This window comes from Chlorocebus sabaeus, chromosome 13 (assembly GCF_047675955.1).
Source record: "Chlorocebus sabaeus isolate Y175 chromosome 13, mChlSab1.0.hap1, whole genome shotgun sequence".
NCBI lineage: Eukaryota > Metazoa > Chordata > Mammalia > Primates > Cercopithecidae > Chlorocebus > Chlorocebus sabaeus.
The window spans coordinates 18067430-19211896 of NC_132916.1; the positions used below are offsets into that span (position 1 = coordinate 18067430).

At 39.3% G+C, this 1144467-nt stretch overlaps 3 protein-coding genes, 1 long non-coding RNA gene, 1 other non-coding gene and 1 pseudogene across 37 annotated transcripts in view; 3 read left to right on the forward strand and 3 right to left on the reverse strand.

Moving 5' to 3' along the window:
* Window positions 1–23524: 23524 nt before the first annotated feature.
* SYNE1 (spectrin repeat containing nuclear envelope protein 1) lies at window positions 23525–550937 on the forward strand. 19 transcript variants are annotated; one of them, XM_008007604.3, is made up of 148 exons: window positions 23547–23699; window positions 24084–24251; window positions 31759–32045; window positions 120299–120360; window positions 137755–137850; window positions 147874–147957; window positions 156734–156754; window positions 157225–157317; window positions 157948–158126; window positions 162872–163068; window positions 165806–165915; window positions 169439–169489; window positions 179941–180048; window positions 183212–183349; window positions 184927–185091; window positions 195430–195542; window positions 196082–196250; window positions 201661–201757; window positions 202319–202521; window positions 204270–204434; window positions 204898–205050; window positions 206043–206186; window positions 208877–209050; window positions 211748–211906; window positions 212203–212367; window positions 214018–214152; window positions 216538–216696; window positions 216910–217118; window positions 218095–218203; window positions 220093–220257; window positions 223182–223349; window positions 225244–225414; window positions 226216–226356; window positions 231441–231601; window positions 233590–233740; window positions 236851–237078; window positions 237475–237573; window positions 239241–239428; window positions 239818–239941; window positions 242094–242260; window positions 247779–247932; window positions 250487–251115; window positions 254242–254421; window positions 257765–257915; window positions 258246–258404; window positions 260288–260470; window positions 263173–263274; window positions 266042–266245; window positions 267569–267776; window positions 268646–268758; window positions 270393–270598; window positions 271711–271866; window positions 275877–276168; window positions 276984–277156; window positions 280108–280417; window positions 281647–281811; window positions 286465–286821; window positions 291260–291396; window positions 291614–291791; window positions 294954–295136; window positions 298337–298480; window positions 298826–298981; window positions 300538–300702; window positions 303541–303713; window positions 306026–306179; window positions 308869–309012; window positions 309799–309963; window positions 313387–313704; window positions 314992–315147; window positions 315303–315473; window positions 316401–316727; window positions 317983–318135; window positions 318393–318560; window positions 321510–321686; window positions 329625–329771; window positions 335151–335276; window positions 337510–337686; window positions 340237–340502; window positions 342624–344784; window positions 347860–348197; window positions 348393–348537; window positions 349218–349436; window positions 350485–350744; window positions 352044–352209; window positions 352545–352697; window positions 354420–354572; window positions 355172–355354; window positions 356448–356585; window positions 362195–362380; window positions 362568–362690; window positions 363064–363246; window positions 364451–364594; window positions 371317–371511; window positions 372599–372739; window positions 379258–379425; window positions 379636–379797; window positions 389038–389244; window positions 391199–391372; window positions 393118–393309; window positions 402039–402173; window positions 403155–403264; window positions 409275–409431; window positions 414690–414821; window positions 415384–415539; window positions 416040–416249; window positions 422120–422221; window positions 426779–426898; window positions 428986–429186; window positions 432192–432365; window positions 435283–435414; window positions 435951–436147; window positions 437454–437586; window positions 438292–438474; window positions 440003–440152; window positions 440701–440877; window positions 441553–441708; window positions 446380–446535; window positions 447535–447705; window positions 450073–450206; window positions 450587–450791; window positions 452445–452627; window positions 453220–453366; window positions 456556–456710; window positions 457872–458019; window positions 460036–460130; window positions 463381–463615; window positions 465250–465444; window positions 469964–470089; window positions 483044–483199; window positions 492148–492306; window positions 495816–495982; window positions 508385–508547; window positions 516942–517129; window positions 517991–518141; window positions 520849–521031; window positions 521299–521436; window positions 523309–523500; window positions 524592–524925; window positions 527397–527465; window positions 529136–529278; window positions 531625–531751; window positions 532477–532688; window positions 535869–536069; window positions 537414–537542; window positions 539186–539398; window positions 540454–540546; window positions 541904–541962; window positions 549951–550937. In XM_008007604.3, the coding sequence occupies exons 3-148, from the start codon at window positions 31979–31981 to the stop codon at window positions 550189–550191; spliced, it is 26499 nt and encodes an 8832-aa protein (XP_008005795.3). In that variant the 5' UTR covers window positions 23547–23699; window positions 24084–24251; window positions 31759–31978; the 3' UTR covers window positions 550192–550937. The 19 variants fall into 19 exon arrangements, with proteins under 19 accessions (XP_008005808.3, XP_072878438.1, XP_072878432.1 ...); XM_008007606.3 differs by having other exon boundaries at window positions 402042–402173; XM_008007607.3 differs by having other exon boundaries at window positions 389050–389244.
* On the forward strand, window positions 131132–133304 carry LOC119625061 (M-phase phosphoprotein 6 pseudogene; annotated as a pseudogene).
* Window positions 344795–357501, reverse strand: LOC140713144 (uncharacterized). Its single transcript, XR_012095009.1, has 3 exons — window positions 357181–357501; window positions 356811–356906; window positions 344795–345336 (listed from the first exon to the last, which is right to left on the reverse strand). It is a non-coding gene; the product is annotated as an uncharacterized lncRNA (long non-coding RNA).
* Window positions 511639–970121, reverse strand: ESR1 (estrogen receptor 1). Of its 15 annotated transcripts, none has more exons than XM_008007598.3 (10): window positions 969984–970121; window positions 958332–958462; window positions 854101–854622; window positions 820398–820588; window positions 785809–785925; window positions 721408–721743; window positions 654053–654191; window positions 610811–610944; window positions 577244–577427; window positions 569390–573158 (listed from the first exon to the last, which is right to left on the reverse strand). In XM_008007598.3, exons 3-10 carry the CDS (start codon window positions 854550–854552, stop codon window positions 572924–572926), a joined length of 1788 nt encoding a protein of 595 aa, XP_008005789.1. In that variant the 5' UTR covers window positions 854553–854622; window positions 958332–958462; window positions 969984–970121; the 3' UTR covers window positions 569390–572923. The 15 variants fall into 15 exon arrangements, with proteins under 15 accessions (XP_072878450.1, XP_008005789.1, XP_072878441.1 ...); XM_073022340.1 differs by having other exon boundaries at window positions 820392–820588; window positions 969984–970091; XM_038000576.2 differs by lacking the exon at window positions 577244–577427.
* Window positions 970122–1037055: 66934 nt separating this feature from the next.
* Window positions 1037056–1144467, reverse strand: part of CCDC170 (coiled-coil domain containing 170) — a 132813-nt gene continuing 25401 nt past the window's right edge. Inside the window, exons 2-11 of the mRNA XM_008007584.3 lie at window positions 1128397–1128525; window positions 1126548–1126804; window positions 1120063–1120207; window positions 1116241–1116426; window positions 1085788–1086105; window positions 1072621–1072821; window positions 1065821–1065994; window positions 1062498–1062740; window positions 1042642–1042878; window positions 1037056–1040415 (exon numbers count right to left, since the gene is read on the reverse strand). Of these exons, the coding sequence (XP_008005775.1) occupies window positions 1040215–1040415; window positions 1042642–1042878; window positions 1062498–1062740; window positions 1065821–1065994; window positions 1072621–1072821; window positions 1085788–1086105; window positions 1116241–1116426; window positions 1120063–1120207; window positions 1126548–1126804; window positions 1128397–1128525 (2091 nt within the window). The 3' untranslated portion in view covers window positions 1037056–1040214. The remainder of the gene's footprint in view (window positions 1040416–1042641; window positions 1042879–1062497; window positions 1062741–1065820; window positions 1065995–1072620; window positions 1072822–1085787; window positions 1086106–1116240; window positions 1116427–1120062; window positions 1120208–1126547; window positions 1126805–1128396; window positions 1128526–1144467) is intronic.
* LOC119625425 (U6 spliceosomal RNA) lies at window positions 1042442–1042548 on the forward strand. Its single transcript, XR_005241629.1, has one exon. It is a non-coding gene; the product is annotated as a U6 spliceosomal RNA (small nuclear RNA).

The window sequence follows — 1144467 nt, forward strand, 5'->3', positions numbered from 1 at the left end:
GATGAAATAACGTGATGTCTACAAATTTGCCTAAAAATGATTTATCAAAGGAAAAAACTCTTAAGTATGGATGAAACAAATATAGCAAAATCTTGAACATTGTTAAAATTAGATAATGGACATATGGGAGTTCTCTCTACTTCTATATTTGTTTAAAAATGTTTTGTTATAAAAATGTAGAAAGCCACAAATAGAATCTTGTTAATAAAAAGGAAAAGAAATACCTGCTTTAAGAGAGCATATTCATGAGCCCCCATCCTTTCTGACATCACAACGAAATCAAAGAATAGAAGCACAAAAAAGGAATAACCACAAAATGAGACAGATATTAGGAGTGAATACCTTGAGAAGGGGAGAGACTCCAACAGATTTCCAGAAGACTTTAGGAATTGTGTGTGTGTGTGTGTGTGCGCGGCGTGCATGCATGTAAAGATAACACCAGCTAAGAAAGCCACAATCAGGAATACCTAACACGGTTTCTATAGAGCAAACTAGGAACCCTACCTCAAAGTCAGGAAGGTAAGCAGAGTGGGAATGAGAAGTAATACTGAAAAGAAGTTAATTGAAGACCTGCATACGCAACAAATACTCCAGGTGGTACTCCTATACCTTTTCCCCACCTGATTGTGCCAATATAGGTGCCCTAACTAAGATGATTAACTGTCTCCGCTTGCCTAAGATTTAAAGAGGGTGGGATGGGGAGAAGCAAATTGTACAACTCCTCCTAAAGAATTTTAATGAGCTTTCTGGAGGAGACTAAGGCTTCTATTGACAATGTTGATGCCCAGGAGGAAAGTTCTCTTCAATCTGCTAATCTGCAACTAGATAATCACTCAACAAAAGTGATGCCTATTAGATGACACACAGCCCACCCCTTCCCCACACAGGACTTCATTAGAAATTCTTAATTAGAAAAAAGAGAGAAAGAATAAAGACATTTATGTATCATAGAAAGAAAACCCACACCCTTCTCCTGTCCTCCTTCTTAAATGTGAACAGGATTGGCAGCTGTATGAGAAGAATTGGCCATTTAAAGGCGAAAGACACACATACGTTAATAAACAAACAAAATTGTTCTTAGAGGAAACCAATAGAGGAAGCCAGATTAATATTGTAAGAGTGATTTAAGTTATTACATCCATGAGGGAAAACATAAGATAAGAAATAAATGTTCTGCAAGTTCAGCAGCCTAACTCTCTTGGTACATTGCTAGGGGTCTAGTGATACGAAACATGGTAATATCCCTTCTAGAGTAACAGGCTTGTTGCTGTGCCTTGCACAGCTCACTGTGGAACCAGAAGTGTGATATGTGCTGAGCTTCCTGGGATTTTGGAGGTAACAATACCACCTTTAATCAAGTTGCTCTAGTCCACTTACTGTAATTGATAAAGCTACTAGTTTTGAATAGGACCTAGAGAAAGAAAAGGCTCTGCAGCAGATCCGGGCTCTGGCAGCCATCCCAATCCTTGGGCCTTATGATGCAGCAGGTAACAGAAGTCTCTGAGGCCGACAGAGATGTTGTATGAAGCCTCTGAATAGCCCCATTAAAAGAATAATAGTACAGACCCTTAGGATTTAGGGAGTAAGATCTTCATGCTCTCTTCTATAAACCACCATCCTTTTGTGTTTTTTTTTGGCAGAGTCTCACTCTGTCACCCAGCTGGAGTGCAGTGGTGCAATCTTGGCTCCCTTCTCGCTCTGTCATCCAACTGGAGTGCAGTGGTGCAATCTCGTTTCGCTTCAACGTCCACCTCTCAGGATCAAGTGATTCTGGTGCCTCAGCCTCCAGAGTAGCTGAGATTACAGGTAGGTGCCACCACGCCTGGCTAATTTTTTGTATGTTTAGTAGAGAGAGGGTTTCACCATCTTGGCCAGGCTGGTCTTGAACTCCTGGCCTTAAGTGATCCACCAGCCTCAGCCTCCCAGAGAGCTAGGATTTACAGATGTGAGCCACCGTGCTCAGCCAAACCACCCTTCTTGATTAGAAAAGAAGGATTTTTGGTTTTGGTGGAGTTTGAACACCTGACCATGAGACCATCAGTATACTGGGTTGAATGGTGTCCCTTTAAAATTCATATCCCTCCTGCAACCTCAGAACACAATCTTATTTGAAAGTAGGATCATTGCAGATGTACTTAGTTAAGATGATACTGGAACACGGTGGGCCCTTAACCCAATGTGATGGGTGTCCTTACAAGAAAAGAAGAAGACACAAAGCCAGACACACAAGGAAAATGCAGAATGTCATGTGACAACAGTGGCAAAGATTGGAGTGATGGGTCCACAAGTTAAGGAACACCAAGGATTGGCAGTGACACTGGAAGCCAAGAGAAAGTCATGGACCAAATTCTCCTCTAGAGTCTTCGGGGAGAGTATGGCCCTGTCAACATCTTGATTTGGAACCTCTAGGTTCCAGATTGTAGGAGAAAAAAATCTGTTTTTTTAAGCCACCTAGTTTGTGGTACTTTGTTCTGGCAGCCCTAAGAAACTAATGCAATGAGTTACCATGCAACCTGTGTTTCATGTTTTGAACTGACTTGACTATGAAACCATAAACTTGAGTATACACAGCAAAATTACATTGTAAAGTGGAAGTGGTATCCATGAGGGCTGGCCCCAGTGTGTCTGGAAGGCAAATGCATTGCATGAAGCTCAGACTTTCAGTTTACTACTTTGCTGCCTCACTCTCGTCCCAAACTGAGGACCTCCTGCAGAATTTCCTACAAAAAGTTACAAGAAAATCTTGGGTCTTATACAAAGACGAATTCCTGCTGTGCCAGCCCAGTTAAAAGTAAACAACTGATGTACTAAAGCCCACACAGAAATGCCTCTGGAAAAATAGTAGTGATGGCAAGTCCTCCCGGCTGGCAGGCTTTCAAGCGTTGCAGATGATAGTTCACTTTGTGTAGAAGAAGAGAGGACCTGAGCTATTGATCCACCGTGACTCTTGGACAAACTAGCAGTTTTGTCACCTGAAGAGAAGAAAATTAGAAAATTGATTATAAGAAAATTTGGAGGAGAACTATATAGTGGTTTGGAGGGGAACTATATATGTGTGTGTATATATGTTTGTGTATATATATAACTATATATGTATATAGTTACATATACATATAACTGTATGTATATATAACATATATGTACATATGCACATATAGCTATATAATTATATATACATATACATATATGTATATACACATATGTACATATATACTATGACATATAGTTATATATACACGTATGTACATATATATAGTTATATATACATATATATAGTTGGAGGCCTTGTAAAAGGAAGAGAGTATGAAAGTATTTGTTTTCCACTTAATGCTTACCAAGGGCACACCAAGGTGGAGAAAATTCTCAGTAATAAGGTGGACAAGATTATTTCTCAATGGATGTGAGTCAGTCTCTTTTCCACTTCCTGTGCTGCTGATGAGGCCTATGTGCAAAGTGACCATGTGACACAGATGGAGCCTAGGCATGAACTCAAAAACATGGACTTCCCATCACTAAGGCTGACCTGTCTGCTACAACTGCTAGGTACCGAGACTGCAAACAGCAGCAACTAACTGTGACTCAATACAGCCAGCCGCCTACTGGATTCTTCCATCATACAGAGGACAGTGCTTTGTCCATACATATAGGAATGGAAGCAAAATTTGTGTAGTCATTTGCCTCCTCACTCATAAACTTCATTAGTATCTCCTCCACTCATCACTGTTAAGATTGTCTATACCATCTGCTATGGTCTGAATGTTCTTGTCCCCTTGAAATTCATATATTGAAACCTAATCACCCCTGTTATCATATTAGGAGGTGAGGTCTTTGAGAGGGGATTAAATTATGAGAGCAGTGCCCTAATGGGTGGGATTAGTGACTTATAAAAGGAGCCCCAAGAGCTGCCTTGCCCCTACCATCATGTGAGGACACGGCTAGGAGGTGCCATCTATGAGCCAGAAAAGGGGCCCTCACTAGACACTGAATCTATGGGTGTTCAGATCTCCTCCCCTCCGGAACTATGAGAAATAAGTGTTTGCTGTTTGTAAGACTCCTGGTTTATAATAGTTTGTTATAACAGCCCAAACAGACTAAGACCTGATAATATACCATATATCACCTCTGATCATGGGATACAATTTATACAAAGAAAATGTGATAGTCAGTTCATGGCCATGCACTCCACTGTACTTACATGTGCTTCAATAAAATATACTCTTATTTTTCATATTGACAAATTCTAGTTATATACGTTTATGGGGTAAAAAGTAAGTTTATAATTTTTCATGTAATATGAGGTGATTAAATGAAGCTAATTAACACATCCATCTCCACAAATATTTAACATTTTTGTGATGAGAACATTTGAAATTTACTCTCTTAGTGATGTCAAAATGTCTATATTCACCATGCTGTGCAACATTCCTCCAAAAAAATCAGACCATTCCTCCTATCTAACTGAAGATTTTCGCCCTTTGACTATTATCTCCGAGCTTCTGGTAACCACCCTTCTACTCTGTACCTCCATGAGTTCAATTGTTTTAGATCTCACAAATAAGTGAGAACATGCAGTATTTGTCTTCTGTGTTTGGCTTATTTCAATCAGTGTAATGTTCTCTACTTCCATCCATGTTGTCACACATGACAGGATTTCCTCCTTTTTGAAGGATAACTAGTATTCTATTGTGTATGTACACCACATTTTGTTGATTGGTTTATCTATTGATAGACGCTTAGATTGATTCCATAACTTGACTATGGTGAATAGTGTTACAATAAACAGGGGAGTGCAGACATCTCTTAAACATACAGATTTCAAGTCTTTTGGGTAAATACCCAGAAGTGGGATTATTGGATAATACGGTAATTCTACTTTTAGTTTTTTGAAAAGCCTCCATACTTTTTTCTGTAATGGCTCTACTAATTTACATCTCCACCAACAGTGTACATGGGTTCCCTCTTCCCCACATCTTTGACAACATTTGTTATCTTTTGTCCTTTTGATACAGCTATTCAACAGGTGTGAGATAATATTTCATTGTGGTTGTAATTTGCATCTCTGTAGTGATTAGTGGTGTGGAGCATTTTTTCATATATTTATTGGCTAAATATATTTGTATGTCTTCTTTTGAAAAATGTCTGTTCAGATCCCTTGCCCGTTTCTTAATTTTATCTTTCGTTTTCCTTGGATAATTTAGACAAAACATTTGGAAAGCATTGCTAACACATAAGTCAGAAAATGTGGAAGAAAATATCTTCAAATAATGCAATTTCCATTATAATCTATTTTCTTTTTTAAATTTTACTTTAAGTTCTGGGATACATGTGCAGAACATGCAGGTTTGTTATAAAGTTCTACATGTGCCATGGTGGTTTGCTGCACCTATCAACCCATCATCAAGGTTTTCTTTTCTTTTCTTTTCTTTTTTTTTTTTTTTTGAGACTGAGTCTCGCTCTGTCACCCAGGCTGGAGTGCAGTGGTGCTATCTCGGCTCACTGCAACCTCTGCCTCCTGGGTTCAAGCAATTCTCCTGCCTCAGCCTCCTGAGTAGCTGGGATTACAGGTGTGCGCCACCACGCCAGGCTAATTTTTGTATTTTCAGTAAAGATGGTGTTTTGCCATGTTGGGCAGGCTGGTCTCCAACTCCTAACCTCATGACTCACCTGCCTTGGCCTCCCAAAGTGTTGGGATTACAGGTGTGAGCCACCATGCCCAGCCCATCTAGGTTTTAAGCCTGCATGCATTAGGTATGTGTCCTAATGCTCTCCCTCCCTTTGCCCCCACACCCCCGACAGGCTCCGGTGTGTGATGTTCCCCTCCCTGTGTCTATGTGTTCTTATTGTTCAACTCCCACTTATGAATGAGAACATGTGGTGTTTGCTTTTCTGTTCCTGTGTTAGTTTGCTGAGAATGATGGTTTCCAGCTTCATCCATGTCCCTGTAAAGGACATGAACTCATCCTTTTTTATGGCTGCATAATATTCCATGGTGTATATGTTCCACATTTTCTTTATCCAGTCTATCATTGATGGGCATTTGGATTGGTTCCATGTCTTTTCTATTGCAAATAGTGCTGCAATAAACATACGTGTGCATGTCTCTTTATAGTAGAATGATTTATAATCCTTTGCGTATATACCCAGTAATGGGATTGCTGGGTCAAATGGTATTTCTGGTTCTAGATCCTTCAGGAATTGCCACATTGTCTTCCACAATGGTTGAACTAATTTACACTCCCACTGACAGTGTAAAAGCATTCCTATTTTTTCACAGCCTCACTGGCATCTGTTGTTCCCTGACTTTTTAATGATTGCCATTCTAACTAGCATGAGATGGTATCTCACTGTGGTTTTGATTTGCATTTCTCTAATGACCAGTGATGATGAGCTTTTTTTCGTATGTTTTTTGGCCTGATAAATGTCTTCTTTTGAGAAGTGTCTGTTCATATCCTTTGCCCACTTTTTGATGGGGTTGTTTTTTTCTTGTAAATTTGTTTGAGTTCTTTGTAGTTTCTGGATGTTAGCCCTTTGTCAGATGGGTAGATTGCAAAAATTTTCTCCCATTCTGTAGGTTGCCTGTTCACTCTGATGGTAGTTTCTTTTGGTGTGCAAAAGCTCTTTAGTTTGATTAGATCCTGTTTGTCAATTTTGGCTTTTGTTCCCATTGCTTTTGGTGTTTTAGTCATGAAGTCTTTGCCCATGCCTATGTCCTGAATGGTATTGCCTAGGTTTTCTTCTAGAGTTTTTATGGTTTTGGGTTTTACATTTAAGTCTTCAATCCACCTTGAATTAATTTTCGTATAAGGTGTAAGGAAAGGGTCCAGTTTCAGTTTTTTGCATATGGCTAGCCAGTTTTCCCAGCATCATTTATTAAATCGGGAATCCTTTCCCCATTGCTTATTTTTGCCAGGTTTGTTGACGATCAGATGGTTGTAGACGTGTGGTGTTATTTCTGAGGGCCCTGTTCTCTTCCTTTGGTCTATATTATAACCTGTTTTCTAACAACTGTCCATAAATTTGTCTAATCTGTCTCTTTCATAATCTCCTATGTGGGGTCCCTCATTTCTGAGTTTGTGTTACCTTCCATATTTTAGTCAGTACTACTTCAGGAGATTGAGTTCCAAAAGTACATGAGATCATTTATAAAATGGTTCTTTTTATTTGTACTGCGTTTCCCTCCTTCATAATAAACTACCTTTAAAATGGTCACTTTACATGTAAATCATCAAGTAATAACTTGGACATGATGGTTTTGGCAACAGCTGAGACTGAATAAAAAATGACAACAGAAATAGGAGGGAGGAAGATTAACTAAGAGCAACAGAGGAACTAGCAAACAGATAAAGCAATCAAAAAGAAACAACTGCACTGCCTGACAATTTAGGAAGAGGGACAGAACAGAGCACAGTAGAAGTGATATGTTGGATTTGTTTATATGGAGGATTTGTTTCCTGGAATTGTCTTAAGGAAGATTAACCAAGTGGAGAATGTCAGAATTTCTGCTGCAGTAGCAGTTTGGAGGAGATAGAAATAGAGAAAGAAATGAGGGTGGAAGTGTGGTATCTAGAGAAACTAAATGAAGGACAAAGTGAAAGATGCAACTACACATAGAAAAAGTCCCCTGTTTGTTTAAGGTCAGAATCTTTCTCCCTGCTACCCAGGTTGAATACTTACGATTTATCATTGATTTCTCTCTCTTGGCTTCTATATTCAGTCAACTGCTGAGTTAGTATAGCTTTTACCTATGAAATGTCTTTCAGAGCCACCTTCTTTTCCTTTCCACTATGATCAGCTTAGTTCAGATCCCAATTTCCTCCCCGCAGTAAACTGATAACACTATTCTTGGCTTGGCTTTCGTGACCCTCTGTTTTGGATGGATTGTGTCCCCGCCAAATTCATATATTGAAGGCCTAACCTTCAATGTGACTATATTTGGAGATAGGGCCTTCACAAAAGTAATGAAGGTTAAATGACGTTAGAAGAATGGGGGCATTAATCCAAAATGACTGGTGTCCTTATGAGGAGACATAGAGACACCGGGGATGCTCAGGCACAGAGAAAAGGCCATGTGAGGACACAGCAAGAAGGCTACCAGCCACCTGCAATCCAAGGAGGGAGGCCTTAATAGAAACCAACACTGGTAGTTCCTCGGTTTCAGACTTCCAGCCTCCAGAACTGTGAGACAATACATTTCTGTTGTTTCAGCCACTCAGTGTCAGGTATTTTGCTCTGGTAGTCCTAGCAGACAAATCTGTCCTTTCCCTGGGGTTGCATAAAGCTTTTTAAAATGCAGTACCCATGCTGTTACTTCCTTCCTCACGAATTGTTAATGACTCCACATAGAGATGAATCACCTTGGTCTTAAAAGCCCTTCTTCCTGGATTCAGCCTTTGCCAGTCCCCCATTTCAACAAAACACGACTCTTCATCATTTCTACACATGCCAAATAATTTCTCACTTCCACGCTTTTTTCAATTTATATATCTCTATCTGGAAATTTACTTCTTTTCTTTAACCCAATAACAATCAGGAGTAGCAGGAACCCGGTCTAGTAAATGCAGACTGATGCATTGTCAGAAAGTCCTTGGGGCAGCAGCTGAAGCGGTACAGGCTGTAGGAGCCCCAGAAGGATGAAAATGTCTCTGTCATTATTACTGACCTTCCTGTTCTGTTAGTATTTGAGTCTTCAAGAGAGATAAGACTTCCAGGTGCATTGCTTCTGGCTCTTAGCTTGCCTGGCTTCCTGTCAGTTAACCTGCTACACTTTCCATTAGGTTTCAGCCCAGTCCCAGCCTCTAATATCAGACTGGGATTAGCTAAAACAATATAAAGAGGACCGCAGGACTGTAGCTCAGTAGCTAAGCAGCATATTGGCTATGCTGCCAGCCCAGCTCTAGCCTTGATTCTCTGTAACTAGACCCTTCTCTGAACCAATGAGTGGCTGTCTTTTTCCACAATGACCAAACTACTGCCTAATACTCCATATTTGCCACAGTCGAAATTACCATGATGCATGTTCTTAGACTTGCCTGATGCCTTCCTGCCTGGAGATGTGCCAATCATCGGATACAGAACTGCCAATCACGTTCTCATCCATTCTTGCATCACCTTGATTCACTCTGGATGTTATCCTGGGCTTAGAATCTTTGTTACTCCACCCATTCTGATTGGCCCAGAATTTCACTTGGAACTTACACTATGAGAATGATGCCTTTTTAATTTCAGACCTGTTAGAACTCCAATTTTCTCATGAGAAATCTTTGGAAACATTCCACTGATCTTAACATCCTGATGATTTTTCCATCATTATTCACATCCAGTCTGTGAATAAATCTTACACGTTTCCAAATGTATCCAGAATTTGATCACTTCTCACCACCTTCATCACCACTACCCTCTTCCAAGCCACCATCCCCTTTCACTGTGTTGTAGCAATGGACTTCTAATTGGTCTCTCTCCTTCTGACTTCAATCTGTCCATCTATTCTCAACACAGTAGTCAGTTATCTCCTGAAAACACAAGTCACTTCACGCCATTCTTGTGTTCAGGGCTATCCAGGGGATTCCCACCTCTCCTGGAATAATAGCAAATTCCCTATAATGACCTACCAGGCTTATACAGTTCATCTTCACCACCACCATCATTTCTATGACTTTTTCTCCCCCTCACCCACTCCATTCTGGCTACTCTAGCTTCCTTCTCCTTCCTTAAATAGAACAGGAAGTTTTCAACCTCAGGGCCTTTGCCCTTGCTCTTTGCTCTCCCCAGAATGTTTTCCCAGCTATCCTCCTTATGATACCCTCATTTACTTTTTTCAGGACTATTTTCAGAAATTCAGAAAAACTAAAATTTCAGCCATTGACTTGACACATCTTTCATCTCTTCTCTGCTATATTTTTTCTCCCTAGCAGCCATTATTAGCCAATATGGTATATATTTGTATGGACATTGTTCGCTGTCTACATTCTCCACTAGAAGATAAACTTTATGAACACAAGGTTTTCTTTCTTTCTTTCTTTTTCCTGTACACTGCTCTAGAAAGCACAAAAAACATTGCCTGGCACATATGTAGTAAGTACTCAATAAATATTGAGTGACTGAACGAATCTTGTATGCCCTAACTCGATATATCTGCCTGGATTTTGAGACCTGCCTTTGCTGGTCTAGCCTATCGTTTTATGCTCTTTTCCCTATCATGACATATGAAGTGAATGAAGGAGGCAGCTGAGGACCCTGCTCTGCAGTGTGATGGCTCGGCCATCTGAATTGCCCAAGGCTAGCTCTGGATGGAGATGGAATGAAGTCCACTGCCCCTACAACCATAGCAGTTGTCATAGTGGGAGCCCCCCTGGGACACATAGTAATTCTGTGCTTGGGGAGCCGAAATTAATTATATCCATTTTAGGCCCCATTGGTTGCCAGATGGGTTTTAGAACATAGGCAGAGAAATTGCAAAATGGTGCTCAAAGATAATCAGGGAAAAAAAAAACCTTTTAGAGTTTAACATATCTGATTACCAAAAATATCTACCTCTATTTAATCAAAATATTTCCTGCTTTGTGAACTCATTTTTCTATTATTTGATCTTCAAGAAAGAGAGAATATGACTTCTCTATCATCCACATGATCATCTTTCACATACAGAACATTTTCAGCCATGAAGCTGTCCTAGAAGTTAAGCAATATGACCCATCATTAGTTAATATCCTTTCTGTAACTGGTGATATAGCTGATGACAATCAATAGGGTTAATTAAGATAAATAGTTGGTCTATGCTTCTCGCCATTGAGGTAGGAGGATAGATAGATAGATAGATAGATAGATAGATAGATAGATAGATAGATAGATAGTTGAGTGACATTATATTTAAAAGACTTTTTGTTTTGTATTATTTTTTGGAATACTAGGTGTTGTCCTAAGTATCTGAAGGCATCTTGGTAAGATTAGTGAGTCAAACACTTCTGGTCTGTAGGCAGCATTGATTGGCTGTCTCTCCAGCATTTATTGTCCTCTCCTGTCTTCTTTACAGTACCCATGATTTAATTCAGACACTGCCCAGAATACTTCCCATTTGTTCCTGTCCTTTTCCACTCTGCTCTGTCCTGGAAGAATGACCAGTGTGAACAACATCACACTGCTCCTGCATCTCAGACTTCTGGTTTGTTTTAAACAATGGGGAATCCCAATAGAAACAGGAGAAAGCAAGAATATCAGAGTGCTAATTTTTCTAGTTCCCTCCCTAAGCTCCTCTGAGGTTACCTGTGTTCTCCCAGGGTCATTGCTCCTATCAACATGTTATTCTCTATAGGACTCTACCTCTGCGTTCCAGTAAGCTCTCCCTCCCTGATTTCCTCTGGGCCTGGGATCAGTAGTGGCTCTGCTGTTGCTCACTCCAAGTTCACTGGCTATGACTTATGGTTCCACTATGCCCCATTCACACTTTGTAATTGGCCCTTTGAATAAAACAAACCAAAATAAAATGCGCTTCACTTCATATTACCCTCATGTGTGACTTCTGACTTCTCGTTCCTTTTGGGGCCAAATACAGGTATGTACATTTTCCTATGTAGGTCATTTGCTTCAGGAAGATCTTATGCCATCGATGGGTCTGACTGGGTGAAAGGTAATCAGAACATTTTATTTTTCTTGGCCACAGTGATTGGGAGGAGGCCACTAGGCACAGAACCTAAGCTAGCCTAATTAGAGCAATATTCAACACATTTGCCTGGAACTTTTAGACACAAATTCTTTCTTTCTCAGTGGGTGAATCAAAAGTATGTACCAGTCTAATTATTGCAGGTACACATCCCACAAACATAAGGATCAACCTTAGAATGAACTCAACATGTGGACAGCAGAAGAGAAGGATAGAAAGAAAACAGATCATTGATGTAAACTTGGATGAATCCTGAAACTTATCCTTTTGGATTTTTCCAAGCTAATAAATCATCTTTATTTTTATTTTTGCCTGTGTCCACTGGCTTTTCTTTTCCTGGCATCACAATGCATCTGAACTGATACATGTTCATCCAGAAATATGACGATGGTGATTTCTCACAAATTTTCCAGCTGGAAATAGATATGGGTAATGAAATAAACCAGGAAGGAGAAACTCACAAATAAAGATGGTCTTTTCTTTTCAGAGTCTCCTTGAAGTATTTCCAAGTGGTGGATAAAACTCTGTGTACTAGTGAGTTCACTCAGTCACTCTGGAACACTCTTGGTAGGAATTCAGTTAAGAAATTATTTAATCCACATGATCCTCTCCCACTGCAAACTCAGCTACAACCTGATGTCATTACTGGCACAGTTATCTTATAAACAAAAACTCAGTTCTAAATAGTATTTGGCAAAGTCATTATGCACAAGTCAGATAGACTGATAGTGGCCTACAAAAAAGCTTAAGATCCAGAAAAAGTTAAGAATCTTTGGGAAAAATATAAAAAATAAGGACAGACAAAAGGTAGATGATATTAATATAGGATGAAGAGCAAAGAAAAGTGTCCAAAATTCCCAAATAATTACACAAACTCAAGGAGAATATAAAAAGCTCTACAACATCTCAGAAATGGATGTATCAGGAGATTTCAGAGCTGTCTACTTATGAGAAACCATTTCAGACATAGAAATGTATATCCAAACAGAGCCAAAAGCGTAGTTAAAAAAATACGAACCAAAAAGAAAGGATAATATTAAGAGCTGAAGAGAAAAAAATATATTTTTCTATTACTTTATACCATGAAACATGGGATTATCCTAACTGATGACCCATTGAAGATGAGGATGTCTCAGAGATTTGAGCAATCAGTTTCTAATGGGTTTGGTAATAACGTAACTTTATAATTGATGGTATGTAGAATTCCAGAAGGCATAGTGAGATTGGTATGTTCATTCATTTATTTATTCAACAAACATAAATTGTTTTAAATGCTAAGAACATAAGAGTTAACAAATAGACTAAAATAGCTACCCTCATGGAGCTTAAATTTTAGGGACAGACAAAATAAATTTAAAAAGTAAGAAAATATATATATATACACACACACACAAAGTTAGTGCTAACTGCTGCAGAAAAAAAGAAAGTATGGAATAAAGGTAGAATGTTTAAAGAAGAGTGGAGGATATTTAAAAATTTTATACAGGACATTGAGGAAATTGTTCACTGAGAGGGTAATACTTCGATTGAAGACATGAAAAAATTAGAAGGCCAGACGTGTGAATGTGAGTAACTTTCAGGATTGAATTTGCCTGCAGAGAGAATGTCATAGAAAAAGGTCCTGCAGGGGGAGCTTGCCTAGTAACCTTCAGGAACATCAAGGAATGCAGGCAGCTGCAGGTCAGTGAGTGAAGGGGAGGGTTGCAGTTGGGGCTAGGTAGTTAATGAGGAGATGGGGCAAATCATATAGGGCTTTATAGATCATAAGAGGACTTCACTGTAAGTAATACGGAACGCTATTAGAGGGTTTTGAGCAAAAGAGTGACATCATCTGGTTTATGCTATAATAACATTTATGTGACTGTTACATTAAGAGTAGCCTGAAGGCAGCCAGGCACGGACGCTCACACCTGTAATTTACCTGGCACTTTGCGAGGCCGAGGTGGGTGGATCACAAGGTCAGGAGTTCAAGACCAACCTGGCCAAGATGGTGAAACTGTGTCTCTATTAAAAATACAAAAAATTAGTCTGGCATGGTGGTGGGCACCTGTAATCCCAGCTACTCGGGACACTGAGGCAGAGAATTGCTTGAACCCAGGAAGTGGGGGTTGCAGTGAGCCGAAATCACACCACTGCACTCCAGCCTGGGCAACAGAGTGAGACTCTGTCTAAAAAAACAAAAGAAAAAGAAAAGAAAAGAGTAGCCTGAAGGCTAGAGATGATGTCTAGGGTAGTAACGGTGGAGCTGATAAGTAACAGATTTTAGATTCATTATTAGGCTTTGTAACCTACAGAAAAGTTTCGAGAGTATTACACAGAAATCCCTGGATGCCTTTCAACCAGATTCATCAGTTCGTTGACATTTTGCTCCATTTACTTTCTTCATCCATCCTTCTCTATGTTTCATTATATTATGTTTTCTGAACTACTGGAAAGTATGTTGGAGACACCATGCCCTACAATTGCTAAATATTTTAGAGTCTTTTCTAAGAACAAGGACATTCTCTGAATATGTTTTAAAAATAGAATCAACATGTTTGCCAATGGACTGAAGGTGAGTAATGAGAAAAAAGAATTGTCAAGTATGACGCCAAGACTTTAGGCTTGAGCAACTGAAAAGGATGGAAGTTACCATTAAATGATGTGAGGAAGCCAGACAAAGGGGCAAGTTTGGACGAAAAGGTCACAGATTTTGTTTTGAACCAGCTTTATTTGGGATGCCTCTTCAACTTCCTGGGAAGGCAATTGGATATACAAGTCTGGAGTTCAGAAGAAATATCTGGGCAAGATACTGAAATTTGAGAGTTCGTTACATATACATGATATTTAACACCATGGAATTGAATAAAATCCCCTAGGAATTAGTGTAGCTGGGAAATAGAAAAGCACCAAAGATGTAGCTCTTGGTCCCCCAAAGTCTAGAAGTTGAGGATATAAGAGGGATGCCACAAAGGAGACCAAGAAGCAGCCAGAAGAGAGAAAGTGAGGGAAGAGGTAGGTTCAGAAGCCACGTGAGAAAACTGTCTTGAGAAGGAAAGAGGAAATAACTAAATGCTTCTAATAGGTCAGGATAGGGACAGAGAATAGGAACACTAGGTTTAGCAAAGAAGTCACTGGTAACCTAGCTAAGGTGGCATGCCGGGGTGAAAGCTGGCCTGTGGTGAGTTCAGAAGCAAATGGAAGGAGAGAAATTGCCAACAGTGAGTGTAGACAACTCTTTCAAGAAATTTTTCTTAAAACTAGGGATAGAAATGAGGTAACATATGGAGTTTAGCTGGTAAACAAGAAAGTTTATTGTTGTTAATATGGGAGGAATAGCATGTTTATATGCTGATGGGAATCAGCTAGCATGGAGAAAAGAAAGTCATGATGCTGGGAATAGAGAAAATCGTTGTTGACAGGAAGGGATAGATTGAATATATAAGTGGAGGAGGTGGCCTTAGCTAGGAGCTTAAAGAGTTCATTCCTAGCAACAGAAGACAAATTGGAACATATGCAGGCACTGAAAACATGTATGCATATGCTAGTGGCAGCTTGTGGAAATTCTCTTTGATTGCTTAATATAATAAATAGGAAACAAGGTTAATAGCTGAAACTTTAGATATGGGGGAAGATTTAGGGGAAGTCTGGAAAGACAGGAAAAAGTGTGAGATTTGTTTAGGAAAGTGGGAGAGTATATTGATCAGAGAAATAGAGCATTTAGGGGCATTGGATTTAGTGATCATAAAGGCAAAGACCAGCTAGCATAATGTAGTGTTCCCCCAGCCATCTTCAGCAGTGTGGGTGCAGGCACGGAGTAGGCAGAGCTGAATTTAACAAGGGATGTGTGTTAGCCAAGTGAGTATGACAAGGCAAGAGGGACAGAGCTTGAGGATAAATTCAAGAGGCGAGTAGGATGGTTACATGTGGAATTTAAACCATTTTAAAAGGGATGAACATAAAGTGGGAGATAGACAATGAAAAAAATGGCAAAATCAACTGTCACTGAGTGGCCACATATGGTTAATGTGGGTTATGCAGTACATACACCTAAGGGGACCTCTTTCACGTGGGTACCATCCATAACTGGAATTTATGATTCATGTATGCTTTATAATTTTCTGAAAGATGGCACTCAAACATCTTGTTTACCAAAAAGTGATCTTTTACAATAGTTTCCAAAAGATGGAGTTCAAATATCTGCTGGGCACGGTGCCTCATGCCCATAATCCTAACACTGTGGGAGGCCAAGGTGGGAAGACTGCTTGAGCCCAGGAGTTCAAGACCTGCCTGGGCAACGATGAAACCTCGCCTCTGCAAAAAACAAAAACAAAATCAGCCAGGCATGGTAGCAAGCACCTGAAGTCCCAGCTACTCAGAGGCCGAGGTGGGAGGATTGCTTGAGCATAGGCGGTTGAGACTGCAGTAAGCTGAGATTGCACCACTGCAGTCCAGCCTGTGTAACAGAGTGAGACTCTGTCTCACAAAAAACAAAAACAAAAAAACTTGAAGAATTCAAACAAAGGCATCCTAAGGGTCATCAGGCCATCAGTGACCCTGATAATGGATGTGAGGTCCTATTAAGTTGAGGGGTTACTGAAATTGGAATGCAACAGAGAGAGTACTGGGAACAAAAGAGTCAGTGATCAGAGAGTAGAGTGTTTCCAGTTGAGATTATCATCACAAATAATTGTTACTGTTAATCATGACAAGGTCAAGACTATGATCATGGGAGTGGGTGGCTAAGTAGAGGAAAGACAAATGGTCTAAGAAGACCAACTCCTGAAGGAAGCATGGGGAGGAAGGGACAAGAACATTTCACTGGGGAATTAATATTTTAAAATTTATTCAGCAATGCTATAATGTTTCATCTTTTAAAAAGTACTAAAATCTTAACTTTTAAAATTCTAAAACAATATTAATATTAGAGTTATAAGATATTTAAAAGATTGAACTTATTACAGTAGAATTTCTATACATTTTTCCCCTTCCTTCCTTCCTTCCTTCCTTCCTTCCTTCCTTCCTTCCTTCCTTCCTTCCTTCCTTCCTTCCTTCCTTCCTTCCTTTCGACAGAGTCTTGCTATGTCACCCAGGCTAGAGTACAGAGCACAATCTCGACTCACTGCAACCTCCATTTCATGAATTTAAGCAATTTCCCTGCCTCAGCCTCCTGAGTAGCTGAGATTACGGCCGTGTGCTACCATACCCAGCTAATTTTGGGGTTTTTTTGGTGTGGTTTCAGTAGAGACAGGGTTTTACCATATTGGCCCACCTGGTCTCGAACTCCTAAACTCAAATGATCCACCCACCTCAGCCTACCAAAGTGCTGGGATGACAGACATGAGCCACCGCGGCTGGCCTAGAATTTCTGTAAATGTTAATTTAGTAAACGTTTGCATTCACCAGTTCCACCCAAGTCTGTGTTTGTACTGGATACTGTTTGGCAAACAACCTTCTTCACACCTCTTTCTGTGCTCTCTCCTGTATCTCTGGAGCTAGAAGTCCAGGCACTACATTTCTCAGGCTCTCTTTCCTGAAGGATTTGGGTGAAATTTGCATTCTGCCAGTGCTCTCACATGAGATTTGGAAGGCAAAGTGGACACTGAGAAATTCTCCCTCTAGCGGCAATGGCAGTAGTTTTACAGAGGCTGGCTGAACACCCAGCTCCCTCACCAGGTCTGGCCTCTGAGCAGGGGTGGCTGTGATGCTGTTGGTGGTTTGCTGCAGTATCTTGACCTCTGGGTGGCAGCAGCAACTTGCTGAACTCTGGATTGCCCTTGCAATGGTGCTACCTGAAAGCTGAAGGCAGCCCGATGATCATCACTTCTCTAGCCTTTCCAACACTCCTTAAGTTGCTTTGATTTTTCTTTAATGAATCTGGACTGACACAATATTTCATGCCAAGATCGGTTCCAGAGCTTCAAAGATGAGAATCTTGTTGTTTGACCTGGTTGCATTTGCTTACAGTGATGACCTAATTGCCTAATTCTAGTGCAAAATAGAATTATGAGGAGACATGGCATGTGGTGGCAAACAGCTCCTTAAATTAACACCTACGGTTGTCAGAAGTGAAGGACCTATTGAAATCAAGAATTGAGGAGACTAAGTTGACCACTGCTCTAGAGTCTGAAAGTAGGAAAGAGAATGAGGAGGACCATGGGGTGTGTCATCTACTTATGACTGCACCAGAGACCATAGAAAGAAAATAGCAAGCTGGGAAACTTTACACTTTTGGATCAAGGTCTGGTCAAGAACTAGAGGACTTCTAGGACCCTTGTAGCCACATTGTTGATATAGCCAAAAATCAGACCTAAGGTCTGCTTCGGCATGTTGCAAAATTATAGCCTAAGATAAATTCAAAGACTTGCCAAGTCTCTTACGTGAAAGTTAAAGTTCTTATGGTAAAGAGTGGGCTATGAGAACTGGAACAGGGGCATTTGGAAGATTTGGGCGAATCTGAGGACTTTGAATGCAAATCCTCCTGAGGCTTACTTGTCAGGAAAATAAGTCCCTCCGTCTTCGTTTGTCCTTTCTCCCTTGTCAACAGACTATTGATTCCACTTGAGGCCATTACCTAACAAGTGACTCCTAGATTTCTGAAAACCAAGCCAGACCTCTACTGACTACATCAAGATCCTGACTGATAAAATGCCCCTTAACCTTTAAAAAGTAAGAGAGCTACTTTGATTGAAGTTTCACTGCACTGTGTGTATGAGTTGGTTTTGAAGAGATTTAAGACTAAGGGAGGGAGGTGGAAGAAGAGAGCCATTTGTTGAGTTGCACATGTGTTCATTTGAATAAAGATGCACTTCTGGTAGACCCTGGGGCCACTGCATATTTTGACAAATCCACAACATATTTTAATTATGGCAATTTTTTTTATAGTATCAACACAGTTACATAAAGTAGGAATGACAGAAATAGAAATGATTATTCAGGTCACGCACAGTGGCTCAGCCTGTAATCCCAGCACTTTGGGAGTCCAAGGCGGGCAGATCACTTGAGGTCAGGAGTTCGAGACCAGCCTGGCTAACATGGTGAAACCCCGTCTCTACTAAAAACACAAAAATTAGCTGGGCATGGTGGCACGTACCTGTAATCCCAGCTACTCAGGAGGCTGAGGCAGGAGAATCGCTTGAACCCGGGAGGCAGAGGTTGCAGTGAGCTGAGATTGCACCATTGCACTCCAGTTTGGGCAACAAGAGTGAAACTACATTTCAAAAAAAAAAAAAAAGGAAAGAAAGAAATGATTATTCTCTGATTTCATATGGGCACAATGTCTTGTATTTTACAAATGTATAGAACACCATGATGCAGGTATTGGGATAAAGCTGGGCTGAAGGCAATCTGCAATTTTTGCTATCTTTGGTACCTCTTGCTAATGCAGAGAGGGCACCTTGGGGACCCATCTTCTGTGATATATAAGAAGAATGTAAAGTGAAATAGAATGAAAAGACAGATGAGGAGGACAGGCCCTGGGCCTGGTGGAGGAGGAAGTCAGGTTGCTGTCCTGGCAGTTGTCTCTCAGCCTGTGATGGCCCTCGTATTATATTTTGTTGCTCTCAGGATCTGGTGTCCTAGCTCTATTAGGCAATTGTGAAGTGAAATGGAGAGTGATTGTTTTCCTTTATTTGCCAACTGCAGAAACATCTAGACTAATAGTAATAATAACTAGAACCATAATAATGATGCTAATTATATCTTTCATTTATTGACCACATGCCAGGCACTGAAGCACTAAGTGCTTTTCAGGCATTAGCTCACTTAGTCCCCACAACAGCTCTATGAATGAGATACTATTAGAATCCTGAATTGCAGGTTTATAAATCTGAATTCATGAGAGGTTAAATTCCTAGCTAAAAAATCACATAGGCAGTTAATGGTAAAGCTGGGGCTCAAACCCAGGACTTTCCTGCTTTAAAACCCAAGACTTTAACTGTTATACTCTTCTAAATCCCTTTTGACATGTCTTAGTCTGTTCGGGCTGCTATAACGTACTATTATAGTACGGGTGGCTTATCAACAACAGACACTTATTACTCACAGTTCTGGAGACTGGAAGTCCAGGATTAGTCACCTTCAAATTCAGTGTCTGGTGAGAGCCCACTTCCTGGTTGATAGATGGCTATCTTCTTGATGTGTTCTCACATGGTGGAAGGGGCGAGGACCTCTCTGGGTTCCTTTTATTAGGACACTAATTCTATGCATGAGGGTTCTACCCCTATGACCTAATGGCCTCCCAAAGGCCATACTTCCTAATACCATTACACTGGGGATAGGTTTCAACATATGAATTTGGGGGTGGGGGGGAAATACATATTCAGTCTGTAGCACAACATGGCCTTATGCCCTGTAAGTTTTATCTATTAAGTATCTCTCAAATCTGTCTACATTTTCCCACCACCATCACTCTAATAATAAATACCATGGTCTTTTCTTTTTTTTTTTTTTTTTTTTTTTTGAGGCGGAGTTTTGCTCTGTCGCCCAGGCTGGAGTGCAGTGGCCGGATCTTAGCTCACTGCAAGCTCCGCCTCCCGGGTTCACGCCATTCTCCTGCCTCGAGACTCCCGAGTAGCTGGGACTACAGGCGCCCGCCACCTCGCCCGGCTAGATTTTTGTATTTTTTAGTAGAGACGGGGTTTCACCGGGTTAGCCAGGATGGTCTTGATCTCCTGACCTCGTGATCCGCCCGTCTCGGCCTCCCAAAGTGCTGGGATTACAGGCTTGAGCCACCGCGCCCGGCCACCATGGTCTTTTCTAAAGGATTACTGCACCACCTTCCTAACTAGTCTGTGGTTATTGATTCTGGCTCCACTTCTAATCTGTTTTTCACATTTTAGCCAAAGAGAAAATTTTAAAACATAAATCTAATCATGTTGCACTGAGAACACTTTAATGACTTCATGTAAAGGACCATCCCTTTGGGGCAGTTTTTAAGACTGGCGCAGTCTGCCCTTGGCTCTGTTTCCAGCTGCACTGGGCCCACCATTCCCTAAACCTCCTGGCCCCTCCCTTGCTTTTTCTTCTGCAGCCTCATTAGGCTTCCTCAGTTCTTGCAATGCACCATGTGCTTTTCTTCCACAGAGCCTCTGCATATGCTGTTCCCTCTGTGTGGAGCGCTCTCCCAATTCCCCACCTGCCCAGGTTCACCTAGTTCCTGCACCTCGCTGTTTAGATGTCACTCCCTTAGCAAAGCCTTTCTAATCCCAGAAATAAATTAATTCCCCTCCTTTTATTTTTTTATTTTTATTTTATTTTATTTTTTTGACTGAGTCTTGCTCTGTCGTACAGGGTGAAGTGCAGTGGCACGATCTCGGCTCACTGTAACCTTCACTTCTCAGGTTCAAGCAATTCTCCTGCCTCAGCCTCCCGAGTAGCTGGGATTATAGGCGTCTGCAACCATGCTGGCCAATTTTTTTTTTTTGACAGAGTCTCACTCTGTCGCCAGGCTAGAGTGCAGTGGAGCAATCTTGGCTTACTGCAACCTCTGCCTCCTGGATTCAAGTGTTTCTTCTGCCTCAGCCTCCTGAGTAGCTGGGACTACAGGTATGCGTCACCATGCCCAACTAATTTTTTGTATTTTTAGTAGAGACAGGGTTTCCCCATGCTGGCCAGGATGGTCTCCATCTCTTGATCTTGTGATCCGCCTGCCTTGGCCTCCCAAAGTGCTGAGATTACAAGTGTGAGCCACCGTGCCCGGCCACTTTTTGTATTTTTAGTAGAGATGGGGTTTCACCATGTTGGCCAGGCTGGTCTCAAACTCCTGACCTCAAGTGATCTGCCTGCCTTGGCCTCCCAAAGTGCTGGGATTACAGGTGTGAGCCACCGTGCCTGACCAATTCCCATCCTTGAAAGCTCTCACAGTAACATTTGCCTTTGTTTGGAGAATGGGGTTTTATAAGTATTTGTGTGGTTCTCTGATGAATGTCTGGCTTTCCCCCATCATACTGTAAGCTCCGTGAAGGCAAGAACCAGGTCAGAGTTTGCTTACCATGGTAGCCCCAGCACTTAGGACAATATTTGTTATGTGGTAAGCGTTCAAGCAATAGTTGTTGAATAAACGGAGCTACAACACCCTTCCCTGGGGTGTGGGAAACTAACAAGCCCTTTGCAAAAGTCTAAAATGTGCTTAGTCCTTTTACAGAGGATAAAGTTTAGCTGAGAACAGGAGTTCAGCTGCATAGGGAACCATTGCCAGCAGATAGCTCTATGCTTCTGTCTGTCTCAGCCTGTGAAAACAGAGATTAGGCCTAGTAGAGGAGTTTTAGTGGGTGGAAGCAATGTTTCAGGCTTGTGTTTTAAGTGGCTCACTTCTTAAGTAAGTAAACCCAAAGAAAGTAGTTGCTTAACATGTAGAATAGCAAGTTGGTGGCCTGGCGCAGTGGCTCACACCTGTAATCCCAGCACTTTGGGAGGCCGAGCCGGGCAGGTTACCTGAGGTTGGAAGTTTGAGACCAGCCTGACCAACATGAAGGAACCCCATCTCTACTAAAAATACAAAATTAGCCAGGTGTGGTGACGCATTCCTGTAATCTCAGCTACTCGGGAGGCTGAGGCAGGATAATCACTTGAACCTGGGAGGCAGAGGTTGCAGTGAGCCAAGATCGCACCATTGCACCCCAGCCTGGGGAACAAGAGCGAAACTCCATCTCAAAAAAAAAAAAAAGAATAGCAAAGTTGGTACAGTAACTTTCTACCTCTCTTCAAAAGGCAGTAGGGTGGATTGGTCCTATGAAGGTGGGGATTGAAAGGACGAGCTGAGCCATTCTGATCTGTTTCTTCTGAGTGGGAAGCCTGGAATTCTGGACCCCATTTTGTGGCCACTGCACACAGAGTGCTGACCTGGAATAATTATGCTCTGGTGGTCCTCTCCACAAGGGGCTCTGGGCATGCCTCAGGATTGTTGCCCTCAGGCAGAGGCAGGGCATGCATTGAGACTGATCCCAAACACCCCTCCTCCAGGCCCAACTTCTGGATGCAGCAAGTTCTGCAATTAGAGATCCATTATTTGGTCTCTCTTTCCCTCTAAAATAATAATAATAATAATAAGTCAACACAAAGAAGAGGAACACATCAGATTGATGTATCAGATTTGTTCCATCAGATTTGTTTCAGATGTTATTATTTTGACGCCATCCAGAAGAAGAATTTGAAGAAAATGGAAAGCTAGGCAGTGGGAATGTTGGCAGCAGGTAAGGGAAAGGTAGACAGCAAAGAGAAACTTCATCTACTTTATAAACTGCTCCTTCCATTCAGCAAATTTAGAGGATAAAAGACTGTTTTGTTCAGATTGGAGATTCAAGGGGGGAAATATTACTATTAAGATTATTGCAACATAGCTTCGATTGTTTTAGCTGCAATCGTCCTGTTGGGCTTGGACTTCACTGTTGTTGAAGAGAGACTGTGTTTGACTTTGCTTGGATACCATAAAATCACAACAAAATAAATTCTCCTGCATGCTACCAGGCAACACCAAGATCTCTTACACCACGAGGACTGGTGGCCAAAGATGCAAATGGCTCCGCAATGTACAGGGTGCATACAGTGCATCTGAAGAACCTAAAAGTGGTTTTTAGAATAATCTTAATAAGCAGTCAAGAATTAAAGATGTCAAGCGCTTTCTCAAGAAGTTTAAACTTTATAAATAACATTTAAAAAAATCTATAAAGCCTGACCAGTCTTCCTCAAATTAAGTTATTTCCTACTGACTTGGCAGCCAAAACGGTTTAGGATCTTTTGGAAGTTGATGAAAAAGGAGTCGGCGGATTTTGCTCTTTGCTCTGCATCACGCCCTTCCTGGGACCATCAGGGAACCTCCCAGTCTTTCAGGATAGGTTCCGCTCAGAAAGGTCACCCGGGCAATGGAAACCCCGGGCAAAAGTTAGCTGGCAGGACAGCGCAGCTCCTCCAGGCAGCGGAGGCAGCGCGTCCCGGCTCTCAGGGACATTTCCTTCCCACCTCGACCCCCGGGAGGTGGTCCTGGTATGAAGGCTCGCTGAGAGGGTGGGTCACAGCACAGCTTTGCAGCCGCGGAGAAACGCCCAAGGCCGTGTATCTCCAGGAGGTAGGGAAGCCTGCGAGCCTCCGGGTCCCCGCCCCCAGCTTTCCACGCACCGGCGCATCCCGGAGACGGGCGCTGGGCTCGGGGCACGGAGCCTGGGAGGGGGTGTGGCGGACCAGGGCGGTGCAGGGACCCTGACCAGAGGCCCAACCGGCCTGGCCGACCTTCCTTCCCGACAGGAGCGGTAGCTGCGAGGTGGGGAAGGCGAGGGGGGAGGCCTCACCCCACAGCGTGCAGCCGGGAGGAGGAACCGGTCGCGGAGGGCGGGGAGCCGGGCTGAGCAGCCCGGCGCGGGAGTGAGTGTGGGCGAGCCAGCCAGGGTGAGAGCGGGCGCCGGGCCGCGGCCGCCGGCCGCAGCGGGCTGAGATTGTTGTCCTCTGTCACCAGGGCGGCTGGGCTCCCGCAATCCTGCACACCGCGCCCGATCCCGGCGACAGGGCGGGCGGACAGCAGCGCATCCCCGGGGTCCCGCCGAGCCTGGGCGCAGCGAGCCGGGAGGAGGCGTTCGCTTGCATCGCCTAGCTGCTGGGAAACTGAACGAGGCCGAGAGAGAAGGTAAAAGAAAAGACAGAGACTGGGAGACAGGGAGAGACAGAGACAGGGAGAGGAGAGAGAGGTGCAAGACGAACACATTGCAGACAAATTGTCAGCAAGTTTGTGCCTGCACGCTGGGGCTCTGCGTGCTTGATGGGAGGGGGTGGTAGCAGTGATGTGTGTACGTGTGCGATACTCATAGATAAGGAGACTAGGAGGTTGGGGAGCCTCTTTGCATCTCGTACGTAGATGTCCCTATTAATATCCCCCTCTCTGAGTTGTCATTTCCGCTTGTGGCACATCCCCTGGGCTCCAATGGTGCAGAAGCAAAAGGCAGCCACCCTCTTATTGTGATGGTCGGTACTGTTGCTACTATCAGATGGGAGAGGTAGGGCGTTGAACAGATTCTAGGAGCCTCCCTTCCTCCACCCCCTGACTATTTTTGGAAGGGCTGGGGGGAGGGAAATGGCTTGAAGGCTGCGCGGAGGCCCGGGCGCGTCAGACTCCAGCGGCGCTGTCATGGTGCAGTTGTTTCCCAGCAGAGCCTGCATTGGAGGGCAAGATAACTTTCATCTCCTCTTTGAAAGATACGTTTCACATAGAGATCTTGCATTGCTGGCGGAGGAGTTCTGGGAAATGGTGGTGCACAGGCGGCCAGGTGCATCGCAACGGGCAGGCATCCGTGCAAAACGAAGCAGCCATCAGCCGCACAGGAAGGAAAGCCCCTTGGGAAGGGAGGCTGGGTGTGCTGACTGGGATCCCAGGCTTTGGATGCTGGAAGTTCTGCCCCCTTCCGTAAATAGAGTCAGGTCCAGCCCAGAGGAAAATATCAGCAACGAAGCCTTAGCATCCCAGAATGTTCACTTCTGAGCTTTTCTTTTTGGGGTGGAAAACTTGTATCTGAAATGTTCCTGTGAATGTTAAGAAAGTTAAAAATTAATTATTTTTCTCTTCTTTGATGCCCATCCGTTTTTCGTCTTGATCTGAGAATGACTTTCCCAAAGACACATTCATATACAGAAGCCAGACCTATGCAAGGGAAAGTATAATAATTTTCAATGAACCAAAGGTCATTAATATGACCTACATCTTCATAAAATGCAGATTTAATCACAAGTCATGACGATTGTTCTTTGAGAGGCTTTTTATTCCCCATGGTGAAAAAAGATTTGTAATATGGATAAAAAGTACCTGACATCACCAGAACAGTGTGACAAAATGCATATCTATTTTTTCTTGTCTGTTCATCACTTTGTGGCAGATTTAGAACAAAATGTGAGAGATCTATACTAACTTAGTATGTTTCATGTTGAAGATTAAGAAACAGCTTCAGACTGACCCAGATAATAATATTTGCTAGGCTTTGAAAATATTTGCCTAGCTCTTATTTTATAGACTCACTTTCATCTTTGTGAACTAATGATTTTCACAAACTGGTTTTCTTCTGTCCTCATTGACCTCATTTAAGAACTCTTTTTTTACTTGATTCCTTCCTGCCGGGGAGTGGGGATTAGAGAAAGCTAGTTCGCCATTTAAAAATGTTCAAGAATTGTTTGGTGCTGCACTGGGCCTACTTTCTGATAACTATGCTGCGCACACAGCATCTTGGAAATGAAAGGAGGCGTGACTGTCACAGGATGTAGGAAGCCCATAACTGGGCAAGGTTGGTGGCATTTTCACAACTCCAGCTCTAGCTACTGCGGCCACACCCTGTGGTCTGAATGTGACAGGCATGCAGGGCCCAAACACCTCTGCAGGGTCCTCTGTGGGTCTGCTCTTAAATGTGTACTTCCTTGTGGTCTGATCTAAGGAGAACTAATGTTTGGCAAGGCATGCAATGTATATTCTAGCAAGGGATGGAAAGAAGGTTGCGGATGTCTTCGGGTGTAATTTATACTTTAGGCTTACAATAAACAAAATTTAATTATGACACTGAATAGCTTTCATGCTGATCTGCTATACACTTTGTCTTTTGCTTACTTGTTCATATTCTTCTAGGGAAAAGATCATTTCTTATTGTTACTCTGTGTAATTCATACTACTGAATAAGAAACAGCATTGTTCCCTGATAACCTGCACACACATATTAGTAGTATACTTCTATTAACTCAAAGATGTCCCTGTTCTTCTCTACCTTTTAGCCATCTTAGTGTTCATTAATTAGTACCATTATTAATGGGTGAATAGAAAAAAAAATTACATTTAAAATTAAACAGCACATGAACTCTCTTCAGCAAAAGACTTGAATAGAAGGGAAACTGAAATTTATTCATGACTTTAAAAATTTTGTTCCATAGTGGGCTTCAATATTAGTGCTATTCTTATACATGTTTAGACATTTAATTAAGTAATGCCTGTGCTTCCTTCTGTTGTGAATCTGTTTAGGTATTTATGTTCGCAGTTCATTTTCTTTTTGGTTAGAAATGAGCCACGTTGTCTCTGGTTGTCGCGAGGGTTTGAAATTTTCTGCAGTAGTTTCCTAATACCTAGAAATTCAGTCGCATTGCTTGTATATATTCTTGTGGCTTAGTAGTATTTCTTCAGTGCTTTTCTTAGTGTATTCCTTTTTAGTAACACAAACAAGAAACTGATTCAAGAGCCAATGTCCATTCTGCCAAGAGACAGAAAAAATTGAGTTGTGGTATTTCACAACTGTGCTTTTTCACAGAGTGATGTTGAGAAGAGTATGTCTTTCAGCTGGGAGCATCCCAAATAGCAGATAGTCCAAATTCCCTCTGTGTCCTGAATTTAAAAAAATGCAGCAGATGGTTATTGATTGGGTGGGTGTTTTTTTTTTTTTTTTTGCTTCCATAGTAGCCTGGACTTTTCCATTACAATACTTGCCCTCCTTTGTTGTAACGTTGTTTATATCATCTTCCTGTACTGGCACATAAGTTGTAAGAGGGGCTTGTTTCTCCTGTTGACTGCTGTTTACTCAGTACCATGGTCCCTTACAAATAGCTACTCAATACATATTTATCGTGAAATAATAAATACAGGAGTCTTACCTTTCTGCTAATTATGAGGTGGATGTATTTAGCTGCATCATAATCTTAGTTCCTTCCCCTGGAAAAATTTGGAGATGGTGCAGGGACTATTTATTGGTATACAGCCCATCAGTGTCCACCAAATTCTCCCATTCCATCCCAATGCCTAGCTTCACTCTTCATTCCCTCTCCTTCGTGCCCCCGCAGTATCCTGCACCTATTAAAACTGTTTTATTGATCTTGGGAACAGTGAGTTCATTGATGTTCTGGATCTGCCTCTGGTGTTCTGGTTCTGTCGTGTCCATGGCCAGAACACTGCTACATAAACAGTCAACTGGAGGATCTCATGACCTTGCACCAGTCGTTGTTTTAGCTGTGCCTTGTGCTGCCATTGGTTTTGGAACTGAAGAGCACACTTGGGAGTACCTCTGCATTTTAGGGTCATCTCTCATGTTGCAGGTGGAGAAACTGGGACCAGGGGAAGGAAAATTGAAACTAGTATTTGCAGAAACTCTGCTACATGCCAATCAATCTGCTGGAAACATGGCATACTTATTTTTTAAAAAATTAATTTAAGCAGGATAAAATTAAACCTAATTTGGCATAAGTATACCTCATTTTACAGATGAAGAAAGAAGGACTCAGAGAAGCTCATTTTCTTAAGCCTGCGTGCACAGCAAGAGATAGAATTCAGATTCAGCTCCAGGTCTTTCTTAGTCCAAAGTCTGCTCATTTCCTGGTACCAAACTCTCCTCCAATAGGTAGTTGTTGAGGACCTTCAGGCACAGAACCAGCTCAAAATCACCCAACTAACTGGGATAAAGTTTAGCCTAGAACTGATATTTCCTAATTCCCAGTCTCCTTTTACTAGCTTCTTTTTATTAACGTCATTTTGAATTTCTTCTCAAATCATGTAATAAGATAAAGTGTTAGTAAAAAGCAAGAAAATCATGATTTCACAATATAGGAAATATGTGTACATGTGAATGATGAAAGCAAAATGTTTAATGTCTGAAAAAGGAAGGATATTGCATCCACTTTTTTTTTGCATTGAAGAGGAAGAGGTTTTGTAGGGATTTTCTCATAGATGTAAAGTATTATGAACTTGATTCAATGAAACAAAAAATATATATCAGAGGCCTAGGATGTGGTCAAGGATATACTTGGTGTCAATGAATGAGATTTTGTAATGTTATAGCCTTTATACCAGTGAAATGTTCACAGTTTGTTTAGAGTGAGGTAAGACTAGCAGTAGTGAAAGGTAGAAGCCAAATTGTATCTATGATAGTGTGGATTACTAGTGTTAGAGGCCTCAGTGGAAAATAATGGTGAATGTTGGTTGGTGTGTTTAGGAAAAGCTTCAAGTGGTATGCGGATCCTGGGTTAGGTATTTAGATTTGTTCAGCTGAAAGTGTTCTTCAGAGGGGTGATGTGAAGGGGCAATGAAGAAATTGCTCCTGAGTTGTTCCAAGATATGAGGCATGAAGGGGAGAGTGCTTGGCTGTAAAACCTATGCAGCACCTCTTCTGCTGCGCTCAATTAATGGATCCCAAATCCTGAGAGTCATCTGAGACTCCTCAGATATACACCCTGGAAATCCCACCTATACCCACCCCCACCCCGGGTGACCAGTCACCAAGTCTTACAAATTCTACTCTCTAAAGCTGTGTTATATTTGATTCTCCACTCACTCTGCTCCCTCTGTCTGATTTCCGTCTTTTGTCATCTTCCACCTGGATTCCTGAGATACCTTCCCAACCGATCTTTCTGGATCTTCCAGTTTTGTCCTTCTCGAAAACACCTTTTAAAAAACCATAGCTAGAATAATCCCAGTTATACCTTCTCACTTCCAGCTTAAAATCTCTCAGGGGCTTCCAGTTGCCTGCTAGGGAACCAGAACCAAACTTCTGAGCATAGCACTCAGGGCCCTCTGTCATCCGGACACCACCTCACTCTCCACCCTCTTTTTCCAGAATGTCACCTTGTAGAGTTTCTCAGTGTCTGACTGGTGGTAGTTCCATGTCCCAGTCATGCTGTTACTCATGCCCAGGCCTTTGCTCAAGCTCTTCACCCTGCCCAGGATGTGTCTTTCATATGTTTCACCTGAGTGACTAACCCATTCACCGAGACTCAGCTCGGTGTCTGTTCCTTGCCAAGGACACCTTTCCAGAACACCCACACTGGCATAGCCGCCATCCTCTGTATCCTCGCATCTTGGTATTTGCACTTAGCCCTGGTATTTTTATATTTTCTTTTCTATGTTTTATCTCCCACTGTGTCCTAAGCTCCTCAAAAATAGTCTCTGTGTCACATCCACCTTAGTAATCCCAGCACTGAGCTCTGGCACTCTGAATGTGTTAGTTATGCTGTGAAAGTAAAACTGGATGAATAGTGGGCACATGCAGGGAAATTCTGAGTTTAATGTAATGAGAGAGAGAGAGAGAGAGGGCGTGCACAATATTTCAGGATTAATCTACCAAGCTATGTGAATGTGAATTAGAAGAGGATAGAGGCAGAGTGATTTCTGTTGCAATGATTTACTGAAATCCCTTTTAATTCCATAATTCTTGATTGAAGATGGGGACTGTGTGTTAATCATCTGTGAGCTCCAGTGCTGAGACCGGCTTGGAGTGGGGTATCTGAAATGAAATGAATGTCTTTAATATACATGCAGATACATGATATACATAATAGAGTGGTTGATGGATTGATTGATTTCAGAAAGGTTTATTTTTGCATTTGAAAACCTAACTTCCTAACAGCTTAGGGGAGTCATTTTTAAGGTCCTTCAGGCACTGTTCACTATGTATTATTCTCCCAAATTAAGATAGCTTTTGTATGTGGGCAGGTGGAATATTTTTCCCCAGGAGATACAGGCTGCTAATGGGCACACAATTCCAGCAGGGCTATAGGTATGTGTGTGACAGCCCAGCCACAAGTAATTCTTTCTCCACGAAGCCTCCCTTGGAGAGTCACCCACTGAGAAGTACCTCTCTAGCCTATAAGACACCAAGTTGGGTCCTACTTCTACTAAATACTCCTTTCAAGTAGCCAAGAGAAGTTTGCCTCTATCTTTCCTACCAATGACTGCTGTTCACTGCATCACTGTCCTGTGTCTTGGTTAGTAATTGCTTTCTTGCTCCAGTACATCCTTCTGATGCATTGCACTTGGAGCAGCAGCAGTGTGCAAAGGTTTACATCCCCCCCTTTTTTTTTTTTAAGATAATAGGCTAAAGAGCATATTACTAGCTTTGCATTCATACATCTGACCAGATACCAATATATAATAGTATTAGCAATGCCATTTTACAATAAATTGTAATTCATAATTTCACTCTATTACTTAAGAAATCCTTCATGAGCAGTGCTTTTTTATGGACTATAATCCAAGTTATAATATAATTTTTATAGCACTCACAGACTCCTCTCATTTCTTTTTTCCTTCAGGAAAGTGGACCATCTCACATGTATGAGCTTTCTTTAGGAGTTTTGCTTTTGCCATTCTCCCCTTCTTCCCCTCTTCCCCTATTCCTTTTTTTAACTTTCATCATCATAACCTAGAAATGCAACGGGGACTGTGGCCGGGTATGGTGGCTCACGCCTGTAATCCCAGTACTTTCGGAGGCCGAGGCGGGCAGATCACGAGGTCAGGAGATCAAGACCATCCTGGCTAACACGGTGAAACCCCGTCTCAACTGAAAATACAAAAAATTAGCCGGGTGTGGTGGCAGGCACCTGTAGTCCCAGCTACTCAGGAGGCTGAGGCAGGAGAATCGCTTGAACCCGGGAAGTGGAGGTTGCAGTGAGCTGAGATCACATCACTGCGCCCCAGTCTGGATGATAGAGTGAGACTGTCCCAAAACGAAAACAAAAGCAAAAACAAAATCTTAACCAACACAGATAATTTAGAAGGAAAATGTCCACTCTGCTTAGCTCACCCCACCACTAGCCTTACAACTTTTGAGTCTTTATACCTAGGGAGGAGAAAAACTAAATCAGACCCATTTGGCTTCTAAAATTGGAGTACTTGAAACTCAAATTTTTAGAATGAAATGGTTTTTACATTTATGCTGTTTTAATTCATCAAATTGGTATGGGAAACTAGGATTTGGTCCTATTCCTGGAAAGTGTACAACACAACAGAGCAAAACATGTGCAAAGCAGGCTAAATTAGCAGATAAGAGAATCTGTGCATATTGAAAACTACAATGGAGTGTTTTCAGTATAAGGCAAGCCACTTCATAGATCAATGGAAAAACTTTACAGTTTAAAAAGAAAACATAGAATGAAAGTGAACGTTTCTTCTTTTAGCAACCCAATTTTATTTTATATATCTCATTTATGTGTTTATTTTATCAAATATCATGGGAATTCCTAACACTTGCACAGTACTTTATAGTTTATAAGTGCTTTTCACTAAGTTGTTTCACTTGATAATAGACCAGGCATTCAAATTAAATAGAAATATTTCTCCTTTTAGCACTGTGGTGACCTTTGTAGATTGTTTTTTTATGTTGTACCTTTTCTTTTATGTTTTTCAGGTTCTTCAGTTGATTTAAAAGGACAGTCTTAAAACGAAAGAAGAAAAAGCAGTTCAGTCTTTGGGAGAGCTGCCTGCTTGTTGACTGCTGCAAATGCCTGGAATTCATTTATGACGGAATAGATCTAGAAAAGTCCAAACATGTTTTCCAGAGTGGTGTAGCCCTGTGCTGCCTCCAGTGAAGAGTCTCTTGGTGTTGGCTTTGTGCTTCTGGAGGGACCATGGCAACCTCCAGAGGGGCCTCCCGGTGTCCTCGGGATATCGCCAATGTGATGCAGAGGCTGCAAGGTAAGGGGAAGACATTTCAGGGTTTAAAAAAATTTAAATACCATCTTAACCCACAATCAGTTAAATTTTGTTTGGGGTTTTACTCAGTTTCATGGAACTATAGCCCAGAATGGGATGGATGCCTTTTATTCCAGTGTTTTCAAACAGGGGCATGCTGTCTTCAGATGCTATCTTCTTTACATAGAAGGAAAAGATAAAAATACAGCTTTTTTTTTTTTTTGTAATTTTGTGTCTGCATTGGCATGTCTTACATGTTATTCATTGTCCAGTTGGGAATTAAGAGTTATTGCCAGATGTACTGCTGCTGTCATTCAGTAATACCAGTGACAATACATTCCCCAATTGTCTTGATAGATTACGGACAAGTTGTGGACATGTAACTATATGCTATTGTCAAATAAGTGAACCAGTGGCATTTTCCAACTAGAAGACCCTTGGATATTTTTTTTATATATATATATATATATATTTTTTTTTTGGAGACAGAGTCTCGCTCTGTCCCCCTGGCTGGAGTGCAGTGGCGCGATCTCGGCTCACTGCAAGCTCCGCCTCCCGGGTTCACGCCATTCTCCTGCCTCAGCCTCCCAAGCAGCTGGGACTACAGGCGCCCGCCACCTCGCCTGGGTCGTTTTTTTGTATTTTTTAGTAGAGACGGGGTTTCACCGTGTTTGCCAGGATGGTGTCGATCTCCTGACCTCGTGATCCGCCCGCCTCGGCCTCCCAAAGTGCTGGGACTATAGGCGCCAGGCCGATATTTAGAAACTTTTTAAGAAAAATGAGGCAAAAGAGGCCCAAAGAGATGAAGCGATGTGATGAGATGAATGGTTCGTGGCAGGGTACAGACTAGTCCTGTATCCCTCAGTGGTGCTCTTCTCTGCTTTGGATTTTCTTTTTAAGATGGAATTTTGCTCTGTCTTCCAAGCTGGAGTGCAGTGGCGCTATCTCGGCTCACTCCAACCTCCGCCTCCCTGTTCAAGCGATTCTCCTGCCTCAGCCTCTTGAGTAGCTGGGATTACAGGCATGCGCCACCATGCCCGGCTAATTTTTGTTTTTTCAGTAGAGACAGGGTTTCACCATGTTGGCCAGGCTGGCCTCAAACTCCTGACCTCAGGTGATCTGCCTGCCTCGGCCTCCCACAGTGCGGGATTACAGGCATAAGCCACCGTGCCCAGCTGCTCTTCTCTGCTTTCTAGAAGAGAACTAACAGGGAAATGCTATAGAAACTCATAGGTGAACAGATGCTAATTGTTAATTTTCTTTACATTTGTGTTTGTGTTTCAATATTCCTTGAAACACAGATAATTATCACCTGTAGTTATCTAAAAATATTTTTTCTTTGTCATAATCCTAATGATATATTCATTGCTTCGTTGTCAGAATTCTAATGATATATTCAATGTCATAAGCCCAGCCTTCAAGTGAATGGTTTTAAGGTATAAAAATACCCCAATTTAGAAGAGTTTTGTGCTAGTCTTTGCTAAGAGAACTTAAAAATAATGTTATAGCTTGACTTTTAGGTTTTCTAGTATCTCCAACAAGTGATCATTGTGGTTTCGCACAGTATCAGTGATATTAATTTGTCACAGACCCACTTTCTTTGCTTACAATGTATTTGCTGTGCAGAGCAGTGATTTCCAGTTAAGCATTCTTGACCTTCAGATACATACCAGGCTCTCAAATCTGGATATTCATGACCCAGAACGCGCTCACAGCTATAGAAAATCAGGATATTGATGGAACTAGGAGTTTCTCCATGTCTGTCCAGAGACCACCAACTTGATTGACAGCTTCTGTCTTCAAGTGACCTCCCTACGAATGTTTGTCTGCCTGGACTGGTTTGTGATGCTTCATTGTAAGTGGTATGTGTTTCCTATTTCTTGCTGACCAATCCTTCATGTCACGCCAGAAAGAGCCTTGTTAGATAAAAGATCCTTGCTGAATTGGGTCTAGATCTTTTCCATGGGCTGAAAATTTCTCTGCTTGGGTCTGCCCAGCACCCAAGGATCTCAGATTTCAGTTGTATATTGTCACCTGGGTAGATGCAGTGCTGAATTTGAGTTCCATTCCACTGTCTATGTTTGTCTTGGCTGTTTGTCTGAGGGTAAATTACTGAACCATTTTGTGCCTCAATGACATCATCTATGAAATGATGGAAAGGAAGCCTGTGAATCCCTTACAAAAGTGTGGGGCAGATAATAAGGTAATAAAGCAGATTTTCCTTTGAGTATATTAGATGTGAACATTCTCCGCATGACATACATGTTGACCATAAGTGAAAGTTACAAACAGCAAATTTGAATAAACTCAATCAGAATCAGACTGTGTTCCTACTAACACTCTACTCTTCATTCTGACATTAGTTTGAGTGGAAGTCCTTTTATTAAGATAATTGGGTTAGGGGTGAGAGGAAAGTGAAGAGTATGGATAATTTAATGTTGTGTTTTATTATGTTTTTATAGTAGATTTAGTTTTGCTTGAGAAATCTGTGGCGTGGATGAAAGAGCTGTGCCACACACACACCAGGCGTGTGACAGTGGATGCCTTATTTAACATCTACGTGTCTAGGTGCCCCATTTGCAAAATGTGGATTGCTCCCATCTGCTTAGCCCCTCTCAGAATTGTTGTGAAGCTCGATGAGATAATTTACTAAAGGAGCTTTAAAAATGATAAATTCTGTGATATGGTGAGTCATTCAAATAGTCATGGAAGAAAACTAGGTGAGAAGGCACAGCTTGATAATTTGTTGCAATTTTTTCCTGCAAATTTTTCTAACTATCCAGATTTTTGGAGGAATGTTAATCGTTTTGTATACTCTGTGCTGTACAAAACTAGTCATTTTATTACATAACGAAGTAACTATACTTATTGCATTAATTAGCTTTCCTTTCTATAAAAGAGAGAGTTATAAGGTGGCATAAGGGTACCTGACAAAGTTAGAAGAGTAAGCCTTAAAATTCAGAAGACAAAACTCCTGAGCCCGAGATACTTATCCCCAGCCTTTGGTATCAATTACTTCATGACTATAGGTTATGTTGGCTACAAAATGTAAAGTCTGTACTGCTACAAAATATAACACATCTAGCCTGCATCAAAGGAAACTCGGTGAAATGGCAGGAAGTGAAAGTGATCTGGTGAGTGTGTCTTAACAAATTGATCAGCTGGATTAATTCTGCTGATTCAGTTGGTGGCGTGCAGGTCTCTTGCTCTCAGTTGTCACTGTGCATATTTACTACTGCTTTAAGTCCAAAGAGGGGCCAATCTCCACAGAAAGAGGAGATCTGTCCCCTGTCAAGGGTATTTAGTAAAGCTGCTTACCTGCTGGAACCTCCAAACAAGTGCCCAAGATCCTAATAAATGGAGGGCTGGTGTTATTGCCCAGATAATGAAGACAAATTTGAAGAAAAGTAAATTTCCATTAGTGTAAACAGAACCAGAGTTGCTAATTTTCAAAGTTTAAATTCATAAGAACATTCTCCTAGAATCCTTTCTCTTTGTCTAGATATATATAATGAGTAACTAATGTGTTTGGGGTTTTTTTCCTCCCATTTTTGGGTTTCATTGTCATTTCAGACCTGTGCATAACTAATAAAGAGCATGGAGCTTTGAATAATGGCAACTTGGCATTACTCCCTTGCTTATTTAGCTTACACCCATAATTGCTGACTATTTTTCCTGCTTTTAGTTTTTATTTCTGGGACTAGGAAATTAAAGCACACACAGAGATTGCTACATAATTTAGCTGCAAGAGTAACCGTTCAATATTTCACCTTTGCCAATATTTGTGCTTGTTTGAGCATAATGTTTTAGGCTGGGATACTGAATTATGGATGAGCAGTCAGACTGCAATGCGGAGTTTCATTTGCTTTTAAGAATAATGAATGTTTCTGGAACTTTAATCAATTTAAATATAACCTTAAAAGCAAATATAGGACAATAGTATGATAAAGGAGTATTAAAACTTTAAATGCACATAATTAGTACATACATTTTCTGCTTTTCAAGACTAACTAAAGGGGATCCATTTAACAGGTGGCTTATGGAGTTACTTAGTTTATAGTCACAACTAAGAAAATAAATGGCTGAACTCTTCAGATTATAAACTTCTTTTAGATAGTGACAATATTTTAAGGCTTTTTGTAATCTTTCATAGTTACTTAAAAAGAACTTGTTGGCTGACTTTTATTAACTACATTTTAAATGTGAACATACTATATTAAACTTTATGTTTTTAAAATGAACATATCAGTGTTGGTTATTGTAGGATGGGGTGACATCAATGCAATCTTATAGAACAAGTGATAAATGCCAGAAAACATTAAAATGTGTATGCTTAGGTGTTGTATATACAAAAAAATTAATAGGAGAGTAGGATTATTTACTGCAAGGACAAATTTTGATTTTTAAACCTTGTGAATAGATTCAAAGAGAAACAAACAAACAAAAAAGGATAAGAATTTACCCTTGGAGATACAGCTATGAAATTTGCTAGTTGTTCAGTATAAGGTAATCACAATCTCCTCTTGAAAATTTTTTATGAGTAATAAAAACCTTAAACCTTTTTTGTTTTAAGTATAATATTTCCTATAAGTTCATTACACAAAAGAAAACTTCAGACTAACAGAAAGTATACTGAAAAGTAGAATGAAATAATAATGAATAATTGATGAAAATGTAACTTTCTTTTAATTTAGCATAATTGGCTATGATCATAGCTTGGAAAATAAAAAGCTTGGCATTTTGTGAGGATTGAAACATTTTTATAATGCCTTGATTAATTTTTATACTTATGATTGTTGGCTGCTTGTATATCTTCTTCTTTTGAAAAGTGCCTGTTCATATTCTTTGCCCACTTTTTAAGGGCGTTGTGATTTTTTCTTGTAAATTTAAGTTCCTTATAGATGCTGGATATTAGACTTTTGTCAGTTTCATAGTTTGCAAAAATTTTCTCCCATTCTGTAGGTTGTCCGTTCACTGTGATGAGTTTCTTTTGCTGTGTAGAAGCTCTTTAGTTTAATTATATCCCATTTGTCAGTTTTTGCTTTTGTTGCAGTTGCTTTTGGTGTCTTCATCATGAAATCTTTGTTCCTATGTCCTGAGTGGTATTGCGCAGCTTGTCTTCTGGGGGTTTTTATAGTTTTGTGTTTTACATTTCAGTCTTTAATACATCTTAAGTTAATTTTTGTATATGCTGTAAGGAAGAGGTCCAGTTTCAGTCTTCTGCATATGGCTAGCCAGTTATTCCAGCACCATTTATTGAATAGTGAAGACTTTCCTCACTGCTTGTTTTTGTCAGGTTTGTCAAAGATCAGATGGTTGTTGCTATGTGGTCTTATTTCTGGGTTCTCTGTTCTGTTGCATTGATCTATGTATCTGTTTTTCTACCAGTACTATGCTGTTTTGGTTACCGTAGCCCTGTAGTATAGTTTGAAGTTGGGTAGCATGATGCCTCCAGCTTTGTTCTTTTTGCTTAGGATTGCCTTGGCTTTCATATGAAAAAAAGCTCAACATCACTGATGATTGGAGACATGCCAATCAAAGCCAAAACTATCTCACAACAGTCAGAATGGCTCTCATTAGAAAGTCAAAAAAAAAAAAAAAAAGAAAGAAAAATAACTGATATTGGCAAGCTTGTGGAGAAAAAGGAATGCTTATATGCTGTTGGTGGGAGTGTAAATTAGTTCAACCTTTGTGGAGGACAGTGTGTTGATTCCCCAAAGACTTAAAGACAAAAATATCATTCAACCCAGCAATCCCATTACTGGGTATATACCCAAAGGAATATAAATCATTCTATTATAAAGAAACATGCACTCGGATGTTCACTGCAGCACTACTCAGAATAGTAAATACATTGCATCAATCTAAATGCCCATCAATGGTAGAATGCATAAAAAAATGTGGTACATATATGCCTTGGAATACTATGCGGCCATAAAAAGAACAAGATCATGTGTTTTTGCAGGGACATGGATGGAGCTAGAGGTCATTATCCTTAGCAAACTAATACAAGAACAGAAAACCAAATACTATATGTCCTCACTTATAAGTGGGAGCTACATGATGAGAACACATGGACACATAGAGGGTAACAACAGACACTGTGGCCCATTGGAAGATGGAGGCTAGGAGGAGGGAGAGGATCAGGAAAAATAACTAATAAGTACTATGTTTGATATCTGGATGATAAAATAATCTGTACAACAAACCTCCATGACACAGATCTACCCGTGTAACATACCTGCACATGTACCCCTAAACTTAAAAGTCAAAAAAACTTCATACTTTATTACTCTAACTTAATGACTCTTATTGAAACACAAAACAGTGTCAAAAACTCATTTATTATATTTAGGCTGAAATCCCTTTGGGTTTAATCTCTCTTTTCCCACATAAATGTTGTGTAAAATTATCTCAAATTTAAGTATGATACAATACAGTGATCATTTCTTTATGTTTTGGAGCATCATAGTTAAATACATTTTTGATAAATAAATGAATAAATCATTATGCCTAACTTAATGAACCAAAGATAAAATTGGTTAAGGCAATGAACCAATTAAACCAATTAAATTGGGTCCTGCTTTACCTGCCGTCTTTTTGAAGAATGTATATCTGAATTTTGGTTTTAATCAAGAGTGGTTTTTTACTATAAAATCAGTTTAAAGATACACATCTTGCCTGAATGAGTGATGTGTTTGTTGTTTTTGTAAACACAATGTTTTAAGCACATTTTCCTTTTAAATGGTATATTACTTGTTCACATTACTCTTATTAATAAATTTATGAAGTCTTTACATTTGTGTAGTGCTTGGTCCTCTAAGCCTCTCTGTTTGTAAACCTATTTCGTCCATTGAGCTTTATGGAGAAAGTGCTTCAGGCCTTCAGGGTCTTCAGTGACCTATAAAATATTGTCTCTCAAATAGAAAAAGAAAACTGTTTAAAAAAAAAAAAAAAGCAAAGGTTTATAAATGCTAAATTATGGCAAACAGTCAAATGTAAATCAATTCAAAAATTATATATGTGTCAATATATTTTATATGGCATGTAAGTACACTTTATTGCACCTTTGATATAGTGTGTGGCAGGCCTCTAAAAGTTAGAGTGTCTAAGGCCTACAAATAAAACATAAAGTATCCCTCTATATCATATTGCCTCCACATGAGTTTTTGTAAACATATTACCTTAATTTTGTTACTGTTATGATGTAACATTAAACACATGTACCAAAATTACTTCTTTGACCTCCCTGTTGAATTCCCAACTTCTTTGGCTCAGATTCCATATTCTAAGTCCATTTTAGCTGTAACAACTCTTTTTCCTCTAGCTCCCCTAGATATCCACCTATGTCAGCCAAGTGTCACTACTTTCCATGCTCAGATGTCCTGACACTTTCATCTCCTTCTGGGGCACCTTCTGGAATGAGCTCAAGTCACTGTTCCTAAAACCTGACTTATCTTCAAGGCCTAACTTCAGTGCAACCTCCTCCGCAAAGGCTTTATTGCCAATGCAGTCAGAAATTTCCTCTCCTTCCTCTAAACCCCTCTAGCTCTTTATAGCACAATATGACAATTATCTCGTGTTGCTTGTATTGGGTTGCACATATGTATCGAATCTATTCACCCAGAATATAAAAACCTTGAGGACAGGAATTGGGTCAGACTCACATCAGCGACCTACACATTGTCTAGCATAGTGCATTTCATAATGTGGACACTTCATAAGTATTTGTTAAGTGCATATAATATAAATAGTTAATATTATATTGATTTTCAATGGGGGAAGCTGGGAGTCCAGAATAGAGGTTATTTTTGACAAGTCAAGAGAAAGATGATGGCTTGAACGGTGGGTGGGGAGAGAGGTGGTAACATTCTGGATATATTTTGAAGGTAAGATTAAAACAATGTGTTGATGGATTAGGTTTGGTGTATAAGAGAAAAAATTAAAGTTGATCCTCTCACTTTTAGTTCTGAAATAAAGAAAAACCATTATGGGGAACAGCATTGAGGAGGAAAACTGAGAGCTTATTTTGGACATGTTACATTTTAGATGCCTGGTAGACTTCCAGGAAAGGAGTTGCGTATATGTATGTAACTGTAGAGATCAGTGGAGGAGACACAGCAGGAGAAAATATTTGGACGTTGTCAGCACAGAGGTAGCGTTTAAAGCTGTGAGATTGGTTGGCACCACCCAGGGAGCCAGGACAGATAAGAAAAGAGGTTTGTGAAATGGGGCACTCAACACTGAGGGAAGTGGGGAATGAGTAGAGTCCCATATATGAGACTAAGAAGCTGCAGCCTGTGTGGTAGGAAGAAAAAAGATAAAAGGAAGGTCTCAAAGCCAAAGAAATAATGAGTTCAAGGAGGGAGCGATCAACTGTGTTAATGTTGTTAATTTTCTTTACACGTACATATTTCTACATGTTCATAATGTATAAAAAGATTATGTGTATTTTATATATAAATATCAGGTCAGAGCAGGTGTACGTGTGCCTGCCTATCGTTTAAAATCATTTCTGGAAAAATAAAGAATGGCTTTGTGCATTGCCCATAAGGAGGTTCAGGATGCTCAGAAATTCACTGGTTAAGAGCAAGTCTTTAAGAACTCGTTAAATATGATTCTATACCTTATGTAGAGCCCATTTAGAAATAAGTCCTAAGGGTAAGACGTCTCTTCTTTCAGGCCCTCCCTCAATCGGCCTCCCGCTCTTGTGGAGTTGGGGACGGTGCTATGAGCTGACGATGACCCTCGTGAAATTCTCCTCTCGGTACCATCTTGAACACTTGTGTGTGGCTGCCCCGCCTCTCAATGCCTTCTTTCCTTGGGCACCCCTCCTCTTAGACGTCTCCACTTGCACCCCTTGTCATTATTTCTCTAGATTTTTGCTGTGTAACAAAACTAGTATTATTCCTGCTTGTGTTTTGGGGAAGATCTTTATGGAGTCAGAAATGTCTATTTTCCTTGCTTTGGTCATTGTTTTATTACCTCTGCCAGGGCTCTGATTCTTTTTTTTTTTTTTTTTTTTTTTTTTGAGACGGAATCTCGCGCTTGTGCAGTGGCGCGATCTCGGTTCACTGCAAGCTCCGCCTCCCGGGTTCACGCCATTCTCCTGCCTCAGCCTCCGAGTAGCTGGGGCTACAGGGGCCTGCTACCGCGCCCGGCTAATTTTTTTGTATTTTTAGTAGAGACGGGGTTTCACCGTGTTAGCCAGGATGGTCTCGATCGATCTCCTGACCCCGTGATCCGCCCGCCTCAGCCTCTCAAAGTGCTGGGATTACAGGAGTGAGCCACCGTGCCCGGCCCAGGGCTCAGATTCTTGAAAAGAAAAGAGAAAGTATGATGCTACAGGATTGTATGAAACATTGTAACTCGGATTTCCTCTCCATCAAAACCTGGATGGAACCCTCCCCAAAAGTAAGGCAAATGAATTGGGGAAATTGCATCTGTGTTTGGAAAAACTCTATTAGCCACTGTGCTTGCTGGCTAATATGTGACCCTGTCTATGTTGAATCAGACTCGAGGCCTTGGGTTGGCCTCAGTAATAGGAGAGAAGACCACACCAGTGCCCATGAAATTTAGAGTTCCATGAATGTATAATTTAAGGTAATATGTACTTATAAAGCGGGGAACCAGACTTTCAGTTTCTTGTGGCAGATCCCTCATATATCTTAAGAAACTTAGAAAAACAATTCACATCCCAGGTTATTATTATTCTCTTTTATGTTCTTTCAGAGTGGGGCTAATGAGGATATTGACACTTGTATGTGTGTGTGTGTGTGTGATTCTCACACCTAAATACCTAGTTTCTGATCTTTGTATGACAGTCTGTAGTTTAATTCAGCAATTGTTAATCATAAGTATTCAGTGTTAATCATAAGTATTCAGTTAATCATAAGTAGTAATTTATTTTAAATAGTTGAGAATTTGCTGTATAAGAATATATGCAGCCTTTCTATAATGCTGAGGATAGATAATGATAATTTTCTATTTGTTTCTTCTCAAATAAATACATGGAAACATCTCAAAGAAGTTGGTGACTGCCCCAGACGGATTCAGTATCAAATTGTCCATGTGCAATTTTGACTTATTTTGATGTCATGAAGTTTTTTAAGTATTTAACAAATGGTTTCTGTGGTAACTTATGTTCCTTTTTGTTTTTCATTGTTCACAATGACTCTTAGATTAAAAACAAACAATTCCTTCCTCTGCTGATATTAATCTTTCATATTTAGTAAACAGTGATCTCCACCCATATTAAAAAAGTTATTTACCTGGAATTATGCAATTGCCTTCCATTCATTTGCTTCCTTTCTCCTCACATGTGTCACTGGCACTTTGAGTCCCTTTCATCTGCCTATTCTTTATTCTACTGTTGACTTGTTTAGTGACTTGGGAAGAATTTTGAGATTCTCAGGACCTATCCTGATGTTCTTTGTTGTTGTCATTGTTGTTATTCGTTGATGTTGTATCTGTTATATGTTGTTGTTGTTATAAGTTAAGAGCCACTGTGTTCGTCTTGCCAAGAATTACACTGATTCCATATTCATGGCCTGCCTTTTCAGCTTCTTAGCTTTTCTGGGGCTTCTCACGGATTATTTTCATTTTATCCAATTTTGGCTGATATAAGCATTCCTTGCTTTACTATTCAACAGAAAAAAGTGGAATTTTTACAGTACATCCAGAAACCTAGGAATTCAACTGGACCACATCCCAATGTTGTAATAAGACAGATCTTTAAAAACACAACTCCAGTTACAACCATTGTCTTTTTCCCTATTTAGAAGCTTGCAGAGACTCACTATAACCTTCCAGATAAACTCATTATGGCTGGAAGGGTGTTCATTGCCTGACTTCGATTAACCTTCCGTTCTTCATTTCTATTCAGCCTCCATAAACCATGGGGTCGCAATCCCCCGAACAATTTCTAGATCCCTTCAAGCCAACCTCAATCTCATTTCCCTGCCTTACATGTTCTTTTTACCTTTTGCCTTTCTCGAGCTTCAAGACTCAGCTCAAATCCTGCCTCCTCTGTGAAGCCTTTCCTAATACCAGCAGCCAGAGTGAGAGGATTCCTCATTTGTACTCTCCTTTGAACATGTTTCTGTTAAGGTGTTGACTGCATTAGTCTCTAAGGGTTTATGTAAGCATCTCTGTGCCCCATTGGTATATTAGAACCTTGAAAGTAGGCATCTTGTCTTATTCAACTTTGGATATCCAGTACTAAGCACAAGTAGGTACTCATGTTTTTTTAGCTGACATTTAGCAGGTACTTAGTTTATTCAATCATACATTCATGCATTTAACAAATATTTGTTGGGCATCTACTGTGCTCAAGTCTTCTGAAAACAAATGTAAGAGTAACTTAAAGACTTTGTTTCCTCATGGAGCTGTGGTCTACGAGAGTGATATAGTAATTGGGGAAATTTAAAAACTGAGTGGTAGATACTATGGGTATTTATTTAATGAATAGTTGAATAAATAAAACTTCCACAAAAACAGGCACATATAATTAAGGAAATTAACCAGGGTAGCAGACTACTGGATGGTCTAAATTATTTTCATGTCATCCTTTACTCTGCAAAAACCTCTTCCCTTTAAAAAGCGCAAGTCCTTATAGGCTGGTGTGGTTGTTTAGTTGGGAAAGAACTTAGAGTTCATAATTTGCTGTTCTTATTTTGCAGATGAAATAACAGAGTTCTAGAGTGCTTAAGTGGCAAACCAAGTTCCTAAGTATATATTTGAGGGATTTCAGTCTCTGACAGAATTGAGGGGTAACTCAGTATTCATATATTCAAGCATATTCTTTCAAGGTTGTTCTTTTGCATAGCTGTTAATGACCACAGGATCATTATGGATAGGAGGCAAGATTGGCTACCTTATTTTCAGTACTCAGCACAAAATAAACAGTTATTAAGAGCAATTTAATACACAGCAGGGCATAAAACTGTGTGCAGGACCCACCAGAGTGCAGGACCCTGTGCAACCACTCAGCTCACACACCATGAAGGTAGTCCTGGGAGGAGGTCAGAATTTGGAGGACTTGGGACCCTGAAGACTTTAGGGTCATTGCAGAAGAGGAATTAAGAGGTAGAAAAGTATGAAGAAGAATGGAAGCAAAACATCAAAGACAGCCATTAGCTGTTTCAAATTGTATCTGGAATCAGTCTTGTAAAAGGGAGACTCTCTCATCCTCATCTCAATGCTCCCTTGACCAGAATCAACACTAGCTCCTTTTGTTGTTGTTGTTGTTGTTTTGAAACAGGGTCTCACTCTGTCATCCAGGCGGGAGTGCGTTGGTGAGATCACAGCTCACTGCAGCCTCAACCTCCTGGGCTCAAGCAATCCTCCCACGTCAGCCTCCCAAGTAGCTGGGATGACAGGCATGTGCTACCATGCCTGGCTAATTAAAAAAAAAAAATTTTTATAGAGACGAGGTCTCACTATGTTGTGCAGGGTAGTCTTGAACTTCTGGCGTCAAACAATCCTCCCACCTGGACCTCCCAAAGTGTTGGGATTACAGGCATAAGTGACCGTGCCCGGCCCAACACTAGCTCCTGAGCACTGTCAGGCAACCTCTGTACGGCTTACTTATGCTGGGAGCCCACCCATCACTTACAACTTTATCTTTCTGGGTTCAAAATAACTTATTATAAAGATGAGTTCATGGTTATTTAATGAAGTGAAGCTTGCTTACATTTCTTTACAGGGAAAGATCATTTTGAATATTAATTATTTCAATATCAAGTTTCCCACCAAAAACATTTAGGTCATACTGAATGATCATGATGAGAAACTAGTAATCACTTTGCTTATTTCTGGATATATTCATGCTAATTATATGTCTTTAATTTCTCTGTTCCAACAATTAGTAGGAAATGTGATACATGGCATACAAAACCACTGGTGAAAATTTCTGTCTCTGGACTTTGTCTTATTCAGTGAAGATGTAAACAATTCCTAAAGAGTGCTTTGCTCTTGTGTCTGTAAAAGTCAAAAGGTGTGAAAACATTTTGTTGAGAAAGAATTGCCAAACTCTTGAGTAAAAGTCAGATATTCTGAGATCATTTTGTGTTCTAATGGTATGACACTTCTTTGAGTATATAATTATTCTAGGTAAACACCTATGCATAATTAATGAATTTAATAACAAATTAATAATAAAGGATGTTTTAATCAGACTGGAAATGCATGTGTACAAATAATACTCTAACAACTTTTATTTAATTTTATGTTTTTGTTTCTTATGAAATATGTCTCAACTGTGTGATAAAATGACTCCTTCTCAAAATAATAACTCTTACCACCATAATAATAATCAAATAAGGAATGTTATTTCTGATATATTTGAAAGTTTTGTATATTTTCTTCTTATGTTACTTTGTGCTTTAAAAAAATAGTTTCACAACAACACTGAGTCTTGAAATCATCTTTATGCATTTAATATGATGATAACAATAGTTGTATAAAACTCCATTAAATATTTATAAATATGTGGAAGATGGCTAGTAATATTAAACATCCTACTTTGGCAATTTAACATTACTTGTACAATGATCTGCATTTTTTAAAAAAATAAATGTCACTAGCAGGAATAGAGCTGCATTTTAAAATAGTTTCCTAGGTGACACATAATGGTTGAAATGTTGTGATCTTGAAAGAGTTATAAAATTTCATAATTTTTGATAGAAAAAACTTTTTTATTATACTTTAAGTTTTAGGGTATATGTGCACAGCGTGCAGGTTTGATACATAGGTATACATGTGCCATGTTGGTCTGCTGCACCCATCAACTCCTCATTTACATTAGGTATTTATCCTAATGCTATCCTTCCCCAGCGCCCTAGATAGGCCCGGTATGTGATGGGCCCCCCACCCCACCCTCCCGTCTCCAAGTGTTCTCATTGTTCAATTCCCACCTGTGAGTGAGAACATGTGGTGTTTAGTCTTCTGTCTTTGTGATAGTTTGCTGAGAATGATGTTTTCCAGCTTCATCCATGCCCCTGCAAGGGACATGAACTCCTCTTTTTTATGGCAGCATAGTATTCCATGGTGTATATGAGCCACATTTTCTTTATCCAGTCTATCATTGATGGACTTTTGGGTTTGTTCCAAGTCTTTGTTATTGTGAATAGTGCTGCCATAAACATACATGTGCATGTGTCCTTATGGTAGCATGATTTATAATCCTTTGGGTATATACCCAGTAATGGGATTGCTGGGTCAAATGGTATTTCTAGTTCTAGATCTTTGAGGAATCGCCACATTGTTTTCCACAATGGTTGAACTAATTTACACTCCCAACAGTGTAAAAGCATTCCTACTTCTCCACACCCCCTCCAGCATCTGTTGTTTCCTGACTTTTTAATGATCACCATTATAACTGGCGTGAGATGGTATCTCATTGTGGTTTTGATTTGCGTTTCTCTAATGACCAGTGATGATGAGCATTTTTTCATGTGTCTGTTGGTTGCATAAATGTCTTCTTTTGAAAAGTATCTGTTCATATCCTTTGCCCACTTTTTGATGGGGTTGTTTTTTTCTTGTAAATTTGAGTTCTTTGTAGATTCCGAATATTAGCCCTTTGTCAGATGGGTAGATTGCAAAAATTTTCTCCCATTCTGTAGGTTGCCTGTTCACTTTGATGGTAGTTTCTTTTGCCGTGCAGAAGCTCTTTAGTTTAATTAGATCCCATTTCTCTATTTTGGCTTTTGTTGCCATTGCTTTTGGTGTTTTAGTCATGAAGTCCTTGCCCATGCCTATGTCCTGAATGGTATTGCCTAGGTTTTCTTCTAGGGTTTCTATGGTTTTAGGTCTAACATTTAAGTCTTTAATCCATCTCGAATTAATTTTTGTGTAAGGTGTAAGGAAGAGATCCAGTTTCAGCTTTCTACATATGGCTAGCCAGTTTTCCCAGCACCATTTATTAAATGGGGAATCTTTTCCGCATTTCTTGTTTTTGTCTGGTTTGTCAAAGATCAGATGATTGTAGATGTGTGGTGTTATTTCTGAGGCCTCTGTTCTGTCCCATTGGTCTATATATCTGTTTTGGTACCAGTACCATGCTGTTTTGGTTACTGTAGTCTTACAGTATAGTTTGAAGTCAGGTAGCATGATACCTCCAGCTTTGTTCTTTTTGCTTAGGATTGTCTTGGCAATGTGGGCTCTATTTTTGTTCCATATAAACTTTAAAGTAGTTTTTTTCAGTTCTGTGAAGAAAGTCATTGGTAGCTTGATGAGGATGGCATTGAATCTATAAATTACCTTGGGCAGTATGGCCATTTTCACGATATTGATTATTCCTATCCATGAGCATGGAATGTTCTTGCATTTGTTTGTGTCCTCTTTTATTTCGTTGAGGAGTAGTTTAGTTCTCCTCAAAGAGGTCCTTCACATCCCTTGTAAGTTGGATTCCTCAGTATTTTATCCCCTTTTTAGCAGTTGTGAATGGGAGTTCACTTATGATTTGACTGTTTGTCTGTTGTTGGTGTACAGGAATGCTTGTGACTTTTGCACATTGATTTTGTATCCTGAGACTTTGGTGAAGTTGCTTATCAGCTTAAGGAGATTTTGGGCTGAGATGGTGGGGTTTTCTAAATATACAATCATGTCATCTGCAAACAGGGACAATTTGACTTCCTCTTTTCCTAATTGAATAGCCTTTATTTCTTTCTCTTGCATGATTGCCCTGGCCAGAACTTCCAATACTATATTGACTAGGAGTGGTGAGAGAGGGCATCCTTGTCTTGTGCCAGTTTTCAAAGGGAATGCTTCCAGATTTTGCCCATTCAATATGATATTGGCTGTGAGTTTGTCATAAATAGCTCTTACTATTTTGAGATATGTTCCCTCAGTACCTAGTTTATTGAGAGTTTTTAGCATGAAGGCTGTTGAATTTTGTCAAAGGCCTTTTCTGCACCTATTGAGATAATAATATGGTTTTTGTCCTTGGTTCTGTTTATGTGATGGATTATGTTTAATGATTTGCATATATTCAATCAGCCTTGTATCCCAGGGATGAAGCCAACTTGATCGTGGTGGATAAGCTTTTTGATATGCTGCTGGATTCGGTTTGCCAGTATTTTATTGAGGATTTTTGCATTGATATTCATCAGGGATATGGGTCTAAAATTCTCTTTTTTGTGTGTGTGTCTCTGCCAGCCTTTGGTATCAGGATAATTCCGGCCTCATAAAATGAGTTAGGGAGGAATCCCTCTTTTTCTATTGATTGGAATAGTTTCAAAAGGAATAGTACCAGCTCCTCTTCGTACCTCTCATAGAATTCGGCTGTGAATCCATCTGGTCCTGGACTTTTTTTGGTTAGTAGGCCATTAATTATTGCCTCAATTTCAGAGCCTTTTATTGGTCTATTCAGAGATTCAGCTTCTTCCTGGTTTAGTCTTGGGAGGGTGTATGTGTCTAGGAATTTATCCATTTCTTCTAGATTTCCTAGTTTATTTGCATAGAGGTGTTTATAGTATTCTCTGATGGTACTTTGTATTTCTGTGGGATCAGTGGTGATATCCCCTTTATCATTTTTTATTGCATCTTTCTTCTCTCTTTTCTTCTTTATTAGTCTTGCTAGTGGTCTATCAATTTTGTTGATCTTTTCAGAAAAACAGCTCCTGGATTCATTGATTTTTTTGAAGGGCTTTTTGTTTTCCTATCTCTTTCAGTTCTACTCTGATCTTAGTTATTTCTTGCCTTCTGCTTGCTTTTGAATTTGTTTGCTCTTGCTCTTTAGTTTTTTAAACTGTGGTATTAGGGTGTCCATTTTAGATCTTTCCTGCTTTCTCTTGTGGAAATTTAGTGCAAAAATTTCCTTCTACACACTGCTTTAAATGTGTCCCAGAGATTCTGGTATGTTGCATCTTTGTTCTCATTGGTTTCAAAGAACATCTTTGTTATTGCCTTCATTTTGTTACTTACCCAGCAGTCATTCAGGAGCAGGTTATTCGGTTTCCATGTAGTTCTGTGATTTTGAGTGAGTTTCTTAATCCTGAGTTCTAATTTGATTGCACTGCGGTCTGAGAGACAATTTGTTGTGATTTCTGTTCTTTTACATTTGCCAAGGAGTGGTTTACTCCAATTATGTGGTCAATTTTAGAATAAGTGTGATGTAGTGCTGAGAAGAATGTATGCTCTGTTGATTTGGGGTGGAGAGTTCTGTAGATGTCTGTTAGGTCTGCTTGGTGCAGAGCTGAGTTCAAGTCCTGAATTTCTTTGTTAACCTTCTGTCTCATTGATCTGTCTAATGTTGACAGTGGGGTGTTAAAGTCTCCCATTATTATTGTGTTGGAGTCTAAATCTCTTTGTAGGTCTCTAAGGGCTTGCTTTATGAATCTGTGTGCTCCTCTATTGGGTGCATATATATTTAGGATAGTTAGATCTTCTTTTTGAATTGATCCCTTTACTACTATGTAATAGCCTTCTTTGTCTCTTATGAGCTTTGTTGGTTTAAAGTCTGTTTTATCAGGGACTAGAATTGCAACTCCTGCTTTTTTTTTTTTTTTTTTTTTTTTGCTTTCCATTTGCTTGGTAGATCTTCCCTCATCCCTTTATTTTGAGCCTATGTGTGTCTCTGCACATGAGATGGGTCTCCCAAATGCAGCACACTGATGGGTCTTGACTCTTTATCCAATTTGCCAGTGTGTGTCTTTTAATTGAGGCATTTAGACCATTTACATTTAAGGTTAATATTGTTATGTGTGAATTTGATCCTGTCATTATGATGTTAGGTGGTTATTTTGCCCATTAATTGATGCAGTTTCTTCATAGCATCAATGGTCTTTACAATTTGGCATGTTTTTACAGTGGCTGGTAGCGATTGTTTCTTTCCATGTTTAGTGCTTCCTTCATGAGTTCTTGTAAGGCAGTACTAGTGGTGACAAAAATCTCTCAGCATTTGCTTGTCTGTAAAGGATTTTATTTCTCTTTCATTTATGAAGCTTAGTTTGGCTGGATATGGAATTCTGGGTTGAAAATTCTTTTCTTTAACAATGTTGAATATTGACCTCCACTCTCTTCTGGCTCATTGGGTTTCTGCCGAGAGATCCTGTTAGTCTGATGGGCTGTTAGTCTGATGGGCTTCTCTCTATGGATAACTCGACCTTTCTCTCTGGCTGCACTTAACATTTTTCCTTCATTTCAACCTTGGCAAATCTGACAATTATGTGTCTTGGGGCTGCTCTTCTCTAGGAGTATCTTTTTCGTGTTCTCTGTATTTCCTGTATTTGAATGTTGGCCTGCCTTGCTAGGTTGGGGAAGTTCTCTTGGATAATATCCTGAAGAGTGTTTTCCAACTTGATTCCATTCTCCCCATCACTTTCAGGTATACCAATCAAATGTGGATTTGGTCTTATCACATAGTCCCCTATTTTTGTAGGCTTTGTTCATTTCTTTTTACTCTTTTCTCTCTAACCTTGTCTTCTTACTTAATTTCATTAATTTGATCTTCAATCACTGATACCCTTTCTTCTACTTGATCGAATTGGCTATTGAAGCTTGTGCATGCATCATGAAGTTCTCATGCCATGGTTTTCAGCTCCATCAGGTCATTTAAGGTCTTCTATATAGTGTTTATTCTAGTTAGCCATTTATCTAACCTTTTTTCAAGGTTTTTAGCCTCCTCGTGATGGGTTTGAACATGCCTCTTTAGCTCGGAGAAGTTTGTTGTTACCGACCTTCTGAAGCCTACTTCTGTCAACTTGTCAAAGTCATTCTCCTTCCAGTGCTGTTCCATTGCTGGTGAGGAGCTATGATCCTTTGGAGGAGAAGAAGTGCTCTGGTTTTTAGAATTTTCAGGTTTTCTGCTCTGGTTTCTCCCCATCTTTGTGGTTTTATCTACCTTTGGTTTTTGATGTTGGTAACGTACAGCTGGGGTTTTGGTGTAGATGTCCTTTTTGTTGATGTTGATGCTATTCCTTTCTGTTTGTTAGTTTTCCTTCTAACAGTCAGGTCCCTCAGCTGCAGATCTGTTGGAGTTTGCTGGAGGTCCACTCCAGACCCTATTTGCTTGGGCATCACCAGTGGAGGCTGCAGAACAGCAAATATTGCAGAACAGCAAATATTGCTGCCTGATCCTTCCTCTGGAAGCTTCGTCCCAGTGGGGCATCTACCTATATGAGGTGTCTATTGGCACCTATGGGGGGGTGTCTCCCAGTTAGGCTACACAGGGGTCAGGGACCCACTTGAGGAGACAGTCTGTCCTTTCTCAGAGCTCAGATGCCATGCTGGGAGAACCACTGCTCTCTTCAGAGTTGTCAGACAGGGACGTTTAAGTCTGCAGAAGCTGTCTGCTGCCTTTTGTTCAGCTATGCCCTGCCCACAGAGGTGGAGTGTATAGAGGCAGTAAGTCTTGCTGACCTGCATGGGCTTTGCCCAGTTTGAGCTTCCCTGCCATTTTGTTTACCTACTTAAGCCTCAGCAATGGAGGACGCCCCTCCCCCAGCCAGCTGCCACCTCCCAGTTCAATCTCATGCTGCTATGCAGCAGTGAGCAAGGCTCTGTGGGCGTGGGACCTGCTAAGCCAGGCACAGGAGAGAATCTTCTTGTCTGCTGGTTGCTAAGACCTTGGGAAAAGCACAGTATTTGGGCATAAGTGTTCTGTTTTTCCAGGTACAGTCTGTCACGGCTTCCTTTGGCTAGGAAAGGGAAATCCCCTGACCCCTTGTGCTTTCTGGGTGAGGTGACGCCCACCCTGCTTCATCAGCTTGCCCCCCATAGGCTACACACACTGTCCAACCAGTTCCAATGAGATGAACCAGGTACCTCAGTCAGAAATGCAGAAATCATCCATCTTCTGTGTCAGTCATGCTGGAGCTGCAGACTGGAGCGTTTCCTATTTGGCCATCTTGGAATGGGTCTGGAAAAATCTTTGAAAATCAGCTTGTCTAACTCTGATTTTTCTTTTCTTCTTTTTTTTTTTGTGACAGAGTCTCACTCTGTCACCACACTGGAGTGCAGTGGCATGATCTTGGCTCACTGCAACCTCTGCCTCCTGTATTCAAGTGATTCTTCTGCCTCAGCTTCCTGAGAAACTGGGATTACAGGTGTGTGCCACCACACCCAGCTAATTTTTGTATTTTTAATAGAGATGAGGTTTCACCGTGTTGGCCAGGATGATGATCTCCTGACCTTGTGATCTACTTGCCTTGGCCTCCCAAATTGCTGGGATTATAAGCATGAGCCACCGCACCCTGCCCTAACTCTGATTTTTAAAGACAAGTAACTGAGGTTCCTAAAGATGGACTGGTACAAATTCATGCATTTAGTTAAGGCAAAATAGGACTGGATTCTAGAGTGTCTGACCCTTCCAGAGTTATGAAATTGCAAGCATTTTCCCTTGTGATAAAATTATATACTTCATTAAGAAACATGGCCTTTTTAGCTCTCTTCTGAGTTAAAAAGCATGACTAATATTTAGTGTGTGCTTAATTTATATAAAATTATGAACACTGCATTTACCTGTAATTAGAGCACTTATTATAAATAGTTAGAGCTATTGAGGCCATAGCCAGTATCTTTTTCAACTTTGCAAAGTGAGGTAAATAGTCACTAAATATTTACTGAATGGATATTAGTGAATTCACCTTGTCCACGGCATGCCTTTGAAAAGAGAGAGAGAGAGAGAGAGAGAGCGAACAGGAGAGTGCACATGCTTTAGTTCATCATTTTAGTGTTTTTTATTATTTATTTTTATTTTTTATTTATTTTAAGTTCCAGGATGCACGTGCAGAATGTGCAGGTTTGTTACATAGGTTAACATGTGCCATGGTGGTCTGCTGCACCTATTAACCCATCATCTAGGTTCCCTCCTCTTGCTCCTCACCCCTCAACAGGCCCCGGTGTATGTTGTTCCTCTCCCTGTGTCCATATGTTCTCATTGTTCAGCTTCCATTTATGAGTGACAACAGGCAGTGTTTGGTTTTCTGTTCCTGTGTTGGTTTGCTGAGGATGATGGCTTCCAGCTTCACTCATATCCCTGCAAAGGACATGATCTCATTCCTTTTTATGGCTGTATGGCATTCCCTGGTGTATATGTACCACATTTTCTTTATCCAGTCTATCATTGGTGGGCATTTGGGTTGGTTCTATGTCTTTGCTATTGTAAATAATGCTGCAGTAAACGTATATGTGTATGTATCTTGATAATAGAATGATTTAGATTCCTTTGGGTATATATCCAGTAATGGGATTGTTGGGTCAAATGGTATTTCTGGTTCTACATCCTTAAGGAATCTGCACACTGTTTTCCACAATGGTTGAACTAATTTACACTCCCACCAACAGTGTAAAAGGGTTCCTATTTCTCCACAGCTTCACCAGCATCTATTGTTTCTTGACTTTTTAATAATCGCCATTCTGACTGGCATGAGATAGTATCTCATTGTGGTTTTGATTTGCATTTCTCTGTTGATCCGTGATGTTGGCCAACAAATATACGAAAAAAAAGATCTCAACATCATTTTTTTTTCTGTTGCTTCAGAAGGGCTGTTGCAAACAGTTTTCTATAGGACTTCCTTACTCACTGTAGTCACATGAACTAGTAAATTTTAATGATCAGGCTATAGCTGGGCGCGGTGGCTCAAGCCTGTAATCCCAGCACTTTGGGAGGCCGAGACGGGTGGATCACGAGGTCAGGAGATCGAGACCATCCTGGCTAACATGGTGAAACCCCGTCTCTACTAAAAAATACAAAAAACTAGCCGGGTGAGGTGGCGGGCGCCTGTAGTCCCAGCTACTCGGGAGCCTGAGGCAGGAGAATGGCGTGAACCCGGGAGGCGGAGCTTGTAGTAAGCCGAGATCTGGCCACTGCACTCCAGCCTGGGTGACAGAGCAAGACGCCGTCTCAAAAAAAAATAATAAATAAATAAGGACACTCTCTTTTGAAAACTTTGCCATATGACTGATTCATTTCTTTGCATTTGTGTGCTCTTTTATTGGTAAAATGCAGTCAGAGTGGCAATTTAGTAGATACTTTATTCCTAAGACACATATAAATTGAGCATCTCCTGTGATCCAGATACTGTTAAAGGTAAGATTCTAACTCTGCAACTGACAGCTATGTCTTGGCCCTTCAGGAACTGTAAAGTTGTGACCAGATTGTAACCACAATTTTGCTCTTGCAGAATTTTGCAGCGAGTTGCTGGTTTAGGTCCTTCCCGGGCTAATGCCGGGTAGTTCCTAGAAGTGTTCTTCTACGCTTCGTCTTCAGCTTGGACCCTGGCCCTTCATCACTTTAATCCTCATGCCAGGTTTTAGGAACTAGGCCACATTATGACAGAAATGCCAATGAGATCCCCTTCTTGCCACACTACAGATGGCCACTGGGTCACAGACAACAAACTGTGGCTTTTTCTCTCCAAGCACTGCCAAGCCACAGACTGCAAACATGGAGTGTATTTAAACCACAGATTTGTAATGTTAACGCACTCTTCATTATCCTAGGGGAAACTGGCTGCGGTTTCATGTCCAAGACATTTAGGAAGAATAGTTGTTAATTATTACTTTCCTGAACTTAATATTTTAACTTTGCTTTGGGAAGGTAGGAACCACTTGAATAGCACACTCTGCCTATTTTATTTAAAACCAAGCAATACTCTAATGAACACATACATATCCAAGAAAAAGAAAAAAAGTACCTTTTTAAATTAGCAAAAATCCCAAGCCTTAATCGCAACTATAAAAATATCTTTAAAGATGTGCATTTAGAAAAGTAAAATTGTTTCTATAAAGAGAGCCTTTCTGCCCAGAAAGCTATGTGTGGAGTTTTAACCTGGAATTGGTTTTAATTGGCTCAGTTATTGGAGCCTCAAAGATGAAGCTGTATCATGAAAGTGTTGACTCAGCCTTAAGTACAGGCCACCAGACTGAAACGCTCGAATGCATTTCTTCTTGGCAGGGTCGTTTTACAATCAGCCACATATTAACATGAACTTTTATATGTTTGGTAAAGATAACTATTTCCTGTTATCCAAAATAGCTTCTGATGTGGGTCAGATTATTGATGTGGAACATTAGACATTCCCTTTACATCCCAAGGACAATCAGTACTTTGAAGTACCAAGTAACTTTGGTTTCTGATTTAAGAGAGGAAACATGATTCCATGTTTTATTTCTTCATTCCTCATTAGCTATTTAATAGTTTAACGTAGAAAATGTGATGCCTAGAAAATACGAGATTTCATCGTTGCTTCTTTAGATGAGAAATTAGTTCAAATGGAAAACTAGTAAGATTTCTGTATTTTAAGCAAAGATATTCTTTGTAAAATATAGTTGTTAATTTTTAGAATTCTATTGACATTAACCAAAAAAATCTTTTCTTTCTTCTCTCTCTCTCTCTCTCTCTCTCTCTCTCTCTCTCCTTCCTCTCTTTCTTTCAGATAGGGTCTTATTCTGTTTCAGTGCAGACTTGACCTCCTGGGCTCAAGTTATCCTCCTATCTCAGCCTCCTGAGTAGCCTGGACTATAGGCACACACCACCACCCAGCTATTTATTTTTATTTTTTGTATTTTTTTGTAGAGACAGTGGGAAGGGGGCCTCACTATGTTTCCCAGACTGGTCTCAAACTTCTGTGCTCAAGTGATCCACCTACTTTGACTTCCCAAAGTACTAGAACCATAGGTGTGACCCACTGTGCCCAGCCCCCAAAAATTATTAGATAGGTTTCTAAAATTTTTTTCCAAAATTAAAAAAGCTGGGATGGGCACAGTGGCTGATGCCTGTAATTCTAGCACTTTGGGTGGCCGGGGTGGGTGGATCGTTTAAGTCTAGAAATTCAAGACCATCCTGGGCAACATGGCAAAACCTTATCTCTACGAAAAATAGAAAAATTAGCCAGGTGAGGTGGTGTATACCCTGTAATCCCAGCTATTTGGAAGGCTAAGGTGGGAGGATCATCTGAGCCCAGAGGTGAAGGCTGCGGTGAGCTGTGATTACACTACTGCACTCCAGCTTGGGTGACAGAGTGAGACCCTGTCTCAAAAATAAATAAATCAAGCTTAATTTCCTCAGATTATATAGTGGTGCAAGTTTCTTAAAATTCAACCAACATAGAACAGTATAAAGAATAAAGTGATAATCCCTTCCCGATACCACTACACACACACACACACACACACACACACACGCACATATCTATATATATATATAAAAAAAAAGGGTAGAGACTTTATCTGAAAATATTACTTAGTAATGGAAAATTTATGCAAACTCATCTCTCTATTTTACATCTAGAACATATATATGTTCTAGGTATAGATATACATAATTATATATACAGATATAGATATATACATATATACATATATAGATACATTTATATTATATATCGATAGTACATCTATATATGTATATGTATATAAAATATGTATGTGTTTCTATATGTATATAAAATAAATAGATGAGTTTGTATAACCCTTGAATTCCTGGGCTCAAACCATCCACATATATGTATGTATAGATATATATATCTATATATTTTAGAACACATATACATATATATTCTAGATATAGAATAGATAGATGAATTTGCATAAATTTTCCATTACTATGGAATATTTTCGGATAAAGTCTCCAACTGTTTTCTTCAAATACAGCCAAACTACCTAACCCAGAAACAATAACTCCTGTCATATCCACATCCCCCAACTTGCATGGGAGGTTCTGAAACGGAACTTATGTCAGGAGATGCTGCTTCATTTCCTTTGATCAGACTTACTATCCTGTGGCTAAGGACAGAACAGTCCGTAGCATTTTCATTTAAAATGGCGTAAACTCATTTTTGCAAATGACAACCACCTGTGATATGTTAAAGCCAAGTTTAGTCATTATGTTGCAGAATATAGCATGGAAATCAGGAAGGAAGACCAAAAAAGTCTCCCTCAACCCTGATGTAATATATAGGCATAGATACTGGAGTTAATTTTCCTGTTCCTTGAATCACCCAGGCAACTGCCTCAGTTCTCAGCCTCATCAACTTGTGCTGTGAGTGAGAGTGAGAAGTTGGGAGAAATTTTCAAAGAATTGGGCGCCAAGAAGCTAAAGTCCTGTCTCATGTTCCTGGCAATGCTTATTTTACCTGCAGGCTAGTGATCTGAGTCTGAAATACACAGATCCTCTGCCCTGGTTGACCCCTGGTGCTGCTTCTCCACCCTTACCTGGCTCATATTTGCTTTTCCTGTTCTTTTCTTCATTTTATGGGTATGACCTGTTTGTCTTTCCTTGAAATGCAACAAAAGGGGCACCTCTCCATTTAAATCAGCTCTTACAGGAGAACTTCTCTTTCTTGCTGCCTCAAAAAGGCACACACACACCTTCATCAGTTTTTGTTATGTCTCTCCCTCCTTTTCCTCTCTCTCTCCCTTTTTCTTTCTTTTTTTCTTCTTTCTATGAATAGTAGCTACTTAAAACTCAACAGGTATGAATAAAAAGAGGAAACAACTATGGGTCTAGTTTCAGATCACAAGAAATCTGTATTCATAACTTACGTGTTCCAGAAAGGATTGAAAATAACAAAAACACATATAACCAGAGGCATTTTGTTTAAATGAGGAATTGAGTAACATGGGCCTGTGGAAAGTACTAATTAACATCATCTTCATTCTTCACTTTGTGCAGATGTGCCTGTATTACCTTGCTGGGATGGTCATTTTAAAGTATCATAACTGGGTGACTTGAACAACAGCAATGCATTGTCTCTTGGTTCTGGAAGCTAGAAGTCCAAAATCAAGATTTCAGTAGGGTGGCTCTTTCTGAGGGCTGGGAGGGAAGGACGTGTTCCAAGCCTCTCTCCTTGGTTTGTAGATGGCTGTCTTCTCCCTATGTCTTCTTCACATTGTCTTCCTATGGGTATTTCCGTGTCCAAATTTCCCCTCTTTCTAAGGACACCAGTTATTGCAGATTAGGGCCCACCCTAATGATCTTACTTTAACTTGAAAGACTTTTGTCTCCAAATAAGGTCACATTCTGAAGTCCTGGAGGTTAGAACTTCAACAGATGAATTTGGTGGTGGCAGCAGGTGGAGGTGGCACAACTTAACCCATATCAATATCCAAGTCTTTCTCAAGCTGAGGGTTGACGAAGTTGGGATGGAGGCAGAGAGGAGAGTACAGAAGGTGTATTAGGCAACTTACCTCCAAGCTCCTGACTTTAGCATCAAAGGAGCACAGGCACTGGATCAAAATGAGTGGAGACCCAGGGGCAAGACCATCCAGGACAAGGAGCATGTGGGTAGGCAAGTTCAGAATGGCCAGGTGAACCCTGGGGATGAATTTCAAAGGCAGGTGTTACTTTTTACACACAGTCTAATTCTGAGTATAAGGGGGTCAGTAAGGAATCAGTAATGAGTGGACATTTCCCTCCCTCCTGTTTAGATATTCTCATTTTATCTACTGCTGGGATCTCATCATAGGAACCAGTCATCTCAATGACATTTAATTTCCATTCAAACTGCAACTCCGGTTAGATTCTCAGAACTATTGCTAAGTCTAGTGACTCCACAAGCATTTCGATGATGGTTTGTCGTGTTTTCTGTGGGTATTTAAGGGCTCCTCCTGCCTGTGGCCTGATCTTCATTTTTACGCATACCTGTTCAGCAGGATAGCAGTCTGCCTGGATTCTTTACATATTGGGAAAGTTAGGCATCTACATTCTAATCCTGCTGCGAAGTTTCCTCATCTTGTGTAGGCTACAGTGGGCTGTCTTGTATTTGCCTTTTTTGCCCTACCAGATATCTCAATGGTGTTGACAGTTAAATGTCAACCTCAACCTATTGCTCCTTATTCTTTGGTTTGCCTAAAATATATTTATTAACCCATGGATAAGGATGAGTACCCACTTAGGTGAATCTCAATTTCTTCAATTAAATTAACCCTGTGCCTAGCCAGGTCTACTATTGATCATGGCCTTGACAATGATCACATCATCCTTAAATCCTGTCCCCCAATAATTATCAAATGCTTTGCTTCCTATTTTTAGGCATCTGACTTGACTCACTGTTGACCTCTGCCAATGTTTCTGCTTTTGATTTGAATGGCTGCTCCCTAGCTCGGTGTAAACCATTCAGCATATATCCCATATCCATTCGAATAAGCAAAGCTTCCTCACTTCTCAGAGTGAGAAGTTTCTTTGGCTGTTTTCTTAGATTTGGAAGGTTATCTTCCCAAATTGTCTGATTTTAAGCTTGCAACTTTAAGACATTGTAAATACATGGGAAAAATCACAGCATGTTTCCCATTTAGAAAAGGTGAAACTGTGTGTTCAGACCTTCACTGGACATTTAGTTCTTTATTAAAATATTATTTTTACCATAGCTTCATTTAAGTAAGAATTTTTAATTTCACAGTGCACACATTCATATTCTGAATTGCTGAAAACTTTTCTGACTGTATCTCGTTTTTTTCTTTATAAAATAAAGAGCCATCTAGAGGAAAACTTTCCTCCAGTGACCCCAATTCCTTCCCATCTCTTCATTTCCCTGAACATCAAGAAAAATTTAGACCTGAAGCAAAGCCAAGAAGAAAGGGGAACGTGAACATGAAGACTGGAGCTAAATGACTGTCATTAGTTAAAAGAGAAATACAGAAGTAGATTTTCAGCAGATCTATTGGTTTCTTGTTTTGCATTATTTGCCAGCAAACAGATACTTCTACCCCAAGGAAAAAAAGTTACCACAGCTTCTACTCAGCCATAAGCAGTCTTAAGATTCTGCACTTAAGTTTCTATGTAAGACAAAGGAGAAGATGCCAAAAAGACAGGTTTCTGCTTGCTTTTTAAAAAAAAAATAGGAAAAAATTTTAAATTGTGAGGTTTTTTGAACAAAATTATCACCCTTTACCAGCCATTTGAATAAAAAGTATTGCTTGGATTATACATTTTATGCTCTGGTGTCTAAAAGAAAGCCATACATAGGTGAGATCTGTTTGGACTCTCAGTTCCTTCTCACTTGGGTCATGGCAACTGTTCCTTAGCCTCTCGCCATCTGTTGTTTTGTTTCATCACCTCTTCTAAGGTTTGTGCCACATCAGAGCTATCCTCTTGTTAAACTGTTTGCCTTTGTTACTCACTATATGTGAAGTCATAGGGCTTGTCAACTGCTACTGCATTTAATGGAGTGGTCAGTCCTGATGAGTATTACTGGACTTTGCTGGCTGTTGTTGGCACTAAAGGGGAGACATTTTGTAGAATTTACAGAATCTCTTCAGGTCTCACATTATTTTTTGGTTCAACCCAAGCTGTACCTTTTATTTTCCAGGTAGTTCTTGTGTCTCCAGTTACCTCATCTTATACGTTTCACCTACCAGATATCATTTCATATATTTCATCTTCATCTATTGATTTGTAGCACCTTGTTAGAGTGTTTATGTCTGACTTTATGTGCTATAGGATATGTATATGATTTCATAATGCCATTGCTCTTGTAGGATAAGTAAACAATAGAAGACATAGCAATGTAAATAAAATAATATCCTTGAATACACTTGACTCAAATCAATCTGGCCAATGGATTTTAATTCTTACTATAGAAAGGCAGTAGAATTTTAGTTACATGATGATAAGTTTTATAATTAGTAGTTTGGGATTCTTACCAAAGGAACTGACCAAGCCTCTTTCAACTTTTCACAATTTATTCATCTTTATCTAAAAATTAGGCAAAAAACCCTGATGTATCTGGCTCTGGTAGAGTGTCCAGACCACTAATTCCAAGCATTTATTGTTCTTTTGTCATTATTCCTTTGGGAGTCAAAGACATTTTTAGTTCTTTGATCTGATAGTGTCACCAATGTAGGATTGCTAAGCATGTCAAGGGCGGGAAGTGGGAGGAGTTCTGGAAAGCCCTGTGGGTGTGTGATAACCTAATGCCATCAGATAAGTAGATCCAAATAGTACTGCACAAAGAGCATTCTTCCTCTGTATTCCAGGCACTTACTAGAGCAGCCTACAGGGATGTTTTCCTTGGCAGGCTTGTGTAGTCATTATTAGCCAGTGATTTGTCCATTTTAAAATTGGTGATAATTTGAGGACTCAAGGGGCTGGATTTACTTTTTTAATACATTCAGAATGATAATTTTTCTCTCCTGTGAATTTGTAGTATCGAAATTATTAAAGAAGCACTACGTTTCCTTGGAGTGTGCTGTTTGTTATCTCACAAGAAGGGTGAAAATTAAATCCAGATGTTTGTTCTCTGTTTGATTATGGTGTAAGACTCAGAAGAGGCCTCTGATCTATTAAGAAAGATAATAACATCACTTGAATTTGTTATTATTAGGTTTCTCTCCGTGACAAGGATGAACAGCAGCAAAACATCTGGATTAACATGGAAGCACAGCTAGATGAAAACTAACACTGTTAATTATACCATAAAATATTCTTGTTGGCTATTGTATTATCTGTCAGATAGATCACATATTGAATATATATTTATATGTTACCTGCTTCTGTTTCTGCATACGAAGACCAGACTTACTCAGATTCAAGAATTTTGAATTCTTCAGATTCATCCACTGTGATGACTAATTGCCACATTGTCCCGTCTTCTTGCACTCTACAAATGGTAGACTTTCTCTTAACTTCGCAAATGAAGAGGATACTACATTCCCATGATGCTGTTTTGAAACTCTTGAAGCTGATTCATTATGGGAAGTACTGCTAAGACACCACTGAGTTTATGAAAAACTGGCAAATGTGACTTAATTAAATTACTTAAAGAGTAATTATTTTAATATTTTAGGCCGGGCGCGGTGGCTCACGCCTGTAATCCCAGCACTTTGGGAGGCCGAGACGGGTGGATCACGAGGTCAGGAGATCGAGACCATCCTGGCTAACACGGTGAAACCCCGTCTCTACTAAAAATACACACACACACACACACACACAAATTAGCCGGGCGTGGTGCCGGGCGCCTGTGGTCCCAGCTACACGGGAGGCTGAGGTAGGAGAATGGCACAAACCCGGGAGGCGGAGCTTGCAGTGAGCGGAGATCGCGCCACTGCACTCCAGCCAGGGCGACAGAGCGAGACTCTGTCTCAAAAAAAAAAAAAAATTTTTTTTTTAATGTGTATATTCAGTTTCTGTATTAGTCAGTTTTCACACTTCTGATAAAGACATACCTGAGATGGGGCAATTTACAAAAGAAAGAGGTTTAATGGACTCACAGTTCCACGTGGCTGAGGAGGCCTCACAATAATGGCAGAAGGTGGAAGACATCTCACATGGCAGCAGGCAAGATAAGAGAGCTTGTGCAGGGAAAATCCCCGTTATAAAACTGTCAGATCTCGTGAGACTTATTCACTATCATGAGAATAGCGCAGGAAAGGCCCGCCTCCATGATTCAATTACCTCCCACCGTGTCCCTCCTACAACACATGGGAATCATGGGAGCTATAATTCAAGATGAGATTTGGGTGGGGACACAGCCAAACCGTATCAGTTTCTGAATCTGAATATCTGAGCCTAAGCTTTTTTCTCCCTAAGGCCCAGGAAATATTTCCTTTTTCTTACATTGTTTAAATGTAATAAAGGGGTGGTGCTTTTATTACCACTTCATCAATGCAGTGATACTACTACTAAATTAGATGGAGCTCGTGGATCAATTCCTAGTCTTAGAAAAATGAAAACATGTATGTATTTATAAAAATCATCATCATATAAAAAGTAAATAATACTACCATGAATGCTATAGCGAAAGAAAGAGGGAGATTTTCTAGAGGAGAAAAACTTCATTTGACTATAATATATACTACATATTTAAGCATGTATTTTGGGGATTTTTCCTTATGAATGTATTCATAATAGCTACAACGAAAGAAGGAATTCATTACATGTAGCTATTTCTTCAGTGGAATGCAGTCTATAATTGTACAATAGTCACCGTGGTCTCTGGAGTTTGTGCTTACTCATTCTGAACACAGCAGATATCTGGCTGCTGAATTAAATCCAATTCAACAGACATTTATCTTGCACTTGCTAAACTATAGGAGGCCAAGGCAGGAGGATCACTTGAGGTCAAGAGTTCAAGACCAGCCTGAGGAACATAGCAAGATGCCATTTCTACAAAAAATAAAAATAAAAAAATTAATTAGACGTGGTGGTGCACATCTGTAGTCCCAGCTACTCAGGAGGCTGAGGCAGTAGAAGGATAACTTGAGCCCACAAGGTCGAGGCTGCAGTGAGCCCTGATCATGTCACTGCCCTCCAGCCTGGAAAATCAGAGCGAGACACTGTCTCTAAGAAAGAAGAAAGTTTGAGACAAACAGGAAAATGCTTTAGGTAGTTTTAGTTACTGTAAGATGCATGTCTATTTAATGTTTAAAAATAAATTAACCTCCATATGTTCAATGGGAAAACATGTTGCTCAAAAATCAAATGTCTGTTGGTTTACTAAAATATCTAGAGCCTCCCAGAGCAAGTGAATGTAAATGAAATCTACCACTTCATGTCAATTTAACAAAAATCTTTTATGCTGTTAGAGAAATACCTATGATTGGAGAAGAGGGTAAGAGCGATCTTATTGAATTTTATTTTGTCTACCAATTTGGTGCCCACATTTTCCCCAGACATATGGAGGCCCTCATGTTCTTGGCACAGAGGATGAGCAGTTTTTGCTTGTGCCTTTGTCTGTGCCTTTAGAGAGAACCAGTCCTTTGTGAAATAAACCAACTGCTCTGGTAAGTTGGAAAGTCTGTAATGCCAAATGTACTTGATTGTCAAATTCAACAGGAAGGGAAGATGATAGGAAGAAAGATCTCTTTTCAACTAATTTTTAAACATGTTGTTTTGTGAATACCATAGTTAACAAGATATAAATCCTTTATATATCATGCTTCCCATACTTTTTCCTTTCATTCTGCTTACGTACAATATTTACCTTGAAAGTAACTAAGCAGTGAACACTCCTAGTCACCACGCATAGTGGAAAGCTTCAAGAAATAAGAATAATAACAAAAAAGTTAAAACTATAACCATAACTTGGCTGGGCACGCTGGCTCACTCCTGTAATCCCGGCACTTTGGGAGGCCAAGGTGGGCGGATCACTTGAGGTCAAGAGTTCAAGACCAGCCTGGCCAACATGGTGAAACCCTGTCTCTACTAAAACTACAAAAAATTAGCTGGGCATTGTGGCACACCCTGTAATCCCAGCTACTCAGAATGCTGAGGCATGAGCATCTCTTGAACGCCCCTGGGAGGTGAAGGTTGCAGTGAGCTGAATCACTTGGGCAACAGAGTGAGACGCCATCTCAAAAAAAAAAAAAAAAAAAAAAAAAAGACTATAATCATAACTTTTTAAAATAAGAAAATAGTCAAAAAATACCTCATAATGCAAAACTGGCCTTAAAGTAAGTACCAACAATTATTCTATCTAAGTTCCACCCAGGGACACAGATCACAGGGTTTGTTTGTTTGTTTGTTTGTTTGTTTTACATTGCCCTTTTTGCCAGGCACACTCTTTTGGAAGAGAAGTGCAAGGAATAGGAAAGAAATCTGTAGAATCAACCCCTTGGTTGGAGCCCTCAGTTCTCCACTGTGATGGCCTGATCAGGGCAGCTAGCTCCATCTCTCCTCTCATTCTATGTACAAGTAGATGTAAGGACAAGGTCCCCATTTAGCTATTCAGGATAGAGAATATTTGAAACATAATAGCATAGAATTTCAGAGTGGGGCTAGACCTTGGAGAACACAGACCCAACAGCCACACTGTACTGGTGAGACAGCTGTGACCTTGGAGTTTACTGCTTTGTCAGAGCCTAAACTCTAGGATGGCTGCTGCTGTAAAGTTTCCAGAGTTCCCACTAGGGGCAGATGTAGAGCCAATTGCATTTTCCCACAACAGCTCTGTTAACAGATTTCTGTTTCAGTGTTTCCAAATTTGAGAAAGAATATATAGTTTCTGGCAAGGCAGTTTGGAATAGCTAGTGGCAACATTTTTAAGTATTACGATTAAAAAACCAGATTGCTCATTTATTCATTCGCCTACTATTTAATAAACTTCTACAGTCCTACTTGAGATAAGGGGTGTCAGCAAAAGCATGCTAAAGAGTTGATGTTGCATCTGAGACCTGCATGAGAAGGACAGAGCCTTCAAAGAGGGGAAGGTATTCCAGGCTGAGTAAATAACAAACATAAAGTTTCTTGCAGTAAATTTAACCAATGTATCTGGAGCTTAGATGATGATGCATGAAATCAAGCAGTTGTGCTTTAAAAAGTTCACATCCAGTAGAGATGTTGAGAAATCAGTTTTGTTGAGCAGGCTGGAGCTCAGAAGAGAGTTCAAGGCTGAGGATATGTGTTTGTGATTTGGGAGCATAAAGATGACATTTATCCGGATGAGATTTACTGAAGGAAGAATGTAGAAGTGATCGTTGTTCACTTGGTCCTCTCCAGTATTTTTAATTCAGAACAAAAGACAGGAGACCGCAAAGGAACCTGAAAAGGAGCAGCAGTATGGTAAATCGCAAACCAAAAACAGAAGAGGATGGATGGGCATCCAGGGGATTGGAGTTTTAAGAATGAGGGTGTAAACTAGCAATGGTAACGTGCTGAAAGGTCATGTCATATGAAAACTGAAAATTAAGCTTGGAATGTGGTACGGTGAAAGTGTGGCATTGATAAGAATGTTTTCATTAAAATAGTGAAGATGAAAGTCTGATTGGCCTAGGCTCAGGAGAGACTGGGAGTTGAGGAGGTGGAGACTGACTCAGTAGAAATTCCTTGGAAGAGTTTTTTAGTACAAGAGAGTAGGGAAATTGATGGTAGCTGGAGGGAGATGTGACATCAAGGGAAGTATTTATTTTAATGAATTGTTTGTAGATAAGTTTATAATAAATATGTGACACAATTCTGTAATTTAAAATAATTGACCCTGTTTCTTATAAGCTGGGTCTTGTGTAGCATCAAAACAAAGTTTCCTGAAGATTTCATAGATTTATTGGATATGAAGTTTAGAATAACTCCTAAAGGTAATATAATCTGACCTCTTAGAACCACTTCCCTGTCCATCTTTGGATGGAGCAAACATCCAAAACCCAGTTCTTTATGTATACCGAACAGAAATATGTCTCTTTGTAACTTCATTCATGTGTCCTAGTTTTATCCCATTGGGCCTCAGGGGACCTTGTCTGGCTATTCCTGCGCATGAGGTGACGATGGTCTCCCTAGCGTTCCTCTCTTACGGGTCAACACTCTTATGTCCCCCGTCCACTCTTCGTATGATTTGGTTTTAAACTCAAAAATCAGTCTTATGACTATTCCTTACAGTGATCCCTGTCCCACACAGAATGGCAAGACCAGTAGAGTTTATGGGACTTTACCTCTTCCCTTGACTTTGTGCACCTGACAGTGACTCCTCCCTCCCGCTACTGAAGCCTCTCCAGAATCAAAGTAAATGAAATTGAGCAGAATGGGGCGGGGGCCGGGGGGTGGGGGGAGAATTTTGTCCTCATCTAAAACATTGGTAAAAAGAAGTTAATGAGAAAGTGGGTGGGTTCTGCTCACTATGGTTTTTTCCAGACCTTAGCGATTAAAGAGCTCTTGTTTGTGGAGCCCCATGTTACTCACATGCTGTGAACACATCTAAGTGCTCTACTTAATGATTTCATACGATTTTCACAACACTGTAAGTAGGCATTTCTATCTCTGTTTAATAAATGAGAAAATAAAGGCCCAAAACTCTAAATATAATAAATTGCTCAAGGCCACATGGTTTACAAATGGCACCATCAACATTAAAAATCTTAGTCTGTCTGACCTCAATGTCTTAGACTCAACCTGGCATTTCTCAATGCACTGGGATTATAACCCTAGAGTGCCTTGAATGTTTTCCACCCTCTATGTCTTCAAGCTGTGTCATTCCATAACACATTTCATTAGAGTATAATTTTCTTTATGGTACAATAAATCCTCATTTAATGCTATCAGTAGGTTCTTGGAAACTGCAAACTGTGACTTCAAGTGAGATGACTTTTAAGGAAACCCATTTGACCACAGGTTAATTGATATAAACAGGAGTCAAGTTTCTGTGGCATATTTCTGGTTGCAAAAATTTCACCAGGCTTCTAAATAAAGACCAGAACACTTCTCATATTAAACATTGAAATAAACAAGTTGTACATACATTTAAGAAAGATAAATACCTAATATTCCAGTTCAGGGTTGCGGGTGGCCAGAGCCCATCCCAGCAGCTCAGGTGGGAACTGCCGCAGCCAGGCTGCTGTCGCATTGCAGGGCGCACTCACACTCACACCCAGACTCACTCACACTGGGGCCATGTAGACATGTCAGTTCACTTAATAAATACACAGATGATTATATAAGGGGTGACATGATGGATAATCCTGAAGAGAAGCACTAATGAATTCTCCACCCTCTCATCTGTGAGTGAAGGTGGAGAGGATATTATCAAGTGAAGGACCTTCATATTTTTTCTACTTTTATTTTAGATACAGGGGGTACGTGTGCAGATTTGTTACATGGGAATATTGTGTGACACCGAGGTTTGCAGTACAGATCCTATCATCCTGGCAGTGAGCATACTATCCAAGGGGCAGCTTCTTTAACTCACCTCCTCCCTCCACCCTCTGGTAGTCCACAGTGTCTATTGTTCCCATATTTATGTCCATGTGTTTTCAATGCTTAGTTCCCACTTATAAGTGAAAATATGCAGTATTTGGTTTTGCACAGTTCTGTTCCTGTGTTAATTTTCTTAGGATTATGGCCTCTAGCTCCATCCATGTTGCTGCAAAGGACATGGTTTTATTGTTTTTTATGGCTGCATAGAATTCCATGGCATATCTGTGCTACATTTTCTTTATCCAGTCTACCATTGATAGACACTGAAGTGGAGTCCATGTCTCTATTATTGTGAATAGCACAGTGATGAACATATAGGTGCCTGTGTCTTTTTGGTAGATTGATGTATTTATTTATATTTTTGCGGGGGGTGGGGGAAGTATATGCCCAGTAATAAGACTGCTGGGTCAGATGGTAAATTTGTTACAAGTTCTTTGCGAAATTTCCAAACTGCTTTCCAAAGTGGCTGGACTAATTTATGTTCCTACCAATATCATTATGGTTTTGTTTTGCATTGATCTGATGATTAATGATGTTGAGCATTTCTAACATGCTTCTTGGCCACATGTGTGTCATCTTTAGAGAAGTGTCTGTTCATGTTTTTTGCCCATTTTGTCATGGGGTTGTTTATTTATTTTTTGCTTGTTGATTTAAGTTCCCTGTAGATTCTGGATATTAGGCATTTGTCAGATGCACAGTTTGTGAATGTCTGCTTTCATTCTGTAGATTGTCTGTTTGCTCTGTTGATATATTCTTTTGCTGTACAGAAACTTTTTAGTTTAATTAGTTCCCACCTGTTAATTTTTGGTTTTGTTGCCATTGCTTTTGGGGACTGAGCCAAAAATTCTTTTCCAATGCCAATATTGAGAAGACTATTTCCTAAGTTGTCTTCCAGGATTTTTACATTTTGAGGTCTTACAGTTAAATCTTTAATCTATTTTGAGTTAATTTTTGTATGCGGTGAAAAGTAGGGGCCAGTTTCAATCTTCAGCCTAAGACCAGATAGTTATCCTAGCACCATTTATTGAATAGGGAGTCCTTTCCCCATTGCTTGTTTTTGTTGGACTCATTGAAGACGCTTGTAGGTGTGTGGCTTTATTTCTAAATTTCTAAGTTTATTTCTAAATTTTATATTCTGTTCTATTGATCTGTATCTGTTTTTGTATCAATATCATGCTGTTTTGGTTACTGTGGCTTTATAATATAGCTTGAAGGGGGGTAGTGTAATAACTCTGGCTTTGTTTTTCAGTAGCATTTCTGTACACCAACAACATGCAGTCTGAGAGTGAAATGAACACAATCCCACTCCTAATAATAACAAAGAAAATGAAATATCTAGGAATGCACCTACCCAAAAAGTTAAAAGATCTCTAAAAGGAGAATTACAAAACACTCCTGAAAGAAATCAGAGACAACGTAAATAAATGTAAAAACATTCCATGCTCATAGATTGAAAGAATCAACATCATAAAAATGGCCATACTGCCCAAAGCAATTGACAGATTCAATGCTATTCTTAGCAGACTACCAATGACATTTTTCATGGAATTAGAAAAAACTATTCTAAAATTCCTATGGAACCAAAAAAGAGCCCAAATAGCCAAAGTAATGTTAAGCAAAAAGAACAAAGCCAGAACCTGACATTTTTAATGAATTAGTTAGTATGTGAGATGAGTTTCAAAGGATAAGTGAATTAGATTGTCCATTGGCAGGCAGAGAACTAGCATAAGCAATGGATTGGAGGTGGGAAACCTTAAGATAAATTAGGAAACGTCCTATAATTTATGTTAGCTGGGACAAAGGATGTTTATTAGTGATCAGTGACAGGCAAATTAGGAAAGCCAGAACCACACTGACAAAGGTAAGACTATTATTTTGCACTTGGCAACAAGAAACCATATGGGACTTTTTTTTAGAAAAAAAAGTAATATTTTTAGAAACTATGGGAAGCTTGTCATTTTTTTGGTAAATAAAAATTACATTTATAATTATTATAAGAATAATATAATAATAATTGTTTTTGTCTTTTTGGCACTGTAAAAAAACATTTAACATATAAAATTAGGTAGTATGCTATGACCTATGTGGAAAGTTCCAGAAAAAACAAATGGATTTTCTCTCATACGCATCTTAATTTAAATGTGTTGTTATAATCTAAGATTATATTTTGTTATGCCTTAGGTGATGATTTCATTCACATGAACACAGTTTACAAACTTATGGTATAAGACATAATTTTTTTAGCTGGGCACAGTAGCTCACACCTGTAATCCCATCACTTTGGGAGGCCAAGGTGGGAGGATTACTTGAGGCCAGGAGGACCAGCCTGGCAACAGAGTGAGATCCCATCTCTACCAAAAAAAAAAAAAAAAAAAAAAAAAAAATTGATTTAGCCAGGTGTGGTGGCATGCAGTCCCAGCTACTCCTGAGACTGAGGCAAGAGGATTGCTTGAGCCTGGGGTTTAAGGTTACAGTGAGCTATGGTGGCACTACTGTGCCCTAGGATGGGTGATAGAATGAGACCTTGTCTTTAAAAAGAAAATGTTTAGGGGCAAATTGGTTCTGATTCCTCCATTGAGTGAAGTATGTTTTAATATATTGAGACAGTAGGTTCAAACAGCAAACTGGTGGAACATGAAAGAATGTATATTGAAAAAATGGATCCAGCTAAGGTTTGCTAAAATGGTAGTTTCATTTTGCATTAATGTTTCAAGTGGGTAACTGTAATTCATGTGAATTAAGAGAGCCATGCTAGATGGTCGTGCTGGACCTTTGCTGCCCTTCTAAGGGGTGTCCCTTAGGGCTGGTCACATGCACATGTGATTCTTGCTTGCCTCAAAGCTTCCAAATATTAATGGTGATATGAATTGATGGGTGAAATGTTGACTACAGAGTTTTTAGAAGACAGTTCCCATATAGTTCTATATTTGTACCTTTACCATTGTAACTTCTGACCTGCACTTCTACCTGTTTAGATCCATTTATTTTCAAAACCCATTTTTATGACTGATTTTCTGATAAGATGAAGAATTTTCACATTAACTGATTTTTACTTAAAGCCACCGTAAAAAATAAGACTTTAAAATAAACAATGTTTACATTAAATTTCATGGTAGAAAATGGTTTTCTGAGATTACTAGTAGCCTTTCCCAGATAATCAAAACTAGTAATAATATGTTTCGTGATTACATATTTCTTCCATAATCCCATGAAATGACTAACAAATACCCATGATCGCTACTAAAAGGAAGGATTAGAATAATACAGCATTTGGCCAGGCATGGTGGTTTATGCCTGTAATCCCAGCACTTTGGGAGACCAAGGTGAGCAGATCACCTGAGGTCAGGAGTTTCAGACCAGCCTGGCCAATGTGATGAAACCCCGTCTTTACTAAAAATACAAAAATGATCCGGGAATGGTGGCGTTGCTTGAACCAGGAAGGCAGCGGTTGCAGTGAGCTGAGATCATGCCTCTGCACTCCAACCTATACAATAGGACAAGTCTTTGTCTAAAAAGAAAGAGAGAGAGAGAGAGAGAAAGAAAGAAAGAGAGAAGAGAAAGAAAGATAATACAAGCACTTAAAACTCCTGGATTTCCTGACTGATTTCTTGCTTGCTACGTGGCTGTAGAGGGTTAAGCCTGGCTTATTTTCCAAAAGGTGCCCTTAGTGCTAGGTGCCCTCCCAGGAGCCCACCTGGATGGACTTTTGCAGGGAAGGTGTCCCTATCAGCCTATTCTGGATGCAGGGTGAAGAAAACAGACAGTTAATTACCTAGAAGACTTAAAAATGCACCTGGATTTGTGCACTGTCCTCTTCTCTCCTCCCCTCTAATGTTCATCAGAACTGCAAAGCCACGAAGCCTGGACATGTGAGTTTCAAAAGAGCTCCTCCGGCAAGTCCGACATCCCACACCTCCCTCTTTCTCAACTCTTTCTATTCGTAATGTAGGGGCAGCTTGACTTGCTGAGAGGATTTTTTTCTTCTCCAAGTCTAATCTTGACCTTGCTTGTCCTAGAAACTAGTTAGCTACTGATCAGGCCTCTCATTGGCTGTCTGTTTACTTGGGGAGTAAAAGCACACACACAAAAATCCAGACCAAAGAACTTTCTTCCCTTTCTGTGTGACATTGTATCACTGATCATTTCAATCTCGAAAATTGTCATCTCTATTTAGCCCAGTACAGCTTAAGCTTCTTCAAGGCACAGATCATATAAGATACTTCTTTATCCTTAATGCCCAGTACAGACCCTCAACAGGACAGTTATTTTAAAGTTTCTTGTGGGTTTTTTTTTTTTTTTATTCACTGCTTTATGTTTTATTCACTGCTGCCCACCTTAGTACTAAGTCTGATTTGAGACATCTGTATCTGATGAAGCAGCTGGGGGTTAAAGAAGTTAAAGAACTTGAATGTCAGCTAGACTGTGTAAATCTGCAGGTTCTTCAGACAGACAAGAGAAAAAGGTGAAGCAGTTTTGAAATTTTACAGCATCTATGTTTAAGATAAGTGTCCAACTAAATCCTGCTATTATTCTTTAACAGAAAAACATTTACAAGCTCAGTGTAAGAGCTTGGTTCTTTGATTCAAGGTGACCGTCCCTCTTACTTAAATTGATGTACTATTCCCAGTCATAATTTATAGCAGTTGAGTTCCGCGTGGCAGGAAAGGAAATTCTTCTGGACCATGATATTAGAACCATTTCTGTGATTACTAATGGCTATACTGGTTTTTCCAATAAGTGAGAACTCAAGAGAATGGAAACAAATAAGGTCGCCTGCCACCACGCCCTAGCTTGCACCTTACATATCAGAGAGAGGTGTCCTAATCTCATACAGCAATATTGCCACAGCAGACCCTCTACAAGAGAGGATGTGGGAAGGGGAAAGAGAAGAGATTAAATAAGAGGAACTTGCTAAAGAGATTTAGTTCCCTTTATTCCCTTCTGCCTGAGAACTCACCCCATGAAAGCAGCTCCTTTTCATTAGTTTTTTCATTATTCTACAGGCATCCTTTACTTTCCTACCTGTCACTATTTTGGGTGAATTTGATTTTCTCCAGTCTTGATTTTTTAAAATGTTCCTTCTTTTCAGTGATATTTACCACGGTTAAAATTTGGAATAACTTGGCTGAGTGCTGTGGCTCACGCCTGTAATCCCAGAACTTTGGGAGGCCGAAGCGGGTAGATCACGGGGTCAGGAGTTTGAGACCAGCCTGACCAACATGGTGAAACCCTGTCTCTACTGAAAATGCAAAAACTAGCCAGGCGTGGAGGTGCATGCCTATAATTCCAGCTACTCGGGCGGCTAGGGCAGGAGAATCATTTGAACCCAGGAGGCAGAGGTTGCAGTGAGTGGAGATCACGCTACTGTACTCCAGCCTGGGCGACAGGGCAAAACTCCGTCAAGAAAAAAAAAAAAAAAAAAAAAAAGAAAAGAAAATTTGGAATAACCTAAATATCTAAAAACAGGATATTGTTTAGATAATTTAAGTACGTCCATTCAAAGGAGCAGCAGCTAGCCCTTGGAGTAGGAGTTCTGGTAAAAGATTGTAAGGAAGGATATTTTTATTTTTCCCTGAGACTTATCAAAAGTACCAAAATGAATACAAAAGTTTTGGAAAAAATTCAACGTTGGTAAACTTAAAAATAATCATATTCCTACCCTTAAGACTATCAGCCAAATAATAGTGATAATTGGATCAGATCAAGTGAACAGCATTAAAGACTGATACACAGCACTCTGAAGCTCAGTTACGGAGTGGGCTTCTCTAAAGATGAGTGAAATGGTCCTGAAATAACCTTTTACGAAGATTCTATGACTTGGCCCATGGGAAGCCATTGTAGATGTGGAGAACGTTGTAATATAGATCCATTTCCTTTCTGAAGAACATCAGAGAATCAGGGCTGAAGAAGAAAACATAGAGCTGCAATTATTATCTGTGACCTAGAATAAATAGACTTAGCAGTTTGTTAAAACAGTAATGTGCTACTAAATGGGGGAGTCTTCTAGGAATGTAGGGATGATTCAATATTATGAATTATATTAATATAATTTACGTTAGTAATAACCCAAAGAAAAAACTCTATACCCATCCAAGTGCAAAATAAGTTCTATGAAATTTGCACTTAATTCTGAGTTTTATAAAATCTTCATAGTGTGGTGTGAGTGTATGTGTGTGTGTGTGTGTATGTTTGTGTATAGCTTGCATCAGTGCTAAGTTTTAAGAACATTCCCACCAAAGTCAGTAGTCACATACCAGCCAATATAATTGGGTACAAATAAATAACAAAAATAATAGGAAGTGGTATGGCAAACTTACCATTAGTTACATATAACATCAATATATGACTGGAAGACATAAAATAATTAACTAAAAAGCTGTGAAAAAACAGTAAGAGAATTTAAGAAGGTGGAAGATGTCAAAGGTGGAGGAATTCTATGAAGAAAAATCTGACACAGTCTTTTGAGGAATATATAGAAGAGAACTTGGACTATTGAAGACAAAAGTTGTTCCTGGACAAGAACACTCACTATAAATATGTCAGATAACAAATAAAGCTAAAATTGCACTCTTGAGCAAGACTTTCTAAAAATCTGAATTGTTAGAAATAATTATATTAATTCAGAAAAATAAACATCATATGGTATATAGAAAAAAAGTCTACAAAACAAGAGTTATAAGGGAAACCTACTTCTATTAGATATTGGAATATACTTGCCAACCATAGTAATTTATACATATATATCCTCAGGGTGGAATGTGTAGTTCAAAATAGGCCCAACTATGTAAGAGATGAGAATATTAATGAAATCATTTGGAGACACTTGGATAGGGAAGCAGAGGAAAGAAGTTGACTTATTATCTCATGCCTTTATATTTCACATAGCACACACATACACCCCAAACACACACACATACACACAAGCACATGCAATTTCAAGTAGACCAAAGGTTTAAACACATTTGTCTGTAACTGACATTTTGTAGGCTAAAATCACTTGATTTTTATTGATTTCGTATGGCTTAACCTAAATTTTAAAAGATGAAATCATAGAACTATTTTAAAAATCATGGCGGTGTTTTTCTTTTTCTTTCATAATCTAGTAATAGGGAAATCCTTTCTTAGCTTGTCAGAAACGCAGAACCAAAAATAAACCGATTTGTACATTTCAGTGCTTAAAAATATCTGCACAATGAACTGTATAAATAAAAAGCAAATGAGAAAGCTGGAGAAAAATGTGTCACAAATATGACAGAAGTCATATAATTTTGTAATAGACAAAGGTCTTTATAAATCATTACAAAAAAGAAAACTGGTCATTAGAAAATGGGCAAAGGACAAAAGGAAACATCTGCACTTAGGCAATATTCCTTTAATTAGAGATGTGCATAAATGTTGAGTCAGTAATTTTGCTTCTATGATTTTATCCCATGGATCTATTTGCATTTGCATGCAAAACTAGACCACAAAGTTGTTAATTGCAGCATTTTTGATAATGCTAGTGTATTAGTCTGTTCTCATGCTGCTAATAAAGACATACCTAAGACTGGGTATTTTATAAAGGAAAGAGGTTTAATTGACTCACAGTTCAACATGGTTGGGGAGGCCTCAGGAAACTTACAGTCATGGTGGAAGGGGAAGCAAACATGTCCTTCTTCACATGGCGGCAGCAAGAAAAGAAGTGCTGAGCAATAGGGGGAAGCCCCTTATAAAACCCTCAGATCTCATGAGAACTCAGTCTCAGCAGAAGAGCATGAGGGTAGCCTCCCCGATGATTAAATTACCTTCCACTGGGTCCCTCTCATGACATGTGGGGATTATGGGAACTACAATTCAAGATAAGATTTGAATGGAGACATAGCCAAGCCATATCAGCTAGAAACATCATAAGTTTCCCTGTAAGGAACTCTCTAAAAATAGTAAAATGCATTCATACCATGCAACATTATGCAGCTATTAAAATATGATGAAGATTTAAATGTAATATAATGTGAAGATGCAGAAGCATGTGCACATTTTTATTCCAGAAATATTTTCTGCATATGTAAGAGTGTAGGGGTACATATAAATATTGTATTAATTTGCTATATTTAATATTACATGAAAAACATAAGGCTGGTGCAGTGGCTCATCCCTGTAACCCCAGCACGTTGAGAGGGTGAAGAGGGAGGATCGCTTGAGCCCAGGAAATGTACTTAGCAAGACCTGGTCTCTACTAAAAATAATTAAACAAAAAATTACTTGGGCATGGTGGTGCACACCTGTGGTCCCAGCCCAGTGAGGCTTGACAGCGCCATTGCACTCCAGCCTGGGTGACAGAGAAAGACGCTGCCTCAAAAAACAAAATAAATAAATAAAATAAGTAGGGATACAGAGAAGCAGATATTATTTTGCACCAAGGGGAATACATTAAGTATGTATTTTGGGTTATCTCTACTTAGATTATAAATTGTAAATCACAATAAATTAAGTAGAAAAAGTCAAAGTATAGTATGATCCGATTTTGTGACCTCTTTCTCTGTCTCTCTCTCTCTCTCTCTCTCTCTCTCTATCTCTCTCCATTTCCCTCTCCATATTTGTTGAAACTTTGTGGCCAGGCACTACTGCAAGTGTATATTATGTGTGTCATCTTCTTTAAATCTCACCAGAACCCTAAGGAAAACTTTAATTATTGTGCTCCTCAATTTAGCAGATGAGGATATTGAGGCACAAGTGTAGTAATTTGCCAAAGATCACAGAGCTAGTGAGCGCCAGAGCCAGGATTTGAAAGCAGGCAGTCTGGTTCCAGAGTTTCTGTTCACAACCCTCAGGCAATAATGCTTTCGTATACATTACCTCTAAATCCATCACAAAGATGCACACAGAAAGATGTTTTTCTCTTTCCTTGTATGGCTATGACTAGTTTTTAGGCAATGTGGAGTAGGATAAACATGTTTGTTAGGACTTCCCACCTCCAGTCCATCTTTGCTTCTTTACTGTCTGCCCAAGGCCCACACATGGTCTAATCCACCCACGTCTGTTCTCAGGAAAAGAGCTGATAAATTCAATCAAGCAGAGGATCATATTACCAACGAGGCATAGTGCTCTCTTCCAATGTCCCTTTTACAACAGCAGGGAACCATTGATCCAAGACTGACAGGTTCATCTGAGTCACTGCCAGCTTTCAGGGGATTGGAAGCTGACAGGGAGATTTGAGGTAGGAGAATTTCTGGAACCTGTAAAAACAGACACAGCCTGTTTACCAGTCTCTGGAAGTAAGGCGTCTTCTGTTTCTCTAAGTTTTCTGATAAAGGTCCCACGCATTGGAATTGTTGTAATGACACAGGCAACATTTATAGATTTCCTATTATTCTGCCCAATCCTCAAAGTAACCTTAGAAAGCTGGTGACACTCAAAATAATGCCACAAACTAGGAGTTATTTATTCCTTTAAGGATCTCCTTGTTGTTCCTCTTTGTTGGAAATGCTACTACAGGCTATTTAATTGACTGCTAAGGATGCTCATTGCTACTGGGTCATCATTGCTTTAGAGTCTTTTCAGGGGACAGCACTAAAAATATGCATTTTTTTAACGATACAAAATTGTGCAGTCATTTTCATATTTCCAACTCAAATTTAATAACTCCTATACTCTTAATCTAAACATACAGCACATCTTTAGAACAGGATTGGAACACCTACCATGTATTGGGAACAGTCAGATGACCTACTGTAAAAAACTGACCTGTCATCAAACCTGACTTTCTGCCCTGATGTAGCAAACTTCCAGGTAAGACAGTCAGTTATGCTCTGTGGACCTGGATTTCTCCCTATGCAAAATAAGAGTGCCGAACATGATGATCCTTATATTCCCTCTCAGCTCTAACATTTTCTGTATCTGTGAACACGGACTCCATAAATAGAATATGCATTTTTATCTGCTTAACAAGCATTTGTTGAAGGAGTGAATGAATGGACAACATGCTTAGAAACAACACTCTTACTAAATATTTATTTTTGGTGTTTTGTGACTAATAAACATTTGTTAAATGAGGAAAGAAATAGAAAGCTGGTAACACTGTTTTTATTCTCATAAATAAGGGAATGGGCCTCAGGACAGTGAGGTAATGATGCCCAACTAGGAATGACAGAGATGTCACTGCAAAGCCTGTCCTCCCAGGGAGACAGGGATGGGTTGGGGATGTGAGAAAGGGAAAGTTGCGATGGTCCTAAAGGCCCCTCCACCCTCAGTGACCTTCATTTTAGGATGTGACGCATGAAGCCAGGACACACTAGAAGTCCCAACACACGGTGGTTCCTTAATGAGGGTCACTGATTTAGGATCTGAGTAACGGTAACTCAAAATATATGTTTAATGTATTCCCTTTGGTGCAAAGTAACTTTTATATTACTAAGTAGCAGCTTATGTATTGGTCTTTATCAACAAAATAATTATAAAATATATAAGATTTATAACAGTTTGGAATCTCTCCACTCTAACAAAGTACCAACTCGATTCTAATAGCACGTCATGATTTTGTTTGTATTCATAGCAAAACAATTACTAAATATAATAATCTGATGAAAAATTTGAAATATGATTGCAACTTTCTACAAAGGATTTAGAAATTATGAAATAAATTTATATTGTAGAATTATAAATTTTAGCAAATTTTGAAAAGGCCACAATATATATAAGTGGCCAGTATACTCTATTTTTTTTTCTTTTCTTTTCTTTTTTTTTTTTTTTGAGACGGAGTCTTGCTCTGTCGCCCGGGCTGGAGTGCAGTGGCCGGATCTCAGCTCACTGCAAGCTCCACCTCCCGGGTTCACGCCATTCTCCTGCCTCAGCCTCCCGAGTAGCTGGGACTACAGGCGTATACTCTTTAATGAAGATGAAGTAATTTAAAAAAAAGATGGAAGTAATAGAGACTGAAAACTCCAAAAACGGGAAGGATGGAAGGGGGCTGATGATTGAAAAATAACCTATCAGATAGTTTTCACTGTTTGGGTAATGGGAACGCTAGAAGCCCAGTCTCCACCAGTACCCGATATTCTCTTGTGACAGACATGCAAATGTACTCCATGAATCTAAAATAAAGTTAAATATATATATGTGTGTGTGTGTGTATGTGTATGTGTGTAATATGTGTGTGTGTATATACATATAAAAATTTGGCTTTTAAAATTTAACTTTGTGTACACACTTATGCACACACATGTATATATACACATATTTGAATACTTTTGGGGGTGAGTGGGACTAGCTATTAGGTAAATACTGATATTGTTACTATAAGGAGGGATGTGAGAGACACTATGAGAATATTTAAGACAAGGTGCTACAGATTTTGAGAGAAGGGAAAGAGAACTTCCAGATATGATGATATTGTGGGAGATCTTAACTTTCTTTGAACTAGGTGCTAAGGAGAATTTTTACCAGCTGCCACAGAAGAGCTGAAGGTATTCAGAGGGGCAGGCTAACTTGCAAAACTTCCCTCCGGGCAGGCAGCTGGAGGGAAGTCCAGGCTGTGTTTGGGAAGTGGGGGGTGGAAGGGGATATGATTTGGCAGAAGTAAGCTATATGTCCCACAACTAGCTCTATGTGGGTTATTGGTGACATGACTAGGAAGTAGGTTGAGGCCAAATTGTAAAAAGTTTTGAGTACTAGGATATAGAGCAAAAAGGCTGCTAGGCACTGGTAACCCATTTTAAGGTGGCAAGGGAGTGATATTATCAGAGTCAAGCTCTGAAAAATTAATCTAGGGTACTCAAGAAAAGTCAATCGGATAGCAGAGACTGGAGTGGGGAAGACAAGAATAGATGCATCAGAATCAGCAGGGGGCATTTACAAAAATTCAAACCCTGGATCCCAGCACTGGTAATTTTGACTCAGTGAGTCTGGAGTGACCCAGGGGTCTGCAATATTAACAAAAACCCCAAGGCTGGTGGACCACTAGGTACCCTTTAAGAAACATCAAGGGAAAGTGATGACGTGTTTGCACTAAAACTGGAAAGGAAGGTCTGAGGACAGGACAAGGAATGAAAGCAAAGGTGATGGATGAGATATTGGTGCAGGGAGGAGGCCATAAGAAGTGGGAAGTTGGTGTGCTTACGTCTGCTATAGTACTCACAGACCAGTAACTGTGTGTTTGTATGGTTATTTTCCTACTCTGAATTCTCTACATTATCCTTTTTAGGATGCAGTGGCTACTCAGTAAATATTTGTGGAATGACATTATTCTTTGCACCCTCAGAGACTCCTGTGTACTTACTGGTGAGACTTCCGGTCTCTCTCCAGGAAACTGGGAGGTCATTTGATTTGAGGTACAGGCCGCAGGTTGTGGCTGATGGAAAAGCCCTCTCAATATTCCACTCCCTGGCCCACCAGGGCATCCCCTCATACCTGTGCACATGTAAGTCCTAGTCGATTCAGGCACATACATGGTTTAGCCTGCTGCATTTGGCCAGGAATTCAGAGAGCTGTCAGTGCTACGTGGAGGGCATTCTCAAGGAAGCAGGTCTTTGCACACATCAGTGGTTCCTGAGGCCTCCTTGGAAGACATATTGTTCATTTTAACTAGCTCTGCTTAGGTAGGTTTTGCTAAAGTTTACAAAGTAGAGACTAACTGATCAATGAAGAATGGAACACATTGTGTAAGAAGCCAAGAGAAGAGCAACATTACAGGTATTAACAGATGTAGCCCAATGAGTGCCAAATACTCTTCCTTCAAATGTTTACATCCAAGTGTACATGTGTTGTGGTCATTTGTGGCTCTGTAACAAATTGCAAAACTCAGTAGCAAAAAACAATCACTTATATTATTCTCACACATTTTGAGCATCAGGAATTTTGGATAGGGCTCAGTAGGAATGGCTTATCTCTGCTCCACAATGCCTAGGTCCTCAGCTAGAAGGCTTAAATACTGCTGGCTAATATGCAGAAGACTGAAACTGGACCCCTTCCTTTCACCATATACAAAAATCAACTCAAGATGGACCAAAGACTTAAAGGTAAAGTCTGAAACTATAAAACTCTAGAAGAAAACCTAAGAAATACCATTGTAGACATAGGCCCTGCCAAAATTTCATGATGAAGATTCCAAAAGCAATTGCAACAAAATTGCAACAAAAAAAAACTGACAAGCAGGGCCTAATTAAACTAAAGAGCTTCTGCATAGCAAAAGAAACTATCAACTGAGTAAACAGACAACCTACAGAATGGGAGAAAATATTTGCAAACTATGCATCTGACAAAGATCTAATATCCAGAATCCATAAGGAACTTAAACTAATCAACTAGCAAAATAAATAAACAGCCCCATTGAAAAATGGGCACAGGACATGAACAGACATTTCTGTAAGAAGACACACATGCGGACAAGTATATGAAAAAATGCTCGACATCACTCATCATCAGAAAAATGCAAATCAAAACCATAATGAGCTGCCATCTCACACCAGTTAGAATGGCTATTACTAAAAAGTCAAGAAATGAGAGATGCTGGTGAGGTTGTGGAGAGAAAGGGAACACCTATACATTCCTGGTGGGAATGTAAGTCAGTTCAGCCACCGTGGAAAGCAGTTTGGAGATTTCTCCAAGAACTTAAAACAGAATTACCATTTGACACAGCAATCCCATTACTGGGTATATACCCAAATGAATATAAATTTTTCTACCATAAAGACACATTCATGCAGATGTTCATTGCAGCACTATTCACAATAGCAAAGGCATGGAATCAGACCATCAGTGATGGACTGGGCAAAGAAAATGTGGTTTGTACACACCATGGAATAATACACAGCCATAACAGGAATGAAATCATGTCCTTTACAGCAACATGGATGGAGTTGGATGGAGGCCATTACCCTAAGCAAATTAACAAGGGAACAGAAAAACAAATACCACATGTTCTTACCTGTAAGTAGGAGCTAAACATCCAGTGCATATGGACACAAAGAAGGGAATAACAGATACCGGGGTCTACTTGAGGGTGGAGGATGGGAGGAGGGTGAGATTGAAAAACTACCTATTGAGTACTATGCTCATTACCTGGGTGACAAAATAATCTGTATACTAAACCCCCAATACTGCAGTTTACCCATGTAACAAACCTGTGCATATACCCCCTGAACCTAAAATAAAAATTGGAAAGAAAAAACAAAAGAGACGCAGTAAGAAAGGAAAAGAAAATGCTGGTGGCTGGAATCTTATGAAAGCTCTCTTCTTATATCTGGCAGTTGATTCTGGCCTGTGGCTGAGACTTTAGCTGGAACACCTGCCACGTGACCTCTGCCTGTGGCCTGGGTATTGTCACAACACAGTAGCTGAGATCCAAAGGCAGGTGACTCAAGAGAAAGAGCCAGACAGAACTTTTTGCCTTTAAGACCTAGTCTCAGAAGTCACACAGTCTCACTTCTTACATATCCTACTTGTCACGGTAGCCCCAATAGCTCTCCCAACTTCAAGGGGAAGGAAAAAAGTTTCTACCTCTTAATGGGGTAGTAACAAGGTTCTGGAAGAGCATGTAAGACCAGAAATATTATTGTTGTCATCTTTGGAAAATGCAATCTTCTGCAATATGACTTAAGAAATACTCTCAGTTACTAAATTTAAACCAATGGATACTGTTTTGCGAGAAGTAGTAAGTAAAATACCGTTATCTTTACTATAGATTTGCATTTCTTGGTTATAGGCATATGAAGTCAAATCTCTTCTGAAATAAATTAGAATATTAAATTAATATCTGTTTCCAAAGACTTGATGGATTTTGAAATAAATAACCTGGAAACAAAAGATGGCTCTTACTGTTAAAAAAAACAGTTAATGAAATAAACGGAGAAGTGACAGTAATATAAAATGTTATTAGATAAATTCATAAAAGAGATGTATGCATAGTAATCAGAGGTCAAATTCTTAATTACGAAAGTTAACAGGAAAACAGGATTATAGACTTTATAGGGTTAAGAAGCCGTAAAAAATTTCAAAAGGAAATCTTGAAATCAAAGTTAGATACTGGAAATTACAGAATATGAAGGGTTTTTGTTTTTGTTTTTTTATTTTGTTTTTTGAGATGGAGTCTCACTCTGCTGCCCAGGCTGTAGTACAGTGGCACAGTCTCTGCTCACTGCAACCTCCGCCTCCCATGTTCAAGTGATTCTCCTGCTTCAGCCTCCAAGTAGCTGGGATTTACAGGCACATGCCACCATGCCTGGCTAATTTTTGTATTTATTTGTGGAAACAGGGTGTCACCATGTTGGCCAGGCTGGTCTTGAATTCCTGACCTCAAGTGATCTGCCCACCTCAGCTTCCCAAAGTGCTGAGATTACAGACATGAGCTACCACGCCAGGCCAAGAATATGAAATTTTGATGTGATATTGTGGTAATGAAAGCTGTTAACATTGGGGGAGACTGGGTAAAGGTGTACATGGGATCTTCCTGTGTATTTCCGTGTAACTTCCTGTGAATCTGTAAATATTTCATAATTTAAAAACTTTTTAAAAAGTGAAAAAAATAGTTTCAGATTTCATGAATTTAACAAAAGAAAAATAGTTTACAATTGTTTCACTGCCTATTGTAGCCAAAAAAACTATTTTTGCTGTCTAGATTTATATATTTAGTAGAAAGAATGACACTTTACACATATACTCTGACAATCACAAAAACACTGCATCAAATCACAGAATATACAGGGAAAAATACAGGATGTAGAGAAGATGTGGAGTTTGTTATTCCAAGAAACGTTTGTTTCTGGTTGTTACTTTCTAAGTAACGCCTGTCGGATACTATAAGCATTTTGCAAGTAGGCAAGGTATAGTATAACAAATAAGTAAATTATTTTGGCGACATATTGTTTACAAATCTCAGAAAACTCAAGCTTGTAATAATGGGGAGTTGTGATACAGTCTAAGTGAATGTAGGCCTTCAGTTCAACTACCGTCTGGAAAATCACCAGAGTTTAGAAGCATTTTCATAGCTAGAGAATTTTTGTTGTTGTTGAGACGGAGTCTCGCTGTGTAGCCCAGGCTGAAGTGCAGTGGCCGGATCTCGGCTTACTGCAAGCTCCGCCTCCCGGGTTCACGTCATTCTCCTGCCTCGGCCTCCCCAGTAGCTGGGACTACAGGCGCCCGCCACCTCGCCCGGCTAATTTTTTTGTGTTTTTAGTAGAGATGGGGTTTCACTGTGTTAGCCAGGATGGTCTGGATTTCCTGACCTTGTGATCCGCCTGCCTTGGCCTCCCAAAGTGCTGGGATTACAGGCGTGAGACACCGCGCCGGCCGAGAATATTTTTATGATTTAAAATGAAGTAATGATGTCATTTTTTAGACTCAGTTGTTTTCATGGGTGTTGGTGAGTTCTTGCAAAGTGGCAATTGTGTTCATATTTCTGCCTAAAACCGTGGGCCCTAGGTTAGCAGTGTGACTTCTTTAAAGCCCTGCATTAATTATACTTCTAATAAAATTCTTTCTATCGTTGAGCCACTTGCAACAGCAAGTTTTGTTCTTTGTCAAGAACAAAAACACTTTATTAGCTCCAGTGATTATAGCCTTCGTATCTGAAGCTCGAATTAATTTAAAGAAATAACAAAAAATGCCTTCTTAACATATGAACAATTTTGATTGACAATAAAAGCTGGCATTTTATATGTGTATGTGTCCCTCAAGTTATTTTTAAATTACTAGAAATGCTATTTGCTTTAGACCCCAATCTGTTTGCCATATATCTTTTGTTAGTGCTTAATCATGAAGTCAAATCGTGTCTCCATTTCCTGTTTGCTTTGAGGGAGATCGACTCTTCTTTAATCTAATCGGACTAAATGTGATTACATTCAGGGAAGCACAAATTCAAAGTTGGATTTTTCCACTAATTCTTGACAGCCAGATTTAGAGGAGTGTAAAATAATTTTCCCACTTCCTGTAGCTAATTTTAATAGGAAGGTGAAGAATCTGGCTATCTGTCCTTACACCTGCTGTGATTCAAAACATGACAAGGTTTTGAAAGCCTTTGTTCTGTGTGTCCCTATGTCACTTGGAAAATACCTGTGTCTTTTTGGGGTAGCCTGCATCCCATAGTAGTTAATTCTTTAGTTATTTACCTCTGAGAGATATAATAAGGTAGGCCTTAGAAGTTAATTTGGTGGCAAAAGGAGGTTTAGAGAGGAAAACACACCAAATTGCATACAATTTGTCATAAAGAAACTTGAGTACGATGTCCTCTTGGAAACGGAGTGATTGGAGGAAAAACTTAGCACTGTCTAAATACATGGGAGTGTTGTAAACTGTGCATAGCAGGACTCAAAAATCAAGACTCTGCTCTGTGCTAGTATTTCTGCTGTAAATGCCTACTAATTCGTTGTTCCCAATCTGTAGTTGGACCTTGAACACTGGCTCACGCAAAGCAAGTTTTATTGATTTTGTTTCTATCCTATAGATACAGAATGTGAGTGCATACCAATAACTGCACAAAGCAAGCAGCTAATGCGGATTAGATTTAACATTAGCAAAGAAAGATGGGTTGGTATATATATATATATATTTTAAAACCACAGCAGGAACAATTTAATAGCTGACTGAATTGCTACCAGAAAGACATGCACAGGCATGTTTGCTGATTAGCCAAGGTCCACTTTGTTCTTATTTGGCAGATTATGCAATAGCCGTTTCCCAGAACATTACTAATAATGCTGCAAGAATTATAAGGGAAAGTTTGTTTACACTGAATATTTTAAAAGAAATTACAGTCACATCAAGTTGCTAAGATAGAAAGTAATAATAATAATAACATGTAGCATGCATTAAACGCCTTTTACATTCCAGGCACTGTGCTATGTGTTTTGCATATACATTGTTCATTTAGCTTTCAAGCAACCCTGTGAGGTAGCTGTTAATAACTTCCTCATTACAGAGATGATGAAACTGATGTTCTGATAGGCTGAGAAACTTGTTCAAGGTTGCACAGCTAGTGAGCTGTGGCAAACCTAGGCTGTTCTGACTCTAAAGATCATGTTTATGTTGACACCACAATCTTAAAATGGAACAACATCCTATTGGATTACTGAACTGTAGTGAAATGCAATATAACTTCTCTTTTTAATGTTATAAGCAGTTTGCATAATTAAATTATTGAACAAATATTTTAAGATTCTAAAGCTACGGTTTTTGGACTCCAGTTCGGATAAGAATGACATGAGGAGTGTGTTCCAATGCAGACCTCTAAGCCTTGTCTCAGAGAGTCTCAGAGCATCTGATGCAGAACCCAGGAAGCTCCATCTCTAATGAGCATTTCATTCTGATGTCATTGGTCCATGAAACACATTTTGACAGATACAAATCTAGAGGCATGTAGTTCAGCCCAGACCACTAAATAAAAGCTTCTTTCAGAATTGGTCTGCTCAATGCAGTATGATATTACGAAAAACTTTATCAGGTGTTGCTCCTTGAAATAGTCCTTTAGGACATTTATTCCCAGGTTGAAGACCACCATCCTATACCATGAGAGTTAGAGAAAACCTCATCAGCTGTACACGCCACCATCATGTGTCATTCAGGGATGGGATTATAGCTAAGATAGAAGAGTTCCTACATTTCATGTTTTGATATGTTCATTCACATTATTTTTCTTAAGAAAGCATAATTCCAAAGGTTATTCTCTTAAAGTAAGTACTTCCATGGTGGCTTAAAGAATCTAAAGCCACAGAAATGAAAAGCAAAACAAAATTAAAAACAAACCAAACAAACAAACAGAAAACAGCTAAGAGTGAACTGAAGTTTCAAGAGTCCTGTTGTATAAGGATTTGACTGAATGGTGCCTGTGCCAAGAATCTGAAAGTGTTAGTGTGCCTGAAAAAAACAGAAGTTAGATTGCACATGGGGGCAAATTACTTTGATTACCTTAGATACTTCAAATACCTTAATACTTTCACGCAAACATATAAAGTGTATATCCTTCAAGTGGGGTTTTCCATGGTTGAGAAACAACTATGGTATTTACTTAGCACCTATTATACTCATATCCTTTCCTTCCCTCAAAGCTTCATTTAGTACAATTAATGAGATAAGATTTGGATTGATTACCAGACTGCTTAAACTTAATCAACCAACAAAGACTGAAAAGCATCATGAAAGAAGTAAGAGCAAGAGGAGGAAGGACTCCCAGTCCTTGTTGTTCAATTACAGCAATTAATTGTCAGGTGCAGAAAGGAAAGGCAAGTACAAGAGCAAAGAGGAGGTAACTACACAGGGTTGAGCTTGGAGATGCCTTTGCGGAGGTGCAGACACATTTCTGAGGCAACTCTCCAGATCTCATCGATGAAAACAACCTATATATATAAAACATATCATATAATATATTTTATATATTATATATAACATATTACATATTATATATAGTATATATTATATAACATATTTTATATATATTATATATAACATTTTATATATATTGTATATAATGTTATATGTTATATATAACATATTTTATATATAATATATAATATTATATATATATATTTCCTCTCTAAACCTACTCCTTTTGCCACCAAATTCTAAGGCCTGCCTTGTTATATCTGTCATATATATCTATATCCCATTATATATTCCATGACTATAGATTTGGCCCATTTTCTCCATTCTTACCCCATTATGAGGCTCAAACCATAGTTACAGTCTGGGACTTCATGTAATTTGTTTTTGAGAATCTACAACTCATAAAGAGATGACTCAGAGCTTGGTCAAACATCTCTAATGTTTTTGCTTCCCCCCGCTCCCACAACCTGTAAAGTTAAAATATGTTCTGTGGTTCCAACAGGTGAAACAGAGCTTTGATGCTATTATGCTATATCTAAAAATGAACCTGTTTTGTTTCTTAGTCATAGAAGTTTAGTGTATATGATACATACTCTTTTAGGATAGGTAGATGCTATTGTTAGTTAGTTTGATCATTTTCTTCATTTTCTTCAAAGTTTTAAAAAATAATTAACCTAATTCTTGAACACATGAGTTAGAGTGTCAAGGTAACAGGCTTTTATAGGGAAATCCGCAGAAAAGTTTTAATTTATGACAGTCCCAATACTACATTCTTGACATTTCTTGAAGATAGGTTCTAAATCTTCTTGAACATTTTTTCCTGTTTTCAAAATTAGAGAATGGTAAGTTGGGGTCATCTGAGGGAAGAAGGGTTGTGAGCAATGGAATTTCAACCTGCTTTTTCATCACTTCTCTTCAGTTCCTCTCAGTTGAAAACGTCAGCCTCCTCTATAGAGACCTCAAGTACGTACTGCCAGAGGGGAGTCTCCACCTCTAAGTACCTCACCCTTAGAAAAGTAATCCTTTCTCTTTCTTCACCCTTAATTTTTCATTGCCTGAGGATATTCAACTAGGTGTTATCTAATTCGAGCAGTTGACAATGAGGTGTGAATGTCAAATAGACATGTCCTTCCCAGAAGGTGTTTACATTCCTAAAATGTTTATTAGACCAAACGCAACTCCCTCTTTCAGAATTTGCGGCTGATTTGTTTTTGTATGCTCTGTGGGCTTTTCCTGCCTTCCCTCATAAACCAAATGACCTGGAAAACACACCAATATACATCATTCACACACAACACCCATGAACAAATACCAGGAAATAACTTTTATTCCATAGCTTTTGGCATTACACCAATTCATTCCCCTTACCTCTGCTCTCTCTCCTTCTTAAGTTACTCTTCATCCCTAGCAAAAGTGAGTTGCCCTTCAGGAAAGACTTTTTCTGTAATGAATCTTTCCAACTGCAGAGGAAGGAGCTTTTGAGCATCCGGCAATGATGCGTATTATTACTGACATTCTGGTTTTGTGACACTGGGCGGGTCATAGACTCTGGAGCTGTTTCCTAATCCATAAAAAGTGTTCTTATTCTAGAAATCTATTATTCTGGGAGTTCCCTTATTCTGTTTATTGGTATCGAAGCTCTTCCAATCCAAACAGTTTCTCCCATAAGGCATAGGAAATGAGCACTTTTACAAAAAGCAAGACATTTAGGACTGAAATGAGTTGTTCTAACAGCTAATTAGATTGTTGTGCATTTTGGATACATATAAATGGACCCCGCCTTTAAGACCAATAGTGAGAAGAACTGAATTGGCAAAATGGACAAAAATAGAACATACTTTGGTTTGTAGAAGTTTGAATTTTCGTAAGATGGTAGTAACATTACCTCAATTGTTACACTTCATTACAGGAAAATGCTAAGTATTATATTATGCAATCACCATAGAAATATCACTCAGATACCTCAAAAGTGTCATTAAAGATGTAAGTATTATACAAAAATATATTGATTTCTACTTACCTTTTCAAATGCTTCAGGCAAAAGGCCAGTCCAAGATTGCGATGATAAAGCTGCCTCAACCCCAACCCCTTCCTTAATTCAGGAAGTGACTAGAGTTTTGTCATTGTAATTGCAAATATGATAATTTCCTGGGAAGGAAATTTTTAAAAATTGTGATGATGCACAAACTAGCATTGAAAAAGCTTAAAAATGTATTGAAAATAACAAGTTAGTTGCATGTAGCAAGTAAATAGGAAATGATTACAAACTAAATTTAGTTACATGTTACTCTTTCCTTTTTAAATTACTTAAGAAAATACACTAAAATGTTAATCTTTTCTCTGCCAGGGAAAATGCCTCTTCTGTCACGGTAATTGACCCAATACAAATACAGCCATAATAAAACAATTTTGTTTCCTGAGACCCATTTTCTTTCTCTCTTTGTGGGTACTTTACAGTCATGGATTTTGGGTTAAATCACACCGTTTTATTAGTGACAAGAAGGTAATTTGCATGCTTTCTTCCTTCCTTTTTTTAGGGTAAAAAGTATGCACATATAGAAATTAAATATAAATCCTCCCCCTTCATCATGCAGCTGTCATGAAATGCCTCTGAAGGATTGTAGGTGTGCAGCTCTAAATTTCATGGTGCTCCAGGATTCAGATACACATATATTCTCCATTCCTTCAGAAATTGCTAGCATTTTTGTTTGTTTGTTTCTGCACATTGAATTTTTCTTTCTTCCCTTGATTTTCCTTTTCTGAAGACCCAGATTCAACACAAGTGTCAGTTCTCAGCTAGAGGTCATTGCCAAGGCTGTTATTGAAAAAGCAAGCCTAGTAATCAGTTCTTTGTTTCCTGGTCTTAAGCAATCTCAGAAGACAAACCCAGTAGAGGTCATTTTTATGCCTTTGGGTTAAAAGAAACCTCAGAATGGAACACATTGTAAGGTAATGTTTACTGGTTACATTTGTTGAAACTAAGTAATTGAGATAGAAAGATGTCAATTGAAAAAATCTGTGTATTACTGTGTACGTCAAAAAAGACCAGAGTAAATATCAAATTAAATAAGCAACTTGATTTCTGAGCAGAGTCCCCTCCTTGCTTTCAGACCAGTGGGATGAATCTCCCTTTGTGTATCCCTTTCTGAGACTGGGCAGGGCGGTCTCATGTGAATTCCTCCACATCTGGGTGCTTTTAGGGGAGAGCTCCTAGATAGATGCTTACCTTACTTATTGCTGTGAATAGGAGTTTTTTGGTTTGCTTGTTTTTCTTTCTCTTTGGTGAGGTACACTACAAAAGAAAGACTTCTTATGATAGTAGGGACTGAACCTTCCTAGGTAGCTCCCTTTATGAATTTGTAGAGGGAAGGGGATACCATTGTTTCAATTGCCTCTGATTAATGGAACAACTGTTAGCAATCTGCAAGACCGGCTTCCTGGTGGGAATAGGTGAAGCACACCACCCATCCCAAAGTTGGTTGGGATGAAGGACTGAAAAAACCCAGTGCTGAGATACTAGAGTCCTCAGCAAGTCCGGCCTGTAGTGCCAGCAAGGCTGCACCTCCCAGAAAGGGTCAAGTTGACCACTTTGGCCTTTAACTAGCAACCTTTTTGTTTTTCAGAGATCTCACTGACTCCCCCATCTACCTAACCCAAAAGGTATGTTAACTCCCTGGCTATCCTGTTCACAGGAGAGGAGCTAAATATCATACACAGAGAAGGAGGAGTATGAGTTTTATATATGATATAGTAATGATTTATAGGCAGAGTCTCAAAAGATTTTTCTGAAAGCATGGAAATATTTTGATGTGTTCGGGACAAATACCTACATAATACAGAGGAAAATTGCTATTTTAACTTCTATATTGCTTGGTGCTGAACAAGAACATAGGAGCAAAAGTACACGGGAAATGGAAGATTGTGTATTTTATTTTGCTGTGACTTCATAATGATCTATTTAGCTATTATTAACATGGAAATAATTGAAGATTTCAGCAGAGTTGTCACACAGGGTCTAGACAACACGAAATAATTGCTAGACTTACACTTCATTTTTAAATTATTTCAGAAACTAAATTGTAAACTAAATGGTAGGTCAGTCTATTCAGTAGACTGAAGTAACTAAGAACACATCTTCATGACGGGCTAAGACCATATTCAGATCACCTGGAATTTAATAAAGGTATATTTATTTTATGAAAGTATGGCCTCAAGACTTGTTTCTACAGCTATTTTATTAGCATCGAAAATCAAACTAACATATCTTTACCATCAAAGAGAGGTGGTTTATATTCCCAAATTGTTTTAGGCAGAGTGCAAGAATTCACACCTTTAGGGCCATCTCCAAGAAGATCTCTGAATTAATTATATGTGTGGCTCTCCACTGGCAGAGTATTTGAGAGTATTTTGGATGCAGCTTGTGTATATTCTTTTTCCTTCCTCCATTTCTTCTCATCATTCCTAAAGCTGCTTATGACCTACTTTTTCTGTTCTACTGCAGATATGCAAATCTAGTTGTCATTTCCCACAGTGTCATTATTGATTATTTAAAAAATTTTAAAATATGGTCTTTTCCCTTCTTTATTCAACTTACTTAAAAAATCTAAATTTAACAATGGACTAAGCTATATTAGCACTGACATATGTGCTTTTCAAACATAAACTCCTGTTATCCCACCAACAACCATATGAGGCAAGTGTCATCATTATCTCCATTTCACAGATGAGGAAACTGAAAGAAGGAGAATCTAGATAACTTGCCCACAAGGTGATGATGAAACTAAACCCAGGAAATTGGATGCATGCTGTGAACCACTGCACCACAACATTTTCTATAGCTTATGATCCATACAGTGATCCCCAGATTTGATTGTGCATAAGAATCACCTGGGAGTCTTGTTAAAGCCTATTGCTGATCTGCTTCTGTGGGTCAGAATTGGAGGCAGGAATTTACGTTTCTAACAAGTTCCCAGGTGGTGCTGCTGCTGCTGCTCTGAGCACTTTAAGGACCACTGATGTGTGATCATACTGAGACCAGGAGCAATAAAGAACTAATTCATTAATGTTACTTGATCTTCGTTATACGAGTTAAAAATACTGGCTTTCAAAAATGGCAACTTATTACAGCTCAAAATCTCTTTTTTTTTTTTGTTTAAAAGTTACCCCTGGATATTATGCTTATCTCATTGTTTTTTAAATTGAATCATGTGAAACTTTATTTCACATGTTGTAAAGACCATTTTGTGAATTGCTGGTCCACATCTTTGCTTACAAATGTAATGAGACTGAAAGTTTTTCTCATTGATTTTATTTAAAATTTAAGCCAGGTGCAGTGGCAAGAGCCTGTAGTTCTAGCTACTCAGGAGTCTGAGACAGGGGGATCCCTGAGACCAGCAGTTGGAGGCTGCAGTGTGCTGACTGCACCCGTGAGTAGCCACTGCACTCTATCCTGGGTACACAGAGAGACCCCGTCTCTAAATATAAATAAATAGGCCAGGCGTAGTGGCTCGTGCCTGCAATCCCAGCAATTTGGGAGGCCAAGGCAGGTGGATCAACTGAGGTCAGGAGTTCAAGACCACTCTAGCCAAGATGGTGAAACTCCATCTCTATTAAAAATACAAAAATTAGCCGGGTGTGGTGGTACACATTTGTAGTCCCAGCTACTCGGGAGGCTGAGGCACAAGAATTACTTGGACCCAGAGGTACAGGTTGCAGTGAGCTGAGATCGTGCCACTGCACTCCAGCCAGCCTGAGCAAAAGAGCGAGAGACTCTATCTCTAAATAAATAAATAAATAAAATAAAATAAAATAAAAATTTAACTCATATTTTAAGCACATATTTCCTCACTATACTCTTTGCCTTTATGTTTATAATACATTGAGTATGCATTTTTTAATTCTTATGTAATTAAACCTATTCCTCTTTAGTTATTTTTAGGCCTAAAATGTCTTCTTCATTATTAAGCATATTTACTGCATTTTCAGGTAGTTGTTATAGTTTATTTTAATTCCCTAAGCCATTTGGAATTTATTTTGATGTAAAGTGAGGTTCTCAATGATTTTTTTTCTACTTTTATTTGCCTTCTGGTTTTCCATAAACTATGCATTGAATGATCTTTCTCATTTTGTCTAGATAGACACAAGTCTCTTTCTGGACTGTGTATTTCATTGCATCCTATGGTGTGTACTTTCTCTCTTACCACATTGCTTTAATTAATGTACCTTTTAAATCTTATTTTTAATATTTGATAGGACAAGTGATGTGTTCCCTTCCCTTGTTGTTTTTCTTTTTCATATCTGAGATTTTCTACATGAGGAAGTCAGACTGCCCTCCTTTTCTCCAGAAAGCACCCAGGAAGCTATTTTTTGACAGTAAAGATCACTTTTTTTTTTTGGATTTTGCACAAAAATCTCTAAGTGCAAAGTTACTGCTATAATAACTAGTTAGCATTGCAATAGCAGGAGAGTTTCAGGCTCGGGGCATCATGGCAGATGAAAAAATACTCGGTTCTTTTATTCTTTTATCCTTCTCTGTTGTCTTTGCTTCGGCAGATGGTAGAAGGACTCAGTGCTAATAATAGAGCCAAAAAATCAATAGAAGCATCCAAATTATCTGTTATATATACTTCACTATAGGCGAATTAAGATCTTTACTATTAAAGAGAAATGTCAGCACTGTGTAGGTTAGGAAAACAAAATAATGTATAGTTTTATATTATAATGGGAAAAGAAAATCTTTTTCATTGACTGAGTTATTAATAGAATGATTAAAATGGTTATGCTTAGCATTCATCCATCTACAAATGAATGGATGAAGAAATTGTGGCATATATATAATGGAATATTATTCCGCTTTTAAAAAGAAGGAGGTCCTGTGACTTTTGACAACACAGATGAACCTAGAAGACTTGTACTAAGTGAAAAATACTGCATGACACTTACACAATAAATGTAAAAAAAGTCAAATGCATAGAAACAGAGAGTGGAACAGCAGTTAACAGGTGCAGGGGGAGGGAGCAGGTTAGGCAGATGTGGGTCAAAGTGTACACGGTTGCGCCACACACACACACACACACACACACACACACACACACCAGAGTATGTGAAGAGATGGATATGTTAGTTTTCTTGATCGTAGTAATTATTTCACTATGTATTTAAAAACATCATGTAATACACCTTAAATAGATTCAATAACATGTTAATGTTTAAAATAACGTAGAATAATGTAGAAAAACAAAAGACGCTTGGCAGTGCCACAAAACAAAGGGTTTGTGGATTGTTATTCTACCTGAGATTAGACCCTTAAATAATGGAAGTCACTCTTACAACTGCAGTTGTTTGTGAAATTAATATTTGAGTCCGGCCAAGCTCTAGGTGGAGTAATCCTGTAAAGACACCTTGCTGAAAATGCATCTGTGGTTTCTCTTCCTGCCTGATGTCCATTTGGCATCCACCCTCTGTTGATAATTCCACTAAGCCTTATCCTACAGTACTGTGAATTTAAGATTTAGTGCCAAAATGCTCTTTCAACCATGCTTTTAATTTAATTTGAAAGGTAGTGGATGGACTCAAATCGCCTCTGAATCTATATTTTGCTGCCCTTGGGTCTTCCTGTGTCCCCTCTGCACCTCCTTCCTCTCACACTTCTTAATTGCTGCTATGTTTTTTTAAGTGGATATTTTTTCTCAAAGCTGGTATTGTTTCTTCCTGAAAAGAAACAACATTGCCCTTGACAGTGCAAAACGAAAATACAAAGAAAGGTCATGCTAGTTGCTCGCTTCAGCTTGAGAAGAGGGAACATGTTTTTCTCAAACCCGCCAGCAAACCCAGTATTACCCCACGTCATCCCTTGTTCCTTCAGTCTTACCTCAGTGGACTGGGATGCTTAACCTTCGTTTTCAAGAAACCTTGGTTTTCACACACGCCCCAGGTTCAACACTGGAGGGGTAAGGAGCTAGAAGCTGCTACGTTTGCTTGGTGCTTCTTCCCCTGTTTTCCCCTATACACAGCTGTAGTGCTGTGGAAGAAAAAAATAATTTTCAAGGATGTAAAGAAACTAAGTTTACAAGGACATTAGGTTTAGGTTTTGTATCTTCTTTTTCTCCTTGCCCCTGTGCCCTCTGCTCCCATCACCCATGTATGTAGTCAGTGCTTTGCACATAATTTGTGTGCAGTAAATGTCTCTTGAGTCATTTAAGAAGCCTTGTCCTCATTTAAGGCTACAAACCATGTTTATTCTAACTTTTTATCCCTACAGTTCCTCGCCCTTAGTTGGCGCTGAGTAACTGGATTTCCAAATGGAAATAAGGCTTAAGTGAAAAATTGGAAAGGACAAGAAATCCTATTTGTAAAGCAATTGAAAACCATCTTCTCTTATTTTTTCAGTTTTTAAGAAATATGTCCTTCCTTAGAGCCTCCTTTTTTTTTTTTTTTTAATTTCAGCAGGGAACTTGTCTGAAAAAGGGAAGGTTTTAAAGCAAAGTTTAGCAACCTTTGACCCTTTTCTGGGTCTTAAGTGATTACCAAATAAGAATTTACAGTGACTCTAGGAGGCATTCATTATTATTTGTGTGTCTATTTTACATATGGCTAAATGAAGCTATAAAGTGGTGAAGTCACCTTTTGAAATTCTCGCAGTAAATGATGATGCTGGGATCCCGAGTTGGATCTGCTGCACTCCTAGATCCCAAAATCTGTGAGTCAGTTTGATTTTTTCCCCTATAAATCATGAGAATAGTTAACATTTTTTATAAGAAACTTTTGGGGATTAACAAATTTGATGTTATAATAAACATTCCTCTCCAGGCACGGTGGCTCACGCCTGTAATCCCAGCACTTTGGGGGGCCAAGGTGGGCAGATCACTTGAGTTCAGGAGTTCGAGATCAGCTGGACAACATGGCAAAACCCCGTCTCTACAAAAAATGCATAATTAGCCGGGTGTGGTGGCGTGCCCCTGTAGTCCCAGCTACTTGGGAGGCTGAGGTGGGAGGATCACTCAAGCCTGGAAGGTTGAGGCTATAGTGAGCTGAGATTGTTCCACTGTACTCCTGCCTGGGTGACAGAGTGAGACCCTGTCTCAAACCAAAACCAAAACAAACAAAAAACAAGCATTCCTTACCCTACATGAGTCAGAAACATTTTTGCCAATGATTTTGTTTGTGGTGTTGTTTTAACAGGCATGAGTAGGATATAACTGATTCGTGTTTTGCCTTGAAATCCCAGGCCAAGGAATTATTTGATTCTAGACCTGGAGAGTCTCACACATCTGTAAACATTTTTTGCTTAAAAATCTAGTCTTCAATTTTTTTAGGCAGCGTAAAATGGAATTTAAAAAATACTCTTTGTACATTCTTATACCTATGTTTGTCCTTTGTATCGCTCTTTCTTTAACTGATATTTTACGTGCTTAAGTAATGTCAAACCTCTCCAATATTGTTTGCAAGTTTCAGAAAAAAATGGTTTGATTCTCTTGGCAACTTGCTATGTGTATTTCTAGTATGGCAATTATAATTTGTAATGAGTGTTTTGCAATATTAGATATATGGGAAAAATTCCAGAAAGCTCAAAGAACAAATCAGAAATAAACAAGATTATATCTTGTGTAATTATAAATACTAGAAATTAAATGCCCATGTAAATAGTGATCTAAAAAATGTCCATTTAGTTTCTTCTCCCAAATTCCAAAATTAAATTTCTAAAGTAACAATTCTGGAAGTTTTTATAAGTTGGATAATTTTTTTTCCAACAAAAGTCCCTTAAAAGTTATAACAATTTTTAATTGTTTTCCAGCTTTATTGAGATTAAATAAAAATTACATGTGTGTGTATATATATATATATATACACACACACACACAATATATCTTTTCAAGGTATGCAATGTGATTATTTGATATATTTCTTATTGTGAAATGATTACCACAATCAACACTGGGATTTTAACAAGATAAAATGCCTAATTTTCTAAATATCAGATGAAAAATGTCTTTTTTTCCACCAAAAGTGCATCTGAAGCACTTTTTGTAAATCGATATGAACACTGTCTTTGTAGACACGCTGGCACTGGGGAGCGGTGCATTTGGCTGGTAAGCAGGGGGTAAGGATGAAGAATGAGGGAAGAATAGTATGCTTTTATAGAGATGTTGCTATAGTGATAATATCAGGAGAATGCCGCTAGGGAGTTGGAAGTTCCCTTGGTGAAAGCTGAAAGCTGTGTTTGGTTTAGATACGACTGAATTAGGATAATTTCCCAAAGTCAGTAAAATAGGTGAGATATGATAAAAACAAACTGCAAGTCTCCGGGTATGATAAAAGGTACTATTTTGTTATTGTCTGCATGTGTGTTTCTCCCTCTCTTTCTCTTTCTGTCTCTCTCTCTTTGTGTGTGTGTGTGTGTTTGTGTGTGTGTGTGTACTCTTTTTCCTTTATTATAATTTGAGTTGAAATACTTGGTACCAAAAAATGAATGTGTGGAGTAGACATTAAAAGAACTCTAAAAGTTTAAAATCTTTTCTTCCTATTGTATCTGAACCTAAAACTAGTGGAAGTGAAATGAATAATACTGATTTACACTCATCATTTTGGAAAACCTAAAACCAGTATTTATAGTGAAAGCCTGAATAGTGAAAATTTAGATGATTGATATTTAGGGTTTTAAAATATATATATATGTGTGTGTGTGTGTGTGTGTGTGTGTATGTATATATATATACACATACACCTTAAGTTCTGGGATACATGTGCAGAATGTGCAGGTTTGTTACATGGGTATACATGTGCCATAGTGGTTTGCTGCACCCATCAACTCATCATCTTCATTAGGTATTTCTCCTAATGCTATCCCTCTTATCCATTTGTCTGTCAATAGACAGACTGATTCCACATCTTAGCTGTTGTGAATAGTGTGCAGTGCATATGGTGGTGCAGATGTCTCTGTGATATACTGATTTCATTTCCTTTGGATACATACTCAGTAGTGGGAATGCTGGGTCATATTTTTAATTCTTTTGAGAAACCTTCATACCGTTTTCCATAATGTCTTTAATAATTGACATTCCCACCAACAATGTCCAAGGGTTTCCTTTTCTCCACATCCTCACCAACACTTGTTACCTTTTGTTGTTTTGATAATACGCATCCTAATGCATGAGGTGATGTCTCACGGTGGTTTTAACTTGCTTTCCCTGATGTTTTGTGATGTTGAGCATTTTTTCTTGTAATTGGCCTTTTGTATGTATTCTTTTGAGAAACGTCTAGTAAGTCAGGTCCTTTGCCCATTTCTTTTGTTTTCCTGCTATTAAGTTTTTGAGTTTCTAACATGTTTTGCATATTAATCCCTTATCAATTGTGTGATTTGCAAATATTTTCTCGACTCCCTAGGTGGTCTCTTCACTCTGTTGATGTTCCCTTTGCTGTGCAGAGGCTTTTTAGTTTGGTGCACTTCTGTTTGCCTATTTTTGCTTTGTTGGCTGTGCTTGTAAGATTATATCCAGAAAATCATTGTCTAGTCCAGTATCAATAAGCTGTTTTGCCCGTGTTTTCTTCTAGTACATTTATGATTTCAGGACTTACATTTAAATCTTTAATCCATTTTGAGTTGATTTTTGTGTATGTTGTAAAATAAGGATCCAGTTTCACTCTCTTGCATGTGAATAGCCAGTTTTCCTAACACCATTTCCTGAAGGGACAGTCTTTCTCCATTGTGTATTCTTGATGCCGTTTTCAAAGATTAATTGACTGAATATTATATATGGGTTTATTTCTGTGCTTTCTGTTCCATGTATTGTTTTTTTACACCAGTACCATGCAGTTTTGATCACGATAGCTATATAATATAATTTAAAATCAGGAAGTATGCCTCTAGCTTTATTCTTTTTCCTTAAAATTGCTTCATGGTCTTTGATGGTTCCATACAATTTTTGGGACTTTTTTTTCTATTTTTATTAAAAATGCCATTGGAATTTTGATAGGAATTACATTGACTCTGTAGATCATTTAAGGTAATATGAACATTTTGACAATATTGATTCTTCTGATCCATAAAAGGAAATATCTTTTCATGTATTTGCCTTGTCAGTTTTTTGCATCAATGCTTTATTGTTTCATTATACAGAGCTTTTATCTCCTTGGTTAAATTAACTCTTAAGTATTTTTGTTCTTTTTTATGTGATTGTGAATAGAATATTTTTAAAAATTATTTTTTGAAAAAAATAAGAAATGTCTTTTTGGATAGTTCATTGTTTATGTATAGACATGCAACTGAATTTTGTATGTTAATTTTGTACCCTATAACTTAATTTATCAGGTATAACAGTTTATTTGGCGGAGTCTAGGGTTTACTCTATATGAGATAATGTCATCTGCAACCAAAAGTTTACTTATTCCTTTCTGATTTTGATGCCTTTTATTGCTTTTGCTTGCTTAATTGATTTGGGTAGGAATTTCAGTACTATGTTGAATAGAACATAGCACTATGTGAGACTGGGCAGCCTTGTCTTTTCCTTGATCCTGGATGAAACATTTTCAACATTTTACTGTTCACTATACTATTAGTTGTAAGCTTTTCTTATGTGGTCTTTATTGTGTTCAGATACATTTCTCCTGTACCTAATTTTTTGAGAGTTTTTAATCATAAAAGTATGCTAAGTTTTGTCAGATGCTTTTCATGTATCTATTGAGATGATCATATGACTTTTATCTTTCATTCTGTTATTATGGTGTATCACATTGATTAATTTGCATATAGTGAACCGTTCTTGAATCTTGGGTATAAATCTCATTGACCATGGTCGTGTTGAATTTGGTTTGCTAGTGTGTCATTGAGAATTTTCATGTCTATGTTTATCAGGGATATCGGCTTGTAATTTTCTTTTCTTGTATTCTGATCTGGCTTTAGTATCAGAGTAATGCTGGCCTTATAAAATGAATGTGGAAGTGGTTCATTCTCATTAATTTTTTAAACAGTGTGAGAAAGATTGGTATTAGTTTTTCTTTAAATGTTTGGTGGAATTCACCCATAAAATCATCAGGTCCTGGGATTTTCTTTGTTGAAAGATTTTTTCTTACTACTTCAATCTCCTTTCTCATTATTGGTCTGCTCAGATTTTCTATTTCTTCTTCTTTTATTTTTCTTTTTGAGATGGAGTCTCACTCTGTCACCCAGGTGGGAGTGCAATAGTGCCATCTCAGCTCACAGCAACCCCTGCCTCCCAGGTTTAAGTGATTCTCCCACCTCAGCCTCCTAAGTAGCTGGGACTGTAGGTGCATGCCACCACACACCCAGCTTATTTATTTATTTATTTATTTTGTATTTTTGATGGAGATGGGGTTTCACCATATTGGTCAGGCTGGTCTCGAATTCCTGATCACAAGTGATCTGCCCACCTCAGCATCCCAAAGTGCTGGGATTTTGGGTGTGAGCCACCACTCCCAGCCTTCTATTTCTTCTTGATTCAGTTTTGGTAGGTTGTACGTGTCTGGAATTTATCCATTTCTTCTACATTATCCAATTTGTTGATGTATAACTGTTCATATATTCTCTTATGATCCCTTATATTTCTGTGGTATCAGTTGTAATATCTCTTATTTTATTTATTTGAACCTCCTTTCTTTTCTTTAGTCTAGTTAAAAGTTTGTAATTGTGTTTATCTTTTTAAAAACCAACTCTTAGTTTCATTGATTTTTTTCTGTTGTTTTCTAGTCTCGATTCCATTTATTTCTGCTCTGATCTTAGTTATTTCCTTCCTTCTCCTAAGTTTGGGGTTAGTCTTTCTCCTTTTGCTAGCTCCTTGAGGTATAAAATTAGGTTGCTTAAAATCTTTCTTTTTTAAAAAAGTAGGCATTTATTACTATAAACCATCCTCTTAGAACTTATTTGGTTGCATCTCCTAAGTTTTTGTAGGTAGTAGTTCCATTTTCATTCATCTCAAGATATTTTTTATTTCCCTTTTTATTTTTTGGCCCACTGGTTGTTCAATGAATTGTTTAATTTCCACATACTTGAGAATTTTCCAATTTTCTTCGTATTACTGATCTCTTGTTTTGTTTTGTTTTTTTGTGGTCAGAAAAGAGAAGATATGATTTCAACTTTCTTAAATATGATAGGAGGCCAGACAGCAATACCTCATGCCTATAATCACAGCATTTTAGGAGGCCGAGGTGGGAGGATTGCTTGAGGTAAGGAGTTCTAGACCAGCCTGGGCAACATAGCGAGACCCTGTCTCTACAAATTTTTTTTAAAACATTAGCTGGGCATGGTGCCACTCAGCTGTAATCCCAGCAGCTACTCAGGAGGCTGAGGTGGGAGAAATGCTTGAGCCCAGGAATTCTAGGCTACAGTGAGTGCCACTGCACTCTAGACTAGGCAACAGATGTGACCCTCTCTCTAAAAATAAATACATAAGTAAAAATTAAATATGTTAAGACTTGTTTTGTGGTCTAATGTATAAATATATTATCTATCCTGGAGAATTGTCTGTGTACACTTGAAAAGAATGTGTATTCTGCTGTTGCTGGATGGAATGTTCTATATACATCTGTTAGATTGTTTAGGTTTATAGTGTTCTTCAAATCTATTGTTTTCTTATTGAGTTTCTGTCAAGATGATCTATCCATTGTCAAATGCGAAGTACTAAAATCTGCTACTATTATCATATTGCTGTTTATTTCTTTTGGTTCTTTTAGCATTCATTTTATGTATTTAGGTGCTCTGATGTTGGGTAAATATATACTTACATTGTTATATACTCTTGGTGAATTGATCCTTTTGTCATTATATAATGATCTTCTTGTCTCTTTTGACAGTGTTTGACTTAAAATCTACATTGTGCGATGTAAGGATAGCCATCCTTGTTCTTTTTTGCTTACCCTTTACATGGAATTTCTTAATCCATACCTTTACTTTCAGACTGTGTGCTTCCTTAAAGCTAAAGTGAATCTCTTGTAGGCAGCATATAGTTAGATCTTATACTTTTTAATCCATTTGGCCACTCTTTGTCTTTTGATTAAAGAATTTAGTATATTTACTTTTAAGATCATTATTGGTAGGTAAGGACCCAGTACTGACATACTGTTAATTGTTTTCTATTTTGCAGTTATTTTATTCCATTCTTCCTCTCTTGCCATCCTCTTGTGATTCAATGATTTTTTTTTTGTGGTGGTATGTTTTAATTCCTTTATCTTTGTGCATCTACTTACAGATTTTTTCTTTTTGGTAACATGAGGCTTACATGAAACCTCTTACAGTCTGCTTTAAGCTGGTAACAATGTAACTCTGACTGCAAACAAAAATTCTACACTATAACTTCTCCTCTCCCTATGTTTTACGTTATTAATGTCACAATTTACATCTCTTTATGTTGTGTATCCATTAACAAATTATTGTAGCTATAGTTGTCTTTACTACTTTTGTCTTTTAACTTTTATATTAAAGTGACTTTTATGGCACCATTACAGTATTATGATATTGTGAATTTGACTATACTGTCACCTTTACAATGAGATTTTACTTTCATATAATTTCATTTTGTTAGTTAGCTTTCTTTTAACTCAAAGAACTCTAACATTTTTTGTAAGGTAGTTTTAGTAGGGACTAACATCCACAGTTTTTGTTTATCTAGGAAGATCTTTATCACTTCTTCATTTCTTAAAGACAGCTTTTCTGGATATAGTATTATTGGTTGACAGTATTTTTCCCCCACCAGCACTTTGACTATATTATCCCACTTTCTCCTGGCCTGCAAGGTCTCTACTGAGAAAACTGCTTGTAATCTTATGGAGTTTCTCTTATATGTAACAAATCACTTTTCTCTAGTTGCTTTCAAAATTCTTTGTCTTTGACTTTTGAAAATTTGATTATAATATATATTGGTGAAGATCTCTTTATATTTAATCTTTTTAGGGTTCTTGGTAGTCAGAGATATTAATGTTTATTTCCCTCTCTAGATCTGGGAAGTTTTCTGACATTATTTTTTTTAAACAATCTTTCTTCTTCTTTCTCTCTGCTTCCTCTGAAACTCCCATAATATGTATAGTGATTAGCTTTATGGTGTTTCATATGCTCCGTAGGCTTTCTTCTTCCCTTTTCATCCTTTTTTTCCCTTCTTGATCCTCTGACTGAATAATGTCAAGCCTGTCTTCAAGCTTGCTGATTCTTTCTTCTATTTGATTGAGCCTACTTTTGAAGCTGTCTATGCAATTTTTTTCAGTTCAGTTATTATGTTCTTCAGCTCCAGAATTTTTGTTTGGTTCTTTTGTATGGTTTATGTCTCTCTGTTGAACTTCTAATTTTTTTCAGGTGTTGTTTCCAGATTTGGGTTAGTTGCCTTTCTGTGTTCTCCTTTAGCTCACTTAGCTTCTTTATTAGAAGATTATTTTAAATTATTTCTCGAGCAGTTCATAGATCTCCATTTCTTTAAGTCAGTTACTGGTACTTTATTTGCTCCTTTGATAGTGTCATATTTCTCTGACATTTGGTTTGTTGTGGCCTTGAGCTGGTGCCTATGCATTTGAAGGCACAGGCACATTTGCCAGTCTTCAGCTGGCCTTAAAGGGAAAGCCCTTCACCAGCCAGCCTGACCAAGGATTCTGAAAAGGTCAGCTGGAAAGGTCCATGGATAGGCATGCTACTGAAATCCTTGGGAGGGCTGGCCTGATGTCTTGGTCAGGGGACAGATGGGCTGACTTGATATTTTGGACCATGGGAGTCAACCTTGGAACTATGGTCCATTGGGGTGGGCCTGGTGACTGGGTCTGTGGAGGATGGCCTAAAACCTGAGTCCACAGACAACAGTCAGGCACTGGGGTAGACTTGTGGCCTGAGTTCATGGGGGCATTCCTGTACTGGAGTTGGTCTGGCACCTGGGTCTATGAGGGCAGTCCTGAAACATAGATCTGCATGGGCAGGCCAGAATCCTCGGTCTGAAGGGGCCAAGTTGACACTAGAGTTCACTGGGGCAAGTGCTGGAGTCTACTGTGAAGTCAGGTGCTCACTTCACTATTCTCCCTCATATGAAAGTTATCTCTCCATGGTATGCTGTACAGGCTTGGGAAGCGGGTGATATGGGTGGGTAATATGAAATTGTCCTTCATACCCTCTTCGGTGTATGTGTTTATTTCTGTGCTCTACTCAGGCACTATATTCCTTAGCTCTTGTGAAGATATTTTTGTTGCGTATGAATGGGTTGTTCAGATTGATGTCTCTGTGAGGAAATGAGCCCTGGAAACTGCTATTCTGCCATCTTGCTGATATCACTTTGTTTTCAGATCTCTTTTAAAATGTGAGGATGCCTCAGAATTTCACCTCTTTTTCACCATGTTTACATATAAGATGATAACCAGATGCTCTCAAGTTTTCCTCTGGTATCACAGCAGTTTTTCTTCAGTGATAACCTTGAGGACATAGGTAACTGAACCATTTTCCCTACTAGGAAACAAATGTGGATACAACAGTAAGTTTTATTCCAGTTTAGCTACATGGAATTTACTGATAACAAGCTTGCTCTGGATATAGATTCTCATATTTTCTAAAGTCTTATATAAAATATACCATGCATTCTTATAACTCATTGAAATTTAGTTATGATGTTTGTTTATATATAAAACCAACATGTTATATTGTTATTTATCAAATTACATGAATTCATTCATATCTTTACATCATTGCAAGTAACTTTTCTTGGGTTCCGATTGTTCTGGGTTTCAGCGAAATAATGTACTTGCTTAAACGTATACGAATTTAAAATACAATCAGGTATTGCTTCACAATGAAGATACATTCTGAGAAATGGATTATTAGGCAGTTTTGTCATTGTGCATACATCACAGAGGGTACTTACAGAAGCCTAGATGACATAGCCTACTACACACCTTGGCTATGTGTTAATAGCTGTTTGCTCCTAGGCTATCAACCTGAATAGCATGTTACTGTACTGAACACTGTAGGCAATTGTACTACAATGTTAAATATGTGTGTGTCTAAACATATCTAAACATAAAAAGTACAGTAAAAATACAGTATTATAATTTCATGGGACACTGTAGGCAATTGTACTACAATGTTAAATATTTGTGTGTCTAAACATATCTAAACATAAAAAGTACAGTAAAAATACAGTATTATAATTTTATGTGGTTCATCATTGGCTGAAAAGTTATGTGATGTATGCTTATACTGGGGGAAGGGATTGAGAATGTAAACAGAATCTCTTTTCCAATTTCCCCAAAGACATAACATATCTATAACAAAGATATAATAATCATAACAAAAAATATGAGTTTATTTTAAAATCAAGAGTCTCTATTTTACTTCTTTGCCCTTGCTAAGATTTCTCACCATGTTGCTTTTTCAACATCTCACTTCCCATTTGTGAGTATTTGAAATATAAGTCTTCCTCTTTTAAGATGTCTTAAACCCCGTTACCTTCTGGTGATTTGAGAAGTAACTGGTTAAAGAAAAAAGAAAGTGATGGGCCTGTGGAAAAATTAGAACTTAAGTTGTACCTACACACTTTTAAATTAAAATGTTTTCTTGGAAGGTTGCTGATGAAGGAAAATACATTTGGGGCCCAGATTCTGCCTACATGCCACTACTTGGCAATCCATGTTTTTTATTTGTATAGGCTCTTGGGTGATGATGTTTAAGAGCTGGAAAAACAGCATCATATTCAGGAGAAATAGTTATGCAAAGGGTGGATGATGATATGGAGGTCAGAGGGCAGAACTAGATAATGGCTGCCAAAGTTGTCTGGTTAGAGAAGTAAAATGGTACCTTAGGCAGGCTCAGAGGGTAGAAATATACAACCAAGTTTGGTTGGTTAAACTGAGGAAGCATATGAATTAGTAAGAAATTGATCGAAAAACTAAGGTGTCTAAGATGGTTTGGAGAACTCCATGAATTGGCTGCCTCAAGAAAGCTATGGTCCCTTCCCTGTCCTTGCACTGTTGATCTTTTGATCCAGAAGTCCTCAGACTTTTGATCCAGTCCTCAGAAAAGTACAAAAGTGGGCCTTGAACACTTTGTTCATTTTGAAATAAATGGAGGAGGCAGCATCTCTTGGTGGTCAGGTGTTTGGCTGTAGTCCCAAATAGAAATAGGAGCAAATCTTCACCCGCTTTGAATGCAGTATATCGAACATAGCATACAACTAATGAGAACTACTAATCTCATTATTGTTGGGACTGTGCTGCTATTTTCATTGTTACTGGGACTGTTTAAATTTTCAGAGCTTAGTAGTTAACATTGTAGCTAGTGCAGCAGATGCCTGGGGCACAGTGCAGACCATGCCCCTCAGTCTGAGGCCCTCATTCCCAGCTCTCCAGGTGTTGCCTGCTAAAGACTCACAGCTGAGCCTCTCCCCAGGACTGGTCCTCAGCCCCAGGGATCTGCCTTTCTCAAGTTATACCTCCTCCCAGGGCCACCCCATATCCAGCAACTGGCCAATACCTGGATGCAAAGTCCCAGCCCCTTGCCTTCATTTAGGACATCTCTGAAAGACTCTCCTAGCTTCAGCTACATAATTGCATGAGTCCAGCATCTCCCAGTGTCCTATGCTTCTTCTTCACACTTAAAGTTTTTAGTTCTTGAGACCACATGCTAAAAAACCTCCTGGTGATAAAATTCCTTCTAGAATTTGTTTCCCTGTTATCCTGACCTATGACACATGATATAATAATAATACCAAAGGCAGATGCAAATACAGACATGTGAAAGGGAAATTATTCTGTGGATTCATAGGTGAGCCAATTCCCATAAACATTTCCTGCTCTGTTGAGGAGGCTTGAGCAGTAGTAAGATGGGCCGAGAATGAGGATAGACAAGGTTGAAGAACTGGAGATAGGCGGTCAAGGTGTCCCTGGATAGTAGAACTCTTTATAGTTTGTAGCTCTGGAAGATAACTGAGCATCATGGCCTAGCTTGGAGGTGCCCTATCGACCAGCTGGATTCCGGCCATGTCATTTTTAATATGGTACAGGGGGAAAAGGAGTAAGGAGGGTTTCATCTGACTTTGGCACTTGCTTGCTGAGATACCCATTTCTGACACGGCTTCCTCATCTGTGAGTTGGGAATTGCGTCTACATTGCCTATCTCCAGATAGGATGTGATATGTAAAGTTATTCTGGAAACCCTAATGGGCAATTTGGACATGAGAGTAGAATGAAGTAATTGAAGGTATGGGCTTTTGAGGCAGACAGATATCCATGCTCCGCGTTTAGTGTCTGTGTCACCTCAAGCAAGTTGATGAACCTCGTTTGCTCCAGTCTCTTTACATGTAAAATTGGTGAGGGTAGAGGATATTTCCTCGCATGGTTATTGCAAAGTTTTAATTAGATAATATATGTAGTGAATATATGCAACATATGGCTGCCACATACAATCTAAGTAGAACATAGATATCTATTATTATTAAAAGTGACCTTTAAGATTATTCATTACTACACAAATAAATTTTAGCATGTGAGGTTGGATTGACACTCAGGAAATTTATTTCTGACACCCACCAGCTGCTGTCTCTTGTGGAAGCCCCTGCAGCTGCCGCGGTGGCCACAGGTTTTGGAGTCCAGGGGATCTTCTATTATGAGGAACGTGGCTAATACCATGCTAGATCTGAAGCAGCCGAAAGCAACAGCACCACCTGGTGCTCTGTTCGGGATTAACCACTGAGTGCAGCTCTTCCAAGTGGCTCATTGAATTACTTGCTGGGGGTTGAATTTGAGATTGGAATTTCTAACACTGGCTGTTCAAACTCTATGATTTGACCTTATTTCTCAGGTTCACTCTTTCAGGTGCTTGCTGTTTTTCATTTCATCTCCATCTAAGATTTATGACTTTTGTTGTTAAAATTGTAGCTCTCGTAATTACATCTTCTCAAGGGGACAGGCAGTATAAAATATAAGTGAAATTGTGTCAAATTATTGTATCTTTCCTTGGATACTGATAAAATAATATATAAATCTGTAAATATATAAATATAAATAATTATATATTATGAGAGAGAGAGACAGAGGGAACATTTAGATCACAGGGTGAGACTAAGAAATATTAGCAGTAATTTGAAATGCAAAATCCCAAAATGTGAAAATGTAAGATTGTAAAATCTTGAACCTACTTAAGATAGTAATTTGATGAAAAGCAATGACCAAACTTTGAAAGCACTCTCTGAGAACAGTCATGTTTATTTGAGAGAACGGTGGGTTTTTTAAAAGTGTAGACTAAATGTTGGACATAAAGTATATGAACACTGTGACCAGCTTTTCTCCCTGCTTCTCCCCTATTCCACACAAAACAATGTATTTTGAATGGTTGAAACTCTTAGTATTGAAATACAGTTTCAGGTTAAAATAAAGTGGTTGTATGAAGGTAGTATTTCAGGGCATTTTTCAAGACTCCCTTTCTTTCTCTTGCCCTGGTATTGCTAAGAGCTCATGACGGGAAAATATTTCATAGTTTTGGTGGCTTTCTTGCAAAAGCGGGAGACACAACATTTTACAAGAGGGAGCTGGCTACATGTGGCAAGTTTGTCCAGCCTCAGCTTAAAGTCCTTCTCAAGGCTTCTGTGCTCTCTGAGATCAGTTGTCTTCTAAGAGATCAGTTGTCTTCGTGTTTTCATTAACATATACCTTGATATGTAATTCAGTAGGAAAACTCTTAGATGTACAGGCAGCATTTTCTCCTTGGCTTCCATCGTAGCAAACAGTGGGAGAGTAGGCTTTCATGTTTTCTACAAGAATAATCTTTAATCATGTAGCAGTGATAGTTTTTAAATCTACTAATATATTTCTTGTCGCTGTTCTTAACTTTTCTTTGCATTTACATAACCTGGACTGTGGTGTAATTCTTTTGGATTACTATTTTCCCCGCTGGACTCTCAGGAACCAAACCCATCCTCTCAGATTGCATCCACAGCGGGTCAGCAGAATGGCTGGGACACGTGAGGGGCACAGTGGAATTTATTAAATAAGTGAATTAAATAATCAGCAAATCGATCTGGTCAAAATTAGATTAGGGTAAGAGTCTGATTATTTAAACACTGGTCATTATTCTGTAACTCTTCAGCCTTCATTCTAGTTTCTAGATTTTTGGCATATTTCCTCACCCCCACTACTCTTTAGCTTCCTTGTTCACATCCACGTTAGTGATCTTCTCTGTGTATGTGGCATGCTATTTGTGAGAACCCAAATGAGAAATGTATACAAAACACGAATAAGTTCAAGTGCTGTACAGATAAGAGGTAAAAGGTATTTTCATTACTTTACTATCCGATCACTGTCTTCTGCAACATTATACACAAAAATAGAGGAAGAAAAAGGTATCAGGAAAAAAATCCACAAAAGTTCTGCTTGAAACTATTCAAATGTGGTCTTGATTTAGAACTAAAAGGTTTGAAGTGCCACAATAAGCTGTGCTGTTTTTCCTCCCGTTGTATTGATTGCTTCATTCTCTCTATTGTGATTATTACCCTCTGAGTGCACATCTCCATCCCTGCACTTCTGTGTGAGTCACACAACCCTTTTTCTGTAAGTCTTTGTTTTCAAACTCAGAATCTTTTGGATTTTAGAAACGTAATTTGATACACATACTATTATTTATTGTGGTTCACTCTCAATCAGGGTCTGTGGCAGCACCTTGCAATCAAAGACGGTGTTTCTGCAGAGAAAAGTATGAATTTTCACATTAAGTGGGATAATGAAAGACTGTAAATAGCGTTTTCTCAATTCAGGTCATTTTTTTTTGCTACCAAATTATTTACTACAGGTCAATTTTGGGCTACCAAATTATTTGCTACAAAGTTACAAACTTGAGGCCCATCCAAGGCTTCAAGGCTGATGCATCTGTCCCCTCCTCTCTTCCACACCCCCACACATATGAGACAAATTCTTCGTGAGATGAAAGCATTTCCACATTGTTGTCGCCCTAGAAGCCAACCCAGTGGCTAGTACATTTTCTAATATATGTGTCCTTGTATAACTGCACCACTGTGACAGATATATTAAAATTGGGTAAATTTTAAGATTTTTAAAATATTTGTTTTTTTAAAAAATAGATTTTGCTTTATAAAGTTCTAAAATATTTTTTAGAGGTTTAGAATTGTAAGACAAATCGAACACACTATCAGGATCTATACACCCTCTCCCACTCATACCTGCCCACTACATAAGGCCAAACTTTCCAGATTTGAATGACATAATTTCAGACATCATAAGATATTTTAATTCATAATCGAAAAATTGTGTAATTTCTATATAGCCTTTCAGCAGAAGTCTCAGATTTACTATATTTTGTCGCTTCTCAAATAGATGCATCTCACGGTAAAGGATTTCTGCCTAAATAAACATAAATTGTGTTAATAGCCCAATATGGTAATAACTTTTTGGAGTCATGTATTGGACAATAATAACTCAATTTAAACACTGATCGTCATAGTAATGTTATATATGTTTTCAAAAGTTTACACTGGTTTATGCCCATTGTCATACATAAATGAAAAGTTTAGGTAGAGGTTGTCAACTGGGATGTTTTACCCCCAGCAGAAATTTGGCAATGTCTAGCGATATCTTTGATGGTCAGACTAGGGTGTAGGGTACTACCAGCATCTAATGTGTAAAGGCCAATGACGTTGCTAGACATCCTCTAATGCTTAAGACTGCCTCCCATGACAAAGAATCATCTTCCCCAAATGTCATTATTGCTGAGGTTGAGAAACTCTAACTTACGAGCTGAGATAATTATATTCCTTTCATTCTATCTGCCTTAGATTTAAAGTGAAATGGTACATTTTGCAAATGTAACTTTAACAAAATTAGACTCTTTCAATCTAGCCACTGGTTTTAAATACAAAAGAAAAGCAACTCCAATTCTGAAAGTCTTAAGAGCAATGTAAGTCTTTACTGACATTCACTTGAAAAAAAAAATTGAAGCAGTCATTAGAGGACTCTACACAGGCAAGAGTCCCTAAAAATTCTCTTATCTTTTCCCTCAAGCCCACAGCTGTAGATAGCTATTAATTTTCTCTCCTCTTCTCCTCTGTCCCTTCCTATCAATCCATGTCAGAACTCATGTAGAGTAACTTTGGTTGCCTTTGTTCTTTGCAATTTTTAATCCATTACTTGTCTGATTAGAAGAGGAAAAGCCTAGGAGACAGGCCCAAACAATTAAGCCTAGAATCTTTTCATTATGGAAAACAGAGTGAGGCAGGAGGAGAAGGACCCCTCCACCCCCACCACCCACACACACATGTAAATGCCTTTATTTCAGTTAACCTTTGCTGTGTAACAAACTGCTCCAAAATTCTGTGACTTAAGCCAATCACAATTCATCCTTCCTCACAGTATGTGGATTTGCTGGTTAGTTCACAGTTAAATATGGATGGTTTCATAAGGACACATATATAAGACAATATACCAGGCAGGGGGCTGATCTTTAGGAATGCGATATTGAGAAAAATGCTTTCTTTCCACAAGGAATTTGTATCAAGTATGTATGGATGTGGGAGAGAGGAGGTATCAGAAGCATCAGCCTTGAAGTCTTAGGCCTCAGTTTGTTGACTTCCCTTGGGTTCACCTGTGGCTGAGTTCATCTGCAGGGCTGACTGAGCCTGAAGATCCAAGGTGACCTCATTCACGTGCCTGATGGTTAGTTCTAGCTAACAAATGGGACATCTGAATTCTTGCACAGATGGAAACATTTTCTAATATAAACTACTTTCTTCGCACAGTGGTTTTAGGATGGAGATCCGGGACAGCTAAAACAGAAACTTCACGACCTCTTAAGGCCTAGATCAGATGACATAAAGTCATTTCTGCTGCATTATTAATTAAACAAGTACCATACGAGTTCAGATTCAAGGGGAAGGGAAATTGATTCTACCCCTGGATGGGAGGAAGGACAAAGTCATCATACAAAAGAGGATACATAGTTGGACCAGAGGATTTTGTGGCCATAATTTAAAATCTGTCCTCTGGTTGCTACTGTTTGTTTTCTTCCTGCATGGAAAATACATTCATCCACTCTCAAGGTGTCAGAATCTCCTGCAGCCTTCAGTTTGGCATCAAGCTCTAAATCCTGTGTTGCATTGTTTGCATCTTGTCCAGATAGAGATGAGGTTCCTCAGGTGAAATTTCTCTCAATCCATAGACCCATAAACTAAAAAGAGAAGTTACCCACTCCCTACTTCTTCAACATGGAGTGATGAGGCAGGAGTGCGGTCACTGCAATAGATGCTTCTGTCCAAGGGGCGAGAGAATTGAACAGAGGGAGCAATTGTGGTCCAGCCATTCTGAAATCCAGTGAGCCGCATGTGGCCAGTTCCTTTCATCCAGGGCCAAGGCATGTTCCTTGTTATCTTGGTAAGAAATAGCTCAGGATTGTGACTGATAGTTTCCTTAGCCTTCTTCCTAGCCACACGAAGTTGTGGTTCCAGTCTCCTGTTCATTTGGAATGGTACTGTCCCTTCAGTGAAAGCTGTGGCTTCCTCAAAACTTGTCTGTAGTGTGTTCCTGTGCACTCAACTTTGCAAAAAAAGATTTGCAAAGTAAGAAAAAGCTTCAGGGTAACAGCAAATCAAAGGTATGACTATTGTTGAAAACTCAGAAAGTGTTTGACTTATTTAAACTCCACATATCTCAACTTGAAAATCTCAACTTTGAAACAAATATTGGACACAGATGAGGCTGCTGTGGGCAGTGCTCCTTAAGATGCTTAGAAACTGGTTTGTCTAGTTGGGAAGGTCAAACTGGGCGCTACCTTTAATCTTTCCAAATGCTCTCTTTTTCCCCAGCCTTATTGAGGTATAATCGACGAATACAACTTATATATATTTAAGTTGTATAGTGTGATGGTTTGATGTACATATAAATCGTGAAATGATTACCAAAATCAAGTTAATTAACACATCTATGACAGATAAATAAAGAAAATGTGACACATACGTACAATTGAATATTATTCCTCCATAAAAAATAAGGAAATCCTACCATTTGCAATGATGTGGATGAACCTGAAGGACATTATGCTAAATTAAATAAGTGAGATACAGAATGAAAGGTACTCTGTGATATCATTTATATGCTAAACAAGTCAAACTCTTCCTGAGTTTTTAACAATAGTCATACCTTTGATTTGCTCTTACCCTGAAGCTTTTTCTTACTTTGCAAATCTGTTTTTGGAAAGACTAGGAATAACAAAACATCTTATTTTTCAATTCATCATATCCTAGGCCTCTGTGTTTCCTCTGCCTTGTGCCTGCAAATGAAACAGCTCATTTCTGTCTCTTCCAGCACCTTATAATGTGTAGCTAAAATAAGCCAATGGACACTGTCACCATTCTGCAAGGAAATCTCCCTAGCCAGAATCATGAGTTCAAGTTACTGCAGGTGATAGAATATATAATATACAAAATATGTATGACTCTTTCTCCAATTTCCAATGGCGGTTCCCTCACTGCTCAATCAGCCTCCACTAACAGGCTCTTCGTGTCCTTCCACTCTCCTTCCCCTATCTGGTCCCAAGGCCAACGCTATATGTCTTACTTAAATTTTTGTTAGAGCAACACCACACTCCCGGTAGCAATTTCTGTTTTGGTTAGCCTTTCCTGTGCAACAAACCACCACCAAATCCTAGTGGCGTGGAGCAACAACAGTTTAGGATTTCTCATGTTTATGTGAGTGGGCTGGGTGTTCCTTCTGCCAGCTGTGCCTGGGCCCCTTCACATGACTGCATGCAGCTCCGGGGAATCAGTTGGACTGGCAGGTCCAGGGCGGCTCACTCATGAGTCAGGCAGCTGTTGCTGGCTGCCATCTGAGGTACCTTAGTTCTCCTCCAAGTGACTTCTTTTTTTTTTTTTTTTTTTTTTTTTTTTTAAAGCTGTAATTTTACTCATTGAAACACTAGGTGAAATCAGGGTAAAGTCAACTATAGTAGAAATGGTTGTTTCATTCATTTGTACTTAAACCAGCCAAAGTAGTACAAATGTCACTATGATGCAGCAAATACAAGACCTCTTTCTACAAATATTAACATAACCAACAAATCAGGGGCTATAGTCAAACAGAGCCAAAAAGGGTGAGGACATCAAAGAAGTATGTTACAGCTTAACCCTTTACCTCAATAGAGTTTAAAAAAAATAAGTACAGCCTCCCAATCCCCCAAAATAGGAATATACCTTCATCACACCAATTTGTAATTTTATTACTTATTCTTGAGGTTTAGAATCTATCCTCCAAGTGACTTCTTATTCACGAGGATCTTAGACCAGCTTCCTTGTGTAGAGGTCTCAGAGCAGAGTTGAATTCCAGTATAGCCAAAGTCCTCTTAAGGCCCAACCTCAGATGTCACTTAAAACCACTGCTTTCATATTATTGATCAATGCAGATCTCAATGCCAGCCCAGACTCAAGGTCTGGGGAAATGAGACCGCATCCTAAGAGAAAGGGCAATAAAATCACATTGCAAAGGATGTGCTAATCAAGATGGGAAGGATTTCTGGTCGTATTTGGAAATCTGCCTGGTCCTGTAAATGTTTTTCATTCATATATTCAATTTTAAAATTTTAACATTGAGTAGTTATATGCACCTGTAAACTGTTCATTTTACTGTGTTGGACTATTCAATATACTTTAGTCCCTATGCATATATAATAAAGTTAGCATTGATTTTAGCAACTGTAGATATGCAATCCGTATAATTGTGATCCCAAATCAAGTCATTTGACTGTGACTGGTAATTAATAATCATTACCTCGTCACTCCATGCCTTTGCTGTTGTTTTCCCCCTTTGTAGTCACATCATTTGGTTGTGGGAAGAAATTCAATCTGCATTTGTCTGTTTTTTCAATTTCATTCCAATATTTTATTGAGGTGTATTTGCCTGCATCAAAAATGATGAAAAATCTTTATTAGATACTAATATGATTTTAAATTTGTGATTTGTTTTAAATTAACATTTACATTTTTAGATAATTTAAATCCTTAGGACATTTAAGCTATCATTATCATTAAAGAAACCTATCAGGCATAATAATCTGCAAAAAGAAAACCCCAAAAATGTTTATCATAACCTACTGCAGTTTCCTGTAAATGTATCAATGCATGGTACCATTAATTAATTAATTTATTTATTTATTTTTGCCAGAGATTGCAATTTCATGCTTACCTATATATATTTACATAAACAGCATTTCTTTCTTCTTAGTATTAGTTAATTAATTAACTTTTGAAACACAGTTTCACTCTGTCTCCCAGGCTGGAGTGCAGTGGCATGATCTCGACTCACTGCAACCTCTGCCTCCCAGGTTCAAGTGATTCTCCTACCTTAGCCTCTCGTGTAGCTGGGATAACAGGTGCCCACCACCATGTCTGGCTGATTTTTGTGTTATTCATAGAGACAGAGTTTCACCATGTTGGCCAGGCTGGTCTCAAACTCTTGATCTCAAGTGATCTTCCTGCCTGGGCCTCCCAAAGTGCTGGGATTACAGGCATGAGCCGCAGCACCCAGACTCTTCCTAGTATATATATATATTAAATGTGATATTAATTACAGATGGATACTTCTAGAAATTTACTATTTTGCTCTTTATGATAGTTTATGATTCTGATGCAAATACCTTATGCATTATTATGTACATACTGACACATGAAATGCTATATCTCTCAGAAATAAATTATTATGGAAGAATGTATTCAATATATTAAAATATACTAATTTCGTTTGCTATCTGAATTTTAAACACACCATCCATTAAGTGGACATTGTCATTTATTTTAATACTTTTGTAATTTAGTAAATCTATTTAAAAGTTAGTGGTCATAAGACCCTGTGACACAGTTTTACATCACAAATTTGGTAAATTTGTTGTGTATGGTAAAATTAAAAGTATATTTAACATGTTTCTAGACAGTATATTAGTTGTGATTGATTGCAATGGCTGCACAATAACCCAAGCCACCTTTTAATATGATCGCTGGGCTTCCAGGTACATGTTTAAGTCACCTGGAGTAAACCACAATTGCGTAGTACCCACAGGTGACTATTAGGTATGACTCATCAGGAAGAAAATCATGAACTATCATCAGCTGTGATCGTTTCTTAATAGTCATATGGAATCACAGTCACTAAATTGGGCCTCATTTGTGCATTTGTTGTGTGTCATGATCTTGCCCTGAAATGGCAAAACACTGAGAAAATATCTAAAAATGGGCAAAGAAATACAGAAATTGAATATCTCAGCCAGAACCCTTTATTTTTTTACTCATTTCTACAGAGGGATATTACGTTGTGATATTACCCAGAGCTAGGTGTTTATATAGCCTCAGCAGACTCCAGTTCCTGAGGTCTGTAGGACCAGCTTCTTTTGAAATACAGTAAGCAATGCGAGCCTCAAGGATGAAGGACCCACAGAGTTTTTGGAACTCGTTTGTGGTTGTTGCTTTTCATGTTACACAGTCTGGCCTTTAGGAACCTATTACGATTTAGGTTATAGGAGAGAAGGAGAATTTGAACCAATTCTACCAAGTAATAATCACCCACACCAAAAACTGGTCTTAAATCAGAGCCTATTACAGCTGTACGGCACCTACACTGTAGTGTGGCTTCCCCAGCCCCACCTCTCCTTTACCCTGATGCTGCTGTCATCTCATCCATTTTATGATGCCTTTGCTATTGGTCTAAATTCTCATAACTCTTCTCAAGCAGAAAAGCTGAAGACAGAAACATTGTTAATAAAGTTGTTACTTGTTAAATATATTTAAACTGTTTTCTTAAATATAATGACATATAAAGTCATGCGTAACTTAATGATGGAGTTATATTCTGAGAAATTTGTCTTCTAGGTGAATTCATTGTTGTGGGAACACCGTAGAGTGTACTTGCACAAACCTAGAGAGTATAGACTATTACACATCTAGGCTACGTGATATAGCCTGTCACTCCTAGGCTACAAACTTGTATAGCACGTGACTGTACTGAATATTGTAAGCAATTGTAGCACATGGTAAGTATTTTGTGTATCTGAACATGTCTAAATATAGAAAAGGCAATGGGTTACCCTACAGTGGCAGGAGATCACTAGACAACTGGAATTTTTCAGTTGTGTTTATAATCTTATGGCATTACTGTCATGTATGAGGTTTGTCATTGGCCAAAAAATCATTATGCAGTGCATGACGGTACTTAAGAACTTCATAGACCTCGTCATGAAGGTTCATTTTGTTCCTTGTCAACAGCACTAAAAAGAAATGTTATTGCTCGTTAAACTTTTAACACAAGTTGATAGACATTCATTGTGTGTTTCTGTTACTTCCACAAATTAAACATTTTATGTTGTTGGTATCAGATTTAACTACCAAATCTTGGGAGTAAGTTTTTCAAGTTTTACATAAAAAATGAGGGTTTGCTGAATAATTAAAAAAATTTTTTCTTTTAGGAAAATAGTAAGTAAAGTCAGAAAAATATTATTTACTTAGAATTCAACTAAGTCTGATAATACAAAAAGTGAATTGTAGGACCTTGTAAAATCTGTTTTTGCAACCATAGTAAAAAAGGAAACACGTAAAGAATTTGACATTTAAATATATGCTGTGCTACAAAAAAAGATAATTTGAGGATTCTGAAAAAAGGCCAGTTAGCTGAAGTCTAACTATAAACTCAGAGATTTACCATCAGATGAAATTGTTACAATAGTATTGTTATTTCATTAAAGGTTATAATAGTGAAAATATAACAATTTATATTAAGAAGTAATATATCATCAGATTATATATTTAATTTTATGACAGTATACATTAACATATTATGCCAATTTATATTAACATTTTTAAACAGTGGTATTTTGTGATGTTTATGAAGGAACGTATAATTTCAAGTTGAGTATAAACAATTTACATATAGTCTGTGTTTATTTTAGATTTTGAATTGGATTTTATGCATTATAAAGTTCCAAATTCCATCAAACCTACCTTGATTAGTTAAGATCATTTTGCTGCTACCTAACTTTATTTATACAACCTAAAGTTTCTCAAGATAAAAAATTGGAACTATAAATTTATAATTTTCATGAGATTAACATTTAATAGATGAATGTGGTCATTTTTATGCTACCCTTGAGTGACAGTATAATGGCAGAGTGTACTACTAGATTTCTGAAGTCTACAGCATGGCTCTGCCACTGGATGACCTTGGTAGTTCAGTGTCTTGACAGCTTTGTATGTAAAATGGGCATTATAATAGTTCCCGCTCATAGATCTGTGACAAGAATTAATGGATTAGTACATATATTATATGTAATATATGATAAATGATAATTAAAATATAAAGTGATTGATTTATCTAAACGTCAGTGCCTGGTATACAGGAAATGGTACTTATTTTTATGCTGATTTGTTTTTTATATACACTTGAAAATTAAAGAGCATGTTAAAATATATTAGAGGTAATAGATTCTGTCAGTTTTATAGATAGATTCAAAATTTCTCCAAATTGAAAGGTTTTGTATTTATTTTCTTCAGTCATTCATTCTTATTGGTCGTACTTGTAGGCATTGGGAACCGAGTTGCTGTCCTCCTGGGCTTTACATTCTGGTAGACAAGCAAATGGTCTGGGCTGAAGCACAGACAAGGTCAGAGACAAAGACAGAGATTTGAGTATCATCCCTCAAAGGCGAGGGATTGAAATTATTTCTTGTTTATGCCCCGCACAACATAGTGTTTACTAGTTTGTGAACAGCTGACACTCAGTACATGCTGGTGGGGTGGATAAAATTCACTTCTTCTTTTGAAGGTATTAAACTACTTCTCTGTGGCTTTTATCTCTTTTTTTTTTTTTCAACTTTTATTTTACGTGCAGGGATTACATGTGCAGGTTTGTTACATGACTAAATTGTGTGTCGCTGAGTTTTGTGTATGAATGATCTTGTCATCTGGTTAGTGAGCATATTACCCAATAGATAGTTTTTCAACCCACACCCCCCTCCCAGGATACAAAATCAATGTACAACATTTGGTGGCATTTCTATACACCAACAACTTATAACTTGAGAGCCAAATCAAGGATGCAACCCCATGTACAATAGTCACACACAATAAAATACCTTGGAATACACTAAAGAGATGAAAGATCTCTGCCAGAAGAACCATAAAACACTGCTGAAAGAAATCATAGATGATACAAACAAATGGAAAAGCAACCCATGCTGATGGATGAGAAGAATCAATATTGTGAAAATAGCCGTATTGCCCAAAGCAATCTACATATTCAATGCTGTTCCTGTCAAACTACCAACATCATTTTTATCTCTTCAAACCTCTAATTAAAGCCTTCACAAACCCTACCTCTTTCCCTTTCTATATTAGTTTCCTCTTGTTACCTAACAAAGTACCACAAACCTTGAAGTTTAAAGCAACAATCATTTATTATCTCCAAATGTTTGCATGTCAGGAGTCCATGCAAAGCTTAGCTGCATTATCTGTTCAGGGTCTTGCAAGGCTCTAACTAAGGCATCAGCTGGATTTCATTCTTATCTGGAGGCTCAACTATGGAAGAACCCACTTTTGGGCTCTGTCACCATGTTAGCAGAATGCAGTCCCTGTGACTGTTTGACAAGGGCCTGGTGTCTTGCTTGCTGTTCAGTGAGATTGCACTTCACTCCTGAAGAGAACCTCAAGTTCCTTGCCATTGAGCCTTTCCAAAGGAACTTCACAACCTGGCTGGTTGCTTCTTCTAGGCCAGCAGGAGAATCTCTCATTCCAGTCAGCTAAGCTGGAGTATCATAAAGTAACATGATCACAAGTGTGGCATCTCATCACCGTTGTCATATCCTATTGGCTAGACACAAGTCACAGGTTCTGCCCACATTCTGCCAGCATAGAAATGGGGACTCCATGTGGTGGGAATTTTTGGAGGTCACTCCAGGGTGTAGTCACCACACTCCCATCTGGGTGAAGTTCTTTTGGTGCTACATGTATACAGCTCTATCTTATTGCATTACTCTGTAACCCTCTGCTATTCATAGCCCTTGCTTGTCCATTTCCACCTCTAGGTATTTTATAGCAGAGACCTTGCCCTATTCAGCCCTCTGTATTCCTTTGCACTTAGCATAAAACTCAGCACTTAGTGGTCTTGGTGAATTTTTATTTTTAGCAGGTTTGTTGAAGTATATGAATTTTAAATAAGTGGATGAAGGTAAACATAGGGCTAACATATGGCAAATTTGAAAGCATTTGCAGATAATTTTAAAAGGAATAGTCTATATGATTATACAGGTCGACTTTTGTTGACTTACCCTTCAAGACAATAATTGGTAAAATGAATGAGAAAACTATTTCACAATTCCTTCCAGATTTGTATGACTAGGACTTTTTCTCATTATACAACTTCATGAAATATTACATTATTTAACCAGATTTCTTTTTCCTTCTAGATGAGCAAGAGATAGTACAAAAACGAACTTTCACAAAATGGATCAACTCTCATCTGGCCAAGGTAAAGGAAACTACCCAGCATTATGAGTTTACTTAGGTTGAGCCAGTAAATCGTTAAATGTCCAGTATAACAAAATGCTTGTGTCCCCGTTGTCACTGTTGCAAATAATGATACTGGCAATCTTACTGGTTGGTCTAGCTGTTACCTAAGAGTGGAATTTGCTAACATTGCTTCTGGGAAGAAATGAACTTATAGCTAGAGTGAAGAGCAGTTACTTCATGTCAGTTCTGTGAATCTTGAGAAACTATTTCATTCAATTATTTTTTCTAATACTAATGTGTGTGTCATATCAAAAGGAGAATTTGTGCTGGATTTTCATTTGTGTGTGTTTGTTCCTGTTTGGAACACAAAGAAGCTATAAGTGATCTGTGCTAAGCAAAAGGTTTTATCTAAAGAGATTATGATAGTGTCTGTGCTCTCATCCCTGGTGCTTTGATTTAAAGAAGTAACCATGGCAATAGGACATGAAAAGGCTAAAATCATTCCAGTATTATCCCCACTGTCATTCAATGATATTAGGTGACTATATGTCTATATATTGTAATATCCTTGAACATAAATACTAATATAAAACAAATCTTAATCTTGATACAGTATAATAAAATTGATCTCTTGTACTGCTGATGAAAAAATAAGCAAACCAAGAGACATCATATTTGTAAAAATAAATTCAGATGATGGGACAGTTGTGTCTGAATTCAGTTAGAGGATTTGCTGATTATTTTTAAAGGAGTAGTCTATATGATTATGTAGTTGAAGTTATGTTGACTCTCCCTTCAAGACAATAATTGGTTAAATGAATTAGATGATAAAGCAATTTTATCTTCCAATTTTTTATTCTCACTCTTGCTGAGAGTGGTGCCTGTAGTATATAAAGCAAAACCCTATAGGCAGGTTTTGATCAGGGGCTTCCCGAAAGATATTTTGATAGTGCAGAAGCAAACAAAACATGACAGTTTATTTTAGTCCCATTCTACAGATTCACTGCTTACTTTGTGTCTATGCTAGCCTTTGAAGACAGGAAAAAATTAGTAAAACACTTTCCCAGGCCTCGAGAAGTTCGCAATCCAGCCATGAAAGCAGCCTAGAGTGACCTGTCTAGATACAGGATAAACCAGGGTCATCTCTCCTATGCTTTCTTTCCCAAAGCCACTTGATGAGAAGGGAATTTGGCCCAGTAGTTGCCCCACAATCTGCTCTGTAAAAAGGCAGTGGATACATAGGACTGATGACTTTGGGGCTTATTTTTTAAAGTCTCAGTTGGTCACACCTGGCCGCTATTTATACTACAGAATTGTCATCAATTGGGGAAAACTTGTTTTTTTTCTTCTTCCAAAATGAAAAGAGTTATTTTTTCATAGTGTAAAGAGGTTACCTAATTGAAAATAATGTTAATAACGAAACTTTTAGAAAGTGTAAAGAAAGTAAAAGTAATCTTAAATCACGTAAGCCAGATACAGTCATCATTAAGATTTGGTCAACAGTATTCTACACACAGTTTCATATAAAGTGGTTTTATAGGATATTGTTTTGGAGCATCTATTTTACCCAACATGTCAATCCACGTCAATAGATAGAAATATGTAATTATTGTAATGGCTAAATAAACTTGGTCATGTTTATCTGTGATGAGTTAGCTAGTTGCCTGTTGAGGGTTATTTAGGTGGTTTTCAGTTGTTTCATATTATATAAAATACTACAGTGAAAGTCCTGGGCATACATTGTTTGAACACTTGTATGATATTTTCTTCTTAGGATAAACTTCTAAAAGTGGGTAGTCAACAGCTATGCACAATTATGATTTTAATATATTCTGAGATGTTCTAAGAGTCCCCATTTCCTTGCACTATTAAAACACCCTTCAAAGTTTTTAACAGTTAGGAGTTGAAACTCAACCCTGGAATTATGGCAGTGATGAGCTTGTCTCCCCTTTCATATTTGATGTTTCCTTGCATGGTAATCCTGGTATACAAAGCTCTGTGCTTTGGCATGTTTTCAGATAAACTGACAACCAAACCATTCATGAGTTAAGTTTACCATTTCCAAATATAGTTTTAATAATAGGTAGTGGCAGGTTTAAGAACTGGGGTGTTTAGTTGAGAAGAAAGGAAGTTGATCTTTCTCTCCTAAAGTTCTTCAATCTTGGGAGCATTGGGAGCTGTTCAGAAGATGCTTATGAAGATAAATTTAGGGGTGCTTTTTAATAGGAATTTTTATTTTTGTGCTTGATTGCTTTGCTTAGTTGCAAATTAATAAACTTTTGACTTATAATTAAATAAAATAAAGTATTTTACTGATGACATTTTATTCTAGTGTAACAATTGTTTATAAATATTATGACAGCAGTATAAAGAAATAGTATGCATATAAGATTGCAATCTGTTTTTTTAAAATATGCTTTTATTATTCTGTTTTTACATTTAGTAATTATTATAAGTAAAAATATGCTTTTCTTAAAACAAAACTCTTATTATAAGTAAGAAAAAACCTAAGGATTTTCTGTGTTTGTGTTTTTATTCTATTTTTACTACACAAATGTTAGATCGTTAAAACTTGTGGGTTGTGGGTATAATTATCTGTTCTTTTTGACATTTATTATCAAATCGAAGTCTTAATGCTTCTCCAATTATGTAAGACATTGCGAATCACAAATTGTCAATGTAACATTAACAATTGGTGGGTTGTTGTTATTTCATATACCTGATAATTTCTTTCAGGAATGGGGCTCCATTGTTAGACATGGAACCTGTAATTTTCTCACTTTTCAAGAAGAAACCGGTATCTTTCTATTCTGTTAGCTCTGCTAATGAAAGAAGGTGGGGTATTTTATTAAATTAGACCAATGTTGATTTTTAGTGATGGTTTTTCAAAGTTAAGTTTCTGACTCACATCTAGCTTCTCAGCACTTATTGATAAGACATGTTCCTAAATTCTTACCACGTGCCAATTACAGTGCCTTAGCAACTTTATCTCTTATTTATTTAATCCTCACACAAGAAAATGCATTATTTTTATTATTTTATAGATTATGAACCAGAAGCTTAGAATTAATTAATAAGCTCATAGTCACATAGCAAGTAAAGGACAAAGACAGATTTCAATCCTATGACTCCTAAGCATGGACACTGTCGGTCAGCCCGGGCTGCTTTAATGAAATACCATAGACCAGATGGCTTAAACAGCAAACTTTTGTTTCTCACACTTCTGGAGGCTGAAAGTCCAGGATCAAGGTGCCAGCAGATTCAGTTCTTGGTGAGGGCTGTCTTCCTGGGTTGCAGATGGATGGCTGCCTTCTCTGTGTGTCTTCTTCTTCCCATAAGGACACTGATAAATCCTGTTATGGGGAGTCCAACCTCATGACCTCATCTAAACCTAATTACCCCTCAAAGACCCCACCTCCAAAGATCATTGCACTGAGAGTTAAAGTTTCAACATATAAATTTTGGGGGGACACAAACATTCAGTCCTTAACAGGGACCGATCATTGTGTTATCCTCCCATGCTTCATTTGTTTATTTAGTTATTCATTCAGTAAATACTTACTAAACACCTGTTATGTGCTAGGGACTGTGGATACAGTGATGAACAAAGGCAGATACAGACTGTGCCATCATGGTACTGATCATCTAGCAGAGGAGAAAATCACAAAGAAGTGTGTGTGGTGAATTTATGACAGGGGACACGCAGGGTGACAAGTGAACACGTGACAAGCACAGCCAGCCACACAGGTAATCCGAAGAAGGGCATCAAGAGACTTCCAGAGGAGAAAACATTTAAGCTGGGCCTGAGAAAGGTCCTGGGGTTGGGTAGGTAAAGGAACGGATGCTTTCAAAAGTGGAGAGGTAGAAAGCATGGTACAGGAAAAGGAAGGAAAGCAGTTCAGAATATCTGAAAGTGTAGATTCCAGGTGTAACAGTCTGTCCTCATGCTGCTATAAGGACATACCTGAGACTGGGTGATTTATAAAGGAAAAAGGTTGAATTGACTGACAATTCCACATGTCCGGGGAGGCCTCAGGAAACTTACAATCATGGCAGAAGCGGAAGCAAATGTGTCCTTCTTCACGTGGTAGCAGGAAGGAGACGTGCCAAGCAAAAGAGGAAAAGCCCCTTATAAAACCATCAGATCTCATGAGAACTCACTCACTATCGCAAGAGCAGCATGAGGGTAATCTCCCTCATGATTCAGTTACCTCTCATTGGGACCCTCCCGTGACACGTGAGGATTATGGGAACTACAATTCAAGATGAGATTTGGGTGGGGACACAGCCAAAACATATCACCAAGAACAGGGCGGCAACAGAGAAAACTGAGAACTGGTCAAAGGCCAGTCATTACAATAGTTTGGACATTGTGTTATGGGCAGTGGAAGACATGAAAGAATGTTAGGCAGGAGAATAAAATGATCATTCTGACCCTGAATATATATATCTCTCTCTCTCCTGAATTAGAGCAGGAACAAGAAAGGCTGAAGACAGAGTGAACTTGCAGTAAGTCAGATGAGAGGTGAGGGCAGCTTGGACTAAAGTAGTGGTGGAGAAATGGAGAAAAGTGTATAGAATGAAAAGGTGTTTAGGAGTGGACTTGCTAGAACTGAGTAATTAATTGGAATCTTGGAGGGGAAGGAATCAAGAATGACTTATAGATTTCTGACTTGAGCAAATGATTAAGATTATTCACAGATATAAGGAATACAAGAGGCTTGGGGGAAAAGCTAGGAAATTCAGTTTAGAAGGAGAAATTAGTCGGTAAAGGTGAACTATTCGATCTGGCAGTTTGGAAGTCATTGGCCACCACTGGGAGTGGCCATGTTATAGTAGAAACTAGATTCTAGTGAGCAGATGAGTAAATGAGAGGTAAGGATGTTAGTACACTTAATATATATTACATGTTCATGAGATAGAGTATTAGCTGGTGCAGAACATTGGATTTGGCAAAAGTTTTAAAAAAGGGTGATCTTGAGCCTGCATCTGTATAGAAGGGAATGATCAAAAGCTTGTAGAGAAGGAGAGGCTGAAAAAGAAGGCAAGGCATGGAATTCTGAAGGAACAAGGCTCCCGAGGAGGTAGAATGAGAGAAGAAATCAAGAGCAGAGGTGGAGGGTGTAGGTTTGTTCCAGAGCAGAGATATCTCCCCTTCTCTGAGACTAGCATTGGGAATAGGAAAGTGGGTGTGGCTGTGCCTAACTTTGGGATAGGCAGAGAGACGAAGACAGAGGTGGCATGGACTTGAATTTGAAGGAATTCTCACCTAATGACCACAGATGTTTTAGGCCTAACAGCATAGTCCTTGCATAGGCAAAGAAGTTATGTTATGATGAATATATTCAAAATTTGACAGTTAAAAATGCTTCTTTCACATTTTAAAATTTATCTTAAAAAAATTCCTACATTTTATATAAGATTCATAGACTGTTGTAGTTATTTAGTACTTCAGCCACCCAAATGGAACAAGCTTAAAAAACCCTTTGTAAAAAGTTAGATTTTTAAAATTAGACATATATAAGCAATCTTGATATTTATATTGATTTTTTTCTATTATCAAATGTTTGCAGTTTCATATATTCACTCATTTTATCAAATAGAATGGAATATTATATTTTTATTTAAACACCCTTGATTCAATCTTTACGGTATTTGACTGTGAGATAAATAGATTGCTTGTCACTAAGCCCTTTGAGGAAAAATAGATCTCAAATAGCCATGTTTTAGTGTTTCTACAAATGGAGCTTCTTTCCAATATGCAATGAGCAGTCCTTTATCCTTCTGCCAGCCTTACATTTATGGAGCCATCAACAAAAGGCACTGAACATTTTAAATACTATCTTTGGGATGAACTCAGGCATGATACGAGCATCTTCTCACTTTTTAGAAAAACTGCAGGAAAACAAAACATTTATAAAACATTATTTAGGTTCCCCATTAATTGCTGGGATTGCCATAACAAAGTACCACATACTGGGTGGCTTAAAAGGAAAAATTTGTTATCTCAGAGTTCTGGAGGCTCTAAGGCCAAGCTCCTTCTAAGTCTCTGGGTAGCTGTATCGTTTCAATCTCTGCCTCTGTGCATGTCTGTGTCCAAATTTCCCCACTGTAGGAGGACACTAGTCATACTGGATTAGGACCCATGCTAATGACCTCATCTCAACTTGATTGCCTCTCTAAAGACTCTATTTCCAAATAAGGCCACATTCTGCGGCATTTTGGGGGGTTAAGATTTCAACATATCTCTGGTGAGTAGGCACAGTTCAATCTATAACAGATTCCATTAAGAGCACATTTTGTTTTAATACCAAGTTAGATGCAGGCTGTCTTTTAAAAGGAACATTTTGGATTTTCCGTGTTTTTTCTAAAAAACAAAAATCCATGCTCATCGTGAATTTAAATGACATCCTTATAGTCATAAAATATCACTTTAGTGGTGGCTTTCATCTTCTTTAGTTGTCTTTCCACCAGCAGTGCTGAAAGATAACATGGAAACATGTTCCAAATAGAATTTTACTCCCATCTGTTTCCTTGTACACACTTTGGTGAGACTATTAATGAGCTCAGACAGGAAGATAAAGAGGCAAAGAGGAAAAGGTAAATGCAGTAATTCACCCCCCAAATAATTTTTTAGTTGTTTTTCTCAAGCTATGATAAGTAGATGAGATGATGGATATGTTAATTAGCTTGATTAAATCATTTCACATTGTATGCACATACCAAAAGATCATCTTGTATAACAAATAAATGCAATTTTTATTTGTCAACTATATCTTAATAAAGCTAGGGAAAAAAATAAACCCACTTTAATTTGTTAATCCTAAACATTCTAATGAATTAGTTATTTCCAAATATGTAATTGAAACATTGCAAAGGAAAATCCCCATTTCAAAATGAATAGCATTTGTTAATTCATTTATAGAATATATTAGTTTATGGATAACAAAGATCTAGATCTCACAAAGTTTATGCAGATTAATAAACATTTTGCTAATATTAATGTTTGTCCAAGTTTCTTCTTTAGAAATATATTATTTTATTCATTTATTTATTTTTTTGACATGGAGTCTTGCTCTGTTGCCCAGGCTGGAGTGCAGTGTCATGGCCTCGGATCACTGCAGCCTCCTCCTCCCGAGTTCAAGTGATTCTCCTGCCTCAGCCTCCTGAGTAGCTGGGATTACAGGTGCCCACAACAATGCCCAGCTAGTTTTTGTATTTTTAGTAAAGACGAGGTTTTACCATGTTGGCCAGGCTGGTCCTGAATTCCTGACCTCAAATAATTGACCCATCTCAGCCTCCCAAAATGCTGGGATTACAGGTGTAAGCCACCATGCCCAATCAGAAATATATTTTATTTATCATACATTTATTCAATAAATATTTTAAAATGCTGTTTAATAAGCTAGGGAATATTATAGGTGCTGAAAATGTAGCAGTGACCAAAACAGAAAAAAAAAAAAAAGTAACCATTTCATTATGAAGTTTATACCCATTATAATGGGGGAGAGAGACAGTAAAGATCAAGAAGCTCTTCTGCTGAACATAGACTGAAAAGAAGCAAGAGCAGAAGGAGGCAGATAAGTTAGAGGTTATCGAAGCCGTCCAGCCAAGGTACTGGTGACTTTGACCAAGATAGTAGCAGTGGAGGTGATGAGAGGTGGTTGGATACTGGAAGAATTTCGAAAATGAAGCCAACAAGATTTGTTGATGGATCAGATATTGAGTGTGAGCAAAAGAGAGGAGTCAAGGGTAACCCCAACTTGTACCAAATAAATAACTTGGAGAATATGCTTCTTTTATACTATAGAGTAAAACAAACTGTATTTCATCTGAAAATTGTTAAGAGCTGAGTTTTCCAAGCAGATTTAGAGCTGAGCTGGGGGGCAGTTATTGCCTTTGGTATATTTTTTCAGAATTGAATTAAATAATCGAGGAAGTGGAAAGGATTATGCTATCTGTCACAGGAAATAAAAAAGAATGGGAACGACCTTCCCACCTTTGCTAAGCAGAAGTGGAAAATGATCACAATAGTGCTGTTATAAAGGGAGTGAAAGAGAAGCAGATTACACGCACAATTTTTAAATTACTACATCTTGTTTTGAAGATATTGGAAACATTCAATTAGATTTTCTGAATAAAATGACAAAAACTATTGGACATTAATTTTGTTTGACTACTGTCAGTGGTTTTAATCATGATTTACTTGATCTGGCCCAAGGATATGTTGGCATTCTGATACATTTTACTGTGAAAGGTTCTTTGCCAACCTTTGGGAAGGTCACTTGCTCCATATCTGCTGGTTAGCCTCTTTTCCTTTCCACTCTTCTATATTGCTGTTGTTTAACTTGCTGTTTCTACCCAGAAGATGATCATCAGAGCATGCAAAAACTCCAGACTGGCCCTGGGATGGGAATCTTTCTCCATATACAATATCTTAGCCTGTGAAATAATTCCTACCTGAAACTTATATAAACCAGAAGTAGTGGTTTACCTGGTTCTAGAAGTTATGGGTCGTTCTGTGCACAGAGGTTTCAAGGGTGGACAGAATGCACATGGAGAGTCAACCCTTGTGTTGGGACCTCCCTACATGCTCTGCAGAAGAAGATTTTGTCACTATCTCAGGTCAGGACTCTTCATCCTGTTGAGCAACCCTGACTGTGCTCAATACTGTGGGTGCCTCGACTGAAGTGAATACTTAACTGTGGCATGCGCTGTTCTAAGCATTTTCTGGTTCAGTTTTATTGGTATCACAAGGTACCCAGCAATCCTAAATATTAAGCCATAGGATATGTGTTTAGTATTTTAAAGTATAATGTTGTAGCTTTTTTTGATGATAAAATGTTTTGAGAGCTCTTTTCCCAAGAGGAAAAAGCATTTACTAGAAGACTAAAAGTGATTATGGATGATGGCAAATGAGGACCTAGATGGTCCTGGCATGAGACAGGTGATTTTTATCATTTTCTTTGTTAAATACTAAATTATTAATACTGAAAATCTACTTTATAGCTGCATGATATTGGTCAATAGGGATTCTAAGATTGCAGAAGGTTTGTAGAAATTTGTACCTCATAAAGTGATGACATGCTAGGAATATTTCAAAGTAGGTTTTTATTCTTCCACAAAGCAGTCACTATGGAAAATGGTATGTCAATTCTTAAAAAAATAAAATAAACATAGAATTCACATGTAGTTCAGCAATTCCACTTCGGGGTGTATATCCAAAAGAATTGAAAGCAGGGTCTTGAGGAGACGTTAATACTCATGCTCATAGTAGCATTAATCACAATAGCCAGAAAATGGAAACAACCCAGGTGTCCATTGATGGATGAATGGATATAAAATATGTGGTATATCCATATGATGGAATATAATTCAGCCTTTTAAAAGGATGGAATTCTGACACCTGCTACAACACAGATGAACCTTGAAGACATAATAATAAGTGAAATAAGCCAGTCATGAAATGACAGATACTGTGTAATTCTACTTATAAGAGGTATCTGGAGTAGTCAAAATCATTGAAAAGAAAATAGAATGGTAGTTGCCAGGGGCTGAAGGGCAGAGGGAATGGCTAGTTGTTATTTAACGGGTATAGATTTTCAATTTTGCAAAGTTAAAATGGTGGAGATCAGTTATACAACAATGTGGAAATATTTAACACTACTGAACTGTATGCTTAAAATGGCTAACATGGTAAATTTTATATTATGTGTATTTTAGCACATTTAAAAATTAAAAAGTTAAACTACATTCAAAAGAGGGATGTCTCAATCCCCAGTAGATGCCTGAAGCCACAGATGGTACTGAACTTGATCACTGTCCACTAGAACACATTTCTGTTCATGTCCTCTACCCACAAATGTAATGCCTTTTCCATCTTAACTAAGCACTTATCATTTACTCTGGCCATAACTTTTGTTAAGGTGTGACAGCCAATTTTCTTTTTTTACAGTTTCACAAATAAAAGATTTATTCTTACCATGGATCTTAGCAATCTCAGATTTTTTTTTCATTTTCTTATTGAGAACTTTCATCTTTTCACTTAAAGGAAGCACTTTACAGCATCTTGTCAGCATATCCAAATTGCCAGCATCACTACACTTGCACTTCGTGGTCATTGTTAAGTAAAATAAGGATGACTTGAACATAGGCACTGTGATACCGCAGCAGTAGATGTGATAACCTAGACAACTATGAAGTGACAAGCAGGTGGGTCAGGTTGAGTAGACAGCATGAAAACCCCGGGCAAAGGGATGATTCATGTCCCAGACAGGGACAGTGTAAGATTTCATCACACGGCCGGGCACGGTGGCTCACACCCGTAATGCCAGCACTTTGGGAGGCCAAGGCAGGTGGATCATGAGGTCAGGAGATCGAGACCATCCTGACTAATACAGTGAAACCCCGTCTCTACTAAAAATACAAAAAAATTAGCCAGCGTGGTGGTGGGCACCTGTAGTCCCAGCTACTTGGGAGGCTGAGGCAGGAGAATGGCGTGAACCTGGGAGGCGGAGGTTGCAGTGAGCCAAGATTGCACCACTGCACTCCAGCCTGGGCAACAGAGCGAGACTCCGTCTCAAACAACAACAACAACAACAACAACAACAACAACAACAACAACAAAAGATTTCATCACACTATGCAGAAGTGTGCAATTTAAAACTTATGAATTGTTTCTTTCTGGAATTTTGTTTAATATTTTCAGACTACAGTTCACCCTAGGTAATTGAAACTGCACATAAAGGTGGACTATTTTAGTAAAAAAAAAAAAAAAAAACAGAGTGAGGCTCGCGGCCGGAGTGCGGTGCTGGGCGGAAGCCACCATGGCGGCCGAGCGAAAGACAAAGTTGTTCAAGAATCTGCTGCGCATGAAGTTTATGCAAAGGGAACTGGACTCGGAAACCAAGAAACAACTAGAAGAAGAAGAAAAGAAAATCATTAATGAAGAACACTGGTACTTGGATTTGCCAGAGCTTAAAGAAAAAGAGAGTTTCATAATAGAAGAGCAGAGTTTCTTACTATGTGAAGATCTTCTCTATGGAAGAATGTCATTCAGAGGATTTAATCCTGAGGTTGAGAAATTGATGCTTCAGATGAATGCTAAGCACAAAGCAGAAGAAGTTGAAGATGGAACTGTGGAGTTTGATGTGTCAGATGAAGAGATGGCTAGAAGATATGAGACCTTGGTGGGGACAATTGGGAAAAAGTTTGCCAGAAAGAGAGACCATGCCAATTACGAAGAAGATGAAAATGGAGACATAAAACCGATTAAAGCAAAGAAGATGTTCTTAAAGCCCCAGGATTAGGATGGATGCCTTAAGCGATGGACCACGGGTGCTTGATGGAAGTCAGCAGCGCATCTGGAGCTCATCCCGATAGCGTCTCTATAGTTATTAATACTGTAACGTTTACTTTGTAAAGAGATGTATCATTTTGGAACCATGCTGTTTAAAAAAACAGATGTGTGATGGATGTTGTACATCCTTTGCTTCATGGTATTCATTCATAAATTTTTAGCCCTCGATCTACAAATGTATATGTTTTTACAGGGCTACTTCCTAAAGTTTTTTTGACCTCGGGTTTATCGTAACATAGTTCTCCAGTCACTGACCTTGAATTGACTGATATAAATTACTGCCAATGTTTAAATTGCCCTTATGTTTATATTTAAATTATTATGTCAAGCCAATTCATACATACAGTTTGGAATCAAATATTCTAAGAATGTATTATATAAATTTATCAAGAATAGAATAAATATGCCTCTCCAGTCTTAAAACAAAATACAATTAGGTTAGGTTCTTCTGAAAATATGCACTTCTGGTTTACAGAACAAATTTACTTTTGGTCACTTATGTGAGTGGAAGTGGGGAGACACTAACATTTAAATTGTTACACTCAGAATAGTGTTTACACACTAAGAAATTAGACACATGTCAGTTGTGCCTCATTTTGTTGCAAGTAAATAAAATTAATTTTAGATGATTTAACCAAGAAGAAAGAGCTATTGAAAGGCTACTAGGTGTCTCAAAGTAAAAGAAGGAAAAGCCAACTGGGTAAGACAGACTTAACTCAGCAGGCCTGCGGTGCTCAGACTCTGTGCTCCGAAGAAGGGCCCGTCTTTAAGAATGGACCTTGGCTGGCTTCTGGGAGACAACCTCTGAGCCCTCAGAATATTCTGCCCAAATAGTGTGGTTTTCTATGCCTGAGACCTTGAGCCACACTATATTTAGAGTAAACATCAGTTTTTGTGTGTCCTGGGGCCTTGGGCGTGCTGTACCACCTTGATCAGATCTTTTTATGTTAACAGTGTGATTTGGGTTAATACCTTTTTTTGCTGGGGTTGAGGGTGTGGGAGAGAGCTGGAGCTGAGTAGCTGAGGTCAGTCACATGGATATTGCTTGCCTATGTCATAGATGCCCCCCAATAAAAACCCTGGACACTAAGACTTGGGGGAACTTCCCTGGTTGTGAACATTTCACATGGGTTGTCACATGTCATTGCTGGGAAAAATAAGTACATCCTCATGTGACTCCCCTGGGAAGGGAAAGGTCACTCACCTCTGAAAGCCTGTGCATCGTTTCTTCTGGACTTCACTGCATGTATCTTTCTGCTTTGCTGATTATAATCTGTATCTTTTTGCTGTCATAATCTGTAACCGTGAGTTCAGTAACACTTCTGAGTTCTGAGTCCTTCTAGTGAATCATCAAGCCCGAAAGTGTTCTTGGGAACCCCCAACACACTGACTAACCCAGTTGTGAGAAAGACAGAGTCAGAATGACTCTTGGGACCTCAGCAGCATGACCTGATGACACTAGTCCCTAGGTCACTGCCATGGGACAATGTGACCCCAGACATCTTCTGGACCCAAGAATATCATGGGCCCAGCTCAGGTCACTTACATAACAAGATAGAGTGTCGCACAATTGTGACCACTGGGGGACATCGAGACACAGATGTGACTTGAGCTGGCTTGTGTCCATGCCAGTATATGTTAGATATGTTGGTACATATGATGCTTCTCTTATTACTTTTTTAGTCTTTCTTAAATCCACATTTAGAAGTTAATAAAGTTAGTGTTTCTAGTAGAGTAGCAGACACTTCAGCTGATCAGTCAATACTTTTTCTATTGATAATAAATACAGATTACATTTATGAGTTTGTGTATTATTCAGGAAAAATTAACGTTAATGCCATCATTTTTATACTAAGCTTCCTGTCTAACAAGGCGACTCAAAGTATAAAATCCTGGGCTCTAATCCCAGTCACTTAATGTCTCTGAGATTCAGATTCTTTGCTTTTCAAGAGAGGGTGGTGTTCCCATAGGTAGTGGCTGTGAATATTAAATAAGAGAGCAGGTAGGAGTCCACATAATAGTGCTCAGCACATTTAGATGTTTAACAATATTTTATTCATTTTTTCTTCCCTTCCTATTTTATTATCTTCCCCCTTTTATCCTTACTTAAACACCTACTAAATTTGAATAATATCTAAGCCATAGAAATACCTACTAAATATTGGAATTCATATGTTGTATGTAGTCTATACTAGGACTGTTTTGTCATAATTCCTTTATGCACTATCATTTTTATTTCATATATAATGTTTAAATGTGAGAACTTCTGAAATTTTCGTTTCATACTGTATTAGTCCATTTTCACACTGCTATAAAGATATACCCAAGACTGGGTAATATATAAAGGAAAGAGGTTTAATTGACTCACAGTTCCGCATGGCTGGAGAGGCCTCAGGAAACTTACAATCATGGCAGAAAGCGAAGGGGAAACAGGCGTCTTCTTCACAAGGCGGCAGGAGGGAAGTGAAGTGAGAGCACAGGAAAAACATGCCACTTTAAAAACCATCAGATCTTGTGATAATTCACTCACTACCACGAGAACCCATAGGGGAAGCCACCCTCATAATGCAATTCACCTCCCTCCACATTCCTCCCTTGGCATGTGGGGATCATGGGAATTACTCTTCGAGATGAGATTTGGGTGGTGGGGACACAGAGCTAAACCATATCACATACCAAATAGTTATTTTGAGTACAATTTTTTCATCAAATTATTCTCTTAATCATTTTCACCTTCAGAATGTAATTGTTTCTCAGGACATAAAATTGACATGCAGTACAGCAAACATAGCTATCCTCTCATGAATAAAAATATGAAACAGATGGTGGATAAGTGTTTATACATCCTGATGTTAAATACATCCTGATACCTATAGACTGGTAAAGAGACACAAGTTATTCACACACACATACACAATGTTAGAGAACGAATTATTTTCCCAAAATATAGGAAATGGTCAGTAAAAGTTACATCAAAGATGACTGTGCTTCCCTACATTTCATAAGGTTCAGGAAGAAATAGTTGCTCTCCTTTAAGTCCTAAGAGAAAGGGAATGAATCGCATTACATATTATCAAGGGGGCTCCTGTGGCAAAAATAAAGGGGGAGGAGGAGAAACAGAGGAAAGCACGCTGTGAGGTCTGCTCCACTCATGAGTTAACCAAGGCTGTAGCCAGGGAAGGTCAACTCTCCAGCAACAGAGGCCTGTGCATTTTCCCTGAGTTGATAGACATTTTGAGACCAGGCAACCCTTCTAGAGCCAGAACTTTGAGTTTAAATCTAGTTTGAAGAAAGCTTCTAGAAGGGGTGGCACAGAAGAAAGTACTACTTTCTTCTCTTGTTCACTCCCATCTCCCTCTCCCATCACCAAGTCAGAAGGCCCATTGTTTGAACCACCTCGGATTCAGCATGAACATGTCTTGCTTCCATGGAAGAACGTGCTAAATAGGATTGGGAAGGCCAAAAGAGAATATAATTTCCTCAAATATTGTACAAAAAAAGAGAGCTTACCACAATTTCCCATTAATAAATAAAGATCATTGTGGTCTTGAAAAGTGCTTGATAGATGTCTATCTGTATTTTCCAGTAAGTCAAGATCCAATAAGTTATCTGCATCTCTAAGTCTCCTTTTTGACCTTCAACACTGTGACCCAAGTCTTACCAAAGTCACCATCTTGGTGGTATAGATATTTGTACATGTGACAGGAGAAATATTTTAGCTGAGAGATTTTCTATTAAAATATTGTTCCAAAAATTAAATGTGAGGTAGTCATCATAGTAAAGTTCACCTTAATTGATTGTTTGGTGTATATAAACAATACCTTATACAAACTGGGATGGCAAAACTTGTCCAGCAATTACTAATTTTTTTTTTATTCTGGTGTAATAAAGCTGTTTATTGGTTTCACACCATATTTACATTCATTCATTCATTCAATCAGCCAGCAAGCCAGCAATAGATATGAAGTGCCTACCACATGTTTGACAAAGTTTAGGAGGGGTCGCTTACCCGGATTTAAGAGTCATATATAAGCAGAAAAAAAATTGTAAAGAACAAAAGACTCAGGATTGAGTGGTCAGTGACCACAGTTAGGAAGAAGAGAGGAGAAAGAAAGAGAAAGGCCTGCGAACTAGGCAGTCTAGTCACAGAGTTTTGGGTAGGAACAGATCAGGGAGAGAATGGTATCGGCAATGTCCCATGCAGAGGGGCCAGTAGGCTGCTGAGCTGTTCAGCTGTTGCTGCTGATTGGAAGGCCAATTCTGGAGCCTTGTGGAGGGAACAGCTGGAGGAAAAAGGAAAGCATGTGCAGCATGAGTAGCAATAGAGGAGGGAAAGAAGAGAGGCAGAAGTGAGGTGAGAGGACATGTTCCTCAAAGTGGCAGACACCTGTGTATTTTTTAAATCAAAACAGATGAAGGCATGCATTTTATCATGTTTGGGTGTAAAATTTCTTGAAATCTCTATTATTTCATGAGAATTCCCTGCTTTCCTTACTTTTTGCATATTTATAACAATGCACGAAAAATTTTATTTGCATTTGTTCACTGAATATATCAAACATTTATGAACTTGTTCCTCATTGTTTTGCCTGATTTAAAGAATTTGGGTACAAGTGGATACTTTGAATGATAGACTGCATTTTTAATGACTGTATATGGCTAAGACAATAATTTTTATTCTTATTGCACCAAATAGTTTTCTTTGTAATGGCTTCTTTTATTCTGATTAATTTTATTTATGTGCTTAGAATATAAAGTCACTATTACATTTTTGCTATATAAGTAAGAAGCAGCGTGAATGATGGAATTTGAAAGAGAATGATCAAAAATGAAAACTCTGTTATTTTTGAACAAGCATTTCACAGCATGAGAACAAAATGTGTTCAACTGTTCATTTTATAACGAGAGAAAAATACATTTTAAATTAGAATTGTACTGCTCAGGCATTATAATTCATGCAGTCGTAAGAGAAATATAAATGCTCTACATCAGTTGGTAGAGAAAAAAAGTCACATTTCAACCAAACATTTGGTGTTAAACCTCTTAGATAGAACACATTCTTTTTTAAAGAAAGAAAGACAATTGAAAGTCAGCAATTGAGCATTAGGCCTTTAATAAGATTCAGTAAGAATCAGAAAACTGTAAAGTTTGAAATCAGATGCTAAATGGAAAACAAATTCTGATTCTGTGATAAATCAGTGAACACCTCCCCTCTATTGACCATCAACATTGCCACAATGGCTTCTTTACTTTCTCCTGAGCCAAGATAGACCCTAATTCAATGTTTGATGAATTCCAGTATATTAAGTATTTTAATAACCTTCATAAAACAAAAAGATGCTCCATGAATTAAATGTGGGCTTTGGCTTATTATTCCAGCAGCAGTGATGGATTTGCACTGATCTGTCTGTACTCTTGTGCTTATGATATTTTGGGTTCAATGACACACTGAAAGAAGTTTCGCTAGATTCATCAGGCTGTAAAACACAACATAACAGCTAACTAACCCACGGTAAGATTGAACCTGCAACCTTAGCTATGCCAACAGTGCTCCTCCAGCAGATCACTGAGCTCATGAGGTTGCTGTGGTGAGAATGTCCTACAGAAGGGCTGCACCTTGTTAAGCCCCAGTAGGGTGGCTTGCACAGAGTGAGGCTGAGGTTGGTCCATGGAGCTGTTGCTCTGCTTTTGTGTCCCGCTATAATCTCTCTCTTATCTTTTAGGTTGATAGTACCCTCTTTTCCTTGCCTTATCCTGCACCATCCTGCCCTTGAAAAATCACTTTCTAGAAAGAAGCTGGTACATACATTAAGGCTCAAGCATTAAATCTTCTGAGGTTTTTGAATATTGAGTTTTATCTCCACTGGATTGTTTTGTTCTCATAGTCATCAAAAGGCAATTGGCAACTCAATCCAAAATAAAGAATTAAAGTATATAGAAGCCTTTCCTACAGATTTCACCACCATAAGTAACAAAGGTGAGACAGAGAGAGAGAAAGAGAGAAACAGAGAGGGAAGAGATATTTTCTGCACTTATTCCTCTTTGCTTTTACAGCGGAAACCTCCAATGGTGGTGGATGATCTTTTTGAAGACATGAAAGATGGTGTTAAACTGCTTGCCCTTCTGGAGGTCCTGTCTGGGCAAAAGCTGGTAAGAATTTTTTTATGTTATCATACTTGTCAAATTGTTTTCATTTGGAATTTGGAGACTGTGGAGTTGAGAGTGCTAAGATGTGCTGCCCATCTAAAAGAAAGTTATTTGTTGTGGTGGGTAGTATACTGGAAACACTGGTCTGCTTGCACTTCTACTTCTAGGTGCAAGGAATATATTTCCCTTCTTGTTCTTGCAAACCCCTAGTGCATTTAAAACATTATGTTTATAATAACAACCTGACAATTAAGAGTAAATAACTTCATCAGTAACTTAACATGATTAACCATTGTATCTACATGGTATACAAGAAGCTAGTTGCAAATTACCAAATCCCTCACTTTAAGTGTTTGTCTTCCATTTAGAAAGAAATGTTGGTCCATATCTGTGTATTTATATAGTTGTTTGTTGAAAATTAAGCTGGAAACCAGTGTGGCATTTTTCATATTCTTGTTGACATCATCCATCATCCATCATTTGTAGCAAGGACAGCCTGTTCAGAGTTGTTTTTATGTGCTGTGGAACCAGCAGAGTGAAAAACAACATTAACAGTGTGCTAGAAAGTGTATTTGCTACATTGTCAAATAATAAAATATTTTTTCTTGCTTATCTCTTTTTCATTTCAGAGTAGTAGAGCAGTAAGTAGTTCGTAAACATAAATTATTTATAAATAATGTTTACCGTAATTTGGAAAAAGGAATTCAGGAAAAAATTTTCAAGACGTTAGATAACACACTAGACACAGAGTCCATTGAAAGTCCTTTTTTTTCTTTATCACTTGTATCTTGGCAATAATAACACAGTCATTATTACTTGGATAACTACATTTTTAAAAGAGGATTTTTACCTCTTTAAAATTAATTTCCATTCATTTTGTACAGGGATCCCTCAAATAGCTTTTGTAAGAATTGTTTGTTGAAAAACATAAACTGGTAATAATTTTGTATCAGTCATTTATGAAATTGGATTCCCAGGTAGTGGATGCTTCTGGCACCCCATGTCTCATCTCAGCTACATCAGTGGTAGACATTCCCATATACTCTGACAGCTTCTTTCTTCAAGCACTGGTAGTTATCTGTCTGGCTTTCTGCCTCAGGGCTTTTATTAAAGGCACAAGTTGCACAGAGCAGCTTTGAAGTTTTGGGGAGTTAGTGGTCCCAAGGGACCCTCAACCAATGGATATGGGAGTCTATGAATAAATGCTCCACCCTAAAATTCTTAGGGTAATTCTGAGACAGGTGATTCTGAGGCATGTTTTACACATGTCTTATAGAGTTCCTGTAGGGTCACCAGTGGGATTGAGTTCCAGTTGCCAATAACAGTAACCCTCAGTAGCACATCCTTTGTTAGCTTTTGCTCCTCCCCCATCTCACTCTCCACACATCCTTATTCTTGCTACCTGGGATCACCTCCCTAGTAAGCTACATGCACCCAAGAGCTTTTCTCAAGCTCTGCTTTGGAAGAAATCAAGCTAGACATAGATGAACAGGCAATTTGGAATGTGTATAGGCATATGCATGAGCTAAAGATACTACATAAGCATTAGGATGTGGGATTTGTTAGACTGAAATACGTACTCTCTTGATTACCTGATATAACTGGCCATTTAGATATATCCTCCTGAATTAAGCTATTTTCTTGATGGGTAAAGGAATCTTTATATGAATATTCATGTGGATATTCAAGAAGTTTATGTGTCATTCTAAGTGTCATTACAATCTGCCGTTATACTTGACAGTAGAATACAGTATACAGAGATCTTGATGGGCATTTAACTGCCAGACTAAATTATTCTAGAAAAAAAGCATATATTTTTGACATGACAATCCTACTACTGTTTTCAGTACCCTACTCATTCAGATATAGTTAGAATTATGGGATCTTAAAGCTAGCAGAAATTTCAGAAAAAGATCTTAGCATTCTTATTTAACAGGTAGAGAAACTGGTGCATAGAACGGCAGTTTCTGATTTAACCTTTATTATTTATTTATATTGAATTCTTCAAGAGTCTGAATTACATAAAATAAAATCATTCTGAAATTATAAATATGCTGTGGCAAAGGTTATTTAATTTTTTTACATGTATGTATTATTGTTCAGGACCACACTAAGATGAAGAGCATCATTTAAAGGTCTGAGCATCCTAGGCATTCTTTTAGAGCTTTTCAAAGGGACAACATGGGCAAGAGTGTTTCCTTTAGGAGTGTTAATATTGTTCAGGAATGTATTTGTGCAACAGAACCTTACTGAGAACCCTATACTTAATGTCACAGTTCACATAGGTCAGGATTGTGGATCTGATTATGATCATCTGAGAAATGTGACCAAATGGCTTCACATCCTTTATATTGTGCCAGCATCTTAGGGTAAGAGTGGAATTTCAATATCCTAATACCCTTTAGTAGCCTATTGTGACTCCCTTGTCTATGATTTTATTTAAGGTATTAGGGAGTTATAAAAAATTACAATTCTTATCCTTGTATTTTTCTACATCCCTTGAATATTATTTGTGAAACATTTGTTCTTTGAATGGATAAGTAATTACTTAGCTGCAATTGCACATAAACATAGGAAAACTGAATTTAACACTACACTTAAGAGTTGTTTTTAAGAACATGAGGAATTACTATTGAAACATTAGAAACAATAGAATCAATATGAATAGAGATTAAGGGCTGCAGAGAAACTTCTTTTTTATCTATGTTGTTAACTTTCTGAATAGTATTTTTGCAAAAGACTCTTGAACACTTTGCCTTTCAAGAGAAGGGTAATAATCCATTTAGAAATGAATGATGGATGCTCAGAAACTCTTGAGTATCAGATTTCCCTGCATGTCCACCAGGTGACTCTGTTAGTCATTGATCATATATTTAGAGTAGAACTCAATTCTCCAATGGTATTTGTCATTGTCTAATAATCATTCAACTAACATTTCTAGAGTCCCTATTATGGATAAGGCACTATCTTGTGCCCTCTAAGAAAAACACAGATGAATGAGATATAGTCAGTGCTCTCAAAGAGATTATAGCCTAATAGGGATAATAATTATATTATAATAGGTTAAGTTGTGTGAAAATAGATGCAAATATGTGGTGGAGCAATAAAATAAACGTTTGCATCTTTCTCACTTAGCAGGATACATCTGAAGAAGAAAAGCAGGGAGAAAGTATTTGTCCTACTAGATATCAGATCTTACAATGAAGCTATATCACTTTAGACAGTGTGGCCTTTGTACAGAGATGAGCATACTGACAAATACCATAGAGTCCAGAAACAAGCCAAGGCATGAATGGAACTTTAGTATATGTCAAAGGAGGTTATCAGATATGGGTGTGGAGAGTGGGGAACTGTTCAATAAGTGGAACAGCTCAAAAGAAACCTTACAAGCCAGAAGGGATTGGGGTCCTATCTTTAGCCTCCTGAAACAGAATAATTGTCAACCCAGAATTTTGTATCCAGGAAAACTAAATTTCATAAATGAAGGAGAAATAGTCTTTTCATTCAAAGAAATGCTGAGAGAATTTGTCACTACCAGGCCAACCTTACAAGAAATGCTAAAAGGAATTCTAAACCTTGAAACAGAAAGTAGATATGCACCTCTTGAAAATATAAAACTCACAAGGTCTATAAAACAATAACATAACTAATAAAGTAGGTTACAATCAACATGATGACTGCAACCTCTTGTTTCAATATTAACTTTGAACATAAATGACCTAAATGCTTCACTTAAAAGATACAGATTGGCAGAATGGATAACAAAATGACAAACCAAAATATTTGCTTTCTTCAAGAGACTCACCTAAGGAATTTTATAAACTCCAGATAAATGACTGGAAAAAATATTCCATGCAAATGGAAACCAAAAGTGAACAAGAGTAGCTATTCTTAGATAAAACAGATTTTAAAGAAACAATGTAAAAAAAGACAGAGGAGGTCATTAAGTAATGATAAAAGGACAAATTCAACAAGAAGATATTACAATTCTCAATATATATGTGTATAACTCTGGAGTTTCCAGATTCATAAAACGTTACTATTAGACCTAAGAAATTAGATGGACAGCAACAAAATAATTGTGGGGTACTTCAGCACTTCACTGACAGCACTAGACAGATCATTGAGGTAGAAAGTAAAAAAAGAAACAGTGGATTTAAACTACATTCAGAACAAATGGACCTAACACATATTTATAGAATACTTGACCAAAGAACTGCAGAATATATATTCTTCTCATTAACACATGGAACATTCTCCAGGATAGACCATATGATAAGTCACAAAACAAGTCTCAATAAATTTTAAAAAGTCAACATTACCTCAAGTATCTTCTCAGACCACAGTGAAACAAAACTAGAAATCAACTTCAAAAGGAACCCCTAAGCTATACAAACACATGAAAATTAAGCAGTATGCTTCTGAATGATTTTTGGATTAACAATGAATTCAAGATGGAAATTTAAAAGTTATTTGAAATGAATGGTAATAGTGATACAAGTTATCAAAACCTCTAGGATACAGCGAAAGCAGTGCTAAGAGGAAAGTTTATAGTGCTAAATTCCTACATCAAAAAGTCTGAAAAATCACAAATTGACAACCTAACATCATACCTCAAGGAACTAGAGAAACCAAAGCAAATCAAATCCAAACCTAGTAGGATAAAAGAAATAACAAAGATCAGTGCTGAACTAAATTAAATTGAAACAAACTAACAGAAAATACAAAAGATAAATGAAACAAAAAACTTGGGTCTTTAAAAAGATAAACAAAACTGATAGACCATTTGCTAGATTGACCAAGAAGAGAGAAGATTCAAATGAGCTCAGTTAGAATGATAATGGAGACATTACAACCAACACCACAGAAATACAAAACATTACTCAAGACTGCTATGAACACCTCTATGCGCACAAACTAGAAAATCTATAGGAAAGGGATAAATTTCTGGAAACACACAACTCTCCTAGGTTAAATCAGGAAGAAATAGAAACCCTGAACAGACTAAAAACAACCTGTGAAAATTGAATCACTAATAGAAAAATTGCCAACAAAAAAAGCCCAGGGCCAGATGGGTTCACAGTTGAATTCTACGAGACATTCAAAGAAGAATTGGTTTTAATCCTACTGAAACTATTCCAAAAGATTAAGAAAGAGGGAATCCGCCCTAACTCATTCTAAGAAGCCAGTGACAACCTGATACAAAAACTAAGAAATGACATAACAAAAAAAAAGTAAACTACAGGTCAATGTCCCTGATGAACATAGATGCAAAGATCCTCAACAAAATACCAGCAAACTGAATCTAACAGCATATCAAAAGATAATACACCATAATCAGGTGGGTTTCATTGCAGGGATACAGGGATGGTTTAGCATATGCAAGTCAGTAAATGTGATACATCACATAAACAGAATTAAAAACAAAAGCTGTATGGGCATCTCAATAAATGCAGAAAAAACATTTGATAAAATCTAGCATCACCTAATGATAAAAAGTCCAACAAACTAGTCATAGAAGGGACATACCTCAAAATAATAAAAGCCATATTATGACAGATCCACAGCTAACATCATACTGAATGGGGAAAAGTTGAAAACATTCCCCTTGAGAACTGAAACAAGACAAGGATGCTCACTTTTACCACTTCTTTTAAACATATTACTGGAAGTCCTAGCCAGAACGATCAGGCAAGAAGATGAAATAAGGGGCATCCAAATTGGAAAAGAGTAAGTCAAACTATCATTGTTTGCTGATGAAATGATTGGATACCCAGAAAACCCTAAAGACTCCTCTAAAATTCTTAGATTTGATAAACAAAGTCAATAAAGTCTCAGGTTACAAAATCAGTGTACACAAGTGAGTAGCACTGCTATACACCAACAGCAAACAAGCCGAGAATAAAATCAGTAATTCAATTCCTTTTACAATAACTGCAAAAAAATATCTAGGAATATATTTAATCAAGGAGATGAAAGATCTCTACAAAGAGAACTACAGAACACTGCTGAAAGAAATCATAGATGACACAAACAAATGGAAACACACACTCACGGATTGGAAGAATCAATATTGTGAAAATGACAATACTGCCCCAAGAAATCTACAGATTCAATGCAATTACTGTCCAAATACCAACATCATTTTTCACAGAACTAGAAAAAAGCAATTCTAAAATTCACATGGAAACAAAAAAGACTCCAAAGAGCTAAAACAATCCTAAGCAGAAAGAACAATCTGAGGCATCACATTATCTGACTTCAAATTATACTACAAGGCAATAGTTACCTACACAGCATGATATACTGTTATAAAAGTTGATACATAGACCAATGGAACAGAATAGAGAACTCAGAAATAAAGTCAAATACTTAGGATCAAATGATCTTTGACAAAACGTACAAAAACATCAATTGGAGAAAAGACATCCTATTTAATAAACAGTGCTGGGAAAACTGGATAGTCACATGTAGAAGAATGAAACTGGACCTCTATCACTCACCATATACAAAAATCAACTCAGGATGGCTCAAATACTTAAATCTAAGACCTGAAACCCCATACAAATTCTAGAAAAAAATCTCTGGACATTGGCCTAGGAAAATAATTTTTTGCTAAGACCCTAAGAGCAAATGTACAAAAATAAAAATAGATAAATGGACCTAATTAAACTAAAAAGTTTCTGCACACCAAAAGAAATTATCATCAGAGTAAACAGACAACCCACAGAATGGGAGAAAATATTTGCAAACTATGCATCTGACAAAGGACTAGTGTCCAGAATCTACAAGGAACTCAAACAAATCAGCAAGAAAAAAGACAATAACATCAAAAATTGGGCAAATCACATGAATAGATATTTCTCAAAACAATATACAAATGAGTAATACACATGAAAAAATGTACAACATTACTAATCATCTAGGAAATGCAAATTAAAACCACAATGAGATATCACCTTACCTCTCCAAGAATCGCCATTATTAAAAAGTCAAAAAACAATAGATACCGGCTTGGAAGTGGTGTAAAGGGAACGCTTATAAACTGCTGGTGAGAATGTAAATTAAAACAACCTCTATGGAAAAATGGTATGGTTCTTGCCGGGCGCGGTGGCTCACGCCTGTAATCCCAGCACTTTGGGAGGCCAAGACAGGCGGATCACGAGGTCGGGAGATGGAGACCATCCTGGCTAACACGGTGAAACCCCATCTCTACTAAAAATACAAAAAGTTAGCTGGGCGTGGTGGCAGGCGCCTGTAGTCCCAGCTACTTGGGAGGCTGAGGCAGGAGAATGGCGTGAACCCGGGAGGCGGAGCTTGCAGTTTCTTAAGGAACTAAAAGTAAATGTACCATTTGATATAGCAGTCCCACTACTGGGTGTCTACCCAAAGGAAAAGAAGTCATTATTTCAAAGACACCTGCACATAGATGTTTATAGCAGCACAATTCACAATTGCAAAGATGTGGACCCAGCCTAAGTGGCTGCTGACCAATGAGTGGACAAAGAAAATGTAATATACATACAACCATGAAATACTACTAAGTCGTAAAAAAGAATGGAATAATGCCTTTTGCAGCAATTTGGATGGAGCTGGAGGCCATTATTCTAAGCGAAGTAATTCAGGAATGAAAACTAAATACTGTATATTCTCACTTATAAGTGGGAGCTAAGCTATGTGTACAATGAAGGCATATAGAATGGTATAATGGACTTTGGAGACTCAGAAGGATGAGGGTAAGAGATGGGTGAAGGATCAAAAACTAAATATTGGGTGACAGGTGCACTAAAATCTGAGACTTCACCACTATATTATTCCTTCACATAACCAAAAACCAATTGTACCCTAAAAGTTATTGAAATAAAAAAAATGGAACAGGAAATGAAGTTCATTCTAGCAGAAAAATGTAAAATTGAATTCTTATTTCATGGCCTATACAAAAATTAAATCTACATGAATTAAGGACCTACTGACAGTAACACTTTCAACTCTTAGTAGAAAACATGGGTGAATATCTTTTAGACACAGGGATAGGAAAACAATTATTCAATAAGACACAAAAAATATTGACAATAAAAGATTGCTATATTTAATATATTAAAATTAAGAATATCGTAAAAATTAAAAACCTTTTTAAAAAGTGGCAGAAGTTACAAACTTGTTGAAGATATTCACAATTCGTGTTGTAAAAGGATTAAATCAAGAATATATAAAATACATCTTCAAAACAATATAAGTGCAAACAACCTAAAGGAAAACCTGGACAACAGATGTGAAAAGGCATTTTACAGAAGAAATACACATCACCAATGAACAGAGGAAGAGAAGTCCATATTGCTGTTGATCAGGGAAATGTAAATGCAAACTGCAATGGAAAAGAGTACATATACATTTTACATACATTCAATTGAAAAAAATATGTTTAAGGTATCTGTCAAAATCAAACGGTGGGGAGGATACAGATTAACAGGATTATTTTTGCAGTGCTGATAAGAGCAAAATGTAGTGTAACCATTTTAGGATAGTTTGGATATAAATTCAAGTCATATTCCCTTTGACTCAGCAATTCTACTCTTAAGTATGTGTCCAAGAGAAACTCTGCTTATACAAAAGGTGAGAAGTACAAGAATAATCTATCAACATATCAAAATATCAATAACCTGGAAATAGCACATTCATATCAGAAGGAGGGTATAGAAATAGCACATTATATAGCTTTTGAAATGGATGAAATACAGTGAAAGGCAATGATATGATGAATCTTAGCAATATAATGTTATGTGGAAAAGTAGGTCTGAAAAGATTAATACAGTGATGCTCTTCATATAAAATTAAAAAGTAAGCATTCTTTTTAAGAAAGCATGTGAAAGAAATGGATCTTTATAAAAAGGCGAACACTGGACTGGAGTTAGTGTGACAGGTGCCCTCAGTGTAGTCACATAGAAGGATGGGATTAATGGTGGTTGTATTTCGGGATATGGCTTTCATACTTAGTTGTGGGTCCTTAGTTGTTTTAGGTTGCACATTCTGGGTGTGTTTACATTTTTAAAAATAATTAACTAATAAACTAAAGAAATGGGTTGTGCACAGAACAATGATGAGACTGTGTCATGTCTAACAGAGGTCTCAGTAAAGAATAGTAAAAATTTAAAAATATCTTCTATTTATATATTTGCTTTAGAAATATATCTTCTATTTATATATTTGTTTTAAAATCATATCATAAAAATTACTACCTAGCACACTATTACTTGGAAATGAAAAGATACTTGGTTTTCAATTTTAATAGGAGATCATTTAGAGCTCTAGGGTTTTCTCATTTGGGGAAGAGAGCAATTTACCAGCTATGCAACCTTACAGCATACTTCCTGTAAATGTAAAGGAGGCTTACAATATCTACTTCACTGAAATTTTTAGTTTTCAAATTAACAGTGTGGTGCAGAAAAAGTACACAATACATTTTGGTAACTTAGACATAGATAACTTTGAGTATCCATGTGCCAGAACACACTATTTCATTCTCAGAATCCTATTTCTTAACTTTGGTTTATGTGCCCCCATGTATTTTGGTCATTCAAATCAAGAAATGTCACTATTAATGTTAGTATCTTTGCATGTTTGGATGACTGAAAAAATGGTGAGTGACCAAGAATATTTTTCATATACATGCTTTGCTAACTTATAGGAGTGATAGTCTCAGTAGATAACATAGGAGTTTTGTGATAGTATCAGTAGATAAGGTAGGAGTTCTGTGCATTTCTGCTCTTAGACATACAGAAGACTAAAAGGCAAATGCATTAACAGATAATACGAGAACGAATGCTCTTATTGAGTGAATTAGGATATCTTCAGAGTGGCATGGGGAACACCGCTTTATGTATTTGCTAACCTTTATAGAAAGTGAACAATCTTGGTTGCTTTTGAATATTCTTCAAGTATATTTTTAATCCATTTAAATAGATCTTATAACTAACATTTTAATATGCAGATTTTGTCTTATTCCTTTTTTCCCCCCTCTCTTTACAGCCTTGTGAACAAGGACGCCGGATGAAGCGAATCCATGCTGTGGCTAACATTGGCACGGCACTCAAGTTCCTCGAAGGAAGAAAGGTAAGAGAGAAACAAAAACAAAACACCAAGGAAGAAGGTATGGGCATACTTATGTTTTCAGTATTGACTGTAGATCAAAACACTGCGTGTAGTCTATACAGCATAGACAAACAATATCGCTGTATTGTAAAATACTCTTAGCTTTATGGAGAAGTTGCAAAAAAAGAAATTTTATTTCTACAGTTCATTTCAGCATCTAGTGTTAAGAGCTTACATAACCATAGTATAATTATCAAAGTAAGGACATTAAAATTGGGATGATACTATTAACTAAAACATAAACATTAGTCCAAGTTCATCAGTGTTCCCCCTATTGTCTGTGTCTGTTCCAGGATCCACTCTAGAATTAGATCTTACGTTTAGTTATGTCTTCCATTCTATGGCAGGTCTTCTTTCTTTCCTTGTCTTTCATGACCTTGACACTTTTGATAACTGCTGGTCAGTTATTTTGCATAATGTCTCTCAATTTCAGTTTGCATTATATTTTCTCATGATTAGGTTGAGTTTATACATTTCTGGAAAAAATCCCAAGAAAGTTATGTCATGTTCTTCCCAGTGCACCATGTCAGTAAATATAGGGTGCTGATATGTCTTATGACTGGTTACATTAACTTTGAATACTTGGCAATGTGGTGTCTGCCATGATTTCCTACGGTAGAGTCACTGTTTTTCCCTTTATCATTGAGAAATAACTTAGGGGAGGTAATCGAGACTATGCTAAGTTTCTGCTTTTCCTCAAACTTTTGCTCACTGATTTTAGTATCCATCGCCTTCAATAATTATTTCTGTGCTGTTTGCCTAATGGTGATTTTCTATTTTCCTCATTCCTTCTATATTTATTAATTGGAGTTGTTCTGTAAGAAAAAGATGTCCTCCCCCACAATTTACTTATTTATTCATCATTTATTCCAGTAGGGACACATGTATATTTATTTTGTTACATAGTTAAAATCCATCATTATAATCATTGTTATTATTTTGTCACTCAAATTGTTCTAGCTTTGACCATTAAGAGTTCTTTCAGGCTGACTCCTGTACCTTTTTGATATGGGCTCATAATTTTTCAAGCAGTTTTTTATTTGATAGAACTATAAATATTCCAGTTTTAGCTTATATTTTCCCTGCCCCAGTCCTGGAACCAACCACTTCCCTAAAGAGGCTTTGTTCCTTTTAGTGATGAGTGGCATTTAGAAACCAAGATCTAAATGCTAAGTATTTCATTGCTACTGGGGCATCATTTCTCCTAGGCCCTCTCAGCAAATAGATTAGAAAATGTGTATGTTTATTAACTCATATATATACATATATCTGTGCTTCTCTCTCTCTCCTCTCTTTCTCTGTCTCTGTATGTGTGCACATATATATACACATATACATATGTAGCTTCTCGTGTGTGTGTGTGTGTGTGTAAACGTTAGTTCTAACTAATACCTCTGATTCAAGTTAAACACTGCAAGTTTTACTCAGCCTTATGTCCTTATTTGTTTCTGCTTTCTCTGATAATGAGAAGCCTTACTCTCATCTACAATATAGTTACTTATTTTTTTCAACCCGAGTGTATTAGTCCATTCTCACATTGCTATAAAGAAATATGCAAGACTGGATAATTTATAAAGAAATGAGGTTTAATTGGTTCATGGTTCTGCAGGCTGCTCAGGAAGCATAGCTCCGGCATCAGTTTCTGGAGAGCCCTCAGGAAGCTTACAATCATGGCAGAAGGTGAAGGGGAGCAGGCACGTCACACGGCCAGAGCAGGAGCAAGAGAGCAAGGGTAGAGGTCTGCACACTTTTAAACAACCGGGTCTTATGAGAACTCACTCACTATTGGTGGAGAGGACTGAGAAGGATGGTGCTAAACTATTCATAAGAACTCCACCCTCATGAACCAATCACTTCCAACCAGGGTTCACCTTCAACATTGGGGATCACATTTCAATATGAGATTTGGGTGGGGACATGTATACAAACTATATCACCTGGGATACACATCTAGTATGTCACTAACCCATGCCCCTGTGAGAAACAGATTTACAAATTAGAGAAGAGGATTTGTATATAATTTTTTTTTTGTCTTTAGCATTACAGTATCCAGTCAAAAAACTATTTTTGAAATGTTCTTACATTAGTTCTATTATTCCCCATCCCCTTCAGTGGAAGTGTGTCATCATTTGTTACAGAGATAGGTTTATTTGTTGTTGTTTGTGTTCTATTTTGTGCCCCACCACCATCCTGGTCAATTTTATTTGTTTTGAAGAGTGGGACATTATTATGGTTCTAAAATAATAAACGCTGTATTTAAAGAAGTCAAACCCCTTCCTCATCCCTGCTACTCCATTCTCATTCCCTGCCTCTAACTGCATTTCCCACCTTTAGGTAGCCAGTCTCTCTAGTTTCTGACATATATTTTGCATTTTTTTCCCACAAATAAGATGTTTTTTCATATATTCCCTTCTTTCTTACATGAAGGATAGCATACCATAGATGCATTTTGTGGCCGGGCGCGGTGGCTCATGCCTGTAATCCCAGCTCTCAGGGAGGCAGAGGCGGGAGGATAGCTTGAGCCCAGGAGTTCGAGACCTGCCTGGGTAATATAGCGAGACCCCGTTCTCCACAAAAAGGAAAAAGAAAAAAAAAAAAAAAGACTTAGATGCATTTTGCTTTTTTCACTTATCAGTATATCCTGGAAACCACCCCACATCAGTTCATGGTGATTTCTCTACTATTTTTACAGTTACACAGTGTCCCGTTGCCTAGATATGCCACTGTTTATTCAACCACTCTCTTATGAATGGGAATTGGGTTGTTTCTAGCATTTTTAAAACACAAACAATGATGCAGTTAACAACTATGTGCATAAGTGCTTCCATACAATTGGAGGTGTATCTTCTAGGTAAATTTCTAGATGTGTGCTTGCTAAGGCAAAAAGTAAATGCACATGTAATTTTGGTAGATATTACCATATTTCCCTCCAAAAGGGTTGCACTAATCCTCTTACATTTAGCCTTTTCTAATTTGTGGGAATTTAGGAAGTCTGTGCTTGGTAATACCAAAACTAGTTTTATCAATGGAGATCCAGATTACTTCTGGAAAATAGACCCATTCAGTTATTTCCTTCTCAGTTTATATGCACTGAATTAATTCAATTACTTTACAAATGTCTAATTGATGACTTTCTATAAGACAGGAACTCTAGAAAATACAAATTTACAGAAAACTTAGATTCTAGCCCTTAAATAATTTACATTATTCATAAGTTGGTAATGCAATGAATCAGTATACATTTCAGTCAGTTGTGCAAACTTCATGCCCAAGAGAGATTCCAGGCATTAGGATAGTGTGAAAAACAATTTTAGCTTCTTATGCAATATCAGGCAGTGTTTCCATATCACGCTAATCTCATTCTTATTGAAGGTTTTCTCTTCTTTCTGCTCACCTTTCATTAATTTTCATCAAAAGCTGAATGAAGCCTTGTTAAACAGGATATTTAGAGTTTTTCAGGACCAGGTGCAATGGCTCACACCTCTAATCCCAGCACTTTAGGAGGGAAGGGCAGGTGAATGACTTGAGCCCTGGAGTTTGAGACCAGCCTGGGCAACATGGTGAGACCTTGTCTCTAAACAAACAAACAAACAAATTAGCCAGAGGTGGTGGCATGTGCCTATGGTCCCAGCTACTTGAGAGGCTGAGGTGGGAGGATCTCTTGAGCCTGAGAGGTTGAGGCTACAGTGAGCTGTGATTGCACTTCAGCCTGAGCGACAGAGTGAGACTCTTTCTCTTAAAAAAATAAAAATGAAAAATAAAGTTAGAGTTTTTCAGATCATTCATTCTCCCATTTCAGCTGTATGACAATAGTGTCTGATTTCATTCTGAGTTATATTGATCAGCAGGAATACAAAAACAAAATTCCTCTTATTAACTTGGAAGCCTTGGAGAAAACTTTAACAACTTAACCTACGAAAGGCATTGTTTATAAAGAAGACTTGTTTTCACAATGTCCATTTTCACAGAACAACTCAAAGTAATAAAAAATAAAGTTTAAATACATTTGCTAAGCACCAAAAGTCATGTCTTGAGAATCAGAACAAAATGAAAGAATTTCTATTTTTTCCCCACAAGTCTCTTAATCTTTTAAAAATCACCCCCTCCCCCATATCTCCCTGAAACATTCTTTTTGGCCACACTCTCTTGCACTTCTATATCCCATGGCCTCACAAAATGTTTGGCTGTGAGAAGTAATGAGTTTTGGAAGGTTCTTTAGTGCACTCCCACTTATTATCTTAGCATACATCTTTACAAGTTAAGACTTATGTCTCAATTGTATATTCAGAAATTTGTCTTTTGATCTTTGTACTGACTTTGTCTTCCATTTGGAATTTTTTTCTTTTGATAACGGGACATTTATTTAGTCCTTTAATTCTTATTTAGCTTGACTTAGGGAATAATGAAGGTATTCCTCATTTTACTGGGGAAACCCTAACAGTGTCCTTAGCTTTTCTCTTATTTGCAGGGCTATTGAAAAAACATATGTAAGAATCTGATGAGAAATGTGTAAATGTGACTCTGGTGAATAGATCCATCACTACTTTCCCCAAGTTTCCTTCTCCAACGAGGTGTCGGGTAGATCATTCAGAACAGTAATACAAGGAGCCAACCACTGCCCATCAGAGTGCAGATAGGGGCCATAAATTCAGGTTCCTGTGAGGTCCAGAAAGATGATGTAGAGGAATGAGGTGAGTACCAGGCTAAGTGTGGTAACAGGAGAACTGAGTGGTCCTGCGTCCTGTCTGGAAGAGGGGAGCAAATATTTCCAACTAAAGTAACCTCAGTGAACTGCAAGAACTGCGATCCCAGATTTTCTAATTTACCAAGAAAAGCCAGACATCTGGACTTTTATTAAAATATAATTAATGATTAAAATTCCTTTAAGTTATTTATTAAACAAGACAGGCAGTTGACTACTTGCATTATTGTTGAGAATGAGGAACCTGATACCTCATTGTAGAAAGCAACTAGTGGAAAGCGGTAATGGATTTATTCATTAAGTTTTCAAATTTGTCAAGAAAAGCTAGTAATATGGATTTTTACTGAGAGTTTTTGAGATTTATTTCCAAATAATTCAAATTTTTTTCTTCCTTGTGTTTTTTTGTTGTTGTTGTTGTTGTTTTTTGAGGACAGAGTCTTGCTTTGTTGCCCAGGCTGAAGTACAGAGGCACGAACTTGGCTCACTGCAACCTCCATCTCCCAAGTTCAAGTGATTCTCCTGCCTCAGCCTCCCGAGTAGCTGGGACTACAGGCATGCACCACCAAGCCTAGCTAATTTTTGTATTTTTAGTAGCGACGGGGTTTTGCCATGTTGGCCAGGCTGGTCTTGAACTCCTGACCTCAAGCTATCAGCCTACCTTGGCTTCCCAAAATGCTAGGGTTACAGGTGTGAGTCACCGTGCCTGGTCTCAAATATTTTTTTAAACATCTGTGAGCTGTGTATCAGCCCACTTTGGCTACCATAACAGAATATCACAGACTGGGTGGCTTAAACTACAGAAATTAGTTTTTTCAGAGTTTTGGGGGTAAGAAGTCCAGGATCAAGGTGCCCCAGGACTGTTTTCTGGGGAAGCGTCTCTTCCTGGCTTGTGACAATTCCTTTCTCTTTGCATCCTTGTGTGACATTTTCTCTGTGTGAGTGTGGAGAGAAAAATCAATCTTTGGCGTCTCTTCATCTTTTTTTTTTTGTATTCATTGTTTTTTTTAATTTTTTTTTTTATTATTCTTTAAGTTCTGGGATACATGTGCAGAACATGCAGGTTTGTTACATAGGTATACACATGCCATGCTGGTTTGCTGCACCCATCAACCCATCATCTACATTAGGTATCTCCTAATGCTAGCTCCCCTAGTCTCCCATCCCCTGACAGGCACTGGGTGTATGATGTTTCCCTCCCTGTATCCATGTATTCTCATTGTTCATCTCCCACTTATGAGTGAGAACATGCAGTGTTTGGTTTTCTGTTCTTGTGTTAGTTTGCTGAGAATGATGGTTTCCAGCTTCATCCATGTCCCTGCAAAGAACATGAACTCATCCTTTTTTATGGCTGCATAGTATTCCATGGTGTATATGTGCCACATTTTCTTTATCCAGTATGTCATTAATGGGCATTTGGGTTGTTTCTAAGTCTTTGCTATTGTGAATAGTGCTGCAGTAAACATATGTGTGCACATGCCCTTAGAGTAGAATGATTGGTAATCCTTTGGGTATATACCCAGTAATAGGATTGCTGGGTCGAATGGTATTTCTGGTTCTAGATCCTTGAGGGATCGCCACACTGTCTACCACAATGGTTGAACTAATTTACACTCCCACTAACAGTGTAAAAGTGTTCCTAATTCTCTACATCCTCTCCAGCATCTGTTGTTTCCTGACTTTTTAATGATTGCCATTCATTGTGGTTTTGATTTACATTTCTCTAAAGACCATTGATGATGAGCTTTTTTTCATTTGTTTGTTGGCCACATAGATGTCTTCTTTTGAGAAGTGTCTGTTCATATCCTTTGCCCACTTTTTGATGGGGTTGTTTGTTTTTTTCTTGTAAATTTGTTTAAGTTCCTTGTAGATTCTGGGTATTAGCCCTCTGTCATATGGATAGATTGCAAAAATTTTCTTTCATTCTGTAGGTTGCATGTTCACTCTGATGATAGTTGCTCTTCATCTTTTTTAAGAACACTAATCTCATTGGGCCTGGCATGGTGGCCAACTCCTCTAACACCAGCACTTTGGGAGGCCAAGGTGGCTGGATTGCTTGATATCAGGAGTCTGAGACCAGCCTGGCCAAAACCCCATCTCTACTAAAGATACAAAAATTAGCCAGGCGTGGTGGCGCATGCCTGTAATCCCATCTGAGACAGGAGAATAGCTTGAACCTGGGAGGTGGAGGTTGCAGTCAGCCATGTTCATGCCACTGCACTCCCTCCTAGGTAAGAGTGAGACTCGTCTCAAAAAATTAAAAAAAAAAAAAATCTTATTGGATTAGGGCCCCATGCTTATGAACTCATTTAATTTCAGTTATCTCTTTAAAGACCCATTCTCCAAATACAGTCACATTGGGAGTTACATTTCAAAATATAGATTTTGGAGGGACACAAATAATAATTCATTCAATTCAAGCCTCTGTCTTATAACTCAGACTTCTCCAGATTACATGGGCCAGGTACAATGGTCTAGTCTAGCATTCTGAAGCACTAATGTGCATCAGAATCACCTGAAGGTTTTAACACACTTTCCAGAGCCTCACTTCCTTAGTTTCTGGTTTAATGGGTCCAAGATGAAGTCTCAGACTATACATCTCTAACAAGTTTCCAGGGGATATGCTTGCTGTGGCTCTGGGAATCACACTTTGAGAACCTCTGGCTGAACATCCTTCTGCTCTGGTTTTATCTGTCAGTATGGTCCCATCTTCTTTCTGGCTTTTGGAAATTCTTCAGTCTCTTTGGATGTGTCTCTATTGCCCATCCTACCCTCCTAGGCTATTAAGAATGTATTGTAAATTCAATAGGATTTTGCAAGAGATGGGAGGTTAAATAAACAGACAAACCAACCTGTGCTCCCTAAACTCATTGTGAAACACATTTTAGGGTAGATGATCATGAAAAACATTTTTTTTTCACAAGTTAGGCAAAAGACCCTTAGGTTCTGTAATAAATTGAATATGTTAATAATGTACAATTCCAAGTACAGTCGGAACTGGGTTGAGGTAGGATATTTCAAATTATATTCAATAGCATTTTTAAAAAAATGATACACAAGGAAAAGGAAGCAATTTTCCCCTATGAAATGCATTGATCTTATGGATATTAGCATATATTATACATGTTTGGTGTATATATGCTAAAATGGATGTGGGAAAATTCTGGAGAAGTTGTAAAATGAAGCTCTCACAACGATCCTAGAGATCATAGTATATTCTTTCACAAAAAGTTTAAAAAAACCTGGTGTTCTTTATTTTCCACAAACATATATTAAATGTCTTACACTGCTTGATTCAAAAGAAGTAGATATACAAGTTTATAATCTATGCCGGTTCTCAATTTTTATTATCTGTCATTGAACCTGATGAATGAACTTCACCAGTGAGACAAAAATCCCATAGGCATACCTCGAATCATTTACAATTTTTGTGCCAGCTTTTACTCCACCCCTGTGATGTAAAACAAGTAAATTTAAACTTTCAGGAGTAAAGTATTTGTGAAATGATTTTGCATCTGACAAAAGTTTTTTAAATAAAAAATGTACAAACATCTGAGCTTTTTATTAATAACACACTTCATGAAATCTTGGCTGAGAATTATTGAGCTAGAGGTCTGAGGAGTACTTTATTATTGTTATTTCTGATTTGTGTTTAAGAATTACTAAAAGGATGTTTTTGATGGTAGGTTATAGAAATTGAATGAGATAGACTTAACCATATAAATCTATTTTTGGGGGCTTAGCAAATAACTCTGTAGTAGCTGGGAAAACATTAGCGTGAATAATTGGGGACAATTGTACATGGATTGACATCTCTCCTGAATGCTTTATATGTCATTGTCCAAAAGTAGGGAACTGAATGCTAATAGTCTCTATTTTGCTATTTCTTGCTTTTCCTTTGGTTTTCTTTAAAACGTGTTACCACAGTCAGGCTCTAAACTGACTACCTACCTCTTTATTCCCTTTGAACAAATAACGCTGATTTTGAAAGATGATTTATGTATATCTATTATCTTCTCCCTTTGTTTTTCATGTCAGTCCATGCACAGAGGATCACCGGTTAGTACAAATTTTAGAATTCTTAACTCCTGATTTTTATAGGTAAAAGGGAACATAAGTTTCATGCTATTTGGTAACGAACTTCAAAGTAAGTGCATCTTCTTAAACTTCTCATTGCGGTTTCTCTTAAGCTCCAGTCAACCTCTAAATATAAAGAATAACATTTTTTTTTTTCTGTTTGGCATTTTTGCTGGTAATTCCCTGCATGTTATATTTTTTCAACCTTAAACAAAAGAAGTTTCTGAAATCCACTTTATAGTTTTTACTTTGTACACCTAACAAATCCCCCTGAAATTTTCACTGAAACCACGTGCTTGTTTGTTTCGATACCTCACTCTACTTACTCCCGTGTACCATTACATAGGCATGATCAGAGCGTATTGATGTCTACTAAAGGCCTAATTGCTACATAATTAAATGAGTTATAATATTCTAGTACATTACTAGTACAATTTCTCTTTTTTAAACAGATTAAATTAGTCAACATTAACTCCACCGATATAGCTGACGGCCGACCCTCAATAGTTCTTGGATTGATGTGGACCATTATTCTATATTTCCAGGTATTGTGCTACAGTTCCTTTTTTAGTTGATGCAGTGTCACGGAGGGAGATGGTGGTGGCCATTTTAATAATGCTCTCATTTGTCATATCTTTGGGATTGATCCTTAACTTAGCAGAAATGTACCTTCCACACATACGTTGTTTCTTTGGTAGCAGAATTTCCTCTTCTCCCTTGCAAAGCTGTTGCACATGGAACCTCAAGTCCCAAAGTACTCCCGCAGAGGTGCCCAATCTGAAAAGTTAGCACCTCACAATGAAGATGAAATATGTTGCAGAAGGAGCTTAGGAAACTTTTCTGTTTTCTTTGGAAGGGAGCGGTTCCAAACTCCTTTTAGACATGAAGGAGAGAAATGAACTTGCCATTTTATCCAGAATAATTGTTCTCACCAGTAGGTTTTAGTTGATTCATTCATTCATGTATTCTATAAATATGTGTGTAAGATACAGCTGGGGTGGAATGGGAAGTGCGAAGAGGAGTAAGATATTAATCATGCCTTTTAAGAGCTTGCATTTTGTCAGGAATGTCAAGGGTGTTAACATGACTCATTTGTAGGTGGAAAAGTAAAACATCCGAGAAAATAATAGCAAAGATAATGCTTATATTTTTGCTGGCTGTTAACTCTCAAACAGATCGAAGAGTTGACCAGCAACCTGCCCCAGCTCCAGTCTTTGTCCAGCAGCGCATCCTCCGTGGACAGCATAGTTAGCTCTGAGACTCCCAGCCCACCAAGTAAACGGAAGGTGACCACCAAGATCCAAGGAAATGCTAAGAAGGCTTTATTAAAGTGGGTTCAGTACACGGCTGGCAAGTAAGTATCAAGAGTTTGTCTAAATTCGCAATCCATAAATAATTTGAATTATGAATGTATTACTAATTGCACCTTCTAATGATTGCAAACTGTGAAGAGACATTTGAATGAATGACTTTGCTTTAGTGCTTGTTTCACTCTTTCCTTGAATTGAGATATAAACACAAATCACCACTAAGACTCTAGGAAAATGCTCTTATAAAATTAATTTTTTCTTTTTTCATGTTTTTGGGCCTAATTAATTAAACTGATTAATCCTAAATTTTGAGTAGCGTGAGGGCTAGTTCTATTTAGGTCATTGTTTAGAGTTTCTGCTCCTATTAAATAATCTTTACATAAATAAATTCGAAGTTTAAACTTGGTTATCTCTTCATGAGACTAGTATGTTCTATTTAAGAAAAATGTGAACTAAGGTACACATTCCAAAAACATTATTTTTTTTTTTATGTTCTGAAACTTTCTAGCAATTTTAGTTTTTAAATTTTTTCCCTTTGGTCTCATTTTTTATCCAGAGTGTAGATTTTTTTGTCAACTCTAGCTTTGTGAGCTGAGAATTTGCATCTAGTTTTCGGATTTCCTCTAGGCATAATAAATTTACATGTGTATACATTTATATGATAATAGTGGATAGAAAATGACTGCTCTCAGACAGGTACAGTGACTCATGCCTATAATCCCAGCACTTTGGGAGGCTGAGGCAGGCAGATCACTTGAGTTCAGGAGATCGAGACCAGCCTGGCCAATATGGTGAAACCCCCATCTCTAATAAAAATACAGAAATTAGCTGGGCATGGTGGCGTGTGCCAGTAAACCCAGCTACTCAGGAGGCTGAGGCACCAGAATCGCTTGAACCTGGGAGGTGGAGGTTGCGGTGAGCTGAGATCAAGATTGCGCCTTTGCACTCCAGCCTGAGTGACAGAGCTAGACTCCATCTCAAAAAAAAAAAAAAAAAAAAAAAAAAAAAAAAAAAAAAAAAAGAAAGAAAAGAAAAGAAAAGAAAAGAAAAGAAAAAAAGTGCTCTCAAAAAGTATTTTCTCATAGCAATTTCAATGGAATTTTCAGTTGACCATGTAAGTATTTTGCCGTCTGATGTGGTCAGGGGTAAGTACTTTCATGTAGATTTCCTAAATCTACATGATTCATGTTTGATTTTCCTAAACATCATGTAAAATTACTCATTTTTTATCTTGTTTTGCATGCTTAAATCTAATCTGAATTTGATTCTCTACTTCTGGAAAATAGTTGTAAACAAGTACTTATTATAAAATATTGAGGTGCTAAACATAGGGAGTTCTATTTTTAAGGTGTTTGAAGAGCAAAAATAAAAAAATAAAGAGAAACAGAAAGGATGTAATTAGTGTTACTAATTTATGTTGTTTTGTTTAACTTTTAAAGTGTGTTGCTGGTTTTCTAATTCAGGATATGTTTTCATGATTCAAGTTGTAGTCAAATATATTTCTGAAAACAAAGCTTTGTGGCACTTTAGAATCTGAAGTAGAAATGAAATTTAAAAAACCCTTCCCACATTGCCGGAACACTGTTTAATTGCATCCACGGTGGCATTACTAATGTCTCTTACAACTTAACTGGGTAGGGAGAAGACTGGTGACTGCGTGCGGTGTGTCACGATGCTATTACAATTAAACTTTGCAGTAATGTCGAGGTGGTATTCTGTGGTCCATTGCTTCACACGGCATTAAATTAACCAAAAACAAATTGATTTTCTTTTAATAAAACAGTAGCTTGAAGTAAACTCGAATTTAATGCTGTTGGAATTATCCAGCATTTAATTTAGTTTCATGCATGCTATGTTGGGTTTCGAAGATGTGCAAGAGTCTGGTGACAGCTCAAAGTCATTGCTACAACTTATATATTGGTAACATCAGTGGAAGTTTTACTTTCCTTATCTAGGCCAATGTCCAGAATCCTGGGCCTGCGGATTCTCCACCCGTGAGCAGTCAATAAGATCCATTTCTTTTGTAACTGCATAAATTATAGAGGTTTGGGGTGATGACTTTTCTCTGCCATAAAAATTCTGTAATGAACACATGATTCCATGATGCTACCAAACCGTTGATAATTTTTTCTAAAAACTGCCTTTTATACTATCCCGGTATGTACTTTTCAAGCAACTTATTATCTAACATGTGTGAAAGATTTTAGAATCTGTATCCATTTTGAGGTATGAGTGATGTTATTCCTAAAATCATAATATTTTGTGGGACTCTAGTTTGGAATTTCATCACACTTATAAGATTGAAGATGGTGGGAAATGATAAAACATCCAGGAAACACTAAACTAGTTATCAGGATGTATCCACTGTTTTCATATAAAGTTTAAAAATATTTGAGAAATAAATTAAAAAATGGTTTCAGTAACATAAGATAGTTAAGTCCTCTAATTTTTAAAACTAATTTCATCCACTATCAGCACATATTATCAGAAATAAAAGCATTAAGTTATAGCATATCTTACATTTGCATACCTATTATCACATATATAAGCAGAACAATTATATTTTTGGACAAAAGTTAGTAAGGTAACAAAATAAATATATGTGTAGCCATAGTTATTCAAAGTAACTTGAAGTGAATACATATTAGAGGTCAGAAATGCTTATAAGTTGGTCACCCTTCATCACTTCTTTAAATGGTGTGTCTAAGTTTTCTTTGGATTTGTATCTAAAATACTCAAATAAGAGGTTTAAACTAAAACTTTTAAGGAATATTACCTACTACTTTAACTGATGTAATAGGAAACAGTGTGTGTATGTGTGTGTGTGTGTATACCTACATATATTTTTTCAACAAATATAGAAGAAATAAAACATGCTGAAACGTTTTTAATTATTTCAGTATAGTAAATATTTAGAAAAGCATATTATGTCTTTCTCTTTGAAAATGTCTAAAACAATAAACAAGTTCAAGAAAATTAGAAATAGCTAATTACATGGTGAATATTTATTAACTAATTATGTATTTACACCCCACTGAATTTTGTTAAAAACTAATTTGAAGTGGCTTAACAGGGTAAAAAAACATTTTTAAATGAGGAAATGTGGGCAAAGAAAAATAAAATTAAGTCAGAGATGGATTACAAATGAATAGATAAAAAGGACATACTGTTCAACCTGCATGGATGTCACCTGTCTGCTGAAAAAAATTATATCCATACTACCAGAGACATAAGCTTGAAAATAACTAAGAGAAGATTCAAGATTACTTTACAATTACTGGAATCTCGTAAAATTGTTTTAGCCAATGATCAGGCTCAATGATGCATAATATATTTTATGCAAACAGTGTACATTGGTAAAACATGTTTTAAAGTGAATGAGAAGTTGTGTGCGATAAAATTTAAGGATAGGCTGGGCGCGATGGCTCACACCTGTAATTCCAGCACTTTTGAGGCCGAGGCGGGTGGATCACTTGAGGCCAGGAATTTGAGACCAGCCTGGCCAACATGATGAAACCCTGTCTCTACTAAAAATAAAAAAATTAGCCAGGTGTTGTGGCACATGCCTGAAATCCCAGCTATTTGGGAGGCTGAGGCACAAGAATCCCTTGAGCCTGGGAGGTGGAGATTGCAGTGAGCCTAGATTGTGCCACTGCACTCCAGCCTGAGCAACAGAATGAATGAGACTCTGTCTCAATAATAATAATAATAGTAATAATGATGGACATTTATAAACTCGTTATATTAATCAGCATACCATTCAGGTTGTATTTTTCATGAAAATTTTGAAATTCTAGTAAAAATTAATTGAGTGATATTTTTGCTTTATTTAGCAACAACTATAAGGTTAATGAGACTAACTTTTTAAAAAGAAACTACTGGATGACCAGATGACTTTATCCATTGAATGTTCCCTAATTAAGTGATCATATTTGCAGGCCCTCCACTTAATCAAGGGGTACAGCTAATGCTCAAAATCATCTTTACAACTCTGTTTTCGGAACTGCCTTTATAATTGATAAATTACATGTAGAAAAAAAAATCATTCATTATGAACTTGCCTCATTTCTGCTTTCCAAAGGCAAAATATGACTACTAACTTGAAATCAGTTTCTTAATAACTGGCTTTGAGTTAATCAAATCCACCACCAAAGAAAAAAGATTTACCACCAGGACTTTGCCCTCAAGACAATTACAAAAAAGGAGTTTACAAACAGTTTTATTGGTGGAGGAATTGGAATTATTGTTTGCATTTAGGTGGAATACAGGGTCCCTTGTGAACACTTGAGAGATATAATTGCAATATTTGCATTTTTCTGTTCTATTGCATTGGAAAGCATTCAGCCACATCATCTTAGTCTGTAATAACCTGTGTACAACACAGTGCCGCTTCCCATTAGAAACGTGTTAGATCTTTCTACAAAAAATATACAGTGGTTAATTACTCTCACTTTTGGCATCTTTATAATTTGTTTTCTTAAAATTTTTCAGCATTTTTCTCTAAATTGATTTTTCTTTATAAAATGAATGTAAAAATATGCTTTAAATTAACTATCTTAATTACTGAAAAATCCAACATAGAAATCTGTAAATATAGAACTGGAATTTCGACATCTTATCTTGTTACCCCCTAAAAATTTTGTTTTCCTTAATTTTCCTCAAACACAATGAACTGATACAGTTCTCTGCATATTGTTGGTGAAAAGCACTGGATTTTGCATGAGGCCTTGAAGAAAGTCCTTATATCTATTCAGAATGTGACATCATTTTATGTTTTTATAACACAAAGGCAGACTGGAATAGAAGTAAAAGATTTTGGGAAGAGTTGGAGAAGCGGGGTTGCCTTTCATTCAGTTATTCATGCCATTCGACCCGAACTGGTGGACTTGGAGAAAGTGAAAGGCAGATCCAACCGAGAAAATCTGGAGGATGCTTTCACTATCGCTGAAACGGAACTGGGGATCCCAAGACTGCTAGATCCTGAAGGTAGGCTGAGTAAGCATTGACTGCTGTATACGTTAACACAGAGGGTTTAAATGTCTTTTTCTTTTTTTTCTTTTCTTTCTTTTTGGGACTGAGTCTTGCTCTGTCACCCAGGCTGGAGTGCAGTGGCGCGATCTTGGCTCACTGCAAGCTCCGCCTCCTGGGTTCACGCCATTCTCCTGCCTCAGCCTCCCGAGTATCTGGGACTACAGGTGCCTGCCACCACGCCTGGCTAATTTTTTTGTATTTTTAGTAGAGACGGAGTTTCACCATGTTAGCCAGGATGGTCTCGATCTTCTGACCTCGTGATCTGCCTGCCTCGGCCTCCCAAAGTGCTGGGATTACAGGCGTGAGCCACCGTGCCCGGCTGAGGGTTTAAATGTCTTAACTTTCTTAAACTCAGAAATACACATGACTTCCAAGATTCTTCCAAGCCGGAAAGCTGGAGAAAAGTGGGAAGTAATGGTATTTTCCTGCATCAATTTTCTTCTGGATAAATATCTACCACCATAGTTGGGGTAAAATATGATTTCATTGCTCCAAACAACACTTTGGCATTGGTATATCAGTCAGGTGAACGGGACTTAATATACTTAAGGGTGGAATGAAAGTTTTAGAATGAGGGGAGGGTGTATGAGGGGAGGGTGACAGGATAATATATAATCTCAGAGGTCTGGAAGATGTAGATTATTCATACTTAGAAATGTTTTTAACCATGCGGTGTTTTGGTGTCAATCAGCAAACTACACAAATATTTGACTGATATTTGTCATTTTAATTGTTTGGTACATTTTTTTGTAAGGCTGTGAGTGTTAAGACTTTTTGGAAATGGAGTGAACTCTTTCAAGCCTTCAAAAGACAATTTAGATGCCTTTGATAAACTTTTATAAACTAGTAAGTTGTTAGCTATGTTGAAACAAAAGTATCAAAGTGAAGTTCCAAATGTCACAGATAATTTATGTGGGTTGGCAATTATGGACATTTATATCAGTGAATGCAGAAATGTAAATACACAGTGAAAGCAAATTATTTTTCCCCTCTCCTCCCTACCCTTCCTGGCCTCTGGTAACCACCATTCTACTCTCTATCTTCATGGGATCCACTGAAAATTATTTTTAACGATGGAATTTCAGACCGAACTTCCTTAGCTCTGAAACAAAGAGGATAGACTTGTGTTTCTAAGAGTAAGTTACGGAGACCCAGTTAGGTTTCCTCGAAGATGAAGGGACCCATGGAGATTCCTTGACATTTCGGGATTCTGTTTTGAGTCCCACTCTGACCCCACCCCCACTTTCACTAGGATATCAAAGGGCTTTCTGCCTTCTCTCTGCACAAAAATAAATCAAGGGAAAAACACGTATTCCAGCCATCAATTTCAGAGGATGTAACAGAGCTGACATTATTCCTAGAGTGGGATGAAAGAAGATTATACATGATTCTTTCATATCCACCAGACCGGAAGATCTTAATATTTTCTTTGATGGTCAGAAACTGAGGTTGCCTAAATACAAGGCTATCCTAGATATAAGACTTTCCTCTAATTTCTTAATGAGAACTTCCCCTTCAAAAAGTTATTTAACCAACTTGGATGTATAAGCTTTTTGGGATACAGATTAAGTACTCCAAGTCTATTATAATAATTATTCTGTGATTTACATATATAGTTAACAGCATATACTACATTAAATCATGTATTAAATATTGCTTTTCTTTCCACTTTCATATTTCCTGAAAAAAAGTTTTAGTCAACGGTTTGACTCATCACCTTTGAGTCATTTAACAAATTTCAGAATTCATTATCTTTGCTTCCTTTTAAATGGTGTGAATTGTAGCACTCTTTAAACCCTACATTGCAAGTCTTAGAAATTATACCTCTGACCAAAAAGAACTTTTACAAAAGATTAGATTAGTTTTATACTTTATTGTAGCAATTTGGTTTGCTTTTTGCTCTATAAATTGCTCTGAAGACATAATCATTTTTTGCCTTTAAAATTGATATTTAAAAGACTTGTTTACAGCATTTTTTACTTATGCATTCTTACTTCCGTGTATAATTACTAACTCTGTATAAATCTGTTTGCCTGATTTTTACCGTTTGTATTGGACAAATATCTATAAGCTTCAAAATCACGGTGATTGCGGCCTTCTCAGGCAGTTTCCCTCGGAGTGCTTGATTGCTCAAAGCACTGTAATTTGGAGAGAATGCTCCACAAAGAGGCTGCCCAGGAAATGGAATATAAGGCATCTCCCTTTCTTCTAAAGTAAAATTTGTGGGGGCAGAGAAGAAGCTTGTCTATATTTGGCCATATATAGTATATGAACTGTCATTCAGTGTCACACTTGTAAGCATTTTTGTACTACCCATTTATGCCAGTTCTAAAATTTACATATTATTTGTGTTCAGTTAACTAGACAGAATGTTTGAGTAACCATACGGTATCTCATATTTGTGAAATACTGTCTCATGAGATACTGTATGTCTTATTTAAATGACATATATGCTACTTTCTTAAATGCCGTTTGTTAAAATGTGTCATCTTTCTGAGTAATACAATTTCCATCATATGATGTCCAGACTAAATTTGATTTACCCTCCTCCCCCTCCAAAATTCTAAATAGTGCTTCTGTTTTCCTTCTGCGTTTAGTGTTCTCGGTATGATAGCTAGATATTAAAGCTTGTATTATTAAAATCCAATGAATGCTAATTAATTTATTCACATTTCATTTTTTGTTTTTTCAGATGTTGATGTGGATAAACCAGATGAGAAGTCTATTATGACCTATGTAGCCCAGTTTCTGAAACATTATCCTGACATCCACAATGCAGGCACTGATGGGCAAGAGGATGATGTAGGTATTTACTTTCTTCAAGTATTGCTAGTATATGCAATGACGGTGACTCAGATTTTTGAGTATGCTGTTCTCAAAAAATTAAATTTGAATGCATTTTAATATGAGACCAACTGATTTTAAAAAGATACCACCAAATGGGGCGATGATTAGAGGAAAAGGTTTTTCTGGTTTGCATGTTGAATATGTTAGAGAAAGCATTGCTGATAATAAATGTAAGACTATGTGATGCTGATACACTCAAATTGAGAAAAGATAGCAGTGTTGGGAACTCCATTTTAGTGATCTGAGAATTGAAGTAATCGTATTTCTGTCATACATTTGAACATCTAGATCTTGAATCCCCTCGCTCTGGTTGATCTGATAAAATCTAATTTTGACTTTTGGATTTTATTATATCTATTGACAGCGAACATATGGGAAGTAAGGCACAATTTGTAAAAGTTCTAATTATTCATTGTGATTAGATTTTTCCGCCTTTAAATAATTTAAATAACATTAACATTTTTCATGCTACTCAAATTACATGTTAATTGTCATAAATTTTTTAAATCAGGAAAAAAAGGAAAAGGAAAAAATTGTATTTGACCTTCTAGAGAGAACCTATACTAGAAAAAATTAATATGTTGATGTTAATTTCCAACATTTGCATATGTATATGGCAGATACATATAATTTTTTAATAAAAATAGAATTATAGTATCCATACAATTTTATAATTTTCTTCTTCCATGGACATTATAAAGAATTCTGCAGGTCATCATATGTATGTGCAGTAATTTATTACGCAATCTTAATAGTTTTAATTTGTAATTTTTGTTGTTATAAGCAATGCTTTTATGAACAATCTTGTAATAAAACATTGTTCTAAGATTCTCTCTCTTTTTTTTTTTTTTTTTTTTGAGATGGAGTCTTGCTCTTTTGCCCAGGCTGGAGTGCAGTAGCGCAATCTTGGCTCTCTGCAACCTCTGCCTGCCAGGTTCAAACAATTCTTCTGTCTCAGCCTGCTGAGTAGCTGGGATTTCAGATGCACACCACCATGCCTAGCTAATTTTTTCTATTTCTAGTAGAGACTGGGTTTCACATGTTGGCCAGGCTAGTCTCAAACTCCTGACCTCAAGTGATCTTCCTGCCTCTGCCTCCCAAAGTGTTGGGATCACAGGCACGAGTCACCACGCCTGGCTAAGATTCTTCTTTAGAAGTGGAATTCCCAGACTAAAGGGCATACAAAATTTTAATGCTTTTAAAAATGTTTTTCGAATTGCCTTGTAGAAAGTTTGTCCTATTTTACACTCCAGCCAAGACACCAGACTGCCTGCTTTCCTGTTGATTAGCAATGGATATGACCATTCTTTTAATATTTTTGAAGTAGTGTTGTATTCTATTTTTAATTATATAGACAGGTGGATTCACTGCTGAACTTTAATTTAATTAGAAGGTGCTCCTCTTCTTCCTTTCTCCTTTCCTCCTAAAAAAAATAATTATAAGGTAAATGACATCAGGAAAAAAATAAATAGAATTTTCAAGGTGAGTGAAAACCTGTCTGTCTTCATTGTTCAGGTCTCAACTGGAGTTTTCAGAGCAGTTTGAAATGAAAATGAAGAGTAATAAGAAAACCAAAAAATGTAAAATATGTTTTCTAAATAGACTTATAAACATATATAAAGAAGAAAAAGGCCAAGGAGCATAACCAAAAGCTTACAAGTAGACATTATGCCAATAGTTAGAAATCAGTGACTTCATAAAAGAATAAGCAAAACAGAGGTAACTCCTGTTTCCTAGGTCTCTTAGATGAAATTAATCTGGCATTTGATAGAACTATGTTAGCTTCTTAAAAACAGTAAGTTCAGGAAACCTCTTTTGTTCGTTGTCAGGATTGGAGCACAAACATTGGCCACCAGAGTGACTTATCTATAGTTATTACTAGTAAAGTAACTGTTTCTAAAAAGCACCACAAATGGCTAAAGCAAAGACTCCATGGGCAAATGCTGGCATGGATTGATGCAAATATTTTGGAGTCATCTGGGGCTTGCTGGATTTTGACAATATTGTTGTGTGAATAAGAAACTGTGTAAGAAAACACATTAGACTTACCTCATATAGCACAGAGAAAATCCATCCAAACTTCCATCTGGTTTTTATATGTGAAGTCCTTATATTACCCAGATGGATTTATATATAATTTGGTGTCTGTGGTTTTACTGTTTTAGAGTCTCTGACATTAATCATCTCTCCAGATTAGTAAACTTTGTGGCTGGAAACATCTAAAAAAACAAAAGGAGATGCTTTACTTAATGCTCAGGAGCAGGAGTTTAATGCAAAAATTCTCAGAGATTTGAAACACACAATCTATTCATATAAGCTTTTTAATATACTTTACTAAAGAGGTTTTATTATTTTCAGAGTTTACTTTAATCATCTAAAAAATAAATTCTGGTCATTAAAAAAATTCCCTCTATCCCTTTCCTAAAAAGAGGATGCATATGATTTATTCAGGTTTATCTCAAAAATTATTTTTGAGGAAAATGTATTGGAAGCTTTGCCCTTTTTTAGTGGCATTTGTCATGTAGTGCATAAGCATCTAAAATTGAATATTTCAAATAATGTATTTTTTGTTATGATGTAGGGTTTATATTTGTTTAACACAGTTAATGGTCACCTAATTCTGTCTAGTGAACCTTTAATATTTTATAAACTATGCATATTAGTTTTGAGCCCCCACCTCAAAGTACTCAGTATTTGTCACTCAGTTCTTACTCTCTTAATTCATTAAATAAAAAAAATTTCTTGGCATGAACATATCTACCAGGCTTTCATTTTTGTGTGTATTTGATTTATATATCCCCTTTGTGATTTTATTTGAATTAAATATCTTATGGCTACCATTTTAAATATGATTTTCTTACTGAAAATCGACATCACCATGTTTTTTTTTAATCTCATCCAATAAAACTGATAAACTTCCCCCTTAAGATATTTCTTAAGATACTTCTTAATTAGCACTCAGTCGTAAATAAACAATATAGGCCTATTGACTTATCTCATTCACCTTCTAAACTTTCATTAATTTTTTTACCCATCCGTTCTTCCATTGCCACAAGCATTCCTGGCTGCCCTAAGAAGCACAACACAGGCTTAATTCTTATGAGGACGAAGAAACATGCGTGCTGTGTATATTTACAGGGAAAGTAATATGAGTTCATATACCTCTTCTTTACATAGTTCACCTTCTAAAATATTTACTGTTGTTTTGAGACATGTTTACAAAATATATAGCTACATATGATTATTTCAAGTTAAAATAAAAATGTCATTTTCTAGAAAACGATGTTGTCTTATTGGAGTTGAATATTTTTGTATTTTCAAAAGCTATGAAAATGTCTTAAAGTAATTATACCCTTGAAATGATCACCTATTTCTCTAAAGGCAGATGCCTCTCCATTTATTTTTCTTCTTGTTTTCTAAATAATTTTTGACCCTGATTTATATTATATTTCTATATATTATCTTTTCGTATTGTTAGGAAATACTTCCAGGTTTCCCATCTTTTGCAAATTCTATACAAAATTTTAAGGTAAGATTTAAGTAATCTTGCATTGATGACCTCTTTCAAACATCCTGCATTCTGTATCGTTTTAGTCATTCCCTTGCATGTTTTTGTCTTTATGTATACATTTCTTTTAATACTTTAATCGCATCATTTGCGTTTCCTTTCTAACAGAGCAAATAACATACATATGTGTTATCAAATGTTAGTGATAGTCTAAGCTACTCCCATGCACTTGCCCATTAATCTTTCATTATAAAATGATATCTATCAATTAATTTCTTCTTTATAATAATAACACTAATACAAAGAAGGACTTACAGTAACTATATTTGGTGTCTTTAATGTGACACAGAAAATAAAAACAAAATAAAGGTTTAGTTTTGTATCTTAAAATGTTAGCAGAGAATCAACGAACAAGGTAAGTATTTGGTTACCTTGTCGGTCTGAGTTTCCTCACTCTCTTCTGCTCAGTATTGGGTCTCGTGGTTTAGTAAAGTTCATGACATGTAGTAGGTGCTCAAAAGATATTAGCAGAATGAATATGAATGCATGTCCCATATTTTAGCTTTTCCATTTTTCTTTATGTCCCGTCTAGGCTGCAGGTTATATATTGTATTGATATATTGTATTTATATCAACATAAATCAGAAGTAACTAATTTCGTATCAAATACTAAATTTTTTAAATGTCATGCTCCATAAAGTTGAGTTTATGTACATGTGAACGTGGTACACAAATGTAAATGTGGTTTATGTGTGTGTGTGTGTGTGTGTGTATGAATGAATGAGAGAGAAAGAAAAACAATAAAGTGAAAGAAAAAGTAGACAGAATGCTGACAGTATAGCTGCTTGGAATTTAGATATAAGCAATAGGTTGCCATGTCTTCTGAATGTGTGCGAAAGTTATCAGTTGAAGAAAAACCCTAGACTAATGGGCTATAAATATTGTTTTGTACTTCATTTTTCTCTTAGAAAGAAGAATCTTGAGTATATAAATAGCGACATCCTTCTCACCTTACTGCAATCTGCTAGACACTTTCTAACCATTAGAAAGTCATTTACTAAATAGGCTCTAATAAAGTTATTTTAAGAACATAACCCTTTTCTTTCAGATGACTTTGTGTAACAAATAGCTCTTCAGGGCAGTCAAGTGCTTTATAAATGCAGAAGTTGATGAGCAGCCTGTCCTCAGAGGCTCACAATGAAGCCCTGTGCTCACTGTTAGATGGGTCACTTCTGGTGGCCACACTGACCTCTGGTACCTTGGAGACACACCAAGAACAAGTTTTCTCTCTGCACTCGTAAGAATGTGGTATCAGTGCTTTTCTGGGCATGAGAATCAACTGATAATAAAACATGTACCTTCATTATATTCACCTGTTCATTCAGAAAAGACATCCTGGGAAGAACTGAAGCTTTATAGTCTTGGGCTCCAGTTTCATTTCTTTCTGCTTTTAACTATGTTTCTAACTCATCTCTTATTCTGCAATCATATATTGAGTGATTCTGAGTGCCAGACACTATGTTAGATGAGGGAGATTAAAAAGATACCTAAGGAGTGTCAAACGCATCCATGTGAAGAGTCCACCAAACAGGCTTTATGTGAGCAATAAAGCTTTTTAATCACCTGGGTGCAGGCAGACTGAGTACAAAAAAGGAGTCAGCAAAGGGAGATAGGAGTGGATCAGTTTTATAGGATTTGGGTGGGTAGTGGAAAATTGTGGTCAAAGGGGTGTTTTCTCTGTGGACAGGGGTGAGGATTACAAGGTGCTCAGTGGGGAGCTTCCGAGATTCATTGTCCAGGATAAAGAATTTCACAAGGTCAATTGATCAGTTAGGGTGGGGCAGGAGCAAACCACAGTGGTGGAATGTCATCAGTTAAGGCAGAAACCAGCCATTTTTACTTCTTTTGTGGTTCTTCAGTTGCCTCAGGCCATCTGGATGTATAGGTACAGGCTTGGGCTCAGAGGCCTGACATTCCTGTCTTCTTATATTAATAAGAAAAACAAAACAAAATAGTGGTGAAGTATTGGGGTGGTGAAAATTTTTGGTGGTTGTTTCTCAGGGCTGCTTTGAGTGGGATTGGGGCGGCATGGGAACTTAGAGTGGGAGAGATTAAATTGAAGAAATATTTTGGGGGAAGGGGTGATATTGTGGGGTTGTTAGAAGGAGGATTTGTCATATAGAATGATTGGTGATGGCCTGGATGTGGTTCTGTATGAGTTGAGAAACTAAACAGAAGACACAAGGTCTGAATAAGAGAAGGAGAAAAAGAGGTATTAAAGGACTAAGAATTGGGAGGACCCAGGACATCCAGTTAGAGAGGGTCCAAGGGGGTTCAGCATAATTATTTGCTTGGTTGGTGAGTTTTTGGACTCTATCCTTGAGTTTTTTTACGTTGTCATATACCAGGCCAGATTGATTTAGGTAAAAACAACACTGTTCATCGAAAAATATACAGAATTCTCCTTTTTCAGCAGTAAGTCAAGGCCTATTCCTGTCTTCTTATATTAGTAAGAAAAATAAAACAAAATAGTGGTGAAATGTTGGCATCATGAGGGGAAGAGGAAGCTGTTCGGTCCTATTTGCAAATTGAATTTTGGCAGTAAGGAGAACTAGTGTGCATGTGCCTGTCCAATTAGCAGGTAGACACATGTAGGTAGAGGAGCCACAGAGGAAGAAGAGACCTTGTACAAGGCAAAACTGGAAATGCAAAGTGAAAAGATGAGGAGTACTAAAAGAGGTGTCTTGTACCCAGACTTATAGATAAAGTTTCTGTGCCGCAAAAGAAATAGCACTCAAATATAAAATTTTCTTTTTAATTCTCAACAAGGCAAGGTACTTCTATAGAAGGGTGTGCACTTACAGATGGAGCAATGGTGAGCGCACACTCGGACAAAGGAGGGGAAGGGGTTCTTATCCCTGATGCACTGTGGCCCCTGCTGCTGTGTCATTCCCCTATTGGCTGGGGTTAGACCATACAGGCTAAACTAATTTCGACTGGCTAATTTAAAGAGAGTGACGGGGTGAGTAGTTTGGGGGAAAAATGGTTACAGAGCAGGTAATCAGAACGAGTCAGGACGGAGCAAATAATCAGAATGAGTCACGGTGGAGCAGGTAATCAGAATGAGTGAGGGTGGAGCAGGTCATTGAAATGAGTCAGGGTGTAGCAGGTAATCGAAAAAGGTTGCTTTATGAGGAAGTTAAGTTTAAAAGTAGAAGGCAAAGAATTGAACCTACTGACATAGTGATTCTTTGAAAAGAAATTTAGAACTGATGTCTAACACTAGGGATCCAGCTAGGGCAGCAGCCATTAGAGGTTGTAATGGGCATTGATGGAACAACTGGATAGAGGGGGAGACTAAATCGAGAAATTATGTCTACAGAAAGGAGGAGATGACCACGGTGGCCTTCTTAGACCCTGAAGGAAAGGCCTCTGCCCATCCAGTGAAAGTGTCTACCCTGACCAAGAGATATTTTAGTTTCCTGACTTGGGGCATGTGGGTAAAGTCAATTTGCCAGTCCTGGGCAGGGGCAAACCCCTGAGTTTGATGTGTAGGGAAGGGATGGGGCTTGAGAAATTCCTGAGGAGTGGTAGAATAGCAAATGGAACACGGAGAAGTAATTTCCTTGAGGATAGATTTCCACGATGGAAAGGAAATGAGAGGTTCTAAGAGGTGGGCTAGTGGCTTGTAACCTACATGGAAGAGGTTATGACAGGACGATAGAATGGAATGAGCCTGTAAGGCTGGAAGGAGGAATTTTTCTGGTCCAGGAACCATTTACCTTGAGTGGGGAGGGATTGATAGGTGGAAACTTCAGTGAGAGAGTAAGTAGGAGTGACTGATGAGAAGGAGAAAAACTGGCCGTGAGGGACATAAGTAGGAATACCGGCTGCTTCTTTAGCTGTCTTATCAGCATAATTGTTGCCTTGAACAATGGGGTCTGAGGCCTTTTGATGGCCTTTGCAGTGAAGGACTCCAGCTTCTTTTGGAAGTAAAGCAGCCTTGAGAAGAGTTTTTATTAAAGAGGCATTAATGATGGAAGATCCTTGTGTAGTGAGGAAACCTCTTTCTGCCCATATAACAGCATGGTGGTGCAGGATATGGAAGGCATACTTAGAGTCAGTATAAATATTGATGTGTAGTCCCTTTGCAAGAGTGAGGGACTGAGTTAAGGCAATGAGTTCAGCTTGCTGAGAGGTAGTGGAGGGGGGCAGAGCAGTAGCCTAAATGATAGGTGTGGAAGATACTATAGAATAGCCTGCCTTTGCTGGTGAGTGGTGATTAGGCCTTTCACAATAAATCAAGTGTGATCAGGGTGAGGAACAGGAAAGAAGGAAATATGGGGAAATGGAGTGAATACCAGGTGGATCAGAGAGATACAGTCATGGGGGGTCAGGTGTGGTATCAGGAATAATGTGGAAGGCCAGATCGAAGTCCAGGTCAGGAACAATGGTAACTGTGGGAGATTCAACAAATAGTGAGTACAGTTGAAGGAACTGGGGGGCAGAAAGTATACGCATCAGGTGTGAGGAGGAAAATAGATTTTGAAAGTTATGGGAACTGTAGATTGTAAGTGGAGCATAGCTTGTGATTTTGAGGGCCTCTAAAAGTATTTAAGTGGCAGCTGCCACTGCATACAGATATGAGGGCCAGCTCAGAACTGTGAGGTCAAGTTGTTTGGACAGAAAGGTTACAGGGTGCGGTCCCAGCTCTTGTGTAAGAATTCCAGCCACACAGCCCTGTACTTTGGCTGCGTGTAATGAAAAGGGTTGGGATGAGTTAGGGAGAACTAGCGTGGGAGCAGCTTGTAGGGCTGTTTTTAAGGAAGAGAAAGAGGAGTGGGGAAAGGATTTAGGATCTATGGGGTCAGCTGGGTTTCCTTTTGTGAGTTTATATAATGGTTTAGTCAGGATGGCAAAACCAGATATCCAAAGACGAAAGTACCTAACTATGCCTAGGAAGGAAAGGAGTTGTTGCTTTGTAGAAGGGGCTGGGGTTTGGGAGATTAGCCAGACACAATCAGCAGGGAGAGCATGTATGTCTCTATGAAGAATTATGCTGAGATAGGTAATGGATGAGGAAGAAATTTGGGCTTTGGCGGGGGAGTTGCTGAGAATAGATGTTGGAGGAACAGGAGGGCATCCTGTTAGGAAGATTTGTAGGAGGCGCTATAAAGTAGAAGGTTGTCAAAATATTGAATAAAGTGAGAAGCAGATGGACAGAAAGTAAACTATGAGAAAGGGCTTGACTGAAGTAATGGAGGCTGTCCCTGAAGCCTTCAGTAGTACAGCCCAGGTAAGTTGCTGAGACTGATGGGTGTCACATTCAGTCTAAATGAAAGCGAAGAGAGGCTGGGATGTAGGGTGTAAAGGAATAGTAAAGAAAGCATCTTTGAAATCCAGAACAGAATAATGGGTTGTGGGGGAGGTATTGAGGATAGGAGAGTATATGGGTTTGGCACCGTGGGGTGGATAGGCAAAACAATTTTTTTGATAAGGTGAAGATCCTGGACAGGGTTTAGTCCTCTCAAAGCCTGTTGTGGGATGGCATACTGGTGTTGAGCGGGGTACCTCTCAAAGCCTGTTGTGGGATGGCATACTGGTGTTGAGCGGGGTAAGGGTGATTAGGTTTTAATGGAATAGTAATGGGCGTGTGATCGGTTGCCAGGGAGGGAGTAGAGGTGTCCCATACTTGTGTGTTAAGGTTGGGGGATACAAGAGAAAGACACGAAGGAGGTTTTGAACAGGGGAAAGGGTGGCAATGAGATGTGGCTGTAGCCCAGGAATAGTCAGAGAAGCAGATAATTTAGTTAAAATGTCTCGACCTAATAAGGGAACTGGGCAGGTGGGGATAACTAAAAAAGAGTGCATTAAAGAATGTTTTCCAAGTTGACACCAGACTGGGGAGTTTTAAGAGGTCTAGCAGCCTGGCCATCAATACCCACAACAGTTATGGGGGCAAGGTAAACTGGCCCTTGAAAAGAAGGTAATGTGGAGTGGGTAGCCTCCGTATTGATTAAGAAGGGTACGGACTTACCCTCCACTGTAAGAGTTACCTAAAGCGTCTGTGATGGTCCAGGAGGCTTCCAAGGTGATCGGGCTGTGTCAGTCTTCAGCTGCTAAGCTGAGAAGATCTGGAAAGGAGTCAGTCAGAGAGTCTTGGGCCAGAGTTCCAGGGGCTCTGGGAGTGGCTGCTAGGCAAGTTGGACAGTCCAATTTCCAGTGGGTTCCTGCACAGATGGGACACAGCTTAGGAGGAATCCTGGGCTGTGGGCATTTCTTGGTCCAGTGGCCAGATTTCCAGCACTTGAAACAAGGATCCTGGGGGAGAAGGTCCTGGAGGAACGCCCGGCCACTGTGGTTTAGGTGTTTTGAAGTTCTTGCGTACTGAAAATGTGGCTGGGGTTTCTCTTACAGTGGAGGCAAGTAATTGCAACTCAGAAACACACGGCTGCTTGGCTCTCTCTGTTATTGTGCACCTTGATGGCGAGGTTAATTGAGTCCTGTTGTGGGGTTTGAGGGCTGGAATCTAATTTTTGGAGCTTTTTCTAGTGTTGGGAGTGGTTTGGGTAATAAAATGCATATTGAGAATAGGACTACCTTCTGGCCCCTCTGGGTCTAGGGCACCAAAGCGTCTAAGGGTTGCTGCAAAACAGGCCATGAACTGGGCTGGGGTTTTATATTTGATGAAAAAGAGCCTAAATACTAACTGATTTGGGAGAGGTCAGATAAAAAAAAGGAGGGTTAACCTTGACTATGCCTTGAGCCCCAGCCACCTCTGTAAGAGGAAATTGTTGGGCAGGTGGGGGAGGGCTAGTCGTGGAACGAAACTGTAAGCCAGACTGGGTGTGAGGAGGGGAGGTGATAGAAGGATTATAGGGTTGGGAAGCGGAGGCTGAGGAAGAATTGGGACCTGACTCAGCCTGGTGAGGAGCAGCCTGAGGAGGAGGGGAGAGGTCAGATGGGTCCGTAGAAAAGGAGGATTCAAAGGACTCAGAGCTTGGGGTGGAGGCTGAAGGAACAGACAGGAGAGAAAGAAGAAAGATTTGGGATGAGTTGCACTGGGAGCAGAGACAAGGGAGGGACCAATGTGTAAAAGAACGCCTGGACGTCAGGCACTTCAGACCACTTGCCCATTTTCCGACAAAAATCATCCAGGTCTTGTAAGATGGAGAAATCAAAAGTGCTGTTTTCTGGCCATTTAGAACCATTGTTGAGTTTGTATTGGGGCCAAGCAGTGTTGCAGAAGAAAAGAAGGCATTTAGGTTTTAGGTCAGCTGTGAGATGAAGAGGTTTTAAGTTCTTGAGAACACAGGCTAAGGGAGAAGAAGGGGGAATGAAGGGTGGAAGCTTGCCCATAGTGAAGGAGGTAAGTGTAAAGTGAAAGGTAGAGACACAGAGAAGTGGGTGGTGAGCAGCCCTGGGCTGTAATGTGGGTGAGCAGCCAAAGCAGGCATCCCTGCAATTGACTTGCCACCAAAGGAATGTGGGTGAATGACCAAGGCAGGCATCCCTGTGGTGATCAGACACCAGTGGAATGTGGGTGAATAATCAGGCAGGCGTCCCCGCAGTGATTAAACACCAAGGGAAGCCTGTCTTCCCGAGTCCGTGACCCACACCGGAGTTTTGTGTCCACAGATAAAATGTGCCTCCTTTGTCTCTACTAGAGAGGAAAAACAACTGAAATTGGAAGGACAGGGAGATTGAAAGGTAGCGAGAGAGACTGGAGAAGGTAGTGAAAAGACCACTTACCCGATTTGAAATTGGTGAGATGTTCCTTGGGCTGGCCTGAGGACCCGAGGTCATAGGTAGATCTTCTTACAGAGTGAGGGTGAGGACAGGGGACGGGTCTCCCGAAGGAGTCCGCCTGTCCCGGGTCTTCAGCACCAATGTCACATGCGTCTGTGTGAAGAGACCACCAAACAGACTTTGTGTGAGCAATAAAGCTTTTTAATCACCTGGGTGCAGGCGGACTGAGTCTGAAAAAGGAGTCAGCAAAGGGAGATGGGGTGGGGCAGTTTTATAGGATTTGGGTGGGTAGTGGAAAATTGCAGTCAAAGGGGGTTTTTCTCTTGCGGACAGGGGTGGGGGTTACAAGGTGCTCGGTGGGGAGCTTCTGAGATTCATTGTCCAGGAGTAGGAATTTCACAAGGTCAATTGGTCAGTTAGAGTGGGGCAGGAACAAATCACAATCGTCAAATGTCATCAGTTAAGGTGGGAACCAGCCATTTTCACTTCTTTTGTGGTTCTTCAGTTGCCTCGGCCATCTGGATGTATACGTGCAGGCTTGAGCTCAGAGGCCTGACAAGGATTTTGTACAGCTGTCCCTAGATATTCACAAGTGATTGGTTCCAGGACCCCCCCAAGATAGCAAAATTCATGATGCTCAGGTTCCTGATATAAAATAGCATAGTCTTTGCATTTAACTTACATATATCCTCCTATATACTTTAATCTCTAGATTATGTATAATACCTAACACAATGTAAATGCTATTTAAATAGTTGTTGGCCGGGTGCAGTGGCTCAAGCCTGTAATCCCAGCACTCTGGGAGGCCAAGACGGGTGGATCACGAGGTCAGGAGATAGAGACCATCCTGGCTAACACGATGAAACCCCGTCTCTACTAAAAAAATACAAAAAACTAGCTGGGCTAGGTGGCGGGCGCCTGTAGTCCCAGCTACTCGGGAGGCTGAGGCAGGAGAATGGCATAAACCCAGGAGGTGGAGCTTGCAGTGAGCTGAGATCTGGCCACTGCACTCCAGCCTGGGCGACAGAGCGAGACTCCGTCTCAAATAAATAAATAAATAAATAAATAAATAAATAAATAGTTGTTATACTGTGTTGTATTTTGTTTGTATTATCTTTATTGCTGTATTGTTATTTTTATTATTTTCTGAATATTTTCAATCTGCTATTGATTGAATCTAAGGACACAGAGGGCTGACTTTATCACCCAAATGCATTTGGGTGAATATTAGTGCTGAGGTTGTCACAGGATCATAGAGAAGTGTTCTCAATATATGGTTCCTTCACCAGCAGCATCAGATTCACCTGGGAACTTAGACATACAGATTTTTGGCTCTACTGTACATCTACTTAGCCAGAAACTCTGTGGGTGCTGCCCAGCAATTTGTGTTTTTCTAAGCCCCTCAGATGATTCTAGTGTGTACTAAGTGTGAGAACCACTGGCATAGGAGACAGATGCCCTCACTCAGACTTCTGGGTTAGAAAAAGCTTCCTAGAGTAGGTTGTGCCTGAGCCGAGTTCTGAAAAAGGCATTATTCAGGGGAAAATGTGGTAAGTGTTTAGGCAGAAGACGACTGCTTTTGCAAGACAAGAAAGTGAGAGAAGGCATGGATCACGAGAATGTGACAACCTCGGTACTAGACATGCTACACCGATTACCTCTAATTCTCACCAAAACCATTGAAAAGGTGCGTGATGATTCAACACACCCTTTAGTACATCCTGTAGTACAACAGTAGAGAGATTAAGAAAAAAAAAAAAAAAGACACACTAAGCTCACAGAGCTGATGCATGGTAGAGCCAGAATTTGAAACCAGTTTGGCCTGTCTCCATAAATGGCATTCTTTCCACTCTGAAACATCACCTGCCAAGGGGGACAGTCATTTTACCTGTGTCACAGCACTGTCAGCAGCAAGTGAGATGCTGGAGTTGAAAGCTGTTTTGTAAATGCCGAAAAACCATGTTCAGTACGGTTATGAATACTTGACGTTCTTATGAGACACTACATCTTGGTGGAAAGTCAGGATATTTTCACTAAATCAATGCTATTATAGAATGGTGCTTGTCATTATTTGTGAAAATAAGTATGAAAATCCCAATTTTATGTTTCATTTTTGAGATGAGTAGTGACCTGGATACATTTATTCACCAAATAACTTGGTACATCTCTAATGGTATCATGTTCCCAGGGTCTGGGAATACCGTATTGAACCAGATAAATGTGTTTTCTGTCCACGTGGAGATTGTAATACCTAATATCAGTTTAAATAGTAATATAGACAAGTCACCCAATGGTATTTTGGGTGTAACTCCTCAAATTCAGTCAAAATGAACCCCATCTAGAACTGTCCTCTGGGTTGCCAATGGCCTTGGGTTAGGAAGCAACTCACAGGACTGTGTTTCTACTCCAGCTATGACTCTTATTATTTGTGTACTTAGGAAATTCCCTGCTGGGCACATTTTCTTTATTAAATTAGCATTACTTGGCCAAAAAAATATGGAGTTGGTTAATTTCATTATTCAATAAGATAACTAAGATATTTTTCTAGAGTTAACTTTTGCTTCTTACTGTTCTAAAGGGGTGCGGGTGAGGAGAAAGAAAATTTTTCAGAGACAGTTAGGACTTACTAAATATTAAGTCTCTTCTAGAATCAGTCAGGTATTAATCAGCAATTAAATAAATACACAGATACTAATAAAATTATAATGTTTCCCTGTTTCCAGAGAGAAGACAGGCTAATTTTGAAGGAAATGAAGGTTTGGATAGAACAATTTGAGAGAGATTTGACAAGAGCACAGATGGTGGAATCAAATTTACAGGATAAATATCAGGTGATGTATGGAAAAGCTTTTTGAATTTTTCAAAAGCTACTTTTGACTAAGATTTATATATGTCATTTGATCTTTGTTTAATGCTTCGAATTACATTAACAGGAAAAAGTCTTCAAAGACATAACATTCATTACCCTAAGTTTGCATATAATTTAATAATTGTATTTCTGACGTATGTAGATAGTCTTAAGTTGCATTGTATCCACACTATATATAGAGCGCTGAGGCTTCATCACTTTCCCATAACTCGGTCTTATAGATGACTTGGAAAACAAATGCGGAGTCTTTGTGTTTATAGAACTCATGATTTTGTAGATGTCATCTAACACAAAAATCTACCAAGAACAAAGAGTTGAGTCAAATTGAAAATTAGTATAAAATAAGCTGACTTTAATAAAGGATTGCAACATGAGTATTGGAGGTCCATTAAAGGGATCAGTTTCGGCTGCGACCTGCCTAGTCCAACACCATTGCATTCAAGTTGAGCTCAGAGTTAATGTGGTCCCCAGTCTGACTACAGTGTCATTAATTGGACTTCTGCTTCCTATTTTCATTTCCAAGACACAAAACACAGTTTGTTCCCATTTAAAAAGTGTGATTTCAAGAGCAAAGACAAAGAATCAACCCAAATGCCCATCAATGTAGACTGGAGAAATAAAATGTGGTACATATACACCATGGAAGACTAGACTGCCATATAAAGGAACAAGATCATGCCCTTTGCAGGGACATGGATGGAACTGGAAGTCATTATCCTCAGCAAACTAATGCAGGAGCAGAAAACCAAACCCTGCGTGTTCTCACTTATAAATGGGAGCTGAACGATGAGAGCACATGGACACATGGAGAAACAACCCACACTGGGGCCTGTGGGGGAGTGGGAGAAGGAGAGCATCAGGGAGAATAGCTAATGGATGCTGGGCTTAGTACCTCGGAGATGGGTTGATCCGTGCAGCAAACCACTATGGCACATGATTACCTATGTAACAAATCTTCCTGGACATGTACCCTAGAACTTAAAACAAAAGTTGAAGAAAAAATAAAAATTAATAAAAATTTTGATTTATTTGATGCAGCATTATCATTTTTTCCAATGTAAAACATCACTCCATTTTAGTGGCAAAATTAAGTATAGTATATTCTGAATTATATTCTGTAATATATGCTACTCACCATCATATTTCAGTCATTTCTGCTATAGAAAAAGGTCAAATAATGTGAGGACTTCAACATGGTAGACAAAAGATTTACCTATGGCTTTAGTGATTTTGCGTAATCGTATCTTTAAGATAAGCCTGAATTTAGATGGATGATAGCATCAATATTATATTTGTCCAACTTAGCAAAGCAATAAATATGTGGTTAATATGCATGTACTCTTTTGTTTTGAAATTCAGTGTGAGCTTTTTTCCCCAAAATAAAATTTTCTGGGCTGAGATCCATTAAAAAATGATTAAGCCAGTAAATGGAGAAAAGAATTGCAAGAACAGAGCGAATATACTTATTTAGTCGACTGATGAGGTTTAGGTTTGGCATCAATTATCAAAAAATAAATCCCAAGTTCTAAAGCTACCTGTTATACAGATGCTAGCTCGTGAGGGAAATTAAGGGTTAGAAAAGCAAAAAACAGAAACACTCCTTTCAGTCCAAAGGTGATCACTAGTCTCTTAAAAATGGATTTAGAGACTATCTGAAATCTGAATTTAGGGAAAATTTCATTTCATCTTTACATTATGTAATCAGCATTTTAAATTTCTTTCAATCTATAGTAAATGCTGTATTTTCCAGTTTTTTCACTCAGAATCCTGTGGAATAAAATTTAAAAGTTGATTTTATGTTTTGGTTTATTTTTATTTTTTATTTATTTTACTTTATTTTATTTTATTTTATTTTATTTTATTTTATTTTATTTTATATATTTTCTTAGACAGAGTCTCACTCTGTCGCCAAACTGGAGTGCAGTGGCATGATCATGATCTCAGCTCACTGCAACCTCCGCCTCCCAGGTTCAAGCGATTCTCCTGCCTCAGCCTCCTGAGTAGCTGGAACTACAGGCGTGCGCCACTACCCTCAGCTAATTTTTGTGTTTTTAATAGAGACGGGGTTTCACCATGTTGGCCAGGATGGTCTCAATCTCTTGACCTCGTGATCCGCTCACCTTGATCTCCGAAAGTGCTGGGGTTACAGGCATGAGCCACCGTGCCCAGCCTATGTTTCGGTATTTTTAAAATTCCATTCAGTTAGAGAAAATGGAAGAAAAACTTGTAGGTAAAATTGTAGTTCACTATCTCCCCCCAGTGTTCTTCATGTGAATTTACATGTTTGTTTATAATTTTGAAATTCTTTTAGTTGTGTTATCTGCTAACTTTCGTGGGGCCATTCTCCTGTTCTGTAACATAACTGCACATTTTAATTATATTTTAATTTTATGTTTAGATTTGGAGTCACACTTTAGGATGTGTTAATTTAATTAATGTAAAATATAAAACTTTAAAAATTATTTTAATGTTAGCATTAAGCTTATAGTTAAGTCTACATATAATAAATTGATGTCAACTGTACTGTGACATGCTTAATATTTTAATACCATGAAATTAAAGCAAAGGATTATCATATAAGCATGGTCCCCTAAAGTAAACCTCTTTATGCAGGCTTACGTAAACACAAATCTAGACAGCTTTCATTCTACATTATTTCCATATATGCAATTTCTATTTGTAAATTGTTTGGTACTTGAAATAAAGCAACTATCTTGATTATTAGCTAAGATTTATACTCCTGTTTACTATGATTTCCTGACAAACATATACTGGTACATAAATTACTTTACTAGAAATGAGAAATCTTAGGCTTTAGTCCTACCTCTACTACTTGTCCTTGGTAAGTCATTTCTGGGCTTCAGGATAATAATGCATGTCTGTGTTGTAGGGTGATGGGGAGAACCAGAGAGGATAATATGCAGAAAGCACTCAGCACAGGGTCAAGCTATGTCAGGGCTTGATGAATGACAGCTGCTATTAGTAATGTAACTATCATTATTATTATCAGTAACATATATCGAGTGTTATCCAAATAGAAAAGGTTGTTATTTAGGAAATGTGCTTTCCTTTGCTTTTGCTGTTTTTGACTCATTGCCATACTGTTGCTGTTTTTCCTCTTTTAGTCATTTAAGCACTTCAGAGTTCAATATGAAATGAAGAGGAAACAGATTGAACATTTAATACAACCATTATATAGAGATGGTAAATTGTCACTTGACCAAGCATTGGTAAAACAATGTTGGGATAGAGTGACTTCCAGGGTAAGTTCTTCCACAATTAGTTTTATTGGGGTTTGATAAATTCAGAAGAGAATATTTTTCATCATCTGTTTCTACACAGTGATATGACAACAGGTTCTACTGCCTCTGTCTGAGGCTAGAAAGACTTAACTAGGGGAGAATCTTTGCCTCCTTGTCTGGTTTTCCTGGAAGTTAATGGAAGTCTTTGGTTTAATAGCTATTTTCTTGCTTTGGCTTCCGTGTATGTGATATCAGCCATTGACTCGATGATAGATTAAAATCTTGAGACCATCTGAATCACTTCACACTTTACACAACTTCCTTCTGGGTGGTTTAGAAGAGGTGACTCTCTGGTCTTGTAGCAGATTCTCCAGAATGGAACCACGGCAGCTCCTCGTATTCCAAAACCATGTTTCATCGAAGTTAATGACCTTCCTGTATTGACATACAGTTTTATATTCTTTCATTCAAGCATCTCTTTTCATCTGATTGATTACTCATCTGAAGGAAAGCTGCTCAGTATCTTTCATATTCATATTCTTTATGCTTAAATACCAAGATTTCAAGCCCCCGGAACTCTTCTATCACTAATAAGAATATTTGTCTTGAACTTACCATATGTTCTTTATTTTTTTTAATTTTATTTTTGTGATAGTGCCTTGCTCTGTCACTCAGGCTAAAGTACAGTGGTACAATCACAGCTCACTGCAGCTTCAACCTCCTCGGCTCAGGCAATCCTCCTACCTCAGCCACCCGAGTAGCTGGGACCACAGGCATGTACCACCATGCTTGGCTAAATTTTTTTTTTTTTTTTGTAGAGATGAGATCTCACTATATTGCCCAGGCTGGTCTTAACCTCCTGGGTTTAAGCATCTCACCCATCTTGGCTTCCCAAATTTCTGGGATTACGAGAGTGAGCCACTGCACCCAGCCTAATTTTTTTTGATAGTCTCATTTTTTCTAGTGACTCCATTAAAGAATAGACTAGTTCCTAAGCACCTCCACTCATCCCACCTGGCATTCTAGTGAGCTAGGAAATGTGTCTGAGAATTGGGTAAAATGGAAGAGATGGAGAGAAGGGTAGATAATCATAGGATTATAGAAAGAATCCTTTAAATCCATCTTTGTCCACAGCTGCTTAGATAACCCTCATTTTTCTGGACTTGCTTTGATCATGTGGGAGGTTTTAATGGGATTCTCATTACGATGACCAAGATACACATCAGCCAAGTGTATAACTGCTGCATCCTCCAAGCATGTCAGTAAACCTGATCCCTTCCCTTTCAGCAAAAGCCACACTGAAAGTCAGTGGGTGCTTTATGCTACTCCTGTAAGAGGAAAATTGCTTACACTTCTAATAATCTTCCATGTTTAAGATGTATTTTGAGTTTCCTCAAAATTTGCTTGTAACTGTAATTTTCTCCCCATCTCTAAAGTATCAAACTCAGAACACAGACATTTGCTTATTTGATATTTATTCACTTAGCCTGAAATCATTAACTTAAAGCTTTATGTATGGTTTCCTATTATTTGGGGGTAATTTTATAAATTGTCGTCTGTATTAAAGATATTTTACTTTTCTGCTTTTTAAATTTTAGCTCTTTGACTGGCATATGCAGCTTGATAAATGTCTTCCTGCACCTCTGGGCACCATAGGTGCCTGGCTGTACAGAGCGGAGGTGGCCCTGAGAGAGGAAATCACCATTCAGCAGGTCCACGAGGAAACAGCAAACACGATACAACGGAAACTTGAGCAACATAAGGTAAACATTCTGGTTGGAAAACCTTGCAGCACAACAGCCCTAGTGTGGTCTGGAGAGGTAGCCTAGTTACAACCTGACCTGTTGGGAACGCCGCAAGTATTCATTCTACATGATCAGAGATGTCACACCTTCTTAGAGTTCTCTAATTTGAATGTTTCTTTCTTACACTGGTTAATGACAGTTCCAGTAGGTTGATTTCCTGAGATATTTTCCATACCTGTGTGGTGTTTTTTTCATCTGCAGCTATCTTGGTTATTTCTGTTGTTATATGTTATTTTTCAAAAGATAAGCACATAGATGGTATGCATCTACATTAATAATGTGGCAGGCCATTGGCTCCAGACCTCATTTCTGCCTCCATTCTCAAAGGCAGGCAGGCAAAAGTTCTTATGTCCTGGTGCTGGGGGGTGGGGGTGGAAGGAATGGAGGCTGTAGGAAGTGGTGGGGTTAGGCTTTGATGGTCTCTTAGTCATTTGGGACATTTTAAACTTAATAAACTTAATATATGATGGTATAGTTTCCAATATACTTTCTCTTTGTGTTTTGTGATACTACAGGCCTAACTAAAAATGCTGTTTTTCATTAACATCACATTAACGCAATCTTGCATTTTATACATTTGAATTCGTATACTTCATTTTCTGTAGTGTGGTGAAGTATTACTGCGTATGTGAAAAACAGAGATTTCTGCTCCTGACTACACATGGGCAATATATAGCCCCATATATTTTCTGCCAAATTATTGATATTTTTAAAAAAATTACCCCGAGGAAATATACTGTTCTATATCTAGACAAGATCATAAAGCAAATCTATGACAGATTTTATTTTATGTCTCTCTGGGGCTTTACTTTTGGAGCTAGAGATACAGAGACACAGAGATACGATGCCATTGCCAATCTTGGCAGTTTCAACTCAACAGACTCAACCTCAGACAAACTTATCGAACCCGATGGCCACGGCAAGATTTGATGGTCTGCAGAGGCCGTCACTCGGGGTCCTGCCTCCATTTCTTCTTGGCCTTTTCCCATACTCAGTGCCTTCAGACACTTTTAAAGTTGCTGATCATCTCTTAGCTCCTCTCCTCCCCCAACCAGCAACACAAACACACACACTAAACTCTCTGTCATCTGACTTCTCAGATGCCATGACTTTGGGGTCTTCTTCATCTGTGCAGATACTCACATATAAAAGCTGGGCCTGCTTGTCTGTGCCTTAGTGCCCTAATGTGGGGGCAGCGATGCCATAAGGGACCCAGAGTTCAGGCCTCGTATGAGATCAAGTCACAAGAATTTTCCTGGGATTGAATCAGGTTAAGGCTTCTCAAAAGCATAGAAACACCTGGGCCATGTCAATTTTGAGACCACCCCAGTATATTAAAAATGGAGGAAAGTGTGAAAACAATGTTACACAAACAATAACATCTTTAACAAATTAGCAATGAAGCTTATATAACATACAATAATTTTTTTCATGTAAAACTTTTTAATTTAAACTTTTTTTTTTTACCTTAACTGGCATTTATTTATTAATTTTAAAATTTTAGATTCGGGGGTACCTGTGCATGTTTGTTACATGAATATGTTACATAATGGTGGCGATTAGATTCTAGTGTACCTGTTACCTACATATGAAACTATTTTAATTGATGTAAATATTTGATACAAAAGAAGTCACTTTAGAATTTTAAATGAAATGTACAATGTATATTAATTGGGAGTTAAATACATTAATTCAGCAAATAGGCATGGTAGCAAATATTCCTACTACGCGCAGGTCTTCAGCTCCAGGGCAACAGGTGAGGGGCACAGACAAGGTCCAGGCATTTGTGGCGCCTCCAATCTAGAGGTCTGAGAAACATCTACACAGTTGTTCTTTATATAATACCCTTAACTTTGACTTCAATGTCCCACCATAGAGAAAATGCCTGACAATGTAACTGCTATTTACTAGTTCATTATAACGGTTTGTAAAAATATTAATTCAAGGCACACTATAGACAGTAATGTCTCCTACGGGGGAGTGAGTCCTAAGTCGGCCAATGCACATGCTGTCTGCATGTTTCCATGGCTATATGATTTCAGGCCCTTCATGAGCCCTTCTAGCTCCCTTGAGAGACAGAGAGAGAGACAGACCCTGTGTCAGCCCCCAAGAATACAGCTAGAACAATCTGTCTGCCAAAGGCTAGTGAAGAAGGCATAAAAACCAGACATGAAGTGAGTGGGTCAGGGAGAGATCGAGGGACAGGAGTTGGAGAAAATGGTTATCTGAGGCAAACAAACAAACAAAAACCCAGAAAGGGCTAGACTTAAGAGAAAACCAAGGAATGTAATAAAGAGATAAAAGTAAAAAGCAGAGGTAGGTAGGGGCTCAGGCCAGGTTCAAGGTGAATATTAGAATGATCTTTTTATTGAGGTAGGAACTTTTGCTAGGCCTGGGCATGGGTACTTAAAGTAGCTCATAAAACAATTAAATTGTCAATTTTAAGATCAATTCTCATTTATTAAAAAATATATATTAGAAGACTATAATAAGCTAAGCTTTGAGGATGAAAAGTTTGAATTATTATTATTATTATTGTTGAAATGGAGACTCGCTTTTTCGCTCCCAGGCTGGAGTGCAATGGTGCGATCTCAGCTCACTGCAACCTCTGCTTCCCAGGTTCAAGTGATTCTCTTGCCTCTGTCTCCCATGTAGCTGGGATTTCAGGCACCTGATACCACGCCTGGCTAATATTTGTATTTTTAGTAGAGATGGGGTTTCACCATGTTGACCAGGCTGGCCTCGAGCTCCTGAACTCAAGTGATCTGCCTGCCTCAGCCTCCCAAAGTGCTGGGATTACAAGTGTGAGCCACCACGCTTGGCCAAGTTTGACCTATTAAAACAACTAAAAATTATAAGTTTCCTCAATGGCACTAACTCAGTCCCTTGATTTGATGTAACACCTCTATGCTGGTATATTGGGCTGACTTGAAGATGCAATAAATTGGGAAAATCACAATTTAGGACTCACTGATGCATGACCAAAGTGTTTGGGAATATTGTCTTCCCATCTTGGTCTAAAAAGTAATTCTGATTTTTGTCAAGAAAACTTGAACAGGCTATCAAAGTTTCAATGCTTGGTTTTTTTCATTCTTTTTTCATTCTTCACAACTTTTTAAAAAACAACACAATTTTCAACACTTAATGCATAGGCAATGCTTGCAAGTTGGATTCAGATCAATTTTTAAATGTGTGTTTCCAAGAGTTCACTTTGTGAATGGTTCTGCCAATGGTTTTGTTTTACTATTTCTGAAAAATTAACATATATATGTATGTATATATTAGAACATATTTATTCTGCAAAACATAGTGTACCTGTATTATCTCTTCTGTTTTCCGGTTACCCTAATGTTCAGTTATTTATAAAAATAACAATAACCACAGCTAACTATTATGGAGGACTTAACCATGTTTCAGTCCTTAACCATGTTAAGTGTTTGATTTTTACCAAACACTTAACATGACGGATGTGAGATAGGTATTATTATCCTCTTTTGCTGACGAGGAAACTGTAGGCAGAGAGAGGTTAAGTGACTTGCCCAAGGTCACATAACTGATGATCCAGGTTGTCTTCAGCACTAGGCTTAAAACGTGACCACAAAGCTATTGCTTATCATACTTGTAAAGTGATTATACTGACTAATTTATTATTCTTAGTATTGATTTGGCAAAGTAAGACTTTCAGTCATAAGGAATCGTGAAAGTAGCCATCAGGCTGTGCCACCTGCTACACATCCTTACTGCAGTTACCAACCCTACCTAGGTCACTTTCACTCCTTTCTTGAAGATTTTATTTCCTGGATGACAATGCATGCCATAATTCTTAATAACTTCAATAACCCAGAGATGATCCTCCCAATATCGTGACCTCTCAGGTTCTTGACCTCCTCTTCCCCCAGGATCCTGTCCGACACCCAACCCTAGCCACTCACTCCACAGTCATAGCCTAGAGTGCTCATCACCAGTAAATGAGACCCCTCCACAAGCTCTTTGTCAAGTACCTTCCTCTCCAGTCAGACAAGGCTTCATCTCCTCAGTGCCCTATAATCTGTTACCCTACCATCTTTTCACTGCATCCTGTTCTCTTTACCACCTCCCTTTGTGCTCTGCTTAAATGCAATATAAAAGCCCCACTTGTCCACATCCTCGCTTGCCTTGTCCACATTTCACTTTGTTTTACTGTCCTGGTAAAAACACGATGCCGGTGAAAGCCAGCTCTCTGCCTAGTTGATGCCCACACACTCCAGTCAGATGTAGCTGACTGTGGCTGGAGAAAAACACACCCCCAGGCTCGATGACTAACCCAAGTGGGCCCTTAATGGTGCCTGGCAATCAGAAGGCATTTCCCGACTCCATTCCCTCTTCGTTTCTGGGACAACTATTTCATATCTTGTCTCTTCAAACCTTCCACACCTCCTCCCCATCCTCACTCTTAGCTGATGACATTACTTCCTTTTTCTTTGAGAAAATAGAAGCAATCAGAAAAGAATTTCCACCAGCTCCCACGGCCACATCAACCCACCTACTTACATCTGTGCCCGAATACGCGCTCTTCACTTCTGTTACTATGGGTGAACCATCTGTGCTCTGGGCCGAGGCCAACCTCTCTATGTGTACATTAGATCCCACCCTCTCTCCAAAAGGTAATTCCTGTCCTTCCTCCCTTCTATATTTTTTTCTCTTTCTTTCTTTGTTGGAGTTTTCTCATCCACATACAAATATGCTGCCATTAACTCATCTTAAAAAGTCTTTTTCTTAGCCCCACTTCCCCTTCTAGCTACTGTCCAATTTTCTTCCTTCCTTTTACAGCAAAGCTCTTTGAGAGACTTGGCTTTGTTCTCTTTCTTCTTTCTAAATTCCCTTCTCTCATTCTTTCTAAAAACCATTCCAATCAAGCTTTTCTCTTGCCATCTACCATGCCACGTTTACCAGACTTTGCCTCGTTCCTCACCCAACGGCCAGTTCTCAGTCGTCTTACCTCACCTGTCACAAACATTTCCCTTAGTTATCCCTTTACCCTTGAAAGACTTTCTTTAGGGCATGGCGGCTCATACTTGTAATTCTAGCATGTTGAGAAGCCAAGGCAGGAGAAGCACATGAAGCCAGAGGTTTGAGAGCAACCTGGTCAACCAAGTGAGACCCTGTCTTTACAAAAAATAAAAAAATAAAAAATTAGTGAGGCATAGTGGTGTATGCATTTATCATCACCTCAACTGTTACCTGTTTTAATCATTTATCTTATCTTTTGCTTGATTTTCTACACTATAATGTCAACTCTATGAAAGTGGGAATTGATTTTTTTCACTGTTGTCTCCCCATATTCAGGCTCTCAAAATTGCGATTGGGTCAATATTGATAATGCATACTTTCTGAAAATGTGTACATTTGACTAAGTTCAGAATTATTGGCATAAAATAGTTCAAAATACTGTTTTATATATTTTGTGGTATTTTCTGTGCCTGTATATTTTCCCCAATATTGTTTCTTTGAACCGCCTCACTTTCCTTAATCACACTTTGGCATTTGCTCTACAATATTCTAACCTTCTTTTTTCATCCATTTTCTTTTCTGGTTCCTTTCTTCTTCTCTCTCTTTCTTTCTTTCTTTCTTTCTTTCTTTCTTTCTTTCTTTCTTTCTTTCTTTCTTTCTTTTTCTTTCGTTCTTTCTTTCTTTCTTTCTTTCTCTCTCTTTCTTTGTTTCTTTTCTTGTTTTTTTTTTTTTTTTTTTTTTTTTGTGTGTTTGTTTGTTTGTTTGTTTGAGATAGGGTCTGGCTATGTTGCCCAGGTGGGAGTGTAGTGTTGTGGTCATGGCTCACTGCAGCCTCTGCCTCCCAGGATCCAGTTCCCTGATCCTTCCACCTTAGCCTCCTGAGTAGGTAGGACTTCAGGCATGGGCCACCACACCTGACTAATTTTTGTATTTTTTTGGAGAGATAGGGTTTCACCATGTTGCCCAGTCTGGTCTCAAACTCCTGGGCTCAAGCGATCTGCCCACCCTCCTGAAGTGCTGGAATTACACGCATGAGCCACAGCACCCAGCCCCATTTTTTTTCCGCCAAAGGAATGACAGTATTTTCATGATATGGATGCTGTGTGAGAATAGACTGGGTTAGGAATGGAGACCAGAAGCCAGGGTACCGTTTCAATCATCCAGTTTGAGTGCCTTGAACAAAGGAAGTAGCTGTAGAGATGGTGAGAAATGGACAGATTCTGAATACATTTTGAGGGCAGAACAATTTTCAGCATTAGATACATACTGTGAAAGAACAAGAGTCATAAATGACACTATGATTTGGGGGCTATGCAAGTGAAAAAACAGAGTTTCTATTGATTAAGAATAGGAGACAATGAAGTGACTTTGGGAGGAAAGCTAAGGAATTCAGTTTGGGGCATGTTGAGTCTTTTCCTCATCCAAGAGGACATGTGGAGTAGGCAATAGGTAAGAGAGCTCAGGAAAGAAGTACAACCTGGAGATAAAAAAATCAGAGTCATTCGCATCTAGACGGATGTTTAAAGCTCTGAGACTGGAGAAATTAAATAAAGAAATATATACAGAGAAGAGAAAGGGACCAAGGTCTGATCTTGGAGGGAATCCAGTATTAAGAGATTGAAGAGTAGAAAAGCCAGTAAAAGTCTGAGAAGGAGCAACAGTGAAGTTGGAGGAAATCCAGCTACAGTGTTGTCTTAGAAGCCATGGGAAGCAAATGTATGGAGGATAGGGTATTTTCAGAAGAATCGTCACAGTGATCCTTAAAATGCAGCTGAGATAATTCCACCAACCTGCTCAAAATTCCCAGCTGGCTTCCATTATCAAAACACCACAAGTTCTTATAAAGACCATTCCTGCAGCCTTTTCCCTTCTTTACCCAACAACCTGCTATAACACTTGCCTCCTTTGCTCTATCTCATTTAGAGAGGCATGTTGATAAACCCCACAGTGATGTTGATGGTTCAGGTTCTCCTTACAGTCCCATTAGTTTTTGCTGTATATATTTTGAAGTTTAATGGGCATGTTCAAGTTCAGGAATAATATGCCTTCTAGAGAGTTGAAAGTTTAATCTTTATGCAATTAATTATAGATGGTTTCCAACTTATAGTGATTCAACTTACAATTTTGACTTTACAATGGTGCAAAAGCAATATACATTCAGCAGTGACATGTGATATGATATTCTTAAGTGAGGTATTAAATGTTTTGTTATAAAATTCGGCTTTATGCTAGATAATTTTGCCAAATTGTAGGCTAATGTGAGTGTTCTGAGCACATTTAATGTTGGTGAAGCTGAGCTATAATGTTTGGTTGGTTTAGGTGTATTAAATACATTTTTGACTTACAATATTTTCAACTTACAATGAGTTTTATTGGGATACAACCCCATCATGAGTCAAGGAGTGTCTGTACTTATAATGCTTCTGTTCTGAAATCCATTTTGTCTGATATTAATACATTTATATCAGATTTAGTATTTGCCTGACATGTGTTCCATTTTATTAATTTTAACCTATCCATGTTCTTAATGATTAGGTATATCTTTTGTAAAAAGAAGATAGTTCTATTTTGTTTGTTTGTCCAATCTGATAATCTCTGTCTTTTAACTAGTAAATTTCTACTTTATTCACATTTATTTATTATTATTGATATACTTGAATTTGTTTCTGGCATCTGAGTCTTTGCTTTCTAATTGTTCTACTTCTTCTTCTTTTCTACTTTCTTGCTATTTATAAGTTGATTAAGGAGGTTTTGTTTTTGTCTCCTTACTCATTTTTCTTATTCCATGGTTTTATTTCTACTAGCATGAAAGTTATAAACTCTGGTTGTACAGTATGATTGCCCTTGAAATTTGACCATAGATACTTAACAAAATTGAAAGTTAATCAATATCTAAACCTCCTTTTATCAATATAAGGAATTATAAATACTTTAACCAAACCACTCTCCTTTTTATCTTACACATTGTTGTCAAGTATTAAATTATTGACATTTTTCTAGCATGATAAGTTTGTTGTTTCTGCTGGTTCTCACTCATGGTGGCTTGTTTCCTGTGGTTGGTAATCTCTGCTTTCCTCCTATTGTATTTGCATTTGCTAATAACCTGGTCATGTTAGCCCTCACTGAGGGTTCTGTTAAATGGAGGGGATCTCGTTTCAGTGTCCTCACCCTGTTCACATTCTAAGACTCAATCTCTCTCAGCAATGGTGTAGATATTTGTCCAGGACAATCTAGATTTTTCTATTTGCTTTTTGCCTACAGATCTGTGATCTAATTTTTGGGTCATGTTTTACTGAGAATGGGGAACCTAAAATATTTCACTTACTTCCTATGTACCCAGCAAGGTGAATTAAAATCATATATTTTGCCCAGCATCTAGCTGCTTTATTGTGAGAAGGCCTTTCAGACTAGTCAGTGACATCATGCCAACTGACGAAGTTCTTTTTTATTTTTATTTTTTGAGACGGAGCCTTGCCCTGTTGCCCAGGCTGGAGTGCAATGGCGTGATCTTGGCTCACTGCAACCTCCACCTCCCAGGTTCAAGCAATTCTCCTGCCTCAGCCTCCCAAGTAGCTGGGACTACAGGTGCACGCCACCATGCCTGGCTAATTTTTGTATCTTTTGTAGAGACAGGGTTTCACCATGTTGGCCCAGGCTGATTTCGAACTCTTGATCTCATGATCCACCAGCCTCGGCCTCCCAAAGTGCTGGGATTACAGGCATGAGCCACCGTGTCCAGCCTAAGAAGTTATTTTATCATATGTGTGAACATGCTTTTGTTTGAGTAGCTTGTAAAGACTTTTTCAACATAGTAGATATTTTAAAACTGTCACAGATCAGAGCTAGCTGGGGTGATAACTCCAAGTGTGCCCTGCAGTCACTTGGGAAAGTTTCAGCGCAACCACAAGCTACAGCAATGTGTCTGCATGTGATAAAGGAGTTAGAGCATGGCTAGAACACTCATCATCAATAGTTGCTCTAAGAACACCCACTTGTTCCCTGCCCTCCCGTGATGAGTTCTTGGCTTCACATAGTACCCTCCCTTGAGGCCATGGGAAGCAAACGTATGGAGGATAGGGTCTTTTCAGAAGACTCGCCACAGTGATCCTTAAAATGCATGACTTGTGAGTATCTCTGTGCTTACCTACAAAATCGAAGCAGGTCAAAATGTGATCATAGCAAAATATATCAGGATTGAAATTGTTTGGCCCTAAGGTTTTTCTACCGTGTTAAAATGTCATATGTGGACAATCATATACAAACCTTAACATTTTGATTTATAATAGAAAACTCTTCACTTGCCCCATAGTCAAGTGTGTCTCTTTTGATTTTAGGCTGGTTTTGCTACTAATTTCTCTAATTAATCCACTAAATTTTGGTATGAGATAAAAATATTAATTTTAATGTATTATTTTGGTGGTCTAATGTCTTACTTTTTCAATGAGTGACGCATTGTTAAGTACTGTATTTATTCTGCCATCAGGACACAAACTAAGCTCTAGAAATTAAGGCATGACTCTCCCTTCACCTAACTCCTTCTTTGCTTCTATGTGAGAAATGAGTGAGGGAGTGTAAAATACATGTATGTCTTTTTAGAAATTAGTTTGTAAGTGACGAAAAACACAGCAAACAAATCAAAGCAGATTCAAATTAACCTAAATAAATAAATCAAACCTGTGGAGTTCTATGCAGTCTATAATGAATATTTATTAACATCACATTTAATCTTCCCACTGTGTTACCTATGGGGTATTCCTGCACTTGTTCAAAATTTTCTAATCAAAAGGGTATTTCAAAATATATTGTAATATGATTGACTTACTTTAGATGGCAAGCAAATATCACTTTATAATAGTGTGCATGCATTCAAAATAAAATAACAGTAGAAAGCCTAATCTCTTTTGCCATTAAAGGTTTCAATTTGTCATGCTTAGTTTTAAGCTTTTAAAAACCAACATATCCAAAATCAAGAAAGGCGAAAAATACTAAAATCATTTCATAGCAGTAATTACATTTTCCATGGGATCATGTGCCTTTAAAACGTCTGAATGCATTGCTGTGCAAGTGTCATGTGTGTTTAAAAGATGCATAATTATTAGATGCAGTTCCAGCATACTGTTTTAAGTACAAGCACCCAGCTCCTGTTGAAGGTAAGAGCCTTTGACAGGCACCAAGCTGCCTCTGAATGTGGCAACAGGATCAAATTGTTGAATACATTGACTCATCGGTGCAGGCTGGAAATTATGCTTCTTAGCCCTCTGTGAAGCATGTTTTTCATTTTTTATTTTTTTTTAAACTGTATCTTAGGATCTGCTTCAAAACACAGATGCCCACAAAAGAGCATTCCATGAAATCTACCAGACCAGGTCTGTTAACGGGATTCCAGTGCCACCTGATCAATTAGAGGACATGGCCGAGAGGTAAGAGAATATCCGCATTTAAATGAAATCTCTTTTTAAAACGCTAGGTGGATGTTTTTTACATTTCTTTTTTTTTTTTTCGTGATTTTTTTTTTTTTAACAGAGGTGCCTGCCTTTGGTAAATAGAAAGTGGGCTCCCATAAGACTTGCTAAGAATGCCACCATTCTAATGTATTATTAACGGAAAAGAGTGAACCTGAATTTATCCACAGCATGGAAATCACAGAAATGGTTTCTTCAGAGGCTGTATTTTTGTTCAGTACTGTAAGGAACATTATGTAATATTGCAAAAACAGCTTATAAAAGAAACAGACGAGAGATGTGTTGGCAGGGGAAAGAACTAAATCGAATATTTCAATCATTCATGTTTTGCTTTTAAATCCAGAGCTAGAAAAGGAATCAGAGCTCCAGAAAATGATCAGCCAGAGTTAGAAGAGCTTGTGGCTGCATTCTATTTAAGGCTGACATGTAACAGGTTAAGTAAGCATCGGTTCTGTTACTATTAGTTACATTCTCTAAATTCTCCATTTTATTTCTAGGTTTCATTTTGTTTCCTCCACATCGGAGCTACACCTAATGAAAATGGAATTTTTAGAATTAAAGTACCGTCTGCTCTCACTGCTGGTTCTTGCAGAATCAAAGCTGAAGTCTTGGATCATTAAGTACGGGAGGAGAGAGTCAGTGGAGCAGCTTCTACAAAACTACGTGGTGAGTCCCCGGTGCTTTGACAGAGAATTCCGATGAGCCATGGATTTAGCAACACAGTTCAGTTTCTTTGATGCTGTTACTTTAATCTTGAATTTAAACATAATGATAGCTGTGTGTTAAATGGGTTAGATATAAGTTTATGAGCTTTTCGGAATTATCTGAAATCTAAACCTATTTCTTTGGAATTTTATTATTTAAAATCCCCTAGTTCAGTTAAGTTTAATGCTTTGCTGCATTAATCATATGAGACCATCCTGACTGGCTTTATTGATTTTTTAAAAAAGTTTTTGTATTGCATACCCACATTTTTTATTGGAGGTCACCATTTTAGCTACATTAAAATACTTAAAGATTGACTACCTGTGTTTTAAAATTCAACTATGACTACTTTAGAATTATTCTCAAGTGTCCAAATGGGAACTATCTATTTTTTTAGATTGTGTCCACTGTGTCTTTTTTTATCGCCATTCCCTGAGCTTCATTGCCCCTTGTGTGCACCCAGGAAGAGTAACATTTTGTCTGTGAATCTCTGTACCAACTTAATTTTTAAAGATTATCTCATATTTTGGGCTATCAATATAGATAATTCTATGTTTACTAGAATCATAGACCTGCATTGATGAAAGAATTCGTTTGCTCTGTAACTAGCAGTTTTCACTTGCATGTAATTAGTGTATTATAGTTACTAAAGACAGCTTATTTCTTAGTTAATTACACATGCCCCTCCTACAAATTAATTTTCAATGCAAAGTTGCTCATAAAATTAATGTTAATAGAGTATCTTAGTCTTGTACCATTTCATTTATGTTTAAACACAAATTCTATGATAAATCAATGAACTTTTAAAATATAAACCCATTTATAACTTGTTTAGTCACAGTGACTCTATAACATGTTCTGCTTGAAATACTTATTGAAACCATATTTTCACCGAAGCATCTTAGAACCATAATCTATTTTGCTACACTTTAATTTCATTTTCTGTGATGAGTGAACAACATATAGTTGAGGGAAAAAAAATGATTTAACTGCTTTACAGTAAAATCTTTCCCTAGATTTACTAAAATTGTCTAGGAAACATTTGTTCCAAAATGCAAAGTCTGTTATGTTCCTTAATTCATTTTTAGTTATTCTGGAAAGTTATGAAAAAACTTGATTTTTAACTTCAAGCAATTACGTTAGTTCATCAAATATGAAATACAAATGCATGTATATTTTCAGATTTAGTCCTGCCAAATGATACCCTCTCTGCCTGGTATTATTTATACCAGATACAGTCTTTGTTCTGGATATTTCAGAACAGCCAATCAGATTTAAACAGCTAATAAGACTATTCCACCAGGTTAATGTTCCAACACAATGATGTTAATAATTGTCTTTGATTTTCTCAAATGGTATGTGAATAAGGAATTATTATTAATGATAAAAACATTAGTACTCCCTGCCTACTTCATAAAGTTAAAGACAAGTTCACTCAACTGCTAATTCCAAACTGCTTTGTAATTTTTACAACTACTCATAAAATTGCTGATTATCCTACATGTGTAGACTGCTTTAATGAACATTTCCTAGTAGTCTCATCTGCTACTGAAAAATACCTACTTATGACTCTGTTTCTTTTCCATGAAGGGTTTTAAGGTAATTTTGTTTAATAGTTTTGATAACCATGGAGTGTGGAGCATTTCCCACGTGCCAAGTGTTTTACATGCATCATCCTCCATCTCAGTGACAGCCCTACAGGCTGGGGGTTTCACACTGTTTTAGATACCAAGGAGCCAGTGCAGAAGCACTGAGGCTTCATAGGCTCGAGTCACTTGCTCCTGGCGGCACATGCTCCAGGTGGTAAATTGTGGAATCAGAAATTGAATCCATATCTTTCCAAATCAAAAACCCTTGAGCTTAAGTGCTATCACAATCTAAAAAAATAGTAAAAAAAAAAATTTTAACTTAAAAGATCAAATCATTGATATGATATCTTACGCCTTAGTGATCTAAAGAATGCGACCTTCACACAAATATCAGTTTGATTTAATATTGGTCCATACCTGACAATATTTTACACTTACGTACCTGTAAGTGTACCGTCAAAGCCTGATAGTTGCTGTTATTTATGAATGAGGCAGCATGGTTGTAGTGGTGGGGAAATGATGAAGTGCAGATACCAGCCACTAGAAATGTGTTTGGTCATGGTTTAGCTACTGAGTACCCATGTGTCTGGGAATAACTTAATTTCTAGAAAACTTAGTCTTTCCCAAATGTTTAAGAATGATGATGATGATAATAACAATAATAATAATAAAATGGTAGGAATTTTTCTAGGGAACAAAGACTGACATATACTGTTTTTATTCTATGTTAATACCTCATAAAACCTGTCTTATCCTTTTAGAGTGTTCTAGCTCACACACACCTGTAGTCCTAGCACTTTGGGAGGCTTAGGTTGAGGAGTCACTTGAGGCCAGGAGTTTGAGACCAGCCCGGGAAACATAGTGAGACTCTGTCTCTACACCAAATTTTAAAAATTTAGCCTGGTATCATGGTGTGCGCCTGCAGTTTCAACCGCTCAGGGGGCTGAGGCAGGAGGATGGCTTGAGCCCTGGAGTTCATGGCTGCAGTGAGCTATGATCTTGCTACTGCACTTCAGCCTGAGCTACTGAGTGAGACCCTATTTCCAAAAAAAAAAAAAAAAAAAAGTATTATAGTAAGCCAAATGCTGCTACCTCATCTAATAACCAAAGTAATATTCAGGCCGTAACGTTTCCATAATTATATTTTCCTTAGTAATAATTCTTACTTCAGACTTATCCATCCTGCAAAAAAGAAAGAATACTTTTTTTTTAAGTGTTAGAGAAAGAGAATGTACATCCTGAGTGCTTAAAGAATTCTTGGAAAATACTTCACAAATACTTGCCGTCATTAATCTAGGCCACGTGCCATCGGTAAGTGATTGCATGCTCTTATGCAAATCAAAAGGTAATTGGTTTAGTCCTTGCTGTCAGAATTGTTGACAATGACCAAAATATGTGCTTCCATTTCACTATGGAAAAAAGAGGCTAATATTTCAATCTTTCACATGAAAGAAAAGTAAAAGAGCTCTTGAATTATGGACTGTGTGAATGCAGCAAAATATGAATATTCATTTTATTATTCATAATTATATTTTAATGTAAATAGTCTTGATAAACCTCTCCTCAATGTTAATATTAAATATCTTGAATTATCTGGCATAGCTTCATTCAAGGGAAATTGATGAGCTTCATATTTATTATATTTACACTCATCTTGTGAAAGCAGAAATGCAGTCACTAACACTAAAGTTAAATACCAAAAATAAGCATGCCACTTACTTTTCTTGAAGCATCATCAACTTCAAAAGTCCCCTGACTAAAATGGCTTATTTGTTGAACTTGGGATCCAAGTTTCAACCTTATTTTGAAAGAAATAAATGAATCTTGTTATTATTATTTTAAACATGCATTTGTATTTACTTTTGCATTTTTCTGACAGGTGTGTCTAAATAGCTTACAGTAAAATGGAGATTTAGCAATTCTGCTACAGTGGTTCGATAGACAAAATAATCCATATTGCTGAATGCATTTACTCCACATTCAGAAAAAGAAGGACCAAATTAAATGGACCAATACAAATTTAAAATTAAAAAAAAGTATCTTTCTTTAAAAATTAATCATCCGGTCTTCCTAATAGTCAAGTTCAAAAATATATTAATGAGTGTCTACGGCATTTATGAAACATTCTTTCTGAAAACATTCTCCCCTCTTTCCTGCCTTGTGGACTAAAAATTAAATTGGAAATAAGCTTTTCTCACTTGCTCATTTTTAGTTATTTGGTAAACTTCTCTAGCAAAAGCATATTTAAGTCTTCCTGTGCACCACAGGCACTATTTCCCATTTCTTTGGCACTTAGAACAATTGTTTTGCTCTTAGCTTCTTGAAATTTGCACCAATATTAAATGCAGACTTTTTTTTTAAACTTTGCCAAATATAATTATTTCTTCGATTTCTTACACAGTATCTCGAACATTAGGTATAATTTTCCATTTTTGATCAAATAATGACTTGCTTGTTTAGTTAAATTATTCAAAATTTAAATTCTAATAAATTATTCTTTTCCCAACTGGATTGTAATAAGAAGATATAAGGCTAAATAGTGAATTAATCAGAATATTGTTATCTGACTTCATTCTCAAACAAATAAAATAAAGCCAATTAAAGTTATTGAATGTAGTATTCATCCTGGAACCTCTCATTCCAGCTCACAGCTTTCTCTATTCACTTTATCCCTGAAGAATAGTTAATTCATAAGTAAATGCTTTATAAACATAAAGTGATATGAAATATGTTATAGATACAATTTTTAAAATGTTGTCTCAAAACTTGATAAACATTTATCAATAAAAATCCAGAGATTTGTATGAAATTGCTATATGAATAATGTTTCCTCTGCACACAAGTGTCTTGCATCTCTAGATGAAGCATTCATCAGCATGCTATACAAGAATTCAGCTGGTTTTTGAAGGCTAATTTTGTATTTATGACAGTGACATTTATCAAGTATTTTAATAGATTCAAATCATAGGAACTCATTACACTATTGCAAGAAATTAAAGAGCCTTTGGTGATACGCTGTTAACTATAATTGCATTAATTTTCTACTTTCAAGAAGTAAGAATAATCTTTGAAACAGGCATTATTTTATATTTCTAAAAGTGAACAATAATAAAAATTTACCTAAGGAGCTTTTTGTATATTCTCAATTTTATAGTATTCACTTGCCAGTAGTGATTCTATTTTTTATATATATATATAAAAATTACAGATGATATGTAAGCATGTCTTACTGTAATTTTTCTATAATAGGTCATTGAAATGTGAGACCATTGATAGCATGGATAGAATATGTAATTATTTCCAATTTTTCTACTTACTTTTTATTTTACAGAAAGTATTTGTGCACTGTGTGATTTATTTATAATCTGGAGTTCCTCAGAGCAGTCATTCACCAGGATTAATGTTCAAAGAGCAAGAGAATTCCACAGCTGAAACACAGTGGGACACTTTAAAATGTTCTTCTAAATTTAGTGCTTTCTAAATGTTAGACCCAAGTTCTCTGGAGACATTTCTGGTTCTTCAAAAAGCACACCCTTGGTTGGTGAAGAAATAGAATGTTTTCTCAGTCCTGAACTGGGTTAGAATAAAAAACATGGAATCAATTTATGTGTTCAGAATGATCTTAGGTAATTTGTAGCAGTGGAATTAATTTTATATTTTCAGAAAGAGTGAGATTAACAAATTTGGGTAAACTATGCTTATAGTTATACTGAAGAAAATTGTCTTTGGCATTCCAGATGAGCCTAATGTTTGTTATCTTCTAACCATTCCTCCTTTTCTAGTCTTTTATAGAAAATAGCAAGTTCTTTGAACAATATGAAGTGACATACCAGATCTTGAAACAGACAGCTGAGATGTATGTCAAAGCAGATGGTTCAGGTAAAATATACTACATAATTTGTTGCAACGTAGGCTGCAGTAGAATTTAGAGCCTGCAGGTTTCTATCTGATCAGGTCATTCTTTCTCTCCGTGGAATTTTTGTGTGACCTCGCCATTGGCCAGGAGAACACATACTGAATTCAGTTCCTTTGGCTTTGTACAATGCTTAACCTGCATAACCATACTGTCTCTCTCTCTCTCTCTCTTTCTCTCTCTCTCTCTCTCTCTGTGTGTGTGTGTGTGTGTGTGTGTGTGTGTGTGTGTGTGTGTGTTCTCTAAGAGAGAACAAAATAAGCTTTCATTTTCTAAATTGCATCTAAGGATTAAAGGCAAAAACATAGAATAAGTTGAATATTAACAATCAAGTAAATGAGTGTAAAGATACAATTTGTAAAATACATTTGTTTTCAATTTGTAACTATGTCTGTCGAATTTGTTGGAAATGACCTCTGGCATTTGTGATGGATACTACTGCACACCAATGTATAAGACCATAGAAAAAAAGGTGTGGAGGATTTAAAATATGAGATAAGTATTATAATTGGTTTTATCTGTTTCAGTGGAAGAAGCTGAGAATGTGATGAAATTCATGAATGAAACCACTGCTCAGTGGAGGAATCTCTCAGTAGAAGTTAGGAGTGTGAGGAGCATGCTGGAAGAAGTGATCTCGAACTGGGATCGCTATGGCAATACAGTGGCTAGTCTGCAAGCCTGGCTAGAGGATGCTGAAAAAATGCTCAATCAATCAGAAATTGCCAAAAAGGTAAAATTGGTTCATGCGAAAAGACAAGACATTTGCTGTATGTCAAAATGAGATACTTTTACAGCATAGCTCACTAGGGGTTCTCATATATTTACAAGTGTTACTCAAGAATCTTGACTTTGCCTGAAAAGTTGCACTTTCAGGTTAGCAATAGACCAATAAATACACTGCTTAATAGAAGCCGATGGAGGGTTGAGTAAATCCAACAGGCAACAAAGGGAAGGGCAGTATATTATTACACTGAACTCTGCCTATAAAGGGGAGTGACCAGGGCCCCAGCCTTCGTGGATTTCCTGATTTAAGAGAGGATGAAAACAACTTTGGTTTGTTTTCACATAGTGCTGAAGCACATACTACTGAATCTATATGAGAACATACACCAGTTGAACAGCTGGACCATGACATTTGTATCTCGTTAGATATTCTGGTTTGGATTTTATCAACCCTTAAGCAAGGGTCTCATTCTGGGTAGGAGTGATTTCTTTTTTGGCCAGTTATAAGTGTATATGTGTGTGTGCCTGCGAGAGGTACTGTTTTATGTTAATGTCACTTATATGTAAATATCACATGAAATGGACTGATTTCTGCTTATATACTTCCTAATGAAAGCCTGGCATTTTTACATGGAAAATCAATTTATATGTAAGCGATACTAAAAATGCATGCATTAGAATTGCCACATGCCATCCAAGATTGGTTCATCTCTTATTGTTTGGGCAAGTAGATGTATCACTTTTAAATGTTTTACTGTTCTATATTTCATGTAGATCAACTATTCTTGTGTAGCTGAGGGAGGCAATAACCATGTACCCATATCGATTTTGGCTTTTCTGATTAGACTAGCAGTGCCCTAGTAGATGTCATCTGTGTTAATTTGATCCAAAGAAATATAACCACCAGAAACAGAAGTGTTCTCATCTATTTATATATGTAGGAAGTCCTCCCACACATGGCTTATGAAATGGATTTTGAATTATCTTTGGTATCCTTGTTTTTCACTGTGATATGTGTTGCGTGTGTGCACGTGCACAGATACACTTTATTTAAAATGAGTTGGAAACTGTTTCATTGCCAAGAGGGAACCCTTAAATAAACAAGAAAGTGTGTTATTGTACTAAGTGCTCCTGACTCAGATATCTAATTCAAAATTTTTTTCTTTGATGGTTTATCTTCATGATTGCTAATTATCTTAATGTACTGCATTGAAATTTAAAAATCAAAAGTAACAGGTCAAAAGAAATTATTAAAGAAAGCTATTCTTTCTTTAAAAAGGAATAAAAGCCCCAACTTCACCACCACACGATCTATGCGTGTAACAAAATTGCACTCGTACCCCATACATTTATACAAATAAAAAAGGAAGCTATATAATTCCCAAATGTATTATGCTTTTGTATGACTCTAGCACTGATATTTACTAGCCTGAAAGTTATGCCCAGGTCTCTTACACTTACAGAAATTCAGCTTTTTAATCTGTAAAATAGAAATAACAGAAAGCGGTCATCATGTTTTGTTTTGTCTTCAGCAGATGATATGACACAAATGTTCTTTTAAAAAAGACAGTATCTCTAGCTCACATTTTGAAACTTTTTTTTATCAAAAATATGTATTTTTAAAGAGATTTATGTTTTATCTTAAAATTCACATGAACATTAAAACAAAAATATTTTTCCTACTGTAGTCACTTTCATATCAGTCATTGATATTTGGTTTAAGGTTTACGATATTGTGCATTCTTTATTGTTTAGGATTTTTTTCGAAATTTACCTCATTGGATTCAGCAGCATACTGCCATGAATGATGCTGGCAATTTTCTAATTGAAACCTGTGATGAGATGGTTTCCCGTGACCTGAAGCAGCAATTACTGTTGCTAAATGGGCGGTGGAGGGAGTTGTTTATGGAAGTCAAGCAAGTATGTCTTTCAAATCTATATACACCTCAAACGTGTATGTGTTACAAATGTGATAAGTAGTCTGTTTAGAGAGAATTCTATTTTTAGAGCACGGGTTTGTTAAGGCAAAGCATGGATATGTTTAAAACCGGTGTGTTTTATGGTTGATGATTCATTCTTTTCCATGTATAATGGAGGAACATTACAGAAATGCATTAGTTTGATTAAGGATTATGTTGACATGTGGCACCTACTTATATGGAATGATTCTTGTTTCAAGTCATATTTCTTCATTTTGGTGCTAGTTTCTTTTTTTCTTTCAAACTAATTGGACTTACTTCAAATTTATCTAAAATGAGAATCAAGGATTAGAGTCTTTCTTACCAGATAACAATTCCAGAAAATATGTGAAAGTAAAAGTTGTTGTTCCAGTGGTCGCAGCTGAATGGCTTTCACGATGTTTCCGCCTCCCTTTCCTTAACAGTATGCTCAAGCTGATGAGTTGGACAGAATGAAGAAGGAATACACAGACTGTGTTGTTACCCTGTCTGCTTTTGCAACGGAAGCCCATAAGAAACTTTGTGAACCCTTAGAAGTCTCTTTTATGAATGTCAAGTTATTAATTCAAGACTTGGAGGTGAGGGGTTTCTGAATCAAAATGAAAAACCTACTCTATGGTGAGAAGAAAGATCAGCAAGTTTATTCAGATCATTGCAAAAGCTGTTTCTGTGTCTCCTGAGCATCATTTTGACATGTCTGTATGTCCCAATTTGCACCTGTCAGAAAAAAATGCATTGAACGTAAAAAAGACATGTCTTGATCGTGTAAAGTAACTTCAAATTGTTTTTCAGTTTGGAGATTTTTCTTCTACAACCAAATTATAAAGTACTAGGAAAAAACAGGAGACATCTATAGATAGCACCTCCACCTAAATACTTTCAATAATAAAGGATTTTTTGCATGAACTGTGGTATTTGCATAATTTGAATAGCCTGCAGCTCTCAAAAATGAAGTAGTGGAAGAATTTTTAATGACATGGTAAGATTTTGCAACACATTGTTACATGAGAAAAGCGAACAACAGTATCATTCTTTTGTCTTTGTAAAAATTTAAAAATGGGTATAAACACAGGAAAAAAAACTTAATGATATGTAGATAAGATGTTGGCTTTGGTTTTTTCCTGTGGGAGAAGACTGTAAGTAATTTAAATTGTCATTATCCTAAGATTTCTAATGTATACGTTTTTATAATGGCAATGAGTTACTTTTTTTTTTTTAAGAAAACCAGTCTAATTTTTAAAATCAGAATTGCCCCACCTTTTAAATATACATTTACATTATATTTTATATTTCCATACTACATTAACATGGGGTTTGTTTTGGAAAGTACAAAGATTATTTCAGCTCATCCTGATGTTTTGGTCACTTTTAAAGAAAGTTTTATTGACTATATAATATTACCAATATTTATTAGTAATGAAGGGAAGCAAAAACTGGAATCGTCGAAAGTTTAGTGTAAGTATTGGATTTTATACAGTGCATATTGATCTTTGTTCTGCCTTCTGTGGAATCCTGAAACTAAGAGGAAATGTGTCATGTGTGAATCTGGCTGTTTCAATGATTCATGCAGGATATTGAGCAGAGGGTGCCTGTGATGGATGCCCAATACAAGATAATTACAAAGACAGCACACCTCATTACCAAAGAAAGCCCCCAAGAAGAAGGAAAAGAAATGTTTGCAACAATGTCAAAGCTCAAAGAGCAGCTAACCAAGGTGCGGAAATAATTTAATGCACAATAGGCTGTGTGCACCAACAGTGCCTTCAGCTTGCTTGCTACCTCCTTCTCCCCATGGGCAAAGTGTTTACTTGTTAACAATGCTTTTGTTTCTAATTGGGATTCTTGATTCAGTAACTTTGTCATGAATTAAAAAAAAAATAAAACTATGATGCTGATACCAAGTATTACTTCTGTTAATTTAGAAGTATTATAGCTGTATTTTTAATAGAAAGTTAAATACTTTGGGGGAACAGTTACATGTGATAAAACCAAGAGAGGGAAAGAGAGATAAAGAGAAAAAGGAGATGAGAAGGAGGAAGAAGAGGGGATCATAAATTTAAATGAGAATTTATTAAGATTTGTTTGATATATCTCCACTCCAAACTCATTTATGCAATTTTCTGTAAGCATAGCAACAAAGCCGTGGAAATTCTTCCCTCCTCATCTCATGGAACTCACTTAGGCTTAGAATATATACATTTTGGCCAGGCGCGGTGGCTCACACCTGTAATCCCAGCATTTTGGGAGGCTGATGCGAGCGGATCACGAGGTCAGAAGTTTGAGACCAGCCTGACCAACATGATGAAACCACGTCTCTACTGAAAATACAAAAATTAGCTGAGCGTGGTGGCATGCACTTATAATCCCAGCTACTCAGGAGGCTGAGGCAGGAGAATCACTTGAACCTGGGAGGCAAAGGTTGCAGTTAGCCCACATCACGCTATTTCACTCCAGCCTAGGTGACAGAGCGAGACTCTGTCTCAAAAAAAAAAAAAAAAAAAAAAAAAAAAATATATATATATATATATATATACACACACACATTTATATCTTTTCTGTACAGGGAACTAGATGGATGTAAGCACTAGTCATAAGCATTTTCTGTTCTATTCAGTGATTTTCCTTAGAAACTTCGGAAGTTCCATTGGAATTTGTTATCTATCCAAATTTGAATTTTAGGAAGATGGTATTGTTTGCAAAGTCCACCTAGATTGGGTAATTAATTTCTGGTAAAAGAGAGAAGTGATTATAATAAATGAATGGAAACATTTTAAAATGAAGAATGGGAAAACAAAGTAGAAACACAGTAGAAGACCCTGTTAAATAGGAAAGAAAGGTAGAAAGGAAGAGAATGACCTTTGTGACATCAGTAGTAGGAAATTAATGAAAAAGAATGCATTCAAAAAGCTAAAATAGGAAAAATCATGACCATAAAAAAGAGAAAATTTTATCTGTCAATCTGGTATGTATGAGAATGTTTATATTCTATTCATTTTATTTTAACATTCAAGTTAGAATTATTTATAATTTAAAGGTCGTGGACAATAATGGTAATATTGGCTACTAGTAAAAGCTGCTAAACAATGAGTACAATTTGAAGTCAACATTTCCAATTTGATAACTCCCCAGCAGCTTTCAGGGTCTTACCTGGGCTTACACGTCTTAGGCTGAGCCATGCTTGGGTGTTCAGGGCAATCCCTGAGAAAGCAAATTATCATTTGCCTTTTTACTGTTTCAGATGCAGCATCTTGATAGGTTTTCTCTTGTGCCCAGGAGAGATCAATAGAACACACTGATTTGTATACATATTAGTAGACTCTCTTGGTTTTGTTCAAGGTAGTTATATCAGGGTCTTGTTGCAGTAGCAGGATGGCAACTTTCTTTTGATGAGTGTGTACTTCAGGTAATACATCCTAGAACATAAAAACATTTCTTCATACGTAATTCTGTGTTTAACAGTAGAGCAAAATGTTGCCCTCTCCCCTTCCTTCAAGGATTATTTTTGGAATATGCCTCATCTGGTTAGAACATTATTGTCTTTATACTATATGAAAAACAAAGAATGGCTTACTAACAAATACTGATTAATTTCCTTTCCCTGGTTATCTGAAAGTAAGAGAACAGGTGGGAAGTTCTTAGAGGATGAGAGTAGACACCTCCTGGAGCTCTTGATTTCCAGAAGCTAATGGCCTCATCATTAAGACAGTGCAGGTCTATAAACTAAAACATGTTTTACAAGACAAGTGCAAGTGACAGGTAACGGCTGCATCAATTCAGACTACAGAGCCCTCCCCTAGCATGGGAAACTTCGTGAGTAAATTGGTATGACTTTAGTGCTTCAGATGAGTAGGCTGTTGATAAGCAGGGAGCAGCAAAGCATGGAGCTGGTGGGAGGCAGGAAAGCACAGGCCTGTCTTGGAAGAGTGAGCCAACAGGTTTCTAAGTTTATCAGCAGTCAAGTGTTCAAGTAGGCGACCTCTTGAAAACAAAGCTGGAAGACACAGGTTGGTCTAGATAATGTAATAATAATTCGTGACTCTCTTAGGTCAGATTTCAAGGCCAAAGTGAAAATGAGTTGCATGGTTTATGAAGTATAACTCGATGCCATCTGGCTCACTAAAAACAATCATTTAGATGAGAAAGTGCTATCCAGATGGACGATTCAGATGAATTTTCATGAGAAAACTCGGTAGCCATTTATTTGTCTCAGTGGTACAGCACTATTATTTTTCACAGCAAAATTTGACAATATAGAGGAAATATCATTAAAGAAATGTCTTTGAATATTTGTAAGCACCAAATGATCGTGTCACTAAAGAAAATGTTCCTCAGAGCTATGAACGTTCCCTGAGCTAGTGGCACTTAATGGTCTTTCATGGAATTTTTGTCTTTATGTTTTTAAAGGTCAAAGAATGTTACTCCCCACTCCTTTATGAGTCTCAGCAGCTGTTGATTCCGTTGGAGGAATTAGAAAAGCAGATGACGTCCTTTTATGACTCACTTGGGAAAATCAATGAAATTATCACAGTTCTTGAGCGTGAGGCACAATCGAGTGCTCTTTTTAAACAAAAACATCAGGTGAGAACAATCCCTTTCAGGAGACAGTTATTCTAAAACATGTGTAACAAGACCAGGGTGTTGCTTACAGGAATAGAAATTCAGTTGGGACAAGAAACATTTTTCTAGAATAATATTACTAACTCAAAACAAAAATACATGTCTTGTCCAAAGATGAAAATCCATTCACTGTCAGTGGAGGGACTATGTGAGCTGTTTCCAGGGAACGGTCTAGCTGGACTCAGGAGCAAACCAGGCTCTTCATCGGAATCAGTAAGTTCACTGAGTTGAGCAAAATTAGGAAACATGGTTTGTTTTGAGCATCCAGCTCCCCTTTCTATCAATGGAGCAACATTGTGGGCTGGCAATACTCAGCAGGCATTTATAAACCTCTGCTGTGTGCACACGTAAGCCATGCATCCTGAGCCCCAAGTATGGAAAGTGCCAAGTTCACAATGTCTCTGGGAAATAAGAGATGTGTTCCAGAGATGGAGCCAAATCCGCTCTCTAACATCAAACATTAAGGGTACCCACAGTCAAAGGACTTTCTATTATTTCTCTGCTTTGTGTCTATTTAATTTTCTTATACTGCCTGTCTACTACCAGTAGACTACATATAGTCTAGCCTTTTAAAAATACAAATGAGAATTTACTTGTATTAAACTTTTTATGGGCTTTGTTCATGAAAGATGATCCCTAGCTTCGCTAGTAGAAGGACACTATAAGAAAATTAAATAAATATCCTGTCTCTACATTAGATAACTAGAAGACAAATACATATAAATTATATATAACACATATAGAGATGATATTTATATAAAATATATAAATATTTGTGTCACATCTACAGATATAATATAGATATAATATTTTCATTCTGATGTTGACTTTCTTTTGGGGAATCCTTTACTGTTACTTCCCACATATAGCTTTAGGCATTACCTGCTGCCTCGCTGATTGACAAAATGGTTAATTTCACTTAAAAAGGTATATGTGCCTTCATTTCTTGATACTTTGAAAACAGATAGATAATTTAGATGTATATTTACATGTATATAATAAAAACAATTGCTTTCCATTTTCACCCAGTATCTGTAACTTCTGTCTTATGAGATCTTTTCTTTGCCTCTTGGAATATGACAGTATAAACAACCTTGAAACTCTGGAAATGTGTTTGATGTGATAATCATTTTTCTTCGTCTTATTTTTAGTAAACATATTGTATGTATAGCAGTCTCCTACTGAGTGTTGTAGTTAATTGAGTTATTTGGTTTATTATAAATGAACCTATCCATCAGAGGAGAGAGAAACTAATGTACAAAAGGTTTGCCACTGCATTAATTGAAATAGATTCATGGGAGGAAGGTGACATCATTAGTAGAAAGAGCCAAGAGTGTCTGAAATGAGTCTGACAGATATTCAGATCTTAGATCTAATATTGCAAATTAGGAAGCTTTGATTAACTTTAATTTCCTCACTTTAAGATGAAGGCTACAATACCTGAGTTTAAAGCTTACTGCAGATATTACATTAGATATACCATAATGTCACTAGCATATAATAAGTGGCACTATATGACTGATAGCACTATTATTATTATTATTGTCTGTAGTGAAGCCACAATGATTATACCACCAAACTGCATTCTCATTGTACTGGATAGAGATTATCTTTCATTTGTAGACATGGTGACATCTCCTGCATTTCTAAATTTGTGCAAGTTGTCAGTAAACAATCTTTCCATAATTAAAATAATATTCATAGCATTATTAATAACAAAATCTAACAGTACATTTTGAACTTATATTACCCTTTTATCTCCTAAGTTTTCAAAAGGAAAAAGTATGTCTTTATTCTGTTTTTCCCAAAAGAAACAAAAAAACCGTGCTCTTGGTATTTGCATCTGGATATCCAAAAATGGCATCCAAATGAGCAGTTGGAAATGTATTTTTTAAATGCACTTGAGGATACTGAGATGCAAATGGTATAATTCAAGTCAAAAAATGACTGTCTGCCTTGTACTGGGCTCCATGATTTCCATGGTGTCTACTGCCAAAATCACAATTGCAGGCCACAACTCAGAGGTGGAAGTGTCTGTCAGTCAGCATTGCATCTTGGCCTGCAAACGTGGGACAGTTGCAAGTCTTCCCCAAGTGCGTGGGTCTGCTGCCTTTTTTTTATTAGGATCTGAGCCCTACCATTTCATTAATAAGACTGATAGGTTGTACACCTTTAAATACTATAAATTTAGGATATACAAAATACCTGTATTGTGCATCTCTTTCAGCAAAGTGAATATGCATTGATGCTTAATTTGTTTAGTCACATTGAAACCTGGTATGTATTCACTGATTTCATGATTGTTCTCTCAATAAACTATAGGCCTATCACCTTTCTAGAGGAATGCAGACCTAGATAAATAATTTTGATGCTCTGTCATTTTCTTAACTACAATAAAATGTACATGAGGTATTTAAAAATCTCAAAAAAACTTTCTGTAACATTTAAATGCTCTATATAAGAAAGCGCTGACTTCAGTGATTATTTAAAATTGAGATCTTTTGAAATGTTCTACCGTACTTTTGGTTTTACTTATTGCTGATTGGAAGCCTAAAAGCTATATAATATTGTTCTTATTATCTGTAATGGTCACTCTGTTTTTTTCTCTCTCACTCTGTCTTGTAAATAACATTGTTGTGGGGTTTCCTTTCCTTATAGGAACTGTTAGCTTGTCAAGAAAACTGTAAGAAAACCTTGACACTTATTGAGAAAGGCAGTCAAAATGTTCAAAAGTTTGTGACCTTGAGCAACGTGTTAAAGCATTTTGATCAGACGAGGCTACAAAGACAGATTGCAGATGTTCATGTTGCTTTTCAGGTAATTTGCTCTCTCTGCTTTAGAATTGTGAGCCAGGGAAAATGCAGAGTGAAGACGAGAAACCATCACTCGTGCTTTTGGTCTTGCTAAAACACTTCATGTGCTGGTGTTTGGAAGCCAATCATTGTCCTACTTTTTTTACCTAATATTAATTAATATTGAAAAGAGTTCATTATTCCCATGATGATGAACTGTCTTTTTTCCAAGTGTTTTTTAAATCAATAATACCCTCTAACAAAATGATCCTTTCAGTAATGAGAAAGCAGCATCACATTGTGATTGTTTTTCACGTTAAGAGTATGGTAAAGAAAACTGGAGATTGGAAGAAGCATGTGGAAACCAACAGTCGCTTGATGAAGAAGTTTGAAGAGTCTCGAGCAGAGTTGGAGAAGGTGCTGCGGATAGCTCAGGAGGGCCTGGAGGAAAAGGGGGATCCGGAGGAGCTCCTGCGGAGACACACTGTGAGTCCACCCTTTGGGGGGCACTTGACCTGAATACATGGACAAACGACCTTGGATGAAAACCTTAAAAAAGGCACGCTGATCTGATACAGAGGGGGAGCGGGCAGATGAGTCAGGAAAGCACAGAGTTTTTAGGTATGAGACCCACAAATATGGTGAGCAAAAAGAAATTCAAGAACAATTAGTGAGCTGACTTGTCATTGGCCATTCCTAAGCCCTCAGAATAGTAGAGAGTCATAGAATAATTCAAGTTCTCCAAATTACTAATTCATTATTTAGCTGACAAATTCTTCTATAACTAAAGATTATTTCAAATCGATAACTCGAGGTGACTGGCTAAGTCCTTTGTGCTCATTTTACACATCCACCATATCATAGTATAGATACTGTGTCACTTGAAGTCTGGTGGCTGATACACAACTTGTCCCAGTATTGTAAAGCCATCTTCATGTTTATCATCTCAGTATCAATATTGAGAACATTAGTCTTAATGTTTGTGAATGGTATATGGAAATAACCAGCACTCTGAGAACGTGTATTTGAGTTATCTTTTCTGACATTTCAGTGGCTATTTGTATAAACCACACTCTCAAATGATATATGCAATGTATTTGTGATTCAGCAGACTAGATTTAGGGTTAATGTCTGTGACCACAAAACAAAAACATCTCATTCAGTTTATTCACCTCTACAGTATGGTATGGTACTTTTTGTTTTGAATCACTGTTTTTACAAAATAATTCTGCATGTCTTCTCCTAAGACTGTGTGAGACTTAGTCATACGTAATATTGTCTTTATCTTCTTGGCAGTCATAGTGAAGTATCATAGATGGGTGGCTAAAACAACAGAAACTTACGTTCCCACAGTTCTAGAGAAGGGAAGTCTGTGATCAGGTGCCAGTATGGTAGGGTTCTGGGGAGGGCTATCTTCCTGGCTTGCAGATGGCTGCCTTTTCCCTGCACCCTCACATGGCAGAGAGAGTGAGCTAGCAAGCTTTCTGGTGCTCCTCGTCATAAGGGCACTAATCCCATCATGAGGACCCCACCCCCATGACCTCATCTGAACCTAATTACCTTCCAAAGTCCCCATCTCCAAATATCATCACATTTGGGGGGTAGGGCTTCAACATATGAGTCTGAAGAGGAACACAATTTGGTGCGTAGCATCTGTGCCTATGTGTGCACATGTGTGCTTCTCTGTGCACTTGTGTGAATGTGACAGTGGCTTATGATGAAGCATCAGGCCCTGAAGCACTGCAGTTGGGGAATGTGGAATTATGAGGCTTAGTCCTGGCTTCTGTCCTGTTCTTCTGACTTCACCAAAGGGGAACCAATGCTCTATCACTGCAGAATCAACGTTTTGCCATCTCCCCTTGGAAGATGAGATATTCCTTTTGGAATATTCTACCAAATTTGAAAACCACAAAGAATTTTTCTAAAAAATAAAAAAAAACTAGTAGAATTTTGGATATGATGGCTTCTGATTCATAACTATAAGTGCACGTAGTTCATTCTTAAAAAGCAATAGTGGGTGCCTGGAAGTCTCAAAGAGGGCAGCAGCTGGCTTAGAGGCTGTTTAGAGGCTGACCATGCCTGGTACTGCCTTTTCGTCTGTCCAACACTCTTACCCACTTTCCCCCTCCATGTCAGGAGTTTTTCAGTCAGCTGGATCAGAGGGTGCTCAATGCGTTCCTGAAAGCTTGTGATGAACTCACCGACATCCTTCCAGAGCAGGAGCAGCAGGGGCTTCAGGAAGCTGTTCGAAAGCTCCACAAACAATGGAAGGTGAGTCAGGACAGGACGGAGACGCCGTGCATCCTCAATGAAGGGAGAAGCTTGAGTGTGTTAAGGTCCAAATGTAAGAGAAATTTAGAAATTCCTGGAAAGTCACTGTAACTATTTCCCTCATTTAAAAAATCAAAAAACTGGACTTAAATAAAACCTGATAATATATGATAGAATTGTGTTATTCCTATTTGTTATCAGCATCAATTTTATCCTATTACTCGAGCATTCTTTTTGGTTTCCTGTTTTTTTTTTTTTTAAAAAAATCCTGGGTGACAAGAACGTTTAACTTATTCAAGCAACATTTCGTAAGCTTCTCTCTGCTGAATAAATCTTGTTAGGTATACCTACTGAAATCATAAAACATGTATTTATAGTTTCTCCTCCCAAAGGTTTTACCATCTAGTTGAGATAGCTGTGATCAAAAAATATAAATGAAAACATTTTGCAGTCAAGAATTCAATGATGAACAAAGCATACTCCTCTTCCTCCCAAGAGCTTAAGAGTTCAGTAAAGGGGATAATTAGTTGCAAATAATACAAGTATAATATATGACAAATCCAAAAGTGCATATATTTATGAAAGCTTTGAAAGAGGGAGGTGGATCCACTTGGAAGTTGGAAAACAGTGAATCAACTAACTAGTTTTGAGCCAGAACTGTAAAGAAGCAGCAGAAATGGGCGTAGGCAGGGGGTGACACAGCAGCCCAGAAGAGAGAAAGTAGGAGAGTGTGCAGGGGACATGGGGGCCCATGGGCATCCATCTGACTTGTGTGTCATGGGCTGTGGAAGAACCATGGGAGATGAGCTGGGTCTGTCCTGTGGAGGCCAACTTCCGACTGCATGTCCGATTCTGGAAGTAGCTGCAGCACAATGGAGACCCATGCAAGACTGTCTGCCTTGAGGTAGACAGGAGGAAGACAGCTCTAGCTATAGGTGAGTGTGTTCTACCTTGAGGTGATATTTCACATGCGTTATATGGAGTAGTTTTGGAGTTCAGAAGATAGGCAGCTGAAACTCTCTGCATCAGGTTGCCTCACTTTGTGTATTTTAAAAATCTCAGTAGTATAAGCTAAATAATTATCCCTGTGCACAAGAAAAACACAGTTAAAGAAATACCCCTTTACTTGCTAAATTGCTAAATTTGAAAATTCAAGTTTTTCATTAAAAAAAAGGATTGTTAAAGAAATCCAAACTTTGTTAGATATATTTGAAGTATATCATATTGTAAATGTGTTACAGAATAAAGACTATAACTGAAGATTGCATTTTATTACACACACACACACACACCCCTCTAGGATTTAATCTAGGTGGGACTTTCCATAGGCCCACCTCTTTTTTCTCATCAGTCATCTTAGTATTCTCTTTGAAAGGTAATCCTTTAAAACGCCATAGGATAGAAGTTAGTTAAAATTAATGATGGGACTAAAGTTAATGATGAAGCTTATGTTTATAATGAAAAAGAACATGAAATGTTATGGATTGTTTGAGTGCTTGCTTGCTTGCTTGTTTCTTGGGGTATGATCTAAGGAAAAGAGAATATACCAGGTGGTCAGCAGCCTGAACTATAGTTTTCTTTTTTTCTTTTCTTTTTAAAACTTTTTTTTCACTAATAAGCTTTCCTCATGTTGTTCCTTTTTGAAGTAGGTATAATACCTGCCCCTCCTACCTCACAAGGTCATTGACAAAATCAAAAGGGACACCTACAGGGGAGAGGGTATGATTTAAATCTATGGTAAAATCCTAGCTTTTGTACTTACCCCTGAGACTTAATGATATAATCTGTAAAATAAGAACATTAATACTGTGCAGGACTGGCCAGACTTGGTGGCTCACGCCTGTAATCCCAGCACTTTGGGAGGCTGAGGTGGGTGGGTCACCTCGGTCAGGAGTTCAAGACCAGCCTGACCAAAATGGTGAAACCCCGTCTCAACTAAATATACAAAAAGTGGCTGGGCGTGGTGGGGCTCTCTGTAGTCCCAGCTACTCAGGAGGCTGAGACAGAATTGCTTGAACCCAGGATACAGAGGTTGCAGTGAGCCAAGATCTTACCACTGTACTCCAGCCTGGTCGACAGAGACTCCATCTCACCACCACCCTCCCCCCAAAAGAAAAGGTACCATGCAGGGCTACTGTGAGAATTAAATCAAGTAATCACCAAGAAAACACCTAACCCACAGCAGGCTGAAAGGATTTGCTGTGGTCCTGGTACTTGGAAAAATACAAAGTAGAGAGACCAGGTGTGGAAAGTAGTGACTCATTCACACTGGCCCTAAAGGGAATATGTTACGGATTTTTTTTTTTTTTTTTTTGCCACTTCAATTGGGAATATACATAATCAGGAACATCATCCTAATTTTCTGAATCTTCCTATGGAATGTAGGATCTTCAAGGAGAAGCCCCTTATCATTTGCTTCATCTGAAGATTGACGTGGAGAAGAATAGGTTCTTAGCCTCTGTAGAAGAATGCAGAACTGAGCTGGATCGAGAGACCAAGCTGATGCCCCAGGAAGGCAGTGAAAAGATAATTAAAGAGCACAGGGTACGTCTCCCACACCACAATGTGGATAGCAATGTCAAGTCACATTGTTCCATAAAGGATGTTACTAATATTTTGATTTGGATCTGAAAAAAATAGCTTAATTACCCTACCTTGGTAGTCTGCGTGGGAATCTTCCTTTGGTTTTTCTGTGAAAAAAATAAAAGTACTGTGTGGCTTCTGACAGGAATTATACAAACATTTATTACACATTAGGTTTTCTTCAGTGACAAAGGTCCTCATCATCTCTGTGAGAAAAGGTTACAGCTCATCGAGGAACTCTGTGTGAAACTCCCAGTCCGGGATCCAGTAAGGGACACACCTGGAACCTGTCACGCGACTCTCAAAGAGCTCCGAGCTGCCATTGACAGCACCTACAGGAAGCTCATGGAAGACCCAGACAAGTGGAAGGACTACACTAACAGGTAGCCTCAGAATGGTCTCCAGAGAGCAGTGTAGTCAAACTTCATTCTGTTAGTTCAGAGGTCATGATAAAATAAGAAATAACATATTTTATATTTCTTGCTCATATTCTTGTACAAAAATCCTTCATTTAATAAAAAGAATGGATTTTAGTCAGAATCAGGGTGAGGCACTTTGTTTCCAAGTGACCCAGATGTTATCTCTTTGAGGCAAAGTTGGCCAATCCCTTTCTCCCCAATATCCTTATGTATTAGTCCTTTCTCACACTACTAATGAAGACATGCCTGAGACTGGGTAATTTATAAAGAAAAGAGGTTTAAGTGACTCACAGATCAGCATGGCTGGGGAGGTCTCATGAAACTTACAATCATGCCAGAAGGGGAAGCAAACATGTCCTTCTTCACATGATGGCAGGAAGGGGAAGTGCAGAGCAAAAGGGAGAAAAGCCCCCTGTGAAACCATCAGATCTTGTGAGCACTCACTATTGAGAACAGCAGCAGGGGGTAACTGTCCCCATGATTCAATTACCTCCCCCCAGGTCCCTCTCATGACATGTGGGGATTATGAGAACTACAGTTCAAGGTGAGATTTGGGTAGCAACACAGCTAAACCATATCACCTCATATCCCTAAAGGGTGGCTTCTTCCTCTATAGGTTTGTGTCTCACTCTGGTGGGGACACACGAGGCCAGACCTCAAGTGGTCCCTTCCTTCTTTCCAGGAACTCATTCCCTAGAACACATCTTTTTCCTCAGCTGAACTCCCCCACTACCCCGCCCCTAGTAACTGAGCACAGAGGTGGTCACCCCTGCCCTTCAACATGAGCTTCATGTTAAAAGAACAGTTTCCAGAAAAGGTGTTAATCAATTTGGTAATCACTTAATTGTTAAATTTCCATGAATAAATTCAAAATAAAAAACATATTCTAATCATTCTGGTATGTTCTCCCTTTAATAAGAAAGTGCTAATGTTATTTCAGATTCTCTGAGTTCTCATCTTGGATATCTACAAATGAGACACAATTAAAGGGGATCAAGGGTGAGGCCATCGATACTGCCAACCATGGAGAGGTTAAACGTGCCGTTGAAGTAAGTTCAAGGTCATTATTTGCTAGAGGAAAATTTCCCATAGTGGAAAAATAGTGTTCGAGAATTTAACGGTTGTCTCCTTTGTTCTTTCTGGAAAAAAAAAATTCTTAAAAATTGTCTTTAAAATAAATCTCTTCATATTACTGTGGAGCATTGTAGAGTTTTTTCCTATTGAATCTTTGGTAGCTTTGAGAGTTAGTCATGCTCCGTGGTGCCACAAATGCATCTTCAGCTAATGGGGAGTCCTGAGTGGAAAATTGCATGCATGGCCGTATAACCCAGTGGAGATTTAAGAATCATCATGGAAAACAAGAACACTGTATGCTTTTATTCAATACATTTTCAGCCATGCAAAAGGCAGGTCACAGAAAAATCAGGGAACTGGGCAAGGTCTCTAGGCATCCTTTCTATGTGACATTAAGCTGGATTGGTTCATTTCAGCCTCTATGAGTGTGGGTGCAGCCTGAGGAACCCCACCAGGGCCACAGAGCCCCAGGTTCAAACACAGTTGGCATTCTGTAAATGGCACTCTCTCACTCTTAGACACATAATATTGTGAAAAGTCTTCATCTTTCAACATTTTTAACGCTTGCAAGTCACATAGTTGCCACATAGTTGCTGTTGAGGACAATACATTTCCTTTCTGTTCGTGTACTTTGAGTTTTTTTTTTTTTTTTTTGAGACAGAGTCTCTGTCACCCAAGTTTGGAGTGCAGTGGCACCTTCATAGCTCACTTCAGCCTCAACCTCCTGAGCTTAAGCAATCCTCCCACCTCAGCCTCTTGAGTAGCTGGGACTATAGTCACATGCCACCATGCCTGACTAATGTTTGTAGTTTTCGTAGAGGTAGGGTTTTGCCATGTTGCTCAGGCTAGTCTCAAACTCCTGGGCTCAAGCGATTGGCTCCGCTAGGCCTCCCAAAGTGCTGGGATTACAGGTGTGAGCCATTGCCCCAGCCCATTTATTTTTCAATTAAGTTATACAATGCTAGTGGTGCTCAATGTCATAGTATGCATGTGGAAGGATATCGACATTTGCTACTGGTTACTTTCATCGTACACACAAAAACAATCACATCCTAGAGTGAAGACATCACTGGGGTCTGGAACCAGCAGTTTCCTGTCCAGTGCGCATTTGCCCTGGCAAAGCCCTGGAGTGGTCCTGGTTGGAGACCCCTGCTCCCAAGCCACCCCAGAGCTGCTGTAGGGAGGACAGGCTGCTCCAGTCACCTCTCCCTCAGTCAGCAGCCCTGCAAGGTCTGAAACCCTGGAGTCTTTCTAGCATTTTCTTGTCAATAAAGCCTCCCTTCCTAAATTAGAACTGTGCTCCCATTTATACTTCTTGCTATATGGGATATTGGCTTCTAAAAGCTAATAAAAATTAAGCAGAAAATATAAGTTAATGAAGTTAAAATAAATCTTTAGGGCATCCATAACAATATTCAACAAGTAGAGTGTGCAATAAAAGAAATCAGCTGATTGAAAAAAAGAACTTTCCTTATTTTTTTCACAAAATACCATCTTCTTTCCAGCTCACAGGAAGTGAGATAACAAAGTGTATGTATGTTATAGTTGCCAATTGTGGCGTCTCATGTTTTTCTACAGTATTTTTAGAATCATCTTTTTTATCATCAAGGACATATCTCTAAGTGTCTAACCAATCTAATTATGAAGCTGATTTTTTTGTATAGACAACAGTATTCTTTCAAGCACTTGTGGACATTTGTTAAAAATATGCACACAAAGTAAAATAAGCAGGCACTGTATTGCTGAATGATGTCTGACTCTATTCTGCTCCACCTGCAAACCTTCTTAGGCTGAGTCCTCTATTGCTGGAAAGTTATGATTTCACAATTGCACTGTGTTCATCAAAAGTGTTCTCTCATTTCAGGAGATCAGAAATGGTGTTGCCAAAAGGGGCGAGACCCTCAGCTGGCTGAAATCCAGGCTGAAAGTTTTGACAGAAGTTTCTTCTGAGAACCAAGCCCAAAAGCAAGGAGATGAACTGGCAAAATTATCCAGCTCTTTCAAGGCTCTGGTGACGCTGCTGTCAGAGGTATAGCGTTTACTCACACTCTAAACAGACAGTTCTGGGTGAGGCATCTGGAAGGTTCTTTTCTTCTGGTAGTTTAGCAAGTAATTTTATAAAGAAACCATAGTTGAAACAGAATAGTTGTTTTGCTTTTTTTATATGAAGCTTGTTGGGAAAGATGAAGAGGATGTTTGATGTCTGGTCTGTGCCATTATTGGAAATGTTAGTTCAGTTTCATGACCTAGATCTGAAATTTAAAACTTATCAAATCCACACTTTTTACTCCTATGAAAAGCACTGTTATTTTATGGTCAGCTTAAGATATGTCATGGAGACTAAGAATAAGGCTTAGGCTCAAAGAAATCCAGGGTTAGAGTTTAAATGTGATACCCTACCTCCTAGGTAACCTTCAATTTACTTAACATCTAGGTCTTGATTTCCTTATTTATAAAACAGGGCTAAAAATACTCACTCTAAAAAGCAGCGTCATGAATTAATGCAGTAATGTATGTAAAGCACGTAGTGTAGTTCCTGAAACACAGTAAATGCTCACTAACTGGTCCCTAGTAATAATAAAATATTCAGTGTTTAATCAACAGGTCAGTAAAATTCTCTTTCTAGTGTTTTGATATGCATTTTAATGTTTTTCTATATTCCTTTATAGATTAAAATATACAAACCCATCTATTTCATTTCCAGTAGGGTCACTTCCACCACCAGCAAAAATATTTTTACTGACCAGATTTTTGTATAAATCTAAGTTTGTGCTTTGGAAGATAATATAAGAATGTAATGTAGAATAGATATTTACCAGTATTTCTTGAAATCATTTAAGTATAAACTTGCATGGAAAAATGGCCTAATGGATGACAACAAAATGACCATAAAGGTCTGTTTCTGAAAATCTGAAAATCTCCATGGAGATTTCTCATCCAGCAGTTCATCCGTTAACCGTCATGTTTTTAATCCATTTAAATATGCTTGAGACTCTAGTGCTGAATTTACATAAGGCAAAAATACTCTGAACTGCTTATGAGTTTAGTTTTATGTGAGAATTTTTATATATAAATTAGAGTTTTCCCGTGAGTTTTTGACAAATTGAAAATAGTTCTATGATTAATCAAATTTTGGAACATAATCTATTTCAATCCTTTGATTATCCTTCTTTCAAAGCAACAGTCAAATTTAGTCAGTTGCCACAACCATAACTTTAGTGAAAATTTGGCAGTTGCCTCTTTTGCTCTTTCCTTCCCTCCTTTGGTGACAGGAAAAGTAAAAACAACATTCTAAAAAGTTAGTGTATATGAGGGTGGTCTTTGAGCCAAGATCAAACAAATAGTTTTAGTTATTCACAGACAAGCTTGTAGTATATTTTGTCCCACTAAAAAAAAAATAAAAATTGGCTGCCTTTAAAGTTAGAAGTTAGTAGTTTTCCCTAACATTTACCAAGGCCATTTGCTTTATCTTCCAAGTACTCTCATGATTTTGCCCCAGGACTTGTAGCAGGAATCTATCTCTAATGAATGTTCACACAGACATTAATTTTTTACACACTCATCTACCTTAAACTTCTGTATAATTTATATTAATATCCCTTTCCGCTACTTGGTCACTTAACGTAGTGAAAGCAGAAAGAGAAGAATGGAGAAAAACACATTTTGTTTACAGATGGATTTGTATGAAGGGATGGATTTGGCACATTCAGCCCCTTCCTTTGATAAGAATTCATTTAGTATTTAAATTAATGTTGAATGCAATGTGTTTGCAATTGTCCAGTGTAAGAAAAAAAAAGACTGTGGGTGGATGCACAAGATACAGTGAAGAGTCATTATTTCAAAAGATTTGCTCGATTTATACTGAAATTGGGAGTTTGTGGTTTTCATACTTTCTTATTGCTGCTTCTTTGGAGAACAGATTGCTCTCCTTGGAAAAACTTAGATCAGAAGAGAGTCAAAGAAAAAAGATAGGATAAGAAAAGAAGAACCTGGAAGATTTCTGTGGTAAACAAGTGATAACACGTAAAAATGATGATCTTAGTGAAGATAAAGGATAGGCTTTGAAAACAAAGGATGTTGGTAAAATGGAAATAGAGGAAGCAGAAATTAGACAGAAAAGAAAGTTCAAAATTTAGGAAAATGATAAGGAAGAGAATCCATTAGATGACTACAAAATTGTAAATTATATTTATTTTTATGTAGGAATATTGGAAATACATTTATAACAAATACTCTTTTATTCTCTTTTTCAACTCTACAAATCTTTTCCTATTTGCTTTAAATAATATGGACTCACTTTCTTGTAAGGCACTTTTATAATTAGGTTTTAGTCATGCAATTATAATTAAACAGACCTAGAAGTCAATATAGATATAATATATGCTGTTTTGTTATCCTTCCTTCCATGTTGAATGGGTTTTTAATATGCCACAGAGCACCATATCAAATAAAGCCTGCAATCCCCATAAATGATTATGAAATTTAATAATAATGGAATAAACCTAAGTAATATGAGAAAGAATAAAAATTAAAGATCTGTGTTTATATTTCAAGTCGTTGAGGTAGACTTTATGCACACTCCTAAAATATGTAAGATTACATGATCTTCAACGGGGGAGTTTTGATCAAAGGGTACAAACATCAAGTTCTAAGATGAAAAATTTCTGGGGTCTAATATACTGGTGGTGACTGTAGTTAATATTACCTATTGCATACTTGAAACTCGCTAAGAGAGTAGACCTTAAGTGTTCTCACACACACACAAAAAAAGAGAGAGAAATATGTGAGATGATAGGCTAATTAGCCTGATTTGGAGAATCATTTCAGTCATGTAGTATACCTTTAATATATACAATGTTTATTTGTCAATCATACCTTACCAAAAAAATTATACAAACTTCAACAAGTAGCATATGATTTATGTGTTTTTTTTTTTTTTTCATGAAAATGCAGGTTGAAAAGATGGTAAGCAATTTTGGGGACTGTGTACAGTACAAAGAAATAGTCAAAAATTCTCTTGAAGAATTAATTTCTGGCTCTAAAGAAGTCCAGGAACAAGCTGAGAAGATCTTGGATACTGAAAATCTGTTTGAAGCACAGCAGTTACTTCTTCATCACCAGGTAAAAATGCCTCTTTCTTCCAACGAGATTATGTAAAGTTGATTTGCTACTGAAAGAACCAGAGAGATAAAGAATATAACCACTGGCTTGAGGGAGTGGGTAAGGAGGGCATGGGAAGGAACCAGTTGAATGGTTAAAAGAATTTGGCACTTCTAGGTTTTTCTTCTCTGTTAAATATTAAACATTTCAGGATATTCTGCAACATAAATTTTCCAGACTGAGTGACTTGATGACATCAAAAAGTTCAAGGAATACTGTGGAGAGAAAATTGATTTAGCTATGAAAAACTACACAAAACTTAATAGACTCTCCTTTTCAAAACAGAGAGGAAAGGCATAGATGGACCAGTTGCTTCATATTTGAGATCACTGTTCTTTTGCCATTATGTTAAAATCTTTCTCTTCAACTTACAACGTTGAATATACTTTAGTTTGAGAAATGATGACTTACTTGAAGTACTAGACCTTCCTGGAGTGTACATCCTTATAAAGGATTAGAGCTAGAAATAAAGAAATTCTGGTACATATATTAATACAAAATTATTTTGATCAACTTAATTTCTGATAGTCTGGTAGTGTACATCAAAAAATGTTTGCATAAAAGGAATATATACCTTGTTAAATGCAATATAAATGGAAATTTGATTCAAATAAAATATTTTAATGAAAAAATTCTAGCTAACCTGGTACACAGTAGCAAAATAGTAGCTAATTATATAATATATTTGTGTGTATTATTATATATGCATGTATTCTGTAATATATAAAAATGGAAGTTGCATTAAAAGTATGTGTAAAAACAGCCTTCAGGATTTCTAGATTTACTTAATAATTATAAAAAGGCTAGGTATAAAAAGTTAATATTTGGTGTTACATTGTTCTCAATCATTGTGAAATGGTTTTTTGGGTTTCCCTTTACTTTAGGTTCAATAAATTTAAGGTTATAGATATTTATGTTAATATTTTAAAACTTTTAAAACTCTTCTCATATTTCTTGGGCCAGGTACTTTTTATATGGGTGCATTTACTTTGTGAAAATTTGTAAGCTGCATATCTGAGATTTGTGTACTATTCTATTTGAAGATTATACTTCAATAAAAAGTTTACTTTAAGACAATTTCCCCCCCCCACAAAATCTCAGCAAATTAACCCTTCTGAATATACTGAGGAAATACATATTTATTCATTTATTTTTGGAGACAGCATCTCACTCTGCCACACAGACTGGAGTGTTGTGGCACAATCATAGTTCACTGCAGCCTTGAACTCCTGGGTTCAAGTGACCCTCCCACCTGAGCCTCCCAAGTTACTGGTATCACAGGCATGCACCACCACACTTGGCTAATTTTTTAATTTTTTTGTAGAAACAGGGTCTCGCTATGTTGCCCAGACTGTTCCAACCTTTTGGCCCCAAATAATCCTCCAGCTTTGACCTCCCAAAGTGCTAGGATTACAGGTGTGAGCCACTGCACTGCCCCTGGCCATAAATCTCTTAATATTTGCTTTTTAATAAAATAAATGATTTTTTAAAATTGGAGTTGGGACTTCATGTTTTTAAGCAGAAAATAATTGTTTAAGAAGAATCATGTCAAATGAATTGTTTTGCCAGACTCTTCCTGCAGTATTGCACAAAATGCTAAATGTTCTCCAAATCTGCACACAAAACACTAAAGCCAAATTATTTATGCTGTTTACCATTAAAAACATACAATATTTATAAACAATGTTCATCTTTGACTAATATAGCATCCGACTACCATTTCAACTGTTAATCTTAGCTGTAAAATACATTTCGGGCCCACCTTTCTGTACTTCTGTTAAGTGTGGGTGTTGATGTCCCTACTTAGCTGTTTAGAGAGCACAATTTTATCCATCTGTTGAATAAATGCTTCTAGCAAAAGACAAAGCGGATCTCAGCAAAGAAGAGAGATGTGCAGCAGCAGATCGCGCAGGCGCAGCAGGGAGAAGGAGGGTTGCCTGACCGAGGCCGTGAGGAGCTGCGGAAGCTGGAGAGCACCCTGGACGGCCTGGAGCGAAGCCGGGAGAGGCAGGAGCGCCGCATCCAGGTAGGAGCCGGAAGTCAGGGGCCATTTAAACAGAGACTGGGCAGTGTTCACTTCCTGTTGTGCCTCATAACTGCAAGGCGAACCTTTGTTACTGCCTCTGATGTTTCAGCCCTGTGTTAAATTCTGTACATGAATCATCTTTTAATCATCACATCAGCCTTAGAGATGGATATTGGAATTAGCACATTTTGCAAGTGTGGATGCTTAAGAAGAAAGAGTTTGAGGACTTGCTGCTGTATCACACAGCCCTGATCAATAATAAAGCCAGGATTTCATCCACACTTGTCTGAATCCAGAAATATGATCATACCATTTCACTTTTCCAGGAAGCCATGCAGCCACACGTTTATGCCACCTTTATGCTTTATTGGGATGCTGACACATTACCTTTAAAAATGTTTTTGAGTTTTTACCAACTGCTCAATTCTCTCTCTTCATCTCCTCGTCCCTCTCCCTACCTTCTCCTGTGCTTCCTTTCTTGTTTGAGACAGATTGAGAGGCCTTTTTTTTTTTTTTTGGTTACTTATCTACATTTTAAGTAATATCTTTACATTTCTAAGACTTTACAAATTATAAAAAACTCGGAAATCATCTGAGTCCATGTGTCTTCTCTTTTTGTAGACAAAAACATTGGCATAGAGAAAAGGAATTCTTACAGAAGATGCTAGAATCATCTCTATTCATTGTGACTGTGTGAAAATTGAGAATTCGCTGAAAGTTGACAGTTTTGCAAACGAATGAGCATGTGATAGTATTTTGTGACATTTGTAACCCTATTGTTGTTTATTTTTTCAAATTTAGGTCACATTAAGAAAATGGGAGCGATTTGAAACAAACAAAGAAACAGTAGTAAGATACCTTTTTCAAACAGGTTCCAGTCATGAACGCTTCTTAAGTTTTAGCAGTTTGGAAAGTTTATCTTCAGAATTGGAACAAACAAAGGTATATTATGGCTCCTTGGTACTCAATATTGAGAAAAAACAAAGCAACACAAAACAAAATTATTTCTCCTCTGTTATTACTATAATCGTTACTGTTAATTTAATCAATACTTACTATTTATTGATGACCCATTCTTTCAACATATTGGAGAATGAAAACATAAGTAGGATTAAACATCAAGAAGAAAAACAAACATTTTATCAAATTGGAAAATGTTAGTTCCCTAATAGATGTGTATAGAGTTTTTAAAATCTGGAGGCAGGCCAGGTGTGGTGGCTCTCGCCTGTAATCCCAGCACTTTGAGAGGCTGAGGAGGGTGGATCATGAGGTCAAGAGATTGAGACCACCCTGGCCAACATGGTGAAACCCCACCTCTACTAAAAATACAAAAATTAGCTAGGCATGGTGACACACACCTGTAGTCCCAGCTACTCGGGAGGCTGAAGCAGGAGAATCACTTGAACCCGGGAAGCGGAGGTTGCAGTGAGCCGAGATGGCGCCACTGCACTCCAGCCTGGCAACAGAGTGAGAGTCCATCTCAAAAAAAAAAGAAAAAAAAAAAAAATGTGGAGGCAATGATATTTTTTAACTGAACCTTAAAGAGCAGGTAAAACTTAGTAGAATTTGGAGCAAAATACAGACATTCTTTGGAAGTTGGAATGGCGTAGGGCATACAAGTGTTCTGAATAGGAATTCTGTGTTGTAAAATAGAACAATGGGCAATGAATTTGTAAAGGAAATTTGGCCCATATTTCAGAGTCTTGAAGACCTAAAGCATTACTCTCTAGGCAGCATGGAGCCAGACTTGTTGAAGGCTTAAAAAGCCACACGATCAGAGCTGGGTTTTGGATAAATTTTTAGGCATGTGTAGAAAAGTGACTGAAAGTGTGAAAGACTGGGGTCATGGGATCCATTTAGAAAGTTTTTGCGTATAGGCATATGGGAGTTAATATGGGCATAAATAAGGATGGTGGGGTGGCAGGTGATACACAGAAACAGATACAAAAGATGTGGAGTTCACAGGAAGATAGGGAAACTAACCAGACAGAGTGAGTGACGAAAATGTTGATACCTCAGGTTTTGAGTCTGACGGAGATAATGAAAGTGAGATGGGAAATGTGAAGGAGCAGCTGTTCGTGGGAAAAGATGACCAACTTCATTTTGAAGATAGCGATTTTAAGACTCCAATGGGGCATCAAACAGTAGTATTTAGTAGGTGTACTTGGTGAACCCAGCCCGGCAAGCTCAAACACCTTGGACGCTCTTAAGCAGACCAATCACTTTGAACCAAGCATTTAGAGTTGTACAGGCACAGCCCCTTGAAGTTGCTGTGGTGCCTCTTTGGGGTTTATAGAAAGACTGAATTAGTAGAGAAACGAGTTAACCAGTGTCTTAGAAAGAAGAGCCTTGCGCTCACCCTTCCCTAGGCTTTAGCAAGAAAACCTTTGTGTTTCTGTTTTCTTACCTGCAAAAGGCTTCACTCTCTCCCATACTGCTAATTTTTTGTTTCTCCTAAAAACTTACTGAGGAGTTTGAAGTTTTCTAAGACCACAGACTCTTTCAAGTCTATACAATATTCATCAGCCATTTAAGTAGAACATTATTTTAATTTTTAATTTAAATTATTTGGCCAGGTACGATGGCTCAGGCCTGTAATCCTGGCACTTTGGGAGGCTGAGATGGGAGAATTGCTTGAGGCCAGGAGTTGAGACCAGCCTGGTCAATACAGCAATACCCCATCTCTATTTTTAAAATAAATAAATTATTTCATATATTGAAAACATATCAGGTGCCTTTTATAAATACAAATATATTTATTGGGTTAATTTCCTAAATGTTTCTGCCCACGTTCCATCCAGAGTTTCTGACCCCCTATGATTCCATTTGCACTAATCGCTTTGGATCAGTTCAAGTACCTGTAGATTGAAACAAATGGCATCTTTTTAGTCTTGTTATTCAAATTCTCCTTTGTCCATGACCTTCCGTACTTTGGGATTGATGTCATAATATAAGGTAACATTTATCAAACACATACAATATGCCAATTTAATCATTTGATGTTTATCATCGCCTTTAATCCTCAAAACAATCCTAAGAAATAGGTATCATTTTCAATCATGTTATATGAAGAAGGACACACATGGCACGAAGTTGGTGATGAACTCACTCAAGATCTGTGGATCACTAAATGGTGAGGTTGGGATTTCAATCCAAAAGGTCTTCATCCAGAGCCCACACCTTTAGTTACTACTTTATTTTTTCATTCAAAAAACAGAGCCATTTTACTAATTGCCTATGCTCACTGCCAATCTAGAATCATTGTTCTCCTCTAGTTCTTTGCTCACTTTGCTTTGTTACTGCAAACCTTTATTCAAGTTGATAGCCCTTGAGTAGTTGTGCTAAGGAATGGTTATGCTAAGGGACTTGAGTGTCCTCTGTGTGCTGGCGTGTGTGATAGAGGGTTCATAGCAATATCATGTTTAATCTTGAAAATAAGGTATGGCTTTACTGATGAAGAAAGGAAAATTCAGAGAGATGTGGCCAAAGGTCACTCAGCTAGTGAAGGTCAGAGCCTAGGTTTCATCCCAGATCAATCTAATGTGAATCAATTTGTACCTGATGCATCCTGCTGCCACTCATATGTTTTCTAAGAAGTTAGAGATAAGGCCTTACAATGTTATTCTGGTTTTGTTTAATTTTCTTTTTTGTCAACATCATACTGCTCTTTTGATTTCTCTGCATTACGCTTTTTCCATACATAGCTCACACAAAAAGCTCTAAAATTGAATGTATATAAGCATTTTCAAACATTATTTTTTTTCCATGTTTTTCCTGGGTTCTGAGAAACACTAGCAGAAAAAAAAACCACTTTATTTTTCACTTCTGGTTATATTCACGGGATTCTAAGAGATCATGTGATGATTTGTAATCTTCACAATTGAATCTACAATGACTGTCACATATAGTAACAGTGAGTGCTTTTAACCAAAGAATTTAATGTTGTGACATTAGCAACTACCATATTTTATTGTACTATAAATCTCTTTGCCATAAGGAAGCTGTACTCATTCATTTTTATTCTTTTAAATTGCAGCGTAGTTCTGTGAAGTATCATTGATTTTTTCTTTTTCTGTTTTGAGACAGAGTCTCACTCTTTCACCTAGACTGGAGTGCAGTGGCACAATCTCGGCCAACACTGATATTTGTTGGCTGAACTCACGATATTTCTATGAGAACATTAAGTCTTTTAAACATGAAGATATAATAGTATTATTTAGTAACTCTATATTATATGGTATTATGTAATAATTCTAGGAGATGCTCTTACTGAAAAGCTGACTTCGGAAAAATACTTGTATTTCTACATTATTCATTTAGGAGAAGGGAGTTGATCAAAATTTAAACCTCCTATGAGATTCTCTTACATGAGAAGAAGTGAGATACCAAGTACGTTTTCTTCACTGAGGTTATTACTGTGTTTACCTTTTCTAATTCAGTATTCAATATATTTACTTGACAAAATTCAAGTAACATCTAATATTTACCAGCCACATACATACTAAATCAACTTTCCAATTAAAATAGTTCAGTATGATTGAAAATAAGTATATGGGCTTAATAAATCATTTTGTCCTCAAGTTTGTATGAGAGACGTAAAAAACAATAATCAGTATCTGCCAAAACCAATGATCAGTATCTCCCAGAGTGTTAGGCACTTTAAAAGTGAGATTGCTAGTAGAATGCTAACAGTAACCTTCTAAGAAAAGCATTATCATCTGCATTTTACATGAAAGAGCCTGAAAATAATTCACCAAAGTCAAACAACTAGTGATCCTGCATTCTAGCCCAGGCTTGACGGATTCACAACTTAAATTTTCTTTCCATCATGTGATATACGTGTATGTGATAAGATTTAACAGCACTAAGATTAGATTATAGCTCTTTTCAGAGAACTAGTTAACAAAATGGCTTGGCTACTTTCTCTCTCTCTCTCTGTCTCTCTCTCTCTCTCTTTTTTTTTTTTTTTTTTTTGAGACAAAGTCTTGCTCTGTTGCTTGGGTTAGAATGTAGTGGTGCCATTATGCCTGCTCACTGCAGCCTCTATCTCCTCTCACCTCAGCCTCCTGAGTAGCCAGGACTACAGGCGTGTACCATCATGTCTGGTCACTTGTTTTTTTCCCCTAGAGATGGAGGTCTTGCCATTTTGCCAAGGCTAGTCTCAAACTCGTGGCCTCAAGTGATCCTCCTGCCTCAGCCTCCAAAAATGCTGGAGTTAAAGGCGTGAGCCATCATGTCTGGCCAAAGACCATTGATAGTCTGTTTTGAGTAAGATATTATATTTAATAAATAAACATTTCTGTTCATTCGCCTAGAAATCTGTTATCTCTATGATCAATCACTATTGATTTTGTGAACCGGCCTGTAATAAGTAAACATATTTGTGAATAAATTAATTATTATAATGGATCTAAGAATTCTAAACAATGAGACAAAACCAGAAAACAAAGGAGAAACAATTTTTGTGAGTATTACTGGATAACTGTGAAGGTAAACAGCTGGTTGTGTATATAAAATTAAAAAGTTAACCAGGCATGGTGGCACCCACCTGTGATCCCAGCGTTTTGGGAGGTCAAAACTGGAGGATCACTTGAGCCCAGGAGTTCAAGATCAGCCTGGGCAACATAGTGAGACCTCATCTCTACAAAAATCAGAAAATTAGTCAGGTGCGGTAGTGCCTGCCTGTGGTCCCAGCTACTCGGGAGGCTGAGGTAGGAAAATCATATGAGCCCAGGAATTGGAAGCTGCAGTGAGCCATGATTGCACCACTGCATTCCAGTGTGGGCAGAAGAGCAAGACCCTATCTCAAAAAAATGAAATAAAATAAAATAAAAAAGTGTCAGCAAAGTGTCTCTTTTGGCCATATGGAAATAAGTCAGCTGTATTGTTGAGAATAAAAGATCCATACATGTATGAATCTATCTCTTCATCCACCCATCTGTTCTGTATGCAACATGTGCACTTTATTTGAGGGCAGAGATAGATAATATAAAGTGCCTACCTAATGATCATAATATCTTTTCTAGGAGTTCTCTAAACGGACAGAAAATATTGCAGTCCAGGCTGAGAACCTTGTAAAGGAAGCTTCAGAGATACCACTTGGGCCCCAAAATAAGCAGCTGCTTCAACAGCAGGCCAAGTCAATCAAAGAACAAGTCAAAAAATTAGAAGACACGCTTGAAGAAGAGTATGTGATTGACAAGTCCTAAACTTTCTTCTCTGAGATAAAGTTTCATACAATCTTTCCTGTACCTTGTATTCAAAACATTCTTTTCAAATCTCAAAGTGTCTGTGTATTTCAGCATGTTTTGAGGAAACAACTCACAGTTCAAAAGAAAGTATCACTAATGCAGAAACCAACATCTCTAACAGAGCCCCAAAAACATAAAGGATGTGGGTTTTGCTTCTTAAACTGATCATGTTCATGAGAAAGCCATATCTATTCTATTCTGTGGCCTTTGTACATTGTAGAGGGAATCTTGAAAAAGAACTAATATTTAAAATAATTTTTTTACTATATTATTCTGCTGTCACCAGTTAGAGTGAAAAGGAGATACTTTGTTAGTGTAGATTCCAGGTCTAAATACGCATCACACAGACCATATGTCTCCAACCTGAAGAAGCTCCTGGAGCTTGTTTACAGTGCCTCAGTATTCAAGTTATCCTGACTTATATGCTCTTCCCAGAAATTAACTTTAAAAATCAATTTTATTTTTAAACTTTTACTGTTTGTTTATCTGAAAAGAAATAACTGCTTGGCTTATTGATATCCTGTTATATACACAATATATACAAAAAAGTTTGGAGGGGAAAAATATATGAGGATACAGCCGATATCATTCAAAATAATATGGCTAAACATTTCTATTTTTAATGTAATTTAGTGGCAAATCAAAGATACACAATAGCATATTATTATTAAGAGACAGGCCATCATTTCTAAGGTGGATTTTAAAATGTAAAATGTGTTTTTAATACTATTAATAGCTTAAAATTAACATTTTACATTTGCCTAAACTTTAAAATTTGATACATATTTTATTTAAAACAAATTATGACTTGAAATTTTGAGGACTTTATATTACATTAAATATTCTCTGTCAGGTTATGGAAAACTTAGAGTTGATTTGAAAGGAAGCTACTTCTATTAAGAATAGCCATTTTAACCTTTATTTAATTTAAAAAGTTGCGATATAGCACAGCTTGCATTACCTGTACTGCTGACAGCATTAGGCACATCCAGGGTATAAATTTGAGACTGCAATATTATTTAACTTGACAATCTATAATGCCATTGTATTTTTCTTGATGTCTTCAAGTGCCTTTTGGTAAACAGGAACATTCTTTCACTTTTTGTTTTTAACCCAAGGACTTACCAGTTCAATTATATACTGTTAGTTTCTTAGTCTTTTTCTAAACTGAAAGCCAGTCACCTAGTTATACATACATAGCTAATACAAATTAGAAATCTATAGTTGAAATTTTGTTCACTAGATTTGATACAAATAAAACCTAAGTTGTGTAAAAGTAGTTAGGGTGCTCATGTATAAGAATTTATAAACGTCTTTTGGAATCAAGACCATAAGACATTTATGAAAATGGCTGAAATCACAAAGATTATACATCCTAGGATTAGCTCTGATAATAGAAACAGTTCTTGCCCAGCAGCATGGGATTGAGATCACGAACTCTGTCTCAGTTGATAAGATGCAGTTTATAAAGGTCTTTCCATATAAAACATCACTGCAGTGTCTCTCCTTTAAGTGTAAGAAGAACATGTCTTCGGAAATAGGACTATTGAAAAGCTGTGTACACTGAAATATCCTCTGGCGTAGTTTATAAAAATAAGTCCTGGCAACATCTGGTCACATGCAGAGTTTAATTAGATTATACCTGGATTCAAACCCCTTTGAACCCAGCAATATTTTGTTCAAAGTGCAGTTTCACTCAAAGTATAGATACCGCCTCATTAAATGTTCATTCTCAGAGAAGATAGGAAAACCTGATCAACTACTGAGAACAAATGTGCCATTTTTTATTTTAGCTCGAACAGTTTCAACTTTGAAATGGTCACAAATGTCTTCATTATCTTTTCACCTAGTGATTTCAAGGAAAATATGTTGTTGTTCTCTATTAAAATACTGAGTTTTATTTACTTAATTTGGTTAATTTTAGTATTAAAACCATGGAAATGGTGAAAACCAAGTGGGATCATTTTGGCAGTAATTTTGAGACTCTGTCCGTCTGGATAACTGAGAAAGAAAAAGAGCTCAATGCCTTGGAAACTTCGTCATCTGCCATGGACATGCAAATCAGCCAAATTAAGGTGACCTGCTCACACGTTATATTTATAATCCATGTCTAGCTTTTAAGAACTACTTTCTTACATTTCATCAAATGCTGTTCGGTCCCAGGAAAAGACTTTCATTGCAATGTGAGCTATCAAAATTCAATTCACACAGATTACCAAACTAAGAGGTCTGAATTGATACTGGGCAACACTTTACAGTTGGAATTATGTATTAACATTGTCAGACTTGTGCATTCAAAGTTAACATTGTGTGAAATATCATTAAAATATTTTTATGGTTACATTAATTCTTTTCCTTGATTTTGAATTAAGCTCAATAGAATGCTCTGCCGATTCGTTATACAACATGAAATGTATTCATCCTGTACAACTCTAAAATCCCCCAATGTCTAGCTCAAGGATTAGTGGTACTTACCCGCACCAGTCACAAGGAGGGGTTTGAAAAGCATCTTTCTTAAGTGAAGCAATTCTACTCCATGGTTGTGTTTTCATGTATGACCTTGGGGCATGGACAGAGGTCCTCTGATTCCTTAGCTCTCCCAGCTCTAAAATGACCAGGTGGATAGATTATCATTGACCACTTCATTCAGACAATTCAAGAAGAAAAACGGGCTTAAAGAAATGAGCTTGGAGTGTTTATTTCTCTTTCTTTGGTACAATTTTATACCACACATTTTCAAAATTCAGCCACTTTTTCTACCTCAGCCTTTTTTTTTTTTTTTTTTTTTTTTTTGGAATGGGAAAACCCTCCTCTATTTCATTCAATTAAATATAGTGAAATAAATACCAAGGTGAGGGAACATTTCACACTGTGACTCAGAACAAGTCATTACCATGTGGAGGGTGGGAGGGTGCAATGTTGCTCAGATAAGATTACCCACTGTGCAGATCATTCTTGCTTCTCACACATCTTTAGCAATCAAGCATACGTGGAGTGTCATATACACAGTCTGCTATGTCTTCTTTGGTATACCAGGAAAAATAGATGTGAGGCCATGGAAGAATATTCATTAAATATTTTTAATTGTTCAAATAGTTTTTAAAAGTTGTTATTTAATCATTTTCACCAAATTCCAAGAAAAAAGAATAACACATTTAAATAGTTTTGTCTCAAAAATGTCCCCTTTTGAAAATTAACACACATTTTTCAGCATATTTATTCTTTCTATAACTCATTTACTATCATTTCCACCATTGCTCCAGAACTTCTGGAATATATCAACTATCTAATGTCATCTCTTTGTTATTCTCCAGAAAAAAAGATTACATATTTTCTTAAAATATGTATTCACTCGTCTATTTTTATTTTATCAGACTAGAAATACATTTCAATACATCCAATAAGGCACTTTTTAAACTATCTAAAAAGTGCAAGTGAATATGAACACCAGGGAAAAGATATTTGCTAGAAATAAGCAAAGTTACAGTGGAATACACTGTCCTGTGGAAATTGGTCTATTAGGTTCATGTTTTATTTCCAAACAGAAGACTACGTTATAGGAAATGTTTAAAATATAGTAACACTTGTAATAGGTTTTCCCTTTAAAACGATCTTAGGATTAAAAGTAATGAAGCATTTGCCTTGTTGGAAGATAAATACACTAAGCCCATTTTTGTTCATTATTACATGCCATTTCAAATGACTGATGTCTTATTCCTAACTTATAATTGATACATGATAAGAACATATGCTGGGTTCATCTTCCATCTTCTTCTCTTGGATGGATTTATTTTTACCGCAATCCAACAATATGATTGAGTGATTTGTATATATGAATTTGTTGGTGGCAAGTATTACTCTAATAACTAAGAGCTCTGTTCTTAAGTAAGTTTGTTTCACCGATGTGTTACAAGCAACTAGAACAATTATTAGTGCTTTATAGACAACCTATATTTTTAAATTTATGATTAATTTTTCTAAAAAATATAATCTTAAAAAACAGCAAAATGAAGAAAGCCTGTATTAATGCTCAAATAACATTATTTGAGATACACCACTTCATTCATTCATATGAAAAATAAAAATAAGTGATGCATATCCAACATTTAATCTTATGTAAATTATTTCTGATTGTCTCAGCTAGGCAGAAATTATTTCTGAGTATGGTGTCTCATCTAGACAGAAGTCAAAACTTTATTTTTCTCTAGGGTAATAGTATTTTCTATTTAAATTATCTGAAACTGAGACTTGGCTGAATTTTTTATGTATTTTGATTGAATAATTTGGCGCTTTTTCTCAGAGAAATAATTTTCATCTTCTTATATACAAACAAGCTTCTATGTTTGTGAGAGACACTCCACAGACACACATAAACACATGTGCACATGCACACATTTCCTTAATAGTTATCAGTATTTTTCAGGTGTTGGCTAAGATGTAAAATGTCCTTTCTTCCCCCAGTTGAAATAAATTGAAATGACAGTATGTGGGCTTTTCCCTGTCAAGTACATAGCAATGAAGTCCCTCAATCAGCCGCCTCAGCATCCCCTGGGGATTTGTTAGAAATGAAAATTCTTGAGCCCCACCTTAGACTTAGTAAGTCTGAATCCCGGAGAATAGGGACCAGATGGTCCTAATGCATTCTAGCTTTGGAAACCACTGGCATCAAGAACAGATGACAAGTTTGAAAAAGGAAAATTGCTTTTAGGTAGGTGTGCAGTTATTAAACCTTTTAGTAACATATAAAATACTCAACTACATTTTAGAAAAATAAATGAATGTCAATATTTAGCATTCTAATGGGTTACTGAAACACAATGCTTCCCCAGCTCAGTTAATTAAAACGCCTGATTTATAACATAAACAGATAATTCTCTGTACCTTCAGAGATACTGTAAGTGTCCCAGAGACATCTCCTTGCTTACTTCACTGCAAGCAAGAGTAGCTATTTCTCCTTATTCTGTATCCAGCAAGCACACCCCCAACCCCAATCGCTGTATTTTGCAGACATTTTCGGCATGTCTCATCTCCCCAAGCACATGGTGTTTGCTCATAGCTGCGCTCTAACCATCCAAGTCTTCAAATATCAGTTAAGGAAACATTCCCTCTTTGCAGATAATTGTATCATTTCAGGAAGGCAAGCTTGCTCAGCCTACATTGTCATTTTTCTTGTTTTAACTATTAGGTCACAATTCAGGAAATAGAAAGTAAGCTTAGCAGCATTGTAGGATTAGAAGAAGAAGCGCAGTCTTTTGCTCAATTTGTTACCACTGGAGAATCTGCTCGAATTAAAGCCAAGTTGACACAAATAAGAAGATACTGGGAAGAGCTTCGAGAGCACGCACAGTGTCTGGAAGGAACAATCCTGGGACATTTATCTCAGCAGCAAAAGTTTGAAGAGAACCTTAGAAAGGTAAGAATTGGTTCACCTATACTTAAGTTTACATATTTCACATTGTATTTGTGGTAAATGCAATAAATACTTTACAAATAGTGGAATAAGCAAAAGACATACTTTGTCAATCATCTACCAAGGTGTCAATGATGAGTAAATTTATGATTATTTATATGGCACCTTTTTTAGTGGCATGTGAGAATGTTACACATTGTGTTCAGTTAGTCATTAAGACAGTTATTTTCCTTTCAAATAAGGAGGCACATTGATTTTAGATGTTTAAAGAATGCATGTATTTTACAATTACATTAAAAGTTATCCATAAAAGGTAGATATGCCATTTTCTCAGTAACATTTTTTTGCCTGGCTATGTGTTTTTCCCACTGTTATTTTTATATTGCACCCATGTTTTAGATCCAGCAATCTGTGTCTGAATTTGAAGATAAACTTGCTGTTCCAATTAAAATATGTTCTTCAGCTACAGAAACATACAAAGTTCTTCAAGAACATATGGTAAGAGTATGCTTCAACATTTCTACTATTTACCAACTTAAAATTTGACAATTCCCACTTGAAAAGAAAATACAGTAAACTTTTTAAGAGAATTGAAATTGGAAAAATGTTTATATGAGTTGAGTAAGTATATAGATTTAACGTATTCACTCTATATAATACAAGACAGGTGAGGATGTGAATAAATTTTCATTAAAGATGCATATTAAAGGAGTATTCACTTCAAATATATTTCTCTCTTTTAATTAGAATGAGTAACATTTTTAGAGCTTAGCTTTAATAAACCCTGTTACCTCTTGCCAGCATTATAAAAAAGTATGTGTGCAAGGAAAAAATATATATGTATAGCTGTCTTCAGATTTTAACCCACTGTACTCAGATGTTTAAGGGATATATCCTCACTGACCAGTTTCCAACAAATGGCTTTTCTCATCATTGTGAATCTACTGCGAGGCAACAAACAGATGGCTCTCGCAGAATTTAGGGGGAAGAACAAAAGGGGAGAATTATGCACAAAGAAATACTACCATATGTTAATTAATAAGCAAAAATATGAATATGATTCCTATTGCACGTTCATGTGTGCAAACATTTGTAAAGGTGTACGTAATAGAAAACAAACCATTGACAAAGGCACTTCTGGAAGGGGGAGTGAGATTTCCATTGTTTAAATATTTATAATGCGAATACACTTCTGTGTTACTTATTTGTAATTTCTTTACACAAAAAATGAGGAAAAGTAGGAGAGTTCAGTGTGATGAAATTATTTTTATAGACCACTAAGTTAATAATGGAGGACCGAAGAGGCTAATATTCTATTTTTCCGATATTTAGATTTCCTAAAGCAAGTTGTTTTTCTGTGTCTTGATTTTCTAATCTGTAAAATGAAGGTAATGAAAAAACATACCTCTTAGGGTTCTCAGGAAGATGGAATGAGTCAATGCATGGGAAGCAGGTAATGCAGGGCCTGCCACGTTTTGAGGCACTGTGTAGCTATTATTATTATTATTATTACTATTGAGATAGCAGCTTCTTCAGCCATAACTTTTTATATGTATTTTTTGTAGCGATTATAGCATGTTACATGTGGGTTTCATGAGTTAAGAATAGTTTTTAAATACATATCTAGCATAAAGTCACTAATAATCTTCACAAGTTATCTAAATTGTTAAGGGAAAGTTGAAAGTTTTCAGATAAATAGCAGCGCATTCTTGTTTGGAGAAGTGTCTCCATTTTTATTTTTGATTTCTGTATTTATGAAGTCACTTTCTCCTCATTTTCACTATGTCTTGCTGCAAATAATGGGCACAGACCTTTTAAAAATATATTTAACTTTTATGTGTTTTGGGGAGTGCACATGTGATAATTTAATACATTCATATAATTTGTAAAAGTAAAATCAGTGGAATTGGGATCTTCATCACCTAAAATATTTGTGTTTTATTTATGCAAGAAACAGTCAAACTATTTTCTAGCTATAGTCCCCTACTAATGTATTGAACACTAAGTCTTATTTCTTCTATCAACTGTATATTTGTACCCATTCCTAGTACCATTCTTGTCTATTATGACTGAGAGAAAACATTTTGCAATGATGGGTGTCAAAGAAAGATGCAGGCCTTGTTGGCTCTTTTGCTTTAATTGTATTCTTCTCACACTCTTCTTAGGATCTCTGCCAGGCCCTGGAGTCACTGAGCAGCCTGATCACCACCTTCTCAGCCAGTGCCAGGAAGGTTGTGAACAGAGACTCCTGTGTTCAGGAGGCTGCGGCTCTACAGCACCAATATGAGGACACCCTACGGAGGGCGAAGGAGAGACAGACTGCGCTGGAGAATCTGCTGGCCCACTGGCAGAGGTGAGCAGCATTTTTCCTTGAGTTGCTGCCACTATTAGATAGGAAATTCTAGATTAGCAGTTCTATATGTGATGGGGAATAATTATCCCACATGCAAAACACATGAACTTGTGGGTCTACTGTAGGAAACTCTTGATCTTTGTTATAAGGCAAAGATTCCCGAGAGTGGAGAGGATGTATATGGATCTTTACATATTATCCAATATAAACGTGAATGCAGGGACTCACATGAAAATGAACGGAGTGATTTTTGTGCTGACACATCTAAGACTGAGATAACTGAGACTGTATTTACTATGGTTTGTGTTGGACCCTCCAACTTCAGAAAGGTTTAATCTCCTAGTATGACAATTTTCAATGAATTTGTTTCTGTTCTCTGCTTCCTTTAGGCTAGAGAAAGAACTATCATCCTTTTTGACCTGGTTAGAGCGGGGTGAAGCTATAGCCAGTTCTCCAGAAATGGATATTTCTGCAGACAGAGTCAAAGTGGAAGGTGAACTTCAATTAATACAGGCAAGTTCAAGGAAGTATGAGGAAGGACAAATAAAATGCTTTTTGTTACAGTTACATTATTTAAAAAAATAAAATAATGAAATAAATAAACGTGTATCTCCCTTCTTGCTTTTGTTTTGTGATTCCTGAAGCATCATTTGACATCAGGGTGTTCCAAAAAGAAGAAGCAACCATGACCTGAAAGGGAGAGAAACTGACAATGAGAACTTTGTGATGATCAATTTCCGTGATGTGTTAGAAATTCCTGTAATGTAATGTCTGGCATCTGAATAACATGATTTGGCAAAGGAGTTGAGGAAAGGTTGGGTAGGAACATAGATGAAAGAGGTTGGCTATCAGTTCACAATTTCTGAGGCTGGAAATAGGTATAATCTCTCTACTCTTGTAATTATATGAATTTTGGGCAATAAAGGGTGTTCTTTTAAAGAAATAAGTAATAGAACGTAGAAAGAAGTTGCGGTAATGATTATTCTCATGGAAGACAGAAAAAAATGAATGAGCACAAATGTAGGTAATAAGCACAATGACAAAGTTTATTTCATACTTGAGGAAGTCGATTATTTAAACTAAAAGAAAGAAAATCTTTGAGTATAATTGAAGCTAAAGGCAATGTTACTGATTTCTAGAGATTAATAACTTGCCTCAAAGGATGCTGTCTATGCTGGAAAAGTCAACAGTCAAAATTGCTTCTCAAAAGAGATTTATTTTATTACAGATTTATACTCCAAACTCCTCCCATCAACTATTATAAGACGTTTAGGAGGAAGCTACACTCTTTTGCCTTTTGTAATTGCATCTCTGAAAACTCTGTCACCAGTGTCTGTAACATCAGAATCTGTTGCCCCACCTTTAAATGTTCTCCTTCCTTGACTTGGGGGGTACTCCATTCTTCTGATTCTTCTGCCTGTCTGGTTTATTAAACACTGATGTCTGCACTCATCTTCCACAAAGTCCCTTCTCAGAAACCTGTAATGACTGTTTCCTGCCCTGAGCATAAAAGGCAATCCTGATCTACAATCTGGTTCCTGTCTTCTTTCAAACACACACGGGGTGTTCCCAGAGGGGATATCACAGGTCTTTTCCTTATAAATGAGGAGATTGACACAAGTCTAAGTGGGCATGTAAAACTGTTGCTGCACATCTCCACGTGGAAACTGAGTGCCATATGACTGAGAGGACTGCAGACTCTGTTACTCCTGCATCCTGACATTGCATCAAGTAAGGTGGCCTTGCCTCGTGGGCTGGACCTGACTTGTGCATTCCCACCTCCTGGCTCTGCATCCTGTGCTGTTTCTTTGCTTTGTACCCAGCGTAAGTTGCAGTTCTGCTTTATGATCTTACTTGTCATCCATAGCCTGTGTACTCCTTCCTGTAATCCCTTTAGCCATCTTGCTTGTATCACATATGTGGCCTCACTAGGAAGGGAAGGAGAGCATTTTGACAAGCATCTACTTACTGTCTGCTGTGCCATACCTATCATTTTGCTTAACATCTTTTTTATTATTATTACCTATCTATTGGAATGTTTATATTTTATCTCTTGTTAGGTAGGAGCCACAACTTTTATGCACCTCACAGCACCTAAGAGATTCATTACCTGATTATGTTTTAAAATGAAGGAGTTCTGTTGCTTAAAAGTAAAATGAAGAGCCCCTAAGTTCTCCAGTTTGGCCTAATCTAGTCTTCTGAATAGAGAGGGAGAATATGTCCCAGGCTAGAATTGCATCTCTCTTATTGTTAGCCATGCACTGAGTCTCTCCAGCAATAATTTTTCTTTGATTCTCTTTGCCTACTCAGTCTCTTAGTCGTGAAAGAAATTCTACAGCTTCTAGATTTGCCTAACTTATAACTCAGACTCCAGAAAACTTATTCAGGTTTTAGTGGCATTGTATTACTTGATTTAGAAATGAATCCACTTCACCTTTAATGGAATGGAACCAAATTCCATTAAAGGTGAAGTGGATGAACCAAATTCCATTAACGGTTAAGTGGATCCGTTTCTAAATCAAGTAATAAAAACTCTCTTCAGCCTGGCCCCGATGACTTACATTTCGCAAGAATGCAAATCCTTTGGACAACAGTCCCCTGTGTCACATGGTCCTTACTTTTCAGTCCTGTTGGGATGAGATCTGTAATGTCTTGTATTTTTCAGGCACTGCAAAATGAAGTTGTATCCCAGGCCTCATTCTATAGCAAACTTTTGCAATTGAAGGAATCATTGTTCTCAATAGCCTCCAAAGATGATGTGAAAATGGTTAAACTACATTTGGAGCAGTTGGATGAGAGATGGAGAGATTTACCACAGATAATTGACAAAAGGTTGGTTCTAAAAGATAAATCTTCTAATATTGTTCATTTTTTAAATGATGAGCATATAAATTAAGAAAGCATAGTTTTGTTTACTTTTATTTAACTCAACTACTCAGCTGATAACTACAGAAGGGAAGAAAACTTTTATTTTGAAAATCAAGGTCCACGAAACTTAGCATTTCTGATGAATTCCAATTCACAATTTAGTCTAAAATAAGGGCAAGTGATTAAATCAGTTGAAATAGATTAAAGAGAGTAGGATTGCTAATGCTATATTATTTATTGCTTAAGCTGTTTTGTATAGGAAGAAAATGGTACCTAAAATTTTATCTCACATAACATTTCTCAACCAGAGGCACTTTATACACATGCTAGTCCATTTCATTTTAATATAGATATTTTGGAGACAGCAAGGGAAATTATTGATAAATGGAGGAAAAAAATGGATTAAATCTTAATTAACTAGGTGATGAACAACTGGCATCTATCCCTTTCCAATATACTAGAAAACAAATTTTCTCTTTAAGTTGATGTTGATCACCTGTGTCATCTTAGGCATTTAACCTTTCTGCCCATTTAAAAAATTCATTCATTCAGCAAATATTTCCTGAGTTTCCACAATGAGTAGCATACTCTTCTATGTGCTGAGAATAGCAACGATAAAGAGTTTCATCCTTTGCTTTCATGGAGCTTATATTTATTCTATTATTTATTTATTCCTGTATTCAATCAATCAACAAATATATATCAGGTGCCTGCTGCGTACAAGGTACCATATCAGACACCAAAAGCCATAAAAATAAATAAAACCTAACCCCAAATAATTTACTGATTAGTGTGGGAATAATGAGGGGTGAACACAAAATATTATAGGAATAAAAAAAGGGACATTTGAATGGGCTCAGAAATTTACAGAAAGATTTGATGCCACCTCTTGAAAGGTGAGCAATTATCTGTAAAACAAAGCAGTATCTGCCCTCTGCCTATCCCTTAGAAGGAAAGTGAAGGACTTTTAAAGTGATACCAATGTATGAAGGCATTGAAAATATAATGCATGCATATAAGGATAATGTGTAGAAGATTTTGTAAATATTAAAATGTGAAAACTGATTTAAAAGTTGAACTTTGGATACAAACCATTTTCATAAATACTAGTTTTGATTAAGGTATTATTTTTAATACGTTTGGATTCTGATCTCCAATCGCCTACTATTTATTAACTAATTCATTTATTACACACACATTGATTGGTCCCTGATGATATCCCAGGCACCTTTTTAGGTGCTGAGGATACAGCAGTAAGGAAGGCAGGTACAGTCCATGGTGTGGAGAGAGGGGAGGAAGGAGCTGGGTGGAAAATAAATACATAACTAAACAAGTGAACAAACAAGATGATGTAAGGTAATGTTCAGGATTATGAAGACAACAAAACAGGGTAGCATGGCAGGGACTGCAGGATGGTGTATCTTTAGAATTGGGGTCAAACAAGGCCTCTCTGGGGAGATGACATCTGATTAAGATCTCTGGGCTGTGCAGGAAGCAGACCCACACAGGCAAAGGGAGCAAAAATGGCAAAAGCTCTAAGGCAGTAATGAGTTGGTTTTATTGGGAGACAGAGAGGTCAGTGGGAATGTGGGGCAGAACTGTCAGATGAGACCAGATAAGTAGAAAATGTGAGATTTCTTATAGACCACAGTAAGGAGTTTGGGGTTTTGCCTTCTTAAGTGCAAATCATGTCTACTTATTATCTAGAGAGTATATTGTAAGGGGGCAAAGGGGGGAGGGAGGAAGCCAGTTAGGAGGCTGTTGAAGGTCAGGCAAGAAGTGAAGAGGTTTAGACCAGGATGAGAGCAGTGGAAATGGAGAGAAGAGCACAGAATCCATGTATAGTGTGTGTTGGCGGGGAGGAGGGAGTGGGGGGATTGTAGGGCCAAGGCCCTTGGCCCCCTAGAGGTTAGAAAATCACTGACATGAGGCAGATTAATAGAAAAGGAATATAAATTTATTTAATGTGTATACACTGGAGTCTTCAGAATGGACACCCAAACTCCATTGACATACAAAATATATACCATATTGAGGTTACAGAAAGATTGTGAGCTCAGAAAATGGCCCAAAACAGGTTTTCATGGTAATACAGGTTATTGGAGGGAGAAAGGAAGAGGCTTGGCTAGCAAAACTGGACTTGCAATGTAGATGAAACCTGACAGGTACAGCCCTCAAAGAGAATAGATGGTAAAGGTCTCTTTCAGGTCTTCATGGTGTTTGACTTTCAGTTCATATTTCCTAGATCTGGACAAAGGCAGGGCTAGCAACATTAGTGCAGATTCTCTACAGATCTACAGAAGCAAGTTTAGCCCCCCTCACAAAAGACAGTTTTGCAGGGCCATTTCGGAATTTGTCAGAGAAATACATTTTGGAGTAAAGTATTTTTATTTCCTTCAGATCCCATTTTGAAACTTAAAAAATGTTTGGGTGTGATGGCTTATGCCCATAATCCCAGAGTTTTGGGAGGGCAAGGTGAGGGGAGTGCTCGAGGCTGAGAGTTCAAGACCAGCCTGGGCAATATTGCAAGACCCCATCTCTACAAGAAATTTTTTTTACAGTATCCAGGCATGGTGGCCATGTACCTGTAGTCTCAGCTGCTCAGAAAGCTGAGGCAGGAGGATTGCTTGAGCCCAGGAGTTTGAAGTTACAGGGAGCTGTGATTACAGCACTGCACTGAAGCCTGGGTAACAGAGTGATACTTGGTCTCAATTTAAAAAAAAGAAAAAAAGGTTATTTGATAGAGATAGACAAAGGAGTGGAAAAGCAAATTAAGATAAACAGAAAAAAAAAGCAAACTGAAATATATTGTTCCATGTCTTCTTTAGTCAGTCTCTTAGTCCTGAGAATAGATCAGTTCAGTTAAATAGCTATGTCCCATTCCAGAAGGTGGCATTGCAAATGGGCTGGGCCTCTATATATGATGCAGGCAAACAGATCTTTAATAAGAGGCATTTCTAAGGAAACAGAAGAAAAACAAAGTTTAATATCTACAGTAGTCTACAGACTTGTTTTTCTAGAGTTTGTGAAGTATCTTCAGATTGCAGTAGTAATCTGAATAGATTTTTCTGGATTGTAGTTCAGTTCAGATGAACAGTCAAGTGAAATTTCTGAGAAGTCAATATACCAGCAGGCACATAGATTGTTTACTTACAAGTTTCTGTTATTTCTCACAAAATTTAGCTGCCTAGCTTCAGTTTGTGGGGATTTAAGAAAAGCAGTTTTTGAGCATGGTGGCTCACACCTGTAATCCCAGCACTTTGGGAGTCTGAGGCGGGTGGATTATCCGAGGTCAGGAGTTTGATACCAGCGTGGCCAATGTGATGAAACCCTGTCTCTACTAATAATTCAAAAATTAGCCAGGTGTGGTGGCAGGTGCCTACGCAGGAGGCTGAAGCAGGAGAATCACTTGAATCTGGAAGGCAGAGATTGCAGTGAGCCAAGATCACACCATTGCAGTCCAGCCTGGGCAATAAGAGTGAAACTCCATCTCCATAAAATAAATAAACAAAATAAGGAAAACAGAAGGAAGATTTGGAAAATCGTAGTTGGAAACTTGTAGCCAGGAAAGATTCAGGATTCAGTTCAAATTATGGGAAAATAATAAAAACTCAAAAACAATAAACAAAACTAGAATCTAGTAATATGCATACTATAGTTTTTTTAAAACATATTTTTTCTCTCTCCAGCCCCCAATTTCTACCAAAGGCAAATCATAGTAGGACCAACTTATTTGCAAGATAAATTTTAGTCTTATTATACTTGGTCTAATTATCCATATAAAGTGCAGCAAGATTAGTGATTGGCCATACAGGCTTTTTAAAAATTGACTTTGTTGGTACATTTTTCATGAGAAATCTCAGATTAGACTTTCAAAAGTCTCTCAAGGTTAACCAAACCAAAGGTTTATCTGTGCCTGCAGATAATCCATATAAATTGGGTGAATTCCTTTCTTCTCAAGGTCCCAGTATAACTTGATATTCCTGGGCCTGTCAGAAAGTAACATTCTTTACTTACCACAGGTCAGGAACTTTATAAAGATATCACATAGAGAAGTATAAAGCCAATCTTCCCAAAGGGCTTTTCATTGGTTCTATAAAATAATCTCAATTCCTCAAAGCAGTCTGATCAGATCTGAAAATATGCTGTTCCAGTCAAAGCCTTGGTAAAATAACCAATGTTTCCAATTGTGTCCTATTACAAAACATATTCTTATTGAACTTATACAAATAACTATATTACCATACATTAAGAATACTCACAAATAGTTTCCGATTTCTGGAGAAATCAAGTAGAGCGAAAAAATATGCTACGAATTTTGCTCACAGAAGTGTAGTTTGCCCAATTTGTAGTAAGCTATAGACAATTCAAAGAAAAAAAAATTTATCTTGACTTTGGAAAAGAAAACATAAAAAGAATCAGCAATGTTTCAAACAAAACGCCACTAAAAAAAAGTATTTCAGGCCTCTATTAGTTCAGTCCCGTGTAATTAACTCTTGTTCTGCTTAATGTTGAGTTAGCAAATCTCTTGAATGTATCCGCTTTTTAATTAGAGTCCTGGAAGTTTTTTCTTTTGAGACAGAGTCTCACTCTCTTACCCAGGCTAGAGTACAGTGGTGCGATCTCAGCTCACTACACCCTCTGCCTCCTGGGTTCAAGTGATTCTCATGCCTCAGCCTCCTAAGTAGCTGGGATTACGGGTATCCGTAATAGCACCAGCACACCTGGCTAATTTTTGTATTTCTAGTAGAAATGGAGTTTTGCTGTGTTGGCCAGGCTGGTCTCAAACTCCTGACCTCAAGTGATCCACTTGCCTTGGCCTCCCAAATTGTTGAGATTACAGGCATGAGCCACTGCACCCAGCCATGGAAGTTTTTTCTTAGTCCAATAGTATAGTTATCAGTTATCAGAAATCTGTATTTTAGAATACTTGTAAGAGTCCTTTCCATGAATTTCCTTAAAGAAAAAGCAAATTTTGAACTGCAGCTGACTATAAACCACTTTTTGAGAAGAATAAAAGTAAAACAATAATTGTCTATGGATGACAAAAGTCTTAGACCAGCTATGGTTAAAGACACAATTGATTAAAAAATCCCGTTACTTCCATGGCACACAGCAATTTAACATAATGATCATTATTAGTGATAATATATACTAAGGCATCAGAATTATAGAAATTTCATTCAATTTTGGAACACATGTTATACTGAGAGGGTATCCATAGATTAGATGTGCTTGTAAAGAAAGGAAAAGATGAAGAGTGCCTCATAGGACCATCAGGGTGGATGGTGGCAATGTTCACTGAGACAGGGAAGATTGTGAGTAAAGCAGGGTTTTGGAAGTAAAAAATATCAAGAGGTATAGAGTGTTCATGTATGACAACATTGATTTTGCCCTTGGGTAAGCTTAATTCCCAAAATACATCATTAATCCTTTCTGTTTACTTATGGGACATTTTAACTTTAATACTTTGTCTACATAGGATTAATTTTCTTCAGTCTGTGGTTGCTGAACACCAGCAATTTGATGAGCTGCTGCTTTCCTTTTCTGTCTGGATTAAGCTGTTTCTCAGTGAATTACAAACTACTTCTGAGATTAGCATAATGGACCATCAAGTAGCTCTTACTCGGCACAAGGTAAAGTGTTTTTGTTTTTTTTTTTTTAAGATTGAGGAAGAATTTTTTCGTAAAAGAGAGTTCTCAAATTAAAAAGAGACGCAACATTTTAAAAAAGTTTAAATGGTGGGAATTTAACTTTTTATTTATATGAAAATGTTTTAATAATTGAGCATATGAGTTAAGGCAATGAATTATGCAGACAAATTAAGCAGATAAAGCCACTTCAGATAAAATTGACCACCATCTTGAGAAACTTTCTCTTCATAGTGGAGCAAATGATTTCTAGGATAAAGTGACAAGAATGTCCATTTTTAAGCTTCCCAGTTTGTTTCATTTCAATACTGAAAACTAACACTGAATTCAAATAGTTTAAGGATATAGTTTTTCTGAATTACTATTCAGCTTTAAAGTGATTTAAAGCTTATTTCTCTTCTTTATAAATTATGCATATGGAGGGTTGAAAAGATCTTTCTTCTGCCCTCTGAAGGTTCAATTAATTTGAATCTATGAAACGAACTGACAATAGACCAATTAACAGGAGAAATGGCAAACACATTTATTATGTGCATATTGTATGGGAGTCCCACAAAATATGAGGCTCTAAGAATAACTGGATGACTAAAGTTTTTATGTTATACAGAAAGAAATAGGAGCTGGGGCTTCAGGAGGGTAGTAGGGACAAGCTATGGGAAGGTGAGGGGAGGAAATGCACTATGAACAAAAGCTGTCTTATGCAGAAAAAGTTTCTCAGGTGGCATACCTTAGAATTACAGATGGCATCCTGTGCCAAAAGTCTCTCTCAGTGAGATGTCAGACCTTAAGGGACTTTCCTGTGAGTTATTCTTCTGTGGTTGATGATTATATTTCTTCTGGAGGAACTTGCCTTAGTCAGGTTAAAGGAGCATCAAGAAAGGCTCTTATTTGAATTTGCTGCTCCTCAGGTTCTCTCAGTTTAAAGTCCAAAGTGACATATTTTAGGGTACAATTTTCTGAGTCCCCAACACATTATATCTATCCTAGCACCAGAAAACATTCAAAAATTCAGATATTGATCATAAAGCATTGAAACAATGGAGATAAGCTACATAGTAAGCATATAGCAACATTTAACAATAGAATATTTTGTATTTATTGAGTGTTCACTCCTTGCTGGGTTCACTAATTGGTTTTGTGTCAGGGAAAAGCAACTTTCTTCTACTTTCAGGACAGGAGGTAGTTTTTACATCTTGGAGGAAGGTGCTCAGTGAATTTAGGCTCTACCCTCCAAAGAGACTAAGAGAGAGCAGCTATTGGCCGGGCGCGGTGGCTCAAGCCTGTAATCCCAGCACTTTGGGAGGCCGAGACGGGCGGATCACAAGGTCAGGAGATCGAGACCATCCTGGCTATCATGGTGAAACCCCGTCTCTACTAAAAATACAAAAAATTAGCCGGGCGCGGTGGTGGGCGCCTGTAGTCCCAGCTACTCGGGAGGCTGAGGCAGGAGAATGGCGTGAACCCGGGAGGCGGAGCTTGCAGTGAGCTGAGATCCGGCCACTGCACTCCAGCCTGGGCGGCAGAGCGAGACTCCTTCTCAAAAAAAAAAAAAAAAAAAAAAAAAAGAGAGAGCAGCTATTTTCACTGATGTTTACATTTCTAAGGGACGGCTCCCACATCCTTCAGAAAAATATTCCAGAGGTGGAAAAACTGGCCAGAGCTTCAAGAAGAGTTCCATCTCAAAGGGGCAGAGAATGAATTCACAATTACAAATTTTCTAAAGTAAATGCTCTAAGAAAAAAAAAGGTCGGAATCTGTAGTCAAGAGTAAGCTATCTGAAGTTTAGTGGTCAATCAGGGGGATCTTAAAGTCATTGTTGTCAAGATTAAGATAGGTGATAATTTCTATTTAATGGAAACCCCTGAGAATATTGCCAATTTTCTGCTAGATTTTAAACACTATTTATTGTGAGCTAGTCAAACTTCCTATAGAGAAGTCTTGCATAAAATAAAACTCTGATTTGAAACTAATTTAATGGAAAAAGATGTCTTCATGGATTTTGTCAACAGAAATTTTTAGTTAAAAAAATTAAACATTTAGATTTTTAAAGATGTCTATGTGTACACAGACACATAAATTTTTAAATTTAAAATTTTTCACATACATGCATCTTTTAAAATTAAAAATTTTTAAAGTTAAAATATTAAAAATATGAGATATCTAAATACAAATATTTGTGTATAAATATATACCTATATGCATCTTTAAAATGTTAAAATTAAAATGTAAAATATATATAGGCATCTTTAAGAATCTTCCAATGTTTTCATTTCTTTTAACTAACAATTTCTATCCACAAAGAAATTTTTTTCACAGAATTAATTACATAGTGCCGAAACAGAGTTGCGTTTTATGTGAAATATGTGGATCAGCAAAACAGAAAATTTGGTGAATTTTCTAAGATTCACTATAGATGATCTTTAAGTACTACACTATCCATGGCACTTAAAACAGATCTTCACATCACGAACCCTGTAGAATACCTCTGTCATGGACTGTAGTGTATCTGAGGAATCAATAACTCTCTCTTCCCTTCCAGGACCACGTAGCAGAAGTAGAGAGCAAAAAGGTTGAATTGCAGAGTCTGCAGGGTCACTTAGCAAAGTTGGGTTCTCTGGGCCGTGCTGAGGACCTCCACCTCCTGCAGGGCAAGGCTGAGGACTGCTTCCAGCTGTTTGAGGAGGCCAGCCAGGTTGTGGAGAGGCGGCAGCTTGCCCTGTCCCATTTGGCAGAATTCCTCCAGAGCCATGCCTCTCTGTCCGGCATTCTCCACCAACTGAGGCAAACAGTGGAAGCAACCAACAGTATGAATAAGAACGAGTCTGATTTGATAGAAAAGGACCTCAATGATGCTCTTCAAGATGCTAAAGCATTAGAATCTGCTGCTGTCAGTCTCGATGGCATTCTTTCCAAAGCCCAATATCATCTGAAAAGTGGGAGCTCTGAGCAAAGGACGTCCTGCAGAGCCACGGCTGATCAGCTCTGTGGAGAGGTAGAGAGGATCCAGAACCTTCTGGGAACCAAGCAGAGTGAGGCAGATGCCCTGGCAGTGTTGAAAAAAGCATTCCAAGACCAGAAAGAGGAGCTTCTGAAAAGCATTGAGGACATTGAAGAAAGGACTGACAAAGAGCGATTGAAAGAACCTACCCGCCAAGCTCTTCAGCAGAGGTAAAGGAAACTGTCACAGCCACTTGTCTCTTTTCTTTTGTATTTGTTCTGGAATTAACTTTTATGCAAAACTTTATTAGTACCGTGAAAGGAAAATAAAAACTCAGGACCCGAATTCACTCTGCCAAAGGAAAGAAATTAAGCTGAGAGCTGAGTCATGTAAGAAGCGGCCTTTCCTTTTGTTCCTAAACAGATAGATACAGAGAAAAGGTTCAATATCTCCATAGGTAGCTACTCTATGTTCACCTTATCTTAGGTAAAGTGCTGATTTACTGAGCACGAGATGAATTCGTAATTTACTATTCCCTGCCTGCTTCTTTTCTCTTTCTACACATGGATTAACCTTATCCTCTCTCTTTCCCCTCCAGCCCATTTTTCCCCTTTAAGTGTTGAAGCCCTCAAAATCATCTTTGGAGAAAGGTATAAACCACAGACTGTTTCTGTGATTTCATATTTATTTCTTCCAGGCATGTCCTTAACCTTGGCAAAATCAACTTCTAAATTGATTGAGAACTGTCTCAGATACTTTTTGGTTTACAGTACCATATTTAGCAACTTCTTTTTTTTTTTTTAACCAGTTTGAAGATAAGATTATTGACTAATTTGACACTTGAGCAGTACTAAAATTTCTTTGAGTTTCTTAAGGATTTCCCTAAAGTCTGTTTATGAGCAAAGAATATATAGATCTTATTATCTATTTTTAAATAATTTTTTACTGATGGGAGAAAGAACTCATCTGCTATAACAAGAATGAAGGCAGAAGAGAAAGGGAGTGATCCTAGTAGTTTTGGTGGTAAAAAGTATGAGGGAATTCCTCCCTGGTGGCTGAGAGCCTCTTGGTAGAGATTGGTGCAAGCTCATCAGTTCGGAGGAGAGGGCAGATGTTGGAGGAGAGAAAATGGTGTGAAACAGTTCTCTTGTAGAGGGTAGCTTAGGAAGGTGACGAGCTGTCATTTGAGCTCTGTGTTCATTTAAACTGAAACCAATCAGCTTGGCAGAGTCATTCTCTACAACTACATTTAACTGTTTGCTTAGAGGTATGGAGAGGCAGAGGAGTGGGTTTAAGTAAGCAAAGCTGAGCTTTTGTCAGGTGAGTCCATTTGAGAAGCAAATGGGTCAAAGAGAAGTTCCCTTAGTAAATTTGAGAAGTAACTGTTTTCTTAAAACTGTAGCCTTCTTTTCAATCTTGTTTTCTTCTTAATAGAACCTCTGACTCCTGTTTTCAGGGCCACTTTCTCTTCCATTTTTTTCAGTGGGCAAAGAAACAACTGAAATGTATTCATGCCAAGGTATTCATGATTGATAAAGATTATGTTGTTCCTGACAAGACCATTGCTGGTTGTTTCCCTTTAACCAGAATCAAACATTAAGTTGAGGATTTAGTCAGATGATAGTGGAGTCAATATTAGGACTGGGCTCCTGAGATTATACCCTTTATAGGCAATAGATTATCTCATTAGTTTAGCAAATTTACGAAAGGGAATGATACTTGGGAAGAAAAAATAGCCTCCAGAATAAGGTGCCTAGTGTCACTCACCCTGGAAGCCAGCAGTATCATTGGTGCTGCGGGGTGCCACGGCCTTCTTAGGCCAAGCAGACAGGAAATCCTAAAATTGCCAGAGTAGAAAGCCCAGGTTGGGCTAAAGAGTCACATCAGTACCCACAACACTGCACTCACCAAAGTCACACATCGGGTGCAGAAAATGTTATATTGAATTAATGGACTTATTTACATTCCAGTCATACTAGTGCTTCACTATGCCATCTTGGGAAAACCTCTTCTCTTCTTGTAAGGTGGGGATAATGAGAACACGTGCCCCAGCCACCATCTTTTGGGAATTAAGTGGGATAAAACATGCGGACTCATTGTGTCAACTCTGCAGACCTATATCAAACTGTAAGAATGAGGAGTCAACAGCTGCCTCTATATGGCCACTTTTTTTTTTTCTTTGAAACAGGGTCGTGCTCTGTCACCCAGGCTAGAGTGCAGTGGTGCAGTCACAGTTCACTGTGGCCTCAAACTTTCGGACTCAAGTGATCCTCCAGCCTCAGCTTTCCACATAGCCGAGACTATACACATGTACCACCACCCCCAGCTAAATTAAAAAAAATTTTTTTTTTTAGAAATAAGGTCTTGCTGTGTTGCCCAGGTTGGTCTTGAATTCCTGGTCTCAAGCAATTCTCCCACCTTGGCATCCCAAAATGCTGAGATTATGAACATGAGCCACTGTGGCTGGTGATGTGGCCGCTTTTTTATAAATGCTCTGATATTAATAGATTAGGGACGAAAATGATCATTTTCTTACGGTAATCTTTTCAACAAGGTAGGTAATTTAAGTTTTATTTATATGTATATATATGTATATATTACAGAGCTCAGTAAAGCTAATTTGATATTGAATGAAACAACTATAATCCTTGAACATTATTATTTACATGGATTGAACCTCATGACCCAGAAACATTTCTTACTAATGATTTTACAGTAAGTATTTACCTAGTTAGCTTATGAGATCAGCCTTAGTTTTGAAAATCTTATACCATCAAAGCAAAGTACAAAGAAAATACAAACTTAACAGAAGGTTGATGGTGAATATCAAGAATGACTTTCAGCTGGGCACGGTGGCTCAAGACTGTAATCCCAGCACTTTGGGAGGCCGAGACGGGCGGATCACGAGGTCGGGAGATGGAGATCATCCTGGTTAACACGGTGAAACCCCGTGTCTACTAAAAAATACAAAAAACTAGCTGGGCGAGGTGGTGGGCGCCTGTAGTCCCAGCTACTCGGGATACTGAGACAGGAGAATGGCATAAACCCAGGAGGCAGAGCTTGCAGTGAGCTGAGATCCGGCCACTGTGCTCCAGCCTGGGCAACAAAGCAAGACTCTGTCTCAAAAAAAAAAAAAGAATGACTTTCAGTGTTTTCTGAGATACAGTCTGAGTTATTTTGCAAAATTAACTTTAAAAGTACCTTTATCCCTTGATAAACATCAATTTAATTTCTGTGTTAAAAATTTTTCTACTGTCTAAATGAGTGCTTTATAGTCTCATCATATACTTATGGAGAAGAAATATTCGTTTACTATCTTTAGTAAATTCATAGGAAAATAACATTTTAATTCACAGGTTAAGAGTGTTTAATCAGCTAGAAGATGAATTGAATTCTCACGAGCATGAACTATATTGGTTGAAAGACAAAGCCAAGCAAATTGCCCAGAAAGATGTAGCTTTTGCACCTGAAGTTGACAGGGAGATAAACCGCTTAGCAGTCACCTGGGATGATACCAAAAGACTAATTCATGAAAAGTAAGTCAAAACCCACCCAGTTCTTGTTTTTAGCTTCCCACTTATTTTGTGACATTGGGACATTGCCTGTTTTGCATTGATGTGATCAGTAGTTAAATATATTTTACTATTTTAGGTATTCTGTGTCACTTTCATAACATTGAAAATTTACTTATTTCTACAGAACTTTATTGAGAATGTTGCTTTGAGATAACAATTATAGGCCAGGCACGGTGGCTCACGCCTATAATCCCAGCACTTTGGGAGGCCAAGGCAGACGAATCACCTGAGGTCAGGAGTTCAAGACCATCCTGGCCAACATAGTGAAATCCCATCTCTACTAAAAATACAAAAATTAGCCGGGCATGGTGGAGGGTGCCTGTAATGCCAGCTACTCGGGAAGCCGAGGCAGGAGAATCACTTGAACCCTGGAGGTGTAGGTTGCAGTGAGCCGAGATCGCATCACAGCATTCCAGGCTGGAAGACAGAGTGAGACTCCTTCTCAAAAAAAAAAAAAAAAAAAAAATTACATATGGAATTCAATGCTTAAAGCAGGAGTTGTCAACAGTTACGAAGTGCTACCATGACAGCCTTAACTTTTAATTTTATATATTTTTTGTTTTGCTGTAGTTGTTTGTAATTGAGGTATAATTTAAACACATTTAAATATACTTTTTTTCATATGCAATGCTATCAGTTTTGACAAACTTATACAGTTGTGTAACTGTTAAACTTCACAATGAAAGTTCTGCCACCTAAAAAATGGCCTTATCTCTTCCCTTTGCCCTTAGCCCCCCTGGCAACCAGGGATCGGTTTTCCACATCTATAGTTTTGTCTTTTCTTAGAATCATTTATAAACAAAATCACATAGATTGTGACCTGGCTTCTCTTATTTAATCTGGCTTCTTTTATTTAGCACAACATATGTCATTGTGTGTGTCAAAAGTTCATTTTTTTATAGCTGAATATATCACTGAATGGGTTTACTACAGTTTATTCAATTACTAGGTGATGGACAATTGGGTTCTTTCCAGTTTGGATGATTATAAATAAAGTATTTATAAACATTCACATTCAAATTTTTGCATGTATGTAAGTTTTTATTTCATTTGGGTAAATAATCTAAAAGTGAGACTCTGGATTGTATAGCAACATATATGTTTAACTTTATAAGAACCTGCCAAATTATTTTTCAAAGTAGTTGCACTATTTGCACTCACACCAGTCATGTGTAAGATTTCCAGTTGCTCCACGTAATTTCCAACACTTGGTATTGTGATGTTTTTGTTTATTTGCTTGTTTGATATTCTACTAGATGTGTAGAGCCATCTGTGTGTGTGTGTGTGTGTGTGTGTGTGTGTGTCTTTAACTCCTCACTGTGAGCAGGACTAACTCATAGGCATTGTGTCCAGAATTGGCACATTTTGTTTTTAATTTGTATATCCCTGATGACTGATGTTGAGCATATTTTGATACGTTATTTGCAATCTGTTTATCTTTTAAAATATTCAAGTTGGCCGATTTGGGTGATTTTTTTGTTATTGAGGTCTTTTTTATATCAATACAATCCCAATCAAAATGCCTACAGAAGTTTTGTAGAAATTGACAAGATGATTTAAAAATGTATACGTAAAAACACAAGACCTACTAGAATAGCCAGTACAGTTTTCAAAAAGAATTGGAGGACTTTGCTGGCAGCTCTGGTACCTAAAATAATTAAGTAAGTAAATAAATAAATAACAAATGAAAAAGGATTGGAGGACTTATACTAGCTAGTTTCAGTGTGGTACAGGCTGAAGAATAAACATATAAACTAGTGGAACACAGTCAGAAAAGACCCAGACGTATACAGTCAATTGTTTTGACAAAGATATAAAGAAAATTTGGTGGAGGAAGAATTATCTTTTCAATAAATGGTACTAGAACAATTGGACATTCATATGCATTTAAAAAAATGACCCTCAACATATACTTTACATCATGTACGAAGGTCTTTTAAACAAAATTCAGAGCACATTATATAATGTAGACTATTAATGCAGGCATTTTAAATTGAATCATGTTGTGCAAACTTTATTCCGTATTATTAAACATTATCCTACATTGTGATTTCTTAGAGGTTGCACAGTGTCCTATCATAAGAACGTATCGGGATTTATTTAATTATTGACCTGTTTTTAACATTTTGGTTTTTTCTGTATTTTCTCCTATTACAAATAATGGTGTGAAGAATATCACTTTACCTAAATCTTAGTGCACATAATTTTATTTCTTTGGAAAAATCTCTAGATGTAAACTTGCTTGCTCAACAGCATTTTATTCTTTTGTTGTTTCTTTTATGAAACAGTCTCCCTCTATTGCCCAGGCTGGAGCACAGTGGTGTGATCTTGGCTCACTGCAACCTCTACTACCCGAGTTCAAGCCTTTCTCATGCCTCAGCCTCCTAAGTAGCCGAGATTACAGGCGTGCGCCACCAAGCCAGGCTGATTTTTGCATTTTTAGTAGAGACGATGTTTTGCCTTGTTGGCCAGGCTGGTCTCGAACGCCTGGCCTTGAGTGATCAGCCTGCCTTGGCCTCGCAAAGTGCTAGGATTACAGGCATGATCCGTGGCATCCAGCCATTTTGTGTGTGTGTGTGTGTGTGTGTGTGTGTGTGTGTGTGTGTTTGTTTAAAAAAAAAAAAAGCCTACAGCTTCCAATATTCCCAGAGGGTCTCCCATCCAAGTACTAACCAGGCTGGACCCTGCTTACCTTCACAAGATCAAATGAGATCAGGTGCATTTGAGGTGATATGGTGGTAGACCACCTTATTTTTATAAACAGCAGCTATCTTCTCATTTTGACAGTTTTCAGGTTAGTCATATCCAATGAGAATTTATTACATTGAGATGGAAGAGAAAATCTGATATGTACGTTATTTACTGAGTAATCTTTTTATTTGTTAGTTTTGGGCTATGTTTTGTTTTATTGTTGTTTTATTTCCTGCAACATATGCCATTATGAAATAATTAAAACAACATGGAAAAAGACAGTTAAAAAAACCAAAACATTTGGGTGACTCATCTATGTAAGTTTGAGTTGGCAAGAACATATATTGCTTCTTTGTCTTGAGTTCATAGATTTTATTTCAATGGTTGTGTGCATCCCTCATTCACAGAGAATATTTTGGACATTGGAGTAAGTAGGATTAACCAGCAGCACTAGTTTGAGGTCAGTATGTAGCAATATGCTTTTCTCTTGGTTCCAGAATCCATCTATGAGTATTAATACCTTTATGTAGTGAAACATCAAGACCAATTGTAGGGAACTCTCCCCTTTCCTGATACATGACACCAAATAATATATTTTCTTTAATCATTACAGTCAGGGTCAATGCTGTGGACTTATTGACTTAATGAGAGAATATCAGAACCTGAAGTCAGCTGTATCTAAAGTCTTAGAAAATGCCAGCAGTGTGATTGTAACCAGAACTACCATTAAAGATCAAGAAGATCTTAAATGGGCTTTTTCCAAGGTAAAATTCAAAATGTGTTTATGTTGGTATTCTGCTTTAGTAGATCTGGTTTTTAGTCATAAAGCAGTTATCTGCCCAATTCTTACCTGTATACTTACTTAGATGTGGATAATTCATGCTAACAAGCTCAACTTTTTTTCCCCTAGGAATACTGACATTCTAGGATTCTAGCAACTCAAGCAAATGGTGTTATATATATTCGTATAGTTAATTAATATCAATAATTTCTGCATAAGGTCAATTATGAATTAAATTTCCTAGAGGCAAATGGTTTTAAACTCATGACTTATCACTCACTATTTTATTAATTAAGAAATCATTTATCCACAGCATGAAACTGCCAAGAACAAAATGAATTACAAACAGAAAGACTTGGATAACTTTACCAGCAAAGGAAAACACTTGTTATCTGAACTGAAAAAAATTCACAGTAGTGATTTCAGCTTGGTGAAAACAGACATGGAGAGCACCGTGGACAAATGGCTGGATGTAAGATAATCACCTGGGAGTCTGCAAATCGTTTCAATAATCACATTTTCCAATCAAATTTTTGGGCAAAGGGTTATTCAAGGATGTGAATTTCACTTTTTTTTTTTTTTTTGAGATGGAGTTTCACTCTTGTTGCCCAGGCTGGAGTGCAATGGTGCGATCTCAGTTTACCACAACCTCTGCCTCCCGGGTTCAAGCAGTTCTCCTGCCTCAATCCCCTGAGTAGCTGGGATTACAGGTGCACACCACCACGCCCAGCTAATTTTGTATTTTTAGTAGAGACAGGGTTTCTCCATGTTGACCAGGCTGGTCTCCAACTCCTGACCTCAGGTGATCTGCCCACCTTGGCCTCCCAAAGTGCTGGGATTATAGGCATGCGCCATTGCGCCCAACTGAATTTCACTTTTAACATTTAGTACTAAATGCGAAATGATAGTCTGAAGAAAAACAGTGCTCACATAAAGTTTAGAAATAGTAAAAAATGTATCTGTTTTGTAAAAACTTATCGTCAGACTCTTGGGAATTTCACTTGATAGCCTTGGTCATAACAAATTATAACTCTGAATGTTTTTCTGTCCCAAACTATGAAATTATAGATAAAAAAGAAGAATTTATAAATATTCTAGAGGATATTCAACCATAATATCTAATAATTTAAAGCAATAAGGCTATAATTTTGTATTGGAAAACATTGCACTTGTAATTTACATCTTTGGGTTTTAGTTTGTGTTGTGTCACTTACCAGCTACGTGACCACAGAACAAGTCACTTGATTTTCCTGGAACTCTATATATCAATCCATAACTATTTCACATTACCTTTCAGCTGAAAAATTCAGTGACTCTGTTGACCCTTCTAATTTCAGAAGTACTGTGGTTCCCCTACTTAAGCTAAATTTACCAGTTAGACTTTGATATTTGTGTAATGTAATAAAATAATTTGGGGGCAGCAGAAAACTCTATACATATGCTTCCACTTTTAAAAGAACATTCTTTGGCTGGGTGCGGTGGCTCACGCCTTTAATCCCAGCACTTTGGGAGGCCGAGGCGGGCGGATCACTTCAGGTCAGGAGTTCAAGACCAGTCTGGCTAACATGGTGAAACCCCATCTCTACTAAAAATACAAAAAATTAGCCGGGTGTGGTGGCAAGCGCCTGTAATCCTAGTTACTCTGGAGGCTGAGGTGGGAGAATCGCTGGAACCCAGGAGGCGGAGGTTGCAGTGAGCTGAGATCGCGCCACTGTACTCCAGCCTGGGAAACAGAGTGAGACTCCATCTCAAAAAAAAAAAAAAAAAAAAAAAAAAAAAAGGAACATTCTTTTCTTTTCTTTTCTTTTTTTAGCATGCTTTTTTTTTTATTTATAGCCTTTGGGATGTTAGTGCCTATCATTATAGGAAGAGTGATAAGCAATACTATTTTTTATTTTAATGTGCAAAATTGGTTGCTTTCATATGCATTATGTTATAAATATGTTTGAATCTAATTAATGCTAATTATACCTCAACATTACAAATAAAAATGCTTATTGTTATTACTTTCAAAAATAAATACAACACTGTTCTTGATGGACCTTTGTCCTGTAGAATTCAACCTTATAGTGAGTTACAGTAGATTCCAATGGACCTGTTGTTAGTATCCCAGTTTACAAATGAAAATGCAGTGTCTCAGGAATTCATACACCTCTCCCAATGACAGAAGCAATCTATGTATTGGTTAGCATTTACATGAGTCAGGTGCACTTATTAGATTACAATAATTTTTGTGAAACTGTGTTTGTCAGTCAGAATATACTTTTCTGATAAAAGAAGCATTGGTACTTTGCTAGGGGGATGATCATCTTACGCCTCTGACTATGAATGCCGTGGTTTCTGTTTCTCTCCTAGGTAGCAGAGAAACTTGAAGAAAACATGGATAGGCTGAGAGTAAGCCTGTCCATTTGGGATGATGTACTCTCAAGTAGGGATGAGATTGAGGGATGGTCAAACAACTCTGTTCCACAGATGGCAGAAAACATCAGCAACCTGGATAACCGCCTCAGAGCTGAAGAACTGCTTAAAGAATTTGAGGTAAATTGGCTGTGTTGACCTATGGGAACTGGTGGCATATTGTTGACCAGAATATGAAAAAAAAGAAAAAAAATCTTAAAAGTGTATTCTTCTTTTAACTTTTATTTATTTATTATTATTATTTTTATTATTTGAGGCAAAGTTTGGCTCTGTCGCCCAGACTGGAGTGCAGTGGTGCTCCAGATCTCGGCTCTGCAACGTCCGCCTCCCGGGTTCAAGCGATTCTCCTGCCTCAGCCTCCCGAGTAGCTGGAATTACAGGCATGCGCAACCACGCTTGGCTAATTTTTGCATTTTTAGTAGAGATAGGATTTCACCATGTTGGCCAGGCTGGTCTTGAACTCCTGACCTCAGGTGATCTGCCCACCTCAGCCTCCCAAACTGCTGGGATTACAGGTGTGAGCCATTGCTCTGGACCTTATTCTTCTTTTTATTGGCGTGGAAGAGCATTAGAGAACTCTTACCTATCTTTTGCTATTTAAATTGAATAGGTTATGAATAAAAGGATTTTTCTTTGTATTTTTATCTATGCTTATTTAGGGCTCTTTAAAGCATTAGTAGAAAAGCAAAAGTCTATAAAATCTATAATTGTTCCCATTCATCGGAGAATATGGCATCTTTCTACTTAAAAACCAAATTGAAAGTGTTTGTACTTTAGTAATATTTAGTACCTATTTTTCCGTATTCAAAAAAATCCCAAACTGCTCACTGAGTCCTTAGCATGTCCTCTTATTATGCCAGGTAGTGGGTTCTTCCACTTCCTTTTCAAAAATGGAAGAAAATCAGAGATTGGAAGGTCACAGGCTTCCACAAGAGTCCCTGGCTTTTAAAGTTCTAGTCACCAATTCACTTTAAACTTTATTCCTATTTCTTGCAATGATTTGTTAATCATTCTTCAAACTCTTAATGAGCACCTAAGATATGTCAGGCACTGTTTTAGACATTGAAAATATAATAGAAAAACAGAAAGTCCTACCCTCATAGAATTTACATTATTTATATTACAGTATATATTATATATAAAATATCAAGCAGTAATTGGGCTGTGATAAAAGTGGAGTAGGGTAAAGAGAAATAGAGTGAGGAGATAGTGACTTTGGTCCAGAGAAACATACATGAATGAATTGTATTACTTATTTGTCTTTGATCCAAAGAACATTCTCAATGTTTTGTTATCTAATTCCAATCTCTGAGGGTGATGAGAAGGAGAAGAAATTATTCAGACTAAAAGTACAGGCAGAGGTGATGGATACCGCAGTGTCCTCGGCTGTTATCTCTGGTACTAAACTGACATTACAGCTCCAGAGTGGCCTGCACTGGATCCAGCTTATACAAGCTTGCAAAAGTCAATTGTTAAATGTTCAGGAATTTTGTGAGCCAGTGTTAAAAACAACCATTATTAAAAATTAGACTGTAAATAAATTTACAATTAAATAAGTTCCATTGAATACAAAAGTAATGACAAAAAACAAAAACATAACACTTTCCATTATTCTTCTACACGTCACTACTGTTACCTAGGTCTTTGAGTTATTGACATCTATGGTATCATGGTTGAAATATTTTAGAACAATGTACTAATGTGTATGTCTTCCACTCCGTGTGTGCTGTGACGTCATGTTGTAGTTTACCATGGTGGTAAATACTACAAATGAGGGCTTTTTGTGGGAGGTTGAGAGGGAGTTGTTAAAGTAATCCGCTGCTATTGACCTCAGAAATCCAATGATTCAATATGCTTCTGAGCCACATTAGATATGACCAGGTCCAGTTAGTCACAAAGATGGGTTATTTATGTTACCCACTGTCCATGTGACACACCAGCTAATAACATCAGTGAATCGGATTCAGCCCAGTGCCCACAGGACTGTTCCCGCTGCAGTGTAGTGAGTGTAGATAAGGAGGGAGATTCCTCAGTTGCCTGGCCAGCTTCTGGAGAAAGCCAGAGGGCCTGACAGCTCATAATGTCTTCCAGTAAGGAAATTCCTTTCTGAATTGAAGGCATCAGTAGGTTTGCTAGTGTCCACAAAGCACCAAAAGACCATTTTTGAGAGGAATAGTTCAATAAATGCTCCTTTGTGGCCTCAAATAACTAATGAAGTTTACAAGCCTCTCATTTGTTTCATAATTCTTTGATTGTTCTTTCCTTTTCTTTATGTTACTGTTGGTACAAAAAAAGGTAAAATATTATATATCAATTTCTTAATGAATCTGTTTCTCCTTTAATATCCTTTAAATTTTTATTTGAAACGTTTTGTTCATATTACACATAGCCTACAGTAACTAGGCACTCCTTGTTAGGCACTTCAACACTTGCTTTGAAATGCTTCTTCAAGAGTTTCATGCTGCCATAGTAACCAGTAATATTAAAGTTAATGAATAAACGACAGTTAGCCTGTTGAAAATCCCTGCTGACTCAAGACTTTGGATCAGTGTTTAATTTTTTTCCAGCTTTTTTTCCCTAATAAAAAGGAGTGGAGAGAAACAAAAGTTCTGCACACTCCTTCACATTCCCAGCGGAAGCTAATTGTAACATTTTCCACGTTTCTACATCACGACAGCCCTCCGAAAATTGAAACAGATTTTATTTTTTACACTGGTTTAAAGTTGGGGTATTTTGACAAAGTTAGCTCTTCTTGAAATTATTAAATGCCAAATATAGCATATCAGTGTTTTTCATTAGTTATGCTTCTTCCCTTTTGGCAGTCTGAAGTTAAAAACAAAGCATTGAGATTGGAAGAACTGCATTCCAAAGTTAATGATCTGAAAGAATTAACTAAAAATCTAGAAACACCGCCAGACCTTCAGGTAAGCATTTTGTAATAACTGCTAGACTTTCATCCGTTTTGTAATAACTACCATATACTAGACTTTCTGTCTCTGTGTGTGTGTGTGTGTGTAGATATATATCATATATATATGATATACATATATATGTATCTCCTTTATATGTCCTCAATGTTATTGTCATCACCCTAATTCCAAGGAAACGTGGATCATATCAGACGTGGGGGTCAAAATATTAATATATGTTCACATTTCTTGGGCCAGTATTAATAGCATATTTCCAACTTGAATATTATAATAAGGGTAGTTCTTTTTTTCCTACTGAATTTCGGAAGCATTATCAGCCAAGTTGCCTCATGGACCATTTCATGTCTAGACAGGAACAGAACCACCTCTGTTTTTGGTGTGTTTGATGTTGGTTGGTTGGTTGGTTGTTTTTTGAGACAAGGTCTCACTCTGTTACCCAGACTGGAGTGCAGTGGTGCAATCTCAGCTCACTGCAACCTCTGCCTCCCAAGTTCAAGCAATCCTCCCACCTCAGCCTCCCTAGTATCTGAGACTACAGGCATGCGCCATCATGGAAGGCTAATATTTTAAACTTTTTATAGACAGGAGATTTCACCATGTTGCCGAGGCTGGTCTTGTACTCCTGAACTCGTGCAATCTGCCTGCCTTGGCCTCCCAAAGCACTGGGATTACAAGTGTGAGCCACCGCGCCCAGCCTAGAAACCCCTCTTATGAATGTTGCTATTCTTATTGATGTTTTCCTAATGCTGTTACTCAATAACTGAGTTTAGAGGGATCACCACTGTAAACCTCCCTTCTTGGCCCTTCAGATGGCACAAATCCACGGGAGCCATGAAGCAGGCCAGGGTAGATCAGCACTGGTCAGGACACCTGGGCTATTTCAGGGCCCAAGCCCTGGAAGCATCCAGTATGGTGGGTCTCTTTGGACTGCCAGCTCCACTGGCTCCAGGCTCAGGATTCTGCTGCATCCCTTTAGCTTCTGGATGTGTTACTGCTTTTGTCGATTTTCTCCACATTTCCTTTCTTCTTCTTGTGCCTTTGTCTTTGATTTGCTGCTTTGGGTCAAGCAATCAATCTAGCTGATCAGTCATGCTTTTGCTCTTACCTGAGACTCCTTGTTCATCAGTACCATTGGGGATGATATACATGCACAGGAATGCTAGAAGTTTCATGGGAAGTAAGAAGACACAAAGGAGGTGCTATTCATATCTAAAAAAGATAAAGAGTCCGTATGCAGGCCACCTGTGTTGGGGATATCAATGGTTAACAGTTGGACTTTTGCAGAGTTGAGGCAGGATCTTCAGAGAGAGTTATTGGTGTACTCTAGTCTTCTCTTTCTTCCTTTATCTCTCTCTCCTTTTCTCTCTCTCTCTCTGTCTCTCTCTCTCACACACACACTTGCGTGTGCACATAAACGCACCCCTCTGTATACTCAAGGAAGTGTGAGGGGTGGCTTACCTTACCTCAAGGCAGAAGGATTCCAGCAGTGCCACCTGGAGAATGGGATATTTGTCCCCTGTATTTGGCAGGCATGGGAGTCTGATTTCTATCCTCCCAAGAATCCTAAAAGTGACAGACAGGCTGGCTAACTGCTGCTATATTTACCAAAGGATAAATGACGGCTTGGGGAGACCTGCACCTCAAGTTTAGTTGGAGGTGAATGCTAGAGTGTGACCTCTGACCCAAATATGAACCAGGAAAGGAAAAGAAAGGAAGAGACCACCATGTGAAGATATTATAGATGGTCTAAGAAGGTTATCTGGGGGATAAGCAGACCTTAGCAATGAGAAGTTAAAGAAAGGCCTACAGGCTGAAGAATGAGAAAGTAGCCAAAGAACAGTGCACTGTCGCATTTGGGGAACTTCAGTGGGAAGTGCAAGCATGAAAAAGGTCAGAAAAACCCACAGACCAAGGCCTATGGGAGGAGGAATGAATGCTAAACCTTGTCTGACCTAGAGGGCACAGATGCCCATCCAGTGAGTCAGAAGCCCTCACCTGCCTCCTGCCAGTCCAAGCCTACAGGAGAAAGACGCCTTACACAGGGTGGCAGAATAGAAATAAAATGAAGGAAGAGAAAGATAGACATTTACTCCCTTCCACACTATGGGCCTCCTGCAGATCTGAAGTGGGGGTAAGAGTAAAAGCCTTCAATTTAAGTTAAGTTCAAAGTTTTCATTACCAAATAGGCCAGGATGTTTGAATTATGGAATTGAGACTGTTTTTCAATGTATAGTGACTATATGTCCTTTGACTAACTAGGAGGCCATAGAAGTCGACCCTTCTGAGCTATATCATCCAGAGAAAAGAGAAGAACTAGCCCCACTGAATATTTTAAAGCAACAGTGGAGACAAAAATAAAATTGTTTTATGATAAAATCCTACAGTGATGTTTGCCCCAGACAGTGTTACATCTGAGCAGACAACGGGTGTTTCCAGGGAGAATCAAGAGCAGATTTTTGGTCACCACCTGGGAATTTTCAGTAGGTCTAGCTCTGCTTTCAGAATGCCCTCTCACATCTTCCCTGGAACCTCAGTTAGAGCTGCCACTCTCCCATCCAGGGTTAACACAATCCTTCCTCTTTCTATTTGCCTGTCACTTCATATGTTTGGCAACTGTGTCCACTGATTTTCCTTCTTGTAAAGGCATATTAGCATTGGAGCTGGCTTCCATGATGAGACTTGTGTGCCTTTGAACAATTACATGAACAGAATTTCTACTGAATGAGTGGAGATCTTGATGAAATCTTGCTTGGTTATTTAGTTTATAGAAGCAGACTTAAGACAGAAACTGGAGCATGCCAAAGAAATAACTGAAGTAGCCAAAGGAACCCTGAAGGATTTCACTGCTCAAAGTACACAAGTGGAGAAGTTTATTAATGACATAACAACATGGCTCGCAAAAGTGGAAGAATCGTTGATGAACTGTGCCCAAACTGACACTTGCGAAGGATTGAAAAAAGTCAAGGTAGGTAATAAACTATCATTAAGTGCTTCCATTCGAATGGTGATAGTAGTTCTCCTGTTTTGTGGTGACTATAATAAAAAATATAACCTCTACTCTCAGTTACCCATATGAACACCAGACCAACTTATTTATGACATTGACCACAGCAAAGTAAGCAATGAAGAACAGAATGCAGGTGTTCAGAAATCAAAAATGAATACCTTGAAAATAGAAAGCATGTGTTGCTGTAGCACCTGCTCATAGTCTACACTTGTTTAAAGTTTTTTTTTTTTCTTTTTTATAAAAGGGTGGAGCCTGTGGAAGAACTCTTTGACTTCCACACATTTTCAGACTTGAGTATCCGATAGTTTTTCATCACTTAATTATATTCATTGGCCACTATGACTGCTTTCATCCAGAGAATGTATATTTTTTGAAAAAGAAGAAGTTGAAAAAATGTTACATTTCCATGTTTTCTATTTTTTTTTTTTTTTATTTTTTGAGATGGAGTCTCGCTCTGTCACCCAGGCTGGAGTGCAGTGGCACAATCTGGGCTCACTGCAACCTCCCCTCCGAGGTTCAAGTGATTCTCCTACCACAGCCTCCCCAGTAGCTGGGATTACAGGCACCCACCACCATGCCCAGCTAAGTTTTGTATTTTTAGTAGAGATGGGGTTTCATCATGTTGGCCAGGCTGGTCTTGAACTCCTGACCTCAAGTGATCCACCGACCTCAGCCTCCCACAGTTTTGGGATTATGGGTATGAGCCACCTCCTGGCCCATTTTCGTGTTTTCTATCCATATTAATAGATAACATTCCTAATCAGCTATATGTAAAAGACATGCATTGAGTTGACTTTTCAACAAATGCATTTGTTCTCTTTTAGCATATTTCCTTACTGTACTAGAAACTGAAGTTTTTGTTTTTGTTTTTGTTTTTTTTTAAATTAACTACTGGTGCTTTTGGTAAGCCTGTGACTCTGAAACAAAGTTCAAGTGTCTCACTGAAGAATGTGAACTGTGATGGTCTCTAACCAATTGATTAAACCCAAGATCATGGACTGGAATCTATAAGGACCTATTCAGTTTGCTTGAAATGCTAGATTACACCTCATCTCCTAACTACTTCCCAACAGCTGTTTGTTCCCAAGGAGAACTTGGCAAAATCCTGAAAGAATCAATACAGATCTAGTACAAGTACTCAAAAATTTGCACCAAAATATATACACCATGGAGTGGATTCAACAGTGTCAATTTCAGATTGTAAAAAAGTACCATAGTGAAGCAAATGGAGGGTTTCTCTCAAGTTATGAATATCCTTCATAATCTACTTTTATTCTGTAGGATATACAAAAAGAACTTCAAAGTCAACAAAGCAATATCAGCTCCACCCAAGAAAATCTCAATAGCTTGTGCCGCAAGTACCACTCAGCTGAGTTAGAGAGCCTGGGCTGTGCAATGACTGGTCTGATAAAGAAACATGAAGCCGTGAGCCAGTTGTGCTCCAAAACCCAGGCCAGCCTGCAGGAATCTCTGGAAAAACACTTCAGTGGTGAGTTCTGAGGGGCCTTAGCGTGAGAAGTTTGTTTCCAAGAAAGAATCCAAACCAAATGCTGCCTAGAAACTGCCAGCAAAAGTTTGAGGAAATTTTCCAGAAGGGTATCATTTCAAATTCATTTGTGCTTTGCGATTCAGGCAATAGAAGTGCTGTGCTGGAGGCTCTCACATTATGCAGAATTTTTTCTTTCTTTTTCCTCTTTTTCTTAAGAAAGCAAGAGGCCACTGACTTGATGATTCTGAATTTCATCTGCATTTTCTCTATATAGCTCATGTGTGTGGAAAATTACTTCCACTGCTCAAGTGGCCAGCGGCCACTGTCCAAACAACTATTGAAATTTTTTATGCTATGATGAAGTGACACAATAAACTTGGATGTTGGAAGAAGCCATGAAAGAGGGGCAGCAATAGGGGCCAGGAAATTGCCCGTCCTGTGTTCCTGCCTCTGCTTTCCACACAGCGGTGCCTGACATGGATCCATCATGACTCCCCAAAAGAGGAGGTGGTTCCTCCCTTTGCCATCAAAATGGCTTTAATGTCCCTGGAGCATTTCTCTCCTTGCACTTTTACATATTCAGGCAATTAATTATTTTTCTTGACCAAGAGAAAAAACACAACAGGATGTTAGACATTCTAGGAATATACATTTCTTTTTAGTCTTTCCTCTGAGATAACTTCTCAGTTCTACCATGAACATTCACGACTGTAGATCATACTGTATTACTTTATTATTTTCTTTCTGGAATATTTTGTAAGGCAAGAGGAAATGAGCTAAAGGTCAGAAATAATTCATTGTGGTAATGGTGGGAGCCCATTCAGTTTTGGATTGACTCCTGAATTTTTTTTTTTTTTTAATTTCAAAAGAGTCTATGCAGGAATTCCAAGAATGGTTTTTGGGAGCAAAGGCATCAGCAAAAGAATCATCAGATCGCACCGGTGACAGCAAAGTTCTAGAAGCAAAGCTCCATGACCTTCAGGTATAAAAGCTGACATCCTTTTTCTTCTTCCCCAAAATGTACTCAAGTGCCTGTAGGCAGACCTAAGTTATCTCATTTCCCAAATCTTATCTGAGCCAGTCTTCTCCTCGTCCCTAACAGAATTTGGCTGATTGAGTCAGAAGGAAATAGATAACATGATAAGTATGTTGAGAAATAAGTTGGGGCTACAGAATTTCCGGATCCCTTTCCTCTCTCTTTTTAGCCTATTGACAATTCTTTGGAGTTCATTCTAAACTAAACCTATTTTTAATTTTTATAACAATAAGAGTATAATAATTATATCTATGTTATATGACTATTGTGGAGGAGTTTTAAAAAGAAGAAGAAATGGTTTGTGTTTTTTAGTACCTTATTGTCTATATTTAGAGATAGGATATATTCAAACTAAAATAATAGATATTACAGGTTTTATAGGTTTTACTGACTGAAAATGTATGAGCTCAGGAAGGAGAAGGCTGTGGTGAAGCAGAGTTAAGAAATGATTTGCAGAAGAATAGGCTCAAGTTAGGTTTTGGCCAAGCTTGTCAAGTGGCTAATCTGAGTAAAGCACTATGTTAAGTATTATGAAAAGAAATCTTTTTTTTTTTTTTTTTCCGAGATGGATTCTCACTCTGTCACCCAGGCTGGAGTGCAATGACACGATTTCCGTTCACTGCAACCTCCTCCTTCTGAGTTCAAGTGATTCTCCTGCCTCAGTCTCCCAAGTAACTGGGATTACAGGTGTATGCCAGCATGCCCAGCTAATTTTTGTATTTTTAGTAGAGACGATGTTTCACCATGTAAGCCAGGCTGGTCTCAAACTCCTGACCTCAGGTGATCCACCCGCCTCGGTATCCCAAAGTGCTGATTACAGGCATGAGCCACCGTACTCGGCCAAAAGAAATCATTTTAAAAACTAATGAGAACCATGAGGATTTTGTGACTAATGGGGGATTAAAATAATGTTGATAATTCATTAGATTAGAAGTTATGATAGAAAGATTGTTATAGTAAAGGAAGCTGGTTTTGCAGGAGGTGTGGAGAATTCAAATGTAGAATTGTCTCCTTTTAAGCTTGAGATGTAACAAACTCCACAGAGAAATGTCTGAGTAACAGTTGAGATGCCACTCTAGAGCTCTGGGGAGAGGCAGGGCCAGCCCTGGACTCTGGAATTCTTTTACTTTGTTGAAGCCCTGCCCAAGCATAGATTTTCCAAGAAAGAGATGCAGACCAAGAAAAGAAAGGACCTGAAGATTTTGTATGCAGGGTGGATCAGGGGAGGGGCTGGAGGCAACTAACCAGGTAGAGGATCTCACATGAACCCTGGGAGATAGTGGAAACTAGACCATGTTGGTACAGTGAGAATGGGGAGAGACTGAGAACAAGACCTTGGTGAGAACGTCCTCGGTTCCAGCTCAACCTTATTTACACTGTGTCCTCAGTGGTTCCAGTGGCTGGCTGACACCATTCTCAATGAGGAGCCTTGGTTGTATCCAATTGTATGCATCATTTTCACTCCAGCCTTGTTAAGCTTTTTCCCTTTGGACTCTGTTTTTCTTCTCCTGCTCTATTATTTCAGCTCACAATTGTAATGCATAGTCCCATGCACCTATTACCTTTATTTCCCGAAACAGAACATTTTGGACTCAGTCAGTGATGGGCAGAGCAAACTCGATGCGGTGACTCAAGAAGGACAAACTTTGTACGCACATTTGTCTAAACAAATTCTCAGTAGCATTCAGGAACAAATTACAAAGGCCAATGAAGAGTTTCAAGCATTTCTGAAACAGTGCCTTAAAGATAAGCAGGCTCTTCAAGACTGTGCTTCAGAACTTGGAAGGTAGGTTACGTTAACAAACATAGATTTCATCATACACCAAGTGTGTTTTTAAAGGCTTAGAGAAAAGAGTCCTGTGAATAAACAAATAACGTCTGATACTGTGAGTTTAAATTATAATGAGCTTTGATCATAAACACAGGTTGATACTAGGGCAATAATCAATTTTTCAGACTCTGAAGTTGTGACTTGGCTTTTTTTAATATAGAGAAAACAAACTATATTTACTAGTGATTGAAAATTATATAAATGCATATAATTTTCGTTTATTTGGTTCACCAATGTATAAAGCTCTGACACCTCAATTTTTAAATTATACAAGGCTTTTCCTTGTATGCACTTCATTTGGGACAGAGTCATAGCAGAAAACAACCATTGAATTCTGTGGATCTAGAGACCAATAAGGAATATATGTCATTATGGTGAATACACAATTAGAAAGGGAGAAAAAGTCACTTACGACTAGGGTGAGAAAAGATGTCAGTAGAATCAAATTGCCTCTCTGATGCAGAATAATTTGCCTGACTCTCGTCCAGCTTTCTTGGAGAGCTTACATTGTTTCCAAAACTTAGAGCTCTTGAGCTATATTTGAAAATCCCTTAAGAAACAAAGACAGAGGTCACTTTCCCTTGTCTTCCCAGGGCTTCCATTGCCCTACTTATTCACTGGTTCCAACTCAAGGGTCTTTGTAGTAAGTCACGAAATTAAGTGCACATTGACATGGGAATGTAATCTTGTTGGCAGTTACCAGCTATGAAATCAATTCATATCCGTTGGCCCCAATTCAGGGGTCTTCGTAGTAAGACATAAAATTAAGTGCTCATTGACATGGGAATGTAATCTTGTTGGCGATTACCAGCTATGAAATCAATTCTGCTAGGTGAGATGATTCTTTTCCTGCTTGAATCTCGAAAGAAATTGTCATGACTGTCACTTTGTTATAAAAATAAGTGATAATTTGGGTGGGTTAGTTGTTAAGTTTTGTTCTGTTTTAGTAACTTGAACATTCATGAAGTCTTAATTGCCATTTAAAAGACATTGTGACCCCAGCTATTAAAACTAATTTATCATAACAAACATGTAAGAATTTCTCTAAGACATTTTCTTTTCCTTAGCTTTGAAGATCAGCACAGAAAACTGAACTTATGGATCCATGAAATGGAAGAAAGGTTCAATACAGAAAACTTGGGAGAGAGTAAACAGCACATTCCTGAGAAGAAAAATGAAGTTCATAAAGTTGAAATGTTTTTGGGAGAACTGCTGGCTGCGAGGTATGGTCCAGAAATGGAACAGGTCCTTTAACTCTTACCATGTTTTAGACTAGTTGGTTGGTTGTTTGGTTTGGTTTTGATTGGTTGGTTAGCTGGTTTGTTGATGGTGGTTTGTGCCTGTCCTTGAAAGTCTGGAATACAAAGGACCATGCTGCACTCTTTGCAGCAGTGCAATATTCTATTTAGAGTGCAGGATGGAAGTAAGAAGCTCATCTGCATTCCAGATCCAACTCCTGTTTGTTCAATGAATTGGGCAGGTCACTTATCTCCTGTCACTCTTAATTTTAGCCTTTAAATATTGTGTTAATAATACTATGCTTTCCTCTCTGGGGTTATTTTGAGGATCAGTTAACATAATGTGAAGCTCATATGAAGGAAAGAAAACCACAAATTCACACTGACTGTAAAGATAAAAAAATGAGTGGTGGTAGGGCGCGGTGGCTCATACCTGTAATCCCAGCACTTTGGGAGGCCAAGGTAGACAGATCACCTGAGGTCAGAAGTTCGAGACCAGGCTGGCCACATGGTGAAACTCTGTCTCTACTAAAAATACAAAAATTAACCAGGCGTGGTTGCGGGCACCTGTAATTCCAGCTACTCAGGAGGCTGAGGCAGGAGAATTGCTTGAATCCGGGAGGCAAAGATTGCAGTGAGCCAAGGTCGCGCCACTGCACTCCAGCAGTGGTGACAGAGTGAGACTCTATCACAAAACAAAACAAAACAAAAAGAAAAGAACAAAGAAAAAAAACGAGTACTGTATATGTCAATTTCCATATGTTATTCACACATTCCAGCTTCCAGTTTCTTTTCCCACCCACCCATCCTTTAATCTTAATAAACTGAAAGGTTTGGTCAAGTCTGACTTTCTTTGTGGTCCCTGTTCCCAACTACAGTATTTATCTCTTCCTTGCTTTCCACTGAGAAAATATTTCTGGCTCCTTTCCCAGGCAAAGTTCCCCGATCTGTGCTTTTGACCCTACCACACTGAGGGCTTTGCTCCCACATTTGTGCTCCACCTCTGGCATTTTCAGTTGCTTGCTCTCCTTTGGAAGATAGGGCACTTTCCACAGGGAAGTGCAGCTTGGCTTCAGCTCCTTGGGCTCCTTAACTGTCCTCTTAAAGAGCCAGTGCATTTATGTGAGAAGCAGAAGAGGATAGCACCCACTCTACTTTATCAAATAAGTCAGAAACAATCATATTATAAATCATTCTACTATAAAGACACATGCAAGTGTATGTTTATTGCAGCACTGTTCACAATAGCAAAGACTTGGAACCACCCCAAATGCCCATCAATGATAGACTGGATAAAGAAAATGTGGCACATATACACCATACAATACTATGCAGCCTTAAAAAAGGATGAGTTCATGTCCTTTGCAGGGACATGGATGAAGCTGGAAACCATCATTCTCAGCAAACTAACAGAGGAACAGAAAACCAAATACTGTGTGTTCTCACTCATAAGTAGGAGTTAAACAATGAGAACACATGGACACAGGGAGGGGAACATCACACACCGGGACCTGTTGGGTGGTGGGGGGCTAGGAGAGGGATAGCATTAGGAGAAATACCCTAATGTAGATGACAGGTTGAAGGGTGCAGTAAACCATCATGGCACTTGTATGCCTATGTAACAAACCTGCACATTCTGCACATGTATCCCAGAACTTAAAGCATAATAATAATAATAATAATAATAATAAAAAGAAATTCCAGAATTCAGGTCATAGTCATTCTCTGTTTCCACTGAGTCCTCTTTTTAGTCAAACATGCCTGGTGGTCCTTGTCTTGAAAAACAAACATACAAACCAATGCACAAAAGAACCCATGCTGATGGCTACTTGTTGGTGTGCTAGTTTGATGACTACTATAAATTGTCCCTGAAAGACATTGGAACATCTCGAAGAGACCTTACTATAGTGTAAGCTCTTCATTTACTCTATGCACCCCTATTTCCAGCTATGAGTTTCTCAAAATCCGGGACTTAAGATCTATATCACTTCTATTCATTATCTAGTATGGTGCCAGAAAAATACAAGATGTTCACTGAATTAACAGAGTAATAGCATCATTGCAGCCATATAACTTTCTGAAAACTACATTGCACTTAAATTTTGCTTTTTAAATGTTGACTCGTGTCTAGATACAATATAACACAGTCAGACCTACTTCCCTTCTTCCAGATGTTTTAAATGGCTTTCCATCTTCTCAGCTTTTATTTCTTCTCTACAGACTGCTCATTACCTTCCTCTGTATCTGCTTCTCCTGCCATCATTACACCAAAACTGCATTAGAGAAAGTGGCCCAAATATACTTCATCACCAAATTCAAGGTCTTTTATGTTCCTCATTGTTTTTCTAATAATCGCAACTTTTTTTGGCATTGATAAGCATGCAATCCTTCTTGCAGTTTCACTCTCTGATATTCCAAGACCAGATGGTAAGAGACCTTAGGTGTGCTTGTTTCTGGGTTCTTTCCCTCCAGCCTGGCCACTTCTGCAGACAATCCTAACACACTTTTCTGGTCACTCAGGTTCTCCACTGGGCCACCTGACTTCTGTCACTGGCTTGCTGCTTGCTCCTCCCAGTCTTCTAGATTTCTTTTCACCATAATATTTCACTACTTGAAATATTTTAAGGAAATACCCTGTATAAAAGTACCTCAGTTTAAGACTTGTTGAATTTTTATGATGCATTAGCAATTTATCTCATAATAAGAGGGGAACTCTGTTTTCCTGAATTATTATTTAACTCACATCGTTGCTTAAGCTACCTTCTTGTCTCACCAAACAGATAACAGGTATAATAAATGCCTTTTAGAGTAGGTGTTATTTTATTTTATTTTATTTTATTTTATTTTATTTTATTTTATTTTATAAGTTCCAGGGTACATGTGCAGGATGCGCAAGTTTGCTAAAGAGTAAGTGTCTTGTATAACTCTTTGCAGAACTCAGGGTGGCCCATAGGACATACTTGTATAGTAGCCACTCCAAAAAACTTTGAAACATTCAATTTTCACGAGATTTGCTCTGTGTTCTTTTTCTAATAGTCACAACAGTTTATGTTAAGACATCCCATGTTAGTCTCTGGTATCCTGGGCTTTTTCCTGGCAAATGTGCGGATAAGAATTCAGAACTCTGTAAAATGGGAGTAAAACCAACCGTGCCACATAGTGATTATGTTTTTCCCTTGATCTAATTAGCATGGCTCCAAATTAAGGTGAGCTCAATACCCAAGATATAACAAGAAAACTTGTAAGCACTCCTACAACGACTTTTTGAAAGAACATTTTTTTTCCACTTAGTCGCTGCACAATATTGTGTTGGGTCTTGGGAACATAAGATAAATATAATGGCCCTGGCGTTTAGAAAGTGAAAGCCTTTTGGATTGAGATAGTTGGTATACATGGCAATAGAGCAAGACAAGGAGCAGAGGGCACAAGGAGGTCCCACACTCTCCGCCCACCCTAAGTTGGTATGGATGCTCCTGGGGATGTGATGCCTGCACCGAGCTTTGAACAGGCAACTAGGAATGCAACGGTGCTGAGCAGAAGGGTTTTCATAAAGGAGGAATCTCCGTGTAGATACAAGACAGCAGCGGTTTTGAGAATTTCAGGGAACTTTTTCATCATCGGACATTAAATAGGAATGGAGAGATGCTACAGAGAAGCCTGGAGAGGCAGCTGAGCCCATTTTCTGAATTGAATTTCTGGAAATACGGTAAGTAATACGGTAGGCTCCACCACTGCTATTTGGATGCAGGCACAGCACAGACTGAATGGTATCCCCGAGTGGGTACTGACAACATTAAGAGAGAACATAAGAGAATGAAATAGCCAGGTCAGTTCCCAGCGTCTTTATTTAAAAGGCATGTCAACTATGAGCCTGTGTCTGGTTACTGCTCCAATATCAACAATCGTTTGTCGCTCCCCTGCCCTCCAGAATGTCAGAATTAATTTTCTTTTCTTTTCTTTTCTTTTTTCTTTTTTTTTTTTTGTCTTTTTTTCAGAGAGTCTCTTGATAAGCTTTCCCAGAGAGGGCAGCTTCTGAGTGAAGAAGGCCACGGTGCTGGGCAGGAGGGCCGCCTGTGTTCCCAGCTCCTCACAAGCCACCAGAACCTACTTAGAATGACCAAAGAGAAACTGCGGAGCTGCCAGGTTGCCCTTCAGGAGCACGAAGCCCTGGAGGAAGCACTGCAGAGCATGTGGTCCTGGGTGAAGGCCATTCAGGACAGACTGGCCTGTGCAGAGAGCACTCTGGGGAGCAAAGACACCCTGGAGAAACGGCTGTCACAAATACAGGTACATGCAACACCAGCCAGACACTGACAACTGCTGAATGTTAATTGGATTAGATTCACAAGTGCTTGTGTTGTGTCCTACTTGTTCTGGAAGCCTCTAAATGAGGATTGTGCAGGCAAAATGGAGAAACTGGGCAAAAAGGATATGGAGGCATCATTTTTTCCCCTTTGTAAGGAAACATTGTTGTTTTAATAGCTTTAAAAAATTTTAAATTTGATTTAGTAAATATTCAGCAAGTGTTACTGAATATCTACTCTGCTCCAAGCACTCTGCAAGTTGCTGGGAATATAGAGATAAAAGTTAGGCCCCGTTTTCTAGGAGTTCACAGTCTAGGGGAAGACACCAATTCGTAAATTGTTACTTTCAATACAGTGCGTGTGTAGGGGCCATGACTGAAGCCATCAAGGGTATACTGAAAGCACAGAGGACATCACCAACCCAGACTATAGCCAATGAAGGTGACCCTGAAAGAGATAAATTAGCCAGGCAATTAATGTAGGGGACTGCTGGGTTTTAGACAAGTGTGTCTTCATTTTCAAAAGAATTTAGTGTGACTCTTTGAAACTGAAGTCAATAAAATTATACTTTCTAGGTTAGTGGCCCAAAGTTTTCTAAGAATTTATATTGGAATTAATCTTTGACTCCTAGACTCCTGGATACCAATTTTAAGTAAATATTATATTGCAATAAGGCCCAGAGTTTGCTGTTTTCATTTTGAGATAAGTATTCCTACCTCAATTCTTATGGAAAACTACCTTTTTTAAAATAGAAGTTTTTTACATGCCTCCTGATATGTATTCTTTCTTCCTTCCCAGGATATTCTCCTGATGAAAGGTGAAGGGGAAGTGAAGTTGAATATGGCCATCGGCAAAGGGGAACAGGCCTTGAGAAGTAGCAACAAAGAAGGTCAGAGGGTGATTCAGACTCAGCTGGAGACCCTTAAAGAAGTGTGGGCTGACATCATGGGCTCCTCCATCCACGCTCAAAGGTACAGAACCTACTTTTAGTGTTTATTTGTCTAAGTCCAGTGCAGTGACTTAGTAAAATGATGGAGCAGTGCTGAGGTCTCCTGGGGTGGAATTCCCAACCATGTTATTGTAGCTTGCTGTAGGCATGACTGTCTTTGTCTAAGTTGTGTTTTCCATAGGGCGATGACTGGTTTTTGCTTGTTAGCTTGCTTTGTTTCTGTGTTCTTGCTGCATTTATAAAATATTTAAATCTCCCCTATTATCTCTCATGGAATCTTACATGACATGGGCTAAGCAAAACATCTCCTCTCAAGCCATCAAAGCAAGAATATATGGTCCTTTCATAACTTGATACATTTTAGCTTAAGGAATATATGGAAAATTAAGCTATTGGCAGCTGTTGAGCTTAATTGTAAATCTATTCTTCAACTAAAAGTCATACCACCCCCATTTACATTATAGGAAATGGGTAGCGTGGTTTTGATTGTCACAGTGATGAGGGTCCCTGGCATTTAGTGACCGAGGCACAGAGAGCTCATATCCTACAAAGTGTGGAACATTCTCACACAACCAACAGTCAATCCATCTGGAATAGAGCCCAGCTGTAGAGCCTCTGTTGAAAATCACCTGTACCAGACACTGACAAGGAAGTAGGGAAGCCCTTGATTGTTATACCAGGTGGTGTTTTTGTTGTTGTTGTAATTATAAGTGAGAGGTTTCTACCTACCTCCCTCTTCTCAGAGTATCCATAAATAATCTGGCTCATTTGTTGGACAAATGACCATCAGTCAGAATTACAGTAAAAAAGAGCCGTATTCTGATGGTTAGACATCCTGTTAGATCATTGACAAACTGGGTGCCCAATGTGATCATAACAAAATAGATGAATAGAAGATTAAAGATCATACAGAGAAGGGAATAACAGACACTGGTGACTACTTGAGGGTGGAAGGTGGGAGGATGGAGAGGAGCAGCAAAAAATAACTGTCATGTACCAGGCTTAGTACATGGGCAATGAAATAATCTGTGCAGCAAACCCCCATGACACGAGTTTACCTGTATAGCAACTCTGCACAGGTACCCTTGAACCTACCATAACATTTACAAAGTCTTTAAAGAAGATTCAAGTTTATTACAAAGCAAAACAAAAATAACACTACAGTTATCCACGGCAATGTAAACAAAAATTCCTGGTTACAACTAGCAACTTGGAGGTTTTGTTTTGTCGTTGTTGTTGTTTTCATTTTTTCCTTTAATATGGAGCATAGGCAGTGACTGTCAAGATCAGCAGGACTTTACATCTTAGTAATAACTCACGATGGTCAGCAAAGAAAAAAAATCAGATGCTATGGTTGTCTTACTCTATATCATAGACTGCTGGAGCGTGAACTAAGCTTCCAGAGGCTTGGCTTAGGCCAGTGTCCTAAAAGTTCATAAGAATATGGGTAGATAGTTTCCAGATGTTAGAATAAGATGTTACATGCAGGAAGCAGACTCTGGTCCTTGACTCCATTATTTCAGCAAGAAATTAAATTTGACAGTGACATATTGAGCAATAGCAATGTTCAAATTATTCTGTTAAAATAATAAAATAAAACAGAAAGGTTTTTGCCCTCTAAAAGCGCAGACATTAGCCTAGGATGCATTTTGGAATACTCTGACTCAGACTATGTTACTAACCATTTTCAAAATGCACTGCGGGGCTGTAAAAGAATGCAGAGTCTTAGTGGCTCACACCTGTAATCCCAGCACTTTGGGAGGCTGAGGTAGGCAGATTGCTTAAGCCTAGGAGTTTGAAACTAGGTTGGGCAACAGGGCGAAAATATGTCTCTACAAAATATGCAAAGATTATACGAAGTCACAGTCAAAATTCAAAAAAAGAAAAAAAGAATACAAAAATTAGCCAGGCGTGGTGGCACGCACTTGTAGTCCCAGCTACTTGGGAGGCTGAGGTGGGAGGATCACCCGATCTGGGGAGACAGAGGTTGCAATGAGCTATATGATTGCACCTCAGCACTCCAGCCTTGGTGACAGAGTAAGACCCTGTCCAAAAAAAAAAAAAAAAAAAAAAAAAGAACCGGGAGGGGGTGCTTTTTAGAAAATTATTTGAGGAACAGGTAGGACTTTAAAGCCTGAATGATGAGGTTCCAGTGGATCAATGGATGCAAAGATGCAAAAGCAACAGTTTGAGCAAATGCTGGAAATTCATTTACCACAGAATGTTAATCTCAGGTTCATAGGCTTGTATGCAAGGGGGGCTGGGGAAATCACTGCAGATGAGTTTAGAATAGTTTGTAATGCTTAATAATGGAGGGATTTTTCCTAAATGCCAGTCTGGAGAGCCTTTGTTTGACTATCTAGAAAGCTATTATATTTGTGACTATTTTTCTTATAAATACTTGAGCATTCATTCACACATTCAACACAAAAGCACTGTATATTGTGTGTGTGTGTGTGTGTGTGTGTGTGTGTCCCTAAATGAAAATCAACCTAATGATGTATCATGTCTCATTTACACAGGAAGGATACCTTGAATTTTGAATTCCAATCAACAAATAATCACCATCTGATTTTAATAAGATTAACTATTAATAATTCCAAGAAAATTAAGAGCCGATCTATATGAAATAAAATTTCATTGATGTTCCCATACTGATTTTTAACAACATAACATATAAATGTGTCTTGTTCATTTAGGACAGTTAGCATTTGGAAGACAAATTCCAGATGCATGTATGACCACAACTTCTTATTTCATGTTTTAATATAGATTGACTTTGTTCAAAGGACCTGAGGTAAGGATCTTATGGGTCAGAGAAGTAGTGTTTTTCCCTGCACTCAAAAGCAACATGTTCATCACTTCCAGAAGCATTCAATAAAACAATTGGCATGGATATCATGACTTTGCGATTGGTTTTCAGTAGAGATGTCAAAATAATTCATTTTTGTTAATATGTGACATTAATTCTAGCACTTTAGAGTCTGTGATTGGCCAATGGAATGACTATCTAGAGAGGAAAAACCAGCTGGAGCAGTGGATGGAATCAGTGGATCAAAAAGTAGAACATCCCTTACAACCGCAGCCAGGTCTGAAAGAGAAGTTTGCCCTGCTTGACCACCTCCAGTCCATCCTGTCTGAGGCAGAGGATCACACGAGAGCCCTTCACCGTCTAACTGCAAAGTCCAGGGAGCTCTACGAGAAGACAGAGGATGAGTCTTTCAAGGACACAGCTCAAGAGGAGCTGAAAACACAGTTTAATGATATAATGACTGTTGCCAAGGTTAGTGCTTTATATTGAAAGTAGATGCTTTATAATACATTAATATAATATATTGATTTATGTTAATAATATAATGACTGTTGCCAAGGTCAGATAAAGAAGAAACTGTGGATTAAATTGTTGGAGAATTGGCTGCTCTAAAACTATTTATACATTCAGTAAATGGGTATGACATGAAGATCATTTCTTACTATGAATGCCTATTCATTTTTCTCTTTCTACAATCTTGGGATTATTCTTTATTCCTTATTTTTTTCTTTCTCCACTATTTTAGTTAATCTATCTACTTTGCACAAGTGTCACTGTTAAAGTTGTTTTTGTTTTGCTACACTTATATTTGTTATATTAAATGCAAGTCTATTTACCTTCAAGATTCAATCACATCCGAAATATTGTGTTCATCTCTCCTCTTAGTAAAAACGGTTTCTATTTTCCAAAGTATAAACTCCTTTATATAATATCAAAAATATATTTCCAATTCTCCATATGAATCTTTCATTTCCTTCATGATTATTCTTTGGCATATTTGTAAATATTATAGAAATTAAGGGAGAGAGTTGTTGTTTGCTGCTTTTTCTTTTCTTTGGTTTGCCTTGTTGGGAACTAACTCTTGTCTTCTTGATACTACAATTATTAACAGATGTGCATGTTTATCTTCATTTTCATCTTGGTAATGATTAAGAGCTATGACTCAAGTCAAAAAGACGTAAGTTTGAATTCTGGCTTTGACACTTTTGAATGTGTGACTTTGGCCGCTATTACATGTTACCTAACCTCTCTAAGCTTGAGCATCTTTTCCCATAAAATGATGATAATAATAGCATCTTCTTCCCAGGACTGTTATGAAGATTAAATGAGCAAATGCATGTAAAGTGCTGAACAGAATGCTGGACACCAAGCTGACAAAAAATTGCTTTAATAAGAATGGTTATGACAATAATTATTAAGAGGATTGTTAGTGAGGGATGTTAGCCAACATACAGTAAGCATATATTTCCATACTAAGGTAGAAAATAGTAAACTTACAGGAAAATAGTTGCTTTTCCAAAGCCTGGACATTTAGTTAAATTTGATAGTTTCTTTTTAAGATATTAAACTCAGAGAAAATTCAAGAACAAGAATGAAATTTTCTGAGATTTATTAAGAGACCTCTATCAGGCCTGTTGCCTTATCCGATTTCACGTTCTCAAAAGGACCACTGTTAAGGTAGTCTTTGCTTTGTTTACTAGGAAAAAATGAGGAAAGTGGAAGAGATTGTGAAAGACCATCTAATGTATTTAGATGCAGTCCACGAGTTCACAGATTGGCTCCATTCAGCAAAGGAAGAACTTCACCGGTGGTCAGATATGTCTGGAGATTCATCAGCCACGCAGAAAAAGTTGTCAAAAATTAAGGTCAGAAAATGAACAGATGCTATATCTACATTGCTTCATTACTTCTTGAGTACAACACCCTTTTGATAAAGATTTTGTGGATAAGATTCTGTTATTTAAAATGTTTCCTTCCTGTTTTCTATTTGATGCCTCCCTGATTCTAAACATAAACAAGAGTCATGAGAAGAATTCAAACGACTTTACACTTATGAACACAATGTAACATTGTCTTTACATTTCTGTATGCAAATGTGCTTATTGCTGTAACACAACTGGCTAGGAAATGGCTAATTTGGTGGGCTGACAAAACCAGATACTATTGTTTAGCACCATGGAAGAAAAGTTTATATAGTAACTTAGTTAAATGTATTCTAACAATAACCTCAGAATGTCATTCTGGATGTTTTATTCTGCTTTCCTAGAAGACATCCAACAACATAATAGAAGGGAGTACTTCAAAGGACCTTAAAATTATCATCTCGTTTACTCCACATAAGGACAATTTCTAAAACAGAAATTTACCTTTCTCGGGGAGTTGCAGACTCTGGTACATTTTAGTAAATTTCTAGTTGCTTAAATTGTAATCATTTTTCCCCATGGAAAATGGATTTTAACATTAAAATGAAGCAGGAATGAAATCCTCAGTGGTTTACTTTTAGAGAAAGAAATGTTGGGAATAAATAGTGTAATCGTGGTCAGGAATTTAAAACTCAGATTGTGTTTTGATTCCAGGATCAGAATCTAAAAGTCATAATTTTTTTTTTTTTTTTTTTTTTTTTTTTTTTTTTTGAGACGGAGTCTCGCTCTGTCGCCCGGGCTGGCGTGCAGTGGCACAACCTCTGCTCACTGCAAGCTCCGCCGCCTCCCGGGTTAAGGCCATTCTCCTGCCTCAGACTGCCTAGAAGCTGGGACTACAGGCGCCCGCCACCACGCCCGGCTAATTCTTTTGTATTTTCAATAGAGACGGGGTTTCACCGTGTTCGCCAGGATGGTCTCGATCTCCTGACCTCGTGATCCGCCCGCCTCGGCCTCCCAAAGTGCTGGGATTACAGGCATGAGCCACCGCGCCTGGCCAAAAATCATAAAATTTATAGCTGATGGTTACAATTGTAACTACACTTTGCAGATCTACATTTTTTTTTTTTTGAAATGGAGCCTTGCTCTGTGGCCTAGGCTGGAGTGCAGTGGTGCAATCTCGGCTCACTGCAACCTCCGCCTCCTGGGTTCAAGCGATTCTCCCTGCTTCAGCCTCCTGAGTAGCTACAATTACAGGTGCCCACCACCATGTACTGCTAACTTTTGTATTTTTTTTAGTAGACATGGGGTTTCACCATGTTGGACAGGCTGGTCTCAGACTCCCTCAGGTGATCCGCTTGCCTTGGCCTCCCAAAGTGCTGGAATTACAGGCATGAACCACGGTGCCCGGTGCCTGAAGATCTACTTCTAAGTGCTTTAAAAGTATTATCTTATTTAAATCTTGTAACTTTTTATGTTTTAACTGAACTAATAACATAAAACCACTTTTTAAGTCCTTTTTTTCTGTTTGATTCTTTAAAATTCTTCTTTGATGCATTTCTTAGTAATATTCTAATTTATTCATCCATCCTTCCATCTATCCATGTAACCATCTATCCATTTATTCAGCCAGGACCGTGCATTCCCTAAGGAACTTGCAGTCTAGTGAGGAACAGTGATCCACAAACTCGTCTTTATAAAGTAATACAAAAAATGTAATGAGAGCTTACTGTACTATTAGAGTTCAGGCTCTGGAATCAGAGAAACCCAATTCTACATCCTTCTTCTATTGGCCTTCTAGCTGTGTCTTTCAGCAAGTTACCTGATATCCTCAAGCCTCCGCCTCTCAATTGTTTAAAAAATACATACATAAAAATAGTACCTGTCTGATAAAGTTGTTTTGGCAACCAAATTAGATCACGCACGTAAAACCTGTAGCATCATGCCTGGCACGTAGAACACACCCAGGAAGAAAATCCAGTGGATTTGGTAAATGAGTGATTAATTGGCTGTAACATGACAAGGTGGGAAGAGTCAAGCGTGATGGTCAAGTCTTTACCTAGAATCCGCAGGACTATTACCACCTGAGGAAAATAATTGCATGCAGAGGAGGCCAGTGATAGAGGCGAAGATGTGAGGAGTTGCTTATTGATGATCAGATCCAATTTGAACTGCGAGGTAGTAGTAATGTCTTGGGGGCAGTTGCATATTCAAGCCTGAATTTCAGGTTAGGAAGATGGATTGAAGGCACAGAGGTGAAAGTGAATCGCATCTAATTTGTTGTTAAAGCCACTAAAATGGATAAAACCAAGACCTATGTATACAGCAAATAGAACATTGGGCACAGGACCAAAAGTTAGGTACTACCAATACTTAAGGAGCCTTAGGAGAAAATGATTTGAAAGGTAGAGAGAAAAAGGAGGGGAGAAATCAGAAGAGGAAGAGTAGGAGGGTGTGATGCCACTGAGGCTCTGAGTAGAGAAGGTGGTCACCATCACAGGCACAGCAGGAGGCTGCCATTAGGAGGAAGACCGAAGAATCTCAACTAGGTTTGACAGTGAGGCTATTGGGCAACCAGTCTGAGAAACATTTGCACAGCAAGCAAGGGAAGGTGAGAAACCAGGTTACATGGATTTAGGAGTATATGGCAGCTGAGGAAGAGGAGATAGCAGAAATGGACTAAGGTTTCGAAAAGTTAATAAGAGAAAGTAAGATAATTCTTTTACAAAGGCTGCTTCCTGAGTTGACAAATATTCTTATTTGGAAAAGCCTTTATAAAGTGCTTCCATAAAGACAGGGAATATAGGAGAAGGAATTGACGGAAAGAAATTGGGATGGAGAAAGTGAAGACTCTCAGAAACTGCCTCTCAGAAGTTCAGGTCCAGCCTGAATGTAGGTTAGTGTGTGGGTGATTTTAAAAACCTTGGAGGAAATACATAAAGCACCTCCCCTGTCCTTCAACACCATACCTATCACATCCACAGGAATAATCACTGAGAAAAGGCAACTCTGAAGCAAACGGTGTGTGGGTATGAGGGCGTGAATGCACATATGTGTGTATGTGCATATCATACATTTAAAAACGTAAATACAAGATAAGAAAATATATGCAAAAGCCATTTCAAAACTCTTGACAATGATGATGTCCTGATTCAAATTCTGAATGACTAGATTTCTCATCGCAAATATTGAAGTGTTCCGTTTTCATGCTAAGGAAAATTGGGATAACGCCTAAGAGAATATTTTGGGAAACTTCAAATTGGAAATTGGTCACAAAGGCAAAATAGTTACAAGTATTAAGGTCTATTAGTTAGACATAGCACTGGTTAAAAAGTTATATATTTTTTTATTCATCAAATAACTACTATACACTCTAATAAAGAGGGATGGTTTTTAGAATCCTGCTGCTGAGAAAAGGTTGAATATGCATATCACGCTGTGTGTAAGGATTTTCACGTCATTGTAATTTAGACAACTGCACAACTGAATACTGAATACTTTCAAATGATCTATATTAAAATATGGCTCTATTGTATATAATTGTGAACAGATATATTTATTTCAGGTTAATTTAATGAGACTCAAACTATATTATATAGACTAGTTAAGACGTACTTTATGCTTGACATAATTTATTAAGCATGCTTCCTACTTAACATTCCAATGCTTTTTTACTTGCTAATTGGTCACTGATTTTCTTCTTGAACATTTATGTACCTAATTATCTTTTATTTCTATTTAATCAGGTAGTAAAGTCATAATTTTGTAATAATATTAAAATCCTGCCTTTAGCAATAGATATGTCAATATATAAACATCGGATGATTATTTCACCAAGAAAAGTGGTAGTAAGAGGATCTATTCTCAGAGAGAAATGCCACAATTATATCAATTTAACAATGCGATTTAATTTTATCTTGTCCTTTAGAGTATTTGTGTGCTTTAAGACCAAGCTAAATTGTTAACTTGGCTATAGCTAAACCATTAAATTTCTAATGACTTTTTTAAGGCTAAAAAAAATACTAATAAACGAACTCATTCTAGAGGTTACTTTAAACTTTTGAGTAAGTCAATCTATGAATGAATTATTCATTTTATATGCTACAAAAATGATTACTTAGTATTGAAGTATTTGGAATTGAGTCGGGCTCCTTCTTTTGCTGCAATGGGTCTGCTTGATTCCTAGTAGAATGGAAGTGTGATTTAAGCCACCACCCTGTGGAAGAAGATGAATTGAGGATAGAGACCATGAGCAGAACACAGTTCTGCCACAATCTTTATTAATTCAGCATCCACTTTGAGGGAAATATGGGTTGGATCATTTACAAGAGCAATCCACCACAGGCAAACACTTGAGTCACTATCTAAACATTTTCACGTATGCAAATAATGCCTGATTTCAGGGTGTCTCCTTAGTCTGTTTCAAGATATTGAGGATTCTCGGGATTTTTTTTTTTTTTTGCCGTAAGCCTTAGGTGTTCATGATGACAACTCCCGCTGTTATAATTTAAGAGCGGGCAGATGAATTGATTCTGGGTGCTTGTGGCACGCTTCTTAAAACTTCCTAGCAGGACAGGGTCCCCCTGTGTACACTGTTGAAAACTTGCAGTCCAAGTGACTCACAGGCTCTTTGGTTACCATGGTGATATTCCATTACAGGAGCTGATAGATTCCAGAGAGATTGGGGCAAGCCGCCTCAGCAGAGTGGAGTCGCTGGCTCCTGAAGTGAAACAGAACACAACTGCCAGTGGGTGTGAGCTCATGCACACGGAGATGCAGGCCCTGCGTGCCGACTGGAAGCAGTGGGAAGACAGTGTATTCCAAACGCAGAGCTGTTTGGAGAACCTGGTCAGCCAGATGGCCCTTTCGGAGCAGGAATTCTCAGGCCAAGCGGCTCAACTGGAGCAGGCCCTGCAAGAGTTCAGTGCCCTTCTGAAAACCTGGGCTCAGCAGTTAACCCTCCTGGAAGGCAAGAACACGGATGAGGAGATAGTGGATTGCTGGCACAAAGGACAAGTAAGTTCGCTTCCTGTTTTCTATGGGTGGTTATGCTTAAAAAAATGTTTTGACTTTCATCATTCCTAAAAAAAAAAAAAAAAAAAAAAACTTGCTAACGAAAAACGCGCACCATGCACACTTGGAAGAAGTATTTATCTTGTTAAATAAGCAAAGTCTGATTTGTTTCCTTTTCTCACATATCAAACTTTTGTAAAAATAAAGATTTGGGTTATTATTTGTGGTAGGAAACATTCGTTGTTAGTGGAGACATTTTACTTTCATTCCTATGGTGTAACAGTTAGTAATACTGTATTCAGCCATTCAGTCTGAAAAATGGCCTGTGGGCAGGGGCATAAATAGACAGAGAGTCATAGCTGTTTTCTTGCCAGTTAACTATTTCATACAACTAAATGATTGAATTTATAGTCTTAAAGGACTCATTTGGTAATCTCCTAAAACACAACGAATAGTTTTTGCTCCGATTAGCTCTCCTCTGTGTGATTTTGACATCTGTTCTTGAATTAGCCCGTTAACAGAACTCTACGTCACACTCCCTGGTCACCTTCCCGGGACTTTTTTTTTTTTTTTTTTTTTAAGAGCTAATGGCAGCTTCTTTAGAGTGTGAGAAAGGGAAGCCTACGAGGGAGACTGAAGAATGAGCAAAAGCTTAACCTCCTCATCTTTTCTTTCACTGTTAAACAGTATCTTTGAAAGCCTTTTCAATACTTCCAGTTTTATAATGCCCTGATTCATGGATGTCCTTAAAAGGAAGTTTAGTAAACTTCTCTGCTCCTATTTATATTACAATCATTTCAAAATAGCTCCTGCCAGTAAGAAAGTCATGTAGTATTTCCAGCAGTGTCTGGTTTTAAATCAAGTATTTGAAACAAATGCAGCATGCTGTAAAATAAAGCCTTCTACCTCTTTATTCTACTTTATTTACAATGTTTCTAGGTTTGGGGGTTTGCTTTTGTTATTCTGTTGCATTTCCCGTCTTTTGGATTTATGTGCCAGAATAAACCATAGAAATCAGTTCTGTCACACAGGGACAAAGTTGATCATTGCTCTACATGGTATAATACGAAAAAATGAGTTACACTGTTTTGATTCCTTTTTCTTTCCCTTTCTTTGCATCCCAGTAATATGAGTGAAATTTTTTTAAAAAGGGAAGATTTGGTTTTGCCTAGATTACATTACTATTCTGTTATCATTATTTTTTATGTTGATATTATTAGTGAAAGTAATAGTTGAGGCCAATAAAAATACACATGAGAATGCAGTAGCAAATGTGGGTTTTCAGTTGTATTAAACAATTCAAAAATGACAGCCCTCTGTGTATGTCTGCTTCTAGATTTGACCCCAGGGTCAGTGCTTTTGATGAAAATACTACATTGCTTCTCAGTATTCATATTTTCTTTCATTTCTAATAATGGCATTTTATCTAAAAGTGGAGATATTTCTATTACAATGAATATGTAAGAAAATGTTTACGAAATAGTAGGTATGCTAGGGTTCTTAGGGCATCATTTTGCTTTTAGGGAGGACTTGTCTTTGTTGATCACAGTAAGAATTACAAGTATTTATTTTATGCAATTAGATGACAATACTCAAGAAATTCTTTAAAACATAAAAAGAGATGATATATAAACTATAGAATATAATATTGCAAAAATAATTGTATTTACTGTGTTTGCAAAACTCGTTTATCTTAATATCCATTGGGACATTAGTGTTGGAAATATTTTCTTAAGCCGTATAAGGTGAAAAAATGCATTCTAAGACAACAGAATCAGAAATATATATAGCTGATATTTATATAATGAAAGACTCTACTGACATACTTTAATTTAGGATGAAGTTATAGAAATGTTTTAAATGTAATGTTTTGGTCAAAAACTTTTCACTTTCAATGTCATCCCATTTTTAAGTAACTGACTTGAATCTCTAGTATTTTTATGTTTTTATTGAATGCTAAGTTTCTTTAGTTCTTACAATGTTCTGTCTTAAGTAAAAGGTTCAATACGGTGTAAAATAGTTGGCCCTAGTTTAGTGTTTAGAATTTCAGAGAGAAATTGTTTAGTTGTTTATGAATTTTTGTAAATAAAGATATCTTAGACTCCTCCAGCCTACACACCGAGTTAAATAAAGAATCGACAAACCGGCTGGGTGCGGTGGCTCACGCCTGTAATCCCAGCACTTTGGGAGGCTGAGGTGGGCAGATCATGAGGTCAAGAGATCAAGACCATCCTGGCTAACACAGTGAAACCCTGTCTCTACCAAAAATGCAAAAAAAAAAAAAAAAAAAAAAAAAGGCTGAATGTGATGGCGGGTGCCTGTAGTCCCAGCTACTCGGGAGGCTGAGGCAAGAGAATGGCGTGAACCCAGGAGGCGGAGCTTGCAGTGAGCTTAGATCGCGGCACTGCACTCCAGCCTGGGCAGCAGAGCAAGACTCCATCTCAAAAAAAAAAAAAAAAGAAAAAAGAGAATTGACAAACCAAGAGAACGTCATTCCTGCTCTCATAATCACAGTCTAGGTGGGGAGATACACAAGTATGCGATGGGGATACTCCTTGTGATGAATGTCCTTAAGGTCCTGTGTATCCTCAGCTGAGAAGCCCGAAGAGGTGGGAAGGAGGGTAGGGGGTACTTAAAGGAGTTGTTCTTTGAGCTGAGTCTTGAGGTATAATTAAAATGTGACCTGACAGGTGAGGTAAAGGAACCAACATCAAGATGCAGGATCATTGAGGAGTCGGAAAACACAGGAGAGGAACCTAGAGAGGAGGAATCAGATTAGGAGGATGTAGTGCCACCCCAGAAAGAAATAATGAATATGTAAGTGGGTCTGTGAAAGTCAATGTGCAGAGGCAAAGAGGGGAGTGATGAAAGAAGCTGAGACACAGAATAAGCTAGCCTGGGTATCTCTTGCATGGAGCGAGAAGGAAAACAAAGGGAGAGGCCAGGATGATGCTTGATCTTCTGATTGACATCAGCGGGGGACAGTGGTGCCATTTACCAGGACGAGGAATGAAGCACAGGGCTGGTTTGTTGAGGGATGTGGTTTCTCTACAAATCTGGGCCATCTCTTGACAAATATCTCATACAATAATGGTCACAGCAACAGCTGTTTGAGTAGTTACTCATCTTTTTGCCCCTCCCCCTCAATTTATTTTGGTTTTCGCTTCAGTGCTACCGTTATCCACACAGTGTTTACATATTTGGGAGTCATTCTCCTGCTGATTTTATGAATTAGACACTTAGTGTGCTAGGAACTGTGCTAAGTATTTGACATTCATGATTTCATTTGCTCCTTGTGACAACCCTATGAGAGGAACACTGTGATTGCAGAGCACTTTGTGTAACTCAGTTGACCATGGCCTCGATTTCAGAGGTGTACTTTTCAAGTCCTAAGGCTTTATTTTGGATTGGGTGTACACAGTACTGTAGCTATTCACCTGTCCCCCTCATCTATAAAATAGTGAGTTCTTCAAGAACAAGAATATTACCTTTATTCATGGGGAGACGAGGGGTCCCAGAATCCAGCAAAATGCTTGGCACATAGTAGACATTTAGCAAATACTTGATGACTTTATGAACGAAACTATGAAATAAATGAATTACTATTTAAACCAGACTCATGGATTATAAGAAATTTTTAATGTAAAAATTGTATATACTACATAAAATCCATTGAAACAGGATTCAATTTTGGATATATATATATATATATATATATATATATATTTTTTTTTTTTTTTTTTTTTTGAGACAGAGTTTCATTCTGTCCCCCAGGCTGGAGTGCAATGGCACAATCTCGGCGCACTACAACCTCCATCTCCCGGGTTCTAGTGGTTCTCCTGCCTCAGCTTCCCGAGTAGCTGGGATTACAGGCGCCTGCCACCACGTCTGGCTAATTTTTATACTTTCAGTAGAGACAGGATTTACCATGTTGGTCAGGCTGGTCTTGAACTCCTGACCTCAGGTGATCCAACCACCTTGGCCTCCTAAAGTTCTGGAATTACAGGCATGAGCCACCACCCCTGGCCCTTAATATACATATTTAATCCAAAATAAGTGTTACTTTTCTTTAAAATGATTTCTTTTCACCTTTAAAAAATATACATATCTCCTGATGGCCTAGTCAGACTATTTGTAAACAATGCAGGCTATTTTCTCTTTTCTTTTTCTTGTCTTATTTTTAAGTCATTTGACCACTTAATCACTTAACTACTTTGCAATATTTGATGCTAGAGTGTCTATCCATGGCAAGAAAAAAGGGACAAATGAGCCGGGTGCTATTATTTGTCAGAGAAATCCTGAAAATAGGCCTCGTTTCTTCATTGAATCTGCTATGTTGGTTCCTCTGTCACCTATAATATGATTGATGCGTGTATAGTATGAAGATATGGAGATCACCCAATGTAAGTGCTTGCTTCTCTGTCTCATTATTTCTGAGCAGGAGATCCTGGATGCCTTGCAAAAAGCGGAGCCTAGAACAGAGGATCTCAAGTCTCAGCTGAATGAACTTTGTCGATTTTCCAGAGACCTGAGTACCTACAGTGGAAAAGTTTCTGGCTTGATTAAAGAGTATAATTGGTGAGCATGAACCTTATTGGAGTTCAAGATATTTTCATACAAATTAGAAGCTAGAGTTTTATTTTAAGGTGTAATTTCAAAATAATATTAATTCAGCATTAAATATATTACTAAATGAGGTAAGTGCACATTCTAAGAACTGCTGATTCTATCAAACATGATTTTCATCAACTTTATCACTTTTTCCTGCCGTTAAATTTTTGCATCACCCTTTCAGTCTTTGTTTGCAAGCATCCAAGGGCTGCCAGAATAAAGAACAGATTTTACAGCAAAGATTTCGAAAAGCCTTCAGGGATTTCCAGCAGTGGTTGGTTAATGCAAAAATCACTACCGCCAAGTGCTTTGATATACCTCAAAATATTAGTGAAGTTTCAACTAGTCTTCAGAAAATACAGGTAAGGGTGTTATCAGTTAATTCTAGAAGCGGGGTTGATGTGAATTAAAGTGACTTCCAAATCAAGGGTCCCCAACTCCTGGGCCGCGGACTGGTACCGGTCCCTGGCCTGTGAGGAACCAGACCGCACAGCAGGAGGTGAGCAGCAGGCAATGAACATCACTGCCTGAGCTCTGCCTCCTGTCAGATCAGTGGCAGCATTAGATTCTCATAGGAGCATGAACCCCATTGTGAACTGTGCACACAAAGAAACTAGGCTATATGCTCCTTATAAGAATCTAACTAATGCCTGATGAACTGAGGTAGAACAGTGTCATCCCGAAACCATCCCCCCGACCCACCCCGTCTGTGGAAAAGTTGTCTTCCATGAAGCCACTCCCTGGTGCCAAAAAGGTTGGGGACCGCTTCTCTAGATCTTTTCAGAAGAGCATCGCATATAAAAGTTTTGCGTAAGAAATTCAAATTTCAAATAAATCCCCACTTAAAACAATTGACTCTGTATATGAAGAGGAACCAATTCATTTATATAAATGCACACTATTTTTACATATTAATAGTGATCTAGGAAATAATAAAACGTTTTTTCTATGTGATAAGCATTGTTCCTGAACACTCTAAGTGGATTTTGTCATTTACTTTTCACAACAACCATTTCAGGTATGTAAATTTATTATTGCCAGTGTACAATAGGGTAAAAGCGTCAATGAGGTCACAAAGCTGGTGTGTTAAGATAGCCAGAGCTGTGGGTATATTTTATGTTTGTTCATTCGGGTTTATTTTTCTAGTCTTTTCTTTACCTAATTGTAACTTCATGGTGCCAATTCACACACCACCTTCATTCAATAGCATTTTTTAGGCACAGTTGTTGAAATTGCCTTTTGTACTTGTATGTCTACTCATTTCACGTAGCAGCAGTTCTGAGTGATTGGTTATGAAGTTTGGGTTTGTTTCAGATGGCACAGGTGTGTAGAACACTGTGTGTAAGCAGTCATGCTTGAAGTGTCTCTAATAGGAGCAGGCTCTGAAACAGTATTGTTCATATCTAGTTCACCTTTTTAAATTCTTAGTTAATAACTTAATATAACAGGACAACTCTGCCTTTGAAAATTTGCTCCATTTAAAGTTCTTCCTGGTCAGGTGCAGCGGCTCACACCTGTAATCCCAGGACTTTGGGAGGCTGGGGTGGGCGGATCACTTGAGATCAGGAGATCGAGACCAGCCTGGCCAACATGGAGAAAACCTGTCTCCACTAATAAAATATGAAAATTAGCCAAGCATGGTGGTGGGCACCCATAATCCTATCTACATGGGAGGCTGAGACAGGAGAATTGCCTAAACCCGGGAGGCGGAGATTCCAGTGAGCCAAGATTGCGCCACCACACTCCAGACTGAGCTATAGAGCGAGACTATCTTAGAAAATAAATAAATAAATAAAATAAAATAAAATAAAATAAAATAAAATAAAATAAATAGTAAAATTCTTCCTGTTTTGTTTCCGGCTCGGGGGTAGAACTGCAGAACCTCAATTACCTATTTTTCTGTGTTGGAGAAACACAGTATTATTTTTCTTTTCTTTTCTTTCTTTTTTTTTTTTTTTTTCTGAGGAAAGTTTTCACTCTGTCACCCAGGCTGAAGTCCAGTGGCCCTATCTTGGTTCACGGCAACCTCTGCCTCCCGTGTTCAAGCAATCCTCCTGCCTCAGCCTCCTGAGTAGCTGGGATTACAGACATGCGTCAACACGCCCAGCTAACTTTTGTATTTTTGGTAGAGACGGGGTTTCACCGTGTTGCTCAGGCTGGTCTCGAACTCCTGGGCTCAGCTGATCTGCCCGCCTCGGCCTCCCAAAGCGCTTGGATTACAAGCGTGAGCCACCGCACATGGCTAGTACTGTTTTAGAGGACAGCCTTTGGCGTTTTCTCTGACCCTCCTACCACAGCGTGCCTCCATGGACAGGGGTGGCCATCCGTTAAGACACACGTCCTGGCAGAGTTTCTTTAATCAAAATCTACAACAGAATATCTGTGCTTCTGTTTCTTGTCAGAATAACTTTGAGCTTGTGCTTTCAATTTCTTCTTTAGCACTTGAAAATATTATTGAGAATTAACTGTAGAATACAGAATCTACCCATTTTTTCTAGAGGAAGACTATTCTTTGAGATCTAGCCACGTGAAGGGAAAAGTATATATCGTAGCTACACTTTATTAAACTACACTTTGTCCTCATAAGGACAACCCTATGAAACTCTCTCTTGTTGTTTTTTTGTAAGCCACTACTAATAATGTAATCTGCTCCATTTAATAGCATTTATTTCAATAAGATTCCCCACGGAAATTCATCTCCTGTCTTTTCCTAGAGAGAATTGTGCTTCTGCTGAGTAGATGGTGTGTTTTTATCCTGTGGGCTCTATGAGTCTTGTCCCTGGTTGTGTTTACTCTTTTACTTTGGCAGCTAGGATCCTCAGAGCCAAAGTCATAATCCAGCTCCACCAACTATATGGAACTACAAAGCATTTGTTTTGTAAACGAGTCTTAGCCAGAGTTTATTCTATTTTACAACTCTTATTTTCCCTTGGTCTTCATTTCTTCTCCTGTTTATTTTTATCAAATTTTTAATATTTTATGAGATAGCTCACCACCTTTTTGAGACAAGTCAGAATTTAGTAGATAAAGTAGTTTGCAATTTGACTATTAAAGGATGACTTGGGTCATTTAACATATACAATAAAAAGAGTTTATTTCCTTTTCTTTGACTTTATTAAGAAATAATAGAGGGCGGGCATGGTGGCTTACGCCTGTAATCCCAGCACTTCGAGACACTGAGGCAGGTGGATCATGAGGTCAGGAGATCAAGACCATCCTGGCCAACATGGTGAAACCCCGTCTGTACTGAAAATACAAAAAAATTATCTGGGTGCAGTAGCACGCACCTGTAGTCCCAGCTACTCAGGAGGCTGAGGCAGGAGAATTGCTTGAACCCAGAAGGCGGAGGTTGCAGTGAGCCGAGATCGCACTACTGCACTCCAGCCTAGGCGACAGAGCAAGACTCTATCTCACCAAAAAAAAAAAAAAAAAAAAGAAAAAGAAGGAAAGAAAGAAAAGAAAAGAAATAATAGAAACAACACAGAACATTTTTATTATGCCTAATTCTATATTTTCTTTTATAGGAGTTTTTGTCAGAAAGTGAAAATGGTCAGCACAAGCTAAACGTGATGCTGTCCAAAGGGGAACTTCTGAGTACCCTGCTGACCAAAGAGAAAGCGAAAGGGATCCAGGCCAAAGTTTCAGGTGCAAAAGAAGATTGGAAAAATTTTCATTCAAATCTCCACCAAAAAGAATCTGCTCTGGAGGTATATGTAGCCAACCACATGGAAATATTATGTGTTATTTGTTATTGCTGTTGTTAGTGAAACCACAGTTTCTGTATATCAAAGTCCCCGTGTCAATGATTTTGGTCACTCCCTCTCTGAACGTAAGAGGACAAAGGGCTGACAGTAAGATATAGCCCAATGCTAGAAGTGGGAGCCTCCCTGAAGAATTAAGTAGCTTCTTGCATGTTAGGGTCTCTTGTCACTGACCTGCCCTTGCAATCTCCCAGCAGGGACAGTCAGTTTTACATTTCAGCAGAACACTTAGCCTTTCATGTGAACTGCCTCAATTCTGGAAGGTGGTCTAGGAGAATGAACAAGAATATCTATATAAGCCACAAAATGTTACAGATGAGTGTGTATATTATAACTAATGCAAATACCAGGTAGTAGGTTTTTAGGTATTAAGTATGCAGAAACAATGTTTATATAATTTATTTTTTCCAGACACAATAGAAGATGAATCTATTATAACCATTAAATAGTTACTGCCGCAATATAATTATTTTTTTTCTTCTGAGATTATCTATTTTATGTATCGACTCTTCTTTCAGAGGAAAATTTAGAGACATAGACGGTATCTTTTCCTTTTAAAACACTTTTTGGCAGAATATATCCTTCATTTGCTTATGATCATTATTGATGAAGGTTGGAAAAAGATAATGATAGAGAAATAATATTCAGTAAGAGAAAATGTGTATTTCCTCAATTCTTTCCTGATCCAAGACCATTGGTCTCTCTTTTGTAATGGTGACTGTTTTTTCATGGCCAGCACCCTCCATTTAACAGAGTGATAACCATTGTGCCTAGAAATGTTTCCTTAATCCTTCAGGAATCATTAATGCTATGTGGTCTGACCTGGGGGGCATCAGCTGTTGAGTGTAGCATATTTAGCATTGATTACAAGGTTATCTAGTTCAAGAGGTGCCCAAGAGTGGGTGAGTGGGTCATGAATTGCCTGTTTTCTTAATCTGCTGTTCCCCTCAGAGTAGGTATCTGTCTATCTGTTTTGATTCTTTCCTTTCCTTTCCTTTTTCCCTTCCTTTCTCTTCCTTTCCTTTCCTTTCTTTTCCTTTCCTTTCCTTTCTCTTCCTTTCCTTGCCTTGCCTTGCCTTGCCTGTCCTGTCCTGTCCTTTCCTTTCCCTTCCCTGCCTTCCCCTCCCCTCTCCTCATCTCCCCTTCCTGTCTCCTTATTCCTCCCTCTCCCGCTTCCTCACCCCTCCTCTCTCCTCCCATCCCCTTCCCCTCCCCTCTCATCTCCTTTCTTTTAAAACCTAAATTTCTGATCATGGTCCCCCATTTGCCCTGTTTTGTGGCATATTAGTTCATTCTCACAATGCTCTGAGGACATACCCAGGACTGGGTAATTTATAAAGGAGAGAGGTTTAATCGACTCACAATTCTGCAGGGTTGGGGAGGCCTCAGGAAACTTACAATCATGGCAGAAGGGGAAGCAATTGGTGGCAGGAAGTAGAAGTATGAGCAAAAGCAGGAAAAGCCCATTATAAAACCGTCAGATCTCGTGAGAACTCACTATCAGGAGAACAGCAGCATGGGGGTCACCACCCCATGATTCAATTACCTCCCATCGGTTCCCTCCCAAGACACATGGGGATTATGGGAACTGCAATTCAAGATGAGATTTGAGTGGGGACACAGCCAAACCGTATCAAGTGGCCCCATGAGACCCCAGTAGCAGGAAGATGGAAACACCTTGAATTTATGAATTTAATTATTCCGCAAATATTTGTTGAGCATCTTCTATTTGTGAAGGACTAGTCTAGGCTCTGGGGCTATAGCAGAGAATAAAACAGAACCAAGTCCCTGCCTTCATGCAACCTAAATTTTAGTAGAATACTCCAGAAGTTATTTTGGTATTTTACATTTGTGAGATACTAACTTTTCAAAGGATTCTTACAGCTAACCCATCTCCGTCAGAGGTGAGTAAGGCAGATGTGATTTTCCCCATACTGTAGATATCCCAGACCAGATACAGGTGGAACCTTCAGCTTTTCTCTCATAAGCGTCATTAGCTCTTGCCACTTAGATTTTTCAGCTAACCTTTGTGTATTCCCTCTCGGACAAAACTACCTAAAGTACTGGTTGTTTTTATAGCCTTTAGTTGACTCACAGTGTAACATAAATAACAAATTCACATTCACATCCACCTACCACTTTATAAGAAAGACACAGTAGATGCAGACGCCTTTGCTAAAGTTAAACAGTACCACATAAAACTTTATCAAACACATTTTACACCTAGGGTACTACATAGTAACTGTGAAAGTATTTATGATATTCTTATGTGATAAGCACATAACATTATTTAGTATTTCTTATCACTTTATAAATCAGAATAAATTATTTATTAACAACATAAGCATGTAAACTACATGAATATGCTATTTCTCGTACCCCCATTAATGAAAATCAACCAAATGTTGACTAACATTTCTTTACATTCCTGTAAGGTACTATGGTGTGTCTCAGGAAGTATCAGACCGGGGCACTCCCCTCATGGAGCTTGCAGTCTAGTTTTGGAGACAAGGCATATCTGCATCAGATGAAAATTCACAATCCAACCTAGTCTATGATGAAGTATATAGGCATGGCATAGACAACAAATGCTCTGGAAGTTGAGAAATGGGTGTGATCTCAGAAGTGGGCTGGAATGTTAGGGGGTAAAAATTCTATTTTCCAAAGGAGAACCCTAAAAAGTTCTTAAAGGATGTTCAAAAAATGTATTTGTGCCAAGGTAAAAGATGGAATGTTTCAGACTTTGGGGCAGACTTTGTTTTTTTTGTGGATGTTTTTGAGACAGAGTCACCCTCTGTCGCCCAGGCTGGAGTAGAGTGGCACAATCTCAGCTCACTACAAGCTCTACGTCCTGGGTTCAAGCAATTCTCCTGCCTCAGCCTCCTGAGTAGCTGAGATTACAGGCACCTGCCAGCACAGCTGGCTAATTTTCTGTATTTTAGTAGAGACGGGGTCACATCATGTTGCCCAGGCTGGTCTTGAACTCTTGAGCTCAAGCTGTCTGCCTACCTTGGCCACCCAAAGTGCTGGGATTACAGGCGTGAGCCACTGCGCTCAGCCTGGGTGGACTTTGAATGCCAAGTGAAGGACCTTGGACTTGCTATTAAAATATTTTCTTGTCCTGGACACTGTCTAAAACCTTGCAGAATCTAAAGATCCAAATGAAAGACTTTGAAGTAAGCGCTGAGCCTATCCAGGACTGGCTGAGTAAAACTGAGAAGTTGGTCCATGAAAGCAGCAATCGCCTCTATGATCTGCCGGCAAAGAGGAGGGAGCAGCAGAAGCTCCAGGTGATGAACCCCCCTCCCCAGATCCCCATCTGACCGTGTCTTTGTCCCGTCCTCTGTCGATTCCACAGATGCATGCTCAGCACCCTTGAGTTAGACTGTGCCGCCGTGAGATGTAATGTGTTCTTTCCCCATTGCTGGTGGATTTTATGTTTTCTGACTTTCCTTGGAAGTATGATTTGTCTCCTTCCATGATTTGTGCTCCACGGTGTGTAGATTGGAGATAACAAAGCCTCCAGAGTACATGGACGGCCTGCCAGTGTTGATTTCCATGTTCTCCGGGCCAAAGCTTCGTCCGCGATGTGCTTTTCCCCAGCCTCTGAATAGTAACTTGCTTGTGCTTTTCAGTCTGTCCTTGAGGAAATACACTGCTACGAGCCTCAGCTCAACAGGCTGAAAGAGAAAGCTCAGCAGCTGTGGGAAGGACAAGCTGCCAGCAAGAGCTTTAGGCACAGAGTTTCGCAGCTATCTTCTCAGTATCTAGCGCTAAGCAATTTAACAAAGGTAACGCCTGGCACGTGCTGTGTGTGAGTGTGATACTGATGTTGCAAAACTGGAGTTGCAGCAGGTTCTGCGGGGTGTGCATTGCGTCCTGACCTGCCAACAGTGTGGGTCTCCAGGTCAGCAGTAAGGGGCGTGTGTGCTGTTTGCCTCGCCTTGCAATCTGAGTTCATCACTCTTGTTGCATCAGCTTGATGTGGCTCTCTGAAAAGGCCGAAACAGGTTTCAAAAATTGAAGGGACTTCCAGTCTTCATTATTGCTTAAGATATTCCTTTTAATACTGAAATGATATGTTCCCCAGAGCTTCGATTTGGAAGATTCAAATCATAAACATACAGCAAAGCTCAGAGCCTTTGTTCTAAAGAAGCCCAGATTAAATTGCTTTAGAAAAACATGAATTCTAAACAGTTTAAATTTTATTAAAGTATATATAGTGGTATTTCTAAAAAAAATCATCTGAATCTGTGCATTAATTATATAGTAGTCAAGAATGTGTTGATTGAGAGTTTCAGTTCAGATTCTAGAGCAGAGCTCAAAATTGGCAATGGTTCAGACAACTGATTAAATCTCTTTTCAAATAGCTTAGAAGAAAACAAATGGAATCCTACTACAACTTCATTTAGAGCATTCAGCCAGTATAACATAGACCCATTTTGAACTGTGTGGTGCAGGCCTATCTTGAGCTTTATGTGGCTTACAACCTTTGTTTCCTAGATTTTGAAATTTCAGGTGTTAGAATATAGGGACCCCGGTATAATTTGATCTTTAATTTGGCCTCATCTATTCTGTAAGTGTGGACTTACAGGGTCTGTTGATTTGGGTCTTCAATACACATCACTGAGGCAGTCACACTAGCTTAGGTCTGGAAGTAAATAGTCTATGTTTACACCCATGTTTATTCTATGAATGTCACTTTTGTTGTCTTTATAAAATCTGGCACATATCTAAGTTAAGATAAGGAATGAATCATCTTAGAATGAATGAAGAACATCTTTCGATTCCTTTGTATTTACTTAGATACCAAAAGTAATCGATATATGAATGTTTCGAGAGCTGTAGATTATTCTTGTAAAGTCTTCACTGTGTTAGATTGACCTATAATTAATATGCAAAACCACACGGACAGTCCCAAGTTTTAAAATTTAGAGATATTACAAAAATCTCAGATTATTTTTTTTAGAACCCTGGCTACAATGTAGGTCATGTGGGTTGTAGTGTCAGATGAGCCCAATGGCATATGTGGAAGTTAGAAACTACTTTGACCAGTCTCCCAGACAAGGCATTAGGGAGAAATTTTACTGATTTAAAATAATCATGATAGTCATAAAGAATTGGAGAGGCATATAATTGTAACTTTTTCTTGCTTTTGAGCCAGTTTTTCTAACCGTTTTATGATTTAGAAAGATCTTTGACATATCTCGTAGAATTGGGCCAGACTTGCCTCGTATCTGGCAGCGTATGAAGCCATGACTGATTGCCATTGTTTCAAACAAACTGTTAGCTTTACAATTTGTCTCTGCGGGATGGACAGCTCGAAAAATGTTTCTGTCATTTCCAGGAGAAAGTGTCAAGGCTGGATAGAATCGTTGCAGAACACAATCAGTTCTCTCTCGGGATTAAAGAATTACAAGACTGGATGACAGATGCGATTCACATGCTGGATTCGTACTGCCACCCGACGTCCGACAAAAGTGTGCTGGACAGCAGGACACTCAAGCTTGAGGTGTGCATCTTTAGATAGAAATATCTCCAACCTACGGAATTTGTTTTTCTCAAAAATTCCCGTCTCCATCCACCTGGAGTGATGATGTCGCCTTCTCTCCTTGAGAAATCTCAGATGCTTTGTGAGTGTAACCCTGTCTGCCTTGGGTGGACATGCCAGAGAATTCCTGAATCATCTGACCCCAGATATTTTCCAAAAAATGATAAAGCCCAAATGTGATTACTTGTGTGATCACTTGTTAAGAGGCTAGTTTTAAATTAGATCACAGACATATTTATGATGGGAAAATATTTTGAGGAGACATTTTATAGGGCAAAACATTTTCCATCTTTTTCAACTCACTTGTCTTCCTGTATTTAGCCAATTCTCCTCCCATCCCAAGATATGAGTTCAATTTTGCATTTGCGATGAAAACAAGAAATCTTTATTCATTTGTATACCGGGTGCCTTCTAGGAGACTGGCACTGCATCTTGACTCCAGGGAATCAAAGGTGAATAACGTAGTATTTTTCCTCAAGGATTTTACTGTCTGAGGTTGGAGGTCGAAATACAGAAGATAATAACCACAGATATAGATGTGCTTATGGTGTTATAGACACACACAGGAGTGGAACCATGCAGGAGGGATGGGGTTGAAAGTTGGGACAGGTTTCTTAGGAAGTGTGATAGGTTGCTGGGCACGGTGGCTCACGCCTGTAATCCCAGCACTTTAGGAGGCCGAGGAGGGTGGATCACAAGGTCAGGAGATCGAGACCATCCTGGCTAACATGGTGAAACCCTGTGTCTACTAAAAATACAAAAAATTAGCCAGGCGTCGTGGCAGTCTCCTGTAGTCCCAGATACTCGGGAGGCTGAGGCAGGAGAATGACGTGAACCCAGGAGGCAGAGCTTGCAGTGAGCCTAGATCCTAGATCGCGCCACTGCACTCCGGCCTGGGTGACAGAGTGAGACTCCATGTCAAAAAAAAAAAAAAAAAAAAAAAGGAAGTGTGATAAGTAAACCGAGTTATGTGGGGTTTAAATTTTTTTTTTTTAATAAAATTAAGACAGAGTCTTGCCTTCTTGCCTAGGCTGGTCTTGAACTCCTGAACTTAAGCAATCCTCCTGCCTCGGCCTCCCAAAGTACCGGGATTATAGGTGTGAGCCACTGCACCCTGCCATAAACCAAGTTTTTCTTTTGTTTTTGGTTTTTGTTTTGTTTTGTTTTAGATGGAGTTTTGCTCTTGTTGCCCAGGCTGGAGTGCAATGGTGTGATCTCAGCTGACCAAAACCTCTGCCTCCCGGGTTCAAGCGATTCTCCTGCCTCAGCCTCCCGAGTAGCTGGGATTACAGGCATGCACCACCACGCCCGGCTAATTTTGCATTTTTAGTAGGGTTTCTCCATGTTGATCAGTCTGGTCTCGAACTCCTGACCTCAGATGATCCGCCCGCCTCGGCCTCCCAGAGTGCTGATTTTACAGATGTGAGCCAGCCAAAACCGAGTTTTTAAGAATGATAGGGGAATTATTTTGGCAAAGATAACCTGGTGGAGACTTGGGAGTGGTGGCAGAGAGTGGAAAAGTGTGAAGAAAAGCCAGAGGAAAGAACAGCTTAGTGTGTGAGATATTGCTACCAGTTCCTTATTGCCACAGCAGAAACTGGTGGCAATGGGTGGCTGAAGCTGAGGTTTTGGAAGTTGTCAAGAACCACGTTATAAAGAGAGATGAAGCTTTGTCTTTTAGGTGACATTATCAGTTTTATAACTTGGAATTAAAACTTCCTTCTGGCTGGGCACAGTGGCTCACACTTATAATCCCAGCACTTTGGGAGACTGAAGTGGGAGAATTGCTTGAGCCCAGGAGTTCAACAGCAGGCTGGTCATCATACTGAGACCTCATCTTTACAAAAAAAAAAAAAAAAACAAAAAAAACATTTAAATTAGCTGGGCATGGTGGCATGTGCCTGTAGTCCCAGCTATCAGGGAGGCTGAGCTGGAAGGATCACTTGATCCCAGGGGTTTGAGGTGAACTGATTACACCACTGCACTGAGGCCTGGGAGAGAAAGATAGACTCTGTCTCTAAAAAATCGAAAGAAAAAACTTCCTTCTCACATAGAAAAAGAATAGTGCTTGCGGTGGCTCAAGCCTGTAATCCCCGCACTTTGGGAGGCCGAGACGGGCAGATCACGAGGTCAGTAGATCGAGACCATCCTGGCTAACATGGTGAAACCCCGTCTCTACTAAAAAATACAAAAAACTAGCCGGGCAAGGTGGCGGGCACCTGTAGTCCCAGGTACTTGGGAGGCTGAGGCAGGAGAATGGTGTGAACCCGGGAGGCGGAGCTTGCAGTGAGCTGAGATCTGGCCACTGCGCTCCAGCCTGGGTGACAGAGCGAGACTCCATCTCAAAAAAAGAAAAAAAGAATAGTGCTTATGAAGAACATGAAATGTATAATCAATTTCTGTAGACTTTTTTGTTGTAGAGACCATAAATTTCTCAAAATTTATAGAATTTATACATGTTATAAATTTCATCCTATAACCTTTGAGAAATCATGAATTCTACTGTACTGTATTTTTCCCTTGTTAAAACCAGTAAAGTAAAACTTCACTGGAAGGAAGGGATTATTCAGAGAAGACTGGAGACCTTCAACACCAAGGCCACTTAGTAAAAACCCGCGGGTAGCTGGTGACTGGCACTCACCAGCAAGCCACTTCCCCACCCTCCATCTCAGCCGACTGGGAGCTCCAGGGCTGGATACAATTGCATATTATTCTGTGATCTTTAGGAGCTCTGCAATATTTAAAGCCAGAAATGTTAAACATACAAATGACAAAGGACTTCTGTATTTGTTTTCACAGGCTCTATTATCAGTCAAACAGGAAAAAGAGATTCAGATGAAAATGATAGTGACCAGGGGAGAATCTGTCCTTCAGAATACCTCTCCAGAAGGCATTCCCACGATTCAACAGCAGCTGCAGAGTGTGAAGGATATGTGGGCCTCCCTTTTGTCTGCAGGGATTCGTTGTAAAAGGTCAGGGAAACTACAACCAAGCACTGGGGAAGCTACTACAAAAAATCAATATAATACTACTGAACAGACCATTCCTGTGGCTGGCTTCCCTTCCCTTCCCTTCCCTTCCCTTCCCTTCCCTTCCCTTCCCTTCCCTTCCCTTCCCTTCTGTTCCCTTCCCTTCCCTTCCCTTCCCTTCCCTTCCCTTCCCTTCCCTTCCCTTCCCTTCCCTTCCCTCCCCTCCCCTCCCCTTTCTTCCCTCCCTCCCTCCCTCCCTCTCTCCTTTCTCCCTCCCTCCCTCCTTACCTTCTTTCCTTTCTTCCATCCTTCTTTCCTTCCTTCCTTCCTTCCTTCCTTCCTTCCTTCCTTCCTTCCTTCCTTCCTCCCTTTTCCTTCGATTCCTCTTTCTTTTTATTTCTTTTCTCTTATTAGAACAAAAGAAACTGGCAGATGTAATGTCACATTTAGATTGACCTGAATACTGTGCCTACATGTTAATATAACTAAAAATGCATGTTTCTTTTTGTTGTTCTTGCTAACATAAAAATACAAAAAAAAGATTCATAATGTAAAAATATAGGGATTAAAACCAAGTAGTGGACATGGTAGGTAAACCCAAGAAATACAAATAGAGGAGTGGGAAAGAAATAGCAGGCAGGGGGAGGGCAGTAAATAAAGGGTGTTGTATTAGCCCTTTCTCTCGCTGCTATGAAGACATTCCTGAGATCGGGTAATTTATAAAGGAAAGAGGTTTAACTGACTCACAGTTCCACATCGCTGGGAAGGCCTCAGGAATCTTACAATCATGGCGGAAGGGGAAGCAAACACGTCTTTCTTCACATGGCAGCAAGAGAGACGAGTGCTGAGCAAAGGGGGAAAAGCCCCTTATAAAATCATCCGATCTGATGAGAACTCACTCACTATCACAAGAACAGCATGGGGGAAACTGCCCCCATGATGCAGTTACTTCCCATTGGGTCCCTTCCATGACATGTGGGGATTATGGGAACTATAATTCAAGATGATATTTGGGTGGAGACACAGAGCCTAACCGTATCAGTATGTTATCAAGCACGTTGCCCATCATTGTGAGCAACTGCAACTTAATCCAGTCAGGCAATGCTGGGAGCTGGTACACAGTGTGAGCCTCAGTTATCCCATCCAAGGGCAGGGGATCTGGGGTATTTGGAAACAAACTCCTGTGAATTAGAAGAGCAGTTGAGGGCTGCCCCTAAGGGTGAGGCTCCCCTGCCCTTCTTGCCTACATTGCCCTCAAACTGCGAGTACATCAGGGACTAGAGAATGTCTTCAGGCTAAGAGATCTAGGAGCAATCAGAAGTCCAGTTGGCCCTGTGCTGCAGTGGTGTGATCTGGGGGTGTGGATGGATGGAGCACTTCTAGTTTCTGCTGCAAAAGGACCCAAAACCTGGTAGTACAACTAGGCAGAAATGATTAATGGAATTTAAAATATAGCATGTGTAGGCCGGGCGTGGTGGCTCATGCCTGTAATCCCAGCACTTTGACAGGCTGAGGTGGGTGAATCACAAGGTCAGGAGGTCGAGACCATCCTGGCTAACACAGTGAAACCCCGTCTCTACTAAAAGTGCAAAAAAAATTAGCCAGGTGTGGTGGCGGGCGCCTGTAGTCCCAGCTACTCGGGAGGCTGAGGCAGGAGAATGGCATGAAGCCAGTAGGCGGAGCTTGCAGGGAGCCGAGATAATGCCGCTGCACTCCAGCCTGAGTAACAGAGCGAGACTGTGTCTCAAAAAAAAAAAAAAAGCATGTGTGTGTTTAGACAAGAGAAGTGCTTAACTTATCTCTAAGAGAAATAATTAAGTTTTACTATTTAGACCAAGTCAGGAAATATTATCCTTTTATTTCATTGTGATTTTCTGATTTTTAATCTCACGCAGGGTGGTTACTGTACTTATTCTTCTCTCCTGCTCTGAATGTCCTGCTCAGTTTGATAGAGTTAAGTGTTGCTTCTCTCCCTGCTCAGGGCTTTGGCTCCAGAAAAGACCCACTCAGGGGATCTCTCCCAGTTTTGCCTTTGAACCTCTCTCAGTGTCTGCTGTCCCCCTAGCTGCTGACTCTTGAGTTGATAGCCAGTTCCATGTTTTTGCATATTGGCCTGGGGTTAAATGTCCCTTGCTTCCTGAGGCTGCCCTTCACACCTGGACTCAGTGTCGTTAAGCCCTGGGTAGCCTGCTCACTCCCAAGTCAGCTTCTCTTGACCCCTTGCTGACTGGAGTGGATGGAGCCAACACAATGACAGATTTTAGAGTCCTAAGGATTGTCAATGTGGATTTATTGTCCTTTCAAATCCCTCGCAGTCAACTTGAAGGAGCTCTCTCAAAATGGACAAGTTACCAGGATGATGTTCGACAGTTCTCCGGTTGGATGGACAGTATGGAAGCCAACCTAAATGAATCAGAAAGGCAGCATGCGGAGCTGCGGGATAAAATAAGTATGCTCGGAAAAGCCAAGGTGAGAGCTGGATTCCAGATTCCATTTGTTTTCTTACAGGCTTCTTTAGAATGCCACAGTCAGACAAAAATGGGATTATGTGTATGCTGGGACTGTGCACGTAACCAAATTATGTTTGGGGCTTATAGTATAATTTCTAAAGCCTTCTTAAACTGGAATTTCATTTGTGGTTATTTTATTAGTGAGTAAAAATTTTCCCTTGCAGGAAAACCATGTAGACCCATGTTTTATAATACAAACCATTGAAAATGTAGCACCATGAAATACCTATTAATGTCTTCAGCCTGCTCATCGTTAGGAAGTCTTTCTTTTTTTAATCACATCCTTTTGTGTTATTTTTTGTGCATTTGTTATAATGCTTATATTAGTACAGTACTACATGGAAAGATTTTTAAAATAAATAAATAATGGCATGTTCTTAAAACTTTTTGACAGTAGTATTTAAACATGAAGTTTTATAGTCCTTTGGTTTACAGCTGCAACCTCACTCCAGGGCATGATCATTGGACAGCCTGTTCCTTCACCCCCTTACCATTGTCCTAAACAGCACTTATGATCTTCTACACAGAAATCCTTTAACCTCTCACATTCTCTATTTCTGCTCATTTGTGTCACCTCACCCTGAATATATTACATTGGAAGCCTCATTACTCCCAGTGCCTTCTTTCTCATTGCATCAGGCACTAGGTTCTACTGATCCATCCTCTTCACCTGAACTGGAACAGATTCCTGATTTTTCACCTTGTTTCTTGCCTCTATCTATTGTTATCTCCTATAAAGATGAATGTCTCACTTCCAGCCTGAGGTCCTGTGTTGGCTTCCCATTGTCTACAGTATAAGCTCAATCTCCCTCACCTGGTTTGTAAGAATGGAAATGGGCTCCTCTGCCATGCTCCTTTCCTTCGTGCTCCCAGCCTCCTCCCTTGTGCTCTCCAGCCTTGCTGAATCTCACACTGTCTCCCAAATATGCCGCAGTCTTCACAGTTCTGTGCCTTTGCATAATCTCTTCCCTTTTTACAGAAGGTCCTTGCTCTGTCTCTGCCCCTGACAACCTCCTACTGATCTTTCCGAATGAATTTTGAAGTCTTTTTAGTTATGCTACACCACCACCGCTCAGGCTTGATTCATTGTCCTGTTCTCTCTTAGCCCTTGGTTCAAAGCTCTTTATCAATTTCATAGGATACATATTTGCATGTCCCTCTCCTTCAGTGGATAGAGATGCTTAATTTTCTTCATATCCTCAACACTTGGCTCTCTGTCTGACATAGATCACATGCTGAGTAAAAGTTATTTAAATGAGTAAATGATCTTATGTGACCTGTGCCAAGGTACTTAATGTTTCTGGGGCTCATTTGTGCATCCGTAAATTAATATAATTATAATTATCTGCTTCATAAATACCTGCATTAATTAATTGCTTAATTAATTGGATTCTTCATCTATTCAATCAACATTCATTGAGAAATTGCTACATGCAGGCATTGTGCCTGATTCTAGCAGTAAAAACAGTCAAGCGTACATTAGTGGGGATGCATTCACTCAGTAATAAATGTACAAATAAATAATTATAACTGCTGAGTACTATGAAGAAAAAAAGTGGTGTGGTGTGAGAGAAAGTAATTTTGAAAAGGTTCATACAGTTGTTTGAGGCCAGGGGAGAGGGACAGGAAAGGCTTCTCTGAAACAGCAGACATTTAGTCGATGCACTAAAGAATTTAAGGCAGAGAAATGAGCCTGGGGAGGAGTTGAGGAACCAGCATTCTAGATAGAATAAACAGCGGGTCCTCAGGCCCGGTGGAGGGAAACATCCTGTTGCAATGGGGAGCTGCGAGGAGAAAGGCAGGTGTTGTTGGGGCAGAGAGCAGGCAGGGAGGGGCTGCGAGGGGAGTTTGATGGAGAGACAGGGCCTGATCCTCCATCGCCATGTCAGCTGCTCTGAGGATTTTCCTCTTGATCCTGGCAGCATTGGGAAGATAATCCAGGTTTTAAACTGAGGAGCGACATGATTCAACTTTTAATTGCAAGACATTATATCACTTAGACTGCTGTGTGGAGCATGACATAAGGGACAGGGAAAGAACTGGTGGCCAGGAATCTGCCTGGGAGACTACTGCAAAGTCCAAGTGAAAGAGGAGGGCAGCCTGGGCTGGGGAGTTTGCAGGAGATGTGGGGACAGATGTCACGGTATAAAAGAAGGTAGAGCTAACTGGATTTCCGAATGGTTTAAGAGGACAGAGAGCTAGAGAAGATGCTGAAACAATTCCCATGTTCTGGGTTGACCGGCTGGGTGGGAGGTCATGGCATTTGCTGTTTGAAAAGAGATGGAAAGAGAAGGGGGTTTCATGGGAGGCTGGGGTAAAATAGGGATGGGGTGAACATCAGGGGTCTATTTCTGGTCATAATCAGTTTGAAATGTTAAAGTAGAAACATAAAGTCATTAATTGGGAATTCATATCTTAGAGAAAGTTCTGGACCAGACATAAAATACACACACATACACACACACACACACACACACTCCATGCATTCACACATATATCTGTGTCAAATAGATAAATAGATGGGGGAATGGACGAATGGGTAACTGGAGGTCACTTGTCAACTGTACAGTTACAATATCTTGGTTTTAACATGTCATTGATGTGATGGTGCAAGGGTAACCACTTTATTTTTCTTAAATGCTCTCTAGTTATTAAATGAAGAAGTGCTGAGTTACAGCAGCTTACTGGAGACCATCGAAGTCAAAGGGGCTGGCATGACCGAACACTATGTCACCCAGCTAGAACTCCAGGATCTACAGGAACGATACAGAGTCATCCAAGAGAGGGCCAAGGTACGGCAAAGCACTTTCCTTGTAGATTCACCACAAGGGGAGTGTTTGGAGCTGTGCTCCTTTAAAGACTCATTTATTTTCAAGAATGACAGGCTTGGGAAAACAGAACAAATGCAAAATGAATTTTTAATATTTTAAAGGTATTACTGGCAAAACCAAACAAAAACCTTCAAATATTGTTGGTATTATGAAAGCTATGAAAGGAAGATAATTTTCAACAAAAAATTCCTAGAAATGTACCAATTTTTAAAAAGTTCTGGATAGCTTCATAATGAAGACTCATAAATGCCTTAGTATGTCTGATCGTGAGAGTTTTCTAAGGTGGGAAATAATCACTGATAGTATTTATCATTCTTCATTTAGTCCTCACAAAGAAAATAAATATGCTTTTTCAGAGCACATTCCTCTGTGGAAAATTAAATCCACAGTAAGTCCAAATCCTCATTTAAGGCACAATATAAGAATTTCAATTTTCTTTATTAGCAAAAGTGAATTTTTATGAAATTAGTAAAGTGAATTCATTTTTTAATCTGTCTGTTACATTGTATAAGGTGTTCAGAGATCATGTAGTTAATTCAACAAAATAATTAATAATGCATTTATTCCTGAAATATTAGGTTTTTATATTTTTACATAAATCTTGAAGATTCATGATTCTAAGAAATAACTCATATTCCAATGTCTCAATAACTGTACTTTTCTAAAATTACAAAAGTGAATTACAGCACATTGATGCTTTATAAAGTAATGTGTTCCTATCTTCATTATTGTAAATGCTAATTATAGGAAGCCGTAACCAAGTCTGAAAAACTTGTCCGCCTGCACCAAGAGTATCAGAGAGACCTAAAGGCATTTGAAGTTTGGTTGGGGCAAGAACAAGAAAAGCTCGACCAGTATTCAGTTCTTGAAGGTGATGCCCACACTCATGAGACAACATTGCGTGATCTTCAGGTAAAGCCTCCTTTATCCTAAAACAAAGGAATCTTCATTCTGAATATGGAATTATTATTTTAAGCAATAGGAAGTTAATAGAAACCTTGAGCCCAGTGGCTAGCTGATACACATTAAGTGCAATCCCCATAAGGTCTGATCAAGAACATTCTGAGACCTCAGTAGTATGTGCTAGTTGACATCATTTTGTAGCAATTTAGATAGGGCAGGACTAGCACTTGGGGAACTCATAGAGCTGCTAGGGTGGCCCTGACAAGAATGGCTGGAGATCCAATCGATGGGGTTGTCTGGCCTACCTGCCTGTTTCTCCCTAAGGGATCAAACCAGATGTGGGGAACAGCAGCAGAAAGCATTAGACGGTGACATGAAGTCAAACTAGTGGCAATGTATTGAGCCATGTGGTTTTAAGCAAAACTTGCCACATTGTTGATGGTACAGGTTTGGGCTCAGAATTCTAGAAGAAGGAATTAGAGAAGCCAAAAAAAAAAAAAAAGAAGTGTTTGTGCCCAGGCCAGCAGGCCATAATTCATGGTGAGAAGTCAGACATGGTGGAAAAAGTGGTCATAACCTATATACTTATTTACTCATTCAGTATTTACTGGGCACTTAAAACAGTACACATACTTTGCTAGCTACTTCAGGTAAAGGTGATTAAGATATGATTTCTGCCTTCAAGGAACTCGAAATCTGATGAGGAACACAAACCCATAGAAAGATGATTATAAAGCATGTGGTGAGGATATTAACAGATGAATGTAAGGAATCTTATGGTAGCCTCAAAGAAGGGCCCATAATCTTACCTTAAGGAGTAGGTAGGAATCAAGGAAGTTCACCAAGAAGGGGCCGCCATGTACAAAACAAACAGCAGAAGATGGAGAAAGGCCAGTGAGATCACTTTATGTCCCACCAGTGATGTGTTGGAACTTACAAATGTGCTATTAGCCCGGATCAGAATTGGTTCAGGATTGGGTAAGTTTTACCTACAGCTTGGACAAGGTGGAAAAACCAGGGACCATCATGATTATTAGTCACATATAAAATTTCTGGCTTTTTCTGTTAGGTCTGGGAAATTGTATAATGTCAAGAGAATGGGGTTGGGATTAGGAAGTTGGGACTCTAATCCTTGGGGGAACCCAACACTAGGTGACTTCAGGCAAGTGAGAACTTCTCTGACCCAATTTCATCCACAGAGTTGTAAGGATTAAATGGAAGAAAATCTTGTTTAAATATACGGTCTACTCATGAAGTAAGTAAATAATAGAAGTTAGAAGGGTCACAATTTCCTCAGCTTACTTACGGGTCTCATCCATCCTGCCTCCAAAGAGTAGGATGTTCTAGTTCACAGGTTTAGCTGTTGTAATTTATTTGACTCAAATCGACTATTTTCTTTAAATAACCCTTCTTAGTTCTACACTACCAACATCATTGGCAAGCAAATGCTGAGCGCCCTGTGCTTTTGTGTAGGAAGTAAGCCAATAGTTACCCATCACCAGCAGATGTTGCTGTTGCTCTGGTCAAAAGAAAATATTTCGCTTAAGCCAGTATTTAAGTGGTGCAAACCTAACTTCCCCCATGATTTCACCGTGCATTAATTCTTACATTTTCTATTGTGAGCCACCACAAAGGTTAAAAAGGAAGGAAGATGCTAGTGACAGGAAGCAGTGGTGGAGAATTGTGATGCCACAACCACAGAGCAGAATTTCTTCAGAATCCTGATGTTCTGTAGCGTGTACATGGTGTGGGGATTGGCCAGTCATGTGGACCATATTCAGAAATTATTCTGTATAACCTGAAGGCCTAGTTTGGGTCATAGAACATATATAATTTATATATTTTTTTATATAATATTTTAAATATATTAATATATTTTAATATGTTTAATATATTATATACACATATTTATGTTATATATATTTTATATTTTTAGTAATATTATATATAAATATATATTTATTTAAATATTGAGCCGTGTTTTTCCTTCAGAATACAGAGTTGAAATTTGGGATATATGAGAATTTATCTAATAGAATATTAACTTGGATAATAGATAAAGTGGTTATTTATGAAGTGTGGAAAAGATGCTGAGAAGATTAATAAATCAGTCAACTACTGTCCAGGGCCACAGTGTCTGTATTTTTAAATAAAATATTATTGGAATGCAGCCACACCCATTTATTTATGTATCATCTGTGGTTTTTTTCATACTACAATGGCAGACTTAAGTCATTGCAACAGAGACCTATGGCCCACAAGGTCCAAGTTATTTACTATCAGGCCCTTCATAGAAAAAGTTTGCCAACTTTGAATTAGGAAAATGATTGTAAAAAATTATCTTAAAAAAAGTCTAAGAATTTTAGAATAAAGTTTATGTATTTGTTGCCAATTTGATTGATATTTTACCATGTATATCTATAGTTCTTTTCTTTCCATGTGCATATATGTTTACATTACACCATGCTTGAAGTGACATCGTATTTGAAGAAAAATGTTCTATTAGTTGAAACCATATGAAATTGTTATTTTTGTAAGAAAAATGTTTTAGCAATCTTAAGTGGTTTTTAAAGTATGGTATTGAGGAAATACTATGTTTTAACTACATATATTGATATTTTTAACATTGTTGATGGGATTTGACATGATTTATTTTACTTTAGGTGATCAGATCAAGTGACCATATAGATTTATGTTTATCACCAGAAATATAAGTGTGCCATGTTGTTTTAGCAACATCTTTAAGGACATAAGTTTCTTTTTATCCTATAAAAAATAGCATATGCTCTTCAAAACTTGATTTATACTAAATTTGTAGGGTAAATCTTTGGGGCTTAGGCTTTGGTGGAGGAAATTTGTTTGCACCTGGGAGCACCTGGTGGGCAGGTGTGATGAACTAATTTCCCAGGTTTGTGTGCCCTGCACTCTCCAGATTCAACTTTTCTTGGCCTCCACAGTGCCTAGAGTACAGCTTTGGCAAAAGATTCCTCCTTAGCAAAAACAGGGTTCATTATTTCTTTCTCAGTCACAAATGTAGTACTGAGCTATTCAATGTCAAAGCAAGAAGCTTAAGGCACTTTAAGCAGATTATGAGCCATAATAAGCCTAGGTCATTCTTTTAAACAATAACTCTTTACTCACAAGTGTTTTTGCCTGTAAGCTAAAAAGTCAAATTTCAAAAACTGTTGATTGAGAAAAATATTGGGGTGTGTGTATATGTGTGTGTGTTGATGATTTTAATTGGAAAAATTTTAGGAATCTTTCTGACTTGGAAGAAAATTTTGTTAGGGATGTATTTTTGTATAGGGTATAATAAAATCATTTTTTTCTAATGAGAAGTTCAAGCGATCACAGTTGGCTTGGGCGAGACGTGCTAACCCATGCAAGTGTGAAATATGATTCAGAGTAACAGCCATACCTTTTTCTCTGCAGGAGCTACAGGTACACTGTGCAGAGGGGCAGGCCCTGTTGAACTCAGTGCTGCACACCAGAGAGGATGTGATCCCATCAGGTATCCCACAGGCAGAGGACCGGGCTTTAGAGTCTCTCCGACAGGACTGGCAGGTTTACCAGCACAAGCTGTCCGAGACCCGGACTCAGTTCAATAACGTAGTGAACAAACTGAGGCTAATGGAGCAGAAGTTTCAGCAAGTAGATGAATGGCTCAAAACAGCAGAGGAGAAAGTGAGTCCCAGGACCATACGTCAGTCTAACCGAGCAACCAAGGAGATACAATTACATCAGATGAAGGTATAACTCATGTAGATTCCTGATCTTTCTCAAAGCTACAGTTACCTTGCATAGTTTGTTCCATAAAAATATTTAGTATCTTTTGTCCAAAGCTTAGGCTTTGCAAAATCTTTTCGATTACCTAGAAAGTTAAAATAAATTACAATGGAGCATTCCTCTTACAGCAATTATTTCATAAATTAGTCTTTGATACAATGTAGTTTAATGTGATTATTTTATATTTTCCTTCTATACCCTATTACCTTGTTTTGTGAAGATACATGAATGTTTGTATTACACTAATTTAAGTTTATAGTTCTGATATGAAATAACTCCAATACAGTTCATTGAAATAATACTGGAGAATTAGTTTTATTCTAATTTTTATGCAATTTTAGTGCACACAACTAAAATAGTGCTTGGGCCTTAGGAATTTATTTTCATTATCCACCCATTTTAAAATTGATCTAAGTACAATAGGAGGTCTAAAAAATTATGCCACTTTGTTTTCAGGTTTATTTATTTATTTATTTATTTATTTATTTATTTATTTATTTTTTGGAGACAGAGTCTCATTCTGTCACCCAGGCTGGAGTGCAGTGGAGTGATCTTGGCTCACTGTAACCTCCATCTCCTGGGTTCAAGCAATTCTCCTGCCTCAGCCTCCCAAGTAGCTGGGACTACAGGCATGAGCCACTGCACCTGGTCTGTTTTCATTTTTAATTTTTGAATGGAAGTGTAATAGATACAGAAAACTATCCAACTCAAGTGTACAGTTTGTATCACATTGTTTTAATATATATTTATGAAGATAACATTTGGCATTTTCACAATTATATCTCAAAATAAACGTCTTCTAAACATACACTGAAACCATTTCCCATTAAGAAGATATATACTGGGGCCGGGCGCAGTGGCTCAAGCCTGTAATCCCAGCACTTTGGGAGACCGAGGCGAGTGGATCACGAGGTCAGGAGATCAAGACTATCCTGGCTAACATGGTGAAACCCCGTCTCTACTAAAAATACAAAAAAAAAAAACAAACTAGCCAGGCGTGGTGGCAGCGCCTGTAGTCCCAGCTGCTTGGGAGGCTGAGGCGGGAGAATGGCGTGAACCCGGGAGGCGGAGTTTGCAGTGAGCCGAGATCGCGCCACTGCACTCCAGCCTGGGAGAGACAGCGAGACTCCGTCTCAAAAAAAAAAAAACCAAAAACAAACAAACAAACAAACAAACAAAAAAGAAGATATATATCGGTCTTATTCAAATGGCTAAGATTGAATGTTTCCCTTCGATACTTTGTCATTTCAGAAGTGGCACGAAGAAGTGACTGCGTACAGAGATGAAGTTGAGGAAGTGGGAGCTAGAGCTCAGGAGATGCTGGACGAGAGCCACGTGAACAGCAGGATGGGTTGCCAGGCCACCCAGCTGACTTCCAGATACCAGGCCCTGCTTCTCCAAGTGCTGGTGAGTGGGTCACCAGGTGCTCAGCGTAGGCCAGCAAACTTCACCAGCCAAAATAGCCTACCTTTCACTAATATCCAGTGAAGATACATACTCATCAACAAAGGCCCTGGCACAGGCCTTTACTTCACCATTCAATTTTCTCTGTTCTTTCATAGGAACAAATAAAATTCCTGGAAGAAGAGATTCAGAGTTTGGAGGAATCAGAGTCATCCCTCAGTTCCTATTCGGATTGGTATGGCTCTACGCATAAAAACTTCAAGAATGTGGCTACCAAGATTGACAAAGTAGATACAACAATGATGGGGAAGAAATTGAAGACGTTGGAGGTAGGCACACATACTTCAGATTTGTGTCCAACCTTTCCGTTCACCGAGCTGCCCATTCTCCTGTACAGATACTGGAAGCACAAGTGATCATCCCAACCATTATGACTGGTGATCCTGAGCTCATCGTTTTACTTGAAATACTAAGTTGGCTCTTTAAGGCCAGAAGCTGGCTTTCACTTATTTATGATGTGTTGTTATCAGAATGACTTACAGGTGGACACCCATGAAAGTCTTAACTGAATTCCAGTGTGACACTTCAATATTAAGAGAAAACGACCTCTCAAATTAATGGCCCAGTGCCTGTACAGAGTTTAAACTCAGGTCTTTTGAAAAAGATTGCTAAGGATGAGAGAAACATCAAGTTCTTTTTTGATTCTCTGAATTGGAAATGATATATCAATCAAGACTTTTAGAACCTATATCGAAGTAAAGAAGCCAGGGTTCCTGATTCCTGGCAGGTCAAATCTGGTTATGAACATCAACAATTTAGTTTAAAGGGAAATAGGTAGACTGAAGAACAGGCCTTGAGAAACCTTTCTTTAAAAGGAAAAGAAATGAGAAACCTTTCTTTACAGGCTCAGTGGCTCACACCTGTAATTCCAGCACTTTGGGAGGCTGAGATGGGTTGATTGCTTGAGGTCAGGAGTTCAAGACCAGCCTGATCAACATGGTGAAACCCTGTCTCTACTAACAAATACAAAAATTAGCCAGGCATGGTGGCACACGCCTATAGTCCCAGCTACTTCAGAGGCTGAGGCAGGAGAATCTCTGGAACCCAGGAGGCGGAGGTTGCAATGAGCCAAGATCGTGCCACTGCACTCCAGCCTCGGTGACAGAGTGAAACTCCATCTCAAAAAAAAAAAAAAAAGAAAAAGAAAAAGAAAAGAAATAAGATTACATTTGCTTCCTACTCACTCTCTTTTTCAGGTTTTGCTCAAAGACATGGAGAAAGGTCACAGTTTGCTGAAATCAGCCCGGGAGAAAGGAGAGAGGGCTGTTAAATACTTGGAGGAAGGCGAGGCAGAGAGGTTAAGAAAGGAGATTCATGATCACGTGGAACAGTTGAAGGAACTGACCAGCACTGTCCGGAAAGAACACATGACGCTGGAAAAAGGTCTTCATTTAGCAAAGGAATTCTCAGATAAATGCAAAGCCCTGACACAGTGGATAGCAGAATACCAGGAAATCCTGCGTGTTCCTGAGGAACCCAAAATGGAATTATATGAGAAAAAAGCTCAGTTATCTAAATACAAGGTAATGTGTTTACTCACTGACAGATGCATGCAGAGTTCACGCCGAAACTAAATGGGAGGGAGGTAATTCTTGCTGTGTGTTACCCGTAACAGCTGCTGGAATGCATCCCGCACGTGTCCGTTCTGCAGCTGTCCAGCGATGCCATGACCTGTGGAGATTTACTGGGTTAAATCCACTACTTCAGAGTTATTTTTCCATTCAGAGATCTGATACTCAAAAATTGTGTCAATACATTTATTGATTGTATGTATCTGTCAATCAATGAAGATCTTTTCTGATGTGTGAGCCAGGTATTATCCTCCAGGTAAAATATTGCTGGCACAAGGATCCCATATCTTTCCCATATTGAGGCTTCCCTTCGTCTTCTGGTACCCAAGGCTAGAAGCTGACCTATGGTAAATTGAAAATGACATATCGTATTTATAAGAAAATAGGTTCTAATTAACAAACTCTAGCTAAATACCTTAGAAACTGATTTTTGAAAGAATAAATAGTGATGTGGATACACCTATACATGACATAGACAAAGGTACTTCACCCGCTCCAATTTTTGAAGCAATTATGCAAGCTTATATGTGGAATAATTTGTGTTATACATTTGATCTGGATGATTGAGTGATACCTTTTAAGAATTACAGTGTGCTGGCTTACCCCAAAGCTTTCCCGTTGGAAGCTTTTGTGATAGCCTCTTCCAGCTGATGTCTATTTCTATCCTTGGCTTCTCTGCCAAGCCTGACAACTTGTCTTTGAAGAGGCCACATAAGAATCACAGCCTCTTCCTCCCGGCCACTGAGTTCTTGATAGATTTAAGTAGTGCTTTTAGCCTGTTTCAGCAAGGTCACAACTAGAATTGTTCTTGCTGACTCCCTAAGTAGCTCAAATTGGAACTAACTTCATGACCTCAAAATCAAAAGATAGTGGCCTTTTTATGTTGAGAATTTTTTTCTCTGATGAAAGGACTAAGGTAGAAGCCAGAAATATGAGCTATATTAAATTTAGCCAAATAGAACTATTTCTCATCCTTTTTTCTCCACATAGGACGGTCCATTTGATGTGTGACTTTTCTTTTGTATTTAGAAGCTGTGTTAGCCATAATAAATCACTCTCTCTTTAATGTTTTGCACTTATTGATTCATAAATATGTACCAATCTTTCTTTGAGGTGGATCATCTCTTGGCATGCCATGGGCGTATGTATGTATTCATCTTGTCCACAGAGATGAGCAAGCTCATTTTTTTTTCCTTTGTAATTCAAGTCACTTCAACAAACGGTGCTGTCCCATGAACCATCAGTAAAGTCAGTGAGAGAGAAAGGTGAAGCTCTTCTGGAACTAGTGCAGGATGTCACTTTAAAGGACAAAATAGATCAACTTCAAAGTGATTACCAGGACCTGTGCAGCATAGGAAAGGTAAGGAGAGATGAAAGACTCCATAAAAGGGTTTGTTTTCCAAAATGTGGGTCCTGACTCCTTTCTCTCTGTCACATAATTTTAAGGTCTGGTATGGGTTAGTATTTTTTTTTAATTCAGATAGATATTTAATTGGCATAATGACTATATATTTTTTCCATTCCTGGTAGTTTTCTCTTGGGTTTTTTGTAATACAAAACAGTTTTGAGTAGATTTTTCACTTGAAAGTCACCTCTGATGGGCACCTGGTTTTGCAGGAGCATGTCTTCAGTCTGGAGGCGAAAGTCAAAGACCATGAAGACTACAACAGTGAGCTCCAAGAGGTTGAAAAGTGGCTGCTGCAGATGTCCGGCAGACTGGTGGCCCCTGACCTCCTGGAGACGAGCAGCCTGGAGACAATCACCCAGCAACTGGCCCACCACAAGGTACCCCTGACCTTTAAAGGGCTGCCTTTGGGACAGCTTCACCAGTGTGTGTATGCGTGTGTCTGTGCATGTGTATGCATGTGTGGGGATGCACACACAGGTGCATCTCTGGTTTACAATGATTGTACTGAGAGAATCAGGTCTGTATTAGTCCGTTTTCATGTGGCTGACAAAGACATACCTGAGACTAGGCAATTTACGAAAGAAAGAGGTTTATTGGACTTACAGTTCCATGTGTCTGGGGAGGCCTCACAATCATGTTGGAAGGTAAAGGCACATCTCACATGGCGGCAGACAAGAGTGTGTTTGCAGGGAAACTCCCATCTTTAAAACCATCAGATCTTATGAGACTTATCTGCTATCATGAGAACAGCATGGGAAAGAGCTGTCCCCATGATTCAGTTATCTCCTACCGGGTCCCTTCCACAACACGTGGGAATTCAAGATGAGATTTGGATGGGGAGACAGCCAAACGATATCAAGGGCTAAGTCTCAAGCACTTCTGACAATTGACAACAGTTGAACTTGATATTCAAGTGAATCAAGAAGAGTTGAATCCTCTCATTGAACTTCTGAACACGTTGTTGCATTTTCCCCAGCTGATAATTTTTATCTCAGAATTTAGTCTTTATGGTCTATTTTAGAAAATGCAGCCAAAGGCATCAGAATATCTGGATTCCAGTCTGGACTCTTCCCCTTCCTGGAGAGACAACTTCGCCTATCTGAGTCTGTCTTTTTCCCCTTTAGGATGATAACAATACCAGCCCATCCATAATTGTGCTAATCACAGGAGATAATATTTGTGAAGACATTTTGTAAATCACAAAGTACAAAACGAATGTAAGGAGTTCTTATCTTTGATACAGGTGATAGGCTAAAAGCACTATTTAAATCTATCAAGATAAGAACTTAATAATACGTATTTTTAGTAATTATGTTTACCAGATGATAGATGTTATGGTCACAATTTTATGGAGCAACTTATTTGTGATCGTAATGGAAAGCAAGTTTATTCATGATGTGGTCGGTGTCTGATAGTGTGTCTTAGGAAAGCCAGTTAGCCTCTCTGGGCGCCAACATTTCCATCTATAAGAAAGGATTTTATTTAACAAATATGAATAAAAAAGCAGCTACACTATACCTTCTGGTAGGCGCTGAGGAGATGACAATCCAGAAGGTAGTCTACCCCATGAGTGACCTCGTGGTGGAGTGGTTCTGTTCCAACTCAGAGACAAAGTGGTTCCTTTCAACTGAGCATATAGAATAACTGCTAGCCCAGCACTGTTTGAAAAAGTAGTAGACCCTGGACTGCTGAAGGGCCACCCAAGTTTCCTATAGATATAATGATGGGTTACCCAGGCAACCGTATGCTGGATTGTGTCACTTTTCCTTAGCATCATATAACAGTTGAAAAAAGAAAAAGAAAAAGAAAAAACACTAGAACTTGATTTTATTTATTTTATTTTATTTTATTTTTTTGAGATGGAGTTTTGCTCTTGTTGCTCAGGCTGGAGTGTGGTGGTGCAATCTCAGCTCACTGCAACCTCTGCTTCCTAGGTTCAAGTGATTCTCCTGCTTCAGTCTCCCGAGTAGCTGAGATTACAGGTGCCCTCCACCATGCCCGACTAATTTTTGTATTTTTAGTAGAGACAGGGTTACACCATGTTGGCCAGGCTGGTCTCTAACTCCTGACCTCAGGTGATCCACCAGCCTCGGCCTCCCAAAGTGCTAGGATTACAGGTGTGAGCCACCGCACCTGGCCAGAACGTGATTAAAAAAAATAAGTTTTTCTTCCCTGAGTCATCTATAAGAATGCTCACTAAAGAATGCCAGTGGGTATGGTGGTGTGAGGTGAAATCAGGCCAAGCTATGTCCAAAGCCTGGGGTCTGTGCCATAACTTGACTGTGCTGTACGACCTCACTGTGCTTCAGTTTCCTCATCTATAAAATAATGATAATCACATTCGTCGGGCTTATATGTAATTCCTGGACTATAGCAGGTGCTTAATAAATGATAAGTTTAAATGCTGTTTTCATTATTATGAACAGTAGTAGATATAAGTTAGATATCACATGAATTAAAAAATAGATATTAGATTATTACAGAAACTAGAATTATATTATTACATTTATGCAGAAGTAATTGTTTTGTCATTAAAAGTAATAACAGGCTGGGCACGGTGGCTCACACCTGTAATCCAAGCACTTTGGGAGGCCAAGGCCAACAGATCACTTGAGGTCAGGAGTTCAAGACCAGCCTGGCCAACATGGTAAAACCCCATCTCTATTAAAAATACAAAAAAAAAAGAAAAAAGAAAAATTAGCCAGGTGTGGTGGCAGACACCTGTAATCCCACCTACTTGGGAGGCTGAGGCAGAAGAATTGCTTGAACCTGGGAGGCGGAGGTTGCAGTAAGCCAAAATTGTGCCACTGCACTCCAGCCTGGACAGCAGAGTGACACTCTGTCTCAAAAAAAAAAAAAAAAAAAAGAAAGAAAAGTAATGACAAAAACCACAACTACATTTGCACCAACCTTATAGAAATGAGATATTATATAAATTTGATGAAATAGTAATCAGACTGTTTTAGACAAAAATTATGCCAGAATTATAACTTATCGACCTGAAAAATATAGGGACATCTTTTTGTCTGGTAATAATACCATGGAGCAGATATCTCTCTGAGACCAGCCATAAACACAGTCTAGTCTTAAAGGTTACTTCATCAGTCCTTCTGTAACTAATCTCTCAAGCTCATTGACTCTTCCCATTGGAGTATCCCTGAAAACATGTGCTTTTGTTTTCATTTAATGTATAACTAAGATAAATTGCAAGATTCTTTCAAAAACAGTATTAAACAGTGAAATTATCTTAAACTTTGTTTGATGGATAAGCTATTTAAAAGTAAAAGTAGAATTCTGAGAACTCTGTATTGGTTTCATTTTTGCAGGCAATGATGGAAGAAATTGCTGGTTTTGAAGACCGTTTGAACAATCTTCAAATGAAAGGTGATACTTTGATTGGCCAATGTGCAGACCACCTGCAAGCGAAACTTAAACAAAACGTACATGCTCATCTGCAGGGCACAAAGGACAGCTACTCAGCGATCTGCAGCACAGCTCAGAGGGTGAGTGTCCCCAGAACGTTCCATGATGACGAGGAATTATGGAGACAGGCTGTGCAGTCTAGAGACTTTTTACAAATAGAATCAATGCTTAACTCTTTGGATTAGTTAGCTTTGGTGTGTTGCCAGACAGGAAATATGAGGATAAATTTCACAGTAGCTATGTGAACACAAAACAAACACATTTCGTATTTGATTGATGTGACTAAGCAGTGAATTTCAGATATTGTTTTATCCAATTTGTTTATTCCACGAATTGGTTATGAAAAAGTTTGTTAAAAGTTGATTTGGGCCGGACATGGTGGCTCAAGCCTGTAATCCCAGCACCTTGGGAGGCCGAAGCAGGTGGATCACTTGAGGTCAGGAGTTCGAGACCAGCCTGGCCAACATGGTGAAACTCCATCGCCACTAAAAATATAAAAATTATCCGGGCATGGTAGCAAGCACCTGTAATCCCAGCTACTTGGGAAGCTGAGGCAGGAGAATCTCTTGAACCCCGGAGAACCCAGGAGGCGGAGATTGCAGTGAGCTGAGATTGCGCCACTGCACTCCAGCCTGGAAGACAGAGAGAGACTCTGTCCAGAAAAAAAAAAATTGATTTTTTTTTTGTTGATAAAAGGAATTTGAGGAAATTTTAAGAGAAAAAAATAGTTGATGTGTTTGAATAGATGATGTGTTTGTTTTTCTTTTTTTCTTTTTTTTTTTTTATTATACTTTAAGTTCTAGGGTACATGTGCACAACGTGCAGGTTTGTTACATATGTATACATGTGCCATGTTGGTGTGCTGCAGCCATTAACTCGTCATTTACATTAGGTATATCTCCTAATGCTATCCCTTCCCCCTACCCCTTCCCCACAATCGGACCCAGTGTGTGATGTTCTCCTTCCTGTGTCCAGGTGATCTCATTGTTCAATTCCCACCTATGAGTGAGAACATGCGGCATTTGGTTTTCTGTTCTTGTGATAGTTTGCTGAGAATGATGGTTTCCAGCTGCATCCATGTCCCTACAAAGGACACAAACTCATCCTTTTTTATGGCTGCATAGTATTCCATGGTGTATATGTGCCACATTTTCTTAATCCAGTCTGTCACTGATGGACATTTGGTTTCATTCCAAGTCTTTGCTATTGTGAATAGTGCTGCAATAAACATATGTGTGCATGTGTCTTTATAGCAGCATGACTTATAATCCTTTCGGCATATACCCAATAACGGGATGGCTGGGTCATATAGTATTTCTAGTTCTAGATCCTTGAGGAATCGCCACACTGTCTTCCACAATGGTTGAACTAGTTTACAGTCCCACCAACAGTGTAAAAGTGTTCCTCTTTCTCCACATCCTCTCCAGCACCTGTTGTTTCCTGATTTTTTAATGATTGCCATTCTAACTGGTGTGAGATGGTATCTCATTGTGGTTTTGATTTGCATTTCTCTGATGACCAGTGATGATGAGCATTTTTTCGTGTGTCTGTTGGCTGTATAAATGTCTTCTTTTGAGAAGTGTCTGTTCATATCCTTTGCCTACTTTTTGATGGGGTTTTTTTTTTCTTGTAAATTTGTTTGAGTTCTTTGTAGGTTCTGGATATTAGCCCTTTGTCAGATGAGTAGATTGCAAAAATTTTCTCCCATTCTGTAGTTTGCCTGTTCACTGTGATGGTAGTTTCTTTTGCTGTGCAGAAGCTCTTTAGTTTAATTAGGTCCCATTTGTCAATTTTGGCTTTTGTTGCCGTTGCTTCTGGTGTTTTAGACATGAAGTCCTTGCCCGTGCCTATGTCCTGAATGGTATCACCTAGGTTTTCTTCTAGGGCTTTTATGGTTTTAAGTCTAACATTTAAGTCTCTAATCCATCTTGAATTAATTTTCGTATAAGGAGTAAGGAAAGGATCCAGTTTCAGCTTTCTACTTATGGCTAGCCAATTTTCCCAGCACCATTTATTAAATAGGGAATCCTTTCCCCATTTTTCGTTTTTGTCAGGTTTGTCAAAGATCAGATAGCTATAGATGTGTGGTATTATTTCTGAGGGCTCTGTTCTGTTCCATTGGTCTACATCTCTGTTTTGCTACCAGTACCATGCTGTTTTGGTTACTGTAGCCTTGTAGCATAGTTTGCAGTCAGGTAGCATGATGCCTCCTGCTTTGTTTTTTTGGCTTAAGATTGTCTTGGCAATGCGGGCTCTTTTTTGGTTCCATATGAACTTTAAAGCAGTTTTTTTCCAATTGTGTGAAGAAAGTCATTGGTAGCTTAATGGGGACAGCACTGAATCTATAAATTACCTTGGGCAGTATGGCCATTTTCACAATATTGATTCTTCTGATCCATGAGCATGGTATGTTCTTCCATATGCTTGTGTCCTCTTTTATTTCACTGAGCAGTGGTTTGTAGTTCTCCTTGAAGAGGTCCTTTATATTCCTTGTAAGTTGGATTCCTAGGTGTTTTATTCTCTTTGAAGCTATTGTGAATGGGAGTTCATTCATGATTTGGCTCTCTGTCTGTTACTGGTGTATAAGAATGCTTGTGATTTTTGCACATTGATTTTGTGTCCTAAGACTTTGCTGACGTTGCTTATCAGCCTAAGGAGATTTTGGGCTGAGACAATGGGGTTTTCTAAATGTACAATCATGTCATCTGCAAACAGGGACAATTTGACTTCTTCTTTTCCTAACTGAATACCCTTTATTTCTTTCTCTTGCCTGATTGCCCTAGCCAGAACTTCCAACACTATGTTGAATAGGAGTGGTGAGAGAGGGCATCCCTGTCTTGTGCCAGTTTTCAGAGGGAATGCTTCCAGTTTTTGCCTATTCAGTATGATATTGGCTGTGGATTTGTCATAAATAGCTCTTATTATTTTGAAATGTGTTCCATCAATACCAAATTTATTGAGAGTTTTTAGCATGAAGGGCTGTTGAATTTTGTCAAAGGCCTTTTCTGCGTCTATTGAGATAATCATGTGGTTTTTGTCTTTGGTTTTGTTTATATGCTGGATTACGTTTATTGATTTGCGTATGTTGAACCAGCCTTGCATCCCAGGGATGAAGCCCACTTGATCATAGTGGATAAGCTTTTTGATGTGCTGCTGGATAAGGTTTGCTAGTATTTTATTGAGGATTTTTGCATCAATGTTCATTAGGGATATTGGTCTAAAATTCTCTTTTTTTGTTGTATCTCTATCAGGCTTTGGTATCAGGATGATGCTGGCCTCATAAAATGAGTTAGGGAGGATTCCGTCTTTTTCTATTGATTGGAATAGTTTCAGAAGGAATGGTACCAACTCCTCCTTGTACCTCTGGTAGAATTCGGCTGTGAATCTGTCTGGTCCTAGACTTTTTTTGGTTAGTAGGTTATTAATTATTACCTCAATTTCAGAGCCTGCTATTGGTCTATTCAGGGATTCAACTTCTTCCTGGTTTAGCCTTGGGAGAGTATAAGTGTCCAGGAAATTATCCATTTCTTCTAGGTTTTCTAGTTTATTTGCGTAGAGGTGTTTATAGTATTCTTTGATGGTAATTTGTATTTCTGTGGGGTTGGTGGTGATATCCCCTTTATCATTTTTTATTGCATCTAATTGATTCTTCTCTCTTTTCTTCTTTAATAGTCTTGCTAGCAGTCTATCAATTTTGTTGATATTTTCAAAAAACCAGCTTCTGATTCATTGATGTTTTGAAGGGTTTTTTGTGTCTCTATCTCCTTCAGTTCTGCTCTGATCTTAGTTATTTCTTGCCTTCTGCTAGCTTTTGAATGTGCTTCTCTAGTTCTTTTAATTGTGATGTTAGGGTGTCGATTTTAGATCTTTCCTGCTTTTTCTTGTGGGCATTTAGTGCTATAAATTTCCTTCTACACACTGCTTTAAATGTGTCCCAGAGATTCTGGTATGTTGTATCTTTGTTCCCATTGGTTTCAAAGAACATCTTTATTTCTGCCTTCATTTCGTTATGTACCCAGTAGTCATTCAGGAGCAGGTTGTTCAGTTTCCATGTAGTTGAGCAGTTTTGATTGAGTTTCTTCGTCCTGAGTTCTAGTTTGATTGCACTGTGGTCTGAGAGACAGTTTGTTATAATTTCTGTTCTTTTACATTTGCTGAGGAGTGCTTTACTTCCAACTATGCGGTCAATTTTGGAATAAGTGTGATGTGGTGCTGAGAAGAATGTATATTCTGTTGATTTGGGGTGGAGAGTTCTGTAGATGTCTATTAGGTCCACTTGGTGCAGAGTTGAGTTCAAATTCCTGTATATCCTTGTTAACTTTCTGTCTCATTGATCTGTCTAATGTTGACAGTGGGGTGTTAAAGTCTCCCGTTATTATTGTTTGGAGTCTAAATCTCTTTATAAGTCTCTAAGGACATGCTTTACAAATCTAGGTGCTCCTGTATTGGGTGCATATATATTTAGGATAGTTAGCTCTTCCTGATGAATTGATCCCTTTACCATTATGAAATGGCCTTCTTTGTCTCTTTTGATCTTTGATGGTTTAAAGTCTGTTTTATCAGAGACTAGGATTGCAACCCCTGCTTTTTTTTGTTTTCCATTTGCTTGGTAGATCTTCCTTCATCCCTTTATTTTGAGCCTATGTGTGTCTCTGCATGTGAGATGGGTCTCCTGAATACAACAAACTGATGGGTCTTGACTCTTTATCCAATTTGCCAGTCTGTGTCTTTTAATTGGAGCATTTAGTCCATTTACATTTAAGGTTAATATTGCTATGTGTGATGGTTATTTTGCTCGTTAGTTGATGCAGTTTCTTCCTAGCATCAATGGACTTTGCATTTTGGCATGTTTTTGCAATGGCTGGTACCTGTTGTTCCTTTCCGTGTTTAGTGCTTCCTTCAGGAGCTCCTGTAGGGCAGGACTGGTGGTGACAAAATCTCTAAGCATTTGCTTGTCTGTAAAGGATTTTATTTCTCCTTCACTTATGAAGCTTAGTTTGGCTGGATATGAAATTCTGGGTTGAAAATTCTTTTCTTTAAGAATGTTAAATATTGGCCCACACTCTCTTCTGGCTTGGAGAGTTTCTGCCAAGAGATCTGCTTCCCTTTGTGTGTAACTTGACCTTTCTCTTTGGCTGCCCTTAACATTTTTTCCTTCATTTCAACTTTGGTGAATCTGACAATTATGTGTCTTGGAGTTGCTCTTCTCGAGGAGTATCTTTGTGGCGTTCTCTGTATTTCCTGAATTTGAATGTTGTCCTGCCTTACTAGGTTGGGGAAGTTCTCCTGGATAGTATCCTGCAGAGTGTTTTCCAACTTCAATCCATTTTCCCCGTCACTTTCAGGAACACCAATCAGACGTGGATTTGGTCTTTTCACATAATCCCATATTTCTTGGAGGCTTTGTTCATTTTTTTTTACTCTTTTTTCTCTACACTTCTCTTCTCACTTCATTTCATTCATTTGATCTTCAATCACTGATACTCTTTCTTCCAGTTGATTGAGTTGGTTACTGAAGCTTGTGCATTTGTCATGTAGTTCTAGTGTTATGGTTTTCTCTATCAATTCTTTTAAGGACTTCTCTACATTGATTATTCTAGTTAAGCATTTGTCAAATCTTTTTTCAAGGTTTTTAGTTTCCTTGCACTGGTTACATAGTTCCTCCTTTAGTTCTGAGAAACTTGATCGACTGAAGCCTTCTTCTCTCAACTCGTCAAAGTCATTCTCCATCCAAACTTGTTCCATTGCTAGCAATGAGTTGCGTTCCTTTGGAGAGAGAGATGCGCTGTGATTTTTTGAATTTCCAGCTTTTCTGCACTGCTTTTTCCCCGTCTTTGTGGTTTTATCTGCCTTTGGTCTTCAATGATGGTGACATACTGATGGGGTTTTGGTGTGGGTGTCCTTTCTGTTTGTTAGTTTTCCTTCTAACATTCAGGACCCTCAGCTGCAGGTCTGTTGGAGTTTGCTTGAGGTCCACTCCAGACCCTGTTTGCCTGGGTATCAGCAGTGGAGGCTGCAGAAGATAGAATATTGCTGAACAGCGAGTGTTGCTGTCTGATTCTTGCTCGGAAGCTTTGTCTCAGGGGTGTACCCAGCCGTGTGAGGTGTGAGGTGTAGGTCTGCTCCTAGTGTGGGATGTCTCCCAGTTAGGCTACTCAGGGGTCAGGGACCCACTTGAGCAGGCAGTCTGTCCATTCTCAGATCTCAACCTCCGTGCTAGGAGATCCACTGCTCTCCTCAAGGCTCAGTTGAAAATGCAGAAATCACCCCTCTTCTGTGTCACTCACACTGGGAGCTGGAGGCAGGAGCTGTTCCTGTTCGGCCATCTTGGGCACACCCCCGTGTTTGTTTTTCTTTGTGCATCATCAATACTTTCTAATTTGCCCTTTATTTTGTAACAAAAACATAAATTTATTTCATAATTTTCACCATAATTATTTTCTTTTTAACTGTATGCAGCCTGGGTTCTAATCTAAATCAGTATTTGCTTGCATTCATATAGAATTTGAGAAAGGAGTAAGTGACAAATACGACTTACACTTAAGTGGGTATACTTCCACTAAAACAGAATTCTTAATGTTTTAAAAATATGTCTAAGAGGGGTAAGAATTGCTATTTTAACAAAAATATACTAAAATAAGTAAATTGCTTCACATTATTCTAGAATTTTTAAATGACACTGCAAAGAGTTTTTATAAGCCTTTAAACTTAGTATTCTGTGATACACCAGTGATGTAGTTAGAATGGTCCATGTTCACCATAATAATAAAAAAAATCCTGAGTGACATTAGTAACTTCCCAGACTTAAAAAAAATCACCTTTAAAGGTTAACAAAAGAGGAATAAAATAATCTAATAAATAATTGAAAATGATGACAAGAGGAGAAAAGGGAGAGTTAAGAGAGAAAGTGAGGCTACACATAGAACTCTCCAGTGAGTTCATTCATTCACTCATTCAACAGCGATTTCTTGCACACTGACTTCCTTCATAGTGGACATTTTCTTTGCATTAGGAATACAGTTTAATTTTTTTTTTAACTGGTGGATGTTGGAAAGACCAACATAATTTTTAAAATTTAGAAAGCAGATGAAATTCTAAGAACATAATCAGAACTTCATAATTAAAGTTTGCAAAAGTGATAAAGAGAACAAAACACCATTCTTTTAAAAATTCTGCTTGGAATAAGAATAAATAAGGGATAAACCTAATGTCAGATGAAAGTGATGAATTTAAAAGATGACAGAGAAAAAGCAGAATTCAATGATTGCTTCTATTGTCTCAATAATGAAAGAAATGCCAGGTTAAACTAATTTCCTTCTTTTTTCCTTTTTCTGAAATGGAAACATCACAGATATATTTCCTCTTGATCTCAAGTAGATACATAATTTTTCTTAATGAAAATTGGTTGGCTTGTTAAGGATTAATTAAATAGACATATCAGAAAATGTATGAATTATTCTGGGTTATTTTTGCCCTGGAACATAACTTCCAAGTTGAAGTGAGGGCATCCACCTCTCAGCTCCTCATGTTATAATTTAGTTCAAATTTTACCCTACCTCTGTTGCAGAAGCATCACAGTTAGAGAAACATTCGTTATCTTTTTTTGAGGTCATGTTTTATTTTTACTTTTAGTTGCTAGCTTAAACAAAAAGTGCAATATTTATACCATAGGAAGAGAAGCTGCCAAAACCTCTGACTTTTGTTTATGACAATTAACTTCAATGATTTTATGTATTCTAACATGCCTCTACAGTTATGTTTACCCTGTGCATGTTCTCTTCCCCTAATCCAGATATTACATTGTGATGTGTGGACCCAGAAGTTATCAACTGGGGGATGGCCATTGCATTTTGCAACACTTGGGGAGGCATACAACTACCTTAGATATGTGTATGAAATTGCGGAGTCTTGGGGGGAATATCCATTTAGATGTACTGGTCATGTTTCATTGAATTTCAATGATCTTTATAGAGGTAGAAAGCAGTTCTCATAATCTCAGCATGGTTGTATTGTCTCAGGTGTACCAGAGTTTGGAACATGAACTTCAGAAGCACGTCAGCCGACAAGACACCCTGCAGCAGTGCCAGGCCTGGCTTTCTACAGTCCAGCCGGATTTAGAGCCAAGCCCTCAACCACCTCTTAGCAGGGCAGAAGCCGTCAAGCAGGTAGTAAACTCCTGAAAGTTTGTGTTATTCTTGTGAATCATTTAGACAGTTCAATGAAAATGTGTGAAGTACCTACGATGTGCCAAACTGTATTGACTCCTGGGAATCTAAAAGTAGGAAGAAGGTCTGTGGTTTGCGTTAGTGGAGTTCCTGTGCCAGCCGGAAGATGGACATGATAGTGAGGGACCAACTTGGTAGACTAGAAAGAGAATGGGGCCGGGTGCAGTGGCTCATGCCTGCAATCCCAGCACTTTGGGAGGCCGAGACAGGCGAATCACTTGAGGCCAGGAGTTTGAGACCAGCCTGGCCAACATGGTGAAACCCCATCTCTACTAAAAATATAAAAATGAACTGGGCATGGTGGTATGCGCCTGTAATCACAGCTACCCTGGGATTGCGGTAGGAGAGGACCTACCCTCCTGAGGATGCGGAGGCTGAGGCAGGAAAATCGCTTGAACCTGGGAGGCAGAGATTGCAGTGAGCCAAGATCATGCCACTGCACTCAAGCCTGGTGACAGAGTGAGACACTGTCTCAAAAAATTAAAAAATAAAAATAAAAAATAAAATAATAATAAAAATAAACTATTAAAAAGAAAAAAAAATAAAAAAGAAAGAGAATGGGGCCGGGCACAGTGACTCACTCCTGTATTCCCAACACTTTGAGAGGCCAAAGTGGGCAGACCACACAGGTTCAAGAGTGCAAGGCCATCCTGGCCAACATGGTGAAACCTCGTCTCTACTAAAAATACAAAAATTAGCTGGGTGTGGTGGCAGGCACCTGTAATCCTAGCTATTCAGGAAGCTGAAGTATGAGAATTGCTTGAACCTTGGAGGTGGAGGTGGAGGTTGCAGTGAGCCAAGATCATGCCTCTGCACTCCAGCCTGGGCAACAGAGAATCTGTCAAAAAAAAAAAAAAAGGAAGAAAGAAAGAAAAGGAAGGAAGGAAGGAAGAAAAGACAGAAAGAAGGAAGGAAGGAAGGAGAGAAGGAGAGAAAGAGAGAGAGAGAGAAAGAAAGAAAAGAAAGAAAGAAGGAAAGAAAGAAGAAAGAAAGAAAGAAAGAAAGAAAAGAAAAGAAAAGAAAAGAAAAGAAAAGAAAAGAAAAGAAAAGAAAAGAAAAGAAAAGAAAAGAAAGAAAAGAAAAGAAAAGAAAAGAAAAGAAAAGGGGCACTGTAACCAAAGATCAATTCTGATATTTATTCTGTTGGGGGACCGTGGGTAAGTCACTTAATTTCTCAGAGCCTCCTAGATAGTTTCCTGCTATTAAAAGTGACATTTATAAGTATACTTGCTTCTAAAAGTTATAATGAAATGCAAATATCACACCACAAGTAAACATTACTTATAAACAGAAAAGTAGTACTAGCTTCTTGCATAGTTTTGGGGCATAAACAAGGTGCTTCATAAATAATTATTGAATGGATGATGAATGAAATGTTAGTTTTTATCATGTGAAAGGAATTCTATTCCGTATTAATTTGACATCCACATGCTTAAAATGTTGTTGCTGAGACTTACCCAGAATATGTGGGAATTTTTTTTAAACTTTTGTACTAAGCAGCTTTGGTATGCAGTGTTAACCCTGTGGGAAAATATTTTAGAGGAATTTAGTTATAAAGGTTATTGCTGCCAGATATGAATTAACAATATTTAATAATTTAATTTTTTACCACAAATTGAGAATAACATAATGTATTTGATCATGGAGTCTACATAAAGAATGTGTCCAGTTAATTCATTCCCTAAAATGTACTTTCTAAAGGCTAAAATGATTTGCATTGTCATTAAATGGTTCAGAAAAATGTTCATATAATACTTTATAAGAATAGGATCAGGAAAAATGAAGCATGGTTCTCCTTGAACCAAAAAAAATGAATTAAAAACTGCCTGTATTCTGCTTTTTTTATTAGACTGAGAGTTTTCTGGAATCACAAGCCACCTTGTCTTGTGGCTGTTTCCAATGCACTTTGAATAAATTGAATAAATTCAGATCAACACTTAATTTTTCTCTTTTGTTACCAAAAAAGAAATAAAAGAGATGAAGGGAAAAGAAAGTGTTAATGCCAGTGATCTTTTGCTAGAGCAGGAAGAGATTTACTACACATACCAGAATAAGCCATGGTCACAGGAGGATACTGATCCTTCTTCCAGATTATGTGACTGTATGGTCCCCTGTTTCTGCCTGTTTCACTCTCTCTAAATGGTCTTTGAAAGTAGCCAGAGAAGGGAGTTCGAGGTGGTAAAGACACTTGGACCACCGTCACTCTGAGGAGGAAAGGGTTTTTCACTTTGTTCCCTTTTTTATCTTATTTTTGTTGTTGTTTCTTTTGTTTTTTGTTTTGTTTTAGTTTTTCCCTTGGCAAGTGCACTAAGTCCTCACTTAATGCCATCGAAAGGTCTCAGAAACTGAAACTTTAAGCAAAACCATGTACAGCAGGTCCTCAAATAATGTCATTTCCTTCCATATGCAGGTTTATTACAGCATTGATGACAACAAAAGTTGTTTCATTATACAACTTCTTGCTTAAAGAAGTCACAGTTTCCAAGAATTTGCAGACAACATTAAATGAGAACTTACTGTGTTCATGTAAAACTGACCAGGCCCTTAGTGGCTGGCAAGCTTGGATGTGTGACTGGAGAGTCCACTTACAATGGGCATGGTACCAAGATGCAGTGAGCGTTCCCAGCACCACCTGTCTAGTAAACCCTCAATACATATGTGAAGATAATACACTCCCTACTACCACAAGAAAATGACACATGGATTTGATTCCATTCAGAGTGCTATGTGGTTTTTTTTTTTTTTTTTTTTTTTTTTGAGACGGAGTCTCGCTCTGTCGCCCAGAGCTGGAGTGCAGTGGCGCAATCTCGGCTCACTGCAAGCTCCGCCTCCCGGGTTCCCGCCATTCTCCTGCCTCAGCCTCCTGTTTTTTTTTTTTTTTTTTTTTGAGACGGAGTCTTGCTCTGTCGCCCAGGCTGGAGTGCAGTGGCCGGATCTCAGCTCACTGCAAGCTCCGCCTCCCGGGTTTACGCCATTCTCCTGCCTCAGCCTCCCGAGTAGCTGGGACTACAGGCACCCGCCACCTCGCCCGGCTAGTTTTTTGTAATATTTAGTAGAGACGGGGTTTCACCGTGTTAGCCAGGATGGTCTCGATCTCCTGACCTCGTGATCCACCCGTCTCCGCCTCCCAAAGTGCTGGGATTACAGGCTTGAGCCACCGCGCCCGGCCGCTATGTGTTTTTATAAGGCATAAAACTTTAGGGAATGGGAAAAAGTACTATAAGATTTTTCTCTAAAGTTGATTTTAGCAAATATTTTTGCAGCTGTGTGGTCACTGACACTCTATGTGCTACTTCCAGTGCTTTCGGAATCAGACCAACTATATAAATTTCAAAATATAGCATCATTCCTTTCTATTAAATATGTTCATAAAATAGACATTCTGACGACTTGTTCTCTTCTCATATCCAAAAGTTGCTTGAGACAAATAACTTTCTCTGGGTCATAGGTGCATGATATGGTACTTGTGGACAGTGGCTGATGACTCACAATATCATAGTTAGCTTGTGCATTCAATTGAAAAGGTGCTACTTCTGACTTAATGGGAAATTAATCTGTATTTATCATATCCACAGGAGCATAGCATGTCTAGGTAATCCACACAGTGCAGAGGAAAGATACTGAGATCAGAGTCACAAAATCAGGTGCCATGATTGACGCTATGATTTGGGAAAATCCTGGAGGTCGACTTTATCCCTACAACTTGCAGTCAATACCGCCTTCCTTATTTATCCCCATCTATGTAGTAATCAAGAACCACTTCTCACTACCTCAGCCACCGCCCCCAGTCAGGCCATCTTCACGGTTCATCTGATCCCTGCAGTAGCCTAACACCTGGGCACCGTTGCTGCCTACCACCCCTGTGGCGGCCAGTTCTCCACACAATGTTAGGAGGGAGTCTTTGAAGCCTGTCTCAGATCATGATGCCCCGAGTATTTTCCCGTCACACTTAAATTCCAGTTTTCTTACCATGGCTTATGAATAGGCTGGTTGATTTGTTTTCCCAAATGGAACCTTCTTGATAAGACAGAGTCTGCTTTACATAATCCAATGGGACCAGAGCAGTGGTTCACAACTGGAGTGGAGGAGATGGCGACTTTGCTCCCACAGGGGACATTTGTCACTGTCTGAACGTGTTGTTGGTTGTCACAACTGGGATGGTGGGGTTGCTGCTGGCATTAAGTGGGTAGACGCGAAGGATGCTGCTGACAGTCTGCAAGGTATAAGTCAGCCCACACAACAAAGAATTATTTGGAGTCAACTGTCAATAGTTCTGAGTTGAGAAACTCTAGACTAAAGACAAAACCCAACAAACAGGGATGTATGGTCAGCTCTTCTTATAAGGGGCTCCATGACTTGCCCCCATCCCACCCTCCAACCTCTGCTCCCACCTGGTTCACTCTACTCCAGCCTCATGGCTTTGCATTTGCTCTCTCTCTGCCCACCATGTCCACCTGCCTGGAATGTTCTTACCTTATGCCATGCCATGCATTCAGGTCTTTTCCTCAGAGGGGCCTTTGAGATACACTGTCCCTGAATGGTAGTGCTTCTTCCTCATACCCTATCTGCTTAGCACCTTGATTTTTCCACATGATATTTAACAGTACTAAACATTCCAGTGCATGTTTGTTTATTTATATATTATTTATCTCCTTCCTAAGAATGTAAACTCCATAGGAGCAAGGGTTTTGCTTTATGGGCTGCTTTATGGGCTGCTCTATGCCCAGTATCTAAAATGGAGCCTGAGTAGAATCTGAGCATCCGCAGAGAAACACATTTCTTTGTTTCTGTAAATCGATTAAAGATCCACCTAGAGAAGTATCTCCTGGGCTTGTGGAAAGGGAATATCACAAGGTGAATCTCCTGCAAAGTAAACAAGCCCAGACATCTGTGTTTTAACCTCACTCCAATGAAACCTACCAACTCGCGGACCTTTGCCTTCTGTCTCTAAGATATGCAAAAACATATTAAGAAGGAGAACAGAGCAGGCTACAAATTCTTTCTCTGAAATGGAAAATAAGCTGGCATGTGAGCAAGTAATCTGGAAAGATTATAGAAGTTTCTTGCGTTTTCCCCTTTCCCAGACCATACAGAATACTTTACATACAAGGAGAAGCAAATAGTGGACAAATAAATCCTCATCGGTGATTTGAATTTTTTCCTGGGAGTCACTAATATATGTCACTTGAGCACAGTGGTGAAAACACTGAGCATAGCAAGACTATTTTTGAAGTGTTAACAGAATTTTACAAATGATACAAGTATATGCTATCTAAATAGCTGATGCATCTCTTTCACTCTGACGCTTGCCTTTTCCAGGTCAAACACTTCAGAGCTTTGCAAGAGCAGGCAAGGACCTACCTAGATCTCCTTTGCTCCATGTGTGACCTGTCAAATGCTTCAGTGAAAACCACAGCAAAAGACATTCAACTAACAGAGCAAATGGTAAGAAAATGAAAAATCACATTGGATTTGTTTTATTAGATTCTCTTGCTTGAATATTTCATGTGATATTGAAAGAAAATAGCTCTTGAGTTGTTCTTGCTGTATGTAATGGTTCTACAGTCATTATAATAAATAGATATTTGAATTTCAGCTAAGTCATAGAAAATTAAGCACATCCTGACATTGCTGACAACAGATTGAGACTGAATCACTTAGTCCCATTCATTCACGGCCCATTAGAACCTTTCTTTTTTTCTCCTCCTTAATGACCATTCTCTCTCTTTTCCTATTTTGCCACACCTTTTTTTGTTGTTTTCTCCTTTTCCATCTTTTTCTTTAGGCAATACTTAATATGAAAGGGGCTCTTGACTCTTTCTTTATTTTATCAAGGATGCCAAAGAGCATGCCATCTGTCACAATCCTTCTAGTTCATTGGTAAAGTGTGGTGTTCAGAAGGGTTTTGAAACTGTCTGGGCTGTGATGAGTAGCAGTACTGGTCCCCACAGATAGGTGGCAGCACTGGAGCCGTGTATTCCCCGCTGTTGCCACTGCAGCCTTAAACTCTTCCATGAAACACATTTGGGTTTGCTTGTTTTGAGACACTCTGCCAACCAGTCTGGAATACAGTGGCGCTATCATCACTGACTGGAGCCTCAACCTCCTGAGCTCAGGTGATCCTCCCACCTCCACCTCCCAAGTAGCTGGGATTATAGGCATGAACCACCACACCCAGCTAATTTTTATACTTTTTGTAGAGACACAGCTTTGCTATGTTGCCCAGGCTGGTCTGAAACTCCTGGGCTCAAGCAATCCTCCCTCCTTGGCCTACCAAAGTGCTGGGATTACAGGCGTGAGCCACCATGCCTGGTCCACATTTGAGTTTAAAAGAAAAATAAGACTTAGTTTTGGTATTTAATTTATTAAATATTCACAGAATAGTAAAATGATTCACAGGAAAAAAAAGTCAAAATAATAAGGTTTTTCTCTCTAATATTATCAAAACACATCTGTTTTTAAATCCTTGCAAAAGATGATGTAACTATTTTATTTTATTTTATTTTATTTTATTTTATTTTATTTTATTTTATTTTATTTTGGAGAAAGAGTCTCACTCTGTTTCCCAGGTTGGAGTGCAGTGGTGCAATTTTGGCTCACTGCAACCTCCGCCTCCTGGTTCAAGCAATTCTCAAGCCTCAGCCTCCTGAGTAACTGAGACTACAGGCACTCACCACCATGCCTGGCTACTTTTGGTATTTCAGTAGAGAAAGGGTTTCACTATGTTACCCAGGTGAATCTCGAATTCCTGAGCTCAGGCAATCCACCTGCCTTGGCCTCCCAAATTGCTAGGATTACAGACATGAACCACCGTGCCCAGCCAATAAAACCCATTTATTTTTTACAGAAATGATTTATTGAAACAAATTACACAGCTTCAAAAATCAGTGAAGCAGATCTAAAGACATATCCAAAACATTAATAATTCAGCATGTTGTAAGAAGGATGAACAAATGTACAATAGAGAACAACGGAAGTATTTTCTGGTTAACCTTAACACCAAATTCATGAGTCAGTCAGATGAATCTACTGAAATGTCCAATGAGAAAAACCATTAGAGCAGCCTTTGACTTAATAAATTGATAAAACTTATTAGAGTTTCGCCAGGCATGGTGACTCATGCCTGTAATCCCAGCACGTCGGGAGTCCAAGGCGGGCATATTACCTGAGGTCAGGAGTTCAAGACCAGCCTGACCAACGTAGAGAAACCCTGTCTCTACTAAAAATACAAAATTAGCTGGGTGTGATAGCGCATGCCTGTAATCCCAGCTACTTGGGAGGCTGAAGCAGGAGAATCACTTGAACCTGGGAGGCAGAAGTAGCGGTGAGCTGAGAATGTGCCATTGCACGCCTGCCTGGGCAACAAGAGTGAAACTCCATCTCAAAAAAAAAAAAAAAAAAAAAAAAAACAACTTACAAGAATTTCATAACACTGATTAAAACCGAATAGCATAACTCGTAGACATTTAGTCTGTAGAAACCCTCAATAAAAAAGAAAATCTGCTTTTCCTGAAGCAAATGAAGAAGTACTTTTTAAATTTATGTATTTGCCTGTGTGTGTGTGTGTATGCGTGTGTCAAATGAGTGCACAAGCCAGCTGGAGAGGTCCATCTCTGATTCATTAACCATAAATATTTCCACGTGTGGTTGCTAACTTTTATCCCTGTGTCTTCTCAAGATTGAACAAAGGCTCGTCCAGGCCCAGAACTTAACTCAGGGATGGGAAGAGATCAAGCACCTGAAGGCGGAGCTCTGGATTTACCTGCAAGATGCTGATCAGCAACTGCAGAACATGAAGAGGAGGCACTCTGAGCTGGAGCTGAGTATTGCACAGAACATGGTTTCACAGGTTAAGGTGGGTATTCATTTGCCCCCAGGGGAGATAAAAGAGGCCAACAGAATAGAAAACTTGAAATGTGTTCAGTGTATTCAATATGCCTGAGTGTTTGTCAATCCTTAGACATTAATACAACTCTTTAAGACAGGGGTCCCCAGCCCCCAGATTATGGACCAGTACGAGTCCATGTCCTGTTAGGAACCTGGCCGCACAGTGGGGGGTGAGCAAGCATTACTGCCTGAGCTCCACCTCCTGTCAGATCAGAGGCCGCATCAGAGTCTCATAGTGCAAACCCTACTGTGAATTGCGCATGCAAGCACATGCTCCTTATGATAATCTAACTAACGTCTGATGATTCGAGGTGGAACAGCTTCATCCTGAAACCATCCCCCTCCAGCCCCGTTCATGGAAAAATTGTCTTCCACAAAACCCATGCCAGGTGCCAAAAAGTTTGGGGACCACTGCTTTAAGGAATAGGAAATCTGAACAAATTTCACTTGGTGCCAGGGAAAATAGATTATAAAGTAAACATTCAAATATATTACTGAAGCTTCAGATGGCCACTTGCACCAGAAGACATTCATTCTCTGCATTGTTCCTATAAAAAGCAGGTGTGATTTAGTCTACAGAGTAGACTGCTTAGTCAGAAGACTCTGTGACTAAGCAAACAAGGAACATTATTACTTTTTAGATTTTCATCACCATATTATGCTAAAGCTGTAGGACGGTAAGCTTATCAATTCATTAATTCTATATTTGAGCTATATGTAATTCATTTAAAGTATAATATAAATGCAGTTTGTATTACATATTTATATATAATTCAAATAATTTACAATACATAGAAAATTCAGCAGGTGTGGTGGCTCATGCCTGTAATCCTAGCACTTTTGGAAGCTGAGGTGGGCAGATCACTTGAGGCCAGGAGTTTGAGACCAGGCTGGCCAACATGGTGAAACCCCATCTCTACTAAAAATACAAAAATTAGCCTTGCATGGCACATGCCTATAATCCCAGCTACTTGGGAGGCTGAGGCACGAGAATCATTTGAACTTGGGAGATGGAGGTTGCAGTGAGCCAGCCTGGGCCACAGAGAGAGACTCTGTCTCAAAAAAAAAAAAAAAAAAAAAAAAAAGAGAGAGAGAGAGAAAGAAAGAAAAAAGAAAATTAAAAGTGTATTAACTTGATTGGAAGTTGGGTCAGATTTTTAACAAACTTTAAGATTTTTTTTTCCTCCATGATTAGGAGTCAATAATAATATATTGTTTACTGAAGTGCTGTTTGCAAGTACAGAAAAAAAAAGAGAATAGGGATAGGGATAATAAGATTTTTTTTTTTCCCAAAAGCATGAACTTTTAAAAAAAAAATTGTGAACCATCCTAGAAATTTAATTTTTTAAAATGTATTTTATAAGAAAAGTTTTATTATAAAAGGCTTAGTAAATACAGAAATGTCTTAAGCAAATTTAAATCACTTATGCTACTACCATTCAGAGATAATAAACAATGCTAATATTTTGCTGTATTTGTTTTAGATATACACATACTTAAAACATTCAAGATGATACTATTGTTTTATTAACATTTTAATTGTGATTGAACCTAGCTTTAAGGACAAAATTTCATATATCAGTCAGGGGATTTAAGAGATTTTTTTGGGTAGTGGAAGTAAATGGAAATGGGAGTGAGCAGTGGGAGAGTATGGAAGTCCATGAACCAACCCCTCGGAGGAATCACTATCCAAAGAAATGATCCTCTGGCCACGTGTTGGGCTGGCAGAGATGGTATGTTAGAGATTTCTTTTTGCTGTGTATGCAGGGAGTAGATGAATCTAAACCATTGCCTTTCCAGTTGGCGAATGTACTCCAGCCTTCCCCAACTTTGTACATAGCACCACTGCCCACCTGGTGACCCAAGCTACTTTGCCTTGTCTCTTACATTTGGAAGGTTTCTGTCAGAGGCGTTCAAACCAGAGCGACTCCATCTTGAAGAGGGGCTGAGTAAAATGAGGCTGAGACCTGCTGGGCTGCATTCCCAGAAAGTTAGGCATTCTTAGTCACAGGATATTTAGTTAAGGGAACAGGTTCATAATGTTTACTGAACAGATCCAGAACTTGACAGACCCAGGATTTAGCAGACCTAGGAAATGTCCTAATGTCCCGATATCTTGAGAATAAAAGCACTCTTAGTTTAAGAATAAATTTTGAAAAACGTGAACGCTTTAAAAATCCTTAGAAAACGAAGGTCACACTTCAAGGTAAGATAATGACTTTTTTCAATAATGACCATAATGTTTCACATGTATTAGTTTTTCTTTATGCCTTTGGAAATAGTACCATAAAAGAATATACCACAGCTACCCTGAATCTCGCACACATGGGAGTTAACGTTCATAAAGAGGAATGGTGATTTTTAGATTTTCTCTTTGTTTCCCATGACTTGTACATTCTTCAGTTGTTTCATATTAACGAACTTAGAGTGTTCAAAGGTCTTATGTCTATGTCACTCTCTATATTTCTTTGGGGATTTCTTAACACATTACATATTTTTTGTTGCTGTTATCCTTTAGGATTTTGTTAAGAAACTACAGAGCAAACAGGCATCCATGAACACCATAATAGAAAAGGTGAATAAGTTAACAAAGAAGGAGGAGTCGCCTGAACACAAGGAAATAAATCATTTAAATGATCAGTGGCTCGATTTGTGCTGTCAGTCTAATAACCTGTGCCTGCAAAGGGAAGAGGATCTTCAGAGAACAAGAGATTACCATGACTGTATGAATGTTGTTGAAGTGTTCCTAGAAAAATTTACTACAGAATGGGATAACTTGGCCAGGTAACATAAATTATCCGATGGGTCACCAAAATGCTAAGCCAGACATTTCCTAATATCTATAAAAATGTAAAATGTGCCCAGGTGCAGTGGCTTATGCCTGTAATCCCAGCACTTTAGGAGGCCAAGGCAGGTGGATTAGTTGAGGTCAGGAGTTCGAGACCACCCTGGACAACGTGGTGAAACCTCATCTCTACTAAAAATGCAAAAATTAGCTGGGTGTTGTGGTGCATGCCTGTAATCCCAGCTACTTGGGAGGCTGAGACAGGAGAATCACTTGAACCTGGGAGGAGGAGGCTGCAGTGAGCCAAGATTGCACCACCGTACTCCAGCCTGGGTGACAGAGCAAGACCCTGTCTCAAAAAAATAAAATAAAATGTCTTAGGTATATTATCTATTGTTTATTATTATTAATATTGGTAAGTAAAACATCATTATGAACCTAATGTTTTCACCTGGATATAGAGTCATGGTTTTCCTAGCTCGATATTAATTTAACCAGTGGGTAAAAGAGAAATGTTTGAAAATGGTACCATTTTCTCTGTGACCTCAAAGAATATTCTAAAAATATTTCTAATTTTGTTTAGTTACAAGTTATGGGATATCATCTATGAATTCATTAAATGAATCTTTCTTGAACCTATATGCTCCCTAGGTTTCTTATTACGTCTATAAGGTAATGAATGCATTCTGTGTAATTCAGTCAGGTTTTTTTCTTATAAGAGTCTAGAAATTAGTGAACAATCCAAATTCAGTTAATGTGTGTCTTTTGTGATTTTGTAGTGATTGAACCCCTCTTAGCTTTCTTCTTTGAAAAATAAGAATACACACACACATACTGGATCATTATGTAAACCATTCCATACTTTTGATCACTATAATTGCTAAAATCTACACTTCTTCTGCACCAATTTACTAGTTTACAGCAATGAAAACTGCAAACATTGTTCTAGATATCATGAACTCATGGTGGGGTTTTGAGGGGTTTTTTTGGTATACCATTTTCTGGTCTGCTTGCTTTTCTTTGATACTTCACATTTTACTGGTCTTTGGGATTAGTCCAGTCAATATTAACTCATATTTCTGACTTATAGCAGGCCCCGCAAACACCTGAGACTTACTGTGTCCCAAACAGAACTCCTCATACTGCCTCCCAACTCTGCTTTTCATACTTCAGAACTGATCATTTAGTAAAAAAGACTGTAAGACTCCATTTTTTATGTGTGCTTCATAGCACAGGGATGACAATTCTTTACATTTCACACTTATTACTAAAGATTTCTAATGATAAGCAAAAAATATCCAAGTACACAATTAAGTAGCCATTAGAGCTGTTGGTTATACCTTACAGATCATACTACCTAGCACTCTATTTTTTGTTGGACTCTCTTCATAAAAGAAAGCACACAAATCATGCATCACTTATTAATTTCTTTCAGTATCATTTTCTAGAGTACACTAGATCAGTGCTTCTCACTGTTTAACATTACACAAACCATCCAAGGATCTTGTCACCATATAGATTCTGCTCAGTTGATAAGAGCCAGAGGAAGATAAAAGCATATTCTGATTTGATTGGAAGGCATTATCAGCCAGAAAGAAACAGGCAACTTGATTTGATTCAACTTCTAGTATTGACTTCTGATGAGAATTGTATTCCATAGTTATAGCACTTCTGTCAATAAACCATGAATTGAACTACTCCCATTTATTCTAAGCTCAGAAGATCCACTTAAAGAAAATGGTGAAGTGTCAGCCAGAATAGTGGCTCATGCCTGTAATCCCAGCACTTTGGGAGACCAAGGCAGGTGGAGGTCAGGAGTTAGAGACCAGCCTGACCAACATGGTGAAACCCTGTCTCTACTAAAAATATAAAATTAGCCAACCGTAGTGTCGCATGCCTGTAATCTTAGCAACTTGGGAGGCTGAGGCAGGAGAATAGCTTGAATCTGGGAGGCAGAGATTGCAGTGAGCCGAGATCACAGCATTGCACTCCAGTCTGGGAAACAAGAGCAAAACTTGGTCTCCAAAAAGAAAATGGTGAAGTGTAATTTAGCATAGTATGAACCAACATTGATATTGACTACAGCTAATTTGCTCTTATACCTTTCCATGTATTTTCAGATCTGATGCAGAGAGTACAGCTGTCCACCTGGAAGCTTTGAAAAAGTTAGCACTGGCATTGCAGGAGAGAAAGTATGCTATTGAAGATCTGAAAGATCAAAAGCAGAAAATGATAGAGCATCTGAATTTGGATGACAAGGAGTTAGTCAAAGAACAGACGAGTCATTTAGAGCAACGTTGGTTTCAGCTTGAGGACCTCATTAAAAGGAAAATCCAAGTGTCAGTCACCAACTTGGAGGAGTTAAATGTGGTGCAGTCCAGATTTCAGGAGCTAACGGATTGGGCAGAAGAGCAACAACCCAACATCGCCGAGGCCCTTAAGCAGAGCCCTCCTCCAGATATGGCTCAGAACCTTCTCATGGATCACCTGGCCATCTGCAGTGAACTGGAGGCCAAGCAGATGCTCCTGAAATCACTCATAAAGGACGCAGACAGGGTCATGGCGGATCTTGGTCTCAATGAGCGACAGGTCATTCAGAAGGCTCTCTCTGATGCACAAAGCCACGTGAATTGTCTCAGTGACTTAGTGGGCCAGCGAAGAAAGTACTTAAACAAAGCCTTGTCTGAGAAAAGCCAATTTCTCATGGCAGTGTTCCAGGCCACCAGCCAAATTCAGCAACACGAGCGAAAGATAATGTTCCGTGAACACATCTGTCTGTTACCAGATGATGTGAGCAAACAAGTCAAAACATGTAAGAGTGCACAAGCCAGCCTCAAGACTTACCAAAATGAGGTCACTGGACTTTGGGCCCAGGGTCGCGAACTAATGAAAGGAGTCACAGAGCAGGAAAAGAGTGAAGTGCTGGGGAAGCTTCAGGAATTGCAGAGTGTCTATGACGGTGTTTTACAAAAGTGCAGTCACCGGTTACAAGAACTAGAGAAGAATTTGGTTTCTAGGAAGCATTTTAAGGAAGATTTTGATAAAGCTTGCCACTGGCTAAAACAAGCAGATATTGTTACATTTCCTGAAATCAACCTAATGAATGAGAGTACTGAGCTTCATACACAACTGGCCAAATACCAACACATTCTTGAACAATCTCCAGAATATGAAAATCTTCTACTTATGCTGCAGAGAACTGGGCAGACCATATTACCATCACTGAATGAAGTTGATCATTCCTACCTCAGTGAAAAGCTAAACACTTTGCCCCAACAATTTAACGTAATTGTTGCCTTGGCTAAAGACAAATTCTATAAAGTCCAGGAAGCAATTCTTGCTCGGAAGGAATATGCTTCCTTGATTGAGTTGACAACCCAGTCTCTGAGTGAACTTGAAGCCCAATTCTCGAGGATGAGCAAAGTTCCCACCGACCTGGCCGTGGAGGAGGCTGTGGCTCTGCAAGATGGTTGCAGAGCCATTCTGGACAACGTGGTGGGCCTTGGGGAGGCAGTGGATGAACTGAACCAGAAAAAAGAAGGTTTTCGCAGCACAGGTCAGCCTTGGCAGCCAGACAAGATGCTGCACCTTGTCACCTTGTATCACAGGCTGAAGAGACAAACAGAACAGAGGGTTAGCTTATTAGAAGACACCACCAGTGCTTACCAAGAACACGAGAAGATGTGCCAACAGCTAGAGAGACAACTGAAGTCTGTAAAAGAAGAGCAGTCCAAAGTGAATGAGGAAACACTGCCTGCAGAGGAGAAGCTCAAAATGTATCACTCCCTGGGAGGAAGCCTCCAGGACTCGGCGATTCTACTGAAACGAGTAACCATACATCTCGAAGATCTTGCCCCACACCTTGACCCCTTGGCTTATGAGAAAGCCAGGCATCAGATCCAGTCTTGGCAAGAGGAGTTAAAACTGTTGACTTCTGCCATTGGTGAGACGGTGACAGAATGTGAAAGCCGAATGGTGCAGAGTATAGACTTCCAGACTGAGATGAGTCGCTCCCTGGACTGGCTGAGGAGAGTGAAGGCAGAACTCAGTGGGCCGGTGTACCTAGACCTCAACCTGCAGGACATCCAAGAGGAAATCAGAAAGATCCAAATTCATCAGGAAGAGGTCCAGTCCAGCTTGAGAATCATGAATGCGCTGAGTCACAAGGAAAAGGAGAAGTTCACAAAGGCCAAGGAGCTGATTTCTGCGGATTTAGAACACAGCCTCGCTGAGCTCTCAGAGCTGGATGGAGACATTCAGGAAGCCTTACGCACCAGACAGGTGGGTATGATAGGACTTCACTTCTCTTTTTTCCATTCTGCTTATTTGTAACAAGGTACAAGAAATTCATTTGCTTGGTTATAATTGCTTCTTTAATTATTTCTTTCTAAATACTACACAGAAGCATCTTCAGCAGTGACTTAAATGGTTACTTTATTTTTGTTTTTTAATTGAGATGAAGTCTTGCTCTGTCGCCCAGGCTGGAGTGCAGTGGTGCAATCTCAGCTCACTGCAACCTCCGCCTCCTGGGTTCAAGTGATTCTCGTGCTTCAGCCTCCCGAGTAGCTGGGATTACAGGCGCCTGCCACCACGCCCAGCTAATTTTTGTATTTTTAGTAGAGATGGGGTTTCATAATGTTGGCCAGGCTGGTCCTGAACTCCTGACATCAAGTGATCTGCCTGCCTTGGCCTCCCAAAGTGCTGGGACTATAGGTGGGAGTCACCGTGCTGGGCCAGGTGATTTTAATTGTTTATGTGCATGCTGTTCATTTTGTGCGGTTTCCATCTTGACTTCATTTTGCTTATAATAGTGATGTCTCAGTGATCTCTCACCTTTAAAGAGATGATAAATGGTATTGGTAACATAATTCATATTATGTATTAGTACATTGATAGTACAACTGATTAACAGTGAATAATTACTGATGCCCTTTGTAGACAATGTGAAGGCTGGTATTTCTAAAATCAGTGCTAGATGAAGAGTCGAAATGGAGAGAGGCAGATAGACAATGCAGCCCTGACCTTGCTAATAAGCCACTTTTTTGTGGGGTATCCCATTAGTTGCCCCGTCTCTTCACCCCTTCTGTGGGGATGAGTGCTGTCCTTCTTTTGCTTCCCTATAGCACAGCAAAAGAAAGACTGGAGTACTCGTAATTACTTGACTTAGGGATAACAAAAAGAAATGGGAGCATGTACAAAACTTCCCAGATTGGCCTAATTGCAGCTTGCTCTGGGCTTGCAAGTTCTGTGCATTCAAAAATAAGAAGAGGGCCAGGCTTGGTAGCGCATGCCTATAATCCCAGCCCTTTGGGAGGCTGAGGCAGGTGGATCACCTGAGGTCAGGAGTTCAAGACCAGTCTGACCAACATGGTGAAACCCTGTCTCTAGTAAACAAACAAACAAACAAAAAATTAGCTGGGTGTGGTAGTGCATGACTGTAATCCTACTTGGGAGGCTGAGGCAGGAGAATCGCCAGGAGGCAGAGCTTGCAGTGAGCCGAGATCACGCCATTGTACTCCAGCCTAGGCAACAAGAGCAAAACTCTGTCTAAAAATAAAATAAAGTAAAATGAAATAAAACAAGAAGAGAAAAATAGTGGCTAGAGGATTACTTCCTTTAATTTCTTGGCTCCTTTTCTCCATGTCTGTCTTCAGTCCCTCTGATTCTAGGAGATGTCAACCAACCCTTTAGGTAAAAGATAGCTTTCATCAGGATAATACAGCGGCTAACGCCTGGGAGGAGGGCACATCTGAGTTTTAATAGCAGCTGTTTGATCTCAGGCAAATGACGTCCTATAAGGCTCTGTCCCTCTTTGTAGAAGAGAGATATTCATGATTCTTTTATTAGGTTTATCTTCTTAGCATCGGGTCTGACACGAAGTAACCTCAGATGACTCTTAGCTCTCATTTAACTTTATTTTCCGCAAAGATTAAGGTTAACACTTTCAATAGTAAAAATGTTAATATTGGATAAAATCATAATAAACTTCTTCATGTAAAATTCTGACTTTTTAAACTAAAAACTATTTAGTACACTTTAACCTTTTCATGTTGATTCAAAGCTATTGTTTAAAAAATTTTTTTAAACTATTTTTCTAGACCTATTAGTATAAATAGACATATAGAATCTAGAATGTAGAGTAGAACAGAAGTTACCAGAAATTTTCATTCTTGAAGGACATTTGTCAGGTAAGTTTGCTTCTTTTGGTGAGTTTTGAACCAAAATCTTAAATCTATTAAGATGTCTCTACTTGTGCCATCTTGTCTTATTGATTATCTTCGTCCAAATGCCCCATGGTTCCTGGGGCATTTCTTATTTCCTCTGCTGATTCTATGCTTTGCTGTCCCTGTTCTTTCCTTAACTGCTCATCTTATGGGTGCTCATCTTACGGGTACTTTCTCTACCTTTTCTATGCATCTTCACTTGCACAGTCACAGCTTATCTTGTCCAGTCATTGATGGCTGGTTAGAGTGTTTCTTTTCCTTCTGGAGTTGAATGGACCAGCCTTCCAGACTTAAACGTTTCAACTTTTCTATTTTAGTCTCTGTACAAGACACACAGGTTACTGTTTCGCTTCCAGAAATTACTCTCTGGCTCTGTGGTCTGGTAAATGCCAGTTTGGAAGTTTGATGTTGCTATACTTCTTTTTTTTCCCTTTTTTCTTTTCTTTTCTTTTCCTTTCCATGTTTGTTTGTTTGTTAATTTGTTTTTTGAGAGACAGAGTCTGGAGTGCAGTGAAAATATCTCGGCTCACTGCAACCTCTGCCTCTCAGGTTTAAGCAATTCTTGTGCCTCACCCTCCCAAATAGCTGGGATTACAGGCATGCGCCACCACACTCAGCTAATTTTCGTATTTTTAGTAGAGACAGGGTTTCACCATGTTAGCCAGGCTGATCTCGAACTCCTGGCCTCAAGTGATCTGCCTCCCTCAGCCTCCCAAAGTACTGAGATTACAGTCATGAGCCACCATGCTTGGCCGTGTTGTTATACTTCTAACCAATGGAGACATTACTGCACTTTGGTAAACGTTCAGTCTGCCACATATTTCTAAGCATTATATTATTTCTTAGAGAGGGAACTTTCAGAACTAGTCAAGATACTGAAATAAATTTCAATCCCATCTCTGTCCTTATTATTTAATTTAATGGCAATAATACAATTATAACAAGAATAGCAGAAGGAAAAATCAAGGCTAATGATGGATGGCACCACAAAAATATTCCCCTAGCTTATCAATGCACTTACACACATACACCCATGAGACTGAGGACTGGAAAACAAATGAATGAATGAAACTCTTTCCTGCAAATACGTTGCAAAGGAGAGTTGATTATGTTTGCAACTGCTGTTTTTCAGGCTACCTTGACTGAAATGTTTAGCCAGTGTCAAAGGTATTATCAGGTATTTCAAGCGGCCAATGACTGGCTTGAGGATGCCCAAGAAATGTTGCAACTGGCAGGCAATGGCCTAGACGTGGAGAGCGCAGAGGAAAATCTCAAAAACCACACGGAATTTTTCAGTACAGAGGATCAGTTCCACAGTAACCTGGAGGAGCTCCGCGGCCTGGTAGCCACCCTGGACCCACTCATCAAGCCAACAGGCAAAGAAGACCTAGAACAGAAAATGGCTTCTCTGGAACTCAGGAGCCAGAGGATGAGTCAGGACTCTTGTGCCCAAGTGGATCTCTTGCAGAGGTATTTCAGGATGTTTTGTGTTTTATATTTAGTGAAATGAATTTCTACGCTGAAAGTAGTAATACACAAATGACATACATTAGCACATACATGCATTCTTCTCTCTTAAGTATCATGAGACATACTGACACCAGAGCTTCATGTAGAAATACTTGATTTCATGTTACTTATCAATTTCTGTTGGACTCTTTTAAGATGCACAGCTCAATGGCACGATTACCAGAAAGCAAGGGAAGAGGTTATTGAATTGATGAATGATACAGAAAAGAAACTGTCTGAGTTTTCTTTGTTGAAGACTTCTTCTAGTCATGAAGCAGAAGAAAAATTGTCAGAGCACAAGGTCAGAGTTTTGGGCTGTTTTTTTTTTTTTTTTTTTTTTTTTTTAAATCCTTTTTCTATAATTGTAATGGGTCTTTGCAATATGATCAATAAATCTTCATTTCTACCTGGAATTTTTCAATATGATAAGGATGCATTTAACCACATTTTATAGAAGTTTTAAGTTTATTAAATGCTGTTACCTTTTAGGATTTCCGTTGGAAATGCATAGCAAAGATTTTAAAAAGATGTTCAGAGCAATTTGCTTCCGATAAGATGTGGCACTTAATAAATGTCAGTAAATACTTTTTGTTGATAACAGATTAAATAAAACTGAAAAATTAATAACGGAGTCTCCCTTTATCAGAGCAATATAAGGAAAAAATGTAACATACTAAAATATTACCTTTGGTTCACTTACATTTGTGCTGCTTTTTAAAAATGAAAAAAATGTCATCTCAAGTAGCAAAATACACTTTTGTTTTTAATACATAAATAATATTCACCTCACCTCTTTAAAAAGCTTTAAGACTAACTCTGGTTAAAAAATAAACATAAAAGAGTACCTAGAGGAGAATAAATGTATATGTAGAAACATTCCCTTTTGCAGGTAATGTTGGGCTTTACCAACATCCATAGAACTTAAAAAAAAATTAATCTCTCCCTTGTCTCCTCTCTTCCGTCCTCCACCCCCAACTCTAGGCTTTAGTGTCCGTGGTTAACTCTTTCCATGAGAAAATCGTGGCCCTTGAGGAAAAAGCTTCACAACTGGAGAAAACCGGAAATGATGCCAGCAAAGCTACCCTGAGCAGGTCAATGACCACCGTCTGGCAGCGCTGGACACGCCTTCGAGCTGTGGCCCAAGACCAGGAGAAGATCCTGGAAGATGCAGTAGATGAGTGGATGGGCTTTAACAACAAGGTAGTTTCCACTGTCCATGGGCTCACCTTTCTTTCCTCACTAATTATAATGTATTTTGAAACATGGTATTTTGCTGCTTTTTGAAGTCAGCCTTCTGAAAGTAATAAAGGCTCTTTCAAATCTCTGTTTCAATGACATAAAAACTGAGTTATGAAACAAAGTACAAAATGCAATGTGCAGTTTAGTCCCAAGTCACGGTCAAATTATTTCAGTGAGAAAAACCAAGCAAATAGATTTTGAAAGGAGAACAAGCCCATTTTGCCCCATTTGTTTTCTTAACTGGCCTTGTAAAACAACAAGATACTTTTTCTTTACCATGAAACCTGAAAATGAGCAGAAATTTAACTCATTACCGAAAATGTATATTCAACGTTTTCCTTTTTGGAGTCTTGCTTGTTGCCCAGGCTGGAGTGTAGTGGTATGATCTCAGCTCACTGCAACCTCCGCTGCCTGGGGTCAAGCAATTCTCCTGCCTCAGCCTCCTGAGTAGCTGGAATTACAGGCACCCACCACCACACCCAATTAATTTTTGTATTTGTAGTAGAGATGGGGTTTTGCCATGTTGGTCAGGCTGGTCTCAAACTCCTGACTTCAGGTGATCCGCCTGTCTCGGCCTCCAAAAGTGCTGGGATTACAGGCATGAGCCACCACATGCCTGCCTGGCCACTTTTTCCATCTTTTAAAGGTTTAATGTTTTAAGTCATGTCTTCCTTTATGATTTAAAAGTATTCATTTATGTTACCTTAAATATTGGAAAGAGTATTTTGTTTTCTTAGTTTAAAAAAAGAAAAAAAGCTTTTTCTGTATTAAGTATAGTCTCTGATTGTCCTAATATTATTTTGAGATTAAAGCTTTAAACCCAGAGGTACAGAGGTGATATCTCCTTTCATGTTAAGACGGTGGCTCAGGTTCCAGTTTCCTAAAATATGGAATTTCTACCATCATCTTTAATTGGCTTCATACACTAGTGTGTGGCTTTTATGGGAATGACCCTATTTTTTTCAGTTTATTTATTATTGAACTTCATAGTACGTACATTTGTCATCAGGTTAAAAAGGCCACTGAAGTGATTGATCAGCTGCAAGATAAGCTACCTGGAAGTTCAGCAGAGAAGGCGTCGAAAGCGGAACTCTTAACTCTTCTTGAATACCACGACACGTTCGTTCTGGAGCTGGAGCAGCAGCAGTCGGCCTTGGGCATGCTCCGGCAGCAAGCCCTCAGCATGCTCCAGGATGGAGCCGCCCCGACCCCCGGGGGAGAGCCGCCGCTCCTGCAGGAAATCACCGCGATGCAAGATCGGTGCCTGAAGTAATGAAGCATCTACTTTCATTCTGTTATTAAACTTGGCCTTGACCTAAAGGGATAAGCAGGGTACTTGAGTATGAAGGTGCTGCTTCACACCACCTTAAAAATGTGGGGATCTCTTCCCATCGCCCTTGCTTTTCGGTTTCTTTGACTCTTCAATCATTTGTCTGACAAATACATATCTCACAGTACTTAGAGATACGATGAGAACCATGCAGACTCAGTGTCCGTCTTCATGCTGTTTACAGTCAAGCAGCAGAGATAGGCAACTAAGGCAGCCTTTCAGTCAGGTGTGAAAAGGGAGCTGAGGGAATCCGAAGCAGAGACAAGCAGCCGAGGAGAGGAGTCAAAGAGGGCATCCCTTCAGAAGGAGAATTTAAGCAGAAGCCTGAGCAGCCTGGAGCTAGGCATTGAGTTTTGCAAACAGGGGAATGACATGTAAGGAAGGAAGAAACATGTCACTTTCAAGGAGCTCCTTGGGTGATGCACGGAGAGGAAGGGTGATTCAAGAGAAATGAAGCCTGAGAGGGAAACAGTTGAGAGCTATTCAGAACTTAGATTTGATAAAGCTTGAGAACTCATTGGCTATCTGGGGTGACAGGGATATAGGAGCAAAGATGACACCACAGTCCAGGTAAATAGTAGTCATTGATTGGCAGTGAATTTAGTAGAAAGAGCAAGTTAATGTTGATATACAACCAGCCCTGATTCACTTCTTGGGCCAGCGAAAAAATATTCATAGATAATTTAATTTCTACATTTACAAATATTACCTCATTCATGTCCTTGCATTCACCTCTTTCCCTTATAGGTGATGTGGGGGTAACCTAACACTTCTTAAATTTACATTAATTCAAATAAAGACTTGAAATTTGGACATTATTAACATGATTGATTATGAAATTTCCAAAGCTTGATTTTTTTCTTTAAAAACTGCTTTCTAATAGATAGCCATATATATTCCAGTTATACATTACTTTTAAATGTACCATTTTAGTAGATTTCCAAAGAGGAAGTAAATAATGAAATAATCTCCAGGCTATGTTAAATAGGAAATTAATTGCAATTCAGTGGCATGTGAGACAGTCAACTCTCAATTTTTCAAGGACAAATTATTCACTTTATATGACATTTATACATGAACTGAAGTGTTATTTGACAGTGTTGAGGAAGTGTCTTTACTTGCAAAAAAGATACTAGATTTCCCATTTCTGTATATGTATTGGATAAAATGTTGTCAAGTATTAGGGGGTTCCTTTCACTTCACATCACTTCTGTTTTATCTCTGTAATGTTTCTGAAGCATGCAGGAGAAAGTGAAGACTAATGGAAAGTTGGTGAAGCAAGAGCTGAAGGACCGAGAAATGGTGGAGACTCAGATCAATTCTGTGAAATGTTGGGTTCAGGAAACGAAAGAATATTTAGGGAATCCAACAATAGAAATAGATGCTCAACTTGAAGAACTTCAGGTACAAAAAAATCTCCTCATTCTCTTTACCCCTCATTTCAAAAACAATTGCCCTGATTTTAATTGAACATACTTGTTTATATTTATTGAATATTGAATTTAAAAATTTCAGAAATGTGTTCTATGGAAGGTATTTAGTATTACTTCATGGGATTTTCCTTTGTTTTTTAAAGTGAACATGCTTTATATTCAGAGACAAAAGAAGAGTGTTGTATTATTTTAAGATATTTCTCTAATTCCACACTTAATTATATGTTGATGAACAATGTACAGCCTTGTCTATAACAGTCTCTTTAAAAGGTTCCCCAAAATTTCTTATTTTGATCTTTTCTTCAGATTCTCCTAACAGAAGCCACAAATCACCGACAGAACATTGAAAAAATGGCAGAAGAACAGAAGGATAAGTACTTGGGTCTTTATACCATATTACCTTCTGAACTCTCCCTTCAGTTGGCTGAAGTAGCATTGGACCTCAAGATCCGTGATCAGGTAAACCTATGATCAAGAGTGTCTTTCTATTTTGTTTATAGGGTCAATCCTCTTGTGTCAAATATTTTTGTTTCTTTAAGAAGAAATGCATAGTCCTTTTTGGTATTGAGACCAGAGCAAGATTTCTCTCTCTGGTCTCATGAAAAGCACAATTTCATGTAGTGAAAATAGGCTCAAATAACATCTGTATGGAAATATAATAGATTTCTAGGACTCTCTTAGTGGCTTAGTGCTAAAGCTATTAAAGTTTAATTAAAACCATTCTATATGAGACAAAGAGAAGACATACTACAATTCTAAAGTGCTACATGAAATAGAAAGTAATATCCCATTTGTACGAACTGTCAAATTCATACAGTTGTGCTCTACTTTGGAAATCTTCAATGTATGATGCAAGTGTTTTTAAAATCTCATCAAAATCCGATCCTACTTTATCATGACTTTGACCTAAACTACTAATATGTGCTATTTACTGTTTTAAGTATTTAATTGATATATTTGGTTTTTCTTCTTAGACATTGGAAGATCTATTGGGAAGGATGACTTGGCAAGTTCATGGTCTTTTTATATTTTTGAGACAGAGTCTTGCTCTGTCCCCCAGGCTGGAGTGCAGTGAAACAATCTCAGCTTACTGCAATCTCCACCTCCTGGGTTCAAGCAATTCCCATGCTTCAGCCTCCCAAGTAGCTGGGATTCCAGGCATGCACCACCACACCCAGCTAATTTTTTGCATTTTTAGTAAAAAGAGACAAGTTTTGCCATGTTGGCCAGCCTGGTCTCAAACTCCTGGCCTCAAGTGATCTGCCTGCCTCAGCCTCCCAAAGTGCTGGGATTACAGATGTACACCTCTGTGCCCAGGCATGGTTTTTTTTTCTTCCTTTTTTTTTTTTTTTTTTGGTTCAAATGTAAGCTTTTCTCTGGATTAATTTTCCTATCATAGACTTATTCATATGTATTTCATTTACTTTGACACGCAATATAATGAAGGTTAAACACATCATTAACACTCTTTTAATGGTGTGTTTTCCCCCTACTAAAGAGGTTTTTTTAAAGATCTTTAACTATATAAAGAAATGTTTCTTCTCTTTAACATCTTTTCTTCAGCATTTTATTCTAAGCAATAGTGTGAATGTTTGTTATCAAATCAAACCGAAGTCATTGGAAATTTGTAAATGCTAACTGCCTTTTTTCACCTTCCTTTGCATTGGATGTGCTTTATACTTTGTTGGCATATGATAGAGTTGTAGTTGGAAAGTTACAAAAAGAGTTAACAGATCTTTAACAGTCATTGATTAAAAGGTGCTTGGAAACAAATCAGTGTTCCTCCAACTGTTTGGGAGCATTTTCCATCCTATGAAGAAAAAGGCTTAGAGGAGTTTGTGTGCTCAGGGTCATTACATTAGTTAATGGAGAAGATAGGATTCAAACTCAGCTATCTACACAACCATCTATAATGAGTATTCTGTAAATATGTAATAAGTGAATTCCTCTACACACATTGCTTGTATCTTTGCTGGAACACAAGGAGTGCAGTAAATACATAAAGATAGTGAAGTCAGGGAAAGCCGGGAGAGCTTGTAACTAACCGTACATCTCTGGTGTGAGCAAAGGTATCAATGCCAAAGCAGTTAAAATGTGTCTTGTCAACATCATTTGAGACATTTAGTGTATATTATACAATTTTAACCATGGCTTGTTTTGCTGTTCTCACTGATTTTTTAGATCCAAGACAAAATAAAAGAAGTTGAGCAGAGCAAGGCCATGAGCCAGGAACTCAGCCGGCAAATTCAGAAGATAGCTAAAGACCTCACAACTATTCTAAATAAGCTGAAAGCGAAGACAGATAATTTAGTTCAAGCTAAAACTGACCAAAAGGTAAGAAGTAGAATTTTAAAGGGTGCTACTGAATGAATTAAATAGTTTTTGGAGTCAGTTTTACTTGGGTATACAGGATAAAAACCTTTTAGGAACCTTTATTAAAGCCAAATAGTAACAGCAGGCAGTAAAGAAATGTTATAACTGAATCTACACAGATCCTCTTCCATAATTTATCATTATAATTGAACAGTATTAATAAATATACCTGCACCAGTGTGTAAGGAAGAAGAGTGTCAAAGGACTAAGTGATGATTTAGGAATGCAAGTATATAAATTCCAAAGTGAATTGTGTCCTTGGTAGCTAAATCTGTGTTCTTCCTCTGTTGATGAGTTCAGGGACTGTAATCCTTTTTGGGTGGGGCAGAAGGAAAATGTTAGCCTTCTCACTCAGCCTCATAGGAAACAAACACCAGGATTACAACATATCCTGCTCTGCCTTTCCAACCGAAGAAACAAAAATGACCTGATCATGGTAGAATTACAGTAAAATTATTCATTATAATATTTGGCTTTGACAAAAATCAGTCTGATCTTGGAAAACCTGAAGAAATTTATTTTCTATTCTCTAATGTTCTTTCATTTTGATGACCATCAAGGTGCTGGGAGAGGAATTAGATGGTTGTAATTCAAAGTTAATGGAATTAGATGCAGCAGTACAGAAATTCTCGGAACAGAATGGCCAACTGGGTAAGCCACTGGCCAAGAAGATAGGAAAACTGACTGAACTTCACCAGCAGACCATTAGACAAGCTGAGAATCGGCTCTCCAAACTCAATCAGGTATGTGTTCCGGACCAGAATTCCAAATCCTCTAAGGCAGAAACTTCCATGTTCTGCTTTTCTCTTTTGAAAATAAATAAACATAAATAAAAAGATAAAATGGACAATGAGAGAGTAGTTTAGGTATAGCTTATTTCATGCTACACTTGTGTTCCTAAGACTTAGGTGTAAACCTGCACTTCTTTTATATCCAGTCGTATGATAAAGTCACTGACAAAGGTGGTCCTATAAACAGACTTTGGGGTGAATATTTTGTAAAATGGAGAAGTATGTTGTGAAATGAATATTCACCCGTTAACATGTTTTATGAAATCAGTTTGGGGTTAATTCAAGTACCTTTAAGTAAGCTACATATATATTAGCTTACATTGACTTAATAGGTTCAGGTTGCACATCTGTAATAATTGTTGCATATAGACTAGACTTTTGAAACCGATTAATATAATCAGGGACAAGTTAAAACTAGGAGTTGGCAACCCATTGATTATAGTATTGAAACTTTGCCTGCTGTAATCCCCACTTGCCACCTCCTTACCCAGGGGAGGGTGAAGGAAGGGATAGAAGAAGGCCTGGCATGGTGGCTCATACCTACAATCCCAGTACTTTGGGAGGCTGAGGCAGAAGGATCACTTGAGCCTAGGAGTTTGAGACCAGCCTGGGCAACATGGTGAAACCTACAAAAGATACAAAACATTAACTGGGCATGGGGACACGTGCTTGTGATCCAGCTACTTGGGAGGCTGAGGTGGAAGGCTGAGCCTGTAAGATTGAGGCTGCAATTAACCATGATCCTGCTACTGCACTCCAGCCTGGGTGAGAGTAAGACCCTGGCTAAAAAAAGAAAGAAAAAAAAAAAAGAAAGAAAGAACAAGAGGAATAATTCAATCATATTAAGAATTTGAGCTTTATCCCAAGGTCACTGAGAAGCTTTTGACAGATTTTCAGCAGGGAAACGATTTTTTGATACCATTGAATATCATAGATATTATAACTATCAACCCCTAAGATTGTTGTGTCCAAAAAGAGAGAAGACTGATTTATAGCTCAAGAAACTAAGTTTACATTTGTTATCTTAATGTTATTGGTTTTTCAGGCAGCATCACATTTAGAAGAATACAATGAAATGCTTGAATTAATTTTGAAGTGGATTGAGAAAGCTAAAGTCTTGGCTCATGGAACTATTGCATGGAATTCTGCAAGCCAGCTTCGGGAACAATATCTTTTGCATCAGGTAACCTTGGGAAAAATAATTTTTAAAAAGTAACCAAGGGCAATTTGATTTAACCGGGCAGACTGATACAACACTTAGAGGGCCGTGATGTAAAATTACTGGAGCTATCAGATAAAAAGAATGCTAAGGTACCCCTGAGTTGTTCAGTAGTTGGACAGAAAGGAACTTCTCGTGAAATTTCATGAAATTGAATAAATAAATATCCTTGATCTTCCCTAAACTTACCTTACACCAAGACGCAAACCAATCAGCCTTGTAGAACTCATTTTCTGTAGCTTCTTTGAAATAATTATTTGCAGGGATTTGATGGGAAGTTCTTTCCTGTGAAGAGATGCAATTAAATGTGGAAAGATTCTAGACTCCACACTCAGACTGGTGGGAAAATCAAGCTCCGCCCTGCAGGGTTATGTGATTTGGAGCAGAATGCTTTGCCTCTCTGAATTCTGTCTTCTCATCATTTGTATGAAGATGTAAATAACATTTGTATTTCAGACTTACCATGAGATCAAATGGTTTAAGGTACATACGTGCAAACATCTATCTGGCACATACATCTGCCTCCTCCCTCAGCCCTCACCCAGGCCTGTCGTCTGACCTTCCACAGGAGGTTGGGCAGCCCAGAGCAAGCCACGAGTCCACATCCACATGCTGGCTATGTTACTTCATTTCCTCTGAAGTTACATGAGAAGAATGTTCCTTTTCTCTCAGTCACGTCATCCAGGAAATTATTTCATCCTTTTGTAACTTAAGCTTAAATTAGACCCAGATAGCTAATGGGCAAGTTATCTTATAATAAAATATAGGGTGACTTCTATTGGAGTTACATGGGTATCTTTGAGTATTCTAGATTTTTCTCTCTTATATTATTTATGTATCCTTGTGGCCTTTAAATGAATCCCCGTATCCATTCTTGCTTACAGGGTTCTAGATAAGAGCTCATTTTTCCCTTTTTGGAATGCTTTAACAGCTCCTAATTTTTCCCTATATTCACAGCCTTTCTTCTCTGATCAATCTTGTGTACTCTTCCCACAGTGTCTTTCTTAAGCAACTCCAATCTCTTGCTTTAAGATATGCTTAGATATGAACAGACAGGACTTAAGTTACCACTGATTTGAAAACAATGAAAAAAGCCAACATCCTTAGAAGTCTAGAAATGTAAATTTCAGCCAAAAAAAAGAGGAAGAAAGACAAAGTTAACTGTCAAGTTCATAACTGTTTCTTTCAAGTTCATATTTATGGAAGTGAGAGCTCTCAAACATTGCTGGTATCCTGGTAAAATCTCTTTGAAAAATAATTGACAAAATATATGATGATTGTCAAAAATGTTACTACTCTGGGTCAGGCATGGTGGCTCACACCTGTAATCCCAGCACTTTGGGAGGCCAAGGTGGGCAGATCACAAGGTCAGGAGTTCAAGACCAGCCTGGTCAATATGGTGAAACCCCATCTCTACTAAAAATACAAACATTAGCTGGGTGTGGTGGTGGGTGCCTGTAGTCTCAGCTACTTGGGAACCTGAGGCAGGAGAATGGCATGAACCCGGGAGGCAGAGGTTGCAGTGAGCCAAGATCATGCCACTGCACTCCAGCCTGGGCAACAGAGTGAGACTCCATCTCAAAAAAAAAAAAAAAAAAAATGTTGCTACTCTGACCTCCTTTTGAACTCCTTTTTATGGCTATAATCCAAGTATAGAAAATATTTTCTACAGTATTAATAACTATATTGAAATTTTAAAGAAAACTTAAATCTGAAATAACCTTTTACTGAGTAAATATTTGTATATAATAAAATATAATGAAGTCTTTAAGGTGATCATGACCTTTTTTTTTTTTTTTTTTTTTGAGACAGTGTTTCGCTCTATTGCCCAGGCTGTAGCTCAGTGGTGTGATCTCGGCTCACTGCAGCCTCCACTTCCTGGGTTCAAGCGAATCTTGTCCCTCAGCCTCCTGAGTAGCTGGAACCACAGGCACGCGCCACCACGCCTGGCTAATTGTTGCATATTTAGTAGAGATGGGGTTTCGCCTTGCTGGCCAGACTGGTCTCAAACTCCTGGCCTGAAGTGAGCCCCAACACCTTGGCATCCCCAAATTCTGGAAATAACAGGCGTTTGTTTATTTATTCAACAAACATAGAGTCCTTTCCCAAACTAGGCCTTGGGTAGGCATTTAGTGTACAAAGAATATTTCCTGTCCCCACCCCAGGGAGTTTATTATTTAGGGGAGGGGACAGATAGAAGGAGACAGTACAATATAGTGTGATTAGTGCAGAGACAGAGGGCCCAGGTGCTGAAGGAGCCCACAGGAGGGTCCTCAACCCAACCACCCACCAGGAGTTTAAGAGGAAAGCGCAGAAAGGCTTCTCAGGAAAAGGTGATGCTGGGCTGAGTCCTGAAAAACATGACAGCCTACTTGTGGAATGTGTTTAGATAAAAATGCATGCTGAAATCCTAGCAGTAAACGTGAGGAGTGTTTTTTGGTGCTGGTACAAGGGATAAGACATAAGAATAGAGAGATAAGAGAAAGATCCTCAAAGTCTGTTGGGAATTTGAACCTTATCCTTAAGTCACTCTGAAGCCTCTGAAACAATATTCTGCCTGCAAGGGACAAGTTCAGACTTGTATTTTCAGAAAGCAAATTTAGCAGCCTTTGGAAAACACATTGAGGAAGGTAAGACAATATAAAAGATGGTTTCAGTATTTCAGTAGATGACAAGGCCTCTCTTTGGAGATTAGGAGGAGAAGACAAAGTCAAGAGATACTAAGCAGCTAGAATTCTCCAATTTGGAGACTTGAATTGGGTGAAAGAGAGGGAGGAGTCAAGGATGATTCCCAGGCTTCTGTGGCTTGAGCAGTAGGGTGGGTTGACTGCATCATGGGGCACAGTGAAAAAGACACCAGGTCCTGAGATGATCTGGTTCAGAAGCTGAAGAGAGAACGCAGACTGTAGACTCTATTTTGGTGAGGTCTTGCGTGCACCCTTTAGGAAGTAAAGCAGCCTGTGTTTATTTAAAAAGAATGCACTGTGAGAAAAGCCATTGTGTTTTTTGGGAGGCTGAGGGGGGTGGATCACTTGAGGTCAACAGTTTGAGACCAGCCTGGCCAACATAGTGAAACCCCATTCTCTATTAAAAATACAAAAATGAGCTGGGCGTGCTGGGGAGCGCCTGTAATTCCAGCTGCTCAGGAGGCTGAGGCAGGAGAATCGCTTGAATCTAGGAGGCAGAGGTTGCAGTGAGCCTAGATGGCGACATTGCACTCCAGTCTGGGCGACAAAGCAAGACTCCATTTCAAAAAAAAAAAGAAAGAAAAGAAAGTCTATTGTATTTTTCCTAATGTCAGAGATGTGAGAACCAGAGTGACTTTACAGGGGCCTGAATAGGGGCTGGGTAAATGAGGATGAGGTCAATGGAAATGAGTAGCATTCCTAGGTCAGGCATTCTTAGGCACAGAATAATTATGGTTAAAGAGACAGATTGATAATGTTTACCAAAGAGACCCAGGACTTAATAGATCTGGGAAATAATAGACTCAGGAAATGTCCTGATGTCCTGGTATCTTACGAATAAAAGCGTTCTTGAATCTATATTTAAAAAAATATTTTTAACATAGATTCTTGTGGAAGACAGCAGTTACACAAAGATTAATAGTCTTTTGTCGCAGGCCCTTGTAGAGCACATCTCTGCCGATTTTTCGCTTTGTTGTCTTATGTGTAAGCAGACATCATGCCTAAGGTGGATGCATTCCTCTTTCTGCTTTTGGGAACACCCTACTTTGTCAGTGGAGTAGCCATTCTTTCATCTCTTTACTTTCTTAATAAACTTGCTTTCATTTCACTCTGGATTTGCCCCAAATTCTTTCTTGCACAAGATTCAAGAACCCTCTTTTGGGGTCTGGATTGGGACCTTTTTCCAGTAATGCTAATGTCAGGTGAAAAAGAAAGATGGAAAACTATAGTTATGTTAGGGCCTCAATTATTAATACCTAAAAATATGCCCAAATGTATCAGCAGTTAACTCTTAAAGTTATTTCTGGGTTATAAGATGATGAGATATTTTGTTTTCTTCTTTATATTTTCAATATTTTCCAAGTCATATATTTTCTGTTTAATATATTTATATATTAAATATATATTTAAATCATTTATTAATAAATATACTTAAATTATACATTTACATTAAATATATATTTAACAGATTATATATATATCTCCTTACTATATATATTTATCTGTAAAAATAAATATATCTTGTATAGGGGCTGGGCGTGGTGGCTCACACCTGTAATCCCAGCACTTTGGGAGGCCGAGCCTGGCAGATCACAAGGTCAGGAGTTCGAGACGAGCCTGACCAGCATGGAGAAACCCCACCTGTACTAAAAATACAAAATTAGCTGGGCGTGGTGGTGCATGCCTGTAATCCCAGCTACTCAGGAAGCTGAGGCAAGAGAATCACTTGAACCCAGGAGGCGGAGGTTGCAGTGAGCCAAGATCATGCCATTGCACTCCAGCCTGGGCAACAAGTGTGAAACTCCGTCTCCAAAAAAAAAAAAAAAGATAAATATATCATGTATAAATATATATCTTATTATATATCCTATACAGATAAATATTTATCTGTTAAGTATATCTTATTATATAGCTTAGATATATATTGATCTGTTAAATATATATATGTATAAACATTTATTGCGAGAAAAGAAAGTACTTCATTAAAAAAATACAGTCTATTGCCTAAGAATAATATCCTATTCTTCATTTCTCCTCTTTACACATTATACACCCCACTAACTGCACATTCTAGGTTCACCCACCTCTGTACCTAGGCAGATGCTGTTCTTTCTGTGTGAAATGTCTTTCCTCTTCCCCCTCATCTGTCAGATTGCAAACATCCTTCTGACTGGGCTCAGATGTGACTCTTCCCGGAGACCTTCTCCCAATTTTCCCCAAGTCTCAGTCATCTCTTCACACTGGCTTCTGTTTCATTCTACTTTCCATGAAATGTACATTGTATGGTTACTTATCCATTGTATTTCTGCTAGACCCAGTAGATGATAGCATTCTAAATGATCAGGGCTGTTTTTTCTTCTCTTGATATTTATCGCACGTATCTTCTACCCCTTTGTCTCTTAAAGGAAGTGAGCCAAGGTTTTTGCTTGTAATACTCTTGTTCTTATTTTCATTTCTTAGGTAAATATGAACTTCAGTCTTAGCTATAGAATATGAGAGCTGAAAAGTAATTCTTTAGTTTAAATATGAGAAAAGGTAGACCCAGAGACACGAATTAGACACTGAGTATGTTTGAGCTTTTCACTGCTAGAATTCCTGTGTTCTGGCCCTCACGAGGGTGCAGCTTGGGTTTGACAGAGCAGGAGCCCCATGGTCCCACGCGTAGTATGACATGTGACCTCTGCACATTGTTTACAGTTCCTGAACTGTGATTTCTTTTTCTGTGAAATAGTTACAATAGTAGGTGACTACCAACTAGAAAGTGGTCACAGGGGGGTCGAAGGTGAAACACAATAACGGACACACAGAACTTACACAGGGCGCTTTATGCCGTGCCATATTGAATATCTACATGTCAATGTCATGAATGTTGACAATTCACCCTAGACCCTGCTGGAAGAATCCAAAGAAATCCACAGTGACCTGGAAGTAATGACTGAGAAATTACAGTACCTCACTAGCGTGTACTGTACAGAAAAAATGTCCCAGCAAGTGGCAGAACTGGGACGGGAGACTGAGGAGTTGCAACAGATGATCAAAATTCGTTTGCAGAACCTCCAAGATGCAGCTAAGGTAAAAAAAAAAAAAAAAAAAAAAAAGAAAGGAAAAGAAAAAAAATAAACAGAAAAAAAAGTCTGTCATTAAAAGAAATGCCACTGTGGAAACAGTGCTCACCTGTGATGTGGTTTCTTGGCTGTGATGTTATTCTTCACCTATGACTTTGGGCTTCAAGTACAATATATTGATATTTACTCTCTAGGATATGAAAAAATTTGAAGCAGAGTTGAAAAAGTTACAAACTGCCTTGGAGCAAGCCCAGGCAACCCTGACTTCTCCGGAAGTTGGACGTCTCAGTCTCAAGGAGCAGCTCTCTCATCGGCAGGTAAGCCGAACTAACTTGGAGTAAATAGGGACAGGGACCTATACTTTTAAAAGAGGATAGCAAGGAAAAATGCCTCCTAAACTCAACACAGTTTTTTTTTTAAATTTATTTTTAAATAGAGACAGGGTTGCCCTATATTGGCCAGGCTGGTCTCGAATTCCTGAGCTCATGTGATCCACCCGCCTCAGCTTCTCAAAGTGCTGGGGTTACAGATGTGAACCACTGTGCCCAGCCCCTAACTCAACACGGTTTTAAAAATGTTTTTGCAAAATGTTTTTAACTTGCAACATAACTATAATTTAGTAAGTGCCTCTTGCTTGCGAAATAAATGATTTAAATATTAAATTTTTGAACTATGAAATCGCATTTTCAGCATCTGTTGTCTGAGATGGAGTCACTGAAGCCGAAGGTGCAAGCAGTGCAGCTCTGCCAGAGTGCCCTCCGGATCCCCGAGGATGTGGTCGCCAGCTTACCTCTGTGTCATGCTGCTCTGCGGCTGCAGGAAGAGGCCAGCCGGCTGCAGCACACCGCCATCCAGCAGTGCAACATCATGCAGGTAGGTGAACGGTGCCCACGCCAGCAGAGCAATTGCTGATGAATCATGGGCTTCTTTTCTTAGCATTGTGTGGGCTCAGCCATCAAAACACATCCAGGGTGTTGAATCTGACAGGCTGTTGTGGTTTTATAAAATAAGGAGATTAAAATGCTGTCATTTGGATCACCCACAAAAGCCTGGGGAATGCTATATAAAAAATATCCTTGATGAAAATTATCTTTTAGTGATATTTTTAAATAAAGAACTTGTAAAGATTTATTTCTATGCAATGAAATGTTTTTATCTCTTATTATTCACCTGAGAATCATCTACAAACTGATAATACAGGTTTACTGTTATCTTGTGTTACAGAGTTTTTTCATATTTCAGCTTATCGAGGCATTAAATCCATTTTCTTTTGAGTGCCTAAAAAAAAATGCACTCACGTATAATTCTTAGTCTCTTCACCTAGTAAGAGAAAATCATTTACCAGGAAGAAATGACACTATTTACCTTATGTTTCCGTTCAACTAATAATTCTTGCTTTATCCAAAAATTGTATCAATAGCATCTCATTAAAATAGTTAGTGGCTCATTTGGTCAACTATCCTTTTCCCCTGTTATCTTGTAATTTGTTGGACAGAAAACTCCTGAGGGTAAAAGTTATGCATAATTCATATGTATATATACTTTTGTTTGGTAGAGATGGGGGTGTCACCATGTTGCCCAGGCTGTATTGAACTCCTGGGCTCACATGATCCACCTACCTTGGCCTCCAAAAGCGCTGAGATTACAGGCTTGAGCCCCTGCGCCCAGCCCATAATTCGTATTTTTATTCACTACTGTAGCACTTAGTTAAGTGTCTTACTTATATATTCAGTATTTGTTAGATGGAAAAATGAAATAATGTTTCCTACACTGCTTCACCCTTTCTGACTATCATATTCCATCTTCAGGATGATATCGATAGGGAAAAGAGAGAAAGAATCCTAACCACTTAACTATTTTGATTCCGTCAATAATTTTGCTACAATATTTTAGAGAGAAAGCTCTGAAATATCTAAGTAAAATGAAGAATTCAAACCATTTAGGAATTTTACCCATCATTTCTTTATTCCTTACCCATACAGGTAAAAAAAAAGGAGTTACACTACAGAATCACTTACCTAGTTATTGATCGAGAAAAAAAAAAACTGTCTATCTTTCTATGTTTTTTTTTTCAAAGGAGGCTGTGGTGCAGTATGAACAATATGAGCAAGAAATGAAACATCTCCAGCAACTGATAGAAGGAGCCCACAGAGAGATTGAGGATAAACCTGTTGCCACCAGTAACATACAGGAGCTGCAGGCTCAGATTTCTCGGCATGAGGTGAGAGAGAAATGTAGGCAAAATACTGATGGTAGGAAACTGGATGGATTAGCGTTTACGTTTGGTTTCTAGTGAATGGAAGGGAACAGTTTCCCCTGTCCTGTACTTAATGTGTTCAGCTCTTGGGAGGCCTCTTTGACTATCTAAGCATTGTGAGTGCTGTTTTTGCTAATTCAGTAACACGTGCCTTCTCCTTAATTCCACCTGTCTACATGTTGTTCACATTATATGGGACTCACGGATTGTCATCTCCTGCACCCAGAATTCTCACAGTTAATACACTAAAACACAGTCCCATACCCTGTTTTTAATGCCTGCAAAAACAGCAATGCTCAAAGCTTTGCTGCATTGATTGCTCTCTTGTTGGCTTACGCCTGTAATCCCAGCACTTTGGAAGGTCAAGATGGGCAGACCACAAGGTCAGGAGATGGAGACCATCCTGGACACCATGGTGAAACACCGTCTTTACTAAAAATACAAAAATTAGCTGGGTGTGGTGGCACATGCCTGTAATCCCAGCTACTTGGGAGGTTGAGGCAGGAGAATCACTTGAACCTAGAAGCCGAGATCGTGCCACTGCACTCCAACCTGTCGACAGAGCGAGACTCGGTCTCAAACAAACAAACAAACAAACAAAAACTTAATATTTTAAACATTTTCTTCTTTGAAATATTACTCATTTCAGTTCCTCTTCCCAAAATCAGAGGATGGTCCAGGTTGTTTACTTTGCTAGTTTTCAGATTGGGCCAGCTAACATGTGCCTCTTTTTCAAATGTTCTTCTTTGTTTGTTCCTTTGGCATCATTATGACCTTAGGACTTGGCCACTCCTTGTGCTGTCCCTGTCCCAGAGATCATGGTCCTTGAGTGACTGAGCTTAGCAGGGAATTTCCTTTCCTGAACTGTCAATTCCATATAGGTCAAGTTCACTCTTTCCCTTGGGGGCTGGTTCATAGCACTGTGAATTTTGGTAAATAACTAGGAGGAGGGTGTCTTATATTTTCTGTACCGACAGTAGAGTATATGGAGTATATCCTTCCGCATGCTCTATTTTAACTTCGTCATGAGAACAACGAACAATTTTTCCCAACCACTCACGTTGAGATTCTCAAAAGATTCAAAGCATTGCTTTGTAAGGATGAAAAATCTCACCCCCTTCTCCAAATGCAATTAATTCTTTAATTTCTTGACATATACAAACATTAATAATTTTCATTTATATATGATTTACAAAATCATTTAAATATCCCACCTACATTTACTCCTACAACTATAGACATCATCTATGTTAGTGATTTTTCTTATGCAATGGCTAAATGAAAATGTAATGTCGATTTTTGAAACTACTGTTTATGTTGGTCTGTACATGAGACTATATATTACGTATTTATTTTGAAATTATTTTTAATATCATCTAGGAAGATCCGAAATTTTGTTGTACCAACTCTTCTATCATGGGACAGATATTTTTTAAATCATTTCTGGAGTAATAATTATTATTACTACTAAACATTTTTGTTGTATGGTTTTTCCTCCCCAAGAAACTTGTGCTTTTTTTTTTTTTTTTTTTTTTTTTTGAGACAGAGTCTTGCTTTATTACCCAAACTAGAGCACAGTGGCAAGACCATGGCTCATAGTGGGATCATGACTCATTGCAGCCTCTACCTCCTGGGCTCGGGCAGTCCTCCCACCTCAGCCTCCAAGTATTTGGGACTACGAGCACATACCACTACCTCAGGCTAGTTTTTGCATTTTTTTGTAGAGTAAAGACAGGGTTTCACCATGTTACCCACGCTGATCTCAAACTACTGGCCTCAAGTGATATGCCTGCCTCAGCCTCCTCACGTGCTGGGATAAAAGATGTGAGCCACTATGCCCGGCCAGCTTTATGTTTTTTAAAGTAACTTATAAAATTTTACATCACTTTTTTATATCAACCCTATGAGGTAAGAATTTATATATATATATAGTTTTATGTTTATTTTTTATTTATTTTTATTTATATTTATTTATTTTTTTAGATGGAGTCTTGTTCTCTGTTGCCCAAGCTGAAGTGCAGTGGCACTTGGCTCACTGCAACCTTCACCTCCTGGGTTCAAGAGATTCTCCTGCCTCAGCCTCCCGAGTAGTCAGAATTACAGGTGCACACCACGATGCCCTGATAATTTTTGTACTTTTAGTAGAGGCAGGGTTTGACCATGTTGGCCAGGTTGGTACTGAACTCCTGACCTCAAGTGATCCACCCACCTTGGTCTCCCAAAGTGTTGGGATTACAGGCGTGAGCCACCACGCCCGGCCAACATAAGGATTTTTTAAAAATCATCTTTATTTTACTGACAAAAAAACCGAACTTAGAAAAAAGTGACTTCCTGAGCTCCCAAATCTAGTAACTGATTGAAATTAGACTTGATCTCAGTATCTTTGTCTCCAAATTCTATGATTTTTCTTCCACTGTAACAGAAACTATCTGGGCTACTTAATGAAACAAAAGAGAATAACGAAGTCCCTGGAAAATAAATGAATCCCGAAGGTCACAGAGTGAACTCAGCTCAGCCAGCAGTGGACTAGGTCTTCCCAGCTCTTGGTCCAGTGAGCTGTTTATTTTGTCGCATTTTCTTCCACAGTTCTGAACATCCATGTTACGTTTGTTAGTTTTAAACCAGCTGTGGCTTAGAACACATTTTCATGTAAAAAATGATGCAGTCCTGTGTGAGCTTCATTGTATGTATAAAACAAACACAGGAAGGAAAGTGCTGAGTGGAGAAAGCTTAACCGATGATAACATACACGTTGGGAAGAGGGTTTCTTCCTGTATTTTCTATCTTGTTTTAATTGAATTTCAATCTTATGGTGAATCTAGTTTTCTTACAAATAACTTTAAAAATAACTGATCATTTATTTATGGCTAAAGAATTCACACTTTTAAAAATAATTTTTCGGCCAGGTGTGGTGGCTCACACCTGTAATCCCAGTACTTTTTGGAGGCCAAGGTGGGTGGATCACAAGGTCAGGAGTTCGAGACCAGCCTGGCCAATATGGTGAAACCCCGTCTCTACTAAAAATACAAAAATTAGCCTGACGTGGTGACGGGTGTCTGTAGTCCCACCTACTCAGGAGGCTGAGGCAGAAGAATCGCTTGCACCCAGGAGGTAGACGTTGCAGTGAGCCGAGACTGTGCCACTGCACTGCAGCCTGGGCAACAGAGCGAGACTCTGTCTCAAAATAATAATAATAATCATACTTTTGCAAAGGTTGTATTTAATTTGAAAAAAATCATCCTGCCACTTTTAAATCATAGGAGAGGATACTCAAACCTCTTTTCTTTCCACCTGATGCGGAAAGCCTGCTCCTGAAAACCAGAGACTGGCCACAAAGGGCTGCTTGTCTTTTAGTGGCCACTCTATCTGAAATTCCTACCTTTATAAACATTTTCAGAAATTTTATAAAGAGAATGGGTAACATGAAACCAAGTGTTCCGTTTTATTTTAGTGGATTTGACCACAGTTTGAATAACCAACCCTCGAAGGTAATGAGATTACAAGAGGTTTATACTTACAGAAGTAAGTCGTAGAGTGCTATTTCTCAGTGGAAGTCACATGCATTGGAGTCACATGGGCTAATTATGAAATGCAGACTCTCATGCACCTAGTCAATCAAAACCTCTGGAAGTGGTGACCAGAGGTGCATTTTTTAAAGAAACAATCCAAATGAGTTTTGTATACAATAAGGTTGAGAATTGCAGCTTAAGAAATGGTCACTTGCTGTCAGTGTGGGCACATCTTTGCAGGATACTGCAGTAGAAAGCTGTGCCCAGCCATGTGATTACAAAGGGTGGAAGGCCTAAAACTAACTCTGTCTATTTCATAAAGATTCCTCAAGTTGCCAGGCATGGTGGCTCATGCCTGTAATCCCGGCGTTTTGGGAGGCCCAGGCAGACAAATTACTTGAGGTCAGGAGTTCGAGACCAGCTTGGCCAACATGGTAAAACCCCATGTTTAATAAAAATACAAAAATTAGCTAGGCATGGTGGCGCGGGCCTATAATTGCAGCTAGCTACTCGGGAGGCTGAGGCAAGAGAATGGCTTGAACCCAGGAAATGGAGGTTGCAGTAAGCCGAGATTACGCCACTATACTCCAGCCTGGGTGACAGAGCGAGACTCCATCTCAAAAATAAAATACAATAAAATAATAAAAAAGATTCCTCAAATTTTTGTACAAGGGCAAACCATTGTATGAAAGCTTGGTGGCTTGAAATTCAAGGAGTCCAATAATCTGCTAGATCTGTCTTCTATTATTAACTAGTTACAGTAAATGGCATTTATTGAGTACCCACGTGCTAGCCACTAGACGAGATATAGTAAGTAGCTATTCAATCACTGCTTTTAAAAATCCTATTAGGTTTAATTAACTGCAACCCCAGAGGTAAAGAAGCAATGATTTCTACTTTTTAAGTCCTTGTTTAAAAAATTCCTGGCCGGGCGCGGTGGCTCATGCCTGTAATCCCAGCACTTTGGGAGGCCGAGGCGGGTAGATCACGAGGTCAGGAGATCAAGACCATCCTGGCTGACACAGTGAAACCCCGTCCCTACTAAAAAATACAAAGAAAAAAATTAGCCGGGTGTGGTGGCGGGCGCCTGTAGTCCCAGCTACTCAGGAGGCTGAGGCAGGAGAATGGCGTGAACCCCGAAGGCAGAGCTTGCAGTGAGCCGAGAGAGCACCACTGCACTCCAGCCTGGGCAAAAGAGCAAGACTCTGTCAAAAAGAAAAAAAAGATTCCTATACTATTATGAGTCAAGAAGACTGCCTGCTTGCTGAGTTCTGCTGGACTGTTTTTCCCTCCACTCAGCTTCGGTTGGGTGGGAAGAAACAAACAAAACCACAATAATAACAAAATGCGTGTGTGTGTGTGTGCATGCGCATGTGCATGCATCTGTTTTGCATACAGTCAGCCCTCCATATCCATAGGTTCTGCACCCATGAATTCAACCAAGCATGGATGGAAAATGTTTGAGGAGAAAAAAGGATGGTTGCATCTGTACATGTTGATCTTCTTTTCTTGTCATTATTCCCTAAATGGCACAGTATAACAACTATTTATAATACATAGCATCTACATTGTGTTAGGTGTTATTAGTAATCTAGAGATGATTTAAAGTATTTGGGAAGATGTGCATATGCAAATACTATACCATTTTACATCAGAAACTTGAACATCTGTGAATTTTGGTATCTAATAGGGTTTCTAGAACCAATGCCCCTCAGTTACTGAGGGATGACTATGTGTACATATGTGTGTGTGCATATGTATATGTATGTGTATATATATGAATGTATGTGTATGTATGTACACAATTATTTTAAAGACATGATTTAATATTTTTGTCACAAAATGTTGTCTTTTTCTTTGAGACAGAGTCTCACTCTGTTGCCCAGGCTGGAGTACAGTGACACAATCTTGGCTCACTGCAACCTCCATCTCTTGGATTCAAGCGATTTCCGGCTAATTATTGTATTTTTAGTAGAGACAGGGTTTCACCATGTTGGCCAGGCTGGTCTTGAACTCCTGATCTCAAGTGATCCCCTCGCCTCAGCCTCACAAAGTGGCATGAGCCACTGCACCTGGCCCACAAAATGTGTTCTGTGCGTACAATAAATGACAGTCTCTCAAACAAAGAAGCCAAAAAAAAAAAAAAAAAATTAAAAAGAATAATAGTTTTGTATTTTTAGGAATCATGTTTTGAAATATGTATTTTCATTTTTTAAAGATGCAATAAGGTATAATTTTAATATTTGATACTTAAAATATTTAAGCAAGAAAGTAAAACTTTAATATTTTAGAATTACTATACTCCTAAAATGAATCTATAGTTACCTTTTTAAGGTCTATGTGCTATCCAGAATATATTTCCAATAAGCTCTTAATAAAATATTTAAAACTTCTATATCTCATAATAAATTTTTTTCATTCTTGTCTGCTCAAAAACAAAAAGACAATTATTTTTTCAAAAGCAAATGAAATTAAAAGCCATTAAATCCGAATTGCACTTCAAGTGTAAAGTTCTAGTTAAAGCCTCGGCATCATGATGAAATGCGCAAGAGAAAATTTGATGAATATACAAAATTTTATTTGGGGGTCAATCTGCATTAAAAATTAGGATTTCCATATGCAATATCTAGCTTATCTAAAAAAAATTCCTAGGACACAGGAACAGATAGGCTATTGATTATGTGACCCTATGTAAAATAAATGACTGTCAACTCTGTTGAATGTACTCAGTAAGGTAAGAGCTGAGCCTTGCATTTTTTTTGGTGTGGTTTTAGCCATCACATGACCTGATTTCCATGGCATGAACCATCTGGTAAATTTCAGATGCTTTCCGCTTTTTAAGAAAGTTGTCAGTTCCTAATGTTGCGGAAGTTCATGGTTCCATATGGGGCCTCTCGCGATTAGAAACCATTCATTCGGCCTCATCCCCTCATTTCTCCTTTTGTGCGGACGCGGGGACGCGGGCTCGGGCACTTTGGCTGTGCCTGCGCTGCGCCGCGCAGCCTGCGGTCTGGCTCGGTAGCGAGATGCAGGAGGACTGGCCGCCTCCACATCCTGCCTCTCGGGCCCGCGCGGCTCTGCGCGCTCATTGGCCCGCCCTGCAGGAAGATGAACGCTACTACTTCTGTTTCCTTTTGATGCTGCTCTGACACCCCGGTGGGGGAAATGTTTCCTCAGGAGCTGGCGCAGAAAATTAAGGGCTACCAGGAGCAGATCGCTTCTTTGAATTCCAAGTGCAAGATGCTGACGATGAAAGCCAAGCACGCCACCATGCTGCTGACGGTGACCGAGGTCGAGGGGCTGGCGGAAGGGACAGAGGACCTGGACGGGGAGCTCCTCCCCGCGCCTTCGGCCCACCCCTCTGTGGTCATGGTAAGGCTCCAGTAGGTCCCCGCGGCTTTGCTCTTTGACTGGAACCTGGGGAGTGGCTCCATGTTCCCTCTCCGTGGCTGATTTCAGGGACCAGCCTTCGATCTTGCAGATTAAGAGGGAGAAACAGTTTCCTTAACTCTCTTTGACTACCTTTGGGCCGGGCCAATCTTTGACACTGTAAACAATGACAGTTAAAATGAAACTATGTGCTCGAGACAGCTGAATTACTTAACTTGTCAGCGGTATGCCCTATATTTGTTTATAATTTCGCAATAATACTGAGAGGCTCTGAGCTTTAAACAGTAATTTATTTGCACAATGTTTTAGTTGTCTGGGGGATGGGAAATTCATGGCACATATATTTAGTTGTGTTTTGCAGGCTAACTAGCTAACTACCTATGTGCAGGTACTCTACTGTATAAATGTTTAATACAATTTAGAAGAACAGCTATTGTTAGAAAAAATATGAAAACACACAATCTAAAGCTTGGCTTTGGATTAAAATAAATCAACTTTGTTATTTTCTATTCTGCACCACTATTTTCCTATACACTTGAAATCTAAACTGCATTGAGTATTTTGGTGACTATAATGTTCTCCAGTGCTGTGTATTTTCCCTAATATGTGCTGTGCCTCAGGTAATGAGTAACCATACCTGGGCCCATTTGGCAATATACTACTTTGGGTGCATTTATCTCCCTACGATATTTGAAACTTGAGATGTCCGCGAAAGACCAAGCTTTATTTCGTAGACCTTTCCTCATTTGTATGATTCATGATTTTTCCAGTTATTTATAAAGCCACAAACTCTCCAAAGAAAGGAAAATAATGAAGTATTTAATCAACAACCAAACTTCAATGTCATATGCACCCCCATCCCTGATTGTTTTACAAATGATTACTAGCCTCATATTCTCTTGAAAACACTACTTTTAAATACTAACACAGGATTAATATGTGAATTTGGGTCCCGGTAATTCTAACCTTTGTTTTATAATTAACTCTGTTTTGGCCTGTGCCTGAACAGGACTTATGTTAACATAGCTAATTGATTTTCATGTCCTTTGGGCTACATTTTACGTGGCAGATGACTGCAGGTCGCTGTCACACTTTGCTGTCACCGGTCACTGAGGAGTCTGGGGAGGAGGGAACCAACAGTGAGATTTCCTCTCCACCTGCCTGTCGCTCCCCTTCACCTGTGGCTAATACAGATGCTTCTGTTAACCAGGTACCTCCCATTTGGCATTCCTCTGGCAATATTCTCTGGGCAGATGCAGGACCCCATTCTCTGATTCCATTAGACCGTGGGTATGAATCTCAGACTTTGTTGCATTTGGTTCCAGGGACACACCAATAGGTGTTACAGTTGCACGAACTATGATTGTCATGTGTCTCAGTAGGTCATCTCCTCTCCTGGGCTACAGAAAATGGCATGAGCAAAAATTAGGTCATGGGAATGATAGCCCAGAAGGCCCTATTTTAAGACATTATGGCCTTAGTTTCTAGCAATCATCTGGAATGGGGTTCTGCATCCAACAGAAGATGAAAGATCTGTGTCACCATTGTAAAATAACATGATTCGATGGCTTTATAACATGCATTGAATATAGTGTTGGCATTTACCAGCTCAGATTTTGAAGATGGGAAACTTCTGTTCGTTATGTCAGATTTCTTTATTTACAACTTATGTACCAATTTAAGGAATGTCTGCCGTATTTATACTAGAATGCCTAGTAGATTTGAGTGTTTAACTTATCTTTCAATAATCTTAAATTTTATTTTCTATAAAATGGGGAAAATAAAATAACCATTTTGTTATAAGAAACCTTTTACCATGTATTAAATGTAAATAATACTAAAATTAAATGTCAAAAAGTTTTAGGTCAAATATTAGATAGAAATCAAAAAGATGCCTTTATAGTAACCAAAAACTTTTAATGCGTGTTAAGTAATACTTTATTTTTTAGTGAAGACAACTAGAAAATGTAAACTATCCTATGAAATTACGTTTTTTCAAAGAAGTTGATATGTATTATTAAGGGAGAAGCATTAAACAGAGCAAATGTTTTATAACCTGTATTATAATTCAATATAATTCAGTTATATTACTTTTATTTTAAAGCAGAAGCATTCAGACTATCATAGGATTTCTGTGATGAAGAGAATCCTCCCTCATTAAAAAGAAAATGAACGTCAAAATGATGAAACCTTTAGTTAATACAATTACACAGTTCTCTTGGCAAAAATCAGGATAGCTCTAGGGAAATTATCAACTCATCCATTCATCAAACACATTCTGACACCTGCTCAGCATGAAACCTTGTGTTGGTTCCTGAGGATGCAGCTGAGAAGGAGTCAGCATGGTTCTACCTGCAAGGCCCTGACAATCTAGAGAGAAAGGCAGACATGGGACAGATAATAACAATGTGATCAGAGGAAACTAAAAACAGCAACAAAAAAGGAGAAGTTCAGGGAGCCATGGGGGATTTGGGAAAGGGTTCTTCAAATTCTGATTTAAAAATCTGTATTACTCATTCTTCGATGATTTGTCCTTCCCTATGGTTACAGATGTTATTAGAGAAATTGAGCTATAGTCAGCTGATTATTATATAGAAAAAAGTTGTTCTATATAATATGGTCTAGGGTCTCAGTATTTTCAAACTGAATAGTAAATACTTATTTGAGACTTTGTGGAAAGAATATACCTTTTCTAAAATTGTAAATCTCCATGCTACTTCTTGTAAAGTGTCAAAGTACACATGAAAGTGCCCTAAAAATGATGAAATATGCAAACATTTCTATTATTATTTCTTGACATTAACCACAAAGCTTCATCAGATCCTAACCCTCAGTAAGATTAGGCTTTGTTTTAATTCTTCCCTCTCCCCTAGACACAGGAAAACATCAATAAAATTGCATTGTTAATCTAAAATACTTACATGTGAGGCTGCAAAGTAGGGGGAAGTGCCTTCACTTAGTTTAAGACAGACAGGTTTACTCTGAGGGAGCTGTTAAAAAGGAAATGTAGTACGCTTGGTGTTCATCAAACAAATCAACCCCATCATTACGGCCACATGTTATTTTTGTATAGTAGTATAAGTTAGAAGATAATGAAAAAATATGACACCATGACCAGTGATGCACTGGATTTATAACATTGTCTCTTGAAACTGAGGAGGACATGCAGGATCCCCATAAGTTTCAGTTTTCAGATTAAAAACCCTGAGTTTTGTGCACAGAATGTGTACAACTGTTTCAGGGAGCAGCCAAATAGAACTGCTTTATAAAATCACAGTTGTTTAAAAAAAAAAAAAAAAAAAAAGGTTTCGTGCCTGCTGTTCCTGTAAGTAGATCTCCGTTATATAACTACCTGGTCCCACTCACAGTCAGTGTATTCTGTCTCTGACAGTAGCTATTAGCTAAAACGTAATAACAATTTAGCTTACTTGAAGGCAGAAATACCGAGGCATTCCCGGATTTTGCTGCAGGCTTCTTGATTCCCCTTAGAAGCAAGCCAAGTGTTAGACTCTGCAGAAGAGTTGAGAGAGGAATAGATGTGAAAAGAGCGAGCAAGAGTGTAATGGGAAAATCACTGGCCTCCAAGTGAAAAGCTCACACTGAGTTGCTGCTCTTCCTCCTCTAAGCTGAGTGCACCTGGAAAGTCCCTCCATACCCTCATTTGTAAGTGGGAAGCGATACTACTTAACTCACAACATTGTGAAAATGAAATGTGACATTAATCATGAAAGTGCTTTTTAAACTAGAAAATGCTGATCAAATAGTAGCTACAGTTGTCCAGATTTATTTCCTTAGGAATCTACTCATAATAACTCTTATAACTTAGGCACATAAGCAATAAGAAATGTATTTTTAACAGTGACTCCTCACTACATCCAGTATTGACTTTAGTAGTTATTTATAGTACTGAGTGATTTATTTTAATTGAATTTATGTATGTCCCTCAAATAAATAGAAAGTATTCATCTATAAAAGGTGATGTATTTTCAAATCCTTTTAAGAAACCAGGAGTTGTCATTCCTATCTGTAGGCATCAGCCATACACATGTATACACACACACACACACAGCGAGAGAGAGTGAGAGACTGCCAGAAAAAAATTATTTGTAATAAATTTATTTTGTTCTAGCTCTTTTGGGGGCCTTCTGTATTTATAATAGAGTATCTAATGTAAAATGTTTACACCATTTAAAGCCATTCCTGCTTTTCCTTGTGGATAGTAATAGTATTACTTTACATGTATATAAAATAATATAATTGATAATATAAAGCGCATTTACAAGCATGGTTTATTATGAACATATAGGCCAGCTTCTTATTTGCCAAACACTCCACAACATGCTCAGGATGAAGATGAAAAGCACTGACCCAGACAGCCCTTAGGGAGCTTACAGTGTGCGTGAGGACAGGCAAATGCTTACAATAGAGGGTGGCAGGTGGTGTGGCAGAGGGCAGCACAGTGTTGTGGGAGGGTCTAGAGAAAGCACCTAAACTAGCTGGGGTCAGGCAGGGGTCAAGGATGGCCCACTTTGGTTTTAAGGGGGAAGCACAGTTAGGCAGTTGGAGTGCAGTTGGGTCGTGTAAGATGAAGATTTTCAGGCAGAGGAAACCACCTGTGGGAAGCTGTGGAGGCGGGAAGCAAAATGGCCCATCAAGGCAACTGCAAATAGTTTCAGTATAATTGGAGAAACATTGGAGGAGGAGGAGAGGGGGAGGTGAGACTGAGAGGGATATGGGAACCACATCATGGAGGCCCTGAATGCCACAGGAAGGAATTTCAGCTTCCTCCAGAAGCTAATATTTAACCATTGAGGGAATTTAATGAGAAGCTGTGTAGAGAACTGCATTTTAGAACTGATACTCCTGGATCAACGTGGACAGGAGAATAGAGGTGTGCAAATTCAGAGCCAGGGGAGCAGTTAGAAACAGAAGTTGCACAGTCTCATGCTTGGTCCACCCTGGTGATAAAAATGAGAGAAACAGGTCTGGAGGGACTACAGAGGCCTGGGCAGCTCCTGCTCCACATAAATGAGGCAGTGTCTCCTCTGTTAGCATTACTTCAACAAAGACACAGGGCTCAGTGTTACCATACCTTGTAGTTTGCAAAACAAGCTGTGAATGTGAATTTTAGTGAAATCTCTCTATCTTCATGAAGAGAGATTTTAAACAATTTAAAACATTGTATAAGCCACACTAAATGTGTGCAGGTCAGAGGCAGCCCACAGGCTGCCAGTTTGCAACCTTTGAGTTAGGAAGTTGTTACTGTAATGAGAACTTGAACCAAGGCTGTGGCCAGGATATGCATCGTTAGCACTTCATCCTCCCATAAGCAGTGGATGGTAAGGGGGAGGAGAAATCAGGAATAAATCCCAAGTTTATAGCTTAGGTGAGAAGACATTCCATTTATGGCAAGATGGATACTACTTCATTGTTTCATCCTCAATTGGTTCATTTTGGAAATGTTGGCTTTGAAGAGCCTACAGGCTATGCATGGATATGTGAGTCTGGAGCTTATCAATTCACCAGTATTGGCGAGTGAGTGGAAAACAAACTACAAAAGAGCAAGAGTTGAATGACTAGAAAGCTGGGAGGAGAACAGAGAGATTTTTTAGAAAGTGTTTCCAGAAAGGGTTTTTCAGTGCTATTGAATGCTAGAGGTCTGGCAAGGGAAGGGATGAAAATTCATCATGTTTTGTCATAGAAGCTGGTGAGAGCAAGCTCTGCAGTCATCAGGATCAAAGCCCAAACTGGAATTTAGAATTGGATCGAGGGTGAGAAAGTCCCATGTGAAAATCACCCTTTTAGAAGTTGGATTATGAAATGAAAGGGAGAAAACAAAGAAATGAGGATGCAGCCTGTGCGTGCAGGTGCATTCACGTGTGACCACCCATCACAGTGTGAACTGCGGACTTTTTAGAAAATGTGATCTCCTTCAAGAAAACAAACAAAATAAATAGTGTGTGTAGGTGTTTTTAGATGGAAAAGTGAATTTCAACAAAGCAGGAGAGGATATTAATAGACCAAGGTCCTTGAAAAGGCAGTTTATGGGATTCTCAGAGTCTGTTGAGAGTCAGGTTTAAGCAATGAAACTGGCAAGCATAAGATAAGGGTGAGTGTGAATATATACAGACTTTTGAAAATTTGAGAAGTTGTAGTATCTCCGTGACAGCTTGGATTGCGTGTGTGTGTGTGTGCGTGTTTGTGTGTGTATTTGTGTGTGTGTGTCAATAACACACACACATACATATATGCACCCTGGAAAGAAAAGCTGGATTGAGTCATGTTTGCGGTTTTCCAAGTGGATGAAGTAAAGGGTAAAAGAGCAAGAGAAACAAGAGTCTTGGCAAGAAAGGGGTTTAAGTAACTTTAGACATAACTACAAGTCCAATTGAGTGATGACAGCATACAAGGGTGTGGAGGACTGAAGTGGGGTAGGAGTGAGTGAGGATCAATGGATCTAAACCTATTAAGGACATGAGAAGTAATCCACTCAAGACAGTGACAGGGTTAGGAACGAAGAGGAAGCAATCTTCATGTTCCAATGTCATCAGTAAATGTTGGGGACTCATCTGGAGACCTCAGGAACAACAACAAAATGGATAGAAGCTGTCATAGTCACTCAAATATTATTTCATGTAATCCTCAGTCCCACCCAAGGTTGGACCAATGAGTGAACCAGTGTGCAAGATGTAAGTTATTTGCTCCAATTATATAGCTACACTAGAGGAGAATTTCACTAGAATCTCAGCTGTCCCAGTCTGAATTCATTCTGCTGCGTGACACTGCTACACTTGTTTCTCAGATGGCTGGAGCCTTCTTCAATACTTTTTACCAATACATGATTATCAATAAGACTCAGGTATTTTAAGCTGACATAATTCCCTTCAACAGTCCAACTGCAAAAACAATGAACTTTATAATAGCAATTACTCCCCCAATTAAATTTCTACTGAAATACAGATAAATAACCATAGAAACAATTGAAAACCATCTTTACTATGTCTCTTGATATATCTTTACTATATCTCTTGATATAGTAAATTTTATCAATACAAATAAAATATGTAATGTTACTTATAATAGATTTAAAAAATTTGAAAGCATGATATTTCATCATTCACTTTGATTTAGTGTGTGTGTATACTTTGAGGAAATGAATAGAAGAAAACCTTTATGTTATTTGTTTCTTAGAGTAGTTGTAACTTCTACATTTTTCTTATTTAATATCAAAATATTTAAATTAATTCTGCAAATAATGAACCCACAAATGGTGAAGATCTGGCTGCATCTGTAGATTTAATTTTATTTAAGTCAAGTAGTTTTTAAAATTATTTAAAACTTTAATGAATACATTTGGCAACATTTTAGGAACTAGATCATTAAGATTCCCTATTTTTGCTATTGTAATCAATCTTTAAATACATGTGTACTGCTTAAATCCTTTGTATTTCCATTTAACAAACAGAATAAGAATGAGTTTTGGCAACTTGAACTATTGGTAAAGTTGTTTTTTGATGTATATAAACAAAAATTCTGAAACAATTATAGTGTGCTTCGATACAGTCTTTAAACTTTTCTAGTCACAAGAGTTTACTAATTTACTAGTTTGTAGTGCTCCATAAAAGGTGTAGATCTGAAACCTTTCCTTGACGTGACCAACAGTACCCAGAGCATATTAATCTAGACTTTTCTTCTTGTTTAATTCAGCACTGTGCTTTGCACTCACAGGACATTGCATATTACCAAGCTTTGTCTGCTGAGAGGTTGCAGACAGATGCTGCAAAGATTCACCCCAGCACATCAGCATCCCAGGAGTTGTATGAACCAGGATTGGAGCCATCCGCTACTGCCAAACTGGGTGATTTGCAGCGTTCTTGGGAAACCTTAAAGAATGTGGTAAGTCTTCAAGGTGGACTTGTTTTTGCCCACCAGACACCAGTAAACTTAGCGATTGTCTTATGAAACACATGCAGAGAGTTTACACATCCAGTCCACAGTTGAGTACCCTATGCTGGGCCACAGAGGTAAAGCACTGAAGAAAGAAATGTTGTAATCTGAAAGATAAGGGCCTGGGAAGTATTTGGTAACATCCCTTTTCTGGTGTAGATCAGTGAGAAGCAGCGCACACTCTATGAAGCTTTGGAACGCCAGCAGAAGTACCAGGACTCCCTCCAGTCCATCTCCACGAAGATGGAGGCCATTGAGCTGAAACTCAGTGAGAGCCCAGAGCCCGGCAGGAGTCCAGAAAGCCAGATGGCTGAACATCAGGTACAAATAGCCATGACTTCAGTTTCCTGCTTGATCAAATAAATGCACTCTTGTGACTGTTTGGCCTGTCAGGCATGTGAGATAGCCAGTTGACTTTTTTTTTTTTTTTTTAACCTTATCAGTTCTTCCAGAGTAAAGAGTCCTAATGATGGTCGTTTCTACTGCTGATTCAGGCAGAGATCTGAGAAAAAGAGAGAGAGACAGAGAGAGAGAGAGAGATTCAGACCTTGAATCTAATTAAAGAAAGCTACATGCATTGATGTTGCTTTTTAACTTTGATTACACAAAATGTGTTTCCTTAGAGTTGCCAAGTTATTTTGGTTTTGTTGTGAGCCATTGTTGTAAGAGTAAAATATACTCCAAATCTACCTTTTCTGGATATTGTTGTTTTAAGAAACTTAGCCAGGGGGTGTCCCTCCATTATTACTTCAGAAAATGTCTCAGGCTTCGTAAGTTCTGAGTCTCATCTTGTGATTGTCCCTGACTTAAATCATTTTTTAGAAGGTTAGACTAGGCAAAATATTAGCTTTACATGAGAAACAGAGATCATTACATTAATCTAATGCAGAAAGATAATGTTAAAAATGTGTCCATTTAAAATGCATGCTAAGAAATGTTTAGAAATTAAAATCTGGTTAATACTTTGGCAGTCTGATGAGGTATGCTGTTAAAATTATATTTATTTGGTATAAGTAGGGTCTTAGGATACTGAGGCACACATTCTCCTACATATTCATCATCCTGATGTAGGAAAATGCTGCCTGTCTGGGACAAGAACCCAGGAGCGTGTGACAGTCCTTCAGAAGGCAGGAGGGAAGAAAGATATTTTTAGATGTTAATTAAGAGCTATGAAAGCATGGCTTTCAAGCATGTTTATCAAAGACAGGGTAACTTAACAGCTTTAAGAGTGCAACATTGTACTTTTTCTTCTACTTTACATCTTCCTAGTTTTGGAAGCAGGATAACCTTGGAATACACTGCTTGTTCATATGTATAGTCAGATAAAGTTGCATTCTTTTGCAATATATATCTTTCAGTATAACACAAAAATGAGAACATTTCATCTAGAGACAGCATATTGAGAAATAGTGGTTTCAGGTTTTTTACACTCTTGTAGCTTCTGAAGATAGAGATCAAAGTGCATAGCGTCCATTTTTAGGCCTTATTTTGGTAAACAAAACAAAACAAAACAAAACTACCTTCCATAGGTCTTTCTGCTATCCCATAGTCACCCACCCTCAGCCACATTTGTAGAGGGTGCTATGAAAGCACAGAATGAGAATTAACCCTTGTTATCCAAGACCAGATCAATCAGGAGGACAGTCAGGGGTTTGGGGGACTATTTAAATGCCATTTACTTCTGAGCTTCCCCCGTTTTATCACTAGAGTGCTAGTCTCCCAAACCCCTCTCCTTTCTAAAGGAGCCTCAGTGTCTCCCATTTCTCTTTAGCTGGCACCCCAGTTTTCTGTTGCCAGTGGCCACCTCTTTCTCATCTGAAGGGGTGTCCCTATTGCTCCAGTGTGCTCCCCGGGGCTCCTGGGTCTTCCTTGCTCCTGCGGTTCTGTCTGTCCAGCTGTTCCCTGCGCCTCTGCTTCACTGTACTGGAAGGAGCCAGAGGGCTTCCTTCAGGTTGAGTACATGCTCCTCAGGGCAACCTCAATGGCTGTTCTGTAGGAGGCCCGTTCTTTAAGCATTCAAAAGGAATATAGCGTAAATTACGCAAGGACTGGATTAGAATGCATTTGAGGGTCACTCACTCAGATTATCAGACACTGATGTTGCAGAAAGTTTAAGTAGTTTGAGCCTCTCTCCAGCTTCAAGACATCTCCACCTTTGTTCAAGCCCCCTATTCTTGTAGCCTGGGCGGCTGCCCACAATCGCCAAAGACCCATCACTGGCTCCCACAATATTTAGGAGCTGCATGAAAACAGGATCCTGGTGGCCTGCTTTGCCCTTCCAGAGTTCCTAACGGAGAATGCAAGTTAGCTTCCAATCAGCACCACCACCCTGTTGCTCAGGCATTAGGATGGAAACACACAGAAACCGAATGTGGAGCAAAATGATGATTCTGTTCAAGGGATTTAATGGAGACAACTCAAAATTGCACATTAATTCTGAGAATTGTAAATTAGAAGGGAATCTGTGACGTTTCTTGTCATTAAGGTCAACCACATGACTTTTTGTCCCTTTCTAAGTTGGCAGTAGCCGTGCTAGCCATCACAGCAGTAAGGAGGTACAGCTAATTGAATGAGGATGACCAGTCACTGGGGCTTAATGTTTTATTAAGAGAGAAAATATATTAATGTTATATTAACTAATTCTATTAATATTTTATATTAATATAATTAGAACATATTAATGTTCTAATGGGAGGGAAAGAAAATAGCAATAATGTAGAATTTAGTATCATTTCATGTATCATTACATATCTACCATTTTTCATATGAGCTATTTTTGCTACCTTGTGCTATCTGTGCCTAAGTTCTACAAGTTCTGGAACACAGCTGCCTACATGAAAAGCTGGTGGTATCACAGTATCTAAATTTGTTCTTAGCTTCTGGAATGGTACTTTAAAAATTTCAAGCACTGTTATAGAATTACTATTTCTAAATTTCAACTGAATGGGCATGAGGAAGTCCAGTATGGTTTTTTATATTTCCTAAAAATTAATAGAAATACTTTAGTTTTTACCTCTTTCCCAACACTGTTTTGGAAGTATTCACGTTTTTTTGAGAAGGTAACCTAATTCCTGCATTTTCCCTTTGAACACTTGTCTAAACTACTGAATTTGTGTGGAGTGTTGTGCCTTTCTAGTTATCCTCTCTTAAATTGTCTTATAGATTTCATTTTTTTTTTTTCTGAGACAGTCTCACTCTGTTGCCCAGGCTGGAGTGCAATGGTGCGATCTTGGCTCACTGCAACCTCCGTCTCCCAGGTTCAAGTGATTCTCCTGCCTCGGCCTCCCCAGTAGCTGGAATTACAGGTGCTTGCCACCATGCCAGGCTAATTTTTGTATTTTTAGTAGAGACGAGGTTGCACCATGTTGGCCAGGCTGGTCTCGAACTCCTTGCCTCAGGTGATCCACTCACCTTGGCCTCCCAAAGTGCTGGGATTACATGCTGAGCCACCATGCCTGGCTGCTTTACAGATTTCATTTTAAGGCTTGAATGCAGTTCATGAGCTGACTTGTGGCTGTTGTTCTGACTGTTAAGCCCTCTGTCATTGCGACCTTATTATCGTGGGCATCTGGTGCTTTGGGGACATGTGTTGCCACATTAAGCTCAGTGATAGCTAGGACACAGAGCTCTGTGGTTATTTTGTTTTGTTTTGTTTTTTCATATATGTAACAATAAAATAGAATGTGGGAAGAACCGTGGTCTCTCATCTGATCTTGGAAGTGAAGCAGGGTTGGGCCTGGTTAGTACTTGGATGGCAGACTGCCCAGAAATACCAGGTGCTGTAGGCTTGAAAAAAAAAAAAAAAAAAAAAAAAAAAAAAAAAAAAAGCCAGGCGTGGTGGCTCACGCCTGTAATCCCAGCACTTTGGGAGGCCGAGGCAGGCGGATCACAAGGTCAGGAGATCGAGACCATCCTGACTAACACAGTGAAACCCCATCTCTACTAAAAATAGAAAAAATTAGCCAGGTGTGGTGGCAGGTGCCTGTAGTCCCAGCTACTTGGGAGGCTGAGGCAGGAGAATGGCGTGAACCCGGGAGGCGGAGCTTGCAGTGAGCCGAGATTGCGCCACTGCACTCCAGCCTGGGTGACAGTGCGAGACTCCAAAAAAAAAAAAAAAAAGGAAAGGAAACATTCCAGCCTGGTCAACACGCTGAAACCCCATCTCTACTAAAACTACAAAAATTAGCTGGGAGTGGTGGTGCACACCTGTAGTCCCAGTTACTCAGGAGGCTGAGACAGGAGAATTGCTTGAACCTGGAAGGTGGAGGTTGCAGTGAGCCGAGATGGTGCCTGGGTGACAGAGCGAGATTCCATCCCCTACAAAAAATATATATATATATTGTGTTCATGTAGATAGTTCTGAAAGTCACTTAACATAAGGTCTGTGTTTCTTTTCACCCTTGCTATTAAAGAGTTTTTATGTTAGAGAAGTTCCATGAACTTCATGGAACTTCTCTAAGCTACGTGAGTGTCATACGCATGCCAAGTTTGCAATTACAAATCAGAAACCCAAAAGCATGCATTTCATCTCTTTCTCCTTATCTTGAATCATATATTATCAGGTAGCTGATGGCCACCAGAGAGTTGTGGGACTGAAGACATATTTGATGGCTGAATTTTTTTTTAATTGAGGTGAAATTCACATAACATAAAATTAACCATTTTAAATTGTACATTTTAGTGGTGTTAGGACGTTGACAATGTTGTATAACCACTGTCCCTCTCTGGTTCCAAAACATTTTTATGACCCCAAAAGAAAATTTCATGCCCCCTGAGCATGGCTGCTAGATCTTGAAGTTAAAAACTCTAGCTACCTTCCAAAAATGTCCACTCACCTTTAAGAGTAAACTCAAGCATGAGCGGAGAGGACTGCCTCTAACAAGATTTAAGTGAGGCTGGGCACAGTGGCTTACACCTGTAATCTCAGCACTTTGGGAGGCCAAGGCGGGTGGATCACTTGAGGTCAGGAGTTCAAGACCAGCCTGGCCAACATGGTGAAACCTCGTCTCTACTGAAAATACAAAAATTAGCTGGGCATGGTGGTGCATGCCTGTAGTCCCAGCTACTTGAGAGGCTAAGGCAGAAGAATTGCTTGAACTCAGGGGGCGGAGCTTGCAGTGAGCTGAGATCCTGCCACTGCATTCAAGCCTGGGCGACAGAGCAAGACTGTCCCCCCAAAAAATAAAAAAAAGATTTAAGTGAACAGTTCCAGATTTTCCTAATTCCTTCATTACTGACTGCAGAACATTCAGAGAGCTATTTTAGAACATTGTGAGTTTTAAATGGAAGCTGATAACTTCAGTGTGCACCTGGTTGGTCAAATCCACTGAGATTTAATGAGTAGTGCTGGTGAGAGTTACCAACACATCAGACAGAAAACAGAAATCTGATTGTGGGCTACGTTTGGTGGAAAGTAGGTTAAACGAGATCTAACCAGGACTTTAAGGAGACAGAGTTTGAAAATTTGGAATGGCAACAGGAGTGGGTAGGAGGCACTATAAATGTAAATGTGTGTGGAAAAGCACAGAAGAGAGGATGAGAATGAACACAGTGTGAAATTGTTAGGAGGTTCTTCTTGCTTGTACAGAAGGATCAGTGTAAAAAAAAAAAAAAAGCAAAAAAACAAAGGCATAATAAGATCCATCTAATTATGGAGGAGCATTTAAAATCAGACCAAATATAGATTTGATACTTTTAGCATTCAGGCACAAAACATTATTATGAAATAATAGAAAATACTGAATGGAAGTTTTTTTAATGTATAATACTTTGAATGTATAAAAAAATACTTTGAATATGTAATAAACAATATCCATCTGTAAATTCATTGCAATCACATTTTTAAAATTGCAGCAAGTTTTTTAGTGGAGGCTGACAAGCTAATTCTAAAGTACACTGCAGGCTGGGTGTGGTGGCTCATGCATGTAATCCCAGCACTTTGGAAGGCTGAAGTGGGCAGATCACTTGAGCTTAGGAATTCAAGACCAGCCTGGCCAACATGGTGAAACCACGTCTCTACTGAAAATACAAAAATTAGCCAGGTGTAGTGGTGCATGCCTCTAATCCCAGCTACTCTGGAGGCTGAGGCAAGGAGAATCGCTTGAACCCAGGAGGCAGAAGTTGCAGTGAGCCAAGATCTCGCCACTGACTCCAGCATGAGCAACAGAACAAGACTCTGTCTCAAAAATAGTAATAATAATAATAAAGTATACTTCTAATGTGTGGGAAAACATGTATTAAAAATACCAGAAGTAAAGAATAACCAGGACAGTCTTGAAAAAGATTGATAAAGTTGAAAGACTTATCCTACCAGATAGGGAGATTTATAAAGCTACAATAATTAAGATTGCGTGGTATTTGCACAAACAGCCAAATGAGTTGATGGAACAGAATTCGAGGCCAGAGCAGAATCACATTTATACAGACACTTGGCTTGTGGCAAAGATTACACTGCAAAACAGTGGGCGAAAAGAAAAAAAAAAAAGAATTTTCACCTTTTTCTACACTGGACATGAAAATTAAGTTTATGTGGTTTGTAGATCTAAGTGTGACGTTATTACCAAAGAAAAGTTTGAAAATAATATTTTAAAATATCTGTGGTGAATGATCTTTTTAAAAAACATTCTAATCCATCACAGACTGATACTTTAGTAAAATTAAATCAAATGCTGCTTGGATGTCATAACTGTCAAATTACTATAAAAGTTTCTTAGCACTTGCTCTCAATATGTTTATCTCGTCATAAGCCATTAACAAACATTTTGCAGACTGTTATTATTCCGTGGACCATGCTTTGAGTAGCATTGTTCTAGAAGATAACCTATGAGATTGTATTCTATTTATGACCTTGGGTTAGGCAAAAGATTTCCTATATAGGACACCAAAAGCCCTAACAGTAAAGGAAAATATTGATTCTATTAGACCATGATAAAATTAAGAACTTCTTTCCATCAAAAGATATTATTAAGGAAATATTTCCCCATTAAGGGAAAACCATGCCTCAGCGTGGGAGCAGGTTATTTACAATATGCAGAACCAAAAGAAACACAGGCAGTCCTATCCAGAATATACAAACAACTCCATACATCAGTAAGAAAAGGAACGACTCTAGTAGAAAATGGGCAAAAGATGTTTAGCAGTCAGTCACAAAAGACACTCAATCTCATTAGTCATTGGGGAAATGGAAATTAAAATTACAATGAGATTGCACTAGTAAACTCACTAGAAAAGCTTAAAGTGAAAACAATTCATAGCCAGGTGACAGTGGAATATGATATAATGATAAAAATGGATTAACTCTTTCTACATGCAACAAAATGAACGACTCTCACAATCACGAAAGAAGCCAGACGCAGAGCAATGCACCGTGTATGATTCCATTTCTATAAAGCTCAAATAAGGGCCAAAGTCCTCTGATATTTACGAGTTAACACAGTGGTGATTTTTGAGGACAGCAGTAGCAAGAAGGAGGAGGTCAAAAGAGCTTGTAGAATCCTGGAAATGTTCCATTTCTTGATCTGGGTAGCAGCAGCATGGAGATATATATATATAGTTGGTGTGCTTATAATCTGTTCACTTTTCTAGATGTATATAATGTTAATAGTTTATTTAAAAATTGTCATGGGGATATTTGATATTAGGAAAAGATAAGGGGTTTTTGCTGTTTAACATTGCGAGAGCCCACTCTGAGGAGGCACTGTGCTTACAGCAAAGCCTCCAGTCCTGTGGGAAAAATAGGAATTATGCAAATAAGGGCACATTGGAAACTATGAAATGCTGGCAAATATAAAGCCTATGTTACTTTACCTGAAATCATAGTTGCCTCTGTAGTGATAGAGCCTGTTTTTCCAATTTCATTGAAATCCTAAATAAAAATTTCTCCTGTGTGGATTCCATCTAAAGAACAAGTCGTAAAATACCCCCCAAAAAAGAGAAATAAAATCAAGTATAATTATGATAGACAGGAAAACAGGGCGCTATTGAGAGAGAATGATGGAGATTTTCTTAGGATTGGGTGGTCATGAAAGGCCTTTCTGAAGATATGACAATTAACCTAAGAGCAAAGGATGAATAGAGCCATCACACACAGAGCAGGAAGAGTTTTCCACGTTGAGGGAACAGCATGTTCAAAGGCCCTGAGGCCAGGAAGTGACTGAAGTGGGGCCCTGGAGTGGCTGAAGAAGGCAGGAATATGGTGAGCAAGAAGGGAATGTGGCACACGAGGCAGGAAGAGTGAGACCACACAAGTTTGATTTATTTCACAGCAAGAATCCAGTACATATTTTAAAGAAGGGGAGTGAGAAGACCTAATTGATATTTTCAAAAGGTTGCTGTAATTGCTTCATATAGACTGGACTGGAGCAACGAGAGTGTAAGCAGATAGACTCATCAGTAGAACATTATATAGCAACTCAGTCAAGAGAGGACGTTGACTTTGGCTTCAGGTGGGGGCAGGGGGGATATTCAGATATACACGATATAGTTTTGAGATAAAAGCCATTGGACTGGGTGATGAATTGGATCTGGTGAGTGAAGGAGAGGAAGGTGTGAAGAGTGACTCCCAAGTCTCCAGCTTCAGCCATAATGAGAGGTGTTGGAAGACAGCAGGGGAGGCAGGTTTAGACTTAACACTATGCAGGCACCCGTGAACTAGGTAAGTCGGACACACAGCCTGAAACTTAGGGCAGGTGTTTGGGTTAGGGAGGTACCTTTGGAAGTGCTCAGGATTAGAAAGCATTTGAAGTCTTGGGAATGGAAGACATCACTTGGGAGAGACCCTTATTTTTTTAGAGTTTGATAAATGAAAAACAATGAGCAGATAAAAACAGTGACCACATAGAAATAGGTTACAGGTTTCTCCCATCCTGTGAGAAACGATGTGAGTTTTGGACTAGAGTTCAATGCTGTTTCAGATTTGGGGAAAGCAATAGGTGAATGTGGGAAAATCATGTTAAGTAAGAAAGTAATACATTTTATTTTCAACATCGTATTGGAGACTCTTAGAAATGATTGAGAAATGTGGTGGCTCGTGCCTGTAATCCAGGTTGGAGTATTCCCTGAGGCCAGGAGTTTGAGACCAGCCTGGGCATCATAGCAAGATCCTGTCTTTACAAAAAGTAAAAAAATAAAAAATAAAAAATAAAAAATTTAGCCAGGTGTGATGGCACACACCTGTAGTCCTAGCTTCAAGCGGGAGGGTCGCTTGAGCCCAGGAGTTCAAGATTACAGTGAGCTGTGATCATACTACTGCACTCCAGCTTGAGTGACAGTGAGACTGTGTCTCTAAAAAATAAAATAATAAGTTGGTATTACAGATGATCCTTGTATTACAGATGATCCTACTGAAAACTAGAAAGATTAATTAAGTTGCTCAAACTCACTTTGGTTAGTGATACATACATAAAATCAGCAAAGTCCTGGCCTTTCATTTAGAAACTTAGGTTGTTGATTGATAATGATTCCCAGGTGAAATATCTTTCGCTAATCCCAATGGATGTGAGACTCAGCTTGTGCTAATGATCCCTCAGTGAAGAAAATCAATACATCAGTGTGATTCCACAGTCTTTCCTCCAGGCATTGATGGATGAGATTCTCATGCTCCAGGATGAAATCAATGAGCTCCAGTCCTCTCTCGCAGAGGAGCTGGTATCCGAGTCTTGTGAGGCCGACCCCGCGGAGCAGCTGGCCTTGCAGTCCACGCTCACTGTCTTAGCCGAGCGAATGTCCACCATCAGGATGAAAGCCTCAGGGAAACGGCAGCTTTTGGAGGTAACCAATAACTCTAAAGTGGCCTCCTCACTTCTGAGTTAACTTTTAACATTATGTTACGAAGTATGTGGGTTACTTACCTATCTACATTTTCATTGCTTCCCTCTCCCAAACTGGGATTGTGTTTCAAGAATGGTCTTCATGGCTGGGCGAAGTGGCTCATGCCTGTAACCTCGGCACTTTGGGAGGCTGAGGCGGGTGGATCATGAGGTCAGGAGTTCGAGACCAGCCTGGCCAACATAGTGAAACCCTGTCTCTACTAAAAATACAAAAATGAGCCAGACATGGTGGAGTGTGCCTGTAGTCCCAGCTGCTTGGGAGGCTAAGGCAGAAGAATTGCTTGAGCCTGGGAGGCAGAGGTTGTGGTGAGCTGAGATTACGTCACTGCACTCCAGCCTGGGCAACAGAGCAAGACTCTGTCTCAAAAAAAAGGTCTCCTGAAGAGAGTACAGTCGATGTGTAGCCATGAATATGTCCTTTGACCCCCTTCTGACTCATTTCAGGCGTGAAATATTGAGAATGTGGAAAGCAAATTCTTGGTAGACATGAGCCTTGTGTAGAATAATTGTAGAAGGTTTGCATAATGGTTTGCTGTGTTTACATGACAGCATTTGACGGATGATATTACTAGTACTATAAAGAATAAATCCTACTCAGTCACTGTTAGCCAATTCAAATATAGTAATTCATGAAAATACTCTTGCAATTCTGGTTCCCACATTACTTAATTTAAATATTATTTAATATAGAGACAAATTTGGGCAGCAGTAATATCTGGGTTAAAAATCAGCTATCTTCCTTTTTTTATTTGTTTTCTCATAAATTCTTGGCCCTAAGCTTCTAGGCTACTTTTGTTGTTGCTTCTATAATTTGGTTAGACTGGAGGCTCCCCAAAGACCTTTATAGTATCTATCATCTTGTATCTTTTGGCAGCTTCTCTGACACATAATGGGTTCTCAATACATTTCTTATTATATGAACCAAATATTATTTTATTTAGCTGCTAATTATAACATAATGCAATTAACCATGACCCCGTTGTGGGGTGTGTAGTCTGTCTCTAGTTTTACCTATTATATGATTAGTCAAATAATCTATTCATATATTAGGTTGGTGCAAAAATAATGGCGAAAACCACAGTTACTTTTGCACCAACCTAATACTTCTTGTATTAGAGAAATTTAAAGCCAATGTGTCTGCCCTACTTATTAATTTCCATTTCAAATTGTTTAATAAAATTTTAAAATAATGAATTATTCATAAAATAATTTTTAAAATATTTATTTTCAAAGTTAACTTTTAATTCATTTATATTGTCCCCAGTAACTCTATGAAAAACTTGTGGGGGTTTCAAAATGAAGTGATTGGCCTGATTTTTTTTTTTAACATGAATTATTTGCAATCATTGAAAAACTCAGAGAGCTAACCTAGAAATTTAGATTTCTGCCTTCACTTGAGATGAAAGTTAATAGTGGACCACCCCTTCCCACAGGGATCAATTGCCTGAAACTGTATGTGGCTGCCGTTTTAGGCAGGCCACGTGTTTTTCAGTTTGCCACAGTCTCCATCACTCGCTACTATTCCCAGCCATAGAGGTCCAGTGTCTGCTGCCATTTACCAACTGCTTTATGCCATTGTTTTGTTCTAATCCTTGGCTGATTTCCACTGTTTATATTGCTGCCTGGTCGTATAGGTATATTATTTGGGAATACCTTGTTCAACTCTAGGTGCACATTAGAATCACGAGGGTGTCTTTTTAAAAATACCAATTTTGAGAGTTACCCCTAGAAATTCTGATTGTTGTTCTGGGATGTGGTCTAAGCAAAGATAATTTTTTGAAGTTTTACCGGTGATTCTTATGTGCAGCCAGGGCCTGGAACCATCGCTTTACTATGTTAAATTCTCAAGATTTTACCTTAGCGTGATCTGTGTTACATTTTACTGAATTCATTAGGAGAAGTTGAATGATCAGCTGGAGGAACAAAGGCAGGAACAGGCCCTGCAGAGGTATCGCTGTGAAGCCGATGAGCTGGACAGCTGGCTCTTGAGTACCAAGGCCACTCTGGATACTGCGCTGGGTACACCCAAGGAGCCCATGGACATGGAGGCCCAGCTTGTGGACTGCCAGGTACCAAAGGATGCAGAATTAAAGAATATAAAAACAATGATTTCTGTAGAAAGTAAAACATGTTTGGGTTTTTTTTTTTTTTTAAGTCTTTTTTGTTTTTTGTTTTAAGTCTTATCTAGGAAAAAGGAAGACTGTTTTTCTCCCTCTCTAATATAGTCTCCATTTTAGAGGAAAACTCTGTAGCACCAGAGACTTATTCCCGAACATGAAAGTAAAAATGTAGGGAAAACTTGTGGAAATGTAAGATTAAAAGTATACCAAATTTGAAAAAATATGTAAGAGCAGCCACCTGAAAAAGAAATCAATCCAAAGCAGTAATGTTTCAAAAAAGAGGATTCTCTTTAAATTAACAAGGAAAGAGTTGATTATGTGATGTCTTATTTTTATTAGCCATAATTATCATAATCTAACACAAAAATAACATAATAATGATGGATAACACGAAGGCAATGGCCTTTTCTCCTTATCTGTTGACTATATAAAAATATTTTTCAGCTGGGCGCAGTGGCTCATGCCTGTAATCCCAGCACTTTGGGAGGCTGAGGCGGGCAGATCACAAGGTCAGGAGATGGAGAGCGTCTTGACCAACATGGTGAAACCCCATCTCTACTAAAAATACAAAAATTAGGCAGGCGTGGTAGCGCGTGCCTGTAGTCCCAGCTGCTCTGGAGGCTGAGGCAGGAGAATTGCTTGAATCTGGGAAAGGGAGGTTGCAGTGAGCCGACATTGCGCCACTGCACTCCAACCTGGGTGACAAAGGCAAAACCCTATCTCAAAAAAAAAAAAGGTAAAAAAGATTTTACCTTAGTGTGATCTATGTTACGTTTTACTGAATTCATTAGGAGAAGTTGAATGATTAGCTGGAGGAACAAAGGCAGCTTAAATTTTCTCTATTTTAAGATAGAGAAAAATTGGCAGGGCACCGTGACTCATGCCTATAATCTCAGCACATTGGGAGGTCAAGGCAGGCGGATTGCTTGAGTTCAGGAGTTCAGGAACAGCCTGGGAAACATGACAAAACCCTGTCTCTACAAAAATACAAAAAATTAGCCAGGTGTGATAGCATGTACCTGTAGTCCTAGCTACTTGGGAGGCTGAGGTGGGAGGATCACCTGAACCCGGGAAGTCAAGGCTGCAGTGAGCCATGATCCCACCACTGCATTCTAGCCTGGGCGACAGAGTGAGACCCTGTCTCAAAAAAAAAAAAAAAAAAAAAAAGAAAAGAAAAGAAAAATTGAGAGGCTCAGGTAATTTTTTTTATAGACCCCTCTAATACCATAACAATTAAAAATAAAAGTCACCAGACACTGTGACTGACACCTGTCATCCCAACACTTTGGGAGGCTGAGGTGGGAGCACATTGTTAGAGACCAGCCTGGGCAACAAAGTGAAACCTGGTTTCTGTTGAAAAAATAAAAAATTTAGTCAGGTGTGGTGGCACATGTCTGTAGTCCCCGCTACATGGGAGGCTGAGGCAGGGGGATCCCTTGAGCCCAGTAGGTGGAGGCTGCAGTAAGCCATATTTATGACTATGTGCTCCAGCCTGGGTGACAGAGCAAGACCCTCCCTCAAAAAAAAAAAAAGAAAGAAAAAAAAATGTCGTCAAGGCCGTGGGAAAACTACAAAAAATCATGAAAGCCTGTCCGTTTGGTAAAAGACTACAGAGGTCTGTGTTGCACTGTGGGAAACAGTCTTTGCAGAGGCTGGGGAGATGTGTGAGTTCATCCTTATTTCTGTTGCTGCAGAACATGCTGGTGGAAATAGAGCAGAAGGTGGTGGCTTTATCAGAGCTGTCAGTCCACAATGAGAACCTGCTGCTGGAGGGCAAAGCTCACACCAAGGACGAGGCCGAGCAGCTGGCTGGAAAGCTGAGAAGGCTCAAGGGGAGCCTGCTGGAGCTGCAGAGAGCCCTGCACGATAAGCAGCTCAACATGCAGGTGAGGGTTCCAGCCGCTGGCCCACAGCCGAAAGTTGGCGCACTGTTCACGTGCTCCTTCTAAGGTGTGCCAGGTAAAGGAACAGGTTGGCGGTGACACATACTCGTGTATGTACCTGCTTTACAGTGACATTTTAGTGTGCAGTTTTAAGTTTACACTCTTGGACTTTGCAAATAGATTTTGTTAGGACTACTAACAACAGCAGTTCAGCGGAGTGGTGGAGGCAGAAAGCACTCTGACATGAAAGTGACAATGAGAGGAGAGGAACTGGAGAGGGAAAGTAAAGGCTGCTCCAGGAGTGTTGCTGTAAAGTGCTATACAGAGGAATGAGATAAGCTCTAAGGAGAAGTGGGTCAAAGAAAATTTTATCTCTTTTTTTTTCTTATACATTAATCATAATGTGAGTATTTCATTTTAAGATCAGAAAAATAGTAAGTTTACACGTTAATGGAAATAACTCAATAGAGGAAAAATTGATGAAAAAAGAATATGAGCAGGGCGCTGTGGCTCACGCCTATAATCCCAGCACTTTGGGAGTCCGAGATGGGCGGATCACTTGAGGTCAGGAGTTTGAGACCAGACTGGCTAACATGGTTAGCCAAAAAAAAAAAAAATTTGCTGGGCCTGGTAGTGGACACCTGTAATCTCAGCTACTCAGGAGGCTGAGACAGGATCATTGCTTGCACCCAGGAGGTGAAGGTGGCAGTGAGTCAAGATTATGCCACTGCACTCCAGTCTGGACGACAGAACAAGACTCTATCTCATAAACAAATGAAAAAACGAAAGAAGAAAGAAAAAGGAGTGTGATTGCAAGAAAAATTTTGTTGGGGAGGGAACGGATAGGATAAAAAGTGCACTGGCAGGGCACGGTGGCTCACACCTGTGATCCCAGCACTTTGGGAAGCTGAGGTGGGTGGATCATGAGATCAGGAGATGGAGACCATCCTGGCTAACATGGTGAAACCCCGTTTCTACTAAAAATACAAAAACTTAGCCGGGCATGATGGTGGGCACCTGTAGTCCCAGCTACTCGGGAAGCTAAGGCAGAAGAATCTCCTGAACCTGAACCCGGGAGGTGGAGGTTGCAGTGAGCTGAGATTGTGCCACTGCGCTCCAATCTGGGAGACAGAGGGAGACTCCATCTCAAAAAAAAAAAAAAAAAGTGCAGAGTTTGGTCTTCCCTACCCTTCTTGCTAAGTAAGCCAGGGACCAAATAGTTGAGAAGCCCATTAGCTGCCTCAAGCCTATAAGCATCTGATGGTATCATCTGCTTCTTCTTGTGGCCTAATCCAAACTGTGCCTTCCTTTACCATTTACACCTTTCTCCTGCAATAATGGTTGAGACCAGGCCAATCTGTTCTCCAAGTAAAATGAAGAGCAAGGGAAAGCATCTATGTTGGAATACAAATACTGGTAGGAAGTAGGACACAAATATTGTCATGGAAACTTCATGGAAGGTCACTGTGATTGCTACTATTTTCTCAGTGTGAGGATGATTGTTAGGACTAACCTATATATTTTTCTTCAGCTTTTTGCTGATCATATGATGATATGATGTGGAAAACCAAACTTAACCAACTAAAAACTAGAAGCAGTGGAGAAATTTAGGAAGATGACTGGCTTATTACAAAATATGAAGTTAGGTCATTGAAAACCATAAAATAATCCAACAAAAAATAAAAATTAAAAAATGAAATCGGCTGAGCACAGTGGCTCACGCCTGTATCCCCGGCACTTTGGGAGGCCAAGGCCGGTGGATCTCCTGAGGTTGGGAGTTTGATACCAGCCTGGCCAACATGATGAAACCCCATCTCTACTAAAAATACAAAAATTAGCTGGGTGTGGTGGGGCATGTCTGTAATCCCAGCTGCTTGGGAGGCTGAGATGTGAGAATTGCTTGTACCTGGGAGGCAGAGGTTGCAGTGAGCTGAGATTGTGCCACTGTGCTCTAGCTTCGGCAACAGAGTGAAATTCTGTCTCATTTAAAAAAAAAAAAAAAAGTCGAGAATTTATAGTTTTTATATAGACAAAAAGCAAGTTAGAGGAATAATGTAATATTCCATATAAAATTTTGTAAAGAGTTTTGAGGGGTTATTAGTTTTATATATGTGTGTAGGTTTTGGTTTTTTTTGAGACAGGGTCTCGCTCTGTCACCCAGGCTGGAGTGCAGGGGCGCAATCTCAGCTCACTGCAACCTCTGCCTCCCAGTCTCAAGTAATGTTTCCACCTCAGCTTCCTGAATAGCTGGGACTACAGGTGTGCATCACCATGTCCAGCTAATTTTTGTGTTTTTTGTAGAAATAGAGGTCTCCTAATGTTGCCCAGGCTGGTCTTGAACTCCTAAGCACAAGTAATTCACCCACCTCAGCCTCCCAAAGTGCTGAAATTATAGGCATGAGCTACCATGCCCGGCCAATCTAATCATATATTAAAATACAATATTACAATAATTAAAATAGTTTGATGTTGACACAATAAATATGTGAACAGAAAATTAAATGATAACTATTCCAGAAAGAGATTTGGTATATAAAGGAATTTGATAAATATTTTAGGTGGCATTATAAATCAGTGGACAAAATATGACTCACTCTGTAAATAATCACTTGAAACATGGTAAACTGTATTTTCTACCCCATATTTTACAGAAAAATGTATCACAGATGGATCAAAGATTTAAATATAAAAATTAAGTCTGCAAGGTACTCAATGTATGATTTTTTTTTTAAATCTTAGAATAGGGAGAACTTTTGTCAGTATACCCCAAATCCAGAATTTTATAGCTTCTTTTAAAGTAGTACATGGGCAGGGCGTGGTGGCTTATGCCTGTAATTTCAGCAGTTTGGGAGGCTAAGAAGGGAGAATTGCTTGATCCCAGAAATTCAAGACCAGCCTGGGTATCACAGCAAAACCCCATCTTTACAAATAATAAAAAAATTAGCCAGGCATGGTGGCACACACCTGTGGTCCAGCTACTAAGGAAGCTGAGGTGGGAGAATCCCTTAAGCCCAAGCGGTTGAGGTTGCAGCGAGCTATGATTGTGCCACTGCACTGCAGCCTGCGCGACAGAGTGAGACACCAACTAAACAAATAAACAAATGGGCCATGGCTCCCACCTGTAATCCCAGCACTTTGGGAGGCTGAGGCGGGTGGATCACCTGAGGTCAGGAGTTCGAGACCAGCCTGGCCAACATAGTGAAACTCCTTCTCTACTGAAAATACAAAATTAGCCAGGTGTGGTGGTGGGAACCTGTAATCCCAGTTACTCGGGAGGCTGAGGTAAGAGAATCACTTGAACCCAGGAGGCGGAGGTTGCAGTGAGCAGAGATCACGCTGTTGCATTCCAGCCCGGGCAACAGGAGTGAAACTCCATCTCAAAAATAAATAAGTAAATAAATAAATTAAAAAAAATAAAACTACTACACAAAAATGGAAAAGTTCTGTATGATCCCCCTCCCCCGCCCCAAAAAAAGTAACCAAGTTGAAAGACGTAGACAAGGAGGGATGAGTAAAACAAAATAAAAGACATAGACAAACAGGGAAGAAACTATATAATTCACAAATCTTTTGTAAAACAATAAGGAAAGATCAAATAGTAGAATATGGACAAAAGATATGAAGAGATCATTCACAGGAAAAGAAATACAAATGGACAATGAACATATGAAAAGACATTTGAACTCTGTGTTGGATAAATAGATGCAAATAAAAAATACAATATTTCATTTGGATTTACACACTTCAAAATGCACATGCAATGACTTTGTAATTAAAGTCAAAAGAAAAGGTTACAGATACTAAAACTGAACAAAAGTAGAATGATTTTCTAGCTGTAAAAGTAGACAGCAATTCACCTAGTTTTGTAAACAACTGTTATAGGTCGAATACGTAATGCTTTCTGCTATTTTCAGTGGTGATCTGTGAATGAACTTAATTTCTAAAGAAGCTAAAATAAAGGGAAAGCCTTGAAAGTTGCCTAGCAATGGGATAGGGATAGGGATAGGGATAGCAATCATTTATAAAGCTCTTATACTCCCTTACCCCACCTACCTACCCCTAGAGGCAGGTAGTAAGGGAACGAGTAGCCTGATACTCCCAAGCACAGAAGAGATTAAACAAGGCAGGAACCACAAATTCCAAGGCCTCGTGGCCTGGGAAGGGCAAACCAACGAGGGAAGCAGGCCCAGCCTGGCCCTTGGCAAGGCTCCTGTCTAAGGAGCAGCTGTTACTCAGCTCTAGCTATTATCACACAAGAATTTACAAGTGGCATTGCTGGATCTTCTACTTTTTCAAGAGATAGGGAATTTAGATTTATTTCTTAAGCCTCCCAGTTTTTAAACATTGACATTTAAATCTAAAATTTTTAAATAATTTCTGTGCCAAAGAAAGCATATCCACAAGCCAGGATTGAAATCTGTTTATCTTTTTCTCATTCAGTATTAACGAGGTGACCTGGGGCAAGATCCTTAAATTTCCCACAACTTTCTTACGGATCAGTTTTCTCATCTGTAAAATATGGATAATAATATTTAACTTTAAAAAATTCTTTAGAACATGTGGAAAAAATAAAAAGGAAAAAAATAGTGAGGATTTAAATGCAAGTAATACAATAAATGCTCAAATTGCAGCAGTTAAAATAATTAATAACAATAACCAACTGTTTCCAAATCACATTATTTGAGACGGAGAAGCTTCTGCTATGCCGAAAGGCCGGGCTTGAGACTTAGCGGGCTGGACTGAGCATGCGCACACCACTGTGGCTTCCATACCCGGCAGATGCTGCCCAGGTCCGCGGGAGTTGTTTAAATTGAGTAAAGTCCTGACTCTGTCCACATTGGGTGAAGTGTAAATACAGAAAAATGTGGTAGTGTTTTACTGCATGGAAATTGGTTACTGTTTATTTTTAAACTATCTATAAATTCCATCGTCTTTCATCTAATGAAGTTCCCAGCATATAAAATATTAATAGATCTTTTAAAATAATTAGAGCTTCTTGGAAGATTGCTTTTCCATCTGTGGGAAGAAAAGGAGCCCTGTTTACGTTATTATTGCTATGAAAAGGATCATGTCCCTTTATGTAGCAAACTAAAAATAATTTGGAGTTAATCTGAAATTAATTAAGTTAATTGCAGAAAACAAATCTTCCATTAAATGCAGCCGTCAGCAATGTTAATGCCCTTTAATTGGGACTTGGATGATTCAGGAGGGTTGGAATACCTTCCTAAGTCTGTAAGCACACCATTACTTAGTGCTACTGAAGCTGGGAAATGGTAATACCTCTTACCTCCACTCTTTTTCACTAATTTGACTTACATGGGTATCAGTGAATGACTACGCTTTTTTTGTTTCCTATCAAATAGACTGCTTCTCTATATGAAGAACCACAGATCTTAAGGGTATGTAATAGGATCTCCTGAATTACGTGGTATCTTCATGAAGCTAGGTCTTTTTCACACATTATCATTCATTAAAGGAACAGAGAGATTGCCCCATAAAATAATAAAAAGCTTTATAAAGAAATGTTTTATTTAATGTTTAGCATTGCCCAGTCCTCATTCATCTTCCAAGGAATGTTCCTGGCAAAAGTGGTAACTGTTCTAGTATTTCCAAAATAAACAGTTTATATAGCCCCACCCAGTGGGGACTGATGACAGAAGTCACCTAACCTCCCCATTCCCTAGGTATGGCAGAAAACTGTTATCACACCTCAGAGAAAGTAATTATCATAATTACTTTCCTTCTGGTTGCGCCTTCTTATCCCCAGGGGAAAGAGAATGAAATTTGAACTGGATTCTTAATCATGGTTTGCTTCCTGTGGTCCAAGTCTTATGTTTCAAAATGACTAAATCATTCAGAGAAAAATTCACTCACTGAAAAACTGAATCTAACCACATAGAATCTGAATATATATCTGTGCATATAAAAGTGAGGAAGTTGTTAAGACCTAACATTTCAGTTGTCACTGTTCCAAACCAAATTTGGTGTAAGGAACTTGAGCCAACCTCTCTCAATCAGACCATAGTAACTGGCATAGAAGAGTGTGTTGGGCTCAGGGCTGGGAGAAGTTTCCAAGGGAGTCTTGAGGCCGGGCTCTGAAAAACAAATTTTTGCTGAAGAGAAAAGCAGAGAGGAAGTGGCCTGGATCCCACAAAAGCAAGTCAGCAGGTCATGGCCAGGGCCACTACGTTGGCAGCTGGAGCAGCTCTGATGGGGACAGCTTTCAGTCTCATCCACTGATTTCTTGAGGTCATTCTCTACAGGTTCCTTTTGAACTGCTGTTTCAACTTTGTTTGCTTGGAAGAACCAGGTTCTTTTAGAGCTTATTCTTAGAAGATGGTGGATTCTTAGATGAGAGAGAATCTGTTTTCATGCGGAAAATCATGGGCTCCAGTTCTGGGAGAATGCCCATCCACCCAAACTTCCCATCTTTAGGAAAATCACTGCTTATCTTTGAGAAATTCTGCAGAAGGTGGAGAATTTAGTGTCACTAGCCACCAATTCTGAAGGTCTTTCAAAATGCAACTAGCATATGTTAGACCATTGCACCCCCGTTGTTCTACCTAAACTGCAATCTCTGGCTGGATCATCTGAAAGGAAAGGAAGTCTGAGCTCGGGTGGGCTCAGGATCTGGGAGAAGGTTATGTATACTATTACCTACAGGTTTTACTGTTCATTTAGCTTGAAGCACCAACACCACGTTGCAAAGATAAAGATAAGATCTATTATCTCAGACAATTTAATCATGAGATTCTAATGAAAAAAAGAAGAAACAGAAGGGTAAACAGATCCCATCTATTTCCCCAAAATTGTGAGTGTAAACTCCGAAAATAAGAGAGAGAGAGAAGGGTCTGTGGGCAGTTAGGTTGGATGAGCTAGAATGGCTGGGTCCCATGTTGTGCTCAGACATTGCAAAGAAGAACCAGTGGAAAGGGGAGCAGCAGCTCCAGAAATAGATGGCAGGAGGCTCCTCTGGAGAAACAACCTGTGAAATATCCTTCCTCTTCCCCATGCTACGCCAGCCCCACTGTCCTCTTCACTGCTCTGTTCTCTCTGAAATGGCAAATTTCTTTTACCTTAGGGTCTTTGTGCCAACTCTTCCCTGGGTCTGAATGCCCTCACTCTAGATCTTTGCCAGGTTGGTGGTCTCTCATCATGCAGAGTGCAATTGTCTCTTCTAAAGATGCTTCCTTAGACCTCCCTAAAACTTTCTATCCTATTATCTGTCTTAACATTCTCTGTAGGCCTTATCACCAGCTCGGTTATCTTATTTGTTTATAGTCTAACTCTCCACCAGGGCCCTCATCTGGCTTCTTTGCAGAACACTCCCAGCTCCTAGAACAGTATCTAGTGAGTGCTTAATAAGTGGTGAATGAGTTATATTGAAATTATAATTTATCCGGTGACAGATGAATCTGTGTGAGTAGAAAAGCTCTCATTCAGAACTAATCCCATTTGATGTGCAACATTTTAGGGCCTTTCAAATTCCATTAGAATAATCAGGCAGGAAGGATCAACTCTTGCCTAGGTGCTGAGTCATTACTTTGGTAAGCCAGCTTAGCAATGGGCCAGTTTCTGGTGATGGTGATAGACGGGGTGAAGGGGTACTTTTTCAGAGATCTCACCTTTAATTATCACACCACTGACCTCTCAAGGCTCAATTCAACTTTTGAATTTGTAAAATGGTAACCACATGTGCCTACAGTAAATGACTTTTTTTAATGTGCTAATTGATGGTTCTGAAAGAAAGACTCTTCAAGAGTTTTCATCTTTGAGTACAGTCTATTGATTATGTAGGTCAGTCTATAAATATTATCATATAATAGCAGACTCTCAAAGATAGAGAATTCTAGGAATAATTTAAATCTATCGCCTTAGTAGGGTAGACACTGAAGGTTACACAGACCAGTATCAGGGATGAGGCTTCCTGCCTAGTTCAGTGTCTTGGGACTTGAGTTACCTGCAGTGAAGCTGCGGCTCTGTGACACAGAGGTCAAGACCCTGGGCTGTGAAAGGTGGAACAGAGGATGTCCAGCTGGCCTGGGAAACTCTTGTTTAGACTCCTTGCCTCTGTGCTGCAGTACATTTTCTGCCATATGAACTGAGAATCAAGTTTAAGTTCTTACTGAATTCCAGAGAGTATGATGCCTTATGGAACTGAACTTTTTGCTTCTCAAAGATATTAAAATGTCTTTGATTAATAATCTTTTAGAACCTCACAGATATTAAAATGTCTTTGACTAATAATCTTTTAGAAAAGTTTTTAGGAAGATTATTCTAAAACTGTTTCATTAGAGCTGGATTAGAGAAAGTGGCATAGGGCAGGGGCAGTGCTTTCACGGGAGAGGCACAGTTATTGTGGGTAATGATCATTTGAGAAACAGTTTACCTTTGTGTGACTTAAAAAACAATCTCGAGTTACGGTTTTGTGGAAAAAAATTCTGGAATATCTGATGACCACATTGGTCAGCTAAAAGACTGACCTCTAAATACATGGGTTTTGTCCTCAAACAGTTCTATGTGTGATCATCTGTTTGTTGTTCTTCAGAACTCCTGCAAATGCCATAACTTAGATGGGTTTTGTGTTACTGTTTTTTTTAAAAAAATGTGGTTTCACATCTCAATGGAGCCACTTTAGTATCATTACATAGAACACACCAAAGTAGCCTTCTCTCCCTTTTGGTTAAGGTTTTCCGGTGTGTAGCATGACTTGATTTCTGCCTCGTTAAAAGCAGGGAACAGCACAGGAGAAGGAGGAGAGCGATGTTGACCTAACAGCCACGCAGAGCCCCGGCGTCCAGGAATGGCTGGCCCAAGCTCGCACCACATGGACCCACCAGCGGCAGAGCAGTCTCCAGCAACAAAAAGTAAAGTGTTTCCTACCTCTCTGTAGCCTGCAGATCTGCCCAGGGAAGAACCTGAGAGGCATGTTTCAGAAGGACAAGTTGCTTCTGTACTAAAGACAGAGTGTCTCTTTATCTTCTCTTTGAATGAAGCAGGATGTGGCTGTTTCAATGTATTGACTCATGACCGCTGGGATGATTGGTCATTTGAAAATCCAGTCTTTAAGAAAAGCTTGTGTTTAGGTTTACAAATAGTGTAACACGGCTATCATCTGCTTTACCAGAGATAACTACTCTGTTTTCAGATTTGCCCTCTGAATCTATTTAATTTTAATATAAATCTCAGGAAAGCTTTTGAGGTTTGGTGAAAGTCTAAGTTGCATGTTTGTTTGTTATTTTTTTTAATGAATGCAGTTTGTATTTTTACTTTCAAGTAGATGATACCACAAAATTGGATTGCTAATTGTTGCCTATTGAAACAAATGAACTTTGATGAATAAGAATGATTTCTCATTGGTACCTTAACTATATGTAAAAAGCATATTCAAATATTTTATTTTCTCAAATAACAAGAGCATTTATTATAAATAATGAAGAATTAAAGCCAAATCTATTGATAACCTAATTTTTCAAGTAAGTGGAGAACTTAAAAAGTTACTTTTCCCAAGGATCTATCCTGTTAGCATGACAATATTGATTTTGAAAAATGAGAGAGTATTTTGTACCACTTGAGGGCACTATTGCCTGGCAAAATTTTCTTTTCCCATGGGTTTTTTCCCCCGCTCCTCCAGATTTTTCAGAGGTATCCTATATCAAAGCAAAAGAATACTACAGAGTACTTTGGAGACACATTTGAATATTTACATAAACCACACGCTTTATGAAATGTGCAAACTTAAAAGCTCACTACTAAAGTTCTCTGAGAATTTTATACCTTGAACTATGATTGTAGGCAATAATCATAAAGTAACACATGTGTTTGCATTTGTCCTTTCCCTTGAGCAGGAGTTAGAACAGGAATTAGCTGAGCAGAAGAGTCTCCTTCGCTCAGTAGCCAGTCGTGGAGAGGAGATTCTAATTCAACATTCGGCCGCAGAGACCTCTGGTGACGCTGGGTATGTTTCAAAATGCTTCAATTTTCTCTTCATTGTGTTTTCCTAGCATTTGAAGAAAAGTAAACATCTCACTCAAAATTTTATTTTAAACATCGTCAGCAAAATTTAGTCATCTCGTTTTTACTTTAGGGTAGTAAATGGACCTGCGTTTTGAACGTTTTGTTGCATCGCCTGAACATAACGCCTGTAGTAAGCTAACTTCTTTGCCCTCCTTCCAGTGTGCGCAGCCTGTCTGTCCAAAGATGCTCATGAGTTCATTTTTTTTAATCAAATGAGAAATGCGTTATGAAATGAGATACATGAGTTTCTAATTGAATGATTACATCTAACTGGAGAGCATTCTTATCTTGCCCTAACAGTATTCTAAAAAATAAGTGCATGGGCCCATTAAATATTTTGAAATCTTGGTCTGGAGTGAAGACTTTGAAAGTCTTCTACACAGAAAAGTCCAATGTTAAAAGAAAAATTAAGGAAGTTGGAGAATTTTCAAGTTGAAGACTTTTATTTAAAAGGTCATAGAGGAATTGCAGCAGTGTGAAAGCACCACTATATTTTGAGGCAGGTCTGAGTTTTAGTCTAGTTCCACAAAGGTCACTTTGGAAAAGTCACTCAACTGTGAGCCTCCTCTGTAGAATTTAGAACAATAATCCACTAATGTCATCACAGAAGTTTTGTGAAAATTATAAATGTCAACTGAGAAGATATACAGGAAAACTTTCTTTGAAATCTAAAACATAAAAAAAAAGTTTTCATGCAACCTGTGTTTATGTATTACTAAAAGTTGGAATTCGACAGTATCCTTTGGCAAATAACTTTGACTCCATTTCCCATTTCTGAATATTTATTTTTAGGGGAAATAACATAAAGGAGGACATATGTATTATGAAGATGGTTTTGGAAATATTATTTGTGATACCAAATAATTAAAAAGGCATAAATATTCACTAGTATAAAAGAGTTGAAGAAAATTTTATACGTGTATAATCTTAACCCAAAACGATGTAACCGTATCAGAAAATGTATGTATGATGCTAAGTAAAAATGTGATATCAAGTTGAAAGTAGAGTATGTGTGTAGATAAGAACTAGACCATCGATAATAAAAAAAATTTTAGAGACGGAAGACATAGGAATTAAAAATTTTTTCTTGCAGTTTAATCAGTGCTGACATATGACATCAATGTTGACTACATACAGTCTGTTACATACACACACACACACACACACACATATATATGGATTCTGAGGGCAAATGATAGAAGAATAAACAAACTAAAATGCAATGGCAGCAGATATATTGTGACAAAATACGTAGGAAATAGGAAGGCATTCAAGAAAATGAAAAAACAAAAATCTGTGAAAGTTTTGACATGGCTAATAAATATCAATGTAAAAGAATAGGAATGAATAGTATTATGGTATCTATAGGCAGGGATTGACTTTAACCCTAAAACTGTAAAAATTGCCTTAAAAATATAAAGGAGTTTAAAAACTCTCTGTTGTGTATCATGCTTAAAGATGCTGATAAGACCATGAATACGTGTCTGTAGTAAACCCAAAATGAGACTGTTTCTTTCATGTTGATTGAGGTGAGACTTGCCTTCACGTTGTGTTCCTACCTGTTTCCAGCTCCTCTAAAATGTTTACTTATCTTGCGTAGTTTTCTGAGTATTTTTGCCAAACAAATATTTTGACAAAGACCATCCAGCATTGCCTCCTCTCTGTATGGATCATCACAAAAGGAGCAGAAGGGATCTTCTGCAACTTTATTGCCATATATATTTTTTTCTTTCCTTGGCCTTTAGCTTTGGAAAGGACCTAAATGAAATACAAACAACTGTAAGTTGCTCTTTCAAATATAAAAAAATACTTTAAAAATAAATTGGCAGTGCAGTGCTGGCTTTCTAGATAAGATTCACTTTAAAGACTACTTATACATTCTTTAACTTTTATACAAATGTTTAGGAAACTTCCCCTTTACGTGCAGTTGATAACAGTTCAGCCTTTGTCAAGCCTTTGGGTATCAAGCAAACAATTAACCATGAATTAATGATATCTACATTCCAAAGTAAATATGTATGTATATGTATATAAACCTTGCTAGGAAAAAGCCTGATATTCAGCCCATAACTTGCTGGCTGCTTTTCTAAGACTATAAATGTGGCTTGGTTCGTGTAAGGAAACCCCTGTGGGAAGGACATGACCTAATTCATATAGTCACACATTTGCCATATAAGGAGTAAGTACTATGTTACTTGTAGAGGGTTGACGGAGGGTGCCTTCCAAGATTACTAAGGAAAAACAACTGGAAATTTGTTGAAGTAAATATAAAAAGAAAGAAGAATAATTTTCATGGAGAACAAAAGGCTATGTTTTAAAATGTTTGCTGCTGGTGTTGTACATGTGTCAATGATTAAATGTAATAATATAAATATTAAATATTCTTCTGGTTTTATTACAGATTTTTATGTAAATACAAATGAATTAAAAGTGCTATACTATTGACTATTACCACAAAAGAAAAAAAGCAATAAAGAAATTTAACCTCATAGGATCTTCAAAGCTTTTTAAAAATAATTTTTCAAAAGTAGAAAAATTCAGATACTAATATTATAGACACTCAACTAAAGGTATCAATTATGTTTTGGCATTTTTTTCACTTGCCATTATTTTTTCAGGTATATTCATGCTGATGTGTAGATCTAGTTCTTCATTTTAACTGTTTAATAGTATTTTATTTTGTGAACATAATTTATTCACCCATTTTCTTATTGCTGGATATTGCCATTGCCATTATTATTATTATTACTATTGGTTTGTTTTTTTTTTTTTTCTGAGACAGAGTCTTGCTCTGTTGCCCAGGCTGGAGTGCAGTGATGCGATCTCGGCTCACTGCAACCTCCGCCTCCTGGGTACAAGTGATTCTTCTGCCTTAGCCTCTCGAGTAGCTGGGATTACAGGCACCCACCACTATGCTTGGCTAATTGTATTTTTAGTAGAGATGGGGTTTCACCATGTTGGCCAGGCTGGTCTTGAACGCCTGACCTAAGTGATCTACCCACCTTGGTGTCCCAAAGTGCTGTGATTATATGTGTGAGCCACTGTGCCCGGCCCTAAGATTGCTGCTTTTAGCATTGTTTAAATTAACTTCCTACATGTCTCTCAGATGGGTAAGATTCTCTGCATTATATCCTAGGAGTGGAATCCTTGCATCACAGATTTAAAGAGTTTTACTTCTCTTGAGACAGGGTCTGACTCTGTCACCCAGGCTGGAGTGCAGTGGTGTGATTATAGCTTACTGCAGCCTTGAACTCCTGGGCTCAAATGAATTTCTTGCCTTAGCCTCCAAAGTAGCTGGAACTACCGGCGATTACCACCATGACTGGCTAATTTTTACAATTTTTTTTTTTTTTTTTTTTTTTTTAGAGACAGGGTCTGGCCATGTTGCCCAGGCTGGGCTCAAACTTCTGGGCTCAAGTGATCCTCTTGCCTCAGCCTCCCAAAGTGCTGGGATTACAGGTGTGAGCCAGTGTGCCTGGCCCGTTTACAGAAATTTTAAGTCTTATTTCTAGAGACTTATCTAAAGACACTGTTGTGCTTACATTTATTCTAAGAATAATTGGCTTTGGGGTACCATAGAGTATCATCCTGCCAACACACTTGTTATTCTTTTTTGTCACTTGAGCAAAAGGCCCTGTATCAAAATATTAATTAATATCTACTATTCCTTTTAGATGACATGGTTTTAGTTAGGAGTTCAAAGGTCCTGAAAAATGAAGATCCATGGAAATGCAGCCACCCTAGGTTGTTCCTGTTTTCGTGTTTTTTCTTTTTTTTTCTTTTTTTTTTTTTTGAGATGGAGTCTTGCTCTGTCACCAAGAAGAGTACAGTGGTACAATCTCAGCTCACCACAACATCTGCTTCCTGGGTTCAAGTGATTCTCCTACCTCAGCCTCCCAAGCAGCTGGGACTACAGGTGTGCATCACCATGCCCAGCTAATTTTTGTATTTTTAGTAGAGATGAGGTTTCTCCATGTTGGCCAGGCTGGTCTCAAACTCCTGACCTCAGGTGATCCACCTGCCTCGGCCTCCCAAAGTGCTCATTACAGGCATGAGCCACTGTGCCCAGCCCATTTTCATCATTATTAACTCTCATTTACTGAGCGACCACTATTTCCCAGATAGGGTTATAGGCCTTATGCATGTATTCTCTTTCATTCTCATAATTATGCAAGGTAGATACTATCTTCATTTTAAAGATGAGAAGATTGAAGCACAGAGAAGTGAAACAACTTACCCAATGTCACAAATAATGTGCTCTAGTGAGGGTCATAATCCAGGTCCATCTCACTCTAAAAGTCAAACTTGGCTAGCCATGGTGGCTCACGCCTGAAATCCACAAATTTGGGAGACTGAGGTGGGAGGATTGCATGAGCCCAGGAGTTTGAGTTTACAGTGAGGTGTGATGACACGAGTCCACACCAGGTTGGGTGACAGAGTGAAGCCCTGTCTCAAAAATAAATAAATAAATAAAAGCCATACCAGTCTCAAATGTCAATTGCTGCCTATCTTTAAGGATGACACTGGAGGGTCTTCCTCCCATATCCCTCTGTGTCCTGTACTACCTTCCCAGGTCCTGTACTGTCTCTCTCTGTCCTGTAGAAACCTGCCCAGGCTCTATACAATCCTTCCTGTGTCCTGTACTACCTTCGCAGGTCCTGTACGATCCTTCCCATGTCCTGTACTACCTTCCCAGGCTCTGTACTATCCCTCCATGTCCTGTACTACCTTCCCAGGTCCCGTACAATCCTTCCAATGTCCTGTACAACCTTCCCAGGCCCTGTACTATCCCTCTGTGTCCTGTACTACCTTCCCAGGCCCTGTACTATCTCTCCGTGTCCTGTACTACCTTTCCAGGCCCAGTACTATCCCTCCGTGTCCTGTACTACCTTCCCAGGCCCTGTACTATCTCTCCGTGTCCTGTACTACCTTCCCAGACCCAGTACTATCCCTCCGTGTCCTGTACTACCTTCCCAGGCCCTGTACTATCCCTCCGTGTCCTGTACTACCTTCCCAGGCCCTGTCCTGTACTACCTTCCCAGGCCCTGTACTACCTTCCCAGGCCCTGTACTATCTCTCCGTGTCCTGTACTACCTTCCCAGGCCCTGTACTATCTCTCCGTGTCCAGTACTACCTTCCCAGGCCCTGTCCTGTACTACCTTCCCAGGCCCTATACTATCCCTCCATGTCCTGTACTACCTTCCCAGGCCCTGTACTATCTCTCCGTGTCCGGTACTACCTTCCCAGGCCCTGTACTATCTCTCCGTGTCCTGTACTACCTTCCCAGGCCCTGTACTATCTCTCCGTGTCCGGTACTACCTTCCCAGGCCCTGTCCTGTACTACCTTCCCAGGCCCTGTACTATCCCTCCATGTCCTGTACTACCTTCCCAGGCCCTGTACTATCTCTCCGTGTCCCGTACTACCTTCCCAGGCCCTGCACTATTCCTCCGTGCCCTGTACTACCTTCCCAGGTCCCGTACAGTCCTTTGAATGTCCTGTACTACCTTCCCAGGCCCTGTACTATCTCTTCGTGTCCTGTTCTACCCTCCTGTGTCCTGCACCGCCCTCCTGTGTCCTATATTTTCTCTGAACTCATAATAGCAACCCTCCCTAGACAAACACATTTTTAAGGTTTTGAAGTAACTTTTCTGCTATTTGCCAAAGGATACTAGTCTGTAATCATGTTATAATTTTTTATTCCAAATGTTACAATTATTTTTATTCAATGCATTTTTAAGTATCACTTCTGCACATGGTTCAGTTTATCAATGAGTAGGAATATAGTTGCTTTGTGATTGGCCTAAACATTTTTGTTATTTTTAAAGCATAAGCTAATAACCAAGGTAATCTTATTTCATTTGAGAAAGCAGGTCTGGTACACACAATAAGTTACCTATCTTATCACTTTTTTGTGCACATTGTAAACTTAGATTATTTATTCTTCTAATAGCGAAAAACCTGATGTGTTATCCCAGGAGTTGGGGATGGAAGGGGAGAAATCATCCGCTGAAGACCAGATGAGAATGAAATGGGAAAGCTTACATCAAGAATTTAGTACCAAGCAGAAACTACTACAGAATGTTCTGGAACAGGAACAAGAGCAAGTGGTATCAAATATTTTACATTATATATTAACAAATATAAAAGATGTAGAGTTTATGCTGAGGGATTATAACTGTGCAATCATCTTAATTTTCATGATCAATTTCAAACTAAGACATGAAGCCAGTTTTTCACTCTACATTTTTCTTAACAAGTCTATTTCACATTTCCCTTCATAATTATATATTTATATGTGAAAATTTGATTTCTAGACAATATTTTTCCTCAAAGATGATTAATATCTGGTTCTGTATTAGCCTAAACCCTTACATTTTAAGTGCCCTCTGATTTTGTGTGTGTTTTGCAAACTTGAAAAAGTAAGGATGGAAATCAAGGATATGCACATCTAGGACAGAAGGATTTCCACAAATCTGGAACACAATTGTGAGGCCATCTTATTTTCCATTGCCACTTCCAGTATTTAATAATTTCAGGAGATCTTAATGAGAAACATATTGGGACGTTAGTGGGTCTAGGGTAGGGAAGTGAAGCCAGTGGTCAGCTGGAATAGTTACGGACCCATCTGCGAGGCTGGTTCCTGGGAGGGATACTGTGTGATGTCGGGCTTGGTTCCACCAGGCATGCCAAATCCAAGGGAATTGAAGACAGCAACAGATGGTTCCAGGTAATGGCTATTACTTCACTCTAAGCAGAAGCCAGGGAACAACTGGAAGTCAGAGGAATTAGAAAGTTAGAGGGCAAATGAGGGAGTCAGGAACACAAGCCAGCCTGGGATGCCTACCGCAGCTGTGGCCCAGAGGAATTCTTCAGATACAAGACTAGTCCCTTGTCCTGGGCCAGCAGTGTCCATCTAGGCTCATTCCAAGTCAACAGTATTATCGGAGTGAATTCTAAAACCTTTCCTGTTGGTCTGAGGAAGCTGCTATTCTCTCTGCTCTGGCCAGAACTAGCTTAGGGGCTGGGAGAGGCTGAACTGGAAGCAAAGGGTATCAATAACTGCAGTGAACTGCAGGACAGAAAGGCTGAAGCTGACAAAGTAGGCACTAGAAAGCAGGTGCAATCTGCCAGAGTTAAGTGGAAGGAGACGCTCTAAAGCAGGGCTCCGCAACTCCCAGGCTGCAGATTGGTACAGGTCCGTGGCCTGTTAGGAACTGCACCTCTCAGCAAGAGGTGAGTGGTAGGCAGGTGAGCATTACTGCCTGAGCTCTGCCTCCTGGTTAGATCAGTGGCAGCACTAGATTCTCGTAGGAATGTGAACCCTATTGTGAACTGCGCATGTGAGGGATCTAGGTTTCACGCTTCCAGTGCAAATTTAATGCCTGATGATCTGAGGTGGAACAGTTTCATCCTGAAACCATCACTCCCGCCCCCAAGAAACCAATCCCTGGTTCCAAAAAGGTTGGGGATTGGTGGTCTGAAGGTCATGAGGTGTCCTGTCATCTGTGGGTAGCCGTGCATACGTCTCTCCAGAGCCATGCTTTCTCTTCTGTTTTTATAAAAGCACATGCTTTTGTGAACTTTCTGCCCCCTCACTTTCCCTCTCTGGCCAGGAGGCTTCTTTACCTCTGTCTGTGGAAATAGTCACCAGCTCTGCCCTGGGAAACTTAAAGCACTGTATTTCTGGAAGCAGTTGTCCCAGAATCATATCCACCCTGGCAAATGGTGCCCTATACTTTTTGTGTGGACCTCCTCCCTGTGTTTTAATTCATCCTTCCTCAAATCCCTGATAAAATGTTCCCTAGACTCGTAGCTCAAATTCCTTTTTCCTGATATGGATCTCCTGGACTTGACTGCTAGCTCTCCCTTCATGTTCCAGTATCCTTTGAATAGGAGAGGTATGTATAGTTCTGAATCAGGGACTACAGTCTTTTCTGACTATCTTAAGTTAGAGAAATCTACGATATTTTCTAGATTCCGTGCTTGCTTACTATTCTCCATTCATAAAGCACCTGTGTGATTCACTGGGCATCTACAGACCTCCTGGAGGTCTCATCCATTACCCTCTTTGATCTTCAAGAGCTGCTTTTGCTCTCAGTCGGAGCTGACACTCCAGCGTCCTCCATGCTGGACTTACTGAACAAACCTTGCCCTGCTGCCACTGACATTCCACAATACCTGGACTGTTCAAGTTTAGATTCACGTTGTATCTCCCTTGCCTTTGGATTAGAAATAAAAGCATTGAATGCTCTTTTTTAATGACATTTTTGCATTTGAGTGCTTTGTTTCAGCAATCACTGGTCATTTGCACAAAGTGCCTCACAGGTTGTTTTCCTCTCTGTGGTGTGAAAAGGTGAAGGAAAAGGAAGGGAAGAAGCAATTTAGCTGTCAGTTTCCAGGCAGAAAAGGAGTGATCATATAATGAACACATTTTAAGTTCTAGGTGTTAACATAGCTAACAACGTTGTGGTGAGGCCAATATTATCTCTACGTTGTAGACCTGGAAACTGAGGCTTAGAGAGGTTGGATAATTTCTGAGGGTCTTGGGATTAAGAAGAAGTGAATCTGGAATCAGGAGGCCAATCTCTCTGTTACCTAAGTCCCTCCTCTTTCATACCACCTTAATGGCAATTTTATACCCTAGAAATACTTACTACTTTCCTATGTAAAAACAGGTACATTTTGGCCTAAAGTTCTCTAGGTCAAAGGGCACTAATCTCTTAGAGCAATTTTTCTTAATCTGTTTGCTTCCAATGTATTTAGTGCTTCCATGCACAACAACCTTCTTGGCTTCAGGGTGAAATACAGCTCCTGCTCCTGGGAACCTATAACCCAAATAGGGAAATAGCGCATACATTTCTAAAAAAAATTAGGCAACTATGACAGGATCCATAAGCAGGAATTTAAAGGAAACAAAGGTTAAGAAAAAATAGTCAAAAGTTGCTCTGATAGGTATGGAAATTAAAGTAGCAGATTTTAAGGGGATGCCAGGTGGTGGATATCCCAGCTGCAATGGGGAGTGGGCTTGACATATTTACAGGATCATGAGTAGTCAGCCTGAAAGGTGAAGAGGTATTTTGAAAAGTCAAAAGAGACTGATGATCGGGTGCAGTGGCTCATGCCTGTATTCCTAACACTTTGGGAGGCTGAGGCAGGCAGATCACATGAGGTCAGGAGCTCAAGACCAGCCTGGCCAACGTGGGGAAACCCTGACTCTACTAAAAATACAAAAATTAGCTGCACGTGGTGGTGCACACCTGTTATCCCAGCTATTTGGGAAGCTGAGACAGGAAAATCACTTGAACCCAGGAGGCAGAAGTTGCAGTGTGCTGAGATCGTACCACTGCACTCTAGCCTGGGTGACAGAGCAAGACTCCATCTCAAAAAAAAAGGGGACTGAGTTTGATTGAAAACATGATCAAAAGTTTGAATGCTACACCCTATCATTGCCTTTATTGGGAAGCCATATGTATACATAAAAGAGTTTAGGGGAAATAGGGCTAATAATGAAAGCAAAGAGATCAGCCTAGGTCTTGTATTTAGGATGGATTATTTCACTATAGGTGTTGCTAAAACCAAGAAGAAAAATTGAGAGGAAAGCTGTGGTAAGATTTTTTTTATGATTGCTAATAACTTTCTTATTTAGTCAATTTTAAGAAAAATTACTCTATTATTTTGAAAAATTACATATATTCATTATAATAATTCACATAATGCATCCAAGTGCAAAGATGAAAATGAAAAAGAGCAATTAACAATTCCCATATACTGTAAATCAATTTAATCTTTAAATTCCTTAGTGCTCATAACCAATCCTTTTAGCATATCTTTTTAATTCCTAAATTTTAAATTTTGATCCAGCTCTCAGGAATTAATTCCATTGTCAAGTAATTTTTTTCAAGAAAACTCAGGTTCTATCATATTTGGGAGTATCAGCCAGTTGTCTCTATATTTGATGGGCATTTTTCTGTCATACTTTTATCCCTTCAGAATTTGTATCTATATTTGTTTTTGTCTTCTGGCATTGAATGAAGCTTCAGAAAAATCTAACATAAGTCTACGATTTTTTCCCTTATTTATTTTTTTGTTGTTGTTCTCTGTATGGATGCCAGGATAATTATTTAGTTTTTTTTTTAAGTTTCAACAGCTTATCTAGGCTATGTCTGATGTTGAGTGTTCTCCAATCATATTTTTCCTGTGACACAATGTACTTTTTTATATTTAAGAATCAAGGTTTGCTTTTTTATTAATTGTAGGGAATTTTTTGGTATGAGATGTATTTTATGTTGTATTTATTATATCTCTGCTTCAGGGACATCAATTATCCTTGTGTTAGATCATCTTTTTTCTATACCTATTGACTTCTTTTTAGTTGTACTGATCTCTATTTTTTAAAATTCGGATTCACTTTTCATCTGATTATTGCAAGTTTTTTCTCTATGCCAGTGATTCCATTTTCAGCAATGTCTGTTCTGTTCTCATCCTTTCTGTTTCTAAGTTATTTGTGCCTTAATGTTGTTTGTTTCATAAAATTTGCAAGCCACCTTTTAATTTAATTTTCTTTTTTATAATGTCACCTTTTGTTTGTTTTGAAACAGGGTCTTGCTCTGTTGCCCAGGCTGGAGTGCAGTGGCGTGATCTCAGCTCACTGCAATTTCTGCCTCTGGGTTCAAGCGATTCTCGTGCCTCAGTCACCTGAATTGCTGGGATTGTAGGTGTGTGCCACCACAACTGGCTAATTTTTGTATTTTTAGTAGAGACAGGGTTTCGCCATGTTGGCCAGGCTGGTCTTGAACTCCTGGCCTCAAATGATCTTCCCACCTCAGCCTCCCAGAGTGCTGTGATTACAGGCATGAGCCATCGTGGGTGGCCTGCTTAATTTTATTTGTACATAATATTTGTACATATTTCTGGTGTACAGTGTGATGTTTAGATACATGTATATAGTGTGTAATGATCAAGTCATGGTAATTAGCAGACTCATCATCTCAAACATCTATCACTTTGTGGTAGGGAGATTCAAAATCCTCTCTTCTAGCTATTGAGCTACACAATATGTCATTGTTAACTATGTTTGACCTCCTGTGTAATAGAACACCAGAACTTATTCTTCCTATCTCTCAGGCATTTTTTTTCCACTGCTTAAAAAAAAAAAAAAAAAAAAAATCCATCCATGGAAACATTGCCATTGATGTATCTGGCCACTGTGTTCAGTGGACATGGTATGTTGTAGAAGTTATATTTCTCTAGAAGAAATTTGCCTGTGGACAGTTTTTCCAGCATCTATTTCAGTGTGCGTTTCCAAATGAGAAAACTGGGACATAATGCGTATGCTCTTCAACAAGCTGCCTTTGTTTGCCTACAGCTTTATAGCAGGCCAAATCGACTCTTGTCTGGTGTGCCACTGTATAAAGGGGACGTGCCGATCCAAGATAAATCTGCAGTTACGTCTTTGCTGGATGGACTGAACCAAGCCTTCGAGGAGGTTTCATCCCAGGTAAGGCCGTGTTATCAGTGTGTTTGGCTTGGTTTATAAGACCCATGTTTTGCTTGTATTGATTTGCGTGGCCTCTGTGAGGCTGTTCCGTCTACCCCTGAGCATGAATTGAGACCCAACCCTGGGGGTGATCACTGAAACAAAGAGTCACTGGACCCTGGAGGCCCGTCCTGTTTCTTCTTTTATATTTTATTTTATTTTATTTTTTCAGACAGTGTTGTACTGTCACCCAGGCTGGAGTGCAATGGCATAGTCTTGGCTCATTGTAACTTCCACCTCCTGGGTTCAAGCGATTCTCATGTTTTAGCCTCCTAAGAAGCTGGAATTACAGGCACATGCCACCATCCCTGGCTAATTTTTGTATTTTTTAGTACAGATGGGGTTTCACCATATTGGCCAGACACCAAAGTCTTGAACTCCTGACCTCTAGTGATCTGTCTGCCTTGGGCTACCAAAGTGCTCAGGTTACAGGTGTGAGCACCGTGCCTGGCCCCATCCTGATATTTTTCCCGGATTTTCAAAAACTGAAGTTGATTATTTGACCCTGTTGTGTGTTTCCCAGAGTGGAGGGACAAAGAGGCAGAGTATACACTTGGAGCAGAAGTTGTATGATGGGGTCTCAGCCACCTCTACTTGGTTGGATGATGTTGAAGAACGTTTATTTGTTGCCACAGCACTTTTACCAGAAGAAACAGAAACTTGTCTCTTCAACCAAGAGGTAAGTTTAGTAGTTTCTGCCTGTGTGTGTATAACATTACAAAGCACTTGACGTTTTGATGGGATAATTAATTTTATGCATGAAGAAAGTCAAACATAAAACAATTCTAATAATGCAGAACATCATTGCTTGAATGCAGAATATTTCTAGTTTGCATTTTCATTCTTTGTCTTGTGTATGTAAGAGGGAAAAATGGGAAACTCTGTAGAAACACTATTATGTATCACAGATCTTCCAAATATGAAACACATGCTTTAAAAAAGTACCACATTCCTAAATAGCACTTTACAGTGCTCATTATTACTAGTGAATGAGGTAAAGTCCCTGAGAGCAACTTGCCTGAAATGTATAGAAGTATTTGAAAGAGGTTCCAGTTGTCTTAGGTCTAATTATTACTAAGCAACCAGGGAGATTTAGTTGACTTTCTATGAGAAAATAACTTGATTTGCATATCAATTCATGTATCTAAACACTGAAAAATGCCCTTTTGTCACCTCTAGATTCTTGCCAAAGACATTAAGGAAATGTCTGAAGAAATGGATAAGAACAAAAACTTGTTTTCGCAAGCTTTTCCAGAGAATGGTGATAATCGAGATGTTATTGAAGATACTTTGGGTTGTCTTTTGGGCAGGTTATCCTTGCTAGACTCAGTAGTGAATCAACGATGTCATCAGATGAAAGAAAGACTTCAGCAAATACTAAATTTCCAGGTAAGTAAGACATTATCAAAGGATACTTGACCATTCTCTAAGTATTCAGTAATAGTCAGTCATGAGTCTGTGTTACGTACCTGGTTGTTTTTTTTTTAAATGTATAATGAAGAACGAGAGCTTTGTAGAAACTGAAGGGGTTGGAATTAAAGGATTAGAAACTAAAGATTTTTTGCTCCTAGAAATGGAAGGTTGAGAAAACCACCCACTTCAAACTAAGGATGGAATAGAATTATAAATGCAATCAATAAAAGTCAAATTTATGGCTCTTTATAAGTATAATTTTTAATTGCTAATACTGGAGCTTAAACACACTGGGAAAGAATATGCAGAAAATGGCCGGGCGTGGTGGCTCATGCCCGTGATCCCAGCACTTTGGGAGGCCAAGGCAGGCAAATCATTTGAGGTCAGGAGTTTGAGACCAGCTTGGCCAACATAGTGCAACCCATATCTACTAAAAATACAGAAATTAACAGGGTGTGGTGGTGCAGGCCTGTAATCCCAGCTACTTGGAGGCTGAGGAAGGATCATCGCTTGAACCCGGGAGGCAGAGGTAGCAGTGAGCCAAGATCATGCCACTGCACTCCAGTGTAGGTGACAGAGCAAGACTCCATCTCAAAAAAAAAAAAAAAAAAAAAAGTCTGGGTGCGGTGGCTCAAGCCTGTAATCCCAGCACTTTGGGAGACCCAGACGGGCGGATACAAGGTCAGGAGATCGAGACCATCCTGGCTAACATGGTGAAACCCCGTCTCTACTAAAAAATACAAAAATCTAGCCAGGCGAGGTGGCGGGCACATGTAGTCCCAGCTACTCGGGAGGCTGAGGCAGGAGAATGGCGTAAACCCGGGAGGCGGAGCTTGCAGTGAACTGAGATCTGGCCACTGCACTCCAGCCTGGGCGACAGAGCGAGACTCCGTCTCAAAAAAAAAAAAAAGATAGTATGCAGAAAGTGTTGGAATATAGAAAGGGCCATAGACTGTAGTACCTAAGAGTCTTTGAAAGTGAATATGGTCTAATTACTTCTACCTGTGTTAAAATGCATTACATTACTTTCCAATCCTAACTCCTCAGACTTACTGCCTTTTAGCCCCATGTTAGAATTCTTATGCATGCTTAGGAAACTTTTCCTATGACTATATACTGGAACAAATGCAAAAGCTGCTGATAAACTTTTAGTGCTGATTTTTCATTTCTAATAAAAAGCACCCTTTGGGAATACATAAGTTTTAATTGTATGTTATTTTTAACCATCATGAAAGATTTTATAAAATAGAGACATGTCATTAGGGCCAAGAGTTTAATGTAGAGTTTTGATTTGCAAAAAAACCAAAATACTACGAAGTGTCAAATAAATGTAGCATTAACCAAGAAACACGGAATTTTTATGACATTCATTCAGAGGCACAAATCACCACTGCCTTCCGGTAGTCCGCATTCTTAAACCACAGAGTAAAACTATCACAAACATATGAGTTTCATTTTTTTATTCACAAAATATTTTCTCATATTCCTTGGCTTTAATCTTTGCAACATCCTGCAAACATTGTTCTAGTATTAATTTTGCAAAGTCAGAACAGTAAAAATTAAACATGTAGTCTCCGAAGCTAATAGTCTGAGTTCAAATTCTGGCGTTGTAACTTACTGCTGTATAACTTTAGCAGCTTGACTTTCCTGAACCTTGGTATCCTCAACTGTCAAATCATACTCATATTAATTGCCTCATAGACTGTAGTGAGGATGAAATGAGTTGAGTTGTGTTTAAAATGCTCTGAACAGTGCCTGATACATAGTAAGTACTCAGCAAGTGTTGTTATTGTTATTAATGATAGTATTATAAGAGATATAGGATCTAAAACCAAGAGAAAGATTAAATTACTTCAATGTTACTCAATCATTAAGAACTACAGCCAGGATTTTACTCAAATAATTTTTTTTTTGTATTTTATCATATTAGAGTGATCTCAGGGAAGATGGAGAATGTGGGCCTTCATTAGAGTCTCTTAAATTTTATCCAATATCCTTTGCCAGTTGATGGTACCAACAGCAACTCAGTGTTGTCCCTGAGTTAGTGGCGCTGCTCTTCAGCAGTCTTCCCTGTTAGTTACTACCCCCAAGATGATCAAGTCAGAATCCCTGAATACCTCAGCAGTCCCTTTTGCTCTCATTCCCCATATCTTTTGTGGATTGCATTTAGTATCTTTAGTACTTTCATACTTTTACATTTTATTAGTAGTTATCACCAATCACAGTAAAATATGAATTAGGCATGAATGCTCTGGAACTCATTTTGTTTGAAGGATCTAAGAGAATCATGGAATTCTCTTTAAATCACATTCTCTATTTTACTTCTGCCAACAAGTTTCTATTTGTTTGTGGCCAGATCACGAACAAAAAGACATTTCAAAATATTTGCGTTCCAATTTAGTTGAGAGAAAGTTTCCAATGTTAACTTAATTAAAGGTCAAGTCACAAACCATTTTCTTTTTTTTTTAACTTTGCATCAAACACCTGGTATGCTGTCAATCCTCAGCAGTTACTGGAAGGGTATGCCTTCATTCTGCATTTAATCTTTGAGGATTAGCTTTTACCAGACTGCTAACATTATTCTATACCAAAAAGGCTATTTGAGAAATGCGTAGATGTTATGTAGATGTACATTACATATATAGAATCACGATAAAATCAGTTATGAACTATTTTGTATTTTTAAAAGTTTTACCAATGGATGTAACCTCAAATGAATTCCTCAAATATAAAATTGTGGATTGCAAATTATTTTAAAAACTGGAAAATGAAGTAAAGAATTCTTTAATGAATGAGTGAGGCAGCACAACTGATTTTATTTATTTTATTATTTATTTATTTATTTATTTTTGAGACAGTTTTGCTGTTGTTGCCCAGGCTGGAGTGCAATGGGGAGGTCTTGGCTCACTGCAACCTCTGCCTCCCAGGTTCAAGCGATTCTTCTACCTCAGCTTCCCAAGTAGCTGGAACTACAGGCATGTGCGCCATGCCCACCCAGCTAATTTTTGTATTTTTTAGTAGAGATGGGCTTTCACTGTATATTGACCAGGCTGGTCTCAAACTCCTGACCTCAGGTCATCTGCCTGCCTCTACCGCCCAAAGTGCTGGGATTACAGGTGTGAACCACTGTGCCTGGACACAACTGGTTTTTAAGCCTGTAACTTTCTACAAATCTGTTTCTCAGTGGCTAGAATCCTGCTCTTTTTTGCCCTGCCAATAATTCCAGTGACTATAAGAAAAAAAAAGTGATGTATTTTATGTTTGTAATATATGGATACCTTAGTTAGCCTGTTGTATCACAAGTGTAATAATACAAAAACAGTTAAATTCTTTGCATTTTTATTTTTAAGAAAATGTCATTAACCATGTGATTTCTAGCACCTCTTAAAATTTTTATTTAGTAGTTTTAAAGTCAATCATATTCTTTGCTTTACTATCTTCTTGGTTAGTCTCTCCCAATAATTAGTCTGACTTCCAGAAATATGAACTCTGTGTTTCCTATTACCCTGAGTAGAACATAGTTAAGAGAGAAAATATGCTATTAAAAGCATACAAATGGGCCGGGTGTGGTGGCTCACCCCTGTAATCCCAGCACTTTGGGTGGCCAAGGCGGGTGGATCACCTGAGCTCAGGAGTTCGCGACCAGCCTGCACAACACGGTGAAACCCCATATCTACTAAAAATACAAAAAATTAGCCAGACGTGGTGGTGGGTGCCTGTAGTCCCAGCTACTCGGGAGGCTGAGGCAGGAGAATTGCTTGAACCCAGAAGGCGGAGGTTCCAGTGAGCCGAGATCACGCCACTGCACTCCAGCCTGAGTGACAGAGTGAGAGTCTATCTTAAAACAAAACATAACAAAGCATTAAAATGGCATATAGAAAATCTATATATGCACTCTTCATTTCTGACCCATGTTATTTTATATATGCTTAGCTATTCATTTAGATTAACTGGACTAATGTCATTATACATACATATGTAGATAATGTCGGCTTCTGTTCAAATGAATGCAGGACATCTTTTACTAGGCTTAAAAACAGATAAATGTGTGATGGTTTTAGTGGCCCATGTGACCTTCCCTGAACACAGGTGAATGATATAGACCTAGTAACTCATATGTAAAACTATTATTTCTAGTATTTTTCCAGGGCTGTTATTATAATTTCCTATTTAGTTAGCCACTAGGCTTGCAGGTTGCTTTGAGTTTTGGTTAGTGGCAACTATTCTGGTTCTCATGTTCAGCACTATATTTTCAATTTTGTATTTTTTACTGCACAGTGCACCCATTATTTGGCTTTTAAGACCTGAATTTGCATTATAAAGCCTTCACGTGTTCTTACAGATATTTTTCTTGGTACGATTATCCTTCTCCTCATTAGACAGTCAGAATGATTGCATGTAGGTGATGTGTGTGATCAGGCCCTGGTGAAGAGGTCCTGAGTTGAGCTTTAACCTCTGATGAATATATGTTTGCTGACTATTATGAAATAGAACTTATTTGTTGATATTTTAGAGAAAAAAAATAATTTTTTTTTTTTTTTTGAGATAAGGTCACCCAGGCTAGCATGTAGTGGCATGATCGTAGCTCACTGCAACCTCAAACTCCTGAACTCAAGGGATCCTTCCACTTCAGCCTCCCAAGTAAACAGGACTACAGGCATGCCACTGTGTCCACTTATTTTTTTTAAAAAAATCTTTTTGTAGAGACCGGGTGCACTTTGTTGCCCAGGCTGCTCTTTAACTCCTGGCCTCAAGTGATCTGCTTCAGGCACCCAAAATTCTGGTATTACAGAGATGAACCACTGCACCTGGCCTAATTTTTTATAATTTAAATATCTTCTAATTTATTATTCCCTCTGGAATTAAGTACCAACATTCTAATAGTTGTCTCCTTTTTGTACAAATCTAACTCAATATGAATATATTTGGACATTTAAATGAGTAATATTTTTGAACAAAATACCTAACAAGATCTTTTTGTGTTGTCTCTTCACATGTTTTTGGTCATCATGGATAATATTTATTTTCTAAACTTCCGAATGTCTTTTTAAAAGCTTGTGCAAATTCTCCAAAAATAGAAGAAACTGGTAGAGTAATGGGAGGAGAGGAGAGAGCAAAGTGGAAATCATGATTCTTAGGAATCATAGGCCGGGCGTGGTGGCTCACGCCTATAATCCCAGCACTCTGGGAGGCCGAGGTGGGTGGATCACGAGGTCAGGAGATCAAGACCATCCTGGCTAACACCGTGAAACCCTGTCTCTACTAAAAAAATGCAAAAAATTAGCCGGGCGTGGTAGCGGGCGCCTGTAGTCCCAGCTACAGCTACTCGGAGGCTGAGGCAGGAGAATGTCATGAACCCGGGACGTAGAGCTTGCAGTGAGCTGAGATGGCGCCACTGCACTCCAGCCTGGGCGACAGAGTGAGACTCCATCTCCCAAAAAAAAAAAAAAAAAAAGAATCATATTATTTCCCAAATCAGGATAACACCTACAGGTTATTTCCCTAGATAAGAACCATTAACATAATATTTCTGTGCAATATTTGAATGTGCTCATTTATTTCAGATGTGATGAGATTAGAGTGACAAGCATTGCTTTTTACATGTATGGTTCAGCTTCATTTGTATTAAGTAGAAAATACTTTGGGTAACAGATTCTTCAGGAGTCAGTTTTAGCACATAAGCAAATTGTTACCAGTTCCTTTTACTTCCCTGTAGCACAGTATTGTTTCTCCTGGAAATTAAATTTCTATGCCTCTATATTATTTGTTAGAATCTGTGTTATATTTACAAGTATTTCGAATTCCCTGTTACACATTTTGAGTTTTCCTGTTGCTTTCCTCCTTAGAATGATCTGAAAGTGCTGTTTACATCATTGGCTGACAACAAATACATCATTCTGCAAAAACTGGCAAATGTGTTTGAACAACCCGTAGCAGAACAAATAGAGGTATTTATAGCTGCCTTTTCCTAGAAGAGAAAATGCATCGAGGAGATATGACTGTGAAATTTTAAATATTCTATGAAAGATTAATGGCTCACAGTAGCACTTTGGTTTGTAGTATTTTTGTTTTTGAGTACTGGGTTTGAATAACGTACCAGGTGACATTGACTCTGTCACTTATATCTGCACAGAACTAGGAAATGTGAGCTGGGAAAAGGTATCCATGGCACATGCTGACCTGACGGAGTTTTCCACCCAATGATGAGATTAGATATGAACCTCAATGACACAGGGCAGAAAGTCAGACTGTCCTGGGAGAGGTACTGACAAAGCACTGTGGATACTCAGACCCTTCTGACCTCCAGCAGGGGTAGGATTAGGGAAGCTTTGTAGAGGGAAATTTGAACTGAACTTGAGAGTTTGGACACACAATGACAGGAAAGAAAGCTATCGCAGTAAAGAGGACAGCAAGAATAAAGGCACAAATTGTTAGAGAATTCTGAGCACTTAGGGAGAAACACAGGTAATCCTATTTTAGCTGAATTTAAGATAAATGAATGTGACTGAGGACAAACAAGATTGGACATGTAAATTTAAGGCAGTTTGTAGGGCCTGTTGAATGTGAGACTTTGGACTTTATTCTATAAACTAGTTACCTGTACACTTTATTTGTTGCATGCCTCATTAGCTAAAAAAAAAAAAAAAAGGAAATAAATACGCAGCATAAATGTATATATTTTTATTTATTTATAAATTATAAGCAATTTATGTTATAAATCATTATTAAATTCAGCCACATTTATTTTCAATTTTTGTTTGTGTACTTGCTGCAACCAAAATAGAAAATGAATGTGGTTGAATATAAATGAAAGATGTAGTGTTTCATCCTGGTAGATCATCTTGTGCACTTTTGCGTGTTTAGACTCAGCTGGGAGATCCCTGGCCATGGAAAGTTGTAGGGGATGTTTGCAGGTAAAAATGAATGGCAGTTCTAGATCTTGCTTCTGGATAGTTTACATGACAGCACCAGGGTCAGGAAGCAGGAGATCCATCATGAGGCTTCATGTAGCTGTACTGAAGAGAAAGAATGAGAACCAAAACTGGCATGGTGGCGTGAAAATGGGGAGGATAGAAGAAATGAGAGGGATGTTAGAATATCTCCTGTTTCATAAGCTAAGTAATCATGAAAAGTATGTGTTTGAATAGAATTTTCTGATTTAATTTCAGTGAACTTCCCAGGAATCTATGGATAGACTATAGAGAATCATCTGACATATAATGTGTGTGTGTGGGTGTGTGTGTGTTAACACCTCCCAAAATAGTTTCAAGGCTTTTTCTCCATTGTGTTCTAGCTCCCAGTGTTGTCTTAAGGAATCTAAAATAGTTTTCAAAATTGTGAGTGTGCATTTTTCTTTTTATTTAATTATTTTAAAAAATATGTGTGTGTATATATATGTATATACGTGTGTGTGTGTGTGTGTGTGTGTGTGTGTGTATAAAAATATAGAGACAGGGTCTCACTTTGTTGCCCAGACTGGTCTTGTACTCCTGGGCTCATGCAGTTCTCCCGCCTGAGCCTCCCAAAGTGTTGGGATTATGGGTGTGAGCCACTGCATCCGGCTGTGCCTTTTTCTTGACCATAATTTCATCTGCTTTTTAAAGAGATTTCTCATTTCCCCCCATTAAAAATCTCTTTATTTTTTGTCATATCTTCCACATGAAGGGACCTTTTTTTTTCTTGGCTTATAATGTGTGATTCCAAAAAAGACTGGAGCAAATGTAGTGCTGACTTGCTTTGGATTTCTAATATGAATTATAAGATATGTATGATGACAGGCAATCATTTTCACTAATTTGTGACCAATGTAACTGAATGTCACAGATGAAGAAATAACCAATTAGTTTTTTTTCTTTGAATAAATGGAACGCAACTAATGAACGTGCTAATTCCGTGCCTACCCAACTTAGATTAAAAAGGCAATAATAGCAGAAGGCATGGGGAAGACACACCTCACTCAATATAGTCATCTCTTGAGTCGTGCTGTTCCAATCCAGAGCAGTTCTCTTGCCTCATCACCCTGGTGCACAGTTGTCTTCTTGGATCTCCCTTCACCACCATCCTGAGAATCCCTTCATTTCTTCCTATGTTGGATCTTCTCTCTTCTGAATCCCAACTCTTTCTCTTTACTGCATTGCTTCTTTGTTTGGTTAGTGCATGTCCTTTCTTAGAAAGGGTGTATGATAAGTGTGTTTTTCCAGATGTATGTCTGAAAATGTTCTTATACTATGTTCACACTTTATTGATCACTTTGCTATTTTTATGTCATCCTTCAGGGTCATTTGTTGAATATGAATTCTTTTGGAGTTTCAAGGCTTTTTGTCCATTGTTTTCTAGCTCCCAGTGTTTTCTTAAGGAATCTAAAGACATTCTAATTCCCAAAGGTTTCCAGTGTCCTGAAATTTCACAATCACATGCCTTGGGGAGGATCTATTTTTATCCGCTGGGCTGGGAGCTCAAGGAGCTCTTCTGATTTGGCAGCTCTCATCTTTCTGTTCTGGAAAATGTTCTAGTGATTTATTTAATATGTTTCTTTCCTCCATTTTACCTGCCTTCTTTTCTGGAGAACTCCTTTTTGTCAGATACTCTGGTTCAATCCTTGAATTGTCTTACCAAGAGCCCTTTCTCTGTGTTTTTGCTCTGCTTTTTGAGAAACTTCCTCAATTTCAACTCCAGACCCTTATACTGAGTTTGGCATTTCTGCTGTCTTGTATTTAATTTTCTCAGAATTCGTTTTGGTTCTCTGAATGATCCTTTTTGTAGTATTTTTGATTTTTTTTTAATGAATACATTATCGTTTATATCTTTCTGGGTGTATTAATGGTTTCCATGTTTGAAGTTCTACTTTTCCTGTATAATCTATTTTCCTCCAGCTTGCTTTTATTTGTTTGCTTCTGTTAGTCCCCATCTTTCATGTCATCGAAAGGCATATTGAAATCTTTTGTTATCTATTCAGGTTTAGGATGGAGGACTAAACAGCTGAAAGGGAACTGTGTGTGTGGATGGAACATGACAATTTTAAGAGTTCCTGCCGGATGGTCTCTGTGGACCATTTATTTGTTAGAGAATCCTTCTGTCAAATTGTCAGGCCTGTCTTATTGGTGTTTTCAGATATTTTTCCCTCTCCTGTCTGGAGACTAGAGCCCTGGCTGCAGCCCTTCTTGCTCCAGGAAGAGAAGACTCAGGGGCCCCACATTCAGCATTCAGGGAGCATCCAGTTATTTCATACCTTGCTTTCAGTCCAGCATTCAAGCTCACAACTGTGTCCAGTATCCCTCAGTCTGTTTGACCTTCTCCAGAAAACAAACTTTCAGTCTTTTACATGGGAAGAAAAAGGGACAGTATGGAATAAGGAGGGGCATCTGTGGGTTAACTGTCCTTTAAGCAGCTCTTCACTAACCCTCCTTACTTAGCACCCCAGCTCACTTCACCCAGAGTTCTGGAGATTTCTGTTGCTCTGAATTGGGTGGTGGAGATCCTCCACTGGTTTAGAATTCAGCTTCCCCAGATTTCCTAAGCCAATTATCATGTATTCTTCTGACTTCTAGCTCCCAACATATTGTTAGCATTGTTTTCTTTTCTGTTCCCTTGTCCTTTTAGATTTATGGGGAAAAAATATGCCAAAAACAAGCAAACAAAATACTCACTCTGGCTGTAGGGGGTTTTCAGGAAAGAGGACACTGGACACATGTGTTTCATCTGCCATCTGGAGTCTTGTTTTTGTCCTCCTTCAGGGGCAACCTCTGTTGCCCTCTTTCCAAATGCCTGCTCCAGGGGTTGTGGGCTGGTGTCTCCCTTCTCTAATCGCCACTAATGGGGATGAGTTGCATTATCGAGTTTAGTACTTACTGATAGTCAGCCTTGCTTTATTTTTCTCTGTTTACTCTGGCTTCCTAACCGGACCATCAGCTCCTTGAAGGACAGGATGAGTTCTTGTTCTGCTTCTACAGACCTCACACTGGGAAGACAAGGCTTAGCAGTAACTGCCACTTGAACACTTGTTGATTGATTTTCCACTTCACAACAAGAAGCACAGATTCCTTGACCATGCTGTAATATACTTTTTGTTGCCTCGCTGAATCTCTCTCCAAAGATGCTCACAACTGCATTTCAAGGGCAGCAGAACATGGTCCCTTAGAAAATCTCAGGCAAATACCTTTTTTAACTATGTCCTAAATCATGCTCCTTTTTTTTAAGTGTTGCTTTTCAAAAACTCCCTTTTTTGTTTAAGCAAGACATCCTTCTCCCAGCCCTCTACTCTGACTTTCTCCTGCCTCATTATCTGTAAGATAACTGCTCTGTACTAATAACGGGCCTTCTTCTCTTTTCTATATAGTCTGTAAACATGGCTTTTGGTTTGTTTGTTTCATTGAAATAATTCCTTTTGTATATATTGAGAATGTTTTATGTGGAGAGGAGGAACACAGAAAGAAGCACAATAATCACATCTTCCGTGGGGAAATTGTTCGTGGGAGTTTTAATAAAATGTCATGGATCTTACCTAGGCAATACAACAGGCTGAAGATGGACTCAAAGAATTGGATGCAGGAATCATTGAATTAAAGAGACGTGGTGACAAGTTACAGATTGAGCAGCCGTCCATGCAAGAACTCTCCAAACTCCAGGTGCAGCCTCCAGCCAGTAGTATTCAGCTGCAGGGGTACATCGAACTTGAAGTCGAGAAAAAATCACTTTCTTTATTTTTCTAGGCTTTCTTTATAAAATTCATGCCACTTAGGTCCTAACCTTTCTGCCAAGTAACTCTTAGAAAATTTTCTGAAGCTTAACATGTTTAGTACAAGGAAGTGAGTTGTTTTCATGCTTCTAAGATTTATATGTTTTTCTGACAATTACTTTATTATTATTCTCATGGTTAAACATTGCAGTATAGTTTAGTTGTGGCATATTATTTTCTACTGTAGAAAATAGAATAATTTTTAATCCTAGCTAGAAAAATTTAAAAAAGTGATATCTATCTTTGTATTGCACTATCTCTTCAAATACTATTTTAAAAAGCAAATAATCAAAGTAATACTTTTTAGAAAGTGTTTTTTTCTAAGGTAAGAACTATAGTTTATCCTTCATATATGTTTGAATGGAATGGAGACATTGTTTCCATTCTAGAACAACAACAACAACAAAAATTAAACTGGAAGGTAGTTGAAATCTAAACAGACTTCCTATCATCCTTTCAGGAATAGAGAATAATGCTTTGGGTTAATTTCCTTTCCTAGATCTGACGTTTAGGCAAGAATCTGATATTGGGGTAGGAAGAAGATCTTTGGATATTGAACCAGCAAAATTTAGTATCAGCTAGGCAATGCAGTTATGTTCAATCAAGAAGAAATTGTGTACAATTATGTATGATCACACAGACACACATGTTAGATTTTCTCTGTATGCAGAACTATTGAGAATTTGTAACCTCAGTCCAGTATAGGCTTATGAGTTCTTTCTTTGAGAAAACAAAATAGGCCTTATAAACAAAAGAACATTTTTATTTTAACTGTATCTCTCCTTTATCTAACATTTCATAATGTCATAAGCCCACCACCCCCACTTTGTACTTTTTTAGACAGTTTTCCAACAGCACTTAAGCATCAGGTGTAAGAGTCAAATGTCATTGCCGTAAATAGGCATTAAAATTGAACTTTTCCAGATCGAGCCATTTTGGCAGGCTAAACCTTAATGTGATATGTTAATCAGGTCCATATGCCTCAAATAAATTTTGTGTTTGGTGTGTCATCATCTCCTAAAATGTCTTTCCAGTTTAAATAGTTATTTACCCCACCACATTTGGCAAAAATATTGCCTTCTTCAGTTTGTGACTCTTTCTGCTCACATTCAACTCGCCTATTTCTCTAACTCTTTGTTGGATGGATAGTCCCAAATATGATCATTATTTAGCAGGAAAATGTTAAGTATACTATATTCAGTTGCTCTGAAATTAAATAGGAATTACATTTTCTATGACATGTCCCTCAGCCCCATGGACACTTTTTCAACAGTTTTACCCCACATTTCATCATAAACAATTAATACCTTGAGAAAACAGTTGTCAAATCTCCCTCATATATCATTTCTAGGAAATACTTTTTCATGTCCTTTAAAATCTTAAAATATTAAGCTTACTTTTTGTAGACACATCTTTATTTCCTTTCATATTTTAACTTACTAAATTTTTATTTTGTAGTCAATCTAAATTACAGTTCGATATGTGCCATGAGATAAGACATTATTTTTCTTCAAAGAGTTGAGTTATTTCCACATTATTTATTGAATATTTATTTTATCTTTTCACTCAGTCACTTCATACTTACATTTTATCAATTCAGTTTTTTTTCAGTTTCTCCATTGTGCTTTATTGTCGGTTAAAAATAAAATAAAATTTAAAACAGAAAGATAAGAATACCAAATAAGATTAATGAAAGAACTTGAACTACCAGGTATCAGGACACTGAAAAGTCACAGCAAATATATCACAGGCATGAGAATAAAGGTCCAAAGGTTATTTTTTTGTGAAACGTGTTTTCAAAGTAAGGCTCATAGGAAAGACAAGCAGATGGCCTACAAGCAGAGCATTTTCACAGGGCACATCCCTGAAGGCGTTTTCTTGGTGGGGTCTTGGGCTTAGTGCGTTCATAGTTCATATGCCTTTAGAGAGTTGCCAGAATATGAATTGAGAGTGAGTCTTGTGGTCTTTGCCTCTTAGGACATGTATGATGAGCTCATGATGACCATTGGCTCTCGGAGGAGTGGCCTGAACCAGAACCTTACACTCAAGAGTCAGTATGAGAGGGCCCTACAAGATCTGGCTGACCTGCTAGAAACTGGTCAGGAGAAGATGGCAGGAGACCAGAAAATCATCGTGTCTTCCAAAGAGGAAATCCAGCAACTACTTGACAAACATAAGGTACATAACAAAAAAGAGTAAGAGAGAGAGAGAAACAGAGAGAGAGAGATTGTAATTGGAAAGCATAGTCTCAAACCCTGATATATATTTAGTAAAACCTAATAGTCTCAGTATTTTATGAGTTCTTACTTGTATAGTTATTCTTTAAAATGGTCCAAAATGTATATTCAAACCAACTGGCTTTCAGTAGCACAGAGAAATTACAGGGGATATGTTTCTATAATGTTGGGAATTTAAAAAGAAGATCAACTTACCTGTAATTTTACTAATCAGTTCCTCACTAGTATTAGCCAGGCTTTCTCCCTAGATGAGCTAAAATCAAAGGAAAACTCAGAGCCTCCCTTCAAAGGAGCCCAGCTTTGTTCTTAACTCCACCTTTCCCTGTGTTTCCTTTTCGCCCATTTGTCCACCGGGTCCTAGTTGCTCTCTCTGCCCTCCCTTGTCTTGGTCAGGGACTCCTCACTGACTCCTTGCTCTCCTCTAGAAATGCAGAGCTGACTACTCAGTTCCAGGGTTGAGTCAGTGTCTTTTACATGCATCGTTTAGATCCTCTGACCTTTACACATATGCTGCTCTAGTTGCTGTAGACCTCAGACTTTCTTCCTGGTAACAGCAAGGCCGTTTACTATGTAATCAAACTTGGGGGGCCTGAAATCACTCCATCGTTGTATGCCACAACAAAGCTCAGGTTGGACACTACTCCATGGTAAAAGAATGCCTATCACACACACACACACACACACACAGACACACACACACACACACACACACACATACCCCTCTTGCATTATTGGCAATGATTACGGAAAGAGCAATTTTGCTAGTCCAGAAACCCAGCCTTCTAGACTATGGCAATTTCCAGCAGGGAAACTAAAAAAATCCCATTGGGTTATAGAAGTTTAAATCTTCTACCATTGTGTAGCTCTCTGGTGGCTTGTAAAGGTGGAATTTTTTTTTTTTTTTTTTTTGTCTTTTTCAAATTGTTCTTCCTATTTTTTCCCAGACGTTTTTGTCCAAAGCTTCATGATTTATTAAAGCCTTATCATTTGGCTTTGAAACCATTGCTTTAAAGTTCACAGCTGGTGTTTCTCAAATTGTTGACCATAGCAATAAAAGATCATTCTGAGTTATTCCAGAGGGGAAACTAGGATCAATGAGTATAAATAACAGGGAAATAAACCTCAATAGAAAAAGAACTATAAAAGGAGTAAACTGCCATTGAGCAGACAGCCCTTCTGGCCATGAGAAGTCCAGCCAAGGCTTTCAGGGGAGATGGACTTATAAAGGGAATCTCAGCTTTCATTGCACGTTGGGCTAGATGTACTTCAAAGTCTCCTCCAACTTTAGGACTCTGTGATTTGGTCATTGTTGGTTAAAAATAATGATTCTAGCTTCTACTGACCAGCCCATTTTCTGGGGGAAAGGTCAGCAGTCCTGGTGAGAAGCACAGATAAAGCCACACTGCCCTTGGGTTTGAACACCAAGCTCTGCCGTGACTAGCTATGTGACCTTGGGCGAGCTACATAGCCTGGGGGTGGGGGTGAGGCTCAGTGTTCTCATCTGTAAAACTGGGAACAAAACTGCGTATCTCATAGAGTTATAGAGTTGTTAGGAGGATGAGATTAGTCAGATAAAGTATTTATGGAGTGCCTAGCAAACAGTAAGCACACAATTAATGTTAACTGTCATTATCAGTTCCCAGTTCTTCCATTCTGTCATGGTACTGGGTACAGGAAATGGGATAAGGTCGATCTCCATCCTCCAGGGTCTATTATACACAAAGAGTAACGTTTCAAAAACGTTTGGAGGATGGCGCAAGGCCTACAGTTCTGTTATGTGTGGGTATAATACAAGGAAAGCAAATCTTTAATATCAATCAGTGCCTATAAAGCTGTGCTTGACAACATGGAATGAGCACCCAAACATCCTAGAAGTTCAGAAAGTAGAGCCCAAGCCCAGCCATGGAGGAAGGAAAGTCATCGAAAAGTGTCAAGTGAGAACATCTTGAGAACAGAGTAGAAGCAGAGGCCAAAGGTGGGGAACGGGAGCTAATGTGTCCAAAACACATGGAGGTACATGGCGGTGAGAGGCCATGCCAGGAAAGTAAGGAAGGCAGATTGCACATGGACGAGGTGTTACGAGGGTAGAGGAGTTTTCTCTGCAGTTGGCACACGTGAAGATCCTTGTTCTGGGGACACTATATGTGCAGCACAGCCAGGTATAGGATGCACTTGAGTGGAGAGGGTGGAGAGGCCGATTAGGAGTCTAGAGCTCCCTTCTCTGTAGACGGCGACAAGTGCCTGGGCCAAGGGGGAGACCAGTGGGAGTGAGAGGATATTGCTCATATATTAACTGAGTTCCGTCAACTTTCACATTTAAAGCAATGTTTTTTGTTTGTTTGTTTGTTTGTTTGTTTTGAGACAGAGTCTCCAACCAGAGCTCCAACCTGAGCTTGGCAAAGGAAAACTCAGAGCCTCTCTTCAAAGGAGCCCGCCTTCGTTCTTAACTCCACCTTTCTCTGTGTTTCCTTTTTGCCCATTTGTCCACCTGGTCCTAGCTGCTCTCTCTGCCCTCCCTTGTCCTGCTCAAGGACTTCTCACTCACTCCTCACTCTCCTCTAGAAATGCAAAGCTGTCTACTCAGCTCCAGGGCTAGGTTGGTGTCAACTCCTCTCCACCTAGGCTGGGGTGCAGTGGCACGATCTTGACTCACTGCAACCTCGGCCTCCCAGGTTCAAGCGATTCTTGTGCCTCAGTCTCCTGAGTAGCTGGGATTACAGGCACATGCTACCATGCCTGGCTAATTTTTGTATGTTTAGTAGAGACGGATTCCACCATGTTGGCCAGGCTAGTCTTGAGCTCTTGACCTCAGGTAATCCACCCACTTCAGCCTCCCGAGCTGTTGGGATTACATGCGTGAGCCACTGCACCCGGCCCTAAACCAATTTTGATTCTAATGTAATACATGAATGAGTTGCTGACTTCTTTCTCCCTGAAAAATTGCAGGAATACTTTCAGGGCCTGGAATCTCATATGATCTTGACTGAAACACTCTTCAGAAAGATAATCAGCTTTGCAGTCCAGAAGGAAACCCAGTTCCATACAGAGCTGATGGCTCAGGCTTCTGCTGTACTGAAACGGGCTCACAAGAGGGGTGTGGAGCTGGAGTACATTCTAGAGGTGAGACCACTGATGTCATGTCTTCTGTGCTGCAGACTTCCTGCTGCAAAATGGACCTTTGATGCAAGACGCATTGATCCATGCAGTTTGCCTCATGTAACCTCAGAGCTAGCTGTGCTCTCCGGCTCAGGACTGTACTTTTCCTATGGTTCTGTGTTGCTTGTTCCCCCTGTGTTTTCTGTTTACATTTGGCTATCTACTGTGCCATGTTGGAAGTAAGATATATACACACTGACTTCAGACTATGCATGAAGATATTTGGGGTTTTGATATTCAGACTGATAGCTTACTTAAGTGTATGAAAAATATAGAAATATGCCAGGTGCAGTGGCTCACACCTGTAATCACAGCACTCTGGGAGGCTGAGGTGGGTGGATCACTTGAGATCAGGAGTTTGAGACCAGCCTGGCCAACATGATGAAACAAACCAACATGTTGAAACCCCATCTCTACTAAAAATACAAACAAAATTAGCTGGAAGTCATGGCGGGTACCTGAAATCCCAGCTACTTTGGAGGCTGAGGCAGGAGAATCGCTTGAACCGGGAGGTGGAGGTTGCAGTGAGCTGAGATCATGCCACCACTCCAGCCTGGCAGGAGTGAAACTCTGTCTTAAAAAAAAAAAAAAAAAAGAAAGAAAAAGAAAAATGTAGAAATATTTTTTTCTGTCCCAAATGCAGTTGCTCTTGGAACAGAATAGGTACTCAGTAGTGACCACTGGCAAGCTGTAGAACCCTGTGGAAATGTAGGACATTATTGATGGGACAGTGCCCTCCTTTCTTTCTTCAGTAACTGTATCAGTTGCCCTGAGCTGTTCCTGCTTTCTCATTCTTCCTCTTTCCCTTGGAAGTTTTAGAGATTATAATCTCTCTCCGCTTTTTTGGCTCCCCCACCCACTCCCACAATATTACTGAATATTGCTGATCTTACCTGGGTGGTCTGCAGGTCCTATTTGCATTTTTTTCCAAATGGGTTTTTCCCTGGGCCAACATTTTCATAGCTAGCTAACCCCCAAATCCCAGATGTAGAATTCCCTGATGTGGAATTCCCTGTATTTGGGAGAGACATCTACCTTTAACGTTCGAAATTTCTGTAATAATAGTTATGCTTTATTGACGTGTCTGGCCCGTGGCAAGACTTCTTACACTTGCATGAATCCATCTCATCTTTCTCATAACCCTTTGAGGTGGTATTTTGAATCCCTGTTTCAGCAACGAGTCTGGGAGCAATGGCTTGCCAAGACACGTGTTCATGGGTGGCAGAGTCAGTGATCACACCTTCATCTGTCTGACTTCACAACCTGAAATGTGTGTTTCTCCGTGAAACTTACCTGATGACACCATTTAAATTGTAGCCCCCCCGCCCCAGGCACACACCTGGGCACTCCCTCCCATCCCTACCCAGTTCTGTTTTGTTCTTCCACAGCACAAGAACTCTATTATACCATATAACTTATTGTTTGTTTTTGATTTACTCTTTATTATTGATTACCTGTCTCTCCTCACTAGAAGGCCTGGGTCTGTGTCTGTTGTATTTACTCCTAGATTCCTAGGCATTGAAAGTACCAGGAAATAGATATTTGGTGAGTGTATTTAAAAAGCCTGGGTTTCTACTACTGTGCCCTCTTGCCACTCCAACGGCAGAGTAAAGTGAGCATACTCACACTGAGAAACTGCTGACCCACGGTGTAAATTATTGGAAAAGACGTCAACTCATCTTTTTAAAAGTGTTTTCCAGTTTTAAATAAAATAGAAGTCTGAACTTAGGAATAAGTGATTTGCTATTTTTCTTTAATAGAATATATAGACTATATATTCATATTTAGAGATATCTGTTTCACTTGCAAATGTAATTGTTTTGCTTACTCGTTACATGAAAGGCAAACATCCCCATCTTTTTTACTTAAATCCTTACTGTGGTAAAGAATAAAGCCATGCATACCTGGGCTAGATGTGGTGGCTCATGCCTGTAATCCCAGCACTTTGGGAGGCTGAAACAGGAAGATCTCTTGATGCCAGGAGTTTGACACCAGCTTGGACAACGTAGTGAGACCCCCGTCTCTACAGAAAATTTTTTTTTAATTAGCCTGGTGTGGTGGAATGCACCCGTGGTCCCAGCTACTTGGGAGGATGAAGCAGGAGGATCCCTTGAGCCCAGGAGTTCGAGTCTGCAGTGATCCATGATTGTGCCACTGTACTCCAGTCTGGGTAACAGAGTGAGAGCCTATCTGAAAAAAAAAAAAAAAAAAAAAAAAGGCCGGGCATGGTGGCTCACGCCTGTAACCTCAGCACTTTGGGAGGCCAAGGCAGGCGGATCACGAGGTCAGGAGATCGAGACCATCCTGGCTAACACGGTGAAACCCTGTCTCTACTAAAAAATACAAAAAACTAGCCGGGTGTGGTGGCAGATACCGGTAGTCTCAGCTACTCGGGAGGCTGAGGCAGGAGAACAGTGTGAACCCGGGAGGCAGATCTTGCAGTGACCCGAGATCATGCCAGTGCACTCCAGCCTGGGTGACAGAGTTAGACTCTGTCTCAAAAAAAAAAAAAAAAAAAATGTGCATACCCGATAGAAGGTACACTGCACACATTATTCCATTTAATCCTCATGATGGAGAAGACAGCTATTATTATCCCCGTTGTAATATATGGAAAAAAAGGTACAGAGTTTGGTATCTTACTCACGACCATAAAGGGGCTCAGTGGCAGATTCCAGAGCCCATTCACAATGCTTTCAAGCGTCACCATTTGATTACTTGCCTTAAAGCCATCTTTTGCTTCCCAAAGCAAGCCCCAATGCAAACATCTCTGATGTAACTTTAAGGAGAATCTGTCAAGCACGTATTTTGCACACAAGGAAGAATATCTTTCCCTAATGAGCGATTTTTTTTAGCTCACAGACAAATGTTGTGTTTCTAGACGTGGTCGCATCTGGATGAGGACCAGCAGGAGCTTAGCAGACAGCTGGAGGTGGTGGAAAACAGCATCCCAAGCGTGGGTCTGGTGGAGGAGAACGAGGACAGGCTTATTGACCGCATAACACTCTACCAGGTCGGTGTGACAATCCGCCACATTGCCTTTAGAACCTTACCAATAGTTTTAACAGAATGTAAACAAATTTGTGATCAATTACTTTATTAGTACTTTTACTTTTCTTTCAAGTTATTGGCATTGAAAGGAGATAATGTTTCTGTTATTTATAGTTGGACATTCTTAAAAGTCTTTCTTTTTTCTTTTTTTTAAATGAGAGCTCTTTTTGAAAATTCAGCCTCCACCAAGCATTAATTTATGCTGATGCCACACAATTCTTGAAATAATAACAATAATTTCAAAGTTTTAAATCCACCTAAAGTCACTACCAAAATAATAATAATAATAATAATAATAATAATAATAAAAAACAAAAGGAGACCATCTATACTTAAATATAGATGAAACATCTTGAAGTTTTCAGTGTTACTTGAGTGAGTATAGTTTAAGTTCCAATAACAGGTAATGGGAACATTGTAGGTACTGGAGAAATTATAATTCTTAAAGACAAAAATTGCATATCCAAACTTGTAACCTAATAATTTCAATGATTTTAGCATTTAAAATCTAGCCTTAATGAATACCAGCCCAAATTATATCAAGTATTAGATGATGGCAAACGACTTCTGATATCCATCAGCTGCTCAGATCTAGAAAGTCAACTAAATCAACTTGGAGAGCGCTGGCTAAGTAACACCAACAAAGTGTCTAAGGAACTTCACAGATTGGAAACAATATTGAAACACTGGACCAGGTAATACATGACTGTTTTGTATATTTTCAGATAAGTGCTACATTGTATTAATAAGGCTAGTGGGGGTGGGGGATGATGGCTGAAACCTATAATCTCATTACTTGGGGAGGCTAATGCAGGAGGATTGCTTGAGGCCAGCAGTTCAAGACCAGCCTGAGCAACATAGTAAGACCCCCAATCTCTGCAAAAAATAAAAAAGGACTAGGTATAGCAGCACATGCCTATGGTCCCTGCTATTGGAGAGGCTGAAGTGGGAGGATTGCTTCAGCCTGGGAGGTCGAGGCTTCAGTGAGCCATGATCATGCTACTGTACTCCAGCCTGGGCAATAGAATGAGAGTCTGTCTCAAAAATAAATAAATTAGGCAAGTAGATATTCACTTGAAAGTGACATGGCTCCTCTAGGAAATTATTGTAGTTTGGAAAATAAAGATAAGCAGAGGCCGGGCACAGTGGCTCACTCCTGTAATCCCAGCATGTTGGGAGACTGAGGCGGGCAGATCCCCTGAGGTCGGAAATTTGAGATCAGCCTGACCAACATGGAGAAACCCCATCTCTACTAAAAATACAAAATTAGCCAGGCGTGGTGGCACATGCCTATAATCCCAGTTACTTGGGAGGCTGAGACAGGAGAATCGCTTGAACCTGGGAAGGGGAGGTTGCAGTGAGCCAAGATCGCGCCATTGCACTCCAGCCTGGGCAACAAGAGTGAAACTCCGTTTCAAAAAAAAAAAAAAAAAAAAAAGGTAAGTAGAAAGTCCCCACTTGGATTCTTGTATACTCATATAAACATATAATTAAAAGTGAGCAGGGAGGCAGGTGCATAAGGCACCTTGCCTTTGAGTTTCACCCTCCCTTGCCTAATGACTGTGTCTGAGAAATCACAGTAAAGCCTGAGAGGAGAGAAAGAGAAAACGTGGATTGAGAAGTGGAAGCTTCTCAAGGGCAATGGGAAACATTCAGCAGGGTGGATTGATTTTTACACAATGACATAGTCTGTGTCTAAGCTGCCTTTATTTTAAAGGACCTTTTGTAACCATCATCTGATATTTTCTAAGTAGCATCAATGTGAAGGAGTAGGGGAAAGATATTTTTATACCCAGCTGAAAGACAGACAAGCGGAAACCCAGAGAGACGGGCTTGATAAATGTATCAATATTAAGAAAATTTCAGAGTGCCAACCTCATGCATTTTTCTTCTAAATCTTCAGACCTCTTGTTTTAAAACTGTTGGCATTGGTGAGTAATGTAGGTGAGCAGAAGATAGGGATGAAATGTTTACTTAATAGACTCCGTAATGTACTTACAGATATCAAAGTGAATCTGCAGATCTAATTCACTGGTTACAGTCTGCAAAAGACAGGCTAGAATTTTGGACTCAGCAATCTGTGACAGTCCCACAAGAGCTGGAAATGGTCCGGGATCATCTAAATGCTTTCCTGGTAAGTCTAAGAATCTAAGGCATTTGATTCAGGCTTGTAAGTTAGGCCTGACCCATGCACCAGTAGAAAAGTAGTCAGGCCAGGCGTGGTAGCTCACGCCTGTAATCCCAGCACTTTGGGAGGCCAAGGCAGGCAGATCATGAGGTCAGGACTTTGAGACCAGCCTGACCAACATGGTGAAACCCCGTCTCTACGAAAAATACAAATATTCGGTGGGCGTGGTGGTGTGTGCCTGTAATCCCAGCTACTCAGGAGGCTGAGGCAGGAGAATCGCTTGAACCCAGGAGGTGGAGGTTGTAGCGAGCTGAGATTGCACCACTGCATTCCAGCCTGGGCAACAGAGCGAGCGACTCCATCTAGAAAAAAAAAAAAAAAAAAGAAGGAAGGAAGTCAACCATCAGTGGATATACTTAAAAAACTAAGCTATAGAGAATATATTAATGTTAACTATGTGTGTTCCATAATTATGCAAAATAATAGGGTTCCATGACTCAACATTGCCTCTTCAGAGTAGTTTTCAAGTAGGGGCTTCGTAGTTTGCTTTCATTCGAGGGCAAGGGTGTACTGCTGTCATTTTCTTTGAGTGTTCAGTATGACCCCCTCCAGGATGTAAAGGAAATTGTTTCATGCACTAAATTGATCGCTTTCCTTTTAATGAATGGTCTAGCTACTTAACCCTAATTTGAACATCGCTACTTATTTCAGGAGTTTTCTAAAGAAGTGGATGCCAAATCTTCCCTGAAATCGTCTGTTCTGAGTACTGGAAATCAGCTCCTTCGACTGAAAAAGGTGGACACAGCCACGCTGCGCTCTGAGTTGTCGCACATTGATAGCCAGTGGACTGACTTGCTAACCAATATCCCAGCCGTCCAGGAGAAGCTCCACCAGGTACAGAAAGGATTGCTTTCGTGGGAAATAACTGACTTAAGCTATTTGACATGGAAAAATATATTCGTTTTTTGCTTTTGCTCACAAATTTGAATCAGCTTTGTCCCAGACACCTGGCCTCCTCTTTCCCATTGTGTTAATATTAAGAGTGAACTCAGGCCGGGTGCAGTGGCTGATGCCTGTAATCCTAGCGCTTTGGGAGGCTGAGGAGGGCGGATTGCCTGAGCTCAGGAGTTCGAGACCAGCCTAGGCAACACAGTGAAACCCCGTCTCTACTAAAATACAAAAAATTAGCCTGGCGTGGCAGTGTGCGCCTGTAGTCCCAGCTACTCGGGAGGCTGAGGCAGAATTGTTTGAACCGGGGGCGCAGATGTTGGAGTGAGCCGAGATCGCGCCACTGCACTCCAGCCTGGGTGACAGCGAGACTCATCTCCAAAATAAATAAATAAATAAAATAAAAAAAGTGAACTACGCTACAAAGCCCTGCCCCGAAGGCATTTCCTCTGAGGGTTTCTTTCTTGTATGTATGTGGGTGTGGGTATGTGTATTGGAATGTTTGTCTGACTTTGTTTAAACTCTGTTTTCTCCTGGATAAAATGTGGACAGTGACATACACTTTTCTCATAAAGTGGGTGGTTATGAAGATTTAGAACATAATACATGTAAAAAAAAACGTATGTATAGGAGAGCAACTGGCTTTCAGTAGACGTAAATACTCCTCTTATCTGAAAATACACCTACCTCCCCTGAAATCCCAGAACATTTTATCTTTATCTGTCTTTGGCACTCATCACTGTCTTTCAGGCAGGATAGCTGTGTTTCATGTACATGCCTAATCTCTCCTAAGCAGCAGCTGTGCGCCCCCAGAGGGCAGGAACCAACCCACGTTCATTGCTATATCTTTCAGCACCACAAAGAAGTTGATATACAAAGATTTTAAATGATTGCTTTTGTTCCTCCAAATCATCATAATACACATATGCATAAATGCGTGATATGTTAAGTAAGATTTCGAATTGTAAGTACTGTATATCAGCTAAGGACTGAGGAAATTGGCTATGCTCTTAGGAATAAATATAAGAGTGCCAAAAAATCTAGAAAATGATAGCTTGTAGTGTGGTATTTTTCTTTCTTCTTTTAACATTCTTGAGTCAATATGCAGAGATTTTATAAGATAATTAATAAAATACATCTGTTGAATGTTTTATGGTTAAGTTTTTTTAAGCTCATAAAACTAGTTATAAAATAAGAATAATATTCTCTTCTTTCTGGTGTTTTGATTAATTAGTTAATGTTTATACAATGTTTATAGTATTGGATGTCAGGTGAACATAAAATGACTATTATTGTTCAGCATTTGCCTGATGTTTGACTTCAAGCTTTCAATAGGGGTAAGATCTCCAAATGTCATTAAGGAATGTTATCTCTCTTGGTACATTTTTAAGAATTATTGGAGGGTTTTTAAGTTAGCAGAAGTTGGGGTTTCCATTTTAACACTTGGGACTTGTTCTCTCCCTGACTTGGACAGCTCCAGATGGATAAACTGCCTTCCCGCCATGCCATTTCTGAAGTCATGAGTTGGATTTCTCTAATGGAAAATGTTATTCAGAAGGATGAAGATAATATTAAAAATTCCATAGGTTACAAGGCAATTCATGAATACCTTCAGAAATATAAGGTAATTAAAATTTTTTGTTTTTAACTTTTCGTATGTTGAGACCATTTTATTTGAAAGAACTAAAAAATTCAAATTATAGTAATCAAGTCTTGAATGTATGTTTCCTACACAGTGACTGGATAGGAATTCAAGAGCAAGAAAAATGCATTATCAGTTATAGAAATAAGAAGAAATATCTAGTACTAGGAATGATTTTGAATAATTTTATGTTATTCTTAAAGAATTGCAGAAATTATAAAAATAAATTTATAAATATTTTATAGTGAGGTTATATAATTTATCTAGTTCTAAATCTTCTACCTAAAAAAAAAATATACACACACACACACACATATGTATATCTGTGTTTATGTTCATATAAACATATACAAATATATATATTCGGCTTCCAAAAATAATGAGTTGTGTGAATACAGACAAATTGTGCCATTTTAGCTGAGTTATAGAAGTGATAATATTAATATTGAGGTTACTTAAGACTTTCCAACTCATGGAAAAATAATGAGACATGTATTGTATAATCTTATTTTCTCCTCTTTTTTTTTTAGGGTTTTAAGATAGACATTAACTGTAAACAGCTGACGGTGGATTTTGTGAACCAGTCCGTGCTACAAATCAGCAGTCAGGATGTGGAAAGTAAACGTAGTGATAAGACTGATTTTGCTGAGCAACTTGGAGCAATGAATAAAAGTTGGCAAATTCTGCAAGGTCTAGTAACTGAGAAGGTAAGCCATTGGCTTGCCACCGTCCAGATTTACATGAAAACCCCAAGAACAGGCACACTCTGTAAGGAAGACTGGGTTCATGAGTAGTGTGGCTATACTGGGCAAAGAACGCTTCCAATAATACCGCTGAAGGTTAATCACCCTAAACTTTCTTTAACCTGTTGATGATTTTCTCTTATACACTCTGTGTTCTTTGTATATTTCATGATGTTTCAGTTTTCTAAAGATGCTTCTTGATTTATTTTGCCTTTGGTTCAAGTTGACTTTAGTCCTTTATTGTTTCCCAATAATAGTCATTGATTCATACTTTATGAAATTCATTTATTAAATCAAGCTTGTCCAGCCCACGGGCTGCACGCGGTTTTGAATGCAGCTCAACACAAATTCGTAAACTTTCTTCAAACATTATGAGATTTCTTTTGCAATTTTTTTTTTTTTTGATCATTGGCTATTGTTAGTGTTCGTTTATTTTATGTGTGGCGCAAGACAATTCTTCTTCCAGTATCGCCCAGGGAAGCCAAAAGATTAGACACCCCTGTTTTAAATCATGTATACAATGAACTGTATTTTAAGAATTCTTAATTTGGAGAAAATGCTGGCTAGAATAATTAGCCTGCCAATGATTTGATTTTATTAAAATAAAGTTGCAAATTTCATTTTATTGTGTTTGTTCAGATCCAGCTGTTGGAAGGGTTATTGGAATCTTGGTCAGAATATGAAAATAATGTACAATGTCTGCAAACATGGTTTGAAACCCAGGAAAAGAGACTAAAACAACAGCATCGAATTGGAGATCAGGCTTCTGTTCAAAATGCACTGAAAGACTGTCAGGTAACTTGTCCAGATGGCTAACATGAACCATCTCACAATTTCATGGCATATGCTAATGTGTTTGTAGGCCTTGAGAGTTGCAAGTTAAATATTTTTTAAAAGTTGCATTTAGTAACAAATTTTGCTGATTATGTGAGTTTATAGGTTTTTTTAAATAAAAAAATACATTAGAGTTTTTCACTTGTTTTTAAAAATGTGAAATTATGAAAATTTTCAAACACACTCATAAGTAGAGAGAAATGCTGTGACCCCTATATACCGAGCATCACATTTAATAATTATCAAGATTTGCAACCTGGGCAACATGGTGAAACCCTCTCTCTACAAAAAGCTACAAAAATCAGCCAGACGTGGTGGTGCTACACCTCTAGTCCCAGCTACTCAGCAGGCTGAGGTGGGAAGATTGCTTGAATTCAGGAGATCAAGGCTGCAGTAAGCCGTGTTTACACCATTGCACTTCAGCCTGGGTAACAAAGCAAGACCCTGTTTCCAAAAAAAAAAAAAATTGCATAAATTATTTCTTTTTCTAAAATAGATTTCATAGTAAATACCAGACATCATGTCACTTTATTCTTACATACTACAATATATATCTTTGAAAAATAGACTTTTTCTTAATGCATCCATATTATTATCACCATCAAAAGTTTCATAATTCCTAGTATTATTTTATGTTCAACTCATAGTCGTATTTCCTCAGTTGTCTTTAAAATGTCTTTTTCACATTAACTTATTCAAAATAAGGATGCAGACAATATCCATACGCTACATTTGCTTGTTAGATCTCTTAAATCTTTTGAATATTTTTTTAAGACCATAACCTGTCGCAGAAACTGTCAATGGGTGCCGTGTTCAGGATTGGCCTATGAATGTCCTTAAGATGTTGTTTAATTTTTTCTTCTCTCCTCTGTATGTCCTATAAATGGAAGTTAGCACTAGAGGCTTGGTTGGATTCCTGTTCACCTGCTCTGAGCAAGCACTTCACAGCAGACTTCCTACTATTATTATTATTATTAATATCCTATTATTAATTAATAGAAAGTATCCATGTTACTTTCTCTTTTGTCACATGGGGAAGTACACAGAGTATGCTTGTTCTACTCTGAGGAATGAGGATTGAAAGTTCAGGTGAAGCAGTAACATCCCAAATGTTTTCCAGTGACTCAGGGACACACAGGTCTTCTTGTGTACCCAAAGGAAAAGTGAGCTATTGCAGTTAATGCTGTAATAAGATTTTTGAAAATAATTCATGAGTTCATATAATGTTACAGATTATGACTGTTCTCTTATAGTGTTTCCTAAAAACAATGGAAAACTCAACAGTGAAGTAATTCTACAGAAAAGCTTCTCTCTGCAAGTCTTGTTTTTCTATTCTGGGTTTCAAAAAGAAAGAACTTTGGTAATGATCTCTCTTCCAAATCATCATGTTTTCTGTTTGGGACACATATACAGAGAGGTGTATTTAAGCACTTCATCAAAGCTTTTCGATTCTGAAAAGGAAGAGAAGTGCTGGCTCCCCAGCTATTGGATTACAATTTTGAGAATGCATAAAATTGATAAAGAAAAACATCATGTAAAGAAATACCTTGAAATAATAATAGTTTTTTATTTAATTATAAAAAGCCTCGTGTCAGAAAATGGTGCTTAAAGATTGAAGATGAAGAACATGCATCAACTAGTCTCATTGCATTTCCGATTTTCCAGAGGCCAGTGGTGTTTCTGATTTAGGCCATAAAATCTAAAATCTACAAGTAATCCAGAATTTCAGCTCTTTACTTTTGAGGACAAAATGTCATAACTTTCGTTGAGTTCCTAAGTTAAAATATATCCGTTGATTTTAAAAGGTAATTCTGTGTATTAGAATTAGCAAAGTGAGTGCCTTCTGGTTGCATGGTTGTGATAAACTTTACCGTTGAAAGACTGAAATACCACATTAATATCATTTGCATTTTCTTTTTTTTTTTTTCCAATTCTTTTCTTCCATACTTTTCTTTTTCTCTTTCTAAGTATTTTTTTCTTCTCTTTAACATTGCTTTTTCTGCCATTTTCCATTTTGTTTCTTTTCCTGTTCATGTCTTCTATTTAACAGGGAGATACCTTACCATCTGGAAAATACAGCAGCAGCTCGACCATGTTTTACCAAGTGTAGGACCTCAGTTTTAGTCTTTCAGAGAGTCAGGTCAGACAGTGTCAGGAGGAAAAGCTCAAAGTGTGGTTTAAAGAACTTTGTACTGATACCAATTCATGATTTCAAATGAAAAGTCATTTAGACAGAATGAAAGTAGCCCATATAATTATTTTGGGACATCATATATAAATAAATCACAGTGGCCTAACTGGAAGGTTCTATTTGGCTATACTGCAAGTCTTGTTAGAATTGTCATTTTGGAGAAAATGTTTTTTGGACCAAAGTGTGAAATTCAAGCCAGTATACTTAAATTGATGACTGGATTCCAGCTTTATTTTGTTTTAAAAATCTTGAATATTTTCCCAGTCTTTAAAAGGTGATTTATTAATTTAAACCAACATAAAACTGATATCTATGAATTAACCCAACTTAAGAATGTTTTATTGCCTTTAAAAATGATAGGTTTGGCCTTTCCCCTTTTTGATCAAAAACAGAGTCATCTTTTAATTATTAATGAAAGCAAGGGAAACACACCTTTATTTTTTACGTAATATATATTTCAGCCCTGTTTCCCTTGTGGGCTTTGCTCTTATACCAACATACATGTGCAGGGCATTTTAGAAATAGTTTCTAAGCAATGGAACATTCATTTAATATTCCTCACTGAGAAAAAGTTAACATCATAGAATTGAATTAGAAACTCAATTTCTATGGTTTCCATAGAAACTCAATTTCTAATGGTTGAATTTTAGAATCATATTAAAGACATATTGGAAGGATTGTTTCTGGTCTTTTAATCTCTTTACAGAAATAGAAAAGTTCTAAATAGTAAATTAATTATATTTTCTATACTACACGAAGGACCTGTAACCCCAGTAATCACTATATTTATTCTCTGGTAATTATCAAAGCTGTCAAAATAGTGACAAAATTATAGAGTGGAAATAAGAGAACAAAATGAAAAACAAAAATGATCACTTTAAGCTGCCAAATGCGTGAGTTTCTAACTAATTAACCAAAACAAAAATAGCTTCATGATAACTCAATAGAGAAAAATAAATAAATTCGCACTGAAGCATGGCACATTGCCAAATGGCTAAACATAATAATATCTTACATTTAGCTGCTTTTTGACAGCTTAAAATATATTTTGTATATATTTATCTAATTTTATCCCTTTGGAGTAAGCAGAAAATGTCTTATTATTTCTATTTTTAAAAATGAGGTAGAGAGAGATTAACAAGTTGAACCACAATAGAAACAGAAATAAAAGAAGCAAAAATTATTTTTAAAGAAACATGACATTTGAAATTAATGTAACAGAGACTGGACTCCTCATTAACACCTTAGCAGCAGCACTACCCAATTTCGATCTTATTACCCATGTATGGATCATGAGGGGGTATAAAAAATATTTTTTATACAATTGAGGTGTTATCCAAAGTTACAGTATTTGGGAATTTTCTCCATTCTAATCTCCAAGAACTACAAATCTATTTTTAGTTCTGAGGGTATACTTCTGAATATGGGACTGTAACCATGCCTTAATGCCTGACTTTTCATGCCACCCCAACTTGGGATTTATATTCCCTCCACAGTTCGAGGTTCAGCCGACTCCCTTCTGGTGTCAGGCTGGGAGTCCATGGGCTGCAAAGACTGAGTTCTAATCCCCACTCCAGCCCTCACCAGCTCTTTTACCCAAGACAGGTCAGATGACTTGATCTTCGATGTATTTATTTATAAAATGTTGGTAGCAGTCTCAGCCCGCTTCACTGAGCTTCTCAAATTTTCAGATGGCATTAAAATAGAAATTAGGGTTATGATACAGGTTCAGTATGAGCTCCAGATCTTTTCTTCATTTTGCTTTTCGTTCTTGAACATTTTGTACTGACAATTATGAATGCATATCCCAAAGAAAATGAGGATTTGATTCATCAAAGAAGCCTGAAATCTTTCAGAATCATGTAGAATTCAGGATATTTTAGAGAGAGAGGATCATACAGATTATCTTTTCCCATCTGAAATCAGTCTTCTGATTTCCCATCTGAAGAAACTGAGACCCAGTAGAAATTTCTCACCTACCCAAAGTGACACAGCTTTATAGTAGTAGAAATGTGACTAAATCTCAGATACTAGGACCCAGAATACCACATTCGATCACATTTCTTCCTATGGGGTAGGCAGCGTAACTTTTTGAATACCAACATATATGAATTTAATAATATAAATAACATTACAGTTTCTGACATGTATTTCTTTCCTCACAGGCTCTTGAGAAAATTACATAGTACCATCTCCTTATCTGGTAGATTATCAAATTTTACTTTTTTAAAGTTATGCTGATTTGCCATGTGTAAAAAGATGACTTTTCTTGCATTTGAGTGTAGGAAGAAGTACTTCTGTGGAGTGCCTCTTCTGAAAGAGATAAGCTTTTTGGATTAGTAAAAGGTTTTTAGGACATGAAACTGTAATGGCTCAATTTCAGTGCACCCCAGAGTTCCATAATAGAACAATTTAAAGTGACTATTTTTTAAATCTTCCAGGATCTGGAAGATTTGATTAAAGCAAAAGAAAAAGAAGTAGAGAAAATTGAGCAGAATGGACTTGCTTTGATTCAGAACAAGAAAGAAGACGTCTCTGGCATTGTCATGAGCACACTGCAAGAGCTCGGCCAAACCTGGACGAATTTAGATCACATGGTAATATTGCTTGCCGAAAGCCAGCTCCAGGACAGTGTTTGCCAGCTCTGTCCAAACTCGGGGTTTTGTTTTTCCTAAAGTAACGGAGGAAATAATTGAATCTATACATTATCTATTTGTACTTTGAAGTCCGCTTCGTTATCCTTTTTTTTTTTTTTTTAAAGTCTAGTTTCTGATGTTTTCTAGTATCAGCCTTTGTTTTAAACATTACTCTCTTAATGATCTCATCCACTCCCATGGCGATAGATCATTCTCAAATATCTGTCTCCAACCTAGGAAAGGATATACAAAATGGATATCTGTATGTAAGTGATACAGACCAAACTAAACACTTTTCTGATAGAGATAAATAAGTATAAGGAAGGAATATCTTAGATGTTTTGTCTTAAGATATTTATCTGAGAGTGTGTGTGTGTGTGCGCGCGCACACATGTGAGATAGATATAAGTATTGATGTACCTATAGATATATTTCACTTTCTGGGACCTGACTACCTGGATTGAAATTGAAATCTCTCACATTCTAACAGTGTAATCTTGGGTAATTTTCATTACCTCTTAGTGTCTCAGTGTCCTCATCTATAAAATGGGGATAATGATTATACCTATCTCATAAGATGTTGTGAGGATTAAATGAGTTAATGCATTTGAAACACTCATTTAATACAATTCTTAAACTGTTTTATTAAAAGTATCAACCTCTTATGACTTAAAAAATATATATATACACATATATGTGTGTGTGTATGTATATATATATGTTACCCTTTTAAGCATTTCCACTTAGAACTGAGTGTTTAAAAGTGTGAAAGGCATAAATTTCAAAGTTGATACATTTTACCTTTTAAATATTTTTCTTTTTAGTTTTGTTTGTTTATGATACCTGAAACCCTGATGAAGTTCTTAGATGTTAATATTTTCCCATCAATTGAATATATATTCCATCATTTCAGATATTATGAAATTATAAGCAATAAGCAATGTTTGTCTTTTTCAAAAGGTTGGACAATTAAAGATACTGTTGAAATCAGTGCTTGACCAATGGAGTAATCACAAAGTGGCCTTTGACAAGATAAACAGTTACCTCATGGAGGCCAGATACTCTCTTTCCCGATTCCGTCTGCTGACTGGCTCCTTAGAAGCTGTGCAAGTTCAGGTGGACAATCTTCAGGTAAGGAATTAATTTAACACATCCTTAACATTGTTTTTAATTTCAGAAAACTGAAAAATTAGCAAATGGAGACATCATCCTGAAAAATTGCCATATGTTGTTTATACTTAATTATTTTTTAAGATCTTTAAAATTAATTTTACCTGTGTTATTGTTACTTAAGCAAACTTGTCTGTGTGTGCCAAATTCTGGATTAGCTGGTATATAACTAAATGATTTCCCAGATCCTGTTGTAAAAAATATTCACATTGTCTTTTATACAATGATTTTATGGCCAACTCAACCTCCTTGATTCATTGTCGCTGCCTTTGGTTTTCCTTTTCTCTTCTTATCCTGCATCTCCAAACATATTCTAAGGAATGTTCAAAAGAAAACAAAGAGAAAAATGACAAAAGTGGTAAATGTTTAAACCATCCAGTTGCTTCCATTCAGTAAAATATCAGTGGCCTATCCAGCGTGTCCACAGAATCTTCCTTTCTAGCACTTACTGCTTCGTTTCCTGTGGGTCCTTTGTCATTGTGTCCGTCTGTAATGATATCCCTGATGTTTGTCTGCAACAGAGCACTCTCTCCTGTCTCAGGAGTGTGTGCAAACATGTGAGATAGATATGACTTTCTTAAGGAAATATATTTTTTAGGGTAGGGTGGGAGGGAGGGAGGACAAATTTGTCTATATAATTTCTTAACCCCTCAATTGTTGTTACTAAAGGTCACTAAAACTTCTTTTGAGGATAGTAAATTTAAAAGCACATCTTATAACATTGAGGAGGTTAGAAATGCTTTTTAATTTAACATGTTTAATACTTGCAAGAGCTGTCTTAAGACATGAAAGGATTAAGGGTCTTTTCCTTGACTGTTTTCATTTGAGGGTAATCAGATATTGGTGTTAAATAATACTCAATTTTTGTAGCCTACTTCACCTGTGGAGTTTTTTGAAGAACTGAGTCTGTCACCTCAGCACTATTTCCGGGGAAACAACTTTCTTTCAGTTCCCTTACTGGTCCTTGGTAGAAGACTATTTAGATAGGCTTGGTAGAAGATGCCAAATCTGTCTTTTGTTTTAAACAATCTTGACATATACAATGCATTATTATTAATTATAGTCTCCATTCTGTACAGTGGATCACTAAAGCTTATCCCTCCTGTCTAGCTGAAACTATGTTCCTTTTGATCAACGTCTTTCTTTTCCCCATCTAATCCCTTATCCCATGCCCTGGTAACTACCATTCTACTCTACTTCTATGAGTTCAACTTTGCTAGACAAAAATGGAACGTATTTGAGGTAATGATATGTTAATTAGTTTAATTTATTCATTCCACAGTATAAACATATATCAAAACATCATGTAGTACCCTAAAAATACATACAATTATTATTTGTCAATTGAAAATCATTTTTTTACATTAAAAATAATTCTTGGCAAGGAAGAACACCTAGAGATAAAACTTGCCAAAGCTGTGGCTTGTTAGTCTTCATCTTTGGGAGTTTGTGGTAGAAGCACTCTAGGTATGCAATAAAATAGAGACATGACTTTGGCTTTGAGTGCCAAAGAGATCCACACTTTGGCAGATAGCACGTTACATACACCCTTGCCATGGATTTATTAGAAACAAAGGCTTGGCATAGCAAAGAAAACGAGCACCTAAACAAAACATTTCTCAGCAAGGCAAATTTACTTCTGTAGAATTGTGCCACTCACACTTCTGGCCGCTGCAAGAGCACACTGAACAAAGGAGAGAAGGAGTTTTTATCCCTAATGCAGTCCCTATCCCTGCGTCCTTCCCCTGTTGGCTAGGTTTGAATCACACAATCTAAAATGACCCTGGTTGGCTAAGACTTAAACTTTTCCAGTTAGGGTAAATGTGTGATTTGCAAGGGAGGGAGTGGGTAGGAGTGGTCCCTGTGTTACAACACAAGGCATGTTTGGACATGTCTGGCCAAGTCAGGACACAACAAGAGTGGGAGGGCTGCTCGCAGGCCAGAAACAAGAAATTACAAGGAGGTGGGCCTCTGAACCAAGGACAAAACATTGCACAATTAAACCCTTTGAAGAGGAATTTACCATCTCTGGCAGCTTCCTACCAGACAATGGACAAGGGCACCCTATGAGCTTTTCCAGCAGAATCCAAATGCCAATAGAAGAAGCCTTCATTGCTAATAACCTCTTCTCATAGTCAAAATAACAAGATCCTAAAGAAGGGAATAAATGATTATCTAAAGAAAGCTGATAAAGCATTGATACTAAGTCATGCCTGGTTTATACATGTATATATGCATATTTATGAAAACATACACAAATTCCTTTTAAACTTGCTTATTAGAATTTAGATCCTGTTATGTCATCTGTGGGTCTTTTTCTTTGGGCAGAATCTCCAAGATGATCTAGAAAAACAGGAAAAGAGCTTACAGAAATTTGGCTCTATCACCAACCAATTATTAAAAGAGTGCCACCCGCCTGTGACAGAAACTCTTACCAATACACTGAAAGAAGTCAACATGAGGTATGGAGTATGTCAATTTTACACACTATTTCTATCACAGCCTTATTATAAATAATGATATAATTAAAACTTAATGACATTTTGAATTTGAGCTACATAGATTCTATCCTTTAAAATTCTCTTTCACAACATGAATTTAAGGATAAGTAAATGTAGTGAGGAGATTTAGAAAGAATTAGAAGTACTGTACACCCAAAGATTGCCATCATCCTCATTACCTACCCTGAAACTATGAATATGAAACATTAATTTTTATTATGTTAACTAGAAATGAGTATGTCTATATTCACATGAACCAGGATCATGAAAAATAAAATAGCAAATATCAACATTTGGTGAGAGGTGGTAATCTGCTCATGAGTGTTGATTATTCTTTCCAGATGGAATAACTTGCTGGAAGAGATTGCTGAGCAGCTACACTCCAGCAAGGCCCTACTTCAGCTTTGGCAAAGATACAAGGACTACTCGAAACAGTGTGCTTCGTCGGTTCAGCAGCAGGAGGATCGAACCAATGAGCTGTTGAAGGCAGCCACAAACAAGGACATCGCCGATGATGAGGTTGCTACATGGATTCAAGATTGCAACGTATGTTCAGGAGCTATCTTGTTTTCCCAGCATGCCCTTCTTAGACTGCCCAAGTTTAGCTTTTGGTCTCTGTAAGCTTTGGTATGTTTCTCTATATGAGACAGTTATCCAAAAATAATTGTCTTAGGATCAAAGAGCCTGCCTGATTTTCAGAACACAGGTGCATATGCATCAGACTAAGAGGTCTCCTCCCATTGTTTTATTTTTTAAAATGAGTCGTTTTCCATTTTTCCTAGTGGAATTTAGTCAATGTGAAAAATTGAGGCTCTGTGTTTTCTGGGATGGTCAATATAAGACATGACCATATGGGGAATAATGTTCTATCTTTAAAAAATCTTCTGTTCCAGATCTTGTCCATTTACATTCATTATCTTCTAGGTAAGCATCTACACAATAGTTTCATCTAAGATATTAATGGTAGAAAGAAGTCTTTCTCTCCTGATTTACTGTTATACTTCTTTTAATAGCTTTTTAATAATTATCTTTTTCATTATAGCTGCCAATAACCTACTTAAGGGTTTAAGGAACAGCCTTTCTCTTGTTTCAAGCATTACATGGCTCTTACTATTTGTCCTTATTTGTCTTTATTTTTAAGAGCTTGTTACAAGGATCTTTTAATAAACTTTTCCAAATCAGTTTATTAGAATTAGGCAGGCTATAAAGACTACATAAATAAAAGTTTAACCTAGTCTAATATCTTCAACCTGAATAATCACTTTAAAGCTAAAGATGGATATTTTAAAATAAAGATAGTACAGTACTTTTTCCATCCACATAATTTATATATACAAGAACTGTCCTTTTCAATACTCCTGAATTGAAATACAACTTGTCTGTTGTCTGTGTCAAGCTTAAAGAGCCCTTTGTTTTTCTTTCTCTCACAGAAGTCACTGCCTAGGCATAGCATGACTGGGTGGGATACCAGCAACAGGTAGAAGAAGCAGTCACTTATCATCTCTCAATGATAGGATAGAAAGCAGAAACAGGGAATTTCCATTGGCTCATATTTTTTAACCTGTAAGAGGGTCCCACAGAAAGTGGAGGCAAAGAGATGCCATGGAAAAGAATGGGAATACTGGCTACTCTTACCCCCTGCTCACCAAAATCATCACTGTGTTCTGCACCCTACCGAGATAGGAGGTTATTACACTTGCAATAACATGGCCACACATATAGAAGATACCACTGATAAATTCCTGGTGTGTATAATAATAATAGAAAAAGGAAAAATATAGCATTTTGTTTTCAATTTGATATGAATTACGTAGAGGCGGGAAAAATACTGCCAAAATATTTCCAGTTATTGGCTCTACTCTTGGATCATGTTTTTCTTGTCTTGTTTATGTATATTTTTCTGCATTTCTCCAAGGTCCTATAATGAACCTACATAGCTTTTACTAACAAAAGAGTAATTACATATATATATCCATAGGTTATATATATATATAATGTATGTTTAAAATATTAATATGTATACATAGCATTTTTAAAAATTGCAGTGCTTGATCATTTTTCCACAGGTGAAGGTTATTTAGCATAGTAATTTGATCAGTAGGAATTGTGTGTTTCTAGATGTATAGCCCTTTGCCAGTTGCTGTTTATGATAAGGAGTATAAACATGCTTCAGAGTGGGCATATTTTCACCTTTTATAGGATCTCCTCAAAGGACTGGGTACAGTTAAAGACTCCCTCTTTGTTCTCCATGAGCTGGGAGAGCAACTGAAGCAACAAGTGGATGCTTCAGCAGCATCAGCTATTCAATCGGATCAACTCTCTTTGAGTCAACACTTGTGTGCCCTAGAGCAGGCTCTCTGCAAACAGCAGACTTCGTTACAGGTACAGAGCTCCTGTTTAGTATCTTCTATAAATTGGGTGTTCTCTAATATCTAGGCACAAATACAGAAAAAGAATTCCTCATCATTGCAACAACACCTCCTTCAAGACTAAAGAAAAAAACGAGTAAACAAACTTGGAAGTTCTGGTGGGGACGATGAAGGTGGAAGTTTTGCGCTGTTCTCTGCAAAATAATTTAAGAATCGGTTTAAGATGCAAGTCCCTAAACCAATGCCTGCCACATGGTCTGTTCAATTAATAAACACTAAGCGGCTTTAATATGAATATTCATGTTTATTTAACTTAGACTTTTACAAGAATCAGAAGATTTTTCAGACCTGTTGTTTGATCAGGTATTTAAAGAGTAATTTTGATTGTTATTCACTTATGGTGCATAGAAATAATTCTAGTTTTTAGAAAAATTACATAAAGAAGATTTAAATTGTTATAGCTTTGTTTTTTTAATAGGAATAATGTCTTGAGAATGACAATTTGATACAAGAATATGAAAAATAATTTTAATATCCACTTGCCCTTTTTCTAGACTTTATTAAAATACCTTTTTTTTTTTTTTTTAACTAAAATGGAATACAAGGCTGGAGTTCTTGATTATGAAACCTTTGCCAAGAGTTTAGAAGCTCTCGAGGCCTGGATAGTGGAAGCTGAAGAAATACTACAAGGGCAGGACCCTAGCCATTCATCTGACCTCTCCACAATCCAGGAAAGGATGGAAGAACTTAAGGTAAGTGTGTTAATCTGAGTCCCAGATCTTTTACCATCTGTCTTCAAATTTTTTTTTTTTAATTTATTTTTTTGAGATGGCGTCTCACTCTATCGCCCAGGCTGGAGTGCAGTGGCGTGATCTCGGCTCACTGCAACCTCCACTTTCCGGGTGCAAGTGATTCTCCTGCCTCAGCCTCCTGAGTAGCTGGGATTACAGGGGCACGCCACCACACCTGGCTAATTTTTGTATTTTTGGTAGAGATGAGGTTTCGCTGGTCTTGAACTGGTCACCTGAGGTCAGGCCTCCCAAAATGCTGGAATTACAGGCATGAGCAACCACGCCCAGCCCTGTTTTCAAAATCTTAGGGGAAACTCAAAACTGATGTAGACCCACTCTTTCTTTCAAGTGAGCTCCCAGTGAGGCTCGCTATGGCAAACAGTGGACTGTGTGCTGGCAGTGGGCACAGGCTGATTTCCCAGCTCACTCCTGGAAACCACCTTGCTCCTCCCTCCCACTGCTGGGTCCTCTCCACATTCCTGTGCCCAGTCCCTCACCTCTCTATTAACTTTTGAACCTCTCCTCTCTGTTTCTAACATCGTCTACTCCTAGCTCAAGCTACTCCTATCTCTCTGAGACCCTACAGCCGCCTCCCACAGATCTGCATCCACCCACCCAACCTCCCCTCCTCCTGGCTGTCAGAATGATCTTTTTTTTTTCTTTTTAAGGATTTTACTTAATTAGCTTGATTTAATCATTCTACATTGTGTGAAAACATCATATCATACTCCATAAATATATATGATAATTTATCCATTAAAAATAATTTAATACTTTTTTTTTTTTTTTTTGACACAGAGCCTTGCTCTGTCGCCCAGGCTGGAGTGCAGTGGCACGATCTCTTCTCACTGCAAACTCCACCTCTCAGGTTCACACCATTCTCCTGCCTCAGCCTCCCCAGTAGCTGGGACTACAGGTGCCCGCCACCACGCCTGGCTAATTTTTTTGTATTTTTAGTAGAGATGAGGTTTCATCATGTTAGCCGGGATGATCTCGATCTCCTGACCTCGTGATCTGCCCACCTCGGCCTCCCAAAGTGTTGGGATTACAGGCATGAGCCACCACACCTGACCTAATTTAATAATTTTTAAAAAGAAAAAAGAAAAGATTTTACTTAATTGTGATTTTTTTTTTTTTTTTTGAGATGGAGTCTTGCTCTGTTGCCCAGGCTGGAGTGCAGTGGCGTGATCTCAGCTCACTGCAACCTCCGCCTCCCAGTTGCAAGCAATTCTCCTGCCTCAGCCTCCGAAGTAGCTGGGACTACAGGCACGTGCCACCATGCCCAGCTAATTTTTGTATTTTTAGTAGAGATGGGGGGTTCACTATGTTGGCCAATCTGGTCTCAAACTCCTGACCTTGTGATTCGCCAGCCTTGGCCTCCCAAAGTGTTGGGATTACAGGCATGAGCCACTGTGCCCTGCCATTTGTGAATGATTTTAAATATTCAATCAAGTAAGCAAAATAATACAACAGACATGAAAATTTTATTGTATTATTCCCTTGGTTAAAGCCCTCAAGGGTTCCCACTGCTCTTAGGGAAAAGACCATGTGGCTTCTCAAGGTGGCATCCTGGTTCCACCTTTCCTGAGGCTCTTACTCTGCTGTGCCATAGCCCATCTCCCCCTCCAGCCACTCCAGCACCACTGTGCTTCCCGACATCTGTGCATGTGATATTTCCTCTCTCCGGTTTTGTTTTCTTGTCCTCATCAGCTTACTCCTCACTAAAAAGAGTAAAGTCCTGATCATTTTGTTCAATGTCACTCTCTTAGGAAAATCTCCACTGTCTGTCCAGGGCCAGGCCCCCCAGTGACACGTTTTCATGGCACACTGTTGTTTTGCTTCCATGCCGTATCACCTCATTTAATTACACTCCTGTGAGTAGGGGACTACTGTTGCACTTTCGACTACTAGAATAGTGTCTTACTCCCTGTAAGTGCCATGAGGGGAAGGACTGTGTCATGGCTATTTTGTTCATTGCTAATGTCTACCCATGGAAATTATGCCATTTAATAGTTATATTTTGGTTTCAATACTTGAGATTTATTCTTTCTTCAGAAAGCATGAATCTTTTGCAGGACATACCAAGAGAAGACACACACATAGCCAAAGGTGGCCTGACATTTTTTCCTTCCTGTAACCAATTTCCTAGATGGAGATAAGAACACCCATGGGAAAACCAGAACCGACAACGTTGTCCTGTGTTTGAAGGGAGGGAAGAGAGCTAAAAGAATAGATTGCTCTTTTGGTTGAGTCTCACCAGCTGTGGGGTTGGGGGTCAGAGACCTAAAACTGGAGCTCTTATGGCAATGTGTGGTCACTTCATAGCTCAAGTGAAATTTTCTCTAGCAAGAACCCAAGGAGGTTTGTTTACCCTCTTTCATTTACCAGCTGAGTGGCCTGGAGCAATTTACTTAGTTTAGTTTCTGTGCCTCCCTTTCCTCCCTTGCAAAGAGGGAATAAGCAGCATGACTTATCTCAAGTGATAAAATGAGTTTAAGGATAAAATGAGTTACTACTTATAAAGCTCTTAGCAATGCTTGATTCATAGCAAATGCTCAATAAAAGTTAGCTAACACTGTCACAACTTTTATTAGTTGTGAATAATAAAGGAGGAAATTAGCATGAACAAATGAAACATAAATGGTAAAAAGTAAGGCCTTTTACTTATCAGCATAATTTTCATCCTTAAGCAGTTCTGTCAAGAATTACATATGAGTAAATAAATCAAGAAAATAATATGATACATGTAATATAATTACATATGAGTAAATAAATCAAGTAAATAGTATATGTAATATATGTAATAAAAATCAAGTAAATAATAGAATACATGTAAATAAAGTAAATAATATACTTGCATGTATAATCCATACAAGTAAATAATATATCAAGTAAATAATATAATACATGTAAGTAGTCAATAAAGGATAATGAGGAGCTTGAGTAGCAATAGCAGCAGCAGTTTAGACTGAATAGGAGATTCTTCTTTTTGCTATTTGTACCACTAGAGATTGTAAGTGGCCTAGAAATGCAGAGCCCACTAGACCGAAGACCAGCTACTTCCTGAAATCAGAAATTCACTGTGCACTTTGAAAAAGCTTTGCGTTTTTTGACCATGGTGCTAAACCTTCTTTTAAATCTTCCTTCTAGGGACAGATGTTAAAATTCAGCAGCATGGCTCCAGATTTAGACCGTCTAAATGAGCTTGGATATAGATTACCCTTGAATGATAAGGAAATCAAAAGGATGCAGAATCTGAACCGCCATTGGTCTCTGATCTCCTCTCAGACTACAGAAAGATTCAGGTAAAGTAAACAAGAGATGTCTTGGTTGCTCCAGTCGTCTTAGTCTGGTTTGTGCTGCTATGTCAAAATACCACAGAATGCGTAATTTATACAGAACAGAAATGTTTAACAGTCTCACAGTTCTGGAGACTGGGAAGTCCGCTGTCAACGTGCTAGCAGATTCAGTTGTCTGGTGTGGGCTGCTCTCTGCTTTCAAGAGGGCACCTTTTTGCTGCATCCTTAGGAGGGGAGGGTCACTGTGTCCTCACACAGTGAAAGGCAGAAGGGTAATGGTGCTGAACGCTGTGTGAATCCTCTTTTATCAGACCCTTAATCCCATTCACAGAGGAGTCCCCATGGCCTAATCACTGTGTAAAGGCTCTGCCTCAGAATATTACGAACATTCACCATTAGGTTTCATCACCTGAATTATGGAAGGGACACGTTCACACCATAGCACCAGTGTGTCAATAGACTATAAGCCCATGACTTGTGTATGTTTCTAAATTCTGATCTTTCCCATAACACTGACAAAATTTGAACTAAAAGTGGGAAATTCAAATTGTAAAGTCGTTTCTCATGTTTAATGTACTAAATAGCACTTTAATCAGAAAACTCTTTTAAGTAAGAATATATTAAAAGTATATACATAACTTTTATCATTTTTAAAAAGGTACATTTTAAACTTTACAACTGTCTTTCTTCTTCTTCTTCTTTTTTTTTTTTTTTTTTTTTTTTTGTGATGGAGTTTCACTCTTGTCACCCAGGCTAGAGTGCAGAGGCGCAACTTCGGCTCACTGCAACATCCGCCTCCCGGGTTTAAGCAATTCTCCTGTCTCAACATCCCAAGTAGCTGGAATTACAGGCATGCACCACTGCACCCGGCTAATTTTTGTATTTTTAGTAGAGATGGGGTTTCACCATGTTGACCAGGCTGGTCTTGAACTCCTGACCTCAAGTGATCTGCGCTCATCGGCCTCCCAAAGGGCTGGGATTACAGGCATGAGCCACCATAACCGGCCTCTTTCTTCATTTTTAAAAAAAATTTTACCACCTAACATGAAAGCTTTGTGGTAGTCCAATGAGAATTGAGCACAGAGATTATTTAATCTAGTTTTATATGCTAGAGATATAAGAATAAGCAGCAAAATAACCATTGTTCTTTGCCCTTTGTTCTTTCAGCAAGTTGCAGTCATTTTTGCTACAACATCAGACTTTCTTGGAAAAATGTGAAACGTGGATGGAGTTCCTAGTTCAGACAGAACAAAAGTTAGCAGTAGAGATTTCAGGAAATTATCAGCATCTTTTGGAACAACAGAGAGCACATGAGGTAAGTTGTATCAGTAGATTTGAGGGTAAGAAGAAATGTGTAGGCCCTTGGAAGATGCTATAAAATGCTATGTGGGAGAATTAAAATCATGCCCGTTGCCCTGAGTGTCCAAATGCATGCATCATTTTGCCTTCTTTCTTAAGCTTGAGGTTTTGATAACTTAACTATAAAAATGTAGTCCTATTCGCTGCTCTGTGACTGGGGATAAGCACATGTCAGCCTTCAGTTCCTTGTAAAGTATCATGCCAGAGTTGTGGTTAAAGGTTACTTACTCAAGACAGACAAAGTTGGTGGAAAGTGTATAGATCGTTAGAAAATTTTCAGATGGGTTAGAAACTACTTTAATATTGCCAAGGTCAATTGCTTCAGAGACTATGCTTTGATCAAAAGTCTTTAAAAATGTCGTGATCTTCAAAGAGCATATATGAATTTTATACCAGGAAACCAATCTATCAAGTGTCTCTCCAGGTGTACCTCTTGATTAAATTGCATTATAATTATTTCTTAAGAAACAAAGAGGGAGAAGAACTATATACAAAAAGTAAATTAATAAATTTGCCCACTGTTAGTCCTTATGTTGCTGTTTGCTGGTGTAACTAAGTTGGTCTGTGTGTTTATGAATTATATGCACATGGAGAGATAAGTCTTACCTAAGAGAAAAGAAAAACAATTCAGAATTTTTTAAATAGAGAATTTAAAGATATCTAAAGTATTTTTAAATCCAGTTTTATTGAGTTGACAGATGATGAAATAATAGAAAAAAACAGCAATAAGATTGCATCTCACTCCCACAAGGATGACTGTAATGAAAAAATAGCAAATGTTGGTGAGGGTGTAAAGAAACTGGAACCCTAATACATTGCTGATGGGAATGTAAAATGGTGAAACTGCTTTGGAAAACAGTTAACATAGAGTTACCATATAGAGTTACGTAGAGTTAAATAGCGTAATCACATAACCCAGCAATTCCCAGTATATCCTAGGTATATACTCAAGATAAATGAAAATATGTGTCCACACAAAAACTTGTATAAGTACATTGTTTATAGGAGCATTAGTCGTAATAGCCAAAAGGTGGAAACAACCCAAATGTCCATCAACTGATAAATGGATAAATAAAATGTGATATGTCTATGTAATAGAATACTATTCACAATGAAAAGGAATAAAGTACTGATATATGTTGCAACATGTATGAACCTTGGAAACATTATGCCAAGGGAAAGAAACCAGTCACAAAAGGCTACATATTGCAAGATACCATTTGTATGAAATGTCCAGAATAAGTAATCCATAGACACATAAAATAGATTAGTGGTTGCTGAAGGCTGGAGGGTTGGGAGGAAATGGGGAATGATTGCTAATAAGGATGGACTTTCTTTTTGGGGCGATGAAAATTCTAAAATTGATTGTGGTCATGATTGTAAAGTCTGTAAATATAACAAACACCACTAAATTGAACATTTTAAATGAGTGAACTGTATGGTATGTAATTGTTGCTCGATAAAGCTGTTTAAAAAACAGTAGAAATAATTAGAAGGACCTGCTGTTTTTTTAAATAGTGAAATAAATTTATTAACCTGACTGAAACTTAAAAACAGTGAGTTTTAAAAGACAGAAAAAGACCAGGCTATTTTTTTTTCTTTGACTTCTTTAAAGGCCCTAAGCTATTCTCTATGTTTTGAATATGGACCATATTTTATACACAAAATAAACCAGAAAACAAATTGTGTGTTAACTTACTTTAGTAGGTGTTTTTGAAAGAAAGAAGAGAAATATAGTTCTACTTTTAGTCACCTAGTTTTAGTAAACCAAACACTAAACTTTATCTTTGAGTGTATCTTAATTGATAATTTAAAAATAAATGATTCCTAAACTGCAGGATTTCACACATTTTCTGATTCAGCTGGTGATAGCTTTCATAGTCTTGCTAACACTAGAATATTTGGAAAGTTATCAGAGAACTGGTCACTAAAATTAGGAACTCTAAAGTATGTTCTTTTTTTTAAATTATAGTTGTTTCAAGCCGAGATGTTCAGTCGTCAGCAGATTTTGCACTCAATCATTATTGATGGGCAACGTCTTCTAGAACAAGGTCAAGTTGATGACAGGTAAGATCTTTGATAAATTATTATAAAGAGAGGTTCCAGTAAATTAATCATTTTCTTTTTAATGAGCAGATTATAGGGCATATATCCAATCTTCCTGAGGCAATTGAACTGTGGTGGAGCCTCAGTAATTGGAGGAGAAGCTTGTCTCAATCTCTGAAATGACTGAGTATTGAATCTTTTTAGAGAACTGCTATTATATTATATGAAGGGCATAGAGTAATTGGAAATCACCTAGCCAACCTTCACTAGTCATCTGTAGGAAATGGAATTAATGAATAGATCAGCATGAGCCATATCAATGACCTGTCAGTGGTTTGTAAACAGATGCTTCTAATATTCTCACATAATTACAGAATTTTTTTTTTTTTAAAGGAGCAGAGAGATCACTAGCCCATCTTTCTTACTTATAGATGAAAAACCTGAAATCCATAAATGTGAACAGATTTGACCAAGGTCACAGAACTAAGTAGCAGCAGAATCAGGCCTGGAGCTCATGTCTGGTTTTCAGTCAGTACTGAATCATACCAGCCAGCTTTCTCATGCCATGAGAATTCTTCTGTGTTTGAAAATGGTTTGCTACCTTAAGTCAGATTACATGCCGCCTGAAATCTTTCTTCCTCTTCATTTGCAATAGCAAATTATCTCTTTATTAAAATTGGAGAGGTAAAAATTTATCTTCTCCCCGGATTTATGGCAAGTGAAATGACAATTTCATACTATATTTATATTTCCTGGAAACAATATTTACTTTATCTAATCTGTTTTTCATGGTGATATTTGAATATTAACCTCATGTATTCTATTACATATGTATACCTTTCTCATATTTAGGAACCAGTAGTTGTGACTATAATTAACTTGATATTTTCTCAAAAAATAAAAAATAAATTACGTTTATTGAGAGTTTTGTCTTTAATGTTGTAGAAGCAATTTCAGTTTTAAGTGGATATTTCTTTGGAATTGCATAAAAGATCTTCATGGTTAAGCTTGGAACAACAAAATGTGATATCATATTTATTCTATTTTAAGTAAGCCAAACTTAAATATGAGCTTTCCTGAGAATTTAAGGCCTTGAAAATAAAACAAATACAAATACAATTAACTTTTATCTTTTGCTTTATCATTTCTTAGCCAACTCTCTAACAATATTATAAATGTTTGAGTCATTAAGTAAAATAAAAATTAAATACTCACATGCAAGCCAGCATCTATTAAATTTTAAATACTAACATTTAGGGAAAATACACCAAAGAGATGAAAATGGGAGGTTAGACTTGAGGATAAAGAATTTTGCAATAAGAAGGCCCCAGATTGCAAGTGTATTGTGGTCTGAAAGTTAATTTGTGAGTTATGTTTTTTAGAGCTTCAAGTTCAGCACAGGGAACAATGTCATGTTTTAAGTAATTCCTCATGCTGGCAGGTAGTTTGGGACAGCTTGGTTGTATCAGGAGAGGGTGGGGAATCCTAGGAGGCCTTGGATGGTTACCTGATAGGGAAAGCAGGATTATATGGTATTCTCAAGTCCTGGAGTTGTACATTTTCTGCAATGACAGATGCTTGTAACTTTTAGGGAAGTATCATGAACCTAATTCATCACAATTGAAAGCTACTGCATTGATTATATACATCAGAATTTCCTTTCAAAAACAGAAGTCATCATCAAAATCTAAGTAACTATCATATGAATTTTTATTTTTATTTTATTTTATTTTTTTTTTGAGACAGTGTCTTACTCTTTTGCTCAGGCTAGAGTGAAGTGGCACTATCTCAGCTCACTGCAACCTCCACCTTCTGGGTTCAAGTGATTCTCCTACCTCAGCCTCCCGGGTAGCTGGGATTACAGACATGTACCACCACACCCGGCTAATTTTTGTATTTTTAATAGAGACGGGATTTCACCATGTTGGCCAGGCTGGTCTCAAACTCCTGACCTCAAGTGATCCACCCACCTTGGCCTCCCAAGGTGCTAGGATTAAAGGCATGAGCCACCGGGCCCGGCCCTTTATGGATCTATTTTTAAAATGAGAGGGCATACGAAATTTTTTGCAGGGGCTTTATTTAGTACATTTTATTTTTAATGCTTGTTTTGTTGATGTTGACTGTATATTATTCATCTTTTGTTTAAGTTGAGTCATTAAGTAAGTTTCTAGGATTAACAGCATATTTGGTTACAAAAATCAAAGTTTATAGTGGTTCTGGATAATAGGAAGTTTCGAGAAGATACAAGTTCAGAATAGTAAGTCCAATTCAAAGTTGCTTCTACCCTCAAGAGAAGAGGATAACGCAAAACTATTATAGTAGAGAAGTGCAAGTATTCAGTATTTAGTATTAAAGTACAATATTACTTGCACTTTATGTGTGAATAACACATAACTACATAGAAGCTCATTCTGTTTGATATAGGACAAACCCTTACTAGCCAGTGCTAGAGCCATAAGTTAAATATTAAATAAAACTTAATAAAGAACTACCTATTTTTTTTAAAGCTAGAAAACAGAGAGGTAAGAACACGTTAGAAGATCTGATATTCTTTAGCCTGAACTTGAGAAATCTTAAGGAAAATTTATTATTTCTAAATATATTAATGACATTTATATAGACTATGATAACAGGTTTTCATCTTTCTAAGAATAGAGTGAAGTCAGCCTATAATGTAGAAAAGATAATTCAGATGAATATGTGGAATGATTTGCTAAAAGTTGGGGCTATTTATTATGAGGGAATACTGAGAGAGTTTATGGAGTACAGTTTTTAAAAAATCTTTTTAAATCACATAGTTTGATTCCAGTGGCTTATGATTCGAACTGAAGACAGAGATTTTATATAAGCCTTGTTCCACATGTTTTCCTGCAGTGTGGCCCACAAGGCGACATCACCATCACGGGCTGCACATGTTGCTATGGAGCTGCATAGGATTTGCAGTATTTCCATTGCACCTGCAGCTGTCCACTCCTCCCCTTTCATGCTTTCAGGGAGAGAGAGTGAAGGACAATGACCTTACTGTATATTTGCCTTCAACCTATGCTGAGACATGAAAACACTCACCATTTGCAAACACGGGTAGTTTAATTTAAAAAATTAATTACAATAGACCCAATAACCCAATAATAGATCATGGCATGATATTTGAAAACCACCACCCTAGATCACTTCTCAAGGCTTAGGGTTGTTGACAATGCATACATTGACTGATTGCATAACTGCATCCAAGATAACAGTGTTTTTTACCATGTAATTATTTCTTCACTAGGGATGAATTCAACCTGAAATTGACACTCCTCAGTAATCAGTGGCAGGGAGTGATTCGCAGGGCCCAGCAGAGGCGGGGGATCATTGACAGCCAGATTCGCCAGTGGCAACGCTATAGGGAGATGGCAGAAAAGCTTCGTAAATGGTTGGTTGAAGTGTCCTACCTCCCCATGAGTGGTCTCGGAAGTGTTCCTATACCACTGCAACAAGCAAGGACCCTCTTTGATGAAGTGCAGGTAAGATGCAAAACACAGTGTTCTCACACCTCTTAGGCATTTCCACCGTACACTTTACCTTCGCCTCGGTTTTTCAAAAGGACTCTAGAGTGACATTGCAACTGGGACAAACATTGTTCTCAAATGTCAACAGAAATATACAAAATGATTGCAATACAAAGCCCATATCTAATGGTGAAATGATAGTAAGCCCCAGCCTCTCACAAAAGCTTCTCACACTTCACACATTATGGCCTGCCACAGCTCACTAAATCCCAGCAGGGATGAAAAGGTAATAGCAAGGAAAGAAAAACTTCATGTTGCTTGCATACGTTTTATTCTTAAGCAATTTAAACACGTAACTTAAGTACTCCAAAGAAGACAGGAAGCCCTGTCCTGTTTGAATTATTTGTTCATTTCCAGGTTGCCCCTTACCTTCGGGCTTCTGGCTTCTTAGACAGATACCTCCTATCATTCTAGCGAGTTCTTCCCAGTGTATCCAATGTACCCAGTCAGTGTACCCAGTGACTCTTCCTTTAAAGTCACTGTTCTTTGGTTCCTTTCTCCTCCAGATTTCTCTGGGAGCCCTCATTCGCAGACATGACTTCAACTGCCCCTACCAGCAGAGAAGGGGCACATCGGTATCTTCTGGTCATATTTACCTGCTGTACTTTCGACTCGTGTTTCCAACCACCTTTTGGGTTTATGTCTATGTGCATCACAGATGCCTTGTACCCTGTGGGTCCCAGCAGAACCTGGGATCTCTGGACCAACTACTCTCCCTTTCCCATCACACTTCCAGGAAGTGTCATCAGTCTAGGAATCCTAGAATAATTTGAGAGCTATACTTCTCCTTGTCTATCACTCCCTTATCTAATCTCCCCAACTCTATATCCCTGCTGCCACTGCCTTGGTTAGGTACTCGTGATTTGTTGCCCAGATAGATAGTAACTTCCTAATCTTAGTATATCCAACACATACCCTTCTTCCATTCTACTTTTACTTGATTCCTGAATGCTTTTATTAAAACTTTAATCCAAACATCAGTTCTTCTGTGAACCCCAGTCACTTTTAGTATAAAAACCAAATTTCTGCAAGATGTGGTCTGGCCTCATCTCCTACCACTCTCTCACGTGCGGTCCACACTCCAGCCACTGAAAACCATACTTAGTTTCCTGAATCTATCATATTTTTCTCATATAGTGAATGTGCGCGTCCTCATTTCTCTGTCAGAAGGTGTCCTCTCCTCCACTCCTGATCACACTCATCTCACCGCACCAGGTCCTTCTTAATCTGGTGAAGTTCATGTCTCGCAAGACTCATTCAGCCTTTACTGCTTTGAGGAAGCCTCTCTGCCTCTTGATGCGCCCCCTGCTGGGTCAGATGTCCTTCTGTATTCCCAGGCATCAGTCTTAGAGAGTGATTCTTATTGCATCAATTGTACTTACCTTGGAGACAGAAACTAAGCCTGTCTCTATTGTATTCTCACTCATTTATTCACTGGTGCATGCGTGTGCAAAGCACTACCACAAAAAATGCTTGCTGGATGAAAGAGGGCATGCTATGCTCAGTTAGGGCCATTTAAAAAGCCTTGTAGGAAGGAAATGATGAAAGAAAGAAAGAATGAGAAAATGAAAAGCTATGGTTCCTTTCAGTTCAAAGAAAAGGTGTTCCTGCGGCAACAAGGCAGCTACATCCTGACTGTGGAGGCTGGCAAGCAACTCCTTCTCTCTGCGGATAGTGGCGCTGAGGCCGCCTTGCAGGCCGAACTCACTGAAATCCAAGAGAAATGGAAATCAGCCAGCGTGCGGCTGGAAGAACAGAAGAAAAAACTAGCCTTCTTGTTGAAAGTAAGTTCGGTTAGAAAAAATCGAACCAAAAAACTCTTTTAGTCGTTACACTACTTCCTCCCATTGTTATTCTGCAAATCAAATAATGCAAAGATCATGAAATAATTCCCTGCAGCACTTTGATCCTCAGTGTTTTATTTAAGACTTTGTCTTATCTTGAACAAACTGGAAAAGTTTCCCAATTTTCAGCATTTAATTTTTCAGGACAACCTCCCAACAAAGTAAAGTCTAATAAGACTGTCTAAGCCATGAATTCTGATTAATGGCCAGTGTGAAATCTTAGCCATGTGATGGCTTTATAAATCCATACAGAAATTCAAAGAGTAGGTTCCACTCCCTAATCTGAGACTCTAAAGTGGTTTTCAAGATTGGTATCTCTTCTTTTATGGAAGGGAAAAACCAATCCAGAAAGATACTCTTGATTTATCTTAGCTGATCCAAGCAAGTTGCCATGAGATAAAATCTCCAGGAGGTGTATTAAGCCCTTAGTTGGATGCAGATCACATACTGATCACACAGTAAGTTTTGGAAAATGTAGAGTTATCCGGACCTCCCACAATATACTTTTCTCTCTCACTCTCCAATTGCATGTATAATTCATAATTAAATGAGCAGTTTCAAAAGGACAGGGCCTCTAAAATAAGATAATCTCAAATTAAAATCATGGTAAACCAAGTGACCTGGTTAACTTATCTTATCTAAGCCTCAGTTTCCTCATCTGTAGAGTGGGTATATAATTTCACCATCTCCATGTGGCCATAGTGAGAACTTAATGAAATAATGATAGTGAATCAGGTGGTACCTTACCTGGCTCATACTGAGCACTAAATGAATGATAGTGATATCATAGTTGATGTTATTATGATCTTCAAAAGTAAAGACACCTAAATGTTATGGTCCTGTATATGTTGATAATTACCAACACTTGAATGAGGGTATCTATTAAATTGGGCCTGTCACATGTTTGTATCGAAGGTAATGACTAAGATTTTGGTTTTTGTTTTTTTTTTAATACCTAAAGTGTGCACACCCACTGGATTTATATTGAATTTTATTTAATAAAATATTGCCTTCTGTGTAGGAAGCAATCCATCAGAAATGCCACTGAACATCTATAAAGAGCTATTATTTGCACACAGCATAATTTCTTCAGTAATATAATATGCCAAGTTCATTTTCTTCCTTTTGCTTTTAGGAAAGGATTTAAAACGTTGTAACTCATCCTGTAGAGAACATGTTAATCATTTTTTTTTAAATCTGTGATGTGATTTTTGGAGATGTTTCCAAGACTTAATAAGGCATGATGTCTGAGTCACTACATTTGCTTTTCTTGTGTGTCTGTTTGTTGGTGTAGAAAACATCCACTTTAAGAGATATTTGCAGGCTCATGACATTACGTTATTTCCTTATAATTCATGTCATAAAAGGACTTAGTTATAGATTTAGAATCTAAGTCATCCTTGAAAAGAGGAATCCCTCTTCTCTTCTTGTTAAAGTTTATTTTATTTTGACTCTTAACACTACATCTTGTTTGCCTAAGAAGGAATTTATGAATCTACATTTTATTGTTTCTATACCCTCATTTTAGTGTATTTCTTTTTACCACAGCTATAATATTTAACTTTTAATACTGTTAGTAAGTATGCCAAAAATAGGCATTATAATTCCATGTTCTGTATGTTCGCCTTCTTCACTATCATCTCTTAATTTTGTTCTGAAAAGTAAGAAGCTGATCTTTCTTTCTTTCTTGTTTTTTTAATTTTTGTTTTTGTTTTTGGTTTTTGGTTTTTGGTTTTGACACAGAGTCTCACTCTGTCACCCAGGCTGGAGTGCTGTGGTGCAATCTTGGCTAACTGCTATCTCCACCTCCTGGGTTCAAGTGATTCTTATGCATCAGCCTCTCAAGGAGGTGGGATTACAGGTGCGTGCCACCACGCCTGGATAATTTTTGTATTTTTAGTAGAGATGGGTTTTCACCATGTTGACCAGGCTGGTCTCAAACTCCTGGCCTCAAGTTATCTGCCCTCCTTGGCCTCCCAGAGTACTAGGATTATAGGTGTGGGTCATGGCACCTGTGATGATCTTATCTCTTTTAGATCAATAAACCTTTGTCAACTGCATGTTGATTGAATTCAGGGTGTTTGATAGTTTTATTGAGAATGTTGTTTAATTTAAGCAGAAAGAGAATCTTTTTGTCTACCCTCACTATGGTTAGCATGATGAGCTAATTGTAGCCTGGGAACACAAAGAGAGAGAGAGAGAGAGAGAGAGATTTTTTTTTTTTTTTTTTTTTTTGAGACAGAGTCTCACTCTGTCGCCCATGCTAGAGTGAAGTGGCGCAATCTCAGCTCACTGAAAGCTCTGCCTCACGGGTTCACGCCATTCTCCTGCCTTAGCCTCCCGAGTAGCTGGGACTACAGGCGCCCACCACCACGTCCGGCTAATTTTTTGTGTTTTTAGTAGAGACGGGGTTTCTGCATGTTAGCCAGGATGGTCTCGATCTCCTGACCTCGTGATCTACCCACCTCGGCCTCCCAAAGTACTGGGATTACAGGCATGAGCCACGGCGCCCGGCCAAGATATTTTAAAACAAAGGAGAATTTCAACAACTCTGTCCCTGGTAGACAATTTTTTTTGTTTGTTTTTTAAGGACTTTTTTTTTCTGGTAATTGGGAAGAGGGAATGTGGTTATGTACTCTAAGAAGTTCCATGAAGGAATTTTAAAGAGAAACGAGACTTGTGCCAAATTCTCAGTTCAGTTTTTTGAATAAAGATATTTTGAGTAAGGAGGCACTTTAGTCAACACTGCTTCCAGAAGATAGTTGTGGTAATAACACCTCCCGGTTGTTACGCTCAGACTAAGGTGTCAGGAGAGAAGTAGAAAGAATCCAGATAAGAAAAGACTGCTGATAATGAAAGAGATATTGTGAAGGAAGATGGAACATGATTTGACACCATACTGACAACTAAAAATGATTCTAGCCATGATTCTAGTTGTCTTGCTTTGGAATTCTGTAATTCATGGTGTAGGGAGTGGCCACTGGGGAGATGAGTAGGGAGCGGAAAGGCCTGGATTGGAGAATTTGACAAACGGGCAGTGTTGAACAACATGAAGGAGACTTGTTTAGTTAAGTTTAATTTTCACTGGCACTAAGAAACCAGATATGAGTTAATATGTAGATAAGGTGCTATAAAAAAAATCAAGCTCCACTTTGGTTCCTGTCATTTTAAAAAATTTCACTTTTTTATTACAAAAAAATTACATGTGTCTGATTTTTAAAAATTAGGTAATAATTGAAGTATGCAGAGTAAAAAATGAAATTTCCCTTATCGTACCATCCAAATTCTCCTATATTCTCGAGAGGTAACCATTGTTACCAGTTTGCTATGTAACCTTTCAAAACATAACCACACAATAGATGTTTTATTTTGTCAGTATATGGAGATCTACCTCATTCTATACTGCCAATCTCTACCATCTGTCCTGGCCTATTCGTCTCCAAAGCACTTACCGCTACTTTGTATATTAGATATAGATTTCTTAAATTGTGCATTATCTCTCTTCTTCTACGTCTTAATATGGGTTTTTATGTATTACACATTTAATCCTTTGCTATGTATGTTTCAGCATGAACAAGATAAAGCCAGTCAAAAATGCCTTGCTTTTGTAGTGTGTGTTTCTCTTTCTGTAAGACATTCCATATCCTCTTTTTTTTTTTTAATCCCTTATAGTACATTTGGGAAAGGGTAGATATTGGGTGCAGTTATGGATGGAGTTAAGAAAGGGACAAGGTGCTGAGATTATAGTCCTACCTCTGCAGAGATGGATTTGGATTCAGATAACATTTTTGGGTACCCATAATATTCTGATCATTGTGCTTGATGCCTTGACACTCGTTGCTTCCTTTGGGCTCCAATAAATATGGAGAGTTTGTATTTTTTCCATTTTCATAGAGAAAACATAGAGCATTATCTGCTTAAAGCCACCCAGATAATCAGTAACAGAGTCAGTTTTCAACTCAGCTCTTCAGATGACAAGAGCATGTTGCCTCCCCTGGCAATGAGTGTGGGCCTACCTTCATATTGTTCATCAGGCAACTCCCTTTTTCTTTTTTTTTTTTTTTGAGAAGGAGTCTCGCTCTGTCACCCAGGCTGGAGTTCAGTGGCGTGATATTGGCTCACTGCAACCTCTGCCTCCCGGGTTCAAGCAATTCTCCTACCTCAGCCTTCCGAGTAGCTGGGATTATAGGAGCCTGCCACCATGCCCAGCTAATTTTTGTGTTTTTAGTAGAGATGGGGTTTCACCATGTTGGCCAGGCTGGTTACAAACTCCTGACCTCAAGTGATCCACCCGCCTTGGCCTCCCAAAGTGCTGGGATTACAGGCGGGAGCCACCACACTCAGCCATCTGTGTAACTTTCATTCTTTCTCTGGGAATGAAGAAGAGTGTATGTTTTCTTTTTCCCTCAGCTTCCTACATCAAAACCATCTATGCTATTTGTTTTTATTCACATGATAGGACTGGGAAAAATGTGAGAAAGGAATAGCAGATTCCCTGGAGAAACTGCGAACTTTCAAAAAGAAGCTTTCCCAGTGTCTACCGGATCACCACGAAGAGCTCCATGCAGAACAAATGCGTTGCAAGGTAAATTACTGAACTGAGATTTTCACTGTCATCTATCTGTGTGCCTCTGCTGAAATAATGTCTTCGGGGCTATATTCCAGTCAAACTCCTAGGTTGTTTGTCTACATGCAGATACAAGATCCTAGTATATGACATAAGGACAGGCAACTCAGGTCAACCTTGTATTGCTGATTTATTGCAGTTCTTGAAATTATAGCCTATTTTATGGATTACTCCAAGGAAGCAAATGAAAATTTAAAACACATTAAAAGATATTTAAAAGCTGAGTCAAGTGCAATAAAGTCATCTTTTAAAAGCATCCACGCTGGGGAGTCATTCTACCAGAAGAATCTAGTCTACAAGAAGGGGGGAAAAAGGATCAACAGCCTGGAAAATCTGCAGACAGTGGACCTCCAAGGAACATACCCTGCCCTCCAGACCATTATGCAAGGAAAGGGGGAAAAATAGGTTATCTCAGTGACTGCATAGAGACACACAATCCTTAAATTGCTCAGGGTTCTAAGTACTTAAAGATTATGATCAACACCTCAAATGGTACTTGAAAGCAAGTCAGTAGCTAATAATACAGACCACTCCCTGGATTATGAGCTCTCAGAGACCCACACAATTCAGTGGCTGTAAGATTCATGCCTTTCACATCTTTGTAGCCAAGTGAAATGCCCAAACAGCAGTTCTTTGCTGAGTGATAGGCTGATCATATCAAAAGTACCTTTAAAAAGGTTTTTCTTTCAAATTAAAAGTGCCCTTATGTTCCCCAGTCATTTGCAAATTATTGCTGTAGGGTAATTCTGTTAAAAATTCGCATATACTTAAATGACTTGGGTTTCAATTAGAAATTCTCTGCCTCACTTTGGCAAAGAAATCCCAAGCATTTAAGAGATGATAATTGTTAAAGAGGTCTAGAAATCATGAAAAGTGTGGCCATAAGAATTTTTTCTTCAGTTATAAAATCTAAGGATATTATTTGAAACTTGAAAAAGGCAAATTTAGGAAAATTAAAAGGTAGCATATTTTACATCATGGATGGAAAGTGAAAGAAGTACTATCATGAGCTGTTACATTAAGAAGTATGCAATGGTTACAAAGATTAAAAAGTGCATTTTAAACCTGTGATTATAAATTTATTAAAAATAATTAAAGAAGCCGGGTGTGGTGGATCATGCCTGTAATCCCAGCACTTTGGGAGGCGAAGGCAAACAGATCGTTTGAGACCAGAAGTTCAAGATCAGCCTGGGCAATGTAGCAAGACCCCATATCTATAGAAATTTAAAAATTAACCAGAGTGGTGGTGCTTGCCTATAGTCCTAGCTACTGGGGAGGCTGAGGCAGGAGGATCACTTAGGAGCTTGAGGCTGCAGTGACTGTGATCACACTGTTATACCCAGACCGTTTGTTCCCCAAAGAAGACCACTAGAGTCCAGAGTCAAAGCCAAGCGGCAAGGATCTTTACTACAAGTTCGAACTTGGTCCTTCCATTCCACAGCATACAAGAGGGCCTCGAACAATGCGAGTGCTTGCTTTTTATAGCCCGATGTAAACAGGATATGTAAAGTTACAGGGAACAAGGTAATTCTCTCGGTTACAGCATTACAATTGGTTAACATTATACATTTAGCATTCCTTATCGGAGATCTCCCAGGTGATGTTTTTCTGAAGTTTGAAAGAAATATGGAGGAATGTGTTTGTGCTGGGCTCAGGAAGTTGGGAGATATATGGGGGATGTGCCTCATTCCTTTCAACACCACTGCATCCAGCATGACTGACAGAGTGAGACCCTGTCTCTGAAAAAATAAAATAAAATAAAATAATTAAAGAAAACTTCTGCGAAGCAGGAATGGGCATTAACACCAGCTCGTGAAAATATTTATTATTGCCCCTTTTCAGATGGGAAGACTGAGGCTTATGGAAATTTAATAACTTTTCAAAGTCAATAAATATCTGGGTTGCCTGTATCTGCAGGCTCTATTTTTGCCACATTGACTTGTTTAATGGGTTGGTATACTGTGCGTCTGAAACAGTTGGTTTTTGGTGGTGGTGTTATTATGTATCTTTTTTTAATCCATATACAAATCTGGTGCTTGAGTTGGGGGTGGTAGAAATTGGTGTGAAAAATGGAAAATATTTCCAGTGGTATAACAATTGAATATGTTTAGGAGTATTAGCAGAAATGTTGCATATTTAATTAACCTAGATGGTTTGGTCTTTCAGCCAAATACTGTTGCCGTGGGGCGTCTTTTTTTTATCTCCCAAAATACATGACAGTTACAAACACATGCTGCTATTGAGTGTGTGGATTTAAAAAATGTATTTTAGTCTAATCCTGCTACTCTTCCCCAAACCGCCCTTAGCAGCAAAACAAGGCAATTACCTGGAAAATTCAGGCTAAAATCTTGTTTGCCTAAATTGCCTGGGAAGTTAGCCTCAGACAGCACCACTAATTGCCATTGCCTTTGGAAACCTTTCTACCGTGTAAAGACACATAGAGGGAGGGGAAAAGACACATGAAATACTCTATTTATACACAAAACTAGCTGGAATCTAAAAACAACAGCTGGTTATACAAATTGCAAAACTGGTAATTGGTCAAAATATTGTAAAAACTATTGTCAACTCATTCAAATATTGCTATATGAATTTTTTTTTCTTAAATCATTCCCCTAAAAGACACAGTACATAATCTCTTTTTAGTGACTTAAAGAAATGTCTGATCCTGCAGAAAATGTTTTCGGTGCATTGTTTTAAATTGAGTAGTAACAGCTACAGATCTTCTCAGCTATTACGTTATAAGTATAGATCATAGAATGTAGCAACTCTATGGTGTTTGAAAATGAAAGTTACATTTAGGTGTCTGTTTTTAAAAGTATTTCATCAGTGTGATCAGCAATTCAGGACAAAAAGAAAGGATAAGTTAGAGGTTTATGAAGTCAGTCGAAAGTAAAGAAGATCAATGCAGTGATTAACGTCAATTTAGGAAAAAAAATTTTTAATCAATACAATGATAAGTAGATGGCAGATTCTTCAAGCAATCGTACTTTATCAGAAGGACCTAGCAATTTCTCAGATTATGAGGAAGCAAATGAAATGTGGGCAAACCTCATTTTATTGAACTGTGTTTTAGTGTGTTTCACAGACACTATGTTTTGCTTTTTGTTTCTCGGGTTTTTTTTGTTTTTGTTTTTGTTTTACATATTGAAGGTTGTGGCAATGCTGCATAGAACAAGTCTACCAGCACCATTTTTTCCAACAGCGTGTGCTTTCTTCCTATGTCTGCATAATTTTCGTAATTCTCATAATATTCCAAACTTTTTCTTTACTATTATATTTGTTATAGTGATCTACAATCAGTGCGATCTTTGATGATAATATTGTAATTAGTGGCATCACACACTATGCCCGTAGAAGTCAGCAAACTTAATTCATAAATGTAGCATGTGTTCTAATTGCTCCCCCAACAATGTTCCCAATCTCTCTCCTTCTCCTCTGGCCTCCTTATTTGCTGAGACACAGCAATATTGAAATTAGGCCAATTAACACAGTGGCCTCTAAGTGTTCAATTGAAAAAAATCTCATGTCACTCACTTTAAATCAAAAGCTAGAAATGACTAAGGTTAGTGAGGAAGACATGTCAAAAGCTGGAATAACCCAAAAGCTAGGCCTCTTGTGCCGAACAGCCAGGTTGTGAATGCAAAGGAAAAGTTCTGAAAGGAAATGAAAAGTGATACTCCAGTAAATGCATGGATGAGAAGAAAGCAAAACGTCCTTATTGCTGATACAGAGAAACTTTGAGTGGTCTGAATAGAAGATCCAACCAGCCACAACACTCCCTTAAGCCAAAGCCTAACCCGGAGCAAGGTCGTAACTCCCTTTAATTATGTGAAGGCTGAGAGAGGAGAAGTAACTGCAGAAGAAAAGTTGGAAGTGAGCAGAGGTTGGTTCATGAGTTTTAAGGAAAGAAACCATCTCTGTAACATAGAAGTGCAAGGTAAAGCAGCAAGTGCTGATGTAGAAGCTGCAGTAAGTTATGCAGAAGATCTAGCTAAGATCATTGAGGGATACCCTCCCTCTCTCCCTTCGTTTCTTCCTCTTTCCTTCCTTCCCTCTTTCTTTACGTCTTTCCTTTTATCCTTCCTTCCTTCTCCCCTCCCCTCCCCTCCCCTCCTCTCCCCTTCCCTTCCTGACAGAGTTTTGCTCTTGTTGCCCAGGCTGGAGGTAGATCAAACAGCCCTATGCTGGAAGAAGATGCCATTGAGAACTTTTATAGCTTAAAAGAAGTCAATACCTGGCCCGAAAGCTTCAGAGAAAAGGCTGACTCTCTTCTTAGGGGCAAATGGAGCTGGGTGACTTAAAGTTAAAGTTGTTCATTTACCATTCTGAAAATCCTAAGGCCTTTAAGAATTACGCTAAATCTGCCTGTGCTCTATAAATAGAACAACAAAACCCCAAGGGCATCGTATCTGTTTACAGTACAGGTTTTACCGAAATTTTAAGCCCACTTTTGAGACCCACTGCTCAGAAAAGAAAGGCTTTCTTTCAAAGTATTACCACTTCTTGATAATGCACATAGTCTCCCTAGATACCTGATGGAGATGGAGATGTACAAGACTAATGTTGTTTTCGTGCCTGCTAGCACGGTATCTATCCTGTAGCCCATGGATCAAGGAATAATTTCAACTTCCAAGTCTTATTATTTAAGAAATACACTTTGTGAGACTATAGCTGCCATAGATAGTGATTCCTGTGATGGATCTGGGCAAAGTAAATGGAGAACCCCGTACAAAGGATTCATCATTTCAGATGGCAATAAGAACATCCATGATTTGACCTGAGGAAGCAGAGCAAAATGGCCAAATAGAATTCTCTACTGATTGTTCTCCCTGCAGGACCACCAGATGTAACAACTACCTATATAAGAAAGCGCCTTCATAAGAATAAAAAATCAGGTGAGCAATCACATTACCTGATTTTAACTTCATACTGCAGAAAGAGGCAATGAAGAGGGTAGGAAAGACAGCTTTGAGTTGCCCACACCACTTCTTCTTTTCTATGCCCCAGCGACAGCCACATGGCACAGAGAGAGAATCTGTGCATGTCAAGGAGGGAGAGCCCAGCAATTGCTCTGCATTGCATTGGAGCTCAGTGCTGCCAACACCAGGCAGAACTCAGCTAATGCCCACGGAGGGAGCATTTAGACAAGACCTAGCCAAACGGGAAGCTCCCATCCCAGCCGACAGAATCTGAGTTTTGACAAGCGCTTGCCACCGTGGACTAAAATGCTCTGGGGTCCTACATAAATTTGAAAGGCTGTCTAGGCCACAAGTACTACACTCCTAGGTGGGGCCCAATGCTGAACTGGACTTGGAGCCAGTGGACTTGGGGGCACATGACCCAGTGACACACCAGCAAGACAGCTAAAAGAGTTGTTGTACCAATCCTCCCCCAACCCCAGGCAACACAGCTTGCAGCTCCAAAAGACACCCCTTCCTTCTGCTTGAGAAAAGAGGAAAGAGTAAAGAGGACTTTGTTTTGCAACTTGGATACCAACTCAATTACAGTAAGAAAGGGCACTGGGCAGAGTCATGAAGGCTTCATTCCATGCCCTGGTTTCCAGACATTACTAGACACACCCTTGACCAGAAGAGAACCTGCTGCATTGAAGGAAAGGAGCTAGTCCTGGCAGGACACATCACCAGCTGACTAAAGAGCCCATGGGCCCTGAATAATCAGCAGTGTAACCAGGTAGTACACACTATGGGCCTTGGGTCAGACATGCTGGCTTCAGGTGTGACCTAGCACCTTCACAGCTGTGGTGGCTATGAGGAGAGTCCTCTCCTGCTTATGAAAAAGGAGGCGAGAACAAAAGGGACTTTGTCTTGTAACTTAGGAACCAGCATAGCAACAATAGGGAAGAGCACCAAAGAGGCCCCAGGGGTACTCAGTTCCAGGCCTTGGCTCTCGGGTGGCATTTCTGGATCTACCTTGGGCCAGAGGGGAGCCCACTACCCTGAAGGGTAAGTTCCAGGCCTGGCAGCATTTACCACAAGCTGAGTTGAAGAGCCCTTGGGCCTAATGTAAACATCAGCAATGGCCTGGCAGCATTCCCATGGTTCTATTGTGGCGGTGGACATGGGGAGGGACTTCTCAGCCTGGGACAGGGAAGGGAAGGGTGGAAAGGACTTTTTCTTATGGTTTCGGTACCAGCTTCTCCACAGTAGAACAGAGTACCACGTCGATTTCTAAGGTTTCCAACTCCAAGCCCTGGCATCGCTGGACCACCTGGGGCCAGGGGGAGCTCACTGCCCTGAGAAGAACACAAGCCTGTATGGCTTCGTCACCTGCTGATCGTAGAGTTCTAGAACCTTGAGCAAACATAGGCAGTAGCCAAGTAGTGGTTACAGCGGGCCTTGGGAGAGATCCAGTGCTGTGCTGGCTTCAGGCCTAACCCAATACAGTCCCAGTAGTGGTGGAGGATCCACAGGGATACTTGTAACTCTTCTTCCCCCCAGCACCAGGCAATTCAGCACAGAGAAAGAGACTCTGACTGTTTGGGAGAAAATAAGGAAAGAGAACAAGAATCTCTGGCTGGTAATCCAGATAATTCTTCCAGGTCTTATCCAAGACCACCAAGGTGGTTCCTCTATCAGTCTGCAAGAACCACAGTGTTAGTGGGCTTGGAGTGGCCCCTAATACAGATTTGATTGCAGCGACTAAGAACTTAGATCACAACACCCAAGTCCCTTGGAATACCTGGAAAACCTTCCCAAGAAGGGTAAATACAAACAAGTCATGACTACAACTACAATAAATACCCAATTCTTCAATACCAAGACACCAGCAAACATCTGCAAGCATCAAGACCATCCAGGAAAACATGACCTAACCCAACAAACACTAATAAGTAAGATACCAGGGACCAATCCTGGAGAGACAGATATATGCGACCTTTCAGAGAGATAATTCGAAATAGCTCTTTTGGGCTGAGTGCAGTGACTCACACCTGTAATCCCAGAACTTTGGGAGGCCGAGGCGGGTGGATCACCTGAGGTCAGGAGTTTGAGACCAGCCCGGCCAACATGTAGAAACCCTGTCTCTACTAAAAATACAAAAATTAGCCAGACATGGTGGCACATGTGTGTAATCCAAGCTGCTCAGGAGACTGAGGCATGAGAATCGCTTGAACCCAGGAGGTAGAGGTTGCAGTGAGCTGAGACTGCACCACTGCACTCCAGCCTGGGTGACAGAGCTGTGTAAGATAACACAGAATGAATTCAGAATCATATCAGATAAATTTAACAAAGAAATTGAAATAATTAAAAGGAGTCAAGCAGACATTCTGAAGTTGAAAAATGTAATTGACATGCTGAAGAATGCATCAGAGTCTCTTAATAGCAGAATTGATCAAGCAGAGGAAAGAATTCATGAGCTTGAAGGAAGCTACATAGTCAGAGGAGACAAATGAAGAAGAATAAAAAACAATGAAATATGCCTACAGGATCTAGAAAATAGCCTCAAAAGGGCAAATCTAAGATTTATTGGCCTTCAAAAGGAGGTAGAAAGAGAGATGGGGATAAAAAGTTCATTCAAAGGGATAACAGAGAACTTGCCAAACCTAGGGAAAGATATCAATATCCAAGTACAAGAAGGTTATAGAACACCAAGTAGATTTAACCAGAAGAAGATTACCTCAAGGCATTTAATAATTAAACTCTCAAAGGTCAAAAATAAAGAAGGATCCCAAAAGCAGCAAGAGAAAAGAAACAAATAACATAAAATGGAGCTTCAGTACATCTGGCAGCAGACTCTTCAGTGGCAACCTTACCGAACAGGAGAAAGTGAAGTGACATTTTTAAGGTGCTGAAGAAAAACACCTTTTACCCTAGAATAGTATACTCAGTGAAAACATCTTTCAATCATGAAGGAAAAATGACTTTTTCAAACAAACAAAAGCTAAGGGATTTCATTAACATCAGACCTGACCTACAAGAAATACTAAAGGCAGTTTTTCAATCTGAAAGAAAAGAACGTTAATGAGCAATAGGAAAGCATGTGAAGGTGCAGAACTCACTGGTGATAGTAAACACACAGAAAAACACAGAATATTATAACATTGCAATTGTGTTGTATAAACTATATCTTTTTTTGTTTCTTTTTTTTTTTTTTTTTTTGAAACAGAGACAGAGTCTCACTCTGCCACCCAGGCTGGAGTGCAGTGGCGTGATCTTGGCTCACTGCAAGCTCTGCCTCCCAAGTTCTTGCCATTCTCCTGCCTCAGCCTCCTGAGTAGCTGGGACTACAGGCGCCTGCCACCACGCCTGGCTAATTTTTTGTATTTTTTTAGTAGAGACAGGGTTTCACCATGTTAGCCACGATGGTCTCCATCTCCTGACCTCACGATCCACCCCCCTCGGCCTCCCAGAGTGTTGGGATTACAGGCATGAGCCACCGTGCCCGGCCTGTATAAACTATATCTTAAGTAGAAAGATAAAAAGATGAACTGATCAATAATAATAACTACAACAACTTTTCAATATATAGACAAGTTTGATAAGATATAAATAAGAAACAACATGGCTGGGCATAGTGGCTCACACCTGTAATCCCAGCACTTTAGAAAGCCAAGGTAGGGGGATCACTTAAGACCAGGAGTTTGAGACCAGCCTGGTCAACATGCGAAACCCTGTCTCTAATAAAATTACATAAATTAACCAGGTGGGGTGGCGTGTGCCTCTAGTCCCAGCTACTCAGGAGGCTGAAGCACGAGAATTGCTTGAATCTGGGAGGCAAAGGTTGCACTGAGCTGACAAAGTTAAAGTTTAGGGTTTTTACTCGTTTCCTTTTTGCTTGTTTGTTAATTTGCTCATTTGTGCAATCAGTATTAAGTTGTCATCAGTTTAAAATAATGTGTATTAAGATATTCTTTGAAAGCCTCATGGTAACCTCAAATCTGAAAACATTCAGTGGATACAAAAAAATAAAAAACAACAAATTAAAACATACCAACAGTGAAATCACTTTCATTGAAAGGAAGACAGGAAGGAAAGAAGGGGGAGAAGACCATATAAACAACCAGAAAAAACAAATAATAAAATGGCAGTAGTAAGTCCTTACTTATCAATAACAACATTTAATATAAATGAACTAAACTCAGAAGACATTGAGTGACTGAATGGAATAAAAAACATAAGACCCGATGACCTGTTGCCTAAAGGAAACGCACTTCATCTATAAAGACACACATAAACTGAAAATAAAGGGATGGAAAAAGATATTCTATGCAAATGGAAAGCAAAAAGAGACGGAATAGCTATACTTAAATCAGACAAAATAGGTTTCAAGACAAAAACTATAAAAAGACACAAAGAAGGTCATTAGATCATGAAAAAGGGGTTAATTCAACCAGAGGATATAGCAGAGGTTGTAACATTTGTAAATATATATACACCCAACACTGGACCACCCAGATAAATATATAATATACATTTATATGTTCGAGACCAGCCTAGTCAACATGGTGAAACCCCGTCTCTACTAAAAATACAAAAAAATTAGTCAGGCATAGTGGTGCACTCCTGTAGTTCCAGCTACTTGGGAGGCTGAAGTGGGAGAATGACTTGAATCAGGGAGGTGGACGTTACAACGAGCCAAGATCACACCACTGCACTCCAGCCTGGGTGACAGAGTGAGACTGTGTCCCAAATAATAATAATAATATACATTTACTTTTTTTCCTTGGGTTTCTGTCACTATATACACTCATGTATCCAGATATCTAAAGCAAATATTATTGGAGCTAAAGAGAGACATAGACTCAAATACAATAATAGCTGCAGTCTTCAACACCCCACTTTTAACATTGGACAGATTATCCAGACAGGAAATCAACAAAAAAAAACACTAGAGTTAATCTGCACTAAAGACCAAATGTACCTAATAGATATTTACAGAACATTCATCCAACAGCTACAAAATACACATTCTTCTCCCCAGCATGTGAATCATTCTCAAGGATAGACTGTACGTTAGGTCACAAAATAAGTCTTAAAACATTCCAACAAAAGTGAAACTATATCAAGTATCTTCTCTGATCGTAATAAATAAAGCTAGAAATCAATAGCAAAAGGAATTTTGGAAACTATACAAACGCATAGAAGTTAAACAATGTGTTTCTGAATGACTAGTGAGTCAATGAAGAGATTAAAAAGGAAATAGAAAAATTTCTTGAAACAAATGATAACGGAAACACAATATACCAAAACCTATAGGATAGAGTGAAAGCAGTACTGAGATGGAAGTTTATAGATTCAAGCACCTATATCAAAAAAGAAAAACTTCAAATAAACAACCTAACAATGCATCTTAAAGAATTAGAAAAGCAAGAGCAAACCAAACTCAAAGTTAGTAGAAGAAATAACAGAGCTTACAGCAGAAATACATGAAATGGAAATGAAGAAAACAATACAAAAGATCAACAAAATGAAAAGTTTATTTTTTGAAAAGATAAACAAAATTGACAAACCATTAGCCAGACTAAGAAAAAAAGAGATCTAAATGAAAAAGGAGACATTGCAACCAATACCACAGAAATTTAAAGGCTCATTAGCGCTATTATGAGCAACTATATGCCAATAAATTGGAAAACCAAGAAGAAATGGATGATTTCCTAGACACATACAACCTGCCAAGATTGAACCACGAAGAAATCCAAAAGCAGACCAATAGCAAGTAACAAGATTGAAGCGGTAATAAAAAGTCTCCCAGCAAAGAAGCCCAGGACCTGATGGCTTCACTGCTGAATTTTACCAAACATTTAAAGAAGAACTAATACCAATCCTACTCGATCTATTCTGAAAAATAGAGGAGGAGGGAATACTTCCAAATTCATTCTACGAGGCTATTACCCTGATAACAAAACCAGACAAAGACACATCAAAAAAAAAAAAAAAGAAGAAGAAAAAAATTATAGAACAATATCTCTGATGAACATTGATGTAAAAATGTTCATTAAAATACTGGCAAACTGAATTTAACTGTGGTTTAAAGAGATCATTTATCGTGACCAAGTGGAATTTATCCCAGGGATGCAATGATGGTTGAACATTTTCAAACCAATCAATGTGTACATCAGATCAACAGAATGAAAGACAAAGGTTATATGATCATTTCTATTGATGCTGAAAAGCACTTGATAAAATTTAACCTTTCCTGATAAAAACCCTAAAAAAACTGAGCATAGAAGAAGCATAACTCAACATAGTAAAAGCCATATATGGCAGATCCACAGCTAGCATCATACTGAATAAGATGAAAAAGGAGACATTGCAACCAATACCACAGAAATTTAAAGGATCATTACAGGCTATTATGAGCAACTATATGCCAATAAATTGGAAAAACAAGAAGAAGTGGATGATTTCCTAGATACATACAACCTGGCAAGATTGAATACTGAATACTCTAAGATCTGGAACACAACAAGGATGTCCACTTTCACCACTGTCATTCATTCAACATGTTTTCGACTTAATGTGTGGGAGTTAAAAATTAAAACAGCTGAACTCACAGAGATAGAGAGTAGAAAGATGGTTACCAGAGCTTGGGAGGGTACCTGGGGGCTGCAGGGGTGACGAGGATGGTTAATAGTTACAAAAAATAGAAAGGATAAGATCTAGTATTTGATAGAACAACATGGTGAATATATCCAGTAATAGTTTAATCATACATTTTTAAATAAATAAAAGAGTATAATTGGATTGTTTGTAACACAAAGGATAAATGCTTGAGGTGATGAATACCGTGTTTACCTTGCTGTGATTTTTACACATCATCTATTAAAATATCTTGTATACCCCATAAATATATACACCTACTATATACCCACAAAAATTAAAAACAATTTTTTTTTTTTTTTTTTACAAAAGCGGCATTCATGATTCATGGGAGGAGGTCAAAATGTCAACATTAACAGGAGTTTGGAAGAAGTTGATTCCAGCTGTTGTGGATGACTTTGAGGGGGTTCAAGACTTCAGTGGGGGAGGGAGTGACTCCAGATGGGGTGGAAACAGCAAGAGAACTAGAATTGGAAATGGAACCTGAAGATGTGATTGAGTTTCTGCAATCTCATGATAAAACTTGAATGGATAAGGAGTTGCTTCTTATGGATCAATAAAAAAAGTGGTTTCTTCCAAGATCAGATGAGATTGGGCACAGTTAGGGTAGTATGGCCGTCAACAAGAAAGTGGCTTCTTGAAATGGAATCTACTCCTGGTGAAAATTCTGTGGATATTGTTGAAATGACAACAAAGGATTTCAAGTATTACATAAACTTAGTTGATAAAGTAGCAGTAGGGTTTGAGAGGATGACTCAAATTTTGAAAAAAGTTCTGTGAGTACAACGCTCTCAAACAGCATCACATGCTACAAAGAAACTTTTTGTAAAAGAAACAGTCATTGATGCTGCTTAAACTTCCTTGTCTTATTTTAAGAAATTGCCACAGCCACCCCAGGCTTCATCAATCACCACTGGATCAGTCAACAGCCCTTCATATTGAGTCAAGACCTTCTACCAGCAGGAAGATTATGACTTGCTGAGGCCTAAGATGATCGTTAGCATTTTTTAGAAATAAAGTATTTTTAAATTAAGGTACGCACATTGGGTTTTTTTTAGACATATGCTATTGCACATTTTATCCACAATAGTATAGTGTAAATATAACTTTTATATGTACTGGGACACCAAAAAATTTGTGACTCACTTTATTGTGATATATACTTTATTTCAGTGGTCTGGAACCAAATCTGTAATATCGTCATGATATGCCTCCAGATCCCAAGTTATATATTTAAATTGAGGGCTATACAAAGGAAATTCTATCAAGAGGGGATTCAAAAACACTTCAGAAATCATTGGCAGGAGATGTCCATGGGTATTCAAGTTTTTTTTTTTTTTTTTTAATTTAGGAATTAGAAAATGCAGTTGGGAGCTGGACAGATGACTTGACCCAGTTGACGCTGCTGAAGGACACCCTCTCTGCCTACATCAGTGCTGATGATATCTCCATTCTTAATGAGCGCATAGAGCTTCTGCAAAGGCAGTGGGAAGAGCTATGCCACCAGGTAAGACAAGTTCTACAAATGGAATTATCTTGATGATGGAAAACTGGGAGATGAATTTGAATGTCAGATGGCTTAACCCACATGTGGACCCATCCCATCATTCTTATATGGACAAAGGAAGAACACTGTGGTTACTACCAGAACGTTTCAGATGAATATATTTATATTTTGCCACATTTTAGAACAACCTAAACTAGATTATTTTCCTTTCACTTTCGCTGACTGGCATAATATTCTTAAGAGAAAGCACCATGTTAGGTTCACATTTGTGATTTTGCTGGGTGGATATACTTGAATCATGAAAAATTGTTGTTGCATTTGCAATATTAGCTAATACTGTGAAGCTGGCTTTGTACAGGGAATATTTATTATCACTCTTAATTTACTGTAGTTGTTTCCTGGTAGTTAATATTCACTTATTTTTAGTCATACTTTATTCATTTATTAAATACCTTCTATGTGCACAACATCTTCAAAAAGATCCCAGATTGACTTTGAGTTGGAAATGAAAGGGAAAGATTGGTGGAAAGGCAGCGAGAAGACATCCTAGGCAAAGAGGAATAACAGATTCAAAGACTCATAGTGAGGAACAGACCCAAATGCCTTGAGGTTATGCTCTTCAGGAAGTGGGGCCTTGTCTGTGTTGTTACTTCTGTACCCCAGGTGCCCCTGCCTGGCACAGAATAGGCTGTGATATATCTCTGTTAAATGGATCAGTCATCTTAATTATTGTGATGTTAGCAAACTGTAATAAATGTCCCTACCATCAAGTTTAAACTTGATCTGAGACTAAAATCAGTCTAGGAGAATATGTACGGTTAAGAAGAAAACCAGGCATAAACAGGTCAAAACAATGTATAAAACTGTATAAAGGACCCAGGTGCGGTGGCTCATGTCTGTCCTCCCAGCACTTTGGGAGGCCAAGGTGGGTGGATCACCTGAGGTCAGGAGTTCAAGACCAGCCTGGCCAACAAGGTGAAACCCCATCTCTACTAAAAATACAAAAATTAGCTGGTCATGGTGATGGGCGCCTGTAAGCTGAGCTACTTGGGAGGCTGAGGCAGGAGAATCGCTTGAACCCGGGAGCTGGAGGTTGCAGTGAGCTGAGATCACGCCATTGCACTCCAGCTTGGGCGACAAGAGCAAAACTCCATCACACACACACCCACACACATACAGAAAAAAAAACTGTATAAAGATGTAAGCAAGCTAAGGTTACTTTGGATGGCAAGGAATAAAGGAAATGTTTCTTGAGATGGATAAATTTTGAATTGAGTTTTGAGATGGGGAGCGGAGGAGGTAGATTGAGGGGAGGAAGCAAATGAACACGCTGACAAGGTGGCAGCTGGAGCAGAGGGCCTGGCTGGAAGAAGCTGCTGTGGGAAGACTGAGGAAGGGGCTCTGCTGTGGGAAGACTGAGGAAGGGGCTGTTGAGAGGGGCCTCTTATGTCCCTACTCTTATGTCCCCTCCAATTGTACTGCCTTGGGATCTCTTTTGTCTCCCATCCTCCACATTTTCTCTAACTTAGGGAAGCTTATCCTCATCCTTCAGGAACCATTAAACAGAGTTTAAGAGGCTCAGAGCCTCTTGATTTATGTGATATCAACAAGAAGTGTATTTCCAGAAAAATTTCTCTCTGTATATTTAGGTGAAAACCCAGGTTTTTCTCAGTCCATGGACTAACAGAAAGCTCTGGAACACACATGGTAGATGTGTGGGCAGTTTCCTATGCATATATACTTTTTAAAAAGGGGGACACATATGAATGGCTTTCACCAACATGTGAATGGTTTGAGTTCAAAATGAATGTAGCTACTTTCACAAAGCTTCATTTTCTCAGTGAACACAATGAGAAATTTACATGGAGTTACTCATAGAGGCTGGTAATGTTCATCACAACGCTTGATTCATTTCTGCATTCTTCAAACTGAAAGCAATACCTTACCATACAATAAATCATCCTACAATTTTGCAATGTAAAGACTTTATCATGATGTATCAAAATGAAAGATATTTGGTGGGAAAAATTGTGGGAAATTATCACAGCAACCTTCAGTTACCTTTGTGAGTCCATTCATCTGTTTTTCTTAATTTTAAGAAAAGTCTAGCACTACCTGCTCTCTTAATATTTTTTAGCATGTTGGATGAATTGGATTAGACCAGATACATTGCTTTAGCTAAATGATGCCTATGAAGCCTTCAGAGAGATATTTTAGAGATTGGATCCTGTTTGCTTCAAACCTGCCTTGAACTTCCCTCCCCAAAGACCTGGATTATGCCACTCTTCCTGCCGACACTGTTTCTTCCCTTCTAATTTTCTTCTGCTTCTATTTTTTATTTTTTTGAGACGGAGCTTCACTCTTATTGCCCAGGCTGGAGTGCAATGGCATGATCTCGGCTCACCGCAAACTCTGCCTCCCAGGTTCAAGCCATTTTCCTGCCTTAGCCTCCCGAGTAGCTGGGATTACAGGCATGCACCACCATATCCTGCTAATTTTGCATTTTTAGTAGAGACGGGGTTTCTCCATGTTGGTCAGGCTGGTCTCAAATTCCCGACCTCAGGTGAGCCGCCCACCTTAGCCTCCCAAAGTGCTGGGATGACAGACATGAGCCACCACACCCGGGCTTCCCTTCTAATTTTCTAACCTGTTTTCTTTTACATCCTGCAACCCCTGCAATGTCATTTATGAAATTCTTGGCCCTCAGTATGTTCTTGGTCCTCTGAACTCTCATTTCTCTTTTGGTTGTGCCATAATGTGGCATTGTACTATTTTTTTTAATGTTCGTGACCTCATTACAAGAATATGAGGACTTTGATATGCAAAGACCATTTCTTTGTATCTCCAGTGTCTATGGTAGCTAAGTGTTCATGATGTATTGTTTATAATTAAGACGTTAGGGCATTTATTCTATTTCTTCGTACTTATGTTTCTCTTAGTGTAAAATAATGACAAGATTTTGAATATTTTGGAGGTCAAGAAGATTATGGTTATGCAATACTTTTTGATTTAGGAAAACCATTTCGTAAAAATGCCGTGGAATTATTGTTGTTATTAATTGCTAAGTTAGTCATTCATGTGTTGTAAAATTGTTCTCCAGACTTAGATATATCTAGACAGCCATCTGAAAATATATTTCGAAAGCTGATGTTGATCATGCGATATGCTGTAAATAGATTAATACCTCGCACCTGTGAGTAGACTAAGAATTGAAAAAGAAACAGCAAACGGAATACATAGTGTTTTTAGAAACTTTCCATGTTGGAGTGTCTTAATGCTTGAAGCTAAAGCATACTTATCTCATATTATTAATACTTCACTCTGAAAAATAATATTTAAACCAATGAGAGTTTAGTCATGGGTTTGATCAGGGTGCCAGGATGTAACTCTAAGGGGGACATAGATTGGTTTCTAGTTCTTGAGTTAGTTGTTTCTGGTGAATTTCTGTCAAGTATGAAACCACAAAAGGAAATGAGCTTGCGCCTATGTCTCGTTGTAAAAGTCAAAACTTGAGTTCAACGTAACATCCCTATTAAGGAGCAAGTAGTCTGCTCCTATTCTGACCCAAGCAATTGACGAGGAGTCTGGAGTACCTGGGACTGGCGATGAGAATGAGGGAGAGAGGCCGTGAGTAAACATTGCAGGGCAGAGTTAATATATTAAAGTATCTGTTTTCAAGTAGATACCCCAAATGTTTTGTTGTGCCTGTGTACAGCGAGAGCTTCTACTTGTTTTTATTCCTGTTTTGGTTTGTAGATTTGTGTGTAATTCTAGCTGAAATATAAGTATATGTCATCATCGTAATTGCTCGTTGTTTTGTCAAAACATCATGGTAAAAATATTTCAACCAGAAAAGGATGTATTTCCTGTTGAGCTGCTGCACACTCTGAAGGTTTTAGCTGGTGCTTCTCAGCTGTTGGCAATGCAATGTATTTGTGCCCTTGCAAAAACATAAATATGTGCTAAGCTGATAAATAATTTGAGGGTTTCATCTGAATCCAAAGAAAGAGACGGTAATGTTTACTTTATATTTAGTATAATATAGAAATATTTACTATATATTTAGTTTAATATTTAGTATATAGAGTAAATATTAGATGTACAAACCAGAAGGACGATGCCACTGCCCTTATGAATGCACATCTCTTGAAAAGCGTTTGGCCCTGGTTTGCACCCAGTGCTTGTAACCTCACTGTGTCTTTTTTAAGGTACAGCTCCGTGGTAAGAAAATGAAAGCAACATTTTCATGGTGTGTGATAAACACTAGGGATATAATATATATTTTATATATCTATCTATATCTGTCTGTCTATCTATCTATCTGTCTATCTATCTATCTATGTATAATCCAGCTGCTTAGTGGAGATATTGAATACATGAGTGTCAAGGGAAGAAAAACAATTTTAAACTTAAGTGATGCCCTGTAGTCGTGTATAATAGTACTAGTAGCTACAGCATAGTAATGGCCAGCTGTTGTCAGCTCTTTAGTATATATCAGTCAATTTTTTTTTTTTCTTTTGAGACAGAGTTTCACTCTTGATGCCCAGGCTGGAGTGCAATGGTGCAATCTTGGCTCACTGCAGCCTGCACCTCCTGGGTTCAAGCAGTTCTCCTGCCTCAGCCTTCTGAGTAGCTGGGATTACAAGCACCTGCCACCATGCCCGGCTAATTTTGTGTTTTTTAGTGGTGATGCGGTTTCACCATGTTGGCCAGGCTAGTCTCAAACTCCTGAGCTCAAGTGATCCGCCCATTTCAGTCTCCCAAAGTGCTGTGATAACAGGCGTGAGCCAGCGCGCCTGGCCTTATCAGTCAATTTCTTAAATTACTCTCTTGTTTGTATAATATTACCATATTGATAGGAGAGTACTGGGCACATAGAGACACTTGTTTACTACAGACTAATGAATTTTTGGAGCAAACATAAGAATAATTTCCAAATGAAAAAAGTAAGTCGTAGAGAAAATGAGGGACCTTGTCCTGGTCGTGCAGTTAGTCAATGATGGATGAACCATTTTTGAATCTCAGCTGCCTCTGGATATTTAATCATATTTGCACCCCATATCAAAGACTCAAACTTTGCTGGTCTTATCTTGTACTGATTCTAAACAAGTGCCCCAAATTTGTCTGGCTTTCACATTCCTTATCTCTGAAATGGGGATAATATTACCTACCTATGAAAGTAATAGGTAATATTTTTCTATTATGTGGCCATCCTCCCTGCAGATATTGGTGAGTAAAGGCCTAGAGTTCATTCTTGGCTTATGGCCAAGATTTGGGGGAAGTGTGAGGAGTTACTTGTTCATCTTCAGTCTGAAGGGCAGGGGTTTTGATTCTTTTTTTTTTTTTTTTTTCTTCTCACTCTGTCGCCCAAGCTGTAGTGCAGTGGCGTGATCTTGGCTCACTGCAATCTCCGCCTTCCGGGCTCAAGCGATTCTCCTGCCTCAGCCTCCCGAGTAGATGAGATTACAGATGCCTGCCACCACGCCTGGCTAATTTTTGTTTTTAGTAGAGATGGGGTTTCACTATGTTGGCCAGGCTAGTCTTGAACTCCTGGTTCCACTGATCTGCCCACCTCAGCCTCCCAGAGTGCTGGGATTACATACATGTGCCACCACGCCCAGCCTCGATTCTTAGACAATGATTACTTTGGGCAGTCCAAATAATAAAAGTATAGTTTAGTTTGGCCATCAATTGAACCAGGACTTTAACTACCAGCGAGACTCCTGACTCTTGCTGCTCTGTGTGAATGAAAGGGAAAAGGCTGTATTCAGCAAAGAGTTCTCCATCTGAGAGATCCAGCAGAAGATCAGAGTGCACGCAGCCCTCAGAGCTAGAGGGGTAACGGGTGCTGGAAGGATTGTGTTCTTCGGTGCTGTTTGGGGTATGGTGTAAAGTGACACAATTTGTCTCCAAAACTGTTAAATCTGTGTTTCCTTAGCTTTTTCCATTTCTAGTAGGACCTATCCCAAGTGAGTTCACTGCCCTTTGACTGTTCTGTATTATTCTGCCTCCAAAAACCTCAATGAGAAACTAAATTATACTAATGGGGAAATACTTAGTAGGTTCACCAGTGTCACCCTACCCAGAAAAACTTTTATTTTAAAAGATCAGAATTGAATCAAAAGAATAAATTTCTCGTGGTGGCCTTTCAAAATTTATGGTAGGTTTTGGGGCTCACTCTGTAGGCAACTCACTACGCCTAAGACTGGCCTTGGGCTATGTATCCTATGCTCCTGGACTAGTTTACAAGGATGTAGAATCACAGATATTTAGGTTTGTGTTATCTGTCTAATCACTAACAGAGCCAATCCAAGGCAGAATTAATAACTAGAAAGTGTGTGGCCGGGCGCGGTGGCTCAAGCCTGTAATCCCAGCACTTTGGGAGGCCGAGACGGGCGGATCACGAGGTCAGGAGATCGAGACCATCCTGGCGAACATGGTGAAACCCCGTCTCTACTAAAAAAATACAAAAAACTAGCCGGGCGACGTGGCGGGCGCCTGTAGTCCCAGCTACTCGGGAGGCTGAGGCAGGAGAATGGCATAAACCCGGGAGGCGCAGCTTGCAGTGAGCTGAGATCCGGCCACTGCACTCCAGCCTGGGCAGCAGAGCGAGACTCTGTCTCAAAAAAAAAAAAAAAGAAAGTGTGTAATACCTTAGAAATATTTTCATTTTCATTTTAAAAAGGAAATTTGTTTGAAATACATAAAAAGTAAATGTATTAAGGAAGGAAAATATCTTAAAACAAAGCATAGCAAAATGTTAACAGTTTGAGCCCAGGTAGTATATAATGAGTGCTTACCAAACAATTATTTCAGCTTTTCTGTGTTGGAAATGTTTTGCAATAAAATTTTGGGGGTAAAATAAAATCGATGGGGACATGTTTAGTGCAGTGGAATGAATAGCGGAATAGCTAGCATTATGACAAGACTGTGGAAGAACATCTTCAAACCTTCACACCAAATCATATTATATTTTGCCAACATGTAGTTTAGCTCAACTAGAAACATTCCTTAGTCTTTCAACCAGCACTGTGAACACAAGAGTATTATATTTTGAAATCAGAAAATTTTAGAATTCTGGAAAGGATAATTCTAGACCTAGAGAGAGGAAAACAAGTCCATTGTATAAGTAATGTATAAGAAACTCTCAGACCTCAGTAATAAAAAGGCAATCTAATTAAAAAAGCAGACAAAGGATTTGAGTAGATAATTCTCCAAAGGAGATTTGCAAATGGCTAAGAAACATGAAGAGTCTCAGTATTATTAGCCTTCAGGGAAATGCAAATCAAAACCATCATCAGATACCACTTCACATCCATTAGAATGACTGTAGTTAAGAGTGTCGGTGAAGATGTAGAGAAATTGGAATCCTACTGCTGGTGGGAATATGAAATGGGCAGCCACTTTGGAAAACAATCTATAGTGTTACCATATGACTGAGAGATTCTACTCCTAGATAAATACCTAAGAGAAATGAAAACATGTATTCATACAAACACTTGTGCACAAAATGTTTATAACAGCATTATTCAGAATAGGCAAAAAATGGAAACAACCCAAATAAGATGAGTTGATAAATACAATGTGGTATATTCATACAATGGAATATAGTCAGCAATAAAAGGAATGAAGTATTGATACATGCTACAATACAGATAAATCTTTAAAATATGCTAAGTGAAAGAAGTCAGTCATAGAAGACTGCATATTGTATGATTCCATGTATATGAAATGTCCAGAACAGGTAAATCCATAGGGACAGAAGGGAGATTAGAACTGTGAGGTAAGTGAGGAGGAGCAGTGGAATAACTGTTGATGGCTACAAGGTTTTCATTGTTGTGGGGGTGTTGGTTGTTTGAGGCGGAGTCTTGCTCTGTCACCCAGGCTGGAATATAGTGGTACAATCTCGGCTTACTGCAACCTCTGCCTTCTGGGCTCAAGCAACTCTCCTGCCTCAGCTACCCAAGTAGCTGTGATTACAGGTGTGCTCCACCATGCCTGGCTAATTTTTGTATTTTTAATAGAGACAGGGTTTCACCATGTTGGCCATGCAAGTTTCGAACTCCTGACCTCTAGTGATCCGCCTGCCTTGGCCTCCCGAAGTGTTAGGATTACAGGCGTGAGCCACCACACCTGGCTTTTTTTTTTTGGAATGATGAAAATATCCTAAAATTGATCATGATGATGATTGCACAAATGCTGTGAATATACTAAAAAGCACTAAATTGTACGTTTTTAAACAGGTGATTTTGTATGATATGTGAAATATATCTTAATAAAGCTCTCATGCAAATTAAAAAAAAAAAGAAGGAAAAGAAACAAAAATAAATAAATAAATAATGAAAACTGCAGAGAAGTAGAGGAACTTGCCTGGAGTTCACATGTCAGTATGGAGCTGAGCCTCAGGACACCTGCCCCCACTTCAGGCCGCTTCGCTTCGACGCTGCCCTCTCCCTCACTCTCCAGATACCCGAGGCTCGTTCTTCCATCCCTTCTTTTCTTCCTTTCCTTCTTCCTTCCCTATTTTTACTCTTTTCTTTCATCTTTCTATTCTTTTTTTCTTTTTTTCCTTTGTTTTCCTCCCTTCTTTACCATCTCTCTTTCCTTTTACTTCCCTTCTTTCCTTTCTTCTTTCCCAACTCTTTTCCATTTCTTCTTTCTTTCTTACATTCACCGGTCGTGTATCCTATCTATCCTCAGCCAACTGTGTGAAGTTGCATTATCCAGAACCTTTAATAAGCTAATGTGTATGTGAACCTTCAGGAAACAACTAGAGGATTCAATGTCTCCCACTTGTATAATAGCAAGTCTTGGACTTCAGGAAACAGTGGGCTAAAAAGATGTATGACTATCATTCATTTTAGTCCTAGTTTATTTGCTATTTTCCTTGGGGTGTGAGCTTCTGTCTGATAATCATTTTGCCTATTCTCCTGTTTTAAACTTTTCAGCTCTCCTTAAGGCGGCAGCAAATAGGTGAAAGATTGAACGAATGGGCAGTCTTCAGTGAAAAGAACAAGGAACTCTGTGAGTGGTTGACTCAAATGGAAAGCAAAGTTTCTCAGAATGGAGACATTCTCATTGAAGAAATGATAGAGAAGCTCAAGAAGGTATACAATGCATGGCTACTTAGGTTTTCATTCTTCATAAGGCTTATGTATACTTTTCACAGGTACAGAATGTGACTTTACTCACAATTACCTTCCTGTCAAAGGAGTAGCATATTTGAAACATTTTATCTTTTTAATATAAAATAAACTTGCAGCCAGGTGCAGTGGCTCACGCCTGTAATCCCAGCACTTTGGGAGGCTGAGGTAGGTGGATCATGAAATCAGGAGATCGAGACCATCCTGGCCAACATGGTGAAACCCAGTCTCTACTAAAATACAAAACATTAGCTAGGCATGGTGGTGCTTGCCTGTACCAGCTACTCTAGAGGCCGATGCAGGGGAATCACTTGAACTTGGGAGGTGGAGATTGCAGTGAGCAGAGATCGCGCCACTGTACTCCAGCCTGGCGACAGAGTGAGACTCTGTCTCAAAAGAAAAAAAGTATCCAGCATAAAATAAACTTGCATGAAAAGACCTGCTTTACACATAAAATATACAGGATACTTGCAATTTGTGATGAAATAGAGCATCTACGATTCAGTTCAGTATTTGGGGCTCTTAGCTACCTGTTCCGTAGGAATGCTTTATATGTATTATTTTTCTTTCCTTTTTTTTTTTTTTTAAGTTTCTCGTGTATTTTTTTTTTTTTTAAAAAGGTAAAGTCACTAGAGAGAAACTGAAAGAAAAGATTCTTAAGATAAATTGAATTGACATTTTCTCTCTAAAATATGGTTTGTAGACCATAGATAGGAATTAAGAGTTTCCTGATACTTTCGGCTTCATATTATTTTAAAGCTATGTATATATTATCAAATTATTTTACATATTCATTTGAATCCAAAACATTTCTGATGTCTGTATAAAGCTGATCAAATTTACTAGCATTTTAAAATTTTTTATGATTTCGGCTGGGTGCAGTGGCTCACGCCTGTAATCCCAGCACTTTGGGAGGCAGGACAGGCGGATTACCAGAGGTCAGGAGTTCAAGACCAGCCTGACCAACACAGTGAACCCCATCTCACTAAAACTACAAAATATTAGCCGGGCATGGTGGCACATGCCTGTAGTCCTGGCTACTCAGGGGGCTGAGGCAAGAGAATCACTTGAACCCAGGAGGCGGAGGTTGCAGTGAGCCAAGATTGTGCCACTGCACTCCAGCCTGGGTGACAGAGTGAGACTGTCTCCAGAAGAAAAACAAACAAAAAAAGAATTTGGTGATTCCAGTGTTGTTTCCACAGTGTTTGTGAACAATCAGTGATTTTAATGTTATTTTAGTTTGTGCTTGTCATTAGTACATATCACCATCTAATGTACAATGTATTTTTTGTATTTACTTATTCATTGTCCAAGTGGAGACCCCACTGATCTGTCAGCTTTACAGGAGCATGGGCTTTGTCTATTTTGTTCATTGCTATATCCCCTGCACCTGAAACAGTACCTAACTTCTCATAAGCACTCAGCCAGTATTTACTGCATCAACAAATTGTAGCTTCATTTATTCTGAAAAGAAATAGAAATGATTGTTAAGAAAAATTATTTCTATCCATATGCACACAGTCCAAGAGGATTTATCCATTGGATCAATCCAAATGAATAAGCATTTGTTTACTTGGTATTGTAAATGTTAAAATTCTTGGCTGAGATGATACAGATTTCATTTTAGCATATGCTCATGGTTGCCCTTTGCTAAGTTGCTGGGTGTCAGAGAATGCTATCAGTGAATGATTAATGCACTATAGGTAGTAGAGTAAAATTTGCTGTAGAATAAATTTTGATTAAATTTGTCTCTATTCTCGTTGCTTTTTTTACTAAATTTAGGATGTATAGATATATATCCTAAAGTATGGGAAGTGTGAGAGTGTGGGGAAAAAAACCATCTCTTTAACAATCTATAACCATAACTTAAAATTTAGAAAAATTTCAGCTTTTCATGTAGATTGTATTACATTATTTGGCACAATGTTAGGAATATTATTTAAAATGTTAACTATCTACCTTGTATATTAATAACTCATGGGTTTTTTTTAAAGGGCTTATGAGTTTTCCTCTTTGTGGCGTCTCTATTGTAAAGGAAAATAACATCAAGGTTTGGTAATTTTGGCAACATAGAAAAAGGTAGTTGTCAACTGGAAAGTGCTAATAAGGTGAAGGAAAAAGAAAAAAAAAGAAAAAGACAATTCATAAAAAAAATCGAAGCCAAGATATTAGTGTCTGTTGGTATTAACACTCAAAAATAGTTTGATTTTAAAGATAATCCAAGAGGATTATTTTACTATAAATACTTTTTAAGTCTTAAAGTAATTCCTTGAAAGAAACACTTCTCAATAAAATCATCTCAAATGTTTGCTGAAATATTATAATATTAATAAATGCATTCAACGTATTGGTCTTTGAATCCCATTGTGTTGAAATAACATAAAAAGGAGGGTGGGCGGGGCTGCAGGCGTGAGGACAGCAGTCAGCCCTGGAAAGGAATAAAATTTTGTTGGTCCCTACCATTCCTTTGGGGCCCTTTGGCTTAGGTAAATGACTTGGGAGGATAGCTCTGTTACTACACTAACTTTAGAGCAAGAGAAGGTTAAAATGTTCACACTCATATAATACCCATCTTCATATATTATTTTGCTGAGAAACTTTTTATTACATAACAGGAGCTTAAGCCGAAAATAAAAAAGTTGATCCTAAAGACTGGATCCTGTCACTGTGGCAAGAGAGTAAGAGGGTCACTGGGGATAGCAGTGGCAGTGGGGGGGAAGGGACTGTCCTTTCATGTCACTTAAATCACACCATTTCGTGCTTATCTCTTGCAAGTAGACCATATGGAGTCTGTCCTCTTTAACTCAAACAACTTAAGAGAAGCTAGCAGAGAAAGTGAGTACCTCTAGAAGGTTTGAAGCCTGTCGATTCTCTATAATTAATAGTTATTATTACTGAAAGTTAATTTATCATTGATTTACTTACTGCAAAATACTGACATTGTATAGAGGATAGCTCTTTAAAATGAAGGAACTCTTTTAAAATACTCCACACAAATAACATAATAGACACACACAGTCACATTTACATATATACATATATATCAATTGCATATGTATGTGTGTGTGTGCATTTCATAAGTCTCTCGGCAACTATTTGTATGAGAATTTATTCTAAGTATAACATCAGGTTAGTGTTGAGAGAAATAAGGTATAATTTCCCAATACTAAAATCCTTTAAGCTTTATCTATCTATCTTGTATTGTTTTTAATATGTATTTCAGGTAAATAGGAAGCAGCATCCTATTTATTTCAAGAACATCTATATAAAAATTTAATCGCAACTCTGCATACATACCAAAAATAATAGGCACTACTAATACTTGTGCACATGGGCTGATGTCCACATGGTATTCCTATGCTCAGACTATTTCCAAGCAGTAGAAAACAGTAATTATCATGTTTCTAGTAGAGCCGGGCTAGATGCATTAAGAATATGCTTTCTGACCTCTGTGATTGCTATTTATTACACAGGATTATCAAGAGGAAATTGCTGTTGCTCAAGAGAACAAAATACAGCTCCAACAAATGGGAGAACGACTTGCTAAAGCCAGCCACGAAAGCAAAGCATCTGAGATTGAATACAAACTGGGAAAGGTTAACGACCGGTGGCAGCATCTCCTGGACCTCATTGCAGCCAGGTAAAGAGGACCTGAGTCAATAGGACACGTGTAGGCAGCATTTTAAAGCCTTTCAGTCTGCCTTTCATCAGCCAAAGATAATCCAATAAATCAGTCTCTCTTTCTGGGTTATCTCAGCATTTTCAAAACTGTTCGTGCTCCTCTCATCATTGGCACTTTCGTTACCTTGAAAATTCTCGTCTTATTTTATAAATCCCGTGTTGTTTGTATGTAGCTGCGAGAAAGAGAGAGTCATATCTAAACAAAACTCATTCCCAAGAGAAAATTCTTTATTTTAGGGCTTCGTGGGTATTCAAACTCCTATCAGGAAGAAACTGCTGACCAGTATTTGTGGAGAGTGGTTTCATCTGCAGTAGGAAAAAAAAAAAAATTACTAGTTAGCAAGGTATGGAAATAAATCTGATTATTGCCACTCCGCTCAGTTGTAAAAATCAGCTGCTGCGTTACAGTAATTTGGTGTTGAGCTTAGTGGTAACTATAAGCCTTTGCCTCATACCTAAAAGGAATATTATGCTCACTTTCTGTTGTAGAAGGGTAGGGTTGGGCAAGAGAGATGAAAGTCAGAAAGAAAAATATATGAGGGTATTTACTAGCAATATAAAAGTCTAATATGAATGATGCACTATGTTATAAAAATGCTCTATGCTATTAATATAAAAAGAAGATGTCTTATTTTAGGTGAATTTGGCTTCATGTTGGAACTTAGGCACCCTGAGGTCAGGAAACTTCCTCCATTGTATTCACTATATATTACAAGCACTGGGAACTGTGCCTAAATATGGATTCAATGAATACTTCAGTGCATAAATGAATACTTGAATATTTGAGTAAATGTTCTTCATGGCAGTTAGGAGAGCTGGAAGGTTACAAATGGTGCCATTTGGAGTCTATCCCACAATACACTTTTAAAATCTGGGTTTCTTTCCTTGGCCATGCTGCATAAAAGTGAACATGAAACAATGTCCTTTGCATACCATGTGCTCACCAAAACCGCCTGTGGGCGTCACAATTCTGTATGCTGATTTTGAACCCATTTCATATATTTCTTTTCTATAAGAGAGTTACCAAAAAGTATCCAACTCAAGAAAGTGAGATTATCATTTATTTTTGTGACAGTGAAACAAAATGGAATAAATGTGTATCAACTTTTTATTTATTTATATTTATTTATTTATTTTTGAGGTGGAGTCTTGCTCTGTGGCCCAGGCTGGAATGCAGTGGCACAATCTCAGCTCTGCAACCTCTGCCTCCCAGGTTCAAGCAATTCTCCTGCCTCAGCCTCCCAATCGCTGGGATTCCAGGCGTACACTACCACACCTGGCTGATTTTTGTATTTTTAGTAGAGATGGGGTTTCACCATGTTGGCCAGGCTAGTCTCAAACTCCTGACCTCAGGTGAGCCACCCGCCTCGGCCTCGTGAAGTGGTGGGATTACAGGTGTGAGCCACCGCGCCTGGCCTCAGCTTTTTAAATGTTTAACCATAGCGCTGATATAGCCAACATTTATTGAACACTTTGCTGGTTCCAATGACCACGCTGCAGGTTTCATATGCATCTTTTCATGTGTTCACAATGTCCTTTGAGGTGCCCTTGTCATTATGCCCATTTTACAGATGCAGGGGCTGAAGTTGAGGCTTGTCCATCATCATGCACATGTTGCATGGCACAGCCTGTGCTCAGACTCCAAAGCCCGTGTCCTGGAGTGCTGTGCCCTCCTGCCTCTCAAATTGGTGACTTCCTTTTCCCTGTTAGAGAGAAGTCAGTTACATGGAAGATAAGTTCTGTTTTTGATCTTGACAATCTAATTTCGCAGTTTTTTGTAAAGTACTTACAATGTGACAGTGACTATGAGAGTCAAGATAAAATGACAGAATTGAAGGAGAACTTCTCCTTTGAGAAGTTCAGGATGGGACTGGAGTAAAACAATGAGATAAGTAGGAGCTCTGGAAAAGGCACTATAAAGAGGTGGAAATAACAGTTTAGCTCAAATTGGTCTTGGAGTTTCGACAAATGTGTATTTTAAAATCCCAATGCTGTGTTCAGTCCCACTTCTCACTCACTAAAATGATAACAAAATCTTGTTTCAGCAGAAGGAATTGAAGTCCTTCAAGCTATAAATATCCTTGTTAGGGAAACTACCTGTTTGGTAAATATCCCCTGGGGAGTTTTTTGGTCAAAATTTGACTCATAGATTGATTGACATTTCCACGTAATCCAGTTAAACTAGTTAATATTCTTTTCTTACTTGTAGTGGCTCAATGATGTGGAGAGTAAGGATGCACTATGTCAAAGATATTTTAAATCAGATTTAATGTAATCTAGTCATGAGCAGCTAACTTGGTGTATGCCCAGCTATGAGCTGACATTACAGCAAATGAGTTTGCTGCTTTCTCCTTGAATTCACATTTATTTATAACTTATTTTGTCTGGCTGTTCAGTGGAGAATTTTCTAGATGTTAATTGTTCACTTTGCCAAAAGACATATTAATAAATTTGAATCAATTACATGTTTATAAGGTACCCATGCTTCTCACTGTAGTCACTTATATAATACTAATTTTTGTTTCCTCTTACATAAAGCCTCAGAATTTCCAGATAAAATTCCACAAGAGATTTTTGTATATATGTTGCCTGTTTCTAATTGCCTCCTTCCAAATTAGACTAGATGAGGCACTGATCATTGAGCCATCCTGGAGTTTAGCACCACGTTAGAGTCACAGTCTCCTTTGCAGCTTCTCCTGAAAGACACCTGGCCGTCAAGTCTGCATTCTGTTCCCTTGTGTATTGGTGCTTCGTTAGTGCACCGACTGGATGCGTGTCTTCCACACCCATCCTCAACTGTGAACTGCCAGCTGAAGTATTAGGTTTCTGTGATTCAGTCCATTCACCACTCTTCCCTATTCCAGCGCTGATGCACTAAAGCAAAATATAACCCAGTGTATGCCTTTCGACATTTCTGTGCTGTGTTGGTGCTCTTGTGAGAATGGAGAGGTTATTTTTGAAGATGATAATATTTCTAGGTGAACATCTCAGCTAATAGAAACATGAGCTGTGGGCGCGGTGGCTCATGTTTGTAATCCTAGCACTTTGGGAAGCTGAGGCCGGTGGATCACTTGAGGTCAGGAGTTCGAGACTAGCCTGGCCAAGATGGTGAAATCCAGTCTCTACTAAAAGTACAAAATTAGCTGGGCGTGGTGGCAGGCACCTGTAATCCCAGTTACTCGGGAGGCTGAGGCAGGCAGAGAATTGCTTGAACCAGGGAGGGAAAGCTTGCAGTGAGCCGAGTTCCCACCACTGCACTCTAGCCTGGATGACAGAGCAAGACTGCATCTCAATAAATAAATAAGTAAATAAAAATTAAAAATAATTAATTACAAAAAAGAAACATGAGCTATGTCTTTAATATTCAATCGCAGAAGTGAAAAAAAGAAAAAAAGATTTACTGACAACAAACCTATTACATACATAAAAAGAGAATACATAATTTACAGTCCACTTGGCATCGCCATCAGTTTAGCTTAGATTACTCTGAGAACAAAACAGATGTGCTTTGTACTGAGTTTTTAAATTGTGTTGTCAAGCATTGTCAGTTTTTTAGGACAACAAAAGTTGTTCAGTTACTTTTAGGGCTCGGTGGATAATGTTCTAGTATCCTTTGCGTACTATCTAGATCTTCTCTGTAATACAGCAGTCACTAGCTACAGATGGCTATTTACATTACAGGATATTTAAATTAACTGAAATGGAATAAAGTTAAATTACTCCTTAATTTTAATTATGGTCAGTTGCACAGGCCACATTTTAAGTGGCCAATAACCACATGAGGCTAGTGGCTACCTTATTGGACCCCGTACAATGCCGAACATTTTTATCCTCTCAGAACGTTCTGTTGTTCAGCAGTGGCCGAGATAATTAAAAGTACCTCTGAGCCGTTGGCTTTTATTAAAAGTCACCAGAAGAAACTGTCATTGGTGACATATGACTCTAATTTCTGTAAAACTGCCTTTAAGAATACTGGCTCTCATTTTGTCAATGAATCCTGTGCAGAATATCCACTTAGCAATTTCTCTAGCGCTCAGGACTAAAAGGAAATCTGTCTTTTAGTATGAATTCTTCAGTGCTTCATATCACAGACAATGAATTGTGTAACATTTCTCGTCTTAGCATCTAGGAAGGTCAAATTCAACTTGTTTACTCTGTTGTGATGATTTGGGGGCAGGGAAGTGGGTAACTGGACCTTGTAATAGAGAAAATTCTTTTTCTCTCTGCTAAACCTAAATCCCCATCACCAAAGCAAAAGCATACTTTAGTTATTTGGCTCTTATCTTTTTGGGTTTTTTTTCAATAGCAGCTTTTTTGGGGATATAATCCACATGCCATATAACTTACCTATCTAAAGCATGTAATTCAGTGAATTTAGCATATTTATAAAGCTGTGCATATATGACTCTAATCAATTTTAAAACACTTTCATCAGTCCCAAATAAAAACAGTTACCCATTAGCTGTCACTCATTTTTCCCTCCTCTTCCTTCCCCACTTCTCCCAGCCCTAGGAAATCACTAATCTACTTTCTGTTTCTACATGTGTACCTGTTCTGAATAGTTCATATACATAGATCATATAATATGTGGTCTTTTGTGACTGGTTGTTTTTAATCTCTATATTTATTATAATTGCCTCAACATTTTATAGGAGTAGAAACAAACAATTTTTTAAAATTATTGAATGCCTACTGTATATGAAGTACTATGCTTCTTGCTATAGGGCGGAGGTTGGCAAATGTTTTCTATAGAGGACCAGATAGTAAATATTTTTAGTTTTGTGGACCAAATAGTCTCTGTTACTATTAGCGTGTTGTTATAGAGTAAAAGCAGCCATAGAAAGTCTGTAAATAGAAAACCATGGCAGTGCTCCAACAAAATTTTATTTACCAAAACAGGTGACCTGCTCTAGGGATATCAAGATGAGAAAGAAAATGGTCCCTAACCAAATAAGTGTCATAATGCAAGTACACAAGGGTTCCTCACTGCAGGGCCTCTTCCTTTCTATTCTCTCTTCCTGGGCATTCTCTTGCCTGCCCCTGGCCTGGCCAGCTCCTGATTGTTCTTCGTGCTTTTCCTTCTCTCCAGGTTAGATCAGATTCTTCTTATCGGCTCAGTAGGCTTCTCCTTCATAGCATTTCCCTGAACTATGTGAAATCTTGTGTGATCAGTCATTTTAAGCCAGTTTTCTCTACTAAAATGTAAGTGTGTCTAACTTTGATCACCATAGTAATCCCAGCTCCTAATCTTGTTCTTTGCACATAGCAATCACTCCAGTATTTGCTGAGTTTCTCAACTCTAAGCCACAGGGTGGAAAGTGTGTGCACACAAATGAGAGCATACACAAAGCAAAGCATTGGCTTCGGTCTTCAGCTGCCTGAGTTATAGTGGGATTCTGCTTCACCAACTTGCTTATCTTCTCAGCACCTTGGTTACCACATGTATAAAATGAGCATCATAATAGTAGCTAGCTCAGAAGAATGATTAGAAGAACTACATGAAATGGGACCTGTAAACCATTGTATTAGTCCATTTTCATGCTGCTGATAAAGACATACTGGAGACTGGGTAATTTATAAAGAAAAAGAGGTTTAATGGACTCACAGTTCCACATGGCTGGGGAGGCCTCACAATCATGGTGGAAGGCGAAAGGCACATCTTACATGGTGGCAGACAAGAGAGAATGAAAGCCAGGCAAAATGGGAAACCATATAAAATCATCACATTTCATGAGATTTACTTACTACCACAAGAACAGTCTGGGGGAGACCACCCCCATGATTCAATTATCTCCCATCGAGTCCCTTCCACAATGCATGGGAATTATGGGAGCTCCAATTCAGGATGAGATTTGGGTGGTGACACAGTTAAACCATATCAGCTGCTAAGCATAGAATATGTTCAATAAAGGTCAGCTCTCATCCCAGAGGCAGTTCAAAGGCTGTGGAGGTAAAACGCATATGCAGTGCAAGCAAGGCTTTGTGAAGTTCCTAGCAGCTGCCTTCAGGAGGACTTTCAGTTTAAAGGATGTTCTACCCACGTTGGAGGTCAAAGGAAATTAAATTCTTGGAATTCATGGCTGGTATTACCTAAGGGTGTTCGAGTTGGAAGGTGCCTGGGAAGGATCAGGAATGCATTGATGCGGTGAGCCAAAAATGGCACAGAACTAATCAAGAGGCCTGAGTTTAGTCCACCTAGTTCCTGCTGTGTGGCCCAGGTCTCACTGAATAACTTCTCTGAGCCTCAAGTTGCTCGTTTTCAAAGTGTTAATGAAACTAACTGCCACATCTCCAATGAGAAAATGCAAGGGAAAGGACCATATATACTATAAAACACTATCTATGCCAGTCTCATTCTTTTAAAATCCTGCGGAGTATTCCGTAGTGTAAATATACCACAACTTATCTAGGATTTTCTGTATCAATGAACATTGCGATTTTTGCTATTTCAATAATTTTATCTTTAAAGCTTTGCCTTGTCTCATATTTAGTTCATTGGAATAAATATATTATGCTAATAATAATAAGCATGAAAAAAACTTCAAAATTTTTAACTCCATGAGGAAAAGTAAATAAGGTAAAAGCAATTAGACTAAAGAAATTATGACAATAAAAAGTTTTGAAGATTTCAGGTTTTTTAAAATGTTAGTCATAATCAAGAAAAAAAGTTGCCTATAGCGATGGATTCGTAACCAATATATTTCTTTAATCACAGCTCAAATATTTTCATTTCTGATTACTAAAAATAATATATTAATATAAGAATGATCGTTTTATAAAAGAATTCACAGTGTAATATCTTTAAGTACTATGTTTTCTAGAATTTATTTCTTATATAAAATACGATTTTCTTTAATTTTTTTTTTTTTTTTTTTTGAGATGGGGTTTGCTGTGTCACCTAGGCTGTAGTGCACTGGTGCAGTAATGGCTCACTGCAGCCTCAACCTCCTGGGCTCAAGCAGTCTTCCCCCCACCTCAGTACCTGGGACTACAGATGCATGCCACTGTGCCTGGATAATCTTTCTTTTTTTTTTTTTTTGAGATCAGGTGTCACTTTGTCACCCAGGGCTGGCAGGTATATTTCCTTTGTTTTTTTTTTTTGAGATGGAGTCTCGCTCTGTCACCCAGGCTGGAGTGCAGTGGCGCGATCTTGGCTCACTGCAAGCTCTGCCTCCTGGGTTCACGCCATTCTCCTGCCTCAGCCTCCCGAGTAGCTGGGACTACAGGCACCCACCACCTCGCCCGGCTAATTTTTTTGTATTTTTAGTAGAGACGGGGTTTCACCATGTTAACCAGGATGGTCTCTATCTCCAGACCTCGTGATCCGCCCACCTTGGCCTCCCAAAGTGCTGGGATTACAGGCGTGAGCCATCAGTGTATTTCTTTTATAAAGAAAATGTGTTTTCTCTAGTGTTCTGTTAGAAAAACAATCAATTCACATGACCAGAACCAAATGCTTTGTTTTATTTTAGTTACAAAACATCATGTAGTCCTTTTTGGAAAGAACTTAGCAAATTTTCATTATTTATTTAATATTTATTATTTACTTGTGTGTAGTTTTTAATCCCCAAAAGGATTTAAAGCATCCAGCATTAGTCATATTTTATTAAATTATAGGAATTAATGATTTGGGGACTTATTTTCTTTAAAAGTATAAATTATTAAATTATCATATGCTTAGTGCAGAAAGTTTGGAAACTCAAAATTCATAAAAGAAAGAGTTACCTGAAGTCCCCCCAAGCAAATGAATTGTTATTTTTTTAATTTTCTTAAAATGAAGATGTTATTTTTCTCATCTTACATCATTTTTAAAGGACAAAAGTTTTGCATATGTAAGGGAGAATAATATTTCTTCATTATTTTTCCTGCCCAAATAGTCTACCCAAAGATAAAGAGCATGTACTTTCCCACCTTCCCAAACAACTCCTAAAACTCTTGCATACACTACCGAGCTGGCATAGTGAACCCAAAAAAGAAGGAAGTTATTCCTTTTGCTACTGCCATTTGCTGTGCTTGTGGACATTTTGTTTGTTTGCAATGCGATGATTTGTTTTCCTTAAATAGCCTTCCCCGCATAGCAAACTGCCCGCAAGAAAAGTTAACTGTCCTTACAGAACAGCAGAGTGTCTGCAGCCAACGTTGTTTTTGCTGTCCTTTCTTTAGACCTGTAGCTTCCTCCTCCTTACAGATTACACTGAGCTTTTTCCCCTTCTTACACTCGTGGCCTACATTCCAGGAGATCAAGCCTGGCACATGTTAATGAATGTAGGTTTTATTTAGAAACATGACCACTTGTCACTGCCCAGTGTCATATTATCGGGCAGAGACTACCAACATTTGTCTAGAGTGAGCATTTTCATACTTCTATACACAGACGAGGGGAAACTTTCATCCCCACGCAGGATATAGCCTTTTGCTCTGCAGAGTCTAACTTTTGCAAGTGGAAGCTTCATGGTGGTGGCAGAGGACCTGCGTGCTCTGAGGATGGCAGAGGACGGCTGTGTGGACGCAGATCTCCCAGATTGTAACTGCGATGTCACAAGGCAGGCATCTTCTTGAGTTTCTTCCATTGTACATAGCTTTCATGTTACGTGGGGTTTGTAGGATAGATGCTGGAAGCTTTAATCCAGAACTGTTTTTGCCAACGTTACATGAAGAGGATTGGTGTTGGGAGATAGCTGGCCATGTGGACTCCCAAGAGTTATTTGTTGGTTTGTTTTCTAGTACCTCTACTGGGCATGCAGAGCTGGATGAAAAGGTTAATGGACTTTATTATGACTCGGTATTCCAGTTGTCTCTGGAGCGTATGCGTCATACAAGGAGTATGGCTAGAGTAGAGAAGCTGAGACACAGGAAAGTGATCCAGAAAAAGACTCAGTTAGTCCATCATCTGCTATTTAAAGGATGGGCTTCTGATGAAACTGAAATTTAGCCTTAGCTGGTTCACAGCTTTGTAGTTGAAAGCTTTCCTTTCATTAAATAAAAATATTTCAGGGCTCTAGAAAATGTTGTGTGTTTGAGAAAGTTGCTTTTGTTTGTGCTTGTCAGTAAGTTTTAGTCGCTAATATAAAGCTTATAAAATATATGTGCAAAGTATACAGATTAATGTCTAAAATAGTAATTTAGCACATTATGCAAATGTTTCGTTCATATTTTTTTAGTTAGAATAAAAATGTGACAGGAATTTTTATTTTTAACTTTTTAAAAATATTTTCCTTTTTCTGTATCATCCCTCAGATACATTTCTACAAATAAATAGGATTTACCCAATGGTAATTTTTGTTCTATTATATTTAGAATTTGAACTTTTTGTTTTGTTTTGGGTTACGGATATACTAAATTACTGTGAAGGAAAGTTGTGAAATATAGATACAATATATATAGATTTATAAGTATATGTGTGTAGGTACGTATATACGTATATATAAGTATATATACATATATATGTGTGTTTGTATATACATATTTCCGTGTTAAGAAGCTGGATATTTGCATTTCGTAGTAGAATCCTTTTCAAGAAAGGTCAAGTGCCTGGACTGTGAAAGAACCATAAGCTGCGGGGACTTACAGATTTATCAAGCTGCTAAACTTACCCAGTCATGTGACGTCTGCAGGTGTCTAATTTGAATGATAATCCTGGATGTTTACCAAAAGGAATGTTGCTCAGACTCCTCACGATGATAGATAAATAAAAATACTGTGACACTTTACCCAAAAATTATCTTTAAAGAAATAATGGAAAGAAACATGGGACATTTCTCCTAAAAAAAAAGAGTGATCCCTGTCCTGCAAATAAATATCAAGTTTAACAAGTCATGGCTTATTAATCCTACAATCCATGCCCTCCAGGCTCACATCTGCTCCCCCAGCACAGATGCACACTGCATTTTGCTATTTGTAGTAAAATACACTGTTTTAAAAAATGAAAAAGAACTGCTTAAATGTTCACCCCCATTGACTTCAGCAAATTTACACATTTGTTTGAAAGAGGAACTTGTCCCTAATGGACTATATGAACACGCATTTCCATGTCATGATGCCCTTGACATATTGCATACTAACCGCTCTGACTTGGAACTCATTCAATATTACAAAAGTTATCCCGTAATTTATTTTTCTAATGTAGATGGTCCTATGGAACAGTGTTTACTTGCATCCTTTTGTGCTTTGGATCTTTTGATCATATTTGTAAGTGAGTTTTGAACCAAGAAAATGAATAAATTTTAATACTTGACAAATAGAGCATTGGCAAATGTTGAACCTAGAGGTAAAATTTAATACACACTTAATATCAGATAAAAATTTTAAAATGAAAACATGTTGATTAAATAAACACAATTCACTTAGAATATTCATTATTAATGTTTAGCAACCATTTAAACAGTACCCGATTTAGTGCAAAGTACTGAGTTTAGCATGGCCAGGGTAGGGAAATAGCCAAATATGGAAATTCACATTTCCAGCTTTCCAAGGAACTTACCGTGGAGGAGACCAATTAATGCATAAATAATACCAGGGAACTAAAATAAGGAAGGGAGGAAACAAGCACTCCGACCTCTAGTAAAACCCTAATGACATTACCATCCCCAAGCCTAGTAAGTGTTCAGATCCTACGAAATCTGAAGACAAGAAGCTGGTCATGTAGGAGAGGCTGCTGAAAAGACGTTCCTACAGAAGTAAAAGCAGGACAGACCTCTCTGTTCTGTGTGCCATTCTTCAGGCCTGTTCCAGTGGGTTTATTGATGGTAAAGTCTTCTTTCAGTCTGGGGCACTGTGGCCAGAGCCGTGTAAAATTCCATGTCCATGCTGTGGTTGGTCAAACGTACTTCACGAGCTTTGTACCCAGTAGCCATAATAAAACTGTCATTCACTGACTGATGCCCAGATGAATTTTGTCTTAGCCATGAGAGAAATGTGAGTGAGTTGTATGTAAAAGTTCTTGGAAATAGTGTTCAAGGCCACTGCCTTGAAGTGTCTGGGGGACAGCGTACAGTTTGTATTTACAAAGCTAATTGGGGAAATCTTATCTCAAGTGGAATTTTAAGTCATAATAAACAATGCAACATATTTTCATTTTCTACCAATAGAATATATTGTGAAATGTGAACATAATTTTTTAAATACACATTTTTAAAAGAATAAAAGGTAATGCTCCTGAGGGTTTTTACAAACTGAAAATGTTATTCAAATAGAAATGTTATTAATTACAATTATTGAAATATAGGTATTACTAACAGCTGACCATAGTGAAAATCCTTTAAGAGCATTTATATGACAGTGCTTTGAGGAAAAATGACAAAGAGGAAAAGCGATCATGTTGTCAAATGACTACATTTTCACTTGAGAGAGAAACATTGATTTATTGCAACTGAAACAGAAGTGATGATATCAATTTTAAACAACTAAAAATACATCAAAATGTTAAAAATACTTTGATTATGAGACATTTTCTTCAGAACAGTGTGTCTTGATCAGAGAAACATATCAGAACCATCTGGAGATGGTGGCTGGTAGTTGGCACCTGTGGTTTGAAAGCACCCTCCGCTGATTGTGTGACAATCCCAGCTTGAGAATCACTTCTTTAAATGCCTGGAAGTAATGCGGGGGTGGGGGAGGGGGAGCGAATATCTCATGACTCTAAGTGTAAGTTGTCAATCTTTGAGAACATTCTATTGCAGATCCCTGCCTTTAAATGTATCACAAACCTAGAGTTTTACAAGTCATGTTGCTCTTGACATATTTTCAAGAAGATAGATACCTCTTCAGTTGAGCCAAGATGACACCCTAACAGCTTGAAGTATTTTGCTCATCTGCTGTTTACCTCTGTTATGAGCAGTGCCAATTAGGTGGCCATGTTTCCTGAACCAAAAGGCGAGACTCATAGTCTAAAGGTAGCAGCAATTTTTAAATAAGGGCACTAATAGATCATTGATCGTATGCTTATTATCACCATGACCTTTCTCTTTAGAGCAATCTGTGTACACTCAGCCATGTCAGGCTCTTAACAGGGACTCAATAATTGATTTTTGCTCCAAGTAGGTAGTAATGGAGTTGAGAAATACTACCTGTGTTCTTCCCAAACTTGTGATCACACCCTGCTCACACGGGGAAAACTGTGTTCGAAACTAATTTATCTGTGCTCCTGTGCCCTGGATCCCTGCCGCCTCTGCATCCTTGCTCCATTGTCTGTATTCACCTCTAATTTCTATCCTCCTTTTTCTTCTGTCTTTGGCTTCTTCCACATGGGTTTCTAACTCTCTGCCTAAAAAGATTGTTAAAGCCCAGTGTTCTCCTCTGCACACAAGGGAAACATGAGTGGGCCTCTCGCTGAAGTGGGACGTTCCCCCTTCTCTGCCCATAGGGTGAAGAAGCTGAAGGAGACCCTGGTGGCCGTGCAGCAGCTCGATAAGAACATGAGCAGCCTGAGGACCTGGCTTGCTCACATTGAGTCAGAGTTGGCCAAGCCAATAGTCTACGATTCCTGTAACTCGGAAGAAATACAGAGAAAGCTTAATGAGCAGCAGGTAAGACTTAAAATTGAAATGGAATTAATAAGCCATGGAATAGCTGTCCTCCTGGCCAGGATGATGGGGTGGGTATGAGATGGTGCCTGGGGATGGAAGGTCAAGAGGGAGCTAGGCAGGACTGGTGAGGAAGGGGGCTTTGCCTAGGCAGGCGATTGAGGCCAAAAGGTTTCATGTGACTGCAGAGTTCAGCCTTACAAAGATGCTTGTGCCATTGTACAGTTAGTGTCATCCATCTACCAAGAAGCCTTCTAAGATGGTAGGTAAGGTTGAGCTGCAATTATGTATGTAAAATAGTACTAACAGATTGACTCACTTATTTGAGAGTCACTAGACCTAGCCCACTAACATACACTTAGAAAAGAGTGAAAGGAGCACCCCTCATTTTTTGTCCTGTGTATAGTGTTTGGGGAAAGATTACAAGGCATACTTAGAATTTTTCAAGTTGAAAAAATTTTGTTTTGCAAAAAGGATTGCATGACCTGCAGGTCGCACATTGTAATTCCACCTTCATGTGTGTAGCAAAGATAGAACATCTCACTGGCAGTGTACAACCCAACAAAGCAAAAAGGGATGATCCGGGAAAATGTACACAGAAGAAATTTTCACCTCCCATTCCCTCCCTCATTTATTTTTTTCTTTTTCTTTTCTTTTTTTGGGGGGCAGGGGTGGGGACAGAGTCTCACTCTGTTGCCCAGGCTGGAGTGTAGTAGTGTGATCTCAGCTCACTGCAACCTCCACCTCCCAGGTTCAAGTGATTCTCATGCCTCAGCCTCCCAAGTAGCTGGGATTACAGGCATGCACCACCATGCCTGGCTAATTTTTGTATTTTTAGTAGAGATGGGGTTTTGCCATGATGACCAAGCTAGTCTCAAACTCCTGGCCTCGAGTGATCTGCCCACCCTCGGCCTCCCAAAGTGCTGGGATTACAGGCGTGAGCCACTGTGCCGGGCCCCCTTGTTTATTCTTACTAAGTGTATCAGACTCCAGTTGCCAGTAGCAAACACTGTAAGTTCCCCACTAGAGATATCGTTACTCTGTGCCTTTAGATTGCTTTGACTAGTCTATCCACACTCTGGTTCTCTCCATTACATTTAGGCTGTTGCAGCAAAGTTGCTTAATTTTAAAATGCTATAAAATGTAAATACCTCCTGTTTTTAAAATCTTATAGTTTATGTACTTACTTCATTTTACAGACTATTTAAGCCAATGAAATAGGTGTTAAAATACAGTTTTGGGTGTTGAGTTTTTTTAATATTAAAATTATCATTAAAATTTTTTTCTTTCTAATGAATACATAATAATTTTACATCTGTGTGGGGTACAATGTGATGCTTCAATGCATATTTGCATAGTGTGACAATCAAACAAACTGAGGTAATTTGATGACCATATCCATCACTTTAAACGTTTATCATTTCTTTGTAGTAACAATACTCAAAATCTTCTCTTCTAGCTATCTTGAAATGTACACTATATTCCATTGCTTTTAAAAAACTTGTTAGCAAGATATTTTTCAATTTTTATGAAATTAAAGTTTTCTAATGGGTGGTGATGTTTGAGATTCTGATGATTGAATTGTAGGCATCCTGGTTGGCATCCAGCTTCCCAGATTCTTCCAGAGAACATGGTAATGATGTGTACAGTGATGAGTTAAAATGTAAATGGCCGGTATTGTAATTTCGCAAGTGTATGAAAATCAACAAAATATCTAGTTAAATATGGCAAATTGATCATATGGATTTATAGCCCCACCTACTACTAAAACCCCAATAAAATGATAGTAGAGAGGGAAAAAGGTTAAAACTACAATGGCAGAACAGGAGAGAAAATGGTAGCGATGACAGACATCCAACATAATTTTGCAAGATAGAAAGTGGATAGATCAGTGATGTTAACAGAATGGAAGATGGAGAAAGTTGATTCATGCCACAGAGTTCCAGGAAGGCTCGGAAAGTAGAGATCAGGTGAAGCTGAAAGTAGAGTTGCCTGTTGAGCTGTAAAATGGAAGAGTACTTGAAAATCTGAATAAGGTGTGCTGAGACTGGCAGATTCCTCCTAAGCCCAGCCAGCCAGGGAACTCTGCTTCCTTTATTCAGGCAGAAGACCAGATGATTACTCTCTGGAGAAGGCAAACCAGAAGGACTCTGGGTTTGGGGATGAGGACACCATGGAGGCTAGAGTCACTATGTTTAAAATGGGGAGATGATGTGAATGGCTCAGTACCAAATGGTTGGGCTCCCATCCCGCTTCCCCAGCTTGGCTCCCACTATGTCAGTACCCAGGCTCCCACCCTAGCCAGGAGATTGGAGCATCCTTTCTGGAGAACTGACCAGACAAGAGAAAAGTAGCTTCAATTAATGATACTTAAGGTAACCCAGCAAAGGCCAGACCTCTGCCTAACTCTCCACGGGGAAGCCTCCCAATTGACATACTTTAGGTGCATACACAGCTTCTACAGCTGATTCATTCTTGAACATGTGTGGGTAGGCAAGAATCCTCACTGCTTAAGAAAGCTTCTACCATTAAGAAAAGACCAAAATAAACAGAGGGAAATAAAGAAAGGCGCAATCAGAGGAAACACATTGTAGAGAGAGGAAGAAAATGTAAACAAAACAAAACAAACAAACTCACAGAAATGAGACGTTTTGCATTCATAAAATGAAAGGCTGCCATTTTTCTTTAAAAAAGAGCTTTCAGAATGGAGACTATCTTCCACAAAGTAAAACAGAAAGATTAATATATGAAAAATAGGAGAGAAATATAGACATAAACATAATAAAATTAACAATAATGCAAGAGTTTCAAAGTCCAATTCAATCATTTTGTAAAAGTCCCCCCCTAAAAAAAATAAAGAAAATGGAGAGGAGAAAATTACCATAGTAGTAATGTAATATATATAATATTATTAAATAATATATGTTTATTATTAAATAAATAATGTAGTAATGTAATAAAATATATTTTATATATTATTAAACATGTATTTATATCTTTTATTACATTACTACTATGTTAAGTTTCTCCTCCATTTATTCTTTTTTGGGGAGACTTTTATAAAATAACTGAATTGGATTTTGAAACTCTTGCATTATTGTTAATTTTATTATGTTTGTGTCTATATTTCTTTCCTATTTTTCATATATTTATCTTTTTGTCTACTTTCTGGAAGATTACACATATATGTGTACACACATTACACGTGTGTGTATGTGTATATATTCATATATATATCTAAAATGAACAACATGCATTTGCAGGTTATAAGGGCCATATAAGTACCCAGGAAAATGTAAAACAGAGCAAAGCCACACTGTAAAATTGCAGACCACAAGGAATAAGGAGATCCTAAAAGTTTCCAGGATGAAATAAAATCTGGCTTCTCCAAAACAATACTGGAAGCTAGAAGACAATGGCTCTGCCCACAGAAAGCTGAGAAAAATTCTTTATAATTTAGAATTTTATACCCTGCCACTTAATATCTAAAAATTTTACCTCCTATGTACCCATTTTCAGGAAGCTAATGAAAGGTATGCTACATACACAAAAGTGAGAGGAAACTACACTTCATACTTGCTACACATGCTGCATGCTACTGCGTTGCATACGCTGCATCTGCTACGTGCACTAAAGCAAGAGGGGAAATGCTATTCAACTCAGGAGAAAGAAAAAGGGAATTCCCAGATTGAAGGTGCAGGAAAGTCCCTGGTGACGGCTGTACTGCAGCCAAGCCAGCACCTGTCCAGTTGGGAGCAGGGGCTCTGGGTGCTCTAGGAGGGATGTTGCCAGGAGGAGCCAGGAGGGGCTAGAGTATCTGATGGGCTTAACCACTCTGGAGGGAGTTTTATTAGTTCTATAAGAGAGATAATAGAAGCAAGCATTATAAATTTGAGAGAAAGAGAGGATTGTAAAATCCAGGAAAAATGAATTATCAGGAGATCGAGACCATCCTGGCCAACATGGTGAAACACTGTCTCTGCTAAAAATACAAAAATTAGCTGGGCATGGTGGTGCGTGCCTGTAATCCCAGCTACTCAGGAGGCTGAGGAAGGAGAATAACTTGAACCAGGGAGTCAGAGGTTGCAGTGAGCTGAGATGATGCCACTGCACTCCAGCCTGGTGACAGACTGAGACTCTGTCTAAAAAAAAAGAAAAGAAAAAAGAAAAGAAACATAACCATAGCATATTTTGTTCCTCAAATGTGAACAATATTAAATAACCATCATCATGAGAACAGTGATTATTACCCTAGCTCTAAGTTGTACTGTAACAGTCATTAGAGTTCAGTCAGCCATGTAGAAGTTTATTTCTTCTCTACTAAAGAAGAATTCATAAAGTAATTACTAAAATGGACAAATCAAGCAGTAGCTATGTTACTTAGAAATAGAGAAGTTATATATTACTAAGAAATACAGAAATAGGTCGAATGTGGTGACTCACCCCTGTAATCCTAATACTGTGGGAGGCCAAGGCAGAAGGATCAGTTGAGGCCAGGAATTCGAGGCTGCAGTGAGCCATAATCACACCCCCGCACTCCATCCTGGGTGACAGAGCAAGACGCTGTCTCAAAAAATGAAAAAGTGTAGAAGTAATACCAGAAGAAAGAGACACAAGAGATGGAAATGGTTGCTGCTGAACAGGTGGACTCCGGGGTGGAAAGCACTGCTTTATTCAGAACCTGCTAGTAGTTTTTTACTTTTTACTACATTAAATATGCACATATAGCTTTTTAATTAAATTTTAAATTAAAACTTTAAAAAAATCTTGTACACCAGTGGTTAAAAGTAAACTTTCTGGGTTCAGATCTTGGCCTCACTACATTCCCATATGATCTGATTTATAAAGCCTTGATTTATAGAATGCCAATCATCAGAGTACGCACCACACATTATACAAATTACTAAGTGTGATTATACAAATTACTAAGAAGAAGCACTGAGCACAGTGCTTACCTAACACCAAGTCAGGGCTTGATAAATTTTATTTTAATCATGTCATAGTTACTACAGTTTCCTTTGTGGAAAATTTTTAAGAATCATTCTGTCTCTACTAAAAACACAAAAATTAGCTGGGCATGGTGGTGTGCGCCTGTAGTCCCAGCTACTCAGGAGGCTGAGGCAGGAGAATTGCTTGAACCTGGGAGGGGGAGGTTGCAGTGAGTCGAGATTGCGCCACTGCACTCCAGTCTGCTGACAGAGCGAGACTCCGTCTCAAAAAACAAAGTTAAAGCTGAGCCTGAAACTTATTTGTCTTAGGGTACTTACGTATGATTATAAATCCCCTCAAATCTTAGGGTTGCCATTTCACATATTGATTTTAACAAAAACTTTTGAGTATTTAGGGAAAATGAAATAAAAATGCTAACTTTCTTAAATGCATGGTTTATTATCCTTCTAAATGTATATCCTTGCACAAAATGTACTTTAAGACCTCACATGTTCTTGGTAATCTCATTTACAGAATTATTTGTCTTTGTGTTTATCTTTAAGCAAATACTAAGTTTAATTTTTATATTACTTTATTTTATATTTTTAGAACAGCAATTCATGTGACATACTCTTTCACGTAAGTGAAGGAGGTTATGTTAGAGATTTGAAAGGACTGTTTATAAAAATATAAATATTTTAGTAGAATTTATCATCTAGTGTCTAGTTTATAAAATCTCCAAAATGAATTAAAGGCACTGTTAGACATTTGACAATAGCTAGTGTGTTTGTACATGTTGTCAAGGGAAAAAAATAAGAGGAAGAGCAACACAAGAATTTAAATCCCAGGTATCTCCGTAAATTGAGGAATTTTTAGAGCAAGAGAAAAGCTAAGCAAATTCAAGAACTTCCTGATGAAAGAAAAGGAAAACACACTAAAGACATTGATGAATATCGCAAACAAAAAATTATGCTGGTAGAGCTCACTTTTAATAATGGAACTTACTTGGAGTAAATGGAGTTAAAAGTTCAGTAGAGAAAACAACGTACAATTTGGATTTACATTTTATACAGTTAAAATGAAGATTTCACGCTGTGGGACTCCAGGGAAATCCAGTGTTTGTTTTTATCAGAAAACATTTTACTTCTATCCTACATTAAAAATTGCTCTACGCCAGGTGCAGTGGCTCACACCTGTAATCCCAGCACTTTGGGAGGCCGAGGCAGGCGGATCACAAGATCAGGAGTTCCAGACCAGCCTGGCCAATATGGTGAAACCCCATCTCTACTAAAAATACAAAAATTAGCCAGGCATGGTGGTGGGCGCCTGTAGTCCCAGCTACTCGGGAGGCTGAGGCAGGAGAATCAGGAGGAGAATCAGACAGGAGGTTGTAGTGAGCCAAGATCATGTCACTGCACTCCAGCCTGGTGACACAGTGAGACTCCATCTCAAAAAAAAAAAAAAAGTTGTTCTCTGAGGAAGCTGCTGATGTCATGCATGAAATAGTCCCTTAAATAGTATTTCTACATATTTGTGGGGTCCATATGATATTTTGTTACATGCATAGACTGTGTAATGATCAAGTCAGGGCATTTGGAGTATCCGTCACCTCTGATATTTATTATTTCTATGTGTTGGGAACATTTCAGTTTCTCTCTTCTAGCTGTTTTGAAATATGCAGTACATTGTTGTTAACTATAGTTATTCTACTCTATCAAACATTAAAACTTATTCCCCCTAACTGTATGTTTATATCTATTGACCAAGCTCGCTTCATGGCCCCAAAACACTCTTCCCAGCCTCTGCTATCTGGCGTTCTACTCTCTCCCTGCATGAGATCAACTTTTTTAGCTCCCACATACAAGTGAGAACGTGTCATATTTGTGTTTTTGTACCTGGCTTATTTCACGTAACATAATGACCTCCAGTTCCATCCATGTTACTGCAAACAACGTAATTTCATTTTTTTATGACCGAATAATATTCCATTGTGTGTGTGTGTATATATATACACACATATATGTATATATATATGTGTCACTTTTTCTTTGTTTGTCCATTGATAACCATGTTACCTTTTAATGATGGTGGAATTAACTGTTTAAAAAAGAATGCAAATCGGCTGGGTGCGGTGACTCACACTGTAATCCCAGCACTTTGGAAGGCCTAGGTGGGCGGATCACCTGAGGTCAGGAGTTCAAGACCAACCTGGCCAACATGATAAAACCCTGTCTCTACAAAACTACAAAAATTAGCCAGGCATAATGGCAGGTACCTGTAATCGCAGCCACCTGGGAGGCTGAGGCAGGAAAATTGCTTGAACCTGGGAGGCAGAAGTTGCCATGAACTGAGATTGCGCCATTGCTCTCCATTCTGGGTGACAGAGTGAGACTCCATCTGAAAAAATAAAAATAAAAATAAAAAAAAGAATGTAAATCTTTGGATCTTAAAACCCAGTTCTTGAGTACCAGCTCTAGCACGTGCAGATATACAGGCCCTCGGTATCTATGTTTCTACATTGGTGGATTCCACCAACCGTAGATCAAAAGTATTTGGGGAAAAAATTGGATCTGCATTGAATATGTACAGACTTTTTATTCTTGTCATGATTCCCTAAACAATACAGTATAAGAACTATTTCTATAGCATTTACATTGTATTAGGTATTATAAGTAATCTCAAGATGATTGAATGTGTATGGAAGGATGTGCATAGGAGGTATGCAAATACTACAACATTCAATATCAGGGACTTAAGCATCCATGGATTTTGGAATCGGAGGAAAGTTCTGGAACCAATCCCCTGACAGATGCTAAGAGATGACTGTATTGCATTGATTGATTGGGATGAAAGTGATGTATTCATGAAGTAGAGTCTGGGGCAAGATTCTTTTTTTTTTTTTTTTTGAGACGGAGTCTCGCTCTGTCGCCCAGGCTGGAGTGCAGTGGCCGGATCAAGCTCCGCCTCCCGGGTTCACGCCATTCTCCTGCCTCAGCCTCCCGAGTAGCTGGGACTACAGGCGCCTGCCGCCTCACCCGGCTCGTTTTTTGTATTTTTTAGTAGAGACGGGGTTTCACCGTGTTAGCCAGGATGGTCTCGATCTCCTGACCTCGTGATCCGCCCGTCTCGGCCTCCCAAAGTGCTGGGATTACAGGCTTGAGCCACGGCACCCGGCCAAGATTCATTTTTTATTGATTAAAGAAGTTAGTTTTCCTCCTAGTGTAGACTATTTCATTTGTTCAGTTTATATGTTGGCATTACTCAAATAGCTAAAATATTTCTACATCCATTTTCTAGTACTTTTGAGCTTGCTGGATTTCATAAGTGAGGTTCAGTAAATGTCATACATTCAGGGAAATTAAATATTTGTCAAGGTGTAGCCTAACCATTTATCAACAGACGTTGCTTCAGTTTCTCTCATCTGTATACATGTAATTGTTGAATAAAGCCTGTTGCGTTCCCCTGCAGGAGCTTCAGAGAGACATAGAGAAGCACAGTACAGGTGTTGCATCTGTCCTCAACCTGTGTGAAGTCCTGCTGCACGACTGTGATGCCTGTGCCACTGATGCCGAGTGTGACTCTATCCAGCAGGCTACAAGAAACCTGGACCGACGGTGGAGAAACATTTGCGCTATGTCCATGGAAAGGAGACTCAAGTGAGCTGGGATGCTGAAACAGGGAAGAGGAAAGACCGAAATGAAAATAAAAATCACCCAGAGTGATTCCACTGTTCACTCTTTCCTGTTGGTTACAGTGTCCAAAAATAGCTGTGGCTTCCCAAACTTGCTATTATCTACATTTAGTTGGGAAAATAAGTAGGTATAAAAGTAATATATAAATATAACAAGCCAAGTTATGTCTGACTTAACAGTTTAAAAATAACACGGAAACGTAAAAGTACACCCTTGTCAAAGAAGCATAACATTACAGAATGTGTGACTGTGAAAACAGTGATGTTCTTCTATTAAAAATTAAATAAAAACACATTTGTCTTTAAGCCCTTTGAAATTTAAGGTGGCAGAAAATCGTGCTGTGTTACAAAGTGACATCATGGCTGTGCTCTCTGGTAAACTGTTGAAAGCTTAATATTTGTCCTGCTGTCATAGATTGACTTTTGTCAGTGTGAGCTGAATGTTGGACTTCAATGGATTTTCAGACCTCGTTTTTATTTCCGTAAAACACTGGCATGAGTGCACACTGTAAACCTGTTGTTGCTTTTCTAAACTTGTTGCACACATCCAAGGCAGCTCATGTGATGTGTTTATCATTTTCAATTGGACTAATTCAAAATCCAGAGCTGCAGGACATGTTTTTAAAAAAATAAAACAGCTGTTTTATTTTAGCTCAAACAGTTGTCTCTCTTGCGCTCTGGTCAAATTGGGCTCGAGCCATGGTTATTGTTTGGCACAACAGTTGCCTCTGCAGGCACCCTTAATCCAGTGGCAGGCATCAGACCGGGTTCTGGAGCAAAAACAGCCTCCGATAATCAGATTCTGTTCTTTCCTTTTCTGCCCCAGAATCGAAGAGACGTGGCGATTGTGGCAGAAATTTCTGGATGACTATTCACGTTTTGAAGATTGGCTGAAGACTTCAGAAAGGACAGCTGCATTTCCCAGCTCTTCTGGGGTAATCTATACAGTTGCCAAGGAAGAACTAAAGAAATTTGAGGTGATTTATAATTCCAAATTTTTAATCCTTATTTTGCTATTAAAGTAGCCAGCTGGTAGTTGGAGTTCCAAGACCTAAACTAGTTGTTCACCACATGTTATTGCTGGGCAAGGACTTTGCAGCCATCTTTATTATGACCTCATACGTAGGCAAAGAACGAGGAAAAAGAGGTTTTCCCAAAAGATCTTGGCATGATTTTTATTTCAGAATTGTTCCACAATCAACCGTCCTTTCTACGATTAAAATATGATGTTTTTATACTATAAAAATCTACCTTCCAAATACATTTTTGTATTTTGTTTACCTGATCGGAGTGTGTGTGTGTGTGTGTGTGTGTGTGTGTGTGTGTGTGTGGGGTGTGTATTTGATAAAAGAGTTGACTGTAGAACGGAATAAAACATTTTCATTATAATTCATTTCTAATTACACAGTGAAGAGTAGTACTGGTCTTGAGTCACCAAAACTTTTCAATTACACTGCTAACTATAAGGCTAACTTTTACTTTGAAAGTTACACAATAGACGAAAATAGCTGTAGTGTAATCATATTCATAAAGAAGTCATCCAAGAATTGATTCCAGTACCTTGCCTGCTTGCACGATCTCGAGTCCACTCTGTCACTGTTGTACAATGAAGCTCTGACTTCTCCACTGCCTTTCCTTTTCATGGAAGACCTGACCTGGCCCCAGACTGACCATTTTTAAATGTGAAGGTGTTTTTCCTTTCAGTTCCCACTGCTAAGGCAGTCGTGTGCTCAGACATGTTGACAGCAAAGAGTTCAGAAGCATTCTGACCGTTCTCGGTTGCTAATTCTGCCCCAAGTTCCTCGAGATGTTTAGAAATAAGACTAAAGATGCAATGAAATGTAGCTGCATTCATTTTTACCTTGTGACATCAGGTAACCAGGCATTTACTGAGGCCTATGATGGGAAATAGGAAGTTCCCTTTTTATTCTTATGGAGTTTAAAATCTCAGGGTTGTACATGGACAGCTATATGAATCTAGAAAAATGTTCAAATACTTTGTGAAATGAATGAATTACTCTGATGTCTGAGTGGTGAATGAATTTATATGCACTATACCACTAAATTAAAATAAACAATGCTTTTATTCCTATATAAAAGATATTCCCTTAGAAAACTACTAGTAAAAAGCACAGTAAACTCTGCAGTAGATTCCAGGTCATCTCGACGTGAATGAATGTTAGTGAAAGAGCTGCTCAACTGCATCTTACCACACTCAGCTTCATAAAGGTTAAAACCTTTTATAATTAGCTTATACTGCAAAGCAGATTATATAAGATTCTTTTTGATGCTATTTTAGACTCTCAGATTTTAAAGCAAAAGTTAGCCTTATATTTAGCTTTTATAATGATTGATTTTATTATTTATCATGAATTTTGTCATTAATTTTCTTAAGAGACAGAAATGAATTGCAGAAACAAAGTTGTGCTTGTGGACAGTCTTTAGCTGGTCCAATCGCATGAATGTTTAGGCTGGATGTGGGTGTGCTGGGGTATCTCCCTGGGGGTACTCCAACCTTACGCCAGTGGGCAAACACGTACTGTGGCTTCCAGTCATGGCCAGAGCTGAACTTTCCTTACCACTCCCTTTGCTGGAGAAATAACTTAAGGTTTTTAGACTGGAAGCTAGGATTTCCTAGGATGAAGGCTCTGAAAGCAACTCTCAGAAGGAAAGCGATTTAAGAGGCAGAAATGTGGTCACATGTAAACAGTGTGATGAGCCAAGGAAAACAGAATTTGGGGATTTGATGAGTACAGTTCAGTTTACTAATTATAATTTTCATTTTGGTCTAATGCCAAGATAAAAATCAGTCATAAATCGTACAAATGATTTTTTTTAAAGCTTCATTTTATTTTGGCCAAATCACTTTTATGCTATAGGGCTCTTCTGTATTGCAAGGAAAAGGCAGAAAAGAATATTTTACCTTCAGAATCTCCAAACTGTCCCTGGGATAGCCTCAAAAATAGATAGATGCTACGGTGTAGGGCGGTACACTAGCTCTAACATGTTTTATAAAACCTAATTAAATCACAGGGACAACAAAAAAGAAACTGAGCATGTTCCAAATTTTTTAAAATATAAAGTTACTTGTATTTTACTAAATTACTTTTCTTAAAAGCATATAATAGCTTGATGTTTGGTAGACCTTTTGCAAAAGGTAGTTTTAAGTTTTTTCCTAATGGACAGCAGAATTGAGGCAATTTCTAGATTTTTAGAAAAGTACATATTTTGCAAATAAACAGTTCCATTATAGATATCTTTTCTCCATATTGACAGCAGAAATCTTGAACGTTTCAAACTCACATTTCCACACACGTGTATATGTTTTATAGTGGTTTGCTTTGTGGGAATATTTGTTTCCAGGACATTAATTATTTTTAAAGCTATGTGTATATGTATGTGTGTGTATATGTGTGTGTCTATATATGTGTGTTGTATGCATGTGTGTTTATTACTACTCCCCGTTTTCATATTTTTCAATTTATCCACTCCCTTTCCTTTAAGCTGCGCTAACTAAATGACTTTGCTTTAACAAGGGGAAGTATACCATTATTAGACATCATTCTTTGCCTCTGTGGTAGTGTAACTTCCCGTTCTCCCAGAGGCTACAATAAGAAAACCAGGAGCCGCTACTGAGAGTCCTTCGCTGATTTCCCACACTGATATGCTTCCTTGTGGCCTTAGGCTTTCCAGCGACAGGTCCACGAGTGCCTGACGCAGCTGGAACTGATCAACAAGCAGTACCGCCGCCTGGCCAGAGAGAACCGCACTGATTCAGCCTGTAGCCTCAAACAGATGGTTCACGAAGGCAACCAGAGATGGGACAACCTGCAAAAGCGCGTCACCTCCATCTTGCGCAGACTCAAGGTTTTTGCTATGCCTCATCTGTAATTTAGAGGCCAGAGGATGGGATTGGGCCATTCGAATGCAGTCTTGAGACACAATCTCAGTGATTTTGTAAGAATGGGATGGCAGGAGGAGTAAACGGGGGAGTGCTATAGCAAAGGATTGCAGGCTTCTCACTGCCTGCTGAGAAAGTGACTTTACAGAACACTGGAATTCGTTGTGCCATCTCCATATGTTTATAAGGACTTTTCATAAAAATAATTGTTACTGCTTTCCTCTGCCTTCCAGCATTTTATTGGCCAGCGTGAGGAGTTTGAGACTGCGCGGGACAGCATTCTGGTCTGGCTCACGGAGATGGATCTGCAGCTCACTAATATTGAACATTTTTCTGAGTGTGATGTTCAAGCTAAAATAAAGCAACTCAAGGTAATAGATTATTTTTCAAATTATCAATGTGAGGAAAGCCTGAAAAGGAAAGGATTTGTGGCTGTTTTTGTGAAGAACATAGCAAATAACTTTTCTTTTGAAAAATTAGCTCTGGACTGCAAAAAAAAAATTCAGAAAATATAAAAGATATTAAAAAATAAGATAAACAGCACTGCCCAGAGATAACCACCATTGCTTATCTCTGGGTAGTGCTCTTATCTTCTTTGATATTGATATTGTTGATATTTTTCAACAGCTTGATTGATTTTCAGTCAGCATGATTGCCAGGGTATTAGGGATGTTCTGTTGTTGTTGTTTTGTTTTGTTTTTCTTAGAGAGACTCTTTCTCTGTCGCCCAGGCTAAAGTGCAGTGGCACAATCTCAGCTCACTGCAACCTCCACCTCCCGGGTTCAAGCAATTCTCCGGCCTCAGCCTGCCAAGTAGCTGGGATTACAGGCACCCACCACCACGTCTGGCGAGCTTTTGTATTTTTGTAGTTTTTTAGTAAAGATGGAGTTTCACTATGTTGGCCAGGCTGGTCTCGAACTCCTGACCTCAAGTGATCTGCCTGCCTTGGCCTCCCAAAGTGCTGGGATCACAGGCATGAGCCACCCTTCCTGGCCTTGTTGTTGTTGTTTTCATTTATTTTTTCTAATTTGTTTGTAGCACCTTCACATGGTTCCTTTAACCTCCATGTTGCAAAGCAATACAACTTTCTGTGTCAGGATTTCATCCCTCACGGTCTACATTCTTAGATACCAAGTTAATTTTAAATACATTTTGTATTTTTCACTATATAATTCAAACACAGTGGCTAGCCAGAAATTTGAATAGGAGGGATATACATTAGATGTAAGGATTTCCTAAAAGGGGGAGTATTTAACAAATTGAATATTTTCCAAGGTAGCTTATGAAATTTTCTTCCCAAGATAGATGGATTTTTTTAAAGAATGGTCATGATGCCCATAACCTTTGGGTTGTTATAATAAAACAAGGAACTTTCCCTTAGTCATCGATTCTCAGGATGGAAGAAACAAAAAACCCTGCTATTCTGTCTCACCCTCTCCCCTCATTCCTCTCTCCTGTCGTCTCACAGGCACATCAACATTTACATTCTTCCACGGAAAGTTTCTGCCAAGTGGTAATTGAATCTTGTCCCTCGGGACCCTGGCAGGATGATGGAACTTATTACTACCCTCCCTTCTCTCTTGGGAGTCTTTTTCACCATTGGACAATTCAGCTCTTCCACAATTTATTATTGTATTGAATTAAAAGTAAACACTGAAACATACCCCGGTGATTTAAATCTTTTGCAACACATAGAATGAGTCTAAATAATCCTCCTGGAATTCCTTGTTTTTCAAATCATTATAACTTTACCTGCCTATGTTCTGAAATAATGAAAGAATCACCTGAGAAAAAGGTGCGGCATTGGATGGCTTCTCTTAGTCATGTTTGACATTAGGATGAGGACATCTGAAATGAAAATGTTCGGGATTTCTTTAAAATGCCACATTTATTTCAGCGGCAGTGTATTGACTGCCATTGCTTTTATCAGAGATAAACAGTGCTGTCAACTTATGGTGGATTTGAATATTTTTCCCTGTTATTCTCTATCCACACTACCTGTAACGGTAAATTTTATTAGCTAAAAGCGCTTTTCTGATCATGGAATTCGAATGTTTCTATTTATGACTCCTGGCTGAAACTGTGTATGTTTTACTTTAGAAGGTCTTGTCTCGTGATTGTATATGGTCAATTAAATAGCACTTACACGTCTCTTTTAATGTAATGAGAAATACATCTATTATGATTCTTTTATATCAATGTAAGCAACAACAGCAAAATCACATGAGATTTGTACTCCCTAGGCCTTCCAGCAGGAAATTTCACTGAACCACAACAAGATTGAGCAGATAATTGCCCAAGGAGAACAACTGATAGAAAAGAGTGAGCCCTTGGATGCGGCGATCATCGAGGAGGAACTAGACGAGCTCCGACGGTACTGCCAGGAGGTCTTCGGGCGTGTGGAAAGATACCATAAGAAACTGATCCGCCTGCCTGTATGTAACATTGATTTTCTTAGTTGTCATTACATCTAAAGAGAATAAATCATGTGGGATTGAGTTGTACAGTGGGTGAGAGCCCAGACTCTGGAGCCGGAGCACCTGAGTTCAAGTTCTGGCTTTGTCCTGCGTTATCGCTGTCGCCTTCAGCAAGCTACTCACTTCACCCTTCTTGCCTCAGCTTCCTCAAATGTGGAACTGGTTTAGTAGCAGTAACTACCCTGTACAAAGGATTGTTTTGAGCGTTAGATGAGTTAATGTATACAAAGAGTTTAGAAGAACATATTTGACTCTTGCCTTCTATGGAAGATAAAGAAGAGTCTTCTGATCACAGAAACATATGGGATGGCGCTACTCTGGAGAAGCCTCTAGAAGAAATAAGGGAAGCCTCCAGAAGAAATACGATAAAAGGAAGCAATGTGAACAGCTTCTCAATTGATGAGGTTAGGTTTAGGTGAATTTTCGTTCTTCCATTTTCCTAATTGCTACTGTAATCACATCTTACCTATAGAGATGTTACTAGAATATTTGGAATCTTCTATGATCAAATCTATTTTATATCTGGGCTATAAGGGCAAGCTAAGGTCTTAGTAGTTCGCTCTTCTTTCCGATCCGTGCCATTGTGTAAGTGTTGTGTGTTACGCATGGTAGTAGATTGTCTTTCTTTATAATATTTATTTAATCTTATATTAATTATTTGAGGTAGGTTTTAATGTTATTCCCATTTTACCAACAACGAAACTGAGGCTTATGTAGGATAATTTATAAGACTTCTTAATTTTTTACCACACAGAAACCCTATGGGGTGCCTGGGAGTGTTATTCCCACTTTATAGATGAGAAAACTGAGGCCCATAGGAATTAAGTTCCTTATCCAAGCTTAAACAGGAAGTACACAGCATAACTGAGATCTCAACCCAGACAGTCAAACTCTAGGGCAGCACTGTCCGCTATATTTCTGTGATCAGAAGATTCTTATTTATTTGCTCATAAGAAGTTAAAAATTGTCCCCACATGGTAGGCAGGTGGCCCAGATAAGAAGCTAGTCTGACCACTACAGTGACAGGGTTGCCTTGACTTCCCTTCCAGCTCCCAGATGATGAGCACGACCTCTCGGACAGAGAGCTGGAGCTGGAAGACTCTGCGGCTCTGTCGGACCTGCACTGGCATGACCGCTCTGCAGACAGCCTGCTTTCTCCACAGCCTTCCTCCAACCCCTCCCTGTCGCTCGCTCAGCCCCTCCGGAGCGAGCGTTCGGGACGAGACACCCCGGCTAGTGTGGACTCCATCCCCCTGGAGTGGGATCACGACTATGATCTCAGTCGGGACCTGGAGTCTGCAGTGTCCAGAGCTCTGCCCTCTGAGGATGAAGAGAGTCAGGATGACAAAGATTTCTACCTCCGGGGAGCTGTTGGCTTATCAGGTAGGAGAGAGCCAGTGTGCCAGCTTAAAGGAAAGTCAGAGGGAATTAATATTGCCCTGGAAACATGACAGCTATCCAGAATCATTTGCTTCCCTTCCCATGTGGGGAAATTGTACCTAAGTGAATGCTTAGATATGAATGTGATTATAAAATGCAAATTTTGGTGTGGCCATTGATTTGTTCCACATAGATTTGTGGTGGCAGGTGACAAGCGCTTTGCCAGGTCCTAGGGATACACAGTTCTCTCCTTCTCCCAGAGCTTCCCCTCTAGTGTGAGACTAGTGAGACACCACTGTGTGAAGTGTTGAGGGCTAAGATGGCAGTGTGGTGACAGGACACACAAGCAGGGGCAACAAAGCTGGAGTCCTGGGAGAGACTTCGGGAAAGAAACCATGGAGCTGAGTCCAGAGGGTGAATCGCAGTTGGTCAGGTGGGCTCAGTAGTGCTTAGAGGAAGAAAGGAGGGGAAGCCTCCCTGCTTTGTGATTGGCCTGTTGCTTTTGATCATCGGCAGTTTGTCTGGAATGACAGGCATGGAATGGACAAGTGAAGAGCCTGGCTGTGAGGCAGCCTGTTCACCATGGGAAAGAGCTTTGGCTCCTATCCTGAAGGTTGTGGAGCCACAGCAGGATCTGTGGAGGGAGGTGTTGGGATCCCCCTCCTCAGGGATGTGCAGATTTTCATATTGTATCTTTCTGGATACCACAGGGAGAAGGGCATATTCGGGGGAGAGAGCCCAGATGAAACCATTTAGAACCTCAGACAGAAGTAGGGTGGTGGCTTGAACTAGGGGAAGCAGCATTGGGAGTGGAGAGAATAGGAGGGATTTGAGAAACCACACAGAACAGAGAAGACTTCTCCTTAACTCTCAGTCCATTGAACTGGGATGGAGGCGATTTTCTGGGATGGGCATCTTGGTGAAAGATGCAGTGGTCCTAGGCCCTGAAGACCACAAGAGGAAAGGAGCACTGTGGGTGCAGCTGGGCAAGGGAGGTGGGGCTGTGAGAGCAGGGAGGGGATGAGTTTGCTTGTGCACATCCTGATCTTGAGATCCCTGCGCAATATCCAAATGCAAAAGTCCGGTCATGGATGCACAGGTATGAAGTGCAGAAGCCGGAAATGCTGATTGGGTAGTTATTCACAAGTAAATGGCAATGGTCCTGGAGTGAAGGGAGGAGCTCACACAGGAAGAGTGTGTGAAGGAAAACAAGAAGGACCACCACCCAAGCCACACATGCAGTGAAGGGATGGACAGAGAAACAGGAACTCTGTAAGGAAGGTGGATAAAAATAGAATAAAGAGTTGGAGGCTGATTTGTGGCACTTGGAAATGCATCTCATACATTCTCTAAAAGGACATCTGGGGATTTCTGTTTGGTTCTGATGGTTCACATCAGATTCCCAAAGGATAACACTGTTCTAAAAAGAAAATTATTTCTCTCATTTCTATTTTGTCTTTACAGTAAGGCCTATTAGTCAGGCATATGGCATCTGAAGCAGAGCTGTCCAAAACTAGCCACTGGCCAATTGGGACTGTTGAGCTCTGAGATGGGACTGTGCAAATTGAGATGGACTGTGCATGGAAAACACGCTTACATGAATTTCAGAGACTTAGTATAAAGAAAGAAAATAATAATAATTATGTTGTTTACATGTTATAATCTCTATCTAATATAGTGTTAAAATTAATTTTCTATGTTTCTTTTTACATTTCTAATGTGGCTATGAAGCCTTTAAAATTACATATATAGTTCATGTAGAAATATATGGGACAGTGCTTCTCTGGAATCTGACTGGGCTGAAATCTCAGTTCTGCCAAGTTTCTGTTTAAACTTGGATAAGGAACTTAATTCCTCTGTGCCTCAGTTTTCTCATCTGTAAAATGGGAATAATATTCCCAGGTACCCTGTAGGGTTTCTGTGTGGTAAATTTGTGCTCAGACCAGAGCCTGGCTCATAAAAACACTCTTGATCTCTGTGAGCACCCCCCCTTTTTTTTTTTTTTTGAGACGAAGTCTAGCTCTGTGGCCCAGGCTGGAGTGCAGTGGCACGATCTCGGCTCACTGCAACCTCCGCCTCCCGGGTTCAAGCAATTCTCCTGCTTCAGCCTCCCATGTAGCTGGGATTACAGGCACCTGCCACCATGCCTGGCTAACTTTTGTATTTTAGTAGAGATGGGGTTTCACCATGTTGGCCAGGCTGGTCTCAAACTCCTGACCTCAAGTGATCCACTCACCTCAGCCTCCGAAACTGCTGGGATTACAGGCGTGAGCCACCGTGCCTGGCCCACTGTGAGTTCTTATGATTCATTTCAGGAAGCCTTTGGTGAGCCTGCACGCTCCTCTGTGCACTCAGGAACTTTGTGTCTACAATAACTGACTTCCTTTTTTTCCCCTAGGAAAGTTATTTTCCTGCACAAGGGATTCAAGGTTTCCAGAACTTAGCTGTCAACTTAGACTGTGCTTTTTTTGCAGATGTAATGATCCCTGAAAGCCCTGAGGCCTATGTAAAACTCACAGAAAATGCAATCAAAAATACCTCTGGTAGGCACAACAAGCCGGAGCCAGCCTCCCTCCCTCCCCTGTATAATAAGCCTCCTCTCTTAGCACATCTGCTGTATCTCTCCCAGCTTTGTGGCTCTAGCATGTTAAGGCACAGCCTTCCTCTCTTACTGCTGTACTAGAAGAAACAGCTGGTTAAATCCACACCAAGAATAAGATTTCACTAATCCAGTGAAACAAAATAACTTCTCAACTCATTAAATGGTAATTGGTCTCATTAAGTATAGACCTGTCAAGCCCATTAACAGCAGAAAATATGAGACAGAAAACCCAGTCATCAGCCTCTGTGCCCTGGTGTTCTACGTGGTGTGGTAACTTCAGCTTCATTGTGCACAGACCTACCTGGGGCTGGAGAGTCAGGGCACAGGCTGTGGTCCCAAGTCTGCCAGCCTACATGAGTGACCTTGGGCACATCCACCACTTTATCCTCCCCATCTCAGGAATCCCATAGGAGACGGGGGACGAGATCAGATTTCATCTCTAAACAATATATGTAATTTTAATTTAGGAACTCTTATAATTTGAAATGAAAAATGTATTCCACGGTATGTTGAGCCATAGATAAGGACAGAACTGTTCCTGAAACAAGAAGAATTAAAGAAAGAAAAACGAACTGTAGTTCAGCAGTTCAGGATCAGTGATGGGGGGTGTGGGGGGGATAGAGTTTGAACACAGTGATATGATATTGAATCATGGAGTTACTAGTTTACGCTTCAGTTTGTGAAGAAAACTGAAGGGACAGAAAGCAAAGTAATATTACTGAGAGGGTGATTCCCAGGGAGAGACCTCTCCTAGGTGTATCTAGAATACCTTTTTTTAGAAATGAGTACATTTAATAAGGCTTACTAATATTTGTTCTGCTTTCACCCCATGCTAACTTCACTCTGATGGTCAAATGTTCTTATGTAGTTCAAAGATTTTGATACACACACACACACACACACACTATAATTTTACAAAGAAATGTTACAACTTTGAGAGGAGAATGAGCCAGAATTCTAGGCTATGAGTAAGAACCCGCCTAGGTGGAAATGCTAAAATCTTAGCTTTCTTCCTGGTTTTGTTTCAGATCTTAGATAAAAGCAAGTTATTGCTAGTTTGATATCTCTTATATATCTATTCTGAGGCACTCTTTTCTTGATTAATGAATTTATGCCTTTAGTAAATGATGGATCTACCTGAGCCTTCCGTGACACTATCTTCCCCTGAGGTGCACAAAGAAAAATCAGAGGGAGGACCTTCCCCTGCTCACTAAGTGACAGCAGAAAGAACCTGAGAAAAGAACAGCTTTCTCCTTACTGAGCTGCAGTAGACACCATTGCAGATTTTTAGAAAGGGCTTCCAGACAACATTCAGATGATCAGGGGTTCAGCTTGAAGAGGGACAGGTGCACGAAGCTGTTCAAAACTGACGGAAGAGCCGTTTTGCGACGTCCAGTCTGCTAGGGCTCTCAGTCAAGCACCTTCATTGGTTTCACCATTTTAATGTCTAACCCACCGGCACGATGGTACTAAATTTGCTTTGTAATTACCCACACCTGCCATTTCTGTGCTGCTGTAACTGAAATCATTTCTGAAACTTCTCCTTGAATATCAAGCTTTAAATAAGTCAAATAGTTTGTCCGGTAAAGATTCTTATGGTTGCCACCGCAGGGGACCACAGCGCCCTAGAGTCACAGATCCGACAACTGGGCAAAGCCCTGGATGATAGCCGCTTTCAGATACAGCAAACCGAAAATATCATTCGCAGCAAAACTCCCACGGGGCCAGAGCTAGACACCAGCTACAAAGGCTACGTAAGTATCCTGGCCATCCTCATTCTGGCCTGTACAAAACCACAGTTCTATGTCAAAGAACAGTTCGTCTGCAGCATAAGGCTTTATGTGGTCTCCGAATACCATGCTGCCCTTGAACTCATGAACCTAGATGTGCAAAGCCAAGCCCTGTTATTAAGTTACCATTTGAGTAGAACTTGTCTGTTTTTAGGCCCACAAAACTATTGTAATGACAAACCTGTTCCTTTACACTGAGCACTTAGGGAGATCATTTTCATTGAGAGCCACAAAATACTTTGGCTCCCAAAAGTCATTAGGCATTTTTCCAAATTCAACTAATAATTTGGACCAAGGTTAACCTTGGAGCAGCAGATTTTAGCTAATGGATTACTAACATGCAGTTCATGCAGGTTTTTGGGGTTTTTTTGGTTTTGTTTTTTGTAGTTCTTTTCCTGGGTTCACCGAATGACCTTGGGAATGTTTTTCTCTTCTGTTTTTAGTGTGCACATTCTGAAGAAAACAGTTCTAACAAGAGGGATTTGGAGACAAGATAGCAAGGCATTGGATATACTACCAGTTCTATCTAGGCAGCTATTGGCTGTGTATGATAAAGTCTAGCAGAGCGTTATTTGCCCTACTCGAGTTACTGACCAGTTAATTTTCCCTGGAGAACTACCTGTTTTCCTACACATACTTAAGGAAGAGAATTTTAAAGCCCGTCTCTTCTCTGCCTCACGTCTTCTTTCATATCCGAAAGACTGCTTAGTACAAGGAAAGAAACATGAATTTCCCCAAGTCCGGTCACAACTCATATGTTCTACTTTTTGAAATTAGGGAAGAAAACTTTTCTAGCTATGTGTGTTGGTTTTATTATCCTCACAATTACAGAAGAGCTGTCAATCATGAGTTTGTTTCCTGTTCCGTTTGGCCTATTATACCAATTTCTATTATAGTGAAGCCACTTTTTAAAAATACCTATGATATAGTTTTATGATAATCATACTGACATCACTGGGATTACACTTAACCTCAATCAAAAGTAATCAAAGTAACTTAATGGCATTGTGATTTGTTAAAGGCTTTATAGTAAGCACAGCAGGAGTATCTTGAAATGATTTGTTCTTTTAATCTTTGAATACTGTATCTGATATTAAAAATGAATTTGGAAGCTTTTCTTTGACTTTAGAATTTAGTCCCTTGATACCTATTAAACATTGCTTACATTTTTTGCTAAAACAGCTGGCTTTAACATTGCTGTATAATTTTAAGTATTTTAATTATTTAATGCAAAAAGGTTCCCATGAGATTTGTGGTAACATTAACATTCCCATGTTTCAATTTAAGAAAGAGAAAGAGGGAGCAACTTGCCAAAAATTACATGCTGCATTGCCAGCTGAGGGCTCTGAGTTTTAAATTGCAGTTTGGTTTAATCTATTTTGATTCATGAATCTTAAAGAAATTTCAAGGACTTCTCATGCAAAATCATGTATGCACAGTACATCTTTAAGGCATTGCTTTTTGTATATGTGAATGCATCACCTGTTTAAAAGGCGTGTTTTTGAACTTTGCTTAATTTTTTTTTTTAAGAGACAGGGTCTCACACTCTGTCACCCAGGCTTGAGTGCGGTGTCATGATCTTAGCCCACTGCATGCTGCTTAATTCCTGGGCACAAGCAACCTTCTCACCTTAACACTCTGAATAGCTGGGACTACAGGTGCCCACCACCATGCCTGGCTAATTTTTATATATTTTATAGAGACAGGGTCTCGCTATGTTGCCCAGGCTGGTCTCAAACTCCTGAATTCAAACAATCCATTTTCCTCTCGAACTCCTAGAGTCAAGTGATACTTCCACCTCGGCCCCCAAAGTGCTGGGATTAGAGGCAGGAGCCACATGCCCAGCCTACCTCTGCTTCTTTTTTTTTCTTTTTTCTTTTTTTTTTGAGACTGGGTCTCACACTGTGGCATAGGCTTAGGGCAGTAGCACAATCATGGCTCACTGTAGCCTCAACCCCCCGGGCTCAGGTGATCCACCTTGGCCTCCCAGGTAGCTGAGACTACAGGTGCACGCCACCATGCTCAGCCAAGTGTTTTGTATATTTTGTAGAGACAGGGTTTCGCCATGTTGCCCAGCCTGGTCTCAAACTCCTGAATTCAAACAATCCATTTTCCTTGGCCTCCCAAAGTGCTGGAATCACAGGCCTGAGACACCACACTCGGCCATCTTGGCTTATTTTTAGCAGAGTGGCACAGAGGAGCCAAACACAGACACTTCTCTTGCTGAGAAAGTACAAAGTTATTTTCCCCTGAAGTTTTTGCACTCGTGAAGATTTGGGTGACGGGGGCCGGTTGTTTATGTCTGAACAGATGAAACTGCTGGGCGAATGCAGTGGCAGCATAGACTCCGTGAAGAGACTGGAGCACAAACTGAAGGAGGAAGAGGAGAGCCTTCCTGGCTTTGTTAACCTGCATAGTACCGAAACCCAAACGGCTGGTGAGTGCGTAGTGTCTAGTTCAAGAGTGAATGAAATAGAAGATCCTGAAGCACTTTGTTAAAAGCCAAGTTCCCCTTAGGCTGCTTGGCCTTCTTCTACACCATTCTATCCCGAGAACTTCCTTCCAAGTTGTAACAGTCTCCTTTGACAGTGAGGGGGGTGATGCATGCCATCGTGGTAGTGTTTGCCCATGTTTCCTTTATTATTATAATTTTTAATATTGAGATGAAGTCTCGCTATGTTGCCCAGGCTAGACTCCAACTCGTGGGCTCAAGTAATCCTCCCGCCTCCCCTCGAGTAGCTGGGATTACAGGCATGCACCGTCACCCCGGCTCTCATGTTCCAATTATTTTAATGTACCGTTTCTCACATATCTAATCAGGCATTTTATATGTGTGTGCTCAGAGCCCTGTTGTAGACAGGATCCAAGAATTGAACGATACTTCGTGCGCATGACTGCTTATTACTTCGTAAAGCTCTTTACAGTGTTAACGCCCATGTAGCTAACTTTTTTGCTTCATTATTATTAGAAATACAAATAGAAAAAACACAGCCATTGTAACCGTGTAACTGTTATTTCCAGATGACAACAACGAAAATGCCCAGTGGAATTACTTTTATTTCTGTTGCTATTTAAAGTTAGCTGCCATCCCATGTTTAAAGCATTTCATAATCATCACGTGTGGAGGAAAATAACCTCGCTGTTCTATGCATGTCTTGCCAGGTGTGATTGACCGATGGGAGCTTCTCCAGGCCCAGGCATTGAGCAAGGAGTTGAGGATGAAGCAGAACCTCCAGAAGTGGCAGCAGTTTAACTCGGACTTGAACAGCATCTGGGCCTGGCTGGGGGACACGGAGGAGGAGCTGGAACAGCTCCAGCGTCTGGAACTCAGCACTGACATCCAGACAATTGAGCTCCAGATCAAAAAGCTCAAGGTAGCTGCCCCTTGCCTTTCCCACAGCAGACAAACAGAGAGCCACCGCATGAACGACTGTGCAGATGGCACCTCTAGTTTGAGCTGCTCTTATACAGCAGCAAAAAAAGGATCTAACAAAAATGAGTGAGAATGCTCTCTTCACCTTTAGCCATCCCAAATTCCTGTGTTCCACAAAGATGGTTTTCTTTCTTTCTCTCCTTCTTGCCTGCCTGCCTTCCTGCCTGCCTTCCTTCCTTCCTTCCTTCCTTCCCTCCCTCCCTCCCTCCCTCCCTTCTTTTCTTCCTTCAGTCCTTCCCTCCCTCCCTCCCTCCTTCCCTCCCTCCCTCCCTTCCTTCCTTCCCTGCTTCCTTTCTTCCCTCCCTCCCTCCCTCCCTTCCTTCCTTCCTTCCTTCCTTCCTTCCTTCCTTCCTTCCTTCCTTCCTTCCTTCCTTCTTTTTTTCTTTTGACAGAGTCTCGCTCTCTTGCCCAGGCTGGAGTGCAGTGGCATGATCTCAGCTCAGTGCAACCTCTGCCTCCCAGATTCAAGCAATCCTCCTGCCTCAGCCCCACTAGTAGCTGGGATTACAGGTGCCCACCACCAAGCCCGGCTAATTTTTGTATTTTTAGTAGAGACGAGGTTTTGCCATGTTGGCCAGGCTGCTTTCGAACTCCTAACCCCAGGTAATCCACCCACCTCGGCCTCTCAAAGCGTTGGGATTAGAGGTGTGAGCCACCGTGCCCGGCCAAAAGATGGTTTTCAAGGGCAGAAAAGGGGACCATGTTGTAGAACTATCCACCATGTAAATAATCATGCATGATTTAATGAATCGATATTTTAAGAAATGCCCAATTAAAATTTCTTGAAGCATCCAGGTACTTCTGGGACCTATGAGAACTCTTTGTAAGGGAAATACAGAATGACCAAGGTCCTACAGGTCTGTATCTAGAGCTGGAGAGAAATCCTCTCCCAAATTGTATCTGCGTGAATTTATGGGGGACGTAATGAAATTATTTGACCTTAAGTAAGGGAAACTTCTGAAATTGATTACAGTAGTGTTAGAAGCAATTTTTGCTGTAATAAATAAAACTATAGAGTAATTGTGGTGAAACACCTGGCATTTGCATTTGATTTTGGTTTGGCCCACAGGATATGGTACACAAGTTAACTTCCCTTACTTAACTCCAGCTCTAGGTTTTAAAATCCTCCTTAACCCAGATACTAAAATGCTTTAATATATGCAGACTGTTGTGAGCATCTCATGAACTGAGAGCTCAGTTTCTTTTTAAAACCCATCAGTGCTTTTTTTTTCCTGTTTGAACAGCCTTAAGATGTGCTGCTCCTCAAAATGTAGCTACCCAGGCTCTTGGAGGGATAAGGAATAGTGTGTGCTTCTTTTGTGTTTCTGTGGTTTTAGTATATGCTTTTAATTTGGGGTTGATGTTTTTTGGCTTTCTTTTAGTGATTGTGTGATTTTGTTTTATTTTATTTATTTATTTATTTATTTATTTTTGAGACAGAGTCTAACTCTATCACCCAGGCTAGCGTGCACTTGGCTCACTGTAACCTCTGTCTCCTGGGTTCAAGTGATTCTCCTGCCTCAGCCTCCTGAGTAGCTGGGACTACAGGCATGCACCACCATGCCCAGCTGTTTATCGTATTTTTAGTAGAGACAGGGTTTCGCCGTGTTGGCCAGGCTTGTCTCGAACTCCTGATCTCAAGTGATCCACTGGCCTTGTCCTCCCAAATTGCTGGGATTACAAGCATGAGCCACCGCGCCTGGCCTGTTTTAAATTTTCAAACATAGAAAACTTCAAACAAGAGAAATGAATCTCCCCTCCAGGTGATCCAAAAGGTGCATCCTTATAGAAAGACCTCTACACTACTCCATGAATTTCAGGACAAAGTACCACGTGGGAGATTTACAATATCTGCATTATGAAATGCATTTTTATCTAGAGTCCCTAAATTACTCTAGTAAGGCAGTGTTGCATTATAACCAGATTCCTTAAAACGTTGATGAAGCAAATACTGGCCAGGGTCTGAGACCTTAGAGAGATTAGCACAGGGAAATAAGACCTTGAAAGTCATCCTACATGACGAGAAAAAAGACACCCTCCTTTGTACTTTCTCCAGATCCTTCCCGTCTGTATTTTCTCTGAATAAATCTGTGGAATAATCGAGTATTTTCACAGTGTCCCTTAAACCCATGTTGTCTGTGTGATTGAATGTATTCTACAGTATGTTAAGAACCTATTGCAAAGTGACAAATCAAGACAGATTGGGAACATAGCAGGACTAGCGAGAAATGATTTCAAAATGCAGCATAGGTCAATGTGACTTCCAGGATCTCTCACCCTAACTGGTTTGGGGGTTTTAAAACAGCACCCAGATACTCAATTACTAATACAGACTCCTGTGTTCAAGTTCTTGGAATTGAGCATTGGATGTTTTAGAAATGCACAAAGCCAAAAATCAGTCATCTGGTTTTTGTGAAATCAAACCTAACTGGTTAGCTCATGAAATACGCAATTCATTCTACCTTCACATCAGTGTGGCTTGTGACACAGGCAGTATTCTCAGCCTGTGGGCCACTGAACCTGCAGATTCAGTACATCTGGAGTCCAGGGCCCTGACATCTGTTTTCTTTGCTTCATTTTTAGGCCCACACATTTGAGTGTCGTTGTGGTTGAACCTCTGTACAGAGTGTGGACTCAATCATGCTCCTTAATGAGGCCATTGCCCAGCGTTATTGTTGCTTCCTACAAGACTCCTCTTCTCTTTATTCCTCCCCACTGCAACCCCTACCCTGGCTGAACTCTAAGTTCCCATTTGATTTTCAAAATGGTAGCTATTCTAAAATATTTAGCAGACATTCTTTGTTCAGATATATTCTTTAAAAATGTGGATTTGTGTGTGTGAATGTATTGAGGCTGTTGTGTTCCATGTAACATTCTGTTTCTGACTTTTTCACTCTACACCCTGTTTTCTTAAGATTCATCCATGTTGTTAAGTACTCATCTAATTCATTTCTTCCAACTGCCATACAGTTATCAGTGGTGTGCACCTTATTTCTTTTACCTAGCCATCCTGTTAAGGCCAGTTAAATTAATGGATCTTTTCATTCAGGTGAAACATTTTCAAGGGAAAATATCTTTGTCATTATTGTCCTTGTTTGATTGTCTTTTTCGTTCTTTTCAGGAGCTCCAGAAAGCCGTGGACCACCGCAAAGCCATCATCCTCTCCATCAATCTCTGCAGCCCTGAGTTCACCCAGGCTGACAGCAAGGAGAGTCGGGACCTGCAGGATCGCTTGTCACAGATGAATGGGCGCTGGGACCGAGTGTGTTCTCTGCTGGAGGAGTGGCGGGGCCTACTGCAGGATGCCCTGATGCAGTGCCAGGTCTGTAGAGCTTTGGGCAGGAGATGACTCAGAGCCAGACATTAGTGGTTTAGCTGAGTGTGTGACTTGATGTGTCATGGTTTCTAGAGGGATGCAGTTGCTCCTCAAAGTCAGTATTTCAGTGAGATAACCTTGTGCCCAAAGTTGTCATTTTACTGGAGCATTTCTACATGTTCAAAATCTCTAGATCCTATCATCTGTCCAGATAAGAAGAGACTATTCCTCATGTTTATCTCAGTCCAAACGCTCCTTCTATGACTCATTCATTTATTTCCTTTATTTAGTCAACAGATATTTACTGGGCAAGCCTTTCTTGAACATCAAAGTGAGCATTACAAATATTATTTATCCATTCATACTGTAATTATTTGCTGGGCATCCACTGTATGGCAGATGTGGTGCTAAAGCATTGAATAAAGCATGGCCTCTGCTTTTGATGGGGATGACAAGATCAATAAAATGCAAGTAAATAGTTAAACAAGATACTTACAGACATGGACAATAAAAGTAACTGAGAAAAGCCACTTTGAGAGGGTAGTCAGGGAATTTATTTGGCTCTTTGAGCTAACATTGGAAGGATGTTACTGTGAAGGTGATAGAATAAATGGAAAGTCTCAGAAGCAGGAAATGACTTAGTGTCTTTAGGAACAGAAAAGAGGTCATTGTGACCAGAGTGTAGTCGGTGAGCCGAGCCAGGGAGTGATAAGAAAGACTGAGGAGGTGGTCAGGAGCCAGATGGCTTTGTAGGTCCAAGCCAGAAGATTGGATCATATTCTGAGCACAATGGAAAGCCGTGGAAGGATTTGAAGCCTGCTCTCCAGGTTTATATGTGCCCCAAGAGTAATAGTTCCTTGAAAGCAGGTACCTAAACTGCTGTTTCACCTCTGCACCCACTCCTAGTACAGTGCCTTATCTGTAGGAGATCTTCAGTAACTGTGTGTTGAATAAATAAATAGATGAATAAATGAATGAAGGGGATATGAGATTCAGCCTAGGTAGGCCTTAAAAGATGGAAAGGTTTGAATACGCAGAGAAGAGAGGGCAGCAGAGTTGCTTCCTTCTAAACTGTATAATGGCACTACCCTTTTTTCAGAAATAAGGTATTTTGATGCCAATTTTCTTTTTGTCTCAATTTTCCTCCAAGTAATAAATTAGATGCTTTTGGTAAGAACGTGAACTCACGATCAGGTCATTGCAAAAGCACCAGTGCCTTCCTCAGAAAGGAGTTGCATGTACGTTCTTAAAACCAATGTGTGTTTGCTAATGGTGGCAGTTGAAAGACATTTAAGTTGTGAGAGAAATAAAAATATTTTATCTACAGTTACTTTAAACTGTTTTCTGTAGGGTTTCCATGAAATGAGCCATGGTTTGCTTCTTATGCTGGAGAACATTGACAGAAGGAAAAACGAAATTGTCCCTATTGATTCTAACCTTGATGCAGAGATACTTCAGGACCATCACAAACAGCTTATGGTAAGATGTGTGAACTCTGGCAGCCTCCAGTTATTTTTAGCAGGGTTGCATTTCATTTGCAGAAAATGGATATAAGTGGTAAATGTTATTTTTTTTTTAACTTTTTGCGTTATACTCTTTATTTTATGCTTTTTTAACTCCCTGTGGTTTCCAATCTTGGTAAAGCAAGCATGTGCATAGAAGATGATATCTGCCAGCTTTAGAATCTGATTTAGAATCTGATTTAGAAGCTTTAGAATCTGCCAGATGATATCTGCTCAATTGTAAAAATCTTAGTGTTCTCAATCAATCTTAATTAGCTTGTGTTGTTTATTAAGGCAGCTTAATTTAAACTTTATGTTACATCTGTGGCCCAAAAGTATATTTGGTAGCTTATAATAAAAGTTCATTAAAATATTAGAATAGAACGAGACAATTAAGTCTTTGTTTGTTTGTTTTTGTTGTTGTTTTTTGAGACAGTCTCGCTCTGTTGCCCAGGGTAGAGTGCGGTGGTGGTGCGATCTCAGCTCACTGCAATCTGCACCCCCGGGATTGGAGCAATTCTCCTGCTGATTCTCCTGCCTCATCCTCCTGAGTAGGTGGGACTACAGGTGTGCACCACCACGCCTCGCTAATGTTTGTATTTTTAGTAGAGACAGGGTTTCACCGTGTTGACCACGCTGGTCTCGAATTCCTGGCCTCAGGTGATCCACCCGCCTCAGCCTCCCAAAGTGCTGGGATTACAGGCATGAGCCACCACACCCAGCCAACTCTTTTAAAGAGGAATTAAATATAGCAGATTAAACATGAATCTTAGCATCAAGTTTTCTGAAAGCTAAGACAAAATGGGAAACAAGGAGTAAACTTACTTTCATTATCTGACAAAAACAAAACATAACGGTTCTCAAGGAAGGAGAAAATTTTCTAGCACTAAATTCAAAAGGAAATTAGCTGGCAGCCCCTTATACAAGGATCTTTGGACAATATAATGTAGAGTGTATTTAAGTGACTTTCTAGAAGATAAGGAAGCATATTTGAGTTCCATTAGAAGAAAATACTATGCACTTTGTAGCTCTCTGTATTTTTAAAATGTTATGTCTTAACATTTAACACTCACCTAAACTACAGAATTGGTACCTTTTAATTCAGAACCATAATAGTCTTAGAAACCTAGAGGAAATCGCTGTGGAACTGCATTGTTACTTCACTTTGACCTCTGGCATTAAGCTGTGAATGATGAATCACCCCTTTTTTAAAAAAAATCTTGACTAGATATCAGAGGATACCTAGACATACTTCTGTTTTGCTGTATTCGATGTTGTACTTTTCTGTTTAAGAGACTATCTTATGTCTCACTTGCATATTAATCTACATTTTAAGTACTGACATATATACATTAAGCAATTCGAACCTTCCAATAATACTGTGGACCAGGCGTCAAATCAAACTGAGATCAGAGAGGGTCAGGGGTCTTATAGAATATTTTTGGCAGAGGCAGGAGTAGAACTCAGGCCATGAGCTGCTACATCCTTTAGTGTGTGAGCTCCACGTTTGATGCTCAGGTATAATTTCCCACCAAGTTAAGTTGATCTCATTCTGCACTTTTGGAGCTTTTGCCAATTATCAAAAATGCTTAGAAAAATTATTTATTTTTGTATGCATAGCAAATAAAGCATGAGCTGTTGGAATCCCAACTCAGAGTAGCCTCTTTGCAAGACATGTCTTGCCAACTACTGGTGAATGCTGAAGGAACAGACTGTTTAGAAGCCAAAGAAAAAGTCCATGTTATTGGAAATCGGCTCAAACTTCTCTTGAAGGAGGTCAGTCGTCATATCAAGGAACTGGAGAAGTTATTAGACGTGTCAAGTAGTCAGCAGGTAAGCTCTAAACAGACATCATCGTGTCGCATTTCTTACTGGAGACCCAAGAAGCATCATCTTCACGCATTTTAGAAAGACTTTAAATATAGTACTTGTCAGAATGGAGTGTCTTCTTTCAGCCACTGCTCTTACAAGTCCTATCTCAAAATAAAAAAGCAGCCACATAAACTTTTACAACAGGACACTGCTTTTGATTCTATTAAATCCAAAAGCTCTCTTGTCATCGTTACTAATGCTATTACCACAACTGTTGTGGCATTTTATTTCACCCTGTTTAAGAATTTACACACTTTAGTTACACAGCCATGGTAGAACAAACCAACTGTTGTATCTGAGTTTTGTATTTAACCCCTCTCAGGCATGAATTCTCCATTATGTATACAGGGGGAAAAAAAACATTAAAAAGTGGTCCTCTGCTTATTTAATTTTTTATATTTTTTCTACAATCGCCTCCATTGTGGTATTATTGGTTTTGAGAAATGCATTTGCTGGTGTGATGATGCCTGGTAAGATTTCAACCATTCTGTTGGGAAACCCTGCCATGAACACACACTTTGCCCTGCTGTAAGTTGCAAAAGAACAATCTACTCTGAATAGCAGCAGTGCCCAAAATAATAAAGTCTCTCTAATGCGAAAAGGCAGACTCCTGGATGACTATCTTTTGTTTCTAACTGGAATATATTGATTTCTGTTCGGGCTGAGTGACCAGCAGGCTCTACGGCAGGTTTCTTCCCCTCCCAAACCAATATCAATTCATTCACATCCATGTCTCCAAGAAATAATAAAGCTATAAGTGAAACTTAGCAATAACAAAGTCATAGCTATATTTTCCAGAACGGCCAAACAGACAACTAGGAAATCCCAACCCACTGGAAGCATTTGGCCCTATTCTTCTTGTTCCTGTCTGGTTCTATTTTTCCCAAGGAATGGTTTGGTTTTTATGGTGGAGACATGGGGGTGGATGGAGATGGAGTGGGAGATAGCGTGGTGCAACACGGGGCCCCCGTGGGTCTGAGAGGTGGAGTTGTTAAAAGAATCTTTCTCCCACGTAGGATTTGTCTTCCTGGTCTTCTGCTGATGAACTGGACACCTCAGGGTCTGTGAGTCCCACATCAGGAAGGAGCACCCCAAACAGACAGAAAACGGTAACTTTCCACTGGTCATTTTCAGTTGGCCCGTGGGAGGGAACACTGGGAAGTGACGGCATTTGCACCCACCACAGGGTTCACAGGCAGGCGTCCCCTCCAGAGGAGGCTGTCACACAGGGTAGCGCGCTTCCTCCGCCCTACCACATCCCCTCCCAGCATGCGCTCAGGAATGGAAAAGAGCGATTCTGGTTTTCCAGAAAATCAGGACTCAACGTGTGGCTGGTATGCAGGGAGAGCATTTATTTTTCTTCCTCAAATAAGAAAATTTCGAGAATGGTGCCCATTTGTCCCTTTGGTGGCTCCTTTCTTCAAGCCACGGCTGCCACAACTACCTTAAAAGGTAGGCCACCACTTGCAGTGGCGCCTGGGCTGGAGGTGCACAGAACCGTGAACGCCTGTGAGCCATTGACTCGTTAAGGCAAGTGGAGGTTCTGTTGACTCTCAAGCTAAGCCGCTTCTGGGTGGTGGTCCTGAAGGTTTGCGGCAATTGTCCCGCCCCTAAGATGGCAACAACTCACCCACAGGCCTTGGCAGGGGCTGCCTCACTGAACACAAAGAGGATGAAAGGACAAATTTGGCCCCTGCTACCCTCTATGCCTTGATTTCTCTGTGTAATTAGAAGATTGTTTTTTGTTTTGTTATATATTTTTTGTCCAGCTTTATGATTATATTCATTCCATTTTTCCTTAGTTTTTAGAAGTTTTGATTTCATTTGACTTTTTTTGTTATAAACATTTGTGTTCTATGCTGATAAATGTATTATCTTTTTTAGGATTTTTTTTTTTTTTTTTTTTTTTTTTTTTACTACATTCACTAGTTTCCTATAGATCCTAGTTTAAGAATGTGAAGGAATACTGGCTTTTCAAGTCAAATTTTAACCTTTCTTTAACTTGAGTATTTAAGGTGGGCTTCATCTCTACAAAGACCAATCTCATATTGCCATTGTTATTTCTTATGGGCCAAGAATTTTAACACTGTTTTAGTATTCTAAAAGATGAAAAAAAAAATATGTAAAGTGTCTTTGAAATACATGGTATGGCATAGTGCATTTTACCTTTATTGTATGTAAATATACACATATGTTTCTACCACGAAAAGTCAAGAGAAATATGCCCACCCTAGTATGGACTCCAGAATCCCAATTTATGTTTATCAGTGGCTAATCACATAGATGTAAATTTATTTCACTTCTTCAACAAAGGAAAAGCCAGTTTCCTTAATTCATGGGTACTGATCATTTCATTTGATTTGTTTTTCCTTTGCTGCACTTTTAGTTTAATTTTCATTAGTAGCTTGTCTTTATTTGCCTGGACTGAACATTCTTCTTTCTTTACCCCCTGTTCATTGCAAACAGCCACGAGGCAAATGTAGTCTCTCACAGCCTGGACCCTCTGTCAGCAGTCCACATAGCAGGTACCTCCTTCTCCTGGTTTCCACACTGTTCTAGAACCCCAAGAGGATGATGAAAATTGTCCATGACTTAGGTAGGCCTGTATCTGGTCTGCCTCAGGGTAGTTGGGAAATTACTCGTTTCAGTCCACACCCTTTCCTCGTAAATTGGAAGAGATGTTTGTAAATGAAATGTTCAAGTAAATTTCGGAGCATAAAATATTTGGACTCCATGAAAACTCTGTTTGTCTCAACATAGCCCATCTGGTACTTTTCATCAAATTGTCAATAAGGATTTGATTACAACTGGCGGCACCACTGCCATTTGATTCATGGCAGACTTTTATCATCCTCTTTATTTCTAGAGTTTACAATAAGACAGGTAATCGATCAGTGAATTCTTTTACCATTCACAAAACCCGCATATCTGAATAAAATATACTAACATCCCCAACTTTTTATTTTATTTTCATGTTTTATCCAGATTGTGGGTTTTAGAGTCTCAAAATGGCAAGTCCTAATTTGGTGTTCCTTGAAAATTTATAAGTACCTTCTCTCTTCTGCTTATCCTAAAACTTCCCTTCAGCCAGCACACCCAGCCACTCACTTTCCGGGCACTTGGCAAGCTCACTGTGGAACCCGCAGCAGCCAGTGCCCCTACCCAGTCACCTCCCGAGAGCCGACTCACAGCTGCCACTCCGCGCTTCCCGCCTGGCCTCCAGCAGCCCCTCACTCCCGCAGTTAGCAGTGCTTTGCCTTCTTTGTTGTCAGTGTGGTGTCTGTGCTCCTCTGCTCCTCCACTGATCAGTTCAACTTTCCCCAGACAGCTTTCTAAAAAATGAAAACAGTCCTCGGAGCCTGTTTTCATTCCAGTCCCTAGCAATTCACGGTTAAAGTAGCTTGCCCCTCTGGAAACTTATCACCACTGAGCAGGAATCTGAATTCCTGGAAGGAGGGTGGGGATGAGGAAATGTAGAACTGTAAACAACCCTTGGGTAATAATTTTAGTTTTCCAGCTGTGCACAAGGGACTGGCTCTTTCGTTTGGTCCTTCCCACTCGGCTGAAGTCAGGCAGAACATATTTTCATATGTTCTCTGGTTTTAAACCTCCCTTTACTGTTTTTTTTTTTTTTTTTCTTTTTTTTCTTTTCATTTCCTTTGGTTTGGCTTGAAGACAATTTTATGAGTTTTTTTTTCTATCCTAAACAAAATAGCAATCATAAAATATGGAGAAAAACTCATGGGGACTTTTGAAGATAATGATGAGCATCCGCAGATGCTCTAAGGTTTGCTCAGTCCCCTATAAGTAGAGACAATTCAGACAGATGCTTGTGTTACACAGTCCAGCTTTTCCCCACAAATTGCTGATGTGCCGTAAACAGAGGTGAAGAATATCCCCGAGCATTCCTTTGAGGATACCAGAGATCAGTTCTTTGGTTGATACAAATGATGGTGATGAGAAAGGGGAAAGCGCTTACGTTAACGATGCAAACAGCAGTCACTCTGTGGTTCCCAAATATTGCGTCTATCTGCTCTCCCCATTGTTTCAGACAGCCGCATAGACCTTTTGAAAATGTCAACGGCATCATTTCTTAGGGCAGCAAGTGCTTCCTTATGCCTCCTAACAGGGCTTTGCAGCTGGGACAGCCACATTCTCACTATGGCACTCGCAAGGCGCCTTTCAGCTCTGCTCTGTCCAGCACGGTTGATTAACATCTTTCTGGGCATTCAGCGTAGTGTTCACTTTGCTACTCAGGTGGAACTGGAACATAAATAATCTTCACCTGAACGGCAAACGTCATCAAACACCTTCGCAGACAGGTTGTGGCTGAACATTCTTGGGCTTCGTTACCCTCAGCAGCTCTGTTTGGGGCACACCCAACCCCGCCAATGAAATGCAGAGTCTGCTGGGGAAGAATGAACTTCACCCACAGTCAAGGCTGTTGTGGTGTTCCTTTACAATGAGACTTGAGATATCTTGTGTTGAATCTTGCACTGGTCCAGCAAATGGGAAAGGTTATTGCAGAAGCATAAATGGTTTCGAATGTTGTTTCCAGCGGTCTGCAATGGGAAATTTTTAGATGTGCATTCTTCCTAAGAGGAGAAAGAGACTGAGTTGGAAGAAACTGCTAGTTTGAAGGGAGGAGTTACTCATTTGGTTTCTTTGTTGTTGTTTAAAGTCAGATGTTAACATTATACTAGCCTGTTACATATTTCGATTTGATTTGATGGTGGTGATTCTATGCCTTCATACGGTATTTTAAACCTACATATGAATTGATGCCAATAGTTACTGAACACCTACTAAATTTAGGCCCTGGGCCTACAAAATTAATTCAATGTGATTCCTACCATTAAAAGACTTGCAGTATATCAGAATCTAGAGATTCCCTAAATCATTATAGGGAGCTCCCTAGAGCTTCTTAAAATTAGAAACGTAAAAATCTGTGCGTGCATTCATAATAACCATATTCGTGATTTTTATTTGAGGTTAAACACACTTTAGAAACATGCTTTCAAAGCAAGTGCTTATGATGCGCTAGCTGGTACTTTTTCCCTACATTTGATTTAAAATTTTCTAACCTTATCACCATTAATTCTTCAAAATGCTACTGCAGCTGAGTTGAAATTGATAACTAGAAAGATTTCACTCCAATTTCCAGCAAGGCAAAGGAATAATTGTTCTGTAGTCTGGATGGAGCAAATTGATGACTTCATTCTAAAGCTTACAATTGTAAAATGCAAAATTGCCTTGGGCACCTTAGGTCTCTGGCACCTTCTTTACAGAGAACTAAGATGGAATGAGAAGTGGCAAATGACTGGCCGAAACACTGAAAGAGGGAAAAAGGGCCTCATTGAGAAATGTGTTCAAGTTAATCAGATATATTTAAGCAAGGGCAGTGGGGGTTTTTTGCATGTACACTGGAGCCTCACTATAAACACTACCAGTTTCTTGTAGAATTTGTTTTCAAGTCTTTTCTGTCAGAATTATCTGGGGATCTATTTATTCAAAGCATTCAAAGAGCCTCAGCACAGAGCCTCTCCCCTCTAAGGCAGGTTGGTTACCTGTGCCCCAAGGACAGCTGTAGGGTAAGGCTCTGATAGTTTTCTCTGTTGCTATTTGAGGTAGGCCTTCCTGGTGTTTCCAGGGAACAGGACGGGCAGTTTGAGAAATTTATCACATCCTTGAAAGCACTATTAATAAATCAGGTATGTTTTCCTGAGAGAAAAGGCTGAATCCAGCCAACCCCTAAGGGTATGAGTCAGCACACCATTGGTATAATTATACAGATAATAGTGATAAGTTGCTGACATTTATTTAGTACTTAATGTATTTCAATTATTTAGTGCTTAATTGTATACATGCTAAGCATTTTATGTATGTTACCTCTTTTAACCCTCATGAGAATCCCATGACATGGCTATATTCCCAATTTGTAGACAAGGACACTGGGGATTAGAGGTGTAAAGATATAGGATTTGAACCCAGGTCTCCCCTGACTCCAGACCCTACCCTGTTAACCATACCACTCAGCTGAAGGGCCGCTGATGGGTAGGAGCCTTTAAACAATGGTTTTAGAGCTGCGACCACCACAGGCTGCCTCAGGTAGTTTAGGATTAGCCAGAATGTTTGGTTTGGAAAAAAAAGAAGACCTGGGTTCTAACTTGATTCTGGAAACTTGTCTCCTGAACCACATATCCAGGAAACACTGGGTTTCAAAGACAAGACACGTAGGGGCAGGATCAAGATCATGGACAATCTAGATATTTCTGCACAATAAATTCCTGTTACATACTGCCAGTGTTAGCTGACAAGTAACAAAATAAATTAGAAGTTTCTTCTCATTTGGCTTTAAATGATGTATGCACAAAATTAACTCATTTTCATTTCCTTGTTTATGAACAATTTTCAAAGTGAGTCATACCCCATGTGCATGGCATTGAGACTTCTCACAAGTGTGTGTCCTACACCCTTTCTTTTGAAGAGTATGGTTTTAGTCTCTACTCGTTCCCTGCCATTCTCCTTATCCTGCAACTGTCTAGGTATTTTGGGACAGAGATGAAACAACTCCTGGGCAACTATTTACCTGGAAATTTGAAGGAGTGAGGGAAGTGAGAAAAATAAATAAAAATTTACTTGTAGAGAATAAGCACTTTTTTTCTGGACAGAACTATCTGATATATCTGTATTGATGATGTTCCTTAAGGAGGCTCACATATTTAAGTTTTCCTATATAAACACGATCTAAACTGGCATCCATGTATGTAATGAGGCCAGAGGAGAATGACCAGTGAGTAGTCAACAAGTCACCTTTGTTCTTTCCCTTATCAAATTTCCCAAGACTCTAAAAACTTAAGTGACTTTTAGGACAGTAGATAAATATTAAAAATAACCCTTTCCCTGGGACCATTAACTTCTTGATACTAAAATCACTGGAACTAGTTCCCCCTGAAGAAGAGGCAGCTTTGGGCATGTTGAAACTCTGGTAATTACCCCAAGGGGACAGGCATTTTCCCAGTGGATAGTTTGGATATTTTCAAGGGCAGCCAACTGCATGGATAGTCACTGAGTATTGTGTGTTCTCTCTGTCCCCATCTCAGCCCATGACTTCTTCCTAGCTTGGCGTTCTTCAACATTAGAAGTCATGCACAAATTTAAGTTTAATTAAAAAATGCTCTGGTGCTGTTAAATGTGCCATGTCCTTCAACAGACTCCAACATAGGAGCCCATATTCTATAAATGGTGACATTTTTATCAAAAATGGGCAAGTAAATTAGTCCCTCTGGCCTTCAGTTTTCTCATTTGCAATGATGAGGGGTGCACTAATATTCTAAAGTTGTTTTGGCTCTCATGGTTTATGATTCAACGGTTTGCCATTTTTCTCAGGAGTGAACTGGTCAATAGGCAGCCCTTGTTTTGATCTTGATCTTTGACCTAATTGCACAAAGAATTTAAGATTGACAAAGAGGAGCTATTCAGCTCTGTCAGATTGTATTATCAATTAGATATGTAAATATTCCCATCAAGAGAGTCCTTAAATGCCTCCTAATGAAAATTAGTCAGACATTTAATAACTAGGAATTGTGGAGCTCTCTTCTGTCACTCTGTTATAACTCATCTAGCTACAGGTGTTGAGTGTTGGTTGCCAGGGCGTATTTTAAAGTCAAGGAAAGGACATTTTGAAGAAAATTTGATCCAGAGTTTGTGGGTAGCTATCCTGTCCTTCTTAAGACACTTTAAGGCAAACCATTGAATCATAAACTATGAGAGCCAAAACAATTTTAGGATATCAATGCACCCCTCATCATTGCAAATGAGAAAACTGAAGGCCAGAGGGACTAATTTACTTGCCCATGATTATATAACTGCCTCAAAACAAAATGTCCCCACGTCCACACAGATTTGATGATCTGCCGGAGACTGTGAGGCCTTACGACCAGAGGCCTTTATTTTAGACACGAGGAAACCACTTGTTTCCAAGTATTTTAGGATGCAAGTTCAGGATTCTCTTCTTTGCTTCTACATGTGAGATACTTGTGACATGAATACGACCTGAATTACCATTATTCATATCACCAACTGGCAAAACATTTCACAGCAGAGAGTGCGGTGGGCAGGGATTTTGGAACCCCGAGTTCCTGCTAGGCCTCTTCCTTTAATTGTGGGATCTGGAGCAGGTTGTTCACCCTGTCTAGAGTCTCCAGGTTCTGGTAGTTAAAATCACAGGGTTGAAATCTTCTGCCACTGGCAGTGTGAGCCTGAGCTAGTTATTTCACTTCCCTGAGCTTTCTTTCACATCATCTATAAAATGAGGTTAATAAGTACACACCGCAGAGGACTGCTGTGGGGATTAAATGACAGAACCCAATAGAAATGCTCAGAGTGCTGCCTAGCAATTAGAAGAGTAAACATGAACTGTCCTTAGCTACTCACCTACAAAATTAGCAGATGAATTGGATGCTCTCTAAGGCCTTGTCTCAATGTGATTATTTTATGCTCAGGTAACTCAAGAAGTTTCTATTTTCCTTTTCCACTAATAAGGTATATGACATATTTCTTTTATGTTCACAAAATATACTTTTTTTTTTTTTCCTTTTCAGCTTATTAGGAATAACTCATTGGTGTTAGCACAAGGGCGGTTAATCAGTTTGACCACTAGATGGTGATTGAGCTCTTGTGACTTCTTGGGAGATTATTTATACTGACAAATCAGTAGAAGACAAAACATCAAACAGAGAACTTAAAAGTTGGAAGACCATCTATTCTAATTTGAAGAGGTTAGTGAAGAGGTTGGCACCTAGAGTTGAAGTGAGTTGTTCAAGGTTACATTGCACTGCCGTTAATCTGTTTCTCTCTCTCTCTTTTTTTTTTTTTTTTGAGATAGAGTCTCGCACTGTTGACCAGGCTGGAGTGCAGTGGTGCTCCAATCACGGCTCACTGCAGCCCCCGGCTTCTGGGTTCAAGCGATTCTACTGCCTCAGCCTCCCAAGTAAATGGGACTACAGGCATATGCCACCATGCCTGACTAATTTTTGTATTTTTACCATGTTGGCCAGGCTGGCTTGAACTCCTGGCCTCAAGTGATCCGCCAACCTCAGCCTCCCAAAGTGCTGGGATTGCAGGCGGGGAGCCACTGTGCCGGGCCCTCTCCCATTTTTCTTTGATGGTTTAATAAAAGAGTTTCAAATACTCCCTCTGTTCCCTTCTAGGGGATTCTTTCTGTTTTTTATTTTAACATTCATTTTCTCAGGTGTCACTCCTCATCCCCCACTGATATTAGGATAATCTGTCTTCAGAAATTAACAGCTAATAGGTGAGCTACAAACATAGTGCTTTCTTCTGGGCCAAACCTACAGTTACCAATACAGCTTTCACACGCTCATATTATTCCAGTAGCCTCACATTCAATGTCCTTATCCTTGGTGATATTAAAACCCTTAGGGAATTTATACTAGTTGTAAGGGAATGTTTCTTTTAGCTATATCTCTTATTTTTGCTCATTCAATGTTGTATGGGTCTGTGTTTACACCAGATGCCTGTTGTAAACAACATTTCTTTCTTCATCTTTTCTACTAGTAACTAAAAAAAGTTAATGGCTATTCACAAAAAGAAAACAGCACCCAACTCAGAATCTACTTCCAGATCCTGTATTTTCCAGGCAGTCCTTCTTAAGAGCTCTGAAACCTGTACTCAATCTCTAATGCACTGTTTAAAAGGAAGATAAAAGTGAAATAGAAAAACTTGTCACTTTGAGCGGAGAAGGGGCTACAGGATGACAGTCCATCCTCCTCAGAAAATGGTGTCTGTTTTCCAAAGTAACGACATCAGTGATAGGATCAGCCTAGCATCTACATCATACAACACTAGTGTTCTGTAGACAAACCCCACTGCTATTCCTTGTTCGTACAGCTTTGGAACCTGCTAATGTCAGGGCCTGATGCTGATTCAGTGCAAGATGAAACCAGGGTATACTCTGTGATTAATGAAGCTTTTGTGGGTCTGTGCAAAATGACTAAGACTGTTTTTATTTTCGCTGCATGGATTTTGGCAAATCCAGGATGGCTAGATGGGATACTTGGTATGATTCTGACAGCAACTAATTTTGCTTAACAATGTTCCTGATATTCTTAAAACAAAAATGTACTGTATCAAATATCTACATTTTAATTATTCTGGATCTACTTAATTTATGCTGGTAGAATGTGTATTGAGCAGTTATTTTTGTTGCTAGAAAATGCTTCACCAAAGTAAGGGATAAAAGGAATAGAATTTGAACCCAATTAGTTACGTTTAGTTGATTGACTAAATGTTTATTTCTCATCAGTGCAGTTTCCAACAACTTCATTTGGTGGTGGGGGTGACCTGGGCACACGGTGGAAGGCTGCAGCTGATCGCCAGGCTGGGGTGTGCTTGGCATGGCCCTTTAGCTTCCAGGAAGGTGCAGAGGCAAAAAGCAGTGTCCATCCAACACTGGAGTTATCTGAGTTGTTTATGTCCATTCTTCTCTCAGGTCCACAAAAGGTGGCTCCGATTCCTCCCTTTCTGAGCCTGGGCCAGATCGGTCCAGCCGCGCCTTCCTGTTCAGAGTCCTCCGAGCAGCTCTTCCCCTTCAGCTTCTCCTGCTGCTCCTCATCGGGCTCGCCTGCCTTGTACCAATGTCAGAGGAAGACTACAGCTGTGCCCTCTCCAACAACTTTGCCCGGTCATTCCACCCCATGCTCAGATACACGAATGGCCCTCCTCCACTCTGAACTAAGCAGATGCCATCTGCAGAAATGCTGGTAGCATGAGGAGGATCGGGTCATAAGCAATCCCAAACTATCAACAAGAGGACCTTGGTCTTGGCAAAAGCCCTCAGTGTGGCAGCTTTAGCCCTCCTCCAGATCACGTGTGTGCAAATCATGGCTTTGGAGGTGGAGGATAAACAGTGACAGGAGAACAAACAGACGACAAGAAGGTTTGGAAGAAACCTGGTTTGAGACTCTGAACCTTAGCACTAAAGAGATTGAGTAAAGACCCCCAAAATTCCCTGGACTCGTGAATTCTGGGCCCTTGGCCCATTCTATGCATAGCCAAGGACTTCAGTAGACCATCTGGGCAGCTTTCCCATGGTGCTGCTCCAACCATCAGATAAACGACCCTCCCAAGCACCATGTCAGTGTCGTACAATCTACCAACCAACCAGTGCTGAAGAGATTTTAGAACCTTGTAACATACAATTTTTAAGAGCTTATATGGCAGCTTCCTTTTTACCTTGTTTTCCTTTGGGGCATGATGTTTTAACCTTTGCTTTAGAAGCACAAGCTGTAAATCTAAAAGGCACTTTTTTTAGAGGTATAAAGAAAAACTAGATGTAATAAATAAGATCATGGAAGGCTTTATGTGAAAAAAGTTGAATGTTATAGTTAAAAAAAAGATATTTATGTATGTACAGTTTGCTAAAGCCAAGTTTTGTTTGTATTGATTTCTTTGCATTTATTATAGATATTATAAAATATTTTGTCTGTGCTTTTTTTCCCTAAACAAATAACTCTAAGTTTCATTATTAAGCAGGCACTGATAAGAATGCAACCTAAATGATCATTTTTTTTGTGCAATGAATGAAGCTGGAACATAAGTATATATTAAAAGAAAAGGATGACAAGAGGCAGTGTGGATTTAGACATAGAAGACCCTAGGTGATTCCTTTTTTTCCTCCTTCCATAGTCAATCAAATCTCCTGAATTCTTGCTTCTGGAAACCTTTCATTCTCTCTTCTCCATTCCTTTTCCACACTGGGAGGGGCTTCCTAGGAGCTGCTGTCTGAAGTCCCTTCTCCATTCCATTGTGAGCAGACAACAGCCACAGAAATCTTCTTAAAGCACACTTCTGTTCAGATTCCTTCTTTGCTGCAAAGCCTTCTATTGTTCATTGTCTACCAGATAAAATACAATTTTCTTCTATCATTTAAGTACATATGCAATGAGATTTTATTTTGCTCCTCTGAACTTGCCTACTATAGTGGCCCTCATGGAATTATGTGATGCTCATGGCATTTTAATGTATCATGTAATAATTTCTGGGGGATGTAAAACTCAGGTCTCTGGCTTCTCTTCTTGTAGACAGCTCTGGTGCCCTAGTCTGGAGCACATATTCCTGCATGGCAGTAATTGCTGGAGCTTGTTGGCTGCTGTTCCTTTCAGAATTGGGAGAGAATCTCCTATTTGTACTTGTAAACCTTCAACTTCTCTCAAGGTCTGTATCACCCTAGCCCCCAGAGGTATTTAAGTTTACAAATCCTGCTCTAAATTGAGTATTTAAACCAAACTGAGGCCCTTCACCTTGCCTGAAACTGCCTTCTGTGGTTTCCATAATGCAGGTAGTCTGAGTCCATCTCAACTAGGGTTCCTGGGGCTTGCTAAACTTTCCCAGTCCTGGGCTTGCTTCACACCTTCTAGTTCAATCTCTGGGATAGGGCCTGGGAGCTGGCATTTTAAAGAGATGCCTGAGGTGATTTTATGCCTCCTAACTGCTGGAAAGCACTGCCCCATACTTCCCTAACTTCATTCCTCCTTGCCTGCCTCACCAGACTCAGCTCACAAGCCACCTCCTTCTTGAAAAATTTCCTGATCACTTTCACACTGTATTTAAGACTTCTCTCTACTACTCTGCTTCTTGTCATCAGATTATCTGTATCTTACGGCCCATGGCATGGACCCATCGTGTTCCACAGGAAACACGATGGATCCCCCCGATCCCATTGCTATTTTATAGAGAAAACCACCTTGTGGTTAAAGTGTCCCATCTTCCTGCTTCCGGAGAGGCTGTGAGCAGCGGTGGCCATTAGCATTGAAGGGTGCCCTGCACCCTCATCCGAGATGGGACCCTCTTCAGGCCTCGCTCTTCCTTCACTCCCCTGTCACTCCTCCCAACACCTGGAAGGAGAAGTCCTCCCTCCAGAGCAGTTTCACCCTTCAAGGGCTATGGAAATCCCACACAAATGAGAGCGTCATCATGGAAAAGGCAAGAGCAAAGAGACTTCAGAGGCATTTCTTCTCCACGTCGCCGTCAACTGACTTCCTAGGCATCTCCCATCACTGAAGAATCAAACGGCAAATGTTGCTGAGAAAAAACCTTTGGTTTCAATTAAGAAAGATCTTAGCATACATTCCATTTGTGCCTTTCACAAAACCCTGTAAAACCCCCAAAGGGGTGTGGAACGTCCATTTCCATTACATTTTTTGAAGATTTAAACAAGAGAGCCTTCGAACAGGAAAGAAGTAGGGAGCCCTGGTGAGTGCAAACATTGAACCCATGAGGTCGTGACTCTTCCCCGGATGATCGATTGGCCAGTTTAGCAAGGGCCACGCCAGACACCAATGATGGGGAGACAGGGTATAGGGCCATGAGCATCCTCACCCGCACCCAGCGGTTGCTCTGGCAACAGAGAGAGAAAGCTTCATGGAAGGGATGTGGGATGGTCTAAAGAATAGTAAGGAGATAAAAGGACACTGATGGATGATGGTTGAAGTAGCTCCCATTTCTGCAGTGAGGACTGTCAGGAGCCCTGCTGTGGCCTAGAGAGAGGGAATGGTGTCCCAAATGAGTTCTGGGTGAAGAAGGGCATAAAGAGACCATCCACTGACCAGGAAGAATGGGAAGGGAAGGTTTAATAACATGGTGGTAAGGAGATTTGCACAAGCAAATGGGAAATGCTAGAAAAGTGGACAAAGAATCCAAAGCTAACATGGAAAAATAAGGCATTAGAATCTAAAAGTAGTAACTTAATAAGAAATCCCGGGAGAAATGAAAGAGTTTTTGGGAAATGATGGCTGAGGAGCAGGAATGTCCCTCCTGGAAAATGGATAGGAGCTTCCCTTGTTTTTGTAAGAAGTGAGAAGAGAAGACTTCTGAAGGCCCAGATGGGAAATTCAGCATGCCGAGTCCTGAGATTTACTATAAAAATGCAGGTTGGGGTAGACTGATAGCCTACACCCTGGGGCCAAATATTAAGCATTATAGCTACAAAACTTAATTGACCAGCCACATAAAAGATCGTAAAGCAAAGAATAGTGGAGAGAGATGATTTATGAAAGCTGATCGTGGCCAGAAGAGCTGGGCCTCCAGGGGCTGGTCTGGCAGCCCGATGGACAGGTTCCTTGTTCAGTGCAACCCATTCACCAGCACCATCACCAAACATTCATAGGGGATTGTGGAGAAACTGAAATATCCTGAGTGTGTACCAAGTAGGTCCAGAAGTGCCTGGGGAGAGCAACAGCCACTAATCTCTCAAGTAGTTCATTGAATGCCCACTATGTGGCAGGAACTGCTCCAAGCTCCCTCAGGGAGTCCTCTCGGGGAGGATCTCAGAAGTTCTTATGTTTTGTTTGTTTTATTTTTATTTTCTATTTTACTTTAAGTTCTGGGATACACGTGCAGAACGTGCAGGTTTGTTACATAGGTATACATGTGCCATGTTGGCTTACTGTACCTGTCAACCCATCATGTAGGTTTTAAGCCCCTCATGCATTAGGTATTTGCCCTAATGCTCTCCCTATCCCTTACCCCCCACCCCTCTGACAGACCCCAGTGTGTGGCGCTCCCTTTCCTGTGTCTATGTGTTCTCATTGTTCAACTCCTACTTATGAGTGAAAATGTGTAGTTTTCACTCATTTGGTTTCCAGCTTCATCCATGTCCCTGCAAAAGACAAGAACTCATTCTTTTTTATGGCTGCATAGTATTCCATGGTGTATACATGCCACATTTTCTTTATCCAGTCTATTGATGGGCATTTGGGATGGTTCTTGTTTAATGACTCATTAAAACAGTCACCACTGGGCCTTTGACATAGAGAAGAATCCATATTTCCCAGCACAAGCTATGTCCTGAAATGGGATGAAGGCAAATGAGGAAACTAGAAGGGAATTTAATAGAAGCAATATCTAATGTAGGGGAGGAAAGGAGATTAAAGCTGTTAGATCTCTATTTTCTATGAGCAAATATCCTCTGCTTTTAGCTTCTTGGTCACCCAGTTTATATTACAGTGAAATGTGTTTTTGAAGAGTGTGAATGTCCCTCTGTGGGAATGGAGGCAGGTGGAGTGATTTATAAGCATGGAGGCAATTTTTCACATAGATAGAACACTGAGAAGTTAATTCAGGAAATGAGAGGTGTTTTGCAGAGTGTGGTCATCTCAGTTTTAGATTTAGTAGTACCCTGGGGTGACTGTGGCTGATTGCCATACCTAAAGTAACCCAAAGATAATGAAACTGAAAACGAAGGACTTTTATTCTTCCATTCCCAGCTTCTCACTAACCTCTCCCTTGAAGTTTTAAAATATGCACCAAGAATCCACTGGAGGCTACCACAGACAGGCCCAAATTTGGGAGAGGACCTTCACTCAGATAAATAAGTGCATGAACAAGGTGAATCAGGAGAACTTCCCGTAGCCTCTGCTAAGCAGCCTTTTGCAGCTGAAGGAAGCTAAGGGGGCTGGACAGTTAGGAATGATTAATGAGAAGCAGGGTGATGTGCTGTAACACAAGCTGAACAATGAGAACATTTAATCTGGGGAGCTAAGGAAGCCGGTTGGGACTTGGATATAATCTTTCTAAAATATGAAGGTCGCAGAAAAATAAATCAGGCTCATGAATTTGTTTAACCTGTTACCTAATATGAGAGTGGGAACATAACTGAATTTGAAAACCACAATTATGTCAGGAGAAGAAAGTCCTGGGTAAGCCGCGTCACAGATGACTGCATTTGATGCCACAGGCAATCGAGAAGAAATCCAGATCTCCCTGCTGAATATTCACATCAGGGCCTCACAGATGTGCGTTCCCAGCTCAGGCCTAAATCCTGCAGAACACATTCTTGAAGAGGTTGTTGGGCTCAGAAAGCAAAGCTGCCAAGCAGCTGCCAACTTCGGCAGCAATTCCAGGCAGCCAACCCCAAACCCCATTTATTGGCAGGAATCCAGCGCAGGCCATGACCACCCCTTGCCTCACACCTCCTTGTGGGATTTACAGGTTGACTGGACACTGTAGGGATGTAAGTAGCTATGGCTTTCAGAGTGGGTTTGGCTCACCTGTGGCTCAAAGAATCTATATTACCTGGAAACCTGTTAAGAATGCACCACATTCAGCCCTAGGGCTGGGCCTCCAGGCTACCACCTGCACTGGATTTCTCCATCTTTGGGCCTTTTAAATCTCTCCAGTTGGCCATGATGGCAAGCAATAACAGCAAGGTTCCCCATCCTCCTCCACTGGCTCATAATATATCGTCTTCACCGAACAATTGGTTTCCAGATGAATCTGGATTTTTATTCTGAACTCTAGTCAATGGTTAGATCTACCTGGCCATTGCTGTTTTAATTATAGCAGTATGTAGTATAATTTATTATAATGATGTATATATTTGTATAATATAAAAACACTAAAATAGATAGTATGTACTATAACTAATAATATAGTAGTATAGTACATAATTTGTTACTTCGTTATAAGTTTTAATACATCTTAGGAAAAGCCTCATTTCTTTCTCGTTGTGTATGTGTCAATTTTAAAGGCTAATTGTTAAAAAATTATTTTAATTACAAAAGATTCTCTTGTGTTTCAGAGAAAACTTAGGTTTCCTATCTACTCTCTCTACATATCTCCCACTTTTGTTACCTTTCTACACCTTTTGATTTTCTTATTCAAAGAACATATACATTTTTTTAAATTGGATCTATTCTTACTATTCTGAAACTTGCATTTTTCACTTAACGATGTCCCACAGACATATTGGTACCTATGCCATCATCCTCACTGCATTGAAGATCTCAGTGTCTCTTTTTCAACCGCTGTTTTCTTCCAGGGGTTTGTTAGGAATCACGGCTGTAGTAGACACTCTTGCATGTATATGCATGTGTATCTTTTGATAGTGCTGCTTTTATTTCTCCAAGATGTATTGTTCAAAGTGGAATTACTGAACCAAAAGGTATGTACATTCTAACTTTTAGTAAATTGTATTAAATTCTGCCAGTTTGCTTTCTGAAAAAGTTGTGATGATTTACACTCCCACCCACCCAGAGATGAAAACCTCCTTTGCCTCATACCCTCCTTTAATATACACTTGTGGTTTCCAAATTACAGGACTTATTCTCAAACTATTAGTGTTCGAATTCTGTACGTTAGACTCTCTCAGGGAGCTTTTAAAAATGTAGAACCCCAGGCCATACCCCAAACCAAGTAAATTGGTAGCTGGGGATCAATAGTTACTTGAAGCTCCCCAGGCGATTCCGGGGTGCAGAGCATTGAGAAGGGCTGGCCTAGATGCTATCAGTTTTCTAAAACTATTGCCCAATTGAGAGCAACAGTAGCTCATTGTTTTTCAAATTTGCATGTCCATGGCTAGTTCGTATAATAATTGTTCCATTTGTGTGGTCTGTTCTGTGAAGTCTCTTTTATCCTCTATTTTTCTTTTACATTTTAATATTGTTTTCAATGACCTCTTTGCATATTAGAAAAATTAAATCTGGGTATGATGTGTCCTGACTTCATATAGTTCCTTCAGTCACACAGAAAGTTGTCATTTTTATGTCACCAAACCTGGCAGGTTCTTTATCCTTGGTAGATTCTAGTTAGTCTACACTAAGGCCTTTTTAATTTTAAGATTATGCAAAAGTTTGCTTTGCATTTTCTTCTAGTAGGTCTATAATCTATCTGGAATTATTTTGGTCATTAGTATGAAGTAAGGAACTAGTTTGTCATTCTCCAAATGAATAGATAATTGTCCCAAAACCAATCAGGGATAAGACAGAGGGGCCCCCTGTTGTTATAATTTTCTAGCAACCTAGATGTTCATCAGCAGGAGGATTGTTGCATTAATTATAGTGCATACCTAGTATTCAGTATGATGCAACTATTTTTATAAAATGAAATCAATCTCTGTGTATTGATTAGGGAAAATACCCACTATACTTACATTTTTAAAAAGCAAGATATAGAATAATATGATTCCATTTTGTAGGGAAAAACTCATGTGTATACAGTAATGGCATAAGGCAAGGTAAAAGTTTGGAGAGACGTGAAATATAAGGCTTGACATTTTGACTGCAGTCAGACGGGGGGAAAGCACTTTAAACATTTTTATTTAAATTACATCAAGGAGCATGACTTATTTTTTAGATCCAAGTTGCTATAAGAAGAATGATAATTTTAAAAGACAAAAGAAAAGTACTTCAGTTCTTATATGAGGAAACAACATCTGACTTGCTTTTTAATGAAAAAAGTTTTCTTGGTATGCCCAAAATAAATGTTAACCAGTCATTTATTAAAAGTGACCAAATTCTGATGGATGACTTTGCTCTAGGTGTTCATCTTAAATGCATGGTTGGTTTCATGGCATAAGAGCAAAGGCCCGTTTTGAGGTAAGGAGGCTCCCTGACGGGGGGATTTATGAATCCTGGGAGATGAGCTTTCCTAGGAGAGATGTCCAAATGAGACCTATTTGTTCACAAAAAACCCCCAACTTCCTAAACTACCACCTGCCTCCGGAAGTCACCCTGCCCACAGGTGAAATCTGTTCTTGAGATGCAGACTGGTCCTCAGAAATGATGGGGTGGGGAGGGACAGTGACTCCAAAGTCAGAGGCAGCTTCTCTACTTGTACCTTTCTTTCCTGATGCAGGTGCCAGAGAGTCAACCTGCTTTCCTTCTGCCTTGAAACCTGTTCCTGTTCAACAGCTTCGCACAGGATTCTGCCCACCCAAGCCTGGCTTGGGCACGGGGCTCAGTTCCTCCCTCCCTCCCCTTCTCTATAGTGTTTTCTGATCACGGTGGGAAAACTGATAGGGTAGCTAATGATCTGGATGTTTATAAAACCTCTTTTGTCCAAATTTTAGAGAGGCTCCTTCCATAACACAGACTCCGGAGCCAAAAATACCGTGGCTCAGTCCCCAGCTCAGCCACTTCCTAGCTGTGTAACCTGAGCAACTTAAACTTTCTATTCCTCAGTTTCTTCCTCTGTAAAGTGGGATAATAATGGTGCCTCCTGTGTGGGTTGTTATGACGTTAACACATTAATGTATGGGATGTGTTGACACAGTGCAAGGCAAGGACTGAGGGACAGTTAACGCTATTTTACTCTTTCCTCTAGTTTGATTTTGGAACTCGTTACTGGGAATTGTTTACACACTTGTTTTTAACTTTTTTAGGAGGAGAAAGTCTTTTAAAAATTTTTTTTCTTTTTTAAGATTATGGTTAAACACACACACCAAAAAAAACATGAGATCTTCCCTCTTCACACATATGTCAGTGTACAGCTCAGTTCGTTACTTCTCAGCACAGTTTTGTAGGGCAGCCTCTGTCTCGGACTCTCGACAGCCCTGCCGTAACTGAGAACTCAGCCAGTGGGAATGGAAATGCTCCCTCCCAGGTGAGTGCATTTCCCAGGCGCTCCCTTTTTCCTTTCCAGGTGCCCCACCAATCCCCCTTCACCGCACAGAGGATCACCTGTCAGGGACTCTTACTCCTTTTATCAGGAGGGTACCTGTGGCTCAGTGGTGCCTGACAAAGATACACTACAGTCCCTGTGTGTTTTATAGGCCCCTGAGCTAAGAATGGGTTTTATATTTTCAAAGAATTGTAGAGCAATGAGAGACAAACAAACAAACAGAAACGCCTAAAATGCTTACTCTTCGGCCCTGTACAGAAAAAGTTTGCTGACGTGTGGTAGAGCCACCCAAGACGCACAGCACTGGCGGGAGGGCTGCACAGGCAGTGGCCCCGGCCGTTTGCGCTTCTTTCTCCCGAAACAATTCTCAGAATGGGCATCCCCTCTGAGTGAGCTCAGCACTCACCCCACCTCCATCTGACTGCCATTTGGGGTTCTTCCCTGAAAACACGTTCGTGACATCCATCCATGCGGAATTCTCTCTTTCATTTTGATTTTTCCTTTTTGTTTTTTCTTGGATTCTGTTGGGGATCTTGGGAACAGGGCCTTCACGTTTTTGTCTTCAGAATGGAAACGGCATGGTCTTTTGCAGTGGGCTCAGAAGGTTCTGCAAATCCCTTGGCCGCTTCCAGGTTCCCTTGTTCGTTTCCTGGTTGGGGCGCCTGCCAAGTCAGCAGGCCTGGCTGTGCCCTCAGCTGCTGGTGCTGACCTCAGGATTGCCAGTAGCCGGCCCCTCTGCAAAGTTGCTTTCTGGGGCTGGGTATGTCCCTCCGGCAAGGAGAGTGCACATGTGGTTCCCAGAGCTCTGTGGGAATGGGAAGTGTGGTACCAGAATGGTGACATGGTTTGGCTGGTGATAAACCTTGCTTATTCAGGGTTTTCAATCCTTTTGATTGGCTTGATGGGATCCTGGGGGCATTGTTAAGCCCTTTCTTCCTTTGGTGGCCCTTGTAGTACTCCAGAGGCCTAAAGAGCCATGGCAGCTGCTGAGGTCTTGAATCTCCAGTGTCACAGAGTTGCTGGGGAAAGGAGGAACTCACTAGTCGGGGGCTCTTGACTGGAAATGAGACACAGGAAATTTGAAAGGGCATCTATTTTATCTTTCTGCTTCTAAGCAATCACAGAAAATAGATGAAAAAAAATCTCCATATTGTTTCAAGCTCTCTGATGTTGCCTTTCCATTGTTTTTTAAACCTAGATCAAAGTTTAGCTGCTTTTTCCATAGACAGAAGCCTGGAGCCACTTTGAGTTCGGTTCTTGTTGGGTTCAGGTCTTTCTGCTGCCTGGACCCAGGTTCTTGTGATGCTGGGCTAAAACCAGTGGGTACCAACGTTGCCAAGTAATTAAAATAAGCTTTTCCATCCAAACCTCCAGCCTTTTTATAAACCCACTTAATGTTTTTCTTTATACACGTTTCTTTAGCGTTCGGAATGGATTAGATTGTAGGGATTGTTAAAGGGTGTTTAAAAATATTTAGTAATAAATTCAAAGATGAATTGATGGAGTGTTTACTCTAGTTTGTAATCTGTTCTTAGGGAACCATCTGGCAGCTCCAATTTTGGCACCGTCAGCCCTTCCTTCCAATTGGAAGGAAATGCTTCCCTTGCTGGGGTTGAGCCCCAAAACTGGTCTGCGTCTGGCGTCCTCGAGGCACTGAGACCACATGTAAAGCAGCTACCAGAGACAGCGACACGGTTCCTGCTGCTGCCTGCACCCTCTCTCTGGCCTTCTCCCCTCCCTTCCAGCCTGTGGTCTGGGGCCCTGGGTATTGAAACATGTTCTTTCTGGTTGGAAATGTGGAAATACTCAGGAATCTTTACAACTTAAACCCCACTGAGTCTGGGGTGAACATGAGAATTTAATCGGCTTGTAAAAATCTTAACCGGCTCACAAACCTTTCACTGGCCTTTCCCACAATGGCTGATTTCTCAATGAAAAGGCAGCCGATGGCAGGTTGCAGGTCTGCAGAAAGGCCTAGCAGCGCGCTGAGTCTGGGAAGTCGCTCCGAGGGCTGTCTGTCCTGCAACGCTTGGGGCGACTGGCTCTTGGCAAAGGGCCTAACGTCTGCCACTTTGGAGTACGTCCCGGGCACCCAGCCTGGCCTGGCCACTGAGGTCAGCCCACCCACTTTTGAAATCACTGTTTTAAATGTTTGCCCAAAGGCTTCCTTGCTCCAGTTTTATCTTTTTTCACGTTCATTTAGTGAGGATGACAGTTCCTAGTTTGTCAGCTCTACATAGATGCCAAGTGCCTTTACGGTGGGCCGTGGTCCCTTCCTGGACCATGAGATGGTCTTGTGGCAATGGTGGGGGGCAGGTGAGCCTGCCCCAGAGACTGTCAGAAGCTGAAACAGGCCCTGCTGCTAGTGAGGGTGCCACCGCTGTAGGCTTCAAGGTCTCAGGTCATCGGCTAGAAATAGAGCTCCTCCTGGTGCCAAGGTACAGAGGAAAATCACTCCTCAGCAGGAAGCAGAGGCAGGAAGGGAGCCTGGTATGACCTCAGAAACCAAGAGCACTGGCACCACTAGGTGCCAGGAAGATGGTCAAGTGCTCCTCAAGCTTCCCTACCTGACGGCTGCCCACCAAATAGATAGACGGGACACATTTCTCCAGGACTTGAGTGGCATAGCTTTCAGCATCCTGTAGAACGTGTCATATTTCTTTGATGAAATACTCCTTTTGCCTTAAAAGTTCATATGAGTTTTTATTTCTCCTCAGAAAATGTGAAAGCTTGTTTAAATGCTATTTTTTTTCCAAAAAAAAATTTATTTTGGGTTCAAGAGTACATGTGCAGGTTTGTTATATAGGTAAACGTGAGTCATGGGGGTTTGGTGTACAGATTATTTTGTCACGCAGGTATTAACTCATTCGTTATGTTTCCTGTTTGTCTCCCTCCTTCCACCCTGCACCCCCCAATAGGCCCCTATTGTGTGTTGTTCCCCTCTATGTGTCCCTATGTTCTCATCATTTAGCTCCCACTTACAAGTGAGAACATGCAGTATTTGGTTTTCTGTTCCTGCGTTAGTTTGCTAACGATAATGGCCTCCAGCTCCATCCATGTTCCTGCGGAGAACGTGGTCTCATTCTTTTTTACGGTGGCATAGTATTCCATGATATATATATATACCACATTTTCTTTATCCAGTCTACCATTGATAGGCATTACATGGAAAACTAACATTCACTCTAGTCCTTGAGTAAAATTTCGTATGTACTCAGCAACTCTCAGTAATTCCTAGGAAGCTCAACCCTGGTCTAAGAAGTACCACTCTTACTGATGTTTAAAGTCAGGAAGACTAATTTCATGTCTGCCATTCACAAGATTTCTGACCTTTGAAAGTTGCTTAACTGTCTTAGGCCTCAGTTTCTTCATCTGTAAAAGATAATTTATCCTTATATGGTAGCTGTGAGGATTACCTGAAAAAGTGGTGTAAAACTGGTACGTAGCTTTTGTGTGTATGAATGTGGGTGTGTATGCTGTCTCAGAGTAGAAAGAAAAATCAAAGATCATTCCATGTGCTGAGGGAAGCTTTTCAACAACATTGTAGCTTCATGGTTATGGATTCATGCAGAGGTGTCTCCCATTGCAGGAAATTCTCCCCACCCTTCCCTTCAGCTGGCACCCCAGGTTATCTATAGGCAGTTCTGTTAGAAAGTGTATCTCTGTCTTGAATGAAGACCTTTTCTCTGGTCTCAGCTCTGCTCTTTTGGTGGTATTCACAAATATTGCAATTTTTTTTTTTTTTTTTTGGACAGAGTTTTGCTCTTGTTGCCCAGGCTGGAGTGCAATGGTGCGATCTCGGCTCACCGCCACCTCTGCCTCATGAGTTCAAGTGATTCTCCTGACTCAGCCTCCCGAGAAGCTGGGATTACAGGCATGTGCCACCATGCCCAGCTAATTTTGTATGTACATATATATTTTTTTTAGTAGAGACGGGGTTTCTCCATGTTGCCCAGATTGGTCTCGAACTCCCGACCTCAGGTGATCCACCTGCCTCGGCCTCCCAAAGTGCTGGGATTACAGGCATGAGCCACTGCACCCAGCCCCAAATACTGCAATTGTAAGCCACCATGAATGTGAACTTAAAACTAGCTTCTTAATGCACATAGTCCAAATAATGAAAACTATGAAAATTTACTTCTTTAAGGCATATGATGTGGTTTGGATCTGTGTCCTCATCAAATCTCCTGTCAAATTGTAATCCCTAGAATCCCTAGTGTTGGAGGTGGGGCCTGGTGGGAGGTGATTGGATCATGGGGATGGAGTTCTCCTGAATGGGTTAGCACCACTTCTGGTGCTGTCCTTGTGATGGTAAGTGAGTTATTGTGAGATCTGGTTGTTGAAAAGTGTGTAGCACCTCCCCACCTCTCTCTGCCTTCTCCTTCCGGCAAAGTAGGAAGTGCCTGCTTCTCCTTCACCTTCTGCAATGATTGAAAGTTTCCTGAGGTCTCCCCAGAAGCCGAGCAGATGTTGCCATGCTTCCTGTACGGCCTGCAGAACTGTGAGCCAATTAAACCTCTTTTCTTTATAAATTACCCGGTCTCAGGTATTTCTTTGTAGCAGTGTGAGAATGGGCAAATAGGACATACATTCTGTATTTTCGGAGAAGCAACTCTAAACATGGTAAGTCTGAGTTTAAATGTCCCCAATGGCTTAAGAATATCTAACATTGGAGAATGTGCTCTTTACCTAGTATGTAATCAAGCCCTAGTCAGGCATTCCTACATTGACACACTCCAATGGGCACATTCAAAAGCTCCACAGATTGCTCAGTATTCTCTCCAAACCTTGCTGATCCCCAGAAATAACACATGGCATATGTAGACAAGTCTGCTCCTTGGTGTTCTGACAAGAGAAATAAAGGATGGACAGGGTATGTGGAGAGGTGAAACCCCTAGCTATGACTGAGAGTATTGGCAAATCCTCACTCCAAAAAGAAACTATAAGGTTGAACAAAATTGACAAAAACAAGTATTTCAACACTCTGCAAGTTGACCAAAGATGTATAACAATCTGAGAAATGTTTATATTGAAAAATTGCTGAAATTTGCGTTAGTGCAGATGTGTGGTATTGTTGCCTGGGGGTGCTCCCACCCTTACCTTTCCCCTGTTTGGTCAGCACCAGAACAAGGCAGGTAGAAGGACTGACAGCTTTGTTGCTGCAATCATAGCAGAACTCACTTTGATTTGGTGGATGAGTGTGCAGGGCCAATGTCTTCACTAGCTTGAGGTTGTGGTTGTGGCAAGCATATTCCTGGCTTAGGCTGCAAACATGCCTAGGGGAGATCAGAGCGTGCCCAGGCTAGCTAGCCCCCGAGTCCTGTCTGACTGTGAGGGCTGCATGCATGTGCAGAGGAGATGCAAAGGGGCCCAGCAAAAAATTGAGTCAGACTTGAAAACAGCCTGAAAATTGAATACATTCTCCAGCCACGTACAGATCCATTGGTGGAGGACAGAGGCCTTGCTGGATTAGGGTGTTTGAGCCTAGTCATTGGATGCACGCTCAGCTGTGGACATAGGGGCAACTCTGAGAAAGTCAGGGTTAAAAATAAAAACAGGAATAATAATTTAAGAACCTAGCAGAAACATCAGAGGCCAAACACTAGTAGAGGCAAGTCTCATGTATTTAACTCAGGTGAGTTATTTAAAAAATGAATAAAAACAACAAAATCCAGCAGCAGCAACAAGCAGGGAAGAATAAGAATCCAGAGTTGCTACCATAGAGTATCTAAAATGTTCAGTTTTCGATAAAAATTAGATCATATGTAAAGAAACAGGGAAATGTGACCTCCACTCAGGAATAGCAGAGGTCAAAAGAAACTGTGTGTTTCCCAGATGCTGGACTTAGCAAAGACTTCATGTAGCTATTATAAATATGCTTAAATATCTAATGGAAACCATGTTTGAAGAATTCAAGTATGACAACAATGCATCAACAAGTGGGAATTCTCAAGAGACAGAAATAAGTTTTAAAAACTCAATTTTTATTCTGTAGTGGAAATGTACAATAATGGAAATGAAAATTCACTAGAAGAGCTCAACCTCAGATTCAAGAAGGCAGAAGAAAAAAACCAGTCCCCTTGAAGATGAATAGAAATTATGTAATTTGAAGAATAGAGAGGAAAAAAGGCAAAAGAAAATAAATAAATGCTCAGAAATTTATGGGATGACATCAGACCTACCAACATATATGTAAAGAGAGTCTCAGCAAGGGAGGGGAGAGAGAGAGGGGAAGAAAAAGTATTTGAACAAACAATGGCTGAAAACTTCCCAAGTTTGATGAAAAACATCACTTTACACATTCAAGAGGTTCAGTGACTCCCAAGTAGAATATATACAAAAAGATCTACACCTAAACACATTATAGTCACACTGTTCAAAGATAAAATCTTAAAAGCAATAAAGAAAATGTAACTTGTCAGATACAGGTAAGCATCAAAACATGGGTGGCTCTGATTCTGTATTGGAAGCAATGGAGGCTTGAAGGCAATGGGATGACATATACAAAGGCTGGACAGGTCATGGTGGCTCACACTTGTAATCTCAGCACCTTGGGAGGCCAAGGCGGGAGCGTTGCTTGAGCCCAGGAGTTCAAGATCAGCTTGGGCAACATAATGAGACCTCATCTCTGCAATAAATTAAAGAAACAACAAAATTAGCTGGGTTTGGTGGGACATGCCTGTAGTTCCAGCTACTCGGGAGGCTGAGGTGGAAGGATCACTTGAGCCTGGAACATGGAGGCTGCAGTGAACTGAGACTCCACCACTGCACTCCAGCCTGGGTGACAAAATGACATCCTGTCTCAAAAAACAAAACAAAAGTGCTGAAAGAAACAAAAACATCAATGACCATCAACCAGGAATTCCACATTCAGGAAAACTACAAACTGCTCTTCAAAAATGAAGGTAGAATTAATGTATTACCAGATAAACAAAGATCAAGATAATTCATTACTAGTAGACCTGCCTTACAAAAATGCTAAATGAATCCCTTCAGGCTAAAAGAAAATGACACCAGACAGTAACTCAAATCCACAGGAAGAAATGAGGCACACTGGAAATGGCAAATATGCAGACTCGTATTTCTAAAAAATAAATTTTTTCTGATTTCTTGTCAATTTTTGTTTAAAAGATAGAAAGTAGTTTAAGGCAATAAATATAGTTGAGTTTATAGCATATATAGATATAAGATATATGGTAATAAGAGAATGGAGCTATGTTGGAGCAAAGATTTTTATGTCATCTAATTTAAATTACTATTAATTTGAAATATACTGTGATAGATTAAGATGCATACTGAGCAATCACTAAGAAAAGAATTCAAAAAATAATTAAATTGTCTGGGCACAGTGGCTCACACCTGTAATCTGAGCACTTTGGGAGGCCGAGGTGGGTGGATCACTTGAGGTCAGGAGTTCAAGACCAGCCTTTCCAACATGGTGAAACACTGTCTCTACTAAAAATATAAAAATTAGCCAGGTGTGGTGACACTCGCCTGTAATCTCAGCTACTCAGGAGGCTGAGGCAGGAGAATCGCTTGAACCCAGGAGGCAGAGGTTGCGGTGAGCCAAGATGGTGCCACTGCACTCCAGTCTGGGTGACAGAACAAAACTCCGTGTCAAAAAAAAAAAAAAAAATCAACAGAGGAATTAAAATGACACCCTAAAAATATTTATTTAACAATTTGGGGGGAAAAGGTTAAAGGTTTTCTCTTAGATCCCACAGGTTAAGGACTCAGTCCCACAAGACTGCTCCCCATCTCAGACACCAATTGCAAAGTAGTAAGTTGTCACCTATATCTCTGACCAGCCAGTTATAAATTGGAGTTTCCACAAACCCCTCCTTGGGCTTGATTCATTTGCTAGGGTGGCTCATAGAACTTAGGGAAATACTTATGTTTATCAGTTTATTATCAAGGATAATGAAAAAGATAAAGATAGACAAATGAAAAGATGAAGAGAGCTAGGTATAGGGGAAGTGCGAAGAGCCTCCGTGTCCTCTCCAGGTGTGCCGTCTTCCAGACACCCGCAAGTGTTCACCAATCTAGAAGCTCTCTCCACACTGTCCTCTTGGGTTTTTTATGGAGGCTTCATTACATAGACATGACTAATTACATCAGTGGCCACTGATGATCTATTCAACCATCAGCCCCTCTCCAGAGCCTCTCAAGAGCCTCTCCAGAGGTCAAAGGGTAGAGCTGAAAGTCCCATCCCTTTAATCCCATGGCTGATTCCCCATCCTGACGTTATCCAGGAGCCCACCAGGAGCTGCCTCATTAGAACAAAAGAAGCTTCTATTGCCCAGGCAATTCCAAGGGATTTGGGAGCTCTGTGTTAGACACCAGGGTCAAAGACCAAATATTAGAACAAAGGAGACTCCTAGCACCCCTGTCTATAAGAGTTTTAGAAATTGTCTCAGAACCTGGGGCCAGAGACCAAATATATATTTCTTACTGTACCATAATATCACTAAAACAACGAAAGGCAGTAAGAAGAACAGAGGAACAAAGACAGGAGGCATGTATAAAATGATAATAAGGTGGAAAATGTAAATCTAACCATATCCATCATTCTATTAAATGTAGATGCTCAGACAGGGAAACAATAATTGCGATAAAAATAGCTAACATGGACTGAGTGCTGACTATGTGCGGTACTATCCTAAGCACTTCACATGTCCACTCTTGTAATCTTCACAGTACCGTTATGGGGTATGTGCTATTCTTGTTTCTATTTTAGAAATGAGGAAACCAAAGAACACAGGGATTGAAGAACTTGCCAAGGGAATGCTTGGACAAGAAAATGAATTAGCTTCCTGGAATCCACGTGACTCAAACAATGTGAAGACCCTCAGCCCACCCTAATAAAGAAATGAGTCCAACGTGCAGTTTTGAAAGACTCTGGAAAGGGAGAAGCAGTGTCAGCCATGGTCCTTCCGTACTCTCCGTGAGCGAACCATGTTGTCTTCATAAGAACCCTTCCAGGCAGATGCATGTCATCTCTCTTTACAAGTGAAGAAATGGAGGCCCAGGGAAATTAACTTGCCCAAGGTGATGCCAAAAAACAAAAAAAAATGAGGATTCAAACAGTAATCTAGCTGCAGCGCCTGTGTGAATATTATGTTGCCTCTCAGTAAGTCCTATACCCAGCCCCTCCCAATTCATCAGTTAAATCAGAGAAAATGGATAAAGGAAGCATGTAGGTAGCTCTAAAAGGGAAGGGAGTCCTGAAATGGAAACCTGGGGTGGGGGTGGACCAATTGTTCCTGCTTTACCTTCAGGATGAGGGAGAGGATTTTAAGCTAACTATATAGTTTCAGATCACTCATTCTTCCATTCACTCATTCATTCATAAATAACCCCTCTCAGGCGTCCTTCTTCTCCCTCACAGGGAAGGAGTTGGGCCAGGCATTAGAAAATAGCAACTATGTTTAATGAGCGCCTCAGTTAGTCCTCACCACCATCCTATGAATTAGGCATCATTATTTATCATCATGTTGTTGATAAGGAAGTCAAAACTCTGAAAAATCAACTGCCAATGATCATAAAATTTGTAAGGGTGAAGCCAAGAATTGAGGCCAGGTCTGCCTGACCACAGTGTCCACACACTTCCTGATACACCTGAGGGTGTTGGGCAGAGGGAGTGAGGTGAGGAGAGGCCTTAGCATTCACACTCGCTGTGTGTTACAGATTGTTTAACCACCTTGATTTTAGATGATCAGTGGCAAACTGCTAGCAAGAAGAGGAGCTTACAAAAAACAAACTTCTTGTCTTTAGTTTAATTCTTTATTTGAACATCAAATAGGTTGAGAAAATTGTTTACAGGTGCTCGAGCATCCCGCTGGATTCCTTTTCAAAGTGCAAAAGAGGTTTACAAGTGTGTTTCATTAAACAAAGCAAAGCTGCGACAAAACCGAGTCACATCAGTAATAGTATGCATCAGCAAAAGGGCATATTAATCCATCAAACACAATTTGGCATTTGAGCCTTTTCCCATAAAACAAGAGCTCTACACTGAAGAGTATGAAGTGCACAAAAAGCATTGTTTATCACCTGTGAGAGAACAGAAACTGGCATAATGTCACTTATTAATTCAAGTCTCTATAACCAATGACCTCTCTGTGAATGCAAAGGGGTCTGTGTCTCAGGCACCTGCTCATGGGACAATATGTTGTTTCTAGGGTGCACAGCTCTAAACACACACACTGACGATGGGTTTGGAACATGGCAGCATTTACATATTTTAAAAGTTCAGGCACAATTGGATGCAAAAAAAGAATAGAAATTTTTCTTGAATCTCAAAAGACAGTGCAAAATTGAAGTGCCATAATAGAGGCAGCAATTACTTAGAAAACAATTTGAAATGACTAAAAACGAGGCCACACTTTAATTCAATTGGAAAGGAAATGCAGTTGGAAACAGAGCATAATAACGCTACTGAAAAGATGGATATTTGGGACCACAGTTCATTTGCTCCAGTTGAGAGTAACTTTTCAGGGGATTAACCTGGGAATGGTGCAGAGTCATCTAGATCACGCTCCCAAGACCTACACCAAACAGAATTATGGTTGCCTTTTGAGCTACTGTGTGACTCTATTTGCCTTTCGCATAACTAGCTTCCCCAAGCAGATCTGCCTGTGAATATTAGACATTACTATGGTGTTAGTGATCATTCCCAGTACCCACGGTCCATCTCATAATTGGAAAGTAGGAATAGGAAAGGATTTGTAATCAGTGTCATGCAGGGGAAGGAGTACTCTAAGCCAATGGCCCAAATCAATGGCCATTTCAATGTATCAGGTTTCAAGGTGAGAACACCTTAATGTGATCAAAAGTAAATTATCAGTAAGTCCCTTATTTGTTCAGCCCCCAAAAGGCATGGGATATGGCGTGGTTAAACATATCTGCAAGGTTACTAGGGAAATCAAATCAAAGACTGCACTTCCTTAGGGGTTAGATTTTACAACCTATGTTGATAGGGTCTTCTCTTTGGATGACCTAGTCTCATAATTGCTGCATGATGGCATTACAGAATCATTACGGCAAGCTAGGCAATGGGGAAAAGAAACACAGACCACTAGCTATTCCATGGACGTTACTGCTGATGTTGTTCTTTCTTCTCTAGAATTGAAGCTGCCATTTTAGAAATGGCTGTAAATGGAGCCAGTTGATTTGTGGTCTCCAGGGCAGAAGTGGACTACGGAACCCTGGTGCACACTCCAGGTGCCAGAATTAACAATTTTCCTCCAAATACTTTCACTACTTTTCTTCATATATTTGCCATTCCCCAAATTCCTGAATCTACTTCCCCACCATACCTGAGCCCCCAGATAAATCACATCTTTCAAATTTTAACTTGCCTCAGAGTGGGAGAAAGCAGAGGTAAGAGTTTTTTTTTGTCATGTCCCTACACCCAATACCAACATCAGCCAGAAAATATCTGCTGTCCATTAGTGGCACTTCAAGTAAGAATACAAAGAGATTTCCAAAGTTGCTGGAGATCCCTGGGCAAACATTTTAATCACTGATGTTCTCTGCCCATTTCAAATGTAGTAGTATCTTAACATGAATACAAACACATTGGATGAATAATGTAAAACCTTCCGCTGTATAATTGTTTGGCTTTAGCTGGTATTACATCATCTAGTCCTAGAAATTTTTTTTTGTTTTATTTTAATTTTTTTAAAAGAAAATCTAAGTATAAACATTAAAAAGAACCCACTGACCCATTAACTACTGTCCAAAAATATTACTACTGATATTTTGGTAAAAGCAAAATTAGCTGCCCTGAATAATTTTCCTTTTCAGGCATAATCTTTGCTACATAAGATTGTCTGTCATTCAATATCCAACAATAGGCATCTGAATTAGTGCTATTTTGTCTACTGTGGATACAAAAGTTGATATGAAATGTGATCTTCATTTAAATGAATAATCACCAGGCTTTAGGCATAAATGACTGTATACATGACAAGGTAGCTTGAAAAGTATACAAAAAAAAAAAAAACTAAATATTTTTCCTTGGTTTTTGCATGTTAACCCAAGTCAAATTAAATCCAGAACAGAATTACTACATTCAATTGTCTGATAAACAAGCAATGTAATTTCAAAAAAATATATATTATACTATATAAGGTGCTTCTTAAACAAACTAAGGTGCTTCTTAAACAAACAGCAACAAAAGAATTATGTTCTTCAACATATCCTTAACACAGATACATAAAATTGTCCCCAAATTTAAGTGCACATAAAAACTTTTTTTTTTTTTTATTCCCTCCCAGATTCTCAGTCCTTTGGTGATCACTTAACTGGACAATCAGAAATTAATGAAATCCACTTTTCCAAACAAGACATACCAAGGGAAGCCTGAGCAGCTCACCTGGGTCATTGGCTAACACAGACATCACCTCTCAGTAGGGTTTCAATTATAGACAATAAGGTCACCCAGAGGAAATCAAACATTCTTTTTTGTTAAGAAAAAAGAAGTAACCCATACTTGTGCTAGAGAAGCAAAGGCCCAGGGAAGGCTGCCCTGTGGCTGGAATGAACCTTTCTTTTTTAGCCTATAAGTCAAAGGAAATTGAAGGAAATGAGCTGGCAGGAGTGGAGGCGGTGGGAGTGGGGGAGGAAGGGGGAGGATTTTCTTCCCCAAACCAAACCCTGATTTTGGATTAGCTCTAAACAACCAAGGGCATATGTAATCTGACCAGGCCCCAGTCAGCCTGAGTAGTGACAGCAACGGTCCCCACCCTTCTCCTGTGCCCCAGGCTGCTGGGCCAGTTGTAGGAACACAGCTGTCTACGGCAGCTGTGACAGCTGCTGCTTCCAGCCAGGGCCATGCTGGGAAATGAAGAAGAGCTGGACTACCCCAGGGATCCCAGGGCACCCCCAAAGGGCAATGCGGGGTCTGCAAGGAATGTTCCTAGGTAGCTGCAGCCTGTGGCAGGGCCACCCTGAGCAAGTCTGGCTGTGCCTCAGAACTGTATCCAGTTTCTGCCCTACTTTCCCTCTTGTTCTCTAGTAGCCACAACAATCCTGCACAAGCGCTGTTCAGCTCCATGCCCCAGGGCTAAATGCATCACTAGGGCCCCTGCTCCTTTCAACGACCCTTTACCCTCATCATGCATCACCACCGTGAACAGTTCACCCCTGTGTAAGGCACACACACGCCGGGAAGATCCAAGTACAGCACCCACCGAAACAGGTCCTGAAGCTGACCTAACTGCAAGTTCAGGGAGACAAGGCTTTCTTTTGTAACACAAAAATAAAAACAAAAATCAAGAACTTATCCCTCATATAGGCAGACTTAACTAAGATCAACTTGCTGCTTTCCATAGGTCCATGGGAGGCACGAATGAACTGGAACCCATGACCGGAAAGCCAGAGGCAGAGCTCTCAGCACATCTGAAGCTGCAGTGTATCAAGTTAAAATAGTCTTGCCAACTAGAGGATCCGCCTTCCCTGCGTGCCCCTTGTATTCCTATAGGGGAAATGAATTGACAATCACCAGATATTCTGCCACAGTCATATAAAAGCTTTAAGGTATACCACTTTCATAAAAGGATGCATTGCCATAGGAATACAAGAGGGTGCTATAATAAACCCTTGACCTAGCTTTCTCCAAGTCACCAATTAAAGGAGCCACTTTAAATTCTTTGCTGTGGCTTATTCTTAAAGCCATTTAAAAAGTGCTTATCAGAGGTGAAATGTCTACTCTCCAGGCCTGGGTCTCTACAAGTAGTTTAAATGCAGAGTCGTCTGAGCCCCACCCCGTAGACTGAGTTCAGCTGTGAAGAGCTACAGGAATCCTCACGCTTAGTAACATAGCACAGGGGGAACGAGAGCTGTTACAAAGATTTCGCCCTGGAATCCCTTTGGCTGTTCCCAACAGAAGACAGAAGATGTGCCACTAAGAACTGAGCAAGCAAATGAATGGCCACTCATCTAGAAAGCCATTGGTGGTGGATGCATGCCGGAGTGTATGCAGGAGACAGAATTTGGCTAAAGTGGTGCATGATGAGGGTAAAATGCAGCAGGGATTATCTGAACCGTGGGGGAGCCGGGGAGCTCTCAGACTGTGGCGGGGAAACCTTCTGCGTCCCCCGTGATGTAATACTTTTGCAAGGAATGCGATGAAGTAGAGCCCGCGGTGGCCAAGCGGCTTTGGTCCGTCTCCTCCATGGGCGCCCCTCCACGGCTAGCGGGCGCATGTAGGCGGTGGGCGTCCAGCATCTCCAGCAGCAGGTCGTAGAGGGGCACCACATTCTTGCACTTCATGCTGTACAGATGCTCCATGCCTTTGTTACTGTGGGTGGGAAGACACAGAGAGGACCACTTTAGAGCCAGCCCGAGCCCCAGGAGTGCTGAAAGCCCTAGAAGGGGAAGGAAGAGGAACTCCAAAGACACACGGCAGCCAATCTTTCTTGCTGTTTAAAGACCCACTTTAGGATGGGAGTTGGGAAAGCTGAGGGCTTTCAGAGGCCCTGATCTGGGACTCCTGGCTGTGAGGTTTTCATTTTCCACGTCCTACGTGGGTGGTCCCACCCTCACACTCTCCCTGCAGCCACTTTCAGGGTATTTGCTATGCAGGTGACTTCCACGGCCCTCCCTCCGAGGCCTCAAATGAGATCCTATTCCCATCCAAAAGGATCTAAACGCATTCGAATAGGATCGCCAGTGCATCTAAAAAGAGAACAGGAGATATTCAGCCAAGAAGGAGCCGGTATTTTAAATGCGTAAAGCAGTTCAAGACGCTCCACTGTTAAATCTCTCACGTCACTTCCCATTTAACTCAGAATACAATCTAAATGTCTTTCCATGCTCTACAAGGCCCAACTGGTCCAGCTTCCATCCACATCTCCAAGCTCTTCCTGCCTGTCTCCCCTAACCCACTCTCCGTAGCCACACTGATTTTTGTGCTGCCCTTAAAGGAACTAAGCTCCCCCCAAGACTTAGGGGACCCACACTTGCTGTTCCTACTTCCTGGGATGCACCTTCTTCCGGTCTTCAAATGCCGCCTCCTCGGAAAGGTCTACCGCTACCCAGTGGCAGCGGCCTCAAGCCTCTGCAGTGTCAGCCTTCCTGTTTCACACTGGTCTGTTTCTCTTAGCATACTTATCACTACCTGAAATTCTCCTTTTTATTTATTTGTGTTTATTCTCTCCGCCTCCAAACACACACATGCACACACTCACACACTCAGTGTGAATTCCTAGAGAAGCAGGCTTTATCCTGCCCCCTGCTAGGCCTAAAACAGTGCCCAGAGCTCAGTTCATGTTCAGGAAAACAAGGGGGGAAATGGGCAGAGGGAAATGTAGGCACATGGCATTCTCCTTTCCCTACTCTCCTCCTCTGCTCTCCTCCACCAGCCACAACTCTGCTGCCCCACCACACTGCTGGTGGCGGAGGTGGGGAGGAGAACAACTATTATCTAGTTTGAAATTTCTTTTAATAGAAATATGTATCATGAGTAGCAGGGCCAAGAGAATGTCTTAGAAAAATTTGCATTTTCAGTAGGGGAAAATTCAGCTCAAGTTGGAGACCTGCCATGAAAACACAACATCAAAGCTATTCAGGGCCTACAACATGGTCTAAATTACTTAAGTGTTACTTTTTTTTTTCTCCCCCATTTAAAATGCTATAAAAGTTAAATGCCCCCTGGATCTGCCACTGTGTTCCTCGTGCAACCTGATGATTCACATTTACAGTCAGATGAAATCTGATATTGAATTCTCTGAGTAGCAACATATGGCTGAGGCCAAGCTTACTTAACAACATAGACTTCTGTGATTTAGATTGGCTGTAGTGAGGAACCAAAATATTATTATTATTACAATCGTGTGTGTGTGTGTGTGTGTGAGAGAGAGAGAGAGAGACAGGAGAGAGAGAGAGAAAGAGAAGCAACCTCTCTCCAGCTTTTCACACGATTCTAACAGAAACTACAGCACTTTCACCTTGCTGCTGCCCTCCGCCAGACGTGGCCAGTAAAATCAGCCAGGGTTGTATATTTAGTGCAAATTTACTTAGTATTAACTAATTAGGCTTGCTAATGCTGACAAGCAGTTAATGGATTTGAAAATTCAGCAATTCCTTTCAACAAATAGAAACACCCAACCGCAATGCATTGAATCTACAACACTGACATTCCCAGCTCAGAGTCAAAGCTAAGATGTTTTCCTCCAGGGTAAGGTCATTCTCTCAGCCAGGGATTTTGGCATCTGATCCACTCACGGCTTCCCTCTCTATAACACTCATCGAAAGAAAAAGACAGGGAAGACAGGAAATGTATACTCTGAATGCAGTCACCTTCTCTACCTGGCAGATGTGATTCCTCCGTCTGTGACACAGGGATCCTTGGGGAACCCTGAGAACAGAGACTGCAATCACCTTACCTACTGCAATTACCAAGTAGAAGCCGAATTCACAGGGCAGGGAAAAGCCTGCCATGAGTCATTTCTTCATTCATTCATTCCCTCATTTCTTCGTTCACTCACTCAGTAATAATGTTGTGGGCCTTTACCATATGTAAGTCTTCATATACGGCACTGTGAGGGATGCAAAGAAAATCAGATACATCTATTTTCCCAGGAGCTAATAATTTTTTAAGGTTGTCTCCGGAAAGGGTGGTGCCTGGGACTTTAATGAAGCAAACTTCTTGCCATTTGAATCATGGTCTCAGGATTTGAAGGTCCCTTAAAAATGATAGAATCCAACCTTCTTAAGACATCATAGGCCTTCCCTCATAGCCACTAAGAGAAGGAATCTCTTTCATTCCTAGGGGCCTGGTGTAAGCCCAAGGTCATGTAGGCTTCATCACCCATGAGTACCTGTCCTAGTGTCATCACTTTGAATCATCGCTGTGGTCCTGCTGGAGTCTGCAATACATAACCCAGCAGTCTCCCCATCTCTTCCCTGCAGATAAGGTCTGCTCATGAGAATGGTATCCACTAAGCTTTTGGCCAAATTGCAGGACGATGGAATGGAAATGAGGCCACTTTCACCTTTTGGGATAGAAAGACTCTATTTTCTCTGCTGATATCCTTCCTTAGCTCTTACAGAAAACATTTGTTGAGTACTTACTATGTGCTCTGCACCGTGCTAGGTGATATTGGGTAAGCAAGCCATGGCTCACAGAGTTGTCAATCTAAATGGGCAGAAAAATAGTAAAATGGGCAGTAACCATAGGGAAGAACAGAGTATAAGTTCCAACTACGTCTTAAGGGTTAGGAGATGCTTCCTTCAAGGAGTGAGATCTGAGCTATGACAGGTTAGATTATTGCTCAGAAATATTCATGCCCCTGGCAGCATGTCCGTCTTTGACTCTGGACTCCTCACATGCTTGCTTGGCCAATGAAATGTCAGTGGACATGAGTGAAAGAAAATAGTAAAATGCACTTGCCCAAACAGGATCGCTTTCTCATGCCTCTGCAGTTGCTATGAGAACATGTCCCAGCTAACATGTGGGTACAAGGAGGATAGGAGACATGAGGCACAGAGCAGAGTCACCCTGGCCTCAGGCAGCTGCCTCCCAGATGTGTGAGTGAGCCCAGCTGAGGTCAGGAGGGCTGCCCGCCAAGCTGCAGCCTGAAGAAGAACCTCCCCCAGATGACTCATCCAACAGTCAGCTATTATGGCTAGAGCTCAGACATGAGGAAGTCCTCGTAAGCTAAGTAAGGGCTGAATCATAAGGAGTAATAAAAACAAAGTGAAAGGGTTTATATTTTATCTAAAAGCAATGAGAAGCCACTGAAGGGTTTTAAGCAGGAGGATGACATCAGATTTGCTTCTAGAATGATCACTCTGGACACATCATGGAGAATGATCTAGAAAGGATCTAGATTACAGGCAGGCATACATGTTCAGTGACTGGCCCAGAAGTCCAACAGAAAATGATGGTGGCTTAGACTAGGGTAATGGCAGTGGGGGTGACAAGAAGGGGTTCAACAGGTATGAAGGAATCAACATTGACTCTCCGTGAGGCATCTGGCCCCAGGGTCTATCATTTAGGATATCCAGATGTGCACGGGGACCATAACAGATGTGCCCAGTGTCTTCAGGGGATGTGTACGCTCACAGGCTTCTCTTGATTGGCCCCCTCCTCCTATTTGCACACTGCACCCAATCTCTAAACCCCTGCCCCAAAGCACATGCTTTAAACCAAGCATAAGGATCGCTTCCTCTATGCCTTTTCTGACACTTGCCCTGCGACCCATGCAGATTTAAAACGTATCTCTCCTGTCCTCCCATAGCATTTATGCTTATCCTGTGCCAGGAACTCTCACAAGTGCGCTCTCCATATGCAGGCACCAGTCCTTCCTGGCCAGCTGTCACATAGGTTTGGGGGCGTGTTTTCTTTATGTCTCTCCTGTAGGAAGCCCACAGATGCCTCACCTCATGTGCCTGATGTGGGAGAGGATGAGGAGGAGCTGGGCCAGCCGCCGGTGCTGCTGCTGCAGGGTCAGGCCTGCCTTGGCCATCAGGTGGATCAAAGTGTCTGTGATCTTGTCCAGGACTCGGTGGATATGGTCCTTCTCTTCCAGAGACTTCAGGGTGCTGGACAGAAATGTGTACACTCCTGAATGTGCAGAGAGAGAGTGAGAGAGAGAAGCTCAAAGAGGATGAGGTCTAGGAGACCCAGAGTGTTCTTGGGATGTAATAATGAGCCAGTGGCCTTCCCCAGCACAGTAGTCTAGCATTGGGGATGCTCCAGACCCATTTGAAACCGAGTTACAATGTAAAATTCCTAAGGCATATGCAAGTTTCAGAGCACCAGCAAACCAAAGGGGGCCCCTTTATGTGAGCCATGACCCAGAAAGGGGCTGTTGGCCTTGGGGCCTGTCATGGTAACATGGGCCATCTTTTCTCAGACAGGTCTGACACCAACATGAATTGTCCATGTAATATAATTGACCGTGTAATTGACAACCCTGTGAGCAGCCACTGTTGTTCCTTTTCACATCAAGAAACTAAAGGGCAGAGAAAGTCACTAAAGTCACTAACCTGCTAGGGAACTCGGACAGTAGGCAGGCAGAGCTTAGATGAAACCCAATCTGCTGACTCCACAGGTGGTAATGATAAAGGAGATGCTCTCTCGGGAGATGTGTGAAACTCGTGGTGAGATTCAGAGACAGAGAGTGATGAGCGATTGGCTAAGTGATTGGAAGGTGATGTTTCCAAGTAGGATTTCTGTTTTAGATCAAGTCTGAAGTCTAAGCACTTTTAATCAAGGTTGCCCTTTAGATCAAGTTTGAAGTCTAAGCACTAAGCCTCAGCACAAAAGTTTAGGATGTGGATGGGTATAGGTTACCTTGAAAACCACTGTTTTTTATGGCCACGTAAGTTTTTTCTCTCTTGCCTATTTTCTGAAATAGATCCTGCTCTCTGGGCCCCACAGACAGATCCAGGACAGAAAGTGAGACCATCACGGCACCTGGTGTTTCTGGACAGCATTAGCCTCGAGCCAGAAAATAAGAGCCTATTTCTGAGATTGTATGTGAGGTTGTGAGACAAACGTTCTTTCCTCTAGCATTGCTAAACTGGGAGGATGAGAATACAGGGCTCTGAATGGCCCTCTTCCCAGCACATGGAATTCCTACTGACGACAAGCAGAGGTGATAGTGTGGGGGTGAAAGAGAGAGAGAGAGAGAGAGATATCCAGGTAGTAGTCACAAGGTCTTAGTTTTTTCTTTTTCTTTTCTTTGAGACAGAGTCTCACTTTGTCACCCAGGCTAGAATGCAGTGGCACAATCTCGACTCACTGCAACCTCTGCCTCCGGGGTTTAAACAGTTCTCTGCCTCAGCCTCCCAAGTAGCTGGAATTACAGGTGCCTGCCACCATACCCAGCTAATTTTTGTATTTTTAGTAGAGACGGGGCTTCACCATCTTTGGCAGGCTGGTCTTGAACTCCTGACCTCGTGATCCACCCACCTTGGCCTCCCAAAGTGCTGGGATTGCAGGCGTGAGCCACTGCACCTGGCCAAGTTCTTAGTTCTTACATTTTTTTCACTTGACCTTTGAGCTTTCATATCTCCTTCCTAACAGTGTATCAGTGAATCCCCTTTTAGCTTAAGATAGTCAGAGTTGGATTTCTGTCGCTTGTAACTGAAAAAATTATATTACAAGAAGTTGAGACCTCAACCCAAGGACAGGAAGAAAATGAGTGACAGTGGACTGAGAAGTATTGAGAACAAGAGATGGGCAGGATGGAACAGGCTTTTGGGGGACTACAAGGATGCATTTTCTAACATTGCAGAAATAAGCTCCATCCTGCCTAATCACACCGCTTTGCAGGGAGCAGATGACAGTGTTTGTTTTTTTTTTATTTTCCCAGATTATGTGTATTTATAGCAACACTTTTTGGTCATCCCACTATTCAGCCCACTGACCATCTCACAAACATATTCCTTCTCCTCTCCTCTCCCTTTGCTCATCATCACCTTCAAGAGCTAAAGGCTCCCAAGTTTATCCATCCCTGACTTTACACGGAAAACATGGTGACAAGTTACTGCTCACGTAGCAGTTTGTAGGTTGGAAATGGGAGAAACATCTACACAGAGGAACTCATAGTAAACAGAGTTGTAATTGCCCAGAATGGAAAATGGCTAAGGTTTAAAACTAACATAACAATAACAACAAAACCAGAATGGTCGGGATCTTGGTTTCCACGCAGTTGAATAGGATAATGTAGCTTTTGGTACCCTGGGGCACTTCGATCTAAAGCAAACAGCACAGAAGAAGTAAGCAGCAGAGAGACAGCAGGTTAAGAAGGAAATTGCTGAATTACTTCACTTATGTTCCATGTGGGCTGCTGGTAGAGAAAGAATGTGTCTATCAGAAAAATAGGCAAATGTCCCACGGCCGTGGTGTTGGCCTGGAGGCGGCAGATAACAGAGGGTGTGAGCTGGGGGATTAGGGCTAGGAGGGCCTCAGTTTACCTCCCCTTGTCTCTGCCTCTCACAGTACTCTGTGACATCATACACAATGCAGCCTCACATCCCCTAGAGCCCCTGCCTCCAGCTGGATATCCTAGGAACCCACCCAAGCCACAGAACCGAGTTAGACCAACTTGGATGATGTACTTTCTACCAATTTCCTTTTCTGTTCCCACCCAGGATGCCGGTCTCATTCTCCAATAATCCCTTTCTTGTTGAAGGAAACCACAGAATGGAGACTCAAACAGCTTGGATGTCCCTGCCTGGAAAGGTGACACGTGTGCATCACTTCTCTTGTTATTGTTTCCACGGCGAGAAAGCACACTGTGCTGGGACCTCAGCAACGCCGAGAGCCAGCATTTCACCATGACCTTGCCAATGGAGGTCAAAGACACGGCACTCAGTCTCTGGGGAGTGACTTTTTTCTTGGGCTGCCAGTGTTCCATCCTCCTTAAGGTGCGTGTGGCTTCCTTCATCCAGATGCACTTATCGAGAACCCAGTATGTGCATGACTATGCTAAGGATTCCAAGCCTTACTTCCTTTCAAGTGTTAATGTTTTAAGAGCAGATATTGCCTGCAGAGAGAGAATGTTCTTAACACGGACTCTCAGGATGCAGGCCATTTGCAGAACAAGCCTGTTTTTCTAGTCCTGTTTTGGCATCAATACAGCTTATCATCTCATCCTTGTCAGCAGATGCTTCCTAGCTGTGCAAATATATTGAGAAATAAAAATAGGGTCCTGTTGAAATGCCAATAGTTGACAACAGAAGCCATCTTCTTTCTGGACTTTTCTGGCAAAATGTCACCCATGTTTGCTGCCTGTTGCCCTTCCGGGGCCATTTGGGAGAAACAACAGAAATTCAGATTCCCAGAATGCTTCATGTGCTTTGGCAACCACTGCCAATAAGCAAGAGCAAAACAGGGCTGCTGGTAGTTTCCATATCCCAGGTGGTCTCTCCCACCCTGGATAGCCACACCACTGTGCCCAGCAGCACAGAGCAAGTGAGCAGACAGCATGGACCCACAGAAATAGTCTTGCAACAAGGTAGGCTTTTGCAACTCCAGAGATTGCTCCAAATCCCAATGATGGAAACAAACAAACAAAATCTATATGTCATTATCCAGTCTTAAGGTGCTGCCAGCAAATCTGAGCTTCTAGGCATCCTGAATCTTATAGCCAATAAGGAGATATCTAGGAAGAGTCTGGGGAAACTGAGTGGTACAAACGAAAGGGGAGCGAAGCCACGAGGATACCCCTATGTACAAGACATCGCAATTTAGTCTCTTGCTCTCTCCCTCACTCTCAATTCTGCTGTCTCTCACCTTCTCTCATTTTGCTAGGACATTCTCTCTTCTTTTTCCTCTTTCCATCTCCACCCCAGAGGAACCCCGTTCTCCATTTCTCAGCACTTTTCTAGATAACAGAGTCTTCCGAAAGCTGGAGGAGGTGTGTCGTACACTGCAGTACCCGTGCAGTGTGGCTGTGCCCAGAAGGAAGCTCTAGTACAACCAGAGGTCCCCTTGCCATGGCCTCCATGGAGATGGGGGGCGCATCTAAATGTCCCTGGAGAAGTAGGAGATGCTGATGCCTATGGCTTACCAGATGCTTGAGGACAAACTCTTCAAGCCAGGCCAGATTTTCTTTATGTTCCCGAAGGAAGGATGTGATAGCAGACCCTGAGAGAGTCCTTCATTCTATTGCAGCTTGATCCAAAACAGAATGACTCAAAGGAAAAAGTGAAGAAAATTCCTCAAGTCACAGTTTAAGTAGTCTGGACCAGAAAGCTGCCACTCAGCTTGGAGAAGGAGGAGCTTTTAGCACTCACAGAGAGGTCCTAGGGATGAGTCACACATCAGCCTTTCGGGTGCCCCGCTGGGGACTCATTCTACAACCAAATAGCGTGCTTGCTCAAAAGTGCCACCGAAGCTGACCGTCCGATAAACACTTTGTTGTATGCTTCTCCTATGATTGTGGTTCTTTTGTGGTTCTGGGAGTGGCACTGTCCCTAACAGGGTGTTTGGACAGCCTGAGGCTGCTGTTGCCACTTCTTGGAAGGGACTGTACTGGATGTCCTACAATGTGCAAAACAGTCCCTAACAGTGAAGGATTTGTTCCAGTTCCTACGCCTCTCAAATGCCCTACGGAACTAAATCTACTACAAATAAAAATCTAGAGTGGCTGGATGCAGTGGCTCATGCCTGTAACCCCAGCACTCTGGGAGGCCGAGGCAGGCGGATCACTTGAGGTGAGGGGTTCAAGACCAGCCCGGCCAACATGGTGAAATCCTGTCTCTACTAAAAATACAAAACTTAGTTACGCATGGTGTCAGGCGCCTGTAATCCCAACTACTCGGGAGGCTGAGGCAGGAGAATCGCTTGCACCCGGGAGGTGGAGGTTGCAGTGAGCCGAGATCGCACCACTGCACTCCAGCCTGGGTGACAGAGTGAGACTCCATCTCAAAAAAAAATAAAAATAAAAAAAAAGTAGTGAAAAGTTTTGAAAAGCTTTCACATGGCTGTGCCCAAAAGTTCCAGTATATTAATTGGTTATAGAGAAGGAAGTTTAAATGGAATATATTTTCTCCAAATTATTAGTTTATTCACTTTATTTAGTTTTGCAATTGAATATATTATGTCAGCTTTTCGACCATGCATTTAATTGAAATGATTTCAGCGCAGTTGAACAGGTATTACAAAAACAATACAAATGGATGTAAATATGTAGAGAGGAACTGTAAGACTCTACTAAATAAAATTAGAGCCAACAATTATAAAATAGTACACATCAATGAAATATTGTTATTGCCTCCTATATGTTTTAAAATAAATTTGTAACATGATAAGAAATCCATTTTTGTGGGTACATATTAAAATCATTTTGAGGTTTGTATCTTTTTGTTTTACATTGACATCATCTCCAGAGTTTTCGTACACGCTTCCTGATAGCCTCTTATATGTTTTATTGTTTCTTTTTCCAATCCATCTTGTCTTCTCCACTGCTTATCCAAAGGATATAATCTCCAAGGCCTTGTTGAGTTCTAGAGACTGACTGAATATTTGCCTTGAATGTAGTGAGATATTACGATAGGATAAATGTTTCTATCCACTTTGGCTCTTTTTCATCTTATAACAAAGGGAATCACTTTGACAATACACTTATAATAAAGCCAGACTCATTTGCAAAATTATTTCTTCATTTTTTATTCTTCTTTCACTTCCACAGTCTTTGAATTTTCTTGGCATGTGTTTTAGCCCATTTTCTGTTGTTTATAACAGAATACCTGAAACTGGGTAACTTACAAACAAAAGGAATTCATTTCTTACAGTTGTGGAGGTTGGGAAGTCCTAGGCCAAGGGGACACCTTGGGTGAGGGCCTTCTTTCTGGTGGGGACTCTGCAGGGTCCCGAGGTGGCTCCCATGGCAAGGGGGCTGAGTGTGCCAGTACAGGTCTCTCTTCCTTCTCTTATAAAGCTACCAGTCCCACTTCTGGGATATTCCTTGATCCACCAGCGCGTTATTTGGTGAATGGTTTCAACCACTCATGAGTGCAGAACCTTCACGAACCAATCATCTCGTAAAGGTCCTACTTCTCAATACTGCCACATTGGGGATTAAATTTCAACATGAGTTTTGGAAGGGACAAATATTCAGACCACACAGTAGCATATTTTTACTAATCGATTTATTTTTTTTTTTCTCCTTTTATCATACACAAATAGGTTGGTTAGTTTTTAGTTTTCTCAATCTGGTGTCCATCTCTTTCTCTGCTTTTTCATATGCCTGTACTTCTTGGACAAAAAGCCTCTGATCGTCTTCTCATATCCAAACATTCATTATAAGTACATATAAGCATTTTATTACTGTATTATGTTTCCTACTTTAGTCAAGCTTGGGCATCGGCATTGAAATATATATCATTTTATTTTAGTATAGTTTAATATTATTTCTCCTTTATATGACGGTTATAAAATACATTAAATTTTTAATTACATATACAGGTAAATTATTACCTAGTTGTTTCATTTAAGAGTAGTCAAAGGAATATGTATGTTTTATTAGACTGGTAGTTTGTTACTGGCAATTGAAGGAGATTTTTCTCTTAAGGTTTGTGAATCTCAAACTTGGCTGTCTCTCAGAATCTCCTGTGGAGTTTTACAAGATGCAGCTGTCAGGTTCCATCAAAACCTCATGATTGGAAGCTGAGGGTGGAGCCCTGATATCTGTGCTTTTTAAAAAACTCTCCATTAACAGCCAGGATGATGAATCACAAGACTATCTTAGCTTCTTTGTATTGTGGCTACTAAAATGTAAAATCTTGAAAACATGGACTGTATCTTTGTTTTGTGAAAAGAGTCCTATCACGATGCTACGATGACTTTAAGAGGATGACTTGTCCATGGATAGCCTTGCTCCTCCATGCCTGTTCTTCCTTTCTGCCTGGACTGGTTATAATGGAGATAACTCTTAGGATGACCTTGGAAGCCACCCATTCATGATGGCAGAGCCCTCAACAGCCTAACTCCCTGAGTGACCACATCAGAGAGGGTTATGATACTAACCTGTTCATGGACCCAGCATTGTTAAGTAAACAAGAAATATACTTCTAGGTGTTTGAGCCATTATACATTTTGTAGCCTATTTGTTACAGTAGGTGTCCTACTCTGATGCAAGATGAGAAGTATTTTATGACTTACTGATGGGAAAGTGAATACATTTGTAAAAAGAGGAATAAAGCCAGAGGAATGTTTTGTATGCCTCTTTTTGTTGCCATTTCCTACATTCTTAAGGCTTTAGGCTGCAAAGTTTACTTAGAAATCATTCTATTCCCTAATACCAATACTGCTACACTTTGTTATGGAAACTACAGTCTAAATTCTAGAACCAGCTAGACATCCCCCATCATGCCATCCATTCATTCTGAATACTAACATACTTCATAGCAACCAATTTGTTCAAAGAACTAAGGGGCAAGCCTAAGACACTTGAATGTCTAGTTTGTTATGATTTAAAGCCTTCAACATTCCTAAAGACTTCAAAGAGATTGCTCTATGGCATAGAGGAACTAACTTCTCATTATGTGAATTGAATAAAGAGATTCTTGCTTTGGGAAATATTTGTTCATAGATAGGAAACTTCCATCCTTCTACTGATGTGTAACGTTTACCTGAAAGGTGAAGAGCGTGCTCATAACCCAATCCTTGAGCAAATGTGTATTGTTAGACTAGTGTGTATAAGACCATACACTCATCGAAGTCCTCTCTAAGAGGTCTCAAAGGGAGATGACAGTGAAGATGAGTGTTTTTGCTGGAACCCAGCAAGGGAACATGGCAGTCCTGTTCATTTGGTATTGCTATATACCCACTTGGCACAGATACTACATAACCAACCATATGCCTCTGATTCAGTGACATTTTTCAAGTTGTGTAATTTTTTATTGAAATCTACTAGATGTTCTAGAAAGTAAATACTTGGTGTATCAACACATTCACAGTGAAACTGATGAACTGATTCAGTTGACTTGAGAAAAAAAATCTTAAATGTGCACTTTTTAAAAAGAATTTAATATCTCACTTTTAAATATAAAGTCCTAGTTTTTAATTTTTATAAGAAACATTATATTTATTTAAATATTTAAGTAATAATTATTAATAATAAAATAAATATTAATTATTTAAATACAAAATATTTAAATAAATTTTGTAATAAATATTATAGCCTTCGTAATAAAATATTATAGCCTTATACCTTTTAGGACAAAGCCATTACATATCTATATTTTCCTTAGGAGCCTTCTTTTCATTAGTTGTATCTGTAATGTATTTTTAAACAGCCAGGGTTCTGGATTTCGTACTCCACAGTCAGTTACTATCTTTTCAAGGTCAGAAAAGATGCCCTAAAGACACACTTGGAAAATGCACAGTCCATCTATTGCAGAGGAGTTTGCAGAAAGTTCCATGTGGAACTTCTAGTCCCACTGGGATGACCTGGTCTCAGAGGCTTTGAGGGTTTCCTTTTTTCCCAGAAAAGGCAGACCAAAACATCCTGGATATATTTGTTTCCCTGGATCCCACCCTTTCTTGCCTGGTATTTCAGTAATAACTAAGCCACAACGCAGAGCAGGAAGCCGCTCTTACACACTGGGGAAGATCGTGTTTTCCAAGGATGACCACACCAGTATCTCCTACCCACAAGTTTTTCTACAAGGTGTTCTTGGCACCCTTCCCATGGAGATATGGGATCTAGGCCCTCTCCCTTGAAACTGAGTGGACTCATGACTCACTTCTAATCAATAGAATGGGCTGGAAGTGACACATTACCCCTTCTAAGTGCATGTCATAGAAGGCTATGAAACTTTTGTTTTGTCAGCTGGGACAGTTGCTTCTGGAGCCCTTGCCACTTTGTGAGAGGTCTAGTGTCCCATGCTGTGATATCAGACAGGTCTCCTATTTGACAGGTCCAGTTGATGTCCCAGCCAACAGCCAATATCAATTGCTAGCCTATGAATAAAGATACCTCAAGGTGGCTCCAGCCCATAACTCTCAAATTACCCCTGGTTGACAACTCTCCCCATCTAAGACTTCAGACATTGTGAACATGAGACAAGCCATTCCCTCTGTGTCTTATCCAAATTTATGATCTATAGAGTCCAAACATTTTTTTTCTAGCTGTTAAATTTAGCAGTCAGCAGCAGTAACCAGAACACACCTGGACATCTTTTTTACTTTTTCTTTTTTATTTTTTTTAGAAAGAGAGACAGGGTCTTGCTCTGTCACCCAGGCTGGAGTGCAGTGGTGCAATCATGGTTCACTGCAGCCTCAAACTCCTGCGCTCAAGCAATCCTCCCGCCTCAGCCTCTCAAGTAACTGGGTCTATAGGCACACGCCACCATGCCCAGCTATACCTAGACATCTACGCCAGATGCTTCAGGAGGAAAGTGATCCAGAAGAGGAAGATAGGAGATTTCACTCCTGACCTGATATATCAAGAGGTGGAATAGAATTTCAATGCTTCCTGCCCCATGTTATAAACTCTGCCTACCAATGCCCTGACCTAGCCCTCATCCATGCAGTGATAAGGGCTTCGGTGCATCCTATGAAGTGTGAAGTTAGTGGTTTTCATAGGAGACCTTTAGCCTAATCACCACCAAGGTGATTATCAAAAGACATGGATCATCCCCTAACTGGTAACCCAAAAGATCTGTACTCCGGTTTCTCACCACGGAATAAATGACTGAGTTGTCAGTTGCACAGTCCTTGCCAAAGTCCTACTTGTGAGAAATAGACTTTGTAGAATTTTGTGTGAAAAGGAATTTTTATGTTGAATAACTGGTCTATTTTTTTTTAATTAAAAGCCTGTGAACTTTATAATAAAATGTGTTCTTTTTGTTTTGGCCAGGCAAAGGAAATTTACAGCCAAACTTGCAGTCCATCCTGGGAACTGTAAAGATATACTTCTGTGCGTGTGTATCATTTTCACGCTGCTGATAAAGACATACCCGAGACTGGGAAGAAAAAGAGGTGTCATTGGACTTACAGTTCTAAGGCTGGGAAGGCCTTAGAATCATGGCGGGAGGTGAAAGGCACTTTTTTTTTCTTTTTATTATACTTTAAGTTCTAGGGTACATGTGCACAATGTGCAGGTTTGTTACATAGGTATACATGTGCCATGCTGGTTTGCTGCACCCATCAACTCATCATTTACATTAGGTGTTTCTCCTAATGCTATCCCTCCCCACTCCCCCAACCCCCTGACAAGCCCCGATATGTGATATTCCTCCCCCTGTGTCCATGTGTTCTCACTGTTCAACTCCCACCTATGAGTGAGAACATGTGGTGTTTGGTTTTATGTCCTTGTGATAGTTTGCTTAGAACGATGGTTTCCAGCTTCATCCATGTCCCTGCAAAGGACATGAACTCATCCTTTTTTATTGGCTGCATAGTATTCCATGGTGTATATGTGCCACGTTTTCTTAATCCAGTCTATCATTGATAGACATTTGGGTTGGTTCCAAGTCTTTGCTATTGTAAATAGTGCTGCAATAAACATACGTGTGCCTGTGTCTTTATAGTAGCATGATTTATAATCCTTTGGGTATACACCCACTAATGAGATCGCTGGGTCAAATGGTATTTCTAGTTCTAGATCCTTGAGGAATTGCCACACTGTCTTCCACAATGGTTGAACTAATTTACACTCCCACCAACAGTGTAAAGGCATTCCTATTTCTCCACATCCTCTCTAGCATCTGTTGTTTGCTGACTTTTTAATGATTGCCATTCTAACTGGCATGAGATGGTATCTCATTGTGGTTTTGATTTGCATTTCTCTGATGACCAGTGATGATGAGTATTTTTTCATATGTCTGTTGGCTGCATAAATGTCTTGAGAAGTGTCTGTTCATATCCTTTACCCACTTTTTTGATGGATTTGGTTTTTTCCTGTAAATTTGTTTAAGTTTTTTGTAGATTCTACAAAGATATTACCCCTTTGTCAGATGGGTGGATTGCAAAAATTTCTCCCATTCTGTAGGTTGCCTGTTCACTCTGATGATAGTTTCCTTTGCTGTGCAGAAGCTCTTTAGTTTAATTAGATCCAATTTGTCTATTTTGGCTTTTGTTGCCATTGCTTTTGGTGTTTTAGTTATGAGGTCTTTGCCCATGCCTATATCCTGAATGGTATTGTATAGGTTTTCTTCTATGTGTTAGGTCTTACATTTAAACCTTTAGTCCTTCTTGAGTGAATTTTTGTATACAGTGTAAGGAAGGAATCCAGTTTCAGCTTTCTACATATGGCTAGCCAGTTTTCCCAGCACCATTTATTAGATAGGGAATCCTTTTCCCATTGCTTGTTTTTGTCAGGTTTGCCAAAGATCAGATGTGTGGTCTTATTTCTGAGGCCTCTGTTCTGTTCCATTGGTCTATATATCTGTTTTGGTACCAGTACCATGCTGTTTTCATTACTGTAGCCTTGTAGTATAGTTTGAAGTCAGGTAACGTGATGCCTCCAGCTTTGTTCTTTTTGCTTAGGATTGTCTTGACTTTGCAGGCTGTTTTTTGGTTTCATGTGAACTTTAGTTTTTTTCAAGTCTGTGAAGAAAGTCAGTGGTAGCTTGATGGGGATAGCACTGAATCTATAAATTACCTTGGGCAGTATGACCATTTTCACAATATTGATTCTTCCTATCCATGAGCATGGAATGTTTTTCCATTTGTTTGTGTCCTCTTTTATTTCGTTGAGCAGTGGTTTGTAGTTCTCCTTGAAGAGGTCCTTCACATCCCTTGTAAGTTGGATTCCTAGGTATTCTATTCTCTTTGTAGTAATTGTGAATGGGAGTTCACTCATGATTTGGCTCTCTGTTTGTCTATTATTGGTGTACAGGAATGCCTGTGATTTTTGCACATTGATTTTGTATCCTCAGACTTTGCTGAAGTTGCTTATCAACTTAAGGAGATTTTGGGCTGAGACGATGGGGTTTTCTAAATATACAATCGTGTCATCTGCAAACAGAGACAATTTGACTTCCTTTTTTCCTAATTGAATACCTTTTATTTCTTTCTCTTGCCTGATTGCCCTAGCCAGAACTTCCAACACTATGTTGAATAGGAGTGGTGAGAGAGGGCGTTCTTATCTTGTGCTGGTTTTCAAAGGGAATGTTTCCAATTTTTGCCCATTCAGTATGATATTGGCTGTGGGTTTGTCATAAATAGCTCTTATTGTTTTGAGTTACGTTCCATCAATACCTAGTTTATTGAGAGTTTTTAGCATGAAGGCTGTTGGATTTTGTCAAAGGCCTTTTCTGCATCTATTGACATAACCATGTGTTTTGGTTCTGTTTATGTGATGGATTACATTTATTTATTTGCATATGTTGAACCAGCCTTGCATCCCAGGGATGAAGCTGACTTGGTTTTGGTGGATAAGCTTTTTGATGTGCTGTTGGGTTTGGTTTGCCAGTATTTTATTGAGGATTTTCACATGGATGTTCCTCAGGGATATTAGCCTAAAATTCTCTTTTTTGTTGTGTCTCTGCCAGGTTTTGGTATCCGGATGATGCTGGCCTCATAAAATGAGTTGGGGAGGATTCCCTCTTTTTCTATTGATTGGAATAGTTTCAGAAGGAATGGTACCAGCTCCTCTTTGTACCTCTGGTAGAATTCGGCTGTGAATCTGTCTGGTCCTGGACATTTTTGGTTGGTAGGCTATTAATTATTGCCTCAATTTCAGAACCTGTTATTAGTCTATTCAGAGATTCAACTTCTTCCTGGTTGGGTCTTGGGAGGGTGTATGTGTCCAGGAATTTATCCATTTCTTCTAGATTTTCTAGTTTATTTGCATAGAGGAGTTTATAGTATTCTCTGATGGTAGTTTGTATTTCTGTGGGATTGGTGGTGATATCCCCTTTATCATTTTTTATTGCATCTATTTGATTCTTCTCTCTTTTCTTCTTTATTAGTCTTGCTAGCGGTCTATCAATTTTGTTGATCTTTTCAAAAAACCAGCTCCTAAATTCATTGATTTTTTGAAGGGTTTTTTGTGTCTCTATTTCCTTCAGTTCTGCTCTGATCTTAGTTATTTCTTGCCTTCTGCTTGCTTTTGAATTTGTTTGCTCTTGCTTCTCTAGTTCTTTTAATTGTGATGTTAGGGTGTCAATTTTAGATCTTTCCTGCTTTCTCTTGTGGGCATTTAGTGCTATACGTTTCCCTCTACACACTGCTTTAAATGTGTCCCAGAAATTCTGGTACATTGTGTCTTTGTTCTCATTGGTTTCAAAGAACATCTTTATTTCTGCCTTCATTTCATTATGTACCCAGTAGTCATTCAGGAGCAGGTTGTTCAGTTGCCATGTAGTTGTGTGGATTTGAGTGAATTTCTTAATTCTGAGTTCTAATTTGATTGCCCTGTGGTCTGAGAGACGGTTTGTTGTGACTTCTATTCTTTTACATTTGCTGACGACTGTTTTACTTTCAATTACGTGGTCAATTTTAAAATAAGTGTGATGTGGTCCTGAGAAGAATGTATATTCTGTTGATTAGGGTGTAGAGTTCTGTAGATGTCTATTAGGTCTACTTGGTCCAGAGCTGAGTTCAAGTCCTGGATATCCTTGTTAACCTTCTGTCTCGTTGATCTGTTTAATATTGACAGTGGGGTTTTGAAGTCTCCCATTATTATTATGTGGGAGTCTGTCTCTTTGTAGATCTCTAAGGACTTGCTTTATGAATCTGGGTGCTCCTGTACTGGGTGCATATATATTTAGGGTAGTTAGCTCTTCTTGTTGAATTGATTTCTTTACCATTATGTAGTGGCTGTCTTTGTCTCTTTTGATCTTTGTTGGTTTAAATGCTGTTTTATCAGAGACTAGGATTGCAACTCCTGCTTTTTTTTTTTTTCTTTTTGCTTTCCATTTGCTTGGTAGATCTTCCTTCATCCCTTTATTTTGATCCTATGTGCATGTGAGATGGGTCTCCCGAATACGGTGCACCAAAGGGTCTTGACTCTTTATCCAATTTGCCAGTCTGTGTCTTTTAGTTGGAGCATTTAGCCCATTTACATTTAAGGTTAATATTGTTGTGTTTGAATCTGATCCTGTCATTATTATGTCAGCTGGTTATTTTGCCCATTAATTGATGCAGTTTCTTCATAGCATCGATGGTCTTTACAATTTGGCATGTTCTTGCAGTGGCTGGGTACCAGTTGTTCCTTTCCATGTTTAGTGCTTCCTTCAGGAGCTCCTATAAGGCAGGCCTGGTGGTGACAAAATCTCTCAGCATTTGCTTGTCTGTAAAGGGTTCTATTTCTCCTTCACTTATGACGCTTAGTTTGGCTGGATATAAGATTCTGGGTTGAAAATTCTTTTTTATAAGATTTTTTAAGAATGTTGAATATTGGCCCCCACTCTCTTCTGGCTTGTAGGGTTTCTGCTGAGAGATCCCCTGTTAGTCTGATGGGCTTCCCTTTGTGGGTAACCCGACCTTTCTCTCTGGCTGCCCTTAACGTCTTTTTTCTTCATTTCAAACTTGTTTAATCTGAAAATTATGTGTCTTGGGGTTGCTCTTCTTGAGGAGTATCTTTGTGGTGTTCTCTGTATTTCCTGAATTTGAATGTTGGCCTGCCTTGCTAGGTTAGGGAAGTTATCCTGGATAATATCCCGAAGAGTGTTTTCTAACTTGGTTCCATTCTCCCCATCACTTTCCAGTACACCAATCAAACATGTATTTGGTTTCTTCACATAGCCCCATATTTCTTGGAGGCTTTGTTCATTTCTTTTCATTCTTTTTTTCTCTCATCTTGTCTTCTCACTTTATTTCATTAATTTGATTTTCAACCACTGATATCCTTTCTTCCACTTGATCAAATCAGCTATTGAAGTTTGTGCATATGTCACAAAGTTCTCATGCTGTGGTTTTCAGCTCCATCAAGTCATTTAAGGTCTTCTCTACACTGTTTATTCTAGTTAGACTTTCATCTAACCTTTTTCTCAAGGTGGTTAGCCTCCTTATGATGTGTTAGAACATGCTCCTTTAGCTTGGAGAAGTTCGTTATTACCGACCTTCTGAAGCCTACTTCTGTCAACTCACCAAAGTCATTCTCCATCCAGTTTTGTTCCTTTGCTGGTGAGGAGCTGTGATCCTTTGGAGGAGAAGAGGCACTCTGGTTTTTGGAATTTTCTGCTTTTCTGCTCTGGTTTCTCCCCATCTTTGTGGTTTTATCCACCTTTAATCTTTGATGTTGGTGACCTACAGATGGGGTTTTGGTGTGGATGTTCTTATTGTTGATGTTGATGCTCTTCCTTTCTGTTTATTAGTTTTCCTTCTAACAGTCAGGCCCCTCAGCTGCAGGTCTGTTGGAGTTTGCTGGAGGTCCACTCCAGACCCTGTTTGCCTGGGTATCACCTGTGGAGGCTGCAGAACAACAAATATTGCTGCCTGATCCTTCCTCTGGAAGCTTCGTCCCAGAGGGGCACCTGCCTGTTTGAGGTGTCTCCCAGTCAGGCTACATGGGGGTCAGGGACCTGCTTGAGGAGGCAGTCTCTCAGTTCTCAAAGCTCCAACACTGTGCTGAGAGAACTACTGCTCTTTTCAGAGCTGCCAGACAGGGATGTTTAAGTCTACAGAAGCTGTCTGCTGCCTTTTGTTCTGCTATGTGCTGCCCCCAGAGGTGGAATCTAGAGAGGCAGTAGGCCTTGCTGAGCTGCGGTGGGCTCTGCCCAGTTCGAGCTTCCCCACTGCTTTGTTTACACGATGAGCTACTCAAGCCTCAGCAATGACAGACATCCCTTCCCCCATCAAGCAGCAGCATTGCAGGTTGATCTCAGACTGCTGCGCTAGCAGTGAGCAAGGCTCCATGGGCATGGGACCCACTGAGCCAAGCAAAGGAGGGTATCTCCTGGTCTTCCAGTTGCCAAGACTGTGGAGAAAAGTGAAGTATTTGGTCAGGAGTGTACTGTTTCTCCAGGTACAGTCTGTCATGGTTTCCCATGGCTAAGACAGGGAAATCCCCTCACCTCTTGCACTTTGTGGGTGAGGCGACACCCTGCCCTGCTTTGGCTCACCCTCTGTGGGCTGCACCCACTTTCCAACCAGTCCCAATGAGATGAACCAGGTGCCTCAGTTGGAAATGCAGAAATCACCTGCCCTCTGCTTCAATCTCACTGGGAGCTGCAGACTGGAGCTATTCTTATACAGCCATCTTGGAAGTGACCAAAAGATTGATTTTTAAATGGAAAAAAATATATTTTCCTGACAGAGTATAAAAGAGCATCTAACCCACTGCAAAGACAGGTCTTATGAAATTCAAGGGGTGTACCATGGCTTTCTGTGAAAAGAAAGGCCATCTTGGTCAAAGTAAACATAGGCACTTGCAGTCCATATTGTCAGAAGAAGGACAGCCTGTGGGTCCAGCAAGGATACTTCTTCCCTATGCTTGTGAAAGGCACTTCTTACATGGCAGCAGCAAGAGAAAATGAGGAAGATGCAAAAGCAGAAACTGATAAAACCATCAGATCTCATGAGACTTACTACCACAAGATAGGGGAAACTGGCCTCATGATTCAAATCGTTTCCCACCAGGTCCCTCTCACAACACTTAGGAATTATGAGAGTATAATTCAAGATGAGATTTGGGTGGGGACACAGAGCCAAACCATAACATTACACCCCTGGCCCCTCCAAATCTCATGTCCTCACATTTCAAAAGCAATCATGCCTTCCCAACAGTCCCCCAAAGTCTTCATTCATTTCAGAATTAATCAAAGTCCACAGTCCAAAGTCTCGTCTGAGACGAGGCAAGTCCCTTCTGCCTATGAGCCTGTAAAATCAAAAGCAAGCTAGTTACTTCTTAGATACAATGGGGGTTTAGGCATTGGGTAAATACAGCGGTTCCAAATGGGAGAAATTGGCCAAAACAAAGGGGTTACAGGGCCCATGCAAGTCTAAAATCCACCAGGGCAGTCAAATTCTAAAGCTTCAAAATATCTCCTTTGACTGAATGTCTCACATCCAGGTCATGCTGATGCAAGAGGTAGGTTCCCATGGTCTTGGGCAGCTCCGAACCTGTGGCTTTATAGGGTATAGCCAACACCACCTCCAACCATGACTGCTTTCACAGGCTGGCATTGAGTGTCTGTGGCTTTTCCAGTCACATGGTGCAAGCTGTCAGTGGATCTACCATTCTGGGGTCTGGAGGACAGTGGTCCTCCTCTCACAACTCCACTAGGCAGTGCCCTAGTGGGGACTCTGTGTGGGGGTTCCAACCCCACATTTCCCTTCCTCATTGCCCTAGCAAAGGTTCTCCATGAGGGCCCCATCCCTGCAGCAAATGTTTGCCTGGGTATCCAGGCATTTCCATACATCTTCTGAAATCTAAGTGGAGGTTCCCAAACCTAAATTCTTGACTTCTGTGTACCCACAGGCTCAACACCACACGAAAACTGCCAAGGTTTGGGGCTTGCACCCTCTGAAACCATAGGCTAAGCTGTACCTTGGCCTCTTTTAGCAACAGCTGGAGTGGCTAAGATGCAGGACGCCATGTTCCTAGGCTGCACACAGCATGGGGACCCTGGGACCGGCCAACAAAATTGTTTCTTTTCCTTGTAGGTTTCTGGGTCTGTGATGGGAGGGGCATCCATGAAGACCTATGACATGCTCTGGAGACATTTTCCCCATTGTCTTGGGGATTAACATTGGCTCCTTGTTACTTATGCAAATTTCTGCAGCCAGCTTGAATTTCTCCTCAAAAAAATGGGTTTTTCTTTTCTACTGCATCATCAGTCTGCAAATTTTTTGAACTTTTATGCTGCTTCCCTTTTAAAACAGAATGCTTTTAACAACACCCAAGTCACCTTTTGAATGTTTTGCTGCTTAGAAATTTCTTTTGCCAGATACCCCAAATCATTTCTCTCAAGTTCAAAGTTCCACAAATCTCCAGGGGAGGGGCAAAATGCCATTAATCTCTTTGCTAAGACATAACAACAGTCACCTTTGCTCCACTTCCCAACAATTTCTTCATCTCCATCTGAGACCACCTCAGCCTGGACCTTATTGTTCATATCATTATCAGCATTCTTCTCAAGGTCATTCAACAAGTCTCTAGGAGGTTCCAAACTTTCTCACATTTTCCTGTCTTCTTTTGAGCACTCCAAACTGCTCCAACCTCTCCTTGATATCCAGTTCCAAGATTGCTTCCACATTTTGGGGTATTTTTTTCAGCAACACCCCACTCCTGGAACCAATTTACTGTATTAGTCCATTTTCATACTGCTGATAAAGACAGATCCGAGACTGGGAAGAAAAAGAGGTTTACTTGGATTTACAGTTCCACCTGGCTGGGGAGGGCTCCGAATCATGGTGGGAGGTCAAAAGCACTTCTTACATGGTGGTGGCAAGAGAAAAATTGAGGAAGATATAAAAGTGGAAACCCCTGATAAGACCATCAGATCTCATGAGACTTATTCACTACAGTGAGAACAGTTGGGGGGAAACCACTCCCATGATTCAAATTATCTTCCACTAGGTCCCTCCCACAACACATGGAAATTATGGGAGTACAATTCAAGATGAAATTTGGGTGGGGACACAGAGCCAAACCATATCAGTGTGCTAATCTGACTCCTGGATTTATTATTTTCTTCAGATTATCCTCAATTTATAATGATTGTGTCAAATATTGGTTTACCCCTTTACACTGCATAAAATTTGGTAACGCATTTCAAATCAGCTGTGGAATAGTTAATATACAAATAAAATCCTGAAAATGACACCCCTTCATTCCTTGCCAAATCAATGAACAATGTTAATATGAACAGAAGTGTTTATAAAACATCACGAAACACCTATCTGACACTTAGACTAAAATGCAGAAAAAAATGACATACAATCTGAGCATATATGATTGGCCAATGTGTGCCTGTCCATATCACCCTGAACTGAACAGCCTGCTTAATAGCCTGCAATGCTTTGCACTAGTCACTAATAAATGACGGTCATATCATCTTGGTTCCGGTCTGCAAATTTATCACATGAACCAGAAACCTTCAAATATATTTTCCCTCTTTTTCCTGGGCTAGAATTGAAATGGCTGAGAGTTCTCTCTGATTCTTGTGAAAAAGATACCTAGTGTTGAAAGTTCCTATTTTTGAGAGATGTGGGCATGTGAATGGTGCATATTCTTTAGGTGTATTGTTTCTATCTAAGTGAGCACTACGTGGATGAAAACTGTATTGAAAAAATGTCACATGATTGTTTGTAACAGGTGTATCTCATTTTTTTCTTAAGGAGAGGAAGGTGATATTACATTGCAAAAATAGAGCCACAGAATTCCAGAATCATAAATCTTAAAAGGGCCTTAAGATGATCATCAAATTCAGTGGTCTTTAAAACATTTTGAGAGTGAAAACCACATTTAAAACAAACAAAAAGGTGAACCTCATGTAAAGTCCTCAAATGCAATCTGGATGAAGTCAAACTTCTCTGATTAAAGCAAGAGAAATGTTGCGGGGTGGGGGCACCAGAGCCCATTCACTCCAACTTTCCCTCACTACCCTGTGCACCTATCCTCTGGTGACCCCATGGCTTCTTCCATAATATTTGGCTTCAGCAGAAGAAAGTGTAAAAACCACTGATCTCCAGAGAATGAGAAGACAAGCCACAGACTGGGAGAAAATATTTGCAAAAGACATACCTGCTAAATGACTGTTATCCAAAATATACAAAGAGCTTTTAAAACTCAACAATAAGAACACAAACAACCTGATTAAAAAATGGACCAAAGACTTTAACAGATACCTCATCACAGAAAATACGCAGATGGCAAATAAGCTTATTGAAAGATGCTCCACGTGATATTATCTGAGAAATGCAAATTAAAACAAAATGAGATACCACAATATACCTGTCAGAATGGCCGAAATCCAGAATACTGACAACACCAAACACTGATGAGGATGTGGAGCAACAGGGACTCTCACTCATTGTTGGTGGAAATGGAAAATGGTACAGCCACTTGGGAAGATGGTTTGGCAGTTTCCTACAAAACTAAACATACTATACAATCCGGCAATTGTGCTCCTGAGTGTTTATTCAAAAGCATTAAAAATGTATATCTACACAATTACCTGCACATGGGTGTTTATAGCAACTTCATTCATAATTGCCAAAACTTGAATGCAATCAACACATCCTTCAGTAGGTGAATGTGTGTATAATAAAGTGTGTATAATCCAGGCAATGGAGTAGTATTCAGTGATAAAAAGAAATGAGTTATCTAGCCATAAAAAGACATGGAGGAACCTTACATGCATATCGCTAAGTGAAAGAAGCCAATCTGAAAAGACTACAAACCTTATGATTCCAAGTATATGACATTCTGAAGAAGGCAAAACTACGGAGACAGTAAAAAGATCAGTATTGCGGGGAGTGGGGTGGAGGGAGGTATGAGTAGGAGGAGCACAGAGGATTTTTAGGGCAATGAAATTATTCTGTATGATATTACAATGGTGCATACATGTGTCAAAAACCCTAAAATGCCCAACACCAATGCAAACTATGCACTTTGGGTGATAATGATGTGTCAATGTAGGTTCATCGGCTGTAACCAATGTACCTCTCCGGTTGGGGGTGCTGATAGTGAGGAAGACTGTGTATGTGTGGGGGCAGGGACTATATGGGAACTTTCTGTACTTGCCATTCAGTTTCATTGCAAATCTAAATCTGTTATAAAAAATAAAGTTTTTAAAAACAAAATAAAATTAAAAAATAAATAAATTTTAATGTAAAAAATGAAAAACACTGATTCAGTACAATTACTAGGAAATTATTGGGAAACTGAGGCAAAAGGAAGTGAAGGAAGTGGGGTTGCAGAGGTTACATCTGGAGGGGCTTGAGGCAGGGCTGCTAGCCTGAACTTGCCTGAGGTCGGCCAGTTGGTAAATAAGTGGTAGAGCTGGAACTAGAACCCAAATATCCCTCACTTCTGGCCCAGTGCTCAAAAGCTACACAAATAATTTCCTAACTTCAAGGTTTGTGAGAAACTAGAAATGACTGCCAATAGACTCGCCTCCAGAGATATTTGAGAAAACTAATAATTTTCCTGGAATGATTTAGAAACAATTCTGCATTTCAAAACAGGGTGCAGGATGGTGTGGAGAAAGGAAGAAGTGGCAGTGAACTGGCATCTTCTAAGAGTCTCTTTAATTAAGGATTTTCACCAAAATGTTGACAATGGTTACTTTTGTGTGGTGAAATTATGATTTCTTGGGAGATTATTTTGCTTGGTGGCTTTTCTGTATTTTCCAAGTTCTCTGCCTTGGTCATGCATTACTTTCGTAATTTGGTGGAGGCAAATGCTATTAAAAATACAAAATCAAAGTCCCTTTCATTCCTATTATTTCACGATCTTCGTCAACACCCGGACTGTTGAGAGGGAAAATATGGCTGATGAACAGATACTCCAAAGAAAAAGGAGTTTGCTGTACGGGTATGACTTATTACTATTTTCATAATATTTCTATCATCCTTAAGGCTGCTCCCATTTCTGAAACTCTTCAAGGCTGGTCGTTTTAGCAGGAAGTGGAGCTAACAAATTTGTAACCAAAGCATCTGTGAATAATGTTCTTAGTTGGAAATACCTCTGGCATGTCATCACTAGCCTGAGCTACACATGCAAGTACAAAAGATCAGCTTCAAAGATGAACAACACCTCATCCTCAGAGGACTTGCAAGATGCTAAGAAAGCATGGCACTAAGATTTTTCTAGAAGGTGCTGAGTGTTTGGCTTTCACTGAATGTGAAGGCTACATTATCGAACTCAATGATTAATACTTACTATTCCAGGAGAAAGGACAGATGTGTTGCTTATCAAGATGAAAGTGAATTTCGCATTCTGGGTTTCATCCATCACTGTTGCTTCCAATTTTAAAGAATAAATAAATGTTCCCCTGCCAGTCCCCTCCTGACATTCATGCATAGCTGTCCTCAGAGCTAACTACCTGTTCCAACCTGGACCATGAAGCCCAAGTGTCTGCTTTCTGTTGCAGAGAATCTGGAGAGTAGACTGCACTTGGTCCTTCGGGCCTTAGTGGGATTAGACAGGGCACTGTCTGAACCAGCAGCTCCTTGATCACCAGAGAAAGGCACAGCTAGGTGATAGCACAGCCCCATGTTCAGTGCCGGGTCCAGCAGCTTCCTTCAAGCTCATTACTGACCAGGGACTGTCAATCACAGAAAGCAAAAGAAGTCTTTGGAAGAGGTTGTCCTTCCCTAGAAAAGTTTTTAAAGAGAGATACACTCACAACAAATCAACCCTCCTCTTTCTTAAAATATCACTTTTTAAAAAATCAGTGGCAAAGAGTCCAAAACAGAGGATAAGACATAAAATGCAAATGCCTGGGGAGCTTAGACTGCCTGAAATAAGCAGTTCATCAGCACTGTGTCCGTGCAAGTCACAAAATTTAAAATGAACATAGCAAGCACCTATATAGATACGAAAATGAAGAAAATTCTCTGAAAGAAGATAATTTGTTTCAAAAGGAGATGTTTATAATAGGATCTATGTAGAAATTCCTGACTGTGGCTCTTTTAGAGCAGAGGGCAGTGGCTGAGCGGCGGGGAAGCTGTCTGCCCTCTGTAACTCTCCTCTGTCCCATGGCCCACATTGCATGATAAGGTTACATTCATGTGAATGCTTTCATACACTCTTGGTAAAAGTGAAATTGATAAAGTTTCCTGGGGCAGTAAGCAATATTTATCAAGAGCAGGCAGTATGTATCAAGAGCGGTAAAAATGTTTATAACCTTTTCACCAGCAAATCAATTTCTAGCAACATATACAAAGTAACAATGAAAAGTGAGCAAAAGATTATGAAAAGAACGCAAAACAAATGTTATTTATAATCCTGAAAGAGAAATCACTTATGTGTTTAACAGCATCAGATTTGTTGAATAAATCATGTTGTATCCTCATGACTGATTATACAGTTATTTAAAAACTTATTTTTAAAGAAAGTACGGGTATATAATCCTAATTAGAATACATAAATATAAATATGAAAATATGCATACACAGTATGGATGGAAAATAAAAGAGTACCTAATACAAATCGTTAGTTTAAGTAGATATTGTTCTAAGAGCTAACTTGTATTAAAAATAGCCCTATGAGGTAGGCACTATTATAATCACTATCTCATGGGCAAGCAAACAGAGGCACAAAGGGTTTAAGCAATTTGTCCAAAGTCAGACAGCTAAGAAATAGCAGAAAGGGATTTGATCTTGGAATCAAAGTCCCTCGTTCTTAACCCTACACTCTTTCGCAGTAAGATAATCAGAACATCAACATGGTTGGCTAACGTCAGGTCGTTTTGTATTTCCTTAATTTATTATTTTGTTTCCGTAAATTTGGTAAAAATATAATTTAGTGAAAACTATTTTTATATTACAATTTTATATTTAAGAAGAACAATTTTCTTGTTATATCTGCCTTTATCATCAGATGATGAGGTCTTTGAGGTAGGAGCTGCCTTCCTAATTGTTACCACTATTGATATGAGCACAGGGTCACTATTATGAAGTTGTCCCTAGGTTCCAGGGAGCAGCCCCTATGCCTCACATAAACCACACCGTAGGAACTACTACTCTCTCTGTTTTACAGATGAAGCAAGTAAAGGCAACTTTATATTTCTACCACTTAGCACAATGCCTGGAAAGTAGTAAACACTCAATAAATGGTGATCAGGCTAACAAACAACAGTTGACAAAGCCACAGACATCACTCAGTTCCATGGAATATTGCTGTCTTTCTTATATGCCAGAAGAAAAACACAACCTAAAAAGCACATCTAAAGTAAAAACTAGAGAAAATGGAGCTGAATCCACCTCAATCAATTTCAATCTGCAAAAGCAGCCGTGGGCCCTCTGGGAGAAAGTGCTGGAAGAGGTGGAAGCTGGTGGAGAGCTCAATGACCCCATGGGGCAGGCCATGCAGGGCAAGATGGAACTCAATGCAGGGAGTTTGCTTTTCCATCCTTCAGCCCAAGAGAAGCAGTTGGAGGGAGCAATGGGGCCATCAGTGGCAGATGCAGATGTACATATTCTCACTAACTGCTGTGATTTTGGTCTAGACTCAAAACTTTACAGAACAGTTTGATGTTCCATTTCAATTTTTCAGGAAAGCATACATATTCTATTATGTATGAAAGCATAAATATTCTATTATGTATGCTTTGAATACCCATTGAACAATTCATAGTATCTTGCGGGGAAAGAAAAATTCATTAAAAAACAATTATTTTACTTTTGGGCTCAGGAAATAAGTGGAATTTTGTTGTTGTTTCCTTAAAGTTTTCTTTAGTTCAAGTTTTAAAGTCTTTTAGACTGTAGTTCAGTATGCTGGGAACAAGGACAGAGGGAGGGCATCTATGGCCTTTCCAAATATATGGACTGATTGCAGCTCCAGTTCTTTGATTAGAGCAGGGAGGCCTTGACTTCAAAATTTTGGTAGGATATTAGATTGCTGAAGATTTTTTCCTTTGAAATAGAGAGTACAACAGAAATGGTGATATTAACTTAGGTTTTTGCACTGTCTTATACATCACAACACTATCTTATACATCATAACTATAAGGTTGACAGTACTGCTTAGAAGTAGTTAGAGGTCCAGTGGCTTGATGAGACATTCACTGGTAGTTTAACGTTGTTGCCAGAAATTCCCTTGTGTCCTTCTGACTCCAGCTAATCCTACTCATCCTTGAAATCATCTTCATAAAATCAGTAAAACCAAATTACTAGGTTTTAAACAAAAGCATAAGCTTTGAACAGAAACACAACTAAGCATTAACCAGCCTGCCCTATAGCCCAGAGGTCCTCAACCCCCTGGGTTGCAGACTGGTATCAGTCCGTGATCCGTCAGGAACTGAGCCGCACAGCAAGAGGTAAGTGGTGGGCAAGTCAGCATTACTACCGGAGCTCCGCCATCTGTCAGATCAGCGGTGGCATTAGATTCTCATAGTAGTGTGAACTGCCCATGTGAGGGATCTAGGCTGTGTGCCCCTCATGAGAATCCAACTAATGCCTGATGATCTGAGGTGGATCAGTTTCATCCTGAAGCTATCCCCCACCCCACTCCACCCCATCTGTGGAAAAATTTTCTTCCATGAAACTGGTACCTGGTACCAAAAAGGTTGGGGACTGCTGCTATAGCTCACTTTCTTATAGCCACTCATCACTTCGAAGTCACGTAGCCCCTGTCACAAAGTCCTAACTTCTATAGATAACATCTTTGATGCTAAAAAAAAAAAAAAAAAAAAACCCTCAAGTTTGCCATTTTGAGATATTTTTCAGATCCTGCATTCCAATGCGTTCACTGCTGCCAGCCAGAGTGAGGACCCCCTCCAAGGAACTGACCCAGTGCAAGAATGGAGTTTCTATATCCTTATCTCCTCCCCTATGTCCTAACCAATCAGTTACCCCCAGCCCCTCAGCCTCCTTCTTGCCAGAACTGCCTTAAAAAGTCAAGTCCCAGACTTTTTCGAGAGGTGGATTTGAGGTTTCCTTGACTCCTTATTTGGCGGCCACACAATTATTAAACTCTTTCTCTGCTGCAACTCCTGCTGTTTGCTGTATTGGTCTGTTACCGTGCAACATGCCATCAAGCCTGGTGGTCCGATAATGTCCTCGTCACTCAGCAAAGGATCAGTCCTCAGCTAAGGACTCCTTTGTTGGGTCTCTGCAGCACTCAATGCTTACTTTCATTACAACCCTGAACTCATAATATTAAAATAATTGTTTAACTATCTTTGCCTCCTACCCAATCCAGTCCAGGGAGGAAGTGGACTTTACTCATTTTTACATGGGCAGTGCCTGGCACAGTTCCAAGCATGATCAGTGGCTCCCCTGCAGTTTGCAGAATGGGTACTTTTGTAATATACTAGAGACTTATTTTATTTTAGTGGAAATTCAATTATCTATGCCAGTAGTTTTCAAACTAGGTTCCACACGCTCCTGAGAATTAAAGATGGATTCTCATAGGTCTTTAAATTGTCTTTAAGAATTTTAAAATTATATGCTTTTGTCTTAATGATATTCCAAAAGACACGAAGACATTAATATCAGAGTGTTCTGCATCAATTAAGACAATGGTTCTAAATCCTGGTCACAAATTTTAGACTTGGAGGATGGTTTTAAACAAATGTTGATATTAAGGTACCACTCTGGGATAATTACATAGGAATCTCTGGGTGTGGGTGCTCATACAGAGATTTTTCACAGAGTTCCCCTCCCCCATGCCCCCAGATGAATTGTGTGGTCAGTCTTAAGACACACCAATCTAGATAATCCATGGATCCCTGAACTGTTTCCTAAGTAACACATTTTTCACAGGTGCTTATGAATGCCTTAGAATCTAGCAGTTATATTTTAAGTATCTCAAATAAATACAGAACAGAAGCAAACAAAATGCATAAATGATGTGTTGCTGCCAAATCCAAATGACGGACGTTGCAGCACACTGGGCGAGCAAAGGTTTTGGCACTGTTCTGAGTGCAAGCAAGTGCTGGGAGAGCCCAGTTGGGGCCACATGCTGTGCAGCCTCCAATGTCAGATGCAAAGAGGCCAGGAGTCTGCCCCAGGCATGTTGCAAACAGCAACTTAATTACACAAAACATTGTTAGTATCAGTTTTCCTTTTAGTTTATATTTAATTTATGAATTTGTTTTGCTTTTATACTTACATAAGAGCTATAAGCATTTGCGGTTTATATTTGGTGCAGTTGTCAATTTAAGTAGAAGACACAGTCATTCATATTTAAGCAACATTGGCATACTAAGAACATTTTAAGTCACCACTGCGGGAATCAGGTGAGCATCTTTTCCTTTTGTCTTAAAATTTTTTTGAGATGGAGTTTTGCTCTTGTCACCCAGGCTGGAGTGCAATGATCTTGGCTCACTGCAACCTCTGCCTCCCAGGTTCAGGTGATTTTCCTGCCTTAGCCTCCCGAGTAGCTGGTATTACAGGTGCCTACCACCATGCCCAGCTAACTTTTTGTATTTTCAGTAGAGATGGGGTTTCACTATGTTGGCCAGGCTGGTCTGGAACTCCCGACCTCAGGCAATGCACCTGCCTCAGCCTCCCAAAGCATTTTTTTCCTTTTAAACTGGGTCCATACATTATTCAAACTTAATGCCAATTTACATAATGTCTGGACCCTAGAGAAGGTAGGACAAAATGGTCATCAAATCGAGTATCTGGGAGATGGCAGTCCCCTTTGTTGGTTCTCTTGAGGACACAAAATGATAGGCAGCTTCTCCTCCTGAGGTTCTGAATGTGAATGGAAAATGGCTGCTAACATCCAGAACAGTGCAAGGATTTCCTGTCTTTCAACACCTGCTGTCTTTTTTCACCTCCCATGAATTCACGCTAAAACTCCCCACATTTCCCCCAGGCTGCAGGCATTTGGCTGGTTTTCTCGGGTCTCAGAAGCTCCAAGAGAGCTCTGCAGCAAGATGCAGGACCAAATCCACACCATTTGGGACCTGAGATGATTCTATTCACAAGAACATCTTCAACATAAGAATGCAATCTTTTAACCCACAAGGACAGGAGTGAAACTCTCCCGCAGAATTTCCACGCACGACTTGATGTATTACCTGCTAAGAAGAGCAGAGTAATTTCTTTCATAGTGACAAAAACTAAGGCTTAGTATTTGGAGGGCATAACATAAAAAGCTCAGTAACACTCATGTGCATCTACTGTGTGCTAGGCACGGTGCAAGATGCTTTACTAACTGGTCATTCTTTCAATTGTCACAACAATTCTGTGAATTAAGTATCATCATTTCTATTTTTTAATTAGGCTCAGGGAAGCAGCTCATCAAAGGACATCGGTCATCCCCCTTCTGCCAAGGAAGTGGCAGAGTTGCCTCTCTTGAATTCAGTCCTCTCTCATGACAAAGTCCATGCCATACCATGTTGTCAGGAAACTAACAGGGGACATGAGGCTTGCTTAAGGCAACACCAAAAGTTGGTAGCAGAGAAAGGCTCCAAAGTTGAGTGGCTGCCTACAGAATACAGTCAGCCAGAGAAGAGACAATGAACCGCTTAATACTATGAAGTGCCATTTCTCTCAAAATAATGACAATAAGCAAGCTCCCTGGAGAGGAAGCTTGGCATTACAAAGGACTCCAGAGAGAACAGAATCCAATCTCCAATGTGACAACAATGGGCATACCTGACAATGTGTCCATTTACAATTTCCAAGGGCTGTTCCTATCAGAAACCTTCGACTGTAGAGAATGAATGATTTTCAATGTTTACAGTCAATATGTTTAAAAAATGTTCTTTCGTCTAAATACAGGGACTCTCTGAATCATTGTCTTATTTCTAAACTTAAAAACATAAACGCTCCGAGTAATTGTCTAATAATATAAAGTTAGTGCAAATAATCCAGATCTGGAGAGAGAAAATAATCTTTGTGATGAGAACTTGTTATAATTAACTATGAAACAAATACTTCCTTGACCAGAGAGTGGCTTCTGATCAAAGCAAACAGAATGGCATCGGCTTCAGCATCCTTCGTTTCACGAGGGCACCATCATGGCAAGACATGCCACATTAACAAAGCATGACTAGATGGCAGATAGCAGCTGGCACTGCTTCGTGTTTATGTTTAACATAGATGTTCCTGTTTGACATTCCATAGTCCCATTTTTGCTAAACACTAAAGTACACATTTTAGAGATGTTACCATAATTCTTTCTCCTATCTTGTTTTCCCTTAACTTTTCACGTGGGGTATTTAAATGTCTATGAATTTTGACCCGTATTCCCCTTTATTATTCCATCAATTGAAAGAGAAATGTTGTCTGAGGATCAGTTTGGGATGAACAGGTGAGCAAAGCTATAGCATTTCAAGAGCATAAGACATTCCCAGGGGAACAAGTGGCCCTGCTAACAGTGATGCAGAAGCTAGCAGCACACAGAAGGCACCTGGGTAACTGAAGAAGGTTTGTGGAGTCGGGAGAGAAAAAGAGGAACTGCGGTTGAAGAGAGGACAGAGGGCTGGAATCACGGTCTGGCTGGTTCTCCAGGGAGAGAAATAGATAAAGTTACCAGGGAGAGATGTGCATGAGGCTCTTCAGAATTAAATATATAGAACTGTGGTCAAAGGGGTTCGGAAAAGAGGTAGAAATCATTATTAAATTGAATGTGAAGGCCAAACCAAATACTTATTAGAGAGTATAGATTTTTACATATAAAGCTTTGACATATGAATTTTTCTGAGCCTTGAGGAACATTCACTGAAAGGGTGGTTTTCTGATAGAAGTGGGTTCTGAGGGGTTATGAGGTTAAGCAAAACCACAGCCCACTGATGAATGATGTGCCTACCCATGAGACGCCACAGCAGTTCACCAGAGAGTTTTCATCAAGATCTCTCAACGGTAAGTTCTAATCACAATCAATTCTTTTCCACAAGATAAATGTTGCTCTCAATTTTCTCTAAATCTAATTACGTGGCATAATTAACAGTCTCAGGATAACAGCTATGGTGGTCTCTATTGTTGGTGTTACACTGGAGTCCCCACATTTTTGTATTGTAAGCCTTGCTAAAGGCCTTTAAGCTAAAACACTTCATTACACTGAAAAAAAGGCATGAACCTACTCCATTTAAGCCAGAGATTCTCATCGGTGATGATGATAGCTGTTGTTGACTAAGGGCCTACTGTGGTCCATGAACTGCAACAGACGCTTCATACACAATTTCCCCCTTATCCACAATAACCCAAGGAGATGGGTCTTGCTTTTTCCATTTAATAATTTGATATCATCTAGATCTGTGGAGCACTCAAGAGCATGATACATTTCAGAATGGTAAGAACAGATGGGAAAAATGAGGACTTTCCAGGTCCTCCTGGCCATGTCTAGCAAATAAGCATCTATTAAATGACTGAATGATGTAACATCTGTTGACAGTCCACAGGCTAAACAGACTGTGAAGAATCCAAAAAAATACAAATAGTTTATAGGGAGATTAGGAAATATGTGCATAAAGAGTGAGAGAAAAATCCAGGTTAACATAAAAAATGCAAAGAAAAAAATTCCACACAACAGTAACATTCTTTTTTGTGTATGTGGCACAAAGTCCATAGTAGGAACTCAATAAACATTGAATTATTTAATATATGAATGAAATCAACCAACTAACCAAATGCTAGATTGTGTGGTAGTGACTCTAAGAATTGAAATAGTCTAGAGAGGAAATTTATTAGGGACTGGAGTAGTGAGCTGGGCCTAGAAAAATGAGAAATATTTGAATGATATACAGGAAAACTGAATTCCCACTGGGTACAAGAGATACCGTGGGCAGGCCCAGACCCTCTACCATGGCCCGCTTTGCAGCTCCAGCTCCCATCCTTTCTCTACAGCTGCTGCTTCGTAGGCTTTTGCCTTGAGCCCATCGCTTCTGTTCCGATTTGCCCTACACTTGAGCTCTGCCCAGCTAGTTCTCAGAATGTCTTGAAGTTGGCATCTTTGGATTAACCAGGAATGCCTCTGTCCTTTGGTGTGGAGTGGAAAAATAAACAATGTGTGTCCTATGGATGATTCTGGGTTTTTGCAAGCAAAGTAATAAATTATTCTAAATGGGGCAGAAATGATGACGAATATCTCCCACTCCCAAGCAGCTGTGAAGATGGCTTCCCATGGAAATTTTGGCATTGGAGAGACCCTCTCCAAACTTCCAGAAAGACATTCCGAGCAGGTCCTCACAACAACCTTTCAATTCCCCTTGTGCCTCGGCCACAAAATCGGGGCCAATATAAACCCAGCCTACTCAGACCTTGGCGACTGGGGCTTAACACAAAACCCTGGGTTCCTCCATACACTGAGGTTTTGTTTCCCAGGCGTCAGAAAGGCATCTTCTAGCTCAGGTTTCCTGAACTGTTTCCAGCTTGGCTTCTGTCAGAGATTCCTGGAGTCAGAGCCACTTGGTAATTGGTCTCATGATAGGTAAAGCTGCCCCATATCAGAGCCATGAATTGGTTGGACTTTTAGAAAAATACATATCTCCAGTTGTGGGGAAAAATTGTTGATTGTGGTATGACCACATGCTTCATACGACCCGTTGCTTTTTTTATTCGAAAAAGGCTCCTAATGCTACAGCATTGTGTGTCAGAGTCTTGCCCTCTTTGATGCTGTTTTTCAGGAACAATAGGAGACACAAGGAGCCCTGCTCAGCAGCAGATCCGCTTTTCTGCGGCACAGCTCACTTTTATAGGGAAAAGAGTGGTTTCGCTTTGTACAGGGTTGAGAAACAGCTTCTGTTTGCTTACGGCTCTCCTGAGCCAGCAGTACCGTCCTTGATAGAAAAGAGGAACTGCCAACTGCTGTGTTATCTCACGAAAAAGACAACTGTAAACTATGTCAGCATACAGTGCCTTGTATTTCTACAATAGCGTTTCTGCCCTTCAAGAGCAAAGAAGTGCACAGAAGATCCTAAGATATAAGTGAAGGAACAAGGACGGAGTATGAAACTTTAACTAGTCTGAGAAGGAGGCAGACAGGGGCCAAATCCTGCAGTGGGAAATACAGTCTTGAGGTTTGGGTGCCAGTCTTTAATAAAATACTTTCTTGTGAGGGCTGAAAGTTTTTCCCCCGGGTTGTAAAAACCCTGGGTCTATGAATCCAATGTTTTGATGGCAAAAATCCTGATATTTTTTGTAGAATAGTTTAAAAAATTCACTCTGTCATAGGAGCAGAAACAAAACAACAATGCAGGGAAAGTCTATATGGATCTGGAGGAAATATTTTTGATTACCGAGATCAGAGCATCCGTTATCTGGATCATACAACTCTGGCTAATTTTACTTCCTGTCTGGGGTACTTTTTCTTAGTACAAGTGCGGGGTGGGGAGTCTTAACACTTAATAGACCTGCCTTCCCTGAAGTTCCCAGATTGCCCACATGAAAGCTGTCAGCACGCGCCAGCCCTCCACCAAAGAAGGCACAGGTTTAGGACCTGGCACCATGTAGCCGAGTGGCACTGCTCCCAGAACTCTCATCCAATAAAGAGCCATTGTGGGATCTGGACCCTACAATGTACAGGACAAATGACCGAAATGAAAAGCACAATGCACGTGAGTGGAACCAGAAACTTGAATGGAGTGGTAATCACTTCCTTAGTGCGGATCACATCATTTATCATGGGACTTCATTCTGTAATTCAGTCCTTGCCTAGTGTAATAGCACAGATTTCCATTTATCAGTTGATAAGTGAGAATGATTACTGTGATAACCATTAAGCAACACAGGTTACCAGTGGTGGTGGGGAAGGGAAATGGAAAATTGTCATGGGAGGTGGGAAGGGATCAGCACTCATCAGAAAGAGACAAAAACATCAGAAAAGAGAAGGAAGGGCTGATTCCATTAAGCAGCACCATTCCTAGCAGTGGTGGGGAAGAAAAGTGAAAAATTGTTAGGGCAAGTGGGAAGGGATTGGCACTTATCAGGAAGAGACAAAAACATGTGCAAAGACAAGGAAGTGCTGATTCTCTATGTATGTGATCAATACAAGCTGCAGTTGAGCTACTGAAGAATTTGAGACTATGTCTCATGGCATAAGAAACTAAGTCAGGCCCAGGGCTTCAAAATGGCTGTGATTTCTATGTGAGAATGAGGAATGAGGCACAACGTGGAGTGAGAGGCAGGAGGAAAGGTGGATCTTAAGGGGAGTTGCTGTACAGCTGATACCCAGTGTGAGCTTTAGGTCCCAGAGGCTGTAGAGCTAGAGCTTAGATCCAAATACCAAGAGGCTGGGAGGAGTCAGTGCACTAAATCAGGCTGAACCATAGTTTCCATCTGGGTGACACAGAGTGACTCTTTCTTTATACAACAGCCAACCTCACTACATTAAAAAACAAACAAACAAACAAAACAAAACAGATGTTGCTCTTAGCTAAGCTTTCTCAAGCAAATAAATACAAAGGGGCAGTAGAATTACACTTCACAGAGCAAATGGAAAATGCTCTGTCAGCTGGACGATTTATTGCATTCCACATTCTTCTGTTTTAGAAACAGGTTTTTCTATCTCTAAGCCAACTATATTTTTAGCTAATCAGTTTTGACCAGAAACATGGTCTGTCTCAAATAACCCTCTTTCTTTACTATCTGGAGCCTGGAATTGGTCGCAATTTCTTAGCAGAGTTACTTGGTCTACTTATTTTCAGACATAATACAACTATCAACGAACATATGTCTATATACATGTACCATTTGAACAAAAACATCCTCATATCTGTGAAAGCATACAAAAATTTCAGCTCAAAGGCCATTTGATTCAATGCCAAATTACAATTTTTCATGCGTCTATTCGGCTAGCATGGTTCTACCTCTATAAGGAATCTGCAATGTTGGTAAGTTATTTTAAATGTGTGTCAGTAGTTTCTTTCTATTTATGACATTATGCCTTTGGAGTGGGTAGATTGTATCTGGTTGAAAAATACAAATAAATATTTAATCCAGCATTGAGTTCTCTCATGTTATCAACTCACCAGAATTAAGCAAAATAATAGATTTGAGGCACACAAACTCCTCTCCCTGCAGATTCATCATGCGGAACCGAGATGATGTGGCCAGCAACATGTCAAAGATCTCCACCATGCCCTCTACACATTTTCCCTGGTTCCTGTGAAAACATAGCAAAAACAAATAAAAAGATTAAAAGACAGAAAATCTTCCACAAGACATGAAAGGGTTCACATTCATAAAAATCCACTGGTTCTAAATCTTTAACAAAAAACTATCAGCCATTGTCTTCATGGAGTATGAACATTCATTTGAATTCCAGAAGGCAAAACAAAAACATCATTTCCCATCCATAAAACATTCTCATTTCAACTTCTTAGAAGAGGTAGATAGTTCAGTCCTCAAGTCTGCCATGTTAAATATGGAATTCTTCAACCTATGGGTAATTGAAAATGATGAAGATTTGGATAAATGATTTATCTAATACACGTATATTGATCTGCTACTATATTCTAGACAATGTGGTAGTTCTGGGAATAAAATCAGGGCCTCGGCTCAAGATGCTCATGGCCTTCAACTAATATAACAAGTCCTGATAGATGTGTTTTGTGGTACTTTTGAAGTACAAGAACAACTACAATAACTATGGGCTATGGTTGGGCTGAGTCCCTTGGTGTTGCAGGGGATGGTGTGTAACGATTCACCTAGTAGGTGGCATTCGAGTGGACGCTTTAAGATAATGTAGGGTTTCATCAAGCAGAGGTGTGAATGCCTCCTTGGAAGAGGGTCCTAGACATGTGAGGAGGAGCATGAAAGAACATAGAGCAGTGTGTTGGAAGTCAGGAGGTGGCAAGATTAATCTGGGAAAACAGAAAAATGTCAGATCATGACATTTTTAGAAGTTCAGGCTTTTAACCTTGGCATCAAGAATTTAACATTAGTAGTTGCAACTATTAAATAAGCAAACCAAAGGTTCATAACATGCCGTACTTAAAAACATGTGTCTGTATCTTTTCCATAGGGTTGTTGAAGAACTTAAATGAGATACTATACACGAAAGGAATTCATTCTTTTTTTTTTTTTTTTAATCACAGGTTGAATTTTGGCATGATGTGTTTGAGGGGGTTAGAAAGAAGCTAAAATATTTTATGCATGCACAGATATAGATTTGTGAAATATATAAACAATTAAAATAAATAAATTAAAACTAAACACATTGTTTAGCACCTTGTTTTGTTTCTAGTTAATAGATCTTGGAGTTCTCCATCAACTTTTTTTGACAGCTCAATATGTTTTCACTGAACAGAATGCTAAACTTTCCTTAATCACTTCTTTCTTGGGTGACATTTCTTTCTTTTCAAGTATTTTGTTGTTAAAAACATTTCATTCAATGACTATCCTTATGTTTATGTCTTTGGATACATATACAGATAGCTATAGAATAAATTCTTAGAAGTAGAATTGCTAGATAAAAGGGCTTATGTATTTTAAATTTTGATATTTCAAACATTGCTTTCAAATAGCTTATACAATAGACTGTTGATAAGAGAACATATTTGTAAAGGTTTTCTCTAAACTGCCTGCTCTTGTCCTTTGCACATATTTTTCTGTTAGATGTCATTGTCACATAGATTTTTAAGAGTTCTTTAAATACTATAGTAATAAGCCATTTGTCATATGTATTTTTAATTGTTTTTCTTATGGTTTTTTTGTTTTTTCTTCTGATTTTGTTTCTGGTATTTTCTTCTGCAAAACATTTAATAGAGAATTAAATTTACCGAATGTTTCATTTATGGCTCTAGAACATTACGTCTTGCTTTTAAAAGCAAAGACAAATAAAAAATTTACATATAATATATATAACATAATAACATATAAAAATTATCTTATATTTCCTTCTAGTATACTTCCATGTTTTCATGTTTAAATTTTTGATCTTCTGGGGTTTATTCATTTGTATAACAATTTTATTGAAAGATAATCACATAACATATCATTTGCCCATTTAAAGAGTGTGAATCAATGGATTTCAGTATATTCACAATGTTGCACAACCATTTTGGGGGATTTATTTTGGTGTAAGGTATGAGAAAAAGATCCAATTAATATTTTTTCAAGTAGCTCATTAGTTTTCCATCTTTTTCACAGAGTTCTTTTCTTTGACTTAAAAAATATTGATTACTTCTGATATATTCATATACTTCTTACAAGTGACCTCTAAGATTAGCATTATTATTTCTATTTTCCAAATAAGGGGATTAGGACTCAAGATTGTTACGTCAAATCACATTGCTTACCAACCCAAAGAAAGAATTCCAACAAGAAGATCTTCTCTGTCTTTAATTCTTGCTCTACTTTAATTCATTCAACAAGATTTACTGAGAGTCTATTACATGTTAGTCCTTATACTCAACATTAGAGTACCAAGAAGAAAACCATGGGCACTGTCAATAAAGAGATCTAGAATGGGAACAAGACAGACAAGGAGAAAGCCAGGTGCAAGACACAGGAAAATGTCTAGAAAGAGAGCTTTTTGCGTCTAACATCAGTCTCCCCAGATTCAACCCATCTCAATATTGAAGCAATTGTCATCTTGTTCCCAAATAAAGTGAAATGAGGTTTTTTATGTAAAGTTCATGGAATGGAGTGTGGTACACAGTAAGGACCACCTTTAAGTATTACCTATAGATATACTGATAAATACATGGATATGTCAAGGGAGAGGTTGGCCTTTTAACTTGAAGGAGTCAGAAAAAAACTGCCATGTGCATTTTGCTTTGACTATGAAAATCTGGATGCATGGAAGCTCCATAGAAGCAGAGCAGGAACTTCGAGAGGTATGCTGCCCAACGTGGGGCTGACAGAGTGCTCACACCAAAGGCTCCACTGGCATTGAGTGGGGAGAACATACTAGAAGTGGGTTCTTCTTGTCATGGAGTTGAATTATTTTTTAAGTAGTTCATCTTCTTTCTAGTGAAAAAATAAACAAGGATAGGGGAAAATGTTTGGAGGATGAAGCTTTAAAAATAACAACTCATAGCCAAAATAGAGAAATGTTCCTTTCTCAGTATAAAGTCTCTGTTTACTTAACAGACTGCACACCAGCAGGGGAGGAAGTCTCAGTGTGGGAGGGAGCCTGTGTTCACCTGCTGTGAGCAAAAGTTCAGTTCAGAAACTGAGAAAGTGGAGACTTAACAATTCTCCTTTCTTATTGTCCTTTTTCAATCGTCTCCCATAGTTTCCCATGAAGAGCTCATTCCTGACTCTTCCAGCAAGAGTATATTTTTCTCAGCCTCTTCTCATTGGATATCCTGTTATTCCTAACCAGCAATTATTACTTGTCAACAATATAATGCTTGCTCTACAGCACACATTAGGAGCTGTAGACTGCACTCTCAGGGATGGTGTATACTCCAAACTCTCAATTCAGTTCTCACGTGTGTGGGTGTGTGTATGTGTGTGTGCATGTGTATGTTCCTTTAGGGGATGTGGAGAGGGCATATGTTGACTATGAATCATAGACATATTATGATAGGAAGACCCCAGAACCTACCTTCCATGCAAACACATGTGCTTCATGTTTTGGTGGTGTGCATCTGAACTGTGAGGACTTCTGGGAGGATAGTCAAAGCAATGAAGCTGCACTTTTCTAAGCAGTGCTGTTTAGAGGCTACAAGAAGTTTACCTTGATATACTCTTACGAATAAAATCACTGTGTTTTTCAATGGGAGCAACTTAGTTGGTCTAAGCACTTTAGCGAATCCACTATTTGTATAATAAGTAAAAATTACGTACTTTGATGACTCTGATGATAGTTTTGTTAAATTATCCAAATGTTGCCTGAGTCTCAATGACTGGCCAATTATGTGGTAACTATGGGTCTCTCACTAGCATTTTTACAAGGGGAAAAGGCTTGCCACGTAAGCTAGTGAAAAAGAGATTTGTCAACCTACAATCTGGCACAAATCTATGTGGACTTTGAAAATGAGATAGATACTTGTCACCTGCCTGATGCAAAGAAACTCTTCAGTGTCTACTGAGGTCATTATGCATTGTGGTCAGGGCTTCATTTTCAAAGTCTAGACAAAATACTCTATACTAACTTCAAGGAGCAAGTCAGACTAGAGCATTTAGCTCAGTTTCAGTGGGTATGGATGGATCGCTGGCATCAGAAATGGGGTGATTACTACAAATCTGGAGGTAACATGACTGTAAAAGACAAAATTAGTCTAAATCCATGAGGTGCTCCTGAGGCTGAGAAGCATGTGGGGTATGGAAAAACAAGATTTATTTTTAAAGGAAGCACACAGCTCCAGTCATAGATCAGGAGTAGTTTATCGAGCAGACCAGCCTATGACTCCCGCTGTGAGACGTGACAGCCTGCAGTGATGAACTTCTCTACGGATTATGTCAGTCTGGTTTTCAGAGCACCTCAAAATCCCCTTGTGGGGAGCCTTGTTCTGCTACTTATCCTCTTCAAATGTGGTCCATTTGCACTTAAGTAATGGGGGAAAGAACTAGACTTGACAGAGCATTTGCTCGTGGCATGTTCTGGAAGTTTCTCCTCTATAAAAATAAAAGCCTGTTTTTCAGAAGCCCTAAGGCATCTCTTCCTCCACATGGAAAATAAAGAGCTCTAATGAGGGTGTGCAGACCAAACCCTCACTTGTATATCTTCAAAAATACGCCTTACAAAATGTAAGGTTGCCCATTAGCATCTCTTCGTATAAAAGGAAACTGATAAATGGAAACTGAGAAAACCCAGGGGATCAACATAAGACATTTAATTTAGCTGTCCTGAAAAAAAGTACAATATGGTTTTTAAAAGGTAACAAATTAAGATGCTATTCAAAATCAATAGTGGTAATATTGGATGTATTTAAAGAGCTTCTTTATCTTCAACACTACAAAATCTCTCAGCATGTGCTCAAAATGCTGAGACTCCATAAATATTTATATGATCAAGAGGTTTACATATGCAGCTCTGAAGTATGGAAGAAAGTGATGAAGATGGAAATTGTAAGTGATATATCTTGAAAGATGCAAAATTTAAAATGAAAGTTGTTTAGACTCTTGAGTCCAGCTGCCTGGGTTCAAATCTTGATGCCACTATTTACTAACTTTGTGACCTTGAACCAATTACTTAAACACTGTGTGTCTGAATGAGTATATAGACAGAAACACCACATTGTACTGTCAGTTGCAATTAAGCCATTGGGATTTGATGGTTGTTTGATACAGCAGTTAGCCCATGTAAATTAAAAAAGAAATTGGTACTGGAAGTGAATACTGCCATGAAAAATGTTTACTTCCTAATGCCAGGTAGGAAGAAAACATAGCAAGCTAGGAAGCCCTGTTACAACATTGCAAACTATCTGCTCTGAAAGAACTTGGCAGGTAGACTACATGCCTGGGGAGGTGGCCAGAATGAGACCAATAGTGTGTAGTGGACACACTCTGGCAGCCATCGGTAAGGTGTTGCAAGAAAGATGTGAGATTGGGCAAGAACTGAATGGTTCTCAAGCAAAAATGGAAGGGAATGGAGCAAGATCAAAGATAAATGGCCTTATAAGATTGGAAGAACCAACAGTTTTTGGCCATGAAATATTAAGAGACAAAATGTAAAAGGGTCTTGAGCATGGAAGACCAAGTAAAACTTTTTTGTTTACAAAGTGACTTCATCTTGTGGCAAAGGGTGAGAGCAGAAGGGTATGTCCTCACCATCCAAACTGATTATTTCAAGTAGTCTCAAGCGAGTCACCATTAAGTCACGAGGGAAAGGCCGAAGCACTAAGAGGCGAACAAGAATATCAGGCTCGTTGGCGAGGACATGAGGAAAAGTGAACCCTGGCACATTGTTGTTGAATATGTAAATTACTAAAACCATTATGGAAGTACTACAGAGGACCCCGCCCAAAATTAGAAATATAATTATCATTTGATCCAATAATCCCACTACTGTGTATATATCCAAAGAAGATGAAATCAACATGTTGAAGAGATATCTGCACTCCCAAGTTCATTGTAGCATTATTCACAATAGCCAAGATATGGAATCAACCTGGGTGACCATCAACAGATGAGTAGAAAAAAGAAAATGTGGAATATATGTACAACGGAATGCTATTCACCCTTTAACAAGAAGGAAATCCTGTCATTTGCAACAACATGGATGAACTTGGAGGACATTATGTTAGACATTGCTCCCAAATGACGAAAGGGCTATAAGAAATGTAATTCTATAGCACCCTGCTTTATAGATTTGAATCATTTCCAACTGGCATGATTAGTAAAGGAACAAATAGCATGTAGTATTTAATGTGGGTCTCAAAATGTTGACTGAGTGAGAAGGACAGAAATTTGAGGAATTTCCAGAAAGATTAAATGGTATCAGAAAGGCCAAGAGGTGGGAGAAGAGAAGGCCTGTTCAGGGAATCTTGAGTGATCTAGTTGGTAGAGTTTGCTATTTGTAAAGACAGAAACTGGCAAAGAGGGCTGAGTCAGACTGTGAAGAGTGGTTAATAAAAGGCTCCTGAGATGAAACGGGAGATAATATGTAAGGGAAGACCATTAAGAGCTTACCAGTGGGTGACACGATCATGTAAACACTTTTGTTGTGACTAATTTGGCATCAGTGCACAAAGGAGAGTGGGGGAGAGAGAAGAGTCTGGAAGAGACGACAGGTAGGAGGAAGGGGAGAGAAGACATGAGACAGCACCGTGGTGATAAAGAGAAATCAGGGCTGTTCTGAAAATCCTTTGTTGATCTGAAGGAAAAATCAACAGATTTCGGTGAATGATCCTGGGTGTTGGCAATGATGAAGGATTTAAAGACTCCTCTGGAACTGTATGTTAGGATGGATGAAAAGATGATAAAAGAAAGCGAGAAATTAGCAGAAAAAGGGAAATTCAGAGATTTGTCATTTGCTAGTAGAAGAAAACAACTTCCCTTAAAAATGACTGAGCTAAAATTTCACGAGACTAAGTCAAGACGACAACAGAAAATTGATAATGTGGGTCTGAAACTTGAGAAAGGGACAGTGCTAAATATATCAATTTGATGAGTCTTTTTTTTTTTTTCCACTTACTAAGAGTGGGCATCTTTTCAAATAAATTTGTTAAAATATACCTCATCCTTTAAATGAGTGCCTGGTATTTCACTGTGTTCATATGTATTTAAGGACTCTTATTATAGGCACTTATATTATTTCTAATTTTCAGCTACAACAAACAATGTGCAATTATTCCTATACATATATTTTCTACACTTACAAAAGTATGCAGAAAAAAAATCCTTACACATACAATAGCAGAATCAAGGGGTATAAACATTTAACCATTTACTAAGTATTGCCAAAACGCCTTCCAAAAAGGTTATACCAATTTACACTGCCCCCATGAAAGCATAAAATATCCGGAAATACAGATGTTGGAGATATCTGAATAGAAATCATTGAAACTGGAAAAGCGAGTGAGTTCACTAGGGAAGAAAGAGAGAGACAGAGACAGAGAGAAAGAAGGAGAGAGAAAGAGAGATGAGAGAAACAGATTGAGAGAGAGAAAGAGGGAGAGATTGAGAGAAAGAGAGGGTGAGAGAGAGGAAGAGATATTAAGAGAAAGAGAATGGGAGAGAGACTGAGAAAGAGAAAGATTGAGAGAGAGGGAAAGAGAAAGAGAGATTGAGGGAGAGAAAGATTGAAAGAGAGAGGGAGAGAGCAAAGGAGGAAGGGGCGAGAAACTGGCAGAGGGAGGCAATTTAGGAGCGACAGCATCTCCATCATGAGAGGACAAGGTGGAACCAATCAGGAGGACAAATGGTTGAACGGTCAGAGGTGTGGCTGGACAGGAGCAACCAAGATGTTGAATGTCAGAAGATCTAAAGGAAAAGATGGTAGAATGAGACAGACTAAGGGAGGGACTGAGGGATGGAGGGAAGGAGAGAGTAATGAAAACAGATGAATGCAGAATCAATATCATCACAGGACAGAAATACCTTTTTCTAACTCAAGGATATAAGAAGAAACAAATGTGAATGCAGAAATTCTGAGAGGTTAATTCTTTAGTAAACAAATGTGATATTATTTGTAGAGAATATGGGAAGGTAGCCTGAGGCTGGAGCCTCCAGGAACTCAGAAGCATCGGTGAAAGCTGCTAGGGCCCTGGATGGGCTAAGGCACAAACTCCTTAGCAATGCCCTTGAGTTTCTGGCCCTTGTCCAATCTCTTCCAGTCCATTTCTTACTGCCCACCTTGCAGTTTATACTGCAGGATACTTGTGAACAAAGGCAAGTTTTCCAGAACAACTGCCCGTGCTGTCTGCTTGGATCACCACTGCCCACCCCACCTCACCCTCATCCTGCCCTTGGATGTGTCCTTCTCATCCTTCAAGGCACAGACTGGGTCCAGGGAAACTTCTTTGCAGTTCCACTGTGCTCTACTCTTCCCTCTTTTGGGTTATATGCTTTTTCTCTGTGCTGTGAGACTGTCCTTTATATCAGACTTTTTCTGTAAAAGACCACAGGGCAACTATTTTAGGCTTTGTGGGGCCATTACAGTCTCTGTGGCATCTACTCAACTCTGATGTGTGTGTTTTTTTGTTTGTTTGTTTGTTTGTTTGTTTTTTGAGACGGAGTCTCGCTCTGATGTTTTCATGCAAAAGCAGCTGTGAACAAAATGTAACCAATGATTATGACTGTATTTATTTATTTATTTTGTAAATAAATAAAACTTTATTTACAAAAGCAGTAACAGGCCAAATTTGTCCTGTCGCCTACACTTGGCCCACCCCTGCCTTCTATCACTGTTCTACATTCAGTGAGTTTATGGAGCACTGATAAAGTGTAGATGTGTGTCCCCTCCAAATCTCACATTGACATTTGATGGCAGCGCTGGAGGTGGGGCCTGGTGGGAGGTGTTCGGGGCGGATCCCTCACAACTGGTTTGGTGCCATCCTTCCATAATGAGTGAGTTCTTCCTCTTTCAGTTCATGGGAGAGCAGGTTGTTTAAGGAGCCTGGCGTCTCTCTTGCTCTCTCCTTTGCCATGTGAAACGCCTGCTGTCTCTTTGCCTTCCACCATGAGTAAAAGCTTCCTCAGGCCTCACCAGAAGTAGATGCTGGCGCCACGCTTCTTGCACAGCTTGCAAAACCCTGAGCCAAATAAAACCTCTTTTCTTTATAAATTACCTGGCGTCAGGTATTCCTTTATAGCAGCACAAATGGACTAACACAAGCCCCGACCACAGCCCCTGCTAGTTGATGAGAACATAGTAATGACCAGGACAGCAATGTGTCTTTCTCAAAAGGAGCTTACAACATATGCGGGCAGAAGATACTTTTTAAAACACAAAATAAAAAAAAAGAAACAAAGTTGTAATTAGGGTATGAAGGGAAATGCATGGTATTTTAATATGCTATGGTAGTGAAAACCAGGGACTCTCTGTGGAAGGGAAGTTTGAAATGGTGAGGGACATCCACATGGACCTTAGCGAATTGTGGACCTGGAGCTCAGAGAAACACTGGGGTCTGGAGAAGCAGCTTTGGGGGTTACAAGGAAGACTGCCTGAGTGCACAGAGGGAGAGGAGAGATGGCATCTTGGGGGAAGACAGCCTAAGAGAAAGATGAGCCTGTAAAAGACACACAGAGCAGGGGGAGGTAGAAGAAAGCACTGAGGAGGAGGGGTGTCCCAGGTCAAGAGGAGGCATCAATTGTGTTGATGTCTAAAGAAGTCAAGGAAGAGAAGCATGGATTTGAAGACCAGACTGAGATCCTATCCAGTTTTTTGTTTTTGTTTTTGTTTGTTTGTTTGTTTTTGTTTTGTTTTCAGCAGGGTTGGGCAGCCTGGGGATGGAAGTGAAGAAAGTAGACAGTGGATGTGGCTCAAGGTGGATGACTGGCTCTCTAGGTATGGAGAAAACTTGAGGGCACAGAAATTCTAGAAGGTAGTCTTGCAGTGCCTTATTATGGGGCTTAGGATGAAACTAGAGGAAAATGAAATCAGAAAATTGTTTATGATAAAAGAATAGAAAGTATTATAGTAAGTATCAAAGACCAAGTAGGCTCAGAAGGAACAAGGGGTGGGAGAAGTGGAGGCTACAGAGATTATAGTCCTAGAGAGGGAGCTTCTAATCTAAGATACTGCTGGTAGTAGAGTTCCTGGAGGTAGCATCTACTCTACTCTACATCTATTCTACTAATGTAGAGGTAAAACTAAATAATGGAAATGTAAAAGCTTAAGAACGCTGAGACCACAGTGCCTATCCTTATAACAAAGCGCAATATTAAACAAACAGTAGACTGACAATTGACAAAAGGCCTATTTTGAAAAATTACCCCGGACTCATTTGTTTCTGACTCTTCAATGACCTCCCAACTTTGAGGTGTTTTCCTCTGCCGATGATTCTGAACAAATGCAATGATCTGAAGGTTACAAGAATGGGACTGATGATCTCACCAGAAGGACAGCATGTCTCTCTCATGCCCAACGTTCCTTCTGCCCACCTGTCAACACGCAAAGCCAATGGCCTTGGGCAAAACTCTATGTTTATATGTTAGTGTTCTTTAACTGTTGTGAGCTATGGGTCAAGGCAAATGGGCTAAAAATATATCATGATAACCCGCAAAAATGTCATTCCTCTTAGAGAAGGCAGTGTTTAGATAGAAAATTAAAGAAAAAATGGAAGAAAATTAAAACAAATAAGAGAAATTTTTAAGATATGGCCAGAGGATCATCATTTTAGAGTTATTCTGAAAAAATGGAGATAAAAACCATGTTGCATGATTCATTTAGAGGGATTGTATTTCAAGTGGAAATGACTTTTGGTCCATTAACTTGAGAACGGTTGGTATGAGACTGAAAGCCAGTCTATCTTCCCTGAGAGTTTGAGGAATGAATGCACGGAGCAATTTAGCAGCAGTTAAGAAATGTAAAGTTCTCAGAAGGCATGTTCCCAGACAAGCAGACCTTGCTGAAGAAGCTGGGAAGTATGATTGCAGGAAAAAAGTTTTAGTTCCCCGCTTTTCCTAGCTTAAATCCATATTTCACTTTGTTGCTATTATTGTCTTTTTAACATTTGGAACATAAAGGAATCTATGAAAGGAAGCCGACCAACAGTGGTGCCCAGTGGATAGATTTCCAGTGAAATCGGGGGACAAAAGCAAAAAGGATTATTTTTGTGTAAAGAAGTCTATACTTGTTGAAAACAAAGAAAGGAGAGAGTATTTCTCTCAGGCAGTATCATCAGGGTTTTTTAAGATTGAGACAGAAAAGTCATTCTCCTTCAGAGACCTGCCTTGTGGAGGCATTAAATCCCTTACTACTACGGGGTGGAAGTGGCTGTTACACATCAGCAAGTAATCCACACACATCTATTTCCACTTCCAACCCCTCGTAGGATGAAGGCCCTCCCAGGGTCCTCTAATCACATCCCTGGCACAAAGCCAAGAGGAACCTCACTCTCTCTTCCTCCCTCTTTTTTTGCAGCCTCCACAGGTGAACCTCAGCTTTACAAGAGTCACTATGAGTCTGCCTCCAAATCCTGGTGACAGAGGACAGTTAATTGATACACCCTTTACTCACCCAGAAGAATTTACACCCCCTCCATTTATGCTGGTGCAAATGGTTATTGCAGAAATTACAGAGGAAATGTTAGATTGACCTATAGAAAAGATGTGTCTGGACTTCAGCTTGAATCATGTAGTCATATTATGTCCAATTGTCTTTCTTAAGCTGTCTGTCACACAAGAGTAAGACTCCATGCTACCCCTTGCTATTTACTTTTTTCACATCAGGGAGCTGATAGCCAAAAGAGTTCTTAAGCCAAGAACTCTTTATATATTTTCTTTTATATGTTTTCTAATAAACAGAACAAGCCTTAACGTGTCCTCTTTTCATATACTTTTGGGTGCTAAAGTGGTAAGAAAGGAGGTTAGAGTTGGTTATTACAGATGCTTCTGTCAGAATGTGTAAAACACACTTCTGGGTTTGAATGGTTTGCCAAAGGGAGATGGAATTCTACACTTCTATAGATAATGATCCACTTAAGTTTGCTTGTTCAGTTTATACAGTTTAAGAGCTAAAGTAAGTCCCTAGAGGAAAATTCTCTAATGGTTGTGCCTACTCAAATATCCAGCTGAAAGGAGATTTCGATCAATCTTTTAAAACGCCCACATCAAGTATATACCACTGGGAAGAATACCACAGTTACTCACTTTTTGTTTAAATGTTTTGGAATTACACAGACACAGCAATTACAAAGTTTGTCTGTGCTCTTCTTAGATGAACAGATTCTGTTAACTGAAATGAAGGCAAATGAATGAAGAGAGTTCTATGTTACATATCTGAGAGCAGAGTCTCTATTTTTGATACACCGACCATTGTTTCTCTGTAAAAAAATACAATTAATACTTCATCTGCTCATTAACTCAGTTCTAGTTGAATACTATTTTTTAGTCCATTGTATATGGCAGACTTCATGTTAGGCACGAAGGACATAAAGATTCACTGATTCCTTCACGCAGTAAATATTGAGTTGGAATCTCCTATGTTCCAGGAACTGAGTTAAGTGCTGAAGGTTTAACAGAGCCACACAGACACAGTTTTGCCTTCCTGCAGGGTACAGTTTGGTCAGGAAGCAGATATTAAACACACACATACACTCACAATGATAAAATAAAATAAAGCTGTTAATTTGATAAATGCCGAGAAGAAAAAGAATGGGGCCTATGAGAGAGTACAACAAGGGGTGCAATTTAAATGAGGGGGCAGGAGGGTATCTGAGAAGCCCTCTGGGAGGGAGTGATTTTTTTTTTTTTTTTTTTTTTTTTGAGACGGAATGTCGCTCTGTCTCTAGACTGGAGTGCAGTGGCATGATCTCAGCTCACTGCAATATCCGCCTCCCCGGTTCAAGCGATTCCCCTGCCTCAGCCTCCCGAGTAATTGGGACCTCAGGCATGTGCCATCATGCCCAGCTAATATTTTTTGTACTTTTAGTAGAGACAGGGTTTCACCATGTTGGCCAGGATGGTCTTCATCTCTTGACCACGTGATCCGCCCACCTCAGCTTCCCAAAGTGCTGGGATTATAGGTGTGAGCCACTGAGCCCAGCCGAGGGACTGACATTTAACTTCAAACTAAATAACTAGGAATTAGCCAGGAAAAAAGTCGAGGAGAGTGTGCCAAGAAGACAGACATGCATGTGGGCCTTGGGAGCCACAAATAATAATAATAATAATCATAATAATCATAATGCTTGAGGAGTCGGAGAAGCTGAAAGAAGGTTGACATCCTGTAACCCTGTGACCCCAGGCACAGTGGCCCTGGATGAGGCTGGAGAGCTGGGAGCACACAGTGGCCACAGGCCACAGCAAGAGGTCTTAATTCCCCCAGCCAAGTGACATCAGAGCAGTTTTCAGAGAGGAGTGACCAAGATTTGTGTTTCTCTTATTCTTTTCTTAAAATGTTTATAAATGTACAGGGTACAAATGCAATGTTGTTACATGCATAGATTGCTTAGGGGTCAAATCAGGGCTTTCATGTATTCATAGATTTGCATTTTTCTCTGCCCTCAAGGAACTCACAGGGGAAATTTCCTTAAGTCTCTATAGCAGGATGAAAAGAAAATTCACATTTCTCAACCTGGCAAAGCTCTTGTGCACACAAAACCAAAACAAAATGCACCATACAATGTTTAGGGTCTATCATGGCCATCAAAATGCCTGAAGTAAAGACAACGCCTTTCTTTCCCTCTTCCTCTTATAAATAACCTTAATCCACTTACTATCCTTTCAATGACACTTTTCCAATACAGAGTGTTGGAATTCCAATAACTAAACTAATGACCTAGGAATTTTCATGTTGACTTCTCACAGGAATTCCAATCATTCACTTGTTAGAATTGATCAAGTTCTTACTAGGTCCTAAGCACTTTGCTACTTAGTGAAGGTCCCTTACTTTCCATGAGCTTTCAGTCAAGCAGAGGCAAATATGAGACAAGAGACATGGACAAGGTAATCTCCAATTGTAGTATGTTCTACTAGAAAATAAAACAGAGAGTAGCAAGTAGGGGGCAATTTTAGTTTCCTTGTGGTTGAGGGGGTAGCATTGAAACGAGGGCCTGAGTGACAAGATGCTTGGAGATATTCCAGACTTCATTTTTAAAAGAGAAAATTTTTAAATGTTCTTCATAAGGGTAAGAGGTGGTTATTTTCATGGTTGGTTCCAAGGTTAGGAAAAAGTGTCCTAGTTTTGAAATCCAGTAAGGGAGACCAACAGATGCAAAGCATTGTGCCAAACAATGCAAGAAACTTGCAATGAAAAAGTAGAATTAAAAGTGGCCTAAACACTCCCTTCCTCTTAGAATCACCAGCCTTTTCATGCTGAATTTGGAGTTGCAGCTGTCAGGAGAGTAATGCTACCCGTGGAAGCCAGTTCACAAACGAGGTCTGTGAGCAGAGTCAATGGAAGATGGCAGGACTTCTCAGCCCACATTCAAAACAATCAATCCTGTTTTATTAAATACACCCTTCTTTTAAGGTTACAACTCATTGGCAGTTCTTTTGTCTCTTTCTTTCTTATTTTGTCTTCTTTTACTTGGACAATCTTTGCCTTCAGTTCACCATATAATTTCTGCTTTCTAACATCATTTCATGCTTCTCAATCTCTTCCAACCTCACTCAATAAAATACGGTGAATATGTAACCACCAAGTTAGATACTAGTTTGTTCCTTGAAACTCTTGCATATAAGTACTGATTTAGAAGTGCACTTTAATTTTTTTCTTTTGATTACGCTAAAATCTGAAAAGTGCAATGATTTGGCACTGTACAGCAATAGGTAGCATTCATTATGTAACTAGTAACAGGCACTGGACCAGCAAGGAGCAGGCTTTTGTTCCTGACCCCACTCTGTTAATACATGGTCTGCAACCTTGGAAAAATCATCTAACCTTTCCGTAATTCCTCATATGCAAACAGAGAGGCTGGATCAAATCACTGGTTTTCAACCTATTTTTAGAAGTGGGATCCTCTTAATAAATGAAATTGTATGTGATGCTGCAATTATAAAACAGAATCAATGTCCTCTGCTCTAGAAGAATTGGAAGGGTGTCCAAAGACCCACTCCCTCTGCCTTCTTTCAAGGCAACTCCTCAGCCGCTTCCACGAAAAGTCCCACAGGGCACAACTTGAAAACTACTGGCCTAAGTTTCAGATGTGATTCCAGTTCTAAAATAATGATTCAGTGACTTTTTAAGTGCAAATAGGACAGTAAGAGGCTCCCAAATGATCAAATGCAGAATTAACATTTTGTAGACTTACTAACTTCAACAAGAAGGTAAAAGGGTTCACTCTTTTTCTTTAATTACTAAGATCCGCTTCTGGTGACCAGACTTCTTAAAATACTGTTATTTTTTTCTTCATCTCAGCACCAACCTCATAGGTTAGGCAATTCAGCTCCACCACCAACACTAAGAACAGTAATATAGTACCAATGAAAGCTAACCTTTATTGAGTTCTTACTCGGTGCTAACAAGCATAGTCTTGGTACCAGATATCTAATCACTACAACTCCATGAGAAAGGTACTGTTGTAATAGAAAAAAAAAAAAAAATTGAGGCCCAGAGAGATTATGTGACTATGCAAAATCACACTGTAGTTGGTGGCAGACCTCCACACTTCTAACAGTGTGGAGAACACTGACAGTCTGGCTGCAGAGTCTCGTGTCTCTAGTCTCTGCTATGCCTGATCCCATGTTGCCCAACCCTCCAAGAGGCCTCTCTGGGACTCCCCTAACTCCAGTGGATATGAAGACAGTGTGGAGTACCATGCCCTGGTTGATTATCACGTTATTCCTACACTGAGCCTTTGAAAGTTGCTACAACTCTTTGTTCCACAGGTTGCAAAGTCTTTTCAATGGCCAAGTGCATGGTACCAGTCCTGGGATGAAGACTTGGCAGCTTGGTACCAGGTTCATCAATTAAAGATTCCACTGCTCTTGCATCTTCTTCCTATGCCCCTGTAGTGAGCCATTCATCTGCTCACAGTTAAGTATCCCTTCTGCTTCGCCATGTACCATTCCACACTGCCACTTCTTCCGAGGTTAAGACGGGGTTAACATGCACCCACAGACAGCACTTATTACCTCTACCTCTCTCACTTGGCAGTTATCTAATTTATACTGATATAAGCCTTACATGTTTATGTAACTGTTTTCCTTTCTTCCAATAGATTACATACTCTCAGATAACAGCACTGAGTCATGTTTTACCCTATATCCCTAAAGCCTAGGGCGATGGTTAATATTGAATGTCAACTTGATTGAATTGAAGGATGCAAAGTATTATTCCTGGGTGTGTCTGTGAGGGTGTTGTCAAAGGAGATTAACATTTGAGTCAATGGACTGGAAGATGGAGATCCATCCTCAATCTGGATGGGCACCATCTAATCAGCTGCCAGCATGGTTAGGACAAAAGCAGGCAGAGGAACATGGAAGGACTAGACTGGCTAAGTCTTCTGGCCTCCATCTTTCTCCTGTGCTGGATGCTTCCTGCCCTCGAACATTAGACTCCAAGTTCTTCAGTTTTTAGATTCATAGACCTACACCAGTGGTTTGCCAGGGGCTCTCAGGCCATCAGCCACAGACTGAAGGCTGCACTGTCAGCTTCCCTACTTTTGAGGTTTTGGGACTTGGACTGGCTTCCTTGCTCCTCAGCTTGCAGACGGCCTATTGTGGGACTTCACCTTGTGATAGTGTGAGTCAATTCTTAATAAACTGCCTCTTATATATACATCTCACCTATTAGTCCTGTCCCTCTAGAGAATCCTGACTAAGACAGATTTTGGTACCAGGAGTGGAACAAAATTTTAAGGATGTATTTCTTTAGATGGTTTTGGGGTTTCTGGAGTTGGCTGCTTAATATGATTAGACCCCAAAATGCTAGGGACTCTACTTCTAAGAGTGTGGAGAACACTGATAGTCCTTGCCGTGAACTGCGTAGAGAGTTATGCAAAGTGAATGCATCTGATACTTCTGACTCACTGCTCATGAGAGGCAAGGAGTTTAATGACTTTATACCTAATACCTTTGACTATATGTGGAAAACCAAGGAATATAATGAAGCTAGTTGGTTGCTCCTAAGTTCACTAATCAAAGTGATGAAAAAAAATGATGAACTCAGGGATTCTATCTCCCAGCTCCAGAAGCACATTCTGAGCCTCAAATTTTCTAAGATTGCCCTGAGTTCAAGTCTTATCTCCTGTATAGAAAGAGCTGAAATTGTGGAAAATCAGACACAAGCTCTTATCACGTGAGTGGCTGACCTGCAACAAAAGGTGCATGCACAGCCTCACCAGGTGTTTACTGTTAAAGTGAGGGCATTGATTGAAAAAGAATGGGATCCTGAAACTTGGAATGGGGATGTGTGGGAGGACCCTGATGAGGCTGGGGGCATTGAGCTTCTAAATTCTGATGACCTTTTTGCCAGAGGAAACAGGCAACAGAGGGAAGGCAACATCCCCTCCTCCACCTGTGTTTCCATCAGGCTTTTCACCTTTGTCTGAGGAGTTTAACCCTGCACTGCCTAAGGCATCAGTGATGACCTCCCTTGAGGCAGTTGCCAGGCAAGACAATGTTGATTCTCCTAAGGGCCCACCCCCAACACCCCTGCTTCTAGTTCTATAACTAGACTAAAGTCCCAGCAGGCCCCTAGAGATGAGGTTCAGAGTGTGACCCACAAGGAGGTGTGCTGCACTCCAAAAGAACTGCTTGAGTTTTCTAATTTATATAAGCAGAAATCTGGAGAACAGGCATGGGAATGGGGATTAAGGGTGTGGAATAATGGTGGAAGGAACATAAAGTTGGATCAGGCTGAATTTATTGATTTGGGCCCACTAAGCAGGAATTCTGCATTTAATATTGCAGCTTGGAGAGTTAAAAAGGGTTATAATAGTTTATGTGCTTGGTTAGCTGAAATATGGATCCAAAGGTGGTCCACTGTGAGCAAGCTGTAGATGCCTGATCTCCCTTGGTTTAATGTAGAGGAAGGGATCCAAAGGCTTAGGGAGATTGGAATGGTGGAGTGGATTAGTCACTTTAGACCTACTCATCCCAGCTGGGAGAGTCCAGAACATATACCTTTCACCAATTCTTTGTGAAATAGATTTGTGAGGGCAGCACCTGCATCCTTGAAGAGCTCTGTGATTGCTTTTCTCTGTATGCTAGATCCTATAGTGGGAACCACAGTCATTCAACTACAAAATTTAAATACAATGGGAATAATTGGATCTTGAGGTGGCATGGGCCAAGTGGTGGCACTCAACTATCAAAGGCAAGGTGGGTGCAATTACCATAATGGACAGCAGAGGCAAGGCAACCATCAGAATAGTCTGACTTGTGTAGAGCTCTGTCATTGGCTAAGTAATCCCAGTGTTCCTAAAAAGTGAAATTGACAAGAAGCCTACTGCATTCTCGCTTAATTTATAGAAGCAGAAAACGTCCAGGTCAAGTAGACAGAAGACTAATTTAAACTAAAAATTATAAAAACAGAGAATCATGGCCCCTCAATCAATTTCCAGACTTGAACTAGTTTATAGACCTGGAACTCCTTGAATGAAAGGGAGGCTGGGTCCCCTTGAATGAAAGGGAGGCTGGGTCCCCTTGAGGAAGGACCCCACTACATTACTGACAATTTATGCAGTGAATCTTTCTCCCATCCTTCCCCAAGGAGACCTCTGGTCTTTTACCAGAGTAACAGTGCACTGGGGAAAGGGAAATGATCAAATATTTCAGAGACAACTAGACACTGGCTCTAAGCTGACGTTGATTCCAGGGGACCCAAAATATCATGTGGTCCTCCAGTTAAAGTAGGGGCTTTTGGAGGTCAGGTAATTAATGGAATTTTAGCTGAGGTCCAACCGGACTCATCCTGTGGTCATTTCCCTAGTGCCAGAATGCATAATTGGCATAGACATATTTAGCAGCTGGCAGAACCCCCACATTGGCTCCCTGACTGGTAGGGTGAGGGCTATTATGGTGGGAAAGGTCAAATGGAAGCCATTACAGCTGCCTCTACCTAGAAAAATAGTAAATCAAACACAATATTGCATCCCTGGAGGGATTGCAGAGGTTAGTGCCACCATCAAGGGCTTGAAAGAAGCAGGAGTGGTGATTCCCACCACATCCCCACTCAACTCTCCTGTTTGGCCTGCGCAGAAGACAGACGGATCTTGTAAAATGACAGTGGATTATTGTAAGCTTAACCCAGTGGTGACTCCAATTGCAGCTGCTGTACCAGATGTGGTTTCATTGCTTGAGTAAATTAACACATCTCCTGGTGCCTGGTGTGCAGTCATTGACTTGGCAAATGTCTTTTTCTCCATTCCTGTCCATAAGGCCCACCAGAAGCAATTTGCCTTCAGCTGGCAAGGCCAGCAACATACCTTTACTGTCCTACCTCAGGGGTATATCAATTCTCCGGCTTTGTGTCATAATCTTGTTGGAGAGATCTTGATCATTTTTCCCTTCCACAAGATATCACACTGGTCCATTACATTGATGACACTATGCTGATTGGATCCAATGAGCAAGAAGTAGCAAACATACTGGATTTATTGGTGAGACATTTGTGTGCTAGAGGATGGGAAATAAAATCGACTAAAATTTAGGGAACTTCTACCTTAGTAAAACTTCTAGGGGTCCAGTTGTGTGGGGCCTGTCAAGATATTCCTTCTAAGATGAAGGATAAGTTGCTGCCTTTGGCCCCTCCTACAACTAAGAAAGAGGCACAATGCCCAGTGGGCCTATTTGGATTCTGGAGGCAACACATTCCTCATCTGGGTGTGTTACTCCAGCCCATTTATCAAGTGACCTGAAAGGCTGCCAGTTTTGAGTGGGATCCAGAACAGGAGAAGGCTCTGCAACAGGTCCAGGCTGCTTTGCAAGCTGCTTTGCCACTTGGGCCATATGACCCAGGAGATCCAATGGTGCTTGAGGTGTCAGTGGCAGATAGGGATCTGTTTGGAGCCTTTGGAAGGCCCCCACAGGTCAATCACAGGGGAGGCCTCTAGGAATATGGAGCAAGGCCCTGCATCTCCTGCAGATAACTACTCTCCTTTTGAGAGACAACTCTTGGCCTATTACTGTCCTTTGGTAGAAACTGAATGTTTGACTATGGGTCATCAAATTGCCAAGCAACCTGAACTGCCTATCATGAACTGGTGCTTTCTGACCCATGTAGCCATAAAGTGGGTTGTGCACAGCAGCATTCCATCATCAAATGGAAGTGGTATATATGTGATCAGGCTCAAGCAGGTCCCAAGGGAACAAGTACTTTACATGAGGAAGTAGCTCATATGCCCATGGTCCCCACTCCTGCCTTCTCTCCCCTAGCCTGCACTGATGGCCTCATGGGGAGTTCCCTATGATCAACTGACTGATGAAGACAGGCCTGGTTTATAGATGGCTCTGCATGATGCAGGCACCACCCAAAAGTAGACAGCTGCAGCACTACAGCCCCTTTCTAGGACATCCCTGAAGGACAGTGTTGAAGGGAAATCTTCCCAATACACAGAACTTTGAGCAGTGCACCTGGCTGTGTACTTTGCTTGGAAGGAGAAATGGCCAGATGTGTGATTATATACTGATTCATGGGAGGTAGCCAATGGTTTGACTGGATGGTCAGGGACTTGAAAGAAGCATGATTGGAAAATTGATGACAATGAAATTTGGGGAAGAGGTATGTGGTTGCATGGACCTCTCTGAGTGGTCAAAAACTGTGAAGATATTTGTATCTCATGTGAGTGCTCACCAAAGGATGACCTCAGCAGAGGAGGATTTTAATAATCAAGTGGATAGGATGACTCGTTCTGTGGATACCACTCAGCCTCTTTCCCCAGCCACCACTATTATCGCCCAATAGGTCCATGAACAAAGTGGCTGTGGTGGCAGGGATGAAGGTTATGCATGGGCTCAGCAACATGGACTTCCACGTACCAAGGCTGACCTGGCTACAGCCACCACTGAGTGCCCAATTTGCCAGCAGCAGAGACAAACACTGAGGCCGCAATATGGCACCATTCCTTGGGGTGATCAGCCAGCTACTTGGTGACAGGTTGATTATATCAAACCTCTTCCATCATGGAAAGAACAGCGGTTTGTCCTCACTGGAACGGACACTCATTCTAGATATGGGTTTGCCTATCCTGTAGGCAATGCTTCTGCCAAGACTATCACCCATGGACTTATGGAATGCTTTATCCACTGTCACAGTATTCCACACAGCATTGCCTCTGACCAAGGCACTCACTTTATGGCTAAAGAAGTACGGCAGTGGGCTCATGCTCTTGGAATTCACTGGTTTTACCATGTTCCCCATCATCCTGAAGCAGCTGGATTGACAGAACGGTGGAATGGCCTTTCGAAGTCACAATTACAACGCCACCTAGGTGACAATACTTTGCAGGGCTGGGGCAAAGTTCTCCAGCACGGCCGTGTATGCTCCAAATCAGTGCCCAGTATACGGTGCTGTTTCTCCTGTAGCCAGGATTCATGGGTCCAGGAATCAAGGGGTGCAAATGGAAGTGGCACCACTCACTATCACCCCTAGTGACCCACTAGTAAAATTTTTGCTTCTTGTTCCACGGCATTATGTTCTGCTGGCCTAAAAGCCTCAGTTCCAGGGGACGAATGCTGCCACCAGGAGACACAACAATGATTTCATTAAACTGGAAATTAAGATTGTCATCTGGGGCTCCTCCTACCTCTAAGTCAACAGGCTAAGAAAGGAGTTACAGGGTTGGCTGGGGTGACTTACTCAGCCTATCAAGATGAAATCATTCTACTACTCCATAATGAAGGTAAGGAAGAATATGTGTGGAATACAGGAAATTCCTTAGGGTGTGTCTCTTAGTATTACCATGCTTTGTGATTAAGGTCAATAAGAAACAACAACAACCCGATCCAGGCAGGTCTACAAATGGCCCAGACCCTTCAGGAATGAAGTTTTGGGTCACTCCACCAGGTAAAAAACCATGACCTGCTGAGGTACTTGCTAGAGGCAAAGGGAAAACAGAATGGGTTGTAGAAGAAAGTAGTCATCAGTACCAGCTACGACCATGTGATGAGTTGCAGAAACCAGGTTACTGTAATTGTCATGAGTATTTCCTCCTTATTTTGTTAAGAACATGTTTCTGCATGTATACACTTGTACTAAGAAAATACCTTCATTTTACTTCCTTTCTTTCTCCTTTATCATGTGACATAAGATTTAGTGGCTCACACCTGGGAGGCTGAGGTGGGTGGATCACTTTGGGATCCACCACTTTGGGAGGCCGAGGTGGGTAGATCACAAGGTCAGGAGTTCAAGACCAGCCTGGCCAAGATGGTGAAACCCCGTCTCTACTAAAAATACAAAAATTAGCCAGGTGTGGTGGTGGGTACCTGTAATCCCAGCTACTTGGAAGGCTGAGGCAGAGAATTGTTTGAACTCTGGAGGCCGAGGTTGCAATAAGCCAAGATCGCACCACTGCACTCCAGCCTGGGTGACAGAACGAGACTCCATCTTAAAAAAAAAAAAAAAGTATTTATTGACTTCATATCAGCATTTAAGTGTTGTTAACTTTATGTAATAACATTTGGTTTGGGAATTGGTACATTTTCAGTTGTATGGACGATAGTTGTATTATGTTCAGTGTAATTACGACATGATTGTCTTTATTTGGAGATTATATATGATTTAAGGACATGTGTATGGGTTCAAGTTGACAAGGTGTGGACTTGTGATGGTTATTATTGAGTGTCAACTTGATTGTATTGAAGGATGCAAAGTACTGTTCTTGGGTGTGTCTGTGAGGCTGCTGCCAAAGATTAACATTTGTGTCAGTGGACTGGAAGATGGGAGACCCATCCTCTATCTGGGCAGGCACCATGCCAGCATGGCTCGGATAAAAGCAGGCAGAGGAATATGGAAGGACTAGACTGGCTAAATCTTCTGGCCTCCATCTTTCTCCCATGCTGGATGCTTCCTGCCCTCGAACATTGGACTTCAGCTTTTGGACTCTTGGAACTAACTAGTGGTTTGCCAGGAGTTCTTGGGCCTTTGGCCACAGACTGAAGGCTGCACTGTCAGCTTCCCTACTTTTGAGGTTTTGGGACTCAGACTGGCTTCCTGGCTCCTCAGCTTGCAGAGGGCCTATTGTGGGACTTCACCTTGTGATGCTGTGAGTCAATTCTCCTTAATAAACTCCTTTTCATATATACATCTATCCTATTAGTCCTGTCCCTCTAGATGACCCTGACTAATACACCTAGGAAAGTGTTGATATTAATTATCAACAATAATTATTAATAGTGGAGTGAAAAAGCACTGAAATTAGAGTGAAGAGTCTTGATTCTGCCACTCTCTAGCCTTGTGATCGTAACCAGCTAAACTTAACCACTATAAACCTCATTTTTCCAGCAGAAAGATGTGCTTTGTAAGGTCTATCTTCATGTCCTTAAAAAGCTGTTCTAGGATAATTGAGAAAATGTGTAGGGTAACACATTATGAACCACAAGCATGACACATACTACCAAATTATCACCACTTAACACTTATCTTTATTTTCTAGAAGGAATGCCTCTAAGGCTTTTTAAAAAACAATGCAATATAGGGAAGAGAAGGGTAATAGCTCATAAACGCTTAGCAGAAACTGAAATGAAAAATGCACCGAGCTTCATTAACAGCAAAGTGCAACATCATCCATGAGATTTCAGAGGCCTGGTGAACCCTTTCTACTCCATTCAGAGGATATGTTATCTTTGCAGGCATTTGTACTTGCATTTTCAAGAAATAAATAAGAGATGATCTTGGTATCTTGTATGGCTAAATATGTTTTCCTCATCATTCTTACTATAAAGGGCAATGTCTTGGTTTTTGTTTTGTTATTTGTTTGTATCTCTCTCTTTTGCATGCTCACTCTCTCCCCCTCCCTTCCTTCATTAAATATTTCCCAGGCTTTAGGCCCGTCCATACAGGTGGAACTGAAATCCTTAGTCCAACAGAACAACACGAAACTAAGTCGATGCTATTGCTCTAATTTACCAGAAGCTTCTTTAAGAAATAAACGTAGAGACTGAAGTATAATCCTACCATCTCATCCACAATTGGCGCGCTGCAATACATTATCCTGGAAACAACTGGTAAACACAGTGAGCCCGTATGTGGGCTTTTAGAAAACATTGCTGTCTTTTCTTTTCCCACCCAGTGTACTCCCAAGGACTTAATGCTGCACTCTGACCTAGCCCTCAATGATGGTTAAAATTGATTCCCAACCAAGATAAACAGGTTTCCTCCCCACAGCTTGGAGAGCTCCAGTCTGCAGAAAGCTAATGAAGCCCTTGAAGCAGTATCTTGCCTTCCGCCCACACTTTATTGAAATGTTTTTGAGTCTTATTGTGTTGTAACTACATACTATAGAAAACTCCACCAACCTCTATTTCAAGGATTGGGCCCATGACTCTCACTAAAACATTTCAATTCCATTTTCCAGAACATACCATTTCTAAATGCATCTGTGAGGGCCCTCCACAAGTATTTTCAGTCCACATTTCAGAAAACTTGAAAGTGAGGCAGGTTCCTGACTTAGTTGACGGTGGGTAAAGGGAATGCCATTATGAGTGGTAGAGGTTGTTTTCTTTTTTCTTGCCATATTCTCAGTGTAATATTTGAGTCTTACAAAAGAAGTTTGATAATATAAACTGCATATTTTTTAAAGCATAATAAAAATAAGTATTTTTCCAGCAACCTGTTTTTTTGTTTGTTTGTTTGTTTTTTTGAGATGAGTCACGCTCTGTCGCCCAGGCTGGAGTGCAATGGTGCCGTCTCAGCTCACTGCAAGCTCCGCCTCCCAGGTTCACGCCATTCTCCTGCCTCAGCCTCCCCAGTAGCTGGGACTACAGGCGCCCGCCACCTCGCCCGGCTAATTTTTTTGTATTTTTAGTAGAGATGGGGTTTCACCGTGTTAGCCAGGATGGTCTCAATCTCCTGACCTCGTGATCCGCCTGCCTCGGCCTCCCAAAGTGCTGGGATTACAGGCATGAGCCACCACGCCTGGCCCTGTTTTTTTTATTTTTATTATTTATTTATTTATTTATTTATTTATTTATTTATTTTGAGACAGAGTCTTGCTCTATCGCCCAGGCTGGAGTGCAGTGGCCAGATCCCAGCTCACTGCAAGCTCCGCCTCCCGGGTTTCCGCCATTCTCCTGCCTCAGCCTCCCGAGTAGATGGGACTACAGGCACCCACCACCTCGCCCGGTTAGTTTTTTGTATTTTTTAGTAGAGACGGGGTTTCACCGTGTTAGCCAGGATGGTCTCGATCTCCTGACCTCGTGATCCGCCCGTCTCGGCCTCCCAAAGTGCTGGGATTACAGGCTTGAGCCACCGCGCCTGGCCTGGCCCTGTTTTTTTAATTAAAGTTGTTGGTTTTAAAAAGGTTGACTTTATTAATATTTCTTTTATGGTTAGTACTTTTGGTGCCATATTGAAGACCTAATTCCCGACCCTGAGATAGGTATTTTTCTATATTTTCCCATAAAAGTTTTAGTTTTGGCTCTCAAGTCCTACATTCATCTGGAATTATTGTTTTTACATAGAATAAAGAAGGATTAAGGTTTTTTTTCTATGTAGATATCAATTGTGTCAGCACCATTAACTTACTAGTTCCTTTGTTCTCTTGTAGTCTCAATGCTCGTTCTGATATTGGTCAGTTTTTCATAAATGTAGAGGTTGGTTTCTTAACTGTATTTTCCATTTATTTAGTCAATGTGCTTATTTCTATGCCAATGCCATACTGTATTAATTATTATAGCTTTATGACTTTAGAACTGAATTATAGTTTTTTTTTTTTTACCCCATCTCTCAACTTTAATTTTCATCTTCAAAGAGCATTTGATTATCTTTGGTACTTAGCCTTTTACATATACATTTTAAATGAGCTAAATATTTTGATTGGATATGCACTGAATTTATAGGCCAATTTGTCAAAAATTGATGTATTTTCAATAGTGAATCTCTCTAACCATAAACATGGTATAGGTTTCTTTTTAATGTTTTATGATCTTACTGTCTTCCAATAGAGGTTCATACTTGTTTCTATAGAGGTCCTGCTATTTCTTTATTAAATTCATCCCAAAATGCATGATAGTTTTGATTGCTACTATAAAATGTATATAATTATAAATTAAATTATATAAAATATATATGTATAATTATGTTTTATATATAAATAGATTTGATCTTTGGTATATTGATTAACTAGCCCTTCTTGTAGACATTTGGTGGGATTGCATATTAGCAAATTAACAAAGGAAGTTCTTATCTAAGAATGTTTTAAATAGGGTATATTAAATCTGACTAAATTGCTCATGGTTTAATAAAAACTGGAATTTTTAATTTTATGGGATGCAGCTGCTAAAAGAAGGGGAAGTAATCTCACAGGCTTTCTATCTCATGACTAACAAAATACAAAGTTGTGTAGCATCAAACCTAACATGGCTTCCTCTAAGCAAATTTTTGTCACGTGCATAGTTTGCAAACATCTATCACTCCAAAAATCAAAATACATTGCAGAAAAGAGGGAGAATCCTTCTGAAGTTCCATGTGATAGTTCAGAGTCTTTCCAGTGATGGATGACGCTGTGTTTGTTTGTACCCATTTTTAGCTTCTATGCTTTGCTAGTCGTTAGTAAAAACTTGGTTAAGATCTATGATTCATGGGGGTCTGCTTTTTGTGGTCAGCTCTTTGTGGCACTTCTGTCCACAAAGCAGATGAAACTAGCCCAGTTATTTCAGAATGAATTAAAAAGACTGAAGAATATGGTCAATGCTTTGAAATAGTTAGTTGCATATTTCAGAAACAGAAAACTCAGAAATCATATGATCAGGCAACAGAAAAAAAATAATACAAGAAATGAAACATTTTAGAACTGAATTTCTAAAAAAGGAAAAACATTCAGAACATAGACTTAATTATACAGGACACACAACAGACAGACTCCATGGACAGCACAGTGACAGAAATAAAGGATGTGAAGATAAAAAGTAAAACAAAAGAATGAAAGGATTTAAGAGAAAGTCATATAGAAGACAGGTAAAGGGTATCCTTTGTATGGATGAACAGGCCCCTAAAGAAGAAAATCAAAGCAATGCAGCCAAACAAATATTTAAAACTATAAATCAAGAGAATCAAGAAGTCTGATTCGAGTCTACATATTCAAAAGACATTCTATGGACTTAGGAAAACAAACCTAAAATGTTTAATGCTGTGACATACCTTAATAAAAGCATTGCAATTTAAGTTTATATTTAAAAGTTGGACATTCAGACAAAAAGTCCAAATCACTAATGAGGGAAAGGAAATCAGACTGGAATCCAGCTTCTTGACAGCAATATTTTATACTACAAAACAATGAAGCAATCACTTAAAAATACTTGAGAAAAAATATAAGCCAGAGATTTTGTATGCAGCCAAATTTCTCAGCATAAAGGTCAGAGAAAAATAATTATAAACATTTTTAAACCAAAGAAAGAAGAGTTCTCATGAGCTTTTCCTGAAAATAAACAGAAAAAAAGTTCCAGACAACCAAAAACGATTAGAGAATCATCAGCATATAATCTGAAGGTGGACATTAAATATATTTAATAACAGAGCTAATGTCAAAAAATGGGGTTAGGGACTAAAGAAATGAGCATATAAGTATTATAAGTTCTAACAATGTAGAAAAATATAAATAATAAAAATAAGATAAGAGGCTGGGCGCTGTGGTTTACACTCGTTAATTCCAGCACTTTGGGAAGCTGATGGGGGTGGATCACTTAGGTCAGGAGTTCAAGACCAGCTTGGCCAACATGGTGAAACTCTGTCTCTACTAAAAATACAAAATTAGCCGGATGTGGTGGCTGGTGCCTGTAATCCCAGCTACTTGGGAGGCTGAGGCAGGAGAATTGCTTGAACCCGGGAGGCAGAGGTTGCAGTGAGCCAAGATCATGCCACTGCACTCCAGCCTGACAACAAGAGCGAAACTCCATCTCAAAAAAAAAAAAAAAAAAAAAAAAAAAAAGAGAGAGAGAAAAGAATAGTCATGGAAGCTATTATTAGCTCACAATTGCCTCATAGGTATGTGCTGGAAGTAAATTGATATCATTTGATTCTGACAAACCAAGTAATAGAGGCTTAAGTATAATTAATATTACAAAGTTTAACACTGCATTATTACTAGTGACTAGGATTGAAGAGTGCTCAGGAATTGGTAAGTTACTAGCTAATTTTACTACTGCTCATAGTAGAAAATGAATGCTTTATAAAGGAAGAGTTGGCTAAGTATGCATAAACCTAACAACCAGAACAAAAATACAAAATACCTGAAAGCAAAAGAAATTCAATAAACCAATAGCAAATAAAGAAGACAATTTAATATATTATAAATATAAAATAGTAGAACAGATCTTGAATTAAACAGTGTTGGTATCAATAAATATGTATTTGTATAACTCATCTTTTAAAAGTATTCTTAGATTGATTAATAAGTAAAATCCAATTGTAGACTATGTAAAATAGAGACCTAAAGCAAAACTCTTCTTGTGTTTAAAATAAAGATAGAAGAAAGATATGTTAAGTAAGTGAAAATAAAAAGGAATCAAGAGTCATGATCTTGATATTAGATAGGGTAAAATTCAGTCCTCCCAAAATATTAAATAAACTAATAGCTTTTTAACACAAAAGCCATAAGGCATAATAAAGACAAAGCAAACATAAATATGTAGGTAGCACAAATTAGTTTTCATTAAGCAAAAATTATAAGAAGATAAATAAACAGGGGCATAGCTAATATTTTACCTTCTATCTTTATAAGGGTAAATAAACTTTCATTTCAAGTACACATGGAACATTTTTAAAAGCTGAGATTATATTAGACTACAAAAATATTCACTAAAAATTGTAATACAAGCAGTATTCTCTGATCCCAAGGCCAAAAGTATTTATAAACAGTAGAACAAAAAACAAACAAACAAAAAATGCCCATCCAACCTGGAAATTAAACTGTCTATTAAACAACTCTTGAATGACAGACAAAATAAAACGTGAAATTGCTGAATTTTTAGGGAATAATGATAATGAAAGTAAGATGTATTAGAATCTGTGGAGCCCAGCTAAAACAGTGCTTTGAGAAAATTCTGAGCATCAGTTACCTATATCATGAAACAAAAATAAATTCAGTATCAACTCAAAAAGCTAGAAAATGAACTAAAACATTAACCGACAGCAGAATGAAGGATTTAATAAAGCTAAAGGCATAACTTAATGAGTTAGAAAGCAGAAAACTAGTAGAACTAATAAAATAAACTCAAGCTAGTTCTTTGAGGAAAAGAATCAACAAAATAGAGGAACCACTAGCTGACCTAAGTTTCTAAACGAAGCATAAATACACAAAATAAATTACAAGGTCAAAGTAACCATCAAACCAGAGAAAATTTTTAAACATCATCAGAAATCATTTTTCCAACTCAATAAGACAAATTAGAATACCCAGAATAAATGGATAACCTTAACAGAAGATCTGCTATACAATATCTGACTCCAGAAGAAATAGAAAGTCTAAGGAGACCAATTACTACAGAAGAAATAAAGTTTCCAGAGAGCTCACCTATAAGAAGTCACCATGTCCAGGTGCTTCCAAAGGGGGAATTCCACCAATATTTTACATCTTAAAGATCAAATAATCCCAATGCTACTTACACCTTCCAGGACATAGAAAAAGAAAAAGAAAAACTTTCAAACCATTTTTGTAATGAATGTTTAACACTGGTTTAAAAATAAAAACAAACAAACAAAAACAAACAAACAAAAAAACGTGATGAAGACTACACAAAGCACAAATTTGACACCAAACTTTCTTATGAATTTTGATGCAATAATGACAATAGCCTTCATTCCCATTAAAAAGTACTTAGTAATTCAGAAATTCCTGTAAACTTTGTAACATGAATGAATATGCAAGAATAAGGAAATGGTGCCTATGACTGCTACTATTTTTAGAAGATATTATAGGTATCATCCAATGTCACTAGCTAAGAAAAAATCTTTTAGACACTTAGGGATAGAAAAGAAAAGGTACAACAATCTCTGTTTGCAGACAATATGATTGTATACCAGGAAACCCCATGGACTTCCTAGTATATTTATATATGCATTTATATGTGTATAAACATACATATAATGTGTATATATGTATATATGTATACATAGATGTATATTTATAGGTACACATATAAATACATATATAAATACAAATAATACATGTATATATTATATAATATATTAAAATATATTTATGTATAACTATATACTTATATCATATATATTTTATATACTTATATAATATATATCTATACAAAAAGGTATAATCATTTTTTAACACTGCACGTGGCATCCAATAGGCACAATTATAAACATTTGTGTAAAATATACATAAGGGTACTTGAAAACACTTCTGAAAGACACAAAGAATATTTAACAAATGAAAAGGCACACTTTGGTCTTAGATATGAAGACAGCATCATAAAGATGTCAGTACTTCCTAAGCCAATTTATATTTTATGTAATTTCAATAAAATTATCAATAAATTTCCTTATGGAATTAAACAAGTTAATTCTAAAGGTCACAGAGAAAAAGAAACAAGGAAGAATCAGTGGTAAAACTCTGAAAAATCACAGGGCAATACTTGGTGGGATAGCGTGGCCAGAATTAAAACAATGTGCACCTTCTATAAACAAAGCTACGTGATATTGATCCATTAACAGATAAACAAATCTTAGTAGAGAATTAACATATTAGAAAAAGACAAGACTATAGAGAAATTTAGTGTGTAATTAAGGATACATCTCAAATCACTTGAGAAATACTGACTTTTTAATAAATGATGTTGAGATAACTGAATATTCATTTGAAAAAATATTTGAAAAATATTTGAAAAATTTTCAAATATCCATTTGAAAAAATATAAAAGCCATTCTTTATTGCATACTGTATATGAAGAGAAATTCCAAACGGACCCCTAATATGTAAGAGTAAAATTTACTAGAAGAAAACAAGTGAATATAATTATAACTTGGGGACAGGGAAACTCTATGACCCCAATATACATAACAGTGTTCCAGTAAGATTTTATTTACAAAAATGTAAGGGAGCCATATTTGGTAAGCAGGCTAAAGTATGCCAACCCCTGCTATGAGGCTAACTTCCACTTGCAGAAACACTGAGGATAGAGGAACAAGTTAAATGACACCAAAAGGAAGCAGTCAGATACATCTAGACAGCTACAAAACAACTGACCTAATCTCCACAGAAGCTGGAGAAAATAAATTAAGGGGAAATTTTTATAAATTCAAATAGACATTAATGACCTAATGTCTAATATATGGAACTTGTTTGGACTCTGAATTGAATAAATCAACTATAAACAGACATTTTTGATGTAGAAAAGAACTGGTTTTCAGATGGTATCAAGGAATTATTATAAGTTTATTTGGTATGAGAATGGCATTGTGATTATCAAGACATTTTTTGTAAATGCATACTGATGTATGATATTTAGGATTTGTCTTTAAAATGTTTTAGCCAAAAATAAAGAAAAAGGACAAAATGAGATTAATGAATTAAGCAACGGGGCAAAATTTTAATAACTACTGAATTTGGATTATGGGGAGATGAGATTTCTTTGTATTATTCTCTCATTATTTCAGTTTGAAAAATTCATATTTTGGTTTAAAAAGTTCCGTTTGATGCTGTTGCTATCAAAAACTAGAACCCACTCTTTTCCTCACTGACAAATATCTCAAAGAGCTGGTTTACAATTCCTTTTTTCTAATATTCCACCCCATTTTCTCTTTTATAAATTATACTTACATTTAACATATTATATGCATTCTATTCCTCCTTCATCTTTATTAAAAATGTTCCTTTTAGAAACAATGGGCTCCTTATGAACAAATCTTTAGTCCTTTTCTTCTTACTCCTGTCCCCCTCTCTGGTATTTGGCCTGATTCACCATCCTTTTTCTTTTTCTTTCTTTTCTTTTTTTTTTTTTTTTTTGAGACAAAGTTTCAGGTGCAATGGTGACAGCTCGGCTCACTGCAACCTCTGTCTCCCAGGTTCAAGTGATTCTCCTGCCTCAGTCTCCTGAGTAGCTGGGATTACAGGCATGCACCACCAAGCCTGGCTAATTTTGTATTTTTAAATTTTTAGTAGAGACAGCGTTTCTCCATGTTGGTCAGGCTGGTCTCGAATCCCTGACCTCAAGTGATTCGTCAGCCTTGGCCTCCCAAAGTGCTGGGTTTACATGCCTGAGCCACCGCACCCGGCCCATCCTTTTTCTTTTGAAAGACACGCTTCCTTTGGAACAAGGAACTTTGTACCTCTACTTCTCAAAAAACTGCCTTAACCCCAGGCTGGGACTCTTTTTCTACCTAAAACCCTGAAAAGCCAGTCTTTTAAGAGGTCTTTCCTCAGCCCTTTGGACACCTTTCTCTTATTGTCTTGTCTAGTCATCACATTTGTTCCACACTTTTAACAATAGAGCTGGCTCTCAAATTTTTTATCTTCAGCTCTGACGTCTCTTCTGAGCTCCAACTTTCTGCCTGGAATAACATTCAGGATATCTTCCCTGCACTTTAAACCCAACATGTATAAGGAAAATCTCCTCGGAGTAGCTCAACATCTACCTCTCTCCTGTCTTCCTAATCTCCATCAAAAGCATTGCCATCCTTTCAGTAGCCAATACTGCAAATCTGGAAATCTTCCTTTCCACACTCCAAGTCACACATACTCTGAATTAAGCACGCTCTCAGGTTCTGCTTTCCTCAGAGGCTAAGGTGGCTCAATCCACAGGCTCAACTGCACACAGCAGTGATGCTTGTCATGACCACACTTGGAGATACATAACCCTTTTCTCTCGAGGATCCGAAGTAGAAATCTAGTTTCCAAAGTGCCTGAGTATACTGAGCATGCAGTGTATTAGTCCGTTTTCATGCTGCTGATAAAGACATACATGAGACTGGGTAATTTACAAAGAAAAGAGGTTTAACGGACTTACAGTTCCACATGGCTGGGGAGGCCTCACAATCATGGCAGAAGATGAAGGAGGAGCAAAGGGATGTCTTGCGTGGCAGCAGGCAAGAGAGAATGAGAGCCAAGTGAACGGGAAAACCCCTTATAAAACCATCAGGTCTTGTGAGACTTATGCGCTACCAGGAGAACAGGATGGGAGAAATCACCCCCATGATTGAATCATCTACCACCGGGTCCCTCCCACAACATGTGGGAAGTATGGGGGCTACAATTCAGGATGAGATTTGGGTGGGGACACAGCCAAACCATATCATGCGGTAAGCAGCCTTCCGGTAACATCTAATCATGTTTGTTGCATCCCCTTTTTCCAATGAGAAAGTCATGATGGATCTTAGAATTGGCACCATTGGAGAGTGGTAAATAAGGAAGCAGGTTAAGAAATTGAATCTCTGCTGTGGTGTAATAAAGACACGGACCGTGTGTTTTCTATATCTCTTTTCTATTTGATAAAAGAACACACTGGGTATATTAGTCAGGGTTCTCTAGAGGGACAGAACTAATAGGATATACACAAAGGGGAGTTTATTAAGCATTAACTTACATGATCAGAAGGTCCCACAACAGACTGTCTGCAAGCTGAGCAGCAAGGAGAGCCAGTCCGAGTCCCAGAACTGAAGATCTTGGAGTCCAATGTTCAAGGGCAGGAAGCATCCAGCACAGGAGAAAGATGCAGGCTGGGAGGCTAGGCCAGTCTCCCCTTTCACATTTTTCTGCCTGCCTTATATTCGCTGGCAGATAATTAGATCGAGCCCACCAGATTAACGGTGGGTGTGCCTTCCACAGCCCACTGACTCAAATGTTAATCTCCTTTGGCAACACCCTCACAGATACACCCAGGATTATTACTTTGTATCCTTCAGTCCAATCAAGTTGACACTCAGTCTTAACCATCACACTGGGAAATAGCAAATAAGAATATTAAATGACTTCATGAAGGTCTCTAAAAGCGTTAAAAGAAAAACTTCATCTCTCTTTTTACATTAGGAGCCCACAGAGAGAAATCAGTTATACCAGCGTAGAGATTAGAACTTAATTCTAGATCATTAAAGGCACATACCATGACACTAAAAATAAAAACTGCAAATTTTAAAAGAAACAGATATTCACAGACTAACTCCATTTATTTGAAGCCAAACCTCTATCCACTCATCAAATTAAGAACTGATGGGCCGGGTGCGGTGGCTCACACCTGTAACCCCAACACTTTGGGAGTTCAAGGCAGGCAGATCACTTGCGGCCAGGAGTTCCAGACCAGCCTGGCCAACATGGCAAAACCCCGTCTCTACTAAAAATGCAAAAATTAGCCAGGTGTGATGGCGCATGCCTGTAATCCCAGCTACTCTGTAGGCTGAGGCACAAGAATTGCTTGAACCCAGGAGGCAGAAATTGCAGTGAGCCGGGATTATACCACTGCACTCCTGTCTAGGTGACAGAGCAAGAGCCTGTCTCAAAAAACAAAAGAAAAACAAAAGGAAAAAGGAAAAAATAAGAACTGCTGTCACAGGAAGAGATCCAAGCAGTACTAACACATTGGCATTGGTAATATTTCAAAGATGTACAAACTGGGCTCATCTACCTTGATAGACCCCTGCCAACATACTCTGCTTTCCCCGTGCCAGTTCAAAAGGACCAACATGTGGAATGATCTTGCTTTTAGAGTTGTGTATATTACAGTATGCTTCTAGGCAGGATAAATGTATAATGAGTCTAGTTATACTAAATACTCCGCATGGCAATGTGAAGAATGAATTCATATATGCATACGTGTATAAACCAGGAATTGGTTTTCACTCAGAATCCATAGCCTTTAGAAGGTGATGGAGGAGGATACACTAGATGTGAATGATGAGAGAGGCTGGTGAGGGCCTGCTTAGAATGCCCTGCTTTTGAGAACATTCATTTGTTTATTCATATTACACTACCAGTCAATAGTAAACTCCTTGAGGGCAGGCGTGGCTCTTACACATCTTTTCTGTGTGTCCTCCAGTATCATACAGTGCCCTGTGGATATGCTGGTACTTAGTAAATACCTATTGAGCTGGGTTAAACTGAATCCTAACTAACACAAACCTGAAAGTGGCCAACCCTCCCCTTTAAAGCTGGATTTTAGGGGCACCCATTAAAACAAATGAAGATCTTTCTAATCCCATCATGGAGAGGTGGCAGTAATAAATACAGATGTCAGAGTGGAATTACTTGACTGTGCCTGCATGGTATATGTAACTTAAATATTATAAGAATTTTTAAAACTGTCAAAAATATTATTTTGATTACACTTTAATAAATTCAGTTAATAATAAATGGTGAAGAAAACATAATGTGGTGTATAAAAATGTTAAGAAGAGTCAAATTAACCTCCTACACAGGACTAATACTTTGGTTGGGCTCATGCCTTTCCCTCTGGAGTAACTTTACATTAAGTGGATCCTTACTGCTTACAGGCTTAAGTCTCTTAAAAATTTTGACTTGTGGCTTAGCACGTTTTATAATATAGCACTGCTTAATTGCTTTTGTTTTTAAGGAGAAACTTTACTTTGATTTTTTTTTACCTTTATTCCAACAGAACCCTTCCAGGCACTTTGAAGATTGATAATCTTGTTGATCAAAGTGACTTTTCCTGGAATTTCAATATGTGTGTGTATGTGTGTGCCTGTGTTTAACACCTTTTTTGAGATATAGTTCAGGTATCATTTAATTGGCCCATTTAAAGTGCATAATTCAATTGATATCTAGTCGAATGGATATTTTGACTCATCTTTAATATGAAGTAGCAATCATAATGGCAGTTTGGCTCACTTCTCCTGTCTTTTGGTCTCAGTTTTTCTCCTTTACAGCTTTACAGTTTCATATTCCCAGAATTGGGCAATAAACCAAAGACTTTTAATAGTCAGTCAAGTGGCATCTGCAGCTGAGCAATTAAAGGCTCAGAACCAGAAAGAATCAACGGATCCACGGTCAAAATATAAACTAGCAAAACTCTTTCTTATCTGCATTCTCACACATTGAATGAAATACAGTTTAGAAGACAACACTGAATAGGGTCCTATACATTAAAGCAGTTAAGTAAGTGTTGGCTTCCTTTTTTTTTTTTTTTTCTTTTTTCACTCAATTCCATATGATAGAGTGAAAAACAAAAATACTGTGCACAAAGTTCTTGAGGTATGAATGGAACCAAGAGGCATGGAAACCCTTCAAGGGCCCAGGGCCTAAGCAGTCCTGGAAAGCGATGGTGGAATCCAGTAAGGCTGACAGTATTCCTGAAACCGTCTCCTGCCCAGGACTGACTTTACTGAAAGGATCACTCACCGCTCCTCCCACCTCCAAAACCTGCTCCTCCCAGCCCCATAACCCACTCCCCCAGCTACTACAATGTGTGCGGTCCTCCTTTGAGTGTAGCACACATTTTTCAGAGGGGAGAATTTGAAGAGGGAACATAATGGGAGGTCCTTCTCTTCATGTCCCCAAAACATATGTGGATGAATTCAACTCATTTCAGAACTTTTTTGTTTTATTCTTCCAAGTAAAAAATCTGCCAAGAATTTACCTTAAGTTTTACATGGAGAAAAAGATAGCTGACAAATATGTTACTGGAAGCATTTTTTTTTTTTGGCATATTTTTATTTGCATGTTTTTTTTCCTGAAATATTTACAATAAACAACCTAAAATGAAAATGTCCTTGTTTGTAGAGAATGACTTTTTTTTCTATTTAAAATGAGTTTATCATCAGAAAACAGTCTGCTATTTAGTAGAAGAGGCAAATGTTCTTTCTGATGCAGCAACCTGTTTTTCTCTTAAGGAGGAGAATTTATTCCTATTTTATGCCTACAAGTAAAAGAACTTTCTGTTGTCCAATACTATTTCCTGCAGGCAGAGCCTCCTCATGCAGGAGTGATGGAAAGAACTAGAGCAACAACTCTCTGGCCAAAGGCTTAGTAGAGGGAATATTCTGCTTGTTGAATTGGTCCCTGCTTTTCAAATGGATGAATAGTTTTTTTCTCTGAGAGTAAATAGGAGTCAAAAGAGAGTGCTTTGGCTTCACTGAGAAATCCGCAAATATTTCTCAGAATTTGTTAGCATGGATGGCGCCAGTAAAACAGCTCCTTAGAAACTGAATCGTCTCACCAAACGGACAATTTGCATTGTTTCTTCTAACACCATTTACTAACATCTCTAACATCTCTTTGAAAGCAGAGACCCCACAAGGAACGAGTAGGATGAACACTTTTGCTCCTGTTTTCAGTCTATATTTTTCCATCATGAGCATTCAAGCAGGGCTAAATGAAGAGAGGCATTCCTAGTAGACACAGAGGACATATTTTGTGTTTTCTAGTGCCAAAACACACCAAAGGATTAGGTGCTAGAATGGAAAACAAGTTTTCTCCATTTCCTGATTACTTTCACAGGCATTCTTAGTATCTTTAACTTTCCTCTTGTAAAATATACACACACATGGACACACACACCCCAAGAGAAATCACTGGGTTCTTTATTTATACCTTATAATAACCTTTATTTCTTGGTTTTGACAGGAAGAGATGACTACATTAAGTGTTTGGAACTCAGTGCTGCAGGATACAGAGAAGAACTGGAAACTGTGAGTAGGCTAAGCATGGCAAGGATAAAATTGGCCTATAAGTATATGACTACTAGGAAAGTTACAAACTAACAGAATCAATGTATCATGGGTTGTCATCAGGAAGCCAATCAAGCAATCATCCTTTTAAAATGGACACAAGACAGGAAATATATCCTCTGCTCACAAATGTGGGATGGCAGCAGGTTTTTTTACTCCTATAATCACCAAACCCCATTTGCCAATACTAACATTTAAGCAATTACAAGGAAAGACTAAGGTAAATTCTAGCATCCTCATGGTATTGTAAGGGACTTACGAGATAGTCTTATAAATGCCTAGATTTGCAAAGATTTGAGAGAACAAGACATCATTACAACCAACTGAAGATGAAATCCAGGTTCCAGTTAGCAACACTGGTAATCCATCGGTTGCAGGGCTCCTACTGACTTCAAGCTATCTTTCTCCCCTATTTCTACGCAAATGAAAATAGCCTATGGAGGCAGTTGACCTTGCAGACCTTCCAGAGGTAGCGTCACAATGCCTGAGATATGAGAAAAATGATGAAATTACCATCATCTGCCTCTCAGCTGTCAATCACTTAGCTTTGAAAGTTACAAGTATCTACCATTTGTTACTAAAATGTTTACTATGTACAATGTGATGGGACAAGAGCAAAAGGAAGACCCATGTGTCATGTGCATCAGAGAGCTCTATTTTATTAAAGGGGTTAGGAACCTGTAGGGCAAAGACATAAATAGTGTTTTCAGCTGTCACTCAGAAGCCATCTTCCACATGTATAAAATCTCAGATGGGCTGTTGGTCACAATGTTTCACTGTTAATGCATCTATCAATGCCATCAAAAGTGGTTATCCTCAAACACCAAGATGGTAATTAAATAATATTGAAATTTAATAATATTTAGTGCATGTTAATTAGAAAAGTAGATAATTTTTAAAATTATAGATCATATTTTAATATCTTATGTTATTTGTAAATATTATATTTAAATATAAATGTATATGTATTTATACACATTCCTTATCATCAACATATACCTAATGTATTAGTTTGTTCTCATGCTGCTAATAAAGACATACTTGAGACTGGGTAATATATAAAAGGAAGAGGTTTAATTGACTGAGAGTTTCACATGGCTGGGGAGGCCTCATAATCATGGCAGAAGGCAAGGAGGAGCAAAGTCACATCTTACATGGTGGCAGGCAAAAGAGCTTGTGCAGCGGGACTCCCATTTATAAGATCAGATCTCATGAAACTTAATCACTACCACACTAACAGTATGGGGAAAACATGATTCAATTATCTCCACCTGGCCCCACCCTTGACACCTGGGGATTATTACAATTCAAGGTGAGATTTGAGTAGGAACACAACCAAATCATATCATCTAATTATTCTAACCTGTAGTGAGACCTTAAGGATTTTGCTTCATAAGGGGTTTGGTTATGGTAAAGATAAGAGTCTTTGCTTTTCCCCATTTGGAATTTCAAAGTTGCATAACAAGTCGGTGGCATATAAGCAGACATATAAGCACATGCCAAATGCACTTATAGATTAAGAAAATCTTTCCAAAACACATAGATATGTATTTCTGCAATGTTTTTAAAGGAATAAGCCAGAAATTGATGAGTAGCAATGCACAAGAAGTGAGTTGGATGGGAGTAACAGCTGCCATGAACTATCAGAAGATGTAGATTATTTTGATTTGACCACAAGTCACCTGGGTGACCTTGACCTGTGCAATTAACAAACATTCGTTGGGTATCGTGCAAGACTTTGTAAACTGGAGATCACACAAGATGAGCAAGATCTGGTTTTTGACCACAAGAAGTTTATGAGCTAGTAGGGAAGATAAGACATCCAATCAAAACTAATATGGTGGAATGAAAATAATAAAGAGAAAAGAAAACCAGCTACAATAGGAACTTGGAAAAGAAAGAAAAGCCTTTTATATATAAAGGCTGAAGAGGAGAAAGTTTGAAGGAAGATTTTATAAAAAGACGGCACGTGAAATGAGCCTTATAGGTAGATATGATTCTGATAAGGAACCGTAATGGTGGAGGGTCTCTAGGAAGCAATGGAAGAGAAATTCAAATGTGTGAAGTTCTGAATTCAGCCACCAGGTGTTTTTAGCCTGGACAAGAGCTCACTGGGTCACCTATGACTCTTTAGAAATTTGTGTTTGAGACACTTGTAATAGAGATTCATGATTATTAGGATAAGAAGTCTACACAGACAGTATTTTCTTTCTTTTTTTTTTTTTTTCTTTGAGATGGAGTTTCATCCAGGCTGGAGGGCAATGGCACAATTTCAGCTCACCACAACCTCCGCCTCCCAGGTTCAAGTGATTCTCCTGCCTCAGCCTCTCAAGCAGCTGGAATTACAGGCATGCACCACCATGACCGGCTAATTCTGTATTTTTAGTAGAGACGGGGTTTCTCCATGTTAAGAACTGAAAGAGCCGCTGAAAGGTGAGTCAGGAAGTATCATGATCACAGCTGTGCCTTAGAAAGCCTTCTCCAGCAGCACTATGGGAAATGGACTGAAAGAAGTAGCAGCAGGACCAAGAAAGTGAGTCCGTGGTACAGAAGCAAGGAATCTGCAGCAGGGACAACCAGGACCTGTGCCATGCAGAGGAATGGGGATAGAGGGGAGGTCTGGATTTGGAAGCAGTTCATAGATGACCTGATAGTTAACTGGATAATTTGGTGAGGGAGAAGGTAGAATCCATGGGTAACTTAAAGCTTCTAGCTTTAGTGTCTAGGTGAGTGTTGATGTCACCAAGACAGAAAAGAAAAGAAAAGACAAACAGACTTGTTGCAGAAGATAAAGTGTTCAGTTTAGAGCATGGTGTGTCTGAGGAGCCTATAGAACATTGAGTTGGGAAAGCATAGAGTGGTGATTCTCAACCAGGGACAATTTTACTTCTCCCACCCCTGACATAACAGAAGATAGTTAGAAATGTCTGGAGACATCGTTGGTTATTATAACTGGAGGAAGTGGTTGTTGCTATTGGCAGCTAGCAGGTGAAGTCCAGGGATGCTCCTAAACATCCCAAAATGCACAATACAGCCCCTTGTATTAGTCTGTTCTTAAGCTGCTAATAAAGACATACCTGAGACTGGGTAATTTACAAAGAAAAAGGTTTAATGGACTCACAGTTCCTTGTGGCTGGGGAAGCCTCACAATCATGGTGGAAGGAGGAGCAAAGTCACATCTTACACGGCAACAGGCAAGAGAGAGAGCATGTGCAGGGGAACTCCCCTTTATAAAACCATCAGATATCATGAGAAATTCACTATCATGAGAACAGCAAGGGAAAGACCTTCCCTAATGTTTTGGTTACCTCCCATCGGGTTCCTCCCATGACACATGGGAATTATGGGAGCTACAATTTGAGATTTGGATGAGAACACAGCCAAACAATATCAATGCCTCAACCAAGAAAGAATGAAAGAATGATCTGACCCAAAATGTCAATAGTAAAGAGATTGACAAATCCTGGTCTAGAGGGAATTAAAACTTCCAATCTGAAGTTTTAGAAAGTATGAATGAATAGAGATGAGAACTTTTAGTCAATCATACTTCTGTGAGAGATAGGAAAGAAAATTAGCTACCACTAGAGTGTAGAAAAAGGAAAGAAAAGGCTGTAGCTGATAAAATCCTAGGCCATATCACCTCATTGGGAATATGAGTGTGCTGGGTGCAGTAATGTCAAAAACCTTTACATATTCAAAATGCAATTATTTGATGACTGTCCTCAAGCAAGTGTGTACTCAATAAGATAGATATGACCACCACATATTATACGCATCAAAACATCACTATATACCCTATGAATCTGCACAATTGTGTCAATGTTATAAAAGTTGAATTAAATTTTAAAAAAAGAAGATAGATACAGATGAGGATGGAAATCAAGGAGCAAATGAGTTATGAATGTCCAGAAACCTAAACATGGTAGACACACTCCGGGCAGTAGGCAGGGAAATATTATGTGTGGTCTAAGATTTTCATCTGCAAACTTGATATCACTTGGTTACAAAACCACACTGCTATAGGACAAAAAAATTAAGAGGATAGGAGAAAGAAGGAAAGAGGAAAGCAAAGGAAAAGAGAGGAGAAATGAGATAGGAAAAAATTGAAAGGAAAACAAGAAATGGAAAGATAGAACACGGTAAAGACATCCTCTAGAAGGCTGACAGAATACATTGTGAGTACAGTTCTAAGGAACAAGACTAGTGGCCATTCTTGATAATTTTGTGAAACTGTGATATCAAAATATATTCCACAGACAGCAAAATCTGCTTCTTGAACTGTATCACCACTGTTTTTCAAAAGCTATGTTAGCACAAAATGACAAAACAATAACCAACCTTGTACAATTCTCCAGTACTTAAATAAATTTTGCTGCAACTCTGCTCCAGGCGCTTGGCAGGTGTAGAAATATAGTGAAATGCTCTGAAGTAAAGGACCATGCAGAGATGCACTGTGGGCAGCCTGGCAGCCTTAGACTGCTCGGCACAGAGGCAAAATAGGATTGCAAGAAACAACAAAATGGTTCTTTCTCATCCAAATGTTATGTAGCCCACAAAGACAAGATTTACCTGGAAAACAGAATGCTGTGGCAGCAGACTAAAGGAGGCATCACTGAACAGGAAAGAGTGGGAAGACCATGTGCCCAGGACAGGAGGTAATAGAGCATACCAGAGCCAGAAAGATCTTGAATTTCAACTCTGTCTCCACCATTGGCGAGCTTTCTCCTTTTTGCAAGTAGCAGGATGTCTCTGAAAGTTAGTTTCCTTTCTGGTAAAACATGGATGATGACATTCCTGTCTCCTAGGAGTCCAGTGATGATTAAATGAGATGATGTATGTAAAATGTTTAGCATAGCAGCTGGTGCAGGGTGGAGACTCTGTCAGTGGCAGATGCTATTGAGTAATACCTAAATTCTATTACTCTAAGCAAAGACTGGAAAAAAAAAAAAAACAATGGGACCCACATTCTGAGGCAACCCCACAATGGTATGTTAAGGAGGGTAACACATTTGAAAATGAAAATGAATTTGTCAACCTGGACGTGACCTTCAGAACTCTGGTCAAATTTTTTCATTTTACTGATGGGAAAATTGGAGAAGAAAATAAACAGACTACTGTGGTTTGGATGTACAAGAAGCAAAAATAGATTTTAATTAAAGAGAGGTTATTATAATTTTTATATGACACAAGTTGAAGATGGAGTTGGAAAATTACCATTCATAATGAGTGTGTGTGTGTGTGTGTGTGTGTGTGTGTGTTAGAAATATTAGAGTTCTTCTGAGGTGATGTCTAGAAGAAAGTTATCCTTAGCTTTCTGTGAATTTGACTAGCCTTCCTCACCCCCAGTGCACCCATTTGTCAAGTAAACATACCTAATAAAGTTCTCTGAAGCTTCACAGAGAGATGAATAAAATAGTTTCATGAATGAACTATGATCGTAAAGAACATGCTTCTCCTAAGCTACAGCCAGGTCACTTACCTGTCCAAGAGTAAGTTAGGAGCAAACAGGAGCTTCCCTGGGTGCTCCATGGAGCGCCAGACGAGACCAATCATCAGGATCTCTAGCCAGGCACATTCTAGAAGGTGGACCTGATCATGGAGGGTCAAATCCACAAAGCCTGAAAACAAGCAAGAAAAACCCTGCTGACTCAAATGAAAAAGACTCATTACTGGTGAAATTAATGCAACAGGGATTTGAACTGACAAGGTCTATTTTCTACTAGACGGAGTAAATGCAATACGAACATATTTTATAATGAAGTCAAGTAATTATTTTTAAAATCTAGCTATCTCAGTGAGCTTCAATGTGGCATTAAGTTCTTACTGTCATAGTGTCACATCTACATAAATGTACCAACTTGAGTAATACACTTAGCTTTCTATAAAGTTATACTCAGTGTGAAAACTTGTGTGCATTCTACTTAGACAGTTATCATAGCACTCTGTGACTGTTCCTCATTTCTGTTTGAGTAGAAGATGCTAAGGTGCAAGAAATTTAAATTACTTGTCTTAGACCAAATAGGAATTGGAGCACAGGCAGAATGAAAGTCACCAAATTTCTATTTCTTTTCTTCGTCCCTAAGTCACACTCATTTTTTGTAATATGTAAAAGAAAGACTCAGAAAACTCCACATTTAAATAAATCACTTGGGATAATGAGTCAGATGAAAAAAAAAGGTGATAGCATGATTACTTCAGGTAATAACCACCAAAATGTGTTCTTGTTTTCTAATGGTGAACTAGGAGATTAAAGCTTTTTCCAACCATTACTGATAGTATTGAGGTTACCTAATAATGTTAATGAGAAGGAGGAAGGAAGAAGGAAGGAGTAAAGTAAAAGGAAGAAGAGGAAGAGGAGGAGGAGGAAGAAGAAGGAGGAGGAGGAGGAGAAGAAGAGGAAGAAGAAGAAGGAAGTTTGAGCCGTTAGAAGCAATCCTAATGTTTCTTATACACAATTATTTATGAATGCAACAACCTGAAGAGGTAGGAACTGATATTCCCATTGTACAGATGAGAAGACAGACGCTCAGAGAGCTTATCTGTCTGTTGAAGCCAAAACCTGTGTCCTTGACCACAATGGACACTATCTCTTCTGAGCTACACTTAATTAGAGAATTTGGATCAAGTGACTAAATAAATCACATACCATGCACACTAAGATATGCCAGAGTGACAGGGACATTAAATAAATCAAGTATCCGTAAAGTTTGCTGCCTTCCAAATCAGTCCCCTATTCTTTTGCCCTAAGATATCCCATCGTAGTCTATTTCCCTCCCTTCTCTCTTTGCCCTCAACCCTTCCTTCCCTCTTATCCATGGGAATGGCTCTAGGAATCCCATTGAGTGTGTGTGTGTGTGTGTTCTTTTCTTTTTCTCTCACGAATATTACACTTTTATTAGCTAGCTATACTTGTGTTGATAAAAAAGACAAAATTGAATTTTGTTTTCCTTTAACAATTAAGTATGAATAGTCTGCTTACAGGATGTTTCTTCTTGGGGTTCTTAGAGATAACAAAAGCTCAGCATTAAACAGGCAGCTTATCGTTTCTTACATGCTTAAGTACCATCTTTCAGATAATTGTTATATACAAAGAGATAATGATCCACATAGGGAAACCAAAGCTAGAGACAGACCTCAGAGTCTATGGCCCCCTCTCTTACCATCATTTCATAATCAAAGCTCATCAATTCTATCTTGAGGTAGCTATAATTTTCTCCTTTTTCATTGCCACTTTTAACACACTAATTCAGCTCATAACAGTCTCTTACCTTTTTGTCTGACTTCTTAACTCAGCATAATTAGTTTAAGACTTATCCATGTGGTTGCACATATGATGAGGGGTTGTTTCTTTTTATTGCCAAGTGGTATTCCTTTGCATGGATATATCCCATAAATAAATACAATGTATGCTTTCATTGGACATTTGGGTTGTTTCTCGCTTTTGGCTATTACAAATAAAGTTACTATGAGCAATTTATATACAAGTTTTTGTATGGATATATGCTTTTATTCTCTTGATTAAATACGTAAGAGTAGAATATCTGGATATAGTATGCCAGGTGGATGTTTTAACTTTTTAAGAAACTGTCAAACTGTTTTCAAAGTAGTTGTACCATTTACATTCTCACCAGCAATACATGAAAGCACGAGTTGGTCTACATCTTCACCAGTGCTTGGTATGGTCAGTCTTTTTAGATTTTATACATTCTAATAGATGTACAGGGGTATCACTCAGGCATGGTGGTTTTATGTGCATTTTCCTAATGACTAATAATGTTGCACCTCTTCTCATGTGTTTTCTAACAGATCATTTTGCTACACTGTATTCAAATTAATCATGCACGTATCTGTAAATCCTGCTACAGCATATACTCATTGTAGGCACAAGATGCACAATTCCATAAAATTTTGCTTTTTTAAAGTTTAAATTTATTGCACCTTCCACTACATCACTCAGCCATGCCAATGCTCATGACGGTGTAGCCTGTCTCAGAGCAGGTGTCTTTCCATTGAAAAGAGTGGATTCCACTCACGTAAAGAAGGACTTGGCATCAGGAAACATGAGAAAGTGGGTGGCTTCGCTCATAAGAAAAAAGTAAAAGATGAAAAAGCAATGATTTGGTTTCAGATCCCCAGGAGGCTGGGGCAGGGAGGGAATAGGTATCTCCACGGTGTGCAGTGATTTACCTATGGGATGTTCTGGGTCAAAAGGAGCTGGCCTTGCTCTCGAGGAAACATCTCCTGATGCAGCAGTAAATGCTCCTCTTTCTCAAAACCCACGATCTAATCAGATAAGCCAAACCGGTTTTGCTTTAAGTGATCAGTACTTAAAATGAAAGCCCTCTGGGTTTCATTTCTTAATTTCATAATTCTTTAAGATTTCACCCCAATCTTTTAAGTCTCATAATAGTAATGTAAACTTACACTGTGAATTAAACTTACTTGCAGAAATGTTAACATTCAAAAGGGAGGCTTTTTCTCTCTTCTCATGACATTTGCTATATGTAGTATTGCCACCCATGATGAAACCTGCCCCAGATTATCTAACACCCTAAATAAACCTCAAAAAGAATCACACTGGATGAGATCTGGGGGTGTCTCATGAGTTAGAACTGCAGTTGACCATGTAACCAATCCATATGGAACACCAAAGGCCTGCTTTCTGATGGCAACTTTACATGTTAAATGGAATTATAATTTTTAATTCCCACTTTACAATTCCAGTATTATTTAGGTCTGACAGTTTTAGTGGCCTTTTGGAAGCCAAAGAAGCTCCTGATAAGCACTTGTGCCACATAAGTATGGTGATCATGGAATCTGTCTGAAGTATGTCTGTTGGTAATAGTTTTCAGTTGGAGGCCAGCAGGATTGCTCGATCCTTCTGTCGAAATGTTGTAGACCTCTCAAAAAAGAGTCTATTTAATTATCTTTCCCAGCTGTGCATATTGCTTGCGGAAAAGGGTTATTACATCTGTTGCACAGTGTGCTCTGCAAGTTCTTGGGTCAGGGTTGGGAGACAGTGCGCAGGAAAGGTTATCAACTAACTTTCTCAATGAATGTGAAGACTATGAAAGATTATTAGATGGAGTGTCTCTTTTCTTCCAATATACTGGTCTTGACTTTACCACACAGCCTCTAACTACCTTTTCAGCATTGAATAAATATACCATGAGATGCCTTCAGTTCATAGCCAATGGAGAAAAATAATGTAATACATCCCAAGCAAAATTATATTGGGCCAACTATGGATAGACATTCAAGACCTTGGTTTATTTTCCTGATAAATAGGAAGAATGTTCTGATATGCAATTCCAAATGAACCTGCTATAATAACTTAGAGGCATTCAAAAAGTAAATCCCGTTCTCTCTTGAACACTAGAAATTGTCGCTAATAATAAGGTGGGAGTGTAGCAGCTGCTACGGGACATAAGGAGAGGTATCAGTGGTAGATATTCTTGCAGGTGGTAAGTGAGAGGCGACTCATCCCCTCATCACTTGAAGACCTCCATCTTAATGATATGGGGGCAGGTGCCCTGTGGCCTCCACACAGGAGGGACAGAATGTATATCGAAAAAGTAGTAACAATAGTTTGATAAGACTAGGTGAAATCAGTTGCTCAGAAATCTCATTTAATAAAATAAAATTTTTTTAAAAGCAAACTCAGGTTTTAATCCCTAGTCTATATTCACAAGTCCCAGTAATAGTGAATCCAGAAAGGATATATTGAAAACAGAGAGAAATGCCTTAGAATCCTCACTCCTCACCCCCTGTATGGGAAGTAATCTAGCTAATAAAATTGAGGCATCTCTCTTTTATGGCAAAATTTATCCCTCCATCATAAACCAGCTCACTACTTCCAGCTTCATCACCAAGCACAGACATCCCTGCCTTCTGCCTTCCATTATACAGTAATAGTTTTTCCTCCAAGATATGTTAACTCTGTGTTGACTGTGAAAGGAGCTCATGGGATGTCCACCTCCCTGCCCCAGTCCTCACGAGATCCTGAGCCCTCTTCTCCACTCTGCTTTGCTAGGGACTTCTTTAAAATTGCCTAATTTGCCTTGGTACCCCAAGAGATTCTTGAAGCCTCACCCGCCTTTACTGGGTGTGGCAAGGCTCCTAGAAACGATGTTGAAAAGTGTACAGAGATCTCCAAGCAAAATGACTAACATAATCTAAATCCTGGTAAAGTTCCACACTACCTTGGAGGAAAAGATAAATCAGGGTGGCTCTTCAGTAGAGACATGAAAAGAAGTAAGTGATATAGTCATTATATTCCTGCTTCCATGGGATACAGTCTATGAAGATTGAAAGCAGAAACACTACAAAAGAAAAAAGCAACATTTCCCTAAGGAGTGCTATTTACAAAAAGCTAGGTGGTTGGTTCCCTTCGTAGATTCACTGGAGAAAATACTGGTTTCCTGACCTTCAAAAGAGATAATCATTTTCTCAGTCATATGATGACCCCAGTGTTCTCCAAAATGTCAGTCATGAAATTGCCTGTTGCATTTTTTTCTGTATTGGCTTTTTACTCAATAGAAGAAGAGTTGAATAATTCATGTCTTTCCTCTTCAATGCCAAAGACTCAGTGCAAGAGTACAGTATGGGAAAAAATAAATCATGGAAGGGAGACTGTGGCACAATGATGGCTATAAGCTAAATAAAACTTTGGATTTCTGGGAGAAAGCTTATAGAACATATAGTATCAGAAGAACTAGACTCCTGTGTAAATACCAAGCAGTCTTCATGTCCTATATTTTGCAATTTATTCTCTAAAGAATAGTAACTTATTGCCACACCATGGATCATGGACCCTATCATACCTATAGTACAGTTGAAATGACCTTCCTTTTCTCCAAAAAAAAAAAAAAAAAAATGTTTGGACTCTTTTATATGCAGACATTTTAAAGCTAGGATTCCCATTCTGTATCACTTTAAGCTGTCTTCAATAACAGGACAAACATTAAAAAAATTTAAGAAAATGAGTTTAATCCATTTAAATAAAGAAAGTCACAAACAACTCTTACCAAATATGTACTACTGTTAGAAAATAAAATAAATGCAACATCCATCACCAAAATAAATTGTAATGGAATAAATAATCACTTGTTTTGAAATATTGTGAGTCTCAATGCTAGAAGAACATGAGCTTTCTCTCGAACCTGCCCTACATCACCATCACTGTGACTATTCTGGTTTTGCTCTGCTATAATAAGGGGGTGTGAGCAGCTCCCACCCTGACCCCCATCCCATATCATACCACCTGTCCAATGCTCTTATGCAGCTGCCATACTAAATAACCACCTTGCCAATACCAAGATGACTCTTTCTTTCTTGAAGCTACAATAGCCTTCGTCCTCTGGCCTGATGACTAGCTATTTCCAAATCACATCCCAACATGGGACTTTTTGATCATCTGAAGGGCACACTCCCACCCATCTCCCAACAGAATGAGGAGGGCAGAAGTAATGAAGTCATGAGCTGAAAAGTCAAGAAGACCTGACTTTCAATTCTTCTGTGGTCTACAGCCAACTAATTAATATCTCTGAAAGCATTTCCTGTCTGTAAAATGCAGATGGACTGACCTACCCACTTAGGGTTACTGTAAAAATTAAGGGGTTAGCAGATGTCCTAGAATGCCACGGTAGTTACTCAATAAATATTAGTTCTATTCTCTACTTCATCCCAACAGGCTGCAATTTCTGCCCAATAGAAGCAAGCAATGCTTTTGCAAAACACCAAGAGAAATGTTTTGTTTTAAAATATTTTAGGTTTATAACTTCAAACTTAAATTGGGCAGTTTGTGCTTGCCCTCATTCATGATGTCATATTGTGTTTTCTGTTTATGTTTTTCTTTTCATTTATACATAAAAATAACCTAATAAAAAGGATAAAAAGGCTTCCTGGACCTCGAATAGCCCTAAAAAACAACACTTTTCATGATTTAAAAGGAGAGGGAACAAGAGCATGCGGATTGTATTTTGCCTAAAATACATGTGCAAAGAAATGAGAAAGGAAAGCACGTTTTGGGTTTTATTACACTCCAAGCATTTCAAGAGGTTTAGCATGTCCAGAATGCAGCTGTCTTCATACACCCCCAATTAGAAATAGTTGATGGTTTTCTACTGAGCACAGCAGCCCTCCACACTATGTTTGCTGCTGTCTATTTGCCTTGGGATAGACAGAACAAAACTTGCCTTGTAGTGACTACTTGCCTTAGGAAACAAAGTGGTGTTCTTCGGGCAAACGCTACGCAGTAAAAATCAGTGGGGAAAAAAAAAAAAAAAAAAAACTGAATTCATTAGAGAAAAAAAATTGAAGAATTTAATCCAGAAGCTTTACGATAAACAAAGGTACTGCTTCTTAAAATAAATGGTGTATGCCTCAAATAAATACCCCATATTAAGATAACCATTTCTTGAAAGAAGTATGGATGATGAAAGTCATGCTATCTATGTAAATCTGCAAACTTGCCAACTTTGACTATGCAATCTGATAACAGCACCATGTATTACTTTATAGAATGTAATGAAGACATTTCTGACATTACCCATTCCTTCAGAACAGTGCAACAGAACTTACATCTTCCTCTGAGAAGTTTTTTTTTTTTACATATACAGATTCAAAGGTGATGTTTCTGTAGTATATCCCAACTAAAAGCCAATGGGATCGTTTGTGATAATTCTACTTCTTCCTCATTTTTATCTAAATGGAGGATAAAAACCAATAGAGGGCCTGCAGTATTTCCTGGACCTCTCTATTGTAATGCATACATGAGGTATAAACTACACGGTGAAGAAAGTCTCTCCTTTGCCAAGACCTTAAGTACAATGAGTGGCTAACTCATTGGAGACCAATCGTTAAGAAAAGAAATCTAAAGACAAAACTGGTTTCAAGTCTGCTCAACCATTGCTCGGTTTTCAACTCCAACCCAAGTAACCACATTCCTTATAATGCTCTTTTGAAAAATTATTGGTCTTAACCACAAAACTGCATTCTAACTCTACTTCAAAAATTCCTTAGCAGCTTTTCCCTGCTCTGGACATCAGCCCGTGTGTACAGTTTAGTCATCCTATGTGTTTGTGTGTGTGATATATTGTAGTTACATTCTACTCACCCACTAGTATTTGATTATTTTTACACATCAACATATAGGACATAAAAGTAGTGTATGAACTTCTTCTCTGTTTAGAAAGAAAAATGAAGCATAAGCTTCTCAAGAAATTAAGGTTTTAGAATTTTATATTGTAAAATTTTACACATCAACATATAGGACATAAAAGCAGTGTATGAACCTCTTCTCTATTTAGAAATAAAAATGAAGCATAAGCCCCTTAAGAAATTAAGGTTTTAGAATTTTATATTGTAGCTTATATAAAATAACTATAATACAAAGAGAGAAATTATTCTTTACTTTAAATATAAATTTTATGAAATATTTCCCATAACCTTTATTCATCAGTTTAGTTTACTACATACCTTTTAATGGCTAAATATATATATTTTTTCAAAAGCTGGATATATCTTAATTCTGATCACGATATATACAAACTTTTAAAATACCGGGTATATTCCTTTAAAAATTTATGGCCTCACTTTTTTTGGAAGTTGATACGAGAAAATGTCATTTGTATCTTTGGCAAAGGGGAGTAAGAAGATATTAAGCAGTATCCCTCCTGTAAACATTCATTTCTTTGGCAAATTTCTCTCCAAATTTGGTAACAAGAAAAGGTCTTCCTCTCCTAAATAATTTACGCTCCTATTTGTTACCTAATAAGAATGATGAAACTACTTACAAGCTTCATGCAGCCCCACTATCAGGAAGCACAGGTGTTAATAAAATGTTCAAAAGCAATAACAATTGTACCTGTTTCATGGGAAAATGATCACCTCACTCCTACTTGTTTCTGGATCTCATGCTTGACTGTATTATTGAATTACTAGGTACCTCACAGGAGACTTTACAAAGTAGACAGATAAATAAATCATTAAAATATGTATATTTGTTTTCACACACACATACATAATTACCCTTTTTCCCCTCCATTTAACAACAAGTAAGTTGTTTGATTACAGGTGAGGAAGTAGTTTGTCAGAAGAAAAGAATTAATCTCACAGCTCTATCTGACTCCAGAAACAAAAATAAGTCAAGACTATCAGACTTGAGGATGAGACTTGGGGATCACAAATAAAAAGTCCCTTAGAGAAAACAAAGCAGATGGCAATCCTACCTTGTTACCAGCCCCATCTGTATTACACTCAGAGCCTTGGTTTATGAAGAGATGGTTGTCATGACAATAAGCATTTGAGAAGAGTTCTGGAGAAGCTGATGGATTTAAGAGTATCTTCCAGCTTCCCAATTTTCCAAACACACACAAAAAAACCCATCCCCACCCTCATCCCCAAATAAACAACTCTATTACTTCTCATATTTGCTACAATTATTCTATGTAGATATCATGAAATTTTGCACTCTCTCTTATCAAAATCTCCTGGGAGTGACAGAGCAGATCCTTACTCTGATACTGCACAGCTTGAAGGTAAACTAGTCTTTTATTTTTGTTCAGCAAAGGCAATTGTATTAACCACAGCTTCTTCTTCCTTTTTTTTTTTCTTACACACTCAGAAAGAAATCAATTTCAGCCTAAATGAGAAAGAGGAAAAAGGTAAAAGAAATTATTTTCCAGTTTCTGAGTAGATTGCAAACTAAAGAAGGAAAAAAATTAATAAACTATGAAGTAAAGTACTTAAGACTGCCCTTTTAAGTGCTTGTCAAATGGACAGGAAGGACAGCCTCTGTGGAGTGATTCCGAGTTACCTGACAAAGAGCACAGACTGGCTGCATCCGAAAAGTCAACAAGCACTTGTACCTTGGAACATACATTCTTTCCATCAACCTAGAAGCAGACCTGCGAGCATTTCAAATACTATTGTCATCAGTCTGCATTTTCCAGATAACTGTATGCTCCTGGTAAACACTACAAATGTCATCAAAACAAAGACTAAAAGGAAAGTAGACAGTCTCTTTTTTAGAGCAAGTCTCCAAACCACATGGACAAGGATAGCTTCCTCCCATCTCCACCCAGCTCAAGACCCTCCATGAAGCCAAAACTGATGACAACACTGTCGTTTTAGTGAGATATTCCTCACACACACACACACACACACACACACACACACACACTCAATTTAAAATCTAGAGGAATACCTGTTGTTGCCAAGAACCCAGGGACTTATAGTTCTGGAATGGATTAAGAGCAAAAAAAAGAGGCTTATATTTCCATTTTCTACTTAAGTTCAGAATGCCGAAATGGGAGTTTTATAAGGTAAAATTGCCATGAGGTCTCAGAAATGCTGAGCATCAAATCACATGACAATGCTTCAACTGGGAAGCCAGAGAAAAGCCCCACGGCTCCATGTACAGAAGGAGTGGGCCCAGCCAGTCAGGAGCCCTTTGGGGTCCAAGGGTCTCACAAGCACATGGGGTTTAATTTAGAAGAGACCTCTCCCTTCCTTCCGGTCTTTCTATAGTTCCCTATCTCCCACGTTCATTCCATTATCCTACACAAATTTCAGCAGCAAACAGAGAGAGCAACCAACCAAAGAAAGGAGCAAAATTTATTTCAGCCTCTTCCACCCCACCTTTGAAGTCGGTGATCACTGAACTTGTATATGCCATTCCAGAGAGAGGCCAAAAGGAGATTGGAAGCCAGAAACTATTTTTCTTTAACTCGTGGTGGATTCTTTTACAAGCACAGTGATCTTGCCAGGTCATTAAATAACCACTCTAAAAATAGAGTGGGTAGCTAGGTGCTACAGTTGGGATGTGGTTTGTCCCCACCAAAACTCATGTTGAAATTTAATTGCCTGTTACAATGTAACAGTGTACAGAGGTGAGGCCTTTAAGAAGTGATTAGGATGTTAAGATGTATTCATGTCTTTCTCATGAGAATAAATTAGTTCTCCAGGCAATGGATTAGTCTCATCGTTACAAAGTGCATCAACCCCCTTTGTCCCCTCTCTTTCTCTTTGTGTGTGCCCATTTCTCCTTCCAATTCTCTGCTGTGTTCTGACACAGCATGGGGCCCTCATTAAAAGATGACCAGATGTGGCTGTCTGATCTTGAACTTCCCAGCCTCTAGGATTGTGAGTCAAACAAATCCTTATAAGTTATACATTACCCGGTCTCAGGTGTTCTATTATAGCAACCGAAAATAGACTAAGACACCAGGTCACTCTATAAGAGAAACTCTCTAAATGCTAATTAGTTTGACAGTAAAAACTATCCTATTTCTTGCTAGCTCAACGTGGCCTCTAGTTTGGTACTGGGTCTCATCAACAATGTTGGCTCCCTAAGGATTACAACAGGAACTACAGCACTATCTCCTAATAAAGATAAAGAGTAAACCGTACTAGTTTCCTAGGGTTGCCATAATCAAGCACTACAAATTGGGTGGCTCAAACCTGCCTTACATTTAGTAGTAAAAATGTATTCGGTCTTCAAGATTGCAAAGCCTCTTGTTCTAAGTATTTTAGGTCACAAATGAAAATAGTTTGGATTGGGGTTACTAAAAAAGACCAAAAAACAAACAAACAAACAAAAATAAACCCCTCCCACATACAAAACAATGGCACACACACCAAATTAAAGCAAAGTTTACAAATATTTAGCAAGGCAGAGAAGGAGGTATCTTTTCTTAGACACAAGGACATACAGGTGCCATCACTGAAATGACAGACTGTTGTTATTCCATCTCATGATGACAAGACTAGAGATTGTCCTAGAAGAGAATTGACTTATCTCAGGAAATCATTACCTGGGCTCTAATTTGCTAAGGGGATGCTAGAATTTAAAAAAGGCAGAATCACTCCTTTCCAGGAAAACCTAATTATATATCATATTTATATAAAGAGAAAAGTATCTGTTGACTACCTTCTTAGAGTTCCAAGTGTCTCAACAGGACTGTTAAGTTTTTCTATATAGAATATGATATTACGAGGATGCAATGTGTGATAGAAAGGATAATGGGCTTTGTTAGGTTCAGCTTTGCCATTTATGAGTTAAGTGATTTGGGGTGAATTATTTAATTTCTGGTGCCTAGCAGAGTGCCTTCTCTTAGTGTATGCTCTATGGATGTTTTTTGAATGAAAGAATGAATTGTTCTGGGTTTCAATTTCTTCATCTGCAAAATGAGAGTGGTAATACTATCCCTACAGCACGTTATGGTGAAAACTAGAAAGAATTCAACAAATAAATGGTACCTATCATTGTATCATTTCCTTTTTCATTATAAAAAGTACCAAATATTATGCAGATAATAAATTCTCTACTTACCACCTAACCATGAGTTTCACATATAAAATTTATAGGTTGAAACATACACATAAGAGAGTTCTTAAATATTTTTATTCCATTTGGAAATCTGATATAGTCTACAGATGACTTCTGAGATTAAGGTTTTAAGTGCATAAAATAAACTATTTTTAAAAATCACAAAATGAAACAAGTTATACTGAAATCCAGTTCTTAAGAATGCCTGGGTATTTATGGACCCCAGGGTAAGAGCCCCTGATAGGATAAGGATCAAAGTCAATGACTTCCCAGATGATCAAAGGCTGCTGGAAGACTGTCTCATTACATCTTTTCAGAAGACTGTAGGAAACGTTCTGATTCATTACATCGTTTCTCTCGAACCCCAAACACAACAGACTAAATAAGGATTTCATGCATCCTACAGTGCAAACAAGAAACCCCTTTCCCGATCTCCTGCTTTTCTTGCAATGCTCTCATAAAATGATTGAAGAGCTAAGAAAGTATTATTAACTATTGGAAATGCTTGTTATATGTAAGACAAACAGATTTTTCAAAAAAGGTTTTAGTACAGATCTAGTAAAACAACTGCTATTTAAGAGCAGGTACAAGAGTTGGCCTTAATGACTCACTTTCTATGATGACTCACTTCATAAGCTATTAAAGGAAGTCATTAATATCCTTAACTAACTAAAGATAGTCTGTGAAAATGCATCAAGATTTGAAGATTAAATGTAAATGGCAAGCCTTGAAATAGATTGATTCTTTGATAAATTATAAAATGATTTTGAGATATCAAAAACATTTCATTTACTTTTAAGTGATAGCAAAATCTGTTAATATGAAGCTATACATGAAATAAACAGGTAAAACCTCCAAAATACATGTTTCTTGTCTTTCAAATCTCTTGTAAAGATTTGCCTGAGCTATGAAGCTTTCTCTGGCACCTGAACAGACATGGCCAGCTGAGGACTGGTCAGAAGAACCAGGACAGCCACTCAGACATTGACGCTGATACCACCATTACGAGGGTGTTTGGAACAGATGATGTAACTCTGTTGGACTGTCCACTCAGCCCATTCATTTTGCACAACTTCTGTGGGTTCTGTCCATGACATCTTAAATACCAATAAAAGTCCAAATTTAGGACTAGGAATCCATGGCAAAAAACAAATCATTCCAATGGCATGTAGCTACATGAAAGGATGCTGTTTTGGATAGCCAATGGAGGGGAAGGATACCTAAACTTTGGAATGTAAGTTAAGAGGAAGAAAACAGATCCTAAACATAAATACTTGAAGGGTCACCAAACATATGAGAATTAACTCCAGTTGTTTAAGAAAACAACTGATATAGTGATATAGTCTCTATCTGGGGTCTGCAAGATCATGCATGATTAATTAAATGCTTTCAGAAAAATGTAATTGGTTGAGTGAAAAAAGTTTCTGATCCTCTTCCTGAACCTTTCCCCAGTTCTAGAAGATACTCCTCCTCCAGTGCATGACTTCCTGAGTCATATGTGTGCTGGACTCACTAGAAAGGAGGACACATTTGTGCACTCGTCTTTACTTTTCCCAAAGAACCCAGCACGTTGCTTTTCACAAAATTAATATTCAAAAAGTATTCTGAGTGAATGTTTGCAAGAAGCTAAAAAAAGAACAGAAAAAAAAAAGAAATAATGCTGATTTTATTGGCAACTATAATATCCTCTTGGTATGGTCAGCTAGACTGGGCCTCATTATATTTGAGGATATGTGTAAATTGCATAATTACATGTAAATTTCACCTTACCATTGAATACCCCCACACTCCCACCCCGATTGGGATGCTTCAGAGAAATAACAAGGGTAAAGATAAAAAATTAAGAATAGTCCTAACTGCACTGAAAATCTAAAGCCATAACATATGAGAGCAAATAATTTTCTTAATAAGCCCAAGAAAAATATTTAATTTGTTAAGTGGGATATGAAACCAATGAGCTGATGTGAAATTTTAAAACAGAGATAACAAGCAACATGAAAGATTAACCGAAAGCTAACGTACAGAGGAACAAAATGTCAAGAAGTAACAAGAAGAGCTGGGGTTTCCCTCATCACTTCTGAAAGCTTTGGTGACACCTCTAAGTGCTCTTTCCCTCCCCGTGGCTTTCCTGGGCTTGCTTTCGAATCTTTTCAGGATGGTAGCATCTTTAAAGATTTTCCATTCTCCATTACTGCTTTTCTTTTATTTCTGTTTTTTCTCTTCTGCCACTCCATCCAGTGGAGTTTTAGCAAAGTGAACATGATTTAAAAGTTTGAACTCTATCAGAAATTTCAGATAACTTTTGTCCTGCTAAAAACACAGTCAATGTCAAGAAAGAGGTGAAAGTGGAACCACGATTTGTTGAAAAATAACTTAGGTTCATGGATCTATCTGCCTTCATCAATCATAGCTCTTCTGCACATTGCTTCTCAGGGCTTATTTTTCTCCCAATGCATCCATATTAACACTCATAATGTGTTATACTTGTCCATTTGAAGTACCTACAGCTACAATATTATCCTATGAGATACATTGTATCTTCTGTCTCATTTTGCAACACTGGGGCTATGATCACAATTAAATGTTTATCAGAGTGTAGAAAGCATTCCAAGTTTCCTAAGGTTGCCACAAAAAGATTACAAGGGTTGGCTGGGTAATCCTAGCACTTTGGGAGGCTGAGGCGGGCGGATCACAAGGTCAGGAGATCGAGACCATCCTGGCTAACACGGTAAAACCCCGTCTCTACTAAAAACAAAAAGAACTAGCCGGGCGTGGTGTAGTCCCAGCTACTTGGGAGGCTGAGGCAGGAGAATGGTGTGAACCCAGGAGGCGGAGCTTGCAGTGAGCCAAGATGGTGCCACTGCACTCCAGCCCGGGCAACAGAGCGAGACTCCATCTCAAAAAAAAAAAAAAAAAAAAAAAGATTACAAGGGTTGGGGTTTATAGTGACCTAATGTTTCAATTTCCATTTCTTGAAGGATCTACCATAGGGTCTTTCACTTATTTAGTAGTTGATTAGTAAATTTGGTGTTGATTGAATGGATTTAAAAATAAATAATTGTATTTTTGGAAAATTCAGAAGCCAGACATATGCCAGTACCGACTTCCTACAAAGACTGATCAGATCCACTCCCATTAACTAGGTTTGCACACATCATCCAAAGCAATGAACGGTAAGATGCTCTTCACATTGTTTTTGTTTTGTGTTGCTTTGCGTTTTTGTTTTTGTTTTTGTTTTGGCCACGACTAGGAAGTCTACTTACATAGGGAGAGACAGTACCTGCTTTTCCGTGCTTATTGCCCCATTTTACTAGCTGGGATGAAGTAGTAGAATAACACCATTGGATGGTCTGGAACACATTTATCACTCAAATCTCTTTTGTTCTTAATAGATAGTGGATGGTCTCCTACTTCTTTGAAATTACCCAAAAAATGGGATTCCCTGTACTTTAATCCAAGCATGGCACTTATGGATTTGCTCAGTCAAATCAATATATCAATAACAATTTCATTCCTCAAATAGTTACTGAAGACCTATTACATTCAATTCACTGTGTTAAGGATTGAAATTAGCATACTTTTACTTTTATTTTGTAAATTGAGATGGACGAACCCAAAGTTCTATTTTTACCCTGTACATGCATGCTTATCACTGTTTATTGCTCGAAAGGGAATGATATCTCAAGAGGCATATAACATGGTCTCGTATCACTGGTATCAAAATAAGTCAGTGCAAGTCTTGGTACCCAATCCAGAGGCGCCATTTGCAAGCTAAGAAGAGCCCAGAGGAGAGGAGAATTGCTAGTGAATCAGTGGGGAGCCCACTAAGGCAGAGGGACTTTGGCACAGCCCAACAGACAGACAGAAATGAAGCTCTCAGGGCTCAAGAGGGGCTGCATTCCAGGCAGAAGAAGGATCATGGAAACCACCCCAGCAGGGACTTGCAGTCAGGAACAAACAGAACACATCTAGAGGACAGTGGGAAGTCCCCCTGGCTAAAGCATAGGGTATATTGAGAGAAGGAAACCTTGCTCTCGATGGATCATAGGCAAACTGAGGAGGACTGTAACACCTTGCTGAGAAGTTTGAATGTGATTCCTTGGTGACCACAGCAGGAGGTCCTAAAGTCCCTGTCCTTCAGAGGCAAACAAGGAGGCTGTTCCATACAGACTATCAGGGAAAAAATGCACTGTTTATCAAAAGATATGAATGTTCTTGACAGGCAAAGCCCTCCTCAAATGAAATGGCAGTGCAGGGAGATGATATTCAGTGTGATGTAGCTGTGAGTACTTAAGAGTGTGGCCTGAACCCAGGAACTTGGGTGAGATCCCAGCTCAGCTACTTCATAGTGGAGACACCTTGAGAAAGATATGTAACTTCTCCAGGGCTTAGCTTCTTCATCTGAAAATGGAGCTTAACAAAAAAAGAGAGCAGTTTCCTCATAGGGTTATCATGAAGAGGAAAGAAACCAGTAAGTATAAAGTGCTAGAACAGTGTCTGGTGCCCGGTCATTACTCATCAAGTGTTAGCGGCCTCTCTGGAGCAGTTGTTGTACTCATTGTGATTCCAGGTGATCCAATCAGTTGGTATAAATGCATTTTTAGGGCCCCACCTTCCTCTAAAATTCTTACCATTCATGTGGAATAAATAAAATCAAGTAACAAAAATAATGATAATTCAAATGTTGAAGATTTGTAACTTCAAAAAAGTCTAACTAGAAAACAGAAATTAAGGACACATTGTAGTTAGAATTTCAGTGTTGAACTTAAAAATACCTTTTTCAAACATCTGATGTATATCTTGTCATAATTTTACTTGAAGCAGGACTTCCCATATGGTATTTTTGCTAACCATTAGTTCATGTCCCTACAAGAACTGTGTAGAATTTTCTTTTGTGTCTCATACTTTCTGTCATGTAAGTGCTCAGTAAATCTTGGATGGATGGATGGAAGGATGGATGGATGAACAGACAAATGGATAGAAGGATGGATGGATGAGTGGATGGACAGATAGACTGATGGACAGATGGATGGAAAGATGGATAGGAGAAGGAAGAAAGGCAAACAGGCAGGCAAGCATGCCAGATGTCACTTGTTGTCCTGGAACAAGAAGTCAAAAGCACTTTTATGGATTCAGGAGTTTTGGTTCCAGGGCCACTACCCATGTTCCCAGGGGCTGCTTTTCATGCAGATTGTCAGCTTCCACAGGTAGCAAGGGGACTCATGACTTCACAGTGGCTGCTGAGTGTGTATTCCACATGGTCTCACCCTCCTTGTATCTTCCCTAAAACGGACTCCACAGCTGGGTTTGAGAAACACTGAAGACATGAGAAGGTATATGAAAGGCATTATGGTTTCCCCTTTGCATCTGGGAAAATGACATGATTTAATTATTATTTATAAAGATTGATTTATTAAGTCAAGATAAAATACCTGCCTTGGAAATTGATCTTTCCAATGATAATTTCTCAAATGAAAATACCCTAAGCACACATGTACAGGCTTGACTCTCTCCCTTGCTCATTCTTGCCCTCTTTATCAATGAGCATCTGTTTCCTGATATTTTTTAAATGAGATTTATAGGCACACTGCTAGCTAGCTGGAATGCGTTGTATTGCATTTTAGAGAAAAAGAAGCAAGGAAGACTCCTTACTTACTTTGATCCAGTTTCCTGAACTCACTTTTGATGAAGACACTCATTTGGGAGACTGCCCACTGTCACAGATGGAGCAACAAGTAGGACAGGGTTTGTCACCCACGGGTCCTAAGTCAGCAGCTGAGGAGCATATGAAGGCATCAGCTCACCCTTACAGTGTATCTGGAGGAATGTTTTACAATTTACTTCAGCAAGTTCTTAATGAGTATATAGGTGCCTAGCATCGCTCATGCTCTGCGAGAGATACAAATGAGAGACCAGAGATTGTATTTGGACAGTTTACAGCAAATTTAGTAGAGGTTAGTTTTTTAAATGCCAAGGTTCAAGTCTTAAAGAGCCAGCATGAATGTCTTCCAAATCATGTGGGCATAAAAGACTCCCATCTTCAGGCTAGCAGGGACCTCAGAGTTGTATAATACCGTCCACTCGTTTTATACATGAGGAAACTGAGATCTAGCAAGGACAAGGGATTTGGCCTAAACCATATCCACAGAACGTCGAAAATTCAAACTGAGAACTCTCAAACTTTTTTCACCAACCTGGCTGCTCTGTGACCTTGGGCAACTTATTGACCATCTCTATAACTCAGTTTCCTCACTTAAAAATGGTGATAAATATTAGTAACTACCTTCTAGGGTTGTTAGGAGAATTAGGCAAGTTACTATAGATAAAGCAAATAATGCCTGGCATAGAGACTGTGTTCTAGAAGTATTCATTGTTATCTTTATCATGATTTTGCAGTTTAAAAAAAGAGAGAGAGAGAGATCCATGGTAGAATTCCTCGTACTACTTCATCTAGAAAGAAAAACTAAGTGCCATATTAAGTGGCAGTGTGACTAATGGAAGACATCGGTGCAGATCCTGGCTTCTCCACTAAGTAGCCGTGTGGCCCTGGGCAAGACACTCAACCTTTCTGAACCTCAATTTCATTATCTGTGCAATGAGGACACTAACTAACACCCACTCTGCTTCCTGCCAGGTTGTTTAAAAGTTCTGTTGAGATATTGGATAATAAAGCAAGTTATAAATTGCCAAGTGCTGTACATGTCAGGAATAGTAGGGCAGAAAACTAAGATCAAAGCCAGAGAACTTGAGAAGCGCGGGATCTGCAAGGAGCCAGAGCTGGAGCTGGTCCCAGGGTCTGAGAATATGGCATGGGCCCTCGTGCTTCTCTGGTCCCTTCCTTGGCTTGTCTCCTTTGTGGCTTGAGTTGTACAATTTGGTAAGAAAGCTGTGACTTTTGAGAAGGGGATAGATAGGTCCTGTTCACTTGCTCTGGTCCAAGTCTGACCCAGAGAAGAGAAGTTAATATTATTAAGTAGATCAATACATCTAGCTCCACACCTTGCTGGCTGTAATGCAAAGGTGTTGGGTGTCCCATTGGATGGTAGGTCAGCAGCACTTCGGCAGCTGAATGTGGTTTTATTATCTCCACAGAGTTCAAGATGGTTTCTCTCCTATAGACTGGCTGTTGCCCAGGACAACTTTGTATTTTACGTATATATAAAAACCTTTAGATTACAGAAGAACCAGATGGCCTACTTTATAACTTAACCACTAAAACCACAACTCGTTTATTGTCATGAAGTACAATTTACCACAGAAAAAGATCCTTTTCCTCTTCATAATTTTATTTTTCAAACCTGGGAGTGGGGGAAGGTTGTCAGAGACTCCTCATCTCCCTCATCAACATTTTGCAATTCAAGCCAAAATTACTGAAATTAGCGAGCTAGGTAGGCTTAACTAAACAAAAAAGCATGCTTCTGCACAGGCATTGTAAGTACTAGATAATATATGTTATAACAGACATATTTACAAAAAACTTGGCAGTCTCCGTTTCCTCAGGTTCAGATCCCTTTTTAATCTGTTTCTCTTATCTACCACTGGGGTAGGTAACTAAGACAGGTAACTAAGACACATGAGTCACACACAAAAAATCATTCTATTAATAGATAAGGGTGCCCAGTGGTCCACCACTGCTTATGGAAGCAAATCCACACACTTTAAGAAACATATCACTTTTCCATCCTTTCCCCACCCACCTTGCCAACCTCGTCTTCCAAATTCCAAGCGATAGTGTCTCTGTCCTCAAGAAAGTATCTTGAGTGTACCTAGAATATGACATCCTATTTCTTTCTGGTCCTATGTTTTCACTCACAAAAACATTCATTGTCTTCTATATATTGGATAGTATCAAAGACAGAGAGATATAAAAACGCATAAGAAAACATAAAAGAACCTTGAAAACATTATGCCAAGTGAAATAAGCCAGGCACAAAAGGAAAAATGTTGGATGATTCCATCTACATGAGTAGTCAAACGCGTAGAAACAGAAAGTAGATGAGACGTTTCCTGAGGCTGAGGGCAGGAGGAAATGGAGAGCTATTGTGTCATGGGTACAGAGTTTGCCTGGGATGATGAGAAAGTTCTGGAGATGAATAGTGATAATGGCTGCACAACAATGTGAATGTACTTAACACCACTGAGCTATACACTTCAAGAGGTTAAAATGGTAAATCGTATGTTACTTCTATATTACCACAATACATTTTTAGGGCATAACAAGAAAAATGAATAAGACACAATATCTGCCCTCAAAGAGCTCACTGTTGAGTTGGAATGAGCAGAAACCCTTAAATCAAAATGGCAGATGCAGTAATACAGAAACCTTCCCTGACACCAGGAAGACTCAGCCTGGTGTCGGGGAAGTTTCCTGGAAGAGGTGATGCCTGCTCATGTCAGTTAAAAAGATGGAAGGGCAAGTCAACCAGGAGTAGGGGGATGTCTGGGACGAGATGAGTGGCCGGATAAGATGAGGAACAGGATCCCCCGAGAAGGCACTCCTGTCTGACTGATGGAGCAGCCTGGAGGGGAAGAAAGCTCAGGGTTTGTGTGGGGAACTACACTCAACTTAGCGCTGCAGAAACAAGGGAGAGGCAGAGTCCCAGACGTGAAGCAGAACTACTTCTAAGCTTTTACTCCTGGAATCATTTCCACCACGATGTCCTTTCCCATCTGGCCCCTGCTCCTCATGCCATTGAGACCAATCTGAATCATCTCCCCCAAATCAGTGTGGGGGCCATTTTCTCTGTGAAACTTTCTCTTCCCAGGTAACTCATGATTTTCTCTCCTTTCTCTAAACTCTCATTTCTCTGCCACCGTTTTGCTCCTAATCATATACTATTTCTGGGTCTAATTTTCCCTCACCTGTATGTGGAGCCCCTTGAGGGCTCAAAATGTATTGTTTTTTTTTTTCCTTGAGGCACTTAGCAGGTGAGATTAGAAACTCTTTTTAATAAATGTTTTTTTGGAGTCAAATTCTTCCTGAATTTCCAACTACCAGTGTCTAAGAAAATAAAAATGAAATGCAAAACCAAATTCTACAGAAGAAATGTTTCTTCCTAAGAAGGAATTCATGTATGGCAAAGAAGTTCAGGAACATGAGGCTATTCAAGATCTCCAAATCTCAGAGTTACCCAAGTCAGGTCAGTATTTTCTCTGTCATCACAGAAAATCAGGAGTTATACATCCTGGAAATTAACTTACTATCATTATAGAGCCAAGTGAAATGGGCTTCTGACTTAACATTCTCCTGTTAAACACCAGTCTCCTAAAGGATATATTAGGCAAAAATTTAGTGCACTAAAGAAGTGTAGACCTGGATTTAGAAGGTATAGTTCCTAGACTTTCTCCTGGTGGTATTGTGTGGATTTGGGCAACTACATTCTTTTTTGTCATTTTTCTTTTTAGTATAGGAAACAAATGTATACATATGTTTATAGATAATCTTACCTATTCATATATATATAATATGTGGCAGGTAAGCAAATTAAACTACAGAATTAAAAGTGGAAGGGAAAGGTGACCTAATTTTTCACTGACCTTTACTGATAATTATTCAAATACTTAAGTCACAGGATGCTACATTGCCAAAGTTGAGAAGACGTCATTTCATTATCGTGTGGAGGATGGCTCTCACTGTCCACCAAAATTCAAGCTTCCCTTCCGCAATGTACAGTAACCACTGGGAGGGGGCTTCTTATCCAGAGGCTATATTTCTCAGTCTCCCCTCTGCAACTATGGACCATCATGTCACTAGTTCTTCCCCATGGAATGGGAGCAAAAGAGATGTGTCAGGTCCAGGTCAAGGCAGTCAAGAGGGCTATATCCTCCACCTTCACTTTCCTCATCCTAAAGCTAGATGCAGAGGACTTCAAGGTTGCAAGGATTACACAGCCACAGAAGGAAGAAGACTGGTTCCCTGCATCACCATGTGGAATAGAGTCACCCATCAACAGGGAACACCAGCAATGGACTAAAAAATTTTTTTTATGTACTGTGTTCAGCCAGTCAAATTTGAAGAATTTGGTAGGGTAGCTAATATTACTCTTTCTAACATAATATGCAGATATGTTTCTCTCCTTTCTCTTTGTACTACACACACACACACACATACACATTCATTCCACAAAGGGAATATCACTGAAAAAAATTAAACAAGCAAAAAATACTGTACTAGTTATGGCTAATCATAATTTCTACTACATTTCAGAAGATGTTTAAATTATTGAAGTTCAGTAAACATATTTATTAACATCATGTTATTATTTATTGTAATTTACATTTATTAACATTACTAATCAATCACTCATCTAACACTCTACTGAGGACTCATGAAGTGTATTTATATCAAAACATTGGAAGTCTACATGTTTTGTAGATGTAGATGATAGATGATGCATTTTTGTACATGGAAAGAAACACAAATTGGAGGACAGAAAGCATGTCGTGTCACAGAAACAGATATGCTAACACAGAAAAAAATGTACATCTACCCCCCCCTTAAGACATGTATATAAAGTATGGGTGAAAAACCAATTCTGATAGAAAGTTGATCCAATTACTAAGTGTCAGTGTCATACATTAACATAAAGGTATATTAAAACTCATATAGATACTGGGAAAATGCACAGAATAATCCCTTTACTTACTTGCCATGAGATCCCAATGATCTGAGGACAACAATGTCATAATATGTTAATCGATTATAGATGGAAGGTAACAGGATTCAATGCTATTTAGACCCTAAGCCAGTCTACACATATTTCAATTGCAGAAAAATATTAGTGACCAAATCTGATTCTGTGTTTATTACTACATTTCCTTTCATTGCCCTGTATGAACCATTTAAACATGAAATGGTTTTAAATATAATGATTTTATAATACTTTTGAAGTTAACTTTTTAGGTTCAGAGGTAACTATAAATGCCATAAGGTAAACCCTACAATTTTGGAGGGAATTATAGAGCAAGACAGAATAAGAAAACTGTAGTAATGAGGCGTGAATATGTGATATTCACAAAACATTTCTTAAACTTGTGCTAGATCATCTTGTTTTTGATTAAGACATGTTTTTGGCATTTTTTATCAACTAGACGATACTCACGAGAGAGAGAATATGCTGTTGATGTTGGGTCTGTTTAACAGGCCTTAAATTTCATTTTTGAAGGCCTTAAGCGGGCAAGATTCAGATAAAACAGTAATCAAATAAAAATATTCTCACTTAATTTACATGGACTAAATAACTCTCTCCACATTGACTTAATACATGAAGGCATGCATTCCAATTCAAGAATCTCATCTTATGAATTTTTCTGGAGCTGAAGATCCAGCTAGGAGATGCATCAGAATATTCAGGAACACATAGATCATCTTTATAAAGGTATTATTCCCCATGCCACTGTGTAATCTTTTAAAAAGTGCCTTTATCATCCAAGTCCTCAGTTTTGTAAAAAGTATTGGTGTAATTCCTAACCAATGTGCCTGACTTTAATGTTTGGAAAATAAAATGAAAAAAAGATATATTCATTGGAAACTCATATACAAATATATTTATATATACAAATATATACTCATATACAAATATAACTCCAATGCAAATATATCCTTCTTGGGGGGAATTTTTTTAACATTTATTTTAAGTTCTGGAGTACATGTGCAGGTTTCTCACATGGGTAAACTTGTGTCATGGGGGTTTGTTGTATAGATTATTTCAATACCCAGATATTAAGCCTAGTACACATTTGTTATTAATATTTTTTCTGATCATCTCCCTCCTCCCACCCTCCACTTTCTGAAAGGCCCCAGTGTCTGTTGTTTCCCTCTATCAGTCCACAAACATATTCTTTAAAGCAGGGGTCCCCAACCCTGGTTAGGAACTGGGCTGCCCAACAGGAGGTGAGCAGGGGCAAGTGAAATTTCATCTGTATTTACAGCGGCTCCCCATTGCTCGCATTACTGCCTGAACTCCGCCTCCTGTCAGATCAATGGCAGCATTAGATTCTCATAGGAGCACGAATCCTGTTGTGAACTGTGCACACAATGGATCTAGGTTGCGCGCTCCTTATGAGAATCTAATGCCTGATAATCTGTCACTGTTTCCCATCACCCCCAGATGGGACTGTCTAGTTGCAGGAAAAGAAGCTCAGGGCTCCACTGATTCTACGTTATGGTAAGTTGTATAATTATCTCATTACATATTGCAATGTAATAATAATAAAGTGCACAATTAATGTGATGTACTTGAATCATCCTGGAACTACCTCCCAGCCCCCACACTGGTCCATGGAAAAATTGTTTCCCACAAAACCAGTCCCTGGTGCCAAAAGGGTTGGGGACTGACTGCTGCTTTAAAACTATCTTAAGTTTAGGCTTTTAATTCCACTGACTCCTGAATTAAACCCAAACAACAGGCAAGGGAGGTCATTATTTGCACTCTTTGTCTTACTGGGGGAAGGATATACATATATATAAAGTCCAAGTAACAAAGCAGTAGATGCTTAAAAGTTAAAAGATAGACAGGGCATACCCTTTAACACTAATAATCCAAAAGCCTTCTAAAAATCATAACAGCATACAAAAAGGAAAAATTCTTACAAGTGCCATCAACCAGAGGGATATGACATCAACCACCCAAAGACTTCGGTGAGCCGGGTGCAGTGGCTTACGCTTGTAATCCCAGCACTTTGGACCCAGGCTGCAGGATGAGAAATAATCTGTGAGGAAAGGTAAGTGATCTGCCTGGAAAAGACCCAAGTCTCAGAGGAGGAATCCTTGCCTGCAGGGGAGAGGGGTGGGGCAGCTGTGGTAACCAATCTTTCTAAAATAAAGTCTCCCATGCAAAATGGACCCCAGCGGATCACCTGAGGTCAGGAGTTCGAGACCAGCCTGACCAACATGGTGAAACCCCCTCTTTACTAAAAATATAAACATTATCCGGGTGTGGTGACACGTGCCTGTAGTCCCCACTACTCGGGAGGCTGAGGCAGGAGGATCACTTGAACCCGGGAGGCAGACGCTGCAGTGAGCCAAGACCGTGCCACTGCACCCCAGCCTGGGTGACAGAGCGAGATTCTGTCTCAAAAAAAAAAAAAAAAAAAAAGACTTTGGTGAATTCCTGGAAGAGAAATGATTGCTGGGTGGGTGCAGTAGGAGGAGATGGAGCATCTCAACGAAACTCAGTCACAGCAAGCAGAGACCACAAGCCTGAGAGGCACCGTTCACAGCAAAGCCCATTTGGACCCAGGCTGCAGATGAGAACTAACCTGTGAGGAAATGTAAGTGATCCGCCTGGAAAAGACCCAGGTCTCAGAGAGGGAATCCTTCCCTGCAGAGGAGATAGGTGGGGCAGCTGTCGTAACCAATTTTTCTAAAATAAAGACTGCCACGCAAAAATGGACCCATGTGCACACACACGCACACACGTGCGCGCACACACGCGTGCACACACACGCTCACACACACGTGCACACACATGCGCACACACGCTCACACACACATGCTCACACACACGCGTGCGCACACACACACACGCTCATATACATACTCCGTGGGCACACAACAAAAACTGAGAGGCAGAGAAAGAGGAAAGGAGAAGGGAGAGAGCAAATGATTCATATTCTTTAACTTTCATACCAAGATGTCAAGACATTCTGCGTGAAGTTGATAAACCAAGAATTGGAGGCATCGGCAAATCATCAGAATTATAAGAACTGGTCAAAAATGGTTTCCGTTAATGAAGACACAGAAGAGAATATGGGAGAAAGGGGACCTGACATGTTTCCATTTAATAGCCAACTGCACTTGAATTATTTTGCCTCATGCACATATCTAATGAGTTTTCAAAAATAGATCTAAAACGAGTTACTCCACAAAACGTGCGTTATGCTCATTACATGTACAAACATGTACATTTCATTGTTCACTTTTATAATCTTACTAAGACAAATAAACTGCTTTCTCCATACCAAGGTACTCAGGGGATGCTCACAGGTGCAGGAGAACCAGAAGTTTAATTCAACATAAATGGTTATATTTGGGGAGGAGAAAAGTGAGAGCTTGTTTCTCCATGAAGTGATGGTGTGTTGCCATACACCGAAAAAGAAAAGCAATAATGCCTTTATCTAACATTTTGACATTTTGCCCATCACAAATTTTTGCACTTAATTTTGATCTTTTTAAAATGTCATATTAAAATATTACCTCTTGAATTTGATTTTTCTTAAATTTTGTATCAAAACCAGCGCCTCATTCACCTCACAGACCTCACCCCAGTCCTGGTGCCGTTATGAGGATGAGGAAGGACCAGTCACATCCCTTCCGTACCACGCCTTCTCCACAGCAGCAGCACTGAGCCGCTCACCGAGACCACACACATCAAAACACAACTGAAAATTAGGAAAGGAAGAACCTTATCAACAGATTAACTGATTATGTCTAATGCCCAAGACCGTCATATACCCCACTTAAACAGCTATAACAATTGGGCCAGACACGGTGGCTCATGCCTATAATCCCCGCCCTTTGGGAGGCTAAGGCAGATGGATCACCTGAGGTCAGGAGTTTGAGACCAGCCTGGACCAACATGGTGAAACTCTGTCTGTACTGAAAATACAAAAACTTAGCCAGGGATGGTGGTACACACCTGTAATCCCAGTTACTTGGGAGGCTGAGGCATGAGAATCGCTTGAACCCAGGAGGCAGTGGTTGCAGTGAGCCGAAAATGCACCACTGCACTCCAGCCTGGGGAACAGTGTAAGACACTGTCTCAAAAAAAATAAATAATTTTTTAAAAAAGTTATGACAATTGCCCTGTCCGACATAGTATAAGGCTGATACCTGACCTTACAACTCTTCACAAGATCCACTGGCCTTGTCTATAGATCAGGCTTATTTTCTTTTTCTCTTTTTTTTTTTTTTTTGAGACGGAGTCTTACTCTGTTGCCCAGGCTAGAGTACAGTGGCACAATCTCAGCTCACTACAATCTTCACCTCCTGGGTTCAAGTGATTCACCTGCCTCAACCTCCCAAGCAGCTGGGATTACAGGCACATGCCACCATGCCCAACTAACTTTTTTTATTTTTAGTAGAGATGGGGTTTCACCATGTTGGCCAAGCTGGTCTCAAACTCCTGACCTCAGGTGATCCGCCCATCTCAGCTTCCCAAAGTGCTGGGATTACAGGCATAAGCCACCACACCTGGCCAGATCAGGCTTATTTTCAAAGATTGGTGTCCCATGAAGTCCAGTAGCACAGCCATCTCACCAGCATGAAATCCCGCTGGAGTGCAATCCAGTTGCAGGAAACAGTACATACGTTACGCTGCGTGACACGTTTCATTTGTTTAGTACTCCATGCGGGGGGACATTCATGCATACATTGATATGCTATTTCACTGCATATCAACTCCATGAAGCCGGAATTGTTCTCTCCTATTTTAGTGATGCTGAAATTAAGGATGAATGTGATTAAATTACTTGTGCGACATTAGAGAAGGGACTAGATCTTGAAATCAGGTTTCATGGCCCCAGGATCAGTCCTGTTTCTTCCACAGTTGTCTCAAAATATCCAACTGCGGTGAACTAAAGTAGGATAATATTTAGAATTGAAAGGAAAATTAAGTACTCTAAATATTTGTTAAAGTTGTCTGAGATTTCAGCATGAGTAGAGATTACTTTGTAAAAACAAGGGTCATAAAAGCAGAATCTGTCTATAAGAAATTGAAGCAGCTTATTTAAGAAAGAAAGATATTTCTAACACGGAGACAAAAAGAATCATAGAAGTAATATGTACAAATAACAGCCCATCAGTGCTCAGCTTACAGAGCCCAGGGTGGACTGCAGGTAGTGGAGCTGGACTATCTACTCAGACACAGCTAGTGTATAATAATAGAGGGAAAAATCACTGTGTGTAAAAAGTTCTGCATTTGTATATACAAGTGCCTTTACTCTTGATTTTAGCCTAACTTCGAATCTCAACATTGATTACCGAGTTAGTTGTTGCTAGTGTTTGGTTCTCCATGGAAATCCTGCTTACATGATTTCCTCATAGTTGGGTTTAAATGGCCATCTTATCCTGTTATGAAAGTCTCTGATTTCAGCTTAACCTATACATCTCAGAAGATTAAAAAGAATTAAGATTGATGGGGAAGCAGCCTTAACATTAACACCTGATGAGACAACAGACGTATGGGTTAGATGATAGGAAAAGCCTCCGACAGCTAGAAGGATGATGAGATACTGAAAACACAACCAACGATAACAGCACAAATTTCCTTTACTGAATATTTTAAAAAGTAGATAATTATCTTGTAGCAAATTGTCTTGAGAATCTTTTGAGATGGGCCAGGCTGTTCTTGCCTGTGAGTTGTTCATTTGTGTGTGCGCCTCATCTTCAGGGAGAGTTGGTGGAAACAAAGCAACAGGCAAAATCCATAGTCAACTGGATAGAAATCTGCAAATTGGGGAGTTTACTTGATCCTTACCAGGGACTTGAAATTTAAAAATAAGCGACATGCTGAGGACTCTCTACAGGTCTTAACTGGCAGAGGAATCAAGTGCTCTGACTTTAAATTTTCTATTTGTCTCAAGGACACAACTAACATCCTGGAAAGGTGACAAATAGCAACCACTTCTGCCACTGCCCCAGGTATTCAAGCAAAAGAGCTAAAGACAGGAATGGAATTTGACAGAACCCTGGTTGACAGCTGAAATGCCAACAAGCAAATGATAATAGACCTCAGAAGCCATCAAAAAAACCTTCTGTATGGGCCATGTCTTCTTGGCCAATCATAGGCAATAAGATGAGATTTATTTTTTTAAAAAACAACCTTTCTTTCATTGGAAATAAATAGGCAAAGTAAATTTATTTACAGCTCAAAAAAGTCCTATTCACAAGGTAACCTTGAAGGTGACAAGCTGGCAATCTAAGCTTCAGGAAGCCACAGCATTTGGCACACCCACGATCACACACATATCCATCCTTTCTGAAAAACGGGCCCGTGAATATTTAGACAGCAAGCCACTGGAGCTCAGGAACTATGTCTAACCAGCACCTAGACCCTGCACCTCCCAAAGTTCATGTTCAATAAATTACTATTAAATATTTAAATAAGTCTACTGTTGATCTTCACGTGCTTTCAAAAGTTTGAATTGGAGCAGTCGCTCTCCTCCTCTCTACCTGATGAATCTCTATTGGCTTTTCAAGACCCACTCCACTGATCCCATTCTTAACTTCCTGGAGCTCCCAGTTCATGCATCCCAGTTCATTACAGCACTCGTTGCAATAAACTGTCATTCTAAAGCTGTACTATCCAATATGACAGCCACTGGCCACCAGCGACTACTGCACACTGAAAATGTGGTCAGTGCAGCTCAGCAGCAGAATTTTGCCTTCATTGATAGTCATTAACTTACATTTTTAAATTGATAATTCAGTTATCAGAAACACTTTCAAGTATATCTGGAAGAACTTGGATATGTGAATTTACTTTTTCAACCCAAAAATATATGAAAGCTAAATAGAGATCAAATATCTCCAATGACAATTTAACATCAAAATTGAGATGCACTGTCAGTATAAAATACAAATTGAAATTCAAAGATGATACAAAACAAAGAATGCGAAATAGGTGACTAATAATATATTCTATTGATGACATGTTGAAATGCTAATTTGTTTTATATAGGACTAAATGAATATATTATTAAATTAACGACCATCCTGGCTAACACGGTGAAACCCCGTCTCTACTAAAAATATAAAAAATTAGCCAGGCGTGGTGGTGGGCACCTGTAGTCCCAGCTACTCGGGAGGCTGAGGCAGGAGACAGGCTTGAACCTGGGAGGCGGAGCTTGCAGTGAGCCGAGATCACGCCACTGCACTCCAGCCTGGGCGACAGAGCGAGACTCCATCTCAAAAAGAAAAGAAAAAAAAATTAACTTCGCCTGTTGCTTTTACCTTTTAATGTGGCTACTAGAAAATTTAAAATTACCTACATGACCTGAATTATACTTCTACTAGACAAGCACTGTTCTAGACATTCTATGAACACTTTCTAAAAGCTACTCACTGAAATAAGCATTTTGCATGTTAAACATACTTTACCAGTAAGGAAACATAGGCGCCTTTAAAAAGTCACGGAATATACCAAGAAGCACATTAAAGTGAGCTTCAAGCCAGGTCGCCAGGGCTTCAGAGGCCCAGGTCTCATCCCTCTTTTTCCCTGGTGTTTAGGTGTGTCAGCCTGCCCATTAGGTTGTGAGCTCCTTCAGCACACACCCTTGCCTTAATCATCTTTATATCTTCACCAACTTGCACACAGTAGGCAGCCAATAGACATGTTTTTATTGAATGAATTAAACAGAGTGAATGAATAAAGTGAGATTGTCTATATAATTACATTGGTAACGTGTAAAGGAATCTGTGTGATCTTAAATTCAAGTTTAACACTATGTAGAGGATGAAAATGAACCTGATTTGTCTAGATGCACAGCAGAACTCGTTAGCTTGATGTTTACATCTGACCCAAGAAATATGTCCCCTTTTGAGGAAAACATGTTTATGAACGTGAAGAGTTTAGCCTAATGACAGACAGACAAACTGCTGGAAGCCTGGTGGGACAAAGATCTATGTCTACCAATGGAGTAAGTTATACTAAAAAATTGCACACATTTGAATTTCTAAAGTTCAATATAGTTCCAATTTGCTCACATTACAGCAGCAATAATTTATGTAAACAGACAATCTTACAATCTTAGGTTTAATTTCAAAACAGAGTTTTTAACAGGCATCCTACACGTATTTCTCAAATCCATTCTACTGAATGTGATAGGCCATCAAACAATGCCTTATGTTTAAACGTGGATTTGTTTTTTAAGGAGAAAAACTCAGCATCCATCAGAAGAAAAAGAATATAGCAACGTTAGCCTTGATATTTCCCTTGGGTTGAAAGTTTCCATAATAATATTCTCTCTATTGTCATTTACTCTAAGGACAAATTCAATTCAATTCCACAAAAATTTCCAAATATCTGCTGGGGCACCACTCACCATTCTAGATGCTCTTATTAAAAAGGGAGTAAGATCATGAATGAGAAACTCCTCCAGATCTCTGGTTTTATCATTTCTTTCCTTTCTGATCCACCCTTGAAAATGAGTCATTACTTTAGAAATGGCAATATAGGGGGAAAATAAAGCAAGGTGGTAAAGAAGCAAGGGAAGATAGAATACCTCCAAACCTTAAAATGCAAGATGAACAAGACTAGGACCACTGCACAGTCACAAATAGAAACTTCTCAGAACATCCTGCACAGGATATGAGATGAAACATAACCCTAGAGCTCTCGGTCTGGTCATTTTCTCTAATCACTGGAAAATAAAATTAGTCTCCTACTAAGATACCTGCAGCCATTTTAAAACTTCAGATGGGCCAGGCGCAGTGGCTCACGCCTGTAATCCCAGCACTTTGGGAGGCCAAGACGGGTGGATCACAAGGTCAGGAGTTTGAGACCAAACTAGCCAATATGCTGAAACCCTGTCGCTACTAAAAATACATAAATTATCTGGGTGTGGTGGCACGCGCCTGTAGTCCCAGCTGCTTGGGAGGCTGAGGCAGGAGAATTGCTTGAACCCAGGAGGCAGAGGTTGCAATGAGCCGAGATCTTGCCACTGCACTCCAGCCTGGGTGACAGAGTGAGACTCTGTCTCAAAAAGAAAAAACAAACTTCAGATGGCTCTGGTTTGCAAACTTCATTTATCTGAACTTCTTTTGGGAAAGGTAACCTAGACATGCTACATGATGCAGATGACTGATCTAATCCAGTCCTTAAGGGCTACTCCAAAGAGAAAAGAATACAATGGTAGTTAACAACCAATGAGTCGTGTATCTTTTAGTCACCTATGCAGAAAAGAAAGTTTTAGATTTTTGTTTAAACAAACAAACAAAAAATGTCTCCTATTTAGGAAAAAACTTATATTGTTTCCTTTATTGCTTCTCCCCCTCCTAAAATTCAGAAATTGTCCTTGAACAGACGCCAGACACTGAAGATTACTCAAAGCATTATAGTGACACATCAAAGAGAGAAGAGACTAGGAAATTAATTGCAACAATTTTTTGGACACTCTAACAAGTGCTTTAACTGGTGTGTAGGAGTGTCAAAATCCAAGAATGCAAACAGGGAGGACTTTAAAGAAGAATACGAATTGGAATGTAGCTGACCATTTGAATTTATTTTCTTTTCTGGTAAAATTAGTAAGCAACATGTTCCAAGAAAACCCATCACTTACCAGCCAACGAAACGGCTAATTTTTCCCTAAGAACCTTTTTGAAAAAGTGACAGCTAGAAGTACACTGTTTGTCTAAATCTTTCAACGTCAGGCAAGCAAATATGTAATGAAATGTCTTGTCATTAAAAAAAAAATGCATGCAGATAGCTAGGCAATAACATTATGCAATTTGGAAAATCTGTCCTGATTATTTTTAAGGTTCTTAATGACCACTCTTTAACAAAACAAAGTATTTCTTATTGAAAAACCATCAGCAAACAAAGACTCTGCTTGTTGAGATTACAGCAGTAAAAGCTCATTAAATTTTAATCTATGTGCAATTTGGTATTTACAAAGCAAACGTGTCTAAGATTTATGTTCCACTATCTAAGAAAAAGAGATTAATTTTTTTTTTAGAAAAAGCAACATTGCAAACATTTCTGAAAAGGAGGAATATTTACCCAGGTTAGAAGAGATAATTTTCAAGAACTTTAGAAGAATTATAGATAATTAATTTTTAATTGCCAATCATTCTTATCTATTCATTAAAGCAGGTTCCACACTCTGCCTTCCTAATTTGAGTTACTGTACATTCTCAAAAGTAAATTAAAATATGATTTTATGTGATTGTATTTCTTCAGAGGTCACAGTTTTACAGCATTAAAATAAGGGCATAACTCTTATGGTTATGAGACTAGTCATTTATTTTACTAGTTTTAAAAAAACATATCAAGTCATCAATAAAGTAATAAAGGAGGAAATGTGTATTTAATGTCCATTTTCTCCTAAAATCATCTTAGGATAAATAGCCACTTTGAATCCTTTAAACCAATTTCATTCTTTAAAAAAAAAGTAACCTTGTTCCCTACCTGTTCTGGAAGACGGGCTTTTGCTACAAAAGTTGTATTTATAATTGCTATCAGCTGGAATGTGTTCCCCCCAAAATTTACATGTTGAAATTCTAGCCCCTAGTGGCTCAAAATGGGACCGTATTTGGAGATAGAACCTTTAAGAGGTATATAAGTTAAGTTAAAATGAGGTCATTAGGTGGACCCTAATCTAGTCTAACTGATGTCCTTGAAAGAAGAAAACATTTGGACACAAAAAAGACACCAGAGATGCAAGATGCATAGAGCACTTCATCCTCCTCCTCCCGACTTACATACTATTATTGCTTCGTATTTTAGTTCTACCTAATCATTTAACCTTCAAATTAGACAGTATCATTGCTTCATTGGTTATTCTTGTTTTTATTTCCTCACATATTTCTCAATATTTGACTTACCATTCTTTCTTGCATATCAGACATTCTTTCTAGAAACCTAAACTACATCCTCCAAAAGTTTCTTTAGTGATATTCGTTATAAGAGATGGTTTTCATTGGATGTCATATACCACCCTCTTTTTTGAAATGTGATTTTACAATGAACACTATTTTAAGTTGAAAATTATATTCTCCCAACATACTGAAGGTGCACCACTGGCTTCTCATTTTCAGCTGGCATTGAGAACTCAGTCATCTGCTTGCCTCTTTGACTGTGACAGACTTTTTCTCTCTGGCTGCATTTTCAAGATAAGCTCTTCATCTCTTATGCTCTGCCAGTGCACAAAGATGGATCTTGTTGTGAATTTCTTTTTACTTTTTCTTGCAAATTGTAGGTTTCTGAATCTGAGGATTGGTGTCTTTCAATACTTCTGGAAGATTCTCAGCCACTACATTTTTTGAATTTTGTGTTTTTTCTTTCTCTTAACTATCTCCTCTTTAACTCCAGTTAGAATTTATTACACATTCATACACTGTTCTCCATGTCTCTTAATGTTCATATTGACCATCTCTTTATCTCCCTAAGCTTAATTCTGGACTTATTCTTTGGATATATTTTTCATTTGACTAAATCTTTCATCTGCTATATCCATTCTAGTAATTAACCCACCTAATAATTTTCTCACTATAATTATTATACTTTTTTATTTCCAGAAGCCCTCTATTGGGTTTTATTTTCAAATCTGCTTGGTCATTTTTTCAGCTGTTGACTTTGTGCATTTCAAGCACCCTTCTACATCTTAAACATATTTCACATGCAACTTTTGTATAATGTATTTAAATCAAACTGTGAAGTCTCTGAGTCTGATCCATTTTATTTAATTTTTAAGTTTGGTAGGTATGAGTCTGATTCTATTCTCCCTCTCTCTCCTTGTTTTGTTTTTTTGTTTGTTTGTTTTTTGTTTTTTTTTCCTGCTGTCTCACTCATGGTGGTTATTTTCAGAAGGGTCAGATGTTTTGTGATTTCTAAGGGTTGGTGCATATACTTGAAATTCTATTCCCCAGTAAAGATTTGTGTTTCCTCTTCCCAGTCCTCTGCAGTCACTTTTTTATTTTTTTTTTCCCTGAGATGGAATCTCACTCTGTTGCCCAGGCTAGAATGCAGTGGCACGATTTTGGTTCACTGCAACCTCCGCCTCCTGGGTTCAAGCAATTCTTGTGCCTCAGCCTTCCAAGTAGCTGGGATTACAGGCACCCACCACCACTCTTGGCTAATTTTTATAGTTTTAGTAGATATAGGGTTTCACCATGTCGGCCAGGCTGGTCTTGAACTCCTGACCTCAGGTGATCCACCTGCCTCGGCCTCCCAAAGTACTGGGATTACAGGGGTGAGCCACTGCTTCTGGCTTTGCAGTCACTATTAACCTAGGTCCACATTAAAGCACAAAATCTGGCTGTGGAATTTTTTTTTTTTTTTTTTTTTTTTTTCACTACACAGATTGCGCCCATCCTAGCTGAAACCTCTCATGAGGGCTAGCTTGTGGTTAACATTTCTCTAGGAAACTGTTTTCCTTTCCTCTACCCAGAGCCAAAGTTGTACGAGACAAGTGTTGCTACCGTTCCTTTCTGCACAGAGTTCATTTCTCAGTCACCCCAATGTCGCCATGGGTTTACCATTCGGAACCTCAGATTTCTGTGGGAATCTTTGACTGGACTACGTGCCAGTCAAAATGGAAACTTAAGGCCATCCAGTGTCATAAATATCTTCAGGCTTGCTTACCTCCCAGGATTCTGCCTTCACTTATTTTAACTCTACAATGGCAAACTTTCTTGCCAGCTCAGTAACACATTTCCAAAGATATGTTTCAACATATAACCTGGTACTTACAGTTGTTTTCAGTGGGTTTTCCAGGGCATCTAGCCACCATAAGTCCAACAAAAGAAGTCTCTAAATAAATTCTTGAAGTCTTCAAAAACCTCAGTTTAAAACTCCCTTACTATATTTAGTGGTAGATTTATTTTTTTAACTATATATTTTTATATTTATATATATTTCATACATATAGATGTATAGCAAATCTGTGAGTGCTAAAAGGGAGAGCATTATCAAAACTCTTTACTGCTAAGGGCATACCCAAGTAGAGAGGAAAACATTGCATAAAAGGTTAAATATTTAAGACATTAGGTGATGATGACTATATAAACATAATTTAATATCTATCAGTGGTTAAAGTTTTTTGAATTCTTATTAATTCTATGTTCTGTTTGTCTAAATAAGACAAATAATAACAAACAGCAAGAGAATTACAACTCTTATGATATTTCTCCATTAACCCATATCAGAACATAAGAAATATTAATACTATTCTGATGAGATACTTCAGTGTACTTTCCAGACACTTAGAACCTCTAAAACCAAAAAAGTTTTATAGGCATGGTGTGAAAGCAAGCAGTTAAGTCAATTTGCTGCAAAAAAAAAAAAAATAGTGAAATATCTGGCTTAGTGTTGTGTTAAACGCTCCCTCCCCACCAAAAGGTATCCAGAAGACAGATTCATTGTTTTATTATTCAGTTAATATGGATAGTAGCTGAACTCAGCCCAAATCTCACATAAACAGAATAGAATCTCAGAGTCTTAGGTGAAAACAAGCTAATTCACGATGGTATCAAATAACAATCACACTTTTGTAGGCTATCCTCTTCTTCCCTGTTCTTCTGAGATTTGTTTTTTAATGAAAGAATAAAGCTTATTTTATTGAGCATTAAAAAAAAAAACCGGTTGGGCACGGTGGCTCATGCCTGTAATCCCAGCACTTTGGGAGGCCAAGGCAGGTGGATCACGAGGTCAGGAGATCAAAACCATCCTGGCTAACACGGTGAAAACCCATCTCTACTAAAAATACAAAAAAATTAGCCTGGCGTGGTGGTGGGTGCCTGTAGTCCCAGCTACTTGGGAGGCTGAGGCAGGAGAATGGCATAAACCCGGGAGGTGGAGCTTGCAGTGAACCAAGATCACGCCACTGCACTCCAGCCTGGGGGACAGAGCAAGACTCCTTCTTAAAAAAAAAAAAAAAAAAAGAAAAAAAATCTTAAAAGAGATGAGAACCTCTTACAGTTCTGGGGCTGGCAAAAATAATATACACCATTACACCATCACCATCTCTATCCTTGGAAAACAATGCTCTTTGAAATTAGTCAATGTAATATTATATATATGAAGCCAAGCTGTAGGAACCGCGGCCAGTGGGCGAACAGTAAGGTCAAGCACACTGCAGATATTTCACACTGCCTACTGAGTTAAGGAGAGGCTCCTTGATCTCTGCATTCACGGGGAATTGTTCAGAATGACCAGCATTTCTCTAAACTGTAGGTTTATAGATAGAGTATAATGACAGAGTATGAATACCAAGTTTGCTGGCTAATTCTATATGCCAACCTGGCTAGACCATGGTGCTTAGTTGTTGGTCAAACACTAGTCTAAATGTTGCTGTGAAAGTACTTTTTACATATAGTTAATGTTTACAATCAGTAGACTTCAAGCAAAACAGATTATTCTCCATAATGTGTGTAGTCCTCATCCAATCAATTGAAAGCTTTAAGAATAAAGACTGAGGTTTCCCTAAGAAGAAGGAATTCTGCCTTGAGACTGTAGCACAGAAATCCTGCCTGAGCTTTCGGACAGTCAGCCTGCCCTACAGATTTTAGACTAGCCAATGACCACAATGGCATGGGTCAATTCCTTCCAAATAAATCTCTTTTTGTCTCGATAGATTGACTGATAGATCAATCAATTGATCCTACTGGTTCTGTTTCTCCGGAGAACCCTAACTAATACATCAAATTGATATAGACTTTTATTAGAAAAAAAAATAAGCTAAGGGAAAAAAGGAGTGAGGGGAGTTTACTAAGCACAATATTGTAAAGGGATTGCCTGAGTGAAAATGAGCAGCATTTAAAGTTGCCTCCATTCTTTTACTTTGTGTGAAGCACGGAGACAACCTTGTAGGAGATGTACAGCATTCCATCCTTAGAAGTAAGCTACTCATGTGTGGCCAGTGGCCAGGCCAAGGGGACAGAAGGGACTGAGAGAGAGGTGCCTCAAACCTGTGCCAGCCAGGTCAATCTTTAGCAAGATCTAGTTAAGTTCAGATCATAAATTTGAATTGTACAGTAACATTCCCAGCCTCACGGCTACCCCATTTCCACCCAGTCTGAGTGATCTAGGAATATTTCAGGTGAAAAGAGTTTCATCTTGCTCAGCAAAGCAAAGGAAAGAGAAAAAATAGCTGACTTCTGCTGTGTAGTAGGGATGGGCCAGAACGCAGGAACAACCACTCAAACACGTTGAAAAGACTAGCACTGCTAGGCAGAGACAGAGCAAGTCAGAGAGGGAGCAAAATAGTGAAGATGGCTTTGGGGATCAACACCATCAAAAACCTGTTACAGTTTCAAGAATTTCACTGCTTGCCTTAAAATGTTTTATTTCACATAAGAAAAAAAAAAAGACTAAGATGTATCCAAATGGCAGACTTATAATAAACATCTGTACGGTGTTTATAGTTTATAAAGCACATTCATATAGGCTTTTATCCTCACAGCAATCTCTAAGGTTGGGAGGGCAAGTCCTAGTATTATTCCTCTTTCACATGTTGGAAAGCTGAGGCCCAGTTTTAACGTAATTTGGCATGGGATGGAGTTGGAATGTGAACCCAGTTTCTGATTATAAGTCCTAGACTCTTTCCTCTCAGGTCAATATCACTATGATCTGTATAGGAGATCACGGATCCTGTAATCAGACCACGTGTTTCAATATATTGGTGACATGTGACCTCTGGCAGCCTCTGTAAGCTGGCTGTGACTTCGTTCCTTCCTCAGCAATAAACGAAGATAATAACAATATTTGCTTGATAAATCATAGAAAACATGTAAAGTGCTTAGCCCAGTGCCTGACACACAATACTCGAGAAGAGTTAGCATCACTCTTATCTCAATGATTAAATTAGATCGTTGTGTCATCAGTGTGGTCATTTCCTGTTCAGTAGATTTTAGAAATATAGAGAAAACACAGAATCAAATGTGGTAGCATCTAACAGGCATAGCACATTTTGTTTTTGCTTTAAATCAGGGGTTGAAAAACTACAGCCCCGGCTGCCCCTCATTTTTAAATAAAGTTTTATCAGAACACAGCCATGCACATTCATTTACATATCATCTATGGCTGCTTTTGTGAGACCAAATACTCACAAAGGCTAAAATACTAACTACCTGGCCTTTACAGAAAAAATTTATTAACCTCTGCTCTAAATCAATGATGAAAACTGAAAAACAACCCTTTAAGTACCTGACATGAAGTAACAGCAATAACAGGGGCAGGAAGGGCCTCTGAGTCTGAATTATGAAAGCCGGGGAGCTATATTTTGCCAATCCTGCATCTATTCAGAAAGCACTTACTGAATGTCCACAGGACACAAATCTTCACTTTCTATCAAGGTGGCATTCACACTCATCGGCCCTTCTGTGAAATTGTGTTCTGCTTCTGGAAGCATTTGGAAAGCCGCGGTAACTTCCACAATGACTTTCTCAGTGCCTGCTGGAACACATCAGGACAGAAAACGAGTAGACAGAGGGCCTGAGGGGACTGGTGCTGGGAGCATAGTAGGCTCTCAGGAAATAACATCACTTAATAGCAGTGACAGCTTTGTGTTTCCAAAATTATCAGCCTGAGGAATTACATGGAGGATTCCCTGGTATCTCCCAGAGTAAAATTGGTCACCTCTGCAGACTCTGCAGTACAGTTAGCCAAGTCATCAAAATAGGAGTAGACTGAACATCCAGTTGTATTCTTTAGCTTGTGTGCAATTCAGGAACAAATAAAGCAGCACATGCTTTGGAATGCAGACAGAACATAATGGCTCTACTATCTTCTACTATCTAGGTATTCTGGGCAAATTATTCAACCTGTCTAAGCCCACTTCCTCTTCACCAAAATGAAAATATATACCCACTACACAGAGCTGTTGTAAGGATTCAATGAGATAACCTTATGGTTGTTGTGATGATTAATGTGGAATGTCAACTTGATTGGATTGAAGGATGCAAAGTATTGTTCCTGGGTGTATCTGTGAGGGTGTTGCCAAAGGAGATTAACATTTGAGTCAGTGAGCTGGGAGAGGCAGACCCACCTGCAATCTGGGTGGACACCATCGAATCAGCTGCCAGCACGGCCAGGATAAAAGTAGGCAGAGGAACACGGAAAGATTAGACTGGTTTAGTCTTCTGGCCTACAAATTTCTCCTGTGCTGGATGCTTCCTGCCCTCGAACTTCGGACTTAAAGTTCTTCAGCTTTGGGACTCTTATACCTTCGGCCACAGACTGAAGGCTGCACTGTCGGCTTCCCTACTTTTGAGGTTTTGGGACTCGGATTAGTTTCCTTGCTCTTCAGCTTGCGGATGGCCTATTGTGGGACCCCACCTTGTGATTCATGTGAGTCAATACTTCTTAATAAACTCCCCTTTTTATATATGTGTGTATATATATATATATATATATATATATATATATATATATATATCCTATTAGTTCTGTCCCTCTAGAGAACCTTAACTAATACAGGTGCCATTAACATCTACTTTTCCGTGAAGACCATTCCCCATATTTAAAAATTGTCATAATGGGATGCTGGATTTTGTCAAATGGTTTTTCTGCATCTATTGAGATGCTTATGTGATTTTTGTTTTTAATTCTATTTATGTGGTGTATCACATTTATTGACTTGCAAAGGTTAAACCATCCCTGCATCCCTGGTATGAAACCCCCCTGATCATGGTTGATTATCTTTTTGATATGCTGTCGGATTCAGTTAGCTAGTATTTTGTTAAGGATTTTTGCATCTATATTTATCAGGGATATTGGGCTGTAGTTTTCTTTTTTGGTTATGTCTTTTCCTGGCTTTGGTATTAGGGTGATACTGGCTTCATAAAATGATTTAGGGAGGATTACCTCTTTCTCTATCTTGTGGAATAGTTTCAATAGGATTGGTATCAATTTTTCTTTAAATGTCTGATAGAATTTAGCTGGGAATCTGTGTGGCCCTGGACTTTTTTTGTTGGCAATTCTTTAATTACCATTTCAATCTTGCTGCCTGCTATTGGTCTGTTCAGAGTTTCTAATTCTTCCTGGTTTAACCTAGGAGGGCTGTATATTTCCAGGAATTTACTCATCTCCTCTAAGCTTTCTAGTTTATGCATGTAAAGATGTTCATAGTCTTTGTTATTTCTGTGGTATTGATTATAATAGCTCCTGTTTCGTTTCTCATTGTGCTTATTTGGATCTTCTCTCTTCCTGGTTAATTTCACTAGTGTTCTATCAATTTTATTTATCTTTTCAAAAACCAACTTTTTGTTTCATTCATCTTTTGTATGTTTTTGTTGTTTGTTTCAATTTCATTTAGTTCTGCTCTGATCTTGGCTATTTCTTTCCTTCTACTGGGTTTGGGTTTGATTTGTTCTTGTTTCCCTAGTTCTTTGAGGTGTGACCTTACATTGTCTATTTGTGCTCTTTCAGACTTTTTGATGTAGGTATTTAACACTATGAACTTTCCTCTTAGCACTGCTTTTGCTGTATCCCAGAGGTTTGGGTAAGTTGTATCGGTATTATCATTCAGTTCAAAGAATTTTTGAATTTCCATCTTGATATCATTGTTGCCTTAATGATCATTCAGGAGCAGGCTGCTTCGTTTCCACAGTGCATGGTTTTGAGGGTTCTGGATGGAATTGGAGACCACTATTCTAAGTGAAGTAACTTGGGAATGAAAAACCATACCATATGTTCTCACTCATAAGTGGGAGCTAAGCTATAAGTATGTAAAGGCATAAGAATGATACAATGGACTTTGGGGACTCGGGAGAAAGGGAGGGAAAGGAGTGAGGGATAAAAAACTACAAACTGGATACAGTGTACACTGCTCATGTGATGGATGCACCAAAATCTCAGAATCACCACTAAAGAACTTATTCATGTAACCAAACACCACCTGTTCCTCAAACACGTATGGGAATAAAAAATAAATAAATAAGTAAAAATCCATTATCATTATGTCCCCCCAAGTCTCTACTAGCCAGGACAAGTAAATGGTAAAAGTTTAATACAAATGCAGCCAACAAGCATCTATTTATTATCTGTGGTGTAGGAGGTGCTATGTTAGGCACTCATGGAGTACAAAAATGAATCAAATATGCCTACAGCCTGAAGGAAATCAGGCATGTCCACAAACAACTCTGGTATGGGTGAAATATAACAGAGTAAAGATACAAATAGCAAGATGAAATCAAAGGTTTTTATTGGGATAGAGGTGGAGAATGTCATAGACAAAATAGCATTTAAGCTTGGCCTTGCGGGATTTGAAACACAGAAATGGGCACTCTGAAGGGGAGAGAATGAGGTGGGGAAAGGCACAGAAGAAGTAAATGAGTGAATTCAACAGAATTGGAAGTTGTCTTGAACAGGAGTTTGGAGAGAGTGAGGAGAACAAAAGCACTGTGCTAAACCGAGAAGAGGCTGACTGCCCTGCTGAAAAGCAGAGGCTTTGTTTCAAGCACAGGAGTCCTGGTCAGCTGTCTGGTGTTCCCCCATGTAATCTGTTATTAACAATGAAGTGTGAATAATTCCCTGTACAGCATAAATTAGAAGAGATTCAAGGTACTCTGTGCCATAGCATTTCTTTAGTTAACTGAGATCTGTCCTCAAATGGCAAAGTTCCATAAGCACTAGGGCCGTGACTACCCCATCACCAAGGTTACCTTCTGGAAGCCCAGAAAGACTCAACCTTGAAGGGATTTGCTTCCCTACCAATTTTTGTCTGTTCCCATAAAATTGGTATATGCTTGTGGGAGGGTTTCTCACCTGGAAGTTGCAATAGAAAGCTAGAGATGCTGTCTTGTATGCTACAACAGAAAGACAGAGATGCTGAAGTCCTGGAGGAGAGGAAGCTGTGACAGAAAGCAAGCCTTCATTAACTGCTGTTTTCTACTAGCTGCACATCACTGGCCTTCCTTAACCTTATTTACTGAACGCTGAGCACTGTGCTAAGCACTTATGAGATCAAGGAATCATACGGGGATCCTATCTTGGAAAAGAGTCAGCTGCCGTCATCATCAGAGCCACGGGAAGGGCCTTTCTGGGGCAGAGGGAAGAAATAACGGGAAAGTGAAGCATCTAGAAGGCAGAATGCCAGCAAAGAGTCTTGTGCAAGAGTCCAGGACAGCTGGGAATGAACAATAGCAATATCACTAGAAAGGAGGGGACACACAAGGGAGGCAATGAATAAGTTCATTTAAAATTAAAGAAAACAATTTGTTGTGTTTTAAAAGGAAAGCCAAGTGGAGAGAGAAACACACCACAAACAACAACAACAAAAGCATAGAATAGGATTGGAGATTTGGGTGAGACAATGAGTATAGCTGAATTTCATCAAGTTCCAGCATCCTGAAATGAAAAAATGTCTAAGGTGTTTATGGCTCACAATGGAAACAGGCTAAGCAAGTCAGCTGAAGCTTCCCCCACTGCTATCTGCTACAAGAAGACAGGTAAGTGGGAGGGAAAAGTGCTTTTCCCTGCCGCTGGCCCACTGTCTACTGGAATAATTGAAGGATGGGAGACATGGGGAAATGCCCTTGCATGTGTGCGCACACACACACATTCCCTTAAAGGGGCACTTGCTTGCTCTACAACTCAATGACTCATTTAGAAAAACATTTTACAGCATTTCAGAACACAGAACTCCATTTTGGTCTGCTACTTCCTTCTACATGAAAATAAAGGCCAATTTTTGATCACAGGTTTATAAAAGTTTGACTCTGGACCCAAACACTAATATGGTATAATAATCAAGTTCATGAATCTATATAAATATACAATCTTTTTAAAAAATAAACCAATGGTGGGAAATAGATGAGATGGATTGGCACAGAATTTAGAGCAGAGGGAATCACAACCCAACACATCAGAGATAACCAGGTTCTTCCTAGAAGCCAGAAGTTCACGAATGCAAAGCACCCTGGAGCAACTGTGAAGACAGTTTATTAATGCACTGCGTTCAGAACAGCGTAGAGAACTGTGTCCTTCCCTACCACCCAATACTCCTGCCCTCCACTCAAAAACGAAGCTCTGCTTGCTAAAAATGTGGGTGATCTGAGTGAGGAAGTTTCCTGCTGTGGGTTTTGAAGCCAGAGAGAGCTTAAGAACCTCCAGATCTTCACCACAGACAGAAAGAGGGATACAAATAAATCAAGATGGCAGCTCTGACCAGGACCTGGCACAGAGGAAGTCTTCTCCATTGACATGGTTTCAGTTCACGGCCCACATTGCTCCCACCAGCCTGAAGGAGTGCCTGCAAGAGGAAATGCTCCATCTACTGACCCGGAACCAGATCAGCTCGCCCAGTGTAGGGAGAGGCATGGCAAGGAAACTTATTCACATAACTGTAGTGGAGTCACCTTGACTCCCATTTGTAAATATGAACCCTACAAATAGACCACCATGGACCACTGGAAAATCGAGAGAGAGAAAGAGAAGACACAAGAGAACAAACATGATTAATATGTCATAAAATAGAGATCATTCTGGATATTAGCCATTTGTCAGATGGATAGATAGCAAAAAGTTTCTCCCATTCTGTAGGTTGCCTGTTCACCCCAATGATAGTTTCTTTTGCTGTGCAGAAGCTCTTTAGTTTAATTAGATCCCATTTGTCAATTTTGACTTTTGTTGCCATTACTTTTTGGTGTTTTAGTCATGAAGTATCTGCCCATGCCTGTGTCCTGAATGGTACTGCCTAGGTTTTCTTCTAGGGTTTTTATGGTTTTAGGTCTTACATTTAAGTCTTTAATCCATCTTGAGTTAATTTTTGTATAACGTGTAAGGAAGGAGTCCAGTTTCAGTTTTCTGCATATGGCCAGTCAGTTTTCTAAAAACCATTTATTAAATAGGGAATCCTTTCCCCATTGCTCGTTTTTGTCAGGTTTGTCAAAGATCAGATGGTTGTAGATGTGTGGCATTATTTCTGGGGCCTCTGTTCTGTTCCATCAGTCTATGTATCTGTTTTGGTACTTAAACAAATTTACAGGAAAAAACAAACAAATAACCCCATCAAAAAGTGGGTGAAGGATATGAACAGACACTTCTCAAAAGAAGTCATTTTTGTGGCCAACAACATGTGAAAAAAAGCTGATCATCCCTGGTCATTAGAGAAATGTAAATCAAAACCACAATGACAAACCATCTTACGCCAGTTAGAATGGCAATCACTAAAAAGTCAGCAAACAACAGATGCTGAGAGGATGTGGAGAAATAGGAATGCATTTACACTGTTGGTGGGAGTGTAAATTAGTTCAACCATTGTGGAAGACAGTGTGGCGATTCCTCAAGGATCTAGAACCAGAGATACAATTTGACCCAGCAATTCAATTACTGGGTATGTACCCAAATAATTAGAAATCATTCTACTATAAAGACACATGCACATGCATGTTTATTGTGGCACTATTCACAATAGCAAAGACTTGGAACCAACCCAAATGCCCATCAATGATAGACTGGATAAAGAAAATGTGGCACGTATACACAATGGAATACTATGCAGCCATAAAAAAGGATGAGTTTGTGTCCTTTCCAGGGACATGGATGAAGCTGGAAACCATCATTCTCAGCAAACTAACTCAGGAACGGAAAACCAAACACCACATGTTCTCACTCATAAGTGAGAGCTGAATAATGAGAACACATGGACACAGGGAGGGAAACATCATACACCGGGCCTGTCAAGGGGTGTGGGGCTAGGTGAGGGATAGCATTAGGAGAAATAGCTAATGTAAATTATGGGTTGGTGGGTGCAGCAAACCACCATGGCATGTATATACCTATGTAACAAACCTGCATGTTCTGCACATGTATCCCAGAAGTTAAAAGTATAATTTTAAAAAAAGAGATCATTCTGGCAGTAGAGTAGTTTTAAAATGTCCTTTTCCATCCTGAGAGATTGCAACAGCTTATTGCATCCATAAAACAGGAGAAAACCACAATGAAAAAGGAGGATGGTGAGAACAGATTCTTCCCCCTTCATAGCCTTTATTTTCCATCCCACTCTAAGGGAATGTGCAGCAGGATTGTCAATAGAGGTTTGAGCAATGATCACATGAAATAGGGATTTGCTTGTCTCACTACAGTGACAGCAAAGATGAAGCTGGAACTTCATTTGGAAGTGAGGCATAGAACAAAAGAGAAGAAGGGTTTCTGATGGAGGCAATAACTTCCGGGCATGGAGGCTTGAGGACAGTAACAAAATGTTTGCCCATCGTGCCCTGCATTCAGAGTGTACTCCTAATCAGCTGTGGATAAGGGTGTGCTTTTTCTAAAAATATAAATAGAATATGCAGAATATAAAAAGGTTTCAGGAAAAAAGTACTATTAGCAAAATAGATTCTTAGAAATTAAAAATATGGTTGCCGAATTGAAAATTAAAAACGCACAGACTGAATAATAAAAAGGATATGACTGAAGATCTAGTAAGTGGTGTCTTATGTGTAAGAGAAGTCTAAACATGGCAGAAAAAGAAAACAAAGAGAAAAATGTAGGATAATCTGAAAGACATGATAGATAATGGGAATTCTATATCTATCAGAAAGACATTCAAGGAGAAAATAGAGACAACAAAGGAGAAAAAGAAGCCAAAACATAACAAAAATTTCACAGAGCCCGAATAAAATGAGACTTTAATTAAAAAGCCTATTGAGGACCTACAGGATTAAATGAAAGAAGTCCTAACACTTAGAGACATGATAGAGAAGGTTCATCATTCGGAAGATAAGTAATATTTTCCCAGAAGAAAATGCCAAGTGATATGAAAGAAATAAGAGTCAGACTGACACCAGAATTTCTCATTAGCAGCAATGGATTTTAGAATATATAGTGGGGTAGTATCTTCAAAGCCATGAGGGGGAAAGAATTTGAAAGTAGAATTTGATACTCTGTCATACTATTAGCAAATGTGAAAGCAAACTTTTTGGGTACAAGAGAGTTCAGACAGTACATATCCATTCTGAAAAACTACTCAAGGATATACTGCAATCAAAAGAAAAGGAATCCAAGAAAGACGAGGTAAGGCATAGCAAAGGACTGCTGAGTTTGATCCAAAAGGAATGATCTGTATGCTTAGCAAATTCCTCCTTGAGCTTCACTGTGTGATAACAGTAACTAATATTTACATAATAATGTTGTGAATGCTAGTTGTATAATCAAATTTTACATAAATATTAAACAAATTTTATAACCACAGAACAGTAGCTATTATAAACCTTATCAACCTAAAAGCAATCATTTAACCAAAAAGGGGAGAATGGGTAGGGGAAAAGAACGGGAAAGAAAGGTAAATGTGCAAATTATTTCATCTCTCATCACAAGTCAACAATAGATATGTCTAAAGTTGATAAGTCAAAAATATAGGTTTATTATAGGTATATTATAAATACAGGTATATTATAAATATAGGCATATTATTTAACAGTGGGTGAACTGAAAAACTATAATCAAAATTATTAAGTAGGTAGAGGGTAGGAAAGTGAAAGGGAAGGTATATGTACTAAATTCCTTACTCTCAATATTTGGAAGGCAATAAAATGATCTAAACTTCAGGGATGTATTATATAATGTTCTAAGGATAACCCTTTAGGTAATGAGACCGAGTGGATGAGAAGAAAGACTTGTACTTTTTCTATATATCCTTCCCCATGAAATTTTTTTACCATTTGTACTCATTATTTATGTAATTCCAAAGCTAGACAAATGTATTCAAAGAAATAAGCAAATAAGTCACTTATACACATATGTATATAACAATAAATATGTTTAAAAACTATAGCAGATTTGAAACATTCTTAGAGATATATACCATGGTTTGGAAAGACAGTCACTGCATATGAACTGAAAAATAGCGAGTTTTGGATCAGATGATACGTGATCCCAACTGGGTAAAAACAAATTATGTGTATATGTGTACGAACATGCCTAGAAAATATCTGGAAGCAGATTCACAAAACTGTTTAACAATGTTCACCTACTAAGAAGTGGTTTTACAGGAGTTGAGCATCATAGCTTTTACCTCTTAATATATAAACTTCTTTTCATTTCCATGTTTTTCAACAAGCCCGTATATATCGCATGATTAAGAAAATAGGGGCCGGGCGCGGTGGCTCATGCCTGTAATCCCAGCACTTTGCAAGTTTGAGGTGGGAAGATCAGGAGGTCAGGAGATCGAGACCATCCTGGGTAACATGGTGAAACCCTGTCTCTACTAAAAATACAAAAAAATTAGCTGGGCGTGGTGGGGAGGCGCCTGTAGTCAATCCCAGCTACTCGGGAGGCTGAGGCAGGGGAATGGCGTGAACCCGGGAGGCGGAGCTTGCAGTGAGCCAAGATCGGGTCACTGCACTCCAGCCTGGGCCACAGAACCAGACTCCGTCTCAAAAAACAAAACAAAACAAAAAAAAAAAAGGAAAGAAAAAGGAAGTGAAATTGTCTCTGTTTGCTGATGACATAATCATATATACAGAAAGCACCAAAAATTTCATCTAAAAACTGATAAACAAATGTGGTAAATTTGCAGGATACAAAATCAACATGCAAAAATCAGTAGCTTTTCTATATAATAATAAAGAATTATCCAAAAAGGAAATTGAGAAAACAATTCCATTTACAATAGCAACAACAGCAAAATACTTGGGGTAAATATAACCAAGGAGGTGAAACACCTCACTACCAAAAACTACAGAACACAGATAAAAGAAATGAAAGAAAACACAAATAAATGAAAAAAGTATACCTCTTCATGGAGTGGAAAAATTAATATTGTTAAAAAATCTATGCTATCCAAAGTGATCTACAGATTCAAGGCACTGCCTATCAAAATTCCAATGCCATTTTTCACAGAAATAGAAAAAATAATCTTTAAATCTGTATGGAACCAAAAAGACCCCAATTAACCAAAACAATCTTGAACAAAAAGAACAAAGCTAGAGGCATCAAACTCTCTGATTTCAAGATATATTATAAAGCTACTGTAATCAAAGCGGTATGATACAGGCATAAAAACAGACACATAAATTAATGGAACAGAATAGAAGGCCCAGAAATAAACCCACATATGTAAGATCAATTTATTTATAACAAAAGTGCCAAGAATACACAATAGGGAAAGGACAGCCTCTTTAATAAATGGTGTTGGGAAAACTGGATATCCACGTATAAAAAAATGGAAGTGACACTTATGCCATATTAAAAATCCACTCAAAATGGATTAAAATTTTTTAAAAATAGCTGAAACTATATAACTACTAGAAGAAAACATAGAAGAAATGCTCGATGACATTGGTTTGGGAAATGAGTTTTTTGGATACAACCTTGAATGCACAGGCAACAAAAGCAAAAAATAGTTTGATAGCATGAAACCAAAAAGCTTTCTGCACAGCAAAGTAAACAATTGACAAAGTGAAAAGACAACCCACAGAGTGGGGGATAATATTTGCAAACCATAAATCTAATAAGGGGTTAATATTCAAAATATATAAGGAATTCAAACAATTCAAAAGGAAGAAAACAAATAAGCTAATCAAAAATGGCCAAAGGACATGAATATCTGGAGTTTGATTTTCTTGAGAAAGATAATCTAAGGAGTTTCATACTTTGGAATACCAACTGTGGTGAGGGTGGGTGAAGTCCCAGGACTGAAAACAAGCGACTACTAAGCTACTAAGTCTGCATTCTGAATGGTGGGATCACTCTTACCCACATTTTAACTTTCATGAAACAGACAACCAGGCTTTTACCCCCTGGAAAGAGATTGAAAAATTATAGATCTGGAGAAATCAATCCATTACAGAGAAAACATTGCAATGAAGCTCATTAATCCAAACACTCTGTTCAAGGAGCACACAGGGCTCCAATTAACATTTTTAGTTCCTTATGTAGAAAATGAATGGATGGTCAAATATTTATGACAAGCCTTCAAAATCAAGAGCAAGAGCAAGAGCAAAGGAAGGGAGGGAGGGAGGAAGGAAGGCAGGAATGGAGGAAGTCTAGAGAGAAGAGATAATTCAGGGACCAGAAAAAGTGTTTTTTAAAAAGCCTATAATGAATATCCTCAGAGAAATAAGGGAGCACTGTAACAACGAACCCAAATCTATGCAAAAATATATGTTTACATTATTCATTTTATATATATTTATAAGAAACATTTAGAGGACAAAGAATATCTCTTGAAAATTAAAAACAGGACAGGCACAATTTAAAAAAATTCATTAGAACAACTGGAAGATAAAGTTGAAAAAATCTTTTAAAATAGTCCTGCCTACCCCCACCCCATAAAAGAAAACCAACTTGAAAGGGTCCATTAAGTATGTGCCCAGCACAATAAATGAAAAAGAGCACATGATTATGCAATTTCAGAACACCAAAATCAAAGAGCCACAAGACTTGGGTGAGGTAGGGGGCTGTGGTAAGAAGCCACATACTTTTGTTTGTTTGGTTGGTTTGGTTTGGTTTTTCCCTTGGTCGTGGTTGTGGTTTGTAAGGGAAAGAAAACTCTATCGCTATTTAATTTGTTGCCAGATTGCTGTAGTAAAAGATCCCATTTGAAAAGGAATGACATCAACCAGGGGCCCAACACTACATCCGGGATACGTGTAGATGGCTGAGGTCAACACCCAAACAGGCAAGTGAGGGATGGCAGAGTGGAAACCCCATTTCAGGGTGCTGCCACGGTCCTCTCAGGGAACAGGGGACAGAACTGGGATGGCTTAGGTAACCCACTTGGGTTTTAAGAAACCACAAAAATTATTCCATCTGAGCCTCCTAAAGGGCCTCAGGATAAGAATAAAGGGAAAGCAGGTCTCTGGCAGGACTCCAAACACACCTACATGCATGTTTCAATACATCTATGCAGAACCCAACCTCAGAGACTCCCTTGAAGCAGCAGAATGCCTAGAAGATTCCAGAAGCTCTTGAGCCTAAATAAGAGACAAGCAGCATATTAGTGGATCCTACTCCCTTTTCACTGTCCCCTACCCACTCAACATCTGCTCCCTCCTCACCTCCATTGCTTTCCACGGTCATTCATCAGCATCACTGCCTCATACACAGTTTCCACTTCCTGGTCCCTTTCTTGACTCATCATACTCATTTTTCAGAACTGCTGCCCTGTCAGATTCAACTGTCTGCCAGCCGCCCATGCAGATGATCCGACTGAAGAAGAACCCACAACTACACCTCACAACCCAACACCAGGTGGGCTAGTAACACAGCTCAGCAGCCATGCTATTTACTTTCCCTCCCCATTCCATTTACTTTCCCTCTCTCCTAAAAGGCTGCACAACTACTCTTGCCACTTTGACCTCTCACACTGTCTGCCCCACATTCACTCTCAGCTGATGAACTTGCTCCCAATTCCCTGAAGAATCGAGGCTGTCAAAAGAGAACATCCACAGAACCACATGTGCCCAGAGCAGCCCACTCTGCCTTCCTGCCTGTCCTCCCCTGTGAAGACACTCCCTCCTCCAGTGCACAGGGTTCCACCTTCCTATCTATGTGATGGCATCCCAGTAGCCATTCCCCATCTCCCTCCTTTGAAAGAGCTGCTTATACTTGCTGTTTCCAATCCCTTCCGTCCCATTTTCTCATGAACTCATTCCAAGTATACCTCCACCCCCTATCACGGCTGCTGTTGACAAGATGGAAAATTATCAATTCTCACCCTACTTGACCCAATAGCAGCATTTGATACAGCTGATCACTTTTTCATTTTACACCATCTTCATTTGTCTTTCACGATGCCACAGTGAGATGGACTCCATTTCAATCTCCTTTGCTGGTTCCCTCTCTTCTTTCTGAGTGTTCCAAGGCTCAATCTTTGGTCTCCTTCCCTTTCCTTTTTACACTCACTACTGTGCTAATCTCATTCATCATCTCCATGCTGAGGACCCATAACATTATATCAAGTCCAGACTCTCTCCCAAACTCCGGACATCTCCACTCAGATGGTCTAAAAACATCTCAAATTCAACATAGCCAACACTGAACTGATTGCCCTCCTCAAAAACTTATTCCACCTGTAGACTTCCCCATATCAGTTGTTGACTCAACTTTATCATTGATCAGGACAAAATAATCATCCATAACTGAATTCCTTCTCTCACTTACTACACCCAGCCCATTGGGAAAATCCTGTCAGCTCTACCTCAAGATATATTTGAAACGTGATCACTCCTCACCATGTCTTCATTTCCACCCTTGTCAGAGTCACCATCGGTCCTCATTTCTCACCTATATTGCTGGAACCTGTCCTACCTGCTCTCCCTGGCTCAATCTTTGGCTCCCTTTGGATGTCTTCTCAACCCAGCAGACAAAGAGAACACTTGTGACAAGTCAGATCGTGCTCTCAAAGTCCTGCAATGAGTTCTCATTTCCTTCAGAATAAAAGCCAAAATCTTAGTTGCCACAGGGACCCCCTTACTTTCCTGATCACATTTTCTCCCACTCCTGCTTCACTCTGCTCTAGTCACATTGGTCTTCTTCCTGTTTCTAGAATATTCCAGAACTGCTCTTGCTGTCAGGACTCTGTACTTGCTGGGCCATTTGCCTGGAATGCTGTTCCCTCCACATAGCTAACTTTCTCACCTCCTCCTTCAGGTGTTGCTCAAAGGATCTCTCAAGGAGGCTTACTCTAACCTGACCCTCACCCTGCTCTAGCACTCCTAAACTGCTATCTCCAGCTCTTGTTTTCTTTTGTCCACAGTTCCTGTCAACTTTCAAAAATAGATAATTAAGTTGTCCACCATGTTTGCTTTCTTTCTGTCTCCACCACTAGAATGTTAAGCACCAGCGAGGCAGGGCTTGGTGTATCCCAAAAACCAGAACACTGCTGGGCTTATAGCCTGTCCGGTGAAAAGTGCCGAATGAACAAAATAATCAATGAACCTGGAGCTGCCATTTCCAACCAGACTATGGACACATTAAAGCAGTTTTTCTCTAAGCTTTTTTAAGTGTAGAGATTCCATTTGATTAATAAAATCTGAAGACCTACCCCTAACACCAGTATGTTTCAGGTACAAACATACTAGGAACAAAATGGATTAAAATTTCTGCCCTCATAGAACTTACATTTTATTGGCTCCAGGGATTTATAAACATTTGAACACATAGTACATACATGTGTAAAATATATTATTTAATGTTTGGTGATCATATAGAGTAGTGAACATCTTACTTTAATGCACGCATTCTCAACAGGAGCAATTATTGTCTTTGATAGGACAAATGTTAGTTCTGGAGGTCAAGAAATCTTAAATATTACAGTGGCTTGTAGTCTCCCAAAGCTCAACCAACCTCAGTTTATTTTTGCTCTCACCAAATGCAGTTTGATACAAATTTTCTAATTTAAAAAAAAAAAGAGTTGAGACACCACAATAATGTGTCAGGCTTCCTGGGTTCATAGATCTTAGCACCATCCATGCTCCAGAAAGACCCCAGCTTGGCTGTGGAACCTCTAAGGTTTCAGGACTACAACCCCCTCAAAAGCTGATGGAGGTAGGAGACTCCCACAGCACAGCATTGGCACGGGGACTCTTCACTGCAATATAGGAATATAAAGATTAAGAAAAAGATGAGACTGGGGGCAAGGGAGAGACAAAGAAAAAGGCTGTGATTATTTATCCTAAGAAACTTTTTTTAAAAAGAAAAAATAAAAGCTCATGAGAAAACAAACCTTTGAGTTTGTTCATGGATAGAAAAAGATGTGTGCCGCACCAGTGATTCCTAACAATCAAGAACTTATGCTGTCACAAATGACTAAGTGATCTTTCACTAAGGTTGATTAATGACATAATTCAAACAAAGATGGAAGAGACAACCCAACCTCTACATCTGAGAAGGCAAGGGTTGAATAGGGGGCATTTCCTGCTAAATACTTAGTCTTGACATGGCCAGTTCACACATCAGGGAGTGTTTACACTTGCACACTTAGGTGGAGAGTTCTGGAGCTCGTCAGAGATGCCCATCCTGGCCTCCCAAGCCCTTCATCGCACTCTGCCCTCCTTGTTGATGGCAGCACCCCCTGCAGATGCATAGAACATCTCTCCGTAACCACACACACACACACACACACACACACACACACACACACGGGAAGTTTTTCTCTTCCAATGGAAGCGGTAGAACTCGACTTCAAATTTATCATCTTTGAATCCCAAAGACGGGCAAAAGAGAAGTGATGCAAAAACTTCAGGTCATCAAAGCTGTTGGCTCGCAACCGGCACTGAGGCTGGGTTCTGAGGTACAGGGGAGTGATGCTTTCTGAAAACAGCTATTCAGTGTCTGTTCACCACTTGTACTCAAAACCACATTGTTCTCTCACGTACAGGTAATTTCCCTTCAATATAAGAACTGTTCTTAGAGGTAAATGAGTGTGTGCACAGAATCTCAACAGTCAAATCGTTTGAATGGCCAGAACTTTTCAAAAGCCACAAGATAACAATGAACATTCACAATGACCAACTGCCACATCCTGGAACACTTTCTGAATTACAAGATGAAGCAGCACTGTGCAATGGCCTTATGGGCGCACAGGAACCACACTGCTCAGAGCTCCACCTCTCTTTAGTCAAGCTACTTATCACCTCGATGCCTCTGTTTCTTTATCTGCAAAATGCCCACAAAAATAGTCCCTAACTCATAGGGATGTTGTGAAGATACTAAACACTCCATAAATGGTAGAGATTTTTTTCCCCCAAAAGCGCCTTAGTGTGAATTTTATATTATTGTGTTCTAATTCCTTTTCAAAGTTATAATCTATCTATGGTATAAGTTGACACTCACCAAGTCAAAATATTCATTAAACAAGATAGCTCATTCTAAAATTATGAAGTTTATTATTGTAGCAGAGACTGCTCTTTGCCCACCAAATATCCATTCAACTCTTTTTATTAAAAGAACTCATTTATTCCAGGTACAATGTGCACAGCTTAAAGACTGTATTTCCAGCATTCCTTTTAGACAGACGTATCTAAAGTTCTGACCAGTGGATATAACAGGAAGCACAGAGTGTGATGGCTGAAGCTCCAGGAGCCCCATTAGGCCAGGAGTCGACCTTGAGAATGGAAGCCTGTGCCAGGATAAGGGAACCGAAGGTCAGATGGGCTTGGGTCCCTTTGACTGTGGAGTTGCCATACCACTGGTAAAATACATCTAGATTAATTTTATGTAAGAGAAAATATAAACTGTGTCTTGGTTATGCCAAGGCTTTATCTTGGGGTTTTCTGTAATATGTGGTTGATTCAAATCCTAAAACAGTCACATTTGAAATAGGATTTATTCTAGAATCGATTCTATTTCTTACCTCTGTATTCTTGTACCTAATTCATTTAAGTATTTGCATGTATAAATACTTTAAGCTTGTAGGATAACTTAAAGCATTTAAATGTAGCGCCAAATCTAGTTAATATTAACTCCAAAAACTGGCAGGGGTCAATAGCTAGAATTTTTTTTTCTTAATTGTAACAACATGTAAAAACAAAACAAAACAATCAAATTTTAATCACTTTTGGTTAGTTGTAATAAGATTGTTAGAAAATAAAAGCATGAGAGCATGAAGGCAGATCACAAAACACATGTAAAAAGAAATACACAAGCTGAATGTTTAAAATGCTTTTTAGAAACTGGTTTCTATCCTAGTTTTGCAAAATTCCAGGTTCTCTCATGATTTTCTGTTCAGCTACGTAACAGTCTTAAAAACTTAGGCTCAAATTAATTATATTGAAATCCTCAAAACCACCAACAATGATAATAGCGAATATTTTTGAATACTTACTAGGGGACTGGGTTGCCCAATGGCAAAAGCTGTGTCCTTCAATGGCTGTAATATACAGACATGTATTTGTCACATGGAAGAGAGAGAAAGGAGAAAGGTTTTTTTTTTTTTTTTTTGGAAAAGAGCCAAATAATGATAAAATGATACAACTCTTTAAACATGCACAGTCACTTCTTTAGCCTACGCTAAGAGTTTCAGTAAAAGTGTCCTAGAATTCAAATTGTTTCCCTAATACTAAACTATTCTGTTATTAACCTTTCTCTACCTCAGTGGTGTCATCCATAAGTTGGGCATAAAATGGGGAAAATAAAAGCACTCGGCTGAGTTAATAGGGGTAAAACGCTTGGAACAGCACCTGGCACACAATTAGCTGCTATCTGCAGCAGATAAATTAGTAAACTCTGCTCCATTTCTGCTCCTTCATGTGTGAAATGGGCAGATATTAATAACAGCATTCAAATTCCTCATGAAATAACTGGTGCAGTAGAATGAAAGTTCCGTGAAGGCAGAGATTTGGTCAATTTTGCTCTCTGGTGTATTTTCACACACAGAACTCAAAGAACTAAAAACAGAACTACCATTCAACCAAAGAATCCCACTACTGGGTACATACTCAAAGGATTATACATCATTCTACCATAAAGACACATGCATGTGTATGTTCATTACAGCACTATTCACAATAGTAATGACATGGAAGCAACGTAAATGTCCACCAATGGTAGAATGGAGGAAGAAAACGTGGTACATATACACCATGGAATACTCTGCAGCCATAAAAAGAAAGAAAGAGATCATGTCCTTTGCAGAAACATGGATGGAATTGGAGACCATTATCCTTAGCAAACTAACACGGAAGCAGAAAACCTGATAATGCATATTCTCACTTATAAGTGGGAGCTAAATAATGAGAACACATGGGCAAAAAGAGGGGAGCAACAGACCCTGGGGCCTATGTCAGGAAGGGTGAGAGGAGGAGAGGTTCAGAAAAAAAATACTGTTGGGTACTACGCTTAGTACCTGGGTGACAAAATAATCTGGACGCCAAGCCCCGAGTCATGAGTTTGCCTATATAAAAAACTTGCACATGTACCCATGAATCTAAAATAAAAATTAAATATTTTTTTAAAATAACAGTTCCTAGCACACAGGAGTTCATCAAAGAACTGTTAAATGAAATGAAACTGTTTGTACTATTATTATCAGATGCTGTCAGAGCCACAAGTATCACCTATTTCTATTTATTTATTCTACCTTACTTCATTGGCTTATTGATTTATCTTCTTGCAATGTGTTTATATTCTTATCCAAGAATCAAATCGAAAGTTTTAGATAAGCTAAATCCCCTATGAATTTAATATCATTTTTATTCTATTTTTGCTATGAAATGTCTGTTTCTTTTTATATATGCTACGAAAAGTAATATAACTTTTCTTTATTTTGATAAAATGTATATAACATAAAATTTACCATTTCAACCCTTTTTATGTATGCAGTTTAATGGTAGTAAGTACATTCACACTGTTGCACAACCAACACCACTATCTAGCTCTAGAATATACCCTCTTTTTTAAAAATATCGCTTCTGTGATATGTGAAGTTTAGTTTATTAAAAGTAATCAAGGCAAAGCAAATCAAAAATTACTTAACTGGACAATAATAACCATTTACCCATTTTGACAATCACTGTCATGCTAAAGATTCTGTCAAAGTGGTCTTGCTATTTGTTAGGCAAACATATCTATTTAGGTAGATCTCTCTGATTTTACGAGATTGGGGCTATGTGTTTTGACGTGTATATGTTAGATACTAATTGACTATTTGATTTTTTTTGATTATACATCTACATATTTGTAAATCTTTTTAATTTGAAACCTCTCCTAACCAGGTTCAGTGAACTCTACCACTTCCACAGACCCAGTGTAAAGGCAGCATTGGTCTGGATCGCAGTTCAGGGAGTTACAAGATCTACTTGGGAAGAGACAACATATTTTTCAGGCTATATCTCTGAATTGTGGACAGCAATAAAGAAAAAACGAACCTGACTATATTCCATTGCTGCCTTATTGATGCAAAAAGAAAAACGCTGACAGATAGAACTGGAATGCATGTTTTGGAAGATATTCTTCTATAGCCCAGGGCCTTGAATGAATTTTTATATTTAAACCATTCATCTACCTAGTTTTAAAATATGCATTTCAAATGCCATAAGCAAACATCTTGACCAGGTAAAAAGAACCAAATGTGATGATGTGCCACGTTATTCTATGAAGAGACACTTTTAACACCTCCAGAGAGGGAACTGCCCACCGTTTTATTGGGATCTGTATTTATGAAAGTCACATAATGAATACATGTAACACTACAAAAAGAAACTTTAATTCCCCCTAAGAAAAGGGTACTTCCATCGTTTTATTACATTTCCCCTTCATTTAGCAATCACACTTCTGCTTTTTCCTACTATTGTATTAGGGGCTCTGCTAGATACAGCTAAGTGATGAATCCTAGACTAAAAGGACAAGGCCACTTGTTTTTAAAACTAAATCATGGTGAATTTGTCTCAAGAATTTTAAAACAGAACTTAGATTTTAACACGTCAAGCAATTTACTTACAAGGGAGAATATTCCTTAGAAGTACCCATTCGAAGTTGAGCAAACTGCATGGAACAGTTTAGTAATCAAGGCAACAGAATTTAAACCCTAAGATTCCCTGGAACTAGGGGTTCCCAATCAGGAACAGTTAATTTCATCATGAATTAACATTCTATTTCAATGTGCAACCATGTTCTTGAGACAACCATGTTCTTGAGACAGGGGATTTAGTTCACGCTAGCAAGAAAAATGCCTAATGGGGGTAATTAAGAAAGGGCTAGGGGCGGGGTGAGAGGAGAGAAGTAATAATTGTGCCAAAAATAAACAGTTAGTTTAGACTGTAGTCTAAAGTAAAGACAACCCTGCAAATCTACAGGCTAGAGCTCTCTGGTTCCTGTGAAAGAAGGCAATAACATAAAAGTGGTATGAAACAAATTTCAAATATATTCAGTGAGCTTTCTCTAGAAAGTTATCGGTTACAGAGGGAGTTATATAGGAAACAGGTGAATTCTTCTCTTTTAATTCTGCTCCACTGTAAGATTCCCTCCAAGGTCCTCACTGTTTTCTATTCCCTCACTCACTTAGCTCTTAATAGAGGCCACACCGATTTTCTCCCCTTTTTGCAGTTCTCGGGTCTTCAACTCCTAAAGAAAATTAACCTCTTTCATCACTAAGATGTAACCTCCGTTGTACTGCAGTAAAGTTGGAACTTTGGCTTAGCTATGTTGATACTTAGGGGCACAGAGAGGTTAGCACACAATGGGTCTAAATATACACCACTGTGGGGGATAAATGGCTTCCAGGGATCTGGATGCAGTATAAGTTAAGCCAGAAGGATTCAATGCAGTCACCTCAGAAAGTCAGTCACATGTATCTTGGAGGAGCCACATGGTTTCAGGGTCATTCTAAGAACGCAGCTATACTATAGTCAGTCCAAGTGGCCATCACATTAAGGAATCTCAATTTGTGAAAAATAATATTTCATTAAAAAAGGAGAACACTTGTTTTGTTAAAGGAGTGGTAACTTCACGTGGATATTTGTCATAGGTTTTATGTAAATGAATGCTACCCTGACTACATTAAAATATGATTTATTTAATTTAAATTTATTTTGCACATATATAACTTTTAAAGAACAAGTTCACAGCTTAAGCAAATTAAACTCAGATTGTAGAAATACTTCTCATTTGCAAAGTCTTCTGGATAAAAATAGATACCTAGCCAATAAAGACTATTCATCTTTTCATTTCAAAAAGGAAATTCAACCATAATATAAACTCATCATCCAGCAACAAATATACCATGAAGGAAAGAAGAAAATAATGAAGAGTTATTATTGTGTCTTAGACCCCAGTGGATTCAGTCCTGCAAGATACTCTGGACCAAGGACTAGTTGTTCTGTGACAGCAAACTCAATTCAAAATTGTATTTGCTAAGCAGTTTGAAGTTTCAGAAATGAGGTAGGAAGTCAGGTGTCTCATTGGGGGAAAAAATGAGTAGAGAATCCGAATAGAGAGAAGGGAGTTCAGGGAATAAAACAAGGGAAAAATAAAATTAAGACATTATGTGAAGGGGAGAATGGCAGGGAAAAGGGTGGGCCAAGGAGATGGTCTGACTTAAGCAGATAATATTGGAAAGTAGAAATCAAATAAAATGGTCACCAGCCTTCTTACAAAGGTCTTTCCCAAGACTCTGTCGAAGAAAGGTTAACCTAGGGTTAGGTACCCTGAGGCATAATCTGATTCTGCATTTTAAACTTTAGGGGATACTATTATTTACCTGTTAAAGCAATTACTAAGCTAGATAATAAAGTCCTAATGCCAAACTGTTCATTGAAGTGTTGTCTCTCCTAATATTCACGTCCCCCTGAACCTTTACTTGTGATTGTATGTGGAGATCGGGTCTTTGCAGATGTAATCAAGTTAAGATGAAGTCATACTAGATTAGGGTGGGACCTAAATCCAAATGATCAAAGTAGGATGTAGACCAAGCTGGTTGACAGTGGAACAGGAAAGAAGCATACATTTAGAGATGGTAAAGAGGAGGAGCCAGTGGTACACAGTACAGAGGAGTCAGGCACAAAGATGATTCCACTGTCGAATAAGGAACAAGGATGGAGACCCTGGCAGAAGGGAGAGGAGTAGGAGAAGCAACTGAGTTTGATGGTAAAGGGACAAAGAAGGAAATAGCTAGTTTGTTTGCAGAGGCTAAAAGTTAACAGCTGAGGCTCTGAGTGGACTAACTTTTCAAGTTGGTTCAAAGCAGTAGGAAGAATGAAAGAATTTGGGAGGACAGACGGGAAAAGTGAGAATGGAACATCCTTTACTCTTGGGGAACAATTTTGATGTCCTATTACAAACAAATGGTACTTCACCTGATTACCTATCAGTACTGGTCTTATTTAAATGTCTCAAGTCTCATGGATTTCTATCTTTCATTTCTAAGATGAATTAAAAGTTACTAAATACGTCCAAGCAAGACAGATGAATCACATTATCTATGCAGTTAATATAAATTAAGTGAAACTATAATTTTGAATAAATAGGTTTTTTTTTTATTTTCGATTTCAGAATTGGAAAAAATAATCAAAAAAGTAGGCCAATGGGTTATATCTTTCCCCCTACTTAAAAGCTCTTAACCAATAGTAAACTTGGAAGTCAAGTATAAAAGAAGTCTGAAAAATACTTCTGTAGGAGGCTGTTCAACAAATGAAATTGAAACAACGGTGGAGCCATCTGTATGAAAACCACATTGGAGCCCCACCTCACATAGCATACCAGGATGAATTCAAATGCATCAAAGATGCAAAAAAAGGATAAACTACTAAAGTACCAGAGGAAAGCATTATTCTGAAGGTTAAAATCTTTTACAAGGTATTTATGAGGTAGATGCATGAAACTGTTACAATTATAAATCAACTTCTGATGCGTGAAACTCTTACAATTATAAATCAACTTCTAAGCCAGTTCAGTGAACCACTTGGGCGGCCAGAAAAGAAATACATAAGAGTAAATGATTAGCCAAGTCTCTACTAGATGAGCTAAACTTTCCTCCTTAAATCAATAGCTCCTTATTTCTTTTGCTTCAAAAATACAACAGAAGAAAATTCTATTTTTAATACACTTTATATTAATTTCCAAGGGTTCCCATACAAAGTATCAAAAACTAGGTGGCTTCAAAAACAACAGAAATGTATGCCTCACAGTTCTGGAGGTTAGACATCTGAAATCAAGGCCATGCTCTCTCTGAGGGTTTTAGGGGAGAGTCCACTCTTGCCCCTTCTAGTTTCCAACGTTGGCCAGTAAACCTTGGCATTCCTCAGCTTGCAGACCCAGTACTCCAGTCACATGACTGTCCTCTCCCTGTGTCTCTTCATGTCATCTTCCTCTGTGCATGTCTATTTCTGTGTCTAGATTTCCCCTTTCATTAGAATGCCGGTCCTTATTGGATTAGGGCTGGTGCTAATGACCTCACTTGAACTTGATTACCTATATAAAGGCACTATTTCCAAAGAAGGTCAGATTCTGAGATACTGGGGGTTAGGACTTTAACATGTCTTTTTGAGGAGATGCAATTCAGCCCGTAACACACTTCAATCATAACATATCTATTACTTAAAACACACATTCTCCATGTCAAATCCCCCTGGAAGTAGCAAAGTCACAGGCCAACATTCCCCATAGGGTGCCCTGGGGACACCAAGCACCACGAGTCCACCATGTTCAACATAAACACAACCTGACCCAGACTCACTGTATTAGCCTGTTTTCACATTGCTCATAAAGACACACCCCAGGCCAGGCAATTTACAAAAGAAAGAGGTTTAATGGACATACAGTTCCATGTGGCTGGAGAGGCCTCACAATCATGGCCGAAGGTGGAAGGCACATCTCACATGGAGGCAGACAAAAGAAGAAGAGCTTGTGCAGAAAAACTCCCCTTTTTAAAACAATCAGCTCTCTTGAGACTTACTCACTATCACAGGAACATGGGAAAGACCTGCCCCCACGATTCAATTACCTACCACAGATCCCTCCCACAACAGATGGGAATTCAAGATGAAATTTGGGTTGGGACACAGGCAAACCATATCACCCAATGACATAGAACCTGGAGGAGGGTGGGCAAAATGCCCTTGACATGTTTCTCAAATACTGTCAAGATGAAAAAAGGATTTTTAAAGATTTAATAGCATCCAGGCCAATAAGCATCTATGAGGCTTCAAAGTTTCATGTGAAAGAAAAATCCAGTCAACAACAGCTGCTTTCCTTGAGTTTCACCAGAGCTTCCACAGGAGCAGTAGAAAGCTGGGTGGGGTGACTTGGACATGGAACACTTGCAAAAAAGCTGCATATTGCCAGTCCAGAGGGGTTGCTATCATGCCTGCTAGGGTGATTCCAGCCCAATCCTAAGGCTCTTATTATACAGTGGGTGCAAAATCTAAATGGCAAATCTTGTCCTTAAACAGAGGCTTCTGTCATCTCTCCAGGATGTCCCCCATACGTCCATGTCATGTTATCTTTCATTACCTTGCCAAAGCATGCTGCTGGACACCACAACAGCCTGACAGCAGGGTTTACTGGTCCAACGACAGGTTGGGAAGCAGAGTCCTGGGAAGCCCTCCTAAATCTCTGGAATCTACAGGGACCTCCCAGAATTGAGTGTGTGCCTTTGAAGATGCTCCCAATTCCCAGATTGAGGTGTTACATCCTCTCCCAGAACCCTCATCCCTACCCACTTTAAGTTTCCAATTTCATTCACTAAGTGAAACTCACTTGTAAATAGACAGTTGAAGCCTGCTAAAGTCCTCAGAGTGCATGGCTCCGTATTCCTCTAGCTATTTCTCTGTCCCTTACAAAAGAGAGGTTGGAAATGGAAATGGAGTCTCACTAAGGTGGCTGTCCGGGAGATATCAGAACAACAGGTAGATTTTGAGGAGAAGAAAAAGGAGAAATGTCACAGCCTTAGAGAGCAGCTCTAGTTTATGGGCAAATTGAGCTGTAACAGGGCTCAGAGACTTCTTAAACTCAAGACTTTCAAAAATCACCTTTCATTTGTTCATTTATTCATTTATTCAAGCATTTCCTGAGCTCAAATCTGCTAATTTTAATGATGAGGATGAGGATGAGAGGCAGAGAAGCGAATTCCTGGATTCCTGGGGAACACAGACACAGAACGGGCCTTGAGCCCTGGAATAACTCACACAACCATGCATCCTCGAGACAACATAGAAACTTCCAAGAAACCTGAACTTGGGGCTGCTGGGAGGCATGCCCAGAAAGAGTAGATTGTCTACCCCTGGGGCCAAAACGGAGCAAGGAGGCCACCTGAAGTCAATGACAAGGAGTCAGGACTGAGGAGGAAGAGGGGCCTTCTAGAGTGTTGAGTAGAGGGGGACTCAGCAAGAAAGAGGAAGGAGAAGGTCACCTAGTTTACCCCTAAAAGAATGAGGAAGTGGTTAAGGTGGCATGTTTCACACAAAGCCAAGCTGCCACTGAACTGCCCCTTGTCCTCTCTTCCTCTTCCTGGGCCAACACTCTCAGTGTACTCTCTCAGATCTGTGTGCCCAGCAGCAGCTCATGAGGCTGTCACACTTTTAGTTATAAGTATTTAACAGGCAATAAAAAACTCAGGGCTAGACATCTATCAAAATCTTCATAAATTATATAGAATTATAGCACAAACTTGAAGTATAACATTGCTTTTGAGACATGTAAAATTATGGTGAATTTTGGAAAAGGCTTAACTTTTAATAAACCAAAAGGACACTGTGGTGACACAATTCAAGCTTCTGGGGAAAAAATCTCAGATGTATTTCATTAACACCAAAACTAAGAATGAACCACTGAATGATGCAATTGAGTGTGATGCTGAAATAAAAAATACAACCACTCTTGCAGTCAGTCATATTTTTTCCTTTTTAACCTTCAGCTCAATGATATTACAGTTATTGACTAGTTTTACCATGTGTAAAATAATAGCAAATTAAGATTTAGTAATCTACTTTTTAAAAAACTGAATTTCTACCCAGGGATAAGGCTATAAAATTCCTATTAAAGATAAACAAATTACAGCAAACAATAAGGAGAAAATCTTCTCTATAGATAAATATCAAAAAGTAGATATATAGTATGTGTTATAAAAAAGCATCTTTTATCAGAGCTGGCTTCGTAGGTTTTATCATTCTTATTGCTACTGTTGTTTTTAAACTGCAAAGAGAAAAAAAAAGCATTTCTTAAGGTCATCTTTATCCAGGTCTACTAGAAGTACTTTACAGAGTGGAACTTGACTCTCACACTTTTATGATGCATTTTATCCTAAATCTCTGCACATCTTAATTCTGAGTAGAGAAATGTATCAAGTCAAAAAATAAGCTCCACGTATTAATGAAAAGGAAAATTCAACTTATAATCATCAACATTTGAAAATTTTGATAATATTCTGTTAATTAAAAAAAGAAGAAGAAAGCACTTCTAGAACTATTAAGATAGCCCAAAGTATTGACTATTTTTGTTAAAAATTCACCATTCAAAATGAAGTCAATTCATAGTTTTTGGTACATTGACAGGTATTCTGAGAATTATCCAAATGATCCATGAGTTTTTGTATCATATAGCTAATTCTGGGTATTTCCAGAACTGAACTGTGCTATTCTTCTTACTAATGATGTTTACTATTTCCTTCTTTATTTATTTATTTAGAGACAGAGTCTCATTGTTGCCCAGGCTGGAGTGCAGTTGTGGGATCTCGGCTCCCTGCAGTCTCTGCCTCCCAGGTTCAAGCAATTCTCCCACCTCAACATCCCAAGTACCTGGGACTACAGGTGTGTGCCACCAAGCCCGCCTAATTTTTATATTTTTTTGTAGAGACGGGGTTTTGCCATTTTAAAAGCCAGGCTGGTCTTGAACTCCTAACCTTAGGTGATTCACCCACCCACACCTGCTGGGATTACAGGCGTGAGCCACTGTGCCCAACCTATTTCCTCTTTTTAAAAATTACTATTATTATTGTCATTCTCAAACTATTATCTCATGAACGTTATATTGTCTATATCAGATTTTCAGTGTGGGCTATATTTTTTAAATAACAGATGGTATTTGAATATATAAAAGATATAAATCCTTTTCAAAATGTTGCCTTGTGTATTTTTCTGAAAAGCTTGACAACCATCTGTAGAGCTTTTGCAGAAGACTTTTTTCTTCCCTCATTTTTTGTCTCTTTAAAATCAATGACTATTTTTATTCTGCTTGGTCAGACAAGTAGGCCTTTGATTTACAACAGCTGTATTCCCATGGAACACATACATACAATTTCATTTTGCCTTTATAATTTTTTTTAATTATCCAGTAAGAAGACATAGTTTATTGGTCTAAGGATTTTGGAATCATTCAGGTCTTTTAAACTAACATGATGAAGTTATAGAGTGGTTTTATTACACATCTTATTGCCATAAGTTTGTCTAACTCTGGCTTTAATAATTATATTTTAACAATTGCTAGCCTGTGTACAATATTTTCCTTTCCTTGACTTCTCAATTTTATTCCTAAATTCAGAAGATTTTTGATGTGAATTCTTCAACCGCTGATAATGTATTTGAGCTTAATTCCAGTTGTTACAAATGCTCTTCAATAGTTTATTATTATAAAAATGCCATGATAGGAATCTACTGATATGTAAGAAAATGTCTATACTTCAGTTCAGCAGTACTCCAGAGCTAACATTACCAAGATTTCATGAGGGAAAATATATGTTTACAGGAAAATAAAACTGAACAGCAACCAAGAGTTGGCTCTCAAATATATGACCATTAGTTTCTTTGTTTCTCTTTAAAATATAAGAACAAGGCAATAACAAATATAAAGAAAAAACTTACAGCCACATTACATTTATATTCCAACAATTAACTTATAATGTATCTGCTTCATATAAAAATGCTAAAATATGTAGGTACTCAAGAAAACTTTTCATTCTGAAGATGATCAGGAATTGTTGTTTGCCAGTTCGACTGACACCGAAAACCTACATTTGCCTATTATTCTCCATGCTTCCATGTAACCTAATAAGCACCCAAACCACCAAAATGGTGGCCTCTAACAAGGCTGGGTTCTGGTACTGCTGGCTTCTTATTCTATGGCCCACATGTTTATATGCTGATAGATGCAAATACATGTAAGATTCTCTAAGGCCAGACATAAGTTCACTTGGCCTGTAACACAGCAGTGACCCTTGAAATGCAAGTACAAACTCCACATTTTTTAGTTTCATATTAAACATTTCATGCTTCGTAGGAAACAATTAATTTCATCTATTAAAAGAAACCAAATGAGAAAACCTCCAACTAAATCTATCACTCATTGAATCTATAAGCTCAGAAAAAAATTTAACTTCCTCTTGCCTTGGTTCATCTACATTAGCTCCTGAATGGATACACTGGGGCAGGGAGAAAGCCATTTTCTAGTCTTGTTTCCATACAGACTTGAGTTCTTCTCCCTGAACAACAGGAGTAACAATCCAGTTTTACTATAACACCAGTTCTGAGAGAATCAGCTGAAGGAACAAGGTATCACTTCAGCCACTGTGTCTTTCTAAAAGTTTCTTTCAGGGATGATACCTTAATTTATTTTTCCATTGCCTTTCTCTTTCTCCTAAAATACTAAGCATACACCAGGTTGGATAAATAATTGGCATTCAGTAAGTAAACTTATTATTATCTCTTTAATCCATAAAGATCTTTCTTAACTTTTTTTTTGTTGTTTATTTTTTGAGACATGGTCTTGCTCTGTCACCCAGGCTGGAGTGCAGTGGCACTTCACACAAACACGGTTCACTGTAGCTCCAACCTCCTGGACTCAAGCCATCCTCTCACCTCAGCCTTCCCAGTAGCTGGGACCACAGGTGTGTGCCACTGCACCCAGGTAATTTTTAAAAATTTTTTGTAGAGACAGGGTCTTGCCACATTGCCCTGGCTGGCCTCAAGTTCCTGGGCTCAAGCAACCCTCCCACCTCAGCCCAAAAAAGTGCTAGGATTACAGGCATGAGCCACCACACCCAATCTTAACAATCTTTTTAAGATAACATTGTTTTATTAATAATTGAGATGTTTTGAACAAAGGTCATTAATATTAAGAACTTTTGTAGATCATTTAGTGTTACAAGTTTCTGCGAATGTGAACATATACTATTAAATAGTTTTATCATGTAGTGTCCACCCTAAATCTTTCTGGTAAATAAGATGGGTTAAAAATAAATTATGTCAATTTAAAAATTTTAGTCTTCTGGATTTTGATTTTAAAATATTATTTCCTAATCTCCAGGAAAATTACAGTGTATTGATACTGAAAATGAACACATCTCCTATAACCTTGAAACCTATTACATAACATGTTATTGCTTCTTTTTTCTCCACTATTTCTCCCATGACATCACAACCAGTTCTTGAAAAGCTATTGACTCTTAAAAGTTGAGCTTCGCATTCTTACCTGGCACCCTCTTTGCCCAGTTGATCATGTGAACCAGCTCCCTGTCTGCCAGGTTGGTCAGTAAGCCCATCATTGAAGCTTCACTGAAGGGTCTGGTAGGATCATACTCGGAATACAGTATAGGGGGCTCAGCATCCAGCAAGGCACTGACCATCTGGTCGGCCGTCAGGGACAAGGCCGGGCTGTTCTTCTTAGAGTGCTTGATCATGAGCGGGCTTGGCCAAAGGTTGGCAGCTCTCATGTCTCCAGCGGACCCCACTTCACCCCTGCCCTCCCCATCATCTCTCTGGCGCTTGTGTTTCAACATTCTCCCTCCTCTTCGGTCTTTTCGTATCCCTGAAAACACAGGGGGAAAAAAAAACAATTAGTTTATTTTTTTCCCATGTAAACTTTTATACAAAAAATTTTCAAAGCTAACCGTCTTTCATTTTATTTGAAGAAATACTTTCAAGCACAGGTGAGCTGGTAAGTGTTTAACAAGTGGCTCTCCAAGAGAAGAAGAAAAAGACTTCTATTTGTAGCAGTTGCCAATTTTCATGGTGTAAATACTGCCACCATAACAAACTTCAGGCCACTTGTCTGACATCAAATGGCTTACAAAACTCCTGAAAATTGAACAGTAGGCTTTGGTGAGCCCGGACAAACTGACTCTGACACACCAGATAGGGGTGTGTGTAGGTAACGAGTGTTATAAAAAGAACAGAATTCTAATTTTAGTTATTCTTAAAATATGATTTAGCATCAAAGACTACTTCTGCTAGGAATATTCTTTTAATAGTAAATTAAAAGGGCATTTTTAAAAGCATTTAGTCCAAGTAGACTTCTTAATGGGCAAGACTAAATAAGAATGACTTGCTCGCAAGGTATATTACAGCCTCTGGCCCCCTGGGGTGCTAAGTCCTTCACTGCTGCTAACCTGCTCCTCATCACCCTAGGATTACCACAAGTCCCTCAAGTCGTTTACTGGATTTTAAGCTTTTCACAAATGTGTTTGTTTTTTCCTAACATAAAAGTTGTAAAATTCTAAAAAGAGTTTGTTTTATTTGATAATTTCCCCCCAAAGGTTTACCCAGCTGTGGTTCTCACTAACTAAATTATGAAATGGGGTGAAGAGGGGGGATCCAATTTTTTGCAGTGATTCTTTGAGGTTTGGGCTCAGCACCTTAACCTGAAAAAGGCCATACTGTGCTGCCGAAATGTATTAACATCTGCCAAAAACAACTATTTTAAAAAGACAAAAAGCTTCTATATTTTCAAAAAAGTTAATCTCTCCAATATTTATCAGACAGCAATAATTCTTAGATTTAAATGAAGGAAGCAATCATTTTGATACAAAGTTAATACAACTATTTTTAATATCAAAGACATGAGAAATAAATGCTCTTTATAACATATTACTTGTTCTATCACTTTATAACAAATAACTAGTGTGAGAACTTTGTCTTGTTTTGTTTTAATTTGTAAATGTATTTGGACAAATGTGTAACTGAAATATATATATATGTTTTATACATATAAATATATATATAAAATATATTAAATGACACTTCAAAAACATAGAGAAGCCATGAACTCTTCCTATTTGCTCAGTATTAAAATAAGCATTTCTCATGAAATAGTAAACATTATAATAAAGATTATTATTATTACTAATAAGCATTCAGAACTTACTACAAATTTTAAGCATTTACATACACTTTACATGGAAGCACTTTAGAACTAATTTAGTTCTCACAATAATCTTGTAAGTTTGAGAAACCGTTACTTAAAGAGATGATCCAACTTGTACAAGATCATTCTCTATTAAGTATGATTCCAGAAACTGGCTCTGAAAAGAAGTTTGCTTTTGTTTTCAGTTAAACAGAGATTTTGAATTTAGTCCATTATGTAGGTACAAACTTAACAAGTTTCAGGACACTATGTAGGTAGTAACTTAACAAACTGAGGGACACCTAAAAGTAAAAGATGAGAACAATGGCACCTGACCAGCCATTGTCCTTGGTCAGGCATTTCAACTTTTATTGCCAGATTTGCCAATGAGATCACAATATCTGAACTAAGGGAGATGATATGTCCACTCTACTCTCAATTCATCAGAGCATACCTGATGTATCACACTCATTGCTGGATCCTGAAACTATTAAGAAAAATAAGCCTACTCAAGTTAGAGCAACTAGAAAGGTAAGGAGACATGAAATCAGGTCATATAGTGAGCAAGTGAGGAACAAAGAAGGGTTAGCCTAGAGAAAGGAAAACATGGAGGAAACCTGAGCATCTCCTGTACATGGGTTGTTCTGCAGAAGACGGGTTCAACTTGTTCTTTATGAGCCCAAAGGCTAAAATAGAAGCAGGGTGTGGAAACTTTTTAGTTAGTTACAGCTCAATGTAAGGAAGCAGTTTGAAACAGTCAGAGTTGATGACAAAGATAGAAGCTGCCATCATAGGAAATGATGAGGGGGATCACTGGGGGTTTCCAAGAATAGGCTAGATGAAGACTTTCAAGGGATGTTCCCAAAGGATTCCATTATCCAGAAAGCACTTGCACTAGTTGACCTCCAGTAGCCCCTCCAATGCTGAGATTGTTCTATACGACTCTACCATCCTCTATTTGAAACACTAGGAAAAAAAAAAAAATGTAAGAGCAAGAGACTTGCGGTGGAAACCAGGGAAAAAATGTCAAAAGCAAAGAATCTTTCTCGGTTCAGATTTCTCAGGAAATTCTGAGGTCAGAGTTTTGAGATGAGTTTTAACTTGTATTTCCCTACTCTTTGTGAGGGCTGGGGTAAGAAAATGCCTGGTTCTTCAGTATTAGTCAGTGTATTACCCAAGTACTATTTATACCCCTATTCTACAAGTTTACAAAGAAATTAATAATGTGATCAAGTCTTATAGGAAAGATGCAGCAGTGATTACAATCTTTTAATAGCAGATCTACAGAAAGAAATAAAAGCAAGTGATTTGACTAAAAAAGAAATGGTTAGAAGGTGATATTGTTTTTCCTAAGGTGAAATCAAGAGTTACCAAATTATAACTACACAAGCATTTTACCTTTTAAAAATAAAGTACTTTAAAAATAATATGCCTCTTTCATAAATGTAATTTATCTTCCTTTAAAAAGATTCCAAAGAAAAGCACTTCGGTTAATAAAGCAAACAAAATGTAGTGTTATCACCCACTTTAAAATGCTTCAGCAGTCATACTAAAGCTAATCCACTTTCCAGCAGAAGAATTTTAGAATCAATTCAGAAACTGATATTGGCAGTATCAAAAATATTTCATCAAAGTATTTCTTCATTTAGTAAAAATCCGTTCAATACTTACAATGTATATTCACGGAAGATGCAGTAGTAAACAAAGACAGATCATGTTATCCTCCATCAAGTTTTCAGCTTGGAGGGAGGAAGACATTGATCAAAAGTTATTCAATATTCGTTGAATGAATTAATGAACGAATGAACTGCCGAAAGCATAGTGGATGGGAGGAAGTGACTGGGGAAGAAGGAGACAAAGAAAACGTCTCTAAGAAAGGATGTCACATTTAAATCAAATCATGATATTTCCCTTCTTGGAGGAATTTAGGAGCAAACTACTTAGATGGCTTAGTTGTAGTACTATGTGAAGAAGTAAGTGGAACCACCACACCCATTTACATCTCACAACTGTATGATTCAGGTTGTTGAACACAAGACACACAGGTTTGGGCTTTGGAACAACAAAATGCAATTGGAAAGATGAGGAAAGAGATGACTATTTATAAAATCATCAAATAATCAAGTAGGTGAAAGTAGATTCACTTAGCACTAACAAATATTTTCTTTAATATACTGATATGGTTTGGCTGTGTCCCCATCCAAATCTCATCTGGAATTATAGTTCTCATAGTCCCCACATGTTGTGGGAGGGGCTCAGTGGGAGGTAATTGAATCATGGGGGCAGGTTTTTCCTGTGCTGTTCTCATGATAGTGAATAAGTCTCACGAGATCTGATGGTTTCATAAAGGGCAGTTCCCTTGCACATGCTCTCTTGCCTGCTGCTATATAAGACATGCCCTTGCTTCCCCTTCACCTTCTGCCATGATTGTGAGACCTCTCTAGCCATGTGGAACTGTGAGTTCATTATGCCTGTTTTTTTTTTTTTAATAAATTACCCAGTCTCAGGTATTTCTTTACAGCAGTATGAAAATGGACTAATACATATACCCAAAATGTACTATATTTTCCAAATTCCAAAGTCCCTACAAAGTGTACAAACAAAACAAAATTAGAAAATTATACATAGTATATGACTAACTGCATGTGATAGGATCCCAAGGGTATGGTTCAATGAAGAATGAATCCTCTTCTACATAGGAGTAGTAATTTTACACATTATTGGTGATAATATTGCATAGACATTTTATAGAAGTTCAAAAATATCTAACTAGAATTGAGTGGAAGAAGGTAAAAAAGAAAGTGACCTGACTTCTATTTCAGTTTTACCCCAGGTTAAGTGAAAACTGCAAATCAGAAACAATAGGCTGTGTCACTGTGGAACATACAGCTTATTCTTAATTATATAGAATGGTGGACCACAGGAGTGGCATGGATAATTGAAATTCAAAGATCAAATTTAAAACTTATTCCTTGCTTCCTACCAAGACATTGTCTTGAATTGTTAGTAGACCAGCAACACAGAGTGATACGGATTTTACTTAAGTTCACCCCCCAACTGTCTAACTTTTGTTAACTCTCAGGGGAAAAACCAAAAGGTCAAACTACCAGTTCATAAAGCAGAGGAAAAAACAAAGCAAACAGTTAGTTTAGATCATGCAAATATTAAACAGGCAGCCTCTTGACGGTCAAGAAGTTTACTTGCAGTGACCAACATGTTGGCTTGGAATGCCATACACACAAGATACATTGTCATTCACACACAAGCATGCCGTTTTCCAGAATGGTTGAGCAGTATATTCAACTGCACAACAGAGATAGTGTGCCCTGGATAGCTAGTGTACACTGTCATTATCTCTCAAGTTACGTAACTGACTAGACAATATTTGCATCAAAGCAAATTTCTTTGTACCTCTTTTCAAAATTTTAACCTTAACAATGATTGAAGGATTTTTCTAACAAGACCCACCTGTTTTAAATAAGGGATGGAGATATCAAGCTCTCTTTCATCCTGCAAGCCCACTGTAAGTGTGAAATGCCACCAGTTTGAATTTCATCTCCTTGGGTTAAAGCAACTGTAATATCCTCATCACATTGTTGTAAGGATTTAGAAAGGCTGAGTATAAAATTTCCACTTGGCAGTAATCAAGGTGGATTTGAATGATTCTAGTCCACCTAGGAGGTATTAACTTAGGGGAATTTATTAAAGCAATAAACACAGGCAACAGGAATGAGGAGGAAAAGGAAAGAGATGGTACGGAGGGCACTCTCTAGGGGAGGTGAGCCCTAAGGAATCTCTTCAAAGTCTGCCTGGACTTGGAAGCTAGGTAGAAAGGCGGTATAGGGGACAACTTGTGACAAGGTGAAAGGAGCTGAAGACACATCAACTGCTTAAACAATTATGTCCTGGCCCTAAAATCAAAAGACCTGTCCTAATGAGTCAAATGCCTAATGAGGCATTTTCAAAGACTACCTCTAATTACTTCAGTTTGTTTAATCATCTGTTTTTTTCATTCTTTAAATTTTTTGGCTTGGCTATTGTATCTCAGAAAAAGTTAACATACTGCCTGAGTATTCATTAGGAATAGAGTTCATTGGATTATGCTTCTAATGCACTCTAATTTTTACATTTTCTTTCACTGAAATGAGCTTTTTTCTTAATATGCTATGCTTCCAGAAAAAAAACTAGTATAATATCAGTAAAGTTATTTCTCTCCAGTTTCCCATGACTACTTTCATGTATTATTAGAGATTTTGAACATTTGCATAATCACTTTCTTTTGTTTCTCAATAATTCATGAGGTATTAAAAGGCAAGACAAAGAAATACACTAAAAGCTTTTAAATTCAACATGTTAAAGAAAACAGGAGTGCTGATTAATTAAGAATTAAATAAAGACAATAACTAATAAAACTTTCTCTGGAGAGACTCCCCAGTATCAATTCTAACACTCTCCCTTCAAATACTATGAGGTAAGTACTGTCATTGTCCCCCATTTAACAGAAAAGAAAGAAGTTCAGATTAACTACCATGCTCAAGGTCATACCACGGGCAGCACAGAGGTTTGAATCAAGGTCTGTCTGCCTCCAAAGCCTCTGTACCACAATGTCATTGATTGTAAAGCATTGGTAAGACCATTATATCATGATGTATCATTACACTATGTAATTCATGCAATTACAGATTATTATTATATTATATATAATAATATAATATAATATATATAATAATATATATTATTATTAGTGTTATCACAGCCTCTAAATGTTTCAGGTCAAGGAACTATAAATTATCTGGTTCACTTAAAGCTACTTAATGTTCTTTCCTTCTCTCCTTTCATATCTACAAACTCACCTTAACCCACGGAGCATTTCCTTACATGTCCCTGCCTATAGTCCCCTCCTTGCTGTCTTTAAGCCTCCCTCCTAGTTCATAGGTTCCTTCTTGCCTAGATCATTGCAGCAGTTCCTAATTTGTCTTCTTGCCTATCTTCAGTCTTCCCTCCAACCCAATTAACTGATCTCGCCTATCTTCAGTCTTCCCTGCAATCCCTCAATGACTGCCTTAGCTATCAGCAGGAACTAACTATACTCTGAAAACTCTTGGCAGTTCTACGGTGCTACTAGAGGTGGTGCTGTTGAGGTTTCTGGTCATCTCGTACCCCCCATTTTGTCTAAAGCAGCTATGCTTTTATATGTATTTTTTATGCTGGGATTAGGGGAAGAACTTATTTTAGACAGAGTTTACTGGTTTTATTTTACATTTTAAAAGCTACTGATCTCCTGAATAAAATCAAACTCTAAGATTCATGAAAGTACTTTTCAAACCTATCTTTACAAATCCCCTCCAAAAGCCTTTGTTTTTTATAAACAAGGATGAGCCTGTGCCTCTTTTTATAATACTTCCCAACACCACCTTGTTCTTTTTCTATGCCTCCTCTTGCATTGGCCTTGAAAACCCAATTAACACCCCGTTTCATCCATAGTGAATCTTAGACCCCACTCTAGTTTTATGGCTCTACTTTCCCTGTTCTTGTAGTTTTTCTTTCCTGTGCCATTCGTTTGGCAACTATGATGTTCTACCCTATATATATACTTACACCTAGGTTCCTCCCAACTTGCTGTGGCCTGAAACTTCTCTCCAGGCTGGAAGCAATCAGAAGGCTCATTTTTTTCCCTTTCTTTTTTTTTTTTTTTAAATTTATTTATTATTATTAAACTTCAAGTTGTAGGGTACATGTGCACAACGTGCAGGTTTGCTACATATGTATACTTGGGCCATGTTGGTGTGCTGCACCCATCAACTCGTCATTTACATCAGGTATAACTCCCAATGCAATCCCTCCCCGCTCCCCCCTCCCCATGATAGGCCCTGGTGTATGATGTTCCCCTTCCCGAGTCCAAGTGATCTCATTGTTCAGTTCCCGCCTATGAGTGAGAACATGCGGTGTTTGGTTTTCTGTTCTTGTGATAGTTTGCTAAGAATGATGGTTTCCAGCTGCATCCATGTCTACAAAGGACACAAACTCATCCTTTTTTATGGCTGCATAGTATTCCATGGTGTATATGTGCCACATTTTCTTAATCCAATCTGTCACTGATGGACATTTGGGTTGATTCCAAATCTTTGCTATTGTGAATAGTGCTGCAATAAACATACGTGTGCATGTGTCTTTATAGCAGCATAATTTATAATCCTTTGGGTATATACCCAGTAATGGGATGGCTGGGTCATATGGTACATCTAGTTCTAGATCCTTGAGGAATCGCCATACTGTTTTCCATAATGGTTGAACTAGTTTACAATCCCACCAACAGTGTAAAAGTGTTCCTATTTCTCCACATCCTCTCCAGCACCTGTTGTTTCCTGACTTTTGAATGATCGCCATTCTAACTGGTGTGAGATGGTATCTCATTGTGGTTTTGATTTCCCTTTCTTATGAAATACCATCCTGCACTGATTGATGTCCAAGGTTTAAAGACAGCAGTGTCATGTTCAGCGTTTTGTCCAGTTTTTGTTTGCTTATTATATTTTCTGGTGGGAAGGCAAATGTAGCCTTTGTTACTCCACCTTGTCCAGAAGCAGAAGTTTCCAGTAATTATTTTGGTCATCTGTTTAACAAAATCCTTTAACCTCGTCTTTTCTCATGAACAAACTGCCAATTTGAAATTCTTAGTTTCTTCTTCTAGAGTTTTGCTGGCATGGACCTTATCAGGATTTCCCTTTCTTTTCTCATAAAGTGTAACAAGCAAAAACAATTTCAAGCCCAGCTGAGAAAAATTGGAGGGTGGGAAAGTAAAGATTACGTTTAGTAGATAAAGGATGCCCAATTTGCCATCCCCCAAATTCTCCCACATGGCAAGTTTAGGGGTCCCATTTCCTCAAAGCTGCTCTCCCCAAGTCTTAGAATGAACTCTGTTTCATTGATTCGGAGCAGCGAGTCCTGCCTTCCCCACCTGCTGACCATGGGAACATTTCCGTCTTCATTCATCTAATGATGTACTCTGATACAGATTACAATGACTGGGAGAGGGAGACAAGGTTGTTGTCTATCCCTTTACAGTGGAGCTAGGGAGTACAGCACAGTCCCGATGACCTGAGATGAGGGGTCACAATGCAAATATAACTCTTCCTTTATTAAATGGGACGACACACCCTGTTGTAGGAGCAGGTTCCCAAGGTAAGTTGGAAAGATCTTTCTGCTTCATGTTACATAATGAAAAAGGGCACGGACTGATGTGACTGATCTTCAGGATGTGAATACATCCCAAAGTAAGACTCTTCAGTTTCAGAATCTTCTAGAAGTTCAGAATCACTAAGAAATTCAGAATCACCTAAAGTTGCAGAAATTTAGAAAAGCTGATGACGAAGGAGAGATTTCATCATTTGTTGGAGTATATTAAAGTGAGCTGTTCTTTGTAGGATGTTTTTTGGAAAATATTGAAATCTGTAATGAATTAACTAATTGGTGTAATACTCATTTATGAATTCTTGGTTTCCCAGCATCTTAGTTGCCTTCCTACATTTGGCGAATTCCCTAATACATGAGTTGGTGGTTGCCAGGACTTGCTTTCCATCACAAAAGCTAGAAGGACAATTACTGTTGTCTGTGGCTCCGGACTCTAGGGTGAAGGTAGGTGACCTGGGCCCCACCTGCACGCAGCCTGTTCCCCTGTGACTGTGAAGTCTGGACACAGGACAATTCAGCCTGCTGTCCTGTGGTGGATCTGCAGTCCAGGAGTGAAGGCAGTGGCTCCTGCCAGGCTGCCCCCAAGGCATCACACTGATGAAGTGCTGGCTGCTATGCCATGCTGACTGCCTCTTGGTTTCCACCTGTTTTCCGAGCCTGGTTATTCAACCTTCACATTAAATCTGTGATCAAACCAAAATTACTTCAATAATTTCTTTTTCTGCTGAAGTGAGAACCAGTTTGTCTTGCTTGCAATCAGTAATAATAATTATTATTATTATGATAAACTAACATTTATTGAGCACTCGCCAGATCCCAATTGCTCATCTAAGCTCTTGACTAAGTTACACCATGTAATTTTCAAAGCCACAATGTAAGGTAGGTGCTATTAGTATTCCTTTCTATAGCCAAGGAAGCTGACACATGAAGATGGGGTTTGAACCCAGGCAGGATGATTTCAGAGCCCATAATTTTAATTACCATGGCACAACTGCCTTAGGAAACACTGACTGGCATGATCTGTAGAAACCCACATGCACTGTCAATCAATATAAATCTGTTCTGTGTTTACATATGGGCTTCTAGAATCCTTAGAGGGCAAATTATTATATAAGCCAGGGCCTTTATTGATCCAGTATGGATACAATCATGATTCTGTAATTGCTGGAATTATCAGCTATAATATTTCTTATTAGAGATTCCAAATTGCACATATCCTAGTCTAGAAATTATTTTTCAAAAAGAATTTCCCTGTTTTCCCCCTGATGCTTTTATTTTTGGAAATTATTTACCTATTAATAGACTCTAGTGCTTGAATATCAGATGTAGTAAAATAGGTTATTATTCTGCACATGGAGCAGATAGACTAAAACTGCTATCTCCTGCCAAAATTAGCTCTCAAAATCATCTTCATGATGATTTTTTAAAGGTACTACAACTGGTTGAGAATGGTAAAAAGAGCCCCCAAGGAATGGAAGAATGTCGTGTATCACTTATGTAAAATGTACACATGCTCATTCACTTTGAATCAGCTTCAATTTTATTCATTCACTTAATACAACAAAGTTATTGAGAGTCGGGCACTGCTCTGGGGCAAAAAGACAAATCCCTACCCTCACAATGTCATATTTTTGTGAGGAAGATAGACAATAAACAAATAAACATATGATGTCTGATAATGGTAAGTGCTAGGGGAAAAAACAAAGTGGAAAGCAGGGGAAGAGGATGTTTAGATCAGGGACTACCTCTCTGTGCTGTAGAAACCAGAATGAAGTGAGGAAGGTAAACGAGCAACACACAAATGCTGACACTGGGAAGGAAATGGGCTCGAAGGTTTCTAGCAAGAGCCAAAGACCAGGGAAGGTCACAGCAGCCTGAACAAGGGAAAAGTAAGACAAGGGAGGCCAATCCCACAGGGCCATGCCAGCTAAGGTGAGAGCTTGCATTGTACTCTAAAAGAGATGAGAAGCCACTGCTTTCCACAGAGCAGAGGAGTGCCAATGATAGAGTTTATAGTTTTGGAAGAACTCTTGGCTGTTGGAAGAATTCAAAGATCAAAAGTTACAAAATAAGTTAGGAAGCCATTGCAGTTGACAAGGTAACAGGGGTTTGTATTAGGGTTATTTCAAAAATGGTGAGAAGTGCCTGAGTTTAATTTATTTTGAAAGTAAAGCCAATAAGACATGCTGATGGATTGGATGTGGAATGTCAGGAGAGAGATAAACAATTGTGATTAAGAGTTCAAGGGCTCTAATGGAAAAGAAGACAACACACAATGAAAGATGGGTAATATGAGCAGAAAGATAGAAATTTTAAGAAAGAATCAAAAGCAAATGCTAGAAATGTAAAAATGGTATAATCAATGAGCTGAAAGATAAGTCAACAGAAACGTCCCAAACTGAAATGTAAAGAATCAAAAGAATGAAAAAGCAAAAAGTATAACAAACATATGCATAATTGGAATACCATAAAGAAAAAAAAAAGAAAGGAGAAGAAGAAATATTTGAGGTAATGTTGACTGATAACTTTTCAAAATTAATGACAGACACCAAACCACAGATCCAGGAAGCTCAGAGAATATCAAGAAGATAAATACATGCCACTCCTTACAAAAAACAAAAGAAACAACACCTAGGCATATTGTATTCAAACTGCAAAAAAAACCAAAGACAAGGAGAAAATCTTGAAAAAGCCAGAGTCGGGGCAGGGAAACACCTAACTATAGAGAACAGGATGAAATACAGCAGATTTCTCTTCAGAAACCATACATTAATAAAGAAAGTGAAGTAAAATATATAAAATGTTGAAAAAAGTGACCAATCTAGAATTCTAGATGCAGGGAAATTATCCCTCAAAAGTGAAGATTAAAAAAAAAAAATCACACAAAAATTCAGAGAATTCATCACCAGCAGACTTGCCCTGCAGAGTATGTTAAAAAATGTTCTTCAAGCAAGAGGAAGGTGATATAAGTCAGAAACTTGGATCTACATAAATCATGGAAGATAATCACAGAATGTGTAAATTAAGGTAAAATAAAAGGAAATTTATTTTAGAAAGGATTCTAAATTCTTTCCAAATTCTTAATTGATGTAAACAATAGGATTATAAGTCATGCTGCTATAAAGACATATGCACATGTATGTTTAATGCAGCACTATTCACAATAGCAAAGATTTGGAATCAACACAAATGTCCATCAGTGACAGATTAGATTAAGAAAATGTGGCACATATACACCATGGAATACTATGCAGCCATAAAAAAGGATGAGTTTGTGTCCTTTGTAGACATGGATGCAGCTGGAAACCATTATTCTCATCAAACTTTCGCAAGAACAGAAAACCAAATACCGCATGTTCTCACTCATAGGTGGAAATTGAACAATGAGATCACTTGGACACAAGAAGGGGAGCATCACACACCGGGTCCTATTGTGGGGAGGGGGGAAGGGGGAGAGATAGCATTAGGAGATATACCTAATGTAAATGATGAGTTAATGGGTGCAGCACACCAACATGGCACATGTATACATATGTAACAAATCTGCACGTTGTGCACATGTACCCTAGAACTTAAAGTATAATAATAAAAAAAATTCATTGAATATCAAACACATAGTATAAGAAAACATGTCATACTTAATTAAAATTTTTCATATTGATTACATATGGAAATGATATTTTAGGTATACTTGATTAAATAAAATATAATCTTTAAAAAAACAATAATTGCCTGTTTAAAATCATAATAGTAACAATGTATATAGGTGATTATAGTATATAGGTAAGCAAAATGAATGACAGCTAGATCACAAGGGACAGTAGGGAGGAATTGAGAATACTATGCTATAATATCTTTATATTTCATGCAAAGAGAAATAGTGTTATTTGAAGGCATATTTAGAATAGTTAAAAATGTATACTGTGAACTTTAGGGGCACCAGTACAAAAATTCTTTAAAGAAGTATAGTTAGGCTGGGCATGGTGGCTCACTCCTATAATCCCAACACTTTGGGAGGCCAAGGCCGGTGGATCACATGGGGTCAGGAGTTTGAGACCAGCCTTACCAACATGGAGAAACTCCACCTCTACTAAAAATACAAAATTAGCCAGGCATGGTGGTGCATGCCTGTAATTCCAGCTACTCAGGAGGCTGAGGCAGGAGAATCGCTTGAACCCAGGAGACGGAGTTTGCGGTGAGCCAAGATCACACCATTGCACTCCCACCTGAGCAACAAGAGCAAAACTCTGTCTCAAAAAAAAAAAAAAAAAAAAAGAAGTACAGTTAATACTCTAAGAGAAAAGATAAAATGGTATTACATACATTGCTCAAATAAAACTACAAAAGACCAAAAAGAAGCCTTTGACAACAAATATGAAACAGTTAACAAACATAGGTTTATTTTTATTCAAATATATCAATACTTGCTTTAAATATAAATTGTTTAAATATACCAATTAAAAGATGGAAGTTGTCAGATTGAATTTTAAGGAAGACCAAACTATACGTTGTCTACAACAAGCCCCATTTAGTTATTTATTTATTTTAATTATCCTGCCTCAGCCTCCTGAGTAGCTGGGACTACGGGTAGCTGCCTCCACATCCAGCTAATTTATTTTTAATTTTTTATTTATTTTTATTTATTTATATTTTATTTTACTTTAAGTTCCAGGATACCTGTGCAGAATGTGCAGTTTTGTTACATAGGTATACAAGTGCCATGGTGGTTTGCTGCACCTATTAACCTGTCATCTAGGTTTTAAGCCCAGCATGCAAAATACTTTATTTGGTATTTGTTCTAATAACAATGCCCACTTTAAATATAATAACTCTGATATATTAAAAGTAAAGGAATGGAGAAAGATATACCATGCTAACATTCATAAAAATAAAGCTGAAGTGGTTATATTAATTTCATGCAAAGCAGACTACCAAAGAAGGAAAAGTATCAAGGATAAAGATTATGATACAGGGGTCAACTGTTCAAGATGATATAACAATGGTAAATATGTGTATATATGTGTATACCTAACAAAAGTGAATCAAAACACATGAAGCAAAATGGTTGAAACTAAAAGGGGAAATAGACAAGTCCAAACCATTATTATACTTAGAAACTTCACCATTCCCCTGTCAGTAATTGCTAGTGTGAGCGGGCAGAAAATTAATACAGATATAGTTGACCTAAACGGTATGATTAATCAACATGATCTAATTAATATTTACAGAATACTCCATCAAACCACAACTGAATACACATTCTTCTCAAGCTCTGATGGAATACACACCAAGATAGACCACATTCTGGGTCACAAAACATCCTTAACACATTTAAAAGAATAGAAATTGTACAAAGTAGGCCTCATACCAAATTGGAAATAAATTAGAAATCAACAGAAAGATAGCTGGAAAATTTCAAAATATTTAGAGATTAAACAACACACTTTTAAAGAACGTATGAGTCAAAGAAAAAGCCTCAAAAGGAATTGTAAACTATTTTGAACTAAATGAAAATAAAAATAGAACATCAAAATCCGTGGGACGCAGGAAAAGCAGTGCTTAGAGAAAAATTCATAGCATTAAGTAAATATATTAGATAAGAAAAGTATATAATATCAAAAACCAACCTAAGCCACCGCCTTGGGAAACTAGAGAAGAAAAAACTAGATCAGCTTAAAGCAAGCAGAAGAGAAAGAATAATACAGACAGTTCCCAACTTAAGATGGTTTGATTTATGATTATTTTGACTTCACAATGGTGCAAAAGCAATATGCATGCATTCAGTAGAAACTGTATTTTCAATTTGCAATTTAGATCTTCCCCTGTGCTAGCAATATGTGGGACAATACTCTCAATTAATGCTGGGCGGCAGCAGCAAGCCACAGCTCTCAGTCAGCTATGTGATCCTCAGGGTAAACCATCAATACTCTATAGTGTGTTTTGTTGCCAGATCATTTTGCTCAACTATAGGTTAATGTATGTGTTCTGAGAACATTTAAGGGAGGCTAGGCTAACCAATAATGTTCGGTAGGTCAGGTGCATTACATGCATTTTTGATTTATGATACTTTCAAATTACAGTGGATTTATTGGGACACAATCCTATCATAAGTCAAGGAGCATCTGAAATTAGGGCAGAAGGCAATAAAATTGAAAACAGAAACATAATAAAGAAACTCAGTGAAACAAAAACTGGTTCTTTTAAAAGATCAGTAAAATTGATAAACTTCTATTCAGGCTAATTAAGAAAAAGAAGCCGGGCACAGTGGCTCACGCCTGTAATCCCAGCACTTCGGGAGGCCGAGGCAGGCAAAGCACTTGAGGCCGGGAGTTCAAAACCAACCTGGCCAACATGGCGAAACCTCATCTCTACTAAAAATACAAAAAAAAATTAGCCAAGTGTATTGGAGCATGCCTGTAATACCAGCTACTCGGGAGGCTGAGACATGCGAATCACTTGAACCCAAGAGGCAGAGGTTGCAGTGAGCACAGATCACACCATTGCACTCCGGCCTGGGTGGCAGAGTAAGACTCTGGAAAAAAAAAAAAAAGAGAGACAGAAAACATAAATTACCAATATCTTAAATGAAAGAGAAGTCACCATGACACTGGTCTCTTGGAGATTAAAAGGATAATAAAGGAATATTATGAACAACTCTACGCTCACAAATTTGATAATTTGGAGGAAATGGACCAATTCCTTGAAATACACAAACTACCAAAACTCACACATGGAGAAATAAATAACTGAAATATCTCCATATATATTAAATATATTGATTCAATAACTAATTACCTTCCAATAAAGAAATCATCTGGCTCAGATGGTGGCAAGATTATTTCTAACAAATTTTCGAGAAAGAAATTGTGCCAATTCTCTACAGTCTCTTTTAGTAAACAGAGGCAGAGGAAACACATCTTAACTCATTCTCAGTCTAGAATTATCCTAATACCAAAATCAGATAAAGATATTACAAGAAAGTAAAACTAGAGACCAACATCTCTCCTGAGCACTGGCACAAAATCTCAACAAAATATTAGCAAGACAGAACAAACAATGCATAAAATAAATTATACATCATGAACAAATGGGATTTATTCCATGTCTGAAGGCAAATTCAACATTTGAAAATAAATCAGTATAATCTGTCACATTAAGAGTGAAAATGGGAAAAGTCATATGATCATATTAATTGACACAGGAAAAGTATTTGACCAAATTTAACTGCTATTTATGATAAAAACTCAGCCAATTCAGAATAGACAAAAATTTCCTCAATTTCATAAAGGAAATTTTAAAAACCAATAGCTAACATTATCCCTAATGGTGAAAAACTAAACACTTCCCCCTGAAGATGAGGATAAGTCTAAGATATCTTATCTCATTCCTCCTATAATACATTATACTAGAAATACTAGCAAGTGCAATAAGGCAAAAAAATAAAAAATAAAAAAAATAAAAGATATATAGATTGGGAAGGAAGAAATAAAACATCTTTATTCACAGATGGCGTGATTATCTATGCAGAAAATTCCAATGAATTAACAACAACAAAAAACTCCACTGGAACTAATAAGTAATGATGCCAAGGTTAAAGGATCTCATGTCAATATACAACAGTCAATTTCTTTCCTACATATCATCACGAATAACAGGAATTCAAAGTTTAGAAAACAATACCATTTACCATAGTACATTCAATACAAAGATATAAATTAACAAAGTATGTACAAGACCTATATGTAAAAAACTATAAAACAATGAAAAATCAAAGAAGATCTTAAAAAGATGAAGAGATAATTAATAGTCAGAAATTGAAAGCTCAATATTGTTACATGTTCATATTATTCAATATTGATAAAATGTCAATTCTTCCCAACTTAATTAACAGATTCAGAGTAATCTAAATCCAAATCCCAATCATCTATTTTGTAGATATTGACAATTGATTCTAACACATTTAAAGAAAGGCAAAAGACCTAGAATAGCCTTTAATACTGAAGAAGAACTAAAATTCTGAAGAAGGTGGAGCACTTGCACTATTTTATTTCAAGACTTATCATAAAGGCTATAGTAATAAAGGTAGTATGGTACAGGTTAAAGTATAGACAGATGGACCAGTGAAACAGAATAACAAGTCCAGAAATAGATCCACACACATAAGGTCAACTGATCTTTGACAAAGAAGAAGAGCCAATTAAATGGGAAAAAGGTCATGTTTTCAGAAAATATTGCATTGATTATCCTTAAGATATATATAAAAAGAAAATGTTGCTGAAGCAATTGGACATCAATGTGGAAAAAGAAAAACTTATTCACAAACCTTACACCTTAAACAAAACTTAAAGCGAATCATTGATCTAAATATATAATGCAAAATTATAAAACTACTTCTTGAAGAAAACAAAAAATTCTATATGATATTGAATTTGGTGATAAGTTTGCATATACAACACCAATAGCACAATCTATGGAAGAAAAAAATTAATAAGTTGGACTTCATTAACATTTAAATTTCTACTCTGAAAAAAACAATTAAGAGAATGAAAAGATAAGCCACAAACTGGGAGAAATTATTTGTGAAATACATGGCTGATAAAAGACTTGTCATCGAAATATACAAAGAAAAAACTCCTCAAACTCAACAAAAAGAAAACAAAAAGCCAATTTTATGTATGTATGTATTTTGAGATGGAGTTTTGTTCTTGTTGCCCAGGCTGAAGTGCAATGGTTCAGTCTCAGCTCACGGCAACCTCTGCCTCCCAGGTTCCAGTGATTCTCCTGCCTCCGCCTCCCAAGTAACTGGGATTACAAGTGTCCGACACCATGCCTGACTAATTTTTGTGTTTTTAGTAGAGACGGGGTTTCACTATGTTGGCCAGAATGGTCTCGAACTCCTGACCTCAGGTGATCTGCCTGCCTTGGCTTCTAAAAGTGCTGGGATTACAGGCGTGAGCCACTGTGCCCAGCCCAAAACCCCACTTTTAAAATGGGCAAATTCTGACATACACCTCATTGAAGAATATATACAGTTGGCAACAAATGAAAAAATGCTAAGTATCACTAATCATTAGAGAAATGTAAATTAAAGCCATGACGAGATACCATCTCACACCAGTGAGAATGGCTACTATTAAAAACTCAAAAAAAAAAAAAAAAAAAAAGAAGACAGATGCTGGGGAAGTTATGGAGAAAAGGGAACACTCATACACTGCTGGTGGGAGTATGAATTAGTTCACCCATTGTGGAAAGCAGTGTGGAAATTCCTCAAAGACCTAAAAGGAGAAGTACCATTAAACCCAGTAATCCCATTACTGGGTATATGCCCAGTGGAATGTAAATTGTTCTGCCATAAAGACACATATACATGTATGTTCATTGCAACACCATTCACAACAGCAAAAACATGGAACCAACCTAAATGCCCACCAATGGTAGGCAGGATTAAAAAAAAAATGAAGTACATAGACACCATGCAATACTATGCAGCCATTAAAAAACAAACAAACAAACAACAACAACAACAAAAACACGAGAGCATGTCCTGTACAGGAACAAGGATGGAGCTAGAGGACATTATCCTTAGCAAACTAACGCAGAAATGGAAAACCAAATACTGCATGTTCTCACTTTTAAGTGAGAGATAAATAATGAGAACCAATGGGCATAAAGAGGGGAACAAGAGACATTGGGGCCTACGTGAGGGAACAGAGTGGGAGGAGCGAGAGGATCAGGAAAAAGAACTATCAAGAACTGTGCTTAGCACCTGGGTGAGAAGATGAGCTGCACACCAAACCCCGTGACACAAATTTGCCTGTATTAACAAATGTACATATGTACCCCAAATCTAAAATAAAAGTTACAAAATAAAATAAAAAGAAAAATTAATTTTAAAAATATATAGTTGGCAAAAAAAAGCTTATGAAAATATCCTCAATATTTTTTGTCATTAAGAAATTGCAGGCCAGACTCGGTGGCTCATGCCGATAATCCCAGCACTTTGGGAGGCCAGGATGGGTGGATCATTAGGTCAGGTGTTCAACACCAGCCTGGCCAGTATGGTGAAACCCCGTCTCTACTAAAAATACAAAAATTAGCCGGGCATGGTGGCAGTCACCTGTAATCCCAGCTACTCAGGAGGCTGAGGCAGAGAATTGCTTGAACCCCGGAGGTGGAGGTTGCGGTGAGCCAAGATCGTGCCACTGCACTTCAGCCTGGGTGATAGAGTGAGACTCCATCTCAAAAAAAAAAAAAAAAAAAAAAAAAAACTGCAAATTAAAACAATCAAATACTACTACACATCTATTACAGTAGATAGAGTGAGACTCCATCTCAAAAAAAAAAAAAAAGAACCGCAAATTAAAACAATCAAATACTACTACACATCTATTACAGTAGTTAAAATCCAAAACACTGACAAAAATCAAATGCTGACAAGGATGTGGAACATCAGGAACTCTCATTCATTTCTGGTGGGAATGCAAAATGGTACACCTATTTTGGAAGATAGGTTGGCAGTTTCTTAGGAAGCTAAACACGTTATTACCACAATGATGTAGAAATTGAATTGCTAGATATTTACCCAACTAATTCGAAAATACACGTGCACACGAAAACCTGCACAAAAATGTTTAGAGCAGTTTCATTCATAATTGCCATAAATTTAGAAGCAATCAAGAGGTCCTTCATCAGTGAGTGGATAAATAAAAGTATTATTCAGTGATGAAAAAGAAATGAGCTATCAGGCCATGAAAATATAAGAATGAAACTTACATGAATATTGCTAAGTGAAAGTGGCCAGTGTGAAAAAGCTACGTATTGTATGATTTCAATTAGATGATATTCTAGAAGAGACAAAAGAAAGGTATTAAACACACCAGGGGTTGTCAGGAGTTCAAAGTGGGAAGGAGGGGTTGAATTAGTGAAACACAGGATATTTTATAGAGTAGAGAAACTATTCTATGCTACAGCAATAGAAACTATTCTATTCCACAGGAACTGTATTACTATAATGGTGATATGACACATTAAATACTTGTCAAAATCCATAAAGCTTTACAGAACAAAGAATAGACCACAATGTATCCAAACTTTAAAAGTTAACTTAGGAGGTCAGGGGAAACTGGGATGGAATGCAAAATATTAAAAAGAATTTAAATGTATGACAAATATATGAAACAAACTCACTAAAAGACTTAGAAAAATAAGGCACTAACCTAAGTAACTTGGAAAATGAGTAAGTGGACTCTGTCAGAATAAAGGCAAAGGAACTGTATATAAACACTATACTCCAGTTGATAAAGTTGTTTCTTACCTGAGTACAGATTAACAATTCTGAAACTTCCATACAAGTATACTGGAATTAAATAATTAAGTAAACAAATAGCAGGTGGTAGGAGCCAGGTTTCTCACTGTTGGTGTAGGAAGTGACAGATGAGTAAGAGGAGAAGGCTAGAATGTTCCATGATGTTGCAGGTTAGAGTTGGAGACATCAGTAGGTACTTAGGTTTAGCCTAAGATAGATACAGATGGTTACAAGTTGAAGTATTTTTATATGTGTGTAGATATATAGGTTGGTGCACACACATATATCTTTTTGCACTATCAGCTTAGTGGATCTAGAAGTAACAACACCCAATAACAACAAGTACACCAACTGCCCATATGTTGGTTTTCATTGAAGGAAATTATTGCTCCTTGGAGAAGTGGCTGATCGTAGAACTGGGGCAAGAAATACAGAAGATAAGTCTGAACTATCTTGTAGCGACAGAAAGTAAGAAAAGGTTTTAAAAAAAACCTACAATGATATGTAAGAAGCCAAAGAGATATAGGAGCCAACTGAAAAAGCTCCAAATGGCCAAACCTGGAACAAGATGAGTTATAAAATAAAATAGTATTGGACTGTACCCAAAGCATAAATATTCATGAGTTCTAGATGACTGACACTACTTATTGACTAAACAAGTTAATGGAGGAGAATAGACACTTCCAAATAATTTATAGAGCTACTCCACCCTTAAAGAGGTAGAGCATATCTTCTCACTCCTTAAATATGAACTCCATTTAAGTCTTTAATCCATCTTGAGCTAATTTTTGTGTAAGGTGTAAGGAAGGGGTCCAGTTTCAATTTTCTATATATGACTAGCCAGTTCTCCCAGCACCATTTATTAAATAGGCAATCCTTTCCCCATTGCTTGTTTTGGTCAGGTTTCTCGAAGATCAAATCATTGTAGATGTGCGGTCTTATTTCTGAGTTCTCTATTCTGTTCCTTTGGTCTATGTGTCTGTATTTGTACCAGTACCATGCTGTTTTGGTTATTGAAGACTTGTACTATAGTTTGAGCCCCCTAGAAGAAAATCTAGGCAATAAATACCATTCAGGATATAGGCACAGGCAAAGATTTCATGACAAAACTGCCAAAAGCAATTGCAAAACAAGCCAAAATTGACAAATGAGATCTAATTAAACTAAAGATCTTCTGCACAGCAGAAGAAACTACCATCAGAGAAAACACGCAACCAAATGAGTGAGGGAAATTTTTTGCAATCTATCCATCTGACAAAGGTCTAATATCCAGAATCTACAGGGAAATTAGACAAATTTGCAAGAAAAAACAAACAACCCTATTAAAAAGTGGGCAGAGGACATGAACAGACACTTCTCAAAAAAAGACATTCATGAGGCCAACAAACATATGAAAAAAGCTCAACATCACTGATCATTAGAGAAACGCAAATCAAAACCACAATGAGATACCATCTCACACCAGTCAGAATGATGATTATTAAAAAGCCAAGAAACAACAGATGCTGACGAGATTGCAAAGAAATAGGAACACTTTTACACTGTTGGTCAGAATGTAAATTAATTAGTTCAACCATTGAGGAAGATGGTGTAGTGATTCCTCTAAGATCTAGCACTAGAAACACCATTCAATCTGGCAATCCCATTACTGGGTATATACCCAGTGAAATATAAATCACTCTATTACAAAGATACACGTATGCATATGTTCACTGCAGCACTATTCACAATAGGAAAGGCATGGAATCAAACCAAATGCCTATCAGTGATAGACCGGATAAAGAAAACGTGGTACATACATACCATGGAATACTATGCAGCTATAAAAGGGAAGGAGATCACGTCCTTTGCAGGGACATGGATGGAGCCAGAAGCCATTATCCTCAGCAATCTAATGCAGGAACAGAGAACCAAACACCACATGTTCTCACTTACAAGGGGGAGCTGAACAATGAGAACACATGGACACAGGGAGGGAAACAACACACACTGGGACCCGTCAGGTTGGGGTTGGGGGAGGGAGAGCATTAGGAAAAATAACTAATGCATGTTGGGTTTAATACCTAGGTGATGGGTTGATAGGTGCAGCAAACCACGATGGCACACGTTTAACTATGTAACAAACCTACACATGCTGCACATGTACCCCACAACTTAAAATTAAAAAAAAAAAATGAGCTGCACAAAATGGCTTCTTCCAAAAAGTACTGTATGGACAAGGAGAAGAAAAGAGTAACTGTATAATAAAGAAACCTAACAAATAGTATCTCAAGCCAGATGATCAAGGTTAACATCCACAGTGATAAGTCATATTGACGGCATGTACCCTCGATACGATGTGATGACAATCACACTTAACCTCTGTGGTCTTCCTCCCCAAAACACATTAAACCCAGTCAAACCATGAGGAAAACATCAGACAAATTCAGACTGAGAGGCATTCTACAAAATGCCTAAACTACCTGGGTCATCAAAAACAGTGGAAGTCTCAGAAACTGTCACAACCGTAGACAGCCTGGGAAGACAGGACAACTACACATACCATATCCTGACGGGGTCCTGGGACAGAAAAAGAACATGAGATGAAAACTTAGAAAATCTGAATAAAGTATAGATTTAGTTACTGATAATGAAACAATATTGGTTCATTAGTTATGATAGATGTACCATACAATATAAGACATCAATAATAGAGGAAACTGGGTGAGGCATATATGAGAACTCTCCTACTATCCTTATAATAATTCTGTAAATCTAAAACTGATTTTTAAAGTTTATTTTCTTTTTTTTAAAAAAAAGGCAGTCAAGGGCAAGAAGTACTTTATATAATATTAAAACTAGTTTTATGTTGCCCCTTCACTGTTGGGAATGACTAGTCTCTGCCACTCATGCTGCTATGTTGATGGCGCACAGCTGAATCATCCTACCTGAGAGTTTGAGTCAAAATATAATTTTACAATAATGATTGCATTGTATGTGCAGAAGACCATGACGTTGGTAAAGAGGAAAAATCAAAGTCGTCAGAAGAACCAGCCTATACATAAAAACTACAAAGATTCTATCCTTGCTGCTTAAAAAGCCTTTATCTCCATCTTCATGGTGCAAAATAAGCTTTGGTAATTGGGTATATAAGTTCAATCTTGTTGCAGTTGTCTTTTTTTTTCTAAGGAAGACATATGCATATACATATACCTGTGTGTGTGTTTCTAGAACATTCTTCCTCCTTCATGTGTCCTCTTTTCTTCCTTGCCTACCTAACTCCTACTCATCTCTTTGAGTCCAGTCAAATATTCCTTCCTCAAGTAAGTTTTCTCAGATCCTCTCTAATAATCAATCAACCAAATACTGCTTTCCCAACACCCACTGTTTTCTCCTTCAGAGCACTTATCAAAATTACAACTAAAATATCCGCTGACACTTTAATGTTTAAATGACTGTGTAATGTCAAACTGATTACACTGATGGGGTCAACATGTTCAACATGGGGTCAACAATTTGTAACCTCAAAATCTAACACAACGCTGTAGTGGGGCTCAATTAACATTTATTGGATGATAGATGTATGTGTGAATATATTACAGTGTTATCATTTTCAGAGCTACCACCTCTGAAAAGTTCTAAGACCCCTAAAAACCTATTGAAATAAAATTGGCTCCCAGGTCGTCAATTACTTGATTCCAAAAATTCTAGCCTATCTTGGGCACTAAATTTTTCCTTAAATGAAAAAGGAAAACCCAGAAGTGTTACTGAGTCTCAGAAATGCACATTACATTTTTGTTCCTTTACACTGAACATAACACAAATTTAAATTAAAAGATTCTCCAATTAAGTAACTAAAACAATCACAATAAAATGTCAAAGACCATTCAATTGCAAATTGCATGAATGCAGGGACTGCATCTGTCTTGTTTACCATTGCTTGTGTCCAGAATATCTGTTACACTTCAACAGGTATGTGTCTGTTGAATAAATAAGCCTGAGCAGGACTTCATATTAAGGGACACATTAATGTTAATGACACAACTTTGATATATTTAAAATATTTTGCCTACTATCAGTTATCGAAATTTTATTATAGTTGTCTTCAAAATAGTCCTTTCTAATAAGGCAACGCATTTTAAATAATCAATGTAAGTAACAAATCTTATTGCTAAATAAAAGAAATAAGTTAGGATCAGTCTTTCTGCATTAAATCCTTTGATCCAGTGGTATATCTTAATTTGCTTGTGATGTAATTCATGGCTTTATCCCTCCATCCCTTCTCCACATTGCCAAGCTTTATTTTCACTGTCTCATATAAGTTTGGAACAAATCTGTTAATAGTGAGAAGGAGGCTATACACATAGCGCAAGCAGGATTGGTTCCTTAGTTCAGTTTTCTTAAAAGTTATTAATTGCCAACCTTTCCACCATGCTACTGTCACAACCACCAGTTAACCGAATTGTTGCAGATGCTGTTTACTAACTGCCTTTGTCCTTCCCTCTCATCCACTAGCATGTCTACCACCTTGTCAATAAACTAGCATATTTATGTGTAACCATAACACCTCATGATGTCATCTGCCAGCACCCAAATTCAAATATACTGGCAAGTTCTCATAACACTATAGTCCTTTGGGGTGATACACCATTGTGAACCAACTGCCTTTGATAAGTCTCCTTGGGCACAGATGAACACTGATTTCTCCTGGGGGTGCAAATTATCCCCTTTCCTCCTTAATTAGAACTCCCCCACACCCTCTCTCATTGCTACACTTGCATGAGATGAAACCAGGGTCTACCAGGGTGGCAGATCAAGTTCCCCAAGCCCAGTCTGGGTTCTCCTTCATCCCAGGCCCCAGAGTTAGGTTCCTACTTGCTGTGGCAGACTCGGTAATGAGGGAAGGGAGCAGCTGCAACAGCATGACTGAAGAAAACTCAATTCGCATGCTGTCAGCCTTGCCTGCTTATGTCCGTCCCATCACTGGGCATCTGCCTACAAGTTTACGACAGCCCAAGCCTCTGCCCTGCTGAGCTGGAATGGACTGACCGAAAAGCACTTGACAAACACAAACTGCAGAATAATCACAGGGATTCCCCTTCTGCAATTAGCATGTGTTTGTATTTACAATTCACTTAAAAATATATGTTATTATTTTTTTAAATTAATTCTTCTGCAAAGCAAATACATGGGGAGTGTTAATCTTCATCTTTTTGCTCAATGATATTGGCAAATAATCATTTACTTTGATGACACTTGTTTCTAACTTAATTTTAAAAAGTTACCGCAACGTTCTTTTCCCAACTTGTTGCTCAGCACTGTTTAACAGAAGCAACTAAGGAGGTAGCCCTCATAAAGGAATGAATTGTTTTGGAATTTTCCGAGAAGTCCAGGCAGGGAGCATCAAGAATGGGAAATCAATCACAGGTTACCACACCTTTAACCGCATGTTAAATCATGCGACCTTATTCAACAACAAACAAGCAGGAGTCAAGGCCCAGATCAAGTAACTGGCAAGTAGCATCCACATGTGTTCTCCATGATACCTCTTATGACCTAAAACTATAATGTTCACTCTTAAAACTACTGTGTATTTTATTTTAATAAAAACATTTCTAGAGACAGCTGTGGCAGGCTGTTCTATAAGAATCTGATTTATTAATAACAAAATTTATGGGCTGAGAAGAAAGGGAATACATATTTTTCTTGCCTGGCTTCATTTCCCTGTAATATCTCAGTGATGAATCTCCTGCTGGCTGGCATTCTGTAGCCAAGAGGAATAACTAAGACACCAAGGTTCAGCCTGTGAAGTTCTCTATTCTGCCATTTCTTAGCAGTTTTGCAGCTCAGGAACTACACTTTTCCTTCTCTAGCTTGTAAAAGAAACAGTAGTCTCCCCACTTTGCCATGGATCTCTTCTGTGTCTCATGCTGATTGGTGCAGAGCTGAGCACAAACCAAGTCCCTGTTGTCTTTAATTTGGTCATGGAGGAGTCTTCCCAGGATTGCTTGAGTCACCAACATCCAATTACATTCTCTTGGACAAGAAGTGCCTGCCAGTGGGATAGTCATCATACAACAATTCTACAATTGGGTCACAAACAAGTTCATGCTCGCTGGCGATTTAATAAAGCCTCAAGCGGGTGCACATCATACTTCTCGAGACTTAAAAACGGATATTCATTTTCATAAAGTCTCATTTGTAAACTCTGTCACCTTAAATATATTAGACATCTTTGACACACCCTGGATTATCAAGGCCAAGAGTACCAAAGTCCAGTGCTGGGCAAATTATGGACTCAATAAATACTTGTTACATGACAAAATTATGTCTTATCTAGTGGTTAATAGAAATCCCTGGGTTTAGCAAGCATGACTCTTTCCTAAAATATTGATCTGGGCAAGTCCTGGTATTAGAGGATGATAAAATTAAGAATTATGAAGAGCCTGAATCATCACAACGTTTTACCACTCAAATTTTAATAGAGAGGTTATCAAAATAAAATATCTCACTCTTTTCACTCATCTGCCACTCATCTGCCAGAAGCAATTCTTTCTCACCATGCTTATTCCATGGTGAGAATTTATCCCCAAGCAGAGAATTTATCTCTGAAATATGCCACCTAAATTTACAAATTTCTTAATAATAAGCAGTGTCTTACTTAACTCTGAGTCTTGTCAATAAATTAGCTTTTCTAAATAATAATCAATGAATGTTTCATGTATTTAATTGAACCAGTGTCTTCAGAAAAGACAACATTCCACCAAGGACAGTAGTATTACCCCAGGGCCAGCCTCTCCTCTATAGAATTTCCACGTTCCTTTTCTCTGACTATATTTCAGCATTAGCAACTCCCCATTAAAACCAAACAAAGTAGCAGATCTATTATACTGTGATTTGTTCCTGAATATCAAATATCTCACCCCATCTGATTTGAATTCCATTATTCATTCTCACAAGATCTTATCCACTTTTCAGAAAAATTAACGCATCTTGATGCAGGCAGCACGTCCACATCTGTTCATTTCACCAATTACCAACTGGATCCTTTGCTTACAATTGCCAAAGCTGAAACTGTATTGAAAATATCTCAAACGAGCTTGTTTATCAAATGTCAAATGCTAAATATAAGCTGCTCCAGAATACTTGTCCTTCAGTGGGAAGACACTAAGCAATCTGACATAACTACTGGTTTCCTATAAAGAGAGAGAGAGAGAGAGACAGAGAGAGAGAGGAGCCTCCAGTCAAAATGCAAAGGCTGATGTCAGTGATATCTATAACAGGATAGCAGAAAAAATCCAAAATTGATCATCCAGTCTTAAACCCAGATAAGACAGATTTATAATATTTTCTTTAAATCTATAAAAACAGTTGAAGTCTTAGGTAACTTATCAGACATGGTTAATAGTCCAATGATAAGTAGAACATACTAAAGCTAGTTCCATTTCATCATTTGGTTTTTCGGAAGTCCTAGTACTTTGTAAGGATAATTAAGTGGTTCCCTGGCCCAATATGTATTGCATCTGTTTCCATTTCTAGAAGCCATTCATTCTGTTCATGGTTAGTAGAAGTCAGAAGTTATGATAAAGTCAGAAGTCAGAAGTTATGGTAAGAATCAGAATGAAAAGATTGTGGCCCAAATAAGGGGGAGATGCTCCTATTGCTATAATTTCAGAGAAAACTTAGACCTTATTCATAGCTTACAAAATTGTAAATAATTAGTGTACTTCACAGAGAGACATAGATGGAGAAATTAATAAGCAGATTCCATGCATTCTTGATAATGAAAGGGCTTTCCCAACGGCATAAAGGGAGAATGTAGAGGAATTTCACCCTTTTTTGTTTTGTTTTGTTTTTTGTTTTTCATTTCACTTTTTTTTGTTTTGTTTTGTTTGAGACGGAATCTCACTCTGTCCCCAGGTTGGAGTGCAATGGCACGATCTCGGCTCACTGCAACCTCTGACTCCCTGCTTCAAGCGATTTTCCTGCCTCAGCCTCCTGAGTAGCTGGGATTACAGGTACATGCCACCACGCCCAGCTAATTTTTGTATTTTTAATAGAGACAGGGTTTCACCGTGTTAACCAGGATGGTCTTGAACTCCTGAACTTGTGATCCACCCGCCTCAGCCTCCCAAAGTGCTGGGATTACAGGCATCAGCCACTGCTCCTGGCCTCATCTCACTTTTAATTAACAAACAGTAATTATATATATTATATATTTATGGGGTACAATGGATTTAACATTGTGGAATGATTAAATAAAGCTAATTAATAAATCCATCACCTCACATTCTTCTCATTTTTTGTGGTAAAAACATTTAAAATCTACTCACTTAGCAATTTGGAAATACACAATGCATTATTATGTGTTGTAGTCACCATTCTGTGCAATACAACACTAAAGCTAATTCCTCCTATCTAACTAAAATTGTGTACTCTTTGATCAACATCTTCCTTTTCCCTACATAGTCCCCTCCTTCAGCCTCTGTAACCACCATTCTGCGTCTCTACTTCCATGAGTTCAACTGCTTTAGATTACACATATAAGTAAGATCATGCAGCATTTGTCTTTCTGTGCCTGCAATTGCTCCCTTTTTTCATGAGGGCTAGTGTCACACAGGCAGCTTCATCAAATTTTTTGGTACTTGACAATTGGTAAGTGTATACCTTTTGCAAGATTACTATATTTTCGGAAGTAGTTATAGTATATTCAGTATTCTTTTATTGTGACTCTAGGTCTCCCATAAGCAATCTGGAAATCTGCTGTTTAAATTGGCAGAACTTTGATTCAATAAGAAAGAGGCTATTACAGTTGAACCCATGGACTTTCAGGTGTATTCATGGGATACCTCAGTGTCTGAGGCCTCGAGCCTTCCAGAAAAGCCCATGTAATTGCATGAAGCTAACGAAAACAGCCTGAATGCTTCAATTCAATAAAAGGAGGTAGAAGAGACCATTTCAAGTCAGGTAATAGACCTGTTTAACAACCGAATTAGAAATATTTTAAAAGCCAGAAACAATAGCTAGTTGAGATTTAATCAGACGGGATATTCAATCTAATGCTTTCTTTAGATTTGTTACCAACCTTGCAGTTGGTATAGGAAGTGAAAGGCAAGTTAACTACTCATGTGGTACACTTATCAAAAATGATTAAAACCTTCTCTTAATACATGGTTACAACTAGGTTACAGTTTACCTGTCCTGAACTCAAAAGTGTCCACTTTTTAAAAGGACAAGAATTATCTTATGGAGTGCTTACGGTATTATGTACTATGGAGGGCGCTTCATATGTTACAACACTGAAACATCTGAGATATTTACCGCCATTTTATAAACAAACAGCTCAGGGAGGTAACAATGACTCAACCCAAAAGCATGTCATTAGTGACTGACAAAAGATTAGCAAGGCAGCTCATCCCAAAGTCCATGCCCCTTTTTTTCTGCTACACTTCCTCCAGTACTAGTATGATTTGCTAAATCTCTAATAAAATGGTGATTTGCCTTTTGAACTTGTTAATCTGGTATATGATATATGCAGATTCTCATTATTATTATTTCTTGGTATTATGTCCATTATAAGCGATTTTTCTTCAACTTCATTGCTTACAACGCAGTCACCTGAATATGTTAGAAAATTCTCTCACATTATGTGATGATTTTTAAGTCATTCAGAAGTTATACATTCAGTATGATGAAGTAAGGTGAAAAGTTTGGTTCAATCAATAAGCAGATGGGTTTTAAATATGGCAATATAAAGATGATAAAGTCAAAATAAGACCAAAGTCTTTTTTTTTTTTTAATGAAAAAGCAGACACAAGTACAAAGGATAATCTGAGAAGCTCAAAGAAATTGTGAGCCCTGAATTGCAGAGAATAGAGCAGAGTAAAAAGTTCCTTACAGTAGACAGAAGAAAAGGAAGAAAATTGGCTCACAGAAAATGATGGGGGAATTGGAGACAGAGATAAGGAAATGATAGTTATTTTTCCTATGATTTTAAACTGAAGGAATAGAACACAGAGATACTGAAACTAAAGATTTTATTTTGCAAGGAGAAAGCACATCAAGACCCCATACTGTAGAGGGAAGAAAAATCTAAGTTCTGATTAAATGGACTGAATGAAAACAAGAATAATTTTTTAAAATTTCTAAAATGATACTTTGAAAATTATAAGATTATCACAACTCTTTAACAGGAATCATTTTTAACTAAGAAGCAGAGTGCTAAAAGAATTTTCTAGTAATTTGATGGTGCTTATAATTTTTAGCCCAGTACTTAAAACAAAATCTGATGCATGTTATTCTTCTTCATTATATTTTTGCAAAATCTGAAGTATCACACTGGACAACACTCAGAGTTCTTTAGAAGAAGGAAATTAAAACTGAAGATGTATGGACTAAAACGGGAAAAAAGGTCATTTTGGTAACCAAGTCCTATGGAATAAGTTGGCCTAATTAATTTCATAGGTATTCTAATAATCACAATTATGAACTACAATAACTGGCTTACCTATCAAGGATATCAGTTAAATTGTCATTTTAATAATTCTTCCTTGCACCAGTGAATGCCACTATTCAAAATGGGGTGACACTTAACAGGATGAACTTGTTAAAAATAAAGTGTATGCATGTACAAAATCTTAATTATAATTACATAGTCATTTGTGATCATTTTCAATAGTTCTTGGCAAAGACAGATGAGTATAATGAGGTCCATTCACAGACCTGTGTGTTCTGTTTACATGTGGGGGAGGAACGTAATACAAGTGTCCTAAAGAGCAGAAGGGCATGTGAAGGGACAAAGTAGGTGGAGGGGAAAATCGGCACGTGGCAAGAGTAAAGGCCGAGGGCCATGAAGTTTCTAGTAATCTGAGAAAGTGATTTTCACCAAAAGTCAGTAAATACTCAACTGGTAAAATGGCTACTTTTGTTCTTTATTTTATTTTATTATTTTTATTTCTTTTTTATTTATTTTACTTTTAGTTCTGGGATGTATGTGCAGAACGCGTAGGTTTGTTACATAGGTGTACATGTGCCATGGTGGTTTGCTGCACCTATCAGCCTGTCATCTAGGTTTTAAGCCCCACATGCATTAGGTATTTGTCCTAATGCTCTCCCTCCCCTTGCCCCCACAACCCCGACAGGCCCCGCTGTGTGATGTTCCCCTCCCTGTGTCCATGCGTTCTCATTGTTCAACTCCCACTTATGAGTGCGAACATGTGGTGTTTGGTTTTCTGTTCTCGTGTTAGTTTGCTGAGAATGACGGCTTCTGGCTTCAATCATGTCCCTGCAAAGGACATGAACTCATTCTGTGTTATCGCTGCCTTTTCACTTTTTAATAAGTGAAAAGAGTATTAAGGTCGATATTCTCCCACTCTTATTATTCCTGATATCCTAAGACTCTTCTGTGGTGCCCTACTGAGATGTTTATACGGATGTATCATTAGAACCTGAGATCTAGTCCTCTCTTGGATTTCACAAATATCATAGTACAAGGCAATTACTGACACCATATTTTCCTTTGGTGGGATTAGAAACCTTGAGGCTATTGTCACCAGCTGTTCACCTGTTCCATAAAACAATATGGATTGCAAAGGAGATAACCTCTATGATCAAATTGTTTTTAAATGGTCCATGCACCAAAAAGAAGTTAGGGATTGAGTTAGATGCTGCTACGAACACTGTAACAAGGGAGACACATTAAACAAAGGTAAGCTACGCAAATTAAAGCAGGCATACTCCTTCACTTCAATGGACCAAAATCTGTTTCAACCGAGTTTGAAAATTCAGAAATTCAAAAACTATGCTCCAAATACAATGTAACATAATGCTCCAGACATAATGTAAGCATTCAGCACCTGTCAGCCATGCTGAATGCTTCGGAGTTTCTTTTATATTCTGCCTTCTCTCCTTCACCTCTCCATTTCAATGTTTCCAGTTGTTAGTACTATTATTCATCAGCACTCTCTGTGGTGATACAATGTTGTGTAGTAGCACTGTCCAAAATGGTAGGCACCAACCTGTGGCTACTGAGCACTTGAATACAGAGTGCAACTGAGGAGCTGAACTTATAATACTATTTAATTTAAATTCATTTACATCTAAATGGCCGCATGTGGCTAGTGGCTACCTACTGGACCGTGCAGTAGACTAATGTGCAACAATCCAACAATATCCGACGCTGCTTCGCAGAGCTCGAGGATAACAAACAGCAGCCATGTCTGTGGTGCTCAATGCCCAGTGTGCGTCAGAATCACCTGGAGCTATGGGAACAATTCTGATCACTGGGAACTTCCTGCACAGAGTCTCAGCTAATTAGTTTTTTTTGGTGGGGTGGGCACTGGAAGTAGAATGGCCATTTCTAAAATCAGAACAATAAAGAAACTAAGTAAGGAAGAGGTTTCAAGGACCAGTCTTTCTGGCACTGTATTCATTTTACGTCATGCAGGAAGGCAGCTGTGAGTGGGGAGGGAGGCCTCCCAGAGGCGAGTCAGAGCAGGTTATAAAGTGAGGCTGCCCAGTTTTGAAGTCTCTGATTGATTTGAGGGAATGTTCCAGGGAGCTGTAAAGATGCAGGGAAACGAACCATAGTAAAGAAATGGGAAGAAACAGGAAGGAAACTAACCATAGGAAAAAATGGGAAGACTCATTGAGCATAAAACAGAATTATAAAACTAGTAACAACTGAACCCATTAATATAGTTATTGGAAACACAGTAAATAAAAGCCATCCAATAACCATAACTTCCCGGTTATTATGTTATCAAAATATCTGAGACTAAAATGAACATTTAATCACATTGGTTAGCACAAAGGATAGCCTTTTCGATAAAATATGCTACTGACCAGAGAGTTCCACACTTCCTAAGTTACATGTCTCTATTAGGAAAAAATATTTGAACAAACACTCTCAAGAAATGTACATATTTTAATTTTATTAATGCAGGGGTCCCCAACCCCCAGGCCACAGACTGGTATCACCAGTTCATGGCCTGTTAGGAACCAGGCCACACAGCAGGAGGTGAGCAGTGAGCAAGCATCACTGCCTGAGCCCCATTTCCTGTCAGACCAGCGGCAGCATTAAATTCTCGTAAGTGCGCGGACCCTATTGTGAACTGCATTTGCAAGGGATCGAGGGTGTGTGCTCCTTATGAGAATCTAATAATGCCTGATGATCTGAGGTGGGTCAGTTTCATCCTGAAACCCTCCCCCCTGCAATCCATGGAAATACTGTCTTCCAGGAAACCAGTCCCTGGTGACAAAAAGTTTGGGGACCGCTGCATTAATATATTCATGTATTAATATATTATATGCATCTAAGACACACAGACTGAAATACAATTTTCATAATGAGACTTTAAAAAGTAAGAGATTCTATTATTTTCTTCCTGCACTTTAATAGATTGTGTTGCCAATGGCCTACTTCCAAAACCACTTTGAAAACAACAGCTATACAATTTGACAGGAATATTTAGAAACTGGCCCATTAACTACAGCTTGAGACAGATACTGATAAAATTTTCATCACCATTTTATAGACGGACAAACTGTGGCACAATCCAAGTCTCAAAAATGAGTTCCTGGTTGTCTCTTTGTTGAAACTCAACAATAACCTGAGCATTCATCATCACAAGCAAATGAGTTTGCATTTTATAAATTTCAAAATGAGTGCTATTTATGGTTGAATATATAGCCAACACTAAGAGTGCAGGCCCATTTGGGCTTTGTCCTGATAGTACGTTTATAATTGTTAATTTACATTGGATTTGCTGCTACCACCTACTCTAGTATCTAGATCTGTTCTGTTCAATCCAGTAACCACTAGCCACATATTGCTACTTAAATTTAAATTAAAGTTAATTTAAATTTAATTAAAAATTTAGTTCCTCAGTCACACCAACAACAAATCAAGTGCCCAGTAGCCACTTGTGGCTAGTGGCTATCAAAATGGGTAGCCACAGAACACTTCCGTCATTTCAGACAGTTCTATCAGACAGTGTCACACTAGATACATAGTATATCCTTCTGGAACTATGTCAGAGATAAAAAGGGTGGTACTGCCAATTGAATGTAATCTCTACACAGTTTTTCAATAATGATAATTGGTTACAGCATCCCTTCTTTGGTCCTTCTGTCTCCACGCTCATAGATTCTTATGATTAGATTTGTTGGGGGCCCCTACCTACAGTTCAGTCCCTCCCTGACCCCAAGCCAGGTATGTCAACATTCCTAGCTTGGCGATCTGGTGAAGCTTATAATTCAGTCTGCCCACAGACACAGCAGACTCTACTTCCACAACCAAGGCCTGGGCAGACAGCTGGGTGGTTCACTACACATCTACTACTCCTCACCCACACGACTCCCTGATGGCTCAGTTGGCCAAGTTCCAGGGGTCATGCTTCTGCCCAAGCTTTCCCAGGTGCACCTCAGCCCTGAACACAGTGGTGGCTGGGAGAACCTTTGATGACATTTACCCAAGCTTCTTCCAGGAACAGACCCCACCTCCAGCGCTCTCACCTGATGGAGGGTGTCCCATCCTTTATAGTCAGACATCCTGACACTGGTTTATGCAGCCACTGCCATCTGAAAACTTTCCTGGTGTCAGAAGCTCATTCTTTGCAATATATATTGAATACAGTGCCTTAGGCTGACATCTATTTTCTGAAGCCAGTTCTGGCTCTGCTGTGCTGTGGCCTAAGGTGCTCTAGGGTCTCTCTACCCAGCCTCAGCGGATTTTCTTCCTTGGTCCCGCAACCAGATTCCAGGTAGAGACTCACTAAGTCATGGCATAGTTCACTAAAACATCTCTACTCTTTTGCCTCGCTGTAAATGGCTAGCAGGCCAGGGAAGCTGAGCCAAAGAACAGGGTTTTTCCCTTGAGCTTGACTGCCCTGTAATGGGATAGAAACCATGACCTTGGTGTTATTAGCAGCAAGCTCTCACCAGCTAAGCTAACCGTCTCTAAGTTTCAGTGGAAGTTTAAGGTCACAGAGATTGAGTTGCCCTTTTCCATTTTACTCTCCAAAGATAGGGTGAATTACCTTGATTGCAAAGTTGCCCAAATAAAAATATTTCAACTTTGAGATTTTTCGGAACAGTATGTACTCGTAGTGAACGTGGAGCAAGCCGTCAGAGTGACTTACCCCGTGTCAGTTACAGAATCTGTCTGAAAACAAACCCTGATGGCAGTGGGACGCTTTGCTATGAAAAAAAAAAAAAATTGCTTTAAACATAAATCATCAAATCTTTGCCAGTTGTGGCCTTAAGAAAACACATTCAAATAAAAGGATAGGGCACAAGTTTTTGTTTCAGAACAAGTTTTTTTCTCAATTGTTTAGAAAGATTTCACGATTCATAGAAACTCTGTTCCTTAAATAGTGTTTTCCCAGTTACCTTCAAAAGAAACTTTGATATAGGGATAGAAAAGTTAACTTCTTTCTCTACTGCATCATGAATTAACTTTTTAGGGAATGCACACCAATTATTTGTGCTTCAATTTTAAGCAAGGAGTGAGAAGAATATGCAATTAGAGGCTTAGCTGTATTCTTGCTGTTTGCCTCAGTGGCTTCCTTCCATCACCAAAAAACACAAATGTAACCAACAAGCATATTAACACCCAAGAAACAAGTCATCTGCTATTGACATATCAATATCATGATGATGACATAGAATGAACTCATTCAATAATATTTGTGAACTTGCCCAAAATAGAGTTAAGTATGAAATGGGGAATACAAAAATTAACAGTTGTGAAATTTATCAGCAAGCTACAATAATGATAATGCATGCAGGTATTAAAAGTAGCCAGTCAATCTCACTCCTCAAGGAGAGAAATAAACATTAAAAAAAAAAAAAAAGAATTTCCAAGAAGAAAGATTTCTAAAAATGAAAGAAATGAAGGAGAAATGTTATCCTACTAAACCTATATAAGAATATCAAAGATTTTTATTTTATTCGTAAACAATTCATGTACATTGTTAAGAATATAAGAGGCAGGGAAGAAAAAAAGAAGAAAATAAAAGTCATACATAATTCCCTTCCCACAAGAAGAAAGATTTCTAAAAATGAAAGAAATGAAGGAGAAATGTTATCCTACTAAACATATACAAGAACACCAAAGTTTTTTATTTTATTCGTAAACGATTCATGTACATTGTTAAAAATATAAGATGCAGGGAAGAAAAAAAGAAGAAAATAAAAGTCACACATGATTCCCTCCCCCAGGGCTAACCACTGTCAACCTTTTGTTACATACCCTTCCAGAATCACCTATTCATTCATTTATTCACCCTCTGTTATTGCTCAGTATAAGCCTATGTAACTTAAACTGCTGAAATGCCATTTGTAATCGCTTTCTTCATGATATATTTCATGTCAATAAACACATTTCTATATATCATAGTTTGTGATGCTTGCAGAGTAATCTTTTTATATGATGTACCACGATTTCTGAACAAATCACCATTGGTTCCAATAAAAAGTCATGAAAAAGTACATACCTTTTGACCCAGTGAAATAATTACTGCGGTGTGCAAGGATTTAGCAAGAAAGCTGTTCCCAGTCATGTTTAAAACTATGAAGTCAGAAACAAAAATATACAATTTGGGAAATAATTAAATAAATTATAGTATATCCATGCTGGAATATTAATGCAGCTCCTCTAATAATTTTGGCTTGAAGGATCTCTGACAGCATGGGAAAATGTTGAATGAAGACGCAATGTAATCCCAAATTTGTAAAACTTCAAAAAAAATGACATACCTGAAACAATTTAATAATATAATTTTTAAAAAGATATGTCTTTAAAATATCAGTAAGATGAGATAGCTATGAGTAAATATTAATATGTAAGATATTTTGGAGAAAATTGAAAAACTTTATTAAAAGTCATTCAAAAAGACCTAAAATAAATGGAGAGTTATATAATGTTAATGGGTAGGAAGACTAAATATCAAGAAGATGTCAATCCTCCCCAAATTAATTTATAAGTTTAATGCAATCTCATTAAACTTTGATTTAAAAATTCATTTGAAAGCAAAAGTAGCCATAAATAGCCCAAACAATTTTGAAGAGGAACAAAGTCCCTTTCAAGAAGGATTATAAAGTCAAAGTAATTATAAAGACACAGAAATTAAAACTGGTTTTAGTGTAGATATGGACAAATAAAGAAATAGAAAAGAGAGCTCAGAATCAGATTCCCTTTCTACAGGAGAACTTCATGCCTAACGGAGGTAGCTTCACAGATCAACGGGGAAAGAATGTATTGCTTAATTGCTCTGGGAATATTTGGTTATTCAAATGGAAAAAAATGAAGCTATCTTCCTACCTCACATAATACACAAAATTCTCTTTCGGGTGAAATAAGTAACACAATGTGGGAAAAAAAGCAAAGCTTTATTCCTCTTAACAGAATACAGACAAATAACTTTATAGTATCCAGGCAAGGAAAGATTTATTAGACAGGCCTTAAAACACAAACTATAAAGAAAAAATACCATAAATTCCACAACTTAAAATTCTGTGAAACAGATGATACCATAAAACAAATCAAGCTGCATACTAGATGACTACATTTATAATACATAAAATAAATTAAAAGTTAGAATTCAGAATATGTAAATATCTCTAAAAAATTACTAAGAAGAGACTACCCAACGCTTCTGTGCATTTTTCTTGCCAGTATTTTGTTGTTATAGTAATTTGGAAATAAAAATTCAGGCTGTTAGATACGTCTCATCGAGGGATCATTTTTCTAAACCCAGGCAACTATTTTTTAATAAATGTTTAGTTCATTTTCATTAAATATTAAAAATGTTTTAAGAATCCTAGGTAAAATTCACTATCAACTTATTTTGAATGGTAATTATGTATTTTTCATTTCCATTTCAAGATTTTAAACTATTTCTTTCCTAACTAGGTCAAAATTAACCTTAACGAATACACTTTTTAAAAAAAAAAGTCTTCTGTTTTAACAAAAAAGGTATACTTTTAGTTTCCCGAATTGACTAAGTAAACTAATGTCATTTATAGGGTGGGGAGGAGATACAGTTGATTGTTAGAATTTATCCTTCTCTACCTGTCCTACTACTTCTGTGGGTGGCTTTTTAAATATCTCATAGTTCTTAACCTCTTACAATTTAAAAAATATGGTGTGTCTAATTTAGTAGTTTATTTTACTTTCCAGCATTAACTTTTTGTTAACCCATTTATGCCAAGGTTGCAATTTTATGAATTTTTGCATGAGTGAAAACTCAGACCTTGGAGATGACCTTGAGCAGTAGGATATAAATAATTCCCACATGCTTAGTGTTCCAATAATGGAACGCTAGGCATAAGTAGGTTTAACATATTAATCTACTGCCCTTGAACTGTCTTACATCTGTCTTCAATCATTACTTCGGGCATGGTTGTGGGACATGCCAGTGAAAATTGATTTAGGTTTTTACATGTTAAGATAGTATTTTTCTGCTTTCAAACAGAAAAGGTTGTCTTGCCTATAAACTATGCTTGTGATTCTCATGAAATCTTTCTTATAGTTCTATATTTTTCCTTAAATTCTAATATGCCCCAAATATGGAGAAATAAACTCTAAGAGTAGTTAAACATCTTACTTTTAACGAAAGTTTCCTTTTTTTAATCAAAAAATACATTCTATTAGCCTTTCAGGATTATGCCCCAAATCTCAGACTTTTGTTAGAGGAATATTTCCTTTTATTAAGCAGCTTCGTTATTCTTTCTTAGATGGCCTTCTCTGAGTTTAAATTGATTTTTTTCTATTGTTAGATCTACCAGTCCTGCCTCAGTTATCATCAGCTCTTCATGTAAATTACAATCAACCAAGTTTTAAGCCAAACATTTACTTGCATTTGCACATGGTCCTGATATTGTATCCTCTTCCAGTGTGTTTACTGCCTCTCACATTCTGAGGACATTCTAAGCATAACACAATACATCAGTAATCTACCGCTTTCCTTTTGTCAGCCCATACCTCTTTTTGTCCTTTCTGTTTTTAAAAGCAGTTTCAGGTCACTCGCACCTCCTTCCTAGGTTGTTTCGCATCTGGGCAGTTGCTGGGTTTCCTTCACCAGCTCTGCCTTCTGCTGTCTGAGTTCTCTTTAATAAAACTGGGTGGTTCATTGGAGTGTTTTTATTTTTTAAATATTCTCAATGTTTTAAAAATTAATCTCACTGGAGTTTGTGCTGCTGTTTGCTGTTCTGCTTTTGTTTCTGTTCTTAGTTCTTTGGCCTTGTATCAGACAACTCTCTAATTCTTTTAATTGGGTTTAGCTCAAAGAAATCATCCCATATTGTTGCTACTTTCCCTTTGTCCCAGGGGATGCAAGTGCAAAATGCAATCAGTGAATAACAATAAATATAGATGAGCACTTTCCTGGCCCATTACCAGTACTAACTGCCAAAAACCAACATCTTGGGAGTAAATAATACATCCACATGAAACGAATCAATTCCACATGTACAATATTAAATTTGGGGAAGGACTTAACTGAATAAATGGTGAATTACAGCCCTAGAGTAAACATAATAAGTTATTCCAAAATCCATTATTATTAAAATGCTTAGCACATTTTAAATCTTTCATTTAATAAATTCAAACCATATTTATTGGGAGAGAAAGAATGTGCATGAATGTGTTAAAAACCGAAATCAGCTATTATCTGCTTGCACAAAAGAATACCTGGAAAATTCATGATGGAACTGTCATATTACAACTAATAATTTATAGGGAATCCCCAAGTATGGCATAAAATGCATATTTTTGAATCCCCCACAAAACAAAATAATAAACATAAAAGTATAATCTAAAGAAAAAAACACAGTAAAGATGTTATACCAAGAACTTCGCAGGATAAATATCTATACAGCAGTGTCATCTGCTAACAAAATAATTCATCTTACTTGTGATAGTGCATGTCATTAAAATATCTCAATAATAAGGGAATCTTACTTTGACTTAATTTTGGAAATGGCTTTACTACTCCCTAAAGGAGTGTACAGTTTTATTTATTTGTTATAACAGTTGCAATATTTGGTATTATTACATTTTATGCTTCAGATTACATAATAAATTTTCCACAGGTCTATGCACTATGCACAAACAAAAGCAAGAAAGTGACAGAGACAGCAAGAGAGATAATTATGATATTATGGTTGTGATATTACTTCAGCCAAGCTTATGTGACCTGAATAATAGACTTATGTCAAGGGAATAGTTTAGCCAAGCACTGACATAAATCACCACTTCTCCTTTTTCCTTTATAATTTAAACTCACCACCAATAATAAATATTGACAAAAATATTGCTGTGCTGGAATTAAATAACAATGTGACTGTCTCTACCTCTAGACATTAAAAATTTAATTGGACAAATAGGAGATAAATATATTTTTTTCATACTGAGTTGTCAACTTGGCTCAACTTGATCTGGAACATGGAATATAATCCTATATCCCATTCAATTAAGTGATCAATAAACAAACACACTTCACACGCAGTGCCAAGCAGTCAGCTGGGTGCTGGTGGGACAGCATAATCCAAGGGCCAGGGGCTCACTAGCAGGGGTGCTCTACCCCGTGAGAGGCCAGGTTGGCATGAGCCTCAATGAAGTATTGGGGTCAGAGCTGAGTGGCTGTCATATGCATGGATGATTAAGTCTAGCACTGAAAGAAAATAAGCAGTCAAGTAAATGACTTAAGTTCAAAATCAAAGCCTAGAGTAGACGGGGATCTCTGGCATGGCCAAGATTAGAACTGGAGGTGAGGTGGAGGGCAGAGGCTAAAATATATGTTAAAACCAGAATGAGGTCAAGCAGGTGTTTAGAACCAAAAGCTGTCACTTGTTGATGGAAACTGCTCTCTCACAGTTGCAAATCGCTACACACCAACGCATCCAAGTTGTCCTCAAGCTGGCAGGGTACAAAGAGCTCGGTACCTGGATTAACACAGGAGCTGTGACGGCAGCTCACCTAACTTTCTGATTAGACACAGAGACAGAATATTATAGCAATTCAGAAGGAAAACGTGACAACTTCCAGGAAATTCTAAATGAGCTAAAGGGAAAGGCATTAGTAAATGCGGAAAGTCACTACTAATAAAAAAAATATTAAAAATGAACTTCAGATGGCATACGGGACAAAATACATTCTGTAGTCAATGAAGACAACTGTTTCCTGGAGCCAAAGTCTTGCTAGGAAAGTGGGAGACAGTGCCTGAAAAAACAGGTGTAATTCAGAAGGTAGAGAACTTCGAATGCCAGGACTAGAGGGAGGTTAATTTGTAGGTTCCTCGGGGCAAGGTACTACATTTTATATATCACTAATTATCCAAATGGAACCAAAGTAATTAATTACTTAAGAATTATTATTTCATTATAATGATGACAGTATAGTGAAACTGCATTTTCTTTGAAGATCAGATTAAATCCTTGTGGGAAAAATTGAACGTACTTTTCATTACCCATTGTAACCAATTTATATGAAGGACTCACTTTAAGCCAAATACAATAGAAACTTTACATGCCTCCTTATACATACTTATTAAGTTACTATTATTATTGTCGTTATTTGACAAATAAAGAGACTAAGGTCTGAAGAGGTTAAGTATCTTGTTCAAGGTTACACACCTATCAAGAGAGCTAAAATTTGAATCCAAGTGGTCTGATTCCAACAGCTAAAACTTAAACCACAATGCTACATAATATATCAATGATATCTGATGTCTGTATATCAATTTGTAATTATCAAAATATAGTTCATGTCTTTGAGTCTCAGAACAGCTTGATGGGGTAGTTGGTGTTTTCACACAGTTATGTTTTCTATGAGACTGTAACCCACAAAGAGAGAGAAATAGATCTAGGATGGGTACGACTTTAACTTGACAATAGAATATACCTCCAAGAACACGGGCCAGAAGTTGAAACCACAAATACCAAGGGCCAGCAACCTTGAGCTTCCTTGATCCCTGGGAGCAAGATCAAAACTGGGGGGTGAGGTGAAACAGCAGGAACTTTTAGGCCAACTCCAATCCTAGGTCCCTTGAGGAATGGAAGAAGTTTGGTACTATTTTTTTGTGAATGGCCTCTTTTCACTTTTAGGTTGCCTGGATGTGGTGGTCAGTGATCACATCTTAAATTCCCTGTGTCAACAACACCTTCATGTAGTAAATGCTCAGTACAGGTTACCTGTAAACGATTTAGGCCAAGAAGTTTGGATTTGGCTCGGCATTTGTTACATCAAATTTTCAAAATAAAACCGCCAAAACTTCAAACATAAAATAAATGTAATAGGTCAAGGCCTAAAAAATGGTAGATAGGAGGCAGGACTAGATTGCAGCTCTGACTCGGATGGACAGAGCAGTGTGTGGAAACTCATACTGTAAACTTCTGCTCCAGAACTACTGCAGGAATATACCAGGAAAGCCAAGAGAATCCACAGACCCCGTGAAGAAAGCGGTTTGCTCCTGCAAGACCCAGGAGACACCCCAAATACTGTGAGTGTCCAAGCTGTGAAAGTAGGAAAGGGGGATTGCTCACTCCTGAACACACACCCTCACTGGAGAATCTGAAGCTCTAGATCACGGAAGAAGGATATGACCTTACCTGGAGCTGATTTAATTAGACAGCTGAGTGAAATAAAGGGTAGAGAAAGCAAGGGGAAAAGCCCTGTGGGCTCTCTGGGTCCCCTAATAAGCCATTTCTGCCCTGTCTCACAGGGATCCTTGGGGAGGGCTGCCAGAGGAACCGGGAAAAGACCACAGGGAGAAGGAAACCTCCAGATGAACTCTGTAACAATTCCAAACATGAAGTCGCCTGGCCAGAACTTGGGGGAGGGAGTGAATCTGGTGTACAGATTCAACAGGCAGGGAGGCATGAAAACCCTACTTGCTTTCTTTGCTGGGAGGCTGGTAGCCTGGGGCAAGTTCTCAGCCTTGCTTGTCCTCTGCCTGGAAACAAACTTGATGCTGTTGATGGGGCACAGTAGGAGTGAGACCGGTTTTGGTGGTTGCAAGGGAGCTGGGTGACGCCTGTAACTGCCGGCTTTCCCCTACATTCCTGACAGCCTGTATGACGCAGCAGAGGCAGCCATAATCCTCTGGGAACATAACTCCATTAACATGGGAACCTCACCCCCCTGCCCCACAGAAGCCTCAGCAAGACTCACCCAAGGAGAGTCTGAGCTCAGACAGGCCTAGCCTTGCCCCCACTTGATGGTCCTTCCCTATCCACCCTGAGAGCTGAAGGCAAAGGTCATACACTCTTGGGAGTTCTAAGGCTCTGCCCACTGCCTGATCCTCCCTATACTGCCACAGTGACGCTCTCTTGAAAGTGCCACCTACTGGCTGGATGCCAACCAGCACAAAAATAGTGCATTAAACAACAAAAGCTAAGGACCCCTGCAGAGTCCATTTCACTCCCCTGCCACCTCTATCCAAGCAGATACTGGAATCCAAGGCTGTGAGACCTGAAGACAGTCCATAGCACAGGACTCTGAGCAGACAACCCCCAATACCAGCTTGGAACCTGGTAGCCCTGCTGAATGGCTAGATCCAGAACAGAAATAACAATCAGTACAGCTCAGCTCCCAGGAAGCCACATGTCTAAGAAAAGGGGGAGAGCACAACATCAAGAAAACAACCCGTGGAACAAAAGAATCTGAACAGCAGCCTTGAGCCTAGTACTTCCCTCTGACATAGCCTACCCCAATGAGAAGGAACCAGAAAAACAATCCTGGTAATATGACAAAACAAGGTTCTTTAATACCCCCCAAAAAATCATACTAGCTCACCAGCAATGGATCCAAACCAAGAAGAAATCCCTGATTTACCTAAAAAAGAATTCAGAAGGTCGATTGTTAAGCTAATCAAGGAGGCATCAGAGAAAGGTGAAGCCCAATTTAAGGAAGTCAAAAAAGTGATACAAGAAATGAGGGGAGAAATCTTCAGTGAAATAGTTAGTATAAATAAAAAACAATCACAACTTCAGGAAATGAAGGACACACTTAGAGAAATGCAAAATGTTCTTGAAAGTCTCCACAATAGAATAAAACAAGCATAAGAAAGAACTTTAGAGCTTGAAGACAAGGTTTTCAAATTAACTCAATCCAACAAAGACAAAGAAAAAAGAATTTAAAAAATGAACAAAACCTCCAAGAAGTTTTGGATTGAATTAAACAACCAAACCTAAGAATAATTGTTGTTCCTGAGAAAGAAGAGAAATCTAAAAGTTTGGAAAAGATATTTGGGGGGATAATTGAGGAAAACTTCCTTAGCCTTGTTAGAGACCTAGACATCCAAAGACAAGAAGCTCAAATAACACCTGCAAAATTCATCACAAAGAGATCATTGCCTAGGCACATTGCCATAAGGTTATCTAAAGTTAAGATAAGAGAAAGAATCTTAAGAGCTGTGAGGCGAAAGCAGCAGGTAACCTATAAAGGAAAACCTATCGGGTTAACAGATTTCTCAGCAGAAACCCTATAAACTAGAAGGGATTGGGGCCCTATTTTCAGCCTCCTTAAAGAAAACAATTAGCAACCAAGAATTTTGTATCCAGCAAAACTAAGCTTCTTAAATGAAAGAGATAAAATCTGTTTCAGATTAAAAAAAAAATGCTGAGACAATTCACCACTACCAAGCCAGCACTACATGACTACACGAACTGCTAAAAGGAGCTGCAAATCTTGAAACAAATGCTGGAAACACATCAAAACAGAACCTCCTTAATGTGTAAATCTCATAGGAGGTATAAAGCAAAAATACAATAAAAAAAAAAAAGCTAAGGTATACAGGCAACAAACAGCATGATGAATAGAATAGTACCTCACATCTCAATACTAATGTTGAATGTAAATAGCCTAAATGCTCTACTTAAAAGATACAGAATTGCAGAATGGATAAGAAATCACCAACCAAGTATCTGCTGCTTTCAATAGACTCACCTAACACATAAGGACTCACATAAAGTTAAGGTAAAGGTGTGGAAAAAGACATTCCATGCAATTGGACATCAAAAGCAAGTAGGAGTAGCTATTCTTACATCAGACGAAACAAACTTTAAAACAACAGCAATTAAAAAAGACAAATAAGAACATTATATAATGATGAAAGGCCTTGTCCAAAAGGAAAATATCATAATCCTAAATATATATGCACCTAACACTGGAATTCCCAAATGTATAGAACAATTACTACTACACCTAAGTAATGAGACAGACAGCAATACAATAATAGTGGGGGACTTACATACTCCACTGACAATACTACACAGGTCATCAAGACAGAAAATCAACAAAGAAACAATGGATTTAAATTATACCCTGGAACAAATGGACTTAACAGATCCTTACATAACATTCTACCCAACAATCACAGAATATACATTCTATTCATCAGCATATGCAAATTTCTCCAGGATAGACCCTATGATATGCCACAAACAAGTGTCAAAAAAATTAAGAAAATTAAAATTATGTCAACTACTCTCTCAGTCCACAGTGGAATAAAACTGGAAATAAACTCCAAAAGGAAACTTCAAAAACACGCAAATACATGGAAGTTAAATAACCTGCTCCTGAATGATCACTGGGTCAACAAGGAAATGAAGACGAAAATTTTAAAATTCTTCAAATTGAACAATAATAGTGACACAACCATCCAAACCTCTGGGATAGAGCAAAGGCAATCAAGAGGAAAGTTCATAGCCTTAAATGCCTACTCAAAAACTCTGACAGAGCACAAATAGACAATCTAAGGACACACCTCAAGGAACTAGAGAAATAAGAACAAATGAAACCCAAACCCAGCAGAAGAAAGAAAATAACCAAGATCAGAGCAGAGATAAATGAAATTGAAAAAAAAAATACAAAAGATAAATGAAACAAAAAGCTGCTTATTTGAAAAGATAAATGAAATTGATAGACCATTAGCAAGATTAACCAAGAAAAGAAGAGAAAAGATCCAAATAAGCTCAATTAGAAATAAACAGGAGATATTACAACCAACACCACAGAAATACAAAAGATCATTCAAGGCTACTATGAAAATCTGTACACCCACAAACTAGAAAACCTAGAAGAGATAGGTAAATTCCTGGAAAGAAACAACCCTCCTAGCTTAAATCAGGAAGAATTAGAAATCCTGAACAGGCCAATAACAAGCAGCAAGATTGAAATGGTAATTTTAAAATTACCAACGCAAAAAAAGTCCAGGACCAGATGAATTCACAGCTGAATTCCACCAGACACTCAAAGAAGAATTGGTATCAATCCTATTGACACTATTCCACAAGATGGAGAAAGAGGGAATCCTCCCTAAATCATTCTGTGAAGCCAGTATCACCCTTATAACAAAACCAAGAAAGAACATAACAAAGAAAGAAAACTACAGGCCAATATTCCTAATGAACATAGATGTAAAAATCTGGCCGGGCGCTGTGGCTCACACCTGTAACCCCAACACTTTCGGAGGCCAAGGCGGGTAGATCATGAGGTCAGGAGTTTGAGACCAGCCTGGCCAACATGGTGAAACCCTGTCTCTACTAAAAATACAAAAATTAGCTGGGTGTGGTGGCGGGTGCCTGTAATCCTAGCTACTCAGGGAGCTGAGGCAGGAGAATTGCTTGAAACCAGAAAGTGGAGGTTGCAGTGCCACTGCACTCCAGCTTGGGCAACAAGAGCAAAACTCCATCTCAAAAAAAAAAAAAAAAAAAAAAAAAAAAAATCCTTAACAAAACACTAGCTAACCAAATCCAACAGCATATCAAAAAGATAATCCACAATGATCAAGTGGGTTTCATATCAGGAATGCAGGGATGGTTTAACATATGCAAGTCAGTAAATGTGATACACCACCTAAACAAAATTAAAAACAAAAATTCCATGACCATCGCAATAATTGCAATAGATACAGAAAAAGCATTTGACAAAATCCAGCATCCCTTTATTATTAAAACCCTCAGCAAAATCAGTATACAAGGGACATACCTCATTGTAATAAAAGGCATCTGTGATAAACCCACAGCCAACATAATATTGAATGGGGAAAAGTTGAAAGCATTTCCTCTGAGAATTGGAACAAAACAAAGATGCCCACTCTCACCACTTCTGTTTAACGTAGTACCAGAAGTCCTAGCTGGAGCAGACAAGAGAAAGAAATAAAGGGCATCCAAATCGGTAAAGAGGAAGTCAAACTGTTGCTGTTTCCTGATTATATGATTTTAAAACTAGAAAACGGATTCAGTGGCACATCAAAAAGCTTATCCACCATGATCAAGTAGGCTTCATCCCTGGGATGCAAGGCTGGTTCAACATTCGCAAATCAATAAACATAATCCAGCATATAAACAGAACCAAAGACAAGAACCACATGATTATCTCAATAGATGCAGAAAAGGCTTTTGACAAAATTCAACAGCCCTTCATGCTAAAAACGCTCAATAAATTCGGTATTGATGGAACATACCTCAAAATAATAAGAGCTATTTATGACAAACCCACAGCCAATATCATACTGAATGGGCAAAACTGGAAAAATTCCCTTTGAAAACTGGCACAAGACAGGGATGCCCTCTCTCACCACTCCTATTCAACATAGTGTTGGAAGTTCTGGCTAGGGCAATCAGGCAAGAGAAAGAAATCAAGGGTATTCAGTTAGGAAAAGAAGAAGTCAAATTGTCCCTGTTTGCAGATGACATGATTGTATATTTAGAAAACCCCATCGTCTCAGCCCAAAATCTCCTTAAGCTGATAAGCAACTTCAGCAAAGTCTCAGGATACAAAATTAATGTGCAAAAATCACAAGCATTCTTATACATCAGTAACAGACAAACAGAGAGCCAAATCATGAATGAACTTCCATTCACAATTGCTTCAAAGAGAATAAAATACCTAGGAATCCAACTTACAAGGGATGTAAAGGACCTCTTCAAGGAGAACTACAAACCACTGCTCAGTGAAATCAAAGAGGACACAAACAAATGGAAGAACATACCATGCTCATGGATAGGAAGAATCAATATCGTGAAAATGGCCATACTGCCCAAGGTTATTTATAGATTCAATGCCATCCCCATCAAGCTACCAATGAGTTTCTTCACAGAATTGGAAAAAACTGCTTTAAAGTTCATATGGAACCAAAAAAGGGCCTGCATCTCCAAGACAATCCTAAGCCAAAAGAACAAAGCTGGAGGCATCACGCTACCTGACTTCAAACTATACTACAAGGCTACAGTAACCAAAACACCATGGTACTGGTACCAAAACAGAGATATAGACCAATGGAACAGAACAGAGTCCTCAGAAATAATACCACACATCTACAGCCATCTGATCTTTGACAAACCTGAGAGAAACAAGAAATGGGGAAAGGATTCCCTATTTAATAAATGGTGCTGGGAAAATTGGCTAGCCATAAGTAGAAAGCTGAAACTGGATCCTTTCCTTACTCCTTATATGAAAATTAATTCAAGATGGATTAGAGACTTAAATGTTAGACCTAATACCATAAAAACCCCAGAAGAAAACCTAGGTAGTACCATTCAGGACATAGGCATGGGCAAAGACTTCATGTCTAAAACACCAAAAGCAACGGCAGCAAAAGCCAAAATTGACAAATGGGATCTCATTAAACTAAAGAGCTTCTGCACAGCAAAAGAAACTACCATCAGAGTGAACAGGCAACCTACAGAATGGGAGAAAATTTTTGCAATCTACTCATCTGACAAAGGGCTAATATCCAGAACCTATAAAGAACTCAAACAAATTTACAAGAAAAAAACAAACAACCCCATCCAAAAGTGGGCAAAGGATATGAACAGACATTTCTCAAAAGAAGACATTCATACAGCCAACATACACATGAAAAAATGCTCATCATCACTGGCCATCAGAGAAATGCAAATCAAAACCACAATGAGATACCATCTCACACCAGTTAGAATGGCAATCATTAAAAAGTCAGGAAACAACAGGTGCTGGAGAGGATGTGGAGAAATAGGAACACTTTTACACTGTTGGTGGGATTGTAAACTAGTTCAACCATTATGGAAAACAGTATGGCGATTCCTCAAGGATCTAGAACTAGATATACCATACGACCCAGCCATCCCATTACTAGGTATATACCCAAAGGATTATAAATCATGCTGCTATAAAGACACATGCACACATATGTTTATTGCGGCACTATTCACAATAGCGAAGACTTGGAATCAACCCAAATGTCCATCAGTGACAGACTGGATTAAGAAAATGTGGCACATATGCACCATGGAATACTATGCAGCCATAAAAAAGGATGAGTTTGTGTCCTTTGTAGGGACATGGATGCAGCTAGAAACCATCATTCTTAGCAAACTATCACAAGAACAGAAAACCAAACACCGCATGTTCTCACTCATAGGTGGGAACTGAACAATGAGATCACCTGGACTCGGGAAGGGGAACATCACACACCAGGGCCTATCATGGGGAGGGGCGAGGGGGGAGGGATGGCATTAGGAGTTATACCTGATGTAAATGACGAGTTGATGGGTGCCGATGAGTTGAAGGGTGCAGCACACCAACATGGCACAAGTATACATATGTAACAAACCTGCACATTATGCACATGTACCCTAGAACTTAAAGTATAATAATAATAATAAATTAATTTTTAAAAAAAATTTCTCAAAGAAAAGGAAAAAAAAAAAAAACTAGAAAACCCGAAAGACTCCCCCAAAAAGCTCCTAGAACTGATTAATGAATTCAGCAGTGTTTCAGGATACAAAATTAATGTACACAAATCAGTAGCTCTGCTACACACCAATAGCAACCAAGGTACGAATCAAATCAAGAACTCATCCCCTTTTACAATAGCTGCAAAAAAAAAAAACCTAACCAAGAAGGTGAAGGACTTCTACAAAGAAAACTACAAAACACCTCTCAAAGACAGAAACCATAGATGACACAAACAAATGGAAACACATCTCATGCTCATGTATGAGTAGAATCAATATTATGAAAATGACTATACTGCCAAAAGCAATCTACAAATTCAGTGAAACTCCCATCAAAATACCACCATCATTCTTCACAGAACTAGAAAAAACAATCCTAAAATTCATATGGAACCAAAAAAGAGCCCGCATAGCCAAAGCAAGACTAAGCAAACAGAACAAATCTGGAGGCATCACATTACCTGATTTCAAACTATACTATAAGCCCATAGTCACCAAAACAGCATGCTACTGATATAAAAATAGGCACGTAGACCAAAGGAACAGAGTAGAGAACCCAGAAATAAACCCACTTACAGCCAACTGCTCTTTGCCAAAGCCAACAAAAACATAAAGCAGGGAAAGGACACCCTATTCAACAAATGGTACTGGGATAATTGCCAAACCACATGTAGGGGAATACAATTGGATCTTCATATCTTACTTTACACAAAAATCAACTCAAGATGGATCAAGGACTTAAATCTAAGACCTGAAACTATAAAATTTTAGAAGTTAATGTCAGAACAACCCTTCTAGCCACAGGCTTAGGCAAAGATTTTATTACCAAAAACCCAAAAGCAAATGCAACAAAAACAAAATTAAATAAGCGGGACTTAGTTAAATTAAAGAGCTTTTGCACAAAAGGAACAGCAACAGAGTAAACAGACAACCCACAGAGATGGAAAAAAATTTCATAATCTATACATCTAACAAAGGATTAATATCCAGAATCTACAAGGAACTCAAACAAATTAGCAAGAAAAAACCAAACAATTCCATCAAAAAGTGGGCCAAGGACATGAACAGACAATTCTCAAAAGAAGATATACAAATGACCAACAAATATATGAAAAAATGCTCAACATCACTAATGATCAGGGAAATGCAAATCAAAACCACAATGCGATACCACCTTACTCCCACAAAGTGGCCATTTTCAAAAAATCAAAAAATAATAGACGTTGGTGTGGATGTAGTGAAAAGTGAACATTTCTATTCTGCTGGTGGGAATGTAAACTAGTACAACTACTAAGGAAAACAATGTGGAGCCAACTTCTTGCTTGATCCCTCACTCCTAAGTCTCTCTCCTCTAATCTGTGAGAACACCAGGATAGGTTCAAAATTAAGAAAGTCACTTCTCTGCTTAAGATCCTTTATGGCTCCCATATCCCTCAGGGATCTCAAACTCCTGGTTTGACAGATAAAGACTTCTATGTTGGTACTGCAGCCCAGCCTCAGCTCCAGCTGCCTCCTTAACCACAGCTCACATGGCCAAATGAGCATTGAAATATGGCTGGTCCAAATTGAGATGTAAGTGTGAAACACCTGGAGGATGTGGAAGTCTTAGTGAAAAAAAAAAACCACGCATAATATATCAATAATTTTTAAATGTTGACTCCATATTGAAATACTATTTGGGGTATATTGGTTAAATGAAATATATCACAAAACTAAAAAAAAAAGTAATAATGATTAGTCTTGTAAAGCAAGCCTTTAAAAATACAATCACCTAAAATATAAAAAATATAAATTTTATATATAAAATATAAAAAATATAATCACCTAAATATAATTCTGTATGTTCCTCACCAATTTTTATTTGCTGAATCAAGCACAAACTAAACCAAGTATTATCTCCAGGCATAACCAGAACATTTCTTTACTTTTTTTGAGATGGAGTTTCACTCTGTTACCCAGGCTGGAGTGCAATGGTGCCATCTCAACTCACTATAATCTCCACCTCCTGGGTTCAAGTGATTCCCTTGCCTCAGCCTCCCGAGTAGCTGGGATTACAGGCGCCCGCTGCCATGCCTGGCTAATTTTTTTTTTTTTTTTGAGACGGAGTCTTGCTCTGTCGCCCAGTCTGGAGTGCAGTGGCGTGATCTCAGCTCACTGCAAGCTCCGCCTCTCAGGTTCATGCCATTCTCCTGCCTCAGCATCCCGAGTAGCTGGGACTACAGGTGCCCGTCACCATGCCCGGCTAATTTTTTAATATTTTTAGTAGAGATGGGGTTCACCGTGTTAGCCAGGCTGCTCTGGAACTTCTGACCTCAAATGATCCACCCAGCTCAGCCTCTCAAAGTGCTGGGATTACAGGCATGAGCCATCACGCCCAGCCAACGAGAACATTTCTTTATAAATGACTCCCTCTGCTCTTCATCTTAGGATACCTCTTAAGGCTGGCATATATTCATGTAATTTCCAAAAAGACTGGCCTCAGGTGTGTTGGTTTATACCTACTGGATAAGTTTTCAAGCAAACATAACCAGACTAGCCTATGCGATATTTAATCAGGAACTTTCCAAAATTCACTATCTTTTTTGGCCTCTTCCTTTCTCTTTCCACAAGGCAGAAACTAGAAAGTCTAACCAGCTCTTGGGATTCAAGTATGAGTCATGATTATTACATCTCTAACAGGAAAAAAAAAAAAAAAAAAAAAGCTTAGTTATCTTTTCAGAGTCCTGCCTCAACAAATTTGATTCTTGAATTTTTTCTTTTATGTTGCCGGAGATTCGTAGCAATATATGACCATCTTCTCATTTCACTATCATGAAAGCATCAGACTCATTTTTGTGACTCTCTCCATTCAGAAGAGATTCACTTTCCACAATGCCTAGTGAAGAGAATAACTTTGTCCATTCCTACCGGTTTTTACAGTTGCTAGCAGTTGTTCTAAATTGAGCTTGAAATGTAAATATGATAGCTGCAGCAGTTGCTTACAACCACCAATAGACACTTATGTATACTACCTTTAGCTTTGGATTCTAACCTTTCCATTATTAATCTGAACTTAGATCACAAAACATAAAATTTAAGATTTGAAAGATACTTTAGCTGGCATTTTTCAGAAGTAAAAACTGAGTGAAGAAAAATCATGTGATTTGCCCAAGGTTCCTAGGTAGTAGGTAGAGTCAAGTTTAATTGCATACTTGACCCTTAGCTGGGACTCCTATTTCACAAAATGATGTTTTTATATACCAGAATAGTCATTTTAAAACAAAATCAGACATTGAAAAATAGAATTATCTAAAAACAATGAAAACCTTGGCTGAAAGATAAAAATGCCCCTTTTAGATTATATTAAATATTAAATAATATTAGGTAATTAAATCTTAAGTAGGTCTTTTTAAAGTATCTGTGACACCATCCATAAAAATTTATTTTGGTACTTCTGTTGTGCAACTAAGCCGAATTCATTGATAGATGTTTTTGTTGAAGAGGAGTAAAAGCCTGTGCCCACCATAATATTTCCTAAGTCATAGTTTTGGTTTATGGGATATTAATATCTTACTTATGCATGTGTCTATCTCTGATGACACTCTTGTGTTACCAACAGGTCAGCCAGGCAGACGCGTAACAATGAAAGGAGCACTGAAGGAGACTTGACTTCCTGTCTGAGCAGTTAACTTAGCTTAGTGATTTGGACAAGAACAACTCAACTGAAAAACAAAAAGGTCCACTAGATGATCTCTAAAAGTTCGTTTCAGCTCTAAAAACTACTCATTAGCCTGATCGCAGCCATGGAAACAAACAAACAAAAAAGCATATGGAAGGTCCTGGGGACTTACAGAATTTTAAAGTAGCAATTCTTTCATGGAATTACTGCCCCCAAAGTTCTGCATTATATAGGTTCTATCTATGGAAAAAGTTCTTACATCATATCAAGAATCATTTATTTTTGCAAAAGAAAATTATAGAAACAAGATAAACCCTTTCTGAAATTTTTTCTTGGCCTTGAATCACCGCCAGCATTTCTTCTAACATTCAAGGTGAGCTGAGTCATTCCTGAAAAGGTACACAAAGTTGTACCTTTGGTCATTCCTGAAAAGGTACACAAAGATTCCTCATTTTTCTTCCAATAGAAATCAAAATGATCTCTTAATAAGCAATCAAATAAATTGAGTATTAAAAAATTAATCAAAGTTATGTTGTAAACAGTTGAACATAGCCTGGTATAACTATAAGATCTTTTATGTAAGCCTTATGGCAATCATGAAGCAAAATCCTGTAGCAAATATACAAAAGGCAAAAAGTAAGAATTCAAAGCATACCACTATAGGAAATCACCTAATCACAAAGGAAGACAGCAAGATAGGAAGAAAGAGATACAGTGAGTAAATGGATTTAAAAATACAACACCCTGTTATACGATGTCTAGAAGAGATTCAACGCATGGTTAAGAAAACACAGAGAATGAAGGTGAACGGACCAAAAAAGACATTCTATGCAAATAGAAGCCAAAGGAAAGCAGAGGCAGCTATATTTATATCGGATAAAATAGGCTTTAAGTCACAAACTATAAAATAAGACAAAGAAGGCCATTAAATAATGAAAAGAGGGTCAATTCATTAAGAGGATATAACAGTTGAACATATATATGCACCCAACATCGGAGCACCTAAATGAATGAAGCAAATATTAATTGATATGAAAGGGAAGATAGACTGTAATACAATAATATTGGGGAAACTCAATACCACACTTTCAGCAATGGACAGATTATTCAGACAGAAAATCAATAAAAATGAAAGTTCAAACTTAAACTATACTTTAGCACAGATGGGCTTAACAGATATATACAGAATATTTCATCCAACAACAATAGAACACACATTCTTTTCAAATACACATGGAACATTATCCATTGAGTGTTAGGTAAAACAGTATAGATCATGGCCGGGTGCGATGGTTCACATCTGTAATCCCAGGACTTTGGGAGGTGAAGGTGGGTGAATCATTTGAGGTCAGGAGTTCGAGACCAGCCTGACCAACTTGGTGAAACCCCGTCTCCACTAAAAAATACAAAAAGTTAGCCAGGCATGGTGATATGCTCCTGTATTCCCAGCTACTCAGGAGGCTGAGGCATGAGAATAGCTTGAACCCAGGAGGTGGAGGTTGCAATGAACCAAGATTGAGCCATGGCACTCCAGCCTGGGCAACACAGCAAGACTCTGTCCCAAAAAAATGAAAAAACAAAAAACAAAAAACAAAAAACAGTATAGCTCATATGTTAGGACACAAAATAAGTCTTAACAAATTTAAGAACATTGAAATCATGTCAAGTATTTTTTCCAACCATAAATAATATGAAACTATAAATCAACAAGAATAATTTTGGAAAATTCACAAATATGTGAAAATAAAACAACATACTCAGAACCAACAAGTGGGTCAAAGCAGAAATAAAAAGGAAAGTTGAAAAACATCTTGAAACAAATGAAAATGGACAAACAACATACCAAAATTTGTGGGATGCAGCAAGAGTACTTTCAAGAGGGAAGTTTATAGCAATAAATGTCTGCATCAAAGAAGAAGATCTCAAACAACCTAATGTTATACCTCAAATAACTAGAAAAATAAAAACAAAACCCCAAGTTAGTAGAAGGAAGAAAATAATAAAGATCAGAGGAAAAATAAATGAAATGGAGACTAGAAAAACAAAACAAAACAAAACAAAATCAATGAAACTATGAATTGGTTTTTTAAAAAGATAAACAAAATTGATTAACCTTTAACTAGACTAAGATAAAAAGTGAGAAGACACAAATAAACTGAATCTGAAATCAAAGAGGAGACATTACAACTGATAGCACAGAAATGCAAAAAAAAATTATAAGAGTACTAGGATGAATTACATACCAACAACTTGGATAACCTAGAATAAATGGATAAAGTCTCAGACACATAAACCTAGCAAGTCTGAATCATGAAGAAATAGAAAGTCTGACCAGACCAATAAGTAGAAAGAAGACTGAATCAGTAATAAAAAGTCCCCCATGGAAGAAAAGCCCAGGACCTAAAGGACTTTATTGCTGAACTCTGCCAAACATTTAAGGAACTAATACCAATCCTCAAACTCTTCCCAAAAATTGGAGAGGAGGAAATACTTCCAAACCTATTTTACAAGGCCAGCATTACTATGATACTAAAGCCAGACAAGAGTATTACAAGAAAATTAAATCTCAAGCCAATATCCTTGATGAATATAGATGCAAAAATCCACAACAAAATACTAGCAAAATTGATTGTCACAACACATAAAAGAATCATTCACCATGATCAAGTGGGATTTACCCAGGGATGCAACGATGGTTCAACATATGCAAATCTATAAATGTGGTACACACATTAACAGAATGAAGAACGAAAACCACATAGTCATCTCAATAGAGGGAAAAAAATGCAGTTGACACAATTCAAAATCCTTTCATACCAAAAACTCTCAACAAATTAAATATAGAAGGAATGTACCTCAACACAATAAAGATCATATATGACAAGCCTACAGCTAACATCATACTCAATGGTGAAAATTTGAAAAGTCTTCCCCTAAGATCAATAACAAGACAAGGATGCCCACTCTCACCACTTCTATTCAACATAGTACTGAGAGCTCCTGCCAGAGCAATTATGCAAGAAAAAAAATAAAGGCATGCCAATTGAAATAGAAGAAGTTAAATTACCCGTTTGCTGATGACATGATCTTACATATAGAAAGCCCCAAAGACTTCACACAAAAAACTGTTAGAACTAATAAACAAATTCAGTAAAGTTTCAGAGGAGAAAATCAACATACAGAAATCAGTAGTGTTTCTATACACTAACCACAAATTATCCAAAAAAAGAAATCCCATTTGTAATAGCTATAAAAATAAAACAAAATATTTGGGAATAAATTTAACCAAGGAAGTAAAAGAATTGTATACTGAAAGCTATAGACATCAATAAAAGAAACTGAAGAAGACACAAATAAATGGAAAGACATACCATGCATAGACTGGAAGAATTAATATTGTTGAAAATGTCCATATGACCCAAATCAATCTACAGATTCAATGCAATGCCTATCAAAATTGCAATGACATTTTTTACAGAAGTGGAAAAACAATCAAAAAATTTGTATGGAACCACAAAAAAACCCTGAATAACCAAAGCAATCTGGAGCAAGAAGAAGAAAGGTAAAGGCATAATACTACCGGACTCAAAATATACTACAAAGCTATAGTAATTAAAACAGCATGGCACTGACATAGAAACAGACATATTGACCAATGGAACAGAATAGAGAACCCAGAAATAAATTCTTTCATTTAGAGTCAATCAATTTTTGACAAAGTTGCTAAAAGCACACAATGGAAAAAGGATACTCTCTTTGATACATGTTTCTAGAGAAACTGGATATCTGCACACCGAAGAATGAAATTAGACACTTACCTCATTCCATATACAAAAATCAACTCAACCTGGATGAAAGACTTAAATGTTAGACCTGAAACTGTAAAAACTACTAGAAAAAAAAAAAAACATAAGAAGAACATGGTCATTACAGGGATCATTGTGCTGCCTACACTCATGCTTCCTCCAGCTGAACTGACAGTCACAGAGGCTGACCTGCCTTCATCCCTAGTAGGTAACAGAGGACCTTGATTTTCTTACCTAGAGGATGAAGGAGTTAGATTAGATCAGTGGCTTGCCAACTGTGTTCCTTGGAGCCCTAGGGTTCTAAGAAGGTTTCTCATGAACATCATACTGAATAAAGAGAGGGTATGCCAAATCAACTTTTATCTGTTTCATAGATGACTATCTGCTTCTGCTTGTGGAAATAAGAGCTTGATTGCTTTAAAATATTGTGAAACACTGGATTCATTAGTCTTTAAGGTCCACATGTGATTCGCTTACTCGATTCAGTATATTTCTTTGTTTGCAAATAAAAATTACAATATGGGGACTTTTGAATAAATATCTATGATATGAATTAATAAAATAATATTTTTAATATCATAAATATATAGATTGCTGCTTAAAACAACCAGTCTCTCTTTGGTAAAGAGCAGTTAGCTTTTCTTTAACATTTTTCTTAAATTCAATCCTAAATATGAGCACCCCAACCTACCTTTTGAGGAAACTTGGATTCACATGCAGCTACAAATCTTCCACAATTATTGGGCAATCCGAAGAAAGTAATTCACATCTACATTTTTAATTTATTAATTTGATTCTATCATCATATACATTAATAATTGGTTGTATACTCTTTTATTTTTATTTTTTTTTGAGATGGAGTCTCGCTCTGTCACTCAAGCTGGAATGCAGTGGCAACCTCTATCTCCTGGGTTCAAGCAGTTCTCCTGCCTCAGGCTCCCAAATAGCTGGGATTACAGGTGGGCGCCACTACACCCAGCTAATTTTTTATTCTTAGTAGAGACAAGGTTCTGCCATGTTGTTCAGGCTGGTCTCAAACTCCTGACCTCAGGTGATCCACTCGCCTCAGCCTCCCAAAATGCTGGGATTACAGGTGTGAGCCACCACAGGCAGCCAGTTGTTTACTTTTGATGAAGGATAGCCAATGTAGGATTAAAGAGGATTCCAATCACAGTCACCAGGCTGGAAGTTTATCCATCAATAAAGCAAATGACAATAACTCATGGTGATAAATATTAAATCCAAGCAACAAGAAAATATTTTATTTTCCGGTGTTTCATTGGGCTTCTGAATCATTCTGGACACATGTGTATTTCCCTATCTATATTAGTAGTATGTTATTTTCTCACTTTAAAATTATCCCATTAACTTTTGGATTTATTTGTTATTTTGGAATATTTCTAAAAATTACACTGAAACATTTGTTATTAAAATAAATAAAGACTAGTTGACAATTACTACTTTATCTCAAATTTCTTCTTAACGTGTTATAAGGAAACACAACCAGAATGGTCAGTGCAAGAGTCCTGCACATCAATTAATTTCCATGTCCCAGTTTCCTAATTGCACAATGAAAACCTTGCCTCAAACACACCTCTGAGTCTATGGTAAGAAAAAACCTTTCACAAATTTGTGTAAATCTCTGGCATCATAAAAAGATAAATAACACATCGCATTCTCCATTCAGCTATATTCAGCGTATGAGATCAGAAAACAAAAAAAAGCTTAGGTGTTTAAGCCAAGTTTTTATTCTCCACAAAGAAATTAGAAACTTTTATCTTGTGGAAGTGATGAGATTGCCATTCTCTTTCTTTCAGCTGAAAAAAAACCCAGCAGAGCTCGTATATGATGAAGTTTTTAACTAAGATAGTAATTATTTTAAGACAAAAAAAGATATGTGATAACTAACACTTGTGTGGCTCTTTAGATTTATATTTTCCCATGTTACGATTTGTCATCTTCACGACAAACTCAGTAAGTAAAATTTATTTATTTATTTATTTATTTATTTATTTATTTATTTATTTATTTTTGAGACAGAGTCTCGCTTTGTTGCCCAGGCTGGAGTGCAGTGGTGCAATCTTGGCTCACTGCAACCTCTGCCTCCCGGGTTCAAGTGATTCTCCTGCCTCATCCTCCTGAGTAGCTGGGATTATAGGTGCCTGCCATCACACCTGGCTAATTTTGTAGAGACGAGATTTCACTTTGTTGGCCAGGCTGGTCTTGAACTCCTGACCTCAGGTGATCCACCCACCTTGGCCTCCCAAAGTGCTGGGATTACAGGCATCAGCCACCATGCTTGGACAGTAGAATTTATTTCTCTCCATTTCATATTCGAAATCAGTGAAGCTCATAAAAGTAACTTTAACAAGGTTGCTCAGCAAGTTTGAGGAGGAGCCAGCATTTGAACAGATTTATCTTGGGAAGAGTTCCTCTTTCTACCAAACTCAGCAAGAAGGCCAAATTCCTGAGTAATAGTATATGTCTTGGATGTCAGATGTCTGAGTAATATTCTGAGTTGGACTAAACCTGGGAGTGGCTGGTTAAAGCTCTAGACTCCTATTCTGATTATTCAATATTTGAGCCATCTTGCAACCCTGTCTCCACTTGCTGTTGAGATTTTTATTTGCCACTTCCCACGCAAATGTTCTCTTTATACTGTGAGGACATTGAGGGAAGGGACTAGAATCTTATTCATATTTGCTTTATTCCCAAGGGTTTGCATATAAGAAGCCCTACACAAATAACTATTTAAATGAATTTAATCAATTCATTAATTAGTGCAAAAAAAGATACTTCTTGAACATCTACCTTATGACTGGTTTCATGTGAGATCAGTAAACGAGACACAGAGGCCCCCCTGCCATCATGGAGTTTATGAACCGTATATAAAGACAGACATTGAATGACTAATAATAAGGATGATGAGAGCTAAGAGAAGAGCTGTTTGCCATTAAAGCTAGAACATGAATTTTCCAGCATCTTCATTTTGAACTTCGAGCCTCAGGAACTGTCAGGGAACTGTGTAGGCCTTCCTGAAGAAGAGACATGTAATCTACAATCTAAAGTTCAAGGGGAAGGAGACAAATGAAGAGGAAAAAGCAATGCAGAGAAACCAGCACACGTACTAGGATAGAAAAGCACATTCCCGAAAGTGCAATTCAAATCCTGCCTCTTATCGAACTACCAAGATTCGAACCAAATCTAATAATGATGCTGGGATTTTCAGAGGCACTAAGTATTGTAACAGATTAAAATTGTTACTTTATGGAGATAAATCTTGCAGTCTTTTGAATCTTTACGACAGATCTTCAGTAAATTTTTTCAGCCTTGCTATAAAAGTAGGGAGTAGGTCTGTGGTTCTCTTTTAACTGAAACTAAACTTTTTATTTCATAGTTAGAGTTTCAGTATCCTAATTGGTAACCAGCCCAGTTAAAGTGGATTGTTGTGAACCCCAATGGTTGAAAACACGTTGTAAAGATTTATTCTGTCACAGCTGGTCTTTGCCATGTGACTGCACATTCTATAGTTAGTTATCATTGTACTTCCAGTTGTAAATTAAGTCTTTATTCAACGGGATTTTTCAAGTTGTTGTTATAGAAGATATCCTGTGGCCATGTGTGGTTATTCCATGTAGTAGAAAATACAATAAATTATATTGCTTTATGGCAAGCACTTTATACATATCATTAAAATAAGATGTTCTCACGGGCTATAATTTTATGAATTTAAAGCTTCACTTAAAACTAATGTACATATAAAAACTGCCAGAAAGATACATGTTTTCATTACAGGTAGAGAAATACTGAACAATCGCTGAGTAATCCCTATGGGATATTGCCACATATGTTGAAACCTTACCCCCTGGGCCTCAGAATGTGACTGTATTTGGATATTGTACCTTAAGTGAGGTAATTAAGATTCAATGAGGTCTTGTGTGTGGGGTCCTAATCCGATATGACTGGTGTCTTTGTAAGAAGAGGAAGAAGCTGTGGACGCACGGATAAAAGGCCGTGTGGGGACACAGAGAGAAGGCAGCCATCTGCAAGCCAAGGAGAGAGGCCTCAGGAAAAACCAAACCTGCCAACATCTTGGTTTCAGACTTCAGCCTCCAAAGCTGTGAGGCAATTGACTTCTGTTACTTAAGTCACCCAGTCTATGGTATTTTGGGAGGGCAGCCTGTTATGAACTGTGTCCCCACAAAACTTGTATGTTGAAGCCCTAGCCCCTGGTATGACTATTTGGAAATAGGGCCTTTTTGAAGGTAACTAAGGTTAAATGAGGTCATAAGGGTGGACCCCTAATCCAACAGGGCATATGAGAAGAGGAAGAGATGCCAAGAGTGCTTGGACACAGAGGAAAGGCCATGTGAGGACACAGGGAGAAGACAGCTAGCCACAAGCCTAGAAGAGAGGTCTCACAAGCCAGGCCTGGTGGCTCACGCCTGTAATCCCAGCACTTTGGGAGGCCAAGGTGGGCAGATCACCAGAGGTCAGGAGTTCAAGACCAGCCTGGCCAACATATAGTGAAACTCCATCTCTACAAAAAAATACAAAAATTAGTTGGGTATGGTGGCATGCACCTGTAGTCCCAGCTATTTGGGAAGCTGAGGCAGGAGAATCACCTGAACCTGGGAGGCAGAGGTTTCAGTGAGCCGAGATTGCACCACTGCACTCCATCCTGGCCAACAGAGCAAGACTCCGTCCCTCAAAAAAAAAAAAAAAAAAAAAAAAGAGGGGGCTCACTAGAAACCAAATATTCCAGCACTTTGATTTTGTATGTCCAGCTTCCAGAATTGGGAGAAAATTAATTTCCGTTGTTTAGGCCACCCAGCCTGTGGTATTTCATTATGGCAGCCCTAGAAAACTAATATGGATATATATATTTACAGTCATCAATATACATGTGCGAGTGTGTATGAATCTATCCACAGTCTGTCGTGTGCAGTCAAATTATCTAGATTTCTAGGTGAAAACAGTGGGGAGACTTTTATTATTCTTTGCATATTCGAATTTTTGTTAGATTAAAAATGAGAAGACATAATTTATATTCATGCAGCCAAACCATATCTGGATATTAATTACAATAAAAACAGAATTGGTTTTATGAAGTGGGGTCAATGCGTGGGTACCCTCACATTTTAAAAATTGTTTTGGACATATTCACAACTTGATTATTTCAGCTTTCCAGGAGAATGTATGTAAGAACCTGTACTTAACCTACCTATAATCGCCAAAGAAGAATATTAAACCTTGACTACAATGTTTCAAATTAAGCTTTTCTTATGCAGCTGTTATATTCCTGTCACTTATCAAGTTACCTTAAGAAGCATTTTGTGAGTTTAATTAAGCCTGACTAATTCTCCAACAGTACAAAGAAAGATGAATTCCTTAAATATTTAATCCATTTATGACTCAAGTGTCATTTTCTGAATGTACCTGTTAAATTCTTGGAATTAATTAGCCTTTGAATTAAAGCTGCTTTTTCAGATGTTCAAGATGTATAGTCAGTCACAGCTCACAGAATCTGCAAATTCAACATCGAATCTCTTCACCAGGAGAATTTATTCCAAATGCTGCATTCCAAACCTCAGCCTGTCCGGCTTGTTTATGAGCCCAGGACTAAGAAACCTGTCACTGTAAGCTTGTTAACCATCAAGCTTGCCTTCATCATAATCTCCATTCTTGGTCTTTCCTCTCCTTCCTCCTGCGTCCAAGTAAGAATGATTTAAAGGTTAGCTGCCCACTACTTGCAAAATCACTATTCCTTTTCATTGAAATTTTGTTCTCCTTAAATCACCCCAAGCTTCACCTCCTTCAGAAAAGAAATGGGCTTTTCCCTATTATAATCAGCAGGTAGCACCATCATCAGCCCTTCCCTCCCCTCAGTATCCTTCTGAAACACTAAATGAATCCATGGCTTTATTTATTTATTTATTTATTTATTTATTTATTTATTTATTTATTTATTGAGACAGAGTCTCACTCTATCATCCAGGCTGGAGTGCAGTGGCACCATCTTGGTTCACTGCAACCTCCATCTCCCAGGTTCAAGCGATTCTCCTGCCTCTGCCTCCGGAGTAGCTGGGCCTACTGGCGCTCGTCACCATACCCAGCTAATTTTTGTATTATCAGTAGAAATGGGGTTTCGCCATGTTGGCCAGGCTGGTCTCTAACTCCTGACCTCAGGTGATTTGCCCAACTCAGCCTTGTGACTTTATTTTAATTACACATTTTCTACGTGTTCTCTTCCACTACACTGAAGGCTATCGAAGACTAGAAGCAATATTCCTCAAGATGAGACTCCCAAGAATACAATGAGGTCGATCAGGCAACCACATTTATGGGGCTCCTAATATTCCCGGAACTGGGATTCAGTTTCCAGATTCCTGTATGAGAAAACTGGAGGACGGGATACATGAGAAGACAGAAAACCACACACACACACACACACACACACACACACAGCCACAAAGATACAAGCCCATAGTCACAAACCCTGCGTGCTTTGGTACTCGTTAGTGTAGTGCTGAGTAATCAACTATGCCAGCACCATGCTAGACACTGAGGTTAAGAAAATGGCTGGTTGACTCAGGTTCTAAAGGAGAAAACTGCCTTTTGATTGAAATTCACATTCCTTAAGGGATGATAAGAGACTAGAAGGCTATAAATTAGCTAGTTAGCTTTCACATTTACAAGTCTCAATTTGGGGAAAGTTTATCCTCAGATATCATTTTCTAGCATTTGCAATATAAACAGTAACTGAAAAATATTTCTGGAATAATTCACTAAGCACTCTTCATTTCCTTCCATCACCGCCTCCCACACACCTTTGATTTAAAATATAATTATTTACATTGAAAATCCAAACCACAAAATGCCATGTTAGAATTTCCAGTTCCAGACACTTCCACCTTTTTAAAATCAAATGGGTTATGAAAATACTTTTGTTGCAAAGAAAAATAAGAACAGAAAAAAAAAATTAAAAGAAAAAAATCACAAAATTCTCATGGTTGTATTCGAATGGGAAGAGCCAGCACTGGGCAGTGGCCAGGGCCGTCCCCAAGGGCCCCTGGGAGAGATGTACCTACCACCTTTCATCATTCCCACTTCGTAGCATTTGCGGAGCCGGCAGGCCTGGCAACTCTTCCTCCTGTTCTTATCAATGGTGCACTGGTTGGTGGCTGGACACATATAGTCGTTATGTCCTGTTAAAAGCAAGAGGACAGAATTAATATTATTTCAGGAAACTTAGCCAGTCAGAATCCACAGGGAAACCTTTGGGAGGCTGTTTCCCTATCAATTCCTCAGCCTTACTATGGGGCTCCTCAGCCTGTCTGCCTTTTTCTGTCCTTCTTGAAGTGCAAACAAAACCTCTCATGGGCCAGGCACGCTGGCTCAAGCCTGTAATCCCAGCACTTTGGGAGGCCGAGGTGGGTGGATCACGAGGTCAGGAGTTCGAGACCAGCCTGACCAACATGGTGAAACTCCCGTCTCTACAAAAAATACAAAAATTATACGGGTATGGTGGTGCGCGCCTATAATCCCAGCTACTCAGGAAGCTGGGGCAGGAGAATCGCTTGAACTCAGGAGGCAGAGGTTGCAGTGAGCCAAGATTGCGCCACTACACTCGAGCCTAGGCAACAGAATGAGACTCCTGTCTCAAAAAAAAAAAAAAAAAAAAAAAATCCTCTCGTGGACTTAATTTCTACAGCAGCCAATTCCTTCAGGAGTCCTTTGGGCAAGTCACCTTTAGTTCACACAGTCTGTATTTTGTAGCACCATATTTTATATGGTTATATTTTCTCAGCAGATAAGGTTTTTTGGGTTTGGTTTGGTTTGGTTTGGTTTGGTTTGGTTTGGTTTCATCAAGGCTGCTTACCAAAATCGTTGTCAGGGTAGAGATATTAGAAACAGAATTTTCAGAGAACGAGTTTCAAAGTAGCCCTTCTTAACATATAATTGAATTAAGTCGGTAGTCACATGCAGCACAGAATACCCAAATTCACGCCGGCTTGGTGGGCTGCGTGGTGACAAAGTTCAGTCCTTCAGTTCGTAAGTTAGTCCATCACTGACTGCCTGGAGAACTCTGAGCAAGCTACCTTACGTTTCTAAGTCTCTCTTTCCTCCTCACTAACCTAGAGACAATCATGGAATCCACCACATCCAAAGATTCTAAGAATTGAACGTGAGAATGCAGGTCAGGAGTTTACCATCATTCTCTGGATATGGAAAACACTCAAAAGATGTTTGTTGTTGTTACTGTTATTTTATGATTAACCTTCTTTGTTTTCTCTCTTGTTGATTGACTCTCTCTCCCTCAAATGCTCCTTACTCATTGGCTTTGATCACATGCAAGACTGTCCTGTAAAACAGTCACCCTTGCCCACATGCTCTCCAACTTCCATCTTCTATCTTGTCCCTCGTTCCTAGCTGAACTCAGAAATGTCTGCACATGAAATCTCCTTTTCTTCACCTCTCTTGCGGGGCTCAACCCACGCCAATCTGTTTTCCACCTTAGTTGCCCCAAAAAAGCAACTTCCCTAAGATTATCAATGAATCCTGTTGCCAAATTTTACAGATATTTTTCAGTCCACATCCTACATAACCTATCTGAAGCAGCCTACAATGTTGATACCTCCCCTTCCCCCTTGAAAGAGGCTTTTTCCCTAGGCTTCCATAATCCCAAACACCCCAGTTGCTTCTGCCTCTCAGGCTGCAGCCTCCGGGTCTTGTCTACAGATTCAATTTCCTCCACCCACCATTAAGCCAGAGCTGCTCAGGGCTCAGTCTTAGGTCTTCTTCTTATCTTACTACTCCATATTCTCCCACAAGAGAATCTAGTGCATGTCCATGGCTTCCATCATCACCAAATGCAGATCACTCAGAATGTACGCTTCCAACCCAACCCTCTTCTCTGAGCTCCTGGTATATATATCCAGCTGCCCACAGGAAGTTTCTGCTCTAAGATTTAGAAGTCACCTCCATCACTTTATCCCTCAAAAGAAATCTGATTTATAGGGAGCAGAATATTAAAATTCACAAACTAATAAATATTGGCATGTTTTTATAAAGTCTGTTTGCATAAGTGTAAATTCTTACATATCTTGGGGAAATGTCCTGAATTTAGACTAAGGAAGTTATGTCTACTATGGTAAAACATGTTTCTCATTCTCCCACCCCAAATTTGAATATATATTTCACACTCTAATTCAGATTCTCTGCTTAAGTCTCTATTTTTTCCATTTACTAAGGGCAAGATGCAACATGCAGTGAAATGTTTTAACTACAGAGCTCTTTGTTCTTTATTCAACTAAAGGGTCAGGCCCAATTAGAAGAGGGTGGAGTGAGGACTTGACCAGAAATGCTGCTCTCATAAAACTTGGCTTTCCATCTTTAAATATACATTATAAAAGTCACTGTATAAACGGGCTTCAGATCAAATTAACATTTGCACTCTTCTACTGCATAACATAAACCAGCAAACTAGTCAGCAGAGTTATAAACCGTAACTTCAGTAAAAGACCACACACTGACTCAGATATCCAGACATCGTTATTATTTTTAGAATTGTCCTTATTAATAGGGTCAAACTGAAGAAGTAATAGAACCAGAAACAAAACTTATCTGTGCAGATGCTAACTGCAAGCAAAAAGAGTATTCTTCTGATACCCTAAAGAAACTTTCAGTGTTTAGTCTCCTGTGGTATTTATGCAGTATATGCTGATATATTTCAGTTTTTTTAAAAAATGAGTATATGGCCAGGTGTGGCAGCTCATGTCTATAATTCCAGTACTTCAGGAAGCTGAGGTGGGAGGACAGCTTGAGACCAAGAGTTTTAGACCAGCTTGGGCAACATAACAATATCTTGTCTCTACAAAAAAAAAAAAAAAATTAAGTTAAATATTAGCCTGGCATGATGGCACATGCCTGTAGTCCTAGCTACTCGGGAGGCTGAGACAGGAGATCGCTTGAGCCCAGGAAGTCAAGGCTGCAGTGAGCTGTGATTGCACCACTACACTCCAGCATAGACAACAGAGCGAGACCCTATCTCTCAAAAAAAAAAAAAAAAAAGAATAAAATAAAACATAAATTAGTATACATTAAGTTTCGGAGGAAAATAGTCAATAACCATTCAAGCCAAATATTACTTTGACTCACTATTTCCCCAGAGCCAGTTACTTTGTAAGCCAGAAGAAGATAGGAGAACTGAATTGGGTCAGAGGCCAGTTGGCTGAGTCTCATGTTTGGATTGGCCATCCACTGTAGATAGGTTTCTTTGTAGAACCAAGTGAAATTCCTGAACTAACATGTTTAATGCATAAAATATACTAGATTTTTACAATTGAATTCATCTCTTAACAAAAATGAAAATAGACGTACAACAGAATCATGTTCATACTGCAAACCTTTTGTGACAAAGCTAGAATTGATAAACTGGCAAAAAGAAAAATTTAATAAATACATATTTGATATATGCAATTAAAACAAATTCTTCTGAAACAAACACCATTAACAACTATTTCTAAGTCTTCAGCTCATGTCAGAAGAAGAAAAACAACAAAGTAGTTTTTTTTCTTTTCTTTAACAAGTGTAACTTGGTCAATATGTATTATTAAAGCAATTGATTTAAGTTACATTAAGAAGAAATTCTTTTTAAACTTTATTATCTGGTCTTCTCAAGATAATGCATGAGAAAATCTTACTGAAGTAGAGTTGATTTTCTAAAAAACAACTCACACCAATTGTCTTAGTGAAACATAGCAGTGTGGTTTTTTTTAACTGAAAACACAGGACCTGATGTACGTGACCAGATTGGCCCCAAAGTCCTTCTGTGCAGGCCCAGATGAACCAAACCCAAAGGGCCAAAGCCATGATGTGATGTTCAGGTGAAGGTTTGGAAAAATAATCAGCACTATTTTCTTGCCTGCCAAAAGATAAAAATAAAAAGCCTCTGGAGGAATCTAAGGTTTGACTGGTAGGAAGTGGAGGTGACAGGTGGTGAATGAGATGGAACCAGAAAGACAGGAAGCAAGGAGAGAAAATGCCTCTCAGTAGGAATCACCAGGCCCACCCCAGCCCCTGCAGCAACAGAAGGACCTACATTCAGCTTTTCCCCAAGCTTCCCTTTTTCATTTTCTTTTTTCTTCTCTTTTTATTTTCCCTCCTTTGGTAGCAGCTGGTTTAGCTTTGTTGTCATTACACAGAAAGTCTATATTTGTTAGTTATGAAAATAAATAATGGCCCATACATATGCAGAGATTCAAAAGGAATATGAAGACAGGCCAAGCAGTTGCCTGAGAGAAAGCCTATATAATATTGCAGGTCTCTCTTTTTTCACCACTATTCCCTCAGTATTTTCTGGCAGTCACTTCAGACCAAATCTCTTTCCTGAGCTTCTGAATGTCCACCTGCCCCCGTCCATCAAGACTTGACTCTCTCACACTCGTCAAGATGGATGTGCCCCAGACAGAACCGACGACTCTCTTCTTTCCTCGCCAGTGTGTTCCTACTCACTTCCCAGCTGAACCAAGAAATGTCTGCACCTGAAGCCTGAAACATGGGCATTATTCTAGATTCAACCTTCTTCCTCACTTGACCCTCCCTCCCCACCTCCCACCACAGGCACACAGATCAAAACAAATATTTTCTGGTGATTTTTCAAAGCAAAACCAATTTTGCCTCGGGCACCACCATAGTCCCTACCTTCTCCAGCCCAGATGGTTACCACAGCCCACTGTGGGACCCTCTGCCTTCAGCCTTCCCCCACCAATCCTTCCCCACAGTGTGGCCACAGCGATTTTCCTAAAATCATATGCCATCCGGCCACTATCCTGCCTCAATGTCCTGAGGCTCCTCCAAGCTCTAAAAATGAAATCTAAATGCAATGCCTTCACACAGTTTGCAAAGCTCTTAATGTTTTTCCTTGCCTTCTCTCCCCCACTCTAACTCCCATCCAAGTTCCAGCCATGTCTTTCTGTTGACACATGCCATGCTTCTCACCCCCAGGACTTTGCACATGCTCTTCTTCCTCGTGGAAACACACGTTTCCTCCTCTTAGCCCAGCTGACTCCTACTCATCTTCTAGGTGTGCCGGTCAAGATATCAATTCCTCTGTGCAATCTTATCTGCCCTTCCAGCCATGCTTAGTTTGTGTCTTATCATAGGACTTACTATGTTGGGTTTTAACTGCTTGTCTCAATGCCCAGGTCAGTCTAGGCACGGCAAGGGATGGACCATATCTGTCTCATTTATTGCTATTGATCCTCAGCCCAGTGCATCAAGTATCCAATATCTGAACAAAACTGAGATGCTAAAGCTCCCCTTACCCCCAACTTCATCTGTGGAGCACGGGCCTCTTGAGAGGAATGATTGGGGTTCTATAAAGGAAGTAATGAGTGGGAAGGTGAGGACCCTGAACAATATGATGGCCATTCTACCTCAGGACCCCAAAACTCAAATCCATAAGAACAAGGCTTTGTTCTAAGCAGGGGCAGTCTGCTCTTCAGCACTGGGTGGTGGCGGGGCGGGGGGCGCGGCAGACATGAACATAAAACAGATATTCATAGATGAAGAGGGCCAGGAAGGGATCCATGAAGCCATGCATTGCCCATGAATTATCCTACTCTTTCCATTTTGAGGCCTTGCCGCTTTCCTAATATGAGTGTATTTCATGATTGCCCCAAAGAAAAATCAATATATTCTAATTATTCCAAAGCTTGTTCTATATAGAAATGATTTTCTGAATTAAAATGCTATTTCCCCCCCTATAATATGTTGGTTATGTAGACATTTTAATATGGTTCATTTTACTAATAATGATTTGTTTTCATAGTGTGTTTTAACTTTTTAAAATTTCTATTCCAAGATTTTACTAAACTCTACAAGATTAGCAGTTTCCTTGAATCATCTCCCCATTCACCATCATCACCAGGAAACGCTTTAGCTTTAAATAAAGTAGGTCTATGGTATTATTTTCCTAGAAATAAAAATCCTTATAAATGAATTATTAACAAGACTGAAGGAAAAGCATATCTTAATCAAAGGGTTTCTTACATATAAACTACATAAACTGTCCTGTAACTGACTCATTTTATGAGAAGCTGAAGTTCAGAGTACTCTTCTCCTGGCTCAACAATTGAATAAGATACTAAAAGTATTTGTTTCCATCATAGCCTACAAATTTGAAGATCCATTGTCCCAATAAGGCAATTCTATGCCATAAGTATGTGGTGTAGTTATTTTTCCTTTATCATAACTTCCTAACTTTATGGAGTCAGAAATCATACTTGAATGGTCCTTTCCCACTATTTCCATCTTGAATTGATGCATTTCAAAGCGCTCCACAAACTTACAACACATCTAGGGATTTAATTTGTGACTAGAAAACTTCAAAACACAACACATCTATTCTTGCTTTATGATTTTTTAAATAAGTGCATTTCCTAAAGAGATACACAGTACTCTGAAAAAAAAAATTAAAGTCAAGGAGACTTTCATAAGGTTAGATTAAAAGTCAAGTTATGTAAACTGGGAAAACGTGTTGTCTCATTAAGGAATAAACACTTAGCATTTCTTATCAACATATAATAGCATTTAGCTAACTGTTTCTATTTTAAGGCTCAGAAATGAAAATGAATTCTAAATGAAAAATGAACTCTCCAATGTTTAAGCACTCACACATCAAATAAGAGCCAATTTTAGCTAATCCTTTCAACAAGCCTCATTGGAGGAGTCCAACAAAATAATATTTTATTTTCAAAGTCCTATTTTTTATACCCAATTGCCCCATAAATTTAGCTAACATATGTAAAGCTTGGCTACCTTTACAGTCTCCTTATTAAAGGCACTCATCAAATATTTACATAAAATTAATGATGATTTATCACATTTTGAAGCATCCAGGAAGTATAAATAGTTTAAGCTGACAAATAAGATGTCAAAATCTGAATTCCTTTCTACTTCTAAGCATCAATATGTTTTCATAGAGTGTTAAATACAGCTTTAAATCTGATGTGAAATCACAAGTTTCTATACATATTTGGCCAAAGGAAAACCTATGATATTTTAGTTTTATCAGTGAAAGACTATATTATCCTTTCAGTGTTGAGGTACAGAGAACATAGTTTTGAGCTGTAACATTTGGGAAAATAGTAACAATCTGCACATGAATTTTCAAAGCACTGTTATATAAACCAGCAACTGCCCAGGCCTGAGTAGGCACTTGTAAGAGCTGTTCCTGCTCTGGCTTGTTCATTTCACACTTGTGCTCACTTCCTATCCGGGGGTAATTCCATAGGCTTGTCTGGCCAAACATTCTCTCTACCAAGGAAACAAGTCTTCTAGGTACTGAACATCACATGCCAGGAAGTGTGTTATACATTGATTATTTCATTTAACCCCCTAGCAACTTTATGAGGGAGGAATTATATTAATCCTATTGTACAGATGCAAAATTATAATCGAAGTTTAAAAGCCTGATCCAAGCCAGACAGCAAGCAGGTGGCAAGTGGGTTTTGAACCAAGGTCGCCTTTCATTCCAGAAGCTGAACTCTTACGCATTCTAACAACCTTCATATATGGAAAACCCAGCTTCTCCAAAGGGCAAGCTCTTCACTCAAGAATAGTATCTGCTTTCCAGATTGCAATCATGCAAGGAATCTCTGCAACTGCCTGATCACCAAGCGTTCTGCTTCCTAGGAAGCTCATGTATAAGAAAGAAAAAGTGAGGAATTGACACAGCCAACCCAATGTTACTGTCTTCTATTTAACATATCTACGAGACAAATACTTACTAAGACCACGCTAATATTAAAATATTTGGGCAATACGCTTTGACTTAATATGACAAGGATGAAATGCACAGTCCAACTCCCCAGCCACGATGATACAGAGAAACAGAAGTCTTGTCCTGCCTTACACTCTGAGAAAGATATTGACTTCCTGCAGTACCTAGTATCTGTATCTACCCCAACCCTTGACTCTTGAGTGATACTTTGTCTTGGTAGGGCCACCCACATTATCTACTGTAACCAAAGCAAAGAGGGGTTATGGGAATCGCAGCATAGAATTAGAAAACAGGTTCAAACAATGATATCGTTGGAACTCACTAGCAAAAAGGAAAGGAAGACTGGCAAGGAATTTGTTATAGAAAGAAGAATTCAAAATGTTTTTACATGAAAGTGGGAATGTATGATTGTCATAAAACATGAAGGAGTAAAAGTATTCACAGTTATGCCAAGGAAAAAAAAAATCATACCAAAACACCTACTAATCATCTTTGAGTAGTAAAATAGAAGAGGCAGAAAGAAGACGTGAAGAAGTTTTCAACAGCTTTGCCAAATAGTTACGGCTAAAGGGAGGAGGAGGAGAAAGTCAAATATCCTAATAGTTTGTGCCAGGATGTTTTGAAAACTGTTCATACCATTAATCAAAAAAAAAAGATCTGAATTGGGACAGAGGTGGCAATAAGTCGTATGGAACAATTTAAAACCTATTGATACGAGATTTCCATCATAAACTCAAAGCAACCGCCCAGCAGGCTATTGCAAATACAGTTCTGAAGCTTGGAAGTTGTGTCAAAATGAAGTGGGAGACCACGTTCCACTTGCAACAAGTGGAAGCAATACCACCTCCAACAATTCCGCTTTGGGGTGTAGATCCAAAATAATTGAAAACAGAAACTCAGATAGATATTTTTATACCCATGTTCACAGCAACATTACCCAGTATACCCACAAGGTGGAAATCATCCAAATGTCCATTGACAGACAAATGGATAAACAAAGTGTGGTCTGTCCATACAGTGGACGATTATTCAGCCTTAAAAAGGAAGGGAACTCTGACACATGCTACAACATGAATGAATCAGGAAGACACTATGCTAAGTGAAATAAGCCAGACACAAAAGGACAAATATCACCTAGGCACACTTATATGACACACCTAGAATAGTTAAACTCACAGAGACAGAAAGTAGAAGAAGGGTTACCAGGAGGTGTGGGGAACGGGAACTTGGAGTCATTGTTTAATGAGCATAGGTCTGGCTGGGCACAGTGGCTCAGGCCTGTAATCTCAGCACTTTGGGCGGTGTAGGCAGGTGGATCACCCGAGGTCAGGAGTTAGAGATCAGCCTGCCGAACACAGCAAAACCCCATCTCTACTAAAAATACAAAAACTTGGCTGGGTGTGGTGGCGGGCACCTGTAATCTCAGCTACTTGGGAGGCTGAGGCAGGAGAATCTCTTGAACACAGGAAGATGAGGTTGCAGTGAGCCGAGATCGCACCACTGCACTCCAGGCTGGGAGACAAGAGTGAAACTCCGTCTCAAAAAATAAAATGAAATAAAAAATAAGTACAGAGCTTCAGTTTGGGAGGATGAAAAGTTCTGGTTGCACAAAAATGTGAATGTACTTAATGCCACTGAACCATACACTTAGAAAGGATTAAAATAGTAAATTTCATATTACATATATCTTATCACAATTTTATTTTTATTTTCAATATATATATTTTTAAATTTCAATAGCTTTTGGGGTACAAGTGGTTTCTAGTTACATGGATGAATTTTATAGTTTACCACAATTTTTTTAAATGGAGTTGAAGGCTGGGTGCGGAGGCCTATTATCCCAGCACTTTGGGAGGTTGAAGCGAGGGGATCACTTGAGTCCAGCAGTTTGAGAGCAGACAGGGCAACATAGTAAGACCCCAGCTCTACAAAAGTTTTTTAATTAGCCAGGCATGGTAATGTGAGCCTGTCATCCCAGTTACTCGGGAGGCTGAGGTGGGAGGATCACTTGAGCCTCGGAGGTTGAGGTTGCCCTGAGCTGTAGTTGTGCCACTGCACTTCAGCCTGGGGGACAGAGTGAGACCCTGTCGAGGAGGAGGAGGAGGAGGAGGAGGAGGAGGAGGAGGAGGAGGAAGAAGAAGAAGAAGAAGAAGAAGAAGAAGAAGAAGAAGAAGAAGAAGAAGAAGAAGAAGAAGCAGCAGCAGCAGCAGGAGGAGGAGGAGGAGGAGGAGGGGGAGGGGGAGGGAGAGGGGGAGGAGGGTGTAGGAAGCATCTACATGGGGTGGGTCAAGAACAGGAAGAAAGTTGGCCTGTTCAGATTCTCTTCTGTGCAACATGCCCTGGGCCAAGGACTGGGTAGTAGCAGACCCCATGTGCTTCCCATGAACTGGGCGCTGGGCTAGGTGAACTCAGCATTTTGCCTCATCTAATCATCACAAGCAATGTGTTAGATTACCCTAGTTCCCATGTCACAGAAGCAGAAACTGAGACTCCAAGAGGTTGACTCACTTGTTCAAGTTCTCTTGGCTAACAGGTGGCAAAGCCATGATTAAATCCAGGTCTGCCTCATTGACATCTTTCAGGAGTACCATGGTAGCGTTGGTGAAATAAAAAGAACTTGATGACTGAACAAGAACACCTATTGTTATATTTTAAACTATAATAAAACTATTATTCCCTGATGGAATTACTATATGGTATCATTGGGAGGGCATTTCAGAAGCAGTAATAAAACTATTTCCAGAACCCATGATTCCTAATACTTCCACAGCTATATCTCCCGAAATATGGAAGAGTAACCACATAAAAAGTATTCATCCGTAAATTATGACATATGCAAATCTTTCTGGAAAACCTTTCCAATACTCCAGAATAAAATAAAGAAAAAAAGAAAAAGTAGAAAGCAAAGTATTAAGGAAATAAATAAGAAATTTATATTCTGTGACAAAACAACTGCAGTATTATGTTTGGAAATAAATTTTGACTCACATATTAAAGCGAATATCTCCAATTTACAGCCGATGCAATGAGCCAAAGAAAATGAAATAGGATTTGGCTGTCTCAGTGAACACATTCCTAAAAATCCAGTGAGGACATTCAATGTGCCATGATTTGAACTATTTCACAACCACATCTGTACACAATGGCATGCAAATAAAAACGGCATGCCTTAATAATGCATCCCAAATTATATTTTTACAGCTAGTTAATTCTAGTTAATCTTGTCAGTGACAACCACCACCTTCCAGAGACATCTTACTTTTATTATTTAAGAGGAACAAAAATATATTATTTGCATCTAAGTAAATTTTCAAAGAAAAAAATATTTTTAAAAAGAAAATTCTAGAAAGAAAATTGTCCTGGAAATTTTCTTTTTCTAAGTAATACAAAGTGAAGAGGAAAGCCTCTATCTATTTGCCCTCACTAGACCCCAGTCTGTTGAAATTTTGGCCAGGGCAGTGACATGATCCCTTTTTCTGTCCAGCCTCTAACTTACCATCTGCAAAACCACAATTGTTTTAAGCACCTGGCAAAGGATCAAACCAACAGCTGCAATAAAGGAAAACATAATGAAATCAGTGACCACCATCTCATTGTAATACCTCAGGGACAGTGAACCGCTTTCAGTAATGCTTCTCAGGGCTCAACAAATCAGCAAGTGCTATTCTACAGCCCAGGAAAGGACTTTCTGAAATTGTTCCCTCTGGGACAATAGATAACCATCAAAGAGGAGAGAATTGTGACGATTGGTGTGATTACTTCAATGCCATGCAGCATTGGGCTCACCTGTAGACCCCTCTCATTCATTCTGTTCAATTATTTCCAGAGAATTATCCAAGCTTTCCTCCCACTTGCACTTACTTGAAATCTAAACTCTGGTGTCCAAAGTAGTAGAAACAATTTCAAAACTGTTCTTGTCCTAAGCTGAAGAAGCAAGGAAGAGGAAAATGGTCTCGCAATCAGAGCAAGAGGGTAAAACTCAGAAACCCTGAACAGGATTGTGCTTACTGCCCTGGCTTCCCAGACTCGTAAATAAGTTCATTCTCCATCTTCCAATTCTGGGCCATTTTGGTGCTCTGGGAGAAAATAGAAAAGATAGTTCACTAAGCTCTGGTGGGGGTTGAAATATATATGTCTCTCAAGCTGTCACACCTGAACCTTCCCTTGTACACTTTTGACCCTCTAAGTGCTTAATAAGGGGTTTCACTCATCCTCAGGAGCCCCCCCAAATTAACTTCCTAGGAGAAGTTCCTCCCAAGTATCCTGGTAAGAGTAATGAAAATAAATTGTTCTGTTGAAAAGACACCTGCACCCATATGGTCATCAGAGCACTACTCAAAATAACAAAGTCATGGAATCAACCCGATTGCCCATCAGTTATCCTAGATAAAGAATATATGGGCCGGGCATGGTGGCTCACGCCTGTAATCTCAGCACTTTGGGAGGCCGAGGCGGGTGGATCACGAGGTCAGGAGCTCGAGACCATCCTGGCTAACACAGTGAAACCCCGTCTCTACTAAAAGTACAAAAAATTAGCCGGGCATGGTGGCGGGTGCCTGTAGTCCCAGCTACTTGGGAGGCTGAGGCAGGAGAATGGCGGGAACGTGGGAGGCGGAGCCTGTAGTGAGCCGAGATGGCGCCACTGCACTCCAGCCTGGGCGACAGAGCGAGACTCCATCTCAAAAAAAAAAAAAAAAAAAGAATATATGGTACATCTACACCATGGAATACTACACAGCCATAAAAAAAAGAATGCAATCATGTCATTTGCAGCAACAAGGATGCAGTTGGAGGTCTATCTAAGCAAACTAGCATAGAAACAGAAAACCAAATACCACGTGTTCTTACTTATAAGTGGGAGCTAAACATTTAGTACACATGGACATAAAGACAGAAACAATAGACACTGGTGAGGATTAGAGGCAGGAAGGAGGAAGAGGCAAGGACTGCAAAAGTATTATTGGGGGCCAGGCACGGTGGCTCACACCTGTAATCCCACCAGTTTGGGAGGCAGAGGTGAGCATATCATCTGAGGTCAGGAGTTCGAGACCAGCTTGGCCAATATGGTGAAACTCCGTCTCTACTAAAACTACAAACATTAGAGAGGAATGGCGGTATGCGCCTGTAGTCCCAGCTACTTGGGAGGCTGAGGTAGGAGAATCGCTGGAATCCGGGAGGTGGAGGTTGCATTGAGCCGAGATCACACCACTGCACTCCAGCCTGGGTGACAGAGCGAGACTCCAACTCAAAGAAAAAAAACAAAAAACAAAAAAACTATCTATTAGGTACTATGCTCATCACCTGGGTGACAGATTCATCCACATTCCAAACCTCAGCATCACTCAATATACCTTTGTAACATACCTGCATATGTACCCCTGATTTTTAAAATAAAAGTTGAAAAATAAATTTTAAAAAATGCAAAAATAAAAAAGGAGTAATGAATGAACATTTGGGTGCTTCTGAATCAATGTCAAAGGGTTCCTCTAGCACACGATTAACACACAAGTTCAATCATCCCTGTTTTTAAAATTGGTTTAAGTCCACTTCAGAAATAAGAAACTAAAAGATAGCCTGTCAGACCTAGAAATAACTACTAGTCATAGGTCCTTGAGGAATCGACACACTGTCTTCCACAGTGGTTGAACTAATTTACACTCCCACCAACAGTGTAAAAGTGCTCCTATTTCTCCACATCCTCTCCAGCATCTGTTGTTTCCTGACTTTTTAATGATCGCCATTCTAACTGGTGTGAGATAGTATGTCATTGTGGTTTTGATTTGCATTTCTCTTGACCAGTGATGATGAGCTTTTTTTCATATGTTTGTTGGCAGCATATTTATGTTGTTGGCAGCATAAATGTCTTCTTTTGAGAACTGTCTGTTCATATCCTTCACCCACTTTTTGATGGGGTTCTTTTTTTTTTTTCTTTTTTTTCATGTAAATTTGTTTAAGTTCCTTCTACATTCTGGATATTAGCCCTTTGTTAGATGGATAGATTGCAAAAATTTTCTCCCATTCTATATGTTGCCTGTTCACTCTGATGACAGTTTCTTTTGCTGTGCAGAAGTTCTTTAGTTTAATTCGATCCCATTTGTCAATTATAGCTTTTGTTGTCATTGCTTTTGGTGTTTTAGTCATGAAGTCTTTGCCCTTGCCTATGTTTTGAATTGTATTGCCTAGGTTTTCTTCTAGGGTTTTTATGGTTTTAGGTCTTGAGTTTAAGTCTTTAATCCATCTTGAGTTAATTTTGTTACAAGGTGTAAGGAAGGGGTCCAGTTTCAGTTTTCTGCATATGGCTAGTCAGTTTTCCCAACACCCTTTATTAAATAGGGAATCCTTTCCCATTGCTTGTTTTGTCATGTTTGTCAAAGATCAGATGGTTATAGATGTTTGGTGTTATTTCTGAGGCCTCTGTTCTGTTCCAATGGTCTATATATCTGTTTTGTTACCAGTACCATGCTTTTTGGTTACTGTAGCCTTGTAGTATTTGACCCAGCAATCCCATTACTGGGTATATACCCAAAGGATTATAAATCATTCTACTCTAAAGACACATGCACATGTACGTTTATTGCAGCACTACTCACAATAGCAAAGACTTGGAACCAACCCAAATGCCCATCAAACATAGACTGGATAAAGAAAATGTGGCTCATATACACAATGGAATACTATGCAACCATAAAAAAGGATGTAATCATGTTCTTTATAGGGACATGGATGAAGCTGGAAACCATCATTCTCAGCAAACTGACACAGGAACAGAAAACCAAACACCGCATGTTCTCACACATAAGTAGGAGCTGAATAATGAGAACACATGGACACAGGGAGGGGAACATCACACACTGGGGCCTGTCGGGGGTGGGGGACTGGGGAGGGATAGCGTTAGCAGAAATACCTAATTTAGATGACAGGTTGATGGGTGCAGCAAACCACCATGGCACGTGTATACCTATGTAACAAACCTGCACGTTCTGCACATGTATCCCAGAACCTAAAGTATAATTAAAAAAAAAGAAAAGAAATAACTACTCGTCTACCTTCTTAGCTTAAATAACAATTTCTCCTAACAAACCAAAATAAATGAATGAATAAAACCTTTACAGGTTTGTTTGATGAACAAATACAATCTATGCATAAGAAGAAATGCTCTATATATACTTGCATGGTAAATTTAACCCAAACTAGCATGGAAAATCTGGCGCACTTTATAGTTCTTCTGGTTGGGCACAGCTTCTTCGTTATTTGCTGTTTTGGCCTTGCACTCAGACAAAGAACTGAGTAAATATTAGATGTTCAGTAAACAAAAACAAGAGTGGTTTTAAGGTCTATACCACCTGGGCACCCAGACAGCTCGAGTCGCAGTGGTCATACTGCACTGGCAGGAGAGTTATCTCAGATGGGATGCATCCCACATCACAAAGCAGAGTTCTCATTTCTCAAGGGTGTTTGGCTTCTCAAGCTGCATTCCATCCACATCCCACTCTAGCTGATGAGAAAAGAGAGCCCAGTAAATCTAGCATCTCCGTTTCCTCCCCTCTCCAGAGCTAGCCTCAGGAAAGAAAACGATCCAGCTGTGCATCCTAAACATGCTACTTAAGGCCTGCAGGGCACACCCAGGTCCTCATTGGTGAAAGGAAAGAGATGTATCTGTTGTTCGTTAGTGACCATTCAGTTCTAAACTTCAATTATTCTCTTTTCTCACTCTCCTGAGGTCTATGTCTCCTTGTGGTCTGGCTTCTTGATGTTCCCGATTGGTGATCTTTTTACTGCTTTCAAAGAGTTTACCTAAATGTTGAGGCAGCTGCACCAAGTTGCAGGAATATGGGCCTGTTTAGGGAATGTTAGTTGTTGGATTCCCAAGCTCCATGGGATTCCTGATATGTCCATTGATGACTGCTATACAACCCAATGAAACAACATATGCAAAACCTCTGTCAACTGCAAAACTTTGCGCCAATAAAAGGTATTATTACTCCATACTATGGACTAATATGCAGCCATTAAAAATGAATGAGACCAATATGTACTTATATGTGAAGATCTCCAATACATATCATTCGATTAGAAAAGCTCGGCACAGAATAATGTGTAGAGCATAAGGCAATGTATGTTAACAAAATATCTATGTGTGTGGGGGGGGGGGGGTGTGTGTGTGTGTGTACATATGTAATTTTCAGAAGAAATTGTTAATAGTGTTTACCTATTGAGAAATGGACTCTAGACTTTTGAATGGGACCAGAGAAAGACTTTAACGTTTCATTATGTACAATGTTGTACTGCTTAACATTTAACCTTGTGTATTCATTTGCTGCTTTTGTTAATAATCCATAAAGAAGAACTGTATACTTAAACAATTTCAAGCCAACACCAGCCTGGCATCTACAACCTTCTTTTATTTCCTCGTTCTGCTACCATCCCTTCCTGTGGTTATTCCCCTACAATTCACAGACTAAGCAATGAACTTCACCACTAGAACCTTGTTAAGCAAGAGAAAGTTACCACAGTTCTTTCACACAGAATAGGAAAAAGGCTAAGTGTGAGCTGTGTTTTCAGTCTTCATATACCCCAGCAAAGAACAAGCAGCAGGTACCCAAACTGCAGATGAACACTGCAGTCTCTGTTTCTGGTCCGATCAGTCACAAATGTCTTTATAACTCTCCTCCCCAAGCTGGGCCAATTGCCCTTGGCTTTTAGCTCACCCAAACCTTTATTCCTACAGGGCCTTGGTCTCCTCTCCAAATAGAGGACAGAGTCATCCTTAACCTTCATCCTACACCTGGTAGGATATAAGGAGACATACAGGAGCATCCTAGCATCTATCCATTGCACGGTAACAGCCCCGTTTCCCCTTGGCAATCAGAACTAACCACGGCCAACTCCGTGGTGCCCATCTGATGCCTGTTAACTTGGTGGGACGAGGAGCCAACTATGATGAGGTGACACTCCTCACTTCTAATGGCCTTTCTGGAAGCACTCCTTTCCCTTGGGGAAGGCAACAGAACACAATGGTTAAGAGTCAGGCTTTGCAGTCCGACTAGTCAGATTCAACACTGGTTTTGTTTCTTACACAACTTGGTTTCCTCATCTGAAAAGTGAGATTAATTACAATGCTGACTTCCTCAAATTTTATGGAGGATTAAATAAGATGATGCATCCAGGACACGTACCATAGAGTCCGGAGCAGGGCAAGTATTCATTAGACATTAACCATTATTATTAGATACTAAATCTCCAAACCAACAGAGCTCAAATTCGTAAGGACAGCATCTAAACCACAATACTCTCAAACCAGTTTATAATAACATCATTTTCTCAGTAAACAATCCATTTTTACCCTTAAGTAATTTTCTTCACATCGTATAACTTGTTAGGCTACATTTATGCAGTCCATTGTAAATCATGCAAAACAGTTGGTCTTATGCAAAAAATCCACTCCAGTCAGCATAAGGCTAATTGTCATGGCTGAAAACTATTCTAATGCTGGAAAAAGCAGGCAAAAAAAAAAAAAAATGTAAGAATAACAGTCATTTACTCAAGCCTCTGAACAAAATACATTCAAACACCTTTTTAAACAACCAGGAATTACAGTCTAAACTGTCCAGGAATGTGGGAAAGTCATAATAGGCCTCTTCCTGAGACTCTAGCCCAGATGAACAACTCACTTCTGGGCTTTATCGTGAACGTGGTTGCCTCTGCTGCCCAGGAAGTTAAAGGACAATGCTCATCTACAGTTTGAAGTGAGCCCAAAACGATTAAGCCAATCTGCAGAACAGAAAAGTACTCTGATTCACGATTCATGTTACCTGAATTGTCCTCATTGCTTACAAATGAGAACAGGGAAGAGGAACTCTATTTTATTTAACAGAATATATTTCAAGAAGTGTTCAATTTGATATAATTACCTTTTTGCAATCTATTCTCCTTCTACTGATTAATAATTTGGTGCCATTCCAAACTCCATTTTGAAGTAGCAATTATAAAGGTTATTATGAAATTTAGCTTTTTAAAATTTACTACAAAATGCTCGGCTTGTTTGGAAGCAGGGTTCGTCCTTGGGACTGTTCTCATGGAAAGAGACATGGCACGTTGAACGGACGATGCAGACCTACGCAGCCATAAGAGAAAGGATATTTTAATAATTGATACATCCAACCAAATTTAACTTAAAGTTGTTTACCTTTAATTCCATACTGTGCAAATTAAACACCACCTTTGTTATTTTTTAAAGTATATTTTAAGTCAGGGAAGGTCAGTGAAAAACACAAAAATGGGCAATGTGGTAATCAAAAATAATATAGAAAATTCATTCAAGGAATTTTCTAAATCTCCCTACAGCTCAGAAACTATATATTTGATCCCAAGGATACAGGACCTCTGCTATCTAAAGCTTGGTATTCATAAGGTTTAAAAACAAAAAAAGAACAAAGCTTAGGTAAGAGGTAGAAATCCACAGGGAAGTTTTTAAATGTTCTGATCTCTTCTTTCGATTTTTATAGCAGAAATGGTAACACAGCATATAACCGGCTATGCTACATTTATACAGTCAATTGCAAATCATACAAAGCACATGGCCCTATTATCAGGTGCTGGCTATGAGAAAGAAATTTGTGTCTAAGAAGTAAGGGACATGTTTATTTTGTGTCCAGCTTGTTTCACTTAATATAATGTCATCCAGGTTCATCCATGTTGTTGCAAACGGCAGGATCTCCTTTTTCAAAGCTGAATAATACCCCCTTGTGTATGTGTGCATGTATATACATATGTACATGTGTGTATGTGTGTGTATATATACATACATATATATCACACAATTTATATGTGTATATATCATACTATATATATATCACACACACTATATATCTGTATCACACAATTTCAGGCATGGAATAGTGGAGAAAATGGAGAGATATTGGTGAAAGGGTACAGACTTGCAGTTATGTAGCACGAACAAGTCTAGAAATCCAATGTACAACATGATGACTATGTTTAATGATACTGTGTTATACACTGGAAATTTGCTAAAAGAGATTTCAGGTGCTCTCACTCCATGCCCCCAAAAATGATAAGTATGTGAGGAGATTGATAGGTTAATTAGCTTGATTGCAGTAATCATTTCACTACATATATGTATATCAAAACATCTTGTACACCTTAAATATATACAATTTTATTTTTTAAATAATTAAAAGAATAAAAAGTAAAAAAAGAAGAGGTAAGAGTGGATTTAGAAGCACAATAATTAAATGTGAAATTATTCTCTCTGCTTAGTCTCAGAGCAGAAAGATATCTACAGGGAATGGGATAGAGCCAACAGGAGGTAATGATGCCAGTGACTCTTTACAGAGCACCTACTGTAGGTTAGGCATGAACTCTAATCACTACATCAATCCAGCAAGGTAGGAACCAGGGTGCCATTCACAATTGAGGAAACGGAAGTTCAGAGACATGAAACATAGTAGACATCAATGATAGGGAGGGAGGTAGTGATTGGCTCACAATGATTTCACAGGGTGAGCCCCAGGGATCACCTCTGCACCTGTTACTGCCTCCTGAGAACAACTCACTGGTCCGGAGGTGTGTCCCAAAGCTGGGCCAAGCAGAGTCCTTCCCTAATATTTGCTAACTGGAAGAACGTCACAGAAAGTAAATCCTGGCAGCTGTTGCCAACTCTGCTTCCCACCTTAGGGAAAATGCATATCTGCAGACAGAGAACGCGAAGCTGACACATGGAGAAGAGTGGCGGTAAGGCTAAGGTCCTCACAGGGTCTGAGTCCCTGGGTCTGTGATCACTGAGGTCTGGTTGCACCCCACCATGTTTGCAGTTAGCCAACATACCCAAGTAAACCTTTCACTGAAATCCACTCCTTTTCTTTTACCCCCACCTCTACCCAAAGCTAGTTTGAATCGGATGTTGCTCACTCAAAACTAAAAGCCCTAACTAATACGTAAAATAATTTTTCTAAGACTAAACAGACAAATCATAACTATTTTTGTATTGTGATATAATAATTTGTATAAAAATGTGATCTATAATTTGTAAAGCAAGCCCTCATGTAATAACCATTTTTATCAGCTACATTTTACAAATTGTGACAAAATATGTTCTGGATTAAAAATTCAAAAATACATTGAAGGTAAAGAATAGGCATGCTGTCTTGCATATAAGACATGAAAGCTGAAAAAAATAGGTGAAAGAAAGGAAAAAGGAAAAGTTAAAGAACACGAAGGCCTATTTTTCTGACCCTTCCATATCTACTGCCATAGTGGCAGGTACAAAGCAGATAGCTGCACAGTGACTACTCCTGTAGTTTTTCTTAGAAGAACACTACTGTAACCTTACCCATAGCCTTTTTATAACAGTTCACCCCACTTAACTGGTAACTGAAACAACGCCACTTATAAAGAAGGGAACAGCCTCTACTAAACCTTACAGAAGTAAATCGGTCTCCTCTGTTATTTCTTAGCATATGATTCCGTCTTTAATTTCTACACTTTTCATTTCAACTATACTATTAAGTATTTAAATAACTTCATACTGCGCACTCTAAATCACAGTGATCCCTAATCCAGTTATAGTTTTAAGCAAAAGAGGAGTCCTAAACAAGATTGCACCAGACCAGTAACGATTGTGGTCTTGTTTCTAATTAAACAAAGCTAAACTCCTTAGGGGAAAAAAAAAATGAAGCAATGGAAAGTACTATTTTAATTCACAAAAAAAAAAAAAAAAAAAAAAAAAAACAGGAAAGGATCCAGAGGTAGGGTAGTGGGTCAGGACACACTGAAACAATGAAAGTGAGGGTCAGGCACTGTTTCCAGGCTGACGAGTCAGTGTATCTAGTCTATGTGTGTAGCATGCTCTTCACATGTGTGTAGACTTCATGGCCAATATATGTGCAACGGCAATCAATGATCAATCACAACCCAAGAAGGCTAGCTATTCCTCTCTGGAATATATAGCTACGGTTAATAATCACTGGCTGCATGACTGAAATATTTTACCCTTGCCGGTGAGGCCAGCAGCTGTAAAGACCTAGGTTCCTGGTGGTGCTCTATTATCAACACAGGCTTTCCTCTGCTATGATTTCTCAACAACCTAGAGGAATAATATTGTACTCGCCTCAGCTACCTAATATCCACCTGACACAATTTCACTTGGGCTCATGGGTAATGAGTGAAAGCTGAACTTCAGTGCAAATACGATCTCTTATACACAGACAGTAAAAATAATTTGCAAATAAAGTGTAAAGATTTGGTAAATACAGAATAATCTTTCTGTACTGAGGGAAGAGTAAAACAAATGTTAGTATACGATTAATCAATTTCAGCATGGATTTTTAAAATAAAGTTTTTATTACATAAGTAAAAGATGTTTACTATGGAAAAATAAAAATACAGATATGCAAAAAGAACAAAATTTATCCATAATCCTATCATTCAGAGATAGTCACTGCCAATATTTTGTAATACATATTTCAAAAGTCTATACACATTGCAACTGGGTGTGGTGGCTTACATCTGTAATCCCAGCAGTTTGGGAGACCCAGGTGGGCAGATCACTTGAGGTCACGAGTTCGAGACTAGTCTGGCCAACACGGTGAAACCCTGCCTCTACTAAAACTACAAAAATTAGCCAGGCATGGTGGCAGGAGCCTGTAATCCCAGCTACTTGGGAGGCTGAAGCAGGAGAATCACTTGAACCCAGAGGCGGACATGGTGGTGAGCCAAGGTTATGCCACTGCACTCCAGCCTGGGCGACAGAGCGAGACTTGGTCTCAAATTAAAAAAAAGAAAAAAAGTACATACACATTGGGGTGTGTGTGTGTGTGTGTGTGTGTGTGTGTATGAATATATATACAATGGCCCCTCAGGATCTGTGGGGGATTTGTTCCAAGACTCCCCAGATACCAAAATCCATAGATGCCACTTATATAAAATGGCATAATATTTGCATATAACCTATGCACACCCTCCCATATAGTTTAAAACATGTCTAGGTTACTAATAATACCTAATACAATGTCAATTCTATGTAAATAGTTGTTCTATTGCTTAGGGAATAACGACAAGGAAAAACTCTGTATATGTTCATTACAGACACTACCATCCATTTTTTTCAAATATTTTTGATTCGCAGTCGGTTGAATCCATGGGTATCGAACCCACAAACATGGGCGGTGGACTGTACTTACGTACAGACTTATGTACGTGCGCAGCTATATATGAACACACACACACAAAGTGTTTACAAGAAACTCTTGAATCAAACTTTTATCCTGCCTTATATTCAGAAACAAAGTAGCCACCAAAAAAGCACTTTATAAGTGATCAATGTTACTCAGAGCCCTTCAGAGTAGGGCCAAATATATCTTCAATCAGGAAGTCTGACACTGATGCCCTTACATGTTCAGTAAGGAGATATGGGAACAAAATCAGAAAAATAGAAGGGTACTTCATCCTCAAAGTTATGCTAGCACACACCTTGCTCTTCCAGCTCCTCCCCAGGATTTACAGAAAGTCAGGAGAAATGTAGTCAGAACAGGTGGCAGAGTGAAAGAAGCCCATTGCTGGGACCTAGATTCATATTGTGCTATTATCTCATGTGTTTACACCAAGTGCATCAATAGTACCAACCTTAAGAATATTATATAGGGAGAAAGAAGGAGAGAGGAACTGAAATCTTTCAAACATGCTGTATATAATTGATAAAAGCTGGCCAAAGAATTTTCTTCCTTCTCTGAGATCAGTTTTACTGCCACAATTTTTTAAATTCAAGAGTGTATCTAAGTTTATTATCTACTAACTGTTCATGTCGTGGAAAAGTTTATGTCAACTCTTAGAAGCAAAAGTCTCTAAGCATTTTTAAAAACATCCTTTCATAAATATCTCATAGAAGTAAAGCCAGAGGAAGAAAATCAAGAAAGTTGGAAACATAAAAATTATGGCATATAAGCTAAGCCTACCTAAATAAATCGTAGCTTGGGACTAGTTGTTTTCCTTCATATCATAATAAAAAAATCAAATACACTTACCTCTATAATAGCTACATTATCTATTGCTGCTCTTTAGGAGCATCTTTAGATTTTATTAATATCACTCCCATGTCAAACTTTAAAAGTAAGTTAAAATAGTACGTTACCCACATCCTAGAAACAAAATATTATTCAATCTCTGGATACAAAACAGATTTACTGCTAATGATGATGAAACAGATACATATAAGAAATATGTTTGAATATATTACAAATAGTTTTTTTAAACCCACACTATTCTATTAGGTTGGTGCAAAAGTAATTGCGATTTGCCATAAAAATACACAGTTATTACACATGCAGAACTGGGCACGCAATGACTAACGACAAATCACAGGCCACTTACAGTTAAGTAGAACCCTCTTCATGGTTCTGTGGAAAGGTATCTGTTTAAACTACCTCCTCCCTAAAGTCTTTGTGCTTAATCTAGAGCATTCTGTCGTCTCTTGCCTCTGAACTCACTCCATTTTTTTCTGAAATACCCCTTTGTCCCATTATGCTGCTTTGAGGCATCACTTGTAGTGCTGAATTTAACTCTTCTATGGTTTAATGTGCATTATCACAACCTTTCACCTTGTGTATGAGCAGAACCCTTAGTTGGATTTCAGGGTCTATGGATGATATATCTTGGCATTTCTCCTAGAGCTAAAATAAAATAGTCATTCAACACATATCTGCTACATTTTATTTTAAATGTAAGTCTCTGAGCTCAACAAGTTAACCCTCTCTAGGGAAGAGAATGTGACCAACTTCAAAGGGAGGTCTCTAGATATGTACAGAGTACAAATATGCTATGAAGAGTGAAACGGGGAGAAATGAAAAATGAAGTGAAGAGGACAAAAATGGAGCTGGCCTGCAGGCACTTGTAGAATAGGAAGAGTAATCAGCATGCTAGCAATCAGAAAACAAACAAAATAAAATAAAGAGAAAAACCATCTCCATGGTGATTATAATATACCATCATGGCTTAACTGGTTAATGGTGGTGGCAAAATATACTTTTAAATTATTTTAAAACAAGCCAGGCACAGTGGCTCATGCCTGTAATCCCAGCACTTTGGGAGGCCGAGGCGGGAGGACCATTTGAAGTCAGGAGTGCAAGACTAGTGTGGCCAACACGGTGAAACCTCATCTCCACTAAAAATACAAAAATTAGTCGGGTGTGGTGGCCCATGCCTGTGGTCCCAGCTACTCTGGAGGCTGAGGCAGAAGTGCTTGAACCTGGGAGGCAGAGATTGCAATGAGCCAAGATCATACCACTGCACTCTAACCTGGGCAATAGAGCAAGACTACGTTTCTAAATAAATAAATAAATATCATTTTAAAATGAAATCCCTTATTAGTAACTCTGAGGTGTCAAAAGCATAAAATAATTAGGAATTTATATTATTTTATGAACTATAATTTATCTTTTATGATGTATAAGAAAAAATATTGTGCACAGCACTTAATGAAATGCCCTAAAGTGATGCAGCCATTCTTTTCAATCATTGCACTTAATACAAAAGTTCTTATTTATGAACATAATCTAGCCACCCACGGTTGGGTGATAATTTAGAAATTCTCTCCTTATTCACTCTGTACTTCCTAATACATGATTTTGAAATTGCCACACTCATCAGAGAAAGATGACGCTTATTTGGATAAAATTGAAAATCCACATACTCTTTCTCAAGGAAAACAGAGAGAACAAGTGCTTATTACAGAAATAAATTGTAATTTAATAATTAAGCTGTTTTTTCTTTTGTTCCTTCATTTCTTAGCAACTGAAAAACTGAAATGTCTTTTTATTTCCGCTAAAGGAAAATAGAAACATGAGGAAAATAATAGGAGTGCTTTCCCCACTATATTCTTTTCTCAAGTAAGGCATATCTTTCACTTAAAAAAAAAAAATCAAATCTGCTCTCTAACCCACACATGAATGGAAAATTAACAGAGTAGCCAGAACAAGTTTTACAAAGCAAATGACAGATTTATGAAATAGATTTTCCTTACATGTTGTTATTTTTCAGCCAAAGAGCCAGGCAAGCAGGTTACAAGATAACCTATACAGTTCTGAAATAGTATAGTATATAGCTTATCATTAGCAACCTATGTCTAAAATACTCATTTCTCTCAATGAGTATCAGAGATACAGGCCATTCTCTTTAAAAGGATATAAAGCTACTGACAGCAGTTCTCTACGGAGAAGAGAGAAGTTTGGTGGAATTAGGCCACGAACCACCATTGTAAGAACAGTGTCAGCACATAATTTTGAGGACTAGTTGATGCCTTTTGAAAATGTGCCCATTAAAACCTATCTATAATTTTTATGGGAAATTATTGCCACTGATAAACGAAGCTTTCTAATGGAACTGTTGATGAGCTTAACAACCATATGTGGGCACAAACTCTACTACTTTAATGGAAATAGTCAATGGCATGACCAGGACAGAACCACTTAGTAGGGAAATTGGAAATTTAATTTCAATCAGATGAACAAAAAATGAAGAATGCTTGAAGTGGTAGCATAAAAAACACCAGCGATTAAAAACATTTGGAACCTTTGCTTACCCTTCAAAGGCATTTGTTGCCATGGTTTTTCAAGACCTCTGAAAGCTTCAGCTGTGTCCACAAAAGCTGCCAAGAAATAGGGGTTCTATACTGATTTTATTTGTCTGAGGCATTTTTGTCTTAATTATCTCCAAGATAAAGATTACTTTGGCCAAAGGCAAAGGAAAAAAAGAAGAACTACCATCATTTCACAGGTTGAAAGGCCATGATTTAACTCTTCTGAGCTCTTCTTCAAATGCATGCGTGCATGTGTGCACAAACACATCTAAGTTTCGCAGCATCGCATTAACCACTAACAAGCACTTAACACTGGTAATGGGGATGTCATTCTTACATGCAATGAGGTTTTCAGGCCTTGACTTTCATGGTGTGTCTTTCTATTTCTCTGATGAGAAATAGGAGCCAAACACCAAGCCAATTTACCAATACCTGGAGTTAATGCCTTTCTTTCTTTCCTTCCTTCCTTCCTTCCTTCCCGCTCTCTCTCTCTTTTTTTTTTTTTTTTTTTTTTTTTTTTTTTGAGGCAAGTCTCGCTCTGTTGCCAGGCTGGAGTGCACTGGTGCAATCTCGGCTCACTACACCCTCCACCTCCCAGGTTCAAGCGATTCTCCCGCCTCCGCCTCCTGAGTAGCTGGGACTACAGGTGTGCACCACCACGCCTAGCTAATTTTTGTATTTTTAATAGAGACAGGGTTTCATCATGTTGGCCAGGATGGTCTCAGTCTCTTGACCTCGTGATCTGCCTGCCTCGGCCTCCCAAAGTGCCGGGATTACAGGCGTGAGCCACCGCGCCCGGCCATGCCTTTCTTTTAAAAAGTTTCATTGCAAAGGCTTTCACTTGAAAATTACATGAGAGTTCATATGTGTACACACTAAACCTATGCTGCCCTCAGCCTCCATAGTCATTTCTGTTGCACAATATGTATGTTAACACGTGATGGAGAGTAAAAAATGTAAGTAGAAATAAGGGAAGGATTAAGCAAGCTCTGGGTCAGAAAAGGAGGCTATGAACTCCCACAGTATAAATAATCTGCAAAAAAAAAAACAAAAACAAAAAGCAAAACCAAAAACAACAAAAACAAAAACAAAAAAACACCCACTTGGTTCTTGTTTGGACATCATAGAAATGCTTATATTTGTTTCTGCAGTTTACTATTTGTACAGCTTAATGTGCTGGTAGCAGCATGTTCTTTCTAAATTGTAGGCTCCCAGAGAGCAGCATTTGGCACTGTAGGACTAACTTATGATTTTCCTGTTTAGAAAGGGCCTTGCACATACACTTTTTATAATAAGAGTGTTTCCTACAAGGTTTGGTAAGATTCAGGGAATGCTTATATTATTATGAAAATCAAGAGGAAGGGTTTAGTTACTTCTCCATTATTAATAACGTGCAACCTTCAAGAAGTATTCAGACCATTCTTTTCATCAAGTTTCTTTAAAATTAATTGAGGAAATTAATTCAAATCCCCAACCCTGGAATATCTGCAGAGAGCTGATTCTGTTTCTGTGGCTGCTGGATAATTCCATCTGGACATCCAGCTATCGTCTCAAACGCAGCATGTCTAGAATTGAACTTATCCTACTCCCCGATGACTGGTCTTCCTCTTTGTGTCCAAGTCATTCATTTCTCAGTTCATTCAGTCTATGTCTGAACCTCTTTAACTCCTTTCTCTCCTGGATAACCCATATTTAATCATCTTCAAGCAATGTATACCCTTTCATTATAATATCCTTTATTCTATTCCCTTTTCCATTTCACAAATACCAAAAAGTCCAGATTTTTAGTACATCTAAACTAGTTGAATATCAGCCAAATTGATCTTCACGCTTTGATTCCCTCCCTTCTCTGGTCCCTTCTATATGTCTCTGCCAGATTAATCTGCATTAAAGACTCTTTCATCATTCCTCTCCCATGTTGAAAAAGTATAATGTTTTCATGTTGCTAAAGCACACAAACTGATCCTAATTTCCATTTAGTCTTTTATTTATTTATTGAGTGACTCTGAGAATATTGGGCCCTTACCTTTAAGGAGTTTAGAGTCAGTATGGGACCAAACATGGACAATCAAATATATGCAATATAATGAAATAAAGTAATACTGAGGTCCCAGGAGAGAGAGAACTTCTGCATTATCTTCAGAGGTTTAACAGCAGTCGCTTTTGATTAGGATTAGAAGAATTTTCACAGGTAAATCTGGAAAGAAATTCCCAGCAAAGAAATGGAATCCTCATATTTGTAGAAGAACAAGTAATTCAGTGTGTCTGGAGTGCCTATTTCAGAAGTAGAAACAGTGACTTTAAAATGACTAGAAAAATAGGCTAGAACAAGATTGTGGCAGTCCTTGAACGCTTGTTTAAGGATCATTCCATGGGCTATGGAGGTCATTAAACGATCTTGTACCGAGTATTGACATGATCAGTGATTTGCTTTATGACCACTAATAGAGTGGCAATGTGCGGAATGTCTCGCAAGAAGAAAAAAGAAATAAACAAACGGCTTAGATGAAGGAGAAGGCAAATGGAAACAATAAATTATTGCAAGCATCCTGGTGAAAGGTAATGCAGCTAACTCAGCAATGGTAAGTGGATGAAAATGCATTTAAGAGATAGACTCAACAGAGCTATGCAAGAGCTCTGGAAATGTCAGAGGTAGAGGCTGCAATAAGAAACGATGGAAATAACTAACTCCCTGGTTTGAAGTATGGATGCCGGAGGGAGTGGCGAGGGAACTGACACATACAGCAGGCAGAAGGAGGGGCTGGTGGCAAAGGGAAATACAGGGGAGTCACTGAGAAATCAGGCTGGGGCAGGAGTCAGGATCAAGGTTTGGGAGATATTGGTGCAGCTGTAACACTTTAGGCCCCAAATATTATGTTATTATATTAGTTTCCTAGGCACAAGCAATCTTTAGTGTTTCTCTTCTCTCTCCTCTCTCTCTCTCCCTCCTGCTCTCTCTCTCTTCTCTCTCTCTCTCTCTCTCTCCTCTCTCTCCTATCTCTCTCTCTGTCATCATATGACATTCTCTTCTCCGTGTCTGTGTCCAAATTTTCTTATTATTCTAAGGATATCAGTCACATTAGATTAAGGGCCCATATACTGAAGTATATACTGGAAGTATACTCTAGGTTACACCACAGTATAACTTCATCTTAATTAATTACACCTGCAATGACGTTATTTCCAAATAGGGTCACATTCTGAGGTACTGAGGGTTAGGACTTCCACATATCTTTCTGGGAGACACAATTCAGCCTGTATCAGACACATATGTGTGTGTGTGTGTATATATGATTCCCTAGGAAACAAGGTGGAAAAAGAAGGATGAAGGTGGAAAAAGAAGGATCTCAGCTTGATTGAAGACAGGAACCTGGAAAATGCCCACTTTAGAGGGCTGAAGAGCGAAACAGAAGGAGAGGACAACAAGTCATGTGTTCTCTCAAGGCTGGCTTACTCAATTTCTCAATACTATTTCACATTTCTGGAATTCTCTTCCAAACTACTATTTATTTGCATGCTTATATCAGATGTACCACTTGCATTAACACTTCTCTTACCAGCCTAACCCACTGACATTTCTTCCTTCTCTGAGAGTCTCCAGCAGTTTTTATCTATTATTATTATTATTAATTATTATTATTATTATTATTACTTTTGAGATGAAGTCAAGTCTCACTCTGTCGCCCAGGCTGGAGTACAGTAGCGCAATCTCGGCTCACTGTAATCTCTGCCTCCTGGGTTCAAGCAATTCTCCTGCCTCAGCCTCCTGAGTGGCTGGGATTACAGGTGCACACCATCACACCTGTCTAGTTTTTGTAGTTTTAGTAGAGACAGGGTTTCACCATGTTGGTCAGGCTGCTCTTGAATTCCTGACCTCGTAATCCACCCAGCTCGGCCTCCCAAAGTGTTGGGATTACAGGCATGAGCCACCACGCCTGGCCATCTATCATGATTTTGACCCTTTGCCATATTCTACTATTTAGCAGGGATGTGCCCAACATGACTAAAAGCACTGACACTATAGCAACAAACAATTCTGACCAGCAATCAGTTGTCACTGAGTTTACATCCAAGTTTGCGTGGTACCTAATGCAGACAGACAATAATCAAACAAATGAATCAATAGGAAAACTTCAAAAGATTTTGAGAGCCGTAAAGAGAAGTAAGAGTAGTATTACCCATGGAAGGGTAATTGGAGAAGGCCTCTCGGAGAAAGTGACTTTAGGCAGAGTCTGAATGACAAGAAACCAGCCTAGTAAAGATCTGGGTATTCCAAGCAAAGAAAAAAAAAAAGAAAGAAAAGAAAAGCCAGTGTGCCTGGAGTACAGTGAACAGGGGAGAAGGAACAGGAGTGAGAAGGTGTCAAACGTTTCCAGCTGCAGAAGGAAAAGTTTTCTCTTGAGAGTAAGATTCACACTAAGAGCTGTAAACTCCAGACCATAGGATCTGATTAATATATCTAAGATATCTCCCCTGATGTTGTATGGAAACTGAATTGTAGAAGAGCAAGTGTGGAAATACAGAGGCCAAAGGGTTAGGATCCCAACTGTATCTCTGAAAAGATAAAACAGCTACGTGATGGAAGGGCAGCCTCCACTTCTACCCCATTCTCTAACCTTTTCCAGACATAGGGGCACACATCAAGCCAGAAGGTGACCAGACACAAATGTGAAAATAAATGTAAGAACTAATCTACTTTGAGTGAACAAGAGTGAGTCCCCAAGCCCAAAAGAACTAAGATCTCTTTTAACAGAGCTCTACAAAGTAGATGAAGCCAGCCAAATGGGCGAGTTCTTTAGCAAATAAGTGCCTGCTTACCGGCCGCAGCTGTTAAAGGAGCTATCCAGGGTGCTGGACTGTCTCACCCTGAAGCTTTCTAAGGCCTGGTGGATCAGGCTCTCAGTTATACTTGTAGGACTTAAGGTCCCCGCTGCACTGACCCATAACCAGACTCTACCCTGATACCATGTCTTACTGGCCAAAGATCATCTGTAAGTCAACACCCGCCTGGGCCACGTCTGTCTGATCCGATGAGCAGCTTCTGTTGGCACCTTATAAAAATAATATAAAATGACAACATAGCTAGTGGTATATAGGCAGGCCTGAGCCCCCTCTGTGCCACACAACCTTCTGAAATAATAATGAAAGAGAAGCAGCAAGCTCAGTGGAGTCCTTTTTCCTTGAAATAATACTCAAAGGTAGTATCTGGCTGCTGAAGCTACAACCAGATCTGCTTATATAACTCATCCCAGAGACTCTGTCTAAAGCACATCTTAAGGAACACTACTTCTCTGCCTGCAATGATTAATAAATTCATAAAATATCCAATTTCACCGCTTCTGACTTAAATAGCATCCTTCACTTTGCTTTTTAAAAAGAATGCGTTTCACTGGAGGCCATTACTCAATCTCTTAAGTAATCAAGTTTGTACACTAAGTAGTGGATGAAAATTTGTATGCTTTCAAGCCAAACACTTTACCTCTTCAACCAAAACACTTAGAACACGAGAATAATCTGATGTACACTCATTTCTAGCTCTCTTCTTAAGTAACAAGGAAAACAGGGAGAGCTGCAGCATCTTCAGAACTTCCCACCTACGTGTCAGACCCTTCACCATCCTTAAATGTGTTTGAGGGGCAGTGTGATATATAAAGAGTCACAGACAATTTCAGCAAAAACTTTTTAGATCCAAGTTATCAAGACTATGATGAGAAAGCAGAACTAGAAACCCTTAAACTTGCTCTGATATTTCCCTTTTATACACACAAACAAATCAAATACATGGAAATGCTTTTAAAGTATAACGGAAATCAATTACTTGGTTTTTACACAGTCTAGGATTACATCTATGGCCCAGAAATGTCTTTGTTTAACAGTACATTAATGATGTTAATTTTTATGCTAAGAATTCCCCATGCTCTGTCTTTCCTCCGGGTCTTCACTCATGGACTCATTCACATGGCTGAACATGCATTCCCTCCTTCTTCACCATGCTCCCTTGACTCACCCTCCAGATTTAATCAGGAAACCTCTGAGAGCCAGACTCAACAACCACCAGGACTGAGTGGAGTTTGGATCCTATAAGACGTTGCCTCCACCTCTATCTTGGCACCATCATCTAATTGCTGGTTTATTAGTCTGTATCCCCCTTTACCTCACCAGTTTTATGAGGGTAGGGACCAGGTTTTTCTATCATTGCATTTCCAGTGTCTTGACAGGGCTTTGCTAGTAATGCTAGTCAATGAATAAATGAATGAATGAAGAACTGAATAGTTTTAAGCTTCCTCCCTATATCTAAAAGTTAATAAGTCTACCTTCTTTTTAGACTTCTTCCAGAACTTTGAACTCAACATTCATTCCATTTTAAAAACCTAAGATAAGTGACTTCACACTATGACATAAGAAGTTTCTGAAACCAAGTGGGAATTGCATTTTTATATGCTAAAGTTTCAGTAAAATTCTACTAGCTGGTCTGCGTATACAAGACAAAGATGAGAGTTTGTTGTTGTTGTTGTTTTGTTTGTTTTTTGAGATGGAGTCTCACTCTGTCACCAGACTGGAGTGCAGTGGTACGATCTCGGCTCACTGCAACCTCCGCCTCCCAGGTTCAAGCAATTATCCTGCCTCAGCCTCCCAAGTAGCTGGGACAACAGGTGTGCACCACCACACTCAGCTAATTTTTGTATTTTTAGTAGAGATGGGATTTCACCATGTTGGCCAGGATGGTCTTGATCTCTCGACCTTGTGATCTGCTCACTGCAGGCTCCCAAAGTGCTGGGATTACAAGCCTGAGCCACCAAGCCGGCTGAGATATTTGTTTTTAACTATGAAAGAGTAAGCAGAAATATTTCAAAATATTTGAACTTGAGATAATGTCATACCAATGAAATATCTCACATTATATTCATTGATTTTTATAAATATATTTTCCTTCTGTTTTTTCTGTTTTAACGTTTAGAGAAAATACTAAATTTATGGGAATTTATATAATTTTATCTTAAATGCTGAATAAAAACGATGCAAAAAAATTGTGAGAGTATTGCCATTGTTTCTCGGAGGAAGATCATTTCCACTTTCAATCTTAATAATTTTAATTTATAACTGATATTTTCATTTCTTACATTCCTCTATTGTTTTCCTTATCTTTGTCATACAGGTAGGACTTTATCAGTACTGACGTACTTTCTGATTGTATCATGAGAACAAGTACATTTACTTCCCCAAATAAATTTCCTAAATAAATTCTAAATTTTGTGGGATTATGGATTATGTCTTACATGTTTTTTTATTTCTCTCAGAACATCTAATCAGGTATAGAGTAAGTTCTCAGTAAAATGTGAATAATCAAAACTTTAGATTTAAAAATCCCCTATTCTCTTCCATAAATAAAGGTATTTAGATCAGAAAAATAAACATTAAAATCAGGGACTAGCCATGGGCCAGGGCTAGTCTGTTACCTATTTTGATAACTAAAGTTTTATTAGCATGTAATCACTTCCATGTGTTTACAGGTTCCCTTACAGGCTATAATCCAGTTAAGTAGCTGCAACAGAGACTGTATGGCCCTTGTAAAGCCTAAAATAGTTATTATCTGACTCTTTACAGAAAAACTTTGCCCACCACTGCTCCAAATCATTTTTACTGATGAGGAAACAGTCTCAGATCAATCCATCCAATTGTGCAGTTAGACCTACCTACTAACCATACCTCTGTCAGATGCTCTTTCACTGCCAAATTAAATGCTTGGTAAAAACAATGGTAGTTTAGATTATATAAAATCAAATAAACCGTAAAACCACAAACTAAGAGAGTTGTCAAAAGACCTCTAAGGGCTTATACTAACCTAAATCAAAATATAAATGTCATTTTTTCTGAATTAAAATAGCATCATCTAATAGAAGTAAATAGTGTGCATATATACATATTTATTTATTTATGTTTAGAAAAATAGTAATAAATATATTAACTTACATTTAGAATTCATATATATACACACACACAAAGATTACTATTGAGAATGTCATTAATTTTATAAAAATACCAACAAAAAAGTTCATATGTCTTACAGCAGAGTTCTAAAAGATGTTAAAAGCACTGTGTCGAAGAAAATGCTTTTAAAATAGACCATGTTGACCTCACATGCTACTCGATTAAGATATGAACAGCTTTTAAAAAAAAAAAAGTCCCACTGGCAATGGAAGGAAAAATAAATATTATGTACCATCCCCCAGCTTTCATCCCATATCAGGGCAGGAAAGAGCTATCACAGAAAGTCCATGACAATAACTTCTTCGATCAATGCTTATTAACTTAGCAGACTCTGGTTTTCAACAAGTTACTTAAATCTGGGTTTTTATAGAAGGAATCACATGAAAACTCCATCAGAAATATTCTTAGTGTTTATATACTAACCTTCACTTAAGCTGAAAAGGTAAAGAATAAGAAGAGAGAAAAATGGCCCACACTTAAGATAAAAAATGAATTCGGTTAGCCTAAGTTGTTGTCAGATATCTGTTCCTGTCAGATAAAAGATATTTAGCATAGGTATTTTAGGCAGTAAAAATGAGTAGTGTTTCCCCAGGGTATCCTATTATAATGCAATAATACAGACACTTCTGGAGGAGAAATAATGTATAGCTGACAGTATATTAGCTACAATTGGTAAACTATAGACAAGAAAAGGATGGAGGCAGGCAGGAAAATGAAATGCTAGAGGTAGACACTTAATAACTGTTTGGTAAAGATGATATCTCCTCCATTACAGGACACCAGGCACTGAGTCAGCTCATAGCAAAACGTCCTGTCATCCACTGAGACAAGAAAGAGATGGAAGAGAGGAAGGGGAGAACAAGCCAAACTAGAACAAAACAGAATATTTGCCTGGACAAGGCCAGAGTAGAGAGATAATTATGCATGGACAACTAACAGCATATACCAGATCATACAGGCCAGGTTGCCTACAAAACATGAATGTCCATCTGGCATTCCCCAATCAGGGCACAGACATTTCTTTTTTCCTCAGAGATCCAGCTAGTGGAATTCCTCTGTAGAGCTGCTCAAGACTGTTTGAGTTTTGCCAAAAGAAGGAAGCAGAATTACACAGCCTCAGCTGCCCTGGCATGTGTCAACTCCTTCTCCTGAGATCCTGTCTCTTCTCCATGTTTCCACCAAAGATAGTAGTGGACCTACTAGGGATTCGTGTTTTGTACAAATGACTGACTCTATGTCTTCCTTCCTCAGTCGCTTTGGCTCTTAGGATCTGCTCATAGGATCAAAAATAGAAGTCGTTTTCAACACACTATTACCTTGAATACTTCTCTTGAAGAAGGCCTTGCAGCCCTCACAGGACCAGACTCCATAATGGTAGCCTGAAGCATAGTCATTGCACACTGCACAGTAGCGAGTCTCCTTGGCAGATTCCATAGCCATACTTCCCTTGTCATTGGTACTGGCCAATCTCTCTCTGCCACCCTGGCGTCGATTATCTGAATTTGGCCTGGGGGGGAAAAAAACAGTAAATCCATTAACATTAGAAAAGCAAAACATGCACTCTCTGGGAGATGCAGCAGATCCACTTTATCCTGACATTTTGAAATAATGAATCATAATGTAAGCTAATCTTTCATTACCTCTTGCCGTCTGTTGCAACAAAAGGTGTTGCCTATTATATTAACCTTGAGGGGAAATTGTTTATTGCAAACTTGCTTTAAAAACATACTACCTGCACCAGAATATGTTACCTAGAAAAATGACAAAATGAAATTAGCTGGTCTCTAATAGACTTAATGTTTTTGCAGGAATTTACAATTATTTCAGAACCATTAGGGACCAGTGCTCATTCCAACTCTAGACCACACTCAGGGTCTTTCGGAAACAGAGACAAAGCATAAAACGGCTGGGACATTTGGAACTCAGGTGAACTGATGAACAACACGGAACACGTGTCAAAAAAAAACAATTCAAATTTTTATGTCATTGCCACATAACCCTGGATATCAGTTTTTATAACTTGAATCTGTAATTTGAAAATATGGTTCTTCAATATTCAAAACTCCTCTTTAGGAACATGTAGAGACTGAGCATGGTGGTTCATGCCTGGAATCCCAGCACTTTGGGAGGCCAAAGCAGGAGAATTGCTTAAGGCCTGGAGTTTGAGCCCAGCCTGCACGATATAGCAAGACTCCATCTCTATAAAAATGCTTTTTAAAAAAATTAGCTGAGAATGGTGATGTGCGACTGTAATCCTAGGTACTTGGAAGGCTGAGGTGGGAGGATCACTTGAGCCCAGGATGTCGAGGCTGCAGTAGGCTATGATCGATCATGCCAACTTCAGCCTGCGTGACAATGAGAGGAACACAGAAAAAAAAAAAATGTAGAAAGAGAGACAATCAGAGGAACACAGAAAGGAAACTGAAAATGAACGGTAAGAAAATTCTAGGAAAACCAAGAAAATAAGGAAGTAAAATGTTTTAAGGAAGTAGAAAGCTAAAAAAAATGTAGAAAGAGAGACAATCAGAAGAACACAGAAAGGAAGCTGAAAATGAACAGTAAGGAGATTCTAGGAAAACCAAGAAAATAAGGAAGTAAAATGCTTCAAGAAAGTAGAAAACTTTACGGAGAGGATGATCAAGGATGGCAAATAGGGCAGAGAAGTCCAACAAAGCAAAGACTGGTTAAGTGAATTCAGACCTGACAAAGCAGACTCTTAGCAAGGAGTTTCCTTAGACAGGTACAGGCACAAGCCAGACTCCAGCAGATGGAATGTAAGGAGATGAAAATGAGGGAAGGCATTCCTTTGAGAACTTGGAGAATAGGAAAGATACAGATAGGGTGGCAGCTGAAGAATATAAGACCCAAGAAAATGAATTGTTTAGAATGAAGAGACTTGAGAAGGCCTTGTGTAGACTGAAGGGCATGGGCCAGGAGAAAGGGAATGGTTGAAAGCACAAAGAAGAAGATAAAAGAATAGAGCCAAGAAGGAAACTAGAGCAATTGGGATTAAAAACACAGGTAAAAGAAACTGCCTCAATGAAGACAACTTGAAGAAGACTGGAAGGAAGGAGGTTAGGAAACTAGAGGAAGATGAGTTTGCATCTCTCACCTGACTAGGCATAGGAGTAGATGTTATATTGGCCCAGGACTTGGCAGGCATGTGCAATCAAATAAAGGTGGGATAAGAGCCTAGCACAGTGCCTGGTATGTAGTTGGCACTCCACAATATATTTAAATGAATGGAGACAGTGTTCAAAGTTGTATAAGAAAGAAAGGTAAGCAGACATTGAAAGTATAGATGGAGTGGAGGTTCCTGTGAAAATTTTCAAAAACATGAAAATCCTAAGATGAGCTAAAGTCAATTGATGATAGCCCTTCCAGGGTCTCTTGGCAAAGGAAGCTCAAGCTTCCTGCTACCATTCCCCACCCAAATACCCAGACCACACTGACTTTCACTGGTCCTCTCTTCACAAGTCCTATCTTTCCTTTTAGCCCAAATAGTATAACCTCCCCCTGCCTTCTCCTCATTATTATGGTTCACAATTTTGTGGTAGTGGTTCTCAAACTACATTTGCCATAATATTCACAAAATATTGGCTCCTTGGGCTGAGTACGTCTGACTTTGCCAATTTTTTTCCGTTCTAAATAACTTAGTTCTGAGGTTGGCAGCCTCAAATAGGAATTCTTTATTTTTTAATGTTCTTTAGAGAGCACTGGCTCACAGTTTTCAATTCTAGTTCATATTCTGTTACCCATCTCTTTCCATTTCACCATCATGCTGTCGAACCCACCCTCATCAGCCTCAAATCTTTTTACTGTTTGTTTACTAATAACTTATGCATGATTCAAGTCAGTAGGAAGCAGCTATGAATATCTAACTGTAGAAGCTTAGTGCCTTTGGGGGTGGGAGTAGATATTTAGCAAGTATGAAACTGACAGATTCAATGTCTTATAAGCCTTGTTAATTGTTGTATCTAGCTCAGTGCCCAGCACATAGCAAGCATTCAATACGTTTGTTGAATGAATGAAGGAATGAGTGAGTCAACAGTATACGCATGGCCAGAAGTTCCAATGTGTCAAGTATCTTCCCACTCAGCCCTACATAATAAAATGCAATATTTTTTAAATTGTGGTAAGATATATATAACACAAAATTTACCATCATAACCACGTCTAAGTGTTCATCAATTCAATCGTGTTAGATATACTTACATCATCGTGCAACCAATCTTCAGGACACTTTCATTTCACAAAACTGAAACTCCATACCCATTAAACAGTAATTCTCCATTTTCTCCTTCCCCTGTCTCCTTCTACTTTTGTTCTCTGTGAATTTGGCAATTCTAGATACCTCATTAAGTAGAACCCTACTTTTGCTTTTTGTGTCTGGCATATTTCAATTAGGATAATGTCCTGAAAGTCCATGAAGTGACTAATATGCCATTGTCTGTATATACTACACAGACTGTTTATCCATTCATCCATCTATAGACATCTGGATTGTTTCTACTTTTTCGCTATTGTGAATAATGTTGTTATAACTATGGGTATAAAAATATTTCTTCAAGACCCAGATTTTTAATTCTTTTAGATATATATCCAGAAGTAGACTTACTGGATCAAATGATAATTCTATTTTGATTTTTTGAGGAACCACCAGTGTTCCCACAGTGGCTGCACCATTTTACATTCTCATCAACAAGGCATAAGGTTTCTATTTGCTCTATATCCTCTCCAATACTTACTCTCTTCTTGTTCTAATTTCGTAGCCATCCTTATGAGTGTGAGGGGAATACTGCATTTTTATGCCACCTTTTGTCTGAATGCCTCTTTTACCAGCCACTCCTAATCCGCATAAACTTGAACTAACATCCCTGTTCTGAACTCTCTAGAAGAATTTTTTTACTTCTCTTCTGCTACTTACTATATTAATCTTCAATTGATTAATTCTCATTTCCATTACTACCTGCAAAGTTCCTTGTGTCTTATTCATCTTTAAAATGCCATATGCTTAGAGCATAGTGCCTCACTTGGAATAGGGACTCAACAATATTGGTATCAAATAAATTAATCAATGACTGAATCAATAAATTTATAGTTTTCACAATGTAGGTAGAATATGTAAATATTATTTTCATAAATATTGGCAAAAGATTTAATAGCGAGAGCCCATTTTCCTCAGAAATAGTAAAGATGTATGCTGTCAGCAAAATGCCATTCATCTACATTTTATCTCTAAGATGACCCCCAGCTTACTGAAAATCAACTGCAGACTTTGGGCACGGAAATAGAAGGCATCTAAAGAAGATGGGGAAACCACATGGGCTGCATTGACTACCCATAAAGCAACTTTTTTAGCCAACTTAGAAATCCATGTAAATAACGTTGTCAATTATCATTTTGGCCCAGACTTACTCCATAAAGACTCTCAAAATGTTATTTAAAAAAAAAAAAAAATATATAAACTAGATCAAGCTAAAAGGCAAGTGCGATCTTCCTCTGGGCTCCAAGACCCTGTAGCACGCTGAAATAATATTCACATTGAGTATCCATCAGACCAAGGTAACATAACTTCCTCTAGACAGAGAGCTGTGTCTTCAGAATATAGACTAACACAGCCCAACCATGGACAGCAGGAAGGAACAGACTGGGAGGTGTCCATGTCTGGGCTCAAACCTGGCCATAAGAGTGGGTCAGCCACCAACCTGGGCTTCTCTGAGTACCTATGGCTAGATCAGTCCCAGCAGATAGGCCTAGGTACAGGTCCCCACCTCATCTCTTCCTGCTGCTCTCTACCTGGCCTTGGCCCACTGCACCTGTCATAGACCTGGCATTTTTAGCCTCACAGCTCTTTAGTAGAAAGTGCCTATACCATGACTAAGTCCATCCTTCTTCTGTTCCCTCAGCCTCAAAGGCTCTTTGTTTTTCTGTATTATCATAGAATCAAAATTAATGTCTCTTGCTGGGCACATTGGCTCATGCCTGCAGTCCCAGCTACTCAGGAGGCTGGGACAGAAGGACCGCTTGACCCCAGGCATTCAAGGCTGCAGTGAGCTATGAATGCACCACTGCATTCCAGCCTGGGAGACAGAGTGAGAGTCTGTCTCTAAAAAATACATAAAATAAATTTTAAAAATTTCTTTAAAAGACTCTTATTTTCCTTCTTTAAAAGACTCAAAATCTTTCAGGGTCTGCCTTCCTGAAGGGAGACTTCACAAACCCTAACTGAGCCTTACCCCTTTATTATAAGTGAAAGTTTATCTACTTCTTTAGCAAAATCACTAAGCTACCTCCTTCCTTGTAAAATTCTTATCTTTTTCTCATTGACTTGTCACCAAACCTGTACCATTTCTCATCTTGGGCACTTTCTCTTAAGACTCAGATAGGAAGCTGACTGGTTTACCAAGCTACACATTAAGACATTAGATGTCCTTCAACCTAACAGATGCCTGTAAAGATTCTCTGGAAAGAAGTGGGGCTAAAGCTCAAATGAGAAATGAATGCATCTATGACAATGCATTATAACCATAAAGCACCATGTGTAGCTAAGGAACAAAGAATAGCAGAAAAAAGGATGCCCAGAAGCATAACAGATCATATAAAAAAGACACAATACCACTGCATCTATGGAAATAGGAAGCTTAACTGCCTTGATCTAGTTCTGTTTTCATTACCTCAATTGACTACTAAATATTTTTAAATGAAAGCACCACTGATATTACATATTCAACATAATTAAGAGGGATGTCTGGGCTAGGCGTAGTGGCTCATGTCTGTAATCCCAGCACTTTGGGAGGCCGAAGCAGGTGAATCATGAGGTCAGGAGTTCAAGACCAGCCTGGCTGAGATGGTGAAGCCCTGTCTCTGGTAAAAATACAAAAATAAGCCAGGCATGGTGGCAGGCGCCTGTAATCCCAGCTACTCCAGAGGCTGAGGCAGAGAATTGCTTGGACTCAGGAGGCGGAGGTTGCAGTGAGCCTCGATCGTGCCACTGCACTCCAGCCTGGGTGAAAAAAAAAAAAAAAAAGGGATGTCTGAAGGTATTCATATTGGGTCCAGAGAATAGACTCTCTTGGACCAAGTAGAAACAGAGCATAATAAAAACTATTGGCCAATAAAATTTTCATTAATCAAAGGAAAAGTTTAAAGCTCAATGTAATCAAACACTGTTGTTTTTCCAACCACAAATAATGATACCAGCTATCCAAAAGCATTATTCCCCTGATTAGCCAAGCAGTTTAAAAATTCAGGAAGCCTTGGTTTTTAAAGGAAATATTTTTGTAAAGCTAAATTTAAAGAACCAACAGATAGATGTCCACTCCCTAGAAACGTGGTTTAATTCAGTTCGAGTGCGATAACTTCATAAGGCTCCCTCACCAAATCAAGTCCCCAAAGCTATGTATACTCAAAATTCCCTATACTTGTTTTTCATGGCACATACTACAATTTCCAATCCTGTATTTGGGTGATTATTGACAAATGTATGTTCCTCCAGTAAACAGTAAACTCCAAGAAGGCAAGAATCATGTCTCATTTGCTCCCAATTTTAACCATACACAGTAGATTATTGATATGGTTTGGCTGTGTCCCCACTTAAATCTTATCTTGAATTGTAGCTTCCATAATTCCCACATGTCCTGGGGGGACCTAGTGGGAGGTAACTAAATCATGGTGGCAGGTTTTTTCTGTGCTATTCTCATGATAGTGAATAACTCTCATGAGATCAGATGGTTTTATAAAGAGCAGTTCTCTTGCACACACTCTCTTGCCTGCCACCATGTAAGACGTGACTTTGCTCCTCCTTTGCTTTATGCCATGATTGTGAGGGCTCCCCAGCCACGTGGAACTGTGAGTCCATTAAATCTCTTTTTCTTTATAATTTACCCAGTCTTGGGTACGTCTTTATTAGCAGCAGGAAAACAGATTAATACAGTCCTTAATAAATATTTGCTAAATACACTTCCTACATCTAACTCATTACCAAATTTCATCAAGTATTTCTTCAAAGCACTCTGCCTACCCTTCTTTGAATTCCTTGTTTTTTCATTTGTGTCTGAGAGACCAATAATACTCCACATCTGAATTACTAGAATTACTCTCTTGACTCCAGTCATTCCTCAAACTCATCCTGCAAGCCACTGCCCAAAGAATTGTCATAAAGTACAACGTTCTCCTTGAATACCTTGTCATTTCATGTATGTGTGACCACTGCCTTTTCTTTGGATCATAAACCTGTTTGAGAATGTAACAAAAACACGGAAACTATCTTTTCCAGAAAACACACATAAAACTCTCAAACTTCTGCCTGTATTCTGGGACAGATAAACCCGGAGACTCAAGTTTTTTAAAAAAATCAACATTATACAGACTTAAGTCCAAATTCTTGAATTCCTTGCACCAGCTAGCACTGGTCTCTTTGTAGCTCCCTAAGCAACATGTTACCGAATTCATCTCTGAGAAACTGCTCACACTACACTTGCCCACATATTCATTGCTTCCTGTCACCTTCACACATTTCATCTCTCCTGGAAAACCAAGCTCTAGTTCCACACAATTTATACAACTTATCTTAAGTATTACAGTTCACAGGGGTTCGACTTCGCATTCTTAGATGACGTAACACCTTCCCCACATCTCATGACATCTAGTTAGACACTAGCTTCTATGTCTGGCAACCACTCCATTTCCGTTCCCTTTGCAGTATTATCTTTCCCCAGCAGGATCCTAAAAGCCAGTGTTCCTCAGGGCTCTATCTTCAGCCCTCTGCCATTCTCAGATGACATTTGCCCTTTGTGGAATCTCTGCCACACCCAACTCCTATCCCACACCCCTCCCCTGGACTTCAGACCTATGTGCTAAATACCCACTCTGCACCTCCACATGAAGAAACCAAAGAACCCTCAAACTCAATGCATGCAAAACTAAAATAAGTATCTTTCTCAGAAAGCCCACTCCTACTCCTGCACTCCCATTTTGCCCCTATGATCCAGCAGAGGCATTCCAGCATGCTGTTCCCTATGCCTAGAACACCCTTCCTCTCCCCTGAAAAATTCCTGTTTATCCTCCCATTCTCAGCTTAAACTGCATTTCCTCCAGGGAGCTTTACTGGCTCCTGGGGTTAAGTTACAGATCCCAAACTCTCCCTATTATAGTAGAGATCTTTTCACTCCCCAAACTCAAAGCCCTCAGCAGCTTCTCACCACAACAAGAGTAAAGCTCAAGTCCTTCCGTGACCTGGAAAGCCCAGCACGACCGCCTGCACCTTCACCCTCACCTGCCCACCCTCCTTCCCTTGCTCCCCAAGTTCCAGGTGCTACTACAGCTGTCTGGCTTTCTCATGCCCTGTCTGGCTTTCTCACACCATTCTAAACGAGTCTATTACTTTCCCTACTCTTACACTGGTTTGTTTTCTTTCTTTTTTTTTTTTTTAAATTATACTTTAAGTTCTTGGATACCTGTGCAGAACGTGCAGGTTTGTTACATAGGTGTATACATGTACCATGGTGGTTTGCTGTACCCATCAACCCGTCATCTACATTAGGTATTTCTCCTAATGCTATCACTCCCCTAGCCCTCAACCCCCCTACGGTCCCAGGTGTGTGATATACCCCTCCCTGTGTCCATGTGTTCTCATTATTCAACTTCCACTTATGAGTGAGAACATGTGGTGTGTAGTTTTCTGTTCCTGTGTTAGTTTGCTGAGAATGATAGTTTCCAGCTTCATCCATGTCCCTGCAAAGGACATGAACTCATCCTTTTTATGGCTACATAGTATTCCATGGTATTTATGTGCCACATTTTCGTTATCCAGTCTACCATTGATGGGTATTTGGGTTGTTTCCAAGTCTTTGCTATTGTGAACAATGCTGTAATAAACATACCATGTGCATGTGTCTTTTTAGTAGAATGATTTATAATCCTTTGGGTATATACCCAGTAATGGGATTGCTGGATCAAATGGTATGTCTGGTTCTAGATCCTTGAGGAATCGTCACACTGTCTTCCACAATGGTTGAACTAATTTACACTCCCACCAACAGTGTGAAAGCGTTCCCATTTCTCCACAACCTCTCCAGCATCAGTTGTTCACCATTCTAACTGGCGTGAGATGGTATGTCACTGTGGTTTTGATTTGCATTTCTCTAATGACCAGTGATGATGAGCTTTTTTTCATGTTTGTTGGCTGCATAAATGGTTTGTTTTCTTTACAGCATTCACCACTCCCCAACATCAAGCCAAGCCAGATTTTAATGTGTTTATTATTGTCTGTCTTCCCCAGTGAAATGTAGGCTTCATTTCCTCCAGCACCTTGAAGACAGCTTGGCATAGAAATAATTGTTGAATCAACATATGCATAAGTAAATGATTGATGCAATGGGCAAATCCTTTGCAGTGCTCTTCTCTGCCTTACCTATATACCATGACCTCCACTGTGGCAGGGACTGTGGTGACCTCACTTGCCATGGCCTCCCAGCTTATTCTTAGTGTCTGATACACAGTTCGATGATTAATAAATATTTGCCATCTAAGTGAGTGTGTGGACATGGTGAGTCCTCTTCCAATCCTCCCAACTCCATCCCTGCCACACCTCCACATTGCAAACCTGTCCTCCCACACTGCAGCAAGAGCCAAGCAGGGTTCTACCATGAAAAATGGACCTTCGTGTCTCCTCCACGGCTACCCTAAGGCTTCAGAATCTTCTTTAGATGTTGGGCCCCAGAAAAGTAGCTTTAGCTTTGGTTATAGACTACAGATCTTGCTTATAATCTTAGGGCATTCACAGGTTTCTTGAAGTCCATGAATGTCCCACCCAAAAGACTTCAGAGTAAGACTCACTGGCCTACAGGATAAATACAGTCTCCTTAGCATTAGCCCATTGTGACCTGGCCACGGTCTGCCTCTTCAGCCCTGCCCTTCCCTGTGATGGGTAATCTTATGTGTCACCCTGCCCTGACCAAGTTAGTACATCTCTAGCCTTCACTCATGCTCCTTTCTATATTGGTCAAAAGGCAAAAACCTCCTAAGTGACAATTACCCCTTCTCAGGTAGCAGCCAAAAAGAAAGTTAATTGTTTCTCATCAGAATCTGCATGTGGCCCCAGAGCATCATGCATAGAACTATTCTGGAGTCCTTATCATCATCACATAACTATGTGTCCACTGTGCATATCCAGAAAAGATATCCTATTGTAGCCATCTTTGCTTCTCAGTTTCCACCACGATACTAACAATAGCAGTCATTCAACAGATGGTTGTGGAATGACTAAAATTCTGTGTTCTGTATGCCTTGCCTTCCCAACTAAGCTTTTCAAGAGTAAGGATACTGTATTATAAGTACTTCTATAACACCCACACACAGAGACGCATAAAGAACCTGGAATCGCACTTTTCAGACAGAAAATACCCAATAAATACTTACCGAATAAATTAATCAATAGAGAATTAAGAACCGTTTTGCAAGAAGCATAGCTGAGTCTGTTGCTCTGACAAAATAATGTATTCAGGTAATGAGAAGCCAGTTATCAATGCTTGTGTGTGTGCCCACATCTGAGTCAATCTACACGTTGTTTCCTGTGTACCTCTCTCTGCTTTAAATATCACTATGGATGGACAGAAGTTGGAGGCAATTTGTGTCTGTGACCAGAACATGCCTCCTGGATATTTCTAATTGCTATGCAATTTTGTATTTATTTCTTTTGTATCTATTTATTTTCCACAAAAGTAAATGTATGTTCTTAAAAAGAATTGACAAGAAGGACTCTACTTAAAATGATAGAGTCTGGAGAGGAAAATCTTGATCCTCCTTTTTACAAAAGTTCAAGGTAAATGAGCCTGGGCCAGGTTTGGGCAAACCCTAACTATGCGGTAGCTATGTTCTGGGGTAGGCAGGTCAAAAATTGTTTCCTGCACGACAAAATAGATCCTCCCAACTTTTTGTGAATTACTCTAGCTCTTTTATATTGTTTATCTGAAAACATATCTATCTCTTATCTCATATTATCTACTTAGTAATACAATATTTATTTAATTTTATTTGTAATCATTGTGTCTTTTAGTTAATAAGCCAAGGCAGGTAATGCTTGTCCCTCAAAAGTACAGAAGAAAATTTCTTCCAAAAAATGATTGGCGATATATGCAGTTCAAAGAAGCTCCACGAAATCATCTAGGGAGAAGTTATGGCTGCTATTTCAGCCTCTGCACAAAGATTAGACCACAACTTAGACATCTGGAAAACCTGGCACGACCTTTGGTCTAATAAAGTAAAAGGGGCTGGCCAAGCAGGTGAGCAGATTTTCATACTGAATTGATGGTTGTGGGAGGCACTATTTTAAGCGTTTTACATGGATTAATTCATTTAACCCTTGAAAGTATTCCATGCAGTACTATTACAACACCCGTTGTTTCAGAAATAGTAACCAAGGTAACCAAGGCACAGAGGAATTAGGCCACTCACTAAAGTTGCAAAATCAGAAAACAGGGAGTCAAGGACCCAGGCAGTCTGATCCCAGAGCCCAGGCTCCCAGAAGAGAGCAGGATCCTTGGGAGCCCACCCAAAGGGCTCACAAACCAAGGGCAAAGTATTTCACATCTGGAAACAAAGTCATTACCTCAGATCTCATCCTTAAACCCAGAAATACTAAATCCCATTAGAAATCACCTGCAATTATCCGGGCATGGTAGCTCACACCTGTAATCTCACTGCTTTGGAAGGCTGAGGTGGGAGGAATGCTTCAGCCCAAGAGTTAGAGACCAGCCTGGGCAACATAGTGAGACCCCAACTCTACAAAAAATTTAAAAATTAGCCAGGTCTGGTGTGTACCTATAATTCTAGCTACTCAGGAGGTTGAGGTGGGAGGACTGCTTGAGCCCAGGAGGTCGAGGCTGCAGTGAGCTGTGACTGTGCCACTGCACTCCAGCCTGGGTGACAGAGAGAGAACCTGTCTCAAAAAAAAAAAAAAAAAAAAAAGAGAGAGAGAGAGAAATTGTCTGCAATTATTTATTGTAAGGATAGCAATACTTTTTTGAGGGAAAATGCTAATTTAACTTCTAATGCAAAGGTTGAGAACTCTGTTGAGTTCCATGAAAACAGAGTTAATGGAGCTGACAGTCATACAAGAGAATGGCTTGATGAAAGTTTGAATGTTTCCTAAAAATATGATTACAGATAATACCTAGTTTAACTCACAAATAGAAAATGATGCATCATTAATGCTCTTATATACAAGTTCTGAAATTCTTTATGCACAAATAACATTAGCATTCACCATTCAAAATTTAAGGCTCTCTGTAAAATGTCAAGAGGCTTTCCCACTCACTTAAGAAAAACGTCTTCACCCCAAAATACAAGCAAGTGTTGATTTTTCATGCTAATGGGAAACAAGAATAGCCTGGCAAAAGTTCCCTAAAAACCCATTTAGTCTGTATCTTTTTATCTTTTGTCAGTTACTAATGTGTAACCAAATGACCTAAGCTGAGTTTCATCACCTCTCCTTTCTTTATTCTTACCAATCTGTTCCAAGTGCTAATGAATGGTGAGGTCTGGGAGCCCAAAGATACAAGAGAGAAGATATATGGATGATAGAAAAAAGGTAAGTCAAGACAGAGAGAGAGAGCTGCAGTTTGACACCACATCTTCTTTTTTTAAAAGCCTGACTTCCAGTCTAATTTCCACAGAAAGCATGTCACTGCATTAGGAGACAATAACTTGATTTACCCACAGAATTACTAAGAAATTCATTCATTTATTCAACAGCATTGAGTGAGCATCTAACTGAGACCACCCAGGGAAAGTACTGGGGAAAAGGACAGATACAAACGGAGGAGAAGAAAAGGGGGAAGCCTAAGAGCAAGGAGCCCAGAAGGAAGAGAAGGCATCCAACCTCCGCCTTGGAAAGCTGACAGCTCAAGGCAGAAGAGTTTGGCCCTTGGGAAATGCACTACAAGAGTCGTAAACCACTGACTAACACAAAGGCACAGAACTCCAAATATAAAAACACACCTGCTTACACACTGGTCCCTGGCCTGCTTTTGAATGTGATCTATAAATCACTTCATTTATGATCTATCCAAAAGATAGGACCAATATGTCATCACATAAAATTCCACACACACATGTCCAGAATTGCAAATGGAAATTTTTACTACAAAAATTATTTGGGAATCTGTGTGTCATTAGGGATCACATTGCTGTCAATGTGATAAATTTCAGGAAAAAGTAAGAGGAGCAGAGTATTGTGATGAAAGATCTAGACTGAGTCATACTCTTAAGTTCTGAACAGAAAGCCACCAATAACAATTGCATGCTTTAAACAAGTCACTAAACCTCTCTGGACCTCAGTTTCTTCATCCGTAAAATGAGAAATTACAACTATGTTTGCTACATTCCCCATCTGGCTCTACAATTGTGTGACCATGATTCTAGCCCTTGCCTCCAACCAACAATAACATCTGTAGCCAGCTAGAATTTCTTCACTGCATCCAAGAGGGCACAGCCCATTTTTCAAACTCTTTCCTTAGAGAAATAAAATGGATAAAAGACGAGTTGGGAAGGGGTGGTAGCCCTGCACTTAAGTCTTCTTAGCACTCTCATGACCAAGTAATGATGACAAATGGCCATTTCATCAGAGGAAGCTGTCAGTGATAGCCATTGTGTTTCTAATGCTAAAATGATTTTCCCACACAAAAAAATCACTTTTCTAAAATGAGGCATGAGAAAACAGACAGAGAAAGGAAACGAAAGGAAAGGAAGGAACAGAGAGACAAAGAAAAGGGGGGAAACACTTCTGTATACCTAACATATTTCTTAGTTCAATGAACTCTATCAATAATGATGGAGGTGGGAACTTGACTAGAAGAAAAAAGAGCTGAGATATCAAAGACAAAGTAAACATAATTCATCTATTGTGACATCGCCCAGGTTAGCACACATGGTTGGAAAGAGTCCCATAGCAAATGAGTGATTCTGGAATAAAAGAGACGTTGGATATGATGTAAAATTAAGAGAGGTTCTTTTTTCCACAGAATAACTCCAACAGTGGCAAGGCCGAATTCTTCAACATAATCACACACCAGAAATTGTGACACCTCTGATTAGATGCTAAGGGACCTCTTTGATGTGAAAGTTCAAACTAAATCTTTCTGGGTTACTCTTCCTTGACTTTCCTATCCACCCTACAGTAAGTGAGGTCAAAGAGCACCCTATCCTTTTGCTGCTCAAGTAACAAAGCAAAACAGTCTTGCTTACTTTTTTTTTTTTGAGATGGAGTCTCGCTCTGTCCCCCTGACTGGAGTGCAGTGGCGCGATCTGAGCTCACTGCAAGCTCCGCCTCCCGGGTTCACGCCATTCTCCTGCCTCAGCCTCCTGAGTAGCTGGGATTACAGGCGCCCGCCACTGCGCCCGGCTAATTTTTTGTATTTTTAGTGGAGACGGGGTTTCACTGTGGTCTCGATCTCCTGACCTTGTGATCCGCCCACCTCGGCCTCCCAAAGTGCTGGGATTACAGGCGTGAGCCACCGCGCCTGGCCTTGCTTACTTTTAAGAAGACATAGCAGTGCCTTCTGCAGTGCAGTTTGCAGACAAAGTCATCTGGAGACTCCAGGAACACATGCTGGGAAATGTACAGAGTTGCAGTTACACGGATGTCATGGTGAGAGAAGACTGGGTTGATATGTGTGATATGCCTTACCAAGGCAGTGATTCTATGATTTGTTTGGAGTTTTGGAGTTTGGACATGCTATTACGACCTCTTTGACTTAGAGTAATACCTACAAATTGTTCTCTGGAACACTTTAACCTCTTCCTCCAGATTCATCTCCTTCTGCTCCTTCACCCTCCTTCCATGTACTTTGCAGTCCAGCAACGAATTACATGACATTCCCAAATCTGCCATGCCTGTGCTTATCCTTAAGCCTTGGCTCATGTTTTTTTCCCTGCCAAGAATAACCTTTTCTAGCCCTTTCAAGTCTAGAGAAATCTTCATCACATTGACTTAACTTTCACTCTGCTACCTCTCTTCTTTGTACCTCTACCTTCTCAGCCCTCATCACACTGCAATAAAACCTAAGTTACACAGGTTTTATACTTGTTAGACTATGCTGTTATACCTGTGAGCAGCATCTAATAAATAGGAGGCAGCCAATACATCATTTGAATGTACTTAAGTTGAATTTGATTCAAATGAATTATGTGGAACTCATTCCGTGATATCCCCGAAAATAATTAAAAATACCTTGAGAAGTCAGTAAATCAGTCCTGATATGTGCCCAGTTACCTGCACAAAGTTCCCATAGGCAACAAAAGACAATAGAGCAAAATAAATTTCAATTTTGGATAAGTCACTTCCAGTTTACTAGAATTTTCTAAACCAGTATCTAATGGACTTGAGACCAACTTACATAATATGCAAATAATTCTGTGTCATTTTCCTCATTTGAAAATAAGAATGACAGCATTTTTTCTATCTGCAGAGATGATGACATTGTATAACATTTAGGAAAAGAAGTTAAAACTCATGAAGCCAGACGCTTGATGTTAATCTTTAACACCTGCTTTGAAGTGTATACATAGTAGTCTTTCAGTAAATGGACTATGCTGCAAAGGCTCTTAATTCCCATGCAATACTTAACTCCTCTCTCATGTCACATCCAACCCGTCAGGAAATCTTATCAGCTCGACCTTCAAAGTGCGAATCAATACAAACTCTTGATATTTAAAGACATAGTGTTAACTTTTAAAATATAATGGTATTATAGTTGGGCTTTTAAAAATAGTCCTCATCCTTTGGAAGTGTATACGGAAATATTTACAAATGAAACATCATAGTTGAAGCTGCGCGATGTGTACATGAAGGATCATTATGCTCTTCCACTTCTGTAAAAGTTTCGAAACGTTCACAATAGAATGTCAGATCAGGCCATTCCTCTTTCAAACCTTTAACTCGATTTTTGACTCACTCAGAGTAAAAGCCAGAGTCCTGAGGACGCTGTCCCCCACGTTTGTCTTCTTACCCACCTCCAACTTCTTTTTTTTCATTCTTTTTTCTTTCTTTTTCTTTTTCTTTTTTTTTTTTTTTTGAGACAGGGTCTCACTCTGTCACCCTGACATGATCTCAGCTCACTACAACCTCCACCTCCTGGACTCAAGTGATCCTCCCATCTCAGCCTCCCAAGTAATTGGGACTACAGATGCACACTACCACATCCGGCTGATTTTCTTTGTATTTTTTTGGTAGAGATGGGGTCTCACCATGTTGCCCAGGCTGGTCTCAAGCCCCTGGACTCAGGTGATCCATCTGCCTCAGCCTCCCAAAGTGTTGGAATTACAGGTGTGAGTCACCACACCCAGCACCTCCAACTTCTTACTCCGTTCCAGCCATGCTGGCCTTTGTACCTCAAAGACACCAGGGATGTTCCCACATCAGGGCCTTTTCCCTGCTATGCCCTCAGCCTAAAATGCTTTTCACCAGGATACCCTCATGGTACTATTCCTTCCCCTATTCAAGACTGCTTAAATGTCACCTGTGTAATGGAAACTTTCCCAATTTGTCCCATCAGACAAATTGATCAATAGTTCACTGATCTATTCCCAGTTCTGATAACAGTACCTGGCATATAATAGATGGTCAATGAATCTGTATTGAATGAATAAATGAGCAAACTGGGTCAGCCACCCCATGAAGCTAGCTGGAGGTTTTACATCATCAACAGAAAGAGGTAAGAGCATGGGAGACAAGCCACGGTGATCACTGTAAACCAGGCTGCCAAACTGATTTCAATTACTGCTTACAAGGAGGAAGGACAAGGAACCCATGTGGTGCCTAGGAAGTCAACAAAGTTAATACAGCAGAGTTTTCTAGAGCCTGAGGATCAAGTATCCATAGGAAAGCTGCCCTGTTACTCTTTTTTTTTTTTTTTTTTTTTTTTTGAGACGGAGTCTCGCTCTGTAGCCCAGGCTGGAGTGCAGTGGCCAGATCTCAGCTCACTGCAAGCTCCGCCTCCCGGGTTCATGCCATTCTCCAGCCTCAGCCTCCCGAGTAGCTGGGACTACAGGCGCCCGCCACCTCGCCCGGCTAGTTTTTTGTATTTCTTAGTAGAGACGGGGTTTCACCGTGTTAGCCAGGATGGTCTCGATCTCCTGACCTACTCTTAAGAAACGTCTATCCCAGGCCTCGCAGCACAGGCTGACACGTTCTAGCCTCTGCACTAGAAGAGCGTCCTCTCATTTCTCGACGTATCCTCTCATGGTTTTGTCTAGACAGTGGAATCAGAAGCAACCTAAAATCTCTGAATATAAGGCTCAAATTCCCAGCCTGTACCTCATTCACTCTTATCTTCCTACAAGATTTGGCCTTGCACAGAAGAAAATCAACTATACATCTTTATTACCCTTATAGGTGGTATTTATAACTTTTTGTATTGAGCTCAGAAATCCACTTCCTGATGCTCCTGCTGTAGTCTAAGCATGCTATGTGAAGCAAGGTGTGAGCATGCCATGAAGCCAAAGACAAACCACACGACCAACTTTCAATTCCTTCCCTCCCCCATCCCAGGGCTCTCTGCTCAACCTGGCTCATGTCCAACTGGGGCAAAATCACTCAGCTGTTACCTAGTCACCGCAACTCCCACCTGCAAAAGCAAACAATTTCCTAAGTACCCCAGAACCCTGGAGAACACATTTCTTTCTTTCTTTCTTTTCTTTTTCTTTTTTTCTTTTTTTTTTTTTTTTTTGAGATGGAGTCTTGCTCTGTCACCCAGGCTGCAGTGCAGTGGCATGATCTCGGCTCACTGCAACCTCCACCTCCACCTCCTGGGTCCAAGTGATTCTCCCGTCTCAGCCTCCTGAAGAGCTGGGATAACAGGTGTGTGCCACCACACTCGGCTAATTTTTGTATTTTTGGTAGAGATGAGGTTCCTCCATTTTGGCCGGGCTGATCTCAAACTCCTGACCTCAGGTGATCCACCCACTTTGGCCTCCCAAAGTGCCTGGGATGACAGGCATGAGCCACCGTACCTGGCCAATAACACATTCCTAACCCTCACTCTGGCGCTTACTCCCAAACATGCCTTCCATCATGACTCTGGGAATTCTTTACTGGCCTCAGGTTAGGACTGAGTAAAAGGAAATATTTTGAGGACCTGAGAATTCTCACTTCCATTCCTTTCCCAAAAAGACTTCGGAGAATTTTCTCCCAGAAAATGACACAAGTACAGTTAGTTATCTGACCTATATTCCAATAATTTCTGGAGCATTTCCTTGTCGCACTGTCTCCTACGCACATCCTTGTTCACACCATAGCCCTATTTCTTTACAAACCCAACCACATATTGGAGAACCCCAGTCCCACAAGCCCGGCTGTAGCCAGGAATCCCTTGTGCAGCACGCCATCTCCCAAGCCACCAGAGTCAAGGTCAAGCTCTACCAAGGCAGCCACCCCCAAAGTGTTGCAACCTGAATAGGTAGAGGAGGGGGAGTACAGATCTCTTTAATGTTTATCTAGATAGGAGGTTTGCTCTTGTCTTCTAAATGTTTCACACTTCAAAAAGCATTTCAGATATTTATTTCTCTGAGATATTCTTCTCTGAAATCCAATTAGAAAATAAGATAATTTCCCCAAGACAACAAAGAAAGGTGTTATTTTTATAATACTTATGATCTTACTCATTCACAAAAGTTACCTAATCCATAGTTCTGAAAGCAAGAACTCTTTTTTTCTTTTTTTTTTTTTTTGAGTTGGAGTCTTGCTCTGTTGCCCAGGCTGGAGTGCAGTGTGCGATCTCAGCTCACTGCAACATACACCTCCTGGGTTCGAGGTTCTCCTGTCTCAGCCTCCCAAGCAGCTGGGACTGCAGGCATGTGCCACCATGACTGGCTAATTTTTTGTATTTTTAGTAGATATGAGGTTTCATCATGTTAGCCAGGATGGTCTCAATCTCCTGACCTTGTGATCCACCCGCCTTGGCCTCTGAAAAGCAAGAACTCTTTTTACCAGATGCTATTTCTTGATGTTCCCTTCATACATTGTATCATTTTCCCTTATATTTTAATTATCCTTCTTTACAATTAGCAATAATTATAATTATCTGAATGATAGCAATGTCATTATATGTTTAGTCTAAACCTATGTCTTCTATTATAATCAATAATAATGACAAAAATAGGCATGCAAATTCGACATGCCTCCTCTCCTGGTAGGAAAGCAGGTAGAAATGGACACCATAACAGAAAACCTCCAGGCTTCAAAACATTAAGCCCATTAAACAGAGAGGCAACATGGCTAGGGCTGCCAGATTTAACCCACAAAAATACAAGACATTCAATTAAATTTGAATTTCAGATAAATAACAAATAATATTTTAGTATAATATTGCATAGGACATGCTAAAATGTTATTTGCTATTTAACTGAAATTCCAGTTTACCTGGGCATCCTATGTTTTATCTGACAACTCTACATATGGTTCTTCTAAGAAAAGGCAGCAGAGATGCACAAATCCGGCCACACTGACAGATCTGAGTTCAGGATGACAGAAAATCATCACACGTTTAACCATGCTTTTCTCATCAAGAGACAAAAGTCTGTTTCGGACATAATAGGCGACTTTGAAGATGCACTAAATCTTGGGCCAGTGGGTATCACGTTAGGTTACTGTTCCTGTTTACTAAAATTATGTAGGAGTTTACGAAAAAGAAAAAGAAAAAAACTAATGACCCTTCTGATTCACGTAGCTTAGGTCACCAAAGAGAAACTCCCTCACCTTTAAGAACTCCCTGGCACAGCATCATGAGGCTTTCATTTCTCTTTCTCACTTCCTCTCCACTTGCTGGAGCTCTCCTTCATGTAGATTCAAGTAGAAAGGGTTAGGCTGGACTTCGGGAAGATTTAAAATGATCCTCTTCCAAGGAGAAGAAATACTGACTTAGAAAAAATTCCCATTGACCTAATCTTCCTGTGTTTAGCATCATCTGTCTCCAAGGAATCGCCAGAATGCAGGATGCTGAGCAAAGCCTCTCAGAGTATCATGAGGGGAATGAGCTTTGTTTTCAGCTCCTTAGTGGAACTCATTTTGCTGCAAGGATCTTAATAGCACTTTCAAAACCAGAAGAAAATACATTTTGGGCTTCAGTTTTTCACAGAAAGGAAAAGAAATGTGAAGGACAATCTCAAGACGTCCACACTAACTTCTCCTACCTCAAATTGTTTTGCTTCTACATGTATAAAAGTCATAAACTATTGATATCAAGAACATATTAATTCCTACATTCTCTCTTTACAGCATTGTGAATTGTAACATTTTTCATATCTCCTTTTAAAATTTTTTAACTGGCAATTCTAGCAGTTCTTTGACTCATTTAAAAAAAATCAAAGTGAAAAAAATGCTATAGTTTTGTTTAGTTATAAATTCTATCCTGATAAATATATATCTCTAAAGAACAAGTTGTGTCAAATCATCTTGGTGTAGCAGTTACAACCCACCAGCCATGCCTTTCTTTAACACATGTCACAGGGATATTAGTTATACTTCCGACATATGGGTCCATCAATTGCCATTCTTATTAAACTTTCATTTCATTTCCTGGAACAGTATTAAACTACAAGGGGAAAATTTAATAGTAAACAGTATATAACCAACATCAGGCTTAGTCATTAGTCTTAGAGAAGACACATGTTTTTCACCGTGTGGACCAGGTAACTAAAAATGTCTATCGTAACCTGGCTACTAGATCAAGCACAGATCAAATTATGTTTTAAATTCTGTCAATACTAAAGTGAAATATCTATAATGAAATAATGCAAGTTCCATTTTCACATTGGTGATAGTGGACTAAAAATAGTACCCAACTGCTTCAGAAATCTGAAAGGAGACAGCGTAAGTCTCCAGGGAAGTCTGGCAAGGTCACGCCTAACCTTTAAGCCCTGGAAACAGAAAAAAAAAAAAAAAGAAAAACAAGGAAATCTCCAGTCCCAAAGTAAACAAGGTATAGTTATTAAATTGAGAGTAAATAATCAAAATAGAAGTATAGGAAATAAGTTATCACTAGAGAACTAACACTGACATGACAGAGGTTAAAAATTCTCACATGAACCATATACCAATTAAACAGATGGCCTGTCTAGACAGGCATGGTTGGGGCATTCACTTTAGCCATCATTATAATGTTGTAGTGACCAGAATTAGGTATTCTGTGATCCTGCTTTGCTTGAGCTTCTACTATAAATGCTAGAACAGTAACAATGAGTATGGTATGGTCTGATGCCCTTGGTGAACAGGAACGGGCCATGCCTCCATCTATTAGGTGTGAGGTAGTGGTCAGGAGTCAGAATAGAGGATCTAGAACTACCTGGTTCTTTCTCTACCAGCTGGGAAACCTTGGGGGAAGTTCCTTCACCTTTCTGGACTTTGATTTCTTCACCTGGAAAATATAAAAGGTAGGATTCCATCATGTCTAAGGCCCCTCCTAGATGATAATATTGTGACTTTATGATTTTATTTATACAAAGAGAGGATTGCACCAAATTACACTATAATTTTATCCAGATTTTAAGTTCTCAGATGGGTTTCACATGCAAAGAAATTCCTAAGGTTGCTATCAGCAAGTCTTTGTAGAATTTCATTTATTGGCTCCTGATATTAGAAGGAAAAACATCCCCCTGCTTAATGGAAAATTGTTTAAACATGCTTTTAGCAAGGATCATAAAAATAGTCATTTCCCATAAAAATAAAAGCAACAGCCTCGGGACACAGTCTAAGATGAAAGCATTGTGACAACTAAAATAAAGACAAGGAATTAACATACCAACTGCCAAGTAAATTGATCAGCAACAGAAAAATCCTGTCAATTTCTCTGCATAATGGGGTGGGTTAAAAGTTTAAGCTCCAGAGTCCAAATTCTAGATCTAGAATCCCTAATTCTCCAGTACTGGTTGTATGACCTTGGACAAGTCACTTCCCCTCTCCAAGTCTTAGTTTCTACATCCCATAAAATGAGAATAACAATAGTACTAGCCTCTTATGAGCAATGTAAGGTTTAAACAAGATGATCATTAAGGTTTTCGGCAAGGCGCCTGGTACATTGTGTTCAAAAACTACTAGCTATCCGTGCTCTTCAAGTTATTTCTCTGATTCTTAACAATTTACCCTTATTTTATTAATTCAATATTTGGCTCTATAAGTTAGTAAGCATTTATTCTGTCCAAGGAACTGGGCTGGAGCTCTGAAGAGTACCACTCAGTTCCTCTTCACAACCTCGCCTGCCCTTCTTTGTCTGGCTAAATCCTCATTCTTAAAAAACTCAGTTGAAAGGGTCACTTGCTCTATTAAACCGTTTTGACCTCCATATCAATGGACCGAGATCCTCCATCTGGTTAAGTGCCTCTTCTCAATGCTCCTGGCTGTCTCTTTTCTATCACCTACTGTTTTTTCATTGTCTATCCACTTGTCATCTCTCTCACTCAACCATAAAATCCTTGATGACAATGTTCCCAATCTCTGTACCTACCACCAAAGCCAGTACACAATCAACATCCAGTAATGCTTGCTGAGTGAATGAATATGATAAATGAATTAGTAAATCTATGAAATTACTCTAATAGGCTTTATAAGAGTGGTCCCCAACCTTTTTGGCACCAGTTCCATGACCGGTTTCATGGAAGGCAATTTCTCCACAGACAGAACCAGGGATGGTTTTGGGATGATTCAAGTGCATCACATTTATTGTGTACTTTATTTCTATTAGTATTACATTGTAATATATAATGAAATAATTATGCAACTCACCATAATGTAGAATCAGTGGGAAGCCTGAGCTTGTTTTCCTGCCACTAGACAGTCCCATCTGGGGGTGATGGGACACAATGACAGATCATCAAGAATTAGATCCTCATAAGGAGAACCCAGATCCCTCACATGTGCAGTTCACAATAGGGTTCGCATTCCTATGAAAATCTAACGCTACCGCTGATCTGACAGGAGGCGGAGCTCAGGCAGTAATGAAAGCAATGGGGAGCAGCTGTAAATACAGAAGAAACTTCACCTGTATGCCCACTGCTCACCTCCTGCTGTGCGGCCCAGTTCCTAACAGGCCCCAAACCAGTACCAGTCCACGGTCCAGAGGTTGGGGACCGCTGCTCTATACATTAATAAAATCTATTTCATAGACGGGGGAGACAACTCTATTTACAACTAAAATGAAAGGAATTCTCTGGTGATTACAACAAAAGTACCGGGAAAAGGTGCTATATGCACACAACGCACACTGAACAAACACCAGGTGGAAAATTCACCTGATAGGGATAGCATTTGAGCTGAACCTTGACTTCTGGGTAGAATCAGCCTAACAGAGATGGAACAAGAAGAAAGAAGGGTACATGGTACAGATGAAGATCACTATGAAGAACAGAAGTAGGAACATGCCATTTAAACATGGCTCTTTCAACAAGAGCTCTTGGAGTAATAGCAGGAGATTGATTGGAATCAAAGTACAAGGGCTTGATTGCCACACCATGGAATATGCATGTTTTCTCTGACTAGCCTGAGGTCTTCTACACAGAGGAAGAACCAGATATATATATCTGTGTGTGTGTGTGTGTGCATATACACATACTTCAGGTAGTACACTCTAGTAGCTTATGATTAATTACAGTTTGAAAGTTCAAAAGCTGAAAAACCAGTGAGGAACTCCTAACAGCGATAATAGAAAACTGACCCTGTGTAGAGAAAGGCGAGAATGACATGACAGACATATGAGAGGAAACTTCTCATCAGTGTTTTTAAGATGTCCTAGAAAATGACCGGTACTGCAATGGTGTCAACTACAGTCATTCAATATAAGAACTCTAGCAACAGAATGTTTCTACAAGTTACTTGATAACTTTGCTAGCTATTCCCTTATATCAAACACAGACTTCTTAGAAAAGGGTTGGACTCTTGATAGAAAAGCAACATTGGTTTCATTGATCATAATTGCTGAGCATCAAAAACAAAGAACCAAGACCCAGAGAGCCCTGGGCCAGGGGTTGATAATCCCTCATTGTGTGGAGCCCAGAACCTGATAGTCAAGTAGCATGGGCACTAGAGGAGACCCATGTTCACTTCCCACCCAAACACCTGCATTTATCCATATTTCTGAGATTTCAAAGACTTGCTTTCAGCTGCTTATTCTGAGTTCACATGAGGAAATGAGCAGGCTTGAGGACTGAGGACCAGAAAACCATGGGCTTCTATACCAAGCTGGAGTGCCTGAATGCCACTTCCCTCATCCATAAATTCATCTTCTACAATGCAGAAATTGGACTGGGGAAGCATTAAAAACTGCAGTCTATTTGTGGAAAGGATTTTGCAAATACATCAGAGGGAGGACACGAGGAGAGCTTTAGTTGAGTCCTCCTCCACATTTAAGACTGGTTCAAGGATTCAAACTTATAGAACTTTCCAACCATGCAACTGGAAATTTTATGCAATCAATAACTGGACTGATATTTGGGATTTTATAGTGGTATCAATAATGCTAGAGGTTATGTGTACCACCAATAGCCTGAATTGGTGGCAACTCTCTGATGAACCACAAGGAAAAAGAACCCTATGGAGGGAAGATATGAGGGCTTAAATTACCTTCAGTTATCTAAACACTTAACAAAAATCGAATTATGCAGGCTAACTGGCACAGGTGTGCGTTTGTGTCCACATTTTAGATTGCTTCCTAATTTTATCTTCATACCTGGTATCAAAAATCTGCATCTTCATACTCTTCAATCTACCTTCTTTGTATTTATTCCATATCAAATGCAACAGCGAGTCTTAAAACTTCTTTTGGAAAGCTGAGGAGTAGATTGAAAGCTACTGTGTTGGTTCTCCTCAGCACTCCTTTTACCCTCTGCTTCTGAAATCCAAGAGGCCCAAGGAAATGAAGACTTGGAAATCGAGCAGACCTGGGTTTGAACGGTGCTTCTCATGGTTAGAACACAGCAAAACCGTGAGGCACATCGCTAGTCTCACTTCCCTCCATGTCTCCATCCTGAAGACTTAGATGGAAACATCCTCCGTGTAAAGTCGTAGGAAGAGTAAATGAGCTACCACCTAGAGATATGCTGAGAAAATGCAAATCAGTGAGAAAAACCCCAAAAGTTCTTTTGTTTGTTGTTTTTCTTAACTACTGACTCAAGCTTCAACCCAGAGCAATCGTCAGAACTGCTGAAATACGGCCTGGGTCTCGGTAGTTTTTTAATCATCTGGGTGATTCTGAAATCATCTTTGATTTGGATGTTCCAACCAAGGTGAAAAAGACACCCTTGTAGATGCTCTCTAAGCACAAGCTTCCAAGTCTTTCTTTCTCCCAGTTCCCGTTTTTCCAAATCACAGAAAATTTCTCTCCTTGCCCTCTGTACATCACAGCTTCTCCGTAAGCTGCTTACCTCAGCTTCAACTACTTCCCTCTCTGGGATTGCTTCAGTCCACAATACTTAATGCCCCTCACTCTTTTTATTGATTGATTAATTTTTACTGATTTGGAGTCTTTGGTTTTTCTGTAGAGATAGGGTCTCACTGTGTTGCCCAGGCTGGTCTGGAACTCCTGGGCTCAAGCAATCCTCCCTTCAGCTCCTCAAAGTGCTGGGATTACAGGCATGAGCAGCTGCACACAGCCAAATTTGAAGGTTTTTTTACAGTTGTTTTGTTTTGTTTTTCTAGCACAGTACCTGGCATGTAATAAGCACTTCAAGAAATACTAGCTTCCTGCTTCCTTTTGGTTGCAGAAGTTTAACTTCTAATCACAATAGGGTATTAAAGTTAGTCACTTGAAGGCAAAATAAACAAATATAGGGACATTCCAGACTCATAGAAAATTCCCATACTCACCATCTTCAGGGTATAGTTCTCAATTCCCTTCTGAAGCAGTAACAAAAAATAATGGCTTGCTATGTGCCAGGAATGTTATAAGCCCCAGACATCTATGAATTTGTTTAATCCTCACATCATCCAAACAATGTAGCATTTACCGATGAGAAAACTGAGGCACACAGTTAAGCAATTTGCCAGCAATGACAACTACACAGGAGTCATGCCAGAATAGAAATGTAGCTGCTGGCTCCCAGACCTGTGCTTTCATCACTCTATTATATAGAATCGATTCTCATTATTCATGGTATTCATGTTCTATAAAGTCGCCTCAAACACTGAATGAGCAAATACCGAACCACTGCATTGAGGGGAAAACAGGGTAGGTTCCTGGCAGCCCATGGTCACAGCTTTTTTGCCAACTCATTAATACATAACCTTGTTTTATATGTTTTTCTGTTCAAAAACACTTTATTAAATACATACTGTTGATTCTCTATCATGGAACTCATGGCCAACAGCGTTGTAACTCATGCCTAAGCAAAGCTTATCAAACACGTATTTTCTCTTAAGACACGTCAGAGCCTTGTTGCACTTAGAATCCCTAGACAGTACTTCAGGACTATGTTTAGGGGCCATTTTAAACAGCAAAATCATCAACCGGAATTATGAAAATGCAAAAATCATGACGCTAAGTAGATCGCAAAAGGGACACTTGTTTACAGTCTGGCAGCTGCAAGAAGTCAGCCTTGCTCAGCCTCAGCTAGGAACGTATACGTCAGATAACTCAAATTTTTTTGCCATTCCGCATATGTCTGCAAAGGACTGAGAAAGCACCATGAGTATTGACTTGAAGGTTACAAATAAAATGTCAGTAAGTCAGCGAATTTGCAAATACAGAATCCATGAATAATGAGGGCCGACTGCACTTGGAATGCTGTGTGGAGTCCTTTTTCTACTTTTGTTCCTGAGAAAGAGAGATTCACAGACTTCCCACATTCTTCCAGTGGCGTCTAAGGATGCCTTCCTAAATGGCCTTTCTCCCAGCCAATAGACTGAAGCAAACCATGTCCCCAATGCTTCCTGCCCACCACCATCCATTCATTCAACCAACAGCTACTCCCGGCTTTCACGTGGCATGCACTTCGCTAAGAGCTTGAAGGAAATACAGCAATGTAGAAGACATGGTTTCTGTTTGGACCAGCACTCAGGGATTCCTCCTATTAGAAATCAAAGAGGCTTCCGAAAGCCCTACAATTTTTTTCCCTGTAACTAAAGAAAATAGCTTCTCAATGTAACTAAATTGTATCTCATACGCAAATTGGAATGTACGCCCTTTCACTCTGAATTGCTTGAAATATTCCAGGAGAAATAAATACAACTATGTGTAAGGTCTTCCAAAAAAGCAGAAGTCAAAGTCACCAGAAAGAACCTTTAAAATCGACTATGTTTCTGACAACGTTACTTTCGAAACTGTTACCCTCCCCCAGCAAAATCACCTTTGAAAACTACCTTTGTGATGTAAGTAAGATTAATCATGAATGCACTGAATGTTCAGAAATGAGTGTTTTTGTTGATTAAGTGGGAAATTACAGTTAGCAAAAATGCCTTGTACACGTTCACATGGATCTAAAACTCCTGACACCAAGTATACTGGGAGACAACAGTCAAGACTACACTGTTAGTTTACACATGCAGGAGATTCTCATATTAGAATCAATCTCACCCATTCATGCTATAAGACTTCCCAGCTGCTAGGTGCAATGCTGTTGCATGAACTGCTGGAAATACAAAATCACATTTTATATAGTCTAAGCCCTCAGTGAATGACTCAATTTGGAATAAGGTAGCCAAATGAATGAATGAACAAACTTTCAAAGAAATTCTACTAATTGAAAATTTCTTCTTTATGTTGTTGAAGTTTCTATCCTCAGAGACAAGAAAAACATCACTTTCTGAAACTTTTAATCTAGTTAATACCATTCTTAGTTATTAAGGCATATTCTTATATGGCTGAGGTAGGAACTCTGTTTAGCCCTGTTCCAAATTTCATTAAAATAACAGATGAGACAGGTCAATAAAGAAATAAACCAGAAAAGGTGAAAGAAAAATATCTGAGAATACACAGATGGAACAACTAAAACAGAAAAGAAAAAAGAAAGCTTAATAGGGTAAAAGAGGCCAAAAACTCTTTAAAGGGAGTTTAAACTTCTACGTATTAGAAAATAAAGCAAATGAAACAAGAAAATATGAGAATGGACTCAAAATTCTAAAAGACCTGCAGAAGAAAGAGGAAGTATGCCAATGCAAAGATGACTATTTCTAACATCATTTAATTGCAGGAAACTAAAAGAGAACATTGTCTTTTGCTTTCAGGGCCATAAAAGAAATCCCAAGCCGCCCAACAAGTCAAGGAGCCAAGAAAACTGCCCAGGAAGTAGTGCCAGGTATGCACAAGTTGGCTGCTGGCGCCCCTCACTTGCCACTGTTTAGGAACAGGCAGAATGAGCCCGGGACGAAAGGATGGAAGATGGAACTGGAACCAAGGAGGGTGGACCTTAGGGCCTGGCCAGTTCTACGGCTTCAGAGCTGGAGATGAGAATCTGAATGATAAAACTGCAGAGGTCTTCATTCCTCCTGGGGTTGACAACATTTGGGGAGCTCTCAAAAATAACCCACCTGAGCTTTTCAAGGGCTCATTTGGAAACGTCTAGTTCTGAACACTACTTAACGGATTTTTTAACTTTAAGTGAACATTTAAAATTTTCCCAAGTGTAACTCATAGGATCTCCAAAAAATAGAACATTACCAAACAAAGAAGTCTACTATCTTATTAAAGATGACACATTCATTTAAAGTGGATGTTACAAGAACAAACTAATTTGTCCCTCCAAATTGTTCAGAGGAGAGACAAAAAATTTTCAGTCTTGCTTGGAATTTTGGGTTCTTTTAAATTTTTTTGTAGCAATTATAGGTACTTAATAAGTTTATAATATTATTGTAATATTGATAATATCATTATTAAAATTTTCAGACTATCAAATTAGAATTATACAACAATGAGCCAAGTAGATTTAAAGGATTGGATTTCTGTATAGGATGAATATCTCCAGGGTCCACAGGAGGCATCCAGAAATACTACCTACACAAACTGCTACGAAAACTTCATTTCCATCATCATCGTCATCATCAAAATCGTGGATCATTACCACTACCATATCACTTACAAGTGGGTTGTAAGAAAGTCACACTCTTTCTTATTTGCCCACGTTTCTTGAAATTATTGCTTTATTAAACTACATAAAATTTCGTCAGTTGAGACCAGAATAGTTGCCTTTCTATGCTTCCCATTTTTAATAGGGTCTAAAAATATACACATAATTTAAAACATTGTTGATTAATGCAAAACTTTCTTTAGAGTCCCTCATGATCTTATCCAAGGCAGAGAACTGAGCAATTACGGTTTCTTCCCTCATAAGATTAAGGATATTATAAAGGTGCTTCCCGTAACCTCCAGCCCACTTAAGTCCTGGGATTTCAGAGATCAGTATGAGGATATTTTAGAGACGAAGTAGGAAACAGCTCAGACATACTTTTTTTTTTTTTTTTAAGTGACATTACACGTCAAGTCATTGGCAGAGTTTAAAATATAAAACCCCTCAATAACTTTGATGAACTGCCTCCTTTCCATCAAATCCCTTACACTTTCGCTTTGGCTGGTTTGCATTCAAGTGGCTGGATTTTTTGGATTAATATAGCATCTTTCTCTGGAGTACGCATTTGGTTCGAAACAATTGTAGCCACTCTGTTTTCCTTTTTTTTAGATAAGCAAACTGAGACAGAATTAAACCAAAAGACTAATTTGCTCCTCTCCATTCAAAGTTGTCTGGAAAAGAAAGAAACGCACTTAGCACGCTGCTCTCTCTACTGGGTTCTTCTAAAGTTACATTAAAAATAATAATGAAGTCACAGGGAGGGGGTAAGATGTATTAATTTCATGCTGAGTATGGATTTTAGAAAAATATAATTAAAATGCATATATTTCCTTATGTAAAATTGTTTACACATAATCAGGGTTTTGACATTTTTTAAATATATCTGTAAAATCAATGTTCTTTATGATAACCCAGTAAGCCAGGCTGCAGAAATATGTTGCAGATGGTGATAAAGATTTTACTTAAATTTGACTTTCACAGGAAAAGATTTCATATAATCATCATTCTATATTTATAACAAAATTACTGACCACTTAAATCTGTTTTTTCCTTGCTTTTTAGCCTGGGAAATCACCAAAACAAATATTAACATGTGAGTAAAATAATAAAAACACCTAATGTTTGTTTAGTTTCTGTACCACTTTAACATATACAATCTCACTTAACAAAGTTACTATTGTCTCACCATTAATGGTAAGTCTGGCATCTTTTCTAGTTTTTCCTGATATCTATGGTTCCTCCCCTTGGCAGTTTCTTACACCTGTCTTACATATCCTTAAAACTACAAGAAACCAAAATTCTCAAACCTGAGAATTTTCCCAAATTATGAATGTCATAGCCTAAATATATTCACAAAGTAAATAACAACTATAGCCAGGGATCCAAATTAAATGAGTGTGAGAAAGAAGATTAGAATAAGTGGCAATTATCCTTCAGGAGCTTTCTTCCAAACAGGTACAAGCCACATGGAGGAGGTGAAAATGAAATGGAGATTGAAGATGTGATTCCGTTTTCATCCGAAAATACGCTCATTCAGGAGGGAATATGTAACTCTTTGGACTATTCTTAGACCAGCACAAAGTGTCAGGTAATCAGTAACAATGTAAATTAATAAAAAAGTAAGATCAGAAAGGAAGGGGGCTGAAATGTTATCTAAGTAAAAGGAAAAATGTATCGGAAACTTGAACGTTAGTCACTTAAATCTCACTTTGGAGATCAGTCTCTATTCAAACTTGAGAAAGAGTTTTAAATGATCACCAGTGGACAAATGAGTTGCCCAAAATATGCAGATGGCCAGGATACAAATTAGCAGGGCATTGATTTTCATGCAAAAGGTTTATACATTTGCCAAGTTTTTTGGAGAAGTGAGTGATGTCTAACTTTTAAGAATACTGAGTAATAAAACTGAAATAAGCATACAGCATTAAATTCCTATTTTGTACTTTAAAAAGGATAGTTGATATAATCAAGCTTCATCTTTAGTTTTATTCAAAGTTCCTAAGTTGTTTGAAATCTAAAAAGGAACCCAGGATAAGATGACTCCCTGTTTCCTTCATCATGAAATTTTGAGCAACATCTTGCAAAATCTCAGCTTGCCAAGTAACAAATTTATATTAATAACAATTTGCTGGGACATGTGACAATTTTTCTCACATTATTATGTGCCCAGAGAAATTTTATCTAATACATTTCTTCACACATAGATGTGGCTGCATATTATGGAAGAAATGGAAGAAAGTAACCACAGTGTCTCAGTGCTAAATGATGTGACCGTCACATAAATTCTCTGAACATCCAATGGGACACTCATGAGGACAGTCCACATGACAGCACCATTCTATAACAGAAAAGTTAAGAATCAGACAGTAAAACTTAGCCTAACTGACTAAAGACACCAACCTAATTTACAAGGGAAAAATGAAGATAATCAAAATAGCATTTTGATTTGTATAGGTAAAAACAACCAGCCACTTGTCTGAATTTTTTGTTTTCTACTGAACATATAATATTTTAGGCCATTAGCTTTCTAATCTTTTCTTTGAGTTCAATCCACAGTAAGAAATACATTTTACATCACAATCAGCACACAGAAGCATGTATAATTAAAACAGATTTTCAGGAAACAAAACTTATCCTTACTAAATGCCATGCACTCTGATATTTTCTATTATATTCCTTTCTGTTTTATTCCTTTTAAAAAATATTCTAGACTCATTAAACTGATTTCACGACCTTCTGGGTCACAACAAGCAGTTTGAAAACACTGCTTTCAGCCCTAAAACCTTTTGAGAACTACTTAAGAAACTTGAAGTTTCCTAAAAGAGTCCAATCAATCCTTTCCTTTATACCCAGAGTTATTTAAGCAGAAAAACTGAGAGGGCAAAAATACTAAATAACATCTGTCCATATGAAGAACTTGCATAGATGCTTCTTTTCCTTGCTGGATAATAAGAGGCAGAATTCTAACAAAAGAGGAAAGATAATCCGGGAAATAAAACACAGGAAAAATCAATCTAAAACTGAATTTCCAAACAGAGTCACATTTGTGCAAGTTTTGTTTTTTTTTAATTTTTAAGTTCTTTGTATCTTTTTTTATTATTCTAAGAGTATTTGAATATCATTTAATGCAAAAAGTGTAAGATAGGGCACATGACACTGATACTACTTATCGCTGGGATGATGAACAATTTTGAATAAGATGCGATCCCCACTGTATTTGACCAGGTTCACTTTGTAATTATTAGCAAGGCAGTAAATAATCTACCAAGGAGCAGTCTCATTAGTGCCCATTGAAATTCAGTGGCATTAATTTGCAGTAAAAGAACTGAAAATTAAATAGGAAGGAAAATGGTTTCTGGAGTCCATCATAAGGTTATGGAATTCACATCACACCAATGCCTTCCTTCACATCAAGGAGTTTTAAATGTTGTGTGGAATTAGACTTAATCGCTGTATTTTGTTCTTACATTTAAAAAAAAAAAAAAGTGGGCAGAAGATATCCTTTTTCTCTGTTTTAACCCTAAATTAAAACAAGTAAAATTAATTTGAAACATGCCAACTTTTAAAAGTTTTGTTCATTGTTTGTCTTTTAAGTAAAGACAGCTTGGACCTGCGTGGCTGTGGGACGCTGTAAATTTCTCTAAGGCGGCTGAAGATGCACGCTGGATACCCCCAGAATCTGCCCTTCCGTATCCTCTGGGACCAAACTGCACCTTATTCCCTTCCTTCTGCTATAAATGTCCCTAGAAACAGAATACTTAACAGAAACTGGTCCACGGCTTACAAGGCAGAAAGATAATGGAGACACCAGTCCAGATACCAGTGTACAGTTAGGAAATGCCTAATTCAGCACCCAGCCATGTAGCGCCCTGAAGCTCCCAAACCCAGTCCAGAGTACACCTGTCCTGTGGCCACCTATGCAGGTATTCACCAGAAGCGCCCACCTAATCCCTCTGCAGGCCCATCAGGGGAAAAAAAAAAAAAAATGGAGAAACTGGGCAAGGGAAAATGGGAGGAAAGGGAGAGGGAGAAAGAATAAATCTTATCGGAAAAAAAAAATAAAAATGAGGACACACAACCTTCGCCATTGAAGTCACGAAGTGGTCTCCTGTGTCCTGGACCGGCCGCGCTCGTTCCACAGTGGCTGCGAGGCGCAGACCCCGCCGGACCCGCACGCCACTCGGGGGCATTCTCCCCGGGTGGGACAGGCTCGTCACTGGGTTGGCGGGAGATTATTTTTAAGCACTCGTGCTTCCATATGGCTTGTTTTAAACTCGCGGGACACCTACAAATTTCCGGCTGTCAGAAGTCACATGCCAGCAATCCGCTCCAGCGCGGACTCAGCCAGCTAACTCCGAAATCAGACCCATTCAACTCCCAATTGCTCTCTAAAGCCCCAGGACGTGGGGTGGGGAGGAGGGGAAAGGAATCGCTTCCCACAAAGTCATCATTATAGCCGACAGATTTCCAATCAAATAGTCTAGATGAAAGGAAATTTGGGGAGCACATTAAACAAAAACGTTGAAAGGATAAATAAAATTCTGCGGAGCTCCGCTAACTCCAAACACCCCCAACTTTAAATGCCAAGAGCGGGACCTTCCCGAGTGACTCAAAGCGCCTCGTGTTTATTTGCCTGGAGGTGTTTTCCCCGCAAATAACTGCTGCTTTGTCTGGTTTTCCAACGTGTGTTTAGATAGGAAGCCCCGGGCTTTTGGGTCTGCCTCTCGCACGGACCGTAAGTGGGTGGAGAGCACGTTTTTTCAGCTGCCCGGCGACAGAACTTGACTCTGAACGCTACGCGGGCTGCACGCAGAACCCCCGAACTGGGCCGCGCGCACCGGGCTCCCTGCGCGCACCCTCGGGTCGCGCGTCCCGCGGCTCCCTCGGCTCCCCCTTCTCTCTCCCTCCGTTCCTCCCTTCCTCCCTCTCGCCGGGCGCGGCGGCCACCCCGACGGGCGGCGCGGGCGCGGGTACCTGTAGAATGCCGGCGGGCCGGCCTCGCGCACCGTGTAGCCGCTGGGCTCGTTCTCCAGGTAGTAGGGCACCTGCTGACCGTGGGGCTGCAGGAAAGGCGACAGCTGCGGCGGCGGGTGCAGCAGCATCAGCGGGCTCGGAGACACGCTGTTGAGTGGGGGGAAACCCCCCAGGCCGTTGGAGCCGAACGCCGCAGCCTCAGACCCGGGGCCGTACGGGAGGCCCGTCTGGCCGTAGACCTGCGCGTTGGCGGCGGCCGCGGCGTTGAACTCGTAGGCGGCGCCCTCGGGGTAGTTGTACACGGCGGGCTTGCTGCTGTCCACGTACACCTCGCCCAGGGGCCGCTCCAGGGGGATCTTGAGCTGCGGACGGTTCAGGGGCTCCAGCTCGTTCCCTTGGATCTGATGCAGTAGGGCCATCCCGGATGCTTTGGTGTGGAGGGTCATGGTCATGGTCCGTGGCCGTGGGCAGGGCGCAGACCGTGTCCCCGCAGGGCAGAAGGCTCAGAAGCGGGCGGGCCACCTGGAAAAAGAGCACAGCCCGAGGTTAGAGGCGACGCAGCGCATGTCCCGCCGAGACGCGAGCTCTGGCCCCGGCCCTGACCCGGGAGCCTGCGGGTCCGGTGAAGCCGGGCGACCCGACGGGAACAAGTGCAGTCCCGGGACGAACGCCCTCCGCCAGCTCCCGGGCTCCCGGGCCTCCAACTTTAAGTACTGGTCTCCCGAGCTCATATGCATTACAAAGGTGCTGGAGGAAGGCCAGGGACTGTTGCCTTGCCCTGACATTGGCTTAAACATCACTCCAGGCACAACTCGATTTGGAGCGATCCCAAAGAGCAGCTTCCCTGAACTTTACTTTACTTGTCGTCGCTGCTGGATAGAGGCTGAGTTTCACGGCCAGGGGGCGGGGGCGCACGAGGATCTGCTAAAGGTGGCCCAGGGAAGACCGGGCTTAAAATAAACGCGAAAGACGAATCCAGGGGCCGGCTTTCTCTAATGTGCTGCCTTATGTGCCCCGTGCCAGACTCCAATATATCTCTGTTTATCTCTCTTTCTGTTTGATTCCCCCTCCTCGTTGGCTAGAAATACGTAGTGTGTACATAGGATGACCCTGGGGAGGACTACACTGTAACCGAGATAGGGCAGATAGAATGGGGTGTGTGGTTGCATACGCAGCCAGCCACAGACAGCTATATTTAGCAGCTGGGGGAACTGACAGGGGGCATCTGAGGGGAAGGGGGGCGGAGATTCAGGGTATACATATAGGAAGAGCTGCATTTTGCCATCAGAAGAATGCAACCTGCCAGGACCTCAGTTTCTTCCTCTGCAAAATGCTCCCAAAGTGGACCCTTCCACAACCTTCTGAGATTCTCTCAGCTGGACTTGTATGTTTATGTTGGACCACAGTACTGTACTTGGTCCCATTAGGAATTCTCATGTGAAGGATGATTCAGAAAAACCTTTGGTTAGGGCGCACATGGGTGTTCATGCCTTCCACAGGTTAGTTATGCAACCAAAACTTCAGAAAACTGAATATAAAATGTGACCTTTTCATACCAAACATAACCTCAGGTCATGAACCAAAGCTTTGGCAATTATGTGACACTGTCGGTCTGGTTCAGCTAACAGATTTTTAAAATGCATTTCTGCATGTCTATTCTTTAGTCCTACAACTCGATCTTCTCGGTTCACTTGGGCTAGGATATGCAGAATCAAATATCCAGATGAAAAACAAATAGAAAAAAGTTTTTAACTGAATCAAAAGTTAAGCATGCACACACACATACGCACACCCACACACATATATACATATTAAGGAGACAAAAAATACGGGAAGTATATCATGCATCTATAATCTTGGAGAGTTTATACTTTTTAATAAACTTCCTTTCCTGCAGCCTAATAGACTCTGGTACAACTACCAATACTTTGTTTTAATTGCTATCCCAAACACCCAACAGAGTGCCTGACAAAGTGTTCCTGGTATATCTAAATGCCAAGTTTACTGTTACTAATAGTTACATTTTTGAATATTTTATATCAAGTATACATTTTATCTAATTCCTACAAAAACAGACCATTGTCAGACAATATGCAGATTAGCTGATTTAATATGAAGCCAAAATCGAGTTCAGCATTAATGACTATAGATTGTCAGCAAATAAAGGGTTAAAAACACATTAGGTACATCACAGATATTTCCCTTTATGGCCAGCAATCATTACTTTCCAAAGCAATTTTTCACAGATGATTTAGTTTCCATAAATCACACTTTCAATTTTCAAATGCCTTTTTAAAACACATGCAAAAAGCACTTCATAGGGCTCTCAAAAAACCTGAACCTGCCAAATTATATGCAAATGGCACAAAGAATCCTACAAGTCATGAAAGAAAAAGGAGACACACACATACCCCTATGGAGAACAGCAATCCTCATCTCCCTGCTAGGATACAGACACTAGCCAGAAAGGTAAGTTGCTTTCTCAAAATGCTAAAGCTACAGAGAGAGAAATCAAAACAAGCCTACCCTGCTGGATCAAGAACGTCTTTCCAGAAATGTTCCATGGGCTTGTAGAAGTCAAGGGCCGAGACAGTGAGAAGGAAGGAAGGAATGTGCTCGCATGTGCGAGTGGCTCAGTGTGTGAACTAGGCAGAAAGCGTGTGTGGATGTGTTTGTGCGTGGAATGGCAGGGATTCGGGAAGCAGCCAGTAGGCAGGGCACTTGGCAGCCCCTCCCGGCAGACACGCAGCTGGGCTACTGCACAGCGCTGGATGAATGGCAGTGGGGAGTGAGGGGAGACTTGCTGTCTGCTCACAGGGAGCAGCGTGGCACAGCCAGAGAAAGCTGTACTGGGGAGGAGAAACCCCAGCCCCTTTGCCCCTTACCCTTGGAGGCTGGAAAGTACCCTATGCTTTCCGCTGCCACCCCAAGCAAGAGGAAAAACAGGCTTGCTGTGAATCATACTCTTACGGCTGAAATAGAATGCCAGTCAAAAGTGTATGGATATCAAGTTTACAAAATAGGACATGGGTGGTTTTTCCGAAAGAATATAATTTAACAATAAAAGCCTTCTGGGATACATGTGGATCAAATGCCTTACTGGCCCTAGACCCCAGTCTCTGAACAGAGGCATTGCCATGCCTCCGATTGCACCAGGAAACCAGACTTTGGAATAAATGTTTTGGCATTCTAGGGATGTGTTTCCAGCTGAAATGTAATACTCCTCCACTTCGTTAACCAAACCCACAAACCTTTCCACGAATAGCTCAGTTGACTGCTTTCTGTAAACATGTGAAAAATACATATTATTAAAAGCCTAGGATATGAACATAAGATAAAGGTAGATACCTTTGTTTTCAACTGATTTTAGGCTTTCGAGTTGCACTGACAGTGATCGGGAAAGAGGTCTCTCGTTTTCCAGTGGCGTTCACATGGATCCACCTCTTGACCACTTTCTCAACATTTCTCTTGGCCATAGTACTAACATGCAATAATGAGGTGCTCCTAGAGTGCCCACGCTCAGGGTCCCAGGACACATGACACCCAATGGAGCCTCTGTTGCCAGACATTAGTCACCACCTTGGATATTAAATGACTGTAATCACAATGCCAGGAGTGGCCGGTCTCTGGCCCTGGGACACTATGCAGTTACTGATAGATTTATGAGTGGCTCTTGAGACCAGTACAAAGAAAGAAGTAGAAAGTCATAAAAATGTTAATGATGCCAGATGCAAATATATATCTTGGTGCTTTGAAAGACCCCCAATATTGCAGTGTTGGAGCATAGGAGAGCTCTCTCCATAGTCAGTATTGAAAATAAATATTAGATATAAATAAATATTGAAAAGAAAGATTGTTACCCTTTGTTGGTGACAGCGGTCCCTCCTGTAGGTCAACAATGACCACCCATGTTCTAGACCAGTCCAAAAAAAAAAAAAAAACCAAGAGCATTCAGGGAGGGAGGAGAGAGGAAGAGGGGAAAGGAGAAAAAAAGGAAAGGAGATCTGCAATTGTTCACTATTGACATAGGAAGAATAAGAAGGTTGGCTGTCTCCTCATAGGCTTTGATTGTTCAGAGATTTACAATCAAAGTTAGTCCAAGAAGTTCAATAAAGTCAGTTTTCTTTCCAGCATTCTCTTCCAAACTCATCTTGGTGAGCCTTGTCCCTGAGCTTGGTGAGCTTGGGTGGGAAAGTATAAACTCATCTTGGTGAGCCTTGTCCCAGAGCTTGGTGAGCTTGGGTGGGAAATTATAGTGTGCTACGCCGACTTTTCTCTCATGCCTTTGGCAAAAACTTCACTCTTGGGTTCCCAGCTCTCTTTGCTTCCCTCCCCAACCTTTCTTGCTAGATACACACACTCCAGTCATGACTTACTGGTTCTCCCAGGTGAAGAAGGATAAAGATTGCTCTGGCTCCGCCATTGAATATATCTTCAGCCCCACTTTTCCAGCAGTCTGCTGGGCATTGCTGGTTTGTTCAAATATGAGTCACCATTCTCAAACATGGTGTTCCTCTCAACTTCCCTCTGTCTGTGCCCAGCATTACTGTCTCTCCAGTCATCCAGATTAAAATCTCACTGTCTTCCTCGAGGGCTGATTTTCCCTTGCCTTCCACACCTAATCAAGAGGCAGTTTCTGGGCCTTCCAGCTTTACAATCTCTCTTTTTCCATTTCATTTCTGCCACTCCCTTTGAGACCTATTACCTTACCTGTCCTAAGAGCCTCCTAAGAATCTCTCTGCCCTTTCCTCCCAGACTTCATCCTAAACCCTGCGACCGGTTTACTTTCTTGGACTTTTTTACTGCTTCAGGATCCATCTTGACATGACCCAGCTCTGCCTTGAACCCAAATCATAGCTTCCCCCATGAGTTCAGGGCTTCCTCTCCACCCGTAATGATCCTTCCTAGTCCATCTCCTCCGACTGTAACCTATGCTTCAGCCAAGCAAAATTTTAATACTCAAAGAACTCAGAGCTTTTCTTTCCTTCTACCTTGAATCCCCACTTTCTTGGCTTGTCAGGGGAAAGCATGACTCTTGCAATAGGTCCAGCCCAAATGCTACCACATTCATTATTCCTTCCTTTAGTCTCTATTCAAAGAAAATTTCCTCTCCTCAGAATTCTAGTGGTAGTTATCATGCATGTATCACATTCTTCCTGAATTAGAGTTATTTATCTGCTTTTTATCCCTTCACCCTGCTCATAAGCTCCTTGAGGATAAAGTCTGGCTAGAATTATTCGGGAATTATGAGCACCCAGCCCTGTCCCTGGCCATGTTAGGTCATCAAATGTTGGTTAATTTATTGATATAGATACTTAAAAGGACAACGTAATATTATAGGTGTCTGGATTACTATCTCTAAAAGTTAACTTTCCATGTGACATTCTACCATTTTTTTTTTTTTTTTTTTTTTTTTGAGAGAGAGTTTCACTTTTGTCACCCAGGCTGGAGTGCACTGGTGCAATCTCGGCTCACTGCAATGTCTGCCTCCCGGGTTCAAGCAATTCTCCTGCCTCTGCCTCCTGAAATAGCTGGGATTACAGGTGTCTGCCACCATGCTCAGCTAATTTTTTTGTATGTTTAGTTGAGACGGAATTTTACCATGTTGACCAGGCTGGGCTTGAACTCCTGACCTCAGGTGATCCACCTGCTTCAGCCTCCCAAAGTGCTGGGATTATAGGCATGAGCCATCGCGCCCAGCCCATTCCAACATTTTCAAAACTGTTTTTGATGGAAGATTATCTTTGTATCTTTATGCTGACTGAGGTCATAAAGTCAAAATTTAAATTCGTACAATCTCGAGGCTTAAGTCTGCAATTCTTGGCAGCATGATTCACAAGAGAGCTCTGAATTTTTAGTTCGTAAGCAGATAATACTATGACCAAACATAGCTTCTTCTCTAGCTCCTTTAAAAGCTTTTTACATTTACAAAAACATTATTCCTCCAAAAGAAGCATGAAAGAAAATAAATGTGGAACTATCTCCATAATAGCTTATACCATAAAAGAAATGGTTCCTTTACTCTGAGACATGAAGGTTTGGCTGTGTTCAAACTTATTATTGTACTGATTATAAATGCTCTGTTTGGAAGCTTATTTTTGAGCATTTATCTGATACCATCAATTTTCCTCTAATGTGGAAAAATAACGAAGAATTTCCCTTTAAGTCTGCTCATTTTCACAAATAGTTTGGTCACTTATTTTAAGGGTTTTTGATTAGTTCCCAGACTTTTTTCACCTGACCTTGAGTTTTTGTTTTTTGAGGCAAAATTTATATACAGTGAAATACATGTATCTAAAGCATACCATTTGATGAATGTGACAGATGGATATGTCCATGTAACAACTATCCCAATGAAAGTATAGAGTATTTCCATCACCGCAGAAATTTCCCTTTGTGTCCCATTCCAATAAACTCCCAACCCCTATAGGCAACCATTGTCTGAAGTTCTATCACCCTCTGGGCCAGGTGGCAAAATAAATCTATGATCTCTTTGGACCACGATCTCTTACAAATTGAAGTGCATATACTGCATTTCCTACCAATGGCACAGCCAGCAAGGTGCTGGGCATGCAGGTTACTGAGCATCAAAGGACAGAGCTATCCTCTTCTCAGTCAGACTCCTCTTGCTGCAATGGGACCCTCAAGGCCACAGAATTGTCCTAACACTCTAGTCATGAATCTTTTTAAGTACAATGACTTTTAACAGGATCAGGTTTTACCCAAGTCTGCAAGGGTACACGTTAACAAGAAGCCAAGTGGAATCAGTATTCTTTAACATGTTTTGAAACAGCCTTTTCTTTCCCATTATCTCTCCAAGGAAAAAAAGGCATGATTTGTGACCAAGAGTCAAGCCAAAGACCCTGACTCTCACAAAGCCTGTGATCTCAGATCCCATTTCCTGGCTTCCCACCCAGGACTTGATGAAGACAGTTTGAATTTTTTGGTTGTCAGGCAGCAAGACTGTTCTTGATTATGAGTCAATGAATGATTTGGAGTTAACTTGCAAGCTTAGTAGAATTTAGTTAACTTTTATCTTACATTTTCTGGGAAAATTTCTTTTTAACAATATTTTAGGATCTTTTTATATAATGTACCTATGTTGCATGTAATAGAAGACAATTTAGAAAGTACTTTCACTGTAAGTGCCATGAGTGATACAAGAATTCCAATTATTTCAATTATTATTACACTGTGTCCCTCTCCTTCCCTTTATCTGTTGTTTACTTGAGGAATTTCATTGCCAGCTTAGAGTATTATTTCTCTATGAAGAGCAATATCTAGATTGTGCCTAAATTCACTTAGATTCCGATAGTACTATCTAATGTTAAGAAGGGCCTTTACACACACACACACACACACACACACACACACACACTACATAATCAACCAAGAACCATCCCCAATTTCAGAGCCAGTCTAGCCAAATGATTTAAAAAAAAAAAAGAGAGAGAGGAGATTTGAGCAGTTTAGCATTTTCAACCTTTTCAGCCTTTTCAGCTCTTTCTTCCAATTTTGTGTCCACAGCACCCTCCCATTCTCCCTAAGCACCCAGGACTTCCATGCTTGCAAGAGCTCCTCCCTTCTCCCAACCTGATCAATGACAATCACACTGCGGAGGGAGGAATGCATTCATAAGCATGCCAATGAATGACTCATTCATTCAATTCACTCAAAAAAAATATTGATTAGCTGTATTTACCAGGACCATTCCTAAGTGTCGAGAACTGTTTTGGTCAGCTCAGGCTACTATAGCAAAACACCGTAGACTGGGTGACTTAAACAACAGTGATTTATTTTCTCAGTGTGGGGTGGGGGTGGACCCTGGAGAGGGTAGAAGGAGGAGGACAGAAAGAGAGAGAGCGCTTCTTATAAGGCCACAGTCCTATCAGTGTAGGGTCCCACCCTTATAACCTCGTTTAACTGTAATTACCTCCCAAAGACCCTGTCTCCAGATACAGTTACACTGAGGGTTAGGGCTTCAATATGTGAATGTGGGTGGGTCTGGGGGCATAATCTGGTCAACAGCAGGCATCCCAAAATAAACGAAACAAAAACTTCTGCCCCCAGAGAGCTGACTTCTAGGCTTTAGTGTTTAGTCCTATTACAATGGCCCCTCCTGCTTAGGCTCTTCTGAGAGCCCCTCTTCCTCTTCCTCCTCTCAGGTGTGGGTGCCCCAGGATTCAGCCCCTAGACCCTCTTTCCTCCTCTGCATACCTTCTCCTGGATGATCACAACCAGTCCTTGTGTTTTTACTTTCATATATACATTGAAAACTTCAAAACAGAAATCTCAATCCAACCTCTCTTTCCTGACTAGGAAGTCCACATTTCCAGGTACCTATTAGACATTTTACTTACATGTTCATTCATTCAATAAATATTTATTAAGCTCCTACTATGTACTAGCTACCTGAAGCTCAACTTGTCCAAAAGTAACTCAAGAGCCAAAGAACTTGAATTATTATCCTGCTTTATCAAGAGTCCCCACCCTCCCCAACAGGTACTATACTCCTCCCATACTGGATTTCTTTTAAGTTCCTCAGTCCCTCTGGACTCTCTCTGGGTCTAAATGTTCATGTATGCAAGTTACTCTACCTGAAATCTTCCTCCCCTTCCTTTTCACCTGACACACTCTTACTCATGCTTCAAGTCTCCCTTGAGACATCACAGCCACCAGGAAACCTTCCTTGATATCCTGTTGAGTGCTCATGTCTCCCTAAACATTCCCATTGTACTACTTATCATGCTGTTGGATTTCCTATTTGTCTCTCTGCTTCCCGAAGTTGGCCTGTAAATTCAAAAAGGACACACAAGGACTGTGTTTTCCAAAGACACTAGTCCAATGTGAGCACAATCCCTGATGTGTAGTTTTAGTTGGCCCCCAACAAATACTATTTGAATAACAAACTTGTAAACTCCTTCCAGACATCATCTCTGCATTAACTGACTTCCTCAGTGATTGACATCAAAAGAAGTAACTACAATAACTGAAATTTAGAACCTGAGCTTGGAGTACAATCGGGGAGCAGATTCATATTTTCTAGAACAACTCACATTCTTTTCACGTAATAGACCATTAGAATTAATGTTTCTTTATAAGTTGTTGAGTCCAAGCTCTTCATTGCACTTATAAAGAAACTGTGGCCCCGAACAACATGGGAGACTTGCTGAAGGTCATGCAGCTTAAGGAACTGGACTAGAATCTGTGTCTCCAAACTTGGAGTGCCTCCTTCTTTCTATCCCACCCTCAGCCTCTCTGGGTAGATGCTGCATTCTTCTGACTTGGAAGAAGTCAGATGGGCCTTGCTCAGCTTAAATAAAATTAAGGGACAAATTGGTGGCTCAATGAACTATTCTTAGAGTCGCAAAAATGCCTAAATCTTTGGAAACTACAACAAGACTGCCTCCACATTACCCAAATCACTGATAAAGAAATGGGAAGAGTTTGAGATCGTAAGTTAAAAACATTGGAACAACTGTGTTCAGAGACATAATTTGTCTTTTGAACATGAAGAAATGAGTAATCTACCTTCCATTCATTACTCCTCAGAATAGAGTTCATTTAGGTCTCAGGCTTATATCTGTATAATTTGAACTGAACATTCTAGCTAAAGAAAAAATTTAAACCCTTCCTGTATCTGCTAAATTGTACAAACCTGCAAATATAATAATACCTTTAACAACAACAACAACAAAACCCTACTTGTTTTATTTTATTTGATATAGTTCAATTTCCAAAAGAATCTAATTTGAAAGATATTGAAGCTATCATACTCATCAGGGAAACTATTTTGTGATCAAAAAGTGCTAGCCTTCCTAAAAATCACCCTTTTAAAAGAATTGGAAAGATTATTGGGAATAATATAAACATTCAAAGATTCAAAAGAATTTAGTGTAAAACTTTTGGTTGACAACTGAATAAAGACATCACTTTTAGTGACACTAGCCAGTAGTTGACAACTGAATAAAGACATCACTTTTAGTGACACTAGCCAGTAGGATTTTGTACCTTAAATCCAGACGGAAACAGTAAGTCCACAAATTCTTATACCAAATTCTAATAAATGGCTAACAGCACAAATTGTAAATTTGTTCCCTTTTCTCACCCTGTCCTTCTCCATTTCCTGTCCTGAATTCACATCTACTTCCTTATCACACTGTCGAGCTCATCTCTTCACTGAGGGCTTTCCAAGCCAGCTCTACCCAACCTCTATTCAACATGGGTCACTTAATGAGACCCAAAATTCTAATCGAAACTCACAGCAGAAAAAAAACACCTGACCAATCAATGTGTTCTCCCTTACATATGTGTCCTCAACTCTCTCAGCCTCCCTTTCCAACAGGCTCAGTCACTGACACTCCTTCCTCAACACAACCTTCTCAGGCCTCGCTTTCGGCAGTGTCCCCAGAGTTCAAATGTACAACTGTCCCACCCGCTGAATCCTCATCTCATCAAAATGCCAGCTTGCTCAAGGACTTAATTTGAGTCTGCAGTTTATAGGAATGCTTCTGATTAATTTCCACTTCCATCTCATATGTAGGTATTTGAATTTTAAAAATGGAAATTCTATTAAACTAAGAAAATCCCTACTTAGAGAACTGACAAAATACAAAAAAGAAAACATAGGACCTGGGAGGACATAGCACCATGCAAAGCATTTTCTGCTCCTTTCTTTCTCAAGAGGCATGAAAATTCAAAACAAGAATGAGCTGTATCAAACCATCCCTTGTTAGCGCCTGGAATACCTAAGTAAGCTGTTCTTCACATCCCTCCTCCCCTCTGCAGAGTTCATCATTGTTCTTATGTAAGCAATTAATCATATGTAATACACAAGCACAAGCAATGCCCGAAGGTAGACTTATGGATGTCATGGAATATATTCAATAGCAGTCAAGTCAGATAGGCTAATGATTTTCCCAAAGGAAAAATGAGGAGAGAGTATTCCAAGTACCAAAAATTCACTCTCTTGCTACTTGCAATGCTAGAGACAGAAAATACAAAAAGGAATAAAATCATTTCTAAGTCCTAGTGTAAAATACCCAAAAGTTTAAGTCTAACAGTCCCAGTTCCATTGGCTTTTCTTTCATGCAAAACGTGATCTTTGACCCCTTCTGGCATGCTGGTTTAGCTTTCTCAAAATGGACATAAGAACGACTGAACTAAATATAACTCTTGCTCAATCAGTCTGGACATGCTTATTCTTGGAAATAAATGCTACATTCATTCAAACAAATGTTTTCCAATCAGCCCAGATTCATCCTTCACTATGTGCTTAACAGATTTTCCCACCTCTGCCCATGAGACTCGGTTACTTTTTTGGGTAATCTAGCACTAGCTAAGTAGTCAGTAACACTTGTAACCCCAGTGATGTGCTCTTCACTTTGTTGAAAGGAATTTCAGTAGAAACTCTGAACTATAACCTCATGAGTCCTAGCCTATGCTCCCTTCAGATCTCACTCACAATGACTGTAGTAGCATTGTGTATATTCTTGAGAGCTTTGTAGTGGATCACCCCAATGTATAGATTGGGAGGAAGGTGGTTGGCAAAGGGAACCAGATTGGCTTGGCCTCTTTCGGAGCTAGGTTGATGGTGAAGATGATTTCTGTTCACTCCAAACTACTGCTATATGAACATAATCATCAGTTCTGGAGACCTTTCATTTAGACTGGTTTGACAACCACCAGTTTTAAAAAGGGAAATAATGTTAAACATCCTTTCTAGTGTTCTTTACTCGTGATCTCTCTTCTGAGAGATGCCCTCACCAGAAGCATAAGGTATTTGGTTGGTGCACAAGTAATTGTGGTTTTTGTCATTAAAACTAATGGCAAAACCATTACTTTTAAAATTACTTTTAATGGCAAAACCCACAATTACTAATAAATCCTGATGGCTGTTAACTGAACATCTATCAAGTGTTTTACAGAAGTCATTTCATTTTAAAATTTTATTTTGTTTACTTTTGATATATAATGCAGTTGGTGCTTTAAACTTGAAAAGATATTTTCAAAGCCATAGTGGGAAAATCTTTCACCTCTGCCTGCAACCCACCAATTTTCCCTCTCTGGAGACAACTGAGGTCACCAGTTTTTAAATTTCCTTCTAGAGATATTCTACGCATATTGAAGAAAACACACACACACACACATTCTTCCACACCCCCTTTTTAAAAGACACAGATAGTAACATGCACCTTATTCGTGCCACGTTTTTTGTTTTCATTAGCAATATATCTTGGATATCTTTCTATTTCACTACATAAATATCTTCCTCATTTTTGATGACTGCATAGTATTCCATGACACAGAGGAATTCTACTTTATTTTACCAGTTCCTCATTAATGGCAATTAGGTGTGTTCCTAATCTTTTACGATTATCAACAATGCTACAATTAGTGAATTTGTACATAAGTCAATTTACACGTGAGTAAATATGTGCAATGTTAATTTTGGTAGATGTAGCCAAATACCTTCATAATGCCTGTACAATTTAAACTCCCATATCCTTACAAAGATGATGGATCTTTAAACTTTTTGATGCTTTTCAAAATAGTATCTCTCCATGCGTTTTTAACTGACACTTTTTTACTATGAGTGAGGCCAAGTAATCTATCTTTTCAGATTTTTTTTTTTTTTTGAGATGGAGTCTCACTCTGCCACCCACGCTGGAGTGCAGTGATGTGATCTCAGCTCACTGCAACCTCTGCCTCACAGGGTTCAAGCGATTCTCATGCCTCAGTCTCCCGAGTAGCTGGGATTACAGGCATGCACCACCACACCCAGCTAATTTTTATATTTTTAGTAGAGACAGGGTTTCACCATGTTTCCCAAGCTGGTTTCAAACTCCTGACCTCAGGTGATCCGCCCATCTCGGCCTCCCAATGTGATGGGATTACAGGCGTGAGCCACCACACCCAGTCTTTTTCAGACATTTTTGTTTGAACATTATACCTCCTAGTGGTTGTGTGATCTTGGACAAATCAAGGTCTTTAAGCTGAATCTATAAAATTGGGACAATTTCCACATCAAAGAATTGGTGCAAAGATTAAATGCAATGATGTAGGAACTGCAGGTTCTTCTTGCTATTTTGCTCCATTATTTTGTCAGTAGTTGACAATTCTTGGGGCTCCAGGAGCACAAGCTGATAATGAATGACAGGTACTGAAAGTGTGATAAAGATCAGAATCGTGGGGCCCAAAGGTTTTGGACGAAATAAAGCGCTGTTGTTGAAGGAGTGCTTACTGTCATTCCAAAATGACAGTTTGCTTGACACATCATTGAAATTTGGTACAAATCAGCAATGTTTCTCTGGGGACGAAGAGTAGCCATGCATGTTGGCACCTTAGGTGTGGAGAACATTAACACCAGAAGCAAGCTATATAAACTTAAAAACCAAAACTCACAAGACTAGTGTGTTTTTGGAAATGAATTGCTGCAATGCCAGTTTTGACTATTTCGCAACATTTTCAGACCCATTGTAAACCACTATTGCTCCCACTGAGACATTGTATAGTCCAGGTAAATATCTATTATCAGATTTTAAACCTTTGTAAATAAGTGGTAGATTGTTGACAAAATTGTGACTGTCATGTTGAGAAAAGGACTTTGGCTTTCACAAAAATAAAAAGAAATATTTGGAAGTAATCTGTCAACTATCAGGCATTAAGATCTTTTGATCTATTGCTAAAATGGTTGGAACTCAAATGGCAAATGTGTATACAGTCTAATTTAGAATCCCTTTATATACAAAATTATCAGTAGAGTTGAAACCATAAACCACGGAATTTTTCTTAACTTTATCTTTTAGTCTTTGCATTTATGTCATCAATAAATACAACTACTAGATCTGAAGATGATGGAAACCCATTTGGACTCCAATAAGAGGACAAGAATGATTGTGCCCTAGTTTTAGTGGAAAGAATAAGTTTTATATTTTTGATTAACTTTTCACATTTGCAAAAGAAGCCAAATAGGTGTTTTCCTATTAGGAGAAAATCCAATTGTTGACGTATTCATGAGTTTTCTGATCCACAGCATAGACATCAAAGGAGAGTTTATACTAACCCTCCCTTCCCCATTTTGTTACACTCTATCCCAATTTTTTAGAACTCAATGAAGAGAACATCAAATAGCCTATCACTACGGATAACATCCTATACTCCTAATATGTTTTAAAGTATGTTTTTATACTGTAAGTACATGAATATAAAATGAATAAGTTAAGCAAGCAGGTTTAATTTCTCTCTGGGGAGTAGGTAGGCAACCAGCTATTACAGGACATGTCACTTTGAATTACACATATTGTTTTAGTGTTGTGGTTTTTTTACTAGACTTTGAGGTCCCTTTCAGTCCCTAGCACACTGCCTGGGCACATATTTGGTGCTCAGTAAATATGGTCATGCACCACATAATGATGTTTTATACTGCACATATGACGGTCGTCCTGTAAGGTTATAATGGAGCTGGAAAATTCCTATCACCTACTGACATTGTAGGTGCCCTAATGTCACAGCACAACACATTACTCACGTGTGTGGTGATGCCGGCGTAAGCAAACCTATCGTGCCACCAGTTGTAGAAAAGTCTAGCACATACAATTATGTACAGTACATAATAATTGATTATCATAATAAATGACTATATGACTGGTTTATATATTTACTTTACTACAGTTTTTATCATTATTTTAGTGTACTCCTTCTACTATAAAAAAAAATATTAGCTGTAAAACAGCATTAGGCAGGAGGCAGGTCCTTCTGGAGTCTTCCAGAAGCCCATATTGTTATCAGAGGAGATGACAGCTCCATGGGTGTTACTGCCTCTGAGGACCTTCCCGTAGGACAAGATGTGGAAGCGGAAGACAGTGACACTGATGATCCTGACCCTGGGTAGGCCTAGGCTAATGCATGTGTTTGTGACTTTGATTTTTAAAACTTTTTTTTTTTTTTTTTTGAGACAGTCTTGCTCTGTTGCCCAGGCTGGAGTGCAGTGGTGTGATCTTGGCTCACTGCAAGCTCCGCCTCCTGTGTTCACGCCATTCTCTTGCCTCAGTCTCCCAAGTAGCTGGGACTACAGGTGCCCGCCACCACATCCGGCTAATTTTTAAATATTTTTAGTAGAGACGGGGTTTCACGGTGTTAGCCAAGATGGTCTTGATCTCCTGACCTCGTGATCCGCCTGCCTCGGCCCCCCAAAGTGCTGGGATTACAGGCATGAGCCACCGCGCTCGGCCTAAAACGTTTTTAAAAACCTAAACAGAAAAAAAGCATATAGAATAAGGATGTAAAGAAAGAAAACTTTTTTTTACAGCTGTACAATGTGTTTGTGTTTTAAACTAAGTGTTATTATAAAACAGTCAAGAAGATTTTAAAAATTAAAGTTTAGGCCAAGTGCAGTAGCTCACACCTATAATCCCAGCACTCTGGGAGGCCGAGGCAGGAGGATTGCTTGAGTCAGGAGTTCAAGACCAGCCCGGTCAATAGAGCAGAACCCAGTCACTACAAAAAATTTTAAAACTAGCTGGGTGCAGTAGTGTGCATCTGCAGTACTAGCTACTCAGGAGGCTGAGGTGTGAGGATTGCTTAAGCCTAGGAGTTCAATGTTGTAGTGAACTATGATTGTGTCACTGCACTCCAGCCTGACCAACAGAGCAAGACCCTATCTCTAAAAAAAATTAAAGTTTATAAAGTTAAAAAAATACAGTAAGCTAATGTTAATTTATTATTGATCGAAGAAAGAAGAATTTTTAATAAATTTAGTGTATCCTAAGTGCACAGTGTTTATAAAGTTTACAGTAGCATATGATAATGCCCTAGGCCTTCACATCCACTCATCATCCATTCGCTGACTCACCCAGAGCAACTTCCAGTCCTGCAAGCTCCATTCTGGCAAGTGCCTTGTACAGGTGGACCATTTCTTATCTCTTATACCATATTTTCACTGTGCCTTTTCTATGTTGAAGTATGTTTAGATACACAAATACTTACCATTATATTATAGTCGCCTGCAGTATTCAGGATAGTAACATGCTGCGCAGGTTTATAGTCTAGGAACAATAGGCTGTATATACAAGCCTAGATGTGTAGTAGGCTATACCACTGAGGTTGGCATAAGTATACTTGAGGATGTTTGCACCATGACAAAATCTCCTAACAACTCCTTCCTCCGAACTCATCCCCATCATTAAATGATACATGGTTGTATTGGAAGAGAATGAATAAATGGATAAGACTATTTGAACTTGTTGTCTAACTTCGTGTAGATAAAAGGGTTTTTTGACGTTTTACCTGTTGTTTGGGGTCATATAGTATTTTCCAGGTGCTTACTATTATACTATCTGAAAATAGAACAATATCCATTCCTCAAGAATTATAGGAGGAAAACACAAGTGCTCACTGGATTACCTGAAAGTCACATGTCTCCATAAGACCCAGCCCTGTCCTGCCTTAGGAGCTCAAGATGGGCCCTTCATGATGATTGCACTGAGTCGCCTTTGAGATTCTTGAGTCCCAGCTCAGCCCACGGCATGGACTTCTCCTCTAAATGACCTTCAGAAACTCTATAACAATGTGGTTCACGTATTAACCCATTCTCACGCTGCTAATAAAGGCATATCCAAGACTGGGCAATTTATAAAGCAAAGAGGTTTAATGGACTCACAGTTCCACATGGCTGGGAAGGCCTCACAATCATGGCAGAAGACAAAGGAAGAGCAAAGGGTCCTCTTACATGGCAGCAGGCAAGAGAGCTTGTGAAGGAGAATTCCCATTTATAAAACCATGGGATCTCATGAGACTTATTCATCACCACAAGAACAGCACAGGAGAGACCCACCTCCATGATTCAATTACACCCCACTGGGTATCTCCCATGACACGTGGGAATTATGGGAGCTACAATTCAAGATGAGATTTGAGTGAGGTCACAGCCAAACCACATCAGCCTGTAACCACAGATACACCACACAGCTGATAAAGTCAAGAGATGTGAATAGAATGGGTCTGGGGACCCCTAAAGCTGCACTCCTGGCAGCAGACCAGCTGTCTGGGAGGTGCTTTTTCTATTCATGACCAGATGCAACGATTCTACTCAATCACTGTAAACAATTCATGATCAGTTATAGCATTTACTGCTTATACTGGTACTTTTGGGAAAACTCATGCTATCCAACATTATATAGTTAGGATAAACAAAATAACAGCTCACGCCAATATTCCTTAGTTCTCTCCCCACCTCCTGACCCACCCGCTTCAACCTTGTAGGGAGCAGAAATTCAGGCTGGCTTTAAGGTGTACAAAGACAAATAAATGGCAGGGAATGAAAAAGAAACCATCTTCCTCCATCCTACTGCAGGCAGCGGGCTTGTATGGGGCCAGAACTGGGAAAGGGGAGGAGTTGTGAGATGAAATGAAACTCACACATTTGGTATTGACATTGGGCTGGTTATATAAATTAGTAGCCCTTTATGACTTGGAAATGACCAGAAAGTCTTGAGAGTTGTTTTACATTTCCTCCAGGGAAACAAATGTAAAGGCACAGTGGATACTCTATTTATACTCCATGGGGCCTGCTTCTTAGCATAGTAGTCACATTTCTATTCCTTCAAGGAATTCGAGTCTATCATTCACCCTCCTCAGGCCCCGCAACAGTGCCTTCAATATTTAGAACAAATGGATCCCATAACTGATAGTTTAGACTAACTGGGGTCAGCCAGGAAAGTGAACATATCTTATTTTCCCCATATTTGTTCATTTATAAAATTCATAGTGTGCTATTGTATTGATACATGTTCATTATGAAACTCAAAGTCAGAAAGTAAAAAGATGAGGTTTGAAAATGTAAAGAGAACTTCTGCTATTCAGGACACCCCACTTTGGAAGCTATTGCTGTAGGGTAGCATCATCTGACTCAATAAAACATTTTCCTTGGCTCTTTTCCAAATTGGCTGTACTAATTTACATTCCCACATCCTCACCAACACTTCACCTTTTGGGTTTTTTTTTAACTTTTATTAAGTTCAGGGGTACGTGTGCAGGTTTGTTACACAGGTAAACTTGTGTCGTGGGGGTTTGTTGTACAGATTATTTCATCACCCGGGTATTAAGCCTAGCACCCATTAGTTATTTTTCCTGATCCTCTCCCTCCTCCTACCCTCCACCCTCTGATAGGCCCCAGTGTCTGTTATTCCTCTCTATGTGTCCATGAATTCTAATCATTTAGCTCTCACTTACAAGTAAGAACATTCAGTATTAGGTTTTCTGTTCCTGCATTAGTTTGCTAAGGATAATGGCTTCCAGCACCATCCATGTTCCTGAAAAGGACATGATCTCATTCTTTTTGGTGACTGCATAGTATTCTATCATGTATATGTACCACATTTTCTTTATCCAGTCTACCATCAATGGGCATTTAGATTGATTCCATGTCTTTGCTATTGTGAATAGTGCTGCAATGAACATACGCAGGTATGTGCCCTTATGACAGAACGATTTATATCCATTTGGGTATATACCCAGTCATGGAATTGCTGGGTTGAATGGTAGTTCTGTTTTTAGGTCTTTGAGGAATCGTCACACTGTTTCTCGCAATGATTGAACTAATTTACACTCCCACCAACAGTATATAAGTGTTCCTATTTTTCTGCAACTTCACCAGCACCTATTATATTTTGACTTTTTAATAACAACCATTCTGATTAGTGTGAGATGGTATCTCATTGTGGTTTTGATTGGCATTTCTCTAATGATCAGTGATGTTGAGCTTTTTTCATATGCTTGTTGGCCGCATGTATGTCTTCTGTTGAAAAGTGTCTGTTTATGCCCTTTGCCTGCTTTTTAATGAGGTTGTTTTTTCTCGTAAATTTAAGTTCCTTATAGATGCTGGATAGTAGACCTTGGTTAGAAGTATAGTTTGGAAAAATTTTCTCCCATTCTGTAGGTTGTCTGTTTACTCTGTTGATAGTTTTATTTGCTATGCAGAAGCTCTTTAGTATAATTAGATCCATTTCTCAATTTTTGCTTTTGTTGCAGCTGCTTTTAGCATCTTCATCATGAAATTTTTGCCCATTCCTATGTTTAAGATGGTATTGCCCAGGCAGTCTTCCAGGGTTCTTGGAGTTTTACACTTTTCATTTACATCTTTAATCCATCTTGAGTTAATTTTTATATATGAAGTAAGGAGGGGGTCCAGTTACAAAACAAAGATGCCCTCTCTCACCACTCCTATTCAACATAGAATTAGAAGTCCTGGCCAGAGCAATCAGGCAAGAGAAAGAAATAAAGGGCATCCAAATAGAAAGAGAGGTAGTCAAACTATCCCTATTTGCAGATGACATGTTCCTATATTTGGAAAACACCATAGTCTTGGCCCAAAAACTGCTTCAGCTGACAAACAACTTCAGCAAAGTCTCAGGACACAAAATCAACATTCAAAAATCACTTAGCCTTCCTACACACGAAAAATAGTCAGGCAAAGAGCCAAATCAGGAACACAATCCCATTCACAATTGCCACAAAAGGAATAAAATAACTGGGAATACAGCTAAGCAGGGAGATGAAAGTTCTCTACAAGGAGAACTACAAAACACTGCTCAAAGAAATCAGATATGACACAAACAAATGGAAAAAACATTCCATGCTCATAAATAGGAAGAATCAATATCATTAAAAGGGCCATACTGCTCAAAGCAACTTATAGATTCAATGCTATTCCTATGAAACTACCAATGACATACTTCACAGAAGTAGAAAAAAAACTATTTTAAAATTCATATGGAACCAAAAAAAAGATCCCAAATAGCCAAGACAATACTAAGCAAAAAGAACAAAGCTGGAAGCATCCTGTTACCCAACTTCAAACCATACTACAGGGCTACAATAACCAAAACAACATGGTACTGATAAACAAACCAACACATAGACCAATGGAATAGAATAGAGAGCCCAGAAATAAGACCACACACCCACAATTATCTGATCTTTGACAACGCTGACAAAAATAAGCAATGAAGCCGGGCATGGTGGCTCATGCCTGTAATCCCAGTACTTTGGGAGACCAAGTGGGGTGGATCAACTGAGGTCACGAGTTCACAACCAGCCTGGCCAACATGGTGAAACCCTGTCTCTATCAAAATACAAAAATTAGCCAGGTGTGGTGGTGTACATGTGTAATCTGAGCTACTTGGAGAGACTGAGGCAGGGGAATCACTTGAAGCTGGGAGGCAGAGGTTGCAGTGAGCCAAAATCGTGCCACTGCACTCCAGTCTGGGTGATAGAGCAAGACCCCGTCTCAAAACGTAAAATAAAATAAACAATGGGGAAAGGATTCCCTATTCAATAACTAGGGCTGGGATAACTGGTTACCCATAGACAGAAGACTGAAACTGAACATATCTTTTTACTTTTCAAGGACACATTCAATGCCTACCAAAAAAAATAGTCTTAATAATTCTTCGTATGTCAAATTACAGATTTTTAAATAAATCAACCAAAGTCACACTAAGAGGTTCAGTTTTTATCCTTGTCTAAAGCCAAAAGTGTCCTTCAGCAACATTTGTGTATATGAATGTTTGTTTGTTGTTGACATTTAAAAGTGCAAAATTGGGAGAAAATGGCATGTTTGTTTCATCAATGACTCTCTAGATTAAGTACAGGGAGGATGAAATTAAAGAGGGTCAGTTAAAAAAGCTTTAGGCTGTGCCAGGTCTCCAGCTCACCTTTGCCAGCACAGTGAGTTCCTTCCCTGCAGCACGCTTGGAACTGGGGTGGGGCAGGAGAGCAGCCTCTCACTAGAGGGTAGAGGTGCCAGGAGGCTCGCAGCAGTTGCAAAGACCTCTTATTTTGGAGGTTGATCCTGGCCCCACTAGAATCAGAAAAAGTCTCTTGGGAAACAAACTCCACTACCATCTCTTCTCCAGCAGTTGTGATCCAGGGTATCCTTGTGACTTCAATGTTAAAATTATGTCAAAGTCAGGAATACTGTGAGCACCCTGTGCAGACAAACCAGGCAGCTCTCAGATGTTGGGGCAGGGAGGGCCTTGGAGGTCATCTGGTTTAATGGGGTTCAGTCTCTTCCCCACTCACCTGAACGGTGATGCTTACCAAGCTTGGCACACTCCTCTGTCTGACCCCAGGGTGGCTGTGATCTTTACCTTACCAAGGTTTTCCTCCCATGTAAGAAACTTTGAGAATAGAGAGGACATGAATAGAGGAATAATAAACCCCTCCTTCACACTCAACACACAGGCATCAGATAACGAAGTGCCTGTACTTGAATCACACCTCCGTCCTGACAAATATCATTGCTTGATGGCACTACCACAATGCAGCCCAGGATTGCTTATCCGTTACCACCTCGTTTTGTGCAGATGGGAAAACGGAGGTTCTAATGAGTTCAGTGACTTGCCCAGAGTGAGGACCCAGTCATGGCCTCATGTCTCATAAAATTGATGGGATTTGTGTTTTGAGCCACCTCCAAGTAAACCTAGACTTTACCTGTGGTAGTATGTTATCTTCACTTTGTCCTGGAATCATTCGAAGCCTCCCTCTTGAGATTTTACCTTCCCAAAAAAGCTGCCAGCCCCTCAGAGCGTGTGAGGTAGGAATTTTGAGAAAAAATGGTCACACTGCAATATTAATGGGCTTTCTCAGGATTCATTGGATAATAACAGAGGTGTACCCTTACTCTGTGGTTTTCAGAGTATAAGCTTCCGGGCAACAGCATTAATATCATCTGGGAAATTGTAGAAGTGCAAATTCTTGGCAGAACTGGTTCCTTCCCTTCTTTTATATCTTTTCACATCTCGGCTCAAATACCACCTCTCTTGACCATTCCATCTAAATCAGTCTTCCCACTCCTCGTCTCCAGGCTTGTCTTTCACTGTCTTGTCACTGGGGTGCTTTCCTGCTCATTACACTTTCTGTCTTGGTCACTGTGATGGTGAATTTCAGGTGTCAACTTGGCAAGGTTATGGGACCCAGTTATTTAATCAAACATGAGTCTAGATGTTGTTGTGAAGCTATTCTGAAGATATGGTTGACACCAACAATCAGTTGACTGATTGGGTTAAATGCCAACTGATTGTACAGTTCCCCTTCATAACATGGGTGGGTCTTGCCCAATCAGTTGAAAAGCTTGTCAGTAAAAACTGAAGTTTCCAGAGAAGAAAAAATTACCCCCAGAGTGTAGCATTAACTCCTGCCTGAGTTTCCAGCCCACTGGCCTGCTCTACAAATTTGAGACTTGCCAACCTCTGCAATTGCACTAGCCAACCAATAAATATTATAAAGACATGAATAAAAGGCACAAGTTGGGGTGGGAGGAGCACTCATGGGGAAATTGTTCAAAAAACTTCTCTTTCGTGGGAAGGATATGTTAAAAGAACTAAAATAAGTCCTGGCAACTGGCACACAGGAGGGGAAGTTACACCGGTCTCTTGTGTAACTGTAACACTGGTTACAATGCAGGAATGGGAAGGGTGTTCCTCATAACTCTGAGTTACATGTTGTCTAACTCAGTCTGGGAAACTTGTGACTTTCTTTCTGATCTTAGCGCTTAAAATACAAACACTAATTTTTAGATTTCAGAATGTTATTCCATGGAAACATGGTACAGAGAACACCCATTAAGGAAAATTTAAAAATATTTTATCCTGCTGACTTAGTTTTTTTTAAGTGTTTTTATATTTAAAAACAAATCTTCTCGATAAAAATATAACTTCTAGAAGCTGGAACAATTTGAACAATAAAATAAAGTAGTATTGTTTTTTAACCTAAAGTCTAAAATAAATATCCATGAAGCTATACTGATATAAATAATTCAATAAATAAATAAATGGGGGAGAATAGACAAATCTCCCATGCAAAAGAATTCCAAATAATTTGTGTACATGCACAACCCTCGAAGAGGAGAAGCATAGCTCCCCACTCCTTCATTGTGAGCTGTGCAGAGTGACTTCCTTCAAAGAGCACAGTGTGGAAATGGGGTAAAGAAGGACTTTACAAAGGAGAAACTAGACAAATACTACCCCAGCCAGTTGGCCAAAGCCAACGTCAGTTGTCATCAATCATATTGTTAGAATATACGTCTGATATGATGTGATAAGAATGGCATTTCATCTCTGTGGTCTTCCTCTTGAAACACGTGTAATACCAAGCTAATCATGAGAAAAACATGAGACAAACTTCAATTGAGGTACATTCCACAAAACGCTTGACCAGTATTCCTCAAAACTGTCAGGGTCATCAAAAACGTGGAAAATCTGAGAAATTCATGACAACAAAATGTAATGTGGCATCCTGGATGGGATACTGGAATAGAAAATGGACATTGGGTAGAAACTAAGGGAATTGGAATAAAGCATGAATTTAGTTAATAATAAAATATCAGTATTGGTTCATTAAATGTAATATACCATACTAATGCAAGATGTTACTAATATGGGAGCTGGGTGTGGGTTAGACAGGAAATCTCTACTGTCTTCCCAATTTAAATCTAAAATCTAAAACTGTTCTAAAATAAAAGGTGTACTTAATACACATATCTCTTATGTAAAGTGAAGAATTAAATATGAAGTTATTTTCTAAATAGGCACATACAGAGATTCTAGCACCACTCTGTATTAGACTACTATGAAATCAACACATTTCAATTATCGTCTACACCAGAGCTTATGAAATGCCTGTAGTCATGAGAGATTCCCTCTGCTTGTCTTGCCCGACACCAATGGCACTTAAGAACCTGTCTCCTGACAACAAACTGCATGACCTTCTCCAGCTGGCAAAATAGCCAACATCTCCCCAGGAGAAGAAGAGATAGACATAGGGCTGGTGCTGATCCCTCATGGGGATCAATCTCTCCAAAGCAAACCACCTTTACACATAGACACCATGTAAAGGTGGTTTGGTTTGGGAAGCTGACTGGGGCTGGATTTCAGCCACCACTTGCCCCTCAACCCAGCACAAGTCACTGTGAAAGTCACTGCAGTGTCCTTGGGGGACACAGGATGACACGTGACTGCTGAAAGTATGGAAGTATGTATCAAGAATATTACATATACCATACCTTTAAATATTTATCTTGAGGAATTAATCTAAGATACATACATGAAGGTGATGGTGTTAGAGTGGTGGGGTCAGTCAGTGTTTCAATAAAACTCACCTAAACACACTAGTAAGTCAGACATTTCAGGTTCATTACAGTTTATTTCCAATATTAGTGAGCAGATGTGGAGTATGGGAAAGAGCACGGATGTAGCGGAGGAATGGAAGATGTATTTAACGTTTCAGTTGCCTTTGATTTACACTTAACATTTTTCCACATTTGGCCAGCACTTAATTGTTCATTCACACATTCACTTCCTGTGTTTAAATGATTAGATTTCTGGAGGAGAGCCATAATACCAGGGTAACTTGATTTATAGAAGGCAGCCAGAATAATGAGGAGTGCTAAAATGTGCACCTCCACACATATTTAAATAGGTGCACACATTTCTGGAGGGAAATATGGAAGTATGTATCAAGAATATTACATATACCATACCTTTAAATATTTATCTTGAGGAATTAATCTAAGATACATACTAAGATAACAAACAGAGATAACTGCTGAAGCATCATTTACCGAAAACTTGGAAACAAACTTAAAAAATCCAAACACTTATTAAAGGGGACAGGGTTAAATACATCTTTATCTAACATTGAATTATAATGCTATTCTTAAAAATAACTAATTCCAAAATAGACTTACCATCTTATGTAAAGTAAGAATATGAGGTTATGAAAACACATACAATTCTTATTTCTTTATCATTTTTAACACTTTCTATTTCATATTTTTACATGATGATACATTAGTTTCACAAGTAAAAAAAAAAAAAGAAACCTCATAAATTTCTTCCTTTTCTTCATATCCCAAACAAGGATGGAGAATCAGATTTAAGTTTCCAACTCCAACAGGTTGTTGATTGATCTGTAGTCAATCAAAATTTGAAGTCTTCAATTTTAAAACTAAAGGTTTGAACTCAACAATCCAAGATCCCAACTTTTTCTAATTCTATGATTGACCTGTCTAGAACATATATTTCTCCACCACATTACAGTTAATGAAGAACTTTGCCAATGTGCATCTCGTCCTTAGTATTTTACTTATTATTTCCTCAGTACTACTTACCTCTGCTTCATACACTTCTTTTTCAAAAAAGCAGAGTAACAATAAAATCAGTTATACTAGACACTCTAAATAGCTCTGTGGTTCCCACTGTAAATTTATTTTGTAAAATATAGCCTATGCTGAAAGCAGTTTTGTTTTGTTTTTTTTTTTTTGCACAATACTTTTTTTAAAACAAACACTTGTCACTGTTTAGTAGAAAGATATTTTATTCTGCTCCATTAAATAAAATGTTAGAGTCATTCTGACCTGCCTGGTATACAATTTGGGTGTGTAGCAGTTAGCAAATATCTTGCCCTCTTGGTGAAAATAGATGAAAACAGGAGAAAGGAATGGAAACAGCAAAGCGGTGGGATTTAGGGGATCAAACATTCTGGATTGGGAGTCAAAACATCACGGTTTCAGTCTCAGTTTCTCTCTTCTTAACTAGTTGTGTAACTTCAGTGCTATGGTTTGAATTTTTGTCTCCTCCAAAGGTCTTGTTGAAATGTAATTGCCATTGTAACAGTATTAAGAGGTGGGGCCTGTAAGAAATGATTAGGCCTGGCTGGGCGCAGTGGCTCACGCCTGTAATCCCAGCACTTTGGGAGGCCGAGGTGGGTGGATCACAAGGTCAGGAGATCGAGACCATCCTGGCTAACATGGTGAAACCCCGCCTCTACTAAAAATACAAAAAAAATTAGCCGCACATGGTGGTGGGCGCCTGTAGTCCCAGCTACTCCGGAGGCTGAAGCAGGAGAATAGCGTGAACCCCGGGAAGTGGAGCTTGCAGTGAGCTGAGATTGTGCCACTGCACTCTAGCCCGGGTGACAGAAAGAGACTCCATCTCAAAAAAAAAAAAAAAGAAGAAATGATTAGGCCATGAGGCCTCCACCTTCGTGGATGGGATTCATGCCATAATAGAAGCACACATTCAGCCACATTTTACCTCTTGGCCCTTCCACCTTCCACCATGTAGACACATCCAGAAGGCCCTTGCCAGATGACAGCACCTTGATATCAGGCTTTCCAACCTCCAGAATCGTGAGCCAATAAATTTCTGTTCAATATAAATTACCCTGTCTCAAGTATGCTCTCATAGCAGCACAAAATGGACTAAGACATTTAGATAAATTAATTAATATAGCAGTCTCAGTTTCCTCATCTGTAAAATTAAGGAATTCTATTAAAACAATCTTCAAGGATTCTTCCACTTATAAAATTCTACCTTGAAAGAAGTTTAAGAAGAAATGTATAGTTTGAAAGCAAACAAAAAATTTAGTTTCATTAGTACTTGCATCCTACATAAAAGATGACCAAAATCTCAATGTCTTAAAGCCCAATATATTTAATAATTTTGTACTGTATTTTGATTTAAAATTAGGTATAAAAAGTTTGAGACAATATTTAGCTGGAAATTTCTACAACACTACGATTATATGGACAGGGTGACCAAAACAGTTTCAGGACTGAAGAGAGTTAGATGCTGAACTAGGGTAGCAGTTTTGGTGTGTGATTTTGACACCAAATGCTCTCCTGAGAATGAGGAGAATCAATGGACTGAACTTTAGGAATCAGTGACATCAAACATAAGCCTAACTCTCATTTGAATTCTTCCCAAGTCAGGGCTTCACCTTTTTGGAAGAAAAGAAAGAAAAAAACTTGAACATCCAGCATTTTTCAACCCTGGCTACCTAGAATCATGAGAGGAGTTTTAAAATCATATTCATGCCCAGGCCCTACGCCATACCAAGGAAATCAGAATCTTGGGGGAGTCAGCCATACGTGTTTTTTGAACTCTCCTAAGTAATTCTCGTGCTGTCAACTGAGTTAAATAAGAAAACATGAGAAGATGGAAGGAATGAGGACTGCCAAAGCAAAAGGCAGGCTTTTTTTTTTTTTTTTTTTTTTTTTAATACATTAAGTTCCAGGATACATATGCAGAATGTGCAGGTTTGTTACATAGGTATACATGTGTCATGGTGGTTTGCTGCACCCATCAACTTGTCATCTACATTAGGTATTTCTCTTAATGCTATCCTTCCCCTTGACCCCCAACCCCTAGACAGGCCCCGGTGTGTGATGTTCCCCTCCCTGTGCATATATGTTCTCATTATAGAACTCCCACTTGTGAGTGAGAACATGCAGTGTTCAGTTTTCTGTTCCTGTGTTAGTTTGCTGAGAATGATGGTTTCCAGCTTCATCCATGTCCCTGCAAAGGATATAAACTCATTCTTTTTTATGGTTGCATAGTATTCCATGGTGTATATGTGCCACATTTTCTTTATTCAGTCTAACATTGATGGACATTTGGGGTGGTTCCAAGTATTTGCTATTGTGAATAGTGCTGCAATAAACATAGTGTGCATGAGTCTTTATAGTTGAATGATTTATAATCCTTTGGGTATATACCCAGTAATGGGATTGCTGGGTCAAACAGTATTTCTAGTACTAGATCCTTGAAGAATCGCCACACTGTCTTCCACAATAGTTGAGCTAATTTACACTCCCACCAACAGTGTATGTGTTCCTATTTCTCTGCAACTTCACCAGTACCTGTTATATTTTTACTTTTTTAATAACAACCATTCTGACTAGTGTGTGATGGTATCTCATTGTGGTTTTCATTTGCATTTCTCTAATGACCAGTGATGATGAGCTTCTATTCATGTTTGTTGGCTGCATAAATGTCTTCTTTTGAAAAGTGTCTGTTTATATCCTTATGGGGAAAGGATTCCCTATTTTTAAAATGGTGTTGGGAAAACTGGCTAGCCATATGCAGAAAACTGAAACTGGACCCCTTCCTTACACCTTATACAGAAATTAACTCAAGATGGATTAAGGATTTAAATGTTAAGACCCAAAACCATAAAAACCCTAGAAGAAAACCTAGGCAATACCATTCAGGACATAGGCATGGGCAAAGACTTCATGACTAAAACACCAAAAGCAAGGGCAACAAAACCAAACTTGGCAAAGGGATCTAATTAAACTAAAGAGTTTCTGCACAGCAAAAGAAACTAGCATCAAAGTGAACACGCAACCTATAGAATGGGAGAAAAATTTTGCAATCCATCGATCTGACAAAGGGTCAATATCCAGAATCCACAAGGAACTTAAAGAAATTTACAAGAAAAAAAACAGACTTTCTTTAGCAATATACGATTGCTGCTCTGTACACTGTGCACAAAACAAGACTGAAGGTGCTTACCCAGGAGAACTTGCATGACAAAAAAAACAGGTTTTTTTGCAAAAAAGTTATCTTCTTTAATCACATAAAGAAATTTCCACAAATCATAATCTCACAGTTGTCAAAGCATTAGTGGTTTCTTTCTTATGATTTAAAAGTTGTAAATATGGCAGGGCACAGTGGCTCATACCTGTAATCCCAGCACTTTGGGAGGCCGAGGTGGGCAGATCACTTGAGGTTAGGAGTTCAAGACCAGCCTGGCCAACATGGAGAAACCCCGTCTCTACCCAAAACACAAAAATTAGCCAGGCATGGTGGTTCACACCTGTAATCCCAGCTACCTGGGAAGCTGAGGCAGGAGAATTGCTAGAACCTGGGAGGTGGAGGTTGCAATGAGCCAAGATCATACCGCCGCACTCCAGCCTGGGTGACAGAGCAAGACGCTGTCTCAAAAAAAGAAAAAAATGTTGTAAATATACATAACATAAAATGCATGATTTTTAGCCATTTTTAAGTATATTATTTACTGGCATTAAGCACATTCCCAGTGCTGTTCAGCCATCACCACTGTCCATTTCCAGAACTTCCTCATCCCAAACAGAAATGTGGTACCCGTTGAACAATCTTCCTTCCTTTCCACCTTTGGTCACCTCCATTCCACTTTTCTATCCCTGTGAATTTACCTATTCTAGGCAGTTTATATAAGTGAAATCATACAACATTTCTCTTCTTAAAAACAAAGAGAACAAGGACTGTCATGATTTTCTGAGGAAAGTAGAAACTTCTTTTAAAAATCAGACAAGGAACCAATTGCGTTTTGGGTAGTTAAGTGTCAAGATGTACATTTCCTGGTTTTGCACAGTCTATTTTACATTTTATTTATTTGTTTATTTATTTATTTATTTATTCATTTATTTATTTTTGAGATGGAGTTTCGCTCTCGTTCCCCAGGCTGGAGTTCAGTGGTGCAATCTCGGCTCACTGCAACCTCTGCCTCCCGGGTTCAAGTGATTCTCCTGCCTCAACCTCCCAAGTAACTGGGATTAGAGGCATGTACCACCATGCCCAGCTAATTTTGTATTTTTAGTAGAGACAGGGTTTCCCCATGTTGGCTAGGCTGGTCTAAAACTCCTGACCTCAGGTGATCCAACTGCCTCAGTCCCCCAAAGTGCTAGGATTACAGGCATGAGCCACCATGCTCAGCCCTATTGTACATTTTATTCACTCATGGTCACCCACTTCCTATGAGTTCAGCATTCTGGCCTCTGTTTCCCTATTGTGATTTCCAGTCCCCACATGACCCTTCTTACATTAACCTTTTTAACCACAACTCCCTCTGCATTAAATCACCAGCATTCTCCATGTGTCCAGTGAAATACCTAACTCACCGTTTCTTTCACATTTTCATTGCCTCAACCCTAACCAATACCCTTACTTGGTACTGGTTAAAAAAAAGAAAATAGGCCAGGTGCGGTGGCTCACACCTGTAATCTCAGCACTTTGGGAGGCTGAGGTGGGCAGATCACTTGAGGTCAGGAGTTCAAGACCAGCCTGGGCAACATGGTGAAACCCCATTTTTACTAAAAATACAAAAAATTAGCTGGGTGTGGTGGCGGGCACCTGTAATCCCAGCTAATCAGGAGGGTGGGCAGGAGAATCGCTTGAACCAGGGAGGCGGAGGTTGCAGTGAGCCGAGATCACACTACTGCACTCTAGCATGGGCAAGAGCAAGACTCCGTCTCAAAAAAAAAAAAAAAAGGAAGAAAAGAAAGAAAGAAAGAAAGAAAGAAAGAAAGAAAGAAAGAAAGAAAGAAAGAAAGAAAGAAAGAAAGGAAGGAAGGAAGGAAGGAAGGAAGGAAGGAAGGAAGGAAGGAAGGAAGGAAGGAAGGAAGGAAGGAAGGAGAAAGAAAGATGAAAGAAAGAAAGAAAGGAAGGAAGGAAGGAGAAAGAAAGATGAAAGAAAGAAAGAAAAGAAAGAAAGAAAGAAAGAGAAAAGAAAGGAAAGAAAGAAAGAGAAAAGAAAGGAAAGAAAGAGAGAAAGAGAAAGAAAGAAAGAAAGAAAGAAAGAAAGAAAGAAAGAAAGAAAGAAAGAAAGAAAGAAAGAAAGAAAGAAAGAAAGAAAGAGAGAGAGAGAGAGAGGGGGGAGAGAGAGAGAGAGAAAGGAAGGAAGGGAAAAGACTTCAGAGTTATACAAGCCTTTCTCTGGCATTTTATGCTCAGAGCCACTTCCACACAAGCCTGGATCAACCTTTCTCAGATGCCATGCACATCCCCCAAAATATCATTTTGTACCTTTTTGCCTATCCCATAAAACCTGAATGTCCGCCTGCTAGCCCATCCCGTCAAACCCACTTATGTGTCCCTGTAAAAAATGCCTTCTCCAACCAAACTAATCTGTGGCCAGTCTTCTTTTCTTTTCTTTTTTTTTTTTTTTTTTTTTTTTGAGACAGAGTTTCACTCTTTGTTGCCCAGGCTGGAGTACAGTGGAGTAATCTCAGCTCTCTGCAACCTCTTCCTCTGGGGTTCAAGCAATTCTCCTGTCTCATCCTCTCGAGTAGCTGGGATTACAGGCACCTGCCACCAAGCCTGGCTAATTTTTGTATTTTTAGTAGAGGCGTGGTTTCACCATGTTGACCAGGCTGATCTCGAACTCCTGACCTCAGATGATCCTCCTGCCTTGGTCTCCCAAAGTGCTGGGATTACAGGCATGAGCCACCCCACCAGGACTCCGTGGCCAGTCTTCTGAATGCAACATTCTATCCCTGCCGCTGCCTGAGGACTCATTCAGCAGTGCTAATTCCCTGGTAGTTAATAGCCGCTAGCACCCACAGCTCCTTAACTGGCTTGAGCTGCCAAGCACTCCTGTCAGCCCTTTTCTTCTCACACCGAGGGCAGAGAACAGACAGCCTCTCCTTTCATATCTCTGAGAAAATGTCTGGAAGAACCACTGGTCTTGCCTCACAAATCCCTCCTATACTGAATTCCTGGGTCTCCTTTTCCTAATATTTCAGCCTGTGGTTTCGGACTTGAGCCAGATTCTTTCCAGCCAGGCACTATTTCTCCAGTCTATTCACTGCCCATTTATGTTCTCCAGGCCTCCAGTGGATGTTTCCGACTCCTGCTTTCAGATCCCCTCTGATCCAGCCTCTTTCCTCAAATTTGCTTTACCTGCTCTTCCTGCCTCCGAAGTCCTGAACATTTTTACTCGCAACAAAAACTGTCCACCCATTTTCTATATTCTTCTCTCTGCCTCCTTTCAGGGATTTAAGATCCACTCACGTTCATTCTTATATGAAACTGACTTTCTGACCACAACCCTTGCTTTCAGATCCTAAAATTCAGCACCTCTTCTGGTTAAACCAGACCCCTGGGCCTGACTTTTCTTGCCCTGCCCAGTTCTGGTGCTATCTGAGACCTAGCACAGCAGGCCTTGAACAACATCTTCTGTAGATTTTGTACCTCTTTGCCCACTGCTCTAGGCTGTAGCCTCTAGGGTTGTTTTAACATGCTAGTACAGGTTGAGTATCACTAATCCAAAAATCCAAAATTCAAAATGCTCCAAAATCCAAAACTTTTTGAGGGCCAACATAACACTGAAAGGAAATATTCATTGAAGCATTTTGGATTTTGGATTTTCAGATTAGGGATGCTGAGCGGGTATAATGAAAATATTCCAAAATCTAAAATCATCCCAAAGCCAAAATAATCTGGTCACAAGCATTTTGAATAAGGGATACTCAATTTGTATTGCTCTCCATTGTGGAGCTCTTCTGTTCTTTTGGGTACTTCCTCTCCATGGGACAGACTGTTTTCCTTTTAGCATCTACTTTTTTTTGTCCTGATTCTTTCTTTCACCTCTCCTGGCACTTCAGTCCTTGCCCAGAGAGGAGTCTTGCAGACAAATTTTGAAGTTTGATCTTTCCCCAAATCAAAATGCTACATTGGACTAGACATTGGCTCAAGATCCACCTCAACTCATTATCTTCTTAAGGTAAGATGAGGGATAAGTCAACTAAAATTATATTAAAAATGAAATCCGGGCCTGGCGCGGTGGCTCAAGTCTGTAATCCCAGCACTTTGGGAGGCCGAGACGGGTGGATCACGTCAGGAGATCGAGACCATCCTGGCTAACATGATGAAACCTCGTCTCTACTAAAAAATACAAAAAACTAGCCGGGCGAGGGGGCGGGTGCCTGTAGTCCCAGCTACTCGGGAGGCTGAGGCCGGAGAATGGCATAAACCCGGGAGGCAGAGCTTGCAGTGAGCTGAGATCCGGCCACTGCACTCCAGCCTGGGCGACAGAGTGAGACTCTGTCTCCAAAAAAAAAAAAAAAGAAAGAAATCCGACAAATGCAGTGAAAAGCAGTTTGAATGTATAGTTCTTTATTTACAATTAGTTATTTATATAACAGTGTTATAGTTATTGATTTAAAGTATGGTTATGTATAGTTATTTATTTAATGGTAACTTTGAGTCCCAAGCTTTTTCTACATACCTAATCAGCTAATTCTGTTAATATACCAATAAAGATCTATAAAGGTTTTGGCTTCTTTCATTTTAATCCTACAAATGTTCAACACCATAGATGAAGGATACTTTTCCTAAATATGAGCTATCTAAATTGATATCTCTAACTACTGTGATCATCCTAGACTTCTACAGTTGGAAGTTGGTGGACAAAAGCAACAATAACCCAGCCCTACCAATACTGTGCGAGGACCAAGGTAAGAATTTGTCACAAGCTGCTTACAGCTTTCAGTATTGAAGGAAGACCACAATGTAGTGCCACTAACCATCCATAACTAATGAGTCCCCAGTGATCCAGAAACGGTTACCTGATCTTGGCATATGATGCCTTGTTCAGGGACAGAAAAGTTCAAACAACATAACTGAACTTCAAACAAAATGTCAAAGTTATTCATTATCACAAAACCACCATTTGTTCCCCCACTTCCAAACTCCATTGTTTTCTGTGATATGCTATACTTCAGCAAATGGAAACTTTCAATGTGACCAAAGCAAGTTTTTGAAAGGAGAACAAGTGAGATTGAGTGGCATTCCCCATCTTTGGTTGCTAGTACTTTTACAAACTAGTGAAATGGTTATTATAGTCCAAATGTATTGCAAGGTAAGTCAAAACTGACCAAAGCCTTCCAGAAGCCCTCTCTAACTCCCTAATGATAATGTTACATACAATAGCCCTGTTTAATCTAACTTCTTCCAACTCTACAAATATTTATTGCACACCTACTTCATGCAAAGCATCATGTCCCTGTCTCTCCCTCACTCTTATTTTAGAAAGCTTTCTCTTTACTAAGGATGTTAGGTCTGTTTATTTCTTTAAAAGCCACTGAACACCATAACATTATTGATAACAATTCAAAGAGAAATTCACCCTAGGGATCAGTTTTCCAACTATAACCTCCACATCCCAATCCTTTGTCACCAGAGGAGATGAGAGATTATTCTTTTAAGGTAATTAGATTCCATTCTTAAGTTCTGCCGTTTACTCTACAACAAGCAGGGTCTCATAATCAAGTGAAAAAGAGAAGATGCCAGGGTTCCTACTTGCACAGAGATCCTTGGAGTAAGCAAACAACCTGAGTCACTGGGTTACCAGCCAAGAAGGCTCCCTGCCTCCACCTGTAGACTTCCTCTCCACTAGGACCAGGGTAAAGTCTCCAGTTGCCTCCCAGCAGCTGCCTTCAAATATATGCATTAGCCAAGGCAATTATCCTTGTCCATAGGCTTTCAGCTTTCTATAGAAGGAATGAATGAAGATTGTGGCAAGGCCTGACTGTGATTACAGATGAGAAAGTGGAATCATTTCCCAAGGTTACCAGAACAAAGCACCGCAAAATGGGTGGCTTAAACATCAAATATGAATTGTCTCACAGTTCCGGAGGGTAAAAGTCCAAAATCAAAGCGTTGCCTGGGTTGGTTCTGTTTGAGGGCTGTGATAGAAAACCTGTTGCATGCTTCTCTGTAGCTTCTGGGGCTTTGCTGCAATCTTTGGGGTTCGTTGGCTTATAGAAGCATCACCTCCACTCTGCCTCCATCATCACATGTCTTTCTCCCTATGTGTGTGTCTCTGTCCAAATTTTCCCTTTTTATAAGGACATCAGTCATACTGGAGTGCTTATAAAAAGGACTGGCCAACACTAATGGCCTCATTTTAACTCCATTACCCCTGTAAAGACCCCACCTCCAAATAAGGCCACATTCTAGGATACTGGGGTTTAAGACCTCAACATATCTTTTTTGAGGGGGACACAATTCAACTTATAACAGAGAGATTTTAAGATCCTGGAGGAAAAGAGTGTTTAGTAATTTAAGAAGCGGTAGATTTGAGGCGCAGTCAAATGAAGAGGAGGACTTTTTTATGAGCCGAGAGGAAGGGTAAGCCTACTAGTAAGGCTTTACAATTTGTCCACTTTACAACCACCCAGAGCTTTTCTCTTTGCAGCCTCCCTGTGGAGCAGTCCTTTAGCATTTAGGAATATGTTATAAAGGCTGCGCATCTGATAAGAACATAAAGTCTGTGATAGTTGATTTGCTAACCTGGATTTTCCAGTCAGCAGAATCCAACTTTGAATTGCTCACTAGCACACAGCTGCTCCCATCCTTCTTGGCCCTTCTGCCTCTCTGGCCTCACTGCACTCAAAGCTCCACTCAAAAGGGGCCTCAATCATAAATCCCCAGAAAAGTAGACAATGTCTGTTTGACAAATAGTTCAAGAATCGGCCATAGCTTTTGCTAAATTTTGCCTTAAAATCTAAAGGAGAACTGAGTCTAGCCACCACCCCCCTTCTTTTGGACATGCCCATGACCACACAAAGTGCCACCCACCAACCTTTGTAATATGATGCAAAAGTTATTACTAAAGTTATTGGCAGTGCTGTTCTCTTCATTGTTTTATGGTGGAATCAAGAAAGTTTGGAGAGATTCAGATTGGTGCATACGTTGGAAGGGCCACTCTTGCATGACATTTGGGTGCCATGTCACAGTGCCCAGGACAATTGAGACCCCTACAGGTACCTCACTTCCTGTTGTTCCAAATCTCCGTTCCTGCTCCAATTCGATAAGTCCACCATTACTAAAGCACAGTTTCCCAGCAACTACGGGCATGTACTGCCCTGTTAGAAACCCACATGGCTTGCTTTACCACAAAGCCTTGCGTGTAGCATTTGTTAGTAACAAAACCAAAATGAGGCATTTAGGCAGGAGGTGGGAAGGTTGAGCTGTTCATTTCATTAGAAACATTTACCCTTCTTTTCAAAACAACCTCCTGAGAGAAGCAGGGGAGTTTTGATTTAGCAAAAGAAATAATCGTCAAGCAGTGTTATCAACAAATTAATTATTTAAACATATTCCATTCCAAGTAATTTCTTACTCCCCATAGTTATTTGTCAGTTGTTGTTGTTGTTGTTGTTAATTACAAAATAACACTTGCTCATTTTAAAGATTCAAACAATACAGAAGTGGATAAAGTATAATGTAAAAAGTGAAAATCTCACTTTATTTTTCCTAACCTCACTCCCCAGAGGTAACTGCTGCTCATAATTAAGCAAATATCTAAACATATATATTTAAATGATAGATATGCAGTTGCTTATTTTAAAAAATCTGATCCATTTGACGTTTGCTTGGTAATTTGCTTTTTTTCACTCCATGATATATTAAGGACTTTCTTCATCTCATTCCATGTTTCTTTTGAAAAAATACAATTTTATTTTTTGATCAGTGGTGAAATAACAACAAAAGGTGTAACTACATGAACACCGGCGGCCAGCCTGCCACAATAAATTCCAGCCGTATTTCTCGTGCAGGACTAAATTTTCAACAGGTTATACTGGGAAAAGTAGAAACTTTAGAACAAAGCAGACTGAAGAGTATTTCCTGTGCCGTGGACAAAGGTGGGGGATTTTCATTACCTCCAAGTGCCCAATTTTTCTACTAAGAGAGGATAAACGCTTTCAATTACATGAATTCCCATCAGGCAGACAACAATAGGCATGGAGACAATTCTATAGCTCTTGAGCAATAAAAAGTATATCACAGGCTGGAGAACGGGACAAAGAGAAACAGCTCTGCCTCCATAATAAGGGGAGAGTGAGAGTCGTTGTCTACAGAATGCTGCTGGAGCACATTAACTGAAAATTTTAAGCAAATAAGTTGGACACTATTTTCCAGTGATTTACAATACTTCTGTAGAAAACTCTACTGTAATCCACCACGCCGCTGGTGCATAGCTGTGGCGTCTCACTGGTTTAGGTACTTTCTTTATATTTCTACTGTTTCCTTTTTCTTTTTGTTCTTCTTTGTCTCCTCTTCAAACTTTTTTCTCTCTCATCTGAACACTTGTAGTGTCTTATTTTTTTGCTCAGAGACAACTGAAATTGTCAAACTAATTATCTCCAGGTCTAATTTGATAGATTAGATAGATTTCTAGAAAGAGTCTTCATCTGTCTAAACTTCTTTTGCCTCCCATTGTGACAAAATCTTTGAAAAAAATAGACTCAGCCATATTTATAACGGTAAAATTACATATGTAACCACTTAATGATACCATAAACACTTTTTGCCTAAAATTCTAAATCTTGGCTTAGTTCTCCTTTGCTTTATATGTATAGACCAAATCACATATCCCCTTTACCTCTTGGAAAGAAGTGGCCGATTTTAAGATTCTTCTTCATCGTTTAACCAGCTTCAGATGGTTAAACATTGAATTAGGGTTATATTAAATTACATATTAGTTACAGTTATAAATCAATTATATTTAATAACTGATGTGTTATGAAATAGTTGGAATTATGCCTGCCTTTATTAGTGATGACAGCATTTTAAATTCTATATAATAAATATTTCTAGAGCCTTTCATTTAAGAAATGTTTATAACAAAATATCTTCTAAGCAAAATAGCTTTTCCATTTTAATTTCATTAACATTCTCAGTTCAGCTTTTAGAAAAGTATGGCAAGTATTGCATAATATTTTCTTATTTATAAATGAAAAATTAAGAGTACATAATGTTGAAGTGAATTATCCCAGATCTGCTAGAATGTCAACACATAATTTAGATTCACAAAGCATTTGAGTTGGTTGCTGAGGCAAAGAATTTCCTTCTTAACTCACCTATCATGCCTATCTCTCCACTCCTCTATTCCATTCAGGCTAATACAACTTGAGTTTTCCTCATCCCTCTTCATCCCTTTTTTTTTTTTTTTTTATGAGATGGAGTCTCACTCTGTCGCCCAGGCTGTAATGCAGTGGTGCGATCTTGGCTCACTGCAGCCTCCACCTCCCGGGTTCAAGCGACTCTCCTGCCTCAGTTTCCTGAGTAGCTGGGACTACAGGCACATGCCACCATGTCCAACTAACTTTTATTTAAAACTCTTCCATATACCATTATGCCATCATATCTTACTACAGTCTTCCTTTCCTGTTGTTCAAAAAAAAATCTTACAATCTTATTTCCTCTAAAACTTATTGATTGATGGGAATGGAAACATAAATAAATATCCAACTCAAAATTGGACATCTTTACATGGACATTTTATAGAAACCTCAAACTTAGTATATTCCAGACTGAACACATGATCTAGCCCCTGCATAGCCCAGTCTATCCTACAGCTAGCGTTATCTATCTCACTACATCATCTACATTTAATTACTTTTAGCCTAGAAATTCAGTGTTCATTCAGTCAATCACCAACCCTGTCAATTACAGACCCTAAATGCTCTCTGTCATTCCACTACTCACCATTCACCCCACTTCAACTTTCCCCTTGCCATAATCACACTTATGGGGTTGGGAGAGGGTGTGTGTGCATGTGATTAGAGTTGAGATCAGCCTACTGAGAATTAGAATAAGTTTAACACCAAGTCATCACTTCGAATTGGTATAAGAAGACTATAATAGCTGCTCCTTGGTCAGAAATAAAAGTGAACATTTTCTTAGATTCCTGGAAGCTGCTAGTCAATATTATAAGTCTTTGTTAATAAATGAGTTAGATTAGATTTTTTCTTCTGTGGGCCCAGAAGCCAGCGTGGATGCCTGGCAGAAGTAGACTTCCATATCCAGATTTCCCGATGAGGTCTTGGTGAAACCACTGACAATTCTGCTATTCAGATCTACCTAAAGATGTAAGTCAATATCAACATAATAAAATGTTCCAGAATCTGCAGGACTGCTGTGCACATTACTAGGCAGCATGCATACATAAAAGCATAGAAACGTGCTGTCAGGAAAATGAATTAATATAGGAAGACCTATATTTTTCCACATAGCCCAGGGAGTTATATTCTGAATCTACTAGAACATCAGTGACCAACTCAGATTGTCACTACCAAAGGTTCTTTGACCAACAGGAAAACACAAGGCATAGGAAGGGATGGACCATTTTCCTTAGTTTTATAAGAGCCAGGGTTATTGTTTGTCTTTTAAATAATTTACAACTTAAAGGAAAGGTTGAGAAAATGGTACAAGATATTGCCGTATACTTTTACCTACATTCCCCAAATGCTAACATTTTATCACACTTGCTTATTATCCTGTCATCCAGCTCTCTGTCTATGAACCTATCTATTTTTCTTCTGAGATGTTTGAGAGTAAGTTGCATATATCAGCATGTATTTCCAAAAACAAGGTCTTATATTTTACCTTAATCCCAGTGCTTGGATCAAAATCAGGAAATTCACACAGGTAGTATTATTTTCAAATCTATTGACCTTATTCAAATTTTGCCAATTGTCTTACTAAGGCCGATTATCTGACCCAAGACCCAATTCAGGATTGTACTTGCATTGAAGCATCATGTCTCTTTAGCCTCCTTTGGTCTGGAACACTTCATGACCTTGACAATTTTGAAGAGTTCTAGCCAGCTATTTTGTGGAATGCCCCTCAATTGGGGATTTTGTGATGTCTCTTTCAGGTTATGGATTTTTGGCAGGAACATCACAAGAATGAGGTTGTTTCTCCTTTGTGCATCATATCAGAAGCACATGATGTTAATGTGTCCCACTACTGATGGCACCTTTGATCACTTGGATATGGTAGTGTCTGCCAGATTTCTTCCTCTCTGTAAAGTTACTATTTGCCCTTTGCAATTAATAAGTATCCTATGTGGAGGAACTTTGAGACTTTCAAAATATCCTGTTTCTGGTCCTGTTTTCCCTCAGTAATTTTAGCATCCACTGATGATTCTTGCTTCAAACAATTATTGCTCTGCATTCCCCATACCTTACTTTCTTCCTGGACACACAGCTGAAGTACCGTTCCTAGTCCCCTCATATCTAGGAGGGATGATATAACGTATTCTAGCGCATAGAGCTATAATTGTGAGGGGTATATGCGCCTTCTAGGTTTGCTCCCCCCACCCAACAAATGTCTCCTATTATTCTGCAAGTTCTTTGCTTGTCAGTCAATTGGATGCACAAGCTCCAGCAGAGAACGCTAAGAAGGCTTTGGTAGTTATGGAGCCACTAGAGCTTAGCGTCTGTACCATTCAGGAAGTCCTATGAACTTGGAAGAAGAAATCTTTCTTTTAACTGGAATTTGACATCTCCCTTTGTGAACACAGATGGCAGCTATAATAGTGTTAGCAATACTAATGTCTTTGTCACCAAGATAAATCACATACATTACATATCATGTTGTATTCAGTGCAGACATCTTGAAATATATTTACCTGTCACTAATTTGAAATTAACTTTGAATTTTAATTATTAGATCTATCACTATATCTGTTTTGTCTTTTATCACATTTAGAAACTGTCCTGAGACTGCCAAAGGGGTCTAAGACCTACAATAGGTTAAGATGGAAGGATTAGTTCCCCAAGTCATTGCACTGTGAGTACCACCTAGGGAAGGAGGTGGGGAATATCTGCAATAGAATTTGCATGAGAGAGAAATAAACTTTTACTCTCTTAAGCTGAGATATATGCTGTTATTTGTTCAGCAATTATCCTATCCTGACTAATCAAGAGAATAAAGCTGTAAATGTGGAAATTATATGCATGGGAAGATGGTTGAGGCCATGGGATTGGATGTGATTGTTAAGAAGGGAGACAAGTACTGAATCTGGGGCAATTGCTACATTTTGGAAAAGAAGACAAAAGAAACAGATGAAAGAATGGCCTGAATAGAAGAAAGAGAACCAGAAATACATGGTGTAAAAGATTCTATGAACCTGAAACCATATTTTCATTTATCAGATGTCTTCATATAGAATAAGTCCTTATATGTTATCTGGAAAGATAAGAAGCAAAACCATTTCAGTAGATTTTCTCAACTATATCTGTCATTTACAAGATGACAAGTATTGTACTTCTCTAAGTCTAGGTTTCCTTGTCTATGAAAAAATTGCAATGCAGATTAGAGAAGGTAATGTAAGTAAACACATGCAAAAGAATCTACTACAGCTTCTGACATGTACCTATCGCTAGATAAGTTAGCTCTCTTTCTCCCCAGTCTTTCCCCCTTCCTACCCTCATTAGCAATGCATTTCAAGTATTAGAGTTTAAAAGAACTAAAGAGTATATTAAGAAAACTGTAAATTTTTTTCTTAAGTCAAAATCACAGTATTTTAGACATTATACTTGCTATAGTATTCAAGCTATAAAACTAAGCAAAATCATTATTAAAATTCAAATAGAATCTTGATTTTTTTATTTGGAAAACATTGAGTAAAAAAAGAGGCGTGTGATTTTTATTTTTTTTTTTTAATTTTTTATTTTTTTGTTTTGTTTTGAGACGGGGTCTCACTGTGTCACCAAGGTTGGAGTGCAGTGGTGCTATCTTGGCTCACTGCAACCTCCGCCTCCCAGGCACAACCAATCCTCCCACCTCAGTCTCCTGGGTAGCTGAGATTGCGAGTGTCTGCCACCATGCCTGGCTAACTTTTGTATTTTTAGTAAAGACAGGTTTCACCATGTTGGCCAGGCTGGTCTCGAATTCCTAAGTTCAGGTGATCTGTGGGGCCTGGGCCTTCCAAAGTATTGGGATTATAGGCACCAGCCATAGTGCCTGGCCCACCTGTAATTTTTTTTTTTTTTTTTTTTTTTTTTGAGACAGAGTCTCACTCTGTCACCTAGGCTGGAGTGCAGTGGCATGATCTTGGCTCACTGCAAGCTCCACCTCCCAGGTTCACGCCATTCTCCTGCCTCAGCCTCCCAAGTAGCTGGGACTACAGGCGTCCGCCACCACGCCCGGCTAATTTTTTGTATATTTAGGAGAGACGAGGTTTCACCATGTTAGCCAGGATGGTCTCGATCTCCTGACCTCGTGATGTGCCCGCCTCGGCCTCCCAAAGTGCTGGGATTACAGGCCTGAGCCACCGCACCCAGCCTCCCATCTATAATTTTTAAATGTCAATCAAAAGCGATCAAGACACCAAACCACCATTTATTAGAGTTTAGTATCAGAGAGTCTTCATGAGTTACGCCAAAATGTACGTTGGTCCTCAGGAAATCCACCTCTGAATCGCTCCTTCTTTGTCCTTAGTACCTCATTCCTTATCTCACGTTTTCCTACCACAAAAGCAGTGGGAAGGGGACGAGAGGGGTGCTTCAAAAATCACGAATTTTATACAGGTAAATATTTTTATTGTTAATTTCTTCAACACTGGATATGGATATCTTATATATAAATATGAAGCCCTATATGCATTCCTTAAAATTCAATTACAAAGTCCAGTGGAAAATGAAAACATAGATTAATATTGCCACAGCATGCGAGGGAAAAACTGTCTCTCGTCTACTTTGAAAAGTTTTATTAAGTGTCTCTTGGAGTCACCATTTCCAAAACATAGATATGCATAAACCAATGCATTTTGATAACAGTTCTGTAATTGAACCCCTTTCTCCTCTCATTCTAGAGTTTCTTGAACTGAGCAATGAGTAATATCCTGGACTAGAGGCTGAGAGATTGTTTTCATAATCAACAGCCATCTGTGCAGAATAACAATAGAGCTGAAAAGATTCTGACCTATGCTACCAAAGAATTTTCCAGATAATTCAGACTCTTTCTATGAAAAGTGCCAGAATCTGAGTGACAAGCCCAGGCAACTCCTCCTCCTTGTAGTTTTAGGAAGAAAGTGCTGCCATCTACAGGGAGGACACGGAACTAATGCTTTAAAAAAAGGTGGAGAACCTACTGGATCTTAAGGTTGTAATTAGCTATAGGAAAAAAAATAGCAATAGCATGGCTAACAAGAGTAATACAATGTGTCCACTTTTAAATTTTTACTCCAAATATATTCTACTTCTTTGCTGTCCAATACAGCTGCCACCAGCCACATGTGGCTATGAAGCACCTGAAATGTAGCTAGTGTGACTGAGGAATAGAGTTTCTAAATTTTCATTTCATTTTAATTAATTTCATTGATTTAAATTTTAAAACTGACACTCAAGTCAGTCACTGAAAACTTTTAAGTATGCTTGTAACAACTTATGTGTCCGAATCTATTTTTTCAAATGTAAATTTTAAGATATCTATCTACAGATTAAATATTCCTAATAAAAATGTAACATCTGAATTGCATATGCTATAAGTGAAAAACGTACACCACATTTCAAATGTTTAGTACAAAGTCAAAAGAATGTAATATTTTTCATTAATAAATATTATATTTAGACCATGTTGAAATTGATATTTGGATATGTCAAACAAAATATATTATTAAAATTACGTTTATTGGCTTCTTTTTACTATTTTAATATGATTACTAGAAAATTTTAAATGACACGTGTGACTGACAGATTTCTATTGTACCGCACTGTTTTAATTGATTCAAAGGCACAAAAAAAATGAAGTAAATATGTTTAGTTGTTTAGTGCTTATAGAATCACATGAAGTGCTAGTTTTACAAATGTTGTATTTGACCTCAAAATTTAAGCAAACATGTAACAGACACTGATGCCAGTATGGGTTAATGTAACATGATTTTTAGAGGAAATGATCTCTTCGGTCTTCAGTGATTATCATTGTGACTGCCAGACATCTTAAAATGGTAGATAATTTGGATCTTGATCAATGTAACAACATAACCGTTTTTATCGTGGTTAATGAACTGGTGACAGGAAGCACACATTGTAAAGAAACTCCACTAAATTTGTGTCCTGTTCCACTTCTTCCATCGATTTCCGGCATTATCTCCCCCAGACTATATCTTCATTGTGAGGACTGACTCCCTGGGCTCAGCAGTCCCCCACTGGCTGTCCTCACAAGCGCAGTGCAGACTTCTCCCTGTGGTGCCACCCCTTGGCTTTCACGGCTGAAGCAGTCTTTCTCCAAAGTAAAAACACCTCCTTCATCAAGGATGTCTTCTTCCAATCCATAACATAAAAATCCTATCTCCCCTCTCTTTCTTTTTCCATACGCCATATGTTTAACATATTCTTCTGTTACTCAGGCAGAAAAATAAATAAATAAATAAACCAGACAGGCCCATGACTCAGTTGGCAGATGCCCACACAAAGATAGGGTGACCAACCGTCCTGATTTGTTTGCCCAGGACTGTCCCTGTTTTAGTATTGAAAGTCCCACCTTCCAGGAAACCCCAATCCTGAGCAAACCAGGCCGGTTGGTCGCCCTACTTGCCAATCTCGCCTGTTGACAGCAAAGCCAGAGACAGGAGAGCCACACCCCCGCGCTTTGCTCCAGCAACAGGGAACTGCCTGTTTCCCTGCTGAGTTTAGCCTCCTTCCCTTTACCCACATGGCCGCCCTTCCCCTTCCCGGCCCCCTAACTTACCTGTCGCCCTGCCATCCTCCAGGCATCACTCCCATCAAAGGCCTTCCGTCACTCCTCTGGCACAGGTAAGTTGTACCTAACCACGTTGTATTTTAATTCTCTGTCCAGTCCCCAAGCTTCCCATCAGCTGTAAGCTGAAGTCAGGAGTTTTGTCCATTCTTGTGTTTCTGTCACATAGTAGCTGAACTTGTGAGTGAATGTTGGTTCGTCTTAGAAAGGCACCTGGGCTCTGGGTATCTTTTGTGGGGCTTCTTCCGGGGATACACTCCTCTTCTGACATAAGGACCAACCACAAACTGTTTTTCAAGACTGGACGTCTGCATTTCCCAGCGTTGGAGAATCTTTCCCAGTCTTAGTCTCTCCACCACAGTAGGGAACACTGTCCTGTCAGTAACCCCTGACTAACGCCACCCCCATTTCACCCCGGAGGGGGAAGAAAAAAAAAGACGCACATATGTACGCACGTCAAAAAATTACAGCAACAATAACCAAAAACTTCCTTGCTTTCACTTTCTACACTGGCTAGTGATTTTTGCCTTTAGGGGTTGGAATGGCTCAATATGCATATTTCTTTCCAACGTGGGAGAAAAGAATGCACAGAAGAATGCAGCCAAGTGGAGAGAATGCGCAGAAATAATGAAAGAAGTGTACCTAGAGGTGATTCCATACAGGAAGACCACAAGTGATCTCAGAGTGACAGGTAGTGATGAAGATGCAAAAAAAAAAAAAAAAATCAGATATAGTCCTGTTTGTCCAGGAGCCACGGTGGTTATAATTTGGGAATTACATAGGCGTGCTTTCTAGATATTACATCACACAGAAGGCAATAAATTGCTCTTAGTAATACAGAGAAAAATGTAAACATTCAGTGCACATTTTAACATTAATTTTATATATTTACTTTATGTATTTCAAACTTATCTATTTTAATATATGTTAAATAAAAATTACATATCTTTATATATTGAAATACATTCAAAGTGTTTAAACTATTAATTTTTGTTTGTTTGTTTGTTTCTGAGATGGAGTCTCACTCTGTCACCCTGGCTAGAGTGCAGTGGCGTGATCTGGGCGCACTGCAACTTCCGCCTCCTGGGTTCAAGCGATTTTCCTGCCTCAGCCTCCTGAATAGCTGGGACTACAGACACACACCACCACGCCCGGCTATTTTTAGTAGAGACGGGGTTTAGCCATGTTGGCCAGGCTGGTTTTGAACTCCTGACCTCAAGTGATCCACCCACTTCAGTCTCCCAAAGTGCTGGGATTACAGGTGTGAGCCACTGCTTCTAGCCTATTCATATATTTTAAAACGCTAGATTATTAATGGTCACTTTTGAGTGCTAATTACGTAAAATAACTTTACCTGTATGATTCTCAAAGTTCTACAAAGTAGGTTCGATAATTATCTCCATTTTACTGAGAACTTGTGGCACAGAAAAGTGAAGAAACTCATCCAAGGTCATAGAATTTGTAAATGAAAGAGCCGGGATTTAAAGAGGCCCCTTAAAGGTGATAGCAACCCCCTGGGATGCATAGAAACACGTTCACACCACTCTCCAATAATCAGACAGCACACCAGCAAAACTAATTTATAAAAAATAACCTGCAAAGTCTCTAACAGTTTCAGCATGCACCATGCTGTTTTACTACAAGCTGTACAACACGCTTCCCAATGGATGCTCTACAAACATGCATACACCTTAGTAAATGTTTATTTCTCATGGGATAAGCCCATGCATGAACGAGTAGATAATGGTGTCAGAATCACGAATTCATTTTCTCCTTCATTTAAGTTAGAATGATAGTTCTTTTTTGCCTGAAAGCGGTCTCGGAAGTGTTGTGAACCTCAGCTGCTCAATGGAAGCACCTGGAGAACTTTAAAAGCCACTAAGATCTGGTTACCATCTGCAGAGGCTGTGATTTCACTGGGACTTTTAACCTCCCCAGAGGGTTCTGACGTGCGCTCAAGATAAAGAAGCACTGTTTTGTTTCGAGTAAGCAGAGGAATTTCAAGGTGTGTCTCCAGGTCAGCCATCAACTTCACCTGGGAGCTTTTTAGAAATGCAAAGTATTGCACTCCTTCCTGGATCTACTGAGTAAGAAATTCTGAGGGTGGGGCCCAGCCTTCAACAGCATAACACACCCTCCAGGTGATTGTGATACTCACTTGAGTTTGAGAACCACTGATGGAGCCTAATTCCTTCATTGAGGGATAACTGAAATCCAGAGAATTTAAATTTGCTTCAGATCACGTGACCCATCCATGGTGGGGCTGGCTATGAAATGACAATGATAGCTAGCATTTATGGAGGGCTTACTGTTTTGCATCCACTAATTCGTGTGATCACTGCAACGTTAGAGGCATGTGTTCTATTATTATCCTATTTTACAGATGAGGAAAGTGAGCCACAGAAATTGCTCAGGGTCACAGGGCTGAGGAGTAGAAAAGCAGGGATTTGAACACCTCCCCAGTCAGGAATGCAATGGGAATATGCCCAAAAACCTGTGAATCTTATTCTAAGAAAGAGAAGTGGGTGAATCTAAATTTCCTATGTAAATGGTTAGGAATAAGAATGACAGAGTCTAGGGTAATATAGGCCTAATCTTCATTTCTATTCACGATTGTTTCTACTATTTTAAAGTATTCCATGAAAATGATTATTATTTTCTTTAGTTAAAATATTTAATATATGTAAAAGAAGTATTAAAAAATAAGACTAAAACATAAATATTTTAAATGAACATCTGACAACCACCAACGTATTGCTGTTCTAGTTTTTTTTTAATGCTTTGACCTACATTTCCATGTGTTAAATAATTAGCAGTGGGAAAATGGTATTAGATGAGATATTAAGAAACGTTCGCATACCCTTTGCCCAGCCACTGTTTCTCAAGAACAGAACAGCATGCTAGTATAGAGTGATGTATAGTTACCTTCTTGAAAGTAGCATCCTTAACCACAAATCCATGAAATGTGTACTGAAACATATCAGTATGCTAATAAGCATACATAAATATTTTCCAATATTCCATAAAGGTCTCAATCATAGAGTTTTATATCTTTTAATAGATAAGTGAAACTTTAACCGATCCATTATTTTCTGAACATCTTATCATAATAACAGTGTCTACCAGTTTCTCTAGCACTTTACCAAGAGCTTGTAGCTTCGCACATAGCCTCCATCTAGTTCTCATAGCAGTCTGTGGAATAAGTATGTACAGTGTGTTTACTATTATGGGGAAGAGCAAGTGCTGGGGGGCAGCAACTCGCCTCAGAGAACTCAAAGAAGTGTCTCACCAGAGAGCATTAAGGGAGCAGGCTGGGGAATGCAAAAGCCTATTTGCAAATTCCACATTTACCATAATAGGTCCAGGAAGGAGAGAACAAAACAAAGGATAAGCCAAAATATTCTTCATAAGACAACAAAGACAGGACACAGAGAATAGGACTGCTCTCAAGATGGAAATACAGAGAAAAGAAGATAGGAGAATACATTATGCTGAAGTCTGAATTGGACAATGGATTTTTAAGAGGAGGGATATTTAATATTCTATTTCTAGATGCTTGTTTGTTGCAATATAGACCCTTTCTTCAGTGGAGTTTTCCACCAACTACGATGCCTTGTTGGGTGGTCTTGTGTGGGATTCAAAGAAAGGCAATGAGTTCTATCTCTGGACCCACCCAGTGTGGAACACGATTGTGACCCAAGGGAGGTTAAAATGACCCACCAGTTACTAATTCAGAAAGGAAGAGCTGAGAGTCAAAGAGAGCCCCGAAGAAACAAGTCTCCTGCGAATATGTATATATGGACGCGGTAGGGGAATTGGTCTTCACAAATTGAAACTTGAGCTAACCTTCCCTAGATTTTCCATGGTAAGGTGATCCCTGATGTCAGCTTACTCACACATATGCATGTGTGTTTCAGTTAAGCTGTTTAATACTATGCATAGACTAATCTGTAGGATATAGACAGATTTGATTAAGCTTTTACTGATTTTACAATATTCTGAATTTTACCAACCCTTCCAGGTGCTAATAAAGAAAGGTATTAGGTTGACGCAAAAGTAACTGCGGTTTTTGCCATTCAAAGTAATTCAAAGTAATGGCAAAAACCATGTTTACTTTTGCACCAACCTAATACCTGAAGGATCCAATTCTGATGATCAGAGAAGCAAGGCTCCACTTTCCTAAGCATGACCCCTGAGGAAGTTCTGTTCCTTCTTGGGTGTGCCACCTGATATATATCAGCAAAAATATTTGTAAAATGTAACCATAGTGCCATGTCATTTTATCAAAAATGGAAATGTGTCCAAGATTTCCATTATCTAAATATCAGCCACCAACTGGTGTTCTGCAGCGTTAAAGCTGCTGGGCATGGTGGGGAAGGCTAAGGAGATATTAACCTAGCTTCATTTGTTTGAGCACCTTAAATACAGTAAAGAACCTCTAATTTATAAACATAATTTTAATAGATCAGCAGGACCATATTGTCCTATGTAATGGAATTCACAAGAATGTTCTGGTTTTATGTTTGGTTTTATTTTTTTTTGAAACAGAGTCTCGCTCTGTTGCCAGGCTGGAGTGCAGTGGCATAATCTCGGCTCACTGCAACCTCTGCCTCCTGTGTTCAAGCAATTCTCCTGCCTCAGCCTCTCGAGTAGCTGGACTACAGGTGCACACTACCACACCCAGCTAATTTTTGTATTTTTAGTAGAGACGGAGTTTCACCATGTTGGCCAGGATGGTCTCGATCTCTTGACCTCCTGATCCGCCCTCCTCGGCCTCCCAAAGTGCTGGGATTACAGGCGTAAGCCACTGTACCCGGCCTTATGTTTGGTTTTCTAGACCATGTAGTAGATTTTGAGAAGTTTACCATTATTACTCCCAAGTTGCTAGTAATTTTTATTTTAACGCATTGTGATGACAAGAACACTGGAAAGAGATTAGGAAAGGCACCTTTTAATGCTTAATTCTGCCAGCAAATCAGTGTGAGACCCTGGGTGAGTCACTGCCTGCCTTCACCCCCAGCTTCCTCTTTTTTTTTTTTTTTCCTGAGACAGAGTCTCACTCTGTTGCCTAGGCTGGAGTGCAATGGCATGATCTTGGCTCACTGCAGGCTCTGCCTGGTTCAAGCAATTCTCCTGCCTCAGCTTCCTGAGTAGCTGGGATTACAGGCACCCACCACCAGGCCTAGCAAATGTTTGTAGTTTTAGTAGAGATGGGGTTTCACCATGTTGGCCAGGCTGGTCTCGAACTCCTGACCCTCAGGTGAGCCACCCACTTCAGCCTCCCAAAGTGTTGGGATTACAGGCATGAGCCACCATGCCTGGCCTTCTTCTTCTATAAAGTGAAAGGCTGGGCTAGATATTCTCTAAAGTCTAAAGGAACTCACACATGCTATATTTTTCTGATCCTAAATGCATCCTTATCATGGCTTCTCTTGAAGTATTATATAAGAGCTAATGAAGAACAAATTGGTTGAAGACTATTAAATAAATACATAAAAAGGAACTGAGGAGACAAGTATATTTTAAGTTGCATTATGACAGTATGTTCTCTGAGGCATCAAAATAGTAAAAGTAATTTGCTTCTTAGCATCCATTTTGCTACCTATGTTTGGGAAAACAAACCAACCAGCCCATAAGTACCCAAATTCCTACTAAATTTCTACCATGCTGGTGACTCTAAAGAATGCTGAACAGCAAGACATGAAACTACAAAGACTTCATAGGGCCTGCACATTTACAACTCCCAGGGATTTTGGAGACTTTGCCAAACTTTACATTCCTGAAGTTGTATAAGCCACTTTACAGTTTATAAAATACCTTGCTTCAGAAAACAGTCAAAGGTAAACACTCCCCTACATTCAGCCTGGAAATGGCCTCTGTTTAGAAGCACACTCTAATAGGTTCCTCAAGGTCAGACCGTTGCCTTATTACAGGAAATGGATGAAGTCATTCCTGGCTCTCAGTTTTTCTGAAAAACTACCTGCTTTCTCAGTTTCACACACCACACCCCTCTATAGCTCTTGTTTTGTCTCCACGGTCGTGGCACCTGTTCTGAGAACTGAAGCTTTCGTCTTGGTTCTAGTAGCACATGAGAAAACACATTTACAAAAGCACAAACAAGCAAAGGGGTCCAAGCGAGAATTTCAACTTTTGGGTGAAACAACAGCTAAATTTGTTCGCAGTAATAATAAACACGCATGAGCTCACTCTTTCAGAGAGCAGTAATTTGAGCAGCAATTCTGAGGTCAGGATCCAAGGTTCTAGGCCAGCTCCAGCTCAGTCTGCTCTGACCAGAATATATTTCTTCCAGACTCTCAGGGTCTTGCTTTCAGCCATTTGGGGTACAAGAAAGGAAGATGAGAAGAAAGGCAAGAGACAAGAGCGATGGAAACTTTTTAATATGTCCTTAAAAGCCTCTTTATAGAGATGAGTAATAAAAAGATTGGGGCCAGCAAACATTTCCACATTTTCTCTAAACAGTTATAAAACTGAGAGTCTTCTAAGGTCAGAGTTAAAGTAGTACAGCCTTGTTTTTGTATTTTAAATGTTTTCTTTTTTTTTTTTTAATGGAACGTTAAAATAGCCTCAGTACCAGTAAAAGGTGTGCACAAGAGTATTATTGGATTCAGGAGAGAGGTAACGGGACCCAGCAGGTAGGGAGGCTATAGACAGTTCTGATGTGAACCCTCACTAATGCAAAGGATGTCTCTCTGTACCCTCACACATACACATTTTTCTCTCCTCCTCCAATCAAAAAATGATATCCTGTGAGATCATTTATTTTCTTTTTTATTTTTATTTTATTTATTTATTTTGAGACAGAGTCTTGCTCTGTCACCCAGGCTGGAGTGCAGTGGCACGATGCCGGCTCACTGCAACCTTCGCCTCCAGGGTTCAAGCGATTCTCGTGCCTCCGCCTCCCGAGTAGCTGGGATTACAGGCATGCACCACCACACCCAACTAATTTTCGTATTTTTGGTAGAGGCAGGGGTTTCGCCATGTTGGCCAGGCTGGTCTCGAACTCTTGACCTCAAGTGATCCACCCGCCTCGGCCTCCCAAAGTGCTGGGATTACAGGCGCCAGCCACCATGCCCGGCCCATTTAATTTATTTTCACCAGTTAGAATTTGTTACTCTCAACTTATTCAAAAACCATTAATTGACAGTACCTACTGGCCAGTACTGTTGTAAATATTGGAAATACAGCATTGGACAAAACAAAGAAGTCTACCCTCATAGAGCTTATATTCTACTGTAGAGAGACAGACAAATAAATAGGTAGCATATACACGAGCTTAGGAGCAGGGAAACCAGCTCTGTGACTGCTCCAACACTCCAGGGAACTCTGGCGATAACTAAGAGCAGGTGGATAGAGATGGCAGTGGTAGCAAGTGGTTACATTCCAGATAGCCAACAGGACACTCTGATGTTTAGATGAGACTATGGAAGAGAGGAGTCAAGAATGACCCCATGGTGTTTGGCTTGAGAACTGGAAGGAAGGATCTGCCATAAATGAAGACAGGACTCATTGTAAGAAGAGGAGGTTTAAAGGGGAGATTTGGAATCTGTTTTTTGGGTTTTGCTTTTATTTATTTATTTATTTCTGAGAAAGGGTCTCACTCTGTCACCCAGGCTGGAGTATAGTGGTGTAATCATAGCTAACTGCAGCCTCAACTTCTCAGGCTCAAGCAATCCTCCCACCTCAGCCTCACCAGTAACTGGGACTACAGGCGTGTACCATCATGTCCGGCTAAGTTTTGTATTTTTTGTAGAGACAGGGTTTCTCTATTGCCCAGACTGGTCTCGAACTCCTGGGCTCAAGTAATCTGCCCGCCTCAGCCTTCTAAAGTGCTGGGATTACAGGCATGAGCCACCACCCCCAGCACAGAATTTGGTTTTAGACATGTTAAGTTTGGGAAAGTTCTTAGAAATCCCAGTGGAGATGTCAAGTAGCAGCTGGATGGACCCGTCTGGAGTTCAAGGAGAACGGGAGTGATAGGTGGTGTTTAAAGCCATGACTCCAGATGTCAATCTGAGAAAGGAGAGAAGTCCAAGAACTGAATCTGAGGAGCTCCAGTTTTGAGAGATTGTAGGAAAATGGAGCAAGCAGCAGGAGACTGAGAAGGTGAGCCAATAGAAAAAGAGAAAAACCAGGAGGGCAAAGTATGTCCGAAGCCGGGTCAAGGGAGGTTTCAAGATGGAAGGAATGATCAACCAGGTGAAATGCGGCCAAATGTTCACCTAATATAAAAACTGAAAAGTGACATCGGATTTAGCAATGGTCCCAGGTAAGATAAATGAAGGCTGACTGCTACTGTAATATGGACACTAGCCTGAGAGAAATCAATCAAGGTTATGCTAAATAATTAGAAATTAGGAAAAAACCTTATCATTTCTGGTTGTCCTTTGTTTCATAAATCTTACTTTATAGGCCAAAGGCTAAATAAAAAATACTCTTTTATCTATCCCTTATGCAAAAAAAATAAATAAATAACAATAGAGATTTTTATGTTCTCTCCAGTGACAAACTTATAATAATAGACACTTCTTAGCTAATAACTATTTTTCACTTTTCTAGACTTCAGGAAATTATAAGTGACTTTTTTCTTAATTTAAAATAAATTTTTGTTTCTTTTCCAAATTATAACTGGAATTAAAAAGTGTTTATTTCCATTGACTATTTTGACTTGAGTTTTTGTTCTCCATTTACTCTCTCCTTCCTACTGCTTCTGAAGGTTTTCTCTGTTTGTGGGAGCATCTCTGAGTTCTCTCTTTTGATCCCCTGCAATCTCTGACTCCTCTCCAGGTCCTCATTCTGCATCATCATAGTCGATTTTATCTTGGGCACCATAAAATTCTACTTCTTCCCACAGTAGCAGGCTGATGTCACCCACAGAACATAATGGATTCTAGGAACAGACCCACAAGAGGAAAAGTGGGCAAGTACAAAGATAGGTAAGAGGAAGAGAGAAGCTGGAGGCTGGGGGACTTAACCATGTGTTTCCATTCGTTTCCACATAAACCAGTTAAACCAGAAACTGGAGGATATAGAAATTCCATGTCAACAAAGTTGAGCCGCACTTTTACCTAGATAATTTGACACGTTGAATAGAAACACTCTGACAATATCTGTACACCCAGACTGTTGCTACTGGTTGGGAGCCAATACATTAAAATGCAATCAGGCTGGGCACGGTGGCTCACGCCTGTAATCCCAGCACTTCGGGAGGCCAAGGTGGGTGGATAGCTTGAGGCCAGGAGTTTGAGACCACCCTGGTCAACACGGTGAAACCCTGTCTCTACTAAAAATACAAAAATTAGCCAGGAGTGGTGGCATGCACCTGTACTTCCAGCTACTTGGGAGACTGAGGCAGGAGTATCGCTTAAACTAGCGAGGTGAAGGTTGCAGTGAGCCAAGATCACGCCACAGCACTCCAGGCTGGGTGAGAGTGAGACCTTGTCTCAAAAAAAAAAAAAAAAAAAAATGCAATCAACCCATTTTGAGAATAACTTCCTATGTGCATAAATTTTCCAAACTAGTTTGTGTATATAGAAATTGTCTACTTCTCCATGGCTAGCAGGACAAACCAAAATAGTGACAGTTTGTAGGATCTTTTTGGCAGGATACCATAATCCTAACTTTAAAGCACGTCAACAGTTGAAGAAGCTGTGTAGTTGGTGACTGTGTTACTATGCTAGCAGTGTAGTGGGTATGTTAAAAAGTTGAAATTTTAATACTTATGATTTATTCATTATGGTGAATCTCAGAGTATGATCAGCAAATAAAAGTTACTACATGTTCAACATTAGAGTTGATGATTTGGTGTTCTTGGTTCTTTTAAAAAATTATGACTGAGAATAAAGGAAAAGTACACTCTCCAGTTGCAATGAAATGAATTATTGTATTAGTCTATTGGTCTTGTTAGAACCTAGTAGCTCCGGAAATTGCTTAACAAATGTTTTTCTCCTATAATATCCTCTAAAAGAGAAAAAGCAGTGAAGCATAGAAAGAAACATCATACTGCTCAGAACCCTCATAAATAGTTTCTGAATGTAAGCATTTTTAGAAAAGAATATTAAATATTTTAAAGGCTGAGCACACGTTAAAATAAGTACTATCTGTTGAAAATAATATTTTAATACTATAGTGTAGTCCTTTCCATTGTGGTGAATTTGACACATTGAAAATAAATCAAAGAGAATGTTTTTTCTACAGTTTTGCAATTTTAAACTATAATTTTTTTTATTCTGGTGAAAACCTTTTGCAGAAAATTATGGAAACATACATAGGGAGCCTGCAGCAGTATTATAGATGTCTAAAAAAAAACCAGTTGCAATATAGATATGAAAATTGAATTCAAAATTAGGAAGTAAACTGGTAAAACAGTATTTTTAAATTATGCAAATTAAATGTGTCATTGACTCTACATTTCCCCCATATTCTAAATCAATATTAATAATACATTTCAGAGTGCGTCCATTTTGCCATTGCTAAGTTTTCTTTATTATCTCAGAGTATGAGTAAGATTTTTGCTTTTTTTAAAAGGCTACATTAAGATTCAGCCTCAAAAGAGGTTCAATTCCTAGTAACTGCAGGTGCATGGCACTTACTGCTAATTGGACATGGCTGCTTTTAGCAAATCTGGTAGCTGCTAAAAGCCACTATTGCTATGGGGCTGCCTCACCAGCACGCAGGGCATGGTACTATTACCTCTCCACTATCAAAGCTACACGTCTGCAAAATTTGCCAACTAAAATACCCAACCAACTCCTTCACTTAAATGCACAGAGACAGAAATCTCAAAGAGCTACCTCCAAGGTCTCTGCAAGAAAATGCGGACCTCTCAATGCATATTAAATAATCTCATTAAAATATTTTGGTAATGTATCTTCCTGTTAGAATATGTTGTTTTGAGCCCTGTAACCATGTAGAGTGGTTTCAGAATAAAATGCTGCTATTAGCACATTAATAATGATCTTCTCTCCTGTGTGCTGTACCAACTGGCTGGTACACTATAGTTTTGGAAAATATTGTGAACCAAGTTATATCTATGCCTCATATCATCTTTTGTGTTTATGTAGGATGTTTGTTCTGAGAAAACTAAAAATACTTTGTTTAAATTGGATCACATTTTACCAGTTAAGTGAAACTTACCAGGTAAGTCTCCAGGTTTGGATATTAACTCTTTCTATTTGGGTTTTTTTCCTCACTAAATTTCTACCTGCAGTAGGTGGTATTCACTTTTATCAACAGTGATTTCATAAAACATTCAAAGTCTGACAAAACTGCCATCGGAGCACCATTGCTGTCATTCATTTTCCAAGACCCTCTGTCTTATTCTCAGCATTATATGCATTCTATGATGATAATCTGGGTTATCAGAAAGGAGTCACTGGGAACATGTGAGAAGAGAAAAAACCAGAAGTAGTAACATTAAAATAATCAAACTTTTACTCTCAAACAGATAATGAATGAATTGCCTAGCTATACAATTATGGACCAAATATATGTAAAAATTATACAAATGAGCATGTGTTTCTTCCTGTTTTATAGCTTGACCCCACAAATCACAGGCCTCAAAAAACTCCCAGTACAGAGCCTTTCCCTAAAGAGGTTAATATCACCAATTTTAGGCAAATTTGTCCAGGATCATATGGCAAAGTCAGGCTCAGCCAAAAATTGAAGCCACTAATGCTGATGCCAAGCTGATTAATGTTTCCTTAAGTATCTAAATTGTCTATCAAATGCTGTTTTAAGTGTCTGAAGACTAGTACTCAGACTCTTACACTATTTAAGCTTCAGTTCTCCAAGGCTGTCTGCTTTTGCTGCATTTCACATAAAAGGCATTTTTTCCCTCTATTTGAGTTAATTTTCCAGGTTCTCCGCAAATAATTCTTGGGTTTCTGGAACAAAAGCTTACAGAAACAGGATAAATAGTTTGAACTCTGACTTTTGTTTTCCATTTGTGAGAACGTGATTTTTTTTCAACTTTCTAATCACAGTCAAAATTAAGCCTGATTTTCAGAACGAAGTTTACCTGATTGTCAATAACTTCCCAAGTCCCCTGTCTTCAAAAATTGCACATTTGATGGCAAAATACAAAATCTGTCTGAAAAGGTCTTGTTTTACTGTTAGCATTCGAGAAGAGACTTCTACTTCACGAAAATCAAAGGATTGTTTCTCACCCTAAAGGAAAACCAGGTTGGAATGCTTGGCAAAATTATACCTGGTCATTTATAATTTTTCATTAGACACCTGGGAAATGTTCTTCACTAAAAGAAACCTTTTAAAATTCCTAAAGAATTAGCCTCCTTGCTCACCAGGATTGTGAGAACATTGACCCAAATCTGGGACTGAGGAACCAAATACCATTTCTCCCCCTCGCCCACCGTCCCACTAAACATACTCTACAGACTCCCAGTCACCAACTCTCCATCAGTGTCCAAACTGCCATTGCTGAGAGCGATTTATGACACAGTATCGGTTACCAGGGACAGTAACACAGATAACTTTTGGTTTCTGGAAAACATTTGCCATAGGAAAAAATATACTCACAAGTGTACAAAAAGAAAAATTCAATTCCTGTAAATGTGGATGTACATAACCAGAGCTGAATTTTTTTTGCATGAAGAGTTTGAATATATAAAACTCTTGAACCTGCCTTAAAAACTAAACCATGAATATCCCAAGAAGTAGGTATTAGTTTACATGACACAATACGAAATGTATCTAAGTGTCTTTCTCTGATAACACCCATCTATATTCATGTCTCCCTCCCTCGTTCCTTTTGTATTTAAAACCTGACATGTCAATTAGCATCTTACATAAATCGTATTTCACAGCATTTATTAACTGAGTGTTGAAATCACATTGATTATGTCACCATAAGATGTTCTATAGAATAATCTTATTTACTAATCACTTGAGGTCTCTGTAACTTGTTTCTTTTTTTTTTTTTCTTTTGAGATGGAGTCTTGCTGTCTCCCAGGCTGGAGTGCAGTGGCGCGATCTTGGCTCACTGCAAGCTCCACCTCCTGGGTTCACGCCATTCTCCTACCTCAGCCTCTTGAGTAGCTGGACTACAGGTGCCCGCCACCACACCCAGCTAATTTTTTTTTTATTTTTTAGTAGAGATGGGGTTTCACCGTGTTAGCCAGGATGGTCTCGATCTACTGACCTCGTGATCCACCTGCCTCAGCCTCCCAAAGTGCTGGGATTACAGGCGTGAGCCACCACCACATCCGGTCTGTAACTTGTTTCTGAATGAGATTGTCAGATCTGTGTTGACAGAGCTCTATCTAGTAGTTCTTTTCCCCCCATGGAGCTAAAAATATCACAGTGGCACAGCAAGCTGCCTCTCTACCTGCCTCCCAGACTGGGGACCCTAGCTCCGTGGTCCCCTTCCTCCAGAATAATATGGAGGCACAGAGTCACCCAGCTAGACTTCATTTTCCAAGTCTACCCTGCAACTAGAAGTGGCTTGCCAATGTATTTTGAGAAGTAATGTGTACAATTTCCATGTTTCTTGCTTAAGAGGAAATGGCTATGGGGAAAGGTTGATCAACAGGTACAAAGTTGCAGTTAGATGGGAGGAATCAGTTCCGGTGTTCCATTGCACAGCAGGGTGACTGTGGCTAACAATAATGCATTGTATATTTCAAACTAACTAGAAGAGAGGATTTTGAATGCTTTACTACAAAGAAATGATAAATGTTTGAGATGATGGATTTGCTAATTACTCTGATTTCATCGTTACACAACGCACGTGTCAAAACCTCTCATTTTATCCCATGAATATGTGCACTTACTATGTCATTAAAGTTAAAATAAAATTTTATTTTAAAAATGGCTTACCCTCCTTACTCTCATGTCCACTGTCACCCTCTTCCACGAGCTTTTTTTATTTATTTTTTATTTTTGTCTTTTCCCAAGTAATTGAAGGTCCTTTTTTTTCCCCACAGTATCTTAGTCTATGGCCTAATATACACACAGCTTATTGGATAATACTTGCCTCTATTTCATGTCCATTATGCTTATTGATTTATATATGTGTCCCCCCATTAGACCATATATTACTTGTGAGCAATGTGTGTGTCTTATTCATCCTTCTTCTCTCTAGCACTTAAAGTTCACCTAGCATACGATAAATGCTGAATAAATGCCAGCTGAATAAATAAACGAACCAATCACCTTCTTTAGTTAGCAAATGGACATGCTATGTATGAAGGCAAATTTAGACACAATCTCTATGCCTGCATATTTCTCAGAAATTTGAAAGCTTTAACCATATCATCTGGAGTTCAACTTCAATGTTGAACTGCAAGCTTTATAACATAAACTCGATTTGTCCCTTATAGGTCAAGTCGACTTTTACTGAACTATTTTTTACCTACCACATTGGCCAAGATGGGAAAGGCTGATAACACACAGTGTTAAGTTGGAAAGACTGTGGGCTAATGGGCACTCTCATCCCCCATTGGTGGTAGTATATAGCAGTATCACTTATTTTTCCCTGTGAATATCTTCGCAAATGTACTCAAGAACAATTGTATGTGGATGTTCATGGCATTACTTATAAGAGCAAAACCAACCAAAATGCCCTTCATTAGAAAAGCTGTTTATGCGAATGATGGTACATCCTCACAAAAAGACTCTGCTAAGAGTAAAAAGAATGAGGCAGGTCAACCTGTTCTATAGCAATTGCTCTTAGGTATATTATTAAGTGAGAAAGAATGATACAAAATAACATACTCCTACATGTGTTTTTAAAAATGCATATCTAGGGATACATCATATGTGCATAGACAATTTTCAAGGACTCTAGAAAAAAATTGTAATTCTGGGAGACTGTCTGGGCCTGGAGAATACTTTCTGCATGTTTCAATTTTACTTTTACTCCATGAATATATTACTTTTTTCAATAGTTTTACCACTTCATACCCATTATGACAAAAGAGACAATAACAAGTGTACATGACAATGTAGAGAAATTGGAGCCCTCACACACTGCTGGTTGGAATGTAAAATCGTACAGCCATTTGGCCGTTCCTGGAAGTGCTAAATACAGGGTTACCATATGACTCAGAAATTTCTCTAACAGGCATATATTCAAGAGAATCAAAGACGTGTGTCCACACAAAACTCACACACAAATGTTCATAGCAATTTTATTTGTAATAGCCAAAAAGTGGAAACCCAAATGTTCATCAACTCCTGAATGAGAAAATAAAATGTAGTATACACCCATACAATGAAGTCTTATTTGGCAATAAAAAGAATGAGGTACTGATACATGCCGCAGTATAACTGACCCTTGAGAACACTATACTACATGAAATAAGCCAGACACAAAAGACCACATATTGTGTTGTTCCATTTATATAAAATGTCCAAAATTAGATTCCATGGAGACAGAAAGGAATTAATTGTGGCAATGATTACACAACTCTGTGAATGTACTGAAAACCACTGAGCTTTGTACTTTAAATCGGTGGATTTTATATTTTTATGCAAAATATATCTCAATAAAACTGTAAGAAAAATAGTTTTAGAAGCATTATCACATACATAGTTGCACCTGATCTTCATACCCATTCTGAGAGGGAATGGTTGCAAACAGTAGATGAGATTGTGTAGGCAACAAAACCCAGAAAGAAAAATAGCATGACTTTAACATTAAAGAAAGTCTATCATCATCAACCTGGGTATTTACCTTTCGGAAATATTTCTGTAGTAAAAGAAAAAATTTACTCATGGTTTGCCTCCCACAACCCATCTGCCTATTCAGTGATTCATTCATTAGAAACTCTTCCAGTCACCTAGAATGTTATCTGTGCCGCACTCACTGAATCTCCCAGTGTGTTCTCAGCAGTCACAACCTAAGAGCTTTCTGGGTACAAAATGTTCTATCCCATCACACTTTCAATTTATAAACTACTAATTGACTGAAAGGAAAGGGGATTTTAGATCGTCGATTAGTCCTCATTTTAAAACCATTCAGTGAAAAGAGACATACTTGTGTACTTTTTGCAGATGACAATATTGATGTGTGGGACAACACAAGGAAGATAGAACAACCTAAGAATGGATAGCTTGTGCTAGAAAATCAGTTACAAAATCTTACATGGCTTTTCCTCCCTGCCAGGCGTCATTCCAGCATGTTGCATATATTAATTCATTTAATGCCACCACAATCCATTATTAACCATATTTTACAGATGAGAAATCTGGGACTGTGAGGAGCTTGCCCAGTGGGACTCATCCAGCTAGCAATGGCCAGAGCCAGCACTGGCGCCAAACACTTGACTCCAGAATCCCTGCTCTTGACCCCTATTCCACCCACTCCATACCTAAACCCCAGTTCGTTATGTAAAAGAGTTGTGACATAGTATGTTTTCTCTCATAATACTTTAAAGTTAAATCAAATTCATATTGTCGCCCTAATTAGTAGCCTTTTTTCACCTCAATCAGACTCGGTTAAGATAATCTCTCTATTACAAATAGCATTTCAGTCTCAACTACCGTATCACATGTAATCACAATCGTATTAGCTGTTAAGCAGCTTTGATTGATGCCTTTTCTCTGTTTTGTGATGTAAAATACACCTGAGGTGTTAAAAAGGTTTGACTTTTGTGTTCAGATGCATAGGGCTGGTTATAAAACACAAAAGTAATCATGACTCATTTACGACAATCACTGAAGCCCATCATCGTTGTTGCAGGGACAATGTAAAGTTATCATCTTCTTCATGAGCTATGTCTAAAATGACACAAACCCCACAAATTTAATTTAGTGTTCTCATTAGAGAAGATACGTTGAAAAATTAAAACAATAATTATCATCTGATCCTGCAATCCTAATCTCACTTTTGTGTATATATCCAAAAGAACTGAAAGCAGGGTCCTCAAAGAGATTTGCACACCTGTGTTCACAGCAGCATTATTTACAATAGCCAAGAAGTGGAAGCAACACAAATGTCTACCAACAGATGAATGGATAAACAAAAAAAAAATGTGATATAGACATAAAATGGAGTATTATTCAGCCCTGAAAAGGAAGAAAAGGAAGAAAACCCTGTCACGTGCTGCAACATAGATGAATCTTGAGGACATTGTGCTAAATGAAATTAGCCAGTTGCAAAAAGACAAATACCATATGACTCCATTTATATGAGGTATCTAAAGTAGTAAAATTAACAGAAACAGAAAAAATAATGGTGGTTTTCAGGCTTTGGAAGGAGAGGGAAATGGGGAGGGAGTTGTTGGTAAATGGGTTACAGTTTCAGTTTTACAAGATGAAAAAGCTCTGGAGATCTGTTGAATATACTTAACGTTAGTAAACTGCTTAACAAAATCAAGATGGTAAAACTTATATTCTGTGTTTTTACTATAAACTTATATTCTATGTTTTTACCATAACTAAAATTAATATAATTTTTAAAATAATGACTTCTAGTTTTATCTCAATGATGAAAGTCTCTGGTAAAGTTTAAGGCCTTGAATGTAGGTGTCAGAAGGTAAAAAATATGAACCTGTGACATACAAAACTTACTAACAAAGTCTTAGAGTTTGGGATGATGGATGGTTGATTATTTAAAATATAACAATGATTATGATTATATGATATATGTCATAGTTTGTTTATGTTAGTCTACCCATAAAATGAAGGTTTGTTTTCTTCCAAATTATTCTAAAATAGATTGCTAGTCCTGAAAACGGGTTCCTCAAGTCATTTCAGTAGGATAAATGTGCTGATAACACCCCATTAATTAAAGTCAGTGGATATCCCATAAGCACCAATGCCACAGTAAGCAACCAAAGCCATACCATGTATATATATCCAGGCCAAATGTCTCCCTCAGGCCAGAAAGAGACCAGCTGAGAAGGCAGGGATGGCTATGATGGGGTAGCAAGTGAGAGGGGAGAAGGAATACAATAAAATTAGAAGGTGGATTGAGGTCAGGCTAGATAGGACCTGAAATTTTATGTTGAACATCTGAACTCTTTTATAGAAACTAAGGAAAGAATAAAGTTTTTTTTTTTATTAAGGAAAGGACATAATCATATCTGTGTATAAGATGAATAACTGGTAGTATGGTGGGAGGTGAACTCTGGTGGAGAAGAGCTAAGAGCAGGGAGAGCTGTAAGGAGGCTACTTCAACAGCCTGGAGAAGAAAAAATGGAAGGATGAAAATGGACTAAACATTTAAATGGACTAAACCAAAGTTTAGTGCTCAGACAACTGGATAGCCACACACAAAAGAATGAATTTGAACCTCTACCTCACACTATATACAAACCATTAATTCTAAATGAATCAGACCTAAATATAAGAGCTGAAACTATAAAACTTAGAAGAAAATATAGGTGTAAGTCTCCTGACCCAGGATTAGAAATAGTTTCTTAGATATCCACATAAAGCACAAGTAATCAAAGGAAAAGATACACAAATTGTTCTTCAACACAACTAAAAACTTTTGTGCATCCAAGGACACTACCAAGAAAGGGAAAAGATTCACAAAATGGGAGAAAATATTTGCAAATCATGTATTTGATAAGGGTCTACTATCCAGAATATATAAAGAATCCTTACAACTCAACAATAAAATTTAAAATCATCAAATTTTTAAATGGAAAAAAAATGAACATACGTTTTCTCAAGGAAGATATGCAAATGGCCAATATGCCTGAAAAGATGCTTAACATCATTCATCATTAGGGAAATGCAAATCAAAACTGTAGCAAGATACTACTTCACACACACTGGGATGACTGTAATCAAAGACAATAACAAATGTTGGTGAGGATGTGGAGAAATTGAACCCTCATGCATTGCTGGTAGGCATATAAAATAGTGCAGCCTCTTTGGGAACCATTTTGAAGGTTTCTCAAAAAGTTAGATAAATACAGTTACCACGTGTCCCAGGAATTTCAGTCCTAAGTAGGTACCCAAGAGAAATGAGAACATGCATGCATACAGAAACTTTGTACATGGCCAAAAAGTGGAAATCCAGTTGTGTACAAGCTAATGAATGGATAAAGAAAATGAAGTATATTTATACAGTAGAATAGTATTCAGCCACAAAAAGAAATGAGGTGCTCACACATGCTGCAATACAGATGAACCTCCATAACATATGCTAAGTCAACGAAGCCAGTCACAGAAGGCCCCATGTTGTATTGTTCCATTTATATGAAATTTCCAGACTAGCACTCCATAGAGACAGAAACTAGATGAGTGATTGTCAGGGGCCGGGCAAATGGGAAGTGACTAAAGGTAGGGATGGGTGGCTCTGGGGTGATGAAAATATTCTACAATTAATTCGTGGTGAAAGCTGCAGAATTCTGAATATATTAAAAACTACCAGACTGTATATTTTAGATGGGTGATTTTGTGGTATATTAATTGTATGTCAAATCTGTTTGTTTATTTTAATAAAGGACACATTGGGAGAGTCTTTGTGTGGAACTATTTGGTGACTACCTGTTCTAATGAGAGATGCCACCACTGAGAAGTTAGGAATTCTGGAGATATGGTAAACTTACTAAGATCTCTGTAACATCAGAGACCAAGTTCTATGAAGTACATAAAACCTGAAAATAAAATGTGATGTTTGAGCTCATTTTTAGGATACTAATTACTGAGTCAGAGGGCCAAGTTCAGGATGCTATGAGTGGTATTTCTGCTCCATATCCACATACTTGTTTATTTGCTTGATAATTTGTTTCAGATTGATAAGTGCAAGTAAAGCACTCAGTAAATAGAGTAATTTAGGTACTTTCCAACAAATAGCTCTTGTGTGCTTTGCACGTGAATTTGCTGGGGCACATCAGGAGACAGAAGGAGCTGATGGGTGGACAAATGTGACCAGAATGTCTCTACTGCAGTCTAATTCCCCCGCAATCAAGTCAACCCCATGCTGGTTCCCATGCCCAAGCCCTACATCCCTTGCAGGTATCTATCTCCTCTCCCACCAGGCCTTCCCAACAGCTTCCACCCCCAGAGCTCTCCCTCCTCTCATCTCCCGTATCATTTACTGCCTGGCCTGCGATCCCAATCCTGGCTGTTCTTGGGAATTCATTGGAAGCCCCTGGGGAGCTTTTTGGCAATGTAGATTTTTGGACCCACGTCCAGATCTATGGAACTGAGATCGATGAAGGTTTGGCTAGAAAATCTGCAATTTTAATAAGCCTCCTAAATGATTCTGAAAGAGGCAGCCTTGAAGTGCTTTATATTAAGCACCATTCCATTTTCATCTTATCTCCATCTTGTATTCTCAACCATCTGTGAGACCTGAAGGAAAGAAATTAGACATATTTCTTTGTATATATAACATCTAGCCCATTCATTAATTCATTCCCTCAAAAACATTGATTGAATGCCTCCTATATCCCCAGCCTTATTCTAAGTGTAATGACGATCAATGAATAAAACACACACCGTCACCCAATAAATTGCTTGTGATCCTGATGATGATTCTATTAAACTGAATTCAACACATAATAGCAAACACTTAATAGAGCTTTTTATATGGCAGTAACTGTTCTAAGCATTATTTTTATCATCTCCAAGTAACAAAGGAAGGCACAGAGAGGCAACTTGCCCAAGGTTCCACAGTTAGGAACTGGTAGGGACAAGAGATGAACATGAGCGAGCCAGTTCCAGAGTTAGCGCTGGTAACTGCTCTGCTGTGTTTGTTCAGCACATGTAAGGGAAACAATATTAACAATGCTCTGCCCTTCTATTACCAAAAAGACAAGAAACAACAAGTGCTGGTGAGCATGTGGGGAAAAGGGAATCCTGTACACTGTTGGTGGCAGTGTAGATTGCTGCAGCCATTATGGAAACAGCGTTGAAATTTTCTCAAAAAATTAAAAATAGAATTACCCTGTGATCCAACAAACCCTCTTCTGAATATATATCCAAAGGAATGAAATCACCTCGTAAAGACATCTGCACCCCCGTGTTCATTGCAGCACTATTCACAGCAGCCAAGATACGGAAATAACCCGGGTGACAACAGGTGGACAAATGCACAAATGCAGTATTATTCAGCCTTAAAAACGAATGAGATCTTGCCATGTACCACAACATGGATGAGCCTGGTGGAGGTTATCGTGCTAAGCGAAACAAACAAAGACACAGAAAAAAATGGCATAACCTCATTTATATATGGAATCTTAATTATTAAGTCAAATATACAGAGATAGAACATAACACAGTGGTTATGGGGAGGGTTGGGGGAAGGGAAGAAAATGAGGAAATGTAGATCAAAGGCTATAAAGTAGCAGATATAGGATGAACAAGTCTAGAGATGTAATCTACAACATGAGGACTATAGTTAATCATACTGTACTGTATTCCTCAATTTTGCTCCTTGTATAGATTTTAGCATTGGATGACGACGTGAGATGATGGATACATTAGTTTGCCTCACTGTAGTAATAATTTTATTATCTATATGTATCTCATCACAGCATGTTGTACACCTTAAGTATACACAATAAAATTTACTTCAAAAAAATAATTAATTTTGAAAAAATCAAGTTGTACATCTTAAACATATACAATGTTATTTGTAAGTTATAGCTCAATAAAGCTGGAAAAAAAATACACCAAAAAACAGAAAGCATATTCATAACCCAACCATCTCTAACTACTGGGCAATTTTTCTGCACTTGAAATTTCCTAAAATATAAATCATGGAAATAAACTATGCTTGAAGCTATACCAATAAAAATAACTATTATTTTTCAGGCTCAAAAAATAATAATACTCTGCCCTTATCCTGTATGAGCTCCTCGGTAGAGAGCTATACTATGAAATAAGAAGTGCTATAACAAAGAAATAAGCTTAGGCATACACAGGGCTGAATGAATATTTTTAAAATATGAAGACTTTATAGCGCAAAGCATTTAAGCTAAGCTTTGATACAGGAGTGAGGAGGAGAAGGAGGAAGAAGAAAAGAAGCAGGAAGGGGAGACAGGGAAGGGGAGGAGAAGACAATTATAATACCAGAAAGATTACCATCAGGGCACAAAGGATAGAAAATGGCCATGGCTATGGGTGCTAGGGAGCAGCAGTGACTGACGGGCCTGCCTCTCACACCCCAGTGAGAAGCGGAAGCATTTCTTTCCTTTAAAGGAAGCTGGCTGGCCAGGAGGCAGACAAACCCACCACCAGGAGCCACATCTCTGCTGACGGCAGCCACAGTGGGATGTCACAGGTGCCCACAGCAAGCAGAATATAGACAAGGCTGCTGCTACTTAAACACTAGTGGTCTTTGAGCCATGTTCACCAATCTGAAGAACAGAACATCAGTCCCAACACTTTTGAAAGAAAATCCTAGGGTTTAAGGAGAAGAGGTAGAAATGCTAAACCAATGACTAAAAAGAAATTTTCAGAATCAACAGAATCAAACAGAATATTGGGCATCAGATTCAAAGAACGGTTAACATAGACATAGGCAGATAGACGAGACAGACACACACATGCCAGAAACAAGTTCTGAAAATATTTTGCTCAGTTACAAAAAACTATGTAAAAAATATTGATCAAAAAATAACTAAAGAAGCTCCAAGAAAGTAAGAGGACTATTCCTAGAGAACAAAAGAAAAGCTGAAGACAGAGGAAAAAGTGCTGAGGTGAGAGTTTCCTGGAGGTGAGAGCCATTTTGTCAGCTGTGGGATGGCACAGTGGCCCAGGACACCTCAGATACACAGCCCAATCAGAAGAGGCAGAAAATGGCCAGGTGTGGTGGCTTACACCTGTAATCCCAGCACTTTGGGAGGCAGAGGCAGGTTGATCACTTGAGGTCGGGAGTTTGGGACCAGCCTGGCCAACATGAGGAAAACCTGTATATACTAAAAATAAAAAATTAAAAAATTAAAAAAGCAGCCAGGCATGGTGGTGCACTCCTGTAATCCCAGCTACTCAGGAGGCTGAGGCAGGAGCATCGCTTGAACCCAGGAAGCACAGGTTGCAGTAAGTAGAGTTTACACCACTGCACTCCAGGCTAGGTGACAGAGCTAGTAAGACTCCGTCTCAAAAAAACAAAGAAAAAAAGAAAAGAAAAGAAAAAATCAGTGGCAGAAAATGGAAAGATCCCCAGAGAACATTTGTTTCAATATACATAGGGGAACCCTGGTGATAATACAGGCAAAAATCTAAAGTGATCCATTAAATCTGCAGTGACAGAGCAAGCCAAGACAATGTCCAGTGTGCTGGTAGGTTCTCACATGGTAGGTTCTCAATAAATATTGCTGGATGAATAATGGAAAAAAAGGGATGGAGAGAGGAAGATAGGGAAGAGATGGCAAATGAGGACCATGTGGTAGAAGACTGTGGCCAGAATGCTAAGAAATGCAACTAAAAGGTATGAAGGAAGGGGCTTCTGTCAGAAAGAAATAGAAATTGCTATTGGTAAAGACAGAAGTCCAAAATGAACTTGGAGCATACACAATGGGGCCAACAAGATGAAATAAAAACCATCTGCCTTCATCTATGGCATGGCCATATTTTAGAAATGTGATCAAAGGGGTTTGGGGTTATGATCTACAAACCCTCGCTTGTCATTTGAGAGTCGAGAAGAATGGCTTAGTGAAAAACCAATCCTTGAGGTTTATTACACACAGGACTTTGACGATGGTTATAGTCATAGCTCTGCTGGCCACAGCTGTTTTTCATTTTGACAATACACAATCAGAACTGGACTTGGAAGCCCTTGGTGTCAATGAGAAGAAATGAGGAAAAGCCATCCACACGGAAGATAAACAGAAAATACCTGGTGCTAGAAAAATTCCCCAGAAAAGAACATGATATAAATCTGATTGACTGAGATTATTACAATGGTTACAAGACATAACATCGAGAAACACCATGCTTATTTAGCATGTACTTGTCAGGGACCTTGCTAAATGCTTTTCATGCCTTAGCTCATTTGGTCCTTTCAACTCTATGACATAGGTACTCCATGACATTATCCCTACTTTAAAGACTAGAAATCTGAAAATTACCAAGACTAAGAAACTTAACTTTGATCCCCTAGTGGTCAAGACAGGACAGTCCTACTTAGTGAAGCCCCTTCCTATGAATAAGATAAAGCATGAAATATTAGAAGGGACTCAAGATAGAGAAGTCTTCACCAATCATCCCTATTCCACGGTTTGAAAATGGCTGCAAGTATCCTGCTGCCTTCAGATACTAGAAATTCCTGCTGGATGCTGAATGCAGTACTAATATTTTAAGCTAACAGAAGTAGGAACAGAGGTAAACAAAGTCTCAACATTATCCCCATTCCTTCCTTAGGGGACATTTAGCCATCAAAATCTCCCAAGTCAATATAAAGCCAGTTAGTCCTTTCATTTTAATAAACTCCAATTCAAAATCAAGCCTACTTTGACCACAGGCATTGAATTTCAGCTCATGCACATTCAAAATTATTTTACAAATGAGGCATGTGTCAAATGTAACTAACCCACAGAAAACAAACGTCTTCCAACTACAAGTTCTCATAGACAGCTTCTGATCTATGATATTGCTCTTATAGAATATGTGGAGTTGGAGGGATGTCATTTTGGAAACTTTTTAAAAATCCTGACAGAAATGTTATATTCAGAACAATTGATCCTCATGCCTATTAGGATGGGCTACTGTCAAAAATAACACCCAAAAAATATCGAGCATTGGTGAGGGTGTGGAGAAATTGGATTCCATCTGCACTGTTGGTAGGATTGTGAAATGGTGCAGCTGTTATGAGGAAGAGTATGGCAGTTTCCAAGAAAATTAAAAATAGAACTACCTTATGATCCAACAATTCCACTTCTGGATATATACCCAAAATAATTGAAAGCAGAGTCTCGAAGAGATATTTGCACACCCATGTTCATAGTAGCACTATTCACAATAGCCAAAGTCCTTGTCAAAAGAATCTAAGTAAACAAAGAGACAACAGTAGCCTCTGATCATCCAGGAAAATCATTCACAAATCAAATCAAAAGATTGATAGATTTGATTACCCAAAAAGACTTTTCCATATCCACACCAAAACAAAACAAACAACAACAACACAATAAACGTACCGGCCGGGTGCAATGGTTCACACCTGTAATCCCAGCACTTTGGGAGGCCAAGGTGGGTGGATCACGAGGTCAGGAGATCAAGACCATCCTGGCTAACACGGTGAAACCCCATCTATACTAAAAAAAAAAAAAAAAAAAAATAGAAAAAATTAGCTGGGTGTGGTGGTGGGCGCCTGTAGTCCCAGCTATTCAGGAGGCTGAGGCAGGAGAATGGCGTGAACCCGGGAGGCAGAGCTTGCAATGAGCCAAGATCACGCCACTGCACTCCAGCCTGGGCGACAGAGCAAGACTTTGTCTCAAAAAAGTAAAAAAATAAAAAATAAGCCTACCACCATAAAACAAAATTGAAAAACCAACAATGAAATGTGAAATAAAATTTACATAATTTAATACAAATGGTCAGTCATCTTATTTCACAGCAAAGACTTACAATTCATCATCAATAACAAAGCATTAAAACCACAATTTTAAGAATGCTCAAAGAATACTGGCAAGCATTTGCAAAAGAAGAAATATCCAAAGTTAATGAACAGATGTTAATATTTGCAACCCTTCCCTTATAATTCCCTTATAATGCAATAGTAGGTAGGCATCAAAAACAAAAAATCTTGTTCTTTGATATTGGTATGGAATAATTTCCAAAATATATTGTTAGGTGAAAAAAGCAAGGGCCAAAACAATATATGTAGTATGCTTCTTTTTGTGTGTGCCCTTATACCCTTCTTTGCTTGTATATGCATAATTATTTTAGGAAGGCTAGTTAAGGAAATCGTAACAGTGGTCACCTCCTGAGAGGGTTACTGATGGATGTCTGGGAGGCAGGTGCTGAAGGCGCTCTCCCTTTCCACTGCACAATACTTAGTATCTTTGACATCTTGAACCACGCACATTTACTCAAGGAATAGATAAATTTTGTTAATTTTTGAATATTTTGCAAATCACAAAAAATGCATATCGAAATGAGAAACTTGTTATTTTGTTTTGTCTATTAAAGAAACAGAATAGAAAGAAAAATAAGCCAGAGGCATCCAGTATCCAGAGAAATAAAAACTTTTGTTCATTGCTTGCATTAATGGAACTTGAAACAATCTTTCTTGAGGACAATTGGCAAGATGAATAAAGAGACTTCAAATGTGCATCTCCTTTGCCTCAGCCAGTGATTCTAGGAATCTATCGTAAAGAAATAACCAAACATACGTCTAAAAATAACATGCACATTTGTTGCAGATTTGCAAATAATATGTCTCAATAAGAAATTTAATTATGGAAATTATGTACTTCCATAAAATAGAACATTATGTAGCCAAAAAAATAATGGTGAAGAATAATAATTTTTGACCTGGGAAAGTACCAAAGGGAGGCTACCAAACAGTACGTATGAAAAAAACTAGCATTTTTATTTTTGTAAGTTTATACATACATACAAATTCAGAAAGTATATATAGCTAAGTTTTTAATTTTTCCTTTTAACAGATATTTTTGAATGATGGGAAAATGGGTATTATTCTTCTCTTACTTTTTATCGCATATTTTTGAAATTCTCTGCATTAAATAGAGCACAATTTTTAGGAGAATGGATTCAACAGCCAGGGTGCTGAAATTTAAATGCCTACAATGCTACTTGCACAAAGTCACAGAGCCTCTCTGCCCCAGTCACTGTGCCCCTTTCCTATCTGTAAAGTGAGGATAATAATAGTTACTACAACAAGGGTTATTGTGAGTTCTGTGAATTAATGGAAGCATGCCCCTTAGAACACTACCTGGGCCAGGCGCGGTGGCTCACGCCTATAATCCCAGCACTTTAGGACGCTGAGGTGGGTGGATCGCCTGAGCTCAGGAGTTCAAGATCACCCTGGACAACATGGGGAAACCCCGTCTCTACTAAAATACAAAACAATTAGCCAGGCTTGGTGGCATGAGCCTGTAGTCCCAGCAACTCATGAGGCTGAGTCAGGAGAATCACTTGAGCCTGGGAGGCAGAGGTTGCAGTGAGCCAAGATCATGCTACCACACTACAGCTTGGGCTACAGAGTGAAACTCTGTCTCAAAAAAAAAAAAAAAATACACTACTTGGAATTCAGTAAGTATTTATTGTTTTTATTACTTTTAAAATTAGGAGAAAAATCTTTTTAAAACTCAAGTTTATGATCCATAATACAGCTTCAATGTTTACTTTATACATGTAACTAAGAGTAAAAAAGCAAATGTATATGATCTGGGGGACAATGAATGAAAAAATATTTAATCTGCAAATTCTTATAATGGTAAGGACAGTATTAATTTGGCCTTCCAAATTTAAAAAGGTAAAGAACTTTCTATTATATGCTAGTCTGTTTTCACACTGCTATAAAGAAATATCCGAGACTGGGTAATTTATAAAGGAAAGAGGTTTAATTGACTCACAGTTCACATGGCTGGGGGAGGCCTGAGGAAACTCACAATCATGGCAGAAGGGGAAGAGGCATGTCTTACACGGCGGGAGGTGAGAGTGACAGCGTGCGAAGGTGGAATTGTCAAACACTTATAAAAACATCAGATGTCATGAGAACTCATTCACTATTATGACAACAGCATGGGGGAAACTGCCCCCATGATCCAGTCACCTCCCACTAGGTCCCTCCCTTGACGTGTGGAGATTATGGCGATTACAATTTGAGATAAGATTTGGGTGGGGATACAGAGCCAAACCATATCATATTATTCTTATCTTAACATAAAAGCAAACAAAAACAAGCCCATAAAATCCAAGGACCCTGGGTACAGTGTACACTACTGGAGTGATGGGCACACTAAAATCCCAGACTTCACCACTATATAATTCATCCATGTAACCAAAAGCCACTTATACCCCTAAAGCTATTGAAATGAAAAAAACAGACAAACAACCAAGTACCTCCCACTGAGGTAAGACTTCTGAAATATTATCTTCTAGGAGGGGACCATCTCATTTGGATACCTGATTGTGTATTCACAAGCAAGGTGCATTTTTCTACTAAACTTACGGGTGAGCAGGCACAACAAAAAATGTTCCAGGGATGTTCTGTGGGTGATAAGAAGCACAAAACTTTTTACCCACTCTCTGTGGGAGACTGGTGATCAGGACCATCCTACTTAAATGAGAAATCTGTTGCTAGGATTCCAACGCTTCAGAAATCTGCAGGACAACAGGGGATTGATGAAACAAGGTTGGCAAGAGAGAATCACAGACCATGAGGACCACAACAACGCATTATGCTAAGAAACGTAGTCCAGAACTATGAAAAAAATCTGTGGATGTTAGATTGGTTCTGTGAGCTACCAGCCATCCCCAAAATAACACAACCATGAAAGATAGCATTCTTGTCTAATGAAGAAATGGCCAAAGAATATAATTTATTTACTTATAGTCTGCTTTATTAATGTTTGATTTTAATAGATTTGTGTTAAGTCAAAATGACTTAACGAAGTCATAATGAGTCCAATGACTCATTGGTATCTAGTCTTCATTTCAGTTTACACATTTTTTTATCTTTTGAAGGTTGGAGGTGGGGTGGTGTCTCATGCCAGTAATCCCAGCACTTTGGAAGGCCAAGGCAGGCAGATTCCTTGAGGTCAGGAGTTCAAGACCAGCCTGGCCAACATGATGAAACCCCATCTCTACTAAAATATACAAATTAGCCTGGGATTACGCTTGTAATCCCAGCTACTCAGGAGGCTGAGGCAGGAGAATCACTTGAACCCTGGAGGCAGAGGCTGCAGTGAGCCTAGATCGCACCACTGCATTCCAGCCTGGGTGACAGAGCGAGACTGTCTCAATAAAAAGAAAAAAGAAGGTTAGTTTTGCCCTTATACAGGGAGCAGCAAGATGCCAAAAAGTGCAGCAAGAGGCCCTAACCTTGTCAGCCAGGTGGTGTGTCCCTCTCCCCATGGAGGGCAGGAGCAATGAAGTGGGGCTGAGCAAGGCACAGGTGGGGCTTTGTCAGCTAGATGCTGGGAAGCGGCTCTGAAGCACTCGTAACGATAGTTTATAGCAACTGAGGTGGCCAAGACCCGGCATTTGAAGCCAGTGGCACAGGCTCCAAAAACAACTCAGGGAAAAATGCCCTTTGGTGACCTTCAGAATCATGGCTGCCACAAAGAAGATGGAACTTGACTCAGATTGTGTCCACTTCTTTGGCTGCCTCTTCTTGTACTTTATCACCCTTCTCATTTTCTCACAAGCAGCCAGGCCTCTGGCAGGGCCCACTGGCTAACCTAAAAAACCCAGGGAGAGTATTCATCATTGAAATAAAACTTTGCCTTTCTTAAAATACCACCATGCACCAACCCTTCAATCCTACAGCCAATTAAAGCCTCCATTTCTGCACTGGTGTGAGCTGAGGTGTCACGAGTAAAACAATCTGACTCAAGAGCTTCATACGCAGTTGGAAATTGAGTGAACTCTCTCACAGTTTCAAAGTAGGAGGGACGACCCGGTTATCCCAAGTGAGTATGTAATCAACCAAATCTGTAAAGGAAAATAATTGTGTAAGATGGGGCATCTGGTGGAGGGCAGAAGTATATCTGTGACTCCAGGAAAATCAGGGGGAACAGTGACCCTTCCCTTCGGAGAGACAGCTCCACAGGATCTGGGCCGTCTAGAGCCTAGTAAGAAGAAGAAAAAAAATCCTAATACCAGGGGCAGCAAAATTCATCACATCATTGTTTTTTCTCACCTATTCGTTTCTTTTTTTCTTAATTTATTAAGCATATAGTGTACAGTGGTTAGGAGGAAGGATTCCGGAACCAAATGGCAGGGTCGCAAATTCCCATTTTACCACTTCCTAAATGCAAGTTCTTTTCGCCTATAAACTGGGGACAATGCAAACTTCGTAAGATTGTTGCGAGAATTAAATCTAATTTATGTGAAGTGTCCCTGACCCCCAAATTAGCCTTATATGTAGTAGATTATGATGAGGAGGAAGAGCAAGATAAGAATGACGATGACAATGATGACAGTTATAGGGTACCTGCTATGTGTGGCCCCAGGCATTGGAGATGGCTTATGTTCCTCATCACAAGAAACATACAATTAAGCAGAGGGGATGGACATGACACTGATTTATTTTACTATGTGATGGTGCTGTGTATATTTGATCTGGGTGTGAGGTGCTATAGAGTATGGTGGCCAATAACAGGGGTTCTTGAGTTAGATAGTCTGGGTCCAAATACTAGCTCAACTATTTACTCTGTGGTCCCAGACAAGTCATTTCACTCCTTAGTGCCTCAGTTTCCTCAACTGTAAAATGGGAGTATGAGAAGAACCTATTTCGTTGCGTAATTGCAAAGATTAAAGTAATCAATATGGTTAAAGTACTTAGAAAATGACACTGTCTACAGTAAATGTTCCATAAATTAACATCACCTGTTACTGTTTTCTGGGCTTTTCACAGGTTCATAGTTGAGAACTTCAGGATAAAGGAGCAAGAGAAACAAAGAGTGGTGGTGGTGAGAGAAACCATGAGAGGGACTGGAGCACAGGGTATGTGGACAGCAGCCCTGGGGAATCTAACCTGGAGAGGTTAGATTCACAAAGTCAAAAACTTCTAGTTCTCTTCCTGTCCAAAAGGCAGCCATCTCTCTCAATTTCAATATCATGATTTGTACTACCCTTCATGGGGCATGGTCACAGTAGTCACAGTCTGCAAGATGAGATCTGATGACTGGTAAAAAGATTCCTTGCCTGTATATCCCCTGTTAGCCTCTCTGACAACCCAAAAAGTCTTTTTATAATAGAAGTTAATTCTGGGTTAAGGGACTATATCCAAAAATGCTCTTAAAAAGCAATAGGTCAACTGAAAAGGCAATCCAACTAATCAATACTCACTAGCATAGAAGAATGAGACAGATCTCATAAAATCACACACACACACACACACACACACACATACATATATAAGGAACCCTATTTACCGATATGTAAGTCCTTTCTGGTTTTAATCAAAGAAATAATGTTGCTTGCTCATAAACAGAATAACTTCAATTAGCAGTGATCACTAAGTCCTTAGTTCTTTGGAATTATATTGCCAAGGTTATGAAATCACTTTTTACCATGGAAGTAAAAGGGATCACATACAGTATGTGACCACAGATACTGGTTGCTTTTTTAGTTTAGTTAAATAACTCATACTTTTTTATATAATGTAAATTAACTGCCTGATGAGACTCATCCCCTTTGAACTTGACTGGCTATTTATAGTGGCAATTTTATAATTGAAATAAAAATGTTCTCCTAGAAGAGAAAAGAAGCATGGCTTTCTAAAACTCTATTATAAAAATTATCATTTCTAACTTGAAGAAACTGCATTTTCAGATTTTATCTCTCAAAAAATGACAGATTTTCAAAGTAAACAGCAGGCAGTTAATGAGGGTGATCTAAGGTGCAGGGTGCCAAGGGCAATTCTGGGCATTCTCTCATTGCTCCCAATTCTACATCCTGCTCTGTTTCTTGTCTTCTACTTCACAGTGGACCCATATCATTATGGCTAGCACTTTCTTTCTCTGATTAGTGGGAAAACAGCACTTTCTACTGATGCAGAAATCTGCCGCAGTCTATCAAGACATAACTGTAGATTTAACCTCGATCTTATTCCTGCAAAATGAAGGTAGTAATAATGTAAACACCTTATTCTGTCTCCCTGATGAGGGAGAAAATTATGAAGGTTATTAGAAACCAAAGACCCTGCAACTCAAATCTCAAAGTGATTACATGTCTATTATTCCATGTGTCCAGGATAAAATATGATCAGTATTCCATCATGAGTAAGCCATGGCCAAGACACCGGGTTAGCATAAACTCTCTGAGGGTTTATATGTGTCTTGCACAAAGGCTTATGTTGGGAACTGACCTGGCACGAGGCAGCGAGAATCTGGCACCATTTCTAACTGTCTCTCTTGTGACTCTGTCCCTGGCATCCCTGGGACAAGCAGCTGCCCATGTCCACATTGCTCTAGGTGCCCAGCCAGCCAAGCTCAGTCCTGCCAAAGAATTAAAAGCAAACCCCCCAAAAAACTTATCTGCACTCAAGTTTCTTTTTTCTTTCTTTTTTTTTTTTTTTTTTAATTTCTTGAGAGACGGAGTCTCACTCTGTCACCCAGGCTGGCGTACAGTGGCGCGATCTCGGCTCACTGCAACCTCCACCTGCCAGGTTCAAGCGATTCTCCTGCCTCAGCTTCCCAAGTAGCTGGGACTACAGGCATGAGCCACCGCGCCTGGCTAATTTTATGTTTTTAGTAGAAACAGGGGTTTCACTATATGTTGGCCAAGCTGGTCTCGAACTCTTGACCTCAAGTGATCCACCGTCTCAGCCTCCCAAACTGCTGGGATTACAGGCATGAGGCACTGCGCCCAGCCTGCACCCACATTTCTATCTGCTAATCAATAATCCCCTGAGCAGATGAACAAGGCACAAAAGAATGAGTGTGCCCCTCACTCTTGAGTGACACAGACTCCTTTCCAGAGAAAAGAGGCAAGAAGAATGTCTTTTTTATGATTAGTTTTATGCAAAGATTCTTCTAACAGCAGTTTGGCTAGACAGAGAAAATTATATCTATTTAATTTAATGACATATTAAAAATTATGCAGAAGTAGTCTCAGAGCTAAAAGGAAAACTTAGGATGAATGTTTCACCAGGGAAGACTGGTAAGAATGTCTTCAGGGATACTCTTTATTCTTGCGACCTCAGCACACCCAGGAAGCACAAGCAGTCTAGTTCCTAGTGATGTCAAGACAGTCAATACAAGATGTTGTTCCCTCTCCATCCTCCTGGACTACAGCGAACACCAAACGGAAACAATTAATTGTGAAGACACATACTCATGTGTTAATGATTCATGCAGCAAGGCCAAAGCTAGACCCCAAAAAAGAAAGAACTGTCAAAAAGGAGCTAGTGAGGAACTCGAATGGGAGAGATAAGACAGGTGTTGGCCATGGCACCAGCCAGACCTGGAAAAGCTGGAACTCAAGACCCTCTGAGAAGCAGGACACACATGCAGACAGATCAGCTCTGGAAAATGGGAGGCCAGACCAGGGTAGAGGATGGTCAGAAAGGGCAGGACCCGTGAAGGGACAAGACCAGTCCAACAGGTAGAAGCAGGGAGTTCCCCTCAAGAGTAAAGGGCAAGCAGAGCTTGAGACAGGGGATGTGAAAGCTGGCAGGATGCAGGGATAGATCAGCAGATGGTCAGCCCCAGGGGGTCAAAGGCAGCAGGAAGAGAAGCCCCAGTGCCAGGGCAAGGACTAGGATGCCTGGCCCTGGGAAGACAAACAGGGACTAAGCGGAAGCCCACCCTCTGGGATCTCAGAAATCCAGGGATTGATGTGCGTAACAGGAACAGGAACCCTGGAACTGGGCCAGTGGGAGAGGCAGAGACTTGTAGCAGAAACCAAGAAGGAAGCAATGACTAGGGTTCGGGCACAATTCAGAGTGGAGGCAGACCAAGACTAAGGTGATGCTGAGTCACAGGAGGAACGATCCCAAGCTCTTTTTTTTTTTTTTCTTTTTTTCTGCAGAGACGAGGTCTCACTATGTTGCCCAGGCTGATCTCAAACTCCTGGGCTCAACTGATCCTCCCGCCTCGGCCTCCCAAAATGCTAGGATTACAGATGTGAGCCACTGCACCCAAGCTCTCTTAATCCCTCTTGACTAGAAAGAGCCCTTTGCCACTTTCAGCTTTGCTGCTGATAATTCTATAACCTTGGGCAAGTTACTTAACTTCTCTGAGCTTCAATTTCCCCATCTGTAAATAGGTGAGTAGGACCCACCGCACAGGTTTGCCGTGAGGTTCAAATACGATAATGCGGGTAAATCACTTTAGCACAGTCTCTAACACGTGGCAGGGCTCAACAAAAGTCACTTACTTTCCTTTACCCTACTACTTCCAGTTGATTACTACTAAACTCTAGGTGTTTTAAAGATAGGCCCAAGCATTATTAATTCCCCTGTGTACTCTATTCAGTTCCTGCCACAGTGCCAGGGACACATAGGCCACATATGCTCCATGGTGAATAGAACTCACAATAAATAATGCCTTAGTCCATTCAGACTGATAAAACAAAACACACTATAGACTAGGTGGCTTATAAACAACAGAAATTTACTTCTCATGGTTCTGGAGGCGGGGAAGTCCAAGGCCAAGGCATTGGCAAATTTGGTATCCGGTGAGGGCCTGCTTTCTAGTTCACAGATGGCACCCTCTTGATGTGTCCCTACATGCTGGGAAGAGCAAACTAGCTCTCCTAGGCCTCTTTGCTGAGGGCACTAATCTTATTCTTGAGGGTTCCACCCTCATGGACTAATCACCTCTCAACAGCCTTACCTCCTAATACCATCATCTTGAGAGTTAGCATTTCAACATACAAATTTGGAAGGGACATAAACATTCCATTTATTGCAAATGAACACCAAAAGGAGAGCACAGTGGTTGTGGAACATAAAAATGTTCATGTGTCATGGCATCCTAATAATTTTTCATTTTGGTGTCTGAAAAACAAATAAGTTTTTATCTACATGCACTTTTAGCATCACCTTTTCTAGATCAAATCCTGTATTTTAGTACTGGTTTATGTGGTTCACACTAATCTATGTCCATTAAAATCAAGTAGAACTCCAGAGTGGGAAAGCACTTTTGCTGTCTTTTTCTATGGTGTTTTCTAGGCAGAGTGGGCCCAGGGCACCATCAGGCATTCTTTTTGGTAGACAGCAAGGGGTGGAGGGTAGGAAAGAGAATTTTAAAAGGAGGCATATCAAATGTGTGGGTGGGGGGCAGGTATGTTCCTTATGTTATTGTGGTAGTGGTTTAATGATTGTATACATATATCAAGACTTATAAAACTGTACATTTTGAACATCTGTGGTTCCTTGTATGTCAACTATACCTCAATAAAGCTGCTAAAAAATCAAAGGTTATAAGTCATTGTACATTTAAGATATCATAAATGAGTTTTGAAAATTATTCAAGGTTTTGGATCAAGCTAAAACACCAAACTACTCAGTGTTTTCTTTTGATGAAAAACTTTCTGATAGACAGATTTAAACATTTTCCATGTTCAGTTGAACTTTCCATTTACAGGATGTCAGAGTGAACTTTCTTCTTTCTCATATTCACAAATAACAATAATAATAGCTGGAATTATCATTACTTCTATGGGCTGAGAGTGATCTGACCTGTGCACTTTAATGTATTGGATCATTTAATCCTTAGAATCTTATTGTGTAAATAGAACATCATCCTCATTTATAGAGAAGGACACTCAGAGCTAAGGTCCCATGCCACATAAGAGGGAGGACTGGCACTTCAAATCAGGCAGCCTGAGTCCAGAGCCCAAGATTTTAAACACAAAGCTGTAAGAGTGTCCTGATTTGGCTGTGGGAAAAAAATCTCCTCTCCCATTGGATACACCCAGTCAAGGTGCTCAGCTTTCCCCTGCCATGGTTGCTGTATTAGTTAGTTTTCACACTGCTATAAAGAACTGACCAAGACTGGGTAATTTATAAGGAAAAGAGGTTTAATCGACTCACAGTTTCAAATGGCTGGGGAGGTCTCAGACAATTATGGTGGATGGCGAAGGAGTAGCCAAGGCGCATCTTACGTGGTGGCAGGTGAGAGACAGAGTGAGTAGCGAAGGGGGACGAGCCCCTTATAAAACTATCAGATCTCATGAGAATTCACTCACTACCACAAGAACAGCAAGGGGGAAACTGCCACCATGATCCCATCACCTCCCACCAGATGTCTCCCTAGATAGGTGGGGATTATGGAGATTACAATTCAAGATGAGATTTGGGTGGGGATATAGACAAACCATAGCAGTTACTATTCTGGCTCCTCTTTTTCTTGAGTCTAATTCATCTACTTTTCCCTCAAAAAAAGATAATATAATCAAGTTGGATTTAGTTCAGAAATTTTAAAATGCATTTGAAAATTAATGAATCCAGCCGGGCATAGTGGCTCACACCTGTAATCCCAGCACTTTGGGAGGCTGAGGCAGGCAGATCACCTGAAGTCAGGAGTTCAAGACCAGCCTGGCCAACATGGGGAAACCCCCTCTACTAAAAATATAAAAATTAGCTGGGCATGGTGGTGTGCACCTGTAATCCCAGCTACTCGGGAGACTGAGGCAGGAGAATCACTTGGACCCAGGAGGTGAACATTGCAGTGAACTGAGACTGCACCACTGCACTCCAGTCTGGGTGACAGAGCAAGACTCTGTCTCAAAAAAAAACAAAGAAAATTAATGAATGCAATTCACCATATTAAATAAGGGATAATATTCATATGATCATCTCAATAGATATAGAAAAACTGATAAATTTATGTAACTTAACTACATATCATTAGCAGCATGTTAATTTCTTAATTTTTATATTACTTCATTTTTTAAAAATTGCTGTTAGCCAAGTTAGGATTAATTACCTGAATCTGATAAATGGTTCTACAGAAATCTGTAGAGCAAACATCATTCATAATGGTGAAAAGTTGAATGTTGCCCTGCGAGTAGAAACGAGAAAAGAATACCCACCATCACTTTCTCCTCCCACTGTAGTAAAGGATCCTAGTCAATGCAATAGGTCAAGAAAAAGGAATAAAGTTATGGAGCTGGGAAGAAGACATAAAAATGTCACTAATCATACATGGCATGTTGTATATTTGGAAAATCCAAAAGAATCCATAGATAAAATTATTAAAATTAATAAGTTAAATTATCAAGTTTGCCAGATACATGGACAATAGGCAAAAATCTATTGTATCTCTATGTAGCATCAACAGTTAGAAATGGAAATTTTTTTTTAAATCTTGGCTGGGCATGGTGGCTGGCACCTCTAATCCCAGCACTTTGGGAGGCCAAGGCAGTCAGATCATGAGGTCAGGAGATCGAGACCATCCTGACTAACATGATGAAACCCCGTCTCTACTGAAAACACACACAAAAAATTAGCCAGGCGTGGTGGTGGGCACCTGTAGTCCCAGCTACCTGGGAGGCTGAGGCAGGAGAATGGCGTGAACCCGAGAGGCAGAGCTTGCAGTGAGCTGAGATGGCGCCACTGCACTCCAGCCTGGGCGACAGAGAGAGACTCCGTCTCAAAAAAAAAAAAAAAAAAAAAAAAAAAAAAAACCTTTAATAACAACATAAAAGTGTCAAATACTTAAGAACAAATGTAACCAAAGATGTGCAAGTCCTCTGCATAGAAAACTACACAAACTATAAAAAATAAAGGAAAGTTAAATGGGGATTAAATAGATGGCGGGATATATTGTAGTCATGGATTGTATGTTCTTTCTCTGCCTCAGTGAGCCAGAATTGGTTTCAGCTCCTTACCACTCAAGCACCCTAACTGGTACAGAGGTTTTAAGTTGAAGGTACCCCCCACCATACAGCTGATTTCCTTGCCCTCCATTCATCAAACACCCCTGTGGTTTTCCACCTCTTTATTTTTGCTCCAGTCTTTCTTTATCTGCCCAAATCCACTCATCCAGCACAAGCTCACCTTTTTATGAGTTCTTCCTGTGCAACTCAGTTTAAGTTCACTTCTTTTGCCTTGAACTCAATAACAATTTTTCACATGCAATTAATCTTAATAATATTTGCAAGCGCCTATGTTGACCGTCTGTAAATATTTGTTATTTAACCTTTCTCAACTCATCTCTCCCACTAGAATGTTCCCTCCAAGAGGACAAAATTCAGACCTTGTATTTCTGTTTCACTCTCTGGTAATGCCTTTCATGTGGGAAATCCTCAATATGCATTTACAAATGTGATTTGTTTTGGAAGCAATATGTTGCTGCAATTACTGGATTAAAAATTAGATGACACTTTGGCTCAAGCCAAGTAGATGCAATAGTCCCAGATCTAAGACATCTAAGATTTATATGCTTTTTTCCTATTAATTAGAACAGGGTGACAAACAATGATCCTGGGAGCCTCACCAATTCTCAAGAATTTACTCAGAAAACCAATAATTGGAGACTTTACCAAGAAACTCTATAGGCTCAAACCAAAGAACATAGACTTAAGATTTCCTAGAAAAACAAACAAAAAGATTTAAGATTTTTAAAAATAAATTCTATGTACTTGAAGTATTACAATATAAGAGGAATACTATTACATTTACAACCATCCCCCACCCCCCACAACCACATGACCTCAAAACACATCAATGATGTTTGGCAAACACAAAAGCTAAGCTCCAATCAGCAAATATCACTAAAAGTAGACCAACCACTCTGGGGGGAATAATGGGTTTAATGACTTGTCATAGAGAATACTCTGCAATTCCTTAATCAGAGGCCAGAGGTGGGAGAATTTTAACAAATCTATAGTAGAAAGGCTTCCATGGGATCACACACAAAATGAAAGATCTTATCTTTTTAAATACTTGACTCTGACTTTGAAATACAAAGGAAAATACATAGAATGTCAACGAATATGTTCCCTAATTTAATGTGCTGACAATACAGGATAAAATACCTGAAATGCAGAAACTTAACTCTTAAAATGACCAAATAAAAGCATATTTTATAGGTTACCTGAGATTTCTAGCAGGTGAATTATGAAAAAGATCCATAAATTGGCATCGGATGTTACCATCTGTAATAACTCTGGATTTAAATCTGAAAATGAAAAAGCAGGAATACAGACCAGGATGGACCCAGGACAACCACTAACACTACTAATGCTGGGCGGATTTTCCCCACCTCACAAAAATCTGTCTTCAGGATAGAGTTGGCTTAGCCAAGAGCACATGCAACCATTCATTTCACAAACTGTGGCCCAAAAGAGATACAAGAGGTTCTTCATCTTGTAAATTCCTCCAGCAGAAGCAGAAGTGAAGTAAGAGAGTGTGTGTGTGTGTGTGTGTGTGATTGTTTGGGTGTGTGACCGTTTGGGTGTCTATTGTTCAGGTTACAAGCATCATACAGTGATCCTTGACTGTCCAATCACATTTCTGTGTGTGTATCTCTAGGGTAATCAGGTGGGGACCTAATCCTTTAAATGCCAGTTTCTGAAGGTTCTTTCTCTTGGACTTACTAGTTTCCTCAGATAACACCCCTCCAACCCCTCCAAACTCCTTCGTGGGTTGTATGAACTTTCCTGTCAGTCTCAAGGAAGCAGTGGCTAGGGGTTGTCCCCATTAAACATGATAGCCTTCACTTCATTTCTGTTTTCAGGGAGCCATTTATCCCTCTCTCCTAAATAGTAGAGGAATTAGAAACTAGGAAGGTATTTGTGGATCTAATTGCTCCTTTTAAAGACTTTACACCAATTCTGCTTTCAGCCCCAGCCTATCCCCAGCCTTTAGAGGCATCTTTCGCTTCCAGATCCCAAGCCTATCTGGAGACCCGTCGTTAGATGGGCTCGCTGCTCATGCCCCTGCCCCACAGGCGTGGGTTCCACCCGAACTGCTCTGCTGAGCCTTCCACTTTCTAGACTTCCAGTGTTACTCCAGCTTGCTTTTGTCTCCTATCCCATCTGCTTTATGCCTATGCCTTCTTCATTCCTTTACTGTCATTTTATTTTTTAGAAGATTCTATAGATTTAGGGGGTACCAGGGCTGTTTCTTTTTGTTTGTTGGTTGGTTTTCCTGAGATGGAGTCTTGCTCTGTCACCCAGGCTGGAGTGCAGTGGCACAATCTCGGCTCACTGCAACCTCCGCCTCCCAGATTCAAGCAATTCTCCTGCCTCAGCCTCCCGAGTAGCTGGAATTACAGGAATGCACCACCACGCCCGGCTAATTTTTGTATATTTATTAGAGACGGGATTTCACCATCTTGGCCAGGCTGGTCTCGAACTCCTGACCTCAGGTGATTCGTCTACCTCGGCCTCCCAAAATGCTGGGATTACAGGTTTGAGCCACGGTAACCAGGCCACAAGCGCTGTTTTGTTACATGGATATATAATAGAGTGGTGAAGGAGCCATCAGATCCATAGATACCGTCCTAGTTTCCAAATCTTTTACCGTTTAGTGGACAGGGGTAAATGTCTCCCTGAGAAGACAGAAATGAAATGAAGGCTATCAGGTTCAATGGGGAAATTCCCTGACCCCTCCTGCCTCAAGATGACAGCAAGGCTTGTACCACCCACGCAGGAGTTTGGAGGAGTGGTAACTGAGGAAACTAAATTTCCTCTCAGTTTCCGAAGAGGAAGCAGAGAGAAATTAATCACAGGAATAATGTACATTGTACCCATCAAGTAATTTGTCATCCCTCACCTCCCTCTTCCCTTCCCACCCTTCAGAGTCTCCAGTGTTTATTATTCCACCGTCTATGTCCATGTGTACACACTACTGATTAATAGCTTCCACTTGTGAGGAAAGGTCTTTGTGGTCATTTTAGTAGTGTTTTCAAAGTAGTAGATTTTAGAAGTCTAAACAGGAGCTTCTGGTTATATCTTATAGTAATGTAAAGGGCATCTCTCTAATTAAACAATTCCATATGCTCAATGCCCACCACACCATTATCCCCTTCCAAATACGTAGATCAAAACATATGATATGTTGCTTCTATGTACATTGAAAACCAAAATTGGAGGATACAAAACAATATCTTTCAGATGAATAATGAAGTTCTTTATAAACCCTGAACCTCTCTAACCTTTCAGGTATTGTACATTGTTTCTACTTCAGTGCGATGACCTGTAGCCTACATTACAGCCTTATAGGTGTTTTCTGGAAGTAGAGAAAGGCTTCTAATAAATATTATGACATTTAGTTAGCTTAAAAGTTCTGATCATCTGCCTCCCAAAACTCCTTTACATCACATTATCATGCACTGGCTCAGAAAATGAATTAGCTTTAAATAGGATTTTGCCCCAGTGACTATATGCAAAGCTGTAAGCCACTTGTGATCATTACTGTTTTAAGGAAAGACAGTGGTTTTGGAGACTCTCAGCCATGTCGGTGCACATGTTCTTGCTTCCTCTTTCACGCCAGCAGCACCAGTTTTCCCACACAAGAACAAAGCTTTGGGCAGTTTTTCCTCTTCTTCCACTATCTTCACCCCATCTACCTTTTTCTGATTGTCACTGCTCCCTCCCTAAGCCAGGCTCTTTCCAATCTAATCCTCTTCTTCCATGAGGGACTTCTCAATGAAATCCTTGCTTTCACCATGTTTCTTCCTTGTTCAAGGACTTCTAATGACTGTCTCTCACCTACAGAGAGAAGCCAAAGCTTCTGAGCAGGCAGGTATGTTCCCCCATCGGTGCACACAATCAATGCTGAAGCACAGGCCTTCACTCCTCCCAGGCACCTGAATACTCCGTGCTCACTCCAAAAGGACTGATCCCTCGCTCGGGGCTGTCTCCATCCACCTAGGTATACCCTTCCTGACCTCAATTATTCCCAACAATGTTCCAAGGTCCTGACTATAATCTGCCTCCGTAACAAGACTTTCCCAGTACTTCTGGGGCAGATCAATCTCTTAGGAAATTAATCTGTCACCATCTGTTGGAAAGCAAATCACACTTTGCCTGGTATCACTTGACTAGTTTACTTGTCTGTGGACTTGCTTCAAATAAAATGAAACAAATTGGCAGGTACATCCAGCTCCCTGAGGAACCACTACAATGCAATGTACATTTGTTTAACAAATATTTGGTGGACGAATGAATTGTTTTTGAAAAAGAATGAAATCTTGTTGAATGGCTATGCCAAAAGCCCATGGTTGCAACTGTAAATCAATTTGTCTGATATACTGAATTTCTGGAAAGGAGAGGTGGGGATCTTTCCAGCATCTTTTACAGCATCTTATTCTCCCAGCTTTGGGTACGCTGCCTAGGCTCAAGAGGATACTCAACATAGGTGATAAACAGTTGAATGAAAATCTTTAGCATCTTCCTTTCCAAATATTCTGGTCCCATGATTTGCAAAGAGTTGGTGGGTCTGTTCTGCTTTTGCTACCAAAAATTTCTTTTTCTAATTTTAAAATACCAGCAGATGTACTTACAAGGCCCTATCCTCTTCTATCTCCCCAGGAATCTCGCTCCATCAAATATCCATCATGTTCTGTATCACAGCCAAAATGCTCTTTCTAAACCCACATCTGATTTTTGTTATTTCTGTCTTGGTAGCCTGACAGGTCATTCCAAACCCCTGAGTGATCTGTGTACTCCCAGTCTCTCCAGAGAGCCCTGGATTCTAGCCGTAACGAACCACTTACAACGCCCCAAACTTGCCAAGTCCTATCTTGTTACCCAAATGGTTCTTGTTGCCTCTTTCCTGAAGACTCACCTCCAACATGTTGCGTTAGTCCTTCAAATAAACATCTATGAATCCTTTAAAATTCAGCTCCAATATCACCTCCTCCTGAAAGACTTCCTTGGACAGAGTTAAGTTCTTGTGCCTTTGTTTCCATAGTACTTTATTGATGTGGCAAATGTAAGACTTATTTCAATCCTATAAATTATTTGTTTGTATTTCTCACTATACTGTAAGCCCATACTAGGAGATATGTTGCATTGATGTTTACATGTTCTCTTTATATTACCAGCACCTACCATAGTGTCTGACACTTAATAAATGGTTTCATTGATTAAATAATTACCTTTATAAAGTAACATGAAATTCAAAAGAAAGCAAAGAACGCAAACCACTAAAAGTGCATTATGTCCTTACAAGGACAAAAGTAAATTATGTCCTCACGTCCTTCATGTCTTGGCTCAAATGTATGTTAAACAGCCTAAAAACAAAATTGGTATTTTATTCCAAAAAATTATTGAAGAATTCTTCCTATATTTAAATTTATCCAATTATATCTTTTCATATAACACTTCTCCAAGTGTATCCCAAAGAATACTATAAAAGCAATTATACTAGTTGTTTTTTAAAGAGTTGCATGATCAAAAAGCTTGGAAAAAATTGGGGTAAATAAGTTAATAAAGGTTTTTCTAATACAAACTTCCCAAAGGCTTTAATGTGCTAATCTGCACTGTAAATCTCTTAAGAAGCACAAAATTTGCAGCATTTTTCTAAACTTATTTGAACTTTTGCAATGGAGCATCTTGTGGAATTCATTTAGAAAATACTACTTGCTATATACCTGTTTAAACATAAGTCCTTTGCTCATTTAAACATAGAGTGACAGCAAAGCATGAAGGCAAAAGAGGGAATATTAAAATATAGTACTTACTGGCTATGCAGATGATCCCAAACTTATTTAACCTCTCTGGGCCTCAATTTTCTTACCTTAGGAAATGAAGTTAATGATACTTGTTTCAGCAGGCAGATTGCACAGTTTGAATAAAATGCTAGAGGTAGAACACTCAGCATATTGCCAGACACATGACAAGGGAAAAGTAAATGGTAGATATAGAAAATTAGCAACTTAATTTATCACCTTGTAACCTTACACTGACAAAAAAAAAAAAAAAAAAAAAAAAAAAGAGCCAATAGATTACCCAGATCATAAAATTTCGTAATACTCTGCCCTTTCTTTATGATTATCAAGCACTAAGTTTTGACCTTGCATTCTGTCTGAAAGCTGCTAGTTTAGTCCTGTAGCTAGTTGCATCATGTTTCTAAACAGACTAGTATCCTAAGTCAAATATTCCTGCCCTTTCAAACCTTAAAGGTTTGGGTTAGGGTTAGGGTTAGGGTTGCTAACGTGAGCATCTTCCTATCTCAGCAGCTCAGTAGTAGGGAGAAACCTACTATAATTTTCGGTGACTCCTTTACAACTCTTTTCTCTACTGGTTAATGAAAAGGGAAGAAAAGTTCATAAAACAAAATTTTCCTAGTGATCTAAGGGAAGATCACCATATTAATCTGCTCGCCAATTAAGTTTTCACATGAAAGTGAATTGTAGAGATAGTATGAAAACACTTCTGAGAAAGTTTTCAGTTGCATTCATCCAAAGCATTACCCTTTGAACTCCCCAGTCAAAAAGCAGTTTACCTGCCCCCGCACCTCCTGAGTCCTCCAATCTTTTCTCCCTTACTGGGCTCCAAGCACTGTGGACTCCAGTGATTCTCCATTCTCTCAGAAATGCTCCCACCTTAAGGCTTAGCACTGGCTCTTTCTTCTGCCTGGAAATTCCTTCCCTGGATAGCGACTGTCTCACTTCCTCATGTCCTTCATGTCCTGGCTCAAATGTTCTCAGGAAGGCTTATCTTGACAGTACTCTTGCACCCTTCCTCCACACCCACACAGCCAATCTGCCTTGCCTGGCTTGACCTTTGCTCTTTCCTGTAGCATTTACCACCTTTTGACACCTAGACCTACTTAAGTTTATTGTTAATCATCTGCCTGCCTCCACCACAAGATGTAAATTCTAGACCACAAGGTGTAAACTCTACACCACAAGATGTAAACAATGGCAAGATGTTGGTCTAGGTTATTTACTGATGGAGCTGAGCATCCAGAACACTACTTTGACATAGTAAAAGCTCAGTATTTTTTTGGTTGAATGGATACTATAAATTGGATTGTATCTAGATTGCAGATGAAGGCAGAGCTTGATGAAAGGGACGTGATGAAGGGAAGAATGAGGAACTACCAAGATTGGGGTGCTTTTCTTCTTTCCTCACCTCCAACTGATTTAGGGTGTCTCTCCCACTCCCTAAGAAGTGGAGGAAGAAAAGAACAGCTAAGATAAGAGAGAAGAGGGGAGTGTAACGGTAAGAGGAGAAAGAGAAAAGGTACAGCCACAAATGGGCACTCATCTGAAAACAGGGAGAACAAAGTTGAAGGTTTCCAACCGGACTCTGAGCAGCGTTCCACTCTGCCCTGCTCTCCTTTTCCCTTGCTGAAATTGAAACTAACTAAAAGATATTTTTAAGGCCTAATAAAACTGCATGATTTAAACAGACATCACTAATTGTCAGCAAACAACAAGGATTTTCTGGGGCACCATAACCTATTTTTCAGTCATTTAGATAGTAAAACCACTCCTTCACCTCTACATTCAGCCCATTGTCAAGGACAGATGTGATTTCTTTTTATCCCAGTCCTTGTATAATTTTTCACACTAATATAATATTTCAGTAAAAAGTGGAAAGGGAAAAATCTCATGCGTGGTTTCAAAATGAGAAGCCCAACTCCTTGGTCACCAAAAATAATTCATTATTTAATTAACTTGCCAAGACTTCTTATTTGCTTAGTAAATGTTAGTCTCTGTGCCTGTGCTGAAGCATTAAAATGGTAAGTTGTGACTCTTGGTTATAATTTAGTGCAGTGTTTTTCACTTATGTTCCTTCTCCAGAGAGAACCTTCCAGATGTGGTTGACTTCCTCAAGACAATTTCTTATTACTAATTCATAGACAAGAAGGTATATCTTTTGTATATTCTCACCAAACAAGATTTTTAATTGAATTTTATTTTCCCATTTTATATTTTGAATAGACTTTCGTATATTTTTCAAATACAAAGTGTTATACCATTTTGTCACAATGTTTTCGTTCACTTATTCATTCATTCATCCGATGTCTATTGAGTGCTACTAGATGCTGAGTAGGTGATATGGTTAAAATGGTGAGGAATAAGGAAAATGTTGTCTTAAATTGTATGTGCAACACCAACAAAGAGCTCCTCCACACTCCCCAGCACCTTTGCTCCTTGAGAATTACTAATTTAATATAACATATAAATTTAGTATTGAATTCCATCTAAAACTCTTGTGTATATGATTTTTCAAAACACAATTATTCCTATTCTCATTCTTAAATTTTATTAATTCAATGAGTTATCCAATTCAATTATCTAATTCTTAAATTTAATTTCTTATTATTATAAAAATCGTACATGATTAATATGGAAAATTTGGAAAATATAAAAAAGTGGAAGAAGCAAAAATGTTTCATTCATAACCCTACCACCAAGGTCAACCAATAATAATGGTTTAAGACATTTTTTCCTTCCAGTTTTATTCCTTTTGCTGGATTAGCTTTACACTAAAAAGAAACATAGCAAGAAAGCCAATATGAAGAAAATTAATCCTATGGAAAAACCTAACACAAGATCTAAATAATGTAGAAATATATCATGTACTTGGATTACAAGATACTATCGCAAAACTGTCAAATCATTAGGACATACCTATAACTTCATTACAACCATAAACCAACTATGCTTTACTCTTACTTGTTTATATTATTTTTTAATAAAGCTGAAGAAAATTCATTTAAAATAAATATGGAAGACTGAAGGTTGAAAACCGGACCAAGGGGCAAGATGGCCAAATAGGAACAGCTCCAGTCTGCAGCTCCCAGTGAGATCAATGCAGAAGACAGGTGATTTCTGCATTTCCAACTGAGGTACTCAGCTCCTCTCACTGGGACTGGTTAGACAGTGGGTGCAGCCCACGGAGGGCGAGCCAAAGCACGATGGGGCATCGCCTCACCCGGGAAGCCCAAGGAGTCAGGGAACTCCCTCCCCTAACCAAGGGAAGCCCGTGAGGGACTGTGCCCTAAGGAACGGTGCACTCTGGCCCAGATACTACACTTTTCCCATGGTCTTTGCAACCCACAAACCAGGAGATTCTCTTGGGTGCAGACCAGGAGGTTCCCTTGGGTGCCTACACCTCCAAGGCCTTGGGTTTCAAGCAAAAACTGGGCAGCCATTTGGTCAGACACTGAGCTAGCTGTAGGAGTTTTTGGTTTTCATACCCCAGTGGCTCCTGGAACGCCAGCGAGACAGAACCATTCACTCCCCAGGAAAGGGGGCTGAAGCCAGGGAGCCAAATGGTTTAGCTCAGTGAATCCCACCCCAACAGAGCTCAGCAAGCTAAGATCCATGAGCGTGAAATTCTTGTTGCCAGCACAGCAGTCTGAACTTGACCTGGAACGCTCAAGTTTTGTGGGGGGAGGGGCGTCCACCATTACTGAGGCTTGAGTAGGCAGTTTTCCCCTCACAGTGTAAACAAAGCCACAAGGAAGTTCAAACTCAGCAAAGCCACTGTAGCCAGACTGTCTCTCTAGATTCCTGCTCACTGGGAAGGGCATCTCTGAAAAAAAGGCAACAGTCCCAGTCAGGGGCTTATAGATAAAACTCCCGTCTCCCTGGGACAGGGCACCTGGGGAAAGGGGCAGCTGTGAGCACAACTTCACCAGATTTAAACATTCCTGCCTGCTGGCTTTGAAGAGAGCAGTGGATCCCCCAGCACAACATTCGAGCTCTGCTAAGGGACAGACTACCTGCTCAAGTGGGTCCCAGACTCCCATGCCTCCTGACTGGGAGACTCCTTCCAGCAGGGGTGGACAGACACCTCATACTGGAGAGCTCTGGCTGGCATCCGGCAGGTGCCCCTCTGGGACAAAGCTTCCAGAGGAAGGAATAGGCAGCAATCTTTGCTGTTTTGCAGCCTCCGTTAGTGATACCCAGGCAAACGGGGTCTGGAGTAGACCTCCAGCAAACTCCAGCAGACCTGCAGTAGAGGAGCCTGACTGTTAGAAGGAAAACTAACAAACAGAAAGGAATAGCATTAACATCAACAAAAAGGACATCCACACAGAAACCCCATCCAAAGGTCACCAACATCAAAGACCAAAGGTAGATAAATCCACAAAGATGAGGAAAAACCAGTGCAAAAAGGCTGACAATTCCAAAAACCAGAACACCTCTTCTCCTCCAAAGGATCACAACTCCTTGTCAGCAAGGGAACAAAACTGGACGGAGAATAAGTTTGATGAGTTGACAGAAGTAGGCTTCAGAAGGTGGGTAATAACAAACTCCTCTGAGCTGAAGAAGCATGTTCTAACCCAAGACAAGGAAGCTAAGAACCTTGAAAAAAGGATAGAGGAATTGCTAACTACAATAACCAGTTTAGAGAAGAACATAAATGACCTGATGGAACTGAAAAACACAGCACAAGAACTTTATGAAGCATACACAAGTATCAATAACTGAATCAATTAATCAGAAGAAAGGATATCAGAGATTGAAGATCAACTTAATGAAATAAAGCATGAAGACAAAAAAGAGTGAAAAGGAATGAACAAAGCCTCTAAGAAATATGGGACTATGTGAAAAGACCAAACCTACATTTGATCAATGTACCTGAAAGTGACAGAGAGAATGGAACCAAGTTGGAAAACACTCTTCAGGATATCATCCAGGAGAATTTCCCCAACCCAAGACAGGCCAACATTCAAATTCAGGAAATACAGAGAACATCACAAAGATACTCCTCGAGAAGAGCAACCCCAAGACACATAATCATCAGATTCACCAAGGTTGAAATGAAGGAAAAAATGTTAAGTGCAGCCAGAGAGAAAGGTCTTGTTACCCATAAAGGGAAATCCATCAGACTAACAGTGGATCTCTCTACAGAAACCTTGCAAGCCAGAAGACAGTGGGAGTCAATATTCAACATTCTTAAAGAAGATAATTTTTAACCCAGAATTTCATATCCAGCCAAACTAAGTTTCATAAGTGAAAGAGAAATAAGATCCTTTACAGATAAGCAAATGCTGAGAGATTGTGTCACCACCAGGCCTGCCTTACAAGAACTTCTAAAAGAAGCACTAAATATGGATAGGTAAAACCAGTACCAGCCACTGCAAAAACATACCAAATTGTAAAGACCATCGACACTATGAAGAAACTGCATCAACTAATGGGCAAAATAACCAGCTAGCATCATAATGACAGGATCAAATTCACACATAACAATATTAATCTTAAATGTAAATGGATTAAATGCCCCAATTAAAAGACACAGACTGGCAAACTGGATAGAGTCAAGACCCATTGGTGTGCTGTATTCAAGAGACCCATATCACATGCAAAGACCCACATAGGCTCAAAATAAAGGAATGGAGGAAGATTTCCCAAGCAAATGGAAAGCAAAAAAAAAAGCAGGGGTTGCAATCCTAGTCTCCGATAAAATAGACTTTAAACCAACAAAGATCAAGAAAGACAAAGAAGGGGATTACATAATGGTAAAGGAATCAATGCAACAAAAAGAGCTAACTATCCTAAATATATATGCACTCAATATAGCAGCACCCAGATTCATAAAGCAATTTCTTAGAGACATACAAAGAGACTTAGACTCCCACACAATAATAGTGGGAGACTTTAACACCCCATTATCAATATTAGACAGATTGATGAGATAGAAAATTAACAAGGATATTCAGGACTTGTACTCACCTCTGGACCAAGCAGACCTAATAGGCATCTACAGAACTCTCCATTCCAAATCAACAGAATATACATTCTTCTTAGCACCATATCACACTTATTCTAAAACTGACCACATAATTGGAAGTAAAACACTCCTCAGCAAATGCAAAAGAACAGAAATCATAACAAACAGTCTGTCAGACCACACTGCAATCAAATTAGAACTCAGGATTAAGAAACTCACCCAAAACTGCACAACTACGTGGAAACTGAACAACCTTCTCCTGAATGACTACTGGGTAAACAACAAAATTAAGGCAGAAATAAATAAGTTATTTGAAACCAATGAGAACAAAGACACAATATACCAGAATCTCTAGGACACAGCTAAAACAGTGTTTAGAGGGATTTATAGCACTAAATGCCTGCAAGAGAAAGTAGGAAAGATCTCAAATTGACACTCTAACATCACAAATGGAAGAACTAGAGAAGCAAGAGGAAACAAATTCAAAAGCTAGCAGAAGATAAGAAATAACTAAGATCAGAGCAGAACTGAAGGAGATACACAAAGAAACTTCAAAAAAATCAATGAACCTAGGAGCTGGTTTTTTAAAAAGATTAACAAAACAAAGAGACAAACAGAGAGCCAAATCATGAGTGAACTTCCATTTACAATTGCTACAAAGAGAATAAAATACGTAGGAATACAACTTACAAGGGAAGTGAAGGATCTCTTCAAGGAGAACTATAAACCACTGCTCAAGGAAATAAGAGAAGACCCAAAGAAATGGAAAAACATTCCATGCTCTTGGATAGGAAGAATCAATATCGTGAAAATGGCCATACTACCCAAAGTAATTAATAGATTCAAGGCTATCCCCATCAAGCTACCATTGGCTTTCTTCACAGAATTAGAAAAAAATACTTTAAATTTCATATGGAACCAAAAAGAACCAAATTTCACATGGAACCAAAAAGGAGCCCATATAGCCAAGAAAATCCTAAGCAAAAAGAAGGCTGGAGGGATCATGCTACCTAACTTCAAACTATACTACAAGACTACAGTAACAAAAACAGCATAGTACTGGTACCAAAACAGATATATAGACCAATGGAACAGAACAGAGGCCTCAGAAATAACGCCACACATTACAACCATCTGATCTTTGGCAAATCTGACAAAAACAAGCAATGGGGAAAGGATTCCCTATTTAATAAATGGTGTTGGGAAAACTGGCTAACCATATGCAGAAAACTGAAACTGGATCCCTTCCTTACACCTTATACAAAAATTAACTCAAGATTAAAAATTTAAATGTAAGAACCAAAACTATAAAAACCCTAGAAGAAAACCAAGGCAATACCATTTAGGACACAGGCATGGACAAAGACTTAATGACTAAAACATCAAAAGCAATGGCAACAAAAGGCAAAATTGACAAATAGGATCTAATTATACTAAAGAGCTCCTGCACAGTGAAAGAAACTATCATCAGCATGAACAGGCAACCTACAGAATGGGAGAAAATTTTTGTAATCTGTCCAACTGACAAAGGGCTAATATCCAGAATCTACAAGAAACAAATTTACAAGAAAACAGAAAAAAACCCCATCAAAAAGTGGGTGAAGGATATGAACAGACACTTCTCAAAGGAAGACATTTGTGCAGCCAACAAACATATGAAAAACAGCTCATCATCACTGGTCATTAGAGAAATGCAAATCAAAACCACGAATAGATACCATCTCATGCCAGTTAGAATGGTGATCATTAAAAAGTCGGGAAACAACAGATGCTGGGGAGGATGTGGAGAAATAGGAATGCTTTTACACTGTTGGTGGGAGCGTAAACTAGTTCAACCATTGTGGAAGACAGTACGGCAATTCCTCAAGGATCTAGAACTAGAAATACCATTTGACCTATCAATCCCATTAGTGGGTATATACCCAAAGGATTATAAATCATTCTACTCTAAAGACACATGCACATGTATGTTTATTGCACATTATTATTATTATTATTCACAATAGCAAAGACTTGGAACCAACCCAAATGTCCATCAATGATAGACTGGATAAAGAAAATGTGGCACATATACACCATGGAATACATTAAAAATGATGAGTTCATGTCCTTTGTAGGGACATGGATGCAGCTGGAAACCATCATTCTCAGCAAACTAACACAGGAACATCAAACCAAACACCACACTCATAAGTGGGAGTTGAACAATGAGAACATATGGACACAGGGAGGGGAACATCACACACCAGGGCCTGTCAGGGGGTGGGGAGCTAGGGAAGGGATAGCATTACGAGAAATACCTAATGTAGATGATGGGTTGATGGGTGCAGCAAACCACCATGGCATGTTTATACCTATGTAACAAACCTGAACGTTCTGCATATGTATCACAGAACTCAAAGTGTAATAATTTTTTTAAAAATTCAATTTACCATAATTTTATTGACGTTTTCTTTATAGAAATTTTTGCTTTTGTGGTCAAAAAGTGGTCAACTATTGGCAATTTCATATGGTTCGAGCTAATATTTTGGAGCTATTTTGCTGATGGTTGTTGGTTCAGGTTTGTTACATTTTTCTGATATATTGTGTGATAAACATTTTTTACTTTAAAGTCTATTTCACCTGCCATTTATATGGTTAGAGCATCTTTATTTTGATCAGTATTTTTAAAATGTAATCCACATATCTTTCTTCTGATTAAATCCTATTTGTACTGAAAAAAAAAAAAAGGAAAACCAGGTCAATATTATAATAATATTAATGAGTGGGGAGCATCAAACTTGCCAAATGTTAACATAGACTATACAGCTATTATAATCAAAGCAATATGTCTCAGGCCTGGCAACAAATAAATAGATTAGTGGATTAGAGAAAAGAATTTTTAAAATTGATGCTAATGTAATTTAATTTATTGGAGAAAAGATTATTTAACATGTGATGTTCAAACAATTGGTTCTTTATATAAAAAGAGATGCAGTTGAGCCTTCCACTTTTGTATTAAAAAATTCCAGATGTAAAAAACACTAAATGTTAAAAATAATAAAATAAAAAATAGAAATTTTTAGAAGAAAATTTTAGAAAATAGGAGGTGGGAAGACCTTTTGAAGTAAGATAGGAAATTCAGAATATGTATAGGAAGAAAAATTTATTTCATACAATTATTTTTTAATTTTGTAGCAGAAAATTACAAAAGTAAAATCAAAGGAGAAATTATTGATGGGGTAAGATTTAGCAATCACTGACCAAAAAAAAAAAAACTATAGAAAAAATGCTCAGCATCACTATAATCATCAGAAAATGGAAATTAAAACTGCAATGAGATATCATCTCACGCCTGTTAGAATGGCTATTATGAAAATGACAAAAGATTAAAAGTGTTAGCAAGGATGTGGAATAAAGAGAACCTTTGCACACTCTTGGTGGGAAGGTATGTTAGTAGAGCCGCTATGGAAAACAGTATGGAGTAATCATACAATTACCAAATGATTCAGCAGTCCCACTACCGGGTATACGCCCAAAGGGAATGTCTTCAGTATGTCAAAGCCATATCTGCACTCCCATATTTATTATAGCATTATGCATAATAGTTAAGAAGCAGAATCAATCTAAGTATCCATCAACAGATGAATGGATAAAGAAAATATAGTATATGTTCACAGTGGAATACCATTCAGACTTAAAAATAGAGAAAAATATTGTCATTTGCAACAACATGGATGAACCTAGAGCACGTTATGAGCACATTATATTAAACGAAATAAGCCAGGCACAGAAAGACAAATACCAAATGATCTCATTATATGTAGAATCTAAAAAAGTTGATCTCATAGATGTAGAGAGTAGAATGGTGGTTACCAGGGCTGGGGCAGTGGGGGGCAGACAGGTGGGAGGCAAGGGTTGGAAAGACGTTGGCCAAAGGATGCAAAACTTCAGTTAAATAGGAAGAGTAAGTGTAAGGATCCATTGTACAACATGGTGACTATAGTTAATAACAATATATTATATTCTTGAAAAATGCTGAGAGGTTTTAAGTGTTCTCACCACAAAAATGATAACTTCATGAGGTAATGCATATGTTAATTAGCTATATTTAGCCATTCCACAATGTGTGTATATATATATCTCGATATGATATATTGAGATATATGTATATCTCAAAACATCATATTATACACAATAAATAAATACAACTTTATCTGCCAAGTTTTAAAATCTATAATATTCAAAGAACTTTTACAAATTTTTAATAAGAGAAAAGCAACTATATAAGGGAGAAATAGGTCAAGGATATCCATTGGTAATTGACCGATAAGAAAATCCAAAGGAACGACAATAATGTGAAAAGATGCTTAAGCTCATTAGAAGTCAAGAAAATGAAAAGAAAATTAACAATGCTTACTCATTAGATCAGCAAAGATTAGAAAGCAGGGAAATAGGAGTACTAGTGAGGAAAATGATGCTCTCAAATATCACTAGTGGGACTGTGATTTGCTATATTATTTTTAGAAAATAATATGAAAAAACCATAAAAATGTAAAGATACACATGCCTTTTAAACCAGTAATTCTACTCCTGGGACTTAAACACCATAAAAATAAAACCCCCAATTACTAAGAATATGTATCTAAGAATATTTGTAATGACAGCACTTTTTTATATGTTGAAAACTTTTCACAACAGAGTATCAGTTGAAAGCAGATTACTTGAATAAGTTATAGTAAATTCATGCTGCATGCAACTACTGAAAAGAATGAGATAGAGCTATAAGATTTATCAGAATCTTTAAGATATATTGCAAAGTGAGAAAACCAAGATACAGAGTAATACACACACACATATATATTATGTATATAACCTTATCCCACAATTTATGATAAAGAGGGACCATTGCCCTGAAAATCAGTGCATGTGTAAATATTGGGTTGAGTGAGCATGGAGCAAAGAGTAGAGGACACACATCAACCTGTATTTATTGGTTTCTCTGAAGGGGTACAGAACAAGAAAAGAGAAAGGAAAAAGGGAGGAAAAAAAAACCCAAAATCTCTGTAACATAATAGAAAATATGCGTTGCACAATAACAAGAGAAGATGTAAAAAATAAAATTCTATCTGTTAAATTAATGGAAATTACCTATTATATTTAATAACAGAATAAGTTCGTAGACAAGGACTACAAGGGGCATAGCCAAATAAAATCATGATTTGATTTCTAGATGTGATTTTGAAAATTGTTGCTTGGAATTTTAAAATAGAACTTCTACAATATAATCATGTTTTGAAAGGAAGTAAAAAAAAAAAAATCTGGCAATACTTCTTAAGGACTTTATAAAGAACTTTGCCCCTTGACATTCTATTTCCACTTTTTGGAATTACTCTTAAGGAAATAAACAGATGTGGACCACAATCCTTGTTAAAACACCTAAGTAGTGTAAATAAATTCTAATGTTAAATAAAATCTACAACATACAACAACATTTCAATTTGCAAAATATATACTTGTGTGTGTATCTATTTTATGCATATATTTTATGTATAAATATAATGTGTATATATACATATATACAATAGATATTACAAATGGAAATTGTGTGGTATCTTGGATTTTTATTAATTATATTGTGGGAATATTTTCTGTTTTTTAATTTTCATATATACTCAAATATGTATACCTATACACATACATATTGCTAACAAAAAGATGAAAAGAAAATGTACTAAAATATTGTTAGTGATTATCTATAGCTGATGAGAATAAGTGATTTTTATGTATGTCTTAATGCTTATCTCTTTTCTAAACTTCCTGAAATTAATATGCATTCAACAATATGCAAAATGCAATAATCATTTTAAATGGAAGCATAAGAAAGCTAATGATTTCATTTTGAAATGAACATTGGCATTTCTAGTCAATTCTACATGTTCAGAGGCATAGCCTGCCTCCAGTGCTCCTTCAACATTAGAGCTTTGTGCTAGACGCTCAGTAACCTCAACACACAGCTTACATCCCTTGGATAAAGTTCGAAGCACAGCTCTCTAGATTAGCTATCCTGCCAGTATTATATAAACCCTGGAACACTACAAATCCTCACGTTTTGAGGACAAATCCTTCCAGTAGGCAGCTCTCAGAGAGGCTACACAGAAAGCCTTCCTATGACTCCAAACCAGTAAAGCTGTTTTTTTTTATTTTACCTCTACTGAATAGCAGTCATGATTGATTTCTTCAGGTTTCCAGGTAGAACAGATTTCTATAGTTTGGTCTAAAGTCTTAACACTGGAAACACTTCCTCCATGTTTTCTCTGGTTTCTCCTCCTGAGTAGAAAGGATATCAGCTGAAATCCTAGGCAAGGGCAGGCTGTGGGAAGGCAAGCAAGGCTGCTGGGGTGACCTGGTGTGCTCTCATGGCACAGCAAGGAAAACCAATAAGCTTTGCTCTTATCCCAGAAAACCCACCCTGAAAGGACCTGACTGGCCCACAAGGTAAACAACGGCCCTGTGGAGCATGCTTCTTCCCTCCCACCTCCCTCCTGCCCTGCCCTGGGATAGCCTTGTGCTTCCTGGTTGAGGCAAACAAGAATGCCTGCTACCCCTTCTTCCCATGGCCCAGTAGGATTGAAGAAAGATAAACAGAAACAGCAGTGGATCACTTTGAAGCACATTAGTCAATCTCTCCTGTTGCCAAAGTAAGTTGAAGAAATGGGTCTTTCATGTTGGAGCTGAGTCAAACTCACAAAACTATGAAGAGCTTTTCAATACTCAACTAGTAACAGAACATTATTTCCACTTTGATGAGCAGTAATATATTATTGAAATAGTTGCCAAAGCAATGGCTGAATGTTGCAATAGGAAGAAAATGCACACATCTGTATGTGCATGCAGGGTCTTAGGTCTTTGCTGATTCCAGCTCCTGGTGTCTGGCTTTCTCTGGCATCGTGGAACCCAAAAGTCCAAATAATTAAGATTTTTTCACTTGTCGTTGTACACACACAGCTTCAGACTGCACAGAAAATTCTGGTACCTCTTATTTGATATTATGTGTCAGGCCAACAATATGACACACAGAAAACTGCTATAATCAACTATGTGACCTTGTTATGCAGACAGGCTAAAATAAATGGAAGAAACCAGCTGAATCTTTTAGACCCAATCTACCATAATCAAAGCGTGTACTAAGGCTCCTCTTAGCACACACCCAGACTGATAAATTAATAAAACAAGTCCCTTCCTTTTGCCACCTGACATAAAGGCAGGAATTACAATAAACAATACTGGAATATATTTACTGGGTTGCAATTTACTTAGAGACAAGATTAAAGCAACAAGATAAAGTCAAAACTGAGAAAAATCACAGCAGATAGGTACCTGTAAGAATGGAAATACAGCAGAGAAGTAATTTGTCCCAAATAGAGAATGAGGAGACATAATGGCAGCTTATTCATTAGTGGAAATGAACACATATTATTATATTGTAGTCAGTTCTTGATTATTCATGTGTGATTTACCAATTTTTTGGCTTATCCTTCTCTCTGCAAGCCTTTGTACATCTGAGTCATCTCTTTCCATCTTTTCCATCATCTTTTCCGTCTTTAGTTCATATGTGTTTAGAAACCCCCAAAATAATGATGTAGATCATTAATCCATATCAAACTTAATTAGGAAAGCAAAACTGATGGCATGGCTATTATACTGGTCAAAGGATCCTTTCACCTCTCCAGTTTGGTATCAAATCTGATGACACATTTTCACTAGTGGAAGAGAAGTCAGCATGGGAATTGAGCTTGATAAATAAAATTACTAGTCAGCTAATCCTAGCCTGTTGTCTTTCTGCTAAGTAAAAGTGTTCCAGATACATATAATCTGTCAGCTCTATTAAGCATCATTTATAGGCAGGAAAAATGTGCTTTTATGATGATCAGAGTCCCCATATCTCCCACACAATGGGGATACAAATATCATTTCACAGTGGAAATCTGAGTTCCTCATTCAATGGATGACAAGCTTCCTATGGGAAGAGATCCTTCCTTTTTATACTGCTTCTGTATTTCCCTTAGGATCTAAGCCCTCTGCCTGCATACATAACCTGGAAACCCATATTTACAGGGACCAAGATCTTGAGTTACTGTCCTAAGTTCAACTCCTGTCATATCATTACCAGCTGGGTAGTCTTTAGCAAATTACTTGATTTTTCTAAGCCTTAGTTCGCTTTCCTAGAAAGTGGGTTTAATGAAACCCACTCCTAGAGCTGTTGTAATGACTGAATAAACTGTTTTCTATAAAGCACCATGGAGAGCAGAAAATAATCTGGTGGATAAATGAATAGGTATCACAACTGTCATTCTACAAACCACTTGACTGAGCTCACTGACTCCAGACATGACTAAGTAGACCATAAAAGAAATGGAACTTTTATGTTTTAAGTTAAGAATTGACTTTTGTGGCCAGGGGCGTTGGCTCATGCCTGTAATCCCAACACTTTGGGAGGCCGAGGCAGGTGGATCACCTGAGGTCAGGAGTTCAAGAGCAGCCTGGTCAACATGGTGAAATCCCATCTCTACTGAAAATACAAAAATTAGCCGGGCATGGTGGCGGGCGCCTGTAATCCCAGCTACTCAGGAGGCTGAGGCAGGAGAATCGCTTGAACCCGGGAGGCAGAGGTTGCAGTGAGCTGAGATTGCACCACTGCACTTCACCCTGGGTGACAGAGTGAGACTCAGTCTCCAAAAAAAAAAAAAAATAGACTTTTGTAATTTGAGTGTTGGATCTTTAAAAAAATGAAAGAGTGGGAGTGGAGAAAACCCCATGTGTGGCTTCTACACTAACCTATCAACATACATTTTACATCTTTTATTTTTTAGCCCTTAGAATCTTTCTACTCAAGACCAAATTTTAATTTAATAGAGCCAAATATATTTGATTATGGGAGAACCACTGAGTTCCGTGTTGTTTATGAATTGGAAGGGCAGCAAAAATGAAGGAGAATTATTCTGGTGACCAACCTAAGTGACATAGTTACTCAGGCAGATGCACAATGGCATCTAGAATCCAAACAGTTTGCTTCAGGTCTCTTTCAAAGTCTCAGCAACGGCACCTTAGACCCTTCTGGAATCATCGGTTTTGAATCTAAGACTTCAAAGTGGGAAAAGCAATGCAAGACTACTCAGGGACTGACATGTGTAGAAACAAAAAGAGAGAAAGGGAGGTGCATGCTGAAAATGGTATGAGATCCATACCCCCAGTGACTTGCACTGGTTCTCCTACTTTGTTCAACCTCAGCTAGATGGAAGACTCATTTATATATTAAAATCTTTTTTTCCCCTCCTTCTTCACTATCTCTCCCTGCTGCCCAAAAGATGAATCAAACTCACTGCATCAAGCTGGCAAAGAGTTACAAGGCACCTTCTACTTGGAAGTAAGAAGCTAGAGCAGATCACCCATGAACATTTCCGTGATTCACAGGAGAGCTCATTGACAGCTGCTCAGACTCTGAGCAGAGAGATTAGAACTAGAGCTGTTTAAAATTCCTAAGCCAGAGGAGTTTCGCGGGGCAGGGTGCTTCTAAACAGCCTGCAGTCAGCCATGCCCTTGCAGACAAGGCTCTGGGGGTTCCACATGCACCTCCAGCCTCAGAAGACTGGCCTGACCAGTCTTGCAGCACTTTTGAGGACAGTAGCTAAGCCTGGAACTGGTGACTTTATTTACCATTTTTGGTTAGTCACTAAGTAAAGTCTTTGCCTAGAAACCTTCATTTCCTATGCAGTAGGGTAGAAAAGGTCCGGTTAAAAATTTTCCTGAAATACTTCACCAAACAGGCCAGTTCTACAATTAGGAAATTACCACGCTGAGTAATATTTGCCAGTCTGGTTTTTAGTGAAGTCAGGTTTAGTCCACTGGCATCTCAAGCTGATTGGCAGACAGACCTAGGTCCTACACCCAACCCCTCCCTTGCAATTTGGGCAGGTTATATTTTTAAAAGTCCAGACTTCCTGTGCTTTTGAATATTTTGAAGGCTAGGGTAGTATTTACAAATCAGGGGTGCATTTAATCTTTCATATCACATGGCTGCTACTGGATTTGCAAAATGCTACATAGATGCACAGCCTTTCAAGTTGACTTCTAGGCAATGGTGACAATTTGTACTTTCATTGTAATAGAGGCATGACTTTTCAATAGGTTTGTGAACTAGTTTTAAAATGTTCTATGGAGGAAATGAGAAATGGACTTGACAGTAAGTTATTTTATCTTAATTTTAAATAAAAAATAATGTCATCACTTGGTGACCACAAATACAAGTGGTAAGGCTTTTCTTTTCCCTTGTGAAACTGCTACCTGTTGCTTTGAATAATTAAATTCAATAGAAATGTTTCTTAATGATTGAGAAGGTTAGAATTATGTCTCTATTTTCAGGTAGGTCACTGAATATATTAAGCCTATATTCTGAAGATGTTCTCCTATTTTAGGGTTAAATTAAATGCACACTCACATTATGCTTCCTATTAGCACCACACAACTGGCAAGAGGAGAAGGAGGTTGTGAAATTCAAATCAAGAAATGTTTTCATGGTAAAGCTCTGAGGGAAAAAGAATAAAATAAAAACTCTTTCTTAAGAAAAAAAAAAAAAAAAAACTTGGGTTTTCCATACTTAGAGTGGACTACGGAGTATGTAAATAAATTGGTTAACCTCTCTGATAATATGCAAAGAAACCTCACCCACAGAGTAGGCGTCGGGGATTTTTTTAAACGGTGGTAGTGCATAGATTGTATCCTTAATTTCAACCTAAGCAACACACGTAGAGTGCACATCAGATAGTAGATGTACTGCTAAGCACCTGACAATACATACTTGATCATGAAAGAAATTAAATGAAAAATCGTTCTCCAAACTGATGACCAAATTAGATCTTATGAATTCATGGACAAAGTCGGGAGAGAGAAAGAGGAAACTAGTGTGTTCACACATACCTCAATGACGGTTCAAAGTTCAGATTAAAATCTACATCCTTTTTCAAGAAGCGCCGTGCTGCTATTTGCTACTGCAGTTCCGGAGAACGTGAAGAGATCTTTGCACTTACTCCTTCCTAGTTTTCTTCTCCCTTTTGTTTTTTTTAACAGAGAAGGAAAGGGAGATGTGAATGATTTCTACAGATTTCCTTAATTAAAGCTAGTTTGATTCCCCACTTAAGTGAAATGAGGCTGTAAAAAGAAAAGTAGTCTCACTTATCAATAGGCACTGAAGAATCAATGTTTGGCTTACCTGTTCAGATCAAATTCCTTGATTACATTATTTCACAAAGCTGAGTAGGGCTTAAGCTAGTTACCGTTGACGCCACTGGCAAGCATTTCTTCATTTATGTACAGGCCATAATCCACTACACCAACTCAGGCCCATGGGATGACTTCCATTTCTTCTATTTTTTTTGAGACATAGTTTCGCTCTTGCTACCCAGACTGGAGTGCAAGGCAATGGTGCAGTCTCAGCTCACTGCAACCTCCGCCTCCTGGGTTCAAGCAATTCTTCTGCCTCAGCCTCCCAAGTACCTGGGACTACAGGCGCACACCACCACGCCTGCCAGCTAATTTTTTATCTTTTTAGTAGAGACGGAGTTTCACCATGTTGGCAGGGTTGGTCTTGAACTCCTGACTTCAGGTGATCCACCCGCCTCAGCCTCTCAAAGTGCTGGGATTACAGATGACTTCCATTTCTATAGATCCATTTTACCATTAGAAATTTAAAAAAAAAAAAAAAAAAAAAAAACCAAACCTCCCAACCCACAGTATCTCAACTCACATGTGCAGCAGCAGAACAAAACCTGCTGTGGCTGTGGTAGGTATGATTTCACCACGAAGATTCAGACGTTATTACATGGTCAAAAAAGTAGTCACTGCACAGAGCAAGTGAGAAATTGAGCAATGCAACTTAATACAGCTTTTCCCTATTGCTTATAAAACAACGTTCTTAATTTTTACTTGTATGTAAAATTCTTCTGAATTTTTCCTTTATTGTAAATTATTTCAGTAGACTCCCTTGGGGTGCTTTAAGAATATTCCATGGGGCATGTTTTTACTGTGGGTCATCAGCTAAGCTATTGGAAAAAGGCCCTGGGTTTTTTTGGTTTGTTTTTAAAATGTTGTATAACAGCTTTAAATGTACAAGACATGATAGAGTGAGGGGGAAAAACTTGTTAAATTCTTAGCTTTGTTTTTCCATCTGAAATATTAGTATGCCTGGGTTTTTGTTTCTGTTTTTTTCCTAATTCCAAGCAACAGTGAACCTAATTTACAATTTTTTTCTCAAAAAAAAAAAAAAAGAAAAGGAAAGTTTAACATTGTATTAGGGAGGCTTCAGAATTAGCAGGTGCACTCCGACAGATTTACAGGGGACAGTGGACAGATAGCTATGTTTTAGGAGTGGGAAACGTCTGCTCAAAGTAGGTAGTTGATGGTTTCCATACCAAATAGAAGAAAAAAGTACCACACTGGTCCTGAGACTTTGGTAGTTGTGTTTTTAGAAAATCAAAATTCACACAAATTCTATTCTAGGGGACTTGTATATTTCATTGCTACGTTCTACTAAAGTTAAGGAGATACAGAAATTGCTCCATGAGGAAATGATAAAGGTCAGAGGCTCAGAATTTTAAGTGGAAAATTCATAAGCATGCATTATGGAGGGAAAAGAAGGCTAATTAAATATAGCACTGAACTAAACTATAAAAAAGACCTGTTTTCTCCATGTAAGTCAGATTATATGGGCTTCCTCCACCACTTCAACCCACTAATCTAAAGTAATGAAATGCGATCCCTGGAAGTACTCAGAATTAGACATGTAACAGATAATAATAGAGATTTGAAGAAATTTTGCACAAACATGCAACAACCTTAGTAATGAACTCTTTTTTTTTTTTTTTTTTCACTCAAGTCTTTTAGTCTTGCTCTAAATAACCACATGAAGTAAGGAATTGGCTGTTATTCAGTAAATCTGGACTGTGGACACTGACCAAATGGCTTGACATTCTACCTCCACCCCTTATCCTATTTTCAGTCCACATTTTCCCTCCATGGTGACTTTCTGGTTATATATTATCTGGTTTGGCCGTCTCCACTGCCCACTTCAGATAATTGCTCAATTCTCAACTTGGCTTCTTGCTGGGTAGGCCTGACCTAAGAGAATGGATGAAGAAAGAGCCAGCATTTTCCTTTGATCTCTCAGAACTCAGGATTCCATTATATAATCTACCATAAATCTTGGTAGTCAAGATTGACACCAACATTGAAACTTGCCTTAATATGACACTCCTTATTGATTTATTATGTATTCTGACATTTCCTAATTCACACGAACTCAATACTGCAGTCTGTCAGTGATAAGAAATTTTTCTTAGTTGCCTTCTCAGTATTTTTGAGGGTTGCCTTGATTAATTTTTCTCTTCTGCTATCTAAGCTTCATATGCCAAATGTTCTAACTGGCTATCTGCCTCTAAGGTTTAAGCTCACAGATGTTTCCTTGTGACCACAGAAAATACTACTCCACTGAGAATAGGTTTGATAAATAAAATTGGCAATAAATTTAGAACCAAAGAGCTGGATAAAGAAATCAATTGCAACCCATGCTTTCCACACTTTTGTAAATCTACAAACTTGTCTAGTGTACCCAGTGGTAGTAGATTCTAGGAATCCCATCAACAAAATAAAGCCTTAAATAATCCCAAAACCTCCTTCTATGTAGCAGTACAAATCTTTCCCCCTACTAAACATTACCATGGCTTCTAACAAGTAGAGAATTGGCACAACAAATTTCGCTTCCATTCCAAGTGCAGAGGGAGGAGTAAAATGGACAGAATCCAAATGGCGAGAAAGAAGTGAAGAAAGGACCCTGCAGAGCCCAGATAGGAATAATACGTGAACTCTTCTAAGTGATGAATACCCCACTACATTAATACTGCTTGTGCAACACAAATGCTGTAGCAAGCAGGAGACCTTTTCTTTCTGCTTTTTTCCCTTTCCTAGAAAACATTTTCCTAGGAGTCTTTCCCTCCACAAATGACATGTGAAGGAGCTATGTGCTTGATTTGTGAAGACTGAGTGATCTGGAGGAATAGGACCGTCAAACAGACAAGAGCAGTGCTCTTCCTGTTGAATGTTATCATGTCACCCTCTCCTGGTACTTCCCTGCTCAAAATTCAAAGCCCAGGCATTTCCACCATGGAACATTCTCAGGAGTGTAGTATCATCATTTGAGATTTACTGTAACTGAAGTGAAATTGTTTAGTGGGTTTGGCCTTTTTCCCTCCCAACTCTACCCCTAGTAGCTCCTTGCCTTTTCTTTTTAAATTGTTGCCCTAGCCTTTTAGTTCCCCCTGGAAGAGAAGGAAAAAGAGGAAATCAGAAAGGACACTCGTCCTCCTTCCCTCTACCCACAAATCACAGAGTTTAGCTTTTCCATTCCCATAACTATAAAGCATTTCAGGCAACTGCGGGAGAGATCTCAGTTTTCCTTTCCAACCAGAGTTCTAAATCAGTGCAATGAAAACACGTCTGTCTTTTATTCCCAGCACAGATGCCCATGGGTTTGGTTGTGCTTATACTGTCAGTATCTTAAGTCACTATTTTTTTTTTTTTTGACAAAGTCTTGCTGTGTTGCCCAGTCTGGAATGCAGTGTGCAGTGGCACTATGTCAGCTCACTGCAGCCTGGATCTCCTGGGCTCAAGTCATCCTCTCACCTCAGCCTCTCAAGTAGCTGGGACTACAGACGTGCACCACCACAACCAGCTAATTTTTGTATTTTTTATAGAGATGGGGTTTCGCCAGGTTGCCCAGACTGGTCTCAAAATCCTGAGCAAAAGCAATTCACCCACCTCAGCCTCTCAAAGTGCTAGCATTACAGGTGTGAGCCACCGGGCTTAAATGATCTGTCGCCCAGGCTGGAGTGTGGTGGCACGATCTCAGCTCACTGCAACCTCCACCTCCCAGGTTCAAGTGATTCTCTTGCCTCAGCCTCCCTAGTAGCTGAGACTACAGGTGCATGCCACCACACTGAGCTAATTTTTTATTTTTAGTAGAGACGGAGTTTTACCATGTTGGCCAGGCTGGTCTCAAATGCCTGATCTCAGGTGATCTGCCCTCCTCGGCCTCCCAAAGTGCTGGGATTACAGGTGTGAGCCACCACGCCCAGCCCTTAAATCACTATTCTAAGAGAAGGTTGCTGAAGGCAAAAGCTATAGAATCATAAAATACTACAGCTGCAGGGACCATACATTTCCCCTAGTCCAAAGATTCCATCCATTTTGTGAGGGAAATGAGGTGTTAAAAATAAGACTTATTCAGTACCCAACATAAAGTAGCTGTTTAATAAATATAAAAAGTTCCGCCGGGCACGGTGGCAAAAGCCTGTAATCCCAGCACTTTGGGAGGCCGAGACGGGCGGATCAGGAGGTCAGGAGATCCAGACCATCCTGGCTAACACAGTGAAACCCCGTCTCCACTAAAAAAATACAAAAAACTAGCCGGGCGAGGTGGCGGGCGCCTGTAGTCTCAGCTACTCGGGAGGCTGAGGCAGGAGAATGGCGGGAACCCGGGGGCGGAGCTTGCAGTGAGCCGAGATCCGGTCACTGCACTCCAACCTGGGCGACACAGCAAGACTCCGTCTCAAAAAAAAAAAAAAAAGTTCTAATGGTCTGAATCCTAATCTCATAGAAATATGATCATTTTCTTCTGAATCTATATCTTGTCCAAAGAAAATAATTTTGCTACAAAAATATTCCAAGTAAATAGCATTTTACACATATGAAGCATGCTGCCTTTTAAAGTTTTATCACTTAGTCTTCATCGTATCGCTAGCGTAATGTTTTGATGGAAGTCTGGTAGCTGTTATGCCCATTTTACAGTTGGGAAGACAGGGCACCAAGCTTGCAGCTTTTCGCTGTGCCCATCAGTGGCATAGTCCCATCTTTTGACTCTCAATACACTTCTTTCTCCACCAGTCATTTCTGAAACAAAATCTTTACAACCATAAACAATCATGATTTCAAAAAGCAAGTCCTAAAAGATTTTTTAAATGGTGTGACACCTCTCTTGAACTATTTCTATCACCTAAAATTGATGTACCCACTCTTCATCTGAAAACTTCAATCCACACAGTATTTCTCTAAGATTAAGTCATTATTTCATTCCAATCCTACACAAACATCTTTAATGCCTACAAGATAAAGTCCAAGCTCCTTAATAGGACAACTGACTCTCCACTTCCAAATTACCTCCTACCACCAGCCTGCACTTTTCTTAACTATGTTTCTGTCAGACTGATGGTTTCCCAAAACCTTCTCCCCTATGCCTTTCATTACACGCCTCCTTTTCCTTGTATCTTCTCATGTAAACATTACCTACCCTTTAAGGTCATGGTCAAGAGTCATTTCCTACCCAAAGCTATCCCTAACCATCCTGCACCGACCTAGAAATACCTTCTTCTCTTTATGCTTTCTCACCACGGTGCTCATCACTCTGCAAGCACTCTTCACATTCTACTCTGCTGAATTGTATTAGTTGACGTTATGGCTTTAGGCACATGTTATAGTACACTACTATGTAATAGTCCTATATCATATTATGTGCCTTACTGATCATATCTGATAGAGATTGTCTAGGGATCAAGGAACACGTCAGGCTCAATCTCACACTACAATTATGTGCCAAACACCAGTGTGTACCAGGCACTTCCCAAGGCACAGGGTGCAATCCTCAATAACCCCTTCTATGCACCTGAGGCACTTTTTATTTTTATTTATTTATTATTTATTTATTTATTATTTATTTGAGATGGAGTCTCTCTGTGTCACCCAGGCTGCAGTGCAGTGGTGTTATCTCAGCTCACTGCAACCTCCACCTTCCAGGTTCAAGTGAATCTCCTGCCTCAGCCTCCCAAGTAGCTGGGATTACAGGCCTGCACCACCATGTCCAGCTAATTTTTTGTATTTTTAGTAGAGACAGCGTTTCACCATGATGGCCAGGCTGGTCTCAAACTCCTGGCCTCAAGTGATTCACTGGCCTCAGCCTCCCAAAATGCTGGGATTACAGGCATGAGCCACCACGCCCAGCCCTGAGGCACTTTTAATCTAGCTGGGAATAGAGACTCTAGGACAGGCCATAATAAACCACAGCACGGCCCTTGTCAATATTACTCATTTCTTAAATAAAATTAGAAAAAGAATTTAACAATATGAGTTAAATTAAACTATTCACATATTGGATTCTAAGTAACATTAATCTTTAAATATTCTTTTGGAAAACTTGACGCAGGTAGGTATAAAATCTTAAATTTTGTAAATTTTCTAAAATTTGGAATTTCACAATAAGGAATTTCCAAAATTGCCTATTGGAAAGGAAGAACAATTTGTGTCTTTATTTGTCACATAGTTTTAAGGTGAAAGATACTAAAACGGATACTACATGTGATGCGATTATCTTTATTAAGCAGCTTTCTTTACATGGTTTTAAGCAAATAAATTCTGACCAGTTATTGCATCTAATAAATAATTATTAGAGTACAAAAGCCAAATTTCTTCTGTCAGATACACTCAAATTTTCTTATGGATTTCTTGGTGTCCTTAGTAATATTCCGAAAGGGACTATTCCAATGAGACCATTTCTATGAACAGCAGAGGAAAGAAGGATCTCAAAACTGCAGATCATCCATTTGCAAAAGAACCTTGATGGCTTCCTCTGAACCAATCTACGGAAGGAGGTAGGTTTAGGGAGCTGAGTTGCTGGTCATTTTGATAAGGAAACAGTTGAGAAAAGAAATGTCTAGAAGCCAGTAGTACTCTTCTATTCCAGCAAAAGTCAGGAACCTCAGCAAGTCTACTCACACTAAGCTCTCTAGGACTGTCAACTTGTTGGGGCCTGTCTCTTCCTCCCTGTGATTGGCCTGTGTGTTGTCTTCCAGGCAGCAAGAAAGGAGAACTGAAAGACTGCCCATGTTATACTCATTCTTAGCAGGAAAACCCAAAAAATTGAGAGTGGGTGGCAGCTTTAAATAGGAGACTAAAGCCAGATGAAGTTCTTAAAGGCTGTGCTTAGGGAAACCAAGCTCCAGGTATGCATTCAACAAGGATCTTGATGGTTTTTACAACAGAAAGGCTAGGGAAGCTCCTAACCACTTGTCTTCTCAAAAGAAATCAGAGAACATCCCCGAATACTGGAGGGGTGCCCCCAAAAAAGGATTACCACCATACCCCCAAAACCCCATCCATCCTGCTGCCGTACTCTCTTACATTCTAGCTTTGCCACATGCCAGGAAGGCCCAGACTCCCCACCCACACTTCCACCCCTGCACATTTTCTGTTTTTGAGAAGCATAAACCAATCTGCCCCTCATATCTATCTCATAGCACTACAGCCAGGTGAACCCTCATTCACTTGGTGGGAAGATTTTACATGTAACTAAGTAATAATTTATGCATTGCATATAACAACTTACTTTCTTTTCTTTTTTTTTTTTTTAGATGCAGTTTCATCTTGTTGCCCAGCTGGGAGTGCAATGGCGCAATCTTGGCTCACTGCAACCTCCACTTCCCAGGTTCAAGCGATTCTCCTGCCTCAGCCTCCCAAGTAGCTGAGATTACAGGCCCATGCCAACATACCCAGCTAATTTTTGTATTTTTAGTAGAGACAGGTTTCACCGTATTGGCCAGGTTGGTCACGAACTCCTGACCTCAGGTTATCCACCCACCTCAGCCCCCCAAAGTGCTGGGATTACAGGCCTGAGCCACCGATCCTGGCCACAACTTGCATTTTATAAAAGTGAGCTTTGTACAAAACTCTCTTACATGCATTACTTTATGTAATCCTCATGAAGAGCCACAAAACTTCTGTGACTCAGATGTAATTATTCCCATTTTACAGATGAAGATACTGAGGCTAAGAGAGGGTGTAATATTATCTCCCATCAGCCCCAGATGCTCAACTTGCTTTCCCAAGGCCAAATTCTTATTGATTACAAACTTTAAAAGTTAATACTGTCTCAAGTAATGGCTAAAAGCATGAGCTTTGGAATTTGATGAGTTTATCTTCAAGTCCTAGGGCTGTCGCCTTTGAAGCTGTGTAATATTGGGCATGTTACCTAGCTTTGCAAAGCCTTGGTTTCCTCATTTGTACAACAGGAATCATAACATTGTTCACTACCTGGGGTTGCTGTGAGAATCGCACATGATAATACTATAAAAAGCATTGCACAAAGTAAGAGTCCCCTCCAACCTTAGGTGCTACTATTGTTGTTATTATTACCACCTCATGGGCATATATTATGGGGCCAGTGAGGGAGAGACTATCTCAGGTCTTTGGTATCACACTGAATTAGAACATCAGCATACAGCTGGGTGTGGTGGCTCACATCTGTAATCCCAGCATTTTGGGAGGCCAAGGCGAGTGGATCACTTGAGGTCAGGAGTTTGAGACCAGCCTCACCAACATGGTAAAACCCTGTCTCTACTAAAAACATGAAAATTAGCTGGGCATGGTGGCACATGCCTGTAATCCCAGCTACTCTGGAGGCTGAGGCAGGAGAATTGCTTGAACCTGGGAGGTAGAGGTTGCAGTGAGCTGAGATCACGCCACTGCACTCCAGCCTGGGCGAAAGAGCGAGACTCCGCCTCAAAAAAAAAAAAATCAGCATACAGCTCTATGTGTGCATGGACTAAGGCGTTGCCCAACAATGAAGCAACATACTTCTGTTGATGTGAAAGGGAATGTGAAGCATTTGTAACACATTTTTGACACGCTCATCTCAGCAAGATTTTTTTGCTACCCTTCTCATCACAAAGATAGTCACAAAGGAGAGGAATGATGGAAGAAAGGATGATGGAGGTTTCTGGACTTTCTCTTCCAACACTTTATTTTCATTACAGAAGCAGCAGCATTTCAACAGATGGCATGCTCAGTTGATTGGATTGACTGCCCTTTGTTTTTCAGATCAAGTTTCCAGTTATGATCAGATGTTCATAAACTCCTAGCAGCTTTGGTGCTGACCTTGAATTATTTCATTGATTCAGCCAACATCTGTTGAGTACCAGGCACTGTGCTAGGCTTAGAATAGAAATAACTTCCTCATACTGAGTTTCTAATGCTCGGAAACTGCAAGGAGTTTAATGAGTGGCTCAATCTCATTTATTCCATAAAATCATGGCTGGTAGCTACTTTTAGTACTCCCACTTTGCAGATGAGAAATTCAAGGCAGGGGGTGAAATAATCTGCCTCTAATTGCACAGCTAGGGTGTGGTGGGAGCTATGGCTGATACTCAGTCATTTTCCATGGATTTGAATTACACTGCTTAATATCAGAATTCTTACTGAAGAGTGATGTGCTGTGGAAAACCTGAGCAGACATATCAGCTTTCTAGCAGAATATTTTTAGGGGCAGATGGATAGGGTAAGCCCCTTTATTCTCTGAAAGAATCACAGACTTTCAGAGAGAAAAATGTTATACACCTTAGACAGAACCACAAAACTCAATGATGTGTACGTTTTTGCTGTTGCGTCCAGTGGGAATGATTCAGAGGAAGTCTAATGAGATGTTGCCCAGAAGGCAGGCACACCACTCTTACCTGTACAGTGTATGCCTTTGAAAATAGCACTTCATTAGACAATATGCAGTAGGTTTCACAGATGGCGCCTCTTTCTCAGAGATTAACAATGGAGACCCTCTCCTGATAGAGGCGGATGGGCAGGACCATCAATATCTCCACTGCCATAGATGAAGACTATGCTATGAGTTTTTTTACAGTGTGGATGGTCTACCCAGAGTCACTCTCTTCCTTGCCCTTTTTTCCAAATAGCCAATCCGCAGTCACGGAGCACAGCTGTTCCCTATTCAAAGCAAAGTAAACTCAACCACCAGGCCCTCAGCCCAAGTGATTGTCCTGACCAGCTAGGATAAATGAATGCAGATAGACTCAGAGAAGACCGCAGATAACCATGTGAAAATGTTTAGCAGACGCCTGATGTAAACACTCATACTGTGTGGAGGTATGGAGTGCATGTTTGAAGGGAAGGTAGATGATAGCTAGCTCTAAACCCAATATTGAACAAAAAGACACAGAGTTCTCAGAAACGAAAGATAGTTGGACTTTGTTCTCCCTGCAAGTTTAAGACACAAGAGCTTTATTCCTTTCCTTGACTGTCACGAGCAATAGAACAAAACAAGTATCTCCAAGTGTCTAAGAAAAATCTTCTACTCGTAAATACGACCCTCGTATTCTTAAGGAAAATTTTGCTTTTTTCCTACATGTCATATCTTTTACCTACATTGTTTTTATTTCTCATTTCCTTGAAAATCCGACATTCTAGAGTATTTTATCCAACCGCTACAGCATTATCTGCATGCATTCCAAGGCCTAGTGGGCAGTCATCACAGGATATTAACAAAATCAAAGAAAACATTTGCATTTGAGAAATAGGAAGGGATTTTATGGTATACAAATGGACCCTGACCCATCCATGGTTCTCCAACATTCTCATCCAATTTAAGTTCTCTGTACATTTCAGAATTCAATTCAAATACTTCTACCTGGTCTTCCTAAGTTTACTCTCAATATTAAAATATGTATATACCACATTCAAAACCAGAGGAGTTTCCCAGCAACCTCATATACATGGAGTTGCTCTGTAAGCCTATTAGATCTGGCACATAAAGGCATTGAAAATCTGGCATCTTTAAGCAGGAGCCGTTGTCATGATCACAAGTCCTCATAAAGTCCAACCCTTCTATCGAGTAAATTGCTTTAAAATCTTTTAATCACGTTGGCTCCTACGGACTTGTTTGAGAGAATACTGGTTATCTTCTTGACAAAGCATGAAACTTAGAGTTCAACGAGCATTTCCTAAGACATGTGGCATTCCTCTAACCAAAATGAAAGTATTCTGCCCTGCCTTGTGACTGCCACATCATTACCCGAGTAGCCCACTGCTATATGTGGTGGAATCATTATGTATGTGCCATCGTGAGGCAAAAAGGAACTGAGAAAATGGGACACCAGGACTCAAAAGACCTTGCTTAAAATCAGAGGCCAATTTCAAGACAGAGGGGCTCGTTCTTGTGCTGCTAAATGTGTAGCTTTTCAGAAAACTTGACTGCCTTTAGGAAACAAATAATGGCTTATTCACATCGCTTAGTTCAAACTCACATAAGTTATGTCTCCAAAGATTAAGAAAACAGGTAGTGTGTTCATGCTAGTCTGAGATTTGTCCAATTAAGAACTTTTAAAATTCTAACACAGTTCAACAATACAGTGTCTCCTAGCTAGTGCTAGATTCCATAAGTATATGTTATCTGGAACAGACAGGCAGCCTGTATGTGCTGTACTAAGAAAAGGGTAGTCGGATTGCCCTCTGCCTCAGCTAAATATTATTCTAGAAGTGAATTTCCACGGTACCAAGTTTAGATTTCACATTATATCATCCCAGGAATACTTGCCAGTAACTTTGCAAAATATCCTTGGAGCAGAAAGACAAAAAAATGAACATTTTTTAAAGATGAGAGGTAAGCTCTGAAGTTACAATATGCTTGTAAACAGTAGCACATTATATCAAAAAGGAAAAAATAAATTGAGAAGAAATAGGAGTACCTACTTGAAGAGAAGATTATCACTCAGAGACTGTCTTCTTATGTTATAGAATGGGCAGGAGAAAGGAGCATGGACCTTTCGAGCCTGTTAAAGAGCTTCTGAGCATGGAGCCTGCATTTTCAGTTTTGGTAAAATCCGTTCTGAGTCGGTAGACAGGAGGCTGTTATGACCATGAAATTAGGAAATGCAGTAACTCAAAAATAAAGAACTAGCACCACCATTTGACTAGGATTGGAAAATCTCATTGAAAAAATAGAGGAGGGGGTGGCCTTGCTTTTGCCAAGCCAGGCCCGAATCTAACTTTCTTAGCACTTCCATTGAGATGGATGTTCAAGAAGAGGTAAATCGTGTGTTAATCTGCCTGAAAATTTTTTTATGCCATCCAGCCGATTTTCTCTTTATTCATAATAAAGCTTGAAGTCTAGACAGGCATGTGGAGTTGGAAAAAAAAATAAAACATTCATTCAGCACATAAATTTTGTTAATCCAAAGTTAGCTACAGCTAAACTAAAAGCAGGGGCAAGGAAATGTCCTTCTGTGAGTGTTTTTTGGGACTTTCTTACTCAGGCATGGACTCAAAAGCCCGCTCTGCACTTCTTGTTACTGATTAATGAAGTTCTTGACTTCGGTAACCTGCAGAGGTCTAGCTTCTCACACTCTTCAGCCCTTCCTTCTGTCATATGATCCTTCCATAAACTGTCCGGTATTTCCTGCAGCAATTTTTAAGTTTATGAGGTTATTGATTGTTTGTCTAACACTAAGATAAACATTTTCAAGTAGAAAAGGGGCTGTAAAATCATATTAAAATTTTTTAATAATATTGACAGTTTAATATCTCATTATGTCTGCTGTGGTTTATGCATTAGGTACTTTAAATGACTTTTTAAAAATATTTTCGCTTTTTCTTCTCTACAAGCCTTGAAAAAGGCTGGTTTTCTGGCAGTGAGAATGGTAGAATGGGGCGGAGGAGGGATCTCTCTCTTGCTACTGTATTTCTCTCTGTCCCAGCACCCAGTACAGAGGGACACCTGCCAAGTAAGAGGTGCATCTCAAAACCAGCATGGGAAAGTAATAATGCTTTCAAAATAAATAATCAATGCTTTCAAACATTTTGAAATAAATGATCTTAACTGTCTTCAATCTTCTCTATACTTGTCAGTTAAGCCCATAAAATAATTTGAATATGTAAATTTGTCTGAGAGTAACTTCTCCAGAATACATAGAGCAGGACACATTTTAGTTAATATGTAAAGTATTTAATTTCAAGTGACTGAACATAAAATCTCAACAAGATTCTCTTACCCAAGGAATAATCATGTATACTAATGCATTGTGGGGGTTCTGTAAGCATTTTTATTGTTTTTATTATGATTTCTGGTCAAAGGTACATTATTGAATAACATGCTCTGAACAGTTTAAGTGTTTTGAAAGTGAAATATTTTTTTCAAAATTAATTAAATCCTTCAATTATTTTATTTGCTAGAATAGGTGAAGTATGCTTTTCAAACAGCATTTAGCTACCTGTTAAAACCAGTTTTACACATCAATACAGAGATGAAAATTACATAGAGCAACAGTTCTCAAAATAGGACAGCTAATGAATTCTGAAATGAAGGTTATAGATTATTTCCTTTCCATTACAAAATATAAATGTACAAGGTAAATTGTATGTAAATTATAAATTAGATTAATTATCCTTTAAAAAACTATTATTGATATTCATTTGCATTCCAATATGTGCTTTCTTGAGTGCAAGAGAATAAAAATAACAGCAAATGTCTTCTGAGCATATATAGCCATCCCTTGGTATTAGAGTTGGGGTATTGGTTCCAGGACAAGTACCTGATATAAAATCACGTAGTATTTACATATATCCTATGCACATCCTCCTGTATACTTTAAATAACCCATAGATTATTTATAATACCTAAAACAATGTAAATGTGAGGTAAATACATGTTATACTATATTGTTTAGAGAATGTAAAGAGCAAAGTCTGTACATGTTCAGTACAGGCACAACGTTTTCTTCCTGGATATTTTTTTCTTTTTTTTTTTTTTTTTTTTCCTGGTATGCAGCTATTCTCCTGGATATTTTTTTATCCAACCAGAAGTTGACTGAATCCTCAGATGTGGAACCCATAGATATGGAGGGCCAGCTGTACTAGATGTCGGATACTATTTTAAGCACGTTTGCAGCAACCCAGTGAGGTAGGTACTCCTAAAAACCCATTTTACAGTTGAGGAAACCGCAGGATACTGAGATTAAGTACCTATACCAGCTGGGGCCAGAGTTCAAACTCACATGGACCAACTCAAGCCCCCATGCTTTTACGCTCCATTTCAGAATCTGAACCAGCACAAGGGATTACACACAAGGACACACTATGGGAATACATGTGCTTTGTATGTGTCATGAGAGGAAACTGTTGACAGGTTTATCAGTGAATGAGTAAAAACAGTTCCATCAAATCGATTCAGAAAGGTTGTTATGAATCATTTTGAAGTTTATCGTTCTAATGAAATCACTAAAAATAAAAATGTGTGCTTGGACTGATTTTTTTTAACTATTCTATGCTTTCTTATAGGGAAAATATATATATATCCTTTGAAGAAAAGTGTCTAATTAAATTGCATTAATTGCTACTAGACAGGTTGAACAATAAAAAAAAATAAGAAAACAACAATTTAAATGAAGCAGTATAATAGTGTAATCGAAACACAGGACAAATTTAATCTCATAAGTATAATTCAAAGAGCAATATCATGCCATTACACCTGACCCCTGATTCCCTCACACACATTTTTCAAATGAAAAATAAAGCCTGACATTTCATCAAAATCATGCTATCCACTACATCTTTATTTTTTAAAAAAAGAGCGTCAACACACATTCCTTGATAGTGTCACATTGTTTATTAAGAAGCACAGAACAATGAAATTCTAGAAATTTTTCAGGTTCCAACCTTTTTTTGATACATTCTCCCATTCCAGAAGAAACCGCTAACAACCTGGTTTCCACAAGCAAAGTAAAGCAGAAAATGGATGCAATCTGTCTGGGTTGTTCAAGCAGCATCCTGCTGTGATCTGGGTGATTCAGGCTAAAATTAAAAATCAGGTTTTTGATTTGGACTATGTGTTTTTATCTGCCACCCCAGATGATAGCAGAGTCTGGGACTCAGTTACACAGTTAATTGCCAAAATTCTTCATTCGTTCTTCTCAGCAAAGATGTTTCCATTGAGCACTGCTGAAAACACTGTCTCAGCTCTACCGCTCTAGCAAAACAGCTCTGGGTTTCGGACTTCCCTCATGAAGAACAACCAAAATTGAAATGTCCGCTTATCTGGAGATATCGATCAGTACCTGACTACTCACTCGCTATTGTTCTAAGGAAAATTGCCATGCTCTCAGCTCTTGTTACTGGAACAACCAACTCAAATTCACACAACCTCCCCACCCTACGCCCACTTCAGATCACAGCTAACTGGACCATGGTGAGACACCCAACCAAACAACAGCCAAACTATAGACTGGCCAGTGACCTAGGACACGACCCAATGTGAAAAAGATCAACTGGACAAATCATTCAAGCTCTGAGGGTATGAATTCAGAAACCTGCACTGCTCTGAGGGTATGAATTTGGAAACCTGCACTGAGGTCATAAGTGCAAAAGAAAAGGGCGTGTCTCAGGGTGGCATGGAGGCCAAAGTAAGGCAAGGCTCCTAGCAAGTGAAGTTATGCAGGAACAGAGAAAGCCAATGAGCTGAGATGAACACACATGGGGCTCTGGCTAGAGTTGCATGGGTCACTGACAGGGTCGCAGAATTTCCATAATTTCTTCTATAGCCCTTATTACCAGGTATCCAAGGGCACCTCTGGTGGTCTTTCCCATCAGAACAGCGTAACCCAAGAGTGTTTAGCTACCTAAACACTCATCCGGGGCCTAGGTGCTGGTTTATTTGTTTGTTTTGAGACGGAGTCTCGCTCTGTCGCCCAGGCTGGAGTGCAGTGGCTCAATCTCGGCTCACTGCAAGCTCCACCTCCCCGGTTCACACCATTCTCCTGCCTCAGCCTCCCGAGTAGCTGGGACTACAGGTGTCCGCCACTACGTCCAGCTAATTTTTTTTGTATTTTTAGTAGAGATGGGGTTTCACCATGTTAGCCAGGATGGTCTCCATCTCCTGACCTCGTGATCCTCCCACCTCGGCCTCCCAAAGTGCTGGGATTACAGGTGTGAGCCACTGCGTCCAGCCGCAGGTGCTGGTTTTTACAGCAGAGGCACAAAATCCATCAGTAGTCCAGTTTTCAGTGTCCAGATCTAGAGTATTTGACAACAAAGCCATAATATGACCCATCCTCGATGACACTGTATACTGTCTTTTACTCAGTATGAAAGCCCTAGTCCAAACTTATAGGGATAAAAAATAGTCTCCTTATTTAAATTTTTTTAAGCTGTCTTTCTTCAAATAACAATGTCAAGCAGAAAATGCTTTTGGAAGAAATCAAGAAATTTGAGCCTAGAATTCAAGACTAGCCTGAGCAACATAGAAAAACCCCATCTCTACAAAAAAAAAAAATCGTTTTTAATTAGCTGGATGTGATGGCACATGTCTGTGGTCCCAGCTACTCTGGAGGCTGTGGTGGGAGAATTGTTTGGGGCTGCAGTGAGCCATGTTCGTGCCACTGCACTTTAGCCTGGGTGACAGAGTAAGACCCATCTCCAAAAGAAAAAATGCAATTGAACCTTACATTTCATCTGTAGAAAGGCTTTTAAAATCTGCTTTCATAAATTACATGCCTCCTCTTTATATACACACATATATGTAAAGCCATAAACATCTCATGTGAGGAAATAATTACGAAAAATTTTCTATTAGAAGAATAAATGGGGCTTTCATATTTACAGGAGTGACAAAGGAAGCAACATTGGAAGACAATGATTTAAAACAAAAACATTATTGATACTGCTGAACCCAAATAGCTTTCTGACCCTTGCTGCTCCCCACCTGGCCCTCAGTCTTTCTTCTCCCCACTCTCCCAGCCATCTCGGTCCCCAGATACACAAATGCACACACTTCTCAGTGGGAAGCAAGGTCTCAAGTAGGATCCAGAGAAGTCTGGCCCTTCAGGTAGTTTACGTTTGTCAACTATTAAGTTGTACTTCTGAGCAGAAAGGAGAAATTCACATATTTCCTCTAAGGACAAGAGGCCAGTGTCAGACAAAAATGATATTTAAATACAGCAGAGACTCTGTTGCTAAGTTTAACTACCCAACTTGCACAAACACCGGAATTTTAGTGAAAGGAGCGGTTGCTTTACAGAAGAAAAATCTCTGTAAACCACTGAGAACAAACAAAGGGAAGCCTTGATTCCTGTACCAGGTACCGATTAGCAGAGGAAAGCACCCACCTTGAGGCTTCCCATTTGCAATGAAGCTTAGTGGAAGAGGGTCCTGCCTATGGGTGCCTTTGATTGGCACCAGCAGCCACAGCCTTGGCCCCCCAACGCTGGGGGCTTCTGTGAGCCCAGCAGCGATACTCAGCATCTGCCTATTCACCTGGCCCCACAGGAAGGAAGAACCGGAAAGGATTGCAGGTGGCAAACAGTTGATAGAAAGCAGAGATAAAATATTATTGTGTTCTTGTTGTTTTCATCCTATTTTTATTCCTGGGCTGAGACACTCTGGGGAAGTTTGGATTACAAGAACTTCAGGCTGTATCTCCAAAATTCCCCCAGCCTCCATCCCTTCTTTTTCCTACTCCCTATCACAAGTCAGATCCTCTTCAGCTCTCAGCTGGACTTTTGCAATGGTGTCCTAATTGGTCTGATTGCCTACAGCCTCTACCATTTCTCATCCATCCAACACACCTTCACCAGATTATGTTCCTGATTAATCATCCTCATTGTGTCACTACAAGATTAAATTAAGCACAAACCACTCACCATGTCCCTGATCACCAGGCCCCAGCCAACCTCTCCAGCCTTCGACTTCAGTCAGCGTCTCTTTCCCTGCTCCCAGCATCCTATGCTTGGGTTTCAGCCCCTTCTCTATCTAGGTCAGGTGTGATCCCACCACTTCCTCAGTGTTCATCTCAAAGAACACCTTCTCCATGGAGACCTTCCTGATGGCCCAACATCATCCTATTCTCACCCTCCTCTGAATCTCTACCACATGCCACTTGTACTTTTCTCCTCTAGCAATAAGCACTGCTGAAGCATCTCCTCTGTGCCAGCAAAGAAGAACAGACGTGACCCTGAGGAGCTTGTGCCTAGGAAGGGAGACAGATGAATTGTATTACACCCAGCCGGGTGTGGTGGCTCACGCCTATAATCCCAGAACTTTGGGAGGCAGAGGTGGGCTGATCACTTGATATCAGGAGTTCAAGACTAGCCTGGCCACATGGTGAAACCCCATCTCTACTAAAATTACAAAAAATAAATAAATAAATAGACGGACGTGGTGGTGCTTGCTTGTAATCCCAGCTACTTAGGAGGCTGAGGTGAGAGAATTGCTTGAACCTGGGAGGTGGAGGTTGCAGTGAACTGAGATCATGCCTCCGTACTCCAGCCTAGACGATAGAGCGAGACTCAAAAAAAAAAAGAAAAAAAAGTATGACAACCTGATAACTGATCAGAATTTACACATTTACAGAACACTTGATAACACTCTTAGATAAGTGGCCAGTTCAATCTAGTCCTGAGTTATTTCTGGATCTCCCATGCCTCCTACCACCAATGGATTGCAGTTGATTGCAGGCTACCTGGGAATACGGCTTACTCCACCTACATCCAAGGTGGTAATTCACACAGGGCCTGGTGAATACACATGTTTTGTTGTTTTTTCTTCCGATCAAATGAATCTCCATTTAAATTGAAGGGGCAAGAAGTCCTGTTCCTCTACAATTCACATCCCTCTATCATCCCCAATATCCAAGGAGACCTGCATTCACCTTGCTCTCCAAGTAATAGAAACAGCAGGCTCTGACCATTTACAGGGCTACTGAGTAGCCTCAGTCCCCAAGTATACCCACCTGGGTGTGTAAAGCTCCCTCTACATTACCAAAATCTTTACTGGAAAGGACATGTCCCCAAGTCCCAATACCTTCAAAGTCTTTGAAATAGGAACAAGAAGTAAAAGATAAAACATAGAAAACAAAGAACAAAACTAGATAATGACATTGGAGACAGGACTTATTTAAGCTGCACAGTATTGGCATAAGGAAGATAAGAGGATAAGAACAAAGAGCAGGCATTTGGATCGCTAGGTCACCATAAGCATAAAACATGCTTCAACCGGATAGTAATATGAGTCCAATTTTGTGTCGTCATTTAGAAAATAAATGCATTTAACGTCATTTTCCTCACAACTAAACTTTGGCTAGGTACCATATGTTCATGTTTCTATTTCATAAAATTTTTGTAGCCTTTCCTGTTTTTCTTACCCCATTCTGCATCACAAACATCCACATGGGGGGGGGGCGGCCAGGGGATTTGGAATCCCCTGAGATCATATCCAAACATTTAGGTACATAAACACATGTGCATTTTTCTGAAGGAAGGTTCTGGAAACTTCATCAGATTCTTAAGGAAGTCTAAACAAGATTCAGAACCAAACGAATGGGTTTACCACTGCAAATGGAATGTCTAATACTCTTCCATGTATACTATTCTGGTATTTTTCACAATTTGTAAATATTGCCATTAGTTTTCCTTTTCAAATTAGCCCCCTTTTACCAAATTCATGAAAGTTTACAAGCTGCACCTTTCTTCTAAAATAAATTGGGACAGTCATTTCTCATTTTTGAAATTTTACTTGTAAAACTCCAAAGAGATCTTGATTTTCAAAACTTTAGGTCTACTCAGCAATTATCAAGTTGTGCTGTGAACCAGCTCCCAGCAGCTCAGAATAAGAAACACACGAACCTCCCTCCAGGGAGATCCAATTCTGTCCTTCCCTTTATACCAATAAATCTTCCTACAGAAGGAAACCAAAGATGGGAAGGCCAACCTGAGCACCTGGAATAGCGTCAGCCTCTACCATGCAATTCAAGGGTGCCATTTATTTTTCTCATATAGGAAAGCAAAGGAAATAAAGACAAAAGTGTAACCAAATTAAACAACAGGCTATGAAAAGAGTGACTTGGGCATGGGAAGGTAATCAAACACTCCACGTGAAAATTAAAAACCTGTGCTAGGAAATAAAGGGTTGAATACTGAAGCATCCGATAAACAGTTTTCCTATGGGGACGCAGACAGCTGATACGCCTGTGAGTGTTTGTAACTCCAGATGTTTTAACTTTTCAGTTTCTCCGCGCCTTGTGTGGTGATTCTGCACTTAGGAGATTTATTTAAACTGCAGCCACCGGAGATTGCCAGCTGCAAACGACCCCAGCACCTCGTGGTGAGCAGGTCTTCCGGAATCACTGCAACTGTCGCAGGTGGGGCCTTGTTTGCTACTTGTTGAGACGTTTAAAAGACATTTTGGCAGAAAGCACGCACCCACCAAGAAGGAAGTCCTGGCCCCGCGTCCAGCTGTGGGCCACCACTAAACCCACAAAGCGGCCGGATCCCTTGGAAGCGGCGGCCTGGAGGAAGCAGCCTGTCCCGAAGAATCTCTGCATTATTTATTCAGGCAAAGAGAGGATATTCATTTCAACCAGCACGGGAAATGTTCGATTATGTAACATTGGGGACGAAGAGAATGAGCCTTTTTTTTCCTTTTTCCTGGAGAAAAGTGTTGCGAAATAGTCCAAGAACAGCTTCCAGTTTCCACAGTCCCTGTGCTTCCAGAGGCTTCTAAATGACAAGATCAAGGCGCCTGGGAAGCTAGAGAATTGACTAGCACAGGACCCTCAACAGCTCCCCCTGCGCCTCCCCCACCCCTGCGCACCGCCCTCCCCTGCCGCCATCAGGAGCGTGGAAAGCTCTTGCCGTAGGTTTCATCAGTCATCTCAGAGTGTCCTGGTCTAATCGTCCGGAGGCATTTTCCCCACCTTCTCACACTCCAGCGCAACCCCAGAAACAATCATTATTTCTATAGTCTACTGTGCAGAGCCAGCCCGAAATATAATTAAGAATCATGAAAGGGATGTGCAAACGAGACTGGGCTAGACCAATGCATCCAAATTTCAGAAGCCGAGCTGGGGGCCACGGAGTGCTTCTGGAAGGGGAAAGTGAGAGGTGGGTTCACAGAAGAATGAGTGAAGGGTCCAAACCAAGGCTCCACCTGGCTGACTGAGCAGGAACAAGGACGTGCCCGGCAGCCGTCCCAGGCAGCTGGCAGGGCTCTGAGTGAGAACAGGTAAGGAGGCCAACCAGCCGGCCAGGAGAGCCTCGCGTCCTCCCAGAGACGAGAAGTCTACCCCTGGGAGACAAGGACGCCAAGCCAGGGCTTGATCCCAGTGGAGCAAGGCAAACCTGGCGACTCGAACAGGATTTCAGGGGTTAAGGAGGAGACCCGTTCATTTTTTTTCATCCAGTAATTATCTCCTGAGCACCTACAATGTGCCGGGCACTGTTCTAGGTGTTAGGAACATAGCTGTAAACAAAATAGACAAAGATCCCTGACCTCGTGAAGCTTATATTCTAGTGGAACGAGGGAGAGGCCAACTATGACTGTTATGGACTGAAAGATTTGTGTCCCCCCAAAATCTATGCTGAAATCCAAACCCCCAATATGATGGCAATAGGAAGTGGGGCCTTTGGAAGGCGATTAGGTCGTGAGGTCAGTGCCTTGTGATGGAATTAGTGCTCTTATAAAAGAAACAAAAGAGCTCTTTGATCTCTTTCTGCCTCATGAGGACACAGTGAGAAGGTGGCCATCTGGCCGGGTGTGGTGGCTCACGACCTCCTAGCACTTTGGGAGGTCGAGGCAGGTGGATCACTTGAGGTCAGGAGTTCAAGACCAGCCTGGCCAACATGGCAAAACTCTGTCTGTACTAAAAATATAAAAATTAGCTGGTCGTGGTGGTGTGCACCTGTAGTCCCAGCTACTCAGGAGCCTGAGGCAGGAGAATCGCTTGAACCCGGAAGGTGGAGGTTGCAGTGAGTCGAGATGGCGCCACTGCACTCCAGCCTGGGTGACAGAGTGAGACTCCATCTCAAAAAAAAAAAAAAAAAAAAAAAAAAAGAGAAAAGAAAAAAAGCAACGTGGCTGTCTGCACCTGGAAGAGGCCCTCACCAGAACCAGACCATGCTGGCGCCCTGATCTTAGATCTCCACCCTCCAGAACTGTGGGAAATAAATGTCTGACTTTAAGCCACCCAGTTTATGGTATTTATTGAAGCAACCGAGCTAACCAATAAATATATATAGAAAGAAAGTCCAGTGGTGACAGTGCTAAGGTGGTGATTAAGCAGGGATTAGAGATGGGAGTACAAGGGTAAGGACTGGGCTTATAAGCCAGGTGATCAGACAGGGTGACTGAGAAGCTGATATTGAGCAGCTACCTGAAGACTCAGAGGAGACAAGTAGCTAACTGCTGGAAGAGCATTCTGGACAATAACAGCTCAGAACAATAGCAAGTGCAAATACTGGAGTGTCCCAGGCACAGCTGCAGTCACAAAAAGGACACTAGTGCAGCCAAATTGGCACCAGCAAAGGGCAGAGTTAGAAGAGGAGGTAGAAGAGGTAACAGGAATGCTAAGGTGTGTGGGGCCTCGTGGGCCAGCCAAAGGGGGTTGGCTTTTACTTTCAAAGTTAACGGGAGTTCTTGGGAGGCTGAGGCAGGCAAATCACCTAAGGTCAGGAGTTCGAGACCAGCCTGGCCAACATGGTGAAACCCTGTCTCTACTAAAAATACAAAAATTAGCTGGGTGTGGTGGAAGGCACCTGTAGTCCCAGCTACTTGGGAGGCCGAGGCAGGAGATTTGCTTGAACCTGGGAGACAGAGGTTGCGGTGAGCCAAGATTACGCCACCCCACACCAGCCTGGGTGACAGAGCAAGGGTTCATCTCAAAAATAAATAAACAAAGCTAATGGGAGTTCAATAAGGGACTTTTAGGCCATGTTAAGAGAAGGAAGCAGGCCACATGTGGGACACGTGGCATCCTTTGACTCACACAGAGGAGCTGGCTCTGAGGCATAGCCTTGGAGATATGAAACAGATGTGTCACCCACATTCAAGAAACAATTTTTCCACAACTGGGTCAGGACCTTTGGTAAGAAAAAGATCACTGCAATTTTAATAAAGGCAACTCATACTTCTGTTTAATGCCACTTCTCAACATGTTCTTAGTATCCTACACGTTCCTGGAGTTCAACTAAACAAAAATACTTTTTTTTGAATGTCAAGAAGGGTCAGATAGCATGGGACCAGGCCAGAAGAGGAGGCCTACTGAGAGTTTATAAAACCCAGTGGTGGCCGGGTGTGGTGGCTCACGCCTGTAATCCCAGCACTTTAGGAGGCCGAGGCGGGTGGATCACGAGGTAAGGAGATCAAGACCATCCTGGCCAACAGGGTGAAACCCTGTCTCTACTAAAAATGCAAAAATTAGCCCAGTGTGGTACATGCGCCTGTGGTCCCAGCTGCTCAGGAGGCTGAGGCAGGGGAATCACTTGAACCCGGGAGGTGGAGATGGCAGTGAGCCGAGATCACGCCACTGCACTCCAGCCTTGGTGACGGAGTGAGATTCCATCTCAAAAAGCAAAAAAACCCAGTGGTGTGTATTGAACCCAGACAGGTGTCTGATCCTAGGCTAGGATTCCTTCCCTGGAGATACTTCCAGAAGCATTTTTCTGTTGGTTATCAGTGGTTCCTAACTCTGGCTTTGCAGCTAAGGAGATTTTACAAATGTCCATGCCGAACCCATACCCACAGATGTTCTGATTTCTGGGAAGAGACTCAGGCATCAACTTTTTTTTTTTTTTTTTTTTTTTTTAACACGGAGTCTCGCTTTGTTGCCCAGGCTGCAGTGCAGTGGTGTGATCTCAGTTCAGTGCAACCTCTGTCTCCCGGGTTCAAGAGATTATCCTGCCTCAGCCTCCCAAGTAGCTGGGATTACAGGTGTGTGCCACCACACCTGTCTAATTTTTGTATTTTTAGTACAGACAGGGTTTCACCATGTTGGCCAGGCTGGTCTCATACTCCTGTTCTCAAGTGATCCACCCACCTCAGCTTCCCAAAGTGCTGGCATTATAGGCATGAGCCACCATGCCCAGCCAGCATCAATATATTTTTTTTAATTCTCCAGGTGATGCTCATGTGCAAGGAGAATTGAAAAGCACTAGGTTGGATTCATCTTTTTTTACCATTTCTTTCCATCTGTTCCATGCAACACCATGCATATGCCTCACACACCTATAATCAAACCAAACCATGACAGCCAATTGCTCAGGCCACCATGTGTATACACTTGCTTCCTGCTTCTTTCATTACATTTGTTTAACATTTTTTTATTAATTTTTTTACAGATTTAACATGTTTAACAGTACCACCTGAGAGAATGTGTGAGTTTTCATGAGTAAAGAAGAATAATCCCTGAGAAGTAGTTTCAGCATTTGAGAAAATAAATCTGAAACAATACAATCTTCCACATTTATACCAAACCCTCCTCCCTTTGCAAACTCTGCTTCCCAGGGCGACTCTAGTATTGACAATGTGGGCAAAGGGGTAAACAGGAAAAAAAACCATGTTCATTTCAAGCCACCAAGAAGCACAGGCCAAAGGAAAAATAAAATCAATCAACCTTTGCCAAGTGGAAAAGAACAAACCAGTGGGGACCGGAGTCCTATAGTCAGTTTTTAAAAGAGTATTATGAACAATAGGGAACAAATGCTGTGTAATCACTCAAAAGATTTACAAACAATGTGACAGAACAATGCAAACTGAGTGAATACTATTGGGTGGATGTTTACTCCTCCAAGAAAAACCAGACACCCTGAGCTTCATTAATAAAAGGCTCTGTGTGCATATTAATTCAGTGATCCTCTCACCCAGAGAACCATGGGCCTCTCAGTAACATTCTCTCTTCTTGCCTTAAAAATCATTTGGAGATATTGTCATCAAGCACGTTAATTCCCATTTTACAGAAAGGGAAATAAAGGCAGGAAGAGGTAAATTAATGTGATCAACAGAGTGGCGGTCAAGCTGCCCCAGGCGTAGCTAAGAGTAGAAACCAGTTGTTCCTGGTGTCATCTCTAACCACAAATTTTCTATCCACTTTCTCAAGAAAATCCGAGACTTAGTTTGACGTTCTAAAGCCTAACTCAAATTTTTCTTCTTGCTCGGCTTGGTACCTGTAGTTGCAGCTACTGGAGAGGCTGAAGCAGGAAGATTCCTTCAGTTCTGGGGTTCGAGATCAGCCTGGGCAACGTAGTGAGACCCCCATCTTTATAGATATATATGTATAAAGAACAAATTTTTCTTCTTTTCCAAGCACTCTTTTGGGTATTCTCCCTTTGATTTCTTTCTCCATACTCTGTCTCCATCTCCAAATTGCCTTACACAGTTTGAACATGTTATAATTAACTCTAAGGGACCATCCAAACACAGCTTTTTCTTCTGCTAGTATTTTGGTGAATATATGTGTCTTGAGATAAGCAGCCATCTGCTAGGACTTGTTGATGTTCTTTATCAGACAGCAGTTTCTCTGGGTGGCAGCTTCCACGAGTGGGAAGGAGTAGATGGAGAGAGGGTGCAGATAAGGGATCTCCAGGATGCCTTCCCACGAGGGGTGCTAAATGCAGCGAGCAAGGGTGCCAAGTCTGGCGAAGGCGGGCTGCCCATGTGTTGGGTCTGCTAATTAGCACCATTTGAAAATAATTTTGACAAGACCACACAAGGAGAGCATGATGTTTCAAGTGTAGCCGGCCATTAAATAAATAGGAGCACTGAACTATATTTCCTTGTGAAAAATCTCCCAAAAGATGGACAGAGGCTGCTGAGGACCTTAGTCCTTTGCAGGAACCAGAAGGAAAAGCCCAGGCAACCTTCACTACCACACCCTGATTGCTACCAAATTGTTGAGTGTTCTCCATTCATTTCAGTATTTTTCATAAAGTAGGAACTTTCATTATTAATATCTCAGCTCAGGAGAGAGAGATGGCTGGTGTCTCTCACATCCCTGTCTCTTCATAGCCACTGCCCTTGGAAGACCAAACAGGACCAAGTATGGATCTGGCTCACTGAGTTGGGAAGGTACTGGAAGGGGCGTTAGTGAAGCAGGCTGGCCCCCTTCGGGCACTTCCTGTCTGCCCTCCCTGTGTCCAACCTGGCCTCCCTGTGTCCCCTGCACCTTTGCTCTTTGACTTACACCAGTTCTGTGTCCTACTTCCATTCTGGCTTCCTCTGCAGTCTGATCTTTATGGTGTTTCTAACTCTCTTGCTTTCCTCCCTTCTCAGATGCAGTCCAAACCTTGACCCTACCTTGTAACTCATTACCACCTCCACCTGTGCTTTGGAATCTACAGGCAGGTGCTGGCCTTCCCTTCTGGAGACCACAGCCAGCTCTCTGCTGCCCCCACCTGGTCCATAGCAGAACCTGCAGACGGTAACCTGGCAAACTAGTCCTTAAATCTATCGCGGCTTCACCAGCTTCCGGCATCAACTCGAATTTTGCTAATTTTGTTTCACCATAGCCTGGCTTGACTTTCATTAACAATGTTTAATGTTTAATGACAAAATTATGCTAACAAGTAAATGATCAAACTTAGGGGAAGGACTTTATTTTCTAAGGTAAGTGCAAAACAGTGGTAGCATCGTGATCATTCTGAAAAATCTAGCTTAAAATAATGGCTTTTTTTTTTTCTAATCACTAGAACACACTATGTAAGTGTAGAGCTATTCCAAAAAGCGACCACTTTTGTAACACTGATTTTTTTTTTTTTCATTTCAGTTCAAATTTCCTATAATAGTAGTAACAGACAGTGGGGAGGAGGGGAAGAAGGAGGAAGAGGAAGAGGAGAAAAAGGAGATGACTCAGCTATAGTTCCCCTAACCCTCTTGGTTTGTGAAGCGGCTCAGAAACTTATTAGAATAAATTCCAGTATCCGAGACCACTGAGTAACCATCCAACCACTCACACCCAAAGAAATAGTAAGAACATAAGTTTGGACCTGATTCCTGCTCAGCTCTCCACCACAAGCCTCTGGCTAGACTCAGGTACACAGCAGACCCTCAGTGAGTGCTTAGTGAATAGATCAATGAATACGCATGTAATTAGTAGTGTTTTCTAAACCATACAGTCATTCAGTGCACTATAAACACTTGTTATTTTATATAGTCTGACATAACAGCACTTGCTTCTAATACGCAGATACTCAATAATACAAGTGTTGTTCTCTCTCCTCCTTAGTTATTTCTATTAATAACTTCAACTCCATATTATACATTTAAAAGTAACCTAGGAGTGAGAAAAACATCTGTTTTCATAAACCATCAAAGAATTCCAGTGCTATGATTAAAAAATAAAAGGTCTGAAAATACATGTCTACATTTTTTCACCTTTTGAAAACAAAGCATTTCTCAACAGAAATCCAATGAGGTTTTACAAATATTCTCTTGTCCATGAACTTGCATCCAGAAGGTATAATAATGGGGCAGTTGAGTTTGGTGGTCTTAGGCAGAATGGAACTGCAACTTAGGCTCAGTGGAAAATGATGCAATTTCCTTGCAAATCGAAACCACAATGAAATACCATCTCACACCAGTTAGAATGGCGATCACTAAAAAGTCAGGAAACAACAGATGCTGGAGAGGATGTGGAGAAATAGGAACACTTCTATACTGTTGGTGGGAGTGTAAATTAGTTCAACCATTGTGGAAGACTCTGTGACAATTCCTCAAAGATCTAGAACCAGAAACACCATTTGACCGAGCAATCCCAATACTGGGTATATACTGAAAGGATTACAAATTATTCTACTATAAAGACACATGCACACGTATGTTTACTGCAGCACTATTTACAATGGCAAAGACTTGGAACCAACCCAAATACCCATCAATGATAGACTCGATAAAGAAAATGTGGCACATATACACCACGGAATACTATGCAACCATAAAAAAGAATGAGTTCATATCATTTGCAGGGACATGAATGAAGCTGGAAACCATCATTCTCAGCAAACTAACACAGGAACAGAAAACCAACCACCACATGTTCTCACTCATAAATGGGAGTTGAACAATGAGAACACATGGACACAGGGAGGGGAACATCACACACCAGGGCCTGTTGGGGGGTGAGTAGGGGGTAAGGGTAGGGAGAGCATTAGGACAAATACCTAATGCATGCAGGGCTTAAAACCTAGATGACAGGTTTTTGGGTGCAGCAAACCACCACGGCACATGTATACCTATGTAACAAACCTGCACATTCTGCACATGTATCCCAGAACTTAAAGTAAAATTAAAAAAAAAAAAAAAAGTGATGCAATTTCTTTTATAATGGAGAAAAATCACTTGGTTGTAAAGTCCAAATTAAGCACAATGTGGATAGATGTGTAAACACACACAAAATGGCAAAAAGTGATATGGAATGTCCTTTTATTTAATGACAAGCTCTCTCTGTATCACCCAACCTGGAGTACAATGCCATAATCATGGCTCACTGCAACCTCAATTTCCTGGGCTCAAGTGATCCTCCCACCTCAGCCTCCCAAGTAGCTGGCAATACATTTGCACACTACCACATCCAGTAGTTTTTTAATTTGTTGTTGAGTTAGGGTCTCGCTATGTCACCCAAGCTGGTCTCAAACTTCTGGCCTCAAGTGGTTCTCCCACCTCGGCCTCCCAAAGTACTGGAATTACAGGCATGAGCCACCATGCCTGGCTTCATTTGGAATTTTTTATAGATTATATTGATAAACTCATGATTGAGGTCTACACTCTTAGAAAGATAAAACCCAAAGACCCAGGACTACATGATGAGGGCAAAATTGTCCACGCTACTTTGAAAAAGAGTCACATTAATACCAAGGCATTTTGATCAGTTGTGGAAAAACTGACCAAACAAGCTAGAGATATTATGTAATATGAACGGTACGCTCTTATAAAGGAGATACAATAATTAATAAAGTGAAGGGTCCAAACATGAAAGCAGACAAATATATAAAGCAAAAACTATTTAGAAGTCCAAGAACTTGATTTAAATTTAATTCTAGTGGGAGACATCAACATATTTCTTTTAGAAGTGAATCAATATTATATTCATTTATCTACATTTGCTGATCATATACTGATCCTTATGTCTTTCAGTTAGAGAATTTTTTTCATCTATCAATCAACCATTTACAAAATTTGATCATGAAGCCAGGCACGGTGGCTCATGCCTGTAATCCCAGCACTTTGGGAGGCTAAGGCAAGCGGATCACAAGGTCAGGAGATCGAGACCATCCTGGCTAACATGGTGAAACCCCATCTCTACTAAAAACACAAAAAAAAATTAGCCGGGCGTGGTGGCAGGCGCCTGTAGTCCCAGCTACTCAGGAGGCTGAGGTAGGAGAATGGCATGAACCCGGGAGGCGGAGCTTGCAGTGAGCCGAGATCGCGCCAGTGGACTCCAGCCTGGGCAACAGAGCGAGACTCTGTCTCAAAAAAAAAAAAAAATTGATCATGAATTTGAGCACAAAGAATGTTAAAACATATTTTTAAAAAAGGTTTAGGGCTGGGCATGGCAGCTCACGCCTGTAATCCCAGCACTTTGGAAGGCCAAGGCGGATGGATCACCTGAGGTCAGGAGTTCAAGACCAGGCTGGCCAGCATGGTGAAACCTCATCTCTATTAAAAATACAAAAAAATGGCCAGGTGTAGTGGCTCACACCTGTTATCCCAGCACTTTGGGAGGCCAAGGCAGGCAAATCACCTGAGGTCAAGAGTTTGAGACCAGCTTGGCCAACATGGTGAAACCCAGACTCTGCTAACAATATAAAAATTAGCTGGGCATGGTGGCGTGTGCCTGTAATCCCAGCTACCCAGGAGTCTGAGGCAGGAGAATCGCTGGAACCTGGAAGGCAGAGGCTGCAGTGAGCCAAGATGGTGCCACTGCACTCTAGCCTGGGCAACAGAGCAAGACTCTGTCTCAAAAAAATAAATAAATAAATACAAATACAAAAAAATTAGCCTGGCGTGGTGGTGCATGCCTATAGTCCCCTCTCTTTTTTTTAATTGACAAATAAAAACTGCATCTATTTTTGGGTACAATGTGGCATTTTGATACACACATACAATGTGAAATGATTAAATCAAGCTAATTAACATATCTACCACCTCACATACTTATCATTTTTTTGTGGTAAGAACTTTGAAGTTGTCCAGGTGCAGTGGCTCACGCCTGCAATCCCAGTGCTTTGGGAGGCCAAGGCGGGAGGATCGCTTGAGCCCAGGAGTCTGAGACCAGCCTGGGCAACATAGGGAGAACCTGTCTTTATTTATAAAAATTAAAATAATTTTTGTTTTTGAGAGTCTCACTCTGTCACCCAGGCTGGAGTGCAGTGCCACGATCTAGGCTCACTGCAACCTCCACCTCCTGGGTTCAAGCAATTCTCCTGTCTCAGCCTCCCATGTAGCTGGGATTACAGGCACCCACCACCATGCCTGGCTAATTTTTATATTTTTAGTAGAGGCAAGGTTTCACTATGTTAGCCAGGCTGATCTTGAACGCCTGATCTCAGGTGATCTGCCCACCTCGGCCCCCAAAGTGCTGGGATTATAGGCATGAGCCACCACACCCAGCCTAAAATAAAAATTTTAAAAAGAACTTTTAAGTTCTACTCTCTCAGCAGTTTTTAGGTATACAGTACGTCATTATTAACTACAGTCACCACGCTGCACAATAGGCCAGAACGTACTCCTCCTATCTAACTAAAACCTTGTGCCCTTTGACCAATATCTCCTCTTTCTGCGCCATTCCATTTCCTCCCCAGCAACCCACCACTCTCTTCTCTGTGTCTATGAGTTCAACTTTTTTGGATTCCACATATAAGTGAGATCATGCACGATTTGTCTTTCTGTGCCTGGCTCATTTCACTTAACACGATGTCCTCCAGGTTCATCTACGTTGTCACAAATGATAGAATTTTCTTCTTGTTTAAGGCTAAATAGTATTCCACAGTGTATACATACCACATTTGCTTTATCCATTCATCTGTTGATGGACACTCAGGTCGATTCCGTATCTTGACTATTGTGCATAATGCTACAATGAACATGGGGGTGCAGAGATCTCTTTGACACTGATTTTATTTCCATTGAATACATACACCCAGAAGTTCACCCCCTGACTTTCTACATATTATTTTACTTCATGATTTTTGGATAAAATTATGACTCAGTTTCCTCTAACTCCTCTCCACTTCAAAATCTGTCTTCTGGCCAGATTCAGTGGCTCATGCCTATAATCCCAGCACTTTTGGAGGCTGAGGCAGGCAGATCACTTGAGGCCAGGAGTTCGAGACCAGCCTGGCCAACATGGTGAGACCCCATCTCTACTAAAACTACAAAATTAGCCAGGTATGGTGGTGCATGCCTGTAATCCCAGCTACTCGGGGGGTTGAGGCAGGAGAATTGCTTGAACCCGGGCAGCGGATATTGCAGGTGAGCAGAGATCGCACCACTGCGCTCCAGCCTGGGCAACAAGAGTGAAACTCCATCTAAAAAAAAAAAAGGTTATCCGGGTGTGATGGTGCACGCCTGTAATCCCAGCTACTCAGGAGACTGAGACATGAGAATCACTTGAATCCAGGAGGTGGAGACTGCAGTGAGCCGAGATCGCGCCACTGCACTCCAGTCTGGGTGACAGAGCAAGACTCTGTCTCAAAGAAAAAAATTTTTTAAGTGCCTTCTTCACCTAGACTTGCCTCCTACTTTTCTCACATATTACAAAAAGATGTATTCATTTATTTATTCAGCAAACATCTAATGGGGCCCCTACCATGTGCCAGGAGCCAAGGATACTGTGATGACCAGGCAAGAGGTCTCTGCTGCAATGAAGCTTATACGCTGGTGAAGAGAGACAGGCAGTACACAATTAAATAAATAAACAAGAAATCACCAAGTGATGATCAATGCAATGTAATGATGGAAAAACAGGTATTGTAATGAATGTTGAATGGCTACTTTGGACTGGATGGTTAGGGAAGGACTTCGGAATTTAAAGTGAGAGCTGGGTAAGACAACAGATTCAGCCAAGTAAGAAGCTGAGGGAAGGGCTCTGCAGGAAGACGAGCTAGTTAGAGGAAGGCCAGCCACACGACCATCTTAACAGCTCTGAGAAAATGCAAGATGTGCAAACGGCAGTGGGGGAGAATGGAGGAGTTACAGCAGAAGAAACAGGCCATAGGCTGGCCCTGGAGGGCTTTAGAGGACAAGGTAAAGAAAGTAGATGCTATTCCAAGTGCAAAGTGAGGCCATTTTTCCTCCCTCCAATACTGAGTTTCCCCCCCTTTTGTCCTGGATCTAAATTTGCCTCCAACAAATCTTCTGTGTCTTCCATTTCTCCCCTCTCCCATCTGTCCTTCTCCCCAGTGCAAATACGTTTTACAATCTCTCATCCATTACAAGAACAACCTTGCGTTGATTCTGCTACTCACTCCACATCTCATTTATACTCATCTGCGCTAAATTTCTTAAAAAGTACCCTCGTGATAGCAAACACATAGACTGCTTATTACAGGCCAGGCTCTGTGCTGGCAGCTTTCTGTTTCTGAACTCCTTCCATCCTTCCAACAGCCCTACCAAGTGGTTATCATCATGATCTCCATTTTACAGAAACTAAGGCCACATAGTAACTTGTCCAAGGTCACCCAGCAAGCAAGTGCCGACCCCAAGATCCACATTGAAACACTCCAGCACCTGAGTCCCTGCCCTTCCCCTTTGGTTTGGACTTGATACCCCACCTCCCCGGGGCGTGCTGTGGCCCTCTCACACTTTGGAATCAGGCTTTTGCCTCCTCAGGTTTCTTGAGCAAGTTTCTTGAGTACATGATTGTCCTTTACTTCTCCACCTTCCTCAACTTCTCTATAGACTTGTTATTGAATGCCTTCTCCATGGTGGAATTCACCCCTCCTGTACTTCCTCAGAAGCTCACATTTAACCCCTCTCCCCACTCCCCCAACACTATCCCCTTTCCAGAAACCAGCAACCCCAGTCTGGGCCTCAATGCAGCTGCTTTCTCACTTGCTGTGTTCTCCCCTGGATTCCCAGCTCCCAAAGAGCTTCCCTACCACTGTTGTGAATCGCCCTGAAGCCCAGCTCTGGCCAGCAGCCTGCTCAGAAATCTGCAATGGTTTCACATTTCCTCTAGAGCAAAGTCCAGGTGCCTTTAGCCAGGTCACAACCTGCCTTTCCAAATTAATTTGTCATGAGTCAGCTTCATGTAACCTGACATGAACCCTCACTATTCTCATAAATGTCAAGTGTTCTCCATTCTCCTTGCTCTTCTCTCCACCTGGAATGGCATCCCCAATCTCTAAGTGGCCAAATACTGCCATGTTCAAAGGCCAAGTTCAAATACCCTTTCTCTAATGATGCAGCAAAAAGTAGTATTTCTGTTCTTTTAAATCTTTAACTAGGAAAACTAAATGGGGAGGACCCATAGGAAACCTGAGTGTCTGGCTTATCCCACTGCTATGGTTTGAATGTGTACCCTCCAAAACTCAGGAGTTGCCAGTGAGATAGTATTAAGAGGCAGGGCTTCAAGAGGTGATTGGGCATGAGGGCCCTTCCCTCATGAATGAAATTAGGTGCCCTTATAAAGGGAATTGATAAATAGAGTTTTTCCGGCTGGGCGTGGTGACTCATGCCTATAATCCCAGCACTTTGGGAGGCTGAGGCAGGTGGATAACCAGGTCAGGAGACCGAGACCATCCTGGCTACCACGGTGAAACCCCGTCTGTACTAAAAAATACAAAAAAATTAGCTGGGCATGATGGCGGGTGCCTGTAGTCCCAGCTACTCAGGAGACTGAGGCAGGAGAATGGCATGAACCCAGGAGACTGGAGCTTGCAGTGAGCCAAGATTGTGCCACTGCACTCCAGCCTGGGAGACAGAGCAAGACTCTGTCGCAAAAAAAAAAAAAAAAAAAAAAAAAAAGAGAGTTTTTCCTCTTTTGCCTTCTACCTTCTGCCGTATGAGGACACAGTGTTCCTGTCCTCTGGAGGCACCATGCATGAAGCAGAAACTGAACTTTCATCCAACAACCAAATTGCTGGTGTCTTGATCTTGGACTTCCCAGTCACCAGAACCATGAGAAATAAATTGTTTTGTAAATTACCCAGTTTCAGGTAATTTTAATAGCAGCACATAACAGACTAAGACACTCACTTAACATCTTTGCTACATTTTCATGATGAATATGCCTTTCTTCCACAATCAGATTATGTGATCCTTGAAGTCTGATTTTTCTCTTCATCCCTTTGGCATTTTGCCCAAGAATGCACTTAATATGTGCTGACTGATTAAGATGTACATGCAGCAATATATGAAATGCACATAATTTCTCTCTTTCCTGAATGATTCTTCCTCCTCACTCTGAAGGAGCAGGCTTGTATCTGAAATCCCTTTGAAATGAACTTGCAATGGCTCATCAGCATATTTTGATGTGCACAGTAGATTTATGGGCAACTCCTTCTTTCCATAGAAATGATGTTGCTGCCTTCCTCTCCCTGCAAATGAGGACTGGGACTGCCGTCCATTGCACTCTCCTAGCCCAGTTCAAGATCCTGTATAAACGGTCTCCAGGCAGTCACAGTTTGGATTGCAAGATCTTCAGGGTCTTTACAGGCAACATTCCTGTCTTCTTGAGTTAAATCTTAAGTTCCTGGCATCAGACAGGAAGCCATGTAGATACAAAATTATAGAAGACCAGTGCTGGAGGGGAGTCTTAGGTATCAAATAGCCCAGCTCCCTCACAAATGGGGATCCTGAAATCTGGAAAATTGAAATTATTTGCCCAGAGCTTTAGGCTTTCAACAAAGATTTAGCAATGTATTATTGGCAACTTTCACTGTGCTAGGTGAGAGGGCTACTGTGAGGAAAAAGACAGACCCCACAGTCCTGCATCCATGATGTTGACTGTCTAGTGGGAAAAGAAACTAATAAAAAACAATTTTTAATAAACTGACAAGTGTTCTGATATGTAAAGTATTGGTGTCTATGGGAAAATACAAACTGCATGTGGAAGTAAACGATGGTCTACATAAAGAATGAGTAAAGACCATTCAACCCAAAGGAAGAAGGAAGGCTCTAGTTATCTAATGAGATCTAGGCCAGACAGAAAATCTATGAATTTCTGTCTCTCTAACTCTGTTTTTGACTCTAGCCCTGTTTTCTACTAACTCTCCTAACTCTAATTTTCTATGACATTCCAACTACCCTTCCATTTTCCCCACCTCTCTCCTCTCCTGCCTTCCCTTTCTCCTTTCTTCTCCTTCTAGCCCTTCCCACTCAGCTTGCCTTATGACTTCCATCTACTCATTTGAGCACTTAAGAACCCTTCCACTATTTAACTCTGCTGGGTTTTGGTGCACTGAGAGTAAAAACAGAACCTTCATCCTCCAACATGCGCATTCATGCTTGCCTTCATTCATTCTGCAACACTTGCTGCCAGCTATATGTTCCCGGGGGAGTGGGGGGGAGGGGGAAAGGAAGGGGAGGGGGATGGGGAAGAGGTACCAATAGGGTGAGTAAGAACACAGACAAGTAGGCCGGGCGCGGTGGCTCAAGCTTGTAATCCCAGCACTTTGGGAGGCCGAGACAGGTGGATCACAAGGTCAGGAGATCGAGGCCATCCTGGCTAACCTGGTGAAACACCATCTCTACTAAAAAATACAAAAAACTAGCCGGGCGAGGTGGCGGGCGCCTGTAGTCCCAGCTACTCAGGAGGCTGAGGCAGGAGAATGGCCTAAACCCAGGATGCGGAGCTTGCAGTGAGCTGAGATCTGGCCACTGCACTCCAGCCTGGGCGACAGAGCGAGACTCCGTCTCAAAAAAAAAAAAAAAAAAAAAAAGAACACAGCCAAGTAGAGGTCAGCTTCTCAGCGAAGGTGCTCTGGCTGCAGAAACAGATATACTAAGGCCAGAAGCTCCAGTACTTTGAAGGAACAGAGAGCTCATAGAGTTAAGTCAAGAAAACTGCAGTGGACCCAGCAAGGTCAGTGGAGGCTGGATGGAGGAGACCAGTGGCCCAGGAGCTGTGGGTACTTCTGTCATTCTTATTCACCAGGAACCTAATTTCCTTGGGTGGCCCTTCTACCAGAGAACAGGAACATGCACTTTTCCCTATAGAAATAGTTGGGATTATTAACAAGAAAATGTACTGTAAAGGCCTTAGGATGATGGCTAAAGGAAGTGTGTGTGTCTCTCTCTCCACACCAACCACACAACTTTTTTTCCCTCACCTCTAATAGCTGAAAAAGAGGGTCAGTGTCTGGACTCCTCTGGGCATGGAACTTGTTGAGTTTTTTAAAACATCTCCAAACCTAAGATTTAATTTTTTCAATTCCCCTCTACAGCTTCAAATCAATTTCAGAATGCCAGTTACTTATGGAAGACACATTTCAACAATTTTCTATGAAGAGCCCAAAGAAAAGACACTGAAATTAGCCAATTTCTTCTGATCATGATAGCTGTGCTAAGGGAATTTTTTCCCAATAATTTCTTAGTTTTTCAATGTCGTTCTTTAGGCCCTGCCTAAGTAAAATGTAATTTTTAAGTGATATGCGGAAATAACTGTCTAAGAGATTTAGGCAAAATGAAATAAAATACCTAACATGATTTGAGAACTAGAATCGTGCAAAATTCTTGTCTCTGTCTCTTTGAAGTAATAATTTGGGATAATGTCTCTATATTCCTAAGAGAAAATATAGAGGAAAATAAAATCATTTCTTAATATGCCATTCTGCTTTGGGAAAATGTAATGAAACAGTATATATAAGTCATCTTGAGGTGATTTAGAAATCATTTATTTTTGAAGTATTTGAAACCTTTTAAGTCTTGGCATGGGAAAGGCAGGGATGATGAATTCAGCGAAAAAAAAAAAGAAACAGAGAAAGAAACAGAAGCTGTGCAGTGGAGTGGTGGAGAGAAAAGGGCTTGCCCAGATGGGAGGCTGTGCACACACGGTCATTAATGTGCGGCTCCAGATTGACAAGAGCTTCTCTTGCTGGGGTCTGGTGGCTTCCAGCTCTGGAGTTCTGGGTTTCTGAGTTCAGAGATCACGATCCTCTAACTGCATTGTCTCTTTAAAACAAAATCTCTCTAAGGCCAGTTTAACGACGAAATTAACAATGATTTAGAGGTCGTGACAAACGCTTCTAAAAAACAGACCACTTAAAAAATCTGCGGACTGGGCCGGGCGCGGTGGCGCAAGCCTGTAATCCCAGCACTTTGGGAGGCCGAGATGGGCGGATCACGAGGTCAGGAGATCGAGACCATCCTGGCTAACACGGTGAAACCCCGTCTCTACTAAAAAATACAAAAAACTAGCCGGGCGAGGTGGTGGGCACCTGTAGTCCCAGCTACTCGGGAGGCTGAGGCAGGAGAATGGCGGGAACCCGGGAGGCGGAGTTTGCAGTGAGCTGAGATCCGGCCACTGCACTCCAGCCTGGGCGACAGAGCCAGACTCCGTCTCAAAAAAAAAAAAAAAAAAAAAAAAATCTGCGGACTGCATGAAGCTCAGGTTCGGGATCAATTCCCCGTTACCCTGTGAATTCTCTGACCTTTCCCACCTCATTTTCTTGTTTAATGGAAGTCTCTCAAGCCAGGAAAATTAGAGCAGTCCCAGGGCTTGAAGGCGAACATGCTAGGTGCAGCCGTTTGCAAAGAATATTAATTCTACTAATCCTAAACCACCTTTCACACACAAGCAAATGGAATTTTGGTGTTCACAAAACTTGATTTGGTTTTTATCACTGCTATTTCTGTTCAGGATACTGATAGTAATACTACAAAAAACATTTTAAGGACTACAGTTAAAGGACTGCAGTTACAGTTAGCATGTTATCTACCTATTTAACATTTGGAGGCAGTAATTGGGAAAATACTTACTTCATAAACCCAAACTTGTCATAATAATAAAATGATGATGAGAGTTACCATTTCAGTCTTTCATTCCTACCTCGTTCTCAATTCAGGAAGCGGAAAAAGTTCTTTCAGAGGTGTTTAAAAGCAAGCAAGAAAAACACAGACACAATACATTTTTCTCAATTGACTTTCAGCTAAAACATGGATCGCTGTTTAGTGTGAAAAAGAAAAAAGCGAAACTTTACTCATGGAAGAGGGAAATTTAGATTATTGTTTTTAAAACTTTAAGAAAACAGCGCACTCCGGGTTGAGAAAGACACTGCTAACTGTTTTCATCAGGCAGGTGCTGTGTGTATCAACGTGTTTGGGTGTTCAGTCATTGACCTTTATCAGATGGGCTGGAAAGTAGGGACTCTGGCAGGTCACTCTGTCAAAGATATATCTGTGCCTGCTACTTTTCAGTCTAAAGAGAAATTGCCTTTTTGTGTTATCTAAAGCTTCATCCTCATTATATCCTGATTTATTTTAAATAGTTATTTCTTAGTTATTTCTTTCGTGATAGTTTTTCAATAAGCTACTGGGTTCTGTCACAGATAATAAACTAGAAATCATGTCAGTATCAATGTTCAGTTCTTAATTTATATTACTTGAAACTATAGTAACGGTATCCTTGTTTATTTGCTTTTACAGAAGGCTGACCTTCTCCTAGTAACCTATAAAAGCAGAGTTCACTTCCAACAGGTGGTAATGTGAGTTTTCAGCATGTCTTGTGATTTAAATAGAGTTTTCTCCATGGAATCTATAATTTCTCAAGTCTAAGTCACCACTTCAGTCTTTTCTTTTTGACTTCTAAGTATGCTTACCTTTACTCACCTAGCAAGAATGTGATGTACCTGGAATGGCATCAAAGTCTATATAACAAAGGGCAGTGGAAATGCTGCTAAAATGCATCCAAGATCCCTCATAGAAAGAATATCTTTAAACAACAAGGTCCGGGGCAGAGGGAATCAAAAACCACCACCACCAAAGGAAGCCGATACCGAATAATAGCACTTCAATAGAAAAATGACATGCTCAATGTTCCCTTTTGAATGAACTCATTTCGCCTTTGTGTAATTATTATCTTATCCCTTCACTCTCAGGAACAGCAGGTGCTTTGTTTTATAGCATAGCCATAAAATAGGTACAACTAAAACTTGCGATGTGTGTTTCCCTTGCATTGTTCCCTAATTGTTCTGTGTGTAAGGTTTTTCCTCCAACAAGATTGTCATCTCCTTGAATATAAAGCTGTACTTTGTGGGGCCACTGTTAGGCACCAACCACAGTTCTGGGGACACAGTGAAAGCGCAAACAAAAAAATGCATGGAATTGAACGAAGCAAGAGAACACACCTAATTCCCATGTCTGTGATTGATTTGTTTCATAATCCAAAGAAAGTGCTTCAGTTATTAAGCTTCAATTACTATGGGCAGTTAATGTTTAAAAAAATTGAAACAAAAGGTGCCAGCGCTTCTGAGAGAACTGTTTGAGTCAATGCTAGTCAAGTTCTTATTAAATGTACTGGGCAAAGTGCTGACAATAAGACTACTTTCTAGAAATCTCAGGTGATCTCAGCAGAAAAAGAGATTGTGAAATAAAAGTGATGAATAGATAAATATGAACATGATCAATATGAACGGGACTTTGAAGTACCAACCTACATGAAGATCTATAGGCCATTAATTAATAAATTAGCTAATTTCTAAACCATCGCCTTACTGTAGTGGAGACAATCTCAGTGCCATTCCAGGCATTATATGAAATGCCCTATTTTTGTTTTCACACGCAATTAAATAATCACCAAAAAGAAAGCTGAGGCTCAAAGAGGCGAGCAATGTAGCCAAGAGCATTTAGCCAAATCCCACCTTACCAAGAAACCAGCTCAAGCCCTCCATGTAATAGACTAGAATAATGACACAGATAACTTAAGTCGCTTACCATGAACTCGGGCTTAACTATTCCTAGAATCAGGTCTCCTGAGTTAGAGTTTAAGCATGCTTTCCACTACATAGAATAAACAGTGACTTAATTTACTAGCTGCACAAAAGTTTAACAAGAGTTTTCCAGACGAGCATGGGAACGATCCACAATCTTTCTTATAAACAAAATTCTTCATTTAATACATGCTAAAGACTTCTAAAACTCTTCTTTGCCACTAATTCTGAAGAGAAACTAAGAAGCTAAGAAGCAGTGCAGTTGTAACTCAGCTCTGTCTCTCCCCCATTCTCAGAAAGAGGGGCAGAACCTCCCAGAACTTCCTCATGGTACATCTTCTGTTGCTGCTGCCACGTTCTCACCTGTGGGCCTCTCTTCCCTTCATCTCACCGTGTGGATTTGCTGGTGCAGGGTAGAGGGATGACGAGGTAGAAAGAATTGGCAGCAGGAGTCCCAGGCAGTAGAGCACCCAGATGTTGAGCTGGGCCCAAGACCCAGACAGACCTGACTTTGTATCCTGATTCTTTCATTTCCCCATTACTGATTGGATGCATGTTATTTAACCTCTGTTTCCTCCCCATTTAATAATGGTACTACCCCAAGGGTTGGTATAAAGAGAAAAAGAAATGATCAGTTCTCAGTCAGTATTAACCATGATTATTTTCCGGAACTGGAAAATAAATCTATATTGTTGCACATAAATCAAATACAGGAAAAGAAATGATGAAACTTCGACTTCTGTGATAGGTGGCAAGAGAGTTTATAATCACCCGGTTTATACCAGCAAGGCCATATTGATTGTGAAAATATCTAAATATTTTCACCAGTTGATAGAGTCACTAAGTTGAGTCTCTTGAGTGCCCTCCTGTGTCATCCCAGTGGCAGTGGCCCCTCTGCAGGACTGCCTCCTTTCGCCTCACTCCAGCAATAGTTAATACATTCACACCTGGCCAAGTGGTGGCTGAATGATGGGGGAGACACCAGGACCCTGCTGTGTGCCACTGGCCAGCATCCCTTCTAATTGGTTTTGGCGCCTGATACTTGGTAATTTATAAAGAAAAGAGGTTTAATTGACCCATACTTCCACATGGCTGGGAAGGCCTCAGGAAACTTAATCATGGCAGAAGGCAAAGGGGAAACAAGGCACGTCTTACACAGCAGCAGGAGAGAGAGAGGGAGAGAAAGGGGAACTGCCAAAGACTTTTAAACCATCAGCTCTCGTGAGAACTCACTCACTATCACGAGAACAGCATGGGGGAAACCACGCCCATGAGCCAAACCCTTCCCATCAGGTCCCTCCCTGGACACGTGGGGATTACAATCTGATATAAGATTTGGGTAGGGACACAGAGCCAAACCATATCAGTGCCCAAACAGGCCATAGAGCCAAAACATATCACTGCTCAAATAGGCTGTGCACATAACTATTGTGAACATTTGTTTGTGCTGGGAATAATTATTTTGTGACATTCAGCAGTCTTAAGCACCAAAATAAAAGCTATGCTCTTGGGAACAAAGTGAGGGCTTGTGGAACCTGTGTGTGCATTAGGAAACAGGACATAGGACTTCTTCCTCCGATTAGAAGCCACCCCTCACCAGGAGATGTACCTTGGGGAATAGAATGCAGGCTAAACTCTACCCTCCACTTGCCTCTCATCTGGACACCCCAGTGCAAAGCATGGCCTTACAGGCAATTGTCCACTTCCCACCTGCATCTCCTGAATAAAATACTGCAAAATGGAAATGATACCAAGCTGCAAATCCAACAAAGTTCTGGTTTTCCCCATGATATCCACATGATGCTTTCAAAACACAAAATTGTAAGAATTTTCTAAATAATTGTATTACATTTTTTAAATTGTATTATAATTTTTAAAACAATTTTACCGTTTTTGAGACACATCGCCTCCTATTTTGTTTAGTGACTATTGCACTCGCTCTTTTAAAGTCATCCCAGTATTGGTCAATTTTAAGTTCACATTAGAATCACATGGGAAGCTTTTATTTAAAAATACTGATGCCTGAGCCGAACCCCTAATCAATTAAATCAGAATGTGTGGAAGTGGAGCCCAAGCATCAGCATATATTTTAAAGCTCCCAGAGTATCTAATGAGTGCCAAAGGTTTAAAACCACGTCCTACAAATGCTAGAGTCATTTAGAAATGAGGCAGTATATTGGGGTTTACCACTGTGTGTGCACATATATGTGATATCTTTCTTTGTATTTATAAATATTTATTGTGAGTTAAATATACACACTGAAGAGTCTACATAACATATATGTATGCTTTAAAAAAACAAAACAATAGAAAAAGAACACCAATATGTTGTCCACCCAACCAAAGATCTAGAAAATGCAAGTACTTCTAAACAAAATATTTTTGCTTCTGCCTGTTTCGAATTTTAATGGCTGGACTCCTACTATACATATTGTGCTGAGACTTGGTATTTTGTGCTTAAAATTTTGATGAGTTTTACATATTTTTCATTTAACCCTCACAACAACCCCATGAATAAAGTTTTGCAGATGGGGAAACTGAGGTTTGAAAGGGCCAATAGTTTGACAAGAGTCACTTTCTAACAAGTGCCAGAAGTTGAGTTAGAACATAGAACTGTCCCTCTCAAAAGCTTAGCCACTGAACTGTACTGAAACTAACTGCTGTACTGAACTTACTGCAAAATCATGAAGAAGAAATAAAGTCACTGCCTCGCAAAGTTAAAAGTTTAGGAACACAATTGTACCCTTTCCCATTGCCCAAACTCCGCTGTATTCACTGAAGTTGCCAGCCCAAGTCGTACAGTCCTATGGCGTTATTAGGAATTTTACATTTTCCTATAGAAAGGATTTGTTCAATTCTCCTGCCAGATGAGCACATGTAAAGAATGCCCATTCTGATTTCTCTGAAACTATTGAATTCTAAAGTGCTAATCTGATGACTATACCAACATGTCTATTTTAAGATGGACATAAAATGGACATACGGTAAGTGCTAGCAATTCCTGTGTTCTTTTTACCATATTAAATAAAGATGTCTTTCACACAAGCAACTGTCAGTAGTAATGTTTTACTTTAAAGACTATTATGCCTAATAGTTCCTTTTGTTTTTATACCTTTTGCCTCCTTAATTTGGCTTTAATGATCAGTCATAATCTGCTATGAATTTTAGGGATAAGCAGTTGAATGAATGTGTACATCACATATATTCATTTTCTATTCTTTTTTCAGTTTAGTTGAAAGTCACACTGTAGACCTTTAGATTGTTGTTTTGAATAGAAAGCTCTCGGTGAGACTGGAGTGTTATTACAGAAGACATTGCTTGGTGAATTACTCCTATTAAGGGTCTAATTCCCAGACGGTACCCACAGTGAAGGAGTGGAACCTTCTTTTAGAGGCTGACTCATGGAATCCTATAGATAAATCGGAACGCCAATTCATTAGCATTCATTAGCCATGAGAAACTCAACGGTAAAAGGCCATGAGAAACTCAATGCTATAAAAGACTCGAGATTTGCATCATTGGACAATCAAATGGGAAACCACTTTATGAATGGAACTTTGTAGGAGGAACAACGGAACCAGAAAAGTAGGGAGCTCTTGGCTGACTCCCAGTGGGAAAGACCTGCCACTGGAACTAGTCATCTCCTCTAATGGTCAATACTTGCCTTAGCAGGCCGGGCGCAGTGGCTCATGCCTGTAATCCCAGCACTTTGGGAGGCTGACGTGGGCGGATCAACTGAGGTCAGGAGTTCGACACCAGCCTCGCCAACATAGTGAAACACCGTTTCTATTAAAAATACAAAATTAGCTGGGCATGGTGGTGCATGCCTGTAATCCCAGCTACTAGGGAGGCTGAGGCAGGAGAATCACTTGCACCCAGGAGGCGGAGGTTGTGGTGAGCCAACATCATGCTACTGCACTCCAGCCTGGACAACAAGATCGAAACTCGGTCTCAAAAACAAACAAGCAAACAAAAAAACTTGCCTTAGCATATCTTGGTTTAGTCTCCTTGAGCTTCCTTCTTCTAAGCCTTAGCCTAGCCATCTTCAGGAAAACCTGTTCTTGCTTATCTATGCCTACATGTAATATGATATTTAAAACCTGGATTTAGACTCAAACTTGGCTGATTTACCAACTCTGTGATCTTAGTTAGACATATGAATCTTCTAAGCCTCAGCTTCCTTATCTGTAAAGCAAGATAAATACTCTCTCCCACAGATGTGTGGGAGGATTAAATGAGATAACTTTGATACATTTAGAACAGTTATGCACCAAACTCTATTCTAAAGACTGCTGTTTATCTTATGGAGTCAATATCATCATTTTGTTTTCCATCCCACATAACAGTTGGATGCCAATATGAAGTGTCTATTTATAACTGAGAATCAACTATTTTTACTGAATGAGGAATATTAATGAGAATGATTTTAACCAAAACAGCAAACCATGGCACTGGTGTGCTGTGTGTGAGTGAGAATAGCTCAGGAATACCAGAGGGGAAAAGGATTTCAGAATCAGTAAGTACTTTTGTGAGCTATTTCACAAAAATGACGTGGAAGAAAATATTTAGAGATACGGAAAAGGTCAAACTAACCTGAAACTCAGTTTTGTTGGCAAAAGTTTAAGTTACCTTTAGCATATTTCATCATCCCATAATCAGGACCATCAATAAATATTTACTGAGTGCCTACTGCAGTCAAGACACTGCAGTGTGGGCTGCAGTTAATGTTCAGGTGATGGGAGAATTGCTTAGAAGTACAAGGTACCCTTCTTGGATGACTAAAATCTAACTGGAGAGTCAGGCATAGCATAAAAATAAATCTATAGAAGAAAAATCAGTAAACAAAACTAGCCTACAAAATTTTCCTATGTTTTTTGGGATGCACTTATATGGCTTTAAATTTTAAAAATATTTTGAAATACAAAGCTTGAAAGAGTGAACAACTCTGGTCATCATACCTTTTTTTTTTTTTTTTTTTTGCCAGAACCTCACTAGAGGAAGATATTAGATTGAATGATATGAAAATGTCAATATGTAACTATTTTTTACATCCAAAAAAACCCCCAAAATTTCATGTGGTTCAACCTTGATTTCAGTCAGCTATTTTTGAAAGCTGGATATATGTTGAAATATGAGTAACATTTGCAGTCTATCTACTCTGGACTCATGCTAATTCCTTCTGGGGCCTTTTCAGATTCAAGATAGATTTGCAGGAAAAAACGCATAACATTTAAACTGAGGGACTGGAAAATTCGCATGAAAAGTTCACCAGTGTTATGGAAAATTTCACCCAGCACATTTCGTAAAGAACAAATACCTAAACACACATGGTAGATCCACTTCAGTAAACCATGTTAGTGCAGCAACATTATCCAACAATAAAATTTAAGAACAATTTTCTCCCCAAGGGACTCATTTTCCTTAGAAAATTATGCAAAATGTGAACAACTGTGAAATACAATTGTCACCCGAACTATTTAACTTGACAACAAATTGAAAACTGTTACAATGTAATGTAATTTACAATGACTAAACTTTTAATTGTAATGGGTAGTACCCATAAAAGTTGTCTAGTTTCATTAATTTCCCTTTTTCATTGGTGCTGTGGGTCTTAAATTTATATTTTGCTACATCTTTATAAAACAACTTTAAATTCCCACACATTAAATTTCTCTACAATTGTCTATCTAAATCAGAGTTTTTAATGATAAAGACAGGTGATGCCCCTATATGAATAGACAGAGAAAAAATTAAAACAAAAAAAGTATTCCCCCTGTGTAAGATATAGACGTTTATTATCATTGAAGACTTGTTTGGCTAACTTTACAGTCCAGACATTCTCCTAATTTGAAAGATTGTCATTATAAATTAAAATCTCTGGAAACCTCCAGACTATGTATCAAGTCTTTGAAGATATCAACATTGTGCCCATATATATCCCATAGCCTTGCCTTGGTATCACCTTGTGAGACACAAATGTTCTTTCTATGGCATGTGCTTTTATCCTAATGTGTGAGGCCTTGGTCTGATAACCTCCTTACATAGTCATCTTAATATTCAGTTGCCCAAGGGAAAGTTAATAGAGTAGAAAAAATTAAAACTTACCTTCTTTGGTAGCTACAGAATATAATTCACGATCAAAGGGATTGGTATCAGATTTTGGAGATATTTGAGGCTCTGCGATTATTTCTCTGACTGCTTAGAACCTTAGAATCTACCAAAATAAAATCTATTAATCAAATATTTTTTTTGGACTAAGCTTACACAGTTTGTTCAGGCATTGGTAGCATGTCTGGAAGAGTCATCTCTGCTTTCGGGAAAATTACGTTGACTGAAAGAAAGCACAAAACAATCGTCTCAAAACCGTCAGTAATTTTTCTAAAGGATGTCAAATGCGCACTTCACAGCGAGGGAAAATGTTGACCAATACTGTTGTTTGTGATAAATACATCACATCCTAGTGAAAATGTGGTGTAGCAGGTAACAAGTTTCCATTCTGTGCACTAGAACTGAAAAACTGTATCTAGAAAGGATATTCTGAAAAATACTAATTATAGGGACAAAGCCTTAATATTCTTAATACAAAGAGCTCTTAAAAGTCTATTTTTAAAATGGAACATGTGAACAGAAAAACTAATAAAAGATTTACAAAGGACAAAATAATGGAGACCAGTAAACATAATTTTTAAAGGTCACTATTAATTAGAGAATTTCAAATTTTTAAAACTGTGTGCTATCAGGTTTTAAATATTTATGGTGGTAATAATGTAGGAAGTAAGCATTCTCAAACACTGCTGGCAGAAGTATAAAATATTACAACCTTCCTAGAGCACTATGACTTTATTCAAAATCTTAAAATACTCAAGGGGAAAAAAAGAGCTTTCCTTCATCTACAGTTCAAAGTTCAAAATAACATAACTTAAAACTATATTATTCCTAGGCCTATATATAACAAGACACCTTCAAAATGTTGCCTTCTTATGCATGAATATGTAATTCTACTTATTTAGATCTTCTTTAATATTTCTCAAGAAAATTTTTCCTCTAATAAGTTTTTCTACATCTTATGTTAGATTTATTTTCTAATGTTATTGTCTTTTTTCTGGTGTAGTGAAATGACATTGACTGTTGTATATTAATTTTATATCCTGCCCTCTTGCTGAGCTCTCCTACAATTTCTAATAATTTATCTGAAGATTCTTTGGAGTTTTTTATGTAAATGTATATATCATCTGAAAATAATTAGTTTCATTTCTTCCTTTTCAATCCTTGTATCTGACTCTATAATTCTCTAAATTTTTGTCACATATATTTTGAGGCAGCTTAATTGGGTATGTATACATGTTTAGAAAGGATATTTCTTGGTGAATTGAAACTTTAACCTTATGACTTCCTCTATTACTATAATGTTTTTTATCTAAACATGAGCTTTATCTGATACTAATACAAATGCACCAGCTTTCCTTTGTCACTCTCTGCAGATTTTTCCATCTTTTAATTTTCTGGTTACGTGTATATGTTTTAGGTATGTTCACACAAAAAGCATATATCCAAATTTTAAAAATCTCATTTAATAGTTCCTTTCTTTCAACTGGCAAATTTAATCTATTTATAGTTATTGTGATAGTGATACATTTACATATCTTTCTACTATTTTATTTTACTGTTTCAATTTGATTCAGGATTTCTATTTCTTTTTAATGCCTTCTAATTCTTAAAAGTTCTGTGTTGATACCTTCCCCCAGCAAGTCAAGAATTGAGCCCAATCTCACATCCCCTGGCCTTCTCCCATGTTTTCATCAACCCCCTTACTGTTGATACAATCTAGAATTTTAAGTTTGAACAATATTAATGAAGTTTTCCTTTTTGTATTCTTTGGTATTTCCCATATTTTTATGTCAACAAACTTTACTAAGTCATTTGACTATCTTTATTTCAAAGCATCTCGTGTGTGTGTGAAGGTGGAAACTCTTGGGTACCAAAAAAATCGCAGTTGATCATTCCCTTCCCCATTAAATACCCACTCCTGTTGGTGCTTCATTTCCAGCTCCCTGCAGCCTGGCAGCATTAGAGGAAGATTTTTTTTTTTCCCCAGCTCATTTTTTTTTCTCTTCAACTGCCTACTGGCAGACAGTTCCTCACTGCCTGGACTTCGCCTCTGAGGACAACCTTCTGGGCTGCAGCTCTGGGGACAGACACCAAACATCCTGGGACAAAAGCCGAACTCCAAAAACTCTATTTGATCACTCCACAGCCACACCTGAGGCCTCTGCCCCAAGCTGCAGCCACCACCCCAACACACACACCTACACACTAATGCAAAACAATTCTCGCAGATTTTTCCGAATCTTGATGTTTTCCTTCTATAATTTTTCCAGATGTGACAGATGAGAACCAGTAGTCTCAGCTAGTTCAGCATCTTGTAAGAACTCAAACCTTAAAAATGTGCACATATAAGAAATATACACACACCTACACACTAATGCAAAACAATTCTCGCAGATTTTTCCGAATCTTGATGTTTTCCTTCTATAATTTTTCCAGATGTGACAGGTGAGAACCAGTAGTCTCAGCTAGTTCAGCATCTTGTAAGAACTCAAACCTTAAAAATGTGTATATATAAGAATATACCTCACTGAATCTTTATAATATTAAAACATCATTTTTATTTTTTTAAATTCCTGAGTAGGGTTTTCAAGAAATAGTTTGATATATTCATAGGATAGAAAAAAAAATGTAGCCATTAAATTACATTGTAGAAAAAAATGTCAAATGATGTGGGAAAATAATCTTAATATACTGATAAAGGAAAAAAGTTAGTTTACAAAATAGGATTACAATATGACTTGAGTTCTCATTATAAATATACACAAACACATGTTCACACAAAAATCAATATTATAGAGCATGTATTTAAAAATGCCAAAACCTGGCCGGGCATGGTGGCTCACACCTGTAATCCTAGCACTTTGGGAGGCAGAGGTGGGTGGATCACTTGAGGTCAGGAGTTTGAGACCAGCGTGGCCAACATGGTGAAACCCCATCTCTACTAAAAATACAGAAATCAGCGGGGCGTGGTGGTGGGCGCCTGTAATCCCAGCTACATGGGAAGCTGAGACAGGAGAATTGCTTGAACCCAGGAGGTAGAGGTTGCAATGGCGGGACTGCACACCAGCTTGGGTGACAGAGCAAGATTCTGTCTCAAAAAATAAAAATAATAATAAAATAAAAAGCCAAAAGTGTGTGGTTCTGTTAATAGTATTTTACCAATATCAGTGTCCTTATTTTAATAATGTACTAGAGTTACATAAGATGGTATCATTACAGGGAGCTGGGTAAAAGTTACAGGGCAATTCTGTATCGTTTTTGTAACTTCTTGTGAGTCTAATTTTATTTTAAAATAAAATGTTTAAAAGTATACATGGTAACAGACTTTCTTTGAGAAGGGGAGAGAGTTCTGCTTACCAGACATTTCTCCTTTATGACACCACTTGATTCCTTCTGGAGAGGAAGAGAATAAAAATTGTCCCACTGTGAACAGACAGACTTCAGGGGATTCGTATTTCCAAGCCAAATGCATCCACAGGGTCTATCGCAGACGACTTCAGCAAGGATACTCCTCTCATAGCCAAGGTATAGGGACCAGACTCAAGCTTGTCCAAACAGACCCTCTCTCCAGGGACTTTCTATCTTGATAACAGATGCAATGAAGGAAAGATGCTGGGAGGCGATTTGTTCCCACCTGGGCAGATAGCTTTTGTTGCCCCAATTCCATGGTATTTTTAATTGACAAATAAAAATGTATTTATGTATCAGGTACAACATGATTTTGGACTACATATACGTTGTGGAATGGCTAAATAGAGCTAACTAACATATACATTATCTCACATACTGATTTTTTTAGGTGAGAACACTTAAAATCTACTCTCAGCAATTTTTAAGAATTCAATACAGTCACAAGGTTATTAACTATAGTCACCATGTTGTACAATAGATCTCTTGAACTTCTTCCTCCTGCCTAACTGAAATTTTGTGTGCTTTGACCAACGAGATATCTCAACTCCTCCTTCCCCAGCCTCTGGTGACCACCGTTCCACTCTCTGCTTCTGTAAGTTCAACTTTTTTAGATTCCACGTGTAAAAGAGAATTTGCAGTATTTGTCTTTCTGTGCCTGGCTTATTTCACTTAATGTCCTCCAAGTTCATTTTAACCTGATCTTCCAATTGTTTGTCATTCTATGATTTACTAAGCACCAGTCTGAAATATTCCCTTTTTGTTTGAGTTAACCAAAGCCAGAAACTAAAAACTATAACTGAATAAATGATGTCTTATCCATCCCAATTCCAAAACAAAGATTTAAGTGAACTTGTCCTACTGTGAACTCCCTTCAAGTAGGGAAAATGGGTGAATAGTTGGAATACATGTCGCCTCCAAATCTCGTCTTGACATGTCATTCCTAGTGTTGGAGGTGGGCCTGGTCGGGGGTGTTTGGGTCATGGGGGCGGCTCTCTCATGAATGGGTTAGTGTCCTCCTCATGGTAATGATTCAGTTCTCACTCTATTAGTTCATGCAAGAGCTGGTTGCTTAAAGAAGCCTGGCACCTCCTCCCCTCTCTCTTGCTCCCTCTCATGTGACATACCTGCTCCATCTTCGCCTCTGCCATGAGCGAAGGCTTCCTGAAGCCTCCCCAGAAGCCAAGCAGATGCTGGTGCCATGCTTGTACAGCCCGCAGAACTCTGAGCCAAATACACCTCTTTTCTTTATAAACTACCCAGCCTCAGGCATTCCTTTATAGCAACACAAAACACACTAATACAATTGGTCACAGAGTCTTATCTCTTAGCGTGAAAGCTCAAATTGGCCGGGCGCGGTGGCTCAAGCCTGTAATCCCAGCACTTTGGGAGGCCGAGACGGGCGGATCACGAGGTCAGGAGATCGAGACCATCCTGGCGAACAAGGTGAAACCCCGTCTCTACTAAAAATACTAGCCGGGCGAGGTGGCGGGCGCCTGTAGTCCCAGCTACTCCGGAGGCTGAGGCAGGAGAATGGCGTAAACCCGGGAGGCGGAGCTTGCAGTGAGCTGAGATCGGGCCACTGCACTCCAGCCTGGGCGACAGAGCCAGACTCCGTCTCAAAAAAAAAAAAAAAAAAAAAAAAAAAAAAAATTTCTCAACTCGGCCAAAATTTAGTAGCAGATTCTTCTTATTTGTTTCTCTTGAGTCTCTATAATGATAACTTTACCAAGAAGTTTTGACTACCATATCAATTTTGGTAGCCAGACAAGCTTTGATTGTCAGTTTTGCCTCAAGAAAAGTCTCTATCAACACTTAAAACTTCTGCTGAAAATTCCCTAGAATTTTACTTAAGCAAATGAAGCTTTTTTTTTTTTTTTTTTTTTTAAACAAATCAGGAAAGTTAATCACAGGTGAGACTATAGACTTTGGAATCGGAGAGACCAGATTTGAAGCCCGTCTTCACTGTGTGCTGGGATTGAGAGCTTGTACAACTTACCTGATCTCTTTGAGCTTCTCTTTCCTCTTTCAAGGTGATCCATTTATCTTGTGGATTATTTGGAATACAAAATAGGAGTTTCTGTACTGCTCCTAGGACTGTCAGCACAGAGCAGACAGTTATCAAACCCTTGGCTATGCATCAGACAGAAGAAGGATAAGGAGGAAAGAAAGAAGGGAAGGAGACAGAGAAAAGAAGGAAGAAGAAGACGAAGATGAAGATGAAGAAGAGGAGGAGGAGGAGGAAGAAGAAGAGGAAGAAAAGAACTGGGTGTGGTGGCTCACACCTGTAATCCCAGTACTTTGGGAGGCTGAGTCAGGTGGATCACTTGAGGTCAGGAGTTCAAGACCAGCCTGGCCAACATGGTGAAAGCCTGTCTCTACTAAAAATACAAAATTATCCAGGCATGGTGGTGCATGCCTATAATTCCAGCTACTCAGGAGGCTGAGGCAGGGGAATTGCTTGAATCTGGGAGGTGGAGGTTGCAGTGAGCCAAGATTGCACCACTGCACTCCAGCGTGGGTGACAAGAGTGAAACAGCGTCTCAAAAAATTATATATATATATATATATATACAAAAAAAAAATAGCCAGGTGTGGTGGTGCACATCTGTAATCCCAGCTACTATGGAGGCTGAGGCACGAGAATCACTTGAATCTGGGAGGTGGAGGCTGCAGTGAGCCAAGATCATGCCACTGCACTCCAGCCTGGGTAACAGAGCAAGATTCCATCTCAAAAAAAAAAAGGAAGAAGAAGGAGGCATGGATGAAGGAGGAGGAGAAGGAGAATGAAGGAGAAGCAGAAAAGAAGGAAGAAGAAGGAGAAGGGAAGAAGGGAGAAGAAGGAGAAGGATGGAGGAGGAAGAAGGAGAAGATGGAGGAGGAGAAAGAGAAGGAGAAAAAGAAGGAATGACAAAAAGAGGAGGAAAGGGGAGGAGAAGAAGAAAAAGAAAAAGGAGAAAGAAATGATGGTCCTCCCTCTCCCATAAAGACAAAAGAACTTAAAATGCTTTAAGTTTTTAAATTGTCTCATATACATTATCTTTGTTACCATCACAGCAGACACATGACATAAAGCAAGTATTATTTTTCCTGCTGAAGTAGGAAGAAACTGAGCCATCACGCCAAGTTAGGGGCAGAGTCAGGCCCAGAACCAAAGTTTCCACCCAGCCTCTGTAATTCTCTCTGCCTGAACCACATTTTTTAGAACGTTGGTAGGTGACACTACAACTGTCCAGTTTAGAAACATCTCCCTCCCATGCCAAAAAGCAGGATGACTGCAACTCGTACTATAACCTGAACAAACCTTTCACTATGTCTGCAAAAAAGTTAGGACGTTTTATTGATACAAAATAGTCGTACATATTTTTGGAATACAATCAAATGTATAATACAAAATAGCCAGATAAGAAAAGAATTGGAGTGTTTCCAACATAAAAAATTAGCAGTTTTTAAAATATGTCCATGAAAGTCATCAATACTAAAATCATCTCCTTGTTTAGTCATAAAATAATGGCAGCTATACATAAAATATTTTCAGATTACTATAGCTTTACCTAATGAACATAAGCTGCAATGTTGCTCAATGGGGACTGCATATTATATGATATTTCTGAGCTACACAAGCTTTCTAATCAACACAGTCATTTGCTGGTGTGACAGTAATGTGCCAGGATGAAATCTGACTTCTTAGTGCCCTTCTGCTAGAGAAAAGATGGCCTTGTAAAAAATCACCTCTCCAAGGTTCTGGTGCAGTGGTTCATGCCTATAATCCCAGCACTTTGGGAGGCCGAGGTGGGCAGATTGCTTGAGCCCAGGAGTTCGAGACCAGCCTGGCAAAATTGTGAAACCCTCTCACTATTAAAAACAATTTTAAACATTAGCTGGTGTGGTGGCGCACACCTGTAGTGGTGGTGCGCACCTGTAGTCCCAGCTGGGAATCTAAGGGGGTAGGATCATTTGAGCCCAGGAGGTCAAGGCCGCAGTGACCTGTGATTGTCCCACTGCACTCAGCCTGGGCAACAGAACAAGACCCTGTCTCAAAAAACAAAGAAATTACCTCCCCATATTTGGGGTTTTTTTTTTTTTTTTTGTATTTCAGTTATATCCCATTTGAGGTATGGAGAACAAATATTTCTTTTATTTTTATTTTTTTATTTTATTTATTTATTTATTTATTTATTTTTGAGATGGAGTCTCGCTCTGTAGCCCAGGCTGGAGTGCAGTGGCGCCATCTCTGCTCACTGCAAGCTCGCCTCCCAGATTCACGCCATTCTCCTGCCTTAGCCTCCCAAGTAGCTGGGACTACAGGCGCCCGCCACCACTCCCTGCTAATTTTTTGTATTTTTAGTAGAGACGGGGTTTCACCGTGTTAGCCAGGATGGTCTGGATCTCCTGACCTCATGATCCACTCTCCTCGGCCTCCCAAAGTGCTGGGATTACAGGCATGAGCCAATGCGCCCGGTCAGAGAGAACGAGTATTTCTAGCAAATGTATCCCTGTAGAGATCATAGATCATCATCACTGATGAGAGGCAAAACTAGATTGCAGCTTCAACTCTGACAGACAGAGCAGCGTGCAGAGGCTCACATTGTGAATTTCAGCTCCAGAACAATGGCAGGAATAAATCAGGAATTCCAGGAGGACCCATAGACCCTTTGAAGGAAGCGGACTGCTCCTGCAGGACCCAGGAGACACCCCAAATTCTGTGAGTGCCCAAACTGCGGAATTGGGAAAGGGAGATCCTCTGCCCTCCAACACACACCCACCCTGGGGAAACTGAAGTACTAGTTTGCAGGAGAAGGTTCTGACCTTATCTGGAGCTGAGTCAATTTAGAGAGACAAGCAAAATACAGGGATAGAGGAAGCAGCAGGAAAGGCCCAGGGAGCTCACTGGGTCTCCAAGCAGGTCACTCCTACCTGGCATCACAGGGATCCTTCAGGAGGGTGGCGAGAGGCACGGGGGAAACGCCACAGGAAGAAGGAAGTCTCCAGCTGAACTTTGTAACAATTTGAACTGGTGGAGAAGCCTTCTGGCCCTAACATGGGGGAGGGTGTGAATCCTGCGTGCAGACTCCACAGGCTGAGGAAGAACTAAAGCCCTTTTCTTTTGCCACTGGGAGGTGGGTAGACTGGGGCAAGTTCTCAGCCCTGCTTGCCCCCTGCCTGGAAACAGACTCAGGGCTGTTAGCGGTGAGAGTGAGACCAGCCCTTTGGTTTGCAGAGGACCTGGGTGAGGCTGGTGACTGTTGTCTTTCTCCCACTTCCCTAACAACCTGCGTGACCCCACAGAGGCCGCCATAATCCTCCTAGGTACACAACTCCATTGATCTGGGAACCTCACTCCCATCCCCTCACAGCAGCCACAGCAAGACCTGCCCAAGGAGAGTCTGAGCTCAGACAGGCCTAGCCCTGCCCTCACCTGATGGTCTTTCCCTACCCGCCCTGGTAGCTGAAGACAAAGGGCATATATTCTTGGGAGCTCTAGGACCCCACCCACTGCCAGTCCCTCTCCACACTACCATAGTCGATGCTGTCTGGAAAGTGCCACCTCCCGGCAGAAGGCCAAGCAGCACAAAAATAGAGCATTAAACCACCAAAGCTAAGAACCAGGGGTCCGTTTCACCCCCCTGCCACCTCCCCCATAACAGGTGCGGGTATCCACAGCTGAGAGACACACAGACAGTTCATCTCACAGGACTCTGTGCCAACAACCCCCAGTACCAGCTCAGAGCCTGATAGACTTGCTGGGTGGCCAGACCCAGAAGAGCGATAACAATTACTGCAGCTCGGCTCTTAGGAAGCCGCATCCATAGGAAAAGGGAAAGAGTACTGCATCAAGGGAACACCTCGTGGGACAAAAGAATATGAACAACAGCCTTCAGCCATAGACCTTCCCTCTGGCAGAGCCAATCCAAACGAGAAGGAACCAGAAAACCAAACCTGGTAATATGACAAAACAAGTCTCTTTAACACCTCCAAAAAAATCATACTAGCTCACCAGCAATGGATCCAAACTGAGAAGAAATTCCTGATTTACCTGAAAAAAGAATTCAGAAGGCTAGTTATTAAGCTAATCGGAGGCACCAGAGAAAGGGAAACTCCAGTGCAAGGAAATCCGAGAAACAATAGAAGAAGTGAAGAGAGAAATAGTCAAGGAAATGGATAGCATAAAGAAAAAACAATCAAAACTGCAGGAAACACTGGACACACTTATAGAAATGTAAAATGCTCTGGAAAGTCTCAGCAATAGAATTGAACAAGTAGAAGAAAGAAATTCAGAGCTCAAAGACAAGGTCTTCAAATTAACCCAATCCAACAAAGACAAAGGAAAGAGAATAAGAAAATATTAACAAAGCCTCCAAGAAGTCTGAGATTATGTTGAATGACCAAACCTAAGAAGAAGAGAATTCTAAAAGTTGGGAAAACATATTTGGGGGAATAATCAAGGAAAACTTCCCCAGCCTTGCTACAGACCTAGACATTCAAATACAAGAAGCACAAAGAACAACTGGGAAATTTATTGCAAAAAGATCATCACCTAGGCACACATTGTCATCAGGTTATCTAAAGTTAAGACAAAGGAAAGAATCTTAGGAGCTGCGAAACAAAAGCACCAGGTAATCTATACAGGAAAACCTATCAGATTAACAGCAGATATCTCTCTCAGCAGAAACCTTACAAACTAGATGGGATTTGGGGCCCTATCTTTAGCTTCCACAAACAAAACAATTATCAGTCAAGAATTTTGTATCCAGTGAAATCAAGCATCATATATGAAGGAAAGATACAGTCTTTCTCAAACAAAAAAATGATGAGAGAATTTGCCACTACCAAGCCACCACTACAAAAACTACTAAAAGGAGCTCTAAATCTTGAAACAATTACTGGAAACACATCAAAACAGAAACTCTTTAAAGCATAACACAGGACCTATGAAATAAAAATACAATTTTAAAAGCAAAAACAAAAAACCAAGGTACACAGTCAACAAATAGCATGATCAATGCAATGGTACCTCACATCTCAATACTAACATTGAATGTAAATGGCCTAAATGCTCCACTTAAAAGATACAGAACTGCAGAATGGATAGGAATTCACCAACCAACTATCTGTTACCTTCAAGAGACCCACCTAACACATAAGGACTCACATAAACTTAAAGTAAGGGGTGGAAAAAGGCATTTCATGCAAATGGACACCAAAAGTGAGCCGGGGTAGTTATTTTTATATCAGACAAAACAAACTTTAAAGCAACAGCAGTTAAAAAAGACAAAGAGGGACATTATATAATGGTAAAAGACCTTGTCCATCAGGAAAATATCACAATCTTAAACATATATGCATCTAACACTGGAGCTCCCAAATGTATATAACAATTACTAATAGACCTAAGAAATGAGATATATAGCAACACAATAATAGTGGAGGGTTGCGATATTCCACTGACAGCACCAGACAGGTCATCAAGATGGAAAGTCAATAAAGAAGCAATGGATTTGAACTATACCTTGGAACAAATGAACTTAACGGATATATACAGAACATTCCATCCAATAACCACAAAATACACATTCTATTCAACAGTGCATGGAACTTTCTTCAAGATAGACCACATGATATGTCACAAAACAAGCCTCAATAAATTTAACAAAATTGAAATTATATCAAGCTCTCTGTCAGGCCAGAGTGGAATAAAACTGGAAATCGACTCTAAAGGAACCTTCAAAACCATGCAAAGACGTGGAAATTAAATAACCTGCTCCTGAATGATCACTGGGTCAAAAATGAAATCAAGATGGAAATTTAAAAATTATTTGAACAGAATGACAATAGTGACACAACCTATCAAAACCTCTGGGTTACAGCAAAGGCAGTGCTAAGAGGAGAGTTCATATCCTTAAACATCCACAGCAAAAAGACTGAAAGAACACAAACTGACATTCTAAGGTCACACTTCAAGGAACTAGAGAAACAAGAACAAACCAAACCCAACCCCAGCAGAAGAAAGGAAATAACAAAGATTAGAGCAGAACTAAATGAAATTGAAACAACAACAACAAAAAAAAAAAATACAAAAGATAAGTGAAACAAAAAGCTGACTCCTTGAAAAGGTAAATAAAATTGATAGACCCTTAGCAAGATTAACCAAGAAAAGAAGAGAGAAAATCCAAATAACCTCAATAAGAAATGAAATGGGAGATATTACAACTGACACCACAGAAATACAAAAGATCATTCAAGGCTACTATGAACACCTTTATGCACATAAAGTAGAAAACCTAGAAGAGATGGATAAATTCCTGGAAAGATACAACCCTCCTAGCTTAAATCAGGAAGAATTAGGTACCCTGAACAGACCAATAACAAGCAGTGAGATTGAAATGGGAATTTAAAAATTACCAAAAAAACAAGTCCAGGACCAGACAGATTCACAGCAGAATTCTACCAGACATTCAAAGAAAAATTGGTAGCAATCCTATTGACACTATTCCACAAGATAGAGAAAAAAGAACCATCCCTAATTCATTCTCTGAAGCCAGCATCACTTTAATACCAAAACCAGGAAAGGACATAACCAGAAAACTACAGACCAATATCCCTGATGAACATAGATGCTAAAATCCTTAACAAAATACTAGCTAACTGAATCCAACAACATATCAGAAAGATAATTCACCATGATCAAGTGGGTTTCATACCAGGGATGCAGGGATGGTTTAACATACACGAGTCAATAAATGTGATACACAACATAAACAGAATTAAAAACAAAAATCATATGATCATCTCAACAGATGCAGAAAAAACATTTGACAAAATCCGGTATCCTTTTATGATTAAAACTCTCAGTAAAATCATCATACAAGAGACATATCTCAATACAATAAAAGCCATCTATGACAAACCCACAGCCAACATAATACTGAATGGGGAAAAGTTGAAAGGATTCCCTCTGAGAACTGAAACAAGACAAGGATGGCCATTCTCACCACTCCTCTTCAGCATAGTAGTGGAAATCCCAGCCAGAGCAAACAGACAAGAGAAAGAAATAAAGGGCATCCAAACTGATAAAGCGGAAGTGAAATTGTCACTGTTTACTGACAATATGATTGTTTACCTCAAAAACCCTAACAACTCCTCCAGAAAGCTCCTAGAACTGATAAAAGAATTTACCAAGGTTTCAGATACAAGATTAATGTAAACAAATCAGTAGCTCTTCTATACACCAACAGTGACCAAGCTGAGAATCAAATCAAGAATTCAACCTCTTTTACAAAAGTTGCAAAAGATAAAATAAAATACTTAGGAATATACCTAACCAAGGAGGTGAAAGAATCTCTACAACGAAAACTACAAAACACTGCTGAAAGAAACCATAGATGACACAAATGGAAACACATACCATGCTCGTGCATGGGTAGATTCAATATCGTGAAAATGACCATACTGCCAAAAGCAATCTACAAATTCAATGCAATCCCCATTAAAGTACCACCATCATTCTTCACAGAACTTGAAGGAAATAATTCTAAAATTATTATGGAACCCAAAAAAAAAAATAGCCAAATCAAGACTAAGCAAAAAGAACAAATCTGGAGGCATCACACTACCAGATTTCACACTGTATTACAAGGCCATAGTCACCAAAACAGCATAGTACTGGTATAAAAATAGGCACATAGACCAATGGAATAGAATAGAAAAGCCAGAAACAAACCCAAATACTTACAGTCAACTGATCTTCAACAAAGCAAACGAAAACATAAAGAGGGGAAAGGACACCCTTTTCAACAAATGGTGCTGGGATAATTGGCTAGCCCCATGTAGGAGAATGAAACTGGATCCTCATTTCTCACCTTATACAAAAATCAACTCAAGACGGATTAAGGACTTTCAGACCTGAAACTCTGAAAATTCTGGAGGATAACATTTTCCGTGGAAAAACCCTCTAGATATTGGCTTAGGCAAGGATTTCATGACCAAGAACCCAAAAACAAATGCAATGAAAACAAAGATAAATAGCTGGGACCTAATTAAACTAAAGAGCTTTTGCACTGAGAAAAGAACAGTCAGCAGAGTAAACAGACAACCTACAGAGTGGGAGAAAATCCTCACAATCTATACATCTGACAAAAGACTAATATCCAAAATACATAATTAATTCAAACAAATCAACAATAAAAAAAATTCCATCAGAAAGTGGGCTAAGGACATGAATAGACAATTCTCAAAAGAAGATACACAAATGACCAACAAACATACAAAAAAAAATCTCAACATCACTAATGATCAGGGTAATGCAAATCACAACCACAATGCCATACCACCTTACTCCTGCAAAAATGGCCATAATCAAAAAATCAAAACACAGTAGATGTTGACATGGATGTGGTGATCAGGGAACAGTTCTACATTGCTGGTGGGAATGTAAAATAGTACAACCACTATGGAAAACAGTGTGAAGATTCCTTAAAGAACTAAAAGTAGAACTACCATTTGATCCAGCAATCTGTATCTACCCAGAGAAAAAGAAGTCATTACACAAAAAGGATACTTGCACACGCATGTTTATAGCAGCACAATTTGCAATTGCGACATCGTGGAACCAACCCAAATGCCCATCAATCAATAGTGGATAAAGATTCTGTAGTATATATATATATATGAGGGATTACTACTCAACCATAAAAAAAAAAAAAGGTAGTAACGGCACTCGCAGTGACCTGGATGAGCTTGGAGACTATTATTCTAAGTGAAGTAAGTCAAGAATAGAAAACCAAACATAATATGTTCCTACTGATGTATGGCAGCTAAGCTATGAGGATGTAAAGGCATAAGAGTGATACAAAGGAGTTGGGGATTTGGAGGGAAGGGTGGGAGAGGGCAAGGAATAAAAGACTACAAATAGGGTGCAGTGTATACTGCTCGGGTGATGGGTGCACCAAAATCTCACAAATCACCACTAAGGAACTTACTCATTTAACCAAACACTACCTGTACCCTAATAACCTATGGAAAAAGAAAAGAGGGGGAAAAAAGTGTCCTTTTAGTAAAGAATGGCAATGAAAAGTGATATTTATGTTCTACTATAAAACAATAGCTGGTTGTCACCACAATTTTAATAATGTAATTAAGAGCCCATAGTGAATTTATCAAAACATTTAATCTATAAATGAAGATGAAATTCAAGGAAGGCTCATAACATGTTGGGTTTGAAGACACATTCGAAATGATCACTTTAACCACGCCCCCGCAACCCTCCATTTTTAGATCATGAATCCAAAGATCAAAGAGGTTGAGTAACTCTAAGCTAACATGACACAGAGCAGTAAGATAGCGGGAAGATATCAAGATCTGGAACCTAGAATTTGAGTTGTGTCTCTACTTCCCGTCATTTCTGTCATCTTTCTTGTGTCATTTTTTATTTTTTTGAAATGGAATCTCTCACTGTCACCCAGGCTGGAGTGCAGTGGCATGATCTCAGCTCACGGCAACCTCTGCCTCCCAGGTTCAAGCGATTCTGCTGACTCAGCCTCCCAAGTAGCTGGGATTACAGGTGCCCACCACCAGGCCTGGTGAATTTTTGTATTTTTAGTAGAAACAGGGTTTCACCATGTTGGCCAGGCTGGTCTCGAACTCCTGACCTCAAGTGATCCACCCACCTTGGCCTCCCACAGTGCTAGGATTACAGGCATGAGTCACTGCACCCAGCTGCAGTATTTCTCTCTTACAAGTTTATCTCGTAACATCTGTTTGGCATGTCAGGGCTTTCTCTTATTTCTTGGACTGTCAAGGGTACCCCTTCTATTCTAGTGTGGTTATCGATTTTTTTATTTCCTTTTTAGACCAGATCCAAAAATTCTAATATTTGAAAATATGAGTGCCTGAAGGAAAGAATAGAATGGAAGAAAGGCAGTACTCAAGGCAATAATAAAGAAATACTCCAGAACAAACAAAAATCCTCAGACTGAAAGCAAAAATATGAATAAAAAACGAATCACACAAAATAGTAATGTAAAAATTTCAGAACACTAAATATAAAGAGAAAATCTGAAAGTCTTGCAAAGAAAGAGATAAAATAAAAACTGATGATCAACTAAGAAAACAGAATGAGATCATCAGACTTTTCTTCGGTAACTCTGAAGCAAAGATGACAGTGAAACAGATATCTCAAAGGTTGTATTAGGCCATTCTTCCATTGCTATAAAACATATCTGAGGCTGGGTAATTTATCAAGATAAGAAGTTTAATTGGCTTACAGTTCTGCAGGCTATATAGGAATCATGGCACCCGCATCTGCTAAGTTTCTGGTGAGGCCTCAGGGAGCTTTTACTCATCATGGAAGGTGAAGCAGAAGCAGGCACATCACTTGGCAAGAGCAGGAGCAAGAGAGAGAGGAAGGAGGTACCACTCACTTTTAAACAACCAGATCTCATGAGAACTCATTCACTATTGCAAGGACAGCACCACACCATGAGGGATCCAGCCCCATGACCCAAATACCTCCCATTAGGCCCACCCTCTAACATTAGTGATTACATTTCAACATGAGATTTGGAGGGGACAAACATTCAAACCATATCAAAGGTCAAAATACAAATATTTCTAAGCTCAGCCAAAGTGTAAGAGCAAATAAACACATTATCACACTATAGCATCACTAATCACAAACTTACGTAAAACATTACTGGAGGTGTTCTACAGGGGGAAAGGTCTGAGACACAGAAAGAAGATCAAAACAATGGTGACTACTAGAATAAGAATAAACTTAGATCAATGGAATGGAATTGAGAATTCAGAAATAAACTCAGGAATTTATAGTCAACTGATATTGACAAGGGCAACAAGAAAATTCAATGGAGAAAAAGAGAGTATTTTCAACAAATGGTGCTGGAGCAACTGGTTAGCCACATGCAAAAGAAAGAAGTTGGACCTCACACTATACAAATGTTAACTCAAAACAGATCAAAGACCTAAGTGCAAAAGCTAAAATTATAAAACTCTTAATCCAGGCACAGTGTCATATGCCTGTAGTCCCAGCTACTCAGGAGGCTGAGATGAAAGGATCACTTGAGCCCAGGAGTTTATGACCCACCTGGGCAACATAATAAGACCTTAACTAAAAAGAGAGAGAGAGAGGTAGAAGAAAGAAAGAGAGAGAGAGAAAGAAGAAAGAAAATGAGAGAGAAAGAAGAAAGAGAGAGAGATGAAAGAAAAAGAAAGCAAAAGAAAGAGAGAAAGAAAGAGAAAGAAAGAAAAAGGAAAGAAGAAAAAGAAAGAGGAAGGAAGGAAGGAAGGAAGGAAGGAAGGAAGGAAGGAAGGAAGGAAGGAAGGAAGGAAGGAAGGAAGGAAGAAAGGAAGAAAAGAAAGGAAGAAAGAAAGAAAGAAAGAATCGAAGGAAGGAAGGGAGAAAGGGACATAAATCTTCATGACATTGGATTAGGCAATTGTTTCTTAGCTATGACACCAAAAGTACAAACAACAAAATAAAGAATAATGATAATTTAGACTTCATCAAAATTAAAACTTCTGGCTTCACAAAATATTATTTAAAAAATGAAAGATAACACACAGAACCGTAGAAAATATTTGCAAAACATATATCTGATAAAAGATTTGCATCTAGAAGATATAAAGAGCTCTTACAATGCTATAATAAAAAGAAAAATAATACAACATTTCAAATGGGCAAAAGGGGTGAACAGATATATTTCCAAAGAAGATGTACAAATGGCCAGTGAGCACATGAAAGTACACTCAACATTATTAGTCATTAGAGACATGCAAATCAGAACCACAGTGAAATACCACTTTACACCCACTAGGCTGGCTCCAGACAGTAAGAAATGTTGACAGCGATGTGGAGAAAATGAATCCTCATGCATTGCTGGTGGGAATTTATAATGGTGCAGCTGCTTTGGAAAAAAGTTTTGTAATGTCTCAAAAGGTAAACATAGCATTACTATGTGACCTAACAATTCCACTCCTAGGTATATAAACAAGATAAATAAAAGCATACATTCACACAAGAGCTTGTATACAATGTTTTTAGCAGCATTACTCATAATAACCAAAAAGTAGAAACAACTCTAATGTTTACCGATAACAAATAGATTTTTTAAATGTAGTATATCCATACAATGGAATATTATTCCCCCATAACAAGGACTGAAGCACTACAATATGGATGAACTTCAAAAAATTATGCTAAGTGAAAGCAGCCAGTCACAAAAGGTGACATATTGTATGATTCCATTTATACAAAAATTCTAGAATAGGCAAATACATAAAGGTAGGGAAAGTTGTGGGAGGAAAAGGATGGGTTTCTTTTAGAGAGGACAAAAGCATTCTAAAATGAAATTGTGTTGATGGCGACAAATTTTTTTAATATACTTTTAAGAACATGAAAATGCACACTTTTAATTAATGAGTTGTAAGCAGTGTAAATTGTATCTCCATAATGATGTTGTTTTAAATTAGTTTTCAGCCAGCTATGGTAGCTGACACCTATAATACCAGCACTTTGGGAGGATGGCTTAAGCACAGGAGTTCAAGATCAGCCTGGGCAACATGGTGAAACCTCATCTCTACAACAACAGTAACAACAAAAATACAAAAAAATATAAAAATTAGCCAGGCAAAGTGGCACATTTCTGTAGTGCCAGCTACTCTGGAGGCTGAGATGGGAGAATCACCTGAGGCCAGGGAGTCAAGGCTGCAGTGAGCCATGATCACACCACTGCACTCCAGCCTGGGCAACAGAGCAAGACCCTGTCTCAAAAATAAACAAACAAAAAAAAGAAATTAGTTTTTAAAAAACTAATCTTCAAAACCATTTTAAAAACAATATGTAGACAGTGTTGTAAGCATTGAATTATGTTGAAAAGGCTGTTGATAAACCAAAAACAAGAGGGTTTAAAAAAAACTAGTGCAACACCACTAAAGCAGTATCCAGAAAAAAAATTCAGAGCCTTAAATATATTCATTAAAAACCACAAAGACTATAAATAAATGAGATAAACTTTCAACTCAAGAAATTAAAGACCACAAAATAAGCCTCCCCCCAAAAAGCGTAACAAAGGAATGAATAAATAGAAATGCAGAAACCAATAAATTTGAAAACACAACTAAAGAAAAATTCAAAAATTGTTGATCAATTAAACTTGAAGCTTTTCTTTGAAAAGGACAGTAAAATAGGCATAAACATAGCAGGAGGCACACTTGACGACTTGCTTTTGCTTTCCATCCTCTAACTGCAACACTCTCCCCAAGTATTATGTTCATTCGAGATGCCCCTCCCTCAACTCTACAAAACTGATCTGAGAGAGGAGCCTCCCCTGTCTGCTTTTGCCACCAGGCGCGGTGGAGACCAATTCAGCCATTGTGAGAATTCTCCAACACTACAGTATCTTTTGTTTGTTTGTTTTCTCTTAATGTAGTAAGAACATTTAACATGAGATCTACCCACTTAACAAAGTTTTAAGTGTACCGTACATTGTCACCTCTAAGTAGAATGTTGTATACCAAACCTCTGAGCTTATTCATCTTGTTTAACTGGAACATTATGCCCATTTCTTAGTAACTCCTTGTTTCCCTTTGCCTCCAGCCCCTGAAAACCACCATTTCTCTCTTTGAGTCTATGAATGTGACTATTTCAGGTATCTTATGTAAGTGGAATCATGCAGTATTTGTCTTTCTTTGACTGGCTTATCTCATTTAGCATAATGTCCTAAAGGTCCATCAACGTCATGCCATATTGCAGAATTCCTTTCTTTTTCAAGGCTGCATAATACTCCATTGTATGTATATACCACATTTCATATCTTGGCCACTGTGAATAGTGCTGCTATAAACATGGAAGTGCAGATATCCCTTACTACCATGTAACTCAGCCTTCCCACTTCAGGATACGTATCCACAAGAATTGAAATCAAGAGCACAATATCTTGATGATTGTAAAAGGGCACAAAGAGATGGAGGCAAAGATGGTCACTGGGACAGTGGGTGTCATGGATGATTCCCTCATTGTTCAGCCTGCTTCTCCCAAGATTCTGAGGGTGAAGCAACAGATATCACAGTAATCTCTGGTGTTGACACAGTCAAGAACCATCATTTTCTGAACTTCACAAAAGAATCTTACAAAAAGTAAAGTGATCATATAAAATTCATCAGACAGACTCAAGGAAACCAAAGCACAAAGAGTAAAACCTTTACAACCAGAGCTACAGAACAAATCAAGCACATAAGCGTATGATACTAAGAATACTTACATTAACAATTGGTAGCACTTACGTGCACCAGACACTATTGTAAGTTCTTCACTTAAATTAACTCATTTAATTGTCATAATATTGCACAGTAGGTACTATTATTGGCTCCATTTTCCGAATAAGGACATAGGGCAGAGCAGTTAGTTAATTTACTCTAGTTTACAATGGTAGTGTGTGTGGGAGTTAAGATTGACACACAACCCCTCTAGCTCCGGAATCTAGGTGCTTAGCCACTATTAGCAACCCCAGTAATCTAAACAACAAACATGAATCCAGATGGCAGAAGGATATTTTGACTCAGTAAATGACTTATTTATGTATGGCTTTTAAAAAGAAAAATATTCACAAATATGACTAACTATTGTAAACTGATCACATGTCATCATAGCTGGCATTGCTTTTCCTCATTCACAGAACATCAAGATTTAGACATACGAATTGATATAACCTTGAGTTCTATATATTTGTTTTCATTTATGTTTATTTGTAACAGAGGCTTTTTAAAAAATTACATACATCATCCAAAATAAACCATCAACATTTAAAATATATGATTTAAAAAGATGAAAAATACGGAGATTTTGAAAATAAGGGTAGACCAGGTAAAAATTGGTAGCAAGAAACATAAAATCTACATAATATGGTTGAATTTCTAAAAACAATATGAATTTCAATATTAGCACAAGAATAAATAAATATACCAGTTAACCACAGAATAGGTTAGAACATTAGTCAAAGTCTAGCTCCTAAAAAAAAAAAAGCACAGGGTCCACATAATTTTATAGGTAAATTCTACAACCAATTCTCAAGAGACAGGTGCTACAAACAGGCATCTCCTAGTCCTGGAGTCAGAAAACAACAGCATAGTTGGCTATTGCCTGCTTTTGTGAAGATTGGAACACACTCTTGGTCATCTGCATATAGCCTATGGCTGCTTTACTGCTACAAGGGCAGAATTGAGTAGTTGTGACAGACCTGTAAAGCCTAAAATAATAACTATCTGTTAGTTTACAGAAGTTTGCCAACTCCTGTACTACAGAAGAAATACAATGATCAATGAATACAAGTGGTGGCCATAAAAATGCACCACTCAAGCTGGACACGGTGGCTCACGCCTGTAATCCCAGCACTTTGGGAGGCCAAGGCGGGTGGATCACAAGGTCAGGAGTTCAAGATCAGCCTGGCTAACATGGTGAAACCCTGTCTCTACTAAAAATACAAAAATTAGCCAGGTGTGGTGGCGCTCACCTGTAATCCCAGCTACTCGGGAGCCTGAGGCAGGAGAATCGCTTGAACCTGGGAGGTGGAGATTGCAGTGAGCCAAGATTATGCCACTGCACTCCAGCCTGGGCGATAGAGCAAGACTCTGTCTCAAAAAAAAAAAAAAGAAGAGAAAGAAAAAGAAAGGAAAAAAGGAAGGAAGGAAGGAAGGAAGGAAGGAAGGAAGGAAGGAAGGAAGGAAGGAAGGAAGGAAGGAAGGGAGGGAGGGAGGGAGGGAGGGAGGGAGGGAGGGAGGGAGGGAGGGAGGGAGGGAGGAGAGAGAGACAGAGAGAAACAGAGAGAAAGAGAGAATACACCACTCAGATCTTTTGCTGTAGGAATATAATAGACAGACACCCTGACCATGGAAAGCACTCCTGCGTTCACCCTAAGGCCATGCTGCCCAGGGGCTGCTTCAAGCCAGTGACTAAACACAGCAAGTCTGTTCACACGGATCCATTCCTGCAAGACATAGGACTCCTCTGACAAGAGACTTCAGCTCCAGGGTTCCACAGCAGCCTGAGTGAAACATTTAACTGTTGATGTTTGATATCAATTGTTAGTAGAGAAACTAATTTTCTCACATGGATGGAAAACTGAATAAGGCTAGTGATTTCACTTTACCTCATTTTTTGTTAATATTCACAAGAAGAACCTATTCATATATCTTTTCCATGAAGTGTGTGTGTGTGTGTACATGTGTGTGCATGTGTGTTTTACGTTGAAGTGGTAGTAACTATCTTCTTCCTCCCTATGGTCTATTGGGTAATAAATATTTGAGGGTTCACAAATAGTGCACATCTTATGTATGCACAATCTATACACTGTTTCAAAGATGAAGGTTGCAAAGAAATTGTATTATCTGGGGGTTCTTATTCTACTAATTCAACAGAAAATACCTGCTCAGTTATCAGAAAAGAATACATAGGCCAGGCGCAGTGGCTAATGTTTGTAATCCCAGCACTTTGGGAGGCCCAGGCAAGTGGATCACCCGAGGTCAGGAGTTAGAGACCAGCCTGGACAACATGGTGAAACCCTGTCTCTACTAAAAATACAAAAATTAGCTGGGCGTGGTGGTGGGCACCTGTAGTCCCAGCTACTCAGGAGGCTGAGGCAGGAGAATCACTTGAACCCAGGAGGCGGAGGTTGCAGTGAGTTGAGATTACACCATCGCACTCCAGCCTGGGCAACAAGAGCAAAACTCCATCTCAAAAAAAAAAAAAATTTTTTTTTTAAATACATAGAGGACCTACTTCCAATAAACTTTCAATGATAAGAGAGGGCTCAGTGAAGATAGATAGATAAATAGATGACAGATATAGATAGATAGATCGACGAGAAACCCATATATATGTATATATATTCAGTATTTGTCCAGATGTATCAAAGTACACATTACACTATGGTTTGTAATTTGCTGTCAGTGTCACCCAGACGAAGCATCAGATAGAAGAACTTGCTGTGTTTTCCAAGCAAGTTTTACGAAAGGAAATGACTGGTCATGAGGAGTTGTGAGAACCAAGTTGTCATTCTTTGAATGTGGTAGATGTCTCTGTCCTTGAGACTCATAATTAGATAAAACATTCTGAGAAGACCATGCCTAGAACAAAACCTCATCTAGGCCATGTGACAATTCTTTTCTACTCAAGCAGCCTCACTTTCATGGGTCGCATTTACTGAAGATAAGATAGTTTATTTATCTGCCTTCACAATCCATCTGCTCCTGATATCTCTTTAGTGAAGGCTTTTAATATTATGAGGTGCACATCAATTCCTAATAGCAGCAAGAGTCCATGTTTTGACTTCCCCTGAAAAACATTAATAACTCATAGTTAACATCTTGTCAGCCTTAGCACTCTCTTCCATATTAGACCATAGAGCAAACTTGGAGCAGGACTGAATCATGTAAGCAACAATGTTTTCTTAGTGTGTAGGTTTTATGGCTATAGCTAGCAAACTAAGAGCAAACTAAGAGATGGATCACTGATTTGAATCAGTTCAAATCCCAGGAGTTGGTGAGTCAAGTTCCACTGAAGCCTGGTATAGGGTCTATAAGGAATAGTGGTCACTCCTACAGGTGGCCATCTGGGATTGAAGCCAACCCATAGTCTTGTTCCTCTACCCACCCTACCCTGGGTATGCTCAAAATATTCCTGTCCCACCAGGAACCCTTAAGTGCAAGTGTCCTTGGCCAAAGGCCAACCACAGTACAAAGAGAGAATATCAGCAGAAAGATACAGTAGCCCAGTGCACCTGGACCAAGGCATAGCTCACTCCTGTTTCTTAGCACCATAGTCTTACTCTAACAGTGCCTCTAGATTCCAAGGGTTAGTCCGTCTCTACCAGGGAGAACTGGCATTCCTCGCTTGGTTTATGCAAACACGACTTTATCATTTGTGCATTTGTTTGATGTAATACTGGCAAACATTTGTTGAACCCTTACCATAGCCAAGCAGTTTTCACTTGTATTTTTTTAACCCTTACAACTACTGTACCCCATGAGACAGGCATTATTTTTGCTCCCATTTTATTGCTGATAAACAGGAGATTTAGAAAGCTACTTTGCCCAAGATCACACAGTTTGACAATGGTGAACCAGAACTTAGGGCTAAATCTCTCTGATTTCAAAGCCCAAGCTACTGACTACTACATAATATGGCCCCAAATGTGTTAGTGCCACGAGCTGGTCATCTAACAACACTTAAGATTGTGTCCGACAAATCCAATTTCATAGAAATTTGAGAATATTTTTAAATTGGTATGCAGTCATTCATATATTTATTCATTCAAGAAACATTTGTTGAGGGTCTACTATGTCTCATCCCAGGTGGAGCCAAGTTTCAAATATTAGGAACTCACAGGCTAGTAAGGGAACAGATACACAAATAACCATAATACAGTAAGATAGAAAGACAACAATGGGAATCCATCAACAGGTTCCCTTCTCTACAGACTTTCCCTATTTATCCGCCTTTATTTAGACTATGTATTCTTTGGTAATTTTCTTAACTACAATTTTGCAACTCACGAAGAAATTTTGTTATATTCTCTCCCTCACATAAAGAATAGATTTATTAAAGCATCAATAATTTAATAATTCTTTCTCAAACATTTGATCATGGTAGCTAATATATTTCTGTTTATTTTTTAAATTCGTTTTTTATTTACACAATGCTAAGATTAATTTAAATCTCTCAATCATTATTACCTAAAAAACTGTTCTGGGAGGAAATATTTGCAGAAGGCATATCTGATAATGGACCACTATCCAAAATATACAAAGAACTCTTAAAAGTCAACAATAAGAAAATGAACAATCTAATTTTAAAGTGAGCAAAAGATCTGAACAGACCCTTTGCCAGAGAAGATATACAGATGGCAGTTAAGCATATAGAAAGATGCTCAACGTCGTATGTCATTAGGAAATTGAAAATTAAAGCAATAATGAGATACAAATACATACCTATTAGAATGATCAAAGTCGAAAGCAACACCAAATGCTGGTAACGATGTGGAGCAACAAGAACTTTCATTCACTGCTGGCGGGAATGTCCCTTTAGGAGACAGTTTGGCAGTTTCATACAAAACTAAATATACTCTTACCATACGATCCAGTAGTCATGCTTCTGTATTTACCCACATGAACTGAAAACTATGTCCACACAAAAAAAGGCACAAAAATGTTGAAAGCAGTTTTATTCGTAATTGCCTAATTTTGGAAGCACCACGTAGGTTCCTCCATGTCCTACGTGGGTAAAAGGATAAATAAATGGCGGTGCATCCAGACAATTGAATACGATTCAGTCTTAAAAAGAAATGAACATCCAAGCCATGAAAAGACATGGAGGAACCTTAAATGCGTCTTGCTAAGGGAAAGAAGTCAATGTGAAAAAGCCACATTCTGTGGGATTCCAACTACATGACGTTCTCTAAAAGGCAAAACTGTGGAGAGTAAAAGGATCACTGGTTGCCAGGGGTAGGAGGGGGAGAAGGATGATGAGGCAGAGCACAAAGAATTTTTAGGGCAGTGACCCTACTCTGTGTGATACTGTAATGGTGGATACATGTTATGATACATTTGCCAAAACTCACAGAATGTCCAATGTTGCAAGTGAACCCTAATGTAAGCTACGCACTTTGGTGTGTCACTGTAGGTCCATCAGTTGTCACAAATGTGCCACTCTGGTGCAGGGTTTGGATAGGAGAGGCTGCGCATACGTGGAGGGAGGGAGTGTGAGGGAGATCTCTATATTTCACTCGGTTTTACTCTGAACCAAAATCTGCTCCAAGCTAGAAAGTTTATTTTTTAAAAACTGCTCATTCCAAATTGATTTTTTAACCTATTCTATCCTCTAATCATGTATTAAATGTATTTTTCCTTGAAGATTTATAATCCTCTCCAATGTCCAAACTACTCAATTCATTTCATCTAATGCAATGAACCAAAAGCGATTCAGGAAAGGGAAGCTGAGTCAGTGGGACACAGCAGTGCTGGTGCATGTGCCAAAGCCATCCCACAAAGCAAGAAGGTGCTTCATGTCACATGCATTCAGCAGCTACAGTGCAAACAGGCCCACATCCCTTCAAATACAATCCGGTTTAATAGTGTCTAGTCAAGCTCCTCAGAGCTCTCTTAAAATAACCTGAATCCCTACTCCACTCTTCTTACTAACCACATGTTTTGGAAAAAAAACACCATTAGGGTGCAACTGGCACTGACATTTTCCAAATAAAACATTTATTGCTAAAAATATAATTTGTCTTGTTTTTCTCTTGTAAACACTAGTTTTGCTGGCAAATAGAAGTAAGAGTTGCAATTATTGTGGTGAAGTGGTTGGAGTGCCTGTGGGTTCTTTCTGTCTCTTTCTTGTTTCTTTCTTTCTTTCTTTCTTTTTCTTTCTTTCTTTCTCTTTCTTCCTTTCTTCCTTTCCTTCTTTCCTTCTTTCCTTTTCTTCTTTTCTTCTTTCTTTCTTTCTCTTTCTTTCTTTCTTTCTTTCTTTTTTTCTTTCTTTCTTTCTTTCTTTCTTTCTCTTTCTTTCTTTCTTTCTTTCTTTCTTTCTTTCTTTCTTTCTTTCTTTCTTTCTTCCTTCCTTCCTTCCTTCCTTCCTTCCTTCCTTTCTTTTCTTTCTTTCTTCACATTTCCACAGGCCAACAGCCACAGTGCTGGCTTTCCCACCAGCCAGGACTCCTGAAAACTCCCTAGGTTTCTTCTGACGGACTTCCTGGCAACAAGGCACGGGCCTCTGATGCACATGTGCTACTCTGAGCTTTTGGAAAGCTCTGTTTTCCCACAACTGTTCATTTGCCATTGGGATGATAGCACCCATGCTTTCTTTTTATCTTGGTATAAAGTTATGTCTCACACTATTTTATGGAGGGTGTTTCAGCCATCTATTGCTACATAGCAAACTACCCCAAAAAGTCAGTGGCTTAAAACAACAATAATGCATTGTTTGTCATGATCCTATGGGTTGACCAGGCAGTTCTGTTCGTAACTGGAGTCCCTTATGCAGTTACATTCAGCTGAAAAATTGGCTCAGGGATGGGCTCCAATGGGATGCTGGGATGACCAGCCTCTTTCTGCATGTGGTCTTAGGATCTCTCTCCAAGAAGACTAGCCCAGTCTTCTCTTCTTGCATGGCATCTGCATTCCACAGGGCAAGCCCCAGTGTGCAAGGGCTTACCAAGCCTCTGCCTACAGCACATTTGCCAATGTCCCATTGCCCAAGGCCAGTCACTTGGCCAAGCCCAGAGTCGGTGTGGGTCAGGGAAGGATTGCAAAAGGTCATCAGTACTGGAAGGTATGACTCACTGAAGACCATCCCAGAGGGAGGAAAAGATAAGTATTTGATTACAGTGATTTAGTCTAGAAGTAAAACCATTAAATATGAACACCGGATGATTGGACCTATTAAGGGCCTCATATTAATATTAATAATAACTTACACATATTGATATGATAATATGCTGGGCACATGGACTAAACTTCATATCTATGATTTACTTACCCCTCCGACCAACTATAGGAGATTAGGACCATTGTTAACCTTCATTTTCTAGATGAGAGAACCAAAGCCCAGAGGTAGAAGTAAACAGCCAAAGTGGGATTCAGGTTAGAGACCAGTGAGTACACCTAGAAATTCCATGCCCTTAATACCCATGTTATCAGACTCCTAAGCAGAATGGCATAGAGATCCCCACTGTAGTGAAAGTGGCATGGCTTTAAAAATGCAGCTTTAACATTCAATTGAAGCCAATCAGCTTAATTCCCAAACCAGGAAGTTGGACTGAGCTCCCACAAACACAAAGCTATCTGCTTTGGCAGATGTCTTTCCTCCTTGGCCAACTCACCTGGACTTCTGAGTCAGTGGCGGACACCTAGGTACACAGCAGTTCCCACTCCCATGTAGGACAGGGCACAACCTGGTCAGATACCCAGTTTCAGGCCTGACAATGGGCCCCTCCAAAGAAGAGGCAGAATAGCACGGGAGAGAGAGAGCCCACAGCAGAGTCAGACCAGCCAGTGGTGAGTTGGCGGAAGATTCAATTACATAGAGCTTACAGTGTGCTCAACACGGCCTCTGGTGCATAAATAAATGGTAACTATTATCATTAAGATTATGGTTAGGGGAAGATTAAATTACCTAAAGCTTACAAAGTGCTCAACACAGTCCCTGGTGCATAAATAAATGTTAACTATTATCATGAAGATTATGACGAAGTGGTTTGCAGAACTGCTTTGGAAACTCTGCCATTTTCTTGTAACTCATCACACACCCTGAAAGAAGCACATAGAGGATTCTACCATCTCTGTGAAGGACATCATTGCCAGCTTTAAGGACAGTCAGCACAGCCATGCAGACTATACACTGGCTTACATATAAGAAATCATCAAAAACCAAAAAGATTTTCAATAAGCTACTTAGCCTTAAAAAAAGTGATTCTCAAAAGTATGCAACCATGTTCCCCAAAGTCACAAATTACATCCTGTCAGTAGGTACAAATGTCAGCTCAACCTCTGCACTGAGGGTAACCAGATTGCATGGGTAAAGAATCACAGTGAATTGGGTTCCTTTTAGTCCTAATATTTTACTTAATTTTGTGTATTTTTGCTAAAAGAGAAAAAATTCAAAAACAAGTATTAAGAGTCAAGTGTTTAAAGAGGCGTGAACATTTTGCAGATCTTTTTCATGTATTTTGCAAGTTTGGCATTTTTCACATTGCTACAACCATACACAATCAAAGTGCCACAAACATGACAGTATATTGTGTTAAGTTTACAGAGGTGTTTAGGGAAGTGTTTTATGTTACTGTCCTAGCTCAGGCTGCCATAACAAAATACTATAGAATGAGTGGTTTAAACAACAGAAATTTTCTTCTTACTGTTTTGGAGGCTGGAAGTCCGAAATCAAGGTGCCAGTGTGGTTGGGTTCTGGTACTCTCTCTTCCTGGTGTGCAGAGACATAGACGCCTTCTTGCTGTCTCCTCACAGTAGAGAGAGCGCAAGCTCTCCGGTCGCTTCCTCTTCTTATAAGGGCACTAATTCCATCATGTGGGCTCCTTCCTAACGACTTCCTCTAAACCTAATTACCTTCAAAAGGCCCCACCTTCAAATACCATCGCATCTAGGTTAGGACTTCAACATCTGAACTTTGGGGAAACATATTCTACCCTTAACACAAATTCTTCCAGTTTCCTTAAACACAATCACAACCTAAAAGAAAACCATAACAGATATGAAACGAAAATAATGCTCACAAATCATCTGTTCAATTCTCTATTGCTTTTAGATATCAGGGTCCTAAAAAGAGGAAAATATGGCTAAGGAAGAGATGAAATGGGCAGCTGAAGGACCCATTAGGTCTCTTTTCTCCAAAAGATAAAAATTACCGTCTTGCTAATAAAGTTTGTGTTGAGGGATTTTGCTTTCACTTATATTCTCCTTGAACAAATAATGAAAGCAACAGAGACATCCCGGAACAGTAGGAAAAGTAGGAGCTGTGAGTCATCCAAAATTGAATGTGAATTCTATGCTTTCACTTTCTAGTTTAATGACCTCGGGTGAATCCCTTTTAATCTCTTTAAGCCTTTCCCCCTCATCTGCAAAAAGGAAAATCAAAATTTCTTCATTGAGAACTATTGTAAGGATTACACGAGTGATGGTGGATGGAAATGCTTGGTGTACCATTTGGCACAGATGAGACATTTGTTAAACGTTTCTTTGTTCTGCCTTCCTGATGGGCTTTTCTTTTTTTAAAGCCAATTACCTTCCAACCAGCACTGCATTAGGAAAAAAGTTCTCATTGAAGGCCCCAATCATTGGTAAACATAAGCTTTTATCTAAAAGCTCTATATGAAGAAATTAAATTCTTAACAAATGTTAACAGTGTAATTAACAATTGTTTTTCAAACACAGGGCAGGTGAACAAGTCATGCTTTTCACATTCAATATATACCCCCATGCTCTCAGAATGAATCGTTAGTTTTACACCTACATGCAAAACCAGGAACTGGACTAAAGCCAACTGATATTTTTCAGGAGTACAACAGTTGCTTCTAAAGGCACACCATAGTACATTTGCCATCAAAACGCCATCGTGGGCTTAATCCATCCTCCAGTAAAAGGTACAAGGTACAGACTGGTCACCCTTTCCCTCAGTTTTCCTGCTAGGTAGGTGTCAATCCGGTCATTACAACACAGAACTATTCACAATGCTCTCATTTACAAATAAATAAACTGCTGCTCCACGGACTAGAAGCCACTTCTGATCCTCAGTTCACTATGCAGTTTATCGTATCACTAAGTCCCTTCTGCGGGCAGCCTTGAATTCTTTCTGTCAATTCAGGACAGGGGAAGGAACAGTATAAAACAGGATTGTCGATACTGTGGATGGGCACTCGACATCCATTTCTCCCTTCTTGTCGTGAAGTGTTTTACCAAACTGCCAGTTATCATCCATTAGTCCATCATGAAACCAACTTAGTGGGTCAAGACCAGCATTTCTTAACGGAAGGAAATAGCACAGAATAGCATAGCACTGCTCAGCATAGACTAGAATCAAAACCATCAGGGAGTCTCACACTGTCTTGTGAATCTTTTGTTTCAGGTAGACGTGTATGTGACTGTACGGATGTGTGAGGAAAATGAATTCTACAGTAGAATATGTCAGAACGTTTGGAAAACACTCTTACAGCATGCCTTTCTGTGCCTCCATCATTGGGAAGCTGAATGTTAAGATTCCAGGAATCCCTTGAGAAAGGATTCCAGATGTGATTTGGATTTAGCCATTCGATGCCCAAGTGTGAGACGTGGATGCTGGCAGTGGTCACACCTCTACTGCCACAGCTATTTCTGATGGATGCTCTCGATCTTCTGTGGCATCATTAGCAGAGGATGCAGAATACGGTCACTAGGTTTATGATTCCTGAGAGGCAGGGTAAAAGGCACACACTTTATGGTCCAGATAGCAGCAGGTGCAGTAGGGTTCTAGAATTAGCAGTAGGAGGGAAGGCACCCTGAAAGTGGTGGCTTCAGGATTAGGGTCGTATCAATGCAATTCTGCATCTACCTAGACATAGCAGCAGCAGCTGTCTTGGTGGTTTAGTTCTGTGGTGGGCCTTTGGGAATTTCTATGGAAATCTATCTCAAGTTCATTTCTTCAGCCCTCACATGATTCTGTAAGCCACCTAGTACCCTATCATAAATCCCTTCTTAGGCCAGGTGAAGTGGCTCATGCCTGTAATCCCAGCACTTTGGGAGGCTGAGGCAGGTGGGTCATCTGAGGTCAGCAGATTGAGACCAGCCTGACTGACATGGTGAAACCCTGTCTCTACTAAAAGTACAAAATTATCCAGGCATAGTGGTGCATGCCAGCAATCACAGCTACTTGGGAGGCTGAGGCAGGAGAATCACTTGAACCCGGGAGGTGGAGGCTGCAGTGAACCGAGATCGTGCCATTGCACTCCAGCCTGGGCAACAAGAGTGAAACTCTGTCTCAAACAAAAATTAAAAATAAAAATAAATAAATCCCTTCTTGCCTAAGCTACTAGGAGTAGCCCCTATTCTGGTACCGTATCCTGTTGCAATTAACAGGAAAGAAAAAACTGAATATTTTTCTGGTACTCAACATTATACTTGAACTCAGTTATACATTTCTATTGGATAATTCTAAAAAGAAGCTGAAAGCTGAACACAGATATTTTGGGGTTTGTTTTGTTGTGTTTGGTTTTTGTGACTCCTCTAGCACCAAGTGATCAAAAAATACTTATGACTGACAGATTGATAAAACCATATGATGGAAGTCACAAAAATGGCTGAGTATCTTCATCACAGTTGCAGGGAGAAGGAATGAATCTGTTGTAGGTTTTCTGGAAGACTCTGAGATGGAAATTTGGATGCAGAAGTGTAGTCGAATTGCACACTCAGGAGCTAAACCTGCAAGAAAGTAAAAGAGCAGGATGGGCAGAGGGAGTGGCTGCCCTGACATGCAGTTGCAACAGAGGCCGGCACCAATCTTATGAGAAAGGAGGGGTTAGGAAGCTGAGATGACCCTTCAGAGTGGTCCTGCATGGAGGGAAAAGGGCCAGGTCTGTGTACCCCTTCACTGGCTAGCCACTGGATGAGAGTTGCCCTTGGAAAGGCTCTGCGACCCAGGATGAGATAGGGCCCTTCATCCAAGGGCAAGACCTTGGAAGGGACCCAGGTGTGGTTTGTCAGAAGCCATTTGCTCTGGGCAGCTGGAGAACAAGTGCTTCAGTCCCACTGAAGGACTGGGGTACACCACGGCATCTGCGGCTGAGCCCAGACAAGCATTCCTCTTTATCATGTGCTTATAGCTTCCTAAATGCCTTGGGAAGACATTCACAGTCCTACAGGAAAACTGGAAAGGTGTGTTCTGAGTATGTAAATGACTTTCAGCATGATAGCAACAACAAAACCCCTCTTCCACTTAGCACTAGTCCAGCTACACATGATTTTCTAATAAAACGTAGTGAGTCTGGAGCCAGAGAGCATGAGTCCAGGCTTTGTCCCTATTTTCAATTTCCAGATCAACAGTGGATGCAATCTCTCCGTTTATATTTATTGGTCATTACCACTTGAGTAGTGCCATTTTTTTATACTACCTCTTCCCTACTTTCTGCTAGGTCAAGAATTAACCACAAGATTAACCAAGGGATTGCAGGGAAAATAGCTTTGTTAAATGGAAAGTTCATGGGACCAGGAGTTAGGAAACCTGGAGTTAATTCATTCTCTCTCTCTCTCTCTCTCTTTCTCTCTCTCTCTCTCTTTTTCTTTCTTTATTTCATAGGAGTAACCATGCCTGCCCTATCAGAATCATTGTGGAGATCAAAAAAATAATGTATGTGAAAACATTGTAGTAAGAGTTATAATACATCTGTAAGCTATTATCATTATTAGTCACCTGCCTCTTTTATAATTACATAAATTATGCATCGAGAATCCATTCAAATCTCTATACAGATAATGGTTAAAAGTTCTGGTCCATAAAGAGAGGAGTATCCAATCCACCAATTCAAACCCCATTCCATCAACTGATTGATTCAGTCAGACATTCACCAAATGCTCACCAACTATGGGCCAAGCACTAGACATATGATGAACAAGCCTACGGGAGGCAGCATGGTTTGGTGTGAATCATGTGAACGTTGAAGTAACACAGTGTAGATTTCTATTTTAGCTTAGGTAGCTGTAACCTTTATTTCTCCAAGTCTCAAGGTTTCTTTGTCCACAAACGAGATGCTACTATGAGAAGTTGTTGTAAATAAGTGTTGGTCTAGCTACACACAAGATGCCATGGAAACCCCCAGTTGGGTTACCTACCCCAGCCTTAGGATATCAGAGAAAACCCTCTTGTGCCTTCAAACTGAGTCTCTTGTGTTATCACTCAGCTTCCATTTATAAGTGACAACATGAGTCTCTCTCTCAGAGGCTGAGATAGTTTTATGCATCTATTTACATGTCACAGACAGTGACCAGAATAATCACCTCAGTAGCAAATATCACTATCACTCAAGTGTATTTGATAGAAGAGTTAGTATTAAATATTTTAAAGCCTTATGTAAAAATCATATCAAACTAGTGCATTTTATTGGACAACATAAAATATACATGGAAATTAGAAGAACAAAATCTAACCTAAAAATTCAAAACTGGCCTGCCAACTCTGGAATGATTGCCACAAAGGGAAATCCAACAACCAATTGGCATTTTAACAAAGAAGCAAATGGCTTTATTAAAAGATTTTCAATTTGTCCAAATGAAAAGCAATGTGTATATGAACTGTATACATGTACAGAATTTATTTTTCCCATTTCATATACCCTTTTCACTAGAAGTCCCTAAAGATCATATTCAAACATTTTTCATATTTCTATGTATCTTAAAGATCACTGTAGATCACTTAAAGACCACTAGAGTCACACAGTGGAAATATTATATAAACATGTATTTGGATAAATGGAATGTAATTTCATGTAATAAACAGAAAGTACAGTACTAACCACTATGGATCATTTTTAGTCTCTTACATAAATCCTGATATATGATTAATGACACTAAATCAAAAATGAAAAAAATATATTTCATGTTTTGAAAATATTATTTAAAATATTTTTGAATAGTGTAGAAAATAAATTTCCCAAGAAACTAAATCAAATTTATTAAAGATTATATTTGGAAAATGAAAACAAAGGGAAAGGACAAAAACAATCTCCACTCTCATATACCCACATCCACCCATAACTGCATTTATGGGTGCATGATTCAGGGTGGAGCAGAACCACTCAAGCTCTGAGAGCCTCCAGGGACCTAGTGAAGTCACTTCCTCCACTCAAGGTGATTTTGGATCCAAAATAGCAGCCACGACTACATCTTTGGAGCATGTGAAAAGGGGTTGGTGGGGAAAACTGCAGGCCTCCCCCAGAGGAAATTCAAGACTGCCTGTCCTGCCTCTGGCCAGCCTGGCGACCTCAGTCAGGGCTGCGCAGGTATGTTTACTCACATGCAAAATGCTACTCATACTGTCCGTGCACATAAAGGAGAAAGCCGGGCAGGGATGTCCGCTCCACAAGCAAAGCCTGGTCACCATCCCTCTGTGTGGTCTGTCATCCAACCAGTAGGTGTCAAATTCATTTCTTTCTTTCAGATTTTTCCTTTTCTTTCATCTTTTTTTTTTTTTTTTTTTGAATCATCCATTCTACATTTATTGGTAGTTTTCCTAAAAGAAGTTCCTCACTATTTTTTCCCATTTTATCACTTATTTTCTGTAGCACTGTGGATTCTCGGATTTTTAGTTATTTAAAGTATAACAATCAGTGCGTTTGTCAAGCTTAAAAAATTAAAAATATTTTAATACAATCTAGGACTTAGTCCGCATTCAAATTTTTACAATTATTGCAAGAATATTTTATGCTTTTTTTAAATTCAAACCAAGATCCAATCTAGTTTCAGCCCTTGCAATTGATTGTTTCAACTCTTTAATTTCTTTTAGTCTAGAAGAAAGAAGCCAATAATTTGCTTATTATGACTTTGACTTTTTTTGTTTTGTTTTTTGAGACAAGGTCTCTCTCTCTCTTGCCCAGGCTGGAGTACAGTGGCACGACCTCGGCTCATTGAAACCTCCGCCTCCTGGGTTCAAGCAATTCTCATGTCTCGGCCTCTTGAGTAGCTGGGATTACAGGCACACGCCACTACACCGAGCTTATTTTTGTATTTTTTGTAGAGATGGGGTTTTGCCATGTTGACCAGGCTGACTTTGACTTTTTGATGACTCACAAATGGGTGGCTGTATATTTTTCATTTTCTCCTAATGTTCGGGTGCACCAGATCTATTTTTTCCCCTTTCCTTTAATTTCATGCTAGAGTTTCTTTTAAGGACAATAAAAAAAAATACATTTTATATGATAGAAATAAGATAAATTGTCCAAAAGAGTAACACATTTTTCTCAGTGAAGAATATGATTCCCTGAAAAACTTGTAAAATAGAAATTTAAATGGAAAACAGAAAGTGACGGGAATTCATAATAAAATCCGGACCTTAAAAAGCTACCATTGCTGTGGGTGTATTGGATATATTGGTGAATAAGACTGTATAGGATTTCTTCATCTTATAAGGTTGGGCTCACAATAAAGCTTTCCAGTTTAAAGGACTGAGGTCAGCCCTGCTGAAACATTAACAATTACCACCAGATGTAATCTGGCAGCAACAGTTAGAACAGGCAAGTTTCTTACAGGACCTGAGACCGATGTAAGTTTGATCCAAATGAATTAGGTATATTGCTTTTGCTTTTTTGAAGAACTCACATAGTTTACACTTGTAAATCTGTCATTTATGGACATTAACTTTTTTTTTTTTTTTTTTTTTTTTTTTTTCTGAGATGTAGTCTCACTCTGTTGCCCAGGCTGAAGTGCAGTGGCACAGTCTTGGCTCACTGCAGCCTCCGTCTCCTGGGTTCAAGTGCTTTTCCTGCTGAGTAGCTGGGATTACAGGCGCGCACCACCACACCTGACTAATTTTTTGTATTTTTAGTAGAAACAGGGTCTCACCATCTTGGCCAGGCTGGTCTCAAACTTCTGACCTCAAATGATATACCCTCCTGGGCCTCCCAAAGTGCTGGGATTACAGGCGTGAACCACCGTGCCCAGCCTAGATATCACCTCTTGATGGCAGGGGTATTTTTCTCCCTATATGCAAGCAATTCCCACCAGCATCATAGAGATTCAGGAAAAGCCGAGTCTATGTAGCAGGAGAAGAGGCATGGCCTTTGAGGCCGGGCCAATGAGTTGTCCATCCTGGTTCCACCACTACCCAACCTCAACCTTGGATAGATAACTCCATGTCTGAGCCCCAGAAAGGTTGTAAAATAAAAATGTCACATCTTCTCTACATGGTTATTATGAGAACTAAATTGGCCAGTAAAGCCCCTGACTTAAAATAGATACCCCCCAATGTTAATCTCCCACTCCCATTTCCCAATCTAACTCATGCAATCTGGTGGAATTCTTCTGGATCCTAAAATGCTAGTAAATGAAATCATAGGCGTTTTTAACGCTGAGCGTTTATCTAAAGCTGACACTTTTGAGATTGTTCTTGCAAGTGATGCATTCTCACTATATCATCAAAGCATAAAATATTCACAAACTGATCAAATCTCAAAGACATGAGGAATCTGTGAAATTGGGAATTGTGTCCCACATCTTAGGGCCACCTCTCTCAAGAGACACAGTGTTCAATGAAGAAGTTGTAAATGGCCTTGTGGGTGCCTATCTTGCCCGGCAGACACATTTTTGAGGCAGGCACAGGTAAAAAAGTGATGCTGATGTGAATGGATCAGTCTTTCAAGACACTTGACGATTTCATAATCAGGAAGAGCAAGGCTGGTCAGGTTCAAGCCTAGCATCTGGGACACCACCTCCCTGAAGTCTGCCAGCTGCAATATCAAACAGAAACTCATTAACTGGGAGAACAAAACGTATCAACTACTGCTGAACCAAATGCAACAAACAAAACACCTGTAGAAAACCCAGGTTTGCATGAGGGAGGGAAATTATCTACCCTCTCCTAGTTCTCTCACTTATAAAATACCAGATTCCAGATAAGTCCCACAGCTGCCAACCTTCAGAGATTTCACAATCACTTTTCTGATGAGCCAACTGATGTGGTATTGGCTACTAAGTCAAGAATCCAAGTTAAGTAACCATGAATGAGACCCAGACCTCACTAAGTCTTCATTTTCTCATCTTCAGGTTGGGATTAACCATACACCTACCTCAGAGGGCTGCTCTGAAATTCAGATCACATGAAATGGTGACTATGTGTGTGCTCTGCATACTAGGAAGGACTAAACAAATGTTGGTGGGGTTGTGTCAATGGATGGTAAACATGCTTTGGGATTTTAGCTGGCTGATAACCTCTTACACTAAAAAAAAAAATAATAATAACAAATAGCAAGAAAGTATAAGTTAATGAAAACAGGAGGACTTCTAAATTACTATCAAGTCACATCACACAGATTGCCATTTCACAAGCCATATTCCATGGGACTACTCTGGGACTTCTATTTCTCCATTGAAAGAAAAGTGGGGGGCTGGGGACAATGGTTGAAATATGCCTCATAGCCCTTCAAATTCTCATAGGCTGGTTTCTGTGGTTCCAGGTTAATGCAAAAGCAGATAAATCAGGGCATCTGGCCAACACCTCATTAAAGGCACCCTCCATGTTAGAAAACGGATGATCCAACCTGAGTACAGTTACATCCAAGAGAATGCCACCCAAACAGTCCCACCCCAGGCTCATTTGCTCTGCAACCTCCTTCCCTTGCAGAGTCCAACTTGGGAAGGGTTTTAGTTGTTACAGTTTGAATTTTATGACACCTCAAAATTCTTATGTTGAAATCTAATGACCAATGTGAAGATATTAGGAGGTGGGGCCTTTGGTGGGTGATTAGATCATGAGGGTGGAGCCCTCATGAATAAGATTAGTGCCCTTATAAAAGAGGCCCGGGAGAGCTGCCCTGCTCCTTCCACCACGTGAGGACACAGCAAGAAGGGGCTGACTCTGAACCAGGAAGCTGTGCTCACCAGACACCTTGACCTTGGACTTCTCAGCCTCCAGAACTGTGAGAAAGAGATTTCTGTTATTTATAACCTACCCAGTAGATAGTACTTTGTTACAGCAGCCTGAAAGGACTAAGCTACCAACCTAGTCTCACTGATGAAAAAGTTTCTCTCAGACTTCTACCCTTTCCAATGTGGCCAAAGCTTTTCATTCCAAAGAAGTTTCCTTTCTGAGAACACTCAATGTGATGTCTGGCTTTCCCCATCTCTGCCTGACACATGAACCAAAACAGAGGCAGCCAAAGCAGGGGGAAAAAAACCTAGGATCAGAGTCCACTCTATGCCCTTTTGAGCTTCAAAAGGAGAAACAGACAAAAGCCAAAAGCAATGGAGGTCAAGCTGCCCGGTACATGTTTCTTTATGCCTGACCTCCTGATGGACTCACTAGATAAAATGCTCCTCCTTGTAGCCAGCAAGCAAATGAGTACTTTTTTATGGCTTACATCTGTGCCTGGTCGGCCATCAAGACTGGGTGCCACTGTTTGAGATTTGTGGCTGTTTCCTGCGACTGATCTCTGCTACAGATAAGGCATGCCTCCTGAGGCCGAAGCCCTGGTTAACATTAAGAGCTCTGTGATGATGCAAACTTCAGAGGTGATCACCTAACAGAACAGAAACCTCCCCAGAACCAGAACCTGTTTTTTCACCGAAACCCTTCCGCTGCTTGACTAAGAATGTCTTTTCCTTTCCTACAATGTGTGCCATGAAACGTGAACAATTTTTCTTAGCGGAGTGAATCATAATGGTTACTTGAATGCCAAAAGATGCTGGAGGGGCAGGTGGATATGTTGAAAAGATACAGAAAGCTTTGTAAATTTCTTTTGAATAAATATGTGACTAGCTCTCGCTTCGGGAGCACATGTGTTAACACTGGAACAATACAGAGAAGATTAGCACAGCCCTCGCGAAATGATGAAATACAAATTCATGAAACAGTCCATAGTTTTTAAAAAAGAAATGCATGAATAATTATTAATATCCAGCTCTTGAATTGTCCTGTCATTTCCTAAACAAGGTTTCATCACCAGATTTAGACCCACCTGCTTTTCTCTCTTTTCTGCTTCTTCCAGAGATTTTTTTAGTGTCTTCATTTCACTGGTTACCACTTCTATCATGTTTCTGGCCCTTTCTTTATTCTCCTTAGCCTCATGTTCTGTGGTATCCAGTTCTGACTTGACAGACATGAGCTTTTTCTCAGCTTCCTCCTTCATCTTCTCCAGCTGGTCTCTGGATTTGTTTAGATCTTCAATGGCTTTAGTCTGTTCCAAAGTTTTAATCTAGGAAGTCAAGAGAATGCTGATAACTCCTTTTGTATTTATTTAGGAAAACTGTATAAACATGACATATCAGAAGTCAATGGAATTTGCTTCATACCTTTTTTATGAATAAAGAATGGAGTTCATCTCAAACAGTCACAGATTTTGCCAAGCCTATGTGCTGGACAAACATGTCTTAAGACAGTTACAGCTAAAAACAACATATTAGAGTACACTTATTTGAAAAATCAATGAGATAAAACTGTAGACAGCATAATTCTGGGGTCAGATTTTAAAATTAAGGCTGCTGGTATGTGCACATACACTCTATGAGCTCCATAAGCAAAAGCAGCTTCAACTTTCTGCCCCGACCAACGGGACATTGCTGGTATATAAACATCAGGGAGAGCGAAATGTCCCCTCTTCTAAGGCTCTACACCTCAGCAAGTCTTCACAACTGCTGTGAGGAAAATATAGATGGGCAGTTTTTCAGAAGCGTTTCTAACTTTACCAGTGAGTCTGGGAGGTGAACAGCTGCAACTGTGGGGAGGAGTGGTGTCTTCCTCTGAGAAGCTGTCCCAAGATCTTCAAGCCAAAACACACAGTATGCTGGAGGGTGAGGCACATTCTCTGTGTTAGCTTATTATTTAAGATTAGGCCAGAGTTGCTTACAAAAAGAATTTAAGGCCAGGCGTGGTGGCTCATGCCTGTTATACCAGCACTTTGGGAGGCCGAGGCAGCCAGGTTACCTGAGGTCAGGAGTTCAAGATCAGCCTGGCCAACATGGTGAAACCCCATCTCTGCTAAAAAAAAAAAAAAAAAAACAATACAAAAATTAGCCAGGCATGCTGGCAAGCACCTGTAATCCCAGCTACTCAGGAGGTTGAGGCAGGAGAATTGCTTGAACCCAGGAGGCAGAGGTTGCAGTGAGTCAAGATTGTGCAATTGCACTCCAGCCTGGGCAACAGAGTGAGACTCGGTCTCAAAAAAAAAAAAAAAAAAAAAAAATGAAATTCTGACATATACTACAACATGGATGAGCCTTGAAAATACGCTAAGTGAAATAAGCCAGACACAACAGGGCTAATATTGTATAATTCCACTTATATGAAGTACAGAGGATAGGCTAATTCATAGAAATTGTATGCAAGATAGAAGTCACCAGGGACTGGGGAAGAGGCAAAATGAGAGCTATTGTCTGATGGGCACAAAGTTTCAGTTTGAGACTATGGAAAAAATTCTGGAAGTGGATAGTGATAATGGTTGTACAACATTGAAAAGTACTTAACACCACTGAATTGTATACTTAGTAATGTTAAAGTGATATATATTATGTTATTTTTATTTTAGCACAATAAAAAAAGAATTTGAAGCAACTTCACACAGACACAAATTGTTTTGACTAATCATTAAAAACAATACAAATGAGCTACAATTTAGTATCCACTAGGTTGGCTAAAATAAAAAAGACAGACAATCACAAGTGGTTGCAAGGATGTGAGGAAACTAGAACTCTCATACACTACTGGTGGGAATGTAAAATGGTGTGGCTACTGTGGAAAATAGTTTGCCAGTTTTTAAAATATTAAACATAGAATTACCACATGACCCAGCAATTCCATTCTTAGGCGTATGGGCAAGAGAACTGAAAATTTATGCCCACACACAAACTGTACACAAATGTTCATAGAAGCATTATTCATAATCACCAAAAAGTAGAAACAACCCAAATGCCATCAGCTGGCGAATGGAAGAACAAAATCTAGTATAGCCATACAATGGACTATCATTCAGCAGTGAAAAAGAATAGAGTACTGTGACATGCTACCACATGGGTAAACCTTGAAAACATCATGCTAAGGGAAAGAAGCCAATTGCAAAAAAGAACACATATTCTATTATCCCATTTACATGAAAGATCCAGAAAAGGCCAGGGGCTAGTGGGAGGGCAGAATGGGGAGCAACCATTTATGGGTACAGGGTTTCTCTTGGAGGTGATGAAAATGCTCTGAAACATGATAGTGGTGCCATTTGCTATATGCACATATACTAAAAATCACTAAATTGTACACGTTTTTGAGACAGGGACTTGCTCTGTCACCCAGGCTAGAGTGCAGTGGCATAATCTCAGCTCACTGCAGCCTCTGCTTTCTGGTTTTGAGCAATTCTTGTGCCATAGCTTCCCCAGTAACTGTGATTACAGGTGTGCGCTACCATGCCCAGCTAATTTTTGTATTTTTAGTAGAGACATGATTTTGCCATGCTGGCCAGGCTGATCTTGAACCGCTGGCCCCAAGTATCCTCTCACCTTAGCCTCCCAAACTGTTGGGAATACAGGTGTGAGCCACTGCACCCTGCCTAAATTGTACACTTTTAAAAAGGGAATTTTATGATATATCAACTGTATCTTGATAAAGCTGTTATTTGAGAGTGCATTTACAAGGAAGCTCTTTAAAAGGATCAAAATAAATTAACTTGAAATAAATAAATAAACGTATCAGTAGGGAATGAATAGACAAAGAGCAAACAAAGACCAGTACAGCTCTGAATTTAGTTCTGCGCTTCCTGACAATTGAGACAAAGTGTTCAGGTATATTCTCAAAGAAAAAGCATTATTTCATGTTTTTGTTTTGTAGTTAAATCATTTTAAAAAAAAAGGTAAGAAAGTAACAGAATAAAAGATATCAAATAATAAGTATTTGCTGTCTTCTTCCTTCCCTCCCAACCCTTCTTTCCTAAGAAGAAAAGATGTTTTATTGATGCATCTACTTTTTTTTTTTTTTTTTTTTTTTTTGAGATGGGGTCTCCCTCTGTCGCCCAGGCTGGAGTGCAGTGGCACGATCTCCGCTCACTGCAAGCTCCACCACCTCCCGGGTTCACGCCATTCTCCTGCCTCAGCCTCCCTAGAAGCTGGGACTACAGGCGCCCGCCACCACGCCCGGCTAATTTTTGTATTTTCAGTAGAGACGGGGTTTCACCGTGTTCGCCAGGATGGTCTTGATCTCCTGACCTCATGATCCACCCACCTCAGCCTCCCAAAGTGCTGGGATTACAGGCGTGAGCCACCACGCCCGGCGCATCTACTTTTATCTAATTGCTTCTAGGGTAGAATTTGGGTAAAGGGGGAGGTTGTCAGGAAGGAAGCAAGCCAGGGAGGCTAAATTGACCTACATGGTAAAGAGCTGAGAGAGAAGTAGGGAGAAAGATGAAGAATTCTGTGCTAACTAGGCTGCAGGAAAGCCTTCTTGAAGAAACCTAGAATCATGCAAGAGGGAACTGTGAGAAGGCATTGGTGTTGTGCAGCAATGTAATGAGAGAGAAAGGGGAATGAGAATGTTGCTGCCCCTGATGAATGAAATCTCTTTGTGTGTTTTTACTGATGATAATAAAACTAACAACTGTCATTTAGTTGCTCAACTCCTGATTATGTATTGCTGAAGGGCTTTGAGATGACTGTGATTTATGTTGGTGACATTTGGAGACTACTGTCACAGATTGAAATCTCTCCCTAGGGTTGGGCTTAGAGTGCATCTTCACTGTGGCTGAGTATCTGAATCATGGCACAAGTGAGCCTGTTCTACACTCCGAAGGCTCTCATTATCCCACTAGAAAGTCTGAGAAATGGGAGCAACTGTTCTAAGATTAGGACATGATCTAGAAGAGATGTGACTGCTTGGGATATAGATGTCCAGATGGAAAAAAAATCAGATTTATTTATACCATTTTGTGTGACATCACTAAATTGAGGAATCTTGAGTCAAATACCTGCTGAACTCATAAACCAGAAACCAGTTTTGGCCGGGCGTGGTGGCTCACACCTGTAATCCCAGCACTTTGGGAGGCCGAGGTGGGTGGATCATGAGGTCAGGAGTCCGAGACCAGCCTGGCCAAGATAGTGAAACTCCGTCTCTACTAAAAATGCAAAAATTAGCCGGGCGTGGTGGCAGGCACCTGTAATCCCAGCTACTCTGGAGGCTGAGGCAGGAGAATCACTTGAACACAGGAGGCGGAGGTTGCAGTGAGCGGAGACCACACCACTGCACTCCAGCCTGGGTGACAGAGTGACATTCCATCTCCAAAAAAAAAAAAAAAAAAAAACGGTTTTGACCTACTATAACCCATAGAACTTCTTAAGGCACAAAACTTCTTTTGCTATAGTCTGAATGTTTGCGTCCTCCTAAATTCATATGTTGAAATTCTAACCACCACAGTGATGATACTAAGAAGTGGGACCTCTTCTTAATATCAACTTAATATCTTCTTAATAACAACATGGGAAGGCGATCAGGTTATGAAGGCAGAGCCATCACGAATGGGATTAGCGATCAGGTTATGAAGGCAGAGCCATCACGAATGGGATTAGCGATCAGGTTATGAAGGCAGAGCCATCACGAATGGGATTAGCGATCAGGTTATGAAGGCAGAGCCATCACGAATGGGATTAGCGATCAGGTTATGAAGGCAGAGCCATCACGAATGGGATTAGCGATCAGGTTATGAAGGCAGAGCCATCACGAATGGGATTAGTGCTTTTATAGAAGAGGCCCCAGAGAGCTGCCTCACCCCTTCTACCATGTGAAGACACAGCAAGAAGGCATCATCTACGAACAAGGAAGCATGCTCTCCCCAGACATCAAATCTGCTGGCATCTTGATTTTTAGCTTCCCAGCCTCTAGAACTGTAAGAAATTTCTGTTGTGTATAAGCCACCCCATTTATGGTATTTTGTTATAGCAACCTTAATAGACTAAGATAACTTTCTTTCTTTTTTTTTTTCAGATGGGGTTTCATTCTTGTCACCCAGACTGGAGTGCAGTGGCACAGTCTCAGCTCACTGCAACTTCCGCCTCCCGGGTTCAAGCAATTCTCCTGCCTCAGCCTCCAGAGTAGCTGGGACTACAGATGCATGCCACCACTCCCAGCTAATTTTTGTATTTTTAGTAGAGACAGGGTTTCACCATGTTGGCCAGGATGTTCTCAATCTCCTGACCTTGTGGTCTGCCCACCTCAACCTCCCAAAGCGCTGAGAGACTAAGACACCTTTCTAGACAGAGAGGAGGTCGATGGCAGACATTCTCAGACAGGTTTGTAGTTATTGACCTGGCTCCATCCAAAGGAGATTAAATCCCTTGGAAATTGGCAGCTTCTATGAAGCTTACAATCAAGAAGGCATAAGAACAACTGCTGCAGCTTCAGAACTATGTAGAAAATAAAATGTCAACAGCTGGGAGAAAAAATTCTAAGTGAGCAACAGAGTCAATGAAACCAGTAGAGCAGACACCTGAGACAGGGAAATAGCACCCACTAAGTGCAGGTCTACACGGGCCGACCTTGCAGACCATTTATGGATCTCAAGTTATCAAAACGCTTATTTGATTACGAACTGCATAGTAGATACCAATACATCAGAGCATTGTCTCCATGGTAATGCCTACGTGTGCTGATTGTATTGTGGTCATGTAAAAGAATGCCCTTGTTCTTAAGTGATACGTGGGAAAATATTTGGGGGGTGAAGTGTCATGATGTTTGCTACTTACTCTCACATGCTTTGGCAAAAATAAAACATCTATCTCTCTCTCTCCAAGCAAAATATAGTAATCAGTAAAATATGAACAATCTATGTGAAGGGTAAAAGAGTATCCATTATACTATTCCTGCCATTTTCTACAGATTAGAAAGTTTTCAAAACAATTGAATATTTTCAAAACAAGAAGTTGGGAAAGGGAAAGTATTGATCATGGATGCTACTAGTAGAATTTTTTAAATATATATATATATACACACACACACATATTTATAAGTTACATAAGCACATTGCTCAAAATAATATATTCTGTAGACCATTAAACATTTTACAAAATGGGGACATTACATTGATTAAGTAAATATCAATTTTTAAAACAAAGTGATCTCCCTTTAAAACAAAGAAATTCCTTTCACAGACAAACTATCTCACTGCTACAAAGAAAATATGTGGCAAATGGTAAGTTGCTGGGATTGGTATGTTGAATTTTAAACCTTGTATCTATAAAAGAACAGATACATTCAGCCTGTCTGTTCAGATTGGGAAAACATTTCCAGTGAGCTATCTACCAAAGGTGATGGAACACAGCTTGGAGGTCTAGAAGCTCATGAATCAAGTCCTAATGAGAAGAATTTGTTGCCAAGAATCTCTAAAAAATATGAGACTTTATCAGAATCCTCAGGGCTGCCTGAATCTTTGTTCCCAGGAAGCAAGAACAAGTAATGCAGCTCTGAGCCAAGCCACCAGGGCAGAACAGGGAGCCAACGGTGGCGAAGAAAGCCTCAAACCCAACAACAGATTCCTGAGAGTGGAGTGGGACTAAGTTGGTTTCTTAATCTTCCTAAGGGAACTCCTCAGACCCAGCTCAGAGTTCAGCGAGAGACTGTGCCCCTAATTCTCTTCCAGTGGGACAGAACTGGTCATAAACAAGATTGATGTGCCGCTCAGACTTTAGCAAGGGCAGAGAAGGTTCCAAGTGTGCTTCGCTGTCATAAACACTGTATCTATTGTCTGCTTCCTTAAAGAAAAGAAGTTTAAAATCCGGTGAACAATTATCTCATGTTGTAAGGGCCAAAGGCCCAGAAAGGGAAGATGACTAAATTTAATTTTTGATGTGTTGGCTTCCTGAGAGGATCTAAATTCTCCAGCTGGAAGGTTTCAGGAAGCTGCACTGAAAACACCACCCAGTAGGAGCCAGGAAGTGAGCACAGGCTCTCTCAATGGGATAGGACAGCAAAGTGGGAGAGTCTTTTGATGGCCCAAATAGATACTGTGTCCCTCTTTGAAAAGGACACAAAAATTTAACTAAGTAGAAAACATCATCAAGATGGCTAACTAAAGGCAACCAACACTTATCTCTACCACAAAGAAGGACCAAAACAACAAATAACCACACATCAAACAGTGTCTAGGGAGGAACACTGGAATTCAGCAAGGAAGTGACAAAGACCTTCTGAGATGCAAAATCTCAAGAGGGCAGCATAGAAAGGAAAACAAAGCAGTCAGCCAGGATCAGCTTGGAGCAAAGAGAGACTTCCCATTGCAGGAAAAAGGGAAGTGGGAGATCCTGGGCAGTCCACATGCACACCACGGACACCTATAAACTTAGCTACCGGAGACCTCAGCCCTTACAGGACACAAGCCCAGTATAGGCAGCTGCCCGGAGTCCATGTGACCTCATTATTCCAGAGAGGAAACTTATGCTGAGGCAAACTCACTTTCTGAGACTGAAAGTGCATGTTCCCCAGAGCCCGACAGCCACCTACTCATGGCCTTCTGCCATGACCACTGGCAATCCGCCCCCACTTTCAGTGGTAGGACCACCTCATCCCTGCATGTGTCACCAGAGGCCCAAGGACCAGCCTGCCAAGCATCTCCATCCCCAGCAAAGCCACACCACAGCCTCCACAAAACACCACACCCTGAAGTAGTCACAGATACTGCTAACACTGATTACAGCTAAAGAAATCATACAGAGACTACACAACTGTACCCTCCCAGAACCAAAGCCAAAACACTCTACCCAATCAACAATATAGGCCATATCTACAGGAAAAAGTCTTTCCCTACCAAAGCGGCTTCATAAAATTGGAAGAAGTGCTTGTTTCAACAGATGTACAGATATAAACATAGGGATACAAGACACATGAAAAAAGCAAGTACACCTCCACAGGAACACAATAAAACTTCAGTAACAAATCTCAAAGAAAAGGATCTCTATGAAATGCTTGACAAAGAATTCAAATAATGATCTTAAGGAAACTCAATGAAATAAAAGAGAACACAGATAATTCAATGATCTGAATAAGAAAGTCAGCAAAGAGATAAATATTTAAAAAAAGAACCAAGGTTAAATCTTGGAACTGAAGAATTCAATTAATAAAATTAAAAATATTATTGAGAGCTTCAACAATAGACTAGATCATGCAGAAGAAATAATTTCTAAACCTGAAAACACGTCTCTTGAAATAACCCAGCCAAAAAAGAAAAAATAATGAAGAAACTCTATGTGGCATAGGAGCACCATTAAGTGAACAAATATTTGCATTATTGGAAGTTACAGAAGAAAAAGAGATGGAAAATGCATTAAAATCCTGTTTAATGAAATACTAGTTGAAAATGTCCCAAATCTTATGAGAGATATGGACAGACAGAGACAGGAAGCTCAAAGATCCCCAAATAGAGTCAGCCTAAAAAGGTCCTCTTTCAGGCACATTAAAGTCTAAAAGTCAAAAGTCAAAGACTAAAAGAGAATTCTAAAAACAGCAAAAGAAAAGCATAAAGTCACATAGAAGTGAATTTCCATCAGATTAACAGTGGATTTCTCAAGAGAAATGTTACAGGTTAGGAGAAAATGGGAGTCAAATTGCTAAAAGGAAAAAAAATGCCTATCAACAATACACAGCCAACAAAGTTATGCTTCAAACAAGAAAGAGAAACAAGTTTTTCCCAGACAAGCGCAAACTGAGGGAACTCATCACCATTAGATAAGTCCAAGAAGAAATGTTTAAGAATCCTACATCTAGAAGCAAAAAGATTATATTTACCAGAATGAAAACACATGAAAGTTATAACTCACTATTAAAGCAGATACACAAATGGGAAAGAGAAAGGCATCAAATGTTATCACTACAAAAATCACCAAACTGCAAACTGCAAAGATAAACAATAAGAGAGGAATAAAGGAATAAATGATATATTAAAAAAACAGAAAACAATTACCAAAATGAAAGGCCTAAGTCCTCACTTATGAATAGCAACTTTGAATGTAAATGGTTTAAATTTCTGAATTAAAAAATATAGACTGAAAATACATTTATGTCCAAGGTCAACCCCTGTAGACCCACTTAGTAGGGGGCATTTTTCTGTCTCAAGTACCTGCTCTATTGATGCCATCGCAAACAAACAACAAAATGGTAATAACAAGTTCTTACTGATGAGTAATAACATTGAATGTAAATGGTCTAAGCTCTCCAATTAGTGGCTAAATTGATTTTTTTAAAAACTCAACTATATGTTGCCTATAAGAAATTCACTTCACCTGTAAAGACACACATAGACGGAATGTGAAGAGATGGAAAAAGATAATTTAAGCAAACAAAAGCCAAAATCAAGCAGAACTAGCTATACTTACAGAAAACAAGCTAGATTTTAAGTAAGCAAAAGATGAAAACGGTGATTATATAATGATAAAAAGAGCAATTCAACAAGAGGATGTAACACTTGTAAGTATATACGTATCCAACACATCCAGATACATAAAGCAAATATTGTTAGAGATAACGAGAGATAAATTCCATTATAAAAATAGTTGAGGTCACACTTGGTATTGGACAGATCCTGTAGACAGAAAATCAACAAAGAAGCCTTGGACATAAACTATACTATGGAACAATTTGACCTAATAAACATTTACAGAATATTTCACTCAACTACTGCAAAATACATGCTCTTTTCATCAGCACATGGAACATTCTCCAGGATAAACCATACGTTAGACCACAAAAAAAGTCTCAACAAATTTTTTAAAAATAGAAATCATATCAAGTATCTTTTAAGACCACAGTGGACTAAAATGAGAAATCAATCACAAGAGAAACTTTGGAAATTCTACAGATACATGGAAATTAAACAACATGCACCTGAATGACAAATGTGGTCAAGGAAGAAATTAAGAAGAAAATCCAAAAAATTCTTGAAACAAATGAAAATAGAAGCACAACATATTAAAACCGGTGAAATACAGCAAAAGCAATACTAAGAGAAAAGTTTATAGCAATAAATGCCTACATCAAAAAGATAAAAAGGTTTTTTGTTTCAAAATGGTGGCATAGGCCAGACGCAGTGACTTACGCCTGTAATCCCAACAACTTGGGCAGCACAGGTGAGTGGATCACCTGAGGCCAGGAGTTCGAGACCATGCTGGCCAAAATGCTGAAACCCCATCTCTACTAAAAATACAGAAGTTAGCCGGGGGTGATGGCACATGCCTGTAATCCCAGCTACTTGGGAGGCTGAGGCAGGAGAACCACTTGAACCCAGGAGGCAGAGGTTGCAGTGAGCCGAGATCACGCCATTGCACTCCCACCTGGGCAACAGAGTGAGACTCTGTCTCAAAAAAAAAAAAACTGCGGCATAGAAGCAAGCTGGTGGCACTGCTCCCCCAAACCCCAAGATACACAAAAACAAAAACAAATATGCAGCACCAAGATTATCACCATCTATAGCCCAAAACTCAAATATAAGGATGAGACAGTTCCTGGGGCCAGAGAGAAGTGAAAAAACTCTAAACAGAGTGTAAGAAAATCAGACTTCCATAGCCACAATGCCTCTCCCCACAGTCTTCCCAGCACCACAAGGATAGGAAACCTTCCCAGACTCATGGTTTCTATAATGGAAAAAGTTAAGATCGAGGTGAACAACCAACTTCCCCAACATCTTAAGTTCCCTAGTAAGAGGCCAGTTCCTGCCTCAACCCACAGAAAGCATCTACTTTGAGTAGCTGAAGGGAAAAATATATCTGAGGACAGCCAGAGACAAACAGGGGAGACAGCTCTTTAACTTGACCAAAGGAAATGCCAAAACAGAGTGCTATGTTGTTCAACAGGACCACACTGTAGGACGTATGTTCCATACATCTCCTGGGCACGAACTCTAGCTAGCCTCCCACACTGCCAGAATATCCCCTTTGGGACATTTCCCATTTGGGACAGGCAACGCTCCAATCATTTACTGAAGCTGAGGCAAACACAGGCTTGAGGCATCATCAATCTATGTATCAATACTATTCTACCATAATAAAGCATGAAATCCTGTCATTCACAGCAACATGGATGAGTCTAGAGGATGTTATGTAAAGTGAAATAAGCCAGGCACAGAAAGAGAAATACCACATATTCTCACTCATATGTAAAAGCTAAAAAAGTTGAGTGCATAGATGCAGAGAGTAGAATTGTGGTTACTAGAGGCTGGGAAGGGTGGGGCAGGGTTTAGGGAAAGGTTGATTAATGGATACAGAATTACAGCTGGATAAAAGGAATACGTTTTAGCGTTCTAAAGCACTGTAGGGTGATTCTAGTTAACAATTTATTGTACATTTTCAAATAGCTAGAAGATTTTGAATGTTTCCAACAAAAATAAATGATAAATATTTGAGGCGATGGATACACTAATTACCTTGATTTCTTCATTATACATTGTATACATGCATCAAAATATCACTCCGTATCCCAAAAATATGTACAGTTGTTATGTGCGAACTAAAAATGAAAGAAAAAGGTGTAACTAAGCAGGAATGTAGCAGAAATCAAAGATGGATGTTCAGCGCTTCAACCCCTTACCTACCACAGGAGCGTGTGTCGAAATCAGGGTAATTAGCTTTATTCATCACCTCAAACATTTACCATTTCTTTGTGTTGGAAACATTCAAAATCCTCTTTTCTAGCTATTTGAAGATACACAATAAAGTATTGTTAACTATAGTCATCCGATACTGCTATAGAACAGCTGTAATTTTGTAGCCGTTAACCGAGGAACCTTTCTCAGTTCCTAATAAGGACACACCCTTCCATTCCTTCACCATCTGACCCCTAGGAGCATGCCTCTTGCTGGAGATCTGCTTGCTGTACATGTTCAGAAGTGGGAAGAGCTCAAAGCAGTCCCAGAAATCCAGTGGATCTACATCATCAGAGCTGAGTACGAGATGGGAGCTCAGGAGGAAAAAATTAAGGAAGGCTATACTCATTGGGTTGGAGAAAGTTCTGGAGTGGGGAAGGAATGTGGGGAGAGGTTGTCTTGTCTGGGAGATATAAAGAGAGTTAGAAAGTTGGAGAGAACTTCACAGGTGGCTGAAGAACGTTAATCCCTTTTGGTGTTTCCTTGAAAGACGGCAATGAAGAGAATGAACTTTCCACTAGTTTTTGGCTGTCTGACTGCTGATCTTTGGCCACAGCTCCCTACTAAGGTTGGGCCACATGATACAGGCTGATAGCTGATGGCTCTCCACCAAATAGCTATTCTTACTTTCTTTCTTACTGTACCGAATAAAGACCCATTTCTCAGACTGACTTCATTTAAATGAGGTCCAGGGACTAAGTTGGACCTCATTTCTGGCCAATGGAGACATAAGAAGTGCTGTATCATTCCTGGAAAGCAGCACACAAGGTGTCCTTCCACCCTTCCTCCTTTCTGATGACTAGAGTGAAGCTGGAGCCCCAGCAGCTAGCTTGGCCTAGAAGATGGCATTGAGGACTAAAGCTATTGCTAGGATACTGAAGCAGAAGGTTGAAAACTGAGGTTGCCAGGTGCTTCTTTCCAGTGAGAAGGGAGTAAACGCCTCTCCTCTCTAAGCCACTGATATTACAGGGTGTTTCAATATATTGAACTGAAACTAATGATAACTGATACAGGCCATAAAGCACCTAGCATGATGTGAATTATGCAAAGCACTTTCTTCATCCTCTGCCATTCTGCCACATGATTTCAGTACTTGGCATTTGGATTTGTGTATAAAGCTATATTTGTGCCAATGAGTAGTTATCCTGGGCTACAGAGAAAACGGTAAAGGTAGAGTTAACATATAAATGTGTTCATTCAAAGTGAAGGCCAAACTATGTCATGGCATAGGCACAAATCAAGTATCTGCAGTATTAAAATAAAACACATGGTACAATAACTCCTATACCATTAGGGAAAATAAACTTTAGACATGCCAAACTCAAAAGAACTTGTATCATGAGCAGTTGGTACCACACATTCTTATTAATGGATGTATTAGCCCATTTTCACATGCTATAAAGAAATACCTGACTGGGCACAGTGGCTCATGCCTGTAATCCCAGCACTTTGGGAGGCCGAGGCGGGTGGATCACCTGAAGTCAGGAGTTCACAACCAACCTGGCCAACATGGTGAAACCCCATCTCTACTAAAAATACAAAAAATTAGCCAGGCATGATGGCACACACCTGTAATCCCAACTACTCAGGAGGCTGAGGCAGAAGAATCACTTGAACCCGGGAGGCAGAGGTTGCAGTGAGCCGAGATTGCACCATTGCACTCCAGCCTGAGTGACAGAGCAAAACTCCATCTTAAAAAAAAGAAAAAGAAAAAAGAAATACCCGAGACTGGGTAATTTATAATGGAAATAAATGTAATTGACTCACAGTTCTGCATCGCTGAGGAGACCTCAGGAAACTTACAGTCATGGTGGAAGGGGAAGCAGGCATGTCTTACATAGTGGCAGGCAAGAGTGACAGCATGTGAAGAAGGAACTGTCAAACACTTATAAAACAATCAAATCTCATGAGAACTCACTCACTATCATGAGAACAACATGGGGAAAACCGCTCCCGTGATCTAATCACCTCCCTGCCTCAACACATGGGGATTACAATTCAAGATGGCATTTGGGTAGGGACACAGAGTCAAACTATATCAATGGTGATTTTAGTAAAATAATCTATCACATAAAATTAATATCCCTAATTTTTTAAATTCTATTTTATCCTTTGTTTTGATTTCTAAACTGTTATGGATTTCATAATATTAAGAAATATAATAAGATTAAGAAATTTCTATATAGTTTTAAGTTTGTACACATGTAAATAATATTATAATAAAATTATTTTAACTCAACACAGGTAGAGAAATTCGTGAAAAAAACATTTTTCTGCAAAAAGGATTTCTGTAATACCTATGTTTGACTGCCAAATTAAAATGTAATAGTATCTGGAAAGGTCTACTTTTTCTTGGTCTAGAATTCAGGAGTAAATTTACAGCATGGGTCTTAAAACAGAAGATTTGTATAACCTAGGCATCAAGGTCTTCAATCATGGTTTTGAAACAGACATAGAAATGAGTACAGGCCGCGTGCAGTGTCACCCCTGTAATCCCAGCATTTTGGGAGGCCGAGGAAGGCGGATCACGAGGTCAGGAGATCGAGACCATCCTGGCTAACCTGGTGAAACCCCGTCTCTACTAAAAATACAAAAAATACAAAAACTTAGCCAGGCGTGGTGGTGGGCACCTGTAGTCCCAGTTACTCAGGAGGCTGAGGCAGGAGAATGGCGTGAATCCAGGAGGCGGAGCTTGCAATGAGCCAAGATAGCACCACTGCACTCCAGCCTGGGCAAAAGAGTGAGACTCTGTCTCAAAAAAAAAAGAAAGAAAGAAACAAGTACAAAAGCTTTCACCCAAAAGTTCATAGCAGCCTTGGTCAGAATAGCCAAAAGTGGAAACAATCTAAATGCTCATCAAATGCTGAATGGACAGCCAAAATGTGGTATATCCATACAATGAAATATTCCTCATCCATAAAAAGGAATTATGATGGTTAATTTTGTGTATCAATTTGGCTGGGCAATCATGCCCAGATATTTGGTCAAATATTTAAATGGATAGACTTTGCATAAAGCAGAGTGCCCTCCATAATGTGGGTAAGCTTCATCCAATCAGTTGAAGGCATAAGCAGAACGAGACAATGAGCTTCCCTGAACACAAGGAAAATCTGCCAGGCTTCATATTTTTACTACCACATCAGCTCTACCTGGGTCTCCAGTCTGTCAGCCCATCCTGCTAGTCTCCATAATTGTGTGAGCCAATTCTTTAAAATAAATCTCTCCATGTAGATAGATAGATGATTGATTGATTGATGTAGATATTTATATTAGATATTTATATCTACATATATCCGTCTGCATACACACACACACACACACACACCTCCTATTGCTTCTGTTTTTCTGGAGAACCCTGACCAATACAGGAATGAAGTACTGATCCATGGTACAACATGGGATGAACCTTGAAAATACTAAGTATATTCATACTAAGTAAAAGAAGTGATATGGTTTGGCTGTGTCACCACCCAAATCCCATCTTGAATTGTAGCTCCCATAATTCCCATATGTTGTGGGAGGGACCCAGTTGGAGATAACTGAATCATGGGGGTGGTTTCCCCCATGCTTTTCTCATGATAGTGAATAAGTCTCACAAGATCTGATGGTTTTATAAGGGAAAACCCCTGTCACTTGGCTCTCATTCTCTCTTGCCACCACCATGTAAGAAGTGCCTTTCACTTTCTGCCATGATTATGAGGCCTCCCCAGCCATGTGGAACTGTAAGTCCGTTACACCTCTTTCATTTGGAAATTGTCCAGTCTCAGGTATGTCTTTATCAGCAGCAGGAAAACAGACTAATACAAAAAGCCAGAGACAAAGGCCATGTATTACATGATTCCATTTATATACAATTTACAGAATGGACAAATTTGTAAAGACAGAAAGATTACTGGTTACCAGAAGTTGGAGAAAGGGTAAATGAAGAATGATTGCGGATGGGTGTGGGATTTGGGGGAAGGATGTGGCAGAAGTGATGGAAAGTCCTGGAATTAGATAGTGGTGATGTTTGCACAACCTTATCAATATACTAAAAACCATTCAATTATACACTTTAAAAAATAAACTTCATGGGATGTAAACATTTCTCATTGTTAAAAAACCATCGAAATGTAATTCAAATTATTATTTTATATTGTCCCTCTAAGAGTGGTAAAATTGTTAATTTAATAAGTGTAGTGGTTTGAGTAGTGCCTTCCCAAAAGCTGTGTCCACCTAGAACTTCAGAATGTGACCTTATTTAGACAAGGGCCTTCGCAGGTAATGATTAAGGTAACAGTCTTATGATTAGATCATTTTGAATTAGGATGGGCCCTAACACCAACAATGGATGTCCTTATAAGAGACAGAAAAGGAGAGACACACATGGGGAGGCCACGTGAAGGGAGGCAGAGATTGGAATAATGCAGCTATAAACCAAGGACTGTTAGTGGGATTGAGTATTGAGCCACCCAGTTTGTGGTAATTGGGTAGCCCTAAGAAATTAATACAGTAAAGCTATTTTTGCTAATGTCCAGAAATATTACTTTATGAATAGTGAAATTAATACAGGGACTACCTTAGGCAATGTATAAGGGGGGAGAGTTGATATCAGTAGTCTGTCTTGGACATTGATATCAGAAGTCTGATATTTTGGATTCGTATCAAATACCAAATAAAAATCTATTCTGTATTTGATATCTCATAAATGCATGAAGTTGGCGTTTACTGTGTTAGCACATTAGAGAGAGCTCTATTCTCCACTGGAAGGCAGACTTAACATTCCTTTGAAACATGTAAGGGCCTGAGTAATTCTTGAGTCAGTCAAACCAAGTCTCTCCTACACATTTCCTATATCTTATCTGTAAAAGTGTGTGGATCTGTCTATGCAAAATAAAGCAACCAAGTAAATACGCAAGCCAACTTTATTTCCCACTTTTCTCCTTTTCATCCAACTATCCCAGAAAGGTATTACACTGTCTTTGTTTTCATTTGTCTTTCGTCCCTGAAATTTGGCTTATTCTCAAAACCCTCACCCACTACCACCATGATCTGTACATGCTTGAGTTACAGATTTTCCAAAACCAAGTGTAGTGGTTACTCCTTCAGTCATTATCTCACTGCTGCACTTGGTACTGTTGACCACAGCCTCATTCTGCTCTCTCCCTATCTCTCTCTGTTTCTTCTCAGTCTCTTTCCTGACAATTTTATCCTCCAATGGCTCCCCAGGACCCAGAGGATAAGTCCAAACATCTTAGCGTGATACATAAGGCTCCATGTGATCTGGCCCCTGTCCACTGCTTAGCTTCTTCCACTCCCTAACTCCCAGACATGGTCAAGGCGTCATCAGCAGCCAACCAGACCTCCTATTCACCTATTATTGCATTGACTGTCACTCATCCTCATCCTCTACTCCAACAACTGTTGTTTGATCACAGGCAATGTTGTACCAAATACCATGACAGTACTAGGAAGTAATCTGTGTTTATAAAATCTTGGCAAAGACCGGAGACTGTTTGGTTTTTCAGTCTGAGTTAGTGAAACACTGTACAGCTCTGAATTAGCCATATCCTTGTCTACATGCAACTGCCTCCCTATGGGTAAGAGAAATTCTTCGAAAGTGTTAGATCAGGTCTGCAAATTCTCCTTATTGTTCTCTAAAGCCCAAAATTTTGTTTCCTTTTCAAAGGTCTGCATCACACATTGGCTATAATGGTGAGGTTCCTTTTCCTGTTTTGTTCAACGACATTCTCCAACTATTAACTGTCATACCACTGGTTTCCATTTCTTTAACTTTTCCTTTCTACCTCCTTTGGAAGTGTCCAAAGGCCCTTTATTCTCTCTAACAAAGTAGTACTCCTGTATCCTCATAAGCAAGGACGTCAGAGGGGATGAGTGCCTCTGGCCTAGGGATGAACACCCACACATCCTACAATCAGGAGCAGCTGGTGCGATGTCCCAGCCACATTAACTTTAGGATAATCTGCATAGTCCTTTGGATATAGAAAACAAACTCCCCACTACCGTCACCCCAAATGGTTAGAGCAGATGGTAGTTGCAGCTAACCACATTTCTTTGGGTTTAAGATTTGTTTTTGTTCATGCAATGCCATCTTTAGGGGATTCTTCTGTCCCCTCCTTCTTTCTGAGATGATGACTGGATGGAGGAAAGTCTTTGTGACATTAGGAAAAGTGATTCTGGCCCTCATGCTGCCCTGAATCTCTTCTGTATCTATTCTTTGACTTGTGAAATGTGTGAGGGTCTCTCACCAGAGTCGAGGCCCCATCATTGGTCTTGGTTAGTTCAAGGTTTGGCTGTAGCTGCTATTGGGCCACGGCCTAGGTGATTACCCCAGGGCCTCTGATGGAGGGTCACTTTGTGCCTCATTTGAAGGGAATACCCCCATCTGCTCCTGTAATGAGCTCTCCAGCTTGCATTTCAGCTGTCATCCATCTCCCTCACTAGTGAAAATGGAACTCCAGGCTCCAGGGAATCGGGGTACAATCTAGGCCCCCAAGATTCATCACCTTTTGCAGCCCCTTCCAGCCAGGGTGAGAGCAGTTGATGCCATCCCACCCTACCCCAAATCCCTGCTAAAGGTAAGTCTCAAGTTGTAAAGGGACTGTTGAGGGGACTTACCTCTGATAAGTTTCTCCCCACCCATGGCACCACCTCAGACGCTTTCCCTTTCTTTCCCCCTTCCTTGTATTCAGATATGTGCCCTTCTCTGGGGGGGAGGGGGCGTTCTCCCCTTCTCCAAGGAAGTACACTTCAACTTGGCAGTCTAGTCCCCATGGCAGAAGGGCTTCAGCGGGGAAAAGAAAACTACTCAGAAGGGTAACTACAGTGGAAAATATTTTCTAAAACATGGTCCCCACTACACATGTTCAAGAGCTGCCTTAATTCCAGATTCTTTTTCCCTGCCTGTCTGTTTCCAGATTCGGAAACCTTCCAAAAAGCAGTTTCAGAGCATTGTCTGCAAAGAGCATTGTCCATTGCACTTGCAATTTGCACACCTGCTGAGGATGATGTGTGCATATTAAGTTATATATTATTGCCAGTGGCACGCATGCATGACATGTGAATCTTTTGATTAAATTTCTTGTAAGTTTCCATTTCTTTCTGCTCTGCCTTCGTTAGAAGTTGAACACCTTGAATATAGGAATTATGTCTCCCCAGTCTGGTGACCTTCTCCACTGGACTTGGTAATGATGCATCCTACAGAGCACAACATAAATATCCTTGCCTGCCTGACTCTTTTCAGCAAACAGTTGTGCGCATTTTCTCATTTCTTCCTAAGCAAATTCCAGTGTGATTAATCCCTGCATCATCACTAATAGCAGTCACCAACATTTTGGAGAATGTATTTCTTTTCTGGACTTAAAACATCACCACTTTTTGGCCAGGTGCAGTGGCTCACACTTGTAATCCCAGCACTTCAGAAGGCTGAGGCAGGTGGATCACTTGAGGTCAGAAGTTGGGGACCAGTCTGGCCAACATGGTGAAACCCCATCTCTACTAAAAATACAAAAAAATTAGCCGGGCGTGGTGGTGCACACTTGTAATCCCAGCTACTTGGGAGGCTGAAGCAGGAGAATCACTTGAACCCAGGCAGAGTTTGCAGTGAGTCGAGATCATGCCACTGCACTCTAGCCTGGGTAAAAGAGTGAGACTCCGTCTCGAAAAAAATTTTTAAAAGGCCAGGCACAGTGGCTCACACATGTAATCCCAGCACTTTGGGAGGCCAAGGTGGGTGGATCACCTGAGATCAGGAGTTTGAGACCAACCTGACCAACATGGAGAAACCAAATCTCTACTGAAAATGCAAAATTAGCCAGGCATGGTGGCACATACTTGTAATCCTGGCTACTCAGGAGGTTGAGGCAGGAGAATCACTTGAACACAGGAGGAGGAAGTTGTGGTTAGCCAAGATCATGCCATTGCACTCCAGCCTGGGCAACAAGAGTAAAACTTCTCCTCAAAAAAAAAAAAGAAAAGAAAAGAAAACATCACCACTTTTTGGCTGACTTTTCACCTAGCGATGATGACTTCACTTCAGATATTGAAGAGACACTAAATGCATATGATTTGTGTCTTGTTTGCATTTTTCCCACAACTCTAGAAAATCAGAGGAAGCTTTCATCTTTCTTTTTCTGGTGTGTCCTGATAAAGCTGTTATTCTTTTGCAGAAACATTGACAGTAACTAGCAAAAAACAACAACAAAATGGAGCCGAGCACTTGCCTTCAGTTCATTGGTGTCAGTCAGTTTGGCTTTGAGCTCAGTGTTCAAGTCTCGACATGTGTTCAGCTCCTTCTGCAGCCTCTCCACCTTCTTCTGCAGGTTCCTGACGGTAAGATGCATGTTGTCCCTCTCAACCACCAAGGCCGTGCGTGCCTGCTTCTCCTCCTCCAGCTGGGCAATTTTCTGCCGGAGTAGGCTCACGTGTAGTTCTTTGCTTTCCAGTCTCTCTTTCTGTGTCTTTAGCTGGTTTGATGCAAACAGGGATTTTTTAAAAATAATTGAACAATAGTAAATATAAATGAGTTACCCAGTAATAATAATATCCAGAGGTGTTGATCTTTATCTACACCTCTATAAGACTAATGTGTAAACCATCAAAAAAGTTATTGGATTCCTTTTCCTGATTGCATTTTTTATTCATACCCTTTTCAAGAATTAATTGCATACCTAAACTCTGAGACAAAGGAGCCCTAGAAAATGTGCAGAGGAGTCAGCTTTCCACATCTGATGCTCTCTAACATGTGCATCATCAGAAAAGTGTAAAATTACTTTTAAAAAACTCCTCAGATGAGTTTATCAAGAGCAGAATATAATAAGACAGAGAGACAAAATCCTGTCCAACATCTAATGGCCACAATACCCGCACTGGCATTTTCTGAAATAAGATACAATGCAAGTGCGTACTGTCAACCTAGACTGGCTCATTTCAATTCCTTAGAACTGGAATAGGTGGTCCCCAACATGGGAGTGGGTATATATCAACTTTTTTTTTTTGAGACAGGGTCTCTTCTATTGTGCAGGCTGGGGTATAGTGGCATGATCATGGTTCACTGCAGCCTCCCCCTCCCAGGCTCAAGCAATCCTTCCACCTCTCAGCCTCCCAAGTAGCTGGGACTACAGGTGTATGCCACCACACCCAGCTGATTTTTGTATTTTTTGTAAAGACAGGGTTTCACCATGTTGCCCAGGCTGGTCTTGAACTCCTAGGTTCAAGAGGTCCACCTGCCTCAGTCTCCAAAAGTGCTGGGATTACAGGTGTAAACCACCACACATGGCTGAGAGTTGATATATTTTTAAAGTGAGATATACCAAGGAGATTTTTAAGTAAGCTTTGCTTTAAAGCTTTGCTTATACATATAAAATCTTAGAAATAAAAGGGACTGTAACAAGGCTTCTTGGTCTTTGTTATATGCCCAGACTATAAGGTCCACAAACTAAGCAGAGGACAGGTTCTCAAACATCATTTATCATTGGTAATCAAACTCAAAAAAGGAAATTAGAGTGATATTTAAGAAAATGACTATGGACTCTAGAGGGGAAGAATCTTCCTGGGCTCCACATGTCACAATTAGTGGATGGAATATTAAGTACAGAAACCTCTGTCATGTGCTACAAACATCAGAATCAGAATCATGTATTATCAAGTGTTCAAGCTGAAGACCGTCAAATTTCCCCTAATTATCTACTCTGCACTTGTAAAGTGGTAAAAGGTGGAAAGACTTACTGAAATGCTGCTTTGAGTATCCTGCCTAACAGTGACAGCTGTGTCCATATCTAGATCACTTTTGAACAAGGCCTTTTTAATATTTCTCTCATCAAATTCCCTTTCTTAAGCTTCTTCATGTCAAATTCCACTCCAGGTCAGACATGGTGGCTCATGCCTGTAATCCCAACAATCTGGGAGGCCAAGGAAGTCGAGTGACCTGAGGTCAGGAGTTTGAGACCAGCCTGGCCAACATAGTGAAACCTCGTCTCTATTAAAAATACAAAAATTAGCCAGGCATGGTTGCAGATACCTGTAAACCCAGCTACTCAGGAGGCTGAGGAAGGATAATCACCTGAACCTGGGATGCAGAGGTTGCAGTGGGCCAAGATCATGCCATTGCACTCCAGCCTGGGTGACAAGAGTGAAACTCTGTCTCAAAACAAAAAAAAGAAAAAGAAAAGAAAAGAAACAAAAGTCCCACTCCATTGCAATTTTACACTGGTAAATTCTATAAACTGGTAAGTTTAATAATTATATAATTATTAAGAAGTAATAGTGTTGGATATTGAGAAAAAGTATCAATGATCTGAGCAGAACTTTGGAAAGAATGGTAGCTAATTTACTGTCTCTAATGGTAATAGAGTTTGTATGCTATCTTTTATAAAATATTTCTCAAGATATGGTAGTGGAGAAGCCAGACATGAACACAGCAACTTCTGTGAGCCAAGGGTTTGAAAATGTTATTTATTAAAAACTAGCAACTCCTTGGGGTATATAGCATCCCCATCTTAAATATGAGGAAACAGAGACAGAGAGGTATATAATTTGTTCAAGGTCACACAGCTTGATGGAACCAAATTGGGAGCCCAGATGTGACTCATTATACAGCATCTACACTGGAATTGTATCATAGCATTTTTCTCCTAAGAACTATTATAAGAATACATCTGTGTTTTCCTATTTCTTTCCCCAATACCAATAATTATGTAACCAATAATTATATTTTATCCCTTTCATCCATTCATTCATTGATTTAGTCTAAACTGTTTCTAACTCTTCCTTTGAGTGAAGAAAAGTAAGCCCTTCTCTCTCTACTAGAATTTCTAGCACAACTGAGCTTATAAATACAGAGGCTGCTAAATGTCCTCCCAGTTCTCCTCCTCTCCCAAAGTAATAGAAACTGTGAATTTTTTCTAGCTAGGTAAATGGCTACCCAGAGTAAAAGCTACATTTGCAAGCCTCCCTTGCAGCTAGGTTTGACCACCAAAACATATTCTGGCCATGAGATATAAACAAAAGTTCATGTAGCAAATTCTGAGTGCCTTTTTCAAAAGATGGCTCTGCTTGTTCTTTTACAGCCCTCTTCCTCACTCTTTTCTTCTATTCTATCTTGAACACAGATATAATGGTTCCAGGCACCATTTGGAACCATGAGAATAAGGATCACCCTAGGGATAGGAAATGAATCAGCTGAAATGAGCCTGGTTCCTTGAAGACTTTACAGAGGAGAGTTGCCACACCAGCCCCAAACTTCCTGTCTCCAGGAATTCGTGTGAGAAAAACAAAACTAAACAAAAAAACAAAAAACAAAAAACTTCTACTTGCTTAAGTCACTGTCATTGTGGGTACCCGTTACACACAGTGAAACACGACCTTAGGTGATAGATACACCTATCAATTCTTCAGACTTGAAATTGAGCCTCCAATTCTAAATACATATTTTTATAAGATTCTTCCTAGCTACACTGGTAAATATGGTGGCAGTACATTATTTTTCAATGTTTGGGTTTTTCGGAAATTTCTTCTCTCAATACTAGCAAGTTTCAATATCCCCTACCTTTCTCTGCAAATTGTGGGCAATGGTCTTGTTCTCAATGACTGCATTGCTCTCAAGACGAACCAGCTGCTCTGTTCGAGCTAAAACCACGTCCAGCCGCATGTCAAAACCAAGTTCAGCAGCCATCTGGTCCAACTTCATTTTCTGCGAAAGCTGATCCAGAAATTTAAGATACTAAATAAACCCAAGAACAAAAACAAAAATAGGACATGAAAGTCAAAGTTAATGGGTGATCTCACAGAATCTTTTCCTCTTTCTCCCAAGCTTACAGGTAATTCTCCTTTGCAGAGAGCATAGAGTGGAGCGTGGACTCTGATCCAATATGTGGTAATAAATTCCTGAACCATTCTGCCAGTTCCCTGCCTACCCCTTGTCTGAATGCTCTTGACTCTCCTAGCCCTTGATGTTGATGTTCAGTCGAATATTATATACTTTTCTTAACCCTGCCAAACAACACATTTGGCTATGTTTGATTACATCTTCATCTCTCTGCTTTGACAACTTGCTGCTACAACCATGCCCCTCCCAGACTAATCCAGCCCCTGGGATCCACCCATTGATAGGGTTTGGCTGTGTCACTACTCAAATCTCATCCTGAATTATAGCTCCCATAATTCCCACATGTTGTGGGAGGGACCTGGTGGAAGATAATTGAATCATGGGGGCAGTTTCCCCCATATTGTTCTCATGGTAGAGCATAAGTCGCATGACATCTGATGGTTTTATCAGGGAAAACCCCTTTTGCTTGGCTCTCATTCTCTCTCTCTGCCTGCCACCATGTAAGACATCCCTTACTCTTCCACCATGATTGTGAGGACTCCCGAGCCACGTGGAACTGTGAGTCCATTAAACCTCTTTTTCTTTATAAATTACCCAGCCTCAGGTATGTCTTTTTTTATTTTATTTATTTATTTATTTTTTGAGACAGAGTCTTCCTCTGTTGCCCAGGCTGGAGTACAGTGGCTTGATCTCAGCTCACTGCAGCCTCTGCCTCCCAGGTTCCAGCAATTCTCCTGCCTCAACCTCCCAGGTAGCTGGGATTACAGGCACGTGCCACCATGCCTGGCTAATTTTTTTGTATTTTTAGTAGAGATGGGATTTCACCACATTGGGCAGGCTGGTCTCAAACTCCTGACCTCAGGTGATCCACTCATCTTGGCCTCCCAAAGTGCTAGGATTACAGACGTGAGCCACCATGCCCAGCCTATGTCTGTATCAGCAGTGTGAAAATGGACTAATACACCCACCCACGCACCTTCCTTGGGAATTTTTCCCACCTAACTGGGCCCTGGCCTCAAAGGTGGACCCTGGCAACTTAGCCAGTTGCCACTTTACTCTTCTTAGGCTCTACAGAGCACTCCAAACTCAAAGCTCACCATACAAACAAAATTTTGAACAAGATTTTAGGGTCTTTTTTATTAATTAAGATGTCTTAGAAAATGTCTTTAAAATTAAGTTAAATTAAGTTAAATGAATACCTCCTCCCTAAAACAGAGCTGTATGAAGGAAGTCAGGGTTCATATTTTAGCAGTCTACAGTTAGAAAGCTATTTAAAGGTTTTCCTCTACTTGATTTCTGTGGTTTATCTGGCAAGCCCACACATAAGATAATGCTTACTAAGTGCTTACTGGATGAATAAATCAATCAATGAACTTTCTATATCATAATTTCATGATTTGGGTTTTATCTTTGATATTTTCTTCTGATTGCAATAACTTATCCATCTGGCATTTTCAGGCAATTAAATGTTTAAATAGGTACAGTTTCCTGCCAACTGAAGCACACCAGCTTAAAGCCCAGAACTAGCCATGTTTTAATTATCAGGATGAAATTATTTATAAGTGTATATTTTCCAGTTTGGGCAAATAGCATACATATGAATACAATTTTATCTCTTCTTTATAAGTCACAGTCATTGCAAATATCACTTATTGCATTGTGTTACAATCCCATAAACTGCTTTTGTCTCTACATCCTCTGGTTATCACTTTTTAATGCTGTATCAGCTCTCTGTATGGAATTTTTAATTTTTAATCTGTGTCTATGAAAGTGACGTAAGTGCTATTGCTTGTATTTTACCTAAAATAGATGAGTACCTTTTACATGATGGTACGAAACCCTCTTTTTTTCTATTTCTATGTATGACTCATCCATTTAGTGGGCCAGGACTACAACAGGCAAAAAGGGATTAAGACAAGACCAAGCAGAGACCCTATAGAGAAAGTTTCTATTTCAAGGATTTTGGCTATACTTCAGAAGATTAAGGTTACTAGAAACTTCTAACTATATAGAAATGAAGGATTACTGTATATATTGTTCACTTGAATGACAGTTCAGCATAAATAAGAAACTGTGCATTCTACTGTCTTTGAGTCTGCCTAGATTACCTGCATTTAACATTTAAACTGTGCAACGTTACTTTTCAATTTACATGATACTATCCATCCTTACCAGAACGTGCATTTCATATGCAGTTAGCGACAGAAGATTCACCATGGACAGAATTAGCTTACATAACTTGCTTTCATAACTCAGAGTTCTTCGGACATAATCCCAATTAAAATTAATGATTCCTTTATAGTAAGGGAAGGGAATACCAATCCACCTGAAATTCCTGCCTTTGACATATTTCTTCTATAATTCAAATAATATTTATTGACTCTTTCTCTAGGCCCTGGAGAAACACAGGAAAAAGATCATTTCTTCTGGCCTCGAGAAGCTTGGAATATTTGGAGAAGAAAAAAATTTAAAAACAATCCAATAAGGGTAAAAAGTATCATGAGAGAGGCAGATGCATTATGCTTGGAGAGCATAAGGAAAGATAGGTAAGTCTCCTAGGGAAGACTGCCAGGGGAAGCAGTATTTGAGCTGAATCTTGAAGAAACTGCTGTTACCAGGTGAAGGAGGTGAGGAGAACATTCTCTCAGTGAGAATAGCTGTGGGCAGTGCGGGAGGCAGCCGGAGGAGGCTGGAGGAGTGAGTGCTGCTACAAATTTGCATGGATGGCTTTAGGCTCCGCAATCACCGCAGACCCCACCAGGGTCCTGCTGCTCCCAGAAGGCTTCTGAGTTTGCCCCTCGCTGGCAGGAGAAATTACAGGGGAAAGGGAAGACGGAGAGACCACCTGGCCAGCTCACAGAATGTGAAGCCATGGAAAAAGAAGGAATCTGTACCTGAGCCTGGGGCCCCCAGAGAGCCACTGGCCAGTTTTGAGATAAAGAAAGAGAAGATTAGGCACACGTTTCATGAAGACCTCCCTGGCAGCAATGAAGAGAGTAAATCTGAGGCATGAAGAACGGTGCCGGGAGCTCAGTTACTAGCTTGTTTCCCTAGTCGGTGTTAACGAGCACAATGCTCAGAGCCAAAGCACAGCTGCTGGATATAGAGATGGGGGAGGCACTGGAGATCTAGTAAGGAGACAGGATTTACAGTGCTTAGGAACTGATTAAAAAGAGGGAAGCGTTGAAGACGGCTTGAGCAAATGGAGGTAGATTACCACCATGACTGAAGCAGGAGAGGGACAAATGTGAACAGATGTCATTTCAGTTTTGAATGTATTTTGGTGTTCACGGACCATGCAGGTGAAGCTGTCCTGCAGGCAGTAATATGGCTTTCAATTTACATTACCATACTCGGGTGCAATATTTCATTTTGTTTGGTTGTGGTTTTTTGTTTTATTTTGTTTATTTGTTTTGAGAGGGAGTCTCTGTCACCCTAGGCTTGAGTACAATGGCGCGATCTCTGCTCACTGCAACCTCCGCCTCTCAAATTCAAGCAATTCTCCTGCCTCAGCTTCCTGAGTAGCTGGGGTTACAGGCACACACCAACACACCTGGCTAATGTTTTGTATGTTTTAGTAGAGATGGGGTTTCACCATGTTGGCCAGGCTGTTCTTCAACTCCTGACCTCAAGTGATCCACCTGCCTCAGCCTCCTACAGTGCTGGGATTACAGGCACGAGCCATCACGCCTGGACTGTTTTTGTTTTGTTGTTGTTGTTGTTTTGTTTTTTTGTCTGTTTGTTGAGACAGGGTCTCACTCTGTCACCCAGGCTGAAGCAGTGTGATCTCAGCTCACTGCAACCTCCACCTCCCAGGCTCAAGCTATCCTCCCATCTCAGCCTCACAGGTAGCTGGGACCACAAGTGCGTGCCACCATGCCCAGCTAATTTTTGTGTCTTTTGTAGAGATGGGATTTCACCATATTGCCCAGGCTGGTCTTGAACGCCAGAGCTCAAGTGATCCGCCTGCATCAACCTCCCAAAGTGCTGGGATTATAGGCGTGAGCTACCAAACCGAGCCAATATTTCTTTACAAAATCAAATTTTCCACCATCACACCTTTACAGATATCTAATAGAAAAAGCTATCTCCACTCTCCCAGACTTCTCAAATCTAGCCCCTATTTCCATTCACAAAACCACTACATGGTTCAGATCTTTATTATCTTCTGAACTGGACTAGTCTGAACTGGACTATCTTCTAAACTGGACCAGTCAGGGAGCCACCGACAGGGCTCCCTACCTTCCTTCAGCTGTGTCCAGCCCTTTGAATGCAAGGACTTTTTTGTTCATCTGTGGTGGCAGATATCTCAAAAATTATGCATGGTTGTTTTTTGTTTGTTTTTGTGTGTGTATGTGTGTGTGTGTGTGTTGTTGTTTGTTTTAGCTTATAGGCTATCACTACTGTTAGCGTATTTTATGTGTGGCCCAAGACAATTCTTCTTCTTCCAATGTGGCCCAGGGAAACCAAAAGGTTGGACACCCCTGCTACCCTCTAAGCCAGTCTGACTTGAGGGAAATCTTTCTTTTACTCAAAAACCTTCTCTGGCTTCCCATTGCCTATGCAATGAAGCCTGAGCCATTAGACTGACCTATTTCAATGATTCCTACACCTGCCTCCAGTGCCGTCTCACGCCTTTGGTTTCACCAAGTATCATGTCCCATGCTCCCTGCACCTCATTCATTTCCCAAGCCTCCATTTCTTCTTTGTTCCTGCTATTTTTTCTGCCTCAAATTCCTTCCCTCCTCTTCTGCCTGACAAATTCCTACTCATTCTTTAATGCTTCCCTCTTCTGTGAAGATGACTCACTTACCGCACAGAAAAAAAGTCATTGCTCCTTTTTCCAGGTTTCTGTCAGATTTTATACCTGTCTCCATCATGACACTAATTGCACTACTGTGCACTAATTGCACTATTGTACTATTACGCCCGATCTCCCTGTCTCATCCGCTGGACTTGATTTTCCACAGACAGCTTTGGCACATCTTCGCATATCCAACCTCAGTGCAGGCATGACGATTCCTCAATGTTTTAAGTACAGAAGAATGAAAAGGAATACGTTACTTGAGTGTAGACGTTTCAACTTAAGAGTATTTTTCATGCCAAATTCTGCATGGAGGCTCTTGAGCCCCTGTGCCTCCCTTTCCCCTCCCACACTCCCTCCTATGGACACTTTCCTCCCCATCCTGTCCAGCAAAACCTTTCTTTGATCTTGGTTTTCACAGCCACTGCCTCATGCCTGTCTTCTCTTTGGTCACCAGACTTCACACTGGTCTACTGGAGGTCGCTCCCCTTCCTCCCAAGTCTCCCCTCAGCGCAAAGCAAACTGACTTCTGCTCTCCACCACTCTACCAAAACTGCCTGTCAAAGATCACTGACAATGTCCCCACACTCAAATCCTCAGTGTGGGCCCCTTCTCTTCCCATTTAACTCTCCTTTCCCACTGGGTTATCAGCGCCGTTGTTTCCGAGACTCTCCATGCCACAATCTCAGCTCCACGGGGACATCTCGCTATCTTTCTAAAATACTGCCATGTGGCCGGGCGCAGTGGCTCAAGCCTGTAATCCCAGCACTTTGGGAGGCCGAGGCGGGCGCATCACGAGGTCAGGAGATCGAGACCATCCTGGCTAACACGGTGAAACCCCATCTCTACTAAAAATACAAAAAATTAGCCGGGCCTGGTGGCGGGCGCCTGTAGTCCCAGCTACTCCGGTGGCTGAGGCAGGAGAATGGCGTGAACCCGGGAGGCGGAGCTTGCAGTGAACCGAGATAGCGCCACTGCACTCCAGCCTGGGTGAGAGCGAGACTCCGTCTCAAAAACATAAAAATAATAAAAATAAAATAAAATACTGCAATGCTCACACTTACCACACTTCCTATTCTACAGAGTAAAGAACGCTCCATCTTCTTAGTCTAAGCCATTCCAGTCTTCTCTCTTGCCACAGATCCACCAAGAATAACATGTTCCGCCATATAGGATTCACCATTTTGCATTCTCTGAATACACTATGAACTTGCCAGATTTCATGCCTTTGTTCAGACTGTTTCCCCTACAGTATCTGTCTTCCCTCTCCACTATAATCTGACTTACCTTTCAAAAATGAACTTAATTATCACCTCTCCTATAAAATGTTCCCTTTATCTAGAAGTTCCTACAGAACTTTCTGATTCAATACATACAATACATATAAACTTATAGTACAGCAACTTACCTGAGTGTCTGTCTCCCCTATCGAATTATGAGCCCTTTAAGATCAGAAACTGTGTATTATTCATATTTTAGCTTGCCAAACCTTTAGGACCTCGTATATGATAGGCATTCAACAAATATTTGTTGAGTTTAATTAAATTAATTTGAATCAAGGAAGTTCCAAACCCATTGTTCCTTGAAATCGACTTAACTAATTAAGTCCAGGACTTAACCAAACTAAATACTGTAAAATTCAGAATATTTTCAGGTAAAATTTTATACTACAACAGATCAGATGCTTCCACTCATGGATATGCCCTCAGGTTATTACTTTTTGTTTCTCAAAATTCAAGTTGTCTCGCAAAACATCTCCAGAAACCAGCTCTGCCTCCAGGTGTGTCAGCTGACCCTGAAGAGTCTCCAACATATTCTCTGCTTTCTGGGCCCTCTGGAGAGCTTTCTGGTGAAACTCAGACTCCTTTCCCAACTGTTCAACAAGCTCAGATATTTGGGCTTCAAGCTGGGAGACCATCTGGAAACAAAGAAACAGATCAAGAATAAGCCTTGTTTTAGATGCAAGGAAGTGTTCACATCTACTGCTCTGCCTAAGCAGCATAACTGTTTATGATACCAACTTCCAGATTATTTGTAAAAATCCCATGTAAAATATGTAATTGATAGCTGTATTTGCCTCTGTTTGAAATAATCTACATTCATTACTGAATAAAATTTTTTGATTGGTATTTTTAATTTTTATATAATTCTTTTAACAGGTTAATCGATAAAAATTTGTGGATAGGCCGGGCACAGTGGCTCAAGCCTGTAATCCCAGCACTTTGGGAGGCTGAGACAGGTGGATCACAAGGTCAGGAGATCGAGACCATCCTGGCTAACATGGTGAAACCCCGTCTCTACTAAAAAATACAAAAAAAAAACTAGCCAGGCGAGGTGGCGGGCGCCTGTAGTCCCAGCTACTCGGGAGGCTGAGGCAGGAGAATGGCATGAACCTGGGAGGCAGAGCTTGCAGTGAGCTGAGATCCGGCCACTGCACTCCAGCCTGGGCAACAGAGCGAGACTCCGTCTCAAAAAAAAAAAAAAGAAAAAAAAAAAAGAAAATGTATGGATAACATTTACTTACCCCAAAACTATTGCTAAGAGTTTCAAAGTTTAGTAGGAAAAAGAATTAAGACAAAAAGTACTGTAAAAATCTATGAAGAGTCATTCCCCAGAAAAATGCTTTCACCATTTTGAGTTGACTTAAGATTAGATAGCTAATTAATCTTGGTAGGTAACGTTGAGGCATTACAGGGAATTCATGTACAGACAAATGCTTTTTCAAACTTTTTTCAACTTTCTATTGAAGATTGGTTACCCATGCCCTAAACTCCAGGGATACTGACTCTACACTACATAGTCATAGAGTAATACCATTTTTGCATTGGAGAGGTCAAAATCTCTTTAATATGGTGACTCTAAATAGGGTCAGGGTCAATGTACAAGAGGGCAGGGGGATCTGAGTACTGTCCCATGTTAAAGTCCCTCCAGCCTCTCCACAACCCACCTGATTTGCCCAAGGCTCCCATTCTTCCGAGGAGTTCCTCTTTTTGTCCTGATCATTCCTTCAAACCAAGAGTGCAAGTTTACCAAGGACCTCAGGGACACTCTCAGAAAACTCCAACTGATTTTACTCAATCCAGTTTCATAAAATGTTGGATTCAATAAAACCACCAAGTCTGGGGTGATACATTTGTTTTCTTTTGATGGTTTATTTTGGAAGAAAAGAGGAAAAGCACAGTATTTACATAACAGTACAGTACCACTCTCACAGAAATGGAAACATCCTGACTGTTTTAGATTTTTACTGTCTCAATTTTTAAAAAGAAAACAATTTCTATTTGCCTATCTGTAAACAGCCATGCTTAACCACATAATCTGCCTTTAAACTTTTTGAAAGGCTGTTGTACAGGAGAACAAAAGGCTTTGTTCTGAGTTACCCTCGGAGCCTACATTGAGAACCAATAGGTATAAATCAGAGAAGAAATTCCATATTTATGAAAGGAAAATGTTTTCCCCAGTTCCTATAATTATAAAGTAAGATATCCCCATAAAATTTCCTTTAACCACAAAAAGTATAAACAAGCAAAAAATAATTCCCTGTGATCCCACCACCTAGAGGCAAAAAGTATTAATATTTTTAAATAATTTGTTTTTGTGTATCATTAAAATATAGTTGAAATATCATACATGCAATTTTGTGTCTTTGTTTTTACCTAATTATTCTCATGCCATTTGAAATTCTTAATATTTTAATGGCTGCATTAAGAACTCATCATGAGAATGAGTCATCATTCACTTAAGCATTCCTTTACAGGAAGGGAAAAACTCTTCCCTGTGAAGTCTGAGCAAAAAAATTAAAAATAATAAATAATCAAAATACAGAAGAAAGGGAAAACTTTATAATGATTACAGCTGTCTAAAGACACTGTCTAGTAGGGCGTGGATTCCCAGTCACCGAAGATGGCCAGAAACTGGCTAACTACGGGCACATCTCACTTTATTGCACTTACTTTATTGCTCTTCACAGATATTTAGTTTTTTACAAATTGAAGGTTTGCGGCAACCCTGCATTGAGCAAGTCTATCAGCGTCATTTTTCGGACAGCACACGCTCACTTTGTGTCCCTGTGTCACATTTCAGCAATACTAGCAATATTTCAAACGTTTTTCATTACTATGATGTCTGTTACGGTGATCTGTGATCAGAGATCTTTGATGTTACTATTGCAGTGTTTGGGGTGCCACAAACCACTCCCATATAAGTCAGTGAACTTAAATGATAAATGTGTACTTTCTGACTTTTCCACTAACTGGCTGACCCCACATGTCTCTTCCTCTCCTTGGGCCTCCCTATTTCCTGAGACACAACAATATTCACATTAAGGCACTTAATAACCTTACAACGGCCTCTAAGTTTTCAAATGAAAGGAAGAGTCAGGCTGGGCATAGTAGCTGATGCCTGTAATCCCAGCACTTTGGGAGGCCAAAGTGAGTGGATCACCTGAGGTCAGGAGTTCAAGACCAGCCTGGACAACATGGTGAAACCCCATCTCTACTAAAAATACAAAAATTAGCTGGACGTGGTGGTGCATGCCTGTAGTCCCAGCTACTCGGAAGGCTGAGACAGGAGAACCACTTGAACCTGGGAGGTAGAGGTTGCAGTGAGACAAGATCATGCCACTGCACTCCAGCCTGGGTGACAGAATGAGACTCTGTCTCAAAAAAAAAAAAAAGGAAGAGTCTCACTTCTCTCATTTTAACTCAAAAGCTAGAAATGACTAAGCTTAGTAAGAAAGGCATGTTGAAATCTGAGATAGGCCAAAAATTGGGCCTCTTACTCCAAACAATTAGCCAAGTTGGGAATAGAAAGGAAGCATTCTTGAAGGAAATTAAAAGTGCTACTCCAGGACAGGCATGGTGCTCACGCGTGTAATCCCAGCACTTTGGGAGGCTGAGGTGGGTGGATCACCTTAGATCAGGAGTTCAAGACCAGGCTGACCAATATGGCAAAACCCCATCTCTACTAAAATACAAAAATTAGCCGGGCATGGTGGCAGGGGCCTATAGTCCCAGCTGCTTAGGAAGCTGAGACAGGAGAATCACTTGAACCCGAGAGGCAGAGGTTGCAGTGAGCCGAGATCATGCCATTGCACTCCAGCCTGGGTGACAGAGCAAGACCCCATCTCAAAAAAAAAAAAAAAAAGTGCTACTCCAGAAAACACACTGATATAGTGTGGATATTTGTCCCCTCTAAATCGCATGTTAAAATTTGATCCTCACGGTTGGAGGTGGGCCTAGTGGGAGATGTTTAGTTCATGGGAGCAGATCCTTCATGAACAACTTAGTGTCATTCTCACAGAATTGAGTGACTGCTCACTCTTAGTTCCCATGAGATCTGGTTGTTGAAAAGAGCTTGGCACCTCCTCCTCTCTCTCTCCTTTTCTTTCTCTCTGGCCATGTGATGCCTGCTCCCCTTCATCTTCTGCCATGAGTGAAAGTTTCTTGAGGTTCATTGTCAGAAGTAGATGGCACTGTGCTTCTTGTATAGCCTGCAGAACCGTGAGCCAAATAAACCTCTTTTCTTTATAAATTACTCAGCCTCAGGTATTCTTTTATGGCAACACAAATGGACTAAGACACATACAGATGATAACAAAAAACAGCCTTATTGCTGATATGGAGAAAGTTTGAGTGGTCTGAATAGACATCAAACCAGCCATAACATTCCCTTAAGCCAAAGCCTAATCCAGAGCAAGGCCCTAACTCTCCTTAAATCTGTGAAGCCTAAGAGAGGTAAGGAGGCTGCAGAAGAAAAGTTTGAAACTAGCAGAGATTGATTCATGAGATTTAAGGAAAGAAGCCATCTCCATAACATAAAAGTACAAGACAAAGCAGTAAGAGCTGATGCAGAAGCTGAGACAAGTTATCCACAAGATCTAGCTAAGATCATTGATGAAGGTGATGACACCAAACAACAGACTTTCAATGTAGGCAAAATAGCCTTCTATGGGAAGAGGATGCCATCTAGGACTTTCATAGCTAAAGAGGAGAAGTCAATGCCTGCCTTCAAAGCTTCAAAGAATAGGCTGACTCTCTCGTTAGAGGCTAATGCAGCTGGTGACTTGAAGTTGAGGCCAGTGCTCATTTAGCATTCTGAAGATCCTAGGCCCCTTAAGAAATACGCTAAATCTATTCTGACTGTGCTCTAGAAATGGAACAGCAAAGCTGGATGACAGCATATCTGTTCACATCATGTTTTACTGAATATTTCAAGCCCACAGTTGAGACCTATGGCTCAATAAAAGATTCCTTTCAAAATATTACTGCTCATTGACAATGTACCTGGTCACCCAAGAACTCTGACGGAGATGTACAAGGAGATGAACGTTGTCTTCACACCTACTAACACAGTATTCTTTCTGCAGCCCATGGATCAAGGAGTAATATTGACTCTAAAGTCTTATTATCTAAGAAATATACTTCATAAGGCTATAGCTGCCACAGAGAGCGATTCTTCTGATGGATCTGGGCAAAGTAAATTCAAAACCTTCTGCAAAGGATTCACTACTCTTGATACCATTAAGGACATTCATAAGTCATGAGAAGAGGTCAAAATATCAACATCATAGGAGTCATCTATGAGATGACTCTGAGGGGTTCAGGACTTCAGTGAAGGAAGTAACTGCAGATGTTGTGGAAATAGCAAGAGAACTAAGATTAGAAGTGGAGCCTAAAGATGTGCTGAATTGCTGTAATCTCATGATCAAATTTGAATGGATGAAGAGTTGCTTCTCATGAATGAGCAAAGAAAATGATGATTGAGATGGAATTTACTCCTAGTGAAGATGCTGTGAACATTGTTGAAATGACAAGAAGCATTTAGAATATTACATAAACTTAGATGACAAAGCAGAAGCATGATTTGAGAGGATTGACCCCAATTTAGAAAGAAGTTCTGCTGTTGGTAAAATGCTATCAAATAGCTCATGTGCTACAGAGAAATCTTTTGAGAAAAAAAAAGTGTCAATTGATGTTTTCAACCACATTGTTGTCTTATTTTAAGAAATTGCCACAGCCACCCCAACCTTCAGGATTGTGATCAGTAGTAACCATCAACATTGCACCAAAACCCTCCACCAGCAAAATGATTATGACTTGCGGAAGGCTGAGATGATTGTTAGCACTTCTTAGCAATAAAGTATTTTTAATTAAGGTATCCATGTTGTTTTTTAGATATAGGGTTATTGCATACTTAATAGACTACATAATCTATGCATAGTATAAATATAACTTTTATATGCACTAAGAAACCAAAAAAAATTGTGTGACTCACTTTATTGTGACATTTGCTTTGTTGCAGTGGTCTCTGAGGTATGCTTATATCAATTAAGAATGTTGCCATTCAGATTGAAGCGCTACATGAGGAAGGTTAGACTACCTGAGCTGTAAACTCTTCAATCCTGTGCTTCCATGGCTCTCAAGCTTCCAGACCTATAATTCGATTAATTCTACACTTCTGTGTGTGTGCTTGAAATTAGATGTTCGATGGTAAGCTATTCAGAGCCACATCTAAGGAATTATATTTACCAAGGAAATTTATAGTGTCATCCCAGAACATGAAGCTCTGAGAAACCTCATTTCATTTCATATTCCCTACCTTTCCTGCTTACCAATAATAAAAATATCTACTGATACATTCATAGTTATATTAGTAAGTGTATCTTACTAATATAGCAGATAAATCTGATCTTAATGCAAGAGAAACAGTGTTTATCTTGATATGACAAACGATGTAATCTACAGAAAAATGTCCACAAGATGCTGCCTCCCAAGGGACTGATTCACATTATTAGAAGTATAGCACATCAGGCGATGTGGTTTCACATTGGACTGCAAACAGAAAGTGAGTATTTCTACCTGAAGACCCTTCAACATCTCCTATACCACAAATGACATAGTGGAGAGAATGAAATCAAAGAGAACACTGATTCAATAAACCTTAAGCAGAGAGAGGGAGAACTGTGTGATGACTTAGCCATGGTCAGCACACCACCAACTTTACTGGAAGAAAGCAAGCCTTCTATAGAAATCAATCAATGTGGTCTCCATTCTGAAGCTGACACCCTGAGTAACTGCAGTAAGTTAGACTAAGGGAGTGACACTGACCCTGAAGGAAGATGTGAGCATCTGATGTAGACCAGAGTGCAGGACAGGGGATTTGGAGTCAGATAGCCCTGGTTTCAAGTTCCCCTGTACCACTTAGCAGCAGGTTAACTGAAGGGAGTAACTAATCTCTCTGAAATTTGTAGACTTTGCTATGATGACTCAATGAGCTGATTTAGATCATTTGACCCGCACAGCATTTCACACCGTATTGAAGTTCAACGCATCGTGTCCATTTCCATCATCAGGGTTACTGCTCCAGTGTACATGTTCCATCAATCCTATGCTGTCGCCATGAGGCGCTAAAGAACCCTCTAGGAATTGTCCTATGTCATGTTTCTCAAACTATTTTCAGCATCATCTTTCTCTCAACTAGAAGTCTTTCTGGGAAGAACAAATAAGGGACAAATGTGTTCGAATCAAAGGCAAGAAGGTACTCTTGCATCTTCACCCCATCTGGACCCAAGGGTGCTCTCCAGAGCCTTGAGACTCAGCAAAGTGCGACTTTAAAACCACTAATACATAGATTGCTGAAATTTGCAGGGGATACCTGCCATGCCAAGATTCTGGTGTCCAGAGAGAAGAAAGCAGCTGAGAGCCTTCCTGCACTCTGTCAGATCACAGAACTTAGCTTCAGAAGCTTATTTAGGTGTCAGTGCATACGACACCACCAAGCTTTTTTCTAACTAAATTTAGATAAATTAATTCAAATAAATTAACATTCCAATCTGACTCATTCTTGGGAACATCAAATGCCAGTGCCTGAGTGAACATATGTGCTACACCAAAACTGTAAACTTGTGCTGTTTTTCACACCAAAAAGTCTAAACAATAAATAAGCCTTTCTTTCTCATCTTTTCTTTTTCTTAGGGTCATTCCTTAACATATACCTGATATTCTATGGGACAAAATGCACCAGATATTTCAACACTAGAGGTGGGCAGTCGGGCGGTGAGGGGTGAAGAATACATACCTTTAAACAAAAAAGGCACTAAAGCACAATATAGTTAAAGAATAAGCTGCATGGTTTTTAAAAGTAAAGTCATAATGCTCTAAAAGAGTTAATTCACTCCCCAGAGACAACTATGTGTTGATTTCACCAGAGAGACATTTTTGTCCTAAAATTAAACCAAATAGAAGCCAGAAAGTTCTACGCTGAAGAAAGAGCCACTTAGGTCACTCAAAGTCCAGTGCCTTTTAGACATAAACTCTTTTCCAATTATTCAAGCTATAGTTTTCACTTGGGGAATATGTAAGTTATCAGGTACCGGAAAGTGTCGACCAAATCCTCCTTCCCTCCTGTCGGCATGTGAGGCCAGCACTGTGACTGGCTAACCCCACCCCTCCTCCTCTGTTCATCTCAACTTTTGTTTTGAGTTAAATCAGGTCCCCCCAAAAAACGATCTGTTGAAGCCCCCCAGTACCTCAGAATGTGACCCTCTTTGGAAATCGGGTCTTTACAGTGGTGATGAAGTTAAAACAAGGTCCCTAAGGTGGACCCTAATCCAAAATGACTGGGGTCCTTATAAGAGGGGAAATTTGGACACAAAGACCGACATGCATAGAGGAAGACAATGTGACGACACAGGAAGAGCACTATCCCTACAACAAAGAATGCAATGCCTGAGGTCAGCAGAAGCTAGAGTGAGGCATGGGACAGATTCTCCCTCACAGCCCTCAGAAGGAACCAACCCTACGGACACCTTGATCCCAGACTTCTCATCTCCAGAACTGTGAGGCAAGAACTTTCTGTTGTTTAAACCACCCATTTGTGGTACTTTGTCATGGCAGCCCCAGGAAACTCATATAACTAGAGAGGCTGGAAAAGCTGAAACTTCCATCCGTTCACTCTCTCAGATGCTCCTGTAGCCCGGAGCGACCATGCAGCATAATTTTGGACAATGAAATGTCCCAAATGGAAGTGTGCTGGTGCTTCTGGGGAGATGTTCACTTTAGCAGGTGGCAGGGTTAAGAACAGAGCAGGAGAATGATCATCGGGCTCTGAGATCAGAATGGGGAGGAGGGGACTGTGGAGCACATCTCCGGTCCTTTACAGCAGAGGTCACCAGCCTTTTTGGCGCCAGAGACTGGTTTCATGGAAGACAATTTTTGTGTCAGAATGAAACTGCTCCACCTCAGATCATCAGGCATTAGATTCTGATAAGGTGCATGCAACCTAGATCCCTCGCATGCCCAGTTCACAACAGGGTTCACGTTCCTGTGAGAATCTAATGCCACTGCTAATCTGACTCAAGGTTAACTCAGGCGGTAATGCTCACTCGCCCACAGCTCACCTCCTCCTGTGCAGCCCAGTTCCTACTAGGCCATGCACTGCTGCAGGTGTGTAGCCTGAGGGTTGGAGACCCTTGCTTTATAGCATCAGGTGGAGTCCCCACAGCTCCCACAGAGCCCTTGGACCAGCAAACACCTCAAGGGAGGAAATAAAGCTTTAGGTGTACCTAAAGCAGAACAGGAAAAAAATGTCCAGACAGAGGTTTATGAGCTTGTATTAATTTGTCTTTAATTTGGAAAAAGACAGAAATTGGCATGGTCATGTCCTTTCTATGCATAATCGATTATCATCCAGATGATTACCCAGTTAGGAAACACCTGAAAGAAAAAAAAAAAGAGAAGAAGAAGAAGAAGGAGGAGGAGGAGGAGGAGGAGGAGGAGGAGGAGGAGGAGAAGGAGGAGAAGGAGGAGGAGAAGAGGAGGAAGGAAAACAAAATTGCCTCAAAATTCTAAAGTAAAATCTGAAAATGTCATAACTTTCTATCATTGTGCAAGAAGTCATTATTTCATAAACAACTGCTATGGTGTCCTGAAATTCCAAGGCTAAATAACATCTAAATACTCATTTAGAATTCGTGGGAAGCTGACAGTAGAACATTCCTCTAAGACAGTGGTTTTCAACTGGGGGCAATTTTGACCCCCGGGGGACATTCGGCTGTGTCTAAAGACATCCGTGGTTGTCACAAACTGGGAAGGGGAGTGCTACTAGCGGGTAGAGGCCAAGGACGCCGCTAAAAATCCTGCAATGCACAGGACAGGTCCCCACAGCAAAAAAATTTTCCAGTCCAAAATGCCAATAGTTCTGAGGACAAAAAGCCTTGCTCTAAGATACAGTAAAGCTTCTAAAAAGAAGATTAAATCTTGCCAGCAGCAGAAATGTAAGGAACAAGTAGAAATGACGTGCTGTAAAAGTGTGGGTGGTGTCCTGAATTCTACTGAGAACTGCAAACACAGGAGGGGAAAAATGGGTAGCACAGGGGTAAACAAGGCAAGCAACGTTCGGGAAGCAGGAGCCGGCCTGAAGCAGAGAATCTGCCAAGCTGAGCCTGAACCCGCCGTTGAGCCTTCACATCAGTATTACTCAGCCACTGACTTGTTTGCGTAGCCATGGCAGCTGGCAGGGACATGCAGCCTCCTCAACAAAAAGCTTCATCAATTCGTAAAGCTCCCATTCTTTAGAAACATTTCTAAGACAATATATGAAATCCATTTTCTCCTGAATTTACTTGAAGATGAGTCACACAAGACACCAGCTATATGCTTGATTTCAGGCTTTTAAATAGGGAGAGCAGCTATTGAAAAAAATTACAGGGTAGGAATGGCAGACAAAGGCACTAAAAAGACTCTGAATCATTCTAATTTTTATGGGGAGTGGGAGAAAGTACACCCAGCTTAACCAATTCACATCATTTGGCTTTAGAAAATAAACATATACATCATGCTAATCATTGTGTGCCTTGTTTCACATGCAGGGATTAAAGCAGTTTTAGGAAAATACTTGGAAATACAGAAGTGGAAAGCAATAAAATGAAATGGCAAAAAAAAAAAAAAAAAAAAAAAATTAGCTATTGAAGTACAGATGCTTCTCAACTAATGGTGAGGTTGTGTCCCGATAAAGACGTCGTAAGTTGAAAGTTTCTTTAGTCGGAAATGCATTTAATACACCTAACCTACCGAACATCACAGCTTCACCTCCCCTACCTTAAAAGTGCTCAGATCACTTACATTAGCCTGTATTTGGGCAAAATCATCTAACAGAAAGCCTATTCTATCATGAAGTATTGAGTCTCACGTAATCTGTTGAAAACTGAAAGTGAAAAACAGGATGGCTGCACGCGCACTCAAAGTATGGTCTCCACTGAGTGTGTGTCACTGTCACACCATTGTCAAGCTGAAAATCTGTTTAATTGCATTTTCATGAACTGGAAATCGTCTGTATGTCTATTACCATTTAAGAGAAAAGACTTAATGAAGCTTATTTCCAAACCTATAAATCATTTTCTTTCCCAATCAAGTATCTCCATGTAAACTGAGTCACAAGAAAAACTAAGTTACTCGTGGAGACCTCTACACATTAGCGTGGAGGACAGTCAAGGAGCACTCGACATTTTATCTCCACAAAGAGATAGAAAATGCACTTGGCAGCCGGGCACAGTGGCTCACACCTGTAATCCCAGGACTTTGGGAGGCCGAGGCGGGTGGACCACAAGGTCAAGAGATCGAGACCATCCTGGCCAACATGGTAAAATGCCATCTCTACTAAAAATACACAAATTAGCTGGGTGTGTTGGCACATGCCTGTAGTCCCAGCTACTCAGGAGGCTGAGGCAGGAGAATCACTTGAACCTGGGAGGCGGAGGTTGCAGTGAATTGAGTTTGCACCACTGCACTCTGGACTGGGTGACAGAGTGAGGCTCCATCTCAAAAAAAAAAAAGAAAGAAAAGAAAAGGCAAAGAAAAGAAAAGAAAATGCGCTTGGCTAAAGGGTCCACTAAGGTTGCTCCTAGAGTATGCACAAATTTCTGAGAATATATATATATATATATTTTTTGAGATGGAGTCTCACTCTGTCGCCCAGGCTGGAGTGCAGTGGCATGATCTTGGCTCACTGCAAGCTTGAATTTCGGGGAATTTTTAAAGGGAATTTACTATCACTAAAGGAAATTGACAAATGCAACCCTGAACTTTGAGTTAGTGATTCTTCTGAGTTTTTTGTTAACATTAAAAGATGGAAAAATGCATTTTCTCCTTTCAAGCAAGCACAACAGCAATAGAAGAAATAGTTCATAATGGAATTATACAAGGACTTTGGAGATCATTGACTTTAAAGCCTCATTAACTAGGACTTCTATAATTTGGGTTTCATGATAATTTAACCAAAGTCTGGGCTGAAGTGGACTCTGCTAGGTAAAGCTTTATAGAAAAAGAGAATCCTTGATAGTAGAAACAAGATGACAGAGTTAAACAAGCCTCAGTCATATATGTGAATTAAACCATTTTTCTCCATGGGTTAGATAGGGCCCCTAAAAGACTGTTCTGGGCACGAACACATTATGAAAAAGAGGAGAGAAGAAGGAAGAAGGAGAGGCAACAGCAGCAACAGTTAATATTTATTGTTGTGACTTGCCAGGCAATGAGTTAAGATCTTTATAACAATTTTTTTCATTCAGTACATACCTGAAACAATAACCTGATCAGCCAGATACTGTTACAGGTCTGGGAACCTTTATCTGTAATTCCAAGATCCAGGTTTTTTCATAAGTCATTTACTAACAAAGCTTGGCCTGACCTGACCCAGCTGGGCAGCAAATCCTGACCCAAAATGACAAGAGGCTATTTACAGTCTTCATTTATCCCACTTAGTGTTGCTGGCGGGCTTTGCTGCAGACCTGTGAATGTGACTGACGGTAGGGAACTGTCCCAGACACCACAGTGGAGGGCCGTGCAAGGCTGCCCTCTGCATTACCTTTCTAAGTTCTGAAAAATTCTGAGCTCAAAAACACACTGGGCCCCAAGAATTTCAGATAAGAGGTCATGGACCCTGTGCTAACCCCTTTCTGCAGATAAGGAAACAAAATACCCGAGGCCGTATCTCAGAGAACCTGCCCAAGCTCACATGGCCAGTGAGTGAATATACAGCAGAGACGGGATTCAGCACCAGGCAGGTCCAACTCCAGAACCTGCATCATAGTTAGATGTGGCTTGTGGGACTCCCATGCCTTTCTATTAAAATGGAAAGTAATACAACCACATTTAAATGATACTTTTTTTTTAGAGACAAGATTTGCTCTGTAGCCCAGGCTAGAGTGCAGAGACACAATCATAGCTCACTGCAGCTTCAAACACGTGGGTTCAAGAAATTCTCCCACTTCAGCCTCCCAAGTAGCTGGGACTTATTTTTAGTAAAGAGAGGGGTCTCACTATGTTGCTCAGGCTGGTCTCGAACTCCTGGCCTCAAGTGACTACGTTGACCTCCAAATGAACTGGGGTTACAGGCCTAGGCCACCATGCCTGGCCTTAAGTGATGCTTTTAGCTAATTGAGATAAGTCACTGATAAGGTTTGGCTGTGTCCCCACCCAAATCTTATCTTGAATTGTAGCTCCCATAATCCCCACATGTCGTGGGAGGGACCTGGTGGGAGGTAATTGAATTATGGGGGTGGGTTTTTCCTATGCTATTCTTGTGATAGAGAATAACTCTCAGGAGATCTGATAGTTTTATAAAGGGCAGTTCCCCTGCACACTCTCTCTCTTGCCTGCCACCATGTAAGATGTGCCTTTGCTCCTCCTTGGCCTTCTGCCATGATTGTGAGGCCTCCCCAGCCATGTGGAACTGTGAATCCATTAATCCTCTTTTTCTTTATAAGTTACCCAGTCTCAGGTATTTCTTATAGCAGTGTGAGAATAGACTAATACAGTTACTGAGCATGCTAAATGAATGAGCTCACTGTTCTTAAGATGTCTGTAAATAGCCATGACCCACTCACCTGGTCCCTGTTTTCTTCCTGGCTGCCCATTTCTCGAATCTTCTCCAAAACGGTGTCCTCAGTGGACCCAGTCGTGCCCAATCTGACCCTAAGGAGGGCTGCAATTTTCTCCCTAAATGAGGAGTACTGGCTTTGTGAGGCTGTGACTGCATCCCGACTTGCCTTCAAACTCTTCTCCAACTCAGAAGAGCTTTTCTTCAGGAGGCTCAGCTCCTGCTTTGAGGCATCCCAGACCTGCTGGCCAGCAAGCAGCCTTTCTTGGAAGATCTTAACTTCCCTTTCAAGAGCTTTTTTTGCTTCTACAGCACTGAGCAGGTCCTAAAATGATTACAGAAAGTGAAGACAATAACATTAGTAGTCAACAGGGTGCACCTGCATTTGCTATAGCAAATTCATTGACTTTGCCTGCTAATGACTACAAGGGGTTGGGTTAATTACTTCTTCCATTTTTAACTCCAAGTTCCCTATAGTCTCCTCATAAGGTTATTAAATCCCAATGGTATGTCAGGAAAATTTAGGTGTCTTAAAAACAGAAAAGGGGCCCAGCGTGGTAGCCCACACCTGTAATCCCAACATTTTGGAGGCCGAGGTGGGTGGATCGCTGAGGTCAGGAGTTCGAGACCAGCCTGGCCAACATGGTGAAATCCCACCTCTAGTAAACAAAAATACAAAAATTAGCCAGGCGTGGTGGCACACACCTGTAATCCCAGCTACTCAGGAGCCTGAGGCAGGAGAATCGCTTGAACCCGGGAGGTGAAGGTTGCAGTGAACCGAGATCACTCCACTGTACTCCAGCCTGGGCAACAGAGCAAGACTCCATCAAAAAAAAAAAAGAAAAAGAAAAACAGAGAAGGGATATAAAATACAAAATCTGGGTTAGAAAAAAGAAGGAAACTTTGACACATAAGCCTTTTCTGTGTGGAACACTGGAAAGAATTAATAAAAACAAATCATTGGATTAACATATTAGTAGATTCAGTCCATATATAGAATATGTTTATAGAACTATCTCAAGCTTGGTGTATATGGAAATTGATTTTTAATAAACAGTAAGCTCTCAGAGTCCTAGCTAGGCACTAACAATTATTTGAATAAAGATGCCCCCTTAATACTATTTTAAATAATAGAGGAATATTCTCATAAAAACATCATTGCATAAAAATATTCATTGACTTCCAATATCCAATATTCATTGCATATCCCCTTGTCTCATAAAGACAAAATTAATGCAGAAAGAACCTGAAGAAAGGAAACAGAAAAAACTAGCCATTTGGTAGGTGGGAGGATTAAAAGTAGAGGGAAAGTATCATACTTAGAAGAATAATCTTAAAGAATATAATATGGGCTGGGCACAGTGGCTCACACCTGTAATCCCAGCTCTTTGGGAGGTCAAGACAAAAGATCACTTGAGCCCAGGAGTTGGAGACCAGCCTGGGCAACTTGGTAAATCCCCATCTTATATAAAATAAAATAATTAGCCATGCATGGTAGCATGTGTCTATAGTCCCAGCTCCTTGGGAGGCTGAGATAGGAGGATTGCTTGAGCCTGGGAATTCGAGGCTACAATGAGCAGTAATTGCATCAGTGCACTCAAGCCTTGGTGACACAGCATGACCTTGTCTCAAAATAACAACAACAAAAGAACATAACATGTGAAATTAGTTTCAGAAAAGTAATGAAGGACATAAAGAAGGTTACCTGTGCACTTAATTCTATTTACCACAATCTAGAATGGCCCACAGAGGCACCAAAGGAGCATCTTTATTTTTTTCCAAGATGGAGTTTCACTCTTGTTGCCCAGTCTGGAGTACAATGGCGTGATCTCGGCTCACCACAACCTCCGCTTACTGGGTTCAAGCGATTTTCCTGCCTCAGCCTCCCAAGTAGCTGGGATTACAGGCATGTGCCACCATGCCCAGCTAATTTTGTATTTTTAGTAGAGACGGGGTTTCTCCATGTTGGTCAGGCTGGTCTTGAACTCCCGACCTCAGGTGATCTGCCCACCTCGGCCTCCCAAAGTGCTGGGATTATAGGCGTGAGCATCTTTTAATTTGATTTCTTAAAATTATTTGTTAACATCAAGTTCCAAAATACATGAATTCACATTAAGAAATATTAAGCAGCGTGTTAACTAGCATTGCTATAGTATCGCTGCCTAGTTAACTGGTTTAAAAAAATTATTAAAAATCGTATGTTAGAGGTAAAAAGCACTAAAAAGAAACACAGTATCTTTAACAGACTCTACATCTAAATGAGCTGATAACATTTCAGGCTGCCAGTTAAAATGCAATCATCTCTTTTGCATTAGAACTGGGCTTTAAAAGAAATTTCTCTCCATTAACAGCTTGGAAACAGGAAAAAGGATAGCTTGAAACACTAGTTCCTATTTTTTATAGGAAACGTAACATCTTATTTTTTGTCATTATGGTGACTTTTTTAAAATCAAGGGAGCCTCAGGCATCAATTTGAAAGAAAAGTCACAGAGTAGATATGTAGTTAGAGAAGCCTGCCCTTTTCAGAGATGTAATAACTCAACTAATTATGGAATCTATTTTGTAAAATGCCTTTTGCTTTTCAAGGTCTTGGTTTCCCCTTTCCTTTGCTAAACTAGTTATCTCTATAGAGAAGCCCCACTGTTGCTGCTAATTAAATGATGGTACTTAAAGTAGAGTCAAGGACACTTTATCACAAATTCAGTATTTTAACAGTTTACAGATTTCTCTTCAGATCATAATACAATAGCTTCTCACTTGCTCAATTAGAGTAACTAGTATTAGTAATGGTGATAATAAATTGGGTGCATATTTTACTTGGAAACTACGGGTCGTTCCTTGGTATCCTTGGGGAATTGGTTCTAGGACCCCGGAGGATATCAAAACTGAGGATGCTCAAGTCTCCCATATAAAATGGAATAATATTCTCATATAAGCTACACACATTCTTCTGTATACTTTAAATCATCTCTAGATTACCTGTAATACCAAATACACTGTAAATGCTAGGTAAATAGCTGTTATCATGTGTTATTTTTATTTGTATTATTTTTATTATTGTTTTGTTATTTGTATTGTTTTATTTTCCAAATATTTTTTTATCCACAGTTGGTTGAATCCACAGATGTGGAACTTGTGGATGCAGAGGGTCGACTGCACAGTCTGCTGTGTGGTTAGAAAACTGAGGTCCTAAATTCAATGATGCTGGGATGGAAACTAATCCTAATTGCTTTAGAATTCTAAAACCATGTGGAAATATTATATATTCACTAAAGACCCTCAAAATACACAAAAAATATCTCAGATGCTTGTGACCTTTGGAGTTCCTGTCAATTTGGAGTAGACGACTCAACTGACAGCTAACACCACAAGACCAATAAACACAATGAAAACATTGCAACTATGAGGAATTTTTCTACCCCAATATCATGATTGTTCCACCGACTTCGAGAAAAGGGCCAAAACAATCTTCTCTTAACAAATCCAAAGAACGTTTTCTTTGTAAACCTAGGCATCAACATTTATGTCTAGTGAAAATCCCAAAATTAGTTTGTGCTCACAGAATACAGTGCTGCCTGTAAGCAGGTTGAGTTTCTGTTTTCCAGGCACATTCGGCTCAGTGAACACCGAGCTGTTTCTTGTATCAAATGGAGGACTCGAGAGCCGGAGTGACAAGGCCTTGTGGATGGCCGCTCCTTTAGTGCTCTGATTAAGTGCTGCAGGATTCGGGGGCACAGGGCTGATCTTCTGGAAATAAATGTCCTCAGACTGCAAATGCAATTACTTGTGCAGCTATCAGGAGAACGCCACCAGAGTGGAGTCTGGTTCCATGGCTACCTCAAGGATACGCCGAAGCAAGCGGCATGAAATCATGTGACATCAGTACCACTGGCCAGGACCTGGGGATTGCTGTCAGACCACACTGACATACAGGACAAGAAACAAGTGGCTTCCTGTGAGCAAAAGCAAGACTGACCTCCACAGTCTTGTGTGGTCACACGAGAGCAGGCCCTATAGACTGTGATGGGGATCACTTAAAAACTTTTTATAATTAAATCTTTAGGTTCAGTCTGACTCGTGCAACAAATGTAAAATGATCCTTTGAAAATTACTTTTAACAAAAAATTTTATAAGTAGTATGATTATGGCACTCAATTTACCTTCCCATTTAAATATGTGAGTCTGCATCAAGTAATGAAACCATTCAAAGGTTTGTGTTTTTTAAAAAACAATGGATTCCTGTTCTGTTGCTATTTTATGGATTTAGACACACATGAGATCAAATTTCCACTCAAAAATACAATGATTATCATCAGGACGGAGAACCTCTGGCTTGAGCTTAATTCCTTCAATCCTAGATCAATTTTATAAAATAAAAAAATCAGTTGGTTAATTCTACCTACTGCAGTTATGATTAACAAAAAAACTCAGAAATTCCCCCAAACAGGCAGTCTTATACATTGCTGGTGGAAGTGTGAACAGGTATAATTTTGGTATAAATTGTTGGCATAAATGCATAACAAAATTTAATATGCACGTATCTTTCGGCCCTGCAATTCCAGTCCTGAGAATGTATCTATAAGAAAGGTCACTAAATATAGAAAATGAGGAATATGCAGTTATCCAATTATAATATAGCAAAAGACAAGCTACTACATGAATATTCGTTGATATGTAACTTCTTAAATATGAGACATCCATACTATAGAAAATGATGTAGCCGGGCACGGTGGCTCAAGCCTGTAATCCCAGCACTTTGGGAGGCCGAGACAGGCGGATCACAAGGTCAGGAGATCGAGACCATCCTGGCTAACACGGGGAAACCCCGTCTCTACTAAAAATACAAAAAACTAGCCAGGCGTAGTGGCGGGCGCCTGTAGTCCCAGCTACTCAGGAGGCTGAGGCAGGAGAATGGCGTAAACCCAGGAGGCGGAGCTTGCAGTGAGCTGAGTTCCAGCCACTGCACTCCACCCTGGGCGACAGAGCAAGACTCCGTCTCAAAAAAAAAAAAAAAAAAAGAAAATGATGTAGTCTTGAAAATAAATGGGGCAGTTTTTTATATACCAATAAGAACGACTCTCCAAGATACAGTTAGTGAAGAAAGTAAGGTGTCTAATAGTGCATCTATACAAATAACAATGGTACATAGTACAGTACCATTTGTACCTTTATGAAAAGAATATCTCTAGAAACATGCACAAGCAACCACCAATTCTCATCACCTCTAGAGAAGGAAACTGTAGCCAGGGGTCAGAAATGAAAGGAAGATGTGATAGAATACTGGCAACTATGAAAACACCAGGGAATTTTAGTCCATTTTAAGTGTTGAGTCAACAGTGATATGAGCACAAATACATACACGCACATGCACACACACAATCCCCCCTCCCAAACTTGGGCTGCATTCACAAAAGTAAAGTATTCAGAATCAGAGAGGTGATATCCTGCTCTATTTCCTTTGAATTACACCAAGCCTGAAGTCTGGCCTTCAGTTCTGGGATTCAAACTTTAATACAGATAAAACCCTCCTTGGACAGCGCTATTCAAATTTACAATCTGGTACCACTCCTGCACCTGCTGTTCCCAGTCCCAACAAGATCATTTCAGAAATTGAGGGTAAGAGATTAGCAATTTCTACAGCAAGTTGACACTGATGCAACATCCAAATACCATAGACTCCTTTTTTTTTTTTTTTTTTTTTTTTTGAGACAGTCTCACTCTGTCGTCTAGGCTGGAGTGCAGTGGCATGATTTCAGCTCACTGCAACCTCTGCCTCCCGGATTCGAGTGATTCTCCTGCCTCAGCCTCCCGAGTAGCTGGGGTTATAGGCGCGTGCCACCATGCCCAGCTAATTTTTGTATTTTTAGTAGAGATGGGGTTTCACCATGTTGGTCAGGCTGGTCTTGAATTCCTGACCTTGTGACCCGCCTGCCTCGGCCTCCCAAAGTGCTGGGATTACAGGTGTGAGCCACTGCGCCCAGCCTGTACTCCCTTTTTGAATGAAGTATGGACTGTTTTGAACGAAGTATTGTTAGACTCGTGTGGTAAGTGGCTAGTGGTGAGAGTTGCCTGTTATACACTGAAGGAACATGCTACAAATGTGATATTTTAAGGCTGGTTTGCCAACTGTAATCTAAATAAGTATATAAAATCCAGAACCCATTTCTTTCCTCAAAAGAATTTCATCACATTTAAACATAACTATACCTTTACAAAATAAACTAACAGAACTTTTGAGACCAACCTGGGCAACATGGTGAAACCCGTCTCTATCAAATATTTTTAAGAAAAAATAAACAGAAAAAGAAGGAAAGCTGAAATTACAATAGTTTAATTTGAATTCAAGGTACCTACATATATATTGAGCTTGTTGAAATTGCTTTAAAACCTATTCTCAACAAACCTCCGTTAGATTTGTTTTCTACTGTAAGTATCTGAAAAGTAAAATATAAAAACAGTTTTCTAGGGGCCAGGCGCAGTGACTCATGCCTGTAATCCCAGTACTTTGGGAGGCCGAGGCAGGCTGACCACCTGAGGTCTGGAGTTCAAGACCAGCTTGACCAACATGGAGAAACCTCGTCTCTACTGAAAATACAAATTAGCCAGGTGTAGTGGCACATGCCTCTAATCCCAGCTACTGGGGAAGCTGAGGCAGGAGAATCACTTGAACCCGGGAGGCAGAAGTTGTGGTGAGCTGAGATTGCACCATTGCACTCCAGCCTGGGCAACAAGAGCAAAACTCAGTCTCAAAAAAAATAAAAATAAAAATTCCTGTACAACAGGCATTGAAAGCGACATTGTCACCAGTCCAGCCAAGATTACCTAAGTGAACCAGCAAGAAGCTAGCTCATTGTCACAAACTTTAAATACTAACATAAGCAGTATTCATTCAAAATGTGTATGCAGAACTTTAATGCAGGGAATTCTAGTCATAATAAGACTTATGACTAAAGAATAACAAAAGGAAGGCTATGAGTATACTAGTGATACTAGTAATTCATTACACTAATCTCCTACATACAAAGAAGACTGTGCACAATTTGGGTAATTCTATTATTTCTCCCATGTTTATTCTGATTTCCATTATTGAAATTTAATTTTATGTCTGTGGCTTCTAATACTTAAAAATTTGGACTTGTGCTCGGTGTATCTTATTAAATAATTTTTTCTATTAATTCATTCTATAGAATTTAAATGATTTTTTCCTATTAATTCATTTTATTGTATTTTGTAGAAGTATTTGTCAGCAATGGACTGGAAATAAAGACAAAACTATTCTTCCCCAAAGATAGTTTGAAAAAAAATGCACATTCAGAGTTTAGGAAGGAGAATGGCAAAAGTCTTGAAATCATGTTCTAAGAGGAAACGTTAAAAGAACTGGAACATTTATCCTGCAGATGTATTTAAATGCTTGGAAGACTCGTGTAGAAGGAGGATTAGGTTTCTCCTTCTCAGGCCCATGAGCCAATAGAATGGAACCTTCAGAGAAACATTTGACTTCAAATTGAAGAAGACCCTCTCCAAATCTGAGCTTTCCCCATGGCATCATCAACTGTGGAAAATTAGAATCCAGCTTAAGCTTGAAATTCTCAACACTGACCAAATCAGTACTAGCTGACAACAGATTTAGCTGCCCAAGAGGCCAGTGTGTTCCTGGGCTTCACGATAGCCCTGCAGACACTCGCCCTGAACTGATCAGACGGTGCTCGGAGGACCATCGACAGTTCCCATCTGGAAATTGCAAAAAGGACACGGCAAAATGGAATGTGCTCAGCATCACATGCTGAGATTAGACCCATAATAAAAATAGTTATAGAATCATGTTATTTAACATATGGATTTAACTGATTTTAAATTTTAGAATGAACCTAAAGACAAACTACTGAAGACTTAGTTACAGCTACAGAACAGAATGTAAACTTGGACAAGGCAAATACAATAATATGATAAAAACCAGGAAGTATTATAGAAAGAAAAGGCTAAAAAATAAGAGGCATTAGAAGTTCTCAAGGGGTGGGGCTTCAAGATGACGGACTAGAGGCATCTATCAGCTGCCCCTCCACAAAGAAGAATAAAACAGTGAGTAGATAATCACAGTTTCAATAGATCATCAAAGACAGAACATTGGAATTCAACAGAGAACTGACAGGAACTCCTAGGGCAAGGAAGGGAGGGAAGAGAAGCAGCCTGCTTGGTTGGCCAGGGCTGGCTAGGAGCGCAGAGAAGCTCCCCAATACAGGGAAAGGGGAGCGAGAGACCTGCAGTGTCCATATTCCCATCATGGATTCCTCCAGTCCCAGCCACCAGAGAGCCCCTCACAGGCCCAGAGACCAACATAGGGAGCTGTCTGCAGACCGCACAATGGCATTGCTCCAGAGAGGGAGCTCAGACTGAATCCTAAACACCCCCCTGAGGCCTAGGCAGCTACAGCAAGATGCCATTTTGAGAGCCAGCCTCCACCAGACATCACCCTGCCTTCGGGCCCAACAGCCCCCGCATCTCCACATCCCAGGAGCCCCACTGCCATACCCCACCTGCAGCTGCTGCTTCAGCTGGCTGTTGCTGTCAGGGCCAAAGCCAAGCCACTGCAGCAACCCCAGCCCACTAACAGCAGGCCACCATCGCACATTTACAAGTGTCCCAAGGACAGGCTCCCCAATGCATAGGTGCCAACTGGAGCCAAAGCATGTGCTCCACAGCTGCCCGCCTACAGCTGCAGCCACTAAAAGCAATCCCACCTTCTCCAGCAGCAGGGCCCCACTGCAGCTACCACCTCCTCCATCAAAGCACTCCACCAGGAGTCCAGGAATCACCCAACCCTTGCGCATCACAGCCGGTGCCGATAGGCACCACCAGGGAGTCTGAGGACAGGCTCACCTGGATTTGCTCTGCCCTTACCCCCATCCCAGAGCATGAAAACACCATCCGGGGACTTGTGGATTACTCTGCCACATCCACCATCATTAGCACCCAAGCACTTCTATCAGGGACCTGAAGATGGACTCACTCACCCTGTTGCTACCACCACAGATGGCACCATCCACACATACAACCTGCAGGGGCAGGGCCTGACCTGCCCAGCCATCACAGCCACTGCCAACACCAGCACAGACAGCTTGAGAGCCAAAGCATTGTCCCATGACTGCTATTATGATAGCCCATGCCACACTGCTGCCCAGGGACCAAAAGACCCACCTGCTACTGCCACTGCCAGTATAGACCTGCCGAGACCTCCTAAGACCAGTGCAAGCAAATGCCACCCTGGGGCCTAAGGACAGGCACTCTTGGGCCACTGCTGTTCCCACCAGGGCCTGAGGACTGGCCCACCTGGTACCCCTGTCCCCAGCAAAACTTCCCACAACTCCACCAACAACCACACCCTAAGCTCCTGAGGAAATAACAGACACCAATGACACTATTTACAGCTAAACAAATTAGGAAACTACACAGCTGCACACACCCATAATCAGAGCCAAAGTGTCCTACCCAACCAACATCATAGATGCATCTCCAGGAAAACATCCTCCCCTACAAAAGCAAACCCAAAATATTGGAAGAAGTGACTGTCACACCAGATGCACAGATGCCAACATAAAGACACAAGAAACATGAAAAAGCAAGGAAATATGATGCCTCCAAAGGAGTGCAATAGGACTCTCCAAGATGGCAGACTAGGGATGTTGAAAGCCGGTTCTCCTCAGAAAGAAGATCAAAGTTACTAGTGAATGGACAAATTCTGAATGGAAAACTGAAGGAAATGAATCAGGACCTGTCAGAGTGCCCACAGGAAGAAGCTGGGTTGCAGAAAAAGAAAGCCGCAAGAGCCTGGCAGAGATTGACCCCCGGGAAGCTCAGAGCCCCACAGAAAGGGTAGGTGGGAGGACTTCTCTGCTCCACTCACGTCTCTAACAATCCCTTGACTCTTAAACTGCTGGTGAGCCCCCCTGCCCTTGTGATCCAGGGCAACACTATTGGGGGCAATCTGAGAACTTCCCAAGTACAGAGAACTTAGTGGCCAGCTCACGTAGGCATGCTCACACAGGCATGCTCACACTCCACTCACACCTGAGCTGAGACCACGGGCGTCATACTGGTCATGTACCTATAGTGGGAAACGGTCCTGCCCAGGGACTCTTCACCCCTGAGTCACCACTAGATCTCTTGCAAACATTCCCCACAACCCATTAGGACTTTGGCAGGTGCAGGGGACTGGTAGGCCCCAAGGAGCTGCTGGATCCCTGGAGATTTAACCCTCAACATGGGATACCTCTAAGGGAGAGGGGAGCACAGCCCACCAAGTCCCTGTTGGGACAAAGGAAACACAGGTAAGGTGCCAAGTACTAAAGGAGGCAGTACCATAGCCATGGAAGATACGTAGAGAGGAGTCATCTCCACCCCACTTATGCAGTTATGGACACAAGAGTGGTTCTTCCCACCAGGGGCCAGTGAGCACATACTTGGACACCGCATTTTTTGTGCTCTTCACAGTGGCTCTACCATGCTAAAAGTGAGCCCTATGCTGCTCAGGCTTTTACGAAGGGCAGAGACCACCTCCCCTTCCCTACACAGAATGGAACAATCCCAGAAATGGAGGACAGACAAACCATGAAAGTATCTGCTCTGGTCTGAGGGAAAAGACTCTGCCCTGAGCCCATTTTGGGGGTAGTCATCAGAGGGGCATACTGGTGGCCTGCAGCCACATTGTGGCCAAAAACCAAAGGACCAAGCCTTTATGAAATCAAAGTCACAAGCCCTGCAACAGGGATTTGATAGGGAAGCAAATCACATTTCTGCTGGCTCAGGTCGAAGACCAAGGACACTCCCCAGCCCCTCCCCTAAGGCCTTAGCACACCTACACCCCAACACCATCTCTTCCCACCCACCCCTCCTCAAAAACACGTCAAGGCACCTGCTTTCACTAGACATCAGCCTACCTGCCAGCTCTTACTCTTAAGCAACATTTACTGGACTGCAGTTTCAACTGCACTACCAAATACAAAATCTACTACCAGAAGGGCTTAGTGCTAGTCCACAGAATAAGCCTCCCAGGACCTCTGCACCCCCAGTCCTACAGAAGATAGAATATCTAAACAGGAGAAAGAATTTCAGATCTTGACAACCACTCCTTCTGATTAGTTCTTACAACCAAAATACAGCCCCCTGAAAGCATCCAGAAATGAAGCCTAATGATCACACATAACATATATCATAGCCATATCCCTAAGAGAAAAAAAGTAATTTAAAAAAGAAAGTCCCATTCAAACAATAGCAAATTCAAAAATAAGAAGCAACATCTCCCTGAGAGGAGAAGGACTCATTGCAAGAACTCCAGCAGTAAAAAAGTCAGAGTGTTCTGACACCTCCAAAGCATTGAACTAGCTCTCTCACAATGGATCTTAATCAGAACAAAATATCTGAAATGACAGATAAAGAATTCAAAATATAGATTGCAAGGAAAGTCAGTAACATCTAAGAGACATTTGAAATCCATTATCAAAAAAAAAAACCAGAAAAATTATTCAGGATATGAAAGATTAGATCCCATATTAAGAAAAAAAAAACAAATAGAACTGCTCAAATTGAAAAAAAATCACTAAAGTAATTTCAAAATAATGTTAGAGCTTTAACAATAGTCTACACTGAACAGCAGAAAGAATTCTAGATCTTGACAACCAGTCTTTCTGATTAACACAGCCAGACAAAAATAAAATTTTTAAAATAATTTTAAAAATGAACAGAGTTTTTGAGAAATATGGCTTTGACAAAATCTTCACAAATCTTCAACTTATTGGCATTCCTGAAAGAGAAGATGAAAAAGTAATATACAACTTGGAAAACTGATTTGAGGGAATAATTCAGTAATTTTCCCCTAATCTTGCTAGAGAGATTGACATCCAGATTCAAGAAATTTAGAGAACTCCTATGAGATAGTATACAAGAAGACCATTCCCAAGGCATATAGTCATCAGACTATCCAAGGTCAGTTAGAAAGAAAAAATCTTAAAGGCCCCTAGAAAAAAGGGCAAAGTTACCTATAGAGGAAAACCCATTAAATTAATGGTAGACTTCTCAGTAGAAACTTCACAAGCCAGAAGAGATTGAGGTCCTATTTTCAGCCTCCTTAAAAGAAAAAAATTGCCAGCCAAGAATTTAATACAAAACTAAGCTTCATGAATGGAGAAATACAGTCTTTCCCAGACAAGCAAACACTAAGAGAATTTATCACCACCAGACCAGACCTATAAGAAATGCTCAAAGGAGTTCTAAACATGGAAATGAAAGAATAATACTTGAGACCACAAAAGCACACATAAGTACAAAGTTCACAAACCCTATGAAGCAATTATACAATTAAGACTACAAGGCAGGCCAAGATTCAAATTCAGGAAGTACAGAGAACACCACAAAGATACTCCTCGAAAAGAGCAACTCCAAGACACATAATTGTCAGATTCACCAACGTTGAAATGAGGGAAAAAATCTTAAGGGCAGCCAGAGAGAAAGGTCAGGTAACACACAAAGGGAAGCCCATCCGACTAACAGCAGATCTCTCAGCAGAAACTCTCCAAGCCAGAAGAGAGTGGGGGCCAATATTCAACATTCTTAAAGAAAAGAATTTTCAACCCAGAATTTCATATCCAGCAAAACTAAGTTTCATAAGTGAAGGAGAAATAAAATCCTTTACAGACAAGCAAATGCTTAGAGATTTTGTCACCACCAGGCCTGCCTTACAAGAGATCCTGAAGGAAGCACTAAACATGGAAACAAACAACAGGTACCAGCCATTGCAAAAACATGACAAAATGTAAAGTCCATTGATGCTAGGAAGAAACTGCATCAACTAGCGAGCAAAATAACCAGCTAATATCATAATGACAGGATCAAGTTCACACATAACAATATTAACCTTAAATGTAAATGGACTAAATGGTCCAATTAAAAGACACAGACTGGCAAATTGGATAAAGAGTCAAGACCCATCAGTTTGCTGTATTCAGGAGACCCATCTCACATGCAGAGACACACATAGGCTCAAAATAAAGGGATGGAGGAAGATCTACCAAGCAAATGGAAAATGAAAAAAAGCAAGGGTTGCAATCCTAGTCTCTGATAAAGCAGACTTTAAATCATCAAAGATCAAAAGAGACAAAGAAGGCCATTACATAATGGTAAAGGGATCAATTCATCAGGAAGAGCTAACTATCCTAAATATATATGCACCCAATACAGGAGCACCCAGATTCATAAAGCAAGTCCTTAGAGACTTACAAAGAGACTTAGACTCCATACAATAATAATGGGAGACTTTAACACCCCACTGTCAACATTAGACAGATCAACGAGACAGAAAGTTAACAAGGATATTCAGGAATTGAACTCAACTGTGCACCAAGCGGACCTAATGGACATCTACAGAACTCTCCACCCCAAATCAACAGAATATACATTCTTCTCAGCACCACATCACACTTATTCCAAAATTGACCACACAGTTGGAAGTAAAGCACTCCTCAGCAAATGTTAAAAACAGAAATTATAACAAACTGTCTCTCAGACCACAGTGTAATTAAACTAGAACTCAGGACTAAGAAACTCAATCAAAACCGCTCAACCACATGGAAACTGAACAACCTGCTCCTGAATGACTACTGGGTACATAACGAAATGAAGGCAGAAATAAAGATGTTCTTTGAAACCAATGAGAACAAAGATACAACATACCAGAATCTCTGGGACATATTTAAAGCAGTGTGTAGAGGGAAATTTATAGTACTAAATGCCCACAAGAGAAAGCAGGAAAGATCTAAAATTGACACCCTAACATCACAATTAAAAGAACTAGAGAAGCAAGAGCAAACACATCAAAAACTAGCAGAAGGCAAGAAATAACTAAGATCAGAGCAGAACTGAAGGAGACAGAGACACAAAAAATCCTCCAAAAAATCAAGAATCCAGGAGCTGGTTTTTTGAAAAGATCAGTAAAATTGATAGATGGCTAGCAAGACTAATAAAGAAGAAAAGAGAGAAGAATCAAATAGACGCAATAAAAAATGATAAAGGGGATATCACCACTGACCCCACAGAAATACAAACTACCGTCAGAGAATACTATAAACACCTCTATGCAAATAAGCTAGAAAACCTAGAAGAAATGGATAATTTCCTGGACACTTAGACTCTCCCAAGACTAAACCAGGAAGAAGTTGAATTCCTGAATAGACCAATATCAGGCTCTGAAATTGAGGCAATAATTAATAGCCTACCAACCAAAAACAGTCCAGGACCAGACAGATTCACAGCCGAATTCTACCAGAGGTACAAGGAGGAGTTGGTACCATTCCTTCTAAAACTATTCCAATCAATAGAAAAAGAGGGAAGCCTCTCTAACTCATTTTACGAGGCCAACATCATCCTGATACCAAAGCCTGACAGAGACACAACAAAAAAAGAGAATTTTAGACCAACATCCCTGATGAACATCTATGCAAAAATCCTCAATGAAATACTGGCAAACTGAATCCAGCAGCACATCAAAAAGCTTATCCACCATGATCAAGTGGGCTTCATCCCTGGGATGCAAGGCTGGTTCAACATACGCAAATCAATAAATGTAATCCAGCATATAAACAGAACCAAAGACAAAAACCACATGATTATCTCAATAGATGCAGAAAAGGCCTTCAATAAAATTCAACAGCCCTTCATGCTAAAAACTCTCAATAAATTCGGTATTGATGGAATGTATCTCAAAATAATAAGAGCTATTTATGACAAACCCACAGCCAATATCATACTGAATGGGCAAAAACTGGAAGCATTCCCTATGAAAACTGGCACAAGACAGAGATGCCCTCTCTCACCACTCCTATTCAACATAGTATTGGAAGTTCTGGCTAGGCCAATCAGGCAAGAGAAAGAAATAAAGGGTATTTGGTTAGGAAAAGAAGAAGTCAAATTGTCCCTGTTTGCAGATGACATGATTGTATATTTAGAAAACCCCATTGTCTCAGCCCAAAATCTCCTTAAACTGATAAGCAACTTCAGCAAAGTCTCAGGATACAAAATCAATGTGCAAAAATCACAAGCATTCTTATACACCAGTAACAGACAAACAGAGAGCCAAACCATGAATGAATTCCCATTCACAATAGCTTCAAAGAGAATAAAATACCTAGGAATCCAACTTACAAGGGATGTAAAGGACCTCTTCAAGGAGAACTACAAACCACTTCTCAGTGAAATAAAAGAGGACACAAACAAATGGAAGAACATACAATGCTCATGGATAGGAAGAATCAATATTGTGAAAATAGCCATACTGCCCAAGGTAATTTATAGATTCAATGCCATCCCCATTAAGCTACCAATGACTTTCTTCACAGAATTGAAAAAAACTGCTTTAAAGTTCACATGGAAACAAAAAAGACCCAGCATTGCCAAAACAATCCTAAGCCAAAAGAATAAAGCTGGAGGCATCAAGCTACCTGACTTCAAACTATACTACAAGGCTACAGTAACCAAAAGAGCATGGGACTGGTAGCAAAACAGAGATATAGACAAATGGAACAGAACAGAGACCTCAGAAATAATACCACACATCTACAGCCATCTGATCTTTGACAAACCTGACAAAAACAAGAAATGGGGAAACGATTCCCTATTTAATAAATGGTGCTGGGAAAATTGGCTGGCCATAAGTAGAAAGCTGAAACTGGATCCTTTCCTTACTCCTTATGTGAAAATTAAAACCATAAAAACCATAAAAACCATAAACCATAAAAACCCTAGAAGAAAACCTAGGTAATACCATTCAGGACATGGGCATGGGTAAGGACTTCATGTCTAAAACACCAAAAGCAACGGCAACAAAAGCCAAAATTGACAAATGGGATCTAATTAAACTAAAGAGCTTCTGCACAGCAAAAGAAACTACCATCAGAGTGAACAGGCAACCTAGAGAATGGGAGAAAATTTTTGCAATCTACTCATCTGACAAAGGGCTAATATCCAGAATCTATAAAGAACTCAATCAAATTTACAAGAAAAAAACAAACAACCCCATCAAAAAGTGGGCAAAGGATATGAAGAGACATTTCTCAAAAGAAGACATTCATACAGCCAACAGATACATAAAAAAATGCTCATCATCACTCGCCATCAGAGAAATGCAAATCAAAACCACAATGAGATACCCTCTCACACCAGTTAGAATGGCAATCATTAAAAAAATAGGAGAGGATGTGGAGAAATAGGAACACTTTTACACTGTTGGTGGGACTGTAAAGTAGTTCAACCATTGTGGAAAACAGCGTGGCGATTCCTCAAGGATCTAAAACTAGAAATACCATTTGATCCAGCCATCCCATTACTGGGGATATACCCAAAGGATTACAAGTCATGCTGCTCTAAAGACACATGCACACGTATGTTTATTGCAGCACTATTCACAATAGCAAAGACTTGGAATCAACCTAAATGTCCATCAGTGACAGACTGGATTAAGAAAATGTGGCACATATACACCATGGAATACCATGCAGCCATAAAAAAGGATGAGTTCGTGTTCTTTGTAGGGACATGGATGCAGCTGGAAAGCATCATTCTCAGCAAATTATCACAAGAACAGAAAACCAAATACCGCATGTTCTCACTCATAGGTGGGAATTGAACAATGAGATCACTTGGACACAGGAAGGGGAGCATCACACACCGGATCCTATTGTGGGGAGGGGAGAAGAGGGAGGGATAGCATTAGGAGATATACCTAATGTAAATGATGAGTTAATGGGTGCAGCACACCAACATGGCACATGTATACACATGTAACAAACCTGCACCTTGTGCACATGTACCCTAGAACTTAAAGTATAATAAAAAAAAAAAAGTAAAAAAGAGAAAAAGAAAAAAAAAAAAGAAAGTTCCCTCATGGGAAAGGGAGAGAGGGAGGGTGACAAGGGCTGAAAAACTGCCTGTTGGATCTTTGCTGAGTACCTGGATGATGGAGTCATTCATACCCCAACCCCAGGGTCACAATATACCCATGAAACAAATCTGCACATGTACCCCCTGAATCTAATTATAAAATTAAAAAAAGACTACAAAGCACTATAGTCAATAATAATTTAACTGTACATTTTAAAATAACTAAAAGAGTATAATTGGATTGTTTGTAACAAAAAGAAAAAATGCTTGAGGGGATGGATATCCCTATTCTTCATGATATGATTATTACACATTGCATGGCTGTATCAAAATATCTCATGTACTGCATAAATACACATACCCACTATGCACCCACAGAATTTTTTTTATTTTAATAAATAAAAATTAAAATATATTTTACTTTAAAAAAGGACTACAAAGCAACTAGTTAACAACACTATGACAGAAACAAAAACTCACATATCAACAATAATTTTTTACCATAAATGGCCTAAATGCTCCACTTAAAAGACGTAGAGTGGTAAATTGGATTTAAAAACAAGACCCTACATTCTCTTTCCTCTAGAGACCCGTCTTGCATGTAATAACAGACACAGGCTTAAAGTAAAGGGATGGAGAAATATCTATCACACAAATGGAAAACAGAAAAGAGCAAAAGTTGCTATTCTTGTATCAGATAAAACAAAATTTAAACCTACAACAGTAAGAAGAAAAAGAAAAGAACTATATGATGATAAAGGGCTCAATTCAACAAGATTTAACTATCCTAAATATATATACACACAGTATCAGAGCACCCAGATTTATAAAATACTATGATTAATAGATCTAAGAAAAGAGATAGCCATACAATAATCATGGAAACTTCAACACCACATTGACAGCAATAGGCAGATCATTAAGCCAGAAAACTAACAAAGCAGCTCTGGACTTAAACTGGACTTTCAACAAAATGGACCTCACAGACATCTACAGAATACTGCACCCCACAGCCACAGAATGTACATTTTTCTCATCTGCAAACAGAACATTCTCTAATATTGAACACATGCCTCAGTCATAAAGCAAGTCTCAATACATTTAAAAATAAACTAAATCATATCAAGTATCTTCTCTGACCACAGTGGAATAAAATTAGAAATCAACACCACGAAAACCTCCCAAAACCACACAAGCACATGGAAACTAAACAACCTGCTTCTTAATGACTTTTGAGTAAACAATGAGATTAAAGCATGATTTAAAAATTCATTGAATCAAACTAAAATAAAGATACAACATAGCAAAACCTCTGGGATACAGCAAAAGTAGTGTTAAGAGGAAAGTTTATAGTGCTAAATGCATACATCAAAAACACAGAAAGATCTCAAATTAACAACCTAACATCACACCTAATGGAACTACAAAAACAAAAACAAATTCAACCCAAAGCTAATAGAAGAAATAACTAAGATCAGAACAGAATTAAATAAAATTCAGAACCAAAAAAATATAAAAGGATGAACAAAATGAAAAGTTTCTTTTTTGAGAGGATAAACCAAATTGACAGACCACTAGTCAAGTTAACCAAGAAAAAAAGAACCAGAGAAGCACAATCAGAAATGACAAAGGTGACATTACAACTGATACCACAGAAACACAAAAGATCCTCAGAGATGACTATGAACATCTCTATGTGTCTGAAAATCCTAGCCAGAGAAATCAGACAAGAGAAAGAAATAAATGACATCCAAATTGGAAAAGAGAAAGTTAAATTGTCCCTCTTTGCAGACAACATAATCTTATATTTAGCAAAACCAAAAGACTCAAAGAAAACCTCTTAAAACTTACAAGTAAATTCAGTAAAGTAGCAGAATACAAAATAAACATCCAAAAATCAGTAGTGTTTCTATACACTAACAATGAACTACGTGAAAAAGAAATCAAGAAGGTAATCCCGTTTACAATAGCTACAAAAACATAAAATAATTTTTAAATTTAACCAGGGAAGTGAAAGACTTCTACAAGGAAAACTACAAAACCCTGATGAAAGAAATTAAAGAGGACACAAACAAATGAAAAGACATCTCATGCTCATGGATCAGAATAATTAATGTTGTTGGCTGGGCATAGTGGCTTATGCCTATAATCCCAGCACTTTGGGAGGTCAGTGCAGGCGGATCACTTGAGGCCAGGAATTCAACACCATCCTGGCCAACATGGCAAAACCCTGTCTCTACTAAAAATACAAAAATTAGCCAGGCATGGTGGCATGTGCCTGTAGTCCCAGCTACTCAGGAAGCTGGGCACGAGAATCGCTTGAACCTGGGAGGTGGAAGTTGCACTGAGCCGAGATCACACCACTTCACTCTAGCCTGGGAGTCAGAGCAAGATTCTATCTCAAAAAAAAAAGAAAGAAAGAAAAGATAAATTAATGTTGTTATATGACCATATTACCCAAAGCAATCTACAGATTAACTGTAATCCCTATCAAAACATTAATATTATTTTTCATAGAAATAGAAAAAAATCATAAAATTTCTACAGATCCACAAAAGACTTTAAGTAGCCAAAGCAATCTTGAACAAAAAGAACAAAGCTGGAGGCATCACACCAACTGACTTCAAAATATATTTCAAGGCTATAATAAACAAAACAGCAGGGTATTGGTATGAAATAGACAAATAGACTAAATGGAACAGAATAAAGAATGAGGAAACAAATCCACATAATTATAGCCAACTGATTTTCAACAATGTGCCAAGCATATCCACTAGGGTAAAAGACAGCCTCTTCAATAAATGGTGTTGGGAAAACTAGACATCCATATGCAGAAGAATGAAACTAGGTCACTATCTTTCTCATCATACACAAAAATCAACTCAAGATGGATTAGTGACTTAAACATAAGACCTAAAACTACAAAACTACTAGAATAAAATACAGAGGAGACATTTCAAGACATTGGCTAGGCAAATATTTTATGGCTAAGATCTCAAAAGCACAGGCAACAAAAGCAAAAGTAGGCAAAAGAGACTATATTAAACTAAAAAGCCTCTACACAGCACAAGGAGCAATCAATAGAGTGAAGAAAATAGCCTGCTGAATGGGAGAAAATATTTGCAAGCTATTTATCCAACAAGGGACTAATATCCAGAATGTACAGGAACTCAAGCAACTCAACAGTAAAAAAAAAAAAAAAAAACTAATCTCAATAAAAAGTGGGCAAGGACATGAATAGACATTTCACGAAAGGCATACAAATGGCCAAAGGTTTCTTTCTTTATTTATTTATTTAAGATGGAGTCTCACTCTGTCACCAGGCTGGAGGGCAGTGGTGCAATCTCAGCTCAGTGCAACCTCCACCTCCCAAGCTCAAGTGATTCTCCTGCCTCAGCCTCCCAAGTAGCTGGGATTACAAGTGTACATCACCACACCCAGCTGATTTTTTGTATTTTTAGCAGAGATGGAGTTTGGCCATGTTGGCCAGGCTGGTCTCAAACTCCTGACCTCAGGTGATCCACCCACCTTGGCCTCCCAAAGTGCTGGGATTTGGCCCAAAAGGTGTGTTTTTTAAATGCTCAACATCACTAATCATCAGGGAAATGCAAATCAAAACCACAATGAGATCTCATCTAACCCCAGTTAGAATGGCTATTATTAAAAAGAAAAAAACAAATAAACAAAAATAACAGATGCTGTCAAGGATACAGAGAAGAGGTAACTTTTGTAACACTGTTGGTGGGAATGTAAATTAGTATGGCCACTATGGAACACAGTATGGAGATTTCTCAAAAAAACTAAAAATGTAAATACCACACATCCAGCAATCCCACTGCTGAGTATTTATCCAAAGGAAAGGACATGAGCATAACAAAGAGATTCCTGCACACTCATGTTTACTGCAGCACTAGTCACAATCACAAATGTATGGAATCAACCCAAGTGTCCACCGATGGATGAATGGAATTTTTTTTTTTTTTTTTTTTTTTTTTTTTTTTTTTTTTTTGAGACGGAATCTTGCTCTGTCACCCAGGCTGGAGTGCGGTGTCGCGATCCCAGCTCACTGCAAGCTCTGCCTCCTGGGTTCATGCCATTCTCCTGTCTCAGCCTCCTGAGTAGCTGGGACTACAGGTGCCCGCCACCATACCCGGCTAATTTTTTTGTATTTTTTAGTAGAGACGGCGTTTCACCACGTTAGCCAGGATGGTCTCGATCTCCTGACCTCATGGTCTGCCCTCCTCAGCCTCCCAAAGTGCTGGGATTACAGGTGTGAGCCACCGCACCCAGCCTGAATAGATTTTTTTAATTTGGTATACATACACAATGGACTACTACTAAGCCATTAAAGAATGAAATCATGCCATTTGCAGGAACATGGATGGAATGAGAAGTCATTATGTTGAGTGAAATAAGCCAGGCCCAGAAAGACAAATATCACATGTTCTCACTCATATGCAGGAAATAAAAGAGTTGACTCATAGAATTAGAGTAGAAAAATAGATTCCAGAGGCTGGGAAGGGTGAGTGGGTGGGAGGAGGGATGAAGAGAGGTTGGTTAATGGATATGAGCATACAATTAGATAGAAGAAATAAGCTTTAACGTTCGTCAGCAGAATAGGGTGACTATAGTTAACAATATATTACATATTTTGAAATAGCTAGAAGAGAGGACTTGAAATGTTCCCAACACATAGAAATTATAAATACTTAAGGTGATGAAGACCTTAAATACCTTGACTTGAGCCTCACACATTCTATGCGTGTAACAAAATAGTACATGTACCCATTAAATACATTCAAGTATCATGTAGCAATAATAAAAAATTAGGAGGAATGAAATTTTCATATATTATAGCAGAAAGTCTTTGCCAAATACTGCCTCAAATTGATGAATCAGGAATAAAATTGTATTACTTTAAAGTTTTAGTTTTGTTTGTCTTTTGTTTTGAGACAGGGTCTCACTCTGTCACCCAGGTTGGAGTGCAGTGGCTCAATCTCGGCTCACTGCAACCTCCACCTCCCAGGTTCAAGTGACTCTGGTGCCTCAGCCTCCCAATAGCTGGGATTACAGGCATGCACTACCATGCCCAGATAATTTTTGCACTTTTGGTAGAGACAGGGTTTCACCATGTTGACCAGGCTGGTCTTGAACTTCTGGCCTCAAGTGATCTGCCTGTCTCAGCCTCCCAAAATGCTGGGATCACAGGCATGAGCCACCATGGTTGGCCACTTTAAAGTCTTAATGGTAATTTTCAAAAGAACTAAAAAAGAGAAACAGTTAAAACAAGTCATTTTGTAGGAGTCTTTTTTTTTTTTTTTTTTTTTTTTTTTTTTAGACGGAGTCTCGCTGTGTCGCCCAGGCTGGAGTGCAGTGGCGCGATCTCGGCTCACTGCAAGCTCCGCCTCCCGGGTTCACGCCATTCTCCCGCCTCAGCCTCCGAGTAGCTGGGACTACAGGCGCCCGCCACCACGCCCAGCTAGTTTTTTTTGTATTTTTAGTAGAGACGGGGTTTCACCATGTTAGCCAGGATGGTCTCGATCTCCTGACCTCGTGATCCACCCGCCTCGGCCTCCCAAAGTGCTGGGATTACAGGCTTGAGCCACCGCGCCCGGCCTGTAGGAGTCTTATAAACAGCTTCTCATTTTATTATAGAGATGGGGATCTCACTATGTTGCCCAGGATGGTGGGTTTCTAACTCCTGACCTCAAGTGATCCTCTAGCCTCAACCTCCCAAAGTGTTGAGATTACAGGTATACGCCACCATCTCCAGCCCAGCTTTAATTTTTTATAATATGAGCAGATATTATTTGGTGTTTATTATTTTCATTTTAATTCCTCACCCAGAGACTAGAACTCCCCCAACCTCACAGACAATAAGAAGGAGGGTTCAAATAAGAAAAGTTTGAAAGATCTAAGGCTGTTTAGCCAGAAGAAGAGACTTAGAAATCCATAATAAATGTCCTTAACCACTCGAAGTGTGGCCATAAGAAAAGGGATTTTCATTTATTCAGCGACGTTTCACAAGTTAGTACCAGGATGAGGAACTGAATTATAGAGACTCTAATCCTGACTTGCTACAATATGGAACTGTCAAACAATTAGAACTTCACAAAGATGAGACGGACTTCCTTATACAGTAGTGAGTTCCCTGTTTCTAGAAGAGTTAAAGGAAAGGCTGGACATTAGCTAGTCTGGGAAATTGTTTTAAAACATGATTCTTATTTCACATAGAGAGTTAGACGATCTAGATTCTAAATGGCCCGAAGGTCACTTCCAACTTTATGATTCTAGAATTGTAAAGAGGTCTGTAATTTCTTTTTTTTTTTTTTTCTTTTTTTTTTTTTTTTTTGAGACGGAGTCTCGCTCTGTAGCCCAGGCTGGAGTGCAGTGGCGTGATCTCAGCTCACTGCAAGCTCCGCCTCCCGGGTTTAGGCCATTCTCCTGTCTCAGCCTCCCGAGTAGCTGGGACTACAAAGGCCCGCCACCTCGCCCAGCTAGTTTTTTGTGTTTTTTAGTAGAGACGGGGTTTCACTGTGTTAGCCAGGCTGGTCTTGATCTCCTGACCTCGTGATCCGCCCGTCTCAGCCTCCCAAAGTGCTGGGATTACAGGCTTGAGCCACCGCGCCCGGCCTGTAATTTCTTTAGTAATCTATCTTATCTAGTCATTTCTTACTTCCAGGAACTATTTCCATATGACTATACTTTAAATTAATCTCATGTTTATTTTATCCCTAGGTAAAAGTAAACAACTAGGAAAGGGAAATTAAAACATTGAACACCAATTGCGTGCCAGACACATCCTAAGTATTTTACGTATATTTTATCATTTAATTCTAACGTAATAGTAAGAGAGCCTTATTTTCCCATTTTATAGATTTTAAAAACTGAGGTCCAGGCTGGGCATGGTGGCTCATGCCTGTAATCCCAGCACTTCGGGAGGCCAAGGCAGGCAGATCACGAGGTCAGGAGTTCGAGACCAGCCTGGCCAACACGGTGAAACCCCATCTCTACTAAAAATACAAAAATTAGCTGGGTGTAGTGGTATGTGCCTGTAGTCCCAGCTACTCGGGAGGCTGAGGCAGGAGAATCGTTTGAACACAGGAGGCAGAGGTTGCAGTGAGCCGAGGTCACGCCACTGCACTCTAGCCTGGGCAATAGAGCAAGACTCTGTCTCACAAAAAAAAAAAAAAAAAAAAAAAAACCGGCCCAAAGAGATCAAGCTACATGCTGCAATCACATAGCCAAATGATTCTGGAGCCAGGATGAAAACCCAAGCAGCCTAATTAAAGAGCCTAGCTTCTTAACCACTCTGTGAAGTCTCTCTCTCTCTCTTTCTCTCTCTCTCTCTGTCTCTCTCTCTCTCTCTCTCTCTGAGACGGAGTCTAGCTTTGTCGCCCAAGCTAGAATGCAGTGGTGCCATCTCAGCTCACTGCAACCTCTGACTCCCAGGTTCAAGCAATTCTTCTGCCTCAGCCTCCCGAGTAGCTGGGATTACAGGCGCCCACTACACGCTTGGCTATATTTGTATTTTTAGTAGAGATCGGGTTTTGCCGTGTTGGTCAGGCTGGTCTCAAATGCCTGACCTCAAGTTATCCGCTCACCTTGGCCTCCCAAAGTGCTGGGATTATAAGCGTGAGCCTCTGCACCCGGCCTGTGCAGTGTCTCTCTAACATATTCCACTGTAAGCTAACAAAAAAGGCAGAACTGACATCATTGCAAACCCAGGCCTGCCTGACTCTAATACTACTTTATTTCCTAGCTTTAATTCTTGCTAGCAGAATTAAATGCAACATGGAAGTTTAGTTTCTGATCTCACTGATTTTAACTTCTATAATTCATAGGAAATGGGTGTGTGGCTTGCCCAGGCAAAATGACTACTTTCCTCAACAGTAGGTTATTTCAAGAAAACCAATGGGAAAAGTACCAGCCTTTGGTAGTTTTTAAGACATACTTTAATATGAACTACCAAAATCTTTTCAAGTAATATATTTGCCATATATATGACAAATCACTTGGACTTTTATTTGTGAAATTTTCTTGAAGGAACTGAAGTAGAGTCTTCAAGCAAATCAGAAAAGCTGAGTTCTGTAGAGACCACACCCTAGCCCTGTGGCTACTTCTACTTCTGCAGTGCTTCTGGACTTCTCTAATAAAGTAAGTTTCCTACCTCAAAAACAGAGCTTTAGAAAGCATTATGAAGACTCTTCCTGAGGCTGTTAATGTGTCAGTAAAACCACTTGATGGTATTTTTGAGTAGTAAATCTCTGGGAGTCACAATCCTATGAATAAAGTACTATATTAAAGACCTCAAGTTTTTTTTTATTGCCCGTATAACTTTTTTTTCAATTTTTACGATTTTGGCAGGAACTTCATCCCAAAGTGAATGTGTTTCCAAAGTCTGAACAACATTGCATCAGTCATTTACAAGTGAAGACACTTATATAAAAAGAGGAATAAGTTCTGGTTTTTGAATGTGCTATTATGACACATTTTCTTACTCATTTCCTACTACTGATCTCTAGAGATGCATTTTTATAAATAAATATTAAATTCTTCCTAATAGTCAAGTCTCTTTTAATCCGTCCTCTCCCCCCCATATCCAAATCTTGATAATTTAATAACTACTAGCTATAATTGAATTAAAAGTTACTTATTGAGGACATTTGCATGGCTATTTATTGTCATTGTTCCACTGACTAATAAATAGTTTCTGGCATCAGACTTGTATGTAGGATGTAGCTGTGAATATATATGGAAAGAAGATTATTGCTGAAGGTACAATAATGTAATGATCTGGGTTCAAATCCTAGCTTTGCCATTTAATAACTGTGTGAAGTTGAGCAAAGTGAATAACCTCTCTGATCACTTAGCACAATGACTGTGCTAATGGTAAGTATTCAATAAATGAACATTTCTAAATCATTGATTTTGCTTTCTAAGCACCATTTCCTAGTATTAGGAACCAAAGCTCTTTAAAGAATTAGCTGGCTCATGCCTGTAATCCCAGCACTTTGGGAGGCCAAGGTGGATGGATCACTAGAAGTCAGGAGTTTGAGACCAGCCTGGCCAACATGGTGAAACTTCTCTCTACTAAAAATACAAAAAATTAGCCAAGCATAGTGGCACGTGCCTATAATCCCAGCTACTGGGGAGGCTGAGGCAGGAGAATCACTTGAACCAGGGAGGCAGAGGTTGCAGAGAGCTGAGGTTGCACCACTGGACTCCAGCCTGAGAGACAGAACAAGACCCTGACTCAAAAAAAGAAAGAATTGGCTGGTTTTAGTTCAGTGGCCTGAATATTGCAAGAGAGCCTGTGATGACTTCTTCAGCCAGAGATCAACAAAGACTTGAGAGACTAAAGGACTCATGCTATAAAGTCACAGGGGACATCCTGAAGGAGCTTCTGCTGGACAAATTTGGAGAATTTGGAGCACTGAAAGAGAATAATTGATTATAACACAGTAAATAAATAAAAATCCATGTGTCCATCGAATTGAAAACAAAAGGAAAGAAAATAAAGAAAGCTTTTCTTTAGAGAAGAATACCGCCTAATAGATGGAAGGAATGATGAAATTATAATATCACCACTTTGCCACCCGTGATGTAATAGTTAATCCAGACAAGAAGCGGTGAATGCTAACATCACTAGGTAAAGTCATAGGGAACAGGAATAACCTGATGATTACCACTACACAGAAACTTAACTGCAGAAGAGAAAAAATGTACACTAACACCAAAGAGATTGGTAGTCAAACTTAGTGTCACCAGCAGTGGAATACTCTAACATTATTTGCCTTCTAATAGAATGCAACATGAAAAATAATATGTAATATTCTTGCCAAAAACCTTAACCTGAATCCAATCCAGCCTCTAGATCCAACTTTTAAATTTACAGGAAAGAAGTTAAACCACACAGTGAAGAAACATCAGGCCACTGCTCTGGACTCTCCAAAATGTCAATGCTGTTTCAAAACAATAAGAACAACAACAACAAAAAACTGAAACTAATCAACAAATGCAGTGAATTCACCTAGATGGGATCCCAATTTGGGGAAGAAAACTGCTGGAAAAGGCATTCTTGTAGCAAGTGGTGAAATTTGAATGTGGAGTGATACTAGATGATTATTAACTAAGCCAAACTTGGTGGCTTAAAACAACAACCACTGATTATCTCACAGTTTCTATGGGTCAGGAATCTCGGCACGACTTTGCTGGTTGTAATTCTGGCTCAGGGGCTCTCCTAAGGTTAGGGCCAAGCTGCTGAGCAGGGCTGCAGTCCTCCCCAGGATTGCCCAGAGGAGGATTCCCTGCTGGGCTCACTCACAGGGTAGCTGACAGGCCTCGGGTCCCTGCCACGTGGGCCTCCCGAGAGGTGGCTGAGTGTCTTCACCACATGGTAGCTGACCTCCCTCTCCCTAGATCTACCTCACAACACGGCCCCTGGCTTCCCTCAAGAGCAAGTGATTCCAGAGAGATCAACAGAGTATATCTAGGACAGAAGCCACAGCCTTTTTATAACCTAATATCAAAAGTGATATCCATCATTTCTGACATATTCTATTCTCTAGAAGGGAATCAGTAAGTCCAGACCATGCTCAAGAGGAACCATATAAAAAAAAATGTGCATGCTTGAAAACCACCACAGATGGTATCCGGCACTACAGTTCACTTTCAGATGCAGCAGTGGTATTGTGGTTACATAGGGCAATGTCCTTATTCTTAGGATAAATATGCTGACATAGTTAGAGGCAAAACATATGATGTCTGCAACTTATTTTCAAGTGGTTCTGCAAATATATCTATGTTTATGTAACAATAAACAAACAATAACATATATATTGTTTATGTAAAATAATAAAGCAAATAAAACAAAATGCTAACCATTGTTGCATCTGGGTGGATGGTGGGTGGGTGATCGTTGTCATATTCCTTAACCCTTTCTATATATTCAAAATTTTTTAAAAGAAAATGTTGGTGAAAAATAACGGAAAGTTATTAGGTTGATGCCATTAAAAGTCATTGCAAAAACCACAGTTACTTTTGCACCAAGCTAATACTATGGACTGATTTGTGTCTTCCCCAAAATTCGTATTTTGAAGTCCTAACCCCCAATGTGATGGTATTTGTGGGTGGGGCTTTTGACAGGTGATTAGGTTCAGATAAAGTTTTGAGGGTGGGAACCTCACCATGGGATTAGTGCCCTTAGAAGGAGAGACATCATAGCACTTAGCTTGCTTGCTCTCTGTGTGACCTGTGAGGACACAGGGAGAAGGTAACCATCTACATGCAGGATGAGGGCCCTCACCAGAACCTGACCATGCTGGTACCCTGATCTTGGACTTCCCAGCCTCCAGAATTGGAGAAATACATTTATGTTGTTTAAGCCACCCAGTCTATGGTACTGTGTTATGGCAGTCCAAGCTAACGATGAGGGCATTGACAATAATAAACTTTGCACTTTCCACAGAGTTAATGTGTCAGGAGAATAAAGCCAGTGGTGCAAAGGGCTTTTTGAGGCAGGAAATTAATTGAAAATAGAAATTATTGTCATGACTGTGCTTTCCAACTTCCCATCTCACCTCGGTGTGGCTGTCACTAGACAGAGAAGGCCCAAAAGAAATTCCCGAAAAGGCAACTCCTTCTCCTGCACCCACCAATTCCACAGGCCCCTCCTCAGCCTGTGGGCCACCACCAGCCCTTCTCCCCCAGGGAGGCTCCCTTTATTAGCACTAGTCCTTAGCTGATCTTAAATTCCATCTGCTAGGCCATTGCCATTCACCTTTTTCCTATGTACTTTTATTAATTGATTGTACAAGCTCTTTTTTAACTTTTGGAAATGGATCATTATTATTAATCCCATGATAAATTTCTTTATCACAAAATTATAATTAAGGGATTATATAGTGTTAAAAAATATATATGGTATTAAGTCCCATGCTCAGATAGGTTGAAAATCATTTGAAAAGATCAGCCAATTCATTGTGTAAATAAAAGCTTATAATTCAGTCACTTCCCTTTGGCAATATCTGTCAGAATTACAAGGTCCATGTCCTTTGGCCCAGCGAGTCTACTTCTTGGATTTTGGCTTGCTGATATATCCTCCCACATGAAGAATGATAAAAGATTACTCATAATACCTGTATTGATAATAATATATAGGATATTGTCATTTGTGTTAAAATATAAATAAAAAGAGAAAAATATAGTGTGCAGAATGTGTCAACATTTGTGTTACAAAGAAATTAAAAGAACATGTGTATATGTGTGTAAAATATTTCCAGAAGAGTATATAAGAAATCACTGGGGCAGGGCACAGTGGCTCATGCCTGTAATCCCAGCACTTTGGAAGGCCCAAGTGGGAGGATCACTTGAGGCCAGGAGTTTAGGACCAGCCTGGGCAACATAGCCAGACCCTGTCTCTACAAAAAAAATGTTTTAAAAGAAAGAAATTGTTAACAGAGCGGATGCCTCTGAAGAGAACCGGATGGCTGGGGAGAGGGGTATGGGGAACATGTTTCACCATATACTCTTGTACATTTAGAATTTTGTTTCTTGTAAATATATTACCTATTTGTTCAAATATATTAAATGTAAACTTTTTAAGATCCTGTAATTTAACCAAAGTAAGACATCTTCTCTACAAATTCTTTACTTTTAAGTGTTTTGTATTCCTTTTTCCCATTTATTAAAAAAGTGTGGCCAGGCACAGCGGCTCACGCCTGTAATTCCAGCACTTTGGGAGGCCGAAGCAGATGGATCGCTTGAGGCCAGGAGTCGAGACCAGCCTGGCTAACACGGTGAAACCCTGTCTCTATTAAAAACACAAAAATCAGGCTAGGCGCGGTGGCTCACGCCTGTAATTCCAGCACTTTGGGAGGCTGAGACTGGCGGAACACGAGGTCAGGAGATCTAGACCATCCTGGCTAACACAGTGAAACCCCTGTCTCTACTAAAAATACAAAAAAACAAAATTAGCTGGGCATGGTGGCAGGTGGCTGTAGTCCCAGCTACTAGGGAAACTGAGGCGGGAGAATGGCGTGAACCCGGGAAGCAGGGCTTCGGCGAGCCAAGATCACACCACCGCACTCCGGCCTGGTCGACAGAGCAAGATTCTGTCTCAAAAAACAAACAAACAAACAAAAAACTAGCTGGGCATGGTGGTGGGCGCCTGTAGTCCCAGCTACTTGGGAGACTGAGGCAGGAGAATTGCTTGAACCCGGGAGGTGGAAGTTGCAGTGAGTCAAGATAGCGCCACTGCACTCCAGTCTGGATGACAGAGTGAGACTCCTCAAAAATTAATTAATTAATTAATTACAATTAAAAATTTTTAATGTACGTATAGCCAATGGCCTGTTCAAGTTACTTTGTCCCATGTCGCCCCCAACCCTTCTGCTGAGTGCAGGCTCTTAAAATTGTGATCAATAAAAAAAAATTTGTGATCAATAGTTCTAGAGCGCTTATGTGACATCCATCTCTTCCATTTCTACTTCCTCAACATGGTCCCAGATGCACACATATACTTCATGTATCATACCTGGTTCAGCTTGTCTTTCTCTTCAGTACAGGAGGCAGCTTTTTTCTGCTCTCTGTTGACTTCTGAAGCCAGCCTCATGATTGTTTCTCTGCTAGCTTTTGCCTCCATCTCATGGACATTTATAGTCTCTTCAAGAATAACAATTTGTCCTTTCACGAATTCATTTTCCTTGCACAGCTCTCTAAGCTAAAGAGAAAGCAATTACAGCTGTCCTATAAAAATTAACAATTTCATACATTTTCTCTAAGCAACTCACAATCTATAGACAGCATTATCATATGAAAAATGTAAGAGCACTATCCCTGCATGGACTCGAAAGGTCACATTTTCAAAGGCAGCCTCTAAACTCTGTTTTAGACCTGGGAGTCCAATTCAAATTATCCAAAAGGTGGCCACAAGGCAAAGATAATGAAGCCAAAAGCGTCCCAAGGGAACACCCATCAGCAAACCTCTGGCTGCTAAATACACCAGGTAAGGCGAAGCTCTACAGAGGCTACAGTAGGCGATGAAGCAAGGGACCTGCCTTCAGCCCATGTCCACTCAGACCTACTGCAGTCAAGACACCATGTGGCACTGGAGGAAATACAGAGAGCACAGGGCCATGCTTTTTAAAATATACATATATATTCTTCTATTTAATATAAGCATAGGAAAATTCTGAATAACAGCTCAGTGTTTATCATAGGGAATTGAGATTAGCAGGGCTTTTGCTTACTATGTTGTGCACTGGAATGGTTAACTGGGAGCATTTATAAGATTGACAAGGGGAAAATAAAAGCCAGCAGGCTCCTTGACGTCAGGGAAGGAGCCATACAGACAAACTCACTCTGTAGGGCCAGGGAAAGGCCTGTAGGGTGACTTGAGACCCCTCAGGACAGGGCCAGCATTTGTGTTGAGACTCTCCGTGGAAGTGACATATCTTTGAGCCTCAATGCCCTGAACACATGGAGCCCCACTCCCAGCTCACGCTGTCCCCTCTCTCTCCAACACTCTTCCTCACGTTTGCATGATCGCTCCTCAATAGCCCTCAAAACTCCCGACCTCAGGGGGGCGCTCCTCAGACAGTCTCCAACACCTGTGACTTGCTTCCCTCTCTATCCCTGCATCCTAATTGGTTTTTCTGTATTGCACCTTTCACCATGTGGGGCAATCGTACATATTTATTTGGTTATTTCTTCACTATCGTTACCCCTTGAAAATGAAATCTCTAGGAGAGCATAGATAGTCTTGTCTCACTCACTGCTCTCTCTCCAGTACTCAGAACAATGTCTAGTATATAGTAAGCACTCACTAAATATTTGCGAAATGAAGGAATGAATGTCAAATTATTAGGAATGCATGGTTCCTTGGGAATGCGTGGGCACACGTGTTTATGAGGGCGTGTGAAAGCGAAGGAACAGTTTTGAAACCAGAGCCATTTTGTTCTTGGAGGAACACCTAATGAGGCTGCAGTCTCGGTCAAGACAGCAGACTTCTTGATCTGGGCAATTTTTTTTTTTTTTTTTCTTTTTAAGACAGGCACCTGCTCACGTGGCCAAGATGCCAAAGCTCCCGATTCCTACCCTCTGTCGTGAAATATAGATTCCATTACTGTTCAGCTAAGCTGAAGCCAACAAATCCCAGGAGGAAATTGCCATCAAAAAGATGGTTTCTTACTCATTTTTCCCAAGTGGAAGAAACCCACCACACCACGCAGGGCCATGGGGAAGCACCAGGGCCAGTCGGGAGGCAGAAGAGGGGAGAAAAGCTGGCGAGAGACTTTCCTGTCGCCTCCACAGGAAGGAATAAGCAAAACAGAGTAAGCAGACTTAGGGCTGGCTATTGAATGATTTCAGCGGCTCTTGGGGTGTAGGGGCTGATCCGAGCTATTTGGGGGACTTAGGGCAAGGGGCAGCAGCCTGAAGGTAAGAACCAGTTGTAGGAGGTGACTGGGGAGTAGGCTCTGGATTGGTCAGTTCACACGTGAAAGCTCTGCTGGGAAGGGCAGGCTCTTCCAGCTCAGCAAGACCCCAGAAGTCAAAGCGTTAGAAATACAGAAAAGACAAGGGCATGATGAATGTAGTAGAAACACCCAGATTAGCACCGGGAGATTGTGTCTGATAGAGAAAAGGGTGTCACGGAAGAAGGAGCTTCTGAATTCCCTTTTCTTTTCCCCATCATTTGGTTTGAAAGATAATTCTCAAACGACAAGTGGACTTTTACAGCCGAGCTCCCGGTCACAGGTTAGCCATAGGGAGCAGGAGGAGAAGCATCCAGCACCCATGAGAGCATCGGGTGGACCCATGGTCCCAGCTATCAAAACCCATCCTTGAAGTGGAATACTTCCCAAAGTCGAATGAAGTCATCTTGCGGCTTTCAGAGAGGACGTTTGGGAAGCTCACTAGTAGACACCTGAGAGATGACTTTTAAAAATGGCTGCATTTTAAAAAGGCTGCATGATAGGCCAGACATGGCTCACGCCTGTAATCCCAGCACTTTGGAAAGCCAAGGTGGGAGAATCGCTTGAGCCCAGGAGTTAGAGACCAGCCTGGGCAATATAGTAAGACCTCAACTCCATTTAAAAAAAAAAGACGCATGGGTGCTGGGCATGGTGACTCACAACTGCAATCACAGCACTTTGGGAGGCAGAGGTGGGGTAATTGTTTGAGGCCAGGAGTTCAAGACCAGCCTGGACAACATAGCAAGACCTCGTCTCTAAGTAAATAAAATAATTAGCCAGACGTGGTGCACGCCTGTAGTCCCAATTACTTAGGAAGCTGAGGCAGGAGGATCACTTGAGCCCAGGAAGTCAAGGCCACAGTAAACTAGGATCATGCCACTGTACTCCAGCCTGGGTGACAGAGCAAGATCTTGTCTCTAAATTTAAACCAAATAAACAAACAAACAAACAAAAACAAACATAAAAAAACGACTGTATGGAAATCTGTCAGGAAGCAAGGATACGAAAGGTTTGTAAATAGCCAAAGAGAACCATGAGCACTCAGATACTTTCAGGCATCCTAATGAAGCACTATGGGCCAAGAGAATTATTCAGTTAACATTATTTATTTCTGGCTTAATGGTAATCTACCATTAAAGTAGAATTTTTGCTATTTGTTTTTTTTTGTTTTGTTTGTTTTTTTGAGACAGAGTCTTACTCTGTGGCCCAGGCTGGAGTGCAGTGGCTTGATCTCCTGCAACCTCCGCCTCCTGGTTCAAGTGATTCTCCTGCCTCAGCCTTCCAATTATCTGGGATTATGGGTGCCCGCCACCATGCCCGGCTAATGCTTGTATTTTAGTAGAGACGGGGTTTCACCATGTTGGCCAGGCTGGTCTCGAACCCCTGACCCGAGGTGATCTGCCCGCCTGGGCCTCCCAAAGTGCTGGGATTACAGTCGTGAGCCACCACGCCCAGGCACTATTTGGTTTTAATGTAAATTTTTACAGTACTTTAGAACTCACACTCAATCAGTATCCTAAAAATGACATACAGCTGGTTTTGTGTGAGTATATGTCTGGCTGTAACTAAAAGGAAAAAATCTCCCTAAAGCAAATGGTTAAAATGAGTAATTAATTGTATATGACAACCTAAATATATTTTAGACAAAGCCATTATCTCTTATGGAGAATAATTAATTCCAATAATGCTAGAAAAGATCTTGGAATTGAGGCTCAGGAAAGTGATATGACTTGTCCCAAGTCACACAGTTAATTAATGCTACACTTGGGCTACTGTGCCATTCTCCTGCCACCCCCACTCAAACTCAACCACAGCAATTCCTTTCATGCCACATGTCAGAATCACCACTACATTTATAGACTTTTTAATCTGCATACAGATACCTTTAAAATTAAATCTTCATCTGATGTCTTGTCATTTCTCTCGTCTGGATCCAAGCAGTCACGCAGTTGAATCAGAAATTCCTCATATTTCCTGCAATTCTTTGAAACTTGTTTCTTATTCTCCTCATTTTCTTTTGAACACTTTCTGTTAGGCAAATAACAAGTAAGTCAGAATTTAACACCATGGAAGATAACATTCATCAAACCAAGTCAGAATATAAGCTGTCTCGGGGAAATAATTGTCGTTTTCAACGCAACACAGTTTCCCAGACACAGAGCAAATTATTGTCACAGAAGCCCTATAAAGCCCTATAAAGGAAGGAGAAAAGTGGCAGCAATTTTGGGACACCTATGCTTTGCAGAAATATAAGGAAATCTTCAAGGCATTGTGGACTTAGTAACAGGAGGGGAAATGGATTCCCCTAGCCTCAACCCTTTAGGATCTCTAAAAATGGAGGCACGTGTCTGGAGCACAATGCTCACAATCCACATAGCCATGGGTCTTCACTGGGGCCTCATGGGGAAGGAGAGTGCTACCACATTGGTTCTAGAGGATCAAGCTTCATTTTATTTTCAAACTTTACAATACAGTGATTTATTTATAAGGGTCCTGATTCGTGGCCAGGCATAACTATAATAACAAATACATCAAAAGCAGAGAAGGTTCTCGCCTCTGGAAAAGAGATGTGTTCAATCACCAGCAAAGTTCATTACGAGTTTTCACATGCCCTCAGTCTTTAAAGAGTATTGCAAGAAAGGAAAGAAAATCATTATATTGAAGAGATGTCTGAACCCCCATGTTTACTGCAGTTCTATTCACAGTAGCCAAGACAGGGAATCAACACAGGTGCCCATGAGTGGGTGAATAGGGGGAAAAAATATGATATATGTACACACTGGAATACTACTTAGCCTTTTAAAAGAATGAAATCCTGTCAGGAGTGGCAATATGGAAGAACCTGGAGAATACTATGTTAAGCAAAATAAGTCAAGTACAGAAAGATAATTACCTCATGTTCTCACTCATAAGTAGGAGCCAAAAAAAACTGAACTCGTGGAAGCAGAGTAGAATTTTGATTATTAGAGGCTGGAAAAGGTAGCGGATGAAGGAGGATACAGTGAGGTTAGTCAATGGCTATAAACTTATAAAGATGGTTATAAAGTTATAAAGCTAGATGGCAGGAGTAAGTTCTAGTGTTCTGTAGCATAGTAAGGTGAATACGGTTAACAAGATTTTAGTTTTCAAATAGCTAGAAGAGAGGATTTTGAATGTTCACAACACATAAAAATGATAACTGTTCAAGATGATGGATATGCTAATTTCCCTGATTTGATCATTATACATTGTATACATATATCAAAATATCACTCCATATCCCATAAATATGTATAATTATTACAAGTCAACTAAAAATAAAAGGGAAAAAAAGAGCATTGGAAGAGTATTAGAATTGGCCAGTCAAGGAAAAAGAAAATTTGTGGTCTATTATGAATATATTATTTCAAATCTCAGATAGGTTTGTTAAAATAGTATGGTCTATTTCTAATGCTTTAAATGTTAGCAACTAAGAGATCGTCAAAAATAGGCATACTTTAAAGGCAAATTAGAATCATTTCAGTAATTTAGTGTCATTTTTTAAATATCCAAGATAATAAACATGATTATCGCTTTTCCTTTTTACCATGTTGAGTGTTTACTGCAAATTCCTTCAATCTATTCAAAGAGTAACAAAGCATGTAATTGCAGATACTCAAAGCATACCAGATTTCTATTTAGAAAAATGTGTAACGATGAAAGACTAACATTGCTGTATCTCTGAGTTCTTATTTTAGCATATGAAAGGTAAAACTCTTCAGTCTTTTGGACCCAGGAAAGGCATAATTAATTGTATGGTGCTGATCAATTTACATATATGATTCCATACATTAACCCCAAGATTTCAATCTTTCTTCTCCATTCCAAAGGTCTCTAGACTACTTCCATTTCTATTTGCAATTCACTTGACCCAACAAAGTTTCAAGAATCTACCCTAAGAAAATAATCACAGAAATGTAAAAATATGAATCATATAGATATTCATTGCAGCTTGGTTTATAGTAATTTTTTTAGTGGAACTAACCTAAGAGCCTGTAGAAATAGCAAAAGTAATTGATTGAGTAAATTATGATATTTCAAGCAATGGAATATAATGAGTCATTTAAAATTATGTACCAAGCTTGGCACAGTGGCTCACGCCTGTAATCCCAGCACTTTGGTAGGCCAAGGTGGGAGGATTGCTTGAGGTCAGGGATTCAAGACCAACCTGGGCAACACGGCAAAATGCCATCTCTACCAAAAAAAATTAAAAATGAGTTGGGTATAGTGGCATGCACCTGTGGTCCCAGTTACAAAAGAGGCTAAGGTGGGAGGATCGCTTGAGCCTAGGAGGTCAAGGCTGCAGTGAGCTATGATTGCGCCACTGCACTCCAGCCTGCGTGGCAGAGTGAAAACCTGTCTCAAATAAGTAAATAAATAAAATTATATGCTAAATGAGTTTTTAAATATTTGCAACATATAGCCAGGCACAGTGGCTCACTCCTGTAATCCTAACACTTTGGGAGGCCAAGGCAGGCAGATCACTGGAGGTCAGGAACTCGAGACCAGTCTGGCCAACATGGCGAAACCCCATCTCTACTGAAAATACAAAAATTAGCTGGGAGTGGTGGCACACGCCTGTAATCCCAGCTACTCAAGAGGCTGAGGCATGAAAACTGCTTGAACCTAAGAGGTGGAGGCTGCAGTGAGCTGAGGTCATGTCACTGCACTCCAGCCTGGGTGACAGAGCAAGACTCTGTCTTTAAAATATATATATATAATTTATATAAATATATATAATATATAAATTATATATATATTTACAACATATGATTCAGTAAAAATAGTACACTACCTAAAGTCATTTGTATATGATCTTCTGAAAAATCTATACAACAAAATATTAATATTAATTATAGCTCTTCTATAATCAAAAGCTTTTAAGTAATTATTAATTTCTTCTTGACACTTTTCTGTATTTAAAAAACATTTTTTACAATATGCATATACTGTTTTTATTACTAATTTATTTAATAAATACTTATTGAGTACCTACCATACACCAAGCCCCATTAAAGGTGCTAAAGATACAATAGTAAACAAAAGAGATACAAATCCAGCCAGGCACAGTGGTGTGCACCTGTAGTCCCAGCTACTAGGGAGGCTGAGGTGGGAGAATCACTTGAACCCAGGAATTTCAGGCCAGCCTGGGCAGTGAGACCCCCATCTCTGAAAAAAAAAAAATTATTGACCTCATGGAGCTTATGTTCTATTTGGAAAGATAGACAATAATCAAAATATGAGTATATGTAAAAGGTATAGTACAGTATAATAGGACTAGAGAGAAAAAATTAAGCAGGAAGGAAAGAGGGGCAAGAGATATTAGAGGAGTACATTTTAAAATATGTCATTCATGGAACATCTCACTTGGAAAGTGCCATCTGAGTGAAGACCTAAAGGAAATGGGGTCAGCCATGTGATATCTGGGGCAAGAGCCTTCCAGGAAGAGAAATTAACAATTACAAAGGTCCTGAAGTACGATCAGGTCTGTCAGGTTCAAGGGACAGCAAAGAAGCCAGCGATCTGGAATAGAAACAATAAGGGAGAGAATGGTAGCAAAACCAGGTCAGGATGAGCCTTTTGGTTCATAGAAAACACTGTCTTTACCCTGAGTGAGAAGAGAAGTCACTGGAGGACTCTGTGCTAGGAATTTACATGATCTAATTTGTGTTTTAACAGGATCACTCTGGCTGCAGGGGGCACAGTCAGAGGTAGGGAAACCACTGCTATGACCTGAATGTTTATGTCCTCCAAGAATTCATATGTTGAAGTCCTAATTCCCAATATGACGGTATAATATTTGGAGGTTGGGCCTTTAGGAGGTAATTAGGCCATAAGAGTGGCACCCTCATGAATGAGATTAGTGCCCTTATAAGAAGGGACACCGGCTGGGTGTGGTAGCTTATCCCTGTAATCCCAGTCCTTTAGGACGTTGAGGCAGACAGATCACTTGAAGTCAGGAGTTTGAGACCACCCTGGCCAACATGGTAAAACCCCATCTCTACTAAAAATACAAAACATTAGCTGGGCCTGGTGATGCACACCTATGATCCCAGCTACTTGGGAGGCTGAGTCACATGAATTGCTTGAACCCGGGAGGCAGAGGTTGCAGTGAGCCAAGATTGCAACCACTACATTCCACCCTGGGCAACAGAGCAAGACTCTGTCAAAAAAAAAAAAAAAAAAGAGGAAGAAGAAGAGGAGGAGGAGGAGGAGGTAGAAGAAGAAGAAGGAGAAGGACAAGGAGAAGGAGGAGGAGCATGGAGAGGTGATCTCTCTCTCTGCCATGTGAGGATACAGCAAGAAGGCATTCATCTACAAACCAGAAAGAGGACCCTCACCAGGAACTGAATAGGCCAACATCTTGATCTTGGACTTCCCAGCTTCCACAACTAAAGGACTAAATTTCTGTCTTTTAAGCCACCTAGTATATGTTATTAATTTATGTTAATATGTTAGTTAGCCCAAACCAACTAAGATAGAAATTAGTACCAGGAGTTCCCGGGATGCTGCTGTAACAGATACATATTACAATACTCCAGGTGAGAGTTAATGGTGGCTTGGACCAAATTAGTGACAATAAATGTCATAATGGAAAGCTGACAAAATTTAGATTTGTTTTGAAAATAGATATGAGGGGATTTGCTGAACAATCAGACATGGAGAGTGAAAGAGAAAGAGAACTAAGTTTGATAGTAAGAATTTTTATATGATCAACTAGAAGAATGGAATTATGATCATATGAGATGAAGAGAAGTGCAGAAGGATTTTGTGGGAAAACTAGGAGCTCCGTTTTGGACACATTAAGTTTGAGATGCCTGTCGGAGATCTACATGGAGATGTACAGTAGCTAATAAGATATGTGGTTCTTGAGCTCTAGGAAGAGATCCAGGCTAGACACAGAAGTGTGGGAGTCACCAGCATTTAGAAACTTAAAGCCATGAAACTAAATGATGTCACCAAGGGAGTAAATTTAGATACAAATGAGAAGAGATTCAAGGGCTGATCCCTGAGGTACTCCAGTATTTGAAAGCAAAAGAGATGAGGAGAAACAGTGAAAGACACTAACTAGAAGGGTAAGATTAAAAAAAGAAAAGAAAAGAAAAGAAAAGAAAAGAAAAAACCTAGGCATGTGTAAGGTCCTGGAAGCCAAGAGAAGGAGAAGGTGGTTCAAAGAAAAAGATCAACTGTGACTGATGCTACTGATTGGTCAAATAAGATAAGACTGACCATTTAACTTGCACTGTGCACCCACTGGTGACCTTAATGAGTGGTTTCAGTGGAGCAGATTCCAGAGAGAGAAGAGAAATTGGAGACCATGAAAACATACAATGTTTTGTGGGTTTTTTTGGTTTTTTGTTTTGTTTTGTTTTTTTTGAGACAGAGTCTCACTTTGTTGCCCAGGCTGAAGTGCAGTGGTGTGATCTCAGCTCACTTCAGCCTCCACCTGCCCAGGTTTAAGCAATTCTCGTATCTCAGCCTCTCGAGTAGCTGGGATTAAAGGCACCCGGCACCGCACCTGGCACCACACCTGGCTAATTTTTGTATTTTTAGTAGAGACGGGGTTTCACCATGTTGGCCAGGCTGGTCTCAAACTCCTGACCTCAAGTGATCTGCCCACCTCAGCCTCCAAAAGTGCTGGGATTATAGGTGTGAGCCACCACGCCTGGCCATACATGCAATGTTTAAGGAGTTTTTGCTGTAAGTGGAAGTAGAGAAAGAGGACAGGGGCTGGAAGTATTGGGTTATTTTTTTTAAATGGAATAAGTAAAATAAATATAATGTATTTCGTTACTAAAGACATTTAAGTCATTCATAGAATTTTAAAATATATTTTAGGAACAACTTGTTCCCAATTTTGTCTCAATAATCACCTCTTGTCAAAATGAAGTGTGGAAAACCTAGGTTTCATGACTTCTCTGCGTAAACTAGTAATAAAATCTAATGAGGAGTGTTCAGTGTGATCTGGAGTGGTCTAGCTTCTGGGATATTTTTATAACTGGGTTCTAAATAAACATCTACCTCTGTGTACTACCCCACCACCTCAGGGTTAACCTCTACTTAGAAGAATCTTCCAAATTGTGTAAATAAGCATTTGCAGCCCTAATTGATAGCCTAGAAACATGTTTAAGACAAGGCTGTATTTGTTAAGACTCTTGATGACATTTAGAAATGAGCCTTGGAAAAATTTGTCAAGACTCCAAAGATATTTGAGGTCAATAACTTTTTTTCAAATTGAGTTTCAGGGCCAAGTAATGCAAAATGCCAGTACATTCAAAGACATAGTTTGCTTTCAGAAGCCAGTATTTTAACGCTAGCTAAAGCGAAAAATATGTTGCAGTATCCTTACTGTAATTTTTCATTTAACTCTACAACTTTCTTCTTTAATTCCTGGTTCTCCTTGATTGCAGTGTGAGCTGTGATTTCTGTTCTGATTTTAGAAGTGGAAAGTGCTGCTGATTCTTCTTCTAGCTCCTGAACTCTGTCTCTCAAAGAGGTAAGGAGAGATGATTTTCTGGCATTGTTTTCCTTGTAGCTCTCCATTTCAGCTTTCAATTCTTGATAGGAGACTTCTTTAGAAAGCATCTTGGATCGGAGGTCTCGAAGCTAACATGGAAAAGAAGTTAAAAAAAAACACTTTAACAACCTAAGTTTAAAGTATCTTTAAGAAACCCAAAGCCATCATTTAAATGTTCACTCTTTTATTCATGACTTAATCTAACTTTATTTTCTTTTCTAATATTTGTATCTGTATTACCAAATGAGAAATTATGCCTAAATAATTGACTTTATACTCTATCTTTTCCCAAACCAATTGAGCAATGTCTTACGTTGTTTAGTCTCATTCAGGAGTTTATGATGTTGGTTGCATAAGCAATAAAATATTTTGCAATGGTCCACATTTTCTAAATCTGTGTTGCTGTTATTGCTGCTGATAAACAGTTAGACAAGCAACCTACAAATCACATGGTCGGTGATTTCACAGTCGTAACTGTTCCCCACTTAAACACAGACTACTCAATATGTCACTATATTTCTCACACTTATCTCCTGGACTCTAACCATGGAGTGACAAAGAAAAATAAAACTTCAATTTCTGGAAAAAAAAAAAAAACATAAGAGAAAAGAAAAATTCTTATAGGATTTATATGAAGAAAACATTTTAACTTTTATGAGTTCTGTGATATCAAAACGCTGAACAACATAGGTGCCCTATTGAGTTAAAATGTCAGATCTACCCTATGAGAAAACGTTATGAAAGCATGTACTTCTTTGGAGCTGTGAGTGCGCATACATACATTTATTCACACACACACACATTATCAACTCATCTTTCTATGGGGTCCTGGCAGCCTTAGTGAGAAATCACAGTCCAGTCTAGAACTCCTTGGGGCCACCAGGCTATAAGCAGAATGAGTTTAGGAAGACTCTCAGAAACTCCACTCTAAATCTGAGCTAGCCTACAGGGTAGACGGATCCCACTCTTCTTCCTAGAATTTCCCCAGCCAGTTGGAACTAGCACAGGAAAGGGATTCAGAATTCCCTCCCAAGAACTCCAGATTGCAAGCAATCCACATTAAAGGAAGATATTCTGAGAGATGCTGAAAGTTCTCTGAGGCCCATGGAGCTTTACTTAACATCTTCAGGTGCCCTCAGATCTCTCAAGGCTGTGTAGCTCCTCTGAGATCCAGAATTGAGCCCAAGCCACCCAGCTTTACAGTCTGGCAAATGCGTAACTTTTCAGGAATTCTGGGTGATAGGCACAAAGAGAGCATGTTTCAACTTTGCCAAAAGCTTTAAATCTATATCCACGGTCCTATTTCTAATCACTCCTACTTTCTGTTTCTTTTTTTTTTTTTTTTTTTTTTTTTTTTGAGACGAGTCTCACTCTGTCGCCAGACTGGAGTGCAGTGGCGTGATCTCGCCTCACTGCAACCTCCACCTCCCAGATTCAAGCGATTCTCCTGCCTCAGCCTCCAGAGTAGCTGGGACTACAGATGCTCACTATCATGCCCAGCTCACTTTTATATTTTTAGTAGAGACAGAGTTTCACTGTTGGCCAGGATGGTCTGGATCTCTTGACCTTGTGATCCACCTGCCTCGTCCTCCCAAAGAGCTGGGGTTACAGGAGTGATCTGTTTCACTTTATAAGAAGCGAAGAAGGCCCATTTCTGAGTGATGGAGATGCATTTTCTTACCTCAGACTGAGCACATTCAAATTTGACCAAAGTTGCCGCAAGTTCACTTCGAGCATTTTGAGCCACATTCCGATGGTGATTTAACTGCTCCCGCGTGACCGGGACTTCCAAAAGGTGATCGTAAGTTTCCTGGTAGAATTCCCCCAAAATACAAAATATAAAGAAGAGTGTTAAACGATCTTTTCTGTGCAGCTGCACAAAGCAAGATTAAAGGCAGAAGCATTCTTTGTATTCCAAATGTGTCAAACATACTACCCAGAGAAATGTTATATTCAGACCATTTGGTTATCATTCTCAAAGTTCAAAGGGAGGCAGGAGAAAGTTCAGGAACAAATGATGTGCTCCTCCAGGATGGTGATGAAATTTGTCATTTAAGAAGTGGCCTAGGGCAGGGTGTGTTGGCTCACGCCTGTAATCCTAGCACTTTTGGAGGCCAAAGCAGGAGGATTGCTTAAGGCCAGAAGTTCCAGACCAGCCTGGGCAACACAGCAAGACCTTATCTCTACAAAAAGAAATTTTTTTTTAATTTGTCAGGCATGGTGTCACGCACCTGTAGTCCTATCTACTTCAGAGGCTGAGGCAGGAGGATCACTTGAGCCCAGGAATTTGAGGTTTCAGTGAGCTATAATTGCACCACTGCACCCCAGCCCAGCCAACAGAGAGAGAGACTGCCTCTAAAAATGAGAAAACAAAAAAAGATTTTCCTTCCACCCAACTCAAATGGTATTTGAATCAATAGACTCAACAAAGAACTATCAGAGGAGAACAATGCTACATCCTGTGCAACTAGGGACAGTTTTCATTGTTTTTCTTTGTCCAGATCACAAAGATGATCAACTCATTTCTTGTCTGTTGATTTAAGTGTCTCATTTATTGATCAAAGAGATCATGTGATCTAAATGTAAAAGGCTGTCTCCTTTGTAACTATTTACTATGCCTTTTATACTCAGTCTCATAACCTCATAACCATGATATTCTCAATCTCATAATCTCATACCCATGAATCATGAAGGCAACTGAAATGAACATGTGAGATGAGAGATGGCAGGGTCACACACGGACAACCCCTGCCCATCTGGAAGGGAACAGCTCTCAGCTTCACTGATGGTTGCAGATACAGAAATAAGGATTTCCAGCCTGGCCAAACCACTCCAATTTTGGAATTTCCAATTCCAAATCATTCCAGTTTTTCAAGACAAGCCATATATCCAGACTTTTTGAAGTGTAAATTCCCAGTTTTTGCAGGTTGGCAACTGATTTAAATGTTTAAAAAAGAAACACATATAAATGAAATAAACACACCTGCAGAGCAGATTTGGTGGGTTTGGCCTGCGGGCTGCAGACTGCACCCTCTGGTCCCATTTCCGTCCGACTCATGCCATATGCCTGCTTCCTTCAAGAATTATGACTGAGGTTGAATATCTACACCACCTCTATGGAGTTTCCAAGGCCTGTGGTCTTTGTGAAAGACCCAGAAGAAAGCCATTCGTTTTTGAAGGAACACGAAAGAGGTCACATAAAGGAGGATTTCCTGGAGTATCTAAATGGCCTCAGGAGGCTCAGCGATAAAATCTTTTTAAGAATGCCAGAGACTACTCCACTGCCAGCAACTACTGTTTGATATAGTCATGAATGCAAAAGTCATCTTAAAGCTCATAACTTTACAACAAGCATCATGACCAGTGTGATTCAATCCACAAAATGCCAAACAAAACCTTCAGAGCTCTTAGTAACAGCTAGTGTTTGCCAATCATAGCACAACCAAGAAGATGGTAGATATGTACTCTGGAGAAAAAGCATAAAAAGTTTAACTGAATCTCTTATTAGAGAACCACATCCTGTTCAGACTCATTCAATAGTCAGTGGGTCTTCTCCACCCTGACCACCACACCATATTTTCTAAACTAGGCCATATGAGGACACAGGTCACTTATAAGAGATTTGTATGGCATACCATTTTATAAAATTTGTTAGGAAAATAAGTTTCCCAATGGCTATGATTATTTCTTTCAATGGCTAACTGTTTTTTTTTTTTAAGAAAAGAAGCCAGGCCAGGTGCAGTGGCTCATGCCTGTAATCCCAGTATTTGCGGACAATGAGGCAGAAGGATCACTTGAGCCCAGGAGTTCCAGACCAGCCTGTGCAACAGTGAGACCCCATCTCTACAAAAAATTAGCTGGGCATGGTAGCATGTTCCTGTTGTCCCAGCTACTTGGGAGGCTGAGATGGGAGGAGTGCTTGAGCCCCAGGAGGTCAAGCTGCAGTGAGCTGTGATCGCACCACTGCACTCCAACCTAAGCAGCGGAGCAAAACCCTGTCTCAAAAAAAAGAAAGAGGAAAGGAAGAAAGGAAGAAAGAGAGAAAGAGAGAAAGAAAGGAGGGAAGGAAGGAAGGAAGGAAGGAAGGAAAGAAGGAAGGAAGGAAGGAAGGAAGGAAGGAAGGAAGGAAGGAAGGAAGGAAGGAAGGAAGGGGAAAGGGAAGGGAAGGAAAGGAACAGAAAAGAAAAGAAAAGAAGCTATATATTAAGATATCATTCCCTTGACACTGGAATCGGGACTACATTTGGAGAGCTCTTTTGATGACTGAGTTTATAAGATAGTTGCTGGATCTAAATCACCCTCAGAGTCCAGCAGACTGGAGATTATCCACCAAGTAATATTTACTGATAGCCTACTCTGGATCAGGCACTGAGCTGACAGTCTAAAAAGGGAAACAGAATTTATCAAACAACCACACTTAGAATTGTATAATTACAAAATGAAATAAATGCAAGGAAGGCAAAAAGGCAGCTAACAAAGGAAAATGACTTCAGATGAAGGAGGTGGAAGGAAAGAGTTCCTTTAAGAAGTAATGAATTTTTTGGCCGGGCGCGGTGGCTCAAGCCTGTAATCCCAGCACTTTGGGAGGCCGAGATGGGCGGATCACGAGGTCAGGAGATCGAGACCATCCCAACATGGGCTAACATGGTGAAACCCCGTCTCCACTAAAAAATACAAAAAACTAGCCGGGCGAGGTGGCGGGCGCCCGTAGTCCCAGCTGCTCGGGAGGCTGAGGCAGGAGAATGGCGTGAACCCGGGAGGCGGAGCTTGCAGTGAGCTGAGATCCGGCCACTGCACTCCACCCTGGGCGACAGAGCGAGACTCCGTCTCAAAAAAAAAAAAGAAGTAATGAATTTTTTTTCTTTATGAGATGGATTTTCACTCTTGTTGCCCAGGCTAGAGTGCAATGGTGCGATCTCGGCTCACTGCAACCTGCAGCTCCCGGGTTCAAGTGATTCTCCTGCCTCAGCCTCCCAAATAGCTGAGATTACAGGTATGCACCACCATGCCCTACTAATTTTGTATTTTTAGTAGTGATGGGGTTTCTCCATGTTGGTCAGGCTGGTCTCGAACTCCCAACCTCAGGTGATCTGCCTGTCTCAGCCTCCCAAAGTGCTGGGATTACAGGTATGAGCCACCATGCCCTGCCAGAAGTGATGATTAAAAAACAATGAAATAGTCAATGAAATAGTCTGGCCAGGTGAGCAGCTCACACCTGTAATCCCAGTACTTTGGAAGGCCGAGGCAGGCAGATCACAAGGTCAGGAGATTGAGACCAGCCTGGCTAACATGGTGAAATCCTGTCTCTACTAAAAATAAAAAAAAATTAACTGGGTGTGGTGGTGGGCGCCTGTAGTCCCAGCTACTCAGGAGGCTGAGGCAGGAGAATGGTGTGAACCTGGGAGGCAGAGCTTGCAGTGAGCCGAGATCGCACCACTGCACTCCAACCTGGGTGACAGAGCGAGACTCCATCTCAAAAAAAAAAAAAAAAAAAAGTGAAATAGTCAAGAGATATTGAAGCAGGAGCTGCCCACATCATTCAAATAGCAAAAAGTCCATGCAAGGGCCGTGTGGCAGGGATCTGGCCCATGCAGGCAAGGATCTGAGAGAAAGCAGCAATGCCTATAGACAAACACAGACAAAAACTGTGGCATAGGGGTTTGAAAGGCAGCTCTGAGGTCATTAATATATTTTGTATTTGGTAGGGCTTATTTTTCAGAATAACCCTGGCTATTCTTATATATTCATTTTCCCATATGAAATTCAAAATCTTCTTGGAAAATTCCAAAAAATTCTGTTGGTACTGTTATTGGGGTCACGTTAATTTTATAAATAAACTATGGAGAATTTATATGTTTTAAATGTTGAGTCTTCCAACTAAAATCATTTTTCTCATTTGTTCAAGAAGTCTTATTCTTTTTTCTTTTCTTTTCTTTTTTTGTTTTTCTTTTGAGACAGAGTCTCCCTCTCACCCAGGCTGGAGTGCAGTGACGCAATCTCGGCTCACTGCAACTTTCACCTCACTGCAACTTTCGCCTCCCAGGTTCCAGCCTCCTGAGTAGCTGAGATTACAGGCATATGCCATGACACCTGGCTAATTTTTGTATTTTTAGTAGAGACAGTGTTTCACCATGTTAGCCAGGCTGGTCTCAAACTCCTAACCTCAACTGATCCACCCACCTTGGCCTCCCAAACTGCTGTGATTACAGGCATGAGCCACTGCACCCTGCCAAGAAGTCTTATTCTTATTAGCAATTTAGATTTACTATATTTTGTAGTTTATCTCTAAAAATATTATCTTTTTGTCATATCGTAAATGGGGTCTACTTATTCCTATATATTAAATATGTACCTAAATCTTTTTTATGTTTCTTATTGTTTGGAATTGTTTTCAATGGATTCTCCTGGGTTTTGCACTGTAAACACGCAAATCATTTGTAAATAATGAAAATTTCACCTCCTTCTTTCCAGTTTTTATACTTCTGTACCTTTTCTTGACTAATTGCATTGGTTAATAACACTAGAACATTTGATGTGGTCTGGATGTGTCCCCACTCAAATCTCATGTCCCCACTCAAATCTCATCTTGAATTGTTCCCATAATCACGCACGTCATGGGAGGGATTCAGCAGAAGGTAATTGAATCATGAGGGGGGCAGTTACCCCTGAACTCATGATAGTGAGTTCCCACAAGATCTGATGGTTTTATAAGGAACTTATCCTTTTGCTTAGCACTTCTTGCTGCTGCCACGTGAAGGAGGATGTGTTTGCTTCCCCTTCTGCCACGATTGTAAGTTTCCTTGGCCTCCCAGCCATGCTGAACTGTGAGTCAAATAAACCTCTTTCCTTTATAAACTACCCAGTCTCAGGTATGATTTTATTAACAGCATAAGAACTAATACCACATTGTTAAACATTAATAGCAATAATGGGCATTTTGTCTTGTTCCTTTCATAAGAGTGTATTTGGGTTTTCCCCCCCTAAGCATTATGGTAGATTTAAGCCTTGACATCCTGGGTTCAGGTGATCCTCCTGCCTCAGTCCCTCGAGTAGCTAAGGCTACAGCATGTGCCACCACATCTGGCTAATTTTTTGTATTTTTGGTAGAGACAGGGTTTCACCATGTTGGCCATGCTGGTCTTGAACTCCTGGCCTCAAGTGATCTGCCTGCCATGGCCTCTCAAAGTGCTGAGATTACAGGTGTGAGCCACCATGCCTGGCCTTATTTTATTTTTTATATTCAGTGCTTTAAGTCTATCTTAAATTTATTTGGTTTATAATTTGTAAGTACAGTTTTAAGCTTTCTTTTTCTAAACCCATTCATGAAGCCTCCACCCTTATAACATAATCATCTTCTCCCAAAGGTCCCACCTCCTAATACCATCTTCTTGGAGGTAAGGATTTCAGCATGTGAATTAGGGGAGCAACACAAACATGAAAGCCATAGCAGACTTTCTAAGCATAAAAGCAATGCAAGAACATTCAAGAAAAAGAGCACAGATGACAACAAAATTTTTAAATGTGTAAGCAGAATTTAAAGTGAAAGAGCAAACTGAAAAAATGTTTCCAGAAATAATACAAAGAGTCAAAACTTTAATATGCAAAGAGCCTACTCACACCAATAAGAAAACCAATGACCTAAGAGAAAACTTCTATAGAAGAACTAACAATTATCAGAGGGGCCATAAATAGCTAATAAAATGAGAAATGTCCCACCTCACTGATCATCAATTAAATACAAATTATAATACCAGTGAGGGCCGGGCGCGGTGGCTCACGCCTGTAATCCCAGCACTTTGGGAGGCCGAGGCGGGCGGATCACAAGGTCAGGAGATCGAGACCATGGTGAAACCCCGTCTCTACAAAAAATAGAAAAAATTAGCCGGGCGCGGTGGCAGGCGCCCGTAGTCCCAGCTACTTGGGAGGCTGAGGCAGGAGAATGGCGTGAACCCGGGAGGCGGAGCTTGCAGTGAGCCAAGATTGCGCCACTGCACTCCAGCCTGGGCGACAGAGCTAGACTCTGTCTCAAAAAAAAAAAAAAAAATACCAGTGAGATATTATTTCTGATCTTTGAAACTAGCAACATTTTAAATATATTTAATAATTAAGCATATTGGCCAGCTGCGGTGGCTCACACCTGTGATGCTAGCACTTTGGGAGGCCGAGGCAGGCCGATCATGAGGTCAGGAGTTCAAGACCAGCCTGACCAACATGGTGAAACCCCATCTCTACTGAAAATACAAAAATTAGCTGGGCATGGTGGCGCATGCCTGTAATCCTAGCTACTCAGGAGGCTGAGGCAGGAGAATCACTTGAACCCAGGAAGCAGAGGTTGCAGTGAGCCAAGATCATGCCACTGCACTCCAGCCTGGGTGACAGAGTGAGACTCTGTCTCAAAAGTAGTAATAATAATAATGATAATAATAATAATTAAGCATGTTAAAAGATAGTTCTATAAGAAAGACATACTAATACACTGCTCAAATAAAGATAAACTGGTACAAAATTTCCAGAAAAGTATTTGGCAATATGTATCGTTTTAAAAGTTTAAAAGTTGATACGATTTGTCCCAGTGAATTTCTTTCTCATGATCTTATCAAAAGAAATGGAAATATACCAAAAATTAAACACAAAAATATTCAGACAGGTACTCTTTAGCAACATGTTCAAAAAATCTGCAATAGCAAATATTTAAAACAACTAGAGTTCAAAAATAAAAGAATGTTAACGTAAAGAAAAAACAATAATGATACATTCACACGATGAAATTATATTCAGTAATTAAAAATTATATTTTTGGAGAAAAAGGTCATTAGGTCCTGATATATTAATCCTCATAAATGGGTTGATGCTGTTATCCTGGGAGTGGGTTAGGTATCACCAGAGTGGCTTTGTCATAAAATCAAGTTCTCACTCATGCTTTCTGGCCCTTCTACCCTTCCACCATGGGATGACCCTCAAAAGACACCACACCATGCTTTTGGACTTCCCAGTCTCCAGAACTATGAACAGAATAAACTTATTTTCCTCATAAATTACTCAGTCTGTGGTATTCTGTTATAGCAACAGAAAATGGACTAAGACACTGCCTCTCCACTGTCCAATTATCTCCCTTACAAAAATACTCACCCACGTGCATAGAGATATATATACAGATGTTCATTATACCATTATTTGTTCTGGGTTTTTGTTTTTGAGGCAGAGTCCCACTCTGTCACCAGGCTGAAGTGCTGTGGCTCGTGTCACTGCAACCTCTGCCTCCCGAGTTCAAGTGATTCTCCTGCCTCAGCCTCCTGAGTAGCTGAGACTGCAGGCATGCACCACCATGCCCAGCTAATTTTTGTATTTTTAGTAGACACGGGGTTTCACCATGTTGGTCAGGCTGGTCTCAATCTCTTGACCTCGTGATCCTCCTGCCTCAGCCTCCCAAAGTGCTGCGATTACAGGTGTGAGCCACCATGCCCAGAAATACCATTATTTGTAATGGCAGCAAGAAGGATGAGGATGTTGAAACTGTAAATTCCTGTTGACAAAGGAATTATCAAATAAAAGTATTTCTATACTATTGAATCCTATGCAACAGGTAATATGAGATAGATCTCTATGCTTGGGTATGGTAATATCCTTAAGACATCACTGAATAAAAATAAGAAAGTATAAATTCATTGTTTGTTACTGTTTTTCATAAAACACATGCAGAAGGAAAAGTATTGTGTTTTGTCTATAAATATATTTAGAGATCAGAAAAAAAAGAATTTTACAGAATCTCCATCACCTGATAACAGTACTTATCCCTGAGGGTGACATGACAATTGAAGTTGTGGGGAGAGGGGCAGTGATTTGACTTTTTCAATAAGGATATATTTACTCATTATTTGTACAACTAAATATAATATAAAGAAAAGAAAAACACTAGGAAGAAGTGTTAACTATGGTTTTCTTTTGGTTGTAGGATAGACTTTATTATTTTCTTTATTATATACATATGTATACACATACACACACACACACACATATATATATATATATATTTTTTTTTTTGAGATCAGAGTCTCACTCTGTTGTCCAGGTTGGAGTGTGCAGTGGCACAATCTCGGCTCACTGCAACCTCCACCTCCTGGATTCAAGCGATTCTCCTGCCTCAGCCTCCCAAGTAGCTGGGACTACAGGCATGCACCACCACATCTGGCTAATTTTTGTATTTTTAGTAGAGATAGAGTTTCATTATGTTGTCCAGGCTGATCTTGAACTCAACTGATCTACCCGCTTCAGCCCCCCAGAGTGCTGGGATTACAAGCGTGAGCCACCACACCCTGCCTATGCTTCTATATTTACAACTCCTTTACAATAACTGTATTGCTTTCACAATTAGAATAAACATTCCCTCTTAAATTTAAAAAAAGGAGACAAGGACAGACAAAAATCACCAACCCTGCTATGCTGTGTCTTTATGAAGAAGGTGATGACAAAGAAACAACCATAGGTAACACAGACTTGAACAGATATGAAAGCTGACATTTTGGGGGTTTTCTCTCTTAATTCAGTCCTCCTGGAGTTCATAAAATTTTCTGAAAATTCTTCAGCTTTTCCTGTATCAAACAATCTTCACTTAAAAATTTTTTTTACCCTATTTAAAATGGCAAGATGAAATAAAAACTCATCCGTTTGTTCTCACCTGAGGACAATCTAAGTTATTAGGTACCTCTCAGCTAACCCATGCAGCAATTTTAGATTAGTTTCAGAGAGCCAACCACATATGATTTGATTCTGCTACTGATATTATTATGATAATGATTGAAATTGTCTCACAGGGTGGCTCATAGCCTTTTCAGAATAAAGGATGGTTTCAAAGCTCAATGGCATAAAGCAAAGATAAGCTTATTCATAATTTGGTACACAATGTGCCCAATTATCTGACCTGGGGACAATGTCTTGGGCCAGTCTTGCTACTATGGTATTTAGTTGTCTTATTATCCCATGGACGAAAAAATAAGAAGAAAATCACTGCCTGCCCCTGACACACAAAAGCTCCTAAATCCATTCCATTCTTATCATCCTACCCCATAACCAGCCTCCTCTTTGTCCCAGCATTATCCCATGCTGCAGTGCACAATCATATTACCGTAGGCTCTTCTATTATGGAATGCCTCCTTGTGCCTGTCTCCTCTCCCTCTCCCGCTCTTTCTATTTCTCTCTACCTCTCTTTCTCCCCATGCCCCCACCAAGTTTCCAGTGTAAACAACTCCTTCTAAGAAGCTTTCCCCTACTGTCCATGTTCTTCTCACTACATAAAGTTTCTTTCCTAATTGACAGTGTATACATTAAGTCTTGCAAATTGCATTTCTCCAATCTAATCATTCAACCTGTCAAATTTTGACTATTTGCCAATTCTCCCCACTTGGGAGGACTTTCCTTGCCCTCCTGGTTTTCTTCCTTCTTCTATCTGCTCTTGGTTTCTGGGGCCCACTAGAGCCTGCAGGGGAGAGTGTGGCAGCTGTGGGACCCAGAAAATTTATCTGAGCATCTATAATTTGGCAGTTGTGGGAAAAGTTTTGGAAGAAGACATTTCTGCATAAAATGAAGTATGGTGAAAAAGCTGATCATATTGTTTTTACATTATTTTCCCATTTCTTTTCTCTTGGGTGTTACTCTTATTCGATTAAAAATCCTTCTAATATGGCTAAGCTCAATAGCTCACACCTGTAATCCCAACACTTTGGGATGCTGAGGCAGGCGGATCACTTGAGGCCAGGAGTTCATAGCCAGCCTGACCAACATGGCAAAACCCTATTGAAAATGCAAACAAAATTATCTAAGCATGGTGGTGCACACCTGTAGTCCCAGCTACTTGGGAGGCTGAGGCACAAGAATTGCTTGAGCCTGGGAGGTGGAGGTTGTAGTGACAATGATGGTGCCATCACACTCCAGCGTGGGCGACACCGTGTCTCAAAAAAAAATTCTTCTAATTCAACATCCTTGTTGAAGTGAATGCAGTACTCTAAAATATTCTTAACACTCTTGCTCCCCTGAGTCTTCTTTTCATTGGGTGGGCAGGGGCTGCACTTAGAAAAGCATTCACTCTTCACAAAACAGTCCTGTTATTCCCTCACCTAAAACTCAGGCAAATAAGGCCTAAAAGGGGGATTATATTGCTGGATAGAAAACAAGTAGAAGGCCGGGGGCAGTGACTCACACCTGTAATCCCAGCTACTCAGGAGGCTGAGGAAGGAGAATCACTTGGACCCAAGAGGTGGAAGTTGCAGTGAGCCAAGATCTCGCCACTGCACTCCAGTCTGGCGACAGAGTGAGACTCTATCTCAAAAAAAAAAAAAAAAAAAAAAAACAGCCAAGCAGGGTGGCTCACACCTGCAACCCCAGTACTTTGGGAGACCGAGGCAAGTGGATCAATAGGTCAAGAGATTGAGACCATCCTGGCCAACATGGTGAAACCCCATCTCTACAAAAAATACAAAAGTTAGCTGGGTGTGGTGGCCCGTGCCTATAGTCCCAGCTACTAGGGAGGCTGAGGCAGGAGAATCAGTTGAACCTAGGAGGTGGAAGTGCAGTGAGCTGAGATCATGCCACTGCACTCCAGTCTGGGTGAGAGAGAGAGACTCCATCTCAAAAAAAAAAAAAGAGAAAGGAAAGAAAACAAGTAGAAGACAGGTGAAAGAAAGAAGAAAGAAAGAAAGAAAGAAAGAAAGAAAGAAAGAAAGAAAGAAAGAAAGAAAGAAAGAAAGAGAAGAAAGAAAGAAAGAAAGGAAAGAAAGAAGAAAGAAAGAAAGAGGGAGGGAGGAGGGAGGGAGGGAGGGAGGGAGGGAGGGAGGGAGGGAAGGAAGGAAGGAAGGAAAGGAAGGAAGGAAGGAAGGAAGGAAGGAAGGAAGGAGAAAGAAGGGAGGGAGGGAGGGAAGGAGGGAGGGAGGAAGGGAAAGAGAGAGAAGGAAGGAGGGAGGGAGGGAGGGAAGGAAAGAAGGAAGGAAGGAAGGGAAGGGAAGGAAGGAAGGAAGGAAGGAAGGATGGACTAGTAGCAGATGTGGAAGCAATGATTGTTTTCTTTGCTGTATAATAAATAAAAACAAATTTAAACTATGCTTAATGGAGAGATGTGTAAAATGTCCCAGCTACTGCAGGAGACACTTTTCTTTGCTGTATAATAAATAGAAAACAAATGTAAAGTATTCTTAATGATGAGATACATAAAATGTCCCAGCCACTGCAGGGGACACTTTGGCACATACCCTGTGACCCATAGTTCTACTTCTAATTTTATATGCATGTGCATGTTCTGTAAGTGTCGCATCGATACAGAAATTAGTTAACTATAGTGTCACACGTGTCCATATGAAGAGACCACCAAACAGGCTTTGTGTGAGCAGTAAAGCTTTTAATCACCTGAGTGCAGGCAGGGCTGAGTCCCAAAAGGGAGTCAGCAAAGGGTGGTGGGATTATCATTAGTTCTTATAGGTTTGGGATAAGGCGATGGAGTTAGGAGCAATTTTTGCAGGCGGGGGTGGATCTTACAAAGTACATTTTTGAGGGCGGGGAAATATTACAGACTACCTTCTTAAGGGTGGGGGATTATCACAAAGTGCATTATCCCAAGGGCAGGGAGGGGTGTATTGTCATAAGGTCAATTGATTGGTTAGTGCAGGGCAGGCACAAATCTCAATGGTGGGATGTCATCAGTTAAGGCCAAGACCTGGCTATTTTCACTTCTTTTGTGGTTCTTCAGTTGCTTCAGGCCATCTGGATGTATACGTGCAGGTCACAGGGGGATATGATGGTTTAGCTTGGGCTCAGAGGCCACTGACATATATAGTACATTCATAAAATGGGAAACTCCAAAGCAGTTAAAAGAATCAGACTAAATCCATTTGGATCTATTTGGAGATAAATAGATCACAAAAACATACTGGTTTTTAGATAAAGTAAATTAGAGAACAAAACTAACAGTCTGATACCATATATGTCTTAAAAGTACATACCAAACAAAATATTTGTATAGGCACAATGAAATGAAATGAAAAAAAGTATTTGTAATGGTCTGAAGGACACTCACCAAACATATCATAATGACTTCTGAACAATGGGAGATGATGATCAAGATTAGAGGTGGTTGTTAAAGGAAAGTGTAGCTTCATTTTTAATGTTCCAGATTTTTAAAGAAAAAGTGACTATAATTTTAGTATTAAAATCAATTTCTTAAGTAAAAGACAAATGAAAGCATGTTTTAAAAGTCCAATTTATTAGGTTTTCAGTTTTACATCCTAATATTCATATACCTGCAGGCTTCAAGAATCTGAAAGCTGCTTGTGAATTCATAAAGAATTCACATTCAGCCAATAAATGGCCACAGAGGCCACAGGAAATCCTGAACTTGGACCCCAGCATGGCTCAAAGTAGAAGTCAAAAGGAGAATCAGAATTCCAGCTGAGAGAGAAGAAAGGAAAAAACGAGTCAGGCAGACAGTTAGGGTGGGTCTTCGGATGAATTCTTGCAAACTGAGGAGCAGCCTGCAGGCACAGATAAGGGAACTTGCACAGGGGGGCTTGCCCAGCCATGACTGCAATGGAAAATTCCATCCCCTAACACATGCACAGTAAGGAGAACAAAGCAATATAGTAACTTAAGCTAAGGGCCTGCATGTATACTAGGAAGGTCAGGTGGAGCTACCAGAAATTTACACCTTATGCAAATGAGATGCCCAGCCCTCATCGGTTTCTTATAAAAACCCCTTGCATTAAACTTTGAAAACTACCAACCCTCTTCTGGGTCCCCTCTCCCCAGCAGGAGAGCTTTCTCCTTTTGCTCATTAAACTTTCACTCAACCTCACCCTTTAATTCTCTTGGTCCTGAGACAAAGTATTCCAGATAATAACTCACACAAAGAGTCTGCTGCATTGTGGTGCATTGGCCAGACTGTAACACAGCAGTGTTTGCAAAGCTTTTGTTGTGCAAGTACACATTTTGACTACATTTGGGACAGGAAATTCATTGTTAAAATAAATGGAATATAAATAGTGTTCCGGGCCAAAATATTAAGTGTCTTCAAGGACTAAAACAATAATTCAATGATTTTTTTGTTTTCTTTTTTAGACAGAGTCTCAGTCTGTCACCCCAGGCTGTAGTGCAATGGCACAATCTCGGCTCACTGCAACCTCCACACTCCTGGGTTCAAGAGATTTTCCTGCCTCAGCATCCAAGTAGCTGGGATTACAGGCATGCACCACCAACGCCTGGCTAATTTTTGTATTTTTAGTAGAGACAGGGTTTTCGCCATATCGGCCAGGCTGGACTCAAACTCCTGACCTCAAGTGATCCACCCGCCTCAGCCTCCCAAATGCGGGGATTACAGGCGTGAGTCACCGTGCCTGGCTGCCAAGAATTCAATGATTTTTTAATGCTTTTATTAACTGGAAAACATCTCCAATTAGCAAAGGACAAGCCAGAGACAGAAAACTTAAATAGCTTCTGTGTTGCACTAAATCCTTGCTTTATTTCCAAGGTGTCTCTTAGCTCTGCCTGAAGAAGGCTCAATAAAAATAATGCTGCTTCATCATTTGTAGGACCCATTTCTTCTGTTAGACAGAATCCATAGCATCCAACTGTACAAACCCCTGAGAGCAACAGAGCCTCCACAGTGGCCCATTTTGTAAACACATGAGAAGAAAGTAGGAAATTTTTAGCAGTATGTGATCTCCCTATGTCTCACATTAGCAGAAATCAACCTTCCTTTTAACAATTCTTACTGTTACCGGAGGGGGGGTCCCATTTCAGACCCCAAGAGAGGGTTCTTGGATCTCGTGCAAGAAAGAATTCAGGGCAAGTCCACAGGGTAAGGTAAAAGCAAGTTTATTAAGAAAGTAAAGGAATAAAAGAATGGCTACTCTATAGACAGAGCAGATAGAGCAGGGCACTCTCGAAAGCAAGAGGAGGAACGCGCACCACCTTAGGTACGATGCTTGTTTATATGTAAGATTGTTATATATAAAGTTTTGGTGCCGCAAAGGAATATCACTCAAATATAAAATTTTCTTTTTAATTCTCAGCAAGGGCAAGGTACTTCTATAGAAGGGGTGTGCCCTTACAGATGGAGCAAAGGTTGAACGCACACTTGGGACAAGGGAGGGGAAGGGGTTCTTATCCCCGACACACGCGGCCCCTGCCGCTGTGTAGTTCCCCTATTGGCTAGGGTTAGACTGCAAGGGCTAAACTAATTCAGACTGGCTAATTTAAAGAGAATGATGGACTGAGTGCTTTGGCAGGAGTCAGGGCAGAGGAGGGTAGCAGGTAATCGGAATGAGTTAGGGTGGGAGCAGGTGATCAAAAGGAGGTTAGGGTTGAGCAGGTGATCCAAATGAGTCAGGGTGGAGTAGGTAATCGGAATGAGTCAGGGTGGAGTAGGTAATCAAAAAAGATTGCTTTACAAGGAAGTTAAGTTTTAAAAGTAGAAGGCAAACAACTGAACATACTGACATGTTAATTCTTTGAAAAGAAATATAGAACTCATATCTAACAACATACCAATGCTTGTTTATAGGGTAAGATAACAAAGCCAAAAAACATGAGGAAGATGTTGTCTACAAGGCCTTGCAACAAAGGATTGTTAATCTTTGTGTATCTACTATATTCTGTAAGAATCTGTATTATTATCTTTAAAGCAAAACTTTTTTTTTTTTGACATGGAGTTTTGCTCTTCTCACCCAGGCTGGAGTGCAATGGTACAACTCGGTTCACTGCAACCTCCACCTCCCAGGTTCAGGCCATTCTCCTGCCTCAGCCACCCGAGTAGCTGGGATTACAGGCACATGCCAACATTGCCCCAACAAATTTTTTTTGTATTTTTATTAGAGACAGGGTTTCACCACGTTGGCCAGGCTGGTCTTGAACTCCTGACCTCAGGTGATCCATCCACCTCGGCCCTCCCAAACTTCTGGGATTATAGGTGTGAGCCACCACACCCGGCCTGAAACTTACTCTTAAACTAAGATGCTTTTGTTCTTAAGGACAGTGGGTCATCAGGACATTTCCTTGGTCTGTTATTTCCTGGGTCAGTTAAGTCCTGGGTTTGTTCAAAAAACATTATTAACTTGTTCCCTTAACTGTAAATATCCTGTTAACTAAGAATGCCTAACCTCCTAGGAATATGGCCCAGTAGGTCTCAGCCTCATTTTACCCAGCCCCTATCCCAGACAGAGTTACTTTGATTTGAATGCCTCTGATACTTGCAACGAGACAATGATCCACAATTAGATTTTTATAATTTTTTTTCACAATTTTGTTTTCCAAAAAATAGATTACAAATCTTATACTGTAGTGCTTAGCAACCCTCATTACTTATCACGAGGATGACAAGAGTGTCCCCAACACTCTTTTTAGGACAGGTATAGGTAGACTCCAGTTTAGGATCCCATGCTTTCAAAAGATGGAACCCACTGTCTCCTTTATAACCAGAGTTCACCCTCAATTTAATAAAAAGAGTAGCAGGAGGCAGCTAGGGAAGATAAGAAGGAATCAGAGGCCAATGAACAAAATCAGCAAATGAACAGCATACACACCTTCATAGTAATCCTCTCGTTCTTCTAATATTTACAACTTAAAACCTCTTCTCAAGCCATTTTTGTAACCACCCATGGGTTCACCTTGCCTGCTGCCTAGACAGAGCTGATTTAGCAAGACAGGGGAATTGCAATAGAGAAAGAGTTAATTCACGCAGAGCTGGCTGTGCGGGAGATCGGAGTTTTATTATTAC

Excerpts from the sequence above, each read along its gene's own strand:
- ESR1 (XM_073022340.1), bottom strand. The coding sequence starts at position 854,552 with ATGACCATGACCCTCCACACCAAAGCATCCGGGATGGCCCTACTGCAT. Across the intron at positions 721,744-785,808 it reads AGTGGGAATGATGAAAGGTG|GGATACGAAAAGACCGAAGA; the intron begins GTAGGTACATCT and ends CTGTGTTTTCAG. Across the intron at positions 654,192-721,407 it reads CTGGGCAAAGAGGGTGCCAG|GCTTTGTGGATTTGACCCTC; the intron begins GTAAGAATGCGA and ends GCTTGTTTTCAG.
- SYNE1 (XM_008007604.3), top strand. The coding sequence starts at position 31,979 with ATGGCAACCTCCAGAGGGGCCTCCCGGTGTCCTCGGGATATCGCCAAT. Across the intron at positions 212,368-214,017 it reads AGCTCCTGCGGAGACACACT|GAGTTTTTCAGTCAGCTGGA; the intron begins GTGAGTCCACCC and ends CCTCCATGTCAG. Across the intron at positions 465,445-469,963 it reads AACTAGCCTTCTTGTTGAAA|GACTGGGAAAAATGTGAGAA; the intron begins GTAAGTTCGGTT and ends TTCACATGATAG.